This window comes from Cavia porcellus, unplaced genomic scaffold, assembly GCF_034190915.1.
Source record: "Cavia porcellus strain 051 isolate PalLab524CR breed Dunkin Hartley unplaced genomic scaffold, mCavPor4.1 scaffold_2, whole genome shotgun sequence".
NCBI lineage: Eukaryota > Metazoa > Chordata > Mammalia > Rodentia > Caviidae > Cavia > Cavia porcellus.
Genome location: NW_026947485.1, coordinates 9,504,835 through 10,477,535, shown reverse-complemented (window position 1 = coordinate 10,477,535; position 972,701 = coordinate 9,504,835). Strand labels below are relative to the sequence as shown.

At 40.7% G+C, this 972,701-nt stretch overlaps 4 protein-coding genes, 3 long non-coding RNA genes, 1 other non-coding gene and 2 pseudogenes across 31 annotated transcripts; 3 read left to right on the top strand and 7 right to left on the bottom strand.

Annotated features, from left to right (window-relative positions):
* The first annotated feature begins 863 nt into the window (after window positions 1–863).
* Pus7 (pseudouridine synthase 7) lies at window positions 864–59,049 on the top strand. 3 transcript variants are annotated; one of them, XM_063237995.1, is made up of 17 exons: window positions 864–1,065; window positions 7,888–8,305; window positions 12,065–12,149; window positions 12,260–12,361; window positions 15,515–15,659; window positions 23,599–23,616; window positions 24,876–24,987; window positions 26,376–26,453; window positions 34,599–34,727; window positions 35,278–35,403; window positions 41,245–41,306; window positions 43,497–43,657; window positions 44,560–44,686; window positions 50,593–50,694; window positions 55,028–55,157; window positions 56,314–56,405; window positions 56,564–57,589. In XM_063237995.1, the coding sequence occupies exons 1-17, from the start codon at window positions 948–950 to the stop codon at window positions 56,602–56,604; spliced, it is 2,046 nt and encodes a 681-aa protein (XP_063094065.1). In that variant the 5' UTR covers window positions 864–947; the 3' UTR covers window positions 56,605–57,589. The 3 variants fall into 3 exon arrangements, with proteins under 3 accessions (XP_063094065.1, XP_063094058.1, XP_003469849.3); XM_063237988.1 differs by having other exon boundaries at window positions 865–1,065; window positions 57,508–59,049; XM_003469801.5 differs by lacking the exon at window positions 23,599–23,616 and having other exon boundaries at window positions 867–1,065; window positions 57,508–59,049.
* A 10,573-nt stretch (window positions 59,050–69,622) lies between these two features.
* LOC134473505 (uncharacterized) lies at window positions 69,623–81,100 on the bottom strand. 2 transcript variants are annotated; one of them, XR_010043759.1, is made up of 3 exons: window positions 80,960–81,100; window positions 73,665–75,307; window positions 69,623–70,648 (listed from the first exon to the last, which is right to left on the bottom strand). It is a non-coding gene; the product is annotated as an uncharacterized LOC134473505 (long non-coding RNA). The 2 variants fall into 2 exon arrangements; XR_010043756.1 differs by having other exon boundaries at window positions 69,623–75,307.
* Window positions 74,948–300,543, top strand: Srpk2 (SRSF protein kinase 2). Of its 15 annotated transcripts, XM_063237951.1 has the most exons (20): window positions 81,707–81,717; window positions 81,806–81,860; window positions 91,188–91,235; window positions 97,014–97,043; window positions 170,366–170,429; window positions 230,827–230,984; window positions 255,237–255,345; window positions 256,082–256,169; window positions 256,469–256,556; window positions 260,606–260,712; window positions 272,235–272,400; window positions 274,394–274,419; window positions 275,692–275,938; window positions 276,683–277,165; window positions 283,846–283,946; window positions 284,337–284,444; window positions 287,989–288,058; window positions 288,685–288,777; window positions 289,147–289,239; window positions 297,494–300,543. In XM_063237951.1, exons 5-20 carry the CDS (start codon window positions 170,392–170,394, stop codon window positions 297,676–297,678), a joined length of 2,160 nt encoding a protein of 719 aa, XP_063094021.1. In that variant the 5' UTR covers window positions 81,707–81,717; window positions 81,806–81,860; window positions 91,188–91,235; window positions 97,014–97,043; window positions 170,366–170,391; the 3' UTR covers window positions 297,679–300,543. The 15 variants fall into 15 exon arrangements, with proteins under 15 accessions (XP_063093970.1, XP_063093963.1, XP_063093953.1 ...); XM_063237940.1 differs by lacking the exons at window positions 91,188–91,235; window positions 97,014–97,043 and adding an exon at window positions 165,041–165,068 and having other exon boundaries at window positions 81,513–81,717; XM_063237967.1 differs by lacking the exon at window positions 91,188–91,235 and having other exon boundaries at window positions 81,710–81,717.
* LOC100726656 (intracellular hyaluronan-binding protein 4-like) lies at window positions 107,113–109,602 on the bottom strand (annotated as a pseudogene).
* A 631-nt stretch (window positions 300,544–301,174) lies between the features above and the next one.
* Kmt2e (lysine methyltransferase 2E (inactive)) lies at window positions 301,175–391,276 on the bottom strand. 4 transcript variants are annotated; one of them, XM_063237860.1, is made up of 26 exons: window positions 391,088–391,276; window positions 371,095–371,279; window positions 343,812–343,926; window positions 342,492–342,721; window positions 339,588–339,668; window positions 336,138–336,196; window positions 334,945–335,117; window positions 330,196–330,234; window positions 326,542–326,772; window positions 326,296–326,426; window positions 324,388–324,505; window positions 323,109–323,218; window positions 320,686–320,950; window positions 320,412–320,510; window positions 310,810–310,974; window positions 310,193–310,501; window positions 308,324–308,578; window positions 308,019–308,163; window positions 307,234–307,484; window positions 306,732–306,788; window positions 306,081–306,602; window positions 304,927–305,207; window positions 304,375–304,463; window positions 304,144–304,266; window positions 303,904–304,001; window positions 301,175–303,292 (listed from the first exon to the last, which is right to left on the bottom strand). In XM_063237860.1, the coding sequence occupies exons 2-26, from the start codon at window positions 371,163–371,165 to the stop codon at window positions 301,925–301,927; spliced, it is 5,385 nt and encodes a 1,794-aa protein (XP_063093930.1). In that variant the 5' UTR covers window positions 371,166–371,279; window positions 391,088–391,276; the 3' UTR covers window positions 301,175–301,924. The 4 variants fall into 4 exon arrangements, with proteins under 4 accessions (XP_063093930.1, XP_063093935.1, XP_063093940.1 ...); XM_063237865.1 differs by having other exon boundaries at window positions 308,067–308,163; XM_063237870.1 differs by lacking the exon at window positions 304,144–304,266.
* Window positions 306,942–307,050, bottom strand: LOC111756899 (small nucleolar RNA U13; annotated as a pseudogene).
* A 26,197-nt stretch (window positions 391,277–417,473) lies between the features above and the next one.
* Window positions 417,474–432,350, bottom strand: LOC134473509 (uncharacterized). Its single transcript, XR_010043761.1, has 2 exons — window positions 430,481–432,350; window positions 417,474–417,924 (listed from the first exon to the last, which is right to left on the bottom strand). It is a non-coding gene; the product is annotated as an uncharacterized LOC134473509 (long non-coding RNA).
* Window positions 432,351–468,117: 35,767 nt separating this feature from the next.
* Lhfpl3 (LHFPL tetraspan subfamily member 3) lies at window positions 468,118–953,078 on the bottom strand. Of its 3 annotated transcripts, none has more exons than XM_063237839.1 (4): window positions 952,517–953,078; window positions 614,749–614,985; window positions 509,024–509,070; window positions 468,118–470,414 (listed from the first exon to the last, which is right to left on the bottom strand). In XM_063237839.1, exons 1-3 carry the CDS (start codon window positions 952,944–952,946, stop codon window positions 509,054–509,056), a joined length of 684 nt encoding a protein of 227 aa, XP_063093909.1. In that variant the 5' UTR covers window positions 952,947–953,078; the 3' UTR covers window positions 468,118–470,414; window positions 509,024–509,053. The 3 variants fall into 3 exon arrangements, with proteins under 3 accessions (XP_063093909.1, XP_063093898.1, XP_063093890.1); XM_063237828.1 differs by having other exon boundaries at window positions 509,044–509,070; XM_063237820.1 differs by lacking the exon at window positions 509,024–509,070 and having other exon boundaries at window positions 952,517–953,076.
* On the top strand, window positions 508,212–513,872 carry LOC134473480 (uncharacterized). Of its 2 annotated transcripts, XR_010043724.1 has the most exons (3): window positions 508,212–509,974; window positions 511,007–511,101; window positions 511,490–513,872. It is a non-coding gene; the product is annotated as an uncharacterized LOC134473480 (long non-coding RNA). The 2 variants fall into 2 exon arrangements; XR_010043716.1 differs by having other exon boundaries at window positions 511,007–513,872.
* Window positions 619,960–620,088, bottom strand: LOC111756896 (small nucleolar RNA SNORA77). The gene has a single exon (XR_002791281.2). It is a non-coding gene; the product is annotated as a small nucleolar RNA SNORA77 (small nucleolar RNA).
* Window positions 953,079–972,701: the final 19,623 nt, after the last annotated feature.

The window sequence follows — 972,701 nt, the reverse complement described above, 5'->3', positions numbered from 1 at the left end:
GCCAGGTACGCCTATAATTCTAGCACTTGAGAAGCAGAGGTATGAGGATCACTGTGAGTTCAAGGCCAGCCTGGCTTACATAGTGAGTCCTGGCAAGCCTGAACTATGTAGCGAGACTGTGTCTGACAATAAATAAATAATTAAATAAACTACCAAAGCCTAACAGAAACTCGGCAAAACGACTAGATATGAAATATTAGAGGCTTCGATTCAGTGAGTACATGTGTGCTCTTTGTGTTTTTTTTTTTTTTTAACTTTTTATCGGTACCAGGGATCGAACTCATGACCGCCTGCTTCCAAGGCAGGTGCTTATGCCGCTGAGCTAAACCCCCATCCCCTACATGTGTGCTCTTTGAAGAGCAGGGGGAAGGGTATGCATTTTATGCTTCTTTAAACAGAAGTAAACCTGGCTATGACCAGGTTTCTGGAACAGGGTCCTCTTGGGGAGCAGTCAGCAGGCTGGCTAAGAAGTGGGGAGATGCATTCTTGGATCCACTTTCTTAGGAGCCCTAAAATGATTTTTTTTTTTTATTGTTAACTGCTCGATAGGGTACAACAATAAAGGCTCATAACTATATGGAAGAAACTCGGATTCAAATACAACTAATAAAGTAATCGCTGTTTTAGAAGCCGTCGAGGCCTAAAGAGCTCTTTGATGCACAGTAAAATCACTTTTTGCCCAGTCGCATCTTTTCAGATGAATGCCTGAATCAAAGCGTGGAGTTGTGGCTCGAGACCCCTTACTTCTTGGTCTCCCAGAGGATGTCGCGTGTGGGCGGGGCCTCCTAGCGTCCAATCGTGGTGTCTGGGCGGGGCCTCGGGGCGGGGCCTGGGGTGGCTGGGGTGTGGCCGGTAGGGGCGGCGCGGTGCGGCGCTGCGCCGCACGTGTGCGAGCCCGGCGGCAGCGAGTCCTCGGGTTCGCAGGGCGGGAGGCGAGCGCGCAGCCCATGGTCGCGGGCCCTCCCCGCCGCCTGATCAGTGTGGTCCAGGCCTGGGCCTCCCTCTTGTGTTCCAAGTACGGCGCCGGCTTCCTGGCCACTCGGCCCTCGCGCTTTCAACCTCCGGGTAAGTGCGCGGCTTTTCTGCCCGCCTCGCCCCGGCCCGGCCCGGCCTGGGCTGGCCCGGCCTGGCTTGGCCCTCCTGAGAGGCCGCGCGCGGTCCCTCGGTCGCTGCTCGTTACCCCGGCCCCAGCCCCGTCCGTCCGTCAGGGGGCGCCATGAGCCCGCGGGGCCTCTTCCCTCTACGCCTTTGCTTTCCTCCACCTAGAAAGAAACTCCCACCCTGCCTGGCCTAGCGTAGCCGACCCAGGCTTCCTCGGGTCCCGCCCACGTGCTGGCTTGCGGCCCTGGGGTCGCGCCCAGCCCGCTGCGCGCCAGATCTGCCGGGTTCCTGGGAAGGAGGAGTGAGTGGCAGGGGTTAGGAATAGGAAGGGCTCCTGGTGGGAGCGGGCTAGGAGTGTTGCCCCAGCTCCCAGCTTAGTGTTCTTAGCGTTTGCCCGCACCGTGGGGAGGACTGGGAGGGAGTTGAGGTTTTCAATTTTTTTTTCTTTGTTTTTTGGGGGGGCGGGTGCTGAGAATCAGCCTCATGACCTCGTGCTTGTGCCCTGAGCTAAACCCTCGGCCTGTTTTCAAGTTTCTAGTTCCATTGTCAGGCCACTTATTTCATTCCGAAAATACAGAATTACTGAGGTTTCTTTTTTTTGCCCCCAATCTGCGAGTCATCTGTAACATAGTAAATATAGTATATCCCACTTGGGGGCTGATGCCTTAACTGTCAAGGGATCTTGTCTAGTATGCGCCAGTATAGAAAGGAGGTGGATAGTCATATGAAAACAGCCCCACCGACTGAATTGACTTACCGAGTTTTTTGAACGTGCTTTGATATGGGCTGTGGCCATAAAGGTACTAGCGAAACAGCGATCTTACCATTGCTTAAGTTTGTTCCTGCTGCAGGTCCTTTACAGACACCTGTGGGTGCCCTGGATCTCTCTTCACGCACATTTTTTTTCGTGTCTGTTTGTTCAAGTTTTTGCTCAGAAATTACCTCCTAAAAGATGCTTTACTGGAGCCCCATCCTTCTTAGTATCAGCCTCCTTGCTCTGCTTTTATTTCTTCATGGCTTGCATGTTCTGAGATTTTGTTGTTGTTGTTACCGAATATATCCACAAATAGGATGTAAGTGCCTTCAGAGAGGGATATTTTCTTTTTCTTTCTTTTTTTTTTTTTTTTTTTTTTGTCTTTTTCCTTTTTTTTTTTTTTTTTTATCGGTACCGGGGATCGAACCCACGACTGTCTGCTTGCAAGGCAGGCACTTATGCCGCTGAGCTAAATCCCCAGCCCAGTATTTTCTGTTTTACTCTAGTACCTGTAGCAGTACCACACACACAAGACACACTCAATACCTATTATTCTGATAGACTCAGACATGTTAACTGTTAGGGTGTAGCTCATGCTATGCCCTAAAGAAAGAGTGCCTGATTTTGACAGCTAGAGGTGACTCCAATTTGCAAAGTATGGGGAACTCATTTAGAAATTGGCAGATACGGAAGGTTTTGAAATAGAATTAAGAAGGGGGCTGGAGATTTAGCTCAGCGGCATAAGCGCCTGCCTTGCAAGTAGGCAGTCGTGAGTTTGATCCCTGGTACCGAAAAAAAAGGAAAAAGACAAAAAAAGAAAAATAGAATTAAGACTAATGCAACCGTTTCACACGTTCGTTTTGGAGGAAATAATGTTAAGTGGTTGTTGTCAATGTGATTTTAAGCTTTTGAAGCCCAGGGTGGTGGTGCTTGCTTGTAATCCCAGCACTTGGGAAGCTGAGGCAAGAGGATCACCACCTCCAGCTTGAGATCATCCTGGGCTCCATAATGAGTTAATGAGTTCAAGGCCGGCCTGGACTACAGAGTGAGATCCTTTCGCCAAAAAAAAAAAAAAAAAAAAAAAAAAAATTGAAAATGCCAAGCTTTATCTTTGTTGTACATGGAGGATTTTAAGAGCTTGAGAATCTAATGTTTGAAAAAGAATTTTTAAATACTGGTAAAATTGTAGTGCTTCTATTCTCATTTGGCTCATTGAAGTGTGAAGGGAAACAAAAAACATTATTTTAGGATTCTCTTCAGAGAAATGTGCAGAACTTTAAGCTCATGGAAATTATTGAGTCAAGTCTTCTTAGACATTATTTGGCAATTAAGATGTTACTATCTTGGATAGTGTGTGTGTAACATGTTTCTTTTGGAAAAAATAAAGATCCTTATTTTTAAAGTCACTACATATTTTCAAAGTTGAATGCTTGAGTATTTTATCTTTGGATTGTCCTAAATACAAATCTGATCTTAGACATGGAACCTTGAGACAGTAAAGATTTCAGTCTTTGTGGCTGAATTCTTTTAAATCTTTTCCAGGTTCACAAGATCACCTTGCCCCAACTTAAAAAATATAGTCTGTTTTATTCTTTATTTTCCTGATTCTTCCTGCTTATGAAAACGACACAGAATTTTTGTGTTTTGCTCCAAATCTGGAACTTTGCATAGCTATTTGAGAAATATGTTCTTAGCTTCTAGGCCTACAGAATTGAAATAAACAAAACAGATATTCAGTGGTTTATAGTGGTACTGAAAATAGAATTTAATGATTTGTGTAGAAGTGCTAACATTGACTTGAATGAAAAGTACAGTTATATTTGAAATACAAAAGAATAATTAATGCTTGCAATTAGATAATCAAGAGATCAGACAGATGTCTACAAATATCGAGCCTAAGGATCTGTTTGATGCTGTTGGCCTATCGGCAGTAAGCTGTTTTTTTTGTTTCTTTGCATTTTTGTTTTGAGACAGGGTCTTGCTATCCAGTTCAGGGTGACATTAAACTCTGTGTGTAGCCCAAGTTGGAACACACAGCCAGTCCTCCTACCTCAGCCTCTGAAGTGCTGGGATTTCAAGCATGTGCAATTACATCTGGCTGTTGGCAATCTTTTGAACATCTCTTAAAATTAAATGAATGCCAAGCATGATGGCACTTGTTTGTAATCCCAGCACTCAGGAGGCTGAGGTGAGAGGTTAGAGGATTGGTGCAAGTTAAGTGACCAGCCCAGACTGCAGAATGAGTTTGAAGCCAGCCTGCACTGCATAGCAAGACCCTGTCTCAAATAAATATTTTTGGAGACAACCATGTTTACCCTAGAAAACAGAAAACACTTAAGAATTAAGACTCTTAACACTTAAAATTAAGACTCAGCAGCAGAGTTTTGTGCACTGTTCATAATAAACACTAGTAGCCAACAGATGAGAAGTTATTACAGACCTTTGGCCACATTGTGTCTTTTAATAGGCAAACTAAGGCTTAGAGAGCTTAAATGGCCCGTTTATAGTAGATGGCAAAATCTAGATTTGGCTCTAAATTGGAACAAGGTCGGTTTTGGGGGTTTTTTGTTGTTGTTTTTGGTTTTTGCATCAGGGGAGGGCAGTTGTCTTTGTCACTTTCTTATCACCAGAACAAACTACTCAAGATCCACAGTTTAAGAAGGGAACTTTATTTTGGCTCACGTTTTGGAAATTTCGGTCCATGGTCAACTGGCTCAAATGCAGAGATAACATGGGGGTTGGGGCCTACCCAGGAGAAGAGCCACTTATCTCAAGGTGGTCAGGAAGCAGAGAGCAGGGAGGAAGCTTGGAAGGAGCACAGCTCTAACAGTAAGTCAGCTGGCCGTAGCACCCCCATGATCCAGTCACCTTCCACACCCGAGTTATTTGGGGGATATTTTAGATCTGAATCGTAGTGGTGATGGGCACTCTGACTGTAAAGGCCCAAACAAGCCTCATGCTTGTCACCTGCTGGCTGTACTTGGCTCGTTGCTTAAATATTCTGACCTCAGACGGGTATCAAAACCTCCTGGCAGATCCTTTGATACTTCTGGGGATCTTATGATGCCATTGGCATTGGGGGGCCACTTTGAGATTTATGGTAAAGGTATGTGATGCAATGTGCTGACACCCTACAGAACATTTCTACTTGGGTGTCAGTCAGCTACATGGATGTCATGGCTCCATACCATCTGAGTGGCTTATCATTTCCGCCTCTTGCCTCTGTTTCTGGGGCCCTCATATCACAGAGAACTCCACTGCCCCCCAGGTCCCCAAGGCAGAAAACCTGCATCCTCATGGCATAGTTCTGTTTTCCATATTGTCTCCCAGTCTTATCCTGGTAGTTCCCAGTGTTCTTGAATATCCTTTCTCCTCTGAGTCAGCCTTAGAAAAGTTGTACAAGTTTTTTCCCAAATGCATTGCTGAACCCTCTTGCTGTGTGGTGTTCAACTCTCAAAGTTCCTGGGGAGAAGGACAGCGAGAGGATGGGGAAAGAGACAATATACAGAAAGCTGAGATCAAGAGGAGCCCTCTCTCGGGATGGGAGGAAAGGAACTGCTCACCCACCACAGTGCTTTTATACATTTAGAAAGTCCATGTCAGGTGAAACCACTTTGCCTAACAACTAGCTTGCCTCGGGCCCCATATTCTCCCCAAGCTCTTGGTTTGATCATTAGCTCAGAGCTGGTTTTCCAGCCTAACTGCAGGTTCTTTTCAGAGGGTACTGTGAAATAGGTTTTTGTTTTGTTAGAACTCAGAAAACTAAGACGGGCTTGGTTTTCAAAAGAGAGTGTAGTTCCATCCATGTAGTCTTGTGTAGTTTCTGCCCATGCCCCTGACTTTCCCTCAGACTCACTTCCACATTGAGAAACAGCAGTTTGAGATTTGCTGGTGCGCCCTGTCTGTGTCCCTGCCATGGCACATGCTGTGCTCTCTAACTAAGCATCTTTTCTACCTTTCCACACCTTCCTCTTTCTCCAGCTTGAGAAGTTGGCTCAGGTGTTCATACCTCATTCTTACTGAGGCTTGCCCTGACACTGACCTTGCTGCCTCTGATGGCTGTTGTGTCCTCTTATCCCCTAATGCCTGGTTCCTTGTACTTTTGCTCAGTTCCCTGTTCATGGCTCACTTAATGATCCTCTGTTGCCTTTTAATTTTTTTTTTCAAGCCTACCTTTCCGATGGATGTTGCCTTTTAAATTCAAGTTTTTCTTTCTTTTTTTTTTTTTTTAATCAGTACCAGGGATCGAACTCACGACTGCCTGCTTGCAAGGCAGGAGCTTATGCCGCTGAGCTAAATCCCCAGCCCCAAGTTTTTCTTTTTATTTTAAGGAGAAAAGATAAAAACAATGATACAGATAAATTTTTCAGTTAAATACCTCCATTTGTACAAACTCCATTTGTAGGCAACTTTGCTGTCATAAAGTAAGAAAGAGCAACTTTTCATAAATTAGCATTTGTTTTTAACTATTGCTTATAGAATCAGTGCTTTCTTGCTTGCTCATAGATCACTTTATGTAACTGGTTATGTTGTTCTGTTTTCGATTGTTTTTCTTTTTGGGTTTCTTCAATTTTCTTTAATTTTTTGTCTTTCACAGGAAATTGATATTGGTGTTTTGTTTGTTTGCAGTGCTAAGCATAGATCCCAGTCCCTCATGAATGTTAGGCAAGTGCTGTACCACTGAGTCAGATCCCCAACCCTAAAGGAAAAGTTTTGTTTTTTTTTTTTTAGCTTGCTGAGGATTGAATCTAGGACTTTTGCAAACTTTTCTTTCTATTCTTGATTTTTACCAGGGAATCAAGATCAAAGATGATTCTGAAAACTGAGATCATAATCATCATCATTTTTGCTATAGATATAGTTGGGTATCTTGTTAGTCATGTCTTCAAGAAATAGAATATTCATTTTCTGCTTATGTTTTCTTATGAAAGTTTATGACATTTGTGTATTCATTTCCATATCTCTGTAATGGGAATAAGAAAAACTTTTGTCTAGTGAGATCCAATTAGGTATGGGTAGTCTTGGATATGGGGGGGTTTATGTTGAACTCCCAGGGCCTTGTGTGTGCTTGGCAAGTTCTCTGCTGCTGAGTTGCACTCCCAGACTAGAAGACATTCTCTTTTTTTTTCAGATTGTGATTTTTATTTTATCTTTTCCGTGTTGAGGCTTGAACCCTGTTTATGGTTCAGTATTGTTAAGTAAATACATATTGTTTTCCAATCAACATTATGTATGTGTGTCTGTGTCTTTGTGTTTACTGAGGGTTGAACCCAGGGAGCACAGAGTGGCACAAGTTGGCTGGTGGGCTCTATGTTGCTGTCCTGCCTCAGCCACCTGAGTAGTGGGGATTACAGGCGTCAACCACCATACCTAATTTCTTGTGTTTTTAATTGTGTGGTATGAGTATGCTCTCATGTCAGCAGATGCATTTATAAACTATTAGAGTACATCATTTTATGAGAGGATAGGATGTTACATGTGAGACAAAAGTGAAATGATTCAGCTGTGGTATTCAGTGACAGTAGCAAGTTATCACCACTGTCCCCAGCCACCTAAAACCTCTCCTGGAAGCAACCCCCTTTCCCAGTTTCTGATTGTTGTGCGTACGTATTGATCAGTTTACATACACAGACAGGCCTTGCCATTCTTCATTTTTGCTTATATAGAAAGTAAAGTAAGCATCCTATAGTTAAAACATCATGGATCAAATTACATATTTTTAAGGCTCGGTTGGATATTATCAGATTCTGTGCAGAAGTATTGTGCCAGTTTTCTGTTCCACCAAGAGAACTTTTGCTGTCAAGAAGCATTTTACTAAATGACTTGAGAACCCCCTGAGCAAAGCTAACTGTCTCTGTTTGCCCAAACAGACTTTTTTTTTTCGTTTTCGTTTTTATCGGTACCAGGGATCGAACTCACGACTGCTGCTTGTAAGGCAGACGCTTATGCCGCTGAGCTAAATCCCCAACCCCAAACAGACTTTTTTAAAATAAGTGATTGTTACTTCAAGATTTTTTCTCCTTCTTTTTAAGGCTCCCTTAAATGTTTCCTTGGAGCCTTGAAGATGGAAATGGCGGGTGTGTCCCTGAAACGTGGATACGTTGTGGTTGAAGACAGTGACTGTGCGGGTCCAACTGAGGAGATAAAAAAACAGAAGGTCTTGGAACGCTGCCTGCCTGAAGCAGGAGATGGCCTGGACAGTCACTGTCTGCCCAGCAGTGACACAGAGCCCCAGCCACCAGAAGTCGGCAGTGCTGGGAAAGGTAAAAAGAATTCCGGTGCCCCCCTGGAGGAAGAGGAAGAGGAAGATGGCTTTTCAGAGGAAGGAGAGGAAGAGGAGGAGGCAGAGAGCTTTGCAGAGATGATGAAGCACGGGCTCACGGAGCTTGATGTGGGCATCACCAAGTTTGTAAGTTCTCATCAAGGATTCTCAGGGATCTTGAAGGAAAGGTATGTTTAGCTTATGTGTAAGGTTATTTAGTTGCATTAGTTTTTCTTTAGCAGAAGAAATCAGCAAAACAGTTTTCCATTTAGCTTTCTCACTCCCAAGGATCAGTTCCACTTATGGTCAGAGAGGAAGAGGATAGAGAACTACCTGAGTGGGTGAATGATCTGATTGACTGACTGTGATTGATTGTGGGGAGTAAGACAGGGGCTCACTATGTAGTTCAGGTGGCCTTGAACTCAATTTGTACCAATACTGGCCTTGGACTCTTAGTGATCTTCTTGCCTCAGCGTCCTGAGTGCTAGGATTACAAGTGTGCACCACCATGCTGACCACATTTTTTTAATACTTTAAATAGAAATCATAGCCCATTCTTATGAAAGGAAGAACCTTTGCAGAACTGTTTAAATATATAAAAATAATTTTCAAAAAAGAATCAAATTATATCATGTATAAGTACAAATTCCCTATTAGGAATGTGATTATTTTATATATATAAAATGTACACCCCCAGAATCATTTTCTTTAAAAAGAAAAAAATTTCCCAGTGATACACATTGTTATTATGCAGATGGATGCTGTTCATTTGGTTAAATTCTTTTGAACGGTTTGAACTTTTCTCCTGAATTCATCTAAAATCTTAAAACTCTCACTTGAGTACACCACATCTACAGTAGAAAAAATGTAGTCTTTGGAGCCAGATGGATCTGTCTGTAAATCTAGTTCAGCCATTTAATAGTTACTTAACTCCTCCAAGCCTGGGTATCTCTATCCAAAAAATAGATCAAGATACCATGGTGGAATTGTTGAGAGGAGTGTAAATAATATGTGTGCATTATTTAACAGCAGTAAGCTTCAGAGCAGCTCATGGTGGACTTACTGGGTTCTGATTTAAGCTATTCACTGTACTTTATATGTTTTATGATTTAGTTCCATGTGGACCATCTGACCTCAGCTAATATTAATAAGCTTTTATTTATACATTTCTTAGTGGTTTTCTGTGGTAGAATATTCTAGAAGCTTCTAGTATAACCAGGATGATAGTGCACACCTATAAATCCCAGCTGTTTAAGAGACTGAAACAGGAGGATTGTAAGTTGATGGCCAGCCTAGACAGCTTATTTATGAGACCCTGTCTTATTTATTTTTTACTCATCGCTGAGACAAAATACCTGATGCCTAAAGTTGGGAAAGGAAAGGTTTGTTTTTTATAGTTTTTGGAGTTTTTAGTCCATATTCAGTTGGCTCCAGGCAGGGTGGCATGGTGGGGCCACAGTTCATGGCGGCTGCAAAGAGCAAGGCAGAAACCTGCAAGACACACACACACACGCACACGCACACGCACACCTTTTTTTGCTATATATTATAGTGGCTTCACCCCTAGGTGGGTGTAGCACTGACACCATCAATTTAAGCTCTAGACAATGAACCAATCGCAAATGGACAATGCAAATGCATAAGGGCTGGGGGCCACAGACATAAACCATGATATTTCACCTCTGGCCCCCAGAACTCATGTACACCCTTTATATAAAAGACATTTAGACCATCTCCAAGAGTTGCCAAAGTCCTAATAATTTTAGCATTGCTGAAAAATCTTAAGTTTTAAGTCTCCCCTGATAGCTATGGCAAACTCTTAACTGTAACCCCCTGTACAAATGAAACAAGGTTAAACATTTCTGAAATATAAAGGCACAAGATAAACATTACCATTTTAAAAGTTACAAACAAGGGAATATAAAGCATTGGAAACATAGCAAGTCCAACATCCAGCAGAGTGAACATTAAGTCCTAGACTTTGTTTTTTTGGTACCCGGGATCGAACTCAGACTGTGGACTTGCAAGGCAGGTGCTTATGCCGCTGAGCTAAATCCCTGGCAAGTCCTAGACTTTTATGCTCAGCATTTGAAGCAGTCTGGTTGTAAATTCTAAAAGGCTTGGGTGATTTCACCCCCACAGCACTTTTAGGGATATAGGCTTCTGCAGTTTTTCTCTTAAACCCTTTCTCTTTACTTTTTGTGGCTTTTCTTGGATGATCCATATTTTTGACTTTTTTAAACTTTTGGGGTCTCTGTTGCACCTTTGGCTTTACCTTTATATTTATAAATTGTCCTTTCAGGGCACAGTGCTTGACCTCCCAGGCCCTTTACAATTGAGGAAGAAGCTGTCTTATCCTCACAATTTGTACTTTTTTTTTTTGCACCTAAAATCAGCCCCATGTGGATGCCGCCAAGGTTTGCTGCCAGCTGGAGTAGTAGCCAGACGTTTTTTTTTCTTGGCTGTAGGGGTTGATTGCCTGGATCATCGCTAGGCTCTGTGAACCTGATTGTGAAGAAAAGCTTTTCTATGTTGCCGCCATTATGGAACCTCATGTGGCTTCTGTCACCATTCTGGAGCATGGTGCTGTGCAGCTTTCCCCTCTGAGCAAATTCTTTCACTTTTGCAGTTTTGAGGCTGCAAAAGGTGGAGACCCGCTGCTTTTTGGGATGCCCCATGGCCATCTTTTTTATTTCTCTGTTTTTCCTCAGCAGTGAAAGTCACAACTTTTGTCTTTACAATCCACAGTTTTACTGGAGTTTTTTTTTTTTTTTTTTTTGGCCAAACTCACAGTGTTGTAAATTATTGGCTTTTTTACAGTTTTGTTTTTTTTTTTTTTGGCCAAACTCACAGTGTTGTAAATTATTGGTTGTTGGGCTCTTTGCTCTTGATTTGCAACCATAAAGCTGGCTAAAAGCCCCCAACAATAGCCATGTCACAGCCTCAACATTTGACTGCCTTGAAATTTTTTTGCCAGATTAATCAGTCTGTTGCTCTTAGTCTCAGGTAAAGTGTCTGGGCACGAGCAAAATGTAATTGTAAGCAAACTTTATGCCAAGCCATAACATACTTCGTGGGAAGTCCAACCAATGTAGTCCTTTTTTTCAGCAAAAATCTCCCAAACCTGGTCTTTACCATCAGACTTTTTATCAGACTTTTGGTCTCTTGAGCTCTGACCAGAATCTCCTCTATAGAACAGCCTAAGCTGCTCTAGCTCTATGCATCCAGGTGACATGTCCAAACCTTTTTAAACTCTGCACACAAGTCATTTTTAAAGCCTCTTGAAAAACATGGTCAGTTATAGTCACAACAAACGACCCCACTTATGGTACCAAATTTTGTCTTAGTTATTTTTTACTTGTTCCTGAGACAAAATACCTGATACCCAAAATTGAGAAAGGAAAGCTTTATTTCCTACAGTTTTGGGAGGTTTAGTCTACACTCAGTTGGCTCCAAGGCAGGGTGGCATGGTGGGGATGCAGTTTATGGCAGCTGTAAAACAGCAAGGCAGAAACCAGCAAGAGAGAATGACATATCTTCTTCCTGCCATTGCATTGTATGTTGGCTCCACCCCTATGTGGGTGTAGCACTGGCACCATTAATCCACCATCACCTCTAGACAGTGAACCAATCACAAACGCACAATGCAAATTCATGAGGCCTGGGGTCTACCAATATAAACCATGACAGACCCCTTCTCAAAATAAAGGGTGAGGCTCTGGGTATATAGCTTAGTGTGTCCTTAGTTTACTCTCTAGTGCTAAATAGGGGGAAAACCAAAACACCTGAGCTTGGTGTGACCCAGCATATGTTAAAAACCAAAAACTTAATATGACTACACTGAAGATTTTTTCTAAAATTCCTTGTGCTGGTTGGTGATAAACCTTATTGTAAAATTAATAAGTAAGATGTCAGTTCTCTAAACATATGTGTTTTCTTTTTATCAGATATTCTGACTTCATTGTCCATGAAATAGGAAAAGATGGGCGGATCAGCCATTTGGATGACTTATCTGTTCCAGTGGATGAGGAGGTAGAAGTAGTTCTAGCAAGAATCACCTTCTGCATAGAAATCGCATTTTCTAGAGTTTGTGTCTTTGAATTACGTGTGACTCACTGTGAGTTCTCATGGTTAATTTAAAGGATCCTTCAGAAGATGCATTTACAGTTTTGACAGCTGAAGAAAAGCAGCAATTGGAGGAGCTCCAGCTTTTTAAAAATAAGGAAACCAGTGTTGCCATCGAGGTAAGGGGTTGCAAAGACATCAGAGGGTTTTTAGGGTTTTGGTTGCTTCTCTTCAGGTGAATATTACTAAGTGTTCAGCGGGACGTGCGGCCTGTAGGGCCCCATGACTCAGGGTAGGCTGAGGCAGGAGGATCATCCTAAGTTCAGGCCAGCCTGAACTACACAGTGAGACTGTTTCAAAGAAGCAACACAAAAAAGTCATTAAAAAGTTCCAGTGTTTAACAAAAGTGTAACCTTGCCTTGTTTGATTACATTAACATTCTTTTTTTCAAGAGCAGGGAACCAATATCCAGATAAAGTATAGCAAAGGAGAACATTTTGGGTTTTGAGGGTTTTCTTGGGGCGGGGGTATCGGGGATTGAACCTTCAGCCTTAGATTTGCCAAGCAGGCACTTATGCCACTGAGCTAAACCCCCAAACCCTCGTTTTGGGTTTGTTTTTTTTTTTTTTTAATTTTATGACCATAAATCAGGAATGAAATCAGTTCAGAGCACAGGATGACAGTTCTGTTCACTTCTCCGTCTCCAGTGGGGCTGGCAGGGCCACCATGCACCACCACCGAGCAACACCTTTTTGCTTGGATTTTTAGGTTTCTACTATCTGTGTTTTTAATTTTGATTTACCGTTTATTTACTTTGTGGAGAGGAGTACCAGGGCTTGTGCTGCCAAGCTAAATCCCTGTCCCGTCTTTGGTTTTTAAAACACATTGAGGGCAGGTGCTACATGGATATAACACATCTTAATCCTTTTTGTTTTTCTAAGTCCCCCCCTTCAAAGTATCTATATCTGTGTTAAAAAAAAATGAAGGTTAATGGTGTATTTTATTTACCTTAATACATTCAAAACACACTACCTTTTTAATATATAATTTTTAAATTCTTGGGGTGCTTTACATTCCTTTTTTCCCTGCTGAGTCTTCAAATCCAATGTTATTTTACCCCAATACCACATCTTTCTTCCAAGCAGCCACATTTCAGGTGCTCCATGGCTAATGGCTGACACACTGAACAGGACAACACATCCTTTGTCTAGATTAATGCAAAATTTAGAGTTTTACATTACGTCAGTCTCACATTTTGTACCATTTTGGCATTGTTAAGCTTTGGTTTGATTTTGGTTTTGGTGTCAGGCTCTTGCTGTGTAGTTCAGGCTGGCTTTTTTTTTTTTTTACCGGTACCAGGGATTGAACTCACGACCATGCGCTTGCAAGGCAGGCACTTATGTCGCTGAGCTAAATTCCCAGCCCCTTCCGGCTGGCTTTTAACTTGCCGTGTAACCCCAGCTGGCCTCAGACTCACAGTTGTGTCTCTACTTCAGCCTCTAGGTGCTGGAATGGATATATAACCATGCCTGCCTAAGTTTTCATCTATTTTTTGGTACTGAGTATTGAACCTGAGGCCTTCACACTGAACTACCTCCCAGCCCTTTTTACATTTTTATTTCTGTATTTTGAGACAGGGTCTTATTCAGTTGCTTAATTACATGGAGTGGCCTGAAACTTAGTCCCCTTGCCCCAGCCTAAGGCATGAGTCACCGTGCCCAATTAACTTTTGACTTATAGAAGGCATGAACTATGGGCAGGTTTCCTCAACTAGCAAGTAAGAAGGAGGATCTTTCTGTTCCTTTGGTTTTTTGGGTATCAGGAATCCAACTCAGGACCTCATGCTTGCCAGGCAGGTGTTGTGTTGCTGAGGTATATCCCAGCCAAGACTAAGAAGATCTTTCTGGACTTTTAAGGTATAAATATACACGCAGACACAGCCTATTACTCTAACTCATTATCCACAGTTTCAATTCTAGGCTCACCTACCGATACAGTCATTTATCTATAATTAGGGTGCAGGTTGTTTTTATTTTCATTTTCATTTTTATTTTTATTGTGCTGAAGTACTGTCAAAATTTTTAGCCAGTAATAATTGTATTCTATCTTGGTGTTTTTAGCTTGAACCATTCCCATTAGTAGGCCTTGAAATCAAATTAGTGATTATCACAGTCAGCATTGTTTAATGGGATAAATGAAATAGAAATACCCATACATTGAATAGAGTGTCAGTATTATTTGTGAATTTTGATTTAATTAATTTTTTTTGCTGCTAGGGATTGAACCCAGGAGCTACATCCCCAGCCCTTTTTCCTCTTTTTAAGGTTTCACTAAGTCACTAAATTGAATTTGCAATTTTTGGGATTGAATTTGCAGTCTTTCTGCCGTAGCCTCCCAGAGTGCTGAAATTACCAAATTGGTATCACCAGACTCAGTTGGGAAAAAAAATTTTTTTGGTACTGTACTCACCCATTTGTGCTATTAAGTAGTAGTGTTTTATTTTGTTCTGTTGTTAATGTGAGATGCCCTCTAAAACTGAAAAAGTTGTAGAAGTCTTTAAGCATACATTTTGTTTATGTTCATTTTTTATTGTGAGCCAGTGTGCTAGAATCTCACTATAAAACAATTTAGTGTAGAATAAAATCCAGTGTCACACTGGGCATGGTGGCGCAGGCCCATAATCGCAGCTCTCAGGAGGTTGTCATGAGAGAATCACTGTGCAGTCCTAGCCATCCTGGGCTACATAGTGAGTTAAAGGCCAACCTGAGTGGCATAGTAAGACCCTGTCTCAAAATAAATAAATAAATAAATAAATACAGCCAAACAGAGAAGAAGAATAAAATCCAGCAGTAGACAAGACTGTCAAAGGAATTGAGTTACTGCTTACCAGGGCCTGGCATGCCTATCACTGTAATTTGTAAGCCCCAGGCCTTTGCACTGGAGAGGCACCAGGGGAGCTTCTGCAACTGTGTCCAACACCTGCCTTCAGATCCAGTTCTGTTGCCCTCCGACTCTGTAGTGTTAGACATAGCCCATGACCTCTCAACCCTCCTATCCTCATCTGTAATAGATGCGTTGATAGTGTGATGGAGAGGTTATGAAGATTCGGTGCAACAGTGTCTGGGAAGTGCTTGGTACGGGGACTGGCAGATGGACTCGCACAGTTCGCACAGTTCACGCACCCTTAGAAGTTGCCCGATTATGAAGCTCTAAAATACTCTGAAACTCTACCCAGGCACTTTATTGTTTGCTTACTGAATAAGATGAGCTGCGATTTTACTTCTCTGTTTAATGTTTGTTGAAGTAGAAGTGTCACTGTGTGTTTTTAACAGGTTATTGAGGACACCAAAGAGAAGAGAACCATCATTCATCAAGCCATAAAATCTCTGTTTCCTGGACTAGAGACAAAAACAGAGGAAAGAGAAGGGAAGAAATACATTGTAGCCTACCACGCTGCTGGGAAGAAGGCCTTGGCAAGTGAGTACAGGAGGAGAAAGATTGCTGGGCTGGGCTGCTTCAGACCTCTGCCTGGCTGCCTCTCCGCAGCTGCCACGCTGCTGCACAGAGAAGGGTACTGACCCTGTCACTCCTTTGACAGGATGCATGTTGTCATTTCAGTTGCCAGAGCCAACCACAGCCGCTGTGTGCTGGGGGCATTGTGCCTTCTCTGGGAGAGTGGTGCATAGGCGTGACAGTGGGGTCCCGAGAGTTAGGAGCGTAACAGGTTTCTGCAGGGCAGCACAGCTAAGTGGCAGAAGGACTGTTGCTCATCTGAGGTCTTCTTTTAAAATTTTAATTCAGAATAGACACTGAAAACAGTAGGTAAAGTCCAACAAGCTGTCTCTGAATATACAACAGCGTTCAGATCATATAAACCTTTTGCCTTTTAAGTAAAGAGTCCCATGGAGTCATCTGTGTTCTTAATAGAGGAGAAAGAATGTTAAGATGAATAAAAATGCTTGTCATATTTTATCATGAGGGTATAGTTTCTGTTTCTGCTTCCCAACTCTTGAGTATTTCTTCACTCACACAGAAAATATATGGAGTATTTGGAAAGTGACCCCTTACCTGAATACATCTTTCAGTGTATTGCTCATTTATGAATCACTGGGATATTTATATTCTCATGTGCTTTCTATAGCCATGAAAATTTCTGTTAGCAAAGAACTGTGAGAAAAATTAAGGAAAAAGAAAAAATAGTTAATGTTTCCTCTTTTTCCTATCAAATCAGCCAAGGAAGTTATTTTCTGTGGTACTGGGAATGGAACCCAGGAGCACTCACTCATCCAGTAAGCTACAGCTTACTATTTTCCTTCTTTTCCTCTTCTCTCTATTTTTCTTCTTCCCCTCGTCTACCAGTGATGACTCCTGATAGTCATCAATTACTGTGTTTACTAGTATAGAACCCCAAGGTTATATAATGAGGCCAGTCCCTTAGGGCTCTGTCAGTATTCTTGTAGGTCAGTTTAAACGTTAGTACTGTACATGAGCAAAGCTTCGTTTTTAACAATGAGATTCTAAAAGAAAAGACAGCAAGAATAAGGTTAAACGAGCCCAAGAAGATCGTCTGCAACATGAGAAACCTTGAGCAGCTGGGGAAGAGGAGACGCATTTGGAGGCCATTTACCAGTGATACCCAAAGGAAGGAAAAGTGTGACCACACCTGTGCAGCTTCCCGGGGCACAGGCTGTTCATCACTCCTCATTCTGCAAACTAACAGCAGCGTGTGCTTCCTTTTCATCTGGGCCACAGTGTAGTCACTCCCGAGTGGCTTTGCTGCAGTCAGGCTTGCCAGAGAGCAGGAAGCCCTGTGGTAAACCATTTCAGTGATGGTTTCATGGTTCCCCACGGACAGCTCACGAGTAGTAGCTTTGGTAGCTGTGGAGGGGCCAGGTGACGCCCTCCACACAGGATGCCCAGGATGTTTGGGCTCACGGTCCCTGCAGTGCTGCAGGACAGGGAGGTCTGTGGGGCAGGTAACCCGCTGCTCTGCAGTGTGGCCATGAGGAAAGGGCGGAGGTTTTCTTTTGAACTTACTAGAAATGATCTTCATTTCTTGGGAGATGCCAGGTCTTGTGGGGGGAAATGGGAGTTGTAGGACCAAGTGGCTCAGAGATTCTTCGCCCTTTGCTTCCTCCCTCCCTCCCTCCCTCCCTCCCTCTCTTTCTCCATTCCAGAGATTTTTTTTGTAATCTGTGCTTTGAAATATTAGTACCTGTTTGCTGCATGCAATCTTAATTCTTTTCCAATTCCCCTCCTGTCCCTTCAGCCTTTCTTTCCTTCCCCATTTACAGAAACTCTGCTTCCATTTTTTTTCTTTTCCTTCTTTTTTTAAAAAATTTTTTATTTTTTTAACCCTTTTCAAGCCAGGCATAGTGGTGCACAACTGTAATCCAGGCACTTGGGAGGCTTAAGGTAGAAGGATTGCCATGTGTTTGAGACCAGCCCGGCTACATAGTGAGTTCAAAAAGCAGGTTAGGCTGCCTGGGGAGACCCTGTCTCAGCCAATCCCTTTTCTTTTTCTTCCCTCCCCCCCCCTTGCTCCCCTTCCCATGTGAGCATGTTCTTCTTGTTTCCCAGACTTTATTTACCCTTTAGGATCCTCACACAAGAGAAACAATGCAGTATTTAAACTTGTGTGTCTGGTTTATTTCACTTAAGATTGTGGTGTTGAGATGCATCCATTTATCTAAAAATGTCTCAGGTTTATCCTTCACTTTGGTTTGGTTTCATTTTTTGAGACAAGGTCTTGCTTAATAGTGCAGGCTAGCCTGGAACTCACTGACATAGCCCAAGCTGCCCTCTAGCATATGGTCCTCCTGCCTCAGCCTCCCAAGTACCAGGATGACAGGTGTGCACCAGCATTCTTTATGGCAGAGTAGTACTCCATCATATATAAATGCCAGATTTTCTTTATTCTTTTATCTGTTGATGGGCATGTGGACTATTTCCAAAATTTAGCTGTTATAAATTGTGCTGCTGTAAACATGGGGATGCGTGTACCCCTGTGGTATGATACTTTTAGCTCTTTGGGAAAGATACCTAGAATGACCCCTTCTCTTTCTTTAACTGATACCACATCTCTCAGGCTCTGTCTACATCTGAATTTTCTGTGCTTATGCCACACCTCTCATTTTCCTCAAAAAATTTTCTTACTTAAATGCTGACCTGTTTTAAATATGAGGTACTCCTTCCCATCTCCCTTTGAGCATCTTTAATAAAATAGGAATTTCTCCCCTTTAAAAGATGCATGAAAGCAGGGCAAATTGGGTCAGTCTTTGCATAGAGCCCTAACCTCTTGAGTATGAGAGAGGAGTTCCTGTTTGTCAAAGATGGTCTGAGCTCTTCCCTCCACGCTCCCTCCTGAAGGCAGCTCCACGCCCAGACCATGACTCGGACCTGGCTCACCTTTTCCATGACCAGCTTTCCTGGTACAAGCTGAGAGTGCATGCCGTAAATGCTGCTAGGAAAAAGGAGCTGTCCTGAGACCATTGTCCTTAGCCTTGTGGTAGACCCCGGTACCGGTGTGGGCTGCCTTGTCTGGCTTCAGAGGCCTCAGTGCAGAGTTTTGCAGAGTGTGTTTTAAGCCCATTTATGATCAAACCCTGATATAAATTATTATCGGTGGGTTATGCTTGTGGAATGGATTGGCAATATTCTTTCATTCGTTCATTTTTGCTTTTTAAAAAAATTCTTTGCATGTCATGCAGTTTACAGTCATCTTGAGGAGTAGTTACACAGACATATTACAGTGTGGGTTTTTTTGACTCCTTTCATTTCTGTTCCCTTCCACCTCCTCAGGTTCTCTATAACCTTTTCCATATTCGTTGATGTTATATTTCTTAGCTCATGTTATGGTATAAGATGTTAACATTGATTGGAGTTATTAGGACCTATGCATGGTATGTCATTCTTCCTCTCACTTTCCTTTCCCTTCCTCTTCACCCCTCACCTGTGTTCTTTTGAGCCACTTCCCTACTAGATGAGATCTGTCCCTTTTCTACCCATGCTTTATTTTCTTTGTCTCACTCAAATGAGAGATAACATGGTATTAAACATGTGTCTGGTTTGTTTCTCTCAATATTATATTTTCCAGGTGTATCCATTTTCCTACAATTGCCTCAAATCTGTCATCCTTTATTATAGCAGAGTATTCCTTTATATATAGATACCACATTTTCTTTGTCCAGTAATCAGTTGATGGGTACATAGGCTGCTCATAGGATTTGGCTGTTACAAATCGTGTTGCTGTAAACATTGGTATGCAAGTGTTGCTGTAGATGATGACTTACGCTTTTATGGGAAGATGCCTAGCAGAAGAATAACTCAGTCATACAGAGTTTCTAATTTCAATTCTTCAAGAAGTCTCCACACTGATTTCCATAATGGCTGTATTAGTTTGCATTCTCACCAGCAGTGTAAGAGGGTTTCTTTTTTGTCACAGCCACAAGTCCATGAGTATGCTGTCCATGTTGAGAGCATTGTTTGATTTCCTAATGATAGATTTGCAAAATTCTTAACCCAAATTTTTCTCCAGTAGAACTGTGTATACTAAAATATAAGTACTTTTTGTAAATCATGATGCCCAAAGAAATACCTTTAGATTCAGGCATTTTTTCCTGTGTTAAGACAGCCTGATGGGATACATTGCCTTGTCTATCAAAACATACTTACACAGTAGTTTTTGGAAAATACTGAAAATGATTATAACATTACGTAAGCAGGTAAATTAATTTACATTTTGAGGGAATATTGGGAATTGAACTCAGGTCCTCATGTTCACCAGGCAGCTGCTGTGCCTTTGAGCTACATCCCTGGCCCAAAGGCTATCATTCTTTTTATTGTTTTTTGTTTGTCATTTTTGTCCTGGGAATTGAACTCAGGACCTTGCACTTGCCAGGCAAGTGCTTATGCTTCTGTAATTTACATTTTGAAATAGTATATATTCCAGATACTTCTGAGGACTTTTTTTTTTTTTTTTTTTTTTTTTTTTGAGACAGAGTGTTACTATGTAGTTCAGCCCGGCTTTGAACTTGCTTTGTAGCCCAGGTTGGCCTCATACTCATGGCAATCCTGCCTCAGCCTCCTGGGTCCTGGCATTACAGGTGTGTACCACCTTGACTGAGAACTTTTTTTAAAAGATTTAACTTCTTTAAAAAAATTTTTTTCTATGACAGATAGTGGTTTTCTATACTTTTCAAAAGGAATGATTCCAGTACGGATTCCTACATCTAGACTCAGTAAGAGTCTGATGGTACAAAGACACTCTTGAGGTGTGTCTGGTGTTCCAGAATCCAGAGAAGTAAAGAGCCTCAGTAATCTGAGTGATCAGTGTTATAACTTGGGTCCCAGTATAAAATCCAAGGAGGCAAGAGACCAAAAATTTAGGTGGCAAAGGCTTTATTTGCAGGCCTGGCGACCAGTCTCCGGAAGCCAATTTGGAGACTGTGTCCCAGAGACTGAAGGGAGGACTTTAAAAAGAGGCTGGAGGAAAAAGGGGGGGGGGGACAGACAAAGAAACCTGCAGAGCCATCAAACTTGTTGACCCGAGTCTGGAAACTGTACTGCTGTCCACTTAGCTCTGACAATCTCGGGAGTTCCTGGTGTTTCTCAAATTACTCCCATCCTACAGACTGACATTATCTCGGAGTGGCACATCTGCAGCAATATTTGGAGAAGAAAGTGGAGAGTTAATTATCCCAGGACAGCCCGTTTTCACTAGTGGGCGCGAAGGGGTCAAGAGTTACAAGAAGCTGAAACTTAAGTTTTACAAAGATCTGATATCTAACTCATTTGATGCATACAGAACAAAAGGAAAACACCGATTGGGGTTTGGGCCATAGTAATTCCCAGTAATTTCTTTGAAGCTAAACAGTTCTTAAAATTTGGGGCAGGCTCATTTTATGACAGATCATCACCAGATCGGGAAGAGGTCACCACAAACCCAAATTCTTTATGGCCTAGATAGATAGGTGAGGGGAGAGGGGAGGCAATAAGGTGCCATACAGAACAGAAAACCGCGGTTATGTGTCAAGGTCAGGAAAGGGTTAAACTCATATGCAAATCTCTCTGCACACAAGCAAGTTACTTTAAGCAAGTGTAAATTAATGGGCCATTCTAGTTTTCTTTAGCTCTTTAGCAGAGAATAGAGGCGCCTAACAGTGATTAACAACCCTTGTTAGCTTGTTTTAGCACAACTTCTGTAGTTTGTAGAGGGCAACAATGGTTAACATATCAATTAGGTGAGATTCTTGCAATTCTTTACAGAGGAGAGTATTGCTCAACATATCAGTTAGGTCACTTAACATATCAGTTAGGGAAAAAGGATAAAAAAAACACATTTAGCAAGCCATGCTGCAGGTTTGCTATAATACACATATAACGAACCTATTTTCTTAGAGTACAACAGTCAGCAGCAGAAAATGCTACAGAGAGGTCCAGCAAGATAGGAACTCTGAATCGGGTCCACAGTGTGTAACAGCATGGAAAGCACTGGTGTTTCGTTTTTGGTTTTTTGCCAAAACAGTTTCAGTGAAGTGCTGAGGCTGAAAACCATTCTACATAGTAGGGTGAAGTGAAAGGCAGTATATACAGTCTGGTTTTTCTCTGAAAAGAGAAGGAGAAAGGAAGGTATCAGTTAAGGAGAGGGAGTTAAGGAGAGGGAGTTTAGGATGGAAGAGCCCCGAGTATATTTATAAACCAAAGTGTAAGAGCCATTGGAAGGGGAGGGTGAAAATTCAGAAGAGCAGTAAAGATAATGGGTGGAGTAGCATCCCTGAGGAAGCCGAAAGGTTGGTGTGCAGGTGTGCTGGTGAGAAAGGCCTGGAGTAAGAAGGCAGGAATGTACTGCGTGCCCTCCCCTCCCGTCATCCCTCCAGTGCAGACCTCTTTCCCTACTTCTCACTTGTGAGCATTTCTGTACTTGATATGTGAATCTTCCGTGGCTTCCTTTTCTCCTAGCCTGGGCTGCCATGGCAGGCCCTTCTGGAAATAAGAAGCATATTACCGGCCTAAAAATGCTTTGCATTTGTGTCATAATCAGACTGTCTTAAAAATGTTTGAAAACTGTCTTAAGTTCATTGAAATGGTAAAGCTAAATATGTACTTCTGAGCATTCTTAGGAGTTGGAGTTGAAATTATCAAATTAAACAAATTGCTGAAAATAAGTTTAAAGTCACTGGTTTTGTTATTCAGAATGTCCCAATTACAAATGCTTTACTATTTTGTATATTGAATGCACTTAGAAAAAGAATATTTGCATTTATTATTTGTAGAGGAGATCATTGCATGCATGCTTAGTACTTAGATTTGTTAACAGAAAACGCATGCTTTTGATCTAGAACTCATACTCGGTTGTCATGGTTTCTGTTAAGCAGTAACAGCATTAGATTTTCAGTCTTTTGGCTTCATTTAGTCCTTACCATTGGACTTAACTGTGAATGCACTGAAGGGCTAGTAGTTAAGAAAAATTGTAGCTGTGCTTGTTTTTTAAACATTTTATTACAGACATTTGCGAACGTGCACACAAATCTCATTTGTAAATGGGATCTGTGTACCCATCAGCCATCTTGATTATCAACATTCTGTGTTTTTGTTTCATCTGTTCTTCCCACTTTTTTTCTTGCTTGAGCATTTTAAAGCAAATTCTGCATAATACATCATTTCACTCATACTCTAGTATGTACTTGTCAGATAAAGACTGAAACCTCAAACCATTACCATAGCCAACAAAATCAAATAACTTCTTGATATGTAGTACTACATGTTGTTTTTCTTCCTATATCTAAAAAACATCTCTTACATACACATAGGTTGTGCAAATTATGATAAAAGGGGATCAGATACTCAGTGGGTTTAAGTCTCTTAAATTATCTCTTAAATTTCTTCTAACCTGTAAGAGAAGTGAAAGAACTGTCTTTAATAATCATTCAGTATTTTTCACATTTACTTCGGTGCAGGAAACTGATAAAGCAGCAAAGCACAAAGAGAATACTAATTACCTGCAGCCTCACCACTACAGATAACCACTGCTAGCATCTTGGACATGTCTTTACATGCTTGGACATGTATTGAAAGAGACAAATCCCTAGGTGGAGAAGTGTTTGATAGCCAGTCTTGAACCTTCTACTTCTCCTGGGTGCAGGGTACAGCTCTGAGCCAGAACGGACATGCCCACTGAAAAGATGGAGACAGGGAGGCTGGTGTGCTTGAGTTTTCTGCTTGTTCATTGTTTGCCTCCACAACACCCCATTGTTACTGTCTGAATGGCTGTTAACCCACCACATGACTGACTACTGTAGAAAGCCTCAGTACAAAGTTAACCATGCGACCATTTGCATGTTCACCTCTAAGCACCTTAATATTCTATAAATTAAACATTGCTCTCTTGTGCTCTTTACGCTGTGCGTTTGGACAGAGGTCAGAACTGCAGCAGGTAAGAGTGGTTGGTGTTTCGTCTAGATGAAATGAAATGCCAATGAGTTTATCGCAAGTGCTGTGTGACAGCTTTGCTGCACTCATAGTGATCTGGGAGGAAACCAAAAATGATACTCCACTTGGAGTTTTCTGAGGAATTTATGAGTAATTCACACACACAGCTAGAGAGATACTTGTGAAAATTTTCTATACAAGACAGAAGAGACTCAATATTAAAAAGGAAAACTGATTTGCCAGGCATATATGCCATGGCATTTTCAGAGATGGTTTATTGATTCTTTGCATCAGTTTGTGGTTCTTGATTGTAGCTGCAATCACACACCTGTTCCCAGACAGTGCTTTTGTCTTGGTGAAACCAGCTACCCAGTTAACTTCAGCACCAGGAACATGCTATCTTGTGAAGATAAAGGATTTATGAGTTCATGTGACAAGACTATTTTAGGGATAAAGTGCCATTTTAAAAACAAAAGGATTTTTTTCAGTTGATTGTGCAAAATATAATTTTATACCTTTTTTCTGTAGAGTTACAAAAACCAAATGAACCAGATATGTTCTTCATATAATGACTGCAGCTCTCATTCTTTTTTTTTTGTCTTTTTCATTTTTATTGGTACAAAGGATCAAACTCACGACCGCCTGCTTGCAAGGCAGGTGCTTATGCTGCTGAGCTAAATCCCCAGCCCCACAACTCTCATTCTTATGGAACTCACAAATACTGGGAAGTGTAGCTGCAGCTTATAGATTTTCCCCAACTGTTAACTTTCAAAATTCTCTGAGCAGTTTAAATCTTACATTGTTTTACTATGTGTAATTGAAATGCTCAATTGAAAGAACAATTTTAAAAGTCACATTTTCGGGGCTGTGAGAACCCTGCCCATGACTAAAGGCAGGGTGGGTGAGTTCCATGGGAGGTGCACTTGTTCCAAAGCAGTGGGCCCCGTCGGACGAGAGGGCCTCCTTGGCTCTCTCTCCCCTGTGTGAAGATGACTGGTTGGACCAGTCATTTGTCACACCACCTGCATGTCAGCTTTTGATTTGAAATATGGCTGTGTTAAGTGTCTAGTCACAGAGACTTTAATACCTGTGGCCCATAAGCAGTAACCACTTAACCAGTATTTCCTGTCAGACCAGATCTGATTTGTTAACTCAGTTTCTGTAGCCAAAAATGAGCTCTGTAGGGTTTTGGAAGAATAAATTTCCACCATATAAAACTAACTTTTATTGTGGTACATGTAACATTTAATTTTTGTTTTTAAGATCCAAGGAAACATTCTTGGCCAAAATCTAGGGGAAGTTACTGCCATTTCGTTCTGTACAAGGAAAACAAAGACACCATGGATGCTATTAATGTACTGTCTAAATATTTAAGGTTAGTATCTTCTTCCGATAGAAAATCAAAACCACTGAAATGTGTTTTCCCCTGTCCATGCTAATGGAAAAAAGGAGCAGGAGCATGGATCCCAGTGTTAGTTTTCTTAGACAATAGGTGAATTAATTTTTCCCCTATGTCAGTAGTTCAAGATGAGAATCTTGGAAGTAAATAATTCACATGGAGTTGAGAGTTGCCAGTCCACTCAAATTGAAGTAAAAATGACCTTTCTTCCTGAAAGTCAGACTTTAATGTGGTTGCAGAGGTCAGCTGTGTGGACTGGGCATTCTCAGCTCCTGGAAACAACTCCATGGAAAACCTGAGACTGTGGGTTCAGAGGAAGCCAGTGTACCACAAGGTCAAGTGCCAGGTGCAACATTTTCTTGGTTTTGCTTTTTGAGTAATAATGGCTGCTGGTACCACAGCAAATCTGTGAGCTATAGAAATTTCACTCAGCTCAAACCTGGTAGCAGTGTATTCACTTACTAGGCCAGCCATAATGAAATGCCATAGATTCAGTGGCTGGACCCACAAAAATTAATTTTTGCACCATTCTGGAAGCAGCATGACTCAAGACCAAGGAGTTAGCAGCTGCCTTTCAGGAGGCCTCTCCTTGACTGGCAGATTGGGTGTTCTCCTTGTTCTCAGCGTGCTTGTCCTTCTGTACCCCTCATATTTGTACCCCCAGATTTCCCTCTCTTATGAGGATACTGGCCAGACTAAATTAGGGACACCCAGTTGGCCACATTTAGCTTGATAACCTCTTCAAAGATTCTGTTTCTGAGAATGAGCATATCCTGAAGATCTGGGGGTCAGGGCTTCAGTGCATGAATTTGAGGGTTTCCAATTTAACGCATAACACTCAGAACCTAGTGAGGAGACATCCTGTGTTCCTCTTGTGTATGAGCTTCCTGGAGAGGGTCCATGGTACCCTGCTATTTCTTCATTACAAAGTATTCAGATCTGAGTTTGAGCATTTGACTTTTTAATACAGAATAATACCATATGTTTTAGGAAAATTTATATTACTAACTTTTTGAAAATTGAAGATACATGATTGTCAAAAGTGCTGTGTTATCTAGAGTGATTGTTAAAATTTCTTCTTATACATATTGTAGTCCATGAGCATGTATCAGTCTGTCTTTTGTCTATTTGAATAGCCCCAGCTTTGACTAGTATCCATTACTCATAGCTACAAATGTTCTAAGCCAAACATAGCTAAGAATGAGGTCATTCAAGTGTCATTTACTTTTCTAGTTTGTATATCAATAAAAGTTTCTTTTCTCTCATTCTGTGACATTATTGTAAGTATATTGTTTTAAAGCTTAAATTGTGAGAAAGATGATTTCTTTAAGGTAAATGACTTCACATTGTTTCTGCCTTAACAGAGTCAAGCCAAACATATTCTCCTACATGGGAACCAAAGATAAAAGGGCTATAACAGTTCAAGAGATTGCTGTTCTCAAGTAAGTAAAGAGGACATGGTATTAAGATGTGTACTGCAGGCAGGAGGCCACTTGTGGAGAGAGGGCTTGAAGCACGCCCAGGGCCTACTTCACTCTCCAGTACTAAGAGAAAAAAAAAAGATTTGTATCACAAATGCTAACACTAAAGTTCTCAAACGTACTTTTTTTTTGGTGGGGGAGGGGTGGTTTGAGATACGGTCTTGCTATGCAATCTAGCCTGATTTTGAACTTGGTGATCCTCCTGCCTCAGCCTTACTAGTGCTGGGATTACAAGCATACACCATTATATCTGGCTTCAAATTAACTTTTTGGGATTAATGTGTTCTACGAAGGTGTCTCTGCCATTTATGTATTTGTGTTTGGTTGTCTCTGTTTTGTTTGTGTTTTGAGAAAAGGTATCCCAAACTCACCTTGAACTTGCTGTGTAGTGCATGCTGGCTTTGTGCTTTTTTTTTTTTTTTTTTTTTTTTTTTTTTAAGATAAGTCTTACTACATAGCCCTGGACCCAGATCCTGAGGGCTCCTGTAGTGCACATTAGGGATCTTGGATTTGGCTTCAAGCAGGGACATTATGTGTAGAGGCTGAAGTAAGCCTTATAGGTGGAGCGAGGTGGGCACACTGGAGACCAGAGCTGTTGCCGTATTCTGAGGAAGGAGAACAGAGGTCTAAACCCAGTTGGCATAGGGAAATAAATAGGATGGTTCAGTAGCTGTGCAGAGTCAGATGGTCTTAAGCTTTCATTCCATTGTACCCCCTAGGATAATGGGTAATGGGACAGAAGGTAACAGGCATGGGGGAACATGGGAGTGACACATTCCTTATCTTGAATGTGGTCATGTTCTCAAGAGCTTGCTTATTCACAGGTCAAAACTTGTACATTTTAAGCAGAGCGTGGTGACAAACACCTGTAACCCCAGGTTTGGGAAGCTGAGGCAGGATGATCTTGAGTTCAAGTTACATAACCCATCTCAAGAAAACAAAAACAAACTTACACATTTTAGATACATGTGCATGTTACTGTATGTCAGTTATAGTGCAATTAAAATAAACGTCTGTTTCAGTCTCCACAAAAAATATATCTCTAGTATCTTTTCATAAGGAAGGTAAGGTGGCATTTCTTCTTCATCCCATAGTCCCTACAATCTGGCTTTTCCTGCCAATTTTCTGATTCACTTGAGTAATGCAGTGGTTGGGTTCTGTGCTGCATCCTAGTGGATTATTCCAGTCCTTCTCCTTCCTGGCCTGGCACCATGGCATGTAGTGCTGACAGCAAAGTAGAAGCCTTGCAACCCTTTTTCCATGATTTGTGTGCATGCTGGTGTATTAGGAGGGAGCAGAGTGAAGCGAAGGTGATGGTGTCCTGCCTGGGGTCTCTCCCTGTGACTCGCAGGGCCTTGAAAAGACTGTAACTCTTCCTCTTCACTGTCAGCTTGACTGGTTCAGAGATCCTGAAAAGGGACTGGACTGCGGATGCTCACCTCTTTTCGAGTTAGCCACTGATGGGTTCAGAGCTGAGTAGGCTCCTAGGAGGTGGCTCTTGGCTAGAAGAAGGAGGCTATAACACATGACTGTGAGGACTGTATCTGGTCCCTAGCCTTTCCTCTCTAGTTCTTGCTCTGTTCTGTCCCGTTGGCTGCCATGAACTGAATGGCTTTGTTCTACCATACCTTTCTCCCCCACCCTCCCACCAGGGATTGAACTCAGGTCTGCACACTTGCAAGGCAGGCGCTTATGCTGCTGAGCTAAATCCCCAGCCCCTACCATACCCTTCTGATGTGATACTTTGCCTTACCTCAGGCCTAAAAGCACTGGTGCCAAGTGGCCATTGACTGTAGCCTCTGAATCTGTAAGCTTAAAATAAACCTCTCTTCCTTTAAGTTGCCTCTTATCTCAGGTATTTTGTTACAGTGACACAAAGCTGACTAATAGAGACTGTGGATTTGAAAGAGCCCCTTGAGAATGGCCAGTGGGCTCACCAAAAACCCAGAAGAGGGGTGGAGGGGAGAATGGTTCAAGGGCTTCAACTTTCCCAAACCCTGGGTATGGGACTCAAGGTTCTTGCCTTCTCATTGTTATTGCTACAGTTATTGTTGTCATTTTGAGACAGTCTTCCTGTGTAGTTCAAACTGGCCTTGAATTCATTGTTGTAGCCCATTGCCTTGTCTTTGGTATCTAAAATATTGTAGTCAATTCCTGCTAGCTAAGTAAAATTTTCTACCTCAATTTAAAAATAAGTTTTTTTGTATATATTAATATTTATATTTGTGGGGGAAGTAGGAATTGAACTCATGACCTCATGCTCGCCAAGTTTTGTATTTTACTGATAAAAGTGCAAGGATATGGACATGGTGGCCTATACCTGTAATCCCAGCTAATTGGGAGACTGAGGCAAGAGGGTCACAAGTTTCATGCCACTTAGCTATTTTTGGCAAGACCCTATCTCAAAATAAATTAAAGGGCTGGGAATGTGGCTTGGTGGCAGAACACTTGCCTAGTGTGTGTAAAGCCTGGATTCAACGCCCAGGAGCCCACACAGGAAGGCATTGCAGCAAAATTACTGAGCAGAAGGGAATATGAAGTGCTGATGGTTCTGATGGCTGGACCTACTTGTCCTAAGGAAAGGTGTACCAGTTACCATCTTTATTCTCTTTTCTCAGAGTCTTCTTAGCCCATTGTCAGGAAGAAAGAAAATCATTTGCTAAAGTCAGAAAGTAGCGTCTCACTTCATTTTATGGCAGGAACGTGAACATTGGAGGCCGGCTGGGCAGGTGTCCTACTTGGTCAGGATACTGTTCTGCCCTTTCGGACACTTGCTGCTTTCTCATTTTCCTGTTGACCCTGAGACACTGTGCTAGACACCTTAGTGCTGGCCGTTGAAAGCACACAGCACTTATCTCACGGATACAGGCTGTACTCTCGCTTGCTAAATGGGTCCACAGAGCCAGGTCAGCTGGCTTTCCCGTGAGAACAGGACAAACAGGACAAGCCCACTCGGCCCCACAAGGGTTTTCATGACTGCTGAATTGATCAGTTGGGGGATAAGCAGCAGTTCTTTCCAGCTTCTCATGACCCAAAGCTACTTAGAAATTTCAACAGGATCTCAAGGAGGACGGTCTTACTCAGAATGATTTGTTTCTTTTCCTGCCTGTTGTTTCTGAGCTGGGGCCAGTATTTCCCTGGCTTCCTTAATAAAACGTTTGTATAATGTGTCAGGTTGGCTCCCACTGTTTCCAAGTGAGATTGTGGTGTTCTCTAGTCATTTAAATTCCTGTGAATTTTCAACCAGAGACTTTGCTTGGTCTATGGTCATCAGAATTAGAACTAAACTGTACTAGGAGGTGGTTATCAGGTTTGTCTTGCATTTCCCCAGGGAGCCCCTCACCTTCCAGAGTTAATCATGGATCTAGGGTTTTGTGGTGGGGTGGGATTCAGAAACAATGTCTATTGTACACTCAAGAAAGATAATGTTATGCAGCCATAAACCTTAAAAACACTACATTAGGAAGTCAGGCATAAAAGGCCACACACTATATGAGTCCATATATGAAATACCCAACATGGGACCCTACAGACAGTAGATTGATGATCACTAGGGGCTGCAGAGAAGGGATGGGAAGGACTGACCCGTTGCATGACATTTCTTTTTCAGGTGATGTAAATGTTTTGGGCTGAGATGGTGATGACATATATTCCTGATAAATCTCTATATATCTGTGTATATATATATATATACTGTAACTCATAAAATGATTGCTTTCATGTCAGTTTTATCTCAAAGAAAAAGGAAATAATAGAGTTGTCAGGCACTTCTCCAGCACTGTCAGAAAGCAGTCACTAGAGTTTTTCCAGGACAGCCTCATTGCTGACAGTTGGATTTCTTTTGCTTTGAATTATTTTGCCAGTTCCTACAGCAGCATCACCTGACTAAGAGGAGTCCCATCCTCCCACTCCTCACTGTGTTCAGACCCACCCTCTGATTTCTAGATCCCATGGAGTATGTAGCTCCTGGATTAATTTGTACCCCTGGTTCTGCTGTCATCCTTGTCCGGTGCCCTTTTTCTCCTGGGCCTGATGCCTCTCAGCTGCTGGTCCACCTCTGGACTGCACCTGCCCTGCCCCTTTGAGCTTCTGCTGGGTTATGTGTGGCCCTTGGGGACAGAGTGAGGTGGAGTACAAGCTTCGCCCATTTCCCAGCTTCACTGGCTGGCTTCCTGCCTTGTACAGTAATTCATGAGGCAAGAGCAGCCTGATCTACATAGCTGTACTCTGCCTCAAAAACAAACAGCTGTGAAAACAAAACTTCCTCACCTATATGATGTTGGGTACTTGCAGAAATGTGGCCCATGCAGGAGACAGTGCTGAATAACATCTGGCTTCCAAGGTGACCATTGAGTTGCAGGCAGACTCTGCTTGTTCTTAGGAGATACTGCAGTCCTGCAGGGTAAAGTGCCGTGTGCCTGTGGCTCACTTCAGTGGTTCAGTGAAAATACATCTCCCCCATGTGTTCATGTTGGGGGGTCATAAATACACAGAAAGTGCAAGGAAGCCTCGCAAACCTTAGTCTCAGTAAATCCAGGTCAGAGGTATAGAGCTGTTGATTATTTGTTGTTTGCTTTTCTCTGATTTTAATTTTTTTTCTACTTCAAATTGGGAAAGTTTTCTGAATACAGTAGTAAAATATAAATAAACTCATAAAATAGGAGTATTTGCAAAATGTGTGATGTAAGGTAGAAATCTTTAATGTATAAACTAGGTTGAGCACAGTGGCATATGCCTATAACCCTAGCCACATAGGAGACTGAGACAGGAGGACCACAAGTTCAAAGTTAACTTGGGCAATTTAACAACTCTATGTCAAACAAAAGGAAAAAGGGGTCGGGTTGTAGCTCAGGGGTTCCTGGGTTCAGTCTCTAGTAATGTTTAAAAAAATTAATAATCCATAGTAATATAGGCAACAAGATGAACACAGTCACAATGTGTGGATGGGCTTAAGCACACTCATAAAAGGCATGTGAATAAGCAGCTAAAGAAACATTTATTTATTCTCTTCCTCATATGGAGGGAGGATAGAACCCAGGACCATCACACTGTGCTATATCCAAAGGTTTTGTTTTGTTTTGTTTTTGGTGACAAGATTGCTGGCCTAAAATGTATAATCCTCCTGCCTGTCTCCCATGTACCTGGGAATAAACAAAATATTAACAGTAACAGCATCAGGTAACCACGATTACAGGTTTGTACTACCCAGGTTTAAGATATAGAATATGAGCAGCCTAGTAAAGCTCAAAAAGATTTGCTGGGTATAGTAGTACATACCTATAATCCCAGCACTTGGGATGCTGAGGCAGGAGGAACACCATGAGTTCAAGGCCAGCCTGAGCTTAGTGAGTTTGAGACCAGCCTGGACTAAATAGTAAGGTGCTGTCTAAGAAAGAGAGAGAGAGAGAGAAAGAAAGAGAGAGAGAATGGAAGAAAGAAAGAAAGAGGGAGAGGAGGAGAGGAGGAGAGGAAGAAAAAATAAATTTGTATGGGACATGGTGGCACACAACTGTAGTCCCAACATTTGGTAAGCTGGGTTAGGAGGCTTCAAGGCCAGCCAGAAATCCATAGTGAGTTTGAGGCCAGCCTGACCTACACAGTGGGACTGTCTCAAAAAAACTTCTTTCTTTAGCTCAAAGAAAAAGATTTGTGCTACCTGTCCTGGGGTATAGGAATATGCTCGTGTATCACTAGGAGATGTGTGAGGCTGGGTATTTGTAAATAGGAGGTGAATTCAGCTGAAGGCTCAGCACACACAGGAGCATGGCACTGGCTTCAAATGGCTCTGAGAGCTTCACATGCCAGAGGGAGCAAGTAGACACATGCCAGATCCCAAGCGGCTGGGGATCAGCTGTCAGCATGGCTCTCTCAGGGTGCTGCCTGGGCAGTGCAGGACATACCCCCAGTCCCTCCCGAGGACCCCTGTGCCTCCTGGCATGGCACACTAAGGACCAGGCTTGCACTCTGGGGACTTTGAGGGTCTGTACTTAGCCATAGCCAGCTTAGCAAGAAGTTGACCTGGGGTGAGGCAGTGAGCTCCTCGTGTACTAAGGTTTGAGTGTGAATGTGTGTAATCTCCCTGGACAAAGACAAAGGTTAAAACCAAATCCACCCCCTTCTAGGGCCTTATCCTAAACATAACGTGGGAAAGTGAGCAAAGAAATGCATACAAGGGAAGGAAAAAAAATTGGCTAGGGCCGAGGATATAGTTTAGCAGCATGGCGCCTTCCTGGCAAGTACAAGTTCCTGAGTTTGATTGCCAGTTCTAGGGGGAAAAAATTACATATAAGGATATTTGTTAGAGAATTATTTGTAAATAGCAAAAGAGTGGGAGCAATTTATTCATCCAAAAGGAGACAGGTCAGCTGGATGTAGTGGTGCACCCCTGTAATCACAAGTAGGAGACTGAAGCAGGAAAATCACAAGTTCAAGACCAGCCTGGAGCTGGGTGTGATGGCTCACGCCTGTAATCCCAGCACTCGGGAGGCTGAGGTCGGAGGATCTTTGCGAGTTTGAGACCAACCTGGACTACAAAGTGAGCTCAAGGCCAGCTTGAACTGCATAGTGAGACCCTGCCTCAAAAAAGACAAAAAAAAAAAAAAAAAATGTTTCAAAGACCAGCCCGGGCAGCTTAGTGTGACTGTCTCAAAAGAAAAAATCTGATAAAGGCTGGGGATGTAGCTGAGCGGTATGTCACTTGCCTGGCGCAGGAGAGCATCTAAGTTCAACTGTCAGTACTGAGAAACAAAACCAGAGAAGACTGATGAAATAAAGGGTGGCACATGCATGCCATGTGCAGCCATTCTGTGCCACTGTGCCAAGGTGAGGCCAGTTTCTAAGTACTGTGTGTGTGTGTGTGTCATTGAGGATTGGATTCAGGGCCCTGCTCACTGAGCTACATCCCATGTCTTTTTTAATTTTGAGGGTCTCACCAAGTTTCTGAGTGACCCAGGCTAGGTTCAAACTTGGAATCCTTCTGCCTCAGCCTCGCAGAGTACTGGTATTTTAGGCATGTGTCATGGTGCCTGTCTTCTAGAAAATGTTCTTAAATAACTAAAACAAAGGTGCTAAACAATTTATAATGTGGCAGAATTTGCTTTTTAAAAAAGAGGACCTGACGCTCAATTGTTTCAAAGAAAGAGACATTAGGGTAGCTACTGTTAATATTGGGTTGTCTTGTGAAATACTGTGTTGCTTACATTGTTCTGTTCTGATCTGCTTTGTTCTGTCCTCTTTTATCTTAATCTCTTTAAAATAAAAAAAAAAAAAAAAGGACCTGGTGGCTTGTCAAGTGATTGTGTTCATCTTAATGACATCCATAAATTTAACATTTATGAATCATATTTCTCTGTACATAAAACACAGATAAGGCTTATAAGAAAGTGAGGAAACACGTTTCTGTGTACATAGCAAGTGCACTGGGAGGAACATAAACTTACAGTCAGCTGCAAGTGGCGAGGGCCTGGGGCTGGACAGAAAGGGTTCTCAATGTGGTGTGTTTTCCTACATAGATTTTCTATTTAAGAAGGTGAAATTCCTTTTTGAAAATTTTGTAATGCTGTAAGAAACAGAAGCAGCATAGTGATTTGTGAGAGGACTCTAGATACATAGATAGATATAACAGATTTACCCTAAAGGGTTGAACCTTTTCAAATTTTCTGCCTGCATTTTTGTATTTTCCAAGTTTTCTAAAATGGGCTTACAACATTTTTCTGATAGACAAATCTGCAACTTACCCTTTTCTTAATGTTTGATTTAATTCTTTGTGGTATGTGAGATTGTTCTCTGCCAATCGCTTTTTCTCATCCCAAAGTAGAATATTCTACCAATACTGTTTATTGTTCTATTATTTGTCACTGTTGAAATAACAAAGGGACTTGACGATGTAAAGTGGGGCACAGGCCACAGCATCCTAGTTGAAACAGGCACCCTATGCCAGGGAACATTCAGGGACAGGAAATGTGTGGTGCGCCCCATCTTCCACCGTGCCTGCCCCTTCCGGCTGGGGCACTGCTGTGCTGTAGTGATGTTCTCTGTCAGAAGATGATCTAGACTGTTTTGGACAGTATCTCATGATCTTCTCTGTTTTGTTTTATTTTTTTAAAGAATATCTGCACAGAGACTTGCCCACCTGAATAAGTGCTTGATGAACTTCAAGCTAGGAAATTTCAGCTATCAAAAAAACCCTCTGAAGTTGGGAGAGCTCCAAGGAAATCACTTCACTGTAGTTCTCAGGTAAAGAATCACAGTTGTGAACATAGAACCTGTGGGTGTCTGGCCAGATCACTTGATCATGAGTTACTATCAGATACGGCTTAGGAGGGCAGAGCAGAGCCAAAAGAGCTGGGAGGGCAAATCCTTCAGTAGTGTTTGCACCGACAGGCAGTCCTGTCCCGCTGAATCTTCAAATACTGTGTGAAGAGGTAAAGCACTCTTGACTACATGAGCTGTCTAAAACAGGCAAACTCACAGGAAGTGGAGTGACAGTTCTTCGGGGCAAGGACAGTGGGTGTCTAGTCAAAGTTTGGGAAGTTGCCAAAGTTAAAGAAGTAGAGAATGGGGAGGGTTGTACAACATGATGAATATACTCAGTGCCCCTGGATTATATATTTGAAAACAGCTGAAATGTAAGTTTACTGTATTATAACAATTAACAAAGAGCCCCCAGGAGGTGAACAAAAAGCTTCAGCTGACAGACATGGAGGCCACACCATACTCCTTTGAGATGCACATTCCCATATGTGTTTGGGGATGTTTTTTCTCTGGATAATTTGGGTGCTTGCAGGAATATAACAGGAACTGATGACCAAGTCCAGCAAGCTATGAACTCTCTGAGGGACATTGGATTTATTAACTACTATGGAATGCAAAGATTTGGAACAACAGCCGTCCCTACATACCAAGTTGGAAGGTTAGTATTTAATTTCATAAAGTATTTCTAGATTTTTTCTTGTTTATGGCAGTTGAACCACTGAACTATAGCGTCTTTTTAAGTTTTGTTCTAGTTTAAGATAATCCATGTACAAAGTAGAAATCAGAGGTCAAAAAGATATGACCTGGAGGAAATTTTTCTCCCACCATTTATAACCTCTCTAAGGTTTTTTGTTGTGTGTTTGGTTTTTTTAAAATTTTTTTAACAAATAAATCTGGGCTCTGGAAGTGGGTAACTCAGATCTAGAGTAGCTCAATGGAGACGGTGTGCTTTATGATCTGTGCACACAAGTGATTCCCAGTTATTAAACTTTGAAATGTCCTTCCCCTGCACTTTCAAAAAAATGGTAAGGGATAAAATTAATGAAGTAGAATTTAATTTAGGCACTCTGACTCATTATTAGGTAATGAGAATCTCCCCTAGGATAAAGTGGATTAGAAATCCAGACGTCAATACTTGCATCACAAAGCCCAGCAGAGACTGTGTTCTGTGAGGCCTTGTACCGTGAGTTAGAATGGTGGCAGCTGCAGGTTGGAAGCAATCCTTCTCTGTGTTGCAGGCCGTCATTTTAGCGAGGTGCGAACTAGGCTCAGGGAGGCCTGGCCAAGCTCACTCGTTCTCAGTTGGAATCCTGGGAATAAAGTCTTACTGAGTTCAGTTAATTTTTTTTTTTTTCTGCAGCTAATTGTATAAACTTGAATTTGCTTTTGTGAACCTAGAAATACAAAACGATAAATTCTGTCACGTATTTTTCTCTACCTCTTAAAACTGGTGCTGTGAAGAATCACAGTGTAGGCAGAAGAAGTAGACGATTTCTCAGCCTTTAGTTACTCAAATTAATAAAGATCTGTTACTTAAAATTAATACAGATAATACCAACCTCACAGGGCAGTGAAAGGAAAGTGAGACGGGGGCTTTTTAGCATCTGTTTCTATGTGTATAGTTAGTGATCAAATAAATGGAAAGTAATATTGTGAAATCAAAACAGCATGCAGGAGCATTGCTTGAGCCAAGGAGTTTTTGCTAGACTGAGCAACATAAGACTCTGTCTCTTAAATTATAATTACATATATAAAAATATGTTAGCCAAAGAAAAAAACATTGCCAAGAAGTTACCTATAGTAACTTTGTAATAGTAGAAAAATCTGTCCAGCCTTTCTGATAATTAAACACATGGATAAAATAGTAAAGAAGCTAATTGTTTTATAGGACAGAACATTTTAAGAGAAGGTTGTGTCACTCTGCATATTTATAAGTAATTTTGCAGAAGGACAACGTAATGTCCTATAATCTTTGCACTCCAAAGTTAATTCATGTAGGCTAAACATTCTGATTCGCATCTGGAATCCAAGCTGTTTTAGTTTCTGAGACAGGAGAATCATAAGTTCAGAGCAGATCGGAGCAATATAGCAAGACCCTCTGTCAAAATAAAATGTGAAGAGATTTGCGGGTATAACTTAGCAACAGAGCACTTGCCTAGTACTTAGGAGTTCCTGAGTTCCATCCCAAGTACCACTGGTGGGGGGAGCTAATGATATAAATAGCTAGTTGAAAAGAGTCTGTAGTTTTCCAGGAACAATGATTGTGTAACCTGCCCAAAAGTCAGTACAAAGGCAGTTCAAAATGCAAAACAGACACTCTCAGAACGTAGTATTTCCTGTCTTCAAAAAAGTCAGCTCAGTCACTGAATGATCTCCTGAAGAAAAGAGCAAAAATCTCAGTTTATAGTTAAAAGCAACATAGTAGTATACTCCCACAGTACCAGCACTCTTGGCAGGCTGAAGCGAGAGGATCACAAGTTCAAGTGCAGACTGGACAATTTAGGAACTTAGACCCTCTCTAAAAGAGAAGAGAGATAGGGCATACTGGGAGATAAAGTTCAGTGCAAAGACCATGGGTTCAGCCCCCAGTGCAGCCAAATAAAGGTAAAATAACTTGAATGCAAAGATGTCTTAGGCTTAACAACAAAAAAGGTAACCCATTCTGAAGCTAGAGTCTGCTAGCTTGATAAATGGCCAAAAGGCACGGAAAAAGATGCTCAACTCTGGAGATCATCGCAGAAATGGCAAGTCCACAGTGAGAGACCGCCCTGTGGGCTAACGTAAAACAAATCATAGGTGTTGAGTAAGTTCTGGAGGAACTGGAGCTCATACATTGAAGGTGGAATGTAAGGTGATGCAGCTGCTTTGGCAAGTGGCTTAGTAGTTCCTTGAAGGGTTAAGTATGGTATTACCACCTGACCGAGAAACTACATTGTGTGCTGTATACTGAAAGAGCCCAATACCTTGCACTCACACAAAAATTCACCTATGGCATCCAGAAAGTAGAAATATCCCAAGCCCATCAAATAATAAATGAGTAGGGCCTGGGATTTAGTTCAGTGGCCTAAACACCTGTCTGGCAAGCACAAGGTTGTGAGTTCACTCCCCGGTACAAAAAAAGAAAGAAAAAAAAAAAGAATGGATAAACAAAATGTGGTATACAGACAAAGGAATGATGTTCCCTTTCTGTGTGAAAGCAGTAAGTGAAGTCAGAAAAGCCTGCACAGTGTATATAATTCATTGGGATGAAATAGCCAAAATGGGCAAGTCTTTAGAAACAGGGCTGTGGCAGGGCCAGTAGGGTGTAACTATTAATGGACAGGGTATCTCGTATGGTGTAGTAGCACGTCTGTAATTTCAGCTATTTGGAGGCTGAAGCAGGAAGATGTCAAGTTCAAAACTGCTAGGGCCAGGAGTGATGGCCCACATTTGTAACCCCAGCATTCAGGAGGCTCAGGCAGGAGGATTGTTGCAAGTTTGAGGCCAGCAAAGCTGTGTAACAAGATAGCTCAAAACAAACAAAACTTCTAAAAAATTTTGTTTCTCTTTTCTTCCAAACCATATGTTTAATAAAAAGACTTTTATCTTGAAAATGAAAAGAACTACAGATTTAATAAAAGCTAAAAACAATGCAGAAATGGGCAGAGGACTTCAGTAGATACTTCTCCAAAGAGTCACAAATGGCCAACACTTAAAAAGACAAGTGTCAGTTACCACTAGGCCTTAGGCACCGTGTCACTTGGTTAGGATGGCTGGCACCAAGCCCAGTAAGTGGCAGTGAGGGTGTATAGCTGGAGCCCTTGTCCCCAGCTGGTAGGAGTGGAAACAGCATGGTAGTTCTCAAAGACCTAAACGAAAGGTGTGTTGTGATCATTTGACCTAGAGTTGCACTTTGGGATGCATACCCCAAACAAGGGAAAGAGGAATGAACTCATATTTGTATATTCATGCTTGTGATATAATTATTATGTGAGTAATATCATTTTTCACAATAACAAGATAGAAGCAACCTAAATGCCCATGATGAATAAAGAAAATTGTGTTTGTGTGTGCGTGTGTGTGTGTGTGTGTGTGTGTGTGTGTGTGTGTAGTAGTGGGATATAATTCAGCCTTTAAAAAGAATTTTTAGCTGAGCATGGTGGTACATGCCTGTAATCCTAGCACTCTGGAGATTGAGGCAAGAGAATCACCATGAATTCAAGGCCAACCTGAACTACATAGCAAGACCCTGTTTGAAAAAATATAAATATATACTTATAGATGCTACAGTACAGCTATGCCTTGCAAATTAACTGAAATGAGTCAGTCACAAAAGAGCAGATAGTGTGCAGTTCCCAGAGAAGCCAGTCATGGGAGGGCGGGTGGCTACTGCCAGAGCTTGTGGGAGAGGTAAGCAGGGAGTTCTCCCTTGAGGGGACAGTTCAGCTAGGGAAGATTAGAAAGTTCTGGAGATGCATTGTGCCTGTGGTGGCAAGAACCCATGGGTACAGTCTGACAGAACTGAGCACATGAAAGTTTCTAAAATAAATACGTGTATTTTTACCATAGTAAGATCAGGGTGGAGAAGGGGAGGTGGAATAAGAAGAGTGCTGTGAGATTATGGTGAGCGCCTGTGGACGTCCATGTGACGGTGGGCACCAGGCCTCCACAGTGCATAGCAGCGAGGAGTCTGGCAGGTAGCACTGGATTATTACTCCAGCTGTTGGCAGTGTTCGTTTTTGTGTTTTGAAACAGGGTTTCATGTTCTACTTTGTACCCCACGCTGACCTTGGACTTGTGATCCTTGGGCCTCAGCTTCCCCAGTGCTTGGCAGGGTTTTTCTGTAAAAGCTTGGATGATAAATATGTAGGCCTTACGGGCCTTAGAGTATTTGTTGCAGCTCACCAGTTTTGGTGTTGCAGTATGAAAATAGCCATGGACAACTTCCAGTTAGTTTGTTTATAAATCAAATGTCAGAGCCAGACGTGGTGGCCATGCCCATAATCCTAGGACTGGATATGCCATCACTTGAGTTCAAGGCCAGCCTGAACTACATAGCGAGACCCTATCTCAGAAATAGAAAAGTAAATTAAAAAGCCCAACCAGATGTGACCTGCAGGCCGCATATCATTTTACATAGCATAGCATACGTGCTAAGTTTACACAGCATGCCAGGCAGACCTATGCCTACTGCTGAGTTAGCGTTGTACTCCTTAGACTCGGTGTTAGGAGCTGAGCCCACTGGGTATTGTGTCCCACTGGGAGGAGACCTAGAGCCTTTTGTAATGGGGCTGGTTCCAGGACAAAGGGTGGTCAACAATAGGAAATCTATGACTGTAATTACAGTATTGGAGGGGAAATGATTTCTTTATATTAGTCTTATCAGTGAAACATGTAATAGCATCTCAGGTAATTTCATGTTCAGAAATATCCCATATATGGGCTTAGACATGAAAATTTAAAAAAACAATGAAGTGGAAAAATAAAAATTAATAGAAGGGATTTCTCTGTTTTCTTCCCTTTTTTCTCTCTGTTTTCTTGATAGAGAAGCATGACTCCAGAATAAAATTCTTTTCTTTTTTTGAGGCAGGGTCTCACTATGTAGCCCAGGCTGACCTCAAACTCACCACAGTCTTCCTGTCTCAGCCTTCCAAGTGCTAGGATGATAGGTGTGAGGCACTGGAAAAATTACCAGGCATAATACTCAAAATATAAATTCTGCATGGTAAAAGATAGTATAAGGAAAAGTTACATACACTTAGGTGTGCTTGAGTAGGAAAAAATACTCTGTTGTGTGTGTGTGTGTATTTTCTTTTTGATCCTAAGGCCTGAACTCCTGACCTTGGCTTGCTAAGCAGGTGCTTATGCTGCTAAGCTAAATCCCTGGCTGCTAAGCTAAATCCCTGGCCCTGAAGAATACTATATTGACATTGTTTTATTTCTTAGAGGTTGCATAATGGAAAGGCTTTCTCATGTACTATGTAATTTTTAACAAGTAGTACCCCAAAATAAAGATATTTCCATTTTGGCAAGAATAATGAAGAAGAATTAATTGTAGTATTCTGTTTGCCTAGGTAGGGTAACAAAGAGAAAGTTTTTGAGCAATTTCAAACAAGGTTTGGCTCTCACGAAGACTTAACTTTGAGCTAGTGGGGTAGCTCATTCGTAGAACATGTGCCCAACATGCGTGAGGCCCTGGGTTTAATCTTTAGCACCACCACCACAATAGACTTTCTGTAACTGTCCCCTGTATAATAACACAAAGTACAAATACAACTAGGTAGTGCTTATATATTTGTTACAGCAATAAAATGGTATTAATTGTTATAAGCATTGTCCTTTAATTTTATTCTCAATTTTTCTAGTTTTTTTGGCATTTACATTTAAAATCTATATTCTAATTTTGTATGTACATTTAAATTTAATATAAAGCCAATACATTTTGTTGACCAAATATTTTGGCATGTAAAGTTTATCTTAATACAAAAGTTAGTAAAGTAAATATTGTTTTAAATCTTAGAGCTATTCTTCAGAATTCCTGGACAGAAGTCATGGATTTAATACTAAAACCCCGTTCTGGAGGTAAGAGTAAACTTCATGTTTAAAACAATAATGAGGTTGGAGATTTACTCCAGTGGGATAGTATTAACACTGGGTTCAGTCCCTGTGTGGGCCCCCCCCCCCAAAAAAAAAAAAAAAACTTGAGAGAGAAAAGGAACAGTGCATGGCTGGGTGTTCATGGAGTTTCTGCCAGTAGAAGTGTGTGTGTTTCTGGCATGGTGGCTCCATCAGGAGCTCATAGCTACCTCAGCTACATAGTGAGAGCCCGTCTCAAAAACAAACCAAAAAAATTGTGAGTTGGAAATACTGTGAGTGTTTTGACTTTTTAAAATGTGTTACAGTATAGACTAGTGGCATGAGCGCCTGCCTGGCAAGCACAAGGTCATCAGTTAAACGTGTGCAAACAAACACATCCATCCATCCATACATACATACAGTGTATTACAGTAAAACATAGTTATTAATCCCCCTCAAAATACTTCCTCTAGGTTCAAGCACGCTTTTCCTTCATTCTTGCTTCTCTCTAAAGCAGTTCAGGAATTCAGCAGTCTTCAGTTTTAGGACTGTCCTTCTGAGGTATAATCAAAAATTCAGTACATGTTTCTCCTTCGTGGCATCCAATAGAAAAGTGAGCTTGTAGAAACACGGGTGTGATTCCTGGCTCTTCCCCAACGTCAGAATGATCCTGGAGAGTAAACATTTTTGAACCAGTTAAGGACATCGCGGTAGCCGTGACAGCCCAACTAATGATGCTTATAAAAGTGGACTTCCAAAACTGCTCCAGAAAGTGCCAGAATGATGGGATAAGTGTGTTTGAAGTCAGGGGGAGGATTTTGAGCAGGACTTACAGACACGTCTGGTTGTTTTTTCTTGTTTTTGTTTTTTGCTCCCCCTGTCCTCCTTGGATGCAAAGTTTTGTCACGCAGTGCTGGCTGGCCTTGAGCCTCATTATGTAACCCAGCCTGGCCTTGAATTTGTGGGGCTCCTCCTTGCTCAGTCACACAAGTGCTGGGTTTACAGGCATGTGCCATCATACCCAGGTGTAAGTGTTTTGTTAGTTTAAACTTACTTTCCTTCCTTCCTTCCTTCCTTCCTTCCTTCCTTCCTTCCTTCCTTCCTTCCTTCCTTCCTTCCTTCCTTTGGGTACCAGGAATTAAACTCAGGACCTTGTGCTTGTTAGGCAGGTACTGTACCACTAGGCTATATCCTCAGCCCTACCATACTTTTCTATCACACTTTATATGTGCAAATTGGGGTAGTTACTTTTAGAATTGGGGCGGGTACATTTTAGATGTACAGAATGATAATATTGTAAGGAATTTGTGCGTACACAATATATTTTGCTTCTTTTTTTTCCTCATTCCCCTCCCCTCCCTTCAACTAGAATTGTATTTCTACATTAAAATTAAAAGTATAGGTAGTTTATTGAGACTTATAAAGTTTTAAAAGTTCACTAAAAGACCCAGCATGCTGGTACATTGCTATAATCCCAGCCACTCCAGAGACTGCAAATGAAGGTTATACCTTCAAGTCAGGCTAGGCAGTTTAGCAAGAGCCTGTCTAATAAAGAAGGCTGGGGATTTAGCTCAGTAGTATTGAACATTTGTCTGGCATTAGCAAGACTGGACTCAATCCCAAGTACCACAAAAAACATTTTCTTTAAAGTTTACTAACCATTTTCCAGAAAGTATCTCTAAAATCATAGTGTATAAAAGATTTAACTCCCACTTTATAAATTGTCAAAATAATTATATTCACTTTGGATAATTATTCCTCTGCAAGCAAAAAAAAAGAAAGAAAACATAAAATTATGTACCTTTTTTTTTTTTTTTTTGGTACCAGGGATTAAATTCATAACCTCATGCTTGCCAAGCAGGTACTTGTGCTGCTGAGCTAAATCCCCAGCCCAAATTACGTAACTTTAAAGAAAGTAACCCATTACCCATTATACAATGGAAAAAGAACAGGAAGAAAGGATTACCAGGCTTTTATCTGCTGTGGAATCAACTCTGAAGACAGGAGTAAATAGTGTTTGTGGGGTGGAGGAAGGGGATCACATTCACCACTCTTTAAAGAAAGCTTTCTTGCAGCTGCTCTCAGCTGAGCAGAACACTGCAGATAACCTATGTTATGTGTTCCCTGTGAAATACGCTATGTTGGAAGAGCATCTATTGGACAAACTGTTTAATCATAGCTTTTTTCCTTCCCCAGCTGAAAAAGGGTACTTGGTTAAATGCAGGGAAGAATGGGCGAAGACCAAGGACCCAGCTGCTGCCCTCAAAAAACTACCTGTCAAAAGGTGTGTGGAGGGGCAGCTGCTTCGAGGACTTTCAAAATATGGAATGAAGAATATAGTCTCTGCATTTGGCATAGTGAGTGTGATTTGTGAAGTCAGGCAATGGCCCAAGGTGTTTAATGCTTTTTAAACTTTGTCTTGGAAGATTTTACTAAATTTTGAAAGAGCAGAAGGTAAATAAGTATCCTTTGATGATTTCCAAGAGGTGTTTTATCCTAGTGATCATTACTCAGACCCGAATGGAGTCAAGAAGGTGGGCGGGGGCAGCATCGGCACTGCTGAGGGAATGAGAGGCATTAATGTGCAAAATATGGTTTCTGGTGGAAAATTAAATTGAAGATTTGAGAAACTCGGAGTATACTGCATAGTTGTTTCTTGGTCGTCATCCTTAGAGCTGTCAATTTCCCTAAGAAGAGAATGGACTGCAACAGTCTAAATAGTTGCCTGTTAGGGTTTTATCACGGTGGCCCAGAATGGGTGCCATCTTGGCAAGCATAGCCTCTGCCACTCTTATATTCTAGGATGTGTTAAAATGTATCCTTTAAACTTGCATAGTTGCTTCTTCCCAGATGTACAAATAAAGCAGGATTCTCACTGCAAGAAATTAGGCATTGAGGGTGTTCTCCTTATATAGAATTATGGAGGAGAAAAAACTGTTAGGCCTATAATTGATTTTTAAATTGCCTGAGTTTAAAGTCTGTGTCTTGATTTAGGGTATAAATTCCTCAGCAGTTTGTTTCATTTGCATGCATGTGTACATTGCCGATATAAAATGTTAACTGCTGCCACAGTAATGCCCTTAGCTTTAGGTCTCACATTCTAATATTCAGAGCTCTGTATCAGTGAGTGTTTCTACAGGCTGTTAAAAAGTAAGTTTCTGATACTGGGATCATCATTAAACAAATGAGATGTCTTAGAAATCACAGTACATTTTATATTCAGAATATTTTTCTTGCCTTTTTTTTTCCCTTCCTCCAGATACCGAGAAATAATCGTTTAATGTATATCCATAGCTATCAAAGCTATGTATGGAATAACATGGTGAGCAAGAGGATAGAGGACTACGGGCTGAGGCCCGTCCCGGGGGATCTAGTCCTCAAAGGAGGTAAAACGGCTCATAGTGTGGTTCAGTCAAGTAGAATTTAGCTCTCTGACACCAGTGGCTTTAAAAATCATCCCTGCCTACTAACCTAGAGAGACCTAGTGAGCTTCAGATGGAAGGGCCCATGGAAGCTTAGAATGACTGGCTTGTGCCTGTAGTTTAAAAAACCTTTATCTGGTTTGAGAAGCAGCCAACTCTTCATTTTCTCAAGGAGCATATAAGATAGCATGTGGACCAGTGACTGTGTAATCCCTTTCCAGCTTTAACCTGGGCTTACAAATAGATGTATTTTTGGCCTGCTGTCAGCCACTTTTGAAGTTTCTTTAGGCTAATCCCAAACTAGAGCTAACTGTGTACCTAGGCTGTTAGGGAGCAGACGTTCCATGTGTGCTGAGCCCAACGCTCCTTGCTGCAGCCCACTTGCCCGTGTCCTGTAGTACTGCTGACAGTGTTTGCTCCATTCTTCACGCAGTTTAGTCACTTGCCCAGTGTACCACAGCTATTAGTGAAAACACTGGAAATCGGAGCCGACTTGTCTGACCCCAAGGTCCATGTCCCTGGCTCATGGTAGGTCTGCTGCCTTCTGTTTGCTGATACATGGCCTCTTCCCCTGAAATTTTATTTTTCCTGGTGTGATGTTTTCTCTTCATGTAATATTGATCACATCTGGTGTGCTTTAATGTACCATGTGCCACCATGTTTCATCCCCTGAATATAGGTTGGTAGTTCATTCATTTAGCAGGATGCACTCATTATGATGACTTTCCATAAAGCCTTTCGAATTGTCCTCTAGGAAGGCTAAAGGTACTGTTTGTTTGTTTGTTTGTTTTGGTTTTTGTCTTTTTTTTTTTTTATCGGTATCAGGGATTGAACTCAGGACCGCACACTTGCAAGGCAGGCGCTTATGCCGCTGAACTAAATCCCCAGCCCCAAAGGTACTAGTAGTTTTTAAAGAGGTGTTCCCAGAAAATGAGGATATAGCTGAGTTATTTTTTCAATCAGATTTTGTTTGTACATTTTAAATATGCGTAATGATCACATTCATCATAGAGAATTTATACCTGTACATGATATAATTTGATTCTTTTTTCCCCTGCCCCCGCTGCCTTCCCTTCAACTCCTTGCCTCCCATTTTACAAAAGCTTTATTTCCATTTTTTCCTTCTTTTCTAACTTTTTTTGCTCTCCATTCCCCCTTTCCCTTTTGTTTCGATCCCCATTTGAACATTTTATTCCTATTTCACAATGCATAATATTTTGGTCCTTATTTGTATATATTATGGTCCTTATTTATACTTTGTTTCTCACACCAGAGAAACAACGTGGAATTTGCACATATATATGCAGTTTATTTCACTTAAGCTAAGTGGAATGGCTCCAGCTTGTCCTTCTTTGTGGTGGAGTAGTACTCCATTGTATTAAAAAACACATTTTCTTTATCCATTCACCAGCTGATGGGCATTTGGGCTGTTCTAAGATTTGGCTGTTACAAACTGTGCCACTGTAAACATGAAGCACATATATTGTTTTGGTATGATGCTTTTACTTCCTTCAGGAAGATACCCAGAAGGAGAATAGCTGAGTCAAATGGAACCTCTGGTCCTAGTTTTTTGAGGAATCTCCATACTGATATCTACAGTGGTTACACCAGTCTATGCTTTCACCAATAGTGGAGAAGGGTTCCTTTTTCTTCACAGCCTGACATTTGTTAATGGCTGATTTCTTGATACTAGCCATTCTTTTCAGAGTGAGATGGACTCTCAGTGTTGTTTTAATTTGCATCTCTCAAATACTCAGTGACATTGAACATTTATTTGTATTTATTTCCTGTTTCTATTTCTTCATCTTAGAAGTGTGTATTCATCTGAGATGCACATTTTTGGGTTTGATTTGGTTTTCATTTAGATTTTTTGAGAAAGGGTCGTATGATGTAATTCAGGCTGGTCCTGAACTCATTATGTAGCCCAGGCTGGTCTCAAACTCACAGCAGTCATCCTGCCCCTGCCTCAGCCTCACTGGTATTACAAGAGTGCATTCACCACCATGCCAGAGCTGCCTACTGGCTTAGTTGCCTACTTTTGTTGGGTTTTTTGTTTGTTTGTTTGTTTGTTTTTAATGGGAATCAAACTCACAACCTTGTGCTTGCCACTGAGCTATATCCCTGGACCAAGGTACCCACTTTGGGACTGGGTCTTTAAATTTGGTGATCTGATTTTTTTTGTTGTTGTTGTTCTTTACATGTTCTTGATAGTAATCCTTTGTCTGAGGAACAGCTGGCAAACTTCTTTCCCAACACTGTGGGTTGTTTCTGCACTCTGGTGGTTTCTCTTTTTAATAAGATCAGATCCCAGTTGTTGATTCTTGATGATAGCTGCTATGCAATCAGAGTTTTGTTTATAAAGTCTTTGCCTATATCAGAGTCTTTAAGAGAACTAGCTATTCAGTCTCCCAGCAGATTTAATGTTTCTGTTTTAATATATAGATCTCTGATCCATTTCGGGTTTAGTGCATGGGGAAAGACACGGGTTTTTCTTCCAGTGAATGTTTGGCATCTTTGTCAAAGATAAAGTGGCTAAGTATGTCTGGAATTGTTTCTAGATCTTCTAATTTATTCCATTGATCCTTGGATCTGTTTTTGTTTGTTTGCAAGTACCGTGCTGTTTTTATCACAGTAGCGTTGTAATATGATTTCAAGTCTGGGATTGTAATGCCCCCTGTCTTGCCTTTGTTGCCCTGAATTGCCTTTGTTATTCTAGGTGTCTTCACGTTCCAAATGAATGTTAGGGTTGTTTTCTCTAATTCTGTGAGGTATGCTTTTGGAATTTTGATCAGAATTGCATTAAACAATTTGTATAACAATTTTGGGAGTATGATCATTTTCATCGTATTAGTTCCTCTTACCCAAGAGCAAGGCATATCTTTCCATTTTCTGATACAGTCTTTAATCTACTTTTTCAGAGCGCTGTAGATTTCAAAGTATAGGTGTTTTCATCCTTTATTAGGTTGATTCCTAAATATTTCATTTTTTTAATGCTGTTGTGAAAGTGTTTCCCTACTTTCTTTCTCAGTAAGTTTGTTATCCATGTACAGAAAGGCTATTGATTTTTGAGTGTTGATTTTTGTATCCAGCTATGCTGCTGAATTTGCTAATTAAATCTGAACTCGTTTTGTGGAGTTTTGGGGATCTTCTATGTAGAGTATCATGACATTGATAATGGTAATTTAATGCTAATGACGAATAATGGTAATTTAACTTTTCCCTTTCCTATTGTTATTCTTTTTTATTTTTTCTCTTGTCTACAGTTTCCAGAACAGTGGTGACAGTGAACATCCTTGCTTTGTTCCTGATGTTACATGAAAGCTTTCAGTTTTTGTTCATTTGGTAGGATGTTGACTATTAATTTGGCATAGGTGGCTTTTTATCAGATTGAGATAAAGACCATCTATTCCAGTTTTCTGTAGGGCTTTTATCATGAATGGTTGATGGACTTTGTCAAAAACTTTTTCTGTATCGAGATGATCGTATGATTTTTAATCCTTGGTTCTGTTGATATGGTATATTACATTTCTTGATTTACATTTGTTGAAACATCCCTGCATGCCTCTGATAAAAGTCCAATTTGGTCATGGTGTATAATCATCTTGATTTGCTACATTCTGTTTGCCAGTATCTTATTGAAGATTTTTGCATCTATGTTCATTAGGGAAATTGGGCTGTAGTTCTTTCTTAGTTGGTTCCTTCTCTGGTTTCAGAATCAGAGAAATGCTTGCTTCCAGGGATGAATTCAGGAATATTGCTTCCCTTTCAGTTTCATTAAAGAGTTTGAGAGATAGTGATGCTAAGTTTTCTCTAAATTTCTTGTGGCAATGAATTCCCAGCAATGGACTTTTCTTTGTTGGTAGGTTTTTAATTACATCTTCAATTTCATTGATTCATATTGGTTTATTTAGGATTTTTATATCTTAATTCAGCTTTGGTGATTCATATATACCTAAGAATCTGTGTTTCTTCTGCATTTTCCATCTTATTAGAATTCAAGTTTTCTCCTCCCTCCCCTTTTATCAGTACTGGGGATCGAACTCATGACCGCCTGCTTGCAAGGCAGGTGCTTATGCCGCTGAGCTAAATCCCTAGCCCCAGAATACAAGTTTTCAAAGTAGGGATAGCTGATCTTCTGGATTTCTTCAGGATCCATTTGGATTTCACCCTTTTCATTTCTAATTGCATGAATTTGAGTCTTTTCTTTGTTTTTTTTTTGATAAGGTTAGTTAGAGGTTTCAAACAGATCTCTTCAATTCATTGATTCTTTGTATTGTTTTCTTAGTCTCTAGTGCATTAATTTCTCCTCTCATCTTTATGATTTCCTCCTTCATCAGCTTTGGGGCTTGGCCTGCTCTTCCTTTTCAAAAAATTTGAGGTTTAGGTTGGGGATTTAACTCAGTAGCATATAGTGCCTGCCTGGCAAGCACAAGGTTTTGAGTTTAACCCCCAGCACCAAAAACAGAAAAACAAAAAGAAACAAGATCTTCATGTAGTCAAAAAAAATGTTTAAAAAAGAAAAAAAAAACTTTGAGGTTCAACATTAAGATACTTATTTGTAGCCAGGTGTGGTGGTAATCCCAGCGTCGGCAGGTTGAGGCAGGAGGATTGTTGTGAGTTCAAAATCACACTGCGCTACAAAAGGTGCTCAGGTAGCCTGAACTGCATAGGGAAGCCCTGTCTCAAAACGATGTTTATTTGCAGGCTGGAAATACAGCTCAGCAGAACAAGTGCCTGCCTAGCAAGCATGAGGCTGTGAGTTTGATCCCTAGTACCAAAAAAAAAAATTTTTTTTGTGTGTTTTCCTGATATGGGTATCCACTGCTATAAATTTCCCCCTTAGGTCTGCGTTCATTATGCCTCTTAAGTTCCAGTATGTTGTATTGTCATTACCATTTAATTATAGAAACTGTCCGATTCCTCTTTAACTTCATCTGTGACCCACTGGTATTCAGGAGGTTAAGTTCATGTAGTTTCTTTTGCCATTAATTTTCAATTTCTTAGCACTGTGGTGTGACAATATGCATGGAGTGGTTTTAACTCCCTTGCATTTACTTAAGCATGTTCTGTTAGCTAGTATGTAGTCTGTTTTGGAGAAAGTCACATGAACAGCTAAGAATGTGTTCTGATGTTATGGTGAGGAACACCGGAGGCATGGGGGCTTGAACTCAGTGGGAAGCCTGTTCTTCTGAGTTCTCAGTTCAGCTGGCCCCTCTGCAAGGTGGCTCCCAGCTTCTCCTGAGGACATCTGCTTCTGCAGCACTCAGCAGCAGCTAGTGCAGTCCTGCAATCCACTGTTCCCTCACAGTGCTGCCCCTCTCTGCGGAGGCCTCTGGTGATGCCAGCAGTCACCAGCAGGTTTGAACTGCTCCTCCCTTGCAGCGAACCCCTGCTCCAGGAGAAGGCTCTGGTAGTTACCTGTTTCTTCATTGAAGTTCTCTTTGCACTCTTGCCATGGGCTTCAGTTCTCCCCTCAGATCCTTCCCGGGTCCAGGAGACCCATTTGCCTCCTCCTCGCTTCCTCACGTTGCTCTATTCCAGTGTCTGCATGGCTGCTCTCAGACCTGCCACTGCTGACCATTCTTCCTTCTTCCTAGAAGTTTTCCAGCTGACCTTTTTCAGTCTTAAGAATTCTATTAAGGGGTGGAGGATACAGCTCAGTGACACAAGCACCTGCCTGCCAAGTGCGAGGTTGTGAGTTTGATCTCTGGTACCAAAAATAATTAAATTTTTAAAAATTAAATATTTTGTTTCTTAGGTAGAGTAGAAAAGACAACTAGATATGTATCCCAACTTAATTCCCTTCTAAGCTTGAATTCCTAAAAATATTGACTTTTTCCTTAAGTTACTGTTTGCTTATGAATTTACAGCCACAGCCACATATATTGAAGAAGGAGATGTTACTAATTACTCCATTCATGATGTGGTGATGCCCTTGCCTGGTTTCGATGTGATCTACCCAAAGCATAAAAGTAAGTTCCCTAAGGGTGCAAAATATTGAAAACAAGTCTAATGAAGTCAAGCCCTGGCCACCACCTGTAAAGAAGAAAATCACTACTCTAGTTTTGTTTGTTTGTTTGTCTTTTTGAGACAGGGTCTCGCTGTATAGTTCAGACTGGCCTTGGGCTCACTTTGTGGCACAGGCTGGTGTCAAACTTGCAACGATCTTCTTACCTCAGCCTCCCGAGTGCTGGGGCTACAGGCATGAGCCATACTACTCTAATTTTAAAACTGTATTTCCATCAGACTTAATGAGAAATATGTATTTCAAATGTACATAGATAAGCATACATTCAGATGGAGAATTTATGTTTAAAAGGAAAGTGAGGCAAGGGGCTCTTGCTTGTGGTCCAAGCTATGTGGGATGTTGAAAGAGAGAGAGAGCTGTATACTCACAAGCCACAGTCCAGCCACTCCCAGGAGGGCAGAGGAGGGGAAGGTAGTACTAGTTACAGTGGTAGTGTCATGGATACTGCCTGCAGAACTAAGTTCCTACAGTGCACTCAGTCAGGACTGGGACGTGGCCCAACATCGGAGCGCTTGCCCAGTGTGCGTGAAGCCCTGGGTTCAGTCTCTAGCACTGCGACACGAAAACTTACTAATTTACATTAAAGATGGAGTCATTGAGAAAGTGCATATAGACAGACAATTGTGCTGTACATAAGTTTCTTAAAAACTAAAAAAAAAAAAAAAAAAAAAAACTGCATAGGGACCTGGCAAGCACAAGGTCATGAGTTCGATCTCTGGTACCAGAAAAAAATTTAAAACGGTATGAAAGGTTGGTGATGTGGCTCAGTGGTTGAGCGCTTGACTAATGTGTATAAGCCCTTGGTTTAATCCCCAGCAGCACAAAATAGTGTGTGCTCATGTTTTTAAGTCTCCAAGTAGGCAGAAACTTAAAAAGCACGGGCTGTTAAGCTGAGCCTTGTGGCACAGGCCTGTATTCCCAGTGCTCTGGGAGGCTGGGCAAGGAAGAGCCGCCTCTCAAGCCCCACCTGGGCAATTTAGTGCTTTATGAGAGCCTATCTGCGAATTAAGGTAGAAAAAGGACATGGAATGTACCTTGTTGTGAAGACCCTGGGTTCAATGCCCTGCCCCACAACCACCCCAAAATAGAAAACTAAAATTCTTTGTTTCCCATTCTTTACTGTCAGCTGCTACTGATTATTTCTGTCGCCCTCATAGGTGCCCTGTGTGCAGAAATAGGGGTTTAGGACTTCGATTGTTCAGAGGTTGAAATAAAGAGCAGCTCTGACAGGGGGACCAGTTCAGTGGGACCGACTTGGGAATTGTTCCCACCTGAGACCTGGCTGTCAGTGTTTTCCTGTTAAAATAGCTTTCTCCCAAGAAGCTAAAAATACTTATCAAAATGTAGTCTTAGAAATTTTATGAATTCGGAAAATGAGTGTAATAAACACCCTTCTTAGGTAATGAAAATACCCTAGAAGCGTGTTGATTAATTCAGCCAGACCGCTGTGCTCTGGCACACAGGCTGACTTCCCTGAGCGGGAGGGGTGGGTGAGAGGTGGGGTGGGCAGGAACCAGGAGAGCAGGACCAGGAATTGTGGGAAGGCACTGGAGACGCTCATGCTAGCTTCCGCAGTACTGCAGAGAGACGGCCATCCCCTCCTCCCCCTCCAATAGTCAGCAGTGAGGCAGGGCTGCCTAGGAGCTGGCCTTCTGCAAGGCTGGGAGCCCCTTGGCAGGGCATCTGCAGACTGGAGAACCGAGGGCAGCAGTAGCCATGCGCAGTCCAGGTCCACAGTCCTGATAACAGGGAAGGCAGTCGTGTGGCTCTCATCAGAGGCTGCAGGGCCAGCAGTGCGGGTAGGAGAGGACAGCTGCTGGCCCAAGGCCTAGCCTCCACAGGTAAAGAGCCTAGAGCTCTGACCTACACAGGAGAAAAGGGCTGTCCCAGCCCCGAGAGGGGGAAGCCACCCGCCCTTCCTCCTTTTTGTTCCATCCAAGGTTATGCACACTGAGCACAGCTCTCCTGGGAGTGCCCTGACTCACATGGCACACTTCTCCGGAAACAGCCTCCAATACACGCAAGGGTCAGCCAGGCAGTCTAATGAAAAGCAGAATCAGGCCAGGCATGGTGGTGCTATAATCCCAGCACTCTGGGAAGCTGAGTTAGGATTCTAAATTCAAGCCCAACCTGGGCAATTTAGCAAGATGCTGTCTCAAAATTTAAAAAAAAAAAAAAAAAAAAAAGCAGGGGAAGGGGACCTGGGAATATACTTCAGTGCAAAGGTTCATGTAGTGGTAGTGATACAAGAAGGAGGGAGGAAAAAAAATCACTTGTGTTCCCCTTACAACGTAAGAGTGACAGGCTAAGGCCTTGTGGAATGTTGAGAACAAATGCTGGTGTACCAGCCATCATTTAGTAAGTTGACCCTCCAAATCAACCATCCTAAGGAAAAGAATGCCAGGTATGGTGGTGCACACCTGCAGTCACAGCGCTCGGGAGGCAGAGGCAGGAGGACCGCCATGAGTTAGAGGCCAGCCTGAGCCACACAGCAAGATCCTGTCTCAAAAGAAAAAAGAAAAGACTCTTCATCTTTGTTACACTTCTCAGGATTAGTAACATTCCTAAAACAACTAGAACAAATTCAGCAGTTTTGACAAAGCCATGTTGTGGCTGAGAAAGAGACTCATACACTGCATGACTGATCCTGTACCATGTGGACACTTAGCAGGTGCACACCCAGCTGACTTCTTTTTTTTGTTGTTTTTTGTTTTGTTTTTTGTTTTTCTTGTCTTTTTCATCTTTTATCGGTATCAGGGATCGAACTCACAACTGCCTGCTTGCAAGGCAGGCGCTTATGCCGCTGAGCTAAATCCCCAGCCCCCAGCTGACTTTTTAATGAATAACTGGAATAAAGAAACCTGCAGATCGTATTTTTAAAATAGTGTAAGGCAAAGTAGTTAATAATGGTTGCATGAAAAACTATTTAAAAAGAATTAGCCTGGCATGGTGCTGCATGCCTGTAACGCCAGCGCTCGGGGTGATTGCTGTGAGTTTGAGGCCAGCCTAAACTGCATAGCAAGACCCTGTGTCAAGAAAAACAACTAGTAAAAAACAAGGAGAACTGCACCAAATACTTGAGAGGCTGAGGTGGGGGGTATGGAGGTTCAAGCCAGCATGGGCAGCATGGCAAGAGCCCATCTTAGAAAACTGTACAAAGCACTTAAAAGGGTTAAACATAAATTCTCATACTTTTGCTCAGGGATCAGATGGACAGACAGAAAAGCCCTACTTCCATAGTGGTTAGTATGGAAAGTTTAGAAGCATCTAGAGTTATTATTGTTGTACATGTAAACTTATGACCCTAGGGCAGATAAAGTGTTTGGTGGAAAACAGAAATGTCAGCCTGACATGGTGGGCACACTTACCAGCCCAGCACTAAGGAGGCTGAGGCAGGACGGTCAGGAGTTCAAGGCCAGCCTGGACCACGTGGTGAGCCCTATCTCAGCAAAAACTATGTATATGTCCATATCAAAGGAGGGACAGTTGAGAGGGTCATTTTTGGTGTCATGATAATAATGGCTTAAGGGTCCAGTACTTGAGAGTGTTTATGGAGGAAAGTTTACCCACTATGTTCCAGAGTAATCGTCAGAATACAAGAAAATAGAGTTCAGCTTGGAATAGGAAGAACTTTGTAGTAATTATGTGCCTTGCAAAGAAATGATCCCCTGTAAATAACACAGAAGCAGAGACTAGAACTTGTCTATCAGTATTAAATAAAGCTTCTACATCAGGCGCAAGTGTGAGCCAGATGGCTTTCCAGGGTCTCTTATTTTTGTACATTTATTTTTAATTACTGAAGTCTTTGTGTATGGTCTTTTCTGACTCTGAGCACATTGTGACTGGTGAAGTGGCTTTTTTTTAGACAGGTTCTCACATCTAGTTCAGTCCGATATTGAACTCACTGTGTAGTGTAGGCTGAACTCAAATTCCTTGTCCTTCTGCCTCAGCCTCCCAAGTGCTGGAGTGATAGGCCTGGGACTCTGCTCCCAGCCGCTGAAGTAGCCTTTTGTTGTTAACTCAAGAGTTACCCTACAGGTAGTGGGGCTGGATGCAGATCACCTACAGGTTGGACAAACCAAAGTTGCAGACACCTCCTAGTCCTGGTTACTAAGTCGCTAAGTTTGACTCTAGAGAATAGGCTTTGGATCGTAAGTCAGGGTAACCAAGGTTGTTAGGGCACTCTAATGAAACTACATACTGCATTATTCCTAGTCGAGTTCAGGGTAACTTGCTGACAGGCTGCTTCCCAACTAAGTTTTTCTATTTTGTATTAGTTAGTGAAGCCTACAGAGAAATGCTGACTGCAGACAACCTTGATATTGACAACATGAGACACAAAATTCGAGACTATTCCTTATCGGGGGCCTACCGAAAGATCATTATTCGTCCTCAGAATGTCAGCTGGTGAGTATAGTTTAGAATGAAATAGAACTGAATTACTGTGTTTGCTTTTCAGTTTTGGCTCAACATATGTATTTCTCAGTGCTTAGAATCTAGCATCTAGGCTGAGCTGGTGGCACATTCCTGTAATCCCAGCACTCTGGAGGCTGACGCAAGAGGATCACTGTGGGTTTGAGGCCAGTGTGAACTTCATAGTGAAACCCTGTCTCAAAAAGACTAAAAAAAGTATTTCATAAGTGTTACTGTTCTCATTACTATTATCACTGCTGCTATCGAGAGGTATTTTTCAAATCATCAAGAAATACAGGGGCTGGGGATTTAGCTCAGCAGCATAAGCACCTGCCTTGCAAGCAGGCAGTCGTGAGTTCAATCCCTGGCACCGATAAAAAAAAAAGAAAAGAAAAGAAATACATGAAGCTGTGTTAAATCCAGTCACACAGTGAAAGTAGATTCATTTACATTTGTTGACATCACTAAATTATTGAAGAAATACCAAAAAAAATGAACTTTACCCCCTGTTTCAAAAAGAATGAAAAGTTGGCTAATAGAGCTATCTCCCTCAAAATACTCAGAATTGGTTGAGTTCCAAATACTGATCTAGTTATTTTAACACCATGTTTCTAGAGAGAAAAAAATGCTTGTATTCATTTTAAAATATCTTAATACTAGTGTCGCTGAAAGCTTTATTTGACAATTTAAAAGGAAATTCTAAACTACTTGCCCAGTAGCAGAAAATTCTTTCCTTCTCTCCCTCTGACCTCCCTTTATTCTCTGACCGTGGGCCTGAAGTTGGCAGAGAGAACTGTTCTCAGGCAGAACAGTTCCGCACTAGTAAAAGGTGTTGGTGGCAGTCATGACCACTCTAGAGAAACTGGAAATGATTGCTCTGATCCCATCTGTGCAAAGTGAGGTTTACTACTTAACCAGCTTCATGGAAAAGGAATTTCCATCCTAGAAAACATTTTCTGTCATTGCCTTATAGCAATTTGAGGAATGAGGAAGAGTTGTATGTAAAGTGTAGCCCAACTATGGTTTGAGCGAACCCGCCTGTAATTATTCGCAGTAGTCCCATGTGTGTTCTTGGGAAACTCATGGTGATGGGAAACTGAGTACCGTCTATGGAAGTTCACGTTCAGACTTCCCTTTATATGTTTTCAAGGGAAGTCGTTGCGTACGATGACCCTAAAATCCCACTTTTCAACACCGATGTGGACAACCTAGAAGGAAAACCACCACCAGTGTTTGCTTCTGGTAAGTTCACTCAGTCTTCAGCTCTGTGTCAACTTTTGAAATGTTTTTTCATGTAAAAATGTAATGTTTTGGGAAAACTGCTTTTATAGTCATAACCACTTCCCACCCACTCTGTAATTTCTGTTTCATGTGTTGTCACCTTGGCTTCCTGATGGCAGCTGGAGTGAGTAACTCCAACAGTCACTCCCACCAAGGATGAAAGTTACAGAGGGGGTGATCCTCGGTGACTGTCTGTTTCCTCCCTGTCCTCATGCAGAGACAGTAAGGAAGACTGAAAAGTGGAATTGCTGTCTCATTGTCAGTTCCTTGTCCATCTTTTCTCTCTCTCTCTCTCTCTCTCTCTCTCTCTCTCTCTCTCTCCCTCCTTCCCTCCCCCCCTCTCTCTTTTGTTTCTTTCCTTTGTCTTTGGTATGGTTTTACGTTTATTAAAAGTAAGAAAAGAGGGGCTGGGGATTTAGCTCAGCAGCATAAGTACCTGCCTTGCAAGCAGGCAGTCGTGAGTTCAATCCCCTGTACTGGTGAAAAAAAAAAAGGTAGGAAAAGAAACATATGAGTGCAAACTAAGTAGGAACACAAGTGCACTCTCAAGGGTGAGAGCTAGCTACTGTGAAAAAGAGAACATGTATTTGGCATGGTGCCTCATGCCTATACTCCTGGCACTCCAGAGGCTGAGGCAGGAGGACTGCTGTGAATTCAAGGCCAGCCTACACACTACATAGTGAGACCTTGTCTCAAAAAGAGGAAAAAAAAGAACCTCAAAAAACAACCCAAAACCTGTGGCATTGTCATTTCTTTTTGTCATCATCCCCACCTCCATGGTGTTCCCCCACTACCACCACGCTAGGTTTTTTAAATTCATGCCCATTTCTCTCCTGTGCCCTTTGCATTGGGGCTCCTGGGTGCGATTCCTGTTTCCGCCCGGCTGGTTCAGGCGCTCCCAGATCTCTGACTCCACAGTACCGTTTTCTGAGGCCCAAGGAGGTAAAAGCCTAAAGAGAAGGCACAGCCTTGTGTGTTTGTCTAGAGATTTTTGTGACACCCTCTCCACTGTGTATGTGGCTGCCTTCTTTTTCTGACTGTTGTCTTCTTCCCTGCCTGGCAGAAGGCAAATACAGGGCTCTGAAAATGGATTTTTCGCTTCCTCCTTCTACTTATGCTACCATGGCCATTCGAGAAGTGCTAAAGATGGACACCAGCATCAAGAACCAGACACAGCTGAACACAGCCTGGCTCCGCTGAGGAGCGTTTGCTTTATCCACATGCAGACGAGTACTTGGTCCTCTTCAGGCAGAGCACCCATATATGGATTTTGAGTCATTATAGCAAAGGATTATTTGTATTTTTTTAAATTTTTATTAGCTTAAGGAAATAATTTGCAAAGTTTGTACATATACACTAATCCTGAGGATCCTAATTTTAGCTCAGAGTATATAATTGGTCAGAATGTACTTCAGGTGCTTAAATCATGGTCAGATATGTTTTACAGGTGTTATAATATTTAAAAAGGACGTTGGTTTGAAGGTATCAAATAGCAGTTTTAGATTGTGCAGAATATTTGAAGGACAACAAATTCTTAACATATCATGAATGTAGTACACAGCAAGCATTTTAAGAGCAAATGCAACAAAACAAATGTTGATTATGGATAATTTGAGACTCTCCAGTTACAAATATAAATATAGTACTCATGCTGATTCAAATGCTAACAAAGGGCCTATAAGTTTATAGTCACCAGAGTGACTGTCAGCTAGGTGTCATGGTGCACACTTATGATCCCAGCCCTCTAGGCGACTGAGCCAGGAGGAGCACAAGTTCAAGCCCTGCTTCACTTAGACCCTGTTTCAAAAACTTTTTGAAGACAAAGTCTCATTCTGTAATTCAGGCTGCCCTTGAACTCACTGTGTAACCCAGACTGGCCCTGACCCTGCAGTCGTTCTGCACCAGCCATCCAAATGCTGGGGTTACAGACATGCTCCGCCATGCCAGGATTCGAAACAAATACTTAAAAGAGCTCAATGTGAAGTCCCTGGGTTCGATTCCCAGTACCACACCACCAAAAAGTAAGGACACCAGGCATGCATTTCATGTACCAGATTCAGGTCAGCATTTATATGCTTTTAGTTTGCAGTTGCTTTAACATTCATACTCTCAATGTCTTGCAGGAGATCTGCACTGATACGGGCTCTTGTCTTCATATAAACATGTAGCTTTTTTTATTGGTTAAGGTCTGATGTTTACTCTAGGTGCCTTTTATGTTGGAAACTATTTCTACTGGACTGGTATTTGCCCTAAAATAAATAATGGCAAAGACTTTAAAATGTCTACATTGCAGGCTGGGAATACAGCTCAGTGGCACAGTGCCTGCCTGGCAAGCGCCAGATCCTGAGTTAGATTCCTGGTACCAAATACATACGTACACACACACACATAAATGTCTACATCGTGTACCATTTGTCACCTACTGTTCAGGTGTCTGTCAGCATTGTATATTGGATGTCTCGGATGTGAAAGCATAAATCTGCCTTCCAAAGTTGTGTGATATAACTACCAATTTTTGTTTTCTATTATTTCTAAAACAAAATGTAATAAATATTTTAAAACCTGCTTTCTATTGATGATGTAAATAAAAAAATTCTAAAACTGAGTGCAAACAAGAATCTTGTCCCTGACCAAAGGGAAGAGGCCAAGAGCAGGCAGGGTCCTGAGGACGGACGCAGTGTGGTGACGGCCTGTGCGGTCTGAAGGACGGGGAAGGGCATCCAGCATCCCGGCCAGTGACTCCGGCTGGCTGCACCCCTCTGTCGGCTTCCCCATCCCTCAAGCATGCTCGCCAGAGTGGCAATGAGAGGAGTGAAGACGTGCAGCGCTCCGCGGAGTGTGGGTGATACTTGTCCTGCGTCTGGCAGCAGACGTAAGAGAGAACACGGTTCCTCTTCCTCAGCCCCTCTCCTGATTTATTACATGTATAGTGGCCCTGTCTCTACTGTCCAGTTCTCCATCACATTGACTAATGAAAATTACAGAGGATGTAAGTTTTTCTATTACAAGTGTATTCTATAGTTCTGCACTTACAAATTTACATTTTATAAAAAGTGAGGCTCAACTTAAGTTTTCTTCTGGAAAATACGGTACCATGTGATGAATTCATTTTTTTGGCTGTGCTGGTTCACTGCCAGTCTGTGCATGGCTCTTCTCCCTGCCCCTACCAGTTACTGGGGATCGAAACCAGGGAGCACTGAGCAACACCCCACCTCCCACCCCCTTTTAAAACTCTTCTTTTTTTTTTTTTTTTTTTTTTTGTCTTTTTCCTTTTTATCAGTACTGGGGATCGAACTCATGACTGCCTGCTTGCAAGGCAGGCGCTTATGCCGCTGAGCTAAACCTCCAGTCCCCCTTTTAAAACTCAATACAGGATGTCTCTAGGTTGCCCAGGTTGGCTTCAGATTTGTGGTCTTCTTCCCTCAGCCTCACATGTAGCATGAATTGCTGACATGCATAACTCTGCCCTGCTTCATGGCTTTTCTTAAGCTTCAGTGGAAAAATGATTCAGGGTGAGCTCTTCCCACTACTCTGAGACTTGAGAACATTGCTTACTTCAGGGACTTAGTGTGGAATATAAATCACTTGAGCATAGACAGCAGGACATTTTCACGGTGGTTTGCTTGGCTTTGTGAGACAGCCTCACTGTGTATGTGTGCTGCTGACGTGAACGTGGGGTTTCTGGGCCGGCCTGGGACTGATTGCAGCCCTCCTGCCTCTGCCTCCCCAGTGCTGGAGTTACCACCGCACCCTGCTAGAATGTCTTCATTGTTAACGTGGAAGAGGCTTCTCTGCAAATTCACATAACAGAAGCAACCTCATCCTCAATGTAGAAGTATTTTTTTATTCTAAATTTTTGCTTAAAATAATAATTACTGTTTTTAATATAATGTAAACCAGCATTCTTCCTAAATGAAAATGCAGTTATCAATATCATGCTCTAAAATGTTTATGTTCATGGTTTTATAAGTAATAACTAGATAACCATTACACTAATAAAACCTGGTTAATCTTGAAATCTTGATTTCATATTATAAGTAATAATTAACCAGTGTACTGATTTTTTAAAAAATTACAGCCTGGCATGGTGGCACACAGCTGCAGTTCCTGGAGGCTGACACAGGAGATCACATGAACTCAATTTCAAAGCCAACTCGGGCAACATAGGAAAGCCCCAATCTTTAAAACATTCTGATCAATAGTTGAATCAACAAAAAAAAGAAAAAGAAAAAGGGCTGGGAATTTAGCTTAGCAGCATAAGCATTTGCCTTGCAAGTATGTGGTCATGAGTTCAATCCCGGGTACCCATAAAAAGGAAAAAGACAACAACAACAAAAAAATGAATCAGCCAAAATACTGGGAGTGGCCATAGTGATACGTCATGGGAACCTCGCCCCACCTCAAGCAGTGCAGAGGAGTACTAACGAGGACTTGCTCTGGAGTCTGCTTCTCAGACATTTCACACTTAAAGGGAGGGGTGAAAAAAGCAATATATCTAAATGGTTTTCGTACCCACTGATATATATGTCCTTTGATGTATATATCCTTTTTAAAAACAACATTAGGACAGTGAATCTTAATTTCAGAGGTAAAAGCCTAGTGGAAGAATTAAAAAGCTTTCTGGCCATGTTCTGAAGCATTTGCTTGCATAGCAAAGGACAAAGCTCTTCTTTGTTCGATGAAATCTGCTTTCTCACTTGGTGAGGCTGCCTTCCAACAGGAGGGAACATCCCAGTGGTGGACATGAGCACTTCGGAAGGTCTTGGAGAGGAATGTGGACACTGTCCAGCAGAAGGGGAAGACTGCACACAGGCACACCATCACCAGCTCGCAGTCTTGGAGGCTGCAGGGTGTGCAGAAAAGGTCCCCCTCCAGACAGGTGCTTTCCAGACTCAAAACCCAGTGGCATCTGGAAGCTGAAGGGCACCTCTGATCAGGCCCCACTGAGGGGGTGCACTGCTGCAGGTCTGCACTAGCTCACAGCAGCAGCGCTCAAGGCTGCCGGCCCCGTGATGCCAAGCTGGAGCCCGTGAGTGGACACTAAGACCCGGCTCCTCGGTAGCCCCGATTCAGTGCCTTCACCACCATGCACAGCTAGTGGCTCTGTTGTGGGTAGCACTGGCCTGGTAAAAAAGTCATCTGTCCAAGGTACGGAGGAGAGGTCACACGCATTGGGGGTGACCACCTGCGTTGCTAATAACTGCATGTGTGCTACGTGCAGTGGCTCACTGTAATTAGGCTGAGGGCTCACACTGATTCAGAATTCCACATGTCAAGTAGATCCCTGTAACAAGTCATTTTTTGTGGTGCTGGGGATCAAATACAGGTCCTCACACATGCTATGCCAGCACTGTACCACCACCATCCCAGCATTCTCCTAAAACTCGCTTCCATATGATTTCTGGTGTTCTCCTCCTTTCCACCTTTGCTTCCCATTCAGTGTCCTCCTCCTAGGAGGGTGCAGCTGGGATCTGAAGCTCAGGGGCAGAGCTCTTGCCCAGCACAGGCAGGCCTTGGGTTCAATCCCAGCTACTGCTGAACAAAAACAAGAATGGTAGAGTCAGATACTAATTTGTTCTGTGAGGCTGCAGTATGGCTTCATGTTAGAGCTTTTCAACCTGTGCTGAGGACTTCTGGAAACTAAAAAGATACGACTGGAAATCTATCATGGGAGGTTTCTCACAGTCCCTCTCCTACTGCGTACTTAGGGTCCCCTCAGAAGCTTGTGTTGGTTAAGTCGAGCTGTGTACAGTGGCAGCAGCGGCAACAAAGAATGCATCCAATACCTGGCAGCAACCTATAGAAATAGCATGTTTTTTCTTACATAGAGATACATCAGATTTGCAGCAATAACCGGTGATAAAATAGAGCCGTTCTAACAGTACGCTGTGATACAAGTCATGTAAACATCTCTCCTCCCCGACTCTGCTAGTTTATTTACTGTGATGAACTTTTAGACCATGATTGACTGCAAGTGGCCAAAATTGTGGACAGTAAAACCAGAGAAGACAGGGATTACTATTGGTAACTGGAAATTTTCCAGTAGTCACATTAAGAAAGTGAAAAAAGAAAATAAGGGGGTGGGACAGGTGAAATTTAATTTTGTATTTAAGCAAATGTATCTAAAGTATTTCAACTTATAATTAGGATTTTTTTTTTAATCATTTGGGCCAGGGGTTTAGCTCAGCAGCATAAGCATCTGCCTAGCAAGCATGAGGTCCTGAGTTCAATCCCCTGTACTAAACAAAAAAAAGAAAGAAAGAAAGAAAGTTGGGGGCCAGGGGTGTGATTCAGTGGTAGAACACTTGCCTGAGTCCCTGGGTTCAATCTCAGGACCACCACCAAAAACAATAATCCCATATATAGGGAGACTGATGGTGGCCAGGTATGCTGGTGCCTACCTGTAATCCTAGCACTGTGGGACCCTGTGGAAGGAGGATCACTACAAGTTCAAGGCCAGCATGTGCTGCATATTGAGACCTGTTTCCAAAGACCAAAAAATTGAAAAACTGACCAGAGCACAGTGGTGGCGCACACCTGTAATCCTAACACCGAGAACCTGAGGGAAGAGAAGCACAAGTCTGAGCCCAGCTGAGCACTGCAGCCATTTAGTGAGACCCTGGCTGAGGATGTAGCTCCATGTGAAAACCCTGGCTCAGTCCCAGTCCTGAAAAATAATTTACATTCTCTTTTAAAAGTTATACTAAGGGGGCTGGGGATTTAGCTCAGCGGCATAAGCACCTGCCTTGCAAGCAGGTGGTCGTGAGTTCGATCCCTGGTACCGGTAAAAAGGAAAAAGACAAAAAAAAAAAAAAAAAAAAAAAGTTATACTAAGTCTTCAAAACCTGATGGGTATTTTACACTTAAAAGTGTGTCTCCGTTTGTGGCTTTGGCTTTGGGATCATCACAGTCCTGAGGATCAAACCCAGGGCCTCGTGCACACGAGGCAAGCGCTGTTCCTCTGAGCTACTCCTGGCCGGTGGGCTCCACCTGGACTGGCTGTATTTCCATGCCCAGTGTGACCAGCAGCTGCCACAATGGACAGCACAGCTCAAGAAAGACCAGTTCTCCACTGCATGTCACCAATATAATAAGTCAGCCTTGGGTATTAAGGCTTAATCTGTGAAATTTGGGCTAGGTAGGCCGGAAGTGAGGCCAGTTAAATGTGAGTTTGAAGTGCTTTGTGGACTGTTCAGTTTTATGGTGACTGGAAGTGAGTATCTTTGCTGAGGAAGCACATAACAAACAAGATTGGTCACGGGGTCTCAGAGATTTCAGGGTGTTTGAAGTACTAGTTATACTGTTAAGGTGACAACCTGAAATTTTTTCTCATCTATAAATAATGCAAACTTAATCCTTCATGTAGCCTCTGTCTAGATTTTAAATTCCAAACTCATACAGTATGTTAATATGTTAAGCACACAAAGCTGAGAGCCTGGGTTATGCAGATGATTTAGGTAAGGTGATTTGGGCAGAGCTGAGGTTTTACTTTTGTTCCTTTGGTTTTTATTAATAGCTCTGTGGAGATATAATTCACATACAAGTCATATGAAGTGTACAATGCAGAGGTTTTTCGTGTATTTGGAGTTGTACAATGATTGTACAATATTGCTTATTTATCATCCCAAAAAGACATCCTATGGTTGGGGATGTAGTTCAGAGGTAGAGTACTTGTTTAATATGTGCAAGGCCCTGGGTTCAGTCCCCAACACCTGAAAAATAAAATAAGAGCTGGGTATGGTAGAACCCATCTGTAACCCCAGCATTCTGGGGAGGAGCTGAGCCAGGAAGACCTCACGTTCAATCCCAGCCTGGGCTATTTTAGTGTCTGACACCCTTCTCCCAATAGAAAACCAAAAGTAGCCTGGGGATGTAGCTCAGTGCAAAGACCCTGGGTTTGCTCCCCAACACCCCCTAAGAAAGAAACCTCATACCCATCAGCGTCACTAACACCCTCATCCCAGCAACCACTATTTTCTTGGCAAGAACTACTTCCAGCCTGTTTGTTCGAGTCCCTGAGTGGAAATTAAATTCCGCAATAATCCCCTCTCAGCCTAAGCTTTCCAGCTTCGCTGTGGAGTAGCTCACATCGGCACTTCATGACTTGGTATTGGCCAGCGACTCCAATGTCTGGATATCCCACATTCTGATTATGCCTCTGTCACTTGGTGGACATTTGGTTTCCATTCTTTGATCTACAAATCATGCTGTTGCAAACATTTTGTGCAAGGTTCTATTGGTCGTTCCCATTTCTCTAGGCCATAGCTCGGGACATAACCGCTGGGTCACAAGGCAACCCCAGCGTCCGTGTTCAGTCCTGGAGGAACTCCCAGCCTGTTCCCACTAGGAGCACGTGGCAGTTCACCTCTGCATGCTTGCCAAGCCTGCGTCTCCTCTTAGCCATCCCGCAGGTACATGGCGCTAGCTCACCAGAGCGTGCACGCGTGTTCCCAAGTGACCAATTATGATGACCGCGCTTTGCACGAATGCTTGTTGGCTGTTTGTCTGCCTTTGGAGAAACATCCGCTGAGATATTTTGCCCATGTAGGGGATTATTTGCATTCTTGTTGTTTAGTTCTGCATGCTCTTTATGTACTCTAGATCCAAGCGCCTTCTCAGCTGTAGGATGGGCATATATTTTCTCCCTCCTGAAGGTCTGGTTAAAGGCTGCAGATGACCTGTCTGAGATACACCTGCATGCAGCTCTGCAGGATGAGCCCCAAGGTGCTGCTGGGTTTGCTTTTGTCTCAGTGCTGGCCCCCTCGGCCCTGTACCTACACTGTGGTTGGTGCAGAATGGAACTGTCCTGACACCTCCACATGTGTACCTGCATTTTCTTAGCCAGACACATCCTATTTTCCATATCTTTTTCTAGCTCTAAAAGTAATATAAATATATACCTTTTTGTTTTCTATTTCAGTATTGGGGATTGAATTCAGGGTGCTTTTGCTGTGATGGAGTCAGCGAGCCTCACGAGAGGATGATGAGGCCCTCTTTAGGCCCTGCTGGTGATCGTGGTGTGCGGTGACTTCATCGCTGCCCTCTGCTTTGCTGTGCGTGTGTGTACATGTGTGCATATACACAGGGGTGGGGAGATTGGGGTGAACCCAAGCCAGCCCCTGGGCTGGGCATGTGTGCTACAGCCAAGCGAAGTACCCAGCCTCACTTTTCTTTAAAAACTCAGTTTATTTCGGATGAGGTTTATATACAATCTACAGAACTATTCTTCCTTAGAAATCTTGAAATTTCATCTATTAGTCCTAGCTGCTCATTTTCTTTGGTAAAGATTGAAGTAGTCTGAGATTTTGGGAACTCTATTAAATATACTGGCAAAAAAATCTTTAACTCACTTCCCGATAATATTTCGAAAAAATAGTTCATTAACTTGAATCATTATTTTCCAGGTTTCCAGATATGATATAAACATCTAATAAAAGAAAAAACAGTTTTTCTGTCTTTTTGAGACAGGGTCTCCCTACACAGTTCAGGCTGGCCTTCAACTCACTTTGTAACGCAAACTGGCCTCAGACTTGCAAGGATCCTTCTGCATCAGCCTCCTGAGTGCTGGGATTACAGGTGTGCACCACCACACCCAGCTGAAAAAATTGTGTATTTTTTTCCTAATTTTTCTTCTTGTAAGGTTCAACAGATGTTTTAAGTAATTTGGGGGGCTGCACTGTTAGGTGTGTTTCTGGTTTAGGGTGAAGCCTGAACACACACATCCTGGTCTCTGCTTCACAAGGTGTCACTGAGCTAGAGGAGAGCGAAGGTCAGAGAGAAGGGGAAATCACATGAGCCCAGAACACCACGTTCAGTGAAGGAAACCCTGGCAGCTGGCAGGCGCAAGGTCAGAAACACAAGCCCTGTCACCTCAGTACCCAGAGGCTGAGGCAGGAGGATCCCTATAAGTTCATGGCCAGCCTGGGCTATGTAGTAAGTTTAAGGCCAGCTTAAACCATATAGTGAGTGAGACCTTGTTTCAAATGAAGTCAACAAATACAAAGCAGGCAGAAAAGCATTTTGGGTAAGTCATAAAGAAAGTATCCCTGGAATTTCAGGGACCATGCTTTCTCCTTTTCTCCTCTTTATTTTTTATTTTAAAATTTAAAAAATGTTTTGAGATAGGATCTCACCATATAGTTCAGTATGTCCTTGAACTCACTATGTAGCCCAGGCTGCCCTTGAACTCACTTGGATCTGCCTTGCTTCAGCTTCCTGAGTGATGGGATTACAGATTTGCACCACATATCCAGCATCTTCTTTAGTAACTCAACAAATATTTGTTGAGCACATCGCCAGGCACTGTTTCTAGGCCTTGCTACAAGTGTGTTTGCCCTTGGGATTGAACCAGAAAACCATTCTCTGGCACAAGCATCCACATGGACGCAACCCTGGGTGCTGGCTCAGAGCCAGGCTGTCGGCACTCCAGGTGGACATGGGGGCCAGGGTGCAGCTGTGCGGCCCTCACCTGCCATCTTGCTCACTGAGGCATCCTCCCCTTACACAGAAGCTGAGAGAGAGAGCCCCATGGCAGGGACCACCATCATCACTACCGTGCAGCTGAGCAGGAGGCTAGGCAGCTTGGCAGCAGGACAGGAAGGGAAAGCGTGACCTGGTAGAAAGGGAACAGAGCCAGTGTGTGGTGCACGTCTGTAATCTCAGCATTCGGGAGGCTGAAGCAGGAGGACCCTGGCAGGGGCCAGCCTGGGCTGCATAGTGAGTTCAAGGCCAGCCTGAACTACATGGTGAGACCCTGTCTCAAAAAATAATTTTAAAAAAATTAATAAATCGAATGTAGATGATGGGTATCTCAACAGAGACTTTGATGTGTGTGTGTGTGTGTGTGTGTGTGTGTGTGTGTGTGTGCGCGCGCGCGCATGCGCATATAAATTGAAGGCGAAGGATCACAGGAAAAGCTGCCTATAGCACTTCGCTGGCATCTTGTGTGCAGTTTAAAAAATCCTAAAAGATAAGTCCTAGGCTGCAAAGGTAAAGCTCCAGAGTGCCATTTCCGAGGTGCCAGTCAGCCAGCAGGTTGCACAGTGCCAGCCTCCACACTTCACTGCCCAGGGCTGGCATCAGAAGCCCTGATCAAGGGCTCTGCAGGCCAGGGACAGACAGGGCTGCAGGAGCAGATGGCAAGGGAACTCCAGGGCAGGCAGGCGATTCAGCTGAACCAGCAGTGACTCTGGGCCCACCTCGGTCTCCTTCCTGCCTGGCTGCTCGGCCTGCTGAGGATGCATGCAACTGGGCCACACCATTGGTGGCTTCATGGGGGGAGCCAAAGGCAACCAACACCCCTCGAAACGCCCCCCCCCCCGCCACCTCTCTGGGTGCAGTGGTATCTGCTCAGACTCATGGACTGAAATGCTGGTTTAAGTATGTACTGGGGACTGAACCCAGGACTTTTGCATTGAGCTAAATCCCCAGCTGCTTTGTAATTTTTATTTTTTGAGACAGGGTCTTATTATGTAGTCCAGGTTGGTCTTCCTGCCTCAGCTTCCCAAGTGCTAGGGTTATAGGAGTGCACCTATGCTTGGCCTTTTATTAATTTTTGAGATAAGGCGTCATTAAGTCACCAAGTTGCTCAGGCTGGGTTCATACTTGGAATCTCCCTGCTTTCCTTCACTTCCCAGAGAGCTGGCATTTGCTGCCACACCCATCTTGAAATGTCTGTGTTCTTTATTTCTGCTTTATAATTTGATGGAAGCATTATGTTAATCTCTTATGGAATACTATTTGAGGAGAAACTGTATGATCAATAAACTTCATTTGTAGATAGCAAAAGGGTCATTGTAAAGTGTTTGTAATGCTCTTTGGCAATAAGCCCCATGTAGAGCTACAGATATAATGCAACTGCTATAAAAATTCTAATTTGTTTATTTTGGGGTTTTTTGAGAGTTGTAGCAATCCTCGTGCCTCAGCCTCTCAAGTGCGGAGGAGGAGGAGGGAAGGAGGGGGAGGAGGGAGAGGGGCGGAGGAGGAGGAGGAGGAGGAGGAGGAGCTCCTGGATTATTCCCGGGAGTCCCAGCAGGTGACCAACAAAGCTCTTTGTCAAGGTCATGTTATACACCAGAATCACAGCTTGGGTAACCAAGAGTCAAACCACAATAAACGCACAGGGTTTCACATACAGTCCCTGGGCTAATGCCAAAGGGAAGGTCTGTGGTGAGCATCACTTCCCTCCCTTACCGATAACCTTTAATGAGGAAGGAACAAAGGACCTGGGGCCTAGAAGGCAGTCTGGGGCAGGATGTGCTACCGCTTCTGACGACACCCTGGCTGGGCCTACTGGACCCAGGGGTGCCAACTCCAGTGCTGGCTGAAGCGCTGTCCTCTCCAGGTGGCCTGCAGGCCTGGCTCTTCCGATTGGCGGGCAGCCACAGCTTTGCTGTGTTTCATTTTTTGCCCTGACTTCCTTGAGGGACCAATCCCTCTCTGATTGCTTATTAATTTGTAGCTAAATTAGCTTTCTATAATAGCAGGACCTTGTCTCAAAATCCAAAAGGTGGGGTTCGGGATGTAATGTAAAAACCCTGGGTTCAATCCCCAGTACTGAAACCCCAAACAAAACAAAACAAAACTCATCACAATTGTAAGTAGTTCAACACACTAATCCCAGAGAAGTTAGAATACAGCTTCAACCCAAAATGTGGGCTGGGGATTTAGCTCAGTGGCATAAGCACCTGCCTTGCAAGCGTACAGTCCTGAGTTTGATCCTGGTACCAAAAAAAAAAAAATGTGGGAGTGAAGCCGGGCGTGATGGTGGCCCCTGTAATCCCAGTGACCCTAAGGCTGAGGCAAGAGAATTGATGTGAGTTTAAGGTTCAAGACCAGCCCGGGCCACATGGTGAGTTCAAGGCTTATCTGAATTACATAGTGAGACCGTCTGAAAAAGAGAAAGAAAGAAAAAGAAAGAAAGAAAGAAAGACAGGAAGAAAGAAAGAAAGAGAGCAGGGGATTTAGCTCAGTGGCATAAGCGTTTGCCTGACAAGCATGGCCTCATGAGTTTGAACCTCCATACCAAAAACAAAAACAAAAAACCACAGGCCACATAAATACAATCCTGGAGCACTGCATGATGAAGAAAAGAAACTGATACCATTTCCTCTGTCCAAGGTGCTGCAAGCAGGGGCTCTCCGAGAGTGATAGGCATTGAAACGCAGGACATTCCTGGGTCCATGGTTGTGATACTATTTATTTGTATTTTTAGAAGACATTGGCCTATTTTTCAAACTTTACCCCACTGAAAATATGCATTATGAGCCTTTTTGTTTATATTTTTCTGCAGAACTCATTTTCTGGACAATTTCAACATCACTATCTCCTCTAAATTGATTTTAATGCTTGCCGGGAGCTATTAGCAGATAAATTTGCTTTCACGGTGCTCAGTTTATTTGCTCTTACACGGTTTAAATACCTAATTTCTAGTGATGCTGTGTATGCGTGTGTGTAAATATAAGACTGTCGACTCGATTTTCTCCTCGGAACTTGGGAGTCGGGTTGCAGGAGCTGTGACTCCTTCCAGAAATTTCAGCCCCAGCTGAAGGGTGGCCCATGTCTGTACACCCACGTCCTGGGGGTAGGGTTGTGGTCATCTTGTCCTCCCAGCCTGGTGGACCCAGCAGATGGATTCGGCAGCATGAGTGAGCCCAGGTGAGACCAGAACTTCCCAGGGAGGTCAGAGAAATAATAAACCGCTGTTGTCTTGAGTTACTAGTCTGGGTGCTGGCAGTAAACAGCCAAGGCAATACCCAGCTAGGGATGACCAGATTGTCCAGGTGTTAGGTCACTACATGTAGCGGTAGACAGGAAGTGGAGAGGGAAAGAGGAGAACTGAAGAAATGTCCGAGAAGTCCGAAATAGAAAATACTGTATCACGCTGCATGATGCTTCAGAACATTGTGCTTCCACGCTGGCGACAAAGCGCAGGAGAAGAGATTCCACCCGCTCCAATTACTGCCTGGGATGCATCACAGAATATGCTGTACATATCCATCGGTTCAAAATACATTTAGCTGGAATTCTAGTTGAGTATCTCCTTTTCTTCATCATATTTTCAATGAACACATCCTAATTTTGTGTATTTAAAAATTTTTAGCCATGTGTGATGGCACATGCCTGTGATCCCAGTGCTCGGGAGGCTGAGACGGAAGGATCTCTAGGAGTTTGAGGCCAGCCTCAGCTACACAGTGAGCAAGACCCTGCCTCAAAAAAACCAAAAGAAAAATAATTAAATTTTGATTGGTATATGTTTGTACCAATCAATTATGTAGAACATAGTTAATTATTCATTGTGGGGGTTAGCACATGGACAGAACACATCTTTTATACCCCCTTACTCTCCTTTTTCCCAGCCCCACCTCTTAGTTTCTTTTCTATAGTGATCTAACTACTCTTAATAGGAAGAGTTGTATTAGTTGCAAAATTAGAAGAAAGGCATAGCTACTAGTACTGTATTATATAAAAAATAAACTTGTGAAACTCATAACAAGGTTGTTTTAGAAAGTATAGATATTGGAGCTGGGGATTTAGCTCAGCGGCATAAGCACCTGCCTTGCAAGCAGGCAGTTGTGAGTTCGATCCCTTGTACCGATAAAAACCCGAAAAACGCCAAAAAAAAAAAAAAAAAGAAAGAAAAAGAAAGTATAGATTTTATTTGTTTGTTTATAATACTGGGGATGGAACCCAGGCCTTTCCACTGAGCTACAACCCCCCAAAACTTTTTATTTTGTTTATTTTGCAACAAGGTCTTGCTATATAGTTCAAACTGGCCTTGAACTCATTATATAGCCCAAGCTAGCCTCAAACTTTCAGTGGTTCTCCTGCCTCAGCCTCCTGAATGCTGGAATTACGGATGTGCACCTCCATGCCTGGCTTTATTTTTATTTGCGAGACAGAGTTTCACTAAGTCATCAAGCTGCGTCGGTTGGCCTTAACCTTGTGATCCTTCTGCCATAGCCTTCTGAGTAGCTGGGCTTATAGATATATGCCACTGTGCCCACCTTTTGTTTTATGAATTCCACAGTACTTGCTGTTTACCAAGAACTGATGGAGAAATTAAGAATGCAAAATCAAGGAATGGGGATATAGCTCAGTGGCATAAGTACCTGCCTGGCAAGTGTGAGATCATGAGATGGATCCCCAACAAAAGAAAGAAAGGAAGGAAGGAAAGAAGAAAGAAAGGCCCTGCCCACAACCGCAGTACTTCATAAAAGAAAAGCCTGAGCCAGGCGTGGTAGCACAGATCTTTACCCCAGCACTTGGGAGGCTGACGCAGGAGGATCTCTGTGAGTTCAAGACCAGCCTGGGACACAAAGTGAGCTATAGGGCAGCCTGAACTACATAGTGAGTGTCAAAAAGACAAAAACAAAACAAAACAAAAAAAACTGTCCTCAGGCAACACAGTTTTAGGTTTCTTTAGCACTGCAACGTAAAGAAAGATTCTGGGCTACAGATTAATTCATGGTAGTGTGCACTTTATTTATTTATTTATCCCCCCCCCCTTTTTGTCTTTTTCCTTTTTATTGGTACCAGGGATCGAACTCACAACTGCCTGCTTGCAAGGCAGGCACTTATGCCGGTGAGCTAAACCTCCAGCCCCTAGTGTGCACTTTATTGACTTTTTTCTGAATTTAAAAAGTTCTGAGAATCAGTGGGAAATACTAGGAATGCCTTAAAATCAATGCAATTATCGCTACAACTATTTTGGAAATACTTTTGGTAGCATTTGCTAAAAACAAATGCAGACATATCCTATGACTAGCCAGTCCATTTACAGGTATCCACTCACCTAAAGCCAGGTAAGGGACACTCCAGCAGCACTCTCCCGATACCCCATGCTGGAGACAGCCTGGTGGGCCGCTCCTGATAGTTAGGTAGCCATTGGTCTACATGAGACAAAGCAATTACTTATACCTTATTGGGGCTATGCCAATTACTGTTTGTGAATCAGGGCCTCACTATGTAGTTCAGGCTGGCCTTGAACTCAGTGTGCATCCCAAATTTCCAGAGATCCTCCTGCCCACGCATCTTGAATGCTGGGATTATGGGCATATGCCACTACCTCAGGTTAGGCCAATTATTTATTCAGTTATTTACTTATTTGGGTACTGGGGATCAAACTCACAACCATGCACTTGCTAAGCAGGCACTTACCCCACTGAGCTAAATCCCAGCCCTAAACCAATTGATTTAACCAAACAAATTAATATAAGGAATGGTCTGCTTGTACAAGTATCGGGGAACTAAGTTAAGGGGGCATGAACGCACCCAGTGATAATGCAGGAGAAAGCCAGTGTGGTGGCACACACCTGTACCCCTAGCACTCAGGAAGATGAGGCAGGAGGATCTGAGAGTTCAAAACCAGCCTGGGCTATGTATGCCTCAAAAAACAAAGTCAAAACCAGATGCAGTTATTAGCACCCACCTCTAGGTCTGGGGAATAAAGCCAAGAAGCTCAGAGGAGTGATGGGACCTGGATCTCAGTGGCAGGGTGCTGCTGGGTGCTAAGGGTACTGCTCAAGTGTGTGGGAGGCAGAAGCCAGCTCTGCTCCCAGCAAGGACCTGTGTTGAGACGCTGGGACAGGACTGGCACAGGTGGGAGCTGGCCTAACTGTTCTCTAGGTTCCAGTGTCCTTTGGGTGCCCCTGGCAGGCAGAACAAGTGGAGCTCCCACTAGCAGAGTAGCAAAGGCTTGCAGCTAAGATGGGTGAGGCTCAGGGCTAAGAGATGGTAGCTGAACAAATGCACTCACAGGGCTGGGCTGTACTCAGTGGTAAAGCACCTGCCTAGCATGCTCCATACCCAGGGTTAGATCCCAGTGCTGTCTGTTTAAAAAAAAAAACTGAAAGGATCAATACATCAATAAATGGGCTGGGAATGTAGCTCAGTGGCATAAGCACTTACCTGGCAAGCACAAAGTCCTGAGTTACATTCCTGGTACAAAAAAAATTTTTTTTTCTTTAAAAATGTGGTATAAGCCAGGCATGGTGGCCCACAACAGTAATCTCAGCATTGAGGAGGCTGAGGCAGGAGGATCATTGCAAATTCAAGACCAGCTTGGGCTACAAAGTGAACTCTAGGTCAGCCTGAACTGCATAGTGAAACCCTGTCTTACAAAGAGAAAAAAAAAAAAGTGGCATAGTCATGCTGGACTGGCAGCAGCTTGTTACACCCAGCTGAACTGAATTAGTGTGGTGCTGGGTGTGGAAGGCCCACCTGAGGATTGTTGCCAACAGCATAAAAAGGAGAACTGGAGAGGGAGAGGTGGTGCTGTCAGTCCTCCTGGAAAAGCTTGTTGCACTGGCTTCCTGGTAGGAGCTTGACTATTCTCATTGTCAGAGGAGCTCCACAGAAGATGACTGTGGTACTTTTCGGGGAGATCCCTGGTCCTTACTTTGAGCCTTGCTTCCTAGCTCTAGTGTAGACTTCTAGCTTACACCACTGGCCTGGGCGCCTTCCCAGTGCAGATCCTTGAAACAGGTGTGCAGGAGACATTGTCGTGGGCTTTAGGTCTTCAGCTGGACTCATTGGAGGCATGGTCATGGCTCTAGGGTTCTAGCTAGACTCATGCAGGACACAGCTGTGGGATCCAGACCTCACCTGGATTCTTTGATTTTTCTAGTCTGAGAATAAATGTCTTGCACTCTTTTGTATTTGACTCTTTGGGTGACTACTATAAAATAATCCTATAAACTATGTGTCCTGTATTAAATTGTTTTCCTTACAAATCCTGCCTTTAGCAGTCAATCAGTGGGTTACTACAAAATACAACTCATAGCGTGATGCCAGCACTCAGGATGCTGAGGCAGGGGAATCCATGAATTGAAGGCCAGCCTGGACTGCATAGCGATACTCTGCCTCCAAAAAAGAAAGGAAAATGAACTGGGCGTGGTGGGGCATACATATAATAATCCCAGCGCTCTGGGAAATTGAGGCAGGAAGATCAAACATTTGAGCCCTGGACAATGTAGCAATTTAGTGAGACTCCGTCTGAGATAAAAAATAAAAAGAGCTGGGGAAGGCCCTGGGTTCAATCCCAGTAACACACACAACCAAAACTATCTGAACACAGCCCTGGGCGTATCTGGAGGAGCCACTTGTGAGCTGGCATCTGTAAGTGTGTTCTGTAACATTTTATTTATGGCAAATCTGTTACTATTGACGATTTCCCAAGATTATCTACATTTCTTTTTCTTTCCTCTGAATGCTGAACAGAAAATTCCCTTCCTTTCATCAGCCGCAGGAGGCATTTGAGGATGCTGGCTGGCTCGGAGTGCGTGCACTCAGCACAGGAGGAAGTGACCCCTGGTGGCGGCTGTGCAATCGGCCACCCCTCTTCAGAGGCGGCGCTCAAGTCTTCCGACCAGCCTGTGCCGCTGGTGGATAGAATGTGGCAGAGGCGATTGTGACTTCCGGACGTAGGTCACAAAAGGCTGCGCGGTTCCTTCTAGGTTCTCGTCCTATTGGTTGTGCAAGCCGGCGCTGCGGCAGCCCCATGGGTAGGCGCGGGCTGTGAGGCACGAAGTCTCCGCAGCACCCCAGGACCGAGGCTTCCTCTCAGTCATGTGAATGAACCACCTGGTAACAGATCTCCAGCCTCAGTCAAGCCCGCAAATGTCTGCCGCTCCCGGGGACACCTCCACGCACCAGCTAACCTGTTCCAACGTTCCTGGGCCTCAGAGATCGTGAGCTTAGAGATGTTCATTAGTTTTTACTTCTTCTTCTTCTTATTTTCTTTTCTTTTTTTCTTTGTGAGCTGGAAGTGGTGGTTCATGACTGTAACCCCAGCGCACAGGAGGCTGAGGCAAGAGGATCGCCACAAGTTGGAACCCAGCCTGACCTACATACTGAGACCCAGTCTCAGAGAGACAGAGAGAGAGAGAGAGAAAAAGAGGTTATACCATAATAGTTAACTAATATATTCCTTAACATGCATGTGTGTGACTAGTTCATATTTATTCACTTACTTATTTTTGTGGTTCTGAGGATCTAATCCAGAGGTACTCTACCACTGAGCTGCATCTCTAGCCTCCTCCCCTTTTATTTATTTATTTTTTTTTGTTTTGAGATAGAATCCCTCTTAAGTTGCCCAGGCTGGACTGGACTTTGCGATCTTTTTGCCTCAACTTCTCAAGTGCTATACTGTATGTAATTTTTTTTCAAGACAAGGTCTGTGTGTGTTGTCCAGGCTGCCCTTGATGTCTCTATGTAGCTTAGGTTGGCCTCAAACTCCTGGCAATCCTCCTGCCTCAGTTTCAGACTGTGGGATTACTAATATTTATTTCATGCTTAGGTCCTTTTCTAACGATGTGTAATGATTTAATCTTAACAGACAAGACTGCATACTTTTCCAAGTGTTTTATGTGAACAAACTCATTTAACACCTCAGAACTTATAGCTTGGGAATGTTAGGGTCCTCATTTGCCAGATGAGGCAACTGAGTCATAGAGAATTCACCCAGGGGGCCAGCGGCAGACCTGGACCTGCATTTGAACTCTGGCCTCGTGGCCCTGAGATCTCTATGTTCATCTCTTTGCTGCCCTGCTTTCAGTGGTGCCCTTGAGAAATGCTTTCTAATGAAACAACAAAGGACAGGCCGTAAGCTTCATTGAGCACTTTGCTAAAAATTCAGACACCTTGGAAGTCCTTAAAAGGCTGGTTTCTCACCCATTAAAGGGCCCAGAATAGATGGTGCAACATTTGAAGCCTTTCCCCAACTCCCTGAGGTGCTAAATCTCCCTTCTAAGATCCAACCAGTTTTAGGGCTCCGCTTGGAAGTGTCCAAGAGCAATCACTTCTGCAACTCTCTCTTCATTTTCTATTCCATCTACTAAAAACTCATACGTGGCTGTCTCGGGTTACACTGCATGAGACTGACAGGAAAAGTGTACGTCCTGCCTTCCTTGCCGCTTTCTGATCACGGTGGGGACCACCGTATACCCATTTCTAAGGTCATCTGATATTCCCACTCTTAACTACATCTACTTAACTCATTTGATATGTGTAATAATAAATGATGCTACCATAAAAAAAGGAAATCATACCTATTGTTTCTTTAAAAATATATTTCCTTTTAAATATGGAAAAATATTTAATTTCCAAATCAGCAGAGATTAGGTCTATAATTTAGATTTTTTTTTTTTTTTTTTTTTGAGACAGGGACTGAATTCATGACAATCTTCCTGGCTCAGCTTCCCAAGTGCTGGGATGGCAGGTAAATGCCACCAGGTCCAGTTAGAATTCTTTTTTGGAGCATCTCATGTTGGATGTGGATGTGTAAAGTTGTTGATTGACACTTAATGTGGCATATTTTAATTCAATAAATTCAAAGCAACTCATAAACATTAGCAGTGAATATAGTCTTCGCCTATTTTATAAAAGAAGCAAGAAGGACCGGTGAGATAGTCTTAAGGTATTTATTATTAGTGTTTTCATTTTTTGAGACAGGATTTCCTCATTCAGTTCAGGGTGACTTTGAACTCGCTGTGTAGCCCAGGTTGGTCCAAGTTTATTTTCTCCTACCTCAGCCTCTTGAGTGCTGGGGTTATGGTGTGCACCACTACGTCAGTTTTAAAGTCTACTTAAATGTTACCTCCTCAAAAATTGTTTTCCATAAAAATGATTAGGCTGGGGCTGCAGCCTAGTAATTTCTCTCTCTTTTTTTTTTTTTTTTTTTTTTTGAGGCAGGGTCTCACTATGCAGTTCAGGATGGCCTTGAGCTTACTTTGTAGCCCAGGTTGGTCCTGAATTTACAACAATCCTCCTACCTCAGCCTTTTGAATACTAGGATTAAAGGTACGAGCGACCATGCCTGGCTTATTTTTTATTTCTTGACTTTTTTTTTTTTTTTTTTTTGATACTCATGACCTTGCGATTGCCAAGCAGGCACTTATGCCTCTGAGCTAATCTCCTGGCCCTATTTCTTGACTTTTGACAGTAGAACATAAGCTCTATGAGAATAGGGTGTGTTTTCTTGTTTTGGTCTTTTTCTGGTTTTGTTTGAAGGAGAGCCTCACTGTGTAGCCCAGGCTGGCCTTGAACTTGTGGCTATCCTCCTGCCTCCGCTTCTGAGAACTGGGATGACAGGTGTGTGCTACCACACCTGGCGAGAGCGAGAAGATTTTGTGCGCTTCATTTTCTGTTCTCAACTTGGTATCTAAAATAATGGTTGCCCAATAAAAAATGATAAGTATTTGGCAAAAAATTGAATGAAAAGATTCAGCAAAACTATGTCACTTTTGCCTAACTTTAAAATAATCGCCATTTATCGAAGAATCACTTATGGGGTAAACATCCTCACCTATAAGGGTTAGTATTAGTATTATTTCCATTTTCCACATGTTGTAATTACATAACTTGTCTGAGTTAGCAGCAAAGAGTTTCAAAATTTGGCTAAATGAAAGGGGCCCAGTCACAAAAGCCACATACTGTATGATTCTATTTATGTGAGCTATTCAGAACACATATGTCTAGCTGAGTGTGGTGCATTCCTGTAATCCCAGCACTTGTGAGGCTGAGGCAGGAGGATCACCATGGGTTCGAGGCTAGTTAAGTTCAACGCAGGTCTGGACCCTTTCTTGAGGTCCTTTTTCTTTCTTGAGACCCTTTCTCAAAAAAATAAAGATTCACTGGGTGTGGTGGCACACACCTATATTCCTAGCATTTGGAAGGCTGAGGCAACAGGATTGCTGTGAGTTCCAGTCTACCCTGAGTTACATAGCATGTTCAAATAGTGAGATGAAAGCTCAAAAGAAGAAAAAAATAACAAAAAACCAGCCCCTCTAGCTCCTACCCAAAACATAGCCCAAAAAGCACGGGGGCTATAACTCATTATGAAGGTCTTGAGCTTAATCCCCATTACTGGAAAAAAAATCACTTGGGTTGGTCATACACTATTCAATGAAAGACCAGTCTTTTATGTATCCTTGTATTCATAGCACAAGCATGCATGCACACACACGCACATGTATACACATGCACGCACACACACAGGAAAAGATATTCAAACCCCCCTCACAACCATTTTTTTTTGGTTTTTGTTTGAGACAGGGTCTTTCTATGTAGTCCAGGCTGGCCTTGAGCTTGAGGTGATCCTCTTACTTCAGCCTCCTGAGCGCTGAAATCAAAATTGTAGGCCCCCATGCTTGGCTAACTCACAGATAATTTTTGGGTTTGACTTTGGTTTGTCTGTCTTAATTGAAGTGAAATTCCTCTAAAGTGCAGCAAATTGTTTTAAAGTAGCCAGTTCAGCGGGTGGCATGTAAACATTCACCATGTGGTGCTGCCACCATGTCTGTCAGCTCTGAGCCACTCCCCCCACCCCAGAAGTCTGGTCCACTTTGAGCACCTGCTGCTTCATTCCTCCTTCCTGCCCCCTGGTTCCAGTGGACTTGCCTATTCTGGAGATTTCATGGAAATGGAATCATATAATATGGACCTTTTGTGTCTCTTATTTTTGGTACTGGGGATTGAACTGGGTCCTCACACTGAGCTACATCTTTATTTTACTTTTGGTTTGAAATAACATCTTGCTAACTTGCCCAGGCTGGGCTTGAACTTGCCATCCTTCTGCCTCAGCCTCTGAGTGTTGGGATTTATAGGTGTGTGTTACTGTGCCTGGTTGTGTCTGGCTTCTTCCATTTAGTAAGTGAAAAATGTCATTGTTTTTAGGGCTTTCCCAGGTTGTAGCATATGTCAGCATATATCTCGGTGCTTCGAACTGAACCCAGGCACCCGTGCATGTTAAGAACAACCACTGAATTACACTCTCTTCCTAGTACATTCTATGGACCGTGTTCTATTGTATCAGTGTTTTTTTTATACCACTGGGGATTAAATCTAGGGCCTTCACATGCAGCTATGCCTCCATCCCTCTTTTGTTTTTTTATTTTGAGACAAGGTGTTAGCATATGTTCCAGAGAACCAAGCAGTTAAGACAGGGTCTTGCTAAGTTGATAGGTTGCCTAGGCTGGGCTCACACTGAAAGATTCTCCTGCCTCAGCCTTCTAGGGTGCTGGGATTCTAGGTATATACCACTGTGCCTGGCTTTTGTATTTCATCTTTATTATGGCTGAAAAATGTCATTGCATTTAGGGACCACAGTTCTTTATCCTTTCATCAGCAGATGGACAGTAGGGTATTTCCGTATTTAGCTCTTGTGATGTCCATATAAACATTCCCCAAAGATTGCTTGACTACTTGTGGGTATACACTTAGGAGTAGGCTTGTTGGTAATCCTATTACCTTTCTGAGGAACAGTTAGTTTTCTTAGGAACTGTACCCTTTAACATTCCCACCAACAAATGCATGAGTATTCCAATTTCCCAGTATGTGAAGGATCTAAATTCTCACCAAGATATATTTACTGTATGAAAAAAAATAATTGGCCATCCTGGTAGGTGGGAAGTGGTGTCTCATTGTGGTTTTGCTTTGTATTTCTGCAATGATTAATGATTTTAAGGATCGTGTTTTATATATACTCATTTGTGTTTGGAAAAATGCCTATTCAAATCCTTTGCCCATTTCTTATTTTTATGTTTTATGTTTGATTTTTTGAGGCAGGGTCTTGCTGTGAAGTTCAGCCTGGCCTTGAACTCTCTTGGTGATCCTCCTGCCTCCTCCTGAGTGCTGATATCATATCATAATTGGCCATAACAGAATTCTTAGAATACTTTTGTTCTTAATAGATACACACTGAAATACTATTTAGTGTTAAGGGTAAAAGATTTTGCAATATTTTGCAAGTGATTTAGCAAAATAAACCAACCACATAGAAGGCAAACATGGAGGAATGATTTAAAAACTGGTGACTATGGTTGTTCATTTTTCTAATCATCTTTTAATGGGGTTTATATTTTTAAAAATAAAAATTTGAAAAAGAAACAAGTTCTATCATGTACAGGCACAAATTTTCTATGATAAATGTGATCATTATATATCTAAAATGTACCAATAAAATCTGACAGGAAAAAAATTGAAAACGTCGAAATCTGTTCAAAAATCAAACAGCATTTCCTCTTGTGTTATTTAACATCTTTAGAGTAATACTGAAAACTTTAAATAATAAATGTTATACTTAGTTCTATAACTAAGGAAAGGAACTAATGTCAAGATGCGTATCTTGTATCTTTTTTTTTTTTTTTTTTTCTTTTGTGGAACCTGGGATTGAACTCACAACCCTGTGCTTACCAGGCAGGCACTTAGGCCACTGAGCTAAACCCCCGACTCCAGGGATGCCTATCTTTCAAAGCTATTGCGATTAAACAGACGGGAGAACACTTCAGTTACGTTTCTGTGCCACTGTGAACTTGATTCCTATCTTTAGGAGCCTGGTTGGGTGCAAAGAGTGGAACCAACCAGGCTTGAATTTGGATCCTGCTGGGTTGCAGAATCTCTCTAGGACTCAGTTTCCTGGCAGTAACTAGAGAAAATAACTGTCTTGTCTGATTGTGTGCCATCCTAGGTTGTTCACAAAACTGAGCTTCACTTCGTGTGCAAAAGCTTCACGATACCTTTCATGCTATCTGCAGCTTTTCCTTCATTAAGCTTGTGCGGGATCCCGTGCGGGAGGCCGGCAGGAGGGAGAAAAGGACTTCGCCAAGGTCACTCAGCTGATCTAGGACCCAGGCTTCACAGCTTTTGGTCCAGTGCCCTTTCCACGCCCGCCAGAGAGGAGGGAGCAGCCCTCAGGGGGATGCGGGGATGTAGAGGCGCCAAAGGAGAGAAGAGGCCGCGCGAAGAGAGGCGGTGCGAGGCCGGCGGAGGCGTGGGCCCGGCCGGGACCCATGGAGAGGCTGCTGGCCGGGGTGCGGAGGGCGCGGCCGCTGGTAGCGGGGAGGGTCGCGAGGGCCCGCCCCACGCCGCACGAGCAGCTGGGGGCCTGGGCGGCCTGGGGGTCGCGGGCGTGGGCGGACCGGACGCAGCAGCGGCCGAGGCTGCACCTGCGGGAACCGGCCCGCGGCGGGGCCCTTCCGCACAGGTAGCCGGCGAGGCACGCGACAGGGTTGCGGCTCCAGCGTCGCGACCCCGGCCTGGGCCGCGGACGGGGCGGGGCTGGGGGCGGGGCCGGCGGCGGGGGCGGGCCCTGGGGCCCCCGCAGGCGCGGCGGCGGCGGCGGCGCAGGCGCGGTTCCCGCCTCCTCCCGGCTGGCGGAGCGAGTGCAAGCTGCAGCCCGGCACGACTGGGCTCCCGCGTCCCCATCGCCGTCACCTCCGCCGTCGCGCAAGGCCCCCGCCTCGCTCCTGCCGCGCCGAGATGAGCTCCCGGAAAGGTGAGTGGGCGCGGCGTACCCTGGTGCTTGCCACGCGGCCTCGCAGGCCGGCGGCCCGACCGTTAATGTGTGTCTCCTCTCTCCTCAGTGCTGGCCATTCAGGCCCGAAAGCGGAGGCCGAAAAGAGAGAAACATCCGAAAAAGTGAGTCCGCGCCGCGCTCTGCCGGGGCCCAGCCCCACCCCGCGGGGAGCAGCGGCACCCGCGCGGGGAAAGTTGCCGGGTCTCCCGGGACGCGGCGCCGGCTCCGAGCGCCCCGCGGCGGGAGGGGCGGTGGGGACGGGAGGGACGCGGCGCTGCGCGGCGCGGCGCGGCGGACCCCGGACGGAGGCCCGGCCGGCGGGGGCGGCGGAGCGGGCGCCGGGCGTGCGCGTCCCCCTCGCTCCCCTCTCGGCGTGCGCGCCGGGCCGGCCGGGTCGCGGGCCTTGGGCCGCGCCGCGCCTCGCCGCCCCGGGGGCGGCAGCCGACTCCTACCTGGGCGCCGCGGCCCGAGGGAAGCGGAGTTGGGCGTGCGAGGGACGCGGCCCCGCCTTCCGGGCGTCCCGCTCCAGCCCCTCGGCCTCTGCCGAAAACCCGAGCTGGTTGTCAAGTGGCTCGCTTCGGGCGTGTTCTTGGCGCGAGTTCAGCCCCGAGACCCGTGCGTGTCTGCGCTCCGGGTTTTTTACGAAACTTTGTGCTCGGCCCGAGCGAGCGGCGTTGGGCGCGGGGCTGCGGCGCCAGGGACCTGGGCGAGGGCCGGGACCGCTGCGGGTGACATTCGCCGCAGGCCAGCGCCGGCTACCTCCTGCCGGCTGCGCCTCCGAGAATCCTTTCCTGGAGAGTGGCGCGGCCCGCAGGGCGCCGTCGGTCGTCCCCCTTTCCGCCTTTCTCTGCCAGTTTGAGCTTTGCCTCCCGTTCCCCAGAAAGCCGCGTGTGATGCCACGGGGGATGACAACCTGGGAGCGTCTTTAATAAAATCGTGAAGCATTCTTGTCTGTCTGATTCCTTCTGCGCTCTTTTTTCTGCGTGTTCGGTTTAGGTTGCTGCCTGGCGAATTTACTACCCATTGGCGGCATCTAGGAAAACTGGCAGTCATTTCTAATGTATCTTGAGACAGGATGTCATCCATTGGAAACTGATCGTAACTCGAAAGTATTTTGAGGATTTCATAAAATGTGGCTATCCACTTGAAAAATACCTTCCTTAAGAGAAAAGGCTTTGGAGTGAGGGGGAAAGGACTTACGGAGTTGCAGGGGCCGAGTGCAAAAATTGGATAAAAAGATGCAAAAATAAAATGGGTCCTGGTAGTGTAGGATGCTTTTTAAAAATTAGTGCTAGCTTTCAAGTCAGAGCCTTGAATTTGGGATTTCCTTTGGTGAAATACTTAAGTTTAGCCTACGAGTAAGGAGAACTGTAATGTTTTAGATTCTGAGTGTTGAGGCTTAATCATAGCTTTCAGTGCAGAGCGTTGAGTTTATACCATTATGCTCAGAAACAAAAAGCAGTTGTAAAGCAAGACCCAAGTTGATTTTAATTAATTTTTTGAGGTACTAGTGATTAAATTTAGGGCCTTGTCCTTGAGTTCTACAGCGAGGCTACACCTCCAGCCTTTTTAAATCTTTCCTTCCTCTTTTTATTTTTCCCCCTTTTTTCTGAGCCTGTGTTGTCCTTACTGGCTTCAAAGTAGCCAAGGCTAACTTTGAACCGGCAGGAATCCTCCTGCCTCAGCTTCTTAGTACTGGCATTGCGGGTATATGCTGCCACTTGTATATTTGGTGTGAGATAAACACTTGTTAAAAAAATAAAATTTAATTAAATTGCCAAGGCTGATCTCCAGTTTGCATTCTGCCTGCCTCAGCCTTGAAAGTAGCTGGGATTACAGACTGGGACAAGCATGAGGGTGGTTCTGTGTGTTTGCGTATAAATATCTTTATTACATGTGCTTGCGTGTAAAAAAAAGTGTTTTTTGGTACTGGGGTTGGAAGGTGTGACCTTCCTTGATATAAAGATAATATTCATCATACAGAATTTGTGTCTGTGCATGATATATTTTGAATCTTTCCCCCCCAGTCACCTCCTCTCCCTTTAACTCTTCCCCTGGTTATTTACAAAGCTTTATTTCCACTTTTTTGTTGTACTTTTTTTCTTGTCCCTTCTTACCGCCCTGCCCTCTACCTTATTTCCTTTCTCATTTGAACATTTTCTTCCCATTTCTCAATATTAACATTTTTCTCCTTACTTACACTTTTGGTTTCTCACCAAAGAAATAACGCAGTATTTACACGTGTGTGTTTGATTTATTTCACTTGAGTATAGTCTTAGCTAGAAATGTCACAAACTTATCCTTTATGGCAGAGTTGTACTCCATTGTATTAAAAAACCGTATCTTGATCCACTGGTTGGTTGATGACATTTGAGCTGTGAAAAACAGTTTTAATTAAGTTAGTGTGTTTCACATTTTCGTATTTCAAGGTGTGGCTTTCCTAATGGCCAAAAGTCTCCTTTGGGTGTGATGTAGTTCAGATTTATGTGGTTGCTTTGTAGAGAATTAGCAGATATCCACAGTATTGTGATTTGCTTTCATGTCTCAATCTGCCAGTTTCTTCCAGTGTTGTGTATATAATAACATTGGAAGGAAAGAGCGACTAATGATGAAACAAACTGGTGTGCAAGGTAGCACCAAGAGACCAGCCCAACTATGCAATGGATTGAGGCAGTGTCATTTTTTCACTTTATTCTCTGAATCAAGAGGTATTATTTGAGGCTGGGTATGGTGTTTTGTCCCTGTAATCTCAGCATTTGGGAGGCCGAGGCAGGAGGAGTGATGCAAATTTGAGGCCAGGCTGGGCTACATAGTTAGTTCAGGACTAGCCTGAACCTGCATAGCAAGACCCTGTCTCACAAAAAATTGTTAATGGAAATAATTGCTTGATACAGTTTATCATATGTTAACAATTTTTTGCATGACTTTTATGAGATGAGGGAGAGTTTTGAACAGAGCAGATAAAGCTCTTACAAAGCTTGCATTCTTTGAACAGAGCAGATAAAGCTCCTTACAAAGCTTGCATTCTATGGAGATTTGGGGAAAAACAAAGTAGATGACAAGATCATTTCAGATAGTGCTAAGAGTCAGGAAAGAAAGGAACACAGAGCTTTTTTAAATTTTTTTATTTTTTTGTCTTTTTCCTTTTTATCGGTACCAGGGATCTGCCCCTGAGCTAAATCCCCAGCCCCTGGAACACAGAGCTTTTAAGGTAATACTAATGATAGGTGTCAGTCAAATGAATTGTGTGCATTTATAACTAGTGATGACCCTATGAACTGTGGGCTGTTACTATCACCGTTTTACAGGTTCCGAGACACTGCTCAACTCTTCAGGAGGCGCCATTTGAACAGAAGCTCCAATGAGGAGATGCAAAGTCTTGGGGAGCAGTAGCTGGTACTGACTGAGGACTCCAGAGGCCACATGGCTGGAGCTGTACAGGGGCAGAGGAGAGTGGCAGGGCTCAGGTGTAGGGCTGTAGGCTGTGGAAGGAGGAGTTCTGACTCCTGGTTTTTTTTTTTTGAGCGACGCCATGCTGTGTAGGCCAGACTGACCTTGAACTATGGCGCTCTGGTTGACCTGGAACTAACTCACAAAGGTCTTTCTGCCTCAGTCTCTTGAGTGATGGGATTACTGGTGTGGACCAGCTGCCTGCTGGCTATTTCTAATTTTTTTGGTTTGTGTGATTGATATTTTAAAGAGCACTGACTAGTACATGAGTTGATTGTGTGAATAAGGGAAAAAGTACAGGGAGTGGAAACTGGAGGGTGATCTGGGCTGGTGACACATCCTGTAATCCCAACACTCGGGGAGGCTGAAGCAGGAGGGTGGCAAATTCAAGCTTCAACCGGGCAATTTAGTGACCCTCTATTTTAAGTATAAAAACAAGGCTGGAGGTGTAGATCAGTGGGAAGGTCCTGCACTCAGTCATTCATTAGCCTCCCCCAAAAAAGAAAGATACAGGAAATGAGGCCATATGGTTCTCTGTACAAGGAGTAATACTAGCAAGAAAGGACTTGAGTTTGCTGTTTTTTTTTTTTTTTTTATTTTTTGGTTTTTTTTGGGGGGGGGTACCTGGAATCAAACTCAGGACCTCACGCTTGCCAGGCAGGAATTGTGCCACTGAGCAAAATCACCAGCCCCTTGCACTTTTTGTTTTAAGCACATGTATGGTACTAGGGCTTTGAACCTGTGGTCTTGTGCATGTTAGATGCTAGCAGGTGCTTCTCCAGCCGGATGCCCTGTCCCCCTGCAGTTCTGGGGATTGAACCCAGAGCCTTCATGCTTCATGCAGTCCCAGCCCTTTTTTATTATTTTGAGACGGGCTTGCCAAATTTGCCATACTGGCTTGAATCTGCCACAGCCTCCCAGAATGCTGAGATTATAAGCCTGTGGTGGCTTCTTTTTTTTTTTTTTTTTTTTTTTAAGCTATTTATTTATGTTTTTATTTTTGAGACAAGGTCCAGCTAAATAGTGAAGGCTGGCCTTGAACTGGCAGCAGTCCTTCTGTCTCAGACTCCTGCATGCTGGAATTCAAGTGTGTAAACTACGCCTGACTTTTTAAATTTAAATTAAAAATTTTTTTTTTTAATTGGTACCCGGGATTGAACTCACGACTGCCTGCTTCCAAGGCAGGTGCTTATGCCACTGAGCTAAATCCCCAGCCCTGACTTTTTTATTTTGAAATATCATCTTGCTAAGTTGCCTCAGCTGGCTTTCAGCTTCTGCTTGTACCTGCTGAATAGCTTTCACTTTGTGATTAGGTCTCCAGTGGAGGAAGAGTAAATTTTAAATTATGTGAATATGATGACTGGCAGATTGAATTACGTGAATTTATGGGACTGGAGATGCTGGCTCATTAATTTTAGTTCATTCAGGTTTGTGAGCTTTCATGAATTGAACTGGTTCTAGAAGTTACTTTTTCAGTGCTCTGTACTTTGTAATTGTCAAGAATAGTCTCTGCTTAGTTGTGGAAGTGGAATATGATATTTTGCAGTGCTGGAGATTGAACCTAGCATCTTGTACATGATAGACAGGTGCTCTATCACTTGAGTCACATCCCTACCCCTTTGTTGTCCCATGACCCCCTCTCCACTGGGGTGGAACCCAGGGCCATTGCTCTGAGCTACATCCCCAACCCTTTCTTTTTATTTTTTGTCTTGGTGGGGTGGCTAGCTAAGTCCCTAAATTGCTTAGGCTGGCTTAGCCTAATGTGCTGATTGTTAATAATTGTATGGCTTTGTGAGTAGCGGGCAGCAAGGAAGTACTGTATTCAATCATGAATCTTATGTATTAGCTAAATCTCACAGCATGGGATAGATTTTTGTCCTAGTGTATTTGTATGTTTAGGTGAAACAATTTTAGGGTCTCTTTCATTTGTTGACACCTTCTCTGGGCGTGAGGGGGAGAAGATTGAACCCAGGGACTCATGCATGCCAAGCACATATTTTGCCTTAGACCTGCATTGTCCTCAATGTCATAACTTGTAGGTTTTTTTTCTTTTCTTTCTTTCTTTCTTTTTTTTTTTTTTTGGTGATAGTACTGGGGATTGAACTCAGGGCCTTGGCACTGAGCTATGTTCCCAGCCCTTTTTATTTTTGACACAGGTTCTCACTAAGTGACCACATTGCCTAGGCTGGGATAGGATTTGAGAACCTCCCACTTCAGTCTCTCAGAATGCTGGGATTATAAGCCTGTACTGCCACATTCAACTCCACATAATTTCTTATTTTTTGTCTTTTTTGGGACAGGGTTTCACTGTGCAGTTCAGGCTGCCTTGAGCTCACCATGTAACACATGCTGGCCTGGAACTCTCAGCAATCCTTCTCCCTTAATCTCCCCAGTGCTGGAATTATAGGTGTGCACCACTGTGCCTGGCCACATAATTTCTTTTTAGTTCACATACCATAAAACTTTTAGAGAGCTAGGTGTAGTGTTATGTTGCTATAATCCTTTCTACGGGGAGGTGGGGCAAAATTCCTTGAGCCCAGAAATTTGACACTTGTAGTGAGATTCAGTCTCAACAAACAAACAAAAAACCAAAACTGGACATGGTGGCCCATGCTTATAATTCCATCTATTCTGAGGCAGAGGCAAGCTGGAGACCTACTTACAGCAGGAGGCCAGGACTAGCTCCCAGGGTTCAGTCTCCACTTCCAACAAGCAGTTGTTGTTGATCCAAACAATAAAAACTAAAGTGTACAACTCGTTGATTTTTGGCCTCTATTCTTACTGTTTCAAAAAGAAAGCAGTTACCCTCCATTTCTAACAACCTTAAACATACATTTTCTATGTTTACCTGTTTTGGATATTTCATACAAGTGGAGCCATGCAGTTTGTTACTTTGTGTTTGGCTTCCTTTGTGGCAGCGGCTGTTTTCAGGGTTCTGCCAAGTTGTAGCATATTTTGGTGTTTCCTGATATTGCCAAGTGATACTTCATTGTGTTGCTTTTGCCCTTTAGGTTTCATTTATCAGTTGCTTCATTATTGACCTGGGGTTTGTTCTCAACTTTCTGGCTTTAAGTATTTATTGTCTTTTTAAGACAGGCTTTCACTATGCAGTTCAGGCAGACTTTGAGCTCACTTTGTAGTCCAGGCTGGTCTTGAACTTTTTTTTTTTTTGTCTTTTTTGTCTTTTTCCTTTTTATTGGTACCAGGGATCGAACTCACGACTGCCTGCTTGCAAGGCAGGCACTTTATGCTGCTGAGCTAAATCCCCAGCCCCCTGGTCTCGAACTTTAAAGGATCCTCCTGCTCAGCCTCCCTTCTGAGTGCTGGGATTACAGGCATGTGCCACCATGCCCAGCTTCAAGTTTATTTTTAAATGTATTTGTCAAAAATTTATTGTGACTTTTTCTTTTGAAATAATTTGACCCACAAAATGTTCCCAAAATACTGCGGATTCCTTTTGTATCCTTCATTTAGTCCCTGCCTGTCATCCTGGCCCTCTGAGGAGTTTAGGCTGGAGGAGCACAAATTCCACCAGCTGGGATCACTTAGTGACTGGTAAGACCCTGCCTCAGAATTTAAAGAGGAGGAGGAAAAAGAGAAAGAGCTAGGGATATTGTTCAGTGAGAAGGCAGTGGATACAATCCCCAGTACCACCAAAAGTAAATGAATAGAAATAAAAAACCAAAAACCAACCAAACAAAAAAACCAAAGCAAAACAAAAACCCCAAGCTAATCTTGAACTTGCGATACTCCTGCCTTACTGTTACTGGTGCTGGGATGACAGGTGTGCAGCCATGGTGCCTGGCTCTGACTACTACAGTTTTGTAGTCTTATTTTGATATCAGATACTATAGTGCTTCCTGCTTTGTTCTTTTTTGTTTAAGATAGCTTTAGCTGTTTGGGTGTTTGTTTATTTTTTGATTCATACAGAATTTAGGATTTTTTTGTAGTTCTGTGGAGAATATCATTGGTGTTTTTTGATAGATTATATTAATTTTTGTAGTACTGGGGATCAAACCCGGGGTGCTTTGTTACCCAGTTATATCCTCAGTTTATTTATTTTTGAGATAAGGTCTCACTATGCAGTTCAGGATGGTCTGGAAATTTACTATCTGGCCCATACTAGGCTTAAGCTTGTGGTGATCCACCTGCCTCAGCCTCCTGAGTGCTAGGATCGAAAGTGTGCACCATTATTCCTAGCCCCAGTCCTTTATTTAAATTTTTTTTTTTTTAATTGGAGACAGCGTCTCACTAAAGTGCCCAGGCTAGAGTTGAAGTTGTGATATTCTTGCCTCAGCCTCTTCAGTATCTGAGACTATGGATGTACACTACTAAGACTTACTTGCATTGAGTCTTAGGTTGCTTTGGGTAGCAGGCACATTTGAACAGTATTGACTTTTCCCATTTATGTCTTTGAAGCTTCAGTCCTTTTAGTGTAGTGTAAATACCAACTCAGAAATCCATGATTTTGGAATACCTCTTATTGGAAAGTGCTCATCTAATTTTGACTTCTTTTGTTACACATTCGTTTATTTACAGTCATGTTTGCTTACTAGCTGTGTGTAGTACAGAAAACACCTACAAAGCAGGTACCTAGTGTTGCAGATACCCAGCAGTAGGCAATGTAATGCGTTCTAGAGAGATTAAATGAAACCTAGCACCAACTGGCAAGTAGAGATTATTAACACACTGTTCCAGGATGTTTCATGATGAACAGGTTAATATTAGATACCATGGTCCTTAGATTGATAAGGGAATGTTTCAGAAGAGACCATTTGGATTTTAACTTCATTATTTTTTAGTAGCCCTTTTATTGATAAACATAATGTGGTATGATGGAAAATGCAGACAGTGTATAGGACAATTTAAAGAAGGAAGCCTTAGTCCTGGGGATGTTGTTCAGTGGCAAAGTGCTTGTCTAACACGTGCAAGGCCCTGGGTTTGATCCCTGGCACTGGTAAAAGGAAAAATCAGCATCAGTTATAGCTCTATCAGTTATTTTGATGTGTTATTCTTTTCTTGTGCATATTTTTGTTAGATATTTAACGCCTATGTATAATATATTCATGTGTCTATAGCAAAGTACATTCACTGTATGCATACAGGTTGATGACTTTTTACATATATTTAATCCACTATAACCAGCACCCAGATTAAGAGCAAGAATCCTCCCAATACCCCTTAAGGATTCTGTTTTTTATTTTACTTTTTTTCCCAGAAGCCCTGCCTCAGTGTGTGAGACTTTGGAGCACACCCAGATGTAAACCACAGTTAACATGACAGTTACCTCCCTTAAAGTTTCTTATGCTTCTCCCCAGAGATACTCAGAGGTAGCTACTTTTCTGATATGTATTATTTTGATTAGTTTGTCTCTTCTTGAACTTCAAATAAATGAAATCTTATAGAGTATGTTACCAGGAATGACCTCGTTACTAGGATGACTTCAACTCAGGATTACCTTAATGCCTCAGCCTCCAAAGTGCTGGGTTTATAAGCATGCTCCACCACACCTGGCCTAGAATATATTTTTGTTTAGCTTCTTTCTCAATTTACCTATGAGATTTGTCCATGTTGTTGTACCAAAAATACCAGTAATATCATTAATTCATTCTTCGTTATAGCTCTATAATATAGTATTGACTGTACCACAGTTACCTACCCTTCTGTTAATAATACAGATTCTCCTTTTATTAAAAAACATTGCATTGTGTATTGATTTATAGAAAGTCTTCATGAATTTTTAGATGAGTTCTGTCACAATATGCAAAGTGTAACTGAAAAATGCAGTGAATGTCTAAAAAAATTTATTACAGTAAAAGACACATTGCCATTAATTCCCTACACAGACTATATCTCCTCACGTTGAACATATTTAGAGTCTTCCATTGTTCTTGCTACTTGCTGAAGCAGTTCTGAAAGGTCTGTTTTGTGAGTGTCCAGTTGTACTGTTGTGGCTGCTGTAGTGTCGGGAATTGATTTAAAATGTTTCTCTTTTGCAGTCATTTTGACTCTGGAGAACAGCCAGAAGTTGCGTGTTGTCCGATCTGGTGGGTATGGTGGATGAGGACACACCATGTTTTTTGAGGGGGCGGGTATTGGGGCTCAAATTCAGGACATCATGCTTGCCAGGCAGGCAGTGTGCCACTGAGCTAGATCCCCAGACCCACCGTGACGTTTCCATGAATCTGCCTTTCAGTTAGAGGCCCTTGGTGGCAACATTCATTGCATTTGATCACACCTCAGAAAGACATGAGAGAGGACTTATAGAGGGGCAGGGATATAGCTCAGTGGTACATTGTCTGCCTGGCAAATGTGAGATTGAGTTTGATTCCTGGTACCAAAAAAAAGGAACCCTTATAGAACTGCTGTGGAAAGTGTCAAGATCAGCTTGGTCAGTGTGTCTACCTGTAAAGGTGTACCTTGGTTTACATAATTGTTTTTAGGTCTGTTAATCTGTTTATAATAAATTAGATTAAAGACTTCAGTCTGATGCTGGGAAAAAGAAAGTGGCAAGAATGATGGGATAAGTTAAGCAAGGGAGGGTAGTTTCTGGGTGTTTTTTTTTTGGTTCCAGGGTTTGAACTCAAGAACTCACACTTGCCAGGCAGGTGCTTATCCCCCTGAGCTAAATCCCAGCCCCATGGGAGGGTAGTTTGAGGGGAATTAATGACAGTGTCTTTCACTGTAATACTTTTTTTTTTTTACTTTTTTTTGATAACTGGGAGTTGAACACACGACCTTACGCTTGCCAGGCAGGCATTTATGCTGCTGAGCTAAATCCTCGGCCCCTATAGTACATTTTTAAGTTTAAACATTGACTGTATTTTTGATCAGACCATGTATGTATTATTGTTGTAGATCTCTTTCTAAATATATTTGAATGTCATTTTGTATTCTAAAAATAAAGTAATAAGTCAAGGAAGCATGTAAACTGGATCTTGTAATAATTTGCCACTTAAAACAAGAGCAGGCGACATGTGGTGCAGCATGCCTTACTCCCAGCACTCTAGAGACTGAGGCAGGAGGATTGGTGCAAGTTTGAGACCAGCCTGGGCTACAAAGTGAGTTGAAGACCAGCTGGAACTGCATAGTGAGATCCTGTCTCAAAAACCAAACCAAAGGGGCTGGGGATTTAGCTCAGCGGCATAAGCACCTGCCTTGCAAGTATGTGGTCGTGAGTTTGATCCCCGGTACCGATAAAAAAGAAAAACAAAAACCAAACCAAACCAAAACATCACAAAAAAAAAAAAAAAAAAAAAAGAGCGAACAGAGTTGGGCTCCCAGGTGGAAGCCTGGGCTGGTGGCAGGGTGTGGAGTTGCACAGTGGTGAGGTTTCCTGCTGGACTGTCTGTCAGCTGGTGGCTGATGAGGCTGGGTGTGGAGCGCTTGAGTGCTTGTTCCTGAGCTCACGTGGGCCCACAGAGCTGCTCAGACTCCCAGATGGGCCCACAGAGCTGCTCAGACTCCCAGATGGTGACGCTCAGGATGCACGCTTAGCAGAGTGCAGGGTGGGAGTAAGAGGCGGGGCTCTCCATCTAGAGGACCTGCATAGGCTTCCGGAGACTGTTGGGTATGAAAGGGCAGAATCCACTGGACTTAGTGCAAAATATGATGTGGGACGTGGATGGGAGAGGTCTGAGACACACAAATTGGACATTATTAACATTTTAATATATTTTTTGGACTTTTTCCCCTTCCTCCTTGTGCTTGGTTACTTCACTCTGTCTTGTACTGTATATGCTTTTGTATCTTTTTATTTTATTTTATATTATAAATTAACAAAATTTTCTATGTCCTTAAAATCTTATCAAAGCCTTTCTTTCTTTCTTTCTCTCTCTCTCTCTTTCTTTCTTTCTGGTTTTTGACACAGAGTCTCATTACATATTTCAGGTCAACCTTGAACTCTCTACATATGCCTGTGAACTTGTGATCTGCCTGCCTCAGCCTCCTGAGTACTCACTTGGCAGCTATGTACCAACCACACCCAGCCATAACCAATTTTCATAGCCTACATGGAGCTCTCAAAATGGAAATACTAGGTCAAAGACAGTGAATTATTTTAAGGCTCCCAAATTTTGGAAAAGATCTTTTAAAGAAAGGGAAAAAGACTAGACCTGGAACTAGCATATAAGAGGAAATGGGGAAAAGCAATTAAAAAAAAGACTATAAATTTTTTAAAAATTTTATTTAAGGAGAAAAATAAAAAACAGGAAAAGGGTACAAGTAATACAAAATTTAAAATATAAACAGTAAGAAATCACTAGTTGGGCCTGGGATTTAGCTCAGCAGCATAAGCGCTTGCCTGGCAAGCGCTAGGTCATGAGTTCAGTCCCTGGCACCGCAAAAAAAAGAAAGAAATCACTAGTTAATAGATTACATATTCTCATCTTAGAAATACTTATTCAAGGGACTGGGGATTTAGCTCAGTGGCATAAGCACCTGCCTTGCAAGCAGGCAGCCGTGAGTTCGATCCCTGGTACCGATAAAAAAGAAAAAGAAAAAAAAAAAAGTTATTCAAGTTACAAAATTAAAGCATATAAAGTGGACTTTCAAACAGTGAGACTGCAAACAGTTTTGTTCATTGATCCAACAAAACTCAGTAACATGATTATCTTATACACTTAAACATATATGCAGTTATAACCTTTAGAGCACTTTAAAAGACTATAAATTTATTTGACTTTTGCTACCTTTAATGGAGTTTAAGAAAGTTGGAAGTTTTTTTGTTTTTTTGAGACGGCATCTTGCTGTGTAGTTCAGACTGGCCTTGAACTCATTCTGTGGCTGAGGCTGGCCTCAAATCAGTGGCAGTCCCTCTCCTCACACCTCTTTTAAGTGCAGGGATTATAGATGTACACTACCACGGCAGCTTGGAGAGAAGGTATTAAGAGAGAAGCAAGAGACAGTACTTTTGGTAACACTGAGCTTGAAGTGACACATCTCAAAAGAAGTGTGGACTGGAAACGGGCTTGAAATACACAGTTAAGAATAAGTAGGGTGACGGGATCAGGATCAGTTTAGCTCAGGAAGAGGGTAAAAAGAGAGGGATTGGGTCTGACTTGGAAAACGTCTGTTGAGGCAAAATATAGAAAGCAGATGGTTTAAAGAGGACAAACCAGTGTGTCAGGGAAATCTAGGGATAATGAGATTTGAGGAAGGTTTGCTAAGTTTGTTAATTTTGCTTATCATTGATGACCAGATTTTATTGTGACTAGTTTTTTTTTTCTGTTTCTGTTTTTAAAAATCTTGACAGTTTATAAAGAATGTTTCCATCAGGGTGAAGTGGTACTTGCCTCCCAGGAGGTTGTGGCAGGAGGATTGCAAGTTTTGAGTCCAGTTTGGGCCATTTAGCTACTTACGGAGCTGCTATTCTAAAATAAAAATAAAAAAGAGTTGAGGATGTAGCTCAGTACAGAGGTGCCGGGTTTGATGCTGGGTCAGTACTGTCAAAAATTTTTCTATTATTTCAATGTCTAGTGTAGGCAGACAGTACTGGTTTGTCACGTACTATATTAGGGCTCTCTGGAGGAACAATCAACAGGAAATAGATGTGTAACTGTGAAAGTGGCTTAAACGAGGTAGGAGAGTCCACAGTGACAGGCAGTGCACTGGAGGACCATGTAGCTACTTGTCTCAAGCAGGTGCAAGCCACAGCATAAGAAGGATCAGGGACACAGCGCCAGTCCAAGGTCAAAGCTTACTAGTGTGAGTCTGCTGGCAGTAGAGGATGCACCTGCTCAAGAAGACTGCTTTTCTTCAAAATTGCTTTTCTTTCCCTTTTATTGCACCCAGGCTGCAAGCCTGTGTTTGTTGCTATCTTCAGTTTGCTAGCATAAGTGTCAGTCATCCACGGATACACCCAGAACTGTGCTTTACTAATCTGCTAGGTGGGCCCTGATCCATTTAAATTGACATACCATGATTAATGGTCACAAAGAATAAGGATTAGAGACGTTTTTATCTTCCTGTGGGGGATTCATATTGAGCTGCATCCAAGCCTTTTTTACTTTAAGACTGGGTCTTGCCGAATTGTTAAATTGCCCAGGCTGGGCTAGAACTTGAATGCTCCAGTCTCATCCTCCCAGATAGCTGGGATTACAGCCATGTACCCATACCTGGCTGGTGATGATATCACATTTTATTTTATTTTATTTTTTTTTATTTTTGTCTTTTTAGTTTTTATCGGTACCAGGGATTGAACTCACGACTGCCCGCTTTCAAGGCAGGCGCTTATGCTGCTGAGCTAAATCCCCAGCCCCGATATCACATTTTAATGTCAAGTCTTGTGTTGCTTTCTTAAAAGTTATGTGACTGTTTCCAGTTTTTAAAGGAGCATTACCACTACCAAGGGTGAAGGTAGAACAGCTTCATCTAGTGTACTTACGTGGGTTCCTGTACCGCTGGGCTGCTCAAGTTTCCAGGCTGTGCCTTTGGATGCCCTGTGTGTTCTAAACTTTGTAGATAGAGTGGGAGAAAGGGTAAAAACAGACTTGAAGCCAGGAGTTATATCCTCAGGAAGCATACAATTAACTCAGTTGTAGTGAAGATGGGCATTCTACTGAGAAGACACTGCTGGCTGTTGAAGCCCTGATTTGTGTGCTGGACTGCTTCCTTTGATCACCAGGTGTTAGCATTGTTTCTGGCATCCAGGGTGCAAGGTTGGTGCTGCCGTTTCTGCTCCTAGCTGGCTCTTGGCATTCATTTATGTAGGGAATCTTACCCTGTTGTTTTCATTTCTATAATAGTCCAGCGATAGTTTTGGGGGGTTGGTGTGGAACATGATATGTTTATCTTTAAATATTTGTTGCTGAAAGTTAATTACAGAACTAATATAAAATTGAATACATCTTTCACAGATAAAATTATTGCCTATGCTTGAAGTAGCAAGGTCTTTATAGTGAAATACTTGAACCATTTATTTTGCAATAACAATGCTTTTAAATAAAATCTTAAGTAGAGCTCTGTTATTCATTTATTTGTGTTTTTTTTTATCGGTACTGGGGATTGAACTGCCTGCTTGCAAGGCAGGCGCTTATGCCGCTGAGCTAAATCCCCAGCCCAAACCCTGTTATTTATATATGGAGAAAGTATCTTTCTTCTGGGAGAACTGGCTGTGAGAGTTTGGTTCCAGTCACCTGACCTACTCCTCACCCTTGTAAGGCTCTTGGAGGCAGCTTTTTAGAACATTGTCTCAAATCCACTGTCCTGATATAGTCCATGTAGCCACTGGAGGAAAAAAACGCAGGCCTGAGGAGCAGGTTACTTGATGAAGGCCATTTATCTGATGCTTCAGCTTAGTGCTGGCGAGAAGGGTTGGGATTCTGATTTAGTGTCTTTGAAATTACCCGTCTGCAGAAAGATAAGCCATTCTGGGGTAAGAGGGACTATTTTAAAAGACGTGTCTTTGAATTCTTCCTTTTATGGAGGGATGGATGTGAGAATGAAAATGAATATGAATATCTGCCTGGAGACTCCTTAACCTGTTACGTGGGTCTGTAGTATCTTATATCCATATGTAGGAGGAATGGGATAGAAGGTGGTTTATGTAGAATATCTTGTTATACAGGGAGACAGTGGGAGACATTGTTTTAAAGAAGTGTAACCATGTTTCCAGCCTTAGCTTCAAAGACTTCAGTTATTTAAAATTTATTTTGTTTTGTGAAACTGGGTTCAAACCCAGGGCCTGGTACATACTAAACACACATTCTCATCTGCACCCCCAGCCCAAGATTCTGGTTTAGTAGCATCACTTTTCTCAGTGATGTTTTTCTCCCTTTTTTAAAATTTTATTTTATTTTATTTTTGTCTTTTTCCTTTTTATCCAGGGATCGAACTCAAGACTGTCTGCTTGCAAGGTAGGCACTTATGCTGCTGAGCTAAATCCCCAGCCCCTTCCTCCCTTATTTTTATAGTACCAGGGATTGAAACCAGGGCTTTCACACGGAACTATGTGCCTAACCTTTTTATTTTTTATTTTGAGACAGGCCTTCTAAGTTGTCCAGCTGGGCTTGAAGTTGCAATCTGCATGTTTTGGCTTTCTGAGTAGTTGAGATTACAGTTGTGCATGTATAGTTTACACTTGCTTGGCTACAGTTGTTTTAAGTCTGATTTTATTCATCCTGAAATAGAGCTAAATACCTATGTCTCAGTAAGGAGGTGTGAGGGTTAAATGAGATACTTATCTTTCATGTAATACATCATACATGCTATTTTTTTGTGGTGTTTTTGCAGTAGTTTAGGAAGTTTCAGAAGCAAGAAATCATGATAAAATTTTCTTATGCATGTAATGTGTCAGCTTAAGTCTATTTTCCTGAAATAAGTTCTGTTATTTATAAAAGATATACCAGCTAAGTATGTATCCCCAAAGTGAGTTAAAATAACACAATTAGTATCAGAGCTACACATTGTGAAGAGGTGTTATTCATTGTCCATGGTGAACCCTGTCAGGTCTATGATTTCATCCAGAGTTAAGTAGCAGGGAGACTGAGACACTTTATGAAAACAGTGGATGATTTGAGTAGTTTCAGTCATAGAAATTAAGCTGGGTGTAGTGGCACATGCCTGTAATCCCAGCACTTGGGAGACTGAGGCAGGAAGAGGATCCATGTGAGTTCAGAGCTGGTCTGGGCTCTGTAGTGAGTTCAAACCCAGCCTGAACTCATAGTGAGACCCTGACAAAAGAAAAAGAAAAGAAAAAAAGATCGAAGCCAGCACAGAGCTGGGTAGCGTTGAGGTTTCTTCAGTTAGCTTATTCCATAAGAATTTTCTGATCACCTTACTGACATCCATGAACTGCACACCAACTATGAGAAAATGCAGTAATGATTACATATTGACTACTTTTATTTTCAAAAAGAGAAAAAAAAGGTTAGAGAACTAAGTTTTTGACTCCAAGACTTTAACTATAATGCTACAGTATTCAAAGCGATGTGGTACCCAGAAGGACAGACAGATTACTGAAACCAGAATAGACCAACATAAATACAGCCAGGGAGCAAAGGCAGTTCAGTAGTGAAAAGAGAGTTTGGGGTTTTGTTTTGTCTTTGAGAGGGTTTTGCTATGTAGTTCAGGCTGGCCTTGAACTCACTATGTAGACGAGGCTGGCCTCAAACTCATGGCATTCCTCTTGCCTCAGCCTGGAAGGAGGGTTTTTGTCAACAAATAGAGTGGGAACAACTGGACAGCTACATTAAAAAAATTTAGACACAGACTTTACATCCTCACAAAAATTAACTTAAAATGAGTTATAGATATAAATGTAAAATGCAAAACTATGAAATTCCCAGAAAATAACACAGGAGAAAATCTAGGTGACTTCAAGTATAGTTACGACATTCTACTACAATACCAAGGCTTAATCCATGGAAGACTTCATTCAAATTAAAACTTCTGCTCCAGGGGCTGGGGATAAAACGCAGTGGCATAAGTGACAAGCGCAGGCCCCTGAGTTTAATTCCTGGTACCAAGAACAACAACAACAGCAAAAATCAAAAACTTCTGCTTTAGAAAATTCACTGACAAGAAGCTGAAAAGACTGAGAAAAGATATTTCCAAGAGACACACCTGATAGAGGGTTGTTACCCAGAATACATAAAAAACTCCTTAGTAGAAGCATTATCAGAGATACACATGACAAATTGGCATATGACCTGATATTCCATATGTTTTCAGGGAAAAGCCAATTGAAACAAGGAGATAGTGCTGCATACCTGTGAGAATGGCCAAGACTACAGAATGGTAGCGCATGGTACAATCTCAGCATTCTAGGAGGCTGAGGCAAGAGGGTCTCAAGTTTGGAACCAGCTTGGTCAGTCCAGTGACACAATTTCTCAAAAAATAAAAAAAGGCAGCTGTGATGGTACATGCCTCTAATCCCAGGCCTCTGGGAGGCTGAAGAAGGAGGACTGCTGAGAGTTTGAGGCCAGCCTGGGCTACATAGTGAGTTTAAGGCTAGCTTGAACTACGTAGTGACACTCTGTCTCAAAAGTGGCCAAAACCTAAGACACTGACTATATCAAATGTGTTGAAAAAAAGGACCTCTCCCATTCGTTGTGGCAAGAGTGAAAAATGGTACAGCTGCTTTAGAAGACAGTTTGGTGGTTTCGTACAAAACTAAACATGCTCTTCTCATACAGTACAGTAATGGTACTACTTGATGTTTACCCAGAAGACATGAAAATTTATACCTGCATGTGGGTCATTACACTTTTCTTCATAATTGCCTAAACTTTTGGGAAGTCAAGATGCTCTATTTTTTTTTTTTTTTTTTTTTTTTTTTTTGGTCTTTTTCGTTTTTATCGGTACCAGGGATTGAACTCATGACTGCCTGCTTATAAGGCAGGGCTTATGCCGCTGAGCTAAACCCCAACCCCAAGATATTCTTAGTAGGTGCATAAATGAATAAACTGTGGTAGATCCAAATGATGAAATAGTATTTAGCATTAAAAGGAAATGAGCTTAAAGCCAAAAACACAAAGGAAATTTAAATGCTGTTACTCAGTGAAAGAAGCCAGACTGACGAGGTAACAAAACTGTACGATTCCAGCTGTGCGACATTCTCTAAAAAGGCAAAGCCTGTAGGCAGTAAAAAAACCAGTGGTTGCCAGGAGCAGAGCTCAGGATTTTTAGGGCAGAGAACCTGTTCTGTGTGGTAATGTAATGACAGACATGTGTCATGCACTTGTCCAGATACGTGGCGTGTACTAAGAGTTTACTCTAGTGGAAACTGGACTTCAAGGGACAGTGATGGATCAGTGTGGGCTCAACATCCGGAACAAATGTAGCATGTGGATGTAGCAATGGTGGGCAAGCTGTGTGCGGGCCAGGGAGCTACTGGGAGTCACCACTGTGCACACACACCTTTTCCCAAAGGAAGTTACCATGATGTAATCATTTTAAAGTTAAAAAAATTGATGTTAAAGGTATATGCCACTAAAAACAGCATCAGAAAATAGTAAACTCTTTAGAGATAAACCAAGTAAGACTTATACAATGAAAACTACAAAATGTTGCTGAAATAAAAAAAAAACCTAAATAAATGCAGATATATATTATATTCATACAGCAGAAATTCAGAGTTGAAAGTTCTTCTAAATTGGTCTGTAAGTTCAGTGTAATCACAATGAAAACCTCAGGATTTTCTTTTTCCTATATATTAATTAATTAATTTTTTGAGACAGTGTCTCACTGTATAATTGAGGTTGGCCTTGAACTCATAACAATCCTCCTGCACCAACCAGCCTTCTCAGGTCTAAGAGTACATACATGTGCCACCATGCCTGGCAATATTAATTTTAAAAAAGAACAAATTTTTCTTTTGTACTGGGGATCGAACTTATGACTTCACACTTGCCAGGCAAGCTCTTGTGCTGCAGAGCTAAATCCCTGGCAAAAAGAACAACTTAAAGACCATACATTGCCTGACTTGGGGTTGCTGCTGAAGCCACAGTGATGAAGATACATAGTATTGGTATCAAGACAAAGAATATTTTGAAGAGAACATAGGGACCAGAGGTAGAACATGTATCAGTGGTTAACTAATTTTTGATAAAGGTACAAAGGCAGTTTAGTTAAATAATGAGAGTTTTCCACAACAATGCTGGAGAAATCGAATTCCTATTTGTATGTTTGTTTTGGGAGTTCCAGGAATTCATCTCCAGGGCTTCTAGGCAGGTACCCTTGCATGGTGCTACTACAGTTTCACTACACCCTCTTTTTTTTGACACAGGTTTTGCTAAGTTGATGAGGCTGCCCTTGAGCTTGTGATTCTCCTGCCTTAGTCTCCTCAAGTAGCTTGGATTACAGGGATGGACTAAAATACTCAACCAAAAATCCTTTTTTTTTTTTTTTTTTTTGGTGTGACGAGTACCAGGAATTAAACTCAGGACCTTGCCATTGCTAGGCAGGCGCTATGCTGCTGAGCTGTGTCCCCGGCCTGTGGAAATCCATTTGTTAAAAAATAAACTTTATTTTTTGTTTCTTTTTTTGAGACAGGGTCTTGCTATGCAGTTAGGCTGGCCTTGAGCTCACTTTGTAACCCAGGCTGGTGTCAAACTTGCAGTGATTCTCTTGCCTCAGCCTCCCAAGTGCTGGGATTACAGGTGTGTGCCAACAGGCTCAGCTAAAAATAAACTTTTGATTCAATCTATACTTCATTCTATTCACAAAAATTTGCTTAAAATTGATCACAAGCCTAGAGGCAAAACTTAAAACTAAATAACGTCATCTGAAAGACAGCTAAGCCATTACTTGAACTGTCATTTGGGCATTGTCTGTTTATGTAGTATCCTGAGGGTTACCCAGCAGGTGTCATTTCAGCCTGTTAATTCTTGTTTGAGATGGTCTATGTCTGTTTGTTTATTTTAGTTTTGTTTTTTGAGTACTGGCAGTTGAACTCAGAACCTAACGCTTGGCAGGCAGGTGCTGCATCACTGAGCTAAGTGCCTGGCCCTGTTTATCTGTTTTATATTGACTACTTCTACATACTTTTAAAATTTAGAACATTGTATTTGCCTTCACTTTTTGTTTCTAGTGACATATAATAAGTTTGGGTTGTTTTAACTAATTTATGTTCATTTGTGAAAATTTGCCTATAATTTTATGCTACAATCTATAAAAACTCTTATCATAAGTATATTAGATACTTATACTTTTCCAGAACTCCACGATACTCACTTACAATGCAGAATGGACACATTTGAGCTACTGGGGACACTGAGACCCACTAGGAAGGAATTGCCAAAAGATCTGCAAAAGAAAAACCTGAAAAAGGGAGAAACATTAGCATATCAGAGAGGAAAAAATTTGTGTTATGCAATGGAAAGACAAAAAAGACATTTCCTTATTGTCAAATATTCAGAGTGCAGAAGTGAAAGAGAAATAAAGTAAAATAAATTCCAGTAGTGGTCAGTGACTATAATAGTTCTATCAGTCATGTTGACAGAGTTGACAACTGTCCTGTAATCAGAAGTGAGGAAAAAATATTTTTATAAAATATGTATGTACCTTCTGGTCCAAACTGTATGGAATGTGCTTAATATATTCAAAACAAGGAGGGCTGGGGATTTAACTCAGCCGCATAAGTGCCTGCCTGGCAAGTGCAAAGTCATGAGTTCAATCCTCATTACCAAACAAACAAACAAAACAAAACAAAATCCCAAGGAGTATCAGAAAGTCTTTTATACCAGATATGGTGGTGCAACCCTGTAATCCCAGTGCTTGGGAGGCTGAGGCAGGAGGATCAAGGCCAGCCTGGGCTACATATTGAACTCAAGGTCAACCTGAACTACACAGCAAGATCCTGTCTCAGAAAAAGAAAGAAAGAAAGAAAAGTAACTTACAGTTTAAATTAGGTCTAATAGACCAAATAATTGAAAAATACGGTATAGCAAAATGCCAACCAGGATGGTCATCATCAATGGCTTCACCATTATAATTAGAAAAGAACACACTATAAAGTGTGTTGTTCAAAGACAGACAATAGTGTAAAAAGAATTAGACTGGATGCCACTGTCCAAATTGTAACATTGTGGGGTTTTTTTGGTAACATTGTTTGTGTATTGAATGTTTTAATACACAGAAAAAGTGTTGATTAAAAATTGTTATTTTAATATTTTATCTTACAAAAATTAATGAAAAATATGTCATTTTTGTTCATCCTGTATTTGACTGATTAGAGTGGTGAGTGGTAAAGGAGGTGGACTTGGGAATGATTGCATAACATCAATACCAAAATATGTGCCCGAAAGAAAATTAGTAAATTGAACTTCATAAAAATTAAGAACTTCTGTGGTTGTTTTGATTTTAGATAGGATCTTGTGAAATCCCTAAATTGGCTGCACTGGGCTCAAGTTGTTATTCTCTTGCCCTAGGCTGCCAGAGTGCTGGATTACAGGCATGTGCCACCATACTACAGTCGGGAACCTCTTCCAAAGGCTCACAGGAGGACTGGCGTGTAGCTATAGTGGTAGAGTGCTTGCGTGAAGCTCTGGGTTCAGTCCCCAGTACTTATGAGAGAAGACTATGAGGAGAATAAAAACAAGCTACGAAACAGAAGAAAATATTTATAAACTAATAAAGGACATTTACCCAGATTATATATAAAGAAACTTTAAGACTCAATGATTAGAGAGCAGAAGGATTTGAAGACCTTCAATGCAAATATTTGAAGAACTGGAAAAGCTAATTATCTTGATTTAATCACTACATATTTGTGCATTCATTTGAGTTATACTGTGGCCCATAAAGAAGAACAAATAAGTCAGCCTAAAATATTTTTAAAAGTGATTCCCTCTGAGGAAGGTAAAGGTACAGTGATTTGGAAGGTCTGTAGCAGGCCTCTAGCTGCTGGCAATATTCTGTTTCTTGACTGGCATAAAGTTACAAGGGTGGATTCATGCTTGATCATTTGGTGATTTGTACACATAAATATGTGTTTTATATATTTCTTTTATACTTCAATTCAAAATTTTGAATAAAGTTAACAAGCCATAGGCAGTTTTTAGATTGATAGTAGTCTCCATGACTGGAAACTGAAAACCAAACACCTGATTTGTAACACTGTAAGGAAGAACAATCTAGAAACACATGTTCTCTGTCTTGTTACTTTTTTTGCTACTGAGACAAAAATATTCAATACCACAAGTTGAAGGAGGAAAAGTTTCAGCTCACAGTCTGTGGAGGTTTCAGTCCATAGTTAGCTGGCTCCAAGCAGGATGTCATGGGCAGAGGGGCATCACAGAGGAGAAACAGTCCATGGCAGGGTGGGCAGGAGACGCAGGCAGCACGCAAGTGTAGAAGCAACAGCAGCAGCATCGGCAGTAGAACCTGCCTTCTTTCTGTTCCTTTATAGTCCATCCAGGCTACAAGCTTGTTGATTGGTGCCAGCTGCACCCAGTGGGGGGCACCCTTAATCCCAGCATCACATACTTATTCATATTAATATATCTTTATCCAGCCATCTTTAAAACTCTCCACCTGTGACTGCCAAAGGCTTTGGGAGACTAGCCACAACATCCTCTCTTCCACTCAGTCAGCAAGCATCTTTTCATTATCTCCCACAGGTACCAGGCAGGCCCACACTGCTTTCCTTGAGCCATCAGCAACCAATGTGGAACAATCATACCTATTTGGAAAATACATGGACATCAGACATATAACTCATGTAGTCACTGTATTAGGCCCAGCTTGGCCCTTGGTCAGGTATATCAAATAGGGTGTGAACATTTGTTAAATCCTCAGTTACCTCAGATATAAACTTTTCTTTTTTGGTACCAGGAATTGAACTAAAGACCTTGTGCTTGCCAGACAGGCACTTTGTCGCTGAGCTATGTCCTTGACCCTCAGATATAAGCTTAGATTTATCATATTTGTCCCATTCTGCCTTCTAGATTTTGAAAAAATTAAATAACAGCTGTAAAAGCATTCTGAAACTATAATTCTTTGCATAATTTTTTTTTTAATTAGAAAGTATGCAACCCATTTTTTTTTTTTTTTTTTTTTTCAAGACAGGGGCTTGCTGTGTATTCCAAACTGGTCTTGAACTCATCCTAGGCTAGGCTGGCTTTGAACGCAGCATGATTTTCCTGCCTCAGTCTCCTGAGTGCTAGGATTATAGGTGTGTGCCACCATATATGGCTACAACTCAGTTTCTGTAAAACAGTTGAAAAACATTACAGACACATTATAGGGATCTCAGATATGCATGTGAAAAGATGCTCAACTTCTTGCATTTCCCTAACTAAGACTTAACAGGAAAATAAGCCCTAGCATGATTTTTTTTTTTTTTAGGGTGATTGTAATACTCACTCCAAAGATAAGCTTCAAATAAGATCAGACAAATGAATGCATTTAGAATATCCCATTATTGTAACACATGATGGATGTATTGAACTATAAAATAATACCATATTAGTGTATGAGTAAATATTATTGACATTAATACTTGAAACAATATAAACTACATGTATAAATACCCAAGTAGGCAACTTTGGACAAGAGATAAATGAGCATGTGAACAGATGAACTTGAGATACACTGTATTGCTGAGTGACTAATTGGACTCCACAGTGCACAACTGAAGTGTGTTCTTAATAAATAGATGGACGTGGTTATGTCTGAGTCTTTGTAACCTAATATGTTGTGTGTTGTAATGGATGTACATGTTGCATTCATATGAAATAAATGTTTTCTGACTTTTTTTTATGTTTTCTGAATTTTAGAGCTGCAGGTTTTTGCCGCTTTTGTGTGGACCATTTTTATAAAATTAGATTTTATTGGTGCATTTTAGATATATATAATAATCACATTCATCTTAGAGAATTTGTGCATGTACATATTTTTTCCCCATTCCTCTACCCTCCCTTCAACTCTTCCCCTTTGTGTTTACAAAGCATTATTTCCATGTTTTCTTTCTTTTCTCTCTCTCTCTCTCTTTTTTTATTTACGGTTCCTTCTTTCCTATCCTCCTTCCCTTCCTTGTTCTCCTCCTCATTTGAACATTTTCTTCCTATTTCACAGCATGTATTATCCATTTTTGGACCATCATTATTTTAACTGTCATCATTATTGTGTCATGACTTGTTTGAAGAATTCATGGAATAAAATCACTGACAGCTGTGCTGCCAGTGCAATGTAAGCAGGCTTTGTTGACAAGAAGTGCTCATTTAAGGAGAGCTCTATTGCTGGACATGAGAGTTTAAGGCCAGTGGTTCTGCAGGAAATGGAGTCACAAGAAATTCAGGCTGGAATTTGGGATTTAGAGAGTTATGATGATGTTTTAGAAGAAGGTGATATGATTATATTTGAATAAATGTAGATTTTTGTATGTAAGTAAATGAATAAATATACTATACTTGATTTCAGCCAGAAAACTAAGAAGTGATGAATAAATATAGATTGTTGGACATAAGTGCAAATGGTATGAAAATATAAGACATCCTCTGAAAATAAGCATCTTTTGGACCAAAAATTAATACAAGACCCAGACTTTTAGGGTAGGAATACAGTAGTCATTTGGAAACAAAGAGTTTGAAACCACATCAGGGTCCCAGTACACACATTAGAGACTAGAGTATCCAAGAAGTTTGGTTGTGCCAAGAGCTGGGTAAGGATGGAGCAAGGTGCTGCACCTGCACATATTGGTGAGAGGAAGAAACAGTAAAAGCCACTGTCTTAGTTAATTTATGCTCGTCGCTGAGACAAAATACCTGATGCCCAAGTTGGGAAAGGAAAGGTTTATTCCTTAGTTTTTGGAGGTTTCAGTCCACACTCAGTTGGCTCCCAGGCAGGCGGGCATGGCTGGCCGGCCCTGAAAGGCGGCTGCAAACAGCAAAGAGAGCAAGACACACCTTCTTCCTGCCATTACATCACATCCTGGCTCCACCCCTTTGTGGGTGGAGCATTGACACCATCAATCCAAGCACTATACAATGAACGAATAACAAATGCACAAACTCATGAGGCCTGGGGGACACAAACATAAACCATGACAGCCACTTTAGAAATGTTTGATTCTTCTTAAAAACCAGGACTCATCTACTTTGTGATCTGGCCGCCTTGTCCCAGAAGAAATGAGAATGTGTCCATATTAAGATCTGTATACAGATGTTTCTAGCAGCTATGTTTATAAAAGCCAAAACTGGAAGAAACTCAAATGCTCATCAACTACTATAACGAACTGTTGTCCCCACACCATGGAATCCTGTTTAGAAATGCAAAGGAATGAAAGTATTGGTATATTTAAGATAAGTAAATCTCAAGATAATTATGCCATCTTATAGAAACCAGACACAAAAGGATACGTGTGTTCAGCTCTATTTACATAAGTTTTAGAAATTACAAAATAAAAAAATGACCAAAAAATTAGGAGTTGTCTTAAACTGGAAGGAGCAGGGAGGAATAGAGAACAAAGTAGGAGAAATAAACTCATGATAGAGGAGGGAATGTTTATTGTCAAAATTATAGTGATGATTTCACATACATACATGTGTCAAAGCTTGTCAGATATATGTAGTTTACTATATGTCAGTTATACCTCAGTAAAACGGATGAAAATCCAGAATTCAAAAAGTATGCAACTAAGGAAGTATATACAAAAATGAGAATAGTGCTAGGAATATTAGTCTGTTTTCTTTTCTTTCTTTCTTTCTTTTTTTTTTTTTTAACTCGGATAGTCCTTTAATAAGGAACACCACAGCCACTGCCACCTGACCCTCTACTGTGGCTCAGCGTGGCCGAGGGAACTAAGATTGCTATGCGGTGTGGAGGGAACCTCCGCCTGTTTGCACATGGGCTCCAGCTGAGCTCTCTCAGACAGCAGAGCCTGGCACTGGGCTCCAGCGGTGTCCAGGCCCGACAGGGCACAGCCCATGCCCTTGTCATCGCCCCTGCCGAGTCCCTGCTGCCTGTCCTGTCCAGCACCTGCGGGCTCTGGGCGGGGACAGCTGGGCCCAGTGGAGGGGAGGGGGTGGGGCAGCTCATCTGCCAGGCAGGGGCTCACCCTCTGGTTCTGAGGAAGGGGCACACTGCTAACCCTGGCTGGGAAATCTCTGGTCTGGTGGGTTAAACACCTCAATTTTAAAAATCATACACTTCATACCTGTCCTAAAAACCACCAAATGCTAATTATGCACATACACATGTACTGTATAGACAGAGTGTGTTTACACACACACAAACCACAAGGTAGTTTATATCACCATTTAAAAATCAGTACTTTTTCTATTTCTTTGTCACACAGTGGTGACCTTAGCTGTACAACGGCTGCTTGGAGTTAGTGGCTGAATGGAAATGCGAACTGGGAATTTCGGACCGCGGGGCGTTTACAGTGAACACTGCACTAGGCTGCGGCTGCTGTGAACTAGCAGTTACAAGTCTTGTTTCCTGGGATACGGGGCGGGCTCTGTCTAGTGTCTGGGAACTACACAGCTTACTAAGTGGTCTCCAGAGATGCTATTTTACAGCTGCTACTCTCCAGGCTTTGGTGGAGGCCTCATACAGTCTCTCTGTATATACTTTTAATGTCATTCCTGGACTTCCTTTGGAAATCCTTAAGAAAGCGTCTCTGCCTGCTTGGAAAGTGCCTGACAGAAACCCCTCAGGGGGGCGGTGGGTGAGGAGCCTCTGCGCCCCACACCCTCAGACCAAGAAAGAGGGCAGCCAACTTCAGGTGACACGGGGAAGCGACATCTATTGTTCTCAGGGTCTCCGCGTAGGTGGGGGACTTCTGAGGGGCCCCATTCATGCCAGAGCAGGGAAGTCTTCAGGGTCGTCAGGGTTGTGGGCAATGTCCTGCGTCACCACTTCCGCTCTGGGGCCGCCCCCGGGCGCCCTAACACCCCTCGGCCCCCACGTCCAGGACCAGGGAGGTTCCCGAAGTTGATCTCCAGCTGGGAAGTGATGTCATTGGCAGCTTTCCGGAAAACGTGGGCATCTTCCTCACTGTCATCCTTCACTGTATCTTCTCTGTATTTTGACTTACGAATCACCACTGCTTTGGAAGGAACTGTAGACTCTGGTTTCCGGATGTTAAATTCAGGTTTTGGTCTGGTCTGTTCTTGAAGATTTTTCCATTCGTCCAAGGTCATCTCATAAACTTGAGTTTCCTCTTCTACCTCCAACTCAGAAACTCTGGCTGGAGAGTCCTCCAGGGCGCCCTGGGCCGCCTCCATTGCTGAGCTCTCTTCTATCAGGCCGCTCAGCTCCAGGTTGCTCGAGTCTTTTCCTGACCCCCAGGTGCGAGCTCCACACCCACCCATGCTGTCCTCAGGTCTGAATGCTAATTTAGCATTCCCACTGTATCTTTCAAAATCTCGCTGCCCTCTCAGGTCAAACGTGTCGAAAGCTCTGTTCCCGGGCCCGCCAATGCCTTGGCCTCGGCCCGCAGGCCCCCTCTGGGGCCCCGGCGGCCTCTGGGTGCCCGGTCTCGATCAAACCTGTCCACCGGCCTCTCATCCGTGACTTCTCAGCTGTGAAGTCCACCTGCCGTTCGGTCTCGTAGGGTCGATATTCCCGGTAGGATCGCCGCTCTGTTCTCTCCAGTGTCACGTCTGGCCCCCGGCTGTCTGGCCCCCGGCTGTCGTTCCATCCTTGTAGCTCCCTCTTCTAGGAGTGCGTCCCTGGCCCTGCAGTGACTGGAGCGGCGGCGGTGGCAGGGCCCTGCCGGGGCTCGCGGGGCCACGGGACCCTTGCGCTCCTTGCGGGACCTCTTGCGGCCGCTGGCGCCGCCTGCCTTGGGCCCCTGGGCGGTGGCTCCCGCCTCGTCGCGCTTCCTGTGCGGCAGCTGCAGCTGACGCCTGCGCTCGGCCTCACGCAGGACGTCGAACGAGTGTCGTCGTCCAGTAGCTGGTGAAAGCGATTGGCAGCGACGCAGCCGAAGGTCTCCTGCATGGTGCCGCTGCCCGGGCCGCCCTTCATGCCCCGCGCAGCACTGCGGCCAGTGCCGGCCGGGCACCCACGCGAGCCTATTAGTCTGTTTTCAACGATCTCATTTTTTAAGTAAACCAATCAACATTTCAAGTAAAGATGATGTATATAATTTAAAATTCATTTCATTCCAGAGCTTCCAGTACTATGTGGTAAAAGAAATAAAACCATTAAACAGGATAGTGAAGCTGTATTAAATTACAATTTAAAAATAGTAATTTTTGGGAGGTGGGCAGTATTGGACACCAAACGCAGGAATGTCTTCCATAGAGTTACATCTCTAGCTCTTGTTTATTAATTTTCCTAGAGTCTCGATAAGTTGCCCATAGTGGCCTTCAACTTAATGATTCTCTTGCCTAAACCTCCCCAATAGTTAAGATTGCAAGGCATGTACCCAACTCAAGAATAAGTTTAAAAAGATAATTGCAAAGAAGGAAAAAAAAAACCCTTTGTAAAAATTTCCTCTTTCCATGTGAAGACCTGTACACAAATTACAAATTATAGTAGTCAAAAGTGACTACTAATTTGTTCATCAGAATATTAACTTAAAAAATATTAGCTAATATTACCAGCGTTTTAAAACAACTTTTTGTTTTAGGTTTTTTGAGACGAGATCTTGCTGTGTGTAGTCTCCTGTCTTTAACGGTGGTGATCCATCCTCCTGCTTTCTGCTCTGAGTGCTGGGATTACAGGTGTGCACCGCCATGACTGGCTTAAAACAGTGCATTCTGTGTTCCTTTACTTTTCATCATCTTCTTGGTCCATATCTCAGAAATTTTATTATTTTCATTTTCTTTTTTATTTTAAGGAGAAAAAGAAAAAAAAAACAGAAAAAGGGTACAAGTTATACAGAATTTCAGAAAAAAATAAACAGTAGGAAATCACTAGTTAATAGATTACATATTGTCATCTTAGAAATAGTTACTCAAGTTACAAAATTAAAGCATATAAAGTGGACATTCTAACAGTGAGATTGCAAACAGTTCTGTTCAATGATCCAACAAAACTCAGTAATATGGTTATCTATCTTATACACTTAAATATACATGCAGTTATATCCTTTAGAGCACTTTCTTTTCTTCTCTTTTGTACAGTGACAATTACACATTTTGGGTTCTTATTTTCATTTTCAATAGTCCTATTCAGATATCTCCCTACTGTTTGAAATCCCTATGTTTGAAATCTTACGTATTCAAATCATTTCCAGAATAAGACTGATGCACATTAACTATTGCAATCTCCTGACCTACTTGCAACATTTTGTTATTTTAAAGCACTCTAAACAGTTCCCTTTGGTATTTTTGAGACAAATTCCCCCTCTCCCCAAGTGGTGGCTGACCTTGAACTCAACTCTTAGTGTTGCTCTTGCTTCAGCCTTCCTGGCTTAACAGCTCTTTTGAAGTGGCTTTCCCAGTTTCACTCTCCTGATGAATCTTAAAACAGCTATCATATAACAAGTGCTGCACCTCACACAAGTCGTCAAGACCTCCCACACCCCACCCTCACCTCATCCTTTCTTGGATTACTTTCCTTATCTCACATTGTGGGGATTTCTTGCAGTTTGATCGCAGAATCTCTAGGGAATGCGAATGGCAATGGGAGAAAGATTTTTCTAGCCCAGACGAACCTTTTATACTCTTTAAGTATAAAAAATCTTAAGATTTGAAAACTTTCTGGTACCAGAAAGGTTCTTTCATGAGTCTGTGGCCTGGACCATCGATTTTATCTCCCAGCATTCTCTTAAAGACCAGTTTAGTTTTAGACACCCCACATTACTTTCAGGATCTCTCTTGTTCTTGACTCTGTGTGTCTTTTTAAATGTTGCTCTTCAGTTACTGGTAGTCTTAATTTTCATTCTCCTCTCATGAAACCACGTATGCTCCAACTGTGGGCTGACCTATCAGTTAAACAGTTATCAAATTCTAAGTCTACTTTAAACAAGCCTGTGACACTTAGTTTACCGTGTCATGTCATTCTGTTTTTTAATAGCCTTTCCACCTGAGAGGTTGGCAAGTGTCTGCTGCAGAGAATTTCAGGCTTTTTAAGTAATATGGTCTCTGTCACAGCTGTTCACCCCTGCCACTCCAGGCACAAAAGGCATGGATAATGTGTAAATAAAATGAAAGTTACTCTGATTCTGAAAAACAACACTAAAATTTTAATTTCACAGTTTCATATCAGTGCATACTTTAAATTTTTTCTCCCACTTACATGTTAAACAGTAAACAGTTAAACAGCACAGAGGGTAACAGGCTGTGTTCTGTCAGCAAGCCACAGTTTGCAGACGTCAGCTCTACATACTAGTTTAAAAGTTCAGCTACATAACGATTCATGGTTCCATATTTCCATTGCACTACAGTTAACTTTCTTTGCAGAGTTTTCTGCTCAACCCTCAACTGTATGGTGTTCTTTGGGAAGAGAACAGTTAGGCAGTTCTTTTGACTTAATCTCATTCAGTTTCACCCACATTGTCACATAAACATCATAATACAAAACAATACAAAACCTGCTTATCTAGTTTCTGACATAAAACACTGAAGGAAGGAAAAGGACTTTGAAGAAGTTGTGTAAATGGAACAAAGAACAATGACAGCTATTATGCTGATATCAGATGTCAGATGTCAGAAGAGTCCATTACGATGGATGTCAGTTTTGAGTCCTGGTTTCTGTCCCACAGATCCCAGAACTTAAAAACTAAACAGTAGCTTTTAACTTGGATAAGATACACTTTCATATTTTAAAAGACCAAATAAAGTTAATGTGAGGGAGTATAATGAAAGAAATAGGAAAACATTGTATCACATAATAGTTATAAGTTATGACAGGAAATAAAATGAAAGACAGCTGAAACAGCTGTGCTTTGAGCTGGGTGTGGTGACACACACCTGTAATCCCAGCACCTGAGCTGAGGCAGGAGGATTGCCATGGGTCAAGGCCAGCCTGGGCTATATAATGAGTTCGAGACTAACCTGGGCTACTGTCTCAAAAAACAAAGCACCTCAACTTTTTTTTTTTGTTTCTTTGTTTTTGTTCTTTTTTCCTTTTTGTCGGTACCAAGGATCGAACTCAGGACTGCCTGCTTGCAAGGCAGGGACTTATGCCGCTGAGCTAAATCCCCAGCCCCAGCACCTCAACTTTTAAAGGACAAAAATTATTTTCAAATTCATTTATTCACTCATACTTTATGTATGAAGAAGTGAATGCATGTGGAATACAAAATTGGTAAGGAATAAGTGCCCAAAGTAGATATGGCCTGGGACTGCTTGTGTTCTGTATTTGCTCATTATAGCCACTAGCCACATGTTGGCAGTGTAAACTTAAATGAAATTATGGCTGGTGATGGAGATAGTGAGTGATAAAGCACTTGCCTAACATGCTGGAGACCCTGAGTTCAGTGCCCAGAGTAACAGTTAATTAAAACTTGAGCTTCTCAGTGACCTTTGCTACCCTTTAAGTGCCCCAGAGCCCACTTGAAGATACCAAATTGGGCAGCACAAGTAGAAACTTAACTATTGGGTAGCACTTTCTCTTGTAAATACATAAATGAAACTTCTTGTTCTTCCTTTTATTTTGGTGGTGGTACTGGAGACTGAATCTGGGGCCTTTGCCTTGAGCTGCATTTCTAGCCCTCTTGATATGTCTTTGTTTTGAGACAGTCTTGCTAAGTTGCTAACTAGCCACTAGCCATATGTTAACTGGACTCAAACTTGAGATCTTCTTGCCTCAGCTTCCCAGGGTGCCGGGATTGCAGGCATATGCCACCATATCGTGCTGCTTTTTTGATTTAAAAAAAGTCCACCTACCTCTTGAATGAGGTATCAAGTGGCAGTCTTTTTACAGAAGTCATTTATTATAAACTGAAAAACCTTCTTAGGCTGAGTCACACAGCCAGATAATCATCAAATGCTTTTTTATCAAGATGTTAAAATTTTTACAACAGTCAGAAAAGAGTATTTAATCATCAGTATCTTTCAACCTATCAGCTGCAAAACACTCTCGGCTCCTTTTCATAATCCCAACTGCAGTGTTTCTTTGTTATGAAAAATGAAAGGTTGTACACTTAATTGATAATCACAGAACTCTTTCAAGCAGAAAAGCTGACCTTTACCTAGTACCTGGTGCACAGAGGCACTGAAATAATTGTCGCGCGGAAGTCAGTGAACTGTAGGTCTCTAGTGATGTCAGCAACACTGCAAGAACCAGATTCCACTTCACAGCTCCAGGTCTTAGTGGGAGCAAGTTTTCTGAGTCCTTGAATAATGAAAGGATTCATTAAAATGTGAATAATCTGCATAAGGACAAAAAGTACTACACATTGAATCACAGCTATAAAATTACTTGTTCCTTAACAATGAGATAGATTGGATGTTAAATATGTGTAACTCCAATGGAATGTTATATTCAGCTTAGAGAGAAGGAAATGCTATCACATGCTATAACACAGACCTTGAGGACGTATGATAGGTGAAATATATTCCACTTATACAAAGTAATCAAGTTCAGCCTTCCAGCATTTGGGAGGCTGAGGCAGGAGGATCACCCTGAGTTCAAGGCCATCCTGGCCTACATAGGGAGGCCCTGTCTCAAAAAACAAACAAAACAAAACATAATCAAGTTCAGAAAAGTAGAATAGTGGTTGCCAGGAGCTGAGGGAATGTGGAAATAAAGGATTCTTAATAATGGGGAGGGAGTTTCAGTGTTAAAAAACAGGCATGGTGGCACATGCCTGTAATGCTAATACTTGGGAAACTGAGAAACTGAGGTGGGAAGATCACTGTGAGTTCAAAGCTAGTCTGCACTACAGAGTAAGACTGTTTTTCCTTTTTTTTTTTTTTTTTTTTTAGTCCTGGGAATTAAACTCAGGACCTTGCACTTGCCAGGTAGGCAGTGTGCTGCTGAGCTGAATGTTCGGCCCCAAAGTGAGACTGTGTCTCCAAAAACATAAAACAGGGAAGAGTTCTAAAAACATTACATGACAAAATGTATACAGTTAACATTAATGTAAATAAGGTTGCACACCTTACACTGTTTCTGCAATACAGAAATATATATGTCATGTAGATTACAGACAAGTCTGATTTTTTAATTTTATTTATTTTTATTTTTTTAAAAAGGACTGGAGAGCGCCCGCGGGTCTCGAACCACCGGACCAATCGGCCCGGGTGGTTGGGAAACCAGACTCGAAGGAACCGCTGGGCTAAAGCCAACCCAAGTCAGATATTTTTTTTTGAAGGGAACACTGACATTGTATTAAATTATTTCCAATTAGTGTCTTCAAAGAGGTAAGTATAATATTTCACTGCTGTTGAAGCTTCTAAATATTTTATGAGACAAACTGAAAATTTTTGTGAAGATATTTTAATACATATGTATTTTAACAGTACATACTCTAATACGTAGGTAGTGTCAGTTTACATTTTCTGCTGCAGGAAACAGTAGTGCAGTAAATTTTGTCTCAGTCATTTAAAAATTTTAAAGCAAGTAAGTTTGACAATGAGGTGTATTGAAAAAATGTTTATAGAGCCTTTTTTTTTTGGAGACAGGATCTCACTATGAGATGCGGTTGACCTTGAACTCACTGTATAGCTAACGCTGGCCTCAAACTCACAGTGATCCTTTTACCTCAGCCTCCTGAGTGCTGGGATTCCAGTGTGCCACCAGGCCTGCCTTCAGAGTCCTGGTTTTTGAGGATACAGAGCTTCAGTCTGAGATGGTGAAAACGCTCTGGTGATGGGTGGTAGTGATGGCTGTACAGTGATGTGAATGTACTTAGTGCCACTAGATAGTGTGCTGAAAATGGCGAAAATGACGAATTTTATGTTAAGTATACTTTACTAAAGTAAGAAAAGTTGAAAAAAAATGATTCTGGCTTTAAATACATACAAATTAAAAGGCTGGGGATTTAACAGCAGTACAAGGCTTCCCTAGCAGACACAAGGCCCTGGGTTTGATTCTCAGCACCAGAAAACAAAATCAAAACAAAGGGGTGGGAGGCAGGAAGAGATTGTTTCCAGTAGGTCATTTGCAGTAGTTTATTAAGAAAAATCATGTGTGATAATGTACACATTTCTAAGCTTCCACTAATAAACACATGTGAAAGGTCTCAATTAGTCTTGAAAGACAGTTCTGTCAAAATCGGAAATTTTCCTTGAATATAGAAGTTTGGAAAAACCAAAACATTTGCAAACACTCCATACAAATGAAACCTAAAGTATTAAAATTGGTGAGCCTAGGGATGCATATCCATAGCCCTAACGGTGAGAGATGGAGGAGGCAGGAGGGGACAAGTTTAAGCCCACCTTGGGCAGCTTAGCAGCTTAGCAAGGGGATCTTGTCTCAATTTTTTTGTTTTTTGTTTTTTGTACCAGGGTTCAAACTTATGACCTTGCATTTGCCGGGCAGGTGCTTATGCCACTGGCTAAATTCCCGGCCTTTTTTTCTTTTTTGCATTCTTTTTTTTTTTGTACTAGGGATCAAACTCATGACTTTGCACCTGTCAGACAGGCACTTAGGCCACTGAGCTGGCTCCTTCTCTGGAAATTTTTTTTTTTTTAATTTTATTTTGAAAGTATACAACAGAACAAGTCAGAATAAAGCCAACTAAGATCGTATAGTGAAATTGGTACAGAACTTCACAGCAGGTTACCGGGATAACAGTAATAGGTATCACAGTATATTTTGTTGTCTTTATTATAGTTGTTCTTTCAATCATGTATATCAAAATGAGATGAAAGGTAGAACACTATAGAACTTATCAAAACAGAATATTGAATAGAGCAGTACCATTAATCAGAAAAGAGCAAAACAGTAATAAAAATATTTGCCTTCAAAGAAATGGTAGAAGGAAGTCCTCCTTATTTGTATGGTCAACCTCCCAGGAGACGCTCAGATTTCTGGTTCCCATTTGCTAATGGGTGGGGGGGGGCGGGGAGGAGAAGGAGGATAGGGGAAGTGGGATATTTGACTCTAGGCCATGTAGCAGTAGGCTCACTATTGCTTAGGAGGGAGGCAGGATGGTCATTTGGTTTCACAGCGTCCTCAGTTCCAACATGGCACAGATCTCAGGAGTTGCTGTTGGTTCTCCCCCTGAAAGGGCTGCAGTCAGCCAGACCACCACCGCTTACCAGGCAGGGGAGGTGCTTGCTTGCCTTCCCAGAGTCCTAAGTTCCAACCTGGCATGGATCTCAGGAGACACTGCTGGTTCTTCCCTGGAAGGGCTGCAGTCAAAGTCTGCCACCCTGCCTCTGCTTACCAGGGAGGGGAGGTGCTTGCTTGGCTTCCCAGAGTCCTAAGTTCCACCATGGTGTGGATCTCAGGAGACACTGCTGGTTCTTCCCCTGGAAGGGCCGCAGTTTGCCACCCTGCCTCTGCTTACCAGGGAGGGGAGGTGCTGGCTTGGCTTCCCAGAGTCTTTTTTTTTTTTTTTTTTTTTTTTTTTGTCTTTTTCGTTTTTATCGGTACCAGGGATCGAACTCAGGACTGCCTGCTTGCAAGGCAGGCGATTATGCTGCTGAGCTAAATCCCCAGCCCCTGGCTTCCCAGAGTCTTAAGTTCCAACATGGCGTGGATCTCAGGAGACACTGCTGGTTCTCCCTGTGGAAGGGCCCTTCTCTCAAAATTTTAAAAATTGTTTAAACGAGTTGGGAATGTAACTCAGGGAAAAGAGCTTGGGTTTAATTCCCAGTATCTTCCCCCACCCCACCAGTGTGTATGTCTGGTCTAATATGTGTGGGCAATGTGTTAAATACATCACATCAGTTTTTATTTAATCTTCACAACCCATGAGGTAGGTACTGTAATCCTGTTTTACAGATGAGAAAATGATCACACAAGAAGTAAACAACATCTTCAGATTATATAGCTATTAAGTGGCAGGACTGGGCAAGAAGCTATATCCGTCAGCAGAGCCCATACTCCTTTCAAGTTTATAGAGCCCAGCTTATGTGCGTCATCTAGTTGCTATGACTTTTATAATTCATTGAGAAGGAAACTTCTAATTTTCATGGAGAAACAGATTCAAAAAGGATAAACCATGCCTTCAAAGTCTCCTAGTGGCAGGCAGCAAAATTGGGTCTGGAATTTAAGTCTTCTCATACCTCACCTGCTGTTTTTCCTTGTCAGTGTGCTTCGCCACTGTGGTGACTTCAGAATTACACTCACAAAACAAAACAACTACATTCACAAAGCATTTAATGTATTTTCAGTTATGCTGGCACATGCCTATACTACCAGCACCCAGGAGGCTGAGACAAGAGAATTAACAAGTTCAAAGCCATTATGGGCTACCTAAGTTCAAGGCTGGCCTGGTCTACATACCATAGCAAAACTTTGTCTCAAAAAGTAAAAACCAATATTAATATGTTTCTCTTTAAAGGGCAGAACTTAAACTTTCCAGGTTGTACTCAGTAACTCCCTTCTCAGAAAATGTTGCTTAGGTAACAGGTATAAGTCTACCAGGTGTGGATCATAGAAAGTACTGTGGCCTCCTCCTGGTTCACTCTCAGGTTTGCCCCTCTCAACCAAGCCAGATGACACACTGTAAGGACACTCAAGGACAGGTGCTTCCCATGGTTGGAAGCAAGGACTCCTCTGTCAGCAGCTTGGATGTGAATCCTCCAGCTCTAGCCTGGTCTTCAGCCAAGTCAGGACTACCCTGCTAAACTCCTGCCATATTCCTAGCCCATGGGAACTATGAGATTATATGTTTCTGTATATCTACATTTATAGTAATTCATTATATGGTAATACAAAAATAATGTAAAGAAGAAAACACAATTTCCACATGTGACCCCCTTGTCGCCATCTAAATTAGAAGTGAACAAGACTGTAGACTTCACAGTTCACTCTTAATAGAAGCTGTGTGGCCTGGAGTCAAGGGCATTTGCAAACTCAGTTTGGTCATCTCTAATATGACAGATAATAATATCTTCATTTCCAGTGCCTTTCTCATCTTACAATCATCTTTCTGCACTAATCTGACCAAAGAGTCACTATGAGAAGTAAATGGAGGAGCCAGAGGAGGCCATGCAGGTCCCCGGAAGAGAAACAAGAAGCCAGTTTATCCTTCTTGTGAGCCAACTGGTGCGTGGGCTAGGAGACAAGAGACAAGAATACTCTCACCCCACCCCGCCCCAGCAACGGCCTGATTTGGAGGAACACAGGCTGTGTTGTTAGTAGCTGAGGTGCAAAAGCAACTTAATGCTTGTATTGTTTGACTTTGCAGGCCTAGAGTAATAGTCTGAGCATCTGTCTAGAGGATAACAATATGCAATATAGCATAGCAAATATGAGGAATTTCCAATATTATTCTCACTTTTTCTATTCAGTGTTCTGTTTTGATTGGTTTTATTCTGGGTTTTATTTGATTTTATTATGTCTGATAGTATTGGCAGCAAATTTGAAGATGAGGCATTATGGTAGCCACTGTTGATTTCCTATTATCTTGTTTTGAAGTTCTGTATCACTTTAACTGTATTGTTTTGATTAGTTTTATTCTGTTTTGTTTTATTCTCTTCAAAATAAAAAAAAAAAAAGAGTGGAATGCAGTAGCCAGCAGTTGGTGTGGTACCTAACATGTAATAAAGTTCAGTAAATGTTCACCATTACCTATCTGAATTCTTTACTCTGCCCTCTGCTAATTGCCTGCACCAGACTTTTTCTTTTTTTTTTTTTTTTTTTTTTTTTTGGTCTTTTTCGTTTTTATCGGTACCAGGGATCGAACTCACGACTGCCTGCTTGCAAGGCAGGCGCTTATGCCGCTGAGCTAAATCCCCAGCCCCCAGACTTTTTCTTTTAAACGCTAAGTATATTTACTAGAAAAGAAAAAAGTTATGACATATCCTCATATCCTTCCTTAAGAAATTAGAAATAAAAGACAATAAAACTAAAAACAAATAGAAGCAAATAATAAAGATCAGAAAACACAATCAGTTATCAAAATGCCAACATCATTTTTCGTAAAAATTAACAGTTTGATTCTTATATTTCTGTAGAAATACAAAAGACTCAGAATAGTCTAAACTTTGATAAAGGAATAAAATTAGAGCTCCAACCCTCCTCAGTCCCACAATTTACCACAAAGTTACCAATCATGACAAAACAGAATTGATAAGTACCAGTATTAAGTCCCAAAATACATAGCAATTGATCTCTGGCAAAGATACAAAAGCAGTTAAGTGGAGAAAGGATAGTACCTTCAGTAAACTAGAACAACTGGATATCCACATGCCAAAAACCAGAACCTTAGAGCGCATCAAAAATTTCTTGAGACATCCAAAAGTCAACTCAAAATGGCTCACAGTGAATTAGTTGAAGTAAAGGGGGATGTGACCTCAGTCATTGCTTTGGCTAAGGTCATTCTTCCTGGGCTAAAGAGACTGGGACAAGGTGTGGGAGGGAAGGCAGAACCTAAAGAGAGGTGTTCAATGAAGGGAGGCATTGAATTTACTTCTGAACAGGCCATGTGGATGACAAAGGAGGCCACTATGCTGCTTTTTTTTTTTTAACTTTACATATACATATACATACACGTGTTTTTTATTTCAGCTTGTCACACTGGTAAAGCATGCACGTCTTATTTCACTAATAAGTATGTTCTCAAGGCATATCCGTTTACCTATAAAAGTGTCCTGTTTATCATTCTTTATGGCTGAGTAGTACTCCATTGTAACAGAAATGCCACATCTTTTTTATTCATTTCTCAGTTGATGGGCATTTAGGTTGTTTCCAAGATCTGGCTATTACAAACTGTGCTGCTATAAACATGGGTGCACATATATTGCTGTGGTATGATGTTTTTAATTCTAAGATACTCAGAAGGAGAATAGCTGGGTCAAATGCGACCTCCAATCCTAGTTTTTTGAGGAATCTCCAGATTTCACAGTGGTTTGTACCAGTCTGCTTTCCCACCAATAGTGGAGAAGGGTTCCACTAAAAGAACTAAAGATTAGTTTAGTTCTTTTATATGTTCTCCATAGTAATCCTTTTTCTGAGGAACAGCTGACAAACATTTTCTCCCACATTGTGGGTTGTCTCTTCACTCTCGTGGTGATTTGTCTTGCTGTGCAAAGGCTTTTCAGTAGGATGAGATCCCATTTGTTGATTCTTTTCAACAAGTCTTGTGCAATCTGGGTTTTATCCATAAAGTCTTTGCCTACACCAATGTCTTCCAAGAGTTTTACCTACTGTTATCTTCCAGCAAATTTAATGTTTCTGTTTTAATATTTACATCTTTAACCCGTTCTGATTTTAGCTTAGTACTTGGTGAAAGATATGGGTCCAGTTTTAATCTTTGGCATGTGGAAAGCCAGTTTTTCCAAAACCAGGAGTCTCCCCCACCAGACTTACAAGTGTGGTTTTAAGTTTCCCGATTCTCTGCAGGAAACACCTCTATCATTGCCCATAACATTTCTTTACTCATCTTCATTTACTCCACTGTTGGGTGGCACTCATCCAGAAGTGTCCTGTGGTTTCCGGAGGGTGTATGAATAAGGTCCTCTTCTGATCGCTGCTGCTGCTGCTGTTGCTGTGCCTCCTCCTGCCCCTTCAAATGGAGCTTAGCTTCGCGGTTACCTCCTTGGGCCTTGTCTCCTCTTTGGTTCTCAACCAAGTAATGACCCTTTTGTGAATGACTCCCTGACTCCCAAATGTATGGCATAGTCTCAGCCTCTCATCTGGTTTCACAGGTCCGTATCTCAATTTTCCCAGCTCAGTGTCTCCAACTCAAAACCTGAATTTTTAAAAAAATTTGAAAGAGCAGAATATATTTCTTGAGAGAAAGAAAGCTTCTATCAGAGAGAGAGAGAGAGAGAGAGAGAGAGAGAGAGAGAGAGAGAGAGAGAAGGGGGTTCCAAGAGGGGGTTGCCCAAAACCTGAAACTGTTTGTCTCTTCCCTTTACCCTCCCCTGTCCTCTGTGCACAACTCTGCTTCTCCTGCTGTGTTCCTTGGCAGACAGACCACAGCTTCAAAACTCATGAAGGATGAGATGCTCAGTGTCACATTAAAATCCTTACCCTGCTGCTTTCAGCAGATATATTAGTCACCATGCTGGGTGTGAGGGATACGTGGCATGCAGGACAGAACTGGTCCCTAGGAGCTCACAGCCAGTGTGCTTCCAGTTAGCTGCCAAATCCTGATGATTCTGTCTGTGCAGAGACTCATATCTGCTGCTCCTCTCTTTCCATTCCCACCACAACCATCCTGTCATCCCAGAGCACTGCAGCAGCTCCCTGAAATTTGTTTCAAAATCTTTAGTCCTGAGGGGCTGGGGATTAGCTCAGGGGCATAAGCACCTGCCTTGCAAGCAGGCAGTCATGAGTTCAATCCCTGGTACTGATAAAAATGAAAAAGACAAAAAAAAAAAAAATTAGTTAAAATCTTTAGTCCTGGCCCAGCCTTCATCCATCCTTCACTCGATACCTTCCTCAGACAGGTGATCATGCTCCTCCTCCAATGTCTGCAGTGGTTCTTATGCTTATGGAGGAAGTAAAAATTTCAGGATGTAATGTGACAGCACATCCTGATTTTCCATCCTGCCATCATCTGCAGCCTGCTGCACACTTCACACTTGCAGAGGCATTCAGGGCATTGTCCTTTTTCCCTGACACTCATGCTTTCTTTTACCTGTTGTTTATCTACTGTTGTCTCTTCTACAAAAGTCCCATTATTAGTCAGCAGAGTTGACTGATCATCCTCTTCACCTGTACATAGCACAATAGCCTGTACTTCTGTTTGCTTGCTCACTGTTGTTTACTCACCTGTCTTTGCAAATAGGTCATAAATCTCTCACTGCCACTAATTAGTTGGGCAATCCTAAGTCACTGCATTATCTGAGGTTCAGTTTTCTCATCAGTAAAACGAAGGGGTTTGACTAATTGTTCAGGAACTCCCAACTCCGAAGTTCATGACTCTCTCTAACTGGGTCTGGCTTTGTAGTGCAGGCCATCCTTATGTGCACTGTGTACCTCAGACTGGCCTTGACTTGCTGCTGTCCTCCTGCCTCAGCCTCCCGAGTGCTGGGATTACAGATGTGTACCATCACGCCGGACTCCTGCTTATTTTTGGAAAAGGCAGCACAACACAGTTGTAAGCTTCCAACTTGGTAGTTTTGAGTCCCAGCACTGTAACCTATTAGCTCTCAACAGTCGGCTGCTTAACATTTCTTTGCCTCACTTTTTCATCTCTTGAATGAGAATATTAATATTGTTATTTATTAGAATTATTCTAGTTTTTTTTTTTTTTTTTTTTTTGGTACCAGGAATTGAACTCAGGGCCTTGTGTTTGCTAGGAAGGTGATGTGCCACTGATCTATGTCCCTAGCCCCAGTTAATTGATTTTTATAACAGCTTAATCACATATAATTTATATATCAAACAGTTCACCTGTTTAAAGTATATAGCTTTTGGGTCAGGGGTTTAGCTCAGGCACAAGCACAATGAGTTTGGTCCCCGATACCTAAAAAAATATATATATATAATTTTTAATTTATTAATAGGTGTCCTTAACACTCACTATTTCCCAACTCCATGCCAACCATTAGGCAGCCATTGAATCTATCTAGATGACTTTGCCTCTTCCGGACATTTCATATAAATGAGTCATAATATGTGGTCTTTTATACCTGACTTCTTTCATTTAGCATGCAATTTTTATTTTTTTTGTTTTGAGGCAGGGTTTCATTATGTAATTAAGGCTGGCCTTGAATTCACTATCTAGCACAGGCTAGCCTCAAACTCCTGGTGATCCTCCTCAGTGCTGGGTTTACATGCATATGCCACCATGCCTGGCACAAAAGTTTTAAAGTATACCCACGTTATAGCATGTAACAGTGCTTCGTCTTTTTATTGCTGAGTAGTATTTCATAGTATGAATGTACTGTTACTATTTTTTGTTTATCAATTTCTAGATTGGTGAGTTGTTTCCATCTGGCTATGAATAATACTGCCCTTTCAGTTTTAAGTGATAGAAAATCCTGCTGGGTGTGATGATGCACACCTTAAATCTCAGCACTTGGGAAGCTGAGGCAGAAAGATGGCTGTGTGAGTTTGAGACCAGCCAGGGATACATAGAATAACCCTATCTCAAAAACAAAAACAAAAAAAAAAGGGTGGGGAGATAGAAAATTCAACTGGACCTGGCTTTAATAACTAAGTTTTTTGCTTTTGTTTGTCTGCTTGTTTGTTTTTCACTTTTAGTTCTGGGGATTGAACTAGAGTTTGAAATGTGTTAATTACATTCTCCACTAATGGAGAATGTATTTAGCACATCAGGGAACTCTTTCCTTGGACACAGCTAGAGTCAGAGTGTAAATGTCATTGGTATTGAGTTTCTCTCTACCCCTTGGCTAGACACTGTTCTCTGTTCATATTTTCAAGATCTGTTTGGTGACAAAGTAGTTTCATTAACTGTATTTCATGTGCTGGAGTTTTGAGCCAGTAGGAAAAAGCAAAGGCCTCCTCCTGATCCCAATACCAAAGCCCTCTGACAGGCTCTGGTGGGCTTCCCTGACTGGCCCGCAGTTGGAAAGCACTGACCGTGCAGACTGCCTCCCCCAGAGGGTGAGGGAAACACCAGAAAGACCTGGACAGTGAAGCCAAAAAGAAAGAGGTGGTCACCGCTCAAACACTGTGGCCTATTTCCAGGATAAATTGAATTTGGAGAATGAAAACATGTTTAAAAGCCCAATTTAAGGTGTTTGTGAGAAACAAACATAACAAATAAGTGTTATACTTTTAGTAAATACCCAGCACATAAGTAAATGCTTAGTGTTAGTTGCTTTATTAGGCATTATTTATATAAGGAGGACCCACCTAAAATTTGATATTTGACATTTTAGGGAAAAAATTGTCATACAGTCATGTCATTTATACTTAGCTCAAAATAAAGGCTTGTGCAGTTTGTCTTTGCTTTTCAGTTGTTGTATATAGGATTGCATGAAATAAAACAAGGAATAAGGCTTATCTTTAAAATTGTTTAATCTTTAAGTTAAAAAGTTCTGAGTCTCCTTTTACCAGATATTTCTCTGGCTTTATGGAAAATACAATAGGAGCAAAAAAAGCCTTCAGGAGTAGAGGTGCTTGAAACCATCTCTGTTCTCAACACCACTGTGCCGTGTGTGTGTGTGTGTGTGTGTGTGTGTGTGTGTGTGTGTGTGTGTGCGCGTATTATGTGTGTAACCACCTGGAGTAGTTAGGGTGGGGCATGAGCCTGGACTGGCTCTGGGCTTCCTTGCAGAATTGGGGGGCACTCCTGGGTGTATCTGAGAGGGTCCTGGAAGCATTGCCTTGGGGGTCTGTGTCTGGTCCCTGTTACTTCCTCTCTGGCATGGTCCCCAACCACCCAGAACTAAATGGCTTTGCCCTGACCACACCCACCTTGACTGTCTTGCCTAGTGCCAGCTGACCCTGGACTGAAAAACCTCTGAAACTGTGAGCTAACGTAAATCTCTGCTCCTTTAAGTTACAGGTGTCAGGGATTGTGTCTTAGCAATAAAAAGCAAACTATTTCACACTTCAATCCTTTATTAGTCAAAAATCCTAAGTCTTTTTTAGGGTGGGGTGGAGCTGCAGTACTGGGCATTGAATTTAGGGTCTCATGCATGTTCCACTGTTGAACTACATCCCCAGCCCTAAGACTCTTCACAGGAGTCAGGCATAGTGGTGCATGCCTGTAACCCAGCAGTCAGGGAGGCGGAAGCAGGATGGATGGTGTTTTTGAATGCATTCTGGGCAAATTGGAAATTTAGCAAGCTTGTATTTCAGAAAACAAAAAAAGGGCTAAGATTATAGCTCAGTGTAAAGACTCTTGGTTTGATTTGTTTTTTTTTTTTTTTTGGTCTTGTACCAGGGATCGAACTCACGACTGCCTGCTTGCAAGGCAGGCGCTTATGTCGCTGAGCTAAATCCCCAGCCCCCTCTTGGTTTGATTTGTAGCACCACAAAAAGAAAAATGAAATCTTTCTAAAGGATAGTAGCTTTTTATTTTTAGAATTCCTTTACAATGAATGATTTGTCAGTCTTGTCTGACGTACATTTACTTCATTAAATAAAGTATACCAATGCAGAAGACACCTTTGTCCATAGGTGATTCAGAAAAGTAAACAAACAAAAAAGCCAGACTTATTGGCATATACTATAATGCTAGCTACTCAGGAGGCTGAGAAAGGAGGAGCACAGATTTGGGGCCAGCCTGGGCATGTTAGCAAGATCCCGTTTCAAAAATTTCTTTGAAAAGCCAGGTGTGGTGGTGTACATCTGTGATTCCAGTACTCAGATCAGTTTGAGGCCAGCCCGGGCTCCATAGTGAGACCCTCAAGAAAAAACTTTTTCAGGGCTGGGAATTTAGCTCAGCAGCATAAGCATCTGCCTGGCAAGCGTGAGTTTGATCCCTGGTACCAAAAAAACAAAAGAAAGAAAAAACTTTTTTTTAAAATGGGTACCAGGGATCAAATTCACAACCCTGTGCTTGCCAGGCAGGCACTTACGCCACTGAGTTAAATCCCCAGTCTCTAGAAAAAACTTTTTTAAAGGACTGGGGTTGTAATTTCTGGGAGTAGAGGGCAGGAGGATTGCAAGTTCAAACCTAGCTGGCAACTTAGTAGGACCCTGTGTCAGAACTTAAAAAAGAAAAATGGGGGTAGTGCTAAGGATATAGCAGGACGGCTGTGGGGTGCAGTCCTCGTACTGGAGTAGGAGGAAGGCATCCCAAAAGTGGTCTGAAGTCTTTCATAAAGAGCAGCATGGACTTCTTTATATGTTTTCAGGTTTTTGAAGGCATGAATTTTAGGCACAGAGCTTTAATTAGTATTTACAATGATGTGCTCCAGCAGTTATACATAAAAGGTGTGAAATTAGTTTTTATTAGTCTTTGCTTTAGGACAGAAATTTCATGAATAATACAAAAACGGATCAAAGAGATAGGTTTAAATACCTGTCTCTGAAAACTGCAAAATAGGAATAGAAAAACCCCATTTTGAGGCAAAGGTGTAGTTCAGAAGTAGAATTAGTACTTAGCTTGCTTGAGGCATTAGGTTTAATTCCCAGGACCCTTGGAAAACCAAAGATCCTTCCTTAAAATTGTTTTTTTAAAAAAAGTTTTAATAGCTGTGATTGTGATTAATATTATTCTTCCATTAAGTCAGGAATAAGTTGACTCTTCTGCATTGCTGTGTAGCATTATATAGAATATTAGCATAGTAACATAAACATACAGTACCAAACAAGTTAAAAAACAGCAGCCAGGTATAGTGGCGCATGTCTGTAGTCCCAGCATTCTGGAGGCTGAGGCTGGAGAATTGCCAGGGAATTTGAACAGTTAAGGCCAGCCTGAATTACATAGTGAGATTCTGTTTAAAAAAAAAAAAAGACAGCAAAATTTATTTTACTTAATACCATCTACTTGAAAAATGTGAGAGACTAATTTGAAAATTGAAACCAATGAGAATTTACAAAGTTGCAAACTGTAGGAACAATACAAATAATTAAAACAGTTCACCAGTAAAAGAACAGCAGTTCATCAGTAACCTAAAGTATATATAAAATGAAAAATACCCTGTTTAAAACAAGATTCAGAAACTAAATTTCTGTTTGAAAATCAAGGTTTTTGCTTTTTTGGCGGTGGCAGTAGGAGTGGTAATAAGATGCTGGGGGATCAAACCCAGGGGTTGAACTGGGCTCCATCAGCTGAGAAACTGAGGAAATTTACACCAGATCAGTCATTTTGTAATGCCTTAAGGCTTCTACCTTAATCGTAAGATGCTTACATGTGTCAGAAAATCATACAGTGTCTGACTTTATTTAAAGATGATAGTTTCAAGTCACTTGTCTCATTTCTGATTAGTACTTTGTATTAGAACACTCAGATTTTATAAGAGGGGAAGGTCATAATGTGTTCATGCAATACATACTTGGTTCCTTATGTAACAGCTGTAACAAATAGAGTTAAGGAATGCTGCATTTTATGATGCATACAAAACATCAACATTTGATCGGACATAAATTAAGGAAATAATCTCACTTTTCCAAATACTGCAATAGTTGGTACATAGGAGCATGCCTTAGATCGGCACAAGAATGCAGTTTAGAAAAGCTGGGTTCGGGGACACACACCTGCAGTCCCAGCCCTGGGGGAACTGCGGCAGAAGAGGGCCCTGAGTTCAAGGCCAGCTTCGGCTACACAGTGAGACTGTCTTAATAGTCCCCACCTCCAAGAAGAAGAAAAAAAGTACCATTCACTTTCTAAAATCACAGGGGCAAGAAAAACAACATTGAACTTCCATACTGCTTTTACATCACTGCTACACGGTGTGTTGACTTAAGTCCAAGAAAAAAAATCCAAGAGCAAAAGTTAAGCTTCTTTCTTTTTTTCTTGGTAACAACTGCAGTGTAAGCTTAGATAACTTTTTACCTGGATTTTTACCTCATGATGCCCTTTTACTATTTTATTCACAAGATGGCAGGTTTGGTACTTTAATACTAACATCATTATTAACATTTCTTGGGATCTCAAGATTTGTATTCTTCACAGGGGACACAGTGTAGGCTGCAGCTCTTACCAAGCCAGGCTCAGAGTTTTCCAGTTTATTTTGTGTAACAATTTCATGAATGCTGGTCTCCAGTAGTTCCCCCAACACTTATTTCCACAAGAATATTGTGAACCTTTTCTATATAGAAAGTTATGTGGCACTCATAAATAGTTTTAAAATATGTATCTTACGTTTCCATGAATACTTGAATTAGATCTACAATGCCATGTTTACTTTTTGAAAAATCCACACAGAAGACATAATATAGCATTGAATTAGATTTGTAAATCAGTTTGTGAGATTTTCTAGTTAATTAATGTAACTCTTCAGGTCACAGTAAATTACATACTTTAAGACTGATTATCAAAACTTGCTTCTAGGAAATTTCATTTTCATCTCTCTTAGATACTAGTAAAGTTTCTTTTTTATTTTTTTAGTACCGGGGCTTGAACTCATGACCTCATGCTTGCCAGGCAGGCACTTACACTGCTGAGCTAAATCCCTGGCAAGTTTCTTTTTTTAATTGTGAAAAAAGCTGGTAGGATATTAAACCCCCAAGTGTATCTATCACCTGATCAGTAGTCATAAAGATTTTGCTGTTTCTTATGTCTGTCCCTCCATCCATTTTGCACAGATGTTTTAAATCAAGCAGTATTTTCATTTGTGCTTGCTTATACATACTATGTCAGTCTATCTAGGCATCTATAACAAAAGTCTAGCAAAGACTAGGTGATGTAAAGGACAGACATTTCTGTTCCATGCTTCTGGAAGCTGGAGGTCTAAGACTGGGGCCAATGTGATTAAGTGCTGGTGAGGTCTGTCTTTGTGCCTTGCAGAAAGATGCCTTCTGCCTGTGTTTTCATATGGAAAGGAGTGAGTGTGCAAGCTTCTGGTGTCTTTTTATAAATGCTCCAATCCTTGAGGTATCTTGATCTTACCTAGACCTAATTATTTCTAAAAGGCCCCACCTCCAGTTACTATTTAGGGTTTAGGCATTTTACATACAAATTTTGGAAGAATAGAATGCAGTTTATAGCAATCACTAAAAGATTGGAACATTTTCTTAATACAATTAGAATGTATTATCACATCTAGCAAAATCAACGTTACATGAAGTCATCAAAAACCGAGTCCATACTTTCACGTGTTTACAGTGACTTTAGGGAAAGTGTTTTTATAATTGATTTATTGGAACTGAGATTCAGAAGTAAGTACACATATTTGTTATGCATTTAAAATCTGAGTTACTAAAAGGCTGTGGTCTTGCATGTGGGCGGGGGTCTCCTGTGGATTTATGGATTGAACTCTGGACCTTTGCACTAAACTATATCCCCAGTTCTTTGAGTCTTGGGATAGGATTTCACTAAGCTGTACAGGCTGGGCTGGAACTTAGCATCCTTCTGCCCCCAGAATGCCAAGATCACAGGCAGGCATCACCATGCTGGCCAAAAGAGTGGTTCTTAAGTAAGAATCAGATAACAGATTTTTTTCTTCAGCCAACCATCTGTGAAAAAATGAGGGAACAGAGAAGGGCATACTGTGTATAACAAGTAACAAGCAAACTTTTTGAAATCCTGATCCTAATTAACTGTGAAAGATTGTCTTGTCTCAAGTACTTACATAACTGACATTGGGAAAACCTGTTACCTACAAACATTTGAAGTGTAAAGTAAAAAAATGTCATCAAGCATTTTATATTTCTAAGAAATTATTATGATATATTAAAATAGTAGTGACTAGCTAACGAAAATTTATGAGTATGTTGTTAAGTCACCATGTTGTTAACTCTTGATATATGGCTTTAAAAAATTCCCCAAGCTGGGCATGGTGGTGCAGACCTGTAATCTTAGCACTAGGGAAGCTGAGACAGGAGGAGGTTGCTGTGAGTTCATACATAGTGAGACCCTCTCAAAAACCAAAACCAAACCAAAGCAAAACCAAAAAGCTTCTTCAAAGAAAAATTTATAAGGTTAGGAGAGCGTTATAAAGCAGAGAACCATCAGTAAGATTTTATTGTTCTATATTGAGTAGTGATTTGACATGGAATAATTCGAATATGAATTTAACCAGTAGGTGGCAACAAATCAATAGCTAGTTTTAGGTTTAAGAAAAATAGGTAAACTCATAAGCTATATTGATTTTTTTTAAAAGAAATAAGCATTGTATACTTATGATCTTAGTATATGCTTTTTAATTTGAAAAGGTGATTTAGATTTTATTCTTACATGGTAGGCATAGTTCATATTAAAGTTGTGGTTGATTTTGGATAGTTGGATAATTACAGTTTTATTTCAAAACTCAGTGATAAATAATGATTTATTATCTAGTGACTACGAAGAGTCATATTGGAAATTTTTTTGCTTTGGGGTTTACAATGTGCCTAGGCTTTAGGGTTTTTATTATTATTTTTGTTTTCAAGTCAGGATCCTGCTATGTAGTTCGGGCTTGAACTTTACCATGTAGTCCAACAGTTATTTTGAAAAATTTGAAAGTTTTCACAAAAGTTGCAAGAATATGTCAGTAGTTTCTCATACATAGTTTATAGATTTACCAGTTCTTAACATTTTGCCTCAGTTGGTTTATTCTTTTAATCTGCTTGTTTCTGATTTGGGTATTGTCGGGGTTTATGATCATAATGAGCTGCAGTGGTGGCAACCTTATGGCATGCGGGCTACAGTGGTCTGTCTGTATCATTGAAAGCTCTTTCTGTGTTTTTCTTTTAATGTATGATTTGATTTTTCTAAAGTAAGACCTCAGTCTTCTGGTTTAATTGCAGTTTTGGCAGCTTTCAATACATGAATGGGTTTTGGGTTGCAGTTTGGGCATTCAGTTTCTAAAGGTTTACCACCATAAGGAATAGTCTCTTGTGTGTTTCCTCTTGCCTGATAAGAGATAATTATTTTAGATAATTTCATCTGGATTAAGTACCTTCTGCCTGTTTATTTAGTAAGTATTGGGCACCCTCGTTTATGTGGGGATCGTAGGGAAGTGGGTTATGGTAGTAAACAAGGTGCTGTGGGTTTCACTTTCCAGTGTCTGGTAGTCTGCCTCAAGGCTCTGATGTGTAATAGGCAATAACATGTCTCAAAACAGCGTGCTAAGTGATGAAGGAGCATTGGTGCCAGAGGAAAACTGAGCTACTACAGTCAGCAGAGGGGAAAACCCAATGAAAGGGAAGCCTTCTGTGAACTACAGCTACTACAGTCAGCATGATTGTTTGAGGTCAGGATGTTGGGAAGATGTGGAAAACTAAGACCTCATGGCAAGTGGCTGGCAAACTTTTTCTTTTCTTTTTTGAGACATTGTCTTGCTATGTAGTGCAGATTGGCTTTGAACTTGTTTATGTATTGTAGCCTGACCTCGAACTGACAGTGATCCCTCTGCCTCAGCCTCTGGAGTGCTGGGATTACAGGCATGCACCACCATGCCTAGCAAACTTTCTATAAAAGGATCAGATACTAAATATTTTAGCCACAAGCCATTACAAAGAGGGAGGTCGTTTTTTACATAGTTTAACATCTGTTCTCCAAAAACATTAATGGACTAACAACTAATGTCAAAGGAGCTCTTTAGTGAAGAGGCAAAATACTTTTTCTTTGATTTTATTGTATTAATCGTTTTCTTCATTACTTGGGTGTAGACCAAGATAACTGGACTGTTAAACTAGTAATATATTAAGGATATTGATGCTGCCTGCCCCTTTTGTCAGAATATTGTTGAGAGTTAGAAACACTTGAATGGAGCTGCATCTTGGGGACTGTTGATGATCAGTGCCTTCCATGGACTTGTTAGTATACCTTCTTCAAGAACATGGTGGATTTTTCAACAGGGATAATAGGATTATTGGGATTAAATGTTAACAGATGCAAAAATTTCAGGCATGTTGCCTAATAGACATGCTCTGTGAATGTCATTGGCATTCTTTCCCACTCAGTGGGGTGCCAGCCTTGTACTTTGTTTTTGTTTATAGATTTTGACCCAGTATTTTCTCTCCATATTGCACATTACAGTTTACTAGTTTTTAAGTTATGAATGATCTGTGAAAGTGCTTTTGGTCATTAGTATCCTTCTGAGTCACTGTTTGAACATACTTGAGTTGGCATTTCATATGTTGAAAAAGATTTCCTTAGATGAATTTTTTTTTGCCACATTCACTCAAGGCCACTGAAAGATAGTAACATGTCCCCAGATTGTTCCTGTAGTTTTAAAGGTATATTATTATTTTGACTTTGTTCTTAAAAATACTCTTTAAAGACCTGAAACACTTCCCTATGTTCTGTGTTAGTATGTAGCATCTGTACACTTTGGTGCTGAATAAACTATGTAGTGAGTCACTGAAAAGAAAGACACTATTGTTTTCCACATTCTGAACAGTACCAATATTACAATTTTATTTGCTTTAAGAGTCAGCCCTTGAAAAAGTAATAGACTGTCATCAGTGTCTCAGATGTAAAAAATTGGTAGGTGTTTTAGAGACAGTTCTCTGGTTCTGCTTTGTAGTTTGAAATTTGGGAGGCTATGTTTTGCTGCTTGATACTTTCTAACATTGGTAGTGTTGATGCATACTTGAATAGTTACCATTGCTTGGGTTCACAGAAGGCTTCCCTTTCATTGGGTTTTGAATTTCGTTAAGGAGTTTTAGTGCATGCTTTTCTATAGCATTTTTCTCTTCTGGCATACAGTTCTAGTATTTATGTAAATGTACCCTCTGTTTTCTTTTTTAGACCATTTTGACCTGGTGTTTTCTGCCCAGCTGCATCAGGCTGTGAGCCAGGAAGACTCTAGGAGTTGAGAGAGGACCATTGAGCTGGCAGAACATATCTTAGCAAATGAGACAGCTGTGCAAACTTAAAAGAAAAATTTTAAATTTGTATAACATGAAATTAGCCTTTTACAGTGAAAACAGTTCAATGGGAATTGCTACATTGGCCTTATTGTGTGTTGTATCTAGTTGGGAAATATATTGTTACCCTAAAAGGAAATTATACTTGGTAAGCAGTGGCTCTAGTTCTCTTTCCACAATACTGGGAACATCGTTCTGCATTTTGCCTTGTCTTTGGATATTTTATCTTGTTAGAAGAGTACAGTACATGACTGTGTGTCTGGCTCCATTCACTTGGTTTGATTTAGCCAAAGTTCATCCTTTCAGTATGTAACATAGCAGTCTATTTTATAGTTGAGTGATACTCCATGTAACAATTTGTTCACCTGTTGTTAGACAGTTGGGTTGGTTCCTTTTTGGCTGTTGTATTGTTACCTGCCATACATGTATGTGTATGTATTTAAGAAACAGTTTTCAGTTTTTTTAATGTATATATCTAGGGATGGAATTGCTGGTTAATAATGTAATTCAGTTTAACTTTTTAGGAAATCATTATTTTCCATAGCACCTACAGCATTTTATAGTATCACGTAATCTGAACAAAGATTTCGCTTTCTTTGCATCTTTGCCGATATTTATTGGTTTTTAGTTTTTCATTTTTTGCAGTTTTTATTTTTGGAGACGGGGTCTCACTATATGGTTTGGGCTAGGCTTGAACTCACTATGTGGTCCTCCTGCTTCAGCCTCCTGAGTGCTGGGATTACATATACTGCAGTGCCTGGCTATAACTGTTTTTACCTAACCACTTGAAACTGTATCATTAAGTGTCATTCTTTTGAATACAAAGTTAAAAGCTAGGTATGTAAAATACTAGTACTTCCTTGCTGTCTCATACCAGGATTTTTACTAGGCTTTAGTGGTGTAGACTGATGGACGGTGTCCTTGAATCCAAGTATTACGTGTATTTATAGTGTGTCTGAATTCTTTCTGCAGAGTTAGAGATTTATCCTGAGAAAGTGCTGAGAAATATATTTAAAAAAGAAAAAAGTTAAGAGGAGAATTCTGTTATATTGACAATTGAAGATAAATCAAAATAAAGTTAGTTACTGGGTGTGGTGGAGTACATTTCTAATTCTAACGTTCTGCGAGACTGAGGCAGGACAGTCAAGGCAAATAATGTCTTTTTGAGACAAGGTTTTACTACGTAGTGCAGGCTGACCTTGAACTCACTTGTAGTCCAGGCTGGCCCCATATTCACAGCAGTCCTCTTCCCTCAGCCTTCTGAGTGCTAGGATTATGGCATGATTGCCAGGTCTACCATGCTTGACCTGGCAAATAATGTCTTGAATTGTAAAAATAGGGGTTTTTTTTTGGTACTGGGAATCAAACTCACGACCTTGTGCTTTCTAGGCAGGTGCTTGAGTTAAATCCCCAGCCTGTGAGCATAGTTTTAATCTTGTGACTCTGGGGGGGATGTGTGGGAGGGGTCAGTAGTCCCATGATGAAGTTGCTATATAGCAGCTTTTTCTTGTCTCTAGAGGAACAAAAATAGAATTAGACTGAAAGCTTGGTTTGTAAATACAAAGGAGAGGAAGAAGAAATAATGTTTGACATTAGTTTAGTCTTTTTTTTGTACCAGGAATCAAACGCAGGACCTGGCACTTGCCAGGCAGGTCCTGTGCCCCTGAGCTGTATCCCTGGCTCTATATTACTCTCTTTTAGGCCTCTTTATTACCTGCAAAGGAGGTAGAAAATTGCTGAGGTGTTAAATAGCTTTCCTACTAGTTGTAGAACTAGTTTTTAGAACTAACAGGGTGGCTAGGGGGCCAGAGCTAGACGCTTGGTGACATCAAGGCCACGTGCCCTTCCCTGAACCACCCAGATGGAACTGATCTCAGGGTGAAGAGAGGCTTGTGTATCCTGTGTCCTTGCAGCAGTTTCTTTCTTATCTCGTCCTTAACCTTTTTAAGGACAGTGGAAATTCTTGACCAGGAAGATAATCATGGCAACAAATGATCATTTACTCTCTTTAATCTCTTCTGTGAGAAGAATATAAGGTTTGTGAAAAAATACTATCAAAGCCAAAAGTCAAGAATACAGATTCTTCTCTTGGTGCTTGGATTTGAACTATAGCTTTTGTGTTGCAGTTCATTCATTCTCAGTCAGCCCCTTCCCCTTTGAGACAAGGTCTTGCTAAGTTGCACCAGGTGGGGCTTGAGTTCACAAACTCCTGTCTCAGCCTTTGGAGTGACTAGTTGGGTTTACAGGGAAAGTTACGCTTTTTGAAATTATCTAGATAAGGGTCTTTTCAATAAGTATAACTCTACATTTAAAAACTCTGTGTCATAATACCAACCAGCAGATTCAGGAGGGAACCTAGTACTGGAACCCAGGATCTTTGTACTGAGCTATATCCAGAACCTTTTCTATTTGTTTTTATTTTCAGAGAGTCTTGCTATGTTGGTCAGGCTGGATTCAAATTTGTGATCCTCCTGACTCAGCTTATCAGAGTCAGGAATTACAGGCTATGTACCACCATGCGTAGCACTGAAAGCAAATGGAGGACAGTTACAGACTTTCAGAACGATGGAAATAAGCCTTCAAACTCAATTTGTCGGTTCAGATGAAGCACTTAGACATCAAGATCTCTTGACAAGATCTCTTGACAAGGCATTTACAGAGACAGAAGCATGAGGTGGCAGGGACGCTGCTGGCAGGGAAGTGGGCTGTAAGGAAGCCAGCCGACCTCTCTCCGTGGGCTGTGTGGAAGATTCATTGTCTATCCCAGCTGTTTGGTGTAAGTGTTGCGAAGAGTCGGCCTGAGGAGCTGCTGGACTAGGTTGTTCAGGGAGGGGAATAGAGGGTGCTGGAACCCAAGGTCGTTTGCTTTTGATAAGGTATTTTGGCCTGTAGCTATGTTTCCAGGATCTGAACTGAGTTGGCATTCAGAACTTCAGTGTGTTCAGAAGGGGCACGGGGACTGGAGTCCTAAAGGCAGAGGCATCCCTGTTTATACCTTCTGATAGAAAAGACCAGGTCACAATTGCTCACAGGAATTAAACATTTGTAATGCAGTGTAATTAGAGTCTTGCCAAATACAGTTTACCTAGATTTTTATTATTTATGTGTTCTTCAAGAGTGTTTCTAGACCTGCCAAAGGGGAGAGGACACAGATAGTACTTAGTGTAGTACTTAGAATGACATTGTATTACAAGGAATTTTAGGGATGATCTAGTCAAGTGATTGGAAGCTTTGATAGTGAAATTTCTAATTGAAATTGTGTCTAGGAGTGAAATATTTGCTTCTTTTTTTTTTTTTTTATTGGTACCGGGGATTAAACTCAGGACTGTGCTTGCAAGGCAAAAGTTTATAGCGCTGAGCTAAATCCCCAGCCCCTAGGAGTGCAGTATTTGAAGCATGAAAAAGTAGAAGAGTTGAAGTGAGAGTGGGCCCCAGAGTTCTGCCTGTTTGCTTGGCAGGTTCTGTTTGCCATGCATTAAGCCCCAGTTGGTAACAGTAGGAAGCACTGATGTGGAGTGTTGGGTGCTTACTCTGCATCAGGCCCTGCACCAAGACGTGCACACATGTGTGATCTCTCAGTTTGGAAGCATTTGTCTAGTTCAGCTTTTGAATTTTATCTATGAAGAAGAGGTCTGGAGAGTTTAAATGAGTTGTCTAAGATCTGAAGCTAGTTTTTAGCAGAGTTAATGTTATTAAAATTCATTTAGTTTAGCTACTTGTATGTATACTGTGCTATTTTTTCATTAATGTGTCTTAACTGTAAAAGAATATAAAAGGAAAAATAATTGATTGTCTAATTAGGGTTTGATATTTTGGCATTACTCCTAGGTTTCCACTGACATTCCCTTTGTGTGCTTTTTTACTTACAAATGTATGTTATACGTACCCTTTAGCATGTGTCAAATGTTACACAGTGGGGGGCCCCCCAAGTTCACAACAAGTTAGGCTGACCTAAAACTCACACTATGTAGCCCAGTGTGACCTCGAACTCCTGGCAGTCCTCATGCCTCATTCGGCTCCTGTGTCCTGGGGTTACAGGCCTGTGTGTCCATGCCCAGTTCTCTGGAACTTTTGACTCTCCTTCACTAACCGCCTGAGAGCTCTCTTCCTCCTGGTTTGCCTTTGCTGAACAGTGTGTCCCCTAATTTTAAGACTTTTGTTCTGTTTGGTAATTCGATGCCATTTCTTATCATGGTCCTGTCCTTCTCTCCTTTGTCATCAGAGTGTTGTCTTCTGCTTGCTTGGGTTTTTTTGCCCCTCTTCTTAAATTAGAGTCGCTATAATTTGTCAGTCAGTACCAGAGCAGCTGCCGAACAGGAGCAGTGATGGAAATCACCTCAGAGGGAAATGCTGTACATGGCTGCCGTGGTTAAGGAGCAGATTTCATTGCTCAGAGCTCTGCTTGGGAGGACGTACGGGGAAAAGACTGAAAATTGTTGTAAAACTGCCTGCAGAGCATACGAGGTAAGTATGCAGAAGTACAAGAAAAAGAAGAGAGCAGCTATACAGTCTTGTCATGCTAGGGTGCCAGGCCCATGAAGGAGGGAGGGAGGGAGGGAAGGGGGGAGAGAGAGAGAGAGAGAGAGAGAGAGAGAGAGAGAGAGAGAGAGAGAATGTGTGTGTGTGTGTGTGTGGGGGGTCTTGCCAAGACACTGAATTGCCCAAACCTGAAACTTGCAGTCTTTCTGCTTCAGCCTTCTGAGTACTGGGATTACAGGCATGTGCGACCTGGCTGGTATGGGTTTTTAAATTAATGTCTGACTTATTCTGTTGGTTTGATGCTCCATTTCATTCCTCTGAAGAAGGCTTGAGGAGGCCTATAATACATATACCATAGAGAAGAAATGTAAATACGCAAAATTAGGATCAAGAAAAAAATAAGATTGGGGAAGAGAATCTCATTGGCTAGTTGTTGAAGGAACAGAAAATATATATATGTGTGTAGGATTGTGTGTGATGGAAAATTTTCTGTTCTGTGTGTGACTTTTTCATATTTTTATATAACATTTTTGTTAAGAGAACATTTCACTGAAATATTACAATTCTGAATGTTTTGCCAGGTTTGGCGTGCTCCACACTGACGCCTCATCGGGTCACGGCTTTATGTGCTGCTTGTATACCCACTTTGCGTTCACGCTCCTCTCTGGTAGTTCAATTGGTCTGACTGCTTGCCCGCTGCATCCACAGGGCTCTTGGCCAGCACGGCACTTTCCAGGCTTCCCTCCTAGTCACACAGCTGGCATTGTGTGTTCTCACTGCAGCCCGCCTCTCTGCTTTTTCTGTTCTGTTTTGGTGCAGTCCTTCTGGGGCTCTTCTCACATTTCACCCCTAGGGGGCAGATTTCTCTTGAGTCCTCATTCGCATACCAGCTCCTTGAACTGAATACAGCGTGGCTGGCATTGTGTTTGTGTGTTTCTCTGCCACTGGCTTAGGTGCCCTCAGGACATAGACTTGAGACCTCTTTGTTGTTCTTATAGCTAGCAGAGTCCGTGGCTCAGAGTTGGCTCCTGTGTATGCTTGTTAATTGGATAAGATCTGTACTGTCACTGGGTGCTGACTGTGGGTGAAAGCTGGATCCCACCTGTGTGTGGCTAACAGGGCTTTAAAATTGGGGCTGTTTCACATAAAAGTCTCCATAGTTTTTTAAAAAATGGGATAGTTTGACCTCCTTATGTGAGCCTGCTTTCTTGATAGCTGTCCACTTGACCTTTTAGATTGTCTGCTGATATCACCCCGCCCCACGACCGCTGGGCCTGCTTTACCCTCTCTTCTCCTAGGACACTTCAGTGGACTGCTTGCTTACAAACATGTGATGGTTTGCTGTTTGGGTAGAATGTGAGATTTGTGTTTCTTATCTGTTTTTTCAGTTCTAGCTTGCTGTGAAGCTGATTAAGGATAAAGCCTTAAACTTTGACATACATGGAAGTAGAACATACTCAAAGTCCTGATGAATTAAATCTCCAAGGGCTTTTAAGTAGGATGACTGACCTAATGACAGGCTTGCATAAAATGAATAGTTATTGGTAAAGTTTTATTATTTTTGAAAAAGATTTGATATATAGTGTACATTTTACTGTATGGACTTTTAGTTAAAATATGCTGTTCCTAACATTCAGCAAATTTCTGTGGACTTGCCTGAACTCTTACAAGTGTTTTATGAAATTGAAAATGGAGTTTTGTTACTATGTTTGCAATTTTATGTATGTATATATGTAATTTGGAGACAGGATTGCTCAGGCTGGCCTTGAACTCAGTATTATAGTTCAAGGTGACCTCAAACTCCTGAGGATGCTCCTGCCTCAGCCTTCCAGTTGCTGGGATTACAGTCTATGCCACCACACCCAGCCTGTTAGCTTTGGAATTTTATAAGAGCGTTGAATAAATTGTATACTGGGCTGGTCTGATGGCAGTGGGTTATCAGAATTTATTAACATTAGTGTCACTAAAGTTGGTATACCCCCCCCCACACTGCTAAATTTGACTGGCTTAAAAAAAAATAAATTGTATACTTGTTGTGACTCTTCGCATGCACTTTTTGGGGAGATAGGGCCTATAAGTCCTTTATTTTCACAGGGGTTTGATTGCAAGCCCACCAGAGCAGAACTGTGGCTGTAGGAAATTGGGAAGCACTGGTGTGTCAAGCAGGAGAATAATGGGATCAGTTGTTTCAGAAATTTGACTCTCAGCTGGGTGTGGTGGTCCACACCCTATAACCCCTGCACTGGGGAAGCTGATGAGTTCTAGGCCAGCCCAAGCTACATAGTGAGATCCTGCCCCAAATAAAAAGAACAGAACAGAACAACAGAACAGAAATTTGAGTCTGCCGTAGTGTGAGTAAGGGTTAGAAAAGAGTGAGACCATGGTCAGGGCTCCTGCGCTAGGGGAAGAAAAAGCGATGAATGGGTCAGGAAAAGGATTCTACTTGTTTCTCACTAGTTTTAATTATCTCACTATTTAGATTAATTACAAAATTCCCTTTGAGATAAAAATGAGTGCCGTCAGAATGCTGGACTATTATGGTGACAATATTCTCTGAAGTAAGCTGCTCTGCAGAATGACTAAACCAAACCAAAACAAACCCAAAAAACCAACTATGATAGAGGAAAGATGAGATCATCTCTTGGGTCCTGTAGGAAGAAAATCTTGTAGTTGAACAATGAGAAATTCATATTGGTATTCATTTTTGTCTTCTCTATACATTAAAAACTCAGGTGACAAGTACCTTTAGGAAATAGAAAAATGATCTTACCAATCAGAAGTAGAATTAGTTATAACTAGGCAGTCCTTGAGATGAAGGTTGTGATAATATTTGTACAATTAAATGGAAATCAACACATGCCCAGTATGTTTACCATTCCTGACAGAATCCTTTTCCTGTTTGCAGTCCCACATAGGAGTTCTAATGTTGGACTCTTCCATTCTCACAGGTACCGTGTGAAGTGCGCATATAGAAATATGAGTCTGAACAAGAAGGGGTTTTCTAGAATGCTCAGTGACCATAATAAACCTGTGGGTGTACGTGAGGTAGGACGAGAGAAAGGAGAGCCAGAGACATCCAGGTGCTATTTCAGTCTGCTTCACAGCTGGCTGTTGGTAAGAGAAGGGATCGGGTTTTGTTCCAGCATGTTTTTCTTTTTTAAAAAATTCACCTAAATGCACTATTACTTTTCCATGAAAACAGTCTCATAAACTGTTATGACCTCTAGGTGGAGCATGAAAAACTACCCCATGTAACTTGGTGACCTGTTTAGTAAGTCCCGAATTTAGTATTAAAGCTATCAACTGACATTTCTAAGGTTATTCCATGGAGAATTCTTTGGAGAACACTGTCAAACATTGTCATCCTCACCATAGTCTTAATGTAGTGTAGGTACTCTTAACTGTGTTTTTGTAGATGATGGAATATAGGATTAGGGATAGTAGATAATTTGAATTTTACAAGTTGTTTTGGTTACTTTTCTCTCATTGCTGAGACAAACTATTTGACACCCAAAATTAGGGAAGGAAAGGTTTATTTAGCTCACAGTGAGGTTTTATAATCAGCTGTCTCTAAGACAGGCTGCCATGGCCCAGGGACAATTGTTCACGGTGAAAGAAGACAGGAAAACAAGAGCAAAAGTGGGGGAGAACAAGCCTCTTTTCCTCCCTTATATTGGTACCCCCCAAAAACTAAACCAAACCAAAGCAAACCCAAAAAACCAACTATGATGATGATTATAAAAATAGATTATTTCTGACTATGAAATATATACTTACATTCCAGGCAGGCCTTGAACTTGTAGAAAGCCTTCTGCCTTAGCCTTCCAAGTGCTGGGATGACAAGTGTGTGCCACCACACTCTCTGGGAAAAATACAGTCTTAACTGTATGTGTAGGCACTTTCAGTATACTTTTATTTGGTTCTGTATTAAGTCGTATTTCTGATATTTTTAAAACCTTTGCAGGACACTCTGCTGAGTATTTGTAAGTGTATCTTTAGTACTTTTTCTCAAGGAGTCTTTTTTCCCCTCATTAACAAAGCTGTCAATTCCCTTTATTTTTAAAATTTTATATACACATGTGAACATTCAATATAGAAAGCTTTGTATATTTAATAATGTATAGAACATTTCCCAGTTACACTGTCTTATATAACAACTTGATCAAGGTCTTTTCCTGAGTATGGTATAAATGTTAAAAAACTTAAATAGTAATTGGAAATCATAGAGCATGAAAGAACATTGTATGTCCATTGACAGATGCATCCACCTGCCACTAGTTGTTTGTTCATTTGAACCCCAGGCCACTAACTTACCAGGTTAAGTTCCAAAGTAATAGAATTCTCTTTCAAACAGTAAGGCTTTCTTCCTTTAGGAAAAGCTTCATTGTGTGCAGCACAGCAGATAGAATGACTTTTGTACTGTAAATTTTTCAGTAGTAACACTCCACTAAAATAGTACTAAATATTTATTACTTGATTAGTTGCACACTCCTCCTCCTTGGGAAAGGTTGTACTTAAGTATCCCTCCCAGGTACATAGCTCATTATTGTTTTCACAGGAAAAACATCTCCCCCTTCCACTAAGGCCTCCTTCTGAGCTGCCTTTGTGTTTCCAGGCCACACTCAGCTGCACCTGCTTGAGAAGCAGTCTCTTCCCTCACTAAACAGAGTTGTAAAGTAAGAGGAAAAAATTTTGTTTCCTTTTTAGAATTAGGGTGATATGGTGATGTGATGCCTGATCAGAAATGTGTAAGCTCATGTTCAAACACGTCTTTGTTCAATATTTAGCCACATCTCCCCCTTCTTGGTATTATTTTCTTTTAAATAAATCCTGCTATGACAGTTGTATTTGTGAGAACTCAAGAGATTTTCTTCTTAAAAAGTTATTTTCTATTTATTCTAGAGACACACATAGTAAAATGGACCGTAAAAGAAGTTGTTTGTAAACGAGCATTTTGGTTAAACGTTCCTCCACTGAAGACGGCATCTTGCCAAGGAGAGAGCGGCTGTTAGCCAGCATGTTTTTCTTCATGACAGTTTTTATTTCTTTGTTCAGGCAGGGTACATTCTGCTACTGCAAGGATAGAGAACTCCTCTCTTCTTCTCAAGATTTTAGAACATTTTGCCAGGTTTAACAATTTACCCAAAGATGATTGTGGTATGGGTCTCTTAGTTTAAAAATTTCTTCTTAAATAATTTGCTTTTAGTGAAATATCCTTTGTGATAATAAATCAAATCAGTTATGATTTTCATTGATATTCAATTCAGACTGAGTCTGTCAAAGCCCAAAGTCGTGAAGAGATCAGAGTGCCTCTTTCTCTTTCTGCAGTGAAACATAACAAGAGCAACATGCAAATAATACCAAGAAGTGCAGCAGAATTCTTGTGGTTTCTTATGGCTGGAAAGTACATCAGATAACAATATGTTTTTTTTTTTTTTTTAAAGAAGCATCCTCCTTCCCCCCAGCCCCTCTTAGTTTTTTCATGCTGTCCGGCGTAGCTCCAATGAAACAGGAGACAGGAGACGCTTTTGTGGACGACAGTTAACTGCTAGTTTATTTACGCGGGCTCTGGTTTATATATTTGGCTGTGACCAATCACAGGCTGCCACAAGGAAGCAGGGCGGGAATGGGATGTAGGCTCTGGCTATTATATCCAGCTGTGGCCAATCAGGAGTTGCCACAGAGTACAGAGTGAGCGCGGGGTGCGCACGGGTTGGCTAATTTAAAGAGGGACATAGCGCATTGCGGAAGCTGGCGTGGTCCTTAGTCCCGGGTGGGGTATGGTATGTTGAGCGCCTGCGCCCAACATCATGCCTCTGTTACTTGGTTCCCTAGACTTGTTGAAGGGAATCAGAATATGTCTAAAATATGCCACTTTGGTGTAGGACATCATTTGGTTTTGAGTGAAAAGCATTTCGTGCTATGACCTCTTCCTTTTTACTTAAAAGCAGGGTTTGTAGCTGGGCATGGTGGTGACCACCTATAATCCCAGCACTCGGGGCTGAGGCAAGAGCATCACTGCGCTACATAGTGAGTCTAAGGCCAGCCTTAACTATATAGTGAGATTGTCTGTCTTTCTAAAACCAAACCAAATCAAACCAAGCAGGACTTACAACTTTTCATATGTACAGATGGTCCTTAGGAAACTACCCTTATTTACTGTATATGTCCTAGTTACTGGCCCACAATGTACTTCTTTCCCAAAGCCTAAAACTTGCTTTTCTTTGTTTTTACTCTTTGCTACAATGATACATCAGTCCCATATGGGAGGCCGTGGTTTCTCCCCCCATCAAAAAAGAAAGGTTATACACACAAGCCCAATTCTGACTTCCTCTCTGAGTTATTTATTAGTTGTGCTTGTGCATGTGTGTTTATTGCATGAATGAATAAATTGTAGGTTTTTTTCTGTTAACAGTTCGATTCAGGGGTCATAGTCCCTGGTGAACAGGGTAGAGGAAGAGTTTCCACTATAATATGCTGCATCTTCCTGTTGGGTAAATCAGTGCTGAATTTTCCCTTAAGTTTTATGGAAGAATTGAAATAACAGAGGGATGAGGGAGAGAACATAGATTTGTCTGGTATTTGCTTTTAAAGAAAAATTACTTCTCTAGGATAATCTAGAATACTAATTCCTTTGTATGATCTTTTGTATACTGCTGTCTTAAACTAGTAGGCAGCAAGTTTTTGATAGTAGAAAATACTATGTGTTCTTTGTGCAGGTTTTTAGAGGTCCTGGAGTACATAGAAATATCTCAAAATATGAATTAGGCCTAAGATATTTTGGGTCACATTTATTATCTCCATTCTAGATACTTCTAGAATCTAAATGGTAGTGATAGTTAATGTCTTTCCATTAGCTCAGGGATCTTTGCTTATGTAGTACTTTGGTTTTAAAACCATATACTTTCTGACTTGTCTGTAGTGTAGGAAAGTTCCCAGTCTTCTCTTTCAGCGAGGAGGGAATCCATAGGCTTGTGTAGCGGTTAGTGAGCTGTGTGCCAGGGTAACCCTGCAGTGTCCAGGGTGGAGTGTCCATGTATCAGGAATCTCTGAATTTCTGTATTCATGATACCCAAAGAGAAGTGCGCCAGGTGTGTTGTTCCGTTTTATGTTTGTCCGTTTTTCTTGCCATTGGTCACCTTACTGAGGCTTAGTGTATTATGTGTTATGTAATGAGAGTGAAGAGGTAAGACAAAATTAGGCCAAGTCTTTGAGCAAGCACCACTTTGTTCCCAAAAACATTTAAGGTGGCCCTCCTCTGTAGTTTTTTTATGGTCTAAATGAGACTTATTTATAAGTATAGTTACTGGTCTCAAGTTGAAATGAATCTGGCTTCCAGGTGGTCTGTATTTACTGCAACAATGCTGCCTTTGTACCTGAAGGTCTTGTTAGACCTTTAGAATTCAGATATGTTCACTGGTCATAAGTCTTTATCCTTTGATGTAAGGATTGATTTTTGGAATCAGACACAAGTCATTGGGTGTGCCAAGTCTGGTAAATAACCTGGATAGGCAATCTGGGTAGTTAGAGCTTTTGGTGTATTGTTATTTGACTCATGGAATGTGAGCCAAACGCCTTCAGGATGATGAAACTGGTTTCTGAGCCACAACTCTTTGCTACATCCAGCAGACTTGAACAATGATCCATTTGACTCTTGATCTTTGTGGGATGCTGCCACTGCAGCAATGCTATTGAGATCAAATAAACAAGTTAACATTGTCCTTATTTTTTATTTTGATAAGGATGGGCCACAGCAAAGTTTTCCATTGCACATTTCATTTTTTCTGGTCATGTTTTAAATTGTTATTTACTAATTTTCTCAAGGTTATTTTGAGCAGTTCATGAAAGATTCAAAATAGAGAATAGATTCTAACTGCTGTTTATCACCTAGTGAAAATATTTGGAACAATTCTTGTTTTTATGTTTTCCTGCGTAATCATTTAATTTTGTGAATCAAATTATTGACCGCATTTTTGTTTTTGTTTTTTGTTTTGTTTTATCTTTTTGAGACAAGGTTTCACTAATGTATTATAGGCTGGCCTTGAGCTCATTATGTAACCCAGGCTCGTGTCAAATTTTCAACAGGCCTCCTGCCTTAGCCTCCCAAGCTCTGGGATTACAGGTACACAGCACCACACCCGGCTCTTGACATCGTTTCATAAAATGAGGAAAATAGGCTATGGAAGCTAAGACTTAATTGAGGGGATGGGAGATACTAAGATAACATTCAAATTCTAATTTTCTGACAGTTTGTGTCAGCACAAAATGCTACTTTAGTGGGCATTAGCCATACCTTGAATTTCATTTTTTTTTTTAAACTGGAAATTGAATTCATGCCTGCCAGGCAGGTGCTGTGCCACTGAGTTACATCCCTGACTTCTCTTGAAACTCAGGGTTTTTTTTTTTTTTTTTTTTTTTTTTTGAGACAGGGTCTTGCAGTGCAGTCCACTGTGTCAGCCTGAGTGGCCTGAAACACATCAGCCTCCTGCGTGCTGGGATTATAGGTGTGTGCCTCCATGCCTGACTGGAGAGAAACATTTGTGTGAAGGACTGGGTGATGGATGTGTTCATCCCGGTTTGTGACCTGCATTCCTGGAATGACTAAAAAGTAGGTTATGCTTCTTGTAGGAAAGGACCATGTCAAGTCTTTTGTGCCTGTGGTAAAACACAAGAAAAGGTTTAATATAGCTGATGTTTTTTTAAGGGAATAAAAACATAAGAATTTTCCTTAGCTGGAAGTAGATCTAGTGTGTTCTATTAAATCTTGACTTTTTGGGTAGACTTTTAACAAAATGAGATGGTAAAGATATTAGCAGAATGAAACATGAAAGTATAGACCCTTGCAGTTATATAGCATTTATGGAATCAGACCCTCAAAATAAAAGATTGTAATACCAAAATCTAGTAAGTTTCCATATCTTTTCCAAAGTTTATAGAAGTAGCAAGGCCTCAGGATTGGATCCAGGTCTTACCACATTGAGTCTGCAGTATTTGAGTCTTGAGGTTTTTAAGATTATTTCAGTTCTTAAGACAACATGCTTACTATTGAGATTGCTGAAGGATAAAGAAGAACCAAAGAAAGACAGTATACTCTTTTGTTAGATGCTGTAGAGGTGGGAAGAATGCCATCTGAGAACTTGCCATTCGTTTGATGACCTTTATTGACAGCATTGTGCATGTCTGCTGTAGCAAGGGCCCTGTACTTGAGACCTTAGGTTATCAAGCCCTCACCACCCAGGGCTTTTGGCCTTGGTGTGGGATAAGGGAACCTTTGCAATACCTTGTGATCATCTGATTGGTTTGATCAGATGATCTCTGTGATTCTTTAACAAGCTGCCAGTCACCAGAGACAAGTAGAAACGGGGAATATGTTTTCCGGTGGGAGGCATGTGGGATAGGTGATTTTTTCCTTAGAGTTTTAGGTATGATGGAAGACAGGGTTAGTTATATAAAAAGTTATTTATTCTGCAAATCACAGATCTAAATTTTTATTGTTATTGATACAGATAAAATTTTGTCAAAGCAGCAGCTGACCCAGCCTTTGTAAGATTCTTAATTCCTATAAAGTTAGTTTACTAGTATCTTTTGAAACTTAATAAAATGTGAACTCTTTTTTTTTTTTTTTAAGTTTTTTTGAGATAGGGTCTCACTGTGTAGTTCAGGCCGGCCTTGAACTCACTAGGTAGCCCAGGCTGGCCTCAAACTTGCAGCAATCCTCCTGCTGCAGCCTCTTCAGTGCTGGGATTAGAGGTGCGCATCACTGTCCCCAGCTAAAATGTAACCTGTTCTGTTAAACCAGAACTCTTAACTCTTAGTCCTAGCCATGATCTATGTGTGAAAGTTTTGTTTAAAAACATATATGTAGGTGAAAAAAGCACCATTCAAAAGGATGTGGGAAGAAGCCTTGAGGTAGCAGCTTGATTCTTACATGAATGTATCCGGCCCCACTCTGAACTCACTTGCCACTTGCCAGTCTTATAAAGAGTGGGACAGTGAAAATGCTGTGCCCCACTGCCACCCAGGCCATGCAAAGAAAAGAACCTGCATTTCCAGGACCTGCAGAAGGAAGGTGCTCTCAGGCAGCTGGTCCCTTTGGGCAAAAAGCCCTGGAAGATCAGCTTCCAGAAGATGGGGCAAGGGTCCTAGGCAGTCAGCGACCTTCAGTGATGATGAGAGTAGATGCAGAGGAGGGTTCTGGTGCTGGTAAGTCACCAGGGCCCTCCCACTAAGTATGCGGTCAGAATGTGGATCATGGCTGAGAGCTGAGACCTCCGGAGGCAGGCCCGCCCCTGCTGAGTCAGCTGGGGAAGGAAAGCTGTCGTGAGTGTCTAGAGCACTCTGAACTCCGGGCAAGGTAAACACGCACGCCTTGTCGGGACACGGGGGGTACAGCGCTTGGAAAAGAAAGACAGGAGAGACACCTTTGCTGTCTGCACCGCGTTACACTGCACTGCACTGCACTGTACGCACAATCTTTATTTTAGGATTCATATATAGTAAACCCGATCAATTCACAGAGCCCAGATAATTAAGTAGTGAAAAGGCATTCTTTGTGGCAAGCTACAACGTGACAGACTACAATGTTTATTCTAAAACTATCTAAGTGAAGTAAATAATCACAACCAATTCTCACAACTTCTCTAGCCCAGGAAGAAATTCATTAGCTCAAGAATGTTGTTAATTTGTCTGCTGTTAGTGTCACAAAGGGTGGCCAGCCACTTCCTCAAGACTTCTGCAAAACAAAGCCAGCTCACAGTATGGATTCCAGAGGGTGAGGGCTCACTGAGAACAGGCATTCCCGTTCTACCTCCTTCTCGCATACCAGGGCGGCTATTGTAAATTGCAGGTTAGAGGGGGTTGGGCCTACAAAGTGACACCTCATCCCCCACAGAAAGCCTTGGCTTCTTTCATGCTAGAGGATTACAGCCTTGTCTTGGAGGGAGGTTTTAATTTTCTGTGGACACAGACACATTGTTACATTGCCTTATTCCTTGGTTACCTTTTGGGTTTAGTTTTGTACCGAGGGATTGAACCCAGGGCATTTGCATTGAGCTACATCCCTATCTTTCGCAAGGTTGCTTTCTTCCTAAAGGGAACTTGAATTCATCATCTTCCTACCTTAAGTACTTTAGTCCCCATGCATCCTGCTCCCCCCCCCCCAAAAAAAAAATAGCTTGCAGAAGTGTGTATCATCAGTTGTAGGCTGGTTGACTTCCTCCGGCCATAGTTATTTCTTGAACAGGTGTGTGCTTTTGCATCTTGTATGTTGCTGGTGGTAATCCTTCATCCTAAAATGCCATTCTTTCTTTGCCTGGTTGTTGCTCGTTTAATCAGCACTCCTGGCCTTCCTGGCTATTAACTGCTGAGCTGCTTCTTTTGCCATTATGCATAGATTTATTCCTCTTTTGACGTTACTTAGCTTATGTTTTAGTGAGTTATGTTGCTGTTGCCTGATAGTTAGTCTCCGCCATTTTATTTGCTCTTAACACCACTAAGCCCATTTATTTATTTATTTTTCCAACAATGATTTTTATTTCTGTTAAATTTTACATTGAAAGACATAATTTGTTTTTCCTTCCAACTTAGATAATTCACACACACGTGCACGTGTACACACACACACACACACACACACCCCTAGTTTTGCAGTACTTAGGTTAAAAACAAACAAAATGCCTTCAATTTGAGCTTGAGTTAGTATCATAAATTGATTTAGAGAGAACAACAAAAAAGGCAAAGGAAGGATATGCAAAGTCTGCTGAGTACTCTGCACACCCTGTAAGTGGGACGACTGCCCCACTGCGCCCATGGGAAAGTAGAGGTGCAGTCAAATAATGGACTTTCTTGGTACCATGTGGGCGAGCCGGGAGCAGAACTCAGGAGAGCCTGGCTTGCTATAGACTCATCTTCCGTACGCACACATATTCCTGTGTGGTGCTACTTGGTGAGAGTGCTGGCAGTGAGCTTACCCCTTTCTGTCCATCTCCTGTATCTTTTCAGTGACCAAAATGCTACAGCACACTCCTGAGAAATGACTCATTATCAAGGCAAAGTGGTTTGTGAGGTTTTCAGCTGCTTTCCTCCCTTCTTTCAGTATCTGCCTTGGCAGATGATGGTAATGTGCTGTGTTATGTCAGAGGTGACTCTAGGCAAACTGAAACTGAAACAGAGGTAGTTTGTCTTTTTTCCTTTCTATAGGCCTTCTCTATTACCTTTTTTTGTTGTTGTTTAGTTTTATTTAGACAGTCTCATTATGTTGTATCAGGCTGGCCTCAAACTCACTATGTAACTGTTCAAACTGGCTTTGAACTCATGGGAATCCTCCTGCCTCAGCCTCCTGAGTCCTTAGGCCAATTTAGATGCTTAGAAAACTTTGTCAAGTACTATGATTTTGAGTATCAGTTTTGGAGCAAGTAATGCAAAAGAACCGTTCAGATTTCCCTAGTGAATAGATACATACACACAATAGTATACTGTTCCATGCATCTAAAATGTATTATGCTAAGCATACGTACCGTAGGGTTGTATTTGTGTAGGAAAAAGCAGAATTACTTGAATCAGCTATGCAGAGGAACTAGGCTTGGGAGGTTTGCCTGTAGAACAGCATGGGAGGAGGTTTTTTTGTTTTTTGTTTTTGTCTTTTTCCTTTTTATTGGTACCAGGGATTGAACTCACGACTGTCTGCTTGCAAGGCAGGCATTTATGCTGCTGAGCTAAATCCCCAGCCCCGAGGAGTTTTTTAGAGGATAGAATCCTTCTACAACTTATTTGTGACTGTTAGAATGCTCACAAATGAATACGTAGGAGGGTGAATTCTAGTTGAATGTGATGGCATCCCCTGTCATCTTGGCGCTGTGGGAGGCTGAGGCAGGAGTTATCTCAGGTTCAGATCCATCATAGATAACTTAGTGAGGAAATGCTTCCTCAAAAGGAAAAGGGGGAACTTTACTATATGTAAATTATATTTTAAAAATGAAAACCAATCAAAAGTAATTTATATATATGACTTAGATATTTTGTTCTCTTTAAAGTTGGTAAAGAGTTTTTTAAATCGGGCGGAAACATGTACAGAACGGGGTAGTCACTAAAGGCCTTCAGGTATCTTTTTTCTTGCTGGAACTTTTATAGGTATGTACAGTGGGGTGGGGGCGGGAGCCGGAGCGGGGGCTGGAGAATGGTGACATGGTTTAGGGCTCAATGGTCGTTATATCAGGGAACACCAATAGATTTTAAAGAATACACACATATTTATTTATTTATTTATTTATTTTTGAGACAGGGTCTGATTAAGTAATGCACGGTGGCCTTGAACTCCCCTTGTGTAGCACAGGCTGACCTCGAACTCATGGCGAACCTCCTGCCTCAGCCTCCTGAGTGATGGGATTGCAGGTGTACACCACCATGCTTGCACCGAGATTTACAAAGACATTAAGTACACTTCGTAGTGAAGAAGGGTGTGACCAGAATGGTACCCACTGCATCCTGTTCATTTCTAGCCCTTTTGACCACTGTGCCTTGAGGACTGCAGACCTATGTCAGCTCGTTTTGTGCCTGTGGATAAACTACATGGAAGTTGAAATTCTTTGGTAACCAGTCTACCATTTCTTATTTTACTTTGTTGTTTGTTATTTTTTTATTTGTTGGCTTTTTGGGTATGTAGCTCACATTGGCCTTGAACTTGAGGCAGTCCTCTTGCCTCATCCTCCTGGGTACTGGTATTACAGGCATGGTTCACCATACCTAGCCATTATATATTTCTAAAATAAAATTGCCCATATTTGTTTCAGTTTGAGAACTTCCCATGCTTGTTACTGTTACTACAGGTCCTCTGGAATTGCCCAGGGGTTGTGTGAGGGGAATCAGGCATTAGTGTTTGCTTTTTAACTGGTTTGTAACTATAAACACCATCATAAATGTTAATTTGGACCTTCTTAATATTGGGAGAGGTAGTGTATACATAGTCATGGCCTCTGCAGGAGGATGTTTCTAGGTTGCCATTTAAACCTTCAGACCTTGGGCAAAGTTACCTACCTCTCTGTGCTTCCTGTTTCCTCTTCTGTAGAAAGAGGTGATAGATAATTACAGTACCTATTTGTGGATGAAATGAGCTGATAAAGGGGAGTACACCTCAGCTTGTCACCACTGTTCTGCTAGTGAATAGCCTCACTGGACTTCCCCATTTATTTATTTATTTATTTGGTACTGGGGATGGAACTCATGACCTTGTACTTGGCAGCGAGGCACTTATGCTGCTGAGCTAAATCATCAGCTCCTTTCCCCTTCCCTACCCTCCCTTCCCCTCTCCTCTTTTTTCTTTTCTTTTGTTTTTGTATTGAGATTGTGTCTTGTTTTGCCCAGGCTGACCTTGAACATGAGATCCTCTTGCTTCAGCCTTCTGAGTAGCTAAAATTACAGATATGTGCCATTGTGCCTGGCTGATTTATTCATTTGTTTGTTACTTGATTGTCTGATTGTGATGCTGGGGATTGAGCCTAGCACTACATGCATGCCAGGTTCAGGCAAATGTTGTAGCACTGAGCTACCCTCCCAGCTTCTTACTAAATGTGAGAATGGCCCTGATGCTTCTGGCTTTCTAGAATCAGATTTCTCTAGGGTGTGTAAAGTCACTGGGCTCTATCATATTTTCTTTCTCCTGATTTCACTATAATTCTTCTGTTACCCTTCATTGCATATTAGATTTTTTTTAGTGCATATGCTTGTTACACAATGGAGTTAGTCTTCTAGAGACTTTTGCTGTGTAACCTAACTGGAAATAATTTGTTACAGCATGTAACAAATGTCCTGTCTGTGTTCAGAGGTGTAAAGTTAACTTATCTCCTAAGTTAGGAGTCAAGGAATGTTGAGTGCTGCCTACTGTAATCAAAAGAACATCAGCTTGTTTGCTTCTGTGTCCTGTATCATTTTTGTAAACTTGTGTCTGTAATAGAGAAGAGCGCTCTCATCACATAGCTGATTGTATTTGTGGAGTATTTTGAAGACCTTGTTTAAAAGCACTTGTGGGATGGTTTGTGGAAATGGCTGTGAGACTGCACACAGTATTCTTGTGCTCTTCTGAACTGCTGTAGTAGGATAGAATACAGTGATGGTAGCAGACCAGTTTACCAGATTGCTCTTGTGGGATTAACTTGGGTACTCTTCATTAAAGGTTATTAAGGAAACTATGAAGTGTTTTGACAGCAGTGTTGTATTTTACAGACAGACAGGTATCAGGAATCAAACTCAAGACCTCATGCTTGCCAGGTAGGCACTGTGCCAATGGGCTAGATCCCAGGCCTCAGTAGCAGTGTTTATATCCTGTCTAGGCTTAGAATTTTAGGTGACATTTTGCAGCCTTTTCTGATTAGGTTTTCTTTCCTGTGGAGTCTGAATCTGGTGTCTATGGTGCTACCCAGCAGAAATACCTAACAAGCCACATGGATTATTTTATTTTGTTTTTTTGAGGCAGGGTCTCCATTAGTTCAGATTGGCAGTTCTCCTGCCTCAGCCTCCTGAGTACTGGGGTTACAGGTCCATGCACGACACCCAACTGTTTTGTTTTGTTTTGTTTTGTTTTGAGTTAGGGTCTTACTCTGTAATTGAACCTGGCCTTGAATTTACTATGTAGCCCTAGTTGCCTTTGAATTCATTGTCATCCTCCGCCTCAGCCTCCTAAGTGCTGGGATTACAAGTATATACCACCATGCCTGGCTTTAACCACTGTTTTTTGGGAGCAGGGGGTACTAAATATCAAACTTAGGACCTTGCACTTGCCAAGCAGGTGCTTCTGCCACTGAGCTATATGCTTGGCCCCTTAACTACATTTAAAGTATACTATCGAGTGGGATTAAGTACGTTCATGGTGTTGCATAGTCATGACCACTGTTTATAGAAGAATATAATCATATAAAGAAATTCTGAAACAGTGAGACACTAACTCCTTATTTTCCCCTCCAACCTGTATTCTGCCTTTTTTTTTTTCCTCTTGTTTTTGAGGCAGGGTCCCTCTGTGTACTTCAGGCTGGCCTTGAATTTACAGCAATCCTTTTACCTCAGCCTCCAGAGCACCACCTCGCCAGGCAGTTCTGCTTCTTGTCTGTTCAGAGTTTTCTTATTCTTTTTGCCACAGATAAGTATAATTAACAGTATTTTTCCTTTTATGTCGGGTTTGTTTTACTTAGCACGGTGTTTTCAAGGTTTATCTGTGTTGTAGCATGTGTCAGACTTCATTGAATTTTTGTGCCTGAATAATAACTTCATTGTGTGTATATATAATTTTTTTGGTGCCAGGAATAAATATATATGTATATATATAATTTTAATAGTATATTTAACTTAATATATCCAAAATTGCATCATATAATCATTGAAATATTAAATTATTTATAATTTAAATAATTATTTTATATAATTATTTTTAATTAAAATATATAACAAGTTAACAGATTTATACACTTTTATATAACATTCTACTAAAATTAAATATTGTATATAAGTAAAACTAAAATATATTAAAATAGTTAATGATAGTCCTAAAGAATAGGCACAAGTTGCACATACAGCAAGGATTAAAAATCCAGGTTATATAGCATTTCCTTTCTGCTTTTTTGGTACCAGTAATCAAACTCAGGACCTGCTGCTTGCCAGGCAGGTGCTTATGCCACTGAGCCTTATCCCTGCTTACAGCCTTCTCTTTTTGTCAAACCTTGCAAAGAATGGGAGCTGTTAAAGGAAGAAATACTTTACTGTGAATTTCTCTTCACTAGAATCTCTGAGGAAAAGGCCCAGGGAGTTTCAACAGGATATTACTCAATTCACAGCTTCTGAAATACAATGCCAACACATAATTTTGTTACTGTTAAGTTTTGTATTGCCGATATGATATCTAAATTTGAGTAGAAGGTTTTGAATGATGGATAGGATTGAAACAAATTTTGTTGGTTCTGTGGGACAGGATAAAAGATGGTTGCCGGAAGCTGTGTTTTCCCTTTCTCCCCCTAGTCATGGGGGTGCTGCTGCATGCCTGAGTGGTGCCGGGCATTCTCCCAGTCCACTCTGGCTGCCAGGGACTAAGGGGGCAATGCGGGCCATAGACGGGCAGTTCCCATCCATCGCAGTCCTTCGGGACGCAGTACTAGTTGGGTTTGTGTCCTACGTCAGTTTTGAAAGTTCACAGGCAGTCCAGTGTCCAGGGGTGGTACAGCCTGGTGGAAAAAGTGAGATAATTTATTCCTTGCCTAAGAAGAGTTGGATTTCTGAAACTTGGAGGTCAGTTGAGTGGGGCTGGCATGTCATTGTAAATATTAGTAACATTGTCTTTAAGGCTGGATAGAGGAGGACCAAATTTTGGGTTTGCCTGTTGCTCACTGGTTGCTTTCTACATGTTGTTACCTTGTATTTTAGGTGCCCTCCCTCCATCGGCCAAGTGGGGATGATCCCTTCTCCCACTCATGCTGGGAATTGAACTCAGAATGCTGACTCACATTCTCCCCTCTTTTTAAACATTTAAAATTTTATTTTACGTGTTTTTTTGTGGTGTGGGGATAGGACCCAGGGGCTCACACATGCCAAGGCTGGCACAGGTGCTCTACCACTGAGGTTTATCTTGAGACCTATTTTTTTAAAGCTTGAGACAGAGTCTAAATTATCCAAGTTGGCTTTGAACTCCTGAGTAGCTGGGATTATAGGCATGTACCATTGTGCTGGATCCCAAGAATGTTTTTATGGAGATAAAGATAAAAGTATGTAATAACTTACTCAATTCAAGGGTTATGCCAGAAGTGGTGGTGATAGCGCGCCTCAGTGGTCCCATTGCTCTGGGATGCTGAGGCAGGAGGATTGCAAGTAAGAGCAATCCAAGGAATTTGTGACTTAGTAGGGCAAAAATATCCAGCCTAAAAAACAAACAAACAAAAAAAGCTAAGATTATAGCTCAGTGTGAAGGTCTTGAACCATAATGTAAAGGAGTCTGAAACACTTGAATTCCATTTGTAAGCTGCAGCCACAGCACTTGGGAAAGAAGCAAATGGTAAAGGAGAACAGGTGTACTGAGGCAATGGAATCTGCAAAAGAGCTGGATTGGAATTCACTGTATGGAATCCTGGCGTTGGACTCATAAACATTCCGGTGACATAGATAGTCTAAGAAAAACATTCTGTACAGAGTGGGAAACGGCCTATGTAGTTTTCTCAGCAGGTTCCAATCAGCCAGTTGGCTTTGCAGAAAGCCAGTAGCCAGGCAGATAGTCTGATTCTAGGACTGAAGCACAAACCCTAGCAAACAAAAGCACCAGCTGAGCCTGGGGCCATTGGTGCTGAAGCAGGCCCTCAGCTGGGTTTTGGAGGCCCTGAGAATGTTGGGGCTGGGCCTGTGACTGAGGGCTGTGAGTGCCAGGAATCTTTCCTCTGTTTGCACTGAGTCAGAGCCAGTGTCTCAAGCCAGATGGCTCCCATGAAGTGAAGGCCGGCATCTTTCAGCTGCTGGAGGATTGGCTGTCTAGAATCACTCATTTCTTGAAGCCTTGGTAGCTGAGGTTTACCTGCATTTCAGAGAAGGAAATGAGACAGAAACCACACAGTGAGAAAGTGGGGAAGTGGGCAGATGATTGACAGACCTTAGGATAAAGTGTCCACGTTTGTCCTGGCACATCTCTCAGATGTTTTTCTGGTTAAAGTATTTTTAAATTGTGAGATTTTTGTGTAGGTGATATATGAAATATGTAGGTATAAAGTATTAATAGAGTAGCCACCTGTAAACCTACACTTTAACACAAGGATACTATCAGTAGTGCAGATACTTGTATGTATTTATATATTTATGTATTTATTGTGATGGGAGTTGAATTAGGGCTTTTGCACTGAGCTGTATCCCTAGCCGTTTTATGATTTTTTATTTTGAGACAGAGTTTTGCTAAGGCACTATGTTATCCAGGTTGGGCTTAAATTTTTGATCCTCTTGCCTCAGCCTCTCTTAAATTCATGGTAGTGCATGCATTTTTTTTCCATTTTATTTATTTAAAGAAACTAATCTCAGCCAGGGATTTAGCTTAGCGACATAAGTGCCTGCCTGGCAAGGGCAAGGTCATGAGTTTGATCCCCAGTACCAAAAAAAGAAAAAATGAAAAGAAAGTCATCTCAGTCCAAATTTCAGATAGAGTTAGGTGTATAGAAAGACAAAACTTGGGTACTTAAGATGTGAAAATATATTGGCTAGTTTAGTTATGAATTGAGAAATATTGAAGACCCATTTTCTTATTAAAATAGATAATAACATGACTAGAAGGAGATTATTACAAAAGAAACAAAAGACTGGAATTTGTCAATGTTATGTTCTTGAGCTGTTTTACATTTGCCTCTGTTTTGGTGACAGTTTTTTGTTTTTGTTTTTGTTTTTTTGAGATAGAGTCTTGCTCTGTAATTCAGGATGGCCTTAAACTCACTGTGTAGCCCAGGCAGACTTTGAACTCTCGGTGGTCTTCCCACCTCAGCCTCCCAAGTGCTGGGCTGTACAGGTGCAATGTGTAGTTCTTCCTGGTTTAACGCCTGGCCATTGGCCATGCAGCTTCCTGAGCACATCTCTTTCCTGTGAGGGGTCTGTCAAGAGAAGACCCGTGCCCAGGCTTTACTTGCAGAGTTGGGTTTCCACCTCGCGTTCCCAGCTGCAGGACCCACTCTCACGTGAAGGGAGCGTGTCTTTCACCAGCACACTTCGCCTATTTTGTAGTAGGGGCTTACTGTTTTATGGGATGCTTGATTAGTAACTCTTAAAGATAGTTATTTTAGTTCACCAATTTGGCAATTTAGCTGTGTTCTGAGTGTCTGCTCTGGGTGGAATTAGAAGGGACAGACTGAATTTAGTTTTAAAAACTGATGTTTTCAGAAATGCCAATTGTACAGCCTCCAAATGGTTTCCTTTTTAATGGTACAACAATGTCAGAAAAATTTAGCTGCTCTCTTTTTTTTCCCCTTCTCTGGTATAACACTCACAATTTCAACAGAACATTGCTTTGACCCTGATTAAACTGTGAATTTTAAAGTGAAAATTGAGATTTTGAAAACTATTTAAAATGGTGTGATGACAGTCTTTTTGTGTAGTGTCCATTTGAAAGCTGTGTAATGAAAACGATGTAATCGTAAGTGGGGCATCCTTAATGTTACTTTTTTAAAAGTCATTTTTAATTACATAATAAGACTTGTAAAAAATTAAAGTGCAAAAAGAGTGAAATATCCCTGACTATAATTATACATCCCGTGTGCATCTCCAGAAACAAGGAAAATCTTTTTCTAATATTATTGAATCTATCCTTCATTTACATTATTGTTTATTTACATATATACATAAATACTTGTGAAACACATATAACAAAAAATGGAATCATTATGTTTTCCAGGCTGTCATTTTTCTTTAGGAAGAATTATGTTTTGCATCTTTTTCTGTCAGTACATGTGGACCTACTTCATTCTTTGCAAGTGCTGTGTTCTGACAATACCATAGTTGACTTATGCTGCTGGCTTGTTATCCATGACTTGCTGTTGTATTTATCATTATGTTGAATATCTTGGTGTGAGTCTCCTAAGCCACATGTGTGTTTTTCTAGTGTAGATTTGGAAGAAGTGGAATTGGTGGATATATCTAGCATTCTCCATGTTTAATTCAATAGAATGTTTGGCACAGCTGGCTAGTGGTGCTTATGGAATGAATTGGGTATTTTCAATGCTGTTAGATGGGGGGGGGGAGGGAGATAGGACAAGCGCCCTTGTAAAACCTATGGTTCTCCACCCTCTATGTGCATCAGAATTACCTGTAGGACTTCCTAGTGATTTATTAGTCTGTGAATGGATACAGCTGACCCTTTCTCGTACATGAGAAATGCTAAATAAAATGAGTATGTCTTGAATTTTCTTATAAGGCCCAAATTTTGCCTGTTTTTCCTATAAAATACTGTGAAATACAGCAGAGACATTTGATTTTTAGACTTACTGTGTTACATGTCTAATAAGCGATAAACAGAGGAGACAGAAAAAAATTTCTTTGGATATAGAGGAGGCAAGATTATACATACTTGGTCTGAATAGGACTACAGTTGTAGAATTGTGTAGTAGCTTGAATAAGTATCAATGATAATATAAGTAAGCAAGGTTCTGTCCCTCACCTCCAGTACTGGGGATTGGACCCCCGATGTGCTGACTTACATCCCAGCTCTTTTCATTATTATTATTATTTTTTAAATTGAATCAGCTCTTGCTATTCCTCAGGCTATCTTGAATTTACAGTCCTGCCATATCAGTTTCCTGAGTGATTGGGATTATATGTGTGGACCACCACACCTGGTTCAAGCTTATTAAAAAATTTGAGGACATTTGGTAGCCGGGCACGATGGCACATGCCTGTAATCCCAGCACTGTAAGAGGATCACCTTGCAGCCTGGGCTACAGAGTGAGAGCCTGTCTCAAAAAACCAACCAAACAAAAAAAGTAGAGATACATATATCATAACTGTTGCGAGCCCAAATCCTATGCATAGACTACATGGACTTAGCTCTCTTTACTACGTTAGTAGCTGTATGAATCTTGGCAAGTTAATTAGTGTTTCTGGAATTCAGTTTGCCTGTCTGTAAAGTGAGGGTAGTGATATTTATAGGGATATGAGAAGATTAAGATTTATTGTAGAGCTGGGTGTGTTGGTTCAAACCTGTGATCCTCAGGAAGCTGAGGTAAGAGGGTCACCATTAGTTGGAAGCCAGCCTGGGCTACATAGTGAGTTCAAGACCAGCCTGAACTACATAGCAGGACCCTTCTTCAAGAAACTACAACAAACTCAAAAAAACCAAATAATTAAAATGCATCACTGTATATATTAAAGCAAATAGAATTATATGGGGCACATTCTGACTGGTTGTCAGTATTATTTCTGTTTATTACAATTACAGTTATTAAAAATTTTTGGGTGGTACCTGGAATGGAACTAAGGGCTTTCACACTGAGCCATGTCCAAAGCCCCTTCTTTATTTTGCACCAAGGTCTTGCTGAGTTGTTCAGGCTGGGTCCATCCTCATGTTTTTATCTTTAGACATTATTTCATGTTTAAAATACTGTTTTTATGTGATTGGAAACTCAACATATGGCTAAAAATGATAATGATGAAGATGTGAGTTCTGGAATATTGATTCAAGGTCACCTTGATAAAACGAAGCTCAGACTTGTTTTCTGTGTGTTTTAGGCTCTGTATGTTGATTTTTGCTTATTAAAACAGAGAACTTGTTGGCACACAATTGTAACCTGCCACTTTGGGAGGTCAAGCCAAGAGTATCTTGAGTTTAAGCCCAGTCTGGGCAGGTCAGTGCTTTAGCAAGACCCTGCCTCAGCACAAGTAACGGGAAGAGCTGTGGGCGTAGCTCAGTGCCGAGGCCCTGCCTTGGCTCCCTGTACCACAAGCAACAATAACAACAACAACAAATTGCGAATTAGTTCAGATATCCTATTTATGTTCTTAGTACAACCCCAAAGACAGTGAGACTACAATAAAATAGGCCCTGTCTGTTTTGCCATAGTATCTGTGGTACTTTATAACATTTTGTAGAAGCAACAAAGCTTTGAAAATAGATTTTACTATTGCTTGCCTCTGTGAGAGATTCATTTTTTAAAGTATAGAAATAAGGCACAACTGATAATTGAGGTGACAATTTTAGGGTTTACAAACAAGAGAAATGATAATTGGCAAAGTTTCTGAGGGATATTGTGTGGGTGTACAGACACAAAATGAAGTGTGGTAAGTTGACAGACTTATAAATAGTTCCATGAAATTTAATATTTTCCAAAAGCATGTAATTTTTAAAATTTGCTTTTAAATTTTAGTCACTTGTTGAACCTTTTAATTTTACTGTTTTTATAACCCTATGCTAAACCAGCATAGAAATTCCTCTGCTTATATCTCTGCTTTCATTTTCTACCAGTACTTTCTTAACTGAGCTAATAAAACAAGTGTGGCACGTGCTTGTAATCCCAGCATTCAGGAGGCTGAGGCAGGAGGATTGCCGAGAGATCAAAGCCATCCTGGACTACATCGTGATTTCAAAGCAAGCCTAAACTACATAGTGAAACCCTGACTCACAAAACCCCAAACCAGACCAAAACGACAACAGCCAAAAACCGTAAGTGGTATACATGAAAATTTTTGTGCTAGGAGAGGGCTTAATCCACTTTTCTTCATCTGGCCAAGTCCTTCAGATTCTCATAGTCAAGCCCAGCTGCCCTTCTTTTTTTTGAGACGGGTCTCACTATGTAGTTCAGGCTGGCTTTGAACTTACTAGTCCAGGCTGACTTCCCATTCACAAGGATCTTTCTTCCTCAGCCTCCCTAGTACTGATGTCACAGGTGTGTGCCATTGAGCTTGGCCCAGCCGCCCTCTTGATTTTCCTTTCTCCTGTCAAAGTGGTCTTGTTCCCCTGCAGGCTGCAAGACAGAGCTAGACCCCTGAGATTCTCAACTGGCCTGGTCACGTACCTAGTTCTGGAAATTTTTTCTAAGTTGAGAAAAACATTGAAATAAGTTGTCAACACTTTAAATTCCACAATTATAACTCACTAGTTTTTAGCAGTCACAATATTGTACTGTCATTACCATTATATAATTCCAGAACATGTCATTAATTCAAAAAGAAACTTCTCTGTGTTAGCAGATTCCCAGCCCTTGCTCCACCCTGTGGCCTTTGGCAGCTACTTACCTACTTTGCCCCTTTGAGTTTCCCTGTCCTGGACCTTTTGTGTAGATGGAGCCATGTGTTTTGTTTCTAACTTCTCTAACTTAGCATAATGTTTTTCTAGTTCATCCAGGTAGTGGCCTGGCATTGCACTTCATTTCTTTTATGTATAGCTATACTACATTGTGTTTATCATCATCAGTTGGTGAACATGTATTTTTGTTTTTATGCATTTTGATTATTGTGGGTGTCCCAGTGATGAACATGCTTGTACAAGTTTTTGTTATCGTGAGTATACCCCTAAGAGTGAAATTGTTGGGTCATGATAACTCTCTGTCAAGCTCTCAGAAGGAACTGCCAGGCTGTTTCTAAGCCACCGCACTGTTTTGCATTTTACTCAGCAGTGCACAAGGTCCCTGAAGTGTGGGTGTTCTGTTGTCTTTTTAGTTGCATTCTTCCTGGTCGGTGTGAAGTAATATTTTATTCTTTTGATTTGCATTCCCTAATGACAAATGCTGTTGAGCATCTTTTCATATATCCCACTTTTTTGGGAAAATATATGTAAATCCTTTGCCCACTTTTTTGGGGGGTGGGGGTACAAGGGATCTGAACTCACAGCTTCGTGCTTGCCAGGCAGGTGCTTGTCATGCTGAACTAAATCCCTGGCCCTGCCCACTTTTAAATTGGTTTGTTTTTTGTTACTTTTAATTGTTGAGTTGTAAGAGTTCTTTATTTGCTTTGGGTGCTAGACACTTAGCAGATATGTTTTGCAAATTTTTTTCTCTCATTTTTGGATTTTGATAATACATTTTGCTGCACAAAAGCTTTGCATTTTTATTGTTTATTGTGCTTGTTATTTTTAAGGTCTAGCCAAATCAAAGGTTGTGAAGTTCTATACTTGCTTCTTCCTTTAGAGTTTTCCAGTTTTAGCTTTTTGATCCATTTTTAGTAAACTTTTGAGTATGGCGTGAGCAGGAGTTCCGCAGATGCATGTTTAGTTGCTTTATACCATTTGTTGAAGAGACTGTTTTCCCATGGAATGATTTTGGCACACTTGTTGAAAAATCAGTTGACTGTTCCGTGTGGTTCTATTTCAGGACTTTCAGTTCTACTCCTGTGATACAACTGTCTGTCCTTAGGCTACTTTCACACTTATTTTGAATACTATAGCTTTGTAGTATGTTTTGAAGTTAGTCAATGACAATGTTCCAGTTTCATTTTTTTTTCAAGATTGTTTTGATTAGTTAGTATCCTATATTTCCATATGAATTTTAGGACCATTTCAAGGGGGCAGAAAGACACTTGAGATTTTGATATGCATTTAAATCTATCAATTTGAATAGTGTTTTCTTAATATTTTTAATCTTACAGTATACAATCACTTAACTATATTCCCATTTAGGTAGGTCACATGTTTCATTTGTTTTTTGAGATAAGGTCTCACTGATCTTGAACTCACTGTGTAGACCCTGCTGGTTTTGAACTCACAGCAATCCTGCCTCACACCACCATGCCCAGCTTACCTTTTTCGTTTTGATGCTATAATAGTTGGAGTTGTTTGACTTGAGAATCCTGTGCAGATATCTGGATTTTTGTCTTTTGTCTGTTTGTTTTTGTCAGGACCTCACTATATTACCCAACCTGGTCCTGGGCTCAGTTGATCCTTCTGCTTTAGCTGGCTTAATAGCTGAGAATTCAGGGCCACAATACCATTTGAGCAAATTTCTCCTGTTTTCAGATCTTCAGTTACCACATATGTTTGAATGGAAATTATATTTAGGAACTTGTCTGGTCACAGCTGTTGCCAGAATTAAATGAGTTCACGTAAAAGACTGAAGCCTAATGGTTCAAGTAAAATTAATCAGATTCTCTATTTTTATGACCCTCACCACCTACCCAAGGTAGCACCTACCTTCTAACCTATTGGTACTGAGGAAATGTAGGAGGGAAAAAATTAGGCTATTATTTCATCAGTTTTCTTCAAGGTCTTAAAGTTAATATGAATTGGAATTTAGCAATACTTATTTTTCCTTAGGCCTTATAAACAAGTGTATTTTGATACAGCTTGTTTTCTTATACTTGTAAATAGTCTTGGACAAAAGTTTTGCAATATCTGGGCCTAGTGAAGTCAGTTTTTGAGATTTTTTTTGAGACTGGCTTGTCAAAGGAGTTGAAAAGCAGGCATTCTTTCCTTTGAATTCAGTTTGCTTGTTTATTTTTCTTTGTGGTATTGGAGATCCAACCTAGAGTCTTGTCCATGCTCTACCACTGAGTTATATACCCTTAGCCCCACCATCTTTTATATGCAAAAACTGTAAATAAAATTAAAGTTATCTTAATTTATGACCATGAGTCACAGTATTAGAGAACAAAGTAATTGTGGTTGTGTGTTAATATCTCATGTGATAAAGCTATGTGTATGTGAGGATTTAAAATGCTTCCTTTTTTCTGGGACATCTGTAATTTCTAAAATTTTTATGCTGTTTCAAAAAATACAAATGATAATTTGTGAGAGTGACAGAAAATTTCACCATGTGTTGAAGAGAGCATTGGCTGTCACGTTGAGTGTAACAGTTCCCAGTTATCTGAGAACTTAGGTTACTTCCTTGCCTTGCCAACAGTCAGGGTCAGAGTGTTGAGAGGCTGGATTAACTATTAATGATACCTCACAGTGGTGAGAAACCTCTAACAGTTTTCAGGGATTAGTGTCATTACGTTTCATGGCTAATGGAGAGCCACCCCAGTCAGGCTAAGAAAGCTAGCAATTTACACTTTCAATACATTTTTTTGTATTTAGTTCCTGAAACTTCACAGTATCCCAAAACACTTGTAAGAAGTTGTCTGATGAAGTGCAGAAATTTTAGGGTGTTCAGGCTGAACGGTTGGGTTCTGGGCTGGTGGAGCCAGCCTGAGCAGGTGTCTTTTGTAGGTGGCTTTCTGCCACACTCATGGGGCTGGGTGTGAGGGAGGTTAGGGATCTTAATCTGGGAGGACCTGACTCAGTTTTCTTTGGTTAGAAATTGTCTTTAAATAATAATTTAAAAAGTGACCCCAAAATTTTTCCTCTAGTAAACAAAGTTTCTGTTAAGTGGCACAGGAACTGCCTGGGAAGTTCTAAACAGAAACCTAACCAGTGTGAGGAGGGCTCCCTTTTGGAATTAACAGCGGGAGGAAAGTTGATACTAGAAAAAGGCTACTTGTAAGCTAAGTGGTGACAGTAGGAATTTATTTTAAAAAACGAAATACAAATCTGAAGGTAATTCTTAATGAAATTTAAATTGTAATATGCAAAGAATGTATCAAGGGTGATCTCTTTTGGGGATTATTTTCATACCAAATGAAGTCAAGTTGTATAATAACATTGCTACCTTTGAGGTTCTGATGAAGTCCTAAGGAGCAGTTTTGCGGTTTACTTAAGGGTTCTGTTTTTTTTTTTGGTCTTTTGTCTTTTTCGTTTTTACCAGTACCAGGGATTGAACTCACGACTGTCTGCTTACAATGCAGGCATTTGTGCCGCTGAGCTAAATCCCCAGCCCCAAGGGTTCTGTTTTTTTTTTTTTTTTGTTTTGCTATCCAATAATCATTTTTGAGGCCCTTAGTTTATTATTTTCCTGATTGACTTTCCTCTTCAGTTACTACCTAACTTCTGGTCTCATGTTTCAGTGAGTTGTTGACATTCTAGTATCTTTTATCAGTTTTATCAAATCTTAAGTCATTTATGGGTTTTCAGTTTTCATTTTGTTCTACACTTGCATTTTGTTGAATTACTGAAATGTGTGGGACTGACAAAGAATGGTTTTGAAGGACAGGAATAGAAATTAGTGACAATCAGGGACAGTTGTTTCAATTCTTTGCTTATTAATGATTTTTTTTTTTTTTTTTTTGGTACCAGGGATTGAATTTAACCTGGAGCTTGCCAGGTAGGCACTCACGCTGCTGAGCTAAATCCCTGGCCCTTAATGATTGTTTTAATGTTTGCCCATGTTTTACTTTTCTATATATTGTCATAATAGAGACTTTAGCAAATAAATGATCAACACTGGGATATCAAGGATACTCTTTTAGGTTAGTCTGGCTTAATTTCTTCCTATCTCAGAGATCTTATCAATCCCCTGAGTTTCAAGTCAGGACCTCAATACTTGGCCATCAGAGATTGTCAGGAGAGCCAGGACAGCCTCTGTAGTCCTTTTACATTTTAGTGGGAGCCCCTACAAAGATCACCCAAGGCTTAAGAGGCAGCAAGATAGTAGACTCTAAACGTGCATCCAGAGACAGTAGAACTGTGAACGTGTGAAATGGAAAGGGAAGTGGTTAATTGGTAACGACAGGAAAAATGGAATTGGAATCAAGTGATACCCCCAGCATGGTGAAATGTAATGGTAGAGAACGAGCTTACTGAGTGCCTGGTTTTATAACCATATTTTAAGAACTAGTCTACTCAAGATGATTCTGGTTCTGAGGCCTGCTGAGGCCTCTTCCTGTTACCATCTAGATAACTTGTTTTATACTCTATCATCTCGAGGTGACCTCAGTACACACTTACTCTTTCTAGCTTAAGTGGCTCCACATAAATATGAGGCAGCAATTAATATCTTTAATAAACTAAGTTTATTGGTACATTTTAGGTACACATAATGATCACATTCATCATAGTGTAATGTTGACTGTTGGTTTGTCATAGATGGTTTTTATCAGATGGATTTAATCAGTTTTCCTTAGGGTTTTATCATGAATGGATGTTTGATTTCATCAAATGCTCCACATGAATATAAGGCAGAGATTAATATTTAAACATTCCTATGTACACCCCAAATAAAATCAGGTTTGTGAATGATTACATAATGAATATATATACTAAATGATAAGAAAAATTAAATTATCTTCAGAATTTAGGTAGAACTTACCTGCTTAGATACTGTATTTTTAAATATCTGTGTCATGAAATTTGGAGTCCTTAAAGCTGAACTTCTAATGCTGGAAATGACAAAGGAGCACATCATGTGTATGACATCCTGTTTGTTCTGCTGCCTTTTTTTTTTAAAATGGGAATTGAACTCAAGAACTTGTGCTTTTGAGGCCAGCACTTATGCCACTGAATTATAGCCCCAGCCTCTTTTTAAATTTTTTAAAAAAATTTTCCAAGTGTAATAATTGACTATAATGTTGTAAGACTTTTTTGGTGGGGGGTTGTCTTTTTGAGACAGGGTCTTGCTATACATTCAGGCTTGCCTTGAATTCACTTTGTAGCCTAGGCTGATTTCAGATTCACAATGATTCTCTTGCTTTAGCCTCCCAAGTACTGGGATTACAGTCATGTGCCATGATGCTGGGCTTGCTGCCATCATTCTTAAGAGTCAAGTGGAATCAGGGCTGTATTATTTGAGTCACCTCTGTTATTGGACTTTACCTGACAACAGTTATTGGTAATCTGCTCTTGATCAGGGTTCTTGGGCAGTGGATATTAGACCTAAGTATTCCAGAAATCTGAAACCTACTTATTTAAGATTGGAAAAGGCAATAGAAATAGAAGGGCATTAACTAAAAAGTTTATTTTTTCTAGAAAGAATTTTAACATCTTTTAAGGTGTGAATGAAAATGAAAGTAAAAGGATATCATGAAGAAAGTCTTAAATGAATATAGGAGAAATATCAATGAATTGACAGGTTGGTGTCTCTCCCTTTTTCTTTTTCGTATACTAAAAGTGATGTATAAACTAGGAATGGTGGTACCTGTCTGTAATCTCAGTGTTCTGGGAACATGAGGCAGCAGGATCACAAGTTCAAGCCCAGCTTGGGCAACTTAGTGAGACGTTGTTTGTCTCAAAAACAGGCTGGTCATGTAACTCAGAGCTGCAGTACTCAAGGTGGTGGAGCTGACAGGTTCTGTTAGGGTTGCTAAGGTCTGTGAAAATTTAGCTGTAGATCTCAGACACAGTAGTCTTTTGGAGAAGATGAACACAGACTGACTCTAGTTATTTATCTTTTTTGTTCAGACTTCTCCTTCATTTTGCAGTCTCAGTAAATGTAGGGTTTTCATACTGACCTACATCTCCAGGGCCTTTATACTGAGCTACATGCCTCTAGCCCTGTGTCTTTTTTGAGACAGGGCTTTATTAAGTTGCCTGGGCTGGTGTTGACCTTGGAATTGTTCTGCCTCACCCTCCTCAAGTGCTGATTTTAGAGGTGTGCATTGCCATAGTTGGCTTCTGTCAAGCATTTTTGGTCATTGCAGAAATGCAGCAGTGTGGTATACAGATAACATAGGGATTACAGAGAAAGTTGTAGAGAAACAGTCAGATTGCTGGCCTTAAACTTTTTTCCCTCCTAATTTACAGGCCTAAAAGCGTAGAGACCGTGCGTAGTTGAATTAATAGGTAATTTCAAGGTTTGTTATGAAACTGCCATTTTGGAAGAATTGCCAGGGTTGGGTAGGGTGCCTGACTCTGTCGTCTTACAGAGCCTTATAAAAGCATTCTGGATCTTTATGTCAATTCACAGACTAAAATAAATTCTAGAAGGGTACATGTAGAATACTATTGAGAAGTATTTAGAGGAAAATAATGTGAAGATTTAAGTTTATGGAAGAGTAGAATTCATAAAGGAAAAGACTGGGTAACTTAATTGCAGAAAAAGAAAGTGTAGGATCCCAGAGCATTACCCTGGAGGCAATTAATGCAGACAGCAGCTTGGCTCCGGTGAGTAGGGGGTACTGGTATAAGAAAGTGTCCTGAGTGGTTGTGGATGGCTCAGGTGACACAGAGGTTCAAGAGACCGAGGCTTGAGGATACCAAGGTCCTTTGTGAAGTGTTTTAGTGAGCTGTATAACTATAGATATCCTTGTTGTCCAGGATTATGGTAGGTACTGTGTAGAACAGCAGTCAGTGAAGTGGGTTTTGGAATTCGTGTAATCGGGGCAGTAACCAGGCCTGGGAATGATATGAATAGAGAGAAGAGAGTATCGTAGATGGAACACGCGGGCCTCCCAGGATACAGTACTGACGTAGTATTTGTTAACATTCTAGTGTCTTTCAGACCTTCTTGAACTTTAAACAAACCTGGTGATTTAGAGAAAATGCAAAAATGCTTTGGGAAACGTTTTTGTACAGTATTACTAGAATTCCTCTGTCTCCCAAAGTCATTAGCAGTAAAATGGTTTATAGCTTAAACTTTTCTTGCCCATGTTTACAAGATGGGCATAAACTTCATTAGAGCTGTGAATTTAATCTTGGGCTTTTTTTTTATCTTAAGTGCATTGATTTTATATAGATATAGAGATAATATGAACTTTTTCTCTTTTTGGAATAAAAATTGTCATGATGAATGTGAATTTAATTATAAACTAAATTCTGAAGCAGCTCATTGATAAACTAAGAATAATTCTCTCGAAAGGGAGCCTGAGATACTGATTAAAGTTCAATTTCCATGTATAATAATAACATCATAGTGATAAAAGTGCATGCTGAGGTTGTTGATAAGGCCAAGGTGAACTCAAACTATGGAAAAGCTATTTATAATTGGACAGACCTTGTGTACTTCATTAAGTAAATATTTATGAAGGGAATGCCTTCCTCTTTGAGGCACTACGTAACCGTGGGCAGCGAGGGCTCACCACATGCCAAGCATAGTGCTGTACTTGCCTGGATTTTTCTTGGGTTATTTCATGAAACCTCACAGCAGCATTTTCATTAGGAATTATCCCCATTTTACAGGAGAGGGAATAGAGGCTGCGGAGAGTTTAATTTCTCTAAGGTCACAAGGCTATTAGAATGATGGAGGAACCTGTTTCTAAGTCCAGACAGAGCCAGAGCTTTAAAGCACGCTGCTTTTTTAAATAGGGGAGGGTTTTGCTGGATGTTTACTGTGTCACCATGTACCTGACTTGATAATGCACCCAGAATTTGCAAGGTAAGTTTCGTTATTATTATCCAGTTGTTTCCAGTTTTATAATGGCCACTGGATAAAGTTTTATAAGCTTAACCAGTTTGGAAAAAGCCTGGCTTGAACAACACTGAAAGAGTATTTCTCTATAGGTCTGCTACATTTCATGCAACTATTTTTTTATTCCTCTTTTCTTTACATTTTCTCATATTCCACTTTGATTTCTGTATTTAGCATTTTTGAAAATTAAAATTTGTTTAATCCCTAAGAATTTTTAAAAAAATTATTGAGGTCTACTTTGAAATCTGCACTGTTGATAGCATTTCAGTGACAGTTATTTTTTGTATGTGAACTTTTTACTATGAAAGCACATTTTAATTTCCAAAATCCAGTTTTAAATACTTTTTAGAACTAGGAAAACAGCTGAACGCGTGTAATAATAGGGCTGTTAGTTTTCTTAAAATTCAGTGCTTTGGGTCAGTTGGTGTTTTAAAGGAAGTGTATTATATATTCTTATCTCTTCCTTCTCCCTCTTATTTTCACTCTTCCCTTTTCTATTATCTCCTTTTCCAATCAGTATCAGCAATTACTTTTTAATTAAATTGAACTGGCGCTCACATTTCTGTTGTAGGTGGCATTGCCAGTCCTTTCCTGAAAGGACAAAAGTATTATTATATCTGTTTGGTAACTGGGTGTTGCTGTTCACTTGTGAAGGAGGAGGGGAAATTGAGGTGTAAAATAAGTCTTTTTCTAAAGGAATTATGGGCTAGGTATTAAGTATATCTTTAATTAAAAACAATAAATTATAAAAAATGGTAAGCATGCTTTAATCGTGAAATTGGGGTTCTGGTTTAATGTTTCATTCTTAAGTGACAAAAATGATTCACTGAGCCATATTTTTTAGGGCTGATGAAATAGAATCAGCCGAGGGTTGCCTCTCTGTTCGTCACAGTCTAAAGCATTATTACTCAAGTTTCTCAAATTATCTGGTATATTGAATTCTGATGGTAGCATTTCTTGTTTGTATTTCATTTGGCTAAATTTAAAATCTTATTGTAGAGCCATGCTAGTTCTACCTTAAAAAGGAAAACACCCCTCTGCTTAAAACAAATGGTACTTCCTGCTTTCATAAACAGTCATGTGCATAGTTTAGCAAGGCCTGATGCCTCTGGAGCTTTTTCCCTTTATAGCACCATTGAATCCGAGTCCTAACAGAAGTACAGTGAATCTTGTGGCCTCATTCTGAACAAAAGGGATTAGAGAAGAAAAAAATCTCTTGATATAAGGCTTGGAAGCAAGGGCAGGCAATCTTGGTTGTGAATATTTTCTGATTTTTCCAGAAATCAAGCAGAAGATTGAGCTGCTGATGTCAGTTAACTCTGAGAAGTCGTCCTCTTCAGAAAGGTACAGCTACATCTCTTGCATGAACAATTAATGGTGTAGCATTGCTAAGAAACAAACAGGACATATTTTTTTCCTTGTCAAGTTTGCTTTATAACGTATTGTACTGCATGCTGGTATTGTGCTGTATTGAAAATGTGTATTTGGGCGAGCTGTGTTGCTTTTGCGAAGGCTAGTTGATTTTTTTCAAAAACTGTGAAGCCTAATCAGCTGCAGCATGCACACCATAACACAGCAGACCGCTGGTTCATGTGTGACAGCTGTTGAAGGCTTTAAAAAATAATTTGCTCAATATCTTGCTTTCTTTAAGGAAATACTGTTGAATTTTCTTCCTGTATTTGTGATTGCTGCTGCATAGAATCACCACGGTTATTTATAAGATCTAGGTTTAAAATACTTGATTATTATTGCAATAAATTCTTATGTGGAAAGGGAGTGCCGTTTGTAAATAGCTTAGGAATTGCAAACCCACAGATTAGTCACATTCTCAAAGAGATGTGATTCTTCTTCAAGTCTGTGCTAGGAAATGGAACAGTCACTGCATGCAGTAATGGTTCATGCCTGCAGGTAAGGACTAAATGACTCAGAAGTATTTTTAAAGCAATTATTTTATCTGTCAATCATATGATTATACCTGTAAGAAGAGATTTCATAAAAATAACTATTTTGCCTTATAAACATTTAAGATTTTTGTATCTGAACTCAGAAATGAGACTAGAGTTCTTTATTTTGATATGAATATGCCACATTCACTTCTGTATGCCAAAATTATGTATAGTACATAATGTTTTAAATTGAAGTTCTTGGACAAACAGTTGATACTTACCTTTCTCTTCATTACCTAACAGTTTATACGTAATGTGTATAGTTTGTATTTAAGACATAGTGATTTATCTTTTCCAAGATTAATACTTAGGATTATCTTTTTGTTCATAGGTTTAAATTTAAGAAAATAGAGAAGTAATTTGATGATTAAACAAAAGGAAAAACAATGAAAGAAATATGAATTGAAGGACCTACCAAGTAAAATGGTTTTAATGAAAGCACACTAGTGTAAAAAGGATGTGATGTGATAGCAAAAAGATCAAATTATATCGATTTATTAGAATAATTGAGTGAAAAGCCTCTACAACTTAGGTCGTTACAAATAAAGATGATGTACTGCTTTCTGTAGAGATTGAAAAGAGATAAATTTAGAATCATTTGTGTTTATTTTTATGTAGCTTCTAACTTCTGATTTGTGTCCAGCCATCTGATTTTATGCACTCTGTTTACTGAAAGAAAAAAAAATCTGAAGATTGTGAATATTCTGCTAGTAAAATGGTGGTGATGGGAAGGGGAGAGGACCGGCGTATGAGCAGCGAAAGTCCAGGTGCCAAATACCATGTTGAAGTTAGGTTCTAAGAAGAATATACTTAATGAGACGGTAGCAATAATTATGGTAGCCTTTTGTAGTGTTGAACATAGTGGGGGAATATTAATTGAGAAATAGGAGTGGATTAACTTGTTTTGGTTAAAATATATTCTATGCAGAAAAATATTCTAAAATATTTTGATTTTATTTTCTTAAGTTCTTGTGGTTATTTGAAGGAAAGAGAGGGCGCATGTCATGATTTAGAAGTTTAGAAACCAGCCATTGTGCTGACGGCTTTATATACAGTTTATATGCAGCTTTCTTTACTATTTAGAGGGGTTTGTGCTTTGAGCTGTATCTCTGATGGTTGTGATATGCTAACTTGCTGGGCAATAGCTGTGACTCAGGTCAACACTTTGCAAACATTGAGCTTGTTTAATGAATGTAAATATACTAATCATAGAAACATGCTTTTATCCACTGTATGTAATAAAATCATACAATAATTAGATCATTCAGCTTTTAATTTGTTACAAAAAATTTGAAAAATAAGAATCTGAAGTTAAAAAAATTAATTGGCCTTCTAGCGACATTTCATGCCCAGGAATTTAATACTTTGAAGTATCTTACAGCATTCCCATTACATTCTTGACTTCCTTGTTTATGAGTGTTACAACATTATGAAAGTCTGTGCTTTTTTTTTTTTAATGTTTTGAGATATGGTGGTGTAAAAGATGCTTGGAGCTTGCTTTCGGTCAGCTTTCCTATGTGTCTGTGAGTAGAAAGGATGGAGAAGCTTGGCTTCTTTGAAGACAAAGTACTCTCTCTGTCTCTGTCTCTGTCCAGAAGCTATCTGTGAGCACACCTGATTCAGGCCCTGCAGTATGGGTGATCTTTGGTGCTTCAGAGGACTAGGTGGAGAAATAGTGCTTCTCCATACAAAGTGTGACTACAGAGCGGTGAGGTGATGGAATTTCTTCCATCAAATATTTTTAACCTACTAAAAGGAAATTACCAGTCTTGTGAGAACCAGTATTGATTACTTTTGTTTGTATAATTTTATAAAATGGGGAAAACAAAATTTTAAAAATCCTGCTTTTCTTTTGTAGACTTTAAGGACTCTTTCATTGCACAATAAAATACAATTTGAAATAAAATTATAATGGAAGTTTGGAGTTTGATCTGGGGAATAAATTAGAAAATATGTTATCCCAACAAGTCCCTCTACCATGTCGAAACTGACTGTTTAGCTTAAAACGGTGAGGCCCCATAGTGTGTTACTGTGTGGAGTGGTGTGGAGCGCTTCTGTTCAGAATGGCTGACTCTTGGCCAGAAGTAATGGACTCACAGAAAGTGACCATTGAGTTTTTGATTTTGTATTTTGAAGAGTGAAAAATTTCAACTTAGCTATTTTAAAATTTAAAGCAGAAAATTCATTACTGAATGGATTAAAAACAAATTACTGATGATGAATAAAAAACAAGTGGTGTGTATTGTGGCCAGTTGAGAGGAAGACCTATCTGCTGCGAAAACACACTGGAGATTTTATTAGTAAATCCTACTACAAGTATTTCCATTTTTCAGTTGATTATGAATGAATGAATGAATATATTTGTTTTAAACATGGTAGGCACAGTATACTTCCTTGGTTACCCTCCATCAATGTAAAAATATAAACTATGAATATATGGTTGTTAAAAGAAGTTTTCCAGTTTTGTTTCTTCTTGCCCTTTCTTAGCTACAGCAGTACTAGGATTTATAGGGTAAAGCAGGTGGGGATGAGGAGGAGTAGCAATAACTATAATAGCTAGGAAAGAGTGGTAATTACTTACTAAACAATCCAAATACCACTGTTGTTATTATTTCTTCTACTCCTGCTTCCTTGCCCCCCTTCCTGGGAATTTACTAGATACCATATCTAAGTTCTTTATAGGAAGAGGGAAAGGAGGGAGAGGAGCAGGCACAGAAAAGGAATGTGTATGTTTGTGACTTTGACAGATCATCAAGGAGATATCCTGAATGAAAAGAAGACATTTTGCTACACTGAAAATTTTGCCAAATTATGGTATTGCTACTTTTTTGGGGGTGAATTCTGATAACCGGGTTGTACAATTCTAATAAAAAAGAGTTGAGCCCAGAGTATGTACGGCTTTTACTTCCAGTTCACCTAGGCCAACCCAAAGAGGTCTGAAGAGTTTAAGGTGTAGGAGTCTGAGAAGCTGAGAACCTGCATTTACATTTAGCCTTCTTTGCATTTGCTGTTGTTAGGTGTGAATGGGTGTTGAACTAGTAAAGTTCACATTTGATTAAAAGCTAATGACTAAGTAACAAAGCCCTTTAGGGTTGCATTTTATCAGGGAATAGACACCAAAAGGATCATTACCTTATGTGGGGAATATTTGACTTTTTTTAGTGTTACAGAAGAGGCTCTCTGCTCCCTGTACTGGAATAGGTAAGAAGTACTTCTACTTCTATAGATTGATAGCTGCCTTGATCAGGAGAGTAATGAAAAGAAGAAGCATTAAATAATATTACGCTGTGGCCTGTATTCTACCAGGACTGGGTAAACAAAACTGGTGAGAAGTAACAGGCATAGTATAAACTTATTTCAGACACATAACCTGTGCAGTTTTTGTGTGTGCAGGTGTTCTTTTTTTCGTGTGTGTGTGTGTGTGTGTGTGTGTGTGTGTGTGTGTGTGTGTCTTTTTCCTTTTTATCGGTACCGGGGATTGAACTCACGACTGCCTGCTTGCAAGGCAGGCGCTTATGCCGCTGAGCTAAATCTCCAGCCCCCGTACTTTAAAATTTAAAAAAAAAATTTTTTTTTAAAGAATCAACACCTGGGAGGTTCGATCCCCGGTACCAGTAAAAAGGAAAAAGGCCAATATATATATATATGAATTTCAAAGTATGTTAGGTAAAGAGCCAAAGCAAAGTGAAGCCTGGAAAAATAAAGAAAATGGAAGGGACTACATCAAAAAATTGTGGAAGGAAGAAGCCAGGCATGGTGGTGCATGCCTGTAATCCCAGCACTCAGGAGGCTGAGGCAAGAGAATTATTGTGAGTTCGAGGCCAGCCTGGGCTACAAAGTGAGTTCAAGGATAGCCTGAACTGCATAGAGAGACCCTGTCTCAAAAGACACACACACGCACGCGCGTTCACATGTGTGTGTGTGTGTGTGTGTGTAATATGTATATATGGAAGAGATCAGATGAGTGAAAGGAGTAAAGGATATTTTGATGGATCCAGGACCAAGGTGTCCTTTGTTTGTGCTTGAGTGTTTGCCCAATATCTGTGTGGTAAAACAAGAATATTTACAGGAGAGCCAAAGATTTTGTTCTGCTCCCATCCACTTCCTAACCTGAAGACCTAACAAACATTTATTAACTGTTTTCTCTTTCTTAGTCTCCTCTCTGCTGCTGTTGCCTGTATTTCTCTGATTTCAGGTTAGACATTTTTCTTGAATAGTAGAATAACTTGGGATAGTGGCTGATTGTATTGCTTCCCCTTGACTGATTTCTTTTTCTTTAGGAAAAAAAAAATTAAGTTTATTGGTACAATTAAGGCAGAAATAGTGATTGCATTCAGTATAATGAGAATTTGTACCTGTACATGGTATTTCTTGATTCCTCTATTTTTTCTTCTTTCATTTCTTATGCTTATTTTAAATTTCCATTTAATTTTTATGAAGATACGTATGAGAAAGTACACAGATCATTATGAGATCTAGCTTTATTTTTATTTGTGTGTGTATGATAACTTAAGAAATCTTTGTTAGGCACAAGACCATTAAGATATTTTGTTAGATTTACTTTTAGAAACTGTTAGGTTTTTTTGCCTTTTGATATGGAGTCTTACTCTGTAGTCTAGAATGGTCTTGAACTCAAAATCCTTCTGCCTCAGCCTCCCAAGTGCTGGGATTACAGGCATGTATACCACCATGCTTAGTTTTACTTTTAGAAGTTTTAGTCTTTTAATATTTGTCTGTAATTCATTTTGAGTTTAATATGAGGATTGAGCTCAGTTCTTTTCCATATGGCTATTCAATTGTTTATATTTTTGAACATTGTACCGAAATCCTTGGTGTACACTTTGTAGAGTCTTCTCCCTAGTGTTGCCTATGTGACATTCATCCATGTTGTATGTCGATGTAGTTGAGTCAGTCTCATTTTTTTACAGTATTCTTTTGGGCAGGAGATGGGTTTGAAATAGGGTCTCACTCTGTGTTTAGGTTGGGCTTTAACTTGCTATATAGCCCAGGCTGGCCTTTGAGCTTGTGGTGGTACCTGTGCTTTAGCCTCCCAAGCAGATGTGTGCCATTGTGCCTGGCTACAGTATTCTTTATGTGTGTGTACTCACTTTAGTACTGATGGACATTGGGAATATTTGGTTTGTGACTGTTAGGCACAGTGTTGGTATGAGCACTTGAATGGGCAAGGGCTGAGTTTTAGTAGATATTGCCTGTTTTCCAAAGTGAAAGTACAGTCTATATTCCCATCAGCTGCACTCTGGATTCTTGCCAATTTGGCCCTATATAGTTTCCTTCTTTCCTTTTCTTGTCTTTCCTTCATTCTCCTAAGTAGCATTCTGATGGATATGCCATTGACACCCAGTAGTGTGTGTGTGTGTGTGTGTGTGTGTGTGTGTGTGTGTGTGTGTAAACCCAAGACCTTCATGGTAGAACTATAGCCACTGCATTCCTCATATGTTTTTATTTTTCTTTTCCTATTTTTCCTTTTTTCTTCAGATACAGAATCTTGCTAAATTGTAAAATTTGTAATCTTTCTGTCTCAGCTTCCTGAGTGCTAGTATAATAGGCATGTACCATTACATGTAGCTGGGTTTGGACCATTTTGGGAAGATTAGAAGCAGAAAGGGGAATGGTAGTGCATGCCTGTAATCCCAGCACTTTGGAGGCTGAGACAGGAGGATCACTGCAAGTTCCAGACCAGCATGGGCTATATAGCAAGACCCTGTCTCAAACGGGACTGTTTCTGTGTATAGACACTCCATGTTTATTGACTGAATTACATTCACGCTGCTAGGTTGTTAAATGAGGAATTGTATATAGTATGTCATTACAATATTCAGAACAAAGAAATGGTCAGAGGAAACTCCAATTGGATGACTTTGCTTTTGTGTGTTTGGTGCTTTGTTTGGGCAGGGGTTGAGATAGGGTCTTCATATGCAGTTCAGGCTGGCCTTGAACTCATTCTGTAGTCCCGGTGCGTGACTCTTACATGCAGTGCTGTAATGTATAACACAACATAAAACTACAACCAGCACTGTATAAATAAGGTATACTGTATTTAAAAAGTATTGAGAGCTATAAACAAGATGAAGAGAAGTGTACCCCCAACAAACCCCCCCCCCCAAAGATAAGTTCTAACAGTATGCCTTGGTCTTAAGGACAGTTGTGTTGTTACACAATAGGTCGTTAAATGAGGAATATCTGCACTGACTTTGACACAGGAGACCAGCATTACAAGTTTAATTAGAAAGGGGCCATAGAGTGTAGTCCTTGGAGGTGCTGCTTTCCTACGGACTTGTAGTGTTTTAACATGCCTGTGGGCCATGTGTGTTGACATTATTTTTTGGATTTGGTTTTAATAGCAAAACCGTATTACAGTAAGTCACCAACTTATGAGCAGTCAGGTTGCAAGCTTGCACAGATACAAAGGACTTCCATTATCAACATCTGTAGATGGGAGCAAATCATGGAAGTAGTTCATGTTTCTGCTGGACATTGTCACAGTTGTGCTGCTGTGTGTTTGCTGTGTGGTGCTATAGGGTGCAGTAGTACAGTGCTCAGTCAGAGCTCAGGATGACTTGGAAGCAAGAGGAAAAGCAGTGCTGGTGTGGCATGGACTTCTGAGAAGTGCAAAGCTTTGCACTTTGTATTTGTGTCAAAGGTGTATAAAGCTCACTTGGGACCAACAAATGAATCTGACTTAAAAATATTCCCCCAGAACCAGAACTCATAAGTTGGAGACTTACTGTAGAAGGTTTCATTTAAACCTGAGAACTGTATCTTTTTCAATAGATGAGATATAGCATGGTTTGAGAACTGGGGAGATAAGTCATAAGCTTAGTCCTTGGTACTTAGCTGTTTCATCCTGGAAGTACCCTTTTTTTGAACTCTTAAGTCTTTCTACTTGAAAAGTATTGAAGAAAGTAGGCTCCCTCAGGTCTGACCAAGAAATCATGACAGATTAGATATCTTCTAAAATGTTACGTTTTATATTATACATGATCTCTAAAATTACTGCAGTTTATAGTTAAATATAAATAGTGTTATTTAATTTGTGATAAAAATCTGGATGGTTATCTGAGCTACCTTTCTATTGATCATTTTTGTTTGATTGAGAACAGTAAAACTTAGATTGTGCTTGATTTCTGGTGCTTCTCTGTTATTGCCAGTCTCACTATGTTCTTGTTTTGATCATGTTCCCATATCTGTCCATCTCAAGCAAGCCCCACCTAGGTCAAATGACTTCTTGACCTCTTCTTGTTCTACCTCTTCTGGGGTCATGTGCTTCTCATGATAGCATTTTCCAGAACTCTGTTGGATAATGGGGTGTATCACAGCTCTGCTTACTAGCTGACTACTGTTAACCCCAGGTTATGACCTTACACACACAAATTCTTTCATAACAAAATGTAGAAGTGCTTCACTCCTAAATGACAACAAAACAAATATTATCTTTATGGTTTACAAACAGTAAAGTCTGTTAGAGCACTTTCAGTATAGGGAATCATCCATTTCTATGGTAAAATTACTAAACTGGAGTCACAAGCTGATTTATGTTAAATTATCAAATGTAAAGATTACAAATCTTAGGGTTTTTCACCATAAAAATTTATGGTTTATTGATTTTTTTTTGCATTTGTTTGAATGTAAAATGAAAATTAAATCTGAACACTTCTGTCTCTGAGCCAAAAATGACAACATTAAACCATGGCCATTTGTTTCCCTAATGCCAGTTTTTGTGTATCACCTTGATGACTTTCATCACATTTGTAGTATATACTGTATTGATACTTAGTATCAGTCCTTTTTTTTTTACATTTAGTTTTGGTAAAATATGCATAACAAAATTTTATGGTTTTAAAACTTAAACTTTGGGCCGGGGATATAGCTTAGCAGCACATGCTGCCTGGCAATTGTGAAGTTGTGAGTTTGATCCTTGGTACCAAAAAAAAAAAAAAAAAAAAAAACTTAATCTTTTTCAGAAGGTATCTTTGTACTTTACCCAAAATGGAGTAGTATCATTTACCTTGAGAAAGAATGACTGCCAAATCCAAACCTGACCCATATGTTCCTCTGGTTACAGGAGAAATTAAACTGGCAGGTGTGATAAAAAGGGGCATAACTGTGTGTTAGCACCACTATAAGATTTGCTTTTTGATACACTAATATTGAAGGAACCTTGGAAAAAGTGTAGCTTCCTTAGTACATGACTGGGCCCCAGACAGCACGTGAAGTCATTTTGCATACTAACAGTAGCACCTCCTCTTACCTTTTCTGTCTTTTTTTTTTTTTTTTTTTGGATTTACGGAAATCAAACTCAGGGCCTCATGCTTGCCAGGCAGGCCCTCCTCTTTGCTTTTTAAACAAATGTGAGCAGCTGTTACATTCACTGTGATAACAAATGATAACTATAGTCCAGATTCCTTTGGTAACAGAATCTCTGTCTTGTGAAGTAGGTTGCTGGGAGTTAAACTCAGGCCCTCATGCATTCTGGGAGGTTGGTCTAATGACTGAAATATATTCCCAGTTCAAATTAATTAATTAATTTAGAGGCAGGTCTCACATTGTAGTTCATGCTGGACTTGAACTCACAGCAGTTCTGCTTCAATTTCCCAAGTGCTGTGATTATAGGTGTGTGTTACTATGCTTGGCCCATTTTATTTTTTTATTTTAAGAGATAATTGCTAAATTGATGAGGCTAACCTCAAGCTTGCAAACCTGCTCAGCCTCCTGAAGTAATGATGATTTGCAGGTGATCCTCACCACATCCTGGCTGAAGCAGGATCTTTAATGTTCTAGGAGATGCAAAAAATGAAGACTAATTTTAGTAGATTTTATTTGTTATCCATCTACCTTGCATTTTATGTATTTATTTATTTATTGGCCACTGGAAATTGAACTCAAGACCTTGTACTTGCCAGGCTCGCACTATGCTGCTGAGCTGTATTACTGGTCCTGCCTAGCATTTATTAGTAGCTGCTGCGTACTAGCCATGCTTTGGAAATCTGAGAGTCACAAAAATGTAGGCTTTTTACATATTGTTGGTGTACAGAATTTGTACATAAGTACAGTGGTGAGTGATGGTCTGGCGGCTGCACCATGGTTCATTTCCTGGGCCTGCCGTATTTTCATGGGCAGTAGCACAGGGGTGATTCTTGGCACCTTTGGAGAGAATTGCATATTACCAGTAACTGAATTTTGGGGAAGCTCATTGTAAGAGTGCAGAGGTATATTGAGAGGATTATGCAGTAGCCTACCATGGCCACATTGAATGAATGAATGCTGATCAGCTCTGGCAGATTCCTGCCATGTGAAAATTAGTCAACATTTAGGAGAAGTGAAAGTTTGGATATTTATGTAAATATCTCCACTGGTGGTACAAATTAAAGAACAACGGTCTCAGTAGAATATCTAATACTCAGTTTTACCCGACAGTAAATTTCCTTTTCCTGTGCTTTAAAGTTTAATAAGATATCAATTGTTTGGGAAAAGAAAAATGTCTTGGAAAAAAATTTTTTTAAGGTATCACTTACTCTGCAGACATTTAATACCCATTATGGTAAAGTTTAAAACTTTATAAATAATTTGAAAATTATATACAAACAGAAGAAACTTCTGTCTGCAATATTGTCTGTAATTTTACTCCTTTCCGTTTTTCCTTCGTTTTCAATCTCCTGCCTCTCTTTGTCATGCTGTTCTACACAGACAAAGCAGTGAGATGAGTGTGAAGACTACCTTCAGTATAGTAGGAAACAGATCAGAGAAAATGGAGGTGAGGGCACTGGGTTGTGCTGGGGAAGCCAGCACGCAGACTGGTGCTCTTTGTAGTGCAGCTTCTAAAGGTGACGAACAGATGGGGTTTTGTTTCCTGATAACCAGATAAGGGGAGGGGGAAAGTAATATTGTGGGTTTTTTTTAAATCACTAAGGAGAAAATTTAGTAGTTTTCTCAGGAAAAGAATCAAACTTTTCATCCAACTTAAAATTTACACCCTCACTTAAAATTCTCTCAATAGACGTTTTTTGTGTGTTGCCCAGACGACTCTGAACAATATGCTAGGTACTGTTGACTTACTAGTCTCTGCCTTGTAGCTCTTTCCTCTAGTAAAGCAAAATGGGACTGTGGTATGCTTTCTGTTTCTTTTGTGTGCAAAGATGAAAGTGAAGGCAGTACAACTAATTCTTAAGTTAGGCATTTATGAAATACTTAAGGCATACTTAGTGTGCCATTGATGAAATGCTAGTGAGAAAAATCAGTGAGAAACAAATTTGAATATTCTGTTTATACTAATGAGTCTTAGTTTTGTAAGTAATGGCAGAAAGTGATGTGATCCAAGTTTTTCATTTCAGACAGATGACAAAGCAGTCAACACAGATGGTTAGCTTTTTTAAAAAAGAAATTATTAATTAATTTTTGAGACAGGATCTTGTTACGTAGCGCAGGTGGCCTTGGACTCACTATGTAGTACAAGCTGGCCTGGAACTGATGGTGATCCCTCTGTGTCGGCCTCCTAATTACTGGGATTACAGGTCTGCACCACCATGCCAGGTCGCCCCTTGGCTTGTATGCTTGGGATCTCTCTCCTCTCTTTTCTCTCCCCTCTCTCCTCTTTCTTTGTTCCTTTCTCCTCTCTCTATCAGGATACGCATGAATTATAAACTCCTGTAAGTGGTTGTTCAGTGAGTTACCAGTAATGTTATTTTACCGCAAAATGTAATCACCCCTATAGTCAAGACCTTCCCATCTTCCTCAACAGAAATTGAAAAAAAAATTTTTATTTAAAGAAGAGGGTTATACTTTCTATAGTCTCAGGACTACTGGAATCGAAGGTCCAGAATCTTCAAGTTAATCCTCTAGGCTTCAGGAAGAGACATGGGAAGTCAGGAGAGAGCGAAGTGTTGTGGTGCTATGTTGAAACTAGTTACATAAGGCAGGGAAAGAGATGAGAGAAAAGATAGAAAGATCGGTAGGAGATCGTAGGAGATCGTGCATAGAAAGTTCTTTTGAATTTCATGCTACTGAGTAAAAGGAAACATTGGAAGGTGGTAGCAAGGGAGATTTTTGCCAGTATTTAAAACGTGCTACTATATATATATATATATATATATATATATATATATATATATGAAAAGTACTTTTAAAAAGTTTAAAAGAAATGTATTTTTTTCTCTAAAATGGAAGGTTGTAAAATAGGCTGTAGACCTGGTGACAAGATGTTACCTATCTGCTCTGAAAATGGGTAGAGAAATTGTGGCAGAGTTTGCTGTTGGAGTTTGAGAGGGAGCCATGTTGCTTGACATTGGAAATATATTAAGTTTGGAACAGACTACCAGAGGGACTGAGAAATCTATTTGAGGCTTTCAAAAGAGAGTGTGTCCTTATTTGGATGGGATTTTAAGGGTGGGTGATTGACCTGTTAAGTTTTAGTTATTATTTTTTCCTGTTATATGCAGTTATCTTGATTGGAGGATTCCTAATTTAGTGTTTGAGATGGTTGTCTTGGCTTTTTTTAAAGACAGATTCTTGATTTGTAGTTTAGGCTAGCCTTGAACTCATTATGTAGTCTGACCTAACCTTGAACTCACAACACTTTCTGCCCCAGCCTCCTGAAAGCTGGGATTACAAGTTTGTGCCACCATGCCCAATATATCTCATCATTTTTTAAAATCAAGACTTTATGAATTCTTCATTCATTTTATCTATGTGGTATTAGTCAGCTTTCCTGTTGACTGAGACATAGTACCCAACACACTTTAAAGAAGGGGAAGTTTAGAGGTTTATTTTAGCTCATGTTTCAGGGGATTTGGTCCATAGTCAGCTAGATCCACAGCAAAAATATCATGATGGAACAGCCATGAATGAACAGGTGCCCTGGGCTCACTTCTTAAAGCCAAGTGTTTCAGAAGGGTTTACCTTTTCATCTGTAAGCCTTCCACTGTTAAGGTTTGGCCAGTTTCTGAGATGCCTTCAAGCCATCTTTCTAGTTGTCCCAATGCAGAGTTCTTGGTTTCTTTTTAATGTTAATCTTTTTAGAAACCATAGTCCTCATATCATTCAGCTGTAGTTTTTGCTGCTGATTCTTAGTGTACAGTAAGTCCATGAGTTATGAACATGTTACTTTCTGGAAGAATGTTCATAGGTCAGATTTATTTGTAACTCCAGCAAACGGAGCTTTATGCACCTTTGATGCGGTTATACAATGTATGTTCTTTTGTGCTTCTTAGTATTCCCCTCCTCATCACCATTGCTTTGCTTCTTGCTTCCACACATCCTGGGGTCTGATTGAGCATTATACTACTGGCAGTATCACACTGTACAGTAAGTACACAGCAGCACAGCTGTAATGATGTCTGGCAGACATGTGAACTACCTTCTCTATTTGGTTGTATTTGCAAATGTTCATAATGTGAGGTTCCTTCATGTCTGTAAAAGTTTCTAGCTTTAACATTGGTATGTTGGGGACTTACTGTAAATCTGGCTGAAAGCAGCCAGCGGTACGCATGCCACACCCTGAGTGATGGGTTACCTTGAAATTTTGCGAAATCAGTCCAGTGTCCTTAATATCAGTTTTCTGCAGAGTCTCAGGTCATGGGAGGAAAAACTACACACATAAAAAACCAAACCAAACCAAAAACCAGAAAACAAGCAAACAGAATGAATCATGTAATCTCTAGCACAGTTTCTGATAATTTCCTTGTTCCCAATTTAAACTGAGTCTTGCCTTTACACCTCATATGCCTATCAGCATTCTGGTCTGCTGGGCTCCCCTTAGAAATTGTCTTGCATTTAAGGCTTCTCTGGCTAGGACTCTAAACCTTTCCAAATTCCTCCCCCAAACCAGTTCCAGAGGATCCCAGAGAGACACAAGCAGGTATAGGCAGTTATGATCCCGATCCTGGTACCAATTTTCTGTATTAATCAGTGTTCCTATCACTAGAATAGAATAGCTGACACCCACAATTTAAAAGAAGAGGGGTTTAATTTTCAGGGACTCAGTCCATGATCAGCTTCCTCTGAGACAGAAACATGACGGGATGGCATAGCAGAGGAAAGGTGCTCACCTCATGGCATGGGGGACGCAAAGAGAGGAGGAGGGAACTGGGGGCAAGAGCACACCCCTGCAGAACAGGCAAACACCTGTGCACGCGTGCACGCTTAAACACGTGTGTACTCGCTTGTAGTGCTTCAACTCTTTTGACGAGACCCATCTCTGAATGTGAGAGCTTTAGGGGACATTTTAAATCTAAACCATAGCAAGTACCATTTCTATCAATTGTTTAAAATGGTTTTACTATTCTAACTTAAGCAGTTTGTTAAGGCAAAGTTGAGTTTCTTAAATGTTTAAAGTGTGAGATAAAGTAATAGACTTGCAAATCTTACGTTGATAAAAGGAAGAAGGATAATTGTCATTAATACTACTAAAAATTCTACCGATCTACCTGCCCATCCATTACCCGTATATACATGTAAGGAGTCTAGCCCTAGTTTGTGTTGCCATTCAGTTTGAATCAGAGCTTTAAAAACAAATTGCAAAATTCTGATTTGATTTCAGTTCTTACTTTTCTTTGCTAGGCTTTTCTGGTGGAGTTCACTAATGATTAATAAAATACTCTGTAATCACAGACATATTCATATACATCCATCTCCTGGGGCCAGGATAATCCTTAACATGCAGGAAAGAGTCCCTATTTAATGTAGAACCAGGAAGGTTTAGAGTTCAGTTGTATGGTTATTAAATTCACTTGTTGAAAAGGGGAATAAACAGAGACTTTGAAAAAAAATTTTTGTTGTTCAGCCCAATCTATTCTATTTAAAAAGCTTTTTTTCTTTCTTACAGAGTATTTTTCAGTTATAATTTATTGGTTTATATTTGAATAGATGTAAGACTTCTCTAGAGGAATTTCCTGTATTACAGTAATCACCTTGGTACTATATGTTGTATGCAACTTTCCTCTTGGTTTAGTACTGTCGGTACCCCCCACGCTGGGCTTCTGTAGTTAAAGTAGGAGCACTGATAAATTTTCCCCCACTGTGTCCTGGCATACTTACTCCCACTTCAATACAGATACAAGTATTTATTTCAAGGTGCATAAATGAAGAAATTAGGTATAATGAGTTGTGCAGTTCCACCTTCTGCTGTATGCTCTGAGGTAAACCAAATTCCTAGTTGCAGTGTAGCCTCTGCTTGGCCTTCCACCTGCCCTATGAGAAAAATAAAGTTACGATTCTCTGCTTTGCTTGAAGTTGCTATAAAAGATGTGATAGCTAGTGACAAGAATGGAGCAATTATCATAGTAAGATTTACTTGGTGCTTGTGAATGTTCAAGGAGGATCACATTGTTTTGGAGAACATTAAAGGTCTGATGATTGTTCATCAGATCAGCTATTCATGGTGGCCTGTTCCTAGAAAACTTTTCAGATCAAAGCAAAGCAAACATTTTCCTAGAGATTTTTGTCAAATCCATCTATATCTGTTTGTCTGCCTATCTACGCATGAAAGAGACTGAGTCTTAGTTGCTGACATTCTTAGGCTCAAGCAGTCTTCCTGTTGCTCAGCTTCTTGAGTAGCTAGTACAACCACTACCCATGGCTAATGTTTAAAGAGTATGGTGTGTGATGCACTTTGCAAAATGAGGCTGACTACATCTGTGATGTAATTTGGCATCTTTTGTAGCTTTGAACGTAAAAGTTTGCATTAACGATTCAGTGGCACAGTGCCTTGCTTTTAACCTGTAAGGAGAAACCTATAAACTGTATGCCCAAATGAGAAATGATGGTACAGTAAGTGACATTTTGACCTCCTAAGTCTGATGCAGCCAGCTGTTTTCCTGTGATGCACCATTCCAGTGTTTCTTCTCCTATATTGTTCATGTTTAAGAGTAGGCAATACAAAGTAATATTTTCTTAAATTCCAGAGTAACTCTTAGCTTGAGGAAATGGTTATGAGTTGAGAAATATCTGGGCAGTAGCAACTCATAGGAGGGAATTGAAGATTTAATGCTGTTTCTTATCTTTCCAGTTCATGTTCTTAAGTAAAATTTGTATGAATTGTCATACTATGAAAAATCATTATTTTTTTCTGTAACTTTAATGTGCAGAAAGTGGAAGGCAGAAGTGAGTTTATGTTTGCTTCAGCTCAGCTTCAGTAATTCACTTTTATTAACTAATCAAAATTATTCAACAAAATGATGAATGAAACACAGAAAACATGGTAGCAAGAAGAGAGCTTGGAGACCCAGGCCTTGCCCTTGTTTTACACAGGAGAGAAATTAATCCACAAAATGATAGTTATTTATCCAAAGTTTCCGATAGGGCTCTTATAATCAGGTAGCTCCAGTGTTGAGACATTCAGATTCTTGGGACATAGTTTAGCGGAACTGGTTTGACTAGTTTCCTCTTTTCTATTCATTAAGAAAACTAAGAATGGTTATTTTAAATCATACTAGTACAGTTCTTTTACCTCTACTCCAGCCGTGGAAGAAGTAACTTAAAATATCCGTGTTTTATGAACACGTTGCTACCCACTATTAGTTTAATTCTTTAAGAAGTCCTTCTAAGTATGTAATATAGAGGACTGTTCCCACTTGTAGGTAAGAAAACCAGAGTTTATGATCTAACAGCATGTAACAGTTAGTAGTAGAGGTCCTTCCAGTTCCATTTTTGGTACAGTGCTGAGGATGGAATCTAGGGCCTTGCACATGCTAGCCATGTGCCCTGCATAGACGTGTACCCAGTCCACTAGAGGTGCTCTCAGAGCTGTGCTTTGTGGCTGTAAACACGTGTGCCTTAGAGTGTGCTGTATGAATAACAGAGATGGTAAATGTTTCTATGGACAGGTTTCTGGATGGCTTGGCACACAGGTAGTTGGTGTTTTCCTCTAACTTGAGCCCAGTTGCTTGTGTAGGGAGAGGTCATGAGTGCTATCTTTGGCTGTGAGAGAATAAGGCAGCTAGCACTGAGGGACAGTCTCATTTTTGCTGTCTTGTACAGTCCAACTTGTTTTGACATTTGAGTTTTCAGTTACAAATCTTTTCTCTGTGAAAAGAACTGTGCAGTTTCTTAGGCAAGGGGAGTGACATTTAAGTATAAACGTGACAGTGACACTATGAATATAAAATATGTACCCTTTTAGGAGCAGCCTTTAAGGGGATGACCAAAAAGCTCACTAAATGCAGCCGATTCAAAGACCAATAATTAAATTTCATTTTAATATCTGTGTGTAGTACATTTTGTTAGGCATTATTAAATTGTTGTATTTTACTTATCTAATAGTTAACCATTTTGAGATTAAAATGAAAAGCCCAAAAGTTTAGGTGTTTATTTTCTTTTTGGTGTACGGCGATTCTTGTAGCTATGTGGGCATTGTAGCACTGTGATGATCAATAATCTGTTTAAGGGCTATCATCATTTACTCAGTCTTCCTGTTCTTACCTTTATTTGGACAGTAATCCTTTTTCCAAGACGCTCATAGCAGTATTACCACCTCTGATTTATAGATGAAGAGAAACTGAGACTTGGAGATTGCTTATTCCCTAGCCATAGAACTAAGCAATTTTAAAAGTGCTTTCTTTTATAACATAGAAATATGTTAGCATTTCATCTGTAGGGAAAAATAGATAATGGCAAGAGAAAAGACCTTATCAGTATTAAATACAGGTTGAGTATCTTTTATCTGAAATGTTTGGAACTAGAAGTGTTTTTTAGAATATTTGCATATATGTATCGTGGAGATGGAACCCAAATCTAAATATTAAATTCATTTATGTTTTATATATATAGTACCTTATACACATGGCCTGAAAGTAATTTTAGACAGTATGTTAAATTTTTGCATGGAACAAAATTTCATGATACTGAATTTTCACTTATACTGTCATATTAACATTCAAAAATACTTTAGATTTTGGAACATTTCAGATTTTGGGTTTTCAGATTAGTGATGCTCCACCTGTATTAAAAGTTTATTAACATGCAGCATTGTGCAGTACTTATAAAGCCTAAGAATGTTATTTCCATTCCTACTTCATTGGAATACCAGGACCTTCCATTTTTCTCTACAAAACACTTAATTTGGAAGGCTGTGATTTAGGTGGAATTCCTTTTTTTCTGACAGGTCTGGACTTACAAAAAATTTTTGTCATTAATTGGTGACCTATTGAAATTGATAAAATTTGTAATTGTCTTCAGTATTTGTCTTAGTTACTTGTCTCTTGTTGCTAGGACAAAATACCTGATGTCTAAAATTAAAGGAGGAAAGGTTTATTTAGCTCACAGTTTGTGGAGGTTTTAGTCCATGATCACTGGCTCCATGGCAGAGTGACTTGGCACAGGGGCAACAGTTCATGGCAGTGGAAGGCAGCAAATGCAGCAAGATAGTGTATGCAGACTGCCTACCTAGGGGAGGTTGTAGCATTAACATCGCTAATCCTAAGACTAGACAATGAACCAATCACAAACTGTAGATTCAACTATCCCTGAAAAGGCTTCTCCTCCCCCTGATGACATGAGGCTTTTGGGGGACATCTAGACATAAACCATAACAGTACCCACTGAAATGTATATTTATTTATTTATTTTTTGGTACCGGGGATCGAACTCACAAGCTCGCACTTGCCAGGCAGGCACTTAGGCCACTGAGCTAAATCCCTGGCCTGTATATTTATTCATTAATGCAAAATGTTTTTGTCTGATCAGTGAAGAATCTGGGAAAAATGAAGAAATAAAAGCAATACTTCTCAGTTTCTTTTTTGGCTTTTCCAGTATCCAAATGTTATCCTTCTTCAGGGTCTCTGTCCTAGGTCTGTTACTCTTCACATCTGCATTCTCTCTAAAGATGTTTGTGTTGGTTTCTCTGCTGTTAAGTACCATGTGTGAGCTAGTGACTTCCATGTTTATATCTGCAGCTATAGAAGCATGTTTTCCAGCTGTCCACTTTACATCATTACCTGAATGTCTTTTGACGTTTCAGATTTATAGAGCCCCAAACCAACCTCATTATCTTGTTTAATGCCCCCTGCCTGTACTGTGGGATGCTACATGGCCAGTTTGTGCTTCGTTCACTTTTCTCTGAGTGAAAAGGGGGCTTTGGAGGAGGGGAGGAAATGAACAATCATTTTGGTTTATGGCTCCCCTTAGGGTCTCTGAGGTCAGTGCCAAAATTTACATAAGCATACAGGAACATTATAAATATCATTGAAAGATAGAGGGAGGTGACAATGGGCTTCCTGAGGCTTCTATATAGGGATGGAAGGAAGTTTCCTAATCTTAGCCCAGGGAATAGTAAGAATTTTTGTAGAGATGCCTGTATAACCTTCATTCTTTTCTTTAAGTAACCACTCAAGCCATTATTATCTCTGCCACACTTCTTGCTCATATTAGTTCTTATTTATTGCCAACCTCTACAACAGTGGAACCCACCTGCTTTACTCTTCCTCATGGTGACCTGGAGATGAATCTTCTATCTATGGAATTCGGTCACTCTTCTCATTTTAAGTCTCCAGAAGCCTCAGAATTATTTTAGCTCTTCATTTTACCAGAGTCAAGATCTAGTTGGTCACTGGGTCCCACTAATTTTTGTTTTCAGAAGTCCTTCCCAAACCCCACTGCTTCCATTGCAACTGGATATACTGCACTGCTTTTTTTTTTTTTTTTTGAGGCAGGGTCTTGCTAATCCAGGCTGGTCCTGAACTCACTGTGTAGCCCAGGCTGGCCTCAGACTCACAGCAATCCTTCTGCCTCAGCCTCCTGAGTGCTGGGATTACAGGTGTGTGCTACCATTCCTTGCCAGGTGTGCTGCTTTTACTCCATTTCTTGCCTCTAGCCTCAAATGTTGCTCAGTCTCTTTCTTGTCATTAACAACTGCCCTCTTCCTCTGCCCTCTGTGTCCCCTGCTGGCTTAACATTCCTAAACAAATGTGTGGTTTGTGAAGGTCTTTCACAATCTGATGCTCCTTAGCTGCGGTCCTCACGGCTTCGGTCACTGGCCTTCTACCTGTCTTCTTTCTGACATGTTCCTTCCTGTCCAGACCTCACTTTAAGGTGCCATCTCTCCAGAGAGGTGACACCTCACCTGAACCTGCAGAGGCTCATAGGGGAGATGGCATCTGAATGCCACTTACACTGTGTCCTGAGAAACTGTACCTGTCAACCTGCTGGACTGTGAAAGACGTGAGTTGGGTCATATCTTTGCCTTCCTTGTGCCCACCACATTATCTGATCCATATACTAAAGACAAGTTTATGTCTACAAATGTGTATTTTTATTTATTTTTAATTTGAAAGTATCAGGCAATGTCTTATTTTTACTGTCTTCTGGAAAGCTTTGGAAATATTTCTTTCCACGTCTGTTTACTCCCTCTGCCTGTACTCAGATGTCTTGAAGTTCTCCCATTTTCTTCAGTAAGTCTGTTGGCTGGGTGCAGGTGGCCTCCAGACAGACTGGGTGGGCGTGGCCCAGCTGCCCCCACAGGGCTTCAGCCTTTGGAGAGTACCCACCAGGTACTGATTTCCCCAAAGCTCTGAGCCTTGGTGGCCTGGGTAGTTTGTGGCACAATTGAAACTTCCATTTCGATTACTTAGTTGTCTGCTGGTCTTTTGCTTCCAGTGTGGATGTCAACAACCAGAGTACTAATTTGTTTCTACCAGTTCTCATATTTAAATTTAGCTAATCTGCTGAATTGCGGATCTTTATTCAAAGGTTGCTTTTTGAACCACTATAATTTGAAAGTAATATACTCTATCACTGAAATAAAACTGTTTTCCCTTTCCTCAAATTTAAAAGTCACTAAAATTCTCAGCTTTGTTCATGGCCCTAAATTTACAATTTGTTACTATTTTTATTTTAAAAACTTAAAATGTTTCTTTTTGTCAATGAGATTTTATTTGTACATTTTACATATATATAACAATTACATTCATCATAGAGAATTTGCACCTGTACATGATGCAACTTGATCCCCCCATTTCCCTAACCTTATTTCAAGGCCTCGGACCCTCCCCATTTACAAAAACTTTGTTGCCATTTCTTTTTTTTGTGTGTGTGTCTTTTTCGTTTTTATCAGTACGGGGGATCAAACTCATCACTGCCTGCTTGCAAAGCAGGCGCGTATGCTGCTGAGCTAAACCTCCAGCTCCCATTTCTCTCTTTTTTTAAAAGACTTTTTGTTTTTTTCCTTTCTCCTTCCCCCTCCGTTTCCCCCTCCCTATTTGAACATCCCCCTCCCCCCTCACAGTATCTGTTGTAGTCAGGGGTGACGGCAGGGAGAACAATTACAATTAGGACACAGAATTTATAATATTATTTTTATGATGGTCACCCAGAGCTAAACAGAAGAAAGTGCAGGAAATCTATCCACAACACCAGAATATTCAGCAGGGCCTGGATCCCTCAGCTGTGTCCTACATGAGGTTCAGCTGAAGACCTAGAGCCCATGACGGTGCCTCTCACAAGGCCAGTTGGAGGTCTAGAGCCCACAAAAATGACTCACAGTCTGTTTTACAGATCTCCTAGAAAGGCCCAAAGGTCAGTAGTGGAAGCTAGAAAGTCTGTGTCAACTGGATGCAGGGGTTGTGCCAGTAGGTTGAGGGTTCTACACTGGAGCTGAGAAGTCATGCTCAAAATAAGGACCAGGACTGCCTTGAAAAGTCCTGCAGCTATCCTGAGCTACAAGGAGGTCCTGAGCTCTTCTGATGATGAGAACAGTCAAGTACATGCCAGAAAACCAGTGTGACAAGCTCCTCCTGGAGATTAAACAGCACACATCTTCCCCTCCAGAGCCAGGAAGTGATGCTCAGTGTAAGGACCAGAGCTCCCCCAAAGTGAACCACAGCCACTCTCACCAACAAGGGTCCTGAGCTCCTCACACAGTAATGGCCGAATCCATATTGGGGAAGCCAGCATGACAAGCTTCTCCAGGAGAACCAGCAGTTTGAAACAACATGTAAGAGAAACCATAATGCCTCACTACTCTTCTCCACATCTCCTTTATGCTGGCAACTTTCCTTAGGGTGCCATCTACACTCAGCACCGTACTGATTTAATTTAACTGGTGTTAAGCTGACCCCTAGTTTTTAATTTATCCCAATGCCTATTACGTATTTTGGTCCTTATTTACATGATGCAGTATTTACACATGCATGCACAATTTATTTCACTTAAGAGTGTGGACTCAAGGTGAATGCGTTTACCTAGAAATGTCTTGAACTTATGCTTTATGTCAGAGTAGTATTCCACTGTATTAAAAAAAAAAACCCTACATCTTCTTTATCCACTTACCCGTTGATTTACCATTTATTGTTATTTAGGGTTGATTTACATATGACTTCAGGAATTTTTTGAAGTACTAAGAATTAAATCCAGAGCCTTTGCACTGAGCTGTATTTTTTGTTTTGTTTTTTAGAGACAGGACCTTACTAAGTTGATAATTGTCCAGCTTGGGTTGGAATGTCTGAGCCTTCAGCCTTAGCTTTCCAGGATTCTGGGATTTTAGGCATGCGCTACATGTAGCTCAGGATTTTAATTTTAATCTTGCCACCTTTAATCTTGTCTCAGGCTTTTTAAAAAGGCATGGTGTTTTGAGCCACATACCCTCCTTTCATCAGTATAAATAAATACTGAAATCTATGTTTGAAATGTTGCTACTTGCCACACTTAGAGCTTTCCTAGTTTTGCCTTTCACATTTAACCCGTATCTGTAGTCAAGCCAGAGGTGGTCACTCTTAAGCACTGGGATCTAGCTTAGCTGACAGACTCATTGGTGATTCTGCTTCAGTTGGCTGGGGTAGACTAGCATAGGCCTTCTCTTCAGTGGACAAAAGCTGAAAACAGATGATTCATTTCAGATTGTTAAAGCACAGGCTCCAGCTTAGTTTTTATTTCCTGTTTCAGGTTGGGCTTTGTGTGTTTGTGCATGTGGGCACCCTGCTGAGTAGGTCTTTGTGTGTACAGTGTAACTCAATACAGTAATTGATACTTTGCTTTGCTTACTATGGGGTTTTACCTGTACCCATCAGTAAATTTTTGGCCTCAGTCAAATTCATGCAAAGGAAGTAGGGATGTACATCAGCTAATTCAGGATCATTTGGGAGCTTTTTCATTTTAGAGGTGAAGTAGCAGACCTGGAAATGTTGCCTGTCATCAGTCAAATGATAGAATCACAAGATAGAAACTGGGGATGTAGCGCAGTGGCACAGCACCTGCGTGGCAAGTGTAAGATCCTCAGTACCAAAAATAAATAAAAAGAGATGGGGCATTAAATTTTTTATTTTAAAAATATTCAGAACTTGACCTGGTCCTTGGGCTTGGATTAAGGTTATCAAGCAGATTATGGCTGACCGTGACAGTAGGCTCAATGACCTTTACTTAGCAGGAAGATTTTTTCTAATTGCCCTATTCATGATTATCTGCTTGAAAAAGGGGTGGTAGAGGCAGTGACTGACAGTAATGCAGATCCTTGAGAAGTTGTCGAGTAATTTTGTGGGAGAAAAATGGAGAGTTTTAACAATAATGAAAGATCAGGTCTAACTTGATCTTTCTGCAGGGAATCATAGTTTCCTTTATGTAAAGGATGAAATTATCCTTTAATAATGAATTTATGAAATGTTAGAACTGAAAGTAGCATGACGTATATTGCAAAGAGAACACAGACTTTGGAACCATGGACTAGAAGCTAAATTCTGGCAAGCTGCATAACCTCTTTAAATCTAAATGTCCTTAATCTTTAAAGATGTTAATATCAAACTCATAGAGTTGTGAGGATTTAAGGAGATAATGCATATAAAGTGGATGCTGAAGAGAGCTAGTGGGTGGTATGAGAGGCGACTCAAGACAGAAATGATGACAGACTTTGGAGCCAGGCCAGGTTTTTTAATTGAGCTTGGTCACTGAATTGCTTCACTTACCTTGAGAAAATAGGTTACCTTCTCTGGACTCTAGTATAGGAGGTCTAGTAAGGAATACCAATTGTGACTGAAATAATGTATATAAAATCTTCAGGACAAGATAACCATTCAGTAAGCAGGCTTGGAGCTGGTAGATGCTTCAAAGAAGGAACATCTAAATTTAGCTTAACAGTTCTGGTATATACCTCAATATGTCACCATCTAATTTTGGTACTGGAATTAACTTCTTTAGAGGAAAAAGTACAAAAGTTTATACATCCTCTTCGTACTGTGCAGTCTTCTTTAAAAAAAAAGGTATTTTTTTATTGATACCATTTCTGTACTTTCACTTCGCATTCTTACGGGTTTTTTTTTTTTTAATTTTTTGCCTTTAAATACTTCCATCTGATTTAGTAACGACTTTTCTTGGATATTATTTAGAAGAAAGGCAATAAAAACAAAATACTTGCTGATTGTGAGTTGATATTTTGGCATTGTCACAAGTTACCTTAATTAAGCACCTTAAACACTGATGAATGTGGTAAATATCAGGTATTTTCTTGTGTGGAAATTAAAAGCCCATTGTAAACCAGGAGTATATTTACAATAACAACATATAGGAAATACAAAGCATGTAGATGGGGAAGGATTTTAAGAGCTGTTTTAGAGTGGTATTCTTTCCTAGTCCTCAGAAGTCTCCACACTTTCAGAGTTGAGCTTCACAGGTTAGCTGTTACTTCACCCTTTATTTTCTGGAACTGTGGACAGTTATCTGTGTTTAGCTTTGTCATTTTTAAAAAATTCTTGTTTTTGTTCTTCCCTTTTCCTCCTCTTTTCCCCCCACTCCTCCACCTTTTCTCCACCTTCGTGTAATTTCTAGCCAGGACTTACGAGTAGAGAACATTTAAAGCAGGCACAAAGTATATGATGCATCACATATTTCTTTATCATAACTATGTTCTTAGGATGCAGTTTAAAGAAATGCTCTAATGTACATATTCCACACTGCCTTTAGATAAAAAGATAAACATAGGGTTATAGAAAATGTACTTTTGATCTTGCTGTGATCTCTGTTTGTGTCCCTCCAAGATACGTACACTGAAGTCTGAGCGCCCCTAACCCCTGTGTGATTGTATCAGGAGGAGAGACTTGGGAAATGACTGGATCATGAAGACAAACCCCTGACAAACAGGATTAGTGCCCTTATAACAGAGGCTTGAGAGAGACCTTTTCCCCTGGTGAGAATGCAGCTAGAAGGCCCCAGCTGTGAGCCAGGAAGGAGACAAGCCCCTCAGCAGCTGCCATGTCTGCTGACATCGTGGTCTTGAGTGCCTGATCTCTGGAGCTAAGAGAACATTTCTGTTGTCTATAAGCCACCCAGTTTGTGGTATTTGTTGTAGCATCTCAAAACTACAACAGTCTCCAGGGTCATGTTTGCCCAATATATTTGATCTAGAGGTTGAACTCACTCTATTATAAATAAAATTTAATCACTGATAATGAAGAATTTCAGCAAGATCCCCCATTAAGCAGAATTCTTCAGGCAGAGGAAAAAAAGAGTTAGAAAACAGCTTTGTAGGCAAGAAGCAGTTTCTAAGTAAGGCAGAAAGCCAAAAGTAAAGCTGCTAAAATTCAAGATTCTAGTTTAAAAGGAGGAGGCAGTTAAATTTGTAGGACTGGCTCTTACTCTTCAGCCATTTATCATTGTACTTAAGTCTGAACTCTGACTTTCCATACATTGTTTTTCTATTGTTACTTCACATTGTGTGGGGTACTATTCTTGTGTATGGCTCTGTTTAATTAAATTTTGTTGCGTTTTTATTTTCTGCTATCATCCTATCTGGTCAGCTTCCAGAGATATGTGAAACAATGTATTTTGATATTTCCCTCCATTCCTTCATTGACCTACTTACTGGGGGAAAATAAAGATGTAGTTTGGTGGCAGAGAACTGGATATAACTGCTTCAGTGGTACCTTGATAATTTAGGGAAATAGTCCTTGGTTCTTTGTGTGTTTTTTGAGTGATTTTCTGAGCAGAGAAAAATTTTCTCAACATTTTTTCCCCTAATATAACAAGGAGGAAGAATGAAAACTGTATTTTGTACTTTTTCATAATTTTTGTAAGTTTTTGAGAATTCTTTTGTGAAAAAATTAGATTAGTAGTTAGGAGTTAAAGACTTCTTGTTCCTTTGATGGTTAACCTTGTCAGTTTGGTTTATTTGAGAGACACCTAGGAGATTCGTGGAGCACACTCTGGGAGTGTCTCTGTGGATCATGGAGCATGACCCTGGGGACTGTCTGGTCCCTGACCCTTCCTCTCAGGCTCTCCTGCTCTCAGCTTCCTGGATTCCTTGAATTGAATAACTGTTTTAAAAGCTTCAGTTTTAGAGCCAACTAACCATGGATTGAAACCTCTGAAATTGTGAACTCAAATTAATCTCTCCTCCTTTATGTTGAGGATGTCAGATATTTTGTCTCAGCAGTTTCCAACTGCTAATACACAAAATTTTAACAACTGAATTTTTTTTTTTTTTTTTTTGTACCAGGGATTGAACTCAGAACCTTGCGCTTCCAGACAGGCGCTTATGCCGCTGAGGTAATTCCCTGGCCCAACAAATGAATTTAAAAGCAACAAAAGCTTTGTACTAAGCAAGAAGAATTTATAATTTTAGCCTATTCAGATTAATAAGACTTTCTAAAGCAAGGGTTCATGATTATAGATAACCATTATATTTATACACACACACACACACACACACACACACACACACACACACACACTGAAAACAGAGGGTTTGTTTTAACCTTAAAGAAACAATAAATGAGAAGATATATTTACTTTAAACATTTCACAATGTATACATGTATTAAAACTTCACACTGTACTCTATCAATGCATTCAGTTTTTATGTATTGATTAAAAAATTCAAATAAAAATAACTGTGCTGCATCAGTAAGCTGGACTATTCTGCAATGTAAGGCAGCTATACACTCAGATTTGCCATTGGATAGATTATGTGATCATATTGGTTCAAGGACTTGTTAGAGCTCCAGCATGTTAAAGTTCCTGCTCTACATTTCCTCATGTCAAACTGTCCTTTTTGGAGCAGCTATGAAACTGTGGACCCCGAAATGATTGTAGTTACCATTTTTTAAAATTTATTTCAAATTTTCAAATTTTTTGAGTTGTGTTTAAATGGTAGAAATATAAATGATGTTACTTTTTTCATTATATATCTGTTTTCTATCAGATGATTTTGTTTTTGAACCAAAACAGCTGTTTAATAGAAACAGAATTGAGATTGTTATGGTGAAGCCTGTCAGTCAAAAGTCTGAGTTCCAAAAACCAGAAACTGACTAGCTTTTTTCTTTTTCTTTTCTTTCTTTCTTTCTTTTCTTTTTTTTTTTTTTTTTTTTGTATTGGGTATTGAACTCAGGACTTGTATTTGTCAGGCAGGTGCTTTGCTATCCCCAGTCCTGATTGGCTATTTTAATTAGAAATTCAGCTTACTGAAACAGTTGAAGCTGAAGGTAGAATCAACAAAAAACTTGGGAATTTCTGCTGTCACCCCATCTGGTCAGCTTCCAGAAATGTGTGAAACATTACGTTGTTTCACAGAGGCAGAGGATACATCATGTCCCTGGACCCTCCTTGGTAGTCATAGTGACTGGGCGTGCCCTTGTCTGAGCAAGACCCCTCCCACTTGGAGTTACTCTTTCAGATATGTATCTGCCAGAGGGAGTGTTTACACTGAGTTTAGGCCAGTGATGGCGAACCTTTCAGAGCTTTCAGTGATAACAAACGGCTGGCTGCTGCTGCAGCATGAGTGCTGCTAGGCCTTGGGCTTGTGCTTGGGAAGCCAGCCCCATGCAGGCCAAATTTCCTGAGGCTCCAGAGTTGGGAGCAATGAATGCTTCATACCAAGGATAAGGAGAGCAATACCAGCAATAGTACTTTTGTTATCTTACTACAGTCCTGTTAGTGATCTGAATGAGGCAAGCAATACCTATCACATCTGCCTTGATTTGAAATATTAACTGCCTCTAGCAGTGAGTCCCAAGTCATACTGCTTTGCTGCTGTTTGTCCTGGGTGATTAGTCTTACCTTAGAACCTTTTGTCATTTAATTGGTTGGAGCCATATCAAATACAGTAATTACTTTGGCACTAGGGAGGCTGAGGCAGGAGGGTAACAATTACAAGGCTAGACTGGACTACATAGTGAGTTTGAGGCTGGTCAGCTACATAATAAGTCCCTGTCTTTAAAAAAAAAAAAAAAAGAATAGGAGGAAGTTGTGTTTTGACAGAGCAGTTGGGTTATTTTGCACATGAGTTACATCACACAATACGCTACCTCTTTTAAGTGCTTTCTTCCAAATCAGTCATCCAAATTTAAAAACTTATAATGAAGCGAAATCAAGCAGGAGAAAAAATAGGAAAGAAGTATCTTTAGTTAATTGCTCTAAGCTGTGCTTTCTTACATTCTGAAGTTGTGGCTAGCAGTTACAATAGAGTACCCAGGTGTTTGTAGACCACACCCCCACCCCAGTCTTTGTGATAACTCTTGGGTTGAGTCCAAGTATTTAAGTTCTAAAGTACTTATAACAGTTGGAGCAAAAGCTTAGTAGCCCCTTCTGAATCTGCTTTTCATTTTTCTAGTTTCGAAGTTGAATGTGAATTTTAAGTAGTAGAATTCCTTTCATAGGTGAAAACCAAATCTCGAAGGAATGATCAACTTGAACTTTGCTGCTTTGAGCTTTGTTTCAGTGAGGAAGGTTTCATGAACCAGAGTATTTGCACACTCTTCTAGGAGTTAGAGCATTTAATTGAGTTGAGTGAAGGTACAACTGTGCTTCTCAGAAAGTGCTGAGCAGACTTTATAATTTAATGGATCTTTGTTAGTTGCATGCAGTAGGGAGTGGGAATATGCAGGATGTCATGACATAGTATTAGATTTTTCTATTCTGATTCTTTTTTTTTTTTTTTTTTTTTGTCTTTTTCCTTTTTATCGGTACCAGGGATCGAACTCACAACTGCCTGCTTACAAGGCAGGCGCTTATGCCGCTGAGCTAAATCCCCAGCCCCCTGATTCTTTTTTTTTTGAGACAAGGTTTTACTATGCACTTCAGGATGGCTTGAATATATTTTTTTCTTTTAAATTTTAAAATTAAAAAAATTGCCTGGCAGCCTAATGAATGGTATTTCAGGAAGTCACACCTTTTCAAGCCACGTCCAATCAAAGGCTAAGTTTTTGTTCTTGAGCATTTCCTGTTGGTGCTGCTGAAATACCTTGGGTTTGTGTGAATCTCTCAGCAAGCTGATCACATCTGGTATTCTGGAGGCTCTCCAGGCCCAGTCCCAATCTTGACACAAACTTGACTTCAGGGTATCACCTACTATAATTTTAAGTGAACCCTCAAACCAGTGTCTCTCTTGGTGGAGACATTATGTCATATTCTGCATCTAGCAGCACTGGATGAACCAGTGTTCACGGGCTGCTGACAGATTTTATCTGGACATTTGCGGAGTGGTTCATTTGGTTACTTTTGTTTATAGTTTCCTAATCAAAATCTTGAAGCAAGTTTTCTTAATTACTCAAGTTTGGTATTTCATACCCAGCACTGGTGAAATTTATTCCTTGCTCCTGTTGTGGCTGTGTTGAGTGCACTGGCTTACCCTCATTTCCTCAAGAAATTGTTCACCAGAGAAAACCACTTAACAGCTCTCAGGGAAATTGTCTCAATGATTTTATTTTGAATAACAGTTCTTCATGATGACGTACATGTAATGAAGCTCTGAAAATAAACTTGTTTTTTGACTGTGGAAGAAACAGTCTTTCAGAATTCTCTAACAGGATTTTAAATATGTACATAAATTGAAAATAAAATATAAGGAAATATTTCACTATTTTATCTGTTTTCCTAAAAATTTGTGAAACTTGGGGAGTATTTTGCCAAATGTTTGTCTTTAAAAAAAAAAAAAAATCACATTGTCCTCTTTGCCTAGAAGGTCTACCACCTTATTCTGTCTTTTGGGATTCTTATTCCCAGAGCTTTGGAACTCTGTTGTCACCTTCTCATGCACTGACGGTGCTCCCTCCCTTTACCTCCTACCCTCAGGTTACGAGCACCGTGTTTCTCCTGCCTTCTGTGATGTCTGTGAGTACTCGCTGTTGCTGTTGTCACTGCTCTGGTGCTTCCCACTTACTTCTTCCTCTAACGGGTGTGTGTTTAAGACCATCTCTTTAGGAGATGCATAGCTAAGTCAGTATGCAGAATGGCTTATTCACCATATAGTTTCTTATTTTTTATTATTTTTTTGTACCAGGAATTGAACTCAGGACCTTGCACTTGCCAGGCAGGTGCTGAGCCCCTAAGCTATATCCCCTGCCTTTACCATGTAGTTTTACAACTTCAGAAAAGTTGGTCTTTCTTAATTTTCAGAAATTGATCATAATTAGTTTGTATTTTAAGGATTGAATGAAGTGGGATTGTTTTAAAGAATGATTAAAATGGCACGTATTGTCAGTAAATACTTTTACCTAATTTGTCTTCATAGTATTTAGTACATCATAGGGAGCAAAGAAATATTTATTAAATATAATAGAGAAACTTTAGGGATACCTTGAAAAGCAGTAATAAAAAAATTCATAGTTGAAATATTAGTATTGTATTTTAAAATGTTATTTACTAATATATTTGCATTGCTTGAAAGTGTTTAATTCAATTTAACTTAAAAATATCACCTACTGTGTCACTTTTTAGGGACAGATAACTACCTTTTTAAAACTTTTCAGAGTTTTTCTTATCTATATTTCCTTTTAACGTTACTGAAATTACAAAAAACACAGTCTCATTTACTTGATCGTAACTGGCATGGATTTTTTAGTTTTGTTTGTTTGGTTTTTTTAGTATTAAGGGTCTAACCAATCTGCAGCCCTTTTTAGTTTTTATTATTAAGTTGCCCAGGCAGGACTTGAACTTGGTTATCTTCCCGCCCAGCCTCTATCAGTCCTGGGATAACAGGCACACACACCACTCTGCCTGTCTCCAAAAGTGTTCTCCTGTGAATCCATTTAAAATACATTAGCTAGCCTCCTAAGCCAGGTGTGGGGTGGGGTGACCTTTGGTCCCAGGTATGTGGGAAGTTCAGGTGGAAGGATCACTTGAGCTCAGGAATTCAAGATCAGTGTGTGGGGAGACTACGTCTCTTACAAGAAAAATAAGGCTGAGGGTATAGTTTAGTGGTAGAACACATGCTTAGCACATTGGAGGTTCTGAGTTCAGTCCTCAGCACCACTATTACAGAAAAAAAGACCTACTGTGTGTATAAGTACTGAATTGGGTCTTATTTTGATATGACAGTTGTAAGTTACTAGAATTAAACCATTTATTATTATGTCTGTAAGCCAGTTTCTACTGTGAACAAAGAATGAATGAAGTATTATTCTGGTGTGATATTTTCCAAAAATTCATATTCTTTTCATACTTTACTTTTTCAGGAATTATAAACAGTGCCTTATTTTGTGAAGGTAGCCAAAGAGCTTCATTTCTTTTTCCAGTGACCTCCTTATGCTCTTTATGCAGACTCTCATTTGAAGATTGAATCTTTTTTTTTTTTTTTTTTGTCTTTTTCATTTTTATTGGTACCGGGGATCGAACTCACGACCGCCTGCTTGCAAGGCAAGCGCTTATGCCGCTGAGCTTAATCCCCAGCCCCTGAAGATTGAATCTTGCCTTGGAGAGCCGGCTGTTGGCCTTGTAGCACTGCCCTTTCTCCCACTAGGTTTTTGTCAACAACTTTGCCTGTTAGTAAAGTCACTGTTTTTTTTTTTTCTTGTCACCATTAAATCTTTGTTTTACTAAATTGTATCTGTGTTCTGTTGTCAGATGCTCAGTTTTATAGTAAAAGACCATTGATCTGTGCCTCTATTAAACAGATTTATGTCTTTTTCAAAAGTTCTTCAAAAAGGTCTAACATTATGAGTGGTGATTTCACTCCCTGCATTTTTCTATTATAATTGTTTTTACTTCCTTCTGTACCTCTTCAGATATTTGTGTTATAAACGAATAATGACAGTCTCAAATGCAGTTTTTCTGATGTTTTTATTTTGATGTACTATAAGATTTGCAAATTTTATTTTAATGTAAAATTTATGTATTTGCTTACTTTTTGAGGTTCTGGGAATAATATCTTAAGTCATTATGCATGGTAGGTAAGTGCTCTACCACTGAGCCACATCCTGCATCTTACTTATTTGTAATGAATTTAAGAGAAATACCTGTGTAGACTTGTATAATTGTTGGCTGCATGAACAGTGTTTTTTTTTTTTTAAAGACAAGGTCTCACTAGGTAGTTCAGTACTCACTGTGTAGTTCAGGCTGGCCTTGAACCTGCCTCAGACTCCAGATGCTGGAATTACAGGCTTAAACAGTGATTTTTGATAGTGTGGGTTTGAGATGAGATCCCACTATGTTTCCAGGCTGGCCTTGAACTCCTGGGCTTAAGCCACCTTACCTCAGCCTCTCGAGTAGCTGGGGCTATTGGCATGTGCCACCACATGTTGTGTACTTTGTAAAACTGAAAAATGTTTGGATTACTTGCATGTATATATTGAAGCTCTGATACATATCCTCCAGTTGTTTTAGCAGTTTACATTCTTCAGCAGCATATGAATGTCTGTTTTGGTCTATCTTTCTGCATATGGCTTCTTAAAAACAAAATGTGAAAGGTATAGCACAGTTCTTACTGTTACCTTGTATAGGAAAAGAAATCACTCTGAGCACAGTTTACTAGCTTCCCCTGTTCTTCCATTCAGCTTGCTGCAGTGTACGGAGTCATCCTTCTAAAGCATGGTGTGGCTGTAGTGTGTCCGGCTTCTTGGCTGACTGCTGACTCACTGCTCTGCCTTTTGGGAGCTGGCAGTGATGGTCTCCACCATCTTTGCAGCTGAACTTGTATTTTCTGTAGGCTGTGCTGCTGCCCAAGTCAACACACACAGTTGTTTGCCAGATCTTCACGAGTTTTTGTTCTCTCCACCTGAAGTACTCCAGTGCCCATTTCTGTTAGCTGTTCATATTCTCATTTGTACCTTTCTTTCTTACTCAGTGTACAGTCTGGGCACCTTGCATTCTCAGACACTACCGACCTCCGTTTGTTCAAACCAAGTCACACAGTGTCCAACTGGTAGCCTTGCTCATTCCTTAGTGCTGTAAGGGTAGAAGTTGCCTGATTTTCCTGTTAAGGAACATCTTTCCCGCTGCTGACAAGACTACCTGCACATCAGATCCACTTGAGTCCTACATCCCTGCATCACTAAGTCATCTTCATTTTTAAATAAAAGCTGCTGTGTGGAACCTGTCTTGGCTCCTTGACTGGGTCCATGCAGTAACTGCTTCACCCTTTCATTTACAGCTGCCCTCTTACCCTGAGCTGAAGGTGGTGATGCCTCTTGAAAGTATATTCAAACCTTTTTGTCCTGTGTATGTGTGGTTGAGATTTCTCAGCCTTTAGCCTCAGAGTTGTGCAGCAGTTCAGTCTAACCAAGGTAAATCCTACTCTATGCCATTTTACCTGACTCCAAATTTAATTCCACATTCTGTCTTCCATCTGTGGGGCAGAGTAGAGAGAGAAGAAAGGAGAGATACAAAGATTAAGGCTGTGTATTTGACTTAATAAAGATGAAATAGCTAGTTTTTTTTTTAAATTAGCTCTTTTTGAGAAAGAGACATCTTACCATATGTATGCTTCTGTGTCTGATTTACTTCACATAATGTCTGATCTGCAGGTGCATCCGTTTTCTACAAGTGACTCCACTTTATCTTTCTTTTTTTTTTTTTTTTTTTTTTTTTTTTTTTTTTTTTTTTTGTCTTTTTCGGGTTTTTTTATCGGTACCAGGGATTGAACTCACGACTGCCTGCTTGCAAGGCAGGCGCTTATGCCGCTGAGCTAAATCCCCAGCCCCACACTTTATCCTTCTTTATGGGAGAATAGAACTCCATTGCTTTTAGCTGTTTTAAGTGGAAATTTTCTAAAAGTTACTCAAGGGATCTTAATTGAGAGACAAGTGCCAGGGATTTAGCTCAGTGGCTTAAGTGCTTGCCTGATAAGCACGAGGTCATGAGTTCAACCCCTGGTGCCAGCAAACAAACAAAAAACAAAACAAAAACGTAAATTGAGAGACAAATCTTACATGTTCAGTAGAATAATTTTCCCACTATTAGTGAGCCTTTATTCCTTCTTTATATCACTTTTCCTATATCAGTTTACAATGTTAGTGTTAGCCATCATTTGTATTTTTGTTACTCAAATCTTTTAAGCCAGTAGGTTAGAGATAATAAAAATAACATGTGAATATGATGTTACTATAATGTACTGATTATGTTTTATAGCTGAGTAATTTTACATTTTGTGCATGTCACATTTTTGTTTTATCCATTCATTGGCTAGATATTTGGGGGTAGTTCCCACTTTTTGGCTGTTACAGATGATGCGGCTATGTACAAATTTTTATAAGGTCATGTGTTTTTATTTCTACTGTGTGCAAATGTAGAAGTAGGATTGCTGGGTCACAGTTCACGCTTACACTTGACCTTTCTGGTGAGGCTGCCACTTAACATTTCTCGCCTTTGGTATAAGGGTTTCTCTTCTGTCACTCAACACTAGTTGATGTTTTTTTTTACTGTAGTTATACAGTAGTGTCTCAGGGTTCTTTTGATTTGTGTTCCTCTGATGGCTAACAATGTTGTTGTCTCTTCTCTGTGCTTATTAGCCATTGTGTATCTTCTATAGAGAAAAATTATTCAGATCCTTTACTCGTTTTTAAATTGTAGCATTTATTTTTTCTCACCAAGTTGTAAAAGATCATTATTTGCTTTCAGTGATTCATTTTGGGAATTAAATGTCTTTGATTGTAGGAGAAAAAGGAGCAGGCCGTGGTGGGTAGTCCCCATTCCCCCTGCTAAAATGTTCCCAGTAATACAATACAGAAGGGTTAGAGGAAAGGGCGTGCGAGAAATGATTTGCTGCTGAACAGAAAGAAATGACTACTTTCCTGTCCTTTATATCTCAATCAGTATATTGTTGTGATTTAACTTTAAGGGGGGAAAAACAGCTTCCTTCTTAAGGAGTTAGTCTTAGAACTAAAAGCTTGGATATCTTTTTAAAGCAAAACTTTGTTTCTCAGACACACATGCAGTGATTTTTCAAAATTGGTGCAAAACATTTTTTTGCTATTTTATTTATAGGGAAATGTCTAAATGTGAGAGTTCCATAAATGCTTCAAAATATTTTGTATTTATTTTATTAAAATAGATTTTATTTATTCAGAGGCAGGGTGCTTGCTGCATTTCACGGATTGATCTCAAACTTGTGGGCTCAACTAGCCCCAATCTGCCTCAGCCTCCCCAGTAACTGGGATTATAGGTGTGTGCTGCCACGCATGACTATGAAATTTAATATTTTGACTTTTTTTTAAAACATGATTTCAGGATTCTTAGATCCTAAGACTCAACTTAAGTTTGGACTTGGAGTAGCAATGAACTATGTTTTGAAGATAGTTTTATTACCAGTCATAACTTTTTAACCATACAATAGCATTGTCCCCCAGATCTGTTCTGTAATATGAAAACCATTGGCTACATATTAATCTTTGAAATGGAGCTTAAATTGATGTGCTGGATTTTTAAACTTATTATTAATTTAAATTTGGATAGCCATATGTCACTTAGTAGCCTACCTTATATGGCAGCCAGGTCTAGTACCTCAGTCTTCCCTTTTTTAAGAAATGTATGTTTCTAACAGATTTTGTAAGAAATTCCTGCAAGATATTTTTGGTAAATATTTTTTCTGAGTTTATTTCCTGTTTCCTCTATAGTCTTTAAAAGTACTGGTTTTCTAGATACAGCCTATTATACTTTATAAATAAACTCCTGTCTTTGTAATTATAATGTAGATCAGAGCCAGGAGGTTTTCACTGAGTCAAGAGAGTTCAGGACATTCTGGTCGAACATGGTAACTGTCCTCTCTGTGGGAGAAGCTGGCTGATGCTCTGGGCCTGCACCATTTTTGTACAACAGACCCACAGTGAGGAGCAACTGGTGGTTTCCTGTGTGCATCTAAAATAGAAAGTTAGGGTTCAGAAGATCCTGACTGCTAGTTGGCAGCTGGCTGTCAGTTGCTTCAGGGTTTGTGACCGTAATGATTCCCCAGTTTAAGCAGAGACAAAGTAGTCTTCAGTACAATGGGTCTTAAATACCTAGATATGTGCTTGATGGAAAAGCAAACCAGATATTATTGGCAGTTTTTGGATGGTGACAGTCTTCTAGATAAATTTAATTTTTTATTAACATGATCCATGCAACTTTAGGAGGGGAAGGGAATTGGTTGATTTAATGTTTTAACAACCTTTATATTTAAACTCACGTATTTTGAGATCAAGCCTTTTTCTCACTAAAAGCTTCTTTGATTTAGCGAACAAACATTTGAAACATTTTTGGGGCAGGGAGAATATTTGATTCACTTTGAATACTAGTTTAGTGTAATAAAAATTTATGGAATAAAAAAGGAGTAAGTTTCTTTCTTTCTTTCTTTCTTTTTTTTTTTTTTTTTTTTTGTCTTTTTCCTTTTTTATCGGTACCAGGGATCGAACTCATGACTGCCTGCTTGCAAGGCAGGCGCTTATGCCACTGAGCTAAATCCCCAGCCCCTGAGTAAGTTTCATAATATATTTTAACTAGCAGTTTGGAGTTTGATTTGACATTATAAATGTTTCAAAATGGAACATGGAAGGTGTTGGCTGAAATTTGAGCTCTCCTTATCCAAATAATAAATGAGAGGTATATTCACTAGGTAATTAGAGTGTGTTAAAATTATTTTTGAGTAAGAGTAGTGATTCTGAACTAGCTATAAATTTGACAAGGGCTGTGCATGATGTTTATGGAGAAAGTTACAAAGTATTATTGAAGGATGTAAAGTCACCTTTGAATATGTATAGAGATATACACATGTATACATATGTACACATGTATACATATGTATATGTATGGACTATTTAATACAGTGTGAATTTAATATCTTTAGAAGTTTATAAACTCAGTGTGTCTACTCTCAAAAGAATACTTGCTGGGAGAATTGGTTGGGCATATGGAGTAAACTAAAACTAGAGCTCTACTGCACAGTTCACTGAGACATTCTAGGTGGAGAATGCATGATTAAATTTGCAGAATTGAGGCTGTACAGGTAGGGTTTTGATGTCTAGATATGCATCGTTGAGCAGAGTCTTCCATATGTTATTTTTGTGATCTAAGGCATGCACATGTCTGTGTATAACTGAAATGTTTCAAGGTACAATATTCTTACTGCATGAAACATATTTAAGTATTTTTTACTTTCTTTTTCTTTCCTTTCTTTTTTTGTACCGGGGATTGAACTCACAACCTTGTGTTTGCCAATCAGGCACTTACACCTCTGAGCTAAACCCCCTGCCCTTTATTTCATTTTTAAATAGAAATGCTTTCTCTGATTTTTATAGAAATACTTTCTCCATGGAGTTGGTAAGTGTAGGTTGGCAAAGACTACCTTTGGGAAACTTTCATTAAATAAGTATGTAAGGAAAAAGAAGGGTGTGAAAATTTTAGCATGTTTATAATAATGGAAAGTGATACAACCAGAACATTTGTTGAGAGAAGTGCTCTGTATACAGGTGTAGTACTAGATACGGTTGAAATGAGCTACCTCATTGCCTCTCTCAGTGTGGAGAAATCCTAAGAGACAAATTGACTAGAAAAAAATGTAGAGTGACAGAGTATGATACAGTGTAACGGTTACTGGTATAAGCTGTATAGTAAAGTTACAAAAACACACACAAGAACGATGAATCTTCACTTCTTGATAGCCTGTTGACTGTGTAAGGGAGAAAAAGATTAAGGGCTTCTATAATGTGTTTGTCCTTCTTCTAAAAGATTTGGAAAATCTGTGAAGATAAGAGTAGTTCAGTGGTTACACAGATGTAGCGGGAAGCGGTTAGGAGATGACAGTAGGAAGAGTATTTTGACCTGGATTGATTGTGGTTATATATAGTTGTACAGCTCTGTCAGTATGCTAAAAGCTATTGAGTTAGTTATTTTAGGTTTGTAAATTACCTGGTGTGGAAATTTTTAGTTTAATTTTGAAATAAAAAATAAAAAGGTCTGAAGCAGATATGACTAAATATAAGAATTGTTAACTTTACAGGTAGGCTTACCTGTGTGTGTGCTTGTGTATTTGAAATAATAGTTTTATATGTATTTGAAATATTTGAAGAAAGGGTAAGTCAGAGTTTTCTTCAGGAAGATGATTATGCTAGTCATTTACTACTTTATATTGGAAAGCACTAAAACTAAGAAAATTATAGTTACTGTTTTTATGTTCCCAGAGGAATTTAAATGTTTCCTGAATTCTTTGTTATATCATTAACTATATGGTTAAACTCTTGCATAGTGCCTCCTCTTCTCCATTAGTTAGCTTTTTAAAACATTGAAAGAATTTTAACCTAATGCCGCTGTTGCCCAGGTTTATATTTTTGTTACCTTTTGTTTTATTTGGAACTCATGTCATTCTGCTTGCTTTGTATTTACTATATTCTTTTACTTTATTATTTTCCTTTTGATAAAAACCAAAATTTCCAGTTCCAACTGATAAACCAGTTTTTCTGTAGGATGTTTTGGAGACCCACCTGATAATGAAACAGAAGCTATAGTACTCTTCTTGTTTACACTGTGTTTATCAGCTGGAGCTAATACCAGAAAATCTTTAGAGGGGTGAATGTTAGTAGCATCAAAGCAGACAAACATGGCTTTGTAGTATGTTTTATCATCTGCGCCTGCCCCCTTATTTGTAAGTGGCCTAGTGTAGTGCTGGCACATGATTGGCCTTTAATAAATACTTGTGAAATGAAAGCATAGCTAACATGTTTTATATTTGAATTGTCTCTTAAAATTCAGGTATTTTTCTGAACACAAAACATCATGCCTGCTAAAAACACATTTTTTATACCAGGTGGTACATGCTTATAATCTCAATACTTGGGAGGCTGAGGCAGGAGGATTTGCTGTGAGTTCAAGGGTAGCGTGAACTACGCAGTGAGACCCTGTGTCAACAAAACACATTTTTAGTTATGATAAAAGAGCAGGCAGTGTTTGTCAATGAGCTGTGGCGAACTGAGTAGATTGGAATGCTCTTTGAAGTCTTTCGTGATAGCCTAACCCTTATTTGTGTGTAACAGGCCTATAAAGTACAGATCGACTTGTCAGATTAAATGTTGCTGTTAAATTCACATGAATATTAGCTGGAATGATAAGGTAATAATACTTTTGTATTTAAAAAGTTACTTTTTAAAAAAAGGGCAGAAAATAATTTACTAGATATTTCTAAAAATAGGGAAACACTTTTATGCTTTCTGAATAAAAAGCTGCACATTTGTGTATTGCTGACCTAATAGATTAAATAACTATGGCAAGAACTCAGTTGTTTATCTCCAGGTGTGGAAAACACAGGTGAGGGTAGGTTACTGAGTATACTGAGCTAAATTTTGCAGCATGCAGGGCACTGGGCCAGTTGTTGAGTGGTGTGGATATGGTGCTAAACCCTGCAGGTATTTCACCTTTAGTAGGAGAGGAAAATATGCATGCAGTTCATTAAGATGCAAGAGAAATAGCCATCACTTTTTGGAGAGCAGTGGGAGATGGAGAATTCACAGAGAGTTAATCAAGTTTAATTTGATAATTGAAGGAAGAATAGAACCCGACCAGATTAGAGTGAAGAATAGCTCTTACTTAAAACAAATGAAACAAGGCTGAGTTGAGGTGGAAAACAGTTGGCTTTTTAATATTAGGTAGGAAAGCCCTTCAGGGAGTGAAGTGAGTTAAATGCCAACCCAAACTGCATACCAAGACCCTGTCTCCAAAAAAAAGGGGAAGAGATCCTGTCTGTGCTCAGCAACTAGGAACCTCTTTGGGGCTTTGTCATTAAAAGAATCAGAAAGGGTAGTGGTGTTTTTTCTGCTGAAGAAATGACTACATCTTTCTGGAATTATTCCTCATTATTCTCATGCAGACAAGGGAGTAATCCAACACAGTTCTGAGACTGTCTGTCTGGAGACAGGGTTCGGTCCACCAGTTGAGTGCCCAGACCACCTGTTGCTCTGCAGGTTGCATTTTGAGCTCTTGTTTTATCTGTGCTTCTGTGCGATCATGTGGTCTCATCATGGCTTTCTGGTCAGTGCGTCCTGGACTGAGACAGGTGCCCAGAGGTGCCTACATAGTCATAGCTACTTCACACACCTTGTTTTGTTCAGATTGTCTCAGCAGTAAGTTTGTGCCATTTATTTTTTTTTAAGAGCTATTTTTTTCTTAAAAAGTATATTTGAATAAATGTGAACACAAATAGCTAATGCTTGGCTCTTAGCAAATACTAGAGCTTAGCGACTTCTTTCCAGTAAAATTATAAATGTCCTTGTTTTAACAGAATATTCTCTGAATTCAGAGATCATGTCACTTTGTTTATGAAAAAATGCGCAGAATAATGTAATTAATAGGTGACCAGAATGGTCATATTTGCTATAAGCACAAACCTTTCTGAAGTATGCTTTTAAATCTTCTGAATTTCTGTATTAATACCAGAATGTACATTTAAAATTTGTAACCAGTAGTAAAAACCTTTTAAGGTATGCTGAGACAAAAGTATTTGAAGCACTATGTAGATATGGGGGGGAGATGGACCAAACCCAGTTCTCCTGTGCTCTCCCAGTTGCACCTTATGTCAGATGTGTAGGTGCCCTGTCACCCTCAGTAATGTCTGCTGCAGCAGTGGCATCACTTAGGTATTCTCTGATCCAACACGGTCTACCTGGAGACAGTGTTAGGCACATGGATTCAGGGCCCAGACTACTTTTTCCTCTTCAGGTTGCATTCTGAGCTTTTGTTTTATCTGTGTTTCTGACTTGCCAGGTATAAATCTGAATACTCACAGTTCCTTCCTTAGGTCAATTACTTTGCTAAAGTGGCTTGCAGAACTCAGGACAGTACTTACTATGTTGGCTAGTTTGTTATTGTAAAGGACATTACAAAGGCTATAGATGAAGTGATTCATAAGGTGAGGTATGAGAGAAGGGGGTATAGCATTTCAAGCCTTTTTCAGGGGACTCATTCCCCAGTAACCTTTACATGCTCAACCATCCAAAAGCTCTCGGAACCCCATCCTTTGGGCTTTTCCTGGACGCTACATTATGTAAGTGTGATTGAATAAAGCACTGACCATTGGTGATCAATCCTTCATACCCCTCTGCACTTTTCAGCATTTAGGAGTGGGGCTAATTCTGCCTTGGTCTTTTTCATGACCAGCCCTTCTCTTTAAACTTCCTGGAGGATGCCAGCCATTGGTTAACCTGTTAACAAATACATAGATAGGTGTTGTCATTGTGGATATTTCAAGAATTTCAGAAATTACATGCCAGGAAAACAGGAATTAAGAGCAAATTACATTTCACATTAACACAAGTTAGCACTACTCAGAATAGATACTGAAATAGGCAAAAATGGAAGTTTACCAGTAATTTTGTTGTCAAGAACTGTCTCCTTATTAAGTTTCAAATGTAATTGTTAATAGCACTTTTCATGAAAGGGGATGCTAGGTAGTAATAAAGTAATAAATCACCATAAAGAAGAAATTCTTTTGTTAGTGTGTACAAGAACACATCTACTCCTAGTACCTACTCTTCTGAGCAGAATGTAACTTGTATAGAGTTTTGTATAGCAGCCTGGCGATGTTTTTACATGTCTATATCTTTGATCTGGTAATTTTATTCCTGATGCTGTGTCATAAGAGAATAATTTATAAAGTATAGATAAAAATGTATGGAAAAAGATGTCTTTCACAGTGTACTATGTCTTCTCCAGACTAGAAACAAAGGAATGGATAAGTGGTTTAGATAGATCTATATAATAAAGTAGTATGTGCCTGTTAATATGATATTTTACAGAAGTTTTATTGACATGAGAAGACGCTCATGAAAATAGTTTAAATTCTGTAAAATATAGCTTGGTAAAAATTGGGAGGAAATAACATGGAGACAGTTTTGACTTCTCTCTGGAGAGTAGGTATGTACATTATGATCTGTGACTTACAGATTTTAAAAAATGAGCAAGTATTTTTGTAAGTTGTAGAAAAACACTTTTTTAGGTAGAAAAATCACAGGTCATATCTGTGTGTCGGAATGTTCTGTGGTAAAGGAAAGTGGGTTGAATGTTGGAGAGAATGACTAAAAGTGGAGCTTGGATACCCAAGGAGAAGTAGCATCATGATTGAGGAGGTGTTCAGGGGCTGATGGAGGAGTGCACTGTGATGCCGACCTTGTCAAACAGCTGTGCCTCCTTGGGAGATAACCAGATGGTGTTGCTCAATCATATTTAAACCAGAATTTCTTTTGGCATGAGCTGGAACTGTAATAAATTATGGCATAATTGTTTGCATTTGCATGGAGTTAGCCAAAAGTTGGTTTTACTTGAAAATTGTGATATTATGTAATAACTTAAACATACATTTATAAAAAATGGAGCTCTTACTGCTTAAGTCTTTTGGACCATTATAATTACATATTTGTATCTGCCTTTCTTTGCATGTGTCCTTTTGTGTTTGCTTTCCTTGCTTGGGCAAATTGGCGGTAGACATCTGTTAGGATTGGTAACGATCCCTTAGGGTAGTGGATAACTGTGGGTGTATATCAGCCTCCTAGCCACGTGTGCCCCAGCCACATTCCAGATCTGCTAAGTCAGAATGTTCTGGTTCTAGCTTTTGAATTTTGAAAAAATTTCCACACAATTGTGGTGTAGAATCCTATTTAAGAACTATTATTAGAGCTTCAAAAATACATAGATTTAATTTTATGTTGCATTTTATTTCCTTCCAGAGATACTCCAAACTCTTTATGAAAGTGTCCAAATGCAATCCTAAGCCTTTCTAGCATTTTTACTGACATGATCCTGCGGGGAACCTTATATAGCGGCAAAAGTAGACCAGCCCTTTTCTGCTGTCATCCTTACACTCACATACACAGTGCCTTCTGCCTAGTTTTCCCTAGCTACATCTGCGGACATTTTTCTTCCTTGTCCATCTCTCCGATTCTCTCTACATGTTCTTAGAGACTCAACCTGTCAGAGAACATTTCTGTCTTTCAACATATTTTGTTTTTAGTTTATTTGAGACAGGGTCGGGGGCTGGGACTTTAGCTTAGTGGCCTAATTGCCTGCCTGGCAAATATGAGGTCATGAGTTCAATTCCCGGTACAAAAAAAAAAAAATCAAAAGAGTCAGGCTCTCACTAGGTAGCCAGACTGGATTTGAATTCATAATCCTCCTGCCTTAGATTCCCAGTTGCTGAGATTCCAGGTATGAGCCACCATGCCCAGCATATTTTGTATTTTCTGTTGTGGGCTCTGGACCTTACAACAGTACTGGAAGCTGCATGCCTTAAAAATACGTTGAGTTGATTAAAGAAATAATCTTTGTCAAACTGTTTTCTGTTTTTTAGGTTATCTGATTGGATCTATCTGGCTCTTAGGACTCCTCTACTTTTACTTATTTTAGCAATAATAAAGTAGTTTGTAGATGTTTCTTGAACAAATAAGTGAGCTTCACCAAGCAGAATTCACTCAAGATTGAAAGCACAGGAAAGAATAGAATAGCACAGTTCTGAGAAAATCAGACTTTGAATTCTCAGTGACATGACTTGGTATGATACTCAGTGTGGCGGGGCTGTAGTCCCTGCATCATCAACCACGTGGATTTGATGCTTTTTATTTGTTTAGTTGGTTGGTTTATTTGAGAATGCATCTTGCTATGTAATTCATGCTAGTCTTGAAATCAGTGTATCTCCGGCTGGCCTTGAACTCATAGAAGTCCGGCTTCAGCCTCCACACCTGGCTAGTTAGAGTTTTGGGAGTCTTCATTTGCACTAATAAGGGGACAGTATGTTCTGTGAATACAAGCAAGGGAAATTCATTGTAGTGTTCAGCTTTATGTGTTCAAATGGTAGCACCAAACTGTTTTGAATGTCTGTTTCACCTTATGTAATTATTTCCTCTCCTGTTAAGAACTGCCCTTGCAAGCTAGTGAATGGTTTAAAATTAGCAAAGGTATGGAAGGAGTTCCCTGTTTGTCAGCAATTGTGAGGGGTTTACAAGATTTTATATTTGGTGGTGAAAAGCATTAGTGCTTTACCAATTGGAGTGTGATGGGAGCGTGTGTTGTTATGAGTAGCTCATAGGGGTCTCCAGCTTCTTTGATGATCACATCAGGTAAAAGGTGTATGACTCAATGAATTATGACAAATGTACAAATACATGGCTTAAGCACAACACCAGGTGATGAAACATTTTTATCACCACCCAAAGTTCTCAGAGCCCTTTTGCAGTTAGCAGCCTCCCTGACCTCCTTGGCTCCTGACAAGCCTACTCTGCTTTCCATGCCTGTGACTTGACCTTTGAAAGGTGGCATAACAGGTTGTGTAGTCTTTTATGTTTGGCTTCTTCTGCTTAGCACAATGAATATCTGTTCATTGTATTTTGTTGTTAATTAGTATGTATTTCATTGTTTAGTCTAATATAACCTTTCTACAGTAATTTGGGGGGGACAGCATAGGGGAAGAGAAGTTGAAACTGGCACATTATTTGATAGGGATTTACTTTGACAGTTAATACCCAAACTGTAAGGGACATTTGGGGACGGTTGTTTAAAAGTACATTAATTAAAAAAGATTAAAGGACTTGGTGGTTACATACATGTGCAGCAATGTTTCCTAGCATGCCTCCTGGACCTCCTGCCTCAGATTCTTCTGCTGTGGTATCAGACTTTCGGATGCCAGGCTTCGGCTTCTCTAGGACTCTGCGCTCTGTGATTGGGGAAGTCCCAAGTGTGTCAAGTGGACGTCCTCAGTACTACACATAACTCATCTCATCTCAGTTGGTGAACTTCAAACCCATCTTAGGTTTCAGCTACCTGCCACCTGCTGGTCCCGCCAGATGGTCTGTGGCATAGCAGGACATTCAGTTGCATGAGAAAACGTAGACATTGCAGCCCACGTCTATAATCCCCGCACTCAGGAAGCTGAAACAGGAGTTTCACCACAAGTTTGAGGCCATTGTGGCCTAGATGGTGAGTTCAGGGCCATACTGAACTACAACGTGAGACCCTATCTCTTTCTAACAGCAAAACTCTCTGGCCAGAAACATTACCTTTCTTCAGCCTAGCTGTTTAGTAAAGCATGCCTAGTTCCTGCCTCCCCCCCACACTCATGGAGTTGGAGGATAAATTCAGTATGAATAAACCTATTAGTAGGATAGCACTGTGCTACTTAAGGTGTTTGAAAAGCCTGTTGTTTTGCCAGGTGTGGTACACTTGTAATCCTAGCACTCAGGCAGAGGCAGGAGCATTGCTGTGAATTCAAAGCTAGTCTGGACTTATTAATACTAGTTCAGGGCCAGCCTGAACAACAAAGTGAGACCCTGTCTCAAGACCAAACTGAACTAAACCAAGCCAAAACAAAACAGTTGTTTTAAGTAATATACTTATTGCTACCCTGGAAATAAACATTCTGTGTTTTTTATTTATTCATCATTACCAATAAAGAATCACCATGTTTTCTTCCTTTTTGATCATTTTCTGTCTTTTTTTTTTGGTATCAGGGCTCAAACTACATCGCACTTGCTAGGTAGGTGTTTATGCCACTGAGCTAAATCCTTGTCCCCATTTTCTGTGTTCTTGAAATATATTTTTGAGAAGTGTCTTTAGAAGAGGGTCTGTGGATAATAGTTTTTATTGATTTGAAAATACTTTCTTTATATTTGTTATATATTCTTTATATATGTTAATTAGGATATACAATCACACATGATAAGTCGTTGCTCTCAGCATTACACTACTGTTGTTAAACTTGTGTTTTTTGAGAAATGAAATGACAGTGTAATTGTTATTTCTTTATAGAAAATGACTTCTTTTTCTAGCTACTTTTTAAAACTTTTTTCCCCTTTGCTGTGGTGTTTGTCACTTTCACCGTGCGAGGGGTATTTCTTTATTCAGCATATTTTGTGCTTTCTGAATCTTATGATAAATCATGTTCTTTGTCAATTTGGCACAATTCTTAGCTTTTATTTCTTCTAGTAATGATGTCTTTCCTATTTTCCTCTTTTCTTCAAGAACTCCAAATAATAGATAAGAGGTTAATAAAGCTTCTTGTCTCCTACTCCATCTTGACTTTTTGCTTTTATACTTTTGGCTTCTTTATCTTTCTATAGTACGTCCTTGGTAGCTTCTTCAGATTTATGTTCTAGTCTCTTATTTGTTGTTTAATAAATGTATCAAGTTTAACAGCTACCCCCTTTCAGGCATTAATTCCTTTTTTTATTTTTATGAACATATAGTCAACCCCTCCCTAGCTGTGGTTTCCTATGTACACCAGTCTCTGCCTACGGAGGCAGTCAACTGCCTACTGAGGTTGGGGAGAGATTGCCTCTGTACTAAACATCTATAGATATTTTTTTGTTGTCTTTCATTCCTAAACAATATGGTAAAAGGTATTTGCATAGCATTTACATTGTGTGAGGTATTATAAATAATCTAGAAGTGATTTAAAGTATATGGGAGGTGTGCATGCGTTAGATGCAGATATTGTGCCATTCAATATGAGTGACTTGAACGTTCTCTGATTTTTCTGTCTTGGAAGTAGTATGTGTGTCTCCTGAAACCAGTCCTCCACAGATATCAGGGGACTCATGTCACATATATTATAGTCTATGCTTCCTAAAACTAGTATATGAAATTGAATTTTGCTGTTTGTTTATTTTGGCTTTTTCATAGGATACTGTTTTCTTGTGATTTGAATTTGAATTTGGTGATTTGAAGAAAATGTTGAATCAGTCACTGCATTGTAATTGCTGAGAAACCTAAAGAGCTCATATCGAGAGTACATTTCCTTCACTTTTATTTCTTTCACCTCCCCTAGAGTACTGCCTGCCCAGGAGTACTCTGACTTAACTCCTCGGTTCAGGAATTTCTAAAACTGAGTAGTTAGTGTAGTAATTCAAATACTCTTCACAAGGAGAAACTTGAGATCACAAATTTTCAGGGGTGTTCCTCCCTTGCTGTTAGGTCTGAAGAAGGACGAGTTCGGTATCCCAAGTCCATTTTAGGAGCAGGTGGCCTCACTCTTTGTCCAGCTCTGTGTCTTTCTAGAGCCAGTCGCAGAATACCGGTTCAGTAAGTTAGTGCTTCAATCTGTTTTCACTTGTTTTTGAGTACTCTTACTGGACTTGGTTTGATGCTTCCAGAATCCTTGTTTCCTTGGAAAATGTTTCCCCAATGGCACCCACCAGTCTCTGACTGCTACCACTGCCAGAGTAGTATTGTTTAATGCTTTTCAACATCTTTGAAGATTTATGTGCTTAGTTTTAGTAAGGTTAACATTGGTGCTGATTGAAACACTTGTCTTCAAAAATAAAGCTGTTTATGCAAGACTTAAGAGTTTGCTCAGTTAATGGGAGAATACTTGCCTCACAGGTCAAAGGCCTAGAATTTGATTTCCAGCAATGTGCCCCCCAAAACTGGATGAGTGAAATTAAAGAATTCCATGGAGACATGTTGCTTTATTATTTTTGTTGTTGTTATTGTTTTTGAGACAAGGTCTCACGGTGTAGTTCAGACTGGTAGTGAACTCTCTGTGTAACCCAGACTGGCCTTCAACTCATGGTAATCCTCCTGCCTCATCTTACCAAGTGCTGGGATCACAGGTGTGTGCTTCTGCACCTGGCTGTATTAACCTTCAGGCAATCAAAGTTCTGTAATGCTGTGCAGTCAGCAGTGAGTTTTATTGTCTTTCAAGAGGGACGATTAGTATAATTTTGATATGTCATATCCCTTATGTGAGGTACTAGTTCACAGGGAAGTCTTTGAGGTCTGCCCTTATACTTATGGGATGTCTTGGTTTTGTTTTTTTTTTTTTCCTTTTCTTGTTGCTGAGGCAAAACAACTGACACCCAAAATGAAGGAAAGAAAGATTTATTTAGCTTATAGTTTTAGAGGTTTCAGTTCTTACTCAGCTGGCTCCAAGGCATAATGGTGTGGCTGTGGCAGATACCAAAAGCAGAAAGAGCCAAAGAGGAAAGCTTCCCTCCTGTATACTGTATGCTGCCTCCCCATCCCTGGGAAGTGCAGCACTTACACTGCCAATCCCTGTACTAGACGATGACCCAATCACAAATGCTAGACTCAGACACCCTTGAAAGGCCTGCCCCCCATGCCCACATGAGGCTTGGGGGGAGACATCTAGACACAAACCATAACATGGAAATTCATCTTGCCGTGACTACAGCTGACTTGAGTCATCAGCATCATGGTTGCTCCTGAGAAATTTCCTCCACATACTTTTCCAACATACTAGAGAGAGACAGAACTATTATGTGTGTGATGGATCCTGGACCAGGAATATGATAAACCAGGAACCTTCTGGCTTGGGTGAAATTACTTTTGTCCTGATCACTTTGGAAACATTCATCTTCTGACCCAAATTTTAGAGTTCTACTGGTCTTGCTGCTGCCCAGGACAACATTTCTACCATTTGGTCCCCCAGTAAATTGTTCTCTGAAGTCCAGGGTGTGTCTGCCTCATTCTTAGGTTTCTTGGCACCTAGGAGTTCTTCTGCGTTGTAACTGTTGTTCTGAACATTTGTCAGGAGAGACTTAGAAAAATCTTATGTCATTTGGAGAATGTTTTTTAAAAAGTTTGCTTACGCTGCTAGTTAATTTTTGAAAGGCCACGTTACCAGTAGGTATCTTTTTCTTCAAGAATACTGACATTACTGCCTCCCATTTTGTCATATTTGCCCTCAAGAAGTAGAAGAATTAATAATATTCTTTTAACACTTCCTAGAGAAATCTCTTATCACAACGATAAAGTTTGGAGATGGAGGAATCAGGAGATGGGACTGATACTGACCTTTATAGTTGGGACAGTCACAGATGAACAGAATTGGCAGGAGAAACTCCACAGGCCCAAAGATCCGGTAGCTATTCTATGCATTATATATGAGGGTGTATTTATAGGTCATATCTGGAGCTCCAAGGAAACAAGTTTATTGTGGGTAAGTAAGTTTAAACTTTGCCTGTGATGTACAGTTATTGTGGCAGGAGGCTCATGTGTCACCTTTTTAAATTTCTGCACTGCTCTGATTTTAAAGTTCTCACCCCTTGACCTTAGAGAAACACTAATCTACCTTTAGTCTTTTATAAATTTGTTCTAAGCATTTCATATAAATGGAATTGTACAGTAAGTGAGGTTTGATCAGTAGCTTCTTTGATTTTCTATAATATCTTCAAGTATCATCCATGTTATGGTATCTGGAAGTACTACATTTATATAAGTAATATTCCATTGTACTATCTTTATACCTATTCATCAGTTAATTGGCATTTTGAGTTGTTCTAGCTCTTCCAGCTCTTAGGAATAATATTGCTGTGTTGGGGGTGTGGCTTGGTGTTAGAACACAGAGTTGGTGTGTTTGAGGCTGTGCATTTGGTCCGCAGCATCAAAAAGAATAGTCATGTCTGAGTTTTTGTATGCACCTGAGTTTTTTTTTGTTGTTGTTGAGGTTTTACTAAGGAATGAAATTGCTGAGTCACATAGTAACTGGTTAAACTTTTGAGAAACTGCTGGACTGTTTTCCAAAGTCATTATACTATTTTCCATTTCTCTCAGCAGTATCGAAGAATTTTGATTTTTGTACATTTTTGGTGTGTTTTATTTTTTAAATTACATTTATTGATACATTTCAGGTATATATAATGATCCCATTCATTATAGGGAACTTGTTTTATATGTTCTCAGTGTAACTTTTTTTTATTATTGCTATTCTTTTTTTTTTTTTTGTCTTTTTTTCGGTACCAGGGATCAAACTCTGGACTGCCTGCTTGCAATGCAGGTGCGTATGCTGCTAAGCTAAATCTCCAGCTCCTTTATTGCTATTCTTGTAGATGTGAAGTGGTACCTCACTGTGGGTTAGTTGTTGTTTTGTGTTACAGTGCTGGAGGTTGAACCCAGGGCCTTATGCATGTGATTTACCATAGTGTCACACCTTTTGCCCCTCCAGGTATTTTGAGATAGAGTCTTGCTATGTAGTTCAGGCTGGCTTTGAACTCACTGTGTAGCCCAAGCTGGCCTCGAACTCAAGGCAGTCTCCTGCTTCAATCTCCTGAGAACTGGGATTTGAGGCAATGTACTATCTATCATACTTGGTCTTTTATTGTACTTTTGATTTTCATTTTTCTTATCTTTCTTTGGAATTTTATACTTCTATTCATTTTGAAATGGTGGGAAGTGAGAGTCCAGCTCCATTTTTTTGAATGTGAATCTCCAGTTGTCCCATTAACATTCACTGGACTGTTCTTTCCAGCAAATCCCTTTAGCCATATCTGGAACTTATCCAATTAGTTGGGCCTTTATTACTCAAGTTGACAGAACAATTAACTATAACAAATGGTCTTGGCACCCTTGTTGAAAATTAGTTGGTTTTAAGTGTGAGGGCTTATTTCTGGATCCTTAGTTCTATTCTATTTGATCTACATGTCTTTCCTTATTTTAATGTCACCGAGTCTTGATTACTGTAGTTTTATAGTAAATTTTGAAGTCATAGAGTGTGAGTCCTAGAGTTTTGTTCTTTTTCATGATTATTTTCCTGTTGTGGGACCTTTCGTTTTTAAGAGTTTTAAGAGTGACTGATGAGTTTTTTGAAACAAAGTAGCTGGAATTCTGATAGCACTTGTATCAAATCTGTAAATCCCATTGGAATGTGTTGCTGAAGTAGTAGTGTTAATTCTCTAGTTCATGAAATAGGGTGTCTTTATGTTTATTTAGTCTGTTAAGAATTTCTTTCAATAATGTTTCATAGTTTTCAGTCAATTTTTAAACTTCTTTTATTAAACTTCTAAGTATTTTATTCCTGTTGATATCATTATTAATGAATTATTTCTTTAATTTCATTTGTCTTCTTTTTTGGGGACAGAATAGTGTTGCATAGTTGGGCAGTGGTCTCATATAATGTTATCAGCAAGTTCTCCTTGATGGACATTCAGATACCAGGGTATTGCTGTTGCAGATACTGCTGCAGTGAGTTCATTTCAAGAAGGAGATATAATGAGACAAAGAGTATTCTGATGGTGGAATTAGCTAATGTAAAATGGCGATCGCCTGCCTATTGGTCACTTTCTGCTTATTTTGGACATATGTTTTATTATTATTATTATTATTATTATTATTATTATTATTATTATTGAGATAGGGTCTCACTGTGTAATTCAGGCTGGTCTTGAACCCACTATGGAGAGCAGATTGGCCTCAAACTCATGATGATCTTCCTCCTGCCCCAGCCTCTCAAATGCTTGGATTATAGTCCTGTACCACCATGCTCGGCTAGTTTGCTGCTTCTTTTGAAACTTCCAATAAATTGTTTGAAGTATAGAAAAGTGTTACGAACTTGTTAGCCAATTTTTTATATTAAAAACGATGATATGCTATAAGAGGTTCATATTGTTAAAAGATTGTCCAAAGTAGCGCTGTCCAGCAGAATTCTCTGATGAAGGAAATGTTCTGTATAGTTTTTTTTATCTTTTTTTTTTTGTTGTTGTTGTTTTTTTCATTTTTATTGGTACCGGGAATTGAACTCACGACCGGCTGCTTGCAAGGCAGGTGTTTATGCCGCTAAGTCCCCAGCCCCCTGTTTTGTATAGTTAAACTGCCCATATTGTACTTTCATCGCCAATCATATATAGCTCTTCAGTACGTGAAATGAACATAACTGAAAAACTGGATTTTAAATTTTATTCACTTTTAATTAATGTGATTGCTAGCTTCCAAATTGTATAACAGTTGCCTAGAAGTTTCATTTATTTCCTGTGCTCTGAACTACTTTAAAGAAGACCAGCCAAGGGGCTGGGGATTTAGCTCAGCGGCATAAGCGCCTGCCTTGCAAGCAGGCAGTCGTGAGTTCGATCCCTGGTACCGATAAAAAGGAAAAAGACAAAAAAAAAAAAAAAAAAAAAAAAGACCAGCCATGGTGATGCACACCTGCAACCCCAGCAGGGGGCTGAGGCAGGAGAATTTAAGACTAGCCTGTACTACACAGAAAACAACATCAAAAAGTTACTTTAGAGGAGAGAAAGTTTATTGCACTTGAGTTTTGTTGATTCATTTCCAGTGAGTAATTGTAGAATCCTTTAAAGCTTGAGGAAGTTTGCAGAAGTTTTATTTGAAGTGGTATGTCTTGCATTACTTCCTGAGTAACATGAAGCAATCTTAGTGATTATAGCCAGTTTCACTAGTGTAGATCTATATAAACAATTCATTTTTGGTAGCAATATAATCTGCACTCAGCTGGCTTCGGAGTGCCTGTTAACAGAGCTTTTTAGATAGAAAAGCATGTCAGATCTTAATTTGCTAGTGTTTACTATAGGTGTATTTCATCCTAGTGTAAAAGGCAGACTTGAAGTTCTTGTAAAAGTATGGTTTTATAAGATTTGTGTTTTTGTTACTTTATTTGTATTTTTCGTAAAACCAGGCCATTGGGCATGATAAGCATGCCCTGTATCATTGAGCTGTACACTCGGCCAGGGATTTAATAAACTTAAATTGGTGATCGTAATGTCATTCGTTGATTATGGATTGTGAGCCTAGAATCTAAAGTTGGTGGCTTAATCTGAATTTTGACTCTGACTTGGGTTGTGACCTTCATGCTTTTGTTCCTGTTTTTCTTGTGGCTTTCACATAGTTGGACGACAGCCTTCAGCTACCAGATAGATGTTCACGACCTTTGCTTTTACCTACAGCCCAAACGTAATTTTTACAGATTTTAGATATCATGCAGTCCCCTGTATTCTGTGCTTCTGGTTATTCAGCCTGTTCATTGAACTCTAGTGGGTTCAAATAGAAGTTTCTTCTCTCTAAAACCTCTTGAGTGAGCTCCTCTCTATTATCTGTCCACAGGAATGTTAGCACTATTTCACTACTTAGAACAAATCAAGTCTGAGTGTTTATTGTCTCTTTGATGGATAAGCATAGTTTCCTTGCCTCTTGCTTTTATTCTTTTTACCCATTGTGCACACTGATTCCATATATCTGTGTAGAAAGCAATTATCTCTTCCTAATTCATGCTATTAATTGAGGTGATCAAATGGTGGCATTTGAAGAACACCAACACCAAAGTAGGTATGGTGGTGCCCATTTGTGATCTCAGCACTCTGTGAAGCTGGAGCAGGAATATCCCAAGTTTGAGGCCTATGTGGGCAATTTAGACCATGTCTCCAAGTGAAAAATAAAGGGTAGGCATGTAGCTCAGTGTGAAGACCCTCAGTTCAGTTCTTAGTAGTAGAAGAGAAAACAAAACCCAAACCCTCACTAATTCCTTTTTGTCTAAAATGTACACTTGTGAAGCAGATTTGATATTACTGTATCTTTACTCATTTTTGTTGGCTGTGTTCCTCCTGGTAGGAAAGATAATGGTCTTAGAAAATAAGTCTGTTCTCTGGTGTAGTATGAATGATTGTTTACTGTTAGAACTCCAGTTTTGTTGTTGTTTTTGTTTTTTTCCAAACCTGCCTATGCCTAGAAAGAGAACTGGCTCCCATTGCTGCTTACTCGGTTTAAGCCCTTCAATTATTTAAACTTAATAAAATCCAAATCTTAAATCTTGGGCTCACACTCTGAAAATTCTACAGGAACTACCATAGTATGTTTTGAGGAACTTGACACTCAGTGCTTTTGCTGCATAAGGAATGAGTGCCCACTTAGCAGCTTAAAACCACACCCATCCATTAACTCAGTTCTGTAGGGTGGAAATGGGCCAACACATCACAGCTGGATTTTTTTTTTTTTTTTTTTTTTGGTCTTTTTTGAGACAGGGTTTCACTATGCAGTTCAAACCAACCTTGAACTCATTTTGTAGCCCAGGCTGGCCTCAAACTTGTGGCATTCCTTCTGCCTCAGCCTCCTGAGTGGTGAGATTACAGGCCACAGCTGCATTCTTACTGGATTCTTTTTTTTTTTTTTTTTTTGTCTTTTTCCTTTTTATCAGTACCGGGGATCGTATACTGCTGAGCTAAATCTCCAGCCCCCTTACTGGATTCTTACTGGACTGAAATTAAGGTGTCAGTGACAGCTGTAGTTCTCATTTGAGCCTGAAGTTGTCTTCCAACTCAAGGATTGCTGGCAGAACTGGTTTCCTTCCACTTGTAGAACTAGGACCTTGTTATGTGGTTATTATAGACAGCTAATTTAGATAAAAATTAATACATAGTAAAAAACAGATTGAACTCTCAAAGTCAGTAACAAAAAAAGACATCAAAATGTGGCCAGAGACACATGTAAAAAAAGGCCTCAAGTTAAAGTCACAATGGCCAGATATACATAACTCCAGAAGGAATGAACGAAAAGTTGAGATTATGCTATAATTCGTACCTAGCAGTCCATTAAGTCCAGATAGACATCAGACAGGTGGGTGACCAGAACATCTGGAACCGCCTCTTCCCAAAATGTTCCTGTTTCAAAGATTGTGGCTAACCCAAGGTTAATAGCCATATACCCTTACTATGTGTCCCACTTTTCCTATTGGATCAATATTAGCTAAGTGGCCATCGTGTATGTGTAGTTTTATTGGTTGAAGAGCTTGTACCCACATTGTGCTCACACCGTGACTTTGCTGTATAAATTACCCCTGACAAGGGGCCTCAGTGGCAACTCACTTGAAACCCCTCCTGTTTCTCTGGAAGTGTCTTTCAATAAACCTTTTCTACTGTTAACCTCTATTATCCTTTAAATTCATTCTTAGATTTCAGGGGACACACATGGCACATCTGACCTCTATTAAGTTGAAAGTTATGTTTCTCTTACATCATCTAGCTTTTGGCCAGAGCTTACTATTGCTCTGGGAACTGCTAGTAGGGTAGTTCCTTGCTATGTGGCCCTAGTGGGCAGTTCTTTAATGGAAGTTTGCTTTCTTCTTGGCCAGCTGGAGCATGCCTTCCCTTTTGTGACCACCTGGAGAAAACTCTGCTTGGAAGAGCTGAGAGGATGCATCCTGCTCCTCAGTGTAGTTTACCTTTGCCACCTTACACTCACAGGTCTTCCCACACTCAGAAGAGCAGGGACCTTTTTCACATGGGTGGATACTAGTGGGGCTGATGTCAATGCCACAGCAGACATTGCACACCTGTGCTCAGTTTATGTAAAGGTTAGAGATCCTCTTTTCATTGAACAGGCATAGGTGAAGTCATTATGGCTTTCCTTCCTAGCTTATGGTTTTTCTTAGTGTGAAGTAACCTTTTTAGGTAAGCTATTTTGGGAGAAAGTATATGCAGTGATTAATACTATTCTTAAATAGACTTGCCAGTTGGGTATGTCTCAAGCTATAGTTACCACCAAGAAGGAGGATAAAAAGGATGAAGGAAGGGAGAAAGCAAACTCCAGAAGAAAACGAAACAAAATTTTACTTTTGTGAACTTCTGTGAAAGACTTCCTGAAGAAATGTACCTGGAACTCCTTTTCTTCATATTTTGATTAAAGATTAATGGAGCTGTATTTGTTAAATTGTGTCCTTTTCCATTGATTGATAAAAAGAACAAGACTTGTTTCCCTTGCCAAGCTTAGAGTTCACGTGTCCTTTTCTCTGCTAACATGAAAAAACACCAACAGGCCAGGGTTGGTGTAGTGCCTGGCTGCAATCGCAGTGCTGGGAGACTGAGGAAGGGGAATTACTGGGAGTCTGAGGCCAGCCTGGGCTACACAGTGAGACTCTGTTCGGTTCTCTGCCAAAACAAAAAGCAAAAAACAAACGACAGCAGCCGAAGGAAATCAGAGTACCCATTTTGAATTTCTGTAGCACTTTTGAGTGATTGATACATGCGTTTTGCTAGAGTTGTTCAGTTTTTCTTTTCTTTTCTGATAGAGCAAGTGTATGTGAAAATATACTTATAAGCATAATAAGATGATGTTAGTATTATAGTACTGAAGGAAAAATATTTTGGGGGGGGTTTAAAAACTGCATTTTTATTATGGCCCTCTATGGAATAATGACTAGAAATTTTGTGTTTTATATAGGGCGCAATATAGTATGTAAAAAATAGAAGATGGAAGGTTGCTTTTTAAATTTGTTGTTCCTGTCACTGAATTATGATGAATTTTGTATATGAGAATATATTCTTAGATTAGTGCTTTGTGTAAACTTTGGACCATTACAACCTTAGCCTATTTTTACAATAATTACATTATATTATTTTCACTGTGAATGTAGTGGTCACTTATAAAAGAGACCACACCTACAGATTGCTTAAATCCAAATATGTACATTTCTGACTTTTCTTGGAAGCAGATCTATACAAGGGACATTCAAAGATGATTTGAAGTGATAACAGATTTTTCCTTTTATGTTTTTTAAATAACTCTTTGAGGTATATATCGTTTAGTTTACAACCATTGGTGTATACAACTAAGTATTCTTTTCACCATGTTTACAGAATTTTATGACCATTACTGTGTTATTAGGACATTTTTACTCTTCTTTAAAATAAAATCCCTGCGTATTAGTAGTCCATCTTCATATGCTACTTTCTGTCATCTTACCCCCTCAACCCTTGTACCCTGCACTGCCTACATTAACCACTAATTTACTTTGTCTGTAAGTTTGTGTATTCTGGGTATTTGATATAAAATGGAATTATACAACCTGAGCTGTTTTGTGACTGGCATCTTTCATTCAGCATAATGTTTTAAGGGTCATCCACATTGTCGCCTGTATTAGTGCTTCATTTCTTTTTTATTGCTGGATAATAATTGCATTTAAGATTACACCACAGATACTTTCTCCTCCTCCTCTTCTCCCTCTCCTACCTCTTCCTCTTCCTTTCCCATTCTCCCTCCTCCTTTCAAGGCAGGATCTCACTGCCTTGGCTGACCATAAACTCCAGCACTAAAGCTGTTTTAAAAAAGATTACAGCACATTTATCTGTTCTCAGTTGATGGACACTGGGGTTGTGTCTTTTTTGTTTCTTATGAGTAATAGTTGCTGCTGAGAATACTACTGGACAAAGTTTTGTGTGGATATGTATGTTTTTATTTCTCTTGGTATATGCCAAAATGACTGTGCTAAATTATAATCTCATCAGCATTATATAAGGGGTTCCAGTGTTTTTCATCCTTTCTAACATTTTTTTAAATTGTAGCTATTGTGTTAAGTATGTGGTAGTATCTCACAATTTTGGTTTTTTTCCCCTTATGACTAATGATGTTGGAGTTCTTTTTATGTATTTCAGTCATTTAATTATCTTCTTTAGAGAAATGTTTGCTAGAGGAATGTTTGTTTCAGTCCTTTACACACACACACTCCACATACAATTTTTTTCTCTTTTAGCAATTCTACTGATCAAATGGTCTTTGTACATTGTAGTCAGGTACTCTACCACTGAGTTCCACCCTTTTGCCTCTACTCATTTTTACATTGGTTTGTCTTTTTATTGTGTTTGTAATGGTTCTTTATACAGTATGTTTGAGATATAACTCCTTTTCCAGTTACATGATTTGCAAATACTTCATCCCATTTAGTGGGCTTCTTTTTCTTGGTGGTACCCTTTGAAGTACAAAAGTTTTAAAATTTGATGAAGTCCAGTTTATCAAGTTCTCTTTTATTGCTTATGCTTTTGATGTTGTATCCAAGAAACATTGGCTAACCCAAGATCATGAAGATTAAATCCTCCTTTTTTTTTCCTCCTGAAAGCTTTAAGGGTTTTTAAAATTTATGTTTATAGACCACTTTCATTTAATCTTTTGGGTTACTATTACTATTTCTGTATGTGTGAGGTAGGCGTCCAGTTTCACATAGTCCTGTAATTTTTGCTGATTGTACTATACAATGCAGTATTATAGTTTTATGTTCTGTTATATACTGCAGTACTGCATATCAGGGTTATGGAAATAAAAATAGTTGTCATGTTTGACCATTTTTTTGTTCTGAGTATTGTAATGTTTGTACATTATACAATTCCTCATTTAGCAAACAATTCAGTCAGCAAACTAACTTGGCCATTAAATGAGGTGTACCTGTACAGTATATGGAAAATACTGCTAGTGCAGTGGTTGACAGTGGGAATGGTTTTGCTGCCAAGAGACATTAGTCAGTATCTGCATGTATTCTTTGATGTTTACAACTAGAAGTGGTTGTGTGCACTGCTGATGTGCACTGACTACAGGTGAGGGATATGTGAGATGCACTGGTAGTCCCCATAGCCACGGATTATCTGGCCCAGATGTACTGAGCAAAGGAGTGTCCTGCACTAGAAGAAGATCCTTTTTTCATCAAGTCATTTCTACAGTGTGTTTTAAAATCATAGAAACTACTCTTGTTGTTTGTTTGTTTGTTTGTTTTGTCTTTTTCCTTTTTATTGGTACCGGGGATTGAACTCACGACTGCCTGCTTTCAAGGCAGGTGCTTATGCCTCTGAGCTAAACCCCCAACCCCCTTTTTGTTTGTTTTTTTATACAGAGTTGCTAAGTAAGGTAGAAATAACTGGCTTTCAGAAGTATTTCTAACTTAGCCAACTCATCAACAAATGAAATTCTCCCTACTCCCTTGGACAGTGGGTGGTGGCTGGCTCTTGGAGGTCATCTGTCACTCTTAGGCGCCATATGCAATATTTACAGTCCCCCGGCCCCCGCCCTTCCTCTTCCAGGATTCCCTTATGCCTGTGACCATGCTGTTCTTAGCCATGGCTTGTCTGTTACAAGGAAAAGGAGCGTTGGCAAGGCTGGCAGAAAGCGCATTACACTTTAGTGAGGCCTGTTGGCATTTGGAGATGTGTTGTAGAAGTGATAGGCATTCTCTGGAGTGTGACTGCTGGCTGCTCAGACTGGTACCATGACCACATGTGTAATATCTGCTCCCTGGAGAGCCCTAACTTTGCATCTTCATAAATTTTAGCAAGCATCAATCAATGTATCACTCCTGATTTAGAAGCACTTAGGGTTTTCCTGCCAAAGGTAGCCATCCTTGCATTACATTTCTGCTTATCTGTCTCATGCAGTCACCACCCTTCCTCATGACTGCCATGTTTCTGCTTGTTCCTGTCCCTCATTCCTTGTTTCAGGTGTGACAGTTTGGGGTTTGTTGGCAAACTACACATACAAGTATGATTACTTTGCATAGAGGAGTATTGAGGGCTCTCCGATTGTGCAAGGACATAGAGGTCTGGCTTAGGGGCAGTGGTCTCAGCAGCTCCTGATTCCTTCCCCTTCCCCGTCTTCCCTTTCACCTTCCCATTTCCCTTTTTTTTTTTTTTAAATACTGGGAATTGAACTCAGGACCTCGCGCTTGGCAGGCAGGTGCTGTGTGGCTGAGCTAAACCCTTAGCCCGGCCCTGATTCTTTATAGCAGCTGAGGATGGCTGCACCCCTAATGAAGCTGACCACCTCAGAGTTCTGGGGCTGAAGAGCAAGCTTTGGTTGTGTGCCCAGACCGTGCTACTGTGAGGAGAGAAGGGATCTGGAACCAGCTTTCCGTTGTACAGGGAGTGGCAGTGGCCCCAGGGGAAGCCAGGTACTTTCAGAAAGAGAAAATGTACCCTGGGCAGGCAAAAAATGCCACTTTGATACCACATTGATGCCACTGACGTTCTACTTGCTCCCCACAAGGGTCCCCCCATTTCTACCTGCTGACACTGCTTTTGTAGACACCCTCATCTCTCCAACACCTTTATTCCTCCACAATTGCCTATTTCCATTCACTTTTCACCCACAGCATAAGGCTAGTTCAGGACAGCAGTGATATGCCTGTTAGGACAGCAGCTTAAGAGACGCATGTGCTTCTGGCATCAGAGTTGAGACATTAGGACCATGTTTTCCCTTTTGGGACATGGTTTGAAATACCATTTAACTTTTTCAGAGCTGGCAGACTGCACCTGGGACCTCGTGCATGCCTGGCAAATGTGCAGACACTAAGCTATGTTCCCAGCCCCTGCAGCAAATTTATATAGTGATTACAAACTTCATTTTATAGAATCCATTGTGAATGTTTCACTTCTAAACAAATGTAGTTATAATGTGTGTTATTCTTGGTATTTCAAGGTTTGTCTGTGTGAGCCCTCAAAATTTTTTTGTCTTTTCTGTCCTTTGTAAAAGATTATACTAAATATCATTTCACATTTATGGGATAAGTAGAAATGACCTTTGTATAGTATATGGACTATACAATGTATATGGACTATATTACTTGGCTGTTTGTGGGTTTTTCTTTAAGTTCCAGTTTTGGATAGTGTTCTTCATAAGTAAGGTTGATAGATACCTGAAATATTAAATGAAAATAACTATAATTTAGATAGATTATGTATTAATCAACTTACTGTTTCTATGGGAAATAAATTCCAATTTTCATACAAGGGAAAAACATCCTCTTTATAATTTTTTTGGTACTGAGATTCAAACTCGGGACCTTGTGCTTGACAGGTAGATGCTATGCCACTGAGCTCTGAATCCCTGAATCCTCTGTTTAAGCTGAGGACTGCTCGCACCTTTTTAAAATACCTGAGATGTTTTCTAACAAATATGTATGTCATAAGATAGCTGTTCATTTTATTGAAATTTCATAGCATTTCAAGGCTTGAGAAATTCTGAAACTTTGAAAATACTCCTATAAAATATTCCTTAATTCATTCATAAGGATAGCCCTCATCTGTGTATTGAAACATACTTACTTGACGTTACTGTGTGATAAGTTTTAGCTTTCCCCATATTACATAACTCTCAAATGTTTCCATAACTCAAGACTTACTTCTGAGTAAATAGAAATTTTCTTTCCACTGTTTCAGGCCGGAGCCGCAACAGAAAGCTCCTTTAGTTCCTCCTCCTCCACCTCCTCCACCTCCTCCACCACCACCACTGCCAGAACCCACTCCCCCAGAGCCAGAGGAGGAGATCCTGGGATCAGATGATGAGGAACAGGAGGACCCTGCGGATTACTGCAAAGGTGATGTGGCGGGCATGGCGGCATGAATGTGCTTTCTCACTGGGCTGCACAGTGGCCAGGCTGGGGACTGGCGAGGGGAATTAGTCCTGTACATTGCTTGGTCTTTATTAAGTTAGTCTCTCTGCTCATTGACTAGAAAATACAGGATTGAGAGAAAACATGTACATATATACTTGCCTTTAAAAGCATTTAATCTGGTACAATTAAAAATAAAGGAAATAAACCAGCCAAGAAGAGCCTAAGGAGTAGAAGGTACCAGGCTCCTATGGGCAGCTAATTATAACTTTTGTATTTGATTTCCAGTTTTCTGGCTGTTAGCCTACCAGGGAACCATTGCCTTCTCTGTGTAGCATTGAATCACATAGTATTCATTGTCTGTGGAATGAAAGCACGCACATTTGTTGTAAACAGAGACTTTTTCCTGGCATTGTACTTAACGAAAGAGACATTCTGTGGGTTTTTCTATTGTGTGGCTTGGTGGATTTTGTTTTTAGCTATGATTTTACAGAATACATAGAAGCTATTTAAGTGGAATGTTGTATAAATGCTTTGTGAGGAGTGAAACTACACAAAGTTCTAAAGTCGGGCATGTTAGAGTGGCGCATATTGAGAGCAGTATGTCAGAGACATGATACTTATGCAGACTAGACTCTTGAGAATCTAGGAAAAAAGCAAGTTGCTGTGTGCAGTCAGCTGCCTGGTTTTGTCTTACCCATTTAGATTTTAATACCTGGAATTCTCAACTTCTGTGTAGTTGAAGAGATTGCTTATTTAGTACTAAGTTTCTAAAATTGTAAGTCACATTCCTTATAGCATAAAGAGTGAATGAGGTATACATGAAGAGCCATAAAACATAAAGGAATCTTTGGACCTGTAGTTTCTTTGTAATTTAGCTGTTAGATACAGGTCATTTGTGTGTTAGTTTAGTGCATGTGTATATGTGTGTATGTGTGTGTGTGTGTGTGTGTGTGTGTGTTAAGAGAAAGCTATGAAAATATGGAACTAAACTTCTACTCTAGCCTGATTCTCCTAAAAATAAAGGTGCCTACATATAAAATGAGTTTTAACCTTAGAAAATAAAGTGTGGATCTTAATGTTTGTTTTATAAATAGTGGTTATGATCTCAAAGGTTCATGCTGTCCAGTAAAAGGAAAGATACTGAATAGATACTTTATAAAGGTAAAAAGTAAGCATTCTCTACTATCTTTTTCAGTCTGCATTCTTTGGCTTGAAAATTAAGTTGTTACAAGAGAAGATGTAGCCTACTAGTTTTTGGTTTTGCTGCAGAGATGAAAGCTCTAGATTGTTCTGTTGGAATCATTCCTCGAGCTGTTCTCTTCAATAGATAATCTCCACTGTCCTGGAGGAAAACTGCTCTCAGCAGAATCCACAGGATGTGGTCAGGAAAGGTAGTCGTGACTACTTCTACTTCCTGACCTCCTCTGGGGGCCAGCATATGTCATCCCCAAGTGTAAGGCTAAGACTAAAGAATTCCACAGGCAGGGGAGGTTCTAGGCACTTTCCCCTGGACTCCCAGCATCTTAAGAGCATTAAAGTCAGTCTTAGTGAGGCTTGTTAGAGATAAGGTTTTCACTCTACATTTATGCACATATGTGCTCACACACTTCTGCTCACTCTCTCTTTTTTTTCCTTCCTGGTACTGGGGATTGAACTCACAACTTTGTACTTGCCAGGCAGACACTTAAGCCACTGAGCTATATCCTGAGTGCTCTTTTCTTTCTTGTCTTAAATTTGTCAAGTACTACATGTTGCCATACTTTGTGAGTTTTGTGTAGTAGACTATCTTGGTTGTCTTAAGATAACTGATCGAAATGCATCTGAGGAGTCTGTGTTACTCGTATTTCTGTCATGGTGGCAAAATGTCAGAAATAATCAGTTTAAAAAGAGGAAAAGGTGTACTGGGCTCCAACTTTATTTTCACCCTGTGACTTGCTTGGCCCTGCTGCTTTGGGCTCATGGAGAGGCTATGAACATCACGGACTAGAGCGTGCTGGAAAAGCCAGGAACTCCCTGATATCTGGGAAGCAAAGAGAAAGAGGCGGTGGCTAGGGTCCTAATACCCTCTCAAGGGAATGCTCCCAGTGATCTGGCTCCTTCAGCTAGGCTTCCTCCTGTAACTACTTCTACCTCCTGGTAACACCACAGGCCAGCAACCAAGCCTTTGACCTGTGGCCTGGGGTGTGGGGGGCATTTAAGAGCCAGACCATGACAGTTTAAGGAGTTGAGTGGGACTGTCTTGGGTAAGAACAGTGGCTTTCACATTTTTTTTTTTAAATGAATAGAAGAGAGTTTTTTCCACCAGAACTTGTCGAGGTTAAATACAGTAGTGACAAATAATGCTTTATTACCTCTGAATACTTTATCGTATTTGCCTGTAATCAAGTACATTCTTCAGTAAACCACAGTACAACGATCAGATCAGGAAATTAATGCTAATGTGCTGCTACCACTTAGCCTTTAGGTTCTGCTTGGGATTTGTCAGTTTATAAAATGGATGCATGACGGAATAATATACAACACTGCATTTTCTTGCCCAATTTATCTTCTGATTGGGAAGTATTCTGTAGTATTTTCTTGGCTTTCTTGACCCTGACATGAAGATTATAGGTTGCATGCTGTTTCTCAGGTGGAAAACCCCAGAGGCGATGCCACATTTCATTCGAGCATCCTTTTAGGAGGTACACAGTTTCTACTTGGCCCACCAGAGATGATGCCCATTAAGATGACATCTGCCTGATGTCTCTGAGTTTTTCTTTCTTCCTACCAAGTAATACACATTTTGTTGAGTTATTTGAGAGTAAACATGTCAAGCAACATACTCACCCCTCCCCTACTCCAGCTGATTTCTGTTTTATGCACTGGTTATACTCAGTCACCCTCCTTACTTATTTCAGTGTTTGGATTTACCCTAATTTGTCCTCAGGAGCCCTTTAGTTTGATTCTGAGCTCTTTTGAAATGTCCCATTCTTCAAGCACTTCTTTACTTAAGATACAATAAGATAGCCTCGGTTCATCTTGTATTTCTCTATTTCAGCTGTGCAGTCAAATTTTGTCACAGGGCTCTGGTTCATGTTAGTGAAGAACAGTAGTTAGAAAGGAAGGTCTGGGCATTAGGTATGTTTATTACTGCTGTCCAGGGTAATTACTTCTACTGTTTCCTGATGTTGGTAAAGTGCTAGGACACACACATTCTTCCTTTATATTTATTTTTCTACTCATCTTTGAATATATTGAAATCCTGAGTTTAATCTGATCTCTCTAAATTCATAGTAACACCAGAGAATTCAGCCCAGTTTTCTCCCTTTTCCTTTTTTGTAGACTTTTCTTTTTTCCTGACTGTAAAAGACCAGGCTCTCATTATTGCATTATGTTTACTTAGCTGATTAATTTCCTGTAGTGCCTGATGAGTCACCAGTTGCAGTCACCACTATTGCTATCATCTTACCCTTCCTTCCTTACCTAGCTTGTGCTCTGGCACCCTTTGGTGCCTGGCCCTGCCCAATAGCTTTTGGACTAAGTATTCAGGAAGTGGGGTAAGGATGGTAAGCTTTCCCAGGGTGGGAGGCCTGCTTAGGCAAGGCGTCTTATCTTCTGTCACTCTGCTTGTTCTCTTGTTTCCTTCCTCTTATTAGTGTAGAACCTCTACCCTTCCAGCCACTTCTCCCAAAACACAGTACAACATATCACATAATGGTTTTCTTTTATGAATATGTTACCATAGGAAATACATATAGGGCAGTTCCCCTGGAATCCCATCACTCAGCAGTGGCTGCTGGAGGCCTTTGGATCCCTGTTGTTTTAGTTGTTTCTCACTCAAAATGTATCTGATCTTTTTACCTGCTCACCTTTACAACTCTTTACTTCCTCAAAACATATACCCCTTCTGTCATTGTAGCCATTTAAGATTCTATACATCTTTTTTTTTTTTTTTTCCCCTTTTTTATTGGTACCGGGGATCGAACTCACAACCGCCTGCTTGCAAGGCAGGTGCTTATGCCGCTGAGCTAAATCCCCAGCCCCTCATTTAAGATTCTGATATTGTTCAAGCATTGTTCATTGCTGTCTACCTCTGATGGCATTCTCTTTGGAATGGGCTTGACTTTTTTTTTTTTAACTTTACCTATCCAGGTCATCTCTGGACTGGTGTCTGAGAGACCTGGGTTCTGAACCTGGCTCCGTATCCTTGGACAAGTTCTCTTTTCCATGGGCTCTGAAATTTTTTTCATCTATGATATAATAATATACTATCTAGGATTTTAGAGGGCTCACAATAAGATGACATACGAAACATGTGGCATTACTAGCAGACAAAAGATCCCTCCCCCACCTTTTTGATGCAGGGACTCACTTTGTAGCTCAGGATAATCTCAAACTCACAGCCATCCTCTTGGCTCAGCTTCCCGAATACTGGAATTATAGGTGTACACCACCATATATGCCTGGCCAGACACAAAAACTTAAGAAATTCAGGAATTTTATTTGTTGTGCAGTTCTCTCCTGGTATATTCCCCTCTGAATTGACACTGCTCTCCTTAGCTTTCTGCCTGGTTTACATGGGAGTCCTTCCTTGGCCTCTGGAGAGAGATACGTCAGCACTGCCTGTCTCTTTTTACATGTCACCTCTGATCAGTTGTCTAGGCAGGAACTGTAGCGGCAAACTGTGTTGTTTATTCAGATTCCACTTCCAAGCCAACGGGATGATGTGGGTCAACAAAGGCGTAGCCTGTAAATAAATACTTCCAGGAGGCTTTTCCTAATACGTGATCATGTCATGAGTCTGTGCATGAAGGCTCTGTAACTTAGACGTTTTAGAATCTCTCAAGACTTGCTAGAGGAGACAAAGGGTGAGTGGTAGGTACACTTTCTTCGACTTAACTGTAAACTCTTGAATTGTAGTCCGTGGGCGTAGGACTAGGACTTCATTAAGTGATATTTCTTCCCTTTGAAGGGTAGTCTGCTCATCTATGCTATGTACTTGCTTCCCTCTCTCCCTCTGTCCTTTTTTTTTCCTATCCTGTTTTGTTTTATTTTGTTTTTTTTGAAACAAGGTTTTACTATGCATTTCAGGCTTGCCTTGAACTTACAGCAACCCTCCTGACTCAGTCTCCCAAGTGCTGGTTTTACAGGTGTTCACCACCATGCCCGGCCCTTGTTTTGTTTTTTAAGATAGGGTCATACTGTGGGGTTTAGGCTGGCCTTGAGCTCACTTTGTAGACAAGGCTGCCATCTGACTTAGGCAGTCCTCCTGTATCAGCCACCCGAGAGTTGGAATTGTGGGAATGTAGAATCACTGCTTTGAGTTGCCTTTTGTGTCAGTGGTGGTGAACTTTTTGGAGCTTTTAATGATATAAATGATATCCGTAATATAAATAGCCTATTGCAGCACATGTACCGTAGGTTTGCCACCACTGCCTTACTTCTTGTTGGAACCTTCAGCACATACTTGCTGCAGGGACCAAGTAAAAGGTTTGGTTAGGAGCATTGCTTTGTTGTATCAAGCTGCCTGCGCTAATCCTCGGAGAATTCCACTTTGTAGCTTAGCTCATTCTTAGATAACTTGACACCTGTGTATCATTCTGTCACTTACATTGTTTTGGGAGAAACAGACTTTTACACAGTTGTGGTCTGTCTTGGTATGAAAATGTGTTATTACCTTGGAAATACTGGACCCCAACGCAGATGTTAGGCCCCACCCCCTTCGGATTTCACAGTTGTCCCTTCCAGCTTAGTGTTCATCTTGGTGTGTAATTATGGGTTTATTTTTGTCTTCTTTCCTAGTTGCCTTTTCACTAGTCTCCAAGTTCTGTGGCAAAGGGCTATATGTTTTGTTGACCCATGGTGCAGGAGGGATATAGCTTAGAGACAAAGTACTCATGCTGCCTCTTATCTGAGGGTCATTTCAGCGTGTGCAGGTTGACAGCCCTGAAGGGCCCATCAAAGAGAATAGAGAAGAGGTCCTTAATTTTTACCTTAATGTCATCTGTAGTGCTCCAGAATTCTTACATTTCACACGCGTTTGAGTGGCATACAGTTTATGTTTGTAATTTTAGGGCTCATATCTTCAAAGCATATAATAATAAGTATTTACATACTTAGAAGCACAACATAGTTTTATTTCTTACACACAAATATCTTTACCACTGTGCATTCAACTGTGGAAATTACAGACTGGCTGAGCTTTAATAACTCCCTAAATTTAATGTTAGTTTTAAAGTTTCATTGGCCTTTGTCATCTTCTTTTCCTATCTCTGCAGAGTCCATGACTTAAAATTCTTTTGGAGTTTCAGATTTTTTTTCTTTAAGGAAAAGAAAAACATCTTATATAAAATTGCCTTAGAAATTGAAGTGTAGAACCCTGTTTACTGTCTGCATCAGCGACTCTTGACTGGTGGTGACTTTGTCCCAAAGCAGCACATCTGTGAGGTTTGGGAGCTGCTTTTGTTTCCATGATTGAGACTGCTGCTGGCATCCACCAGGTAGAGACAAGGGATGTTGGTAAAAACCCTGTGCTACACAGGTTCCTATAATCTCCTAGTGTCAGTAGTGGCCAAGGTTGAAAAACCCTGTCCTACAAAATGCCTTTTAACGTAGTATTATGCAACCTCAAATATTTTGTAGAACTGTATTCTTTAATTTTGATAAAAATAAGGATAGCCCTTCATTCATAATTCTTTTACCTGAAATCATTAATGCTACTGATGAACTTTATGTTTTGTTTGAGGTAGTGTCTCACTTTGTAGTTCAGGCTGACCTTGAACTCATACACAGCCCAGATTGGTTTCAAACTCATGGGGACCCTCCTAGCTCAGCCTTCTGAGTGCTGGGATTATAGGCATATATCACTGTGCCCAGCACTATAGACAAATTTAACTGAAAACTAATAGGTGCTCTTAAACTTATTGCATGAAACCTTACTACATTTCTTTTATGGAGACCCAGGAGATTTTAGCTCTTGATAGACCTGATGGTGCTGGGAGTTGACAAAGGAATATATATGTTCATCAAATAGTAGTGGATTGTACAGGTAAGATCTTTGGTTTTTATATGTAGATTTTATGTCAGTTTTTAAAATATGGACAATACCTAAGTACTTATGGATAGTAGGATTTGTATTTTTGTTTCTTCTGTGTCTTGGTTTTCTACATTAAACATGTGTTCTAAATAGAGGAAATATTTAAAAAAGGAAAAATTAGCAGGGAAGCAGCGTAGGTTTTATGTGTGGAAAGCCTGTAGCTAAGGAAGGCTAACTTGAAATCATGGATGACTGCTTCTGGAGAGAGATGATGTAAACATGGAGAGGCTGACGCCAACAGCATCGCAGAGGCCCCAGGGTCTTCAGTTTTAAGACCTTTAAGGCAGCTTTAAACCCTGGAGTGCCAGAGACAAGGACAGTGCCTCCTGGGAGTGGTTTCCTCTAATGGACTCTGAATTACAAAGCCGCTTGTCATTTCTGCTTTCGTTTAGATCTTGTTGGCTGTGAAGAAGCTCAGAGCCAAATGTACAGCCCCACTGAAACATGTGAAAAGTCACTTATAGCGTGTGTTTTGTGTGTAACTTCTTTGTGGCATTACTCTGCTTTCCTTTTTCTGGACTGTTTTTTCTTTTTCCCAATTTCCTTCTAATTTTATATTATGATTATAATCTGTTTCAGCTCTTTATTGGAAACAATAGTGTTTATATGTATTAGAACATTGCATTGCGCTTGAAACACATATAACCATAACCTAGAAATAAGAAATTTTTTTTTTTCAAAAAGAAAAAAAATAATGGTACTGTTAACAGAAAAAGGAAAGTCACCCTTGGTCAGGGGGAATTTTGTTGACTTGAATTCTTGGTGGAGATATTAAGAAGGCTGCTAGAAGTAAGAAGCCTAGGTCTCAGAAGAAAAGATAGGCAGATGCTATAGTAAAGGATTTAACCTTGCTGAAAAAAAGGGAGGTATGGCCTTGCCCCTGGCTCCTGGGAGTCCTTTAGGTCCTCCTTTGTTTATCTGGGGACCTTGGATCACACCAGAACGTCTCTATGAGGGTAGGGAGTTACAGTGAGAACTTTGGGTCACAGTGGCTGCTCGATGTTTAGAGAAACTGCAGACTGAAGTTAGCCATAGCGCAGTCAAATAGAGGCCTGACATCTGTGGATGCTGGCTGAGGCTCCAGTGCATGACCTGGTCAGCAGTTCTCTGTGTGCGTTATCACACACACCCTGCCCCAGAGGAGTTAATGCTGCTGCTCTGGACTCCATTGGGAGAGAGCAGCCCCCAATTTGGAACCTTCCTAGATAGTTCCCCTGAAAACCCCTGGCTGATTTTAATTGGTGTCATCCTTTAGCCGTGCTCATCTGTAACCATAATAGCTGTTTGTGAATAGCTTTTGTGGATCGTTGAATCTTGGAGTGGTCGTAGACCCCCAAAGTCTAGTCAGAATGAAGGCAGTCTTGATGTTTCCAAACCTTATATGACTATTACAGATTGGCTAGGAAAACAGATTGGGATGTAGTTTTTAAAAAAAATGTGGTGAGGCTGCTAAATGAGAAGCCTTTGAGAAATTTAATGAGCTCTAAGAAGAAAAAAAACAAGTTTAAAAAAAAAAAAGTAAAAGAAATAGACATGAGTAGTCTGGGAAGTTGGGAGAGCAACCAGAATTTGCGTTCACCTTCAAATGAAGCTACCTGGGAACTGCAGATACAGTTGTGTTATTTGGAGTGAAAAATTCCAGACATACTCAATTGTGTAATCCAGATTTCCGATTTTATATATGGATAGATGGGTTGTACTTCAAAGCATTCTAAATGTCAGTGGCTGTTGTCCCTAGCTTTCGGCCCCTGGCGTCCTAGAAAAGGGTGCTGCAGGATCTGGGCAGGAACCTCTGGGTGCAGTCTGCTACAGTGTTCTTCCCTCCTGCATGTGCTCCTTTCATGCTGCCACGACCCATTCAGAGAAAACCTTTGCTGGGGAAGGCTCTGTCCCCACTGTCCTCAGTACTGGAGCAAGAATGTGTGGCGTGGAGAGCATGAAGAAGAAAGCCCCCCGGCCTCCACCATGCTCACTGTCACCCACTACCCCTCACTGCCCACTGCCTCTTCCCCACAGGCCCCTGCTCTGCTCCGGAGTCTGGTTGTAGAGATCCACACTCACTGTGAGGATTGCTCTGCAGTCATTTGCTCTGCGCCCCACCCCACCCCCACTGGAACATGAAATTACTTCATGCTCCCAGCCAAAGCCTGAGACACCCTGCAGATCAGTTCCTGCACTCCTGTTCCTTTAGGTGGCTCACTAGGTCTGTCATGTTTGATTCCTATCTGGGGTCTAAGGTAGGATTTAAAAAAGTACAAACAACCTAGCAAATGGGATAAAGTTTGGGGCAATTTATATTCTGTTATTCCCCTGTGCATATTCTTTTATATTTCCTTATTTGGGCTAGTATAAAAGCAGACTGTATTCTTAAGAGTTCTTTATTCTGGGTATTTCAAATAAATAGAATTTCGCAGTTGTAGCCCATTGTGCCTGACTTCTTTCACTCAGCTTAATGTTTTTAACTTTCACATATCGTGTACCATGCAGTAGTCCCCTATTCACGTATGATGATTATTATTCTGTCATGTATATATCAATTTCATTTATTTATTAGTACATTTGATATTCTTTTTTGGCTATTACGTATATGCTGCTTAGAACATTTGTGTATGAATTACAGTGGACGTTGGTTTTCCATGCTGTTGGTGTATTGTATCTAGAGGTGGAATTGCTGGGTCATGTGGTAACTGCAGCCTCAGCTTCTTATCAAGCTGTTGGACTCTTCCCTAGCAGCTGTATCACTATATTTTTATTCCCTTCAGCAATTCTATCTTGAGTATACCTTCTACTTCTTTGTCCGCTTCTATACCATTTTTTTCATAAACTACTTTAGTGGCAGTGGGCTGGGGTTTTTTTCTTGTTTTTCTTTTTAAGATTCAGTGCACATTTTTATTGCAGATCCACAGAGGTTTTACATAGCTGTTAGGGTAAATAGAGAAGGACTGTTCTGGTTATTATTATTGCATATCAAATCATCCCTATACTTAGCAGTCTTGAACCACCTTTTTATTTTGGTCATGATTTCATATGTCAGAAATTTAGAAGGAACAAAGTGGTGATAGCTTGCTTCTGCTTCATATCTGAGGATTCAGCTAAGCATCTCAGTGGCTTGAGATGCCTCAGTGGCTGAGGACCAGAATTATCTGAATGCTTCCATGTCGGCTCCAGAGCTAGAAGGATGGAAGACTAGGGCTGTCAGCTATAGCTTCTGCATGTGTCTTCTTCACGTGATGTGGCACGCTGACAGTTAAAGGCTTCAGAGTAATCAGACTTCTTACATGGCAACTTGGAGTTCTAAATGTGTACCATGCAAGGTGGAAGTTGTATTGCTTTTACAACCTGTCCTCAGAAGTCACAGTTGTATCCTCTACATTCTGTGGCTTAGAGGCACAGTAGAAGCCTATTCAGATTCACAGGAGGAGAGTTAGAGTCTATTTCTTGATGAAATCTAAAAGTTCAAGAATAGGTGGAGATAGGTGGAGAGATACTGGTCAGCCTTCTGGATAGCACAGCCAGATGGAAGCCGTCAGTAAAAAGGATGCTGTACACTGCCACCCAAGCACACACATCTACAAGTAGGTGGAATAATGCAACCACTTGTCTTGGGCCATGAGCCCTAAGCCTAAAGTCTACTAGGTTTGTTTAATTCGCTGTGTTAAATATCAAACAGCACAAACATACATAAGTTGGTGTGTGAGCTGGACTTTTTGCTGATGATAAACTGAAATAGCCTTGGGCTATGAAACTCGGTGGGGCTTTAGAATAAGGCTCAAAAATTCAGTTATTTTCTTCATATATGTCAAAGATCTTTTTCCTTATTTGTAGTAATATATTTATAAGACTTGCATTTAGAAATATTAAGATTTTTTTGAGGAATTTTGGAATAATTCAGATTATTTACTATGTGTGATGCTTCATTTTTTAGTAGAGGATATAATTTGCACTGGGAACGTGCCTTTCGTTGTATGGTTGAGTCAGACATTGCTGTGTTCTATAATACACCCTTGTATGTTAAAAAAGTACAGTATACCTTCAGTTAAGAATAAAAAGGTCTTGACTTCTTGAAGGAACTTAATGTTTTATTTGCATATCTGAATGTAATTACAGCTTTTAGTTTGAAATAGCCTGAGAGCTGTTTACTGAAATGCTTTTATTTAAAAGCTTTAGTCACTAGAAGAATATTTTTCTGCTGTAAAAATAAATGTCAGCATATATAACTCATATATCAGTGTTTTTCATGGCAATTTGATTTATGAACTCACTCAACTAAACTGTTTCATTCTAAGACTGTTTCCCCAGTTTGTAACTCTTTATGTGTTGTACTATTATTCGTCCAGACATAATTAAAGCCAAGAAATAAGCCCAAAGCCTTTGAGTAAGTTGGTCCAAATTTATAGTCTACGGCTCATGTTTTTTATTAGGGAAATCGCCTATAATGCCTATTTATGATACCATATAATATAATGATCTCGTATAATGTCTGCTTACTTCTCTTTTGCTCACAGTGCAAACAGGGAGGTGCTTATCAGAAAGATAAAGTACAAAAATCACAAAGTTCCAATAAATGTTACAGCCTAACACTAGATGTAATGAGAAAAATCTTAAGCAAAAAGACCATGTGACTTACTGGGAAAAATCAAGATCATCTAGCTTTGGGCACAGCAAAACTTTGGGCCAAAAGGCAACAAAGTGCTACACTTAATATAGGAAAATGGGCACGAAAGATATTATGTTTAGCCAAACTGATCTTCAGTTTTGATTGTCACATATAAACTGTCAGTACATGCAGGCACTGTGGGAATGTTCCTCTCATGAGCACACTGGGAATTTTTTTTTTTTTCCTTTAAAGGTTCAATAGAAGCAGCCTGAGTCAGTGAAGAGGCACATGCATGAAGACTGATTTTTCTAAAAATATAGTTAATTGAGAAATTAAACCTCTGGCATTCAAGAGTGCTTAGTTTGCAGTCTGCTGTTAAGGATGTACCCCTACTGCCTCCACTAGGAATTAAACCTAGGTCCTTCCCACTAAGCTCATCACTAACCCCTGTTTTTATTGTTTTATTTGAGACAGGATCTCACTAACTTGGTAGGTTGCCCAATTTGGACTCAAACTTGTGACTTCCTGCTTCTTCTCAGGCAGGTACCACCATGCCCTGCTGGAAGTATCCCAACTAGGCATTTATTTAAATGTAAAATGAGCAGCATTTGATTGCTGTGTTTTCAGTTTAAGGATAATTTTTAACAGTATATTACATAGAACACCTGGAGGTACAGTTGTATCTGGCATTATACAAGGGGTAATCAAAATATATGGTGAATCTTTATAATTTTAAAAGTTTATTACTATAAAAGACACATTGCCATTAACATATTCCTGTTGGCTTGAATCACCAGGAATCCATGCATGACTGTCCCATCTCTCAGCTAGAACCACCAGTAGTGTTAGCTTTTAACATCAGATGATGGAATTTAAATGAGAGCCACCTGGCAGTGAGACATACAAATTATGGCCCAGTTGAGAATGTGGTAATAGCCCTCAAAATACTCCCCTTTGCTTTGAATACACTTACCCTTTGTTCTTGCCACTTTCTCAAGGAGTTCTGAAGTCTCCTTTCCCAAGTGCCTTTATGAGGTGTGATTAAGAAAAAATACAGTAAATACTGCTGCGAGGTGTCATCCAGTGAGAAGGCAAGCTCATACAAACATTATGGTGCGTCATCTTTCAGTTTATTTATTGTATTTGTCTGTGGAAGATAAAAGGTTTTGAATCTGTTCAGGTCACTGAGGTAGTCATGAGAATCAGGAGACACTTACAAAAGAGGACTCCAGAGCTGCTTCAGGAAGCAAAAGAACAATGGGATTATGTGGTGAAAAGGATGGAGGGGGAGTGTTCAGAGAGGGACTAATGGCAGTGTTTCTTTATGATACATTTTTAAAAATTTAGACTTACTACAAATTACTGAAAGTTTTCGGCAAAATAAAAGAGAATATAAAGTAAAAAATAGCCTTTTTCCAAGGACGTGGAGAGGAGTCCATGACCATAGACGGCCTGGGTCCCTTTGACCGGAAAGTGGAGTATGGGAGATATATATATATATACAAAACCTCTGACGGTGGCGCTTAGGGCGGGCATTGATGACACGCGACGAGCTGATTGGAACTTTGTTCTGGCACAAACAGGAATGGGAGTTGCAATTAAGGCTGAGGAAGAAGCAGGAAAGTGGTACGTGTTCCCGCTTTGGTCTTCTACCACGTTAGACCACCACCATAACCATACAGTAATTTATACTAGGGCAAGAACCTTTCAGTTACATCTTGTGTATTTAAGAAATAGGAGACAAATATTGGTAATGGATGCAGAATGTGTCTCTTAACGTTTTAATTGCTTAATGTGCAATTGGAGGGCATTAATACACTCAGTGCTTTCAATGAAATTGGGCCATTAGTTGTATGTTGCATATGACAAAAAAAGCTTGAGACTTAAATTACAGGGTCGAAAGACAAGACTGAGAAAATTAAATTTGTAGTGTTGTCAGAAAAGATTGTAGAACTGAGTAGTATTCTAGACCAAACATAGTTTAGAATGGTCCACTTTACTATAGATAGATATTATTTCCAGCCAGAGAAAATGGAGTGACAAATGGGATCCACCAGACTGGCTGCAGCTGGCATTTACTTCTGTGGTCATAGTCCAATAGCGTTCAGCCTCTACCTGGCTTTGAATTCAGCCCTGAAATGATTGTTTAAGGTCTCTGTGTATTTTAGGCTGTCCTTGAATTCATGTGGCCCAGGCTGCCCAGTGAGCCTCAGTCTCTGCACCACCACAGTGGCCTGCTGAAGGCTGGTTTAGGGCAGAGTTTTTTACTTCAACGACAATCAAAGAAATCTCTAGGCATGGTTTTTTAGGTCTTTTAAAGACAACTATAAGCCATTATGATCTGATGTTACCTACTGTGCACTTTTAGAAGTCCTGCCTACCTTGAGGGTGCATTTAAATGTGTTCTAAAGCACTCTCACTGAACCGCATGCACTAGATTCTAGAGTGCTGATTAGGACTTCTGACACAAACTTAATTCAGAGTGTGACTTGAATTTCCATTGTGGGGGTCTTAACAGTTTTGAGAGTCTTTCCTAGAAAAAAATGGAAATGTCAATTATTAGTACATTTAGATAAATTGATAAATTTTCCTGTAGCTGCAAGTCATAATGCTATAACAATAAAATGTTATTTGTTATAAAAATAGAAAAATACAGGGGCTGGGAATTTAGCTCAGCAGCATAAGTGCCTGCCTTTCAGGCAGGCAGTCGTGAGTTCGATCCCCCGTACCAATAAAAATGAAAAAGACAAAAAAAAAAAAAAAGAAAAGAAAAAGAAAAATACTTATTTCTGTTTATTTAGCTTTAGAATTGGAGCTTGGCTTTATAATGATATAGAGTATGAGGATATTTAAACTCTTAAATGTTTGTAGATGCTATAATACCTTTGCTCAGGGTCTATACATGTTACCACAGCTCAATATCATTATTAAATATTTACTGTAAATATTACAAATTTTAATTTTCCAGAGTAATAAAAATTTTTTCTACTATTGATTTGCCTTAGCACTATTGTTATGATATTACTTGGAATACATTTAGTTACCAGTTCCTTTTTTTCTATACTTTTTTTTTATGCTGGGGATTGAACTCAAGATCTTATGCTTGCCAAGCACATTCTTGTGTTGCTAAGCAAAACTCCTGGCCCACCAGTTCCTTTTTTTCATTCTGATCAAAGGAAAATCTTCTGAGGATATGTTTTGTTAATTTCCCCTGAAATAGTAAAGTAAAAAACTCTGGCTCAGTGTTCTTCAGTCTGATCTGAGTATACCATTCCTGTCCTGTTAGCATCAAATACTACTTTTTTATTTGTGGACACATTTTCCTCATGCTATGTTGTCCTGTCTTTTTGTTACAATATACTAAATCTTTGAGTTCCCCATTTTAAACTGGGGGAACTTTTCCCACTTCTCCCTTATGTCATGCCAGGGAACAACAGAACAGATCTCTGTTTATATCTGTCTTCCTTGTACTTGGGGTCATATATATTTATTGCCTATTATGATCCAAGTACTGAGTGCTTGGTGCTGATGATACTGTTTCTAAAGACAAAACTGTATTCCTGTTTTTATAAAATTTGTAATCTCCTGGCAAGTGAGAAAAACAAAGAAGTGAAATATACTATATTGTGTGGTATAATAGAACTTATATTACTTACAGAGGTATTGAGGAGGTGCATAGAAAGGGGGCCCTGCTCTGCCTCAATCAGAAAATCACGAAATGCTTTCTAGGAGTAGGCTTTGCTTGAGTTTGTCCTAAAGAATAGTAGGTGTGGGGCTGGGGATTTAGCTCAGCGGCATAAACGCCTGCCTTGCAAGCAGGCAGTCGTGAGTTCCATCCCCGGTACCGATCAAAAGGAAAAAGACAAAAAAAAAAAAAAAAAAACAGTAGGTGTTATTTGTGTTCTAACATTTCTTATTCATAATTGAGAAATCCTCCAAATACATCCCATCCATATATGTGTATATAGTGTATATGTGTGAGTATATATATAAAAAATATAAATACGAAATTTTATATATATAAAATAAATTATGCAATAGATGAAGTACAGTAGAAATAATACAATATACAGAGAAACCTTGGATTGTGAGTAACATGTTCCACAAGATGAGCAAACATTTCTAAAGAATTTTAACACAAAAAGGAGCAGTGTCCTGCAGTATGAGTAGTGTGTGATGCTGAGGCAAGCCAGTAGTTCTCTCTCTTGCTGCAGGATATGTGTGATTGTTTCCTAACAGCAAGAGAAATGTGCTCTCATCTGCAGAAGAGGAGAAAAAGGCTCAGGAATCTCTCACTCAAAATAGATTTCAAGGCAGATATGTAAAATGAGGGAAACAGTACAAAATTTTGTAGAAAAGCACCACCCAAATAAGATGAATCTGCTTAAGGACACTGCAATGTCACATTTCTGTGAAATCCTCAAAAGGAGGCAAAAGTGTCATTGGTTAGGCTTCTTGTTAAAACTGCTTGAAAAGAAAAGGATTCCACTGAGCCAATAGTGATAGTGACCGTGGTCCTACACAGTAACTCTCCTCTCTTAACTCCATTACACCAGCCACAAAAGTTTTCAAAGATAAGTGCAGGTTAATTTATTATTCTTTATATTTTATGTTTTATTTATTTCATGTTATGGTACTATAATCATTTTCATAAGAATATTTTTGGGTTATGGAATAAGTCATCTGAATTTCCATTATTTTTTGAGGGGGGAACTCACTTTGATAGATCATACTTTGAATTACAGGCATATTTCTAGAACAAATTAAACTCAAACATCAAGGTTTACTGTAATACAGTCAGATCAAAGTTAACAACAAGGATTTACTAGACATTTGCACATTTTCAGATAATAGTACAAATTTGTCTCTGGGTTTTTGGCAGGGGGGTATTGGGGATCGAACTCACGACCTTGTACCTGACAGACAGGCACTGTGCTGCTGAGCTATGTCCCTGGCTCCTCTTCCCCATTCCCCCCTCTCTCCCTCTCTCCCCCTCTTTTTCTTCGTCGTCGTCATCTGTGGACTTTTTAGTCATTCAGGCAAGAAAGAAAATGCAGTGGTTCTAAGATTGATAGTTTTTATAAGAAATAAATTGAGTTTTTTTTTTCTGGTGTCAAAGATAGACTTATCAAAAACTAAGACATTTCTGAGATTTTATCTTATTTGTCAGTAAGTCAACTTGCCACCAGTATTTTGGGAAAGCCGTGAGGCTTTCTGGTCAGAGACAAAGGCCTTCATATCCAAAACGCTGCAGGTCGCTTGAGCCTCATGTTCTTAGTGGTTCTCAACACACCTCCTCCCTGCTATCTACCCACACGGCGAGGAAGCGGGCCCAGGCAGCAGGCCCAGGCGGTAGTGTACAGTCATCAAAGAGGGATTCCAAGTTCAGATGTTTTCCATTAGGGCCCTCCGAAATGATACTACTCTGGGAGAGGGACTTATTTTCCTTGTGGCAAATCATCCTCCCTTCTCTCCAGGAGAAGATAGTGCCTCTATTTTCCAAGGTCGCTTACTGTAGAAACCTTCCAAAGATAGCCTGGAGAAGGAAACATTGGTGTTTCTCTTCCGCAAGTGCACCCAGACACGACCACATTTTTGATGTATTATTGTTTATTAATTTTGTGTGATTGTACTACTGGCCTGAGCTTTCAGTGCAGTCGAGAAGTGGGGAGGACAAGGATCCTTGCTTTGTTTCTGGCCATAGGGGAAAAGCATTCTGCCTTTCATCACACCTCCCGTAGGACCCATGCCTGCCTCAGGCGCGCTCAGGGTCACTCTGCTACTGAGCCACCCTGTTTGTCTGTAGGTTTCCCCCAAACTTCTTTTCCTGTTTTGTTGAGAATTGTCATCAGGACTGTTTAGATTCTCTCTCCCCTGCCCCTGTATTCTTATCAGTTTTTTTCTCTGTCTATTGAATTAATCATGATTTTATTTTTTTGGTATGTTATTTATGTGGAATTTCATGGATCAAGTTTTGAATATTAGACTGAGTTTGTATTTGTACACTACGTCCCACGTGATCATGACATAGTATCCTTTATTACCCTACTTAGTCATGATGCATTGTTCTTCATTATATTTCTGGATTTGATTAGATTTGATTTGATTTGATTCAGTTTGTTGAAATAGTATCTAATATCTTTTGAATGTACATCATAGTCTACAGTTCATTTTGTGATTTTTGCCTAAATTAACACTGGTTTCATAATATGAGAGACAGGAGTATTGGTTTTTACTTGTTTAGGGAGTTTGTATAGAATCGGTAGTATTTCTTCTATAGTGTTTAGAGGAAGTCCTATGCTGTTTTTGTTTTTTGTCTTTGTTTGCCTTTTTGAGAAAGGGTTTCATTATGCAGTTCAAGCTGGCCTCAAATTCACTTTGTAGCCCAGCCTGGCCTCAAACTTGAAGTGACCCTCTTGCCTCAGCCTTCCAGCTGCTAGGATCACAGGCATGCACCACCATACCCGACTGTTTTCATAAAAAAAAATTTTTTAACTGTAAATTTGGTTTCAAAATAGATACAAGAAGAATATTTAGATATGTATTCCTTTTTGTTGAAATTTTGGTGGTTTGTGTCTTTCAGGGTGTTCGTTTCATGTGTGTTTTGTGTATTTAGACACATTCCCTTGTTATCCTTTCAGAGTCTGTAAAGTGTATGGTGACACCCACTCTCACCAGTTTCCCTTATCATTCTTCATATTGGTAATTTGTATTTTGGTTTTTTTCTTTTTGCTTTTATCAACCTGGCCAGAAATTTATTAATTTTTCTTTTCCCAAAGAATCTTTTTTATGTTAATTAACTTGATTTAATAATGTCACATTGTAAACACATTTCAAAGACATGGTGTTCCTCATGATGTTTATAATTATTTGTCAGTAAAAGGTATTAATAAAAGTTAAAAGTAATTTTTAAAAAATAAAAGAGTGAAGTTCAGGCAGAAACAGTGCCCTGGGCTTTACACAGAAGCAATCTTTTGTCAACTCAGAGACTGACCACAAATCTGGGATGGATTTAGTAGGACACTTTACAGTATTCCTATTACTGTCTCTGACATCCCAGAATAGGTAGCATTCTGTGTGCCTCCTTCATGATGGCACAGTTAACTAAATGATTACTTGTATACATTAGTTCTTCATTATCTGCCTCTGAGGGGACGAGGACCCTCTCTAACTAGTTCAGTTTTGTATTTCTAGCTGCTAGCCCGGTGCCTGGCACAGAGTTTAGGCACTCGATAAATATTTGTTAAATGGAAAGAAGGTGTACATTCGTATGCCTGTTGCTGTCTACTAAAATACTTTAAATAGAGCTAGCAAGTTTAATTGGAAAACTAATCTACTGCCAAAGCAAACATCACAATGTTTTCCAGAGTCAAAGTAAATGTCCTTTTGGGCCCACCAGGCTACTGCTTCCCAATTAACCAGAAAAGGGCTACAGATGCCCCTAAGCCTCCCAGAAAGGAATCGTCATCCCATTTGAGAAGTCAGCGGCCACCTCCTTTTCAACTCCGTGTCGTCAAATTTACTTAAATAGTTGTCAACCACAGTAGGCTGTTTCTCCAGATTAATTCTTTTTTTTTTTCCTTGTCTTTTTCCTTTTATTCGGTACCGGGGATTGAACTCATGACTGCCTGCTTGCTTATGCCGCTGAGCTAACCTCCAGCCCCTCCAGATTAATTCTTAATACTTCTTTTTTTTTGTTTGTACCAGGGATCCAACTTACCACCTGAGACTTACTAGGCAAGTGCTTGAGCCGCTGAGCTAAATCCCCGGCCCCTCCCTCTTCTTTAGACTGCTTGTTGGCATATCACTCTACATTCTGATCTTTTTCATTCTTCAGAATTCTCCTCCTAATTAGCTTCATCACAGCCTGTGTTTCTCTAGATCAGCCAGTCACTTGGGGTAGAGGGATTGGCAGTTCTTGTCTCCGTGCCTGTGTGCTGGAAGGGGCTGGCGTCTTGCTGTCCCCCAGTCAGCCTATGCATGGTGCCGGGTTAGGATTACTGCAAGTTCAAGGCCAGCCTGAGCTACATAGCAAGATCCAGGTGAGCCTGAACTACAGAGCAAAGACCCTCTCTCAGAAAAGCAAAACAAAAAAGAACCATCTTCCCCATTCACTGATTTCTCTCAATTGTTTTTATGCTTTTTATTTAACTGAATCATGCTTTTGTCATTAATGCTTTGTTTTGTTTATTTTGAGTTACATTTGCTTTTCTTTTTCTAGTTTCTTGTAGTGGAAACTGATTAGATATCTTCAAATAGAAACATATTGAATGCTTCAGGTTTCCCTCTCCCTACTGTTTTAACAGTGTCTTCCAGATTGATATGTTTTATGTTAGTGTTCATCTTGTGAAAAATATTTTCTATCTTCTTTGGTCCCTAGACTATTGTATGTTTCCTTAGTTTCCAAGACAATATATTTTGTCTTTATAGGTCTCAAATTTAATTACACGTGTTCTGAGAACATGGGGTGGCTTGAATCCTTTTTTCTATTGAGATCTGTTTTATATATAGGTCAGTGTATAGTCTGTTTTGGTAAATAAGTAGTGTGCACTTGAAAAGACTTAGCTTGTAAATGTCCATTAGTCATTGGTTGTTAATATGTTTGAGTCTTCTGCATTTTAAGTGGGTTTCAATTTTATAGGGAGAGGGTATTGAAATCTTCAAGAGACAAAATATGTCTCTGCTATTTTACTGTGAACAAACTTTTTAACTATCATTTCCTTTTTAAGCAGTCTGTTAGGAATGATTTTGAAATCTTTCCTCACCCTTGGAAAGCTTAAAGTAAATAGAATTTGCTGAAAATCTTGCCTATTGCTTATTGTGGAGTTTTAAATTTTTTTTTTTTTTTTTTGTCTTTTTCTTTTTTATCGGTACCGGGATCGAACTCACGACTGCCTGCTTGCGAGGCAGGCGCTTATGCCGCTGAGCTAAATCTCCAGCACCTGGAGTTTTAAAATTTTGATTTCTGAAAAGTTTTTTTTTGCTGGACAAGGGAAAGAGTATCTTCTTTATCTGTTGTTATTAGTGTTGTATTTAAGATTGAACACAGAGAGTGCTTTAGTGTGTCCCTAGTTCTTTTACTGTTTTTGTTTTGTTTTGTTTTCTCCCAACCTGGGGTCTTGTGGAGTCATCCAGGCTGGTGTTAAACTTGTAACCCTCCTGCCTCAGCCTCCCGAGTAGCTAGGATTACAGCTCTGTACCATCATGCCTGGCTTGAAGTTGTCTTTATGTTTTGGAGAAAAGTTTTAGAACTGTCATCTTTGAAGTCTTATTACTAGTGTAGTTAGAGCTCAACTACAGTGTTTGTAGGTGTATTACAGGAATAAAAGAAACCATACCAATGAAAGTAATGATTGCTTAACAATGTATTCTTACTCTCCTTGTATTTATAATCCAATTTAACAGTTTTTTTTAAGAAGAAAAGCTTCTAAGTTATAAATATATGAAGTTTAAGTTAAACAATACAATAACGAAATGCACAGTATCAAGATCTGTTAGGTTATGATGACCCTTGAGTACATGGCCCTTTCTGGTAGTGTTCCTCATGATGTTAACAGGGCCACGTGTAGCACTTGTGGTGTCCTCCGTTCCTTTTCTGTTTGTTGGTGAGGTACCACGAGGGCCTGAGAGACATTGTAGTCTTTGTGTCTTCTGTAACTGCTGTTTAAGCCCCTTGTGTGCTGGGCAGTGGAGTGGCTGGGACATGCCCACCAGTAGCCATGACAGTGGTGAGGGTTCGGGGTTAGAGGAGTTTCCTGTGGAGCTGCCGGAGTCCCTCTTCCTCACATATCCTGGGTATTGGTTGGCTTGGTGTTGGCTTGCTGTGCGAGGCCATGAGTCTCTGCTGGCAGAGAGGAAATCCCCAGTTTCAAGGTTACCATTCTGTGAGAGGGGAGGGAAGGATGGGGAAAGTTCAGTAGAAATCTAGGAACTAGATTAGAATAGAATATATATGTCGCTTTCAAAATTAAAAGTGTGTTAAATGATTTCTGCTTTTAAAGATTACTTCTGTGTCCCTCTTACATAGTTGGCCTATTTTTAGGCAGTGTTTTAACTGTCTGTACACTCCAGAGGCACTGGACTCAACTAGTAATTTGTTTTTACTCAACTTTTAAAGCTCATAAGGAAGAGCAGCTACTATATTTCTCCTGCGATTACAGTGGTGATGGTGCTCTTGTTTTTGCTCACCAGTACACATTCTGGCTATTTGAAAATTTGGTCCCAGGAATTGAACTCATAATGCCAGGCAGGCACTTATACTGCTGAGCTAAATCCCTGGGGTATTTGAGACTTTAAACCCAAAACATATGCTAGAGACAGGTTTCTTCTCTTTATGCATGACTAAATTTTTAAAACTTAGAGATGTTAATTTTAGCAGTAATATGCACTTAAGTATCACATAGCTTTTATGTTTTTAAGCCACCCAGTGTTACACACCAGGAAATGGTGCTTTCAGTTCTTTAAAAAGGTGGAGTACATTTCTTACTGGTGAGTAGAACCCAGCCTTTGGAGGCACATGTAGTCTCCGGCCCTGAAGCCAGGCACTTGATGCCTCTGTGGCAGTGTAAAAAGAATGCATTTACTTTGTAAGAATTAAATACGGAAGCCATCAGTGTTTTGTAAGTACTTGTCTTATAAAATGTAAGTGGGTCCCTGGAGAGGGAGTTTCCTGAGCAGATGTGTATGGAGTATGCAACATATACCCTTTGCTTTTTAGGTTCAGATAACCTGTTAAAATGTTGGGTTTACGGTCAAGAAATGTGCTTGGCTTTAGCTCTGTCCTGCCCACCTCCTCCTTTCTTTTCTGCTGCTTTCCTGTGGAAAACCTGAGTTACACTAAAGTTTACTTTCGTTTCACAGAGCATAGATTTGAAGATAAAGTGCGTTCCATGGTGTTCCTAATTCCTAATTAAGAAATACTAGCTTTCTTTTCCTCCTTTTCAGTGTTTATTTTCAAGATACTGTACAAAAGACTCAAAGCCTATTTCTTCTAATTTTTTAGAGAATTAAAGTTAAGTAGTAAGTTTTAATTTCTATATTTTATTTCTAATTTTCTATTATTAATATATCTATTTCAAAATATTGTTAGACCTTGAGATTAAAATCCAGGAAGACAGAGTGTGGTAATGATAGGACAGTAAAAATTTTAGAAACTCAGTATTTGGTCAGATTTCTGCCTTATTAACCCACCACAATGTAAGTAGAAGTATGACTCAAACCCTCTAGTAGTTATATAAGTATAATGAGAGATATAGTATAGATAACTCCCTGTGCCTGTTTTCAGCCTTTCAACACTAGACGTGAGCCATCACTGTCTTTCTTGAGTGATTTATAAGAATTCTGCAGGTTAGAAAAATGAAATAATGGCTAGGGATGTAGGTCAGCAATGAGTGCCTGTCTGGTATCCATGAAAGTCCTGGGTTCACTCCTTACTCCACAAATAAATCAAATGAGAGAGTAATACATGCAACTCTCTTCTTTACGTAAAAAAGTAATACATGTTAAATTAAAAAAAGGAAAAATCTGTTTGCAAAGCAGAAAAGCATTGTTTTGGAAAAACTTAAATAAATTACAATAAAATATAAATAGTAAGAATAAAAATAATAGTCTATCCATTGCTAACAACCTGACCTCTTGTATTGTTTGTGGTTTGGGAGAATGATCCAGTTTTTTAAATGGCTTAGTTAAAAATGCAGTATTAAAGGTCTTTTTATGCCGGATGTCAGCAGGCACCCTCAGCTCTCCTGGGAATCTGCCTTAGGGTACCTGTGTCTGCTCCCTAACCCGTTTCCTCATTTCTAATGCGAGTTTCTGGGAAGAAGTGATAAGAGAACAAGGCCAGTTCGAGGCTACCGTAATACACGTCTCAAACAATTCTTATATCAGATGCACATAAACTACTAGTGTATGTAAAATTATGTAGCATAAACAGCCTTTAATTTGATGAATTTTCTTGTAACATCCCATAAGTTTGAGTTTAACATTTAAGGAAAAATACTTGTGTGTGTACACATGTTATATGTGTACACATCTTAAATAGAAATCACAGATTATTTTTTTAAAGTGCTAGATGGTTTGTTGCCTTTTCAACATGTTCATGATGGGGCCATAACATGTATGTCTCACTGTTGGGTGGCTTCATCCACTGGTACATGCATGACTGTCCCTTTGGGTGACTTTTTATTAATTACTAAAAACAGCAATAAAAATTATTAACTCCATTTGTATTTCCAGTGGTACAAGTTGTCTGATGGAACAGTCATGCATGTACCAGTGGATGCAGTCATGCGTGTACCAGTGGATGTACTGGAATTACAGGCATGCATCACTATGCCCAGCCCATTTTAAATTTATTAAAAATCCAGTGGGAATTCATAGAATATTTTTCTCCTAATGAAAGTTAAGCCTGAATAAATGTAATATTTTAAACATGTTACTCTTAATTCTGTTATTTTAGAGCTTTCTTAAATGACATCAAGAATTGACAGTGAAATGCATTTCTGTTTTCCTGAGATACTGAATTCTCATTTCTCTCCCCCCACTTCTCTCCCTCTCCTCCTAGGTGGCTATCATCCAGTGAAGATTGGAGACCTCTTCAATGGTCGATATCATGTCATCAGAAAGCTAGGATGGGGGCACTTCTCTACAGTCTGGCTGTGCTGGGATATGCAGTACGTGTTGTCTTTTCTGCATTCGATTCTGACACAGTTCCTCATCATCTGTTTCTAAGGCGATATAGCTGAGAAGCATTCCTGCTTTGTTGTGGCATGTAAAGCACTGCTTAGCACAGGCCTGCTTCAGCTAAATTTTTTTCTCCCTTCTAGGTTTAAGTTCATTGGCTCAGATATTTAAAAATGTGAACTCTCTTGTGGCTTGACTTCCGAATCTTAGCCCTTGAAATGGCATTTTGTAAGGCTTACTTTTTTAGTAATTCATGTCAGAAAAAACATTCAAATGAAAATCAATAATGAATAGCTTTTCCAGATAAGTGTTTCAGATGTTATTTAAGAGCTGTGACCCACAGCAGTAAACATCTTGCTGCCCAGTTTGTGTACTTGCTTCCCAGTATATATGCATGTGTACTTGTGTCATGTATGAACTAAAACAAGTGTTAGAACATCTTTCCTTTCTCTCTGGTGACTCAGAAACATTTCTAGTCTACTTTAATGAAAATAAAATCAAAACCACAAGGAGGTTGTCTTGCCCTTTAGACACACTATTTGGTTGTGGTTCTCATATTTGAAAAAATAATACTTGAAAACTTTTTTGTATATGGGCTGCCGAAGCAAGCGCTCAAAGGAAAGTTTATTAAAAGTCTCTGTTGATTGCATAGATGTTATTATAACATGGTTTCTTTGGCTAGTGATATAAATAACCATGCTTTTTTTTTTTTTTTTTTCAAAAAAGAGGGAAAAGATTTGTTGCAATGAAAGTTGTGAAGAGTGCCCAGCATTACACAGAGACAGCCTTGGATGAAATAAAACTGCTCAAATGTGTAAGTATTACAAAAAATGTGACTGATACAAGGAAATCAAACTGACTGATTTTATAGGGGACTTTTTGGGTAGTAATAAAATAGAAAATTTTTATGGGTCCAAATGTTAAATCTTTTATTTGAAAAATACCACTTTGTGGATTGGTATCATGGAGAAGAGTCTGCATTTTAAATTTATCCAATCTTTTTCTTTTTTGGTAGCTGTTATCACAACCACATGCTTGCAAGGCAGGCACTTATGCCACTGACCTAAACCGCTGGCTATTTCTCTGGTCTTGTATTCATCTTTCTTTTCATAGGTTCGTGAAAGTGACCCCAGTGACCCAAACAAAGACATGGTGGTCCAGCTCATTGATGACTTCAAGATTTCAGGCATGAATGGAATACGTATCCTTTTTGATGGCTGAATTATTAGTGTTGTTGTTTTATTTTTACTTTAAAACACAAACTTCTGTAACCCCTCTATATAAACTTGCTAGGATCATTTATGAAGTCTTATAAAATGGGGGAACTAGAATGGCTTAATTTGGGGTTGAATTAATTACTGACCTGTTATTAGTACTTATGATGAAGTTTATTTGTGCCAAGGTAAAAATGTATACCAGTACTTCTCTGTGCTTTAAACTTTTTAAAACCAGTACACCAGGACAGTGTGGCTGCAAATAATGTATAACCCTAAAGTATTTGTAGACTGAATAAAAGGAAAAGTACTGTGTTAATGCTGACTCCCTGAAATTGTACTTTAAGTATTATTAGTACTAGCCAGTCCTAATAACTCTGCATTTTATTTCCAGAATAATATAATCGAGTCTTCTAAATAAGTCTTTTAACTGAGTCTTTTAAATGAAAAAGCGGATCACCTTTCTACTAGGTGAATGCTGCAGTCTAAGTCCCTGTCCTGTGTTGTTTGCTGGCGCACACATGTGCATGTGCAAGTGTTCACCCTCACTGCAGTGCTAGAGCTGGAACCCAGGCCCTCAGGCATCCTAGGCAGGTGCTCTTCCACTGGGCCACACCACTTGCCTCCTGGTTTTATTTATTTTTCTTTACTTACTCACTTTGCAAAACCTGAGTAGTGGCTTTTTTTTTTTTTTGGTGGCACTGGGGATTGAACTCAGGGACTTGTGCATGCTAGACAAGTACTCCACCACCTAGCAAAAAGCCTGATAAAAGTAATGTTATTTCCTGTACTATTTGCAAATGGAAGAGATTTCCATTGATTTTCTCTTAAGGCTTTTATTGTAGAAAGTTTCAAACATAATGTAAAACTAATATAATACAGTAATTTTCTGTAAATTTGCCCCCAAAATTTAGTGTTGATGATGGTCTGGCTACAGTTCTTTATCCTTTCTGTGTTACTGAATTATTGTAAAACAAATTTCAGGTGTCATTTTCTTTTACCTGTAATAATGTCAGTGTGTATCTTTGAAAAATTACGGATGTTTGTGTTAGTGTTTCTAGAAATGAACTCAAATGCTCTGCTACTGAACAGTCTCCTTGCCCTTTTTACTTTTTGAGGTAGGGTTGCCCAGACATGTTTCACACTTGCAAGCCTTGTGCTCTAGTCTCCTGAGTAGGTGGATTGTAGAAGACTAATTAGGGGAGGAAAAAAAATCAAAACCATCAATTAACAATAATACATTGATGTCACACTTCCTCATTTTCTTAATCATAAAATGACTTTTCTCTGACAGCTTCTAAGATTAAGTACTTTACAAAAAAAGATTAAGTCCTTTTGTTGAACATCAGAATTTTATTTTTTAATTTTTATTTGTTTTTCATTTTGAAAAGAATAAAACCAAATGATATGAAACCAAATGGAGTCAGTCAAAACAAAAGGATGGACATAGTTCATGACTTAAGAACAAATTACAAGATGATCAACAATGGTTGCCATAATGCCTCTTGTTATCTTCAAGAGAATTGTCCATATCATCATGCAAAATAAAATTGAACGAAACAGTACATAACAAAATCAATAAAAATGAAACATTGGAGACATTATAGGATTTCAAAAGATAATAGTCAAATCAGAGTAGGTATCATAGTGAATCTTCAAAATTGTTGTCTATATCCTCAGACGATACTATCAAAACAGATTCAAATGAAATTAGTCACAACAAGACAATGAAAGCAAAACAGGGCTTCAAATTAAGTTATAGGAAATCTAAATGGTTACCATAGTATATCCTGCTATCTTTGGAATAGCTGTCCATACCATCAAATCTAGTACAGGTAGATAAACTACAACAGAATAGAACCATACTAAACAGAATGGTCTTCACCGAGTCACTGGGTTGTGCAGGCTGGGCTGCAGTGTAGGGCACTTCTCCCGCAGCCCTGGATTATGGGCCGTGTAACAGTCTCCAGTGCTCGTCACTTCTTCTGACCCACATTTTTTAATATTCTTCATGGAAGGTTTCTCTCCTTTTTCTGTGCTCCTCCATTATTCCATCTGTGTCTTCTTGAGAGGTGCTTAGCATTCTTTTATTATTTTTCTTATATCTTCTTTTACTTAGTATTTCTGTTTTAAGTTCTTTTATAATTTCACAAAGACATTTCTTTATCTTAGATGATATTTCTTCAGAAACTGCAGGTGTGCAACTCCCGATCTGTTCTGTATTTACCTCTCGTGGGCCAGTACTACTTAGGTTGGAGGCTGGAGACTGCCTTTTGCTTCTTCCTATTGTTATTTTCCTGGTTTCTTCTAGACAAGGAGGTAGTGAGGTCCCCGGCACTTTCTGTATTTGTTATAATTACCCTGAAGCATGCTGGCTAGGGATTTCTGTTCGTTGCTTTCCCCAATCTGCTGGTGTCCACTGGAGTATAAGCAAGGGCAGGACAGGCTGGCCCCTCTCTTCTGTGCTGGTGAAGGGAGTCTTCACCATGATAGTGTGTCCTGCGTGGGTGGTGTTGGTTAGGGATAGCTTTAGGCAAACCTCGGCCTTGGGTATTGGGATGTGCACAGGGGCCGGACTCAGTCCAAGCAGTTTTCTCCAATCTCCTCTGCACTAGGAGTGACTGAATGAAGCCAGCTACAGTTCTGGTTCCAGGCTTATCCTGCCTGACTCCACAATGTCACCTGGCCAATCGCCCCCTCCCATAGGAGGACTGAGTTCCCCACACTCACTGCCAGCCAGTGTAATTCTCCTGTCTGCCGTTCCCCTCCAACCCTGTGTCTCCACATCAAGGCCTTCAGGCTTGCCAGCCACCTGCTTCACTGTGACTGTGCATCTCCAGATTCCAGTGGCGTTTCTCATGCAGTGGGACCTACTCCGGTGAAGGCACTTCAGGCTACCACCTTCTGTTTAAGTTTTTCATTTTTTCTTTTCTTTTTTAAAAAATTTTCTCTGTGGGCTTCAATTCTCACTTTAGTTTTTTCCTGGGTCAAAGGGACCTATTTCTTTCCTTCTGGCCTTCTCCAGAATGCTATATTCCAGCATCTGGGCTGTTTCTCTCAGAGAGGTTATTTTCTGTGCTACTTACTGTTATGCCATCTTCCCAGAATCCCCAAACATCTGGAATTTTACCTATGATATGTTGTGAGCTTTTTTAAAAAAATTAATTAGAATTCCATATGCCTTGCTTATCTTTATGTTGAAATCACTCCTCTTGGTTTTGAGAGACCCAGGTGCTAGTGATCGGATGGTATTGGTAAGGAGTTTCTCCCTTCTCCTTCGTGTGCTTGAGGAGATGATAATAATAGGATAATAATCCCAAAGGGCAAACGAGAGAGAAAGAAAATATCCAAAGACAAGACGAAGCTTACAGTTGAGAGCAAAAGTGGAGAGGAGAGAGAGTGTTGGTAAATTCCAAAGTATTCTGTGCATATGTCCATGCTGAAGCCCCGAGATCATCCTTTGAGCATGGAGTGTCACATAACCTGTGAGTTGTGACTCTAGGTCTTTAGAATGCCTCAGTCACTTTGATGCTGGTGATGTTTTCATAGCTATATGCTGCTCTTCAAATACATCAAGTTGTATGTATTAAATATGAACAGGTGTTTATATGCCAGTCCTTTTCCAGTGCTTTAAAAAATGGTTTAAATATTTTTAAAGAATTCCAAATTCCTGAGTTTTCATTATTGCAGGGAGTTGGGAATGTAGCTTTTTGTGGGCTGGGAATCTGCCCTGGCTACCATGGGTCTCTGAGGCAAACTCTTCTTGCTTCTATTGTGGGTGTCATTATATATTTCCTAAAGTGATTTTCAATATAATGTACAGGATATAGTAAGTACTTAGTAAAAAATCAGTTCTTTGTTTTTAAGTGAGAGACAGCAAGTGACTACTTTGGGTATTATTCATAGTATTGATGTGGTATTTTACAAAGAAGTAAGTGTTTTTCAAGTGCCACACACCATGCTGCTTTTAGCCTGTTTTTAGTATCTCATTCCTGAAAATGTATCCATCCACAAATGATCCTTAATCATGTCCCAGATGTGTGCATGGTCTTTGAAGTGCTTGGCCACCATCTCCTCAAGTGGATCATCAAGTCCAACTATCAGGGTCTCCCAGTACGTTGTGTGAAGAGTATCATTCGACAGGTGAGGCTTCTGAGGCAGACCCACCCCTAAGTTGGCTAGTCTTGCAGTGAGACTTCTATTTTTAGTTCATGAATGAATAACAATTTGAACTGTTCGTAAATCAGCTTTACTCCTTTTTAATGGTATGTCATACCATCTTATGAAGGAAACAGATGTGAGTGTCAGGCACACATTTCTTTTGGCTTATTTGTCTTTTTTAAGGTAAGTGATATAATCAGAAATTATATCCTGTATACTTACTACAAAACCTTGCTCTTAGTTCCTTAGAAATAGTAGATATAATGAATCATTCCTTTTTAGATATTTTCTCAGTATCCTTCGGTGGAGTGAAAATTTTTGAGTTGCTTACAGATCCATTTTTATGGGAAATAAATTTAGGAGATTTAGTAGAATGGTAATTGTACTGATAGTAATGTATTATAAAACTGGATATGTGGCCCACACCTATAATCCCAGTACTTGAGAAACTGAGGCAGGAAAATCAAGACTATATAACAAGACCTATCTGAATCAGCTACAGCCAACACCCTCTATTTTATACTTGAAATGTGCAAAAACATAGTCTCATAATACACAGAAAAGAATGGAGATAAAGAATAGATCAATTAGTTCATTTCCAGCAATCATTATACAATGTATAAATATATCACACATTACACAGTAAATGTATTCAGTATTTGTTGTTAATTACACCTCAGTGGAATTAGGGAACAACCGTGAAATCATGAGAGGAGTGGCTGGAGAGAGAAAGGATCTCTGCATTGGCTTCTGTCAGTTGGACTGAAAGGTTATATACAGAATATTGTATTAGATGTGTACTTTGTTCAGTTGCCTCACTGAAAGAAAATCCTCACTTAGGACTGGCTTAGCGAAGATGCTTCAGTAAGTATTGGTTGAATGAAAATAGGCATAGATGGAAGATCTAATTAGCAATTTTTGCAGGATTCAGTTTTATGTATTAAATAGAAGAATCACAGTGGTTCACCTATAAAGATTTGTCATAAAGAGATAGATGCCTAAAAATGAGCCTTCCTAACTTATCTTACAAAAATTTCAAAGCTTAAATTTGCATAGTGAAAGTATCCTAGATCATACTTCTGCAATTGTGAGTAGGTAACTGTTTTTAGCTTGCCTGTGTTTCTCAGTTACCTCCTCCTCCTGTGCTGCAGTTTAGTGGCTGGTTTTCTGACCTTACTTGAGGGCAGAGCCTAGTGGGTAGGGGAAGGCTGGCTGCCTTGGCTTATCTTGTTTGGACTGAGACAGTGTTTCATGACATGCTTGGAGGATATGCATGCTTATTAAACACTTGTAGTTTACTTTAATAATATATCTGTTCCTTTTAGATTCCAGGTAATAGCATTTTTATTCGTTATTTTAACATATGCTAATATCTCCAATGAAACAACAGTTTTAATGTAGAAGAGAGTATGTGATGAGGTTAAACTAATACATTAATACATTATTCTGTTCCCCAGGTGACACTTAGATATTTGTAGCTTTCAGTGGTCGTAAAACTCTTTGGAAAATCATCTTGTTAAAACTCGAATAGAATCTTCCAAAGTGTCCCTAAGTCATGTGACACTGAAGGATGACATAGTGGGACAAAGCAGTGTAGAAACACTGCTGTGTTTCACACAGGCACCACTCGCCACCAGAACCATCTGAGCCTGGGTTCAGAGCTCTCTGCTGGCCGCAGGCAGTTGGCCACATCTCCATCTTCAGTATGGCAGTGTAAAAAGGTGAATGTACAGGTGAACAGTTACTTATTTTACATTTGAGAGTGGGAAAACAAAATGGTCATTCTTACTTAGCAAGTGAAGGAGATGGTAAATTGGAAGAATTCTGAGAATTTAATGAAACTTCTGAGTATAACTGTATTATCCTCACTGAACTCACACATCCTGTTCTTTGTGCAGACTGAAATATTTCATTGGCTCAGAAAGAATTTCACAGGGAGATTTTGATTTTTGTCATGTGGTCTGTACTTTGTTCTTCTATGCCATGTTAATGAAATTTGCTTTATTTGAGGGGCTGTGCCCATCTATACTTAAGAAAAAGTGAAATGTGGAATTTTTTCCAAGCTTGTTACACATTTCAGTCAAGAATCAGTGTCAGCTGTATCCCCTTTGATTGAGCCTGTGGGATGAGTGTTTCTGACTCTTGAGTAGTACTGGCAGAGTCTTTTATTTATTAATAGGCCTAAATAATTATATAATTTCTCAGAACAGACCAGGATAGGCAGATCTCTCCGTTGACCATCTTCCTCTTCAAAGCCAGGTATACCTGACGCACGACTTGGTTGCCCTTGGTGTCACTAGCCATTCATCAGGCACCCAGCATCGAACACAGGCCTGACCACCTCCTCCAAGTACCTTTCCTAAGCCTCTCTCTACTCCCCGTGTGCCCCCCATCCTATTCCAGCCTGTTCTTTCCATTGCCAGTTTCCTTAAATAAGCATTGCTTTAGTAATTGAAATTCCCTCTGTAGAAACCTTTACTGGCGTTCCAGTGCCTGTTTGCTAAAGTGTAATGTTCTTGGCCTTCATAAAGCAGTATATAGGGAGTGATAAAGAGTTTGGGTTTGGAGTCATGTTTACTTTGTCCTTCTTGATTAACCTCTTTAAGCCAAAATTATTGTCAGTAAAGTGGGAATAATGTTGAGACCTTCCTTACTAGGTTATTGTGAACATATGAAGAGACACACTGTAAATATTAGGAATACTGCTTACTTTGCACAAGGTATGGATCTGAATATTTGTTTGCCAGGTAATCTTAACTGTGGGTCTGGCTGGATTGGAGGTTCTGGAGGAGTTGTGTGGATCTTGGGATGTGTGCTCATTGGTAGACTCATCCACTGATGCTCCTAGTGCAGCGTGCTATTAGAAGGCAGGCCTTGCTTGGACATGGATTGCTGAGGGTGTGCCTTTAGAGTGTAGATCCATTGCTGGCATTGTCTCCTACTCTGCTCCTGGCTACCATGAGCTATGTAGCATTGATACACGGTGTCCCTCCACGACGCCACTACTGATGCGGGGCATGGACTGAACGTTCTGAAACTGAGCCATAATAAGCGCCTCTGTAAGTTGTGAGTGTGTCAGGTATTTGGTCCCAGCAGTGGGAATACAGTTTAACGTGGTTTAATTCACTGAATCCTCACAACATCCCTACAGAATAGGTGTTATTAGTTTTCTAATTTTATAGAAGAAGAAACTGAATAGTACGTTAGGTAATTTGCCACTCATGAGGAAAAAGCCTTAAAAGTAACAGCAGAAGTTGAAACAAATAGTCCATCTTGAGTGTAATACATTTACTACTTTTTTTCCCAGACAGTATAGAATATGTTTGGAGTGGTTCTGAACCTGTATCTAATCAAAGTTAAATCACTTCTTCCAGACAACCTGTTCGAGGTCTTCTGCTATCTGGTGTCAGCTCAGATTTCCCCTCATAAACAGCAGTTTGTATCCTTCAGGTATCCAGTTTTCCTTCTGAGTTTATAAATATTTGAAGATATCCCAAGCAGTTACAAGTACCTGCAGATTTTTTGTTCATAACTTGTTACGTTTTCATTTTTAGTTCAGAGAAAGTACTTGATAATCATTTTGACTCCTGAATGCACCTTGCCATTTTTTATTTTCACACTTTTGATTATTTCTTTTGCCTTGAGCCTGCTTTTTTGTGGTTCTGGTGACCAGGACCTTTGCACTGAGCTGAATTTCTTTTTTTATTTTTATTTATTTATTTATTTTTTGAAGAGAATAAAACCAAATGAGACAAAATAGTCAAAACAAAAGATGGACATAGTACATGACTTAAAAACAAAATACAAGGTGATCAACAGTGATTGCCAGAATGCCTCTTGTTATCTTCAAAAGAATTGCCCATATCATTAGGCATAATAAAATTGAACAAAACAGTACAGAACAAAACCAATAAAAACAAAACATTGGAGACATTATAGGATTTCAAAAGAAGATAATAGTAAAATCATAGGGGGTATTGTAATGCATCGTATTGTCTTCAAAGTACTTGCCTACCATCAGACTTGATACTATCAAATAAAACAATAGAATGAAATCAGTCAAAGCATAATAAAGCAATGCAGGGCTTCATATCAAGCTAATAGGAAATCAAAAATGGTTACCACAGTATATCCTGCTATCTTTGGAATAGCTGTCCATGCCAAATCTGCTACAAGTAAACAAACTGGACATAATAGAACCAAACTTAACAGAATGGTCTTCACCGAGTCACTGGGTTGTGCAGGCGGGGCTGCAGTGTAGGGCGCTTCTCCCACAGCCCTGGGATTATAGGCCGTGTAACAGTCTCCAGTGATTGTCACTTCTTCTGACCCACATTTTCAAGGTTCAGTCAAATCCTCTGCGACAGGACCTTAGTTGGGAGTGTACTGCATTCTTCTGTGGAATGCCTGAGACTGCATTTGGTCCTTTAACTGAAGAAGCATTTTGTTTTGTGGTTTTTTTGTTTTGTTTTGTTTCTGTTTTGGTACCAGGTATTGAACTCAAGACCTTGCCTTGCCTGGCAGGCGCTTGTGCCACTGAGCTAAATCCCTGGCCCATAAGATATTTTATATGTGTAGGCTCGATGGTCTCATCAGTCTTGGCACACTGACATTTCAACTGGATAAGGCTTTGTTGAGAATGCTTGTCTTGTTCAGGATAAGGTATTCCCCAGTGTCTCTGGGCTCTGTTACCTCATGCTTCTGAGATGTCTGAACTTCGTCAAATGTCCTTTGGGGGCAAAAATTCCTTCTCTTTCCAAACCATTTGAATAGGAAAAAGTGCAGAGCTGATTATACACATTTTGGCAATAAGTGTGATTTCAGGTGCAAGCTTTAGCACTTCTTTTTTGTGACCCTGGTTAAATTACTGTGCCTGTTTCCTTTATTTGTAAAAAATGGGCAATTTGTAGCCTTTTTGTGAATATTAATAAATGAGGGTCTCAAATATATATCTCTGTATATGTCAGTGTAAAGCATGAGTACATAGACTAGCCATCGCATCTTCTTCACTCCACTGAAGTCCCTGAAGAAATGTGTGTTCCATTTTTAAGATGACCACCTTTCTCTGATGTCAAGGACTCAGAGGTAAATGTTACCACTTGTTTGTTTTCTGTAGTTAATGACAAAACTGCATCAACTGCTTTTCTGGTGTTTCCTATATACTACTGTGAAGCCTTGGATCAGTTCTTAGCTGTCCTTATTTAGCCACAGTGACCTGATGCTGGGGCAAAAAAGGTCTTTTTGGTGGCAGCTGTGGGCACAGCGTGTGGAGCCCACCACCAGGCAGTTTCTTTGACCTCAAGTACAGTCTTGTGACTGTTTATTTTTCTTTTTTTGTATAAATCACTTTATTGAGTTCCATTTTATGTCCATCTTTTTTTCTTCTTTCTAAAGCTGAAAAAAAAAAGAGTGTGCTTCTGATGGCATTATTTGTGGTACATTCAAAGATGTGCCTTAGGTGAAGGCTTTTAAAATATCCTTCAGTACTCTTTTTAACAGTGGCTTTGACTTTCTTATGTAATTGAAGTTGAAGTTGGCATTTTACTTTTTCAAACTGTGCAGTTTAATTCATTACCCTTTACGGAGACCTTGTAAGAGGGTGGCTGCTTGCCATTAGATAAATACAACTTGCTAAGGGCATGACTCTGATTTTGGTGACTTTGCTTTAATGATGGAAAATCTAGCAATCACAGCTTGTAAACCTGGACTTAAAAATTATTAGTCTTTCTGTTATCACAATCTAGCAGTCATTTTGCTCTTCAGGTGCTCGTCGCTTTATGCTTAATTGTGTTGTGCCAGCTAGTCCTCACGCCACTCAGCGAGGTCGGGGCTGCCGTCTGCTCTGCAGGAGATGCTGTCGGACCCCAGTCTTCTCTGAGGCCCCACGGGTAGGCCTGGGAATTGAGTCCAGATGGTGCGTCTCCAGCATCTGCGCTCTTAACTGTGGGGTAGCGTACAATTTCTTACAGAGAAAGATTTGGTATTATGTAAATTATAGCATCTTTGTGAAAAATGTATGTTCATGTCTTTGACAAGTGATTTTTCTTATGCCTTAATAAAAAGCTAGTAATCAGAATGTTTATAGTGTAGCCATTATATTTTATAAACTATGTAATTTATAGTGTGTGCTACAGCACACAAGTGAACAGGATGTTTAAAGACAGTATTTTCACCTCCCTGCTCTTGGTGGGGTCTCATCTCTTATCACCATCTGATTTTGTCTCTTAGTATTTATTTAACGTTTTAACAATTTCTGTGGTCTCCACTTTCATTTTACTTGGACCAATATTGTATAGTTTTAGACCAGTGTTAGTATCAAATTGGCAGTCATTTGGATTTTGCTTGGTTTGGTCAGTGCTGTGATTTTGTATTAACTTTAAATTGTCCTCAGATTGGGAGCCCTTAGCTCACAGATCCAGGAGTGACTGTCTTTCAGGAGAGGTCAGCCTGGCCCAGCCCGCTGCTCTGGGTTTCCTCATTCCCTGTGGTGATGTGGAGGAGATTTCAGAACAGTGAGGCTAAGGACACCCTCACCGAATATTTAGTCTGCGTCTGTCTCTCTTTCTTGCCCTCTTTTTTATGGCAGGTATTTCCCATGTTTCGTGCAGTTCCAAATAAATCATGGTTTTCACAGCTGGTTTGTAGAATTTACCTCATGTCTGTTCCGCCATGGCAGAGAAATCCACTGGGATCTTGAACTTTTCTAGGAGGAAGTTTTCTGGGCTTGTGGAGAGCCCTCTGGTGTTTTCCTGCACACCCACAAGTAATTAATATCTAAATTAAGTCCTCCTCCATGGGGCCAGCCTCCTCTCCTCTCCCAGCCCGTCTGGCTGGCTGTTGAACTCCCTTGGCACTTCATTAGCTTGTCACTGGCAGCACAAGAGGCAGGCAAAGTCTCATCACCCAGTGTCCTATTTTTCAGATGTGGGAGGACAAAAGTCCCTACATTGTCAGCAGAGTTGGAACACAGCTGGGAAAGTTGCTTTTATTCCATTCTTCTTTACAGTTTAAAACTTGGGAAGTATGCTTCTGGGGATTTAGCTCAGCGGCATAAGCGCCTGCCTTGCAAGCAGGCAGTCGTGAGTTTGATCCCTGGTACCAATAAAAAGGAAAAAGACAAAAAAAAAAAAAAAAAAAAAAAAAAACCAACTTGGGAAGTAGTTCGGTTTTCTAGACAGCAAGAAAGGCAGGGAGACTTCTATCTGCAGAGGTCTCCGTATTATTCTCCTTCCTTTATCTGCACGATTACAAGATCCAGTTCCAGCAAGTTGAGGTGGAGAGGAACAGGTTATGTTGTTAAGACAAATGGCAGGTAATACAGAGAAGATCTGGTAGACCATCTTGAGCAGACTCTTATTTTACAAGTGAATTTGTGGTTCAGAGACAGGAAGTGACTTTCTCTAGGCCATAGTTAGTTCCTGGACTAGAAACTAAGTGGGTGCCTTCTGACTTTGCGCCATGGACTCTGCCTCAGATCTTCCTGCTGATAAACTCTTGAGTCCGACTTCACATGGAGAGGGCTATTGTCTAGTCCTGAAGTTTGTGGTCTGGCTTCTCACAGTGGGTGATTGGTAGCCTTGTCCCTGAGCTGTCTGATTGGATTGGTCCCAGGTTTCCTAGTAGCTGGCAGATCTCTGCTGCCTCCTGCTGCAGATACCATGCATGGCTTTTTGGCAAGGAAGGAAGTGTGATTTGACAATAAGACAATAAATGGGAAAGCCAATAAAATTTTTTGTTAGCTGTTTGTCAGATTTTTCAGAGGGGTGATGTATCCTTGATCATGAAGCACAAGCGGTTATAAGGGTGCCCATCAGTGTCAGTCTGGGGTACTTTAAAACTTCAGATTTACAGGTTCCTCTTAGCTACAGGGAAAGACTTTTTTTTTTTTTTTTTTTTTGTCTTTTTCCTTTTTTTATCGGTATCAGGGATCGAACTCATGACCGCCTGCTTGCAAGGCAGGTGCTTATGCCGCTGAGCTAAATCCCCAGCCCCCAGGGAAAGATTTTTAAAAAACAGTTCCAAATTAGAAGAAATTGTGAAGTCAAAGTTTTGTTGCTGAGATACCCCATAAAAGTTACCAAGTAAGCTCTTTTATATTAGAGGTTGAGGCAACAAAAATCCAGAGAAATTTAATAAATTAAGAAATTATGGTTATTTTGTATTAGTACAAGTCTTCTGACTTAGTTTAGTTTGGCTTTCTGTTTTGTGCTTCCTGTATGCTGACTCCTGCTTGTTTTTGTTTTGTCTTTCAGGGTATTTCTAAGTCTTACTATATTTGTCTCCCCCTTTTATAGAAAAGAAATCAAAGGTTAGAGTGAAGCACCTTTCCCGGGTTATGAATGAATGTTTGAGTAACAGTTTAAGGGTTTCTGAATCCTGAGTTTATGTTTTAAATATAACCTATACTGCATCTCTTTAATGATTTGTACTTGTTATCTGCTCCAGTAGTATAAGGTCTTTGTCTCGTATTCATTGTCAGACACAGCCACTGCTTTTTTTTTTTTTTTTTTTTTTTGTCTTTTTCTTTTTTATTGGTACCGGGGATCGAACTCACGACCACCTGCTTGCAAGGAGATGCTTATACCGCTGAGCTAAATCTCCAGCCCCACAGCTGCTGCTTTTTAAGAAGAGGTAGCCCATCTGAATCTAATAGTCAGTACTTTACAAATCTGGACCCTTAAGTTCCTCCTGAGAAGGTGTTGTTTTGAGCACATCATTGTCATTGGGAGCCCTGTTAAACATTTGCATATTGAGTCACATTAGCACTTACCTGTGTAGCTTCCCACACAGTGAAATTCTTTAAACTGTGAAAGCAGCAAAGGTGGGAAGATGAGGGCAATTTGTGTGCATGAAAAGCCTCTGAGAAGATATCCTAGTTTCCAAAAGAAGACACTGATATTTTTACTTTGGGTCAGCAGCAGTTACTGACAGATAATTTCGGTTGAAACACTTCCAAATGGTTTGAAATTTTTTCAAAATGTTGTCTCTTTTGCCTTTGTAGATTGGATATCATCAGTGTGCCTGCTCATTAGTTGCTTGTACTTTTCACAGTCTTATGTTTAGATAGACATGCTCTGTGTCATTACTTAGCTGTACTGGGAAGATAAGAAATGTCTGTGAGCAGCATACGAGCCTGTTGGACTGTGCTCCTGCCATGAGTATGGAAATACATAACGATATTTTCTTGCTATTGGTCCTTTGATATTTTAAACATAATTTTAAAATATAGTTGAAGTATTATTTTAAACAATAGGTTAAAAAATCAGACTTAGAGTTTATATTGTTTTTCCCTTTCATTTTGCTTATACTTCACTAGCAAATTGTCAGTATCTTTTGTGCCTTCTTAAAACAGATTCGTTGTACATACGATTCATCTTGGGTTTTCTTTTGGCCAGTCCCCAGTACCCAGGCCCCACACGCTGACATAAGCTGAGGACACCCTGAAGAGCAGGACATGTTTCCTGCTGCATGTGAACACCTCAGATTCGATGAGCTCCTGTAAAAGTACTTCCTAAGGAAAACTTCTTTCAAGTGGCTGTAGGAATTTTAACACCACGCAAGAAGCAGATATTCTTATTTATTTTCCTTCTAAAATCTCCATTCCTTCACCCTTTGGAATGTGTTGATCTTGAAGGTAAATTGGCAAATACTCCAGGCAGGTGGAAGCACTGGGCTTTTGCTGGGAATTTTCTAGTGCTAGATGATGTTGTCTATCTTCTGCTTAACTCTTTCACACTCACTCGATGTGGACAAGATAACTAGTGACTTATGTTTGAATGGTAATGCAGTTATTAAGATTTTAGAATTTTTAGTGTATAGAAGCACTTATTTTAAAACTAAATTTTGATTATGGAAAGAATTGAAAAGACTGTTTGGTGAAGATTACTTGAGAAAATTATTGGCCTTATGTTTAGGTCAGTTGGCACTCTATGAGGTTTTAGTTTTTGTAATGTGTAAATATGTGAATATTTTGGCTTAGTTGTATTAATGCTAGAGTGTTATTTAGATGCTGACTTTCTTGTTAGTACCTGTTTGTGTTTCACAATATTGATGTTTGTTTTGGGAAACTGGTACATGCATCTAACATTTCTTGCTTATTTTCAATCCTTTCATCCCTTTTCCTCGGGACCCCTTCCTTAGGGATATTTTATGCCATATGATTATATTATCATATAATCATATATGCCATATGATTATATTAATTCTTTTTCTGTAATATTGAAAATATATGCAAATCATTAGCTACTGGAGAAATCCAGATCAAAACTGAAGCATAAGCTGGATGTGGTCGTGTGTTGGCATGGCAGCTACTCAGGAGCCAGACACGAGATCATTAAGCACAAGAGTCCAAGACCATCCAACCTAGTGAGTTGCTATCTCACAGAAACAATAGCCACTCTGAAATGAGATGATGTGTAAACTCATGAGAGTGACTGAAATAAAAATATACATACATACATAGATGCATACAGCATCCATATAATTAATACCTGTGGATCCATCTATTGGTAGAAATATAAAACGGTGCTGCTACTATGGGAAACAGTGTTACAGTTCATGTACAGGCAAATATAGACATAAATAGTCTCAAAGCCCTGACCAGCCAGTTAATAAAAGAGTTCAGAAATCACATACTTTTCAAACCAAATTCGTTTTATAGGTAAAAAGATATGTTCACACAAAACTTATACATGCATATGCATAGCAGTTAATATTGTTACTCAGTCGAAAGTGGAAACAGTACAGGTGTCCATCAGATGAATGAATAAACAAAACGTAAAACGTCACATGTCCACCTGATGATGCATACCTATAATCCCAGTACTTAAGAGGCTGAGGCAGGAGGATTGCCCTGAGTTTGAGACTAGCTTAGGCTTCATAGTGAGTTTGAGGCCTGTCTGAACTACATAGGGACATCCTCTCTCAAAAAAACAAAACAAAAAACCCCCAAAAGTCGCATGTCCATACAATGGGATATCATTGGTAGTAACAGGAAAGGAAATGAACTATAGATAGATCCTACACCAAAATGAGTCTTGGACATTATCCAGGTTATGAAAGCCCACTCTTTATGGTTCCATCTAAATAAAAATGTTCAAATTAGTGATTTGATAGGGCTTAAAGGAGGAGGGAGATAAGGAGTAATTGCTAGTATGTATGGTATTTTGGTATCATTTAGAGCAATGAAAATGTTCTAAATTAGGTACTAGTGAGTGTTGCACATGTAAAAAGCATTGAACGATATACTTAAAGGTTGAATTATATGATATGTGAATTATCTTTCAATAAAGTTGTTAGTAAAGAAGTAATCATAGAGATACATTTGCTTCCATTACCATAAATCCTCTCTGGAGTAATACACAGTGGCTGCTTTGAAAAGAAAAGCTGCATCCCTAGTGCGGGTACACCATGTGATAATCTTACTTATTTCATGAGTAAACAAAAGTTTAATAATTATCCAGATATTAATAGCTTTTTTCCTCTCTTGATTCTACTATGAACAGGTCCTCCAGGGTTTAGATTATCTACACAGTAAGTGCAAGATTATTCATACAGATATCAAGCCAGAGAACATCCTGATGTGTGTGGATGACGCGTATGTGAGGAGGATGGCAGCCGAGGCCACGGAGTGGCAGAGAGCAGGCGCTCCTCCTCCCTCGGGGTCTGCAGGTGAGGGGCTGCGGCTCTGTGTGTGTCTGCTTGGGGGCACTGTGGCCTGCCAAAATTGACATTGAAGGTAACTGAGTCAGATGTGATGTGTAACAACTTGGTTTCAAGGAACGACAATTACACATTTCATTATTTGTTTTACTACTTGAATTGCTTACCTTTGTCCTCCATTAAAATAAACTGGACATAGTGACGCGTGCCTGAAATCCCAGCACTGCCAGGATGAGGCAGGAGGATCACAAAATTGAGACCAGTATGGGCAAATTAGAGAATTATTAGCTAGACCCTGTCTTAAAAAATAAAAAGGGCAGGGGCTGGGGATTTAGCTCAGCGGCATAAGCACCTGCCTTGTAAGCAGGCAGTCGTGAGTTCAATCCCTGGTACCGATAAAAAGGAAAAAGACAAAAATAAATAAATAAATAAATAAAATAAAATAAAATAAAATAAAAAGGGCTAGAGATGTAGTTCAGTTCAGTCTTCACTCCCCCCACCCCTAAGCACCTTTCCTCCCCACCAAAGACCACCTGAATTCTTGGCTGCTGCTTCATCTGTACTTGAACGTTTCCTTGTGCTGCCTCCTCCCCTTGGAGAATATAGAAACCAGATTCTTAAAGCTGGCCCGCAGTCACCAGAGTTGCTGCAGCTTCAGTCTTGTTGGAATGCTGCGTTCTCTTCAGCTGTCATAGCTGTGTCAGCATGAGCCAAAACAGTGCGCTGTGATTGAGTTGTGAAAGGCTGAAGTGTGTGCGGAAAGAGGTCAAGTGAGAGCTGAGCATTGGCAGCTGGAGTTTTACTTCTAAATGGTGCCAATAAGACCTGACTCTGCTTTTGCGCTTGCTCGTTTTGCACTTGCCCGCACCCCGCCTCGAATGTTGTCAGGCCGATTTACAGAGGAAAGCACTGGGACTCTGGAGGGATGTGCTCTCACCGTGTCTCTTGTGCTGCAGTCAGTGTGATTTAGAGCACGGAATCAGTCAGTCAAGCTTTTGATGATGGTAGGAGTCGCATGTGATTCTAAGAACCATTGGGGCAACTGCTGTACTATCAATTTATGGTAGTTGTGTAAGACTTGCCCAATGGATTTCAAACACAGATGTGCATCGTCTCCTCTTTGTTCATTTTATTCTCTATAAACAAATTTGGTTTGTTTATAGACAATATGAACTGTTCTCCTTGATATATTTTGTTTTTTGTTTTAGTGTTTGAGACTAGGTTTCACTGTGTATTCTAGACTGGCTGTTGAACTCACTGTGTAGTCCTAGGTGTCCTTAAACTTATGGTGATCCTCTTGTTTCGGCCTCCTGAGTGTTGGGATTATGGGCATGGACCACTACACCTGGTTCTGTTTTTAAAAATTGTCAGAGCAGGCAGTTGTGAGTTTGATCCCTGGTACTGATAAAAGAGAAAAAGACAAAATATATATATATATATATATATCAGTCAGTGCTTTGAGACTGATTGGTTTCAAAATGACTCAGTATAAACAGCTTCTGCTGTGTCCTCTTAAGTCAGTCTTTTTTTTTTTTTTTTTTCTTTTAATAAAGTTCCTCTAGAAAATCCCTATGATAAACTCTGGGGTTGGTTGGTGTATGTTTTTATGAGGCAGTAATTATTAAAAGGCAGTTATTGCTGGATGTGGTGATACATGCCGATAATCCCAGTTACTTAGAAGGCTGAGGCAGGAGGATCACAAGTTCAAGGCCAACTCTGGTGATTTAGCAGGTCCCTGATTGACTGATTTATTGGATCCAGGAATTGAATTCAGGGCTTCATGCTTGCAGGCAGATGCCGCACTGCTGAGCTAGATTCTTGGGCCAAGGCCCTGTTTAAAGAAGTAACAAGGGCTGAGGGTATAGCTCAGTGGTAGAACATCCTTGAGTTTAATTTTCAGCCCATCAGAGAACAAAAAGTAATTATTTCATTTTGCTATTTGCATTATCTGAAGATATGTATGTTTCTCTCTAAACATCCATTTTGTTTTATTTTGTTTTAGTGAGTACGGCTCCACAGCAAAAACCTGTAAGTACTTTTGCAGAATATTTATTCAGACTATCAAATGGAACTATTTATTATTGAGCTTTTCAAATTATAACAGATATGTTAATCAATATTAAATTAAAAGTAGGTGTGTTTATAAAGACTTTATATCCTTAATTTAAATTGAAAGGATCTCTACAGAACTTGAATAATCAAACATATTGCAAGATCGGTCTTAACATGCTTTCTAGGGACGAGGGTGGCTGGGCTGGGAGGATCGTGAGGTGCTGCGATGAAGTGGCAAGGTGACTGTTCCAGAGTCACCTTGCATTACTTGTGATGGGCAGGCATCCCAGTTACCTGTTTTTCTGACACGGTTATGCTAACATTTTTCTCAGCTAGTTGTTTAAATATGAGAGTGTTACCTATTCCATGGTTCTGTCCGAACCCAGTGTCCAACAAGTTAGGCCTCAGTCTGTGATTTAATTGCGGGTGTGAGGGCCAAGGAATGCTTGGCCTGCCCAGCCCAAGGTTCCGAAGCTGCCCCGGGTCCTCCCTGGCCCACAGGGTGGGTTCCTGATCCTTGGGGTTTGGGAGGCACTTATCCTGGAACTGTGTGACTCAGATAGATGGCTCCTGTCAGAGGCAGACAAATACTGTGGGTTATTTCTTTTTTACCCTTTTGCTTAGTGTGCTCATTTCTGAGAAGTCATGTGGCCCGCTGTTGCTAACAGCTCAGTACAGGAGAGGCAAACTCAGTGCTGCCGACCACCTTGGGCAAGCTTTCCCCTTTTAAGCAGTTAGGAGGCTGGAATGTGCTACTTTGTGTATAGAAAGCAACTCATAAAATTTATAAAAGGACCTTCTTGCTTAAAGCTGAGTATTTCGGGGGCTAGGGATTTAGCTCAGCGGCATAAGCGCCTGCCTTGCAAGCAGGCAGTCGCGAGTTCGATCCCTGGTACCGGTAAAAATGAAAAAGACCAAAAAAAAAAAAAAAAGAAAAAAAAAGCTGAGTATTTCAGGACATTCATTTTTCCTAGAATTTCAGTGGTGAAACCTGACTGATCTCAGCTATGTCCCGCAAGTGCCAGACCTGATAATAGACCCAGCACCTGATACAAGCCAGCACTGCTTTCTGTTTTTCCAGAACCCTAACCACAAAGATGGATCTTCTGTCTGGGCTTGTGAATTTTATTCAATATGACTTGATAAGTTAGCATTTGTTGGTATTTGCCATGCTTTCAGCACTTGTACTGTGATGTGGTAGTTTAAAAAGTGCAAACTGACCCATAGTCTTTTCTTCACATATTGTAGATAGGAAAAATATCTAAAAACAAGAAGAAAAAGCTGAAAAAGAAACAGAAGAGGCAGGCTGAATTATTGGAAAAACGCCTGCAGGAGATAGAAGAATTGGAGCGAGAAGCTGAAAGGAAAATAATAGAGGAGAACATCAGCTCGGCTGTACCTTCCAATGCGCAAGAGCACGACTTCCACCCGGAGGCGGAACTGAAAGCAGCAGGCTTAGAGGGGCCCACCGAGGGAGAGGCTGCCAAGGACAGCGGTCAGTGGGGCCTGGGGAGGAGGCCGCAGGGCTCGTGCTGCTGCTGCAGAGGGGCCGGGTGCTCTACTTCCTTGTGCTGCACGCTAGGCTTCCCGATGTTAACTTGTGTCTGGCGTGCATGTTGTAGTTCTCAAAAAGTGACTGCCTGAGAAGTGCTGTGTTTCCATCGCGCTGACCATAGCCTTCTTTCGTTTAAGAATTAACTTTGGCCTAACAGTAATGCGGTGCAGACCTTTTTCTGAAGATTGTGAGGCAAAGGGTAGAAGTCCAACTTTATTTATAAAAATACTTTCCCAAGAGTGTTTTTTGTTTCCTTTTTTATTAGTATATATTTGTGATACATAATCACTACATTAATTTGGGAAGTTGGTTCAAAAGCTTATTTTATTTATTGTTGAGATAGAGTTTTGCCATGCAGTGCAGACTGGCCTTGAACTAACCTGTGCAGCCTAAGCTGGGCTTGTACATGCAGAGCTCCTCCTCCTTCAGCCTTGAGAGTTCGGGGCTGCATCACTAGACCTGGCTTCCCGAAAACTTTTCCCAACAAGATTAGACCACTTCTTAAGTAAGTGGAAGTTAGGATTTAGAAAACCTGATGGTTTTACCCTGAGAACGGGGAGGTATTGACTCTGTGGTACATAAATGAAGCACATTAGAAAGTGTGTCATGCTGAGGGAGGGCAGTGCCGAGTGCCTCTGCTGAAAGAGAGTGACAGTTCTAATTGCTGTCCTGTCAACTTTTAAGGTGAAGCTGAAGACCAGGAAGAGAAAGAAGACGCCGAGAAAGAAAATGCTGAGAAAGATGAAGATGATGTCGAGCAGGAACTTGGGAGCACAGACCCTACGTGGATCGAGTCACCCAAAACAAACGGCCACATTGAGAACGGCCCGTTCTTACTAGAACAGCAGCTGGAGGACGAAGAGGATGAGGAAGATGACTGCCCAAATCCCGAGGAGTACAACCCCGATGAGCCAAACGCAGAAAGTGATTACACGTACAGCAGCTCCTACGAACAACTCAATGGTGAATTGCCAAATGGACAACATAAGATTCCAGAGTCCCGGTTCCCAGAGTTTTCCACCTCACTGTTTTCTGGGCCTTTGGAATCTGTGGCCTGCGGCTCTGTGCTTTCCGAGGGATCACCGCTCACCGAGCAGGAGGAAAGCAGCCCATCCCATGACAGGAGCAGGACGGTTTCAGCCTCCAGTACTGGGGATCTGCCAAGAAGTAAGTGTCCTCTCCCACCCTGTCTGCTCCACCGCCTGCGGAAGGATTTGGCGGAGGTGGTGAAGAAGCCTGTGTGCTAACCATTTGCATTCTCTTGCTTTTGTACTGAGGGGCAAGTGATGTGCTTTAAAAATACTTTGTGCCACTAGGCTTTCTCTCCCTCTGTGTAAATGAAACCCAATTTGTGAGCTTCTCTTGTTGTTAGTCAGTGATGTCAGCCGATTGGCAGAACCCTGCACTCTAGCAGCTTTGCCACTCTCACCTCTTCCATCTGATAGTGCTGCATTTAGTTTCCCTTTTGTTTGTTTTCTTTTCAGGAGAAGGTATTTGTTTTGACTTGGTAGAATATCTGCCCATTCTTTGGCTGTATTAAGAAAGAACTGTTGTCACTTATTTTGACAGTTGCCCCTGATTCTAGAACCCTGCTTCTGATAACTGGCCCAGGATTATAATTTTAAAAGTGGCATGGATTTAAACATGGTGCGAGGTTGCAGATTGGCTCTTGTGTTCTTGTCTACCTGAGGCCATCTTATCTTAAGCAAATGGGACGACAGGGAAAAGCCCAGAAACCACCTCTGTACCCTGTGCTGACGAGTGCCTCCTACCCCGTGGACTGATGGGCAGCCCTAGGCCTGCTGTGCCCGAAGATGGTGCGGCCCACCCCTGGTGCACCTCCTTCTGCCTGGTGGGCACCTTCTCCACAGCGCCGGTGCAGTGCTGGCTCACTTTTCATCTGATTTGTAGACATGTACAGCTAATAGTTTACAAGGTAGCTTTTTAGTCGTTATTTTGCAATGGCAGCTTGGGGTAGTGGCTTCAAATATATGATACATGAAATTAAATCCCAGCTCAAAACTTAATGGCCATATGGGACTTTGGTTTTGTTACCTTTCTAAGCCTTAGTTTCTTCCTCTAAGGACAAAAACGGTTACCTCTATGTTGTATCAGATATTGTAGATAAATATATAATGTATTACTACTAATAATGCATGTGAAGTTTCTCAGTGAAAGTCCTGTGATTGAGCAAGGGGCACGTTTCCGGCTGCTCTGCTGTGTGGTCTGGATCGGCGGCCCAGGCCAGGTGGCAGGTTCAGTAAAGTCATTTGCTAGTAACTCATGGGATCCTTAGCACAGGGTCCTGGTACCTGGTCCAGCTTTGTGTTATTCACACTGGAAAGGTAGAGTGATATAGGTTTATGCCTAGAAAGAAAAAATTCTCACAGAAAAAGAAAAGTGAAGAGAAACTGAAGATTGTGGTAAATGAGCCAAGCATGGTGGCATATAACTATATTCTTAACACTAGGGAGGCTGAGGCAGGGGGATTGCTGCAAGCAAGGCCAGTCTGGGCTGCATAGGTAGCTCACAGCCAACCTAAACTACATACATGTCTCAGAAAAACCAGACAGAAAAAGCAGTCATGGTGAACGGGTGATGAGGGAAGCATTCTGAGTGAGGAGGGTGTGAACTCTTTCTGAAGCAGATGCACTCATCACGTTGCTTGTCTGAGGGACACTTGAGCACCACGGCTGCAGTAGGCACCTTCTCAGATGGGTGCAGGGCTGTGGCCACTGGGCCCCACTTCTGCCTCCTGACCTGACTTTGCCCTCCACTGCTCTCAGTGGTTTTCTGGTCATTTCCAGGCATCTTCCGCGTCAGTGTCCCCTGATCTCTGGTCTCAGCCTGTTCTCCCGACACAGCAGTCTCTACCCGCACCTGCCCGTGATTCTGCGGCCCTGATGACCCGTCCCTCTGGTTTACTCAGTCTGGTTTACTCCTGAGTCCCCAGCAATGGGCTGGAAGTCCCACCCCTGAAATGCTCTCAGGAGCAGGCCTTGGCCAGGGCTCTCCAACTCCTCTAGAGAGCCCAGATCATCTTAGCAGCTCTCTTGTGCTGGAAGGTCACTTTGCCAGCAGCTTGAGTCACAAGGGGACTTGCGGTGTCACACTGGAAACCAGGATCATCCCACCCACCTGCCTGGCTCAGTGTGCTATAGGCTGTGGTCCTCCGCAGGGCTCCTCTTCCCTTCGCACCAGGGACTCGTTACATCATACCAGTGCCTGCTAACTCTGGGCTGCCCTGCCAGGGTCTTGGGGCGTGGACGGTGCAGAGGCTCCTCTTGGCTCTGCACAGTCTCCAGCTGCTGTCCCCTCCTGCCTTTCCAGCTGCTCTTCCAAGCTGGCCAAGTGTTCTCCTGAGAGCACAGGCAGGTCATTTCATTCCCCAGCTGCCTCGGTCCGGAGCAGGCTGGAAGGATGGGAAGTGCGCATCCGCGGCAGTGCAGGAAGGAGCTTGGAGCTTAGCACTCTCAGCTTAGTTTCTGGCAGATTATCTTGAAAGAGGAGTACAGTGAGCAGCTGTTTGCCACAGATTCCATACTAACTATTTGCCACATTTTTTTTTTTTTAAATTGGGGTAAAGGCAGCACTGCAGACTGCACTCAGGGCCTGTGCTCTGCCCATTCCCTAGTTTTATATTTTAAGATGGGATCTAAGTCACTGAGCTCCTATAGTGGGCTTGAAACTGAGATCCTTCTGCCTTAGCCTCCAGAGTGCTGAGGTTATAATCTACAGGCTTAGGTCAGTTTACTTTATGCTGAAACTGTGTGCTGTAAATATGAGGACCCCTCACTCCTGAATATTTCAGCATCCCCTGAAAGGCGAATTGAGACATTTTCTCTATCATATTTATCACTATTGTGTGCAAGGATATAAATTACTTTATAGTATTATCTGTAACTATTCATTGCTTACAGCTGGGGCTGCTGCTGGGTGGCTCTGATTGGAATGTATTGGATCCTGCCATCTTGAACCTCCAGGAGTACCTGCGTGATTGTCCATTCTTGTCCATCCAGCGGCATGGGACAGTCCTGTGGAGTGGCTCCAGCCTGTGGGAAGATGCTAATGAACTAGAGAGTGACTTCTGGCTGTGTTCAGCTCCTCTGCTGCTCTCCCTTTCCACAGGGCAGGGCACAGTCCCAGCTTTGATCTGCCAGTATGACATGCACCTTGTCCCTGATGGGCCCAGCCTCTCACCCAGGCATTGGGCCTCTCCTTTCAGGTTCCAGCTTGGAATCTACTGACCTTGGGGAGCCTGCTCTGGTGAACGATTGCTGGGAGCTGGCTACCTGGTCCTTTGTGGACATGAAGCTAGCTTCCCTGAGCGTTTGGGTGGGCCCTTATCTACAGAAGAAAGGGGACGTATCCAGAATAGTAAAGGAAGGTGGGAGCTAGACTGAGATGTTTGGAAGAACTTCCATGCCAGACTGGAGGATGCAGACTTTCACAGAGTAATTTGACAGCTATTTAAGGCTGAGAACAACAGGCAGGGTGCTCTTAGGTTACTAGTGGCTAGAACCATAGCACCCGCCTTGGCTTGTGACTGCTGAAGGTACAGACCCTGGGGCACTGTGGTCTTGTTAGCATCACCTGAAGCCTCTGTACAGCACCCTCCTTCCCCTCACCCTCACAGTGTCATCCAAGCCTGTCAGCCCTGTCCGGCATTTCTTCCATCTCGTCCCACTCCTCAGCTGTCATTCTGTCTTGCTGTCTCTTTAAAACATGTGCTCCCGGTGGCAGGATACACCTACAATCCCATCACTCTGGAGGCTGAGGTAGGAGGATCACTGTGAGTTTGAGGCCAGCCTGAGCTACATAGTGAGTTCAAGGCCAGCCTAAACAATGTAGTCAGACCCTGTCTCAAAAAAGAAGGTTAAAAAAAAGACAGGTACTCTTTATCTTCTCCTCATCCCCAAATGATCTAGAACAGATTTCTATGGCCTGGGTGTCCCTCATTGCAGGCTACCATTTGTTCCCTGGTTTCCTGGTCACATTTTGGTGTTACGGATGTCTCTCTACTCATGTCACTCTCATTGGCTTCTTCCCAAAGCTTTTTAAAATTGTGGGCCTGGGGCTATAGCTCAGTGCAAGGTACCTGCTTGGCAAGTGCAAGGCACTGAGTTTGATTCCCAGTTCATACATACATCTTCTCCCCCTCAGGCTGTTCAGGCCTCTCCTTGAATGTAAGATCCTCTGAAAGACCTCTGCTGACCAACCTCTTCATTATCTACTTCCCTTCTTTGCTTTTTCTTCATAGAACATATGGTTTCCCAACAGTGTGTCTTAGTTATTTTTTTCTCATTGCCAATACAAAATACCCGATACCAAAGTTAAAGTAGGAAAGGTTTATTTGGCTCACAGTTTGTAGGGGTTTCAATCCATAACTGGCTGGCTCCGAGGCAGGGCAGCGTGGCAGAGGGGCGTCGCAGATGAGAAACAGTTTCTTGGTGAGCAAAGGCTGCAAAGCAACGAAGCAGCGAGCAGCCAGCCACAGGGAGAAGCAACAAGTGGCAGGGCGGCGGCTGCTGCTTTCTGCTCCTTTTTATTCTATCTGGGCCTCCCACCCTTAGAGCAGGGGGTAATCACACCAAGAAGCATGCCAAGTCAACCAGGAGACTGCTTAGTAAGCACACCACCACAGCTCCCTAGAGACAGCTACCTCTGAAATAGCCCTGCCCATGCCCAGCAAGGCTTTGCGGGGACAGCTCGACGGGAAGGCTAACAGTCTGTGAATTGCTCATTTACTTACTTTTTTGCCCATAGTTTCGGATAATACATGAGATTCTAGCTTGATGTCACCTGCATCCTGCTGGTTCACAGTGTCACAGAGCACCTGGCCCCCAGAAGGGTCAGGTGATGGCTTGGAATCTCCTAGGTGTTCTTTCCTTGGGTTGGTGCTGACCCTTCTGCAGTTGGCACATATTCATGCTTCCCGGAAGGACTTGTGTGTTCACAACAGGTCTTGTGCGCACGCAGGCAACTGTCTCCCCTCTCTCTGAGGAGACTGATGTGGGAGTGTCACCTCAAGATGTCTTTATCAAAAATCCACTTCAGAGTCAAGACCTTGCTGAAACCGTCTTGCTTACTTCATGGGAGCAGAGCAGATTTGCAGGCTTTTCATTTGGAAAGGGAAACACTGCCCATTTCTGTTTGTTTTTATGTCATCAGTGGGAAGGGAGTGTGGTGGCCAATCTCTAGGCTCGGCTTAATGGAGGAAACCCAGCCACATCAGTGGTTCTGTAGCAAGCACAAGTATCTGTGTTTCCGTGGGCCTTACAGAGTATTGCAGGCAGGTACCTGAGCACAGAACCTGTCACACTGAGAAATCAGAAATACAAACAAAATCCCTTTCCCTCCAGTTGTGTTCTTATGCAACTAAATTTTTAAGGTAAATTACCTGGTATTATTTAGGGCACATGGTGAGTAGAATAACTATTTACAAACCTAAACCAGGAGGATAACAGCGTGTCACAAAAGAGACTTTGCTTGCTGAACACGAGGGATAGTAAATGCAAAGAAACTGTATTTAAATGTGTGGTGATGGTGTCTCTGATGGTGTTTCTTCATCATTGAATCACACAGTTCTTAGAATATGGGTTTTTTTTTTTTTTGTCTTTTTCCTTTTTATCGGTACCAGGGATCGAACTCATGACTGCCTGCTTGCAAGGCAGGCGCTTATGCCGCTGAGCTAAATCCCCAGCCCCTAGAATATGGTTTTAAAATCAACAGCTAGGAGTGGGTGGCAGGTTGCGGATGGACTCCTTTCACTTGAGTGCTCTCTGAGAGCCGCCAGCTGAGTGCCAGTCATGGAGCGAAGCAGAGTGTTCCAAAGTTCTGGGGCCATGGGGTGTCTAACACAGTTTTGCCCTCTTTCTTGAATTATGTGGCCAAAAGACACTTAGTTCATTTTAGGAGTGCCCAGCTTTGTATAAGCAGAGGGACTCTCCCAAAGCAGGTGTCTAGTGTTCTGCCCTGACCAGACAGTTCTGCTTAATCTTTAAGTACCATTTCTCACTGGCTTGTGTAATAAAAGTGACAGTTACATTTGAGTCTCACTGGAAATCTAAGCTCATGTGGCAGTTTGTGGTTTGGTGGTGGAGATGCTGACTTGGCCTCAGGTCTTCCCTCTGGACCTCACACTTCTTGGCTGGCCAATCAAGGCATGACTTAGACTTAGTTATCTGGAAGGTCCTCAGCCCAGGAAGCCCTGGAAGCCTGGCCTTTGCCTGTGGTGGAGATTCTCTTGGGTCACTCTGAAATTGAGAGTGACTAGAGGAAGTAACAAATTCATGTTTGACCTCTGAGATTGCCTTTATGCCCCAGGCAATGTGGGAGACCTCTGGAGTCTTTCATGTCTAGAACTAAGCCACATAGATTGGTACCCCCCTTGAATCTGTGGTAATCAGCTACGGTCACAAGCTTCAGGAGTGGTGGGGCCCAGGACTCTGGCAGTCGGCCGTGTCGGTGAGCTGCACTGACAGCAGTGCTCTGTGGACCTCTGAGTGTCTCACAGCTGCGGCCCGTTAGGGAGCCAGGGCTGGTCAGATGAGGAACAGCCTGTGCCATGCACAGTGGACCCCTTGGGGCAAACCTGAGGCAGAGGAAGAGAGGAGCAGGAGGACGGGCAGCGTTTCCTGGGCAGTCTAGGTGCGCACTCGTGTGGAAAGAGTTTCAGAGATGGAGGCAGAAAATACTGAACTCTTGTCTAGTTCAGCTGAGCAGGATTCTGAGTCCTTATGATTCCAGATCTTTTTACAGAGGGAGGTTTTATACCTGGCACACATTGTGTGTTCACAGGGACCACTCGTGTCCATCACTAACTGTCATGCTGTTTGCCCATCCAGCAAAAACCCGGGCGGCCGATTTGTTGGTGAACCCCCTGGATCCTCGGAATGCAGATAAAATTAGAGTAAAAATTGCTGACCTGGGAAATGCTTGCTGGGTGGTAAGTAGTTTTTTTTTCTAAAACATGTTGTTTATGGTCTGGGCCTAGTGGAGGCTGGGGCAAAAGAATTCTCATAAGTTTGAAACCAGCCTGGGCACCATAGTGGGTTTAAGGCCTGCCTAAACTGCATAGCAAGACCCTGTCTCAAAAAAAAAAAAAAAAGCTAGGCATGGAGTCGCATACCTGTAACCCCAGCACTCAGGAGGCTGAGGCAAGAGAATTGCCGTGAGTTTGAGGCCAGCCTCAGCTACCAAGTGAGCGCAAAACCCTGTCTCAAAAACAACAACCCAAAGACCTGTTGGCCATGATTCTGTGATTCTGGCAGATGACAGCACTCTTCCTTTCCTGATGTCTGTGTTCCTCCTTGGTGATGTGCCTGTTCCCTTGCAGCACAAACACTTCACCGAGGACATCCAGACGCGTCAGTACAGATCCATAGAGGTGTTGATAGGAGCGGGCTACAGCACACCTGCAGACATCTGGAGCACGGCATGCATGGTAAGGGCAGCGGGGCTGTGAGCTTCGTGTCGCCTGGCCCTTTGCTTCCGTGTTTCTAGGGGTGGAGGGCTGAGGCGCTGCCTGGGCTCAGCTTCTGAACGTGAAGCTCAGCACCAAGGCTGGGCATGGAGGAATGAGGAGCATGCGCCTCACTGGGTTGCCTTCATGGGGTCTGAGTCTGTCTTGTGAGTGCTGGGCACTACTGAAGGCCCCGTGCAGCCATCGAAGGTGGTGGCTCCTGGGGGACATCCCATTTTTCTGGAACGAGAGGCGGACTGTGAGACGACCGCTCTCTCAGGAGGCTGGCACCTGCCAGGTCGGCCAGACGTGTGGCCTCCTTATCTCTTTGCTGGTGTGGGAGGGATTCCCCATAGGCCAGGGAGTGGTCTCTCTTCATACAGTAAAGTCCAGAGTGGATCTGGACTGCGAGAGACTTGCGGTCACCTCTGAGACAGCCATAGGCACCTCAGCCTCAGATGGCTTCCAGAGAGCACAAGGCGCCTTCCTGGGGCAGTTCCTCCCTGCTGCGTCCTGAGCTGTGTTCCAGCCTTCATCCCCTGCTGCCCATCTGTGGCGTGATAAACATTGCTGTCCCTTTATCCCCTCCCGGCACCCTAAGGCTGACTGGCCACCTTCCCCTCGGTAGGCTTTGCTGTCGCTCTTGAGTGAGCCAAGGTGGGGCGTGTAGCTGTGGCCTGAAATTGAGAGTGACTAGAGTAAGTGACAGATTCGTGGAGCCTCCTGCCTGTGCTATTTCCTGGCCTCCGGCACCTGAAGGAAAGGGCTCCTGTGTGGGGCTTTCTGGGACTTCTCCCCAAAAAGAAGCCGCCCAGGATGATGGGAGGTTGTGTGGTTTGGAGCTTGACAGTTCTTTTGAGTACGCTATAATTTTTGTGTTCTTTAATTTGGAATAAAAGTATTGTTTTAAGCAGATAGTAACAGACAATAGAAGAAAAAAGCTGATGTTTTGTGTCTCTGGGGTAGCATGATCTATGGCAGTAAAGAGGGCCAGGTAGCTCTGATATGCTTTCGAGCCCCTTATGGCTCTGAAGGATAATGTAGATAATAGTTTTTAGATTACTAAAAATGTTAGCTTTTTGGTGAATGTCACAAGGCAAAGCCCTGCCTCAAAAGGCATGGAGAGTTCTGGTTGATGGAAGTGGCAGGTGTGGTGGGGGCTTTGAGCATGGTACTGTTGTGCAGAGATCTGGAACAGCCAGGCTGTGGGGGCCTGAGCCCCATTTCAGGAGGCCAAGCAGCCCTGTGCCCAGTCTCATGGAAGGCCACACATCAGGGCTGCCCTGAATTAGACTCTTCAAACTCTTTGAATTCCAAAGTCTTGTACTTCTAATTTTGGATATTATGTTTCATGATATAACCAGAAAAATAGGACAAGGTCACAGGTGTGGGCATAGACAGGACAGCCTGAGACCAGGCTGGCCATCTGCCTCGCGCAGTTAGGGTCCATGCCACACTGCAGCCCCTTGTCTGCCATTGCTCTTGCTGTGGCTGTGCTTACACGGGAGCCCGTCACAGTAACCCTGACCTAACCCTGACCCAGCTCCTTCCCTGGCCCCTCCCAGGCATGCAGGGGGCACCCTCGGTGCTGCAGGGGCTGCTTGTGAGGTGGTTTCTGCTTATGTGGTTTTAAGAAGGGCAGACCCTCCTTCATTGCCCCTAAGGGCAGCAGCCAACAGGTCTCTTCCTTGTTTTTTTCTAGAGAACGTGGCAGATCGGAGCTTAAAAATATTGCATCATTTGATGCAAAACTGGATCTTTTAATGTCAGGCCTTAACAAAGCTGGAGACTGTTCTTGGTGATGAATCCTGCAGCCCATGCACAGCACGAAGTCAGTGAGGCCTCACTGTACAGCGGGTATGCGTGCCCCTGCTACTGTCAGGGGAGCCTCTTGAGTGAGAACACCAGACAGTCGTTAGAGTCTGCTCTCCTCTTGCACGGGCACTGGATTGTTGCAGACGTAGCTCAGTGGTGTAGGACCTGGATTCGTGCGGGCTGAGACATTTCCTCTGCCTGCATGGCTCCCAGCTCCTGGTAGGTAGCTTTGCATGGGCTCCTCAGTGGATCCTAGGCAGTGCTGCAGCCTCCAGAAGAGCTTCACCAGACCTCTTCACCGCAGCACATTATTTACTTAGAACTGAGAGCATTTCAGGAACCCCTGCCCCCCAACCTGAGGATAGCACTTGTTTTGGGGTAAAGCTCTTGTAAAGGGATGGGCTGAGCACAGAAGGAAGTCTCAAGCATTTCAGTAATAATAATTGTATTGGAAGGAACTTGTGAAGTGCAGAGGCCCAGGGTATTAATGTGTGTGGGCCCTTTAGCCTATGTCGTATTAAGAAAACCTAGTCATGTTCTGCAGAACTAGGAGTAACCACTTTCTCTCTTGCTTTTTTTTTTTTCTGTCTTTTTCCTTTTTATCGGTACCAGGGATCGAACTCACGACTGCCTGCTTGCAAGGCAGGCGCTTATGCCGCTGAGCTAAATCCCCAGCCCCCCTCTCTTGCTTTTTAAAGCAATCATCATGTAAATAGACTTGGTTAAGCATCTGCCTGTTGGAAATGCATGGGATTTGTCCTGTTGTTTTTTGATTTTAAAAACATAAGATTTGGGGGCTGGGGATTTAGTTCAGTGGCATAAGCACCTGCCTTGAAAGCAGGCGGTCGTGAGTTCGATCCCTGGTACCGATAAAAATGAAAAGGGCGAAAAAAAAAAAGATTAAAAAAAAACCCAAAAAACATTGGATTTGAAGCTGGCCATGGTACCACACATCTGAAACCAAGGCAGGAGGATTGCAAGTTTGAACCCCGGCTGGGGTGACTTAGTGACTTAGCAAGATCCTGTCTAAAATTTAGAGAAAATAAAATTTAAAAAAAAAATTGCTGGGAATATAGCTCAGTGTACTACAAACCAAACCAAAACAAACCAGAAAGCCACAGTAGTCAGCAGAGCAGTATCACCTCTGTCTCTCTGTGTTGATTCCAAGTTAAACTTATAGCCTTGAGACCTGGCAGACTGAGGGGTCATGGGCAGAGTCAGGGAGCAGCTCTCCTTGGCATCCTCAAGCGCACTGGGGACCATGAGGAGGGTCCTTCTGGGTTTCTTTTGCTTGAGTCCGAAATGAATGAAATGAGAGTGAAAGTGCCCTTGATGCCTGAAGCACGAGTATTGTTGCTGAGCAAAGGCAGCAGCCTCCACTGTGCAGGCCGCTCAGTGCCTTGGAGGGGGCAGCCCTGGTGCCGAGGGCCCGTTGGGCTCCTACCCTGACCTTGCATGCCACCTGGCCTGCACTTAGAGCTGTGGTTCTGCTTCCCACAGTGTAAAGAGAACATGCTGCTTCGTCTTCCATGTGAAGAGATGTAAAAATATCCTGGAGCTTCTTTGGATCTTTTGGGAGAAAGAATAAAGAGACTGAGCTGTTTCAGGAGGTGCTTTGGTTTGCCTGAGAGGCTCTGAAAATGCAGTCCCCAGGGGAACGAGCGCTGGCTCGGGCAGACCACAGAGCTCCTGTGTTGTCTTTGTGTCCTAGGCTTTTGAGCTGGCAACCGGAGATTACTTATTTGAGCCACATTCTGGGGAAGACTATTCCAGGGATGAAGGTAAGTTGCTGCCTGCAGAGCACCGCAGTCTGGGATTGCTCCTCACCCCGACCTCCAGAGAGTATGACGTTGACTGCTGAACCAGAGCCATGCATTGGTTTTCAATTTCCAAATTCACACGCTTTTCCCTTGAGTTTGAAGCCCCTCAGTGCCAGCAAATGAGCAGCGCCTACTCGGCACAGGCAGCTCGGGAGAACCCTTGGCCCCTCTCCTCCCAGCCTTGTCAGTGCAGAGCCAGTGGCTGGAGAGGACAGGCACAGCAGGCCCCAAAGCCTCTCCGTGGGCCTTTGTCCACTGAGCTCTTGCCCAGTTTGCTGTCCTCTCTGGGAGCTGAGTTGAAAACCAGGGAATTCAGGCTTGAATTCCTTCTGTAATCCTGACCATCTCCATGCTTACTTGCTTGCAATGCTGGGGTGACTGGGGGAGCTGGTGTCAGTCACTGCTGGTGCTCCAGATGGTGCCTGATGCCTGCCAGCCCCACAAGCCTCTGCATGAATTGCTGCAGACATTGTTGATTTGAATCAGTATCTGATTTTTTACTAATTTTACTTTTCTCCCTCCTCTTTTATCCCATCCTTCCCTCTGCCCCTCCCATTCCCATATCCTTTTTTTTCTCTCCTCCATAGACCACATAGCCCACATCATAGAGCTGCTAGGCAGTATCCCAAGGCACTTTGCTCTATCTGGAAAATATTCTCGGGAATTCTTCAATCGCAGAGGTAGTACCTCTTCTTTTTGAAAAGCGCCACGATGCAGACAGAAACACAGTAGTAGCTGCTGGTTGCAGCATTAATGGTTTCAAAGACATTTCTTCTAAATTTTAAAGCAACTCAGAAGAACTCCTGTGCTGATTTAAAAGTTGACAAGAAGCCCAAGTTTGGCCTGAACTGCAGTGACCCTGTGCAATGGCCACTGCATGGTGCCCGGGACGGTCCCCAACCCAGCCACCTGGGATGAGCGTGTGTTTTTGCTCTTGACCATTCTGGTCGCGCTGTTTCTGTCTGCGCGGGCGACGGTAGTGTCTGCATGCAGTGTACTGATTAAACTGTCGTGTGTTTCTGTTTTGCTGGCAATGTTTCCCAATGCAGATCACATAGCATTGATCATTGAACTGCTGGGGAAAGTCCCACGAAAATACGCTATGTTGGGGAAATATTCCAAGGAGTTTTTCACCAGAAAAGGTAACGGTATTTATGCAACACTACTTTTCAGCATAAGCCTCTCCCAAAGGGAGAAATTGTGCATTCATGTCTGAGCAGTGACGAAAGCTCTGGAGTGTACACCTGGGGAAATCATCTGAGGAAAGTTCTCAGGAAACAAGCCTGCATCATCTGGTGCCTGGGAGTGAGTGTGAGCAGACGGCCTCCCTGCAGTCTTCTCCCTCTGCCTCTTACCTCTCTTGCTGTATAGACGGCACCAGTCTGTTGCGTCAGATCCCTGTGAAAAGCACTCTTTAGGAGGCCTTCTGAAAGCAGCGGGGCTTTCTTTTGTCTTCTCTGTCACAGACCCATTGTGGGACCCAGGCAGCCTGGAGCCTGAGCCTGAGCCTGCTCCGTGACCTCCTGCACTGAGTGGAGCGGGCGTGGCATGTCATGTTCCCGGCTTCCTGTCTCACGGTTGCACAAGTTAGTTTTGTGGCGCTCGCTGCCTTCCCTTGCGATGCCTGCAACAGCTATTTCTCTGCCCTGTGCAGTCTCAGTTAGTGATCAGGTTTCAAAAATACCCAGAAGCCCCATGGAATATTTTTCCATTATTTGAGACTTTTTGGAGAGCCCCTTTCACATGCTGTTTTCTTTTGTAGTAAACTCCAGCTTAGATTTGTTTTTGTTTGCAAACTCCTTTAATAAAGAATTTTTGAAGTTGGTTTGAGTGTAGGACATCGTGGTTCTAGAAATTTTTTAGACAGGGTCTCGCTATGTAGTTTAGGCTGGCCTTGTACTCATAGTAATCTTCCCGCCTCAACCTTCCAAGTGCTGGAATTACAGACCTGCGCCACCACGCCCTGTATCCCCAAATACTTTTATCTCACACTCTGGTTTTGCCAAATTTGTAGAAGCATTTTGTTTTTGTTTTTGAGATGGAGTCTTGTTGCATCACTCAGTTGCCCAGGATGTGCTTGTACTTGAGATCTTGCTTCAGCCTCCTGGAGTGCTAGGAATGCTGTTGGGTGCCACCAAATCTGATTTTTATTTTCTCACGGAGTAAAGTTCCCCTCTCCACATACAGACGCACATACGCAGGCCGACACAGTGAAATGGCTTTGCTGGGAAGCCATGTCCCACAGTATACTGCAGTGGGGCATGTCTCGGAGTCTCTGCATTTGAGGTCAAGGTAGTGTAAGAAGGTATCAGATGATACTGTAGCATGTGATTCCATAGCTGCTATTAAGCTGTTAATTGCTAAAGCAAAGTTAACAGAACGGCCAGGCAGGGATGGGCACGTGGTTGGGGTGAAGCCTCACCTGGCAAGGGCCCAGGACAGGTCCTGGGAGCCGCAGAGACTCTCTGGGCTGCTGGAAGATGGTATTTGAAAGGGGTCAGGCAAGGGGAAGCTGTGCACCAGCGCAGCCTGTGTTCCTCACGCCCATCTGTGCCGGGGAGGGCAGGGAACGTGACAGCCCCCAGCAAGTGGGCCAACTTGCCTGGACCTGTGGCCAGCCGGAGCCCAGTCTCCTTCGGCACCTGATGATCCGTGGAGGGGAATGAGGGGTGTCAAGAGCCTAGTTGTCTCGAGGGCTGGCAGACTGAACACTCAGGGCTTCTTACAGAAGCGGTAAAGCCAGGGTCCCAAACCCAGGGCCAAGTGCCTGCTAGGCAAGTGCTCTGCCACTGAGCTACATCCCCGGGCCTTTTAAAATTTTATTTTGAAGCCTGGTGGTGCATGCCTGAATCCCAGCATGTGCTTGTCTTGCTGAGTTGCCAGGCTGGCCCTGAGCTTGGGTCCTCATCCTGGAGTAGCTTCGATTCCAGGTGGGGCACTGTGCTAACCGTGCAGGAGCGACAGGGAGGCAGGAGAGCAGCTCATTTGAAGGGGAGCTGTGTTTTGCATCCTTCTTTGTGCCAGACTGAGGACATTTCCACTTGTCGTCACTGTGTTATTAGACTGCCCCTCCTTTGGATGTAAGGGAGAGCTTATCATAGGGCCAGAAATCCCCTAAAATGACTCAACTCAAGTTCTTTCCTGGTAAGTGTTTACTGACTATGGCTATGCTGATCAGAAGGAATTCAGAGTCTTGACAGAAGTCACAACAATATTATGAGGAGCAAGAATGAGTCATGAGAATAGGTTTCCTCAGGTCCCTAGGGTGAGGGGGTGGCTTGCTGGGATGCATTTTTGCATGGCCCGCAGCTTCTGTGCGTTTGCTGATGGTGGGAATCTGGGTGCAGCCAGTGCAGCCCACCCCAGGGCTGTGTTCTTTTGACCCATTGATAGCTGTTCCGTTATTTTAGTAGAAAGCACTTGATGGGGAATGGAAGCATCAAAGGATATGGTTTACGTTGGAGAAGCCTCAGGTGCGCTGGGCTGATGCGAGGGCTCTGCGCATGCAGTGGGCCGGGGGCATGTGGTCTGTCTCCCGCCCACCCCGTGCCCTGCCCTGGGATGAGTTGCAGGCATCAGCATGTGGGCGCCTTGGTGCCAGAGCCAAGCACAGTGCGCTGCAGGAGGGTAGAGTGGGAACCCTCAGCCGGGAGGGAAGATGAGGAGGTTTTAACGCCCAGGCGTGGACATTAAAACTTGGTGTGAGCCGCCAGCGTGCTCCCGGGAGGAAGGGCTGCCTGGGGCTGTCTTCTCAGCACAGCGGTAGCTAAGCAAAGTTTCCTCACGCTGTCACTGAGCCTTGCCGGTGACACACACAGGTGGACTACTTTCACCACAGCTTCGTCTTGAAACACGAACTCCAAGCTCTGAAAAGCCTGGGTTCGTTGCCGGAGGTGGCTGGGGGCTGGATTCTCTCTGCTCTGAGCTGTCTGAGAAGGGCTCGGCCCGGTCTGCTGCCGCGCACTCGTGCCTGGCCGGGAGCAGGTTCGCTGGGCAGGCACTGGCAAGGTGCAGGTGCACACCTGTGTGCAGCCTTGGGTTCAGGGCGGGAGCTGGTGGGGTGAGGGCTCTGCTGCCCGGCAGTGCTGCTCACTTCGGCCTCCTGGAGCCCAGTGCTGGCCCCTGTGGGTGGACTTGTGTTGACAGACGGGACCACACTGAAAGAAGCTGTGCCCTGGAGCCACCCAAATCACAGCGAAGACATTCTGTGCAGCAGCAAACCCAGGCCACAGCAGCAGGCTGCTTTGGGTGTTTCCGTCCTGTCAGCATGTAGCCCCATGATGCAAAGAGCAGTGAAATCATTGCTGTAACGGGTGTCAGGTCGTTTCCACACACAGGTGGCTGTCCCTCATCCGCAGCACTCGAGACCAAAGGGCTTTTACACCTCACTTTTCCTCACGTTTTGGAGTTTTAGTGCATATGTGTTATGCAGTGCCTTGGATATCGGACGCAGATCTAAACATGTTTCATTTGTTTTGATTCTGGTGGTGGGGATCAAACCCAGGGCCTCCCAAGGGCTCACTACCGAGTGACATCCTGCCTCCTCTAAAGGATGAGACTGTATGCCACTGCACTTCTCGCGTGGGGCAGGCATGGATTGTCCGTGCCCTGTGGCACCAGAGCACTGTGGACTCTGGACCGGGCTGGTCCCCAGTCATGTCCCCATGTGCCCCATCACTTCCTTTGATTTACAAGTGATGAAATGCTTACTCTTTTGAATTCGTTATTTTATTGTCTGTGTTGTGCCATTTTTATTGTGTATGCCCATTTTAAAAGAATAACTTCACTGTGATACAATCTGCAGGCCCTACAGTTGCCCCTTCAAAGGGCATACAGTGCAGTAGTTTTTAGTGTGTTCACAGAGTTGAAAGAAGGTTACTATTACTTCACTCTAGAACATTTTCATCATCCAAAGAACCTCATTCACAGTCGCTGTTAATCTGTTGATCCTCACCCCGAAGCAGTGCTGCTGCTGTGTCTGCGAGCCGGTCCGTGTGGGATGTGTCCTGCAGGAGGAGCTGAGCAGTGCGCTGCTGGCTTTTTCACGTGGCTTCCTCCTTGCACTCAGTGCAGGGCTTTCAAAGCTCATTCGGTTGGAAGCTGAAGCTGCGTCCTGTTCTGCAGAGGGGCAGATGCGTTCTGTGTCACCGCATGTCGGGCGATGCTGCTTGGTGGTTCCTACATATCACATGGGCTGTTGTGCTGATACCCATGTGGTCGTGGACGTGCACGCTGTATGTGGCTGCATGTTTCCAATTCTCTTGAACGCACACAGTGGCATTCAGGTGCAGTTCTTACTCTGCACACTGTCCTGTTCTTACTTGTGCTTTAGAGCCCCTCGGAAGGCGTTACTTGAAGGTCATGAAGTTTTCTCTTGTTTTCTCCTTGTTTTCTCCTCCCTCATGGTTTAGTCCTGTGTTCCATCTGGAATTAATTTTAGTATATGGTGTGAGGTAGGATTTACACACATTTTGAGTCCAAATATTTACCTACCTTTATTTCATCTACTTGCATACGAATTCATCCGTGTTTCTCAAATGTTGTCTTTGGCTCTGTACAGTACTTATGGTAGGTTTCCCATGCGTGCAGTACTGAAATTTAGCATCATTTAGTTTACATTATGATTTACTTTATTGTTACCAACAGTCACTGAAATACATTCCCAGTATTTGCCTTTATAGACCTGCCACGAGAATGCGAAACCTCCTGTGATTCTTAATTCTGAACTCTAACTTCATGGAAAAAGTAACACATCTTCCTTCACAAATCAGTTAACATTCCAGAGAAGTGTCACACGAGTGCCTGCCGAGCACACTTGTCCTCTGGGACCAGCCGGTACTATTGCTGTCGCAGCCTCTGTCATCCACCCCCCCCCCCCAGCTTCCTGTTGGGTACCTGCCTCTAGCCCAGCATCTCACAGAGATTCGGAGACCGAGGTCCTGGGGACCAGCGCCCAGCAGCGCTGCTGCCCTGTGAGCTGAGCTTGGCAACTGGGGGTCACAGGAGTCCAGTCTTGCTCCAGTTCTAAAGCAAGCAGGTAGAGTGGAGCAGGGCACTGCCCTGGGGCTACAGTCCTCAGCACCCCCACAAAGAGAAGCCACAATCCAGCTCTTTTTTTGTTTCTGTTTTAAGTAAACACTGTCACAATTAAGTGTGTGTTTAAGTGAAGTATCATCTTTGTATGTTTTCTAAAGAAAAAATTATCAGGGCACCAATTCTTCAGCAGAGTAGGGAGTTCATTTTATGGCTGAAGTCCCAGCAGCCGTTCCCAGCCCAGAATTTCTCAGTCCATCCCGTATGGGGCTGCTAGTGTGTAAATGCATGCCCAGGATCTGTCTTTACCTGCCTCTCCCCACAGCCCCACGGAGCCCATGCTGTCCTGTGAGACCTCACACGGTGGCTTCCATGTCACGGCTGCCATGTGTCTGGCGCCTTGCTAGGTGCTAGGGTTATTTGCAGTTGTGTGTTCGCTATTTTAGGCTGTATCTTTGCAAATAGGGGTTTCTAAAAATGTAAGATTACTTATCCAGAAATATGTTAGAGAGATTGTTCTTTGTAGATACTACTATTCGTCTACGTGTGTCTGGTTGTGTCTGAGTAGTTTTTCATGGCCTGGTATTTTCACGTCCTTACTGTGCAGCGGTAGACACATCTGAAAGCTGCAGTCCGTCCTGGGTGCCCTCGGCTTCCTCATCACAGTCTGCCAACCACAGATCTGAAGCCGTGTTTAGATTTGTGTCTGCTCAGCATGTAGAGACATGGCTGTCCCCTAAGCAGTGCCGTGTGTAGCGGTAACGGCCACACAGAGTGGGTGTGTGCTGTGCGAAGTGTGTGTTCACACGCTCTGCCGTTCCACCTGAGGGCCTTGGGTACCCTTGGACTTCTCTCTTGAGTTTGGGGCACGTTCCTGGAGCCAGTCACTGTGGAGACGGAGGGTGACTGTACTTAGCTTTATTTAGGGGTGAGTTGTTTTTTTGGTTTTGGGGGGTTTTAAAGAATTTTTCTTTTGAAAGCTTGAATTTTATCACTGGTAATAAATATTGCTCCATTGATGTGATGGGCCCATCTTGTTCAGTTTGTTGTTCTATTTTGGTGCTGAAGATTGAACTCAGGGTGTTCTATATGTAGGCAAGCACTATGCCAAGGAGCAGTGGCTCCAGCCTGACTTTTTTTTTTTGGTGCAAGGGTCAAACTCATAACCAAAGCACCTCCAGGCAGGTGCTTGATGCCGCTGAGCTGAATCCCCAGCACCCCCAGCCTGACTGTGGTTAGTTTGATGGCTGTTAAAGGAACATCAGATGGAGGCTCTTGTGCTGTTTTGAGCAGACTGTGCTTCCGTATTCATTTGTTCCAAGACAGTAACTGAACAATCACTGACTTGTATGGAGCTTATTTTCGCTTGCCGTGTGTCGGCGCTCTTAGCTCTGCCTGCAAGTCAGCCAGATCCGTAACAGTCACATTACCGAAAATGTGAGGAGGAGAGAGAGAACCTTAGCACCGCCGGTGTCTTTGTGCATTTGGTTTCTCTTTTTAGTTATTTCACAGAGAACGTTGCAGGTACCTGCAGAAGACAGTTTGAGGCTGTCCTTGCATGGCTTGATGGTTTACCTTTCTCCCGCACTGTGTAGTAGTAAATAAAGATTCACCTAGCGGATGTACCATAGTTTATGTTTTTTTTTTTTTTTTGGTCTTTTTCCTTTTTATTGGTACCAGGGATCGAACTCACGACCGCCTGCTTGCAAGGCAGGTGCTTATGCCGCTGAGCTAAATCCCCAGCCCCTAGTTTATGTTTTTGAGCATGTATAATTTTGCAAATCTGTGTTCTGTGTTGTATTCAGCATAGATGGGGGTGAGGGAGACACCGCTGCCAGGATTCCTTTAGCTCTGGCCTCTGACCAGGGAGGAATCTCCAGCCCTGGCAAGTTTCTCCTGCACTGCCTTTCCTCCTCAGGCCAGCGCTGGCCCCTGCTTCCTCAGCTGTAGACCTGCCCTGCAATCTGGAAGCCACGCTCACTCTGCCCACACCTAGTTCTGGACAGAGGCTGGCTCAACTCTAGCCCCTTAGTGGGAGCCCTTTGAATGCATCCTTACGGGAGTGCTGTGCCCCATCCCAGCTCTGCGGGCACAGCCTTGCCATGGGGCACGTGAGAGCAGCCCAGCAGCAGCCACTGTGGGAGGGCTCCGGGCTTCTGCTTTTGCTTTTGTAATTTTGTGTCATATTCTTTTGTTATTGTACAGTTTCAAAGTGGTGGGCAGTGTTTGCAAATTGACTTGAATAATGAATGGAACGGGCCAGATAGACCTCTGTGCGAGAGGCACTGATTCTCTACTGAGACAGAGCAGGGTGGGCTGGGTGGATGGGGCTGGTGTTGCCGGCAGGGGAGAGCAGCCTCCGCTAGATTTCAGAGCTGCCCTCCCCCGACTTTGTCTTCCCGGTTCTCGGTTCTCGTTTCTCGAGAGAGAGGCCTTTTGCCAACACAGTCGCTCTGCAGGGTCAGTCAGAGCCACCTAGAACACCTGCTTACTGCGCTTTATACTAGAGCTAGCAATTTGAAAATTATAACTTCAAAGATTACAAATGTGTAGACGTGAACAGTGTGTGGCTGGATGGCCCAGTCCAGTAGCCAGTGGCTACTTGTGGCTTTTTAAGTTTAGTGAAAGTGAAATGTTACTTGAGTTGCCCAGTAGACACACATGGCCGCACAGATATAAAGCACATCTATGCCATCTGAGAGTTCAGTGCCATTCCGAGGAGACTCCCCTTACTCCCCTTTCTTTGTATCACATGGTACATCTTGTTAGCGCACTCTGTAAACAAGCTTGCAAGCTGCATGAGAGCCCGAGTTGGAGTGCTGGTGACTTCTGTATTAGATGAGAACGTTGTGGACTGGGCATGGTAGTGCGTGCCTGTAAGTTATCTCAGCACTTGGCTACACACGTTACCGCTACACATGGCACTGCTTAGGGGACAGCCAAGTCTCTACATGCTGAGCAGACACAAATCTAAACCCTTGCAAAGTCAAGCCCAGCTTGGGCAGCTTAGTAAGTTAGTGAGAACTTGTCTCAAAATACAAAAGGGCTGGGGATTTAGCTGAGTGTAAAGGTCCTGAATTCAGTTCCCAGTACTGCAAAGAAGAACTTTCTGGGCATTCTTAGCACATTCTGCTTAAAGAAACGTAGACCTGGTGTACATGAACTACAGTTAGCCCCCGTATACCCACCAAGCCCTCTTGAACTCTGACTTGGTCACAGTCAGACGCGGTTAGTGTGAAGGAGGGAAGCCAGCCTTCCTCCTGGTTGCCAGAGGTGTTGGCTGAGCAGGTAGGTAACTTGGCTGGGCCAGCTGTGGGGAGCGAGGAGCTGGAGCTCTCCTGACACTGGTGTTTCTCCCGGCAGGAGAACTGCGGCACATCACCAAGCTGAAGCCCTGGAGCCTCTTTGATGTACTTGTGGAAAAGTACGGCTGGCCCCATGAAGACGCTGCGCAGTTTACGGATTTCCTCATCCCGATGTTAGAAATGGTTCCAGAAAAACGAGCCTCCGCTGGCGAATGCCTTCGGCATCCTTGGTTGAATTCTTAGCGAACCTGCAAATACACATTCTGAGCTAGCGAGTGTTTTCCAGTCCATTGGACCTAAACCGTGACTCATTCTTTAACAGGATTACAAGTGAGCTGGCTTCGTCCTCAGACCTTTATTTTGCTTTGAGGTACTGTTGTTTGGTATTTTGCTTTTTGTGCACTGTGATCCTGGGGAAGGGTAGTCTTTTGTCTCCAGCTAAGTAGTTGACCATTTTCTTCTGGAAACAATAACCTGTCTCTAAGCATTGTTATCTTGTGTGTGGCATTCAAATGTCATTTTTATTTCGAATGAAAAATTCTTTCCCCTTTGTGTTTTGGCAGGATTTGTAACTATTTATGAAGAAATATTTTAGCTGAGAACTATATAATTTACACTCTTAAGAAATTATCAAGATGGAACCAAGAAATAGCAAGGATATGTACAATTTTATCTTCTGGCAAAGGGACATCATTCCTGTATTATAGTGTATTTAAATGCACCCTTGTAAATGTTAATGTCCATTAAATATGGGACAGGACCTAAGTTTCCGAGAAGCTCCCAAGCCCGAGTGCTATGCAGCTGGTGTTGCATGTGGCAGACGCACGCCCTGGCAGCCGTCACGGGGCGCGGGGCTCCTAGACGCCACTGCCTGTGCTGCTCTGCGAAGGACGGAGACATGCTTGTTCTAGCACGCATTCTGAGTTAGCAGTCCCATTTGTATTTTTGCATATTTTTAAGAGTACTTTTAAAGAAAAAAAGTGACTTCCCTTTAAAAATGTGACGGCCTGGTACCATGTGGTGTTGCCTCCTCCAAGCACTGTAAGTTAAATGCATAGATTAAACTGGACAAGAGAAACAGTTCAGTGTGTGGAATGACAATATATCCATTTTGAAAAAGCATGATCATGTTTTCTAAACAGGTGTGGAACATACAGTTGCAGTGTAGTGAGCAGCACACTCCTCACAGCCCAAGGTGGCAGTGGTCGCTCGCATCCATTCCCCAGGCAGCGTCAGGTGTGGCTACATGAATTCTACCAGCATTCTCGTCATCTTTCCATGAATGAGAAAATGATTTTCCCTCTGTGGGTTGCATTGTTTTTGTTTATGCATTTCTTCAAAATTAACTGTAGAGTCCAGGACACAAACCTTTATTAGTAGGCAATACAATTTTAGAATGTAATATATAGAGGTATATTTAGCCTCTTTTAGAAGTCAGTGGATTGAATGTTTTTATTTTAAATTTTACATTCATTAAGGTGCCTCGTTTTTCTTGACTTTGTCCATTAACATTTGTCCACACGCCTCTGCAATAACTAGATTGTGAAAAGCTAACACGTATTGTAACAATAACCTGTTGTTTGAGGTGCTTGCAGTTGTCTTAAAAATTAAAGTGTTTTGGTTTCTTCCCCCAGACATTGCCTTGGTCATTGCCCTGTATTTCAAGGGACTCAGCACACATGTGCTGCGTGACATCAGAAGCGAAGGGAGTGCCAGCATCCCCGTGGCAGCAAGGGTAGCTGTGGAGTGTGAAGTAAGGCTTTTTGTAAGGGCAGGATGGATTGAGGGAAGATGTTAATTCTAGATTCACTATCTAGAATTTCAGTGAGTCTTTCTTATCCATGCTTCACCACAAACCATTCTAATTGCATTTTGCTTGAGCATTTCCAACGTCTTTTTTTAAAACACCATTCATTCCTCAGAACAAGACACACATGCCCCACGCTGCTGTGAGGTGGCAGGTGCCGTTCAGTGATGAGATCCATGTGCTGTTTCTCTGATGAGGCTTAGGTCTCTGTGTCGGTGCTGGACAGAAGTTGGTTTAGACCAGTGATGCTCTCCGTGATTTCCATAGGGAACATTCTCGCAAGAACTGTGGAGTACATTCATACCTCCTGTGTCTTAGAAGAATTACCAGAATGATAGTACGCTTGATTAAAATTTGTGTTAGGTTTTAGTTTATGTTGGAACAGAAACTAGATTTTGCATTTTTAAGAAGCATCTCTGCTAAATAGCCTAACTAGTTTGCAGTGTCCAGCAGTTGCTCTAGAAGGACTATGATTTGTATTATGATTTGTGGCTTTTAGCAGATCCTTGGTGGCTTGTTGGTACAGAATGCATCAGGCGAAGGGAAAGCCGCTCTGTATGCTCAGTGTCAGTTCCCTGAGCAGAGTGTCGTGTCCTGTCTTTGCCCGTGCTAAGTCTTCATGGGAAATCACAAGCAGCAGATCAAGTGTGTGATGGCATCGGATCCAGAAGCCAGCTCTCTGGAAACTGGCAGGCAGAACTCCGAAAGGCAGAGGGAAGGTGGCCAGTGAGAGCGGCAGAGGCACACAGCTTTTGGGTGAACAGATTTACTACTTCATTCATTTTATCTGGACCAGATGTAACTTAACAAGATAAAGACAACTTACCATCAAACTATAGAAGCAGAAAACTTCTATAGTTTAACGTTTTTCTCCTGCTTCTTGAGATGAAAGTTTGATGGAGGACAATGGTATTTAAGGGTCTTCCTTCATCATAGCGTTATTTAATCCTCTGCAGTTTGTACATGTGCGTCTGTGTGCATTAATTAGCACTAGCGTAGGCCGCTCTGAAGCACTGAGCATTCAGGAATGCTCAGGCGGGTCCTCTGAGAGAGGTGAATGTGGGTGTTTTGTGTTCAGAAACTGTCAGGTGATGGGTGATGGAAGCCATTTCTTCTCAAATGTTTCCTTGGGAATGCCGTAAGCAAACTTTCGCTTTGCAAGTCAAGGATGGCAGAGTTGGTTTATGTTGTGAAACCTGAAGCTGGTTAGGATTGAACCCTAAGTGTGCTGTATGAATGCACAATCGTAAGCTAATTTTCAAAAGGAAATGAAAATTAAAATCATAAAACATGACAAATTACTACCAGATCTCAGTCATTCTTAAAGTCTGTTTACTTTTTTTCTGATGCACAAAATTTGTATACTGTGCCCAAAGTATGCCAAGTACTTGGTGAAAATCCAATGAGGTGGTCATTGGTACTCATTTTTTCACTCAGAAGTATTTTATATTTCAGCCATAAATATTCTATCTTTATTTATTGCCTTTCTCTTATTTATTCCCAGACCAATCTGAAGAAACTTATTTCCCATGACTTTAAGACTGTAGGTAGACATTAAGCATACACCTTTTAAATCATTTTTAATAAATAGGCACTTAGTCATGTTCTAAAATGTGCAAATTAGATATTCCTGTGTGTTAGAAGGCAGACTACCCGTCTCTTCTGACAGCTGTGACCCTGCAGCCTATCTGTGTAATGTGTTAGCTGGTGCATTTGGGTTCTGTGCCGCCCAAGTATTAAGCAGTTGCCCGTGACTCTGTGTCCTGCAGAGGGAATGCCACGTAGGAACCGTCACGGGATCAGCTGCCCACTACCCCTGCCATCCAGTAGAGGCAGGGAAAATCAAAGGCTCCTTTCAAACTACATCAAAAAACTAACTTTTGTAAAACCACTTAAGCAGACCCCAATTTAGAAGTTAGCTGTACAGGACAGTTTGGTAAAACTGACATAATTGTGATTTATTAACATGAATTAAAATGCCCAACCAGTGCTTCAATGTGACAGTATATTTAAAATAAAAAAGAAATTAAAGATCATATACTGTACTACTTTCACAAAGATCACACAGTTTTGCAAAAGACCTGTCATATGTACAATGCTATGTATCAAATGAAAAAAAAAAAGCAGTAAGCAATTATATACGCAAAAGAAATGTAGTATTTACAGTTTGTCAGGGACATTAGAAATTATCTATACAGTAAATTACACTTTGCTCGGAAATAACTGATAGGACAAAATGAGCCATATCCACACCAAACTATAAAAAAATCTGTATTGCATTTTTATACCTAAGATGCACTCTCACAGAACTGCTGAACCGCCGGAAAGAAAATCCTCATAGTGCCATTACGTAGCTGTGTACTTAATGCATATGTATAAAATAATAGACATCCACTAAATGAATTAAGTGCAACAATAAAATTTAAAGATCATGTAGCATCAAATCTACTGCCAAAAGAACAGCTGGAATGTTCACTTACAAAATAAAGATACCTAATACTGGTTTAATAGCACATTTTAAAAGAAATTTTAAAAAGCAAAAGTGGGGAAAATACAATGAAAGAGCACTGGTTTTTTATACAAAGTTTCATGTACAAGCTTTAAAAAGTACCTTGATAGGTACATATGAAATATACAGTTTATACACAACATTTTAAAAAATGTTTCTGAAACGAGTCCGTTCTAATGCCACCCCGAGCCATGGTAACTGTTCTGAAATGTCGGTGGCACCTGTGCTCTGTGCATGGGAATCTGCCCCGGCACCGGCGACGCCTGCTGAGGTCCCTGCACCCCGTGTGGCAGGGCCACGGAGCCGGGGTGCGGACAGAACCCGGCAGCGGTGGGCGTTGGAATACTGTTTGGTCCTTGGGGCTGGAGATGAGGACCCGCGACGGGCAGTGGACAGTGTGGCCCTGACGCGGACGGCTGGTGTTGGGGTCCGGGGCCCAGAGCGGCGTGGTGCGAGGCGGGCGCGGGGTAGGGCGGTGCGGTTGCAGGGAAGAGCGGGGCGCCCTGGTGCTGGTGTGGCGGGTGGTGCAGGGCGGGCGGCGGCGGCGGCGGCGGCGGCGGCGGCGGCGGCGGCGGGGGCGCGGGCAGCGCTTGCAGGCCGGGCGCGGGGTGGGGCGGCGGGTGGTGGTGCGGCGCGGGGCCCGGCGGCGGCGGGGGCGGCGGCAGGTGGTGGCCCGCGGGCTGTGCGTGCAGGTGCGGCGCGGGCGTGACGGCGTGGACCGGGCCCACCACGTGGGCCACCGGGTGCTGCTGGTGCGAGCCGGGCTGCGGTGCGAGGTGCGGCGCGGGCGCGGGCGGCGGGGGCGGAGGGGGCGGCGGGGCGGCGGCGGCCGCCAGGAAGTGGGGGGCGGCGGCGGCGGGCAGCGCGGGCCCGGGCCCGGCGGGGAAGGCGCCTTGCTGGGCGAGGCCGCCTTTGGGCGGCGCGTAGTTGGGGAAGGCGGCGGCGGGCTGCGGGCTCGGGAAGTAGGACGAGGTGGCGGGCGGCGGCGGGGGCGGGGGTGGGGGCGGCGGCGCGGCGGGGCCCAGGCCGGGCTGGCTGAAGGCGGCGTAGGGCGCGGGCGACTGGGGCTGCGGCTGCGGCTGCGGCTGCACGGCGGGCGGCGGCGGGAAGAGGGCGCCCGCGGCCGGCTGCGGCTGTGGCTGCGGCTGCGGCTGCGGCTGGGGCTGCGCGCCGGGCAGGCTCTGGCCCGCGGGGTAGAAGCTCCGGGGCGGCTCCCGGGGCGGCGGGGCCCCGACCGGGGGCAGCTGGGTGTGGTGCGGCCGGAACGGGGAGCCGAGCGGCGCGGGCGGCTTGGGGGACGGGGGCGGGTAGCCGAGCGGCGCGGGCGGGGACGGCGGGCAGGGCGGCCGCTGGCTCTTGCCCGGGCCCGGGGCGCTGCCCGCCGCTGGCTTGGGCGGCTCGGGCCGCAGCGGGGCGCCCAGCTCGGGCTCCGCCGCCTCCCAGGGGGGCTCGGGCTTGGAGAGCGGCTTCCCGTGCTGCTGCTGCTGCTGTGGCGGCGGCGGCGGCGGCGGCGCTGGGGTTCCGGGTCCCGGGGAGCCAGGCTGCAAGAGAGAGGGGCGGTGACTCGGGGACTGGGCGGCCTCACGGGGACCCTGCCTGTCCCCGGCCGGCCGGGCCGGCGGCGTCGTGCTCTTCCTGCCGGTGGAGGGAGCGGCGGTCCGAGCCCGCTCTGCGGGAGGTGAGAGCCGGGACCCTGAAACCCTCACCGGATTCCAGCCCCGGAAGTGGGGCTCCCGGTTTGCCTGATGACCCTCCCTCCCGGCCTTTGCTGCTCAGCGCCTTCGGTGTTTCTGCACAGGGCTCCAGCCTGCAGGGCTGAAATGCGCGTGAGCTAACGGTTCAGAGGCACAAGCTGGGGCAGGGCCAGTTCCTCTTTCCACCCCATGACCACCGGGCCTGAGCCTGAGGGAGGGCCCTGTCCCTTGCTGCTGTCGCGCCCTTCTGTGTGTAAAGCGTGGCCTGGCAAGGAAGGCTGCGCACAGGGCGGCCCTGGGCGCCCGCACGCGCGGGGTGGGCCTGAGCTCCTGAGCTCTCTGAGCTGCGGGAGAGGGCGCCACTGCTCGGTGCCGTCCCGGGCCAGTGCGGCGCACCAGTGTCCAGAGTCCACAGAGCGCCCAGCGTCTCGGTGGCCGCAGTCAGTCCACGTTATTACCTTGTTCACTTTCGAAGGGCTTTTGCAAGTGTTTTGAGCCGTGTCTGGGGACGGACATTCACTGGTGGCCGTGGGTTCGGGGTTTTCGGGGTCGGGGTCTGTAAGAAGCAGAAGCAAGCTATGGTACATGTGACCTGCCGCGGGCCGGCGCCTGTGACTGGCGTGACACAGCGGTGTGCACTCTCTGGTTTACACGGTTGGAGCCAGCCAGTAGCCGTGACCGGCCGCCCCCTTACTGACCTTCCGCGAGCTCACTGCGCGGGCCGAAGCCCTTAGCTGGCAACTGGGGAATGTGATTTGAATGAGATGAAGGTGAAGACTGAACATGGCTCGGTGAACATGAGACACATGGTGACTCTCCCCCTGGAGGCGAAGCAGAGCAGAGCCGAGAGAGGTTAGCGCTCACCCAGGCCTGCGCGGCCCCCGCAGGGCAGGGGCGGGAGCAGGGGCAGGGGCAGGGCCGCCACTCACCGCTGTCCTTGTCCTTCCTGTGGTCGCTGAGCAGCAACGCCCTCTGGTAGCTCCGCTCTCTCACCTGTTCCACCGAGGTCGAGGCCGTCCTTTAAATAAAATAAAACCACAGCGGCCGCGTTTCAGGGAAGCTCCTGCCCCTCAGCTGCTCTGTGTCCCGTGGTGGTCAGCGTGGCCTCTGAAAGGGTTTGCTCTACTGGCACATACTTCGGGGTGAAGCTCTGAAAACAGCTACCGTGCCCTTACTTTGCTAAAGGCTCCCAAACTGATCTTTTCATCTCCATAAACCCGAAGGGCTTAAAGCAACTTTCTGGTGTCTGGCAAATTCGGGGTGCAGAGGGCGAAGCGGAAGGCAGTGTAGGGACGTTCACCAAGTCGTTTCCAGTTATCAAGGGGACCAAAACACTGTGTGCTCCAAACTGCCAGAGCGGGTGCACAGCCGGCACGGGCTGCTGAAGCGCCCAGAGCTGGGGCTGCTCCAGGGGCGCGGGGAGGGACTGAACATCCGCGTGACCTCGGGGAGCCACCAGCCGAGCGGTCCCACGGGCTCACCACTGCACTTCCGGTTCGGGCTTGTCGCCGGCAGCGGCGTCCTTGGCCGGGCAGTCGCTGCCCGTCTCCTCGGCAGCGCTGGACGCGGCGGGGGGCGGGGGCCCGGCGCCCTGCTCCGCCTGCTCCCCGCCGCCCTGGCCCTGCGCGCAGCCTTCGCCGCCCAGGCCCGCGCCCGTGCCCGCGCCCGCGCCCGGCAGCGCTCCGAGCAGCGAGCAGCTGTCGGGCCTGGAGCCGCTCCTCCTGGCCTCCCGCTGTCTCTTGCGGTACTCTAGAAGGGAAACCTTGAGCAAGACAGAGAAAAGCGAGCCTTTATTCTTGACTTACGTGTTAGAACCATTTCTTTTCTAAAGAGAATTACTAATATTCACATTTGGAAAATTATATAAAATAACTTGATTTCCAATAAATAATTAACAATTATCAAATGCCTACAGTATGCCAGGCATTGTACATAGAGGATTTACATAACATTTCCACATTTAATCCTCGCAACCCTATGCACCAGGTATATCATCATCCCCGTTTACAGAGGAGGAAATTGAGTAACTCACTCACTCAAGGTCACAGCTGGTGAGTGTTGGAGCCGGGATTCGAACCTAGGTCTTACTTGAAAGCCCGTGCTCTTTCCACTATACTACATTGCTTCCCACAAAGTTGCCAACTGGACTCTGTTACAAAAATTAAAAGCACATATCACTACAATTCTTCGACTCATACAGCAATAAGCCTATTAACAAACGCGTCGGTGCCGCATGCTGCCTGCCTGCCTGCGGGCCGCCTCTGCGCCACCGCGCTCCCTCTGCAGTCGCGGTGGGGACCTGAGGCCCAGGCCGGTTCCGGTTTGGGAGGGGCTTATTTTTAACGTTACTCCTTTCGTAAAGAAATGGCCTCGCAGTCTCGGTCTGGTCTGGTCTGGTCTGGTCTGGGACGGCCTTGAGCCGCGTGTGCAGCTTGGCCTCCCCCCACCCGCACCCCGCTGCCGGCTGCCTGCTGCAGGGCTCGCCCCTCTTGGCTTAATTAAACCGAAGAGGCTCTGAAGTGTGCGCGCGAGCAGGGCGGGTGCCTCAGGCTACACACACACTACTGTAAAGCAGCCCTCAGCCCCGGCCCGGAGCTGGACGGCGAGCGGGACTAGGCATGGCTAAGTGGGTAACCTTTTTCTTCTGCGGCGGGTTCTGAGGTGTGCAGTTCCCGTCCATCAGAGCGTCGTGCACGGTCCGTCCGAAGGCCGAGACGAGCCCGTCCTCCGAGGGACAGAACACGGCTGTGTCCATGAACACGGCTCTGGCGTCCTCCTGCAGCAGGCACTTGGTCTCGCTCACGCGGAAGCCGCCGCCGACCTCCAGCTGGTGCGAGGGCGTCAGGTCCCGCAGGTTGGAGTTCACCGGGAAGCCCAGCCCGCTCCCGTCGGGGCTCTTCACCCAGGGCGCGTAGGGCGCGGCCCGGCCTGGCTGGCTGGCGTCCAGCGGGCCGGCGGGCTCGGGCGCCTCGGCGGCCTTGAGCAGGGCGGCCGGCTCCCCTGCGTCCAGCCCCAGGTGCAGGTCCGCGGCGGGCTCCTTCTCCCTGCTCCTCGGGCTGGCGTAGCCAATAGTCTTTATTTCTTGCAGCCCCAGCTCAGTTAGACCGGAATTTCTGAAAGGCCCCAGTGCTAACAGGGTTGAAGATCTGTCATATCCCTGTTTACAGAACGAAAGACACACACAATGACATCTTGAGACTGCTGACTTTAAAAATAATGATATTGAGAAAAACATCAGTAGCCCAACGTAACTATCCAAATATCTGTATCAGGATCAGCTTCTTACCTCTTGACTGTAAGTGCGTCTCTTTATTTCTGGAGAACTTTCTGGGGAAGAAATATTCTACATAAAAGGAATAATCAAAATTGAAAATTAAAATACATAATATCTCTGATACTTTTTTGAAATGAAAACTTAGAAACTATTGCACAGACTTTGGTTTCAGGCTGTTTCCTGTTTTCTTTCCATTCCCCAGATAAGATTACTTTGCCCCCACACCAAACAGGTCATGTCCTGACGTCCTACCGATGTCTGAGGGGGACACATCTCACACAGCGGCATGAATACCCAGCCCTGATGCTCATGAACCAAAAGACCTCAGGATATGACACGTGCGCTGAGGTCAATTTGATACACACAGTCATTACTACAATTAAAAATGTCTTTTTAAATGTTTAACTTCACATATGTGTATGTGTCCAATTTTCCCTTTAATTTAGTCTCTTAGCACACTCGTTGTTCCCCGTCTACGTGGGCTGAAAACATTTTTCTCATTGAAATTTCTCACCTCAAAGTGCATGGTGTTTCCTGGTGTGCCTGGGGTTACCGGGGTGACTGGTGAATATATGGGTTTATAACCGTTTCTACAGGTTTCATCATCTGACTTTACCCGTGGAGGAGTGGCAAATGATGGGTCCGTAGGAGTAATGTCTGCATGAGTTGGTGTGGCATACGGTGAAGGAGTAGGTGTGGAGGTTTCTGAGTAAACAGAATCTAGCAATTGATAAAGTCTTCGTTTTTTTAGTGGTGTTGTTAAATCTGTTGGCAAAATAATAATCTATAAGAAATTATACTGTTGGTATTTGCTATAATCTGTAACATTTTGGAAATGTGATATTCTGAAAAAAACATAACTATATAGTAATTATGATTACTTTCACCCCAAAACTATAGTTTTTTAAGAGTGGAATTAACATGAAAGCATTTCCCCATCTGTCTTTGGTTGGCAAGGACTATCTTGCCCAAAGAATAGACCTAGAGGTCTCAAAGAAATCTTACATAATTGTAGTACACTAATCTCACTGTGACTGATTTGTCTGAGTCCTTTTGAATCTGTTTGAAAACAGCCACTCCAAAAGCCAAAACTAGGCCTTAAAAATTCAACCATAATCCCCAAATAGATTGTATCACAAATCAAGACGTTCATGTCTCCTCTTGGAGACAGGGTCTGGAGAACAGCAGTGACAAAATGCATCTCACAATCTGCTGTTTCTCTGAAGCTGAGTAAATTAGCTGGACTGTGTCTATGCTGCCACAATGCTCCCACTAAAACAGCACTGAGGAAAACCCTACCTGGAAGGGAACAGCTATCATTTAATAGGAATGGGCTTTTATTTTCACCATTGACTGTAGGACTTCTGGATCTTTCTTGACAGGGTGAGCTGAATCTATGTAAAACTGTTGAGTTTTCTTCTTCCAGAGCCTGTTTTAACCATCGCTGAGTAAGACAAAAAAGTAAATGAACAGTAATAAATTAGCAGCTATTTACTGTCTTAAATGCAGAGCTGATTTCAAAGGCATTTTTCTACAAGTAATAGCAAGGAATGAGACTGGCGTTTGGTTCACACCAGATTCTGAACATCCAAAGAAACCTTTACCTTTTTGCATGAGCCAGAAGCGTTGTCAGTAGGTTCTTTCCTCCTCCTTTTTTCAGAAAGGAATGGTGAAGTAAACCTAATGTAATGCTTGGGGGTAGAGTACACGTGAGGGCTGTATGTGAGGCCTGGTAGAGAATTGAGCTGTGTGGCTAACACTTCCGGATCTGTAGTTATCCGCAGAGGCTTTTCGGAAAGAGTGTCTGAGAGTTTTCCTGTCTTCTCATTCTTCTCACTTAACCATTCACTGACCAAGTGCTAGAGGAAAGAAAATTCCAGATCACTATGTATATAACAGCATAGATTCTCTTATACAACATCCTGATAACAAAATCAGAAATTGACATTGTTGAAAGTTATAAATGGGGTAATTTAAATAATTCTCATATGTGATGTCCAAAAAAGTCAGCATCTCATTCCACATTTCCTTGCTTATTTCTATGAAATCTTTTACATGTTTTGTACAAACACAGGTGCTTTTATAAAATTGCTTCAAGAAATTATTACATAAAAACACTAATGCTTCTAAAAATCGTAAAATCTATGGCACAAATACTAAGTACAGATTTGTTACTGTTTTAAATGTATAAATTGGTCAACTAGAAAAATCTGATTTTAGCAGTACTTTTTGATCCAAAATGCCTCTTAGAATCTCCCAGAGATGAGTTAGTGCATATCCTCCACATGAACAAAACATAAAACTATCAGCACTGACAATCCCTGATCAAAGAGGTTTAAAACACTCAAAGCCCCCATTCTTTGAAAATGTACGTGGTGTTTTTCTTAATTCTGTTTATTCCTTGGTCTACAACATGCACAATTCAGTTTTTACTGGCTAGATGAATGCATGTGGCCCTGAAGGATAATGGTTACTTTTTTTTTGGTACCAGGGATCGAACTCATGACCTCTTGCTTGCCAGGCAGGCTCTTATGCCGCTGAGCTCAGCCCTCTAATGATTACTTCTTAAAAACTAGTTTTTTCCTTTTGTCCTGCCATTCATACGTTTAGTAATCAAATACGATCCTCTTAAGTTCATGAGAAATGTAAATTGTAAAAAAAGCACGTGTGCCTATGTCTTGTATCTCACACACACACAACATAGGCACAATAACAAGCTGAAACACTTTCCTATCCTGTCTTCTGGCAACCAGCTTAAATGCTTTATAGCACCTTTTCTCTGTGTGTGCAGAGCTAGCTGCGTAGGACAAGCAGTGTGCTATGTAAAGCACATGGAGACTGCACTCAAACTGCCACGGAGTGGAGGTGTGATTTTTTTAATTAATAATTTGATTGAAAATGTCTATCTTATAAATACATTTTTTTGTACATTTTACTGAAATCAACAGTTTCTTCACATTTGACTCTTACAGTCTACCTACACAGTGGGATTTATAAAAACCACAAACGATAAAAGAGCAGGGGCCTGGAGTTGTGGCCCGGGGAGAGTGCTTGCCTAGATGCGCCACTGAAAGGAAGGGTAACACACATGGAACCAGTTCAGAAGAGTGTGAACATCGTATCTGTACACAGTGCAGGAACACTCAACAAAATCATGAACTGCAGCACAAAGTCTTAATGTATTTATCTTTACCATAATGTGACATTTATAACTACTTTATAGTTTTGCAATTCTTTAAAAAACCTGAAGGTATAAAAATGATGCTGCTGTTCATTATAAAATGTGACAAACTGAATTTTTAAAATTAGTATAATAAGACACTTGGAGAAGTTCTTCGGTTCATTAAGAATCATACCTTCTGAGCTGGGGATTTAGCTCAGTGGCATAAGCGCCTGCCTTGCAAGCAGGCAGTCGTGAGTTCGATCCCTGGTACCAATAAAAACGAAAAAGACAAAAAAAAAAAGAATCATACCTTCTTTGTTTTGGGGTACTTCGTAGAACATTTAGTGAGTGCTGGGACTTCAGTTTCAGTGATTATTTCTGCTACTGCAGTTTCAGTCTCTGGTTCTATTACGAGCACAGTGTTTTCAACATCGTTTTGCTGTGATGTGACCTCGATGTCGGGAGAGGACGGCTGGATGTCGGAGCACATGCTGACGGTTCTGTGTCTCCGCCGCTGCTGTCCGATGTGAGTCCTACTGCGAGAAAAGCTTTTTCTCTGTTTAGTTCTATTTACTTTGGCAGGGGCTGGCTTGTTAGCAGTTTCTTCTTTTGCTTGTTCCTGATTCAAAGTACAATATAATAGAACTTTTAATTATGTGTATTTAAGTTGAAATATAATAGCATTAATCTACTTCAAATGTTTTCCAAGTTTATGGATTCTAAAAAACAATATATTGGCATAATGAAAAGGTTATGATTTAAAGTTTTATGATTTAAATCCAAACTTCATATAAGGTTTGAAAATGCTACCAAAGTCTAATATCAGCCATAATATTAAATGTTTTATAGATGTAACTAAGTTGTGTGCAGAAATTTTATTTGAAGGTATTTAAATACAAGAATGAAAGTGGATCTGAGCAGTATTACCTGATTAACCTCAGCATCACTGGTGACCTGAGTGTCTTTACATTCAGCTTTGACTTCTGTTTTGGCGGTGCTGATCCTTTCCAAGGCTTGTTCTCTTCTCTTCTCTCTTTTTTCAAGTCTGGCAAAAGCTTGCAAAATTGCTTCCATTTTCCTTTCTTCTCTGGTCTACAAAGTTTAAGTTTTAAGTGGCATATCATTGCTTTGAAGTAAGGATTCAAATTTGAAAAAGAATTGCTCTGATATTGTTAACAGAGTCTGCTGCTGGTGAAGGGGTGAGGTGGGCAGCATTCACAGTCATTCAAATCTGTCAGAGTCGCACACATCTTGGTAAAGCCTGATATTATGGATATATTTCATGAAAGGATGGCTTAGCGGATTGTTAATGAGGGTTTTTTAAAAAGCCTCAAAATCTACCTTGTTTTATCAAATTGAAAAATGTCTTAATATAGATGCCAGTCTTTTAATAAAAATTCAGATTTCCTAAGGTTTGATGTGTACAGAGGAGTCGGTAGATTATTTGTATAGAAGGATGGTTGTGGGGTGAAGTTCTAGGTTTAAATCATGACTCCACCAGGATCTCTGTGACCCTAAGTAGGTTAATTAACCTTTCTGAGATGCTAAGATGCGGTAATAATACATACACATTACTGAATTGTTACTAAGTTCAAGCAAAATGTATGCGAGCTTTTTAGACAGTACTTGGGAAATAGCAGGCATCCCACAAACGGTAACTATTCCTTCTCCTTTAGCCCTCCTCGTCATGTTTAAGGCATCCCTCTACCTTCTGTTCTTCCTTTCTCACACTGACACTTCCAAGCAGCCCTAAGGAAACAGCAAGAGTCCCCTCGAGCACCAGGAGCAAGATCCAGAGCCTCGGCCAGAGCGGCCAGCCTGGCAAATGCGTCAGCTTTCAACAGAACATGAAGCACATCCACCCTTTTCCAGTTTCCAAATGGAAAGAATCAGGCCCTAGGCTCAGATCCACTTGTCTTTCTTCCATTGTCATCCACATCCATGTGAGGAAGAAAGAAAAAAAGATCGCAAACTCCAGGTCTGGCTGCCAAGGCCTTGTCAGCATCAGCTCTTATCCAGGGATCAGTAGCCAAAGTTCAAGTACCAAGACGCATGAATCAAGTACCAAGATTCAAGTACCAAGGCACGTGAATGCTTTCTTGTGCTTGCCTATATTTTTATCTTTGTCATGCTCAACAAAGGAATGAAGTAGAATATCAACAGAGCACCTGAAAGTACTTCTTAAAGTTTCTAATTGACTAGAGCACATCACCATTCTGCCAGTGACACACAAAATGTGTTATCCTCACCTTTATTTTACAGACAAGGAAACAGGTCCAGCGAGGTAAGATTACTTGTTTATGTGTCCGCATCTGCATTTAGCTCTGCTGGTCTAGGAAGGGTCACCAAACACTTGACACAGCGTGGGTAACAGATGCTTTTTTAAGGCACCGGAACTGGACATTTTAAAGTTGAATTCTTAGACGTTTCTTGTCTCTGGTCTTTTAAATCACTGATTTGACCTCTTTTTGTCATACAGCTTTCTATAAAAACTATGACTGGGTATCAGGGCTTTTCTAAAACTCTGAATTTATAAATCCCAAGTATGACAAAAAGTTCATTTTCACAATTGCTTCAATTGAACAATGTTGAAGGGAAGAGTTTAACAACTGTAGCTACTTCAAAAACATTTTATTTATATATGTATGTATGTGCTGGGGATCGAACTCTAGACTGAGCACTTGCAAGGCAGGCGCTTATGCTGCTGCGTTACATCCCCAGCCCCTCAAAAACATTTTAATGTCATGGGGAAATCCTATTTTCCCTGAAACCAAACTAGCCTTACCATGAATCATTTGTGTAAAACATTACCCTGGATTTTCTAAAACACTTAGGGATTTATGCCAGGAGAGGATTCTCTGACACTTCCCTTCCAACTCATTCACATAAAAACAACTCCCCTGTACATAGCACAGTTGCTAGTTAAAGCAAATGCCTTCACTTAGAGATGGTTCTTGATCTTGAGTTGGTCAGGATCTTAAAAAGTAATGTAGTCCTGTCCTGGTAGTGCAAGTGCCTGTGCCTGCAGCGACTCTGTCGAAGGTGGTTTTTCACATGGCTCTGACAACCTCCTTTGCCCGCTACTCTCCAGTTCACAAGCACACACCTACCATCCTATGCAAAGCGTCCTGAAGGGCAAGTCTCCCTGTGTCACTACAGTTCTTTGCTGTGTAGGAATAAAGTCAAGGGCACTAAATAGATTTCCTAATTTTAACCCAGCTTGGAAATGTAAACATGCCTGGCTTTTAAATGTAGTTCAGGATATCTCACTATGTAACTCAGGCTGGCCTCCAACTCATGGTAATCCTCTCACCCTAGCCTCTTGATTACCAATGTGCACCACCATGCTTGGCCATACCAGGTTTTCTACTGGGTAACAATTATTTGCACATTTAACCAATTTTAAAATTCCTTAAGGTACGTATCATTCAACTTCTATGTTCATCATACATCCTAACATTATTTCACATTTAACTAGATAATAGTATTTGGGACCAAAAATTTGCCACCCATTTTACAGATGTAAGTGAAAAACATGTTTACACCAAATTTTAAAGGTAACTGCAGATGACTAGAGAAATAAATGGTCTTAATAAATGATTAGAGCATCTGCAGACCTACCGTGACTTATGTAGGTGACTTTTATTTAACTGTAACTCACTGCAAGGTGAGTCTTTTATCACGTGTGAGCTGGGAAAGTGACAGACCCGCATGCAGGTTACACTGTCCGTGCCAGAGTATTAGATGTTATGCTAAAGTACGTGGGTCTTCTTTATGACCCATTGTACATTACTATGATATAATTTTCAGTTTTTGGCTTCCCAGCAGTAAATACAGAGTACTCTTATTTCCTATAGGCTACAGAACAATAATACCACTACTTGCTGAGGCATGGGTATTTTGAGAATCTATTGCAACTGTGTACTTCAAAGAATAAAGACATGTAATAAAAATTTGTATTTTCAACTTTCAGAATAGATACAATTTTTGTCTAAGTTTCAAAACAGGGAAAGTCATACAATTCAAGGTTATATAATAAATAGGAATTAACATGTTATATAATATAGCAACTGAAAAAAATAAACTGCCAAATAAACATTCTAATTTAGCTCAGAAAATGCTTCTGGTAATTTAATGTACTACAAATAAGCCTGTGAAGGAGGGGATGCTATCAGCTTTACAGGGAAACCTGGGGGAGGCCAGGGTAAAGAGGAAGAAGGTATCTCGGGTATCTGGGGATCGCAGCCTCAGTCTTCTGCTTGCTGTCAGGTGCAGTTCAGAGGCACACAGCCTGCTGCCCTCTGCCACAGCCAAAAGGCCCAGCCAGGGCCTGGGTCCTCGACTGAGCTCCCAGGCTCTGTCTTCCCTGGCTTACAGTTTTGCTTTCCTCATCTTAAGTGCCTATAGTCTGAAAATCTGAATTCCAGAAATCAAACTTTTAAGGAAAACCTGACTTTAAGGAAAGGCCAGGACCTCACTACAAATTTACTCTACTCTATGGTCTTATAGTACAGAAAAAAGACTCAAATGCCCCATACCCTTTCCAACAACAATGACAGACTGATGGTGAATCTTAAGAGTCATAAGATGATTGGTTACTAATAAAAGCTATTGAAAGCAGCACGTGTGACTTGTGTGGGACCAGACTTGGGGTCTCTGAGCTTCACATACTTCACAGAGAGGAAACTGTGCTTGTGGAGCACTGCATATAAGCTGTGTGTCAATGTTGCGTGAAGACAACTGCAAGCACTGAAGGAGAGTTTGGGACATCTTAAATCTATTACACCGTAGCTAAAGCAGAATAGCCTCATTTTGTTTAATCAGATACCTATAAAAATAAACATACCCTTTTACCATGTTATGAATTACTTTACAAATACAATTCCTAATCTATGATGAAACAAGTGTCAGCATCAACTGAAAGATACAGGAACACTGAGTTCAGTGATTCCATCACAGTCCTGTCTTCAGATGACTTTTCTGCAACAAATTAACGCTCCTTCATACTTTACTATCATTAAAACTACCGTCATGGGCAGGGGATTCAGCTCTGCAACAGTGCCTGTCTGGCAAGTGCAATTAAACTGAGTTTGATCCCTGGTATCAATAAACCAAAACAATAGTTGTGCATGGATTACACCTATAATCCCAACACTGGGAAGCTGAGGCATGAATATCACAAATTCAAATCCAGCCTGAGAAACTCACACCCTCTATAGTTACATGATCTATGGTGGTCAATTGTCAACTTGAGCCAGGACGGCTAGCTGAATGGAGTCAATATGGTTTTGGGCATGGACGACCCACTGTAGGGAGGATAAAAAGGAAAACAGGAGGGAAAGATCTCGGCTGATTTTCCTTGAAAGAGTTTCATCGTGCCTGTTGCTCCTCAAAGGAGCCCTGGCCTTGGCCTTGGGCAGAGTCCCCCAGCTTTGGAAGCACTCCTGGGCTTCCTTGCCTTTTCAGCCTGCTGGTGCAAACTCTTGGCTTCTAGCACCGCCCTCCGCCCTTTGCCCTTCTGGTGCAGGCGCTCAGGGATCCCTCCACCACCTGATGCAGCCTCAGATGGGACTTTGCAGTGGTCTTCAGACCATTGGTCGGATTCTTCGCATCTCCAGCAGCACAGAGAGCTTTTGCGCTCTTCTCCATTCGACTCAGTGAGCTGCTACTGTAGGCTGATCTTGGGCATTCCTGCGTCCTACATTAAATCCGATTCAGAGCACGTGTAGTCTTTTGAGGAACCTTGGCCCAGTCCTGTAAGAGCTTGTAAATACTAATAAACTGTCTCAAAAAATAAAGTGCTGGGGATACAGTTTTTGTAAAGGCGCTGCGTTCCAATCCCAGCACCAGTGGCAGGAGCAGTCTCGATCTTCGACCGTGTTATTCTAAAACAAGTCACTTTCTAAAAACAGACTAGCAGTACAGATTCTGGATGATCATGTTTTCCTGGAGTGTGCTGGTCACTGGAGGGAAGAACTACACACTACCGAAGGTGTTCAGCTTTAGGCAACACTGCCCAACAACCCGGCTTTCAAGAATTCTTAAGTACAAACGGTGTAGTGGCTAGCCAATCAACGTGCTTGGCTTGTTCTGCACTGGGATTGGCAGAGCACTAGGCTAGTCAAGTTGTGGAGGCGTGGCCTCGGGGGACTACATCCGGCCCTCTGAGGACTCCTCCGCTCTGCTTCCGGGTGCCAGGCTCTTACATACAGTTCCTGCCCAGGTGCCAAGCACGTCAGGGACTGAAACAGTGAGCACTTTCAACTCAGAGGAGTGGTTGGGTGACCTGGCTGAACAATGAGAAGCTGACTATAACGCTTTTTTGCATAACGCACCTGCTAAGAACACTTCAGGTAAGGAGGTCAAATGTTTTTGTTTTTTTTTTTGTCTTTTTCATTTTTATCGGTACCGGGGATCGAACTCACGACCGCCTGCTTGCAAGGCAGGTGCTTATGCCGCTGAGCTAAACCCCCAGCCCCTGAGGTCAAATGTTTTGACCCGTGTAAAATCCTGACTCGTCTTGGGCAAGACTTCTTGGACTACAAGGAAGTCACAGTTTCCTTCCGTGGCTGCCATACACTTTTGGCTCATTTACTGAGCAGCTATATGCTCTTAAAATGCCAGGCACCCTGTCAGCCTAGGAGCGGGGCTCTGACAGTAAACTACAAATACTTTATTTTCCTACCCTGGCTGCCTGATAGGTCCAGGGGTCTCGGACCTGGTTGATTAATATGCCTTTAATATGTCTGCTGTTGGCATATTTCTTTCCTTTTCAATGTGAAGACCATCCTGAACCAACTTCCACAGGCTCCAGTTTAAGCAATCTGATAATAACAGGCCATGAAGGATCACAAGTAAACTCTCAAGGTGTCTTAAATTGGCTATGGAAAAGTATTTCAGAAATATACTAAAAAGGAGGTTCTTTTCTTTTGGAGGGGGTGTACTGGAAATTGAACTCAGGACCATGTACTTGCCAGGCAGGTGCTTATGCTGCTGAGCTATATCTCTGGCAAAGAGGTTCTTTTTGTATCACTGTAAACATTGTTTCCTAAACATAAATCTTTCAAAACTGCAATTTTTAAAATGATCACTGATTAATGGTATGCTTCCCAGGATCTAACGTTCTTCTGCATACTCTTTGACAACACTGGCCAACTAATCCGACTTCAACCAACATATCCCAAGCAGGTCTACTCTTGTGTCCTGGTTTTGGAATCAGGTGAGCAGACAACCTGTGTTTCCAGCGCCACGCTTTAACTAGCCTCAAAGGCTCAGACACCCATTCAGGCTCTGACAAACCAGGGGAGAGGCAACTTGGAGTAACTATCATCTGCTTCACACAATTTAGCCCAAGTTTGCTTTTGTAAATAGGTACTCACTTCTTGGGGGGAAGGAGATGGTATCACAGGATAAAGCAGTTAATGGATGACAAAAAAGAAAATGTTATTAAAAAAAAAAAAACTTTCAAGGACCAAAGGAGGTGGAAGGACATGGAACTGAGAATGAAAAAGGCTTTTCTCTCCTTGTTACCTAATGATTCAAATACTCTTTCATGAGGCCCGCGATCTAGTCCAGCAGCACTAGCACGAGGTCCAAAGTTCAATCCCCAGTACCAAAAAAAAAAAAAAAAATTATATATATATTCTTTCATGAATTCATCACTTAAATTTTCATGTATAGCAACCACAACTTACATGAATAGTGCTCAATATGCAGCCTTATCCTCTTATCTATATAACCCTCTCCTTTCCCAAAATATAGCCACAAATCATCTGTCACATTTATAACTCCCTCTGGACTATTTCCCCTGGAGAAATAAATGCAAATTCAGTTCCATACAACTTATTAAAATAGACTTATAGTCTATAAATACTTATAAACCCTACAGAAGGTTACAGATATTATCCAAAATAAAATGGTATCTCTCATATAAATGGTACCCCTCAGCTTGAGTTATCAATAATAATGTCTTCTGTACCACTTCTTACTGAATTATTTTAGTAAATACTTCTGAAGGTAGAGACATTGTCCTATCTATCTATCATTCTCATTAAAAAGAATGAAGCAAAGAACCAAAGTATACAAGTCCACAGATGCAAGTTTTGGAAACTGAGCAAGATGTTAAATTAGATGGTTATATGAAATTGTTTTTTATATAGGTAAAAATTAGATCAATTCCGTACTGTTTAAGCTATACTACAAAGGACAGACTGAAATATATTTGAAGTTGAAGATTACGTGCAATATATATGAGAAGGAGGTAATCTTGACGCCTCTTAGCCAAATCTGGTATATATACATAATGGTCTCTATCATTATAAGCCATGATGGTCTAAAACTCTGCTTGTCACAGGAGAAAAATTAGTTTGACAACTCTCCCAAGAGAAACTGGCACCAGGTGTGATGGTGTACGCCTGCAATCCCAGCACTTAGGAATCTGAGGCAGGAGGATCACTGTGAATTCAAAGCCAGCCTGACTTACACAGTGAGACCCTGTCTCAAAAATAAAGAGTAATATCTTTATTACCATCTTTAGTTTGTTTGGTTTTACTTTTTTTTTAAAGTTGCCTCTTTATTTGCTCTTTATTTTACCCCCTGAAGTAAATCTAAACAAAATAATGGCAAAACTAGAAAAATAAAACTCATTTTAAAATGAAATATACTCTGAGAGAAAAAAAAGTACTAATTGCTTAGGAATCCCAGGATGTGTGCTTCTGCATTCAGCTTATTTGATTATACACAAAAATTCTGTAATTTAAACATCAAAGCAAATACACCAATTAGAAACAATGCAATAACTTTAAAGGCCCTGGATCAAGAAACCAAAGGAAAATTTGTAGTCTTATTTCATAATACCAAGTTATAAATATTTACATTTTAAATTTTTCCACTTATTATCATGAATGAAATTCCCAGCTTCATAGCCATCTTAGTGGCAGATAGTAGCATATGATAAATAAGTATAAAAACATTTAAGTATTCCACATTAATACAACATAATCAGAGCCAAATGTGATCCTAGTAAGCACAGAAAATACATTTTTCCCCAACAAGTTTAACATCAGTAAAAAGGCATCCAGTTTTCTTCTGCCATTGGGAAGAAAGAATTTTCTAGGTTCCATTCTTTCTCAGGATGACAAATTGATAATTTAAAAGTAGCCCCATAGCCATGAAAATTTTTAAATAGAATACAATTTGAATAAAACTACTGTGTGTACACAGAACAAGTGTTCCAACTTTTTAAAACTGTCACTGTTTTGAAAGTGTAGTTTGAAATTGCTGTAGTTCCTACTGCTGACTATAAAGGAGCTCGTGCAAAAAGCAGTGACTCTTGTGTTCATAAATTACTACACACACAGGCAACACAATGTAAGTTTGTAACAATTATGGAGCCAGGCAATGGTGTAAAAAAAAAAAAAAAAAAAACAGCCACACATGATTTATATGTAACTGAATCTTGAAAAAAGTTTACTATTATTCTTTTGGATACAGGCATTCTCTTTCATATAACCAGCCTCCAAATTCTCCAATTTTCAGCTGTTTGCTTTTCTTCTCTTCTGTTTCTAACTGCCCTGTCTCAATAGAGCAGTGTTGCTGGCCCCCAGCCTCTGACGGAGCTGTACTGGAAGGATGACTGTCACAGTACAAAACAGACACACTGAGCAGCTCACCCAAGTCCAGCTGGAAAGATGTAATGTGATGGTCGCACAGCGCACCACGCAAACCTCTACAGCAGGAGGCCAAGCAGTGTACCAAGTAAAGGTAATGAGGAAAACCTACCCAAAGGCCATCAGTTAGTTTGTAAGACCATCTTTTAAACCAACAAAGTAGAGCAGACCTCTAACTGGCGTTGATACTCTACTGAGAATGCTAATTACCACTTTTTTGAGGAAATCTCTTATCCCATTTTTACACTAACAAAGTAAGTTATAGGAAAATCATAAATTCTAAACTTATTTGTTGTTTGTTTGGTGGTTTGGGGGTTTTAAGACAGGATCTCACTATGTAGTCCAAGGTGGCCTCAAACTCATGGTGGTCCTCTTTCTTGCCTCAGCTTCCAAAGTGCTAGGATTATGGATGTGCTCTATCATGACCTGCTTAAACTTATTTTAATGAAAAATCTTACATTTGATGATAACAGTATAGGAATACAGAAATAGTAGTTACCAAACAGTAGTATTTTTTTGTTTTAGCTTTACATCAGCCATTTATTTGGTGCTATTATAAGGTTTAAATCTGTTTTTATTTTACATCAACTCTTGAAGAAAAAAGGGTACATTCAGCTAATGAGAGACATTTTGAACAGGAATTGTGGTATTAAGATTTATTGTTTCCAATTTCAAAAATATTAATAAAATTACTTCTAAAATGTCATACATTTGAAATGTCTAACGAACACCAGTAAAAATACAAAAGTTCAGTGGAATTTTCTTAAAGGATAATGATAAAGCCAAATGAAAATCCTCCATGGCACGTCGGCTGCCCTCAGTCCAACTGAGCACAGAGCAACTACTGGCCTCCCCACTTACCATCTTCCTTTTCCTTTCTGCAATCTGCTCCTCTGACTCCATTTCTACTTCATTGCTAATAGGAGTTTTTTCTTCTATTTCATCAATAAAATCTGGTTCCTGAAAGATAAAAATGTCTTCTTTATAGAAACTACTACTCTGTTGTAATCTAGGGACACCGAACTATTTAAAAGTATTTAGACCACAACTAGCTGGGGTTGACAGCACACACCTCTAAAGATAAAATGACAAATTATTTTCTTTTAATTCAGCTTCATTAAGAATAGTTCAATACCTGATTATTTGACACTGATAATCTCAGGGGAGAAAGCTTTCTCTGTTTTGTTTCTGAGCTCTTTATTTTGTTGGTTGTTCCTTCAGAATCCAAAGTCATATTCTGATTTTGTATATCTTTTTCCTTTGAAATATCCTTGTCTTTTCTTCCTTTTTTCCTTCTGGTCTCATAACCACTGTTGATGTTTTCCGTGGATTCAGAACTACGTTTCAGAACAGGGCACTCTGGGTTTTCCTTGAGGCATGCACAGTCCACCTTATACTTGCTGGAATGATAATCAGATAAATACTTCTTCAAAATACAAAACAAAATTGAGAAATTTCACTCCATTTTAAGCAGCAACTCCACAAAATTTCATGCAATTAGTGATTACAAGTAATCCTTACCTTTTTAGGCATTTCTGGTAACTAAAACAAAGGTATTTTCTCATGAAAACAATACTACAATTAGATGTTCGTTTTTTGGGTCACAGACTGGACCTTGGGATAATCAATAACATGTTACTTACCGAAAGGTGGGGGGAGTCAAAACTTTAACTCTTTTAAAGTAAATGATAATATGGCTTACATAAAGTATCATTAAGGCATAAACCATCATTACTTCTGGGATCTTAGAGTATTATAAAATTGATCTAAAATTTGACCTAAGTTTATACTGTACTTTAAGGAATAACTTACTAACCAAGAAAAAGGGATTTTATACTAAGAGGAATTTAAAAACTTTTACATTTAAAAAGAATATCACATAAAGTTTTTTAAAAAAAACACACTGAAATGAACTCAACTACTAACAAAAGATTAAAAAACATATGAAAAACTCAGGAGCCAGACGGGGTGGCACATGTCCATTAATTCCAGCACTAATGAGACTGAGGCAGGAGGATCAGAGTGTTTGAAGCCAGCCTGGGTTACATAATGAATTCAATGCCAGTATGAACTACAGCTGAAGACCTTGTCTCAAAAGATAAACAAGCAAACAAACAAACAAAAAATGGGAGGAAAAAAAAAAAGACTATCCAGCAGAAAACATGTCAGATGATATGCTTAGATAACACACCACAGAGGAAATCCAAATGATAAACAAACATATAGAAAGCTCCTTTCGAGGAAAGACTGGTGCTTACCATGTGAGAGGTCCAGGGATCAATCCCCAGCACCACCAAAAAACAAAACACAAAAGAAGAGAAAAGATCCTGGGGCTCATAAATAATCAAGGAAAGTGGTAAACCAAAAATAACATTTCACATGGACTAGCACTAAGTTTTAAAATGCTAACAGTCAAAGAAGTACTTGGGAATATAAACTGGGAACAGGCTTCTTTGGAGAGAGAGTCACCTGTGTCTGGTAAAAACTGAGTCTGCACACTCTAGACCTCAATGATTTCACTCCTGGGTCCTTACTTGGAGAGAATATATACCACACAGACACTCAAAACACCACTGGAGCACTGTTTCATAAATATGAAAGTACCTCAGTAGTAGAGTAAACAGCAGTGAAAATAAATGAACTAGAACTAAATGGAACAATGTAATTTCACCTGGTAATGAAGGAGAAAATAAATGCAGAATGCAGTAAATTATTCACATAAAGTTTAATCCTACAAAATTCTAGATGGCAGGTAATGAAGGAGAGAGGGTGAAGAGGTTGTCTCTAGCTGCGATATACAAGAGGCTTCACTGGAGGATTTATTTCTTAATTAGGGAAGTAAACATGAATACTGGAAATATTTCTATTCTATATTAAATTTTTTAAATTTGAAGTTTTTGCCAAGTGGAATGCGGAAATATACCCAGTGTCTGTAATCACGGCACTCAGGAAGAGTGAGGCAGGAAGAATGCCAAGAGTTTGAGGTTAGCCTGGGCTACATAGTGAGTTCAAAGCCAGCCTGAATTATATGGTGAGACACTGCCTCCACCAAAAATAAATAAAAAATAAAAAGTTTTTATACCCATAACTAATGCTTGTTTTATGCCAGTGTTTCACAACAGCAGTATTCAGTGTTTCTTGCCAGGGATTTCTAACAAATCCTTTAAAGTTACACTGCAAAGAAAATGTGGCATAATTTCTTTTATTTTTGAGAGGCAATATCCACTCACATCAACTAGCTAAGAAAACTGTAGAACTAGTTTATCACCTAAAATACAAGAGTGAAGAAAAACTTTCTCACACAACAAAGTCAAGGTTGTAAAGTTGAATAAGGATTACTAGTTATAAAGTATGAACATTTACATTACACTAAGTCCAAGTTTACAAAATAAGCAACAATGCTATAATGGAAGTGAATAACAAACTTCTTGTTTTCAAGTAGTTTCAACTGCTTTGTGATACATAAAAGCTGTTAAAGAAATGAAAATTATCTAAATATAAGAACGTTAAGCAATTACTTTGAAATAACTGATGATAAATTTACAGACTTCAACTTACCAATTCCCATAGTCAAAATCAAAGGCAATAGTAATTTCAGTACCCTTTGGAATACTCTGGATAGAATAAATATAAAGATGTATGGTTCCTTCTTCAATTTCATGCCTCACCTGTTTAAAAAAAATTTACATTTCTATACATCACTTTTTATTTTTGGAAGTATATTATTATGCAACTAGACTAAATACTATAGTCCTAAAAGTATGTCACAAATACAATTTAGAAAATTACTGTTCATCATAAGATCTCTAACTACAAATCAGTGGTGGTCAACTGGGAAGGCTTTTCAAATGTACTATATATTGGTGTACCCCTGCTATCCTCCACCAGCCTTTCTGGCACGTAAAAAATAAAACACTGTATTCATATTTCATCAATTCTAAGAAGAGTGTTTTTTCACATTTTCGCTTCTATGAAACTGGGAGTCTTATAAGTACTGGCACCTTCAATTTGGTGGAATGCAACAGTGATACAGCCAACAATACTTTCCTGTGACCTTTTCAGATATTTTACATGATACTCTTTAATTCCTCAATACTACCTTTTACAATAAAGATGAGGCATAGTTAGGGTTACAAAACAAGTAAGTGACAGAGAAGATATAAATGTATTATATGGCTCCAACCATTACGTTTTTAGCTGCAATATTACATAATTAAAAATTTAAAATTTTTTTTGCATGTAAAAACAATGTTATTTTATAGTCCACACTAAAATACAATTTTATGAAAAACAAAGTAGCTCATGTAAAATTTTCCCTAGCTCTTAGCTTTTTCATTTAACTCAGTAAGACCATACTATATAGAATTGACCAATGAATACAGCTTCCTGTATAGACACAAAGAACCCCCATATTCCCTCTTACAAGAAACATCATGATTTCCTCAATGCGTAATTTTTAAGACCTCACAGAATATCACTTAAATTTTCAAAACAGAAAGATATGAGCCAAATAAACTGCATCAGCAGTTGAAGTGTTTAAAGTTACTGCTTGGTTATTTATTTATTGTGGTACTGGGAATCCAGGGCCTTAAAACAGGTATATCCCCAGTCCCTTTTTTCATTTTTTATTTTGAGACACTTTTGGTCTTTTACCATTTATAGTATAATGGTCTCCTATCGTTCTTCCAAGGAAGAGAAAATAGTTAAAAGTCTTATTAAGTCTCTAAACTGTCCTGGCTGAGCTGACCAAGCCATCCTCCTGCCTCAGCCTCCGTACTTAATGCTCAGATTCTACATACTCTCAACCCTCACCTCCTCAAGATTTCAGTAAATTTACCTCTGCATTGGGAGTACAAGAACGCCTGATGAATCGAGCCTCATTCCCAAAAGTCCTTGCATCAACACACATTTCTAGCCCATGAAATTTAGAATAGAATAAAACAAAAGGATATGGTCTATAAAAGAAAAGAAAAATCACATGTTTTCAACATTTTAGAAAAACAATTTCCTGTCTTTCTTCCAAGGAAAACAGTTAAAAAATATTTGAGAAAACAGTTTAAGAAATTCTACAGGATTCTCAGTAAGTAGAGAAGCACAAGTGTGACTCCACGATCTACCTTTAACTTTGGTTAATTTATGCTAATAAACATGCTATCTCCCCTATTATAACCTTACCTAAGACAAAGGCAATTAATTTAAGGTAGAGATTTATTCATTTATTGACTCTTTCCCTAGTTTTTTGAGATAGGGTCTTGCTGTATAGTCCAGCCTGGCCTCAAATTCATGGTAATCCTCCTGCTTCAACTATTGAGTATTAGTACAGGCGCACACTACCACACTGGGCCTAAAGTAAAGAATGACCACTGTCTTTATAGGAAGATTTATATTCTAGTCCATATTTTTTCTTTGATTTTGAGATCTTTATTAGATGTGTATCAAGCGGGTAATTAGATATATACTAGTGGAGAGATCAGGGATGAATATACAAATCTGGAGGTCATCAGTGTATATGTAAAGCCATTAGACTTGATAAAAACATATAGGAAGAGAGCATAGAATTAGAAAGAAAGAGAAGCCAAGTCCATGTCCTAGAGTATCCCATCAATTAGCAGACAATAAAGAACCTGATTGCTGTAGTTCAATTGTGTCCCCACAAAATTAATATACTGAAGTTGTAAGCTAGTGTGCATCAGACTATGAATTTAGAGGGTCCCTAAAATATAATTGGTTAAAAATAAAGTCAGACTGGAATAGGATGGAACTTAATCTAATGTGACTGGCGTCTTTATAAAAAGGGGAAATTTGAGGGGCTGGGGATTTAGCTCAGCGGCATAAGTGCCTGCCTTGCAAGCAGGCAGTCATGAGTTCAATCCCTGGTACCGATAAAAAACGAAAAAGACAAAAAACAACAACAACAAAAAGGGAAATTTGGAGAAAGGCATATAGGGAGAGTGCCAGGTGAACATCTCAGAGGATTCAGAGGGAGCACAGCCCTTCCGTTACCTTCATCTTAGATACTAAGTCTGTATTTCTTGGTACATTTAAAACTGCTTTATACTTATTTCAGATCAAATCAGCTATGTAAAAGCGGAAAGATTCTTAGGTATCTTGCAAAACTCAAATTATAAACAAGAAATGTTTTTAATAATTTAGGGCACAGTATGGCAATACTATCCCCTTAAAGATAGAAATATACTTCTACATTTTAGGGAAACAGTGGCTAACAGAGGATCACATTAACTCTTCATAAGAATCCCAAAGCACAAAATAGGCCTCCAAAACTATTAAAAAACCAACTCTGTCGGATACCATCACTGTACTAATGCAGGGACAAGCCTATACTGTGTAATAAAGAGGAAGAGACTCTGCTTGGTGACACCATGGTCTTCTCAGGCTCTCGCAATTATGGTACAAGAAATTAGCACAAGTTCTAAATGGAACGTGTTCCTGGTCACTTCAGAAACCCCAGAGTTTCTGATCTATATCCCACATATCCTTATATTGCGTTTTACTTATCTTTGAAGTGTATTTTTAGGATTTTCAACAAGACAGAGCAAGGTAAGAGACTTAAGAGGAATAGATGTGTTTTTATTGTTTGTGATATCAGAGTTCAAATGTTGTCATTAATCATTAGTCAATCATAATACAGTTTCAAATACTGAAATGATTATATCTGGGGGGAAAATGTACAACATCTGAGAGAGATATCCAAAATCCAGTATTTACATAAAATATATTAACATACCTTTTAAAGAAATACCCATTTGCTTCAAACTGTTCTCTTAGCATAAACTTCCCTCTATATTCAATGATAAGTGCATCTGCAGGCAAATCTTTGGCAGATTTCAGAATTTTCTTATTCTTTTGTATATGGCTCTAAAATCACAGTAAATATTGAGATTAGTAAGACTTGGCTGTTTTCAGTCAAATTAAAATATACAGAACCAAAAAAGGTTTTATTTTACAATTTTTTTGACAAAAATATATTTACCTCTACAGGAGGTTTGAAGAGTAAATTACTGATGTTCAATTCTGTTTTACTCAGGTCTTTTTTGTCAGTTCCACTGCCTAATCTCAGAGCTATTCTTTGTGCCTCCCTCTGAATACCCTCGCTGTACTGATTATTATTTGCCTCTTCATACCGATCCATCCATGCTTTGATTTTTGTTTCCCATCCGAAATTTGAACCATCAGATGAAGGATCAATTTCTGGAGCTGAACCCTAAAATTATAGCAAAGTTGATTAAACAGGCATACACAACTCTCAATTACAGTTTATGTAAAAAAACATAAAACAGAAATAGTGTTTGCTTTCTAAGTTAGTGAAAGGAAAACCTTTCACTATGTTAACCTGCATGCTACAAAAATATGAATCAAAAAAATATGAATCAAAAATTCAAAAAAATTGAGCTAGAAAAGAAAGCATTCAAACTTCACTGTCAGGACTATAGCCAGTTCAAGGACTCTAAGAAAACCATAAATATTTAAACCATAGATTCATGTCAGCTAATAGCTAAAAAAGATAGCATATAGATTTTCTGACTTTAAAGAGTCAATACATAGCTATCCTATAGCAACAAACCATCAACTGTTAAAATCTGCAATTATGTGAACTACACATGCTGCATATCAGTATACTTCTGATATATGGTTTTAATATGTTTTATTACAAAACTGTATCTTAATCTAGTGCAACTTCAAGATCATCAGTTGGCCATATGATAAATCTTGTTATAAACGCTGTTCAATTTTCTTCTAAAACGTCAAACAACAGAAAAAAAAAATAAATGCGATATGGAAAATCTAACTACAAAATTTTCTTATTATATAAAGAATTCATAAAGACTTTTACACATCCTGTTAGACATGTATACGTGCCTAGTAGCACATTATTAAAATTTACCATCAGTCCATCCAGCCTTTATACGCACCAATTGTTATTACAAGTATTACTATTTCCTATAATAATGTATAAATTAAAATAAGCTAAGTAACTATTTGATGGGCCTAGGCTTATTTTATCTATTGGTATTTTATGTGTACATATATTGTGCAGTATGGATGATCATTAGATAAAAAGAACAGATTTTGTTAGACACTATATCATGTTAAAGTTTCCCTCTGATTTGTTAAGAGATTCTGTTCAGTGTCTAAGTTATCTCTTTTTTCAGTTCCCAAGAAACTCCTTGACTTGGTCTTTATTTTATGCAGCTCTTCCCTATCTCTTTAAATCTTGTAAAATTTACTACTGAATTACATACTGGATTTGTAATGATTTTTAAACCAGTATTTTCAAGTTAAAGAAAAGGTTTTTTTTATTTACTATTTTATTTTGAGACAGGATCTTGCTATGTAGTTCAGACTAGCTCTGAACACATCATGTAGCCCAGGCTGGCCTTGAACTTGCCAGCAATTCTTTTGCCTCAGCCTCCCAAATGTTGGGATTATGGGCATGCACTGCCACACTTGGCCTAACTTCTTGTTTTTTTTTTTTCTAGCTGAGGGTTTAGCTCAGTGGCACAAGCACCTGCCCGGCAAGTGTGAGGTCATGAGTTCAAATCCCAGTAACAAAAAACAAAAACCCAAAGTGTGTGTGTGTCTGTGTGTTTTTGTATTAAGAATCAAACTCAGGACCTTGCATTTGCCACGCAGGCACTGTGCCACTGAGCTGTATCTCCAGCACCAGAAAAGATAATTTTTAAAGACACACAAAAACTTTTTAAAAACTTTGCACTCTAAAGCCATCTCTTCATGTACTAAAGGAAAGTATCTCAGTTAAGTAAAAGATGCTTTTTTTTTTTATTTCCTATTAACTTGATTTGAAGTCCTATAATACTCCCACTATCTTGTTTTGACTGATTAGACTCTGTTCCGTTCTGTATGATAGTATCAAGTTTGAGGGTATAGGCAACTACTTTGAAGGCAATAAGATTCACTAAGATGCCCATTCTGGTTTTTATCTCCTTTGGAAGTCCTGTAATGTTTACAATGTTTGGGTTTTATTGGTCTTGTTCTCTACTGTTTTGTTCAACTTCATAATACCTAATGAGATAGACAATTCTTTTTAAGGAAGCAAGAGGCATTATGGTAACCATTGTTGATAACCTTGTACTCTGTTTTTACATCATGTACTATGTCTATCCTTGGTTTTGACTGACAGCTTTGTTTTGCCATATTTGACTTTATTCTCTTCCAAAAAAAAAAAAAAAAAGAAGTAATAAGAACTAAGGAGTAATAAAACCCAAAATGTGTAAATTTTGTTGTAAAAAAGAGAGGGGAAAAAAAGGTGCTCTAAAGGATACAACTGCAAGTGTGTTTAGGGGTGTTAAATAAATGACCATATTAATGTTTTTGGTTGGATCATTGAACACAACTGTTTACAGTCTCACTGTTTGAATGTCCACTTTGTATGCTTTGATACTGTGACTTGAGCAACTATCTCTAAGATGATAATGTGTAATCGATTAACTGGTGATTTCTTACTGTTTTTTTTGTAGTTCTGTATTACTTGTACCCTTACACTGCTTTGTTTTGTTTTGTTTTTTCTCTTTTTCCTTTTAAATAAAATTAAAAAGAAAAAAAAGATGCTTCTTTTACATGTGGCCTAATTATGGGTGACTAGATAAACTGAGACAGAGAAATGCTGGAATATTAATATTCAATAGCAATAAAAAAAATCTTTCAGACATCTCTAGTCTACAAATTCCATAAAGCAAAGTTAACAGTAAGTATAAAACCTCTAACTTTGGGGCTGGAGATTTAGCTCAGCGGCATAAGTGCCTTCCTTGCAAGTGTGCGGTCGTGAGTTTGATCCCTGGTACAGATAAAAATGAAAAAGACAAAAAAAACCCAAAAAATCAAAAACAAAAACAAAACTCTAACTTCCACACATATAGAACCATTTTATGGAACGATGGATTTTCAATATGCTAAATGAGACACATTAACTTCCTCAGGGAGAATTACAAAACTATGAGAGAAGAATCATTTGGGAATATCGGTTAATATTTTCTGTTTTCCAAAAGTCTGACAACAAATGTTTGTAACACACTCATCACATCCTCAATGTCTCACACTTTCAGAACTTATTATCTTTTAATGCCTAATCCAGAAAGACACAGCAACAATACAAAGCTACCTCTTTAACTCCTATATTTTAGGGAAGAAGCAGCGGTACAAAGCCTTGCTTCTCTCAGCAATTTTAACATCTAGAAAATTGAGAATGTACTTATTCTAATTAACTTAAGGTACACATGACTACTTTGTATCTACATGCAAATCTACAGAGACTGTATGGTAGAACAATGGCTTTGACTTCTTAGGAATTCCAATAATGCAAAAGAGCAAATTTTCACTCTGCTATTATGATTTTACATTTGTAAGAAACTATATTAAAATAGTCAGAAATATAACACGCAGTTAGACCACATTCTAATAACCCTATTTCAAATTATTTATATATCTCCCTTTTTTGATTATTTTTAGAATATTAAAAAAAAGTGGCATATTAATCCACTTATAATTCTAAGGTCTCACTTCCTGTCAATGTAATAAGCAATGAAGAGAACATAAAGATTGGACAGTCACTTAGTAAGTTTCCAAAAACTGACATTTCATAATAATACTTTCAACTTAACATACTTACCTTAACTCTTGATGACTTTCTAGATCCTTCACGGAAGGCCTAAAATAATCATGAGATTCTGAGTCAGTTTTTTTTTTTTTTTTGAAAGCTACGTATAATACTAAGAATTAATGAGTTCACTGAATTTTTTTTACTAAAATGTAAAACTAAGTTTGGTAATCGCTAGTAGCAGTAGAACTGGGAGAATGCTCGAGTAAAAAAAGGTATGTACTAGGATTTGTTCTATTACAAACATAATGCAGGCTATTTAGAATACAAAAGTGTGTCTATAATATGATGCTAATACAAAACTGCAAAAATTTATTTGCTCAATGTTACAGCTGTCACTATTGTATAATATGATGCCCGCAGATATTAATTATATGTATTCTACATGTCAAAAAGCTAGAAGAGGGCTAGGGATATAGCTCTATAGGTAGAGCATTTGTCCAGCATGCACAACGCCCTGGGTTCTATTTCTAGGACCCACTCTCCCAACAAAACCTAGAAGAGATGATGAGAAATGACATAAATATGTTTAACTCCATTTAAAAATCAAGCAAATATTACTTGGTATCTTTAACATATATAACTTTTTTATCTATTAGTTGAAAATTTTAAAAAATAACAATTATATACATAGAAATATATTTATAAAAATTGGGAAGGCAGGATATTGCTATTACTTTAATTCTCTAAGCAACCAGCCAATAATATTTCTGCCTTTAATGGCTAAACTTCATGTTCAAACCAAACTAATTAATTCAATAAATATTTACTGAAATCCCACTTGGCAGCCAAATTCACAGTGAGTTAAGACTTGGTTTGGAGATGCAGCTCAGTGGTACAGCACTTGCCTAACACTCATGAGGCTAACAGTTCCATACCTACACTATGCAAACCTAAAGACAGTAACACAGATCCAAAAATATTTCAGTAGTAAATTTACGTGCAAATGACATGTTTAAAAAGAGTTTTTTTTTTTTTTTTTAAAAGAAGGAAAATATCTTTACATAAATCACTGGAGGGAAGGGAGTTAAATGAACTTTGTGGAATGTATGTGCTCAAATAAAAAGAAGACTGGTATGAAAAGAAGCCAAGAAACAGGAAGAAATTATGTATCATTCAAGGAAAAATTAATATAATATCACTTATCTACTGAAAAGTAGTGGAAGATGAGACTGATTTCTAAATCATGGAAATTTCTAAATTAAGTCATGGGAGCTTTACTTAAAAAGGTTTTATGATTCTGACTTAAATATTGTATTGTTCTTTACTCTAAATAACCTATAAAATACTTCTGAACAGAAAAAGAGATATAAAAACAGTATTTATGCCGGGGGTTTAGCTCAGCAGCATAAGCACCTACCTGGCAAGGGTCAGGTTATGAATTTGATCCCCAGTGCCACAAACAAACAAACACACAACAACAGTATTTACAGAAAATCTGATAACCACATGCAGAATGTGGGCAAAGAGAATCAAGTAAGCAATATCAAGGATAAAAAGAAGATGCCTGGCAAGCACAATGTCCCGAGTTCTATTCCTGGTACAAAAACAAAAGGTAACTGTAATACTTGTATCATTATGAGGTACTTTGGGCTTAGACAAAGTTTGTAGCAGCAAGAGAGCCAAAACTTTATCAGACACATTTCAAAGGAAAAGTCAATTAAAGCTTTTAGGAACACATCTAGATGTCAAAGAATAAAGTCAACCTAAAAAGTTTAGAGCTTCAGTATTGCCTGTATAAGCGAGAGACAGACAGACACAAGAATGGATAGCCAAAGTGAAGGTATAAGTTTGGTATAGATAGGATAAGAGAAATGATATAGATTTGAGTATCACTTATTTGCTTTTTTTGTTTTTGTTTTGTTTTGAGGCAAGGTCTCACTATGTAGTGCAAGCTGGCCTTGAACTCACTTATGTAGCCCAGGCTGGCCTCGAATTCATAGTAATCCTCTTGCTTCAGCCTCCTGAGGGCTGGGATTATTGTTCAAATTCTTGAAACTAGAAGTCTAATTGAATTTATTGGGGGGGAATGATTTGAGATTATTTGCATAAACTGTAATGTAAAAGTTGAGCATCCCTAATCTCAAAATTCACAATCTAAAACTTTTTTAAAATTTTTCAGATTCTAAAGCTTTCCAGATTCAGATTTTCAGATCAGGGACACTTAATGTATCACAGAACATTTCTAAATAATGTTTGCTGAAAAAGTTTTATGAAATAAAACAATAAAAATCATACATAATTGTTACTGGTGATTAACTCACGACCTCATGCTTGCCAAGCAGGCACTTGTGCCACCTGAGCTAAACCCCTGGCCTAATATTTTATTTTAAAGGGAAAAAAATAACAAAGTTTCAAAACATGGTAATTAGAGGGTAACAATGGGCAACACATTTTGTACTGTTATCTTTAAATTAGTTACTCAGAGTACAAGATACCTACATTTAATTGTCCAAATATTATCAGCACAAACCATTATTTTCAATGAACTAAGAGCAATTAGTATAATTATATTAAAAATCATTTCTATATATACACACATTTCTATATAATTTTTTTTAGCTTCTCACACTAGTCTCCCTTATTAACAATGTTAATACTTCATGCCAACATTAAGTTGCTAAGATACCAAGAATACTTCAGTAGAATTCTATAAATATATAAAAAATGTCATCTGTTCAAATACTTATTGCTAGCCATAAAAACAGGCTAAGAGAAAAGCAAAACTAAATCCTTGTGCTAAGTGTTTCGTATGACATATTGCCCCAATAATAACAATTTGGCAGAAGACCAAACTCGTTATCTTTTATGCCCAATTCCTCGACTCTTTTTCCCCCTTCCAATCACTGTCAAGTATTACTAATCTAAAGCCTGAGAAAACCTCTTCCCTTTTAAATACACAGCAATATTCTAAAGTAAACATGACACCGTCAAAATTCAGGATTTATTCATTTTAAATACCCAATAAAACAGAAATACATATAGTAGACATGGTAGCATATGACTGCAACCTAAGCACTTGGGAGGCAACTAAGGCAGGAAGAGCCCTGCAAGTTCAAGGCAGCTTGGGCTTGTATTTTTGCTTCAAAAACAAAAATATAAAATGAAACAAATAAACAAACAACCCACAAAACATCAAATTTCTACGTAACTGGGCCTAGAGATACTGCTTAGCAGCATAAGCGTCTGCCTAGCAAGTTCAACGTCCTGAGTTCAATTACTGGTACCAAAAAAGTTCTAAGTAACTTTTATTCAATAAAGTATACATAATCTAAAAGCAGTAGACAAAAAGGGAATCAATACCTATAAGTGAGTCCCTAAATCATAAGGCACTTAACAGTGTCTGTGAAAATTATAATCTATCATATATGAGGACACCAATAATAAAATAAGACAAAATGTGGTTAAGAATAGAAATAGAAAGTTGAAATGGCATGAAAGACCATACCTGATAAGTAAACAGCAAATTTTATGGAAGCAGTAGCTCTTGAGATGGACCTCAGTTTAACAGGAGACAAAGGTAGAGAAGAGAATATTCAAAATGGTGAAACAATTAGAATAAACAAGGTAAGAGAATGTGAGTAGACAGTGAATTATCCACAATGGATAAAATTCAGGTAGAAAAGGAAAAGAAATGGAAAGGGACACACATAAAAGAGTACTATAGTTAAGCTGATTTTAAACAGGGAGGTAAAACTAGAAAATGAAACATGTATTTAAAGTACTTATGTCCACAAAATAACCTAAGAGATCTTGAAGAATTATTGGTGGGGGAGCTTTTGAAACCTTGATTTCATATCTAGATATAATTTCACTCTATAATAGCAATACACTTATTGTGAAAGTATTTTTTGCCTTAAATAACAAAGATCTTCCTCAGCAATAATAGTCACATATTGCTTAACAACCAAGATACATTCTAAGAAATACATCATTAAGCTCTTTCATATTCATTGCAAATACCATAGGCTGTACCCACACAAACCTACAAGGTCTAACATCTTCCACACCTCAGCTATAAAGTGCAGCCTATCCATCCTAGGCTGCAAACCTAGATAGTATACAGTGTAGGCAACTGTAATATAATGAAACTTGTGTTATGTAAACATCCTAAACACAAAAAAGCCACAGTAAAAGTGCTGGGTGACAGAAGTTTTCACTTTACATTCTTATGGGACCACCAATGCATATGTGATCCATTACTGACTGAGAAATTTTATTAACAAATTTAATGAAAAGTAATAATCCACCATCAGAGGCTAGGGATAAATTATGAAAAATACGTTAAGTGTTACAAGAAAAACTACTTTAACGAATAGGAAACCTTACTAAAATAACTGAATATTTTACTTTCTAATATGTTATTTGAAAATTTAGATCTCTTTCCACCTGTGTTCTAAAATAGCAACCTTTTCTATTGTACTTAGGCTTTGCATTTCTATCATTAGCCTAAGTAAAGTGATAATTTCAAAGCAATCTGCAGTTTCTTCTCTATTCTACTTCAATCTGTAAAATGCACTGAAATTTTAAAGTAAGTTTAAACTTTGGTTTTTTTTGGTACTAGGAATTGAACTCAAGACCTTGAACTTGCGAGGCAGGAACTTATGTCTCTAAGCTACATCACTGGCTCTAAAATAAGTTTAATTAAATGATTTTTGCTAAACTGTGCCGCCTATTCAGTTGCTAGTCATTATTTTCACTTTCCTATAAAATTCAATGCGCAGCTACCATCTTTTCATCTAAAAAGAAGCAAGAACGTACCTTTTTACATTTTGAGATGTTTTGCTCCTTCTCCCCACTTTTTTTCCTCCTTTTATCATTGCCTGTGGAAGCTCTGGATGTAGTTAGAGTAACTGAGGTGGGTGTGTGCTGGAATGCAGTGTACAGCTCCACGGGGACTTCATCACCACTCTCTGTTGCACTGGTATCACCATCTTCAAATGCAAAGCAAAGTCACTGCACATTTCATACTGTTATTCCAAATAAAAACAGCATTCCACAGGCAGAGCATTACTATCTCCCTTCTAAAGAACAAACACCTTTTATTACATTTTCACTCACATTACTTGTAAGAAGATACAGTTAAGTGCAAACTACAGATATTGTTTCTCACACATCAAACTACACAGTCCAAAAGTCTGGCTCTGATGGAATGACTGGAAAAAGAGGCACTATCACAATTGCCAGCAGTGTTTCAAAATTTCCCATGGAGGGCAAGTTATGTATGTACTTAGCCACTTGACTCAGACATCCCATTTCTAGAGATCTAGCTAAAAAAGTAGGAGCTAGGCATAGTGGTGTCCACCTATAAACCCAGCACTAGGGAGGCTGACGCAGGACAAACACTACAAGTTTAAGGTCAGTGTAAACTACATAGTGAGACCTTGTCTCAAAAAAGAAAAAACAAATTAGTACACAAAGCTTACACATGAGGGTTTTACTGAAGGTACTGTTTTGTAATTAAAAAAAAAAACAAAAACTGGAAACAACTCAAAATATTCATCAAAGAAGAATGGTTGAATAAACAATAATTATTTAAAACCAGTTGTATTGGATCTAAACACAATGTTTTAAGACAAATGAAAATTGGGGCATATATTATATAAAATCTAGAAAATTCTGTCTTAACCATGAAAAATTACTATTCCACATAATAAACGAATGGATCACCAACTCTTTGAATAACATACTTTACTTCTTTAAATCAATAAGGTATCTATATGTAGGAAAACTACAGATAATTTAAACTTTTCATTTTGTTTTCTTCATGTTTCCTAAAGTAAGTACATACTTATTCATCAATCCATTAAAAAGAATATTTAAAATCACCTAAGACCATAAAAAAAACATATAATCAAAATTTATCAACAGGGGTTTACATGTAACTAAAAATATGCAGGCTACATACTTTCTCAATCACAGTAACCATAGTTTAGTGTAGGTACTTTACTCACCTGACATATTTTCCCTTTTCCGGCGTTGTAGTAGCACTGCCCTCTCTTTATCCAGACTCCTACATCAAAACATTACCATGGTTATTTGTCACATTCTCATTAAGGTAGATGTAAAGCACATAGGTTTCCAATGTCATGAACTTTATAATTTCTTTAATATTATCAGTGAAAAACATATGCTATATATGCAACATCTCTTGCCTTACAATTTAGATATGATCTAGCACAACAGCAGTAATGCCAGTTAGCTGACACCACTTATTCTGTTTAAAATATAATTCTTTACCTAAGAAATAAGTATACTTTTTTCAAAATCAGTATTTAAAACAAAATAACTGAAAGAAGACATGAGGTTAATGATACAATTAAAATCATAAATTTCTTAAATGTATGGTGCTAAATTAGTATCTACTGCACATTATCTTATACCTTATATTATTCTCGCTCTTGAAATAGTAAACACTAAACATTTGACAGGCAAAATAACCATACATTAACCTCCACCAGCCTCTATCGACGAGCTGTATGAAACATTCTTTTACATTTTCCCCAACTTTTTTATTGTATATACTTAACACCACAGAAAACAAACAATACTAGATTACTCTAAAGGGAGAGAATAAGGGGCTGTAGACTAAAATGACTACAGTTCAGTAAGATTTGCTTTAATGTCTACTAGAACATGTAATTATCATCCTAGTATATAAGATAATAATCCTTGTTATCACAAAATGAGAAGCTGCTCTCTCAAATAACTGCCTTTCTAATGGCTAGTTTTTAACTAGCCTTCCTGAATTCATCAACACATCATTTATTCCAACAAAAACTATCTGACAAAATACTAATAACTATTGTAAAATGAAACACTCGTAATAAGAGAAATACAAAGCAGGTTGTAGTGGCACAAGCCTATGACTCCAGCCCTTGGGAGGCTGAGGCAAAAGGGTCATTAGGAGTTCAAGGGAAGCCTGGGCTACATAGTGAAACCCTGTCTCAAAAAAACAAAAAACCTACACTGATGTTAATACTTTCACCTAAAGAAACTGGCAAAAATCTAAGTCTGTCAAATACTCTTATTGTGAGATATGGGATAGTATGTATGCTTTTCCATTGTTGATGGGAATTTTAAATTGTACAGTTCCTACTGGAGGTGACTGTGGTAAAATCTGGCAAAATGAATAAGTGAATAATCTTCCATTTCCAACAACAAAAGACTGAAAACAAAAGTCCTCTCAAAAGGTACTAGTTAAATGAACTACAGTATATGAAAAAAAGTACATTGAGGCTAAAACAGAAAATGAATCATTCTATACTGCTATGATCCCTATACTTTTGTTCTGAAACATGGTCTCGCTACATACTCAATACATGACAACCACTTATAATTGTAAGAAAAAAAAAATTAAATGTAACAAGTCCTCTGTCTAATATGCTTCTGCTCATCTAGATAAAAAGGGACACAAGCACACAGGTCCACATCTGCATGTAAGAGAACAAGCAATGGAAGGAAAAATCTATTTTTACAATTGTTACTTCTGGGATAAAAGGAATAAAAACAAAAGTTAGACTTATTTGAATATGTGTTTCATATATTTGATTTCAGAGTAACAGAACTACTTCTTACAAAGTTATAATGTATACAATTAAAAATTAACAAAAAAGGATTTCTCAAAATTAAATGACTAGATTACTCATACATTTCTGAAGGGAATGTAAAAGGGTTTAGTCTTTATGGAAAATAGTTTGACAATTTCTTATAAAACTACTCATGAGGGGCTGGGGATTTAGCTCAGCGGCATAAGCACCTGCCTTGCAAGCAGGCAGTCGTGAGTTCGATCACTGGTACCAGTAAAAAAAAAAAACAAAAACAAAAACACCTACTCATGCAAATACTATACATCCAAATAACTCTTAGGCATAAATCCCAGGGGAAAAATCACTCAGATTCACATGAAAACATGTACACAAAAGTTCATAGCAACTTTATTTGTAATAGTCTACAAAGTATAAACAATCCAAATGTTTTTCCAAGGATGAATGGCTATTAAAAACAGTGTAGTACATATATTTCATTGGATGCTACTTTCCACAATCAAAAGAATGAAATAGTCACACATGCAACAAATCACACAGGTCTCCAGGGAATTGTGCTGTGCGAAAAGGCCAGTCCAAAAAGGTCACAAACTGGATATCACATAATACATGGTTCCATTTATATGACATTCTTGAAATGACCAAATCATAGAAGTACAGTATAGATCAGTGGTGTTTGTAGCAATTGAAATGTTCTTTGCTCCAACTCCTTCACTTTATATCAGTTTTATTAACAATTTCAAAAGATGTTACCATTAGAGGAAACTAGGTAAGGGCAGACAAGCTCTTTCTGTATATATTTTTTACAACTTTAATGCAGTTGATAATTAATCAGTAAGTTTAACTATCAAAATAAAACATAAATAATTTAAGTGTGCATTTAGTTGATGTTGTAGTCATGAAATTCTTTCAAAAGATTTCAAATAACAAATTGCACAGTCTCATAGGCTATAGTCCAAGGAGAATAAAGTTTTAAACTGCTTTTACATTATCCTGCTTATGGTGCTAGTGTTGGTGTTGTTACTTCCTAGGATTAAGTAATTGAGTAATTATGTGATATCTTAATTACCTCATTCTTGTGCTGTTGAGAACTAGGTGCATATATGTATAGTTTTTAGTTTAAATAAAAACTTGCATTCTTAGATTTGAAATACAATCATAAGAATAAATTCACATATTTTAGCTTAAAAGTAAACAGGTTTTTTTTTCAGTAAACAAATACGTAGATTCATGGGAGTTCACTGTACTATTTTTGCATAGTTTTAAAAATGTTCAGAACACATCTAAAAACAAAAAATAAACTGAGGGGACCCCAAATAATATAGATGAGAGAAAGGACAGCTCTACTAAATTTTGTATATAACTAAGGTAGCATTCTAGTGACTTGTTAGCATAATATATTCCAGTGAAAAAAGATATATTTTGAAATGCATATTATTTCATATATCACTAAAAGTAAACAATGAGGCACTGTCAATAGAAAAATTGATTTTAGAACTATCAATATACAAAAATAATAGTACATATAAAAATGAAAAAATACACCTTAAAATTAATGAAATACATTGATGCCTTGGTTTGCAAACTTAATTTGTTCTATGATTTTAAATAAATGGCCACATCTGTGTTTGTGTGGGAAAGATAGCTGTGGTCATGTTTATCACCAAATGCAGAGTTTGCAAACAAAGACAAAATTCTGCCAAATGCTTGTTTCAGAAACAAATTGTTGCCAACAAAAATGTTCATGAACCAAGGTACCACTATACAGTGATTCACTTAATTTAGAAATTAAGAATAAAATCCTATGAATTTTTTCAGTATAATTACTGGCAATTTCATCAGGTCTGTACAGCTTACCTAGGCTGACAACGTTCACATAGATATGTATCAGGAATATGCTGCCTGTCGATCCCCATGCAGTCAATATGTTGCCAAACACTTAAAAGGAAAAAAGGGTGAGGGAGTAGAGAAAACATTAAAATCATATTTAAAACTTGATATTCCATTTAAATATCATGTTATAAGGGTCTACCTTTGAGTTTAGCACTGGAAAAGATGCCATGAGGAATTCACAGAAATATGTCCTCAGAGAGATAAAAGTTTTGAGATGTAAAAACAAGAGGGCAAATATAGATACACAAAATAAATTTCTAAGTAAACACAAGATGCATAAAATAAATTTATTTTTTAAAATGTAAAAGTTATAAATCACAAGGTGGAGATGTCCACACTATGTGGAACTGATGGGAAAAGTACCTGGAGAACAATGGGTGTGATGAGAACATCACTCTGAGAAACAAGTGCAAAAGCATTATTGCAGCATTTACCACTAGCAGACAGAAAAGAAGGTGGTCAGACAGTGGTCAATATATATGAAGAGACTATTCATTTTGTGAAATCAAGGAAGGGGTTAAAAATAGATTAAGTATAGCCTATAGATAGCGCCTGGATCATTGGGAAGTGTGTAGATTTAATCTGTCAGCGTGTAATGATTTTAGTAGCATATATTAATTAAAGAAGCTAAGAAAACAAAAGCAAAATGACCAACTAGGAGACCTTCCCAACATTTCACACTTAGTTAAAAACTGCAATAATAGCAAATAACTATTCAAAGAAACCCAATGGTATTCCATGAGGAGGGAACTTAAGCCTAATTACTTTTAATGCAATGGGCCAGCTTGAAACGAATGTCCCAATTTGTTTTGAATTTTATTACCAAAATTTCAATTGTCTAAAATATACATTATGTTCCCAAACATAGTCTTTTAATTTTTTTTTTTTTTATTTTTATCGGTACCAGGGATCAAACTCACGACCGCCTGCTTGCAAGGCAGGTGCTTATGCCGCTGAGCTAAATCCCCAGCTCCCCCAAACATAGTCTTAAAACTTCTTTACATAAAAACTAGCCATGTCTAATATAAAAGTACTAAACTAACCAATATTGTGTTGTTTTTTACTTCTCAATTGAAAAAACTGAAAATATTTGGACAAGAACTAGAGAATGTTGGAGTATGAAAATATATATTTAAAAAATGAAAAAAGCAGGATAAAGAATGAGGAAACTTAAATTATGTTACATTTGAGAGGTAGTGATGTCACGTAGACAACACAACTAGAAAATTAATAAACAGAGCAAGACATGTCAGACTTGAAAAGATGGGTATAGGCAATAGGACATTGAAAAAAATAAGACACAATGTAAAGAAAGAAAAGAAAAAAAAGAGTAAGCCTTGCAGTAATACAGGTTGAACAACCGAAAAAATAATCAGAGAGGGATGGGGAAAAGGAAGGGAGAGGGGGTGAGGAAGTCAGAGTCATAAGGACAAGGGTGGCCACTGAGAAGCAAATATCTTAAATAATCCAAACACTGTGAAGCTGTCCTATCACAATGTATAGATGGATATTAGAAAAAAAAATACCCTCTAAAGACCATTTCATTACATTCTAATAAAGATAATCACATATTTATAGATCACTGTAATTTGATCAAAAGAAAAACATTGTTTAGGTTATCCATTAAAATAAAACACTGCCAAATAGTATGTAATTTTTCCATTAGATGATCAGATAATAGGTTGGCTATAATAAACTTGACACTTTCTAATACAAGGAAAGCAGTAAGCAACTAAAGTTGTGTTCTGTTTCTTAAATTTACCTTCTAAATAAATTTATTGAGGTCATTACTTGTAATAGTATTTATCACAGGTAATGAAAATTTATTTTTATTTGAGTCTAGTAAAATAAATTCAAAGTATTCACATTAACAACCCTGCATAAAACCATATCAAATATAATCTACAGCACTTTCATTTTCAACTCCTCATCACTTACTCTAACAGCTGGGAACAACATTAACATTACAAATACTGCAAAATAATTTATATTTGGCTCCAAGATACATTTTTATCCTCACATTCAAATATAGATATAAACTATACTACTTCAAATAACTTAGCTATGCCATAAAGACATGAACCCAGGAAATTCTGTAACGCTACCAAACTTTCTTTTTCTCTACAATGCATTGCTGAAATACCCTGCTCCTCACCCTATGTAGGGAATGAACTTAGTAACTTTAAGGCTGAAATCCTACTGTTCCCTCTCCATCCTCCCCAAATCCCTCCCACAAAACAAGAAACAAACAAAAACCACCAAAAAATAGAAAAAAAAAAAAACTGAAAGAAAACCCCACTTTCTGTCCCAATCACACCTTCTCTAGGGGAAGAAGCCTTTCTTGGTGGTTGAACCAGGGTTGGGGGAAGGGGAGACTGTGGTTCTGGTACAAGAAGACTCCAGAGTGCTGCAAGGTTCAAGTCAAAAGGAGGTGAGAGAGTCAGGTCAAACAAACATCAATTAAAATCTTTAATTCCCCTAAAGTGGAAAATCACAGTCGACTACACAGCACAAATCATTCCGATGGAAATACAAGGGACTCAAAATTCTCCTCTCATTTCTAACCTATCTATTCCTATATGTATACTTGTATCACTGTTGAACTAAGTAAAGAGATGATCCCAAATGAATAGCGTTCAGAACGAATTGTTACGTAACTTACAATGGGAATTTCTAATAGGCTCTAATATAGCTTCTTTCAATAAAGGCTTTTTAAAGGGACAAAACAGATTGCATCAATAGAAACAGAGTATCACTTAAAAATGTGCTCATTAATTTCTCCAAAATGACTTCAGTTATCATGTCCAAATTAACAATCAAGGTTAGAAGCATCCAAGAAAAATAAACTAATAGTATGAGATATTTTACCTGCATTTGTCACAACAGATCATGTATCCATCATCATGTGTAAAACCACATATGCACCTGGTTACATCAGTACCGTAACTTCCATCCTCAGACGTGCTGATAGTAGTAGCACTGGAAGTTTCATCAAAATTAGGAGTGGTAAATATGCCTACTTCATTTCTGCTAATAAGAACTGATGGAGGAGGGGAAGCTGGAGGTGTTGGAGGAGGACGAGCACCATAATTATGGTCCTGGATAAGAGAATACAAATACAGCATGTTGTGAGCTACAGAACTTAAAATCTAATCATTACTTTGAAGACTCAAGGGATATGAAACTGGCCTATTTCTTCTTTAATATCTTGACAATAATGACTTAATGAGGCTAAATCTTTGTTTCTTGAGACAGGGTCTCGCTATGTAGTTCAGGGTAGCTTTGAACACACTAGGTAGCCCAGCCTGGCCTTAACCTTGCAGCATTTCTCCTGCTCCAGTCTCCCCAGCTCTGGGATTATAGTATGTGGCACCATACCCAGCTGATGAAGTGAGACCTTACAACACAGTGGTTACGTGAATAAAGCTATTCAGAAGGGGTGAGAATGGAGCATTACCCTCACATCAACATCATCTCCCCTTCCCCAAATCAGAAGATTCTTCACAGTTCTTTGGTCACATAGCTTCAACTTCAAGATGAAAGCATGTACATAAGAGAATAGACTTTTTTTTTTAAACCCTAAGGAATACAGAGCTTAAGAATAACAAAAACAAAAGATAAAACTATTACTGTAAAGTATAGAATACGGGATTTTTAAAAACTGGTACTATTCTAGTCCAAGTAAAAGTTCTCATAATTGAACCTTCATAATATCACAACTCCAGTTCTAAAACTGTCTAAATCTAAACTTTGCCTCCTACTATGTGAGGGTAAACAAATTAACTTAGACAAGCTTTTATTTCTCAGCTATGGAACAGAAATGAAAGCTGTTTTCATGAGGTTGCTTCTGAGGACTAAGATTAGCCTGGCACACAACAAATGCTCAACAAATGATAACTATATAATTATGCAAATTACTATATAACTTAGAATACATAGCACAGTATAACCTAAATCCATGGTCTCATCAAATTACTAATTATATAAAATTTATGAATAATTATAATTTTAAAAAATTTAATTCCTTAATATGGATAGATTAAAGCTAAATTATAAATTATATATCTAATTATTCAAATATAAAACAACTGTGCTTATAAAATTCTGAGTTTTAAGCACAATATTACACGTCATTTTTCAACCTCTAAATTTTAAAAATATTCTTTCAAAGAAACATTCAACACTTACCGCATAGGGCAAACCAATGTAACTGTGTGAATGATGTGAGCTGCTGGTATATAACTGGTGGGGATAACTGTTGGATTTCTCAACTACCACAGGGCTAGCTTCTACAGATTCTGGTCTGGGGAGAAAAAAAGTTCCATCAATGAGAATGCAATTCATTTTTTTTCCTTGTAATCAATTTAAAATAAGTATTAAAACATCAGCAATACAAATACAGTATCTACAGTAGATAGATAACTTGTGAATAAGACATACTCTATCTAGATTTTGGATTAAAAAGGCTTTTTGTTTAACTAAAATAAATGTCCTACTTGAGTTCAAATAGAGTTTTCCTCTCTATCATTTAAAAAAATTACTAAAAACCCAACATTATACAAAACAGCCAACGGCACTGGGAACACTAAACATAGAGCAGAAAGAAGTGGCAGACTGATTAAGCAGGACCGAGGACACAACGAAGCTAAATGGACCTTGATGTAAATGTGTCTACTTTAATGTTAAAACTATATACACGTGTTGAGTATGCTGAGATATAACAAAGCCTTGGAAATGTCAGTAAGTTAGGCAACAGGAAACCTCATAGTGAAGCAGGACTGATACCTGAAAAAACACAAGCAGCAGCCCCTACAAGTTCTGTAGTTCTGGCCTGGTAACACTTAGGTAAATGGTGACTGACCTCTCTTGCTACCATTCGCCAGCTGTTGCTGATTCATAAAGTCTCTGCCCTAGCACTTTGTATATGTCACTTTCCCAACTTCTTTACTCATTCCAAACCTCCTAAGCTATTAGTCAGTGTGGTAACATACCTACATCAGAGGTCAATTCATATCAGAATTAATCTCTCCTTTTCACATACACAAAAACACAATCTGTTTCTGTGCTAACACTTTACAATTCTATTAACTACTAAAATGATTTTTCCCGCAACAATCCTTATCTGTAAATTTCCTTACAACTTAGTACTATTTGTACTACTAATAGTTTGCAGCTTGCAGATCATATTCTAGTTGGTCTAAAACCAGCAGCACGCAAACAAATTTTGTTATCAACTGTTTCTTCATGTATTCTCCCTCCCTCTCAAGTCTCAATCTAACTATAAATAGAGGCTGCTATGGGACCTAGTATGCCAGAATAGAAAAAGAAGGCACAAACAGAAGTTATTAATTGGTAATACAGGGGTTTTCAAAAAGAAGTCTCCAGTATGTTCTGAATACTACGCAGTCAAACCTTTTCCTTACTTTCTAAATTGATACATGCTCATAAATTTTCAATACAGAAATATGTACAAAAGACTATCATCATTTAACCTCCATTCCCATATCAATATTGCCTTATATTTCCTTCTAAATTTTCTGTGCATAAATATCTACACAAAGTGTGATCAAAATATACACTAAGAGACACACTGTCATTAATCTCCTTCAAAATATTTCCCACTGCTTCAAACTTATCACATCATTCTTGCAATGTTTCCTTTTTTTTGGGGGGGGGGTCACACAGACTATTGAAACAGGGTCCTGCTATGTAGTTCAGGCTGGTCCTGAACTCACTGTGTAGCCCAGGATGGCCTTGAAACTCCCAGTGATCCTACCTCAGCCTCCCAAGTACTGGAATCACAGGTGTGTGCCACCATGCTTGACCTCTTGCCATATTCTGAAGCAGTTCTATAAGATCTCTTTCATGAATGTCTTTACAAGTTGTGACCAAAAGTATGGCAAATGCATTAGCTGAGTGCCATGCAACAAAAAAGAAGACTCCTAAAAGATTATGTGTCCCCATCCATTTTATTCACCAGAACTGACACCATATGAGTTCTAGCTTCTCTCCAAAGTCAAAATGCACATGAAAGGTAAATGTTTTGCATTAATTCAGGACATCCAGGAATCCATGACAATGCAGCTAAATACAGGGAAGAGGACTACTTCAAAAAGTGAAGAAAGGGGCTGGGGATTTAGCTCAGAGTGCAGTGTCTACCTGGGTAAGCATAAGGTCCTGAGTTCGAATCCAAGTATCCAAAAATAAGTGGTAAGAATGATGGAATAAATTTGTTTCATGACAGGAGGCATATTCTGAGGGAAATAATAATTCTAATGTGTCTCTGACTGTAATACATTTTTAAAAATTTAAACATTTATTGTATTTTTCAATCATAACGTATATTCACATTTGCTTTTTCCACCTTTAAATGTCAATACACAGCTACCTTACTTTTTGGTAGTAATTGCTTATTTCACTATATGAATGTGGTATCTCTCACTATAAAAGTATCACTGCAACTGTACATCCCAACCATATGTCTTTTTTGCATACATGGTAGTGTTTATACAACAAGGATCTCTGGAAGTACAAGTGCTAAATGAAAAAGGATAAATACACATAAAATTGATAAACACTGCCAAACTGTCACTATTTTACAATATTCACTCCATTAAGAATTCTTTTAAAATTACAAAGTAGTAGTAGCATTTTAGCAATGATCCATAATACTATTAATAAAGCAACATGTAGGAATCGCGGCCAGTGTAGACAGATTTAAGGATTTAGATCAAACTCTTCAATTTTACTAAAGAGTGTGGGAAAACTTTGGATATTTTGGAGTAATTAATGGTTAGAAATAAAATCAAACTTTCAGTGGAAATACAGATGAATTCAAACATTAAGAGTCATAAATATCCTGTATGACTTCACGATTCCAACTAAAGCTACAATACAAGGGCTGGGAATTTACCTCAGTGGCTCAAGTGCCCGCCTGGTAAGCAGGAGGTTGTGAGTTCAATCAATCCCTAGTACTCAAAAACAAACAAAGCTACAATACTGACAAGCTGGCAATGAAAGAAAGCAAAAATACTTAGATCCTCATGCCCTAAAGATAATTTTAAAAACAAGGTAACAATTTTTTTTTAAATTGGTTGATATATTTTAAGAATTTTACAAACCTAAATCAATTAAGTTTTAAACAACCTTTTAAAAAAGTTAACAGGTATTATTAAAATAAAAGGCCTTTATGCAGTTATATTTCAAAGCTCTGCATTTCTATTGCAAGGTCAATCAGAAAAACAACTTTATGACAAATAACAAAAGTCAAACATCCTCCAATCCAATCCCTGTTTTTGAAAACTTATCCGAGGGGAATAGTTCCCAGTAAAGTCTGACCTACAGATTTGAGATGTTTGTTTTAACACCATTTAACTAGAATTCTGAATAGAAATACTGTGTCAAATCAACAGGTAATGATTAATTACATGCAAGGAAACATTATATGAAAATTTACAAGTGAACAATAGCAGAACATAAACTCTTAAAAGCTTCTACATTAAGGTGAAATGAATTTCCTTATAAATCTCCTGCAATGCCATCGTATAATAAATTGTGCATAAATAGAAACAATAGTAGTAGTAGTTGTTATTTACAAATCTGACTAATCCTGTTTTAAATATTTAGTTTATTTAAATAAACTAAATGTGCAAGGTATCAAAATGCTCCTTATTTAATAAATATTTACTGAACACCAAGAATGTATTATATTAACAAAGTCTTTATAAAGTCTGTTCTTTCTAAAATACATACCCAGCAGGGCATGGTGGCACATGTCTATAATACCAGCACCTGGGAGACTGAGGCAGAGGATCACCACAAGTTTGATACCAGCCTGGGCTACAAAGTGAGCTCAAGGCTAGCCTGAACTGCGTACGAGAGACCCTGTCCAAAAGATCAAAATAAAAACAAACAAAAAAACCCCAATATATCCCCAAACTGTTACCTCCTAAGGCCTTTAAATAAAAGTTCTCTGTAATTCTTTTATATAATTCCAGGTTCCAGCACTGTGTCTCAAGACATAATTTTCTTTGCTATATGTATATACTATTGTTATATACATATAGCCTTTTGTTAATCAAACAGGAGCACAAAGAAATATACTAGTATTTACATCACTTTTCTTATCTCCTTTAATGATAGAAGCTCCTGGTTTGAAGGGTTTACAGGCATTATACATAGGTAAAGCTATGTCTTCAGCATACGCATGAAATGCTGACATGATTTTGTGCAATATTGTATAAGATTAATAAACTTACACAAGGTCTAATACACTAACGTAAAATTTATGGAGATATGGTGAGCTCCTTGGAGAAAAGTTGACTCTTATTCAAAACCTTTGTAAAGATGTATTTTATCTCTTATTTCTTTAATATTATTAAATGTCTGCCCTGATTTTCATGTTTTTATACTGAGTAAGAACTTATCCTTAAAAAAGTTCAGTGACATTCTGATGAACTGCAATGTTTCCAATTACTAGAGAAGTTTTGATCCTATTAATCACTTCCATGAAATAGCTCCCCAAACCCTGATGATCATTTTTTTCTTCAGATCTACTTATTTTTCCTAATAACGTATGTCAGAAACATAGGCAGAGTAGTCCAGCCCTAGTATATTTCTGTACAAAGTGATGATAAATATCATTTTTCCTGGATTCTGTTGGTAGAGCAGTATATTATCCTGAAGTTTAGAAATGACTATATGCCAGACAGGGTGGTACATTCCTGTGTTCTGGGAGGCTGAGGCAGGAGGATCCCAAGTTTCAGCCCAGCCAGGAAACTTAGTAAGAGCCTGTCTCAAAAAGTAAAAGAGCACTGGGATGCAGTTTAGTGTGATGGCTCTGGGTTTAATCCCCAGGGCTGCACAAATGAATGAATGAATAAATGAATAAATGAATGCAGCTTAGCATTTCTGTTCCTGACAAAACGGCTAGGGATGCAGCTTTGGGCAAAGGACCTGGATTCAATCCCTAGGGCCACCATAAGTAAATGAATGAGTAATAAATGAGTGTAGCTTAATATTTCTATCCTTAGCAGTGAAAATCTGTTATTTTCTGCTGACTCTCAGTGTTCTCAAATTATATCTATTAACATTAATATAACTTTTTAGTACATGAAAAAATGAATCTAGAGGTGTCACTTTACTCTCTCTATTCCAAACAAGGCATCAAAATAAAAGTATTCCTAGTAGTGCTGGAGAAGATCCCATTCCCTAAGCCACTTCATCAGACAATATATTCCTATATTTTGTTCTCATTTGAAAAACTCCACTTAAAATCTTGTTTTTCAAAGACTTTTCTGGTAGATTAATCTTAATAGTCAAGGAACACATAAGTTATAATTCAACAAGGAGTTCCACAATGATGTTTGCCATGTATACAAGGTGTCTTTATCGACCAATACAGCATAAAAAGATACATAAACATTTTCATTGTCCTCAGAGTTTCCAATCTGGAGGGAGCAGTATGGGTAGCACAAAGCAACAGATACCCAAAAACTATCACATAAAACAAAAACAGGGTAAAATGCCGTAAGATAGATATGGTTAAATACTTAACCAAACTCCTGTTCTGTGTAAGTTGTTAATTTTTTTTATCTCTGTCCTAAAAAGACCTGACTGGCAAATTAAGTGTATTTGGCCAATAGTACTTGATGAAAATGCCACAGATTAGAACTTCCCTAAGAGACAATATGGCCTCTACAAATTGGCATGCTCCTTGTAGGAAACTAAAAGCTCTCCTTATGACTGTTACAAAAAAATTTCTGAGTAGTACGAGGTTTCAAAAATCTGGGAGATAACGCCTACCCAACATGGATCTTATCTCTTTGTGCCTGAGTTGTCACCTGAGAAGTCAAAAAGAAAAAGCTCCTGGATGGCTGACTAGCCTTCTACATGTTCTCACATGATGCTAAGCTCTGACAAGTTGTAGCTTGTAACCCGTATACTGCCTGAATAGTTTAGCTGAATGGCAAAACCTTACAGCAGCTGCCAAAAATCAAAATTCTACAGTCTAGACTCAAAGAGCTTGAAAGAAGAACAAGGCTATATGAATGACAGGAATAAGGACCAACATCATGAAGTTTCATTTAGATTACAAGATTTAAAGGTTAAAGGACAAAAAAAGATTAAAGCAAGATAAATGCATGTAGATTTTATACCAGATATATCTTCTACTGAAAAAAAAATCTAATAAAAACTATAGTAGTGAAAGGGAAAGGCCATATCCTATGCGTATGTAAAGAGAAAGGAAAACATGGCAGGTGGGATCTTTAAGGAATATGAAGAGATCAGTTAAGCTTCCAAGTAATGTTTATTCATTTAATAGTTTCTCCATCCTAATATATGAACCTCCTTTAATAGAGATTTTTTCCTTTGGAAATTTGGATTTAGCAAAACATTACATTAAAGTATACCATTAGGTGATCTGCATGCTAACAACATAGAACATGAATTCAAACACTTGCACTGAAATCTCATGACAGTATTAGGAATAAAATAGTTGTCATTCAGAATGATTTCAAACATCAATTTCTTTTGCTGCCTCAGAATTAAAATAGCAAAACTTTAAAATCTCTAAGGGCTCACAGAGTCTCTTGGAGATTACATCCGTTAAACCCGGTTTGATAGCAATTAAACAAATATTGAAGGTCTAATGTTCATGAAGGACCATAAGAGCTGTAAAAACCAGACACTGACTGCCTTCAAGAAACTTACAGTAACATACTTTCATTTACTCAACAAACATTTGAGGACACATTAAGAACAACACAGTGAAATGTTTTATTCAAATGCAGGAAACTAAAAGAAAAGTGATCATTCTTATGAATGTGACAGACAAGTATACCAATTATTACAGTAGTGCCATGACAGCAGTCACATTTATGCAAGCTTTGAAGTCCAAGAAACAAGTGAAAGTAATTAAAGTATTCTAGACAGAGAACATATATAATGGAGAAACCACTACAATTTTTAGGCATTTTACTCCAAGCACGACCTAATGACCAGCAGGAAGGAAGGCATTAACTTATAGCACAAATTTCTCTTTTACAGCTCTATTTACACATCATGGATTAGAATTTTTAAAGATCTCGGTCAGAAATCTCCACCTGAATAAGAACTTTCAATTTTATATCTACTGAAGTTTAGGAATCACAGAATCTAAAACTGCTAAAATTCACAGCAGATAGAATTAAAAGTTTGAAGGAAATTTAGAGATGATGGCAGTTAAGTCAGACAAGGACCAGTTTCAAGGATCCTGCACTATCAATCTAAGGAATAAGATCCACATATACACAAACTACCTTAAAGCACAGGTAACTGAGCTACAACTCCAGCCCTTTTTAAATTTTTACTCTGAGACAGTGTTTCACTAAATCTCTATGTTGCCGGGGCTAAACTTGAATTTATAATGTTTTTACATCAGCCTCCCAGAGTGTTGAGATTATAGGCCTGTGCCATCAGATATAGCAAGGAATAAGATCATTTATCCTAAAAAGCTATCTAGAGCCACTAATGACAATGGTAAGAATAATAGTATGGCAAGATAAAGTGGAGTTTCAAAGTATAGCTGAATATCTGTAAGTAACTCTCTTAAATTTACTAGTTTCAGGTTAATCCCTGAACCTGATAAGAGCATGTAAAAAATGCTCCTTTTCCATGACTCCTTCCTCTAACATCACTTACAAGTAGGTCTCCTTTGCTTGGACCAGTCCTTCACATTTCTGAAGTCATTAGCACTGTGATTCATTTCAAAATGGTCAACATGAATATATGGTACTAAGGGCCAAATTCATAATCATTCAAGAAAGAACTATTAAAATGAGTAACTTATTATCACAACTTATAATTCTACAATTTTACCCTTGAACTTCTTCAATCTCAAGTTTAGGACCAATCTGTAGCCTTGGAGATGTGTCCACATTTAGTTTACTAGGTACAGAACATAATGCATCAACATCAACCACTGTTAAGATTCATCAGCTACTTATTTGGTTTCAATGACAAAGAAAATAAGATACTTTAAAATGTTTTGTTATTAATAGAAGATTTAATTCCTGGCAATCTCTGAATCTATTAATTATACTACCAACCATAAATTCCCATTAATTCTCTAGAAGCTTTCCTTTTAAAAAAAATTTGTTTAAAAACTTCTAGCAGCCTTCCCTCTTACAATGTTTTTTAAAACCTTACCAAACTTGATGTCCTTTACAGGATATGTTCAAATTATCCTTTCATCTACTTAATTTCTAGTTATCACATGACATGCCATACTTTTTTGAATCTCCTTTTCTTCCTAACAGATTGTTCTGAATTCTGGAAAAAAAAAAAAAAAAAAAAACAACTTTTGTTTGGCTATTTTCCGGGGTTTTATTTTTTTCCTCCCCTTAGGATCTGGGGATCAAACCCAGGATTTCATGCATGCAAAGGCAAGAGCTCCACCACTGAGCTACACAATCAACCTAACACCTAGTAGTACCTTTTAATTTGCCATTTAGCCAACAAAGCTTTAATCAGTTTCAAGTACCTACCTTTGATCTACAGTTGTCTCTTACTTAATGTTGGAATTGTGTTCTGATAAACACATTATTAGTCACTTTTGAAGTCTTACAAACAGCACAGATTGTAAGTATGTAAAACTAGATAGTATACTCAAAGCAGCCTGTTGATGCAATTAAGAGATGTAGAACCAACAAGATATATCAGGCTGTTGCCATTTTAACACATGCTGTTTTATAGTAAATTTCTAATATGCAGAAATACATTCTAACAATAAAAATACAATACAGAAAATATATCATCTAGTAACATAGCCATTAATTATCAAGTATTATGTACTGAACATAATTGTATGCACTACTTTTATGATTGGAATATAGATTTGTTCTGTTGGTTTGTTTATACAGGTAGTACTACAAACCCACAACTGTGTAATGAATTGTTACCATGTCAGTGACCCCATCCCTGTGTATGTGTATATATGGCCAGGTATAACTGAACTGTTACCATTATGTAATGCATGACTGTGCAGCACAGTACTACAGTGTTTTCATAAACAGATCCTTCTTACTTTTAACTCTGTGATCTGAAAAAGCGCATACTTTAATCTTCCAAAAATTACAGATGTGATTTTTAAATTTCTAGTAAAAATACTTTTTTTTTTAAATTGGTAGCTAAGTTTTATTAAAGGTAGGAAAAAGAAGCAGGTTCTGCAGAGCAAGTCTGGGCCAAGTAAAAGTTGAAACAGTGTGAGACCCACCATCCATGCAAGAGAGAACACAATGGCCAAAACACAATTACTTTATTCTTTTCTGAGTATTTTATTCTGCTAGCTTCTCAATGTCTTTCAATGTTTTCCAGCTGCCCAAATTAGGTACTAACCAGAACTGACAATTTAAATGAAGCATTCAATGTGTTGAAATTACCAGTTTTGTAAGACTTTTTTACATACAAGGACTTTTCACCCATTGTATAGCCCCTTGCATATTTCCATAATAAAGAGGCTATAAAATAATTTTTAGCTTTAGTTTCTTCTCTTAACAAGCGAAACAGAATTATCTAGGATATGGGCATTCAACAACATCCTTATATAAACTTCAGGGTTTACCATCAGACCTTCAAGCAGTATGATTCATTTTTAATGGATTATGCTGAGCTCAGTACTAGGTACTGCAGATACAGTGATAAGTGTGCATAGTCGTGAAGCCTGTATTTTAATAAAAACATAAAGAAGCAATAAAATAGAATTATTTCAGACACTATTTAGGTAACACAAAAAGGAAAGGACTCATTGGATATACAAATCTGGACCTTGGAAAGACTGTGGCAGGGAATTAAGATGAGGGAGTTATCCAGTATTAAAATGGCATTTAAATCCAGATATAACCTAAAAATCAAATTTTTGAAAAAAGCTGGATGTGGTGGTACACGCCTATAATCCCACCATTTGGAAGGCTAAGACAGGAGGATTGTGGAGGGACCTAGGCTACACTGTGAGTTCAAGGTCTGCTTAAATCACATAGGGAGATCCTGTCTTAAAAAAAAAAAAAAGAGAGAGAGAGAGAGAAGATGAAATTAAGTTGTAAACCCTCCAACATTTACACACTAGGCTTAACAGAATAATGAAAAGTGAAAAGCAAAAAAATGAAAAAGCAGTAGTCACTTTAAGTGTGGTATCTAATATAAAAGAGATTATTTACAAATGCTGAGAAATCTGTATGAATTATAAGACTACCAGTTTCCCAGCATAGACATAGTAGTGCTCTGCAGCCTGATACAGTGCAAATAACTTTATTAGGGAGTTTGCTATGAAAGGAGAATAATAAAGGGGGCAGGAATTTTGTTATATGTGATGGCAATGAATGTTCTAATAGGAAAACTGAAGATTCAGAAGGTGTGGGGTACAGGTGGCAAGATCAAGTAACAATCTTGGAAAAGAAGGGATGAGATGCCAAGAGCCAAACAGGATCTTAACAACAAAAGTGATGTTTTCCAGTCTTACAAGAGGAAAAATAGTTTCAATATAAATACATTTTAGATCTGAAGATGTGCTTCTAACACTGAAAACAGTAGTTGGCCTATGATAAGTCCTACAAAATATCTATTTACAAATCAATTAGAATTTCTTTTTTTTGTCTTTTTCCTTTTTATCGGTCCTGGGGATCGAACTCATGACTGCCTGCTTACAAGGCAGGCGCTTATGCCGCTGAGCTAAATCCCCAACCCCGAATTAGAATTTATCTAATTATCACACTTAAAGAAAGCCAGGGCCAGGGATTTAGCTCAGCAGGATAACTCCTTGTCTGGCAAGTACAAGGTTTTGAGTTCAATCCTTGGTACCAAAAAAAAAAAAAAAAAAGCCATGCCACTGAAATAGTACCAAAGGTCTCATCCAAAGCTCCAAAATCCTAAAGCTTCTGCTGAGCATAATGTCAAAGCTTAAAGTTTGGAAGTTTGCAGCATTTCAGATTTTAGATGGTTAGATTAGGAATGCTCAAATGGAAAAGTCTGTTAAAATATTCTAAAATACAATCTAAAATCCAAAAATACCTGAAATTTTAAACATTGTGGACCAGCAACAATGGACCTGTACTGTCTTATGCAAATGAGAGAAAAATGGAACTGTTCATTAAAAACAGTTACATCTAGATTCACTCTTTTGTGGAGGCACAATAGTGCAGGCCTGTAATATAGGCTATTTGGGAGCCTGAGGCAGGAGGATCAAAACTCCAAGGTCAGTCTGGGCAACACTGACCTTGACAGTGACCTGAGACATAAAAAAGGCTGGGACCATAGATCAGTGGTAGGGCCTCTCTGAGTTCAGTATTAGGAGGGAGAGGTTCATTGTCTCTAAACCACAGGAAGGCAAACCAGTTAAGATGGCTGAGTTCAATCCAATCCACTGCCGGATTCTGTTTCATTAACACAATGGTTCATTCATTTCTCACATTGTTTTCAAGTTGTCACAGCAGAAATTATACCAATCCAAATCTTAAATATTTACTTTCTGGTCCTTCACCAAAAACTTTTGCTCATCTCTGTTCTAAATTGAATTTAGAAAGAATCTGGAAAGTAAAAAAGGATTTTCTAGAACAAATGTATATTTAAACCGGGCATGCTGGTGCACTCCTTTAATCTCAGCATTAGGGAGACTGAGGCAGGAGGATCCTCACAAATTCGAAACCACTACAAAGTGATCCCAAAGCCATCCTGAACTGCATAGCGAGACCCTGTCTCCAAAAGACAAAAAGAAAAAGAAAAGACAATAAATAAATAAATATGTACACTTTAAAATCAGAAATCAAAACAAAGTTAAAAATAAGAAAATGCATAAAAGAAGAAACAGCTATAAAAATCCAGTTTTTGAGACAGGGTCCTCACTATGTAGCTCAGGCTGGATCTGGCAATGATCCTCCTGCCTCAGTCTCCCAAATTCTGAGATTAGAGGCACGTGCCATCATGCCTGGTCCTGCCACAGCTTATTTTTTTATTTTTTTGTACCGGGATAGAACTCATGATCTCACATTTGCCAGGCAGGCACTTATGCTGCTGAGCTAAATCCCTGGCTCTGCTATAGTTTTTTGTTTTTTTTTTTTTAGTACCAGGGATCAAGCTCACAACCTCATGCTTGCTAGGCAAATGCTTATACTGCTGAGCTAAATTCCCTGGCCCCTTGCCTTAGCTTCTTAAACAGAAGGTATTTCCATTTCCTCTTCCTGAAAGTAGTGATCACTAAACTCCTAAAATCTTCAGAAGCATGTCTGCAAGAACAGGGGTAAAAATGCTCTAAGCCCTTCACTTCCACATCTCAGCCAAAGCTATTCTTCTTTTATATGTTGCATGTACTTGTAAAGCAGAAGTATGTGTAAAACAGTCATGAATTTAACCAGTAAATACTGATGTAGTAAGAAAATAAATAATAATGATAAAGTAGATCAAAGGTTTATACTTTACAGTGTGACTTCAGGGAAATTAGCTTTTCTCAGCCTTTATCTTTCTATTTGTGAGATGAAATAATATTAATGATACAAAGTTAAATGTAACAGCACATGTAAAACTATTTCCTGACAGAGGGGTTCAACAAAATTATAGTACATCCCTTGGTCTCTTTCTCGTAAGTTAGACATTATGAAATCACTTGATATGGGATCAATTTTAATCTATAAAAATGGCATCCAGTGGTATGCAACGGTGCAGCCCTATAATCCCAGCTACTCAGGAGGCTGAGGCAAGAGGGTCACAAATTGGAGGCCTGCCTGGGCAACTCAGACTCTTGTCTCAACACAAAAAAGCAACAAGGGGGCTGGAGCTATAGCTCAGCAGCACAACACCTGCCTGGCAAGCATAAGGTCCTGAGTTTGATTCCTAATACTAAAAAAAAAAAAAAAAAAGAAAGAAAAAGAAAAAAAGCACACACAAAGGGCTGAAGATGTAGCTCAGTGGTAGAGTGGTTCCCTTGCATGTACAAGTCCCTGGGTTCAATCCCCTGTGCCACACACACAAACACAGGCACACAATTCATAAAGATCAACTTAATATTATCAACTGTGCAGCAAAGTAGCATAACAAGATAGAAAGACCCGCTTGCAAAGTTGGGCTTTGGCTAGCACTAGAGAACTCATGGATTAGAAACTTTCCTCCAAATTTTTCAAATGGGGAAGGGAACAAAAGAGGGGAGGAGAAAAGGCAAGAAGAAGTAGGAAGAAAAAGGAAAAACATGGAAATGAATCTTTGTCAATGGGGAGGGGAGTGAGAAAAAACCAAGTTATACTATGTACAGGTACAAATTCTCTATGACGAATGTGATCGTTATATATATCTAAATGTACCAATAAAATCTAATGTAAAAAAAAAAAGAAATGAAACTGTCCTCAAATGATAAAGATGTGTTACTGCACCTAAACTGTTTGCACTAATACTATGGTTTAGCTGGGATGTCATTTAGTAGTAAAGTACTTGCCTACCATGAGCAACAGTCTTAGTTTCCATCTCCAGTAGCAAGCAAAACAACAACAAAATAACAAAAAACCCCAACAACATAGGAGCCCACTTTTCTTTCTAGGAGTCTGGTGTTTTGGTACATACTTGGCAGACTATGCCCACATCCCAGCCTCCACTTAAAGTCTGGGACCCAAGTTTCTACACAGCTACCCCTGAAGACAGCATTTTCCATGCTGTCTTGATTTGTTGCTGAAAGAGTTAAGTGCATCCTATGGGAATCAATGAGGACAGTTTCCTCCAGATTCCACCCCATATCACTTTGTTTCCTTTGCTGATTTTGTTTTATATTCTTTTGTTGTAATAAATCTTAGACATGAATAAGTCTTTCTAGCATGCATCAAGCCTGAGGATGGTCTTGGTGACATCTGATACACCAACTCTTACAATATAACTTTTCAAAATGTTACACAAAATTAGAAGGCAAGCTCACTGTAAACATTCTTATACACTATCATACTGTCATTCCCTCAAGGCTAAATTCTTACAACATAATTCATTCAACAGTCAATGATCCAAATTACCAATGTGTTGATTTATTCTGAACAGATGCAAACTTTCAGACATGCATTCCAATAACACATCTATTACCTTAAAATCCTGTGCTCCAGGGCTGGGAATTTAGCTCAGTGGCATAACTGCCTGCCTGGCAAACACGAGCTCACGATTTTGATACCCAGTACCACAAAAAAAAAAAAAAAAAAAAAAAAAAAAAATCTTGTGGTCCATTTGACTTAGTAATTCTAGACTACACATATCCTAAATAAAATATTTAAGATAAGGCCTAAAATTATGCCTGAATATTGTTTCCACTGCAATATTTTGGCTTAAACAATTTACACATTCAATAAGGGATTGATTGAAACAATCTGGTGGGGTCAGAAATTTAGCTCAGCAGCATAAGTGCATGCCTGGCAAATGCGAGGTCATGAGTTTGATTCCCGGTACCCAAAAAAAAAAAAAAAAAAAAAAAAAAAAATCTGGTGTATCCCTAGATTGGACTTTCAAGAAACCATTCAAAGAGGAGTCTGAATATCAGCAAAAAAAACCTATTCAAATTTTATTGGCAAATTATAAAATAATACTGTCAGCAAGATCCCATTTTTCTTATTGCTCTGTGTACTTGCATATACAAGCAAAACCAAAATGTCGTCAGTGACTCCACATAGTTGAATTATCTATGTTTACCTATCTCCTTTAAGTAATGTATTTTCAGAAATGTCTAAGGTGACTAATAAGGTTAAAAATAAGGTTCTACTTACTTTTTTTAAAAGGTTAAATGTATCTACATTCTTTATGTAAACTTATGAAACGGTATACCAAAAACTGATGTGAAGCAAGAATGGGAAACTCCTATTTCTCTGCCATTCATGGTTTTAAAAAATGTATTTCTAAAGGACACCCAGCCCACTAGTCCATTTGACCAGAAAAGTGTAATACTATTTCTATAGGATGTGGTACCATTTTTTTAAAACTCTTTAGTATTAATGTTTGTTCTTTTCCTTTGCAAAAAAGCATGTTTTTGAGTAAAAAGGTACAGCTGGGAATATAATTTCTTGTGAACAGAATCAACCTAGATGGCTCAGGTAATATTATGACATTTATTATCAATCTCTACCTCATTATCTTTGCTATGAAATAGCCCTACCTTTCTTGAAAGAGAAAAATTATTTACCAAGAAAAATGCTTTGCCAGGTGGTATATGCCAAGACAGTACTTCATTTCTATCAGGACTGACTGATTTAGATGCCAGGAATTAAACCCAGGTCTAAGCTACATTACAACTTTTTGCAGGTCTATTAGAAGAAAAACGGTAAACATTTTAGAACAGCTTGAATATAAAATAAACCTACCTATGCCTCTGCAGACTTTAAAAAGGAGAGAGGCTAAGTAGGTTAATTGCAATGTATACAAAATGCCTTTACATTACATTACACAAGAAGCTTGGATTTAGATTTTTTTTTTTTTTTTTTTGGTCTTTTTCGTTTTTATTGGTACCGGGGATCGAACTCACGACTGCCTGCTTGCAAGGCTGGCGCTTATGCTGCTGAGCTAAATCCCCAGCCCTGGATTTAGATTTAAAAGCAGTTGGTAAACAGCAATGAGGTGTGGAGAGAAATTAAGTGACTTACTTGTTTTTAAAAAGATCATGGCATATGCATGCTATTGTCAATGGGTAAATAACAATCAAAAGGCTTTTATATGATGTGATTTTTTTTTGGAAAGGACAAAAGGGACAAACAGGTGATACCTCTAGTACTGATTCTGCTAAATTTGAACTATTCAAGAGCCATTTAATTTCAGAGGTCTAGTAATACAGAGGGCTATTGGGGTAAAGCTCATGAGACAGAATTAGCTTGTAGATGACATTCACAACAAGAACATGACAACAGTGACAGCTATAGAACAGGATGAAATCTCCATGGCAGCTGGGGATTTAGCTCAGCGGCATAAGCTCCTGCCTTGCAAGCAGGCGGTCGTGAGTTCGATCCCTGGTACCGATAAAAAAACCGAAAAAGCAAAAAAAAAAAAAAAGAAATCTCCATGGCAGTTAAAAAGTAAGGTCAAATGCAAAAATATTTCAGAAACAGAACCATTTAAAAAGAAGCTTAAGGAATAAAAATAAAAAGCAAATGAAAAAAATTTATAGGCCCTCAAAATATTACGTTGAATTTCGTTTGACCCAGTAATTCTACTCATAGGTAAATAACAATCTCTAACTCCTAAAGGTCTGACTTATGGCTTGCCATATCATTTTAACACTGGGAAAGCAATATACTATCAATAGGAACTACATTTGGAATTCTGCATTTTGGCCTTCCCTAAGGCTGGTGGTAGGTGGTATTACCTTCCAGTTGTATCTTGTGAAACTGAGCACAAATAGCAAGCATGGTGTTAGCCATGCAATCATAAAAAATAGAGCGCACTCTGTGCTAAGCAATAGGATAGGATATTAGGTGCTGAATGAATCTTCGACTTGCAGTATTTTCAACCTAAAATGAGTTTACTGAGATTTAATCCAATCTTAAATTAAGAGGCATCTGTATGCCCTCAAGAAATGAAACACAGAGTTAGAGAGATACCTGAATATTGCTGTTAAAGTGGTATTATTCACAGTAGTCAGAAAACAGAAATAACCTGAATGGCTATCAACAATTAAATGGAGAAGTAAAATATAGCACATATATACAACAGCGTATTCAGCCATAAAAGAGAACAGTATCCTGATATCTGCTACAACCTGAACGAACAGTAAAAACATCAGGCTAAGTAAAATAAGCCTGGCACAAAATAATATTTTTTTAGGATTCTACTTGTAAGAGGTACCCAGAATGCAGAAAGAGGAAAACTAAAAGAAAGACTAGAAGGTGCTGGGGTGATGGCATTATTTACTTAAAGAATAAAGTTTCTGTTTAGGCTGACAAAAAAATTTGGAAACAGTACTGATGACTATACAAATGTGAATGTAATACCACTGAATTTTATACTCAAAAATGGATAACACAGTAAATATTACATATATTTTACCACAATAAAAAAGAACGTTTTCACTAAAGTTAAAGGTAAATATAACAAATAAAGTTAAATCTTACTGTGAAACGAAGCAACACAGGGATAGGAATATCGTCCAATGTGCACGCTTGCCATGGATGAATTGGGTTCAATGATTGGGTTCAATCCTCTGCATACAAAAAAAAAAAAAAAAAAAAAAAATCCAGGCGTGACAGCACATGCCTGCAATCCCAGCATGGGAAGTAGGGGGGCATTGTCCTGAGGTAGGAGACTTGCTATGCATTTGAGGCCATCCTGGGCTACAAAATGAGTTCAATGGCAACCTGAACTGCAGAGTGAGACCCACTTTAAAAAAACAAAAACAAAAAAATCTTGAAATCAGGTAACACAAGGTCTGAAAACTATTAGCTTTAATGTGACAGTGTCAAGTTCAAAGTAAAAACTAAATCACTTGTGGCAGGTAAGAGAATTAATAAAAGGAAAAACAATGGAACAATGCAAAGATTCAAGCATCTGAACAAACCTATATTTTAGACAGTGCTAAAAGAATTAGAAGACAGAGGCATGGACAAAAATGATAGAGGCTCCAGACTCAGTCCAAATCAGTGGTGGTAAACCTAGGATGCTAGCGGTCTGCATTACTGAAAGCTCTAAAAGGTTTGCCATCACTGTCCCAATGATCCATGCAGGACCCTCTCAGGCCCTGGGGTAGCAATGGTGGCCCTAGAAAAGGAAAAATGCTGCCCATGAAGAGCTGGTAAGTAAAGCAGATATAACAGTGTGGTAGGGCTGGTTTGCCTCTAGCCCTAAGGGAGTTTCAGGGTGTAGTTTCCTTTCTCTCATAAGTACAAATTAATTACTTAAACTAACACTGGTGATAGTGGACTTCCAGAACAATGCCATCCAAAACCACTGATGCAGGACTAGTGGCTCAGTCCCACTGATGCAGGCTAAGAGTACAGTGAGAGGAGCTGCTCAAGCAGTCTACCACATCTTCTCAGGGACTGTCCAAAGAAGTGTTAAAGGCTATATAGCTTGTGTTTCATATCAAATGGCTAATCTAAGGATCACAAAGCCTAGGCTCAAGTCCTAACCTCACCACTAAAGTCATCGTATATCCTTAGGATGTGTCATTCAACCACTCTGAATCTCAATTTCCACATTTGTAAAATTAATTCTTAATTCTACATGACATGGTGTTTTAATACAGAAGAAAATATTAAAGCTTAGCTCTCTTAAGTTTGTCTATCATTTTTCTTGTCAAACTGCATCTCCTCTATTCTACAAAACTTATTACATATGCATTTAGATTGGTGGTTTAATTAAATAGGCTGCATTACAAAACAATACTGTCTTAAAGTTATACAGAGCCTAAATTCTGATAATTCTGAGTTTATATATACATTTAGTTTGTCATATCTATTTAAACACTGTATTAGTTTTTTGGGTGGTTTTTTTTTTTTTAAGCAAAAAGACTTGACCAGCAATTGAACCCAAGAATGCTCTACCACTAAACTACACTATGTATGTATGCATCCATCTATCTGCCTGTTCGGTGTACTGTGGGGTGTTCTATCCACGAAAGCTACAACCTCACCCCTTATTTTCAAACATAGTCTCACTAAACTGTCTAGATTGGACTCAAATTTGCAATCCACTTGCCTTAGCGTCCTACAGTAATGACATTACAGGAGTGTACCAAGGTGTTCAGGTTGCCCTCTGACTGGAGATCTTTCTGCTCAGCCTCCCAAGTAGGTAGAATTACAGGTATGCATCACATCTGGCTCTGAAACTACCAGTGATCCACCTAATATGCAACAATTTCTGCAGCCACTTTATAAATTTAAAATCTTAATGTGTCATACCAAAACAAAATTCCTTAAAATATTAACGTAAGTTATCACCTACTAAATTATGTATTTGCCAGACATGGTAGCTTATGCCTGTAATCCCAGCACTCAAGAGGCTGGGAGGCTTAGGAAACCCTCCAGGCAGGAAGATTGCCATGAGTTTGAGGCCAGCCTAAGCTACATAGTGAACTCAAGGCCAGCTTGTACTACACAAGACCTCATCCTAACAATAAATAAATAAATAAAAAAAACCCATATATTCTTTTTTTTTTTTTTTTGTCTTTTTCGTTTTTATCGGTACCAGGGATCGAACTCACGACTGCCTGCTTGCAAGGCAGGCGCTTATGCCTCTGAGCTAAATCCCCAGCCCCAAAACCCATATATTCTTTTTTTTTTTATCTTTTTCGTTTTTATCAGTACCGGAGATTGAACTCACGACTGCCTGCTTGCAAGGCAGGCGCTTATGCTGCTGAGCTAAATCCCCAGCCCCCAAAACCCATATATTCTTAATGCAAACAATTAAATGTTAGGTGAACTGAAAATCTAAAACAAAGAAAAAGTCCAAAAAACCAATTACAACACTGACAGGCCATTCAAAGAAAAAGAATGGTTTAGGAAAATGAAAGAATAACCTCAATTTTCAGACTCTAGACTTATATAATTTTGTTCTTTATCATCGAAAACTTTATTTCTTTCTATAAGCCATCAGAATATATGTTAGAGTTGATGAGAAGTTCATACCAATGTTTTAGGTAAAATCTCTAATTCTTTTCAGTATTAAAATTTTCAATAGCATGCATTAGGTATCAGTAATGGCAAATGGATAGCTCATATTAACTGCTAAACCAATAAGGATAAAATATCTCTGTGAGTTCTCAACATGCTCCTACAGATCAGTGATCTAACATAGTTCTTGCATTCCTATATAATTCATTACTTTTAAGTGATACCATAAAATTACACACAATGTAATACAATACAAGCTATTTTAAACAGGAAGCAGGCACAAGATGATAACTGTCCTCAAGTTATCACATTTGACATTTTATTCATTTAATTTATCTACTAATAAAACGCAGCTCTCCTGATTATGTGGCAGCCCACATCTGGAGCCATGCAACCCTGGGTTCAAGCTGAACTCTACTTTTTATTAATTCTAAGGCCATAAGAAAATGTGATAATCACTTGCTTGCATGTCATTACTTTTGTAAAATGGGAATAATACCTATTTGGCATTTTTGCCTGGATGATTAAGAGATCTAACACAAAAACCTTAGGCAAAGTAAAAACACAATACTATATTATAGAAATTCTATGGATACAGAGAGTTCAGAATACATTATGACAAGTGGAAAAGAAAATTACAAGAAAAATGAGTTTATGATTAAATATGAAGCCAATGAATAATTTGGTATCATTCTAGTATAGTTCTAAACAAAGCTAGGAAAAGACTAAAACAGACTTTCGAATATTGAAAACAAAAATCACATTAAAATGAAAGCACTTCCAAATTAGGATAAGCAATGAATATTCACCTTAAAAACAATAGATAAGGGGCTGGAGATTTAGCTCAGTGGCATAAGCACCTGCCTTGCAGCAGGTGGTCATGAGTTCAATCCCCGGTACCGATAAAGAAAAAGTAAAAAACAAAACAAAACAAAACAAAACAAAAAATCAAAAACAATAGATAAAATATTAGTTTTTGGATAAGAAGTAAGTGAACAGAAAGCACAAGCAAAAGAAGTTAAGCACCAGTGGAAAATGGACAAATAAAATGGTACTAGCTAGGGATTTAGCTCAGCAGCACAGCACCTGTCTGGCAGCAAGCACAAGGTCCTGAGTTCGATGACCAGTACAAAAAAAAGTTACTAAAGTTGAGGATGGTGGTACATGTCTGTAATTCCAGCCATGTGGAAAGCTTAGGCAAGATCTCAAGTTTAAGGCCACCTGTGGCAACTTTACTGAGACCCTAATAAGACCTGAGTTCAGTCCCTTGTAACACAGTGAGGGGGGAGGTAATGAACACATTTCATTACATGCAAAACATTTTTAGTACCTTCAACTATACAAATTCAAACACCAACAAATTAAATGAACTGTCAGCAGGTGGCTCTAGTGACACCAAAATAACATCATTACATACTAGAGGAAAAGTTCATCAGGTAAAATTTATTGCTTCTCAGAAATTTAGAATAAAAAAAATTACATCAGTACTTGCATTAAAACTTCGTATTTCAAATGAAGGTGCCAAAGTGTAGAATAATCAAATGGCTTAAGGCTCTATATGGTACTCTGGGTTAACAAATAGTTATATTCATTATTTATTGTGGTAACAGGCTTAGTGCTAGGAATCCTCCTCCAAAATAACTCATTTCTAATTTACATGTGTCATATTTGTTAATTTGTTTACTTCATTCAAAAACGTAATTATAGAGCTTATTATGATTTCTAGTAATACAAAGGAAATTTGGTAGTAATAATAATTAAAAGAAATACAATATTAGCAGTCACATTTCCAGCCTCTAAAAAGGAAAAGTAACTTCCCTTTTTTATTTAAGGGCAGGAAAGAAATTTGTTCCATCTTACAGCAGCCACTAGACACATGTGCTATGAACAATTCAGATATAGCTAATTTGAAATGACAGGTGCCGAAACATGAAATACATGGAGGATTTTAAAGACTTTGTGAAAAAAATATATAAAATATCTCTTTTTAATTTTTCATCTTGATTATAGGCCAAATAAAATTTCAGGTATATTCTGTTAAGAAAAATGTATAACAAATTGATTTCACTTTTTAAATTGAGACATGATTTCACTATCCAATCCAGGCTGGCCTTGACTCCTATATGGCAGTACTGGCTGGCTCTGAACTTGCAATCTTACTGCCTCAGCCTCTTGAGTACTAAGATTATAGGTGTGTGCCACCAGATTCAGCTGATTTCACCTTTTCAACATAGCTACTAGAAAACTTAAAATATATGTGGCTTATATTTCTATTTCACAGCTCTGGTCTAGAGTTCTGATGTCCCAACTGACTATAATTTCCTAAAGATCAGGGATAAAATTTTAAACTTGACTTTTATAACCTTTAGCCTTACGAAAATACTTCCTGCACAATTGGTGCTTATAATGATTATCCAAAATATGGATTGTTAGTTTTAGGTTATGAAATTAAGCCATAAGCAAGAAGTCCACTTGTAACATTAGCCTGTATTTATAGATATACACCTAATCAAAGAACTTTATGTAGTTTCCAGGTTTAAAAAGTGCTAATCAGGGCTAGGTGTGGTGGCATATGCCTGTAATCCCAGCAGTCTGGGAGACTGAGGTAGGAGGATCTGCAAGTTAAGGCTTGCCTGGGTTACAAAGTGAGTTCAAGGTCAGCCTGAACTACAGGGCAAGACTGTCTCAGGAAAAAAAAAAGTGCTCATCAGGTCTTTAACCTTACGCCTAGATCAATTTTCTCTTTATATAAATTATTACTTTTCTATATTTTTGTGTGTGTCCCAAAAATAATGCCAGAAACTAGTAAGAAATTAGTCAGATATCATGTTAACCTACATGCTATAAATGATATTTTTCAAATCTACAAACACCATGAAGCAAAAGATCTACCACTAAGATTGAAAAGTAGCTTATAGGCAGTTTTTAAAGGTATCTTAGAAAATGTCCACACTAAGAAGCTGGCTTCAACTCCTCTGCCTGCTTGCTTGCTTGCTTGCATTCTGGTCATGCCCCCTCGTTTCCTTCCTTTTTTCTAGTATTGCGAAGTAAACTCTGGGTCCTCTTATCAGTGAGCTGCATCCCCAGACCACTTCATTTTTTGTGACAGGGTCTCACAAAGCTGCCCAGGCTGGGCTCTAACTTACAAGTGTCCTGTCTCAATTCTCAGTAGGTAGGATTACAGGCCTGCAGGTTGGCAAAGTACCTGCCTTCAACTCTATTTCTATTACCAAGATGTAAGTATAGATTTTTTAATGTTATATACAATAAAAAATTATTTTCAAGTAAAGCATCTTTAATTAAACTTGACTGTAGAATATTTACAATCATTAAAAAACAACAGGTTCATGAAAAAAAATTTTACTTATTAAAGCAGAAATCTAACTCACAGTACATCAATTCTCAGTAATCATTTATTTCTAATGTACCTTACAACTTATCTTTTTAATTCAAATGTTTAGGAAAAACCAGGAAGTAAAACATAAGACTTCCATCCCAGCCAGGCCTGGTGGCCCCAGACTTGGGAGATCAACATGAGTTAGAGGGCAACCTGGGCTACGTAGTGAGTTCAAGTACTGCCTAAACGATATAGTGAGAACCTGTCTCAAAGAAAAAAAAAAACCTCAATCCTAAGAGGCAAAATGAAATAAAAATTTTTTAGGGGCTGGGGATTTAGCTCAGCGGCCTGTCTTGCAAGCCTGTGGTCGTGAGTTTGATCCCTGGTACCGGTAAAAATACAAAAAAAAAAAAAATTTTTTTAAAACTTAGAATTTAGGAAAACAAGAAAAGAGACTTGGTGGGAATAATGAGTTTTATACATACAATCACCCAAAAGCAAATGTTACTGGGAACAAACACTACTAGTTTAGCAAACTCTTCTTCTTAGATTCTGACCTAGACCTTCAATTTTCCGTCTATAAAATACTATAAGTACTACATTGTCTGTAAATAATGCAGTAAATTTTCTTTCATAGTCTTAGAAGCAATTACAATCAGGGTTAGGGCAGCAACAGGGATTGAACAGAGGGAACAGAGTTACATCACCTTTTATTTCAGATCAGGGTATATAAATCACCAAGACTGGCCTCAAGCTTGTGATTCTCCTACCACAGGCTTTAAGTAGCTGAGATTAAGGTATATACTATCTTATCTAATTATAAATTCTGATCTGGTATATTTATTAATAAACATTTGAGTTCCTCTTAAAATTTATTTTTCAGAGCTATGCAATATTTAAGCATTATAATTTTTAAAATATATATATACATAAAATTATAAACTCATACAAATAAAATAAAACAATTCTTTTTTTTTAAACATTATTTTGAAATAACTACAGGTTCTTAAGGGGTTACAAAAAGAATGTATAGAGAAGTCCCATGCACCCTTCCCATGCTGCCATGCTTTTTGTTTTATTTTGTTTTTTGATATAAAGTTTTGCTAGGTAGCCTTGAACTTCTGGGCTCAAGCAATCCTCCTGCCTTCAACCCCCCCAGGAACTGAGGAGCTGGGACAACTAGTCATGTACCATCATCTTATGTAACTTCAAAGGCTGAAGATATAGCTCAGTGGCATAGCACCTGCTTGGCAAGTGGTAGGTTATGAGTTCTATCCCAGGTACCAAACCAAACCAAACCATACCAAACAAACAACAAAAAAAGAACCAAATATTAAATTCAGATAAAATGGACACAATATATGACTTCAGTGGTTTTTCATACATTATATAAGAAATAAAAAGAAAGCAGCATGTTACATCAGAATTTCTTATAAAAAAACAGCTTATGTTTCTGTGGAAAAAGGGGAAAATGTGACAAAGGTCTTTTAGATTTTCAGGCCTTACATAAAAAATTTAAAAATTCCAAAATTAAGGGACAAAAACATTTTGGTATTTGTTTCATAACAAAATTTGGTACCATCTATATTTTGTGTACTGTAAATGAGGAAAATTATGCCTAAGACAAACTCACTTTTATGAGGAACAGAAAAATCTTTTCTTGAAATAGAAGTATCAAAAAGACAATAATTCTGTAATTATAAAGTGAATTATTGGGGCTGGGGATTTAGCTCAGCAGCATAAGCACGTGCTTTGCAAGCAGGCAGTCGTGAGTTCGATCCCTGGTACCGATAAAAATGAAAAAGACAAAAAAAAAATAGGTTAAAAAAAAAAAAGTGAATTATTTCCCCATAATAACACTGACCATATTTTATACAAAAAAGATTGGACTCCGTAATAGTGATGTGAATACACTTAGCAAAAAAAATATGCAGTATGTACCCCCTCCACCACTCTCTTTCGAGTAAGTTATTCATTCCTTTGTAACTATATAATTATAAAGGCTTTGTTCTGTTTGTTAATTGCCTTAAGAGTACCAGACGTGTACATAAGGTGCAAGTGTATGTCACACTGTATACTACACTAATTAAAACAATAACACTGGGGGTGTGGTGGCACACATCTGTAATCCCAGCACTTGGGAGGCTGAAGTAGGAGAATTGCTTTGAGTTCAAGGCCACTACACACTACATTGTGAGTTCAAGGCCAGCCTGGGCTACATAGCAAGACCCCATCTCAAAAACTTTAAAATCAAAAAATAAAATAATAAGGATTGTGAATGTGAGTATCTCCAGGAAGCAAAGAATCTTTGAGCATTTAGAGGCATCCATATGTGCCTAGTAGTACTGGTAGACTGAGTCTGTATCAGATGCTTTACATTAAGAAAGACTAGACTGTGCAGTATAACTCAGTAGTACAGTATTACTTCTCTAGAATACAGAAGATCCGGATTTAATCTCCAACTCTGGGAAGGAAAATGACATGGAATAACTAGTAATTTAGAATTGGAACCTCTTTCCTCTCATCCCTCTTTCTAGGTTTCAGTCCATCACTAGAAGTGTCTATATTTGGGCAGAGTGAGTGGTACAGTCATTTGTAATAGAGTGCCTTCTTAGGGAACCTATTATTTTTCCAAAGAAAGAGAATAAAAAACAACTTATACACAATACACAGAATATTCCATTTATTTTCTGAAATTAATTTATGTGATTTACAATGGCTTTTAAAAAGCATATAATAATTGGGCTAGGGACGTGACTCAATGACAGAGCCCTTGACTAACATGAGCAAGGTCCTGTGTTCAATCCCCAGCACCTCAAAACAGTAAAACCAAACAAAGTAAGAACCTCTCCCCCAAAAATCTATATGATTATGGTATTCTTAAATGGACTGCGTAGGATACTACACGAATAGTAGAGAGCACCTTTGCGTTGTTCCCAATAGCAGAAGCAGGAGTGGTAAAAACAAACTGCCCCTAGAGACTAGAAATATGTACAAAAGGGGACACAATGACAGTATTTTCTTGCTTTCAATGTGATAGTTTCTAAGAGTTCTAAGATAAACAATTTTTTACTTTTAAAATTAAATGCATCTTTCTGACAGATAAAATTCTTATTAAGATGTATCTATATATTGAACCAGAGAACATGCACTTTTTCATTCCTCAGCTTCAATAATCACTTAAACTTGTAATTTTCAAAAACAGTATTTTAGGCTGGGGATTTAGCTCAGCAGCATAAGCGCTTGCCTGGCAGGCACAAGGTTGTGAGTTCAATCTCCAGTACCAAAAAAACCGCACACAATATTTGTATCAATAACTTAGCATTAAAGTGGTTCATCATTCAAAAATAAAAAATAAGCCACCTGTGGTGACATATGCCTGTAATCCCAGCACTGAGGCAGAAGGATCATTGCAAGTTTGAAACCAGCCTGGGCTACAAAGTGAGCTCAGCCAGCCTGAACTGCATAGCAACACTCTGTCTCAACCAGACCAAAAAATAAACTTAAAAATAAAATAAAATAAAAGGTAATTAAACTTATATAGATAGGTACTTAGTCCAAACTGTTTAGAGGCAAAGTTAGGATACACCATTGAACACATTAAAATGGCTTCTGTAAAAAAAACAAAAGTTGCCAAAATATTCCCTTTGTTCTATTGAAATACAGCTTGGATTTGTTTCTGAAATCTGCTTTTTTTTAAATAAAGCAAGTCCTATGCCAGGTCACAGTTACTCAGGAGACTGAGGATTCCAAATTTGTGGCCAACGTGAGCAACTTAGCAAGACTCCTAGTGACAATGTAAAAAAAGAAAAAAAAAAGTACTGGGGATGTAGCTCAGTGGCAGAATACCCCTGGTTGGGTTCACTCCCCAGGACTACAAAAACTAACCAACCAACTAGTCAACCAATTAAAAAAGCAAATCCTGGGTTTAAATGCATAGTACTAATTATCTCTATATTGTTAGGACTAAAATTTCAATTAGTTAAGATTAAAATGTAGAATCAAATTACTTTCCAAAATATAAGCACCTGGATCTCCTGAAAATAAGACCTAGCTGAAAATAATCAGTCTTGAGATAAAAAAACGTCAGTCTCAATTCCCTTGCCTTACCTGCCACATTGAGTAGCCACCAATAGTGAGGTATAATCTGCATGACACTGGCCATCACTCTGGTCATGGTAATGGCTAGTTTATTTTGCATTGGATCTTATTTTTAGGGAAACACAATCTTACATTAAAAACAAGTATTATCTTGATTCTTGATGCCAACAAATTATAAATGGAAAAGACAAAAACAATTTTTTCTTTTTTTATTTTTACTTCATCAGCCATAAAAGACAAAAACAATTTTAAAAATACTAAATTGTGGTTCAAAAATTATTTATAGAAGTAATCTTGGCTAACGAAAAGCTTCCCATTAAAATCCGGTTATTCAAGAATCCAAAATGAGAAAAACACAAATGCAAATTAAGCACTACTTTGTTGTACTAAAATAATTGCATGGAATATTCTATCTTTCCCTATCCAATGTACTTTTAATTTAAATACTTACTCTGAGCCTGCAGCCATTTCCAAGTGTGATGCTTCTGCTGTATCAACCCCCAATGGGATCACTATGCTCATGACGTTCGCCTCTGGTAAATTCGATTACTATGGAGTCCTATGCATTGGTATCCAAAACACTGGGGCATGCCAGCCACAGTGCTCATTGCAAACATCTAAGTGCATCCACAAACCCTGTTTGAAAGAAATGGGAACAAAACAGTTAGGAACTATCTGTTTTTCCTTTTTTTTCTTTTTTCTTTTTTGGTCCCGGGGCTTGAACTCATGACCTTGTCCTTGCCAGGCCAGTGCTTATGCCTCTGAGCCAACGCCCTTGCCCAATAACTATCTTAAGTAGCAACATTCACACTATTAAAAACAGTAAGTAAAACACAGGAAAACATTCTGTATTAAGATCTTAACATAAATAGAAATTTGCTCTGGGGTACCTAGTTCGCTTCTTTTTCTGAATTCAGTTGTATGACTATAATCAAAAGACAAGTTTCTGGAGATGTAGTTCAGTGACAGAACAATGCTTAAGCATGTCTGAGGCCCTTGATTCAATCTGCATTACCAAAAAGAAAGTGTGGTGGTGGGGGTGGGGGAAGTGGAGGAATGAAGGGTAGAGGGTATTTTCTGGTTCACAACTTTCTTTAGGGAATGATTTAGGACATAACAGAAGATTGCTAAGACGTACTCTTCATTTTAAAAGACCAAGTTGATTTTCTTATGGCATTGGCATTGGCAAACCAATGTTGGTTCAGTGCGTGATCTAACAGTATATTAAAAACTTACGGACTAAGCTCCAAGCCTTTTGCATGATTAGTCTAGGTGACCCTTACAATTCTGAGATAAGTATCTCCATTTTATCACTAAGGAACACAAAGCTAAGAAAAGCTACATAAGCCAAGTTTTTCAGTTTAAGAGACGACTCCAGAATTGGCACCAATTCTATTCTACTGCATACATATGTACACAAGAAAAATTGTTTTATTTGTAATAAAATCAAAAGGATTCTATATGTTTTCAATTAGTTTTAACTTTCTAGAGTTAATATAACTAGTGGAGAAAATTAGTAAAGTTGGTACTTTAAACACATGACAGTAACTAAAAGATACTCAGCTTTAACATCAATTTTTCTAGTAAGTTCACTCCATATTTGCTGCCTGTATTTTTATAGACTATCTATTCAAAGTCCTTTCAGTAATGACACAATACAACTTATGAAGGACCGACAATCCTATAAAATGAAAAACTGCAATAGCAATATTTCCCTGTCACTCTATGCTATACTTGAAATAAAGAAGAACAATGTTCCTTCAAATACTTTCGGTACTTACTTTTTTCTTTTTATTTAGGCTTCCTCCTCTACCTCAATCTATTCCTTCACCTTACCCTACAACATTCACACACCCAAAATATTAATTCACTCCAAGATCAAACAAACTCACTGGCCAGAGTAGTTCTACAACAAGGCAGGACACTCCGTATTCTCATAGTAAAAAAAGGAGGATACTATGCTAAGTTGGGGGAAAAATGCTGCTACTTTGTTAACCAATCAGGTATAGTCAATGATCAGTTACAAAAACTCAAAAAATTAGCAGCTAATATACAAGGGAGGCAGTATTTTCCAGAAGCCACCTTTTGGTCTTCATGGTGGGATTCCCTAAGGTCCTGGACTCCCCTTCTAATGCCCATTATGGGTCCCATAACTACCACAGTAATTTTTTTGCTTTTTGGTTCCTGTGCCTTTTGGCTCCTCTCACAATTTATCCAAACCAGAATACAGGTGTTCACTACCAAAGAAATCCTACTACCAAGTGACATCACTACCTCACAAACTCAGATGAAAAGGACACCTCAATCCCATTATCTTCTACCGTAGGCCCCGACCACACCCCCTCTCAGCAGAAAGCAGACAAGAGACTGCACCACACACCTAATACCAAAGAGATGGGAATGTTGGATCCCCTATCTGAGAGATAGCACAGTCATCATGGCAGTGGTTCAAAGCTGTGCCATGACAATGCACACCTCCTTCTTCCCAGAAGCCCCTATGGCCTCTTCCTCCCAAAGGTTTGCCAAAGCTCAGGAATGTAAAGGTTTACCCAATCTCCTGCACTCTCACAAAATAAATCAGCTCACACCAGCCGCCAGAGCGTTTCCGCCATCAGAGCCTCATCAGGCAGAACGTCCCTTTGTAGAGAGCTGCCACAGCCTTTCTTGTGGTGACTCCCTCCATGCCCTTCCCAATTACTAAATTCCTTTCTTATCTACTTGCCTCCTCTCCTTAATATTCTGCGCTACTCTAGATTGAGTACAAATCACTCAATCAATTATAGACAGCTAAATTAGGTAGAACTATAGTAAGTCATCAGACAGGGCTGGGCCCTTGAGAGAGTCAGAGTAAAAGATGAGAATCCATCAGGACTGCAGCTGGGGATGCACCGGAAGATCTGTACTTACTTTTAATCTTTACAATTAAGCCTGAGAATATCCTAATCAGGTTAATTCCTATTTCATAGATACAAATTATGAATTCATACCCTGTTAAGGAAAATTATCAAACTAGGAAAATAAGGTGCTAAAAGTGGTTTGAATTTTATAAAGAAGTATCTTTCTCATCATGTGTGACTAGTATCTTTCTCATCATGTGTGACTAGATTATGCTATTATAATATGAAAATACACAGTAAGCCAGGCATGGTGGTACATCCTATAGTTCTAACTACCCTGGAGGCTTACATAGAAAATCACATAAACCCACAAGTTTTTGAACAGCATGGGAAATATGAGATCTCACCTCAAAACCAAACCAAGCCAAACCTAACCAAACCCAAAACAACTATAAAACAGGTAATTACACCCAAAACAAACAAACAAAGGATCAAAAAAATCCTGTTAATTTTGGAGTCTGCTCATATCACTAACAAGATGTGCAAGGCTGGGCAAGTTATTTAACCTGAGAATCGGGTCCATGTTTATGAAATAGAGATTTATTTTATAGGGTTTCTGTGAAGGCAATGAAATAATAAATGTAAAACATTTCAAAGACCACATTACACATACTTAACAATCAATGTACAGGTTTATGTATCACTAACCTGAAAGTATAAAATCTGAAATGCCCCAAAATCTGCTCAGGTTTCAGATTTTTAGATAGAAAATGTTCAACTCGTTAATATTTGTTATGCAAATATTCCAAAATCTGAAAATAATTCCAGTCTCAAGCATTTTCATTGAGATACTTGAATAAGCCACCTAACAACAATTCTTATTAAACAACTAAATAATACGTGGATAGAAAAATACTGTACTTCTCTTTTTTGGTACCGAGGATCAAACTCATGACCATGCACTTGCAAGGCAGACGCTTATGCTGCTGAGCTAAACCCCCAGCCCCTGCACCTCTCATTTAGAAAAAAATCCTCTAATAGCTTCATAAAGAACTAATCATTTTCTGTATGCCATGTTTTTATAATGTGCTCCACAAATTAAAATCACTCTCCAATGATGATTAAAACAGTGAACAAAAGGAAACAATGCTTTTCTCTATCTATGACCACATTAGAGTTACTCCATAAATGCCCTATTTATTAAGTAGCATGAAGGTATAAAATTATAAAATTTCTATGTGGCAAGCACAAACAATGTACAAGCCTGTAACTTTATTCTATTTAAATGTTACACTATTTTATACTCCCTTAACTACAATGTTGAAGACTTGGACTAATAAAGGTAAACAACCACAATTTTTAAAAACCTTTTTCTTGTTGATAGCATCAAGTTGGTAGATGTTTTCTCCAGCTCAGGTTATTTTTGTACCAGATTTATAAGGTATTCATTATGCATTCTTTTAAGTAACTGAATAATCATCTATTTGGATACATATTTAATAGTGTACACCTTTTTTATATAAGTATACAATCATCACTAACCATTACCCTTCAGCTGTTTTTAAATAGCAAAAGAGTCTGCTGTAAGCTTGTCTGGATGATGGCTTTTGTTTCATTACTGCCTGTATTCCAAACCTTGCAGGGTGCCTGGAACATAACAGTACACTACAAAAGCATTGGTAAGTAAGTAAGAACAACTAGGATGATGAGTACACTTCTGGCCTAAGTAATCAAATGACTGTCAATCCATACTTCAAGCACTATGAAAATAACTGTGTGAGGATAAAGACATTATCATATCTGAAAGAGAACTACAGACTCTGAGTCTGATTCAATAAGAAAGATGATTTTGGTAATTTATTCACAAAAGATCAGAAGCCAAGAAGTCATAGGTCATAAAATGACAAATATTTCACTATTTCCAAAGAATATCAAAGAGTTCTAAAGCCAGAAAATGTATATTGCTATAAGACCTGGCTTATAGACAATAGAATTATTAATTTATTAGGGTAAATTCATTGTCTCTAAAATTAACTTCTGTCAAATAAGCAAGCCAATGTAGAAAGCAAAGAAATGAGCTTACCGCATAAGCATAAAGCAGCACTTACTCTATAAAATTTCACATACGCAAGTCAAAAAACTGTAATCCAGCTGGCAAGTAAATATACACAAAATATACGGAGAATTGCAGCCATTAAAAAAATAACATAAAAGGAAATACCATGAGATGTCTGGAAAATCTGAGCTCCAGGAAAAAATAAATGTCATCACAAAACCTGCTATCCAGAATAGACCTAGAAACCAAGTGAACACAGGAGTATTGAGCCATTTTCAAATGGCATAAAACTCTAAGTAATCCTGTCTAACCCAGTACTTATAACCAAAGGGACTCATACAATGACAGCTACAGAGCCTTTAAAAGAAAAATTTGTTCCTCACTCTTTTACAGAAAAATAAAAACAAGTAAAGGCAAAAAACTTAAATACCAATTCAAAAAGGAAAAGAAACTGGGAAAATATTAAAAGCAGATTTAGTAAAGCAAAGGGAACAATACCAAAACAAAAATAAGAGCAAAATAAAAGGAGATAAAAGGCAATTAAAGCAGAAAATGGTCTATCAGAAAACCCAGAAGACTAAGGCTGCTTTTAAAACCATGCTTTAAAAAAAAAGGGGGGGGGGGCCCTAGGGATTTAGCTCAGCGGCATAAGTGCCTGCCTTGAAAGCAGGCAGTCGTGAGTTCGATCCCTGGTACCGATAAAAAGGAAAAAGACAAAAAAAAAAAAAGACACAATAAATTTAATTGATGTTTATATTTTGGATGTGTAGCACTAAGAGACCAGGCAGATGAATTTTTGGCCTAATTATGAACAGAAATGAAATAAACTAAACTAGAAAAAAAATTGAGCAATTTGAGATTTCCTTACAGAGATTAAACTACCTTTGTTTTTCACTTAAGGTTCTTTTTGTTTGTTTATTATAATAACAGCTGACTAATACATAATAAAAATACTAGTAAGGCAAGACCCATTCCAAGTTAATACCTATGAAATTCTACACAAGCCATTTTACTCCTTTGAGTTTTAACTATAAATGGAGGTTGATGAGATTGATGATTTTATGGTTTAAATCTTTTAATCACAGGTACATTAAATTATTTTTGATAATCAAAACAACAGAATAAAAATCAATTCCAAAAAGCTGTAATTTGTACATCTGGTAAGAGACTGAGTCTCACCAAATGGTAGTGTTCCATAAGCTCCTAACTGAATGACACTTGAACCTCCCCAACAAGTGTTACAACAGCAGCAATAATGAGCCTATGGCATACATACAATGCCTGTCCCCACTTTATAGATGACAAAGTCAGGCTGATTTATCTGTAAGTAATAGTTAAGTCAGGATTTGAACCCTAGTAGTCTGATTCCAGTGCCTATACATTAGTTTGCTTGAAATTAAAATGTCAGATGTTGAGCTGCACGTGGTGGTGCATATAATCCAAGCACTTGGGAGACTGAGGTAGAGAATCCTGAGTTTGAGCCCAGCCTGGGCTACACAGTGAATCCAGGCCAGTTTGCACTATGTAGCAAGACCCTGGCTCCAAAATATAAAAATTACAATAAAATTCAGATGACTGGTAAAATAAATAATCTAGAACTTACACTCCCAAGGAGAAAATGACAGTTGCCTCTCTTGAAAAGAGATATTCTCAATCCAGAATATCTGGACTATATTTACTCTGGCACATTAAATGAAAGCACAGTAACGAAACCCATCTTATCCCTCTTCTGTCAAACCTGATATAGTAAACAACACATGTTCATTCCACAACTACACTTTATTAAAACACCACAAATGTGGAGAAGTATGGGTTCAGAACCTAAAACTAGTTTTTAAAATATTTCAGGGAATCTGCAAAGCACATACTCTAACTGCAAAGATATAATTCCCCATTATTTTCAGGAAAAAAACCACACATGCCTTACTACAGAACTGCAAGCAACTCATGAGTTAAAGGGAACCATGCTCCAAAATCAAAATTACTAATGTATGCACACATATACTCGTGGTTCCTATAGGAAATTTCTAAACAAAGATCCTTTATAAAACAAATATAAACATGCTAAATTTTAATTTAAATCCCTAACAATCATTTGGTTTCAGACACAAAGAATTTCATCTATTCAACTTATTCTATAATACTTTTATAACAAATGAAATGGTATTTGAAAATTATGTCTTCTTGTAGCCATGGATTGGTTGGTGAATCTCCCTGAAAAACAGTAACATACATGAAATTCAATGTTCAAAAACACATTTCTAGTATTATAAGATTTTCATTGTATCATATCAGTACAATTCTAACAGGCTGTTAAAATTAAATTCACTGTTAAAGTAGTCATGCTTTGATTTTCACATCCTGCTACTTATTAATAATGATTAACTACTTATATCAGTTTTCTCATCTTTGAGAAAAATCATAGAAAAATTTCTGAATTGTTCAGGGACTGTTTGTGGCACCCAGTTTAAGTGTTAGGTGCTTCTGTATTGATTGTAAATTCAGAAAATATGTTACAGTACAAGTAATTTTATTTAAAAACTACAGCCATGCTCTTTTATTATAAACTTCAAATACAGCTGTATTTGAAAATAAACTGTAATTCTATATAAAGAGTAATGGCAAAAAAAACCAAGCCATTTGGACCCTGAAATTTTTTTCCATAAAATTTGTGTCAAAACAAGATTAACTCTGATAAGATTAGATCTCTAAAAAAATCAATGACAACCATCATCATTTCAACCAATGAGAACCAAATCATTCCTATAAAGTTAAGAGACAGTCACCTTCCCAAATATGTTGGCATTTGGAAGAACTCCATAATGCCTCACCTAGTAACTCAATTTACTGTATCTTTAGTTCCCTTACAGATCTGAACAAAGTGTACTTCAGAATCAGGAATGACTTTTCAAAACTTTAAAAATCTATGTTTTAAAATAACATATAGTCACAAAGAATAAGCACCATGTGAAATACGGACTTTGGTTAGTAACACTATGCCAATGTTGGTTCAAGAAATTTAACAAATGTACCATATAAATGAAAGATGCTGGTGACAGAAGTGGTGCCTGTACTGAGGTAGGAGGTAAGGGGAGATGTACTTTCTACTCAATCTTGCTGTGAACCTAAAACTGATCTAAAAAAACAATCTATTAATTATTTTAAAATACAGGTATGAATCTGATATAATGGACTACTTCCTAGTATATAATAACTAGGTACTACAGGGAGCCAGGTAAATAAAACTTCACCCTCAAACTCAAAAAGGTAGAATACACTGATTTCACGTTTACCCTACTTTTAGTTGTATTACCCTATTATTTTTAAGTGGGATTTGTCATCATCAAAATTTGGATACCAATGAACTGTAATATAAAATCTAGTGAAATGCAAGTAGCAATCAGAGATTGGTAGTAATTGGTAGGCTAGAGCTTTGAGGTATAAATATAATTTCTACTTCCTACATACTCAAAACTTCTAATAAATTCAGCGTTTCTTCATACTGAGTCTATAACTAACAAAAGTGATTTCATATAAAAACAGTTACCTGTACTCACTTTCTCATGACATGGACCATAGCTTTTAGATCTCAGAACACCCTGTTCAATATGCAAATACAGAATTTTCACATTTAAGAATAGTCTCCTCCACAAATTTCTTAAAAATGCTACTTTTATATATAAAAGCACTGAGTGCTGCCAATTCACACTTTAATCTTGGGAGTGGCCTATATGTCCATCAACAGATCAATGGATAAATATGGTACAGTATACAATGGAGTAAGAAAACCATGTGATATTTAAGCTCGTGTGTCTGGTTTATTTCATTGAACATTATGGTCTTAAAATGCATCCATTTTTCCTACAAATGACTCAAGTTTATCTTCTTTTATAGTCAAGTAGTACCTTCAAACATAGGTGCATAGGCTGCTTTTCAAGTACCTACAAGTGGGATCAGAAAATAAAACATTGCTAGGCTCCACCCTAGAGATTTTGATTTAGGAAGTCTGGAAAGTGACCTAAATGTCTTCTTGGACGTGGAAGAGTATTCATTCACTCCAATGTCTATTTTACAACTACTATGTTGCTTACAACATTGCATGAAACATATATTATACTTCAAAGGTTACTAGTTTTCTCTTAACTTTGTCTTAACAAAGTGTAGCTCACAGCAATAATGATTAATAGACAAGTTTCTAATCCTGACATTACATAACCATGTTCCATACTAATATTCCAATATACAAAGACTTGGATCATGCACCTTTCTTTACTTTATTAAACCAGTACATTTACTATGAAACAATACATCCACTATCACTTTCAAACTTTACTGTAAAATTTATCTTTCTATAAAGAAACTATATGTAGAAAAAAATAAAGTATGTACTAGCTGATTAGTCTCATAAAAAGCTATTTGAAAGTGGAGGAAAAAATGGCTGCCTGAAATTAGTGACCAAATTAGAAATATTTTTTCAAAATCCTTAAAGAACTATTTATAAAACAAGAAACAAATTTTATTTCTTACAACTGATTTTTACACGCCTGGATGTTAATATGTTTTAAAGAAAGAAAATCCTGAAAACTGAATAAACAAAGGTTAAGGAAATTTTGGGGGGTCCATCTGAAACACTTTAGGAAAAATAAACTATAGTGATCACATCTTCATATGAAAGATCTTTGGAGATGGAAATCAAAAGCTTTTTTTCCAGAAACAACTAAAGCTGAAACTATAGAGCTTACTAAGAAGTTTACACATGGGGCTGGGGATTTAGCTCAGCGGCATAAGCGCCTGCCTTGCAAGCAGGCAGTCGTGAGTTCAATCCCCAGTACCGATAAAAAGGAAAAAGACAAAAAAAAAAAAAAAAAAAAAAAGGGTAATGTGCTAAGGTCACACAGCAGTAACACCTGGTTCAAGGGCAATCAAATCAAAGTGGTGTGATTCTAGATGTTCAACTCTTAAGCCCTCCAAAATATACTTCTAAAGAAGTATGGTACTCTTGAGTTCTTTTAATAATAATACACTGCTTTCAAGATCTTAAAAAAATTGGCTGGAGTAAACAACTATGTCCCTTTGTGTCTTTCCCCAAATCAAAATTTTCAGTAGGTCTCCCATGAAGTATGTATTTTTTTATTCTGGAATCAAAGCTCAACACAACCCGCTCCTCATTTGTAATGTGTAATTTCAGAATAAGACCTTCATGTAAAAAACATAGGTTCTAGAAACCAACAGGTCATCTTACAGCAATGTATAATCAGTGAATACAGAGTCGGCCGCATGATACTGCACAAGGAACAGTATTCTCTTATTCATCAACTCCAAAAATAGTGGCCTGTCTTATAAACAGAAATGTTCAGCACAATTTCTTGGAAAAGTAAAAAGTACCAAGAATGAGATCTAAATTTTAATCCTCTCAACCAGTACCTATTATGGCCTCCGGAAAATTATTTAATCTCTCTGAGGCTCATCCTCCTTGTAAAATAAAATCAAAGACTAAAACACAGTTCTTTAAAAAAAGAGCTGGACCGAGTTCCAACATGAAATTTAAGACCACACTCTAAAGATGTGATAATGAGGGGCGGGTATATAGCTCAGCAGCACAAGTGCTAGGCGTCTGGCAAGCACAAGGTCCTGAGTTCAATTCCAGGTACTAATGAGTACATACATACATAAAAATGTGATTATGTAGGTCTGGAATGGAGTCCACGAATGTCTCCCATAATAAATATGCCATATAACTGACACATGAGGTATCAATTTGAATTATTTAAGCAAAAGATCTCACATATGAATTCTAACTGTAGTAATAATTTCAGTCAACAGGATCCTACTTTACATGTCCAAGTTGAGTTCTGGTCTACAAGAAAATCCTTTGAAAAAAAAAAAAGAAAGAAAATTCTTTAGTTCATGGTGGCGGGAGGGAGCTTATTTTTGTACCTTTTACCACATTTTATTTAAGCCCTGGGATAACATTTGGTAGTAATTTTTATTTGTCACTTAAGACATAAATGGACACAATCAATTCAACTGAACTTTTAAAAACATCTACAAAATACTAAATATTCACTGTATCATCTTTTTAATTCTCTCAGTTGTGAAATATTCTCTTAATTTTCTCTAAAGAAAATTTTAACTTTTAAAGGAATTATACAAGAATTCACAAGTCTCAAATTCTTAGTCTCTGCAAGTTCCAAGGAAATTAATTTCATTTACTATAAACCCAGTGCCTGAATCATAATATTCAAATTATCCAAATCCAACATTTCTATCACTGAAAAAGTGCCAAATTGATGAGTACCATTGTAATGTAATGAAAGTCTGTTTTCTCATTTCTTTTCCTTTTATTACAAACTATTCCACAAGTAATCTTTGACTAAAACGGATTCTAAAAATGATGTACTGGTTTCCCTTTAATTACAGATATTTCATGCTACTGGATTAAATGTACCATTTCAACAGGCTCTTGACAAAATATTAATTTGTATCTGTAAGAGTTTACCTCCATAATGTCAGAAAACATCTTACTTCAAAACTTTCTAGAAAGATTTTTAATAGAAAATAGATTTTTTTGTGCTGGGGATATAGCTCAGTAGCACAGCACCTGTCTAGCAAGCACAAGGTCTTGAATTCATCCTGAGAACCAAAAAAAAAAAAGAAAAAGAAAATCGGTGTTTTTATCCCTGCCTTAGAAATTAAACTGGCAGCATCAGTAGCAACTGACAAACCTAAACAAAACGATGTAAAAGATACATTTAACAGTAATTCTAAAGACTAAGGGGCTGGAATAATTTTTAAAATACTTCAAAACTAACAAATATTTAATTTCTGCATTTTGGATTTCAAAGTAGACTAGTATTCAGGAAATTGCTTTAATCTCATTTATACAGAAAATGGCAAGCACATTATTATTTTATTTATTTACTTTGTGGGGTACTGGGGGTCAAGCTCACAACCTGTACTTGTTAAGCAAGCACTTACACCACTGAGCTAAACCCTTAGCCCCAAAACGTATTATCTTTATACAACCTAAATTATCCATACTTTTATTTGTTATGATTACATAAGAAACCCATATGCTCCAACTGAAATACTCTAGAAAACAACAAAACTCCCACAGTACCAATTACAAAAAAAAAAAAAAAAAAAAGTCACCATTAAAAACTTTGTTATTTCTGTGATTTTTTTTTTTTCTTTAGTACCAGGGATTAAACTTACCTCCTCACACCAGCCAGCCAGGCGCTTAAGGTGCTGAGCTAAATCCCCAGCCCAACTTTGCTATTTCTGCAACCAACATAGAAAACTTGTATGCAGGCCAAGAATCATCAATAGACAGTAAATCTAGGTTGCAAAAACTTGATGAGGAACAAGATACTTTTATAAACTGAACCAATATTCCTATAGATTAATTAATAAAATTAAAATGAAAAACAGTAACCATACAATAAAGAAACTATTCAATACCCTAACCAAGCTATTAAAAGGAGCACACTGAAAAAGGACAAACAAATATCGGGTGCTTCAGATGACAGGAAGACACCTATTACTTATCTAATATTCCAGCAGGAAATGTAAGACCAGAACATGAAACCTTAGACAAACCTAAATTGAGAAGCACTGTATGAGTTAGCCTGTCAATGTCATGAAAGACAAAGAAAGGCTAGGGAGTCTTTTCAGATTAAAGGACACGACAACTGGGTGTGGAGGCGCATGGTGGGTTGCTCAATTTGACCTAGAAATATCAGTAATACAAACGTGTAGTCAATTATGCAAGCATACTACGGAATTGTAACTTTGAAAGTTAACTTTCAGTCAGGCTTGATGGCACATGCCTATATCCCAGCACTCAGGAGGCTGAAGCAGGAGGATCTATGAGAGTTTAGGGCCAGCCTGGACTGCAGAGCAAGATCCTATTTCATAACAAAACAAACAAAAATACAACTAAATGCAATCTGTGATCCTGGACTGGGTATTTTACCCCAGGGAGGCAGGAGTATAACTGGATCAACCCATAACTAAAATGTGAACTACAAAGTAGATAAAAGTGCTCTCTTTAGCAGCACATATATTAATACGAGATAAAAGTATTAGATCCATGTTAATTTCCTAGGGTTAATAACCGTTCTAGTTATGTAAGAAAACACACTTGTTCTTAGGAACTGAATATTAAGTATTAACAGTGATAAAGAGTCATGTACATACAACCTACTCTCAAATGATTTTGGAAAACCTGTTTATGGATATTGAAAATAATAAAGTAAATGTTGCAAAATGTTACAAAAAGGGTGATGTGGACAAAGAGTATATGGGAGTTGTGTCAGTAGTTCTCTGTAACTTTGAAATTATTTCAAAATAAAAAGTTGCAACAAATAAAAAAAAGTTGCAACAAAAACCTTGCTTTTAAAAGCATTCCTCGTGCATGTATTATATTTACATTATTCGTTTTAAGAAAATGGAATCATCAGTTTGATATATCAATTACTTAATTTTGAAGGTCTGCCCAAGTATCTCCTAAGGCTGTTCAAAAAAGTAGTTGTCTTTAGGTAAACAATGTGTCTTTCTGTTATTCTCCATCCAACGAAACTCCCCACGCCCCATAAAAACCTTTCCCACTAGCATTTCCTTAGCAACCACAGCTAAGTAGAGGGATCATGATGGAGAAGTAGCTGACACTTTGCTAATTTCTAAGGCCCATCTGTACTTTCTTCAATAAATTGTGAGATTCCTTATAGCCCTCTTAACAAATCCTTTAACTGGGATAGCTAGAGCTGATGCCTATGTCCAACCAAATCCTAAAATAGCAGGTTTCTGAGAGATGAAAATAAACTGAGCTCTACCAAGGTATCAACAGTCTCATTCCTCTTTATCCTTGGTGCCAAGAAAATAGTAGCTACTAAGTTTCACCTTTTTCCTAGCTTTCAAAAAACACTGTTTAGCCAGGCATGGTGGCATACATCTGTATTCCCAGCACTCGTGAGGCTGAGACAGGTCTGCTGTGAGTTTGAGGCCAGCCTGAACTACAAAGAGAGACCTGTCTCAAAACAAAAACAAAAATACTGTTTTGTTAGCAGCTTTACAATTTAAGGCTGTGTCAGTTCAATAAATTAAGCAATTCTGTTTCAGAAGCAGCAAATCTGGGTATGGTAGTATATGATTATAATCCTGGCACACAGGAAACTAAGGCAGAAGGAGCACTGAGAGTTTCACGCCAAGTCTAGGCTACACAGTGAATTCAAGGCCAGCCTGGACTACACAGCAAGATGGAGATGGGAGCAAGCAAGTTAAATCTACATCGAAAGAAAGATTCCAAATAGGTAAGCATTACTGTGTAGTGGACCAGCCTTGGGCCTCCATCAATTTTTGGCACCTAGAGTATAATCTTAACCATTCAAATCTTAACTTTGATATACAAAGCTAGGTTTAAAAAAATACATCATGTAAACTATAAACTCAAACAGAAACTATTATGGTTATTAGTATATGAAATAAGAAAATAAAAGTATTAGGGGGCTGGGGATTTAGCTCAGCGGCATAAGCACCTGCTTTGCAAGCACACAGTTGTGAGTTCGATCCCTGGTACTGATTAAAAAAAAAAAAAAACGAAAATAGTTTAGGGGTTGGGGATTTAGCTAAGCGGCATAAGTGCCTGCCTTGCAAGCAGGCAGTTGTGAGTTCGATTCCCGGCACCGATAAAAATGAAAAAGACAAAAAAAAAAAAAACATATTAAGAGAAGGATATATACATTCTTAGCTGGGAACCTCTGAAAAATAGCTTGTTTTCATCACAATATCCTAAATGCTAATGGTTGTGTTTACTATAATTCTTACTTTTTTGGTAAAAATAACTGACACTAGGCTTAGCTTTATTATTCAACAGAACAGTGATGAAAATGAAAAAACATTTACCTTTAAACTTAACTCAAGTAAATTTAAAATAATTTTTCAGGATATTCTTTTTAAGTCTGTTAAAATAATCTCTGAAAAGTCACCATACATTAAGAATTTTAAAGTTTTTATTAAGATATTAGACAACCTAACTGTATGAATTCATTTAATGTATAAATAACACAATCAAAACTCAATCCAAAAAAAAAAAATTTCAATCCTATTGCCATATCCTAGCTTTCTGCCATAAGCTCAGATCTTAAATGCTACAAACTACAGCATTTGCAGCTACAACACATGTGACTAGTTAATATTACCTTTCTCAATAAAAATATCAAAACTAAGAATACTGTACTTTTGTTTTTGGATTCAATCTAAAATATGTTAGGAACTTATTGTACCTCTCCAACTGTAAAAATAAAGCTACAAAGATGATTTTCTTCTCATATTTTTCTTAAAGATTTAAGATGCAAAAACCAGTATTAACTAGTAATAACTAGTATTAACCAGTAATAACTAGTTGATTAGTTATTAAATTGTTATAATTTACTATTTATTCATTAAAAGACAATATTTGGATTATCTCAATACATCAAAAATTTATTCTTTGTTGACCTATTGCATTAAAAATGTTTTAACATTTCAAAAAGCTTAGTTTCGGTTAAAAAAAAAGATTGCAAAAGCTGTGAAATTCATCTAGCAATATAGAAATGGCTTTTTAAAAATTATTTAAAACTAAAATTTGGCTTAATTGTCCAAGAAGAAAAAAAGAATTGATTTTCATAGCCACTGCAAATGTAGCAACTGTTTCCTCACTGTGGTTTAAGTAAAAAAGTGCTACCAAAAAAAAAAAAAAAAAAAAAAAAACAATTGTATCCTTAAAAACACAAATGAGAGCTAATTAACTTAGTCTGGGTGACCACTATCCCCTCCTAGTACTGGGGATTGAACCTAGACCTTCCAGGAAGCCAGCAAGTACTCACCACTGAGCTATGTCCTCATCCTCACCCCCCATCCCCAAGTCCACCCTACCCCCACTTTTTGAGCTAAGGTCAAAAACTTTAGATCCTCCTGTGTCAACCTTCTGCGATTTTAGATGTGTGCCACCATACCCAGCATCACTTAATTTTTAATGTAGCACTTAGCATAGGGTTGTACAATAACAACAATTTCCTTGCCATATAATATGGTTAATTTTCACCTCTTTATAAAATATTCATTATTGAAGATGTGAGTGGTGGCACACACCTGTAATCCCAGAACTGCATATTGAGACCCTGTCTTAAAAAAAAAAAAAAAAAAAGCTCTTGCTATTTATTTATTTATTTATTTATTGAGACCGGATCTATGTAGTTCAGGCTGGCCTTGAACTCACTATATAGCCCAGGCTGACCTCAAACTCACTTCTATCTTCCTGCCTCAGCCTCCCAAATGCTGGCACTACAGAAGTATATCACCATGCCCAGTTTTCAGTAGCTGTTTTCAGTAGCTGTATTTTATTTTATTTTAGGTACTGAGGATCGAATTCATGACCTTATACTTGCCAGGCAGGTGCTTAGGCCACTGAGCTAAATCCCCGGCCTGTATTTTCAAATTCTATGTACTTCAAATTTATGGCAGAAAACAATTTTCAATTGTTCTGTGCTAAATATATTTTTACACGATACCAAAAAAATTCAGTTCACTAAAGAAAAAACTTTCTCCTGGCATTTCCCTATCATGAAACAATAAAGTTGAGCCACTGTAATTACGAACCCAGCCTAAAAGCTAGTTACATTCATACAGCAATGCTTCCCGCTCATTACTTGGCCAGTAACCCAGAAAGTAATCTTGTAAATAGTAAAATGTCTCACAGAATACAAGTATTGAAAATTTATTCTAACACATAACAAGGAATAACCACTAATCGCCCTGAATATTGGAGGTGTATATATGTTCAAACAAGAGACTCTAAATTTGACAATTCAGCAACTTTCATTTGAGTAAATCCTTTAAAAATGTCTTTTAAGAAAATTGCACACTAGTATTCTCTGGTTGTCAAAGTTCTGCTGGTCTTACAAATTTTAAATATAGTGCAGTAGTACACATGTATGGCCCAGCAGTGAATTCTAGAAAAGCAGAGCTCTTAGGACTTAACTTAATGCACCTTTAAAAATACAACTACAGGTTTCTGTAACAGATTAGTAAAAAAATGAGTGTATCAGTGTTAGTAATTTAGATCCCCGTTTAAGAAGTTATAATTCCCCAAGATCACTAAGGTATGTACGGAGGTGAGGAATTTCTAATTGATTAATTGGTTTTTATCGCTACCTTATTGTTTTAGATCCAAGAAGTCCCCAAAGCTTGCTGTGACACATACATAGCAAAAATTCTCTGCCTGGAAACTGTGAGGAAGCCAGATAAGCCAAAATTATAGGAGTTATCAGAGTCCTATAAAAGTTGAAGGCAAATAGGGACCTACCTGTAAAGGCTCTAAATTTAAAATAGGGATCAAAGAAATCCTTTAATTTACACTGACAAAAGCCAAATGCGATAAAAATGCAGTCTCTAAAACTAAAATTTACTCTCCAATTACATTATGGTTTTCTACAAATCCACTTAAACAAGATAAACCAGTAATCCTTCAAACTCAGCTATTCTAAGAACAAAGACCATTTGACTAGTTGTCCCTCAAGAGACCAAATGTTTCAAAACTCCCTGGGAACAAATATTACACATAACCTTTTAATAAATTTGGTTCCATAATGCTAACTTAAAACACCTATAGCCAATTGATTTTTAAAAAATTTATAGCCACGTTATTTATAAAGTAAAACAAGACACAATAGCTTTTTAAATCGCATTTTATAGAAACTAAAAAACATCAAAATGAACAACAAAAACAAAACCAAAGCAATGAAACAAATCAGTATGAAGAAAACTGGTAGACTTAAGGAAGCTTTTCTGGCCATTTCTAACCTGGTATTTTTTTTTGTTCGAAGCTAAATCCAAATACTTTGTGTCTAGATCTGAGTAAGGGTCACTCTCAAGAAAACTATAGGCACATTTTCCTTCCTGTGGCCAAATAAATGAAATTTCTAAGATTATCCTGGTCTCATACGTTAGTTTCAAAAAGCAACCTGCTTCTGCACCACAGATTTTAATCATGCAGCCCACAGAGAGCACAGCAGTTACACATCCATGAAGGATCTATGTTTACCTACATAAAAACATAACATGAGCACTGACCCCAAATTCCTACAAACTCCCCCACCACCCACCAACATTTCAATACATAATACAGTATGGCAATACTTCTGAGTAAGGGTGTATTCTTAATCTTTAGCAATGGAGCTCACTAGAATGTAGAAAATGCTTAAGCCAGTTATTTCTATAATAATTTTGTACAACAGAATCTTATCAACTAGTTCATATATTCAACACATAAATCCTGCTCTAAAATATTTACAATGGAATCATTACAGGGTGTGTTTCCCCAATCTTGTAAGTACTACTGGACAGACAGGCACTCATCTTTCAGTAGTTCCACAATGAGAAGGGTCATAAATGGCATTTAATGACCCACTCATATCTCACTGCTTAATATAGCCCCAAAAGACAGGCCTTCCACTATGGAAATGAATTATTTCACTTTTGAAAATACAGTTAAATGACACCTGATACCATTTAACTTTCAGTCTCAGTCTATAAGATTTAGAAAAAAAGCATAAAACAGTTTCAAGACCCTATTATGGTAATGCTATTATTTAAAGTCTACTAAAAAAGACTAAATTCCACAATCCCATAATAGGTAAATGGGCATGTTAGGAGTGGGGGTGGGGATCAAAAACCAAAGCCTTACTTTTTACTTACATAATGATGATAGTATGCCATAAGACAAATTTAAAAGGCAGCAAAATGTACGGCTTCACTTTACCAGCTACATAATCAACTTTGAATTTCTTAAGGAGAGCTTTAAACACAAGGGAAAAACAGATGCAAAATATACTGGAAAGGACAGCATCTTTATACTCAATGAAGTAACAGGTCTAGGCTGGTTTGTACAGCTCCCTAAAATTTACAGGGAAACAGAATACAAAAACCAAAATTGGTCGAGAGTTGGACAGGAAATGTTTCACGCTAGGTTAAAATATCCAATCATATAAAACAGGTTACACTTAACACTCTGACATAATTTTTAAATCTATACTGACATATTGAATAAATGATGGTTGAATTAAACTCAACACAGATTATTACTGATACCTAAGCTTTCTTTTTTTTTTAAATGCTGAAGAGCATCCATCCTGACCACTGAAATTTCCAAGGCTACCTGGAAATTTTTTTCACTTTTTCAAAAGTGTTACTATTTTATCGGTCCCTCAGGGAAAATAAAATTAATCAACTAAAACATAATATCGTAACGTGCAGTAAAATCAGCACATTTTTGTAAACGGCGTGGGGACGGGGGGGGGGGGAGCCTTGTCTTTTCATGTAAACATAATAAGCCTGTAATATGCTGCAGACAAACGCACTGCATGGGGTGTGGAGGACCCGAGCTGATTAGATTACCACAACATCAGCCTGGGGCCGCCATTTTTAGAATCTGTAAAGGACAAAAGAGGGAAATTTCAGTTTTTTACTCCCATCTCAGAAATTAAAGGAGAAAAAGGACCCCTGTCCAATTAGCTATTGATGTCTCCAGTTTAGAGTTGAAGGCGCTTTACGCGATTCTCTCCAAGGTACCCCAGAACTCCAAGCCCTTCCCTTCATTCACATCTCCTTTAAGAGGTGAATAAAGCAGGCAACACGGGGCTGGCTCTGCAGCGAACCGGAGCGATTGGCCCGGACTCTATAATGTATCATTCGGGAGCCAGAGCCAGGCCCGGCCCGGCCCGGCCCGGCAGGATACGCGGAACTGAGGCCAATGGGAGCGAGCGCTCCGGATGGCTTTCTCTCCCTCCTCTCCGGCCCAGCACAGGGAACCGTTTGTTTCTCATCTGTGTCTGCTGCCACAGTGTTTGTGCCAGTCCTTCGGTCCAAATAAGCTTTTCTGCAAGGAGCCACACTGGCTTCTGGGGCTCTCCCGACAGCAAAGCCAGAGGAGTGGGGGAGGAGGCTGCGAAGGCTGGGTGCTGGGGTGACCACCCCGGGGGCGGGTTCGCCCTCTCCGGGAGAGGATGGGGAGCTGTCTCACTCCCCCCACCACCACAAAGAAGAGATGCCCGGGCCGTCCTAATGCCCCACTTCGTATTTGCGAGGACCTTATGTCAGGCACTGCCAATCGGGAAATGGGAGGAGAAAATGGGGCCTGTCCGGCTTTTCAGCACCTGAACCCGACGCAGCTGAGAAACGGGGGGGAGAATAGCATCTCCCGGGCCTCGGGGACGCGAGCCCCGCCACCGGCCCCGCGCTCCCTCCTCACCCCGGCCCGGGAGGCGGGCGCCCTCCCCAACCCCCGCTCGCAGGGGTTGAACTGCCAGTTTCCCCTTCCACCACCCCAAAACCCGCCATAATGCTCCGTGTCTGGGACAGGCTTAAGACAGGGCAGCCCCGTGGACGCGAGCACCATCCTGGCCAGGCGCGGACGCTCCAAGTCGGCGTCCTCCCGCCCGCAAGGGGGTAACGACGCGACGCCCCCTCCCCGAACCCCGACACCCCCGTCTCCCACGGGCGCGACACTCACTGACCTGGGGTGTTCACACACCAGACGCCCGGACCCCGTTATCTGCTCGGCCCCCCAGTAGTGTCTCGGCACCTCGGCGACCCGGCGACCCCCCAGACAGCAGCCACTGCGGACGCGGGACCGGTTCCACACACCCCCTCCCCAAACAGCAGCGCGCAGCCTCTTCTCCCGGAGCCGGGATCCGGGAGGGCGCGCCCAGGCGGTCCACAAGAAAGCAGAGGCGACGACGAGGCTGCTTCGAGTGTCTGTGCCTCCTCGGTGGCCGCTCCCTGACTCCGGCTCGGTCTCCGACTCGGCCCCCTGCGCCCGCTCAGTGTCACTGCTTCTCGCTCTGGGAAAATGGCGGCGACGACGGCGGCGGCCGCGGCGGCGGCGGCGGCGGCCGCGGCGGCGGCGGCGGCAAGTGCACGGGGCCCGCCCGCCCCGCTCCGCAGGGGCAGGGGGGAGGGGACGAAGTCGCCCGCCGCCATTTTGCTTGTGGGCTGCCGCCCGCCGTTGCCACTCCACCGAGTCGCGAAGACTAACAAACTGGAGGCAGGGAGATGGACAGGCTCCGTCTTTATCACAACAGGTGCACTGAACAATTCACCGAAGGTTGGGGTGGGGGGCTCGGGACTCGGTGGGGTCGGCCCTCAAGTCTGGATCGAGATGAACGTGGGCCTGGTACTACTCGGTGCAAGGAGGGTGACAGTGGGGCCTGGGCGCGACCCTGGCCCGGCGGCCCCAGAAAGCGGAGCATTTCCACCCCTAGACGACATCGGTGGGGCTGCGCCCGCCCCCACCAGGCCACCAGCACTGGGTGAGCCCGGCCGGGCGTCGCTCGACGCCCACTGGGGGCCGGGGCGGTTCCAGTGCGCAGACTCCGGGCCCTGAATAAAAGCGGAGCTGGCGAGCACGCCGGCGTCTCGATGGAGCGAGAAACGGAAGAGGTCGGGGGGAGAAGCAGCGGGGGAAACGCAGCCGTCGTCCGCGCCGCCTCCCTGCCACCGTGCTTCGCGGTAAACGCTGCCGTTGCCGTCGGTGCAGCTGCCGTGGCTGCCTCCCATACTTCTTTGGCCCCTGGGGAAGAAACTCCTTCCCTCGGGACAGAATTCGGGGAGGCGGTGATTAAACGAGGGGGACGGGCAGAGAGACGGTTATCTGGAAGAAAAGTGGCGGGGGGGGGGGGTAAGCCAAAAAATAAAACGAGGGTTTCCCCACTAAAGTGACACGGCAGTTACGGCTCTTGTTTTCCGGGTCGCTCCCCGAAATGGCGGTTTCCGTCTTCTTGCCCCACTGCGACCCGGGGCCGTTGGTAAGCGCAGTGGGGAGAGGCAGAGGCGGTCGCGGCAGCCAATAGGCGCCTGAAGTATTCTGTTGGGCGCGTCTTGATTGGCCAGCGATGACCTCATGCTGCAGCAGCGGGTGGGGCGAGAGCCATCGGAGGCTGTTGCAAAGGCAGAGAGGGAGAAGTGACGATGGTGATTGTTGCTGCCGCGGCCGGTGTGGAACCCGAACAGTGGCGATGGGAATCTCACGGATCCTTCCCTCACCATTTCCTCCTGTCCCTGCGCGAGGTGAGGGCCCTAGCTTGGCCTCTCTGCAAGACTTTGGGGCGCTGGCGCAGACGAGGAGATACGATGGCTCCTGCGACTTTTGTAACTGCGTCAGGGCAAGATGGCGCTGGGTCTCCTCGGGGCGCGGGGGGAGCGGCACGTCCGCCGCCGCCGCCGCAGCGCATGTGACCGGCTGCATTCCTGTGGGGTTTGGCTGAGGCCCAGGGTGGGCGGGGCGGGGCGGAGGCGGCCGCGGTGCGGTCGCGGCCTGAAGAGGAAGAGCTGACTGGAGAGAGCCCTGTCCCCGCGGGGAAGCCCCGGGACGCGCCCGTCAAGGGTGGCGGCTTTGGGTGCAGGAGGGGGTTGGCGCCCCGTTTCCTGTCGGCCTTCTCACGAAGTGGCTTACGTAAGGTGGCAGGGCCCCCGGTGTGTCCCCAAGCCACTCGAGGCCTGGCGAGGAGAGGCTAGCTCTGGGGCGTGCTGTCTGGAGGGAGGACTGATGTCTTTCCTGGGGAAACGTGGACTTTGTCAGATACAAATAGAAAAATACAGGACTTCCAAAGTTTGGGGGCAAGTGTAAAGGTATATAAGTGACACTCAGGCACATTTTTAATTTCCTAAAAGATCCAAGCCGTCGATGACAGTGCCATCTGAATATAAGAACCCTTTTTAAATTTCCTGTGCCTTGCCTTTGTATTTTATGCGTTTCCAGTACCCTCCTCGTATTTCCTGTAAGAATGCGCTACCTTATTCCTTTCTTATAAAATCCCAAGCTTCATTAGTAATACAAAATAAAGGCTGCCATTGTTTTCATCTACCTGAAATTGTAAGGTCCTTTTCAATGCTTTCAGTCTGTTGCCTCTCCGTCACTCTTACTCCGATTTTTAAAAATAAGACATGGAATTACAAGAATCTTTGGTAAATATTCAGTAAGATTTCTGAACCCATTATAAAGTGCATTTCTGACATCTGAAACTTACCTTTGGTGAAATTGTTTTGTATTTTGTGATTTCCATTTGGCCATACTAGTTAATAGCCAAAAACCAGTGAAGATTTAAAGATCTCCTTTGAATGGTGTTGAAGATTAGTTTTAGGAGACATTTTCTGCTAAAATGCATGAGATTTCTTGACAGAGGCTGGCTTTTACTTGGTTTTTGGTTTTTTGAGATGGTCTCACTGTGTAGTTCAGGCTGGCCTTGAGCTCACTAGGTAGCTCAGGCTGGCCTCCCCTCAGTGATCCTCCTGCCTCTGCCTCCTGAGTGTGTGCTGGGATTACAGGCCTGTGCCACCACACCTGCCTTTAAAAAAATGCTGTTCGGGGCTGGGGATTTAGCTCAGCGGCATAAGCACCTGCCTTGCAAGCAGGCGGTCATGAGTTCGATCCCTGGTACGGATAAAAATGAAAAAGACAAAAAAAGAAAAAGAAAAGAAAAAAAAAATGCTGTTCTACCTAAGCAAGAATACCTATTGGACCTAAAGAAAAAAGAGTTAACCTGGATCCAAGATTGTGACGTTTAGTTTTAGTTGTAGGGCTCTGATAATTTGCCAAGAGTGCATTTTGAAAATTAAGGTATGTATCCTTAATTACTAGTTTTTGTGATTTTTTTTTTTCCAGACACAACGTAAATTGGAAAGCTAGTAATTGACCTGTAAATATTTGGTACAAAGAATTTAACATTCAAAGCTTTTTTTTTGTTACTTGTTTATTCAGAGTACTAAAATTGATACATTGTATAAGAAATTTGGAGTGATTTTAAGGGGTTACTTTGTTAGCGATATATTTGTTCCTCCCTTTTCTTTGCTCACAGCAACTGCTTTGTGTAGAGAAAGGACTCTGTACGAAACCAGCAAATTATGAAGCAATTTCCAGAATGTTCGGAACTTCCCTCTGCCTAATAGAGAAGAGGCCATTTTGTAGACTGAGGAAACAAATCCTTTATGTTTTTAATCAGAATCTATCATCATTGTTCCTAATTGTCAAATCTGTGAACCTCATAAACTTAACTGTTCTGTGATGTTTTGCCTGGTACTTGGAATTACCTTTGTCTGCCTTCTTGCTTATGTGGTTCTCCCTGGTACTTGTTGTTTTCCATTAAGTCTCTACTTTTCATTTCCATCTTAGTAGTTCCAGCTTCAGAGTTGCACATGTAGTGTTAAGGTTTACAGAGGATGCAGCTTCCTGATTCCTGAGCTCTATAAAAACTAGTAAACTTGGTGTTGATTCCAGATAATTTTCTTTACTCATTCCCTCAAAAAATTATCTGCATAAAGTATACCATAGACTTTCTTTCCTTGTTCTTGTTTAAATCATTATTTGTTGTAGAATTGCAAGTCATCTGAGTCCACATTTCATGTTCCCTAATGTTCTAAAATGTGTACCCTCTGAAGAGTATCACACTGTTTCATATTTTTAATGCCTTTTACCCATTATCTGGGGCGCCCCTTTCTTCCTACTTCTTAATAACACAGCATTAGTCTTTTCCTTCTTGCCTGTTGAAATTTTTCTTAAATCCCTACACACAAAATACTTTGAGTCTCTTATTACATTGACCACCCAGACCCAGTGACTGACTGTAGGCATTTGAATGTACATGTTTTTACATAAGAGTAAACACTTTCTGGGGCCAGGAATTTAGCTCGGTGGCATAAACGCCTGCCTGGCAAGTTCAAGATCATGAGTTCAATACCCAGTACAAAAAAAAAAAAGGTTAAACATTTTCAAAAGAGCTCTTTTAGCCAGGAATAGTGATTCGTGCCTATAATCCCAGCACTTTGTTGGAGGCTGAGGCAGAAGGGTTGCGAATTCCAGCCCAGTCTGGGCAGTTTAAACCCTGTCTCTAAATAAAATGGGTTAGGGATGTAGTTCAGGTCAATCTCCAAGTGCTGCAAAAGAGCTCTCTTGGCCACCGTACTTTGGATAAGTGAGGAAAAGATAATTCAAGGGCAAGTGAGGTAGGGAGGAACTGCTGATGGGCCAGAGAATTTTGCACAAAGGTAGAAAAAAAAGTCAAAAACTGGACTTCAATTTTTTTAAAGCCATCCCTCTTTCTGTGATTTAGAGGGTGGCCTCATACATAAGCCTCAACAGAATATAAAAAATAGGGATTAAATGGGGCTATAACTCCTTAAGCGCAAGGTACTGAGGAAGTACCTTTCCTGGTACCAAAATAAACACTTCTCATGCTACTTCCATTTCCTTACATGTATCTTGGTGCTGCTGACAGTTAACATTAAGAAAGATCACTTGTCAATAATGGCAGATAGTAACTGAAGTAAGGACTTAGGATAACAGGAGCTTTTGTAATAAAGCAAGGTATATTGTGCTAGATTATTGGTAACACTAGTTTGAAAAAGGTTGGGGAAAATTATTAGGAAGTCTTGATTTTTAGGAGAACAGAAATTTTGAACTGCTAATGTGCCTCCCACCCCAACCCCAAAAATGCTGAGTACCCAGAACTGTTAGGTCCTCTTGAACACTACCTCAGTTAATGATGAGGTAGCAGAGCAGTGATCTCAAAACCTGTCTCCCTCACCTCTCATACTCTTTGTTCTGATTTCACTGAATGAGGAGACTTTCTCCTCAGTACTGGGGATGAATCAGGCTTCACACCAGCTAGGCAAGTGGTCTACCTACCACTGCGCTCTCCCTCACTAAAGACATGCAACACGAGAGAGGCAAGCACTTGCTACCATTACCTCACCACGGCAGATGACAGGCCCTCAAGGTAGAGCAGAGAACCTCAGTGAGAGTAATAATAGAATACAGGAGGTAGAGAAATATAGAAACCTCCATGCTTGTTCCCTGGGTATGAGAAAGGACAGGCTGAAATACCTTCGCAATTTGGTAGCTTCAGAGACAGAAGTCAAAACTGAGAAGATACAGTCTTAGACAAAACTAGCCAGAAAGCCATATCATGTACACCAAGGGGAAGGAACTTGGCTTGTTTGTGTGTGTAGTCTAGCTAGCAATCAGATTGATTCTGCAGTGCCCAGGAATGATAGCATGTTAAAGTACATTCTTAAAAATTCAGATAATTCTAAGCAAAAATCTAAACCTAAGTTTTTGGTTGTTTATGTACTGTAGGCTTTCTAGAAACCAAAATCCGTTGTGAAAATTGCACTGTTCACTCTCAAACCAAACTTTCCACCACCTATAATTTCATATCTAACAGGCAGTATAATGTGAGTTAGACATACAAGATACAGTTTTGGCACTGTGTTCATGTTTGAATTTGTGGAAATTTCTTCTGGTTTATAGATCTTATATGTCAGGTTAAAATTTAACAACTACTAATCAAAATGTGCTGTCTGTCCTTTTTACATTTAAAAATCAGTTCTCCCTATACCTATTTGTACCTCTGTCACATATCTAATTATGTTATTGTCTGACCTCTTTTGTGTGTGGTCTGTCTGTCTCGCTAACCCTCCTTGTGTTTTGACAAGCTTTAATGTTAACAGAGAACCTGTTCCTCAAGTTTAGTCTTTATCTCTAGTACTTAAGTTTTTCATGAGGGAGGGCTGTGCTAAGGTTGACAACTCATTCTTGAGAAAAATTTACTTTAGCTGAGAAAGAAACATCAAATTAGTTTTTGTTTTAAATTCTGTAACAGAAACCTGAGAAGATAGAACTATTTACTCAGGTTCAAATGATGATAGTAGCATGACAGTCCAGGCCAGTGATGGCAAGCCTTTGAGAGTGATAACTAATCTTGTGCTGTGAATTCACTACCCCTGGCTCTCTCCTTGGTCCTAAAAACAACTTGTCTGCTTATAAAATAGGCATTTTGGGGACTGCTTTCTTTGTATGTTTCAACTTATTGACCAGTTAAGAAATGGGAAAGCTGGGCATGTGGCACATTGTCTGTAATTCCAGAAGGATCATCAGAGTTGGACACCAGTCTGGGCTACATAGTAAATTCATAGCCATCCTGAACTAGTGAAATTCTGTCCAACACTGAATTTTAAGGGGAAAAATAGCATGTGGCCAGAATTAACATTTCTAACTAGGCATGTTAGTGTATACTTGTAATCTGCTCGCTTTGGGAGGCTAGGCATCAAGATGGAAAGCTGGAGGTTCACGTTGACAACTCTGAGACACCCTGTCTCAAAATGAAGAATGAGCTGGGGACGTAGAAGGCGACTCTTGGTTCAATTCCCAACACCACATACACAAAGTTTAATGTTTTTACTGGTTCTGAGTTACAGCCTTAAGGATAGGTTTTCTACAGCAAACACGAGTTGCCAAAAATACATCTTTTTAAGAGAGAAAGGAGTGTTCAAATAGGGAAAATGCTTGTACTGTATATTTTAACTAAAAAAATGGAATACTGACAGAAATGAGTATGATCTTAATTTGTCAAAAATCTAAGTCTTTTAACACTAACCAATGCACCCCTGCTGTCCATTCTAATTTCTTGGTCTACCTACGGTGTCTTCCCCGCTGCAGCTACTGTAGTTCACTCTTGGCATAGAATAGTCAAGTCCTTCTGAAATTTGCCAAATAAATGAGTTTTGTACATATGTATGTAGTATTTTCCTGGCCACCCTGGATTTACTCTTCCCTTTCATAGTCATTTGTTACACTTTTCAGTGAATTCACTGGAATGTGGATCTCTTAGGACTTACTTGAAATCTTTTTAGAATTCTGTGATTTGGGATGGCAAGCAAAGCCATCTCTGATCTGGCTTTTGCTTCCCCCAAAATCTGCCCCATCAAATATCTAAGCTGCTATTTGGATTGCTCTTTTCTTTTGCTACTACTCATTATAACTTTTAGTTCTCCCAAACTACCTTGTGCTCTCATAGTATACACTTTTCCTGCGTGTACTATTTAATGTCTCTTTAGGATGTCCCTGTTCACCTTGTGAATGTATGCTTCAGTTCAGTGCATTTCCTCTGTGAAGGTTTTTCTAATCCTGTCCCAATAGAGTCTGATGTTCCTTGTACCCCACTTTATCATGGCACTTACTTTTAGTTTGTTGCAGTTATTTAGAGTCTCATCTTGCTGTAAGTGTGAGGCCCTGAAGGGCAGAGTGTGTAATTTGTATAATTTCCCTCAGGTGTAAAAGGATTCGGTTATATACAGCGCTTATGTTAGTGCCTAGGACATACTAAATGCTAAGGAAGTTTTGTCCTTGTTTTTGAAACAAGGTGTCACTATGTAATTTATATTGGCTTTGAATGCACAGTGATACTCCTGCTTCAGCCTCCCATGTGCTGGTTTACAGGCCTTCTCTACCATGTCCAGCAGTAAATGCTGAAGTAATTCTTGAGTTGATTAGGTTTTTCTCTTGGGTATAAGTTAAATCTGTAGAATAGCTGCTGATTCAGATTCTAAAGAGAAGAAAAAAAGATGAGGTGTATTTTTCTTGTTAAAGGTTAAAGAACATGAAATGGCTAATGATTTATACCCAAAAAATAATCATCTCTAGTGTAGAAATAATACTAGGGAAATAATTGGAATAGCTGTTTCTCTTGGGTTTTATCAGGCACAGTTATTGTGAAAGACTAGCAATCTCAGGTGAAACATACCCTGCTAGCTGCCGCACTGCAAGATAAAACCTTCCTGTCAGGGGCTGGGGATTTAGCTCTGTGGCTTTAGCACCTGGCTGGCAAGCACGAGGTTGTAACCTTGCTCTCAAAATCCCAATGCTCTGGGAGGCTGAGGCAGAAGGATTATGTATTCAAGCCAATCCTACACAATTAGCAAGCCTCTTATCTCAAAATGTTAAAAAAGAAAATAGCCCTGCTTCAAGACCCTGGCAGTCCCCCAGAACCAGGGAAAAAATAATGGTGTTACATTATGTTGATTACATGGAAAATGTTGTTTTTCTGACTTAAAATTTCCTGACACAATTGTGGGGGGGAACCCCTGAAAGTATACTTTAATATGATTAGTTCAACACAGAGAACTTTGCGACAGTTATTTTTATAGCAGTTCAACAGCCCTGTTAACAAAATGGCATTTCAGGAAGATTATCTGTTTTTATAAACTTGAGTCCATTAAGGTGCAGACTACTCAAACTACTGGCAACAGCAGGAGCAAATTTATATTCTTTGGGAAGATGTAGCACTAAAAGTCTCTTCTGAGATTTGCAACAGTGTATTGATTTATTCTGATGTTACCTGCCAACAAATTTCTTGTGCAGAGTTGTATTTGGTAACTACGGAAACAACTGATAGCACTAGCACAATGTATTTAATTCTCAAGGCAGAGTTTAGTTGATCTTCCATTTTTAGCAGCTTGGTTTTATTATTGAAAACAAATGAATTTTCCAACTAGAAGCATATTAAAATGCTGCGGGTTAGCAGGTCTTAAGCCAGCTTGAGCACAATAATCTTTAGGAAAGTATATTAAAATATATATTCCCCAACTCTTTACTCACAAGTCCAAATGATCATTCATAGTTTTATTAGGATGGAGAAGTCCTTGAAGAACCATATACTGAACTATTTAATGTGATCCAGGAATGCACATTTTTATCAAACCCTCTCATTCCAACGTACTGTGTATACAAATACTACTTTGAAAAATACGTATGTAAAGCAACAATGCAAAACTTTTCTATTTCTTTTTTGGGAACTGTCGATTTATTATTAGACTATTGAACCTCAGAAAAATAGAAGGATTATTGCCATCACCATAATTCAGAAGTTATCTTTGAGGCTGCGTGTGATAAGATAGCTAGTAACAGGACTCCCTCAGTCTGACACATCGAAGAATTTAAGGGCAGATGGAGAGGATATTTGTTGTATGTTGCCATGAATAGTTACATCCTACCACACTAATCTCACAGCATTTGGGACCCTGCTGTGTCCAGGAATGTGTGGCAGTTCTTAGAGCTTTAACAACAATTTCTAATCTTGTTACCATGGGTGGTTGATTTGTATGGGGCATTCTGTTTAGTTTTTTGGGGTTTTTTTCTTTTGAGGTAAAGGTCTCACGGTATTTTTCAGTCTTGCCTTGAATCACTGTGTATCCCAGGCTGGCCTCGAAATTCACAGCAGTACTGCTGCCTCGGCCTTCTTAGTGCAGAGATTGCAGCCTGGCATGCTAATAAAAAGTTTTTTAAAAATTGAATCCTAACCAGGCATAGTGGCACACACCCGCAATCCCTACACTCAGGAGACTGAGGCAGGAGGATTGCTACATGTTCAAGGATACTGAACTGCATGGCAAGACCTTGTCTCCAAAAAAAACCAACAACAAAAAAAGAGGAGAAAACAGAGCCAAAAAAATTTAAATTTTTTTTTTATTGTTGGGGTTTTAAACATTTTTTTAAAACTTTTTATCAGTATAGGGAACTCAACGACTGCCTGCTTGTAAGGCAGGTGCTTATGCCGCTGAGCTAATTCCCCAGCCCGTTTGTTGGTTGGTTTTTTTTTTTTTTTTTTTGTGGTTTGTTTTTGTCAAGACTGAGGGGCTTCATTCTCAAATTCACATTAATAAATCATTCTTAATGACAGGAAGTAGTCTCATAAAACTCCCCATGGTGTAGTGTGTTTATCAGGCAACTTTGTGAATATAATTCGATTTGTCCCTGTGGTTAACCTCCTCAGAGATTGTGTGCTGGCTGGGGAGAGGGTTGGTTGGTGTTTTTATTTTGGCGGGGGAGGTGGGGTAGGGGTGGTGTGGTAGCTGTACTGGGGATCAAACTCAGAACCTTGTGCTTGGTAGGCAGGTACCTACAACACTGAGCTAAATCTCTGGTCCTTTTGGTTAGTTAATGTGCCTTCAACTTCAGAAGCATAAACTTATCTGTTGAAGACTAGATTGCTTGATTCTATGCATTTGAAGTCCCCAACTGAGACTGGTAAATAAGTATTCTTTCCTCTGTCTGTCAATTATCATTGATTTGTGAATGCTTGTGATGGTGAGAACAAGGACAAATATTTTTAGTCTGAACTTCCACCTTGGTCAGTACATTATCCAAAAAGCCAAACACTGTGCATTATTTTGCCTAGATCAAAGTTTAACTCCAAAGAAACTTTCCCTGCTGACACTGCTGGTTGATTACTCTATCTGTTGTGTTTTATTGAGTAGTAGATAGGGAGTGGGAAGGAATCATTCATCGGTAGGCTTCACTATTCAGATAGTGAGGCATTTGGCTACCTTGAAAGTAAGAGTTATTCCCTGTGTTACCTTCACTTCATTGAATTTCTTCACATCAACATTCATAGCACAAATGTACTAGTTTTGGGGACTTTGTTATTTTATTCAAGTTATTAAAATATAAATGTGTTCCAAGTTATACACTAGTCTACAGTCATCAGCTATAGGCTTCTTTAAGAAAATATAATCGCAAAAAGAATTTTAAAAAATTTAAAAAAAAATGAAATCGCATTTCAGCATATATAAAATAAAGTATTGTGGAGTGAGACTACTTCCTCCCTTTTAGAAAGTCTAAGATGCCCATAACTCCTCTGCCTAATAAATTCATAATTTGAAAGGACAAATGAGGTGTGGATTTTAAGCCTTTAAGCATTCCATTTGTGTTAATCATTCTTCTCGTTCAAAGAGGCAGCAGGGGGATAACTTATGAGTGACTGCAGTTATAAATAGTGTGTTATATAAGCACCCAAGGGCAAAGATAAGGATAAAGTTAAGAGTACTAAAGAGAACAGGCTCTTTTGTTTTTCTTTTAACTGTAATATGGCATTGGGAGCTAGGCATGGTGGCACATACCTGTGATCCCAGTACCTAGTTGGGGGCAGCGGGGGGCGGGGGGGGGAGCTGTGAGGCAGGAGGATTGAGGCCAGCATTGGGCTGCATGTGAGTTCAAAACCAGCCTAAACTACATAGTGAGTCCCTGTCTTTAAAAAAAAAAAAAAAAAAAAAAAAAAAAAAAAATGGCACTGAGGGTTAAACCCAGGGCCTTGCTAAATTGTCAGGTTGTCAGGTGGCATTCAAATTGAGAATCCTCCTGCTTCAGCTTCCCAGAGTTCCGGGAGTATAGTAAGCAGGTGTCACCACAACCAGCCTGACCTCATTCTTTATCATCATTTGATGGTTTCTGTTGTCTTAAAGAATCATATATAAAGTGTCACTATTTGTAAACCAAAATTCACACAGGTACGAAATACATAAACAGGAGACCTCATTAAAATTCTTTTGAGCTGGCATGGTACTGGATGCCTGTAATCCCAGCACTTGGGAGGCTAAGGCAGGAGGATTGCAAAGCCAGCCTGTGCTACATAGTGAGAACAAATGTGTCTTTGGGTTCTCACAAATGTCAGTCTGGCTCTGCATTCAAATGAATTAAATACTAGTGGAGACTGATGGCATTTAGGATTACCCTAAAACCCTGCTGCAAAGTTCAGCTTTAACTCCTCCGCCTGCCTGTGTTTAAAGTGCCACAGTGGCATTGGAGCTGTTTACTGTATCTCTGACCAACTCTTCTTTTCCTCTGGCCCCCTAGAACTAAATACAATACCCTAACTTTTATGTCACAGAACATGATTAAATGAAGCATTGGGTATGTAGGTAGCAAACAGTATAGATTATTTGGATTTGTAGCAAGAGCCAGCCTCAAGAAAACTTCCCAAAACTGTTTGAGAAACTTAGTTTTTCCAAGTGTTACTTTTAATTTTACAGAAATTTTTATTAGTGCGTGTCTGCAGTTCATAATTGTTTAGGAGGTTACATGTACATGCCACAGGTTCTTCCCACACACACACACGTTCTTTTTAAATCCTCATCTCTCCTTACTCCTTTAATTCCCCTGTTCCACTTTGCACCCTTGTTATTGTTAATCTTAGCTCATGCTGTGGCACAGAATGTTTACATTCATTGAGGCTAATTAAGGTCCTGTACATACATCTTTTATTCTGCTTATTTCCTCTCTGCTTCCTTCCCAGCCCTCAGACTTTTCCCCTTAGACCCCTTCATAGGAGGAATATTTTTATAAAATAAATATCTGTTATGTTAGCTACTAGAATTACAGTGCCAAGTTTTAGGGGTTATTTGAAATACTGTAAGTGATACCATATGGATAACTTCAGAGCTCTACATGTATATGGTTGTCATACACATGCTGTAATAAACTTAACTCTTTCCTTTTTTTTCTTTTAACTTATAAGTGACTGCAGTCCTTTCTTTGAAATCATTGGGTTTCTCTTCATCCTTGGTTGTTGTGTATGTTTTAATATTTGCTATATTAATTGGCCATACAAAAGCGTTGGGTAATAATTGACCTCCAGAAAGCATTCTGGTGAAGACCAAGTTAAATACCCAGTCAATACTTAATAAGTTACTGTGATCCTATACATATATGCATGAAGTTAAGCTTTGTAAGAATTGGCAAGGAGATAGGAGAGGAATGTGTGGCTGAGATTGTGGCCTACTGAGCCTAAGATATTTCCTCTTGGGGCCCTATATAGAAAAGAGTTGTGAATTCATAGCAAGGGCAGTTACAGGAAATACAGGAAAGAGGGAAGCTAGCATAGCCAAGAGCTAGAACACAAAGGCTCAGAACTGGTTAGTGACTAGTCCAGTAATTGTATACACCATGTCCCATGGTGTAGTAAGTACAGTAGTACACCATCATTAAGATGCATTTAGGGCTGAGGGTGTAGCTCAGTGGTAGAATTCTTGTCTGGCATGCATAGTGCTCTGGGTTTGACTGTCAACACTGCAAAAGAATAATAAATATATGTTAACATGTTAAAACTAGGGTGTAAACTAATAGTGTAGCTTTTGTACTCATGTTAGTGACATGCAGGAAGATGTATAATTATAGAAGATACATTACAGTGACTAGAAAATATAGACCTATTGACTAGAGTATATCTCTAGTACTCTCACCTACTCTAGAGCTAGGCATTTGGGGATGCAGCAGTGTTTTTGAAATAGCACATTGCCAGTGCCATTTAAAAAAGAAACAGAAGTAACTTGGTTAAGTAAATTATACATCTCATTCTATATCATACTTAATATTCAGAATAATTGGATAAATGGCAATAAATGGAAAATTATTTGCTTTTTCACTGGGAGGACTTAACCTTCCAATATGGCACTAAAAATACTTTATTACCTGACACATTACTAATAACATTAGTTGGACATAATAAGCACAGTACAGATTTTCTTGTAAGATGGTGGACTCTTCAGTGAGGTATTAGCATTTTATAAAGCAATTTCCAAAGCCATGCCACTTGTAAAAATTGGTCATAAATCTTTGTACATACAAGGCAGCTGCCCTCCTTGGACCAACTTTTATCTGACACCTATGTCAAAATTTAAATAAGGAATGTATTTAATCACATTCCCTAAAAGGAAATTTACTTCATGAGGCACTAATGGTAATGTTTACTTTACTGAAGAACAGGGTGCTTCAATTGTGGGAATACCCCCCTTTAAAGAACAAAACCAAAAGTTTATTATGGGAAAGAGGCATAGCTGGCTGCTCCACATATAACCCAGATATTCTTTTTATTGTTTTATTTTGGTTTGGTATTTGTTCTTGAGACAAGGTCTCCCTATGTGTATAGTTCAGGTTGGCCTTGAACTCACAGCAGTCCTCCTTCCAAATGTTGATTACAGGTGTGCACCACCAGGCCTGCCTAAGTAACCTTTTCTTTTTTCTTTTTTTTTTTTTGGTCTTTTTCCTTTTTATCGGTACCGGTGATCGAACTCAGCTGCCTGCTTGCAAAGCAGGCGCTTATGCTGCTGAGCTAAATCTCCAGCCCCAGTAACCTTTCCTTAACAAGTGTTTCAGTTATTCAGGTCTTCTCTCACACAAAACAGCTTAACATTTGACAGCAGTACACAAGCAGGCTGAGTTTATTCTTATGTATGCATATAGAAAATCCTAGATTTTCTGTTCTACCTTGTGGCAGTGATTTGTGAGGGCCCACTGAGTTACAGGGCTGGTGAGTGTCACAGAGGAACAGAGCCACTTTTGAAGCAGAGAGTATCTGTCTTGTGTCTGCAGAGCATCCCTCTGGGTTTAGCCACCTGTTGTACTAGGTATTGGGGAGCTGTGGCTGTGCTGCAGGGTCTCCCCTGGCATACTGCTACCTATCCTTCCTGGGTGTGCAAGGCTATTCGGCAGCTCTAGCACTTTCCTCCACCTATGCCCTTAGTCAACATTAACCACAGTAATAGAAAATTGTACATTTTAATCAAGAATAGGTGGAGAACAACTTAAGCTGATTTAATTACTAACTTGGAATACATTATTTCAGAGCCTGTGAATGCCTTAAAATAAATGTGAAACACATGTTTCTATGGAGCAACCACCATTTCCTTCCAGCACATCATTTGCCTGTCTTCTTTGTTTATAATAAAACGTTGAGGATTTGTAGTTTGCACAAATTGTTCACTCTGGGAGCTATCATACCTCCATATAGATAACCTTCCAGCAGGTTGTACAAAACTGAAAGGTTACATGGAACCGGCCAAACAGATGATTCCAAGAGAGTTTTATATGTTTATGTCAAGGCCAGTGAACCTTAATTAAGGTCAGTGGATCCTCAGTCAGCCTGCATCAAGATCAACTGATTCAAGTTGACAAACCTAGTGAATCAGGCCTATATTTTACTATAATCAAAGAAAGTTTTCTCTCTGTTGAGATACTGAAATTGTACTGAAGACCTTGTCTCCCTTTTTTTGTTGTTGTTTTTGGTGTTTTGTTTTTTTGAGATACAGCCTTACTGTTCAGTTCAGGCTGGCCTGAAGTTCACTAGGTAGCCCAGGCTGGCCTCACACTCACAGTGATTTTCCTGCCTCAGCCTCCTGAGTACTAGAATAACAGGTGTATGCCACTACACCCAGGCCCCATTTTTAAAATCAAGAGAAATGGTACCATAATATTAAGCTCCTTATTTATAGAACGTTTTACGAAGCACATCATTTAACAAATCTTTCGGGACTATAGATAGTATAGTGATGGGGGAAGATAATGAAGAGAGCATACTCAGGAGCAGTTGACTTTAGTTATGTACACCATGGGGGTAGTAAAACTATTTTGAGCTGCTGCACACAGAATTGCATAACAGCTGAGAATTGATGGACCCTCACCTCTGATGCTGCTGAACAGGAAAAATATGTGGTTAAAGACATCTGTATTTTAAAAATGATTAAAGGATCGAGAGTGCTAAAAAAAATAACACTTGGAAAAATTAGCTTTGAAGAGGTATCCACCTGGTTTGATGAGTTAAAATACCAGATTAACAGGCCAGGCATGGTGGCTCACACCTGTAATTCCAGTAACTGGAGGCTGAGGCAGGAGGATTGCTCTCAATTCAAGGCCATCTTGAACTGCATAGTGAAACCCTATCTCAAAAAGGTGAAGGGTAGGGATTAACAAAATTCGTACCTAGAAAGGAGGTGTTTGTTTAGTCAGGCAGTGGTGTTGCAAGTTGTAATCCCAGTTTGGGGAGGCTGAGGCAAAACTACACAGTGAGACCCTGTCTTAAAAAATGAAAATAAATAAGACCATATCCAGCTGCTTAATGAGGCTTAATGTGAACTGATTCCCAACTCACATTTGTCGGTGGACCTTGCTCTTTCTGCTGAGGGCTGGGATACAGTGCAGTGGTAGAGCACTTGGCTGTGTCAGGCACTGCATTCAGTCCCAGCATTAACCCTCTCAAACAAAAGTTACAGCTCACAGGTGGATCTTGTGAACCCAAGCATAACTGACAATGGTCTTAATGAAGAGTGAAAATGAGAGGGATCCAGACTGCAAAGCCAGGTTCTCTGTCTCCTAGGAATTTGTCTTCTGAACATCCCCACAGTGTAGATTCACAGTGATCAGAATCTTTCTCTGGTGTTGTCATAAAACCAAATTGTTTGCCATGAAGCACCAAACACCTGCAGGCCAGCAGGCAGTGGGAAACAGAAAAAGGCAACTTGTTTTTATGGTTTCAAGTGCCGTGGTTCTTCCTGGCAAAGACAAGAAGCTTCGTTGGTTCCCAGAAAATAACCTTAGGTGACCTGGCTGGGAGTGGGAGTGAGTTCCGGGCCACTTTCTGCTCTCCTAAGCCCCTCTGGGCAGGGATCCTCACAGCCTGTGCAGCCTGGGCTCCTTGGACCAGAAGGCTGTTTTGCAGTGTGAGGCAGTGCATTCTGCGGGTGGCCTCCCGTTAGGAACACCTCGCAGGCTGCCCAGGCTTCTGGGAGAAGGCAGATACATAGTGAGGCCTGGATATAACAGTGTTTTTGCACCTTACTCAAGTCGACTACTTCGCCCAGTCCAGCTTCGAGTGTTATTTTAGCTTTCAGCTGGAATGACCTCTTCACTGAGGTATCTTGGAGAAGTACTCCCCCAAAGTGGCTGTGGTGGAAGCCGTGGGAGAGAGGTTTCCTTAGTGAGGAGCAGCACACAGTCTCTTTGAACCTGCTGGTGTGCAGAGTGGCGGGCAGGGCCACGCAAGCTGGTCACTGGCTCTGGCCTGCTTGGCATGCTGTTGGTAGATGGGGTTTGCCCCCATGAACTCTTCCAAGCTGACCAGACCCTTGCTCCCCTCCTGAAGGGTGACAGTATGCACGGTGCAATGCACCGGCTGGGCAGTGGAATTGTCATCCTGCAACAAAAGGGGACAGTGGCTGCACTGGAGAGGCCTGAAGCTCCTTATGCCGAGCCTCAGGCCAGAACTAAAGTGATCTGATCGGTTCACAAGGTCTGAGGGAGGCAACCAGCAGCAGCAGGTCTTTAGCCTTCTCTGTGTTTAGATTCTTACCTCCCTTTCATCATTAACCCTTTCTGCATGTTGTCCACCTCAAAAAAGCAATTCAGTGTGGCTCCAACTTCCTGCCCTGAAACAGTCGATCTGTGGGCAGCCGGCACAGCAGCTGTTACCGAAACTGCTGCAGGTGGGCAGTCTGTGCACTAGCAGGAAGTGGCCATTTAACTTTCAAGGTGCTCTCTTAACAGAGGCAGGAGCTAATAAAGGCCCCGACACGGGATTGGCCTGCATTTGATTCCAACTTCTCACCATTCCTAGCAGACCAACAAATTTCAAGCCCCGGTCTTCTCGTCTGTTAAATAGGTTGATGGGTCAGATGACAAAATGCAGTAGGCTGGTGGTGCTGCCTGTAATGCCATCACTGTGGGAGGCCAAGGCACCAGGCTCACAAGTTCTTCAACCCCAGCCTGGTCAATTTAGCAACTCAGGCCCTGCCTCCAAATTTTTTAAAAAATGTAAATGTCTGGGGATGTAGTTAAATGCACAGGTCCTGGGTTCAGGTCCCAGTATGTCGTGGAGGGTGCTTGGAGGCAGTGCATGCAAAGACCTCAGAACGCACAGCACTAGCATATGGTAATCTCTGGAAGACAGAAGTATGCAGACCAGGCTCCTCATCCGTGATGGAGAGCAGGCTTGGCATGCAGGAGGCCCTGCATGTAATCAGCAGAACAGAAAAGAAAGGAAAGCGACAAGGATTTGCCCAGCACCTTTACTTAAGCTTCCCAGATGGACTTGGTGGGGAGAGTCCTTCGGAGTGTCCAGTCCGTGGGAGAAGGCATAGGAATGGCCTCCCATCAGGTCTGTAATCCGAGATGGCGAGTACTTAACACATCGTCAATACACAGCATTTGACCTCTGCCTGACAGCCTGTCAGGCTGGTCCTTCCTGAGGACCTTGCCCCTTTATCCTACTTGTGTCAGCTTTGTGCTCAGATGTAGTTGTGTGAGAGACCAGCCAAATTTTGGTAGTGTTATGTTTGTATTTCACAACAAAAGAAATGAAGGAGGGTAGACTAACCTGTTTCTGGGTGCATTTTGTCAGGCAGCAGGCTGTGATACTTCCCAGCTCTTAGTCCACCAAACACAATTTAATTATTTTCATTAGATACCTAGCTGGGTTTGGAACTAGGTATAGATCAGAGATCTCATAGAAAAGGAAATGAAAAAAAAACTGCGAGGGGTTTTTTGTTACTAGTGTTTCTTAAGTTGCACTAATGACTATAGTAACTGCCAGTGACTTGTGATAATTCATACGTCAGTAATGCATTATACATACAAAAGAGATTGCCTTCTGCAAAGAAGAAAAATGGACAAACTTCAAACTTGTGATTCATTCATGATCCACTGAGCCTTGAGATATTGAAGAATAATGAGAACTTTTACCTTCTGGGTTGTCTTGTTAATTTAGTGTCCATAGTTGATACTGTGGCGTAAAGTTACCAGATTCTTATGCCAGTATAACAGCTTGAGATTCCTTGTACTTTTAGAGTACTGACTCCCATTTTTCTGAGATTGACATGGAAAAGTTTCTATAAAGTATAAAATGTAATCTCAATACAATGTGATAAAAGAAACTAGAAGAGCACATTGGTTTGAGATAGCATTAGTGGGGGGAGTAGATATAATTACACATTTGTGTTTATGATTATGTACTTTTTTTAGGCAGGATTTCACAATATGGTTCCAGCTGGCCTTGAACTCACGTTGTACTTTAAGTTTATGTGCTTAATAATTTTTAAATTTTACTTATTTTTGAGCTATAGTCTTACCCCCCCCCCCTTTTTTTTTTCCTATTTTGAGAAAGACTATTGCGAAGATACTCAGGCCTGCCCCAAATTTGAGAGCCTCTTGCCTCAGCCCCAAGTAGCAGTGTATCACGACTGGCTAGATTTATGCACTGTATGTATTAATTCCACAATAAAATTACAAAAAATGAAGTGAGAACTGCTGTGTGGCTCAGTGGTGGGCCACTTGTCTGACACGTTTGAAACCGCCCTGAGTTTGATCCTGAATATCACACACACACAACTAGTGATACGGAAAGTTGATCACCATACATAGTGGAATAACGTGGATCTACAAGGTACTCTTACTTTCCAAATTACATTTTTGGTGTGTATGTATGTCTATCAAAGTAATTCATGTTTTTAAATGTTACTAAATTTTCTTTATTGTTTAAATGACTGTTCTGCTCCCTTAGGTGTTACAGAGGAAAATAATGTAATTTTTTAATAGTTAAAAAATTAGCATACCTGGAGTTTTGCTAGCGGATGACACCTGGAATGTGGAGTTAAGGATGAACTCTTGTTCTTTTTCATTCTTGGGTTTTCTTGCTAGCTTTTAAAAAATACATTCATGTTTTACTTTCCCAAAATAAATTTTACAAGATAAAATGTGTCTCCGTGCCATTCTTAAAAGGTTTATTTTCATCCAGGTTGTCCTACCCTTTTAAAAAGGTTTATTTTCATCCAGGTTGCCCTACCCTTTTAAAAGCTTTGCCACTCAGCAAGCAGAACAAAGGCCCTTGGAATACCAAACAGTATCAAGTAGAGACAAATTACAAATTGCCTAATCTAAAGCATGAGGATTTGTTTTTTTAATTGAGGGGATAGGAATACAGCTTCTCAATTATCATACGTGCGTCATACTCTTGGGGTTGGTGTTTTTGGCTTAAGTCCATTACTGTGTATTTTAACCACTGTGGGAACTGCATTACCAAGAGTTGTCCGTTTGTGTGTATAGCGCCCTCTAGCGCGTTGTTTTTAAAGCACAAGCAGTTTCTTCTGCTCAGCTGTTAACTAGAAAATTCTCCAGCGTGGTTTATTTTGCTGCTCTTCCTTACTTACATCCACACTCAGCCTTCACTGCACCTACATGTTTTTTCGTAGCGGGGAGATGAGATGCATTAAGTTGTGGCTTTGAACACGTTCCCTAATCTCTCTAGGCTTCAATTTCCTCATCTGTAAGATAAAGATGATAATCATAAGTACCTGGTATTGGTTCTCTGAGGACTAAATGAACACATACATGTAATGTAGATGCCTAGCGCATCGGAAGAGCTCAGAAGGTGCTACCTGGATTAAAGTCTGAGAGCATGTTTAATGCTTTTGTATTCCTCAGTGCTTACTTTGTACACTGTAAACAAGTATAATGACAGCAGAATTGATTGTGGAACCCATGATTATGGAAGCAAAGAGTCACAGATTCCGGAATCCTGCACTCATCCATCCTCACTCATTTCCAGCTTTTACAGTGTGGATTGATTTATTCTGACACAGTCCAAGAGACTGCTTCTCCAGATATTCTATGAGACCATCTGTGTTCTTCCCTGTACTGATAGTCACACACTTGAGCATAACGCATAACTTGGGCATAACCCCAAGAACCTAGGATCTTCAGTGAATCATTGAGTGAGTCCTGGAGTCCTCAACTGGTCATATGTGTAAGAAATGTCTCCTGGCATATTTTTCGTACTGCCCTGTGTTAGACAATGCCACACTTCATTACTCCTTCCCTTCTAGTGTCTCAATGCTAAGCCACATTAATATTCTCATGAATATCAACTGCTTAACCTTCCATTCAGTCTATCAGTCTTTGGGACATTATGTTAAGCATATGTGATTTAGAACATTCACACACATTCCTAGCAAAATAGCAGGTACTATCTTTTCCAAAGAAGAAAACTCTTGGGTGACCCTGGTAATAAATAAATGGCAGAGTCACACTTGTAATCTGAAGGTGCTTCTGGAGGCTGTGATCTCAACACTATGTCAGTAACTTCAAAAGGAAGTTTCCTTTCCAAGACCACCCACCCATTGAACCTTGCCGCAATGGTAATTATTACTGGGTCATATCCGCCTGGCCCCTCAAATTTTCAAAGTTGGCCCATGGGGAATCTCCTTCTCTCTTTGTGTATTTGTAATCAACAGATCTTCCAATCTGGGAAAGCAAGTTCTTTCCTAGCAGAAACTACAGCTGTTATTACTTACCCCCCAGGGGAAAAGCCACAAACCCAAGTCTTAAGGCTGGAAATGCTGAGATCTTGCTGTACCATGCTATAAAGACAAGGGAGGGGCATGCACGCTGGTTGGCTGGCCCAGTAGCAAGACCAAAGGCAGGGTCTTGGCCAGCGAAACCACACTGAGCAGCCCTTCAACTAGCCTGGACCTCACCACCCTGGTATACACAGTCCCTTATGCTGAGCATGTGATCACTTACTGCTTTTCTTCTCTGACTCTCCTGACCCCACTCTCTACCCTTAACTCGCTGTGGTGTACACCTTAACTCCTTGGCTGGAGGCCACTGAATGCCAAGTTCATATGGGTAGAAGGTTTTAAGTCAAAGCCTTGGACTGAGGCATGGGAGAGGAGCCCCCAGGAAGGGCCATAATTTGAAAACAAATGAGCCTCTTTCATCCCAAACAAATTTTTGTTGGTTAAGGTTTGTCCTGGCTGGACAACATCAGAAACTAGGGTTTCTGGAACTTCTAAGAAAACCAAGTAGGAACCAGAGTTGCCCACAGATCTTCTGTAACAATTACAGCCCAACTTGGAAACCTGAACAAGTTCTGTTTAAACAAGTCTATTCCTTTTCCAGACTAGGTTGTGCATGTTGAAAGCAATTGAGAGCATCAACCATTGTTACTCTGTGGAGTACTGAAGATTCACAAAACGACGAGAGGTTAAAGAGATCTGACTAAATGTTATTTAAGAAGTTTAATCTTGTCTGTCTTCATCATCTCAGCTAGTGGAGGAGATCCAGAGACAGAACTCTGCTGGGACTTTCATTCACTGTTTGATCTGGCATGCCCCAAGCCTTTTAGTAATTAACATTTTAATGCGGGTGTGCCTGTGGTTCTGCAAATGTACAGCTGTTTACAGCAAATAACAAAGCTCCTGGTTGAAGATGCTGACAGGCCTGGAATGCTGTCCAATGACTTCTTCCAGCCCCTGGACCAACCAACTATGCTCACTGAGGCCTGGAAACAAAATGGGCTTTGGCTTCAACCAGAGGGAGGCTTAAAGTCTGATGGTGCTTTGCAACTTTTCAGCTTATAGCACTGATTTGAGAAATTGAGAAAAACGGAGTAGGGTAGCATGCTTGTCTAGCAAGCTAGAAACCCTGGGTCCAGTCCTCAGCACAAAAAAATATAAAGCTAAAGAAAAATAGCGGCATCCTTGGCTATGAGATTTGAAAATGGCCTCAGAAGTCATAATGGAACTCGTAAATAAAACTATGAAGTACATGTAGCATTCAGTCTCATGTTTTAGTATTAAAGTAACTCACATGGGTTGCAAACTTTGAGATAGACCAGAGATGCTAATTACTTGGGTTAGAGGGGATTTATACTAATCCCTCCTTAAAATAGGACATTGTGGCACTCAATAGATCCTGAAGGGGACCCAGGAGACTCAGGAAGATCACACATCGAAATCACTGGCCCTGGCCAGTGAACAAGCCCATCTCAAGGTAAGCATATATGTTGTTCCTAAACACTATCAAAAAAGTTAAATTCCAGGCAGGGTGTGGTGGCGCATGCCTGTAATCCCAGCACTCAGCAGGCTAACGCAGGAGGATCCATCACTTTTGAGTTCGAGACCAGCCTGAACTGCATAGTGAGACCCTGTCTCAAAAAGACAACAATAGCAAAACAGTTACATTCCTTGTTAAGCTGCTATTCCCCTGAAGACCTGAAAATCTTCCATATTAATGGGCAAGGAAGCCCAGTAGAGAATCAGATGAAAAGATGAACCCTAGTTTAGTACCTAGTTTACAATCTTGTGGGAGACCCTAAATTACAGGCTAGCTGGTGGTACCCCAGCCTGACCCACAGAAACTGAGCTAAGAAGTGTTAGTTGTTTTAAACTGGCTTTACTTCTTTTGTTGTTCTGCTCCGTGGCTTAGTTAACTTATGCTTTGTGTTAATACCCAAACACTCATAATTCTCAATATGATCATTTATTTAAATTAATAGACTTTAGCAGACATGGCCTTGACATTGTCCCAGAGACCAGATGGCAAGACGGCTCATCTGAACCATTTTCCCACAAAAAATCCTTTGCACACATGCACAAATTATGACATGAATAGGAGGAGGGATAGCTAGAATCTGGCTACGAATACAGGTTCAACCACTCAACAGACTGGCCACAATCCATTGTCAGTTTAGCAGTTTCAGAGGCCCAGCTTCCTGTGCTGCCACCCTCGGTATTTGGCTCCCATATTGCAGCCCACAATCGGCTCCCACTGTCCCTTATGCATTCCAGCAGAAAGCAAAAAGGTGAAGATAGTCTCCTTTTTAAGGACAACAGTGTGGATCTATTATGTAAGAAGAGAAGGGGCCAGTATGATGGTGTCCCACCTGCTTGAGAGACTGAGGAGAGACGATCACTTAGATCCAAGAATTCATGCTAGCCTGGGCCACACAGCAAGACCCAGTAGCAAAGAAAGAAAAGGTGGTCCATGCCTGAAATTCCAGTATGGTTAGTCAGGAGGTTAAGAGTGCAGCTCTCCTGAGTTCAATCTCGCACTCCTTGCACACACAAAGAGAAATGCAGACTGGACAAAGCACTCGATGCCACCATTCCCTTCCTGTAATTTACTCTTCTAAACATACCTGATTACTAATTCAGTGTTGAGGTAGAAGGCCATTAGGTTCCTTTATATATTCCATATCTTAGTCAACTTATGGTATGTGCTAATACACAAACACTAATAATTCTCAACTCATTTAGTAGAATATAGCAGATGTGGCCACATAAAATACTGAACTGAGACCATTAACTCCTATTTTTAGATAGCATAGAAAATAGAAATCACTAAGAATTTTAAAATAATCACAAGATTGTCATATAGTAATAATGCTGTTAGGATTCTTTTGGGTTATTTATTTTTGGTGGGGTTGAGCCCCAGGGCACTTTGCTGCTGAGCTACATCTTCAACCTTTTTCAGTTTTCATTTTGAGACAAAGTCCCACACTGCCCTCACTAGCTGCCCAGACTGGCCTCAGATTTACAGTCTTCCTCCTTCAGCTTTCTGAGTAGTTAGCTTACGGGTAGTAGATAGTAGTAGCTTACAGGTTCCTAGCAATGTTAAAATGTTAGTGTCTTTTCCAATAAAAGTGTAGACATCTATAGCATGATCTCATGGTGATGATTTATATAATGGTGATGATAAAGAGCCCATATACTATGTTAGGTGGGATAAAGAAAGGTCTTTTTTCTTTCTTTTTTTTTTTTTTTTAAATTTTATTTAAGGAGAAAAGAAAAAAAAAAGCAGGGAAAGGGTACAAGTTATACAGATTTACAGAAAAAAAATGAACAGTAGGAAATCACTAGTTAATGGATTACATATTGTCATCTTAGGAATAATTGTTCAAGTCACAAAATTAAAGCTTGTAAAGTGGACATTCCATCAATGATACTGCAAACAGTTCTGTTCATTGATCCAATAAAACTCTGTGATATCATTTTCTATCTTATACACTTAAATATACATGCAGTTATATAGTTTGGAGCACTTTCTTTTCCTCTCTTTTGTACCATGACTATTACACATTTTGGGTTTCATTGCTCCCACAGTTCTTATTACTTTTTTGGAAGAGAGTAAAACCAAATGTGACATAACAGAACAGAATCGATCAAGTCAAAAGGGTGGACATAATAGATAATGTAAAAACATAATACAAGGTGATCAACAATGGTTACCATAATGCCTCCCGCTATCTCTAATAGAATTGCCTATATCGTTAGTTATAATACAATTGAACAAAACAGTAAAGAATAAAACCGACAAAACCAAAACATTGGAGACATTGCAGGTCTTCAAAAGTAGATAAAAGTCAACAAGAATGGGCGCCATAATGAATCTCATTATCTTCACAGCTGATGCCTAAACTTTCGAACCTGATACTATCCAGCAAAACAGAATAGGGGAACATCAGTTAAAAACCAGATGGTGAGAGTAATACAGGGCTTTAAATCAAGGTAATGAAAAGTCAAAGTGGGTTACTATATTATATCCTGCTATTTTTTCCTTTAATTAAAAGGATAAAGATAAAAAAGTAAATAATGGAGTGGAGATTGAGATAAAAGAGGGCATAACAACGAAACAGCGCAGATCAAAACATAACCATTTAAGCAGAATAGTGTTTCACCACCAGATAATCCTAACCTAAAAGTAGTTACCATATTGTTTCTTTCTTTGAAATCCTTGAGTACAAGTTCGTATACTGTAGCATTAAGTATATCAAAACAATGTAAAACCATTCAAGAGAATGACAGCATTACAGAGTATTTAGAATCGACTAACAGAAAATGAACAATGGTTTCTGTATAATCTCCTTGTCTTTAAAAGGTTTTTGCTTATACTATCATACATAATAAAATCCAATAAGATACAGCATTAGACCATTGGAGACAGAAGGACAAAAGCTAGATTAGACTTCAAAACAAGATGATACTAAATCATTATTACCTATTAAGATGTCATTTTCTCCAAAATAGCTGTTCCTATCATCCAATCTTCTCTGCCTCATTTCTGTTGAGCTCTTTTTCTGTCAGTAGCTGTCAGTTTGTCTTCTTCATTTTGTTCTCTGCTCCATTCGTTGTGGCCTCTCTGCCATTATTTCTGGATTCTTTGTATTTTTCTTTTTTTAGAATATCCTGCAATACTCTCTGTAGAGTTGAATTGGTGTTTGCAAATTCCCCCAGTTCCTCTTTATCCTGGAAGCACCTTGTTTTTCCATCAATTTCCAGGGACAGTTGTGCAGGATATCTCAATCTTGGCTGGAGATTATTATCTTTCAAAGCTTGAATTATTTCCCCCCACGCTCTTCGTGATTTGATGGTTTGTGCAGAGAAATCTGCTGTAATTCTGATGGGTGTTCCCTTGTAAGTGGTCTGTTTCTTGTCTCTGACAGCTTTTAATATTCTGTTCTTGTATTGAATTTCTGGAATTTTTATTATTATATGCCTGGGTGTTGCTCTGTTTGGGTTGTAGGTAGCTGGGGTCCTGTATGCCTCATACATCTGAGTATCTTTACCTTTTGCTAAATTAGGAAAATTCTCCTGGATTATTTCTGTGAGTAGCTTTTGTAGTTCACTTGTTTGTGTCCCTACTTCTTCTTTTATGTTCTTAATCCTTAAGTTATGGATCCTCTTATCATCTTCTTGTCTTTGTATTATTGCTGTTTGTTTCTTTGTTATTTTTAAGAAGTTTTTCATTTCATTCTCCCATATTACAAGTCTGCCCTCCAGTTCAGATAGTCTGTGCTTAGTTTCTTTCAAGCTGTTATGCCAGTCTTCTATAGACTTCTTAGTATCTTGGTAGACCCTTTGAACCTGCTTCACGTATTCTATGCTTTCTCTGTTTTCTCCATCAAACAATTCTCCCCTTTTTTTCTGTTCTTCCATTCCACCACCTGTTTTCTCTTGGGTGGTACTTAGCATTTCTCTAACTATTCTGCATACTTCTAGCTTCAGGTCGTTGATAACTTCATTCCTGAATTGGTCTATGAGGCTCTCTATATGGTGCCTTATGTGTATTGGTGCGGTGTCTGCTATTGCCTGTTTCTCAGAATTGGGGGCCGAGGAGCCTTAAGAAAGGTCTTTTTTCAATCTGTCATACAGTTGAAAGAAAATAGAAATTGGGATTTTAGTTCTGCCTTTTAATTCTGTGTGCAACTGTCACACTGTTTGGCAGGTGTCAGAACAAGACACACGTGCTCCCTGTGCCCATGGAGTGGACTCTGAAGAGATACCAGCTGGGATGCATAGGTGAAGGGTTGCTATCAGAGCCCAAGCATTCCTTGGTCTTTCATACCTCCATACCTCTTCCCCAGGGCCAAAATGGGGCAGAAAGTGGGAGGCAGAGTTATCAGATAGGAAGATGGTCATTCAGGCTGCTGACCACCCCACCCTGCGGTCCTAACTCTACTCCCAGACCAATCACCATTTCCCAGTTGTATCTAGGCTCTTCTGTTTGTTTCACGGACAACAGGGAAGTAGGAAATTGGAGATTTGCAGAAGCTGGTAAAAACTAGTATCACAAGGCAAAGTTCCATTTCTAGATCCAAGAAAAACTTCCTGTTTTGTTAAGACCCTTCTTAGGCATGGAAACCTGCTCTCTCAAATGAAACCAAAATGAATAATTTCGCTGTGTTGAACGAGCCTGAAATCCCAAGGGTTCATTGGTGACTAAAGAGAAACCAGCAGAGATTAGCCCCATCCAAGCAGGACTCTTCCTCAGTTCCTCCACCACTCCCTAAAGGACCAGTGACAGCTGGCAAGCGGAAAGCCTTTGGGCGACCTGGCAAGAGAACTGGGCAGAGTTTCCATGGCTCTCTCAGGGCTGTGTGGCTCAGACTGCTCATCCTTTCTCTAGATGAAATTTTCCTTTTAAGAGAAAGATCTTGCCAAGTGTGGTGGTGCAGGCCTGTAATCCCAACACTAGGGAGGCTTAAGGCAGGAAAAACTCAAAGTTCAAGGCCAGTCTGGGCTACAGAGAACCTATCCCCCCCCCCCACAAAAAAAAAAAAAAATCTAGAAGAGTGCAGTAATAAATGAACCATGGAATCTCGGTTTAACATACACTGTAAAGTTTGTCTTCCTTTTGCACATGACCAGTACTGATTGGTGGCTGGAAATGTAGGAATTCCATTCAAGAGTCCGGGGCTCTGGCATTTGTGCTGTATAGAGGTATAGGCCTCCACCACCTTGGCGGCAGACGAAGAGGACAGGAGGAAAATTTATACCTGTTCTTCTGTGCCTGGAAGTGACAGTGCTGCCTCAGGTGTAGGACCAAAGATGGGGAACTGGGGTGGGGGGGAAAGCACACACGGTGTTCAGTGAGTACTAAATGCCTCTCCCATGGCAGCACCCTTTTACTGCTGGGTGCTTGCTCCAACACATAGCAGCAGAGAGTTTTGGACCGATCATTTGTGTCTCATCATCTAAGGTTCTTAGCTATTTTCTGGACTGTGTAACAGGCAGATCTCAGGTCAAAAATAGTCTACCCCCTTTAAGGGTAGATGCTACATAAAGCTCTTGCCCCTATAGTTGTTTCTTTTGCTCTTCTTTTCTTTTTAAATTTGATTTGCTTTTTACCCAATTAGCTAATACACAGGAACTAGCCACTCCTGGCTTGACAATTTGTGATTGGGGAACTGATGCAGCTGGGTGTCCCTAAAAGCATGGATCAGTCAGTTACTGGAACCAAAGCTAGTTGTTAACAAGTCATGGGATGTTAAACTGTTCATGACAATATAAAACTAAAGAATTGTGCTCTGAAGGACTGTTGACCAAAACTGTTCAAAATGTTATGATTCAAGCCTCCACTTGCGACTGACTCATGTTTGACTCTTGGCCAGTGTTTTTATGCCCAGAGAGGATGCCTGATTCACCATAATTACCAATTAAATATACATTGAGTCCATACCTGAATGGTGGGGTTCTTGGGATTGAACCTGTGTGCTCTTGCCGTAAGGCAAGGAATTCATTCCAAGTAATAGCTTCAGTTGTCTGCCTTCCCCTATTGCGCCTTGCTTTGGAGAGGTTGTGACATTCATCAAAGGCAGGAGGGAGCAAGGGAAATACTGTACAGCTGAGTCTGAAGCAGACTTACTTCACAGGGTGGTTCTCAGTCATTTTGTTTTACTTGGCCTGCTTCAGAGCTGTTTGGATACACATGAGGTTCTCCAACCATGAGGCCCTTGCAGACCTGATTTCCCCTTGGAATGACACATTATCTTTCCTGCAAATGCAGCAATTGTAAATTCCTGCCTGGGGAGAAGCAATTGCTTTGAATTACACACTATTTGAATAAAGCAGTGTGGGCTCAACAAGGCCTTATTGTTCTGCTATAGTAATTTCTGGTGATATTATACTCCCCAGCCTAGCATTTGATTATGCAAAGGAACACTTTCTCCATACTTTATTTGGTCCTTTTCAGTTGTTTGTAATAGAAGAACCTCTTTTACCATTTTATCAATGCTGTTCAGTTTTTTTTTTTTTTCCACTTCACTTTTTTGTCTCTCGCTCCCTCTTTTGGTCTTCTGATATAATTCTGCATCTTAGAATTTTCTCACATTTGAAATGACCCAAAGTGTACTTTATGACTGTTATACAAATGCAGACGTGCACGCACTATATCCACATGATTTAGGACTCTCTCTTTCTCTCTCTCTCTCTGTCTCTCTCTCTCCCCCTCCCTCCCTCTCATTTCCTATTAGATTTTATTGGTTAACATTCTCTTTTAATGTGTATATATCCTGTTTATTAAACAGAACTTAACAGCACAGAATGAAATCAGTAATACTCTGGTTCAGGACATGCTGTCATCATTGGTCTAAATGCTATTTTAAACAATTTTTATGAAACTTAAGGTAAACAATCTACATTTATTCTTCAATTTAAAAACATTTTTCCAAGAATTTAGCTTAGTAGGATAAATACCTGCCTGGCAATTGAGAGGTCATGAGTTTGATTCCTGGTACGAAAGAAAAAAAACCACCAACTTTAGTTCCAGATGTGGTATCACATGCCAGTAGTCCCTAGTCACTTAGGACCCTGAGGCAGAGGGACCACTTGAGGCCAGGAGTTGGAGGATGCCCAGGCTACAGTGCAAAACCTCATCTCTAAAAATAAACAAATTTTCAAAATTTCCATCTCATTTACTGTTTAATCATCTGCAAATAGAACTTGATAAGACTAAATCTACAAATATTTACTTTCTAACTAAACTTATTTCTAACAGAATCTGTTTGTAATGACAAAGTCTAAAGATAGGAACAGTAAGGGTGTTGAGACCAAGTTGTGTAACAAGGTTTTAATTAATTATATTTTGATTTGCCAGATTATACCCTTATGAAAGCTTCTGATTTGGAAAATGTGAAACCAATGCATTAGAGCTATCATGGAGTCTTTTCTAGCTGGGTTTAGGCCAGTTAAATTTAGTAAAGATCATGAAGATAGAAAGCCAACTTGAAGCCAAAACAATTACTGAGAACATTCTGTGTTCCATTAATAGGTAATAAGATTAAATCTACGCACCACTGAATAAAAATATAAGTTCTACTGACATTTGTATAAAACTTTAGGTCCCCATTGCTGTCACTTCTCCAAAAATAGCAGCTTAATGGGGCAGAGTTTTTTAAGAAGCTTTGATGAAATCCACAAAGGAATAATCTTAACCCACTTGTCCCCATACTATCTTCTCCAGTCTTGTTTGTAAGGTGAAACTTCTGTGCCGAACAGAGCTGGAAGAGTCTCAGATGTAGTTATACTATTATACTATCAGTTGTTTTACGTCTTTAGATGACCATGATCACTTAGAAAAAAAAGCCAAATTCATAATCTGCACTAAAATGATTTTACTCTACAATAAAGATGTAAACCAGCTTCTCCCAGTTTTGATACTGGACACTTCTTTGGGACATTTCTGTTAGAAAGAAATTTAAAAATTAAAAAGCAATAGTCATTGCCATTCTGACTGATTCCATTACAAGGTCAGAGAGTTAATTCTTTTAGGGAATTTGTTTCAGAATTAAAGTGAGAAGCTGGGCATGGTGCTGCAGGTCCATAATCCTAGAACTGTGGGAGGTGAGGTAAAAGGATCAGCATGAGTTCAAGCGGCCAACTTGAATATAGTGAGAGCCTGTCTCAAAAAACCTAAACCATTAAAATTTTTAAAACTTTTTTAAAACTTGAAATGTAGAGAAAACCTTTTCCTTTGTTTTGTTTTTTTGGGACAGAGTCTCACTTTGTAGTGCAGGCTGGCCTTAAACTCACTATGTAGCCCAACCTGGCCTCAAATTTAGAGCAATCCTCCTCCCTCGGTTTCCCAAGTGCTGGGATTACAGGTGTTTGTTACCATGCCCAGTTGAGAAAATCTTAATTGAAACTGGGTGGGCCTTTCATAGGCACTGTATTTGACGGTAACAAAGTCCTATGAGATCAAACAAAACTAAAGCCAAAATCATGTAGTGATTTATAAAGGAGCAATAGATATTTTAAAACATGTTTTAAAAGGTTAGAGTAAATCACAGTCTCCTGAACAGGCGGAAAATCTCTATGCTTTTTACTTTTTATTTTGTTTTTTTGAGACAAGCTTTCACTGTGCAGTTAATGCTGATTTGAACTCACTTTGTAGCCTATGCTGGCCTCAAACTCATAGTAATCCTCCTGCCTCAGCCTCCTGAGTGCTGAGATTACAGGTATGTGCCATCGGGCCCAGCTCTATGGATTTTTAAAAGCTGCCATCCTCCCCAGATACTGATTGTCTACTCATTTGTCTACCAACAAATGAGTAGAAGAGATTACAGGAAATTTGAAATATAAACTTCCAGACTTCTGATAACATAATTTATAGCAGAGTTCAAGTATTCAGGATTGCTTCTAAATGAAAAGAGGAAAAATTTGAGCCCAAAGTATTTCATATTTGGTAAATTATTTGGGGAAATTCCATGAAATCCACAAGCCAAGTAATTTTATTTACTCTAGTGCTTTGACCTTTCCATTTCATTTTGCTCCAGCAGTTGCTATAAAATTAAGGACACAGAATAAACCTGGGTGTTTTCTTTTCCAATAACAAGGTACGTGTACGTCCTAAGCAAACAAGGAAAGTCTTTCTCTTCCAAGTACGGGCTTGAGAACTGCTCCCCCCTTGCCTGTCTGCCTCCAGTGGCCACACACGGATCAGATGCCTCCCTGATCACTAGATTTTCCAACTGTCAGGAGCCGTGCACCAGCACAGGACCGACAAGTCTCCGTACCACCATGCTAGTGGCCACCTCCTGAGCCCAGCAGAACTCGGACAGTGACAGTCCTCACCACAGCCTTTGCACCCTTTCCTCTACTCCACCTTCTTCTCTGTGGTGACCCAGTTGGTTAGACTGGCCTCATGCCTCAGTTTCCCTTGTCTAAACTGCAGTCCTGTCCCTGAGCTGAGGTTTAATTACCCCGTCTTGCTGTTCACCAGCTCCTGCCTTTGTCTTTCTCCTCCTGGGGCCCCCATTGGCTGGGGTCTCCTGGGAATAAGTCAGTTGCACAAGAACTGCAACTCCTTCATGACCTTGTCCATCGTCTCCACCTCCCGCCATCATTTCTCTGCTTGCTTCACTCTCTGCAGGTGTTGATAATTGCCTGAACCAGATCCTAGCTCGTTTTATCTACTCAACCTGCAGGTTACCTCTCCCAGAGCCAGTCCGGCCCGCCAGGTGAGTCTCCTTGCTCGCACCCACACCTCTGATCCTGGCTCCTCTCGAGACCCATCAATCAGCAGGTGCTACTGGAATGCTGACAATGACAGTGATGGGTCGAAATTGTGAGCCAAGTCCAAGTCCATCTAGAACTGTCTGGGTGCTTGATGGACTTCAATCCATTTAATTACGAAAACAATTTGGGGAAACAGCCTGGGAAAAGTTAAAGTGACTTGCTCAAGGTCACCCAAATACTCAGTGGTACAGCTATAACTTGAATGTCGATCTCCCTGAAGCCAAGTAAATACCGAAACCACCAGGTGATGGGGTCTCGTTATTCACTGGCCTCTGAGCTGTTCCCACATGGTGTGTTTGTGGCAGGGAGCACTCCTCTGAGCCTGCAGTCTGGGGATTTTGGCACGGGCTTTAAGATAGCATCTATTAGAAGAGGAACTGTTGTCTCTGACACTTATGCATGCTCCTCTCACTTTAGCTAGCTTTACCACTCATAGAAATGGCTTATTGGCAATGGCTCAACACTACACCTTCACACACTCATCTTAACTCAGATGTGTGCGGCTTCCCAGGGGTCTACGGGTCCCCAAGCCAAGAGCTGGCCCAAGCCTTCCATCTCACTTTTGAGAACAAAGATCAGAGAGGAGAATTATCCATGTCACACAGCTAGTTAATGGCAGGCCTGGGACTGAGGTTTCATGGCTAGCAGGACCCCTTGGGTAGACTGGAGCCGCATTTCACAGCAGCACTTGTGATGAAAAGCCAGGCTGCTTCAATCTTGGATTTTGGTTTTTGGACTGCAATCTTCAAGGTGGAACAAGAGACCCTAACTCAAAAGAAGACAGGTTACTTATAAGAAGCAAAATGTTATGGAGGAATTGTTGCTACCACCCAATCTTTATCAAGAACCAGGAATTGTGATCTAATTTACACAAGATAAAACCAATCTCATAAGAACAGCAGCTTTAATCAAGCATTTATTACATGCCAGGGATTGTTCTAAGGTAGCACTTTCTATGTGCTAATTTATTCACTCCACAGAACAACCCTAGGAAGTGTTTTATCACTGTCACTTTATAGATAAGGAAACTGAGTCTTAAAAGGTTAAGTACCTTGCCCAAGATGATGCAGCGGGGAAGGCAGGACCAGGACCCAGACGAAGTTGTCTATTATAGAGTCCAAGCCCTCATCGTTGTGCAGGACTGGCTTTCCTGGGAAATGAGTAGAACTCTTAAGATGCTCAGAGTGACAAGTGATGTGAGACTTTTTGTCTAGGTAGGGAAGCTGAGCTCTAGTCATCATGAGCGTCCACACTCCCAGGTTTATCCACCGAGAGTTTATCCACGGCTTATCTGTGAGACTTTGGTGGCCTATAGTGGACTCTTCAGAGTTCTAGGAAACTGTTGTTGAGCCACTGCGGTTCCTGGGCCAGAGTCCAGGCACTCTGTAGTCACCTCAGCTCCTGAGTGTAAAGCTTAGAACAGATGAGGTGCACAGAAACAGAAAAGGAACCAAATAAAACTCACAATGAAATCAACTTTGACGAGTTTCAAATCTTATTGCATAACTCCTTGCTGGGGAAGGAATGCTCAAAAATCAACAAAAGGAGGAAAACCCAGGATGTTAACAAGAACTTTTATTATTTTGTTTTTCAAAGTATACTGCCAGACTCAGACTCTCTGCCAACAGCAACACATTTCTTCCCTGAAACCTACACAATCCTGAATTTGGTGGGATTTTTTGGGGTGAAACCATTTGTTCCCACCAATTTCATTTCCAGAAAGGAATGTCCCAGACACACACAGACCTTGGGTAGAAGTAGCAGTCCTGTGACCTCTGCTTGGGAGGACACTGCTTGCAAAGCTTTGGCCTGAGCTTGGTGTCCCATGTGGGGCTCCTTTGGTGTACTCACAGTGACTGTGGTTCCACCTGAAAACTTTTGTCCTGTGAGCAGGGGATTAAAAAAATAACACTAGATTATGAAGATGAGGGAAAGGCTTGGGCCTGAGAACCAAACAATGCTGGGTTCAGATCTTGGACTTGGCAATTCTGGCAGTGTGACATCTGAGCCTTGGTTTCCTCATCTGTGAACGGAGCATCAAAGGACCACTTGGCAGTATTTTCACCAGGATTAAAGGAGGGATCCTAGTATCTTGCTCAGCATTAGTGTTTGAGAAGTGTAGCTCAGGCCCCTCTGAACTGGACAGACACAAATGACCAGCACCCGAGGACACACAAGGGAAGAAGCAAGACAAGATCGAAAGCCATGGGTCTAGGTCCTTAGTGGGCTAAGAGGACTCATGGGCAAAAGACAGAGGAGAAAATAGCAGGAGGAAAGCAAATCTCATTATATAAATGAGAAATTCTTTGGGTTGAAGGTTGAGCAAAGATAAGAGGGCAAGTGATAAGGCAGAGAAGCAGTGAGAACAGGGGGTGAAGGCCAGGTCTGAGCACCAGCCCACCTCTGAGCAAGCCCCAGACTCTGACGTCCAAGGGACTGTGCTAGTTGCTCCTGGCAGAGTCTGGTGAGAACTCACACCTGACAGCAGTCAGGGCTTTGCATACTGTCAGAGGCAGAAGAAAATGTTGGGTCTGAGTTCTCCTTCCCTCCTTGCAATATCCTGGCATGTTCTTTAGCCAGTGAGGAGGAAGGCAGGGCTGGAGGTCTGTAGCAGGTGCTGGGGAAAAGAAGGAGAATAAACCCTGAGACTGCGCTTGGGTGGAACTGAACACAACTAGCACAAGTTACCCCTGAGGCCGGGCAAGGATCACACTTAGGGTCGCTCCTTGTGGTGGAAATGGAATGGCAATGAGCACTCATTCCGACCTCCTTCAAGGTTGCCTTTCTGTGTTGCAGAGGCTGTAATGCTTGAAACTACATTTCCCAAGGTCCCTTGCTTCTTGGTGTGCCACTCACTCTAATCCTGTGAGTTCCAGGAGAAGGAGAAGGCCAGATTCCTCGTCCATCTTTCCTGAGTCAAGCTCAGAAAAGCCAGCCTGGGCTACATGATACAGTGAGTTCAAGGCCAGCCTGAACTACATAGTAAGACACTGGGATCCCATTCTTTTTTCTTCTTTTATCACGCAGACTCTTGTTTCAGAATATGTATGTCTCTAAATGCTTCAAAGCAGCTTTTAGTTTGCAATCAGCATGATTGCGTGGATGTTACTTATTTCGGAATGTGATCCCTGTTCACTGACAAGCATTACCTTGTATGCATAAGGGTTCTTGAGTAATGTGATATGAGCCAAGTGTGATGGCATATATGTCTGTAATCCCAGTGCTCTGGAAAGCTGAGGCAGATGGATCACAAAATCAAGACCAGCGTGGATAAGTTAGTGACTTAGTGAGAATGTGTCTCAAAACATAAGAAAAGGACTGAGGATGTAGCTCTGTGTAAAGGCGCTGGGTTCACTGTGCAGTACCATGAAAGCAAGCAAGCAAGCAAGAAATCATAACATTTATGCAGAACATGCTAAAATAAGGATATTATTGCTGAAGGGAGAGGGTGTCTGCTGCTGCCCTGCTAAAAAGTGTTGGATGAGCCTTTACCCAAAAACCAGCCCTCTCAGCAACTCCTTCTGAGTGAGGACTGCTCATCTGACTCTCCTTGCAAGCAGCATTTCCTATACCACTGGGTTATGTTAGCAAACCTGTGTTTCTGCAAGCCATACCAGCCATGGGCCTAATGGAGAAGCATGGGCATTGGTCTTTCAGTCCCTTTTTTCTATTTGAAGACACCATGCAGGTTTCTCACACTACTTCCCTTATGCAGACTGCCCTAGACCTCAGCTCCTGCATAGGCAGCTCCTGGCCGGTGTGGATGCCTTCTGATTTCTTGCTGAGGTCAAAGCTGCTCTTCTGTTCTGTTCCAAGAGATATGTCTGAGCCAGGCATGATGGTACATAGCTGTAAACCCAGCATTTAGGAGGCTAAGGCAGGATTGTCTTCAGTGTAAGACCAGCCTGAGTAACATAATGAGTTCAAGTTCAGCAAGACCCTGCCTCAAAAAAAAAAAAAAAAAAAAAAAAAAAAAAACTAGACATTTCTGGCTGGAGATTTAGCTCAGTGGCACAAGCACCTGCCTAGCACATACAAAGTCATGAATTTGATCCCCAGTACCAAAAAAACCAAAAAACAGAAAAACCAGACAGTATTGAAAAGGGCAACTATAGCCTGTATTCCAAAGAAACAACCAACAAGCATGTTTATCTGCATAGAAAGACTTATTTTGGGGATGTAGGGGAGAATCATTTATTTATTTACTTACTTACTTACTTATTTTTGAGACAGGGTCTCACTATGTAGCCCAGGCTGGTCTCAGCCTCACAATGATCCTCCTGCCTCAGCCTCTCAACTGTTAGAATCACAGGTGTGCACCACCATGTCTAACTTTGTCATGAATTATTTTAGAGGACTGACAAGTTCAGCATCTGATGGGGAGAGGCCAGGAGGCTGAAGTCTCAGGGAAGAGTGACAGTTCAAGACCCGAAGCAATCTGCTGGTGAACCAGAAGGAGCCAATGTCACACATAAAGTCCCGAGACAAAAGTCCCTGTCCCAGGGTGGGGTGGGAGGATCAACCTTTGTTCTCCTCAGACCTTCAGCCAACTGGATATGGGCAGAATAATGTTTGACCAAATGCCTTGGGCAGGATGGCCCCACCGAGCCAACACAGGCCCTTTGTGACTAAGGGACAGGAGAACTGTCTCCTTTGTGTGCTGGTGCGCTGGCCTCACCCTGCCTTGGGAACGGTCACATGGGTCCCCCTCCAGTCCTGCTTCCTTCCCACCGAGGTCCTGGTGTGGCTTCCTTTGAGGGTGGGAGAGATGAGGGCAGGAGCAGAGCCTGGGCTGCCAGCTCCCTAGAGGAGCGTGGGCTCCCAGTGTGCTCTTCCTGCTGACCTGAGCCCTGGTGACATTAGTCATGTTTACTGTTGACTGGAAACAAGGCTGAGTGTAACCAAGACCTCATTGCGGTTTCTGGACTCATAGTTGCTCACCAACTATGATGAGCCTGTAAAAAGGACCAAAATAGCAGCTGTGTGCATAGTGAGAATGGATGGGGTGGGCGGCCGGACGCCCCTTCCGTAGCTCCAAGTGGTTTGTCTCCTTCCCTGGAACAAAGCAGCCTCTACCTCTTCGGTGCTGCCTGAGCTTAGCTCTCTTTTTTATAGCAGCTTTATTGAGATACAATTCACATTCTGTTTAATTCATCCATTTAAATTGTACAGGTTAACTGGGCGTGGTGACATGTGCCTTTGACCCCAGCATTTAGGAGGCTGAGGCTGGAGCCTGAGCTACACAGTAAGTTCCAGGCCAGTCTAGACTATACAGCAAGATCCTGACTCAAAACCAACATGAAATAAACAAAAATCCACACATGTAAACAAAACACAATGTACAATTCCCTGATTAGACTGTAGTCACAGAGTTGTGTAACCACCATCACAAATAATTCTAGGATGCCGTCATCAGCCCTGAAAGCCATGGCTCCCCTCTCCCCTAACACCCCAGTTGGACAGCCACGAGGCGCTTGCTGTCTCTCTGGACTTGTCCGTCCCAGATGGATTCAAAATATATGGCTCTGACATTTCCCACAAAGGAGAAGTATGCTTAGATTTTTTTTTTTTTTTTTTTTTTTTTTTTTTTTTTTTTTGGTCTTTTTCGTTTTTACCAGTACCGGGGATCGAACTCACGACTGCCTGCTTGCAAGGCAGGCGCTTTTGCCGCTGAGCTAAATCCCCAGCCCCCTATGCTTAGATCTTGTCACAATAGTGAGACGATCTGATCAAAATGCAGCTACATCAGCACAGGCAGGTGGCAACTGTGGGTGTTGTGAAATTCTACACACAATCCGGTGAAGAGGACCTGTGAGGCCACAGCACCTGCAGACATACGGAAAGCCCGCAATCTCAGCACTCGTGGCTGAGACAAAAGAATCACCCTAAGTTCGAGACCAGCCTGGGCTACACGGTGAGACTCCTGTTTCTAACACCACTTCCAACCACAAAAGAAGATGAGAGCCTGCTGAAGCAGTCCAGACTCGCCGTTTGGGCAACACGGGGCCCACAGGTGTGACACAGACATTTCCTTCTGCATCCGTGCCTTGAATGAGAGAAGGGCACAGTGTGGAAAGGGCTCTTTATGGGAATCACAGTATCCAGGCAACTAGGGCCAGGACTCCTGCTTCTCTACAATCCGTGTTTAGTAGATGAAAGAAAGTGCTTTGTTTCAAACTGTCTCTGTCTCTTTCTCTCCCTTTTTCTCTCTCTCTGTCCTGGGATACAGTTTGTACTTTCTCAGGGTTTGAGAATCATAAAATATTGTTTAAAAGGAAATGTAACACAGGAGTTTCAGGATCCTCTGGCAAGGACACGGGGTCACCTGAGGACCTCCGAGCGTGGGAAGCCTGATGCAGACCATGTGTGGGTTGTGGAGGGAAAGGTGCAGCCCAGAGGAGCCAACTTGCACTTCAGGGAAGGAGAGACCAGTCTTACAGAGGAGCACAAGTGAGGTAAGAGCAGAGTGGAGAATGTTCCCACCAGGGGCTTGTTCCTGTGCAGCTTGCAAGCGGCAACTGCTCTCCATGACATTTTCTAGTATGTCTAAATCCTGGGCAGAGCCCAGGGATAGAGGACCAGGGATAGCGCCCCTCTGGTTCCTAGAGATTTCTAAAAAACTCAGGTTTTTTCAGAGCATCCTAAGATGCCAGATTAACTTCTCAAACAGCCCCATATGGACTCAGAAATAATGAAAGCAAATTCCTCAGTTTCTCTAGTCAATTTAGTGGGTAGATGGATACACACCTTAAGAAGCCAGGCATGGTGGCTCATTCCTTTAATCTCAGCACTTGGGAGGTTGAGGCAGGAGGTTCCCCCAGAGTTTAAAACCAGCCTAAACTATATGGTGAGATGCTATCTCAAAAAACCAAAGCCAAACAGACTAAAACAAACAAACCAACCTGCATCCTACTAAAGGGAACGCTGGAACATGGTGGTAACTGACTGTTTTAAAATCTCCACTTCTGCTCCCTTTTTCGTCCGGTTTGCATCCTGGAGGCAGGCAGAGTGTGCTTTTCTTCTTTGCTGCCCCTGCTGTCTGGGCACACAGGACCAGAGCGCAGCCAGCTGCTGCTGGCTGTGGCTAAAGTGGAGAAACCACACCCAGCGAGGCAGGGGACAGATGGTGAAGCAGCAACACTTTTCTGGACTTCAGAATCAGCCGGAGACTTCTCAGTATTGACTTGTCACATCCTGAAACTCAGGCTGAGACCTGAAAGTGTTTTTCAAAAGAATCCTGGGTGATGTGTTGCACATTGTAGTGAACTACAGCAAACTCCCAGTTTCATGAGGAATTTATATTCTATTTTTCTCGTTTGTTTTGGAAACAGGATCTTGTTTTGTAGCTTGGGCTGGCCTTATTTTCACTATGTAGCTCATACTGGCCTGGAACTCCCAAGGAGTTTCCTGTCTCAGCCTCCCAAGTACTGGTATTATGGGTGTGCACTACCTCACCTTGACTGGGAATTTATCTACATCATTCTTTGAAACAGTCTAGAAAAATTTCTTTTTCTTAGGTGAGAGCAAAATTTAGCTTTTTTTTTTTTCCTTTTGGTACTAGGAATCAAAGTAAGGACCTTGCACTTGCAAGGCTGTGTGGCTGAGCTATATCCCCGGCCAGGGCAAAATTTAACTGTGACTGATTATTGTGTTTGTCAGTTTTTCAGTCTCAATAACAAAATGCTTTTTGGAATTCACTTATTAAAAAAAAAAAAAAGAAGGGCTGGGGATGTAGATCAGCAGCACAAGCTCCTGCCTGGCAAGCATAAGGTCCTGATTTTGATTTCTAATACCCTTCCCCCCAAAAAAGGTTTAGGGGTCAGAGATATAGTGGCACAGTTCCTGCACAAGGTCTTGAGTTTGATTCCTGGTTTTAAAAAAAGGTTTAATCAGGAGCAGTGGCACTCACCTGCTCACCTATAATCCCATAATTCTTGGAGGCTGAAGCAGGAGAACTGCAAATTCAAGCCCAGTGTTATAGTCTGTGTCTAGATGTCCCCCCAAAGCCTCATGCAGTCAGAGATAGGGCTTTTCAGAGATAGCTGGATCTGGAGTGTATGACACTGGGACTGATGTGGTACAATGCTAGCATTAAAGGTGTGAGTGCTGCCTACCTGAGTAGCCTGGGTAAAATGTAAGGCACAGAAAAAGCAGTGGCCAAAGCTTGTTGTTTCAAGTTAAACTGCCTTGGAGCCAGCCATTTATGGATGAAATAAACCTTTCCTTCCTTAACTTATGAGTGTTGGGTATTTTGTCTCAACCACAAGAAAAAAGTAACTAACACACCGAGCCTTATGACTTAGTGAGCCCCTCTTTCAAAATAGAAATGAATGAACAAACAGCTGACTGTACATGCAGCTCAGTGCGCAGGTCCTGCATCTGTCTGGGCCACTGTGCTGCAGGCTGAGTTCATAATCCAGGAGCTCCCTCGGTATACAGCTGTTGGCCTCCTGACCTCCACCCACCCTCATGCTCCAGTGCTGCCAGGGACCAGGTCCTTAACATGGGGCCTTGGGGGCAATCAAGCCACAGCAAATACAGTGATGAAAAAGGAAATACAAAGTTCCTGTGCTGAAGAACTGAGAAGGAAAATAACAAAAAGAAAAGATTGGGCACTGGGACCCAAAGGGAGGGGCCCTTTAGTGAATAAACCAGAACAAAGGCAAGACAAATCCAAAATCCAGAGTAGAATGTGGGGATTCGAGGGTTTTAGATATTCGATATTGAAGTAGCCCTTGTTGCTCACTTCTAATGTACTATTTCGGAATTAAAAGATACTCATTGCAAAACAAAGATTCTCATCTCGAGATGCTCAAGAGAATGCTTGGGGATGGAAGGCTGAGGCAGGATGATTGCAAGTTTTAGCTCAACCTGGTGTAATCTAGTGAATTAGTGAAACCATGTCTAAAAAGAAAGAAAGAAAGAAAGAAACTAAAAAAGGACTGAGCATGTAGCTCAGTGGGAGGCTCTGAGTTCAGTGTTCCTTGAGGGGGAGAGATCAGTTAGGGACCTTTGTAAAAAGCTCTATGACACAGTGCTGACCAAATGAACATGGAGGCCTCCTTTGATCCCCAGCACTGTAAACAAAACAACAAAGTTACCAACCACAGCATCTCAGACTCCCTGAACCTGGGGCAAATTATTAGGTACTGATTTTTTTTGTGTGTATGTGTGTGTGTTGTGTGTGGTGCTGGCAATTGAATCTTTGGCCTTCACATTGAGCTCTTTTTATTTTTTTTATTTCAAGACCAGGTCTTGTTAAATTTCTTACATGCCCAGCTGAACTTTCAATCCTCCTTTCTCAGCTTCGCAAAGTGTTGGGGTCAAGGGCATAAGGTACCGCACCCATCTTTGGTATTTGATGCTTCTGGCCCAGTTGGGTCTGTGGACCAGGGCTGGATATGTGGAAGTAGAGCGTTGCTACCAATTGCCTGGCCGAGTCCAAGGGCCGAAGGATGAATCCTTGTGTCTCCAGCTGAAGATGGAGCCTTTGTGTGGTAATCAGGTTTGGGTGCAGCCCTTCTGGTGGGATTAGTGTCCTACAGGCAGACAGAGACCAAAGCTCTCTATACTCACTGAGTTAGAGCATGGGCTGTCTATAGGCCAAAAGAGCCCTCAGTGGGACCAACTTATAGACACTGAGACCTTGGACTTCCCAGCCTCCAGAACTGTGAGTAAGAAATGCCTGTTGTGGAACTCACCCAGGCTGTGGCATCTTCTAAATGGACAACTCATACAGCAACCTTGTGGTAGAGACATGAGGCTGATCCTCTTTATCACAGGGAAACCCCGCAGCCACCACAGCGCAGAGGCTACCATGTCTAGGTTAAGGTCATCTTTTTCACTCAAATGCAACCCCACATCCCCAGGCTCCAGGAGGCTCACATGCTAAGTGTCTGAGTTGCTGCTGGGCAGGGATGGACTCTGCAAAGACTAAGGCAGGAGGGTTCCAAGTTAGAAGCCAGCAGAGTAGTTTAGAAACACCCTATCTCAAAATAGAAAGAGCTGGGGATGTAACTCAGTGGTAGAGTGCTCACCTACCACATGCATGACCCTGGGTTGAGCCCTCAGTACCAACACACACACACACACACACAAAACTGTTCATGTGTTGCTGGTGTTTTAAGCAGGCTGATTTTGGGGGGTTATTGTACTCTTTCAGTTTTATGTGTTTGAAAATAGCCAGGCGTGGTGGTGCATGGTAGTGCATGCCTGTAATCCCAGTACTTGGGAGGCTGAGACAGGAGCACCACTTTTGAGTTGGAGCCTACCTGGACAATTTAGTGAGACTATGCCTTAAAATAAAAAATAAGAAGGGGGCTACCAATTGCCTGGCTGAGTCCGAGGGCCGGAGGATGAATCCCTGTGTCTCCAGCTGAAGATGGAGCTCTTCTCCATTACTGCACAACCACTATGGAAATCAGTATGGTGATTCCTCAAAAAACTAGAACTGGAGGTTCCATTTGACATAGGTGTTCCCCTTCTGGTTTTCTTCCCGAAAGAGTTAAAAGCGTACCACAGGGGTATGTGCATACCTACATTTATAGCAGTAAAATTTATAATAGTTAAATCTTAGAAACAGACTATATGCCCATTAACAGATGAATTAGATGAATAGAAAATGTAAGTATTTATATGCAATGGAGTATTACTCAGCCATAAATAAGGATCATCTTAAGGAGAATAAATCAGATTACAAAGGTTTTTTTTTTGTTGTTGTTTTTTGTCTTTTTCCTTTTTATCGGTACCGGGGATTGAACTCATGACTGCCTGCTTGCAAGGCAGGCGCTTATGCCACTGAGCTAAATCCCCAGCCCCAGATATACAAGTTTTAATACAGCATTGTTTCTCTGGTGTGAGAAACCTGATGGATTCTGCTAGCCTGGGGTTTAGCTACATCCACCCAGCTAGGTACCAGACCCAGAGAAACAACTTATGTCTCTAAGAGTAACTTTTATGTTCTCCTTCTCATTCCAGAGATAAACCTCGCACGGCCTTTTGTCCGTGTGTTGAGCCCTCTCCAATCCCAGGGCTCCACAACCACCCAAGCCTCCATCCCTACCCCCCCAGTAAATCTTTCTGTCTCCTGTTTCACACAGGCAGACGCTCCTTCAAATATGTCATTTTGCTCACCTCCCAAACTCCTCCCTCAGCCAGACCCAATAAAAATGGTTCCACTTCTTTGCTCTTATTGAGAGCTCCTGTACCCTCTGTCCCATGAAGCTCTCCCATGCCCACATTAAAGGTTTCCTCCTTTATCTCCTTCTTATGCTTTAGACTGAGTGCCTAAAATAATCAAAACCCAAAGGGTAAATAAGCATAATGGAGGACAGGTACTGGGGAGCAGGAAGATCATGCATGGGAGGGGGAACTAGGAGGAGAGAGTGGTGAGGGAAGGAAGGGAAAAGAAAAAAAGAACGGAAGGAAGAAATGGAAATAGTTTTGTAGATGGAGAGGGAGAGAAAGGTTGAAATGGGGGAAAGGGAATGGGTAAAAAAGGAGAATTAGGGTATGCTATGTACAGGTACAAATTCCCTACGATGAATATGATCATTATATACAACAACTAGGCACTAATTTTAAAAAACAAATTAAACAGAGGGCCTGGGGATCTATCTCAGTGTGAAGGCCCTGAGTTTACCCCTCAGAACAATAAAATAAAATAAAATGAAATAATTCCTTTTGAAAAGTGCCGCTAAGCTCCTCTCAAACAGCAAAACTGAACAGTCCTCATTTGGCCTTCCCTGAGGAAGGATACACATTTATTCTCCACCCGGCCCAGGGCGGATGCGAGCTCCTTGGAGTGTTTGTGAACTGGTCCGACCACACACACCAAAGGCCTTAGGGTGGTGGCTCTGGCTTGGATACCGCAGGACTCTGATCTCTGGACTTCCAGTTCCTGTATCCTAAAGTGTGTCTGACCTTTGCAGATCTTTCCTGATCTTAGTTCTGAGTGTGAATCAGGGGTGAGCAGCCACTGACTGTTTCCTCCCGGCTTCCTCTGCGTCACCAGTGGCTTTGGGATGCTGACCTCCCCCCCCCCCCGGATTGGGCAGGACCAGTCCCTGAGGAGCACCAGTTGCTTGTATGTGCTCAGCCTGGCCAGCTGAGGTCTGCTCATGGGTTGCCTTTGTTGCCATGCAACACAACCCCCCACTTCCTCTGAGTTGGTGACCCACCCATGTACCCCAGCTTGTGGCCAGAGCTCTTGTGGCTCCGCTGCTCTGTGTGTTCTTGCTTCCTCAAAAGGGCCAGATGAAGGGGAGAGAAACCCACAAGTCAGTTCTGGGCAGTTGTGAGGACTGAAGTGGATCCTCTTTTCATCTCCACCAGATCAGTGCTGGGCAAAAGAAATCTTGAGACACAGGGTCAGCAAACACCAAGACCCTGAGTCAACAGTGAGTTCACCAATTGAACTTGCTGATTCTATGGGAAAAGTCTGGCCTTTGATCCGCATCATGAAAGCTAGTTTTGTCATCAGGTTACTGTACTGCCAAAGATCTTGGAGCAGACCTTCGGTAAGTTTCATCTGATTCTGAAACTCAGTGGTTTCACACCGGAACACAGCAAAACAGACAAGAACAGGAAGTGGAATAAACATTCTGACCTAATGGAAACTACCTTTCGTTCACCTGCATTCCTCCAAAACAACAGTCAAATTAGCTCAGATATTTAACCTTGGAGGGAGCATCGCGGGTGGCATGCCCCCCACAGTGTTTGTCATCGAGGAAGGCACTTTTGGGGACCTTGCCCTTGTGTCTCCTTCCCGGAGTAAGGAAAAAACTCCATCTCTTTGCACAGCTACAAAACGAAACTGCATCGAGGTAGGGAAGTAAGTGGGAGCCAGGGCAAAGACCTGAACCAGTGCAGGAACACGTTTGCATGTGACAGCAGTACGGCTTGTCTGCAGTGGGGGATGGGGTGTCTGCAGGCTTTGGCCTTCGCGTCAAGAGGGCCTCACAGCTGTGTAGCAGACAGGCAGCTAATCAGGTCTGTGAACGTGTGAAAGAGTGGGTCTAACAGAGTGCACCCAGGATAAGACCTCTGTCCTGACCCTTGTCCCCCTAGCAGGCACTTCCCCATCGCGCTGGGAGGGTCGCTCTGGTCCTTGGTTGCTTTGTTCCCAGAATGTGAATTGCATTGAGACTGTTGGCAATCATATCAAAGGCCTTGGTTTGTTTAGGAACCTTTACACTTCTGATCACCAGCCTGAGCCCCAGGGCCTTTCAAGACCCAGGGAAACTTTGAAACAATAGGCCTGGCCCAGTGCCTATCTGTGTGCTGTGCAGTGACAGGAGGCGGCCTTAGCCTAAATGGCTGTGCAGTCCTGAGTGCGGGGGAAAGAGAAGAGTTTCAGGGTCTCCAAAAGACTCAGCAACCATGATAAATAATATTGTGATGCAATTCAGACTGTACAAAACTATGACTCATCTCACCTAGTGAACTCTGGGTGCCCCCCTGGGCTGTATACCCAGGTAACTGGGGAAAAGCCTCGGCTTGCAGGCCTGGCCCTCATCCTTGCAGGCCTCGCTGTGCTGTGAAACAGTGGTGTCACAAACATTCAGAAATATAAGACCTAGGAAGGACGGAGATGTCTCACCAGGAGACCGGATCCTGCAGAAGGAAAGTGTGGCCCAGATAATTTAAATTCTGTTTCTCGAGTTCCAGACGCTAAAGTTATAGATTCTATATACTTAGCAGTCCTGCCAGAGAACACAACTGGGAAGCTGCTGTCCAGGGCTACTGAAAACCACAGAAACCTTCCCTGGGGGGGAATTCTCTACATTTCAGAGGAGTAGGACCCTGTCTTAATTACTTTCTTGTCCCGAGCCACAATACTGACACTCACAGGTTAAAGAACAAAAAGTAGGCAGAGGGCATATAGCTCAGTGGCGCAGCGCCTGCCTGGCAAGTGAAGTGCTGAATTCAATTCCCAGTATACACACATACATACAAAATACAGAGAAAAAGTAAAGAAGGAAACATTTATATGGCTCACAATGGATAGTTTCCAGCTGACAGTCAGCTGGCTCCAAGATGGTGGTGTGGAACCAGAGTCTGGCAGAGGAACTCAGGAGAAGCAGAGCCTGAGGAGGAGGGAGTGAAGATACCCTTCCAGGCTGCGCCCCAGCAACCACCTCCTCCCACCCGGCTCCACCGTCCAATACCACATTTAGCTATAAACTCCAAGGACTGATCCACCCCTGATCCAGCCACCTCCCCAAAGCCCCACCTATGAGTGAATGAGGCTTTGGGGGACATCTAGGTGTAAACCCTAACAGATCCAGTCTCATGGGAGTTGTAAGGAAAGGTGGAGGTCGGGCTGGAATACAGCTGAGGAGGAGCAGGCAGGTGGAGATGCTGGGCTGGGATGGCACCCTCCACTCACGTCTCAGGGTTGCGGGGTGTTGGGGCCCCGAGGTTGGCTTGGCTGACCAAGTTCCTGTCGCCCCACTGGAGTCGCTGCTTCTGTGGAAGACAGCGCACCTTGCAGAAGGGCTGCACGCTCACTATCTTGGTGTGCAGGAAGGACAGTCTCCGGGGTCCAGCTCTAGAGGGGACGTAGGGGTGAGCTGGGCCTTGAGGACATGTGCTATGGCACACCCCTAATGAAGAGGAGAGGGTTACATTGGCTCACTGATTCAGAGGGTTCAGTCTGTGGTCTCTTGGCTCCAGTCTTGGGGCCAATAGTAAAGCACCATATCAAGATAGAGAATAGGTGGGGGTCTTAGTGTTCTTGTTGGTAAGACAAAATATCCAACACTCACAGTTAAAGGAGGAAAGGTTTGTTTCGATTAGAGTTTGTAGAGGTTTCAGTCCATACACAGCTGGCTATAGACAAGGACATAGGGGCATTTCAAGGGAGAAAGAGTTCATGGCAGGCAAAAGACAGCAAAAGCAAGCAAGCAACTGGTGACAAGTCACTCTCTGTCCCTTATACCTTATCCAGGCTACCCTAGCACTCACATTCTTAATCCTAAAGCCTTCGATCTTAGCCTTGCATGATGAATCAATTCCAGTGTCACACACTCTGGATTCAGCCACCTCTGAAAAAGCCCCACCTATGACAGCTGCAAGCTTCTGGGAACATCTAGACACACAACCTGACAGTGGGGAAGCAGAGCTGCTCACTTCACAGAGGGAGAAGCAGCAAAAGAGCAAGGCAGGGCTGGGGTGCCAATATCCCCTTGCAGGGCACACCTCCAGTTTCCTAACATACGTCTACCAGGCCCCACCTTTTAAAGGTTCCACTATCTTCCTAGCATTCCAAAAGGCTAAAAGCAGGAAGATCGAATGTTTGAGCTTAATTTCAGCAACTTAGCAAGATCCTATCTCAAAATAAAATAAAACATTTAGAGGGGCTGGGAGCTTAGCTCAGTGGCATAAGCACCTGCCTTGCAAACAGGCAGCTGTGAGTTTGATCCCTGGTAATGGGAAGAAAACGAAAAAGACAAAAAAAAAAATTTAGATTTTTAAAAAGAAAATAGAAAAGATTCCACCCTCTTCCAATAGCACCAAAGGCTACTGATCAAACCTTTATGGTGTGGGCCTCTAAGATCCAAACCACAGCAGCACCTGAGCACACCTCTCCAATCTCTTCCTTTTCTCTTATGAACACCATCTTTGTCCAAACTGCCCTGTGGCTCACTTTCCACATCTCTCTGCTGCCACTTTTGCAGCCCCACATATTTCTCCGTTCCCAGCAGTGGGAGCTGGGGCAACCTTCTTACCCTCTGAGGTGTAACAGCTGAGTCCTGACTCTGTAAAGCAGAAACAGCAGCAGCTTTTCCTTCCTCAGTCTGTACCAAGGATTAGGGTTCTGTGTCCAGAGCAGGGTGAGATGAACATATGTCTAGAGAAAACCACTGTAATAATTACTCTAAGTTTCTAAAGGCCTCTGGTTCCTGAAATCCTGTATCTGCCTAAAAGCATTGCTTCCCTGAAGAGCAGAATTGTCCCCAACTCATTCCCTTCATGATCTGCGCTAGACAAGGAAGTTGGTGCCACATCCAAATATATACTACTGCAAAACTATGGTATCTCTTATCTGCTCCCAGAGGGCCAGTTTATCTTTCTGACAAGTTATGTGTTCTTCTATAAGTGCTCCCCACATCTTCTGAAGTCATGTGTTTTCCCAGAAGCAGGCCCCTACTCCTCTCCAGCCTCGGTCATGACACAACAGTCCCAAATTCTAACTGCCTTTTTGAATCTCATTACTTTGTGAACTCTCATCAGTAAGTAAGTAATTAGATCTGTGTCCTTCCTCTTGCTAATCTGCCTATTGTCAATTTAATTTGCAGGTTCCCAAAGCAGAAAATGAAAGGGCAGAGACAAAGAATTTTGTCTTTAACATATTCAAGAGAATCATAAATTTGAGAATATGTAATTGAACATTTTCTAGTGGCCATATTTAAAAAGGCAGAAAGACGTGAAATTAACTTTAATAATATAATCTACTTAACACAATAAAATGAAGGGCTAGGGGTGTAGCTCAGTGGTAGAGCACTTGCCTGGCATTTGCAAGGCCCTGGGTTTAGTCCCTAGCAACACACATGTGTGCGTGTGTGCACCCCCACACACACATGTATTGAGAAATTTTATATTCTTTTCTTTTTCTTTGGTATTTTTGAGATAGGGAGACTATGTAACCTAGGCTAGCTTTAAACTCCCAGCAATTATCCTGTCTCAGACTCCAGAGTGCTGAAATTCCAGACATGTGCCATCTATCCTGACCTGAGATACTTCTATGTGTACATATATACATATATACATACACATATATCTGTATCCATATATATATATATAAAATTTTACACTGACTACACATCTCAGCGTGTGTCTCACTTTGGACTAGCCACACACCAAGGGTCCAGCACATGGTTAGTGGCTGCTGTTCTAGAAGCACAGGTTGAATCAAGAATCTGTGCCTGCAATCATAGTGACAGAGGTTGTGCAGGCAGGTGTTTCCACTGAGCTCATTTTTTTTTTAAGAGAGAGCCTCTCACTATGTAGTCCAGGCTGACTTTGAGTGCCTTGAACTTCCTATGTAGCCTAGCCTGTTCTTGCACTTACAGGTATGTACTACCATGCCCAGCCAGAGCTCATGACTAATTGAGTAGGTATGATCAAAATATGATGAATATTTATATATTTTTAAAAATTTATTACAGTAAGAGATGCACTGCTATCCACTTCCCCCCAAAAAACTTCTCACTTCAAACACGCATCCCATTGTTCCCCACACTTTCTGAAGCAGCTCTGAAAGTTGTGACAGTACAATGAATGCTGCTGCCAAGTGCCTCTAATGGAAAGGCGGGCTCATAAAAACCTTAAATGTGTGCTCACCTACACTATCCACCAGATCTAATATCCTGAGATTTCCACTGTTCCCCAACTCAAAATGACCATGAAAAGGAAATGTTTTGAATCACTTCAGGCACTGAGACAGTCACAACAGTGCAACTGAAGATATTCAGGAAAGAGGACTCCAGAACTGTTTCAGAAAGTGGCAAGAACAATGGGATAAATATAATCGCATCACTGGGAAGCCATCCGGACTTAGCAAGGAACCAGCTGCTCGCTTCCCTGGGCTTTGTTCTTTGTGCCCTTGATGAAAGAACTCAATCAAGACATACAGATGGGCCATTCAGAAGTACAGATAGAATTTATTGTAAAATAGATGCAGTGTTTCATCCTCACGTGAGAAAGCAATGCCAAGGAAGTATCTGCACCAAGGGTGAGTTAGGAAGTATTTTTATGCCCACAAATGTTACTCCTGGGCTAGGACAGGACAGAGATCTAGGATAATGATACTTGTGGGCAGTTTACTTGTAAGTTACTTTGGACTTGCAAAAAACACCAGGACAGTGTTTCCTCAGGGCTTTAAACATGATCTGAGAAAGGTGAATTCTTCATTTAAACCAGGTTCCAGCCCAAGACGGGAGAGTCCTTAAAGAACATTTCATTTCCTGACATCACTGGGCCATCGGCTACAGCAACCAGGAATGCTGTGTGCCTTGCTCTGGAGTGAGAGTGAGCCGGCCAAGTGGCTATGTCATAGCACTGTGCATAGTGTGTGACCCTAAGATGTCACTGTGCTCTTTGGGGCTGAGACTTACAAATGATTATAAATGCATTATACATTGCAATGGCAAAGTATGCTGTTTTTGATGCCTCCCACCATTTGTCCTTTAGGCCTGTTAATGTCTAACTGCTTAACAACTGAAACCAGGGGGAGGATTTTGAGGGAGGTTGATGGCAAAGCGTCTTTAACTGTAATACAATTTTAAAATTTTTATTCACCTTATTTTCAGAGCACACCTCCTCCACACATGCTTTACCTCTGCCCACTACCTTCACCACCAGAGGTCACAGGACAGAAGTCTGGCTTGGTTCCTGCTCACAGTGGGGGTGTTAAAAAAAAAAGAACTAGGAAATGTCCTGTAATGGACCAGCTCCTCACCATGGATGTAATCATTATGTATGACAAGAAATACCAATGAAAAAGAAATATAAAAAAAATCGAGATGCCCATCATGACTCAGTTTACCCATGGAGACACGACACTCAGCTAACTGAATTCTGTGAAACTGACCCCACTGTGTGCTTATCTGCTGGGGTTCCTGAGCAAGGGTAGATGTGTTTGAGTGAAAAGGGCTCAGGAAATCCCCTGGGGTCAGGAGGAGGATTTCCAGGTTCCCAGGAGGTGGGGGAAGCCTCAGCCCAAGGGGAAGGTGGAAATTAGGAAGTAGCTCCCAGGGTGGAGTTGGCCACTCTGTCCAGTTTGGAGCCTGACAACATCCTTCCTCTCTCTAACTTAGAAGGAGTTTGTCTGGAAGCACCTGGGGCCTGGAGGGGCTGTGCCTTCAGCAGTGCTCTCTGTTCCATTCCCACTGCCCCTCCTTTGCCCAAATACAGAAGCAAAACCCTCCTCAAGGAGCAGGGTCAGGTGCCAACACTGACTCTGGCCCTCAGAAGCTGACCAGCCGCTTCTGCTCAGCTTATCCTGAGAGCGGCCTGCAGCCTGGGGATGCTGCTACTCCTGCTCAGGGCACCCCCAGAGCCTTGGCCTTGCCTTCCACGGGCTGTAGCCTCTGCCCTAAAATAGCCATCACTTTGAAGGCCCTCATGTTTTTCCAATGTATTGTTTGCTGGATGGAAGGTTGAGGCAGGAGGGTGATGAGCTTGGGCCTAGCTAGGCTAACCAATTTAGCAAGACTCTTGTGTTGAAAATAAAAAAATAAAAAGGGCTGGGACATGGTTCAGTGGGAAGGTGCTGGGCTCAATTCCTAATACTGCAAAAAGAATAGAAAGGGAGGGGAAAGGGAGGCAATGAGAAAGGAAGGAGAAAAAAGGGCTCTTGTAATGAGAGGGTTGCAGGTAGAGATATGCAGCTCAGTGGAACAGTGCCTGTCTGGCAAGTGCAAGGTCCTGAGTCCAATTCCCAGTAACGCCCCCCCCCCCCACCGGCTAGATAAATGAGGATTGTTTGAGTCTAGGAGTAAGAACTTGGGACCAACCACAGCACAGAAAATCTTTTTTTTTCCTTTTTCTCAAAAAAGGTCTTCCTGTATATTCCAGGCAGGCCTTGAATTCGCAGTGATTCTCCCACCTTGGCTCCCTAAGTGCTGGGATCAGGGGTTGCACCACCATGCCTGGCTAGGCCATCTTTAAAAAGACAGGGGCAGGGGCTGGGGATTTAGCTCAGCGGCATAAGCACCTGCTTTGCAAGCAGGCAGTCGTGAGTTCGATCCCTGGTACTGATAAAAATGAAACAGACAAAAAAAAAAAAAAAAAAAAAAAAAAAAGACGGTGGCAGTCCCACAGACTGGGAGGTTTAGAACCCCTTGGCTGTCCACTGCAGGTTTTATTTATTTATTTATTTAATTTTTTACACTGCAGGTTTTTGTTTCATTTATTATTATTATTATTTTGGGGGGGGGGGTCTTTTTTGTTTTTATCGGTACCAGGGATCGAACTCATGACTGCCTGCTTGCAAGGCAGGCACTTATGCCTGCTGAGCTAAATCCCCAGCCCCTATTTCATTGTTTTTGTCTGTCTTCCTATCATCTTCCCTTCACGTGAGCCTTTGTATCCAAGTGCCCCTTTTTATGCAGGTGCTAGTGAAACTGGGGTAGGACAAACCTGAATCTTGTCTCAACCTGAGTTCCCTTGGTAAAGACCACGTTTCTACACAAGGCCATGTGCTAAATTTACGAATTCTGGGGGAGTACAATTCAACTCTGGGGAGTGTAGGCTTCCACGGTCACACCTGCAGGGGGTGGGGGCTGTCAGGCTGATTACCAGCTCCAGCACAGCTCAGATAAACTGGGAAGTGCCCAGAGCTGCAGGCAGGGCGACGACCAACAGCAGCAGCCTCTGACCTTACAGTGCTGCAATCCGGCAGGAGAGGGACCCTACCCAGACAGTAAAATGCAGGAGAGCAAAGGTGAAAGCATAAAGCAGCCCCGCTCTTAGCGCTTTGCTTTGAGCAGTCTTCAGACTCCAAGTGCATGGGGGACAAGGGCTGTCCAGTGGGTGGACCTGCAGGGCGGGGCGTTCCTGGGAAGCCCGGCTTGTGCTGGGGGTGACAGGGTGAGGAGAGGGTGTGACACAGCAGGGCACACGCTCTCCTCTCCGCGGCTGGACCTTCTTCCCTGGGTCCACTGAGCTCCCTAACAAGACGCAGTAGAATGCGTGCCAGGGGCTGGGGACACGGCAGTGCAGACGCTGAGAACCAGCGCAGGAGTCGGGAAGCAGGCAGGGGTGGGGGAAGGGTGGCCATGAGGCTCAAGGGCAAGGCTGGAGTTGGGGGGTTGCTGTAAAACGGGGCGTAGGGAGGCCGCTGGTGCCACAGAGCTGCAGGGCGCAGCTGAGGAGGCGAGGAGAACGGGGGGGGGGCGGTGCACAGGGCACCCGCGGCAGGAAGCCCCAGTCAGGGAGGCGGGGTGCGTCCGGCCGAAGGGAGGAGATCATGGGTCACGCCTCCCCTTCCGCTGTGGCCTCGCCCCTTCCCTCCCACTTCCTGTCTCTTTCCTCTGCACTTGGGTCGCTTACAGGCCTGCGCTTGTCCTGGGTGTGTTCTTAATGGCGCACTAAAAAATCAGAAAAGGAAAGGACATGAAAGAATATCATGGAGACTAAGAAAAAGGAGCAGATGGGAAGGGAGTAAAAACTATTCCTCTGGGGCTGACGACCTAACTCAGCGACAGTCGGTCTCCAGCACAGCCCAAAACAAAACCACATAGGGCAGACACACAAGTGCGGCCACTGGAGCAGGGCTTCCTTCCTACCCTGCTACAGCCTCCATATATATATATATATATATATATATATATATATATATATATATATGTCTCTTTGAGACAGGGTCTCACTATGCAGTTCAGGCTGGCCTTGAGCTCCCTTTGTAGTCCAGGCTGGTCTCTGAACTCCCAATGTTCCTCCTGCTCCAGCCTCCCCAGTGCTGGGATCACAGGTGTGCACCACCACGCCCGGTTTAGTGTATTTGTTTTTGAGGCAAGGCCTCACAATGTAGCCTCAACTGGCCTTGAACTCAGGGTGATCTTCCTGCTTCAGCCTCTCAGTGCTGGGTTTATGGCCTACTGCACAGCAGTGTTTCAACTCCCTGAGGAAACAGTGCCTGTGCCTGCAGAGCCTTAACTGCCTCGTGAGATGCCATCTAAAACAAAAACAGGGGCCCGGCTCCCCCCACTCTCCTTTATGCCTGCAATGAAATACACTGCAGCCAATTTTAAGGGCGTGGGGACGTGGGTTTATTGGCCTGAGTCAGTTTTTCCTGTGGGCGCGGGAAGCACACGTCCGAAACACGTTCAGTAATCAGTAGTCCCCGGTAGAGATGACTTTTTAGTCTTTGCTCTTTAGTAATGAAACTAGATGCTTGTACTTGTGGAGTTTTAAAATAAAACCAGTAATACGCCTTCCAGATCCTTGCTTTGGTCTTACACGGGCATGGGATGATGGATACATGGTCCTCCACCCTGTCCCAAGGCTGCTGTCTCCAGGCGCCCTTTGGAGCCGTGGCAGGGAGTGCTGAGCGACGATAAGCCTGACTGCCCTCATTAGCAGGGCCCGAGGGGCGGGCAGGTCCAGGGACAGGCTCTGAAATCCGCAGTGAATCGGGTCGGTAGGAGGTAGCGCGGCTGCCTTTCTCTGGCCGTCTGTTTTTCAGCCGCCAGCTGCTCCTCTCATGAATAGGTTTTCTTCTGGCTCAGTCCCATGACTGCTTTCCGAGCGCTATTGTGCACGAGCCAGCTGGTTAGCAGGGCTGGGTTTTAGGGGTGTAGAGTCTTTGGGTGACACCAGGGTTAAGCGCCATGGGAAAGGCAAATGTAAAGTCCCCAGGCGGTCAGAGTAAAGGGGGCGCGAGAGAGGCTGGAGAAAGGGCTGTCAGCTTCCCACAGGAGAACCTCGGGAAGCCCAGGTGTCCCTTGGAGGGCTGCCTACACCCCAGGTGCTCTTCAGAGAACCGCAGATGTGGGCCACCGGCTCTGAAACATTCATGTGGGCGGTGCCCAGATGCTCAGCCCCGCTCTGCCCCAAAAGGAGTTCCACGCCTGCAGGTGGGGCGGGTCCCGCGATGCCCAGTTTCTGCAGAGAGGCGCCCCCGCCCCCCCCGCCATTGTGCGGCTTTACCTGCAGAAGTGCTTGTCAATTTTGACTGCTTTATTTTTATTTTTCTGATACTGGGCTGGAACCTGGGACTTTCCTCACTGAGCTACGTCCCCAGTCCTTTTTGTTGTTTTGGGGCAGAGTCCCGCTAAGTTGTTCAGATTTAAACCCGTGACCCTCCTGTCTTGGTCCAGCACTTGGGAGTGCTGGGTTTACAGGTGTACACCACCATGAGCTTGCAAGTTCTGACTGTGACATGGGGGCGCTGTTCTGTGTTTGTATCTGGGGAAGTCCTCACCAAGCCGCCTAGGGACTGGCACTGGCACTGCAGCTCTGGATTCCCCACTGCCAGCTCTCTGCTCTTTCGCGGATGAAGGGCTCTGCCACACCGACTCAGTGGAGGCCAGACTTCCCTGATTAAGAGCTCTGCTCCTTCTCAGCTATGTGCATTTATCTGGGCCTCGGAGAAAGGAAAGAAGCTATCAGCAGCACATGTTTTGGGGTTGCTGTGAGACAGTATCACAAAGAACTGAGACAGCAATGTTAGCAGCAAGCTAAGCAGGGAAGGCCTTGGAGAGCATGTGACAAGAGGAGGGACAGTGTTCTCTTCAGGCTGGAGAGCAAAACCTGCTGGAGCAGGCTTGAGTGGACCATAGGTATAGTCATTAACCTGAGAGATGCAGGGCTGCGGGAGTGTCCAGAGAGGGTTGGGTGGAGAAGGGGGAGGCTTTCATCATCAAGTCTGAACTTAATTAAATACTTTTAATTTTTTTTGGTACCAGGGATTGAAATCAAGACCTCGATCTTGCCAGGCAGGTGCTTATGCTGTTGAGCTAAATCCCCGGCCCTTAATTAAATATTTTAAATTACTGAATAAGATTTCATATCACCTGAATATTACTTTTTTCCCTTTTTTTGTGGTACTGGGGATTAAATCCAGGGATTTATCAATGAGTTACAGTAACTTCAATCTTTTTAAAAGAAATTCTGAGACAGGGTCTTGCTAAATTCCTAAGTTTTGCCCCAACCTGGGCTCTTAAATCATGATCCTCCTGCATCAGTCTCCCACAGTGTAAGGGTTACCGGTGTGCATTACCACACCCAGCTATAATTATATTTCTAAGTGTAAACAGGATAAAGATATTCATCAGTATAAATAAAGATAAGCAACATGAATTTTATAGCTAGAAACCCCTCTTGACAACACACACACAACACAGCCCTTATTAACTTCTAAGATAGGAAACCAGAAAGTACTTAGGAGAGACCAAGGACCAGTGTGCGTCACCTTGGAGAGCAGAGGTTTCTACACCAGTGCTCTGGAAGCTGGGAGTGTGTGAGTGCCACCACCTGCTCAGGACCCTGCTTTCTTATGGGCCAGGTTGCTGTGTCCCAGGCTGCCTGCACCTTGCTGCCAGGCGTGGGTGGCACGGACTCTGCAGCTATTCAGCTGCAGTTTTAGGGGACCGGGCAGATAAGAGTGCAGAAAACCCTGGGCTTTGGGGCAAAGCAAAAGGAGTCTTTGCTACACTGTGGTCTGCATGCTTATGTCCTCCTAGGAGACATGGGCTGGAACTTGCTCCACCATGAGTGTTCCAAGGTGGGCCTTCCAAGATGTGAGGGGCACAGACAGGATCCAGGTCCATCTGATGGAGGCTCAAGAGAGTACTGGGTGCCCTTCTATCAGGCAACAACCTGGACCCAGGTAGGGCCGCCGACCCCAAAGCAGAATAGCCACGTGTGTGTCCCCAGTTTCACACACACACATACACAGCCCTGGACTGGGTAGCTTACAGTACAGCAGCATATTTTCTCTCAGCTGTGGAGGCGCCGAGCTGTAGGTCAAGCAGTTGTAGGGTTGGTTCTTGCTGAGCCCCCTGAGGGAAGAAGGGTCTGTCCAGGGCTCCCTCAGTCTTGGAGATGGCTGTCTTCTCCCGTGTCTTCATGTTGTCTTCCCTCAGTACCCTCGGCCGTGACCAAATCCCCCTTTTTCTGGTACTGGGGACTGAACCTACACTGAACTACATTTCCAGCCCTTTTCTATTTTAAGGCCAGGTCTTGTTGAATTGCTAAGTTGTGTGGACAATGCTTGAACTTGTGATCCTTCTGCCTCAGCCTCGCAGAGTGCTAGGATTCCACAGATGCACCACTTCAGCCTGCCAATTTCCTAAGACACTAGTCATAGGGACGAGGGCCTGCCCTACAGGCCTAGTTTTTATTTAGTTTCCTCTGTAAAGATCCTGTCTCCAAACCGGTACTGAGGTGTTTACCTGCTGTTCTAGGTACTTAGAAGGCAGAGACAGGTGGAGGGAGGCACAATTCATCTCCTCTCTGCCTAGTGGATCAGAATAGTTTTCAGGCTTTTCCCCTAGCACACATAGTGCCAGCACATTCCTTTGAGATTTGTTCTAGAGTCTTCTTTTCCTAACCTTTTACAGTGAAAATATCTAAACACACCGATCCGTGTAGCCACTCTCACCTTAATTCAATACTGGTCAACATTTGTCAAATGGCATTAATTTGTATTCGTATATGTAATTTTTTTTTTTTTGGTGGTACCAGGGATTGAACTCACAACCTCGTGCTTGCCAGGCAGGCGCTTATGCCGCTGAGCCAAATCCCAGCCAATTTTAAAAAAAAAATTATAGAAAAAAGGTAAAACAAAATTTCGTTTGCTCTGTTTTCAAGACAAGGTCTTGCCAGGGATTTAGCTCAGTGGTGTAAGTGCCTGTCTGGCAAGCAGGAAGTCATGAGTTCAATCCTTGGTACCAAACAAACAAACACACAACCCCAGCAAAAGACAAGGTCTTTCTGTGTAGTTTGGACTGGCCTCCAACTCACAGTGATCCTCCTGCCTTGGCTTCCTGAGTGCTGGCATTACAGAGGTACAGTATTGTACCAGGCTGTATATGTAATTTTGGAATCATTTTACAGTTACCCCTAAATATTTCAGCACACAACTACAAAAATAAACATTTTTTACATAACCATAATTATGACATCCAAAAACATTTCTCTATAATCAATCCATGTTGGATTTTTTTTTTTTTTTTTTTTGGAGAGAAAGGGTCTTGCTAATCACTAAGTTGCTCATGCTAGACTTGAACTTATGATCCTCCTGCCTCAGCCTCCCAGAGTATTGGTATCACAGGCATGGCTAGAACTTCTTACACTATCACCAAACTGTCTCATAACAGTTTTCTTCAGACTGGGACCCAATCAAGATTCATGTACTACATGGCTGTCTCCTCAATGCCTTTAGTTTCATGTTTAATGTCTTTCCTCCTTTAATTTCCATGATGCTGACTGGAGATAGTAAGCCATACGGTGTGTTCCATTTCCTGGGGTTCTCTCATTTTCTCTCTCAATGTAGTATTTTATAAACGTTTATAAATGGTCATATGAAAACCATTATTTGCTGTGAAACAGTTGTTGAGGATGGTTCCTAGCCTGAGTACGGTTCCCCATATAATTTCTAGGCAAGAAAAATTTAACTAGAATCAAAACCAGGGAAGAGTTGTCTCCTCCTCCAAACTGGTAATTTTTTTGTTTGTGTTTTTCATAATGAGAGCAATGAAACTGACCATTGCTCTGTGAGGTATGGGTGCAGGTGGGTGGTAGAGCAAGCTTTGCACACACAAGTCCTGGATCCAATCAATCCCCAGCAGCTCCTCAAAACCCTCAAACACAGTAACCGTGGTGTATTCCAGGACTCTCATGTGTGCCCCATTTGAGGTTCTGTTCTCTTAAAGCTATACAGTGTCTTTTATTATGAATCTTCTTCAGTTATTTTTCTTTTGTTCTAAATAGGCAGGTATAAATAAATCCAGCTGAATTTGTCAAGGCATTGTTTACCTTGGAGCTGGGAGACAGGGGCCTGCCCCAGGGGCTGTAGGGTCAGCTCCTTCAGGAGCGCCCATAGAAACCGTTGGTCCAGGAGGAAGCTACTAATGATGCAGGACTCTCCTTTGATAATGAACAAGACTTTCACACGGTACAGCCTCAGCCTTATTTAATTTTTGAGGCAGGGTCTCACTAAATTACCAAGGCTGAATTTGAACTCATGATGGTCTTGTTTTAGCCTCCTAGAGTGCTGGGATTACAGATGTGCAAACACCTGGCTAGTTTGCTTTCTTCTCCCTACTCTTTCCTTCCTTTCCTTTTTGGAAGTACTCTGGGATGGAACCCAGAGTACTCAGACACTCCTTCTGCCCTTGCATTTTGAGACAGAATCTTGCTAAGTTGCCCTGGCTGGCCTCAAATTTGCCATCCTCCTGTCTCAGCCTTATCTCCTGGGAGTTGCACTGTGTGCCTCTGCCCTAGCTCTTGTTATTTCTTAAAGTGACCCTGGTTCCCTTAGATTACCTTCAGTGCTCCTACAAGGAGCTGCCCGTATTTGTCCTGTGTTCACCAGCATGCAGGCCTGGTTAGAGAGCCAAGAGGAGTCACAACTGCTAACCCAGAGCTTGGGATGTTTAGATCTCTTCCCCATTTCCCTGAGGTAACCAAAACCTCTTCATGTTTAAGACCCTACCTACAAGCATGCTTCTAATGGGTTTATTCACCTCAATTGAAGCTGGTATCTAGAAATACCATGGTGTTTGGTTTGTTGTATGTTTTGTTTTTTGATACAGGGTCTTGCTGTGTAGTCCAGGTAGGCCTTGAACTCATTATGTAGCCCTGGCTGGCCTCAAACTCCCAGCAATTCTGCCTCAGCTTCCCAGAATGCTGAGATTATAGGTGTGTGCCACCATGCCAGGTGACTGAGGTTTAGTTTTAGCAACTGCTTATTAAGTACTAATTTATGTGGCAGAGCTTAAATGTATTGTCTTATTTAACCCTCACAAATTTTTCACAGTATGTGTAAGCATTAGTGTCCACATTTCCTAGAGGAGAAACCAGGTTCTGATATGCTGAATAGCTTGCCCACATTTTCAGAGTTAGGAAGAAGCCAGGATTGAACCTTTCTCTATGGTCTCTACCCATTCTTTAATATTATGCTAAAACATACAGCTGGTGTTTTGTTCCTTGAGTAGTAGAAACCTCAGGTGGCAGAAAGCACTGTGGCTTGACTCGGAGAGCAGCGGAAGAACGCTGTGTACTATGCTCCTGACTCCCCTCACTCGCCTGGGCCAGACTGCTGGGGATGGGGCTTGGGTTAGTTAATTCTGGTATCTTTTGCACTCCAGGCTGGAAGTGGCTTCTCAGTACCCAGCACATGTGGTGTGTGACAGCACTGGGACGGCTGCAAGGCCAGTGGGTCACAGGGCTTCCTTTCACCACTGTAGCAATGCCCTGATGACCATGGGGCTCACAGGAACTCAATTCTTCTTCACCAAAATGCACCCATGTCTGGAGGCAGTGTCCTGCCCCAGCACCCTGTCTGCCTTGCTAGGTTGTCCATCTATACGGAGGGGCTCTGTCTGGGTCTGGAAATTGTAAGGGTCAGAAGTGATAACTTTAGTTCACTGGTGATGCATGCTTAAAATCTCAGCATTCTGGGAGGCGGAGGCAGGAGGATCACAAGTTAAAGCCTAACCTGGGTAATTCAGCAACTTAGTGAGACCCTGACTCAATAAAAAAATAAAAAAGGCTCTGGGTTTAAGTCCCCCACCCCCAAGAGGTGACAACCTGGGGCTGGGATATAGCTCAGAGGTAGCCCAGCCGCTCACTTCACAGTAGTACGCACGATGTTCTGGGTCTGATCCCCAGCACCACACAAACAAATGAACAAAACCCAAAACTTAGGTTCCAGCCTGAGCTCCTGAGAATCTCAATTTCTATGTACTTTTACATTTGTATCTTTCTGGGGAGCAGGACCTTAATTACAATCAGATTTTCAGAGAGGATCTCCATCCCTAAACATTAAGAATCATTATTTTGGGGGCTGATTCACATAATGTTCTGCTTATTTAATATTAACTCCAGCCAGTTTTAAATTAGTTTGCCTTTCCTGGGAGGCTTCTGTTTAAGTGGCTTGGGACCTGGCAAGACAGTGGGAAAATACTGAGTGAGTGGAAAATGTGTCACTGATTAACCAGGGAGGTTTAGAGCCGTGGTTAAGAGGCCATTGTCCACATCCAGGAAGAGGTCCTTGTTTCAAAGGTAAACGGTAGCACCCCACACCCCACCTATGGCCCTGGTGATCATATTTCACTTTCTATCACCTTGAATTTGACTCTTCTTGGTAATGCAATGAAATGGATTCAAATGGTATTCGTCCTTTGCTTATCCAAAGCCTCAGCTCTTTCTACTACACAGATAGTTATCAGTTTTAAACCAATACTCTCTTAGTCACTATGTAATAAATAATCCCTAAATGTAGGCCTTTAAAATAAACATTTATTCTGGGGGTCAGGAGACTGGGGGTGGCCTGGCTGGGTGGTTCTGAGCCCTCTCTCTCCAGGCTGCCCTGGGTTGCAGAATTCACCCCACGCCTCAGCTCTACCCTGGCTGTGGTGGCTGCTGTGGGCGGTCTTGGGCCATCCTACATGGGCCTTTCCATACTCTGCCTACCTGCTCTTGTGACATGGCAGCTGTTTCCCTCCTGAGGGGTAAGGGAAAGAAAAAGGCATAGAAAGAAAGAGGCAAAGAGGGAGGAGAGGAAAGAGAAGGGGGAGAGGGACAGCTGGAGAGGGGATAGAGGGGAAAGGGGCACCCTACCATAACAAAAATCATAGTATGGGGCCAGGGACTTAGCTCAGTGGCATAAGTGCCTGCCTGGCAAACATGAGGTCAAGAGTTCAATCTCTGGTTACCAAAAAAAAAAAAAAAAAAAAAAGAGAGAGACAAAAGTCATAGTATGCTATTTTAAAATGAAATGCTACTGGAAATGACATGTCATCCCCTTGTGGGTTACACGGCCTGGGCCTGGTAGAGTGTGGGAAGAGATCACACAGGCTGAGGCACCAGGAGGTGCATTCCCTGGTGCCATCTTGGAGGTTGCCTATTACAAATTGTTGGGTTGATCTGTGGGTCAACCTGACTGAGAGGTCCAAGAAGTCCAAGAGGTGGCAACTCTCCATGTCTAGTCATTGGCCATCTAGTGGGGATTTAAGTTTACTCTTTGGGGACCTAGGAAACCTGCTGATGTCCACTCTGGTTCTATGGGCTTAGGCACTAGAGATGACATTTGTATTGCTCTGGGCCTGTGGCATCATGCCCCACTACTCTGACCCTGAAATTCCAAGCCCAAGGGAAAAAGTGGTCTGTCATCTCAATAGACTGGGAGGCTGAGGCAGGAGGATCACAAGTTTGAGCCCGGCCTGGGAAACGTAAGTGAGACCCTGCCTCAAAATTAAAAAACAAAAACAAAATCAAAGTCAAAATCAAAACAAACTAAACTAAAAAGGCCTGGGAATGTAGCTTAGGACAAAGGTTCAAGTTCATTCCCTAGTACTTAGGATAAGGTAGGAATAGGGGGAAAGCAGAAAAGCCAATGCTCCTGTAATAATTATTTTTTTCTTTAAGAACTTGCCCACAGTCATAAATAGACTTGAAACTTGAACTTCCAGTGTACAATTATAGGTAAGGCAATATAACCTATTACAGTAAGGGTAGTTTGAGATATTATTCACCATTTATGAGATGTTTGGCTTTGGAAAGTTATTTCATCTTTCCGAGCCTTAGTTTCCTGTACTATAAAATAAGGCTGGCATCATCTACCCCCAGGAGTGTTTTTTGGTGGTGGTAGTGGTGTGAAGATTTACACATGCATGTAAACCACTCTGATCCCATACTGCCTGCTGAGGAGTGGGCTCCAGGTCCCCCCCTTTAGAAGGCATTTAGTCCTCACTGCTCTATGTGATGGAACATTGCCAAGTCGATATGGCATGCTTTCCAGAGTGAGTTCATAAAAGTAATGGCTCTCAGTGATTCTGTGTTGGGATGTCCACCCTGGATCCCAGCCACCTCTTTGGGAGGAAGCCCAGGCACCTAGCAAGGCCACAGATGAATGTCCCAGTGGGCCCTTCATCCGCAGCCAGCACCAGCTATTAGACGAACGATGGGTGGCCTTCATGTGATTCTGGCATCCCGCCTTTGAGTTTCCCAGAATCCTAAAGCAGAAGCCATCCCCACTTTGTCCACTTTGATTTCTAGGTTCACAGAAAAGAAATGATCATTGCCATTTTAAGCTACAGGAAGGTGGGTTAACCCATTATGCGGAAATCAAACGGGAATATACACAGTATTTCCTCAGTATCATATCTGAAAATAGGTAATTAATAAATTCTTAGTTACATATTTAAAGAAAAATATGCCTCATTATAAGGTATTTCAAAAGTTGAGCTAATTACTTTTTTTTTTTTTAATCTTAGCTAACATTCTGGAAGGGCTTTGGGGGATGTTTGTAACTCCTTGGCTCCTTTACACACACGATTGCTTACTGAGTATAAGCATGCAAGAACAGACTTTAGCTCTCCATCTGCTGAGCTGTCTCGAAGATTACCAGTCCATTGCTAGAGGTTAGAGTCCCAGCTGTCTCTGGAGCTGGCTTATTCTTGGTTCACTGGTTCATTTAAGCTGTTTCCCAGCGTTAATCAATAGGCATCCAGTGTTCACTTTCACTCCTTGCTCTGCACACAAATGTAAATTAGAATCATCTGCACTCCTCTTTTAAAAACATAACGTTGATTTGCAAGGCCAGGAAGCCACAGGGGAAAATAAAGGCATAGGCAGGAGTCAAAGCTCAATTGTTGCACAAATCCTGACAGTTTTCCAGGCTGCCTCTTCCTCCTCCCTGACTGCTGGACGGGGATTTGTTGGGAGCCGCGGCTGAGCCCGGTCGCCTTACTTGGCGGACGTGAGGCCTGTAGGAAAGAGCAAAGCCTGAGCTAGATTACCCCTCCCATCGAGTGTGCTAAGATGGCGCTTATCTCCTGCTTGGTAAACAACCCGCCCTGTAAGATCTCCTGCTTCACAACCCGCCCTGTAAGATAGTCTGCCTAGCAACAACTGAACCCTATAAAAGTGAGTGCCTCTCCCGCCAAGAAAAGAAGAGGAAGCAGAAGAAGCAGAAGAAGCACGCAAGGAGCCGCGGAGAGCGGACCGGTAGAGGCTTCGGGACAGACTGTAGGGAGAAGCACGCAAGGAGCCGCGGAGAGTGGACCGGTAGAGGCTTCGGGACAGATTGTAGGGAGAAGCACGCAAGGAGCCGCGGGGAGCGGACCAACAGAGGCTTCGGCCGGGAGGATTCCCGGGGCAGGCTGTACGGAGAAGGAAAATAAAAGAAAAGGTTGTCCACTGCCAGACTTTGTTGTGTGTCCTTCCTGCCGGCCGGGAGTGACACCGACATTTGGAGGCCCGCACGGGGACTGATCACCCCCGAGACGTGACAGCGGACAACGCTCCAGTACAGAGCTGCGAGACAGGTTAGTTGGGGATAAGCCTGGGCTCTGGGTGGCGCGCACCTACAGGGCTTTTAGACTCCCCTCAGGCTCACGCGTAAGTGGCGGATTCCTTGGGCCTCACGCGGTGAGTAACATATTAAAAAATGGGAAACATGCTAGGTAACGGCACTAAGAGTGAGGGTGGTTGCGGGGAAAGCTCTCAAGAGCTCACAAAAGTACGCAGGGTATTTGAGCAGGCCCAGTCAGGGAGCTCCCGAGAGGGGTCCGTCAAGGGGAACAAAGATGCTAAGGAGGAGGACGGGGCTCAAGCCTCGGAGTCGTCTGACTCCGAGGACGAGGGAAGGTTGAATGGTGAGGAGGCCAAAGAGACCAGCTGTCAGGGGCCTAAGTCGCTTGATGGGGAGACGCAAGGCTCTTTCGCTGCGTTGCGCCGCGAATTGCGCTCCGCTCAGCTAGGCTTACGAAAAAGCAGAGAGCTTCTGAGCGCCCCCTGGCAGGGGAGGGAGACAGAACCTTCTGCTCCGCCCTGGAACTTGTTCCCGGAAGCGGTCCCTCGCCGCGATGCCGCCGCATGGGAACTCCCCCCTCTTCCGTCAGTACAGGAAATAACGCACAGGCCGCCATTTTCTGTTCAGCCACGGCCGCCATCTTACGATGCTCCGCCACCGGCGGAACGTTATTTCCACAGACAGCTGTGGCGTGGGGGTCGTGTGTCTAATGAAGACCACCCGTTCCCAGGGATAGATAGCGGCCCCTATGGGATATATCCTGTACAGATGGCCATGGGTCAGGGACGTAATGTGTGGGAACCCTTTGAAATAAAGCAGATTAGAGAACTTAAAAATGCAGTTACAACCTTTGGGCCGACTGCGCCTTACACCATTGCCATGCTGGAGAACCTGTCTTCTGGGCCCCTCACCCCCGCGGACTGGATTCAGCTGGCAAAGGCGTGTCTGCCCTCGGGTAGTTACCTGGATTGGCGAGCCTGGTACGCCGAGTTCGCTGCCGAACAGGCGGAAAGAAACGCTAACCGAGGGAACCGGGGGTGGAATAGAGACATGCTTATGGGGGAAGGCCAACACGCTGATAATCAGACTCAGTTCCCTGGTGCAGTTTATGAGCAGATCAATACCATTGGGCTTCACGCCTGGAAGCAGGTGAGTGGTGCCGGAACGGCATCCTTGTGCCTTTCTAAAATAGTCCAGGGCACAACAGAGCCATTCGTTGATTTTGTGGCTCGGATGCAAGATGCCGCCGATAAGATCTTTTCCGATAGGGAAGTGGCTCAACCGCTGGTTAAGAAATTTTACAAAAACAAAAAGGGGGAGTAGGCCAAGGCCTGGCCCCAAAGGCACGATTATCCATGGCACTATTCACACACAATTTTTTAAATTTAAATAATGATAATTGCTCCCCAGCTATGGAGCACTGCAACCCTTCCCCCAACCATAAAGGGTGGGTTAAATGGAAAGCTGTCCTAACAGGACAATGGATGGGCCCGGATCCGGTAATCAGCTGGAGCCGAGGCGCGGTTTGTGTTTTCCCACAGGAACCGGGACGAGAACCACTGTGGGTACCGGAGAGACTGACACAGGCAACAAAGCCCTCAACTGAAGATCAGACCTGCCCTACCGGAGATCCATCACAGACCAACCAACAAGATGAATAGAAATAGTGGTAGCCCAAAATGGACAAGAAGATCCTCAGGCATATGCATGGCTCGCTCGCCTAGCCTACGACCGAATCTAGGGGTGGTGAGCTTCCCACACTCCTCCTCTAAAAAATTATGACATAGCTGGGTAGGAGAGTCAATGATGGGTAAGAGCGTACTCCCCCGGTGCGACTCAACCTAAGCCAGGCCCTACCCCATCCTGCACGTAAGCCGCTGGACTGTTAGATGCTGCCCAGGTCTAAATTTCTCTCCGAGGGGATTTCTTTACGGAGAGGAAATGAGTGCAAGCTTGTGTGCATCCAGGTTCCGTCCAGTTTGTGCCTGGCCCTAGAAAAAGGACGAGGGCCTCAGGGCCTTGGCAGACCATGGGACGGCCGACCAGGGTCTAAGCCAAGGACCTACGGTGGGCCTACGCATAGGGCATAAGCCTCTGCACCCAGTCCAGAAAGGGCTACGATGCGCACATTCATAAAAAATAAAAAAGGGGGAGATGTTGGGAGCCGCGGCTGAGCCCGGTCGCCTTACTTGGCGGACGTGAGGCCTGTAGGAAAGAGCAAAGCCTGAGCTAGATTACCCCTCCCATCGAGTGTGCTAAGATGGCGCTTATCTCCTGCTTGGTAAACAACCCGCCCTGTAAGATCTCCTGCTTCACAACCCGCCCTGTAAGATAGTCTGCCTAGCAACAACTGAACCCTATAAAAGTGAGTGCCTCTCCCGCCAAGAAAAGAAGAGGAAGCAGAAGAAGCAGAAGAAGCACGCAAGGAGCCGCGGAGAGCGGACCGGTAGAGGCTTCGGGACAGACTGTAGGGAGAAGCACGCAAGGAGCCGCGGAGAGCGGACCGGTAGAGGCTTCGGGACAGATTGTAGGGAGAAGCACGCAAGGAGCCGCGGGGAGCGGACCAACAGAGGCTTCGGCCGGGAGGATTCCCGGGGCAGGCTGTACGGAGAAGGAAAATAAAAGAAAAGGTTGTCCACTGCCAGACTTTGTTGTGTGTCCTTCCTGCCGGCCGGGAGTGACACCGACAGGGATTCAAAAGGTGTGGGTGTGTGCAGCTGGGGAGCTCAGAAAGCTGTGGGGCTTCTTTTAAGTTCCTGCGGCTTCTTGGTTGACCCTATGCCTTGAGGGGCCCCAGGACTGCCCTGCCTGTACATGTAGAAGGTGTGATCCATATATATGGCAGATGTTTTGTTATTTATTTTATTTTATTTGACTTTACTTTTTGGTACCAGGGATTGAACTCACAACTTCATGCTTGCCAGGCAGGTGCTTATCCGGCTGAGCTAAATCCCCAGCCTGGTAGATGTTTACATTTTTAAAAATTTACTGTGGTAAAGACATTGCCATTAATCTCCCTCAAGATATTCATCCGTGCTTTGAACAAACTTATCCCGTTGTTCTTGCTTTCTGAAGCATTATTGGAAGTCCTTTTTGTGACTTTATAACATTTGAAAAAAATACCATGAATGCTGCTGCTGAATGCCATCCAACAGAATGGCAGGCTCATGAAAACATGATGGTGTGACCTCTGCCACATGATTCACTGATGTGGCACTGTGCAACTTCTGCCTCTAACCCAAAGTCAAAATGACCATTTTGAATCAATTCAAGACACTGAAGAAGCCATGCCAGTGAAACTGAAGCTACTCAGGAAAGAGAACTTTTACAACTGCTTCTGAAAGTGGCAAAAGAGTCAGGTGTGGTGGCACATACCTATAATCCCAGTACTCAGGAGGAGCCTGAGGCAGGAGGATCACTGAGAGTCAGAGGCCAGAGGACAGAGACCTACTGAGTCCAAAGGTCAACCTGGGCTACACAGACCATCTTAAAAAAAAAAAAAAAAGTGACAAGAACATGAGACAAGTGTGTTTAAAGTGAAGGGGAGTGTTTTAGAGGATTAATAGGATTTATTATTATTTAGAGGATTAATGTGTCTTTTATTGTAGTACATTTTTAAAATTAAACATTTATTGTATTTTTTTTTTAACATTCCACCTATATAACGAAGTATAGACAGAATGGGCAGAGAGGAATGTGTGCCCAGGGCTCTGGCCCTATCTACGTTTTAAAAAATTTAATCATTGCCGAGTGTGGTGGGACATACTTATAATCCTAGCACTCAGGAGGCTGAGGCAGGAGGATTGCAGTGAGTTCCAGGCCACCAGCCTGTGTTACATAGTGAGTTCAAGGCCAACCTGAACTACCTAGCAAGACCTTGTTTCAAAAAAATGTAGCAAAATATAGATACAATGAATAGATACCATTTTAAGCATTTTTAAGTGCATAACTCTTTGGCATTAAGTACATTCCACATTTTTGTTTAACTATCACCACTATCCATGTCCAGAATAATTTTGTTGTTCCAAACTGAAACTCTATGTATTAAACACAAACCCTCCATTTCTTCCTTGCTGTAGTGATCACTATCTCATTTCTTGTCTGTGATTATAATTATTCTAGGTACCTTATATAAGTTGTACAGTGATTTTCCTTTTGGGTTGGATTTAGTCACTTAGCATATGTTGCATTAGAATTTCATCCCTTTGAAAGGCTGAATAACATGGCATTATAACTCATTCTGTTTATTCTTCTGTCAATGAATATTTGGGTTGCTCCCACCTGTTAGCTCGTATTAATATTGCTATGAATATCAGTGCACAAATATTTGAGTCTTACTTTTAATTGTTTAGGGCTTATACCTAGAAGGAGAACTGCTGGATCACATGGTAATCCTACTGTCCAGAGACCTGACCTTGGTCCTCCTGGTAGCTAAGCATCTCTTTGATGATGGAATGGACGCAGAGAGCTTCCCTGCTATCCCAGCGTCCCGTATGGTTATGCAAACTAGTCTTGTTGTGACCCACCAATAGAATGGTACTCTGTGTCTCTACTTCACATTTCCTTTAGTTTCCGTGGCAAGTGTCTCAAATAATTTTATAAGGCACATTTGATTATTATCCCAGTTTTGCAGATTAAGAAGCTTACACATGGGGATATTATATAACTAGTTCAGGGCAAAGAGATGGCAAGTTCTGAGCTAGGATTTGGGCATGCAGAGCATCATGCTACCTCCCAAGCATTTATACAGTTCTGCCTTTCCAAATAAAGTGGTCATTAAGCCCATTAGCCAGGATTAGATTTATTTATGCAACAGACATAAACTGTTTAGATGGGATAATTACAATAAAAATCAAAGATCTAAGCAAGAAAATCCAACACAAACTGAGTCATCTCAGTGGGTTTATGAGGTTTTGTATAGGGAGCCATTGTCCATATTTATATTTTGTCTTAATCTGTAACGCATATGAGGGAGTTAAACTTTTTGTATTTATAAATATAAGCATGCTTTGTAAAATGGGGTATTACATTGCTCTTTTAAGAAACCCAGTGAATCTTATACATAAATGTAATGTGTTGAAATAGCCAATACAATGTATCACTAGATGGCAGCACATGTTAAATTTTTAAAAACCCAACTACTTTAGGAATATGCATAGTAAAATCTGAGGAAAGTCCCTTCATCATTGTTGACATGATCAGAGCAACTGTATTTAACTCAGAATGAATTTAATGAGCTAGAAGAGAACTCTTAAGCTTTGTTAGGCAGAAGATCTGAAAAGTATAAAGGCTCTCATATGGAAAGCTTGCTTTTAAAATTTTAGATATTCCTGCTTTTGGAAGAAGGTAACATTTTAAGTAAATGGGTTGACTTGGGGAATTTTGCCTCAGCGACACAATGTTACATCCACATACATTTCAGATTTCCCTTTGGCTAAGATTCGGTCTTTAGTCCAAATTCCCAGTCCCCAGCTTAGTCCAGTGGGGAAGTTCCTTTCAGTTAATGCTGGAGAAAAATCCAGTGCTTAAGTAATTTACAAAGTGAGGATTAATATAGAGGTTGTTTTGACACCTGAGCCCTGCACCTATTCACTTGTGGTTGAGATAATGAAACCGATCTCAGTCATTAGAATGGAATCACCAGCTTTTCATTGGAGAGTGTGGGTAATAGGCACTGAGAGGTGAGGTAAATGCATTTACTTATCTCAGTTTGCCAAGCTTTCACTTACTTTTTCTCTCTCCCTCCCTCCCACCCACCCTTTTTTTTCTGGGATAGGGTTTCATGATGTAGTCTATCCTGGCTTGAACTTGCAGCAATCTTCCTGCCTCAGCTTCCCAAGTGCTGGGGTTACAGGTGTGTGCAACACACCTGGCCACCCTTCCCATTTTCTGAGACAGTGTCATGCTATATAGCGCAGGGAGGCCTTGAACTCCCAATCTTGAGTACTAGGATTACAGATTTGTGCCACTGTGCCCAGCTAAGGTTTGACTTTCATAGAATAAATGTGAATGATTTAACCTGGCTTCTGACAAGGTGAAACAATGTTCCATTTCAGAAGAGGGTGTACTTTTGCACTTGGATATGACATGCTCTCAAAATGGAAAATGTAGAAATAGATCTGACTGCCAAATGTAAGTGATCACTGCCCCCTACAAGGATCAATGGTACAAATCATCAAAGAAATGAAACCCAGTTAATTCCTCCAAGAATCTGATGTTTTGGAACATCATTTCTGAAAGGCAGATATAGGCCAACTCCTTTTTATACCAAATGCCAAGAGCCAAAATGTATCTGAAAACCACTGGCAAAGCAAAGAGTGACAAGTCTAGGATCAAGGCCATACTCTGCGACCTTATGGGCATGTGGAGCCTCCCTGAGCCTGAGTCATTTGTAGAATGAGCACAGTAACACCTCACAAGACTGTGGGGAGGGCAAGTGAGATACCGGTTATGAAAGCACGTTTGAGTTATAGGGCACTGCCTGAATATTGACTACTGCAGTTTTTACCATGTGAGCCCACCCAACTGCCTTGTCCCCTCACCCTAATAAATGGCTGTCACTTTCTACTGACAATCTTCTAATTCTGTAGACTGGCAAGCCAAGTATATTTGTTCTCTCTCTCATCTCCCCCAGTCAGTCTTCACCTTTTATCTAGTGCCCCTGTATAGATATGTATACAGGGTCTCCTAGCAGACCTGCTTCTAATCTAGCTTGCCCTCTAGCTTCCTCACAGTAGGAGAAATAGTTTTATTAAAATTGCACTGATCAGATTGTTCCCCTGCTCACAAACTTTCAAACGTTTTCCACTCTCCGTAGATTTAAGTCAAAATTTTAAAGCAGCTAGATTTAAGAACTGTTGACTCTCTCAGGGCCCCTTGCCTAAATAACAGCAATGAGAGAGCTATGCAGAAGTCAAGACACATGAAAAACCAAGACATAAATTTTGCTGCTGCTGCATGTTGTATCAGAGGATCGATTATGTGGCCACAAGGGTTTGCCAACCATCACTGCTTCCCATTCCTCTACTGGCGACCTAACAATAGTCCACCTGAGGCTTGTTTTTCTCCCCGTGCTCATTTTTAAAGTAGATCCCAACCATTTTTTCTAGCATTTCACTCTCCTGAGGGGTCCTGCAACCCTCAGAATCCATCTCACCTGCCAATTCCATCTATTTGGTTTTTGAGTGTACAGCCTCTCAGCGGACGTCAGAAGCTCCACACTGGCTAATTTTGCCCTCCAGATGTTTTTTAAGCTCTCCCCACCCTGGCCTGCTCTGTGTTTAACGATACATTTATCATCTTCCCTGACAATTCATATTATAAAAAATTCTGCTGAGAAACTAGAAAACCTAGCAGAGCAGGTGTCTCGGATTTGAGTCGCACCAGTTGGCTTGTAAAAGCTGTCAACATTGCTGTCTCCAGCTCTTCAATCTCAACTCTTCCTAATTCACCGCTCCCCGTGCAGGCTGTGCTTTTACTACCAGTGACCTCCGCAACTGCCAGACACGGTGGTCACTCCTCCGCCTCTGCCGCAACTTTTCAGCATTTACTCTACTTCTCCAGTTACTTTTCCCACTCCCAGATTCTACGGCACCGCATTTTGTGGGCCCCTCCTGGTCTCTTTCATTAGCCCCTCTGCTTCACTTCTAAAGTCAAGGTGCTCGGGGCAGAGCCACCAAGCCCAGAGCAAGGCGCCCTTCCGGCCGCGGCCCACACACAGTGGCACGCTGACGCCAGAGGGTGCCGATTCCGCCCCTCAGGTGAGGACCCCAAGGCCACGCCAGCTGAGTGCAGCCTCTGGAGTCCTTTGTGCCCCTCACAACCCAGCCTGCCTTTCCTGAGCTGCCGCTTTCCACCCTTCCAAGCACTGTTAGTCTACTCTCTGTCTCAGGGGCAAAATACGTGAGAAAATCCATTTAAAACGAGAAAAGACTTTTTTTTTTTTTTTTTTTTTTTTTTTTTTTTTTGCTCACGGCTTCAGAAGTTTCAGTTCATGGTCTGTTGGGCCTGTGCGAAGGCGGCACCTCACAGTCGGGAGCACCACGAAGAAAAACGGCTTGGTTCACTTGGGCCACTGAGAAGAGACCGGAAGGGGCGGGTCCCAAGGACCACGTCCAGCCCACGCCTAACGTCACTTCCTCTCACTAAGCCCCACCTTTTAAAGGTCCCCACCGTTTAAAGGTCTCGATAGCACTGTAGATTGACAAATGGCCCAGTTTAGCATATGTCCTTTGGAGGACATTTAAAATCCAAACCATAACGGCACCTCTCTTCAGAGCGGCCCTCCTAGAAAATCCTGTGTCTGCAACACTATCCCAAATTTAACCGTCTCTTTCCGTCGCCACTCATCATTTTAAATCTGCCCCTCAACCCCAACTGGGGTTTGAACCTGGGCTTTCTGCACTTAGCAACCGCCTCAGTTCTTTAAAAATTATTTTGAGACAGGGTCTTGTGTTGCTAAATTGTTCAGGCTGGACTCAAATTATAGTGCTGTCATTACAGATGTGTACCGCCATGCCTGGTTTACTATTCTAGTTTAAGCCACCACCTTTTCTTCCTCCTGACAAGATAGCTTCGCTTCAATGTCCCTGCTGCTTCTCTTGAACTTATCATTTCTTTTCCTCACAATTGTCATTAATATTCAGTTTATTTTTTCTGATAATATTCATTCAATTCATTTTACCTTGTTTCATTTGGTTACATTTGATTTAAAAAAACACTGATGTGCACTTAGGTAGCTTAGAAAGTATAAAATAAATGAGCCCATGAACCTTCCACTCAAACACTGGACCTACTCAAGAAGCCTGCACGCCTTTCCTGGATGGCCCTTCCTGCTCTCCAGAAGTAACTATGCTCTTGAATTTTGTGTGTTTCATTCCCATAGTTATGTCTTTGTTGCTTTACCATTCAGGTATTTGTCACCAAACCATTTAGAGTCCTCTTCCCCCTTGGTTTTGTTTTTGAGACAGGAACTCCCTGTGCAGGTCAGGTTGGTCTTGACCTCACTATGTAGCCCAGGCTGGCCTCGAACTCACAACAATACTCCTGGCTTAGCTTTCTGAGTGCTGGGATTTATAGTTTAGTTTTGTTTGTTTTTCAGATTTATAAAAGTGGAGTGTTAGTAAGCTTTTGAAACTTTCTTTCCCTACTCAAGATTGTATTTCTAGTTTCACATAATCATTTTTGTTCACACTTGTAGCTGAGACTTATTCATTCCCATGTTTATGGTGGTATTCATTTAATCAATAATTAAAATAGTGAATAATGTATAGTTTATTTCATGTTGATGACTTTTAGGGTTTCTATTTTTATACCTTTGTTGTTTTGTTGTAGTTGCTTAGGTGCAAGAATTTTTCCAGCATATCTACCTAGGAATAGAATTGGTGAATTTATGTATACACATGTTCATTACAAGATAATATCTATTTTTCAAAGAGATTGTACCAGTTTTTACTTCCACCATAAGTCTACGTGAGAAATCTCACCACTGCACAACCTCATCAGTACTTAATGTGGTCAGACTTCTAGTTTATGCCAATCAAAATCATAGTGTTATGATTGTATTATCAGTTGCTACCTTTGTTTCCTGCTGAAGTTGAGTATGTTTTAATATGGCTGCAATTTGCATTTTTTGCTGTTATATTCCTGTACATATCTTTTAGTTACTTTCCTTTTTTCTTTCTGCTTTTCAAAGGTTGCTTTTTGAGACATTATTGTTCTTTTATTAAGCTAACACTAATTAAAAAAAGAAAGACCTAGTGCTGTTGGTACAACTCATTGGGGGAAAAATATGTCAAAGTATGATGATAGCCGTACCTTTCAATCTGGCCATCTCATTTCTGTGGCTCTTTCTACAGAATATTCCAAAGTATAGAAAAAATAAATCTATAAACATGACAATAATTATCTCAGTGCTATTTTTGATCTCACCTGGGTGTGGTGAAGATCTTAATAACCTGGGAGCAATTTAAATTTATAGTGGATCAAGTTATGATAGACCATTTTGTAGCTGTTAAGTAAAATAAATGGCCTATAAAAATATTTACCATCTAAAAATGTGAACATATGATAATCCATATTAAAAATATATTTTGAAACTATGGAACAGTATACCAAATTGATAGTTACATTAGGCTATTATATCATGTTTCTTTTTTTCCTGTTATAAAGTTGAATTTTAAGAGTTCTTTATATATTCTGGATTGTTGTACTTATCAGCAGTATATTTAGCAAATATCTTCTCACAGCCAGACACAGTGATGCATGCCTGTCATCTCGTACTCTGGGATGCAGAGGCAGGATGATCACAAATTTGAACCTATATTGGGCAACTCAGAGGATCAATTATTTCCTTTATGATGTTTGTGTTTCATTCAGTAAATCTTTCCTTTTCCCAAGGCAATCTATATTTTCTTCTGAAGTTATTTTTTATTATATTCTTGAAAAACGAAGAGCAGATGTTATGTGCTCTAATCACTAAGTTGATAACTATGTGAAGTAATATATTTGTTAATTAGCTAGATTCGACCTCCTACAGTGAACATGTACTTAAACCTTCATATTGTACACAATGAGCTCATACAGTGTTATCTGTCAACTTAAAAAACAAGAGAAAAGTTAAATTTATTCCTTTCACAGTTGTTCTTTAATTCATGTGGGGTAGATTTTTATGGAAGATGTAAGCTAGATATCTAATTTCCTTCTTTCCTCAAATTGATAACTGGGATGAGTCTTAGATTTTCATCATTTTTGGAAACTAACAAGGTAACCTGCCAGTCTGATAGATGCTGGGAGAAATGTGAGACTCCTGGGTCAGAGACAAAGGATTTTATTACTCATGGCAAAGCAAGCAGCATGTTGGCATTCATTCCCCTTGGCACAGTTCCTAGAGGGCTAGAAGAGGGTGTGGTGCTGCCTGCACTGTAGTGGGTTATGGGACAGGAGAGTCTTTTTTAATGGGCTGGCTCGCTGAACTCTGCCTCTGCTGAACTCTGGGGTCGTTATTATTGAACAGAAAACAAACCCATTCTTTTCTCTGCAGAGAAATGTTTGTCAGAATGTTTCCAGTATGAGCTAAATGGATAGTCTGGGGGAGGTAGTCTGGGATAAAGACAGTCAGTGCCTCTGCTCAGAAGATGTGCAGAACCACAAGAGATGTGTGTAGAGTTGCCTCCTAATATTGACCAAGTTTGTGTTGTCTAATGGACCTTTTCCTGACCTACCCTGTTGTCCCTTCCTATCAATTTTCTTTTCTTTTTGTTGTTATACCAGGAATTGAACAAACTAGAGTTTACCAAGGCAAGTGCTGTGCTGCGGAGCTGTATGCTTGGCTCCTCTATCAATTTTTCATCTGTTTATTTATCTATGTTAATTATAGTAGTATTTTTTCCAGTGCTGGGGTTCAAGCCTAGGACCTTACACATCTAAGCAAATGCTACATCTTCAACCTTTAAATTTTATCGAGGGCACAGTTCAGCTCTGGCAGGCTCCTTAGCATCGTGGTCTCACTTTAAATGCTATCTTTTCCCAGAGGCCTTCCTATTTCTTTCTCCCATCACCCTGGGTTAATTCTCTCTAGGGCACTGACTTTCAGCTGACATTTTCCTACTTATTGTCTGAATTCCCAGACTAGAGCACAGATTGACTGAGAGCTGGGATCTTGCTCATCTGGTGCACCCCGATCCTCTCATCATTTAAAAAGACGAAAGTTGGTATGAGCTGAATGAGTAGAGCTGCATATTGGCTGTGTTTTCCCTTTAGACAGGATTTCAGCTATCACTGCCCCCTAGTTCCCGCTGCTTCCTGTCACCTTCCCTGCCCAGCTTGCTTTACTTTTTAAAATCTACCTGGGCCCTCTATGCATTTGAATTTTCCAACCTGGCTCATTAATGTTGCTGTAATTATCTTCCATGTTTTAAAAGAAGGGACTTCATGTTTCACTTTTTTTTTTCTTCCTTCAATATCATGCACATAGTGGGAAGGGAAGAAATTAACACTGAGAATCTCTACCTGCCCAGCACAAATACTATCATTTGTATCCTCACAACAATGCTATGAGGTTGGATAGTATTATTTATATCAATTTTGCAGGTGAAGATCCTGAGGTTTAGTTTTTCAGGGTTGCATTCTACATGAAGCATCTGGGTTTGAGACTCTCCTGGGCAACATTTACCCAGCATGAAGCATTGCAACAAGCTTGCGGGTGTCTAAGTAATACACAGCTCTTTCTCATTTGCAGAGTGGAGATTGAACAGTTGGAGATTTCAAGCAGTCTAGCTACTTAGTAGTTTTCAACATCATCCCATGGAATGCATGGATACTGGCTGGAGAAATGTGTATGGTCGCCTGGAAGAAGCTTTGCGGGGCTTGAGTGTGACCTTTACTTGACAGTCCTGCACAGCTAATAAATGTCTGAAATTGGCAACTCTTATGGGATGCAGCAGCACGTTTTTCTGAAGAGAGCTGCTTTAGTCAAACCAGATGCTTACCCTAGATCACTGGGGCAAGACAGAGATTGAATACACCAAATGTCTACCACACCACCAAGCGTTCTCTTAAGTAACAAAATCTTATTTTTATTATTTTTTTTACAGAAATTCAGATATTCCAACAAATTTCTTTACATTTCCTGGACCTTAAAAAAATTACACACAACTTTTGGACAGAATACAACAGAACAGAATGAGAAAGGGAGTCACTTTTTTTTTTCTTTAAAAAGATAAAAACATACTTTCTTGTACTTAACATTTAGTGATTTACATGTGTATTGTCTATGTACAAATGGTACATCATCGATGACTTATCTTCATAGCACTGTGGTATGCTAAATGACACTTAGGTTTACAGCAAAAACTTCTTAGAAACATTTGCACATGAATGGGAAGTACTTTTTCATTTTTGCTAATACCACTATTAGTGATGTAGGACTCCTAATGGAGTTTGTACTTGCCATGGATTAGAGAAAGCTGACACTTTCTGTTTCTATTTTAGAGAGATAAATAAATGAATTCTTGAAAAGTTGTGTGTAATTAAATTTAGGAAGTAGGGTGTTCTGAATGCAATAGGACAGCTAATACTTAAAGCAATAGATAATCCCCCGAATGACTAGGACTGTAGCTACAGATTCTAACTAGTCCCTTAATTTAGTTCTTTCAAAAAGTCACATCTTTGTAAATTGGGTCTTATGTACTTGAGCCTACCTGTAATACACTTTAGCTATTTGATATATTATTCCATCTATGATGAAAACATGGCCAGTACCAGAAAATTCTGGCTGAAACATAAATGTGTGCCTAAAAGAGAAAGGGTTAGAGAAGTCAGCCCTGCTCTGTGTCCACGTTATCATCAGTCTGATGGTCTAGAGATATATGCTAAGTGGATCTTAATCTATCCAAGCCAGAATGAAGGCATTTTGTACGTTCATGTTTCTGGATCGAGTATAGAACATGGATTAGCTTCTGTTGAGTATTCCTGTATGTACATTTTAGCTTGCATTCATTCTCAGGCAATGGACTATTTCAATTTTAAGTATTCTGTGTTGCAGGATATTGGTAAGATAGGCAATGAGGGAGATGGTGGGGGAATCCTGGGAACAACATGTTTTTATAAACAACTGGTTAACTGTAACTACTTCCAAATGGCCAGCTAACTAAAAAAGAAAAAACTCTGAGAATTTTGGGACCAACATTAGTAAATAAAAAGTTAACTTATCCTTACCAAGTTACTTTGACCTGTATAAGTATATAGTCATTTATTTCTAAGGCTATTAAATTTTTATTTATTTTTTTAGTACCACTTACTATCACTTAGAAATAGTTTTAATGGAATAATTTTTTTAAAAAGCAAATGCCTGTCAGTCAGAGAAATAAATGATATGGATTTTTGATGATATAGATGGCAAAGAAATAGGACAAAACCCAAATATTTTCGATATCTATAAAGTATATTAAATTCCTATGCGTATAGTAGAGAGAATTTTTAAAAAGTGTTTGTTAGCAGCCTATATATTACATGTGAGCGTCCAAGGGAAAAACAAGCTTTCTGTATTTTTCAGAGTTCCTCGATGCTGTTTCCTGAAAGTCAGGGAAATCTATGTTGCTTGGGAACCTAGGGTGTCAAGACGTACTTCCTGGAATATACAGCTCTGTGGTGTCTGAGTGTATGTTGCAAACACTTTCTCGGTAGTAACTTGTACAGATAGGTTCAACTGAACACAGACTTGATAAAAAGTTTGAAGTGTTGCATTTCTTAACAACTGAATGGTTGTAGTTAATTACACAGTGAAATAAATGAACAGTAGAGACAGAGAACCAAAGATCAGAGGCATTTCCTAAACTGCTTCCTCAATAAATGACTCTTGATCAGCTTCTTGGCTACTGAGATAGGAATAATCTAGAACTAACTGCCCCCTTTTTTTTTGTAATACTATTGAAAGATTAAAGCTTTTTGGTTTTGGTTTGATTAAAAAAGGACAGTTTACAAACCTCAGTACATACACATTTTACATGTTAATTCTAGCACATTTATATTCCTCTTCATTAAGATGTTTCCTGAATATGATTTTTCACTGAATATTATCTGACCTTTTCCAATGACAGTTTCCAGTGAGCTGGTGTTTAATCTGTGATCACCTCTCTTTCCAGAAAATCACCCCATCTCTGCGGATCTACATTTAGAAGGTGCTTTGACGAGTGGATGCTTCACTCTTGAGCGTATTAGTCCTTGGACTTTGATCTCTCCCAAGCATTTTCCTTCTTGATGTTGATGTACAAAAGCTGTTATTCGATTTGTCTAGCTGTTATTTGATTTGTTTTGTGCTCATTCTAGAGAATATTGGCTTAGCAGAACTGTAAAAAAGGGAGGGAAGAGAGAGAAAAAGGATGAGGGGAAGAGAAAAAGACACATTATTTTCGGTCAGTAAGACTTTTGTGCATAATATTTGTCACGGAAAAAGAAAACATGCCAGCAAATGATTCCAATGCACTGAGATTGTTACCAGAAAAGACTGAGAAGTTGGAGAATTGTTTCACTGAACACACAGCACAGTCTTCCCAATAGCTGATCTTCTTAAAAAAACCCCAAGATTACCACTGTCTGCATGAAGACCATAGTCTGTTTTGAAGGAGCAAAGGGTCTTTGCCCAGACCACCCTGAAAGCCCTGAATCTCGTCTCAAGGAGCAAAGAAGAATATAGTGCGATCCCAAGCATCGTGATCCTGCCTCACATGGAAAACTAGCACTTTCCTTTTCTTTTCAAGTTTTATTTCACACTTGATGTGATAATACAAAATCAATGATTACAAGGATGAATCACTCAGAAATGCAATCACCCTGACATACCGTTTTCTTCCATGGCTCCTTCTGTTCCTTATGTAAATATGTATTTACTTATATAGTTGGAATCACATAAATGAGGTTTTTAATATTATATCATTACATTAAAAGTGTACACATTTCCACTAAGATATCACCTATATCAATTTCTAATACCCATAGTAACATTCCATTTTATTCACATATCTTTCCAATCCATACCCTCACTATTCCGTTCTCAGTTTCACTACTGTCAGATATATAGGTAGATTTTTACTTCCTTGTTACTATAAATGATGAGCATCTTGTGTGTAAAGATATACTTGGCCTTTATTTGTTTGTTTTGGGACACAGTCTTGCTCAGGCTGGCCTTGAACTCACTCTGTAGCCCAGGTTGGCCTCATGGTGATCCTCCTGCCTCAGCTTCCTGAGTGCTGGGATTACAGATGTGCACCATCATGCTTGACATCTATTTGGTCTCTTGCTCCCACCCCCCCTGCCCCCGGGTTGTCTGCTTTTCCTTTTCTCCAACAGATTAGGGACTATGCCTAATATGAACAAAACTAGAGTGTAAGTGGTACATGATCAACCTCATTCTTTGGATGATTTTCATAGACTTCACTATCCAGGGCTTAAGGGTACCTGTGAAGATGCATAAAATGCACCTACCTGGCCACTGTGGCAGATTTGGGCCGAAAGGAAACAGGCATCCCAGAACACTTTGAAATACAAGGCAAAATGTTGGCTTCTGAATGTGTGCTGAAGAGAGCTAAAAGATTCTGCTGTTGCTTTTAATATTTTCCTCCGTGTCTTCATCACACTTTAAAAATCTGCCTGCACATCATGATCTGCACATCATGAATGTGTCTCTGCAAGTGGACTCTGTTAACGTACCCAGTGCACAGGGGATAACTGAAATAGGATTGTATCATAGTGACAGCGCAGCTCTTACGGTTCTGTAAGACTGAGCATATTGGCAGGAGCACTGTGGATAATATTTCTTTCTTCTGATAATATTAAAAGTAACAGCAGTAACTTATGCTGCTTTGTGCCAGGCTCTGGGTGGCTCTGAACCTCTAGAGATGCTCCTGCCTGGTGGAATTCAGAGTCAGGCTGGAGCTTCATGATGCCACTCTAGCCTCATTCTTCAGCTCTAAATATTTTCTGTTTTAAATCTTCACAAGGGGATGTCTGGGTTTTCCAGTAAGATGGGAAGGTATCATGGATGGGGAAAGATGGTTGTTGGGGAGGTGGTTGTAAACATTTGGGAGAGAATTTGGGACTAGGTGTTGCAAAGCTGCTAGGCACAGAGGATAGAGAAGATGTGGACACGCACAGGGCTGTACCTGTATGATGAAGCAGAAGACAAGGGCAAGGAGGCCCTTCCTGGTTCTTGAGACTTAAATACCTCCCAGTTTCGCGATAGAGGAGGTTTTTTGGCCCAAGTAATTTATTGGCATCCATGAACCAGAGACTCCCTGTTTCTCTTTCACCAGCTCTGAGCTGCTGGCTTGTGTTTATGACATCACAGGATGAAGGAAAACCAGGAGATTGCAGGAAGGAAGTACTTATGTCCACTGCTGCATCCCAGCTTGCGTGGGACACATTCCCAGTGAGCTGGGCTGGGTATGATGAGTGTTGGATGGGTTTCAAATCAGCTCCCAAGTGGGCACATCCACCACTGTGTCCTGCAAGGTAGGCAGCTCCCTGGGAAGACTCTGAGCCCTTCATAGAAAGGGAATGCCTGTGACCCATCATACAAACAGCATCCTCTACCCCCATCATCTGAATCCACAGCCCCGGCCTGACCAGACCAGGACAAACCATTCATCAGCATGGTTCTACAGTTATTCTTGGGTCTGCAAAAGGCTTGGGTCACCTGCGGCCTCCACTTGGCCAAACCTCTCATTGGACCTTCCACTGTAATCTCACCATTCATGGGTCTGTCCATTCTTCTTGAGGCTGCCTGTGCTGACTGTTAATCAGCATGGGACTATACTCCCCACCTCCACATCAACAGTGGACAGAGAGGTGAGGAGCACAGAGAAAAATCAAGCACGCAAACCTAGAGAACTTGGCCTAGCCTAGAATGAGGTGAGTGAGATGCATGGGGTTCAAACTTGGAGGCCCGTGCACAGGGCCACATGGATGTGGATCCTGTGCCTGCTTAAACTTTCCACTGTAGGCACTAGGCTTGTCTTGTCCTGATGCTGGCTCTGCCCTGAGTGCAGACATTGTGTCGAGAGGCTTGCAGGGAAGCTTTGCAGTTTAAATTACTTAGACCCTGCTACCACCAGGTATTTTTTTCTTTCTAGTATATGACACCAACATGCTACAAGAACCCCAGGGCATGCGAGGATTCTGCAGACTGCTAGGCTAAAAATAAGCAGGATATTGCTTCCATCGGTGCTCAGAGCACAGATGCTCCCCACATGTAACATCAGGAAGACACTTTTCCAGGTGGGGGGTGAAATTAGGAAGCCATTACCATTACTTAGATGGTGTGCCCCGCAGAGTTTTCCACCTGAAGGTTTGGTAGAGCCCAGCTCTTCTGAAAGATCTGTGGAGATAGGTGGAAGACAAAAAAGGGCAGGATTTCCCACCCCACAATGTGGTCACTATTCCTCTTGTCTCGAGGCTGTGGGGCATCAGGGCAGTCTGGGGAATTTGTTGGAAGCCTTCCTGTGGTTGCACCGGAATCACTGCCTTGTAAAACACTCTGCTCTTCAAAACTTCTGCTAACATTTTCCATACACCGTGGATATTGCCTATTGGGAAACTGACAGGCAACTGAAAAGATGTCACATTTGCCCGGGCCTGCTCAGAATGGGACTGGATAACAAGTTCCTCAGTGCCACTTTGGAGATTTGTGCAGTCAGGTTTGACCTTGTAACATGTCATGGGCTCTGAGATGCCCACATTCTGTTTCCAAAGGGCTTTTGCAAACCCTTTCCAAAGCTGTCATTGGAACTTGCTCCTCAGAGCAGCATGTATAACCGCAGCTTTGTCCAGGCTGGCTAAATACTACTTTGTTGAGTTTTTTATGCCTTTATTGGTGTTTGGTTTCTCCTGGTTGTTCCTGTGTGACCTATAAAGTTAGGGTCCGGAGTCCCCTCAGTCAGGATCGCTGGGTGCAGGGGCTGGGACAGGCACTGAGAAAGCAAAGAGCCTCGCTATGTGACGGGACGGCTTATGGAATCTTTGCTGTGAGAACGAATGAGAGCAATTCCAGGTGCCTTTTCTCCCGCGGTTGCACTGGAATCACTACCTTGTAAAACACTCTGCTCTTTTCCAAACTCCAGGTGGCTGAATGAGCTTGGTCAGTTTCTCTCAGTCTGCTGTAAAGGATTTTTTATTCTTTTTTTTACCAGTCCCCTCTCTACAGGGTCTTCCGATGCCCTTCCTCCCCGGGAGGCAGAATGCAGTCTGCAAAGAAAGAGTAGCTCACCATCTGTGTCCTCAGGTGCTGAGCCCTGGCAGGCCCCTGGTGACGTGGCAAAGGTGACAGCAGGTGCTCTGTCACTGTTCCTTTGAGAGGTGGAGTCCAAGTGCCTTTCCCCTGGACTCTGGGCTTTAACAATCCCCAGGTTCATTTTGTATGTGTGGTAAAAAAAATAAATAAAGCTTTCGGTATTAACCTTCTTTTCCTTTCTATTTTCTCCTTTATTTGAGAGGGGTACTGGACATTGAACCCAGAGCCTTGTACCACATCCCTAGCCCTTTTGAAATTTCTTTATTTCTTCCTTTTTTCTTTTTTAGCAGACAAAAGGTTTATTTAGCTCACAGTTTGCAGAGGTTCCAGCCCATTATTCGCTGACTCCAAGGCAGAGCGACACATGGCAGAGGGGCAACTCTTAAGCAGTGAGAGCAAAAAACCTCTTTTTAAATTTCTTGTTACAGGTCTTCTTAAGTTGACCCTGCTTGCTGGAACTTGGGAGTCTCCTGCCTCAGCCTTCAGAGCAGCTGAGGCCCCAGGTATACGCCCCTGTGGCTGGGTCCTGTGGTAGTTCTGTGAGGACCCTCCACACTGTTTCCTGTGGTGGCTGCACCATCCTACAATCCCACCGACAGTGTGCAATGGCCCCGGTTTCTTCCCACCGTGCCAAGTCTTGGGCTTTGTTTGGTTTCCTTAGCAGTGGCCATCCTAATGGGTGCAAGGCAACAGCTTGTAGTGGGTCACCTTGGATTTTCTCTGATGATGTCAGGGATTTTTCGAGGCTCAGGGACATCTGAATCCCTTGCTGGAGACAACAGGGAGAGGCCTAGGTGCTATGAGGAGCCAAAAAGTGGTCCAATGAGTGCACTTTTCCCCCAGTACCTTGCTAAACATGTAGATTTTGATCCAGTGGGGCTGGGGCGGGTTCTGAGGCCTTGCATTTCTAATGATCTTCTGATCTGCGGGGTGCTGCTGCTGCGGGTCAAGTACCAAGCTACGAGAAGCCAGGCGTTAGACTCAGCTCCCTGGAGCAGACTTGGCGATCGCCTTTGCCTTCCCACTATGATGCTTGCTATATGACAGGTTCTCTGAAAGCACTCATTAAAAGCTCAAAAATCCGGAGAAGCAAATCTCCAGTAAGTGGTGGAGTCCACTTCCGCTTCCGTGTGGACTTGGGGGGGCGGGGAGCAAGGGGCGGGGCTTGCGATTTCTCCTCCCTCCATTGAGAAGCGAGGCAGATGGGAGCTAAGGGTGGTAATGTTCTCTCATCTTGGGTTGACCTATGAAACTTTTATGACGCGGTTCCAACGCTGTTTATTCCCCAGTATGAACAGGTAGAGAGGTATCCAGGAAACCGTGGAAAAGATCCCACCTAACACAGCTCTAGGACATTTTCTTTCCATCTTCCTTTTTTTTCTTTTTGTTTTGTTTTTTGGTACTGGGAATTGAACTCGTGCTGCCAGGAGACTCCCTGCGGCTGAGCTGTGTCTCCAGCCCTTTCTTCCTTTCTTCTCTAAGCTTCTTTTAAAAATCTTTCTATTTCCTGCCTTTCTTATTGTCTCTCTCTCTCTCTCTCTCTCTTTTTTTTTTTTTTCTGTTTCTTTTTTATTCCTTTTGGATCTGGGATACTGATTTCAACAAAGCAAGCATGGAGGATAAAGTGCCAAAACCATTTTAACTACTTATGCAGCTCTTCTTTGTTGGGAAGGAGCTTAAAGTGGCCTAAAATGCAGGTTCTGATTCTTTCTTTCTATTCTTTTTTTTTTTTTTTTGGTACCAGGGCTTGAACTCATAATCTTGTGCTTGCCAAGCAGGTGCTTACACCACTGAGCTAAATCCCCAGGCCTCTTTCATGTTATTTTTATAAGTAATAGACAATTAGACTTTAATAAATTAATTAACTAATTGAGATAGGTTCTTGTTTTGTAAAGCAGGCTGACCTTGAACTCACTTATATAAGCCAGACTGGTCTTGAACTCTCAGGGATCCTCCTGCATCAGCCTACAGAGTGCTGGGATTCAGGACAGTTAGACTTTAACATCGGGCGCAACACTTCCTCATGTGACCTTTTCTCAGAAAGTAATTCATGAGAAGGAATTGTGATTGTTCATTTAAGAGTATCTTAGGAGCAAGAAAGCAGGCACAGGATATTGAGAATGGCTTGCGCCACTGGTGTCCTGATAATACTCACATTGTTGTTTTGACTTGAAACCATTCCATCTTTTACACAGATCAAAAATCTTTCATTATTAAAGCTCAAAGCATAGATAGGCCCAAGCAGGGTGAGACTGTAGGCTTCTATTGTATCTCCTAATAAATGAGATGATTTAATGTGCCATTTCTACATCAGTATCTCCTAACATGCTCCTAAAACTTTGTAACTAAGTTACCTTTAAAACTTCATCATGTGGTCATGACAGTCCATCAAAAATACAATTAAATGCAAAACCCAATTGGGTATCATCACACATGAAACCCAAATACGAAATGGTTCTTGTATAATAAATCTATTTCTGTCTTGCCACTGAATATTCAGCTTCACAGGTCTTCCTCCAAAGCCTCAATCCCTGTGACGGTTAAGATTGTCAGTTTGATTGGTTTGAGCGCCATCTAGTGGATTAGTAAAGCACAATTCTGTGTGTCTGGAAGGATCTTAGAGCAGTGACCTTGGGGGACTACATAATTTCTGGTGGGTTACCCTGCTCTGCTTCCTGGCTGCCGTGAACTGAACATCTCTACCACACCTTTCCACCATGGTGTTCTCCCTTGGAGACAGCTGACCATGGACAGAATCCTCTGAAATCACATGCTAATTAAGTTATGGGTGTTGGGTATTGTGTCCCCGAAGCAGAAAAGCTAACTAATGCAAACACTTACAGGTCTGTCTCTTTGGGCATGTTACCTGGCCTCATCTACTAACGTGTAAAATGGGGATAAGCCCAGTCTCCTTCATGGAGCTATTGTTAACACTAAATAAATCAATGCACAGAGCAGGAATATGCCAAGTACTTCTGTCATTAGTAGGAATGTTACTGTTTAGAGATGAATTTACCTTGATGTTATAAGGACAAATAAAAATAATCTTGATTCTCCTTCTTGAATAAAAGGGAAGAGACTTCTTCCCTCTTTTATAGCATTTGCTTTAGAAAACATTGTTTCTCAGACTCTTTGAAATATGTGAACTTCTTCCTTTTTTTTGAATTTCTTTTTTTGTAGTAGTAGGCATTGAAGCCAGGGCATGCTAGGAGGTGCTCCTCCACCAAGCAGTTTTTTCTGTTTTTAAAACTTCAGTACTGAGGATTTCATTTTTTTTTGGAGACAGAGTCTGGGTTTAAACTTGTGATCCTTCTAACTCAGCCTCTCAGTGTTGGGATTACAGATCGGTAGTATGCTTGGCTTTTTAAAAATATATATATATATATTTGCTAGCACTCAGGAGGCTGATGCAGGAGGACTGTTGAGAGTTTGAGACCAGCCTGGGCTACAAAGTAAGCCCAAGGCCAGCCTGAACTGCATAGTGAGACCTTGTCTCAAAAAGACAAAAAAATTTTTTCCAATTTTTAATTTTTTATTAGTATTTATTTGCAGTACATAATGATTACATTCTTTGGGGGAAGCTGATACACCTAGCTTTTAAAACAAATTCATTAACTAATTCATTAATGGTCTTAGAGATTGAAATTTTGCAGTGACCTACTCTAGGCTTTTTAAAAAATTTTTTGAGGCAGGGTCTCATTGAGTCACTAAGTTTCATAGGTTTGGTTTAGATTTTTGATCCTTTTGCTTCAGCCTTTGGAGTTGTGAGGATGACAGATGTGCCCCACTGTGCATAGACTGTGTAAGCTTTTTAAGAAACTAAATAAGGGTCTTACCAGCTTTTCAGCCTACGGACATCTTGAAGTATCTGGGAGCCATCTCTTTGAAAGCTAAACTTCAAGGGAGATTGTACCCCTGCTTTTCACTTGGAAACGTTTCAGTTTTTCTATATCCCACTGGCACCTTGCTTCCAGTTGCAAAACTACTGTATGTTACAGACAGGAGGAGTTTATTTTTTTCCTTGGAGAAAGTCAGTACACTAACGCAGATGGTCACTCCAATGACTTGGGGAGTTTAGGGTACAGTAAATGATACAGCCAGGTCTTCTTCTTGGAGGACTAGCTATTGCTCATCCTGAGAACTTGTATCTGATGGGTTGAGCTGCTTTGACTACAGAAGAGGGAAAGATTTCTGTCTGTGTGCAGTCTCTTAGCAGGTTGCCTGGAATATATATCATATTCTGCTTTAATTCTTACTCAGAAAAAAACCTGTTTTCTTTGTCTACTACCTTTATGGAAAGTTTGTCAGAGGTGAGAGATTTTATTTTTATATTACTTGGACGATGTATATTACAATGTATAGTAACATTTCTGTATTTGTGCATCAAATAGTTTTATTGCATTCCTATCTTCTTTTGACATAGACTTTACAATAAGAGGCACTATTTTTGGAAATTTCTCAGAATGCCCTCGCCAGTGTCACCTATAAAAATCCAAATGATGTCTCTTTTCTTTTCTTTTTCTAATTCTTTTCTTTTTTCTAATATGCTCCAAGCTTCAGTAATGTCTTGGTAATGCATCTCTTCTCCCCTCTCCAAGAAACAGACTTGTGTTCTTCAGCCAGCCTTTAGTAGGCAGAAATTTCAGGATTACAAGGCTTTCCATGTGTTTATTATCACAAATTTAACAATTCTGGTCCTCGTTATGCATGTGGGTGCTATAATAGTGAAATAAGACTCTGTAGTATGCTGAGTGCCTCCGCTCTAGCCCAAAGGAAGTGGATTTCAGGATCTAGTGGTGATTTACAATCAAGATCTAGTGACTCCCTGGCTTCTCCCCTCAATATACCCGAGAATGAAGGCATTTGGTAGCTGTGCTCCCTGCTCTGACCAGCTGACTCTGGTTACCTATGGATCATGTAGCAGGAATAGAGAGCTAGAGATGGGCTAATTGCCCACTTAGGGCTTTCTGAAATGTCAATACAAAGCATTGTTTTTCAGCTTGAAAGTTTTTAGAAATGACGCACTGCCAATGAACGCACACTGCAGCCTCCTCCCTGTTCAAGGCGGCCCTTCTCTGTCCCACCTCGGCCTGGGCTCAGCCTCCTGAGCCATGCCCCTCCCTGCACCTTTGTGCCTGCTGCAAATGCTCCTCCTCTCCCTGCCTTTCTAATCACAAGTTGCTTCCCTGCATGGCAGTTCCTTTCTCTTTTTCAGGTTTCCGTTTTGCCCCAAACAACCCTTATCAGACACCTCATCCTGACCACTGAGCTCCAGGAGAGCGAGGGCCACATGTGCTAAGCTCTGTGCCTAAGGCCTGCTCAGCAGGGCTGCTCAGAAGGCCTTAGGTGCTGGCCAGAAGGAGCCCCAGGCATTGTGTCTCCTCGGTATTGGAGGCAGAGCCTTTCAGGAGGGAATTAAGGTCAAATGTGGTCCTCAGGGAGGAGCCCTAACCCAGTAGGACTATGCCCCTCTAGGGAGAGAAAGAGACACTGACGTGTGCCCACAGAGAAAGGGTGTGTGCTGCGCAGCTAGAGGGTGGCCACCTGCAAGCCAAAGAGAGGGTGTCCAGGAGAAGCCAACCCTGCCAACCCCGATCTTGTCTTCCAGCCTGCATGAGGTGGAGAAAAACTCCTGTGCTTCAGCCTTTCAGCAGTGTTTGGCAGCCTGAGTGTATTAAAGCAGACACCGACCACCTTTTTTTTTTTTGCACGTAAACATCCCAAGTCCTGGTGAGATGAAGCTATTTGCCCAAAGCCTTCCAGGTGCCTGAAGACCTAGGTTGCTGTTTGCTCCCCACTGGTTTTCTGGCTGTGTCTTGATGCCCTCCATAAAGGCTTTGCCTTGTGCATCTTTTGGGAATCCCAGTTCTGTAGCTGAAACACACTAGAGCAGGAAGCAGAGCCTCCCTTTCCCCGGCCTCTGGAAACCTCCACCTCTTCTGCGGCTTAGGCTTCAGGGGCTCTCGCTTTGTCCTACGCTGTCTTGGTCTCCACAATCCAGTATCACAAATCTTCCCAATGTGCCACTTCTCACACACCCACTTCACACCCTGGAAACCATTCGTAAAGCAGGAAGCCCAGTTGTGTCAGGAGAGGATAAGACCAGCTTCCTGGGGGATGGATGATTAGGATTTCAGAAAGGAAAGGTCACTGTCATGGATTTGACTCCATCCTGGGGTGATAGTAAAGAAAGATGTCAACAGGTACCGCTGGGCTGTCCAGACAGCAGAGTGCATCTCGGGAGACAGCAAGCAGCCAGCCTTGGCACGGCATGCGGCTTCACCCTGTGGTGTGCTGAGCTTTCTGGAAAGCCACTTAATGAGGACCAGAAGGAAAGCTTTCAGCTCTACGGGACCCTGCTTCAGGAACTTGTGAATGGCCAAGGCCTCCATCTCTCTAATCCTAGCTGGGTCCTTTTGTGTTTTGGTCACTGGGGAATTTGGGGCCATGCAGCGCTCAGGGTCCTGCTTAAATCTACCTAGTGTCTCCAGGGATGCACAATATTTAAATATCACATTGTTAGCACCTGGGCTTTAGAATTGTGGGGGATGCCACTTCCCAGATGTGGCCAAGCTATTTCACTTGTCACAGCCTTGGTGTCCTTCCTCATCTGTGACAGTTTTATGGGGTGGTTTTGAGGGATGAGGGCAGCATTTGACACCCTCCCTAGGAGGTACAGACAGGAAATGAAACAGTGTAGAATAGAGAAAAGCAGTTTCTAAGACCTCCCTTGAAGTTTTCCTCATTTCAACAATGAAATAATAAATGCGGAGTTTCTTAGTGCATACTTGGCACTAATGAGAACCCTTGCTGGTTTTACAGGCACCAAGGGTGACAGCCAAGGGCTGGGAATGTAATTCCACTTGGGAGCAGGACTTTGGCTGGAAAGTGGAGGGAGGTAGCAACAGATTTAATCACAGAGAAGACTATTTTCTGGTTTTTTTTTTTTTTTTTTTTTGTAGGGTAGGTTGAGATAGGTTCTTTTTTATTAATCCAGGCTGGCCTTGAGCTCGCTCAGGCTGGCTTCAAACTCACAATGATCCTCCTCCTTCAGCCCCTCAAATGCTGGGATTGCAAGTGTGCCACCACACCTAGCTTTGTTTCCTGTACTATGGATGTGATCATATTATAGTTTGTTTTTTTTGGTACCTAGGACTTTGTGCTTGTCAGGTTGGTGCTTATGCCACCGAGTTACATCCCTGGCCCCGATGTCTGACTTTAAGGTTTCTCTATGAGAATAATAGCTACTTTTACTATCAGCTATTCACTAGTTCTGTTGTTTCTTTTTAAGGACCAAAACCCTACAAAACAGGATAAAGCCAATCTAAACAAAACAGTGAAAGAGATACAGCACTCAAAACAAGATAATAGGAAATCAATAACAGCTGCCATAATGCCCCTTGTTATCTTCAAAATAGTTGCCCATCCTTTCAGGTATAATAAAGTCAAACAAAGCAGAACAGAATAAAGCCAAACAATGAAAATGATACAGAACTTTAAAACAAGATAATAGGGAATTAATAATAGCTACTATCTTTCCTTTTTAGACGTTTCCTCCCCTTTCGCTTTCACAATATCTATTGTACATTTTGGACCCCACTGACTCCAGTTTTTTATACTATGGAGACAAGATGATGTTCACCCACATGAGTCTGAGCCATTTCACCCAAGAGCATGATCTCAAGTTTGCATCCATTTATCTACAAGAGCTTCATGCTTGTCTATCTTTATAGCTGAGTAGCTTTTCATTGTATAAAAATGCTGTGTCTTTTTTATCCATTCTGCAGTTGATGGGCAAGCTATCCTTGCTTTTTTCTGGTTCTCTGTCACATGGAGCATTGTTTTCTCTCCTTCGACTTTCAGTCTATGAATTTCCTTTCAAGTTAATGTGTTTCTTGTACTTCACTCCAAGCTCTTCTTAACTTGATGGTTTGTGTTGAGAAGTCTGTCATGATTCTGATGAGATTTGCTTTATAGAGGATTTGTTACTTTTCTCTAACAGCCTTTAATATTCAGTTCTTGTGCTGAATTTCTGGGATCTTCATTATTATGTGTCTGGATGTAGGTTTATTTTGGTTATAGCTAGTTGGAGACTTATATGCCTCACTTATCTGTATTTCAGGTCCTTTTCTCATGCTTGACAAATTCTCTGCTATTATTTCTGTAAATATTGTCTTTATGTCATTTGCATTGACCCTTGCTTTTTTTGCTAACACTTAGCATTCATAAATTATTTTTCTTTGCATCATCTTGCAGCCATTGAATTGTTATTTCCTGGTTCCTTGTTATTTTTAAGAGATCTTTCTTTTTGTAATCACTAGCTGCTATCCTTCCTTCAGGGTCTGAAAGCCTATCCTCAGTTTCTTTCAAGCAGTGCTGCCAGCTTTTGATGGAGATTTTAATGTCCCGGATATCTCTTTGAGTCTGTTTCATGCCTCCCAATTCTTGTCTATATTGTTCACTCAAGCTTTCCTTCATATTCCTACAGTCCTCTTTTTTTCTGTCTTCTTTAGATACACTCAGCAACCCTTTTATTATATTTGTCATTTCTTCTTGTGCCCGAGATTATTTCTGATCTCTGATTTCTTTTACAGCCTCATGAAGTAGTTTCTTTACTTCAGTTGCCAGAAATTTCAGGCATGTAACTTTCATTTTTCTTCCATGTCAAAAGTCTCTTGGACTTGCTCTGCACGGGTTGGAGCCCAGAGATTGACTGCCTTTTGCTCCTTAGTCTTGCTATTTTCCTGGGTTCCTCCAGACAAGCAGATTGTGGGGTCCCAGGCACTTCCCATGTTGGCTACTTGCCCATGGTGCAGAGGGATGGGCCAGGCACCTGGGTTTCTCCTAACTCAGGGTCCCTGGGCAGGCACTGGGGTGTAGGGTGGGCTTCTCCAAGGTGTGGCTGGCTGCTTCTCCCCACACATACTGGTTACCTGTGGGAGAACCCTAATGGTGGCCTGCATGCACACAAGGGCTGGGCTGGCTTCTTCTGTATTTATTAGTTATTAATTGACATACTGTTAACTAGTTACTAGTGCTTTGCATATGTCATACAGTTCAATCCTTATCAATATCTTTAAGTGGAAGGCAATGTCGTTAATTCCATGTTATCTGTTTTGCAGTGCTGGGATTTGAATCCAGGGTCTCACACATGCTAGGTTAGCACATTACCACTTGGCTACTCATTAATTCCATTTTAGCAATGAGAAAAAGAAAATGGAAATTATGACTCCAAGTAACATCCATATCCTTGGAAAGGTGATAGAGAGCAAAAGCAGAAAAGGTTTGGCTCTGCTGTTTTTTTAAGCATTCAGTGCTGGTTCTCAGTCCTGATTTGGTCTGGCCTACACTCTTTTTCTGCTCTGTACGCACAAAGGGCAGGGGGCGGGTCTTGATTCATAATGGATTGTGAGCTGGAAGCCCAGTGAATAGCACTTAATACATTTTTGTGGACAATGCTCTGAATACACTAAGCATCCTTTTTGACGCCTTCCTCCCACATGCTCAGGGCATTCTTGTTTGTTTCTAAGGTGCAGGGGATGGATCCCAGGCCCTCAGGCACGCTAAGCATACCTTTTATCATTGGATTATGGCCCCAGTTCTTAAATGCATTCTTTTTTTTTTTTTTTGGTACCGGGGATCAAACTCATGACCTCACATTTGCCATGTAGGCACTCTCGCTGCTGAGCTAATCCCTGGCCTCATCAATGCATTTGTGTTTTAGGAATTTCTTTTTTTGAGACACGCTGGCCTTGAACTCACAATGTAGCCCAAACTGACTTTGACCTTATGACGGTCCTCCTGCCTCAGCCTCCTGGGTTCTGGGATTACAAGTGTTCACCACCTTGCCCAGAAAATTTTTATTTTTTAAGGCATATTTGCAGTGCATTCATCAAGGGGAGTTGGTACATGTGCCTATCACGTTTTAATTGTTTTTACCTCCCTTTCCTCTCCTTGTCCTTTCCCCTCCCACTGTCTGTTTCTCTATTACCTCTTATTTTTTTCTTTAATTTATTTATACCTTGGATTTCTCATAGGTGAGAAAGCATGCCTCAGTGAACGCTTTGTTGAATGGATGACTGGATGCTGAAAAGAAAACCTGTGATCGATATATAAAGTATTACCACAAACAAAAAATCAAACACTTGCATAAGGACTGGAAGAAGTCATAACCATAGAAAACGCTGCTTCTGATTTCTTTTTGCTTAGATTCCTGGCTGCAGGATTAACTTATGTTCAGAGTGATTCGATGTGTCTAGTGGGACCCTAGGAACGAGGCACGGTGGGGCGGGAGTTTAGGCAGGACGAGAGCATTCCCTGCAGAGGCTTCCCATCAGCTCAGCCACACATTTTCTCCTTTTTTCACTATGGTTGCCGCTGGTGGCTGTCAGAGATAGGAGGGCTGAGTAATGCTCACAGTCCTAATGCAATTTCTCTCTTTGTCTGCTGCTTACTCACTGTAGTGGGACATCTGTCCTGCACAGACGGGCCACAGGCGCCTGCTTCTTAGGCTTCCCACGTGACCAGTCCTTGATGGGATTTGTGATCCAGGGGAAGAGCTCTCGGCCAGGACATGAGAGTCGAGCGACGGGCCATTCACATTGGACTCTGAATGTGGCGACTGGAGACCTCTGTCTGACATGGATGGGCGAGGGGCCGGATGGCTCTGCACATTGCCCCTGCCACTGCCTTGGGCGCATAGTAGCCAGACAGAAACGGAAATCACCCTCTGTGGGAGAAGGGAAAGTAAGACTCTAGTAGCTTCCAGGGATCCCCCACTCTGTGGCAGGCCTGGGGCGGGGCAGGCAGGAGCCCTGCCATCCTGCAGGCGGGTTTCCTGAACCTCTACTTCAGGTAAACAGGGAACCAGCAAGCAAAGCACGAAGTCGCTGTCACTGTCTGTGAGGCCCGGGGCAGGCTCAGTCCCTGAAGGCTGCCTCCTGCCTCCTCTCTGGTCTCCGATTGGCTCCTTTCCTGAGCGCTTTACTCCAGCTCTGGGCTCCTAGGCTGTCACAAGGCGAGGGTGCAGCTGCTTAGTGTCCTCCACCAGTAAACTGAGGCCAGGGGCTCTGATAGGACAGCACTCGGGCCGCACTCCGCCAGAGGAAGGGGACAGAGGGAAGACCAGGCTCCTGAGCTAATGACCTGGGGTTACTTGGGCCTCCCTTAGGGCCTCTGGTCTGTTGGGGTGGGGGGGACCCAGGGAGGTGAGAAGAGAAATAACATTTCTAGGGAATTCTCTTCCTGCTGTTCCCTAGTAAGAAAAACTGACAAACTATAATTTTAAGATGGTGTAATACCCCAGCTAGGGCATCAGCTTGAAATTTTTCTTTCCTTTCCTTTTTTTGTGGTCCTGGGGACTGCACCCAGGGTCTTGCATGGACCTACATCCCCAGCTCTCTTTCTTATTTCCCATCTTGAGACAGGGTCTCCCTAAGTCATTATGTTGCCCATGTTGGGCATGAACTTGTGATCCTCCTGCCTCAGCTTCCCAGAGTGCTGAGATTATAGGCATGTGCCCCACACCTGGTTCAACGTGAATTTTTAAATTTCTACTTGATGAAGGTAGTCTGCACATATTAAAAAACCAAATCTCACAAGTGATCTCGTGATAAAGTCACCCTGGTCCATCCTTTCTCATACCTAGTTCTATTCCCTAGAGACAATCTCTTCCGACAGCACCCAGTTTTATTACAGCAGTTACTTTGGCATTCTAGATTCTGTGCTAATATTTCACTGTTTATTCATTAATTAATTTTAGCCATAATCTGTTGAGTGTCTTCTCAAAAAGCAGGGATTTGCCTGTCTCTCCTCGATTTCTTTTCCTCTTGGTTTTGGTTGGGCTTTATGGTTTCAATAGTATGCAAACCTTTTTCTTCTTCCCATTCTGAATTCAGATGCAACATGCTTTCTCCTGCAGTCGAGCTATCTTACGCCAGTTCTTCTTCCTTCTACCTCTTTACTGCGACTTTCTGACATAAGCTCGACTTTTTGAAAAGAAATTTTGTCAAAAACATACCAAAAAAATCCTATGGTGTTGTAAAAGTCAGTATGGGGATTTTTCAGCACATTAATCAGTGCAAACAATTCTGTTTTGTCTTTGTGACTCAGGGTCTTGCTATGTAGTTCGGGCTGGCCTTGGGCTCACTTTGTAGCCCACACTGGTTTCGAACTTGCAACGATCCTCCTGCCTCAGCATCCCGAGTGCTGGGATTATAGGAGTGTGCCACCACACTAGTACTAACAATTTAGAGAGGAGCCTTTCTGGTCTTTCAGCTCAAAGCCTTACACTCTTCCCAGTGTCTGCTTATCGTTTAAGAATGCTTTCGAAATCCCCAAGGGTGGCTCCACACCTCTGTCTTCCACAGGCTGGTGTGTAGTAAAGATTCCTCTGTCCTGTGACGTAGCTTCCTAGTGCCCTAGCGTGTGGCTCAGTGATGAGAGCCGGGACTCCCTTTCTGTATCCCGTGACTTAACACATGTCACGTATACGGAGGGCATAGTTGGCTTGGTAGTAGTGAATTCTCTATTGCACATTTTTATGTTGACTGTTGAACGGTGGCTTACTGCCTTGCTATGGCTTCAGGCTGTCATCCTGGTGAACATGGACACCAAGGTGCATGTGTCTCCAAGCTTGTCCTGAAGGGGGAGGACAGAGCAGCCCTATGGAGGAAGGTCCTCCTGCGGCAGGCGCTGCCCTTCTGATGGCTAGCACAGAGAAGAGCCAGCTTCTTGCATGCAGAGGGGCCACTTTCTCTCCCCATGGACACCAGGTCTGCTTCTCTCTGGAAGTTGTTCTGACTGCCCAGCTGCTCAGAACTGTTGCAAAGAAAACCGAAGGCGACTGACTCTGAAATCTCTACCATTCAGGACAGATCTGTCCACTCAGCCTGACCTCTTTCTGATCACTGCTAACATTTCAGTTCTCATAGGAACCTTCCCAGAATCTTCTTGTTTGGCTTTGTTTATATATGAGATGACTGAATGGGAGAAATCTCACACTTGGAAAATGCTTCTTGGAAAACCAACACTCATAGCCGAGGCTATGGCTCTCTGCCACTCCCCCTCAGGCTTTCCTATCTCAGTGCCCACACTGTTTGGCTGCCAGCTCTCTGCACCTTTTTTTGGCCAGAGGACCACGTCAGTCACCAGAGTCCCCTCTGTTTACTATGGGGTGGACCAGAGGTACCTGGGAATGGACATCCCCTACCACCGAGTAGTTCTTGGTCAGCGGCTGATGAGAACCAAAAATAAATAACATCTTCCTGGTCCCTGGTTCCTTGGGTTTCCCTTGGAAACCCTTAATCCCTTAATCTTAAATTCCAGTTACACAAGTAATAATTTGGGTGACAACAGACGTGGCTCAAATGTGTTCTCTGGACGTTCATTTATGGAAAACTTATCTCCAGATGTATGTTGGGGCAGCCTTTGGGAGGTAATTTGGCATAGATAAGGTCATGAGTGCCACTGGTGGCTTTAAAATGACAACGAGAAACCCAAGCTAGTGTGTTTGTCCCACCTGACTCTGATGCCCCTGTCACATCACGTGCAGCCAGGGGCCCTCGATACAGGCTGGTGTGTTGCTCCTGGACTTCCTGGTAGCTCAGGGAACTGCTCTTCTTTGCAAATCACTCAGTCCCAAGGGTTTTGTGATAGCCACAGAAAAAAGATTAAGATAATACACACCCTTTATTGGCTGCCCTTCCTTTCCCTTCCCTTCCCTTCTTAGTTAGACTTTTATCCCTTACTCTGTTCTGGGATCTCTTCTGAAACTGACCACTTCCTCCTGAAGTCCAGTCTTAGAGGCTGTCCGGATACTATTCTTACACAACCAGTGAGACAGGCATCTGCCTTTCTGTCCAACTATTTTCTCCCAGGGAGTAATTTTGCCTCTTGGTGTGGGCTGTGGAACAAATGCTGACAGGCCACCAGTGGACGTCAGCACCACCTTGGTGGGTGACATTTGTGAGGGAATGGCTGCCAGTATATCAAGCATTTGCCTGAAAAGTCAGCACTGGATTTCTTTAAGAGCCAGAGAGCAGACTCTCTGAATCCATAGCTAAATGTCCACAGTCGGTGCGCTGCTCTGTGAAGCTATATTGGTTTCTCCTCCTTTGACCCCAGAGACCCGTGGAGGATGGCAGGAGTTTTAATGTGCTTTCTGGAATGTGTTTAATTTTCCGAAAGAGCAGCTTAGCCCCTGGGAGATTCCATTAATAAAATTTTGCAATAGTAGAGCTTCCTATTGCCCAATCTCATTAGCTCTGTTTTCTGTACAGTAAAAGGGTAAAGGCTGGGTTTGTGATTTGGTAATTATGAATGTGTAATTTCAGGCACTTAGAAGGCAGCATAAAGAACAGTTTTTCTATATGCCACAGGGGAGGTCCAGAAGTTCAGAAAGGACCATCACTGTAATGAAATAGGGATGTGCCTTGTCTTAGAACAGCCACCATAAAACAACCCAGGAAGGCTAACGACAGCAGTCCGGGCTCCAGCCTGTCTTCCAGCCCTCCTAATCCATGAGATGCTGCATTCGGCTTTTACAGGAGCGACCTGTGATGCTTCTTTTTCTTCCTTTCAGTCCATTCACTCAACAAACACTAACTGAGCATGTGCGATGTCAGGTGCTGATCAAGGCATGAAGATTCTGTGGTGGACACAGAGATCTCCCAAAGCTCATATTCAGCTGAGCAGAAAGACAGTAACTATACCTATAATCTGTCAGATAGCTTTAAGTACTGTGTGGGAAGATAAACTGGGGAAGAGAACAACTGCTGTTTCAAAGCTGGTGGCCAGGGAGGGATTCCCTGAACAAGGGGAGGGAGAGGAGATGTAACAGATGGACAGTTGGCCAGGAGGAGGTGTGGGCAAAGTCAAAGCCGGAGGGAGCCTGGGAGCAGGGGCAGCTGGACAGAAGAGATGGCCCGGGACTGTGGATGGGCGGTTGCATGGAACTCTGGGGCCATGGTGGAGCATTTTGCATTCTCTCTGTCTCTGTCTCTCTCTGTCTCTCTCTCTCTCTCTCTGTCTCTCTCTCTCTCTCTTCTTGAGACGGGGTCTCCCTATGCAGTTCAGAGTGGCCTTGAACTCACTATTGTAGTCCAGGCGGGTCTCAAACTCACAGAGATCCTTCTGCCTCAGCCTCCAGAGTGCTGGGATTACAGGCATGTGCCACCATATCTGGCTTGAATTTATTCTTAAGGCAAGAGGAATTTACAAAAAGGCAGAAAAAAAAAGAGAGATGATGAGAATTAGGATGCAAAAGGCTTACTGGGGCTAGCGTGGCAACAGGACTGACTACAGGGCGGAAAAGCGGAGGCAGGGAGGATCGTGAGGAGACCACAGCGCCCTCTGGGTGACAGGCGGTGCGGGCTTGTGCCAGGCTGGTCGGTGCAGGAGGCCGAGAGGGTCAGGGGTCAGATGCACGTTTAAGGCGGAGCCAGCAGGATAAGCAGTGGGAGAGTGGGTAGGGATTGGGACAATTACCGAGGTTCTGCTCTGCGTAGACAAGTGAGGTGCTGCCCACGCCTAGATACAGAACAGACCCCTGGACGTAATAACTATGTATGTGGGAATCACGGGTGGGACCGGCAGTACGTCTTTAAAACCGGGAGATTGGTGGGGTCACCGCGGGGCTGCAGAGAGTGAGGGAAAGAGGCCATTGACCGTGCCCTTCCCAAGCCACCTCGGGAGGGAGGGGAAATGCCTTGGGGACAACAAAGCAGTGCGAGGGTCACTCTCCCTCTAGCAGCAGCCGGGCGGCGTCCTGATCAAATTATCCACCTAGCAAATAAAGTCAATCTTTGGGGTACTGTGTGTGTGTGGGCGCAGCGCCTGGGTCCTTTCTCCACGCTGCCAGTCACAGACGTGGAGCCGGGCGCGTGTAAGAGACCCCCGCCTCAGTTGCCCTCTCTGCCGCACCGCTGCTCTTCCCCGGCTGCACCCCCCAGCGCGGCGCCCCCTGGTGCGGGGCCGGAAGGGGCGGGCGAGGGGGGGGGGTGGTGGTGGCCGTGGGGCCCCGCCCCCTCCCCTCTCTGCGCATGTCCAACTCCATGTTTGACCAATGGCAAATCCATTCAGGCTAGCAAAATGTCAGAATGCAAATTATCCTGCAAGGGGCTTGTTTGTTTACAGTTCAGCGAGAATTGTGTTAATCAGATAAAAAGCTAATTTTCCTCCCAACATTTGGCTGGAATCAGTCTACTACATTCTATTAAAAAAAAGAAAACAACAAAAAGCCCAGTAAGAATGTAGGTCAGTTTCTTAGGTTTTGAGATGCAAAAGATTCACTTGGAAAATTCACTGAATGCAGCTTCCTAGGCCCTGCCCCGACTTTCCAACGGGGGTGTATGTCCAGGTGATGCTGGTTGGAGGCTGCTGAGGGAGAGAGGTCCGGACAGAAGCTTGGGGATCACAGGGCATTCTAAGGAGTTCGTGCTTGGCAAGCTGCAAAACTGAAAACCTTTTTGAGATAGAGGCTTCTTATGTAGCCTAGGCTGGCTTCGAGTTGGCGGCAGTGCTCCGGCTTCAGTCTCCTGAGGGCTGGGCAAACAGGCGTGCATCACCATGCCAGCAAGACTTTTTGAATTGAGAGAGAGCGAGTTCCCAGAGGACCCACTCCCCGGAGAAAGCCCGGAATAGGGGGTAACGATAGCGCCCTGCGCGCTGCGCTCCGGCTCCTGGGGCGCTATGAGGAGCCGCGCTCTTGCCACGCCCAGCCATGGGGTCAGGCCTTCCGCTCCGTCCCCGCAGGACTGCGTTGCGCTTCCTGCCTCCCCTGAGAGAGGACTTTATCCCTGTTTGCATGCAACGCAGGCAGCTCCGGGCATCGGCGAAAACCGTGCAGCCCAGGAGCAGCTCGCTAAGGGACAGTGAGCCTGGATCCGCGCTCCCCGCCTCGCGGGTGGGCCGCTTTGGCGCCCCCTGGCGGCCTCAACGGAGACCTCAATCATTGCACTGGTCACAGCCGGAGGTGGGGGCACAGGGTTAGATCGTTCAAGTCTCACGGTTTCCACCTGATCTAGCACACACATTTTACTCCTAGTATTTGACCAATTCCAAAGACTCCCATGAGAGCCGTGTTCCTCGGCTTCTGCCTTGGCGACGTTAGCCACACTCATTCCCAGCTTTGTGACTGTATCTCAGCAGTGTACGCGCCTCCTGTCCCTGCACTTAGGTGGGAGACCCGGCTTCGTTCTCTTTAATCAGCAAGGAAGGGCTCCGGGGCCCCTGCACGCCACTCGGCCAGGCTTTATTTTTACCAGTATGTCAACGCAGGAGCGCGCTAAAAATAGAATTCCGTCTACTACAATTCACCGTGCGCTGAAGAAGGAAGCCACCGTGCCAGAAGAAAGCTTAATTTAAGCTTCATCCAGGATGAAACACCTTTTAAGAAACACTTGGTTTCGTGAGACTATTCATATCCGTGTGTTAAGCGCCCTTCAATGCAGCCTCTTTGATAAAAACCTTGGAAACCAGAGCGCTGTCAGAAGGCTGTGTGCAGAGACCTCTGCTAACTCCTCTGTCGTGATCTCGGCCAGGGCTAGAAAATGCTTTGAGGACTCTTGGCTCATCACTTCGGAGTCCTTTGGTCCTTCCTCGTCTTATCTCTAGTACTTTGTAAGTACAAAGCCTGTCTTCCTCTTAGTACTTCGCATTTGATCACAGTGGTGCTGATCACCACTGTGAACGGGGCCTTATTAAAAGCAATCGTTCTGCCTCTTATTGTGAGTGTATTTTGCTTCTGTTTGTTTATCACGTAACTTAAAGACTTCTAAGAGGCTGTTGAAGCCTGAAAAATTTCTGCTTGTCGCTAACATTTCCATGACTGTTCGACACACCAGAGACACCGGAGGACTTGGTTAGGACGGCCCACAGCGTCTGGGGTTACCTGGGAGGAACGAAATAAGCTGCCCTCAGCTAGGTAACATTTGCCCTGGACTCCTTCACCCGGATGAGTCAGTGCCTGGAGGGACTCAGCACTAGTAAATTCCCAAGCACTCTGGTCAGACCCGATCCTGGCCAGCTGCACTGAGGGCAGCAGAGCTGGCTCGGGTCTGGACATGGGTGAAGCAGCCAGAGGGTGTGGGAAGAGGGAAGGCAGGGCAGGCCAGGAGGAGAGAAAAGAAACAGAAGAAACAGAAGAAGAGTTTGTCTCTACAAACTTTGACTTCACTAGTGCTCAAAGCTTTCTTTGTGTATGCAGAATGAGCATTTTGTCTTGTTAAGCAGAGAGGATAATTCCTGTAACTTTATCTCCTGCTGTTGTACCTTGATGGCCGGGATCAGGGTGCAAATGAAGGAGCTGGATGACCTCATGTGCGTCGAGGCCCGCGCAGCCTGCTGACACTCAGCTCACTGAAGATGAGAAGGAAATGCCTCCACCTGAAAGGCTTCTTTTTAGGCATCAAAACAATGCTGACAGAGAGACATTTTTGAGACTTTCTCCCACCTCTTTTTATACAAGTCAGATATGAATTACAGTAAATAAATTGGGTTGTGATTATGTGCCACTATGAATCGCAGTATTAAGAGGAAATGCTCTTTGGCAGTTCACTGGTCCCATTGTGATGCACCCACGTGAATTTCATATCGAGTGAGTTAATATTTTGAACATTCTAATAATAAAGCAAATTAGAGAAATGAGTCTGGAGTACCTGCCGGCTAGACACAGATGACATTTCTTGGGAGTTCCACTGTGTGTCTGGGCTCATTTGGTCACTCTCGAGCATTCACCCCAGGGAGGGAAGATCCTGGGCCAGTTTTCTGTAGGGATCCCTGAATGCCTGCTGATCGATCCCCTTTCCCCCGCGGCTCCCTCTGCCCACCGCCCCTTCATAAAAGTACCATTAGATCTTCCATACCGCTTGGGGACAGCCCAGACTAACCCTGTGAAAGTCTTGCTCTGGGCTTTGCCTCCCTTTCACACCTCTCAGTCTGTTCAGGGAGCACTGGCAGAGGCAGTATGTGAGAGCACGGGATATCTCTTTGCTAACGCACAGGAACAACATATGCATGGGACTGTATACATCATTTTTTTTTTTTTTTGTCTTTTTCGTTTTTATCGGTACCAGGGATCGAACTCACGACTGCCTGCTTGCAAGGCAGGCACTTATGCCGCTGAGCTAAATCCCCAGCCCCATACTGCATACATCATTAAAAAATGAGTCTAAAAATTAACATACTGGTTTTTTTGTCGCTGTTTTTTAAAAATTTTTCTGTAGTGGAGTCTTCAGTTTTTCTTTTAAAATAACATCACTAACAACATATTTACTTGACACATCTTCCATTTAGGAAGTGGAGCTGAAAATCAAACAAGCCTGCCATGAATATGTGCATATGCATGTGTGAGCATGGGCATGCACATCCCTATACTTAGTCTTCTTCTGTAACGAGTAAAGCAGCCCCCGACAGCGTTGCCTCCTGTTCGCGGAGCATGTGAGTGGGAGGGGGAAACAGGCCCATTAGCTGGGCCTCACCTGCCTTGACCTTGATCTTGACCCCCACCTGGACCCTCTGCTGACTGTCCCTACAGCGCCTGCCCTCTCTCCTGTTGGTGAGGATGAGAGGTTGAGTTGACCTTTCCTTGTCTAAGGCAGGAGGGGTCAGTGGAAGAGTCTGGCGCAGAGGGCAGCAGAGGGTCTCTCCTGGGGACCAGGAAACAGAGAGAGAAGGGAGAATCCGGGAGGGAGAGGACCCTTCTGGGTCACCCCTCAGGGATCTGCCCCTTCCCGCCAGACCTCGCCTCCAACAGCGCACTCAGCTCTTAAACTCCGCAGTCAGTATGGATATCACCCCAGGATCCAGACACTGCCGGAAAGCCCACGAGGCTTTGCAGGCCTTCTAGGTATTAGTCACACTAGCACCCTCAAACAGCAGCCTAGGAGCCTTTAGTGAAGCAGCTGTTTATGCAGAGTTGGCCACACTAAAGCCCAGGCTGTGAGATGAGGCCTACCTAGCAGCAGCGGGTTCCTGAGGGATGCTTTCTGGAATCTGGAGACAAAGCCAGCCGAAGCTGCGACCAGGGCCCTGGGTTCAGCACAGAGCCTCCGGCCAGAGCCAGGACTGTCCTTAAAAGCCACTGGACTGTAATGGTTGCTACACTGTGTCATCTTGAGAAGTTTAGAAGCTTAACCACTGGCTGCTTTTGCAGTCCTTCGCTGCTTTGATCTGTTGCCCCTCATCATGCCGCCCTGCCTCGGAGCCAGCTGATTACAACTGAAACCTCCTCAAACTGTGAGCTAAAAAAAACACAACACTTTCCTGCCTTTAGTCTGGGTGTCAGGTATTTTCTTGCAGCAATGAGTGAGTAACTAAGACAGGTCCCTAAGAGGGAAAACACCCAACCGCCTTCTCCTTGTATCTCCCTTCTATAACCCTCCCTGTTTTCTTGCTGGCCTTAACTGGTGGGCAGAGGAGCCCAGGCCCGTATTTGCATGTCCTGCACCCCAGCAAAGAAGATTCTGCAGTTTCAGCCCTGCAATCTATTTGCTATAACTCTGAATTACAACTAACGATTTATAAAGTTTCTGTTTATCTAAGAGTGATCAAATATTTTACCACTAACGAAGCAAGTTCATAAGATCCTGGGGTTCCTGCATGTATCAAGAGCAAGAAGGAACCACAGCCCATAGATGCCATTCATTATGCAGTACTACCGCATTTAATAATTCACCCTCTGTGTATTAGGCAAGAAGACTCTTACATGTCTTGAGGACCCCTATGAAGCAAAATGAGTGTGTGAGTGTCTTTATCGGCCCTCAGATTTCCTCTTCTGTGTGTTTTCCTTGACTTAAAAATGATTCACTTTAGTTTTTATAGGAAGGCTGAATATAGTCCCTTGTGGGTTAAATGCTTGCAAGAATATCTTCCTTAAGACTGTGGGCTATTAAGTCAGTTATGATATTTTTGGTTACATAAAACGTTAATATTTTAAAGTGGTTAGATCTATCATGCTTATGGCTTATTTGTGTTTTATTAAGAAAAATATATGCACACACAGATTGTATACATTTATATGTATTATGGACATACATACTCATTTCTTCTAGAAGATTCAAAGTTTGTTCCTTATATAGGGCTTTGAATTCATCTACAATTTTGTTTTAAATGAGAACACCTATGTGACTCTTTAATGGGGCCTGTACTGCCTGGGGGGGGGGTGTCAGTACACAGCGGGGAGCCCTCCTACATGAACCCTGAAAAATGGCTGAGGAGCACTGCTCATAGAGCAGTGGCTGGCCAGTGTTAGGGAGCAGCAGCGCAGAAACTGCAGAATCTTCTTTGCTGGGGTGCGGGGTGTGCAAGTGTGGGCCTCGGACCCCTCCCTTCCTAATCTTAGCCACACCCTCCTTTTGTGTGTGATGTGAAGTATGCATGCATTTTAATACTTTTCTTTTTAATTTTCAATAATAAAAAGTTCACCTTTTAAACAAAAGATTTATAATGCCACTTATGTCATATGCCAGATATCTCTAAAAATGTATGTTTTGGGGTTCTAGCCTAAGTCTATCAGGTGCAGAAACTGTTTTGGCTATTCTTGGCCCTTCGTTAATTCTCAATTTAAGATCAGGTTGTCAGGTTCTGAGAAAACTGTGGAGAGACTGGTGAATACAATTGTATCTGTAGGCTGCTAAGTTAGAGAGAACTGACATTGACATAATCTTTCCACATGTGAGCATTTATGTTTATTGTATTTTATGCCCTTCAGCTACATTCAGTATTTTCTAAAAAAATTCAGGCCATATTTAGGTGCTTTGCAGCTTTTGTTACTCTTGTGAACAGGATCTTTAAAACACTTGCTGCTGGTGGGCAGGCACATTATTGATTTTCGCATATCTATGCTATGTTCAAGAAACATTATTGAACCACCTCATTAATCCTAGTAGTTTGATGTTAGATTTTCTTAAATTTATATAAATATCATCATACCTTTTATGAGTAACAGAATTTTGTTACTTCTTTTCCAACCCTCACTTTTTTTTTCTTAAGGCAGAGTCTTGCTGTGTAATTTAGGCTGGTCCTGAACTCACAATGTAGCCTGTCTCAGCCTCCTGAGTGTTAGGACGACGGAGTGTGCCACTACAATCATCCTACATTTCTTACTTTATTTTCTGGGATCCTTATTCTGGGGAGGAGCTCCAGCGTACTGGCTGGTGGCTGAGTGGTGGAAGTGTTCTTTTCTGTTCCTGATTAATGTTTACCATTTGAAATGGTGCCTGCCAAGCTTTTTTTTTGTTTTGTTGGACTCCTTAGGAGGGCCAAGGAAGTGGTCCTATATTTCAGGTTTGCTCAACTAAGTTATTTTTTCTTAAATTTCTGAATGCTTGTTGCCTGTTGTCATGAGAAACAACCTTGGATTGTTCATTTTTAATGTGTTAATTAGTGTGTTAGAGTGCGGATTTGGGCATAAGCAAAGATCTGTGGTGGAAGAGGAGATCTGAAGGGAGAAAGCTGGAATTTCCAAATGCATGGCCCCTTGCAACCTTCTGTGGTTATTGCTACCTTCCCAAATAGTTCTTCCCATCGTGTGCGGCTCAGAGTTGGAGAATTCTCCACCCATCTGTGCTGGGTCAGTATTATGTGGTGTATTCTACAGAACCTGGACAATATGCAGCTATAAAGAACCTAGCTCTTCTTTTCTGGATATCCCTGAAAACAGGGCCATCGAATCCATTTTGACTACGCTCACGGTCCCAGTTGTGCCTAGTGAGTCTTCTATGTCCAATCTGAAATCCGCACTGCAGGCCTGAATCCGATACTGTTAAATTGAGGAGGGCACTTCCTTCCTTGCTCTTGATATTTTACCTCTTATTTTTTTCCAGCACGGAATATTGATACATCCTTGTATTTTTTGAGACAAAGACCTGCTAAATCGCCCAGACTGGGTTTAAATTTGCTGTTCTCCACCTCAAGTTCCTAGAGTGCTGGAACTACAGGCATGCACCACTCTACACAGCTTAGATACTGTATCAGCAGGATGAGATTTCATTTGCCTTTCCATGGTATTGGTGCCAGAGGACCTTGATACTTAACTGAAACCCCTGTCTCTGTTTTTATACACTTTCTGACATACAACCCTCTGATTGTGTGGTTGTATATTTTGAACCATTCCCAGTTTCTTTTATTGACTCTTGTTAAATTTCAGTCTGTCAAAAATAGTCTTGATCCATATTCTATCATCCAGTTATGCAATCCTCCATGTAGCCTTATGCTTCACAAATTTGGTAAGCTCATATCTCCACCCGAGTCACTGTTGGAACTGTCAGACCAGACAGGGTTGAGGATGCAGCCCCAAGTTGGATAAGCCAATTTGAAGCACTAGAAGGACAGTCTCATCTGTCTATGAGGCAAATAAAAATTTGGATGTGGGTCACACCCTGCAGTTTAGAGTTGGGAGTCACTGATATTTGGGAGGAATGAGAGAAAGACAATGGAAATGGATAATATAGAGAGAAGAAACAATAGAAGAGCAGGAGACAAAGATTGGAAATAGAAGAAGGGAAAGAGAGGAGGCAGAGAAGAGGGAGTCGGTTGTCAGATGAGAATGGAGAGTCCAGGTTCATGGCAACCAAGAGAGGAGCTGGCTCCCAGAAAAGAATCAAGTGAAGTTGCAAAGAAGGTCTGAGGGGTGTGTGTGCGTGCATGTGTGCGTGTGTGTGTGCAGTGGAAGGCTCAGGAGTAAGATGAAGTCCCAGTCCAAATCTGAGGCTATTGAAATCTTTTGTTTCTGCAGTGAAATGAGCAGGTGCTCATCATGTTATTGTTTGCACATAATTTGTGTTTCTTTTTACAGCCCTGGAGACATAACCCAATGTCTCATACTCAGCTATGTCTATCACGCCTTTAAGCTCTAAAAATTTGAGATGAGGTCTTGCTAAGTTGTCCTGGCTGGCCTTTAACTTGGGATCCTCTTGCCTCAGCCTCTGAATAGCAGATGTGTGCCACAGCCACAACTGGCAACAGCTTTTCTTTTCAGGTTTCTTTTTAAATCAGTTTCAGGGACGTAACGAACTTTAGCAGAAGGCACAGAGAATTCCACCAACTCCTGCCCCTACACAAGCATTGCTCCCTCCATTGTGAGTGACCCCTCCAGGTGGCACATTTGTCACCTAGGATGATACTGTTCAGAAGCATTCTCACCAAGAGAGCATGTTAGAGTCACCTCTGTGGCTTCGGGCACATTTACAGTGATGAGTTTCCACCTCCACAGCATACAGTAGAGGTTCACTACCCTAAACATCTGCATTCTGCCCACTCAACTCTCTATTCGCACTTTTTTGAATGTAGAAGATACAGTGATTTTTTTGGAAAAAGCATAAAAACCGTGGGAGTAGAGGTATAGGGACTAGATTACATTTTTAGTTACTTATGCATTTTGGTTTTTGGAGATGGGTCTCACAATGTTGTTCAGGCTGGCCTTGAACTCTCCATCCTCCTGCTTCAACCTCCTGAGTTCTTGGATTTTAGACATGTACCACCATGAGCAGCTTAGAGTTAGAAGAATGTTTTCAAATGAAGAATTGCTAGCCGAAACGTGAGAAAACAAGTAAAAAGCTCACGGTGTGGGGGGTGCAGGTCATAGCTGGGAGCACATTCATAGAATGAGGAAACAGTCAACTAAGGGAGAGCTCTCCAGTACAGGGGAAAGAAAATAACTGACAGGTGGTGTGCTGGTGCATGCCTATGACCCCAGCACTCTGGAGGCCGAAGCAGGAGGATTGTTAAATTTGAGTCCAGCCTTGGCAACTTAATAACTTATGAGACCCTGTCTCAAAATAAAGAAATAAAAAAAAGGGCTGAGGACGTAGCTTGTAGCTCGGTGTGAAGGCCCAGTGTGTTAATAACCCATAACACACGCGCGCACACACACACACACACACACACACACACACACACACACACACACGGACTCCCGTCTCTTGCAAGACTGGATTAAGAGCTCAGGAGCAGATGCTGGGATAGAGGAAAAAGGAATTAGAGATGAGGGGATGAATTAGGTGAAGATAAAAAGATTTGAAGTTAGAGAAGGAATTGAAGAGCTGTATGATATGGGTTGGACCTCATCCAGGGTGCTTGAGATCCCCAGAAGGTGGAGGTGTGCTGCACATTTGGTCAGAGGAGGTTTAGAGCTTCTTCCGGCAGGACCTGAATTTCTGCAGTTCCCTGAGCTTGTTCCAGTTTCTAGGTGTGGACTGAGTCTCTAGGGCTGGGTTCCCCCCAGGGGCTCCCAGCATTTCAGCTCCCCATAATGTTCAGGGAGCTAAAGAAAATTCTTTCCAATTGATTGCTTTGTGATGGAAAGAAATCCGCATTGCTAACTTTCATCAGGGCAACTCCAAAGGATCTTCAGGATATTTTTACCCAAGCTTTCAAATTGACAGCTAGATATTCTGGTTTGGATTCAGCCTTCCGAGAGCAAGCAGCCTGGGACACAGCTAGACTTTGCTAACTTGCTTTTAACTGGACTGTAACTGCTGCAGAAACAGTCACGATTGCAGACCACATACCCTGTTTCTCTCCTGCTCCATCTTTAGCTAGAAAATTCCCTGCTGCTCTTGCCCTCGGTTTCAGTGCTTTTGTATTAGGGATTGCACTGAGGTACCAGCTGTGGGAGCTCAGTAAATTTTACCAGTATCCAGAAAGGAGGAAAAAAATAAAGAGACTGAGTTTAACACATTTAAGGATGTTAAAAATGATAATCCTCCAGATTTCGTAACAAAGGGGATCCAGGTCCAAATTCATTGCCTGCCGGAGAAGTTTTACTTGAATAAGAAGAGTCAAACTGGCAGAGTTATTCTGACATCACAATAACACAGCAGATTGGAAATTAATTCTCTTGGGATTTTTTTAGGAAGGCAGACCAGACAGCTGAGCAGCCCCAGGACTGATCAGAAAGTGGAGAATTCTGAGTTCTATTTTTGGACTCTGTGACTGAAGGTCTTAGTAATTGGGAGCTTCCAAAGGCCCACGTTTACTCATTTTGGATCCCTGGAGCCTAACACAAGGCCTGACATCACTCTTTGCTTCATGGATTGAATATGAAATGGGTTGGAAATAGAAATTAGGAGGCTTCATAACACGAAAACATATTTGCATTTGGTAGCGTTGTCTGTGGTGCTGCCTTAGAAGGGCATGACAAAAGTACTGTGGTTTGAGAGCTGGGGTTGCAGAAGCAGACTGCTGGGAGGAAGCTCCTGGTCCATTGCTTACTGGTCCAACCACCTCCCTTAGCATGGTGTCCTGGTCTGTATACCAGGGGCCATGTACCTGCGCCCACTTCACAGGTTATTGTGAGGGTCAGCTGGGATCTATGAGCAGAGACCCCACTACAGCAAAATCACAGTTATGTGAGGAAATCAGGATCTTCTAGCTGTTACCATTACTTTTTTCCTAGTCCTCTCAAAGATTCACTTTTCATCTGTTTAATGCAGCCTGAGGTTTTCCAGTGTACACCAACCATATAGGGGGCCGGTGTTCATAGAAGAGCTCTGAAGATTGATTTATGGAACCTAGCACAGCACCCAGGTCAGAGACCACACTCCGTCCACACCAGCAGAAAGGAGGAGAGTGAACAGAAATGCACTCTGAGCTTTGGGAATTACTAAGACACATTAGTCTTGCTAAGTAAATGATTTATGTGTGCAACAGAATGTTTGGGTCCTTAGGTTTTACAAGTATAATAATTACCTGGATTTAATGAAAGTACCTGGAGGTTTGTAGTTCTTAAAGTTGTGGTAGATAAAAGCCTCTTTAAACTCAAAAATTCCCCAAGAATCAGAATCAGTAGACCTGGGCAGGGTGCAGGTACCAGGATTTCAACCCACACCCCCGAAGGTGTAGGTGCCTCAAAGCCCAAAATCCTCCTCTGAGAAATACTAGGGTGTTGCCTCACATGGCGACAGACACTTAATCTAAGAATCTTTTTGTCCTTTTCCTCCCATGAAAGAAAGGATAGTAGGTTGGCATTACCTGCAGTCATGGACGGATCTGGGGGATGCAGGCATAGGCAAGCCCTGGTTCAGTACAAGCATGGGTACGATGACAGGATTTGCCGTGGACCTCTAGAATTACTTGAACTGTCAGAAACAACATCCAGAAGGGCCGTTCTTTAATGTTGTGAAGCTAGGAGTTGACCTGGTTCTCAGTCTGAATCTCAGTCAGGATTTTTTTGATACCAAAGATTGGACTCTTGACCTCACATTTGCTAGGCAGGCACTTACGCCACTGAGCTAAATTCCCGGTCTCTCCATCGGGATTTAAGAAGAAATATTCTTCAATGCCGTGATAAGTAATTCAAACTCCAAGAGCAGGCAGTGTGAGTGGTAAGAATGTGAGCTGCAGTCACACTCCAGGTACAAGAAGAACACATCTAAATCGGCGTTAAAGTGTATTGCTGGGAAAGAAGGGGTACACCCCCCCCGCACCCCGAGCTACAGGAGAGCTGTTTCTGTGCTTTTCTGTGATGGCTTCCTGAGGATCTAAACTGTCTGTGGGTCTGTACTCCATACATTTAACCATCGTCAGGGTCATCAGTCTGTCCCACCTGGCCCAGGGCTTTGAGGTATCACTCCTTCCCCATCCCCACCCCAATCTGTTGTTGTAAATGTCATCCTAAAAGGATCCTGAGATTCATTTATTAATCGGAGCCAATTTAACAGGCTGTTGATGCTAGGGATGAATTTTCTTTTCAATTTGCAAAGCCGGGATAAGCTGATCAGGAGAACGGCACTATTTCACAGAAATACATTAAGCCTCCCACGCCTGCCTAAAGAGCTTACAGAGGTTCCAGAGGGAGCAGAGGAAGGTGTGTTTGGGTGGAAACATTAGTCAATGGAGCATAATTATGGGGAATTTATAAACCATAGCAAGCATCGCTTTATTATAAATAAAGTTTTCCTGACCTAGAAGGAAGGGCCAAATTGCTTTACTGTCTGTTTTCAAAAGTCTCATTTAGACTGTAGCCCCATACGCTTTACTTGGATGAACGGTGCTGTATCTTCTGCACTTAATTCTACTTTATTCCCTTTTATTCATGCTCAATTTATGATATGCTACCAGTTTATTAATTGCCTTTTGAGGTGCCGGACTTCAGAGATGGGTTGACCAGTGACTAAAGTCATTAGTGATGCACAGAGACTGTGCTGAGGACGAGGCTGTAGCGTGTTGTGCAGGGTCCCCTGGAGCTGACAGTTGACTTTGCATGGAACTCTCAGCCTGCCCTGTGCAACCAGGAAGTTATGTTAAAAATGTGACGGGTGCTACAGAAGGCTGGGGCGAGACACCCCACGGTATGCCTCTTAGCTTAAGGAATGTTTCCAGCTGATTGTTTTGGGAAGCTGCAGATACAGGAGAAAGTGTGCAGGGTAAAAGTCGCCCCTTTTTAGGGCAAGTTTACATCTACGAAGGGACTGTCCATCTAGAAATGTGTCTCCTTCTCTGAAACAGGAAGACAAGAATGACTCAGAGCTGTTAGTGACTTCTCAAGGGCGGCAACCCTGGTTTATTTTGCATAGCCAATTCACCGTAGTTTCCCTGGTCCCTCTCCAGCTGCTCTCTACTTGCAAACACTTTTATTTTTGTTTCAGCTTAAAGCAGTGTTTGTTCTGAACTCACAGCCACCTCTTTGAGATGTGCTTTGATCTCTGCGCATCGTCCATGTGTATGTATGGCATATACAACCATAAACCCCTCACTTTTCACCTGTGCAGGTGTCCTTTGGTTTTTTTGGGGGGGGGCTATCCCAGCTGAGAACTCAGGGGGGCAGAGGGAGAACTGTTTTTCTTCCCTTACAGTGCTGAATACAAGTGTCTATTTGTTTTATTTCTGAGTTCCTTTCCTTTTTTCTTTATTATTCAGTAGATGAACAGGTAAGAAAAATGACCCACAGCCACCGATTGGAAACTGCGTTCTCTACAGGACTAGGATCTCAGTTTGCACACTTTTAGGACAGATGTGATTGTTTCCGAGCTAAGGGAGCAGGGGTATGGGCAGGACTAGCAGCTAGACACGGCACCACATGAAAACTGAGCACATAGCAGGGGACATTGCCACGGATAGCAAGAAAATATAAAACCTTCGTCCTTTTTTGTGGTCTCTCACCTTACTATGGGGTTTAAAAATTGGCCATTATTGTCATCCAAAACAAATTAACATAAAAAAGTGTAAATGATTCACACCAGTTTTTACTGTTCATCTTTGCAGTGCACAGTGGCAGTTTTAAATGCAAACGCCAGATCATTTAACTCATTTGTGCTGTCATTGAAACTGTACAGCGTGACTTTGGTCCCTGGAGGGTTCCTTGAGCCGGACACAAAAGACAAACCCAGGCAGCTGCAGGAAGGGTAGATGGAGGAAGAGGAAATTCTTCAGGTGGGCACTCAGCAGGCTCAGGGGAGCTGCCCCAGTGCCTCAGCCTGGCACCAGGGTTTTAGGGTCTTCATAGGTTATCTGTCCGTGCTGGCCTGATGGTTTCTTGGATTCCCTCTCCTGCCAGCTGCTGGCCCAGCATACTGTCCCCTGACTCAGGACAGGCCCTGGAGGGCTCCCCAACTCATAGCAGACAGGTACCACCAAGGGACTGCAACCTCCATGCTAGGTTCTTGGATCAGCTTCCCTATCATGAGTCACAGCTTCTTGCCACTGTCCCCAAGACACACTGCAGTGCTGCCAGTGCTGGGCAGGAGGCCTATGCCCTGCCCCGGGATGCTGCCCAGTAGGTGCACTACTGTTATCCTACCCACCTGTGCACAGACCCCTGACTGGGGTGGAGGCAGCAGGGGTTACTGAGCTGGCAGAGGGAGGGAGGAACCCGAGTTCCAGGGCAGGAGCATAGCTGGGAACTTGCCCCAGGGTGGCAGGAAGCAGGAGCCAACAGCCTCTAAGTCCCCACCGGTCCCCATCCCTTAGTGCTTTCTTATCCATCAGACTTCAGACTTCACTTACCAAACCCAATAGAAGACATGACTGCTCCTAATCCCAGGTCAGCGCAGCGGAGAATAAACCGCCTTTGTAGGACCCTCGGAACAGGACACCCCACAGACTCTGAGGTCCGATGGCCCCGAGTGCTGCAGGAGGAGGAGGCTCAGGGCTTCCTGTCCCACAGCAGGTCCTTTTCAACCAGAACCACCCCACGCCAAGAGTGGATTCGCCTTCCTGACAAGCCTGCCCTACTCTCCCCCTCCGCCCTCTTCTCCTCCCCCTGTCTCCCTCAATGACTCTGACTCTGGTATGGGGACAGTGACTGCTCCTGTGCTGGCTCTGGACACAGTGAATTTCAAAGGCAGCGTTTCATGGTCCATGTTTGTGGCTTCTCTTTGGGTTCCCTTGGCTGCTTTTTTCCTTTTTGCTCCCCTCTATCTCCCTCTGCCTGAGTGAGGGGAGATCACTGTGTTTTACAGTGAGTGGGGCCGGCATCCCTGCCTGGCAGGACGCATGTGGCTTCAGCAGAGTGCAGATGGGGCTCGAGTGTGTGTGTGTGTGTGTGTTGCCTGGTTTTCAGGACTGTGGGGAATCCAACAGGAGGAATGAAGAGAAGGGGAAGGAAAAGAGCTGGAGAAAGCCACAGAAGCCCAGAGAGGCGGGAATGGAGCACAGGAAAATGGGAAGAGGAGGGGAATGGAAAGAAGACAGGAGGGAAAGAAGGAGGGAGGGCAAGGAAAAGAAAGAAGAAAGAGGGAAGGAAGGAAGGGAGCTTCTGGCCTGCTCTATTCGAATGACTGGAAAGAGGGCTTGCACCTTCTGAAGCTCCTGACTGCCGGAAATCTCCCCGCAGTGCAATGCACGGCTGTTTGTGAGTCTCCTAATGGCAGGTGGCAGGGAGCGTCAGTACCACTGACCCTGCTAGATTCCTGAAAATGTGACTGCATACTAACGCTCTTAGAGCGCCTCCCAACAAATTGGTGCTTCTACAAAGTGTGGGTGCCCTGAAGAGAGTGGGGTGAGGGTGTTGCATGATTCGGTAAAATGGGACAGAAGAATCCTGGGACAGAACACTTTCTCCTGTATCTGCAGCTTCTCAAAACAATCAGCTGGAAACATTCCTTAAGCTAAGAGGCATACCATGGGGTGTCTCACCCCAGCCTTCTGTAGCACCCGTCACATTTTTAACATAACTTCCTGGTTGCACAGGGCAGGAGTTCCCAGTCGGCCCAGAGCTGCAGTGAAGAGAGCTCTTCATTCACGAGGCTCTTCACAAACACGAACTTAATTTTCCAGAGAGACCAATGCAATGACCCTGTAAGGACATATGACGGGGCACAGCCGGATGCTGGGCTGCTTCAAGTTTCAGAAGCCAGTTTTTCCTGGCGAGATCACAGTTGCTCCTGTTGGGTCCAGCTGGGAAAGTATCACTGAGTCTCTGTGTCTGAGAATTGAGAAGAAAAGGCGACTCCTATCTGATGGGCTTGGCCTAAAGATGACTTGTGGTCGGAAGACCCAGACTCACGATGAGACGTGTCTCACACTCAGGTGATTCCCAGCCACAGGCGTCCTGTTCTCTCAGTAATGGGAACTATTTCTGGAGAAATATTTCATTCGTGGATTATAATGCAGGCTCCTCGGAGATTTTCCTTGTAAAGGCAACAAAAACTAATTTCTCAGAGGACCAGTAGGATCCCACCCAAGGACTGGAGAATCTGACATACTGAGATCTCTTTCATGACTGGTGAGATATGGGCACAATATTTATCTCTAACCCAAGAGAGATGTTAGCTTGATAGCAAAGAGGTGCTGCTCCTGCCCGGGCAGGATTTGTCAGAATAGTGGACCCTCCTCATTAGCATCAACTAGAACGATGATTAAAAAGCAGTCTTCTACATCCCACTGCAAAGTGACCACAGGTCTGTGGATTCGAGGTCAGAAACCACATTTCAAGTAAGCAGGGAGTCGTAGTCTTATATCCACTGCTGTTTGAGAATCAGCATTTAGAGAGTGGTTCTCGAAACTCAGGAGGCCTCAGGTTCACCTGCAAGACTGAACACAGATCTCCAAGCCCCTCCCAGAGCTTTTGCTTTGGGAACCAAGGATTTGCATTCCTGACAAGCTCCTGGCATGGCCATTGCTAGTGTGGGGGTCACATTTGGAGACCTGGTTTAGAATAATTAAACCAATTCAGTCTCCTGTCAGTTAGGGATAACCTACTTCCTGTGGCGGGGAAGCTCGGGATCAGAGTGTGGAGGTGGCCTGGGGAAGTTGGTTTCCTCTGGAGGGGAAGACTAGGGCCACCGTGCAGGACCAACTGTTCCCAGGAGCCAGGCCCAGCTCCAGAGCCTTCAGGTGGTTCAGGTGGGATGCTGTGAGTCTGTCTATGACCAGGCTCTATCGGCTGAGTTTTGGGAGCTCATGAAACCTTGGCCAAATCGAGGACTTCTAGTAGATGCCGGAGCAAGAATGGAAGCACAAAAGCAAGTTGTGTCCTGGTCACCCTGGCTAAGAAAGGGCTGCTGGGATGCATTCACATTGTGACGACCCGAAGCCTTGGGCTGAGGTGTCAGGGATCTCAGGCCATAGTTGCTCCTCCTCTTCTCCCTTCTGGAAAGAATTTCATGGGGCTAAGGATTTAGCTCAGCGGCATAAGCGCCTGCCTTGCAAGCAGGCAGTCGTGAGTTCGATCCCCGGTACCGGAAAAAAAAAGAATTTCAGGCTGGGGCTTCCTCAGAGCGTGGCCACGCCTGGCTGCGGTTCAGGGGTGGCTCCTGTCTTCCTCAGATGCTTGCAGTCTCCAACTCTGTCACTAGAGGTCTCAGCAGGACAACAATTACTTCAGGCCTTCAGGGAGCAGCCCTGACTCAGGAGGAGCCTGAGCAGTCAACTCCTGCACCAGTTCCACGCCTGTAGGTTTGTTCAGGAGATTTGCTGACATGGAGAGAAACAAGGCAAGGAGTTCGTTTCCCACCTGCCTGCCCAGGACTTCTGTGGGGTGACTGACCGGTCTCAGGTGGCCACCCACAGAGGCCATTTTCCTCCTCAAATAGGGCCACAGCTACCACAGGAGGAGGATTATTTCCTCTCTGTAAAGGATTCATCATAAAGATTTAATACGGAAAAGAAAGCACATTTGAGACAGTCAGACCCGGAGCTGGCTGAGATCACCTGGGAGGGGTGGGTCCCTGTCTAGGGAACAGGCACTGCCCTCTCACGTGTGTCCTGGGCCTCCTGCCCTGTCTTCTCAGGCTCTCACGCCTTTAGGTTGTCACTGCCTGGCACGGCCTGACTATAACTAGTTCTGTACTCTCTCAGTGCCAGATAAATACCAGTGGGAAGAAACTGTGAAAATGGCCCAAGGTGAATGAGAACATTTGGCATCTTGATACATTTTTGAAGTCAGTTGTTTCAAAACTCACAAACAAGGAGCTGTAGTCTGCAGTGTCACATTGACTTTCTCCTGCTCACCCTGTGTTAGCGGCAGCTTCGGGAGCAGGACCCGGAGTCCTCCTTGGGATGGATCTAGTAGACGCTTTCTCTTTCTTTACTTGTAAAAAGCTCTCCTGGTGGGGTCGCTCCTCCGGGAGACAAAGGGGCAGGGACACACCACCCCTCCAGATGATTTGATGAAGGAGGATTGTGTTTCAATCCGGGCAGCCTCGAATCTGGGGCAAATTACTTTCCCTCTCGAGGCCTCTGTTATTTTCTGTAAGTTCAGGGTTCAGAGCGAAGGGTCTGGCTGCGGGATTTTGCGGCTGCGGGATTTTGCAGCTGCCGAATGCCGTGGGTTTTGAACCAGTGGCTTGGGCAGCACGGAATCGCCTCTCAGGAGGGGCCCTTAGGGTCATGTTCTTGTCATTTCTGACAATGGATGTGGAAAGTTTCCCCCTGCTTCCCATTACACACATGCTTGAAACTGCATGGAGGCTCACAGCACCAGGCTAGGCTGCTCCAGTTCCGAAGTCGCGGCTGGCGGGGGAGGCTGCGGGGGCGAGCCAGGACTGTGTTTTGAATCTTCCAGAAGTACACCCAGGTGCAAATATCTCCTCCCCAGGTCACTTATTCTGTAAATCTGCTTCATCACATACTGAATTCACTCCATATGGAAACACAGTTTGGACAGAATCAAGGAACTCCAAAAAAGAATTGTATGTGTTTATACAGTGAAGGCCCATTTACCAATAACTGTCCTAACACTCATTGTCCTTTCTCCTCCACAATGTGAGGTTTTCTTGCCTACATGCAAGTGTTCCCCATAAAAATATGCACAGGAGAAAATAAGATCACTGCCTCTCTCCTTGGCTCACTGGAGCCCTGTTTCTTGGCACATCGTTCACATGGATACACAGCAAGAATCCACTTAAACCCAGCGCCCCAAACTCGTGCACAGCTCAGGCACCGGGCGCAGGATCAGGACCTTCATCGAGGGGCTCAGAAGCAGTTCCCACACTTTGGAATGCTGCGTGGCCAGAGCGCACCAACCAAACCCACCCCACGAGGTCCCCAGCGCTAGGCCGACAGCCACACATGCCCTGGCTCTCACCCCTGTGCCCGGAATAGTGTGTGAGCGAAGCACAGACATGAAATCAGGAACAAGAACACAGGATCCACGGTGCAGAAGAGATGGTTCATGCGGCCCAAGCGCCAAGCGCGGAAAGCAGAAGCGAGCCGGGAGAGCGGGCAGGCATGCGGGGCGCAGGGGCGAAGCGCACAGACACGGCCCGGCCAGCGGCAGCCACGCGCACTTACACGGTGCGATCTCACACTACCTTGGTTGCCTTAAGCATTTCCATCGTCTGAGAGTGTGGCAAGGAAAAACAGAAGGGTTAAAGATAAGTCAGAGTTCGCTTTCGGATGTCAAGGTTAAAAACAACATTGTTTTTGCTGTTGCATTCACGGGGCACAGCCGGATGCTGGGCTGCTTCAGGGTGGCAGCTGGCCAGGCCTGGTTGGGTCACAGCTGCATCGGCCCCTGGCTGGCTGGGGACCCTGCACAAGGGTCTCCTTTTTCTGTGCCATTTTTTCACCTGTAAAACGGGTGTAATCACACTTACCTCCCGAGGCTGTGGGGAGCAGAGTATGAATGAACACACAGGGAATACTCAGACCGGTTCTGCTCAAGACTCAGCATTAGTTAACTGTTGAATACCAGCATTGTAGTTCTGTAATTTTACCTTTGGCTTCTTCGTGCATTATCACTCAGACTAGAGGAATAAACATGTTTAGAAAGCCAAGGACCCGCAGAGAACTCGAACTACTCAGTATGAGGAGAAAAAGACAGAGTTGGAAATGCAGGGCTGGAACAACAGTCTCAAGTGTCATAATTCTTGGAGGGCACCGTCTCAGACTCTGGACGATCTCAAAACAATGCAGAAGAGCTTTTGATGATGGATAAGTAAAACTTGGTTGGATACCAGTGGACCAATCATGACCCATGACCCTGGTCACCGCGGTGGGCAGCAAGGCCTGGGGATGGACCTCAGCCTGCGTCTCCTCCTTCCTTCTATGCAGCCTCCCGGAGATCAGGAAAGGAACCAGTCCAGTGTGTCAAGTCCTGCAAGAACACAGCTGTCTCTACTCTTTCCCGGAACCACTTAATCAGCTTTGCCTTCACCTGGCAGGCTGTTGTGGTCCAACCAGAAAGAAAGGGATGCTCAGCTTGAGAGACGCCTGCAAGTGAGATGCCCCGGGGTGACGCGGGTGAGTGCTCCTTCAGGAACACCCTTGGGGCAGTACCAGTGCTTGGCTAAATCTTCTAAATTTTTATTTTAGATTTTGATGGTGCTAGGGAGTGAACCCAGCATCTTTGCACTGAGCTTTTTAAATTCCGCTTTACTTTTAAAATTTTGAGTCAAGGTTTTGCTAAGTCACTCAGTTGTCCAGACTGTACTCAGACTTGCCTCCCAGAGCACTGGGATTACAGTGGGCACCACCATACCCTGCTGGTTTCTTCACTTTCCCTTAAAGCGAACACCACCCGGTCTATATCTGGTGGTGCATTTGCACACACAGTTGGGCCTATTGTAACGGATCTTATTTAAATACACGAATGGAGTTCTACTCAGCCATAAAGAAGGATAAACTGGAGACTTTCATAACTAAGTGGATGCAACTTGAGACCATACTCATTAGTGAAGTAAAATAAGACACACACATGTAAACATCAGATGGTCTTACCAGTCTAAGAAGCTGAAAGCAACAACACATTTTATGTGTATGTATGTAGAAATAGTTAAGATAAATTATTTAAATACATGTAGCATTGCATGAGTCTCAAAGACAAAGCTCAGGTAGTGAGTTGGCTTCTCCTTCTCTTGTGTGGACACTTACTTTTTCCTTAGTAACTTTTATCTGATTCTAATTCTATAGCCTCTCATCTCCTACTTCCCATTTTTTGTCTTTTGGTTGTAACCTAGGTGACATTTAAAAAATTTTTTTGGGGCAGTTTCACTAAGTCATTAGATTGCCCAGGCTAGGTACAAACCGTCGATCCTCCTGACTCAGCCTCCCAGACTGCTGGGATTACAGGCTGCACTACCATCCCTGACTCCGAGGTCATTTCCAATACATCACTGGCCCATGGGAATTTCCAGGATAGAAGATCTCGGCCTCTCCCTCTAAGTTTCTTCATTTTTTGGGTCGCTTTGGCAATGACATGAATGCTTGTGTTGGCTCTTTTTGGGACATGAGCGTTTGGATGAGGAAACCTGATTATTTAATGTTGGATGCCAGAAACCTTGTTTCAAATGAAAATGGAGGTCAGCCTTGGAGGATTTCAGCTGGCAGACCGAAAGAGGGAACACTGGAGAGGAAGGCATCGAAGCCTGGTAAGTCCCCTTTCCAGGAAGAGGCGTCCTGTCAGGTAAGCGTCTGCTCCTGAAGAGACATAGCCAGGAGGCTCAGCTGGGAGCCATAAGCATTGTCTCATGTAGTGGGAGGTGTGAACGTCTGAGCCCACCAGTCCTGAGCGGAAGAGACCCTCCTTTGAGCGAGGTTTGACCTGGGTTTCCTCACATGTGACCGCAGCTGCTGGTCAGGCCGCAGCTGCCTGGAGCTCAGAGCTTGGCTCTGGGCTTTTCCGTCCGGGCTGCCTCCCAGCCTGCTGCAGCCTGCCCGTGCCTGGGAGGGGTTGAGGCTGCCGGTGATCACAGCTTCATTTGTCTGGCGGGGGAAGCTGGCTGTTTAAGATGCTGTCTTACATCTTCCCAATCACAGGTACTGTTTCAAGGACAGAGACTACAGTGCTCTGGAGCACAGAGAGACACCTTGATCTGCCTCTCATCGCCTTTTTGAAGGGATGCTATTTATGTCATTAGGATGTTGCTCAGGCAAAGGTACAAATGGGAGAGAGAGACGGAGGATACTCAGGAAAGCAAAGGGATTTTCAGCCAGAAAAAACAGGTCTAATGAATTGATGTTTGCAGAAATGGTGACATTTAAACAATTATTAAGCAATTAGCCAAATTATAGGTAGGATGGAAAATATAAGACGATTTCAGAGGGAATCATTTCAAATAAGTGACTATCCTGTGGAGTTATCATCTTGCATTTGGTTCCAAATCAAATGAAAAGGTCATTATTTTGACAGGAGAGGGAGGGCAGTTATGCCTTTACTGCTGATGGACAAGTACTGCCACGTCAGGGTGGCGTCACGAGCTCATCAGCCTCTGGGCCACATCTGGAGGGCTGGAGCCCTTAGGGCAGCCATGACAGCTGTGGTGTCCTTGTCTTGCACAAGGTGACTTTTGGAAAAGAGTTCATGGCAGCCACTTCTCAGTTCTGCTTTGAGTCTCAGTCCCCTCCCAAGGCGGGTCAGAGCTGTGTCAGGGGTAGGCTAAGTCTTGGAGAACAATCCATGTGAGAAAAAGGTCAAGCATGAAAAAGACATTGTGTTACAGTGAGGGGTGCATACCCATGTTTGTAGCACTGCAGCTCCTAATGGCTAAATCTCGGGAGAGGCCCGTATGCCCATCAACAGTTGCACGGATAAAGAATGTGGTGTTTGCACACAAGGGAGTACTGCTGAGCCATAAATAAGGTCAACTCAAGTTGTCTGTAGGAGAATGGATGCACCTTGAGACCATAATGTTAAGGGAAGTAAATCAGACATGTGAGCTTAAATATGGCACGGCTTCTCTTACGTGAGAAATCTAAAATGTACATAAAGAGCAAAATAAAATACAGGTAACAGGAAGAAGGGAGATCTTTTTCAAATGAGAAGGAGATCAAGAGATGGAGGGAAAAGGATGAAAATAAGATAGCTGAAAGAGAAAAGCAGAAGTGGAGCTTTTGCAAATGAGAAGGGGGACAAGAGATGGAGCAGTGGAAGGGGTAGGGGACAAAGGAAGAGTTAAAATGTGCTATGTCCGTGTATCAAGGTTTGTGTTTTGTTTTTCTTTGAGACAGGGTCTCACCACGTAGCTCAGGCTGGTCCTGAACGCACCGTGTAGCCCAGATTGGCCTCGAATGCTCAGTGATCTTCCTGCCTCAGCCTCCTGAATCCTGGGGTTCCATGTGTGAGCCACCATTCATGGCTGAAGCACCAGTTTTAATCCTTTGAAAACCACACTCCAGGGGAGATGAAATCCTTATGGTGGGGAAGGGGGAGCATAGGGGAGGAGTGAAGGGGGAGGCTGGGAAGGGCAGGGCCCTGAGCGTATCCCCCAGCTCTGCGAGTGCCAGGTGAAGCCTCACCTGCCCTCCCTGTCTCCTCTTGTTTTCTTTGGCACTGGGGACGGATGAACCGTTTGCCTGGGGAATCTGATAGGGGTGAGTGTAAGTGTGTGTATCTCATCAACGAAGTCTGATTCTTCTGAGGGGCTATAAAATGCTGTATCCTCTTCCTGCTTGGATTAATAAGAGGGAACATGAAACTTGAGTTTAGTGTTGCAAAATTGATTTTAAAGATCCTTCTAGTTTAATTTTATGGATTGCAAAAGGAGGCTGAGAGAGAGAGAGAGAGAGAGAGAGAGAGCGAGCGAGAGAGAGCGAGCCAGTGAGAAAGTGAGAATCCCAGAAGAGGAGACAAGAATGAAAGCTGAGCACACAGGAAGACTGAGGGAAGGAAGACACGCGACAGCTTAGAGGTGGCATCTAAAGGTCCCCTGGCACACATGCACACGCACAGCATGTAAAACCCATGTGACTCCATATCGTTGTTTGGTCTCATTCCATTCTCCATCTGAAATTCTCTGTTGTTCTCGTCTAAGAATAGGCTCAGGGATGGACCTGATGTTCTCGTTGGCGCCCCGAGAATGGAGAAGCTGACTTGAAGATGAGATTTGTGCAGAAAGTGGCCTGAAGGCCACTGAAGAAGGATCATGTTCCCATCACCCTGCCCTTCGGGAAAGATGATTGTTATTTTCAGTGCATCCTCTGAACAGCCAAAGCTCCTCTGTGAGGACAGTGCACTTTGCTCTGTGCGACAAACACACAGCCAGGCCTTCTACCACATCCGCCCGCTCGTGTGCGAGACCTTTGTCCAGAGCACTACGAATACAAGGCTCGCTCTTCCCACAGGGGATCAGCGAACAGGCGACATTTCATTCATTAAGCAGCATTATTTATAGTACTCAAAACATTAAAAAAAAAGACAGTTGTTATGGTTCCCATTGATTTACTCAAAGTTGAGTGAGCAGCTGTCTCATTCACTGGAAACTTCAGAAAAATCACCAAAATGTCCCTCAGAGTGAGTCTTTCTTTTGTATCTGGGCGACCTGCGTTAAGCCGTGGGGGTTTGGGTTCTGTAGTTTAATTTCCCACTTCCTAGGCGGCACTGGATAATAGGTGGAATGCTGAGTGTTGACTGATTTTTCCTTCAAAAACTCACACTGTGCTCAGTGGTGAAAGGCAGCAGTGAATAGAAAAGGCATGAAATAAAGTCCTGGTAAAAACGAGTTTCAGTGAGAGGCCTTCAGGGAAGGAAGACGGGATGATATTGTAATTTACTGTTAGAATCCAAGAGATCTAGAGTGGGGTGTGATCTTGGTGATCAATTAACCGGTCAGCTTGCATCGTTTCATAGATTGGAAAATAAAAACTCAGAGAGCAAGTGACACAGGCGGTTGGGGGCAGAGACTGTGGGAGAGCTCTACACACCAAATCCCGGACTCTCCACCACACTGCTTCCCACAGTCGGCAGAAGGGTAGCACTTTTCTTCTGAGATACGGTCTTGCTATGTAGTCTGGGCTGGTCTTGAACTCACTGGATAGTCCAGGTTGTACTCAAGTCATGATGATCCTCTTGCCTCAGCCTCCCAAGTGCTAGAATTACAGGTGTGCACTACCATACCCAGTTTAAGAGCAGCATTTTTTAAACCGTGAAACGTTTTATAGGTTGAGTATGTCTTATCAAGCTGGAGATCAGAGTATGAGTTTTTTTTTGGATTAGAATATTTGTATGTGGACAGTGAGATACCTTGGGATGGGATCCAAGATGTCTGAGCATGAAATTTATTATATTTTATATACATACAGCCTGAAGGTAATTTACATAATTTTATATTAGGTTCACCTGTGTTTTGGTTAAAAGTTGTCACATGACATCAGATGTGGAATTTTCCACTGACGTCAGTTCAGTGCTCAACAAACGTCAGATTTTGCAGCATTTTGGACTAAGATTGTCAGACGAGGTGTTAGACCTGTAAAGTGTGAATAATATGCTCAACCTGCCTTCTGAGTCTAGAGAGGTTTGTTTTCCACATAAGCAAGCTAAGGCAGAGTTAGGAAGCTGCTTAGCTCTGCCAATAAAATAAACTCAAGTGGTCTCTGTGCTGGGTCTCTCTCTGATTGGGGTCACTGGTCTCCAAATCTGAATAAACTGTGAACTCTTTTAGGAACCTCTAGACCGCTGATAAATTTTCTCAGCTTTCATCTGGGAAACATTTGCTTAAGAGAGCAAAGTCTTTTTATCTTTTCGTCCCCTCCCTTCCCTTCTCTTTCTTCCCCTTCCTCCTCTCCCCAACTCTTTCTTTTCTTCTCTTTCTTCTCCTTCTCCTTGTCCTTCTTGGTGCTGGGGTGAATCAGGGCCTTTGCACAGATCTACATCCCCAGCCCCTTTATGTTTTGTGCTTCTGAGACAGGGTGGAGCTGAGCTGTCAGCTGCCCAGGCTTTATCCCTGCCTCTCCCCCACCTACTCTCTTGGCCCGGGACTGCTCTGTAAGGTGGGGGGTGGTGGTGGGGAGCAAGGACAGGCTGATTGGGGCGGGCCTGTCTGGTCTCTAGTTTTATTTATTTTTTTCTTTCTTTCTTTCTTTCTTTCTTTCTTTTTTTTTTGGTGCTGGGGATCAAACTCATGACCTTGCGCTTGCCAGGCAGGCGCTTAAGCCACTGAGCTAAATCCCCAGCTCTGGTCTCTAGTTTATTATGGTCTCTAGTTGCTGATTATTTTCCAATTGGTTAGGTCCCACTTTTGAGAAAACCTGGGTAGGAAATTCTCTTTAATCTTTAAAATACAATAGTCTAGTCAGAGTAAATATCAATCTTGTTCATTTCTCTTAAATTTTGCCCCAATACACAAAAAGCCCTGTACATAGACACATTTAGATCTACCTTTCATTCAGACAATGTTTTATACATTAGTTTTATTCTATTTTCTTTAAGTGTTTATGCTGTTTTCCTAATCCCTTCCCTAGGATCACAAATAAGGGTGTATTAAATCATCACTGTATATATTCTTTGCAATAATTTTTCTAAGTTTTTTATAATCTTTGTAAGAGTTTTACAGTTTTTCTTGAGTGGTCAAATTAATGTTCTCAACCAAGTCTTAGTGATTCAATTTCCTTGCCCTGGTAAGTTAGCTCCTTACTATTTGGAATGCTTTAATAGCAGTATTTATTTTATTAGATTTATTTATTTAGTTAACAAAAATTTCCATGGCTTATCATGTACTGTCACATTCATTTATTCATTTATCTATCATATTATCCTTAATAGTCCAAAATTTTAATTTATTAAAATTAAAATTTTAATTTTATTACCCTGAATAAATCTTATTCAAATAAATACTTTTCTACTAAATTTTTCCACCAATAAATGAATGAATAAATAAATAGCCCAGGCTGGGCTTAAACTTGCGATTCTCCTGTCTCAGCCCCCCGAGTGCTGGGATTATAGCTGTGTACCCCACATGGTGCTAATATCTTATTCTCTAAATGTGGCTTTCAATAGAAAATTTTTACTGAGAAAAGCCGAGTGTTAGTTTTGTAATTGGTTGAGTGAAAACACAAAACATTCTTATCGAACCTAAGGACTTCTAGGACTATGTCCTTGAAATCAGATTTGAGAAGCAGTGTTCTAGCTCAGGCTTCATCTCTGCTCATTTTCTAGGTCCGTTAATGATCTTCTTCCCTATTTTCCTCCTTCCCACCTTGGCCCTTTCACTGTCTCTTATACAGAACAGACTTTCCAGGGCACTTTTCTTCTGTGGTGGAGCCTGAGTCCTACGTTTCTGTAACTTGCTGCGCTCTCTCTGAATCCCGGGTCACTCTGTGAATTCCTTAGTAATTGTTTTACATGAAAATCAACATAATCCTGCTGTTGTGGAGTAGAATTTTTATTGAAAAGTGTTAGTTTTATGAAACAAAAGGACTCATGCTTGGAATCTGCCAGACAGACCCCTTCAGCCACGCTCTGGGTTTGGGAAGGAGGCTCTGTCAGCACGTCGCCCGGCCTTGTAGGTTAGTTCGGGTTCTTGTTTCACCGCCATCCTGTCCTCCTTCGGGGTGACAGGTGGCTAGAGCACATTGAGACTTTTCTCTGAGGGGGAATTTCTCTCTCCTTGATAGTCTCTCTCCTCTGTGCCTCGCAGATGGAGAGGAAACCTCGGGAGCTCCCGGGGGAGTTCCTTCCCCGCCTCTCTGCTTTCATCCTGGCCTGGGTCAGAATCCTCTTGTCCTTCACAACTCCTTCCTTTGTGGGAACTAAGTGTGCAGGAATTTCTTCTTCTTGGTTTTTATAGCATTGTTGCTGGTTTTGTTTTGGGCAAATGGAATGAATCCTGGCACTCTATTATTTTGGTTAAAAAACATGAAAGGCTGTTTCTCTACACTGGCACTTCCTAAGAGGGAAGGCCCTAGCTACATATGGTTATTTAAATTTAAATTAATTAAATAAAATACAATTAAACATTTGGTTCCTCCATGTAACTAGACTCATAGCATTTGCTCAAAACCCATGTGTCCACAGTGTGACTTCACACAGAGCAGATACAGGACATTTTCATCTTTGTTCTGCGGGACAGCACTGCCTTACAATATCCAATATTAGGGAGCTGCAAGGGGAACTTCTACAGTTTGACAAAGATCCTCAAGTTGTTCCCTGTACCTTTCCCACCCCATTCCTCCAGCATGGAACCAAAAGCATAGCTAACTGCAGAAGGACATAGGTCACCTATCTGAGCTAAGCACTTAAATCCTTATATAGGCTAAGCTCTCATTATGTGGGCTGGACTTCCAAGCAATTCTACACCAAGTCAAAGTACAGAGGGTAAAACTTCCAGGTAGCAAGGTTATACACATTACCCAAAGCAGTGTGGGTAAATATTGAATGCAAATTAGCATTAAACATTTATTCACTCAAGAATCACTTACTTAGCATTGAATAGTCTGTCACACACTGTGATCCAAGGATGGTGTGGTGTCTTATACCTATAACCCCACTATTCTGGGAGGCTGAGGCAGGAGGATTACAAATTCAAGCCCAGAAAGGGCAAATTAATGACTAAGTCGGACCCCGTCTCTAAACAAAAAAATAGCAAAAGAAAAAAGTTGGGGATGTTGCTCAGAGTGCAGATCCCAAATTCAATTCCTGGTATCACAAACCAAACCAAACCAAACCAAACCAAACCAAACCAAGCCAAACCAAACCAAACCAACTCCACAACAACAAAAATAACCTCCCTCTGCAAACTGAACCAGAACAACATCAAAAAGCCCAAAACACTATAATTCACATATTACAGATTGTGGCAATGAAATTCCTGTGTAGGCTTTAGAGTCAGCCTGAGTTTAAATTTGGCACTTTCTATCTGTGTGCCCTCAACAAGATTACTTACTATTCCCAAGGCTCAGTCCCCTGTATTAAGTTGGGACTAATCCATGGGAATATTTTGAAGATTGCATCATACAAGATATGTAGCATAATTAAAGAATCTATGGAGAGTGGGGATGTAGTGAGCAGTCATGAAGAAGGTGAAACCCACTTGAGCTGTATTATTCCTTGAACCGAAAAGGCTGGTTCGAGCAATAAGGAAAGGTGCTCCAGCCGTCAGCGGTGTAGGTTTGACCCCTGTGTGCTCTGATGAGCTTTGGGTGGTAGACCAGATGCCCCTGTTTCCTGTCCTGCCATCTCACAAACACAAGCCACCAGGAAGTGTGGTTGATGGTACGTGGACAAATAGGAGAGCTGAGAATGGCCCCCTAGAAAGTCATCCAAGTTCCTGCTTTGAGGATGAATAGACTGAGCTGCAGAGTTGAAAAACTTTGCCAAGTTTTAAACACAGCCAGTTGGCAGCAGGGCCGAGGGACTGAATGTTTTGTAATGGCACAGAAATCTTCATCATCAACCTTAATATCACCCGGCTATGGGATTATTTCCAAACACATTTTCTGAACCTAAACACCAGACTGGGAGCAGTTTTCATTTGTCCTTAGAGGTAAATCTATATTCTAAGATATGTAGCTCCTAGGAGGAACTGTGCACAGACTTACAAATGATCAGAGCCAAGTGTTCTTGGCATACAGTTTGTTGTACATCCCCGAAGCTGGCTTGGCTCACAGTTATGAGGCTTTCTCTGAAATACCAGAAAGGCCAGGAGAGCACAGTGGACTCACAAGGAACCAGACTGTGGGATCTGATCTTCCTGTTCTCCAGAGTCCTGATCTCGAGGGTTGATCTTCAGTTCTCTGAAAAGATTGTCACCTCTTACCCTATCACTGCTACTATCTTGTCACCTCCTAAAAGCACGAGTGGTGAAAGAACTGTAAGAACTGTAGGCTTTTCACAGCAGCCTGAGTGGCCTGAACACATCAGTGTGCGAGCCCTTCTTTCTGTGTGGCCATGTGATGGCTACTTCCAAAGACAGAATGTGCCTCAGTGAGGGGGCCAGCATGCCCACGGCCAGGACAAGAGAGGAACCAGACAGCATGGAGTGCTTCTTTTTTTTTTTTTTTTTTGTCTTTTTCTTTTTTATCGGTACCGGGGATCAAACTCACGACTGCCTGCTTGCAAGGCAGGTGCTTATGCGGCTGAGCTAAATCCCCAGCCCCACGGAGTGCTTCTAAACACAGAAGCAGAGAGTGTCACTCCTGTGCATGGACCTGCCGTGGCTCCCAACGTTGGTGCTCCAGCAGTCACCAAAACTGGTTTCCTGGCAGATCTCACTGACGGTGCTTGATCCTGGTCCACCTCTCCTCCTGCCCTTAACACGCTTCCCTACACTTACCACACCCAAGGCCATTCGTGCTGGCTCTTCCTGACTTGCTCTTCCCTCTAGCAGGAATTCTTCCTTTCTGATGGCTGCCAGGCCAGTTTCCCTCATGCCAGCTGAATCTCACTGCTCAGAGCCTTCCGACTGTAACCTTGCACAGCTACGTGGTCACCAGCTAGTGTATCACCCAGTTAAAATTCTCTGCATAGCACTTTTCATCTTTTGGTATTTTCTTGCCATGTAAGTTTATTTATTGTCTGCTGTCCCCTGTTGGAAAACAAACTTCAAGAGAGCAGAGGTTTGTCTGTGTGGTTCACCATTTCCTACCATGGTGCTCATAGTATTTACTGAATGGAGGCAATGAGTGAGTTCTTGAGTGCCAGTCCAGGGTCACAGCTCATCTGTGTGTACCTTCCTGCTGGGGCTACTCGTGCCTGTGCAGGATCTCTTGGGCTCTGGATGGCACTGGCCTAGAGCAGGTATGGGGCACCAAGGAAAAAGTCACTTTTTCCATCAGAACACACTGCACAAATTGGTTGATTAAACAATATTTAATGAGTAGTTGCTCTGTGCCTGATTCCCACGTCATTTTTTTTGGAGGGATTTAATCTTAATAAACCAATTGAATAGGCATTATCATCATTCTCACTAGTGGAGAATTAGTAAACTGAGGTCCAAATAGTTTAAAGGATCATTTAAGATCACACAGATGGGTCAGGACTAGAATCCAGGTGTCTGACTCCTGAGACCATGTGGTTAACTGATATAGGAAATCACAATATAACCTACACTGGGAAAGAGAAAGCAAGGTGAATAGGAGATGCCAGAGAATGTGAATCTATAATTGTTTAATGAATATAAATTAGGCTACAAGTGTTTCCTACCTACATCAAAATAGAAGCTATTTCTGCCTCTCCAAGGCTATAACGCCCTCAGTGATTTGAGATCCTTCACAGAGACAAACAAACTTCCCAGCATGTGGCGTTTCTAATGCAGAAATTCCTTGGGCAGTTCTGTCCAAACTTCCATGAAGCCAAAGCCGCCCTCTGTGCCTGCAGGATTGATGGATCACATACACGTGACTCAATAGACAGGTAGGGGCATCGGTGGAAGCCAGTCCGCTGGGCTTTGGTCCTAACCCTTCCCTCTGCCCACCTCCTCCCATTTGTATGTGTTTGTCCTACTCAACAATGGCAACTGTGGGTGTCTGATGTGGCAGCTGGACTTGCCATCTTCGTCCCTCCTGCTCAGCCACACCCCAGCAATGTCTGATCAGCCTAAATAGATGATTTTGAGAAGTAAATGATGTTACACAATATTAGTCAGGCATTGGTGAACTCCAAGAGTAGCCAGGAAACGGGGGAGAGAGAGACAGAGAGAGAGAGACAGAGAGAGAGAGAGAGAGAGAGAGAGAGAGAGAGAGAGAGAGAGAGAAAGACTGTGATTCAGATTCAGAAGGTCCTGGAGACAGATTCCAGAGCTAGGAGAAAGCTCCTGAGGGAATTATTCTGACACTGAGTTGGACCTTTTCATCAAGTAGGAAGCTGAACAGAAAGATCCTGAGATGAGATGGTTGGCCATGGAAGGGAGAGAGCTTTGCAAGGTAAAAAGAGTACTCTAACTGAGAAAGAGTGGAGTACAAGAAATGCTTTAGGACTCAATTTGCCAGGTTAGTTATGCTTCACAGCAGTATTACACCGTGACACATTTGGACAGGATGGACATGGGTTATGAAGAAGCTCTTCTGATGTATGCACTTGAGCGCTGTAAATTAACGTCCCTGGCTGTGTGTTTGGTGTCTCACAGTGTTTTGTTTTCTTTATGTTCAGTGGAGGGTGTAATGCTATGGATGTTAATATTCTCTCGTAGAATGATGGACAATACAAGCAGCATAATTTCCTTCCATCACAAAGGGCTGGTAGCAATGATGTGGTACATCTAAAACCCTCAGTGTTTCAGACACAGCATTCAAGTCTATCTTCTGCATCAAGCCCTTTTATGAGAACTGAAATAATGAAGGACAAGGCTGATTTCTGTGAGTTTCATTTCAAAGTTGTCTCACTGTTCAGCTGAACTTCCATGACTACACACTGAAATGGCAAAAGACAGGAAAGCGGGCAAAGCGAGGGTGTGGGGCAACTGACATAGGGCCAATATCATTGGGCTCCCAGTAATTGAAGGGCTAATTCTGGAGCGGGGCTGGAGAGTGGCTGCTGCAGACCAGGCAGTTTCCCGATTACCCAGGCGGCAGGTGTTACCCTCCTTTGACAGATGAAGACAGTGACCTTAAATGGTTTCAATCAATTAACCTGAGTCGCCTAACTCACGAGCAGTCGTGTGGATTTGGTGGGGGTTCAGATTCAGATCCAGCTACTCTGGGTCCCTCTCTAGAGTCTCAGCTGTGTCACACCCTATTCCAAAGCATCTTTGTCTCATGTATTTTTTTTTTTTCTTTTTTTTCCGGTACTGGGGATCGAACTCACAACTGCCTGCTTGCAGGGCAGGTGCTTAGGCCGCTGGGCTAAATCTCTAGCCCCTGTCTCATGTATTTGAGGTGTGCGATGAAACATTATTTCATTAATCGCCACAATCTTTTTCATGAAGCAGGAAAAAATCCTCACTGTATCTTCATTTTTCAAATAAGAAAACTGCCCCAGGGAGGCTGTCAGAGAGTCTGGACATCTCACTGGGTGCAATGTGAGTAGGTGCAGGGATGAAAGACAGGCGGGGTGATCAAGGGTGCTGTGGTGGGCAGCGGCTGCAGGTCCACCGTGGACGGGAGCTACCTTCTCTTTTCTGACACAGGACATGGTTACACCTAGCTGAAATACAGCTCCAGGCTCTAAATATTGCTTCTTACTTGGTCTTTTAAGAATTTTTGTTGTTCCGTCAAAAGACGCAAACTCAGTTTTCCTTAAGAAAAGAAAATGCTTTCAAGTACACAAAAGTTTTGCGGGCATAACTACTTTCTCTCCAAAGTTCTCTATACGTAAGTTGGAACTGGCTGAATTGAATTTCTAGCAGTCAGGAGAATAAAGAACTGCATAGGCTGCACTTTCATCAAAAGCATCTTGGGTTAATTTCAGTATCACATTATGCACGGGTAATATATTTTTTTTATTAAGACTAAAAGTGCAGCTTGATGAGGTACTTTTTTTTATTAACACAGCTTAGAATAAAATATAATTTTATATTTTTATATAATGAGTTACAGGAGAAAAGATTTCAAAAAAGTTTTTAATTCTAGTAACTTTCCAAGATAGGCACCATGTTATTTGTTGCTCAATCAAGTCAGTTTTGAGAGTGAAAGTGGGTCCTATAAATGGTTACCTGAAGTCATCACTGTGAAATGGGGCTATCTAGGTAAGCACCCAACCTGACCAAAGAAACCCGTCTTTCTCCTCTGTGTTCCATGAGAAGGGCAGCAATCCATGACTCAAAAGGCCCTGGGACCTTCAGCACTCTCCCTTCAGGAGTGGTTTTTACTTTTCCTCGAGTCTCTTTCTTTCTACTTCGCTAGAGCCTTAGGAGAGGGACCTCTCTTGGGAAGTTCTCAAGGTTGATTTCCTCTCTGCCTTACAAGTGGCCCACGTCCTGGGACCAGCATTGAGCCATGACACAGTCTGAGCCTTCAAAGTAAGGCCTCTGGGAGATGGCGTGTGTGGGAGACTGTTTTTTCCTCTTTCCTCCCCACTTATGCCATTTGTTTGGTGATTTCTTCAGTTGCTCTGGGCTGGGAGAAGGGTCAGGGAATCTTCACCTAACAGCAGCGTGGGGAGAAAACAGGGAGGCCAGCTAGTTCTGCTCTCCCTAGAAGCCCTGGTCGCTTTGCCTTCTGGGAAGAGCTGTCATGCCAGTGTTGCCTGGGTACAAGTGCTGTAGCCCTGGAACTCTGCTCCTTTGCTGGAAGGGCCTTTGGGCATCTGCATCTCTTGGCTTCAGACAAAAGGGCAGAGGAGGGACAGGACTGGAGACCCTACCTTCTTTGCTTGCTGGAGCAGGGGTGCTTCCTTCCTGTTTTGTGAAGCTTTCTCCTTGGCCATTTTACCTGCTGATTCAGTGAGCTGCCTCTTGCTGGGTGGGAGCTTGAGTGAATGTAGCTAAGAGACCCAGGAGCCCTAGCTCTCTGCACCAAGGGACCCAGAGCTGAAGAAGATGAGCTGAATCTTTTAGATCATCCCACACAGAGAGACCTGCGGCTGTCTCGGAGGAGGCCTTGGCTGAGTCTCCAGCACTGAGCTGAGTCAGCCGTGGCAGAAATGAGCTGTAAGGAGAGCCCACAGCTAGGGCACTGATGGGCCTTTTTGTTTCCTCTTGATCTGGCTGAAGAGGAGTGTTCATGACTTGTGACAACACAGCTCTATGGGCAGTCAGTCTGGGGCTGAGGTGGTCTGATGAACATGAGACAGTGGTTTTCAGATCTGCAAAGACTTGGTTAGAAGAGGTCTAACCTCTTTTTCAAGGTCCCCAAAGGGTAGTGGAGGCCTTTGAGATCCAGAGATGGCTTAACTCTCTGAGGCAGTCAGTGTAATGAAATGGGCCATGTACTTCTAAAATAGCATGAAGAATGAATTAGGTCATAACAACTCTTGTTCATCAAGCATTCTATGTGCTCTTGGTAGGTGTTTTACACGCCACTGGAAAGTCTGCTCATTGATTACCCAATAGCTATCCTCCCCTTTTTGGCTGAATTCCTTATAGTGTTGGAGGTAGCAATATATCCAGCTAAAGCCTTGACTTCTCTAGCCCTGTTTAAGGATTGGTGTGATCAGTGAGTTGTAAATAAAAATTTCTGAGTGGGGCATCCAGGAGAACTCCTCAAAGGGTGTTTACTCAGTTGGGAGGAAGACTTCTTTTTTGTCTTTCCCTCTTCTTTCTGAGATGCAAATGTGAAGGTTGGGTCTGTTGCAAATACTTTATAATTGTGTGGTAATCTTGAGAATGGAGCCACTCACAAAAGGTAGCCAAATAAGAAAATGTAAGACATTGCCTGGCTCTTACTCATTACCATTAAATTTTATATTATATGTGTGAAACTCAGCTTCTATCATGTTTAAGACATTGATGTTTGGATTTTTCTTTTATATGCTGTTGACTTCATCCTGAAACACACACAATATTTTATTTAACTCTCCTAAATAGAATAGGAAATAGTCTCCAACAGGTTCAGACATTTTCTCAAGATCAGAGAACTAGAAAGTGACACAGTTAAGACTCAATCCCAGATAGTGTGACCATGAGTCCATGATCTTTCATGTTGCTTCTGTTTGCAAGAGCAGCTGATATGTGATGGCAAACTCTGCTCAAATCCAATGCATGCATCACTTGTGCTGTATAAATATGCTTTATTCTATCGAGTCTGTATAACTGGGTTTCATGGCTGCCCTTGAGAGTGGAGAAGTGATTATCTGCATCTTTCTGATTTTGGTGCCAATTCTTTCTATGGTGTCCTCCTCCATTCATATACGCCTACTTAAATGAATAATCTGGTTTCTACATGAGTCATACGAACTTGAATAATTCTGAGAAGGCCTGTCATGAGCCAGGGCCTGTGCTTCCCAAGCTCCTAAATCTTGTATGAATAGTTTTATTAGCCGTATCTCTTTCTCTCCCTCTTTCTTTCCGTAAGCTTAGTGGCTGTAACGGCAATTGTAGTGATGATTTACAGTTTGTGCTGTGCACTCTTTGAGATGAAGCGAAAAATTGAAAGGCTTATGTCAAGTCCATTCATTCACAGATACATTCAAGATCAAATTAATTTTAAAGCACTTATGGGCCCTTTAATGTTTCTGAGTTTGGCTTTACAAATCTAGGGTGATCTTTAAGGCATAATATCTATTTTAAACTAAAGCTATTACAAACTTGGAAATATAATTTTATATAAAATGCTCTAGAATTAAATGGGTCATAGGATGGAAATTGAAGCTCAGACAGGAGAGATACTAAAGTGCTTAATACATTAAACACAATCCATCACCTGCTGGCAATTAACCAAAAGGGCTCGGAGTCACAGAATGCTGTAGTTGGAAGGGCCTTAGAGATGAGCTGATCCAGCCTTTTCATTTTAGAGATGGAAAAATTGAGGCCTAGAGCAGATACGTGGTTGGCATTGGGTTGCAAAGACTATGAAAGCAGGACTGGTCTTTCCGAATTTGGCCCTCAGTGTGCTGCAGGGCCTTCCTATGTCCATAGCACATACCGCATGTGTGTCCTACAGGATCACCATCTATGAACCATCTACTGCTATGGGGCGCAGTTCTACTGTGGCATCTGGTCACAATCTCATCCTCATGCAGACTGTTCTGGAGGCCTGGGACTCTGGGTCACTTTGTTTTTGTGTCCTTCACAGCATGCCGCTCCAAGCCAGGAGCATGGTGGACAATCAGTGAGCCCTTAAGATGATGCATCCCATTGATGTGAGTCCATTTGCTATTTCCTGGCCTTTATGGGCCTTTCCACCCATGTCCATTCTCTCTGGGTTCACCTTCTGTTGAAGTTAATAGTTATTTTGGTCCATCTAGACTCCCTCAAGCTGATACAACTCATTTGGTTTCAGGCTGCCACAGAAGGGTTTACTGACAGGCTTCTGCTTGAAATTGTGTGAACTAGAAAAAAGTAACTCCTTTCTTTGAGGCATAAGTGGTCCTCGACCAGGAGAGATTGTAGCGGTCCTCGACCAGGAGAGATTCAGATGACCCTGGGCAAAGACTGGAGGCATTTTAGGCTATTACAACTGACCACTACTGCTGGATTCTAGTGGATAGAGGCTAGGAACATTGCTAAACATCCTGTAGTGTGTAGGAGATCCTTCATCACTCCCACAACTTAACTGGTCCCAAATGTCAATAGCAGTGAGGGTGAAAAACCTGGCAATGGAGAAAAAAAACCCTTTCAGATTTAGGCTAGGATAAAATCCCAGTGACTCAGTTAATAGTTGATAACCATGTTATAAGTTAGCATTTCCTGCATCAAATATCTGTTTGGACCAGCACTGAATACTGCTAGATATTTGTATTTAGAAGCAACTTGAACCACTAGCCTTGTAAACAGCTTTGTATGTTTCATTTTTGAGAGAGACCCTTCAGACAGAAATCGCTATGGAACATAGCATGAGACCCCGACTACTGAAATCAGGTTCTATCACACTGGCTCCGAAAATTCCTTTAAAGAGATAGAGTTCCACACACAGTTTCGCTGGCTATGAATCAGTGAAAGACCTACCCTTCTCCCCCTTTTTCCCTCAGGGTGACACTCACTAAATTCCAAGTTAGGACTCCTCATGCTTCACTAATTAGCTCCCTTTTCTCCCTGCCATTGATATAGGTAGGTTGTTATATCTCCACCCTACCATCAGGGAAGCTAAGGAGCTCTCTAACACCCTTGGTAAATTTACCAGCTTCTGATTACAGTACTTAATTGGTGTTTGCCAAGTGCTTCATGTATATTCTTATTTGTGCAGTTTATTGTATCTAACTGAGGTTTCACTCAGGGCCACAAGAACTGGTGATCTTATTCATTTCCTAGTAAACTGCTTTTCTAACTCTAGAAGCTTTGGCTGTGCTTAGCTGGGCCTCTACACTCGGCCAAACAAGCTCAGAAAGCAGCATAGTGAGATGGTCACACTAGATTATGTCAGGTTCTGGCAACTCAGCCTCCCGGCTCATGCACACATGGAACCCGTTAAGAGTCCAGTTGTCTTCCGAAACCTTTGGACCCACACAGGTCTACTTCCTGGGACTTGAAAATTTGGTTCTCTCTGAGGAATAGCAGAGACAGATGAATGTACTTGAGGGATAATTCAGGGTTTCATTTCAAACTCAAGCGAATATGCCACCCTTCACTTGAGAGTAAACTTACATTACATTGTCTCTAGGTCACAGCTGCAAGTTTCCAGGCTGGAATTCTTCACCTCCGGCCTCTTCTCCTGAGCAGAGGCGTGCACTTGCCAGGGAGGAGGCTTCCTGGGGGCCTGTGCTGTTCCGCATGCCCCTCAGAGCCCCAGAGTGGGGGACTGTCAGGCAGCCCTCCCTGGCCTCAGAATCATGGATGCTTGAAGAAACTCAGAGGATAGATTTTCCTCTGGCAGTCACTTCCTGTCATATTTAGTCAAACATTGAACACCCCATGGGGACATTTTTTAATAAAGGCAGTAAAGATAGAATTAATTGTGATGCTCTGAAGACTTCGTTTCCTGAACGAGCAATGCAGGGTTAACGTCTGGAGGCACAGGGCACTCCCAGGGGAAGGAGAGGCAGTGATGCAGTTTAAGGGGGAGCCTGGGGAGTGGCTGTCTAGGCTCCTCTCTGGAACCAGACTCTGGAGAAGCTTGAAATCAGTCAGGGGAAGTTGAGAAACCAACTGGACTTGTTTCCCCTGCCGTTAGCTTATTCCAAAGGAACAGGGGGCATTTTCTGCCTCTTCTGGAGAGGGTGTAGCCAGGGCCTTGTCACCTAAGGGTCTCTGCTTCTTTGGTCTGGGAAGGAGTTCAGGTGTTTCCCCCAAGTCTGAGATCACTGAGGCAGTGAAGTCTGATTGACTGAGAGTGGGGGAGCTGCCCAACTTGAGGGACAAGTGGGCAGTTTCCGGTCCTAGGAGGGTGCTGATGTTACAGGTTTGTATTGGCTGAGCCTTTGCTCCAGAAACCAAAGAAAGCTGGGGATGATGTGAGCTTCTTGGGAGCCTTAGCCATGATGCCTGGAAACACCAACTCATCTGCTCTGAGTTTTGTTGGGGACTCCAGCCTCACCCCAGGCTCCTGCCAATCACCTCTACTTCAGGTTTGATGGGACGCGTTGGCTTGGGAAAATGTATCCCAGCCATGCAGCTCACATTTCCCTGAATAGTTTCTCTTTCCTAATGAAAACCCGGAGAAGCATTTCATCTGCTTGGAGGCCGAGCAGAAGCACTGGCACTTTAATCTGGAGCTCTGCTATGTTATTAGCACTCTGGTCACTTTTTCATTCATTTGCTTTTCTTGCAGAAGCTCCCTGGACAATTGTTTTCTTCAACAGGAATGATAAATGGGCTTGGCGTTTCACATTCTCTCTCTCTCTCTTTTTTTGGTACAGTCTGTGAATGCACTTTCATTTTCTAATTCTCAGATATAGCATGTCCAGATGTGTGGATGTGAGAATGTGTAAACGTCCTGATGAGCTCAATTTTCCTGGAGAGAACCCTGCCATCATATGCAATATGGAATCTAATTTGTGAAGCACATAGAAAACAGAACCCAAATAGAGCTTTCTCATTAAAAATAAGTCACAGTCAGCTCATTTTGCTTTGATCTGAGTTCCTCTTCCATCAGGCACCTGGTGTCAGGAGGGACCACTGTGGCAGCTGAGGTTCTGCCATGGTCATGTGTGTTGCTGTAATCTCGAAACTGTTCCTTGAGAAATTGTCCATGTGCCTTCAACAACAGAGGCTGTGCTGAGTCTGTAAACATGCCATGAATCCTATTAAAGTGTGCAAATATCAGTGAGGTCCAATAAAAAGCTCCTGGAATCCTGGATGGTAGTGGTTACTTTCCAGCAGTGTGCTTCCCAGTGAATAGCAGTTACGGTGATTAATCTGGCTGCTGTGACTTTTGGATCTAAGTGCTGAGGTGATATACTTCATATTATAAAAATCATACAACTGTTGCTTTTTATGAGAGAAGAAGGGAAAGGCACAGGCCTTCTACTACAAAGACTTTTCTGCTGGGATACTGAGGAATCATTTGGAAGCAAGGTGTGAAATCACGTTGGAGGGTCCCATGCAACGCTGGATGTGGGTGGTTGAAAGAACAGCATTTTCTTTCCCAGAACTAAATGGGCAGGAGGAATGTCTTCTTTTGGGGATGGATAGCAGAAGATGTTTGTGTGGAACTGAAAATGGCGAGCCCTGATGCATCGCTAGTGGTGATGTGTTAATTGCAATGGTTGTAAATGGGGACCATCTGTTTTAGAATTATTATTAGAAATGCAAGCACATTCCCTATCATTCATGTGATTTACTATTTTCTTAGCAGGATCAAGATGAAAGATTTTCAGTTGCATTTACAGGGATCAAATTAAGCTGATATTAAATCCATTTAGTAACGCTAGGAATGGTTCAGAGCTTTGCCTAATGCTTGAAGTCACACAAAATAAACATTATGAATGCTGACAGGGGCATGTGACCTGTCTCTTCTCAAGTTTCTGTTTAACTATAAATTGGACAGGTAGTTTCTTCTGCAGCAGACAGAGGATGACAAAAGGAATCTCGAAGTTAGTGGTGGTATCACCAGAGATCAAAAAGGAAGAGGAAACCTATATCAGGTGGTTAAAGATGAGTCTCAAAGATCTTAGGTTTGTAGAGGAGCTCCTTTCCTTTCCACTGTAAAACACCAAAACATGGGTGTGTAGGTATGTGTGTATTCACATGTGTGTATGATGGGGGTGGAGAGAGTGAGGTTTACTAAAATAAATGAAGAAACCTCAAATTCTCAAACTCAACAGATATAAAAAATCACATTAAAGGAAAAATAAAACATCTGTTTTTCTAGCTTTGTTCTCATTTTGTTTGAGTACTTTTGAATATCAGATATTTAAGTTATTGAATATTTTACTTATAAATTTGAGTCCAGTGTGATATGCTCACTCTGGGCTCAAGGGCTGATGAATGTGAGCAAAGTCATACATAAACCTAAAGCTGCAGTAACTGGCATGAAAATAATCAACTTATTTAAAGATGTACAGATCTTGGGGTGCCCAGATCACCTGCTTTATGTGGGCAAGGGCTTCCATGTACAAGATTAGACTTTCGGGACACTGTTAGCTAGTGACAATTTTGATAGGTTATTTGGAGGGTGATAACTTTTCTGGAAATTGGTAGAAAATAAAACAGAACAGGAAAATGAGCCTCCATCTTTCCCAGAGGACTTAGGGGCACTCATTCCTAAGAGCTCTGAAATGAACCATGTGGCCTCAGCTGGCTCCATGAGTCTCTGCTTCTGCTCCTTCCTCACTTGTATTTGCTCTGTGTCAGTGCTGGCCAGGGGCACTCTCTGTGATGTTGCAAAAGTTCTATTTTCTTTAAAAAATTTAGAAAACTTTGATATACTTTCTGGGAGGAGCAAAGATGACGGATAGATAACAACTGGCTACAGAGGCTCCCTGAGATAGTCAACTTAGAATTCAACATAATACAGAGTGGGGAGCCCCAAAAGAGGGAGATGAATTCTCTCATCCCAAGAAGAAATTAAGCTGAGAAAAACCAACCAAACATACAGTCCTGGTGCTATTATTGGAACAGTTAAAGGTTCAGGGTCCCTGCCACAGTGGGTGACTTGCTGAGGTCCTGCCACGACTTGCCAAGCCATCTGAGGTCCTGCCACTTCGACTCACTGAGGTGCAGTTACATTGGGTTTGGGGGTTGGAGCATTGAATGGAGAGCAGAGTTGGCAGGATGCCTGCATCAACCTGTGGTGAGTGACGGGAATGGATCCATTCCATAAATAGGGGGGCTTCAGCGGATGACATTCTGGGACCGGGCAGGACTGGCAAATACAAGGGGCAGCAGTGACTTTAGTCTATTGTTCCCTTCCTGAATGGAATTGGTGGAGTGAGCTAGGCCTGGGTCATGTGACATGGCTGAGACCCAATAGGTTATCTGAAATCAAGTCCCTACGGGAATGGTGCACACTAATCACAATAACCCAGTGAAGCCTCAGAAATTTGACTGACCCAGAGGGGAGGCGGTGCAAAGTAATATAGTGCAGGCCACAACAGCTTGACTGACCCAGAGGGGAGGGGCCAGCATACGCTGTCCCTGTCTGCAACTCACTAGCACACGGCAGTGTGAAGGGTCATCTAGCCAGAGCGTTTCAGAATATTTGTAACCAACAAAGAAAGAAACTGGGGCCTCCTGGAAGAAGCAAAAAAGATGGGAAGAGGAAGTAACAATAAAAAGGTCCCAACCCGGAGAACACTGACCCAGGACAGGTAAATACAAAGGAGAATGACAACAGCAAACATACAATATTAGACACAGCACCATTGGACATAAAGAGATATATTTAGGACCTCATAGACGAGTTCAAAAGGGAAATATTTAGCCAAGTAAAGCAAGATATAAGAAGATTAATAAAAGAGATGCTAAGCACCCCTCAAGCAGACACAGATAGAAGAAGGGAGGAACTCAAACAAAGGAGAGAATCATTTGATGAAGAATATAAAAAATATAGAATATATGAAGCAGATTCAAAGAGATTACCAGGAAATTAAAAACTCTATGGAAAGATGGCAAATCAGCTTGAAAGAAACTAAGGATAGATTATCCAAACTGGAGGACAGTTTTGCAATGTGGGATTATGAAAGGGAAAACTTTTTAAAAATAACAAGGAAACAAGAAATACCAATACAAAGCCTAGAAGATGACAAGAGGATCTATGACTTGAGAATAAAGAATGTGAATGAAGAAGCTGGGGTACAAACAAAGGAACTACAAAGGCTATTCACAGAAATAGTTAAGGAAAACTTCCAAAGCATTGGAAAAGGAAATGATATTCTGATATATGAGACATACAGAACTCCAGCCACCTACAACCAAAACAGAACTACAGCCAGGCATATAATAATCAAGAGCCCAGAAATTCAGTATAAGAACAGAATATTAAAAGCTGTTAGAGACAAGAAACAGATAACCTATAAAGGAAGGCCCATCAGAATAATGGCAGACTTCTCAACACAAACCATCAAGTGTAGAAGAGCCTGGAGTGAAATATTCTAAGCCCTGAAAGAAAATAACCTCCGTCCCAGATTGATATACCCGGCTAAACTGTCTCTAAAAATTAATGGAGAAACAAGATGCTTCCAAGACAAAGAGAAACTTGGGAAATTTGCAACCACCAATCCAACTCTACAGAGAATACTGCAGGGCATTCTAGAGAGAGAAAAAAGTACTAGGATTCCAGAAACAGTGGCAGAGAGGCCTCAATGAATGGAGCAGAAAACAGAATGAAGAAGATAAGCAGACAACTGATGGCAAAAAAAGAGCATACCAGAAATGAGGCAGAAAAGATTTTATTCAAAACTGATATGATTGATAATATCAAGTCTGAGAGTACAGGCAACTACAATGAAAATGACAAGACTCTATGATACACATTCTGGTTTGATAACTGCCGGTTTTTGAAGTTCTATACTATATACAAAGTTGTATTTTTATTAATACTGTTATGTACTGATATATTCAATTATACTCTGTCTGATGATATGGCCAGTTCTATTGGAGATAACAAGAGACAACACAGGAACCATGGTAGAACTCTGTACAATGGTCTTATATGTTTTTTTTCATTTCATGCATGTATAAGAATATATTTTGTTTTGTCTTGCTTTGTTTTGTTTCTCCCTCTAATATAGAAAGGATAGAAATACATGTTAAGACTCATGCATGTATAGAATCTATAAACAGTTTATGAGACTTGATCTTATGACACATGATGAAATGAACAGACACTTGGAAGAAAAAGAGACACTAAAATACCCAGTGCTGATCCTGGAGTATCATAATGTGAAACCCAGCAATAGTATTGTTCTTTGTTCACAGTGATATTAGCCTGCTTGGGTTTATTCAATCTCACCATAATTGAAGATATGGCTAACTGCATGTATGTTGAAGTGTATAGGATTGATGACCATATTTCTAAGTTTTTGTTGGATAGTTGAACAGAACTGGTTGCAATCTCCTGTTTGAATCCCCACTTCATATGCTCCTCTTTAGTATCTTGAATATCTATTTGTAAGAAGACAATCTGTAATCATCAGCTAGTGGATTTCTTACTGTTTAGTTTTTTCTTTGAAATTATGTATTATTTCTACTCTTTTTCTGTTTTGTTTAGTCTTTCTTTAAATAAAAAAAAAAGACACTACAGTACCCAGTGCTGATCATGGAGTGTCATGATGTGAAATCCAGCAATACTATTATTCTTTATTCAGAAAGATTTTAACCTGCTTTAGTTTGTTTAATCTAAACATAAATGAAGAAATGGATAACTACATGTATGTTTAAGTGTATAGGATTGACAACCATGTTACTAAGCTTTTGTTGGACAGTTGAACAGAACTGTTTGCAGTTTCGCTGTTTGAATTCTCTCTTTACATGTTCCATTTTTGTATCTTAAACAACTATTTGTAAAACAACAATATGTAAACATCAACTAGTGATTTCTCACTGTTTATTTTTTCTCTGAACATATGTATTGTTTCTACCTATTTTCTGTTTTGTTTAGTCTTTCTTAAAATTAATACAAAAATAAAAAATTTAAAAAACTTTAGTTAGCATAATAATTCCATGGTGTCCAACATGGGTGCCACTAGAAGCCTTATCAAGTGCTTGAAATGGACCTAGTGTGACTGCATTAGAGATAAATTATATTTTATTTTAAGTAATTTAAATAGCCAATCTTCAGTCTAAGTGCTTGATGCTGGGATGGCATTTTAACTAGGGACTTCACGATGAGTCCGCCATGGGAAGATGTCAGAGGGACGGCCAGTGATGTGGTGAGGGACTGGACAGAAGAGGGCGTAGCCATATGGTCAAAAGATCTCCATGGGCTGTGGAGGCATTGGACTGGGCCTGAGTTTGTCTGAGGAAAAAGCAGAGAAAGAGCCCAGCTTTGTGGCACATGCCTGTAATCCTGGCATTCTGGGAAACCGAGGCAGGAGAATTGCATATTCAACTTCTGCCCGGGCAACTGCGTGAGACTGTGTCTCAAAATAAAATAATAAAAAGGCCTGGGAATGGAGCTCAGTGTGAGGGTCCTGGGTTCAGTTCCCATACTGGGAAAGAAAGAGGGAGACGAGAAAAAAGAATTCCAGAGTGACCTGACAGTTGGGAAGTTACAGTGCTCATGGTCAGTAATGTATGCTTAACCCGGAGGCTGATGAGATGACAGAGCATATGGGAGAAGAGGCTTGGAAAATGCATTTTAGTGATGAATGCAGTGGTGTGACAGTAACCTGAAGCTGCAGGGTAGCAGGGCAAGATGAGCCCTGGCCGCACCTGGACAGAGGCTGGTTTGGCTTCAGCTCTCTGCCACCTGGAGTGGTGGAAATGAAGCTGCTCAGCTCTGACAGCCACTGTGTGCCTTAGAAAGCATGATCCAGTGTTCCTTTTACAAGTGCATCACCGCACCAGGCTCAGGTAGAAACTTCAGATGGGGCTGAAGAGATTAAATACAACGTCTCCCTTATGCAATCACTCCTGGTAATTGAAAGAAGGATTTGGGAACCATGGTTACCATAGAGAACTAAGATGAAGATCAAAGGTGATGATTTCAAGTCCAAGGAAGCAAAAGAGGTTTGAATGAGAGCTCACTTGTGTGCTTGTACAGACTATCTGTCTGTCTTTGGCAAATGCATCCTTTTAGTGAGCAAGCTCAGAAAACAGAATTGTAGACTCAGTTCTAGGTTTCAGGAATCCTGCTAGGCCAGATTGAATTTCTAATAGGCATGATATTTCTTTAGACATGATTCTCATGCAGGGCAGTGATTCTTGTTGCCTCTGGTGGGCCTGTTGGGAGGAAAGCTTGGAATCTACTGGCAAATGTAGTTACTGTTAAAAACACATTTGCCCAAGATGCTTCAGAATAAATATGTTCCAGAAGGGCATAATGACACGAGCCTGAATCCAAGCACTCCAGGAGACTGAGGCAGGAGGACTGCAAGTGTGAGCTTGCACAGGCAATGTAATGGCTTAGTGAGGCTGTCTCAAAATAAAAAATAAAAAGGGGTGAGGATATAGTTCAGGGCAAGGGCACTGGGTTCAATCTCCTGTGCAATTAAGATAGATAGATAGATGGAGAGAGAGAGAGAGAGAGAGAGAGAGAGAGAGAGAGAGAGAGAGAGAAAGAGGAGAGGAGAGGTTCAAATGGACACTTTCTAGATTATAATAAACATCAGTGGACCACTTTCCAAGGAACACCCCACATTCAACCAATAGAAGGGACCAAAGAGGTTGACTTACTAAGAGAACCCCAAGGTGCCACACTAGCCACTCTAGAATTTACACTTGCTGTAATTTTGTCAACCTTTGAGAAACAATTCTTGGTATTATTGCACTCAGGTTAACAAATTGCTGAATAATAATGTAAGCCTTTCTTGTCGGTGGGATGTATTAATTGTGTAAACTCATACAAAAATTCTTCATTGTTTATGCATTCTCCAAAACAGCTTTCCCTCATGATGATAGAATCAGCTAAGAAGTGACAGAAATAATGTCTTCATGTTATTCCAGGTTTAACTTTCAAAATGAGCATGAACTAAAAGCGGAAAGAACTTTAATACATGAATTCACTTAAGCGAGCCTTGACAAAGACGGATGCTTAGCATCAGGGTGGCATCTGTCATAATAATAATGATAATTACTAATGATTAGAACAGCCACAGCAATAACATGCTGTCATCTGGATATAAAATGATGCCACTAACTCAGTAGACTTGTTTTCAACTTTGTTTTTCGCCTTCAGTATCAGGGGCAAATGTGTGCTTCTCTATCCTTGTTTTCTTGATAGACCTCCGTGAGAAGATTTCTCTTAGCAGCTGCTCTGACTAGATTTTATCGTAAGTTCAAGGCTGAGGCTTTCTGTTGGGCACATGCAGCGGGTATTCCTGGACACTTTTAGAGGAAGTGTGTGGTAAGGAAAGGACAGAGCAGCGACTCTTCGTTTGGCATTTCTCCTTGGCCTTTACAAAAAGACAACAGCCATAAAACGTATCTTAATTAAATATCATAAAGCAGTTGGAAAGAAACAACTTCTGCAAATATTTTCCTGATGGAAAATGCTCCAGTCAATAGTTGCTTCCTAAGTTCTGAGTCACGCACCTGCTGTCTACTTAATGTATTCACTTGGGTGTGTTGGCATCTCCAATGTCAGTAAATCACCACACGAACATGACCATGTGTCCAGTTTGACAAGTAGGGTGTCAGTTCACATCTGAATGCAAGTTGATTCAGACAAAAAATGCTGTGGTCACCCCACCCAAAGGCACTCAAGGCCTTCCTTCTCTAACATTCCTTCACAGCCCCAAACTTACGGCTCCCCTTATGATCCTTTTCTCTGTTACTGACACCATCATCTTTCTGGTGACTAAGAAGTACTAAGTCTTATGGATTCTGCCCCAGAAAGTTCTTTCCAACTAGGATCTCTCTTTACTTTCTGGCCATGGTACATCGTCATCCACTGTGCTCGCTTGTCAGGGTGATTCTGTGAATCCTTCCTAATGGTCCCTTGACTCTCATCTTGCTTCTTGGCAACTTGATTTCTATCCTTTTGGGACTATGGTCTGACTGTGCCATTCCGGCAATAGCTTCTTATCGTCCTTGAATAAAGTCCTGAGCCCACAGGGCCTCCAAGGGTAACCTGTGGCACACCTGTGCTATTCTTTCTCTTCCAGAAATTCAGAACCCCAGGAAGAGACCTCAGATTTCAGTTTGGTTGTTTCCTCCAAGAAGCTTTCTATGAGCCATCCAGACTAGGTGCAGTGTTCCTGCCAGCTCCAGACCACATGTTCTCTGTCAGAGCACTGACCACAGTTGCTTTCTGACAAACTATGCTGTGAGCGGGTGGGAACTCTGTCCATCTGCTCATCGGTGCAGCCCCAGCACCTCACTCAGAAGTGAGCATCATCTAAGGGACTAACACAGCTAGGGTACGCGAACTGCAGGGTAAGAACTGTCCTTTGTGCCGTGTGGGTCAGACTCTGCTCCTGCCTTCCACAGTAAACTGTGCAAGCTGGTCATTTGGTAGCACATGTTATGAAGCTCATACATTACATGACATGAGATTATTTACAGGAATCTCTAAAGGTGTTGCTATTCCAGAATGCTAGTGACAGAGTTCAAGCATGGAGATGGGCCATGCACAGGTAAACATAGCTGTCCTTGAGTCAGGGTCTGCAGGACGGTTCCTAATGGAAAACCTTTCCTGAGAGCTCAGCCCTCAGAGGCCGAATGAAGGTGGTCACCTTAGTACCTCACTCAGAACTGGCTGGTCTGCTCTCCTCAGTAGAAACCGGGAAGAGCTTTCCACATTTTGTTTGCTCTTTTAAACTCAGCTACTAAGAAAAGGATCTCAAGGCCTATGTGTCTCTTCTGCCTGTATCAGGGGCCAGACGTTTTGGAGAAGGATGTTAAATGATTTGTACCTGTTTGGGTATCTTCAGATTGAAAGAATTTTACTTTATACTTGTTCTCAAACTTTGGCCAAGGTGATTCAAGCCTCATAAGGTTTGCATGAGAGGTCAGGAAAGGACTACATGATAATTTGTGAAGTAAGTGTTTTGTTGGGATAATCTAAAATCAACAGATGTTCTGAGTGATAATAATATTTGCTCTTGTTATTTAGTTGCATTTTAGACTGACTGGCCTTATGGTGTTTGACAAACATCACCTTGTATTATGTGTGGCATGTTTGTAGAATCGCCACCAATAACATAAAAAGAAATGAAGTGTTGTCTCCCACTATCCGGGCCTCTGTCACCCAGAGTTTTGGCCTCATGTTGCTGTCCTCTTCATTCCTTCTCTTCCAAATAGAGAGCATTTCCACCAGACAGTGAAAGTACTTCAGGCTCTGGAGTCATTCACAAAGTATTTATTAAACACCTCCATTCAGCTGCAGTCCTCTTCTGACCACTGAGACAATGGTCCTGAATTCCTTGCCACAAGTAATTTCTTCTGCCGCAAGCACACAGGCGGCCCAGAACTATGATTTCCTCTCAAGGTGTCTTTGTAATTAGCTACCAGCTGGCGATCACCATGTTCAGCAAGGATAAAAATTCAGAAGATTCAATAATCAGTCTGCTTCAGACATGTAGGGACTGAGTGAATGGAGGAAGAGCAAAGGCAGAAAAGATAGGTATATTGCAGAGACTTTATAATTCTTATATTTCACAAAATAGAGGGGAGCCAGGCCCAGCGCATTCATTCTCTTTTTTCTTCGGCCTCTTCTTTTGCTGCTATGGCTTTCCCTCCCCCTTCTTCCACCACTTTGATTATCATTAGCAGCAGAAGCAGCACCATTAAGTTTTACTGAGAACTTGTCACGCACCAGACGGTGATCTACATGAGGTGTTACAGTTAGCCTAGAAGTCCCCTCAGAGGCTCGTGTGTTCAGAGACTGGAATTTCAGATGGCAGCCATACCACGTGAGTGCTGTGCTCATCAGTGGATTCATCACTGAAGAGTTCAGAAGTGAATGTGCAGCTCGGAGCTGAGGTCTTGTTGGAAGAGGGGGGTCACCGGGTACGTGACCTGGAAGGGTGTACTTCTGTTATGGTTGTGTCAACTTGAGAAGTTTAGAAGTTTAGAGACTCAGCAGGGAGCCAGGATCTTTACTTTGTAAATATCCTCATCCTATGCAGGAGGAGGGCACAGAGATTTTGTGAGTGCCACACTTGCCCTGGGGTGCGGTTGGGGATGGTTGGTATACAATAGAAGGGAGGAGAAGAGGCTTATTCCTCTCTTTTGCTCTGGCTGCTGCCTTGAAGGGTTGCCCCAGTGTCAGGTCACCCTACCTTGGAGCCAGCTGATTATGGACTGAAACCTCCACAGACAGTGAACTAAATAAATCTTTCCTTCCTTCATTTTGGGTGTTGGGTGTTTTGTCCCAGCAATGAAAGAAAAGTAACCAAGACAACCTCCCTTTCTGGTTCCTACCTTCACTCTGTGCTTCCTGGTTTCCATGAAAAGAACACCTTTCCTCCATCCAGACCCTTCCACCAGCCAATTGTGGCTAGAAGACCTGAGCCCAAATCAACCTGTCTTCCTTTGGGGTGTGGGTGTGGTATATTTGGTCTCAGCAATGAGATAGTGACTAAGACCCAAGCCCTTTACATGCATTGGAGAAGCCCATGGGTACCTTGTCAATCAGCTGGTTCAGAAGAGGATTTTGAGCTGCAAGTAATAATTTGAGAGTTGGAGTCAGTATCAGTTTTCTAGGGCTGCTGTAACAAAGAACACACACAGTGCACTTTAAGCAACAGAAATTTGTCTTGCAGTTCTGGAGGCTGGAAATTCAAGATCAAAGTGTGGGCCTTGTCAGTTTCTTCCAGGCCTGTGAGTAAGACTCTGTTCCACACCACTTTCTAGCTCTGGAGGTGTGTAGGCAACATAGACGCACTGTTCTAGTCACAGCCTTTACTGTCAGATGGTGCTGTCTCTGGGCAAGTCTGTGTCCAAATCCACCCCCACCCTAGTTTTGGGACGCTTGTCATATCAGAATAACCCAAATGGCCTCCTTTTAACTTGACTACTTATGAAAGGCCCTGGTTTCCAAATAACATCATATTCTGAGATTCTGGGAGTTAGGACATCAAACTACTTTCCTACAAGGCACAGTTTAACCCAACGCAAAGTCTTAGGAACAAATGAAAATATTAAGGACATGTAGAAGGAGGAGGGAACGGAGTAAAGGAGATCAGAATTTTCAAAAGTAGTGTTGAATACTGAAGGCACATTATGAGTAAAAGGACACTGTGGCTTTGGCAGTTGGCAGAGTAAAGGACAGATCTTGGTTGTGGACCATAGCAAAACTTGGTTGGGCAGCCTTTCATCATTCCATGGCCCAGCCCGGATGGTACTGTGCAAACATTTTGTTCACAACTGAATGAAGGTAAAGGAACTTCTTTGAACTAACAAATAATCTCCATTGTAGAAGGATCAACAGAGTTTAATCAATTTGTTTTCTATTTTTGTTGAAAACACTTGGATGATGTTCAGATCAAAGAACACAGAGAACATACATCTTAAAATGGTTTAAGGGCTCTTCCTTGTAGTAGACACTCAAGGGAAAATGTACAGTCACCCAGAGACCATATCATTGCCACAAAGAGAATTTGATTCTTTGTTTCTCAGAATCTAGAATTTGTATATCATCAAACACAACTTTGGGGTCAGTGGAATCCACAGAGAGATCAAGAACAGTCTGAGAGTTGTGGTGTGCATGTGTAATCCCAGGACTCCAGGAGGCTAAGGCAGGAGAATCACAAGTTTGAGCCCAGCCGGAGTAACTTAGTGAGACCCCATCTCTAAGTAGATAAATTTTAGAAAGCTCTGAGATTGTAGCTCAGATTGAAGGCTCTGAGTTCAATACTAAGTACTGAAACAAAAAAGCTCAGCAAATCAAACCAAACCAAACCAAACCAAACCAAACCAAACCAAACCAAACCAACAAAGCACCAAAACAATGTAAGGAATCTTGGGATAAACTGTGATAAAAGATTCTGGGTATTATTTTGAATTAATTGTTTAAAATATGTAACATTTCTAAACAGTTTGTGGCTTAGTCCTGAACTGACTGAAACTTCAGTGTGAGTGAAATCGTTATATTTTGTAGCATATAAGCATCCAAATGACATAAATGTCAATGAGAAGAAAGTTATCGGCATTCTCTCCTGTCTTGCTTTTGTCTAAAAGCTTGTCGAGCCAAGCCTTGTGGGAGCAGAGCTGTTTCTTCGCCAGAGATTGCTATAATTCCTGCACGCTCAGGGATGTACGCAGCTTACATGACCTGCAGCAGGCTTTAATTACCCATAAACGCGCCACCTGTCTCTTTTTTAGTGCTTGATCACAAAACACATCATCGTTGACTGTGCAGTGTGACTGAAACACTCTACTGAGTGCTCATGGAAACTTCACAGACTCTACAGGGGAGGAGAGCCCAGGGTTCAGGCAAAGCAATGTGGTGAGGGCAAACCTGCCCCATCCTGTTCCCTGAGGATACTGTTGTAGGATCTGGTCTCAGAGTTGTGATCAGGCCTGAGACGAGAAGCGGGGGAGGTCAGTCTAAAAAGCCCCACAGGAAGAACGTGTAACTCAGACAGGATTACAGCGCTCCTAAGAGCTGGGAGGTGATGGGTCAGACGGGAGGAAGGAAGGGCGGGCTTTGTGCTGGGTACCTAGAGGCTTTTGTGAAGCCCCGTAAAGCCACCCTCAGTGCAACTGCTGTCTGTGCTCTGCGTGGCTGCAGGTGCATACCCCTAGGAGGAGAGAGGGGAGGAAGGAAAGAGGAAGAGGCTGAAGACTGGAGGAAGGCTGGGGTGGGACAGTATGGAGCAAGGCTGGCCTTTTGTGGTGACTTCGGATAGGACAGCCCTTTAAAGAGTAGCAAGTCATGACTGTCTCCCTCATCATGGATGCTTGCGACCTGCCTTTAACAAGGATGACACTTTCATTGCAGTCACCCTCTCTCCCTTCAGGAGGTGTTTTGGAGGCCACATGCTTTCAGAGCCCTTAACTTTGCAACCTCCTGTTGTGTGATCTGATGCTCCTCTGTGTGGCTGATCTTAAGAGACGCTGAAAGGACCCTAGATATCAACAATGAAACAACGTCACTAAGGGTCCTTTCCTTTGGGTAAAGACCTGAGAAATCTGTGATGATTTACCCAGTGAGATGCTTTCTCTGAATGGTAAACTGAGGCCTGCACACAGAGGAAGGAGGAGAATCTAGGAGAAGCAGGGAGCGCTAGGCTTTCCCCAGAGCAAATAAGTCATTTTGAGACCTCGCAGAGAACCTGTGGTCGCTTGAGCTTGGCACTTGGTGAGTGGAGCAAAGCAGATCTGGGAGAGATCGTGACTGCAGTGTGGGAGGAAAAAAGGAAGTGCTTTAGATATTCAGTGCATAACAATATTACCATAAACCTAGTAGTTTTAAAGGGCACGTTTGTTATTTCCATTTCTGTAAGTCAGAGATGGTTACAGGTTTCCTGGATTCATCATCTCAGTAGTTTTTACAAAACTACAATTTAGATATTGGCCAGGGCTGATTTTTTATCTGAAAGCTTGATGGGGAAAAGATCCATTTCCAGGATCCTGTGGTTGTCTTCCAAACTCATTACTTTGAAGGCTACTGGACCTCAGTGCCTAGCCAGATACCACTCAGTTCCTTACCATAGAACTTCTCCAACAGGACGGCTGGCTTCATCAAAGCTCACAAATGAAGAAGAACAGAGTCTATAGCAACATGGGATCATGATCTTATGTAGCCTCATCAGGGTAGTGGTGTCCCATCAATTTTGTATATTTTATTGGCTAAAAGAAGGTCTCCAGCCTCACCCATACTCAACAGGGAGGTCACTACAAACAAGTAGAATACTAGAGAATGGAGGTTGCTGGGGGCTACTTAGTTGTCCACCCCAGGGAAGAAGAGGGGCTGCAGACATCTATTTTTTTTTTTCCTTGTAGTAATTATGTCTAGATTTGCTTTGAGATATAGCCCCTATCACCATTCCTAAAGTCTCTGGAAGTCCCAGAGATGGACGTGCAGCCCAACCAGCCAATTAGTATATCACATGTCTGGATTCCTGGTAATTGGTGTAGAGATCTGACATGATCTGACAAGAACCACATGATCTGACAAGAACCAATGAGAAACAATGAAATTTTCTTGGGACTCCTGGGAGAATATGATCTATTTTTCAGACTGACTGAAAATAAACAAAACAAAGCAAACAGGGAGGACCCAGAGGCTGGAGCCATGACCTGCATCTGCTATGATCTGAAGCCCAAGACTGAAGATATAGCAAGAGCAGAACCAAGAGTCTTGATGCTATTACTGAACAACTCCTGAATCCTGCTGTATCTCAAGTGAATTATTCCTAGTGTTCAACCCAGTTTGGGTCAAGTTTCCTTTGATCTGTACCTGGAGTTTACACAAAAGAAGAAATTAATATTTATTTGACATACTTAGGACTATGAACATCACATATCTCCTCTACAGGCAATTTTTGCATCTTCCAAAATTGAATTTAAATTTTTTTTTTATTTTAAAAAGGGTAAAACAGAATAAAATCAACCAAAACAACCCAGGGTAAGAGATGCAGGACTTCAAAACATTACAAAATCAACAATAGTTACCATAATGCCTTTCGATGTCTTCAAATAGTTGCAGATAACTTTGGACATAGTAAAAACCAACCAGAAGAGAATAGGATAGAAACAATAAAAACAAGATAATGACTGCAATAAAGGACTTCAAAACAAACCAATAGTAAATCCAAAATTGCTACCATCTTGCTGTCTTTGAAATAGCTGCTCCTGCCTTCAGATTTGACATAATCAAACAAAATCAAAAAGAATAAAACCCAACCCAACAAAACAATGGAAACAATATAGGACTTACAAAACAAGGCCATAGGGAATCAACAATGGCTGCAGCCCTCAGAAGGAGACTCCCTGTAGATGCACACTGCATACCCCTATCCTCTGAACCCATGGTCAGACCACTGGCCCTAGATCTGCAATGTTAGTGAAACCTCAGAGCACCACAGGCATCCAATTGCATTTCACCTCCATAGCTATCATCACAGCCTGTGTTTCTCCAGATAAGCCGGTCACTTATAGTGGGGGTGGGGGGAAGAAGGGGCTGTGGGATGGTAGTTCTTGTTTGCCAGCCCACGCGCTGGAAGGGGCTGGGGTCTGGCTGCTCCAGTCTGGCAGGGGTCCGCGCATGGTGCTGGTACCCAGGCTGGGTTTGCTCCCTGATGTGTCCTTTGTTCTGTCTACACAAAAGTCTCCAAAATTGAATTTAGAGTTAAATTATTTTACCTGGTGTGAAAGATTCAGCCTATCTAACCTGCAGATAGTTGTCCTAAAGCAAAGGATGTAAGACTTGGGATATTTTATCAAGCCTCCCTTCAGGCATGGTGTTGCTTCCTTAATTAGCACTTTCATTCCATGTTTAACTTTGTTGTAATTTTAGTGCAAGGACCTCAAGATACTAGAATTTTATCTACCTACATATCCCACATGGAAGTTTATAGCTTCTCATAGAGCAGATTTCTAGCTGATAAACTTGAAAAAATTGAATGAGTTATATCACAACATAATGCCCGTATTGATGTAAGCCATGTGCTCTATAGATTTTAAAATCACCTTACCCACTTTATTGTAGAAATGAAGGGGCATATGTTCATATTTCAATTTACTAAAATGTCTGCCAGTGTTTTGTTACCTGTGTGCTATGCTAGCTGGAATTTGGATGTGTGAACAGACTATGTGGGGACATACCAAGTGGTGAAACTGTTAGGAAGAAGCAGATGGACATGCGGTTTAATAAGCCACCAATATTAATATTACTCTCTCTCTTTCTCTTTCTTTCTTTCTTTCTTTCTTTCTTTCTTTCTTTCTTTCTTTCTTCCTTTCTTTGTTTCTCGAGATAGGTCTCACCATGCGGTTCAGGTTGGACTTGAACTCACTTTGTAGCCCAGGCTGGCCTCAAATTCACAACGATCCTCCTGCTTCAGCCTTTCGAGTTTTGGGGTTACAGGCTGCACCACCATGCCCAGCTCTAGTCACCAATATTTCATTTTCTTCCTTTCTCTGTCTCTGTCTGTCTGTCTGTCTCTTTCTCTGGGTCCTACTCACTACTACATAAACCAGGTTGGCCTTCAACTTGTGATTCTCTTGCCTCAGCTTCCCAGAGTGCTGGGATTACAAGCATGTGTCACCATGCCTGTTGTGATTTATATGACACAATTCATACCTAAAATCTAATCTTTGAACATAATTCATTTATGAGAAGATGGGATAATGGTTGTATCGGAAGCATTAAAGAAACTGCAATGAAATTTAAAATATTAATGTTAGTTTTATTTAACACATATGTACTGTGCTGAGTGCTTCATGAAATAGTGCTGAATAATTTTTCATTGATGGTGCAAATATCATAGTACAGTAAGTGTCTTTGGCAAAGCCCGACAGTAATTTATTAATGGTGTGCTGAAGAATACACCATGGTAATTGCACATAGCTGAACAGTTTGTGGGACCACAAATTTTGGAAAGATCTAGAAATGTGGATGAAGACTCATCAGAGATAGGTTAAGACAGAGGATGGAGCACCACTCAGGGTTATGCCACTGAGTTGGAGAGACCAGAGTGAATCTCAGCACTGCATTGGTCCGGGTACTCTGCCCTGCCCTGCAGAGTGATTGGCCATGTTGGTCTTCGAGGCCACTTCTCACACTCTTCATTTCAGCCACATTCTTCCAGTTCAGAGTCCTTACATTCTTCTGCTTCTGTGCCCAGAATCCAAGTCCAGAACTTCTCTGGTCCATTCCAAGGACAAGCAGCACCTTCTGAGGTCCCCACGCCACTCCACAGCCTTGGGGACCCGGAAGCCCGGTGTCTCAGGCCCATCTTCCTGGTCTCCTCCCTCAGCGGTTTCTGCTCTGTGGCTCTGTGGCTCAGCTGGATGTGGATTTCCCTACAAGGCTGTTAGTCCTATAAAGGGAAGTGGGTCCAGGTCCAGTCTGCTTTAGGGGCGTCTCGGATTTACTTGAATCTTCTGCTGTGTTGACCCGCATTCCCTTATTGGTTTTGGCACAAGAGTGGAGGGTGGATGTAGGAACTGCAGCATCTCGACTGCAGACTCTTTCTCCAGTCCCTCCCTCTAACAGTGACTCTCTGGCTAGCAAGAAAAGAAACTAGATCACCAAGAAACACTCAGAGGTGTTTGGGTAGTAGGTAGATGATGGCAGGAAGGGGTAAACGTTGGGTTAGGGAAAGAAAAGGACAATTAGTTCAATATAGACAGAAGTCTCAAGGTATCTCAAATAGAACAGCCCCTCACCCCAGCCCCATATGTGAGGGTGCATTCCAAGATCCCAGTGGATGCTGAAAGCTGTGGATGGTTTGGTGCTGAATCCTATAATTTAATGTATTTTCCATCTTAACTAAACATTTATCACAAATGATAGCGGTAACTCTTACAATTCGAAGTGATGGCCAAACTAGCACGGATATTTTTCTTTCTTTGCAACTTCACAGACTCATTCTTACTACAGGCCTTAGCAATGTGAACGTAATTTTGTTTTTCTTCCTTACCAAGGCAAGAGCTTTCGCTTTTTTAAAAAAATTTTTTTTGTCTTTTTCTTTTTTTTTTTTTTATCGGTACTGGGCATTGAACTCATGACCACATACTTGCAAGGTAAGCGCTTATGCCGCTGAGCTAAATCCCCAGCTCTGAGCTTTCGCTTTTTCACAGAAAGGAAGTATATTGCAGCTTATCTTTGGTGCACCAACTTGCCAGCAGCATCTACTCTTGCACTTTGCAGTCATTGCTAAGTAAAATAAAGGCAACTTGAAAACAACCTCTGTGATCTCGCAACAGTTGCTCTGATAATCAGGAAGGAATACTAAGTGACTGACAGGTGGATATGCAGAAAGTGTGAATCTACTGCACAAGGTGATGATCTGTGTCCTAGACAGGCAGAGTAAAAAGGAGTGGGATTTCATGAATTACTTTTGGAATTTTCCATTTATTATTTTTGGATCTTGGCTGGCCAGTGGTAACTGAAATCCCAGAAAGGGAAGCTGCAGCTAAGGGGACCACTGTATTCTAGGACGTCCTGCATGTGGCAGTGGGAAATAAGGCTGAAGGTCAAGACAGGCTGTGGCTGGGGTTGCTTACTATTGGTGGCTAAAAGAAAGGGAATGGATGAGTTTAAGGACACACAAGAAAATGGGAGAGAGGAAGAGAGGTTAGAGGAAGAGCAGCTCGAAAGAAGGGGGAGGGAGCAGTAGAGAAGTAGGAGGTGAACAGAGCGACCTCGCCATCTCAGGAATGAACCAGAGCCTCTATCACGGATCCCAAAGAACCTGAGGCCTCCTACAAAGCTGACAAGCCCTTACTTACACTGAAGTCCTTAAAACTTCATTTTGTAACTCTGTTCTTGGTGCGGTAGGTTTTCAGAGGGAAGGCAACATCAACCTCAGATTTAAAGCCATCTTTGGTTCAGGAACAGTAAATCCTCCTGTGATCTTCCTTTGTGGCTATTTTAAGTTCCAACTCACACAACGGCACCAAAGGGTACAGCCTAGCCCTGACATCTTGTATTTGCAAATAGAAAGGTCACTTGGAGGAACAAAATAATTCTCTGGAGTCTAACAGCTTAGGGTGAGGAAGAAGAAGGCTGCCGATGTAGTTGCTGAGAACTAAAGTGGAAAACAGCTCCTGGAGATCTAGACAGCTGAGTGCACGCTTGAGTGGTGACCGCAGGATAGAACTGGGGGACGGCAAACTTCCGCAGCACATTATTAAGGCCAAAGAAAAAGAGAACGAGGGGCTTCAGGACACAGTGTGTGGGAAGCACCAGCGTGATGGGAATCATTGGGAGAGATGCCCACAACTCCCCTGACCAGTAGGGTCTCTGCTTCTAGCTCCTGATGTGTACAGTGTGGACAGAAGCTAGGATTATCAACCTGCATGTGGCCCTTCCCTGGAGAGACCAGAGCCTTCTGGATATTTTTCTCCTTGGGTTGACTGTCAGGAGAAGACAAGGCTGGGAAGGAACCGTGTTTGTGTTTCCCCTTCTGTTTGATCAGAAGGACCTCTGAAGGTCATTGTCAAAGGAAGAAACGCCCGTGGTGAGCAGGCCAGGGGCCTACTGTGATCATGGTGCATGTTTTCCTGTCAGCAGGCATCTGAGACTCCTCTCCTGTCTGGACTCCTCTGGCCTGAGCAGCCATCCACCTGTGAGGACTGGAACTCAGATCCCAGGCCTCCCGATTCCTCAGCTAGTGCCTTTTCACCAGCCAGCACCCAACCACATACCAATTTTTGTGCTTTTGTGTTTTCATCTCTGAAGGGAGGACAGTAAAAATAGCACTCAAGTAGGGAATTATGATTGCACTGGAGAATAGTCATGAAAAATCCTTGAAAATTGAGCATCCTGTCACCAAGCAATCACAACATGTTTTGAAGATTACAACCTAACCAAAATTACCCAGGTATTCTGCTCTGGAAGTGCTCAACAAACAGACAGGATGTCTGTGAATGGACCAGTAAAAATTATCTTCAGAAGAACCCCACTGAATCTTAAACTCACTTTCAAGAGGGTGTGGGAGCCCTCCAAGTCATTGTCAGATTTTGCCATGAAATTCCACAGAATTCATTCCAGTGGAGATAGTAATAATTTACAGCATGATAACTTTCTTGTTTAAAAAATTTAAAAACCTAAAATGTATTTTAATAAATGACATACATAAGTTTTTTATGTTCTCCACTATAGAAATTAATAGAAGGAGAGAAAGCTTATGCCTCGCTGGGGCCTGGAAGCATGTGATGCTGACATCTGGCTCATATAAGCTCCTCACCCAGGACCAGACCCCGAGTGCTGATGGCAGCGGCTACCGTGAGTGTTGTCATTATCAGACTAAAGTTTGTGGAAAAAATTCAGAAAAGGAAAAGGTAAAAAAAAAAAAAACCAAACCAAGCGAAGTTTAGCCACAAAAGTTGACTTCTTGCTCACCTCCGCTGTGGGCTTGCTGGGGCCCTGCGCCCTGATTTCTGCCTCAGGGATATATACTGGGGAAGCACTAGCTGAGCTCCGAAAGCAGAACTAAAGATGACTCTGGAGGCCTCACGTTGGCATCAAAGTTTCAGGCTCGGCGGTAGCCTGTCTCTGGGCCTCCCTGGCCTTCAGGAGCACGAGGTGCAGTCTCATGGCGTGGCAGGAAGCAGGAAGCTGCAGGGGCCTGCTGGGCAGCATCAGCATGATCCCGGGGCCTGCACCGTGCACGCCTCCTCCTTTTACTTCTCAGGAGGTTTCCAGCTTTGATCGGTTCCCTGTTTATACCCCATGCTGCCCATCCATCCAGGCAAAGCTGTTCCAGGGATGGAGTTTGATGCCTTTAAACCAACAAAAATAATCTTGTCGTGGTTGTGACTGGTCTGGGCCAGGCGATACAAAGATGCACAAGGAGGTTTACAGAAGCTTCTGGGAAAGTTTCTCCTCATTTCCCAGGGTATCTTCTCAGAGAAACTCCTCGTATCCCCTGGATAAGGCATTGTGGAGTGGGGCGATAGAACAACCTGTTCCTTGATGGCATGACTGGCTGCTGGATCAGCTACCCTAGAGACTATCCATCTCCGGACCTCCAGTTCTCCAAGTCAAAAATGAGGCCGCTGTTTCAGCCACTATGAATTGGGATTTCATTACTTGTAACCCAAAGCATCCACCGTGGGATCCCCTCTTAACTAGGTTTTCTGTCACGTTCTTCTTGCTTGATTTGTAGCCTCTGTCTCCAACCTGGCCTCATTTTTCATACTTTACTGACTGCCTTTTTTTCTTGTGGCAATTCACTTGGAAATGGAATATGGATTTATTTCAAGGCTCAGTAGCTTCTTTGCTTACTGACTTCCTGACCTCTGAATACGGTCCAGTAAACCTTTACTGTCTCCCAGGTTTCACCCATTGCTTGGCCTATTACTGCTCTGACTGGCAGTAATACCCCTCCAAAGCTAACTGGAAGACTGGTTTCTCAAGGATATTTTTACTTGTGAAGTCAGGCCTTTTTTCTTGCTAAATTGTATCTTGCCTGTCCACTGATTGAAACTAAAGAAGCCTACATAGTCCAATGCTATAAACTACAAAAGGTCAGTGAAACATACCCTCCGGTGTGTCGGACGTACACACTGGCCCTGAGTGTGAGTGTTCTCATTTAATGACTCGCTTGCTAGAGTCCTAACTCGGGCATGCACTGCTGAGATCTTGGTGAGGTGATAGAAAGCTGCTACTGAATGATCCCATCACACTCCCTACCCGAGCTTAAGGGTGACAGGACAGCGAATTCCTGTGATTTGTTATGCACAGCAAAAGGCAGGCGTCCCAGCACTAATGTGGGTAGGGGAGTGCTTTATAGATCTCTATTTTAAAGGGCCTATTTTCGGTGCAATCAATAGGCAGGAAGTTAACACGTTTTGTGTGTGTCCCATCCTGGTTCATTTACCACGATAAATGTAAGAAGCTATGCCAAGTTAACTTACCTCAGATAGTTTGGGGAAGTCAGGGACAAGGCAAAGCTATGAGCAATCCAGGAAAAAGAAACACTCTTGGAATGGTGTGGGGTAGAGAGAGCGAGGGGACAGGTGGATTCTGAATTGGTCTTTTCTAAATGTTTAATTCTTCCTAAATCATACTATGGAAGACCTGGACCTTTTAGATTTACTGTCGTTGTGTGGGACAAGGGTGATTCCAGGGAAATTCCTGACAGGTTTTGTGAAAATGTGCTGAGACTGACAGTTGCTTTGGAGAACAAAAAGACAGTGTGTGTCTGCGTATTTTTTTTTTTTTCCTTTTCCTTTCCTTTAGCTCACTTCATCAAGTCACATGGAGCTTCGCTAATACAATTGAGGCTTACAAATTGTTAGAAGAATCGCTGTCTTAATGAACATCATTTAAAAAACAGAGGAGGGGAAAAATGTGGCGAGGGATGGGAAGAGGGAACAGAAGGCTGTTATCTTTCTGGTTTGGCTTCCTGTCACCCAGAAGGCTGACTTTCCGGCTGCGGGAAGGAGGCTGGTCAAATTATGGTAATTAGGACCTTATGTGGCAGCTCACGATTTGCATTTCCTTCATCTCATTGTATCCCTTCGTGTTTGCAAGACTAAATAACACTTCTGTGTTCGTACCCAAAGATTATTCTTGGGATTCAGAAGAGGATGGTCATTGGACTGCCTGTCTGGGTTGGTTTTCAACAGAATTGTTTCCAGTGGGATGAAAGCAGGTGGCCTGGCAGAATAGGTGACTTATTTCAGGAGACGTTAGACTTCAGGAAGAAATCATAAGATTTTAAGAATTTTCTCAAGGAAAGAGCTCTAAAGGATTCAACAGCAAGTGTGTTTAGGGGTGTTAAATAGCTGACCATATTAATGTTTTTGGTTGGATCATTGAACACAACTGTTTGCAGTCTCACTGTTTGAATGTCCACTTTCTATTCTTTGATACTGTGATTTGAGCAACTTTTTCTAAGATGATAATATGTAATCTATTAACTGGTGATTTCTTACTGTTTTTTTTTTTTTGTAGTTCTGTGCTACGTGCACCCTTACACCGCTTTGTTTTGTTTTGTGTTTTTCTCTTTTTCCTTTTAAATAAAATTAAAAAAAAAAAAAGAATTTTCTCAAGGATCTGTCACATAAGGGCTAACTACCTGTTTTGTACAGTGGATTATTAAAATTGTTTTCTCTTTTGCCTCCCCCTTACCGTGTCTCACCTTCAGAGAGACTCAGGCTGCAAAAAAGCACGCAGGGAGACAGGTACAGTTCATTTTCACACCCCCTGGAGGTCACAATGATTTCCCCCATCACTCTACCAATAACCTGCATCCCAGAATCTGCTTTTATCCGTGGTGAGATAACACTGGCAACTTCTCTTCAATGATAGAGATGCTGATTCTCCTTACCTGCCAGTCAGTCATTGTGTAGGTCACCTTTAAATTCACTTTATAAAACACAAAGAGGAGAAAGAACTGCTTGCAGCACAGGACTATGGGATTGGTGGAAAGTTCTTTTTTAAAAAAAAAGCCTGTTTTAACAGAACCATAATTCCCAGCAGCTATTTTTGAGAAGAAGCGATTAGAGGAACATTGGCTCCCGAATTTAATGTAATCACACACATCGCTAGCTGTGATGAACATCTGCTTTAAAAGCGGGGACCCACACTGACAGCCACCTCAATTCTACTTCTTTGCTATCAACACGAACCCTGTGGCCCCAATTATTCTACATTGTTCCCCGCGTGGCAAATTTACACAGCCTTCAGTTCACTGCTTTCTTGAAGGCCTGTGGCAACTTTGCCCATGTTCTGCTTAGTATTCAAGTCAGTAGTAGCAGCAATACCAGAGCTATTCATCATGTGCCAATGGTGGTGGTACTGAGAAGCTTCGGGGCTGGGGTCATCTGGTCTACCCTCTCATTCTGTTTAAGAAATTAGCACTCATGTGACCTCCCCAGAATCTTTTGGCTATTTAAAGCACACTTGGAGAGGAGACACAAAGGCTTTTTAATGTAAATGCTTTATGGAAGTGTATTTTGTATTAAACTTCGGTAGCGTATGTAGGAAAATGAAGATCAGATGTGTAAGCTCATGAATTCACAGAGGTGCGGCAGTGTCTTCCCAGCGTCCAGCTCTCACAACAAAGGCTTCACACCAACCCCCATAAGGGCGATCTCATGCCGTCTAACACTCTAATTTTGCCTGTGTTTAGACTTTATCTGAAGGAATATAAAGATCTTTAAATCAGCGCTCTTTTTAACCACCATGATTTCTTTGGGCTTCACATTCTCTTAAGGAAGAACACAAAAGAGTCAAGCAGTGAAAAAAAAAAAAAAAAAAAAAAAAGAGAGAGACAAGGGAAAGAAAATCAAATTGAATCTCAAAGTCATATTTCCATCATATTTAAGTTGTAGCTCTGTCATCTTCCACAGTTATGCACAGGGCCACTCTAAGTGCAAGTTAAGCTGCCAAAAAACAAAAAACCGCAAACGAACTACCTAAAACAGACTAAACTCAGCTCCTGTCTAGTCACTGGTGAGCGCAGGTCTACCTGCTGCTGTTTGGTTATTCTGATGACAGTTGTAATTCTACAAATGTGAGATAGACTCGTTCTTTAGAAAAATTTATTACCGTTTTGTGGCTGCTATTGATTTTCACCCTGACATATTACTATTCTTGACAATATTGCTTTTTCATCACTGACATCTTAGTAGATCCAAAGACAGAAATATCTCTGGATTGCTTTCAAAAATTCTCCACAACAAATGGCCTGCTGTCTACATCTCCTTTCCTACTACACAATGCTAGCTGTTTGGTTTGTTTGCTTTTATATGTTTGTTTCAATATGTTTGCTTCGTATTATAAACATTTCCCCCTCTCCTCTGTTTCCCTTATCCCTTTCTCAAGGAACTATAAGCCCGCGAGCTTGATTTTCCACCCAGTTGGATAGCGGTTCTGACTGCATCTTACACATGCCAGCAAATAGCAGGATCAGAGCCAGACCAGTGGTCCACTCACAAAATTTCTGTGTGAGCCTTATCTTTTGGTCACACATCCCTCCTGCATAGTCACATATTTCCTCATGCAGTTTTCTTCCACTTAAGCATTTATTTACCTACTTGAAAGTATAACGTTTTTATTTTAAAAGAGACAGCAATATGGAGGTGAATTTACACCACAGTTTCCTAGCCTCCTTCCTGCGCTGCACTCATAATGGATTATGGGTTCTCATACACGCTGCCGTATCCTGGGTTATGCACAATTACCTTCGTCCTAAGAACAATTTCCCCTCCTACACACTCAAGAATGTATATCAGAATGCAAGTGAGAATAATATTATGTGGATAACCTTGAGTTCCTCGTAACATTAAAAAGAGAGAAAGTACTTTTCAACTTCACTATTCCAACATAATTGGTTAAATCATTATTTAAACTATTTAGGATGTACTTCGTTGCTGATACCCACAAGCCTGGTGTGGTCCACAGGGAGATGGAGACTTTAAACAGTAGCAGCTTAATTGTACTTTTTTTTGAATGGGAACTACAGCTACTTAAAACAGCAGGTTTTCTAGTGATCTTCTGGTTATACCAAACCAATTTTTTTTTTAATGCACTAAATGACACATGACTACAAGGTTGGGAGTACAGCTGTTCAAATCCTTTTGTCATCAGAACACCTCCTTTTTCTGCTCTGTGAGTTACTGCATGTGGGGAAAAAGAACAGGCTCTCCCATGTTTAGTAAATGAAAGGGTAGAGTTAGTGGCATAAACAAGTGCCAGAACAAAGTTCCTGTGAGACTCTCTGAGGGCACTTTATAGAGTCGTGTACTTTCTTAGCTCAGGGCAGCAGAATTTGAGCCTCGAGGAAATATTAAGAACCAGCAGTGAGAAAGCCCTTTAGTCATGGATAATACCATGTCAGAATGAATTAAAATAAGTAGCCATGATGGAGGTAATTAATTCATCTGTACCAGAGTTTGGACTCACAGAGAATTCTAGCAGTTTTCAATGCAAGGGAGAGAGAGAGAGAGAGAGAGAGAGAGAGAGAGAGAGAGAGAGAGAAGAGAGAGAGAGAGAGAGAGAGAGAGAGAGAGAGAGAGAGAGAAAGAGAGAGAGGGAGATGTTATAGCTGTTGGCCAGGAGCTGGCCAGAAAGGGATGTGTGCTTAGAATTTTTATTTTTATTTTTATAGGCCACCAGCATTCTCACTAATGAGGAGGTGGGAGGCACATGCTTTGTCTCATTTTCTTCTCAGGTCATCCTCCTGAGTGTCTTTCTATTGGTTGATTGTGGGCAGCACTCATGGCCTTTAGGGAGTGAGGGAGAGAAGAAAAAGGTGGAAGAAAAGAGAGCAGGGACGGCACCAAGGACAAGAATCTGTGTCTTTGCCTTTGAATGGGAATGTGATGCTTTTTCTTCTGCAACTGGTATTGAAGTTTTGCTTCTTCGGACTTCTCAAAGATCCAATGTCTCTTTAGAACTGACAGAGAGTTTGAGAATAGGCAAGTCGTCCAGGTGGGCACACAGGTTCCTGAGAGTGTAGCATCTCAAGAAAGAAAAGCCTGAAGTCACCCTGTAGAGATGACACTGAAGCTCTCTGAAAAGGTGACTGTTAGATCCAGGATCCCAGTCTGATAGGCCAGGTGAATCAAGACAGCTATCATTCCTCCCCTCAGTACTGGAAATTGGACCCAGGGCCTTTGCACTGAACTACATCCTGGGCCCCTTTTAGTTTTAAACCCTTTTAAATAGGGTCTTGCTACATTTCTGAGTTGTGGAGGCTGAGCTCAAACTTCTGATCCTTATTCTGTCACTGGGTCAATATTATAGATGTGAACCACTATACCTTATGACAGTCACCCTGGAATCTAAGAATACAGAGGCCCTGCATTGCTGGGGCAATGTTGCTTGCAATCAGGACCCTGCAAAAGATAAACTGGAACTTATCTTTTTAGATTGGTGGACACGGCAATAGTCCAAAGAAGTAGAGCATCCCAAGGAGGGTAAAGCCACTGGCAGTTAAAGCCACTCTTCCAAAGATCCAGAGAAACGAGGGGGTGAGAAGACCTCCAAATTGCTGAGATCAGATGGTTAGAAGCTAAAAATATCAAGAGACCTGCAATGTTAAAAGAGAATCGGCTGGTAGGGGAGTAATGTCTCAGCCCAAGCATGCCAGGAACTCTTTCTCTATACTTAACTCCATGATTAATTAAATGTTTTAATTATACCAGGATTATCTCTGTCAATGGAAGTGTTGCCCACAGGTTCGGTTCCCAGCCTTTTGAATCTTTCTTTGTACTTTTGTGTTTGTTTTCTGGGCAATGACAAAGTTTCCACGAAGTCTGGGCCAATGTCAAAGTCTCCCAGCCTCCAGGACGGAGCACTTAATGATGACTGCTCGGTAATGCAAGAGACACTATCTAAGAGAAACAGTTCTGATCAATAAAAAGCATGAAGGAAAAGGAAGCAGATTATAGAAATAATAATAGAATATTAACAATAGGAAAACATAAAATGTGTACCTGTTCCAGAAAATTCGAGGTATTCTAGTCATGATTTTTATTATGGTAATGTATTGGTTACTTTTCTTTATTGCTGGTACAAAATACCTGACACCCAAAATGAAGGAAGGAAAGGTTTATTTGATTCACTGTTTGTGGAGGTTTCAGTCCATAATTAGCTGGCTGTAAGGCTGGGGCAACAATTCAAGGTAGCAGCCAGCAGAAGCAGCCGTAACAAAACAGGAGCAAGAACAAGCCTCTTTTCCTCCCTTATATTGTAAGCAGGCCACCCCCACCCAGGGCGAGTGTAGCACTCACACCACCTCTGTGCCCTCCTCTTGCACAGGATATTTAGGAAGTAAGAATCCTGGCTCCCTGCTGAGTTTCTTAGTCAAACTTCTAAACTTCTCAAGTTGACACAGTGTATCAACCATAACAGGTAAAAACATGAAGAAAAACCAAATGATTTAATAAAATAAACATGTACTTAAATAATATGTTAAAGGTATAAAATAAATTGCTTGTGCTTATTCTATCTTGCTTGATTTCCTTTTTTGAACCTAGGAAATAGAAGGGTATATTATACATGCATTTTCATTTGTAGTTAGGAACATGAAACTTGAAAATGTTACACGATTTGTCCAAAGTCACAAAAGACAAGAAACCTGATCCTCTAGCAACAGGTTAGGTATAACTTTCAGTGTCCTAGGTTGTTCATTTTTCTTCTATTAAACATACTTCAGGGGGAGAGATACTTAAGGATGGGCTTTGGCAGACTGGTAGAACTCAAAGAATAATTAAGATTCCTGCAGCCTGCTGCAGGTCCCAGGTCTGCAAAGGAAAACAGGATATAATGCTTCTTGCAGGTGGTTTATAACGTGGTGTTGGGGTTGGGGAAGGGGTCGGGGGACGGAGGGATAGAGAGAGAGACTACAGACACTTAAGCATCGTGGTTGGTCACTGGTTGTCCCTTCCATGTCAGAAGTGTAAGCTGTGACAGGAGCTGACTCCCACTCTGCTTAGTCCTTCTCAGTTCCTCTGTGCTTTCCACAGGGTGACTACTTTGCAGTGACGTGTGTTTTGGGGGAGTTTTTTTTGGTACTAGGAATCCAACTCAGGACCTTGCACTTGCTGGGCAGGCTCTGTGCTCCTGAGCTACGTCCCTGACCCTGTTTTGTAGTTTAAAGGTTTTGTTATTTATTTATTTTTGTTCCAGGGATTGAATTCATGATCTCACACTTGCCAGGCGGGCACTTGTGCTGCTGAGCTAAATCCCTGGCAGGTTTTATTTATTTAAAGAAAACATAGTTTATAAATGTGAGAAAGGTACTCAACCAAGAAGCAGCAATTACTTTCAACATTAGTGGAAAGAAAAGCTTGCTGTGCTGGATTTAGAGAATAGTGGTGTCTTCCTAAAGAGGTTTTCAAGCGTAATCTCAGCTGCCAACGACATGTGCTTTGCCTACTGAATTTAGACCACAAATGCCGCATCAATGGGGTATTGCTGAAAATAAAAGGGGAAATGGATGAGGAAGTGGCCAGTGGGATGGGAATGACCCTCCCTCTAACACTCTTGACAAACACACTTGCTGACGAGTGGCTATGTGCTCCCGGTCACTGCAGCATCTCCCAGCCCTTCAGGGGGAGGTGGGGAGACAGCAGCTTCATCCCCACTGAAAAGGAGGTCATGGTACTGACCAAGCTTGGTCACAAAGCAAGCATGAACTCCAGACTCATGTTATCCTCTCACATGTGAAATCCGACCGTGAATTGGCCACTGTATACTTCCTCTAGGGTGCAAGAGAAAAAGTACCAGAAAAAGGCTCCCATGGTCCGATCGGATGAAGCCCAGCAATAGGGTGAGAAAAACAGTGTGTGGAGAGATGAGCTAAGTCAGCGGGGAGCTGGTCTGAGGCTGCAGGAGGCTGGCGGGGTTCAGGATTACATTGCTGCTGCCTTCTGGAGCACAGTTGGAACAGCCCAGATACCCATGTGCTGAGCTCTCCCCAGTCCTGTGCAGGTGACTCTGCTCTGCTTATTAACGAAGAGACAATGGAAATCTTCCGAGAATACTTTTCATAAAGTGCATATTTTTCTCCCCGTGTGTGAGCAGAAAGGACTGGATTTTACTCTTCCTGTGGTACTGCATGCAACTTGTAGAAGCTCACTCTGGAGAGGGTGCATTCCCAGGGCCAGAAGTCAGAGAGAAGGAGTTCAAGGACGGTAACTGCTGTAGCCTGTTTGTACCCCCACCCCCAATTCATTTGTTGGAATTCTAACCCTCAAGGAGAGGATACTGGGAGACGGAGACTGGGGTTATAAGGTCATGAGACCTCATGCGTGGAGGAATGTTTCTACGAATGAGACTCCAGCGAGCCCCCTGACCCCTCATGCCAATGAAGATGCAATGAAGTGATGTCACCTACAAATCAGGAATTGGTCCTCACCCGACACGGACTCTGTCAGTGCTTAATCTTGAACTGCCTAGTCTCCAGAAATGTGGGAGATAAACTCCTGTTGTCTGTAAGCCGCTCAGGCTATGGTATTCTGTTACAGTAGCCTGAACTGAGTCAGTAACCATCCCAAACATATTATTTTCATCCTTTCTATGACTCCAGGACACTGACTGTGTTGCAGACGAGTGAACAGGAGTCTCCAACCTCACACCTGCTGCCCCCGCAGGTCGCCCTGATAACACCAGAAGCAATAGCAAGCTGTTCCTGTACCTGAGGGCAGAGAGCTTAAGCTGGAAGATGCTGGTCTTCAGTGATGGGGCTGAGCTGATGCTGGAAACAGTTCCCTTTACAAGTGGAAGACTATCTGCAGCAACCCCCATGGATGAAATTGTTTAAAAAGAACAGAACACGAAGGTAAGTGGCTTGCAATATTAAAGACGTGATATAATAACTTCAGGTTGTATATAAGCCTAGTTATACACAGGGAATTTTCTAAAACTGTTTTGTCTTTAGCCTTTAGGGGAATGCAAATCAAAACTACAGGAGAGTCCATCTCACCCCTGTCAGAATGACTGTCATCAATCATATAAGAAGAGTAAGCGCTTAAAAAGATGTGGGGGAAAGGAAACTTCTACACTCCTGGTGGGAATGTAAATTACGGCAGCTTATATGGAAATCAACATGAAGGTTCCTCAAAACATAAATCCTAAGAATAGAGCTGCTATTTGACCCATTGGTAATCCACTCCTTGGTATATAGTCAAAGGAATGAAAGTCAGCATACTATGAAGATGCCTACGTAGCCATGTTTATTGTAGCATAATTCACAATAGCTAAGATATGGAACCAGCCTAGGTTCTCATCAACACCCGAATGGATAAAGAAAATGTGGTATATATATTTATATACACGCAATGGAGCACTATTCAGCCATGAAGAGGAACAAAGTTTTGTCATTTGCAGGAAAATTAATGGAACTGGAGCACAGGGTATTGAACCAAATAAGCCAGACTCACAAAGACAAATACCACATGTTCTCCTAGTATGTGTAATCTGAAAAAGATGTTATTAGACAAGTGGAAGGGAATAAAAGGGAAAGAGAGAATTAGAGAGATGGGTATGATCAAAGCATATTATACACATTGAAACCCAACGTATTGTAAAATTAATAGGCACGGATTGTGAAAAAAAAAGCTTAGATGATTTACTCTAAAAACCAAAGCAGCTATTCTTTAATCTCATTGTATCAAAGGAAATAAATATGTAGGCTATTTTGTGAAAAAGCAGTCTTGTTGGTTCAGAACAATGTTGGGCTTTTAGTAAACAGTACATTTGTTTCTTTAAAAGCCTTTTCCTAATAATACAAATGCATTCATATGACCTGGGTGATTACACAAATTATGTAATTAGAAAAAATGAGTGGATTTAGATTGTACTAACCCTGTATATCAGCATTACTTGTTATATAAATCTTTTCTTCAAGTTTTGTATGAAGCATATGCACAGACCTGGCTCGCTCTGACCTCATTGAACCAACATTATTTATCCTATCATGTCTAAGATATTTCTCTCTCCTCTTTAGTCCTTGGTCTGAGGAATTCTGCAGAGGCACTAGTGATGTGAATGGAGTCAGCTCGCCAGGAGGCAGGCCTATGCAGCAGACTGAGAAGGCTCATTCTGTGATAATAGTAATAACAGCCATTTATGTAATCACATCACACCCAGTTTTGGGTTAATCACTTTACCTACCATCTCGTGTGAACTCTGACAGTTCTAAGTGATACGTGTTAACTTTCCCCTTATTAGACAGATGTGCAGCTGAGCAAAGGGCAAGCTAGCTGCAGATGTTTTGATAGCTCTGGCTCTTGACCGTTAGACTAGCTTGATGCAATTGCTTATAATATTTCTAAACACTTTCGGTTAAAACCTCCGTTCCCTACCCTTTCATCTTTTCTTGAGGGCAGCTGGGTTTTGTATGAACATTTCAGTCTGTTACTAGTAGCTAAGCTGCTTGAACCATTGTGCTGAGAAAATCATCAAGATGAACTTGTCATGCTATCCAGCTCCTTGGTAATTTTTCCCCAATACTCTTGAGGGATTTAGTTGTTTCCAGGAAAAGAAAGTTGGGAGTGGTCTGTCTACATGGAGGTTTGAGATGGGCACAGTTCACAAGGGGTTACAGAATGGGAATGGGGGAATTGCATCTTCCTCGGAGGGGAAGGAAGGGAAGACGCAGTGGAAGCCATAGCACAGGGGCTTCGCCCCATGCCTGTGGAATAGACTTGTAGGGGATGGGAGCCCACCGTGGGGCTGGAAGCGTAGTGTAGCTGTATGATGGGACTTGTCCTTGAGAAGGAAAGTACCCACAGGCGTGCAGGAGAATGAACTCCGGGGAGGACAGGTAAACAGCAAGGGCTGAGGTTGTCCAGTTGAGCGTGACGAGCCCTGGGGGAAGGAGAGAAGTGATCAGATTCTCAAGGCATTTTAGTTAAGGTCAACAGGGTTCAGAGAAGCAGTCAGAGCAGGGATGGAAAAGTACTGAGGATGACATAAACCAAGATCAAGAGGAGATGCTTTTTAATTTCCCGCAGGACAAGCTAAAGAAGTTCAGGACGTGTTGAATTTGAGGAGCTTCTAGACAGGCAGATGGAGGTGCCTGGAAAGTAGCTGGAAGGACCGTTCTGCAGCTTGCATTGCGGAGGGGCTAGATACCCAGGAGCTCATTTACTTAGCAGATAATCAGCCCCTATTGAGACATGGGGTAGAGCGGTGGGTAACAGTCATTTGCAGGTAAATGGCTCGCAAAGCTGCAGAAGTGGCTAAAATCCTTAGAAGTAGAGAGCAAGAAGAGAGGGAGGCCAGGGACTGAACCCAGAAACCTCAACACCCTAAGGGCAGGTGGGAGAGGAGAAGGGAGTGAAGCGGGCTGAGGAGGGCGGCCAGGGAGGCAGGAGAATATGTTAGTAGAGGGCAAAAGGAAAAGAGCATCGGTCTACTTTTTTTTTAAATTAAAAATTTTGAATTGTGATTAAAAAAAAAACTCATGAAGCCCAAAATTTACCTTACCCACTTTTTTTAAAGTAGTGTTGGGTACATTCATGTTGTTATACAAAGGATTTCCAGGAGTTCTCCATCTTGTAAAACTGAAACTCCACACCCATTAAACAACAACTCCCCTCCTCGCCCCGCCATGGGAAGTCCTCATTCTACATTTCCCTTCTATGGATTCTTTGGATTCCTCATGTAAGGAGGACCATGCAATATTCATCTTCTTGTGACTGGCTTATTTCATGGGGTACAGTATTCTCAAAGTTCATCCGTGCTGGAGCACACGACACTTTTTCCTTTATAAAAAGTGGAACAATATTCTATTGCATATGGATGCTCCATTTGGCACATCCATTCCTCTGTGAATGGATATTTGGGTTGCTTTTACTTCTTGGCTTTGGTGAATAATGTTAGAGAACATCAGCATCAAATACCTCGACAAGATCCTGCTTAGAATTCTTTTGAATTTGCACTAAGGAACAGGACTGTGGAACCATGTGATGATTTCATTTTTAATTTTTTATGGAACTACCACAGTGTTTTTCACACGTGGCTCAGTTTTTGATGTCACTAATTCTGTTTTGGGAGAACAGAAAGGATATCAGTTTTGCATATTAGATACAGTGTGTGTTTGTCAGAGTATGTGCAGTATCTTATTAAAGTCTCCAAACAACATTTTGAAGAGGTATTATTACTTCATTTGCAGCTGAGGTCCAGGAACACTAAGCATGCCGCACCAAAACTGCCATCTGGAACTTAAATTCATACCTCTCCAGATTTTCAGATGTAGCCTGACTACCTCAGTCTCTCCTTTTATATTTCTACTTGAGAAAGGATCATTTTCCACAAGACATTCCTGAAATGTTCTTCATAATTTGGAGAGAACAGTACTTAAAAGGATAGATTCAGTAATTATATCATCATTCCTTGAGAATTCCAGCCTCAAAGTCTTAAACAGTCATGTCCCTCTAAGCAGGACACAGAAGCAGTTCATTGATACACACCACCAGCAGGACCCTGGGTTAGCACTACACTGAGCCTCGCATCTTAAGTTTGGTGTCTGTATTGTACCCAGTTGATGTTATTGTGCAGAATTAATGAACAGTTTGCAAACTAGCATCCCTTCTATGAAAGTTGATGGACATCCTAATTATGCCTTATTTAGATTTCACAGTTACATGGCCCAGATTCTTCTTTTCTGCCAAATTTCTAAAGGCTCATGGCATTTCAGGAATTTAAGTAAAAGTAATATACTGAAAAGCAAGTAACTGGCCATGTGAAAATGGGAAGATGATCATCTTGGTTTAGAGGACTTCAAGGGTAGAGCCAAGTACTCCTCTAGGCAAACTAAGCCCTCTATTTTGTAATTAATTTTATTGCTACACTTTTGCTATACATAATAATCGTATTCTTCGTAGGGAATTTACCTGTACCTAATATATCTTGGTTCTTCTTTTTTTGCCCTGTTCCGCATCCTCCTTTTAATCCTTTCCTCCTCCACATTTACAAAGGTTCTGTTTCTATTTTTCTTCTCTTCTCTTTTGTCTTCTTTTACCCTTTCCCCCCTCTCATTTCCCTTGGTCCAGTCCTCTTTTGCAGTTAGGTATCCTGTACTTATTCAGTGTCTGGTTTCTATTACATGAAGGTAAGTAAAATAAACTAAATAGTAAATAAACAAAAACCTTTGAAGCCTGATCACAGTAGCTGATTACAAATATCCTCAGAGTATTAAATAACTTGTCTTTGGTATCTGTGGCATGCTTGTGTATGAGAGTGGGATGCATTCCTTGGGTTTGAATCTGACTTCACAGCTTCTTACTGAGCTACTGCTGTGTTTTGCATTATGTAGATGCTGGACTCATAGCAGTAACCAAGATAGAGTCCCTGTTTGTTGGAGCTCAGAGAGAGAGAGAGAGAGAGAGAGAGAGAGAGAGAGAGCACACAAATAGACAATATTACTGTCTTGTATCTGTGATAAAGTCTATGATCAGGCAGAGGATGGAGGACTGTGGAAACACACAAGAGAGATCCCTATCTCTTGTTCGATGAAGAGTTAGATTTGAGAAAGCTGCTAGAGAAAGATAATAGTGAGTCCCACTGAATGTCTCTTTCCCTTCTAGAATCTGGATGGGCTAAGGACTGGATGACTAAAAGACCAACAGAATAATTCAGGAATGATGCTATCTAGTTTCCAGGCTCAGGCCCTAAGAGCCTGGAGCACTTATTTTGGCTCCTTGAACTGTCTTGTGAGAAGACTGGCAATTTTGCTGGGGAGACCAGGGGAGAAGCTGGGGATGGATTCTCAGATTTCATGATGCCAGGCGGGTAAGCAAAGTCACTTTGGAACCTCTAGCCTCGCCTGGCCACTAGCTGAATTAGAGCTAGCTGAGGCCATGCAGGACAAAAGAATTGCCCTACACAACACTGTCTAAACTTTTGGCCCACGCCTTTTTGATCATGATGGAATACTTGTTACTTTAAGCTACTAAGTTTTGAGGTGGCTTGTTCTATGATAATAGAGAATTGGGAATAAGTTTCAGTAATCGAGTCACAAAAATTTGAATGTTTAACTATCAGATGGGAGAAGCAAGGCTTGAAAAGGGAGTAAATGACAAGGAAAGAGGAAAACAGAGAGTCTGGTGTCAGGGGAACCAAAAGGAGAGAGTACTTTGAGTAGGAAGGAGTAGTTACCGCTGTTAAGTTGTGCAGAAAGGTAGAAAAGATAAGGACTGCACGGTGTCCTTCGGATTTGATGGCACAGGCATCACCAGCGACACTGATGAGAGTCTGGTGAGACTGAGACAGTCTGCAGCTGGGAAGTGAAGGCAGAGGTGAAAGCAGCTTCTCAATGACAAAAGATATGGACTGAAAAACATTTTTATTTCTACGTTATCTACAAATTGAGCATATTTCAGTGCTGACGGGAAAAGTTGCAAAATGAAGAAAATGCAAAGAAGAAATCCTGGTGGTAAATACTGGAAGGATTCTTAGGAAGCCGGAAAGGAAATTTATCAGGGTGTGAGCAGAGGGGATGGGCTGACACAGAAGGAGCCAGCCCTCTTCCACCGCAATGGCGAGAGGGAAAACGAGGCTGCAGAGGCTGACCAGTTTGTCAGTGGACAGTGGCTGTGAGATAAGGGATACTTTATTTGATGATGCCTCTTTCTCCTGTGAGGTAGAAAGAAAAGGGCTGTCTGCTGAGACCGGTGGGGAGTTGTTAAGCTAATGCTTTCAGGAGAATGGTGAAAACCTGAAATGGGATATCAGGGGACCAGCAGGGAAACAGAAGGATTGCATCCTTGGGAACAGTATCTATTTCTGTAGCTGTGTGACTGTTTTCTTTTTGATGCTACTTAACAGACCAGAAGTAAAGCTGCAAAAGGCAGAGAGCTGGAGGAATCCAGAGCTGGAATCTCGGTGGACTCCAACAAGGCCCTTGGCAACGGATTTGAGGCCACTGGCAGGAAAGCGTTGAAGTGAGGGTACACTGATTAGAAAGCAAGTGATGGCCAGGAAGGAACATCCAGCTTCAGAGACTAAGATCTTGATCAGGATGAAAGACAAAGAAGTTTGGTTTTCTGGAGGTTCTAGGTAATGGCAGAGTCCAGGGTTCAGAGGAGGTAGCTGGGTTGGAGAGGAAGGTATTGAAGGAATCAAAGTGCTGAGAACTTGCTTTCATGTGGATGGCCATTGAAGCGGACAAAAGAGGTGCCTGGAAAGATGACATAGCTTAAGGGCTGAGGGAGACGGGGATCAGGTGCCAAAGTATTCAGAAATCCAGCACGTTGACATAAATCTCCAAGGGGCCTTTTTTCTGGTTTGTTCTTACAATGCCAGGTGCCCTAGAAGCAGCATTATAGGAGGATACTGTCAAGGAGAATAAAGAGGGTACTGTCACGACTGCCTTACAGAGTTTCAGGGTAACGAGCCACTGTCTCTGGACTGGACTACAGATGTGAGACCTTCAGTGCAGGGCTACTGGATTTTAGTTGAGAAAAGAGGAGAGAAGACCTTGGGGGAGGATTTTTAGCATTGCCTGGGGGTCCCAGGGACTTGTCGACAGGGAGCATGGGCTGCCCCCCTGCCTGGGTCCATGCTCAGCTCTCCCTTTTCCAGAGTTTCTGTTCCCATGAAAGAGAGAGCTTCCACATCTGCACTCCCCTGGGTGGGAGGTGAACACCGGTGTGTACCTGAGGGAGCTCTGGCCGGGTGTGACAAAGACCCACCTGTCCAGATGAGCAATGGAGGGGACACTGGGGCCCCAAGCCTGTGGCAACAGGGAGCTCCTTTAGTCAATGCCTTTAGTAGATGATTGAATGTCTGCTCATGTAGGTGTGAAATTCATAATTCTTCCCTTCACCTACAGGCATGATTATAAGCTTTAATAAGGTTGCTTCACAAACATGTGCAGCAGAGTTCTAGTTAGGAGTCTTAGCCGTAAAGCTGTGCTCTGGGGATCGCTTTTACAGGTCAGCCGCAGCAGTAATTTGAAGCCTGTGCATGGATTGGTGTGGAGCAGACCTACTCTGTGTGCCTGTTATTTGGGTCCAGCACAAATTAGTGCAGAGTCAACTTTCAGGGAAAAGGAAGAAAGGAAGGAAATGAAATGAGAACAAGAGCTCACAGGTCCTGAACTGTGATCTGCCAAACTCTTTTTTAAAGATGGAATAAAATATAGGTATAAAAATAAATAAGCAGGGCAAGATGGTGGCACTCATCTGTAACCCCAGCACTCAGGAGGCACAACTTTGAGGCCAGCTTGGGCTAACAGTAAATTCAAGGCCAGCCTGGACTAATGAGACCCAGTCTCAAACAAAGCAAAGAAAACAAAACAAAACAAAACATAAAACAAACAAAACATTTCCCTGTTCTGAAGGAGCTGTACGTTTACTGAGAGGTGCACACAGGTGATCATTTGGTGGTAAGAATGGCCATGCCATGTGATGCTGTGTCACACACTGCTGAAGGCTTCACACGTGTGAGCTGCTTAATTCTCATAGCCACTGATGAACTGCGCACTACCATTATCTCCATTTATAGAACACTAAACTGAGGCAGACTGGTCATAAGGCCCTCGAGTGGCTGAGCTAAACCTACAACTGGGCTGCAAGTTTGTGCTCTGCATCAGGAAACCACCTGAAATTACCACGTGGGTGATAATAGCTACAGGACGAGATAGAGGAAGGGGAGAGAGACAGGGTGCCTGTGGCATTTGGACACGATCTAGAAGAATAATAATAGCTTGCATTGATTTAGACTGGCATTGTAGCAATCACTCTATGTAAAATAATTCTGTGTAGCTGACCCCTTCTGATGTTTTGTGATGCTAGCTCTGTTATATATAAAAAACCCATTGAGGAAACAGCATGCTGAAACACAGGTTGAGGACATTCTAGATATGACCGAGTGTGGAAGTGTTAGAGCCTGGATCTTCACCCCGGCGGCCTGGTCCAGAGCCAGCCCACTCAGCCCTCAGCACAGGAGCTCCAGGGATGGACAAGTGGCAAGTGGTGATGGGAGACGTGGAGCCTGGGACAAAGCAAGATGTGTACCCGAGGTAGGAGGTGGTATTGGAAATGCAGTAGATGGCACTGGGCTCTGGAAGTTTCTGTGGGGTGCACATAATCACTGGAAAACTGGAGAAACAGAGTGAAATTATTTCCTCTTAGGAATCAGGATAATTTTCCCTTCTGTGGGAGGATCTGCCATTCAGTGTATTTCTTGGCTAACTCTAGGTAGTGGTCATGTGTGTGTTTGGTGTGTTCTGGCCTCCCCTGTTTACATACCAGGCTCAAATTCTACACCACTTTGATGTTTCTAGAGCCAAGAAGTTCTGGCTGAATGAGAGTAGAATGGATCAGGATGCTCAAGACTGAGGCAGGCAGAGGTAGATGCCACCTCTACATAAGACTGTCAGAAGATAAGCCTCTTTCCAGCAGGATAGCTTTTATTTGACTCAAGGATGCTGAAGACCATTGACAACTGTCTTAGTTACTTTTCTCATTGCTTAGATAAAAAATGTCCGACCCCCAAAGTTAAAGGGAGAAAGGCTTGTTTAATTCAGTTTGTGGAGGTTTTAGTCCATAATTGACTGGCTCCCAGGCAGGGCAGCATGGCAGAGGGGCAACAGTTCATGGCATCGGAAGACAGCAAAAACGAGAGAGCAAAGGTGAGCCTCTTTCTGTCCCGTATACTGTATCCAGCCTGCCAGGATTAGGGCCGTGCCAATCCAATCAGTGGGCTGATCCAGCAATCACCCACCCTTAATCCCAACATCGAACCACGAATCAATCACACATGTTGGATTCAGCCACTTCTAAAAATCCTATGACCAAACGAGGCTTTGGGGGACATCTAGACACAAATCATAACAAGAACTTAAGACAGCGTCAACTCTAAATCCCATCTGAATGTTTTCATTCTAAGAGCATGTGAAGGATATAATGAGAAGTATTTGGGCTGAAGTTTTCCCTAGTTAGAGTATCTACAGGTCCACCCTAATGGGGACTGGGTCTGCCTCCCCGCTCAGTCCTCCTCCTCCAAGGCAGAACTCTCATTCTAGGAAGTGGAGCTCAGATTGTCATGGGAAGAGCCTGAGTGGCACTGTTTGGTGGGGGATGGAGAACAGATTAAATACGTCCCAGGTTTCTCTCCTAAAATCAGATCCTGTAGGCAGATAAGCAGCTGCTGAAATGATTTGCCTGAATTATAATGGATCTCTTCATTCTCATTTTTCTTTACCTGTAGAAATTTCTTGAAAATATGTGATTTATGCCATGTTTCTAGTTTCATTCTGTCCATAGGTCAGGTACTCGGATAAGGAAGAAAATAAAAATGGTTCATCGATGACAACCAAGCCAAATGCTGGACACCCAGCGGAAGAGTGGAATGATCTCCTCCATTTCTTTTCAGAATAATTAAATGAGACAAAGCAATTTTCTCTGAAGTGTTGGCAATCAGAAACTAGAGATTTCTGGGAAAGCTGCATTTAGAGGTTTGGGTCAGGGCTAGGTAATATTAGCTCCAGAGGGAAATGAGAATCTATACACATAGCAACCAAAAGGCATCTTCAGGAAAAGCCTCCTAGCAGACTGCAGCACGGGGCTGCAGCACTGCCTGGTTCCTGGGTACTCAGGCAGCACTGGGATCAGGGCCAATTGGACAACAAGGGGTCATTTGCCAAAAGGCTTCAGGGATGATTAAAGTGCCATTCCTTGTTAACCATTTTCAACACCATTTTCTAGGAGCCCTGAGAAGTAAAACACCCAGTGCTTAAACATGAGGTCTCATCTCCAGCTCTCCAGATTATCTTCAGGTCAAAGGGACCCACTGGCCTTTGAGGTGCTGATAGAAGGATAAGATCATAGTACTTGCATATTTCAAGGCAGCAGCTGAAGACAAGAGAGGTGACTTCTTCTTCCCAATGTCACATGGTGATCTCCGAGGCCATGTCATAGTTGACGAGGCCATCCTGTAGCTCACTGCAGCTGTTCCCTGTGACCCAGGCATCTTGAGACACTCAGAAGTCACACTCAGGGAGGACTGGAGCTTCATGATCTTTTCAAGTGAGCCAGTTTCAGGAGAGGGTTCGCTAAACTGAGCACCATCTTAGTTTTCAAGTGGGGCTTTTTCTAGTTGAACCAGGAGTGAGGGGTTTTCAGCCATAGTGATCTTCATTCCCCTTGTTGTTAAAGCCTGTCACAGTTTTTTACGATAGGGTGTTGGTTACCCTTCAGGATAGCAGCCCACCCATCCAATCTGGGTCTTTATATCCTATCTGTATAAAATAGGAAACTAAATGCAAGAAAGTTATGCAATGAAGAAGTCCATTTAAATATCAGGATGCTTATTTTGGACATTGAAATGGCACTTTCTTGTTTAAGACCAGAGGTTCTCAAAGTGTGGTCACGGGACCAGCAGACTCACATTGTCTGGGAGTTTGTTTAAAAATTCACATTCTTTGGTTCTGTGTAGATCCACAGAATCAGAAACTCTGAGCCAGCCTCTAGGAGGTTGTGTCATCTGCTTTCCTGTTGTTAGACACAGTGCTAGACACCCACAACTTAAAGGAAGAGAGGTTTATTTTGGTTCACAGTTTAGGGGGGTTCAGTCTATGGTAATGGTGGCAAACCCTTTAGAAACCGAGTAGCCAAACTGCAACTCAAAACCCACTTATTTATCCCAAAGTGCCTATCTTGCAACTAAGCCTGAATACTGAGGTTTAATTTAGGAAAACCCCCATAAATTAACATATTTTGCCTTAAAATAAAAAATAAAACAAAACAAATCCTGTGCCATAGGTTCACCACGACTGGTCTATGGTTATCTGGGTGTATCATGGCGGGAGAACATGGCACAGCAAAGCTGCTTTATACATGGCAGCCAGAAAGCAAGGTAGAGGAGCAGCACCAGACCGGAAGAAGCCAGGAATCAATATCAGTACACAGCTGCTCTCACCATGCTGTGCTTCATGATGCTCAGATACTCAGAAGCGTGCTCCACCAATCCCTGGGCAGATCCCAAAGCCAGTCTGACATCCCTCCCTATCCACCGTAGGCGTCCTAGACTTCAGGTGATTCTGATGCACCCTGATGTGTAAGAACGGCTGGTTTAGACCTGAGTACAGGTGGAACAGTTGGGGCTCTATCTAATACCTAGACTATGATTTCAAGGTGTTTCCCATACAGGATATCTTCTATAGAGATTAAGAGCAATTAATGCCAGGCAAGTGCCGAGCCTTCAGCACCAGTGTTAGTTTTAAAAAACTGCTCTGTTTGGCATTATAGTCATCTGATAGGCTAAAGCAGTGGTGGTGACCTATAGCACCTGTGTTACTCGTTTTTTTTTTTGAGACAAAAGACGTAAAGTATGAGTTGTTTTTTTCTAAACTAAAACCTTGGCATCCAGGTTTAATTGCTCTGTTGGCATTCTGTGATAAATATGTGGGCTTGGTTATAGTTTGGCACTAGTCTTTAAAAGGTTCGCCACCGCTGGGCTAAAGGGTCATATTCCCAAATACATTTTTCTCAACAGTGTGGGTATTTAATTTCACCTAGACAACTTTAGGCTCACAAGGTGACTGGCGTCCTAGTCCTTTGTATTTATGATGTTCTTTTTTTGGTCCCGGGGATTGAACTCACGACTTTGCATTTGCCAAGCAGGCACTTATACTACTGAGCTAAAGTGCCCTGGCCCCATTTGTATATTTTTTAAAACTTTTTTTCTACTGGATGTCTAATTCTCACACAGGAATTAGAGAGAAAAACTTTCCATACTAAAAATGTTGGTATTTAGGCATACGCAGGTGATATAAAGAAGGCTAAAGCTTCTGTGGAAGGATTTGGCTAATAGCCACAGAAAAATTAGTAGCTGTATTTAATCACCTAAATTCCCCTTACTATGGTGATACTATTTTTGAGCTCTGACATGAATCAAGTCCTGATGTGTGTTGGCAATGGATAGGACCCTTAAAATCAAACCTTCCCAGAAAAGCCAGTGATTTGCTGTCACTGTGATGCAGTGTTGAAGGCTCAGCACTTGCCTGGCATCAAGGGGAGGCCAGGTGGAATGGCTCTGCTCTAATGTTTAACGATGCTAAGACTCATATATTTTGCCTCTGGAATGAGGCCTCTAACCCAGCAAGTTCTTTGTACAGCGAACAGAGATCCTCAGAGCAGGTGCCATAAAGGAACACAATCAGAAAGGACTGAATGCATAAAAGTACTTGAATAAAATGGACCATATAAAAAATGGACTATATATTGATGCTCAGCATATAAGTAATAAAAGTACTCTTTTTCTAAAAAATCCATGTTCTGGAAAAACACCAGGGCATAGTGATAAGCATTTGTTGGGAGGTTTTACTGGAGTTTAATCACCGGAGAAGTGGAGGACGTTATTTGACTTCACATTGCAAAGGCTTTGTCTCTGTTTTGGCACAGGTGCAGAGTGAGGGAGTCAGAACTGGATTCTGAAGACAAAGCTGCCTGGGCCCAAGTTCTAGCCCCTGTGCTTGCTAGCTGAGTGCCCTGGAAAGTGATCTGAACATCTGCCTTACCTTCTTCTTCTGTATGATGGGATAACAGCAGAGTCAAACTCACTGAAGTTGGGCAACCTGTGTGTAAACGCTTAGAACAGCAACACATTTAGCTCTTATTACTAATGTATTTTGAATTTTCATCCATCATACGATGAAGGAAGAGGAAAGGGGCCAGTGGGAAATAAAAGGAAATAACAAAAGGAAGAGAAGAAGGTGCACTGATCCTTTTGTGTTTGTCTTCTTCCTTTCCTTTTCTTTTGTCTGTCTTCCCATCTTATTTCTTGGCCACATGGCAAGAGAGATGGATATAAACCAGGGAGCAACTGCAGGGAAGTTGCCTTGCCTTCCAGATTAGTTTTCTAGTAGTGCTGTAACAAAAATACCACAGCCTGAGGGGCTCAGACAACAGGAATTTAATGTCTCATAACTCTGGCAGTTAGAAGTCTGGACCTGTGTGAGCTGGGTTGGGTCCTTCCGAGGGTCACCAAGGAGAATCTGAACCAAGTCAGTCACCAGCTGCCAGTGGTTTTCTGGCAATATCCAGAGTGCCTTGGTTTGCAGAAGAATCAGCTGATCTTTGCCCTTGGGCTTATGTGGTGTCTCTGGCCATGATTTCCCTTCTTATGCAGATTGAGGATTACGGCTCAGCCAGCTTTGACGCAACTCCACCATGGCTAATTTCATATTTGACAGCCCTGTTTCCAGATAAGGTCACATTTGGAAGTAGTAGCACGGTTTGGACTTCAATGTGCTGATTTTCAGAGGTGACACAATTCTATCCATAACTCCAGGGGATTGCTGTGCTCTGCAATTCTCCAAGAATGGCATCAAGTATGCATGGTGTTTCTCGCATTTACCTCACTGGAAACACATTTGCTCAAGTGTGGAGGAGCAGGAGGGCCTCCCTCTAAGTCTGTGCCCTTCTGGGGAATGCTGATGTGGCCACTGTTTCCTATCACAAATATGGATATGCAGGGCTGACTCTACCCAGGCACAGGAATTCCTTCCTCCATCGCAGGGTGGAACTTACCCCAAACTTCCTCCGTGGCAACCCCGCAGTCCTTGGTTATCTTGCTGGAATGGTGGGTGAAGCTAAGCCACCGACTACTCCCTGCCCTGTCAGTTTCTGGGTACTGTGTACTTGGGAGGCACCGTGCTCTCAATTATTTGGGAAGTTTTCTGTTTTCATTCTAGTTCAATTTTACACCCAAGGATTGAGGGTTTACGTGTAGGGCATGGTACATAAGCCAAGATGTCACCTATGCAGTGTGACTAGGTGAAGCCAGAGGAGAAGAAGGTGGTTTCCAGCTGATCTGGGAGGGGAAGGGCAGGTTCCTCCACCTCAGAGGCAGCTGGTGTGGGTGACAGGGACACTGGGCCACTGCTTTACGTTTGAGCAGCTGCAATGCAGACCAGATGGGAGAGCCCACAAGGGAGAAATTGACTTACTCGTAAAATTGTAATAAATAGGTTAAGAGAAATACCTGCCTCAGCTCCTTTTGTGTGGCTGTCAGTGAGCACATCTCTCACGCAAGCTGACATTCTCGTCGACAAGGCTGTTAGCAGCACGGCGCATGAGGTGACTAACCAATAAAGTTAATATTAGCCAAATTGCACAGAACTTGAATTAAAAATGTATCTGATTGCAAGATTAAAGCCTGAGTCGTGTGTCTTACCCACTGAATGTGTGGTTTGCCTGCCGGTGAGATAAACATCTGCCATTTTATTTGGTTGTGGAGAAGAACTGCTCAGAAGGAGGAGCCCAAGGGTGCATCCTCCTCTTGCTCGAGGAATGAGATTTCTGTTTTCTCCTTTATCTCTCGTGATGCTTCTGGTCACATCAGAGGGCAGCTGTACAGTCTGCACGGCCTGCTCCTCCCCACAGAGGAGCTCAGGGGCCATCGGAAGGAGGACGGGCCTTGCTAGGCAGGCTCTGTGTCCTTGCTGTGAGGACGCAGTCTGAGCAGGCCCTGGAGGCTCCGGCTACCTGACAGCTCGCTCACGGGCTATCTGAGCAGAAAGGATGCAGGACCAGGAGTCACTGAGTCTTTTACTCATGGAATGACTTTGGGCAACTCAATTACCTTCTTGGAGACTCATTTTTCCCTTTTGTCAGATGTAGATAACAAAACTTGCCCCATTCCTTGGTTGAGAGGTAAGAATAACAGACAAGTAAGGGTTGTGAATAGAAACAGTTATTCATATGCTTACATAAACCAGGATTGGCTAGCAGGGAGAATGAAAAACCAAGACAAAAAAATCCTAATCAATATTTAAAATAAAGCAAAAGGTATGTCGTCTCTTATTTTCTTCAGAGAGAGGTTAAGAGAAAGTAAATAACTCAGGGGGGAGAGTTAGAGGTTAGGGTGGCCTGAGCAGTGTTAAGTAGTAACTTCAAAACAGCCAAAATAGCAACATTCCCCGGGCTGAGAAATAGGTTTTCTTTTAAAGACATCTAGTGCCATACTGCAAACAGAACTACAAGTGTATAAGCAGTCTATTATTTCTAAAACCCATAAAATTAAAAAATACGACATAGTCTCAACTAGGACAAATAATATCTCTTTTTTTTTTTTATTTTTTATTTAAGAGGAAAAAGAGAAAAACACAAAACAAACCAAAGCGGCGTAAGGGTACACGCAATACAGAACTACAAAACAAAACAAAACAAAACAAAACAAAACAAAAAACCATAACAGTAAGAAATTACCTGCTAGTAGATTACACACTATTTTCTTGAAAACAGTTCCTCAAATCACAGTATCAAAGAACACAAGGTGGACATTCAAACAGGGAGACTGCAAACAGCTGTGTTCAATGTTCCAAAAACATTGATAAAGTCAGCTATTTAACACCCCCAAACACACTTGCTGTTATATCCGTTAGAGCTCCTTTTCTTTTTTTTTTTTTCCCTCTCTTTTTTACAACAAAATTTACACATCTTGGATTTTATTACTCCTTAGTGCTTATTACTTTCTTTGGGGGGGGGGAAGAATACAGTCAAATATGGCAAAACAAAGCTGTCAGTCAATACCAAGGATAGACGTAGCACATGGTGTAGAACAGAGTACAAGTTTATCAACAATGGTTATCAACGTTGTCCCTTGTTTCCTTAAAAAGAATTGTCTATCTTATTAGATATTATAAAGTTGGACAAAACAGTAGAGAACAAGACCAATAAAACTTAGGCGTTGTAAACATTACAGGACTTCCAAAGAAGACAATAGTCAAACCAGAATGGGTATCTTAGTGAATCTTATTGTCTTCAAAGTAGTTGCCTATGTCTTCAAACTTGATACTATCATATAGAATGGAACAGAGTCTAATCAGTCAAAACAAGATCGTGGGAGTACTACAGGACTTCAAAACAAGTTAATAGGAAATCGAAAAGAGTTACTATTTATATATCCTAATTTTTTTGAATTTTTTCTTTAATTAAGACAAACATAAGAAATGACTAAATAATTTTTTTTTGAAACAATAAGGGGGAGATTGAGATAAAACAGGACATAACAATATAACAATAGAGGTCACAGCATGACTGTTTCAATAACCTAGTACTTCACCACCTTATAACCTGACTTAATAGTAGTTACCATAGTGTCTTTTTCCTTGAAATATTTGGGTAAAACTTCATATACTCTAGCTTCAAATATTTTCATATCAAGAAGCCCAGAATAAAGCCTTTCTAATTAATGAGTGAAAACTTTATAAGGCTTCAAGGCCACCTAATGGGGAATCATGATTACCACATATTTTTATATATTTGAATCATTACTTACATTAGGGAAACTATTCGGTATTCACACATGCGAGATTGATTTATTTCACTTATGAGTATGGTCTCAAGCTGTGCCCATTTATTGATAAATATCTCAATGTGATCCTTCTTTATAGCTGAATAATACTCCATTGTATAGAAATACCACAACTTTTTTATCCATTCCTCAGTTGATGGGCACTTGGGTTGTTTCCAAGATCTGGCGATTACAAATTGTGCTGCTATAAACATAGGTGCACATATATCACTGTGGTATGATGCTTTCAGTTCTTCTGGGAATATGCCTAGAAGTGGAATAGCTGGAATAAATGGGATTTCCAGTCCCAACTTTTTGAGAAATCTCCAGACAGATCTCCACAAAGGCTGTACCAGTCTACACTCCCACCAGCAGTGCAGGAGAGTTCCTTTTTCTCCACAGCCTCTCCAGCATTTGTTGTCGGTTTTCTTGATCCTGGCCATTCTTTCAGGAGTGAGACGGTATCTCAGTGTGGTTTTAATTTGCATTTCTCTAATGACCAATGATGATGAGCATTTTTTCATGTATTTATTTGCCATTTGCATTTCTTCATCTGAGAATTGCATATTCATCTCAGATGCCCATTTTTGGATTGGATCTTTGAATTTCGGAGGTCTGAGTTTCTTTAATTCTTTATATGTTTTAGACAAGAGGCCCTTGTCTGAGAGAGAGTTCACTAAAATCTTTTCCCAGTTTGTGGGTTTTCTTTTCACTATGCTGGAGATTTCTTTTGACATGCAGAAACTTTTTAATAAGAAGTGGTCCCAGTTATTGATTCTGGGAAGTATTTCCCGTGCGGTTTGAGTCCTGTTCATGAATTCTTTACCTACTCCTATGTCTCCAAGGTTTCTACCTATTTTGTCTTCCAATAGATTTAGTGTTTCTGTTTTAATATTCAGATCTTTGACCCATTTATATTTTAATTTAGTACATAGTGATAGACATGGGTCTAGCTTTAGTTTTCGGCAAATGGAGAGCCAGTTTTTCCAGCACCATTTATTAAAGAGACTGTCGTTCTTCCAGTGAACCTGCTTGGCTCCTTTATCAAAGATAAGGTGGTTGAGTGTGTTCGTAGTTGTGGTTGTATCTTCTAATCTATTCCACTGATCTTCAGCTCTGTTTTGATTCCAATACCATGTTGATTTTACTACTGTTGCTTTGTAGTATAACTTCAAGTCAGGGATTGTGATGCCTCCTGGTTTGTCTTTGCTGCTTAGAATTGCCTTTGCGATTCTAGGTCTCTTCTGGTTCCAGATGAAATTTAGGAGTGATTTCTCTAGATCTATAAGGTATGTTGATGGTATTTCTATTGGGATTGCATTGAATCTGTATAACAGGTTTGGGAGAATGGCCATTTTCACAATGTTTGTTCTTCCTATCCATGAGCAAGGGATGTCTTTCCATTTTCCGAGATCATCTTCAATTTCCTTTTTCAGTGTATTATAATTTTCACTGTATAAGTCTTTCACTTCTTTCGTAAGAGTAATTCCTAAATATTTCATTTTTTTGCTTGCTAATGTGAATAGTCCAGTTTCTCTTATTTCCCTCTCTGTAATTTTGTTGTTCGTGTATAGGAATGCTATTGATTTCTGAGTATTGATTTTGTATCCAGCCACATTACTGAATTTATTTATTGTATCTAGGAGTATTTCAATGGAGTTTAGGGGGTCTTCTATGTAGAGTATCATGTCATCTGCAAACAATGAGAATTTAACTTCTTCTTTTCCTATCTTTACCCCTTTTATTTCTCTTTCTTGCCTAATTGCTCTGGCTAGTACTTCCAGTACTATATTAAATAGGAGTGGTGATAAAGGACATCCTTGTCTTGTACCCGATTTTAAAGTAAAGGCTTTCAATTTTTGGCCATTTAGTATGATGCTGGCTGTTGGTTTGTCATAAATGGCCTTTATTATATTGAGGTAAAGACCATTTATTCCAATTTTCTGTAAAATTCTTATCATGAATAAGTGTTGGACCTTATCGAAGGCTTTTTCTGCATCTATAGAGATGATCATGTGATTCTTATTTTTGGCTTTATTGATATGGTGGATTACATTTATTGATTTGCGTATGTTGAACCATCCTTGCATTCCTGGGATGAATCCCACTTGGTCATGGTGTATAATCTTCTTGATGATTTGCTGGATCCTATTTGCCAATATTTTATTGAGGATTTTTGCATCTGTGTTCATTAGGGAGATCGGTCTATAGTTCTCTTTTATAGTTGGGTCTTTCTCAGGTTTTGGTACTAGAGTAATATTTGCTTCCAGGAATGACTTAGGAAGGATTGCTTCCCTTTCAATTTCATTGAATAGTTTGAGGAGTGTCGGCATTAGGTCTTCTTTATATTTCTTGTAGAATTCTGCAGTGAATCCATCTGGGCCTGGGCTCTTCTTGGTGGGCAAGGACCCAATTACATTCTCAATTTCATTAGCAGAGATTGGGTTATTCAACAGTTTTATATCCTCTTGATCTAGCTTTGGTACTTCATATGCTTCTAAGAATCTGTCTATTTCTTCTGTGTTATCAAACTTTTGAGAGTAGAGGTTTTCAAAATAGGTGTTGATGATCCTCTGTATTTCTATTGGGTCTGTAGTGATTTCTCCTTTTTCATTTCTTATTGCATGAATTTGAGCTTTTTCTTTCCTTTTTTTTAATAAGGTTGGCTAGGGGCTTATCGATTTTATTTATTCTTTCAAAGAACCAACTCTTTGATTCGTTGATTCTTTGGATTGTTTTCTTAGTCTCTATTGCATTGATTTCTGCTCTGATTTTTATAATTTCCTCTCTTCTTTTGGCTTTGGGCTTGACTTGCTCTTCTTTTTCTAGCTGTTTGAGGTGTAGCATCAAGTTATTTATTTGTATTCGTTCTGTTTTCCTGATGTGGGAACTCAGTGCAATAAATTTTCCTCTCAGAACGGCTTTCATTGCATCCCACAGATTCCGGTAAGTTGTATCTGCATTTTCATTTTCTTTTAGGTATTGTTTAATTTCTTCTTTAATTTCTTCTGTGACCCACTGATTACTCAAGAGTGTGTTATTTAGTTTCCATGTGTTTGCGGAATTTTTGCAGTATCCTTTGTCATTAATTTCTAATTTCAGAGCGCTATGATCCGATAATATGCAAGGGATGATTTCAACTCTTTTGCATTTGCTTAAATATGTTCTGTGAGCTAATATATGGTCTATTTTAGAAAATGATCCATGTACTGCTGAGAAGAATGTGTATTCTGATGTTGTTGGGTGGAACATTCTGTATATGTCTATCAAACCCATTTGTTCACAGGTGTGATTCAGTTCTGTTATTTCTTTGCTCATTTTCTGTCTGGTTGATCTGTCCCTTGGTGTCAGTGGTGTATTAAGGTCTCCTGTTACAATTGTGTTACTGATAATTTGAGTTTTCATTTCTGTTAATAATTGTTTTATATAACTGGGTGCTCTGGAGTTTGGTGCGTATATATTTAAGATAGTTATCTCTTCCTCTTGGAGTTTTCCCCTTACGAGTATGTAGTGACCTTCTTTGTCCTTTATGGTCATTGTTGGTTTAAAGTTCACGTTGTCTGCAAACAGAATGGCTACTCCTGCCTTTTTTTGGATTCCTGCTGCATGAAGAATTGTTTTCCATCCTTTGACTTTCAGTCTGTGAGTATCTTTCTGGGTTAGATGGGTTTCCTGTAAACAGCATATGGTTGGATTTTGTTTCTTGATCCATTCTGCTAGTCTGTTTCTTTTGATTGGTGCATTGAGACCATTTACATTAATGGTTATTACTGTTAAATGCTGGTTAATTGTAGGAATGTTATCTCTCTGCTGTTGCATCTTTATCTTTCTGTTCTGTTTAATTATTTGCTTTGCTTAGTGGTTTTTTCCTTTGTGTATCTAAACTGTCTTTCAATATTTTTTGCAGGGTTGGTTTGGTGTTCATGAAGTTCTTCAGCTGTTCTTTGTCATGGAAGTATCGTATTGCACCATCTATTTTGAATGATAGTTTTGCAGGATATGTCAGTCTTGGTTGGAAATCATTTTGCTTTAGGATCTGGAATACTTCACTCCATGCTCTTCTTGACTTTATCGTTTGTGCTGAGAAGTCTGCTGTGATTCTGATAGGTTTTCCTTTATAAGTGATTTGTCTTTTCTCTCTGACAGCTTTTAATAATCTATTCTTGTGTTGGATTTCTGGGATGGTGACTATTATATGTCTGGGTGTAGTTTTATTTTGGTTATGACTGTTTGGAGTTCTATATGCTTCACTGATCCTGATGTCAGTTTCTGATCTCATGCTTGGGAAATTTTCAGCTATTACTTCTCTAAATATCCTCCTGACATCCTTCATGTTGTCTCCCTCTCTTTCATTAATCCCTATCATTCTTACGTTATTCTTCTTTGCATCGTCTTGCAGTTGTTGAATTGTTGTTTCCTGGTTCCTTGTTATTTTCAAAAGATCTTTCCTTTCCTGTTCACTAGCTGCAATCCTGTCTTCAAGGTCTGAAATTCTATCTTCACTTTCATTAAGGCGGTTTTTACAACTTTCAGTGGAGTTTTTTATTTCCTGTATATCTCTGTGCATCTGCATTATGTATTCTGTTTGTTTCTTATATTGCTCGTCTAGGGATTCTATCTTTTTGTTTAGTTCCTCCAATTTTTTATCTGTGTTTTCTTTAGATATATTTAGAATCTCTTTCATTTCTTTTATCATTTCTTCTTTTATCTGGGAGATTATTTCGAGTTTGAATTTCTTTAAAGCTTCCTGGAGTTGCTTGTCAATTTCAGTGGCTATTGTGTCCAATATATGAGGTGGATGGGATATATTTTCTTCTATATACATCGCTCCTAGGGTTTCTTGAGATGGGCTGGAGGTTTGAGGTTGTAATTTGGTCTTTCGTTTTGTCATTTTCCTATATTTCTGTGTTTCAAGTGTTATTTGAAAGCTTCCTCAGGATCTGTTGAAAATCCCCTTCTATGTTTGGAGCTACTGGGACTCTGGCACCGCGCTACTCCAAGCCATTAGGCCTACAGAACCAGTGGCCCTCCTCTGCCTGCTCAGAACTCCGCAGTTCCAGACAAGCTGGGCCTCAGGGACACTGTGCGCCCACCTGCCCCTTGGAAGTTCCACAGTTCTTCAATCGCAGCCGGGTTAGGGTACTCACCACAGGCCGCAGTGCTTCAGGAACCTGTGGACCCTCCCTGGTTGCAGAGATATCCACAGTCCTCCAGACACGCAGAGAGGCCGGTGAGGGCACCCCAGATCTGCCCAGCTCCTCCTCTGCAGACCTATGGCCAGGCGCGGCAGCTAAACAGGCTGGGCTAGGCTGGTAGTGTGGGCCAGCCCACCTATCGGGAGCTCAGCAGGTCTCCAAATGAAGCCGGGAATGGGGAGGCTGATGTGGAAGCCTCAAACCCACCTCTCCCCTTCACTGCACCTGGAAGCCTGAGGGAACTCCAGCAGACTGGGCGCAGATATCCAGAGTCCTCCAGACACGCAGAGAGGCCAGTGAGGGCACCCCAGATCTGCCCAGCTCCTCCTCTGCAGACCTATGGCCAGGCGCGGCAGCTAAACAGGCTGGGCTAGACTGGTAGTGTGGGCCAGCCCACCTATCGGGAGCTCAGCAGGTCTCCAAATGAAGCCGGGAATGGGGAGGCTGATGTGGAAGCCTCAAACCCACCTCTCTCCTTCACTGCACCTGGAAGCCTGAGGGAACTCCAGCAGTCTGGGCGCAGAAATCCAGAGTCCTCCAGACACGCAGAGAGGCCAGTGAGGGCACCCCAGATCTGCCCAGCTCCTCCTCTGCAGACCTATGGCCAGGCGCGGCAGCTAAACAGGCTGGGCTAGGCTGGTAGTGTGGGCCAGCCCACCTATCGGGAGCTCAGCAGGTCTCCAAATGAAGCCGGGAATGGGGAGGCTGATGTGGAAGCCTCAAACCCACCTCTCTCCTTCACTGCACCTGGAAGCCTGAGGGAACTCCAGCAGTCTGGGCGCAGAAATCCAGAGTCGACAAATAATATCTCAAATGGCAGCATTATTCGGAGAGGAGAGCACCCGTCCTGAGCAGATGCAGCTGCCTCGGATGCAAAGAAATCACAAGAAAAATCCCCGCTGACCCTGCCTTGCCTTGCCTGGAAAATGGAGATGAAGATTCTTGTCCTGTCCAACTCACAGGGGCCAATGAAGTGACATATCTATCTGAAAAGGTGAAAATGCTATATACTCTGGAGGTACCGTGCTCTTAATTATTTGGGAAGTTTTCTGTTTTCATTCTAGTTCAATTTTACGCCCAAGGATTGAAGGTCTACAGGTAGGGCATGGTACATAAGCCAAGATGTCACCCACGCAGTGTGACTAGGTGAAGCCAGAGGAGAAAGAGGTGGCTTCCAGCTGAAAGGGGTCTGGAGGTGGGTTTTTACGGAGGCAACGGACGAGCGGCCCCTGAAAAGTTTGAACTGAAAAGTTTGGACAAATAACATACTGGAAAAAATACTGAACAAGTATTTATTTATTCCATCAACATCTTTTGAACTCCAACCCTGAGCCGAGCAGTGTTCTAAGGCCCTGGGCATTGACTCATGAAGAGGGAATGTAGAGGGCGCTCCCCGTGTTTGCATGCTAGTGGGCTGAGATGCGGGCAGGGCCTTGTGGGGGTTACAGCAGTGCTATGAAGACATAGACAGGCGCTCAGCTGTAACAACTGCAGCCCTGGAAAGCAGGCTTCATCTCCGGTTTTCAGGTTAGCCTGCAGCCTGTGCCCAGGGGGATTCTGAGGCTTCCCTCCGACTCAAGAGAAGACCTGCAGAATCGATGAGTGATGTCTGAGATGGATGTGAGGGGGGAACTGGGGCATGTGTGCCAGATGTTTGCCAGTCTCAGAGAAGTCTGGATGCATCTATGATTCCTGTGGCATCCTGGTCTATTCCTTCCAGTCTTTTGAGAATGTTATAAACTCCGAAAGTAAGTATTTAGGAAGTATTTTATGTGCACATAAAAATTATTTGGATATTCTAAGTGCTACTATTTTTGGTCTTTAATTCTTTATCGTCTCTATATTGAGACCACAAGTAGGCAAATAATCAAGCTATGTTTTATAGAGCTTGTTTCTATCTGTTCATGGTTTCAACTCTTTCCATCCTTGGACTTCAAATTCAAAATTGGCATCAGTGTCTTAGAATTTTTAACTGCTTATCTGCTGCTCTGGTCTTCTGTGAGGAGTCATTCAACAGTCCCAACAGCAGCTGAGAAAGTCCTGGATTTACCGTTTCCTGTTGGTATCCAGAGGAAACTGCAGTCCTCCTGTCATCACGGCTTCATGTTTTCTACAGTGCAGCATGTCTGAAATACCAGGCTGGCTTCAGCTTTCTAGCTGGGCCGTAGAGCCAGATGGATGTTTGAGTGACATGATTTTACTTAGCCCTTGATGTCACATGAATACATTTAGAAAATCTTTTCTTATTAAGACTGTATTGCTTTCAAGTCATTGCCTTGGCACAAATTCCCCTTTTGTACCTTACAAATAAAATGTTATTTTTCCCATTAGATAGTAGATTGAACCATCTAGAATTGCTATTTTTTAAAGGTTAGAAATGTTGACTGTTTGGAGTTTTCTATGGTTCAACCTAGTATTTGTGTACCTCCAATGACACTCCTAATCTTGAGGAGTTGGGCTCTACTGAGAAGAATGTCATGTACTTAGGCAAAAGAGAAATGATCGATATTTTGTTTAAATATGTCTTTCTGTCTTCAGAGATTACTCTTTCTGGTTCCTCATTAACAAGAAGAATAGCTGCTCACAGACCTCTCTTCCCAAACCTGAAGGGCACCCGTGGGTACCCTTGGACTTGGCTTTTGTAGGTAACAGAAAACAAGCGAGCAGCCCCGTCCCCTGTTGTATCCACTGCTTGGTGGAAGGAGTAGGCATTTAATGAGCAGCTCCTGGGATGTTTGGGATGTTATACTCATCTCTGCTTCTTTCCCCAATGACTGACAGCAACCTGGTTTCTGGATTAACTATAAGATAGCACCTATATTTAATAGTGGTGGAACCTTGGAGAAAGAGTGGACTGGCGCCTGGAGTTTGGCCTGGATGCTCCACCTCATTCCATTCTTGTAAACAACTGCTCTGTGTGATGTGGGCATGGGAGTGCTGGGATGCTTTTATTAATACTTGTATGGAGGACTGCAGTCAACTAAAGAGTGCAACAGACTAAAGTATTTGGGGCAAGGGCTGTTTCAATTGGATAAAAGTTAGCAACAAACTTGTCTTCTAAAAAAAGGATCTTGGAGAAGTCTTCTGTTCTTGGAAACAAAAGTCAAGCTCATCTCTGCCGCCAGAGGCTTTGCTCTGTGGACCTATTGCTCATTGTCTGAAAACTGTCACTCATAAAACTAATGCAGCCAGTTGACTAATTGGCAAGGATTCTGCTGCAGGGAAAAGGAGTAGGCATAGATGGCAAAGGGACACTAAACACCCGTAGGTGGTCCCTGAACTGCCGTGTCATAGTGCTTAGTCATACAGCACCACTTGCAGGGTGGGAAAAGAAGACTCAGCGCAGTTCTGTTGATTTTGCTAATAAAAATAGAGCTGTTGAGAGTGGTTCTCGCTCTCCAGAGACTGGAGTGGGAAGCCAGTTCACAAAAGGCCAATGAGATGCTGGTTTCTGGGGTCAACCTTTTTGCAAGAAAGTTTCCCCAGCAACTTATCAGACGCCCTCAGCCAAGTGACCAGGTCACTACACAATCCTGAAAATGAGGATCAAAACTGGATAGCTGAGATATTTTCAGTAAGAGAAAGTATGGAAGAGTTCTTGCTAGTTTTTCTTTTTCTTTTCTTTTTTCCTTTCCTTTTCTTTTTTTCACCAAAAGACTCACAGGGTGTCTTTTGTGAGTAGCCTTCTTGGAGCTGATGGGAAAGAAGGCAGGAGCTACTTTTGCTTTGCTGAGTCATTATCTCAGAGATTTAGGGATTAGAAAATGGGATGTCACGCTGTGGGGATGAAAGCACAGAAGACAGAATATGCAAGGACTTGCTTTTAGGTACAGACAAAATGCTATGACTTTCTTTTGTTCTGCCATTTCTTTCAAGGTCATGCCACATGAAACGTACATAAAAATTATCTTACAGAAGGGAAAAAGAAAAAGAAACCAAATCTCATCTTTGATTATTAAGAGAGGGAGATGGAAGCCATTGAGCATCTGGTTTTTATTTTTAAACCAAATCCATGGATTTGGTGATTCTGCTTAATTTCTATGTCATTTTTAACAAAATTACTCCCATTTCACGAGGAAGTTGCAAGGTCAGTTTAATTAGTGTTCGTATTTTGAAAGGCCCCACAGAAAGTACAGAAACATGAGGCAGTATAGCAAAGTAAGCAGAGAATACTTTATTGGAAAGAAGAAGAATATACAGAGTACCTAAAATTAATTTTGGAGGAATCACAATGCAAATTCCACCCGGGACTACATAAATAGCAGCCAAAGCGAATCAGATCATCTTCCCTGGACAGATCATCTTCCCTGGATCTCGTAGCATCAGCGATGGGGTGATTCTGTTAATCCTGTCAGTGTGGGTGTTACTGGAATTTCCAGGCATTCTCTATTCCAAGACAGAAGCAATTTGCTGAATGCACTGCTGGGCTTTTAGCTCATCCAGCATTCACCCAAATGGCAGTTTTGAAAGCTTGCTCCCCATTTGCAGAGCCGAGTAACCTGTCTCAGCTCCATCTTGCTCCAGCTGTTCCGTCCTGACAGCTTCTATTTGGCCTCTGCATGTCTCCTCACTGAGGGTTCTAAACTAGAAGCTGGCAGAGCCTGTGCTTGATGGTTACCTTGACAAATATCATCTTCGTCTCATTCCAACTAATCAGAACTTTAACCTTTGTCGACAGTTTGTGATTACAACCTCACTCAAAATTTGTAGATGCTCAAGTGATTCCTTTAAGCTTTGAAAAAGAAAATTGAAGATTCTCAAGGTAAAGACGAACGATTACAAGACTTTTTATGGGTATAAGCTCTGTTAAATGCTAATAATAATGAGAATAAAATGGTTAAAGTTAGTGTGCAAATCAAGGCTAAGCTATTTTTGGATTTAGTGCTAATCAGATACTGACTAGATACTCTCAAAGTAGGATTTCTTCCAAAAATGTCAATTAATGTGTTTTCAGTTTAGCTTCTGAGACCTACAGTAGGTTCTCTATACTTACATTTAGAATTTTGCCATGGATTGATAGAGTGAGAGAGGAGAAAAAAAATAAGACAAGAAAGAAATAGAGAAAAATAGAAGTGTGAGGAAGGGGAGAGAATGTAAGCTGCAAGGAATGGTTGCTTTTCTTTGCCTCCTCTGATGACAAACTTGTTATTCATCCAAGGGGTCCAGAATTGGAAGGTCACACACAAGGCTAGAAATATGGCAGTGGTTTTCAAACTGTACACCAAGGAATCCAGGATATTATTTTTTAGGAGTGGCCAAAAGATGGGTAGCAATGGAAAATCAAAATGAAATTCTAATAAGAGCCAGTTATAATTTTGCAGATGAAATTTTACCCATTTAGTATTTTAGGCTTAAAGTTAAGATCACTACAAGCTACACAAGGTGGAGAAAATCATCACAGATCAGAAACAAGTGGCCAGTGGCTGGACTGTCTGAGGGGGGTCTAAGAGCCTTGGCAAAGAAGGACCTCCTCAGATTGGTCTATGTGTTGGTCCTATGGCATCCACACTCAGGTAAATGCATTTCAGATTTTAATTATCCCACTCTGTTTTTAGATCACCTTTACCATATCTCCTAAATTTTACTTGTTCTCTAGAAAGCCAAGATATCAACAAAGCTCAACTTTACCATCCACAGAAACTATTTTAGGGTCATTCCAGAAAGTCATTATGGATTTCTGTGTCAACTCAAGAATAAAGAATGTTACACAATGATGATACAGCAGGAAAGATACTGAAGTCAGCCACAGAGCCAGTGTAGTAAATGATGAACGCTGACTACAAAATAGGGAAGGACAGGCTGGAGTTAAATCGGCATCTCTAGTACTGGTCAGAAGTGCAGGGGTTGAGTGGGTTTGGTGTTGACTCTCAAGTAATTGCAAGAACTGGTCCAGAAGGACAGGACTTGTGCACAAGACCTGGAACCCGACTTTCCTTAATGTACCACAGAGCCACTAGCAACTGCATGTAGACAAGGGGGACTGGGAATGCCTGCTGCCAGCCTTGCTGGGGCAGAGTCACGATGACTGGGTGTTCTATCACAGGACTGGCCCTGTTGCCACCGGGTCATCACAGGAGAAATAACAGAGCAGTTTGCAAAAATCTGAAAAGTATTTGCACCCTTTGCACCCTTGGCACTGTACTTAGGTATGTGAAGCAGCTCAACAGCTATTAGTCAAAGATGATGCAGAAAATGCCTTTGTAATTTCTCTTGGGAAATGACTTTCTTTGAAAAAGTGAGGCTGAAAGGAAAACATAATTACTTTCAAAAGTAATGAGAAGAAGCACAAATGAGTCCTTCATGCCAATGCTGTCCCTATCCAATAGAGGTAATTTCCAAGGAATATTAAAATTGGAAGTCCATCTAGGTGTCTCTATACACCAGCATGGCTTCATTGCAAAATCTTTGGCTAACTATCAGTGCCAACAGTGTGCTAAAGTCCGCATCAGTCTTTGCTCTCTGGAAAGTCATCTAATTCCTATTTCTGATGTGTTTGTATCAAGTTTTAATAACCTTTTGTAATCTTTCCTATTATGCTGTAGGGAGAGAGGAGGAAAATTTTCCTTGTAGCTAGGGAGGTGTCTCCTGCCCCCACTAGATTTAGATTTAGGTTTATCATGATTCAAGTGTCCAACAGAAGTTTCCCCAACTATTTCATCAAAATCAAACTAAAAGAAAATAAAGCAAAAAGAAAGCGTTATCTTCTGTTTGCATCCCTCCCTTAGAACTCATTATAGGAAATGACCCTGAAGCTATCATATCTGACATTCTTTGGGATTTAGCTCCAGTTACGTCTTGGTTTTTCCCACTTTTTCCCTAATATTAATTCCTTTCAGAACATAAAGATGGAGATTTGAACCTTGGCATGCGGTCCAGTGAAATGTATGACCTTGAGCAAGTCATCTAATTTTTGCGAACATCAATTTTCTTGCCTTTAGATGGGGACAGCAATAATAATGAGGCTGTTAGAAGGAAGAAATGAGCTGCAGGACATAAAAATACATTGTAAATTATAAAGCACTCACTAGAATGAATGTTAAATACTGAAGAGGAAGTGATGGGATGGTGGGTTTGAGCCAAGCTTATAAATCTTGATTTATCTTGTCTGATTTAAGACAGATCATCTAAACTACATAAAATCCATTTTCCTTAATTATAAATGTGGATTATTCAACTACTAAAGAGCCTTGCAGGGTTTTTGTAATTGAAATGATGGTCAGTTGAAAATCAGTGGACACCTCACCCCAACTTTGTCAATCAGGTTCTCTCTCCTGGGGATTTGGGATTGGGATTAAATCACCTTTTCTGGGTGAGTGTGTGTCTGAGAGAAAACTCAAAATGCATTGTACAAGTGATTGGTGGAGAAAGTAGCGTTTCTGAGGAGGACGGAGCAGGTTAAAGAGGACTGGATACATCCTCAGAGTGAGAGAGAAACAGCATCCCTTGCTCTCTACTGTTCTACTGCTAGGCGACATTGCTGTGTATCCTTAACGTAATTTCCTCTGGACCAGTCAAGGTTTGGTTGCAGGAAAGAGAATCTACTCTAAGTCCCTTAAGCAGGAAGGAATTTAATGAGGGAATTAGGTACTCAAAGAAGTTTTGGTAGGGAGGGGAGAAGGCTTGGGCATGAGCCTTTAGGGCAACTTCCCAAACCACCAAACAAATCCACACACGCGGTCCAATGCGGGACCATCATTTCATCATTTCTAGGAAGTTGGGACAGCTCGAAGCTGCTCTCTCAGCTACTGGCTTTGGAATTAGACTGCTTTTTTCAGGATCCACACTAGCAAGGTCTTGAGTCCCATGAAGAGCCAGCCACTGAGACTTCCGGTCCCACATCCCCTCGCCCTCTGGAGGGCACGGCCTCCACCTCTGGTGCCGCTTTGCTTGGTGGAAGCTAAGCGGGATGCAGACCGCAGGACCAGGAGTCTGAGTAACATGGTCTCTAGAGTTGCAGCCTGCAGATGCACTGAACCATGTAGGCGGATGCATTGGAGTCCACGGAGCTAATCTGCACATTCCTTCCCCATCTACATTTTTTCTCCTTAAATCAAGTCAGTTTCTGTTTGCTGTAGCTGAAGCGTGCTCCCCAGCACACCCACATCACTGTTGGACTTGGATAGGATGCACTGGGGCCTTTAGGTTTCTCAGAATGAGACAGTCATCTCAGAGACTAGCAGGAAAATGTGGACGAGCCATGGAAAAGGCTGGGGCTTTACAATGCCGTTCCAGTCCTCTTTCAGTTTCTACTGACCAGCCCAGAGCTTGTGCCTGCAAATGGGGCACTGCTGTTATCAAGAACACAAAAAGCAACACACGTTGGCGAGGATGTGTGGAAATAGAAATAATTCTACGTTGCTGATGGAATACAAACTACTACAGCTTTTAAGGAATCAGTAGGGAGATCCGTTATAAAATGAAAAATAGAAGTTTCATCTGACCCCCCATGATGGTTTATATCTAGATGTCCTCCAAAGCCTCAAGCACTCATAGGTGGGGCTTTGCGGAGGTGGCTGGATTGCTCATATACGATACTCATCACTGGATTAGTTCACTCACAGATTTAGAGCTGGGTGTGATGTTGGGAGGTGAAGTCTGGTGGAAAGAGTTGGTCACTGTGAGCACGGTGTGGAAGGGTACATCCATATCCCTCTTCGGCCCTTGATTTTTCCCTGCTTCCTACCTGCTTGCCATGTGTTATTTCTCCTTCTGCCAGGCCCTTGTGCCATGCTGTTCTGCCTTGGAGCCAGCTGAAATCTATGGACTGAAACCTCTACAGACTGTGAGCCAAAATAAAGTTTGCCTTCTTTGACTTGTAGGTATTGGTTATTTTGTTAATTGGTTATTTGGGAGAAAGTAATTAAGACACCTAGTCCTGCCTTCTCAGTATATTCTTGAAACAGTTAAAGGCATAATTTTAGAATGATATATAAATAATTTTGTTGATAGCAGCTCAAATCACAATAGCTAAGCTCTGGAAACAGCCTATATGCCTATTAACAAGATGAATAAAGATAATGTGATATATACATATAGTAACATATGATATGTGATATATATATTTATACTAGTAGTAGCGTATATTTATACTACTGATTTCTCTTAGTTCATTGAAAAGAAGGGTTTGTGCTAATATCTGTTTGTTTCTTCTTTGTAAGACAGAATCCTTTTGGTGGATGTCTTACACTTTACTTTAAAGATAATGATACACAGTGTATTAACTATTGTTATTCTCTTGTTATGAAATTTTATTCTAGTTTTTTGCAAAATAAAAAGAAAAAGTAAGTCAGACGTAGAAAGTCAAGTATAACAAAATTTTTCTTATATGAGAAACCTAAAACATATCTAAATAAAGAAGCAAAAGAAAGGAGGTAGCATAGGACACAAAAAGACAGACTTAGTTGGACACAGAGCTGCATGCCTGCAATCCCAGCACTCTGGGAGGCTGAGACAGGAGAACTGCAACTCCTAGCCTGGGCAACTTAATGACTCAAGAGAGGCCAGGGTCAGCGGAGAGTAGGGAGCGGACTGTTGCCATGGTGGTAAAGGGATTGTAGTGCTCAAACTGTGCACATACACCAATCCCCCAAAATGACACTTTTTTTTGTACTAGGAATTGAACTCAGGACCTCGTGCTTGCCAGGCAGGTGCTGTGCACTGAGCTATATCCCTGGCCCTCCTGCCTTTTTCTTGTTGTTTGTGGTTAGTTCCTTACTTATGGTCTTTGCTACCTGCATCATTCATCTTCCCCTTCTTTCTTGTGGCAAGTCCTGGATCTTAACTCTGTCACACCAGGCAGTGTTTTCAGATATGAGGCAGGATCCTTGGGGTCTTTGTTACTAAAGTACAATGCACTGGCTTCCCTGGGCACTTACAGACCCACCAAAGATCCCAGGGTGATTTGCAGGCCTGTGACCATTTGAGAAGCACCACAATGTTAGCCAGGAAATGTGGCTAGGTTAGAAAATACTTTGGTGTTTGTCTGGCAGAATTTATTAACCATCCTCCTGTGATAGTCTTGAAATGAGTGCCTGCCTCCTGATACAGCTTTGGTCCCTTCCCCTCTTTAAAGTTCCTGGCGCTGTGAGGCCAGATCCTTATATAATTTTCACACTCGTAAGTCAATCAGTGTATATTGTGACGAAGAAACAGGCTGGAAGCGTCTGCTATGAGAAGGTGATGCGAGTGTGGGTGGCGTGGAGAGACCTAGGTGGTTGGTCTCCGCCGCCTCACTGCCCAAGGTGCTTCACTTTCTTTTATTTTGCCACTAGATGGTTGTGAAAGGCCCACAGCTCACCTCGTTGCAGTTTTAAACCCCTGGTGGCCCCATATCTCTAACAGTGCATCCCACGAGGACAGCTCTTTCGTTCTGCACTGGTATCTGACCTGACCCTGTCCCAGCAGCACACCTGGGTCCCTCGTCATCTTGTGACTGTGATGGGCTCCACGATATGCACAAGGTAATCTGTTATTGTCCTTGGGATGCAACAGGGCTTGGGAGCAGGGAAGGAAGAAAGGGCTTAAAGGCATTAAAAATAAATAGAAGAATGGAAAGTGTCCTGCCCTACCAGGACGAAAAGGGCGAGAGGTCAACAGTGAGGAAGATTGAAAAGCGCCCTTGTGCCGCTTAACAAATCAAGAAGCCATGGAACTGGCAGGTACGTAGAAAGAGAAACACTTTTCTTTCTTCCTGAGCACCGTGGTTAAAATACAATCAGTTAAATTTCAGACTCAGATAGGTTTTATTCCCCCCCTAAACTGTGGTGAATGCACAATGACTATCATTTGTCTTCTTGAAAAAAATAGCACAGGGAAAATGTTTGTGATGTGGCCACAACCTTGAAGGATGCTAGTATGAAGTTTTTGAAAGCAAATGATGATGACTTGAAAGTGCATGCACTTTGGAAAAGACCTTCCAGTGTTTGCGTGGTACCAGCCATGCACACGCACCGCTTCCTCCCCACAGGAAATGAGGAAAGATGCGAATCCTTCCCTATTGCAATAAAATACTCATGTTCAATGGTTAATTAAAAATGCGTAAAAAGATTCCGAATGGGTGAGCCTATTCTAGGTTGACTATGCAGCAGCCAATTCTAGCTGACTCAGGAAGTAATAATGGAAAAATTTATAAGTCCGGGTTTGGCTGATGGCAGAGGAAGTAATTATTGTGTCAGCTTACGATAAGCAGACTCCTTCTGAAAGTGTGGTCCTTAGACTGGTAGTATAGCATCTCCTGGAATTCTTCTTGAACCGGGGAGTGAACCAGGTTCTGTGCACTGGGCCACATCCCCTTCTTTTATTAGTACTGTTCATGTTTGCAGAACATGACGCTTACATTTGTCCTGAATATAGCACAGACCTCTTTCCCTTTCCACCCACCTCCTTCCCTCGGGCTCTAAATCCCATTTTCCTGCTTTTGTTCTTGCTGTTGTTATTATAGGTTCACGTTTATGTCATACAATTTTCATTTTCATTGAGGTTATTAGATTCCTGTACCAAGCATCTTTTAATTCCGCTGATTTCTTCTTCCCTTCCATCTCTCCCCTTACCCTTGGTCTCCTGGACCTTTCCCCATTTGCAAATCTACCCCGCCCTTGTTTATTTCTATCCATCTGTAGTGGATTGGTAACTGGTAGCCAGCTTAATACCAGCTGAACTGAATCAGCGTGGTGCTGCGTGTAGATGGCCCACCTGAGGACTGCTGCCAGCTTAAAAAGGAGACCTGGAGAGGAAGAGGAGCATTGTGGATTTTCCTAAGTGTTGTTTGAGCTGTTGGTTCTCCTGGAGGAACTTGTCATGCTGACTCCTCTGATATGAACTTGGTTATTATCTTTGGAGGAGCTCGGGACCTTGTTGCTGAGAATGGCTGCGGTTCACTTTGGGGGAGCTCTGGTCCTTACTTTGAGCATCGTTTCCTGGATCCAGGGAAAATGTGTGCTGTTTAATCTCCAGGAAAAGCTTGTCACACTGGCTCCCGGATATGTACTCAGCTATCTGCACCATCACAGGAGCTCAGGACCTCATTGTCACTGAGGATGGCTGTGGTACTTTTCAGGGGAGCCCTTGTCCTTATTTTGAACATTGCTTCTTGGCTCCAGTACAGAACCTTGGCCAGTGGCACAGATCCTTCACTTTGCTGGCATAGACTTTTTGGCTTCTACAGCTGACCTCTGGGCCTTCTGTGGGATAGACTGGCATAGGTCACTGTTGTGGGTTCTAGGTTTTCAGCTGAACTCATGTAGGTTATTGCCATGGGATCCAGGTCCTCGGCTGGATTTTCTAGGCCTTATGTGTTGTAGACAGATTTCCTGTGCTTTCTTTGTAGTTGACTTCTTGGGTAACCATTATAAATAATACTATAAATTATGTGTCCTGTATGTAATAGTTCTCCTTGCAACCCCTGACTACAACACCATCCTTTATTATATTTTTCCTTTTTTATTTTGTTAAATTGCCCAGGCTGGCTTTGAACTTGCAATCTTCCCGTCTCAGCCTCTCAGAGTGTTGGGATTACAGGCATGTGCCACCAGGTCCTGCTCCTGGGAATTTGTTTGGGAAATGCAAATTCTCAGTCCCCATCATGACTTTCTGTGTCACAAACTCTGGGTGTGGAGCCCAGCGAGCAGTGCATTAATCATAAGCTCTCCTGGTGATTCTGATGGCTACCAGTTTGAGAGCCAGCGCTACCCGTGATGTGTCAGGAAGCCACACGATACAGAGACAGCACCAGGCATCTGGAGCCAGGCCTGTGTCCTTCCAGCTGTGCTGTCACCTGCTGCATGATTTAGGCAACTCCTGGCTTCCTTTTCTCTCCTGCAAAATGAGGGCCATGTGCTGTTATCACAGATCTGTGGTATAGCAAGTGAGGTGACATAAATTTGTATTGAGAACACATTTATGCGTTTCTTCTTTTTCCTGAAGCTGAATTCCTGCCGAAAGTCTAGCAGGCAAGAGTCATCGATATTGGCAGTAACGTTAACAACACGTTCCCATACTCATGGGCACTACTCAATGAAAATCAGATGTGGTGAATAAGCCAGTTTTCTTCTGTCCATGCCTGTGCTCTCCTGCACAGGGGCTACTGACTGCATCTTCACTGCCATGAACTCAAATGTACAATACACACCGGATTTTTAAGATAATATGGAAACAGTTTGACTTGTAATTTTAAAATATTGATTATTTGTGGAAATGAAGTTTTGGGAAGTAGCAGGCTAACTATATCTCACCTTCTTATAATTTAAAACAATGTGGTGCAAGGCAATGTAGAAGTACTGTGTCACAGGGGCTCAGGTGGCATTTCTGTGGGACAGCACCCGTCCAGCATCCTTGGGATCACTGCACTCCCTTAATGTCAGGTCTCAGGGACAAGGGATGTGGCAGCTGATAAAAACTGTTAGCTTCCTCCGTACACACTTCACAGTCTCGGTGGAATGGTTCCTCATTATCATCTTCGCAGCATTTTGTAGCTGCAAAGGATTCCAGGATCTTTTCATCACTTACTCTTCATGGCGCAGTCTCTGAGGCAGGTCGCTGAGAAATTGGAAGGCTCATTAAAGTGAATTCACTGTTCAAAGGCCAATGGCCGCTGCTATGCTCCCCCTTCAGCACACATGGGGACGTTAGATCTTCAGAAAGAGCTACAAACCAGAGACTGGGGTGGGGAGCAGATGCAAACAGAATGTTAGCCCCGAGTAACTGAGGCTTGCTAATAAAGTTCACTCCTAAGTAAAGTTCATTGAGTGACAAACCTCAATTCCATCTTGCATGGCTCCTCCTATGTTGTGTTCTTATAGGCAGAATCTAGAGACTTAATCAAAGCACTTAGAAAAGTCAGTTTTCAGGAAATGAGAGTTCTTTAAGCATCAGCCCACTAGCTTCCCTTGATTAACAGAAGACAACTGAAGGGCAGTGCTTTCAGGGATCTATGTGTCCTCAGCCTGACTTCAGAATTGGCTATGGAAATAATCTGTCAATCAAGTTACAGAGAAAAACATTGATGGAATCACCTGAGTCGAGGTGTTTCAAATGAAAATTTCTTGTTTGCGCATCTTAAATTATTCAAGACAACACAAACTTGCTCTGATCTTTGAGAAGATTTTTGGATTATGGGAATTTACACTGTGTGTTTGAAATATTTAGTCTTCTTTTAAGAACCCAAGTCTTATAGGAGCCTCAGAGAACATTCTAATAACAGAAAGAAGCCTCTGGTGAGGATGCAGAACTCATCAACCCATCTCTTAGCTTGCTGCCCTGAGAGAAATCAACTAGTTACATGAGCAGTGGGCCAGATGGCCGGGCCAGATGACTGCATGCTGGGGAGAGTGTGCAAAAAATATCTTGTCACTCTCGCATTTTAGGGTTTTTTTTGAGGTTGGGAAGCAGACAGTTCCCAGTTAGTTAAGTGCAAGCAAATACGGGGGCACCTGTTCGAAGCTAAGTGCCTGGCCAAGCACCGGGGTGCAGAACTGAAGGAGACACAGCCCTGTCCCCGCTTGGACTAAAACAGAAATAAATGTCAATCCACTCCACACAGCCGTGAGGACGACTGTATTGATTTTCACGTACTGGGCTCATGGCTTTCTTTTTTCTCACTTGCTGGGCACCGTGGTTGGTACCAGGCCCTTGGTATAGCAATGTTACATTTTTAAAATATAAAAGACATGTTAAAATGAAATTTTAACAGCAGAGAGACGTTTTTACACACAGTAGAGAAAAAATGTTGTTAGAATCTGGACTGGACATTAAAAGCAAGAATGCTATTTTGAAGGAATGACTGCTTCCCTGAAAGGTAAAACCGTGCCGTTTATAATGCAGTATGGGAACACAGCTCAGACTCTTTACACCTTTTCTTTTCCTGAAAGGAGGCCTGTGGACCCTCATTGGGTGCACCAGCCTTGGACAATTTTGTGCGTATATTTGGCACAGAGCAGGCTGCAGCTGCTGATAGCAGCCTGACCGTAATCCACAGGCGCTAACAGCGAGGCTACCAGCGGTTCAGGGCAAGGTGAGGGTAAAGGCTGCAGAGAGACTGAATACTTGTCACCTCCATCTCAGCCCTTAATTAATTTCTCGGCACGGGCTCTGGATTTCAAAATACAAGTTTTTTGTTTCTCTCTTCCGGAACAGCAGTATTTATCCGGTTGTCGACTTCCTTCCGGCTAGATCTCCACCCTCACAGTGATCTTTGGCCTCGTAGGAAGTGTTTATTTCTAGTTAGAAACTTACTATCAGGGCTAATACTACACGAATCCCTGGAGTGCTTGTCTCCATGTATTCCTCCCATCCCTTCTAGGAGAGACTCCGCCAGGCCCTCTTTTTGTGATATTTGGCTTTCGAAAAGATTTTCCACTTTGCAGACTGCCGCGTTCCCCTCCTTCTGTTGCCCCTAAGGAGCACACAGCCTCCTGGGTCACCACACTCATGCGTCCTCCTGGCTGTGCCCACGTCCTTTGCCAGGTCAGGACTGCTGTGGGTGGGGCCCACGGCCACTCCGCTGCCTTTGACAGGAGGTTTCCCTGGAGATGTGACCCAGCAGGTTATTCAGGTCTCTGTGCTGTTGGGCCTGACCATGCTGACCATCATCACCAGGAGAAGGACACTCTGGGGCCTGCGGTTCCTCCAGGAAGAGACAGCGATGCGCCTCCCAGAGGGCTGGAGCCCAGATGCCCCCGCGCAGGCACAGACTCGGGGGGACACTGATGATGTCACTGAGAGCCACCGAGGGCATCTGCACAGCGACAACCAGCAGATGCACCACTTCTCACTCATCACCAGACTCCAGATTCTCCCCGTCTGCTCCACTGTTTTCTTTCCCACCCAATCGCGCTCTCCCTAGCCTCTAGGGGCCAAAAGGTGAGACATTCTGTGGCCCTGGCAGGGCAGAAGGAGAAGTAAGGGGGAAGACGGCAAATGCCCGCGGGGAGTTCCCGGGGAAGACAGCCAGCTCCCTCCTCACCATCCTGCTCTGGAACTCGCCCACTCCCGTCCCTGTCCCTCTCTTCTCCAGCCCTTCCTTCCCACCCTCAGTCCCTGCATTCTCACCAGCGACCTGCGCGACGTGGCCGGGCATCTAATCCAACCATTCCTAACAGTCACGGAACGCTAACCTTACACTAAGCCCGGAGCTCAGTGCTTTTGTTGGATTATGTCTTCAGCCCTCACCATGTGCTGCAGGATGGCCACATGATCTGCACTTCACCCCTGAAGAAGCGCAAGAGATGTCAAACAATCTGGTCAAGATCCACTGCTAGCCAGTGATGCCCCTGAGGCTGTGACCCAGGACTTGGATGTCACAGCCTGGGCCCCACTGCCCCTTCCTGTCCAGTCTTCTTTGTCCTATTTTATCCACTGTCACTCTTTCACTCTGTCATTCCTTTCCCCCTACCTGGGCAACTATTAATGAATATATTTTTATTTGAATATATTTTTCCACAGTTTTGATGGTTTGTATATATTAGCTTTCTTTACTTAAATAATATTTGTCATCTTACTCTCTTTTTTAACCACTAAGTAAAGAGCTTAAGATCCTCTGTGCTAGAGAATGCATAGAATACGTGAAGCAGGTTCAAAGGGATTACCAAGATACTAAGAAGTCTATCGAAGACTGGCATAACAGCTTGAAAGAAACTAAGGACAGACTATCTGAACTGGAGGGCAGACTTGTAATATGGGAGAATGAAATGAAAAACTTCTTAAAAATAACAAAGAAACAAACAGCAATAATACAAAGACAAGAAGATGATAAGAGGATCCATAACTTAAGGATTAAGAACATAAAAGAAGAAGTAGGGACACAAACAAGTGAACTACAAAAGCTACTCACAGAAATAATCCAGGAGAATTTTCCTAATTTAGCAAAAGGTAAAGACACTCAGATGTATGAGGCATACAGGACCCCAGCTACCTACAACCCAAACAGAGCAACACCCAGGCCTATAATAATAAAAATTCCAGAAATTCAATACAAGAACAGAATATTGAAAGCTGTCAATGACAAGAAACAGACCACTTACAAGGGAACACCCATCAGAATTACAGCAGATTTCTCTGCACAAACCATCAAATCACGAAGAGCGTGGGGGCAAATAATTCAAGCTTTGCAAGATAATAATCTCCAGCCAAGATTGAGATATCCTGCACAACTGTCCCTGGAAATTGATGGAAAAACAAGGTGCTTCCAGGATAAAGAGGAACTGGGGGAATTTGCAACCACCAATTCAACTCTACAGAGAGTTTTGCAGGATGTTCTAAAAAAAGAAAAATACAAAGAATCCAGAAATAGTGGCGGGGAGGCCACAATGAATGGAGCAGAGAACAAAATGAAGAAGACGAACTGATAGCCACTGACAGAAAAAGAGCTCAACAGAAATGAGGCAGAGAAGATTGGATGATAGGAACAGCTATTTTGGAGAAAATGACATCTTAATAGGTAATACTGATTTAGTATCATCTTGTTTTGAAGTCTCATCAAGCTTTTGTTCTTCTGTCTCCATTGGTCTAAATAGGTTGTATCTTACTGGATTTTATTATGTATGATAGTATAAGCAAAAACCTTTTAAAGACAAGGAGATTATACAGAAACCATTGTTCATTTTCTGTTAGTCGATTCTAAATACTCTGTAATGCTGTCAATCTCTTAAATGGTTCTACATTGTTTTGATATACTTAATGCTACAGTATACAAAGTTGTACTAAGGATTTCAAGGAAAGAGACAATATGGTAACTACTTTTAGGTCAGGATTATCTGGTGGTGAAACACTATTCTGCTTAAATGGTTATGTTTTGATCTGTACTGTTTCGCTGTTATGCCCTCTTTTATCTCAATCTCCACTCCATTATTTACTTTTTTATTTTTATCCTTTTAATTAAAGGAAAAAAATAGCAGGATATATTATAGTAACCCACTTTGACTTTCATTATCTCAATTTAAAGCCCTGTATTACTCTCACCATCTTATTTTTGACTGAGGTTCCCCTATTCTGTTTTGCTGGATAGTATCAGGTTCGAAAGTTTAGGCATCAGCTGTGAAGATAATGAGATTCATTATAACGCCCATTCTCGTTGACTTTTATCTACTTTTGAAGACCTACAATGTCTCCAATGCTTTGGTTTTGTCGGTTTTATTCTTTACTGTTTTGTTCAATCGTATTATAACTAATGATATAGGCAATTCTATTAGAGATAGCGGGAGGCATTATGGTAACCATTGTTGATCACCTTGTATTATGTTTTTACATTATCTATTATGTCCACCCTTTTGACTTGACCGATTCTGTTCTGTTATGTCACATTTGGCTCTACTCTCTTCCAAAAAAGTAATAAGAATCATGGGAGCAATGAAACCCAAAATGTGTAACAGTCATTGTACAAAAGAGAGGAAAAGAAAGTGCTCTAAACTATATAACTGCATGTATATTTAAGTGTATAAGATAGGAAATGATATCACAGAGTTTTATTGGATCATTGAACAGATCTGTTTGCAGTATCATTGTTGGAATGTCCACTTTACAAGCTTTAATTTTGTGACTTGAACAATTATTTCTAAGATGACAATATGTAATCCATTAACTAGTGATTTCCTACTGTTTATTTTTTTTCTGTAAATCTGTATAACTTGTACCCTTTCTCTGCTTTTTTCTTTTCTCCTTAAATAAAATTAAAAAAAAAAGATCCTCTGTGCTGTTTTCAATTAATTTGTTCATCTTAACTGCTGCATAATACTCTATGGTTTCTGCTTATCCCAATTCCTTATCTCCTTTGTAATGAGCAACAGTGAACATCAAGAATGACAAAGTCCTCACAGAACAGGGAATTCATCCACATTTATCCTCAGCAGGAGCAGACCTGGTAGGCCATAGGGAACGTTTTGTCAGGCGGACTAGAATGATCTTCAGTGGTCCGCACTCCTCCTGCATTCCAGGAAGGCACATTCATTGCTACGATCTTTTCTGAACTCAGCCAGCCTCCCAGGTGTTAGTTGATAGCTTGTTCTAATTTGCATTTCTCTAATTATGAATGACTTGATTTGTAACATTTCTTCATATGCTAGTTTTGCTTTTGAGTCTCCTCTTGTACAAATTGCCTTTATAATTTATGTTTGAATTTGTTTTTACTTTTCCTTATTGATTTGATGGAATCCTGGGCTTATTCTAGGTGGTTGCTGGCTTGAAATATTCTGAATAACTTCTCTGAATCTATTATCAGGACTTCGTTGTTTTCCTTGGCAGCCATTCTGTTTTGCTACAGCTCAGTTAATATAGTTTTGGTCTTATGGGTTGTACTTTAGGAGTTTTGTTTAAAAGTTCCTCTTCTCTCTCTAGTTCTCAAAGATTTTGTTTCACTTTTATGTCCATAACCTTTCTGGATTTACATTTCTGTTGCTTCCTCTTTGAATGTGATCACTACATTAACATTATTTGTGTAAAATCATGGGTGGAAATAAGCTTTCAAGGGCAGGTCCGAGAACTTTATCATTGTGTACAACTGCTTCTAAGAAAAACATGTGATATAAGTCCAACACATGCATTTATTTATTTCTTATTGAGACAGAGTCTTGCTGTAGTTCAGGGTGGCCTCGAACTCACTGTGTATCCCAGACTGGCCTCAAACTCCCAGCAGTCCTCCTGTCTCAGCCTCCCAAAGTGCTGGGATTACAGACATGTGCCACCACACTTGACACAACAGATTGATTTAGAAGGGAAATTTGGCTTGTTTTAGCATGTGAGGTTGCCTGGTTATGTGGGAATAAACAAAAACAAAAACAAACATGAAAAAACACCAATGCAATCACACTGATCTGGATGGCCACTGGCCTCAGTGCTGTCCCTTTGTGATCACTGTGTTGATCTGATCATAAACGAGGGCTGCTTCTACGGTGGCTCTCAGATCTGGGGTACCACACTGACTGGAATGTGCCAGTTGAAAGTAAGGAAGTCATTTACTGAAACCCACCTACGGTACAATACTCATCCCGAGCCCTGACGTACTCCAGGGCTCTCTGGTTGATTAGGATACATCAGGACCGGTCTTCCCTTAGGACAAAGGGGACACACTGATGTCAGGTGTTCATGGAGGGAGGCTGTGTGATGGGAACACTCTGTGCTTTCTTCTCAGCTTTGCGATAAACCTAAAACTACTCTAAAAATAGTTTATTAATTACGAATAAAAGATTCCAGAGCTGTTTCTTAGGCCTACCGAAGTAAAAATTTGCATTTTAAAGCAAGCATCCCAGGCAAATATTATGCTTTTAGAACTTTGGTAGCCACTACCTAAAAATTATAATTTGAGTAGCAGTAATGAGAAGGTGGCCTGGGATATCACCCAGTGGGCGTGAATTAGCTGATGAGGGAAGGACTTGCTTCAGTGTATCCTGAGAGACAGCCAGAGAGAAACAGGTTTTTCAATGTGGAAGAGTCCCCAAGATTTTTTTTTAACTTCTAATAAAAATTTTATTACTTATGTTTGTTTTATGTGCCTTTTATTGGCTACAGTTATAGTGAAGAAAATAAAGATGTGTTCTGGCCAAAAGCACAGAGGCCTTTTAGCCCAGTAGAGACTGAATTTTTATTGCCTTGTGGGTGAAATGGAGTGATCAGACCTCCTACGTTCAGGGGGTCCTCATCCTGACTGTTCCTCCTCCTGTGCAGAGTCTCCGCCCTAGGACACTTCTCATGACATTTTTAGGGACTGTATTTGTTCTTCTTCTGTCCTAGCAACACAGTGAAGGGATTCTTGCCAGGTATGAAAAGGGCAATGTGGCACGGAGTCCGTCTCCTCTGGGGAACACACGCTCTCCCTGAAGCTGAACTTCAGCCCTGCAGCTTAGCTCTGCAGATAGGAGATGCTGCACAGGAATGAAGGTTACAAAGGAATCACCTTTTAATCCCTCCCTCTTCAAGATTAGGGGTACATCTGGGAAGCTTATAAAACACAAAAGAAAACCTCCAGCCAAACAACAAACTCATTCTCATCAGTCTTAATTGTAAAATAACTATGAAGCAACCAAATGAAAAAACATCACATTTAAGCATGTGGAGAAAGCAGTGCCCAGGTTGCAGGGAGGCCTCGTTAAGACTGAGTGTCTCTGGGCACAAAGAGAAACGGCAGGGGAAGGCACTCGGGAACAGGGGCTCTGCAACCCCCGAATCTGGAGCCGCATAAATAAATGTTTGGGAAAGAAAATCAAAGCACTAAAAATAACAGCAGCTAATATGTGTCGGGCTGTGTGAGGGTTTTGATGCACTGAGTCTTTTTATTTCCACAAAACCTTGGAGGCAGGTTTTTTTTTCATGTCCCCAAAGATGAGGATGGGTAGGTCTGTCCAAGTTCACAGAGCTGTCAAGCGGCTCAAACCAGCTTCTGAAGGCTGGCAGAGACCTCTGCTTCTCCCAAAAAGCAACACCAGAACGGTAGCAGAGAGGCCACTGTGCAGACTGTTATTAAATGAAATGACTCTGTCATAAGCCACCTATTGATCTCTAGCTATAATAATTAGTACTAATGCATGGTCTGCATTTCCCCATCTCCACGGGGAGATGGCTGGGTGAGCCTGCTGGCCCTTGACCATGGCTGCACAAGTGACTGTCTATCTCTATCTGCTTGTGCTCACTGAATTAGATCTGTGGATGGGGAGGGTAGCATTGGAATAATTTTGAGAGCCTTTCAGGTGATTGTAAAGAACCAGGGTCTTTCTGCCCCTAAAAGTCCTCACTTTGTATCAGATCTCAACATTCCTTTAACTTGATCCCCAGTAGAGGTGGAGGAGAGTGTCTTAATCACTTTTCTTGCTGCCTAGATCAGATTCTCAGCGTCCCAAGTTAAAGGGCAGAAGGGTTTATTTAGCTCACAGTTTGCAGATGTTTCAGTGACAATTGGCTGGCTCCAAGGCAGGGTGGCACAAGGCAGAGGAGCAACAGTTCATGGTGGCAGAGACAGTAAGAACAAGAGAGAGTACGAGATAAGCACTTTCTGTCCCTTATACTGCATACAGGCTACCTGCCCTAGGGCAGGTGTAGGTACTTACACCCTGAATCCCAGTATTGGGCTATGATCAGCTCAACTCAGCCACCTCCAAAAAGCCTGGCTCCCATGACTGCATGAGGCTTTGAGGGGACATCTAGACACAAACCATACCAAAAGGGTGGGCTTTACCTCCTTACATCTGAAAGGGTATTCAGCCCATCATAGAGATTTCTCCTCAGGGTGACCAAAGAAAGTACAGCTGTTCATGCTTTTAGAAGATTTTCCTGCAAAGGGGAAAAAGAGCTTCATTTGCTTCCATGTTCTAATCTAATAGCATCTTTGGGTCCTGCTAATGAAGTTCAGGAAGGATTATCAACTGCATCTCTTGCTGGACGGTAAGAATGCCATTCATTTTCTATGTTGCCAACTTCTGGTAAGGAACAATCAGGTCAGCAGATGAGGTGGCTTCTGCTTGTCACCTTTCTTGGGGCAAAGAGTTTCTTTGGAGAAGCTTCTCTCTTCTAAGGGTCCTGGCCAGGGCTCTGATTTCAGCAGGTACTGTGGCCTCCCCTGGTAGTGCTCTCCAATGACCCCGTTCTCTAGTGGCTCTGTTGGAACATGTGTTGAGGTGACACAAGGCAGCTGTTTTTTCCCCTGGCCCCTGGCTGGAGTCTGCTTCCAGATCTCTTGACAATGCCATCATTCTCACTTCTGTGGGCTTTGACAGCCCATCAACATGCAGACAAATTGTCCAGCCTCCTGATTATTCCAGGCACATCACCAAAGGTGACATGGTCACGTTAAGTTAGGGACAGGATACCGAGTTAGGTCAAACTAATTTTTCTTTCCATCAAACATGAGGCCTTTTTTATATGTACGGTAGGACAGGAAGAAATATTCCAGCAATGCATAAATATAGCACCTGCCAAGAATGTGCTGCCCGCTGTCTGTAAAGGCAGGGTCAGGAGTGATCATGTCAGCAGTTACAAGGGATTTTCTCCAAAGAAGTTTCTTGAGTTTCAGGTTTAAGTAGGCTGCTCTGAAATTAATGCTTTAAACAAGAAGACTGTCCACCTCTCCCATCCTACTCATTCTTATTCCACAGCACATTTATTGTATTTTTCATTTATTCATAGTTTAGTCTCCTCTGTTTTGTGTAGTACTAATCGACTCACTGATGTTTTTCTGCAAGCTGATTTTTCTAAAGCCTCCCAACAGATGAAATCTTCTATGTCCAATTGTCCTTGGGCAGCAGTCTCTGCTTATTATAATGTCATTTTTCACTGGTGCTAGAATAAGTCAGCTGTCAGGGACAGGTGTTCACTCACTTAGCACAGAGATGGCACCAACAAGGTGCCCTCGTGAAGCTGCAGGTGTCAGAGAAGGATGGGATGTCAGCAATATAGCCTGGTACCTAAATACTAAATGTCCTCCTCAAAGATGCTCAGGAAGACCCTGTTCTGATTGTTTTTGAACACTCGTGGCATGGACATGGCATACATGGGACATAATAGAAATGTTATGGTAGTTCGACTGAATATCATAGTTTTGTCTGTTTCTTGGCACACAATAAATGCATAATACATTTTGGTGGCTTTTGAAATAAGGTATGCAGAGGTGAGGTGACTAACTTAAGGAGGCAGAGTTGCAGGATATCATTCCAATATGCCATTCCCAGATTCTTTAAATGTATGCATCTATGGTAGGTAAAGTGCCCATTTATTTCCTTTGCAGTAAATAAGATAAGGAACAAAATGCTTGTTGTACAGAAGAAATTTTTAATGGTCTAAATGAACTGTTTATACAATGTTTTCATTAAATTGATTTTAAAAAATAATGAAAAGTAAAATTTATTGACCACTTACTTTATATGACCTATGACCTAGGAACTGTGACATGGGAGACTGCACATAAATAAAACATCCTCCTTGCTCTCTAGGACTCTAATAGTAAAATGGAAAATTTTCAGTTTTTTTTTTTTTGGCAGTGAGAGGAGCCATGTTTTGTGAAACATACTAAGGATAACATCTTTCTTTTTGTCTTTTTGGTACATGATCTTTGTTATGCAGTTCAAGCTGGCCTTGAGCTCACTTCTGTAGCCCAGGCTGGCCTGGAACTCACAGCAATCCTCCTGCCTCAGCCTCCTGAGTGCTGGGATTACAGGTGTGCTTCACCCTGCTCAGCAAGATGATGCATTTCTTCAAAGAGCCTGAACATTTATTTATCTCAGCATTGTTTTGCTTAACTCTATGTTCTTAGCCACTCTGTGCATGAAAGAACTAGGTGTCCCCTTCCAGGGGTAACTGAAAGGACAGGATCCATTTTCATTGTATTCTTGAAACCCAAATGGAACTTGTAAACAGGTAGCAAGAATGAAAATACCCAAAAAAAAAAAAAAAAAAAAAAGAAAAAAAAAGGGACTGGGGGTTTAGCTCAGTGGCATAAGCACCTGCCTTGTAAGCAGGCAGTCGTGAGTTCGATCCCTGGTACCGATAAAAAAAAAAATGAAAAAAGACCAAAAAAAAAAAAAAAAAAAAGAATGAAAATACATGCTATCAAAAATTTTTATGTGTATTAAAGAAGAAATTTAAGTAGAGACACTGAGGCTCTGGGAAATTTGACCAGAATTAAACCCAGGAAGACTAATATTTCACTTCATGCTTGTTCTTCTCTGCATAGGACAGATGGAAAAAACAGTGCCCAGGATGTTTGACAGAAGCTTGCAGGGAAAACAAACTTGATCAAACAGCAAGAAAATAAACTCAGAAGTCAGGCATGATGGTGCATGTCTGGAATGTCAGCTCTCAGGGAGTCTGAGTAAGGAGGATTGCAAGACTGAGCCCAGCCAGAGATACTGGGGATGTGGTGCAGTGCAAAGTCCCTGGGTTCAATTCCCAGTGCTGCAAAACAAAACAACAAAACCAGCTCATATAAAAGAGACAATACCTTAGGAGGTGTATTTGTGATCTTGAACTTTAAATATTTTGTATATGGAAAGGCCAGAAACAGATTTGTCCTAAAATAAAAATTTACCTCATTTTTTTTTTTTTTTTTTTGAGTCAGGGTCTTGCCAAGTAGAGTAGTTCAGGCTGGCCTTGAACTCACAGCAATTCTGCTTCAGCCTCCTGAGTACTGGGATTACAGGTGTGTGCCACCACACCCAGCAAGTTTACTTTAATGAATGAGTTTGTATTACACATTAAAATCAAGATGGAAAAGTCAGAAAGGGAAAACTGTGAACTAACTTCACATATGAAGATAGCTACCAAAGCTATGCAGAGCTTTTCTGTCTTAGAAAAATGACTGACATTTACTGGTAAGTCTAAATTTTGTATATTATGACTTTGTTGTACAAAGTTTCACTTCCTTTTTGTTGAACATGCCCTCTTCCTTTCTTCTAGCTGGTTTGATATTTATCTAGAGAGCTTTGATTTTTGCAGTCTTTATTTCAGGGACTGGAGAATCACTGTGAATGATGGGAGCTGAATTACTGTGGTTACAGAAGTAGAGTAGATAGTGATGGGGCTCAAAACAGCTATTCAAAGGCAGTTCTGATTTTCCCCTTAGATCCCTAACCTACTGACTGGAAGTCAACTAATTGGGGGAGGCTGAGAACAAAAATCTCTATTTTTAGGGTACAGCTGGAGAATGGATACTGGTCAAAGGAGAGAGCTTTCTTTTTTATGCACAGTACATTAATGATCCAAAACACAGAATTTTTTTGAAAGGATTACAGTCCACTTCTCAAATTTAGATGTTCTCCAAGTTACCTATGGGGTGGAAGGTAAATTGGAGGAGACGATATCCAGTAACACACTGATAAGCGGCTCCTGTAAAGCTCTCTTCCTCCGCCCACACCTTTGAATATGCATCGCCCTCTTCCCACCAGTGGCTCTTCCCTAGTTCTTTGAGTGACTAGTGGACAGTACTGCCAGCTGTATGCTCAAAAAGCTGCAAAAACCACGCCGTTAGATATGTGACTCCAATCACTAGCAATACTGTAACTGTTTCTAGATAAGCCAAGAGCTTACAATGGAAGGGGAATAGCAATGGATGAACGTTACAAGGAGGTATATTAAAAGTTAACCAAAACAAATGTGCTCTAAACTTAAAATCTGTACACCCACAGAATAACCTTTTTATGAGACGGAGATTGAAAAGGTTCATTCATCCATGCAAAAATTCTCTCATTCAACACAGTTATTGAGTACCTACACACGCTGGGCATCATCTATGTACTGGGGATACAACAATAAGCAACAATAACAAAACCCACACTGATCTCTGCCCTTGTCCTTCGTGAGAGGTTGGAGAACTAATAAGAAAAAGAGGTGGAATACACGGTGTGTTCCTTACAGAGAAGGGGATGTTTGGCGGAACCCAAGAGAGGGAGGGAGTCATGTGATTTCAGTAACACAGTTTCGGGCACAGGGAACAGCAAGTGCAAAGGCCTTGCAATGGGACTGTCCCTAGTGTCCCCGAGGAATGAGGAAGCCTGGACATCTGGGGCAAAAACTGAGAGGTGGTCCAAGTGGCAGAGATGGAAGCAGATTTCCATGGCCTCATAGATCGTGGTGAGTGACTTTGAGATCATCTGAAGCCGTTGGGAGTACTGAGATGAAGGGCGTGATTTGGTTTACCTTGCTACAAGATCACACTGGTTCCTCTGTTGAGAAGGGTCCAAGCGTGAACGAGTGAAAATATGCAGGAGTCTCTTGGAATAATGTCAGGGAGAAGAATGATGGCCTGAACCAAGATGGCAGCAATAACAGTGATGAGAAGGGGAAAGTTCTGGATATGTTCTGAAATAGAGCCGACAAGATGATGACGATGATGATGATGATTTTTGGTGATCAGATGGAAGTTGTGTGAGCAGGAGGGGCCTGAATGATTCAAATTTTGTCTGAGCAGTTGGAGGGATAAGTTGACATTACAACAGATGAGTGAGAATGTCGCAGGAGGTTTTGGAGAAACATCAGGAGCACAGTTTGAAAGTGGTAAGTTTGAGATGTTAATTGTATGCTCAAGTAAGCTGTTCGGTATATGAGCTGAGACTTCCCTGGAGAGGCGGGAAGTGGTTAAACTTGGAGCAATCAGGGTGCAGGGTAAAATCCTGGCACCAAATGAGACAACCAGGCAGTGAATGCTGACAGAATGATCCTCCAGTTAAAGATGGAAGGATGGGGGAAATGAGCAAAGGAACTGAGCAGGAAGAGCCCCAGAGAAGCAGAAGGAGAATCAGGTAAGTTCAGCGAGGGGAAGCCAACAGGAGAAAGCTTTAAGACGGGCCAGTAGTCCACTGTGAAAGCCTGCAGGGAGGTCAAATAAACATTGAAAACTGACCATGAATTTAGCATTTAGGAGACTGAGATGACCTTGATAGGGCAGGATCTATGAAATGCTGGTGAATGCAACGAGCTCATCAAACAGTTGGGGAGAGGAACTAGAAAAAGCAAGGATGTGAGACAGCTCTATGAGGACTTGTGAGATTTTCTCCAACTCTCAGAGTAACTTGAGCCCTTCTGAAAAGGAGCCAGGCTACAAGCAGGTTCTTTTTTGGAGGCTTATTCAGAGATGAAGCTTTGAAGACCATGTGAACTCTGTTCAATGCAAATCCCATTGGGAAGCAGATTCCCTATGTCTTATTAAAGTTTTAATTCAAAGTACTTGAAGATTTTTCTCCCTAGGCTTCCAGATAGTCACTGAGTTTTTATAAAATTTCATAGCTAACTAAGATCATGAAGCTTAAAGTCTATTACAAAATATATTAAACTTTTGATTAAATAACATTATATAAAAGCTATTAAATAAAAATGAAACTACATCCTATTTGTGCAGGGCTGACTGGTCAGACTGAAACCAGTAAAATCAGCATCTCTTAAGAACTGATCACATGGAGTGGTGGCACACACCTGTCATCCCAGTGTTCTGAGAGGCTGAGGCATGAGGACTGCAAGTTTGAGCCCAAGCTGAACAATTTAGTAACTTGGTGAAATCTTATCTCAAAATTTAAAAATTAAAAAAGTTCAGCATGAAGGTCCTGTATGCAATCCTTAGTACACTCTACTAGAAAAAGACAAGGACTAATTACACAGGGTTTTGTAAGAGAAAGAACTTGAAATTTTAAGTAAAATGATTTGTGTCTGAATCCAAATCTTTGCCTTGCTAGCTATGAAACTGCAGACAATTTTAACTTTTTAATAATTAATTAGAAAATGACTAATTTTTCTTTACCTTAGTTTCTGATGTGCAGACATATGACAATGATTATTTCTGAGTGTTATTGCAAAGATCAGATACAACTTTATATGAGAAAATGCTTAGTGATAGTCCATAAGGATATTATTGATTAGAAAACGTTTCCCTTCATATGCTTTTGTTGGACTCTCCTTACCCCCGTGGAGAGGACAGGACTGGGCGTTGTTACTGCCACACTGCAAGAGTGAAGCTCAGATTCTAAGATGTTAAGGAGTTGGTGGTCCACAGTCAGAGGACTGATACCTACTGAGGTTGAGACCAGTAATAAGTGTCCTGCTCTGATCTGGACTCTGTCCACTATCATTTGTCCACGTGGGCACCAGATGGTATCAGTGCAGAACACTGTTAGGCAAAGAGGCTCCACTTCTGTGAACCAGAGTTTCTAACCTGATTCATTCCACTCTTGATGGCGTGAGTGAATGGGCTTCTGACAGTACACATCACATACATCTGAGGCAGAAACTTTGTCTGAAGTTGCCTAGAACCTCTTCCTCTGACTTTATAATGTCTTCCTCTGCTGCATGCAAATAAGCATCTAAAATAGTAATGTGTTCATACTCTGGGCTCAAGAACTCTTACTGTCTGTTATGGTTTGTGTTTGGATGGCTCCCCCAGGCCTCATGCAGTTATGGACATGGCTGAATCCAGTGTTCGTGATTGGTTCATTATCTAGTACTAGGATTGGTGGTGTGAGTGCTATGCCCATCCAGGGGCAGAGCTGACATATAGTGTAAGGGCAGGAAGAAGGCATGCCTTTCTCTTTTGTGGTTCACTCTTGCACTTTTGCTATGGCCATGAATGGCAGCCCTGCCATGCCACCCTGCCTTGGAGTCAGCTGAAATCTACAAAATTGTAAGAAATAAAACTTTCTTTCCCTAATTTAGTGCATCAGGTATTTTGTCTCAACAAAAGAAAAGTAACTAAGACCCTGCCCTCTGATATTCTTTAACACAGTTTCTGCTGGCTTGAGCCACCAGTGGTCCATGTATGACTGTCCTGTGCCACCCCTGGTATAATCATGGTAGGACCATAAGTGGTTGGGAATGGTTAGATGTATGAATTACAGCTCTGCTGCAAACATGTCAAAGGATGCATCTGAAGATGTGTGTGAACTGTAATATTGTGGAGCTGGAAATAATGACAGATGCCATTTGCACAAGGCTTGCACTTTGCAGACCAGGAAACTTAATTCTGGAATTAAGAAGTTGATCCCGGCTGGTGTCAAGGACGGTACTAGCATAGGGTAGTTTGAAGCCAAGTGCACGTCCTTTCCCAGTGACCACATTGCTACTCTCCATGTGGCTGGGCATGATGTGATCCCTAAAATCACAGCTGTGAAGGATTTCCTAATTAGTTCAGTAAAAGGAATTTATTCTAACTTCCCCTATTATGGCACTACAAAGTGCTTAAACCACTTAATAAATAAATGGTAGCTTAAGTCACCTCTTGATAGATCATCATGTTTTTTCATTTGCCGTTTCAGGGCTAATGGACAAAAGTGACTTTAAAACTGCTCATGAGAGGACCCAATTATCTGATAAGAAACTCCAAAGACCATACGCCCGAGTGTAGAAACAGACCTCTTTATAAATGATGTCTGACAAGGAAAAAAGAGATTTGTGGCATAGGAGCTCTGGAAAATGTAATTATTTATCCTTTCACAATTAATAAAAGAAATTGAAATTGAAGCTTTCCTTTCAATCTCTTTTTATCTGGATGAAACTTTAATTTTACATAATTAAATTGACTTCACAGTTCAGTGTGTTAAAATATGCAATTAAACGGCATATCAAGGTTAAATGCCTACTGTTGTCGGCTCATTTAGAAATCATGCTGCTCAACTTCTAAACAAGAAGGAGCACCTGCCTGTCCCTATTGTCACCAAAGCCAGGGATGGCACATAACCTGCAGGGCTGGTCCCTCCAGTTTAGAGAAAGCAGTTGAGGTGTATTCTTTTTTTTCCATCTTTTTGTATGTGCTGACTCCTGCATAAGTGAATTTAAACTTCTCTTTGTTTTTCACTAGGGTTTTTTTTTTGTGGCATAAAACATATTTTGTCACTTTAATGGTGCTCCTCAGATGACTACTTTAAAGTTTTATAGAGGTTTCCTCTCTAACACTTGCACCTTCAAAGTTGTTACTTTCCATCTGAAATGTTGTTAAAATTCTTTTATTTCAAATTTTCCATTTCACAGTGTATGATACATTTCAGCTGAAGCTTCTTTCAAATGATCTTCGCATTTTGGGGGAAGGAGATAAGTTACAAAACACCGGGGGAGCATTACAGGGAGTTGTGGGAATGGAATTGGGTGAGTCCACTGGAAATGTCTGCAGAAGTGGAGATTTTCACCTGTGTACTTCCGCCTTGCTTTCTCTGAATAACACCTTTCTGATGATTAATTTATGGCTCAATAGAATCTCATATTCTCTTTCATCTCAAGGCTGTGAGTGGAGCATAGTTTAACATTTAGAACTAGTTCCTTCCTTTCTCTGATGTATTCTAGAATTCATGTAACTGATTGTGTTTTAGGGTAGTTGCTTAGAAGGCTTATGGATCTAAGCAAGGTCTTTGCCATGATGTTTCACAGAAAAAACATGAATGTAATGGAGGTTCATCTTCCAGATGAATGGGGGAGGTGTGTTTCTGGATTAACTACAATGGCCAAAAAAGAAGATACAACCATGGCATGAAATTGATCTCTCTTGGATATGGTGGTGCACACCTGCAATCCCAGCACTTGGGAAGCTAAGGCCGGAGGATCATCACAAGTTCAAGACCAGCCTGGGCTACAAAGTGAGCTCAAGGCCAGCCTGAACTGCATAGTGAAACCGTGTTATTTATTTAAAAAAAAAAAAAAAAAGAAAAGAAAAGAAATAGAAAGAAAAAAATTGATCTCTTAGGGTAAACCTCAGATTAGGGGCCACAACTGCAGGCTTATTCTCTCTAATGCTCCTGCTAATAGGCTGTAGGTTGATTGGTGGACTGTAAAACTGGAAGAAAAATGTAGAAAGCATTGCAGTGTGTGTGTAGTGATGTAATCAGTTTAGGAATGTATGAATGCCTTACTCTTTTGAGTTCAGCCTTGAGATACAACATTTCCTGCTTCTATGGCCTGAGAAGGCATCATCAGGATGATGAATTCATTTACCTTTCTGAGCTAGACTTGGATTTGTCTCTGCTTCTTCACATTGTCCAGAAACCAAAATGAGGTCTTGGCTACCAAAGAACATCTTGATAGTTTTATCAGAAAAAAATTCATAGAGAAAAGAATATCTTAATAAGTAAAACACTGGCTTAGTTAAATTAATGAAAACTGTAAAAGCATCCATTTAAACATAATCAATTTCACAATTACCAATTATTCTAATCTTTTGGTTAAACCCAATCTCTCTTTCCTTAGAGTATAGGAAAGACTTACTTTTGATTAGTGCATGTAGACATTTAAAAGTCATTAAACTAATATTTAGTGAAACTATGTTCATACATAACCATATGAAAACACTGGTCTTAAATACTCTGACTTTGGAAATTTTGATATTGAGCAAATGTTGAAACATTTGTAACAATCTGCAAACAAAAATAGTATCAAACAATAGAGGCTAATTTGAACAACAGAAAAGCCTATATGGTTTCTCAAAAGCATGCAGGCTTGGTTACATTTTCTGCTCGGCCTACTGTTCCTGGTGTGATTTATACCACGTAGTCTGCCATGCCTGCATAACAGAGCTGTTCACATCTTTTTAGAGTCTCAGGTTACAATCTTCAGATTGAGAAATAAACCTGCAGTGTGACTGAAAGTTTTCACCAGGGTAGTGTCATGTTTTCTGGTGCTTTATTGGACCTACCCGGTCTGACACAGATGACCTGATACTGATTTTAGTCTTCAGGATTTTACTCTTCAGGACAAGATGGCAAAAACAACGGTGATGGATGCAGATGGACACAATGATGGACACAGAAGAATTACACACAGGTGATCCCTGAATGTTTCCCATAAACACTTCTATCAGGATGTTTAATGGGGCCCATTGTAGATGGAAGGGATCAGATATCAACATTCCACGGAATCACCCAAGAGAAAAAAGGTCATTTTAGAAAACAATTATTATCCTATAATCCTGGCCACACCTTTCTGAAGCATGAATTCCAGAGAACTGGCATTTATATACGTGAGTAAAAAATTTCCTGGCTTTATTTTTGTCTTCCTTTTTCTGAAAAAAAAAATTTTTTTTTTTCTATTTGTGATCAAATGGTGGTTGGGAAGTCAAAGGTTCTCAATGTAACTTCAAGCTTTACAGGGAGGGGGCTGGGGATTTAGCTCAGCGGCATAAGCGCCAGCCTTGCAAGCACACAGTCATGAACTCAATCCCTGGTACCGATAAAAAAAACTTTACAGGGAGGAGATAGAGTCTGGTCTACTAGGAGGTGGTGGTGGAAGTCAAGCACGTGAAGAACCAAGTAGTCTTTTCTTTATTCTTTCAGGATAGGTAGCTTGTTCTAATTTTGAGCATCCTTACCCTTTAACTTCAAGTGAGCTTCTAGAGACCTGTGTGCACCCAACAAGCCACAGAGAGAACAGCGAAGAGCAGCAGATTCAGGAGCACAAGTCAAAGGAACGAAGGTACAACATCAGTAGTAGCGTCACCGTCTTTGTCTTTTGGTCTACGAGGGGCAGCTCTGAGAGGGAGGCAGTTTTGTTTTAAGAAAGTTTTAGCACTATTCCCTGTGAGTCATTTTTGAATTGAGAATAGGCCTGAGTACCACGTGTTCTATCAGTCAGGGGGCCGGGGTTGGGGACCAGTGATTTCCTAGACGGTCCTCTTTTCTCTGGTTTACAGTGACGGTCTAGATGCGAAGCTGGCATCCAGGCTCGTGCTGGAGGCCTGTTAAAACAGTGGAGCGTTTTTGAAATTGGCAATTTCTTGAAATAATAAATGAAATTTCATAATTCAAGGATAAGTTGAGTTCCCAAGGAGGAACAACATTTAGAAGAAGCCGTTCAACTGAAGATGCTAAAGGTAGGTCGCATGTGCCCCCAGGACTGGCCACTGAACGTAAGATCTCACACCTGAGACTCACCACCCGGCCACACCCCGCCCTTTGTGTATTTCATTTTGAAACAGGGTTCGCTCAGTTGCTCAGGCTGACCTCAAACCTCAAACTTGCTATCTTTCTGCCTCATTCTCTTGAGAAGTTCAAAGTATTAAAGTTAAGGATAACACCAAGAGGAAACAGTTATAAAATCCACATCCATAATGCAATCCTGACACATTAAAGTTCTACCCCAAGAAATTAAATATGTAAAGAAAATGAAAAGACGTTTCTTGATAAATGACTCGCACCTCTTACAGACCCCCTGTCATATGTTTACACATCATGCACCGGTCAAGATCCTGTTTTCTCTACTACTTTCATTGTGTTTCGGTGGGTGATTTCCTTTTGAAAAGAAATCTGAGGACCTTTGATTACCCAGATAATGCATTTAAAATTCAGCTAATTCCACCAACACTGCAAATTCTATTTGGGACCAGGATCACCGTCTCTCTTAGAGAAGATGAGTTTGAATTCAAATAAAGTAATTACGATGACTTTAGAGATTTCCCAGGCATGTTGTTTCATCCTAGAAAATAGCTGAATACATTGAAGGGAAACCTTTCCTTTTAAAGAAACAGCTCTCCCTGCAATGTTTGCATCATAGTCATTAACTGCCGAGGTCAAATCTGAAATCAGAAAAAGAGGAAAGAAGAAACTGGAACGAAACGCATTTACGTAATAAAAATGGACAGAAGAAGCCACAGAAAGATAAGTGCCTTCAGGTGATAAGCAGGAGAGACAGGTACTTTAACAGCGCACAGCTCTTGCATTGAGTCGGGGAAGTCTGGGAGTTAAAAGACAGTATGAAAAGACAGTAAATGGGCCCACAGGAGGGAAAGCTGAGAGCACCATGTCTGTGCTTGAGGCATCTGCTTATAGTTCCCCAAAGCAGTCTTACCTTTGTTTTCTGCCTTCAGTTCCTCTGCCATCAAGCTGTCTTGTCGGTTTCCAAGCACGAATGCTAGAAACGAGAGGATCAGGGCATCCAAAATTCCAATAATAGCCAAGATGTATGCCCAGCGGACCGAACAAGCCCCGAGAGTGTACTTGTCTGTCTTTTCTCCGCACATCCGTTTGACTTCATCCGAATCCCAGCCATCAGGGAAAATCATGCAACCGAGCACAAGGCAGGCAGCTTGGGGGGAGAGAGGAAAACAAAAGAAGAAAAAGCAGTTAACACGTTTTATTTTAGCAAGATTTTCTACTGTTTTGTCAATCGTTGTTTCAGTTTTTTTCTTGTTTTAGAGAGTAGCAGATCTCACCACTGTTTTCCTGGTTAACTTAAAAACAACCCAGCACTTGCACTAAAAAGACTCTGGGAATATACTTTAGAGTAAGCTCACGCATCCTGAGAGAGATTAAGGCAGATTGATCTAGGAGAAAATCTTCAGAAATTGAATTTTTGTGTGCATTTATGGGAAGGCTTCCATTGCAAACCGGCCTTAAGGAATCATAAGACCGCAGCATGACAATTCAAGGCCGGCTTTGAAGAGCTACCACAGCACCAGATAAGGGATTAGGATAACAGGGAAAACAACAGAGTGCATACTGACTTTGAATCACTGTGAAAAACAATTTTACATTGTGATCCCCCCACCTCTGACATACAGAAAAGTTTTTTGAAACTATCTTTGCCCTGTGCAATGCAGGCTGATTATTTCTACTCTAGTTGCCATTCTGTTTCATTTTTTAAAAGACCGAAAAATATTGCAACACACAGCAGCCTCACAAGCTTTTATAGAAATTAAGAAATTCAGAAAAATATTTATGTTCTATTTCCCAAGTAACGCTATGGGATCAGATGGCTGCTTTTTATAGCACCATGGTACTTGGAACATTAAGGAAAATAAGTGGGTATTGTTGCCACTTTTTATATTTAATTATTGAATTATTTAGGGGGTATAATCATATTTTTAGGTTAAGTAGAGATTTCTGGTTAGGTGGTTACTCATCCATTCGCTCATTCATCTAAAAACAATTTTGGGTCATCTCCAGGAACTGTTCTTGGACCTAAGGATACAGTGGTCATGAACAGGTACAAGGTTTATATCATTATATAGCTTATGTTTTATCTGGAAGAGAAGCAAAAAAGATGCATTAGCATACAAATAAAATGGTTTTAATTCATAATCAGTACTAAGTAGGAAAGAAACTAGGCTCAGATAAAAATAAAGGTGGTCAGGGAAAGGCTCTGGAAGGGATATAATTTAAGTCGAGGTCAAAAATAGACAAACACTCAGCTGTCTGAGACTGGCAGGGGTTAGGGGAGAGTCCCAGGGAGCAGCATGTGCAAAAGTCCTGAGGTTGGAAGGAGGCTTGCAGTATATAAGGAGCAATATGGAGACTGGTCATTGGGTTTTGGAGGAAGCTATTATATTTAGGTTGAAGGGCAGGTAAAACTACGTATCATAGCTGGCTGTTATTTCTAGGGTGCGTAACTTAGGAAGACTATGATGCCATAACCAAGGGAGAGATCTGTGATGACTAGGATCAAACAGTTCCTGAGGCTGGTCAGAGGGGTTACCGTATGACTGATGTGTCACTGAAATTTACCAAGCAAGACAGAAATGGATGCCTTCTTTCCTTTTCCAAAACAGCACACGAAGCAGACATAGACCAAGAGGGCAGACAAGCAGGAAGGCCACCCGAGAACGCTGCTGCAGTGTTCCACGTTCTCCTACAGGCATGACCTAACCCTCCGAGCCCTACGACTCCTTCCTCTCCTTGCCTGTGCTCCTCACATGAGGCCACGCTCTGACCCATCTGGGTGGAGTCTGCCTAGACGTGTCTTTTAATTTTTTTACTTTAAAGAGAAAAGAACTGAAAAATCAAGAAGCAAACAATAATAAAAAACAACAATAAAAGCAAAATGACAAAGCAACAGCAAAAAATAGTGATACAGGATTTAAAACAAGATGAGAGGAATTTAATAATGGTCGTTACAGTGCATATTGTTATTTTCAAAATAGTTGTTCAAGTTACCAGACACAGGCATGCAAGACTGACCAAGTGATATAATTTCCCTTTGAGCAGTTTCTTTCTCTTTAACTATATCTATTATAATTTTGGGATCTTATTTATTCTTTCAGTTTTAGGGGCCGGGGAATTAAGCTCAGTGAGGTAATTGCCTGCCTGGCAAGTGCAAGGTCATGAGTTCAATCCCCCATACCAACCCCCCCAAAACCCCCAAAACAACAACAACAACAACAACAAAACCCGAAGTACAATATTCTTTTAGTTTCTTATGCTAGTGAGACAATACAGTGTTTACATATGCAAATCTGATTTATTTCACTTATGTGTATGGCTTCTAGTTGCATCCATTGAAGGTAAAAACCTTGTTCTTTATGGCTGAGTAGTATTCCATTGTATGGAAATATCATATCTTTTTTTTTTTCCATTCCTCAGTTGATGGGCATTTGGGTTGTCTCCAAGATCTGGCCATTACAAATTTTGCAGCTATAAACATGGGTGCACATATATCGCTGTGGTATGATGTTTTCAATTCTTCTGGGAAAATGCCCAGAAGGGGAATAGTTGTGTTGAATGGAATTTCTAATCCTAGTTTTTTGAGGAACCTCCAGACTGATTTCCACAGTGGTTGTACCAGTCTACACTCCCACCAACAGTGGAGAGGGGGTCATTTTCCCCCACAGTCCCAACAAGCATTTGTTATTGGTTAATTTCTTGATGTTAGCTGTTCTTTCTGGAATGAGATGGAATCTCTGTGTAGTTTTAATTTGCATCTCTCACATGACTACTGATGTTGAACATTTTTTCATATATTTATTTGCCATTTGTATTTCTTTATCTGAGAATTATATATTCATCTCAGATGCCCATTTTTGGATTGAGTCTTTAAATTTGGGGGCCTGATTTTTTTCAACTCTTTATACATTCTAGATAAAAGTCCTTTGTCTGAGGGACAGTTGGCAAAGATCTTCCCAATCTGTCAGTTTTCTTTTTGCCTGGACGGATCACTTCCCCACTTTGTCTCCAGTCTGTCAAAGTGAACTCTGACCTCTCTGCCTTTCTCCGCCCTTCTTTGTCCAGATTACACATGATTAGACCTTTTTGCTAAAAAACGTTTTGCTGGCCACCCACTGAGCACTGCTGGGCCTCTCAGGCACTGACAAGCTCCATCATCCAGCTGGCTCCCTTTAATATGCTCCACCTCCTGGGGCTGAACTGCAGAAGACTCCACATTTTTAGATGTCTCTGTTTTCTCTTCCACCTGGAATATTTGCATGGTTGTCCCTAAAAGTTCTTCTCTTACCTAGCCTTTGACACCCACACCAAATGCAGCACCCTCCACAAAGCAAAGCAGCTCTAATTCTTCTCCACCTAGAATATTCCCTTCCCTGAACTCTTACAGCTGCTAGCAATCCCTATCTTAGATGCTTTGCTGCTGTTTATATATTATCATAGCTATTCATTTACCGATATCATCTCAATTAACGGCCTGTAAGCTTTCTAAGGAAAGTCATTGAGAGTCATCACAAAGTGGACACAAAGTCATCACAAAGAGTCATCACCTAGAACACTGCCTTGCACAAAGTGGACACTAAAACACAATTAAACGGGGAAATGAATGAATGGATAAATGACCAGTAATGCCTAGACATACATTGAAATAGTTTATGTAGACCAATGCCACAATTACCCAAGGTTGTAAATCTGGTTAAAGACGGACTCACATTTAGCTGACATTTAATGGAGACAATAGATTACAAGAACTTGAGAGGATAATTTAAATAAGTGAATTTGGTGATTTGGAAACATTTTCAGGGTCCCATTCCTCTGTGCCGCTCAGCACTTAGTACTCAGTGCACCCTGAAAGGCACTGTCTAGTTAAGATGATCTCTGTATTTTAACTACATGATTTCCATGAGTCAAATTCATTTTATTTGGGCAGTATAGACTGTACTTAACACTTCTACATTATTGGGATATTTAAAAAATATTCTGAGCTGGGTGTGGTGTGCACACCTACAATCCCAGCACTCTGAAAGGCTGAGGCAGCAGGATCTCAAGTTTGAACCCAGCTACTAGGGCGCCTTAGTGACTTAGCAAGACACTGTCTCCAAAACAAAACCAAAATATCCCAAATCAACGCAAAATAAACAAACAAGCCAAGACTGGGGTTATAATGAAGGCCCTGGGTTCAATCCCCAGTACTGAGAAAGTAAGTTCTAAATGCTTTTTAAAAAAAAACCTATTAAATATGTTTCATCAGCAAGGAAACGGCTTTCTTATAAAGAACCAAAAGAAAATTTTTCTTTTTTTGTGAATGGTAATCACTTGGAGAATGACACTACAGTTAGTTAAACTTCATAGAGATCCCCAAGGGACGCAGACTCAGGCAGGTGATCCGGCCTGCGTGACGACCAGCTGGGACGGGGCAGCTCCAGAGGCATAGTTTTAGGGTCTGTCTGTCTAGAGGATGCACCGCCTTCTCCAAAGTTTCCATCTGGGGAAACTCTGAGCCATAAACTGGAATGAAAATAGCAAAGGAGGGATTAACGCTCTGCAGCTGAAGCCGCGGAGAACAAGACTGGCAAACTGTTGCTCTCCAGTTGCCAGCGCTCGAATGACTTCCCAGATTGAATTTTAAGTGAGCAATATGCGAAGACAGAGGAAGTAATACACAACTGTATTTTATGCAGTGGGTATTTTGCTGAAAGTTATGAAAACAAAGTTGTTGAAACAGAATTTTAATTTTAACTATCCAAGGAAGTCAGATATTTAGGAAAAAAATGTTCTTGTTTTCCAGTACTAGGTACTCAGCTCAGGGAGCTCTGAACTAGATCCTTTGACCCCTCTGTTCCCTTTTAGTTTTTTATTTCAGGACAGGTTTTGGCTAAGTTGCTCAGGCTGGCCTTGAATTTGTCATCTTTTTGTTTCAGTCTTTGAGTGTCCCAGATTTTAGGTGTGCACCACAGCTTGCTTAGAGGAATCTCAAAACCTAAAAGGTTGGTATTTCTGGCTTCTGGAGAAAAAAATGTGAGGCTCCCCCCAACCCCCCACAGAAGTATCCCAGGTCTCTAGGTGATAGGACACTGTCCTATGTCTAGGTTTGCCTTCTGGTTTTTGTCAACTTTTTTTTTTTTTCTATGTTCCCAAAAAGCTGCACTGCCCCCCTGACAGGTCAAGGCCTTTACAGCTCCCTGGAATGGATCTCTGGCAGACAGAAAAAGCACCTGCCTGGAGGCTGCAGCCAAGTGCCGAGTGAGTCTGCAATTGTCAACTTTTTTTAATGTGAAGGATCTGATCCTTTTTATCTGCTTGGAAAAATCTAAATGGTTGTGCAGTTGGATACCCCTCCCCCCAATACATTTAAAAGGTTTTGAAACTTTAGATGGCTGTTGCATAACAGAAGTTAAAAAAATTTTAAACACTATATTATCAAAATATATATTTTTCTTCCCCCTGTATAAACTCCTTCTACTTGGCTGTCTTAGTTTTGCAAGGAAAAGTTTCCCAGACTTTAGAATATTTAATTTAAGCCATTTGGATAGTCTAGGCTCTGTTGGTTTCTGTGGGACGCCATGACTATTATGTTCTGCATGAACGCTCGAGTGCTATAATAAATTCTGGTTTCTGCCATTCTACAAAGCAGATCCTTCTCTACTTGCACGGTTTGCACAGCCGCTGGAAACTTCACAGCTGTTCCCAATCCTGACTAAGAAGTACCGGCAAAGTCTCAGACTCAACCAATGAGAGATTAAATAATATCCCCCTCTGGCTTTATACTTATTTCCAGTTCTCCTATGATCAATCTGAAGTAGTGTTACATCTTACATCTGCATCACCACAGTAAACATTAGCACACACGAGGCCCCAGAACATTTGATTTATTCACGCATGCTGTTTCCTGACCACAAGGGAGAGTGGAGAATTAGCTCCAGTTGGGCTGTTACCCAAAAGTGGGTTCCTTATTAGAATGTCACCTCGGAAGCAACTAACTGCCTTGAAGCTGTATATTCCTTCCTTTTGGCAGCAGGTTTTCTGGAAGTATATCAGAGGACATTATTGATGCTAAGGAGCAACAGGAGCTGGAGGGTAGTGAAAAGAAACCCAGGGCCTTATCATATGCGGCCCTGATGCTGTGATACCTTTTGATCTAGAATACGTAACACAGGCTTCCTTATGAAGCTATCACTGTTGATTGTGAGTGTATTCCAAATGGTTAAGAAGTGTTCGTATTCTAAAAGGAAGCCCTAGGCAGTGCCCGTGGGTCCCACAATGGGTTCTTCCAAAATAGTACACAAGTGGCTAATGCTTCCCCAGAGCCACTAATTGCAGCAGCATTTTTCTTGCTAAAGAGCGGATGGTAATCTCTATGGAAAAATCTACAAACCTTTGTAATTGGGTCTTTCTCCAAAGGAAAATGAAGCAAGATGAAAAGAGCCATAGGGGGTCTACGACTTGAGTTCCTTGGGTCTGCTAATAGTGCCCCCCAACTATCCCAATCAGGCTGTTAGGGTTTTGAACCTGAGAACTTACTCCGTGAACAGGAAGAGAAAGTTTCAAATTCATTCTTTAAAAGGCCTTTGCACTGTTACACACGAAGCATGATAAATTGCCTCATGTTGCAGAGGCACTCAAGGGGAACTCGGTGAAAAGAGGGAGCCTGCATTCACTTAACTCTATCAATTATTCAGGCAATAGTAGTCGAAGAAGTTGATGCCAGCAGAGGCTGCCAAGCTACGAGGGGAAAACTTTCACACGGGGATTGTCACCGTAAACACCTGCTAAGAGAGAGAGCTGCCTTATTCCTAGAGCTCCTCCATCAACTCACGGGTGACTAACTTTTGCTATTACATTTATACCTCTGCAAAAGGCTTAATATTTACATCTCAGTTTGCTTTTGGAAAGCAGAGTCACTAAATAACCGAAGACCTGAAATACTGTGATTTAGAGTGTGGTGGAGAAAACCAATGGTGTCCTAGAAAATTTTGCGCTTAAACACAACATAATCTTATAGGTATTCAGATTAGGATTATAACACAAAAGAGACAACATCCTTAGGATAGTGAGGGTGAAGAGAACACATAAATAAACACTGCACTCTCAGAGGAGAAGAGTCAGAAGTTTGTATCTGATGGTAAGAAAAGCCTGTTTACTCTGCCAAGCTGCCCTGATTTGCCTGAATGAAGGATACACGTAAACATTGGTGTATTGTGCTGCGTTAGATGTGTGTAATGTGTTTATGAGCCTGTTTTACAGCTGGAACATGATAGCAGAATTTATCCTATTTTTTATTTTACCTCCGAAAGACCGGAAAGAGGACTTCAAAACTGTTTCCTACAGTGGCAAGAGCAATGGGGTAAATGCGTTTGGAGTGCGATAGAGTACTTGGAAAGTGATTAATAGCAATCTTTTATTTTAGTGAATTTAAAAAACAATCCAAACATTCCCATTATTTTTATCATCTCATGTAGACACAGGAAAATTATTTTTTACAGATATGATACTAAACAAGAGGAAAAATTCTTAATTGTATAATATCAGTTACTGATTTGGCCAAACTTTAAGGGTTAATAGATCACAACTCAAAATTTAAAATTTAAGGGGCTGGGGATTTAGCTCAGCGGCATAAGCACCTGCCTTGCAAGCAGGCAGTCGTGAGTTCGATCCCCGGTACCAATAAAAAGAGAAAAAGAAAAAAAAATTGGAAAAAAAAAATTTAAAATTTAAAAACAATAAACATAGTTTACATCATTAGAGCATGGCTGATGGCTTTTAGCCTACGGGCTCAAATGATAATCACAGTCCTAGTAATCACACAGTTAAGAAGAAGAGCACACAGCATTGTAATACAGACAGCTATTGAATTCCTCCCACGAATGGGGTACACTTTATATGTACCTCCTCATTTTACTCTCAAATAAAGCTGACAGAAACATGAGGACATTCCTCCCTGACTCAGTTACCATAAGGAGATTTTTTTCAGAAACACTTTGGGCCTCACATCGCACCTCTGTCTGTCTCTGTGGAGATGGAGTGGGTCACCCGATGTCTGGGGCAGGGAACTGGCATACCTGCCTGCTCCTTCCTCCCTTACCTGGGGAGCTGTTTGTCCACAACACATATGTATGAGTTTTACACAGGGCAGGGCTGCCTTTAAGTACTGCCTCAGCCAGTCAGTTTTATGTTACTATAAGGAAATGCCCGAGGCAGATTACTTCTGGAGAAGGGAGATTTACTTACTTTACAGATTTAGAGGCTGAAAGCCCAAGATCAGTGCAGCCTCTGGTGAGAGGTTGTTAGTGAATGATATTACGACAGCAGCACATGTAGGAGTGAGAAAACACCAGACAGGAAACCAGGAAGGGATTTGGGCCAGTCTACGGCCTTTATAACCATTTGCTTCAGAGAGAGTTCACTCCAGGAGACCAGCATTCCCCCTCCCCACCCGGGGTGCACCGCAATGCCCTAAGCACTCGCCATGTAGCCCACTGTCTCCTAGACCCACCTCAGCATGTGAGCCTGCAGGGGAAAGCATGTCCAAACCACGGCACTGCCCAAGCCTAGGAAGGTACGCGTGCCTATTCTTGGAGTGCAGACGGGGAAGTCTCTTGCTCCAACAGACCCATATATTACAACCTTGTAATAATGGGGCCAGTTTGGTCCCTGTCTGCCAGCTGTTCACCGTCTCTAAGGAAGAGAAGATTGGCATTCATTGTTCTCTGCCAACCTTGACATCATCATTTTTACATATGAATAAACCGCGATGCAGAAATTCAAATAGCTTGCTCAAAATCACATTAGCCCTGGGATTTGAACCCATTTGATTTCTGCTGCAATCCTCAACATCTGAGCAACAACAATGCACACAAGATCACTTTAGAATGTTGATTTTAGTACCAAGAACATATATAGAATTTTGGCAGTGCTTAGCATGCTATTTATAATTAGATATTCTGGGATTACAATAACTACTAAAGTGATACTTAAAAGCTGTACATTTTTAATGTATACACATTTCTTTTCTTACACTGGTATTTCACCTAATCCAAATTTAATCTTATATAGGACCAAGAATGTTAGATTAATTATAACTCTAAATATGTAGCCTGAGAATTAAAGACAATTTATTATATAAATATATGTCTGAACATATGTGTATTTTGGTTTTATACATATTTCATTGGCAAACTCATTTTTTTTTGGCTTGAGCTTTTGGCATTTTAAGTTGGCTATGCATTTTAGCCAAACATTTTTTTTGTATATTCTTGAGGATTTTTATTCCTTTGAAGATTATGTGCACTGTTTTGCAAAACTACCAACAGTGTACAAGTGTTCCAGCATCTTCACAGGCTTACCAAGGTGTCTTATTTTCTGGTTTTTTTTTTTTTTTTTTGATAGCAATCCTAATGGGTATGAAATGGTACCTCATTGAATTTTGGTTTGTATTTCAGTGAAGATTAGGCACACTGAGCATGTTTTTATGTATCTGTTGGTTACTTGTAGATCTTCTTTTGAGATATGTCTGTTCAAGTCTTTACTTCATTTCTATTTTTAAATCAGTTTTTTTGGGGGGGGCTATTGAATACATAATAGGGGATTCTTACGTACTTATGGCTTCTGGAAATTAACCCAGCATTAGAAGTATGCTGCAGAGTTTAGTCCTGATTGCCAATGTGATTGGATTAAGAGACGTAATGGGGTTGGTTACCCCACCGATGAGTTCACAGCTCAATGGGAACTGTATCTGCTCGCTGGCTTCTTTCTCTTTGGCTCATTCTGACCCACTCTGTTTCCTGGCTGCCATGAGCCAAGCAGCTCCCTTCTGCCACACCCTCCCACCGTGTCACCACTGCCTTGGAACAAGTCAACCACAGACTGAAACCTGTGAAACCATTAGCTAACATAAACCTTGGAGTTACGGATGTCAGATATTTTGTCCTGCCAACAGAAGGCTGACTGATACGCATAGGTTGCGTATATTTTCTCCTGTTTTGTAGGTCGCCTTTTAATTCTGTTGATTATTTCCTTGATAGTGCAGAAGCTTTCTAGTCAGAGGTAGCCCCATTTGTCTATTTTTTGCTTATGGTATGTGTACTTTTGGTGCTCTATGGATGAAATCATTTCCAACAGTAATGTTACAAATCTTTCTCCCTGCATTATCTTTTCAGAGTTCTCTGTGTTTGGGTTTTATGTTTCCTCAATTTGATTTGTTTTTTGTGAATGGTTCAAGATACATTTTTCAAGCATCTGTCTAGTTTCCCCAGCTCTGTTTGTTGAAGAGGCTACTCCTGTCCTCATTGTGTATTCTTGGTAAGCTTCTGGACGTTCACTTGGACAAACATGTATGGACTTGTTTTTGGCCTTTCTATTCTGTCCCACTGGTCTATATGTCTATCTTTATCGCAGTACTATTGTTTAATTATTGTAGCTCTGTAATATATATTTGAAGCAAGAAAGTGTGATACACCCAGTTATTTCGTGAGACTGAGTTGGCTATTTATGGTCCTTTGCGGTTCTGTATACATTGTAGAGTTGGTTTTTGTGTTTGCATGCACATATGTGTGATCTTATTTCTGTAAAAAAGTCCATTGGGATTTGAAAGGAAGTACACTGAATCTATAGATTGTTTTAGGCAGTATGAATGATTTTACAGTATTAAGGCTCCTAATTCATGAATGTGGGACGTTTTTCATTTGTTTTTTCTTCCTTAATGTCTTTCAGCAGTGTTTCTGATGTTTAAGTCTTTTACCTCCTTAGTTAAATTTATTTATAGAAATAATCTTTTTGGTGCTATTATAGATAGGGGTTTTCCCTTAATTTTTTTCAGATAGTTTATTGCTAGTGTGTAGAAAAACTGATTTTTTATGTTGATTTTGTATCTTATAGTTTTACTGAAAATTTTTTTACTAGTTGTAATAGTTTCTTTCTGTCTTTTGGTGAAGTTGTTAGGATATTCTTTATGTAAGACTATGTCATCTGAAAAAAAGGACAGTTGTATTTCTTCTCTCCTGATTTGATTACTTTTTTTTTTTTTTTTTGCCTAATTTCTCAGGTTTGGACTTTCAATACAGTAGTAAATTCTACCAAAAAAATTAAAGAATTAAGGCCCAATCCTTCCAAAACATATCTGAAAAAAATCAAAGAACAGGAAACTTTTCCAAGCTTATTTTATAAGGTCAGCATCACCCTGTTACCAAGCTAGACCAAAACACCCCAAGAAATGAAAGTAGAAGCCAATATCCTTAAGAATACAGATGGAAAAATCCTCAACAAAATATTGGCAAATTGAATTTAAGAGCACATTAGAAGGACTTTACCACATAGGATTTCTCCCTGGGATGAAGGGATGATTCGACTTTAAAAAAAATCAATTAATGGGATATACCACGGAGACAGAATAATGGGTAAAATATGATGACCATCTCAGTGTATGTAGAAAGCACATTTGCCTTTAACACCCACAGATGAGGAATAGAAGGAAATTACCTCCATATAATAAATGTTACCTATGAAGAGCTTGCAGCTTTCATTATCTTTACCACTGAAAAACCTTTTCTTCCAAGATCAGGAGTAAGGCAAGATGCCTATTTCTTCCATTTTGATTCAACACAGTGCTTGTTAGTAACATTTTAATGCTTTCAAAAGGTCGAAAACTGTTTAAAGAAAACATAAATACTGCATACTGAAAACATCGGAGATGTAACTAAGCTCAAGAAAGAGAAATGCTTCTTTGTCTTACCCCTGATAAGAGAAGACCTTACTTAAGGGGACTTAGGTTCACACATTCATAATTTAAACAGGCACCTACATTGTACTTTTTCAAAACACAATGTAACTAGTTTCTCTTTCCACCTATGTCATATATTCATGCACACACATGCACACACTGACGTGTCCTGCTCCTGCAGTCCTGGTCCTTACCTTACACAGGATTAGGAGTGGAGCAGCTGTGTAAGCTGCAGTTGGCAGTCTTCTTGCAGAGGGGCCTTGTGATCATCACAGACATGATGTAACCTAAACACTGAACTAACTCTTTACCACTTTGAAATGGTTGCATAGCACCATGGGATCTGGGTAACAAACTCTTGAAGCTGACTGTTCCTTATGCCAATCGTTAGCTTCTTTCTATAATTTCCTTTTCCCATCCTCTTACCCTTTAGAGGCTTAAGATCAAAGTCACAGGGCCTCTGCGGGGCTGATTTATGACATTTAAATTAGAGCACTGTGAAAGAAAGAGACAATCATGGCAAATTGTTTAAGTTTTCTTTCTTGTTTTTAAAAAGTTCTTGCTTCTTTCTTCACAGATTTACTTTAAAATTGTTTTGAACTTCTACATTTTTACTAATTCTTTGAGACAATTTAGCCAGATATTAAAATAAATAAATTGGTAGGATAAACTATGACGAATCTAAGAGAAGATTTTTCAGTAACATATACGTATTTAGAATGCTGGTGCTTTAGAACTAGAAACTGTCTTCAGAGAAACCAGATTGGAAAAAGTGAGAGGTCTTTTTGAAAGAGCAGGACTAAAACCACAGAAGAGGGTGAAAGTAGCCAGCACATTGAATGTCTGTCAAAAGATTTTCACATATCTTTGCACTTTATATTCTAACAGCAGCAGCCCAAAATTTACAGATGAAACCTTGATCAAAATGACATTTGATGAACAATACCTGATCACAACAGTGCCCTCCTTTGATTAAAATGGAATTTAATCCAGTCTTAACCTTCCAGTGAAACATCCAGAAGGTGGTTTCGCTTTGAACCATGGGTGCCAGAGAGCCCCAGACAGAGATGACAGGAGGTTTCAGAAACCGAGCAGGCTGCTTGCTTGAGGTTTGCTTTCTGCCCCTGGGGCTTTGTGCTTTTATCCCTTAACCGTGGGCCCCAGGTCCTTGCTTGGCATTTATACATTTACCTTGATTTGTTCACCACTCTTACAATGGAGAGCAGTTCTGGTGGAACTGCGGACTATGGTGATATAAAGCATTGTAAGTTCTGGGAAGGTGCTCATGTGAATTATGTACGGAGATGGGGATTCATGAAAATGAACAGAGTTTAGAGCTCCCAGAGCATCTGTTGCAGCTACGATCTCTGATCTGGATGCCATCTTTACCTGGCTACAGCTCCAGGGAATAAAAAAGATGGTGAATGTGTGTTCTCCATCCTCTAACACTGTCCACTCCCTTCTCTGAAGGACTCTGCACTTTTCCAAGAGAAGTTGGTTTTATATATAAAAGAAACATTTGGGACAAATTGTGGTTTTGTTGATTCTAAGGCATCAAGTACAATCTGTACAAGATGAAACATTTTTTCAATTGTAGGATGTATTAATATTCAGATCTTAATAACCTTTCAGTTTTCTTTTACACTAGGGTGATAGCACAGTATTTATAAATGTGAGTTTGATTTATTTCACTTATGAGTATGGTCTCAAGTTGTTTCCATTTATCTATAAAAGCCTCAACATTATCTTTCTTTATAGTTGAGTAATAATCATTGTATAAAAATATACCACATCTTTTTTATCCATTCTGCAGTTGATGGGCATTTGTGTTGCTTCCAAGATTTAACTATTACAAACTGTGCTGCTATAAACACGGGTGCACATATAGCACTGTGGCATGACATTTTCAATTTTTCTGGGAAAATACCCAGAAGGGGAATAGCTGGATTGAATGGGACTTCCAATCCTAGTTTTTTGAGGAATCTCCACACTGATTCCACAGTGGTTGTACCAGTCTACACTCCCACCAACAGTGGAGAAGCTGGTCCTTTTTCCCCACAGTCCCACCCACATTTGCTCTCTTCTGATGGCAGCCTTTCTTTCTTGGAGTGACATGGAATCTCAATGTGGTTTTAATTTGCATTTCTTGAATGACCAGTGATGTTGAATATGTACAATAGATATTGTGATAATGAAATGGAAAGAAAGTGCTCAAAAGGAAATAACAACTGGAATGGGGAAAGAACAAAAGGAAGAAGGGAAAAGAGTGTATATATACATATATATATATATATATATATATATAGTATACATATGTATGTATGTATGTATATATGCAAGATAGATAACTATACTACTAATCTCTTTTAGTTCATCAAAAAGAACAGTTTGTGCTTTCATCGTTTGACTGTTTGATCATTTTTTTCATGCCTAAATCTTGTGATCTGAACAACTACTTCCAAGAAAACAATATGTAATATATTAACTAGTGTTAATTTCCTACTTTTTTTGAAATTCTGTATCATTTCTTTTTTCTGTTTTGCTTTTTAAAATAAACATTTTTTAAAAGTGCAATAATTTTCTATTGCTGCTGTGACAATACAATAAACCTGGTGGCTTCAAACAGGCATATTTATTATAGTACTGTTCTCTAGATGAGAATTGCCACATGGGCCTTAGGGGGCTAAACTGAGTGTAGGCAGGACTAGATTCCCTTCTGGAGCCTTAGAAGACAGTCCATTTCCTTGCCTTTTCCAATTTTTAGACGCTGCTTGCACCCCTTAGCTCATGACTTCTTTCCTGCTTCAAAGTCAGCACAGGTGGATATCCTGGACCGAATGTTTGAATGTTCCCCATAATGTGTACACTGAAATCCAATCCCCAACATGATGGCATTTGAGGTAGGGCCCTTGGAGTGATAGTCACGAGGGTAGAGCCCTCGTGCATAGGATTAGTGCCCTTATAAAAAGAAGCCAGACAGTTAGGATTTGTTCTCTGCTACGTGAACATATGCTGAAAAGACAGCCATTTTCAAACTATGAAGTAGACTCTCCTTACACACTGGACCTACTCACACCTTGATATTGGATTTCCTGGCTCCAGAATGGTGAGAAATAAATGTCTGTGATTCAAGCCGCGAGTCTAAGGTACTTTGTCGCAGCAGCTCCAATGGACTAAGACAGTGGACTGAGTCATTTTCATATATCATTTCTCTCATTTTCTTCTCCTGCCTCTTTTCTCATTTCTAAGGACTTGTGTGAATAGACTGGACTCATCCAAATAATCTAAAATAATCTCATCATCAAAAGGTCAGATGCTGATCAGCAGCCTCAAGTCAGCCACAATCTTCCAATTTTACTGTAAAAGTGAGCTCAATAGCAGCAACCTTAATTTCTCTTTTCCAAGTAACCTAACATATAGGTTCTAGAGATTAGGGTGTGGGCTTCTTGGGGGCCGGGATTATTTTGCCTATTATGTGATGTTACACTCAGTAGCATGCTGTTATGATTTTGATACTTAAACGTTCCTACCTTCTAATTTCTAGTTACCATGGTCCAAACTAAAGGCAAAAGCAATTGTAGAGCTCATGAATGGAATAAACCTTGAGCACCTGTGTCTTCCAAGTAGCTCTGCTGAGTTTTTGCAGCTTTTGGCCCCTGTCCAGGGGGTTTATGATTAGCTGGATGGTTTACTGCTGGATGCAACACTTGATCTTACTTTGTATCTCCTTGTCAGGGTTTCAGATATTTTGCCTGGTTTGACTGTGTAAATATTTTGCTAAACTCTTAACACCAAGTGTGAGCCAGGTCCCTGGAGGATAGGTCACTTCAAAGCAAATGATGCTCAGAAAGGCCATGACTTGAGACCCTCTTGCTGCAGGCCCTAATTCATGGCTCGGTCACCAGTCTGTGTTGGTACTACCTCCAGCTTGATTCAAGCTCAACTTTGGAATTATTTGGGTGATTAGCTTCCTCTGTTAGTGATTTTATGTAAGCCCAGTATTGTAGTCTTAGCTTTCTCTCTTTCAGCATTGGCCTCCTGTTGGGTTTACAGTATGCTACTTGGCTGAGCACGTCTGTGCGGCGGCAAGCGAGGCCATCTGGTTAGCGCTAGTCCTATGGAACTGTCACCGAAGACTGTGTCCGGCCCATCTCGGAACGTAGCTGATCTCCATGAATAATTCTGATGTCTGCAGAGTGACAATGCGTGGGGAGCCACAGCAGATTGCTTCAATCTCAGGACACTTGAGGACGCATAAGGACACAATCCCACTGCCTGGCACATGTGCACCATGGGTTACACTTACTTAAGTATGACCTAGTGTAGCTGGCCACACACATGCTACGCAAGAATGTAATGCTTGATACCGGCCAATATATACCAGCCAAACAATAAAGATGTTTGCTGCTGTTGCCGATTGTGGCTCCATGTGCTTTCTTTTCCTTGGGGACCTCACCCACAAAAATACCCCTCCAGCCCCCAACCCCAACACACTGCTAAATGAAAGTTTCCTGAAACTGTCCAGTTAATACATTCGGAGGTTTGAAGGACAGTGTGTATGGATCCTGTCACTTTACCTCTAAATTCTGATTTATTCAACCCACGCTCTCAACGTTTGCACCTTTAAACTTGTCTTGATGAAGGTAAGTAAGGTATTAGGAGGTCCAGATGCAGACAGTTTGAGTACGTTACGGGCCCAGTGTGCAGAATGAGCTCAGAATCTCAGTTCTTACCAATTATTCTACTCAGTAATTCTATTCTACCCTAATGACATTATCATTAACATCATCAAAGCTTATCATTTAGGTATTCTACAGCCCAGAATGCCCAATGGGGTTAGTAGTTTGAACAAATGTTGAAGAAAATAAAAAATATTGTCATGGTAACTTGTAAAATATTTTGACAATATGAAAGTAATATTTATTGAGAATTTACTCTGTACCAGCCACTCTTCTAGGTGTCTTATATTAATCAACTCATTTAAACTTCATTATAACCATATTAAGTGGGTACTAGCATTACCTTCATTTTATAGAAGATGGAACAAGAGAGCTTACATAATTTGAAAAATGTCCCAGTAGGTGAGAGGCCAGAATTGACATCATGCGCAGTCTGTCAGCTATTCCAATTCTTAACCATTATGTAAGTAGAAAGTTTGATTTCTACTGTTTTAGGAAAATACAACGCTTTCTTCTGATGGTAAAATTAAAGTACCAAGCAAAGAATAGATTCACTTAAGAACCAGTGAGGCTGACACAGGTATGTGTTCTGAGACAAAGGGCTGGCCTGTCATACTTTCTTGCTTCTGGTTAATAGTTATAATACAGGCAGTTTGGAAAACATGCACAAACTGGACTCCCTGAGATGTAATTGTATTGTAGTACACAGCTAAGAGCCCGTTCCTGAGAAATGGTCTTTGGAGAAACAATACTAGCATCACCCTGATCTTTAAGAAATGGACCGACTTATCTCAAACTATTGGCATTCTGAGTTGTCAACATGACATCTGCAGAATAACTGGCAGCTAAATCCCAGTAAGCTAAAATGAAGAAACGCATTGATTTTTGTTGTTGTTGTTGCTGAACTTTAGAGTAATAGACTCCCAGTTATGGGGATTCGTGTCAGCAGCAGTTAAATCTTAAGAGGTGCCAGTTTTTTGAATGGCCAGGTATAAAGTGATTTTCTATATCTTTGGCAAATACTTTTTTCAGTCAGGCAACTGTTAATGATGTCCCAGGTTGGAGCATAGCGGTGAGTATGACAGATGGGATTTTAGTCTTAGACTTGTAGTCTAAAAAGCTAAATGGTTTAACTTCTGTAATAAGTAAGAACATGAGAGGAAAGGGGAAAAAGTTGATTGAGTGTAACTGAAAATATATCTTAAACCTCCAACCTGTGCTGGAGCATCTAAAAACATACTTAAAGGGGAAATGCCAGCTTTTGAGCCCCAAAACCATTGCTGCATGATCCAAAAGTTAGGAGAGGACTGGAGTGGACCGGCTGACAGGTAGACAGGGGAGCACGGCTGTTTAATTGTAGTATGTAAATATTCAGTATCGGTGTGACTGTAACTTTTGAGAATAGGAAGGTCATCTCTATCAACATAAAATTATCCAGTAGAGAATAAAAGGAATTTTAGGAGCATTAATATTTCTAGCAAAAGACATGTGAGCTTGGTTTAAAGTCTCGAGGTGGTCTGAGGATGTTTCTTATATTGCAATCAAATTCAAACTCAAGCTCTTTATGTCATTAATGGTGCTTAATTAATCTCTTTTACCTGTATAGGAAGTATCAGGATTAGATATTTTTACTTAGAGTGAAAGATATGCTTCTTTTATAGAATCCTCCAAATGACAGGAACAAGATTTACCACTCCTATATTTTGGACGAGGATATTACAAATATTTTTTCAATGCCAGATCCCAGAATGCTGCCTTGAAATCTTAGGTGATCTGTGGATTACAAAAGCCGTTGAAGACCTCACTCTTAGACCTTTCCATGCAGCAATGGTTGTCTGGTTGTTTTTTTGTGACCCTCTAAGCTGGCACTGGAAAAGGGGAAAGAAAGACTTCTAAGCACTCTGACTGCTACTCTTGGATCACTATTTTTGACCTATTTTAAGTTTTTCACTTTTGGCCATACCGCCATACTTCTTTTAGCATTATCATAATTAAGCACCATTTTTATGATTTGAAATTACTCTCGCTTCTCTTGCGTAGGCCCAGCCTGCAGTATCATGGCTGAGTATCTACTCCAGTTCCCCGACTCTTATCTCTTCTCCTCTTCTGCATCTCCCTTTCTGCACTGGGGAGGGAATCATACTTGTTTCTCCCATTCTGCAAACAGTGCTTTCAGTCATGCGGATATAATCAGTGTCCCTTAAAACCCAGAACAGAACTAGTATATGGAAAAATATGAAGAAGTACTAGAGAAAATGGAAAAAGCAGAGTTCCATTTAAAGATTCTCAGGTGTCAGAGCTCCACTTAAAGATTCTCATGTGTCCCTAGCCTCCTAGCAGGCTCTCTATCAGGCGTGACTGAACCCCTTGAAATAAGGAGGCTCCTCAAGTTTCCATGTGGCCAAATTTAAATGTGGCTGTTTTAGTCTGGGCTTTCAGGATATAAACTGCTTCAGTATTACAGATTATTTGCATCTGCATCTTAGCGGTTCCTAGAAGTTCCAAATTTTGCAAGTCAAACTTGACCAGGAAGTTTCCAGACCTGGTTGAGGATGGGGGTGTTTATCGTATTCATCTTTGGCTGACAGCCCTAACTTTGACAAAATGTTTTTCAGTGAACTGGCATTGACTTGAGCTTTTGGCTCTTACCTGAGTGAATGCTGTACAGTACACCCTGGGAAACAGCGAGCTCTGGAGTGAATTAAGCTTAATGGAGCATGAACCGAGGTCTCCATTTATCTGCTGCCCGGCACACTCATATATTGGGTTTGACTTTGCGTGGTACCTTGGATGTGGTTGAGTGATGATTTAGCTGTGCCTCTGGATATTGGTCATATGCTGGTCTAGATTTCATGGGTGTTTGTGCATATCTCCTCTCTTCTCTGCCCTGGAGTGTCACAAATGCAGCTACTCATGTTTATGACTAGAGTTGTTGCCAAGAATGAGAACTGTGGTGACCTTACTTAACCTGGAATGATATTCACATCAGTGCTGATCAGTAAGTTGCAATCACAGAGACAAATAGCATTCACACAATGGATCAGTGAAGACCTTTCTCCATCTAAAGCCTAATAACGAGGAGGCCATTGTGGGTGTTGTTATGATTTGTGTCTGGATGGCACCCTGCTCCCCAAAGCCTCATGCACTTTTAGATGGGGCTTTTTCAAAGGTAGCTGAATCTAGAGTTGGTTACTGAGTCATGGTTCAAGGCTGGGATTAAGGGTGAGTGATTGCTGGGATCAGTGCACTGATTGGATTGGCACCGCCCTAACCCCAGCAGTCTGGATAAAGATAAAAGGGGCAGACAGAGCCTTCTCTCCTCATTTATTTCTTTTGCTGTCTTCTGCCACCATTAACTATTGCTCCTGTGACATGTGCCACTGTGCCTTGGAACCAGCTGATTATGGACTGAAACTTCTACGAGCCACAAGCTAAATAAACTTTTCCTTTATTAACTTGTGGGTTTTGTGTATTTTGTTTCAGTGATGAGAGAAAAGTAACTGAGACCGGTATTTTGTAAAATACACTCCCTACAAATGAACAGTGACTTCCAGTAAATTATTAGCTTCTGGAATTTCTACCAACTCCATAGAGTAAGTTCTGAAACTTGACGGAAGGGGGTTTTGGCCTACATCTCTAACAATGTGACTCTGGGATACAAGATTTACTCTACTTAAATTCTGGCTCTGTTTCACTGAGGGCTGAAATATATATCATGGATGATGACGGTCTTATATGTGAGCCTTTGATGGCCAAGAAATTGAGGAAGACATTGTCAGATTTGTTCAGCTGTGATAATACATGGAGGTGCTGGGTGTTGTATAGTGAGGGTCCTTGTCAGAGAGCATTTGTGAATAATTTCCTCATTCAGTTCACCTGCCAGTGGGAAGAGTGACGCTTTACCAGGCTGAGTGCCTTCAGTTCCGGGAATGGGAGAGGATCCTGTGTATTTCCAGGAAGGCCCCTTTCTGCTTCAGGGTGGGGACTTCCAGCTCTACTGTTACAAACTGCCATAGGAGAAATTTTCACACTCTACATCCTGGCACTGGGGGACCAGAGTTCTGACTGAATGGGCTGCTGGAGGTACCTAAACCAGGAAGAGGCAAACAAATTACAGTTCCACTAGAGAGCCATAGGAATCAGAGGCCCAAAACAGTCAAAGCTAAACTGGACCTGCAGGTTCCTGGTGCTGCAGAATTGAGGGAAGAAAAGAGGCAGAACTTTAATAAAGCCTTGAAGGTCAGTTGGAGATGGAGTTGGCATGCCTAAGATTTTTAAGACTAATCATGATGGTCAGCAAAAAATACTTAAACAAAAAACCCAACCTGGCACAGTCTTGCATTCCTGTAATCCCAGCTACTTGGGAGGATAAAGGGGAGGGCCCAAATTTTAGACTAGACTGGGGAATTTAGCCAGACCTGTTACGGTCCATACACTGTGTCAATTTGAGAAGTTTAGAAGTTTAATGGAGAGACTCAGCAGGGAGCCAGGGTTCTCACTTGGTAAATATCCTCATCTTGTGCAAAGGAAGGCATCGAGATTTTGTGAGTGCCACACTCACCCTGGAAAGGAGTGTGTGTGTGTGTGTGTGTGTGTGGTCTGTGTACAATATAAAGCCAAGAGAAGAGGCTTGTTTCCTCCCTTTTGTTCTGGTTCCTTTTGCTCTGGCTGCTGCCTTGAAGGGTTGCCCCAGTGCCTGCCTCCCTGCCTTGGATCATGCTGATTATGGACTGAAGCCTCCACAACATTGAGCAAAATAAATGTTTCCTTCCGTCATTTTGGGTGTCACGTATTTTGTCCCAGCAATGAGAGAAAAAGTAACCAAGACACCCTGTCTGGAGACAAAGGTGTTAAAGGGTTGGGAGGTTGCTCGGTGACAGAGTGCATACGAGAACCTGGGTTGAATCCTCAGGATATAAAGAAAAAATAAACAAAAAAAAACCCAAACTGAAGAAAACGGCTGCTGATGTGAAATAAAATAAATCATGGTTTCGAAGACCTGGTAGAACACAATTCTGAGGACATGCGGGAAAAGATGAGAGATTTAAAGAGACTTAAAATACAAATATTTAGTACTCAGGGTGTGGGGTGGGGAGAAAAAGGATGCATAAAGAAATAATTTTTTAAAAAGGAAATTTCCTTTAGACTTAACTTTTTTAATTGATAGTGGTTACAGAGGTCCAGATAATATTAATTAAAAAATCACATACCTATTGTTATCATTTGTGTATCGATGTCTCCCCAAAGCCTCAGGCACTTTTGTTTATTTTATTGAGTTTGTTGGTACATTTCAAGTATACATAATGATCGCATTCATCATAGGGAATTTATAGCTGTACATGACATGTGTTGATTCTTTTATTCCCAACCCTCCATCCTCCCTTCAACCCCTTTCCCCTCCCTATTTACAAAGCTTTGCTTCACTTTTATCCTTTTTTAAAATTTTTTTTCCTTTTCCATTCCTTCCTTTCCTCCTTCCCTCACCCTAGTTTTTTGTCCTTTTTGAACAATTTCTTCCTGTTTCTATTGTGCATTTTGATCCTTGTTTACTCTTTTGGTTTCTCACACCATAGAGACAACATGATGTTTACAGGGCCTGATTTATTTTACTAAAAACATCATACCACAGCAGTATATGTGCACCTATATTTATAGCAGCACAGTTTATAACAGCTAAATCTTGAAAACAACCCAAATGCCTATCAACTGAACAATGATAAAACAACAAAATAGATTAGTTAAAAGGGAAGATATGTGATCAGCAACAATCCATTTATTAGCGATGCTGGGAAGCAGAAGAAACCAAATATTACCTGTTTAGACTCTTGAGGGGAAGATTTAAAGTCCTGGCTAAGATTATCACCCGCATGTTGGGACAAGAAAGATAGTTTGGATATGCAAATATTTTTCTTCATAGTATTTGGGGGCAACTCCTAAAAATACTCTATTCTGATAAAAATGAAATGAGATCTCCAAATATAGAAGAGTAAAAGTTAATTAATCAGCTGTGAATAGTAAATCTTTAAAATTTACGCTTCACACTGATTAGCTTTTCATATGACTAGAAACGGTTAATGTATGCTATGGAAATTTGAAACAAAATATATGCTAAACGTGAACAGGAAAACTCTGAAGTAAAATTTTTAAGCAATGTAGAAAAACCCCACAGATGGAAGGAGAAAGCCAATAGTGTGGTTACAAGTGATTAACAACTAATCCTAGGAAAAACAATTTTTAAAGCCCCACTTTTTATTATTTGAAGATTTCCAAGGTAGAAACATTCCCATCATGTAAAGTTCAAGCTATTGGGGCAGGAGCACTGAGCATAGTTCGAGAGAAATAAAAGTTCTAAGCGCAGTCTGTGGGCAAGGGCAAGGTAGACAGAATTCGTAGCTTCCTAAAATGTTCATGCAGGTGTAATGGTAGGTGAGTAGCTAAAAACATATACATCCTGGAGGATGCTGCTAATTATTTTTATCTGTTAATTTTAATTTTTGTACCAGGAATTGAACTCAGGACCTTGTTATTGCTGAGAGGGCACTAATGCCGCTGAGCTATATCCTCAGCCCCCGATGCTGCTAATTTTTATATATCAGTAGAGAAAGACAGGTGTAATTATAATCATGGGCAAGAAGGTAAGTGTTGAAAGATCTGAAAGCAATTAATTAAAACTTCTGAATTAATGGGGCAAAAATTCAATAGAGAGCTGATCAAGCCATAGAAATAGAAGAAGAAAAATAAAAGTTTTTGTAATAGCTAAATCTTGAAAACAATCCAAATGCCCATCAACTGAGGAATGGATAAAGTTGTGTCTTTTTTAATATAATGAAATACTACTCTGCTGTATACTATTTTAAAAAAATATTGCCTTGTGACATGATGAATAAAATATTTCACTTTAATTTATATAAGTAGCCAAAGGAGATTAGCCTGTTGTCTAAGCTCATAATAATATGGGTCAAATTCAAGTTTCTTGGGACCCAAGACCCCTATTAATGTTGTCTGTGTGAAATGCTAGTTTACAAACCACATTTACCAACATTCTCTTGATTTTATGTTCAGCCTCGCAGCTCTGCATGTGACCAGTAAGAGATGTGCTTGATACCGAAACTTACAAAAGCCCCCTTCTGTTTTTGATCAGCACACAGAAAAGCCATATGCCTGCAGTAGTTACATATTTGCATGCTTGCCTTTAAAACAAAGTTGAAGCGCAACATAACACTTGTTTCAACTTTGCACAGCGCTCTCATCAAGGATTCAAATCATACAGTGAGGGATTCTCATGGTGTGAGCAGTCAACTACCTGCATCAAGCGCCCTGGAAAGCTCGATCAAAAACATACTCCAGCCCATGTTCCCCCACCTGCAGTGCTATGGGATCAGAATTTTTAGGGTAGGAACCCAAGATTCTACATTTTAATAAGGACCCCTGGGGTTTCCTAGAAAGAGTAATATTTTAGGACCACGTGACTCAGAGTCATGTGCCCTCCAGAGCTCCAATTCAAGGTAGCACTTCACCCTCGCCTGGCCCAGCAGGCCCTGTTGTCACTATTTTTTACAATGGGCTTTGGGGTCAGCCCACAAATATTAAGACAGAAATAATCTTGGTAAAGCACTTTTCATGGTGCTTAGTACTTTAAGTACCCAATAAATGATAGGGAAAATCATTCTTCTGTTCTCATCAGAATGGCAAAAGTGGTGATAGTTTTATCTGTATTTACAAAATGCTTTTAGTTACTAAGTAAGCCTTATCAATTTTCTCATTTACAGGCTTGACACTGAGTCCTAGCTATGTAAATAACTTGACAAATTTACAAAATTATTTGGCTAGTTTAACTCCATCTGGTTCTTGATTGCTAATCAAAATTTCTAATAATCCATATACTAAATAAACACTGAACAAATGTGACCCAGTTTCCTGGCAAATAGTGAACCTAAAATAAATGGAAGAAATAACACACATCCACACACACATGCAATCAGTTATAATAAATGTGAAAAGTCTGTATGTCTCCATCAAATTACTTATCATATTTAGATAAACAATCTATCCACGTTAAATGATGATCACAGTTAAAGTGAGAAGTAAGATTGAAAATAAGGGTACAAAACAGTAAATAAACATGAAAAAATGTTCCACATAACCAACCATTCAAGAGATACAAATTAAAACAACCCTGAGATTCTGTCTCATCCTGGAAAGAAGGGCTTTTATCAATAAATCAACCAATAACAAATGCTGGTGGGGAAAACGGAGCCCTTCTCCACTACTGGTGTTACTGCTGACTGGTGAAACCACTGTGGAAATCAGGGTGGAGATTCCTCAAAAAACTAGGATCGGAGGTCCCATTCTGGGTATCTTCCCAGAAGAATGAAAAACAATACTACATATGTGTACCCATGTTTATAGTTGCACAATTTGTAAAAGCTGGATCTTGGTGTTATGGTTGATACATTGTGTCAACTGAGAAGTTTAGAAGTTTAACTGACAGACTCAGCAGAGAGCTAGGATTCTCATTTTGTAAATATCCTCATCCTGTATAAGAGGAGAACACAGAGATTTTGTGAGTGCTACGCCTGCCCTGGAGTGGGGTGGGCCTGTGTACAATATAAGGGAGAAGAGGTTTGTTTCCCATTTTTGGGGCACTGACAAATGACAAGAAAAGGCACTGACAAATAACAAGAAAAAGGCACTGACAAATGACAAGAAAAATAAAATGCAAACCTTGAAGTATGTTACACACAGCTGACAGACAGGTAAAATGTGCAGAAAATTAGAGGAGAAAATGTCAAACATTACAAGAGGAAATTTTAATAAGCCAGGATTTTTCAGATAAATCGTCTAAAATACACATTCTAAAGGATTTGAATAATGTAATCAACAAGGTCAAACTAATTGACATTTATAGAATTGGTATTCTATGAACAGAATAGGTGATCTGAGACTATAGAATATGACAAACATCAATTTGGTGATAAAGAATCTAAAAACCCCCATCACAGTTGTAATTTTTAAAAGCTAAACCTTGATTTGAAAAGATCAGAAATCAACAATACAAAGAGGACTAAAACCTACTAGGAAGCTAAATAGATAGTTGAAGTTAAAATGAATTATGAGCGAGGGAAAGGTTTATTTCATTGTTCTCTTGAGACTCTAATTAAATTGACAAAACCAGGAAAAAAGATAGAAAACAAGAGAGTAGATGGGAGGGGAGGGTTACTACCGGCAGCTGAGATCTTTCAGAATTTCTCGAAGCATGAAAACAGAGGGTGTGGTGGTGAATGATGGAACGATGTGGTGGAGGCTACAGCTCAGAAGAGGAGACCCTGGTCCAGGGAAGAGGACTGGACTTGCATTAGGGCAACAAGAAGCCGGGGGAACTAGAAAGTGTCTAGATGGCACAATTGGTCTCATTCTCTTCCCAGGTACGATTCCAGTTGGTCAGTAATTTATGTCCCAGGCAAAAGAGTTGGTTTCTTCTTAAGAAGCTGAACACAACTCAGGTGACTGATAAGGATGCTGGGCTTTCAGAGAAAGGTCCTCATGGTTGGGCATTTCTCTTTCTGAGTGTGAGAGTCAGCAACCCCTCCTGCAGTGCAGCCCACCAGTCTCATGAGCCCTCTTTAGACAGGTAGGGCTCCCCAGGAATTTAGGGTTTCCCTCATTCCAAATGTGAAAGGAAAATGAGGAATTCGTAGACATCTGAGAAAATGTGACATGAGCAAGAACAAAAAAGAAAAAAATGGCAATAAAATAATTAGAAAAAACCAAGAGAATCTGAAAACACAACACAATCTTGACTTGCTTCTCTGACACACAATTTCCAATTAATGTTCTCCAAAGAGACAGAGATGCCATAAAAAGTCAAAACAAAGAGCAGTTCCCAGAAGTGACAGAATTTCTTGAAACTGAAAGATGTGAAATTTTGGAGTGAAAAAAACTCACCCCATGCCAAACTAGATGAGTGAAAACAGAAGACACTTCACATGCGTCACTGTGAAGCTGTGGAACCTGACAGGTGGTAAGTCAATGTCCATAGGCTGAGGTCGGGCGTACCAGCTACACTGGACGCTTGAAAACAATACAGAAATTCCTCCATAATGATAAGGCAAAAAAATTTTTTTACCAGAATTTATACCCAACAAATTATTTATCAGGTGGGAAAACAGAGTCAGGATGGAGGGAGGATGGAGGGGAAGAGAAGGGAAGTAAAAACAATTGGCACACACGGAGTACATGCACCTACCCCTTAAGAGGAAGTGCATGGTGTGTGCTGCCAGCATGCACTGACACAGACTTTTGAAAAGGGCTTAACCTTTAGCGTCCATGTGTCTTTTCTTAAGATGCAGTCCAGCAACATGATGGTGAAGATAAAGGAACAGAAGATGTGAGGTCCCGAAACTAGATCCTAAGATCCTAAGACTGGAGAGGAGAATGAAGGGCTCAGGAAAGAAAGGAACTGGATGGAATGGACGCTGTGTGGATGCCTGGGGGAAAAATGAAAGATATAATAACGTAAAATAATAAAGACGAAAACAATTGAAACCAGAAAAATCAAAGTTGCAAATCAAACTATGGCATAAGTTTACGCAACTCATGGTACATGAGAAAAGTTAATCCATGAACCCCAGTGCTAAATATAACCCTTCTTTGAGACACTTATAGAGAAGGAAATATAATCAAATATGCCCAGAGAGCCCAACACAAAACTACACAAGCTAGTCATATTAAAGTAAAGGTAGCTCAAACACTGTCAACTTTTAGACCAAGCCAGTACACAGAGTGGAGATGACTTAGTGCTTGCAGGGCACATTGCAGGGCACATCACAAACTCTCTGCCTCCTGGGGAAGGTGTAGACATCCATGCGGGTGGAATCAGGAGTGGTAGAGACCAGGGCAAAGAATGAAGAGGAAGACCTTGACCTGGTACCTTGGGTTTAATCTTGCTCTTGGGCTTGGTAATTGGATGGGCAGAGATTATGAAAACTCAGGTAGGCTAAGAGGGAAGCCAAAAATACAGCCCAGTGCTCTGCTTGCTGGTCATCTTCAAGGCAATAGAGAGGAAGGGACAGGAGAAAATGAAATGGTGGCATGGCATGGCGATTCAAGACAGGGCTGCAGGTAGCCAGCTCCCACTACTCCCTTAACTTGTAGATCTTGCGTGGTTCTCGCATGTGAAGGATGTAAAAGGCGCTCCATGAAGCTGATTGGTGGGCTTGCCAGAGTGGTAACTGCAGGAGGGCTGAAGGCTAGACTCCCGGACGGGTGAATGAAGAGGGATCACGGCAGCCCCTGAGGAATCTGTAAGGCCTGATGGTTGAAGTAGAGGGTTATTCATCAGAGGAAGATGGCAAGCTCCTGGAAGCAGGGCCCAAGAGGATAGATTACGGATATTATAATGCTGACTTGGCTTCCTGAGGTCAACATACCCCAACTGATGTGAGCAAGAGCCTGGCTCCAATGCTAGGAGGGTGCTGAGCTCTGTCCTACTAGAAGCTTCTATGAAGAAGGAAACAGCAGGAGAAGACTGGAAATCAGGGGTAACTGCTCGGGGAGGCCTGTTTTTGTGATACAGTGCTCATAAATAAAATTAACCTTTCAAGCCATTTTAAGTGTACAGTTCTGTTGGATTAAACACATTCGCTGAGCAGCCCCCAGAGCTTTTCCATCTTTCCCACATGAAATCTACACCATTAAATACTAAATCCTATTTACCTTTCTCCCCAAGCCTGGGCAGCCACCATTTTACTCTCTGTCTCTGTTCTATAAATCTGACCGCTCTATGAATTTCATATAATAGGAAATGTATTCAGTATGTGTTTTGTGACTGGCTTTTTTTTTACTGGATGTAAAACCTTCAAGGCTATGTTTCTCCCACGTATCAATGTTTCCTTCCCTCTTGAGACTTCATAATATTTCGTTGTATGTATAGATCACATTTTATTTGTCAATTCATCTGTTAATGGATGCATGAGCTGTTTTTACTTCTTGGCTATTTGAATAATGTGGCTGAAAATGTGGTGTTCAAGTCTGTACTCTTATTTCTTCAGGTCCTGTACACATGCAGACATGAGACTGCTGGGTCCCATGGTAGTTCTATGGTACATTTATTTATTTATTTATTTATTTTTTATATATTATTTTTTGGTCTTTTTCAATTTTATTGGTACCAGGGATCGAACTCACGACTGCCTGCTTGCAAGGCAGGCGCTTATGCCGCTGAGCTAAATCCCCAGCCCCTCTATGGTACATTTATTTATTTATTTTTAAACTTTTTATCGGTACCGGGGATCGAACTGACGACCACCTGCTTGCAAGGCAGGAGCTTATGCCGCTAAGCTAAATCCCCAGCCCCTATGGTGCATTTCTTGAGGAACCTCCATACCATTGCCCACAGTGTCTGCGCCACTTTACAATTCCACCATCAGTGCCCAAGAACCCTGATTTCGAAACATAGTTGCCAGGACTTGTTATTTTTCTGTATTTTTGATAGCAGCCATCCTAGAATTTGAAGTGATATCTTATCATAGTTTTGGTTTGTATTCTCTGATGACTAGTAACGCTGAGCATCTTTCCATGTGCTTATTGCCAATTGTGTGTCTTTGGAGCAATGTCTATTCAAATCTTTCTCCAATTTTAAAATCAGAGCCTTGGGGCTGGGGATTTAGCTCAGCAGCATAAGTGCCTGCCTTGCAAGCAGGCAGTCATGGTTTGATCCTCGGTACTGTTAAAAAAAAATAAAAATCAGAGCCTTTATGTTGTTGTTGGATTATGGGAGTCACTGTACATTCTGCACATCAATCCCTTATCAGACGCAGTAGTAAGAATTTAAGTTTCCTTCATGTCTTTTCATGGCCTGATAGCCGATTTCTTTTTAGTGTTAAGTAACAGATCATTGTCTAGATGACCACAGCATAGGTATCTATTCATCTACTAAAGGACATCTTTTTGGCTTCCAAATTTTAGTAATTATGAGTAAAAGTTGCTGTACAGGTTTTTATGTGGGTGTGTCTTTAGATACATGACATGATTTACAAGCATTTTCATAGGTTGCCTTTTCAGTCTGCTGATAGCACACTTTGATGTACAAAGTTTTTAACTTCGGTGAAGTCCAGCTCACCTATTTTGTTTTTGTTGCCTGTGCTTTTTTTGTCTTTGTGTTTGAAACTTTGAACTGATTGAGACCCAAAACAGTCTAAGGCAACTTCTCCAAAGCTTAGCAAACAGAGAGAGAGATGTGCTGAGCTTTCAGAGTCGATAATTTGTTTATTGTGAACAAATAGGAGGTCTAATGCAAGAGAAGATGAGTTATAGAAAATAAAAACTGTCACCTTTTTGTTCTTCATGTCTGATTTTTATCATGTACATTTAGCCCCTTGCTCAGAAGGGTGGTGGAAGGTTCAGAAGCAAAATGTAGCAAAACCCAGGAGAACTTCCCGCAGGGGGCCAGACCAGTGAGTATGTGCCCAGGCTCGAGACAGAGAAAAGTGAGACGGCGGCGGTGGTGGTGGTGATGTTCCACCAAGTCCTCTGATGGTGATACTGGGTGAGGATTTGGGACTTACTTCTGTTAGTTTGTTTTCCTTTGGAAGAGCTCAAAAACCATCATATTGGGAATAAGAAACTCAAAATGCAATCACGGTAAAAGATAGGAATTTAAATTGAAAGTCATAAAAGGCAAAACAGGGTTTCAGAAGGAATTGATGAGCTGCCGCCTCAGCTGCCGTTCCACCAGATCCCAGGGACGCTAATTCATTAACTGGGGCTTCTCGTAGCTGATGTTCCCACAGAGCAGGTTAAAGCACTGACAAACAAGCTTTCCCCCAGTTACATTTAAGAACATAAATATTATATCAGCACTAGGTAAAACTCAATTATAAGGACAAGTTAGATGAAAAGCTCAGAATAAAAGCTTTGCTCTGTGGTTCTGCTGTAGTTCTGAAATCAAATATAGAACAACTATTCCAATCTCCAAAGCACAGTATTTTATATTTTTGAAAAGTCAGATGAATTATTATACTGTACTTACATTCTTTGACCTAATATATAGCAAATCTGATTTTAGTGCTATTGGTGCTTCTAGGAAGGCTATAAAGTTACTCTGGACAGAAAACATCACTCTATCTTTTATTTACTTTTAAGTCTTGCACTATTAATATACTCAGGCAGTACAAGGCTCAAGCCTTGTTTATGGATGCTTGTAACACATAAGCTATGTGATTTTTTTTTGTATATCTGCCAATTTAGAATAGATTGTAGGTCACATAGATTCTTAAAAGCATTCACATTTTTCAAGAGGTCTTTGTTCAGAAGTTACCTCTATGAATCACTAATGCTTGCTTCAGTTTTTTGGACACAGGCTGTTTGCAACAGACTGAAAGTTTGCTCCCAGCAACACCTGGTACATTGAAATCCTAACCTCCAGTGTGCTCATGTTAGGAGGTGGGATTTGGTAGGTGATTAGGTCATGAGGCAGAGCCCTCCTCAGTGGGGTTAAGCCCTTACAAAAAAGACCCAGAGAATCACTGCCCGTCTCACTACCGAAGGTCACCACTAGAGGACAGGAGGCATTTGTGAACCAAAAAGCTGGCCCTCATTAGACATTAAATCTGTTGGAGACTTAGTCTTGGACTTCTTAGCTTGTAGAACTGTATGAAGCAAATTACTGTTGTTTATAAACCATTCTTTCTGTGCTTTTTTGTTAGCCAGAATGGACTAAGACATACCTCTGTTGTTTGTATTTATTATTATTTTTTATAATGTAGCAAAAACATCAACTCCTGAAACAAATGCCTGGTTTAGAACTGTGCACAGACACCCATTTTACCAGGTGCTAAAAATATCTCAGAGCTAACAGTTCTTTTTGTCTTTTCTGGCATGACCTTGAGTTTTCTGTTAATTCTGGGGTTGCTTTTCTTCTTTAGTGATGGTCAGGCAGGGACTTAAAACAAATTTTCCCTTAATGTCTAACATTATTTTTCTGTACCCCATTAGCTAAGTTCACCCATGTTCCCAATAGCCTTTGTAAGATCAACTGTGATACCCATATACATTCACACACACACACACACACACACACACACACACACACACACACGCCTAATGACATTGTATCTTTTTCTGTTTCATCCTTTTGAACTTTGATCCACTGGTTTGTTAAACTTACATTTGCCTCCTACCTGTACCAGACATTCTGCCAAGCATCCCTGTTAGATACTTTGCCAAGCACCCATACTAGATTCTGCTTCTTCCAGCTTGTGCATATTATTAAATCCTCAAAACAGTCTTGCAAAGAGCAACTAATCCTGGCTTGCAAGGGAGAGATTTGAAGCTCAGAATTCAAATCATCTGGCAAAGGGCGCGCACATTTAGAAACTGGAGGAGCAAGTTGTGAGCCTAAGTCTGCTTGCTTTTTCTGTTACAGCTTACTTCTTTTGTACCTGGTGTTTGGTCCAGCTCTTAGACCTTCTGGTTGTTGTCCTTGTTTATCCAAGCTAGATACATGCTACAGTTAGTAGATTTATTGCTACTGCTTGTAGGTCCCTTGGGCATGTGGTAATTTTCTTCTGCACACTTTCCTTTCCTCCTGTAGCCTTATTTCATCTGCATGGACCTCACCCAGCAGAAACAATGTATAAATCTCCCAGGTCTGAAGCAAGCAAAGCCCTTGATTTTCTTAGGCTCAGCAGCTTCATGGCCTTGTTTACAAATTACGATGTTTGCTGCTGTTTATCAGCATTCCTCACCAATGAACTGTTCTTACCAGAATATTGAGGATAAGAAAAGGAAAAGGAAACGACAAGATAAGCCTACACCTTCCTGATAAGGGATCCACCTATTGCCTTCCCATTCTATTCTATTACTCTTCATTCTGGGTAAAGCAAGATAGCTCATCTGTGGCTATGTGTGGGAAGAACATTGTCAGTTCATTGTCATTTACTTATGTGATTAAAAATCTCACAAACCCTTCTCTGTGACTACCCCTCACCTGTGGCCCTGTAAGTCAGAATTTTTCATTCTGTTTGGACATCATGTTCATAACCCTTTGTATAGATTCCCGTCACCATTCTACTTCCAGAAAAAGAAAACAGGGGTTTTCAGGTTTTAAGTAAATTGCCTGTGTTAATTCACTGCAGTTGACACTGTCTTGGATAACTGGTCTCTTTTTGGATGCACTGGTTCCTATGGCTTCCTGATTACAATAAACCAGTGTTTCTTGAGCTTTGTTTTTTTCTTTTTCTCTAAGTGCATCTTCCTTAATTGCTTCCTCCAGGAAAATTTGATACTAAAATACACTGTTCATGTCCTGTACCTCTTTGGTAAGGGATCACAAACCTCTGTGAACTGAGGAACATGTGCACTGAAGAATGTTAAGCATATACGTATAGACTGCTAAGGTCAACTTTTTGATCCTTTGGTTAGATGTTGAAAAACTCTAAGCACTTTAAGCTCTGGTCTTTGCATTTTTTGTGTAGGAAATGGGAGACAGATGCTCACTTCTCTTTCTGTTTCAAGACCCTATCAGTAGACCTAGCTACATCTCAGTTTACATGGAATGTGAACTAATTCCTAATTACATGTGTGGTTATCAGGGATCACAGACCACAAATCAGGTGTGAAAGGGACCAATTTTCTGTATGTTTCTCTAATGGACTTTATTTCTGTCTCTTGTTCTGCTGGGTTGCAGAAATTTAATAGGGAATTAAAGGTTCGCATTCCCCTTTTCTCCGGGATTTTGTTTATAGATTCTTCACATATCTGGTCCTGGGTTTCTTATCAATGTCGGTGCCTTGCTGAGATGTCCTGGCTTCTAATTACTAATTCATATGGGCACTGTGATATTCTCCTTGTAACCAGTTTGTGAGATTGCGATATTTATATTCAGTCTTTGGTAGTTTCTTGGTTTAAAAATTCTAAAGCCATTGGAGTCTCCTGATTGCTAAGAGCATCTAGTGAAATGACTGGGGGCCCTTTGTTGGGCAGAGTCACCAGAAAGACTTAAGGCATGGTTAGAGGGTTGGGACTTCCAACCCTACTTCCCAGGCTCGGATCAGGGGAGACGGGTGAAGGTTAAGCTGTTCATCAGTGGCTCACGATTTAATCAATCCCTCCTATGTGAGAAGGCTTCTAGAAAAGGGCAGAACAACAGGTTCAGGAGAGGGCATAAACCACAGTATCCTCCACTCCATACTTTGTGTTAGGCATCTTTTCCAACTGACTGGTCATTTGTATTTTTTGTGATATTCTTTCTAATACATATATAAATGGCAGTAGTTATGGACAGAGACATACATTATGTATGAGAAATTGTATCAAATACTCTCTGGCTTAGTAATTCCTGTTTTGGGAAAATTATACTGAGAAATCATCAACCATGATCAAGAACTTACAAAGAAGAATGCTCACCATAATCTGCCTTAAATGGCAAACAAAATTAGAAACTATGCATTCTTTCAATTAGGAGTGGTTAAATTTTGCTAGAATCACAAAGCAGAAAAATAGTGATCCATCTAATTCTCTTGCAATTACATAATATGCGAAAATGTTCAGGTAAGTAAAAACCTCAAGTTACAGCATTCACCAAAATAATTTCACTTTTGGTTGAATTAAGAGTAGTACAAAATTCATCAGTGTTAGTATTAGTGGTCTGTGTTTGCTAACTTGTCTATAATAAGCATTGATTGTTTTAAGCATAAGATACAAATAAGCATCACAAAAAGAAAATAATTCCATCTGAACCAATCTGTGCAGTTGAATCCAAACTGTTGCATATTAAAAAGGCACAGCTGAATTCCAATGATGGCTCAGAAGTGGAGAGGGTAAAAATATACTTGCAATATAAATGAGCAAGGGAAGGGCCCACACCTGACCCTACAGTGGCTCTCCCCGTTGGAACAGTCCTGTTCCAGGGTCCTCTAAGGGCCCCCCTAGGCCTTGGAGCACCAGAAAACTTTGATCTTCTTCCCGGGGGATTCACAGTTACTGTTGAGAGGGGAGAAGCTGGAAGGGTTGAATCCTAAAATTTTATCGGATGAGACGACTGAGTTTAGAGCTGTGATTCTCCAAATATAACATGGCTGTGAGTCAGTGGGGATCTTCAAAAGCTCTGAGTCAGTGGACTGAGTGGGCAGTGCATCTCTGAATTTCTAGTATCCTCAAGCAAATGTGCTACAGGTTTAAGAAGATACTTTGAGGGCCCATGCACACAGAAAATGGGTGTGGGCGTGGCTCTACTTTTTTTTTTTTGGACTGATGTTAAATGAAGAAAATTGAGTTTAAAAGAGGGAAATGTAAAACATTTGTTCTCCCGGGATGCCTACATGAGGTATTTTCCATAACTAGTTAACTAACTAGGGTGCTAATAACAGTTCTTGGCAATTAGATAGTTCATTATACTTTCAAGGCTTTTTTGTAACTATTAATTTGCTAACCTATAAATTTCTCTTTAAGAGAGGTAACTATCATTATCTGTGCATTACGGTCAAGTTAATTGAATACACTGTCTCTTTTAAAATACTCTGAAGGCAGAATCTGGATTTAACTCAAGGTATTTACATATTATACACAAGTCATAGAGTCATGTATGACAATGTAAACCAGCACCTTGTGTCTGGGTTCCAGCCTACATGTGTCTTAGTGTGCTAGCCAGTTTTCTTTTGTGACAAAATATCTGAGAATACAGATTTAAGGAGGAAAGATTTACTCTGGCTTACGGTTCCAGAGGTTTCAGTCCATGGTCAGATGGTTTCATTGCTTTTAGACCTGCAGTAAGGCAGAAACATGGAGGAAGAGAGTGATGAAGGAAAGCCACCAACCTTATGGCAGCCAGGAAGCAGAGAGCAAAAGAGCCAGAGAGAATAGGGCCAGGAATGAGATTCTGTTCCCAAGGTCAGATTCCACACTCCACTCCCTTCAGCTGGTCCCTACCGCCTACATTTCCATTACTTCTCAATAATGCCATTGAGTTATTAAGTTGATTTACTCACTGATGAAGTTAGAGCCCTTGTGATGCTGTCATCATTTTAAAGTCTCCCCTTTGAACACATGAGCCTTTTAGGGGACATTAGATCTCCCGCACAGGGAAACACGCCGGACTGTCTCTTTAAGGTTAGAAGAATGTTTGTAGACTATGTGGAAGCCTTTGTTAGCTATGTGATTCAGGCTAGTTACCTAGCCTAAGTCTCAATGGGTTTCTCTGTAAAATAAGCCTAACATGGTTCTGTGGGGATTAAAGCTGATAATATATCTTTCTTCTCCTCCTCTGCTTTCCCTTCCTTCCTCTGTTCTCTTTTTCCTTTCTGTTTCCCTTCTCCTTCCTTCCTTAAACATTTGTGCTCCTCCCTTGGTACCGTCCTTGGTTCGGGTTTCCTGCTCTGTGCGGTCTCTTTGCTTTTCTTCTTTCCCATGACTGAAGGCAATTTTCTGCTTTCCACATGTCAGGTTTGAGAAGTCAATTAATCATCTTGGTGGACAAGCCTGAAGATCAAGGAGAGCCCTGGGCTACAGATCAAAATGTGAACCTTGCTGAACTGCGTGAGATCACTCAGCAAAAGACAGCAGACAAGGAAAGCGGAGGAGCGAGGAGTTACTCCATGTAGAAATCTGAGAACACAGAAGCCAGCATATGTTTTTGACTTTGATTTCATAAAGCTACATTTTTTTTAATGGGGAAAAATAGTCAGATGCCCAATTACAATTATGGTCTAACAAAACTCCAGAACAAGGTAGAAAAAAGTGGATTTTAAATCTGACATTTGGCTCTACTTCAAGTTCTAAGTCTGGCTTTGTCCTTATCTATTTGACTACGGGGTAATAAAATAGTCATTGATCCACAGAGCTAGTTAATGCCTAAAGCATTTCATGTGTGTTTGAGCTTAGAGTATGTACATTTATTCCTTGGCACAGCCCTAAAGAGGTAGAGTCTAATTCTTTCTCTCTATAACATGAGCTGGACCAGTTATTTCTTTGTAGTAACCAAAGGCAGAGGTATTAGGATTTTATAACAAGATTGGATCATATAAAGCACTGGGGCTTCAGATTCTCTAGTTTGGATTAGAAACATCACAGGGAGCCAGGTGCCACATAGTGAGCCAGCAGCCCTGTGGCGAGGTCCACTTATTGACAGCCCATAACGAACTGAGTGGTCTTGCCAAAGCCACACAGGGACAGGATCCCCATTTAAAGCCTCATAGTAAGCCTTTGGATGAGTGTGGCCTTGGCCAAAGCTTGACTGTGATCTCATGGGCAGCCCTGACCCAGAACCACCCATGGAGGCTGTTCTAGGATTCTTTGCCTTCACAACTGTATGACTAAGAAGAGTTTTAAGCAATGAAACTTTGGATGAATATGTAACACAGTGATGCAAAACTAATACAGTACATGAATGAGAGTTATAATAATTTGGAGTATTTTTATATTTTGCTTATATGTAAAAAATTAATTAAGTTTATTGGTATATTTTAGACATACATAACGATCACATGCATTATAGGGAAGTTGCACCTGTACATGACATAACTTGCTGTTTTTCCTCCATTCTCCTACCCTGCCCTTCTTTCCCTCATTTACAAAAGTTGTTTTCATTTTTTCCTTCTTTTTTCATTTTTTCTTTCCCTCTTCCTTTCATTCTCCTCCCCTTCACTAGTTCCCCTTCCCATTATTTTTCTCATTTTTAAAGAAAACATTGATATTTTAATTTCCATGCGCTTCTTCAAGCATAATATGTACAAAAAGAAAACAATCACGTTATTTTCAAAAATCAAAAAACAGGTAAAACCTATGGCCACACTGGTGTTAGTGTTCAAACACAGAGTTAATTGCAATGTAATGAAAGCCTAATTGGAAATTTTATTATGGCTATATAATTATATCTAAATGCCTCTGCCATAATTTCATTATTTTAAAAACATTATTCTCCCATTAGAGTACAATAGTTACATTACCTTAAGTGCTATAAAATTTAATAGTCCTGGTTAAGAAGAATTAAGAATTGTGCCTTTTTTCTTCTAGCAAAGAAAAGAAAGTAGGTCTTTTTCAAAAAGCTTATTCTAATTTTGACTGGGAGAAAACAGCTCTTACAGCTTCAGCCACAAAATGAGCTACTAGGAGGGAGCAGGGCTTTGTCTTCTCCTTGTCGGTGGTCACTCACTGCAGGACCCTTCTTCCTTCATCTGTAGTTCCACTGCTCCATTGTCTGCAGGTGCAGACAGGAAAGAGCCTGTTTATAAAGCAATATTTGTCAGGAAAGCTGGTTGACCACTTGGCATGTCAGGTCTGTATCATGCCTGATATATCTGGGTGGCATTCACTCTTACCAGGACTTGGAAGAGTTCTTTAATTATAAATTTTATGATAACAGCCAAATCTACACATTAAGAAAAATTCATATTATAGAACAGAACTTTATATGCTTTATCTTATTGCAAATTAATCTATACTTAACCTGCATCTATGAATGCTACCCATTAGTGCTTAGAAATAAGCGTCCAGTTTCCTTAGGAAACGGATGAGTATTCTAAATCCGGTGGCACTGATGATCTCAGACTTTGTGTAATCCAGTGTTATACCTGTTGGTTCTTTCCTTTACATGCCTGGCCTTTCCACTGTAGAGTGGCAATGTCTAACACATGCGCTTCTATAAATTTAACTCAATGAAATTTAAAAATCATTCTCTCCATAAAGCAAGAACAATGTTCATTAACTTTTTTTTATGTAACAGGTGTGTGAGTCCAGATTCATATCCAAAATAAATGGGTTTTTGTGCTTGCTCAAAAACCCCAAACAGTTTCTCAGCTGAATCATGTACACTGGAAGCACTCTGAGCCGTGTGCGAGTGCTGGGTATGGCACTAAACAACACAGACAGAAAATGTTTCCATCACCGCAGGACTTTCTAATGGCGGTGCTCTGGGAGAATATTGCTTCTATGTTGCCTTTGTGATAAATTCCCAGCTTCTTCTGTGATTGTTCTGTGCTCCAATGTAATTAGTAAATATATGGTAGGAAATGTGGAATAGGCAATTCTCATAAAATTAAAATCATTTGGCTCCTGCTGCCTAGAGATGAGCATAACATTTTGATTTATCCCAGTCTGTAATTGCAGAAATAGTTCATAGAGTTTCACTACACTGGAAAATGCTTCTCTATGTCATTACTCCTATGACAGTGTTTTTAATTGCAGGGTATTATTCTGTCATATGGGCATGCTACAGTTGTTTAGCTAATTCTGCACTGTCCATGTTGTCTCAAACTTCTCATTTTCTCCAACACAGATATTTTAAAAAGCCTTCTAGGTAAATCTTTGTTCTCATGCATGAGTGTTTCTTTTGGATATGCTATTAGAATTGGAAATTCTAATCAGATCAGAATTTCACTATCGGGTCAGAAAACATGCCAGTTTTCCCAGGATTTTGGTACAAATTCACACATTTGTCCAGAAGAATGCATAATGATTCACAAAATCACCAGTATTGTCTCAGAAAGATCATTTCTACATCTCCTAGTCAGCTCTGGAGTTTTTTTTTCTATTTTTCATTCTTTGCCATTTTGATATGTATTAATGAAACTAAATATTTTCGAATCTTCACCGGATATCTTGCTTCATCTAATATAGTTGTTAAATGATTTAGAAAAAGACTGTAAGTGCTCGACAGACAATTATCCCCAAGAAAACAATATATGCACCACAAACAAGTCCTTTGGAAGTTTGGTGGTAAAGCTTTTCATGATATGCTTGCTTTTAAAACATTTGATCGAATACTTTAAAAATTGTGGGTTTTATTTCAGTGGAGGCCAAGGTAAATGTTTTTCTTTTTAAAGTTAGAAAACAATAAATAAAAAGCTCTGATTGCCTCATGGCAAGTTTGCTCATATATGTATATCTTACTTGAGTGTTAGTGTGATTCTTGGGACTTTTGAGTTCTTTATTTGAGCAAGGAATATTAAATCTGTTGAAAAATTTCCTCCCAATCTTGAGTTTTTGCCTTCAGATTTAATATGCAGTGTTCTTAGAAGCATACAGGAACAGTGAACATAAAAGCAATGGGGCAAGTCATGGAGCTACAAATTTGACATATTTGACTGCGTAAAATTTTCACTCTTCTATGCTTCTCAGTTTTTGTTGCTGGATCCTCCCCTTCAGTTGGCTTTCAACAACTTCTGTCTACCCAGCAGGGAGCCAAAGTTTAGCTTATCCGGCCCCAAGCTTTAGCAGGATCCATATGTTGAGAATTTCTGATGTCTTTTTCTAGTCTGCTCTTTGCGTTTTTCTCCAGACCCAGGACCAGCAGCTCTAGAGGGACATCTCAAGTGTAACATTTCTACAAGTGAACTTGCTTCACCTGTCAAACCAGTCGTCCTGAAAATAACTGGCTTCAAAATGTTCAGATGAAAAAACTCAGGCATCATTTGAGATCCCTCTCTCGCCTTCATCCTTCAGCAATGCCTGTTTACTCTGCCTACAAAGTATGACTGAAAATTGGTTCTTTCTCCCCACTTGCTATGCTGTCACCCTGGTCCATGTTACTCCAGTGTCCCACATGTGGGTTGTTGCAGATGCCTCTGAATTGCCTTCTCTGCTTTGGCTTTTGTCCCCATATAGCAACCAGAAAACTGATCTTTTTAAGTTTAAGGCACATTATGTCTCTCATTGGTTAAAAATTCTAGGACCTCTGTGTCTTTCTGGGGCCAAACTCCTTAGAATAGGAAGACCTATAACATCTTCTCCCACCATAAGGTCAGGTGCCTCTCTGACCTCTTTGCTCATTTTTCCCCTCTGCTTTCTCTGCTCCAGCTACTTTGCTGGCTCCTGTTTTGAAGAAGTATATGCAGCCTTAGGGCATTTGTACCTACTATTTCTTCTTCTAGAAAGCTCTTCTTTATATATATATGTTCCATTTCTTCCCTCTGCTTGTCTACTTCTTAGAGAAGTACACAGTGTCCCAGCCCGGCCTTCCCTCCTGTGTTTTTTCTGGAGTATTTATCACTACTTGATACTTTATATATCACTCACTTTTAAAATTTTCTTATTGCCTTTCATTTCACATCAAAATTTTTCCCCAGGAAGCCAAGAACTCAGTCTTCTCTTCTTTGTAATATCTTGTGATTCAAGGCAGTCCTCTGTAGCACAGTTGGTATTTGTTCAGTGAATATTTTCATATGTCTTCTCCTGTGGGTGCTTCAAATTTTCCATCCCTTTTTTTGTCATTTATTTATAAGAGTGATGTACAGTTCAAATATATTAAGTCTTTACGGAAACTGCTACAGTTTGGATTTTCAATGTTCCTTCCAAACCCATGTGTCAGAGGATTGAGTCCCAGGGTGGCGCTGTTGGGAGGGGGTAGAACTTGGAGAGGTGAAGACTCCTAGGAGGCCCTTAAATCTCCGAGTGTCCTCTGAAGGGGCATGCATCCCTAACCTCTTCCTGCTGGCTCTCTCTCTCTGTCCCGTGGCTCAGGATAGAAGCAGGGTTGCTTTCCCATGTGCTCCTGCCGTGATGTGCTGCCTCACCACAGCCCAAAGCAATGGGGCCAATGCTTCACCTCCAAAACTGTGAGCCCAAACAACCTTTTCTTTTTGTCAGTTAACTCAGTTGATCCTAGTGACAGAAGTCAGTAAGCTGATTAGCACAGAAACATGTTCTAATTTTGATTTTCACTCGTATTGCTACCTGAAGTATGAAAATATTAAAATTTCACATCATCAAAGGGGTCCATTTTTTTCTCTGTGGTTCATTCTATGACTTCTCTGCCTTACGAAGTCCTTCTCTCATTTCCAAGAAGTCTTCTTCAGCAACCCAGTTTCTTCTTTTCTTACATATATCAAGCAGCATTGTTTGATGGACTACGCAGGTGAGCAGTAAGAATCACAAAGACATGGTTTCAACACAGAGTGGCTAAACGTGCTGTGCTTTAATTCCACTCCCAGGTCCAGTGGAAGCTCTAATTTCAAAACAAGAAATGTATCTTTTTTGTTCTCATTCAGTTCTGAGCTCTTGCTACCAATTGAGAATGCTTTAGCTTTAACCCATGAGACGACAGCTGTTTATGGGCAATGTCTTCAAGACTCATGAAGCACTCACAGCCTACGCAGGCAACTGGCAAACCTTCTCTGGACTATGTGTATGCCCATTTCCCTAAAGGAAATAAAAGCCACCCTCCCACCATGCCCTGATCTAATTCACATTGCTTTTGGAAAAGATCAGAGAGCATCACATCTGACTCTGTTTGAGTTCGTATCTCACGCAGTGCATGTGGCAAAGGTGCAGAGACGGGTAGTGACTACCAGCCAGAAGATGCCCGGTGTGTTCTTTTACTTACAAAGATCTCTGATCATGTGCCAACCATTTTCATTATACAATTACATAAATCAGTGATCTTCCAAAAAGTGTTAGGTGAGAACACATTGCACAGATAAAAGCAGATTACTTTATATTTAATATTCTATTATTGGAACTTAGGTCAACCAACAAAACAGTGCTAATTTAATGTTTCCCAAGAACTTTGTAATACATGTGGCTAAGTCCCCTGGACCTGTGCATAAATTCTTTCCATATTTTTCTCAAGTGTTATAAAAATTAATTCTGTTTTACTTTGAATTTTAAGGCATTCCAAATCCTTTAAAATATCTGTGTGTGGGGCAGCTGTGAAGGGAGTCTCCAGGATGTCATAGTGGGATTTATACATAAATGTAGATTAATCAATAAGTGAGCCAGAGCAGCAAAGGATAAACATCAAAGATTAAATAAAAGAGAGGAATCATTCATTCAGATCAGGAGAAAGCACAGTTTTGGGAGAGTCATGCTGAGAAATGACCATTTTTTTTCCTGTACAGATTGGGTGGAGGAAAAGATGCAGAAATCATGCATACTCAGTTGCTCTCTCAAGACTAGGGCAGCAATAAGAAGATTTTCTTGGGGTCAACAAAATTACAAAGGTGGGGACGGAAAGCTCCAAGTGAAGGGAGACTGCAGGAGCTCCTCAAAGGCTGGAACGAGCTGGCGAGGTGTCCGCTAAGCACCCCGTGGCTTGAAAATGAGTCCAGGACTGAGATACCCAACTACGCTCAGTGGAGAAGGAGGAGATTCAAACATCTGAGTCTTGTATCCATGATCTCATGAAGCTAATTCTCCCATCAACCATGTAAGGCACAGGAGAGGAGTGCACACTTGCTTTGCCACTTTCCAGAAGATGACCTTGAAGAGACCACTTGTTTATCTAAGGTTTGGGTTCGTATCATTCACCCTTTTTAGTCGCTTACTTATTTATCTAAGCATTTATTAGGCACATGTGTGTGCTAGAACCTGAGAGCACAAATGTGAGCCACGATATAGACTCTGCCCCCAAGAACTTCTCGGTCTGTCTACATCTTTTCTAGCAGATAGATTATGAAACGAGAGAGGAGCTGTGTGAGCCTAGGTCATTTCTCATTTATCCTGGGATGATACTGAAGATACCTGGCATCTCTGTCATGGTTCCAGTGAGTCAGAAGGGAGGCAGCTGTAAAAAGCCAAACCATCTTCTCTGTAGTTTGGCCCTTCTTTCCTGTGTCTGTTGCTTGGCTGAATGTCCATCCCTATACATCCTGCTACGTGGGGAACTTGTATAAGCAGCTCCGGCATTCCCCCAGTGAAAGCAGGGGAACAATAAAAGATATTTGAAAAAACAAACTTTCTCCTGCTTGCTTGCAGTGACAGCCTTTTAGCACTCCCATCATAACAACAACAAAAAAAGTAATGGAAGAAAAGAATAATTCTTTCACCTGGAATAGGACATTGAAACTAACAAGAAGAAGAAATCCAAATGCCAATTTTCCAACTAAATTATAAAATAAGCATAATAATATCTTTCTGTATTGTTACACATAACTAATGAATGGAGAGCATCTATTCCAGTGCTTATGTCCTAGACATTCCTGAAGAAATAGTGACTGTTAATTTCTTTTTTTTTTCAGATGATAAAATTGAGATTGACAGAGGTTGATTTGTTCAAGTCTGCATAACTAGCTAGTGTTGCAGCCAGATCTCTGCATTGCTATATGACCAGATATTGGAAAAGTCCAATATCTTTCCTGTGTTTAAGTATGCTTTTTCTAAGATGTAAACTGTAGATATAATGGCATGTGAACCTTAGTTCCCATTTATGCTTGGCTGTTCTGAGAAACTAAATGGGTAACAAATACTAGTCATGTCAACAGTTGATCCAAGTACAAAGGCTTCATATGAAGTCTGGTTAATCTAACCACAAGTTCATCACTCAGGTGACATTGATCCTGCTGGAGGAACTGATTTAAATTTCAGGCATAAATACCCCAGAGGATGGAAGCAGCCACTGGGATGTGAGCCTTGAAAAGTCAAATCTATAAAGTGACAGCAATGGCCCACAGCATGTGATGTTTAATGCAGGCAGGGAGCGTGACAGTGATTTGTGATAACAAAAATGTGGGCATCGCCACCATAAAACACCTTTACGCGCTCATATGTAACAGGTGCCAGGCAAGCCAATTAAGGATTATTCCCCCTGAAAATGGGTAATTATAAGAAGGGTCCATGATTGGGAATTTGCACCTTTAAAATGGTTTCATCACAAACTACTCAAAGGGTTTAAATGAGATTTGTAAAGGTGAAGGAAGGTACAGCTGCAGTGAATTTGGAGTTTGTGGTTTTGTGCCTGTGGGAAAACTCAGAACAGGAGAGGAGAGGGATGAACAACAGGAGAAATCACCACCTGCCACTGCCTGAGTCAGGCAGTTTTCTCTGCCAGGAAGGAGATCATGAAGCCGCCTGTCACTCTGGGCACTGAGAAAAGCCAGAGACAAAGCAGATCAGTTTTTCTCATCCACAAGTCAGGTGAAGCCAGACCATTCTTGTTTCATGCATCTGAAATAATTTACCTTTGTGTAGAGATAACATACCCATAAATCTTCGATGAAAGATCACATTTTCCTCCAGACAAGTTATGAACAAGGGATACATGTGAATTAGGCTGCCTCTAATCACAGCTCCTGCTGCCTTGGACACACCTCCCGTCCTGCTGTAGCTGATTTGAGGCCACACAAAGTGAGATTTATGCTCAGGGAAGAGTAAAAGTTACTGTGAAACAGCAGCTTCTGAATTCTTGGAGTATTATGCAACCAAAACCTCAATGTAGTTGTATTTTTTAATTAAATAGATTATTGTTATTAGAATCTAGACTTTAAGTCCCTAATCCACACTCCACCCGCCCCCGCTTTTGAAGAAATCAATTCAACCACAGAAATCAATTAATGTACAGTCTTCCTGGATGGACTCACCTGCTGAGGATTCTGGTTAAAAATATGCAGACAATCCAACAAGTAATTATAGATACACGAACTACTAATTTCCATCCGATGCTACATTTTAAAATAAGAACAGTGTTTCAATAAAAAACCCCTATTATTTCCAACATGCAATGAATTGACTCTTCCAAAAATGAGTTTTATAAAAGTAGTCTTAAATTCATAACCAGCAATTAGTAATTGTTAAAACTTATCCCCATGAATATGGTATTGCTACTGGGAAATCTGAAATTCAGTATGCATTCCTTTTGCAGGGCCAGCAGGACTGATGCTATCAATGTGATAGGCCAATGGCTAAGACGACTGGATGTGTATCAGGAACTTGTGTTTTTTTGCCAGGATGTAGAGCTGTTGCTGGGAAGTGCTTTCCAGCCAGGGACTACATTTCCAGGCACTAGCACAACTAGGGGAAGCCATGAGGCTGATACTCCCCAGCAGAAATGAAATGCATATTCTCTGTCTTCTCCTCTCCTGTCAGAGGAGTCAGACCCAAAGACAGGGACTAGCAAACTATAGCCTGTGGGTCAAATTTTGCCTGCTACCTGTTTTTGTGAATAAAATTTCATTGGAACTCAGCTTTGCTCAGTCACTGTCTGTGGCTGATTTTTAAAGGTTCATATGTCTGTGGAACTTAAAGTATTTACTATGTGGACATTTAAAAAAGTTTGCTAACTCCTGCATAAGGCATACGATAGAGGACACAGAACATAGGAATGCAGGTCCTTGAATTCCCAAGAGGAAGCAAGTTGGCAGATTAGGAACATACATTTCATATTCGATGAGTAAGAATGAAACTCCTATTGTATTTGAGGCATCTTAAAGTTTTTTCTTATTAAAAATTATACTGCTTTAGCATGCATTCAAAGAGAATTGCAAGGTCAAAGATCTTATAGGACTAAAAGAACGTTTGAATAGAATTATACTCTTGGTACATAGTTGACCAATGGACCAGAACAATGAAAATGTGCCCTGTGGGATGCTTGTTTTAAAGGATAGGCTATGGGGCAGAAATTATTTCTGCCTCTACTGGATAATCCTCACTGCAGCATGATCAGACAAGAATCATTTTTATCGACATCAGTTTCCCAATGCCATTATCTGCTAATCAGCATAGCAGACAGGCAAAGGCACACACCCTAGAGAATCAGAAGATTCTCAGGAAGAGCTGCCAGCGAGCGCATCACCAAACACTGGAAACACAGGCAGTGAAATTTTTTGACTAAGTCAAAGTTTTGAGGGGTTTAGGGCTTAGGTGACTAAAAACAGCTTTAGTGACTGAATATTGAGCCTCTGACTCCAAAGACCTCTCACTGACAAGGACCCACCTCTAAACATGGGCTTCTGAAAGTAAATTTGTCTTTATAACATATCCCCAAATCTCGAATCTTTATATTTTCAGGTTGTTCTTTTTTCTGCACAACATATGTAAACAGAAGAAAGGATTTGGAATGTTTTCATCAGAAACAAACAATAGTTTGAGGAGACAGCTATGCTTAAACTGAGTTAAGCACTATGCTGTGTGTGTGTGCATGTGTGTGTGTGTGACATCATATGGCACCCAATTACATGGACAATTTTTGTGTTTTATGTGCTAGTTAAAATGAGCTTAGATAAACACACACACAATCTGTTGTTTCCTAAATTTGCTCTTCTATATGGTAACCTGGAAAATTGTGGTTTGTGCTCTAATTCTTTGGCTTAGCAATGATGGTGGAGCTGCCTAGTAGGGCAGATGACTCTTTACAAGTCTGCGTGTTGTATATGAAGCCTTCAGTTGATGTCATGGTTGTGTTTCATTTGTCATCAACAGCTTGCATCAAAGCTCAATGAAGGGTGAGTGAAACATGGCCATACCTATATCTGGGGCACTCTAGCCAGAAATGAATCTTTTTTTCTTGAGCTGAATCCCTCCAGATGAAATCCCAGTTCTTCCTGCATCACACTGCTAACACTGTCTGCCCAAAGATGTTGAGAAAAAGTAGAAATCTGTACCAAGCTTCTTTAATGTGTTGGCTGTGTGATTTCCGGTGTCTGTGTTTTCTTTCCTGGTGTATGAGTGGGTTTTAAATACAGTATGAGGTTAAAGTGTTGCTTTTAAAAATCTATAAAGGGCTTCCGATTCCAATTCATATGCACAAGTTCTACTAGAAACTCAAGAGGATGAACTAAAAGACTTTCAAGTTTTGAATTTGTAGTCAAGGTTATTATTTTACTTCATATATTGAAGTTAACATTGTCAGAATAAAACATTCAAATAAACAGTGCTTTAAAAAGGTGCCAATCATATTTGAATTTCAGGAGAGACTGCATGAGGAATTGGGTCTTGAGTCAACTGTGATAAAGAGGTGAGTCTTTTTAAACATGGATGGTCATGACATTTGAGATAACTGTGAGAATATCAATTCCAAATATCTGGAGTTTTCTAGAAAATGGTATGGTTTAATTCAAAACTTTAAAAATTATAGTGATCTAATAACAATACTACAGATATTTTTGCCTTTATTATTTTGGGCCCATATTTTGGAAGATCCTATCTTCAAATTCAATTGATGTGCATCCAAAGACCTCCATGAGGAAAGAAAGGCCAACATTAATAGATAGCACTCACTCCCAAAACACTCATTCCCCTTTGCCATTGGTTGGATATTCACCTGTTTGTTTACTCTTTGTTCATGTCTTCCATCCAATAAGCCTCCTGTCAAGTGCATGCAAAGCCTGGACTGTGCCCTGAGACGTGCACATCACTCATCACACCTCACGGAGCACATGATTATAGGAAGAGTTGGCTCTGAAGCCAACCTGTGCAAACTTGACTTGGGCATCTCTGTTGATTAGCTGTGTTACCCTGGGAAAGTTATCAAGGATCACTGTGTTCAACATCTTCATCTGAACCATAGAAACAAATGACAGTACAAACATCTTTGTGTCTTCAGGCAGATTTAATAAGATAACCTTTGAAAAAAGCCTGGAACAGCGATGGCATTTCGTGAGTAGCAATATACTTTAGGATGGTTCAATTAGAATCTGTCACCAGAAGTGAACTTTAAAATCTAACCACAAGCTGGATTCTGCTCTTGGAGTTGTGTCTTTAGTTGTAAAGAAAACACAAATGGATTAACCACTTTGTTTTTTCCTCATCACAAAATAACACGGAAAGATTGTTTCCAATCCTCTCCACAAAGGAAACCAGGTCAGGCAAGTCAGGACATAGGCAGTTTCACTTGGGATTTAGTCGTCTGTGACTTAGTTTAGACGTGAGGATGGCTCGGCAGTCTCTCTCCAATGGGGGTGTGCAGTGAGTGGTGGCACAGCTTGGGGGCAGTGTTGCAGTGGACATTGTAACTGTGTGGGAAATGACTCCAAGAAAGGGGATGCCTGAGTGCAATGGGCAGGGCAGCCACAGTCCCCCTCTTCAGCCAGTAGTGACACTGTTGGAGACTGATGGGCTTCTCTGTTGGTCCCTCCAGCTGCCATCGCCCCTCCCAAGAAAGTGAGCTTCCTTTAACATCATCTTAATGTTCTCTGTGCCTCACAGCCATCCCTACACCGAGCCCCCAAGACTTCCTGATACCAGTGCTCACATAATCTTTATCTGGAGACACCCATCTGATTACGGAAATTAGCAGTGCTACTGATAGAAACGTGACGTATCCATGATTGCATTGCCAGCAAGCAGCGACTTAAAGTTTAAGTCATGTGAGTTTACATTGCTAGGTATACTATGAAGATGGGCAGCTCTCGCTCTCAGGGAAAGTGGTCTGTCGCAGCAAAAAGAGAGGCAGGAAAACGGTGCATGACGGGATATGTGACCTTGGGAAAATCATCTGCTTTCTGTGCATCATGTAAAGAGATGAATGCAGGAGATCTCTAGATGGATATGTCGTGAAGCCAAATGTGGAAGTTTTGTAAAAAACTATGCAAATGTGGCTATAAATACAACCTTCAAGGCAAAGCTGAAAGCCTTCAAGGGTGATTTAATTGACATTGACTTGAGAGTAACCTACTTCTTTACGCCTTCACATACAACAGAAGGTGTCTAGGAAGTTCACACTGGGTTGTTTATATAGCAACTTTCTAACACACTCTGACACTCAAACATGGACCTTCTGCTAAATTTGCATCCAGTTGATAGAAGTAGACAACTTGGCGTAGTACAAGCATGGCAGGTCAGAATGACTAATATTCTCTCCAGATACTGACAGAGGGGAAAAATAATCCATTATTTGTCTAAGCCAAGATTGACTGGGAAGAGAGCTCAGCCTGGAATTGAATATGGGCGAAACTAGGAAGGTTATGCTGACAAAGCAGATGGTGAACTCATCACTTGCTGTATATCAGTTTTTATTAACCAAAAAGGAAGGCTAGAAAGGAATCCGTTTGAAACTTCTCATAATGATCAGGGAGACAATCAACGAGGCCTTCCTTGGGGACAGACACCCTAGGGGACCACTTCTAAATGCTTCTGTCTGAGGTTAATGCTAGTTGGCTCAGAAAAAGGGTCTGTAGATAAGCAAGATAAAACAAGATTGCTTTTCATGGTAGCAGCTCAGCTTTCTCCCCAGTTTCACTGATTTATGTTCTGAGAAGCAGCGAAAGTGAGAGTCTTATACCCTTCAGCTCAGCTGCTTATTTAGAGCATTATGTTAGGGCATCCAAGTTAATGATTTTAATCCTTGTGTTGTAAAGTAGTTTCTTGAGTGTGTTTTGGGGTCTCAAATCAATCTCTTAATTCTACTATGAATCTGAGTACCATCGTGTATTCAGGTAGTTTATTGTGTGTTAGGAATTACTCTTGCAAAGGCATCAGAAAGTTCATTCCTTTTGGGGGTAGCCTGGGATTTTCTGGTGTGAAAGAAAGAGCATGGAAAGGCTGAAAGGTGACAGAGGTCCAGATCCTAGGTCTAACCTGGGCGCCATATTTAGAAGGCATCCTCTGAGTCTAGGAGAGACACTTCAGATGGAGTCCGCCAGGGAGAAGCCAGTGATCTATGGGGGTACAGAAAAGTGTAGGACTCATGAACTTCAACGTGGTACATGACAAATATTAGAACGAGCCAGAGGTGCTTTGAGCTAAGAGAGGGTGGTATACTCTGCCTACTCCAAATTAGCTCTGAGGGACGTTTGGGCAGGGAAGGAGAAGGATAAGCGGTTCCAGACAGTGAAAGTTATATGCAAAGGCACAGAGCTGTACAATGCATGGTGTGCTCAGGGATCCTGATGGCCCAGGAGGTTGCTCCTCACTGAGCCTCGGTAACTTTCTATCTCACTCACCAGTCTTGAGGATCCACTAAAGTAATACTTTTTGTGCTTGCTTTTGCATATCTCCTATATTTTTTGAAAGCAGAGTCTGGGATATCACCTATGTCAAAATATCTGGGGCATCTGTCAAAAATCCAGATTCCTGGGGCTCGACCTAGATAGCTTGAATTTGAATCCAGGAATGCAAAAGGACCATCCCTGGGGATTTTGAGCAATTCAGAGATGCGCTAAACTGATTGCGTGGATTCCCTATTTAGTGAAAGGACTAGGTCAGCATGTTTTCAAAGTTGGACTTGAGTATAACAAAAAACACAGAAAGATATATGTGTACAATACTGGGGAAAGGTATTTCCCCTGAGACTTTCTTCTTGGTCTATCTAAAAATGCATTTTATATTTAAAATAAGTCAGAACCGATAACTTGCAAGAATACATATATTTAATGATGCATAAAGTGTTAGATGAATATTATTTGACCAAGTCAGCATTAAATACAAAGCAATTCTAAATGCAAGGCAGCAAGAAATTTGAAAGCTCTCCGTAACTTTACAAGAAACTATGTATTATTTTCTTCCAATGAGTACTTTATGATTTAATATTATGGCCTCATTTTTTTTTCCTACTAAAGTCTCAGCATGGAAAAAATTGTACTAGTAGAGTATCTCTGGAAAAATACTTGATTAAGGGGACTACATATCACCATAATTGCTTTCTACTGGCAAGTTAGTAGCCAAATAAAACGAGATATTATTCAATTGTCAAAACTGAGAATTTACCGTCATTACAACAGTTCAGGTTGGATGTGAGTGTGGAAGCTTTCAACACAGTGGGAAGAGAGAGTTAAAAGCTCTGACCTCTGAGCTGGGGAAAGAGAGTTGATAGGTTTGGAGGAAAGTTTCAGAGAAAGAAGATGGAGAGACAGATGCAAAGGGAGAGAGGCCATGTGGGGCAGACAGCAAGCCAACTGCATTGGACAGGGTGCGGGATTTGGATCCAGACAGCATTCACATCCAGGCATCTTCACACATCCAGCAAGGGTATTAGCTGCAGTGTGCTCACTTTCTTCAGTGAGACAGGAGCACTATCTGCCTCTCCTGCTGGCCATGAAGAGCTCATCTGTGGGGCCATACACATATGAAACGGTAGCTATTAAAGCTATGCTCTGTATATATATATATTTAAAAAAGATTTTATTTCAAACAGAGAATATACATTTAACAAAACCAGATTTTATTTCAAACAGTGACTTGTACCCTGAAGAATCAAACTTGAACGAGGCCTTCCTAAGCCATGGGCTCCACCTGCCTAGGAATAGGTGACCTTGGTGATGCCTAAGGACACCAGAGCAAGGCTTTGGAGCAGGGCTTCTCCGGGCACTGTTTTGTATAGTCTCAACTCTTCAAAGACAAATTGTACAAACTGCTACTGGTTTTAAAGTGTACAGAGTTGGAAAACATCTTGGTGAAGGAATCTGTTGGCGCTTAAGAACAACTTGGAGAGATTCATAATATGAGTATGCCCATAAGATTGCTTAGCACATACTATGTTCTGATTGTATGTGACTGCAAATAAATAAAAGGATATATGGGCAACTGAGCCATCAAAAGCAGCCAGGCTTCTAGTAATGCCACTTTAAGAAGGTAAATGAGAGCCAAACGTGGTAGGACTAGCCCGTAATTGCAGCTACATGGATGCAAGGGAGGAGGCCCAAGTTCAGGGTCAGTGTGGGCAACTTACTGAGACCCTGTCTCAAAACAAAATTTGGAAAAGGGCTGGGAATATAGCTCAGTATTAGAGCATTTTCCTTGCATGTGCACAGCCTTGGGCTCTGTCTCCTGTACCTCCTCCCCCAAAGATACATGAAAGGTAAATGAGGAAAATGGAAGAAACTTGGGCTGCAAAGGAAAGTGATAGACACCATGACGCTTTAAACCACCATCAGCATGTCGAGATCCCACATGGGAATTAGGATGTCTGGGCGCTGTCTTTTTTTTTTAAACACATGTTAGTTACACAAATTAATGGGAGTGACTGTGACGGTTCTATACATGCATATACCTCAAGTGTTGATCATTTTCATTCATCCTTTAACCTCTCCTGCTGCCCTTCCTCCAGCCCAGCATACTTTCAAATCTCTAGTAATTCCACTACTTTCAGGCCAACGTTTTTTAGTGAAAGCGTGTGATTCTTGTTTTTTTGTGTCTGGCTTATGTCACCTAAGCTGTCTTCCAGTTCTATTCATTTTGCAGCAAACGACAGGATTTCATTCTTCTTTCATGGTTGAATAATACTCCACTGTGTTACCATATTTTCTCCTACCATATTTTCTTTATTGTTTGACCTATTGACAGGCACTTATGCTGATTTCTTATCTTAGCTATTGTGAATTGTATCATAATATACACTGATATGCAGGTATCTCATAATGCAACTTCATTTCCTTCATTATTACAGAGGAGTTGAATACATGAATCATATGGCAGTTCTATTTTTAGTGTTTTTGAGGAAACTCCATATTGTTTTTCACAGTGGCTCTACTAATTTACATTCCCACCAACGGTGTTTAAGAGTCCTTTTTCCTCCACATCCTCACCAGCAATTTTTTTTGATCATAGCCACTGTAACAGCATGGTTTCTGAAAAGGAAAATTAAACCTGATTGTAAACGGTCTTATAATCAGGAGATATTCAGCCAGACAGGTCAATGGCCCTTCTTGTGCAGGGAGTCCTAGAAAAGTCTGCAAAGGAAAGAGGTGATGCTGCCCAGAGGCTGATCCAAGTAATCGCGGGATCACAGCGGGGGATTTCCCTGGGGCAGGTCTTCTTCTGGCTGATCAATGCCCACAGGGCACTAGGCATTTAAACCATCTTCACGAATAGGGAAAAGGTGCCCATAGGTGTCACTTTATCCCCTCTCCCTCATGGATCACATATCATTCTCTGCTGGGAGATCTGGAAAGTGGGTCCCAGACACTTTGAGGGAAGCCACAAAGCAGGGACTGTGAGCAGGGAGTTATCAGTGTCACCGGCTTGAAAGCACCACCTACTCCATTCCCAGCCCTAAAGACATTTACTTCCCAGCAAGAGCCTTTCTAGTCCCATTTTCCTCCTTGCTAGCCTACTCCAGACCTCTCTAGTCTAATGGATTCACTTGTGTCAAACTCGCTGAAGCTCCCAGTTGTGCAGAATGGTACTCAGCAATCATGCAAAGACAAATGCCTCTAGAGAATGGGCTTGTTACCTGCAGCCCCTCATTCCTATCCACCTACTTTTCCTGGGATCATAGAAAGTGGTTAGCCCATTCAGAGATGCTGGATGAAATCAAATACAAAAATTAGCTGCAGTAATCCTGTTTATTTTACGTAGGTTGGAGAAACTCAAATTATTCTTTGTAAACCAGATTGATTATATAGAACTTTAAATCAAATGTCAAATTTCTGAAATCTGTGATGAAGGAAATAAAAAGCTTTCCAGTGAAGAAAACCACTGTAAGTCTTTTTCTATTCTTTTGTTAAAGTAATAATTTTATTGAAAAAACAAAATGCAATGCTTTCTGCAGACAAAAGCACAATTGCTTGTTCTAACCTTTATCAATGCAACACAAAAGCAGAGAGAGATTTTGTTGAACACCAGAAACCTACAAATGAAAAACTGAAAGTCATTGGTAACCAAGGAAACTAACAGTGAATGGTTGAGTGTCGCTAGAACTCATTCAAGGCAAGATAAGAAGAGGCAGGAGAAAGATAATGCAAGAGAGGTTAAAATCCCACTGCAGGAGAAGCTGCAGTGTGGCAAAGTATTCCAGAAGCGCCATCACTATTCACATTTTCCTAATTTCTTGTAACAAAAATATGTAGTTTTAACCTTAGTCCCCACAGGGGACTTCTGTTTTATAATAAGAACAATTTGATATTTCATTTTGTCTGTGATCCTTTAGGATCCCCAGTTTTGCCCGAAGGACCTATCTTACTTCAACATGTATGCCAAATGCCATTTCTTACTAAAATATCTATTTGCTTTTGTGATGATCAAATAGAATATAATCAATTGCACATATTTATAATGCAGACCTAGATATCTGCCCATACAACCATTTTTCTCCATTTTTAATCACCAGTCCAAGATTCACAGAATGCCAGCTGGACACTGAATGGAAAGACAGAGGAAATAACCTTCAGAACCCTGGGACAAGGGACTGAAGAGACAGAACAAACATAGGGAGTGAAAAAATGATAACACCTAGCTGGGAAAACAGCAAGAGAAAACACAGGAACCGTGCTCTGCAAGGCCAGCAGCTCAGCACTGTAGGCAAGTGTGGACAGACAGAGAGGAGCTAGGGCTGTCACCCCTGGGGCAGTCTCCCCCAGCCGGCCCAGGGAGGAAGAAGAAAGCAGGATGTAAGGAGCCATGCAAAGCTCCTAAAACAGAGACTATGGTGTGCATGCTTGGAGGTAGGAGGGAGTGATTTGCCCTTGGATTAAGGGAATGAATGTGCAAGGGTGTACAGAAGTGTGTGTACATGTGAGGTGTGCTTAACTTGTACGTGGTGTATACATAACCTGCACTAGGAAGAGGCCGGTGGGGCAAAGAAGTCCATAATGAAGAGGGCGGAGTTTATAGGATTAGGATGGAGAAACACCACGAAAAGATCCACAATGTCCAGCTCTTCATTCTCAGTCAAGTGAATACCCGGAGCACCGCACATACATGACACCTCGCTCCTCTCTGTATGTCCAGACATGAGACTGCATGACCTTACAAAGTATCATTATTACAACCATTTCCTGAGTGATTCTGGATGTCAGATGCCTCATTCGGAGAACAGTATGTGAATAGTACGTCTAAGCTTCCTGATAGCTTATGAAGTGGTGCGATTCTCCTCATCTTGTAAATGAGAATCAGCGGTTCTGAGAAGTTAGGTAATTTGTCCAAGATCACATCAGTATGAATTCGAGATGCAAATCCAAGTGTCATTCTCAAACTGGACCAGTCCTGCCATACCAGACTGCTTTCCTTTGAGGCGCACTTCAGAGAGTACTGGATTCCAGAAGTTGTTTACTTAGGGGAGCTCTCCCGACCCCTCCGGCCCAGGAAATGAGTTTGAAAACAAACTAGCCAAAATTTCAGACATTACCATCATCTGAAAGGAGCAAATTCCCCTGGCCATCCTTGAAGTTTCTGCCAATGACACAGAGAAGAAAAGCCAGCTTGTCCCCATGGACAGATACCACATCTGTCTCCCCGCTTCTGCTGTTAGACAATGCCACGGACTCAGAAAGCCATTTGTCACACTGCATGTGGAGCTGCAATCTGAAGCGACCTGGAACAGTCTACTTGTGGTTTCTCTTTGGAAGCAAGTCAGGAATTTCTTGGCATGGACTGAATGGACAGACCTTAGGTGCTGTCCTAAGATATTTTTAATGTGAGCATTGTCATGCAGGAAGTTGCTCCCAATTAAGTTTAAGCAGTGGGCAAAAAAAAGTGCTGTCTCCAGGGAAGCAACATCACCTGGCTCGGAATGGAGGCTGCTGGCACACAGCTTGACAAAATGAATTGGGCTTGTGGATTTGGGGGGATGCCAAGCAACAAATTAGTTCTGCATCTAGTAGATGAGGCTGTAATTTCTTTTCCTTAGGTGGGAGGAGGGGGTGAACTTTTGCAGGTGATCGTTCTGCGAAATCCTCATAGGCAGGTGGGATGTCAAAGTGTCCCAGGCAAATATGAGGGATGAAAGGTGTGAGCCCCACATGTACATGGGATCAAATCACTTTAGAGCAGGGATTAGCTGGTGGGTAGCAAGTCTAGGCTGCAGCATGCTCTTCTGGGGTCACAAGCTAACTTCCATACTTACAAAGGGCTAAGAAAAGAAGAAAAGTTTATGACAGAGGCCATATGTAGCCTAAAAAGCCTCAAATATGTATTATCTGGGCATCTACAGAGAACTGCTGACCTCTGGTTTGGGGCTTTGTCTCTGCGGGGTCTTTCTGTGCCTTACAGTGCCCTTCTGGGTACCTACCTATTCACTTGTGCTTTTCATCCCAACCTTGATTTTTTGGTTTCATTTTTCTATCCTGGATTCTTCCATTCACCTGAAAAATATCTTCACATTTTCTTGACCTTGGCTTCTTTGAAAAAAGCTTCTCTTTTTGGCCAAAATCAGACTTCTCTGAGTCTTCTGTAGGCATCAAGTTTGGCCCCTAAGGGTCACAGACTTTCAGCACAAATGACTTCATTTACCGACTGGACTTGTGGACTGTAGCAAGGTTTCTAATAGCTCAAGGTCAATGTCCCTGGGACAGCCCAGCTCCTTTAAGCTCCTGCCTAGGAAAGCTCCAGGATGCCACAAAAACTTCCTGTTCAGTTCAGCCTAAACTGAAGATACAGCCCTGTCTCCTTGCCTCTGGGGAAGGTACAAGCCTAACTCTGACAAGCTCAGTCAACAAACTCAGATGGCTGACCTCACTGACCAAACCCTCTTGGAATTTTTTGCTTTCCTGGCTGTGCTTGAGTCTATGCTCATTTCTGACACTGACTTCATCATTCATGTTTTAAAGAAGTGCAGTCACCTCTGCACTGATTGAAACTGACCTCTCCTTTCACTGGACTCTTTGACAGTAGTTATGGAGTAAAGTGACTTTGCAGCCTTGAGCTAGTGCCTGGCTTTGTTTCTCTTTGACAAGACTCTGGCAGCCTTGGTCTTTTCTTTGAGGGCACTTATTCAGCAACTCTGAGATCTCAGCTACTCTTCAACCCCCAGCAATCTGAGCACTACCTCTGCAGAGATCACCTGACTACCCAGGGCTCTCTGTGCAGTGATGCTAAGCTCAGACCTGCACTTCTGGAACTCCCCAAGGGCCTAGGCCACTGTACTGGCTAGTGCCACTCCTACCTCTCTGGTTAATTTTCTCTCTTTTCACATCTAGCCTGCAATGCTGGTGTTACCTGGGCTTTTCCTACCCTGTTTTCTCTACTTACCCCATCCTGATAGTGGGCTCAACCAACATCACCCACTACCCCAAGGATCAAAGTCCCTGTTCAAGTGTCTGGATATCTTGTCCCCTCATACAAAGAATATGCCAAATCAAATAGCCTCTTGCCCACAGATCTCCTCCTCTGGTATTTCCCTTCTCAGTGAAAAGCATCTCTGTTAACCCAACGACCAAGCTTAGACTCTCTCTTTCCTCTCCCACATCTTGTCACAAAAATCTCTGGATCCTATGGGGAATGTAGATAAGATAAATAATATTTATTGACTGTTTGTTATGATCAGAAAGTTATGCTAGACCCCTCACATGTCATGTCATTTAATCCTCACAACAACAAGTTTGGAATTGTGACTATTTTACAAGTCAGGAAATTGAGGCTCAGAAACTACTAAATTTCCCAATATCTCACTGCTAAGGAGAGACAGAGGCTGTCCCCATACGCCATGCTTAGACATGTGTCATGGGCAGGATCAAAGCAGTATATGCTGGGGGCAAAGAAGGTAGACCAGAGCCCTATCAGTGTAACATAGAGTTGGAGAAAGATATGAAAAAAAACTGGCTTACTTCACTTTTACTTCTGAGAAACAATCATGATGCTGGATCTTATATCCAACTCAGTTCTGCCTGCATGAAAAATAAAGAAAGGCACCCTGCCTCCTTTTTATTCACAAACTGCAATGCTGAGGGCAGGTGCCAGGAAGAGCATTTGATCTACTGCCAGGTTTAGAGGCACTGTGGAGCAGGTGCCAAGGCCCCAGGGCGCAAGCCTCATGCAAATGTGTTTCCCCAGGGATTGTTCATTCTTCGAGCACCTTGAGCTCACACAGCTCGAGGTGCACGCCAGCCAACTATCCTATGCTTTAAAATGTTCATTTTTGAATACTGGCAATAAGAGGTCCAGACAGTCAAGCCTTTGTTCAGATTTCTACCAGTTTCAGAGCTAGAAGAGGTTTGGCTTTTAGGTCATGGAAAAGGAACTGCATCGCCAGGGAAGGTGCTGCTCACTGTGGGTCATTAAACTGGGCCAGGTTCCTTCTTATTCAGACATCTGATAAACCTCCTTCCGCTCCCTGACTCAAATTCTCAGGTTTTGAGCCCCCGGTGAGGATGCAGGCTGATTTATGCTTGTGGCAGCTGCTCCTTAACCCCAGTGTTGCCCTCAGAGGTGGCCCTTCTGCCACACCAGAGTGGTTAGTTAGACTCCTGGAAGACCTTTGAGATGGAGACAGACTCATGTTGAAAGAAGTCACTGTTGAGGCTGATTTTTTTTTAAAAGCAGACTCTGACAATGTGAATCATTCACTTTAAAGTTCATTGTGATGCTCCACTGAAATCTGGAGTCACCTTAAATGGTTTCTACTTTGCTTTCTACCACCTTGTCCCTTTCTGCTGCTATTAACTTATTTTGCTTCTCCCCACAGTGCCCAGGATGAAATTCACTGCTTACACAGTGTGGATTATCTAGCAATCAAATGATGCATTTGATAAAAGTCCAGAGTGGCCAATAGCTGGTGGCATTAAGCTCTCTGAAGGTGACAGGTCTTGGCACTCAGGTGTAATGAAAACAGTGCTTTCAGCAAGGAGCCTGTTAATCTGCATGAAGTAATTTGACTTTACTCATGTGTAACTTTGCATTATTATTTTACGAAATGTTTTTCTAGTATTCTGGATCCCTTAAGTCTTGAAGCCACGGGTTAATTCTTGTTAGAAGGCACTGCTCGCCCAAGAGGAAGAAGCAGTGAAGATCAACGATGTCTACCATCATCTTTATGCGGAAGTTGTCTGTTGAAGAGCTGCCTCTCTGCTCCTCCATGTCAAGGGGTCCCCCACATTTTCTGAGGCTCTTGGGATGTGCACCTCTGCCCCCCAGTACACTGCTCAATCTGTCCCTGTGGAAGCCACATCCTCATGTGGTGGTGGTTTAGTCACAGCCGTGTGGTATCACTTCCAAGGTGCATCGCTTCAGAGCCTGTGGCATCCGATCACAGCAGCTAAGACTCCCTTCTTGTATAGGTAGCTGAAGCCTTCAGTTGATTCCTTTACTTTCATGGAAGTCTTCTGGTGGGATCAGCACTTGGATGGCATTTAAAGTAGGCTCCTTAATGAGCTTTCCTCCCTGGTCCCTGCAGTACTTCTCAGTGGGCTTTCCAAAGTTTTGTGAAGATCTTACTTAAAGATCTTCAGCTGGTGGATCTTAGACAAAACTTGAGATCCTTCCTTCCTTCCTTCCTTCCTTCCTTCCTTTCTTTCTTTCTTCCTTCCTTTCTTTCTCTTTCTCTTTCTGTTCTGCTCCTTTTCTTTTCTTTTTTTTTTTTTTTGAGTCAGGTCCTCAGTATGTACTTCAGGTTAGCCTTAAACTCACTATGTAGTTCAGGTTAGCCTTGAACTCACTATGTAGCCCAGGTTGGCCACAGACTTACAGTGATTCTCCCGCTTCAGCCTCCTGAGACTTGAGACTTATGCACTACCACACATGGTAAAAATTTTGTGGTTTGAGATTCCACATATCTAACAAGGCGGGTAAGGGGGTAAGGGCTGTGCCCAATGGGCCAACACCCTTCTTTTGAGTATAAAGTCTTGGATTCAGCAATATTGTGACAGCCCATGTTCCAGTTTGGGATACAGGCACTTGCTCTGCTCCTATTGCTCCCCCAATTCCTCCCCTGATTTAAATGACAATCTGTAGCCTCCCCAGGGGAGGCTGTATCCAGTTTGTCAAAATCCTGAACCTGGCAAACATCACGGTTTGGCCACCATTCACCTTTCTGGCCTGGTGTCCGCCCTCTTCCCTTGTCCCATTTACCCTTCTGGGAACTAACCCTGGCTCAGAGGATGCTCTGGGCTCTATCCCTTGATCCCTGAAAATTTCCCTGCTCCTTCATTCCTCAGGTCTCCTGCCCACACTGTCCCTTTTCCGGGAGTTTTCTCTCCCTTACTTTGTCACTGAGGTCCATGCCACCTCCTCTGGGAAGCACTCGAAGCAGTGTTGGTGGAACACTTCTCTGTGTTCCCAAAGCCTCCTGGAGGCTTCATTGTGCTCATTTGCTTGTTCTCTCCCCCAAATGCACCCTGCAGACCATGAGTTCTTTGGAGGCCTTGGAAGTACTTGCCATTCTTAGCATCTGTTCTAATGCCTTTCTTTGCTCTTCAAACTAATGCAATAGGGTGAATTTTACCTGAAAAAATAGCTAAGCAGTCAAATCATCTTTCAACTCCTAGACCGTGAGTTAGGAAAGCAGCATTTGAAGGATGATGTCCATCCACCTGCTACATTGGGAGATGAAGATAAATGGGAAGGAGATGGGAAGCTGAGAGAACTGAAGGCCAGGTGGGATGTGTATCAAGTGCTTCTAGTGTGGGTTGGATACTCATCAAGGTGCATGGATATGTCAGAATAAAGTATGTACATCTCCAAGGGACGGTGCCACATTGTGGTGAAGAGCACGGTGGTCTGGGTCAGACGATCTGGTTATAATCTGAGCCATCACTGTTGTCCTGTTAGGACTAGCATTCCTGAAACCATTGTGAGGGTCTCAAAGGCGTTATCCAACACCAGCGCTTCCCTTGTCACCAGCATGAGGCAAACATTGTCCTACGGTAGTTACCATGTTCCACATAACCACACCATCTGGGGAAGACTGTCATAAAGCAAGCCTGGTCCCCAGCTGGGTGACACTGGGCAAGTTACCAAATCTTTCCTTACAAAGGTAAGGATAAGCATTCGTGTCCTGAGATGGGAATAAAACCACAGAGTCTTACTTCTGTGATGCCACAGAAAGTGGAAAGACACTTCACTGATTTAATGACAGATTTTTTTCTGGAGAAATATGATGCTAATGGTGTATAACACCTGGGAGCTGTATCTCAGAACTGAAGAGGTATGGTTGATTGGAAGACTCAGAGAGACCATTTAAGCACAGTGTTGGCAGCAAGGAAGCATTACATACACATAGCTGTCACTCTCACTGTCGTGAACAGTAGCAGCCCACGGACTGGAAGGCTCACACTTTAGGACCCGTGTCTATGTCAGTGACTTCCTAGATCGGAGAGATCCTTCAGGGATAATTTTCAAACTGCTTTGATCTGTGAGATGGAAGTGGTACACCCTGGTTGGTAAAGAAGCTGAGGATGTATATTCAAATGTCTAATCAGAATAACTCTCCAGTCAGCTCACGAGAAGCTTTCCTTAGAAGTCAGCTATCACTGCCAGTATGTGTCAATCTACTTTAACTAGCAGGCATATGGGGCAAATTACCAATATCATGGTAAATACATCCATGAAGGTGGTGCTGGCTCACACATCCCCTTCCCAACTCCTTTCCTCTGGTCCCTCCTTTTTCTAGCCAATGGATTGGTAGCAGAGCTCTGCCATAGTCTTCCTAGGACACTTGCTTTCCTGAAATATTGCTTCTTTTTCCTTTTTTCTAAAGGGACATAAAAAAAGATGACAGGAAGCTCAGTCATCACTATAAATGACTGAGCAAAAGATGAGAATCAAGATTTCTGCACTGGCTTTGTAGAGTTGTGAGACAAATTTTAGGAATTTTATGCGAGAAAAATAAAACTTTCACTTAAGGCATTCTAGCTGATGGTGCTGCTACTTGCAGCTGAATGCATTCCTAATCTATATGGTATGACCCAAAATGAATATTTGTTGTGAAACTCTGTAAATGTGTGTTAAGAACCGATGTACCTTGAGACCATAATGTTAAGTGAAATCAACTAGACACATGGGCTTAAGTATCCCATAGTCTCCCCTATATGAAAAACCTGAAGTATAAATAAAGAGCAAAATAAAAGACATATAATAGGAAACAGAGAGATAAATCTTTAAAAGCAAACAGGACCAAGAGATGGGGGGAGGTGGAAGGGAGGGAACGGGAAGCGAACAGAACTAAGATGTGTTACGTACACGTACCAACTGCCACGAGGAGTGCAGTCACCACGTCCTGCAAACACGTACTAATAAAAATAAAAGTTAAAAAAAGAACAAGTGCAACAAAAGTAAGACAGATGGACAGGTTATCCAAGCCTTCTGCTAGATGTCAGGAGACCTCAAATTCATCACGCAAGCCTCATTCATTATGTTCTTCAGAGCCAGGCGGAGTGTTTCCTCAGGCAGGAGCTGCTAGCACACGTCACACTGAGCTGGCAGAGGTCCAGGACTTCGATGGAAACATCTAGACTACCTTAGTTTAGACTGTTTCACTTGGATTCAAGGTGCCATTGCCTCTTCTGAACAAAAGGAAGGTTCTCTTAGAGTTAATCCCTACTAGGAATCACCTCTTCTTGAAAAATTTAGGTCAACAGCCTCCTATGTTTCAGCTGCCATGTTACAAATAGTAAAGACACAAGGCTGGCGCTTTCATTAGGTTACGCAAAGTGTCTAATTGAGGCTGCTCTGAGACTTAAGACTGTCCTGGAGTGCCAAGGTATTTCTGACCCCTTTCCCTAGGCATAGGACAGGATGTGCGATTCTAGGATGAGCAGTGGCTGTTTAACAGTGGTCAGAGCAGTCCTGCTAAGCCGAGATGCTCACGTGCATGGCGCCCCAGGCAGCTGGGGTGGGCAGGAGGGAGGCGCAGGCACTGTGCTTGGTAGTGTTTGTACACCAGCACTTAAACATAGAATCTGGAATGTAACAGAAGTTCACTAGAAACTGAATAGAAGAAACAGTTTCTTGTCAGGAGCTCTTGGAGCTGGTGATTGACCACACATGCAAAGCTAGGGCGAGACCATCCCAAGAACAAAGAGCGCCCTGCGCAAGCTGAACGAAGCAGCTGCTTCAGCCCGGAGAACCGGGCGCCAACACAATCCAAACAGTGGGTTGCTGGACAACAGGGTATCACGCGACATTAAGTTGCTAAAATGTATAAATAAAGGCCCCTGCAGTGAGGGTCCAGTTCTTTCCTAAGGCTCCACCTGACCCCAGCTCTGTCTCTTCCTTATTTTCTCATCTTCTCAAGGTTCTTCACCCCAAGAACCTCAAAGCCACACGGGTCCCGGCAGTTTCTATTAACAGTGAGCTGGTAATTCAAGTTCCATTGCTGTACTCTAAGGACGCACTTGTGGAAACTCAACCTAGTGGCAAGTGACTTAGATTACATAAACACTCAAGAGCACAGTCCCCTATAATTACGTGTATCTATGATTAGGATAGCTACAATTCACACCTGCCCATTTAATTTGTTTTAGTACCATGCACATTATAAGTAAATGTGGAATCTTCCCAGTTAGAATGATTTTCTCATTTACCAAATGGAAAATAGTAATGCAGCCCAAATTTTCAGATTTCTTTTCTCTACATTTGCCAGTTCTTACATCCCATTTCAAAGAAATAAAACCCTGAATCATAATTCCTCACCAAACACATTTATAGTGGTGTTTTTCTTCATTTACAATGATGTTAACAATAATTTCAAGGATGTTGAGGGTTTACAATATGTGTTCTAGAAAATTTCAGAATCCTTGGTGAGCTGCTGGTGATTCAGGTGTGTATGAAAAAGATCTTTAAAATGTTTGTAAACTGAATGGTTGATTGGTTGACCCACTATAATACATATGACATTGGGGTTGTTGCTACACATAACTAAGTTTCTCACTAACACACTTGCCCCATTTTTACATAGCCAGGGAAATGGGGATCAGGGGATAAGCATCTCTCTTACTTGGGTAGTAAGAGTCAAATCAAGGTCTATGTTAGGAGAGTCCCAGGCTCCTCCTATGAGGTCACACTGCCTGGAGGGCTCTGAGGGAGCCCAGCTTCTCTGAGAGGATTAAAACCCTGTTCCAAAGAGCCTCACTCTAGGTGTCTTCTACACCAAGAAAAGCCACTTCAGGGAGGGGAGCTGTCTGGGGAGTTCCTTCATTTCCCACTGGGATTTAGATGTGTGCCTTTAGGAACATTCTGCTGTATTTAAAAGCAATTTCCTTTGCAGAATCACTTTACATTTTGGTTTGGTCAGGGACACAGTTACGGAGATACTCTCAGCATTCATCAAGGAATTTAAAAACCCCTCTCTGGGTGATTATATTTCATGGGATAAGGTCAGACATCGCCCAGTCTCATTCTTATTTCTAAATATAATCAAGTGAAGGACTAACCTACTCAGAAAGATTCTAGTGCGTTCTAGGGGTTTGGAGCAGGGTTAGATTGTTCAAAGGGATGAGGCAGCAACTAAATTTAAAAATCATTTAAAAAGGCTCTTGTTTTATTTAATTAATTTATTTATTTGTCTTTTTATCGATACCAGGGATCAAACTCACGATTGCCTGCTTTCAAGGCAGGCGCTTATGCCGCTGAGCTAAATCACCAGCCCCTCTTGTTTTATTTTTAAAACTCAGGCAAATTTTGTGCTTTTGGTCAAAAGTATCATTTAAAAAATATGCATCTATTGAAAGTTATTGTTTGGGGGGGGGCATTGGGAATCAAACTCAAGACCTCGCGCTTGCCAGGCAGGTGCTGTGCCTATCGAAAGTTTGACTAGATGGTTTTTTCATGGCTCAGAACAATAAACGTCTGAAAATGTCACTGTGAAATGATTCTCTCCCTCAACCTCCCTATCTCTCTATCCGCTTTCACCCCACTAAATAGGTAACAGCAATTTGGGGTCAACTTTCTAGCCTTTCAGAGAAGGTTAGAGCAGAAAATTCAAGTGTATGTCACACAGACACTCGTATTCTTGAACTCACTTAAAAATCTGTGTTAGCATGCCACAGAATTTACTCTGCACCTGGCTTCTTTTTCATAATTGCACTGCATTCTATTGTGTAGATCGCATTGCAGAGTCCGCCTCCCTATGCTGGGAGTTGAACTCAGGGCCTCTCACTGAGCCATAAGCCCTTCACTAGCAATTTTTATTTTTCTAAGTTTTGAGACAGGGTCTTGAAAACTTGTTAAGTTGCCCAGGCTGGACTTGAACTTGGATCCTTCTGCCTCAGCCTCCTAGGGTAGTGGGAATACAGGCATGCACCATGACATCTGCCTGTGTATATCATAATTTAACTGCCCTCTTCTTGATGCATATTTAATTACTGGTGTTTTTTACTGTGACCGCTAATCTTTATATATCAATTGTTTGGTATTTTCTTTTAAATTTTCATGGCTTTGTTTCTTTGACTAGTTTTTAACTTATATATACTGTGAAATGAGTCAAATTTGTTATTTTAACACTATTAAAATTATTATTTAATGATACAAATTTACGAGATACAGTGTGATACTTTAATAAATGATATGCACAGTGTGGAAACAAAATCAGGGTAGTTCACATTTCCATCTCCTTAACTTTAAAGAAATTTATTAACACATAATATTTATACATATTTGTGGGGTATAGGTATTATTTCCTAATCCCATTTATTAACTATTATCTCCACTGATTTACAGTAGTCCTTGATCATATATAAAAGTACCTCCTACACTGGGGTCTGCTATGGAATTTTCTCCTCACACACCTTGGCCTGATTGTTCTTAGTGCCTCATAGTTGTAGTTAAAATTCTACAAGGTTATGAAGTCTAGCGTGGGCTAATCTCTTGTCACTGTTCATTTCCGACTTTCCCTGACTCTTCCCACCTTTTTATTTCCCTGTTTAAACCTTATGATTGCCTTCCTGAGCTCTAAAAAGGGAAGGAGAGAGGTGGAGGAAGGAAAGGAGGGAACAGAGAGGGGGGGGGTAACGTGTGCACATATATAAGAGGGTTTTTGCTGTAGCTGTTTATGATGAGATTGGGCTAAATTTACAAATTCACTTAGGGAGAGTTGACTTCTGAGGTAATGAAATTTAAATTCTAAGGGGTTTATTGGTTTAGGATAGGAAATGCTTCCCTTGACAGTACAACAGTTCTCTAACATGATTCATTGGATTTAAACTACAGACTAGCTGTGATCGCCAGGTGATTGAGGCGGTGTGGCTCCCGAGCCATGCCTGGGGCTCTGGATGTCCTCCAATCAGAGCAGGCGGTTGATTTCACCCACCTGCACCTGAGTCCACATCCATAGACTAAAATCCACTTGTGGGGATTGAAGGAGAGTGTGTAAAGTGCCCAAACTCAATGCTTAGCAAGCACACGACAAATTTTAGTATTGTTAAGTATATAAGAGCATTTTTAAATTTGGAAAATTTCCATTATGGGCCTTCTGTGTGGGATTTCACTTCCCCAGCCCATGTGCAGTAGCAGCTCCCAGAGGAGTCCTGACCTTTAATAATCAGACAATAGATTGGCGGGTGTTTGATTCAAGGTGGAAAAATCCGAGGGTGTGAGGGCGGTCCAGCTGCAACACCAGTCACCCCACTGCTCACCAGAGTGGACTCTGCTCATCTGGCCGGCGAGGTCCCCTCCAGTCCTCACGGCTCCATGGAGGTCCTTCCCCAGGCTGCTCCCCTGGCTGAAGATGACCTTCCCCAAGTTCCAACACAGCAGGACCGTTCTTCAGTTACGCTTCCCTGCTAGAACCTCAAATGAGCTCCCAAATTGAGAGTATCTGAGACATGTTTGGAGCTGGGAATGAAGAGAGGACAATTTTGTTTCTTTTGGGGGCTGGGCCTGTTAGCAGTTTATTAGGTTTTGGTATATGATATGAGGAGGAAACGAAGCTGGTCTAACATGAAAAGAGGGGAGCAGGGCACAGAGAGTGAGATCAGAGCAGAGATGAAAACCACACAGAAGTTCACGGCCCTGATCTTTCCCAGGCTGCGTCCCTGTCCTTATATTCTATGAAACATCTTTGCATCCTGGTGATACTTCAAAGAGCTTCAGTGAACTGCACTTGACTTTTGATTCTTGCAACCAAAAATGAGTTAATACAGAGTCAAGGCTTCATGTGGAGTGGTCTGTATCAGTTATGTAATAACATAAGGGAAAACCTGAAGACATCTTCCAAATTTAAAAGTATTCTTACATACTTAATAAACATTTGTCATGTGCTTGCTAAGCATTGAGTTTGGGCACTTTACACACTCTCCCGCAACCCCCACAAGTTGATTTTAGTCTATGGATGTGGACTCAGGCGCAGGTGGGTGAAACCCACTGCCTGCTCTCTGTTCTGAGGAAGCGGAGATTCAGACAAGAGCCCCAGGTGTGGCTTGGGAGCCACACTGACTTGGCAGCGGGGAAGGGAAAGCCAGCTCACTCAAGGCTGGCCCACACCTTCCTCAGCCGGAGCTGCCAGGCCTGCCTTGGCATCTCTCTGTGCTGTCCCTGTCTCAACTGAAGAGCCGAGAGCCGAGGAGTTGGCCTGATTAGGACTAACATGTGCTTCCAGAAGAGGCAGCAGGTGAAAGACAGTTTATTTCTTTCTTCAGTTTAGATGAGAAGAAACCATGAGAAATGTGCTTTGAAGCTAGACACCACCAGGTGCCATTGGCCCTCGGCTTATTAGGACCTGGCTTAAGCCTTGAGAAAGAGGACTTACAAACAAGAAAAGGGTTTCACGCTTTCATATGGAATTTATGCATTGGTATAACTGTTTAAAATTGTTATCAGAGCTTTTGGAGTCTATTCCTCACACAAGGACTCTATTTTTAGATTTAGTATGAAATAAAATAGTTAATCCATATGCATATGTTGATTATTTTTTGAAACATACACTTTTTGGAAAACAAGCCTTTGCCACACCTTTAAGATTTCTTAGCCATGGAACTCTCCGACATATTGACTCTACTCTAAGTACGTGTAGGTAGAGGGGTGTTTCTGGGCCGGTTCTTGCCTCAAATTCTAACTCCACTCTCTCAGCCCTGGATTATAAGCACACTCTCCACTTTTGTCCCAGTTCTGTTCATAAATCATATTTGAACCCAGCTTCCCATCTTGCAAACAAGTGGAGGGAACAGTAAGCTAATCAAGAGACTGATTGTAGGCAAAAATTAATGTTTGCAAATCAAAATAAAGCAGTGTAGAAAAAAGTAAGGGTTGGACCAGTGCCTCCTGATGGAAAGCTGTTTCTGTGGCCGGCTTCATCAGCAGCAACCCCAGCCCAGCTGGTGACAAGAGCCCGGGGTTGCTGTGCACATGTGGAGTAAACTAAGCCAGCCTGTGTCTCCGTGGACCAAGTACTGTGAAGCATCTAGATGACCATGCATAAAATTCAACTGGAAAACCTGGATGCTGGCCTCTCTGAGATGGTGCGAATATTTTTACAGAGATATCAAAGAAGAGACAAGACTTGGGAACTTCCAGGGATGTGATGGGGAATAAAGCCAAGTTAGTGATCCTCAACTTTCACTATTTTAAAATAAAACCAAGTAAGATCCTTTTTAAAAAATGGCAATGGCTGAAGCCTTTTATTCAATTGATCTGGCATGAAACTTGGGCCTCTTGTAATCGAAAAGCTCATGCAAGTGATGCCCATGTTCAGCCAGGACTGCTGGGCACTGAGAATGGATGGATGAGTAGACACATGGGTGGCAGGGAAGTGGGAGGGGAAGTGACCCAAGGGGAAGCGGCAGGCACTGACGGGGAGGAGAATGTGCCCTCCAGCCCCCTCACAGCGCTTAGGAGGCTCCAAGGACTAAGGACAGAAGAAGGCATTACTCTAGCTGAGTGTCCAGACATCGGGGAGTCTTTCTACCAGGAAAATTCAGTCTTGATCACCATGAAATGCTCAGTTTGGCACAAGGAGGACATGTCACTAACCTAGTGCCTTAGGGCAGATTCTAGTTGCTGATTTCCCAAGGGTGGGCATGAATGCTGTCAATTCATCCTTGCTTTTTCACGCATCATTTTTCTTATTATCATCCAATGCTATTTATGTAGCTGTGCTGATGGCAAGGAGTGAGAAGAGGTGTCTCAGGAATGCTTAGGCTGAAGAGAGCTAATAAGAATGTTCCCAGCATTGGCAAGCTGCATTTGGACTAGGATTTAAATAAAAAGTCTGGATGAGAGGACGTAAGGGAGAGGAAGAGAGAGAGGAGTATTGTACCTACAGCCAGGACTGGTCATTGTACAGATACAGGCTCAAAGTCTGCTAAAAAGACTCAGAACTGCAGTTCTAACTGTGACTACATAACTGAAGTATTTGTCTTATGGTGAAGGAGAACTTGATAATTAGTATTTTGACTCATCTGTGAAATCAGTGACGAGCTATTTTGACTACTGTCAATTCAGAAGTGGGAAATGTTTCATCAGTGGCTACATCTCCTAGTACAGGTAACACTCAGCAAAGAAGCAGTGCAAGCACCCACTAATGATGCTTGGATCCGCACTACGTTAGCTTATCAGGTCACTAATCGATTTTACAGCACTTCTCACAGATAAGACGGTAGTTCAATAGCTACCTAAGAAAATTTTGATATTCTACTACAAAGGATAAGGAGTTCCTTTGTGAACAGACGGTGCATTGAAGATAGAACCCCAAGTTGGGGGTTGCAGGTGGCCTGAATCTAAATTTAAACAGAAATAGCAGGTTTCGCTGTGCTTGCTCACCAGAATCATCTGAGGGCCTGTTGTAAGGCTCCGGCTGTAGCCAAGACAAATAATTTAATCCCTCTGGGGGGTGGAGTCCAGGCCTGCGTAATTTGTAAAGCTCCCCAGGTGACTCCAATGTGCAGAGCTTGGTTAAGCTCTATTGACCCAGAGCTCTCTATGGAGCGCTCAATTTTTTTTAATGCTCTGGAGATTTCAAGATCAATATAGAAATGTCAAAAACTTTTCAAGAAAATCTGTGTGAAAAAAATCATAATGTAGGTATCTATGAATAACAAACCCTGCAGCAGTAGAAGTGGTAGTGAAAAGTAGCAAAAACAGCAATACAAATATTATGAGTTATCTCATTTGTCATAAGAAAAAAAGTACGTAAGCTGGGCATGGTGCTGTATGCCTGTGAACCCGGGTCCTTGGGAGGCTGAGGCAGGAAGAGCGTGAATATGCGGCCAGCCTGTGCTAATTAGTGAGACTGTCTTACAAGACAAAGTGAAAGGGTGGGAGATGTGGCTCAGCTGCAGAGAGCTTGCCTAAAGACTCTAGCTTTAATACCTAGCAACAAAGGAAAAACACCCGTGTGTGATAGTTGCTGTTATTAACTCTGTTTTAAAAATGAGAAAATGACGTTTAAAGCAGAGGCCAGGAATCCGAGGGAAGGCTCAGAGGAGTCTCTATTTACCACTTCCCTTTTTAAATCCCTGCATTGGAGAAGGGGTCAGAAGGCCACAAGGCAGGAAAAGCTGTCCTCCTGCAGAGAGAGCCAGATGACCAAATCAAGGATTTACAAACAGAGGAGAGAGTTAGAGAGATTTGGTGGGCGAATTCCTCCGCATGAGCCAATTTTATCTGAACTTTAAACTTCTTCGTGCAGGTATTCATGCTTCCTTTGCATAACACACACAAAACTGAGTCTACCTAACATATCTTGAACAAAACAAACAAACTCTTTAGCCTCCATGTAAGTTACATTAACAAAGGGAATGCATTTTTACTCTCATAAAACTGGAGAAAGCTGAGAAAAATCATGATGCATTACATGGTTAAAGAACAAAACAAACCAGAAAGCAAGTGCTGGGTTTATAGTTTGATAGTTTCATATTAATATGAAGAACGACAGCTGGTAAAGGGGAGCCCTTCAGGAGCTGGGGTTTCCAGCAGATGTCCCAGAGTCAGCTCTGCTGCAGAGAAGCCTCACACCCTCCCACCCTCTCCTGTCATGACGTGTGTGGGCCTCGGGCCCCGGTGATGGAGGAAAGGGACAGAGAGGCCAAGTAGATTTTATTTCTATATGGAGGAGGAAAAATTTTCTACCTATCATTAATGAGGAGAAAGAAGAGAGAAAATTCATAAACAAGAGGCATCTCTGTGAATCTGAAACACAACAGTCTCTGGAAATTCAAGGAGGCAGTGAAGAAACGTTTCTGATGGGAAGCATTCTAACGTATTTATTCTCCACCATATTTATTTCAGAACAACAAGATTAGTTGTAGGAGAGGAATAAGAAAACCACCCTAATGAATTTGGAAGGTATGAACTAGTAGAAAATCACAGTGTGAAGCAATTTAAATATCACTCTCAAGAAAACTTCTAGAGCAATAACCAAAAGATTTATTTTATTGTAGCATCTGTTTTGTTTGTCTGGATACAAAACTTAGGGTGGTTTTCATCACTTCAAAACTTCAAAACTTCAAAAACATTGCTAACTATTCCCTAGGCAATTGGTCGCCCTTTCAACAAAATCAGCTCATTCACGTATCCGTTCTACATCGTCTCCTGAGTGTGTGAAGTTCTCCACGGTGTGTTAAGCTGAGGGAGGGAGGAGCTCAGTCCTGTTGAAAAGCTATTCTTGATTTTAACTTGACTTATTGGTTCTAAAGTCTGATCTTGCCAGCTTTCTCCATTAAGTGTCTTCTTGGTGATGCGAAAGAAATGCCTGATTTTTTTGGTCTTTTTGAGACAAAGTCTCGTTATGCAGTTCGGGTTGGCCTTGGGCTCATTTTGTAGCCCAGGCTGGTCTCGAACTTGCAATGATTCTCCCACCTCAGCCTCTCAAGTGCACTACCACGCCTGGCTTGCCTCATGTATTTTGATAGGCAAGCTTTTATTATTTGCAGTGGTCCACAAGTTATTGGTGTCTTTATTGTAAAGAAGTCAGACTGCCTTGGAAACAGTGCAGTACCCAAACACACCTATTTCTAGTTACAGTTTCAACCTATGCCACTGTATGTTTGTTCACATGGGAAACAAAAACTTGTGTTTATGAGTTAACCAAAGCAGGGTTATGTAAGGTATAAATACACTTCTCAAATAATGTCGTGTGGTCCAAAACCAAACACAAATATTTGCCATTCAGTGTTTTAGGTTATCTGTGCAATTCACTTCTTTGGCAGAGTTAATCAAGAGTTTATTGTCAATTGCCCACAATAATTGTTTTGTTATCCTTAACTGGGGAATGAAAGCACACTTTCCTCTGTCATTTATGGTTGGTACCTTTCCAATTATGCTGGACAGGCGAGAAGGGGTGCTTTGCATTACAGGTGCTGGTTTTGGGTACTCACCATCAGTCTGATTATAACTTAAAATTTCACCAACGCTTTAAAATTGCAAAAAAGATTATAGAATAATTATGGAGTTCTGACAGGTGAAAAATTCAAGTACATTTCCAAATGTACTGTTTGAAATAATTACTTGATGTCAATGGTTTTATATCACTTAATTCAAATGACCCACCCACATAAATCTGGCAGATGCCTAAGTAAATATTAATCACTGCTGTATGTGAAGTTTGGTTTCCTTCCAAAAGCCAAGCTGTAGTTCAGTGGTGGCAAACCTTCGGCACGCATGCCATGGTGCGCTGTTTGTACCACTGAAAGCTCTAAAAGGCTTGCCATCATTGCACGGTCTGACTGCTTTACTTCAAAATCATTCCCCTATCCAAAATATTTTCCTGACAATGAAATAAAGAGTTTTGTCCATCTCTTTTGGACAAAAACCAAATGCCTAAAGATGAATCATTAAAAAGTCAAAAGGCACTAAAACATTATAATAAAAGTCTCTCCTTGCATCCTGCCCCATCTTTGCCCCTTCCTCAGACGTGCAGGGATGCATCCTGAGACCTTTTTCCACCTCAGTGACCGCAACCCCTTTCAGCTCCACGAGCTGTCCCTGCTGGCAGTAGCTTCCGTATTTCTCGCAGCATACCTAACCCTGCCTCTGAACGCATCTGCTTTAGACAGTGACAACTGAAAAAGGCTCTTCGTTTCCTTTACAGTAGATAAATATGCTTTGCCTTCTCCCAGTGCAATTATGTTTCAGCTTGGTTAAGTCCGTATGTAGTTAGTGTTTTCATTATAATGATGATGTAAAGATTGTTCACTGCCGAACTGGAAAGTTAATGTGGTTCCAATGCCTGTCTTGAATTACATTTTATTGTACCTAGAGTTAATTGTTTTATATATATATATATATCAATTGTTTATTGTTATATATATAACAATTGTTTATATATAGCTAATTGTTATATATAAAACAATTATAAACAACTGTTATACATATATCAATTTACATATAAGTTATACAATTTTTTGAGACCATCTGGTCAAGTATTTCCTACAACCTCCAGCAAGTCCTACACAGTGCCTCTCAGGGGGATTTCTACGTGGTCAAATCTGCCATTTAATTTACAGGCCTGCTTTCCCCCGGACACGGCCCTCCTAGAGTCCTTCAGTTCTGTTTTTCGTTTTCCCCTGTGCCCTGACTGGCTGTACCCTGGCCGGAGCGCTGCTGTCCCCCTGGACCTCCCGTGCGTTCATCTGCTGTTTCCCGCACCTGTCCCTATTTGCTTCCTCTTTGTCCTCTTCCTATTTGTCATCCTCTTTCTCAACTCGCTCCTTTTGGTTTTTGTTCGACATATTCCTTGGTTTCTTCTTGAGAAGCAGCATGTACAGGTAAATTTTTTGACTGCATGCTTGTCTGAAAATATCTTTTTTTCTGCTTTCTGTTTGCACAATAGTCTTGGTGGTACAGAATTCTAGGCTGAAGGTCATTTTCTCTCAGTACCCTGAAGGTGTTCTTCAAGATCTGTCCTCCAGTTCTCAGTGCTTCTGTTGACAGGTTCCCAACCGTTTTCATTTCTTTTTCTTTACATTTTACCAATGTTTTCTTCAGAAACTTTAGAATTTTTTGTTCTTCCCAGTGTTCCGAAATATCACAATGACATGCCTAGTAACCTGCCTTCATTTATTGTACTAAGGACTTAGATTTCTTTCTGAACTGGAAATCAATGTTACCCATTTAAAAAATTTCTTCCTGTCTTTTAAATTCTCTCATTTTAAAAATTTAACTCCTATTAATTGAATGTTTGACATTCTGGACTGATAACCTGTTTTCTTACATTTTCTCTTAGGTTGTATGTCAGCTTTTTGTTCTACATTCCAGATCCTTCTATTGAACAAGTATTTGGCTGTACCACTCTACATGTCCAAGTGTTTTCCTTATTCCTTACTGGTTCTCCTAGATACGTAGACAGGCAAGACAGAGTGTTCTTATTTCATATCACTTCCCTTAGCTTTGTGAGCCTTTTACATTTGTTTCTGCACAGGGTACTGTTTCTTTCTTCCCCTGGGTTTTTCCCCATTTATTTGCTTTAAGTTCTGTATTTCATGTTGGAGGCTTTCTTCCAGTGTCATACGATCCTTTTCTCTTCATCTATATTTAAGAGTGAAGCACCCGAAAGATGAAGCACTCTAGGTAGGGCTAGTGTGTGCGAAGGCTTCAGTACAGTCAGCTGGATGGCCAGCTAGTATTTTGGGGGGAATACTCAAATTTCAATATTTGTAGTTTTTCTTTTTATGTTGGCGTGGTTTAGTTTCTTTAGAGAAGGTGCCTACAACCTTCTCCTTCAGAGGTTTATTCTGAAGGCTGCCAGAGCTGAACAAGGGCGGGACCCTGGAAGAAGTGGTTCACTTTGCATATTTTGACTTAATCAATCCATTTTAAGTCTAACTTTCCTCTTTTTTTTTTTTTGGCTTTTTCATTTTTTATCGGTACCAGGGATCGAACTCACGACTGCCTGCTTGCAAGGCAGGTGCTTATGCCGCTGAGCTAAATCTCCAGCCCCAACTTTCCTCTTTTTTTGAGCCCCAAATTCATATGTTATAACCTAACAACCAGCATGACAGAGTCCTTAAGAAAATAAGAGCGGTAAAAGATGTCAACCCTAGGTAGTTTTATTCTCATAGAAACAGATTCATTACAGCGGAGGGGATAGAGATGGAGCTGCTGCAGGTTGCTTAGCTATTGCCCTTGGGGACGGCCACAGATAGGCTTGTTCGGTCCCGAGGTATCACTGCATGTAGTTTAGGAGCAACTTTTCCGGTCAGTTGAGTACAACAGTCAAACAAAATGCCTGACATCAGGTAGGTGCTCAATTACTGGGTATGGACAAGAATGAATGTTCTTTCCCTAAAAAGTTATAAATCTAGGGACTCAGAATGGAAGACAAGTCACTAAATTATGCTTTCAAATGTTTAACTGGCTCAGGATTGACTGATGTTTTTCAGAGGGAATCTGACATTGAGAAATTGAATAACGTAGCAAACAAAACAGAAGCCTTAGCCAGGGTTAGGAAGATTTTAAATGCCTCTACTGGCATTAGAAATTGCCCCGAGCCTTCCTTGTCATGGTCATCACCATCATCACCACCACCATCACCATCACTGCCAACACCAACATCATAATCATACTCAGCATCCTTTGTATTTATTGAAAAACCTCACTTATTCTGAGGTGCTTGAGGTATTATTGAAGCTAATCCAATACTTTCATAGTATTCACACACACACACAATATATATATATATATCATTAAACATTTAACCTGGTTTCCTGAGCTATATACATAATTGACTCAATTTAAAAGTGTTATCTAAGTAGAAAGACTGAATCATGTTTCTTAGGAAACATTTATAATATAGCCATTGTTCACTTTTAACAGTATAATCACTTTTTAAAATTGCTTCACATTATAAGACTATGGTCTTTAGGCTAAAAATTCACATAGTTAAAATAAACCATTGACTACTTTCCCCTTATTATAATAATAATGCCTCTACCCCGAAGGGCATATTCAAATAGTGGTATTAGTAATGTTCTGTGCAATTTAATTACGTGCTAGAATTTAATTATTTGGGTCTCTGGGACAGAGACTGAAAGTTCTGTTGCTGCCTAAATCTAAAAAGGTGAGTTTGAAGGCCTCTTAATTATTTTCTTTCTAAGAGAGATGAGATCTTACCAAGCACAAATAATTTACAGGGGATAGGTTCAATAGGAGAGTTTAGCCTGTCTCTTTGCAGTAATATTGGAGTAAGCAGGGCTATATTGGCCTGCTCCTAGAATCTCATTAAGGACCAAAGAAAGAAGATAATCTGAAGAAATCTGTCCTTCCCCTATTCAAGAGAGGTGACTCACTGCCTCTTTAAGCACTCTTTGATTTTTCCCAGCACTGCTAAAGTTAAAAATCTTGTTAGTTTGAATCTCAATTTTCTTTCCCAAACTTATTCCTGATGAGTCCTTTTCTGCCCTCTGGCACGATAAAGACTATATTACAATTATCTTTTGCATTGGTCAGTGTTCCCATTGTTAGGACTAACTCCCTGATACCCACAATTCAAAGGAGAGGCCTCTTTGGCTCAAGATTTTGGAGGATTTGGTCCATGGTAGTCTAGTTCCAAGGTAGAAAAATGATGAAGGCTGGAGCAGGAGCAAAACTGCTTAGTTCATGGTGGCCAGAAAACACTGCAGGGAAATAGAATCAGTTAGGAAGGGACCAGGCAGGCACCACACACAGTACCCAAAGTCACGCATCTGTAACCCACCCGGATACAGCTAGAAGTATGCTTTGCTAATCCCCAAAGTGACTCCAAAGCCAATGGTGCTGATAGCTGAGCTATCACATTTCCAGTATGAAACCTCTATGATGGCTGTAACAATTTCTGTGTCACTTTTCTTAGGCTGATGCTCGTAAGTCCTTTTGATGTCCTTACTCTTCATCATGATGTTTTGAAAGTGCTGTAGTTCTTTATTGGCTTTTGTTTAAAGCACATGCATAGAATTGAGTGCAATATTTAAGACACAACAAAAGCTCTGTGGATAAAAACTTAGGCCTTTGCATCTCTTGTTTTAAACCTCATAAACTTATCTTATTTGCTTTTTTATTAGCCATATCAAACTGTGAACTCTTAATTTATTTAAAGCAAACCACTGCCATTCTCTCCGCCTCAGCCTTGTTGAGAAGCACTGAGAGGCCTGTTCTTCCTCCACCCACGGCGTGTACAGATGCATGTTAGTTTTATTAGACCACGGATTCTTAGTCGTGGTTCAAGGCCTAACAGAATCTGGAGGGAGTGAAGTTGGACAGGTGAAACATAGCTCAGTAGTTTAAAAAGCATTTTCAATAGGATTTTATACTTGACAGAGACTGGACACTGGCAAACTCTCAGGAAATAAGAAGGCAAAGTGTTTCATTATTGAATTGTTACCTCAGTTACAAATTCATACTTCATCGCCTGCTATACAAAAATTTAGCAGGGCCTTTTAAATACTCTCCTTTTGTCGGCTTTCATGATATTACATGTTGGCAATAAAGGGCATGACAGAGACATTACTGGAGATGAGACACTTTGTTGTGAACAGCTCTTCCTGGCATGCAGATTTCCAGCAGGTGCCACCAGCATGGCACCACTTGCCATTCAGAGAGTCATGGCTGCATCCTCTCCCACAGGGTTTGGGTTTTAGTCGTGGGAGATGGAGGAGCTGTCCCTTGGGCACTCAGTGCCAATGGATACTAAAGGACTGATTGATTTCAGGTTCTCCAGCTTTTTAATGCAGATTTGCACCAGTGGCTTTCTGGAGGGGCTTTCAGGCCTTTAGCCTTGCACTAGGACTGCATGATTGGTCCCTGTTTCCTTCTTGTACTGAGTAGATACCAGTTTCTCAGGCTCTCTGGCCTGCAGACAGCCATTGGGTTATGTGGACAAAACTAAGAAGCACCTTCTTGCAATTGTATATATTCTATTGATTCTGTTTCTCTGGAGAATCATGACTAGTACAATATATAACATAAAATATGCATTTAAATGCTTGAAATCTCCCTTATCCAGCTGTTGAGACGCTATCTGTAAGTCATGAATTTCATGAAAGCAGGGGCTTTGTTTTTTATTTCTCTTACATTTCTTTCTCAAAGGACCTGATACTATGCTCTTTGGAGGCTTCTTGCTGAGTGGCAGCTAAATGGCTAGAGGCAGGTAGAGCCTTTAATTTTAATTTAATCTTTGACAAATGACATCTTGACAACCACTTCAGGAGGAGAAGAAAAATGTACCAAGAAGTATCCATACCCTTGAGGGACATGCAATATTAAAAAATAACCATGGTCCACTTAATGGATCTCCTACTTAGCGGAATGCACTGGTCAGAAGTGCACCTTGTCCACTGTGACTCGACAGTATCAAGCCAAGAGCCAATTGAAGGTGACAGTGTAGGGTCACTTCTTAGGGCCAATGCAATGGGACATGTACCAGCCACAGTTACTGTAAGTGGGTATTAAAATAGTTTTCCCAACATCTTCTATGCATCAGTTGGCACGCCTGAGTCATGAGAAGTGAGCTGGAACTCAGTTGCTCATCAGCACTGAAGCCAGGACTTGTATAGCATTAGCTCTGCGGGTTTGGGAATGTACAAGTGACAGATACCACCAGAAGGCCCGCTCGCCAGCTCCCACATGGGGTGGGAAGGGCGGGTAGGGAAATGCCGACTTCTTGAAGACCGAAGATGCTGCTACCTACTCTATCTATACTGCAAGCTGATCAGCACAGGCTTGTAGCCCTAAGAAATAAATTGATTTTGAACCATATATTCTGGAGGGTAAATAAATATGGATATGACCAAGCCAGCAGTGAACTTTCCACAGATGCGATGGACACAGCACTGCTGACCACTTATCAGTTTTTATTCAGTGCCAAAACCCATGAACAACTGTGATGTCAGAAGAGTCCTGGGGACTCCGAGAACAGTGAGGGCAGCAGTCAGTGTGTTAGAGGGAACAAGGGCGACCACTAACACTGGAAAAAAAAGACAAGGATTTTTCCAGTCATCAGCTGGTAACATATGTAAGATACCTATGGCTATGTCACACTTATATAATGCATAATGTATTTTTAAACATTTTGCTTTTGTCATACTGAGGATCAAACCAGAGCCTCACATATGCTAGACAAGCATTCTATCATTGAGCTGCATCTCTGACATTACATTTGCATAAAAAGAATAAAATACAAATAAAGTATAACAGAAAGTAAGATGCAATTTAAAAAAATTTATTTAAAAAGGAAAAAAGAAAAAGAGAAAAAAGGATAGAAATAATACAGAATTTGAATAAATAAATAAACTCTAAGAAATCACTAGTTGATAAATTACATATTGTCATCTTAGAAATAGTTGTTCAAGTTACAAAAGTAAAGCATCAAAAGTAGACATTCAAACAGTGAGACTGCAAACAGTTGTGTTAGACTATCCAACCAAGTCTTACTAATATGGATATCAATCTTACACACTTAAACATACATGGTTATATCCTATAGAGCATTTCTTTCCCTTTCTTTTTTGCAATAGTGATTACACATTTTGGACCTTATTATTCCTACAGTTTTTATTACTTTTTACACCAGAGAGTCAATGTGATATTTATAAATATGATTCTTATTTATTTCACTTATGAGGATAGTCTCCAGTTGCCTCATTTACCTAATAAAGGCCTCAAGATCATCCTTTTTATAGCTGAGTAATATTACATAATATAAAAATACCACATCTTTTTCATCCACTCTGTGGTTGATGGGCATTTTGGTTGTTTCCAAGATTTAGCTACTACAAATTGTGCTGCTATTCATTGGTGCACATATAGGATGGTATTTTTTAAAGCAACGTTTTTCATCACTTGGGTAAAGTGTGTTTTCAGAATATCTGAAGTTAGTGTATAAGGCTAGAGCCATACGGGTCAACACTGATCCCTTGGATTTGTGAAGCCTGCTTTATATCTGCTACCAGGGAACATTTTCATTTAAGGTACAGCTTCCAAAAAATATTGTCTAAATGCCTCAAAGGTGCCATTATTTATCAATGAGATTAGAATTGGAATGAGTGCTGACTTATTTAAAAAGAGAACTAAATTTTAGGTAATATTATACAGAGAAACCCTATAAAGAAGTACCTTTAATTTTAACTGAAAAAACCCCTGAGTTTTGCTCAAGGGAATCTCAGTAATATGAAAATCTGTCTGTCTCTGTGTCTCTGTCTTTCTCCCTCTCTCTCTTTTCCTCTTTTATAATAGCATTACTGTTTTGCAATGCTTAGAAAATCTGATACTAGTTTCAACTAACCTAACAATTCTGTACATACAAACAGTTCTCTGACAATTTTACTTGATGGAACTAAAGGGGAAATACCAAACCTAGTATTCCAACAATTGATATCTTCCCAAGATGTATTTAATAAATGTAAAAGGATGCTTGTTATACCATCAGATAAAATAATCATTGAGCATTAGATTTTTGTCAGTTGTCAAATTCCATAACTCTATTTACCAGTGTCTGTGAATTATGTGTATCATTTTCATCGCTGGTGTTTTGTGTTAGCTGAATACAGCAGTGATTTAGGGAAACCTTAGTCTAGTGTAGTAGCTGCAAAAATAAAATACTGCAGCATTTAGGGCTTGTTGGTAATGTAACCAAGATAGCACTAGCTCTGATGCGATTCCATATCCATACACAGTTGTCAGCAATCATGTAAAGCGGGAAAAGGCCACATGTATCTGTCTTTCGGTGGACATGAGAACAGCTGTCACTGTCATGCATCTTGCACTTGTGCTCCCCTCTGCCTTTTTTTCCGAGTCCTTTTACACTGAAGCATTCCTGAGTTGCTTGCGGTGTAGCTTCCCCGATCTCAGAGGAACGTTAGGCATCTTTGGTGCTTCCAGATGTAAAGGGCCATAAATTTACCACGGTTCATGAATTATATAGATAACTGCTTTCGGTGATTTATGGTTATCATTATTTCCTCTTTTCTTTTTGCAGGAGCAGCAGCCCACAACAGAATGAGAAAGTTAGATTTTTCGGTAGCTTCCCTTTTACAGCACCACATAATACAGCTGAAGTGCTTTCCTGGAATTCTACCTTGGGTAAGCGATAGCCTGGCAGTTTGATCACTGGGAAAATTTAGGAGACTTCTAATCTCAAACTGTCAGTGCTGAGCAGCTAGTGAGTGAGTAACTGTCCTTGGTACTGAACTCCTCTAGCATGTTATTCCTAGGACTGTTGAGTACAAATAGTAAGAGGGATGGTATCCTCATGAGGGGTGCGCAAAATTATTTAGGTGATTGAATTGGGAGAATAACCTAGTTGGACACCTAAATTTTATTTCTGGCAAAATTACTTTGACTGTTTACAAAGTCACAGAGGTTTAGTGAAATGAATAATCAATTAAAAATTGCATACCTTCCCTACGGCAAGACTTTTCCCTACAACTGTCAAAAATTCTTAATGCAAAGTAACAAAAAAGAAAAAGAAATATCAGTTGTTTACAAGAATAATAGATGGTTTACATAGCTAAGATCAGCCTAAGTGTCCACTAATGGATAAATGGCTGAAGAAAATGTGGTATTATCCCCAAGGGAATACTATTCAGCCTTCAAAAGAAGGGAGTCTTGTCATTTGCAATAAGGTGGGTCAACCTGGGGGACCTCATGTTAAGTGAAATAATCCAAGCACAGAAGGACAACCATATCACGATCTTACTGATACGCATTATACAAAAATGATGAATTCACAGAAGCAGAACATAGAATGGTGATTGGTAGGAGCTGAGGAACCAGGGATTGGAGAAATTTGCTCAAAGCATACAAAATTTTAGTTAAATAGGAGCAATAAATGCAACAGATCTGTTTTGCAATATAGTGGTTATAGTTAATATTGATATATTGCATACTTCAAAATTTCTAAGGGATTACATTAAGTATTTTCCCTATAAGAAAATGAAAAACAAATGAAATAGTTGATACATTAAGTTACTTCATTTATGCCTTCTATAGTGAATACATACACCAAGACACTGCCGCACACAACCAATATATTCAATTTTTGTCAGTGTAAGGAATAAGAGGTGATGTAGTTGGTTTCAAATAGCAAACAAGAAAACAACGGAAATATGGCAGGTGCTTGTCTGGACTGATTCAAAGAGAGAAACTTCCACAAGAACTTTGTGAATAAGCCTGCTTAAAACAATCCTGGCCCAATAGTACAATTATCTTCTATTTTTTCCTAAAGATGTTCCATCACCACATCCTGTAATCTGATTACAAATAGGGGCTCTTCATCATCAACTAAATAATTTGGGTGTTCTCAAAGAAAGCATTCAAGTATTTCACAATATCTGAAATCTTTTTGTGTCTTCGTGATGTCTAGATGTTAAAAATTCTAAGTTACACACATTCACGAGCTGGGCGGGAGCTCTCTGGTTGCTATGACAGGAGTCATAAAAGTAAAGATTGGAGGGCAGGTAAAGTGTTCTAAAGAGCTTAAGTGAGAGAATAGCAATTAAAAGGAAGATATACTGATCAGAGCAATTAGGTTTATTTATGGATTTCGATTTTGGAAACTAAAAATTCACAAAGCAACTTTTAAACCTTCTGACTCTGATATTGTAGCTGTGAACAGCCAGATTCTAGAGACAGGGAGTCTGATGACCAGAACATTGACACTTAGTATCTTTGGCTTGATAATGAGGCATGCACACTGTCCTTTCTGGTAAGTAACTGCAGAAAAAAGCAGGTGTTCATGTCTAAAATGTTAGGTTCTAAAGGTAAGACTTATTTTTTTAAAATAAAAAACAGGCTCAGAGGATGTTTTCCCCATAATATTACTGTCTTATTTATATGAAAGAAATGACTACAGTACACTGTGCTGTTTATTCTTTCTGAATATATGCCAAGTACAACCTTGGAGCCTATTAAGGCTTGTCACACAAATTGGCTCTGGCACGGCCGAGGACAGAAACAGGACAATGGGTGGGGTGGGGTGTTGCTGGGAGACTGAAGGTTTCTAGGTGGGAGTGTCGTGAAAACACTTTAAAGGCTTCCAAGGGGGAACCCTGATTGTGTCTTGGTAGTTAAGTGTTATGGTTTAAATATAAAGTGTCCCTGAAAGACTCATGTATTGAGAACTGGATCCTCAGTGCAGCAATGTTCAGACGTGGGTCTAGAGACATACTGTGAGGGTGCTGACTTCACCATGAATGAATCCCAGGCTGAGATCACGGCTGAATGTGCATGGAGCCCAGCTCAGGAGGCAGGTCCTGGGGCACGCCCGTGGAGGTTATACTTTGTTCCCGGCCCCTTCTTTTCTCTCTCTGGCTTTCCACCTGGCTGTCTGCTTCCTGGTTTTGCTCTCCATCCCCTTTCCCCCTGCTGCTCGGCCTCCCCTTCCGCACACAGCACGGTTCATGCTGACTGTGGGCTGAAACCTCTGAAACTGTGCGCCACATGTGATAAAGTTTCCTCTGTTAAATTTTGGTATTTTTTCACAACAATAAAAAGCTGACTAACAAAGTAAGGTCAGAGCCAGTGAATGAAAGGCTTGAAGGGAGAGTTGACAATTGTTAAATTCTATCCTTCAGGTTCCAAGTTGACCTGATAGTGACTGCAAGGTTTTTAGACTTGGAAATTGAGGACAGTCAACCAGAAAAGAAGATTGTGTTAGCTTCACAAACGGACATCAAAAATGCCTGTTGATGTCGGTCTCAATAGAAAGACTAATGATAAAAAGGGTACTATGGTCTTATCCTTCTTGGCTAAAACACAGGGGGACAAAATTAAGGAAGTAAAGGAAACAGTCTGAATAGGAAATGCCCGGTGTCGGCTTTGCTCTCTACTGCTGTGCCATGCTTATTACTGACGTTGGGCTTGTGCCATGTATGGGAGGATTTTTGTGTCCACTACTGTGGAACTGAGACATGTAGCAATTTACTCCTAGAACAAAGAGACAAACTCTTTGTAGCTCAAGCTGGCTGTTTTCTGTGATACGCCTCAAAATGCCAAGTGTAATTATAGTCATTGTCTTTGAATGAATGTCCTAATTAATTCAGAATTAAGGGACAGTTTCTTTTTATGTGTTTTGCTCCGTATAAGAGGACAATGTAGTCAATATAATTAACGTCCTTTCAATAAACTCATGATATTTAAAACTAGCTGGAAACAGGGCAAACCCAATGGTAGTGAAGAGCTCACTTGACCGTGTATGATTTGTGAAGCTGTTTTAGTAAATCAGGAGTGGGAATAGCCCTCTAAAGATAACCTACAGGCTTCACGGTCTCTAAGGAGGTGAAAACCCAATGCTTGTTATCCAGAAGGTATCTCAGTTACTTAAGGTCCACATGATCAGGCAGTTTTTAAAAACCTGAACACAATTTATTCTCCTTTTGTTTGTAATGAGTTTTCTGGAAATGAACTCCTTGTATGTAGTAAAACACAGCCACATCACATGTTTTTCACTAGAGAGAGAAAGAAAGAAGGCCATCCATCACAAATGCTACCCTGCCACTTTCTATGTTAAGTCAATGCTTTCAGTTCAAAGAAGACCTCCTTTCTCTTCATCCATCCATCTATCCAACCATTCATCAAGTTACCCTCATTTTTTTTAAAGTAATAATAATCCAAAATAGTGGCCTCTTTGCCCCAATATACAAATTACAAGAAAATAGAGTTGCTCTGGCTGAGGGGACGGTGAGGAGAAGCCCGGCCATGGGTCTCGCTCTCCTTTCCCACACCCTTGTCCACATGGGAACACAGGCAAGTGCTGACCAGCACCCCAGGAGACACCGCGGAGCTCAGGAGGAAAATGAGCTCCCAGGTGATGAAGTCATGTGGGTCTAAGTGACAAACTATTAGAACAGCTTAAATTCTATAGGAGTTTCCTGGTTCCCAACAGATCCCCTTCTTTTCAAAAAGCATAGGAGTTAGAGAAACCTCTGATCCTTGAAACTTGCAATTCATATATGTAAAGAATTCCATTCTGACTATTGTTGAGAACATGGAGAAAATGGAACCTCCCTTCATTGCTGATGGAAATTTAAAATGGTACAGCTGCTGTAGGAAATAGTCTACAGTCCTTCAAAAGTTTAAGTGTAAGAGTTATCACAACATTCATAGCAGCATGATTCTTATACCTAATTCCTGGAAGTAGCCTGTATATCCATCAACAGACAATTGGATAAAGAAAAGATGGTATCAGTATATAGTGGAATACTACTTGGCTATAAAGAATGAAAAGTTTGAGATAGTCATAGGAAAATGAATGTGCTTGCAAGACTTGATGTTGAGTGAAGCACACCAGACACACAAGGTTAAATACCATAGGGTACCTCTGTTCTGAGTGAGGAAAAGTGTAAACAAAGACAGTAACAAAGGATGGACAGGAGGGGACAAGGAGATGGATCCTTTGCAATAGGGAAGTGGTCCGAGGGAACGTGGGTGAGGGGTGAAGGGAAAAAGTAGCATAAAGACAGTAATGAGGCTGTGATGCTCTGCATCTGACTGGTTCTGCACAGGTTCTTGTGTATTGAGATTACTGGATTCTTTCTTGTTCAGTCTTAAGATTTGAGGTATTTCGTTTGTTTCCTATTAAGCAGCAATGACATTGTAATTTATATAGCACATATAGATTGCAAATTCCCTCTACCTACATAAATCTTGACTCAGATTTTGCCTTCAACAAAGTAAGGAATTACCAGTGCCATGAATGTGTTACAGAAAACCCTAAAAATCTGAAGTTTCAGACTGAAGTCGCAGAGTAATAAGCTTGGGGTACAAGAAATTAGAGCATTTGAGTGAAAGGGAAACCATCCAATTATTTATTGACAAGTATATGTCTCTGTGATCTGGCATCTGGACATATCGGAACATTAGAAAGTATCTGGAAAAAACACTGAAGCCTATTGATCAGATTTTTCTTTTTGAATGCGATGTTTTGTCATTATGTAGTCATGAACTGTCTGCAGGGAAACACAAAGAAATATAAGACACTTTTGGTAGAACTCCTTCAACTCTGAAACTTTGGAAGAGATGAACTGAATGTGGAAACGGCAGCTCTGTCTCTAAGCACAGTCTGGTCTGGCAGATGTGAAAGGCTTAATCTTGCGTTGTGATTTAAGACCACTGTTCCCTGTCATATGTGAAATGTTTTAAAGTATTCTTGGTGGCTAGGAAAAGCTTAAGCATTTTTAGAGTCATTGAGACTAAAGTCTACCTGACTGGGCTTCACATTCAATTCACAATCTTTCTGTCTTATTTGAAAGGCAGCTGAATCACTGAATTTAGGGAAACTTTTTTTTTTTTTATATACTTGTATTCTAGGTTCTACAAATATTCTAATCCTTCTACTAGATCTATTTTCCTTATCCAAGTCTAGTCTTGAGCGGCGATTTAAAATGTTTACAGAAATTATTATTTTTGTAAAACAATGATCAATGGAAAGCTAACGTGTTTACTTATAGGGAAATCTTTTTAAGAAAACAATGATATTCGTATGAATGTTTCCAAATACTTTTTAAAAGAAGCATATATAATATATTTTCTACAAATTACCTTTGTAAATTTGAAAAAGGTATGTAAGGTTTTCACTTTTTTATTATTTAAAAAAAAGGGTAAAGCTAAACATAACAAAACAGAACAAAGTGGATTGGAAGCAAAGCTATGTAAATGACACAGATTTCAAAGCAATACAACAGGAGATCTACAGGGCTGCCAGAATGTCTCTTGTTCTGTTCAAAGTAGCTGTCCATACCTTCATATATGTTGAAATTAAACAATACAAAACAGACTAAAACCACTCTGAACAGAGAATAGAAGCATTACTGAATTTCACAGAATGATGATACAGAACAGCAATGGATACGATAATGTCTGTTTTTCTTCAAAGTAGCTATTCATTTCATCACACATAATATAATCGATTCTCATAAACTGAAGGAGAAGTTCTAGGCATGTATAAGCCTCTACATGTACACCTATCCTTTCTGCATTAGAGGGAAAAATAAAAACAAAACAAAACAGGTTACTAGAAAAATAAGAATCAAAAAAGACAAATAAATAACAATAGCAAAGAGCCCAAAACAATAACAATACAGGCTTTTAAAACATGGTGGTGGGAACAGAACTGTGGTTGATATTTTATATAGTGATTTTCAAGAGTTCCTCAGGTCACCTGACACAAACATGCAAAATTGTTGCAATCCTATGAATGTTAACAGCTTTGTTCTATGAACTTACATAATTTATAGCACAATCATCTTAGCTATCTTAAGTGTGTTTTATACAAATTTAGATATTTTTTCTTTTCCCTTCCTTTTTCTTTTTCCTCCTTTTCCCTGAGATATTATTTTTAATATTAGTTTGTTTCAGCCCACATATGTGAAACAAATGTTTTCTACACCTTGTGTGTACACTTTGTTATGCTGTGTTTGTTTGATTCACCAAGGTAAGACACATATTTGCCAAGACAGTTCTGTACTCCTGGTAATAAATATTTTCTAACTAATAAATAAAGTACTTCTCCATTTACCTGAGAATCAAATAAATCTTTATCTCCATGATACCAAAGAAAGAGGGAGGAAACTTCCAAAGAAACTGCACTGTAAGAACTTTCTCCTCCATCCATAAATATTTAATACATGCCTACGAGATTCCAGGTACCACGTATATAATCTGTACTAAGGACACAAAGTAAAGTTCTCATCTCTGCCCAAATGGACAGATGCTAAACAAGCCAACTACGATGCTCAGTCCAGATACTTCTCATACTCTCATCAAAACTCTTGTTAAGCTTGCAAATTCACAAACGTTTAGACATCCAAACACATAATTACAATTGCAACAACCCATTATTAAAGTGCCATGAAGGCCTATAATAGACAGGTGGACTCGGCCAAGACAGCCCCAGTGTTTCCCTCAGCTTGCAAACAGGTATTTTCCCGACTCTAGGCCCAGACTTCCCTTTTATAGATTATTTAACTTAGACAATTTGTAATTGTAAATTCTTTCTCTGCCCCATTGAGATGCAAATTTTCCAGCAACTTGCTGGTTTCAGAACATAAGAAATATCTTTTTCAAGGACCAGGGAGCCACCTTTTCAAATATAATTTGCAAGTAAGGCAGAGCTCCTTTGCCAACACGGATGGCTTTTTCACACTGACTAACCTCACTTACTAATATCCTCTAGTAATTTTTCGACTCGTTCATCCCAGGACTCACACATTTTCCCGTGTTTTTACTTCAGTGGAGTTTGGTTCAATCTCTTCCCTTTATGCAATAAGTGTGAATGTGTCTCCCTTGTCTGTTTAATTTGTCTGGTGCAAATTTTCTTTGATAAACCTAATCTAATCACAGGAAGGCAGGGATGTGAGGATTAAACAAGGTCTGAACGTGGAGTTATCCAGGAAGATGTGGCCTGGGGTGAGTCCAGGGTGTGTGGGCTGCTGCTATGGATAGGATGAACTGGAAACCATGAAGAGATAACACATTAAATAAGGCTTTCAGTACCTTTCACCACCCATTTTAGCCTTCTCAGTGGTTCTGAGGAGATAATTTCAAAGGAATTATCATTTTCTAAACCCTGGATCTATCTTCTTGTTCACAGCTGTTAAGAAGCATCGAGTTCCATTTGCACAGAAAAGGAACTCTAGGATTCAAGTCAATATAGTTATTTTCCTTCTGAAAGTTCTTACATAGCTCAAGTTGCTTTTAAACCAGATATATCCTAAACTTATCTGTAGAATTTCTATCTAGGCACCAAGGTTTAAAAGCTCTGAGCTCTGGCAACATTTAGATCTGATTCCTTTTAAGTGATGAGAAAGCTGTCTTTCAAAGTGCCACCAAAGAACAAGGAATTGCTTTGGCAGTAGATACTTTTGCTGATCATTTTCACTTGGTGAAGAAAAAGAATGGACACCCTTTTAAAGACGGTGAAAATATATCCAGTCCACAAAAGTTAATTGCTAACTTATCTAGCCCCTACTTGCATTCAAGAGGGACTTAGATTACAAGTGCTGTGATTGTTAAACACAATTCTTTGCATATTTGTTTCCAAATGAATCGCTTCAATTCCACTTCTCAATATTAAACATGAGAGCTCTGTGTAGCACAGGAAAAGTTCTGCAATAAGGAAGGTACGATTAGTGCAAGGAGTTAACTCACATTTGCATTCTTAATGATCGTCTAAATAGGAGGAGAAAGAGAATCACTGGGTAAGGCAAGAAGCAAAATGAAATGTGTGTCCCTCTAAGCTAAGCAGTGTCGTCATCCTCCACAGCTACCCGCTTTCCTACTCTGGCTCACAGTTACGTACCGCTAATCATTTGAGATACATGAAGGTCTTTGATCTCAGCACAGGTGGCTATAGAGCTCCTCTTGAAAGCTCTTTGTAAGCTTTTGAATTCAGAGTCAAATGTCAGAAGCCGAATCATGTGGGCACTGAAATATTTCTAATACTACTGGTAGGTCTTAGGGAGGTAGGAACTCCCTAAAATTCATGACTTCTCTCTACTCTCAACTTCCGGTGTTCCTAAATCCTTTCCTTTTGTTTGTTTGTTTGTTTTTTCATAGTGTCCACTATTTTAGTTTTGTTTTCCATCCACCCATTCACCCACCCATCCGTTACCTCCATTTATGAGGAATCAGGATAACATTTCACTCGTTTTATTTTATTCAGGCCCCAGATACAATATGGGTGACTATAAACTGCTAGTTTACAGATGTGAAAACGGAGGTTCAGAGAGACTGACCATGTTACATGTTTAAGTTCTAGAGCTCTAGGTGGAGGAGCTGGGATTAGGCCCCGATTTGACTAAGAAGTCCATATATCTTCAGAGTCCAGAGTGCTGACCATTACACTATGGAACCCATGAAGTCCATATTCTTACTGTCTGGTGTTGAGCTTCCAAGTACACTGAAGCAGTTGAATCCCTTGATGTTTCATGAACTTCCCTCTGAAAGGAGATTAGACTTTCACCTAATAATGGAAAAGTAGCTGTGATAATTATACGATTCAACACGGAAGAAGGATAGCATTTTATTGAGCGCTCTCCATAGGCAAAAAAAAAGCCTGCAGCCACTTGAAGTGTACCGGGAAGCGCAGGAAGAGTCACCCACTACACAAGCCACCCATCATCTCTGTTTTCTCCTCTTTTCCAGTGAACTAAACTGGGATCTACAATTGCAATTACTCTTATCCCTCTATAGAAATCCATCTAATTTTTTTCCCTGTACTTTCTGCCTTTTAATCAACAGTCTTACTTTTGATACTGTTTCTTTTTTTCCCTCTTCTCTAATTAATTTCAACTGTGGGAATGGGAAGCTTGCGCAAAAATGATTTATTTCTCTTGTGTCATTTCCCTTTTCTTCATTTGCTGTATCGACTCTCCTTACAGCCAGCTTTTCTGAGTCGAGCTGAGCCCTGGGGATAGCCTCCCTTGCTTGCCCTTTGATTCTGACATTTTCAAGTGGTCTAACAAACAAATCCTTCCTCTAATTAGCAAAGGCAAAACTCTGCAACACATGAGGTGTGCCAAGTCTAACTCCTGCCTGGATCCCTTCCTGGGCCGCCTATGTTGCTTGGTATTACTTTTCCATCCCAGAAATACCACATAGTAGGTTAGAATTTCAGCTCTGCAATGGAATAATACACTGTGATTTTTGGTATAACTTTTAGAAGTTACGGTTTTCTTTTCTGAAGACTGAGTTGATAATAATAGCATGTCTCTCATCTGGTTGTTCTGATGATTAAAATTATTATTATCACCAGGCCTGCTTAATCGTTATGATTGTTTTTTAACGTTATCCGCTGTCTCCACCACTCCCCAGCACTTACCATCACCATCCTAGGGTTACTCCAACTCCCTGCTAATCGACGCCTGGTCGGGGATCTCAGAGCTGCTTAATTTCTTCACCCTTCCTGTTCTGCCACATTTTAACATTACGGGCATCTGACTGCTTTATAGGAGTTAAATGATTTCTATCATTATACAAATGAAAAGATGGCCAGAGGGTTGTTGCAGACACCCAGGAACTGGGTAGACTGCATGTGTTCAACAGACCTGCTCTACTCTTTTTCATCTGTCCTTGATGGTTAGCTTCATGGTCTTCTTCATTGGACCGCAGGATGCCTGGACACTTCGGTGAACACTATTTCTGGGTGTGTCTGTGAAGGTGTTTTTGGAGGAGAGATTGGTATTCGAATCAGTGGATTGAGTAAAACATCCTGCGCTTCCCAATCTGAATAAATTTCTAATCTACTGAAGGGTTGAATAGAATAAAAGACCAAGAGAAAATTCTTTCCTTCTGCGTGATTGATGTTTAGCTCAGATTTGGAGTTGGAGTGGAAGCTGCACCTTTAAACATTATCAGCTTTCCTGGTTCAAGATCTTCAAACAGATTAGAATTACGTGTATTAATGGTTCTCTAGCTTGCCAACTTCAGAGCTTGTGTTTCTCAGCCTTTATAAATGTAAAAACCAGTCTTTTACAGTAAATTTTTCCTCTCCTCTCCTCCCTCTCTCCTCCTGTCCCCTCCGCTCTCCTTTGTCTCCCCTCATTTCCTCTCCTCTTTTTCTTCCTATCTCTTACCTCTTATTTTTTTCTTGAGAACGCATATTAATATAAATCGTATAGGAGTAAGTTGTTAGAATTCTAGTTGACAGGAAAATATTAATGAATAACCAAGATCTTTAAGATACTTTAAATTACATCATAACATGGAATCAAGTTTTAAAAGTGTGTAACAGAATCAAAGATGCCAAGTAATGAGTCTCTTAGAGCATTCAGGATACAGGGAAGATGTTTTAAATTTACAACTCAGAATCTCACATTTTCCCATGTTTTAATTTATTTTATTCAATGTCTAGCCACAGGAAAATAGTTACACAACTAGCTGGAATCAGTACTGAGAGATCATTAACACAGTAATTTTGGTTTGAGCAATACCAGTGAACAAGGCAAAATGGAGATATTTAATCTTGGTAGTGGGAAATAAGGTGTCTTCTGTTATTTTTAGCACTTTTGATAGCTTGGATAGTTTCACAGTTAAAAATTTAAAGAAGAAATAATTACTCTTTTCTTTGTAAGCTCCTACTGTCTCCACTGAAACTGTCTGAGAGTGCAATACTGTGTCTCCCCAGAATAGCTGTTTCCTTTTATCCCTTTAGAATTGCATTATTTAATTACTGTACTTTTTAACCAAAATATTTTTAAACTAATTAGACACTGTTTTGTTTTAACTATGTTCCCAGATGTCTTCCTTGCTTACCAGCCAAATTTAGGAAGTGATGGCAAACAAGCTTGGCAGGAACTGCGTGTGTGGCTGTTTCACGGGCACTGTGATCACCATATTGTCATTTTAAGTGTGCTTTGCTATTCTCCTGGGGCTTTAATTCTCTGTACCATTTTCCTTCTGGTGAAGCCTGCCTTTTTCTGCTTATTTAGGCAGAGCTCTCTTACAGCATCCAATCTCTTATACTAAGAGAACATTATTTGCTTCAAAATTTAGAATATCTACATATGGATCTCAAGATACATCTCTGATACAGAGAAAAAGTCTCTCCCTCTAGGAAATGGCAGTTGCTTATGTTTATGTTATAGATGCTTACATTTATGTTACAAATGGAGGAATAAGAGTTTCAGATAATAAAAGATAATTAAGATAATAAAAATGAAACTAATCAGAGTTACTATTTATTGAGTGCTTAGTGTATTGCAGGCATTGCTCAGTGTTTTATTATGTCACTTAACCCTTTTAACAGCCCATTAGAAGTGCATTATTACTCCTCCTCTTTTACAGATGATAAGACCTGGGCACAGAGAGATGAGCTAACTTGTCCACTTAGGTGGATCGTGTGGAATCCAGTTATAAAATTCAGTCCTGGACTGATTCAATCACCAATATCACTTGCTTCTCATTCCGCAGGGCAGTGAGGGCAGTGCTTTTCGCTCAGGCCTGGTGTTCTGTGGGTGCTGATTTTCCTTAGTGGGCCCGACCCTCACTCCTGCTGGACTTAGCCATAGAAGGAACATACAGAGTTCTGCAAAGCCAGCGGTGGACACACCAGTAGCTCTGATCTGAGCAGATGATTCTGCATGTAGTTAGGATTCCAGGGCTGTGTGCTGGGCTTTCAGGAGTCTCTTCTGAGACCATCAGCGTGAAACTGTACATTTATACAATGCTTTGCGGTTTTTCAAAGTCCCCTTATCACACAGGATCTCACTTGACCTTCCTCAGAACCCTTGCAGGCAAGCAAGAGTGGTATTATGATTGTCTTCACTTTTTACACTTTTACAGAAACCTATGGCTGAAAGAGATAAGTGATTTCCAAGTTCACAAAAGATGGAGTATTTCAAATAGGGCCAGGCCTGGACCCCTGGGAGGCTGTTCAAAACAACAAAGCTAGTTGGTTGTTTGCAGATTGCACCGAACAATGAACTTACAGCAAACTGTCATAAACAATGTGCCTCCAACATTGCTGTTCATTTTCCAAATCTTCCTCGCTATGGTCTGATAGAGGTGGAAGCTGGCTGTGGTGCTGCACACTGTAAGCCCAACACTTGGAGAGACTGCGGCAGATAAATCACAAGTCTGAGCCTAACCTTGGTTGCTTGGCAAGACCCCATCTCTAAACAAAAAATAAAAAAGGGCCGGGTACCTAGATCAGACTGAATGCCCTGGGTTCAGTCCTCTGTCCAGCAGAATAAACAAACAAGCAAAAAACACCAAACAGGTGGGTAACTGACAGGGATGTGTGTGACATTACAACTCTTTGTCAGCTTCCAAATTCTGCCATCTAGTTGTGCCTTCTTTTTGGTCTTTATGTTTAATGATAAATGCCTGTCAAAATTTATAATAGGTTTTTAGTATGTCTCAAGTTTCTTTTTTTCAGAAACTATCATTTTGATTTTAATTAGTATCAAAAAGGATTTAAATTTTCTACCCACTTAAGGTGAAAGTAAGGTGTTTTTGCTTGTGTCTTTTCTGTTCTTGCACTTATATTATTATGCTTTGCTGTATGCAATATGAGTATTTCTGGAAGATATATTTAAACTAAATTGTCAAAAGCGTGATTTGAGGTTCATAAAGTGAGAAGTGCATAAAGTGAGTAAGAAACATTGATCACCAATATTTGTGAGTTTATAAAATTACAGGTGGCTTTATCAAATCAGAATACATCTTAGAATTTATGTGTATGTGTGAATGTGTGTGTTTATGCATGTTTTCATGATTAGTAAACATTAATAATACTCAGCAAGAAGCATTCTTAAATTGTGAGTTTGCATTACTGTAGCAGTTATAATTGTGTGTGATTCTGAAAGACTTAACCAAAGACAGCTAACAGAGCCATTAAGAAAATTCACACACATGCCTATCACTGTCACAAGAGATCAGAGCAGCTGCCTTTAATAGCAGAAAACTTTTTATTTCTTTCCATCCCATTAGGAAGAAGGTATTCTCTAGAAAATAAGATTATTGAAAAGGAGAAGAAGATTAAAGAACTATACTTATGAAATAAAGTAAAATTCATTATTGAGATTGAGAACTGTCAGGGACTTTAAAAATTGGCTGAATAATATAGAATTCTTGTGAATTATGTTTGCCCTGCCTAAGCCTAGATTATTGAAGTATTTACTTACAGACACACACTATAGAAGCTAAAAATAACAGAATTATATCTATTTAGAATCATTTCAGAACTTTGGAGGATGAGGGATATGGCCGGTAAATCCCAGTAGGAAAACGACCGTTTTCCTCCAGTAAAATACATTTAATTCTGATAATCCTTGGTGACCACTTTGAGACAATTCCTAGACTCCCTGGAGAATGACACTCCTGATAGCTTCATCTGGCAGTGGTTCCGTCCTGAAGCCAGTTCTGCATGGCTTAGCAGCTTCAACAGGTGAATAATTGAGTGGAAAAATCCATTACTGGAGGAATTTGATCCTCCTGCTATTTGCTTTCCCCAAAAGTTAAAAAAATTCTATCATAGTGACAGACACAGTATTTTGCTATCTTGGAAGAGCTTATTTCAGCATTTCTGCCAAGTTGGGTAGATTAAAATGAGATATTCAAGAATTTCAAGTAATGGAAACTCAAAATTAAATCATGGGATTTACATGGATTTCAAAAGTGGTAATTATTATTTTTCAGTACGTATTTAAAAAATCTGCAAGAGGTAATCTACATACTTAAATGTTAATAAATAATTGTAAAGCAATGAATAAACCAACATTCCAAGTCCTAACATAAAAGTTAGGAATTCAGAATTTTTCTCAGAATGCATTAATATGAAAAATTAGAAAATATTTTGTACAGCAAAAAATCTTCAGCCTCTATATGCAAGACATTGTGGGGGGAATGCAGGCAGAAGACAACTACCTGTCTTCACAGTGAGATGAGAGACAGTTTCAAAGATAAATTTCAGGTAAGTACAATGGACTCTACATGTGTTATTATCATAAACATACACAATATTTTAGAATGGTGGATGTGGATTAATTACAGCTTGGAACTTTTAATTCCAGCCAGATATATTCTATGAGTTCTAATTTTATTTAAACTTTAGCTTTGAAAAAAATAGCTATAGGATCAGAAACTCTCTTCCAGTAGCTTCAAGAATTTTCTTTCTGCTCCAACAAAGACCATGAATAGCGGACTTGAGCATAATGACTCCTATCAAAAGGGTCACAATCTCCAGGGTAGTTGTAGTTTCTCATGGAGAGAGAAGGAAGTTTCCCTGGATATATGTGCTTCTTTTTACCCTCATCACTGATCTTCTGGAATATTTTGCATGTTTATAGAACTACAACCTTGCTTACCATTTGCTGTAAGTCCTTGACTGAATTATTTCAGTGACTGGTTTGTATGCAACACTCTGACATAATACTGAAGACACCTTGATTCTTTACCCTTGAGTTTAATTTTGGGGAACTTTACTACCTAGATTCTTTCTGTAATCAATACTGAACAGAAACTTAGTCATATGATACGTGTCCTAGTCATTTTCTTGTCACTGAGACACAATATCTAACATGCAACTCAAAGGAGGAGTTTATTTTGGCTCACAGTTCTAGAAATTTTAATGCATAGTCTGCTGGTTCCAGAGTAGAAATGGCATGGTGGAAAGACCTGCTTTGGAGGAAAGTTGTTACCTCAATGGCAGCCAAGAAACAGAGCAAAGGGAAGAGCTGGGTAATGATATCTGCCCTTCAAGTCGCCCCTCAGTGACCTGTCTCTTTTACTGCCTCCCAGTCCCCCACTGCACACTCAACTGCTGAATTCCATAGTGGACGAATCCATCAGTGGGTACAGTGCCCCCATAGTTCAGTTACCTTCCAGAAACACAGCCTCTCAGCTATTTGGGAGCATTGTCTAGATCGAAACCATTACGATGCACACAAGTTGCAGGACACAGGTGCTACACATACCAAGGGGAGCACTCTGAGCCAAGATGCTCTCTGAACTCTTCTACTCCATTTGTATCACTAGTCCCCTCATCTCCTGTTTGTATGTTTAAGTTCTACCTTTAGAGGACAAAGGGAAGAAAAGGACCTGAGCTCTTAACAAAGATAAACTCCTTATAAAAGATAAAGATGGAAGTGTTAGTATATTTTGAACAAACTAACATTCTGAGTTAGGGGCTCTCTCAGAACAGGTTCCATCCTTGCTAGCATGAGGAATGGGGAGCTTTGGAGCAAAGCACTGAACTGGCTGAGATTCTAGATGATGGACCGAGACCACTCTGGGGTCCTCGTAAGAAAGGCTGGGGAGGACCAGGCCTGCCTGTTGGTCTGAGTTGGGAGCTGAGAGGCGTTTGGGTTTGTGGTGGGCACTCTGTAGAATGAGAAGAGTGGTCTCAGAGACAGATGTGGGCAGAAGCTATCCAGACCCAACTCTGTCCCTTGGCATAGCTGGCTGGTCTTGCCATCAAGGCACTGGCCCAAATGACACTCCGTACAGAGAGCTTACCTGACCGCCCTCTCTGATAGCCACTCTAGCTCCAATTGGTCTCGTCATAAATGGGAACTTGTTGCTCACTAGGTTGATATATTACACTTTAGATTTTGTTCAGTGTTGTGTCTCCAGCACCCAGAACATACTTAGTCCCTGAGGGCATTCAACAAATTTTGATGAAAAGATAAAACAGATAAAGTTGGATCTTAAAAAACAATGATTATAAGCATTAAATAGTATAATCTAATTGGAGGGAAAGAGCACTAGTTTAAATTGTCTTCTCTTCAAGTCCTCGTTTCTCATCACCACCCCTTCTTTTCTCAGAAGATTCTCATAATGCTCATAGAAGAATTAAGTTCTTATGGAACATCTTTGTGGTATAAGGGGAGAGATTACCAATGAAAGTGTGCTGTGCTTATCAATGCACTAGAGACAAGGAAAAGGCTGAGAACCTCTGATTTAGTGGGAAAAGCATTAGAAAGGAATTTAGGAACTAGCTCTGTAGCTGATAGACGGAGACCTTGGGCAATTGATTGGTTTTCATCAAATGTGGGTAATGTACCTGACTCATAGACTCTTATGGAATTAGATGAGACACTACACATGAACACATTCAGTGCAGCACTTGGCCCAACATAGCTGCTTAATATTTCTTATGCAGATGTGAATACTTGAGATCTGGGGTAGCTGCATTATCTCTATGTACTTTGATTTCCTGGTCTGTAAAAGAGCATCCACTCCAAGACAGAGGCACTATGAAGAATGAGTGGAAAAACTGAGCAAATCCTCTTAATGAATTGTAAGGTGCCATTAAAGCACGAGGATCTTTATTCTTGGCTTTGTCGTGAGTCATGTGACTAAGTCCGTCTGTGTTACCTTGAGATTTTTTTTCCAGTAAAAAGATAATTTTACCTGCACTAGCAACTTATTTACACTGAGGATAAATGAGATAATAGTTTGGAAATGATTTATAAAAGTGCAACAGATTATAAAAATACAGAACATTCTGTTATCAACATCATCAGCTTTAAAATGATAGTCCCAGTGGCTGCGATGACAGCTGAACTGAACAGTGAAGATTGTACTAGAATCTGCATGACAATAATCTTCCTGTCATAGAGATTAGAGTAGTGACGTGGAAAATCTATAGAATGAATACCAGTTCCTCTTCCCTTGAGGGTTTGATTCTCCACAGAGCAGAGCTCATTATCTTAATAAATGTTTGTAGACTGGAAAGGATGAGAGAGGACCAAGTAGCCAGCCCTGGAAGCATTCGCTAGTGAAGCGGTGTTGTAACTTTATAGTCAGAAATTCTGTGTTAAGTTCAGCTACCTTCTCTGTTCCCACTCTACATGTCTCCAGGGTGCTCCAGGTCACAGTTGCAAGGGTTAAATATAAAATTAAAGTGTGGCAAGGAAGACGGGGGCCAAGAGCAGTGAAGCATAAGTTGCTGGGGAAGGCTGCTGGAGCAGGAAAGAGTCTACAAAGCCTGACAGAGGAGAAGTTGAAGTGCCCAGGGAGCTCTTGATGGTAGATGCTAAGAAGCTTCTATGAGTAACGGGCCTCAGTAGTCTGCCCAGCAGGACCCTCATTATCAAGCAGCCTCATACCAGCCAGCGCTGATGTTTGGGTGGCAGAGGCACAGTCAAAGCAGGAGAGAAAGGAGACCCCGCCTCCATTTCATCACTGCTGCCATAGGGAGAGGTCTGGCTCCGTACCTCTGTGATGCTTCCCCAGCCCCTGGTGTTTTCCTGCACCACAGACTTTCCCCACTGGATGGAAGTGTGAAATTTCTGCGGTGTCCCTCTTTAGACAGTGATGTGTGCCTGGTGCAGCTTCCTGCCCCCAGTGCTGTGCATGGGCACTGCCCTGTCAAAGGTGCTTGGCTCCTGCTGGTTGAATAAAGCAAGCTGGACCGGATAGACACGTGGGTTCTCCTGCTCTCCACGTCTAATCCTGCTTTATTTACATAAAAAGGCATAGGGTTTACTGGTAATTGAGGACCATTTGACACCATTTTACTCCCCCACTGCTTCTGCTTCAGTCAGTCAGTCAAGAAAACTTACTTACACTTACAAGAAAAATTATGTCCACAACAGAACATGAAAGCCAAGTTCCAACTTCCATGTAAATGAAAAGAAAGTAAGTATAAAATAGACTGTTACTAATGATAACAGCTATTCTGCAAGTAACTATTCATAAATTATATGATTTAGTAGAAGTAAGTCTACAATAATTACTCTCATTTATTGGGCTGCTAATTTTCAACTTGGGATCCTTCACATGAGACCTAGTTTTATCTTCTGTTATCTATGAAGATAAGAGGACACAGCTGGGTGAATATTTACCTATTTAAGAAAAGCTCACCTTTCATTTCTTTATATAAGCACTCACATACGAGTGAAGGGGTCATTATGATGTTAGTGGAATCCAGCACCGTCACTATGCAAAAAAGAACTTCTTTATACATTGATTGAAACAGGATCATTTGGAATTTTGGAAAAGATAACTTAAGTTCCTTACAAACGCAATCCGTTTTAAAGCTCTTTTAATTAAGATTATATTTCCTCTGATTGTATACACGTAAGTAGTCACGCCCTTCCCCCATGCCCTGGGTTATCTCAGTATAGGCAGGCTTCATGTGTCTGCAAAGTGAAGGAGAACTGGATAACCTCAATTAGAAAAATAAGTAATTCTTCTTGCCTTACTGTATTATCAGAATCCTAGAAACTTGCTTTAATCAAGGGGGGGGGCTTCAATTTAAAGGTGCATCAACTGCTCCTACATAATATGCTTTTAATGACTCAGTTGTATCAAAGCTTGAGATACAAACAGTGAAAACAGGAACTTAATTTTGTAGTTAGTTGCAACATATTTCAATTATTATTCCCAAAAAAGAATGATATAAGTAGAAGGCAAAAGATAAACTCTCCATTTATTAAAAAAAAAAGAAAAAAAACCCTGTGAATGGGGAAAAAAGGGCCTTAACCCACTGCACATGCAACCAAGGAAGAATGATAGTCCCATCGGGCGAAGTGTTATTGTTATATCATATGCATCCATTTATCATGCTACAGCTATTGCAACCTAGAAACAGATGCAGTATAAATTTACCTGGAGGGCAGATGAGTCCAGCTACTTTCAGGGAAAGCACAAGAGATAGGGTTTGTGTGTTACTACAGCTCAACATTCAGTCGCCATTTAGATATGGGTCAGCTGTTGGCACTGAGGTTGGGGACAAAACAGATGAACAAGGCAGAGTCACTAATTCCCCCAGTGAGCTCATGGTCACCGAGGGAGGATGGGCCAGTAAACAGGTAATGATTTAGAGCTCATTAGTCCCTGCGATAAAGAGTGCAAAGGTCTAGCCACACCTTCTGACAATGAAAATGGGCTGCTCTTAGCAGCAAGACTGGCCAAGCTCAGAGCGTAAATCTCTAGTTCCATTTTTAGATATTTCACATAATTTTCACTCCTCAACACTACAATTTATGACTACCAAGACAGGGATGAAATGAGTCCTCTAGTACTAGCTACATTTCATTATCCGTGTGCTTCTCAATCTGTTTTAGAGCAAACAAATACACCTGAACAAAGTGACTTCAGCTTCCTAACCAACACTCAAAAAGATGAAGGGATATTTCCCGGTGCATGAAGAGAATTGAAAAGGGCTTATTTAGACCCAATCATCTATAAATTATAGTGAGATACTGAAATCACAAATGGAAGAAATGACTTCTTGGAGGTCCTACTGCTTCTGGGAACTTCTGTGATTTGTCTCAACAACTTACTTTTACTGAGTTAGGTGTACCCTGGGCTCACCTTGGAACTGGGGTTCATGGTAAGACTCTTACGGATGCTTGTTTATGAAACACACCTTTAAGACCCACAGAAAGCCCCAAGGCAGGGAGACTGCATCCCATGTGACTAAACATAGAGGAGTGATGTGACATATAGACAGTGTCACAGCAGCTGGACAGAGAATTCTTGTAGAGCCCAAACTTGACCTTTGGAACCATTAGATAAACTTTGACAGTTTGAAGTTATTTCCATCTGTCCTACAAAAGATGTCTACAGCACATTCTTCAAGAGGAAGGTATATTTGGGGAGCACATTTCATTTAGTAGCTATTAGAAAATATCAATGTTTAATTAAAGAAGTTCACCTTACCTAGCACCCCAGGATTTCATTTGCTCACGTTAGCTATATAATATGCCTTAGGAATATACCTAATACACCACTTATTCCAATACCATATATCAAGTTCCTGTATTTCTACATTTCATTATTGCTCCTTATTCCTACCTATTTCCTGCACCAGCAACTGTGCAGCCTCACGAGTGGGCCACGGGAAGTGCTCTTCCCTAAAGTAGCCCCCCTTCCTTCCTAGCATCTTTCCAGATGGAGGGGTCACTGTTGTTAGGCCTAGTGCCTGTCCTCACCCTCTCATTGGCACTTGAAGGTGATGATGCGACCAATGAATGAGGCTTTGGGAAGGATGGCCTGTGGTGGCAGGAGGGGGAATGAGATTATGACTCTTCATGACGGCTTCAGAGAGCTATTGTGGCTGGATCTAGCGGACAATGCGAGGGCAGGCACCAGGAGTTATTTTTACCTCACTATCTCCAGGCTGCGTGACAGCGCGTGGCACATGAGCACTCACTGACAGAGGAATACATTTGTTAAACAGAGACAGAGAAGCAACAGGAGCTCTGGGGCAAAGTGGCCCAGGCAGCAAGGAGAGCTTCTTTAGCAGTCCCTGGTACCGCTGTAACTGCCACCCATGTCACCCAGGGGACTACAGAGTAATAGTTGCCAGTGTTTATTTTTTGGTCAGAATATTTTAAAAATATTTTATCTTATACTTTGACTTCTGCTATTAAATTTGGTTTTACTGCTGTGCTCAAAATCATCAAGAATTGCAAGAGCCAACTGGGTAAGGTCCTCGTGTCTTGGCTCCCGAGACCCAGAGCCTGTTTCTCTACCTGGTCATTTCTGCAGCAGGCCCGCCCTTCAGCTAAACTTAGCTCTTTGAATCGTCCACCACTGGGCCCTTTAGTGGTGCTTCAGGATACACTGTACCTGTATCTTTGGCAAGCAGCTGAACACACACTCATCTTGTGAGACTTTGAAAAGTCTTTGACCTCGTTTTTGCTTATGCCCTCGAACATCACGCCAGCATGGCACCCGTAGCTGTCCCTGCATTGCCTGGTGTACGTAAACGTCTCTGCTTTCTACATAAGAGCCTCTCTCATAGTAAGGGGCATCACGCGCATTTCTGTATCTCCAGCCAATCTCTCAATGCCTATAACATGGTAGTACTCAATAAAAACAGGTTAAATGAACAAATAAACAACTCAATAAGCTTTCATCTCTTTGCTATTTTTGGTACCACATCAGGGACAATTTCTATTTCTTTTACCCTTATAAATACTAAGCTTCTTTCACACTTACAAATACCTACCTTCTAATATATGCCTCTAAATGAAGGAGAATGTTATATAATTTTCCAAAAAGGGCTTTTCAACAGTGACATCCTAGAAACATCTACTGCTTGTTCCCGTCTAGTAGGGGCCTATAGATTATGTTAAGATGCTTTGGTGCAAGGAGTTTTATAAAACACTTGCCTTGCCTACCACAGAGGAGACACACATCTGTTTATTGAGCTAATTAGGCTTTAAAATTTAATTTAATTTTATAGATAATAAAACCCAACAAAACAAAACAAAACAGAATTAAGCCAGTCAAAGCAAAACAGTGAAACTGGTACAGAAATTTGAAGCAGGATAACAGGAAATCAACAGTGGCTGCCATATTATATGTTGTTATCCTTACATAGTTATTCATATCATCAGACATAGTAAAATCAAATAAAATGAAACAAAATAAAACCAATAATAACAGAACATTGAATAAAGCAAAACAATAAATTAGAACAAAACAAAAGTGAGAATGATATTGGATTTAAAAAAAAAAGATAGAAACCTCCCATATTTGCTATACTGTATACTGTCATCCTCCTAATAGGTGCTTAAACTGCTAGCTTTAGGCCTGCATTGGGTTGTTTTTGTACCTCAGTTGCTATCAGCTCAGCCTGACCTCTCCACCAGCCGCTTGCTGGGGTGGGGGGCAGTTCTTGACTCTCAGTCCGAAGGCCAGTCAGCTCGTGGGAGGGGCAATCTGGCTTCTCTCTCCCTGGGCCCCGCATGCCTTGCTTGGCTTACTGGAAGGGCACATTGGCTTCTTCTTGATTTTGATGTGCTCTCCCAGACCCAGCACAGCTCTGCTGATTCACAGGGCTGAAGAAGTTTTAAAACATTACTACAACATCTGTGTTGGCTGCCTTCTATAAAAATGCAGTGTTAAACAGTGCTAATTCTCAATATGAAATATATTTTCACTCATTTTAAGAGTATTTAAAATAAATTTCTTTTAAAAATCCCAATTTTCTAACTTTAACCAAAGAGAACTGGGTGAAGGGAGTGATAACAGAGAAAATATATTTTAAGTTATCTCAACTTCTACTTTATAATGCTTTGTCCAATCAACTGTTTTTTGAGCAAGAAATATATAGACTTCTCATCTCTTTTAAAAACACAGAGTAAAGGTAAAAGGTGTACATACAGATGGCACTGGGAAAAGAAACTTGTGAGCACTAGTAGGTAAAGTATAATGACAGTTGCCAGGACCCTGAAGTGGAAGTGCAAATAAATGGTGTCTCCTCTCCTCTAACTTGCTTGCCCACCCACCCTGACCTCCTCTCCTTTTTCCACTAGAATTAAATTTTCCCTAGGCTCAATCCAAAACACTTTCTTTTTTTTATTTAAATTTTATTTAAAAGGAAAAAGAGAAAAAAAAAACCAAAGTGGTGCAAGGGTACAAGTAATACAGAACTACAAAAAAAAAAAAAAAAAAAAAAAAAAAAAAAGAAAAAAGTAAGAAATCACCAGTTAATAGATTACACATTATCATCTTAGAGATAGTTGCTCAAGTCACAGTATCAAAGCATACAAAGTGGACATTCAAACAGTAAGACTGCAAACAGTTGTGTTCAGTGATCCAACCAAAAACATTAATATGGTCATCTATTTAACACCCCTAAACACACTTGCAGATGTATCCTTTAGAGCACTTTTTTCCCTCTCTTTTTTACAACAAAATTTACACATTTTGGGTTTTATTATTCCTTAGTTCTTATTACTTTTTTTTTGGAAGAGAATAAAGTCAAATATGGCAAAACAAAGCTGTCAGTCAAAACCAAGGATAGACATAGTACATGATGTAAGAACACAGTACAAGGTTATCAACAATGGTTACCATAATGCCTCTTGCTTCCTTAAAAAGAATCGTCTATCTCATTAGGTATTATAAAGAATCCAACACATTTTCTGTTACAGTATCTCCTCCCTCTGAATGAGCATAAATGAATTTTATTTTCATGGTTCACTTTTCCCACAATTCATGCATGCTATGATCTCCTAATTCAGATTTTCTCTGTATTCACTTTTCACATCAATTCTCAACTGACTGACCTTCTTCATCTGTAATTATTACTATGAAAGTTTTGAATATCATTACACTTTTCTCAGCTTGCACTCACTTTAAGGTGGATTTGATTAATTTGGCTCAATGCAGATTGAACATCTTGAAGAATTTGTGTATTATCAGCATTTTGCAGCAACTAGATGTAAAAGATATATGAAATCCTTAGAGATCAAACAAAAAAGGCCAGTTGTTTCCCTGCAAGATATTAAGCAATTTTGTTAGGCTTTGAAAAGTGCATTCTAAATTGTTTCTCCCAGAATTACAAACAGAGCATTCCTGTGCATTCCCCTGCAGTCTTGGCTTAATAACGTTTCATTTCTGTGGAGCATGTATTATTTCCCTGGCTCGGCCAAAGGTTCTTCACTTGGGAAACACAGTGACTCAGAGGTAGGAAAAGTTATCAACTGATAAACCGTAAAACAATACGGCCTGCCCTAGCACTCATAATGCAAAGGCTTCTTTTCTCTCTAGCACTTACCAGTGACAAAACTCTCTGAAAGATGGAGAGAGGGAGAGAGAGAGACAGAGACAGAGAGACAGAGAGACAGAGAGAGAGAGTTGAAGAGGGAGTTAAGTGGCTTATTGACTTTCATCATTAGCTGCATCATGTTCAAATAAAGTGGCTGTGGATAAAAACATCGAGAGGGCTGATGGGAAAGCTGAGGATCCTAGTGCAGATCTTAACAAATGTAATATTTACTTTCAGTAAACATCAACTTTTTCCTCTGAAGGATCAAATACTTAGTTAAAAGAAGATTGTCATGGGTAGATCCCTTTTGGGGTCAGACATCCCTCCATGCAGACTGGGCCCTATGAGAGCCGTAAGGTTCCAGGGCAATGAAATAAAGGGCACAGAATAGAAGGAATAAAGCAAGGCTGGATGTTAGGAGGAGGAAGAAGGATAGACGACAAGAGAGGAAAACACACCAATCATGGCACACCTCCAAGGCTCAGGTACAGCCGAGGGACCACAGAGGAACAGAAAGCCTGGCCTGGAGGATCCGACACGGCTGATTAGAGCAGGTGGCAAATTAGAGATACTCAGAGAAGTCACCAAAATAGAGGTACTCAGAATCTGGGGAGGCGACTGCACGCAGAAAGGCGAAATCAATCGGAAAGATGGTCCGTGTAGATCAAACCGTAGTAGGAAGCTAGTGACTGGCAACATGGTTGGAGAAGTTGGCATGGCCTAGCAACTGAGGAGACTTACTAACTACGGGCACAGACAGCAGCACTGGGCCTCACACGGGATCAGGCTGATGGAATCCTGCAACTGGTACCAATCTTTATTATTATTATTTGGTATTTTAAAAGTTTGTTCAGAGTGTGGAACTTGAAACCATACAATGAACTTTGCACGGTCTATGCTGTTACACTTTAGTTTGCTAACCCCTTCACTTCGTTTTTAACCCATGCATGATTTTGTTATATCATGGCCTGGTGGTTTGAGAGATATTCCTTCCTCAGACATTATAAATTTTCCAAATGATGACATTTTAATTTATAATGAAAAATTTATATCAGTTAATATTTCTAACCATTGCATCGCAACAGTCTAAGTATTCAGAAGCTCTAAGCTTCAAGATACAAACTTTATGGAATTCAAATTTTTGCTTGAAAGCTTAAATTTTGTCATCAAGAGATTCTGCGAAATATTTTCTTTGAAGTGACGAGTTTTGTTCTTTTTTTGAGAAAACACCTGCAAAATACTCAAATATGAATAAGTCATAGTTTGTATCAGAGTAATCCTTTCAATTAAAATGCCATTCTATGAAAAATGGGACAAGTTCAGGTTGCGATAATTTTCCTTGATTTGACCACCATACTTACATATGTGAAGTATTATAAGTGTTCTTTTTAAGTTACACAGAACATTAAGAAGGATGTGTGTTCGTGAGGTTATATTTAATAAAGTACACTGCTTCATTAAGAATATTCTTGAATTAAGATATGCTAAATGCATGTGCCAACTTTCCAAAATAAACTCCTTCACTGTGCCAAACCTAGCACCTGAGACCAATCTTCTAGTATGAGCTCAAGTGGGAGCACTTTGATCAACTATCAAGGAGAGATGGAAAAATGGCAGCACTGTGGGGCCACTGCTCACTTATTTTTGCAGTGGTCCATTCTGCTTGGAGGAGAATCTTCTCTTTTTCCTCTAAAGCACACCCTTTTGTCCCTGAACACTTCTTTTGTGCTTCTCCTTTTTCTTTTCTTGTTCTTATTCCTGTCCTAAATAAGTGGTAATCTTTCACATCACAGTTTATTGATTGGGACAAATAAGACCTGGGAAACACTGCTGGTCCCTACCCCATCTGATAATCAAACCACATATCTGGATCATCAGAAAGGTAAGTGGTGCCACGGTGGCTGGCCTCCACCTCCCTCCTTCCAGCACCTTCTGGGGAGCAGCCATTTTGAAAGCACCCTAGGGAATGAGCAGCGCTGCAGAGGTGACTCCTGGGATAGGCTCTGCCTGTACCACCCCATGAGCCCCCTGCACATCAGGGAACACTGAGTCCCAGTGGTTTCCTCTCCAGAGCTCACCGCTGGCAAGGGAAGTCACCTACCCTAGGTAGAGAGAGGCTAAATGGGGTGAATAGCAGGATGGCACAGAGTCTACCAGCAAGGACCCAGAGATCATATCTCTGGAGCCCCAGGGGAGGGAATGGGACTGGAAATTTTGTCAAGAGTGAGCTTTTCCCTGTTATTTTCACAAAGACTAGAGACATCAGGGTTAGCAGGAAATCCTGAACTGTGACCATGGTCATGCTTGGGGGTGGGGTCCTTAGCCCAAGCCCAGGGACTGCCAGATTCCACTGGCCAGAAAGGGGAGCTCTTGAGAAAGGGTCAGGTTGGGATCTGAAAACAAAGCACAAGGTGAGGTGGTTGAGGAAAGAATGTCTCGTAACATATCAGGTGGGAATTTTCTGCAGCAAGAACATGGAGGTTCATTCAGCACGAAGAAAAGAAGTCATAAAACATTGGTAGAGGTGAAGGAGAATCGGAGTCAGGGAAGTTATGTCACATCCCCCTCTTCTAAAGTTAATTGAAGTGGTTGGATCATGGGACAGAGACAAAGGGCGACAGTTAGTCACACCCTAAGTGCAGTCTGCATCAAGGAGGTGGCTTCAAAACCGACAACCCTTACCACTCGCAGGTAGGCTGAGTCTTGCTGCAAACAGACAACCAAGCCAGGCATATAGTTAAACCAAAAGGAAAAATGAAAAAAAAATAGGAAAAAGACCACCATAATGACAGGAATAAATGAATACATTTCAGTAATAATTCTCAATGTAAATGCCTTCTTCTCTCCAACTAAAAGACACAGCAGATTAAACTAAAAAGCAGAATCCAACAATGTGAATTCCTAAAAGGAACTCACAGATTTAAAAATAAAATCAAAGGAAGGAAAACAATATTTCATGTACCAGAAACCAACCAACAAACAAACAAAAAAAAACCAATCAAGGGTAGCAATTTTACTCTTAGATACAGTAAACTTTAAGCTAAAACTGATCAGTAGGGGTAAAGAAGGTCGTTACATATTAGCTACACAATTCAATAGGAAGAGATGACAGTTGTAAATATACATGCACCAAATATACATGCTCCAGGTATTGGAGCACCTGCCTTCATAAAGCAAACACTGCTGGACATAAAAGGACAAGAAAACACCAAAACAATCATAGTGAGTGACTTCAATTCCCTACTTTCACGAAGAGACAGCTCAAGAAACAACTACAACAATCAGTGAAGAAATACCAGAGCTGAACCACATGTTCAAACAAATGGACTTAATAGATATCTACAGTACTACATCAGATTACACGTTCTTCAGCACACAGAGCTTTTCTCCAAAATAGACCACATACTAGTCCATGATGACTGCTTCAATGAATATGAAAGAAGAGCAGTTGTCCAGTGTGTACTGTCAGCTGTCTGTACACTTAAACTAGAAACCAATCACAAAAGAGAACACAGATGAATGGCTAAGGAAAATGTGGTATTTAAACGCAATGACGTAGCACCCTGTCATAAAGTGGGGTAAACTTGAAGCATTCATAGATACATGAATGCAGTCTGAGAACATAATTTCTAAATGAAATGTCAGACAAGCTTAAATACAGCATGGGTTTGCAAATAAAGAACAAAATAGGAAATAAATAGACAAGTAGGGAGGAGTTCAAACAATTCCCTATACTACCTATTCTGCTGTTTCAAAAAATTTTCATATAAATGTTCATTTGTTTCATTGACACTACTAATTTCTCTTAATATACTGGAAAAGTTTTGTGCTATTTGTCTTTTTTTTTACAAGAATTTTTAATCTTAGAGTCTAAGCAACTATTTTGAGAATAATACAGTGTCCTGAGTATTCTTTGTTTAAGCTGTTCTTATTCTCTTACTTTGCTATGAAATTTTATTTTCAAAAAAACAAAAAGACATCATAGAACATTAATAAACACCTGGAAACTTAATAACACTCTCCAGAACAATCAGTGGGTCACAGACGAAATCAAGGAAGAAATTATACAACTTCTGAACTCAAACAACAATGCCATTACAGCACCCCAGAACCAGCACCTGTACAGCACAAGGAAAGCAGTCCTTGGTGACAAGTTTACTGCAGCTAGTGCCCACATGAGAGAAACAGAGCAAGCACGAATAAACAATTTAATGATGAGCCTCAAGGTTCTTGGTAAATACAATAATCTACACACAAACCTAGTTTAAGGAAGGAAATCATAAAGTCAGAAATTAATAAAATTGAGACTAAAATACAAAGAATCAATAAATTAAAGAGCTGCTTTTGTGAAATAACAAACAGAATAGAGAAAAATAGGTAAAACTCTTGAAGTCATAGACATAGGAAGGCAGTTTCTCAACAGAACTCTAATTGCTCAAGAAATAACCAAGAGTCAACAAATGGGTCTCTCTAAAATTAAAAAGCTTCTGCACAGCTGAGGAAATAACCAACAGTGAAGAGATAATCTAGAGAGAGGAAATAATTTTGCCAGATATTCTTCAGAGAGCTAATATCTAGACTACTTGAAAAAGTATATAAAAAAGACATCCCCCTAATAAAAGGCCCAATTAAAAATGGGTGACTAAAATGAATAGACATTTTGCAGAAGAAGAAATACAAATGACCAATCAGTACAAGAAAAAAAATGTTCAGATTATTGGCCATTAGAGAAATGAAAGCTAAAACACTGACATTTCATTTTCTTCCAGAAAGAATGGCCATTATCAAGAAATCAAATAATTCAAATGCTGGCGAGGCTGTAGGGAAAAAGGAATCCTCCTACATTGGTGGTGGGAGTATAAACTAATACAATCATTATGTAACTAGTTATTAAGAGTTCTCTAAAAACTAAAACTAAAACTTCCATTTGACTCAGCTATTTCCCTACTAGATATCTTTCTGAAAGATTTAAAACATACCATATTAGAGCAAAACATACACACCAATGTTATAGCAGCATAATTTATAATCGCTAACTCTCGAAAGTAGCCTGTATCCATCAATAAACAGATAAAGAAAATATGATATCTATATATAATGGAATACTACTTTGATAAAAAGAAGTATAAGTCTGAGTCATTTTTGGGAAAATTGGATATGCACCTTGAAACCATAATATTAAGAAAAGTAAATCAGATGCACAGTTTAAATACTGTATCATTTCTCTCATATGAGAAATTCCAAAGTATAAATAAAGAGCAAAATAAAATTAGATAAAAAGAAACAGAAAATCCAGGTGTGATGATGGTACATGCCTGTAATTCTAGCTTTTGGGAGGCTGAGGCAGGAGGGTTGCTGCAAATTGGTGGCCAGCCTGGGCTGCACAGTGAGTTCAAGACCTGCCTGAATTAGATAGCAAGACCTTGTATCAAGAATCCTCCACTCGAGTCCCCCCAGACTCCCAAGGAAATAAACATTTGCAAATGGGAAGGGGAACCAAAAGATGGAGGTTGGGAGAAAAGGGGAGAGGAAACAAAAATAGCTAAGATGTGTTATGTACCTGTACCGACTAATCACAGCGAATATAATCATTATGTGTTGCAAGCATGAGCTAAAAAAAATAAGGAAAAGAAAATGGGGTGTGAGGAGATCAAGAGGAATGCTATGCCTCAAATTTGTACATCATACCTTAAGGAACTCTACATAGTGATATGCACATTTAGGCTTGAAGGTCACTGATGTCTGCAATAGACAAAAAATACGACAGACTGATGGATGGTAGATGGAAAGTTATGTGATAAGGCACAAACTTGTCAACAGTTCAAGAGTCTAAGAGGCAGACACATCAGTGATCACTGTATAATTCAACTTTTATCTCAAAATTTTAACAATAAAATGCATGGGAAAGCACACTGCTGATGTCTGTGATAGAGTGTACTCCTGGGCCTTCTCAACAGTCACCAATAATTTACGTATGTCGGCATTCCAGAGGGAGCTGACTTGTCAGCTGAAGGGAGTCTGTTCAGCATGAAAACATCCTTGGAACTTTTTTTGACTGAAGATAAATGAGTGTTTTGATCTCTATACTTACCTGAGGGGTTTTGCCAGTACATGGCTGTATGTTTCAGTCTTTGACTTTAGAGCTGTCTAAAAATTTTCCCCAACATCTCATAAATTCAGAGGTGGGATTTCAGGAAGGTGATTGAGTTTCTATATTCATAAGTCTACTGATGAGCTCATAAGCGATTGTGCTGTTAGGCTGTGGGACCTGGTTGGAAGTGGATCACAGAGGGTCTGACCTGCAAGTGTGTTCTTGTCCTGGTTGTTTCCCTCTTCCTCTCTGTTTCCTGGCCACAGTAGGGTGAAGAAGTTTTCTCTGCCATGCCAGTTCTGTCTTGGAGCCAGAAAACCACAGACTGAACACACCATAACCATGGACAAAATACTCATCTTCAAGTTGCAGATGTTGACTATTTTTGTCCTGGTGACAGAAAAGCGACTAAAACAGACCAAATATGAAAAAGTCTTATAGCAGAGAATCTACCACTAATATTTAACTGTTTGATTCCTCATTACAGAGACTTGACTTCTGAACTGGTAAAGTCTCGTAATCAATAGTAAGGAGATTTAACCTTCAATCTTAAAGAGGCATTGAGAAAATCTACAGGTCTAGACCAGCTATATAGTCAGCTTCAGGAACTCTATCTCAAGTCAGTAATTGTGTTAAAAGTGTTATCTTGGCTTTGTTATCATGGTAGGTCCTCAGTAAATGTTTACTACATTTAATAGCAGGGTAATCTTACTGCTGGGACTCAATTTTCTTACCAGAGTTCTTATCAGGGTTGAGTAGTTTACCTCTGACTAGAGTAAGTTAGATATGTATAAAATACAAGATAAATACCCAATAATGACAATAACAATGAAAGGTTGACTTACTGGCTCATTTATCGGGGCCTTTAGAAAACAGGGAAGCTGTACTACGATGTTCAGTATAAACTAAGATCGGGAAAAGAGTCCACCAGATCCCGTAAGTGATTCCCAAATGCATTTGTTAACACCTTCAAATACTTGGTCAGAGAAAGAGAACAATCTGAAAACCTGGTGAGATGGAGCCCTAAAATAAAACTGGGAGACTTAAAATATAATTCTACTTTACTCTCAGAAGTATTCAAGAATAGCTTTAAACTGACCACTTGCGATACAACTGAACTGTAACTCAGATGACTCGGACTTCATCTGCCGATGTGTCCACCTATCCACCCTGACTGTTTTAGGGCACCCTAGAATACAGAATGAGAAGGATAAGGCATGGAGCAGTCTCCATGGGAGGAGGATGATAGTTGCTATCAAGCAGCATCCATTATAAATAGGATGGGTACTTTCAAGGGCATGATCCACCATCAAACAGCAGAAACGCTGAAGCAAGGTGATGAGTAAAACATAGAAGATCAGAATACAGCATGAACGAAGATGACATGGTCTGATACGATGTAATACAGCCCAGTAAAATAGCAAACATGCTAAAGCTTTAAAATATCTTCTGATGCTTTGTTTGATCCTCAAAATACTCTCACTTGACGGCCTCTGGGCCTGGAACTCAGGTGAAGGCAGGAACTAGTCCTAGCCCCAGGTGAAGATGGAAAGTGTGGATGTGACAGCTGACAGTGGAGTCTGTCTGCCCTGAACAGGGAGACACAGTGTTCAGAACCTCATAAAGAGGAATGAAGAGCAACAGGGTTATAACAGAATCGGGCCCATCACAGGGCAGCTCGGCAGGGGGCTTGCTAGGAGTTCCACATGCCTGCAGGAAGCCTTTCCAAAAAAGTATATAATAATGTGAATCCTAAAAAATAAATCACAGTGATTCCTCCCTGAAATGTCAGTCCTGGAAAAGCTAGCTGCTTATAACTATTTCTTGACACATAGGACAAAAACAACCAATATAAGTGACTTAGAAAATACCTTACACAACTGTCCTCTGTTGCATTTCTTTATCCATGACTCTGTTCTCTCTGACATTCCATATATGACACAATACGATAATTTGACAGAATTTCCTTCTAGAACCTCTTTGTGTTCCTCCACAGAGAAACACTGAAATGTATTTTTTTCCCACTTCATTGTGGTTGAGGTGTATGTTTGAGGAAAGACAGCCTGTATTACTGTGGAAATGATTTACACATTTACTAAAGATGCCAGAATTGTTATGAGTCTGGGGTAGAATGGCCATAGTGATGGGTTTCTAGAAAGACAAGGTGATAATGAGAGTGACGACCTATGCAAACCACAATGCAATACACCTCGTATTATGGAGAATAAGCCTCATCTCAGGCTTAGCCATTAACCTTTATAGAAGTCATAGTTTCTGAAACCAGAGAAAAACTTCTGGCAAAATAGTGATGATCCCAGGGATATTAGAGAAACCATTTATAGACTTAGAAACCTGTGAATTGGAATTTATTTTTGCTCAGGAGGAATATACACATGTATATGCATGCATACACATATGTGCATGTGTTTATAAATGAGCTATCTATAATTATATTTATATACCACTTGAATTGAATCCACTTAACCCTACCTCACAAGTATGTAACACTGTTTTGAGACAGAAAGTATAATTAACTAGATGTTAAAAATTATTCCAATTTAAATAAAATCTCAAGTTTTAACAGTGATGTTTAAAGGTGAGATAGCAAAAATCAGATTTTCACTGGGTTGAAACTTGATAACCCAAGAAGAACTTTGCCTGCATCCTACCTACTCCTAACAAATACCTTCACAGAATTAGTTTGGTTGCTGATGCAAAGTTAATTAGTGTCATTTTCCTTTATTGCTATCATGGCTCTGTCTTGTCAGTTTCATTCCTGTTTCTATCTTCAGGAAAAATGTTGAAATCTCCCATCAACTGATGTAGTCTCTTGAAGTTTTTGGGGTGGCAAGTGGGAATTGTACTATTTTATTCCTTGTCATTTTATTGGGGATTCAGTGGGGGACTCCCACATTTAACTAGTATTCTACCCAAGTCTTTAAAAAAAGTCAAACTCATGGTTAATTATAATTTCCACTGTAGCAGGAGTCTAGGTTTTATTTTTTTTAACTTTTAATTGCTATGCAACTGTTTGTAAAAATTCTCATTATAACTTGTACTTGACTTTTTATTATAACTAATGTACTTAATTTCATGAAATTCAAGATTTTAAAACAAAATTATTCAACACACCAGTAAGAAAGAAAAGAACCAGCATCAATGAAATTTAGTTAAGTTCTGTTGGTTTAAAAATGTACACTAATTTCAGAGATATGAAAATAAGAAAAACTTGTATTCTTGGAATAAAGAATAGCACTGGCGTAGTATCATTTACTCCTCAAATTTTGTTTGGAGGGAGGTAGGATGCTTCTACCAAAAGAGTGACTGAGCCTTCACAGTGCCCCACGCTTCTTACTTTGGTTGGATGAGCTATTGGCAAAAATGATCAGGTAACAGGCACAGGCGCTGAGGAGGGGCCAGGGAGAGGGGCACACTCACAGACTGGAGATTATTTGAGCGGGTTCCTAATACAAAGGTTTCCTACTTACTTTTAAAACCTTTCTATTGTATCTTTAAAGCAATTATGACTTTACCAATAATTAATCTGCACATAACTGACATGATACATTTAGAGAAGAAAGGCTTGTTGTTTACTTTTATTGGTTCTTTTAAAATAAGACACCAATTAAGGTATGTTTTGATTTATTTAATGAGAGTAAATAAGGTATCGATACAATGCCTGACCAGAGAAGGTTGTCAGCATTTTCTGAATAAAGTTAATTAGATCTTTCCAAAATTGTTTTAAAATAGGGATTTCAAATATCAAGTGGTTTTATCTAGTGTCAAGTACAGAAATAGATAAAATATCTCGCTTTGTTTGATTGGCTGATTCTATGGTCTTGGTGTCCTCTGATGGAGGATCACAGTGTTACATAGGATGCTTTCTAAAACAAATCAACACAGAATGAAATTCAGGACCCAGTTCTGGTTCAGACCAAATGCCAGCCATCACTGTGACCTTGGGTTAGACCTTGAGCTCAGGCTCTCCATTCCTAAAATGGAGGAACTGAACTGAGTTCCGAAATATCATCCAGCTCTGAATATAAATTATGTAAAACTAACATAATTCTATATACAGAAAGCCATGAGGACGTCCATTCCTAAGTAATCATACAATCTTGACCCCTCCATTCTTGAACGAAACTTCAAAGACAGATTTTTATATCTTCCAAAAATAACTTTTCTGTTTAATATTCAGGAGAATGTCTCTTATTTAATGCTGTGCTTTTGATAATAATCGGATTTCCCATGAAAATCAATCTATCAAATAAAAAATGAACAACAATAATTTTAGGTGATTGAATACCTTCTAGGCTGGAAAACTTATGACAATTAAACAAAATTAGCAAGGGAGAAGTACACAGGTATAGCTAATATAAGTTTACATGACATGGGAATCTTCAAAAATGTTACAGTTTGGGTCTTGGGTGTTGCCTAAAGGCTCATGTGTTGGAGACCTGCTCCCAAATCATGGTTCTGGGGGGAACTGGGACCTTTAGGAGGTGCAGTTTAATTGAAAGAAGTTAGGTCACTGGGGATCATGCCTTTAAAGGGAACATTGGCAGCCCTGGCCTCTTCGTATCTCTCTCTCTGCCAACATGAGGTGGACAGGCGTCTTCCATCATGAGCTTCTGCCTTGACGCACTGTGCCACCACAGGCCCAAAGCAACCAGTTCAAGTGGCTATGGACGGAAACTTCTGAAACACAAGTCTCTTTTAAGGTTGATTATCTTGGGTATTTGTTATAGTGATGGGAACTTGACTAATATGATAGGGAAAGAAAGACCCAAAGAAGTGGTTAATTGGGCATTTTTATTGTAGGTTTGATGAAGAGTGGAAATCAGGGGAAAATGTGGTAAGATAAAAGAATATGAGTTAAGGGTATAAATGGTGGAAATTTAGCAAAACTTATTTGTTCGAATTCTTCCCTGTATCACTCCCTCCACAGAGAGAAGATTGCTCTTTTCCTCTGGGAATAAGGTGGGCACCTTGTGTGTGAGTCTTTGGTCTGTTTCAGAGGTAGGGAAGAGAGCCCTTCTTACACTTAGTGCTTCTGGAATTCTTTCAGTTTAAAATATTCACTGTGTTAAGGTGCCCTATGTTGGGGCTGCATGTCTTGCATCGCATCAAAAGCTATTTAACTAATAACAAGAACTGGGTAAACTCCATTCATCTTGAATCTAGTTCAAGTATAATGTCATAATTTAATTTGTGGTGTGAGGTAGCTACACATTTGACCACCAAATCTCCCTACTAGGGCTCTCTAGCAGTTTGCAGATAAAGCAATTTGTTGCTTGTCTGATATGACAGCGTATTTTCTACCCCTTCAAAGACTTTAATAAAGTTACATTCATGTGAAAATACCTGAATTGTCTCTTACCAGTCACAATCTATTAAGAGTTGGACTAGATTTTCACTAACAAAACAATATGGCTTAGAAATGTGAAAATAAACTTCTGTGGCACAGCCAAAGGGAGTTAACCCTTAATTTAAATTTTTGATAACTTGCCATTCAATGGGAGCTTAACGACACACTTGTAGTACTAGCATGTACAGTGGGAGGGACTCGATAACTCAATGTGCAGTCACTGACTAGAGAGACAGTCCTTATAAAAGGTTAAAATATAGAGAGCAAATGAATTACATGCGGTCTTATAATGAAATGCAGTGGCTACCAGTTTAAGACTCCATAAACACAAAGGCTGAAGTACACAGCAGACAGAAATGATGACTTTCCTTGTATACATCAGGATAACTCAAAGTAGAAGATGGGGATTTCTGTGTCAAAAGGAGGTTAGAAAAATAACTAACTTGGTATGCATTTAAAGGTGCAGGGCAGCTGAGTTATGAGAAGAAAAAGGGGCTTTAGGATATACAAGCAGACAGTGCCACCCGGCGCCATGGAGGAGGCAGACAGAAACATGGTGCCACCCGGGATATAAGACAACAGACTTGTACTGGAGAAATCAAGGCTCGTGGAGGTTACAAGATTGGCCTTAGAGTTTTAATAAATGGTGTGCTGAAAACAAAACAAACAAAACAAAACAAAACAAGCTATTTCCAGGATCTGTGGGAATCTCATCTGCTGGAATAAAAAAAAAAAAAATCTTGTTTGCATAAGCAGTCCTCTCCCTAAAACTATATGAGGATCTTGGAACTTTGAATTTGTTTTTATTGATTGTTTCTGGACTACAGACGATACTGGTTGTTTCTGGATAATATTAATCAAGTAATAATGAATCTTAGTCCTGGACTGCTTAAATTCCCAAGCATGAAGGAACCTTCCAAAACAGAAATCTGATACTGACACTGTCATCCGCCTCCCTGGCCGCCTGAGTCTGACTTAGGTTTAAGTCTTCTGCTACCCTGTCCTTGACCACTTAGAGCTGCGATGACGGGAGTGCGCGTTCCTTGTCTGTGTCTCGCTCACCTTTGTGTCCCCAGATCCACACACAGCCGGCACACACTCCGTGTTCAGAGATGTCCACAGGGTGCTGGAATCCTAAGCCTTTCCAAAGAGGTTTTTTCCAGGAGGAGTTTGGCGAACTCGCTAACGGAAACACAGTCTGCATGCAGAGTTTCTAGAACATGTGCTCCAAATGTAAAAACCTCTTACAGGACTTTGATGTACCTATTCTTTTCTCTTATTTACAGAGTTTTTTATTTTTTATTTTATTTTTAAATAGTGAGCCATGCTGGATTGAGCCAAGATGGCCGAGAAAACATTTAAAAACTCTGACTACAAGAAGCTTTCTCTTCAGGGACAACTGTCCTGGATCCTTCCTGAGCAGTGTACTACAGAATCAAGGACTGTGCCTCTCCTTGAGCACATTGTCTCTGATTATCTACTTTAATATGATGAGCTCGTTATCTGTTTAACATGTCTCTCTCTCTGGAGAGCAAAGCCGTAGTCTGTATATCCCCCAAAACAACTACTTTGAAGATAATAATACATAATATATTAACCAGTGTTAATTTCCCATTATTTTATTTTGCAATTCTATAGCAGTTTTTATTCTTTTTCCATTTTAAAATTTAAAAAGTTAAACACACTATGGTAACTACTATTAAGTTGGGTTATTTGGTGGTGAAGTACTAGGTTGCTGAAACTGTCATGCCTTGACCTGTATTGTTATGTTGTTATGTTTTCTTTTATCTCAATCTCTCCTGTATTTATTTAAAAATTATTTAGTTATTTTTATGATTTTTTAATTAAGGGGAAAAATAAAAAAAATTAGCAAGATATATTATAGTAACTTTTTTGATTTCCTATTAACTTGATTTGAAGTCCTGTAATACTCCCACTATCTTGTTTTGACTGATTAGACTCTGTTCCGTTCTGTATGATAGTATCAAGTTTGAGGGTATAGGCAACTACTTTGAAGGCAATAAGATTCACTAAGATGCCCATTCTGGTTTGACTATTATCTTCTTTGGAAGTCCTGTAATGTTTACAAGGTTTAGGTTTTATTGGTCTTGTTCTCTACTGTTTTGTTCAACTTTATAATACCTAATGAGATAGACAATTCTTTTTAAGGAAGCAAGAGGCATTATGGTAACCATTTGTTGATAACCTTGTACTCTGTGTTTATATCATGTGCTATGTCTATCCTTGGTTTTGACTGACAGATTTGTTTTGCCATATTTGACTTTATTCTCTTCCAAAAAAAAGTAATAAGAACTAAGGAGTAATAAAACCCAAAATGTCTAATTTTGTTGTAAAAAAGGGGAAAAAAGTGCTCTAAAGGATACAACTGCAAGTGTGTTTAGGGGTGTTAAATAGATGACCATATTAATGTTTTTGGTTGGATCACTGAACACAACTGGTTGCAGTCTCACTGTTTGAATGTCCACTTTGTATGCTTTGATACTGTGACTTGAGCAACTATCTCTAAGACGATAATGTGTAATCTATTAACTGGTGATTTCTTACTGGTTTTTTTTTTTTTTTTTGTAGTTCTGTATTACTTGTACCCTTACACTGCTTTATTTTGTTTTGTTTTTTTCTCTTTTTCCTTTTAAATAAAATTTTAAAAAAGTTAAACACTAAAATAAAATAGGTAAAAAATAATATCTATGATAAAAACAAAACAAAACAAATCACAGTGCCTAATTCATGTTTGCTGTTCAGTAAGTGTATTGAATAAATAAATCAATGAACTGCTAGGTGCTTTCCACAGAATAGAAGATAGCTGAGGCCGTAAGGATTCTGTTGATTTTTCAAGTAAGCACATACTTCATACAAGTGAGAGCCATCAGAAGGCAAGTGACTGCGGAGGAACCTCCCAAGGCTCAAGGAAGGTAAGAACTGACTATCAGGGCACAGATTTGTTGTAAAAGAGGACCTCATGAAAGGCCATCAGGAAGCTTAATACATATATAAAGATCCTCAGGGCTAGGGGTGGTGTAATCCCAGCATTAGAGGTTGAGGCAGAAGGATTGCCATGAGTTCAAGGTCAGCCTGGGCTGCATAAGTGAGTCCAAGGCCAGCCTAAACTACATAGTGAGACTGTCGCAAAAACAAGAAAAAAAAATCCTCAGGAGGTGTTGGTAGACAAAACTGATGGCTTGTGGGATTTTAGTATTAATCTTCTCCTTTTTGAAACCATATTCTGGGGTGGTTATACCAATATTTTTGTTTGTTTTTTCCAGAGACCTGGAGATCAAGATACAAAACTGACTGATGGCACTGGAGTAAATCATGACAAAGAGCATCACTCTTTCTAGTAGGACACACGATCAGTAAAAAAGAGCTGGGGAAAGACCTGTGTTCACTATGTACTGCTTAGTTAGAAGGTGATTTGGAAGGTTAAAAATTAATACAAACACTAAGTTAGCTTGGAGAGGTAGAGGGACATTCAAGTTCACCTGTCCTCATCAGCAATTCCTTCTTCCAGACCACTCAAAATGAACACAGTCTAAAGGTAAGCATTGTGTTTGTAATCTTTGTTGTAACACAAATTCCTTAACCATCCTTTTCAAAAAGCTTGCCTTCAGCTCTTTCTACACAGAAGTTCAGGAGACTGTTTCCAAGAGCACTAGCTGGGGTAGGAGTGAAGCAGGCTCCTGCTTCATATTTGAAGGATGGAGAAAGAAGTCCAATAGGGGAATTTTCTGAGAGGCTGCTTGGTTCTCTATTTTTTGAGCTCTTGGGGCACTGTTTGGTGTTTTTTCACCTCTTCCAACACATTAAAATAGGCCTATTTGTCAGTCTATTAAAAGTGCACACACTACTTTCAGTAAATTTTATGATCAGAATCTTTTAGCTACTTATACTAAATTTCTATTTTTATACTCTTTAAATAATCCCCAAATTTCTTTTTGAGATTCTTTTCAAAGTGACTAGTGCCATTGTATAGACTTCATGCAGGTCTTTAAAAGGGATTCTTCAAAGCAAGGGAGGGAGAAGAATTTCACAGCAGAAAGAGCAGTCTTTTGAAAGCTTGTGAAGGAATCTTGATATCTGGTTCTGGTGTACTAGTTACTTGGGTCAGGCACGATCTCTCTGGGCTTCAGTTTTCTATTTGCTAATTGAAAAAAATTGGATTTCTACTAAAGCTACTTCCAACTTTCAAATTTAAATAATTGTTAGTTTGTGAAATATGCTTACTCTTTTTAAAAGAAGAAATCTTTTGTTGGATGTGTTCCATTACATGCTGTCAGACAAGTGTATGACTGACTTTCAAAAAAATCTATTAGATGTTTATTGTCAAGAAGTTATTTATTCATCACAAGCACTATTTTCTAGTGAAATCTTCATAGGTCTTTTCTGACCAGGAAGTCTAGGCACTTTCTTCTCCAATTAAAGGCACATATTTTTGTGTATCTGAGTCTGCAGCAGGTGGGGTCTTGGTGATTTCTGAGATGTTCGTAAAGTATCTTTCTGGCTTCTTTTTAATGGTGCTAATATCTTTAGCAGCCACTCCTCCTTTGGCACCAACTTTATCAGCATCTTTTCTGGCTAACTTAAGCTTTTCAAATTTTCCTGCTCTTCTTTTTGTTTCCAATTCTCAATATAAATCTGGCTGAAAGTGCCTAGAAGTTCATATCCTATAATCTTTTGGGCTGTCTTGGGATTTCCTTTGCTGTATTAATTAGTCCACTGCTCTTCAGTTCAGTCTCATTCAAAACTTTAAGGCATAGACAAAATGTAGACAAATGCTTTGCCAGAGTGTGACATGAATTATCTCTAATCCAGGTCCCAATAAAATTTCTGCTTCCATCTGAAACCTCCTGAGCCTGGCCTTTACTGTCTGCATTCCTATCAGGATTCTAGCCTCCTGAGCGCTGACCATAACCACACATAAGGTTCCACTTGTGGTTGTCTAGGGCTTCTTTAGGTCACAACTCCAAACGTTTCAAAACTTCTCCTACAGACCAGTTACCAAGGCTTATGAATTACAGAATCATGCATACTCACAGCAACAACTTTTCTGGTACCAATTTTCTGTATTGATTAGCTTTCCCATTGCTGAGGCCAAAACCTGGCACCCATAAGTAAAAGGAAAAAATGGTTTATTTGGCTCATAGTTTCAGTCTGTGATCAGCTGGCTCTGATGGCTGGGAAACAGAGGACAGGGAAAGGGCCAAAAAGAAGTGACCAAAGACCAGATATAGTCTCCAGAGGCACACCTTCAGGATCAAGGAATTCTTATAAGTGTGTATTCCTAATCCCCTAGGCATCGCCCAAGTTCATCGAGGTGACAATTAAGTTTAATTACTATAAGTAGGTAGAGATAAGTTTCTATTTATCAGAAAACTTACACTATACTAAGTGGATTTTGATAATATTGATATCTATCCTCTAATTCAACATTTTAAATTCATTTTTACCTTTTGGAGGGCTAGCTCCCTTCCCTCCTCCCTAAAAATTCCAGTAAGATTAGGAATTTTCTTTGAGGAGTCTTTTATAGATTTGTCATTTAATAAGATTTGTACTTAAAAAAATGTAAAGTCGTTTAACAATTCTCTGAAAAAAGAAGATAGTCATATTTTTGTGTAATTATATTGTGAGTGTACTTTATTGTAATTCTCTAAAAATTAACAATCCACTAATGACAGTAAAAGACTTTTGGGTTCCTTATCCAGCACAGCTTGTTCCCATTTTAGTTCCTGTCCCCTTCTGGAACTTAGTGCACAGGGGCATGTGCTGGGGGCTGACTTGAACAAGATTATTTTCAGTTGGACTTGGAGTTGAAGTAGTGGCATTCTGAGTAGACAATTCAGTCATCTCTCTTATTGCACTTTTTTAGTTCGCCTTCATAAATGGCAAATATAACTAAGACAACTCACTTGTAGAACACTTAGATTATTGGGAACTTCCATAATTTCTTCATTTTGCTCTTTTTTTTCCATAGGTACCTATTTTTTGAGTCCACTTGTATTTCTTGGGTACAATCAAGGAATCTGATTGAACAGTAAATATGTTCAAGTTGCAGCATGATTGTTTTTATTCCAAATGTCAATTATTCCGCTTTCTGTATCTCCAATACGTGCTCTTTTGTAGATGGATGCCATCTTTACTGATACCAAAATTAAAGGCTTTTCAACAAAGGCAAAGGAGACAACCACATGAGAAACTACTAAGGGGAAGAGGAGCATGCAGCACGCAGCTGAAGCACTGTGGCCAGAGTAAACGACAGTGTTAAGAAAGGAGGGGGATGTCTTCCATCACCCACCTCTCATCAAGAAGAGCCGTCAGGTGAAATTACTGCAGAAAGACCAATAGTACCAGGCTTTCTCAGCCCTTACTCAGGACTTGCTGTTGGCAAGAAAGGGCCATTTCAGTGATTCATGCAGATGTGAACGTAGCTGTGAGCAAGAGAAACAGAAACTTCCAAAGGCAATAAACATCTGAGCGGGGAACTGATCTCATGCTACTTGATATTTCATTATATCTCACTTATCTAAGTTCCTCCAAATACTACTTAATACCTGATTGCTGACTTTCCATTTATTTATTTAACATCTTTCTTTAAATTAGTTAACTTTCTTTTCCAAATGAATTGGTTTTAAAAAAATGTCCTCTACTGTCTTTAACTAAACATGACTATCAATTGCCACAAACATAGATTGTTAATGTAGTACAATTAAAGTAAACAATTCTGTTTAATTCTAGTTCATCTTTCGATTGGCTAAAAACTAAGCCTGACTAGACCTGATATTTCTGCTTAACAGGGAACAAATTAATGGTAGGTATTTAAGACACACTAGCACCGATATGGGACTATTTTCCTCTTAATTTATAGACCTGAAAGAAAATTGAAGAGAAAATATCCTCTTCCCTTATGATTCATTGTTATTCAATTCAGTCCTAAAATGCCTATTCACTGGTGAAGTTCCAGATTTAGAAACACATTGAACTACTTTAAATCCTTAAAGAAAATTAATCTCTAAAAGCAGAACCCTAGTAGGAAATATATAATAGGAGAAAGCTAATTAATAGAGTATTACAGAACATTTTTAGTTCTTTGCAAAATCATCAAGCAGATAGACAACATAGAGGATCACAGTTTTCTAATTACATAGAAAATGTAATTATGAGACTGGTTAATATAAAAATTGTTATGCATTATTATAAATATTTCTAGTGCTTGAAGAAAAGGAAATCTCCCAAGATTTGATTTTATCACCCTGATGCTATGGTTTGGAAGTGTCCTTCGAAGGACATGTGATAGTACCAGCTGTGGTACTGCTGGGCAGGGGTGGAACCTTCAGGGAGTAGGGCCCAGCAGAAGGAAATGAGGTCATGGGTATGGTGTGTGGGTGCCTTTGAGGGGATATTGGAACCTGACACCTTCTGTCTCTCTCTCTTTGCTTCCTAACTGGGTCGAAATGAGCAGGTCTCTCTCTGCTGTACTCCTGTACCACACTGTCACAGGCCCAAAGCAACAGGACCAAGTGACCATGGACCTCTGAAACTGAGCAAAATAAACCTCTTCCTCTTTTTAAATTGCTCATCTCACTGCATTATAACATAGTAACAAAAGTCTGACTCAAACACCCACTGAAGTCTGTGAGTCTGTAACATTTTTCTCCTCAAATAGAATATTAATTATTTTGAACTGAAATAGATTCATTTTTCTAATTTATTTAATTTATTTTTTTGCTATACAGCCACATCTTCAAAGGGCTGAACAAAAATGATTTTAACATCATAGTTGTATGTTGTTTTAAAATATTTTATTTTATTTTAGTTTAGTTTTGGTACCAGATATCAAACTCATAACCTTGTGCTTGCCAGGCAGGCACTTGTGATACTGATCTAAATCCTTTACCCAAAATACTTAATTCTTAAGCAATATCATATATATTCAAATGTGTCAGTAAAATACTTTAAAATATCAACAAATCTTTTAATCTGGAAAAAATTTAAACTCAAGTGGTTTATTTTTGGAAAGGAACAGAATTATTCACTTAAAATCTGCATTTTAAGGCAGACCAACGGCCAGATGAATGTTCACCAAATAGCTCAGACTGGTTATATTAGTTCTGGGTCATGGGAAGATTTTGGGGAGGCTTTTATTTTCTATTGTACATATTTAAAAATAAGTGTGCATGTATGTGTATATAAATTTTAAAAAGATTTTTTCCAATGTCAAGTACATGATAGAAAATCATCAGGATGGCAAATATTCTGAAAACCATTCTTCTGTCCCCTGAGAGATGTTCCCAAGAGAGAGGGCATTTGAGCCATGTGAGAGGCATTTGTCTGCAAATACCTCTGGGGCTGCTGGGAGGGAAAGAAAAAATATATGAGTTTTGTTTCCTGAGTGAAGAATTCAAGCTACCTGGCAGACACAACAAAGAAGAAGGTTTTTGTCTGCATTCAAAGAGCATTTATTTTTCTTATAACCCCAACCATCCATGAGAGGATTTGCCTTCCTTCTAAGAAGCAGGCTCCCTCTCACTAATTTTCTCATGAAATGGCCTGGGAACTGCTTGCCAAGGACATCAGGGATGGGACAGCTGTGCAGGGAGGAACAGGAGACTAGAAAAAGGACTGCAGGGCTCCCTCCAAAGGGGAGAGTCTCGGACATGGCTGGAACCCAGCACTTCACTGCATGCCTCATCATTTACCATTGACTGAAGACTGAAAAAGCAGAGGACAGAGTTTGGTTTAATGCAAGAATGATTTATGGTCTCTTAACTGCATAAAATAAGAAATTTTAAATTTTTCATGACCTTTTCATTATATAGTCTCAAGTAGACACTTCGGGGTATCACACAAAGCTGAGAAATATTGCACAGTATGAATTATTGACACCATAAACCATTTAGGGTGAAGTTGCTGCAGGAGTTCATAAGAGCTTTTTAACACTGGGAGAAGAAAAATTTAACCAGAGTGTGAAATATAATCAAATTAATATTTTAATTCTTATATTACTCTGAGTCATATTTGCTGGGTTCTCCTAAAGAGCTTTTTCTTTTTCTTTTCTTTTCTTTCTTTCTTTTTTTTGGTACCAGGGATTGAACTCACGACCTTGCGCTTGCCAGGCAGCGTTTATGCCATTGAGCTAAATTCCCAGCCCCAAGAGCTCTTTTTTTTTTTTTTTAAAACCAGGTGAATACTAAAGGCAGAGTGTGTAAAGTGAAAATGTTTGAGTCTTTATAAGATAAATGATTATTAAGCGGGGTAGCAAAATGCATTTATATATATGAGTGCATAGGAAAGAGTCCTTTAAAATACAGATGTTCTCCCAGACTCTAGGAATCATTTAGAAAACTTTATTTTCACAAAAGTTAGGTGAAAGACAGTATAACCCAATTTTATTTTATTGTAAAGCTGCTTCCACTTTATATAGAAAATATATAGCAACCCTGGAAGAAGCTTTCTTCCCCAGCAGAGGAAGTGTGCTAGGTGTTCCAATAGTCATTGGAACAGACACAGGGGCCATGAGGAGGGAACCGCAGCACATTAGGTGGAGAAGAGAAACCATAATGGGAGTGCAAGGAGGATTTTTAATTCATTTGAAAGCATGCATGATATTTTCATCTTATGAAGTATCTTGCGCAAAACAGGCAGTGGAAAATTGCATTTGAGAGATAATGTTTTCTCTTGTTGTGTAGCGAAATTAACAACAGAGAGAACTGTTTCAATTTTGTATAGTCTTCTTAGGCTTTTCATCTTAATACTAATTCTCATTCAATAGGGTACACACAGGCCATGGTTCTTGAATAGGGGAAGGTGTGACTTCCAGGGTCAGGAACTAAATCACGGGAAAGAGAACAGAATAGAGCCTCAGGCGCATGTCAAGGACTGCTCCACGTCTATCAGTTTTAATAATATCAATCTTTGATTTTCCACCCCAAAATCCATCCGTCTTCCTTCCTAATATTAAACCGAAATCCTGCAAGGCCCTGTGTAAATAGCTATTATTCACAATGCAGTGTCTAAATAGGCACAAGGTAACTTGTGAGAAGTCAGGGTATTTTTATTTCCAGCTGTGGAAGCTGGGATGAGACGTGTAGGAGAAACGTGAGTCTGAGGCGCGAAGCTATGGAGCGCTCCCTCCTAACTCCTACCTCGGTTTTGCTCTGCTAGTTGAAAACACCCTTGCTCACCCACCGCCTGGTGACTGGAAGGCTGGGAGCCTTAGTCCTGTATGGTGCTTGTTGGCTCTGTCATGTGTAGTCGCAGGCCTCGCTCAGCAGTCCTGGCTCCAGCATAGGAGCCCAGAGTACACGATGATTGAAATTTTAAAGGCTCATAAAGGGGAAGGTGTTTTAAATATTTCTGCTCTACCTATGTAAATCCAGTTTTTATACAAAAGCCACTGACTACCGTATTTTCAGAGACATTTTAAATTGAGATGCAACCTGAGACATACCCCATGATCATTCGTGCCTCAGAACTGATCCTTTGAAGTGATAGGTCACACTATAAGACTGTTGGGAATTATACGCACCATGGAAAATGAAGTGTGGGGCCAGTTATTCAAATGTGGGGAAGCTTGAGAAATGAAAGGAGGCTGACTGTTACCTGGTCAGATGAAGTGCATGCATTTCCTGAGTGACCTGCATTAAAGTGCAAGTCATAGCAATCAGTACTTCAAAGTTATTTCCCAGGATTTAAGCTTTCAATAACTTTCATTTCTCCTCCTCTACTTCCTGTAAACTCCTTCTTCTCTTTTTCTCATAATACAGTTTCCTCTCATATCCACTGAACAAGTTTGTTTTGGACACATTGGATCAATTTAACTAATAGACCAGTTTGGGCCTGATGTTTAAACACAGGTTTTTAGAATGTGCCCAGGTAAATAGCAGTGATTCATGTCATGCATTAGTCTCTTAAATGTATTATTTAAAGCACAAAACTTTCTTAGTAGGAAGTAGACTCAAATTTAGGGTTTTCTAATAAATAAACAATAGCAGGATATATTATAGTAACCCACTCTGATTTCCTATTAAGTTGATTTGAAACCCTGTATTGCTCTCACCCTCTTGTTTTGACTGATTTCCCTCTATTCTGTTTTGCTTGATAGTACCAAGTTCGAGAGTATAGGCAACAACTGTGAAGACAATAAGATTCATTATGACGTCCATTCTGGTTTGACTATTACCTTCTTTTGAAGTCCTGTAATGTCTCCAATGTTTTGGTTTTATTGGTTTTGTTCTTTACTGTTTTGTTCAATTTTATTATAACTCATGATATAGGCAATTCTTTTTAAGATAGCAAGAGGCATTATGGTAACCATTGTTGATCACCTTGTATTTTGTTTTTACAGTATGTATTATGTCCATCCTTTTGATTTGACTGACTCTGTTTTGTTGTGTCACATTTGGTTTTATTCTCTTCAAAACAAGTAATAAGAACTGTGGGAGTAATACAATCCAAAGTGCGTAATTGTCATTGTGCAAAAGAGAGGAAAAGAAAGTGCTCTAAAGGATATAACTGCATGTATATTTAAGTGTGTAAGATAGATAACCATATTACTGAGTTTTGGATCACTGAACAGAACTGTTTGCAATCTCATGGTTTGAATGTTCACTTTATATGCTTTAATTTTGTAACTTGAACAACTATTTCTAAGATGACAATACGTAATCTATTAACTAGTGATTTCCTACTGTTTATTTTTTCTGAAATTCTGTATAACTTGTACCCTTTTTCTGTTTTTTTTTTCTTTTTCTCCTTAAATAAAATTAAAAAAAAATTTAGGGTTTCTGGAGGACTTCAGTTTTTTTCAAAATATCCTTGACCCACAGCACTGAATAAAATTATCTCCACAAGACTTAATCTTTTCCAATATCTGCCATTTCACAGGTTTGCTTAAGTGATTTCAAAGAGTTATTTGTATTTTTCTAAAGTCAACTGGTCAGTTATAATTTTAACTCATTAATAGTATTTTTCTATAGATAACTTAAGCATAACATAATGGCTTTCTGGGTCAATGCAGACCATGCATGGTTATTCCATTGTCCAGGGTCAGAAGACCGCGTCACTGACTTCCTTCAGCTTGTTTTGTGATCTAGTGGAGAGTCACTGGTAAGGGGGCAGCGAGCATGGGAATTCCATCCACGCACCCACCAGACTTGTCCCATTATTTCACGATCAACACTTGGATCCAGCTTCACTTTCTTTCTGGTGCCCTTTGAAGATGAGTGCATATTCATTTATAGGCATGATCAGCCAAGGGAGATGAGAACGTATTTCTTGACATCCAAATGACCTGTTTTGTTTTTTTCTAAAACCTTATTTTTTTTTACTTAGATCGTCAGATTCTATGAGCTGTCTAGATGAATTCACTGTATGATTCAAATATCTTTGTATCCTTCACAATAACCAGCTTTAGATCTTACCCCAGGCTCTCAATAAATATTCATTGAACTGAATAGAGTTGACTTCCATCAGTTCCCACTTGTGGCTATTCTGCCTTTTGTACTGGCATATTTTATAATTCAGGGACGGATTTTCTAAAAGTGGTCCCGCCACATCAAGAACTACTGAGCCTGTGATATGACAACTAAAGTTGTCCTAACAAGGCTTCTCAACATCAAATAGGAGAAATAGAGGCAACATGATGTTGTGGGTAGAGGTTTTAAGTCAAACTAATATAGGTACAAATCCTGTTTTGTCAGCTTGAATAAGAAACACCCAGCTCATTGGCGCAGCATAGTTCTGGGTGTGACTGACTGCTGAGTGAAGAGGGAAGACCCACCCTGGGTGTGAATGGCACTGGCCAATAGGCTTGTAGCCTGAATGAAATAAAAAGGGAAAGAAGGGGTCTTGCTTCTGTTTCTTTGAAGGAGCTCCAATCTTTTTTTTGTCTTTTTCCTTTTTATCGGTACCAGGGATCGAACTCATGACTGCCTGCTTGCAAGGCAAGTGCTTATGCCACTGAGCTAAATCCTCAGCCCCTGGAGCTCCAATCTTTGCCATTGCCTAGGATGCCCATCTTCTGGCTTCCATCTCTGGCTCTTCAGCCTTCTAGCACAGACTCTTTGGCTTCCTGAAGTGGAGCTGTACAGGATGCTACAGTGATCTCCAGGCTTTCACTCCTGACCGAATCCTTCAGATCTCCAGTGTGTAGACTGCTCTTTTACACACTTCCACACTGGGCTCCACAGGCAGCCATTGTGAGCCTAAGTTGTAAATCCTATATATATATCCATGTATAGTATATGTGTCTCTACATAAAGAGCTATCTATACACAGATATACAGAGATAATGTATAGTATATATTAGTATAGACCTGTATATACTATTTATATATGATACAGATCTATACAACACTGCTCACTTTATTCTAGTGAACTCTAAAACAATAGTACCCACATCACAGGAGTCTTTAGAAGATGGAAAAATGTTTCATATAAAAAGTTTGCCATAATTCCTGAGACATGATAAGTACATAATAAGTGGTAGCTACTACTATTGGTTATTTTCTGTGGCAGGAAGACCAGTTAATGCAACTGCATATTAGGTCTTTGGATGAATGTCTATGTAATATTTTTTTTACCACCTAGCTGTGTTTGTTTATTCAGGATGCTATAACAGAATAATTAGAATATTATGTTGTCTGAGTAGCTTATGAACAGCAGAGATTTATCTCTCACAATTCAGGAATATGGAAAATCTAAAATCAAGGTGCTGGCAGACTTGGTATCTGGTGAAGTCCTGTTTCCTGTTCATGAATGACAGTTTTCTTATTTCCTGGGGGAAGGGAGAGGGGAGGGCTCTAGGGTCTAGTTTGTAAAGGTGCTGAGCCCATCCATGAAAGCAATAATCGCAAGTTGTTCAATTAATTGAGAGTACAAAGATGTTGCAAAAAAACAGTAACACAAAATAAACAAAAATAGCTCCACCTCAAAAAAAATTTAACTTTTTACTCAAATGAAAGAGACATTATAAGAGACATTGTAAGACTGATAGGCAATATATAGGAATGTGAAATATCAGAAATTTGTTACTGATGAATTGTCATGAGCCAGAGAAAGTCACATCATAAGGAATTCTGAATATCATTTTGAGAAAACTTTGAGGCGGAAGTATGATAAGTGAACACCAGAAGGGAGAAGAAATCAGAATTAGTTACAATTCACATTCACACATTCATTCATACTGAGTCTTAGGTCTAGCCAGATAGCGATTTCTCTGCTGTCCCACATAGTGAGAAAAGGACGAGTCCTCCAGGCCTGGACTAATTAAGCTCTGGTGTTTACTTCTCAGCACGCAATGTCAATAACAGCTGGATGTTAGTGTGCTAACAGAGGGGACTTGCTTACTTGTAGGGTATAAAGTGATCTCAATATTCTGTGGTTTTAATTTGAAAATTGCCCTAGGGTTCCTGAGGAGTGTGATGTAGATTAGTAAGGCACAGTAAAAGCTCAAAAAGAAAAGAGAACTAGGTGGGTTTAAACTGCATACATTTTAGATTCATCGTCCTAAATTCACTAGGCCCAGAGGCAATTTCATATCAAATCTGGAGAGTTAGGGTTACAGAATTTCCTGGGACGTACTCAGAGATCAGGGAGCGAGCAAATGATTTTTATATCGTCCTTTCTTCCCACATTAGGAGATAAAAGAAGAAGCAAATTCTATATAGCTGAAGATTCTAGTTATTTTATAATGTTTATCAAAATAGAAAGGTGGAAAAGGAGCAGAGAAGATAATATTCTTGTATCCTACAGAACAGTGTTTTTGGGTTGCCTTCTGCCCTAAGAGACCAAACTCTGTCTTCAATTCAAAGGATATGACCTCTAAGAATGTGAAATGTTGCTTCTCTTAGGCAAGGACATTGCAAAACATCTGTACAACCCAATCTGGATTCTTATTTTAGATTCAGTCTCAAAACAAAATGGTAGAAAACTGCTGGGCACTGACCTGGAAGAGTGGAGAGGTAATTTACAATACAGAAGCATAATACCATATATAAGTAATCAAATACAGGTTAACATTTAACATTTAACAAGCAGCTTCTAAGTGTTTTATGAAGATTAACCCACCCAATCTTCCAAGTAACACTGTCCTTGTAAATATCTCCATTTAGACAGAAAGCTGAAATATGGAGAAGCATGAGGTACTGTTCCACAGCTAACAAAAGTCAGAATGAGGATCAGAACAGATGAGTTTAGCTCCTACTTTATGTTTTTATATTATAAATGTCCTGATGTAAAATGAGGAAACTGGACATAGTAATTTTCTCCATTACATTACAAAAATCAGCAAGCTTAAAAACCTGTTATACCTAAAATATTTCAATTATTTTTAGTGTATGTGCTGCTCAAATGAACACAAACATTTCAGTTATAAAATCTACTTATATATAAATTTTGAAACATGGATAAATTATAGGCAGCCTATACACTTTCTTTGAAACAGTGAAGAACTGTATTTGTTTTAAGCTTTCACTCCTGGTTGAGAGCTCTATTCTGTAACTCAAAAACAGTGTGATTTCTACAGATGATCATTCCGAGGGGAGAAAGCAATGCTTTCCTCTTTCTACTCCACCGTGGACCATCTAAATCCTCCTCACAGGTCCTCAGCAATCTGCATTGGGTTAGAAGATCTCAAACAGCCCAACCATGTGCAAGACAACACCGTAGGCTCCTCGAACATCCAGTGAGCCTTAATCAAGTAGGAGGAAATTACTATAGCAGCACTTTGATAGGAATCGCGTCTTTGTAACGTCACCACCCAGTGTGCCAGGAGCTGTCCACGGTCCTGATCCGCGCGAACCTGCTCATTCATCAGAGTTTATTCCTGAATATTTTCACTCCTGGGTTCGTAGCCTGTTCACTTGGTTGCTACTTGTCATCTTTTTGATTCTACCATGGGCTGCTTTAAACCTTGTGGCCTTTATAACTCATGGCTCTGGTCTACGCAGGGTTTTACAGACTAGAAAACTAAGGTGCCTAGAGATTAAATAATGCGCCCAAGGCATACAGCTGGTAAATAGAAAAGTGAGGATTCAAACACAGCTGGGTCATTTCCCTGAACAGAGACCAGAAAGGTGAAAATAGTACCTCACAGAAGCAGGAAGAAGGCACCACACCGCAAAGTATTTTGGAGAAGAGAAGATGAGTGATGAGCACAGCACATCATGAAAGGAGCAAATGACCAGCTAGTTAAGTCATTGGAAAGAGCCCAGAGGAGGCACTTCAATGGAAACAGCCTTCCTGTGCTCACACACATCCCTGGGAGAGCTATCTAGCTTTCTCCCAATTATTCAATTTCCCTTCATTTCTATTTATGAGAATGACCAATACTTCTGATTTAGTTTAGGTTAATATTTTTTCAGTGGTTGTGTTGCCAAGGGCTGGCGAGCATGTTTCATTTTCCTGCTGTCACTAACACTGCACCTAAACATTATTGCTCCTCCTCTTGCTATATACAGTATAGTGGATTTTGCATTAAAAGTACTGTGGCAGCATGACTGAAACCTCCCTGAGCAAAATAAACCCACAGGATCAGGGCAGCCAAGATGTGTGTGTGTGTGAAGGGTGCACAGTGGATAGAAAAGAGGGCAGAGCTTGATTCCTAAGAAAAGCATGAGAACCCTGCAGGGCAGTCTTTGCAAACAGATCCTGCTGGCAAACCAGACCATGTCTGAGGATGAGAACCCAAGGGAGAGCTATTCAAGGTGAGATTTACAGCAACTGGAAGCATGCCAATATTATCCACAATGAAAGACATTTTCCTAAGAAAGGAAGAAATGCAAATCTGTGCTTCCCTTATGCTAAAAGAAAGAAATCCTTTTAAAAACTCATTTGATTGCAAAATTACAAAACATCTGTTTTTCTCTGACTGACTAACTTAACAGTTGTTTTCCCAAATGCTCCCAAACACGAATATGAGTGTGTGCCTGTGTCTGTGTGTGCAAGGCCAGGGTAGGGGCTGTTAACCTCATTCAAATCTATTAGGAAAAGTATTCTGATTGGTGCATCATGTCATGCAGTCTATTGAAAAGGTCAAAGTCTATAGCTGAGCTAAATATAACTGAGAGAGAGAGAGAGAGAGAGACAGAGACAGAGAGAGACAGAGAGAGAGACAGAGAGAGACAGAGAGAGAGACAGAGACAGAGAGAGATATAGACAGACAGAGACAGACAGACAGACAGACAGAGACAGAGACAGCAAGGAGAGCTCTGGAAAATTCTGAGAGGGTTTCATACTGTTTGGAAGGTAACATTTTTTAAAAGGATTTTGTCCTTCTGTATGAAATATGAGCTGAGAAAAAGAGGTATCAAACTATAACCTCTTGTACAAAAAGCATTAAAGGAAAATCTAGAAAAATTTCACTGCTTAAAACATCTTAAAACAATGCCATGTTCCTCTTGTCTCTTAAACAGGTTTCACAGGTTTCAACAGAACTGGCAATTTTGTGCTGCTTTGTAAGAAGAGAGGTCAGTGTGACCTTCCTAATACACACAGCTGGCCAAGGTGCTTTGCCACGGAAAACCCCAACAACCCATCACAGTGTTTGGGAGAAAGCCCAAAACCCATTTGTCACGCACTCCGGGTTCTTTGGTTTCTGTGTGATGATTGTGTTTCCAGCTCCTCTTGCACCATTTTCTTCCAGTTTACTCCATTCTCCTCCAAATGATCCCCGGTGTAACGGTACCTCTGCAGACAGTGCGCCCTCCCCTCCCCTGCCTCTCCACGCTGCAGACTCTTCCTCATCTCAACATCGCCTGCCAGCCCTGTCCCACCTTCTGCTCCTCGCAGCAGGGCAACAGTAATTGCAGGGATGGTTAATTTTATGTGTCAGTTTGGCTGGGTCATGGCGTTCAGGTATTTGGGCAAACATCATTTGGGTGGTTTCTGTGAAGGTGGTTTTATTTTATTTTTTCTATGAGATTAAAATCTAAAACAGCAGACTTTGGGCAAAAAGATTGCTCCCGTAACACAGAGTTTCAGCCGATCAGTTGAAGGCCTCACCAGAACAGAGAGCAGCTGCCTTTATAATACTTGCTCTTTCCTGGGATTCCAGCCTGCAAGCCCATCCTGCAGACTTTGGACTTGCTGGCCACCGTAACCCCACGAGACAATTCCTTTAAAGTAGATCAAAATATACATCCAATTGATGATGGCTCTGTACAGAACTGATACAATTGCCTTTTCCTTTGGCCTCTAGTATATCTTTTATGGGCCTATCACTTACCACCTGGCATAGTCCTTATATTTATTGGTTATTATCTCTCTCCTTCTTCTGTAAGTGCCAGGATGGCAGGGTTCTTGCCACTTACCAATTTATCCCAAATGCTCAGACTGTACAATGCCCACGTAACATAAAAACTATAGATAGTTAAGGCCCTCAGATTTAGGTAAGGAATATAGAAGTTTAGCAAAATCATTCCCATTTTGTAATAGGTACCTTCACAAGATTATTTGAATCTGCTATAATTTTTGTTCTCTAATCTCATTTTTCCTCACCATTAATTGCAAATTATAAATGCAAAATCTTGATAGCAATGTCCTTTTTGAGTTCCCATCACTCCAATGTATATTTGGAAAGGGAAATACACATCAAATTATATTGTATATGTAAGCATGGGGGTTGTGCCAGAAAGGATACATGTTGAAAAAAGACTAGCTGGTCACTTCTCTAGCTCTATCTTAGTAAATTTTAATTGTCTGCAACAAGCAATAATATTTACCATGAGCCTAACACTGAAAATGTGGAAAATCTTTTTAGCTGCATTTCATATCTTTTAGTATGGCAGAAGACTGACCTTCACAAGATTATTCTTATCAAGAAGCCTCCGTAGGCTTCCTAGACCGGCTTTCTCCCATCCTCACAGTATCTGAGCTCAGTGACAGAAAACACGTTACACGTTCCTTCCTGTGTTTCCTTTCAGGAGCTCTGTAGTGTAGTGGGTAAAAATCTGGAGTGGACTGCCTAGGTTTACAACCATCACACGCTAGCTGTGGAGCTCTGGGCAGTTTACTTAACTTCTCTGTGCTTGAAGGCTTCATCTGTGAAATGGGGATCCTACCCACTTCATGGGACTAAATAAAATTCTATCTATCTATCTATCTATCTATCTATCTATCTATCTATCTATAATCTACCATCTATTATCTATAATTTACTTATCTATCATATATCATTTATTATCATCTACATATTATCTGCTATCTACCTAACTATCATCTATTACTATATCCATAGAAGAACAAGGACCACAACGTATGTGCCATTAGTCTCTTTCCTGATTCAAGATCTTCAGTGACCCTTTTGCATTATCACACCAAGTATAGAATTTCACGTTACTTTTAAAGTTATATTTGCCATTTATTGCCTTCTTCACCAATGTACCAGATTCTCTTATTTCTTTTGCAAATTTTATTAATTCTCATCCCAACCTACAGTACTTGCTTTTCTTCACAAGTCCAAGTACTGAATTTTGCAGTTTGTCCAGTTCTGCCAAATGTTTCTTGAGCTTGAAATTCTGCTGCAAGAATGCTGCAAGGTCTACACAATTCTATGAAACGTAAAACATAAATGCACTGAGCCTGTGGTCCTGCTGTTTTGTGTAGGTAGCTGGTTTGAAGGTCCTGGAGACCTGGAACAATGGCGACTGCCTCAAATCCTCACTGAGCTGGTTCACAGCTGGCATCAACATTTGTGTAAAGACAGACTGGAAACTGCTATCTGAGTCTGTCTCGTAAGATGACCCAGAGAAGAGATGGAGAACCTTACTCCTGCCGATACTCACCTGGGCTAGTGCAGACGCGGCCAGCTATGTCTCACCTTGGCGTAAGTTCTTACTGGAGCACTTAAGAAGATACTTTTCTCAGGCAAATAGTTACAGGTAGAATATAGCGACTGTATTACACTTAATTTAAAAATTACACTTTAGAATGTAGGTAAATCAACATTCTGATTTTTACTTGAACTCATTCATTGCTTTTCCACTCATTTTATTTAACAGGACTATTTTTTCAAGAAAGTTTATTTAGAAATTTTAAATTTTTGTTAGTCCATGTTTGCAGTCCACAATGGCTACATTCCTTGAGGGGTGCAGTGTGTGTCCATAATGCCTCTTAATTCTTCCGTTTGCCCCCTTCCCTCTGCCCCCCCTTCTCTCTCTTCCTTCTCTCCCTTCTTGCAAAAAATCTGTTTCCCTCTTTCCTGTTGTTTCCTTTTATTTTGGTCTTTAATTTATTTATGTTTTTGGCTATTTATATGCTCAATACACACATGAAATTGGAGAACCAATGTTTAAAATAAAACAAGCAGTCAAGGTCGAGAGGAAAACTGCATTAGCTGAACGAAAGCTTTTTATGGCTAAGGAACACTGCCTCTAGGTATTTGTGCTACATAGTTAAAAATGTCAGATGGAAATATTGATCCTGGTCAAAGAATTTAAAAATGTGAAAATCTAGATGTCGTCCCATGCCTCATGCTCTCGGAGCGGGGCTTGGATGGTGATGGCACTGCAGCTGGCCTGACGTGGGAAGGTGGGGTCCGCTCAGAAGAGGCGGTCACCGGGGGTGTGTACCCGGAGGGGTGTAGCTCCCTCCTTGGCCCGCCTTTCATGCGCTGCTTTCTGGCTAATAAGAGCAGCTGTGCTTGGCTAGACCCTCCCTGTACATCCTCCTGCCTTGGAACCAGCCAGCTGTGAAGCAGACACAGGTCCGAGGAAACCTTTCACCCCTCAAGCTGCAGATGTTAGGTATGGTGTCTGGGTCACGGGTCACGAGGAAAGTGACTAAGACATACACTGATCTTTTAATCTTCAAACATTAATTATTTAGGTTGTTGTTTTCCTAGATGCATTTTACACATCTGAAAAATCATATTCTATCTTTTTTTTTTCTTCCAGATTTGGAGTAATTTGGATGTAACTCGAACTTACTAACTTTTCACGGAGAAAACATTAAAAGGCTTTCTTCTACAATCTGAATTTAGGGCTGGCTGTCATAATACTTCTCATTAGACACATTTGATATAAAAACAAGGTCAAAAGAGATGGCCTGAATTTTCTTTCTGAAAGCCAATCTGGTCCTTGGAATTTGAAAAGGGATTGATCTCAGATCTTCTATTTTCCTCATGTTCTGTGCTGTGAGAAAAGGTGATGGGGTGGCAGGCTGATGTGTCTGTTGTCTGGAAATCTTCTGACTCTGGGAATGGTAGAAAGAAATGTAGCCCCCTGGACAGCTGTAAAACCTTTCACACCTTTACTATCACTAGTAATTGTGACTTACATATACAGCAGATGTATATATGCAAGGTACTTTTAGATTCAAGAGGCAGCCCTGAAAGATCACCCTAGAACCAGGTCAGTATTGCTTATTCATACTGTATAATTCTCATGCCCTCAGCCCCAATTCCAACCTCTGGAATACATGACTGCAAAGGAAATGCATTGTATACCTCCAGAGTTTTGAAGTAGCCAATGCGACCACCTGCACTGATTGGTGACTATATTAATTCCACTGGAGGGGATGCATAAGTATGGACTGTACACATTGGAAGTCACCGGTTTCTGAGCTCCTGTTAGTGTAGGTGTGTGGAGAAACCTTACATTTTGTCACTAAACTATGAAAGACATTCTAGTTATATAAAAAATAAAATTGAGGCCCAGAGTGATGCCCACAGCTGAGGCTAGGCCATGGAGTGGGGATCTGAACCCAGGCCTGCAGTTCCAATGCAGGAACTCTCATAACTCAGCTTGGCAGCTTCTGGAGCCAAAATACACCAAAATATACTCTACGTGATGAGGTCTCTATATGTTTGTATCACTGCAGCAAATCTTTAATTTGTGTGCTGCTTAGAAAATTAGCATAGTAATAACTTAAACTACAATGAAAGGAATCTAGATTGTAACTTAACATTAATATCAAGGGGCCCATTGTTGAAGAGATAAATCTTCATACTGATTATTAGTTCCGTTATTTGACTTTCTTTTGAGTGCTTTCTGGTTCCCTTCAAAGCCACTTGATACCCAGTGCCTTATGAACTTTCACTGTACGTGTGCGATTAACAAATTTTGGCCACACACCAAGAGGATTTTGAAGATAAATTAGATGCTATAATAAATACTTTTAGATTCATGTGTGCAATTAAATACGAACTACAAATTAAGAGTTAAATCAAGTTCCATGGTCTTTTACTGAGTTATTTCTTCCAGAAAGAGGCTGCAAATGGTGTATACCCACTAAAGATGCAGTAAGTATATTCTTACAAGAAAGTTAAAGATTGACGTCACTACAGTGCATGGCTCAGTAGCTCACAACCAGCCTCTGAAACAAAACTTTAGATGGGTAATACAGGGCTGAAAGTTTCCTCCTTTTTTTCTAACTATCTTCCCTAAGATTTTGACTTCACTGTGGGCTCATACAAAGCCAGTAACTCTTTCAGTGTTAGTGGATGAAGGTTTTTCACACCAGCTGAGAAAGGAAGAAAAAAACGCCTCCTTATCCCAGAAGAGGGATGACTTGGCTGATGAGCACTTTTTGGTTTGCTAGGCCCTATCTGGGAAGCAGGCCTCGTGGAGACAGGAAACTGATCCCTGAAGACCAGTGAAACAGTTTTCTTGCTTTTCTAACTTTTGGATAGATATGCTAAAAGCTGCAGGCTCTAATTGTGGGGCCTCTGAAGGGCGGTAGGAAGGAGCTGCTGATTGGAAAGATGCAAATGGCTAACCTAAGTCCCCACCCTTAGGTCAGGAGCATCTCAAGGGGCTACCATAGCAACCGGAGGGGTGGTGCTGAGTTGTGAGGTGCTCTGTGGGAGCCAACCAGAAGAAACTCACATTGAGGAAGGCCTGGGGGAAATCAGAACCTCCTTCATACTGCTCTCAGCCTTGGCAGGGGAAGATTCAGAGAAACTGACTGCTAACCTCCCTGGGGGCTGGACCTAGAAGAATGCGTGAATCTGGGAGTGACCCTGAGAAATGGGATTGAGGGGAAAGAACAGACCATGTAGAGGCAAAACCTAGAAGCCAGACTGGGCTGATGGGGAGCTTCATTTGGTGTTCAGTCTTCTCTTTTTTGTGACAAATAAGCCGGAGAAAGATGAGGATAAAAAAGTGGTGATTATAGTTGAAAGTGACTTATAGGAAAAATGTAAGTGGAAATGTTGTTCATACTATTCATTAGCTTTAAACAAACTAAGGAAAGGGCTGGGTGATTTTCAGAAGTAGAAATGATTTGAGAGTCAGGGAGGGTGAAAAGACAGGAAAGCTTGACCTCAAGACGAGACGAGGCAGCACTCATTTTGATTCAAATCTGGCAAACACACTGCCAAGTTTTTACCTCAGGTAATAATCAATAATCCAGAAATTCTCAGCTTGAGATTTATCTGAATGAGGATGTCTTCTATCAAGACAGTCAGACACCTGCCCAAAGACTAAGCCATACTTTCTTGTTTCTCTCTAGTGTGTTTTATTAACAGCTCTGCTTCTGATGAGGGGCAGGCGGAGGATTTATATTTTTAAAGAGTTCCACAGTTGTATACTCTTCTTTTTCCCCCAATCATTCCCCATATTCCATATGAAAGTGTACTATCCTTCCTCCAAAGATGTGAAGAAGAGAGAGGAGGGGAATTCCATCGCTGGTGCTGAATGATCACCCATCATCTCTCACCTACGAGTCCTGTGTGTCCTAGAAAGAACCTTGAGGTAAATGACTTCAGAGCTTGGGGTTAACGAGGAAAGAAAATGCTACATGTCAAAGGGAGAGAACAACAGATGTTCCATCAAAATGCACCCGACCCTAGAATGCCCAAGTTTCTCTCTTTGTGAAGGAAAATTATAATCTTGCTGTTGTCTCCCTAATTGTGATTTACTAAACAAAGTTTCTTCTGCTACATCATTAGCTTACACCTTGAGATGGCCATGGGTCAAACAAATTCCTTCAAATATAGTTCATCCTCTAAAAATAGGATCTTAAAATTCATCACAATAATTACTTAAAGGTTCTGAAATTCTAGTGATGTTTTATGACCAAAAGCATTTGAATTATACTACATTGATTTCCATTTGCTCTGAAGGGCACTTGGTTGAGTTAGCCAGAGGTGTTAAAACCAAGCACATGCTTCGGTGGGCTGAATGAAATTCAGACTCTTAATACCAGGTAACCTTTTGCTGCAGAAAGTAGACAAAAAAGGAAGAACATCAATTGTTTCCTTACTCCCCCTGTACACAGGGTGGATACAGCAGCCGATGTCTGAGAGGAACAGAAGATAAATCCTCACTGAGAACCACAGTCAATTAGCTAAGATTTCATTTTGGGGAAGGCAGAGCAGCAGACGCAGGCATCACAGCACACTTTGTACAAGACCAATTTGTGAAACCTCACACCAGCTGTAGTCTGAGACGGGCTCTGAGGACTTTTATAGAAGCCCTCACGTTTGCTTCTGATGCTCAGGATGCAGGGTCCGCTTCTCCGGGTGCATCCACTGACACTATGTAGGCAAGTGGGGAGCTGCCTGCTCATTGCCCTGCCTTACCTTGCTCAGGGAAACAGGTCAAACTGATAGAAGGAATGGAAACCATGGCCAGGTTCAGGGAGTGTGGCCTCAAAACACCAAGGGACCTCCTGTTTTAGGAATCAGCTCTGTTTCTCTGCTGGTACTTCAGCTTACCAGAGAGGAGAGCTCTGTGAAATGCACGCTTCTCCACCCTCGGCTGTGTGGTCTCTCTCTCAGCAGCGTCCTACCGAAACACCCACTCCTGGCTTCCTGGGGTCTCCCCTCCTGGTGCTCACAGCAGGCCCTCATTTCCCGATTGATTTTCCCCTTCCCTCTGGCATCTGTCTTTTCATCCTTTCCTGGGCTCCTCTTCCTTTAGTGACTGACGGACCAACCGTGGTGCTCCTGTGTCCTTCATCCTGGGGCTTCGTTTTTCTTCCTGGGTAGGCTTTCTCCCTAGGGGATCACATTAATTTCTATGATTTTTAAATACCATCCGTGATTTATTTGGATGACTGGCATTTACAGAAAAGACATTCAAGTTTATTTATTCAACATTTATTGAGGATTTTCAGTTTAGAAACACGCTTCTATATTATCGTTTATCACACATTTAGTATTCTTATTCATTTAGTAATCCTTTTTTAGTAATCTTGTTCCACCTTCCCACACTGCCAAACTCTCAACAAGTCCTAGAAACTTATTTCTACAATATCGTTCACATCTTTCCTTCTCCATGGTCAGAACCCTCCCCATGATAACCTTGAGTCTAAAAGGAGAAAAGAGCCTTACCTTTGGCCTTCCTGTCACAGTGACACACTGAATCTGCCTCATGGCCCAGATAAAGTGATAAAGGCAGTCGCTGAGCTTTTGGTGCCTATTGTGTGCCTGGTGGGGAGAATTTAGACTGGAATCACACTGTCCTTGCTCTCGAATCCCTTATATCTCTGTGGGACAGGCAAGTAAGAGAACCACTAATGAATGGATGGCAAAGGCACTGACCCTCAGGTGCCATGGGAACACATGAGGGGAGCACCTTCTTCCTCCCGGGGGTCAGAAAAAGTCTCTATGGGAGTCGGTTTGATGGGACTGGAGGAGCCGGTCAGAAGGGGGAAGGCGGGAGAGAGAGACAGGGAGAGTTAGAGTTGTGGAGAGGCTGTGCATATGTGGAAAACGAGACAAGCATAATGAAGCAGAAAAACTCCCAGGGTTCTAAGCAGAAAAGTGATAGAGACGGAAGCACTTTTTAGATGCTCCCTCTGACTGCAGTCCAGAGGCGAGTCACAGAAAAGCTTATAAGCAGTTGTTGCATTCAGTAACCCAGGCAACAGATAATGCTGGCTTTGACCTTGGAGAGTAGCAGTGGAAGTGGGCAGAAGGGGTGTAATCAGTGGCTGACCGAGCTCAGTGGATGATTAAATGGAACACCGTTAGGTTCATATCTGTCTCCAAGGATGGGATGATTCCAGGTCAATCACAACCTTCCCTGAGCCCCAGTGATTCATCTGCAGGTCAGAGGCACTGATCACTAATACCTCACTGATAGCTGAATAGGAACTTCTGATATATGGAGGATTCTTTTAAAAAATGGGGATTTTTGTTCCTTCCAGTTGAACACAGTATCAATCTTGTAGCTCTATCTTAAAGTCCATAGCAGTTCCCTTTTATTTCTTTACATTAGAACTTCCTGATAACTAGTTTCTCGACCTTGGCATTACTGATATTTGGGGCCAGATAATTCTTTGTGATGGAGGGGTGCCCTTGTGGCATGGCTTTTGCTTACTAGATGCCAGAGGCAAGCAATCTAACCCCAGTCATGACAACCAGACAAGTCTCTAGCCAAATTTCCATGTGATCTGTGGGGCAAAATCAGTCTGACTTCAGAATCTCTATTCTAGACTTTTCTGTCCTTCTGATTAGCTATACTGTCAGTACCACCTCTCACCTTGTATTTTACTACCTGTATTTACTACCTGTATGCACTAGACAAGTAAGGAGGGTTCCAATCTCATTCTCTTGTTATGCCACATAACTTCCTGATGTCCTGCACAATGTCTGCAGCACATCACTTAAAATCATTGAGTGAACATTCTTCTAATCTTTAGTTCAAACTGCTAGTGATTGGCCCAACACTGCATAAATTTAGGTCCACCTTCAGTGCCCCAGCTGGATCCTATTATTTCCACCTATGCCCCACCAAATCCATCTGAGTGGGAGAAGGGGCTCTTTGATAAATAGTTTTAGGGCATCTGCAATTGGCTGGAGAATTCCATAGGGACCCACGGTATTTGGTCCTTTACGAAGTTGTATGTAGCCAAGGATTTTTCATTCTGTTAAAGTGACGAATGCTATGGCTAGAAGAATTGGAATAATTAATAAAAGCAAATTAATTATAAGCATAAGTGTTAAGGAGAGGAGTTGAATCTCTGAGAGTAAAGTCTTAAGTTTTATGCAGTTACCGGGCTCTGCCATCTTAACAACCCTTTTCTTGGGTTAAAATTAGGATAACAACAAGATTTACATGATATCATCTTTTGGTTATCAGGGCATAATTGATTTATTGGCCCCACTTCTCTTGTCCTTTGATACTGGGAGAGGTCTTTAATAGATAGAAACCGACAGGATTGCTCTGGTCTGAACTCAGATCATGTAGGACTATTAAACGTTGAACAAACGAACCCTTAATACTGCACCATTAGGATGTCCTGATACAACATCGAGGTCATAAACCCTATTGTCAATATGGACTTTAAAATAGGATTGCGCTATGATCCCTAGGGTAACTCGGTCCGTTGATCAAAAAGTTTTGGGTCAATTAGTGATAGGAACTTTGACTTGCAGTGTCATTGGCTACAATACGCTGCTCTCCAGTCTTCTACATTTTGTGAAAAAAGAATTTACCATCTTTATCAGACCAAACCCTCATCCAACATAGAATTGCCAACCTTTTATTTTGCAAAGTAAGAGCATTTCAACAGTAGCAACTACACCACCATTAAAGAGACTTTTAATTCTAAAAATAGAAAATAACAATCTCAGGATCAAAGAACTCAAATGGCATAGAATTAATTTAGTTCTATTAAAACACAGGCTCCATTGTCTTATTTTCTTTATTTTTGAGAAACTGCCAGTAAAGACTTCATTATGGAGTTTCATGATGTAACTACTGATCATATTTCCTGCCCAACCACAGTTGGTAAGGTTATTTTCTTCCTTGATCTGAAGCTTCACCCAGAAGCTTCTGTATATTCCCACCATAGCTATGCTCTGCTCTCCAATCTCTGCCTGGAGACCTATTCTCTCTTCAAAGCCAGCATTTAAAAATTTGCTCATGTGCTCCAATCCAGAGGCAATGCTTGTTCCAGTTAAGCTTACCTTTCATTCTACCTATTGGAGCTGTTTTTTTTTTTTTTTTAAAGGCTACAACTAGCAGCATCTCCTCAGGTTTATAGAAAGCAGGTAAATAGTATCAAATAATTGTATGCTGAATTAAGCACTTAAAGTGACTTCAGGTTTTCTGCTCCCTCCACCTGGAAAGCCTCCTCTCTTGGTTTTCTATTGCTGCCATAACAATCACCACCAAGTTAGCTGCTGAAAAGAACACAAACTTATTATCTCACAGTCCTGTAGGTCAGATTTCTGACACAGGTCTCTGGGCAAAAATCAGCGTTGGCAGGGCTGCACTGGTTTTTCTGATGCTCTAGGGGAAAATCTGTTTCTTTGCTTTCCAGCTTGCAGAGGCCATCTGAGCTCCTTGGCTTGTGGCCCACTCCATCCGTCTGAAAAAACCAGATATGCTGCATCTCTCTGACCATTTTCCCATATTCTTCTTGCCATGTGAACTGACAGGAAAAACTCCCTGATTTCAAGGCCTCACATTACTGGATTGAATTCACTTGTACAAGGTCCTAAGTAATCACACGTGCACAGTTTCTTTTGCTCCTGGTGTAATATAGTCACAGTTCTGAGGATTAAGTTGTAGACATTTTTTAGGTCCACTGATTATTCCACTGATCGTACCAACTCTCACTATTCTTTATCTGTACACAACCTTTATATTTATCATCTGAAACTTGTTTAAGATCACCAAAATAACAAGGATAGAAGCCATGTCTATTCGAGGGCAGCTCTGTGATAAAGAAAACAGTGGCAGACTCCATTCCACTATGTGGGATGGGTAATGAGAGTGAAAACATCTTACTCTGAGACGCTTCTCAGATGGCATTTGAAAATGCATGATACTTTCCTGAATACACAGCATAGGTGAGGTTAGGTGCTCAAAGACAAACATTTAGGGCCTTGTAAGACATCTAAAAGACAGAATCTTCTAAATTGGGCTCTAGCTTTTATAACTCAGCTCTGCAAAGTTGGGCGATGCTTGTTCCCGAGTATCTGTGTATTTTTAGCACCTTGGGACCTTCACAGTCAGGCTCCCTGCGCTATGATCTAAGTACGGTATTCACAAGTTCTCCTTTAGCTGTCGTGCAGTTCAGATTTGCAAAGCTGATGCAGAGTAGAAAGGGCTATTTTTGTTTAAAGTTTTAGCATTGATTATACAGTGGTGACTCATGACTTGGGCACTTCAAGATCTAATTAATATAATAATGTATGGAACTCAGGTCTTCGTGGCAGAATTTATCACTAATTGCCACTTAACTGAAGTCTGAAGTTGTTTCATTTTTTTCTAGCAGATCTCAGGAAAAACTGTTTCTTATAGGAGAAACTTTGCCTTGATTTCTGCTCCCTAGGATCTACAGTCTGTTGAGTGGTTAGACAACGCCCAGAACTGCTCCTGGCTTCAGAAAACCTTTATCTACCCAGGCAAGACCTTGATGGAAGGAATCTGAAGTACTTATCTGTTTATAAGCAAGACTATAACTTGTCCTCCATGAATCTCTTCACCTGCCTCATTCATGGACATGAAAGAACACTAAGAATGCTTTCTCTGATTTAAGTTCTCAAAAGCTGTGTCACCGTTGAAAAAGCCTTCATCTGTACATAATGATTTTAGCTACACAACCATGAAGCAAGGAATTCGACTATTTCATGCTGGACATAACTGACAGGTACATCATGGATGTGAATGCACTGCCTGTTATTAATCATCAGCCAGAAAAACCAATGAGAGGGGCTGGGTAATGGGTCAGACTCAGCCTTAGAGAGCTTAGACAAAGCTTAGACTTTTGTACACAGAGCACAAAACAATTCGAGCAGGAATAAAACAAATGAACAGTCAGACCATAATCCAAGTTTCCTAACTGGGGAAGGGTAGCAGAAGAATAGCTTATTTATAAATAACTCCAAAGATTCCACTGATAACCTGATTTTCTAAAAGTCCTCCATGGGAAATAGAAGTGTCAGAAGGAGGAGGAAATGTGAAAAGAAGCCGAGAGCTGTTAGAAATAATTACTGTTAACTGGAAATGTCACTCTCCCCCACATCCCCAAGTCTCTTTTTATTAGCAAGCAACAGCGGCCAGATGGAGGCTGTGTGTTGAAATGCCTCCGATGACGAGAGCCAGCCCTTTGCAGGAGTGGAGCTCCTCTTGAACAGATGGACCACCAATTTCTTGGGTTAAAGATCAGCCGGGCTCATTAAAGAAGCTGCAAGGGTTCAACGGCTAAAATTCTTTTTTAACTTCATATCCTGACTGACAGAAGTATCTTCTGCTGTCTACAGTAAAAGGTTAGCCTGGGGTGGGAGGATTGAACAGTCCCTAATACTGATATGGGAGGACCTTAGGAAAGAAAATAGGAGGAAGAGGATGAAATCAGCCGTCACTTAAGCCCACTGCTATTTCCCACTTTTGACATTCTTTGGCATATTCTGCTACAAATGTATTGGCTCAGAGAATCAGGAAATGCAATCTCAGTAAGTTACAGTACAGGTTGTAAGAAGGATATAAATGGCAGAAGCATCTAACCATCAGTATAAAAGGATCAATTTAAAATAGAAAACTTGAGGTTAGCATTCCAGGGAAAACTTGGGGAGCCAGAGGACATAAGATGCATTTCCTGTTGCCTGCACACGATGGAGTCACAGAAGATTGGATCAATAGCTTCCTCTGGCAGCACTACAACATGAATTGATATTGAGAAAGTCAATCATTTATTCCTATTTTAATGGAAGACTTGATGTAATGATGCAGTATACTTGGGAAAAAATTACTTTCAATTGGCCTGGAGACCAACTGAAAGACTAAAGCTAGACAGTCCATTCACTCCAGCTCTTCCCTTTCTAGGTATGTTCCCCGAAGGGTTACAGACATCATTTTACAGTGAAATGTGCATATCCACATTTACGGCAGCACAATTCGTAATAGTTAAATTTTGGAAGCAGCCTGTATGTCCATCAATAGATGACCAGATAAAGAAAATGTGGTATTTATACACAGCAGAGTACTACTTTCTCATAAAGAAGGATAAATTTGAGTCATCTGTAGGCAAATGGATGCACCATTATGCATTATGAGACCATAATGTTAACTAAAATACATTAAACACATAAGCTTAAATACCTCGTGGTTTTTCTATTATGAAAAATCCAAAATATAAATAAAAGAGAAAAATAAATGATAACAGGAAACAGGGAGCTAGATCGTTTGCAAATGAGAAGGGAACCAAGAGGTGGAGGGAGGGAAGGAGAAGGGAAGGGGAAGAGGATGAAAAAAGAATTATGTTATGCACAGCTACCAACTTCCCATGAGAAACGTCATCATTACGCACTGCAGATGCATACTAATACAAAATAAAAGTTGAGAGACTTACTGATCTTTAAAGCATACTGCATACTTCTGGGCTGTCTTTAAGAAAACCACGTGCCATTTTATCATGGCATGCATTTGAGGCTCCTGTATTATGATTGGCTCTTAGGAGCCAGGGCACGGAAGAGGACAGAGCTGCTCGCGTGGTCCTGTGGGATGGCCCCCACCTGCTGAGGTGTGTGCAGTGCTGGTGCTTCCCACCCTTCCGTGCACGACCACCTTGTCTCTCTGCGGCGCCATCCTGCGTGTAACAAGCTTTTGGTTTTCATGGCTCGCTAGTCCTGGTGCTTTTCCCATTCACTCTTCTCTTCCTCCCACACTGCTTCTTTCTTGTGCTTTTTGAGGAATTTATCCCACGTTCTTTTCCTTTAGCTCTCAAAGGCTTTATGCACCTCCTCGCCTGGCAAAGGCTTTTTCTTTCTAATCTGCCGAACAGCTAATCACAGTGTTCTGTGCCACAAATTTAGGGGTTCTGTTCCTTTGGTTGCTGAGTCAGCGATTGCTCTTTTGCTGGCAAAATCTTTTTGACACCTACCTGGGTTAGAGTACAAGTGAGTGTTGTCACTAGAGGAGGGGGGTGCATATGAATTATTATGAGTGACTGAGTGGTTCTGAATTTTTTGCTCAGTTATAGAAACTTAATATTTTTTGATTCCTACATTAGCGTGCACAGAATCAAATGGAGGTTATAGTTCTGAATGTCTTGGAAATTGCATTTTGATACATTTCTTTGGATTGAGGCCAACACAATGTCTTATAACGGAGATCCAGAGTGACAATTTACACTGCTTGATAGAAGTATTATTGGCTTTTTGGGAAAGTCCTATCATGTTATGTGATCTGAACAATTGTTTTTCAGAGATGTAACTATGTTTTTCTAGTTTTTTTTTTTCCTTCATGCATCTCAATCTTATTTTCAGTTTACCCAGAGAAATGCAGATACCTAAAACATCCAGGGTAGGAGTAAAGAATATTTTAAACTTAGGTGAACGGACAAAAAAAAAAAAAGGAGTTAGAACTGATCTCCCTTCATCTCTTAGGAAGCCCACTCTTTCTTCCCCCATATTTTATGACCAGGCCCGTCTTATGTATAGTAGAGATAACAAAGAAGCCAAAGTCATAATTGTTAGTTAAAATTGCTGTCTTCATGGGCTTGCAATCTATTATTCAAAGCAGAAAACCACAATTTAAGAACTATACAAAAGAATGGAATAATTCAGGAAAAGTTATTCAGGAAAAGTTCTCCTATTTTTCTAAGGCAGTGTGGAAGCCAAATTCATACTACTTAGTTAGATGATGACTAAGGGAGGATCTAAAAGCAAACTATAAATACTTTAAAGGTGTAAATACCAAGTAGGGTGAAGAGTTATTTTGTCTGGTACTTCCCAGAAATAGCACTGAACAGGGCATTAAGAAAATGAATACACTGAACTGTAGTGTGAACAATTACAAAGGAAATCTTTAAACTCTAGCTTCAGGATCCTTAACAACCTCAGAAACATCTCTGGCTCTTTAACAATACTCACTGTCATCCTAGTTTTCCAGTTAGTGTCAACGAACAACAATAGGCCAGAGGCTACTGAGAGGTAAGTGGTCCCCTACAGCTCTCCTGGGGCAGGAAACATGGATAGAGGAAGCCCGCGGTGGAACTGGGGGGCCATGCTAGGGAGGCTGCTCTGAAGTTACCCAGAGAGCTCGCTCGGCACACTAATGTCAGCCCTATCCCCTAGCCACTGAATTACCATCTCTGTAACAAAATCTGCATCTTTTAATGGTTTCATGGATTTTTTTCCCAATGAGATATCGGGTTGCAAATATTTGTTAATGGGTTTAAAATAAAATAATACTCAGGATCGTATTTTAGAACACTCATGCTTTCTGCTGGGTGTGGAGTGAAATGGGAGGATGTTTTAATAATCTGTGGAAAAGAGGATGGGGCCTTAAATTAATGCAGTGTATGCAGGAATGTAAAGGAGCGTGCAGGGCAGGCTCAGTGATGGTTTAAGTTGATGTGAGGAGGTGGAGGAAAGCGAGAAGTCAAGCAGTGTGGGGTTCTAACTCATCCTTCACAGGTAAGGGGAAGCCTAGAGCCCTGGAGGGTCAAAGGAGTTTGCTTCCAAAATTTTATAAAATGATGCAGTCAGAGAAGCAGAACTAAGGTACTGAAAGTGATGCTGAAGTCCAGAAAGCAAAAAGGGAGACCAAAGTTCTCCAGAGTGGCAGGACCAGAAGCCAAAACAGCCCAGTGGTCGGGGTCCCACAGACAGTTGGACAAAAGCAGTAACAAGAAGGTTCTGGGTAAATCTGGAGCAGTTCCAGCAACTAGCGTAGGTAACGATTTTGTGTGCCAAGGAGGGTTGGCCAAAAATCAAGAAGTAGGTGTGGGGATTGTATCTGCGTGGAAGACGAAAGGAACCAGAAATGGGGGTGGGCTACAGGGAGTGGAACAGGAGCTGATATATTCTGTCTTCAATGGGCTGAACTCGAGGAAACCAGGAGCATTAACAGATATTTGGATATAAGAATCCAAACTCTGTGGGGCTCGGCAGGGATGAGTCGTTAACAGATTGTTGGTGGTTAAAGCTCCTCTCCCTTCCTCTCCTAGGTGAGATCAACCTGTGAGGAGAGAAGACAAAGGATGAAAGCTGGCACCGCGTGGGTGCGTACTCAGATATGAATAAAGGAAAAAGCCTCACAGGCCTTTAAAGGAGGAGAGATAAGGAAGGCAGAGGAGAACCATGAGGAAGTATTTCTGTGGGAGAAGACGGAAGAGTGTTTCAGAGTGGCCACTCATGCCCAATGCAGGCAGAAGTCAGGGTCATGTCCATTACTTCTGTTGTTGCTATTTATAAATATGGGTCTCTACAACAACCACTATAATGCAGAATGTTTGGCTAATATTAGTGGATAAAAGATGACTACAAAATCCTATAAATGTATATATAGCATGAATGAATATAGCATGATTTGGGAATGGAATGGCAATTGTAGATTCCTTGGAAGACTTCTGGGAAACTGATCCTCTCTTCATTTTCCATAAGTTAGGTTAAACGTAATATGCTTCTTACTTTACTTTGGATATTGTGACAAATTCACAAATTATTCAGTGAATAAAATTAGCGGTTCCTTCTTGCTAGTGCAAAATGTATCAACCAGACATGTGGCTTGGAGAATGTGTGGCTATGATTATACTTGGGTAATCTGTTGTGATAGTGATTTATAATATTCACCCTATGTTATCTATTTACTCTTTCCCTTCAGAGACAAAAAAATAGATTGACTAAAAGAAATGTCTCTCACTGGCTTTGTTTCTAGAAGCAAAATCCTGTAAGAAGTAATGGCATGTAAGGAGATAGGTACCATGAGAAAAACATGGAAAGAGAAAAGGGTGTCTCAAAAGAAAAACAGATGCCCAGGCTCAGTGAGAAAAGAAAGAGAAGTCTCCGTATTTATTTTTGATGGAAATGAGGAGAAAAGGAAAGATCTTCCCAGGTTAAAAACTGATTACTTAGACTGGGAAAGAGAGAGGTACGTGGTCCCTGAAAATCAGGATCTGGGGTTTCTGACCGCACCTCGAAGTAGCCAAACCTGTGTGTGATGAAGGCTCAGAACTCCAGTTTTGAGGTCGTTGTCAGTGTACTCGGTGTCACACCAAGCACACCAATCCGTGTACTGGTGATACTGGCTGGGATAACAGATGGGCAGATGTCCGGAGGGCAGGATGCTTCCTGACTCCAAGCACATTGTGGAAATCACCCTGGGAAGAGCCCCATACAGAGGGCTGAAGTTCACAGCATCAAAATGTGTATATTGCGGAGTCAGAAATAAATTGTTATGGAAAAAGATGTTTCCAGTCCCCCTGAGTTTGTGGGAATACTACATAAATGATTTCCTAGATCTCTTTGTTGTAAACCTGGATGTAACTCTTGGGAAAACCCTAAAAATCAGGATTCAGATAATAGACGTTTCAGGCTGTCTTTGTGGGGGTAAAAGAGCTGCCTTGTGAAGTGTCTGTGACGTGGTTCTCATTTCAAGGACAGTGACATATTTATGTAAACATCAAGCCAGAAAGTCAATCAGAATCTAAGTGTTGATCGGACAAGTTAAATTCTTTCACTAGGAGAATAATCAGTTCATACACAATGGCCCTACCTAACCCACCGTATCCAGAGGTTAACAGATGTTGTGACTGTTGGCTTATGATAGCTCCTTGTGTTTTCACTAGAGTCTTGAAGTTCTCAGCTGAGCAAGTTCTCAGCTGACGTGTGGAGACACCTCTGAGGGACGAAATGTTTATAAAGGGAAAGAAAAGAACCCTCAACACTGATACAAATAAAATCAGGTGATGAGATGTAATAATTATTTCTCCTATCTATCTATCTATCTATCTATCTATCTATCTATCTATCTATCTATGTATCTATCTATGTGTTTAGCTGTCTACCTATCAATGGCAGTTTGCAAATAAAGCAGCAGTTACTTAGGCACCCACTGATGCTTAGACTTTCTAATTCAGACATTCCAGGCCCCGCTCCAACTTTCAGAACTTTATTTATTCTTTAAATATGGGCAATGTTTTTTGTTTCAGACAAGGGATGATTGTAAAGCACTTTTCAGTAGAACAAATAAACAGCATTTTGTCCCTGCTGTGGTGAGAAAGTGCAAATGTAAATCGATATCATGTATCATAAATTACTGTTTATTACCAGACAAGTAAATGAGTCCCTCTGAAAGTGGACTTGCTTGCATGGTGAAGAATTAAAAGAATGTTTATTGTCGCAATCTAAACCTTCAAAACAAATCCCTTGGAGGTAGAAAGACAGATTTTAGTGCTTCTATTACGACTCCACAATACACTGTTAAGTCAGTCCCGTTTCTTAAAGCAGCTAGTAATTTATTGCCCAAAATATGATATGGTTTTCATCTGTGAATTCAGAGTCATACAACTGTTAAATTTAATGAACTATGGTTAAGAAATAAACGAATAGTTATGAGCTTCACAAATCAAATTCTCAAATCTACATTTTGCTTTTCTTGAATTCTAAATATGCTGACAACAGGCGCAGCTCCACCCCTCATTGGCTTGTCACGCTCAATTTTACAAGGACAAGCAAACAACCAGGGTGCTTGCTGTCTGCCAATGGCAGCTGTGGCTGCACAGGACCCTGGGAATATGACTGTTGGTGAGGAAACCACACTTAGGCCACATGCTTGCTGTTGGTGGCTGTAAAGTGCCATGTGGCATCCAGTGCCAAGTGATTTTAGCTACATTTGAGTCACCAGAAAGGAGAACCAATCTCATCTTCTGGAGGGCCACAGAAATCACTTTGCTTTCCTTTCTGTGGGATGTAAAATGCCTGAGATAGAGAACTAAGGCCCCAAGTTTGGATCTCCTAGTTGCAATCATATTGATGATTATTCAATTACATAATCTTTTATTTCTAAATTATACAGAGCCCAATTCCAGACATTACACTGTTGTTAGGATTCCAACAGAGGGTATATCAAGGACTATTTAGGCTAAGAGGATAAAAACACAGGCCCATTCCTGGATGGAAAGCGGCTGAAGAAATCCTCTTATACTGAGCAGTCTGAAGAGCTTGTCTAGAGGAGGTCAGCTCCTGGCGTGCCCTTCACTGGGGAGACGGTCCTCTTCTATGGGGCTGGCTGTTCTCTTTGAAAGAGCACGTAGCTTTGGGAGGGACACGCAGGGAGTGCTGAGGGAGAAAGGGGACACCTTCCTAGCCAGCCGGATCATCCCACTCAACCTGGGGATGAGTGGGGTGGCAGATGTCACAGCCAGATGGCCGCACAGCCGCAGCGACCAGTGCAGTCTGGGCCTCAGTACCCACACATCCTTGCTCCTCCTGCCACATCCATGCTCCCTTAGGAATCCATCTTGCTTTCCTGAGTCACACTCTTACATTTGCCTTTGTTAGCTCACCCCAGCCTGACTTGTGTGCCCATCCAGCCTCCCCAGATTCAGGCTTTTCTGAAATGGCCTTAAACAAACACTGTCTGCTCCAGCACTGCTCGTCACGCCACTCGCCAGCTGGACCCGGCCCCTCTCCTGCTACCTCCTCAGTCCATCTGGCTGTCAAACTGTGGTGTCACTCAACATGGTATTTTCTGTCTTCTGTAAAAAGCCACAGATGAGAGCTGAGACCTACCTACCTCTTTCACTGAAGATGCCATGGTAAGCAATAGCTCATGTATGCTCTTATCATACTTCTTGGAATGTCTCTCAAGTCAGGCAGGAGATGAGACTTACTTTTACTGAAGACAGAAAATTGCATTGCAGGCATTGAGAACTGCATACTCTCAAATTGTTTCTTGGAATACTGGATGCTAAACAAGGAGTAGGAAAAGATGAAGCTGGGCCTAACTGTGAGGAATCCTGTGTTTATGGTATCTGCTGTTTTATTGTTTTGCAGAAAACAAGGAAAGCCTAAGAGGGCCTAAGGGATGTGACATCACTGAAGTCTGGCCAATCAGAGCATCACACTCTTCTGATTACAGTCATTGGCTCAGAACAGTCGATCCAGTCAGAACTAAGAGACATGTAACACCTTCTGCCAAGCCACCCGGGAAGGAAGAACCTTTTCTTTTTATGCCTGGGACCATGAGACTGGAGGTGTCAACAGTCACCCTGTAGATCGAGACTAACTGCAAAGCTTCACCAAGGCTGGGAAGCAAGTCAGCGCCTAGATCGAACTATGCACAAAAGCAGATCCAGTGCTAGACTGGTTATATGAGCTGAGAATTTCCCTTCAGCTCAACCTAACTAGAGTTGGGTTTCCCATTTCTATATAAAAAGAAGTGGAAAAAGGGATTTTAGCCATACATCTTGGATTTCAAGCTAAGGTATTTGATGTTTGTTCAATTCTCTAGAAAATAAAAGGATGCAATTTGGGGGCCATTTAATTATGAGTATCTTAATTAACACCAAGGTATTTATTTTCCTTTCATAACTGTGGAAAAGCCTTTTGTTTTTGGAGAAGAGTAAATAATTCTGTGTGGTTGGAACACTCCTTAGCATATTGTTTATGCAGGTTGTTTAACCCTTAATTTCACACTACTTCGAAGGCTTATCACTCAGTCTTCTGTCTCTTGTTCACTTGCTAGCTCTTTCCTTGTCGATGCTAGAGTTCACTGTTCTGCATGCACCACAGAGTCATCGGCATATAGTAGGTATTTTAAAACCATTCATCTGTCAGAGGTAAAAGAAAAGGATAAGAAAGGGAAGGAAAAATCCTCTTGATGGAAGTTGTAAGTACTTTTCACCAAATTCAACCCTTTGAATTTGAGTATGATTACATAACTGCATACAGACTCACCCACTTGCTTTGAAATGTGTTGATAAAGCCCCTGGTGGCTACTATACCCAAAAGAAAAACAGCAAACCCTTTGAAACAATCAAACCAGCAGAACTCCTGATGTAAACAACTTATCAGTTTCCTTTGTGAAAAGTGCATCACAGGAGCTAAGAAGCTATTAATTTAATTATCCTCCTTCTTCATGAATCTTGTGCTCTCTTGAGACTTTAATTAATTTGGAGCAGCCATTTTCAAGAGATGGAGAAGGCTAGAGATCAGCGTCTCTAAAGATAACCATGCATAAACTCTGATTTGTAATTTACATTTAAAAATACAGTGTTAGCTCTTGCTACAATTTTTTGAATTCTGTCCTCCATCAGGCCAGGAAACATGGCACATGGATAGTCCTGAGAGAGCCGAAGAGAGGGGACATGAATTTCCCTCTGTACTCAGACATCTCACTGAAGGCCAAGTCCATTGCATAGCCACGGTGAGCCCAGGACTTCCAGGCCTGGTCCTGGGATCACACTGCCTGACCTCTTCAACACCCACCGCCTCCTGCCCTCTGCTGCCCTATTTCCTTTCCAGAATCTCCCTATGCCTTTCCAGGCTCACCCTGATATTCTTTTTACTTAAGAACAATAACTGATCTATTGTCCAATTTAAGGAATTTCTCTCAGTCATCACTCTCCCCATTTTGGGAGAATGTCCTAAATTTTGCTTTTATTGGTACATGTTTGCAGTACTTCATGTTTACATTTCTTGTGGCCAGTTGGTACCTGTACATAACACACCTCAATTCTTTTTTTGCCCTCTTCCCCTTCTCTGCCCTCCTCCATTCCTGCTCTCCCACCCCTCATCTCTTGGGCTCCTTCTTACTTGCAAACATCTAGCTCCCTGTTGCCTACTGCGTATCTCTTATTTGCTCTTTTGTGTATAAATTGGGTTTCTCATGTAAGAGAAACCGCGATATTTAGGTTGGTGTGTCTGATTTATTTAACTTTACATTATGATTCTTTTTTGTTGTTGTTGTTGTTATGGGGAACAAACTCATGACCTCACACTGGCCAGGCAGGTGGTGTGCTGCTGAGCTAAATCCCTGGACATTGCATTATGGTTCTTAACACTAGCTCTTGTCTTTTCTTACCGAAACTCTCTTCCCCTAGTCTCTAATCCAGTCCATTATTCTTAAAAGTTTATCCCAAAGCTGTTCATATTGTCCCATTTCCACTGTCTCTACCACCCAAGGACAAGGTTTCATGAGCTCGCACCCAATCATTCAGCCCTTCCTTTGGTCACGGTCTATGCCTCATGCAAGGCCTAGAGGAGCTCAGCTGTATCTCACCAAGCCACCTGCCGAACCCCCTGGCAGCTTCCCACCGCATTTGGAACACAGCCTCAACCCTGGCATGGCCTGCAAGGCCCGCCCTTCCAATACCCGGCCCCTCATCACCACTGCCTGCGCTGTGGCCACACGGGGGTGAACAGGCTTGTTTGTGCTGAAGGAACTTGGTTCTTCCACTTGTCCCCCAGACTTGTGGGCAGCCAGTATTTAACTTCCTGCCTGGGTCTTCTCCTTGGAACACCCTTTTCTGGTCTTTCCTGTCTACAATGCCTCTTGTCACGCCTTTCTCCACCCTTAGTTTCCTCTTTGCACTTGTCACTAGTTGACACTGTATTCTACAGGAATATATTTCTTTACTGTCGGTCTCCCTACAAGAGCAACGGCTCCAGGAGGCAGGTACTGAGAATCTTCCTCATCACCAGAACAGTGCCTTTTATGTAGGTACCCAATGCAGATGTTGAATGAATGGGTTTCTTTGTTCATAAGAATTCTGTGTTATTAGCACTGGGACTCCAGAATTGAATTAATTTCTGACATCTTGAAATCACTTCCTAACCTCTGCTGTGAGAGCACCAAAAAGTCTTAATTGCAGTGTCAACAGAAGTCTGAATAACATTTCTTAAGTGGGTCAATATGATTGTTCATCAGTGTTTTGCAGAAATGTCTAAGTAATGTCGTAGAAGGGTTTGTCTCTCTCCAGCTGAGAGTTCAACAGCCTTTTAAAATTTATTTTCAGATCAACACTGGCCATCATTTAACCATAAATTTGTCATCTGTACTTAGATAGCTGAAGGTTATTATTGATATTTCATAAAAAATGCTTCACCTTTTCTGTTTACCTGTAGTACATAGCATCACTTCTGGGTCACAGATGCTTGATGACATTTTCATGGAGTCCCAAATCCTGAGTGAGCTCTTTAGTGCACATCAATTACATAGGCTCACTGGTTTCATTTTGGTGCACTCGCACATGTATATAACATGTGTGGCCCATTCTTCCCATCGCCTCATCCTCCTTTTCTTCCCTCATCTCACTTACTTCCTGCGTCTTCCTAAATGAGGTTCTTCTGCAGATTTTTTTGTTTCGCTAATATTTTTTTATTCTGCAAAACCATCTTTCCCCCTCATTCCATGTAAGTTTCTTATACAATAAATTAGAATTTCTGGTACTGGTACCTGGAGATCTGAATTTTCAGGAGCACCTGAGGTACTTCTTATGCACAGTAAGGCCTGAGGAACTCTCATAAAATGAATGGGAATGAGGCTCCCGTTCAGTCTGAATCTTTCCTCGGGGTAGGGCATGGAGAAATACGCCTTCTTTTTATTGGGACTGCCAAACAGAAAACATGTGAATCTGGGTTTCTCAGCAGCCCTCTTCTCCACTAAGTGGAGATTCTATCTGCAGAATAAAGTCAAGGAGAGATCAAATGAGTCGAGAGAAGATTGAAAATTTGGGATGATTCCTCTGGACTAGTCTTTAGGACCTGATTCCTTATGACTCATATCAGTGGCCTTCTTCATGATACGATATTCATTCTTTTTCTTAAATGAACTGATTTGAGTTTATGTGCATTGCAACAACAACAACAAAAAAATAGCCTCACTGCCCTAGCATAAAATAATGCCCAGGAGAATAATAACTCTAAGAGGGTCCTTGAATATATTATATTTTTTGTTCTTGCTCTTCATATTTCAAATGCTTGATATCATTAAGTTTCACTGTGAGTGGGATAATTACATGGAGATGTGGTGAAATGAACAGTTTAAGAAGGGGAGGAATTGCTTTTCTTGGGACAGTTTGAATGTGATGGGTTTGGAGCTAAAACAGTAAGCAGCATATTGAGATTTAAGATGTGTGATACATATTGAGGAGCTCACACCCTTGAGAGGGAAACAAACACACCCACTACTGCTTTAAAGGAGCTGCTACTCCAGCACAAGCTGAAGGAGCTGCTAAATCAGCACCTCATATTTCCACGACTATGCATATGGCCGCAGCACATTCTGCTACAGCAAGCCAGCATTACAACTAGGTGTATAACATTTGTGAGCTGTTTCAAACACTGCAGAAGCCAAGCTGAGAAAAATGAATGAAAACCCTTTTTTTTCTTGGAAGTTCTGAGAATAGAAAAGAACAAATAGATTGAGATCTGTTCAGAGCTGAAGTAACATCTTATGAAAGGTACAGAACCTAAAAACTCTGGAAGAAATCTGAGAGAGGCTTGTCAGGTACAACTCAATCTTAAAGCATTTCTATTATTGCTGATCTTCATCCAGAATAGCATTATAATTAGTGTTCCAAAGTTAACTGCACTTCTTTTTTGTGAATATGATTTTACTAGACAACTGAGCAATAGACCCCGACTCCAGCTAATTCAGTTCAACGCAACCGGCGTGCAGTGGGTTAGACCTGAGGGTGCAGGGTTTGCTCTTTGGTGCTTCAGCTGGGCGGAAGACATAGGTCCTCAGGCAGATGCTATTATTGATGTTAGTACTGGAAGAACCACTTTTAGGGCCCAGAATTAGGAAGCACAGCGGTTCCCTATGAGCAGCCAGCGATAAGCTTCAGCTTTTAGAGGTCTTCATGTCCTCAACACTTGAGCCATGTGCATGGTATTCGTTGGATGTCTTTCTGTGAACGTGACTACTTGTCACGGTGTGAGCTTTGCATCAGCTCCAGGGTTTTGTGTTTGATATGTCTTCCTGTCCCTTTATCTGCCATTAGTCATGCTTCAAGATCTACCTTGCTATTTGCTGCCTGCTTCACCCAATTCCTGTCCCCTCCTACTATCTATTTTGGTGCCACATCCTGTGACCAAATTCCATAAACACACACACATACATCATTAATAATTAATTTAACAGAAATATGACATTGCTGGACCATAGGGCTACAGAGAAAGACAATGCTGTTGAATTTGTTAACATTTAAAAAAGGGTGAGACTTTGCAAAGAGAAGTGAATGGGATCTTCCAAGAAAGAGAGACAACCATTAAGATTCTATTATATTTATTGATTTAAATGATTCCTAGACAGTCATCTGTAGATTAACTGACTGCATTAGTATCATCTGAAGAAAAAGTTAAATAACTGATTCCCTGAATGAGTCTGACTTTTGTACAGTAAGTCTGGGATGAGTACAGTGGGTCTGATGTTTTACGAGCTCACCAGGAATGTACCAACTTGGAAGATCACCATTTCAGAGGCTCTGTTACTCTTTACCAATCTGAAATGAACCGAGAAAGATCCTAGATTTCCTTGGACTTTGTTGCTGCTGCAGTTCACAGAAAAGGGATCAGTTATTTACATGTGAAGGGTGCAGCAATGTGGCCAGCGCACACATCACATATGTACATATTTCAGTGACTGTTTGTATTATGTATTCAGGGATTTTTGTGCAGAAGATAGAAAAGACGCATGGGTCACAGACTAAAAGGATGGGCAAGTTGAAGGATTGACAAGCAGATTGCTTTTGGTCATGAGGTAAATTGCATTTCAGTCCATTTATTTGACATTGTTAACACATATGACGTAGATGTAAAGAGCAAAGCACATTTTGTTATAACTTTTTCTTTTTTTCTTAATGTGAATTTTTTATGAGATGTGACTTTTAACGATCTTCTCCAGGATAGTTTTGAACTGCTGAACTCCAATGAGTGCTGAGTACACAAATGTGTGCCACGGTGCTTGGTGTTATAACTAACCACTTCCTAGTCTTTTGCTGGTATCTTATTTTCAAAAAGGTTAGAAAATAATCATTTTAGTTTCTTGTGTGTGTGTGTTCTATATAGTCCAGAGGCAAATTTGTCACGTGAGAAAGAAGTAGGCATTACATATTTGTTTCAAGGGTCTATTGCACATTCTGACAGGTGGACTTATGATTATTATTGCTCAGAATGGTGCTATTAACCAGGATCAACTTTAAAAGTATGAAATTATGAGTGAACAACCAGAAAGTAAGTATCTAAGTGTTTACTCACTCTCCGCTTGTCTCTCTTTCTTGGAAGATCCCATTGGCTTCTCTTTGTAAAGTCTCACCCTTTTTTAAATGCCCTGGTCAGGTCCTGTACCACACACTGCCCTTGCTTGGTGAGCTTAAATTCGAATAAAATCTTTTCACGTGAACCGTAGTAAACAACAAACGACAATAGACTAACCTGCACTGCCTTTCATTTCTTTAAGAACAAATTCTCCTTACATGGCTAGATTTTGAGTTTCTTGAGGCTGGAACCACATTTTATGTCACATGGAATTCTTCATACTTGGTGCATACTAGGAACTCACTAATTTTTTCCCTCAATGAGATGCTGTCCTTACACTCAGCAAGGCCTTCACAACTGAAGAAGTCAAGAGAAATAGGATAAATTACACATCTGCCAAGAATGACCATATTTACACTTTACAATTCTTTGTAAAAATGATGCTTTTGACTGTTCCTCAGTGTTCCCTCTCCGGTTATCTCCCCAGAACCACAGAGATGCATCTGTGCACGGCTGGTTTGACCTCTCTGCATCAGAGAGCTTTGCACCTGTTGCTCTTAGATAACAGAACTGAGTCAACACGGTCATCCAGCCATGACCTCGAACTGTTCAGAGTTTTTTCTTTTAATAATGGGAAATAATTAAGGTGTTATCTTCACACAGACATCCTTTGGGGGAGTAAATGCAGTGTGAAACAAATGACCTCCCAAATGTAAATTATTGGTTTTTTTTAAGGTGCTGATTTTCTGCTTTCCTACTCCTCAACTAGTTTCAGCCATATTTTGGGTATTTATGCACATCCATGAAAGTACTGGTGTTGGTACTTCACAAGTAGCATAAAAATTCAATGCATTCCCTGTAAGTTTAACTTCCCCAGTTAGAATTTAACCACAATTCTATTTGGTCCACATGGTTGCCAATGCCTCTCCTTCTCTGGGTGGGCTCTGGTCAGGTCCTCTTCCCTGTGGTCAGGCCTGCCCTGCACATCACAGCACTCTCGGCGTAAGTTCTAGGAACTGTTCCTCTGCCTTCACAGGCCTCTGTTCTTGACTGAAAATTCTCTCTCACCTTGCTCTTTGTGTTACATTATAAGCCCTTGGAAAGCCCAAAGGCTTGCTAGAAGACCAAGTGATTGAGTCACCCACTCCAAAGTGAGCGTCCCTGTGTCAGTTTGGGAGGGAACAGTGAGAATCCACAAGAACAATATTGTTGGGGGAGAAAGCAAAAAATAATTTTGTTCAAATATCCTTTTTCAAAAATTTTGAATAATTATGTACCTTGCATTTTAAGTTAATATTTAAGTCTCCTTATTATAAGTTTAAATAGTTATCAAAGAAGTATATAAATATTGTAAAATGAAACTCTTGCATCACTCTTTTAAATATGTCTGGTAGAATTTAAATACCACAGAGATTGAATACCATTATCATTCATTTAAGAACCAAACCCACGCTCTTATTAGTCAGGCTACTTATAGCAATTTCCTTTGTCCTTTTACTGGTATTTGCCTTCTGCTTTTCCTACTATTATTCAAATATAATATATTTTTATCTTGGAAAAGCTTTTATTGATCAACTTGAAATAATTCTCTGAAACAAAAAGAACTACATAAATGGGAATATTTTTAGGAAATTCTGTCACTATAAGCTACAAAAGTTTAATTTTTTTCTAAATGCAGAAATTACAATAATTATTAATAATATATAATCAACACTAATTTTACAAAAGTAATCAACATGATGAGCACTGATTACAAATTTTGATAAATTTGACTCTTATTTTTAATGTTGATAGACATGTATTGAAAATATTGCTCAAACAAATTAAAATGGACTGCATTATAATAATGCCAATCAATTATTTGAATAAATACCAAAAATCATAAGATTATATATTATCTAATATTACCTGTTAAATATTTGCATTTAACTACATATCAAATATATGCAATATTCCACATTAAATATTAAAATAATAAATGTAACATAACACAATACATTATATTATATAAAAATTACTTATAATTTAATTAGTGAAATTTATTTTCAATTATTTAATATGTCTAGCTAATTAAACTTAATATTCATAGTTAAGATTAATATTGATAATATTAATAATATAATAATAATAAGATTAATATTGATAATATTAATAATAATGATTAGCTATTTTAATTCATTTAGGAAACCAGAAATAGTCTCAGAAATCATTCATTGGGGTCATTTACTTTATGAGGCTCTGTGAACTGTATCAAGAAGTTTTCACCAAAATATTTTAAATGATTGTACATCATCAAGGTTGTTCATTTACTTAGAGGCACTTATTTAATTCCATGTACTCAGGAATGTGTGCAAAAATTTATTAATTTCAATATTTATTTGTTAATGCAAATCTTTTATAACTAAAATTTTTGTCAAAACTTCAAATTTGTGCATCTCACTGATTTTATTTACAGAAGATGTCCTTGATGTACCATAGTTTACCAGCCAGTGGCTGTTATTGAACAATTGGCTAAGCAGCCTCACTTTCTGGTAGAAACAGCTGGGCCTCAGATTTCACTGCCTTAAGTTCCTTATTACATGTGTTTGTGGTGGCCACCGCACTTTGGCTTTTTGATTCTCAGGGAGACAGACGGACATGGAACTCTGCCAACACTTGTTGCAAGAGTGAAATAGCGCACTGCCCTGTCAACACATTTTATACTTTGGTTTTCTCACTAAGAGTTCTCCCTCAGAAGCAACACATTCTTTGATGATGCTTTAAGGGTATATTAGTCACATTTCTGCTGCTGGAACAAAATACAAGATACCCACAATTTAGAGGAGGAGATGTGGATTTGGTTCACAGTTTTAGTGGGTTCAGTCCATGGTTGATTGGTTATAAGGCAAAACCTTATGGTTGAAGGAGCATGACACAGGACAGCTGTTTACCTTGTGGCAGCCAAGGAACAGGAGGAGAGACAGAGACAGAGACAGAGACAGAGAGAGAGAGAGAGAGAGAGAGAGAACGAGAGAGAAGAAGAGCCAGGGGACTAGCATCCATCCTTCCAGGTACGCCCTCAGTGAGCACCTCGAACCAGGTTCCACTTCCTATTGGCAGATTCAACTACAAACTCACCAATGGGTTAATAAGTGTTGCACCCATGAGCCAATGACTACTAAGACCCCTGTTTCTGAACACAAGAGTATTTTGGGAGACACTTCAGATTTAAACCATAACAAGAGGGCTGTAAAGAATTAAATCACTCAATAAAAATTACCGTAACTCTGGAATTCAAAACATTCCAACAAAGACCTGAATGCTTGCTTTCTGACAACATGTACAGCTTAAGAGAGACGTACATGTAGGGAAGACATATTCCCTGCCTAAGTGCTCTCTTTAGGGGATTCTTTGCCAACTTCAATATTCCCAATTGTCCCTTGCTCTATAGTGAGATCTATGACTGGTGAAGGAGTACTTTCGTAAAGCTGGAAAAGGTGACTGCTAAAAAGGAAGCGGGAAAGAGGAACCTTTGAATCCCTGAACTTGTGGACTACAAAGATAGGCCTTAGGAAAAAATATACAGTTGAGGGCAAGACATTGATTCTCTGACTCTTTTTCTGTGCCTTCCACGTGGGATGTCGTTGAGTCCTGGGATCATATGAACCTCATTGTGAAATCGATCCTACAGAACCAAAGGAGAGGGAAGGTGGTACTAAAAACCCGAGTCTGCAGGTAGAGATTATGAGGCAAGTTGGCCACAATTTGGACAACTGTGTGAGTTTTCCCAAGGCTAGTCATGCTCCCCAATTCACACATTTTCCTACAGCTGTGTACACACCTATATTTCAAGAAACATATTTTTCACTGTCACATAGTTTCACAATTTAAGAAAACATGCAAATCCTGTTTTAAGTGGCCTCCAGTCTGCCAGGTCTGTGACACAGTCAATCTTGGGCTGTATTCCTGTGTCCAGGCATCGGGAGCACTCAGATTGCTTCTGACCCTAAGAGATCTTCCACCATAGGGACCCATCCAAACCCTTCTTTATATTCTGAAAGTTATATACCTCTTATCTCCCTCCCAAACTAGAATCTCATTTTCCCTATACGTCTAATTTCTCTAAAGAAGAAAGCGATCTGATTTTTAAATTTACATAATTTACATTAACATGTGAATGATCAAAAGCCTTAAATTTTCCTGCTATTGCCTTCATTATATAAAAGGAGTTACAGATGGATAAGGGCTTTTTCATACAAGGTTGAGGTCGAGGTGAAGAATGAAGAACTTCTCTCTTCTTATCTTTTTCCCCCAAAGAGAAGAATAGAAAGGCAGCAATTCACCTGCCTGCCCTACCTTCAAATGAAAGATTTCTATGAACATTGTAAGTACTGTGAGGGTACTATCTGACGGCAGTAAGTTACAGACTTAAGGTGGCACCATATAAATAACTGAATCACTGCACTATGGGCTCATACAGTGTTTTTCTGACTTCAACAAGTGGACAGATTTCTAGGCACTCATGTGAGCAAGGGTGCGAGGCAGGTAGAAGAGACCCATTTGTTGCCCATGCAGAAAGGAGCAACAATTCATTCTTGGGCAACGGTCTTGCCACCTAACCACTTAAACCCTTCTGTTGTTTTTCACACATGGTTCTCATACACTGTCTAAATGGGCCACCACAGAACGGTGCTTAATCTCAAGAGCTACAAAAGGGTGGACAATTTCTTCGTTTCCAACCTGGGTTTGTTTCTTATGCCAGTAAGCTCTTCCAGTTAGGCTGAAATATGCTATCACAAAGCTCAATTCCCCTATAATTCTAGATATTCTATTAATAAACTGAACTTTATGTCATGACTCCAGTAAACAGCAGCAAAAGAAGAAGAAAAAGGAAGGCGGGGTGGGGGGAAGCACAGCTTCAAAGAGCTGAAGGAAGCAGAGCAGGATTTTTACTTCTAGAGCAGAGCTCCCAGGCTGCAGGAAAGACTCTCCCCTCATTTGTATACTGTTATCTAGTTCTTTGAACAAGGTCACTGCTCTGTTACGGATAAGTCATGCAACCTGATGAGTGCCTTTAGATCTTAGAGTCTAAAACGTGACAGCAAATGAAATTTGGCACTGGACTTTATTTTAAGTGTTGAATATTAAACCAGAAATCTGTTAAAGATGGAAACGTCCCAGGGAATTAATCTTTAATGCAGATTGACCCTCCTGGGCATTGGGATGGAAAGATGTGTTTTTAAATTGCTATTTTGAGAATGAGAAAGTTAATAATGAAACAAGCAAATTTTTATTTGTCCTGCTTTTATGCTGGCACTTATTTTCCAGTTTACCTGTATCTCTCCTAGCTGATCTCATGTCGACAGACTAAGCCTGGGGACAGGTAGCAGTGCAAACAATGCTGCTGTTGAAAGTAACAAGCAGGAAAACATTATGCAGTGAGTTACAAACACCTTTCACTCTGTGTGTGATTTCAACCTATAAGCTTGGTTTCCTCTGAATACTGATGATCCTAACTGAAAAGGAACAGTCCAAGCAAAGTGCTTCATAAAAACCTAAATGTATGCAAATATGTCAGATTGCCGCCATCAGTAAGCCCAGTCCAGTGGTTCTCAATTTTGACTGCATATTTGATCACCCTGGAGAAATGTTAAAAAGCCCTGATATCTAGATACCACTTTAAACCAGCTAAATAAGAAAACTTGAGTTAAGTCCCAGACGTCGGTATTTTTAGTTTCCCAGGGAGGTTCTAACTTACAACCAAATTTGAAAATCATCCTTGTTTCAAAAATATGTACACCAAGTGCCAGGAATGCTTAGTGACCTGCCCAGGGTCACATTAACTAGTTTTCAGCAGAAGCATTCCTAAGTAACTGCTTTTATGACATCTTCTATCCCTGGTGATATCTCTCAATATTCCCAAGTTTCTAAATAGAAGCTGGTTAGTTCATTCAGGCAACATATTATTGAGCATCAATAATTATCAGGCACTAATTGATGGAGGGAGATAAAACTGTCAGCAAAACAGATGAGATTTCTGCCCTCAGAGTTCACAGTTTGGTGGGAGAAGCAGACACGATGTAGTGGTGACAAAATAATTGGAGAAGGGGTTACTAAGAACTAGGAGAGGTGAGGGGCAAGGGGCCTGGGAGAGTGAAGAGGTGGTGAGGGAGAAGAAAGGTGTACAGACATGGACAACGCACAATGCTTGTATGTGTAGCACTAGCACAGTGAATCCCATTAAATTGTACAATTGTATGTGTTAATGATCTAATAAGAAAGCAATTACTGATATAGTTGCATTAATACAAAAAAGTGCAACTGATAAGTACAGGGAAGGAGAAGTTCACGTTGCCTAAGAGGGTGACTTCTCTGGGGAAGAGGAGACTGAAAGAGATCTGAAAGATGAGCAGATTAATAGGCAAGAAAGGACGTGAGGGATGGGTCGGGGTTCATGATCTGTTTAAGAGACTGATACATTCCAAAACTGTGCGGCAAGAGAAAATGTGGACTATTTAAGAGCTGAAAAGCCATCAAGGCAAAGGAATTCTTAGGGTAGCTAACAACACATATGTTCATCAATACCATTTACTAGTATAATTTCTACTCTAAAACCTTTACATACTTAACAAGCTCATCCCTATAGGCACAGTGAAATGATACACCCATGTCACTGTCTCCACCTTGTCTCCTCAATCTGCTTGAAAAGAAATACAGGATAAATAAGATCTGAACACGCTGTGGGCCTCCACTTGGCGATGGTTCTCAACCATGGCTGTGCTTTGCAATTACTTGAGGGCCTTTAGAAATGTGGTTGCCCCAGAGATACACCAGACCGATTTAATCAGAATCTTTAGATCTAAGATTAAGGTACTGGTATTTTTCATAGCTCCCCTGATGTGGAGCCAAGGTTTAAAACTGTTATTCTAGCCTAAAGATTTGATCACACAAAATCCTAGGAGAGAAGCGATAAACTGTGTTTGAAGTTGCCATTCTCCATCTTTCTAGCCTGCACTCAATACATCTGAACTCACCATGTGTGGGAATCTCCTCTGTGTTATAGCCTCTTGGTAAGAAGCTGGATTGAAATTACAATGGCAGGGACAGTGGGAATAGCTCCTAAATGAAAATAAAAACTCCTTATCTCTACTTCTGCGAATTCTCTAGTCTCATCTTGAATCATCCCCTTCCTACTGGTTCTGTGTGTTTTGTAAAGTGAACAGTTTGAGATCATTGTGGGCTGACTTGCAATTGTAAGAAATAACTCAGAGATCCCTTATAACCCGCTTCCCACAATGCTAACAGCTATAGCACAGGATTACAGCCAAGAAATGGAGATTAATAGGAGCAAGATACAGAACAATTGTCTCATAGCAAGATGTCTGGTGTGCTCCTTTATTGACCAATGCCCTTCATCTGTACTGACCTCTTCACAACCGCTAATGTGCTTTCCAGCTCTATAACTTCATTGTTTAAAAGATGGTATGTAAATTAACCATATGGAATATAATCCTTTGGGATTGATATTTTCTCACTTAGCGTAATCTCTAGAGATTCATCTAGATCACTGCATCTATCAACGATTTATTCCTTTTAATTGCCGAGCACTATTCTATGATATGCGTGATTACAGTTTGCTTTAATCACTCACCCACTGAAAAGCATCTGGTTGTTTCCAGTTATTGTGCATTAGGAGTGAGTGGAACTGCAATGAATTATTGTGCATAGGTTTCTGAAAACATAAATCTTCACTTTTTTGTGGATCATGTGGTAGTTAAATGTTTTAGTGTTTTTAAGACACTTGCAAACCATGTTGCTAAGTCCTATACCATTTTATATTTCCACCAGCAATGTGTGTGAATAATAGCTTTTCTACATCACTGCCAGAATATGGTCATGTCACTATTTTTTCTTTTAGCCATTGTCTAGTAATATTTCATTGTAGTTTTAATTTGCCTATCATGAATGGCGAAGGTTCCCCTGTATCTATTGATCCATTGTCTACCCTGCATAAAATGTCTTTTGTCCATTTTATTCTTGGATTATTCACATTTTTACTGTTTGGTCTTGAGAATTCTTTCCATATTCTATATTTTAGTCCTTTGTCAAATATATGATTTGTCTGCAAATATGTTTTTCAGCTCTGTAGTCTGTATTTCATTCTCTTAATAGAGTCTTTCATACAACAAGAGCTTTACATTTTGATAAATTCCATTTTGTCAGTTTTCCGTTTTATAGATTGTGTTTTCAAGGTCAGGCTGAAGAACAGTTTCCTTAGTTCTACATCTCAAGGATTTTCCACTATAATTTTCCCCAAAAGAGTGTGTGTGTGTGTGTGTGTGTGTGTGTGTGTACATGCACAGGCACGTACATATGTGTATACTTGTGTATATATTTCTGGGAATTGAACCCAGAGCCTTCACACAGAGCTACATTTCTAGGTCTTTTACTTTGAGATAAGGTCTTGTTTAGCTTTTGCAAACTGTGCTTGAATTTGTGATCCTCCTGTGTCAGCCCCACCAAAGGTTTTTATAGTCATATATTTAAGTTCATGATCAGTTTTGAGTTAATTTTGTATCAAACTTCTGTGAGACTTAGGTTCAGAAATATCTTTATGCATATACATGTATACATGTCAAATTTCCTAAGCATCATTTATGGTTAAAACAGCTACACATTAAAATGTACTTCCAATTTTGTGTATTTTAGGGTGCTTGTTTTCTTCCAGTGATGCATGTGTTTACAGTTCTGCCAATATCACACAATTAGTTATTATAGCTACAAAACAAACCTTGAAATTAGGTAGATGAATTCTACCCATCTACTTCCTCAAAATTTTTATAGCTATTACAATACTGTTGGCTTTCAATATAAATTTTAGAATAATTTTTTTATATATGTAAAAATCTTCCTCAGACTTTAATAGGAATTGTGTTAAGCCTGCAATCAGTTTGGGCAAAACTGATCTCTATTACAATGAATCTTTCAACTTGTGAAGTGATGTCTCTGATTTGGTTTTGAGGTTTCTTTCATCAGCACTGTGTGGTTTTTTAGCATACAATTCTTGAGTGTTAGATTTTTTATTTTTACCAAAATAGTTGATTTTTTTTCATTTTTCTTAGTGAATATAAATAGCATATTTTAAACTTTGATATCCTTATGTTCATTGCCACTATCTAAAAATAGAAACAATTTTTATGTTTATATTGTATCTTGTAACCTTGTAGAGTCATTCACTAGGTACACAGAGGGTTTTTGTAGATTCCTTGGGATTTTTTTGTGTAGACGGTTTTGCCTCCTGAAAATAGAAAAAGTTTAATTTTCCTTCCAATGTTCTTTCTTTTATTGTTCCTTTTTGTTTAGAGAATTTTAGTTAGTCATTCTTCTAAGACAAATTCTCTTAAGTTTCTCATTATCTGAGAATGGCTTATTTCTCTTTTATTCCTGAAGGATATTTTTGCAGGATATAGAATTATGAGTTGACTTCTTTTATTTCAGTGCTAGAAAAATGTGTTCCAATTTCTTCTTTTCTCTATGGTTTCTACTAACAGTCCTGTTAATATTCAATAAAATTCTTTTTACTGTATAAGGTATACTTTCTATGTCTGCTTATAATCATTATTTTCTTATCTTAGTTTCAGAAATGTAATTATGAGAATATTGGTGTGAATATCTTTAACTTTATTCTGCTCAGCTTCTTCAATCAGTACTTTGCCTCACTAAATTTGGAGAGTTATAAATCAATGTTTGAGTACCTGTTTAGTAGTCTTTCTCTTCTCTTTCCAGGACCTAGATAACATGAGTGTTAAATCTTTTAAAACATAAATCCATGGTCCTAGAGGCATAGTCTTCTTCTTTCTCTGTTTCTTTTTTTTTTTCTTGCAGATTGGATAATCTCCATTGTTCCATTTTTCATTTCCTTAATTTTTCCCTTGGCCCTTCCATTTGTTATTAGTTCTATCCACTGAACTTTTCATTTCAGTTACTGTGATTTTCAGTTCTAAATTTTCCATATTTTATCTTTCTTATTTATTTGCTCAGATTTTCTTCTTTTTTCTGAGGTTTCTCATTTTTCCGTTTATCTCAAGCACAATCATTATTACTAACTAAAGTATTTTATTAAAGCTATATCAAAATATTCATGAAATTAATTCTAAAATCCCCATCATCTTGGTGTTGGTATTAACTCATTGCTTTTTTCTCCTTTTTGTGGAGCTTTTCCTGATTCTCTGTGTGACAGTGATTGTTTAAATTAAAACCTGAACATATCAGGTTTTAAGACTCTGAATCTCATTTAACCCTTCTGTTTTAGCAGACACCACTCTTGCAGAGGAAGAGGGAAATGCATTGCTTGTCACTATTAAGTTCAGATGAATTCCATATCCACTGCTTGGTATTTTGACTTCCAAGTTTGTGAAGTTTTTTTACTTTGTAGGGGAATAGGAGTTTGGGTCAGTGGGCAGCCTCAATTAACTGTGTTCTGGAAGTAGCCTTATTATTGCTCGATGATGATGGACATTTTGATTCTATACTAGACTCTGAAGTCACCTGTGAGGAAGACGATGCACACCTCATTACTTCTGAGTATGGATAGAATTTCAGATTCCTCATGTAGTTTCCACCGATACCACAGACAGAGGATAGGGGCTTGCTACTGCAGACAGGGCGGGAGTCTACGTTTCCTACTTGGCCATGGCTAACATGGAAAGGGGTAGAACCATATTTCGCAGTATTTTTCTTGTGGGGAGACTGGTTGCTGTGGATTAAAACCTGGTGGTCAACTTAACACCAGCTGAATTAAATCAGAATGCTGCTGAATGTCAATGGGACGCCTGAGAAAGGTTGCCAGCATAATTAGAGATGTGGAGAGGAAGAGTGAGGCCTTGTGGGTTCTCCTAAGTGTCATTGTTTGGAGCCATTGGTTTTCCTGGAGGAGCTCATCATGGTGGCCTCCCTGATATGAATTCAGCCATCATCATCAGAGGAGCTTGGGACCTTGTTGTTGACAGTGGCTGTGGTTCACTTTGGGGGAGCTCTGGTCCTTACACTGAGAATTGCTTCCTGGATCTGGAGGGGAAGATGTCTGCTGTTTAATCTCGAGAAGAAGCTTGTCATGCTGGCTTCCTGACATGTACTTGAGGAGCTTTAGACCTCACTGTCACTGAGGATGGCTGTGGTACATTTCAGGGCAGCCCTGGTCCTTATTTTGAGTATGACTTCTCAGTTCCAGTGTAGAACTCTCAACCTACTAGCTCAGACCCTTAATCTCACTGGCAAAGACTTTCTAACTTCCTTTGGGCTGACCTTTGGGCCTTCCCAGTATAGATCCATAAAACAGACTTGTAAGGGGGAGGTCCTTGTCATGGCTCTAGACCTCCAGTTGGACTTGTGGGAGGCACTGTCATTGGCTGTAGATCTTCAGCTGGACTCATGCAGGGCATTACTGTAGGATCAAGGCCCTTGACTGAATATTCTGGGTCTTTAGTGTTGTGGACAGATTTTTTTTTCTGTACTTTCTTGTGTTTAACTCTGGATAACCATCATAAAATAATATTATAAATTCTGTGTCCTGTGTGTAACTGTTTTCCTTATAACCCCTGACTACAACACTGGTCATTATTTACAATGTTTTATGCCTTGCTTGTCTTTCCCTGATGCCTGGCCTTTTGATTATAATAGAGCAGATATTGTGTATTTACTGTTTTGTCTATACCCATGGACATTCCACTTTTCTGGTTTTATTTTTTTCTTTCTTTCTTTTGTTCATTCTTTCTTTCTGCTCAATGTTTGGAAAACTCAGAGAAATTTTCCATTGTGTTCTTTGAGACTTCATTCACCAGCCTGTTTGCCTCCTTTTCCTCCACATTCAAAGTCTGCTTATATTTCTTTTGTATATAACATAAAGGTGTTTTTACTATATTTAGCACAGAGAATAAGGAAAAATGAACCCTCTCTTTTCCAAGAAGTGGAACATTGTTGCGTGCTTGGGATTTATGTATAGCAAGTCTTCCTTCTGGAAAAGAATTTTCTTAAAAGGCCTTTTTGGTGACCACTGTCATTTTTGTGGGCTCCAATGAAATATTTCATGAATTAGTTAGCTGTTTCTATTACTTCCATTTATTTATTTTTATTAGTTCCCCTTTTTAATTGCATTATTTTCTGTAACTTTCTTGGATTCACACTTCTATTTCTCAGACTTCTGGTGAAATTGCTCTCAAAACCATCAGTTATCCTCCAACCCTTTTCTTTAACTTAAATCCAAATATGTGTTGGAGGTGGAATTGTTTGATCCTTTTAAAGTTCCATTTTCCTTGGTTTTCATGACCAAAAGTTTGAATCACATCTGTCTGTATGACCTTGTGACAATCACAGAAGCTATAGAACCCTCATTTTCTTCATTATAAAATTGTGATTGCAATCCTGACCTGTACCTTGAAGAGCTGAACTGAGGCCCAAGTGAAATTATGTGTATCTAATTGGCATCAATTACTATCAGAAACTGTGGTACTCCCTGGATATAGAATGAATATGAAATAACTTCAGGTACATGACCACAGACTGACAGCAGAGGAAAGTAAGTGAGTAGGTTTTGGTACAAGTGATAGGAAATATTATAGGCATAGCAACATCATAGAAATGGGAGCCTTGAGGGATCACTCAAGGCTTCTAAGAGGAAGTGCAACCAAGTCGTGTTCAGAAGATTGAGTAGGAGTTCAGCAATGGGATAATTTCTAGGACGGGCTTTGCATGGTCTGAGGCACTGGAAGAAAAAGAATACCTTAAAAAGTCAGTTTTTATGCAATTCCATTGAGTTGATTACCTTCAGTTTCAAACATATTTATTATACACAGTTATGTCCATTTTGAGCTTAGTTCCCTTGGAGGAAGAGATATGCACAAAATGTCCTTTCAATATGTACCTTCTGGTATGTAATTATAACCTTTGAAAATGGAGAGGAGTTAGCTTTTTAAAGACTTTTCATTAATCTGCTTGAAAGATTAGGTTTTATATTGCAATGACATGCTTTGGTAATTTGAGCAGTGACTAATTCTATTAACTGCATTCATTCATACTTGATTGGATTCTCCTACTACAATCTTTCATTCATCGCCTTGTGCTTATCTTTTGTGGATACACACACATACACACACACACACAGATACACACACACACACATGATAATTAGCTGATATGCTCTGATATTCCCAGAATTCTATGTTTTTCCCCTGTTCAAACAAAACAACTTGGTCATCCATTTTTAGACAGCTTCTTCCATGAACCCAACTCTAACACAAAGATCATGTCTTCTTCCCCAGGAACTCACTGTCAGCTCGTGCTCCCCATCTTTCTGGGCTCCAGCTTTCACCCTGTTGTTTTCACTATCTCTAGGCAAATGCAGGAGAGAACACAAGGTGGGGCACTGTAATTATCATCATTTGCTTCTAATTTGCTCTTCAGCATCAGCAATGAGAAGGCTTTTCATTTCCATATCTCATTTGAATGTGATGGCTTTAAAAATAAATGCAGCCCAGGTAAAATGTTTTCCTGTTTTTATAACTGATTGTAACCATGTAGTTAGAAGACAAAAATTCCAGTGGTTAAATGATTTATGACTCCTAGGGCAGAAAAGTAATCTATATATCTTTTAATGCTTATCTTTCTGAATAATTTTGGGATCCACTGCCACTCTGACATAACTGAAGAGCTATGAAGAGCTATGTTTGGTGTGCTACCTCTTACATGTACTGGCATAAATGTATACACACTGCTTTACACAGATACTTGTGTAACTGCAGCAGTGTGTCATGTCAAAATCCTTGAAGGCTAGAAAAATTTCATTAGTCTAATTGTTCCACTACTGATGATTAGCTAACAAATACCCTCCACAGTAAATATATGTAGGAGAAAGTATGCCATATATGTTTTATTTTTTGTGGTATTGTCATACAACAAAAATGGGATAGTAACCTGGCTAATTTTCATACCTTGAAATTTGGCAATTATTTTAATGCTTATAGCTGCCATGTCTCATCAATAAGGTTCTTTTTGCTCTATGGTAATGTGAGCAGATAGTTGAATCCAGGGTATAATGTGGACAAAAAGCTGATGGAGTATTTATTGGAATAAACCCTGGGCTACTATATTTGTATTCAATATTCATGACCCAGAATCAGAAATGCTAATATCAGATCCACAGAGAATTCTCAATCAGTAAGTATTGCTGCCGCTTTTAACACTACTGACTGAATTAAAAAATGGCCTTGGTATTTTTAATAAAAATTTCCTATGAAAAATTTAATTTATGTTCTAAGGGTAGGCATACAAAAATTTAGGACAAAATATATAGGACAAAAATATAACACTATACATTAAGTAAAAGAAGTGGAAATTAATGAGAAAATTTAGCCAGCGAATAGAAAACTTTAAGAGACATTAATTGTTTACACATATAAAGCAAATTAACGATGACAAATGCATGGTGCTCTTCAATAGCGAAGGGTGAAGGACAGTGTTTTACACTGCAGTGTACCTCAGCCATAGACTGTCTTCAGTTTGGTCATGCTGCATTTACATTCTACATGAAGGAAGCAGGCAACATTCAGAGATGAACAGCAAATAAAGATGAAAGGAATCCGAAAATCAGTTCATGAAGAAAGATGAAAGGACTATGTGGTCTTGAGACAGAGAAACGAGTAACAGATAACTTGATTACTTTCTTCAAATGTAGTATGAAAAGTGCAAGTGTGCTGAGCAGTTCTTTTCCATTATCAACCACATAAAAACAAAGTAAGAAACACAAAACAAGAATCTAATGGAAATAAATTGGCATATATGAAGACCAAAGAAATGTTGGATGGACTTAAGCCAAAGATGTAAAAGCTGAAATAATCAAAGTATAAAATAGAACATTTTGGAAAACATAGCCTTGAGGAAATAAAAATGTTTCCTTATTTCTTATAAAATAAACAAACATTATTAGAGAAAATCTAGAAGAACAAGTGAGCAAAGAGAGAGACTATTAAAAGTTTCTATAATTAATTTAACAAGCCAAAGATGGCTCAGTTATTCCTGCCTTTTTTATATACACAAAAATACTCATACTCACGCCTATATTTGTGTGTGGGTGTGCATGTGTGTGTTTATATTTTCACTAAAATGAAACAGTATTGTTCATCCTACTTCTTAACTGGCTCTTTCACTTAGAATTATATGTAAACATCTTTTCAGTTTCATAGTATCCTACTGTGTCATAAAGCTTAATTTACTTAACCAATCCATTATAATGAAATATTTAAATTGCTCCTAGTGTTTCTTTTTATAACAATGTGATAAGCAGTTGTATAATTAAATATTTGCAGGCATATGTAATTATATCTTTAATATAAGTTTTTACAAGCCAATTGCTAGGTCAAGGGTTCAGAAAATTTTAAAGCTGTTGTAGCTATCTCCTATTCTTCTTTTAGAAAATTTGAAATAATTTGTACTATCCATGACAATTTAAATAGAATGCCTTTTTCTAAGGACTCAGAGTATTATCATTTTAAGAGAATGACCTAAAAAGCATACCCTCTAGAACTGTGCTGTAACTCAGTATGGAAGTGGGTAACAGAGAAAATAAGTGTTACCCAAAACTCTCCAAGTTACAAGTGTTGGAAAAGTGCTTACAGAAGTTACATGAGTCCTGAGGAATTTCACCGTGCTTGCAAGGAGCATTCCCAAATGCCCCAGAAAGTGCTGTAGATGGGTGGGTGACAAGGATGGTAGCTGTGATCTTCATGTGTTTTGAGACTTAGGATCTGGAGCAGTAATAATTCACGTGGTCAGAGTTTAGATAGCTAACACGTGTGCATGATTTGTACGCTCATCATTTTCCTGCATATCCCCATAATCTCTAGAACTGAAGCACTGTAACAGTTATTTTCTTACTATTTTAGATAAGAGAGGAATTTATTTCTAAATTCCAAACCATGGGACAAAGACAACAATTTTTGGTTATTTCAGTTGTTGGGTTAACAAGTAAGTTGCACTCAACACAGTACTATAACGAATAAAGTAACATGCTACACAGTGAGAAGCAGCCGGGGTCTACAGTTCTTACAGACAGGCGCAATTCTAAATTAATTTTCAGTATCCATAAAATCTCAATACTGGTGTATGAATGATGATTCACATCTATTTTCACTAATCATTTTTCCTATAAATATCTTTAGGAATTTGCTTTCAATCTCTTTGTCCAATGCTTTTACAATAATTTGACTACAATCTGATTATTTTGAAGTTTTCTTTCAGTTAATTTGATCCCAGTACAGTACAATTGGCCTAATTTATTGTTCTGAAATCTAGTTCTTACAGAAAAACAAAACAGACAACTATCAAATCAAATATATTTCACATAATTTAATATTAGAATGTAAATATAGCTGCAGATTATGATTGGTTTTCTTTAAGGTTTTTCTTTTTCCCCATATTTTGAATATTAATATAACATTTCTATATCTATATTCTGTCTATCTGTCTGTCTACGTTTGTCTCTCTGTCTTTTTCTCACTTCAAGTCCAGACTGAACATGAACTCCCTATCCCACGCTGGCCTTGAACTTGAAATTCTCTCATCTCAGCCTCCTAAGTGTTGGAGTTATAGGCATTCACCATGAAGTCTCCTTTCATTTCTTGTGAGAGACTTAACTCCCAGCCTGTATCAGGTCAAATGACACAGAATTTCTGGATGCAAAGAATTTTATGGTGGACAGTAGAGAAAAGCAAGCCTGGGAAATGTCACCCTCAACCTCCAGAAGAGGCAGGAATGAGCTGCCAATACGACACACTACTATGCTTAGGAGATACGAGGATCCTCAGTTCTGCCATTCATAACTATAAAACACATGCTGAGCATGCATTTTAATGAAGCTCCAAACTTTATTAACACTGCATTTGCTCTTAGCTTCATTTAATGCATTTCAGTTAAAGCATTTTGCATTAACTTCATTTATTAGCACATATTTGCAGAACATAATGATTACATTCATTGTGAGGAATTGGTTCATGGACACACCACATCTTAATTCTTAGTCCCTGCCTTGGTTACTTTTCACCCTTTGCTGGGACAAAATACCTAACACCCAAAGTGAAGGAAGAAAGGTTTTATTTCGCTGACAGTTTGTGGAGGCTTCAGTCCATAATCACTGGCTCCAAGGCAGAGTGGGCACATGGCAGAGGGGAGCAGTTCATGGTGGTGAAAAAAGCACAAGCAAGAGCAAAAAAGGAGGAGCACAGAGAGAAGACTCTGTTCCTTATATTGTATGCAGGCCACACCCTTTGGGTGTAGCACTCACACCCATAATCCCAGTATTGGACTGTGCGTCATTCACAAACTCTAGAAGCCTGTCTCCATGAGTGCATGAGACTTAGGGGGCACATCTAGACATAAACTGTAACAGTCCCCTTCTCCTCGACTTGGTCTCTCCTCCCTCCATCTCTTGATCCCCTTCCCTTTTGCAAAACATCTATCTCCCCATTTCCTATTCAAAACTAAAAAGGTTTTCCTCTGGTTTACATCATATTCAGATTTTCATGCAGCACTGATTGCTCCTGAGTGCCTGCAGTAGTTCAGCTGCCTGGTTTTAAAGGCTTCATCTTACTTAACAGTTTTTAAGTGAGTAGAACAAACGTCATTGAAAGGAAAGCAGCATTACAGTAGAATGTTATCAGTTTACTATATTGTAAAAATCTGTGAAAATATACTTATTAACCAAGGAACAGTATTTGAAATTTAGAGACACCGAACTGCATAGTTTTTTCTTCCTTTTACATTTTCCTTTCAACCAACACCTATTTAGCATTTTACCAGCACTGTGACAAACTGTGGAGATATATTCATGACAAAGATGCAGAGGCAAGAGGTAAACTCAACACTGCCATGTAAAATGACATGTGCACATGCCAAGACAACCATGCACATGTTAAATGGCAAGGAGAATGTTATGGTTTGAAAATTGGTGGTCAACTTAACGCCAGCTGGATTACATCAACATGCATTGAGAGAAGATCCTCCACCTGAGGAGGGTTGTCAGGATAAATAGGTGGAGAAGAAGAGAGGTGTAGAGAGGGATTGAGGCGTTACGGAGGCATTGTGGGTTCCCTTACGAGTTGCTATCTGAGCTGTTGGTTCTCCTGGAGAAGCTTTGGTCTTCACATCGAGCATTGCTTCTTGGCTCCGGAGGGGAAGATATGTGCTGCCTGGTCTCCAGGATGAACTCGTCATGCTGCTTCCTGGCACGTACCTGACTGTGCTTGTTGTCAGAGGAGCTCGGGGCCTCCGTGTTGCTGAGGACAGCTGTGGTTCCTTTCAGGACAGCCCCGCTCTTTGTTGTGAGTGTGACTTCTCAGCTCCAGTGTAGAACCCTCATCCCACTAGCACAGCTCCTTCACCCTGCTGGCATAGACTTTCTGGCTTCCACCGCTGTCCCTTGGGTCTTCCCAGATCCGTAAAAGAGACTGGCGTGAGTCCTTGTGGGCCCTGGACTTCCAGTTGGACTTGTGGAGGTGTTGTCCTGAGCTCTGGGTTTTTATCTGGACTCATGTGGGACATTGCCGTGGGGTTTAGGCTCTTGACTAAATAATCTATGTCGTTGGTGTTGCGAATAGATTTCCTGCATTCTCCTGTGTTAACTTCCGGTGACCATTATAAAAATATTATAAACTCCATGTCCTGATCTGAATTGTTCTCTGTGTACAACCCCTGACTATAACAGTGAAGCTGCCTAGGAATCTGGGGAGGTGGGGATAGTTTGAGAGGGCATCTAGGGACACTTAAAGGATGACGAGGCATTTGAAAAGTCAATAGGGGTATTCCTAAAGGAGGAGGCTGGAGGCTGGAGGGACCTGCATGCAGTCACACGTGAACACAAGAGAAGGTCTGCTCTACACACAGGGATCTGCACAGGTGTTTCAAGATGGCAAATGATCTAATGTACTGTGAAAATTCACTCCGGAAGGGAAAGTAATGGAAGAGGGAAATACAGGGAATTTCCCTGAGGCAGGGAGTTGAAGGGGATCGTTAGTTACAATGGCCCAGCTGAGGGAGTGGAAAGGCTGAAGTGGCTCAGAGTAACAGGGACAGAGAAGAGAGGGCTTTAAGAGACAGCACATGAACCACAGGACCTCCTTTCTCTCACTGGGGTTTGGATCCGCAATGCCCTTTAGAGGGCCCTGTTACAGCGTGGTCCCCAGCAGGTGGCGCTGTTCGGAGGGGTGGAAACTGGGGGTCAGGTGCTGTTGAAAGAGGAGGGTCCTGGGGAAGGGTGCCTGGGAACGGTGTGTACTGTTCTTTCCCTCTCTGTGTCTCTCTCTTTTATTTTACTTCTTGTTATCCTTATAAAGGTGAAATGTTAATGTTTTCGGTTTTATGGAGCAAAAAACGTTTAAGAAGTACTTAGTAAAATTAAAAAGTAGGCTATAAAAATTATTTCAATTTTGTTTTTCAAAATGTCAAGTGCTGATCTCCAGTTGATTAGAAGGGATCATAAGAATGTTGGTAAAATTGGCAGGCTGTTGAAATAGATTCCCAGAAGCTTCCGAGCCCTCTTGGCTGTCTCTAAAAAAGACAGATCTCAAAAGAATTATGCCACTATTACAACAAAAACCGTGTGATCTTGCGAGCCTCTGAAGCTTCAACTCTAACCCTAACCCTACCTGTATTCCCATTTCTTCTCTGAATCAGACCATGAAACAGCCGTCTAATTGGTAGATGATGCAAAGTCAAAGTGAACACTGCCCCGTCCACACACGTATCCATCTTTGCGATTCAATGTTATACTAAAGAGTAATGCACTCACTGCATTTAGAAAAATAAAAGTTGCCAAACATCCTTTTAATGTGCTGGTTCATCTTACATTTTAACTTTTCAGTGCTCTCTTTCACTTTGTTTCTTCCACTAGTGAGAAGGTACTAACTGAAACAATGAAATCTTTGAAACAGTTTACCAGGTTAAATGTAAGTATAACTGTCTGCATCTTATTAACTTGCTTCAAAATAAGAGTTAGATCATCAGCTTAATGATTTAAACCCAATAAAAAGAAATTAACATTTAGTAGATTGAGCTACTTCATCTTATACTAGTCCCCAGGCCTCTTTGGGGAGGAAAAACAGTGTAATTAATGAAAGCTACTACAAAATGTTCCTTATTCTCCTGAAGTCTTCTCTCCGAAGGCCTGGGGTTCCTGAGCCAGGTTGGTGGGAGCACTTCACTCAGTAACTTGCACAAGTACGATCATGGTAACAACCTTTTGCCCTCACAAGCGAATACAGGTAAGCAATTCAGTTTAGGGATAACATGGACTGTTTTTCATTTTCAGAGCACGTTGACATTAATGATTTAGTTTTATAGCAAGAACTCTGGGGAAATGGACAGGAAAATGCAATTTATTATGCAATATGGAAATAGGCAAATAAGAGTTAAGTGGCTTTCTTAATGTCAAGCCTATAGTCAAGCCTATAGCACGGTGAGCAGTAAATTCCAAGTCTTCCAGCTCTTTCCTTTATATTCATCTTTTCTTCATAAAGTAAAAGTAGGTAAGATGATAACAACTGCCCCGAGAAAAATATGAAGGCAATTTACTATGCCATCACTTTTGGAGCAAAAAATGATTTTTAATCATGCCTCAATTTTACGGACTTGAGCTTAAATGAGTAACAAGCTGAAATGCTCATGTCCAAAATTTAGACTCTTCTCACGGAAGACAGTTATTTGAACACATTAAGAATTCTGCAGAAAAACAAAAAAGAATTTTTCATCAAAAGAAAAATGCACGAATGTATCTTCCAACTTTCAAATTCACTTAAATGTTCTGGTTTTAGCTTGGGATTTACCGCTTCCTGTGTGCATCCCGAGGACTAACACGTCCCGTTATTCTTCTTGCCAAGTGCAAAGAAGGTTTTAGTGAACACAGTTTCCACGTGCAGACAGTAAAGCCTAAGTGAATGCAACAAATAAGGAAGTACTTTCTGTTATGATCAAAACTTCTTGCCAGATTCTCTTCTTCTAGTACAAAGACAAGACATCTGGAATGAGGGGCGGGACTGGGTGACAAAGGAAGCTTGGGTGCCCATAGTTTGATAGAAAACACAGAGATTTTTTCCAGGATGGTAGTATAGTTGATTTTGCTGTCATAGTATTAACCATAACCACAGTGATTAGCAACTGCATTTTCTACTCTATCAGGTCCTAAGTATATCTGCAGTGATTATCTCTTTAATCCTCACTATAGCACTAATATTTGTCCTCATGTAAGAGATTAAGAAACTGAGGTTCAAGGTCCAATCTGCCATAAGGAAATAACTTGGCAAAAATCACTGGGGTCCTGGGGACACAGGTCTGTCCTATCTCGACACCTCATTTAACTCAGCACCCTAAAAGGCAGGCATTAGGACCCTGGCTTTTCACGTGCCACTGTTCCAATCTGTGACAAATCAGGGCTCTGTGACCTGGGTGTTTTGACTTTGTGATCACAAAGAGCCACATTTGGTCAAGTTTCTCTCCAGACACCAGGGGTCTGCTGCCTGCCTCAGTGGCTTTGGAAATGGGGTTCAAGGGCGACACTGGGTTTCAGCACCCCAAGATTCCTGATAGACTCCAGGCAAATTCCAGCAATGGCCCTCCAGCTTACAAAGGATGTGTATTAATATTTAAATTTATGTTTATGCTTTCCTTTCCACCTTTTTTTTTGGTGTGTTCAGGGATTCTGTAGGATGGTAGCCATAGTAACAGCAGAACAAGAGAAATGTGATTTCACCCCAAAAATGCATATCACAGGCTGTTTACTAAAAGTGGCAGAGCTCTGACAGATGAAACAAAGGGGCTTGATATGGCTTCCAGTTGGCTTTTTAAATTGTTGCTCTAACTTTAATATATATACCCCCCCCACTATGTATGTGTGGCTATTTTAATTAACAATGTTCAAAAGAAAATATAAATTGGGGAGTCAAAACCTAGGAATGTTCACTAAATTACATATATTATTATTATACATATTATATCTCTCTTCATATTATTTGTACAATTTTATTTACATTAATATTCAAATGAAAACTTTAGGGTTGAAACCTAAGTCTCTTCTTCATCAGGTAAATTAACAATGTTTCATTCTGAAACATAATTAAACCTTGTAAATGCAGAAAACACACTTATGTGTGCGTGTGTGTGTGTGTGTGTGTGTGTGTGTGTGTGTGTGTGATGATACTGGAGATCTAACCCAGGAGGCTGCACCACCGAGCTACATCCTCAATGCTATTTACTTTTATTTTGACACAGAATCTCGCTGGGTTAGTTAGGTAGAAGTCAAACATGTGATCCTCCTACCTCTGCCTCCAGAAGTTCTGGGTTTTTGCTTTGTCCACCACACTTCATGACAATATTAGTAATCAGATAATCTACTCTTCTTCTCTAAATGCAAGTAGACCATGATTTCTGTAAGTACCAGGAAAATGAGGCCTCTTAGGACAGGAATGATAAAGTGAGCAAAAGGAATTTTGTTTTCACCTAAGTCTTTAATGTTGTATCAAAAAGGCTAAAAATGGAACCGGAAACATAATCTTCGGCTCTGGAGATTTGATAAGGGCTGAAGCTAAGAATCTCTGTTCCCTCGTCTCTGTCTTTTCACCAACACTCTTCATTTGCATCCTGCATGTACCGCTGTGTGCTGGGTGTAGGACGAGCAGTGCTCCTGGAATCTAAGAGTGTGAGGGGCTCCCTCTCCAGGGGGTGGGTTTATTCCACTTAAGCCTAAACAGCCCAGGCTAATGACTACACACAGCGTTAGAGCCAGCAAGACTGTGTGTAAAATGTGGATCCCTCTATTCGCTAGTAATCTCACTCATCTGCTCCAAGCGAAACAGTAAGTGGAGACTTGGTGAGATGACGTGCACGGAGCGCCTGGCTTGTGTTGAGGACAAGCCAAGGTGAACCTGCCTTAGTAAAGGTGGCGCAGAGGGCGGGAGCAGAGCCGTGCCCCCTCCAAGGGGGAGATGATTGCACCCTGAGGACTCCTTAGGAACACAGCTGTGCAGAAGAAAGAGGGCAACGTATTAGAGACACAGCTGCAATCTTGGCGTTCTGCTTCTAGCTGTGGATTCGGAGACAGGAAAGGGATTGATCTGAAGAAGAGTTTAGGAATGGAGGCCGGTGTGTTTTGTTCAAGGCAGGGATGTCAGATGGGAAGAGCTGACCTCCAGGTAGACCTGCAGACTCCTGTTGGGTTTTGGGGGGTGAGGGACCTGCACCCTGCTTGGGGACCAGAGAAAGCAGCAAGGTGATCTGGGGAGCTGCTTCAGGACTGTCTGGCCTGTCCAAGAGCCGCCGGGAATTTTGGAAAGCAAATCTTTTACTGTTTCCTCAAGATCTCATCAGCTCTTTGATTTTTACATGCACCCGGTGGAGGTAAGGGCAAGGTCAGCAGACGGAACTTTCTACAGAGAGAGACCAGGCAGGCTTGGTTTGACTTGAAAGGATGAATGAATGAATGAATAAGTAGGCAACAAGACTGAGGACCGTGGGCCGATCTGCACACAAGACAGCGTTAAAGCCGTCCTGGGGGTGAAGAATATTTTTCTGATATGGAAGAAGCAAGGGAGATTTTATCAAAGCAAGTGAGGAAGGAAGGAAACAAGGAAACAAGGAAGGAAAGAAGAAAGGAAGGAAGGAAAGACATTGTTATGGCTTAGATCAAGAACAACCCTCAAAAGTCTCATGTGCCCCTTTAAATTGTGGGTGTCAGGATTGTGTCTCAGCAACTAGAAAAAAGACTAAAGAGAGATATGAATATGTAAAAACGAGCAAAGACTTTGTCCTGTTTTTCTTTTTGAGACAGGGTCTCCCTATGCATGTCAGGCTGGCCTTGAGCTCATTTTGTAGTCCATTTCAGGCTGGCTTTGAACTCTCAGTGATCCTCCTGCCTCAGCCTCCCGAGTGCTGGGATTACGGGTGTGCAACCCCACACCTGCCAACAAGAGCATTCTAAGTAGAGGGAACATTATAAATGAAAAAAAAATGGGATGAATGAGCTGGTATAAGTGGGGACTAATTTGCAGAGGCAAGGTTTGGAGGCATGCAGGATACAAGCAAGGGACTAGGGGAAGATCATGCGTATCCGTGGAATAAATGAATGGCAAGTAGGTGGGCATCAGATGGTCCAGGGCACAGAATCTTGAGCTAGTAGATATGGATTTGGGAATAGAAGAAGACATACTGAAAGAATTTTAAAAAAATAATATGCTAACTGTTGCTTCTATTATCAGTCATGTTATAGTAATGAAAAACCATTGAAGCTATCATGGAGGAGAGTAAGCTAAGCCTCACTATGCTGTGCACCACTGCTACCTAACAGGAAAATATTTAAAGCCAAATATGCAATTTAAAATTTTGAGTCACCATGAAAAATGTATTAATTTTCATGTAATTATCTCAAATTTAATCAAATAAAAATTATCAAGATTTCTTTCTTTTTTTTTTTTTATTTAAGAGGAAAAAGAGAAAAACACAAAACAAACCAAAGCGGTGTAAGGGTACACGTAATACAGAACTACAAAAAAACAAAACAAAACAAAACAAAAACAAACAAACAAACAAAAAAACATAACAGTAAGAAATCACCTGTTAGTAGATTACATATTATCATCTTGAAAATAGTTCCTCAAATCACAGTATCAAAGAATACAAGGTGGACATTCAAACAGGGAGACTGCAAACAGCTGTGTTCAATGATCCAAAAACATTGATATAGTCAGCTATTTAACACCCCTAAACACACTTGCTGTTATATCCGTTAGAGCTCTTTTTCTAAATTATCAAGATTTCAAATCAATCTTTTAGTGTAGTGTTAATATGTAATGTAGACATTGTCTAGTGTGGTTTCTATGTCTCAACTAGGACTAGAACATTTCAAGTGCTCAGTAGCCACAGGTGACCAGTAGTTCCTTATTAGACAGCACAGGTCTGAAGGACGATGCCGAGAAGTAAGAGACCAGGGTGAGTTTATTAGCTCAGGAGAAAAATAATGAAGGTCTGAATTCATATGCTGGTAGTAAGAGCAAAGGACAAGAGATTTAAGAATTTTTGCAGAAGTAAAACCAGTAGCCTCTAATAATTAATAGACATTGGGATGAAGGGAGATGAAGACCTAATAGTGATCCTTCTGATTGCAAGGCTAGGTGTGGAGGGGGCATCAGCAGAGCTAGGAACAAAGCGGGGCAGCTGAGCTGTGTGGAAGTGGAGCAGCAGGCTCAGTCTGAAGGTGTCGGAGGACCTCTCAGAGACAAGGTCCAGTAGGTTGGAGGTGCAGGAGCTCTAAAGAGGAAGGGCACAGAGATTCGACCAAGAGAGCATCACATAGGGGGAGAAGCTGCAATCCTAATGCGAGGTGACATTTGGGAGAGGCAGCTATGAAGGGAAAGAGAAAGGAGTCAAGGGTCAAATGCCGACGAGGAGGTGAGGGTGAGGAGGAAGAAGAGATGGAGAAGGAGCAACAGAAGAGTCAGGAGAACTGGGAAAGCTCAGGTCCAAGGTGGAGCGCATTTCAAGAAAGCAAGGGGGCAGCTTTTGTAGTGATAGAGAATGAGAGTTAAGTGGGAATCTATAAGGTTCCAGGACACTGTGGAACCTCTAGATAAAACGCAGGGTTGCACATCTGATAAATGAAATTAACTAGTGCACAAGTATTACTATTTTCATAGATTTGAGTATTAAATGAACACAGAAAGATTCAAGAGAAAAATTTGGCAGAAAAGGGGATGTATGTTAGGACTGGGGATGGACGGCTGGAGGACCCCAAAGATGCAGAACAAATGGGATCAAAGGCGATGAAAAGCAAGGTGAGCACTCACATCCTCTGGGACAGAAAGGGAGGAAGACAGGGTGGATTCAGTATTAATATTTTAAACTGGAAAATGAAAAATTTGAGGGCTCTTACAAGTCAAATATCCTTGATTAGTGCGCATGGTAAATGATTGTGAAAGCACATTTGTTTTTCATAGAATTTACACAAAAATAGCAAACTCCATGTTTTGAATATTTGCTAGTATGAAGTAGTTAGTTATTAAGCCATTCTGTGCTAAATGTAAAAGTTCCAAATAGAAAACAGAACCAATGAAATGGGAGGTGCCCGGCCAAGCCTGACTACAAGGCTCGTGCCCAGCAGCAGCACCATGAATTCAGTGTGATACAGGGTCAGAACCTAAGCCAAGACACGGTCTGCATGGATCTTTTAAGAGTCATTCTTTCTCAAACTGTTCAGCATGCAGTCTGAGGAGTCTCCTCTGTGCCCTCCTGGTCTCATAGTTTAACAGTGGTAACATCCAGTTTTTATGGTAGGAATTTCCTACTGCTTCCTCTTAACTTCTAATAAACAGGAAAAGGGGAAAATCATTTAATGGAATATTGAATACCAAAACCCCACTTCACACTAAAATCCAATAAAAAATGGCATTGCTATTCAAACAATCTTATAATTCTTATCTATTGCAGAGAATTTATCCTAGATCAGAAAAATCTTTAATAACTTTAAAATAAATTAATTCTTGGTAAATCAATACATACTAAAGAAGTGAAATATTCAAATTCAAGTTACCTTTTCCACACAAACCTTCCAACACTAGACCAAGAAAGAGCTTACACTGATACACACACACACACACACACACACACACACACACACACACTTCCTTGGATCAGAGCCTGCATTTTTGTTACTCGAGCAGAAATAATTTGTGTGTTAAAATGTGATGGGAATGAAAATAGGAAGTTTAAATTTGGCAAAATGAAAACAGTTCTAATTGGGAAGTTTGCATTTTGTATCCTTTGTTGGTCATTTTAATTTAGATGGGAAAAGCATTTTGTTGATTACTTTGGACACTTAGGGCATTTAATTTGAATGACAAAAATACAGACTATAATAGAAATCACTTTAAAATGGAAAAGAATTATAAGTCTACCTATTTTCTTTATGCTTGTTTTGCGCTGCTCTTGGCCACCCCACTGCTTAGCATTCACAGCCAGACCAGAGGCAGGACGCCCGCGTGGCTGGCCAATCAGCCTCCCCTACTGTGGTCTGCTCTTTTCCTCCGCAGGTACCCAGTACTGCCTTGATGTTTCTCTGCTCGCCCCAGGCTGTGTGTGGGCTGTTGTTTTTATGTTCAGATCCCACCCCTTTCCACAGTTTATTTTTACATGGAAAAATCCTTGCTATTTTTCCAGGAGTGAAGAATTACTTCTTTAGTTGTACTAATAAGCAAAGATAATGCCTAGAAAGGAATATGCATGTGGAATCTCAGTTGCAATCTGTCAAGATCTAGAAGGGAGTGACATACACCTATGTACACAATAAAATTCCCTAAAGCTTGACTGAAAGTGAAGTTCGTTGTCCATTCTATGTCCTCAACTGGGTATCCTGAGGGAGAATGTAGGGTACTGCTAGACATCCTGCTTCGCTGATGGCTGATGCATGTGGATCTGTGGCATCAGGATAGAAATAACCAAGAGTCTGTGGTTCAATACAAACCCTAAATTATCTCCTGTGGCTGTGGCTGGAGGGAGGCCCAAGGCTCTCTGGGGTCTGCTCTTCTGGACCCACATATCCCTGGGTCCCTCCAGCGCCCCTGAGATCTAGAGTGAAATTCCTGTAGCAACGTCCACCAAGGAGCCTAGACCCCGGAGGGCTTCTAGGGGGTAGGAAGGGGACTAAGTACCAATGCATGCTGCTCTTTTAACAGCAGTTCCTTTACATAGCCTTTACACAGAAGGAAACACATGGTGGAGGAAAGAGCGAATGTCACTTAGTGTTTAGACAGAGGGGCTTGATTTCCATATGATACATTTTCCTATGTGCAAAGAGAATTAGAATAAAAATTTGCAAAACAGTTAAATTGACATTTACTATTTATTTTTCAGATTGTTATTGTCTTTAAATAGATGAGAATTTAATTTTGATTTTAGTAGCTTTAGGTTTCCTTTCCTTCTGTGATTCTTTGAATGCCCAGTTGACAGTGGAGAGATAGTGCTGTTTTTTTCTGTTTTATTTTTGACTGTTCAATGTTACTAGTGGGAATCCTGGGATCTAGGGACTAAGTGGCTTATTTTCAGATATCTTACTACAAATTAAGAAGAATTAATGTCTCCACGCACTTGACATACTCTCTGGTTTCTTTGGAGAGGGTCATTGTACTGGTCATCTCATGAATTAGGGAAAGACTGTATTCTACTGAAGATGACTTGGGCTGCTTTTCCATATAAAAGTCACTGGCAGTATAGCAACACAAAGAAAGTTCCTAAAAGGTTAAGAGAGTATTGGTTGCTCATTAGGGAGTCATTTTTATCTTATTCAATAAAACCATGTAAAAAAAGATTTTTCTCCTGTTTAGTTAAGTTTACTCCTTTTTTTTTTTTTTTTTTTTGAGGCTACTGTGAATGGGGCTGCTTTCATTAGCTCTTAGCAATATTTATTGGTGTATGCTTTTGGTACATTTTTGCACATTGATTTTGTATTCTGCAGCTTTACTGGGTTTGCTTATCTTGTTAAGGTCTTTTGGTGGATTGTGTGGGTTTTCTATCAGTAGAAACATATCTGTAAACAAGAATAATTTGACTTCCTCTCTATCTGTATGCCTTTCATTTTTTTTTCTTGCCTAATTGTACCAGCTAGAATGCTGAGAGTGACAGCCTGGTCTTATTCCAGCACTTAGCTTTTCCGCCCTCATTGTGATACTGGCTGTGATTTGCTAACACACCCTTTATTATGTTGAACTGTGTTCCTTTGACACCTTTCAACTATGTTTGTTTAGAGTTTTTGTTAATGGAGGGATGCTGAATTTTACCAAAGGCTTCCATATCTTATCAAGATAACCACTTTATTTTGTTGATATGATTTCTTACATTCATTGATTTGTATATGCTGAACTATCATTGCATCCCTGGTATAGATTTCATGTGATCATAGTGAATAATCTTTTTTATGGGCTGTTGGATTTGATTTTAGTGCATTTTTGGCATCATTAGAAATACTGGCTTTTAGTTTTTTTGTGTGTGCATGCATGTTCTTGTCTGGTTCAGTATCAGGATAATCAGGGTAATATTAGGTCAGACAAAAATGTCCGCTATCTAAATTTTTACAAATGGATTCCAAGAAAGGTAAAAAGTGAAACTAAAAGCAAGATTCCTGAAACTGCTTAAAAATTAATGACAAAACCACATCATGATGAAGTAAGCACACGGCTCTCAGCGCAAGCCCTCTCCAGTCCTCAGGGTGCTGTACTGGATGGCTGGCATGTGGAAAAGGACTCTCCCAATAAGCACCCTTCACTTATGCCTGCAGTGGGACAGACAGGGGCTTCGGGCTTCAGCAGTGAGAGGCAGTAACACCTGCATGGCTCTTTGTACCTAACCATATAATAAATAAAAATGCACTGATCCTTTTTCAGATTTTCCTTGTGTTCAAAATATTACAGTGAGCAAGAAGGCCACATCTCCTTGGATTTAGGGTGGGTTGGAAAAGGTTATGATTACTATGTGGTCTTTATTGGGCCAGTTCTCTGTCCTCATATATTTCAATCCGTAGAGGTGAGTATCCTGTGGCTCATCTCATCCCAGATTCTGGTTTGATGTCACACCTGACAAGTGGGAGCCAAACATGGCCCAGGACAATTATTTCCGCTTTTGGTAGCAGTACATTCATTTGTTAAGTAACTATCTACTGAGACCTCCTGGATGATAGGAACAGAAAAGAAAGAATACTCGAATGTTTGAAATGAAAAAGGATGAATAGGATTTCTTTAGGTTCTGTGCTGAGTTACACAAGCATTTGTGACAGAATTTGCAGGGCCTGACGCACAACAAAAATGTGGGTCCCTTCTTGGAAGCCTGTTAGGATTTTAAGAGTGATAACAGAGCAGTAAACAAGCAGAGGCTCCCGGGCAGGGGATGCTATGCAACTGCCCAGATCACTTGGCCTTGGAGCCTGCCTAATTACCAACCTTATGCTCTTGTCTAACATCCATCTTCCAAGAACACAGAGCCCACTGCCTGATTTCCTTTAAAACACTTTGCACTCGTCCTCAGTGACAGGGCCTGGATCATAGTAAATGTTGGCATAGTTTGGTGCCCACCTAAGACTTCGTTGCAAGCTCTGGACCCTAAATATGCGGATCATTCCAGTTGCGATATCTGGACACCACACTCAAATTTCAACTGCGCTTGCAGTCTGCTGCTCTCTGGACCTCCTTTCTCCTATGACCAGCTGGATTTCCCCTCATCCCTTGGCTACCCACACACCTCAAAGTGGGAGTGAAAGGCTAGACATAATTTAGGTCGTGGATCTTTAAACTCTTAGGCTCTCCAGATGAGGAAAGGAGGGAAGGAGAGAGAGATAGACAGGGAGGGAAGAAGGGATAGAGTGAGAGAGAGATTGGACAACTGTATCTTAAAAAAAGAAATGCCTTAAGAATATTAATTCATGTTGATCAGATGAAAAACAATGTGACTGCCTTCTTGACCCTTTTTATCTCAAGAAATTTAGCACTTTCCCAGAAGAGTGAACCCTAAGGATAAATGAGGAATTTTGATATGCACATGGTTTTACAATTCAGTGTTTTTTCATCTACTCTTGGAAACCACCCAAAAGTGCACTCAATTTTTGGCATAACTAGGAGAGAAATTCCAAAATATTTGTAAGCATTTCCAAAAGCAATCAAGTTCACTCAGGAGCTGCGTGGAGGAAACTGGAGAGGAGCCAACTGGAGATCTCTAAGGCAAGAACTCGGCTGCAGGAGGTCTGGAAAATGATGACAAAAATACCGTGTCTGAAGTTAAGAAGCCCGTTCTAAGAAGTGTCTGCTTGCAACAGCAGGAGTGAAGATGGGGGTGAGCTGACTAGTTTAATTCAGAAAACCAGACAAGAACTAGATGTGCACTCTATGATCAGTCACAGTAATGAGCCATATTTGCAGGAAGCAATTTGTTTTGGTTACAGTCAAGAAAAAGAGGGTCTCCTATCTGGGAATCTGAGCTAGTATATACTATTACACATGCTCTTACCTAAGTATAGAGATCCAGGAGGTCCAGAAAAATGTTTCCAGGATGCACATAAAAATTGTGAACAGCTGGGCTGGGGTTTAGCTCAGCGGTTTAAAAGCTTGCTTGGTTAAATGCAAGGTCATGAGTTCAAAAATAAAACATTGTGAATACCTATAATACAAGAAATGAATAAAACACAAATGTAACAATTCATGGGCAGGAAGTGATGGAAATAAAACAGGAAGAGATAAATGCTGTAGGATAAAATTGAGAAAATAACCAGAACAAAAATAAAAGCATTACATACATGAAAATGAAATTGCAAGTAATAGAAAGCCAAACAGAGCCTGTAGGAAAACAGGAGCAGTAAGGAATATGTAGGATGAAAAATAAGAAGAAATGGAAAACATATAAGGATATTTTAAAATATTAGCAAAAATAATAGCACTAAAACGGTGCTAAATTGGAAATTTCATAGGCAGATGTTTACTGCAATAAATAAGAAAACTGAAGCATCTTACTAGTGAAGTTAGAAAAAACAATCAATAAGTTAAGAAGAAAATGCAAGGAGACATTAATAACTTAAGAAACAGTAAAATGGAACTAATAAATAAAGTAAAATATTTATTCTTGTAAAAATTGCTTGCTAAATGCAATTGACAGAATGTTTATATCCCCATTTTCACCCACATATCCAAGTATGTCTGCTGAAATCCTAACCCCATGAGGGTGATATTAGGGTATAAGACCTGCGGGAGGTCAGTGTCCTTGTAAAAGAGGCCTGAAAGAGGTCCTTCACCCATTTCCTCATGTGGGCACACAGCTAGCAGGTGTCATCTACCAATCACAAAGTGACCCTCACCAGAACTGTGAGAAATGAATTCCTATCATTAGTGAGCCTGCCAGTTTATGATCTTTCTGTTATAGGAAACCAAATAGACTAAACACTAAGTCAAAAAGAAGAGAGAAAGTACACACAAATAGAATTTTTTAGAAAAGAGAAATAATCACAGAATCATAGATATGTAGAATGCATAGGACAGCCTATTTTGTTCAACTCCAGGTAAATAAAATTAAAACTTTGATAATGTGAATTACTTTTAGAAATACATCAGTTATCAAAGGTCTCATCAAAAGCAGTAGAAAATCTTGTGCCACCTGCTATCTGTGTGTGCGCAGACGGCAGGGTCTTATCGGGAAACACAGCCTCAAAGTGGGTTGCAGAGACTGTGAGCACCTCAAGGGTGCAGGCTTCCTCAGGTTAGACTAAGGACTTGGCTGGAAATGAATACCGGAGCCATCTGCCTGAGTGAAGAAACAAATATCTTTGTTCACTATAGTAAACAGACAAAACCCTTTAGTCTTAAAGTAAATGTCCGCTTTCCGTAGCTCAATTACAGGGAAATTGTTAAAGCACTCTCCCCTGTTTCAAAAGGTTTCCACAAGAAAACTACCAAACTTTGAAAGAGGACGCAATTATAATGTTATTTTAACAGTTCCAGAATTTCATGGGAAAGTATAAAAGGAACATTTCCATTTTGTAAACATAATTCTACTATCAAAAACATGAAGAATATACTATAAAATTCTAAAATTTTAGACCCATATATCTTATGGATACCAACATAAACATTCTAAATAAAAATGCAAGTAAGTAGATTCTGCCACTGCATTAAAAAGTAATAACAAAAAGTTCAATATTTAGAATTATAGCAATATAATCTACCTTATAAGTAGCTCCAGAAAATTAAATGTACAAGCATCTCTACCTTTGATTTTTAAAAGAACAATCCATAGAACAAGAATAATGCAAAAACTATCCTTGCATATGGAGATATATTTCTTTTAGTGCAAAAATCAACATCATGCCTAGGAAATGAGAGGATGAGAATAAGAAGTGGGTGACAGCACTGTCACTGCATACACTTGATACGTTATGATGTTACATCACATGGTGGGTTATCATCCAAAAATAAATAGCATTTTAAAAAGAGAAAAGACGCCTCACTGGAGTTTCATTCCTCTGCCTTGCACCCTAGTTGAAGCTGTGAAGAAGCCCTCAGTTCCCTGGTGAGATATCTTGGGTCCTCTGCCTCATCTCCCTTGAGAGGAGACAAATTTCAAAAAGGTAAATCCGAAAGCACATCAGAAGGCAAAGAGATCAGCAGGACCTGCAGCATCGCCCCTACAGCTTCTGATTGTCTCCCTTCCTCTGCTGCTGCACTGCCCAGCCTCAGACTCTGGTCCAGTGGTCTCTGCTCCAGAGGGGGGTAAAGGAAAAAATGGAGAGGAAGAAGCTTGTCTGTACAGGTGGGATGTTTGAGAGGGGGGTAAAATTTGAGACCCGCTGTGGGCTAGGATACCTTAGTGCCTGCTCAGTCAGTCCTGCTTCCATTTATCTTTCAGAGACAGAGGACAGATTAAAAAATCTGTTGGCTAAAGAAGTGGGACCCATTACAATACAGAAGAGGGAGTCTTTTAATGGCAAAAGAACATAAAACTTAAAGAGCCTTTAATCATTATAAGAAAGAAATGGAAGGGAATTAAAAATTCTAATAGGCCTACCATGATGGGTTTGAAAAGCTCAAGAATATTGTACAGAGACAACAAAAGTTTCCACGTAAGCCAGATTTGCTCATTTCCTGGATTTATATCTTATATAAAGTGAGTACTTGTCTGACATATAAGTTTAAGAATTTTTCTAGGTTATTTGGGAGAAATGCAAATGTTCCAAAATGTGTTTATTTCATGATCTCCTTTACATGATACACATTTTTTTCTTGAGGCAAATCGTAAAAATAACAATGTAATTGTAAAAGTCTGTGGATGATTAATTTTTACATCTTGGTCCTTGGTTAGGAAAAGAAAGAAAACTGCCTGTTTAATCTCAGTGTCCTCAACAGTTTATCAGCACTTAGCTCAGTGTCGTTACATGCTGGAGATTTTCTCCTATCTTAGATGAGAAAAAGGCTTCTACGGGAAGAGAACTGATACTGCAAAGCAGATGAGGAGTGAGATTAAGAACACATATTTGGCTCTTATTCTTTGATCAATTGGTTTGGAGGCTGCTAAACACACAAACGTGTGTGTCTCTGTGTGTCTGTGTGTGTTGGTTAGAGTTCTCTAGAGAAATGGACTCAATAGAAATACATGTACAGTTATGCAAAGGGACTTATTAGGTGGCTCACAGGATCAGAGCCGGGAGAGACTACAGCTGTCTGCACGCTGGTGATTGGGGGTCCAGGAACTGCTCAGCCCAAGGAGATGGGTGCTTTTGAAAAAGAGGGACCAAGGGTATAGCAGCAGTTCAAGGACAAAGGCCAGAAAGCTCACTGGAGGCTGGCTCACTGGTATGAGTCTATTGCGAGGCTGAAAAAAATGAGGTTGACAGCCAAAGGTGGTGGCAGGCGACATTCCCGCTTGAACAGACTGAAACTTTTAAAAAAATGCACTCACTTCCTCTTTCTTTCCCTTTTATTCCATTCAGGCTAAAAGCCTATTGGTCGATGCCACCCATAACCAGAGTGGGTCTTCCCTATCAATTTACTGCTCCAAATGCCAATATCTCTGGACACCTCCCAGACATACTCAGGAATGTGTATTAACAATCTGTGAGGCATTTCTTAATTAAGTCAAGTTCACCTATGACAATCAATGTCTTTTTTGATATGTGTATGATCATATTGAGCATATTTTCACAGAATTTGGTGATTTTCTTCTAGTTTAGGGTCAATACCTCTATTTGTCTGCAATTGAAACTGTAAAACCAAAGTTGTGACTGTCCCTGAGCCCATGTGCCTACGTCATGAGGGCACTGAGGCCATCCAACCTACATACTGTAACCCTCTCCATATAGGTAGATGACAGTGTCCTCAGACTGACACCCAGATAGAGGCTCAGTCTCATGAAGAACTATGCTGCGTGTGTCTTCGCAGATCTTCTCTCCCCCTCAGACCAGACCACAGCCAGCCTGTGAGCTGCCAGTCAAGGGAGGGAACACCTGCAGTGGGAGATGGGGACGTACGGCACACTGGGCAACTTGCCAGCTGCCTTTGGGTTCTAAATATGGTCAGTGTTCATGAGAACTGTTATGGTTTGATAACTAGTGGTCAACTTAACGCCAGCTGTATTACATCAGCATGCATTGAGAGAAGATCCTCCACCTGAGGAGGGTTGCCAGGATAAATAGGTGGAGAAGAAGAGAGGTGTGGAAAGGGATTGAGGCGTTATGGAGGCATTGTTAGTTCTCCTACAAGTTGCTGTCTGAGCTGTTGGTTCTCCTGGAGAAGCTTTGGTCTTCACATCGAGCATTGCTTCCTGGCTCCGGAGGGGAAGACATGTGCTGCCTGGTCTCCAGGGTGAACTCCTCACGCTGCTTCCTGGCACGTTCCTGACTGTGCTTGTCGTCGGAGGAGCTCGGGGCCTCCGTGTCACTGAGGACAGCTGTGGTTCCTTTCAGGACAGCCCCGCTTTTTGTTGTGAGTGTGACTTCTCAGCTCCAGTGTAGAACCCTCATCCCACTAGCACAGCTCCTTCATCCTGCTGGCATGGACTTTCTGGCTTCCACCGCTGACCCTTGGGTCTTCCCAGCACGAATCCGTAAAAGAGACTGGCGTGAGTCCTTCTTGTGGGCTCTGGACTTCCAGTTGGACTCGTGGAGGTGTTGTTCTGAGCTCTGGGTTTTTATCTGGACTCATGTGGGACTTGCCATGGGGTTTAGACTCTTGACTAAATAATCTATGTAGTTGGTGTTGCGGATGGATTTCCTGCATCTTCCTGTGTTAACTTTCAGTGACCATTATAAAAATATTATAAACTCCATGTCCTGACCTGAATTGTTCTCTGTGTACAACCCCTGACTACAACAGAAATTGGTACCAGAGGAGTGGGGTCATTGCTGTTATGTTGCCTGGCCATGTGACTTGAGAGCCTTAGAAATTAATTTGAAAATATTTGAGAGACTGGCCAAAGAGACAGCTGTATCATTTTGGAGACTCTGGTCGGAATCTGGAAGATCGGAGTACTGATGGAAATGCTGCCAATTAAGATGAAGCTTGGGAGGCTTCTTTTGAGAAAGACTGCAATGTCTGCTGGAGTCCAGGTAGTATATTGTGCTTTAGATGAAAGTTGGTCTTCTTTGTATTTAGAGATATTACCTGGGTGGCAGAAGAATTTCAGTGCAGTCTACTTTTGGGATGGTAGCATGGTTATTTTAGAGAACTTTCGATCAGATGTATTTTGAAATTTAGAGCAAAGGGCCAGTAGAGTAATTTAAAACACTTGTCCAAGAAAAAGGCTCCATTGGAACTGTGGGTGGTAAAGATGAAACAGAGAACATGGTTGTTTAGAATAGGATAATGGAAAAATCAAGAGTACATTTGAATTGCAGGAGATTCTTATATTTTAGTCTTGCCATGACATGTTAAAGTTAATGGGAAGCAAGGACTGTGATTGTAATTGTTCTTTTAGTGTGATTTTAATGTTTTATTTGTTTGTAACCCAGTTGATTTGTCAAAGTACTGTGTTTTAATGTTGAATCTTGGTCACCTTTTAAATGTTTTGTTTTTGATGCAGGAATTAAGTGTAAAAAATTGTGAATATATGTAATTGTTTTATTAATGTAACAAATCTGCCACTAAGGACTATAGTTAAGGTAATGCGTGTGGTTATTAAGTTGACCAGGGGTGGATTGTTATGGTTTGATAACTAGTGGTCAACTTAACGCCAGCTGTATTACATCAGCATGTATTGAGAGAAGATCCTCCACCTGAGGAGGGTTGCCAGGATAAATAGGTGGAGAAGAAGAGAGGTGTGGACAGGGATTGAGGCGTTATGGAGGCATTGTTAGTTCTCCTACAAGTTGCTGTCTGAGCTGTTGGTTCTGCTGGAGAAGCTTTGGTCTTCACATCGAGCATTGCTTCCTAGAAGACATGTGCTGCCTGGTCTCCAGGGTGAACTCACGCTGCTTCCTGGCACATTCCCGACTGTGCTTGTCGTCGGAGGGGCTCGGGGCCTCCGTGTCACTGAGGACAGCTGTGGTTCCTTTCAGGACAGCCCCACTTTTTGTTGTGAGTGTGACTTCTCAGCTCCAGTGTAGAACCCTCATCCCACTAGCACAGCTCCTTCATCCTGCTGGCATGGACTTTCTGGCTTCCACCGCTGACCCTTGGGTCTTCCCAGCATGAATCCGTAAAAGAGACTGGCGTGAGTCCTTTTTTGTGGGCTCTGGACTTCCAGTTGGACTTGTGGAGGCGTTGTTCTGAGCTCTGGGTTTTTATCTGGACTCATGTGGGACTTGCTGTGGGGTTTAGACTCTTGACTAAATAATCTATGTCATTGGTGTTGCGGATGGATTTCCTGCATTCTCCTGTGTTAACTTCCGGTGATCATTATAAAAATATTATAAACTCCATGTCCTGACCTGAGTTGTTCTCTGTGTACAACCCCTGACTACAAGAACTAAAAATGCCGTTTTAGCGTTTGAGGAGGTGGCAAGGAGAAAGGAGAACAGGAAAGGCTGTACCCCACAAAGGCACTACCTCCTTTTAGCTCCATTTGTGACAAATGACTGGCTCTCTCTGTCTACTGTGTCCACTGAAGTAGGGGGAGATCGCAAGGGAAAGAAACATGTGAGTCTTGAGAGGCAGATGCAACTTATAAAAGAGCCTCGCTAACCACATCACCAAGGGACAGGTTCTCGGGGTAGACATGGCAGCTTTGAAGAGGATTCACCTAGGAACATATATGATTAGCAGTAGCTCTTTAGTCAGGGAGGCCTGGCCCCACATGGGAGTTTCTGGACCACCAGTGTGTCTGAGATTGGGTTCTCTAGATGGAGAGCCCAGGCTAAGTAGTTTTGTAAGTGATTTATTGAGAAAGAGACAAATTTGTAAGGCAGTGAAGAAAGAGGGAGCCGGCAAGGGAAGGCGCTGAGCCAGGATGTGGTCACTGAAATCTAATAGCCTGATTGCCTGGGAGCTGCACGCTGTGAATGCAAGCAGCACAGGAGTATTTCACCTGGTGGAGAAGGAGGTGGACTTCCGTGCCACTCTGTTAATCAGTTGCCAGTCTCAGGGTGCTCCTTAGGGGAGCAAAGGGTATAATCGCTCAGGCAAGGTAATTTGCTTTCAACAAGAGTCATTCTTCAGGAAAAGCACGACTGTGGGTCACGCACAGCACGCTCATGGAGTGGAAGTGGTGGGGGGACGCACAACACAGAGGTGGGCAAGGCACCACAGCTGCTACCGCACAGTGGCATAGCTTAGGCTGTCAGGTGAACCACTGAGTCCTTTGGCCTACATCCTTTCTAATAGGGGTACCTTCATAAGCAGTAGCAATCCAAAATGCTGATTGGGATGCCATATATCTTATGTCTACAACAAGTTTTAAAATTTCAATTTCTCACCATGCAGAGCAATATTTTCCTTCAAAGTATCATGCACACACTGGAACCCACAGCAGATCCCAAGCCCTCATCGTCTTTTCTGATTTCCAGTCTCCGGCCATCTTTCCTTTCCCTTTTCCATCTGAGCCCGTGCGACTCCCCATGCTGGTCCCTCCTGCTCTTCACGGATGGCCTCTGTTGCATTATAGCAAGAAGCACAAGTAAAAAGAGCTGAGCTTTTTCCTTCTGAAAACAAGAGAAGCCTCCTATCTGCACAAGTGGTTGCCACAGAAATTATTCAAATTTGGACTTTGGGCTCTGATTTACAATTATACTATAGGTGGGATTAGCTTCGGGGGTGAGTAGCCTATGGCTATAATTTAAAGAACACTGAAAATAAAACAGTCTGTCATCTGGGCCACCATCATTCATTCATTCATTCACTATGTATTAGGTCTTGCTATGTGTCAGCCACAGCACCAAGCCCTGGAGACAGACGCACTAGATGTCTCTCATACTGGCTCGAGATTTACAGTGCACCACAGGGAGACACGTGCAACAGGAAGAGCGCTCCATATGCTGCAGAGAAAGCAGCACCAACAGAGGCACAGGGAAGCAGTGCTCAGCGGTGTTGGAAACCCACCAGCAATTCTGTATGTCTAGGACCAGGGTGACAGGCAGTAAGAGATGGGGCAGGACAGATGTTTGAGGACTTCATCTGACACATACATGCTTTATCCTGAGAGCAATGAGATGACACAGAAGGCTTGAAAGCAGGAAGTGGCATGACACACTTGGGATCTTCTCCATGGTGAGTGGACTGATGGGAGGCAGGGGACTCATCAAGACTATGGCAATAGTCTGGCTGAGAAAGGACAAAGACGTGAACTAATGAGAAGCAGGGTGACTGACAACGAAGTTCAGCTGGCTTTTCAGTTATCAAGGAGACTCTTTCTTCCCAGAGGTGTGAAATGTGTGTGACAGAGCAGCCCAGCATTTCATAGTTACCTATCTATCTATCTATCTATCTATCTATCTATCTATCTATCTATCATCTATCTATCTATCTATCTATCTGGAATCAAACTCGGGACCTCATGCTTGCCAAGCAGGCAGTGTGCCTCTGAGCTATATCCCCAGCCACAGCCCAGCATTTGATGGATGGGGAAGAGTCACCCATCAGGGCTAACAGACATGAGTGACCAGTGTCAGAAATGACACTGAAAGACGGTGTCCTTCCTGCATCTCACCACTGCCCACAAGTGGTTCACTAAGAGACCAGTTTTATTTCACAAATAGTTGAGTCTCACATTTTATTCAACTAATCAAATATTCCACCATTCCACCCATAAGCATTCTAGTTTAAATATCTGTCAGCGGCAAATATCTATTGGTACAAATTCCTGATTTCGCCCATGGGTCATATAAGATTTCACCATTGGCTCATTTGCATACTTATTGCTTGCTTTATGCTTGGCCCTATTCTGGCCATAATTTCCGCTCTGGGATGTTGTGTGTAGAACAACAGCAGGATATATTCCATAATTTGTTTCTTCAGACATTTAACTTCTTAATGAAATAATTAAAAGTGGCTTTACAATGGAGAGCCGTACAAAGATGCAACCATGAGCTCAGCCACTGGACATAAATAGCCAGTGTTCATGCCACACATGCTTAAACTATACTAAGAATAGTCCAGTCTAATTGTATAAGTAAAGTTGCTTATTCTCTTTCCTGTTTCAAATACATTTTCTATCTTATGGAAGGTCATTTTCTTTATGATTTTTCGCCTGCAGCTGGGCAGGGCTGTCTACAGCTGGCTACTTAGATATGAATTTGAGTATCATTCCACTTTATGCTTTCTGAAAGTCGGGGAGGGGGATCATTTATTAGGCATCAGCTATGCGTCCAGCACTAAGCTAGATGATTAGGACAGGTAGCCCCATTTATTCCTCACAGCAATTCTGTGAGGCAAAATAATGATTCCATTTCTACAGTTAAAGAGAGCGGCTCAGAAAAACTAAGTGATCAATCACAGGTTACACAGAAGCAGGACTCACACTGGGATCAGTCTTTCTGCCAGACCTTGATCTACACACTACAAATTCTTATCATGGATCTGTGATGGAATGCTTCCAAATGTTTGGTCTGATATAAAACTGTGATAAGTATATCTTATTTAAATGTGATAATCTTCATCTTTAAGTTTCAGTTTTCTGTTTTCCTAAAAATGAGAAAATCTATTATGGCAATCTAACATACACACTGTGAGGAATGAATGAGATGATTAATGAAAAAGTTCTAGAAAAGAACAAAGTGCTCCACCAAGAGGAAGTATTAATATACATACAAGTACCATGTATTAGCCTGCTTTCATTGCTACGATGAAATACATGAGGCTGGGTAACTTTATAAAGAAAAGAGGCTTATTTAGCTCAGAGTTCTTGAGGTTCAAGAGCAAGGCACTAGCCTTGGTTCAGTTTTGGAGAGGAACTCATGGTGGATGGAAAAAGGGCAAGTAAAAGGAAGAGACCACATGGCAAAGTAGGGAAGTCGGGGGCTCTGGGGTCCCATGGCACCTACTGAGAGTACCGTGACCCCAATTAGCCTGAGGCCTTTCCATGAGGCTCCACCTCTTAAAGGTTCCACTGCCCAGTCTGTGAAAGTCTAAGGACCCGCAGCATTTCCCCCAGGGATATTTGATGTCAGCAGAAGAGGATGAAGAGCCCTGTGAGGCTGCTGAACATCTCACGGCAGAGCAGGGTGCAGCACCATGATGGCAGGACTGAGAGCGTCTTTCTGTAGGTTTCCTCAAAATGACATACAGAGCCAAGTTACCAAGGAAAACACTCCTCAATAAGAACTGCTAATGCCACATTTTACTGCTGACTGAGGAAGGCACCTGGTAACTACATCCAGGTAAACTGAGCCCACTCTTTCTTCTGATCTCAGATAAGGGTCCTACGGGTGGGGATGTTTCTTTAGGCATGAAGGTCCTTCCTATCGTATGAGGCAGAGCCAAGAGCTGCCCAGCCTCAGCCAAATCCAGCACACTGCAGACTCCAGCAAATCTGGGTTTTCCTGAAAGTGGTTCCATTTAAAGGTGGAGGGAAACCTCATGCTGTATCACTCATGCAATTTCACCAGTCATTTGGTACAACTCTCAAAAGATGACTGGATCAGATTATAAATTGTGTTCTGAGGCAGTGTCATCCTTTACATCCCAGCCTGTCACAGCTCAGTGTCTTCACAGGATACTCTTGCCACACCCAGGCGTACTTATTCATTTAGTGGAGTTAAGATCTAACAGTTGAGAGCTAAACATGCAGCAGCATATCAATAAGTGCCCAAGCTTGGGAAGGACTTTGATGAATACTATTTATGCATTTATCTTAACTTCACTAAGAAATATGAGGTGGAGTAAGAGAAAGCACACAGCACACTTGTTAGTATCAGTCAGAGGACACGAATTCCTGTTCCCCAGGATCCTCACACCTGGGGTAAATATGATAGAAAAGCAAGTGACAGGATGAACCCTTGGCCAAAGACACATCAAGATGAGCTGCAGTGTTTTTGCTGTTCCCCACCCCTACCACAAAATCCCCAGCACCATTAAAAAAAAAAGTCCCCAAAGTCTACGCCATGGTCCCCATTCCTTCAGAAGCTATGGCTTCTAGGAATTCCTCGTGACCCAAATTCCAGAAATCAGCAGATCACATATCTTCTTGGCCAGGTACCTTTATGGGAATGGAAAAAAAATTTCCCATCAATCAGGAGTTTTATTAGGACAATGGAGACTCATAAAAGGGTTCCTCTGAAACTATCAATCTAATAAAAGTCATATTGACTCATGGGTATTTTTACATTTTAACTTCTAAAATATCACATCTTCATAATAAGAATCTCAATGATAAAAAGGATACAAAGCATTCACAACATGGTGATGCTTGTTCTTCCAAACTTTTCTGATCTGAAATATAGACACTGTGTAAATTTTCCCTGTTTCCCCCTGAAATAGGATTCAACAAGGATCCTGGGGATTGAACCCACAGCCATCACACTGAGCTACATTCCTGGTCCTTTTATTCGGTCCATCTCTTTTTATTTTATTTTATTTTTTATCTTGAAACAGAGTTTTATGGTTTGTGCCTGGATGTTCTCCCAAAGCCTCATGTGGTCATGATGGGGGGAAGGTGAGTCATTTGAAGATGGCTGGATCCAGCATTTGTGGTTGGTTCACTGTCTAGGGTTGGGGATGGTGGTGTATGTGCTGCACCTGCCCGGGGTTGTGTGTGTAGGGGGATAGCTGGCATACAATACAAGGGAGGAAAGAGGCTTGTTTCTCCTTTTTCCTTTTTTTGCTTGCAGCCATTGTGAATGTTTACCCCTTAACCACGCCACCCTGCCTTGGAGCCAGCAGAACATGGACTGAAATCTCCATGAACTGTGAGCTAAATAAATGAACCTTTCCTTCTTTCATTTTGGGCATTGGGCATTTTGTCCTAACAATGAGAGAAAAGTAACCAAGACACAGAGTTTCACTGAGTCACTGAGTTGCCTCAGGCAGGCTTGAATTTGCAGTCTTCCTGCCTCAGTCTCCCAGACTGCTGGATTACAGACGTGCACCACCACGGTCAGCTCAATCATTTCCATGAGTTGTTCATATCTGGAGAGATTTTTCTCTCCTTCCCTCATTAGGTTTCATCTTTCAGGTAAGTGCTACTTCCTCGGTGAAGCACTTCTTGATGTATTGGGTTACTTTGTTAACAGTGTAAAATGATGTTCTTTTCTTTGAAACACCTATATCCATCATCATCCATTCATTTCTGGTGATGGTATGATTAATGATCACCCTCTCTTCTTATTGGTAGCCTTTGTGAGAACAGAAAACACAATGAATTTGTTTATCTTTTATACCTGTCATCCAGCGTAGTTCCTCAAATGTGGTGAGCACTTGATAGGCAACTACGGAAAGGGAAATAAAGGAGTGAGACTGCCTACAAGAAACTGTGTTCTATAGAGACCGGCATTACAATGAAATGTTCAACACATATCCACAGTCGTTCATCAAACAATCCCCTTATGCCCTTGAAGGAGTAGCACTGCTCCTGTTGCATGCTCCTATGGAGCATAAATTCCTACATAAGTTTTTAACTTAATGTTTTGGTTGAAAATTTCTCCAAAAATTTTTCCTTTTTTCCCATTTATCAACAAAAGGGGGGGCGGGTAGCTAAGGAGCACTGATTCCCTGGAACTGTCATTTTAGTAGAAATCACTTCCATGACCCTATTTTCCCCAATGTTTGAGTCTTATAAACTGAAAGAATGACAAAAGTCAGAAACAGTATTAACAACTGACATCCTCTGAAATCTAATTTCCCAATAGTTTTTACAAAGACAGCCCTGTCATATTATATTGCTATCTTATATCTCTTGGGTGGCATTTCCAAGTTGGAAAATCTGGTGAGATCTTGTGTTTGTTTTACCTGCCTATAAAACTGATGAAGAAGATCCTTTGGGTGTGCACATTTTAAATCCAAGTAGGTATAAACTAATGAGAAATGCCTGGGCCAACATCTGATAAGTGTTTTCAACAATAAACAAACAGTATCATGACATTTTTTCCTCCAAGCTTAGTAAGCACAAACTCATGGAATGCTATACACAGGCAAGAATCAAAAATACTTCTGAATAGTTTTTCTAAAAATTGAGACTAAATATTTGTTAGCAAAAAATATGATCACGTAATAGACTTCATGTAGTTCATGAGTGAACAAGAAATGGGCCGTCCACTATTTTCTAGTCAGAGCATCTACATAAGCATTTCCTAAAGTAGTTCTGAGAAAAACTAGTATGTCCTAATTTGTTATTATTGGTTTTGGAAGATCAGCTGTAAGCAAAGTTAAATGGTTTTCTTTATTGCAGGACTTTTCAGAGCTTTTGTGAACTGTAAGTCACCAAGATGAAATTATAAGCATGAAAGTTTCAGCAACATACTTGACTAGAGAGTGCTTTCTCTGAGATGATCTTTTAAGGTTAATTTTAAATTCTGGTTGACAATTATATAAAGATTACAGTCTTAACTATGTTAAAGGTACAGTTATAGATATCACGCTGTTATGAAACATACCTCCTGACTTTTTATACTGTAATCTTAAATTCTGTACTCCCTGAATACCAAGTCATCACTTCCCCAGTTCCTGGCAACTACTGTTCTACTTTTGTGCATTGTGATTTTTTTTTAAAAAAAAGTAGTTCTATGCTCAGGGAGTCTGGCGGTTAAAACCACCAGGATAGAGGTAAGAGATTGTTAATTAAAATATTCTGTGGCTTTGTTATGACAAGGGGTAATATTCCTCTGAATTTCCATTTGCCCTATACTCTGGTGAGTGCCTGGTACTAAGCAGAGAATTAAAACTGGCAAAATGTTTAGATATTATAAGAAATAGCAGTTTAACACTTGTACTAAGAAGTGAATGATAATAAATGTATAGCTAACAGAGGGGTGTTGTTGCACAATGAAGAATTCCTGGAGAAGACTATCTTTTTTTTTTTGGTACTGGGAATCACACTCAGGACCTTGTGCCTGCCAGGCAGGTGCTGTGCCACTGAACTATATCCCCGGCCTTGAAGAATATCATTAAACTGACTATATATTGCCTTTTCTTATCTCAGCAGACTGCAATGACTCCCATGCTGAAAAGTGAGGTATAAACCTCTCTGCAAAGGTGCCAGGTCCTTCATGTTTCCAGTGGTTTTTCTCCATCTCCAGTGCTTCAGCTACTCCTCTACCCACCAACACTCTGTGTAAATTATCTTTATATCCTTGAACTGCTATTTCTTTCATAATTTTTCTCTTGGAATACACTTCCTCCATATTCTCTCTCTGCAGCAGAAAATCAAACCTTGTCATAACACCTTCTGTCTTTTCAGTGTTTATTTCATTCCGCTCTCTACATCCCCATTCTGGAGTCATGGGGCCTTTGAGGTCAAGGATAGTTGCTTAATTTTTTGCTCACCTTAGGCCTAGCATAAAGCTTTTTCATAATAAACATACAAATATTTGTCCTATTGAATTGAACATATCCTGAAATAGGCTTTCCGTGGAACTCTTTAGAAGCTGATCGAATTGTAATTGTTTAGAGAGGACTTAGATCTGAGCCCCTCAGCAGACAGAGGCTGAGCTAAACCAAACTGGAACAATTTTCTTGTGTGGCCTGGAGGAGGCAGAAAGTTACATGACTGCAGAGCAGGCAGCACATGCCCCTGGCTGGGGTATTTTCCCAGCAGGGCTGAAGTCAGACGGATGAGTGTGTGGGTAAACTACACGATGAGCACATGAAAATAAACTTCTAAATGCAGAACGCACGTACGTGCACTTAGAAGAAAGAGATGCATGTCACACGAGTTTATAAGTACTTCTCCCCAAACAGCTTCTTCTTTCTCTCTCCTTCATGGTGAGGAGAGACTATCAAGGAACATTTATCAGAGCAGGGCCTCCAGATGCTATTTGTCAAACTCAATTTTTCAAACAAGTTTATTCTGAGATTTATTTAATGCTTGCTGTGTACTAGACAGTCTTCTATGTGTTTTATATGGTATCTCATCTAACCCCTACAACCATACCATGAGGCAGAAACTGATTGTTCTAATTTTCATAATCAAGAAAAATGAGGCACGGATTGACCGTAGAATTTGCTCCAGATCACACAATAGAAAAGGGCCTAAATTTTCTGCCACAATGCATGGGTAGTTAGGTATAAAGTTTGCATTAAATATATACCTGATTTTTGATAAGCAGTGGGGGCAAATCATAAAATGGATAGAGGATTGTATGAACTAGAAATAATTGTATTAAAGCTTTAATGTTGTTAGAATATTTGCCTGTCACTTGCCATTCATTCTGTTTTAGGTACAAGTAAAAGGTACTAACTAAGGGGTGGTTAGCTATTTTACTAAGTCTAATTTGGGGAAAATTTGCATAAGGGAAATGTCTTCATTATCATTAAAAGAAAAATTTAGAATGACCAACCATAAATTTCGCAGGAGAAGATTTTAATGAGTTGTAAAACTTACGTTTGAAAGAAGCATTTATCCCTTACAGGGTTCTGGTAGTTGTTTCACTATTGACAAAATGCTGGTAGAACTTATATTTCATAGAATATGCATGTTATTATGAACTATTTATTTAAGAATAGTTCACCACTTCATTGCCTCTACTTCCACAAAGAATAAAATTTTAATTGCATTAAAATTAGGACTGTTTGGAATTTGAAATCTCTTTCCTTAATTTATTATTTGTATTTGTTGAGTCTCTTGGAATGGTAAAGAGGTTTTTGTAATGTCATTTCAAATTTTAATCTGATCAGGTTTGAAATTCCCAATCATAACATTTTACAATGAAATTGCATTTTTAAACAAGACAGTGCCAATTTTAAAAGGACTGTCTTAAATTAAAAGAGACTTAGGTGGCAATAACCATATTTATGACAATGATTTGAACATGCCCAACATACTAAAAATGCTTGCTTGATAAGGGTAATATAAATATGAACTTGGTTTTATGTTAGATGAAATTTTACACAAATGGAGGGGAAATTATTGAGGGCTGAGGATGTAGTCCAGTGGTACAGCATTTGCCTAGCATGTACAGGGCCTGAGTTCAATCCCCAGTACACACACACACACACACACACACACACACACACACACACATATACACACACACACATATACACACACACACAGATTATGGGTTGGGACACAGATTGCATAACAGTGAGTGTAAGAGGATAATATTTTGATTAATCAGGACTGAATATCAGCAAATATTTAGCACATATGGACCTAGAATACGATTCAAGAGAGTGGTTCAGTAGTGATCTCTTGGTGGTCGGAATGTGATGCTTTTATTTTATTTTTTATTTTTATTGCCTACATTTTTAATATCCTACAAAGCATATGTAATATTCATTGAGCATTAAAAATAGAATAAAGTAGCCTTTGAGGACACCACTCCACATGATTTATTTGATGGAAAGTGAAGCTGGATTCCGAAAAATGCAGCTCCTCTCTACTTTTCATCTTTGCCTCTTAAAAGTATATAAAATCAATCAGTGACAGGTGGGTGATAATTATGTATGTACATAGTTTTGCCCAATCAAAGTGACTAAGATAATGCATACTTACTTTCAGTGATGAAAATTTTACATTGTTTGATCAAATCATTCATGATCCAACTGCAGAATAAAGTTTCTCGATTACAGCATGTATATACATTTGTTAATATAAATCAATTTCAGTGTATGAATCCAAACAGAAAATATTAGATATGAAACTGCATTCTGCATTTTTCTGGTTCTATTAACTAAAACAGAATACAGCCAGAAGGAACAAAGCACAGAACAATTATGTAACTTGCCGATGGCCATACAGGAGAGAGCCTTTTACCAAAGCCTCATTTACAGTAATTGTTAACACCACAGACCTTGAAGTGATTGTTCTGGTTTTAAGTTCTGCCATGCATGAGACAGGGAAAGTTACCTAAATATCTGTTTCCTCAAGTGTATTAACAGAGTAACACTATCTACTTTTTATCGGTGATAAGACTTTAATGAAATAGTATGTGTGGAAACTGTAAATGACACACTAACACACACAATCATAGAGGAGGAAAAGAAAAGGACACAGCAAGGAAGCCGTCACACTTTGTTTCAACAGGGATCGCAAATATCACATATTCATACCCAAGCAGAGTTCTGTCATTGTCAGTAGCTATTATCACCATCAGAGATGTTTACTAAGAACACTCCAAAGGTTGCCTTAAGCTGAATTGCAAGTGTGGTTCTTGATGTCTGTAGTCTAAGAGACCATTAATCTCTTATAGAAACCCACAGAAAATATACTAAAAGCAAATGAGCACATCCTATGAAAGAAACATTTAAAAGTATTATACATGCATAGGAATATGATGAGAAAACTATGAGAATCCAATGTTTATAGGGAGAAAATGTGTTCTTACAGATCAGTGATGTCTTTGAAGAAAAGCTGGGATTTCTTGGACTCACTACAAATGGAGAACCCTTCAACAAGAAGCTTTGTTGCATGGAAAAGGTCCTATTTGGATTATGGGAGACCAGATTATTGAAATGGCAGTAGAATCAAAGGAAAGAGACAGAAATGCAAGAGGATCCCTTGTGAAGCCAAAGCATCGAGGTAAAGACTATCACTCGTGTCCCTGTGTGTGGTTGTGCGTGAGTTCCAGGGACATGGGCCAGCGAGCCTGGGGTCAGATTTCTGTTTGGCACTCACCAGCTGTGAGCCTTTGGCTGAGTTTCCTGCCCTCATTCTCTTAAAGCTTTTTCACCTATATATCAGGGTATGGGAGGGGAGGTCAGCATACTCAGTGAGTTCGTATTTGCAGAGCCTGGAGTGCTTGCAAAATGAGTGTCCCAAAGGTTGGTTAAATCCGCTGCTGCTGGTCCTGGGCCAGGCATGTGGACGGACATCATCGTGCTTTCTCATAGCCAAGTTTAATTTGAGTTGAGAAGCCTCAAATGCTTTAAAATCCTGTTACACATAGTACATTATATGAATGGGTCTATGCGAGGAAGAGGCTTACAAAGAATAGGCAATTATTAAAAATAAGAGGATGAATATGAATTAACCTCCAGGTATGAAATGGCTAATTTTTTGAAATTCAGCATTATCCTAAAAGACAAAGGTAGAATGGAATTATCAGTAGAAGTCAATTTTGTCTAGGGCCACTGAACTGATCATTTTTTCCAACTCTGGCTTTTGAAAACATAGGGCCAGATAAGGAAAGAACCCCCAACAGCACCCACTTTCTTCTTGTATGTTCCTGCTAGATCACACTGCAGCCTCTCACTGTTGCTCTTCTTTTCCTTTGGGGTTGATGCCCAGGCGATGCATGTTCCAGCTGAACACCTGAACTTCACACAGCACCTTAACCGGGGTGTAGGCATTTTCACAGTGTAACACAGCAAATGCCATCCCCTACTTCCCTACATTTTTCATAATTATGTGGTAATTGTGCTAAGAGTGTTAGATTAGATATGGAACTATGTACTGATGTACATAGTCCATCACATATTAGGGACAATAATTTTATGTTGTTCATGCTCTGAAAGTTAAGAAATGTCATCTTTCTCTAACCAACACCTAAAAGGCTACCCTGACAATCATTTTTCATGGGCTTCTTAAAAACCAGAAACCAAATTTAATGTTCCACCACTGCCAAAGATAATTTAGAAAGGAAGGTCATCCTGAATCCTGGAAATTTCTAATAGATCAATTTGAGCAAATTCATGAGAAATATAAATTTTTAACTAGTTACCCTAGTCTTGTCACCATCCACTGGATTAAATTTATACTAAATCTTTACGAGTTAGCGAAACCTGGTAAATACATAGTATTGAGAAGTTTATCAGGACAGTTATTTTATCAGAAAATTTTTATTAAGAGGAAAAGATAAATAAAGTCCAGTTTGACTCCATTTCTTTTTTTTTTAATTTAAAGAGGAAAAAAAAAAACAAAACAGAAAAAGGGTACAAGTAATACAAAATTTCAAAAAAAAATACAGTAAGAAATCACTAGTTAATAGATTACATATTATCATCTTAGAAATAGTTGTTCAAGTTACAAAATTAAGGCATACAAAGTGGACATTCAAACAGTGAGACTGCAAACAGTTCTGTTCAGTGATCCAACAAAAGTAATATGGTTATCTATCTTGCACACTTAAATATATGTGCAGTTATATCCTCTAGAGCACTATTTTATTCTATTCTGTTTTATTTGATAGTATCAAGTTTGAGGATATAGGCAACTACTTTGAAGACAATAAGATTCACTATGATGCCCATTCTGGATTGACTATTATCTTCTTTTGAAGAACTGTAATGTCTCCATTATTTTGGTTTTATTGGTTTTGTTCTGTACTGTTTTGTTCAATTTTATTATACCTGATGATATAGGCAATTCTTTTTAAGATAGCAAGAGGCATAATGGTAACCATTGTTGATCACCTTGTATTCTGCTTTTACATTATGTACTATGTCCATCCTTGTTTTGACTGACTCGGTTTTGTTTTGTCACATTTGGTTTTATTCTCTTCAAAAAATGTAATAAGAACTGTGGGAGTAGTAAAACCCAAAATGTGTAATTGTTATTGTTGACTCCATTTCTAGTGAGTACCTACCAGGAAGTATTCACAAAGTAAGTTCCTGATCAGTACTTTTTGTTTGTTCTGAAACAGGGTCTCGCTATATGGTTCAGGCTGTTCTTGAACTCACTACTGTATTTCCTCTAAAATAAGACTGGATCTTGTATTAATTTTTGCTCCGAAGGACGCAGTTTGTTTTTGAAGAGTATCTTACTTTGTCATGTATACCACAATCTATATTTATTCAAATACAATCAAGTCATCTACTTCTGGAATATCATCCTAACTCTGCAAACCCTGAATTTCTTGGGACTCGGTTTCCTGTAGGACCACTGATTTCAGTCTCTCATGTCCAGCTGGTGTCTCCTTACACGAGCTCCTGTTGTCCATACAGCCTGCTTGGGCACACTGGCAACACAGCTGTCAGTGACTTTATCCCTGGAATTCTTCGCCGAGGTCACAATCTCCTGCAGGCTGGGCTTCATAAAGTTCCCATTACATCAACCGTTAACTGAAGATTTATGAGTCATAAGGGGCAACAAAAGTGATGACAGTTAAGGACGACGGCTACACAAAAGCAGCAAAATTCAAAAAATTTTATTTCACATGAGTACATTACAGATGTCTGTTTCAATATGATGTACAGAATTATACAAGTCTATATTAGACACAACTGTGTCCATTCATTTGCAAATGCACACTTTATTCATGTGTTTTGTCTGCACTCCAGTTGGACATTTGCCAATAAGTCTTGAGTTCTTTTGTTTACATAGGTGTTTACCTCTGGTTCAGAGGTGCCCCTTGGGTAAATATTTAACTATAATTTATATTATTTTTTAAAGTATTAATGTCAACAATGTTGCTTATTTATATTTAGATATTACTACTTTCATAATTCGATACATCTATCACGGGTTGTCATGGATGTACTAAAGGTGTCTGTCTGACATAAACTTAACTGGGTTTTATTTTTGGGGTGGGGGCTGAAAAATCATGCTAGGGTTTATTTTCTAGTAAGATCTTATTTTAGGGGAAATATGTGTAGTCCAGGCTGGTCTTCAACTTTCATGGATCCTCCTGCCTCAGTCACCAGTGTTAGGATTACAGAAGTGTATACTGCCCCACCCAGATCTTGTTCAGTACTTTAAAACTAGGTCATAAGATAAGCTGATTTCATAATTCATTTACACAATGTATCCTAGGAAGTTAAAAAGAATCTATCTTTTTTCTTTTTGCACAAATGCACTGCCAATAAACTAAGAAAAGAACAAAAGTGTGTTGCAGTCCCACTTATGACAATGCTTTTCTGTTTCTAGACTCCTTTTGTAACGATCCACCAGGCACCACAGAAATATATCAGTGAGCTTTGAAGCTGTCAGTGGTCACTTTATTTACTCCACTGATGAGGGCTGGACCAAACCATCCGCATGTCTACAGGACAAAAGTTTGATGTGAGCTTGTCAAATTGGAGCTTCCTATGAGAATGAATTATGCTACAGCTGAGTGAATCTAAACTTCTTTTCCTGGGGAGCACTTCAGTGGCTAAAGGAGGAAATAATTTCACAAGTCCTCATGCTCTGAAAAATTTGTCATTCTATGTGGTAACTGCTCCATGCTGAAACATGTCTGTGTAACTCTCACTTGGTCTGAGAACAGATTTTTGTGTCCTTGCTCCCTCTCACAAGGATGCAAATTATGCAGCGATTATTATGATTTTTCTATAGTCTAAAGCAGTTATTTTCTCCCTATGTTTCCGAGAACTTTATGATTATCTGGCAGTATAAATGGACCAGTCTCCCCAGCTAATGCCATTTTCTGTTGGTACCAGTTCACATTCTTGTAGAAGATGCGAAGTTAGAAACTGCATTTCTAGGTTCTCTAGCAAGTAGGCTTCTGGATATAATGTATATTCTGCCAATGAGACATCACTGTGTTTTTGTGGGAAAGACAAGTAATTATGAACTCAGTAACTGTGTTTTATATTGCAGCATGTCACCAGCTGAAGGCCAGGACAATGGAAGCAGGACAGGAAAGGAAAGTAGGAATTTCCAGATATCTGGGTTACAGCTATAGTAGATACACCTTGAAATCAATAGTCCAGATGGTTTCTGGTTCTCTAGCACTGCCAATGATTTCTGAGAATCTAGTTTCATGTACTCAGTGTTTCTGATGAAAATATGACATGCACTGAACACTGACAGCTACATCCTGGATAAAGAGCCAATTGACACTACTAAGGTCATGGAGAGATCAAAATTCTGAAGAGCAAAGAAATTCATGAATCAGCCTGTACAATGAAAAACAAGAAAAGTAATTTGGAAACAGAAAGGAGGAAGGAAGCAAGATGAGGATGAGGAGAAAAAATGAAAACAAAAGACCTGATATCCACATTGATAATTTCCTTGAAGCAAATCTTCAATTACTGACATGTGATATTGTCAGTATGTGTATTCTCAAACATGATCCTGTCCAAATGTATTTAATCTCTTGATTATACAAGGAGAAGTCAACCTAAGAAAGATTATTAAATTGGATAGGCATCCAATATGGTTTGCCAAATACAGAATATAAACTGTTGGTCATGCAACACATCTAACACATGGATAATAAAACGGATGATTTGCTAGAGTCAATTTGACACTATTTTTCTCAACCGAGATAGGCCTGTATAACCTTTACAACATGTACAAGTGACATCTGCATACTGTATCTCATGTTACCTTCAATACATTCTGGAGAAGTAGATGAGTGGGAATTATTACACTTGCTTTATAGTTGAAAAGCCAACACTCCATGTTGCTTTGTGGAGATGTGAGTTAAACTAAAATTTTCCGTCCTTCCTCAACCCTAGCTCTTTTCCATTCCCCAGTAATACCTCTCTTGTTGACTGTCACACCAACCAAGTCAAACAGGTGAAGTAACAGATGCTCCATCCCACTTTTATATTGGATCTTATCTACACCACCAGAGAACAAGAAACTCAAAGTCACTGTCCTTGTCCCGTGTTAGGACACTACTTTAGGTACTACTTACCATTGGAATTCATGGAAGCAAATAAAAGAATAGAGTTTTTAGAGGAAATGTTGGGACCAATGTGAAACAAAGAGAAACTGTGATTAAGGGACTTGGTCATTGCAGAAGAATCATGATGAGTTTACACTGAAGAGTGATAAGCAGACAGTTGTGGCAGGAACAATGAAAGTCAGACACATGGTTCTTGAGAAGAAAACAGTGAAAACCAAAACCAGAACTCCTGCTACAGATGCTGGTTCTGGGTAAACATTATGCTGTTGGAATACAGTCTTACAACATGGTTTTATTTGATTCTCATTAAAATATTTCAGCTCCAGCTAAAATCCCTTTTAATCCATAGACAGGGATTTTTGCTAGGTCAAACACCCAAATCTACCAATTTGTAAAGCCTTGGTCCGATAAAAAACAAACTAAAAGCCAGTTTATTCCATTCAAGCATTAGGCACAGCTAGCTAAGGCTCAACAAGGCTGACACTAAGATGGGGACTGATTCAAATGCAGTAGGGTTGACATCAATGGCCACTTTTTAGCACAACTTATTCCCAAACTACCTAGATATTTTTAGTAGTAGCATAAATATACAATGCTGTCTGAAGCATGGTAACAGTTTACTTATTTCTACTGTTTCCATTGTGGGTATTTATTTCCTCCTCTCTTGTGGAAAGGCAAAGACTGAAGTACTGCCTAAAAGCACATTCCATGATGAACTTCCACAGTTTCTCCTTTCAGTTCAGATGTATTCTTAGCCTCTAGGAAGTCTCCAGAAAGCAATATTTTTAGAAGACTGAAATCAGAAATTACTATTTTTTGTTAGTTTTAGGTTTTTTTTTTTGCACATTCTCAGCATCAATAAAGAGTCGTAAATTTTCAGTCTGTGTCAATTATTGGCAAATGTGTTACTGATGCAAGGCTTTGCAAATCTATTTCAAGAAATAAAGATGGGTTCTTTTTAATAATTAAGGTTAATTGTACCTTGGCAAATCATACGCCAAAAGTAGCAAATCTTACTTAAAGGTTAGATTTTATTGTTAACGCGGGAACAAAAAGACAAGAATAGAATAGTCTTCTAACTACGCTGTAGTACCTGTTGTTAAGAAATCCTTCTCAGCCAGTTTCTCAGGCTGTGGCTTGAGTTACGTTGGACACAGGTAGAAACAAGATGGAGTTCAGCCAGATGCAAAATCTCTTAGGTCTTTATTCCTCCTCTTCCAGAGCAGAATATTAAATAAAGTATTCTTTGGACCATGGTGGCAGCTGTGCCATGAATTTTGAATTCCTTAGATCAATATTTCTGCCTACTCTATCTTGTTATATTGATCTCTTTGACAAGGACTCAGAATGAAGTTCAATGCTAGCCATGGTAAAATTCCAAGTACATTAATATCCTGGGACTGGAACACACTGACGGCAAATGAGTGTACTTGCATGTACATTCAGCATGTGGCTGAATACACTGCATTAGGCACACATCATAAAATGAGAACCATGCTAGATATTGCAAAAAAGAAGAATCTACTTGAAGAGTTGGTTACATGGCTGTTGGAAGTGTTTAAGAGGCCAAAGAGAACATTTTAGAGTAACTCAAAGATCGGAAACTATAGGAAATTACTGTAAAAGGAGATTTAGCTTAGGCACAGGAAGCTAGCAAGGGACAGAGATCAAGGTACAGCTGAGACGACTGATTAAATGAACACCTATTATCTTAGTTAATAACTCAGCTTATACATCTGGGACTAGAGATGTACATACATCTAATGACAAAATATGCTGTGAATCTAAGCTTCCAAGTTACATTTATAAAGCTAAGCCTACTTAAGTTTAATGTATACAAAGTAACTAATAACTACTGTCTTTTATATACTACACTGTATTGTATTTAGGCCTTGACATATACAATAATAAAATTTTGGCATCTCTTTATATTTGGTGTGGCTTTTAAAGTTGATCTACATTTGATGAAACAAGTATTCTGTTATTGTGTAAATGAGATGCACTTGTAAGTTGGGTAATAGGTCTGTTTCCTAAACATGTGAGAGACCTTCAGACATTCTTAAAATCCTTGTCAGTGTAGTTACATCATGTAAAACTGATAAAGGGTTTATAGCTATTATTCTATTATTCATGCTAACCTCATAGTATATTAAATCTATTTGTGTTTCCCAAGTATACAGGCTTTAATGATGCAAAAATTAGAAAAGTATCGTGCTGATCATCTTCAGATTAAAGCTGTTTATGATATGAACTTTTTCAGACTTATGCTTTTCTGACTGTTATGTAATGGTATTATAACAGTTAGATGTACCTGCACACTATATAGCTTAGGGTGTGTCACTCTAATGATTAGAGATTGGACATTTGTAGCTTATAAAGTAAGCAGTTAACAAGCACATTTTAATGAAAAGGTGCTTTTTTAAGTGGTAAAAAATTTAGATGAGAGTTGTCTTATTTCCTTTCTTGCTGCTGAGTCACAATACCTGGAACTCACAATTCTAAGGAGAAAAGGTTTATTTTGGCTCACAGTTGCTGCAGTCTTCTGTTCCATAGTCTTGGCTAACTCCAAGGCAGGGCAGCATGGCAGAGGAGCATGGCAGAGGAGGGCTGCTCATGGCAGGCAGGAAACAAAAGAAGCTCACGGCAGAGAGGAAGACAGACCTTTCCAGACCACGGCCCAGTGACCCACCCCTGTGACCAGGCTCTGCCTTTCAACATCACTCTTAGCTATGAACTCATCAGCAGCCTAATATGCTGATGAGCATCTCACTTTATGATCTGATCCATCTCAAAAGCCCCACTTGTGAGCACACAAGGCTTTGGGGGAACACTAGATATAAACCATAACCAGAATTTTAATGTCATTTAGTATTCTATAATTGGATAAAGGTAAGCAATTGATAAAACAGAAAGTTAAATGTATTTCAGAGCAGGACAAAAACCTAATGCCTTTAGTATACTGTCATTGTAATTATTGTGTGAAAAGGCAAAGTTTGCCTTGATCTCAAATTATCTCTGTAAAACTTTATAACTGTTATCAGTTAACATTCTAGACTTCTAAAAGACAACTATAAAATAAATAACAGTTCTCTGGCCATACTTTATAATTCAAAGTGCTCAATATCAAGCTAAGATTAGAATAGTGAAACCTACCGCTCCCACTTCTGGTAACTGACCTGTGCGTTCAACAACTGAGGCTTGGAGAATAAGGCTGAAAGAAAACAACTGGGCTAAGAGGACAGTTAATACTTTGAGCCTTGCCTTCAAGGTTAGCCAGTGTCCAGGGCATGACAGGGCCTTTCTGAACAAGTCTTGCAACTCCAGTGAGTCACAGATCTGCCAAGGAGAGAGAGTGGTAGACCCCAGATGAAAGGAGACAGCCATGTACACTGGGCTTAGAGGAGGGTCACAAAGAAGAGGATTGTCTCCATGTTCCAAGAGAAGCCATATAGGCAAGCAAGACAGTGACCCATCCTAGAGAGGACAGGGCAAAAGATGGTAGAGCAAAAGACCATCTAGAGGAGCTAAGAGGTTCTACGCATAGCCCCGAATGTAAACCCCTGAGGAGCCTTAACTGACATATATATGATGAGAAAGACAGACATACACACATGCACACACACACACACACACACACACACACACACACACAGATTAATTTTGATTATTACATGCCTTACTTCGACTTGATCTTAAATACCCAGAAGAAAAACATAACCAGAAAGGTATATATAAAATATCGATATTAAACAAAAAGGCTAGACAGAAAAAGGTGGCTTCAAACACTGCCCTGGTCCCTGGCACACCAGTACACCTGTAACTTATCAGTATTATGGTTCAACAAGGTTGGAAGTCCACAATGACAGCTATAGAAACAAAAGAGGAATCTTTAAATTCTTTAGCTAAAATAGCCCTTCAGAACTAAACTAGTCCTTGGTTTTTTTACAGCTTAAACTAGAGGAGATTGTGTATACATAAATAAAATTTGTTGTCTTTAGATACAATTCAAATGAAGTTGAAGAAAGACCATAAAGGAAAACATCAGACTCATAAACAACCTCCACGAACAGACAAGTCTAGGTCTTTGCTAGCTACAATCCTCACTCCAATCTCTTAAGAACAGTGTCTAGACTTGGCTCCTTCTCTTAATCACCCTGATCTGTCTTTGCATCTTGGTTCCTATGTTAGGGCCATGCATTCTTAATGTCTTTGTAAAACTTGTTTCTTCTTGCCTAGAGGCTGTCAAACTCCAAAGGGTCAGGCAAATGGAGCCAATGATGGATGTGTGGGTCTTCATTTATTGGAGTCCATTAGACCTAGTGCTCTAAAGCCAGCCCATAACTGCTGCCCCACGTACTACAACCCTCCTTAGTAGGAAGAAGCTAGATTGGTCTTTGCCTATGTTCTCTAATGGCAGTTATGGATATTTCTTCAGAGGGGGCAATATATGGAACAAGTAAGTTGTTTAGATTAAGAATATGTAGCTAGCAAGGGGCAGAGATCAAGGTGGAATCAGGATAGTCAGCCACACTGATAGAATTTAAAATAAGAATAGGCAAAAAAACTAAACCCTTAACCAGGAAGAGAGTTCCTCAGACATCATGAAATGCAGCTCCTCCCTACATTCAGGGCTCGGTTGCAGCCCCTCCCCTCCCAAATTGGTCATTTTAAACCCACAGAGCCATTTGTGATAGGTGGCTGTTAAACAACTGAGCAATTATTGTGCTGTGCTTGTTCATCAAAAATTCTGGACTGAAGGACACATGGCACCGCACTTCCTGGAGTCCCTCAAGCTACTGAGGGCTTTTTGTTCTTTGTTTGCAATGCACACTTTTTCCTTTACCTCTTTTCTGTTCATGATTTCATTCTTGACTTTGTCAACAGGCTCGGTTTCTATGATAATAGCTATTTCCCTCCTATTGTCCTTGGTCAGAGGAACAGAAGCTTTACCCAGAGGTCACGGTGCCATGCTGTAAGTGGGACGCAGGGGTAGCCCTAGAGTCTGCTCCTAGAAGCTCTGTTGTCCAGACCATTGCCCATCTCCACGGCCAACAGTGTTGCTTCTCTTACTGTATTATTGGAGATTCTCCAGGAGCTGGGTGCCTCCCATTTCTTTTCTCCCAGTTCCTCAATAGAGCCTTTCAGGAGCAGAATTTCATACAAATCCACCTGGCAATGGGATGGGCAACAGAATGAGGACAAGATATGTCATGAATAACTCCCAGAACTAAAGAATGAGAGAAGAAGAACCCTTAAAAGCTGAGATGAAATAAAAACTGAAAATGATTTTAAAATAGTTAAAACTATAATATGCTACTGTGTACTTCTTACCAGGTCTTTACCAACACCTCCTTACTAAGCGTATATATATATTGGATTGGACTTCCTAGTCTCACGAATGCAATGTGACTCTTTTTTCTTTTCATTTCTTAAAGATCGTTTTAAAAAATCCATGTTGCAGTAATCTTTTATTATGCATTTTCCTCTTCTATCTTTCCAATGTACAAGCCAACAAAAATTCTTTTGAAAATGAGCTGCTAATAGCTCTAATTTTAGTTAGCTAGCAAGTCATAATTTTTGTGTTTGCAAAAATATTAAGGTATCACACTGTACAAATACAATTGCAACATTAAATATATATGAATGTCTACATTATTCCTTCATTATTTGTAGAATGCATATAATTGCAAAAGGTACATTTCATTTACATATGAGCTGCAACAGTTAAGTCAATGAAAACTGATTATCACATTGACAGCAGCAAAAGCATTACTGGTATTAGATGCTCTTTGCTGTGCATAGAAGAAAAGAAAACTCAATTCACCCATTAAATTAAACTTCCATTGTGAACACATAGAATAAAAAATAACTACCACTGATTACTGCATGCAGAGATTTCATAAAGAGGTTGCTCTGACATTCTAAATATTTTTTCTTACAGATAATCTTAATATTTGTAGTTTTACAGAAAATATGCTTGCATTTTGAACTGCTAATTCTTAGGAATTTGGGAGAAATAACTATTAAATATGTAGAACTGAATGTCTAGTGCCCATGTTTTTATGACTCAAGGTTTTGAGATTTTGTTTTTCTGAACATGTGCTTGCTGTAATATACATACTCAAAATTTTAGGCCCAGAAAGTTTTCAGTTAGTTGTGAAACAATTTGTTCACACATAGACCTGGGATAAGCATTTCATGGCTTAATTAATTTGTCTCACAGCCAGTAACTCATTAAAAGCAAAGTGCTAATTAATGTGCATTTTAAAATCACAAGATTCATTTTTGGTGAATAGAGCTGCCTATAAATCAATGCTGATACTGGTGATGAAGTGAAAAATTGCAATCTGCGCCTAGTTTGTGCATCAAGATGAAATGAATCTATAAAGAAAAAGCACTGAGGAGGCTCCAGGGCGGCATGAGGAGGCTGGCTCATTGATCACAGCTAATCGGACGGACGAGATGAAAGAAGCCGGGACACACCTTTAAGACTGCACTCATACGCCAGAGCTAGACCGTGAAGACAAACAATGGGATTTCCAAGCAATTTCTACTTTATAAACTAAATTCACAATGTGGGAATTAAAGGATTGAACAGGTGGGCGATTGTAACACTTACGTCTCTTAATCTAACTTGAGGAGGGGCATGGATACAAAACGGTAGGGAGGGGAGCAGAGGTGACTCGAGCCCGCTCTGTGTGAGAGCTGGGCCTGGTAGTTCCCATGCAAGATCTCACTGAACTAGCCACATTTTACAAATGAAGACACAGCCTTATGGAAGTGTCCATTCATGTCACAGGATATTAGCGAAGAGTGGAGCTGGATTAGAACTCAGGTCTTTTGGGGGACCCTTGCTCTTTCTTATAGATACTACCCCTAGGCACTCTTGACAGTTAACATTTGGGGGAGGCAAGGATGTAGTAACTTCACTATGGATAGGCAGAATAACAGTTTTGAGTGAACATTGAACATCATTCCTTATTTCTCTTAGGCGAGGACAAAGGCACCCTATACTTTGGCCATCTGCTTTGTTTAGCAAAACGTGACCTGGCGGGAGGTTTCAGAGATAAGCAGTGGGTCTGACTGAGGCCCTGCACCTTTCATGTTCCTTTACTTCCAGGTACCCGCGGCACCAATTCCAGACATCCTCTGCTACATATTTCCCTGCCCATCTCCCTCTATCTCATTGATTAGCTTCCTTATTCCCAAAAATACCATTCCCGGAGTAAGCAAGACAGCCTTATCATTCCCCTCAGCCAGACTAAAGATTTCTTTCTGACTGCAGGTCCCTAAACCTTCCTTTCATTAGAGAATTTACTTTAGAAAACCATTAACTGTAAATTAGTCCTTGTTCTTTTGAAATGCAAACATTTGACAACCCAGGAATATCTTTCTCCAGGATCTGGGAGCCATTTGCTCCTTTAACACATAAGCATCAACAAAGACAGCACCCCTGTCGCAGTCTCTGCTAGAGGGTAGGAGCCTAACTTTGATACTCACTGCTAATTAGCAGCACTGATGGCCTGATCATGTGAACTGAATTCCTCCTCCCCTGCAGCACCTCCAGCACTGTTCCATCCTCTCCAGGGCTTAAAGCTCCTTTTGTTCCAAGTGAGTTGAATTCAATCTCTGCTCTACTGCACTAGTCTTGAATAAAGTCTTCCTTGGGTATTTAAGTGGTCCAGTGAAATGTTCTTGTACACAATAAGCAAGTTTTAGATTAAGAATCAATATGAAGTTGGTGGTTAGACATTAGCAGGTCAAAGTGATGATGGGGAGGGGTTCCCAAATAGTGCACTTTGCCAGTTATTGTTAAATAAAGACTTCAATATATAACACATTAATAATCATTTGTTAGGTGTCAGACCCAAAGCGATCCCACCAAGCACAATAGCACAGAAGTTACACATTTTGCAGTCCTTCTGAGACATGGCCTCCTGGCTCCCTAGTTCCAAATCAGGCACACAGCATTCCTGGCTGGCGCAGCACACACCGCAGTGATATCAGGAAAGGGAATGCTCTTTAAAGATTCTCCTGCCTTGGAGTGGAACTTGATTTAAATTAAGAATTTATGTTTCATAAGTTTCTTTTTTTATTTTTTTTATTTTTATTTTTATTTTTATTTAAGGAGAAAATAAAAGAAAGAAAAAAAACAGTGAAGGGGTACAAGTTATACAGATTTACAGAATAAAAAAATGCGCAGTAGGAAATCACTAGTTAATGGATTACATATTGCCATCTTAGAAATAATTGTTCAAGTCACAAAATTAAAGCTTGTAGAGTGGACATTCCAACAATGATACTGCAAACAGTTCTGTTCAATGATCCAATAAAACTCTGTGATATCATTTTCTATCTTATACATTTAAATATACATGCAGTTATATAGTTTAGAGCACTTTCTTTTCCTCTCTTTTGTACAGTGACTATTACACATTTTGGGTTTCATTGCTCCCACGGTTCTTGTTGCTTTTTTGGAAGAGAGTAAAACCAAATGTGACATAACAGAACAGAATCGGTCAAGTCAAAAGGGTGGGCATAATAGATAATATAAAAACATAATACAAGGTGATCAACAATGGTTACCATAATGCCTCCCGCTATTTCTAATAGAATTGCCTATATCATTAGTTGTAATACAATTGAACAAAACCGTAAAGAATAAAACCGACAAAACCAAAACATTGGAGATATTGTAGGTCTTCAAAAGTAGATAAAAGTCAACGAGAATGGGCGTTATAATGAATCTCATTATCTTCTCAGCTGATGCCTAAACTTTCGAACCTGATACTATCCAGCAAAACAGAATATAGGAACCTCAGTCAAAAACAAGATGGTGAGAGTAATACAGGGCTTCAAATCGAGATAATAGAAAGTCAAAGTGGGTTACTATATTATATCCTGCTATATTTTTCCCTTTAATTAAATGGATAAAAATAAAAAAGTAAATAATGGAGTGGAGATTGAGAAAAAAGAGGGCATAACAGCGAAACAGGGCAGATCAAACCATAACCATTTAAGCAGAATAGTGTTTCACCACCAGCTAATCCTGACCCAAAAATAGTTACCATATTGACTCCCTCCCTGAAGTCCTTGAGTACAACTTCATATACTGTAGCATTAAGTATATCAAAACAATGTAAATCCATTTAAGAGAATGACAGCATTATAGAGTATTTAGAATCGACTAACAGAAAATGAACAATGGTCTCTGTATAATCTCCTTGTCTTTAAAAGGTTTTTTCTTATACTATCGTACATAGCAAAATCCAATAAGATACAACCTGTTTAGACCATTTGAGACAGAAGAACAAAAGCTAGATGAGACTTCAAAACAAGATGGTACTAAATCAGCATTACCTATTAAGATGTCATTTTCTCCAAAACAAGCTGTTCCTATCATCCAATCTTCTCTGTCTCATTTCTGTTGAGCTCTTTTTCTGTCAGTAGCTGTCAGTTTGTCTTCTTCATTTTGTTCTCTGCTCCATTCGTTGTGGCCTCCCCGCCCCTATTTCTGGGTTCTTTGTATTTTTCTTTTTTTAGAATATCCTGCAATACTTTCTGTAGGGTTGAATTGGTGGTTGCAAATTCCCCCAGTTCCTCTTTATCTTGGAAGCACCTCGTTTTTCCATCAATTTCCAGGGACAGTTGTGCAGGATATCTCAATCTTGGCTGTAGATTATTATCTTTCAAAGCTTGAATTATTTCTCCCCATGCTCTTCGTGATTTGATGGTTTGTGAAGAGAAATCTGCTGTAATTCTGATGGGTCTTCCCTTGTAAGTGATCTGTTTCTTGTCTCTTACAGCTTTTAATATTCTGTTCTTGTATTGAATTTCTGGAATTTTTATTATTATATGCCTGGGTGTTTCTCTGTTAGGGTTGTAGGTAGCTGGGGTCCTGTATGCCTCATACATTTGAGTATCTTTACCTTTTGCTAAATTAGGAAAATTCTCCTGGATTATTTCTGTGAGTAGCTTTTGTAGTTCACTTGTTTGTGTCCCTACTTCTTCTTTTATGTTCTTAATCCTTATGTTATGGCTCCTCTTATCATCTTCTTGTCTTTGTATTATTGCTGTGTGTTTCTTTGTTATTTTTAAGAAGTTTTTCATTTCATTCTCCCATGTTTCAAGTCTGCCCTCCAATTCAGATAGTCTGTCCTTAGTTTCTTTCAAGCTGTTATGCCAGTCTTGGGTAGACTTTTTAATTTCTTGATAGTCCCTTTGCACCTGCTTCACATACTCAATGCTTTCTCTGTTTTCTCCATCAAGCAATTCTCCCCTCTTTTTCTGTTCTTCCATTCCACCATCTGCTTTTTCCTGGGTGGTGCTTAGCATTTCTCTAACTATTCTGCATACTTCTAGCTTCAGGTCATTGATAACTTCATTCCTGAATTGGTCTATGAGGCTCTCTAAATGGCGCTTAATGTATATTGGTGCAGTGTCCACTGCCTGATTCTCAGGATTGGGGGTCGAGGAGCCTTTTTTGTTGCTTCCCTTCCCCATATTTTCTGTTCCTTATAAAATGTAATCTTACACAGGAGGCCCGGCTTCCCTGCCTGTCAGCCACAGCTTGATCAAATTGTGCTGGTTAGTTGTTCCCACTCACCGCTGCGCCCCAGGGAGTTGCGGAGGAGGCAGCCTACGCAGGAGTCGGTCGCTCCTCCGGGCCACCGTCAGGCTCTGGGATCTGGGTTAGGCCAGCCTAGGGAGTCCGCCAGCAGCGTCCCTCCGGCCAGGCACCTTTCACCAATCCCGTCCGAGAGGGAAACGTGCGGCTGCAGTTGCCACCGCGCCCTGCTCTTACAGGACTGCCCGCGCCCAGAAAAACCTCCGCTGGAGTCAAACTGCGGTAGGGAGTCAGTTCCTCGCTCACCTCGCCACCAGTCAGCCTTCCTCCCTGTCCGTCGCGTTTCCGACTCCGTTCGCAGACTCCCGTTCCCAGAGCTCGGCGGTCGCGTCTCTCCTTGCCGAGCCGCTGTGGAGGTAGCCGGCTGCCGGGCGGCGGGAAATCCAAACTGCGGTTTCCAATGGCGCGGAGTCGAGCCTCCACACCGAGATTTTTCTGTTCCTATTTTAGCGCCAGGACTGTATTCCAAGTTGGATTCTCTCAGCCCAGTTCGTTCCTGAGTCAGCAGAGCATATCTCTACTGGTTCGTATCTCCTTAGTCCGCATCATTCCTGGCCTCTGAGCCGAGCCTTTAGAGAGTGTTCAGTAGTTGCTGTTGTCTGTCCGCCACGTTCTCTCTCGTCCCATAAGTTTCTTTCCTTAGTTCCTTACATGATTAAAACTCCTGAGGAAACAATGACCATCTAAAAAGGACAGGAAGATACTTTGCAATTCCAAGGTGACTTCTAAGTAAAATGTTGCTAATTATCATGAATACCCTAGTTCCAGGAACCCTAAGAGGACTCTTGGGTGAAAAAAATCCAGGTTTCCTCTCCGTACAGATTCTTTGTGACACTGCCCACCTTCTTGCTGGAAAGCAGAACTCTCCCTGTAACTATTTTACAGTACATTCTACCCAGGCTTCCACGTGGCTATCTATTCCTCTTGACTGAATTCTTTCATCAAACATCACAGAACTGAGAAGCCAGTTTCCTTGGTGTATCAGGACTTGGCTTCCCACTGACATAGCCAAGTGTCACCACTACATATGTTTTTAGGACATATTACAGCCTGGAAAAACATCTGAAATGCATACTGTCTCTGTCTGTCTGTCTGTCTGTCTGTCTGTCTCTCTCTCTCTCTCTCTCTCTCTCTCTCTATATATATATATATATATATATATATATAACTATATACAACTATATATATAACTAATGCATATTCTACAAAGAACTTTTACAACCTGAAAAGAAAAAAATGCAAGCAGGAAAAGTCACAAAAGACCCAAATAAAAGCATAAAAAAATAGCAACAAAACACCAATAAAGGAAAAAGATACAAATGGCTTATTAAGTATGAAAAGGTTAAGTTTGGTAAGCAAAAAAGTAAATTAATACAAGAAATACCACCTTGTCTTAGATATACAGCACCTGCAAAATGGGCATGCCTTGTGATCCACACACACCACTTCTAGGAAAGTATCCTCAGGATTACGTTGAATAGTAAAACCAAGTTCATGGTACGAGTGCCTGCGAGCCAACTGCATGTAGATTGCAAACAGTTTAAATGTCTCCCCCAAAAGTTATGGTAAAATAATATTCATCGATAGGCTGAGATGCAGTGTAGCCCAAATCGATGTCTGATGAGAAGTATCCATGTGCTATGGTTGAGTAAAGAAGCAGATCAGATTCATGTAAAGTCACACAGATCAATCCACACCCAGACTCACACAGAACAGATATGACCCTCAGGAAATAGCACCAAATGTTAGCTGTGGCTGCTTCAGGCTAACAATTTTAGGGAAGTTTTTAGTTTCTTTATTTGTACTTGACAATACAACTTGAAAATTTTAAACAATGAACATAACAAGTTTAATCAAAATGATAAAAATATTTAAAAATAAGATACATACTCTTTTCTCAGATACAGGGGGTAAAGATATTTTACTAAAAAGATACAAACTGTTGGCAGCTGTTAGCTACATGTGGTAAGCTTCTTCCATCCCTGCCCACCTTACACTTTTTCTGTGTTTGATTTGTTTTTCTGGATATAACTTACCGTTGGAATCTGAAAAGCCTATTGCACAAGTAAACAAAACTGCTTGCTCAGCAGGCTCTGGCATTCCTGCTCCCCACCAGCCCACGCTTCACAGATTAGGGATGCTTAGTCCATTTTTAATTGATTGGCTTGCCTCGCTGATTCACATTCCTCCAATTGTCTTAACCTTGAACACGGATGGCGGCCAAATCTACTTTCCAGGCTCGGCAGTCTATCCGCATGAAGACGTCTTAGGAGCGTTATCTGTGTCCCCTCCTTGTCGACGCCCTTTCAGAATGAGGTGCTGCACCTGTGTTACGTCATCCTGGAAACCCAACCCTGCCTCAGTCCCACTTCCATTTCAGCTCTCTGCTCCTTGTGCCATTTGGTTTCTAGGAGGAGCTGTGAGCCCCTTTCTGGGGACTTTGGTTTACTCAGGAACCTCCCTCTTCTGAAGGGGCAATGGGAAGAGGTGCAGGAGTGTTTGTAGGAGCCCTGTCCCTTGCTTTCCACTCTACTCGGTCTGCTCTGTGAGGGCCGAAAGAGCGTATTAAGAAGCCGACAGCAGTGTGGAGGAAGGATGCTCACAGGGAAGTCATGAAGGTGACACAGATCATTACTCCTTTTTATTTCTGTTCAGAAAGATAGCCTTACTTCTCTTTGTAGCATTTTAAAAGTCGTATGTGGTTGTAGTATGTCATACATACATTCACGGGGGATGGTCCATTTGCGTATAGTATCCGGATCACTTTTCTTCCACCTCCCCATTCTTCCCTCCCATCTCCCCCGATTCCGGTTCTTCCTCCCATCTTCACAAAGGCTAACTCCTTGTTCCCTTTTATTTCCTATAACTACTCTTTCAAGGCCATTATTTACAACTCTGAAGTTAGGAAGGATCTTTAGTGCCAGGAACCATGCCTTAAGTACCAAGTTCCACCAGCAAAACTCCCTGTCCCTTTCTCTCGTGAGTCTCTAGATTTCTGTCCTGGTTCATGAAATTCTATTTCCTGAGATTCCTCAGCAAAACTCAGAAGCCCACAAATGTTTTTGAGTGGCGCCAAGCACAGAAAATATCATCTAGTACTCATAATGAAGGGGTTTTCTTCTGGTCCTTTTCTTTGAATATTTCAATTTAAGCGAGGGATTAAAATGTAAAAACAAAGCCAGAAAGTGGTCTGAGCTGAGGGAAGGAAGGGTGAAGGGACTGGCTTCTTCAGAGGTCACCAAATGAGAGGATTCAGGTGGACATCTTTGCTTGTCAAACAAGTGCTCATCCAAAATGGAAATATTTACCACTACTTCAGTATACTTAGGGGAGACAGAGTCTAAGGCACCATGTAGAGAGCAAAGCCAGGAGTGTGAAGCCATCATCACCACAAAGGGTAACAGGAAATTAGCAGGGGGAAATATCATTTGTTTTCCAACTTGATTTTCTGCCCTGAGTGAATGATACATAGATGAACAAAATGCACTGTAAGAATTATGGGACTGCAAATGGGTGTAAGCAAACTTTCTTACTGTTATTGCATATGAGGACCCCTTAACTCATATGGAGGGGATACTAGCAATTTTAGTCTCTGCTCTGTCCTCAGTGTTACTAAATGCGAGAAGGGCCTGACGAAGTTTGCATTTTGAAATCTTTACACAATTCTATTCTATCCCCATTTCTGTGCCCTACAGAGATTTGCTAAATATACTTAGACTGTCACACCTGTTCTCAATACGTATCATGCCGTCAAGGGAAGAAACAAGAAACAGCATGACATTTTCTATCAAGGCCCAGCCAAGAGGGTGGCAAGGCAGCTATTTTTGTCTTTCAAGGAAAATAATAATCATTACAGAAGGCGGAGACTCTATCCACATCCCAATGCATTGCACTGCTTTGTTAGGAATCTGTGCTTGATGCATCACTGCAAAAACAAATAAGCAGACTCTTCACCACCGTCTCCATGGAATTCTATCTTTGAGTTCAGAAATCTATTTCCTGGTGCTTGTCCCTGAGGGGGATAAGCCAAACACCCACACTGTCACATTATCCGGAAGGAAAAGAATCCTTTTGAAAGCGAAGACATCATCTTACTTTCAATTCAAAATGCACGGTCGTGAAACTAACTCTACAGGTACTGAAGCACAGGCTCGGCGCTGCACACCTGTTTTCAGACCGCACCAGCACACATGACGGCACATTCGCTTCAGTGGGTTTTACAATCTTGTCATTAAATTATTCCAGATTTAAATGATGAAGTGAAAATATTGCCAGGGCCTAAACATAAAATCATTTCCCTCTATTCTTTAAAGACAAGCCATTTTCATTTCTATCAAAGCAATTCAAGTTAATAGGCTGGGTGCTGTGCCCTATTCTCTCTACCACTGAGAGACTGTTCACAATAGAAATATCTATAAAACAATCACACTAGCTGATTTTTTTACATTGCAGTAGAGCACCGAACAGTCTTCATACAGTCCTGTAATGGCTTTCAAAAGAGGTTCCAAAGTACCCATTAAGGGGACAGGGAATTAGTTGAATGCTGTGGATTGACAGGCTATCAATGAAATAACACACATTTTTCATGAAAATGGCTAAATCACTATTTACTTGATGAACTGCAATGTAATGGCTCTGAAGGAGCCATTTTGCTGTACGGGCTAAATAATGTGTGTTTACAAAAACTGGGTAATTATAGAGTCATCATATAAAGCTCTGTCTGTGCCTGCCAAGGAACAAGATGAACCTGCTACTGGGTGAGACCCTGGAATTTGGCTACAGTTATGTTAACCCTGACACTGCGGAGAGGGACAAAGAAATGAGATACCGAAGAAAAGCCAAAGAATGACAGAGACTTCCCTGTACTTTTTCCTGCTCAATACTCCTGAAGTGAAGACAAAGAAGTCTACCAGTTAAATCTGTAATTAAAAAAATTAGTGATAATAGAAGTTACAAATTGAAGATGAAACTGTAACCTCAAAATATGTCCATTTAGTACAAAATGGTATTTTTCATAGAAATGTATTTGGAAGTCTAAAGATGAACCATATTCCAGTGTATACAGAAAAAGATGTATTTCTTACAGAGCAGAGAAAGCTAAGAAAAATGTAAGCTAAAACTGGTAATATTTGGTCATTTTTACATAAATTATAGTTATTTCTAGCTTGGGAGGTTGAGCAGGAGGATAGTAAGGTCAAGGCCAGCTTGAGCTACATAGTGAGTTCAAGGCCAGCCTGGACTAGAAGGTAAGTCAGAAACAAACAGAAACCCAACCACAACAACAAAAAAGCCATTTCATGTAGTCTAATTCATATGTCATATACATCTGAACCATTTAGTTTCAGATAACTTGACACTTTAAATTGATACAAAGATACACAATATCTAAAAGGTTGAAGTATCTTGATTTGCTTGAAAGGGAATAGGAAACATCTAAATGCCTGAGATAGGAAACCTGGAGAAGCTTTTTAGGGAACACAGAAGTCACGGTGCTAAGCAGGTACCAGCCAATGGCTCCCAGAATGGCGGGCACTGCAGGAAGCAGTACCATACCGAGCGCCCACAGAACAAGCAGACGACAGCACCTAAGAGAATGCCCGTGGATGCGAAGATTTACGAGCCATCGGGGCACAGATTTATAAGGTACCTCACTGGCTTTCGCCTTTGATCACTCATTAGATGAGAAATTTCTGGAAGATAAGAAACTTGTAAGTCTTTCAGTCGCTCATCTAGTTCGATTCTTTAGAAAAATGATCATTTTTAAAATTCAGCAGTTAGAAAGTGAATTCTAACGAACACTGGGAAGGGACTGGGAGGAGTATTTACAACTTTAATTTTACTGTGGATTAAAGAAGCTTACCAACCAGCTTCTTCCTGGTGTCTAACTAAAGAGCATAGCCAAGTCCCCATAATTCATATGCAGTCTGAAACCCAAACTGCATATACACTGATACTCAATCATGTAATAGGGTAGAAAAAAAGAGGTGTGTAGCTGGATGAAAGATATTCGAAAACAACAGTTAATACATAATTTGCAAAAGAACAGCTATAAATTTCAGTACTTTCCCTAATATGCCATTTTTAAACAGCATTCCTTAAAATTATCTTTAAAGAATTTATTTACTTAGTAGGATGAATTAATCACAGAAGGATATTCTTTAGTAAATGTAAAATATCCAGTTTATAAGATGTAAAAAAGATTTTTTAGAGATCTAAAAAGGTAGTAAGACTAGAAGTGACATTAACACAATCTAGAAAATAGCTCTGAAGAAGAATCTCCCTACTCAGAGTTGTTTACAGATATAGAAAAAGACACGGAGAGCCCCACGAGTCTAGCAGTGGCCACATCTTCTGAGATTGTTTATCAGCCCCCTCCTTCTCCTGCACTACCATTATCCTCTGTAAGAGACTGTTCCAAGTGATCAAAGGCCAGAAAACAGACAATTTGGTTCCCTTAAGTCAGTTTCTTCTGAAAATTACTTAAGTGTAAGGATTTTTTGCTGTTGCTGTTGCTCATTTTAGGGATAATTCCCCAGGCCTCTTAAGAAAAAAAATCATAGAAAATTACCTCCAAGGCATGTTATCAAATAAATATCCCACTTTGTACAATAATCCCGCATCCCTCTGCAAAACCACTAACTAATAAACCTTCCTGCAGATACGAACAATGTCTTGTAACACTCAACCTTCATGAGCAGCTCCTATAGGAGATGAAATGTCCTGCTTTATGCATCGTGGTCAAGAATCTTAGATGAAATCAGAGGACACCAGAAAAGGTCTTGGCTTTCTCCTTGTTTTGTTGCTATTAACATGCAGGAGAGAGATTAAGGGAGAGAGAGGGGAGCTGAAAATTTGGTGGAGTTTTACTCTATGTAAAACTCTCTTTTAAAAGACATAAAAAGGATGAAATTGGCTTCTTAAATCTGTGTCTTCAATTTACCCAGAAACAAGTTTGATTGATATAAACGAAAAAAAGCCTTTATGTAAAAAGAAGGCGCCTGCTTAGAAATCTGTTTTGTGGTTTATTTCCTTATGCTTCCTTCAAGTAAACTCAGTAACTAGACAAGACAGAAGAAACCACAGAGTCGGGTGCCAGTCCTCAGGCTTGTGAGAATGTAAACAGAGATGATAAAAGTTTATTGAGTATTAACTGTGTGCGAGGCCCTGTGCTAAGTGAATTTTTCATTTAATCTTCATGACAGCCCTATAAAGTATGTGTCCCCATGTGACAGTGAAGAAACCAAAGAGTAAATAGGTTGCCTAATGACACGCTTCACAAGCAGAGAAGCTGTGGTTGGAGCCAGGAACTCTGAATCTAGAACTCACAACTTTAATGTTATCTTTATACCATTTCTTTATACACTGATGCATGTGGACTTGATTTTTCAGTTTCATGAAACAACAACTTGTATTTAATAATGCTGAATACAGTACTTATGGTTACTAAGAGCAAATACATACAGAAGAGCCCCACATAAATACACCACGGCCAGATGATCAATACGACATGAAAAACAATACAACAAACACCACAATCAGTCAGACAAAAAACTGTTTCAGCTGCATAAAACTGTCTATAGAGTATTCTCAAATTAACAAAAATCTAAAAATTTACCACACCAATGATTACTATTCTTTCAAAAACTTACAAAGCTACCCCAAACCAAGTTCAAAAAAAGAGAATCATGTAATTAAATCCTGTCACATGTATTTATGGTTTGATAAACATGGTGACTAAACTTGGAAAGCACGGTTAAGCATGTTTGGTAAAAACACTGCAAGCTTAACAGAGGCATTCTGTAACCAGCACAGCACACAAGCACATGATCCGTATGCAGAATTCCCTAAAAGACATCGAGAAATGGCTTTTATAAGAACAAGGTAGGCGTCAGACAAACTAACAGCTCAAGGGATTTCATAGCAATTTACTGCCTAGTGCTTGCTTAATAGAAACACTATTTTCTTAAACACACACACACACTCACACACACACACACACACACACACGTACACGCACTCACACAGTGCGTGTGGTTGCTTTCTGTAAGGCTATGCATCTGCTCAGAGTCATCGTTCTTGGATTTCTCTAATAAAAGGTGAAGGCCCTCTGCAGGCATGTTACAGCTGCTCTGCTGGCTACACGTATCCCTTGGCTGGGATCTGTCCTTTTATTCTTGTATTTAAGGTTGCTTAAGAAGAGAAGCTCACCGAAGCAATCCAGCATTAGAGTAGGTATTTAACTGTGTGTGGAGTTAAGTTTTTCTCCCTTTATAAAATGCCCCAAATTTGGGCTAATTTGCAAATACCTCAGGTTGCATAGTCATCATTCTAATATTGTAACAAAACACCCAAGAAAATAAACTTAAGGGCTGAAAGATCTGCTTTAGCTCAGTTTCAAAGGCTTCAGTTCAAGGTGACTTGGCCCTGTTCTGCAGTGAGGCAGAACGTCATGGCGAGAAGCAAGTGCTGGGGCAAAGCTGCTCACCTCGGGGGTGGAAGGAAGCAAAGAGAGGGCTACCTGCTTTTATAACCAAGTCCTTTTCCAAGCCCATTGAGCTATTAATTTGAAAATGGAGCTCTCATGACCAGAACACCCATGAAGCCAACCACCTTCCAAGGCCCCAGCTCTGAAACACTGCCGCCCTGGAGACCGTGCCTTGAATAAGCAAGCTTTTGGGGGACATTTAGGCTCCAAATCACAATACAGTGATGAAGAGTTGACTTTTAGAAGACGAACAGTTAACTACAATAGTCTGCATTTCAGTTCATTAAGTCTGTCAAGTCTGTCAAGATCTTTTCGTCATCATAATTTCTGTTGCAATCTATGTTCCTCTATGACTCAAGTGTCAGAATGGAATATATTCATTTGCCTTTTCTGACCACCAAAGGACATTCTTGAGTATACTTTCATAAATAAGTAGAGGTATCCAACATTTATGGAGTACTGTTAGGGCAGCTATAATCTGAAACAGGGCGGGGGTTCTAGATTCCTTACTTTGACCATTTGCCAAGGGTCAGGAGTCAGAGCTGCTCTGGGGTTAGGGACTTTCACAGTCCGGTGTCCTGTGGCCACACAGAAACACCTGAGCTGGCTTCTGTTTCCTTCCTCTTAAATGCTTGTGACTTTTCTTCTGGTTAATATGGAAATATTTGGAATTCTAGAAGTTCTGAAGCATGTGTCTGATCTTTTGGTGATGGACTTGGCAGCAGGGGATGGTCATGAAAGATTTTTAAAGTACTGGATATGGCCAGTAACAAAAATGATTAGAAATAATAGAAAAACACAGATCATTGAGGTCAAAAATCCATGCATTGGAAATACTGGTCATGGCCTCTTCCTATACGCGCTATTAATTCAGCCCAAACTATACCATGCTGTGGGGATGCTCCTGGTAGGTCAGGGGCCCGGGAGATGGCAATGTTGTTTGGTGCTCTGTTGCTCACTTTGGAGACAGGCTGAGGGTTCCATTTCCTTGTCTTCCATCGTCTTCAAGAGCTACATAAACCACAAAATCTCCCAATTTCTACCAGCCACGCTGATTTTTATCTTAAATTGTTTCAACCTTGTTTGCTGGACAGTGAGTCTGGGCATGATTACCACCTGTTGGATATAAGCTACAGGTTCTCATCCAAGATAAACCAAATCAATGAAGGAATCCAGGACTCAATCACTAATCATAAGATCACTATTGATTATCATTCTAAAGAATATCCTTAAAAAAACTAGGGTCAGGTTGGAAACTCAAAAGCAGCTATGGAAGCCAGGCATAGTGGCATGTGCCTATCATCCCAGCTACCCAGAAGGCTGAAGCAGGAAGACTGTAAATTCAAAACGAACTGGGAAACACAGTAAGACCTCATCGCCAAGAATAAAAAAATGATTTTAAAAGATGTTTAAAAGACAGCTTTAGTAGGAGTACAGTGAACTATAAAACTAAGGAAGCCCTGTTCTTTTGTAATCTAGCCACTAGGGAAGGAAACAGTGATCTCTGGCATCCCTGGTGCTATGCTTAAAAAAATCACCTAAAACTCAGCAATTTGCCAAGGAGACACTTGTGCTGCCAGAAAGAGCAAGCTGTAATAAACACAGAGTTAAACAATCTCACTAAACATTGCCTGGTCAGATGTCACCTAGCCTACAGAACCATCTGGCTGGAGGAATATTCTGAGAACTCACCTAAAAACCCAGATTCTACCCAGTAGTCCACAAATCTAGCTCTGTAGATATGAACAACTTCCTGAAAGATGACTGACAAAGCTTAAGAAATCTACTATTTTATAGATATTTTCTCTAGGTTTTGCATATATTTTTCCTCAGCCTTCGTAAGTTTTCTACCCATTCAATTAAACATATAGTGTGCCACTTCTTTTATCTTTCAAAAAGCAAGAATTTCCATCTTAAAACTCCATGTCACTATCAGCCCAGCATGGTAGCATGTGCCTATACTGTAGTCCCAGCTTCCGGCAACTCATGGGGCTGAAGAAGTACTTGAGGTCAACACGGCGAGGTTCAATTTTCCAAAAAAAGAAAAAAAGAAAACAAGACAAATCTGAGTTGTTTATTAAAATGGAAACTTCCAGGAAAGCTAGAATTTCCTTACTAAAACAATTTGAATAGACAAGGGGTTAATATCCAATATATGTATATATATATATATATATATATATATATATATATATCTTACAACTCAATAGCAAAAGCAAAACAAAATAAAACACTTTATTAATTACCAAATAAAAATGAACAAAGGACCTCTTGAATAGATATGTCTCTAAAGAAGATATACAGATAGCCAACAAGTATGTGAAAAGGTGTTCAAAATTATTAATCATCAGGGAAATACAAATCAAATGCATAGTGATTATATATATGTATATTCACACCTCTTAGGCTGCTATTATTTATAACAAGGGCGAGCAAAAGATTGGAGAAAGTGTGTAGAAACTAGCACTGCTGTATACTTTTGGTGGAAAAGTAAAAAGATACAGCAGTGAGGGAGAACAGTATGCATCTTTTTTTAAAAATTAAAGATAGAACTACAATTTGACTCAGCAGCACAACTTTTGGGTATATGTCAAAAACAACTGAAGTCAGGTCTTGAAGAGACAGCTGCACTTCTATGTTCATTGCAGCATTATTTACAGTAGCTGAAACATGGTAGGAAGAGGAATGTCCTTTGGTGGCTGAATGAATAAAGAAAATGTGATAACCGCACACCATGGAGTATTATTCAGCCTTTAGGAAAAGGAAATGCTGCCATACGAAACAACATGGGTGAGCCCGGAGGACATGAGGCTAAGTGGAAGAGGACAGTTACAGAAGCACAGATACCGTACGACTCCAGTTCCACGAGGGATATAAGGCAGCCAAACACCCAGAAGCAGAGACTAGAATGGTGGTTTCCAAATACCGGGAAAAGTGAAAATGGAGAGATTTTGCTCGATGGGTATAAAGTTTCAGTTATAAACGTTCTAGAAACCAGCTGTACAATACAATGCTACAGTCAGCAGGATTCTATTGTGCACTTAAAATTTCCATTAAGAAGGAAGCTATCCTGTCAAATGTTCTTAACCCAAACAGGAAAAGAAAGAGGCATGAAGAAACTGTTGAAGAGGATAGCTATCTGGAGAGGCAGAAATCTAGGAGAGAATGAGAGAATATTCTAGCTACACATATGTGGATAGCGTGGCTTCATATGGTTGCCCATGTTTAAATTCACCAAATTATACACATTAAATATGTGCAGTCTTCTGTATGACAACTATCTTATACCTCAATAAAGTTGTTTAAAAACTAAAAGAAATCATGCACCTGATGTGGTCACAAATTAGTGTCTGTATTTTGGGGGGTACTAATTTGCATTTTTTCTGGTAACACATTTGGAAAACCTTGGAATGAAGGTTATTCTGATCTCACAGAATTAGTCAGGATATTTCTTTTTTATTCCTTCCCTAATTATTTGATGGAATTCACCAATGAAATGTCTTGTATCTGAAGTTTGCTTTCTGAGGAAATTTTATTGATATATTTAACATTGCCTGGCTATTCACATTTTTTATTTCATCTTGAATATCAGTTTGGGATGTTGTATTTTCCAAGAAATTGTCCATTTCATCTAAATTACCAAATTTACTGACAAAGATTGACTCATCTTATTTTTTTTAGCATTCTTTAATTTGAAGAATCTGCATTGATATCCCTTCTCCTTCAGAATGTTGATAATTCTTTTTTTTGAAGTCTGACTAGAGATTTAATAATTTTATTGATTTAAAAACCAAATCTAAGCTTTATCCATTTCGTCTGTTGTTGGCATCCCATCTCACTGATCTCTGCTCTTAAGTTGTTACTTCCATTCTTCTACCTTGTGTTAAGTTGCTCTTCTTTTTCTGCCTTCTTAACAAAAATATTTACTGATTTTAAGCCTATCTTCCCTTCTAATATACAGATCTGTGGCTATAACTTTAAGGACTCGTTTAACTGCATCCCAAAATTTTGATGTTGTACCTTTATTATCATGCAGTTGTAAATATTTTCTAATTCACTTGCACACAAATTACACTTCAACAATAAAAGTGATGAATTATTTTTACAAGCCTGTAAAATATAATGCTAGATGAGAGAACCTATGTGTTCACAGTATATAAATAACTTGATGAGAATGATGCTTCACCAAAAACCTATGCAACTGTAACCAAAGATGGAGAAGATTTTTAAAAATAGGGGATCCCCGCCACAAAGTATCTGTAAGAAAAACTACAGTGAAAAAACCACATGTGAAATTCATTCATTGAGGTCAAGTTGACAGCAAAAAAGAAAAGCCAAAATTGTGTGGTCTAAAAATAATGCCATTGTGATAGTCTGATACAATAAGAAACATGTATTTGGTCTCTGCTCCCTGTTCCTGGTACACACCTGCAAAGACAGCAGTACTTTCCTAAGTGATAACATGAGAGGTACATCATTTTTCTGATATTTGACCTCTAACCTGGCTTGTGACAGAGCTTCTCATCCCTTGGAATTTTCCGGGTGAAAAGAACATCTCTTGCAGCAAGAGGCATAATGGTAACCATTGTTGATCACCTGGTATTCTGTTTTTACATCATGTACTATGTCCATCCTTCTTTTCTAACTCTGTTTTGCTTTGTCACATTTGGTTTTTTCCTCTTCAAAAAAAGTAATAAGAACTGTGGGAGTAATAAAACCTAAAATGTGTAATTGTTATTGTAAAAAAGAGAGGAAAAGAAAGTGATCTAAAGGATATAACTGCATGTATATTTAAGTGTGTAAGATAGAAAACCATATTACTAAGTTTTTGTTGGATCATTGAACAGAACTGTTTGCAATCTCACTGTTTGAGTGTACACTTTGTATGCTTTAATTTTGTAATTTGAACAACTATTTCTAAGATGACAATGTGCAGTCTCTTAACTAGTGATTTCCTACTGCATATTTTTTTCTTGAAATTCTGTATTACTTGTACCCTTTTACTGTTTTGTTTTTCTCTTTAAATAATAAAAAAAAAAACATCTCTTGCTCTAGTGAGATGACTCTTGGTGGGAACCAGGAGGAGTGCTGGTCATCAGAAGGCTCAACCTAGAATTAAAACTTGGAACTTTTAGATCTATCCCCCACCTTTTGAAAGGGCAGAAGGGATGCATATGGAGTTAGTAACAATCATGTCAATGTGATGAAGCCTTCACAAAATCTTTAAACTACTGGGTTTGAGCCCTTCTAGGTGGCTGAACAGATAGAGGTGTGAGGTGGGTGGCTCCTGCAGAAAGGATGTACGAGCCCTGTATCTCTCCACCCAGTTTATCCTATCTCTGTCACCTGGCTATTCCTAAATTTTTATAATGGATGGGTGATTGTAATAAAGTACTTCCTGAGTTCTGTGAGCAGAGGTGACATCTGAAAGGAGGCCTGGAACTCTCCAGTTTGTAGCAAGCTGGACTGCAGTGAGTAATCAGATACCTTACCGCTTGTACTGGCATCTGAGTGTGGGAGAGGCAAGTTTTGGGGACTGAGCCTTAACTGGTGGGTTCTTGTCAGCATAGAAGTGAACTGCAGAGCACCTATTTGGTGTCTTCCACATGACGTCATGCAGAGAGACACAAACGGATCTGGTAGCAGAAGTGTCCTGTGCTGTGTTGAGAATGAAGCAGGAAAGAAGGGTTCAGTAGTTTCTCTACATACAGTCATCAATGTAGTTAAGTTTGTACTATTTGTTTCAAAGCAGATCTGGGGGCTGAGGGTTTAGCTAAGCAGCGTAAGTGCTTGCCTAGCAAGCGCGAGATCATGAGTTCAATCCCCAGTCCCAAAACAAAACAGAAAAAACAAACAAGCAAGCAAAAAAGGACAAAATGGATTCTGGTGTCTTAGTTACTTTTCTCATTGCTCAGACAAAATACCTGATGTCCAAAATGAAGGAAAGAAAGGTTTGTTTCTTACAATTTTGGAGGTTTCAGTCCATACTCAGCTGGCTCCAAGTGGCAGGGTGGTGTGGCTGGGCAAGAGCAAACCAGCAAGAGAGAAAGACACGCCTTTCCCCCACCATTACACGGTATGCTGGCTCCAGCTCTGGGTGGGTATAGCGCTCGAACCACCAATTCTAGTGCTAGACAATGAACCAACAACAAATGATAGATTTTGTCATGTCCATGACTGCATGAGGCTTGAGGAGGCCACTGAAATAAGCCATGACACCTGGTAATAGCTCCATAATACACTGAAATAAGACTACTGCTGACTACAAAAAAGTTTTATCTTTAGTATGTTATAACAAAGTACAGAACTTAGGACAGTTTTTAAACTTAAAGATGTTCCAATATTTTTGGCAAGGAACAAACAATTATCTGAACTTGTCTTATGACAAATAGTTGACAATAGTATGCATTTAGCTGATACTTTGCAAAAAAATGTAATCACAATTCAAAGTAAGGTTGCCAGTTTTAGCAGTCAAAGAAAGCATTTTAAAGATAAATGTGGAATTTTTCTCCATTTTTCTTCATGAGAATTATGTGTGTCACCTCTAAAAAGTGTTTAAAAATCCTTCAAACAAAAAATTTTAGCAGGAGTCATTTGATAAAAATATAAAAATGTAATCTCACCCAATTAGCTTGCAAGAACAATATAAAGACATCAAAAGAGCTAGAAATCTACTTGTTGTGCATAACGAATGCATGGGTAAAAAAGACCGGCATCATCATTTAGCAAGGGCAGTCAGTGACGTCGTTGGCTATAAATCTTTTTGGGAGTTATATGTATTTCAGGCATCAGATCAATTAAATTCATGTGTTTAAAAAGAGAATTAGATCTTCAAATTACTATATAATGAAGTAAGAAACAAAGGCCTAGAAAATAAGCAAACAAAAAAAGCAAGTTCAATCACATTGCTGTCACTGGCAAAACAAAAGAGCTGATAGGGACCAAAAAGCCCAGAGCAGAGATGGTGAATCATTCCAGATGAGTGCTCAAACTGCGACTCCAAATCTAGCGCCCTCTTAGCAGGTGCCAGCGCTGAAATTAAACCTGAATCCTCAGGTTTTAGTTTAGAAAGAACAGCTCGTACATTAACATCTTTTGTTTTAAAAGAAAACAAATACACATGTGCCGTAGGCCTACCTCTCCTGGCCTAGAGTCTACTGGTGAAGGGTGTGAACTGTGGTTGAGTCTTGCTCCACCAGGGATAATCCTAGAACACTCACTTAATCACCATGATTATCAGTTTGTGTTCAAGACAGAGGAGAATATTAAAGATTCATGTTTCATAGAGTTGTGAAAAATAAGTGCGATTAAAATGCATGTAAATTGCCTAGATAGTGTTGTTCAATAGAAATAACACAAGACACTTACATAACTTTAAAATATGCAAGTAGCCTCATTAAAAAATAAAAAGAAGAGGTAAATTAATTTAGTAGTATATGCTGGTTAATCACATGTCTCCAGAATCATATCCTTTTAATGTTGGCACTGATCACAATTCAAGTGCTCAGCAGCTACATGTGGCTAGAGGCTACCACACTGTACGGGTGGGTAGCATATAATGAATACGTATAATAGCTATTGTTTTGAATATTATTATTACTACAAATAAACCTCAAAACACTAATATCCTGACATGTAAGTGGGAATCCAAAAATTCTCATTTAGGCTGCAATTTGTTACTTTTGCAATTTCTCTTTCACAGTCTTGGAAATGGCCTTAATTCTGCCTTTGAAAATAAAAGAAACTAGGTTGATCTTATTAGATTAAATAACAATCCAGGGGGAAGACATTATGTAATCAGTCATTTTACAGTTGCCCAAAACACTGAACAAGTTGAAGAGAATGTACATTTAGACAGGAATTCAACAAGAAACAAATTTTCTTGAAGCGAACTTCTAAAATAGAGAAAGAGAAAAGGTTGCTCAATAAATAATACAAACAAAGAATCATTGATTGGAGACATTTTTATGATCTAATAAGTCCAGAAAACATTCTGTCACAGAAAATTGTCTTTATTAGGTGGGGGATTGATAAAAATAAAAAATGAAATCTAATTTCAAAATAAAATCAAAATGTGGTGCCTTTTAAAAAGTAGGTATTAAAAGAATATTATAGAGAGCATGTATCTCATTTTCTATCATTTTTAGTTTCACATGTTTTTTCCCTTAATGTTGTGTCAACAAATTCAAAATTAACAAAAAGATGCAATCCAGATATAAACAAAATTTTTATAAATATTTAATATGCTTAATAGATCATTGATAATGTACTGATAAGTTAACAAACACCTAATAAAATTAATAGTGTTAATATATATTTAAATGAAATTTTTATCATTGATATTTACAGGTTTTAAAAATTATTTGTCTATATCATTGATTAGCAATTGCAATCTCCCCTTAAAAACTGATTTTTGAGCATAAGGGTTTACTCAATAGAGTTAGCTTGAAAATTTAGGTCTGCATTTGCTTATCATCATTTTTTGAATCTACCTGCACAGTTACTGTATAACTTAGAAAAGTTTACATCCTTGGAAGCTTATATTACATATAGTAAAGAATCCTACAAACTCAATAAGGAATTCTTAGTCATAGCGAGTATAAAATGCTATTGTAAAAAGCATGTGGAACACTGAGTGATTCTGCATATAAGTTCAATTTTTTATTGAAATAAAACAGCCCATGTCTCATTAAAATCAATTCATTAACCGTGAAGTAATATGTAGACTATTCTGAGTCCTAGCCCTCTTTGGAAAGTGAAAGCTGTGTTTTCCCTCCAGAGAGAAGTTTATATATGTAAAAGCTTTTGCATATAATTTCTGTATAATATTTCCTCTATTTGACAGCTCATGCCCAGACAAATATCTCACAGTTCTAAGTGGCTAAGAAGGTGGTCAGGCACACATGCAACAGTGTTGGCCTTTATGCTGCAGCCCTACCACATTGGCGTCCTGGTTGGCAGAGCTAACCAGGATCCAATTAGAGGCAGCTGGTCATTTGTAACCATTAATTAAGTTGGTTCATATCATACCCCAGTAGCTTCCATAGCTAATACCTGATTAATGTTCTCAAATTGAAACTTTATAATAAAAGAGGTTAACAGAAATTTTATAGGAAACTATAACTGCAATTCACAAAGCACCTACAAAAAAAAGTAAGTCAGCTACCTGTGCTCATATGACTATACTTATAATATTCCAGCCATTGATTCTAGATTGCCGTTGAACATTCATTATGCACCAGGCATTGAGCTAGGAACCCATGATGAGCAAGGTTAAAGGATCTTATGGTCCCATGAGGGAGACAAGCGTCAATGACCGTTACGAAAGAAGAGAATAAATGATAAAATCTGGCCAAGTTCAAGGAAATAAGACAAGGAGACTGGTTTTCAAGGAAGGTTTCAGGAAAAGCTGAAAACAGAGCTAATCCAGAGGGCTGAGTAGGGGTAACAGGCATCCCAGGCTGGGTGAAGAGCAGAAGCCATGGGCGGAGAAGAGCAAGGCAAACAGTGGGGCCTCCGAGGCTTTCTGTCATCTGAAGTAGAGTTCAGAATGGGAGGCATCACAGGAAACAAGTCTGGAGAGACTGGCAGAGGTCAGACCATTAAGGATCTTGCATTTCTTCCTTTTGGATTTCATCCTAAGAGACAATGACAAGGAACTGAAAAGATTTAAATGAAAGCAAGAGAGGGGGAATGAATTAGAGCAACGGCTCTTAGAATGGGGTCCATGGAGCCCTGGGAAGCTCCCGAGACATGCAGCCCATCTAGGAGGTCAGGATTATTTTCATCATGATGGAAAGAGTTCACTTTTTCCATTCCCATTCTTTTAAGCAGGTACAGCAGTTTTCCAGAGGCAACATAAGGAGTGATGACATCTTTGATCTGATGGTTCTTAGAGTGTGCATTTGCTTTATTCTTACATTTTAAAGTATTTCTCAGGTTTAATTCCTAACAAGGTAAACATCTATATATCTAACCCATGTACATAATGCTCTTTGGGGCCTTTAATAAACTTAAATGTGTAAAGGTTACCCAGGACAATAAAGGTTGAGAACACCAAAGGCTTCATTCTAACTGTGCTCAGTGGAACAGGGAGGAAGAGAGAGAAGGTAACGCTGGACTGCTGGGAGGCTCCTGTGTGTCTCCAGTAAACGATGCTTGTGGCCTGGATGAAGGCCAAGAAGTACTAACAGAGATAAGAGAGGAGTGAGTCTAAGATATATTGAAAAAGTAGAATCAGCAGAAGTTTCTATTAATTACATGTGGGTAATGAGAAAGAAATCAAGAAGGATGCTCAGATTCTAGCTTTGGGCTGGAAGTCTGAGACTGCATTTTGTTCCCTCTTGATATTTTCTATTTCAGAAATTTTTATTTTGTGGAGAGGAGAAAAATGGCAGCTTGGTAGGGTGCTGGGTGCAGAGTCTCTGTGGAGAAATCAGATCAGATGCTAGAATATGACAACATGGAGAGGGCCAGACGAATGGATAATGATTCTTATTAACCAAGGTGGTAAATGAAGAGAAAAATAAAACTAGGAAGAAGGAAAAGTGCAGTTGGAGAGCTGAAGCCTGATGTGCTCACTGAGCCCTGTTCCACGCTGTACTAGGCGCGCCCGGACATCCAAGGTCACACTGAGACCGCAGCTGCCTATAAAGGGAGTCATCCCGGAACCTTAACAGGAGGACGCGGCGCAGTAAGCAGTGGATCCAAGGGGAAAAGCTGTATTGGCTCTCGGTGACTGCTGGAAATTGAGAACTGGGCCCTGCAAAGTAGCCAGAACCACCTGGCTGCGCCAGAGGAGACTTCAAGAAGCTCCTGGGCTCTAAAGCCAGACACTGCAGAGTTTCCTGACTGACCAATGCTGTGCTGGAAATGCAATGAAGACACTTGGTGCAGTGTGCAGTGGACCCAAGAGGAAGATCTGCATCGATTCCTGGTGAGTGCTAGGGACTGGGTCCCGTGGCTGCTGTCGCTGGCTGGAGGACATCTTGGAGTTGGGCAGAGCCCGAGGCCGTGGCAGTGTCAGTGACACAGAGAGGACTGGTAGAGGACAGCTTGGATTTGGGCAGAGCCCAGTGCCTCAGTGACATCAGTCAGCTGCCCTTGGCACAGAGAGGACTGGCAGGATCTGCTGGGGCTGAACTACACCTCTGGTTGGGACCCAATAAGCAGATACAAAATTGTCGCAACTCTGTGATATCCACCAGCTACAGCCTAACTTGTGGATTGACTGGCACAGAGGCTGGAGGCTAGCCTGCACCGTCCCTGCATCCCTGGGTATTCCTCAGATAACAGCAAATTGGGGAGGGCAGCAAAAACTCCAGTCAGCACGCTTCGGAAAGACCCTAAGCAATATGGAGAGGGCCAGAGACCCCCAGGACACACCAGTCTGAAAGAAACCAGAAACATGACAAGAGATAGAAATTAAAAAAAAAATCTCCAGCTGATGAACTTGGGAAAATAAGCGCAGGAGAAATAACTACAGAAGAGAACCAACACAGTAATCATCCAATACTAGAAACAGCATCAGCAGAAATAAAGAAATACCTTCATGACCTCACAGACAAATTTAAAACTGTACTTCTGATCCAAGTGAGGCAAGATATAAAGAGATTAATTAAAGAAATGATAAGCCCCTCCCAAGAGAACACAGATGGAAAAACAGAGGAAATCAAAAAGAAAGAGAAACCTCTGATAAAGAATTTAAACATAGCCTAGAATAAATGAAACAGATCCAAAGAGATTACCAGGAAACTAAAAAGTCCACTGAAAACTGACAAAATGCCTTGTCAGAAACTAAAGTTAGCCTTTTGAAACTTGAAGAGAGATTTATGATATATGATCACGAAAGAAAAAAATCTCTTAAAAATAACAAGGAACCAGAAAGAAACAATTCAAAGGCTAGAAGATGACAAAAGGATACATAACTTAAGAATAAAGCAGTGAGTGAGGAAGCAAGATTAACCAAAAATGAACTACAAAGAATATTCACAGATATATTAAAGGATAACTTACCAAGCATAGGAAAAAGAAATGATATCCAGATAAATGAGGCATACAGAACTCCAGCCACCTACAACCAAAACAGATCTACACCCAGACATACAAAAATCAAGATTCCAGAAATCCATCAAAAGAACAGAATACAAAAAGCAGCCAGGGAAAAGAAGCAGATTACCTACAATGGGAAAATTATCAAAATAACAACAGACTTGTCAACACAAACTCTCAAATTGAGAAGAGCCTGGGGAGAAATTATTCAAGCCCTAAAAGAAAATAATTTGCAACCAACACTGATGTACCCAGAAAAACTCTTTCTCAAAATTAATGGAGAAATAAGATGTTTCTAAGACAAGGAGGAACTGTGGGAGTTCATGGCCACCAATCCAATCCTACACAGAGTGCTGAAGGACATTCCAGAGAGAGAGGAAGGGATACCAGGATTCCAGTAACAGTGGCAGAGAGGCCTCAATGAATGGGCAGACAGTGGGATGAGAGAGTAAAGTGGACAAATTATAGCAGTAAAGTGGAGTAGCAGACATGAGGCAGAGACAGTAAGCTATAATCTTTAATATAGATAGCCTTGATACACTAAAAAAAAAAGGCAGAGTAGATTAGGAGACAGGCTCCATGGAGATGCTCTGAATAGGAAACACACTCAACCCAAAGGAGGGTTAAGAAACTGCAAGTCAAAGATGAGAAAGCAAAGCTATATGTGACAGGAAACCAGAGAGAAATAGGGACAACTCATCCAGCAGCTGCAGATAGACTGGAAAGCTATGGCACTTTTGTGCAGTGTAAAACTACACAGCTGGAAGGAAGGAAAACCCTATGACTTTAGTGAGTAAAGGAGTACAGCTCAAGATCAAGCTCAGGGGTAGAAGGTTCAACAACACTCAGATAGACAACAGGCTGGCCCCCTAATCTAAAAACTAAGGGGGACCCAAAACATACAAAGCATCCTGAGAAGGGGAAAGGTAAAAAATAGCCTAAAAAGGGAAGGCAGAGGTCATTGTTAATAGTGTATCAGGATTTAAAAGTCACAGTAGTCTTATCGCTCTGTTTAGTTTGAATTTATTTTATTCCAGTCTGTCCACTCATATCAGATTTGAGGGCACAGACATCTAACACAAAAATAGCAGGTTATACCATGGTAACTATCCTTAATTTCCTATTAACTTAAACTGAAACCCTGTATTACTTACATTGTCTTACTATGACTGATCTTATTTGAAGCTGGTTTGTTAGACCGCAGTTTTGCCTTGGCTGATTTTATTTGAATTTGGTATGCTTGATAATACCAAGTCTAAAAGTGGAGGCAACTACTCTGAAGATGACAAGATGTAAAAGATATCCATCCATATTGGCTTTGATTATTAACCACTCTCAAGCCTACAATGCTTTCAAAGTTGTGTTTTTATAAAAATAGCTATGTAATACTATGCTTAACTATATTAAGCCTGATGATGAGGACAAGTCTATTGAAAATAACAAGAGAAAGCGTAGTAACTACAGTAGATCACCTCATATTATGGTCTTATGTGTCTTTTTCATTGCATGTTTTCCTAGGAATTTGTTTTGCTGTCTTGGTATGATTTGTTTTTCCCTATAATACAGAGAGGATAGATATACATGTAGGAAGTCACCCATGGGAAGAATTATTTTTTTTGTGATACCAGGAATTGAACTCACGACTTCCCACTTGCCAGGCAAGCACTTACACCGCCGAGCTAAAATGGGAAGAATTTTTAAACTATTTACGGGAACAGCTTATATAATGCAAGATATAATGAATAGATACTCTGAAGAAGAAGAGACACTAAGAAACCCAATACTAATTCTGTAGCATTATGATATAAAATCTAGCAATACTATTATTCACTGTTCAGAGTGATAGTAGTCTAGTCTCTTAAGTTCAATTTCAGCATACATAAAGATAAGGACAGCTGCTATGAAGAGAATGAGAGACACTATGGTAGTCATTATTGTCCTCCCCAATGTCAGATCTTGAAGACCTAGAAAGCCTTTATCATCCTGTGATGATTTGATTAGTTATATAATATGCAGTATGTATTCAATGTGTGTGAAGATGGGGACAACTATTTGGAAGAAAACTAGAGAAAATAAGATAGACAGTGAAGATCTCCAGTAGACTTGCTTTGAAATCTGTATTTCTTTAAATTGTTTATTTTTAACTGTTTTGTTCTGTTTTGATATGTTTAATCTTACCCCCTTTAAGATAAAAACAAGTGTGTAGGACAGATAACCATATTACTAAGTTTTTGTTGGTTCATTGAGCAGAACTGTTGGCAGTGTCACTACTTGAATGTCACTTTATACACTTTAATTTTGTAACCTGAACAGTTATTTCTAAGATGACAATATGTAACTTATCAACTGGTGATTTCTTACTGTTTATTTTTCTGTAATTCTGTATTATTTCTAACCTTTTTTTCCTCTCCATTTTTTTTTTTTTGTTTCTTTCTCTTTAAATAAAAAAATTTTTTTAAATTTGTTTTCTGCAAAGACCCTTGTGAGTTTTGGTGGTAGGTAGCAAAATCACTAGTATCAAGGTCTCTCTAGGGAAAGTCTACTCTTCAGGAATATATCCTATGTGAGGAAATTCTTGATTTGTGACTATCCCAAGCATCTATCTTCCCAATTAATTGAGAGTGGAATGCTGGTTCCTGTTTGGCTCAGGCCCCCATCATTTGGCATAGTTCTGTGGTGAGGTTGTTACCTCAAAGCTTCCCAACATTGTTACACAAGGTAGAACAACTGATTACAGCTGATATGACATCTTAGCTACAGCAGTACAATTAGCAATAATGATAGCATCACGCACAACTTAGAAATTGACAAACTGTGATAACTATTGATTTTGTACTTCAGACCATAGGAGCAAAGTCTATAGTTGTGTAACAGAACCAACTGTAAATTAGGGGTTCATGTGCAGAGTGTTTTCCTTGTTAGAGTGGATTTACCCTGGGTTCATCTGCATGAGTAGGCCGCTAAGTCCCAGGTGCTTCCTGTGCTGGCTGCCCGGCCCATGATGTAAGGGACTGGGCCAGGCACCTGGGTTCATCTGGACGAGGTTCCCTGGGTGGTGAAGAGGCCCAGTTAATGTTTCTAAAGGAGACGAAATCATCTCCAGAGGATGTGAAGAGTGGAAAAGAAGTCGAGCGTGGAGGAGAGGCGGACTCTTGGAAGAAGAGAAAGAAGGTGTCATAAATGTGCTGTGAGCAAGTCAGGGTCAGAGTGTGTTAGGAAGAAGGCGTGAGTTAATAGTGTACAACACTGATGGGGAGGGAGCCCTCCCCTCCCGTCTGTCTAGGAGGAGATGGTGAACCAAGCCGCACTCCTGACTTCCTTCCCCACATCACCCCTGGAGAAGCCACAGGAGCAGGGCTGTGCACACAGAAAGTGCCATAGCATCAAATCCAGAAGCTCCTGGGGAGACCAGAAACTACCATGAGTTCGCAAAATGTGGTGTTTTTGGTGTAAAGGGCAGACAGGAGTGGGAGAATAGGAGGGAAACCTTCAAATGCTGCTCTAGTCTTTACCAGACTGCAGTGGTGGATCTCACGCAGCAATAGTCCTGCTCCATGATACAGTACCGGGCAGCTCAAAGCCCACGGGGAGGGAGCGGGAGCGTACAGTCAGGCTGACCAGCTCCACGCACGCTTCTTCCTCCACCTCTTCTCCTTTTCAAGCTGCCAGGAGTAGAGGTCACAAATGCATACGATGGATTGAGAGGATATTAATAAGACAACGAGAAAACCCTAAAGCCTTCCAGAAGGAGGAAGCTTATCATCCCTAAAAGGACAAAAATCTGAATAAACCATATCTCTCAATAGAAAAAGTAGATTTCAGGAGATAACAAAGTGATGTTTTAGAATGGCGAAGGACTGGGCATGACGGTATATGTCTATAGTTCTAGTATTCTGGGAGGCCAAGGCAGGATGATCAAAAGATCAAGCAATTTAGCAACTTAATGAGATCCTGTCAAATAAATAAACAAATAAATAAATTTCATAAAGGGCTGCAGATGTAAGTCAATGCAAAGGTTCTGAGCTCAATACCCAGTAATAATATAATAAAAAAAACTGAAGGGAAAAATATTGAACCCCTACTGTTATATCCAAAATAATATATATATATATATATATATATGATTGTGAAATAAATACTCTCAGATTTATAAGCTTCTCACCACACAAATGAATACTTTGCAAGTATTTTAAGAGACTATGTTGAAAATGAGGGGCAATACATTTAGGAAAATCCTATGAGAGATACAGAAAAAAAGAATGTTCAAATAAATGAGAAAATGCTGTCTTTCATAATGGGAAAGACCAAGGAAAAGAAACAACAAGCATGGTTCCGAACAATGCAATTTCAATGCTGGAAGACACGAACACAGACTAAAAGAAAGAAGGAGTCCCATGGGGAAACGTGTGGAAAAGGCTGTTAAAGTCTTGATGGCAATGAATAGTGAGACACGGTAGCATATTCCTGCAATCCCAGCACGCTGGAGGCTGAGGCAGGAGGAATGCTAAGAGCTGGAAGGCTGGGGCTACACAGTGAGTTCAAGGTCAGAGTATACAGCGAAAATCTATCTCCTTCACCAAAAGCCCAAAAACTGTTCACTGAAGGATGCTGTTCTCAACTGTTGTAAAAATCAACTTAAAGGAAAAGTAGTGAGGCTAAAGCAGACAGAAGTGGATTAAGAATGAATGAGAGAGAAACATGTAACAAGTATAGAAAACTTTTAAAAATTGTGTCTAAAGGAAAGAGACAGGAAACGGCAGACTGAGGAAGGATCATGAATGTGGAAGTCCTCTTCAGAAAGAAAAAAAACACACATAGACCAAAAGTGTAAATTAGGATAAAAGGAAAATGCAAGCAAGAAATAAAATGACTGGCATGCAGACCTACACACTTACAAAGATGGGGTAGAGGTGGGTGTCCTAGCAGCCAATTCAAAGACAGAAAACACTTCATTTAAACACTCCATAATCTCATCGAGGGGAGTGAGGCAGGAGGAGCAGGAGTTCAAGCCCATTCTGGGCAGCTTAGTGACTCAGTAAAACACTGTCTCAAAATAAAACAAAGTGCTGGGGACTTAGCCCAGCGTGAAGGCCCTGGGTTTAATCCCCAGCACTACAATAATAACAATAGTAAACCACATAAACGTGAATTTCAATGGGAACAGCAATCTGAGTTTATCACAGGTTCCAGGAGAGATGGCCAAGTCCTTGCCTTGGTCCATCGCTGTCTTTAGTGTAAGGTGCTCATTAGCTTCCGCAGAGACCAGACGCCTGCTGGATTAGGCATCAATTACTCCAACACGGAAGCAGACAGGACAAAGACTAAGGATGTTTTCTGCACACCCGAGTTTTAAAAGGAATGTCTTCAACTTAGACATTTTTCTTTTTTCTGCTCTCCCCACCCTCCCTCTCTCTTATCCCATCTCCTTCATGTTTTCTAAGTCATAGGTACGAGCTTGAGTCCTGCTGGAAGCAATGGCCGGAGCAGCCCGAGGAGCCACTTTCTTCCTTGGTTTTGTCCTTTCATACGTCAGGAAGAGACTTGTCTCTCAAGAGCAGTTCAAACCTTGGCAAGCACATTACTTTTCATAAATCACATGCTCACCTCAGTCACCCCTCTTTTTTTCATGCACTGTACTTCAAAGATTAGCTGAATTATTCGTGGTTCATTTGCCCATTCACATCTAAAATTCATATGCATATATAATTTCCTTAAAGCTACAGGACAATCCTGTTAGACACTATCTTACATTTATAGAAAAGAAAACAAAATCAAAGAAACTTGCCCGAGTTGCATTGCTATAGCCTAAGGGATAAGACTCCATCTTTTTCAGGAAATATTCAGGGATGGGATCCACAGGCACCCACATGGGCACCCCAGTCTTTGCCAAGGGTTTCAATGGTTGTTGCTCTGCTCTGGCATTTTCTATGTTTGCTTTCTTTATTCACTTATTTTCAGTTTACGTAACATCAGAGATGATCGACATACACATTCCTAACTGTGAAAGGAAATCTGCTTTACTGTCTAGTGAGGCTATTAGAAGGTAAATGGCTGTTCTAGAAGGCGTTTAGTTTTGCTTAAGAAAACTGAGGGACACACTCTTGATTCAGAACCATTTTTTGTAGAAAAAAAGTAACACTTTGTTTCATTCTTATAAGAGATGGAAAATGAAGTATTTGAATATTTGGCTCTTCTGCATTAAAAAAACAATGACAGCATGGATATTCTTAAATAGGGTAGTCACGATCATAGCTACTTCTTTAGATTAATTATTAAATGTTTGAACCCCCAAAATTTTATCAACAAAAATACACATCTCTGAATGAAGTGAAAAATACCTATGACCAAGAAGAACAATAGTAGATCACTGTAGGTACTGTTTTGATGTTTTGCAGAGTCTAAGTGGAATGCTAGCTTCCTCTTTGTGTATAGGAATTTTGTATTTAGGGTGGTCTTGATGTAAGTTGGTTGGTTTTTGATCACATTGTGAACTGAGTGTTGATGTCAGAGTTTATTCCAAGAGGCTAGTATGTGCATGCAAGGGGAGCTTCCGAAGCTTCTTCCTATCAACTGAACTATTTCAAACAACAGTCCATTAGCCTGCCAGAGAAAAATCGTGTTGATATCATATTAAGTCCAGCTTTTTGTATTGGAAACCATATTTTATTATTAATTTTTAAAGAAGGAAAAATAGAAATATGAAAACAATCACCAAATAAAATAATTTTTAGAGTTTTGAAGTTATTTTATAAATACTAAGCAATTATTGGTTCTAATAGTTCCACAAAACCAGGACATAATTGACCAACTAGGAAACCACCTAGGCCTTGAGGTAGACATTGTAGCATGTTAAGAAGCTCTGTTATGTATATGACTAAGTAAAATTTTTAGATTTAACATTAATTAGGAAATATACCCAGGACAGCGACAATTAATGTGCTAACTACACAGTTGTTATATAGTTATCAAACTTGAAAAGAAAATGCCTACTTTATAATCTTGTAGGTCATCAAGAGTTTTCAATTGTTTTCATTTCTGAAAGAAAGGATAGTGAATATAGAAATGTACTTAATAGTCTGCATTGTTGGAGGGTGGATTAAGTAATGATTGACTTCAACCAAATCAGCATGGATCTGGGTGTAGAAAGCCCACCTGAAGATTGTTGCCAACAGCATAAAAGAACTAGAGGGGAAGATGGTGTGCTGTTGGTCCTCCTGGAGAAGCTAGGTACATTGGCTTTCCTGATATGAACTCAGCTGTTCTCATCAGAGGAGCTCAGGGTCTCACTGTTGTAAGGATGGCTGTGGTTCACCTCTGGGGAGCTCTGGTCCTTGCTGTGAGTCTTGTTTCCTGGCTTCTGTGCAGATACCTCAGCCTGCTAGCACAGATCCTGTGCCCTGCTGGTGTGAACTTTCTAGCTTCCACCACTGACCTTGGGCTTTCCCAGTGCAGATCCTTGACGGAGACTTGCATGACACATTGTCATGGGCTCTAGGCCTCAGACTAGACAGGTGGAGGACATTGCCATGGACCCTGGGTATTCAGCTGGACACATGCAGGACACTGTCATGGGATCCAGACCCTCTGCTGGATTCTTTGGGTTCCTGCTGTGTAGACACTCTTCAGCATTTGATTTTTGTGAATATTATAAAATAATCCTATAAATTATGTATCCTATATTAAATCTGTTCCCTTGCAAACCTTGACTACAACACTTGGGTATGGTAACACAATTTAATAAGAATTTTAAGATCGAATTTCCATACATGAGTTATTCTGTATGTCTCGTCCTAAACAGAAGAAAATTTGACTTTAGGAACCATAATACCAGAGTTTATAGGTAGATTTTTAACATAACCATGGACAGCTGCATTTACAATGTTATCAGATAAAGACTGCATAAAATGACCGTGATTCTTATTGACTACATTACATTTTAAAACTAAGAGAACAGGGTGACACATTACTTTTTCTATCTGATGCATTGTGACATGGAGATATTATCTGATTTATTGTCATAGCATTTTCTATACACTTTAATTAGGCAAATTCTGTCCTGGCATATGCTATATAATCTTAGCTTCTATATTTTGAAGAAGCACAAGGGACTGACCATGGTATTTCTAATTTCTGAAGCTCATGCTAGCAAAATGGATACATGAGCTGTTCCAGGTTGTGAACACTTCAGCTGACTCACTGTAGCTATTTTGTCCATGACCTTGTGAATAAAAACTTTAAATGCTGGAAGAACTAGTATGAGTTGAATTTGAAATAGAGTTCAGAACTTCTGATTCCATATCAACTACTAGCAAGCCTATAATGCCAAATAGGAAGACAGAAAATGTTTTCAACACGTAGCAAAGAAAAGTCCCAGTGTGGATCAAGTCAGGCTGGGAACAGCCCAGGCTGGCAGTATATAGCTGATGGTGAAAAGTTTTTTTAACATATGTACTTGGCATCTTTCAAAATAATGTACCAACTACACGTTGACAAAATTTTGGGGATAAAGATTCTGTCAGGACTGCTTTGAGAAATGATCTGAAACTACCACCATCTGTTTTATGCAAGTATCTAATAATTTAAAAGGAGAAATTTGCATCCCCTGGGAAGGAAACGGGAAGCTCTATGACTGTCAAATCTGTTAATTTCTTAGAAGACCCTTTAATTGAGACAGTTTTGTGTAGCCTGGATTTTCATAAAGTTCAAGTTACATTTTAGGAATAATGATATTTTACTAAATCACAAAGTCAGCTTTACAAGTTCACAAAGGTTTTATCTGAGAATGAGACCGGACTCTTCACAGCTATTGAAGAACATTGTATGCTCTTACTTACTCTTCTACATATGGTTTTCTGTGCCTCCACAGACCTCCTGGAGGGCTGGCAGAGGCCGGCTCTCCTGGATTTGACTCTCCTGTCCCAGAAAGTCTATGAACACCTTGAGATATTATGTTTGAATCCCTAGAAGTTAGCACACTACTCAGAGACAAAAGGCATTCTAACAATGTCTATTAAACATTTTTATTAAAATGTTTATTAAGGATATTCTTTAATTCCATAGCACTCATAAAACATATTAAATGTTTGTTCTGTGCCACACATTGTGCTATAGGTGGGAGGCTGCAAGGATAGGTATACAACAGTTCCTACTCTTTCAGGAAACTGTACCTAGTAAAAGAGTACAGTAGACAGTTAGGAAGCAGGAGGAAGTCCAGGGCCAAGCCATGCATCAACTCACCCAGAAAATGAAGGGAAGAAGTTGCTTCTAAGAATTACGTCTGTCTTGGGGAAAGAGAATTCTTCATAAGATGTATATAATATTCAGGACTGTTAGGACATAGTTATCCCTGGCACTCATCTCATTTCAAATCCTCAAATATGCTCTTAATTTTGATCCATTTTTTATGACTGATTTTGTTTTTCTTTAAGAACTTTACCTTGCTTTGGAATTATGCGTAAAACAGAAGAGTCAACATTTTGCCTATGAGTTAACCTAAGAAATATTATTCCTTAAGCAAGAAAATGTAAAAATTAAACAGAATTAAATGTCTGAATAAAATGCTAAATGACAGTGTAGAAAATATCATGTCAATACACTGGCAGATACCCTAATGCCCCTGCATTTGTGGGGGAATGGTAATGTTTTATATTAAGCTACAGGTATGAAGCTATGATCTCATCACTATGAGCAGAAGTCATAAGCAGTATTGATGGAGCAGAAGTTCAAATGATGCAGAAGTACACCTGACATCTGTTTTCCATGAACAGTTTATTTTAGCAGTAGCCAGGCCAATGTAAATAAGGTTTAAGAAAGGATAACAAGCTATTTGTTTAGCAAATAAAAACACTAAAAATGAGATAAAAATATCTCATTTAGTTCTCTATATTTAAAAAGCTTTAGCAAAACCTTCTAAGAAATAGCTTCACCAAATCATATCCTCCCAGAGTTGAGACTCCCTCATATGTTCCTAACTAAAACTGTAAGTACACTTGCATCACTAAAAGCAGAAATTAGCAATATAGTCACCATTAGATGTGATATTAGAGCTGAAACAAAAAGCTGAATCTTCAAGAAAACTATTTCAGTTCAACTTTTCTTTTCCCTTTTCTTCTATTTCATATCGTTCTCTTTTCGTCTGCTGACAATGTAGCAAATCACCACAATTGTCTGTCTAATCATCGTCCTAATAGTGATAATAACATCTGACATTTCTTGAGTAATGAACTCCAAGCATCCCTCCATTAAGATCTTACACATATTATCTCTTTCAATCTTTCTGGCAGGCCCATAAGGAAAATTTTTCAGATCAGAAAACAGGCTTTACAAAGGAAGGTTAAGAAAGGTCACAAAGCTACTGAATGCTAGAATAAACATATGAATTCATTTTGTGTGCATGAGACATATAAACTCATCAATAACTGAAAGACCTCCCCTCCCATCCAAAATCCCAGTTGCAAGCATCCTCACTCTCCAGCCTCAAGTCTGCTTTCTGTCTCATCTGTTACTCCCATCCCCAAACTCCTTTCCCCTCACTGGGTCCTGTGATCTGGTGATTGAACTACTTTCTACGATCCCTCACCTTCCTCATGTTTTTGTCCCCCTTTTCTACAGCTCTGTGCTCTGCTCTAAGGTTCCTCAACCTCAGCACAATGGGTATTTGGTCAAATAATTCTCTGTGGTAGAGGCTGTCCTGTGCAGCCCTTCCTCCAGCCAGCTGTGACAACCAGAAATGTCTGCAGACCTGGTTGGTTGACCTTTTCCGATAAAGCAACATTTGGATTTATTATATGGGGGCTACAAAGCATTTATTCAGCTAGTCTACCGTTCTGGGTCTTCCCGTAGTCTTATGTAACCTTCTCTGTAACGGAAAGCTGTGAGCGTTCTGAAATGAACTGAAAGGCTGTCTAGTTGTGGGTCAGATCCTATAAGAGCTCCTCTGTGCCTCGGTGGAAGGCCTGTCTTCTTTTTGTACTTGGGTACAGCAGCACTTCTGTGAATTACAACAGACAGCCCTCTGATTCCCCAGCAAAAGTACCTCAAGCCAAATGGGCTCGGCTGCCTCTTGCACAGCAAGTGCCTATCAGGAGACAGCTTGAACAGAAAACCAGTTTCTCTACAATCACACAGGGATATCACACACTTGGCAAATCAGTCACAGATGTAAGGAACCTAATATGAAAAACATTCTCTTATTTTAAGGTAAGGAAGCATAAATGCTGGATACTGTTATTAGAACAGTTAAGAGCCTTCAAAAAACAAACAGATAAACAAACAAAATCCAAACAAACTAGGCTTTGTTTGAGGAAGGCATAGTAAGTGTACCAGACTGCCTCCTTTTAAAGACAAAGCCGCAGCCCTACTGTGGCTCCTACCTGTCCATGCTTCCTCTATGTTTCCTGTTGCTTCTGCCCCTCTTGAACGCAAACATTTGCTGAGGAAGCCATTCCAGAAGGAGCCTGTTCTCTCCATGCCCAGGCCAAGCTGGGCGGTCAACTTCTGTTCTTCCATAGCAGCCCATCTGATGCGGGCACCACGACCCCATGCATCTCGCCCAGGGACGCTCCCCTGACTTCTGCTATCTAACTGACCTCTCCCACCCTGTTCTCCATCACCACTAGCTTGTTCTCCTTTCCTCCATCACCTCCTGACACACTGCATTTATTCACCCACTTATTTTCTTGTTCCCCTCACTAGCCTGCAAGTTCCATGAGGACATGGAATCTCAGTCTATTTCCTTCCCCATTATGTTCCCAGGACCTGAAACACTTGAATGGGGCTCAATTAATTACCAGATCAATTAATCAACTGATGCAATTATAACTGTTGATTTTCTTGAAGATATTAGTGTTTGTCTTGAGAGCCTCTGAACTTCTTGAGAACAATATCTATCTTATTTGTCTCTGAAGTTCCAAAATATTTCACATTACCATACCATGCAGTGTCAGCAATGGAGAGTATTTAGCAAATGTATATTAGCTGCCTACCTGTGACCCTTTTGGTGCAGCATGATATTAAATCTGCACCAATTATAAGGTAAGAAATACACTGTCATCCCTGTTGTATAGATGAGGGAACCAAGGCTTTGACAGAGCAAGAGGAACTAACTCGCCCATGTCACACAGATAGTGCAGGGCAGACTTGGGAGGTAAGCCCAGGTAGCTCAGCTCCAGAACCGATGCTTAAGTGGTCTGAAATAAAAGCTGTGGTGAGCTGAAGTAAGACAGTCTCCTTGTGCCACCAATCCAGTTCATGCTCGGGACAGGAGGTATTACGGTGGGAGGCAAGGACTATGGCAATTTCTCATGTCAGGGGTCTATAAAAAGTACCATAGACCGGGCAGGTTACAGACAACATAGTTTCTCATAGTTCTAGGGGCTGAATTTAGGGTGCCAGCATGGTGAGTTTTGGGGTGAGAATGTTCTTCGAGATGACAGACTACCATTGCCTTGTTGTATTCTTATGGGGAAGAAAGTCGGAGAGTTCTCTGAGTCCTCTCTCACAGGGCACTAATCTCACTTGAGACAGCTCCATCCTCACCACCTAACCACCCCCCAGTGGCCCCCCGCTGCTTATCATCACATGGGGTGAAGATTTCAACACATCAATTTTGAGGGCTGGGGATGCAAACACTAACACCACTCTAGCAATCTTTTCAGTGAACAATTTTCAATCCATTTCTTCCTTCTCTGCTTTTGGCAAATGACCTTGTTCTTCTTTTGTTCTTCTTCTTCTTCTTCTTCTTCTTTTTTTTTTCCCTGCAGAACATTTTTCTTTTCTGGTGCTTGAAGAAATCTCCAGGACTGACAGCTGTAACCATCTCTCTGACTTTCCTAGCACGGCCTCTCCGACACTCTCAGAAGACTTCATCTCCTCTCCTTCAAGATGCTGCAGGAAAAATCATCTTCACAGACTTCTTCTGAGTATCTCCTGCCACGTGAAGTTGTCTACTACAGCTTACGGTTTCAGCTCACTTCCTTGACCCCAGCAAGCCATTCAGACCTTTCTGGCCCCTAATTCTGAGATAACATTCACTAAAATTCAGCTGCAACGTCATATTTTTTCTGCCACCAAGCCTTTCATTTGGTCAGGATTCACTTTACTGTTTTCTTTTCTCGGCCTTCACTTGAATTTGCCTAGACTTTGTCTCTTTCCCCTTAACTCTATAAAAGTGAGTTTTTCTTGTTCACTAGTCTTTTTTATTTTGGAAAAATTTTAGTAATGGATCCTTTTCTTAATTCATCCTTTTCCATGTCCTTCAAGCTCTTTCTTCATAAAGTCTGTATTTTTCTCCTTTGTATAGATGATCTTATTACCTTCGCTGAGTTCTTCTGTCTTCTAGTTCCTTATCTTTCAACCAGTAAATAGTAGCAACTGTGTAAGACCTGCTCGGCCTGGCTATGCTCTTCAATGGTGCCCATATCTCTACTCCTTTCAACTTAAATGATCGCAAAGTGCAGTCCACATTAGTCTTTTCTCATGATTTCTCTCCTGCTTCATTTTTAATCTTGTCAATTTGGTTTAAATTTACTACCCTTCTAAATCCACCTCTTGGAAGGCCATCGGTAACCATCCAGTGCTTAAATGAAATAATTTTTCTCGCATTATCTTCTATCCCTGTATCAAACTTAACACTTAACACTTATAACAACCTCTCTCAGTTCTGGTTTTCTTTGTTAACAAGCTGGTTTCTTACCCACCTGTCTAAACAACCATTTCTTTGTTAAGATAGGAGACAGTGGAAAGGTTCTGTGTGGTGGTCTTCCTACTCTACCTGCAGGAAGAAGGTGGGATGCTGTGGACCACGATGTCAGGGTGGTTATCAACCATTCTATCAGTGGGGGAAGCTTCACTTTCACTGTGGCCCCTGGTTGCCTCTCTCCTGTCTATCAAACGCATTAAGGTCTGACTTCTTAAATTCCTCCCATCCTGAATTGGTTCTGGGCTACTAAGTCTCACCCAGACAAGGTACATGGAATCCTTCACATGGGTGACTCCGGGACCCTGGAATCCTTCATGGAGCTGGAGTTGAAGCTCTCCAATGGTGAAGTGCTTTCCTGGGCTGTGTATGTCTTTTTATACTTAGACTCTGAGGATGGGAGTAAACTTGCCAAGCTCAGACTGAGTAGTGCTGGGTGCCCTAGTCTAGTCCATTACACTTCGGTCCCATTCTACCACTGCTACCACTTCTCTACCTCCGTTCCTGTCCCCTTTCTCCTCTGTCACTATCAGTGAGGTTTTCCTGAACTTCCAGGCTCCATCTCATCCTTGTTTTCCTTTTGGACAAAGCATATGGTCAAGATCCAACCATTATCTACTAAGAGGAAGCTCAGATCTTCCTTAGCTCCATCCTTCTTCCAAGTTGTAGTTCAGAATTGCTGTGCCATTTGATTTCCACCTCCATATCCATATAACTAAAGTTAATGTATAGCCTTGCTTCTTAATTATACTCTTATAATATCTACCTGTGTTTTGATGGTATCATAGTCTTCTAGTCACCCACATATGAGTGGTGGGTACGTCTTTGACTTAGGCCTTTATTTCCTTCTCCACATAGCTCACAGCTACTAAGCTGTGCTTGCTTACCTTGGAAATGTCTTTCCAACCCACAACTGCTCTATTTCAATCTCTTGACTGTTTTCAGGAGCTTGCTACCTTGACATTTGTAACTCAGAATATGCCAGTATCTTTCTTTCCAGCCATGCTACATTATCCACCACCAGAATATCCTTCTGAACCCACACTTTGAACCTGCCATTCTGTAGCTCAGAGCCGGCTAAATGAGGTTCAGAATTCTTCACCTGACAGGGAAGCACCCTGCACAGTTTTTCATTCATATACTTCTTCTCTAGTTTAATGCACATTTCCAACAGCAGCCACATTCACTTTTCTTGCATTTGATTAAGAAAAGGGATTCAAGCTATCAACACTCACTTGTAGCTGTGTGCTCCTGAGTAAAGGGCATAACATCTCTGAGCTATAGTTTTCTCATTCATAAAATGAAAACAGTAATGGTTCTTGTCTCAAAGAATTGCTGCTAGCATTTAATTAGATAATGCTTGTGCAGGCCACAGTTAGTGTGGTGCTTTGGTTTCACCATCTTTCGCTAGAATGCTGATAAAGGTTATTTCTCACCCTGTGAACATGATCTATGCTTTCCAATCCACATCTTTCTCATGCTCTTCCTGCTTCCTGGAACGCCTCCACTGCATTTTCACTCACTGAAATTCCACCCATCTTTGAAGGTGGAGGTGAAATCTGTTCCTTCTATGCAGTCCTCTGGAATCATTAAACTTCTCTCCAGACTCTTTGCATTGCTCGTAGGAAGCTCATCACATTTGTTTAGAGTCCTCTGTAAGCTTTCTCACTTTGCCACTTGATTTAAAGCCCTTGATGATCCATCTTCATTGTTCCAACATCTGCGGTGTCTGGCAGTCTCTTGCCTTCAGGAGGTATTTGTTGAAACAGTGAATGAGTTCTTGATTTCACTTACCTTAAGAACAATATGAAATAGCAACAGTATAAAAGTAACAGTGGGTGAAAGAACACTGATGGACTTTTTTTTGAGCATGTCAGTGTATTTACCCTGGATCGGACACCACTGAACATTTTACTGCAGTTTGTGTATATCGTAAGGATAGAGCTTCCTGGTTTACTTTTGTAATTAATGTAACTTGAAAAAAAAAAAACAAACAAGAAAAAACCCTGCAAAAACTATTTTCTTAGACACATCACATACGAGCTACTGATCTTTGGCAAAAACAATGGCAGTCACTGAAGGCCTCTGAAGACCAATATCTAAAGGTACTTATTAAATATATTTTACCTCCACTCCCCAAAAAACAGATAAGAAATGGAAAGTGTAAACTACATAAGAAAACATATTTACTTCCAAAGATCAAATAAATGCAGATCAAATCAACCTTAAGGTACCACTTTATGCCTATTTTACTAATTACATTACAAAGAAACTTTCAAAAAAATCACCCAGTACTGGCATTATGATAAAGCAGGTGCAACTTGCATACTAGCTGTGAAGCTGTAAACTAAGAGACACTGATTTTAAAAAGAAATATTTGGATGTGTAGTTGGAAACATGAAAGTTGTAACATTCTGCTTGAAATGTGAGATGTGGCTGAATGAAGCAAAAATTTATAGGCACATATATATCACCATGTAAAAAAAAGAGTTCAAATATTACTCTGATCAACAACAGAAAATGCTCACAGATCACTGCATAATCATGATGAAATATTATGCCTCCCTTTTATTTTTGATTGAGTCTATTTCACTTCCTTTGGTTTACTCAACTCCTGAGCTTCTTCCATGTTTTGAGAATTCCATACCTTGTCAAGTTTACTAAAAGACTAGAAACTGAAAACACCACATCCCATTTTCCCAGCCTTCCCCATAGCGAGGACGTGGATGTGCCCCTATGACCGAGCCCTCAAGTATACTTTGGCTATACTTTCAAGGGCTGCTGGGGGTTCCAAAAAAGGAGCCAGGGAAGGTTTCTCTCAGGCTCCAATGGAGGTGGTAATGAGCAGGTAGTAGCAATGGTGGTTGGTAGTTTCCTAGGGCTGCTGTAGCAAAGTACCACAAACTCAGTAGCTTAAAACAACAGAAACGTATTGGCTTACCATTCTGGAATGTAGATGTCCAAATTTGAGGTGTGGGAGGACCATGCTCCCTCTGAAACCTACAGGGCACTTTCTATTACTGTTGCCATATGGTCATCTCATGGTGTGTCTCTTCTCTTCTCTTCTCTCCTCTCCCCTCCCTCCCCTCCCTTTCTTCCCTTTCCTACCCTCTCCTAACCCCTTCACTCCTCTCCTCTACTCCTCTCCTCTCTTCTCTTCTTCCTGCCAGTACTGGGAATTGAACCCAAGAGGTTGTCTTAGTTACCTTTGTCATTGCTGGGACAAATTCCCCATATCCACAGCTTGAAAGACAAGCAGTTTGGTTTGGCTCACAGTCCAGGGCCAGTTGTCTTAAAGCACAAACAGCATGGTGGAAGAGTCTGGGTGGAGGAAAGCTGCTTACATCATGGTGGCCAGGAAGCAGAGAGAGAAGGGTAGAGCCAGCAAAGGGAGATAGACCCTTCTAGGTCACACCCCAGTGATCTACCAATTCTGGCCAGACCCTGCATCTTAATGTCACGTTTAGCTATGGTGCCTCCATGATCCAGTGACCTTTCAAAAGCCTTGTGTATGAGACATGAAGCTTGAGGGCGCCATCTACATATAAACCATAACAAGTGTACTAGGTAAGTTCTCAACTACTGGGTCTAAATCCAGCCCTTTCTAAAAAGTTCCATTTTAAGACAGGATCTCAGCCAACTGACCAGCGTAGCTCCAATTTGTGTTCTCCTGCCTCCTTCTCTCCAGTAGATGGGTTTACAAGCATGCCCTGCTTTTCACTTCCTAACAGGATACTAGTGATATTGGGTTAAGAGCTAGTCCATTATAAACTTAACTAGTTTCACCTGTGGCTATTTCCAAATGCGGTCACCTTCTGAAGTATCCCAGTACACATCTTTTTTGCAGGTATATGAGTAGAATAGAGCAAAGTAGAGACCACCCATGACAAAAGGTCTCTACAGTGCTCTGCTAGTGTGTTTATTGTGCTTTGCCACATCTCGGTGACAATGGTATGGTCCTTATGTTCTGTGACCTGAAAGGACTTTCTCTGGGATCTACACACAAATATAGCCTTCCTAAAATATAGCTTCCTACTATATTCTATTGACCTTGAATAATATTTTTCTATTTACTTATAATTTATGTTTATATTTTCTTTAATTTCAACCAATAATGCTATACAACTATTTAGAAGCATAGAAATATTTATATTAGATTAGAAATTAGAATATATTTTCGGATCCCAGGCATGTGCAAATATGTACTTAGGTAGCAAAGAACTCAAATGTAACATCAGGAAAGTGACGTGATGGGGTTGGGGTAAGAAAATAGTTGTGGATCATTATTTTTCCGCCATCTTTTTTATATTTTATACAATAGTCTTAATTTTCAAAATTTCTACAAGCAATGGGAAGGAAAGAAACAATGGCCCAAATTCTGTCTCCAATTTGATGGTACAATTTATGATTTTCTTCAAAGAAATGCAGCCAGGGATTTAACTCAGCAGTATAAGTGCCTCCCTGCAAGTACAAGGTTGTGAGTTTGATCCCAGTACAAAAAACAAAAAAACAAAAAAGAAATGCAAAAACTGGTATTGAGGGAGGGAGATTCATGTAACTCTTTGGTATGAGATAAAATATGGAGGGAGGGATGGGATTGCAGTACAGTCATCAGTAAACGCATGCACTAACTTCCCCAAAGAAACAATATCATTATGTAATATTAACACACACTAATACATGTAATCACAATTAAAACAGAACTGGGAAAACAGCAGATGCAAGCTTTCATCTTCCCTTTTCTTCCTGAAAGCAAGAGATGAAACTCCTGTGTGAAAGAGACCCTCCCAGCAGGGTGTGGTGGCACACGTCCTGGATCCTAGCCCTCTGAGAAGCGGAGGCAGGAGCATCCCAAGTTTGAGTCATGCCTGGGCGGTTTGGTCATGCCAGGATGTTGTCTCGAATCAGGAAAAAAAAAAAAAAAAAAAAAAAAAAAAGGAAAGGGCTGAGGAGCAGCCAATCTCCCTTTGTCTCCTCCTGTGTTCACAGTGTACTACTCATTGTGCTAGAACTTAAACTTTTGGCCTTAACTATTTTCTTTGGGTCTCTATTTTCCTTGTGAAGGTTCCCATGAACAGGTAAAAAACTATTAAATGAAATCTGTAAGCTTGTCTCCTACAAAAAAGAAAGAAAAAGGAAAAAAGGGCATCAGTCATAGCATGCTTAAGAGTGACGCCACTCAACCAAGCTCTTAAGGAAGTATTTTAACTTTTCTCCTGTTAGCACCAAGTGCGGGCACCACAAACAAAAATCCTCAACAGATACTTGATGACTGGTTAAATTATTAACAACTGTTTGAGTAAATGGGTATCCTTTAGGTAAACTTAAGAATTCATTTTTTTCACTTCTCTCTTTGTTTCTAATTTCCTGGCTCTGCTCAGATGGCCATCAGTTGATAAAAATGAAAGCTAGTCTCTTAAATCAGTTTCTATACTGATTGTTTTCTGTACTCATTGAGCTCAATTATATGCTACCTTGAGTTAATATTTGCTGATAGTGTAACACTCTCTCTGTTCTCAGACTGACCCATGAATGAATGCTAACTGCTATTAAATTCAAACACACGGTAAGAAATACCATTATTAACTGTTAGTATCACACTCATTTGGAATGGTGGCTAAAAGTTATATATGGCGACATAATCCGTATTTGTCAAAGTTCTTTTTAAGTAAGAGAATTCAGCCCTCAAAGCTGAAATGTTAATATTGCTGGTTGGTAGCATGAAATTGAATGCAATGAGCTTGTTTTGGATCACTGCTTAACTGCTAAGGTCAATAAGACCTTGTTTGTGCCATCCACAGTTTATGCATAAATCTAACTGCATAAACAGATCCTCTAAGCCAATTTACATTCTCAACATCGACTCTGCATTTACAAATTGTTTCTGTCTTCTGAAATAGGAGGGAACAAAAAGAACAATCTAATTGATTGCACATAGTGTCTCCCTAACAATTTTCTTAAAAATATCAGGACAGCTGTGTTTCACGTCAGAGTTCCCTGTCCTCAGATTTAGGCACAATCATGTTCGCTCAGAATATTCAGCCTCCTAAGAAACTCTGGGAAGAACCCGACAATGTTCTCCTTTTGTAGGATGTTTTTAAAAATCCACCCAGAAATTGCTCTTGTAGGGATCCTGAAAAACTCATCAGCTGCAATTTCCTTTCCTTATTCCTAAAACTCTGTATGTTTGTTAAAAAGCGAAAAGGAAATTCTAATTAAGAGCATATCTCTTACATGGATAAAATATGAAAGTCACTGTGACTGGTGGTTAATGATTTTCAGCATAACTTTGATTCTCCATTTGCTATTCATACTAAATGCCAATGAACATATTTTCAAAGAAAAAGAAAACTTGTGTGATGTCGTTCTCTTTCACTGAAATAATGGAACACACAGTGCCACCTTTAGAAGAGATGAAGGGATTAAAATTAAATATTTTGTCTCTGCTGTAATATAATACTTTTTAGAAAATCTATCTTTTCTAGTGACAGTGAGACTCTTATATTTTAAATCCACTATTTCTCCCCAAAATAAATTAATCTAGCTAGTGGGTCAAATAAAAAGTAGAAATAGGATTCCTAGCAAAGGAAAAGGAACAAGGACAAAAAAACTCAAGTGACCTCAGTTGACCTGGTGTTTGATTACTATAAGAATAAAGAGCCAGGGCTGGAGATATAGCTCAGCAGCACAAGCATCTGCCTGGCAAATGCAAGATCCTTAGTTTGATTCCTGGTACAAGTAAATAAATAGCATACACACTAACCTTGGAATATTAAAACCACGTGGGCTGGCATTTCTATGAGTTAATGCCAAAGTCTGCAACATAGAGCATAGACAGTTCAAATGGCCAGAAAAAAAGGGGTCCCATATCCCCTTCAGTGCCGCGTCCCTAATAACCTACAGACCTCCTGCTAGGATCTCCTCCTCCCAGTAGGGCCATCCTGGCGACCAAGCCTTTATCTATGAGTCCTTGGAGAGCCTTCAAGATCCAAGAAAAAGGAAGGCTGTTCTGAGAATTCAGTGGGTTAATAGAAACAAGTCATTTGAATAGCACCTGACAAATAAGCTCTTTACAACTATTAACTAACAGAACTGCTTGCGAATAGTGAGAATTCAGAGAAACAGAGATGAACAGCAAGGGCTCACTGGGGAAAAAGACCATCTTGGTCAAAGACAAGCTCAGATGTCTATGTTGGCTTAACATCAAGTTCATTTCAAGAAAGAAGCAAGTCAGGACTACATGGATCTCACTCTGCTGGTTAATGTTTGCCACCAACATAACAGGAATTTCTGCTTAGTTTGATCTTATGGGAAGAGAATCTACCAGCAGAAACAAGCCAGAGTCTGTCTCTTTTCTCCCCTTTGCTTGACATATTTCCAAGCCAGTGCTTGATTTTGAAGACCCCAGCACAGGTCACTTTTCCCTCTAAGGTTGCAGAGAGTATACAGATAAGGGCAAGTTTGCAATCTATTATCACCCTTTACAGAGAGAGAGAGAGAGAGAGAGAGAGAGAGAGAGAGAGAGAGAGAGAGTGTGTGTGTGTGTGTGTGTGTGTGTGTGTGTGTGTGTGTGTGTGTCTATGTGATGGGGAGGATGGATGAAGAATTTCAGACAGAAATTAGACAGGTGGCTGCTTTAAATCTGTTTGTAAACATGCCAATGACAGACCTCTGGCAAACAAACTAATGGTATTTATTTACTGGCTGTTTTAGTCACCTTTTAGTTGCTGGGCTCACAAGCCTCTCCACCCACAACTGAAAGGTGTCAGGCTTTACTTTCGTTTCTGATTTCAGAAGACTCAGTCCGTGGTGAACTGGTTCCACAGAAGGAACATTATGGTGGATGGCTGTGGCGGAACAGAGCTGCTTAGTTCATGGAGGGTAGGAAGTGGCCAGGAAACAGAGCAGAAGAACAGCACCAGAAAGGAATGGATGAGGGAGCAGAGGCAGCACCCAAGAACACATTTCCATGACCGTCCAGACACACCCAGAAACATGCTTTACTGCTCCCCAGATGACCTCCAAGCTAAGTTCTCGACAACTAAGTTCAAGTGTCACAATAACAGAAAAGTCTTTGCAGATAAATGTTTGTATTCAAGTGTACCTAGAGCTTACACCCTACCAGAAGCTGTGTCTAGGATAAACAAACCTGGAGTCTGAGGAATTGCAGAAATAACACAGAAAAACGGAAACCATCATATGTTATAAAAATTGTAACAAAAAATTTTTTCCTTTGAAACATATTTGCTGGAATTTAGGATGAGTAGCAGATGGAGAATCAAAGTTATACTGAAATGATTAAATAGCAGTCAGTGATTTTTATATTTCATCCATGTAAGAAATACATTTTTAATTAGATTTTCCCTTTTGTTTTTTTTAACATGCATTCAGATTTCCAGGAATCAGAAGAAAATAGCAGTTGAGTTTTTCAGGATGGCCACAAGAGCAATTTATGTGTAGATTTTTAAAGTCTCTAATATAAAATGGAGATTTGCCTTCAGTTAGTGATGTGAACTGTGAGCACTGCTTTTGCTTCGTCTGTGTTAGTCCTGGCCCCGAGGAGATCCTGACGCACCAAGGGAAGCCCTGGTGTACTGAACTGAAGGTTCTAAGCCTCTCCTCTGCCTGTCCCTGAAACTGCTTATATTATCAAAATTTATCAGTAAAGTCTGATACTGAGTGAGCCTAAGTTTACTGACTGGTATTTGTATCCTGAAGGCTTATTTTCCATAGATAATAAGAGCCCAGGGGTTTAGCTCAGAGGCACAGAGCCTGCCTTGCAAGTATGAGTTTCTGAGTTCGATGATTCCCCATAACAAAAAGAAAAAATAGTTGATGAACAACTTTAGTTTTCACTTGTTTGCTGTGTGACAATTTTCACAGTTGTCTCCCTGCTGAGACAATCTTCACACCGTAAAAGGGTAGTCCACAGAGACCCAGGACAATGGAGGGGTAGATTTGTAAAGAATGGGGGCTTGGGGTTTCTCCACCACTCCTTGGTCCTGAGGCTCTGGCAAGTTTGCTATCTAAGCTCTTCTCCTTGGCCTCTTCACCTGAAGGGACTGTCCTATGGATTAAGTGAGCAGTAAAGTAGATATAAAGTGTGCAACGTGGGTGTAGGTGCTTAAAATTAGAACACCTGTTGAATCATAAATCTTATTAGTAGTAAGGGGAGATCCTTCTGGATTTCAGTGATTTTTGCTGGCAATTAAGAGAAGGGAGAATGACAGTAAAACAAGAAAGCTCTTGTTCTTTCCACCTAAATTTTATGCCAACGGTCTCCTTATTCTGTTCTTTTTAAACTTGGTTATACAGTACACAATCGAAATATTTGCCTAGAGAACTCTAGGCACATCTTCTGAAACATTTAAAGCAACTGTTTACTTCTTTTTATGTTTGTGCTTTTTGAAGTTAGCAAAGCCATTTTTACAGATTTCAACCAATTTAGATGATTTTTTTTTTTTTTAGTTTTTATTTTAACAAGTGAAAAAATCTAATTTCTAAGAAGAATCTTCTTTGGCTCACTTTCAATGCTTTCTTTGTTTGAATTCCTTTTCCTGTGTATTGTGTGTCCCGCTGATATGCTGATAGTGTTCAAAATGGAATTGGAACAAACCCACAACCATTAAAAGAGTAGAAAAGAGCAATTTTGTTGTCTGAGGATGACTTCTGGTAGCTTTTTCCATTATTTGGAAACTGCTACTTCTCAGCTTAATTAGATCTATGATGGGTGATTGTTATGGTCTGGATCGAAAATGTCCCCCCAAAGGCCAGCTGATGGGCTTCGGGAAGTCACTGGATCATGAGGGTGTGGACCTCATCAACAGGCCCACCGATGACTTCATAGCTGAATGGGTTGTTAGGTGGTGGGAGATACAGGGGTGTACCGTGGGGGGACACACTTGGGGATTGTGTTTAACCCCTGGGCCTCTTCCTCTCTGGCTCTCACCCTCTCTGCTTCCTGCCTGCCTTGCAGCCAGCAGCTCTGCTCCATTACACCTACCTGGCTGTGATGCTCAGCTCCCCATGGGCTGGGGGAAGCCTGCAACTGTAGGCTGTGAAACCTCTGGAATATGAACCAAAATGCATCATTCATACTTTATGTTGCTATGCTGAAGTATTTTGTCACAGAGCTGGAAAAGTGACTAACACAGAAAGCAATTTTAGGAGAAAAGTAAGTAGGATCCTTGAAAGAAATGCCACCTGTACGTTTCAAAGGGCTAAGACTATTGAATTTTAAAAACTACACAAAAGCCATATAAACTACCTTTTCCCTTCTACCATATTTTGTCAGTTAGATCAATAAACACTTCTGGTTGTTTTTCTGCAAAGAACGTATCTAGCCAAAATAATCTACCATTCTGATAAAGGATTTCAAAATACTTTAGTCAGTGATATGGTAGATGGTTATTTTCTTCTGAATCTTTTCATATATAAAGATGACATCATTATTATCAGTTAAATGACTACTAGAACCTAGAGCTGAACTTAGGTCATAAATCATGAGATTAACACTTTCAAAATCAACTGATTACAGCAAGTAAGAGAACAGCAAGTTCTAACAGGTTCCACACACCCAAGCCTTTGTTACCTTTTCACAAAAATACCCCCTCTGGACCTAATCGAAGGAGGAAAAGCTACTTTCATAAGGGCATCATCAATATGCTTTCTTTGAGTGTTTAAATTACAGGAAGTATTATTTCTCATTAAACTAATTTCTGATTGAGTTCTACAATATTCCAATTTTCCTAATTCAGGAAAAGAATTACAGTTTTGAAAATCACTCTGAATCATTTTGAACCATTCGAGACACATTAGCATCAGAAAGTTTGGTTTGCCAATCTATCCTTTGCATTTTAATTTGCGTGTTTACTAATATACTTCTTAGCTAGTTTCTTTCTGAGTTATTGAGCGTGGATGGTGATTATGTTCATATGATCCGTGTTAATGGACACAATGTTAAATACATTATTGCGTATATTGTCCTCAGTGCTATGAAAAAATGCACTGCTTGTGGCCTTGGCCTGACTGTTTGAGTTTTTAATGAGGCATGTTATAACTCATAAATGGGTCCGTGGGACAATCTAGTGGTGAGACATGTTGATTTATGGAGTATTACTCCATTTTCTCACTAACAAACATTTTTATGTTAATTGCTAATTTGTTTTCACATTCAATATTTTCTGTGACACAGTAAATCCTCCTCTTAGGCCTGTGGGATAGGTAAGGTCAGTTCTTCAATGGATGAGATGGACACACAGGCACATTAATTTGTTCAGTTTGCATAGCTGATTAGATAAGAATATAGGATAGGAAAGGTCCCCCAGTCTTTCTAATACATTAGGCCAGTTCTAATTTAAGAAGATGAAACAATAATAAATTCACTGACGCAAATGGATACCAGGTTGTTTGAGACAGCATGTGCCTAGAAATCCCTGACTCAGCTTCATTCAGTGTTCCCAGGATCACACACACCAGCAAAATCATTAGAGAACAAAACATCTCAAGAAACTACCATGGCATTTGGAGGAAACCACATGGCCATAAAACTGAACTGAGAGTCTGAGCCTGAGCCTGCCACATACTTTTGCATCAAAGTAACACCAACAAAACTGAGCTGGGGGAAAGACGCTTTCTTTACCAATTCACCTTCCCACCCCTCACTCTCTCTGACCCTCGGCCTCAACAGTCCAGTACTGGAACCAGTTCAAAACCTAGGCACCAACTTCCTCTGAAGTATATTTACCGTGTATTAGCAGTTCACATTGGCTTACCTTCTCTCTTTGGTTATCTTTGTGTACAATCCTTCTTTATATTCGGGAAAGCACAGGAACGTAACCAAAAAGTGTTAAGCACAATGTATGTGTGAGAAAGGCAGCCAGAGAGCAATCCCTTGCTTTTTGAGGGGTGCCAACTCCCAACACAGCCAGCAGAAGAGCAAACTGATACAACTTCCTTAAAAAAGAAATCAATTGGTCTCTAACTAAAGCCTGCTCATTTCTAGTGGCCCAGTAATTCCATTTCTAGGAGCCAAGAGAAATTGCCAGGTACAGAAGTAAGCATTTAAGTTAAGGAGATTTGTCCCAGTATTTGTAATAGGAAATAGCCTAGACATTTGAAAGAGAATAATTAAGTCAGTTTTAACCATTTAAGTGCAGTGAAACAGCATGAATTTGTTTTACTTCCAAGATACTGAACACTGAGGAAATGCTTACAATTCACTACAGGATGATACCTGCTACCAGTGCCGATCCTAGGAAGTGAGATAATGGATTATTTTGAATTTTTCTTGACTACACAGCATTTCACAAGATTATTTTTTAAGCTATTCTTTGATAGAAAGGAATCTTCTCTGAAAATCAGAACACCAAGGTTCGTCACTATACTTTCATAGTTGTAAGATTTGGTAAGTTTCAACATCGGTATGGACAGGAAAACAAGCACAATCAAGATGTAGGAAGGCAACTTTTTGTTTCTCTGATGAAGTGAATGCTACTTTCCTCACTGTCCTTCTTACCCTGTTCCTCCCTCCACTCAGCACAGAAGCAGACACTGGCGGTCTAGCACAGCATCACTGCAAGGTTGCCAATGATCAAGAACATGCTTCAGACTTCTGCCCATATCCACCCCATCACTGCTATTTGTTGCTAAGTAGAATGTAACCAATTTGCCATTCTGGAGACCAACTTTGACGACCGCTTAGCATTATAAAGTTGTGATGATAAAATGAATTGGCCAGATGGCTTCCTCTTTGGCTGAGGGCATATCTCCAAAGACAGGACCTACAAAGATGATCCGTTCAGTTCATATAAAGCTATAACAGATTACCAGAGTTGCACCCTATTACCCAATGCTTATCAATATTTTGAAAATGTAGAAGACTATCAAACTTGTTACAGAGAGCCAAATAGCCGGTGAGCAAATTGCCACTTGGGATTTATAAAATTACAAATTCACATGAGAAAGTTGGATAAAATTTGGGGAAATTGGTTTCTATTACTGTTTCTAGGAAGCTAAAAACTGGTTATTGGCTGGAATTGAATAACAAAAGAAACCTAAAAATAACAGAAATAAGAAAAGGACATATTTCAAGCCTGGTGTGGTGATGCACTCTTGTCACCCTAGTGCTTGGGGGCTGAGGCATGAGGATCATAAACTCAAGTCCACTTGTACAACTTAGTCAATTAGTGAATCCTTGTCTCAAAATAGGAAATAAAAAAGGGTTGGGGATGTGTCCCAGTGCAAAAGCCCAGGGTTCAGGACCCAATACTACCTCTCCCACATTCAGACACACGCATGTGTACACACACACACACACACACACACACACACACACACGAGTGCATACTTCAAATTATAGCTTTTTGTTTTACAGATTAAAAACACTGCTAAATCCAGAAAAGAAGATTTAAAGATCTGAATTATCATGTTAGTCATTGCAAACTGTGCTGGAAAATGAAATCAACAAAATGAAATAAGGTAGCCTTATTTATAAGCTACGAGTTAGCTGAACCAAGCAGAGAGTCCAACTGTGTGGAGCAGGGAGTTTCTCCATTTCCTAGCTCATCCCATTTGAGAAGAGCAAACGAAAGAAAAGTCAGGCAGAGGTACTCATATTATAGTCTGAAAGCCCCAAGGAGTAAAATTAGTAGGGAACTAGTCTATTAGGGTAACAACTATTGGATTTAAAATGATAAAAATGTATATTGCTATTCATTAGTCCATACTATTCCACTTAATAAGGTACTCAGCTTTTCTAGATGGTTGCCTTGAGAAGCATTCTCATAATTTAAATGAGATTAAGTCAGCTCACACACGGGAAATGAGGTACAGAGGATCCAGCCGTTCTCTAAGGATCATGTTCTCACCACCACGCACATTGAGATCTTAACCACCCACAACTTCCAAGTCACTCTGGTGGCACCCAGCAGACACTCCGGTCCTGAAGTTCTTTTGCTACATAAAACTCACACATTTTTGTGCCTTTCTTATAGCCTATCTATTCCTATCTCCTCCAAATAAAATACTTAATTGCAGGGGTTATGTTTTATAATCTTTATCAACTATACAACATGGCAGAATTACTTGACCTTTTGGTCAAACAGCTGGGAAGTGGTTCGGTAGGAATCCAGCTCATATCTTAGACCCCGGAGTCTAAAGTATTTCTGCCTCAACACCAAAGAAGTTTAAGTAGGCAATAGCAAGTTTCCAGAAAGATGGACCATGCAAGTAGCCTAGAATGCTAAATTATATACTGCGTCAACAAAGGTGTGTCTCTTGGTTTTGATTCGCACTACTTTTGGCCACAAGAAGAGCTCAGTGGACACCTGTGGTCTTCACTGCATTTCTCAGCTGCCAGCTGTAGCATAAGTTGGCTGTTTGGCAGCAGAAATGCTACCCACATCTTTTTGGTGCATATTTACCCATGTCTTCCAGTAAGAAGAAAGAATTTGGCTCAATAGAAGGTCATACACTCTGGAGTCAGAAAACTTCAGTTTGAATTCTGACTACACAACTATACTATGCATGTTATTAATCTCTTTAGGCACTAATTGAGACATAAATGAAATGGAGATCGTTTTGGCAATATCACTTTGAAGTGAGTTTTGAGGAACAACTCACAGAAAGCGTATGAATTTCCTGACACGCAGCAGATAGGAAACACGTTATCTCTTTGGTGTTTTCGTGGACAGTCACTGCTGGGTGTGCTCCACAACTGTGCTCTTCACATTTCCAACTCAGCTTGCACTCCATAGGTGAAATGCTAACTCTGTCTCCTACCTCCAAAAATGCTTTCCTGGTTCAAGACAATTAGATTCAGTCTTTTCCAGACAAATAGGAGCTACACCTGAAGCACAATTACAGTTCCACTTATCTGGGTTCCAGCTCACCTGGGTGCTTAGTTCAGAAGAGTTTCGGTGGAGAGTTGCTAGGTTATTAATGGAAAGCTTAAATTAGATGAGGAACTACAACTTGACAGCACACTTGTGAAAAGTTGTGAGATGCTGTCTAGAGGGGAACAGAGAAAAAGAAGACTCTTAGTCAAACACATTCAGAAATGAGTTATTCTAGCTGGTTTTGATGGTGCAGGCCTGTAATCCCAACACTCAGGAGGCTGAGACAGGCAGATCCTTGGGAGTTCGAGACCAGCCTGTGCTACAAAGGGAGCTCAAGGCCAGCCTGAACTGCATAGGAGACCCTGTCTCAAAAGGCCAAAACAGAAAATAGTTATTCTGAATTTGAATTCTAGCTGTTACTTGTTGCTTGTTTAGCTCGAGAAAATTTGCTAAACTCTCTAATCTTCCATTTCCTGTTTTACAAAATGGGAAGGGTTCCTACACTCAAAACCAATGTGAGAATTAAGGGGATTAGAGGAACTGAATGCCCAGGCCCATTCCAAATCTTCTCCAACACATCCATGCTTTAAATGCTGTGTTTTGCCCCAAAGTCATAAAAATAAAAATTATAACTAGGAGGTTACCAGGAAGATAATGAGTGAGGAGGTCCAGCGCAGTGGCTAAAATCATGGACTTTAATGTTAAACAGTCTAAATTTGAACCATGCGTTCACCGTTACTATTTGATGTTAGACAACGTTTTTCGTCTTTTGTCTAAGTTAATAAATAAGGATAATGAGAGCACCTATTTAGTTACATGTGATTTTAGGAAGAGGACGAAGTGTGTGTGTGTGTGTGTGTGTGTGTACGTGTGTGTGTGTCTGTGTGTCATTTGTTTCTAATAAATTCAGAAATGTAGTTTTTCAAAACGATATTGGTTTTTATCTTTGAGATATTGACTTGAAGTAAAAATCATGATGGGATTTGTCAGTCATAAATACTAATGATTAGATTTTTGAGCCTAACAAAACAATTTACCAGCATTATACTATAAAGTAAAAAAGTGACATTTGAGATGTTTTCTCATAATTAATATTTTATGGTATAAAAGCTATTATTTCTCTGCTATGCACTTTTATTCATTAATAATGTAGAACTGACTGGAAAATATTTTCATTGCTAATTTTACTTGTATTCTAATACTTAATGTATGAGATGATTGGCAAAGTACAAATAAAAACCATATATTGCTGAGATCATAGTAGAAAACATTTACTGGGGAATTTTTATGTACCTGGCGTTTTCCTAAATGTTTTATGTAAATCTTCTGTTTTCATACTGTCAACACTCTTTTGAAGCAGGCGTTCTGATTATCCTTATTTATTAACTTGGACAGCAAAAGAAAAACATTGTCTAACATCAGATACAAGGTATCATTCTTGGATAGATGGATAGAACTCTATTATGTCTATAGGGAAGGCAGCAGGCAGCAGTTTTTTCTGCAAATGGCTGGATAACAAATATTTTATGCCTGAATCGAATTTCATTTCTGTTACAACTCCTCAAATTATGCCATTGTGGCATAGTAATCTGTGTGGCATAGACAGTACATGAACAAAGGAGCATGGCTGTGTTCCATTTCAATTTAATTTGTGGACACCAAAACTAGAATCTCATGTAATTATCACATGACTCAAAATGTAATTGTTTTGATTTTTCAACCACATAGGAATCAATCTTAGATAATAAGATACATGACGAACAGGTGGCAGACCAGGTTTTGTTGGGTAGCTGCAGCTTACCAACCCTCTCCAGCCATAGCACTGGAATGACATCTCCAAGGTAAAAACTGTGTTTCATAATGAAATCAAAAGAGAGGGAGCCTCTGCTTACAAAAACAGGATTAGATTCCCTGTGCCACCAAAGCCACAACCCACTCTAGCCAGATCCCGAAGGTTCACTTTGCAATTGTTCTCTTTCTTTTTCTTCCTAGAAATCTAACCACACATTAAAATGGTATGAAACAATCTAAGAATTACCAAAGCCCAAAGCAAAGCATTCAGAAAGAGAAATGCTGAACAGCTTTGGCACTGACAATTCCCCCTATTTATCCTCATCTATGTGTTCACGTAACAAATGTTTGCAGGATGCCATGGACACAGAGCCTTGAGGAGTGCTGGACCTATGGTACTGAATAAGGCCCAGTTCTTGCCTTGATGGGGCTCCAGGTCGAGCGTGGACACACAAGTGAACTTGGGTTTCCCTCATGCTGTGCTGTGTGTGAGGGTACAGGCATCATCCTCAGGCTGATACACTAGACTCCAAGTCAAAGATTCAAGCCCTCCTCTGGGGCAAAGGCTTCTCCAGTGTGATATCTAAACTGAGCCTCAAACTGTGAAGAGGAGTTTGTTAGACAAAGACAGAATTAGAAAAAAATAATATAGTATCTATTGGCAAATGCGACTACTAATTTAAACTTTCATATAGATTTAATTACATTCTGGGGTCTCCCCCATCTGCCTGGAATCTGGATTTCAGGATGGTAGTGATCTGATGATGGGCTTATAAAGATGAACGAAGAGGACCTTTTGTGTTTTATTTGCTTAGAAATCTCACTGTGTAAAAGCTGCAATATTTCCAGTGGGAGTAAATAGTCATCAAAAGCACTCACTGGTTGGAAGCTTTTATTTTGATGACGTTTTGAGTTTAGACCATTATTCCTGATTATCCCCATGTGTGATCGTGCTGAATGATTCTTTTTCCTTCTCAGTTTTACACCTTTTAAATATTTGAAGATTGTTATTACGACTCCCCTGAGTTACTTCTAAGGAAACCAAGACGCTCTTTGCTAGTTAAATTTTTCCTCATAAATTAATTTCATTGTTCCCATACTAATTTGTATTGTTTTTCTCTTCACTAGATTCTTTAATTTTCTTGAGTTTTTCTCTTTAATAAACCTACAGCTGAGCTACTCAGATATCAATAACAAAAGCAGAGAATGTAGAAGTCTACTTGTGGCTGTTTTTACAGTAAACTTAGTTTATATTAAGTGAAATTTTTCAAATATCCTCTTCCCCAAATTAAATTTCTAAAAAAAAAAAAAAAAAAGAATCCATCATGGGATATCTTTGTTTTCCTTAAAAATGATTTATTTGCATTTAGAATTTTTGCTTTTGTTTTTCAATTTTTAAGTCCTATAAAAGGTTTCATTCAATTTTTTTCTACTTTGCTGGTTTGTGTCCTTTGTTTTGTTTTAAATGTGATAAGTACAAATTATGCTTCTGAACACTGCTGAAATTGATTTGCCTGTTTTTACTTGATGAACACATTGGGTTTAAATGCGATGGTAAGTACCTTCTTAAAAAATTCCATTGGGACTAATATTAGATGATTATCTCCAGCTATTGAAAAAAATGTAGAAAAATATTTTCTAGTAGTTTATATGTTCCTCCAAGAATCTCAAAAATCACTATAATCTAATTTTGGATACATATAAGAAATGGATTTAGAAGAGCCATGTTCTGCTGTGGTTAAAGTTCGTGGCTAAGCATCCTGGGTTTCTCCACCTGCTCAGTGCTCGTGTTACTTCCCATCAACAGTCCACAGGGAAAGGGAGCCCGTGCTGCTCACTGAGGGAGAGGTGAAGTGGATGATAGCCACCCCCAGGACCAGGGCCCATTCCCAGCTAAGACTTGGTTTCAAGGCTTCCTCTCTGCCTGACAAGTAATTATATATATAATTATATATATATATTATATATATATATATATATATATATATATATAATATATATATATCAGCCCACTGTAGATGTCAAATAAAATTCATAGCCTTAAATTCCTTCCAACAACATATGAGACATACACCGAGAGCTCACTAAACCCAGACAAATGCTGGACAAAATGGACTGCACAAAAAGGGACAATTTATAAATGTAATTCCAAAGGATATATATATAATAAATATATTTTATATATATATATAATGAAAATATCATCAAGAGTCTTATGAAAAGTTTGGAAGAGAGGAGGTTGAAAATTTTGAGAGGAAAAAACCTACTGATAAAAGTTTTGAAATGCCTGTGGCTTTCCAAGTTATACAGACTATGCCAGTTAACATGGTGCTAAGAAATATTTAAGCTTCCTAATTTGACTGAAGAGAAAGCAAACCATCTTTAGGGTCAAATTTCTACATGTATCATTTATGAAATCCAGTAAAAAGTAAATGATAGATAATAAAATACTGGAAATAGTAAACTCAAGAGCCTCAGGGTGGCATATATAGAACTTTTGACTGTCTTCTTCCAGGAAAGTGGCAAACAAATTATTGTATAAGACTAGTAAGTAGTAAGGTTACCTCTAACTAGCTGAAAGAATTGACACACCAGATAAGGTTAATTATAGACCCCAATTACATCAAAGTCTATCAAAAGCAATTTTAGCTCTGGTATAATTTATGCCACACTCTTTTCTAGCAATAGTTAGCACATTATGACACGTTACACCCATTATCACAGAAGAGAATGAATATCTTTTTTGAACTACAATAACTCAACCCCAGGTGGCAGCTAAAAGACACAAATTTGTAATATTCATGGTAGATCCAGTCCCAGTCTTTCATAGCATCTTTCAACCCATTGGAGGAACACATGACGACAATGTATTTCCAGCTAATTTACCCTCATTTCATCCAGTTCCACAAATGTGAAAAAAGTCATCAACCCAATAATAAATTATAAATCAATATCTTTAATGACCCAGTAAAATTAAAGCAAAAGTCCCAGCAGGGAACACCAACATTCACCATACTTTTAGGCAACGTGTGACTCAATATTCATTCTTACACCACAAAGCTGCACCAGTGCCTTGCCACTTGGGTATCCAGGACATCACAGAGCAATGCAGACACCAGGAGCAGTAAGCCCTAGGCCAGCTCACAGAGACTCCCCGTTCCCTGGGAAGTCCCACAGGGAGTGACACCTTTCTCCATGGTCCCACCCCTTTTCAGCAGCACACAGAGGCACCCACTAGGTATCAGATCCAATGGTGGGCTACAGGGATAGTAAGACAAAACAGACCTAATTCTGGCCCTCAGTAAACTGTGGTCAGAGAGAAAAATATTCCAACAAATCATAGTAAAGCAATGTAGTCTGAGTTGTGCTATGATAGGGACATAGGTGCAGTGGAATTCTCAGGGGTAGGGGGTGTCAGGGAACACTTCCCAAAAGAGTGACAGCAGAATTTCACCAAGGAAGACAGAAAAGTAAAAGCGAGGAATGCCGTGTGGCATCTGGCCAGTTAACCAAGAGTGACTCGGGGGTAACAGTGAGAAAGGCAGGAAGACTAGGGCTTGACCTCCTTTTTCATAGCTGGCAGGTAGTAGGAAGTTATTTTTTCTCTGTGTGTCTCATTTTCCTGAAAAATGGGAGAACAAACACAAGGTGGATGTGAGAATTAATTGGGGCAATACAGGCAGAGACACTTTGTAAACTGTAAAACATTAAAATTGTAGTTACTGCTTTTATTGGGACAGTTTCCCATCTGTCCCTGACTGTGTCCTAGTTTCACCATGAAGTGACAAAAGAAAAAAAAAAAAAAGCCAGGGATTTAGCTCAGCAGCATAAGCACCTGCCTGGCAAGCTCGAGGTCGTGAGTTTGATCCTCGGTATCGAGAGAGAGAGAAAGAGAGAGAGAGAGAGAGAGAGAGAGACAGAGACAGAAACAGAGAGAGAAACTGCACAAAGAACACATACACAAGTGATCCAGACAGAACAACAGTAACCCCTGATGCTGAGTGGTATGACCTTTGCATGATTTGTATGCTTTTTCATTCAGAAAATATTTGAGCATGGGGCCTGATATTTGAAGCTTTCCCTTCCCTCAGACTTTTCACATGGAGATAAGACAGAGTTGCTTGCTATGGGGAAGGACCTGACCCTGAACAAGTAAGAGTCTGGTGAGCTCTTCACTCACCGGTTCTCCCCACACCTAGAGCCGGTAAAACCCACGAGGACTTTGTTTAGTCACTCTCTCTTAAAAGTATTTATACATCTGCAGTACATAATGTTTACATTCCTTGTGGGGAGTTGACACATGTACATTTTTTAACTTTTATTTTTTAGTTCCAGGGATCAAACTCTCAACTTTGCATTTGCCAAGCAGGTGTTTACATCACTGAACTAAATCTCTGACCCGACACGTGTACGTTATTTTTGTTGTTTTTTTCATTCCCTTCCCTCTTCTCCTTCCCTCTCCTCCATCGCTTGATCCCCCACGATTTTTATGTTAAAAAAAATTGAAGGGAAGCTGCAGAGACAAAACAAGACAAAACAGTGAGACATAAAACAAAAGCAACAATAGTCGAGTTGGTTTCTAATTCTAAAAGAGCTAAACACATAATAAGGGCTCACTGTATCTTAAGAACGTGCATATTGAAGCAGTGGTGTATTTTTTTTTCTATTTCAACTAAGCTCAAAGGAGTCTTTTTGTATCATAACATGGAATGCCCTTTCCCTGTCCATTAACAGATTCACACTCTCCCTTCAAGGCCTGAACCTGTGTCTATCATCACCTCCTTTTTAATCTAACGCTCCTGGGCTTTTTCCCCTTACACCTTCTCCTGTCTTTCATGTAGCAGATGCTCAGTAAGTGTTGGCTGAAGACATTGATTAGCCATTGGATGTAAGGTGCCTTCATCTGACACTGTTGCGTGTGCGTGAGCAGGGTGAGGAGACACTGTTTCCAGAGAAAATGTCAAGGACAGTGCTGTCACTTGGGGAAAATTGATGAGGTCAGGTGTAGGAAGAAGCTTGACTTCTTGACCAGAGTGACATTTTTCTTCTGGTGAGGGCTCTAGAAGTGTGGCACATAATTCTCAGGAATGTCTCCAGGGACTCAGGTTTTCTTAGGTACAGTGGTGAAAGATAAAAAATTTAGTACAAACTAATCCTATTTCTATGAATTCTAAAAGTAAAGAAAATTAATATGAAAGCTAAGAGGAATACAGAAGTAATGGAGCCCAACAAATAGTCACCAGATTCTACTTTCAGGGTTTAGCTACAGAGAGCTTCTTAAGATACTAATTATGTGATTCAAAATTATAGCTTATAACTTTTACTTTAATGAAATTTATATGATTTTATTAAAAATTCACCTGTTACTAATTATTTTTTCAAGTTTTGTGAGATATTTTCACTTGCTAATAAGTATTTTCACATTTGATTTTATATTGTCTCCTCTGATTTCAAGCTTTTCTTTGGAACTTCTCAGGTAGATTAATTTGATGTTTTAACCCCCAACTAAGCAAAATACTACAAATAAAACAAGAAAATCTCAGCACATCTTTAATGATTCATTTTTTTTGAATCAGGGTCTCACAATTTCCCTAAACTGATCTTTAATGAACCTGTGGTTCATGGCCCTGTCATCCCATCTTGGAGGAACCCAGAGCATCTTAGATACTTTTCTCATCACTGAAACAAAATACCTGACACCCAAAGTTAAATGAGGAAAGGTTTACTTAGCTCACAGTGTGTAGAGGATTCAGTGCATAATCAGCTGGCTTATGGCAGAGAGGAGTCCCAGAGGAGAAACAGTTCATGGTGGCCAGAGAGCAGCACAGCAAGGCAGGCAAGGGACACAGCTCTTTCTACCCTTTACCTTATTCCGGCTACTGGGATTAGGGTGATGCCATACCAATCAATGGGCTGATTTCAGAGTCACCTTACTCCTGGAATCCTTAACCCTAGCCTCGCAGCATGAACCTTAATCCTAGTATTGTGCCATGAATCAATCACAAACTCTAGATTCAGCCACCTCTGAAAAAGCCACACCTATGACTGCATGATGCTCTGGGGGACATGTAGACACAAACCATAACACAGGGGACTAGCATCTTCGCAATAACCTCACGAGCCACATGGTCTACTTTCAGTTAGTTGGTCTTTTATCAACTTTCTCTGGCATCTTATTATGATCACTGCTCTGGAGACCTTCCTATCTGGACAGTTACTATTTTCATGTCAATTGCTATTCATGTCATTTTGTGCCACTTTCATTTGACCTCCTTTCTGCTCCTATGTAGCAGTGGGTCTCTGGCTGCTGTTTTGTGCAATGTGATCCTGATATAAGATGGGTTGCTGGTTAAAAGTGGGCCAATTCTCTTCCCTGGGAATCTAGAATAAATCCAAGATGGAGGTGTTCCTTCTTAGTGTGGCTTAACTCTCTTCATAAACTCTGAAGAGATGGAATGACTATGTTTTCTGCTACCTTGCCCTAAAAACAGGGAGAAGGCTCTACAGAGAGAGAAGGATAAAGAGCAGTCTTAATGGGCTTCCAGTATGCCTACCTGTCTTCTTTTTACTGGGGTGAGTGAGACAACCCCGGGTATTCCCTCTTGGGCTGAGGTTTACTTGCATGCACTTATAATTTATAACAAAAAGAGTCTCTACTAACAAATGTACATTCATACAAAGGAAGGTTTTGAGGACATTACAGAATCTAAAGCTTGCTTACAATCATAAACATTTGGATATAAAGAACATATGTCACTATAACTAAAATCCATTATATGAAATCATATGTTTTCCTAGGATAATCCAAACTGAAGAAGTTTATTCACAACAGGTATTAAAGTTTGGTAATTGAGACCAAAAACAATGCAGAAGAAGGTCAGTATCTGAGTGGCAGGCAATTTTCTTTCCCCAGCTGCCGCACAATTACTCCCACCTTTTCTAATTACTGCTTCTGCTGTCAGTCCGCAGGTCCTTCTGATAACTGTGTGGAAACTGTGGAGAGTGTGTTTGGGGATGGAGGGAGGAGAAGTCCAAGAGTGGGTGGCAAAGAAACAAGCTGTCAGTTTCAGAAAAGAATAATTGTCTTTTTTAATGACACAAGTGACGCTAAGAGGCAGACTGGTTGGACAGGGAACACGTAAGTCACTGGATGTACTAAAAGTATGTGGAAAACACGTGAGCAGACAGGAAGAGTGGACTACGGCTATGACAACCGAAGCCTTCTGAGCTGACCAGCTTAGCTTTGGACACAAACATTTAGGGGAAACAAATTTAATTTTAAAATCTCTTTGTTAATCATGATGAAATGAGGCTTGTTTACTAAGCTATTCAGTATATGACAAAATAAATGTAAGGTTATTACAAATCAGATCTTTAGAATCCCCTCTTTGTGGAAGTGAAATATGTAGATGTTGAGGAACTTTTGTACTAAAATAAGCTCATTGGGAAAGAATAAGTCATAGAACAAGGTTGATCCTTACAAAACGATGACTAATAATTATATTTAAGGAATCTCAATGGCCTCATAATGCTCAATGGCCTCTAAAATTTTTTAAAAGAAGGTATGGAATCAATAATAATGTCAGTGTACTTATATTTTCATCCCTAATTTCTTTACATTAATTATTCTCTTCATGAAAATGTAGGCTAGAAAACTAACACCAGCCTAAAATGATGTAACGTGCTTATGGAGGATTTCTTTTCTTTATGTCTTTCTTTAGAAATAAACATTTACTTCTAATTATTAAAAACAGTTTTGAAGAATCAGAGACATAAAAAGGTGTAAAAAAGAAAATTAAAATGACATAAATTGTATCACTAAACTCATTAATGGAAAATATTTCTGAGACTATCTTTCTAGACTTTTTTGTCAGTTCTATTAGTTTGAAGATCCCAGCAAGACACTGTTACCTGAGATCGTGTTAGAAACATTAATCTCCGACTTCATTCCAGACCTACAGTCATTTAAATAATTTTCCTCACATGACTGGCTGCAGACAGAAGCTGAGAGTCACTGGCTAAGCAGCTTTGTAGCTCGGTCAAAATGTTGAATGAGAAATTTTTAGAACACTTTTATTGACACATAATTCATATACTATAAAATCCAACCTTCTAAAGTATACAAATCAGTTGTTTTAGCGTGTACATGTAGTTGTACAGCGATTACTATAATATTCCATATTACAATATTCTTTTTAGAACATTGCTATCAACCTCCCTAAAAGCCCCAGCCCCACAGCAGTCACTTCCCGCTCCTCCTATCCCCAAACTCCCACCAGTCATTAGTAAACTGTTCAGACTCTTAACATTTGCCCTGTTTTTATAAAAACATAACACAAATAATACATATATCTCATATGTAGTCTTTGTGACTGGCTTCCTTCATCCACGTTGTAGCATGTAACAACAGTGCTTGTCACTGCTGGATAGTACAGAGAGGATATATGACATGCTGGTGATACAGTCATCAATTGATGGACATCACTTTTTTGTTACTATGACTATTTCATATATAAGTTTTTGTGTAAACATGTATTTTCACTTATATTTGGTACACAACATAAGAGTGAATTGTTAGGTCATTTGGTAACTCTTATGTTTAGTCGTTTGAGGAATGGCCAGGCTGTATTATAAACTAGCTCAGTTATCTTACGTTACCACCCTAGAATATGAGGCTCCTGATTACTCCACATTCTTGACATCACTTGTTAGTATCTGTCTTTTTTTTTTTTTTAGATTGGGATTAAACCCACAGCCCTCACACTGAGCTACATTCCCAGTCTTTCTTATCTTTTTTTTTTTCTTTTGCTACATTTTTCTTGCTACATTGTGTAGGCGTGGCTCAAAATGCAATCCTCCTGCTTCAGTGTCCTAGAGGTCTGGGATTACAGAGGCGCAGCCCCACGCCCAGCTTTATTTGTCTCTTTCCTTATAGCTATCCTAGTGAACACGAAGTCCTGCATCACTGTGGTTTGGATTTTCACTCTGCTCATGATCTATGATGCTAAATATCTTTGCATGGTATACTGGCCATTGGTATCTTCCTTAGAGAAATGTCAGTTCAGATTGCTTATCGTCAAGTAGGCGTCCCTTATTGAGTTGGGCTGCCTGTCTTTCCACTATTGTCCTGTAAGAGCCCTTTATATGTCTTGGATGTAAGACACTCAAAAGTTCCACATTTTCTCCCATTCTGTAGCGTGCCTTTTCACTTTTTGCTGATGTACTTTTTGTGCAAAATTTTAACTTTAAATTTGATGAAATCTGATTCTCTATTTTGTGATCACATTTTTGGTGTCATAATAAAAAAGAACCCCGTTACCCAAGCTCAGCAATATTTACTTGTATATATTCTAATAGTTTTAATTCCACACTTAGGTATAGGACTGACAGTTAATTTTTTATTGTGTAAAGTGAGTGCCTCAACTTTGTTTTTTTACACATTAATATGCAGTCATTCCTGTACTATTCTTTGTTCCACTGAATGGTATTGTCACCCTTCTTGAAAATCAGCTGATCAAAGACACACAGCTATGTGTCTGAACACTTGGCCTTAGTCTTAATCTATATATCAATCCATATACGGTACACACTGCCTTGAACACTGTGGTTTTATAGTAAATTGGAAGTGTGGTTCTCCAATTCTGTACTTTTTCAAGATTTTTTGGGGGGATGAGGACATTTTGGGTCTTTCACATTTTTATAGAATTTTAGGATCAAGTAAATTTCTACCCCCCTCAAACCCACCAGAGATGGGGAAGGTGTTCATAGGGGTCATATTGAGTCTATAGATTAATTTGAGAATTGCCATTTTAATGTTATGTCTTATATTTTTTTTCAACAGTATGTACTACTTATAGATCTTGGAGTTCTTTTGTTGAGTTTAAGTATTTTAAACTTTTTTGATGTTACTGTAAATAGATTCGTTTTCTTGATTTATTATCATGCAATTAATTATCAATGCACAGAAATATAATTTAATATGGTATATGAATTTTTTTGTCCTGAAATATTGCTAAACGAATTTATTAGCTCTGATGGCTGTTATTTATTGCTTGGGAGTTTTGGTGAGATTCCTTATGATTTTATATATACAAAATCATTTTATCTGCAAATAATTATACTTTTTCATAGCCAGTCTTGATGCTTTCCACTTATTTTTCTTGCTTAATTACACAGCTAGACTCTCCAGTGCAATGTCGAACAGCAGTAATCAGAGTGAAGCTTCTTGACATGTTTCTGACCTGAAGAGTAAAATATTAATTTATCACCATTAGGGATTATGCTGGCTATGAATTTTTCATAACTATCTTTTGTGAGGTTGAAGAAATTCCCTTCTTGTTCAGAGTGTGTTTATCATGCAAAGGGATTATATTTTACCAAGTGCTTTTCCTGCCTTTATTGAAAGGTTGACATGATTTTTGTCTTTCCTAATATTATTATGGTATATTACATTGATTTCCAGTGTCAAGCAAATTTTATATTCCTGGAAAAATCACATTTGCCCATAGTGACTCGTTTTATATGTGACTTGATTCAGTTTACTAGCACATTGAGTTTATATTTATAAAGGATATTGGCTCTCAGCTTTCTTTCTTTTAAAGTGTTTGAATTTGTGTGAGGATGATACTAGCCTCAGAGTAAGTTAAAAATTGTCTGTTTCTTTCCTCTTTTCAGAAGAGTTTGTACAAGATTGGTGTGACACTCTTTTCTTTCAGTACTTTTAATGTATCACCCTTTTCAGTGTATCAGCCTTACGGTCTTAACAGTTTCTGATGGAAATTTTGCTGTGATTCTTAGTACGGATCTTTTACATATAATGAGTTGACTTCTCTTCCTGCTTTTAAGATTCACTTTTTTTTCTCCAACAGTTTTACCATAATGCATTTAGCTCTACACTTCCAAAGGTATGCCATTTGAGCTTCTTGGGTGTTTCAATTGATGTTTTTCTTCACATGTGGGGAATCTGGGGCCAATATCTGAGCTACTTTTTCTGCTCTTCCTCCCTCTCTCTGTTCCCATTCTGGCATTCTGGCTTCTCTCACTTTCATGCTGACATTGCCATTATGCATGTGCTGATTTCCTTGATAATATTTACAGCCTCTAACACCACTGATTTTCATTTCTATTCTCAGACTAGATAATGTCTCTTGAGCCCCCTTCAGTTTTTCTGGGTTTTTTTTTCCTTCTTCCACCATCTCAGATCTACTATTCAGCCCCTCTATTAAATTTTTTAGTTCAGGTATTATACTTTTCAATTCCAGAATTTTATTCAGTTTTTTATGATCTAGGTCTTTACTGATATTTTGTATGGGAAGACATCACTCCTATATTTTCCTATTGACCTGGTTCCCTTTAGTTTTTAAATATGTTTTAATAGTCAATTGAAAGTCTCTGTCTAATAAGCATGACATTTTGCTTCCTCAGTTTCCACTTACTACTTTTCCCCTGTATGTGTGCTGTAGTTACCTGTTTCCTTGTGTTTTTTATTTCTATCAAAAAGAAATTTTACATCATAGAATGTGGAAATTTTGGAATTCTCCCTGCTCCTGCCCAGTTTTCCTTTATTGTTATTTTTGTGAATGTACTTGATTTTTTTTTGTCCTTGTTTGTTTAGTGACTTTTCTGAAAATTTATATTCTAGGTTATGTGCAGCCACAGAAATATCTATTCAATCAACTTAATAGTCAGCTATTGATTAGACATTCGTTTTTTGTTTTGTTTTGCTTTTCTAAGTATTTCTCTGGAGTACGGGTACCACATACATGATTAAGAAAATCATGTATGATTTTAATGTTAATTTTTTCCATTTTTAAGTAGTGTGGAGTATTGAACCCAGGGCCTAGAACACCTTAGCTCCTAAGGTAGAGCTACACTTCCAGCCTATGCCATTGTCTTAACCACCTTGGACAGTCTCCTATCTTTTGCCAATGGGCCACATGCGTACACCGCACCACACGCAGTACTCTAGCAATTTTAAACTCTGCATTAGAGCATTCACTTCCTGCCTATGCAGAGACCGCTCACCCAGTGTGAAAAATTAGGACATTTTCTAATATTTCAGTGATCATAGGCTTTCAATGTCTTTTCAGACCTCCATGGGTACAGAAGAGCTTTTCAGAAATCCCTACGGATATCGTGCTGCTCATATCTTGCTAAGTTTTTAGCCAGGATTTTGGTAACCCACATTGTTATTGAAGGCTCAGAAAATTGTGCTATTAAACAATTGCCAATAATTGTTTTCAACAGACTTGCTGGCTATATTGCTTTTTCCTATAGAGTGAACATCAACTCTGGTCAACTAATGACAGTGCCCTGAGAATGAAGCTTTTCCAAGAAACTGTGAGATGTGTCAACTAATGACAATGCTCTGAGAACGGGACTTTTTGAAAAGTTTCAAACCTGTTATGTTCACTCCAGCGGCTGCTATGCCACAGTTCTTCACAATTACCATGTTCTGAGTCTGCTAGTATTTAAGGTGACCACGGAACTGGGGTGAGAGAAAAGAGAGGGGGACAAGGAAAAATGCCACCACGCTCACTGTTCCACTGATAGCGAGCTTTTTTTCTTAATCAAATGTTCCTTGGACTTTTCTAAATCTTTTCTTAATTTCCAGAGTCATGAAAATGTTTGACAATGTTTTTCATTGTTTTTGTGGAAGCAGTTTTTGAAAATTCCTGTTTCACCATTTTAGAAGTGTTTCTTCTTTTCAGTCTTGAAAAATAAGTGTCTTAAAAGCATTTCTATACTACATGAACAAAATATGGTATTTGATTTGTTCATCCTCTATTTAGAGCCACTTATAGGCCAGAGTCTTACAATATAGATAAGAAAGCACAGTTACTTTCGTGCATCCTAGCATTAATCAAAATCTATACTAGTTTTTGAATGAATGAATAATTGTCATATGAGGGAGTGAATGAACCAGTGAGTAATTTCATTTATAACTGATGGATATGCACACTCCCAGGGAGTACAGGTGTCACCAAAGATGCAGGCTGGCTGCCTACCCAGATGCAAGCATCTTGGTGATTTTACTCTGGTGCCAAGTCTAGATCTACCTTTGCAAGCTCAGTTGGAAACCAGTCTGTCAGCACATAAGTGAGTCCATAGTGCTGGGACAGCTTCTGATTTGCTAACTCATTGATAACAAATTGCCAACTTATTAATTTGTAATGAGTACTACAAATGTCATGAGGACCATAATTGTGGCATCAGCAGGATTAGTGTACTTTCTCCTGTAGATAATCTTTTGAGACAAACCCTTGGGAAAAGTTTTTAGTCAAGTACAGAAACAGAACAATAGATATTGTTATAAAATGGAAATGTTTAATTGCATTGAGCTCCCAATATTCTAACAAGATCTTAAGATCTACCTTACTCCTTTGGTTCAGGAGAGTAGGAACAAAGAAAAGTCAATTTTATTATGTAAGATCTAAGGCTCTTCTTACCCAGGAAGAGGAAGTGTGGAGAAAAGGAACAAGCACCTATGTTGTGCTTTTGTGTTTGGAAGGTTGAGTCTTGCTACACGCTTTGCCAGTATGGTTCCAGTAACTATGGAGCATCTGAGCCACGCTTATGAAGAAGAAACAGCTGGGCCTATGAAGATAATAGTTTTCCTGGATTGAGAAGGATGAGAAGGGACAGGTTTCTGGAGAGTGGTTCCGCAGAGGCAAAGGCCTACAGTCTCCCTTGCAGAAAGCTGGACACTCCGAATGTGTCTGCTCAGAAGTGCCAGGTTTCCAATGGGCCGCTCTAGTTATGAGAGTAAGTGTGAAGGCAGACTAAAACCAGAGGCCCAAGTTTTCTGACTCGGGACCGCATAGGGTTCCTCCCTGCAAAACATGAGAGATAGGATTTCTCAGCTGGCCCTCACCCTCTGGTGGCAAAGACTTCCCTTCCCTGAAAGGCTGGAACGGTTCTTGCTGATGATTCAGTTTATATGTGTGTCACTTCCGGACAACCCCTATCTCAATACATTCATTCTCTGGTCTTTGGCTTCACTCAGCTCAACGTCAGAAGGAGTTCTTTGGACCCGTGTTCGTGGACACATCCCAGCTCTGCTCCCCTCTCGCTTCTACCGCTTATTTTTGTACCTATTCTGTGTTGAACGGGTGATATTTTCTGTCTATATACCAATCTAAAAAGCTCCTGATTCATTTCTTTTTCCACTTTCCTTTAAAAAAACTCTTTTTCACTCTTAAATCTTATTTCATCTCCCTCAAGTTCTGAAATTAATAATAATTTTGACGCGCTTATTCATTAGCTCTTCTTCTCCCTTCCCCAGCTCTCTCAGTAATCACTGTCATTTCCTCTGACAACATTTTTGTCCCGTTTAACTTGTTATCCCGATTTGATCTGTTCCATTTATTCAAAAACTTCTCTCATTTCCATTTCTTTCACTTGCATGGCTGTAGGTGGAAAAGTTAAAGCTGATATTCAGATACTGTATCAAGCTTCCAAGATAATCTCTTAAGAGCTGAAAGAAGGTCACTGCTAGAGGTCAGACAACTGATAACATATTTTAAAATAACCCCAAAAGGAATACAAGAAACAACTCAACTGACATTCAAGATTCAAAAATAACCTTTAATTAGACCTTCTCTCTTTCCCCTGACAAGACAAAGGGGAAAAGAAACCATCATTGCTTTCTTCCTAATTTGCGGGTTTTTTTTTTTTTTTTTAAGAACAAGAAATTCTGGCAACCTTACCTTTAGACCTTAAATACTGTTAAAAGAGCAGCAAGTTTGTGGTAATGTCCTTACTGAGAATAGCCTTTTCTATCTAGGAATGAAGTGAAATGAAAATACTGCTTCTTATGACAAGTTATCTTCTTTTATAGCAATATCTTGAAAGAGAAACAGGCATTATGTATACAATCAGCAAATACTAATAAAATGTTAGTATGCCAGGGCAAAAACTGTTATGTGAGATGTTGAAATCTTGGTCCATCCAATATGTGACCAAAGGAAATATGCTCACAAAGGCCAGTTAACATGTACCTTGCTAAGAATTAAGTTTAATGATGATTAACAAGGCTGGCCTATGTCATTATGTTAAGGAGGCATTAATTTGAGGAGTGCTGACATTCCTTGAGGTCCAAGAATGTCCCTACAGTTTGTATCTGTAATACCTGAAATTGCCACATCACAGTGAAGATGTAACAGGAGGCTTCTAAGGGTGGATGCTAATGCATGCATAATCCACAGGAGGAAAGAGAGAAGAAACACGTAGATACTAGGCTACTTCTAGGAATACATATGGCTCAGAAATATCTGCTGAGGTCCCATTGTATCATTAGGCCAAGCCACAGAATAGCGGGCAGGAGCAAGGTGGGTAGAGCACCACCTAGACCTAACACCTAACTCTGCCATTCACTGGCATCTTAGTGTGACTTAGGCTTTTTCATCTTTAAAAGAGGGCAGATGAGACTAAAGATGCTCCTCGAGTTATGCTGGGGTTATATCCAGATAAAACCGTCATAAGTTAAAAATGTGAAAATGTATTTAATACACTTAGCCTACCAAATATCACAGGTTAGTGTACTTTACTTGTGCTCAGAACATTCACATTTTTTGCTTATAGTTGGGAAAAATCATCAAGCAAAAATGCTTACTGTATAATGAAGTGTGGAATGGCTGATGCAATTTATACTATACTCAATTTGAAAAGCATAATGATTGTATCAGAACAGTTTTGCACCTTCATAAAGCCAGATAATTGTCAACAGAACCATGATAAGTCAGGAATATTCTGTACTGTAAACAGTGAAATTAGTTTTTTTATATATATATTAAATGTGTTTAAGAATGACTGGCATGTATAAGTGTGCAACATGTATTTTGATTATTAACTTGTACATGAGAAAACTGAGTTATAAGAAGGCAAAATAACCTGGTAGCCATCACACAGAAGGTAACTGCCACCCTTGGAACACTAATCAAAGACAATGGGTCCCCAGATATAAAGTGTGTTCACCATCTCAGCACAATAAGGTGATTAATGGGCTGGGTGTTTTTTTTTTTTTTTTTTTTTTTTTTGTCTTTTTCCTTTTTACTGGAACTCACGACTGCCTGCTTCCAAGGCAGGTGCTTATGCCGCTGAGCTAAATCCCAGCCCCTGGGCTGGGTGTTTTATAGTTCAGATTTCATCATAGAAATAGGACACTGGATATATAAACGCCCATTAGAAATAAAAGGGAATGACAATCTGGAATGATCTAGGTTAGTAGTACTCACACCTACCTGCAGAACTTTTAAATTTTCTCATGTTCAGGCTACCTTTGAGGACAATTATGTCAAACATCTTTGGAAGTAAAACCAAGACATTAGTAGTCTGCTACTACTAATAGGTAATTACAAAGTACAGCCAAGCTTGTTACAAGATTGATTCTCAAACCTGAGCATGTATCACAACCATCTGGAAAACTTATTAAACAAAAATTGTTGCATTCCATCCTCAGAGATTCTGACTCAGTAGATTTGGGGTATGGACTGAGAATCTGCATTTCTAACAAAATTCATTAGTAATGTTCATGCTGGTGGTCCAATGGACATATTTTGAGAACCAACTTCTTACACAATTGAGAATTCCTTCTATATCCATGATCCTGAATGGGTCCGAGGAGCCACAATGTAGGAAGTGTGTTGGGAGAGTATATTAGTCAATCTGGGACACTATATCCAACACTCACAATTTAAAGGAAGAGTTTTAATTTGGCTTATGGTTCAGGAGGTTCAGTCCATGGTCATCTGGCTACAAAGCAGAAATACAATGGAAATGCATGGGCGAGCAAAGCCCCTTAGTTCATGACAGCAGGCAAAAGGAGCAAGAGAACAGTCCCAGAGAGGAACAGTCTAGGAACCATACATAGTACCCAGGGTCACATCTTCATGCCCCACTCAGACACACCCAAGAGCATGCTGTTCTAATCTGCTTGTTTCTTAATCTAATGAAGTTGACAAATCAGATCAGTGTCACAGAGGGTGACTACATGGTGAGGGAGGGGATGTCCAGGTGCCCCAGAATGACTGCAAGAGCACACAGAGAAAATGAGCAGTGAAGCACACAGCTTCCCATCTTACTAAGGCTAATTCAATTGATGAATGAGAGCATGCATTTCTATGCTAATATTTGGCAATTTTAAAGCACATGAGCATCTTTCATCATCCCTATGCACATGTTACAAAGGAAGATGCAATATTTTATCCCAAACCAAGCATTTAATGAAAGAAATGATAATGGGTATTTTAAATGTCAAATCAACTCACCATTATTCACTTAGAAAAATGTTTTATGTAAAATGCAAATGAATGATTCAGCAGGTATATAATGAAAATAGGAGGTACAATTATTTTTTGCAACACTGGGAATTGCCCCCAAGGCCTTCAAACATAGCTACACCTCCACCCCTGTTTTATTTTGAGAACAGGTCCTGTGAAGTTTTGCTAAGTTGTCTGGGCTGGTCTTGAACTTAAAATCCTCTGCTTCCCAAGTAGCTGAGATTACAAGCATGGACACTGTGGCTGAGTAGGAATAACAACTTTAATTTGCAATCAGACTTTAAGTTCTATGAAAGCAACCTGATATCCAGAACAAATACAGTGCCTAATACACAGTAAACATTGAATAAATGCATGTGAGAGGGATGGAAGGGGAGACCAGCCATGCAGTAAGACAAGACCTTGTGTCACTTCTGTCTCACAATAATCAGGTGATGAATGTTTTCTTTCACTACCATGCATTTAGTGATCAGCAAGAGGGCCTAGGAGCAGGTGTCCACTCTCTAGCGTGTCGATTCCATAACAGGTCAGGACTGGCAGTGCACGAGCTAATCAGTGACAAGAATAGCCTGAGGAAATAAAGGCCTTTGTTCTTGAGATCTTCAGGACAGAAGAGCATTTGGCCAGTAGGGATTAGGGTCAGATCTGCATCTCCACCTATGAAAAGTCACTCACCATCTGGGGGCTCCTTACTCCTACGGCCACCTCCCCTAAATCAACCTTGTAGGAATACGGCCCTTTGGGAAGTCTGCCATCTTCAGATCAGCAAGCTGATCTTCATACATTTCTTTCTCTCCCACTGTCTCCACTAACTGGTTTCCACTGTAAGGCAGTGCACTGAGCCAGTGTGCAGTAACAGAAGGTATGAGAATGGAATCAAGGCCTGAATGAACACAAAATAAGCAAAGGGGACTATTTACATTGTAAATGGTGTAGTCTACAATAGAGAAGATAAGGGCCTGCATATATTAATAGTATAACATGGAAATATGAAAAAGAAAAACTTTTGAGCATATAAGAAAAAAACACTAAACACTCTCCAGGAGTAGGAGACCTTTTTGAGTCACCCTACTTAATGTCTGCTCATATATAGCATCCTGCTGAACGCTTGCTAATCAACTTGGTTTGTAAATCTTCTTTTAGTGCGCAACTTTTAACCCACTTTATAGTCCTTAGTGAATAAATCCCAGAAGTGAAAATGTCACAAGTGAACAGGGGTTTTAATCTTGTCATGTTTTATGCTCTCAATTCTGTATAGTATCTCGGTATTTCCTTTGCACTCTATCTTCTGCAACACGGATTATATTTTATTTTTCTATACTTTTTGAAAAAATTTTTATTGGGGTACAATTTATATGACTTAAATGTTCATTTGCCATGTCTACACATTTTGGGGAGTATAGTTCTACTTCAAATTCTACTTACAAGTACGCAGCTTTAAGAAAACACAGTGAGTGTGATTTGAGCAACTATTTCTAAGATGATAATATGTAATCTATTAACAGGTGATTTCTTACTGTTTTTTTTTTTTGTAGTTCTGTATTACGTGTACCTTACACCGCTTTGTTTTGTTTTGTGTTTTTCTCTTTTTCCTCTTAAATAAAATTTAAAAAAAAATACAGTGAGCCTGTAACATCAGTTTATCAGCAAGAAAGAAACAGTATTCATTGACTCCTTCTCCTAAGGTTAAAAAAATTAATGTATTTACTGTTCTTGTCCCATATCCAAATTCCATTTTTAAATGCAATTCAGGATTTTCTACCAATTTGATAAATCCTAAACTAGTTTATCTTTTCTTAATAGTTATTCATTATAATTATATTCTAATTGGTAAACAAATTTTCAAGTGAAGAATTAAATTTATACAATTGATTCTCTTGCACCATGAATTTCGTTTTCTTGTTTTCTTAGTTTTTATTCCTGTCAGAACACCTGCAAATAAAATTTTAGTACTGTATATGAGTGATATTTTCTAACTCCCCCCAAATCTGAGAATATCTTCCTGATCCCTTTAGATATTTATGGTTTAGAATTTTTCAGTCACAGATGTTTCTCCTAAAATTCTGTTGACTCATGGTCTTCATCTTATGGAGATGTCTAAGGCTAACTTGACATCTTTGTAGGACAAATTTTAACCCTTACTGAAGAAATTAAAAACATGATATAAGATAAGTCTGGGTTGCAGTTATTTTCATTAATTTTTACCAAAACATGATGAAATTTTCTAGTCTCTATGTACAAGTCTTTCTCTCCTAGAAAGTTTTTATTTTAATTTATCACTATCTAAGAATACTGTTTAGCTACTTTTGAATCTACATAACATACATGTGTGTTGTATTGTTTCCCATTCTTCACATCTAATATCTCTAACATTTCATCTTTCTGTGTGTCTCTCTGTCTCTCTTCCCATTAAGTAGTTAATGTTTATTAAGGATTCAGTATGTGTGAGGCACATGGATTATCTTAATGAATTGTCATAAGATGACTTGAGAAGTTCTGCTAGATAGCCACTCTGCTGCTGAGAAACTTGAGGTTTATACTTAAGTGTTCAAGGTTGCAAAACTGTAAGTGGAGATTTCAGAATGAAAAGCTTGATGTTAGATTCTCTACTCTTAGCTATGTTTGTTAATACAAATGATGCATATCACACTAAAACATCCAAGACTATAATACAGACACAGTTCAAACTGAGCCTAAGAATTTCCATGAAACTTTGTGACTTCTCAAATAGAGCTTTCTGCTTTACTAGATCTTACCTTAGAAATAGTATCTGGTGTTCCTACAAAAAAGTTTGTCACTCACTGTACTGCCCTACTCTACAGATATCCTGGTTCCTTACACTTACAATTAAAATGAATGACTTGGCCACGATTTTTTAAAAGGAAGCATTTCATTATTTCAAAGACTTTACTTCTCTCAGATGCATCATTATACATAAGCAGTCTCTTTATTAGCCTCTTGAAATAAGAGGACTCAGTTTTTACATCCAACAAAGTACCAGAAAGAGGCAAACTTGCAAGCTTATGAGGGAAAACTCTCTGTGTTTAGTTAGCTGTGTCTGGTCCACTTTGCCTTGACAGCAATGCCCCTAGAAATATGTCTTACCCTAAGTTACCCGTAAATCCCTGGAAGACTAATCTGCAGATGTGCCAATAGTCTAGATTTCCACACCTGCCCCACAAATTGCGCTGGTTGGACTGAAGTTGGCAGGAAACAGACAGGCTTGTATAGTCAGGCCATCTGGCATAATCTCTTTCAAAACTTCTGTGTTTATAAAATAAATGCACTATTACCTTATGCGATTGGCTGCTGGTTTTAAAATTTAGGGTAATATGTTGAGAGATTTAAGAATAAATTGAACCCAAAGCATAAAAGAAAAAATTGGCATACTCAATTCTTTGAAAGCCTCCATCTTTTAAAATGAAAAAGCAACTCACAGACTGGGAGAAAATATTCCAGATCTACATATAAATCAAAGGACTAGAATCAAAGATGTATGAAGAACTCTTCTTCAAACCCCTTAAAAAAGATTTGAAAAGGCACTTCACTGAAGAAGCCATACTAGTGGCCAATAAACACATGAAAAGATACTCAACATCCTCACTAGTCACCAGGAAAATGAAAATTAAAACATGAGATACCACTATACACCAGTTGAATGGCTACAATCGACAGCACTGAGTGTGTTCAAAGATGAGGAGAAAATGGATCACTTAAACATTTTGTAAGAATATAAAATGGCACAGTCCCCTTATAAAACAGTCTGGCAGTTTCTTAAAAGCTAAACGCACTTTTACCATATGTCCAGGAAATTTTGCTCCTACTTATTTTCCCAAGGAAAGGGAAAACATGTCAACACAAAGACTTGTACAATGAATGCTCACTGCAGTGCTATTACAACAGATAAAACCTGGAAATACAATAAATGCCCACCAGCAGTCATACAGTAAAATACTATTCAGCAATGAAGAGAAACTAATATAAACTAAAAAATCTGAAGTCGGCACTGCAAAAACAAAACAAACAAACAAACCATACACAGGCACACAAAAATGCTTTCAACCGTGTATTGCATTTTCCTTTTCTGTGAAATTCTAGAAAAGACAAGCAACTGTAGGACAGAAAGTAGATCAGTAACTGCCTGGAGTCAGTGATGAACGGAGAACTGCAAAGGGGCTGGAGGGAAGTTTGCAGGTACTACAAATATTCTACACCATGACTATGATGGTGTTTTTGCAGGCGTGTGGTGTTGGAACTCCACGAACTGCATGCCGGAAATGGACTCACCTTCCTGTATATAAATTATACCTCAACCGAGCTGATTTTTAAATAGGCTGAAAGGAAATGTCAGTCAGGATATTTCCAAATTCTAGTGCAGTATTGCATCTGTTTTATTCTAACAATGTGGAGTTATTACGAGAATTGAAGAAGCCACAGGCGAATGAATTCCAGGTTTCTAATGCAAAGGAGAATGGAAACTTAATCATTACTGTTAAGACAGGGGGCCGTTTAGGAAGTGCTGTTAGTTTTGGGTTATGCAGAGTCCCCTTCTCAGAAGTTACATAATGCTGCCAAGGTGTGCTGGTGATCTGAAGTGGGGGTGGTGGAAAGCTCTGCAGCCTTCGTTTTGACAACTGTCACAGAAAATGTGGAGAGTCAACTTATGCTAACTTATGCTAATTGATCTAGTTTTTCACAGGTGCAAGTAGGTTTTGGCTGTTCTGGATGGTTTTAAGTACTCTAAGAAACAGAGCTTGTCATTTCTTTAGAAACCGATTGCAAAGAATAAAATGATATTATAATGAGGAATGTTTTCCTAAGCATTTAGTTTGAAATGATTCTTTCTGTAAACTCTTCCTGTCTTCTGGTTTCTGTGGGTCTTTGGGATACTCTGAAACCTGATTCCCCTCCTTCCTTTCCCCTAAACATTAGCAGTATATCTACCTCCAAGTAATGAATAAGTAGGAAACTAAAAGGGCATTTTAACAGGTAAGCGTATTTTGAAAAGGAATTCAGCATTTTACAGCTCGCTAATAATCCCTCTGTCACCTTTCCTAAGGATGGTTTCCACCAGGCACCTACCAGGATGACAAGTGAATCAGCAAATTTTCTTCTGTCTTGTGATTGAACAAGGCACGGAACTTTACAGGATATCAGAATGCATCCAGTTCCCTGCCACCGGCGACAATGGTGATATTTTTGACCTCCCTGCAGTCCTAATGGACTCAGCTGGGAACTGGCAACTGTCCAGATGTTTGGGAAAATGCAGTCAGTTTGCAATGTTACCTTTCTGTCCTTACCCAGCAAAATTTCCAACAAGAAACCTAAGCTCACGGTATATCACGAATCAAAATTTTAAAGTCATAACCCAGGAATAATGCATACCAGCAACAATACTAACTTGTGTTGCAAAACTCCTAAAACTTTCACAGAAAGAACTGTATATTTTGAGTTTTAGATGGATGAATATTACTACTAATGTGATTTACCAATATATTCTGGCAGGGGAAAGGCAGCCAAGCCTTTCCTCCCAGCCGTGGACATTCAGACGCTGTACAACTTTATTTGCTTCTTAACAGCCATGCAAAGAACATATTTTGACAAGAGCTTTTATAGAACAAAAATTCCCGCCTCATCCTGGCATCATGAAAACTAATATCCCATGAAAAGTATCAAGAATAGTGTCAGGAAAACAGGAAGGAGAAGATCTGCAATATCACTCTTGCCCTTCTCAGAGAGACGAACAACCCAAGAGCCCTCACCTAGCCTCTCCCTTCTTTGGGGTTCTTGTCATTTCATGATACCCTAAAAAGTTGTATACAAAAATTTCCATACACTTTGCTCATTGCTATTATCATTCTGTGAAAATATGTAACTTTTACTGGTATTTACCAAGTTTCACACTAAGATATCAACTCACTGAAGACAGGATATCCCATTTTGTTGATCAACATAGCCCCTAGCAGCTGGGCAGAACTTGGCACATAGCAGAGCTTGCAAAATGTGTTAAATGACTGGGTAAATCAGTGGATGAATTTGTAGTAATTTATAATAACTAATGAATTAATGTGTGCTACCGTGACAGTCTGCCATCAATGATCCTGTTCTTCCCAACATCTTATATTGATTGACCATATTTTTAGAAAGACGTGATTCCTATATATTAATCACTAGTTTCCAAAATTTAACCTGCATGAGAATAAGTCAATATGCTGCAAAGATACAGATTCCTAGCTCAAAAACTGTAATTCAAATTTGGTAGTACAGGAATATCACTCAAGAATTTAGAATTTTAGCAAATATTCCAAAAGATGTTGAAGCACTTAGAAAAAAGTGATCTGGGAAAATATGAGGACAGACCAATTTAATACAGAAGATGAAAGCAAGTAACTATGATCAACAGGTACGAAAGTATTTAATGCTAGAGAACCACAATAATATCTTCCCTGGAAAACAAAATATGAGAGAAACACTAGCCCGGGCAAGCTTATCTTCAGAAGCCCATTATCTTCTTGTCGAGATAGTATCTGTGAGGATTACTTTGTGCCAACTGTTCCTACCAATTCATTTATATTTCTAGTGTTAAAATTTTGCAAATCTAAATATTGTCAAGGTTTCATTCTTCTGTGAACTCTTACAATAAGAAACTTAACCATGTGTAATTTCGAACTTTGTTATTTTTTACACTGTCTTGATTGCTTTTCATCAAGTCCAATTTCCCCTAGGCCAATTTTTATAGATTTCAATTTTACCACACTGATTAGCTTTACAGTAGGTTTACCAAACACACCCAAGTTACCGTATGTAGTATTTATTATTTTCATTTTTCTCTGCATTACTGTGTCTACATATAAAATTCATTATAAATGCAACTTAAATTAAATTAGTTTGCATTTTTTATTTAAAGCAAGCAGTGTGAGCAAGGCAAAGATATGATCTGAATGACAAATGAGATCAAAACAGTCTGCTTCCAATTCCACAAATTGATTAAACATTCAAAAAATAATTTCCTGCTCACCATATGCCTCACACTGCACAGGCCGTATGCATGTAAAACTACATAAAGCTCACCCTAAACAGCCTACAGTCTGATAGAAAGGCCCATACTTCTGGTAGATTACAAAATTATTTGGAAATAATATTGGTTTCTTTGGTGCCATCCACAAGAAATTTGTTATCACAACCATTTTCATTACATGAAAGCAAGGTTCTAGATGTTTCTAAGACCCCAAGCAGCACCCACGCAGTACTTAAAATGACACAGCTTAATTCCATTTTTCAGTGCATCACTCAGCTATGCCTCAGTTTGGCACACAAAACTTTCCTATCCTCATTCTTAGACAAAAGGACCGTACTACAAATCAACAAATATTCAGGTTGTCTTTATTTCATACTAGGAGTAGAAGAGATAAGCAAAATTAACTTTAAAAAGAGTTAAAACATATTTAAATTTTGCATGATATTTTTTAAGTTTATCCAACTAAAACTTCATTTATTTCAGTTTTCCCCCAAAAGTGACTGTTACTATTCAAATAGGTATAGAAAGATTATTAAGATTTTGCTTTTGAAAATAAAGTTCAAGTAAAATTCTGTAGTATTAGAAAGTCAGCTTAAAGCAGAATGTACCAACTGGACACATGATTTACCTTAGGTTTCACACTGGGGAAAAGGCCTTAATAACCAAAGAAGTAGCAGGAAATGTTGTATTAAAAAAGTTCATCAGAATTATTTATGTTTACTATTTTGGAATCCTTAATACATTAGTATGTTTTCCAAATCTCTAGAAGGAGAATAGTCCAATGTCACGTCCACAACTTACTTGATCACAGAACTGGATTAATTCATGATGCAACAATTCATTGGACAATGTATAATGAAATCACAAAGGAACACTTCCAAAAATAGAACAACAAAGAACTTTGTGTATTGCCCTTTGTCCTAACATTTACAAATCACCTCACAAAGATATTTATAACCACATCTCCTTCTGTAACACTTTAAAATTTATGATCTACGGTCATGTTATCTTGCTTGGATCTCATAATCCTGTAATATTTCTCCTGTTTTAAAAGTGAGGGAGTTGAGACTGTGACATGAGTTACTCTTCCAAGATGTCACAGGCACTGAATGGTGGAGCTCATACGTTAGGAAAGTCCAGAAATGTCTCCATGGCATGTTGATTCTTTAGTGTATCTAAAACTTCCCAAGTTTGTACACCAAGAGCAGCCTCAATACTGATTACAACCAGCTGATTCTAGATCTAAAAGGATGTGAATAGCATTCTGGAAGCAGAAAGTCACAGCTGAACTATGCCAATACTTAGGAATAAAATTAGACTTAGTGTTCTTCTTGGCCCCAAATCAACAGCATATATTTAGAATTGCAGCCTTGAATTTCCATTTCACAGGCTCCCTAACTAGAAAAGGGCAAGACTCTAAAAGTCAAAATATAAGTGAGAAAGTACAGTCTTCACTACCATCCAGGTTGCTAGAGCCCAGATGTACACAGATGAACACCTAAGTACAAAATGACACTCATGTTTAGATCCTGACCATTAGGCAAGCTATATTTGTGCTGGAATGTTTTAGTCAACACAGGAAAACCGTATATATTTCTAAGGTACCTGTGGTATTTCTAATGACTGTTTGGAATGGCATCAAATTATCACCAAAGAGGTGATGATTCTGAAAGGGCTTAGGTTACTCTTAAATGGACTATAATTTCCAGTGACAAGAAATATCAATTAACTGACTATTAACAACCCATCCATCAAAAATTTTTATCCTCTTTGATGTTCTCAATTTGTAGGGAGATAATTCTGGTCCAAACATTTGGTCTGGATGAATCTTTCGGAGAAAATATATATCTCATGCATGTGTATTTGTAGAACGGGGGAACATTTCTGTGCTGTGTGCATATCCAAGACAGTTCACTTTATTTTGTTGTAGCACTATTTATCTATGCAAAAGTATGTACCTTTGCAGTTATAAGTATTCTAAAATGTCATTTTAAATTCTAAGCACAAGAGTACCACACAGCCCACTGAACTGATGATGTATGTGTAGCATTCACATTGTGACTTGTCTGAAAATAAAACAAGAAAATTTGCCTGATTTCCCGGTTATGGAAAATCACCTTATCACTATTCCAGAATTTGCAAGTTAAGTAATAAAAGCATCAAGTGCAAGTCTAATGTGAGAACAGTGAACTATATTGTGAAATAAAGAAAGAGAGAAAGAAAGGGAGGGAGAGAAGAAGGAAGGAAAGAAAGGAAAGGAAAGGAGAGGAGAGGAGAGGAGAGGAGAGGAGAGGAGAGGAGAGGAGAGGAGAGGAGAGGAGAGGAAAGGAAAGGAAAGGAAAGGAAAGGAAAAAATATTGTAGCAACAGCTCTCTATATGGGGTTTCTCTAAGTCCAGGATTCAGACTAAGGTTCTAGTACCGTACGATTCCCTTATACTTTCAGAACATCAGAACAACGTTAGTGTTTTCTCAGCTAATAAAACCACAGGACCACAGGCAACCCAAAAGTTCAGAGCAGGAAAAAGCATTAATTGCAAACTATACTTTGTTTTACAACCCATGCTGGATCAGAGAGGCACAATGTGTAAGAAATGGGTTCTGGAGCCAGACATACAGATTCCAGTATTACTAGCTTAATAACTTGGAAGAGATGCATGACCTTTCTGTGCCTCAATTTCCTCATCTTTAATTTGGGTAATGGCAGCACCTCCCTGTGCTGTTGTTGAGTTAGCGTGCCTGACATCACCCTTCTGAACTATATCTTTCAATGCTGGGGTTGGCATGGAAGCCACACTTTTGCATTGCCATCCTGCTCTTGCTCGGCTCTGCCAAGTGGCACTGAGGAAGAGCCTAAAAGATTAGGGGAGGAAAAAAGACTCATCTTCCCGTCAGTCACCCCAACCTTTCTTCTTTCACCTCATTAGTGCGGTTAGTTCCAGAAGCAGCAGCTGATTTCAGTTTGCAGTTCTTCCAGCGTCCCCAGAAGCAGCCTCACTGCACCTGAGACAGCAGCAGCGCCTGGGCAGCATCCTTGCCTGGGGAGCTGAGCGTGTCCCTCGTCTCCAGCTTGAGAGCTCCAAAATTTCAACCTCTTCCCTCTGTTCCTCCCTGCTTTGAGCTGTTAGCTGTTAACTGCAGAGGTTACCTCCCTGGAACCTCTGTGATCTTATCTGGACTTTCCAGTTCTTCAATAGATGGCTAACATGTTTATCAACACAGTTAATACCTCATATTAAATTCTCTCTATTAAGATTATGATAAAAAGAATGGCTACACTTGGGAGAAAACATTTTCAAGCTGTGTTTCTGATATATAGAATACATAGAGAACTCTTCAACTCAAAAACATGACAAATAATTTGAACAGAGAATATACAAAATAGGTCATATAAATAACTAATAAGCACCTGGAATTGTGCTTCACATCATTACTTACTTGAGATTTGCAAATCAAAACCACATACCTCGTAGTATGGCTATAATTAAATGGACAGACAAGCCAAGTGTGGGCAAGAACACTGAAGAACTAAAACTCCCACATATTGCCAACGGCAATGTAAAACAGTACATCCACACTGGAAAACAGTCTGACACTTTCGTTACAAATGAAGCATAAACTTACCATACAATCCAGCAATTCCAGTCCTCACATAAATCTATCCAAAAGAAATGAAAACACATGTCCACACTTTATTCACAAGAGCCAAAGCTAATTTTTGTATGTCCATCAAATGCAGTGTCCATAAACAAACTGTGGTATATCTACACAGTAAAATTCCGCTCAGAAAAGACAAGAGAAGAACTACAGATACACAAAGCATTACATTAGTGAGAGACACCAAATGCAAAGGGCCACATGAGATGGCACAAATGAAATTGCTAGAAAAAGTAAATTCATAGCAATCTACAGCAGACTAGCGGTCTGCTGAAGGCTAAGGATGGCAGATAGTAATGACTGGGTAGAGCTCGGGCGATTTGTGAGTGTGTGTGTGTGTGATAATGGATGTGTTATAAAAACTAAATCACAGAATTGTACACTCACAATGGATAAATTTTATAGCATGTAAATTATACCCCACGAAAACTGTAAAAAGAAATGTGGTTTCTATCTTCTTCATAGATCCTGACCTACATACCATCACAAGATTGTTGCACAGATCAAAGAAGTAAATATACAGAAGGTGTGTACAACAGTGCTTGGCATACAGTAAGTCCACTACTCTGTTCTACCACAAATTAAATATTTTATGTATGTGACGGTTGCCATATATAGATGGTTAATAAAAATTAGTACTGGCGAAGAACAAGCTACCTATAATTTTTTAGGAGGCCAGTATGGCCAAAAGGAGTGTAAAAACCATAGATCGAAGTATGGTACAGAAACTATAGAAAGCTATCATTGGAAATACTGTGCAATGCTGTGCAAAGAAAAACAAAACATACATGTTCTCACCATGTTTGTAAATCACACAGACTGGCGAAGGAAATTGGCAGAAAAGAAGAAGAAAATTTTAGATTGAGATAGGAGCAAAGAAAGAGATAAATCAAGGTATGCTGGTGAACATAAAGGAAGTGATCACCAGCCAGCAAAAAGGGTTCCTGCATCGACCACCAAATTCAGGTAGTATATGTTTACAAGCCTCTTGCCTTGGCCAAGGTCCTTGAGTTTCTTGCTAACATAAAAACTAATATCAAAAGTCCCAAACTGAACTACTCAGTTCTTCCTTTCTCCCTCACTTCTTTCAGAAAAAAAATATACACTAAGAGGATAGATCTCACGTTAACATTCATACCACAGTAACAAGAACAACAACACAGAACACACAAGAACACACAAGAACAACAACACAGGCTTGACAGCAGAAGCATTAACCACAGGAAAAGTGTTACTCAAACCCCAAAAGGCCTGCTGGGAAAATGAAGTGCAGGAACTGTAGCAAAGGCTGCCGGCTGCAGGGTCCTCATTGGGCCCTCTTGAATTCCAGGTACACCTACCAAGTCTAAGTCACGTGCCCCTCTGCTAATGAGCCGACAGCTCCCCTCAGGGCTGCTCTCCATGGATAGACCACCTCGCCACAGCACTGACTGCCCAATGAGACGAGAGTTGAGCTCATGGGCAAGAAGCGATACTTGAAGAATTATGACCACAAAATTTTAAGTGCTTCTGGGCAAAGGGTTTAAAGTTCAAAAGTACAACGGGAAAGTAAGCCTGGGGGAAATAGCTACTTCCAGTAAATAAGCAGTACAGAGATGCAATTTTCTCCTGGTGTCTTTAGATGAAATAATAATTTTTAGAATTTACTGAGAGGTATTCTTCCCTTCTAAATTCCCAGCAACCCCTCAGCAACAGCCACTTTATCTGCAAGTCATGACAACTTGAATTTGTATTTGCCTTAAAAGCGAAAATGAAAACCAAGTAAACCAAAATACACGCACATTTCTCTCCTAATACTATGTGAATAGCCCAGTAGATCCAGGTTGGAAGACACACCCATTATGCATATGGTTTCAAAATCCACTCTATTCCGTTGTGCTCATCAGTAAAGGCAGCATTCTCTCCATCCTGCCTGCTTAGCATCTGATAATCCAGCTCCTTTAATCTGACCAACATTAACACCACATTAAAATTGAATCCTGTTTTTTGAGTGCATATCAATTTTCTAAATGAACATACTGATTTTCTAATTTGGAACCGAGAGGATAAAAAGATTTTCACTCAGGTTACAAGTTAAACATAGAGCATCTGATTTCCAATCTGGAAATGCAAAGGCGGCCCTGATATTACGGTCCATCAGGCCTTCAGAACTCGATTCCTAAATGGTTTTCTTGGTGACCAAGGGTATTCATACATACCAGTGAAGGTAGAAACTTACAGAATCTTTCAAAACTTAAGAATGTCTCTCTAGGATTTTAGCATTCTCATCAGAACCTTACTAAATCAAACCCAATATAATTAATCCACAAACATCACAGAGAACTTAAATCACTTTTCAGATAAAATTTAATAGCAGAACATGGGGCAAGAGAGCCCCATGGGGTCCAGACTTCATTATGTTAAAGAAATGTGCTTCCAGGCATTCACAAGTAAGCTATGAAGTATTTTCACAAATACATAATTAACAACTATCCACATTGACAAAATAAATGGGAAAAAATCCTCTATATTCAGCTCTGCTTGCTGGCTGTTTTTTTTTTCCTCCTGGTTATCTTTCAAAATTCAGCACTCCGCCAATGAGCTGCTCCATCACTAACACAAATTAGCTTGGTTCTCATTTTTGTTTCATTTTCTCCACTTCCTATTTAGTCTCTAGGAATGTGTACAAAGCCATGATCATAAAATATATTCACGCAAAGAAGCAGAAGGATGTAATTTTGTATTAGGGTGATAGCAGAAACCCTTCCTATAGAAATAGGAGGCGCAGCTGGCCATCGTTCGAGAAATTAGTCCATATTTGTGGAGTCAGTCATAGAGGAGGGGAAAACTCTTGATGGGGTGTTTGACAAAACAAAATAAAACAAGGGCACCTCTTCTGAATTACACAAGACCTGCAGATCCCAACCTTGTCTACGATTTGATTATTTCAGAGTTTGCTTCCTGACTCCTTTTTTTGACACTGTTCTGGAAAATATTCAGCTTAATTTATAGGATGCATTGAGCATCTACTATGTGCCTGAAAACATGCAAGAGAAAGCAAAACTAAGGGCACCTTGGCCCTGTCTTTAAGGAGTTCACAGTCAAGCATTTGTTTTCCCCTTCCTCGGCCTTCTCAAAAGGAAAATGCAATCCTGCTTTGTTTCAGGCCCTCACAGGCCTCAGATACTGGGCTCTCTCTCTCCCTACCTCTCCTTTGACTCTCTGCTTCCTAGCTTCTGCTGGGCCATTTCTGCCTTGGGGCCTCCAACCAGAGACTGAAACTGAGCCAAAGTAAACCTCTCCTTTAAGTTGTGGGTGTTGGGGATCCTACTCAGTGAGGAGGAAGATGCCTAGACAGACCTCCAGTACTCAACCTTTCTTTCCATGTTTCCCACATTCTTGTGGCCAGAAAACCTTTCCTTCTGTCTCACAGGAACCACAGGGAATCTCGGCCCTCTCGGTTTTCCTTCCAAGCCAAAGTGCCATGAGAGAAGGGTAGGGTCATTCCAAGATGCCTTGGTTTTAAATCTGGCCTCCCGCATTCCCGACCCTGGAGTGTCAATTATGGAAAGATGTCACGGTTTCATTACAATCTGTGCCACTCCAGTTGAGTCCTTCCTGGGATCCAAAATGTTTGTGTTCCCCTCTTAGTAATCAGCTCCCTTTGCTGTGCACATTGGCTCTAGCTCTTCTCTCCATTCCTTAATGTGCCCAACCCACCTCCTAGAGCAGTGTCTTCCAGGCAGTCTCTCCATGTCCCACCTCTTGCAAAACCATGCTATGTCAAAAATACTTTCTCCAGTCTAACTCCAAATATTCGAAAGTCTTATGTAGCCAGAAATCAAAAACAAAAACAAAAAACTTCTTCACAGTGCTCTCTAAGCTGACCATCCTTTTTAATTCATTGCCATTCTTAGAGCTAGAATCTTCTGTAGTTTACCTCACAGGGGAAGGAAACAAAACAAATGGCCCAGCTGTGACTGCACAATTGGTTCACGCTGGCAGGTTTCTATCTCGGCACAACACCCTCCTCCTACAAGCCGCCCCCCAACCTCATCATGACCACGCTACACTGTGCCGTGCTCCTCCCTACCCGTAAGGCCAGAGTAGAATTTTGGTAGAAAATCTGGGTTTGTTGGATTTAGGGACAGGGACAAAGAGATATAAAAATCCATTATCTAACACTAGTCTTGCAGTTATCTGATCACAGCCACGTTTCTTCTCACCGTGCCTCTTTGAAGCATGTACATCTTAATGGTTCGTGTTCCTTTTACATTTATTCCCGATGTGTTTTCAGCTCAATCCACAACAAAAGAAGTTGCTGGACCACATGCTGAAAAGAACAACTATCCATAAACGAGTCCCCCTCCACCACCAAGCTGAAACATTATCAAACTGTGCTTATAGCCAAAGGCTCTTATTCCACATCCAAGATGCAATCTCAGGGTAATAATTGTGTGTTTGCGTCCTCTGTGTTTCATGCCATGTAGGAAACAGCTAAATTTTAAGATTAGCTGTGGATGGTAGATTATGCGGTGGGAATTTTTACAGAACACCCTCCTGCTTGTTCCGTTTCTAATATTCAAAGATGGGAAGCTGGGGCTGCGGCGCTTGGCTACTTTGAATTTTCATGAGGTCACATAGAAAGTCAACAGCTGAATTAAATATATTCCAAGCCAATGATGAGCTGTTTAATCGCTTAAACTTGTTAACCTATTAACAAGAAAAGGAGGAAGCTTGTAAAAATGCATGAAATCATCCAACTCTGGGAGATTATATTACTGCCCACCCCATTCAGTGTCCTTCTGCTCAATGAAATGTGAAGAGAAGGAGCAAAGCCCCTTGATGAAAGCTTCACCATGCCCCCTTCTCTCCGCCATGTGCAGTCCACTCCAGTACTATGGAAATTCAAGGCTGGCTCTTGCACAGGCCTGAGACTGAAAGCCAAAGGTCCCGCATCTGCCTCAGCCTGGAGCCTGCACCACCAGACAGAGCCCCAGTGGCCTGGATCTCCAGGTAAAGATCTTGCCAAGAAGCAACCTCGTCACCCACACATAGGGAGCAAAGTGACCAAGGCACTAAGCCTTATGGGGTTGCTTGTTACCACAGCAGGCCCTCTCGCATGTACCCATCCTCCCAGCATTAAAGTCAGTAACAATTTAAAGTTTTAAAAAACCATCCACTGAGGAAGAGGCAATCATCTTCTTATGTAGCCCAGAGGGCAGAAAACAGGCTTTGCTCTTAGGCAGACCTGGATTTGTGGCCCAGGCCTAACACCTTCTAGCTAAGTGACTTTAAAAGATTCATACTAAAATTGTCAGTTTCTTGTCTGTGCCAAGTAACTAAAGACTGTACACTTTTCCCTGGCTGCTTTCAGAACTAAACAAAACTACTCGGACAGAGCATCTGACACAATGCATGACCTTGAAACCTGGCAGTGACTGTTTTTGTCACATAATGAGGTAACTAATTCCAGCCACCTTCCCAAGGTCAGTCAGACACTTAAGACAACAGGGTGCCTTGGAGATGCCCAGCACATGGAGCCCTGGCTGCCAGCAGGTTACTCGGTCCAGAAATAGACCCTTTCCTGGTGCTTCATCTTTGTCTCCTATTTTTCTTGCTCTGTTTGATTCTGAGGAGCACCTCCCAAATAAATTACCTGCACCCTGGTTCTCACCCCAACCTTTGCTCAAATGAGAATCCAAACTGGAACCCAGGAGCATCTCTGGGAAAAAGAAAACTTGGTAGAGCCAAGGGGGGGCGGGCAAAGCCCCAAACCATTTCTGTACCACGATGTTCACATTCCCTGAGTCCTGGAGAACACAGGTGTTCTGTGTGGTATAAGACCAAACCTGTAAAAAAAGAGGTCCCAAAGTAATGTCTGACCAATGATCACAGTGATTCTGGAATCATTAAATCTTAGATCAAGTAAAAGCTTTTGGCTTTTTTTTTTTAAGGGATGGATTTATTTATCATGAAGTCACAATGGCTTTTCTCATTATTACATGAACACCTTGTTCCTAATCTCTTACTACTCTGATCTCCTTAAAAACATGCACAAAATCATCAAATCTAAATTATTTTCATAGAAACCTATTATTTTGTGAGACAAAGATCAACGATGTGTACTAATAATTGATGCTTTATATTTACGTAGAACCTTTCCTGAAGCACCTCAAAATGCTGCCTGTACGTAGTATCTCATCAATCCCAAGGGCAGCCCTGAGGAAGGGCAGAGACAAGGGCTGCTATTACCTATCCTGCCTTTCCCTTCAGTTTCCACTGGGGTGGAAAAATTCAAAAGCAATTTCAAAATTAAAGATTCTTCACTAAAATCAATCATGAGAAAGTTCCCAGATCTATTTAGAATACATCCTCACAAGGTACCACAATTATCCCAGGCTCTTCACAACAACACAGATTAAACAACAAAACTTCCAGGAATCTATAAATAATCAATATACTCCGCTTGAAGGCTTCTGAAAAAAGGGAAATAACTTTATTCTATTTTCCTAATAAGTCATAAAAGAAGTTGGCACCACCACCATTGGCTTACAACAATGTTCGGTAAACTTGTTCTGCAAAGAATCAGATAGTAAATATTTGAGGCTCTGTGGGAATACAGTTTTGGGGGCCACCATGCAACTCCTCTGTAACACAAAATAGCCATAGCCAACCCAAAAGTGGATGGGCATGGCTGTGTCCAATAAAACTTTATAGACACCAATGCTCGAATTTCATACCATTTTCATGTGCTGTGAAAAATTCATTTTTTATTTTTTGATTATTAAAAAATATATAAATCATCCTTGGCACAGTTTTTGTAGGATCAGATTAAAACATAGTCTGTGGTGGGCAAAGCACAGCAAGAGTAACTACACTGGGGAGGTACACTTATCTATAAAATTTGATAAGCTGGGTTGTAAACTCCAAAAAGGATTATGCTTAAATTGTGTGTTTGGAGGGGCGATGTAATGAGGAGTTCTTTAAGTGACTTACTTGCTGTTTCTTACCTTCCCAGTTCCTTTAAAACTTTAGGTGTCTGATGATCCACTTCCTGGTTACTAGGCTAAAAGTCCTTGTCAGTGTGGTGCAAGGCACAGTGGTGGAGTTTGAAGATTAGAGTTCTCTGGGTTTGATGCCAACTCTACGTCTTACTGTTTGGACAAGTTGCTTTCCTTTCTGAGTGCAAATTTTATGATATGACACATACTGCCCAAAGTTGTTGGAAAAAATAAAACCCTGGATATGAAGTATTTATCACATCTTACAAATCCAACATGCTACATCATACTCATAAATGTCTTTTAATAGGGTCATTTAATAGGCATCCCTAGAGACAGCCAGCCTAAATGGAGGGCTTGAAGAGTGGCTTGGTAAACACTGTACAAGGACACTTGTAGCCAGAGACAGTAGAATTCTTCCTATAATAAAGAAACATTCTCATAGGTCTCTATGTGCAGAAATCAGAGATCTAAGTAAATCTAGAGATGACCAACCTGAATGAGTTGGCTGAGTCAGTTCTGCAGAGAGCATCACACCAAATGGTTTTAGCTTTTTAAAAAAATGTATAGGTAGTCATTTAGAATAGAAACATTCATATTTCAAAAAATAATTTTACTAAAATTTGTATTTAATGGCTGAAATCAGCTAACAATGTCACACATAATGGCTAATAATAATTGTAAGCCTCATTTTTAACTTGTAAAATTACACAGATGAAGCCCAATTTAGTGCCTTCCAAAAATTCTTTCAGTTGTCTGAAGCCCCACTAATGGGAGTAAATAAATTCCTCCTTAGTGGTTTCAAATATTTCAGCATCTTAAAAGAGCTAAAAAATTTTCCCATGAGAAATCCCTGTAATGAGCACATCAAACATGCAGTGTGTTGTTCCCCATTGAGAAGGAAGTGTGAGACCTCGGAAGGATGCTGGGGCAGTTGGAGTGACCCTCTAGGACCTCTTCCCGGGAAAAGCCCACTTTACTCCCTGGCTCCAGGCACCATCACAGCCTGTTTTCTCAGTGAGCCGTAACTTTTTTGGGGAATTCATCTACGTCTTTCAGTAGCAACAAATTTGAAAACATTTTTCTGAACTCTCACCCTTGCAAAAGGATCATTATGCTGACAGCCACTGTACACAGTGCGAAAGCTTATGCTATACACAGAGGAAAGGATCCACACATCCCAGCTCTCAATAAAGAACAAAGACTGAAAAGAATTTATTAAGAAGAAAAAAGCTGTGCCAGTAAAATGTTCCCAGGAACTCAACTATAATAACCAGCTAAATCTCAGTTTTCTTTCTGACAGGTCAGAGATTCATGAGCATCCTCCCAATTGGCATGGCCTAAACAAAAGGTGCTTGTAGCTGATGGAGACCACCAGCTTAGGGAAAGCCACCAGTCCTATGTTATCTTTATTTCTCAGTATTCTGTCAAGCTGTCCAAAGCCAGCCTGCTTGTGGTCTCACAGGATTAGCTGGACATTCAGAACAACAGGTTTGAGCGACGTCCATCTAGACTGGGTAGGGGAGCTGAAGCTGGCACTTGTCAAGAAGCAGCTGAATCCCTTGCTAAAGCAAAGGTGAACATACTAATTTGGCCATTATAAATTATACCCTACTGACCCGCAGTGAGATGTGTGTTCCAATTTAGGGTCCACTGCAATCAAATCAAATAAAAATTTGATTACTTTTATTGTGGTATAATATGCATAGCAGAAAATTTACCTTTTAACCATTTTAACTGTACAGTTGAATGGTTTTGAATATAATCATAATGCTGTGCAGTTGCCATTATTAGCTAGGTTTAGAACCTTTTCATGATCCGTAAATGGAAACCTCATAAACATTAAACAGTCATTTTCCATTCTTCCATGTCCCTAGCCCCTGATTAACACAAATCTCACAGAGGTGTGCCTAGTTTAGGTATTTCTTGTGGCCATTTGTGTCTTTGAATTCCTCTTTCATTGCTAAAAGTTTCCTAATCCCCTGTATTGTCTGTCTGTGTTCTTTGCCATCAGGACTGTCTATGAAACTATGGTAGTCTTTTTTATATCAACTTACATGGGCAATAGCCCCATTTATTCAACTGAATATCAATCTAAATGATGCAATAATGTATTTTGTAAATGTGATTAAAGTTCATAATCAGTTGTGAAACTTGAAGAAAAGAACTGAAGCTACTCTAAAGATAAAGAGCAAGAAAGCTTCAGGTCATGCCCAAGAGATCCAGTCTGTTCTTCCTGGCCTGCCCTGTAGAATTCAGAATTTCTTAACCAGTCACCACAATACTGTAGGCTGATTCCTTGGAATACATATCTTAATATGTATCTTTTGTTGTTTTATTTCTCTGGTTGAAAAGGAAGGCTTACATACATAATATTCCTATTTTTCTAGTCTTCTGAAGTTGTCTCTCCAAAAGTCAAGCTTACAAGATTTTAAACACATATTGTCTGAAATTCATGCTTGAAATAGTCATTTTTCCAGAGGCCCCAAGTAAACAACTATTAACTGTCATTAAGAGGAAGCAAAAGGCCTGCGTGTATCCTGGGTTCAGACCTAATACTTGCTAACTTGGTAGCCAGCTGCTGATACTCCACGGGACGTCAAAGATGCAAGGCTTCTCTGTCTCTGCAGTGTTACAAAACCCACTGACAAAGAACATGCAGATACCTTCACTGTTTTAGCCCTTTAGTCTCAGTTCAATACACAAGAATTCTGTCTGCATATACCACTTGGGACTTCTCTCTGAAGGGTTTTTTGCTGCTCATCTTTGCCTGTGGGAAACTCAAATCATCCTTTAAAGTTCAACTCAAAGGGTATCTATTCAATAGTTTACTCCAAGTCTCCAAATTAAATGTGAAGATTTCCCACTGAAATTCCATCATTCTGATTCTGTTGTATGATTTGGCACATTCCAGCCTTGATTTTCATCACCCAAGTGTTGGGGCCATCTCCTTCTCTTCAGATTGCAAGTATGATATATCATGGATCCCTAAGATCCTATGAGATTAGCACAAAGTTTTGTAGGAGACTATTTTATGAACAGAAATAAATCCTAAGAATCTGGGGATAAATAGGAGCAAAAGAGTCCATCAGGTCAGCACTGAGTTTTTGTTAGTCTGTTTCTCCACTTGATCTACTTTCCTGTTAAAGCTAAAGGAAAACACGTGCTCTCTCTAGCGACAATGGCTAGAATGAAACTTCCTGGAAATGACAGAAAATGGAGGCATTCAGAAAGGTCCAATAAAGGTGACTCCAGGCCCACATGTCTTATCTTCTCATGTTTTTTTATTTCCTTTCTATTATGGATTAAAAACTGGTGGTCAGCTTAACACCAGCTGAATTTAATCAGCATGGTGCTGAGTGTAGATGGCCCACTTGAGGAAAGTTGCTAGCATAAATAGAGACATAGAGAAGGAGAGCAAGGCATTGTGGGTTCTACTGCATGTTGCTGTTTCGAGCCATTGGTTCTTCTGGAGGAGCTTGTCATGGCTAGCTTCCCTGATATGAATTCAGCCATTATTATCAGAGGATCTCGGGAAACTTGTCACTGAGCATGGCTGTGGTTCACTTTAGGGAACCTCTGCTCCTTACACTGAGATTGCTTCCTGTCTCTGGAGGGGATAATGTGTGCTGTTTAATCTCAGGAGAAGCTTGTCACACTGGCTTCCTGGCATGTACTTGAATGTTACCATTATGGGGAGCTCGAGACCTCATTGTCATTGAGGATGGTTGTGGTACTTTTCAGCGCAGCCCTGGTCCTTATTTTGAGCATGACTTCTTAGCTCCAGTGTAGAACCCTCAACCTACCAGCACAGCTCCTTCACCTCACTGGCATAGATTTTCTGGCTTCCACTGCTGACATTTGCACCTTCCCAGCAGATCCATAAAACAGACTGGCGTGAGTCCTTTTGTGGTCTCTAGACCTCCAGTTGGACTTGTGGGAGACATGATCATGGGCTCTAGGTCTTCAGCTGGACTCATGCATGCATTGTTATGGGATCTAGGCACTTTACTGAATATTCTGGGTCTTTCATTTTGTGGACAGACTTCCTGTACTTTCTTGAATTCAACTCTGGGTAACCATCATAAAATAATATTATAAATTCTGTGTCCTGATTGTAATTGTTCTCCTCACAATCCCTCAGTACAACACTTTCCATCATGTATTTCTCAAACTGATCCTCACCTAATTTAAGGATCAACCATAAGAGTGACCCTTTTCTCTCCTGTGTAGTCAGAGGCAACCAGTAGTTAACACCAAGGAATAGAAGAGCACCATAGATGGTTCGTTTACTGCTCTCCTTGTGCCTAATCCTAAATTTTTCCCCTTTTCTTATCAGCTCTCTTGGGCTGAACAAGCAGGATATATGATTACAAGCAGAAAGCAACATATTTTTCATGCCTTTTTTGCATGTTTTCTTGTCTTACAAAAGCTATCTATAAACAGTCATTTTACTGCTGCTACATTTGCCTGAAATCTTTCACTCTTTGTTATTAATACCTACATTATTGCATATCATTAGCTCTTAATTTGGTTCATTTGTATAATTTACTTATCAGTACTCTCAAGATGAAAATTTATCTTTCTATATCACATATTTCATATTAAGAGCGTCCAAAGGCTGTGCCTTTGTAGTAAAATATACTAATTCTTATGCCAGATTTTTAACAGATTCACTTTGTGTTATAGCTTGTATTCAGATGCCCCCACCCAAGCCTCATGCAATCATGGACAGGGCTGAATCTGGTATTTATGATTGGTTTGTTGTCTAGTGCTGGGATTGGTGGTGTGAGCGCTGCACCTGCCCAAGGGCAGAGCTGACATACAATGTAAAGCAGGCAAGGAGGCATGCTTTCCCCTTTTTTGCCCTTTCCTCTTGCTGTTTGCAGCCACCATGAGTGATTTCCCCTTAGCCACGCCACCCTGCACTGGAATCAGCTGAATATGTAATTGTAAGATAAGGAAATATTTCCTTGCTTTACTTTGGACATCAGCTATTTTGTCTCAGCAATAAGAGAAAAGTAACCAAGACAGTTTGTTTTACTAATTCATCTTGAATAGAAGTTAATGGAGAAAGATGCTTTGCCATTAGTTCAGGTCCAAGAAATGTCTCTAGTCATTTAAAATGTACTAAATTTATTGCTGAGTATTACTTTGTAGAGAGTTTTTGAGGGGCAGAGGATGAATTATAATAGAGACAAGCTTACTATTTTATCAAAAATATCATCTTCTATAAATTTGATTCTCTTTGCTTAAAAATTATGGTGGCTACATCTAACCTATACTTTTATATATATGCTAAACATAAAGTAAGTTGTTGGAAAAGGTCAACAGATAAATAACTAGATAGTAAGCAATTGGTAATTGACCTGTTAAAAGCTAACTTAGTTTCAAGTTACTCTGGTGGTAGTAGACAGCTCAGTTCAGAGGAGGAGACAATTGATATGGGTCCATTCTTCAGTTACATCTAAGGATGCTGGTCTCATGTTTCATCTGAAGAGAGATACGGACTTCTGAAATGCATATGACACCACAGTTTGGTGTAGCAAGTTGAGATGACTATGTTGTAGGAGGTATGACCAATGGAAATGGTGATGCTGAAAACAAAGAAGACACTTGGAAAAGAGAAACACATGAGTTATAACCCTAGTTATCATCAGAAGATCAGAATGGCTCATGAGAATGGCCGCTCAAGGACAAACAACACATTTGGATGTGGCCATGGAAAGCACACTTTAATAAATAAGTTGATATAGAGATGGATTTTGGCGCAGTGTAAGAAGGACCTTCTAGTAATTGAAGACATCTAAAGTTTTATAAACAGTGTAAAATATTTGTCAAACAAAAATTTATTTGTATGAAGTAATGACTTCATTTAGACTGTTGGAAACTTAGTGTCCTAATTAAAATATCATGACACTAGCGTGAAACCAGATACATAGACCAATGGACAAGAAGAGACTCAGAAATAAACAGATGCATCCATAGTCAACTGATCTTCAACAAAGCTGCTAAGAATAAGCACTCAAGAAAGGACAGTCTCTTCAATAAACAGTAGTAGTGAAATTAGATATCCATTTAGAGAAAAATGAAACTAAACCCCTATCTTTCCAGTTACCAAAAAAAAAAAAACTCAAAATGAATTTAAAAATTTAAATTTTAAGACCTGATATTATGACGTCACTGAAAGAAAACATAGGAGAAATACTTCAAGACAGCAGAAGGAGAAAAAAAAATTTGGACAAGACCCTAAAAGAACAGGCAAGAAGGAAAGAGAAAAGACAGTCATAAGTTTGAGACCACAAGACCCTACCTCAACGTTAAAAATAAAATAAAAAAGGACTAGAGTCATAGTTCAGTGAGAAGGCCCTGGGTTCATTCCCCAGTTCCACAGGAAAGGGAGGAAGGGGAAAAAAGGGTTTACACCACACTAAAAGCTTCTGCATAGCAAAGGAAAAGATTAACACCACGAGAATGACAACACAAAGTGGGAAAAAGTACTTGTAAACTGTGTTCTGACAAGAAGTCAATACCGAAAATGTATAGGAAATTCAGTAGCAAAAACAAACAAACCTGATTTAAAATGAGCAACAGATCCAAATAGGCATTTCTCAAAAAGAAGACATGTACATGTTCTATGATGTATGAAAAATATTCACATACTCTGATCACTCACTAATGATCAGAGAAATGCAACTAAACATTAAAATGAGACATCACCTCATTCTGGTTAAGAATGGTTATTGTCGAAAAGATGAAAGAAAACAAGTTTTGGTGAGGATGCAGATAAAAGTGAACTTTCCTTTGCTGTAATTAGTGTAGCCACTATAGAAAACAGTATGGAAGTTCCTAAAATAGAAAAACAGAACTGCTATATGATCCTGAAACTTCACTACTGGGTATATACATAAAAAAGTAAATGAAACAACCCAAGTGTCCATCAACTAATGTTGGATCACGAAACTGTAGTACGCATAACACAGTGGAATACTATTTGGCCCAAAACAAAAGGAAATCCTGTCATTTGAGACATCATGGATGGACCTGGAGGTCATCATGTGAAATGAAATGAGCCAGCCACAAAAACACAAGGACTGCGTAATGTCTCTTGTATGTAGAACAACAACAAAAAAGTTGACCTCATAGAAATTGAGAATAGAATGGTAATTATCAGAGACTAGGAGGAGTAGGCGGAAACAAAGAATGGGAAAGACTAATCAACAGGTCCTACGTTACAGTTAGACGGGCAAAGTAAGTTCTGGTGTTCTCCCGTATGGCAGGGTACAGATAACGATATTGTAGTATACATTTCAAAAAAGCCAGCAAGGATGTTAAATGTTTTTATCATAAAAAGTTTAAAACATTTGAGAAATCATACAGTGTATGTGTATCAAGACACCACATGGTTCCCCATGCACATGTACAATTTTTATTTATCAACTTAAAAATATTTACCATCCAAATCTAGATGAACTTTCATTGTTAAAATGTGGCCCTTGCAAATTGTGAATTTATATATGTGAGCTGCGTTGTACTTCAGTTGGATAGTGCTAGTCTAGAAAGATGAGCAGGCTCTGGTCATGACCTTCACTGATTGACCTAGGGCACAGGGTAGCTAAAAAACTCAGTTAACAAGCATATGAAGAAGTGGCTTTTAAAAACATGAGTAATTTAGAGAAATACAACTTAAATTTATACACCACTCTGGCAAAGATTAGAAAACTAGAAGTGCACAGGGCAATGAAGGAACCTAAGAGGGTTCTAGCGTAGGTAAATGTATGGTCTGGACCAACTGTCTAGACAGCTGCAAAGTGGCCCAATGTAGTCCGAATTAGCCTATGTCCAGCAGTCCCAACCAACCCCTCACAGGCTCATCCAGGGGTCTGTACAGGATGGTCACTGCAGGATCCTGGGCGTGCAGTCAAGCCACCTGGCACCAGAGGAGTGGACAGATGCAATGTGGTGACTTGGGGTGCTGTGCAGCCATGAGCAACAAGAAGCCAGAGGTACAGAGAGCTATACAATGAATCTTCAAAACTCAGTGCTCAGAGACATTTAAAAATAATAACAAAAAGAGAAGGAAATCTATAACAGAGTACCATTTACAAAATAAAAAACACAGGAACACAAAAGGAGGATTGTGTTTTTTTACAAGAATCTATACTGACAAAAGGGTATAAAATTCATTACAACGGCCTGGCAGTAGGTGAGGAATCCAGTAAAATTGAGAAATGAGGAAATGGGATAGAAGGGACTAACAGGGGAAGAGGTATAAAAGAAGGAAAAAACATGGAATCAAGCCTTGCTTTTCGACTTACTAGGTAGGTGGCTCCAAACAAGACACACAACACACTGAGCTTCAGTTAAATAATTAGCAAATAACGAAACCCACATTCAAAAAGCGTGCAAAGCAACCAGCACTGCTCCGAGATCATCCAGATTCCTCAAGCAGTAGTTAGCATCACTTGGAGTTAATGCAGGTCTACCCATCCCTTAACGCATTCCTGACACTCACAGATTAACTGCAGGTTAATCAGACATTGATTAAATCAGATGTCATATTCAGATTTTAGGAGTCATAAATAACTACCTTCATCTTACAAAAATAACTCTCCTTCTGCAAATATTTCTACCTAAAAGGTCCCTTCTTTATTTACATACAGATGAATTGTGTATTAGTATACTTTCAAGATCACAGACACAATCCAAGGCCTGAAGAAGCACAATTCAAAAGGACTAATGTGATTCAGGGACAGAATACAAAAAAGTTTTGAGAAAATTATGATCCTTTATATACATTACCCTCATTCCCACTTAAGTCTCATCTGACATCACACCACAGTAGCACAGCACACCTAATTTCTCCTGTTCCATGCACTTGCCTAAAAGCACAGAAAATTTTAAAATGTAGGTTTGTCCCACATTAGCTACTGCTACATTTCTTACATTTCCTCACAGGCTAGTCCATATTATACTGGTTATTTTAATGACATGAAATGAACAAAATATGTGGTTTCATGAACATGTCAGGGATTTAATGCTTCCTTACAAATATACTGCAAACAAAAAATCTGCAAATTTCAATTCCTTTGGAAGGCTCTGTGAGCTACGCAGACCTGCAGAGCAAAAACAGACTTTCTGGGTAGCCCTCACAGGCGCCCCACTGAAATCAGGCACTTACCCAGTGCGACTGGAGGCTCTCACAATCTCAGCTGCCAACTTTCGAGCTTTTCTGGATTGTTTTTCAATGGGATTGGAAAGCCCCAACTGTTCCTGGAAGAACAGCTGAAAACTCATGGCTGCCTCTACCTGGATCCCTCCTACACTCACTGGAACCAGAAGGCTTGGCCAGAGACCTGGCGATATGTCCATGTGACCTACTCTACACTGAGGGAAAAGTGTGGAGAAACCTCTACCCTCAGAGACTCTCCTCTGTCTTGAACGCTTCCCTTCAGGCTATCTCAACAATGCCTAGCATTACAGTACTTTAAAGGGGCTTTAGGGCCAGGAATTGGCAGGGTGGCTCGGGGAATAGAATAGCAGTGCTACCAAAGAGACAGGCACTTAATACAAGCATCCAGGATATCGGAGAGAAGTTGGGAAATCCAAGCATCCTGAGTAAGGTAGAAAAGGATGCACCAAGCAAGCCCTGCTTGGGTAAAGCAGAGAAGGGACTGAAGTGTTGAGAATAATAATGATAACAGCTAATATCTATGAGACTCGCCATCATGTGCTTGGTTTGACTCTAAGAGTTTTAGGTTTAAAAGTATTTCATATGTAAAATGCTTGAAATATAAATATAAAAGTAATGTATATGCATTCATTCATTTTCTACTTGCAATTAAGAGAAGGGATTAGTCATCTAGTTGTACTGGATCTTAACAGAGAGGTGAAAAGTATGGACTTGGGCTTAGTAAGAAGACCCAGAGAGGAACAACGTGATTGTCAGGAAGGGAGGCTGCCATGGAAATTTCCAGATATTGTGCCCCCCCAAATCAAATTTCTTAACACGTATAAAGTAAAATACGAGTTGGGTTTACCTTTGTGGGGTGTCATTTTATTGCCATCTTGCAATTTTTAAATTTCCTCAAAGACTTGGGATTCTTTTTTCTATGTTTGGTCAAATTATTCATAATCAAAACTTACACTTATAAGATTCTTAAGTCTAGAAGTAAAATATTAAACAGCACTGCAGTTACTTCTTATTTTAATTTTCTAAAAATAAATTTACTGGTTTGTCTTTACATATAGCAACTTCTAATTTGCCAGCCGCCCCCAGTTATTGGGGAAGGGTCATGAAAAACCGAAAAAATTTTCAACAGATATGACCCTGTAATGTTTCTTCAAGACAAATTAAAGTATACAAAGGAGCTCAGACTATCTTTATGTTCCCAAGTTTGCAAACTACAAAATGAGTAACAGTTATGAAAGAGACGCAATGAGCTCTCTTGACCCAAAGAAACGATGAGACAGCTCAGTTCTAAGCGTGGCCTCTGGACCACCTCCCTGCCCCGGATTCAAGCCCGCCTTCAGTGCTTCCATAACAACACTGTTCAGTGGGAACTTCCTGCCGTGATAAAGATGTTCTGCTCTCCACTGTCCATACTGGCTCTGTGGACCCCCTGAGGACTTGAAGTGTGGCTACTGTAAATGAGGAACTATATTTTTTTACTTAATTTCATTAAATTTAGGTTTAAGTGGCCCAAATATAATTAGAAGCTGCAGTACTGAACAGCACCATTTCTAGCAAGATGATCCTGGACAACATTTCCTAATTATCTTGTGCTTGCATTTCCTCATCAGTGAATGGCAAACATAATTACACCTATAGTATCACAGGGAAGAAATAAAATGACACACAGAGCACCGGGGCAGTACTCGGTAGAGGTAAACTCGCAGTAAATGGCGCTACTGTGGACAAACAGGGCTACTCTACAATCACACCGAGTCCTTACTCACACATGACAATGAAATAAATGTAACAGAAATGCAAACACAAGGAAATACAGGCATTTCCAAAAAGTAAGGCTATTTCAAATGTGTGATTAAATGAAAAATAGGGTATATGTAGGAGAAATCGAGAGTGATGTGTCAACAAGTTAGAAATTTTAATTAACCATAAATGCTTCTCTTTAATAAAATAGCAGTTACCATAGCAGCCAGACATCACAAAGTCCTCTCAAAATCAAGTACAAAGAGCCTGTTCTTAAAGAAATAACAGATGTGTGTTATATAATAAAAAGCCTTTCTTGTTTGTCTGGGGTTTATGGTAGAGTTGGCTTCATTTACTCACACTTTTCTTCAGCTTTCAATATCTACTTTAAAACTCTAAGATTCTACACACTGTTCTTACTTCTGAGGGTTTACTTATGTGTTTAAAAAACACTGAAGAAGTAAATAATTGTTTTATAAGAAAAATAATTATGAGTCATCTTCTATAACTCCACATTATTATACCCTGGGAAGCACCAAAATGATATTGTTGTATTATGAAAGCTGTGCTGCTTGAGGTTTTTTTTTGTATTGCCTTTTCGTTAGCTTCCAAATAAAATGATCTCTCCTTGCCTATGTAGTTTTCTTCCATTTATTTGTTATGTTTTGTTGTTGTTGTTTTTATTCAGCTGTAGAATTTGAACTTCAAGCCACACTTGGGAGGAGGAGAGGGGAGAATGGAGAGGAGACAGAGGCAGAAAGGGGAGGAGGAGGAGAAGGGCCAGGGGGAGGAGTGCAGGAACGGGTGGGTCTCTGGCCTCCCTGTACACTGTACCTTTCATGTTTTCTGTCTTTGTGTTAAAGAAAAAAGTTACAAACTGTATGACTCACCTATATGATTTTAAGAAAATATCTATTTTTTGATGCCAAATTTTTCTGGTCATATTTACCATATGTGTCATTCCATATTCATATACAGAAGATATTGAAGCATAATCAAGTTTGTTTCATAGTTCATCATTTTGAATTTTGAAATAAATATTGTTTGTATTAAACAGAGCTTAATTCATGCAACATGGTAAGATTTTCTCTTGCAGGTAATCTGGGGGACAAATCACTCTGTTGACCTGTTGTCTAGAAAGTGCTGAGAAACTGTCTTTATGGCTGCTCTTTGCATACAGCTTTGGGTTGTGCCATCAGCTTAGAGTATGGGAAAAGGCAACAAGCACCCTAGATACTATTACAAAGGCAAATAAAACGATCAGAATCCTTATCCTTAGTAAACTCCCAATACGAAGATTAAAAGGACTTGCAACGCCTTGCCTTAGCCCCAGTGATACTATCATATGGATCCCCATCTCAAAAAGAAGGCCAAAAGGGCATTTACCCAGGAAAATCCCACACTTTCCTCTGTTTTCTCCTCCTCCTCAAATTCCCATAAAAACTTTGGACAGAAAGGAATAAATTCACTTAATAAGAAGTGGAGTAGCAATGAGTTGACAGAGGCAAAAATACATGATTCTTTTAGCAGCCTAAAAAAAGAAATAAAATATTGAAGTCACCTGGAGTTTTGGTGGAATAGTAACTTATCAGGTCCTTTACATTTCCTATTCTTCCTAGGAGTGCTTTTCCAGAATAGCGATGACAGTAACAGTGATGATGGTGATAACGACATCTAACACAAATGTTTTCTGTGCACTACACATGACACAGGCATTATTTTCATCTTCATTTTGCAGGTGAAGAAACTGAGGCATCGGTAGACTAAGAGACTGGTCCAAGGTCATACAATGGTTTTATCAATAAAATAGTACACAAACCCAGATATTCTGCCACCAGAGCTTATATACTTACGTAGTAAGGCAGAGCTACCTCCACATTTCCCTTTTTTAGTAATGCAAAATTCTTTCCAATATTAAGAAGAAAACTAATCTTGACATCATCAACAGTAGGAAACTTCAATTTTCATATCTTCTCTACAGGACATATGGCCCACACAGTGGGGAAAGATAATGAATAAATGAAAAAATAGCAGAACCGAGAACCCAACTATGGTATTTCAGTGATTTCATTTGGTATTTTTATATTACAACTAAAAGAAACTTACTACATTTCATGCATATCATTGGAAATAGAGATGTTCACTCCTTTGTTAATAATACATAGTTTATCTTTCAAAAGATTCTAATTCACTGTGGGAAGTTCATGAGTTCTGAGTAGTTGGGATTTTATCACTAGTCTGCATATATTAATTCACATTTCTTACATCTTGCTTTCCCTTCAGCAATAAATAAATTGGTACTTTGATATCTAGACTTCATGTAGCCACAGAATTAAAGCAAAGTCAAGTGAACATTATCCAAAAAGGAGTTACATTTGGGGAAATGTGGCAGGCCAAATGACCCCAAAAGTCTGCCAAACAGAAGTCCTCAGGGGTAAGACAAAAAGACAAATGAAAACTCCAGAGAAGTAACTAAGTACTAATGATGAATTAACTTTAGGGGCATCAACTGATCGCTTATGGTTAAAAGTTGGCTCTTCTTGTTTACTAATCACAGGATATTAAAACAGCAATTGCTAGAATAAATTGAAAGATTTACATATGGGTGGAACTTTATAAAAACACTATATTTCCTTTAGATGATGTAAGAGAAGTAGAATATAAAATATTAAACATACTTAACATAAATTCAATATTAAACATAATTTGCACGAGCCGTGCCAATAAGATCTCCATAATTTTTTACAATAACTTTGGCTTTCTTTCATGAATGTGCTTTTCATTTTGTTTTATGTTTGAGATAGTTTCATGAAATTTAGGATCAACCGGCCATGGTGGAACTTAGGCAGCTTATTCATCCGCCTTCTTGGTAAGCCCCGCTGGCGCCGGCCAGGAGGAAAACCAGTCCTCCTGTAAATCCTCCAGGAATGCAGACTGAGAATCAAACACCATCCTGCCCTGTATTAACTGGGGATAGATGACTCAGCATCTCTTGGGATGATGACCATATGCAATATAACAAATATGGGGGATTTCCTTCTATTTTCTGTTTGAAGGCAAAGATTGTTTTCACTGTTTTGTTTTGTTATGTTTGTTTTGCTCTATTCAATACTCTTTCAATTGGTTTTATCTGTTTTTTGTTTTTATTCTGTTTTTGGTTTGATTTCACTATTCCTAATTGACTGGACAACTATTGAGAAGATAACGAGATATACTATGGTACCTATTACTACCATCCCAGTATCCTGTGAAGTTCTGTACCAATTTCACTGCATTGTCTCGATTGGCTCTGTTCTGTCTTGTTCTGTTGTATTTTTACTACCTTCAAAATAAAATGTTTAAAAAATTAAAAAAAAAAGAAATTCAAGATCAAAACTTGTAATTATGCCCTCCAAAAATCTTATGCAGAGAGGTAGGCTTTTATCTTCCATAGAACTTCATAGCAGCTGAATTACTGTCTTAGTAACCCAATTCAGAAGTTAGAAAAAGAATAAATAAAAATAGAGCAAATGATACTTTTAAAAAGTGAAAATTACTACTATAAAACAAAAGAATTTAATGAGGAAGAGTAATAAAGTTAAAAATTGGTTAAGACTAATAAAGTAAATATGTGGCAAAATTGATCCAAAGAAAGCAGTGAAGACACAAAAAGCTCAGGAGTGTGTACTGTAAGCATCTTTATGCCAAAAAATTTGAAAATGTAAGTAAAGTGGACAAATTTTTAGAAAAATAAATCTTTGCAAACTGACTCAAAATGAAAATGAATGATTCTATAAAAAAGAAAGAAATGTAATCAGTACTTGAAAATCAATTTAAAAAAACCACTAAGCTTATATACTTTTACAGGACAATTCTGTTAAACATTCAAGGAACATTCCATCATACACAAATTCCAATCACTCCAATCATACACAAATTCCCCTAAAGAAGACAGAGGAATCTCAACTTTTATGAATCTTGTATAATTATGATACCAAAATTAAGGACAGTACGGTCAGCAGAAAAGAAAGACAAATTTACCCATGAGAATATTTTTAAGATAATTAATTAGAAGAAACTGAGTCTCACAAACTATGGCAAAACTGATTTTATTTTTTAAACACATGATTCCTTCCATATTAAAAAGTCCAGTGTTATAATTCATCTCACCAGTATAACTGAGTATTAATTAAGAAAAGCAATATGATCATATGTACAAGAAGTACATTCTGCAAAATTCAACATGTGTTAACAATTTAAAACTTCTTATTAACAGAAGAATACAATGAGGGGTTCCTTAAAGTAAGCATTTGAGAACAATAAAAATGTACTACATGTCATATTAGTGGTGAAATATTCAAAACATTTCCTTTAAAAATACAAACAAATTAAACAATTTGTTAGGGATGCATTATTACAAAGTAGTGATAAAACTACAAAGAAATGTAAAGTAATGCCATGAAACTCAAGAAAACAGCTGCATCTGGAGGGGAGGAGGATACAATCAGGACAACAAGGTAACTGGCACATAAGTGATCGTTGTATTATGCTTTACAGCACACACAAACACATGTGGGCACATACACTAAATGTAAAGTCGTGGCTAGGCTACATGTTATATGGTAACATAAGAACTACAAAAGGAAGTTTTAAAGCCATCTGTTTTATTATGTGAGTTCAATCTAGATTTGTTAAAAATAATATTTCTGTATCGATCTTCGGTAACACTTCAACACATTTGGGGGATAAATTCTGAATGAAGTTCTTATGTTATTGTGAGATTTGGAGAGGGAGAATTAGATGCAGGATTCATTCTATTACTTGAATAAATCTATCGCAATTAAAATTTTAGTATTTACGGACCATCACTTACAATCATTAGGTTAGCTTTTTGGAAACCTATTTTTAAAAAATCAATTCCTTAATAGTGCACAAAGGAAGGAGAAAGCCCTTGTCAAATGAACTCATATTGATTGCAGAACCCTCCCTCCTTGTTACATGCACATAGAATTCAGTCAAAATTTCTAAGTGGTCCCACTGCAATGCTGGTAAGGCATGACATCAGCAGTTCCAGGATTTATATTTGGCCTGGTCAAGCATGCTTAGCACGGTGGACACTGGGAACATAGTAGGGCACTGGAGCCAATGAGGAGGAATTCTAGGCATCATTTGCTTACAAACTACACATCTGTGGGCCACGTTCTGAGTTTTTGAAAATATTATTTTTAAATTTTGAAAAGTCCCTGAAGTTTTCAATTTTACTAGAAGTAGAATTTCCAGCTCTATTGTTTTAGTTTTCAAAACAAGTTCAAGGCCACTGCAGAGACCAGTCACAATGATCACCGAGCCCCAAAGCCTGTGTATAATCTTGCCGCTTTACGTTCCTCACCTTCTCTTCAATTTCCAGTGGTCGATCCAAATATCCCCATTTTTTGGACTCCATGTTAATATAGTCAAAATGCGCTTATGTGGGAAAATCATCCCAATAAGTCCTCTAAAAGGTAGGCCACTTTAAATCACAAAAGCTTATTCAAACTCCTGATCGATAACAGAAACTGATTTCAGAGAATTTTATATCAAGGCAAAGGGCTGCAGAAATATCTAGGGAGAGCTGGCTTTTCTTTTGAACAGAGAAACTTTCCTTTCTACTGCATGTATCTTGATGAATCCTTTTTAATATTATTTCTCAACATTCATATTTGTCCTGCCCTCTCCATCCCCTAAAAGATACTATCCTGGACTTAATGTCAATGAGAAAGTAACTCTGGACTTGACCCCATGAAAGGCAAAGTTCTCAAAGCACAAGCTCACAGGGCTGGAGCTCCCTCTAGAGCCCATCCTGCCGTCACTGGAGGGGTCTTCAGTAATGTGGACCAGGGCTGCATGGTTCCTGGCCCTTTCCCTATCCTACCTCACCTCCCTGGAGAACCTTTCCAAAAGACTGGAAGGCAGCTGCAAGAACAGAGCACTTCTCTATGCCCCACAGGACTCTCAGCTGTGCTCACCGGGTCCCCAGACACAAAGATTCTGGCTGAGCATATGCATTTAGTAAATTCTCCTGCAACAGCAACAGCGGATAGAGGGCCACGAAAGGGATCTTGATTGTATGTGATAGAGCAGAGAATGTTCACCTGCTAATGTTCAATCCAGTTGTTTTGGATCATAGGCATAGACATTAGCCATAGCAAAAATTATATTCTCATTTTTAAAAACCTGATGACTTAAACCAAAATGAAAACAGAAATAAGAAGCAGTTTTAAAACTTACTTTAGAAAAGCTAAAGAAATGCAAGGAATTAACATGTTAATGAAAACCTAAGCAATAGAATCCTCACATAGGCATACTTGCTTCACTGCTTAGAAAGAAAGGAAGATTCACAGGTGTAATACCAATATTAAGAAATCCAATTTTCAATATATTTTTTGATACATTTAAGACAGCACGGGGCTGGGGATTTAGCTCATTGGCATAAGCGCCTGCCTGGAAAGTGCAAGGTCATGAGTTCGATCCGTGGTACAAAAAAAAGCACAAAAAAATGCTACTTCTAATTTGCTACGTGATGCTATTAGAGATTAAAATACTCAATTGTGCTTTTGATAATGTGCAGAGGAAATAATTTTGATAATACTGGATAATATTTCTCCATCACTTGAAGAAACTTAAGAATGCTAAGTGCTTGGATCTTAACACAATCAAAAAATTGGTCCATATGGTTTTTAAAATGTGGCTTTTTCTTTTCAAGATGGTTCAGTTAAAACAGTTCAAAATAATCTCCAAGATTCATTCATTACCTGGAATCATTATATAAGGCAAATAAAATGGAATAAAATAAAATAAAGTAGACTTGTTAACATAAAGCTAAACTCTTCACTGACTGTAGTGCTTTTGTTAGTAATGGACAACATCCATTATAGGAATGACAGTGGCAGTTTTATGACACCATGGTTGATAAAAGGCACCCACAGCGATTATCTTTCTTGATCCCTGGAATAAGATAGGTGAGGCCCAGCAAAGTTATGACATTAAATTGTCTTTCATTAGGTTGTACAATGGACGTTCAGTTTCCCGCTGATTGAATTTTGTGAACGCTAACCACTCTTCAACCCTAATCTCTTTAAATTAGCGCTAGTGATGGTGGTGGTAATAGCAGTAATCACAGCTACCAGTTTTGAGTACTTACATGCTAATTTCGGTTTTAAGTATATTATGTGTTTCCATAATTCTAAGAACACAGAAAGCAGACACTCCTATTTACAGTCATTTTAGTTTGAGGAAATCTAATTCCAGATACCAATCTGTCTGGATTGTTATTTTTTTTGCTTCAATCTCATCTATCTTTGATTGTTTTCCTAATATTTAATTTTTTTAAAATCTCAGCAGTACGTGTTTGGAATACACAAGGGTTACATTCATCTTAGGCAGAAAGCGCGTGTACGTAACACATCTGGATTCCTTTTTATTCCTCTCCTCCTCCACACCCTCTCCCTCCTTCCATCTTTAGATCCCCACAATAAACAAACAGCAATACCAGGTCATATATAGTTTTAATCTTCATAACTTTCATCTCTATTTGGAATAAAATTTCTGTAAGCCTTAGAAAAACAAAGTTAAGAATAGTTACATGATGTCCTCCAATGATGTCATTCAGCTACCACATTGCCAACTCAAGATGCAAAGATTCTGACCACTGTTGGTTTCCCTTTCTTACCTTAATTCCCCCAGAAAAGACTCGGGTTCTCCCGCACTGTTTGTGTGATGCACCAACACCACTTTCCCCAACAACAAAAAGAAGCATTTCTATGTGCTCATGTGCCTGTCTAAATGTGAGGTCGGGCAGGTACAGAGCCAGTCAGTGGACACTCTTCTTGTCCCACAGGAACCCACGGGTCTAAGAGAAATGCTGGGGAGAGCAGAGATAAAACCAAAAGGACATGATGGGAAACGCATGAAGCTCAGGCTGCAGGTTGGAAACAAATGGAAAGGTGGTACCTCATCATGTCTACAGAGGAGGAGAGGCAAGCCTCGTAAACACAGAGTAACGGTTTTCTGGCAAATAGCAGCTCCTGCCCATCAATATGACACAGAATGGCGAACATGCATATTGAAGACTTCATCAGAAAATGCACATTGTGCTGTGAGGCAGAAGACAACGGTAGAAATAGCCTTGTCCCAGGTATCTATCAGATGCATGTGAGTCTGAATTTTACGAAGGTATTCCTTTGGTAAGATTTTTAATTTCTCAGACTCAGGGACAATGGGTTGGCGGGCAAGAAGGAAGTCTGATTTTGGCTCAAATTACTTATTGGCTCTGTGACTTTGAACAAATCTATTTCTTTTATCTACAAAACAGACATGACAATACTAACCTCATTTTGTTGTGAGAGTTCACTATAATAAACTAGAGATTTTATAAGCAGTAGATGGTCAATAGTATGTCCCTTATTATTTCTTTATCAAAAAGGGGAGATTATGTTAAATGATTTTTAATATTCTGTCAATTTTCAAATGACTATGTGTCTACATCCAGTTGGTGTTAGATTAGGATTATTTGTTGAATATTCCTTAGCTATACAGTTGCTCAGAGGCGGATCGTGCCATTTTTATAATAGCACAGGAAATCAATTAAATCACATCTGGGAAAATAACTCTAATTTCCAATCAGTTCACAATCTAACTGAGCTATTTTAGCAATAAAAGTTACAAATGCAAGCAAGAAAAGGAAAATATACCAATTCATTAAGTCAAGTATATTTTGTCTAATCTACCTTCAAATAAAAGTTACTTATTAATAATGTAAATCTTTCAAAAATTTCCAAATATAATTCTTTTTCTAAATCATCTTATCTCTTTATCTTATAGCTATTTTGACTACAACCAACAACAAACAATATATTTTAATTACAATCTATTCCACACACATGTGTAAGCATTGCAAACATTTCAGAAAATAAAAGTTTCATAAAATCCTTATACTCTGCACTGAATTTAGATAATTTCATTCTCTATTCTGTTTTAATTCAAATTCTAATGTTGATCATTATCTACTAAACTAGTATCATAGCCATCACCAACTATGGTTTGTAAAACATTACAACAAAGCCTTCTTTTCTTTATAAAGACTCTTGTAATGCACCATGTGACCAGTGCTGTGCTACGTCCAATCAACTGGTTAAAATGTTTAGAAAGATAACAATCACATCTTAATATGTGGAATCAAAAAGCGATGAACGTAAAAAGGAGGCTACTATGAAACAAAAGGCTGGATGTGGTGGCGCACACCTGAACCCCAGCACTCGGGAGGCTGAGGCAGGAGAACTCCGCCAGGTAGAGGCCAGCCTGGGCTACAGAGTGAGTTCAGGCAGCCTGAACTACAAAGAGAAACCCTGTCTCAGAAAGACAAAGAAACAAAGACAAAAGGGAAGAATGAGGGGGAAGAGGGAGTACATGGGTGTATTTTAGGGGGACACGACATGATCAAAGTGTATCAGTTTCCCCCCAAAAAAACATGGGAAACTAGAAAGGAAGGTAGGTAATGGAAGTGGTGGTAGCAATAGTTAAAGTATGTTATGTGCACATACAAAAAAATAAAATTGAAAAATAAGAAATGTAAGTATTCGGGCAACTAATAAGTGACATCATGAAAACTCATAATATCACCATTTATTAATAAACTGAAATTTAGATGAACTAAAGTCACCTACTGAAACTCTGTATGTTCTTAAAATGCTCTGTAAATATATTTACTGAAATATCACTGTAAGTTCTCTACCTCTGAAGGAATCACAGAATGAAATTTAGTCTCACAATGCATAACTAGATCTTTAAAAAAAAACTGATAACAAATGCTTGTCATCAAATTTTACAAATTTAATCATCTCAATTTTTCAGCCACCATAAAAGAAGCTTGATCATTTCTTCCCAAGAAGAGCTTGACTTTAGTGTCTGTAATAACTCCCCGTATGGCGCAGACAGCCCTAATTTCCTTTCTTGGTAACTGGGTAACTGAGAATTTCACACATTATAAGGCGTATTTTCATTCTCCGCTTGTCCTGCTCCAAATACACATTTAAGTCATCAGTGATGTCAGGATACAAGCTTTGATTATATCAAATTCCACAGGCTTTCCCTCTGAAATTTCATCATCTCCTTTCCAGTCATACTTGGTTTAGATTTGGTGTCCCTCATCTCTGTCCCTGGCATTCTTCCTGTTCGTCAGTGAAGACGCACACTTCCCATTTTAATTCTGCAGCACCTCGCTGTTGGTCTTCATTGAACCAGCGAAGCATCAGGCAACAACACCTTCTTTTTCCATTCTCCAGAATATCCCCAAAAGGAGCCTCCAGACACTTCAATAAATGGCTCTGTGATACAATCTATTCTAAGACTGAAATTACATTCTATCCAAACCCCTTTCAGATGTTATTTTGTAACAGGGCAAAGAATGCACAGAACTCTTTTGATTGGCTAGGTTCGGCATATCTGCTTCTAAGTTAAGGCCTCCTTCAAATCCATCTATCATTCATTTCCATTACCTTTCACCCTGATTCCACTAGCCCTTTCATTGAGAAGACATAATCTCAAATATCAAGAAGTCAGAAAATTAACTTTACTTAGTTATCATGTAGGGTCTTTTCCTCCTACTGAGCAGCCCTTACCATACTGCAGACCTTGGGTTTCCTGAGGCTGGGAAAGACATCAAAAGTCACGGACAGCCAGGAAGGCTTGCTTTCTTGTCTCTTTCGTTTTGTCCAATAGTAAATAGTCAGACACGGTTTATGTCCATGTTGGTCAAAAAATTCTGTCTTCCCCTCACAAGCCACTCGTGTTTGTTTCAGCAAAAGAACTGAGAAAGATGCTTGAGATTACTTTTAAGACTATTTAAATTATAAATGCTACTATTACCCTGCACCAGGGGAGAATCACGGGAACACAGTCATAATTTAAGAGCTTGGGCCAAGGATATAGCTCAGTGGCACAGTGCCTGCCTGGCAAGCACAAGGTCCTGAGTTCGATTCCTGGTACCAAAATAATCATAATAATTTAAGAGCTTATGTTTTTAATTATGATATAAACTATGTGAAAATTCAGGATTCTGGGGAGGTTGTTGTTTTTCCTGTTTTTGAAATTCTACAATGACTTTATGTAACATATGTTTAAGTCGTCATCAAGTGACCACTACTTGCTATTTGAAGCAGTACCTTCCTGTCATTCTTAATATTTTATTATTAGGAATAAAGATTAGCTCTTTTATTGGCATTTCTTCATATTGAACAAAAGTTCCAATTGACTCATTATGATAAGGAAAATTCGCATTAATTAAAGCTGGTGCTGACCCCTAAGGTTCAAATACATTATGGAAATTACCCTTTGAAACTAGCTCTGTTATCACGGTAGTAAGTCCGCCTATCAGAATTCTGGAGTGTTCTGTGCTTCATACGGGTGTGATCTCAGGTTCTCTCTAACCCTCTCCCACAGTTTATCTCCTCATAGCACCTGCAAGAGGGCACCGAGCACAAACTGCATCTCTAGTGTATGCTCTCCTGGTTTTTTTTTTTTTTTATTTAAAATTTGGCTTGCTCTCAAAGATTTCTGAGGTATGTAAATAAGCATAATATACTGACCCGGCCATCTGGACTCTTTCCTGAGTCACAGCATCATTCTAAACAAAAGCAGGAATTACCAAATAGGTGTTTCATGTGCAGAATCCGATGTTCCACACTTTGACCAGACTTGTATTGCTTATTAAGTATAATATATAAGCAATTGTTTACATTTCTACGGTGGAAAAGGTGTTCAATATGAGGCCTTGCACCAACAAGGGAAGTGGGGGTACTCCTCACAGTACATCAAATGAGTTATAAGCGACCTGCTACTTTTCACAGATACTCATTTAAAATCTAGCTGTTACAAAAATTGTTTTGACATTCACATTAATGTATTTTCTAACATTGCCTCAATTGTCACATTCCTTGTCATGCTACATGTAAGAAAAAGAAACAGTTTCTAAAATTATTTCGGATCACTTCCTTGACAGTTTGTTTTGGTAAACAGCAAGTTCTTTTTGAGAATACATTAATTTTCAAATTGACAGATAAAATTGTATATATTACTATGTGCAACCTAATAAGTAGAATATGTTGTTGGAAAATAAAAACTTCTTTTTCTAGCCGTACGCAATCTTCCCTCTGTACCTGACAGAAGGCTTCCCATGTTCTGTTAGGGGGAAAGTGGTCTTTGGGATACTCCACAGCTGAATTTAGGATGTAATCACCCTCTTTGAGGCAAGCACTCCTCCTCTTCAGCACGAACTAAGGGGTAAGGCGCGGTGGTGATTGTCCTGGACACCAAATCTGCACCTGGGTAAATCTCAAGGTCACCCCTCTTCAGAGCACCCTCTTCAGAGACCTGCCTAACCCACCCAACTCAGGTGAGGCAGGCTCCCCAGAATCCAAGAAGTCTGTCTGCACAGATGTAAGAAATGGGAAAACCCAAAACCCCTACCTTCCCGGGGCCACCTCTCTTCACGAGAGAAAGCCTGATATCTGGATCCTTACATAAACCACCATTTTAAACGATGTGGATTTTCTTTTTCTCATAAGAAACTAAATAGTAAGGGAGAATTTCCTGAAGCCTGAGATATGACTGCTTATCTCCCCATGTTATAGTAAAGATCATTACATATACATCATAAAAGCCTCCCTTTGGGAAAAACATTATCACAAGTTAGGCTGTCAAATCACAGCTATTACCATCCAAGAATAAAGAAGAGCTTTTTCACTGTGGTCCTGATGATGCCACTGAGAAAAATAAGAGCACACAGCTTTCCTCTCCCACGGAAGCACACAGGAACTCTCAGCTCACTCCTTCCTCTCATTGTCCACACCACGAGTCATTACTTTTTCTATTCATTAACTCAACAATATTTTGAATATCTCTTCCATCAGACATTGAATAACCACTGTGTGCCAGGATAAAACAGTAAGTTGTGACAGTCACCGTAACACCACTATAGTGCTGCTTATAAGCAAGACACTAAGCATAGGCACGAGCTCATTTAATCTTTACATTAGTCTCCTGGAAACTGTGTAAATATATGCCTATTGCCATAGGACAGATAGATTAATTTCACAGGTCATAGAACGTCAGAGCCAGGCTTCAGACCCGTATCTTTTAAGCCTATCATCCACGTGCGTGACCTCCATGCCATATTTTAAAATAAGTTCTTAGAGGACTTAAATGAAGTGGAAAAGACAGACAATAACCTCACAAACAGCCAAACATTGTCAAGATCTATAAGCAAATACCAGGATGCCATGAGAAGGAACAGCACAACACCACAAAGGCGCTCCCTGAGACTAAGAAAGGACAGTGATGATGTTGGTGGCTCTCGTCTCATCTATCCACAAAGTTATACAACCTAAGAAAGCAAGACGGCTAGAAGGAATTTGAGGATGAAGGCTGGGGGGAGTCGACTAACACTTCAGCCCTTAGAGCCCGCCATGAAGCCTTGTCTTCCCAGTGGACCTTCATTTTGTGACATACTGAGGAGACATGTGGAACCTAGGAACATCATTCAGTTCTCTTATCCCTCCTGAGGGAGAAAAGCCAACCTGGGTCCAAATGAAATAAGTAACTCCTCACCAAGAAACCCACAGGAGAGAAAAACTTAAATTCTACTTTATATCTAAGTTTATACGAAACAGATTTCCTTAGCACATAATGAGCACAGGGTTCTGGAAACAATGGACTGCAAGGCTTATTGGTAGTAAATAAGTAAAACATCTTTAGGAGATCCAGCTATTTGTAGACTTAGAAACAGACCAAAATACTGTTTTTGCTTTAAGGAAAAGAAATGCTAAACTTTATCACCCTACCTGACTAATTACAGATATACTCTTTTCTTTTTAGTATAAGAGAAATCACACAGACAATAGAAAGTTTCTCTTTTCTTCTGGAGAAGTCTGCAGATTTGGGGAAGTTTTGCATCACTATCATTATTTATTCTGTATATTATTTTATGTCTTCAGTCTTTACATAAGGAATTGTCCATAAATACGGGGTTACATCAAAAAGTCATTCTGTTTTAGCTTCTAATGCTGTTTCCTACTTGCTCTTCCCTGAGGGTGATAATGATTTAGAAAGTAAGGTGTTCATAATGATGTCTACGATTCCGCGTGTACCACACTTCTACACAGGTGAGTTATATTATTCCCAGGTCCAATAAAGTAAGTCGTTTTTCCGGTTCACTGTTCTGAATCATAGCAAGATTAATTCTCAGTGTACTGCCACAAGATCTCTTACTTTGTCACCTTAATGTATAATTTCATACTGTATTATGTATTTCATTTGGCTTTGATTTATATTATTATAATAAAAGGCCTGGATAACTAAATATACAAGTTGATTACTTGACTTTTAACGAGGGTTTGCATCTCTAGCAAGAAAATGTAACATTAAATCTCATCTTTCATATTCAGAAAATTATAGTTGAGATTATTGAAGGTACTTACAATATATATATATATATATATATATATATATATATATAGAAGAGGAATAGTCCAAGGGTTAGAAGTTAAACTTTCAAAAAATTTTAGTCAAATTTCTTGTTAATATTGTGGTACTTAAAATCCTGACAACAAAGTTAAATGTGTTCTTCAAAAATATCTTCTATATCTCATTCCTTTAAAAAAATCTGTGAATATAACTGGCTGTGATTTTTATTTGACCCATCCATCATCCTAATACACTCTTCTTTTAAAAATATACTTCATTACAAATGGAGGTTTAAAAGTCCACCACTGAAAAAACTACAGTACCCCAAAGGAAGTAAATATGTCTATATTCTCTGTCATACAATCACCATGCTTTGCTTATCATGGAATAGAATAGTATATTCATACCAAATGTCTGAAAACACAACATTAAATTTCAAAAGCCTGCAGCAAATGATTTTTGTGTGCTCTATTCCAGCAAAAGGAAAGAAAATAACATTGTTACAGTTGTAGTTTGCATTAATGCAAAAGCTGGTAATTCTTTCCAAAAGTGATTTTCTTTCTTTTCTTGAAAATGTAGGTTGAGAATGTAAACATCTCGCAAAATAAAGTATTTCATAATGCATTGTTAAGAAATCAGGTGCAAATTACTTTCAGACCTTTGAAAAACAATCTAATTTGAAACACCAGTCTAAATAGGTCATTTAACTCAGAAAAATTAAAATTAGCTGTGCAGGGTCAAATCTTTTGCTAAAATATTGGCATCCTGTTTGTCCTATTCTCTTCAAAGTCAAACCAGAGCTCAGTGTCAAGAATAATCACAATATATTAGTTTATCCCAAAGTTATTCTGCTCATAGGACGTTATAAAACTTAACATTATGTATAGAAACGCAGTGAGAGGGTTGTCAGGAGGTCAGGGGAGGTGGTGAGTGGGAGAAGGCTAAGGTGAACTTAAATCCAGGGGCTAAGCATGAGGAGGAGTGGCACTCTGCTGGTCCTCTAGCAGCCGAGTGTGTGCTTTTTACACACACGCTTTCACAGTCAATGCAAGTCAAAGACAGCCAAGACGCATGTAATACAAAATAAATAGTTCCACACAAGTTTAGTCTCCCATGAGCTTCTCTTTTCTTATATCACACGAACAGTGCAAGACTCTGAACCTTAGTGTTGTCCTGCACCTTTAAGGATTTAATCTTCCTGAGACTGGTAAACTCAGGCATTAAATCCCTAGTCCCCAGAAAACCTTTCCAGGAACAAGATGAACAAGAAAAAATTTAAGATTTATAAAATAGAAGGAGCCATGAAATAAAAGGCAAATGAAAGTTTAGCTGCCTGGGACACTCAGTGTATCTGCACAACCAGAACATCCATAAAATCAAAAGGAACTCAACGGTGTGTTCTAAAGGATCCAGGATCCAGGATCTTTTGACTTGGGAAAGAAGGGCATGCAAGGTGGCTGGCGGAGAGAATGGCACATCAGGAGTCTTCAACAGCCACCAGGAAATGCACTCCCTGTCCCTTCTGGGTTAAAAAGCAACTTCGATGATCAGGGAAAAAAGTCCTTTCCTAGTCTCCAGCCGGCTACAATCCAGCATCTACAGGGAGCGTGATCAGAGACGCTAAGGACCAGGTCTTTTCTTTGCCCTCTTCCCTGACGCTGCTTTCTCCCAAAGGAGAGGAAGAGAAATGCTGACTCCCTCGAGACCTCTGCCTGCTGGAAGGCGAAGTGGAAGGACTGCTCCCCTGATAAGGAGGGAAATGAACGCTTGGCGTTGGGGACTTGCTCCGGAACACCCCATGCTACGTCTTTCTTAAAAGGGTGAAATCCAAACTAGAATTAGGATTCACTCGCATCCAGATGGATGATAAAATATTTATAACTGCCCAGGACAGAAACAGTTTCACTTCAACTCCCCCGCCACACACACACACACACACACACACACACACACACACACACCCCAGAGCCATGACACAAATGGTCCCAGAGAGAAGGCAGAGCGCACAGGCTTTCTGCTCCCACTACGACCTCTTCAAATTCGCTTTTCAGTTGCCAGTGTCGCTGCTTAGCCCTCAGCTTCCCACGCCCCACCTCTCTAAGCCCCAGACTCTGAACCCCATCTTTAGTTCCCAGCGACTCAGCCCCCGACAGCCGCTCTGCCCCCCGCGCGCCCCTCTGGGTGGCGTCCCTTCGCACTTGAGGTTCTCCAAACCCTCAGACGCGGCGCCAGCGCAGGGCTGGGGAACCCCGGGGGTTCCGGCTTCCGAGGCTCCGGTACCCCTCGGCCCGCAGCAGCCCGGGAGGACTAAGTTGCCTCGCGCCCGCGGCGCGCACCCCGTCCCTCCCACGCCCCCTCTCGGCCCGGGCGCCCGGAGGTGAGCGCGTACTCACCGGAGGTGAGCTGCATCCAGGCACAAATCTTGTACACAGTGGCCGTGTTGCAGAAGAAGAAGAGGGTAAAGCAAATGATGCAGGCGATGATGAGCATCATGGAGAGGCCGATGAAGAAGGAGGCGGCTTTGAAGGCGCCCGAAGGCAGCGTGGAGAAGTCCGTGAAGCTGCCCCTGCAGGTCAGCTCCCGGGAGAAGCCGTTGCCGATGCAGTAGTGGAAGAGCCCGAAATAGCCGGCTTGCGGGGTGTCCACGCCGTCGCCGATCCAGTAGGGCTGGATGAAGCACACCACGTTGACGATGGCAAAGCAGATGGTGAAGATGGCCCACAGCACGCCGATGGCCCGCGAGTTCCGCACATAGTTGGTGTGGTACAGCTTGGCAGCCTCCTGGGCCGGCAGCATCGCGGCGGCGGCGGCGGCCCCGGGCATCTCCCCCTCCTCCGCCGCCTCGGTCTGCGCCTCCCCCGCCGCGCGGCGCGCAGGAGACACTCGCGGAGCCGCGCGCGCCGCAGCTGCCCGCCTCGGCCTCAGCCCCGCAGCCCCAGTCCCGGAGCCCGCATCCTCGCTCCCGGAAGGAGGCGGGGAACACCGAGCACCCCTCCGGCTCGCCGCACAGCCGCCCGGCCCCCTCCTCCCTGCTCCTCCCTCCCGGCCGGGGCTCCAGCCTCCGCTCCACCCTCCGCCCGCTCGCTGCCGCCGCCTCCTGCTGCAGCGCGGAGGGCAGCGATCCAGCGCCCCCCGCCCCCTGCGCTTCCCGCCTCGCCCCCACCCCCGGCCTGAGCCCCAGGCGCGCAGAGCCGGGGCGACCCCGGGACACCCCCGAGTGGGGCGCGCCAGCGGAGACGCGGGCCTGGAGTGGCGGGCTGTGTGATGGGGTGGGGGGAGTGGCAGCACCCCAGGAATCCCAGAGGCACCCCCTTGGACCCTGTTTGCGTTAGGGGCCCCGCTCAAACGGCGGGTTCTAGGAGCGTTTCATCACCGCACTGCAACGTGCTCCAGCCGCGGCTTCGGTGCAGAGATGCTGCTCCTGGGAGACTCGGCGGTTCCCACCCAGGACCGCGAACTCCAGTTCCCCGGCGCCCACAGGTGGAGAGCGCAGAAGTTGGGCAAGACCCAGACAGACAACGTAAAAGACCAGCCTCAAAGGGGGGCTCCTGTCTGTTCCTTGACCTTGTTTCCTCTTGGCCTTCCCTCTACGAGGCCACAGGAAGGAGGACTGAGGGAGGGATGCCTTGTGTTTTCCCGTGAGTCCCGTCGGGGACTGTGTGTCCACAGAAGAGACTGTGTCACAGGCTTTTATAGTTTGTTTGAAAACGTCGGATTGGCTTGGCTGGTGCTTCATTTATTACACAAATACTAGAAGCTACTGTGTGCGGAGGCTGCACGGAGAATGGCAGCAGATGATGTTTTCATTGTCTGTGTCTCCATCTCCCCCACAAGCCAAAGCTCCAGTTAACCAGAGTTCTGTTCAGGGTAATTTCCCCCAATTATCCGTGGATGTGATTCCTCACACTTTAAGCAGCATGGGCCACTAGCATTGGGAAGCTGCACCTTCTCCTCCCTCCTTAGCTCACCCCCATCCCTTTTCGAGGCTCTGTTGCTCTTTTAAAGGTCTCCCACTTTCAAACGTGGCTTCCTCCATTTCATTCAGTTAGTTTTCTGGCTCCTTCTGACTCTGATATAAGGATGTGAGACTAGAATGCTCAATAGCGGGAATACATTTTGATAAGCCACGAACCACAGAACACTGAATCCTCCCAGCACGAAGAAGAGCACGCTGATAGAATTTCATACAGTTAAATCCACACTGGCTCTGTCAGCGACTGTGTAGTGGAAGAGGAGTTGTGCCATTAGTAATGAAGGTTAATTATGCTCTTCATCTGATAACCTGCAGATCTCAGATTGTGTGGTGAGGGGGAGCAAAAATGGGGACGTGGGGCACACAAGCTAAAAAAGAAGCTCCTGCTGCAGCTGGGAAAGATGTCACAGTATGAGTGTCAAGTCTTGTGTTTAGCTTTTTCTGCAGACATGAAATTCAGGTTTTACATTTCAAGGGTCATAAGACAGGGCTTTCAAAATCAACAGGAAACTGAATCAGTAGCTTGGGCCAAGTAAATTTAAGTAAGGATTGTTAGCATATGGGGTCTTATGCTGTCAGAGGGGTAAGGGGCATGGGGCGGGGTAGGAAATGTGGCCCAGGATGACATTTCTAGGTCTCTAAGAACATAATTCATCACGATGCATCATTAGTGCGTTAGTGACAGGGGAGGGTCGGAACTTCTGTTAGACTTTCTTTTTTCTTAACTTCCCTAAAGCCGTTGATAAGTCAGAGAAAATTTTACCATGGAAGGAGGACAAGGAAAGGTGAGGGTAATCATATTTAGGGGGCCATTTGTGTCCCAGGGGCAAAGACAGCTTTAAGGGGCGAGCTGACAGTAATTTCTAATGGCTCTTCCAAGACCTCCAATCTCCTCAATCTGCTTGTATAAAGTGGTCTTTCTTTAAAATCAATGCCTAAAAAACTCTTAACTGCCCCCAGGAGAGTAGCTAAGACAGAAGATTGCTGAGAAAAGAGGCTGAAAATCGGGATGCCTGGCTTAGTCCTTAATGCTTAAATCTGCCTTCACCAGACACAGAAAGACTGGTGAGTGACTCAGACTCAAAGATGTGATTCAAAGAGGTTTTGTTTTGTTTATTTTGGGGTCATGCCCAAGGAGAGCCGTATCCTTATTCCAGCTTTGGAAATGCCTCTGGATATACGCTCAGAATCCCTATTCTAAGGGCCGCATTCAAGATGTTCACGCTGGTCAGCCCCAGCTGGGAAGAGTCCAGTGTGGGGACATTGCTACCCTGCGGTCCTCCTATGGATTTCCCCTGAGAACTGTTTTTCACTGCTTGAGGTTGAATCAGTCAGGGGTGAACTGGACCCTGCCAGCAGGCCCATTGTCCACCTCACCTCATCCTACACCACAGATTTCCAGGTGAAAGCAGGACCTTCCAGGTTCTAGGAGATTAGACTTGAGCTAAAATACCTATAAACTCTGGGGTTACCATCAACAAATACAGACTGTCCTTCTATCCTTTCCCAAGCCCCTCTGCTACCCTCTCAACCTTGTCCATAGCAACCAGGAATCCCAGAGCTGAGAATTTTCTCACTCTTAAAACTTCTGACTTGTATCATGTACACTTTAGGAGTTTAGATGCTAAACATCTGGGCAGCATTGCGTGCATCAAATCTGTGTGAACACTGAAACTGGGGGAGGAAGAAATAATAAAGCCAGCCTGATTCATGCTAAGAAGTTGCTATTTGTAGAAAAGTATTTTGAAACTATGACATGATTCATATGTGCTAAACCACTAGAAGTCAGTGTCATTAACAGCTGTGGAGCCAGAAATGCTGATCCCTGAAAGCTCAAGCATTCCTGCTGAAAATGTTCTTCCCCTTGCTGCCACAAGGGGTCAGTAGTGAGATCTACTGGTCCCAAACTACCTCAGTGAAGGGACACAAAGCAGAACAATAGTTGGGCTGTGTGAGGTGTAAGAGCCTAACAGGGAGAACCCTCAGCTCTGGGAGTTCTATTGCTCTTCTCTAGAAAGACTGCTTTCTACAGTACAATTCTATACTGTTCTGCAAAGACTGAAAGGTGACTTTGGAAAAAGAGTTTAAGAGGTAAGAGATCACCTAGTACTTGAAAAACACTTTAGGTAAACCCTAAAGAAGAAATATCAGGCTGTGGCAAAACATTTTATTTAAAATTGAAAAAAAAATCTCTGTGAAACAGCATAGGTATAATTTTTGTAAGCAATGGGTGCTTAGAATTTTCAGATGCGTCATTGCTGTGACCTTGGGTAATAAAGAGGATCTCTAAAATCTGTTACTTGATTGAATTTTAGGTCTATTACCAAGGTAACTATGAAATTGTACTTCAGAATGCAAAGATTCTAATAATGAAGCTTTTTTTCCTACTCAGAAAAGATTGTCTTTTACTCCCCTTCCTCCTTTAATGTCTATTAAGGGATTTTCAGAAATCAGGAGCCACCTCTTAGTTAATCAATCACTGAATTAGCAGAAGCAAATCAGATGGCTTGAGAGTTTCAATGCTCCCTGAAAATCAAGATTAAATTGATCACAGGATCCTGAATTCATTGCACCATGGTCTAGAATACTTTGCATAAGCTACAAGAACTCCAAACAAGGAGAAAAATGGGACGTAGGACCATTTTACCCTCTTTTCCTCTTTTGATTGGATGTTATTTTTCCCCTAGATCCGGTTAAGAGCAAAAGTTGTTTTCTCATAAAGATAAACACTTCCCCATCTCTCTGTTAACCTTTCAAGTCCTTGATAATTTCAGAATGATCCTGAAGATAAACGTGACCTCTATTGAATAAAATACTATAGAAGCATAAGCATCACTTGATATGTGATTTTTTTTTAAAAAAAGGTCTGTCATGGAGTGATGCTACATTAAAATTCAGTATGGCATTTCTATTCTCTTTTAGTTTAGTATTAACCAGTCTTTCTGATTATTCTGAGTCTGTTACCCATTCTGAATATGCTTCATGGAGGTTCCCACTCAAGCTGCAGGTTGATTAAAAAATCTACAGCTTCTATTGGGAACATCTACCCTTCAATTTGGGGTTCTTATTGGAAAGCACTATGTGTATTCTCTGTGAAAGGCATTTTTATCTACAAAGCTGTCTCTCCTACTTAGCAATCATTTAGGCTTCTCAGATCTCAGGTTCAGCCTTTTTTATATCTTCAAGTCGTGTAGCCTATATTTTAGGTCTGTTGCCCTAAATATCCCTCTAAATGTGAAGAAAACCTACCCAGATGTTTTTGTTTATTGCCATGGTAACACAAAATATTAATCTTAATCATTTGGTGCTTTTGTTATAGAGGCACAATTTTTATGCCTGTGTTAGCTTTTGCTATAAAATCGATTCAAACTCTGACTTATAACCACAGTTACTCAATTCCACACCACATGACAGTTGCCAACTGGCTGTGGTCTTACTCAGGCAGGGGACCCGATTGCAGATCTTGTCTGCACATTCTGAGGTCAAAAGTTAAAGAGAAATTCCTATTTGGATCATGTTGGTTTATTGGCAGAGAGCAGACATGTAACAGACTCTGACAAAAACATAACAGTATCTAAAACTTTGGCCAAAATATAGCATATATAGTGGTTCATTCCATTGGCTAAAAATATCATATGGAGAAGTCAAAAGTCAATGTGCCAGGGAGGTATAATCTTCTTAAGGAAAGAACTGAGCGAAAATTAAGAGCTTTAATAAAATCTACTGTATTTACCTCCCTTTCTGATGAAACTTTAATCCCAACTTTACAAATATTTCCTGAAAGTAAAGTATATATGTGTGTGTGTATATCTGATTTTTTTAAAGAACTACGTAATTCTGAAAAACCATTATATGTTACTTATTCTTTTCCTGAAGAATATGCTCTTTCTTTGTTTTTTTTTTTAATGGAAAAATTCACAAAATGGGAAAAACACCAATGAGAAGCCAAATTCATTATGTCTTTCTTCACTTGCTAGCTCAGACACAATGTTTCTGCTAACATGAAGATGATGATGATGATGATGATGAAGATTGTTACTGTCTTTTGAGACAGCGTCTCACTATGCAGTTCAGGCTGGCCTTGAACTCACTTTGTAGCCCAGGCTGGTATTGAACTTACAACTATCTTCCTGTCTTGGCCTCCCAAGTACTGGAATTACAGACATGTACCACCATGCTCAGCTAATGAAAATTATTTTTTAAATGTAAGTTAGTTTCAAAATGGGGGGAAAATGTTACCTTATGAATTTTACAATATATTCCAAACTTGACTACAAATCCTTCAAAAGAAAAGAAAAAACATACACACAAAGAAAACAGTGGACCTACAGTCAGTCAGTTTCTCTCTCTCTCTCTTTCTCTCTCTCTCTCTCTCTCTCTGGTACCAGGGGTCAAACTCACAACCTTACACTTGCTAGGCTGCCACTTATGCTGCTAAGCTAAATCCCCAGCCCTCAGACCTACAGTTTTGACTTAAAAAGTATTCTGCACTGTTATTTAAATGTACAAACTAAGAATTAAAAGGATAACATTTAATCAGTTTCAATCATGGCAGCATGAAGTAGTTGATGCATCTTCATTTGCCACCAAAATAAAACTGAACAAAATTGTCAAAGCAGCCATTTCAAGCCTGAAGATCAACAAAAGGCAAACAACAAATTGAGCAGTGTTTGTTCATGCAGACCTGCTAGAGTCTGTACAGTAAAAGTGAGAGTCTGTGTTTTTTGCTGGTATAGCTCCCTTCCTGTCCACCTCAATGCCATTAGCGTATTAGTTTCAGGGGTGTCTGGGTTACTTTTCTCTCCTTGCTGACATGAAATACTGGATGCCCCAAATTAAGGAAAGAATGGTTTAGCTCACAGTTTGTGGAGGTTTTAGTCCATAATCAGCTGGCTCCAAGGCAGGGTGGATGGCACAAGGGCAACTGTTCAAGGTGGCAAAAGACAGCAAAAAGGGGAAGAACGAGCCTGTTTTCCTCCATTATACTGCATGCAGGCTGCCTGCCCACACCATCTCCACGCCCTTGCACGGGCTCAGGATGTAACAAAGTGAAGCTCCTAGCACCCTGTTGAGTCACTTAGCTAAACTTTTAAACTTCTCAAATTGGCCCAGTGTATGAACCATAACAGTGGGATGGGTCTGGTAATGAAAAACAGCATCTCCCACCATAAGGGCAAGACTTACTTTGAAGTATGGGACAGAAGTTCATGCCAAAAATGTATCGATGAAAACAGCCGGCTCATCGGAAATTAATGTGGAAACCCATAGTTCTCCTAGCCTTGAGGTCTCTGTTGGGAAAAGCAATTGACCACTCAAAAATTTAATGGATTTGCCCTGGAAATAAGCAACCATAAAAAATCTAGATAACTCTCCAAATGTCTCCAGGAAACTGAGGAATGATGTACATGATTAGAGGAGAAAAACAAAGGCTTGGTGGTGAACAGTTCACCCTGAGGAAATAAAAAAAGACTTGAATCTGTTGTCAGAGGACAGAAGCCTTGCAGATTTGATATATTTGAATATAGTCTGACCAAATCATTGTCTCGTCACTAAGGTATACAGAGTCAGAGCAAATCTTTAGGAAACCAGGCTAAAAGTAAAAATATAAGAGTGATATTTTAGACACAGTCACATATTACAAGGGAGATAAGTTTTGAAAGTATAACCAAGTTGCTAAAAAAAAGTTCCTAGAGAAAAAATTCAGAATCTATAGTTGCTGTCATTTGCTAGTTAAAATGTTCAGTTTTCAACAAAAGAATTATAAGACATCAAAAAAGTGAGAAGAAAAAAATTATTCAGTAGAAAATGATTCTGTGTGGGCTCAGATGTTGGTTTTCAAAGAAAAAGTTTAAAATGTGTTTTCAAAATGAAAGGAAATTACATTTAAACAAAAAAATTCTAACTCTTCCTCCGCAAATAGATAATAAAGAAGCAGAAACTACAAAGAAAGAACCAAACAGAAACCTAGAAGGTGAAAAATATAACACCTGAAATGAAAAATTCACCAAGTGGGTTTAATAGAAGATTTGATACAACAAAACAAAACATCAGTGAACTTGAAGGTCAATCAATAGGAATTATCCAATCTAAAACAAAACAGAGGAAAAAAAGGCAGTTTCAGAGATCTGTATAACAGCAATTGTACCAATGAAAGTATGATGAGAATCCTATAAAGTTTATCTCAAGAAATAATAATTGAAAATTTCCGCATTGGATGAAAACCATTAGTCTACAGAGCGAAGAGAGCAATACTTTTTAAGTAAGATAAATTCAGGGAAATTCATACCTAAATAAATTATAGTTAAGTACCTACAACCAAAGACAAGGAGAAAATAATGAAAACAATAAGAGAAAACCAACTCACATGATAGGAACAAAGGAACACCAGACACAATCAACAGCTGACTCACATGATAGGAACAAAGGAACACCAGACACAGTCAACAGCTGACGTATCAGCATCAATGGAGGCCCGGAGACAATGGAAGACATATTCCAAGTGCTGAAAGAAAAACTATAAATTCAAAATTTCTATATCCAGGAAAAATATGCTTCTAAACTGAGTATCACTCAGCAATTTTTAAAAAAGAATAAGTCTATTGTTACTAGAGAGAACCTGAATGAATCGCTAGGCAAAATATGTTCCATTTTTAAAAAGCCTTTCCTTGCAAGGTTATACATTAAAAGAGTTTTATGTAACATTGTTTAAGTGACAACAAAAATTGGAAACATAGTAATAGTTATCCGAGATTAAGAAGGGGTGATTATGAGCAAGTAGTGATTGGGATTACGAAAGGACACAATGTGAGATGTCCTTGTGTTGGCTGAAATACTCTGCATCTTGTCCATATCAGTGTCAGTATGTTGGTTGTATTCTGATACCAGTGGGTCAAATGAATGTCAAAATCTGGAGGTTGAAACAGGGTTTGATTTCAAGTGTATACAACAGGGCTTCTAGAGGAAATGAAAACGTTTTTATATTAGGTTATAGTGATGGTTATACAGTTCTAATTATTTGCTAAGAAATAATAAAATAACACACTTAAAGTGGTTCAGTTTTATGGCATGTAAGTGTAATACTTCAATAAAACATGTCAAAATTTAATCTAATGCATATAAATATCTTTTGTGAAATTATCAAACCAAAATAAATTAATGAATTAAATATGTCAAACTACCAAACTAATGAAATTCAAATTAACATTTCCAGAGTATAACTGAGATGATTAAAGATACCACCTAATTATAATATTTCTATTGCACGCTACTTATTTATTTAACTAATAGGTTAATATGCATAAATACAAGGTCAACTCAATAAATTCTCTCTCACTATGAGTGTGACCATGGTAGTCTGGCATAGGATTTTTTTTAGAAGCTTCAGTGTTTCGACTATATTGTACTGTTTGGCAACTGAATTCTTTTACCATTTTCTTCCCTCTGGACTACTGAAAACTTGACTTTCAAAGTTGGGCTATAATATGCTTTGTCTCTTACTTTTACTTTGACTTTTAGTAGTATATAAAACTCCCTGGCAGTGGAACTTTTTCTGACTCAGTCTATGAGCCCAAAGCACAGAACAATGCATGACGTGCTATAGTGCTCAAAAGAATGAATAAATTAACATACCGAGACCACGTTTTACATGTCATTATTTCACAGTATTACTCTAAAGAACTGTATCATTTTTAAATGATGCTATCATAGTCACTGAATGCCTTGATTACTTTTCTCTCATTGTTGAGACAAATACCTGATGCCCAAAATGAAGGAAGGAAAGGTTTATTTACCTTATAGTTTTTGAAGGCTTTAGTCTATAGTCAGCCAGCTCAAAGGCAGGGTGGCATGGCTAACATGCAGCCGTTCATGGCGACCACATGCAACAAGAGCAAAAAGGGCAAAAGGGGGGAAAAGCACACCTCCTTCCCCTCTTTCATTCTATGCCAGCTACCACCTGTGGGTGGGTGCGGCACTCACACCACCAATCCCAGCACTAGACAACAAACCAGTCAGAAATGCTAGAGTCAAGCCTCTGTGACTGTATGGAGTTTGGGAGGCCATCCAAACATAAGCCATAACACTGAATAAGAAATTAAATTATTTTGGTTACAAATTATTACTGCCAAAAAGAAGAGGTATTGTGCTTGTCTCACTGAAATTATTAAAAGTTGCATGATAGTAGTTGTGGAATGAGAGTTGTCATTTTGTTATTAGGATATATAGAGGAGCTATGTATCCTTTATTAACATACAAAACCTAAGCTCTGGTAGATTACTCAGTAGTAATGCAATCATAAATATGGAGTCTTCCTGTCCTCTAAAACTGTTTTCAACTGGCTTCCCCACCTGACAGTAAATATATTCAATGATTTGAAATATACTTACATAATTTTTAAATGAGCATCTAATTAAAAATTTCCCTAGAGAACTCACAAGTGCTGAAAAATATGCCATATGGATCTCAGTTTAAGAAGCACTGGCCTAAGTCCTTATGCATTTCACTTAGTAATGTTTTTCAACATTGTGAGTGTTTCTCAGTATTCTTGTTAAAAGTATAAAATAGTGCCCCAACTAATTAATCAATTGGAAAGTGTATAGTATTTGTTAAATTTTTTGTTGACAACTGCCTTTAAATATCTTTTAGACCCAACATATTTCTACTGCAGTTGATGATAAAATTCCAAAATTTCATCTAAGCCCCTCCTCAGAAGGCACCAAGGCAGATCCTTCCACACGAGTGGCTGGGTAGGGGGAAAGGGAAGGCTCATCTCCTCCCCAGCAAACTTGGGCCCAACCCTAAGCAGAGGCAATGGCAGCCTTTAGGGGAGGGGAAAGTTTGTGCTCCTGAATTTCCTCCTCAGAATTTTGCATCTGAATTTGGGTCCTACCTCCACACAATTAAAATTAATCCACAGTGTGGAAAAGTGTTACATTGTCATTTGAAAAAAAAATTTCAGGGAATTTGGCCATGATTTCACTTCCAAAACCTCAGTTTAAAAAATCTAGAATTCAAGAGAAAGTAAAAAACAAAGATTATTCAAAGTTTTCAAAGTTTAGCAAATTCATTCCCTATATTCACGGATACAAGTAAATACTAACTAGAGCCTGCTAAAGGCTGAACCCTCTTCTAATTTCTTGGGTTACAGAGGTAAACTAGACACAGTCTCCACTGGAAGATGGCACAATCAGGCAAAAGAGATGGATAAATCAAGTTATGACACAGTCTGGCAAGTTCTTACCTCCAACTGAGATTCCTTCCGATGTCACAGAGGGGAAACCTATCAGTCCTATCAGTGTCCTGAGGTCTACCTAAGATCCCCTGGTGAGACGCAGATTAGTGAGGGCATGGATAGAAATAAGGAGCAGAGAGGATGCTGCAATACATTCAAAGGTCATGAGGCAGGAAGGAACCAGGGATCTTGGAATCGAAGTCAAGAGATGTGTTCATTCTTATTCATCTGTCCTACTCAATCACGCATCAAACGCTCATTAATTATCTCTTAAACCTCAGACGTTTTCTAAATGGTGTGAATAAAAGCTTAAGCATTTACCTCATTACTTTAGGGAAAGCAGAGTCAGGTGTATGAGGAAAGACCTGAATATTCTAGGAGCTCCCATTTCTTTTTTATTGTAATAATAATAATACATACCATTTAATTTACATTTAATCATTAAAAAAATAAAACCAAATAGTAAAACGAAACAAAACCAACCAGTACTAGGACAGTAGGAAACTCATAATCATTCCTATATTGCGTATTGTTATCCTCTAAACAGTTACCCAGACCACTGGCCCCAGGCCTGCAAAGTCAATCAAACAACATAAATGTCAGGCTGTTTCCCTACTTTGGTTACTTCGGTTGTTACCATCTCAGCCTGTGTTGCGTCCAGTTGCTCACAGAGCAGGGATTGGGCAGGAGGGGAAGACAGCTTCCTTGCTGTTTTTCCTCAGCCAACAGGGTCACCACTGGCACACAGGGAGGCCACTCGGCTTCCTTGCTGCTTCTCCCCAGCCAATAGGGCCTCTGCTGGCACATAGAGAGGCAGACAGTGCAGTATTGTTAAGCATATTCGTGTTGTCATGCAACAAATCTCCAGGATTTTTTGCATCTTGCAAAACCCACTTTTATCTTCCCCCTTTATTCTTTCCCTTAGTCTTTGGAAACCACCATTTTGCTTCCTATTGCAGTCTGACAACTTCAGATGCTTCATATGATTGTATTCATGGAGTATTTGTCCTTTATGTGACTGCCTTATTTTACTTAATGTCATGAAGATTCATAACTATTGAGCATGTAATATGCAGGATCTTTTTAAAATTTTTATTTATTTATTTATTGGTGCCAGGAAGTGAGTTCATGACCTTGCACTTGCCAGGCAGGTGCTTTACCACTGAGCTATATCCCCAGCCCCATGCAGCATCTTTTAAGCTATATAATATTCCTTTTATGTATAAATGGAATTTTCTTTATACAGTCATATGTCCATGGATATCTGGCTTTCTCACTCATTCCAGCTATTGTGAATAATGTGGTAATGAATACGGCAGCAAAACTCCATCTTCAAGATTCTTCTTTCAGATATTAAGAATCTTTCCATTGCTGTGACAAAATAGCTGAAACAAATAACTTCAAGTAAGACTTATTTTTGCCTCACAGTTGCAGAGGCTTCAGGTAATGATTATTGCTTCTATTGTTTCTGTGGCAAGGCAGACTCATCATGTTGGAAAGGTATGGCAGAAGGAAGCAGTACGCATGTGGTAGCCAGGAAGGAGACAGGAGAAAAGAGCAGGAGGAGGAGGAGGGGAAAGGAGGAGGGAGGAAGAGGAGGAGGAGGAGGTGGAGGAGAAGAAGAAGAAGAGAGGGATAGGGCCCCAAAGCAAGACTCAGCCACCCCCAGGATATACCCCATGGTCTATCCTTTTAACTAGGCTTCACTCCCTAAATTTCTATCACTTTGCAATAATGCCATCAAGTTAGGATTCCATCCATTGTCACCGCACCGATGCAGTGAGAACCCTCACGATCCCATCACCTTCCAAAGCCCCACTTCTTTGCTGCACTGAGGACCTTGCCTCCAACACTGGAGCTTTTGGGGAGACATTTTAGACCCAAACCGTAACAGGTAAGTGCCCAAAAGTGGGATTGCTGGATCATACAGTGGTACTATTTTAAATTTCTTTGATGAAACGCATTAATATTTTCTATAATGGCTGCACCATTTCCATTTCCATTTCCATGAGGAGTGCAAGCATCTAAATTTCTTCACCTTTTTACTACCACTTGTTATCTCCTGTTATTTTGATAAGTTCTTTTGATAAGTGTTCATCTTAACGGTACAAACCAATATACCAATAGCTTACTGTGATTTAGACTTTAATTTCTTTTATGATTAAGGAAGTTAGCACCCTTTCATATGCATGCTAATCATTTGTTTATCTTCTTTAAAGAATTGCCTTTTAAAATCTTTTGCCTATTTTATTTTATTTTTTGGAACTCATCACCTTGTACTTTACCAGGAGGCACTTATGCTGCTGAGCAAAATCTCCAGCTCTCTTTTGCTCATATTAAAATCAGGCTATTTGTTTTGTTTTTGTTTTTTGCTGCTGTTGTTGAGTTAGAGTATTTCCTTGTACATCCTTATCTGATATATGATTTGTAAATGTTTTCTGTAATTTTATTTTGTTGCATTTTCACGCTGTTTCCTTTGATGTGCAGAAATTTTTAAGTCTGGATAAAACTTAAATCTTTCTATTTGTCTGTGTTTGCTTTTGCTGCCTGTGCTTTTGGTGTCATAGCCAAAATAAATCAGGGCCAAATTTCATGCTTTCATTTTCTATTATGTTTTCTTTTAGGAATTTTGTAGTTTTAAGTCTTATGTTTATGTCTTTATTCTATTTTGACTTTTTTTTTTGCATTTAGCATAACTGGTCTGACTTTATTCCTTTGCAATAGTTATCCAGTTTTTCTCAGCACCAGTTGTTGAAGAGACTATGCATATTTTATCCATTGTGCAGTCTTGGTATACTTGTTGAAAATCATTTTTCCCTAGATACCAGCATTGATTTTTGGGGTCTCTATTCTGTTCTGGTGGCCTGTATATTTGTGTTTGTGCCAGTACTACACTATCTTGATTACCACTGATTTGTAGTTATGGTTTTATGGGGGGGGTGCTATTCAGTGTCCCTTGAGATGCTGTATGGATTTAGGATGGTCCCTCTATTTTTGCAAAATATGCCTTTTGGAGTTATACTAAAGATTGCTTTGAATCTAGAGATTGCATTTAGCAGTAAGGAAATTTTAATAAAATTAAATCTTTTCAGTCACGAGCAAGAGATCATTTTCTATATATTTGTATCTTTTGTATATGTCTTTTACATTAGTAAAAGTACAGTAAATGGAACAGTTTTCTCAATTTACCTCAGATTGTTTGTTGTTAGTATATAGAAATGAATCTGATTTTTGTGTATTGATTTCATACCCTGTAACTTTCTCAAAATCTATCATCGATTTTAACAGGTTGTTGTGCATTTATGTGTAATCTTTAGGGTTTTCAACACATTAAGCTCATGTTTTCTGCACAGATAAGCCTTTCTTCTTCCTGCCCAATATAGATGTCTTTTAATTTCCTTCTCTTATCTAATTCATCTGGGTAGGACTTCTAGGACTCTGTTGAATAGTAGTAGCAGGTGGGGGCATTCTTGCCTTCTTCCAGATGAGAGAGAAAAAGCTTTTAGTTTTTTGCTGTTACATACAACGCTAGCTATGAACTTTTCATACATAGTTTTCTTTATGTTGAAGCAGTTTCCTTCTATCTCTGATTTGTTGAATGTTTTCATCATGAACATGTGCTGAATTGTTTTCAGATGCTTTTTCTACTGTGGAGGAGCCCCAGGTTGGCTCCCTTTGAAAGAAGACCATTTGTCTCCATCTTGGCTAACCATTTCCTGTACTTCTGTGTATGTATATATGCAAAGCTGGCTTGGATTATACTTTACTCCCACAACTGGCTTTAAGCAATGCAAATGGATCTAGCAAGACACTGATGTTTAGCCTTTCAAGAAATGTGACTGTCAGTGATGCCTTTCCTGTAGCTCCCTACTACTAAGTGTGAGCTAGGCTGAGAGATGCCACAACATAGGCTGGGATTGAGCCTAGAGAAAGCAGCCAAAGAGGCTTTGATGCCCAGACGTCAAAACTGAGGCAGCCAACAAAAAACCCAAGATAGTTCCTTAAACTGTGCCATGCAGATCCCTCCAAACTTAGAAGCTGCCTGTTACACAGGAATCTGGTATTCTTTCCGCATACCTCTCTGCACACTGCAGAGGAGCCGCTGTGCCTCCTGCCCAGCCCAGCTCACAGGACTCACACACTTCCTGCCACTTTCTCACTCACTCAACCCCGAGCCACTTCCCTTAAACGAATTAATGAAACCTGGATTTCCTGGCAAGCACAAGACCCTGAGTTTGGTTTCCAGAACCAAAACAAAACAAAAGAAAATAACCCAGGTTTGGCCCTAGGTCGTGGCCTCTGTTTCAGGTAGCCCTTGTTCTGCCTGAAGTTAGGAGCCCCTAGACTCCCCACAATTACAGATATGTCTTTGTCTCTTTTATTCTAGCCATGACTTGCACTAGAAGTGGTAGACTGGCGTTACTTACTGGAATCCCAATAACTTTTCCCTGGGATTACGAATGTGAACTCCTCCAGAGAGCAGTGAGGACTGGAAGTCTCCCTCTAGTTCTTCATTCTGTGAATGTGGCAGACTCGTAATTTTCACATGCTGAGCCATCCTTGCATTCAAGGGATAAATCTCACTTTGTCATGGAGAATATGCCCTTAAAATACTGCTGGATTTAGTTTCAGTTTTGCTGAGGACTGTCACATCAATATTCATCAGGGATATTGGTCTGCAGTGTTCTCGATGCCAAAATAATTCTTGCCTCTTAGAACAAGTTCAGAATTTCTCTGTCCTTTCAGTCCTTTGGAAGTGTTTGGGGAGATCGGCACTTATTCTTTTTTTCTTTAAACTAGGAATCGAACACAGGACCTTGCACTTGCCAGGCATGCACTGTCCTGCTGAGCTATATCCCTGGCCCTCAGCATTCATTATTAAGCATTTGGTAAAATTCTCTAGTGAAGAACTCATAGTAAAACCATGTGGTCTTGGATTTTTTTTCCCTTGGAGATTTTAAAAACTTATTATTACTGCTTCAATCTCATTTACTACTTATGGATCTGTTCAGAATTTTTATTTCTCATTCATTCAATATTGATAGCTGTCTGTCTGTAGTTCATTCATTTATTTTATGTCATTCATTTTCTTTCATGTTGCTTCTATATCTTGAATCCATTTGATTCTCTCTCGCTCACAAGACTAGTTATTAATCACTTCTTTTCTGAATTATTAAAGTAGCCATGTAATTAATCTCCTTAATTTTGTCCTTTTATATTCATCCTTTACAATAAGAAGTTTTTGAAATATAAATCTGGGCCCCAGCCTGGGGGAACTCTCTTCCTGGCCTGGGGGCCAGGCCGGTTCCCTGCTAGGTCCAATGAGTGGGGCCGCCACAGGGAACCCCATCCCAGGCTGGTCTGGCGGAACTCTCTCCCACACTTGGAACAACACTTGAAGCTCGAAAATACAGGAAAATGAAAACGAAAGACCAAAATGCAATCTCAAACATCAAGCCCATCCCAAGAAAGCCTAGGAGCCATGTGCATAGAAGAAAACACATGCCACATAACTGAAATAATAGTAACTGAATAAAGAAGCAACTCTGGGAAGCCTTAAAGGAATTCAAACTAGAAATAATCTCTCAGGTAAAAGAAGAAATGAAAAAAGAAATGAAAGAGATGCTGAACATAGCTAAAGAAGACACAATTAAAAAATTGGAAGAACTAAACAAAAGGATAGAATCCCTGGATGAACAATATAAGAAACAAACAGAATACATAAAACAGATGCAAAGAGATATACAGGAAATCAAAACCTCCATTGAAAGTTGTAAAAACGCTTCAATGAATGTGAAGATAGAATCTCAGACCTCAAAGACAAGATTGCAGCAAGTGAACAGGAAAGGAAAGATCTTTTAAAAATAACAAGAAATCAGGAAATAACAATTCAACACCTGCAAGATGACGCAAAGAGGAACAACATAAGGTTGATAGGGATAAAGGAAAAAGAAGGAGACAACATAAAGGATGTCAAGAGGATATTTAGAGAAGTAATAGCTGAAAATTTCCCAAACATGAGATTGGAAACTGATATCAAGATCAATGAAGCATATAGAACTCCAAATAGCCATAACCAAAATAAACCTACACCAAACATATAATAATGACCATCTCAGAAATCAAACAAAAGAATAGAATATTAAAAGCTGTCAGACAGAAAACACAAATCACTTATAAAAGAAAACCTATCAGAATCACAGCAGACTTCTCAGCATAAACAATAAAGTCAAGAGCATGGAGTGAAGTATTTCAGATCCTAAAGGAAAATGATTTCCAACGTAGGCTGATACACCCTGCAAAACTGTCCTTCAAAATCGATGGAGAAATAAGATACTTCCATGACAAAGATCAGCTGAAAAACTTCATGATCACCAAGCCATGCGAAGAATACTGAAAGACAACCTAGATACCTTTAGGAAAAAACCACTAAACAAAGCAGACAATTAAACAGAGCAGAAAGATAAAGATGCAACAGCAGAAAGATAACATGTCAACAATAAACCAATATATAATAGTTCTAACCATTAATGTAAATGGTCTCAATACACCAATTAAAAGAAACAGACTGGCATAATGGATCAAGAAACAAAATCCAACTACATGCTGTCTACAAGAAACCCATCTAACCCAAAAGGATACTCACAGACTGAAAGTCAAAGGATGGAAAACAATACTTCATGCAACAGGAACCCTCAAAAAAGCAGGGGTAGCTATTCTGTTTGCAGACAAAGTGAACTTCAAGCCAATAATGATCAGAAGGGATAAAGAAGGTCACTACAATACTGGTTAGGTGAAAACTCCAAGAGGAAGAGCTAACTATCTTAAATATATATGCACCAAACTCCAGAGCACCCAGTTATATAAAACAAGTACTAACAGAAATGAAAAACCAAATTAGCAGTGACACAATTCTAACAGGAGATCTTAACACACCATTGATACCAATGGACGGATCAACCAGACAGAAAATCAGCAAAGAAATAATAGAACTGAATCGCACCTGTGAACAAATGGACTTAATAGACATATACAAAGTATCCCACCCAACAACAACAGAATACACATTCTTCTCAGCAGTACATGGGACATTCTCTAAAATAGACCATATATTAACTCACAGAAAATATTTAAATAAGTGCAAAAGAATTGAAATTATCCCTTGAATGCTATCGGACCAAAGCACTATGAAATTAGAAATTAATGATAAAAGATACTGCAAAATTCCCACAAACACATGGAAATTGAATAACACACTCTTGAGTAATCAGTGGGTCACAGAGGAAATTAAAGAAGAAATTAACCAATACCTACAAGAAAATGAAAACACAGACACAACTTACCAGAATTTGTGGGATGCAATGAAAGCCGTCCTCAGAGGAAAATATATTGCACTGAGTTCCCACATCAGGAAAACAGAACGAATACAAATAAATAACCTGATGCTACACCTCAAAAAGCTAAAAAAAAGAAGAGCAAGTCAAGCCCAAAGCCAAAAGAAGAGAGAGAGGAAATTATAAAAATCAGAGCAGAAATCAATGCAATAGAGACTAATAAAACAATCCAAAGAATCAACAAGTCAAAAAGTTGGTTCTTTGAAAGAATAAATAAAATCAATAAGCCCCTAGCCAACCTTATTTTAAAAAGGGAAGAAAAAGCTCAAATTCATACAGTAAGAAATGAAAAAGGTGAAATACTACAGACTCTATAGAAATACAGAAGATTATCAACACCTATTTCAAAAACCTCTACTCTCAAAGGTTTGATAACACAGAAGAAATAGACAGATTCTTAGAAACATATGAAGTACCAAAGCTAGATCAAGACGATGTAAAACTGCTGAATAACCCAATCTCTATCAATGGAATTGAACATGTAATAAATTCCTTACCTACAAAGAAGAGCCCAGGCCCAGATGGATTCACTGCAGAATTCTACAAAAAATACAAAGAAGACCTAATGCCGACACTCCTCAAACCCTTCAATGAAATTGAAAGGGAAGCAATCCTGCCCAAATCATTCCTGGAAGCAAATATTACTCTAGTACCAAAACCTGAGAAAGACCCAACTGAAAAAGAGAACTACAGACCAATCTCCCTAATGAACACAGATGCAAAACTCCTCAATAAAATATTGGCAAATAGGATGCAGCAAATCATCAAGAAGAGCATACACCATGACCAAGTGGGATTCATCCCAGGCATGCAGGGATGGTTCAACATACATAAATCAATAAATGTAATCCATCATATCATAAAGCCAAAAGTAAGAATCACATGATCATTTCTATAGATGCAGAAAAAGCCTTCAATAAGGTCCAACATTCATTCATTCATAATAAGAACTTTACAGAAAATTGGAACAGATGGTCTTTACCTCAATATAATAAAGGCCATCTATGACAAACCAACAGCCAATATCATACTAAATGGCCAAAAATTGAAAGCCTTTACTTTAAAATCAGGCACAAGACAAGGATGTCCTTTATCACCACTCCTATTTAATATAGTACCGGAAGTACTAGCCAGAGTAATTAGACAACAGAGAGAAATAAAAGGGGTAAAGATAGGAAAAGAAGAAGTTAAATTGTCATTGTTTGCAGATGATATGATACTCTACATAGAAGACCCCCTAAACTCCATTGAAAGACTCTTAGATATAATAAATAAATTCAGTAATGTAGCTGAATAAAAAAATCAGTACTCAGAAATCAATAGCATTCCTATACACGAACAACAAAATCACAGAGAGAGAAATAAGAGAAGCCACACTCTTCACACTAGCAAGCAAAAAAATGAAATATTTAGGAATTACTCTTACAAAAGAAGTGAAAGACCTATACAAGGAAAATTATAATACACTGAAAGAAGAAATTGAATATGAACTCAGAAAATGGAAAGACATCCCATGCTCAAGTATAGGAAGAACAAACATTGTGAAAATGGCCATTCTCCCAAAACTGTTATACAGATTCAATGCAATCCCAATGAAAATATCATCAACATACCTTATAGATCTAGAGAAATCACTCCTAAAATTCATCTGGAACCAGAAGAGACCTAGAATAGCAAAGGCAATTCTAAGCAGCAAAGGCAAGACAGGAGGCATCACAATCCCTGACTTGAAGTTATACTACAAAGCAACGTAGTAAAATCAACATGGTACTGGAATCAAAACAGAGCCAAAGATCAATGGAATAGATTAGAAGATACAACCACAACTAAAAGCACACTCAACCACCTTATCTTTGATAAAGGAGCCAAGCAGTTTCACTGGAAGAACTACAGTCTCTTTAATAAATGGTGTTGGAAAAACTGGCTCTCCATTTGCCGAAAATTAAAACTAGACTCAAGCCTATCACCATATACTAAATTAA

Excerpts from the sequence above, each read along its gene's own strand:
- Pus7 (XM_063237988.1), top strand. The coding sequence starts at position 948 with ATGGTCGCGGGCCCTCCCCGCCGCCTGATCAGTGTGGTCCAGGCCTGG. Across the intron at positions 26,454-34,598 it reads CAAGAGATTGCTGTTCTCAA|AATATCTGCACAGAGACTTG; the intron begins GTAAGTAAAGAG and ends ATTTTTTTAAAG. Across the intron at positions 55,158-56,313 it reads CGTCCTCAGAATGTCAGCTG|GGAAGTCGTTGCGTACGATG; the intron begins GTGAGTATAGTT and ends TATGTTTTCAAG.
- Srpk2 (XM_063237893.1), top strand. The coding sequence starts at position 81,233 with ATGGAGAGGCTGCTGGCCGGG. Across the intron at positions 256,557-260,605 it reads TTCAGGCATGAATGGAATAC|ATGTGTGCATGGTCTTTGAA; the intron begins GTATCCTTTTTG and ends ATCATGTCCCAG. Across the intron at positions 274,420-275,691 it reads CGGCTCCACAGCAAAAACCT|ATAGGAAAAATATCTAAAAA; the intron begins GTAAGTACTTTT and ends CACATATTGTAG.
- Kmt2e (XM_063237860.1), bottom strand. The coding sequence starts at position 371,165 with ATGAGCATAGTGATCCCATTGGGGGTTGATACAGCAGAAGCATCACAC. Across the intron at positions 326,427-326,541 it reads TCTTCAAACCTCCTGTAGAG|AGCCATATACAAAAGAATAA; the intron begins GTAAATATATTT and ends CTGTGATTTTAG. Across the intron at positions 310,502-310,809 it reads GTGATGCTGAGGTTAATCAG|GAACAAGCAAAAGAAGAAAC; the intron begins GTAATACTGCTC and ends ACTTTGAATCAG.
- Lhfpl3 (XM_063237820.1), bottom strand. The coding sequence starts at position 952,946 with ATGCCCGGGGCCGCCGCCGCCGCCGCGATGCTGCCGGCCCAGGAGGCT. Across the intron at positions 614,986-952,516 it reads CTGGATGCAGCTCACCTCCG|CTGCCTGCCTTGTGCTCGGT; the intron begins GTGAGTACGCGC and ends TCTCCCCCCAAG. Across the intron at positions 470,415-614,748 it reads ACTGAAGGCAGAAAACAAAG|TTCTGCTAAGCCAATATTCT; the intron begins GTAAGACTGCTT and ends CCTTTTTTACAG.